At 43.6% G+C, this 860,683-nt stretch overlaps 8 protein-coding genes and 11 long non-coding RNA genes across 83 annotated transcripts in view; 7 read left to right on the forward strand and 12 right to left on the reverse strand.

Moving 5' to 3' along the window:
- Positions 1 to 9,015: 9,015 nt before the first annotated feature.
- LOC135305423 (uncharacterized) lies at positions 9,016 to 44,731 on the reverse strand. Its single transcript, XR_010366607.1, has 18 exons — positions 44,193 to 44,731; positions 43,725 to 43,779; positions 41,019 to 41,122; positions 36,206 to 36,279; positions 35,609 to 35,726; positions 33,499 to 33,660; positions 29,717 to 29,996; positions 19,912 to 20,503; positions 19,175 to 19,260; positions 18,035 to 18,111; positions 16,374 to 17,508; positions 13,657 to 13,733; positions 13,019 to 13,199; positions 12,410 to 12,499; positions 11,847 to 12,158; positions 11,639 to 11,717; positions 9,904 to 10,071; positions 9,016 to 9,131 (listed from the first exon to the last, which is right to left on the reverse strand). It is a non-coding gene; the product is annotated as an uncharacterized LOC135305423 (long non-coding RNA).
- Positions 44,732 to 47,215: 2,484 nt separating this feature from the next.
- On the reverse strand, positions 47,216 to 86,867 carry LOC135305427 (uncharacterized). The gene is made up of 4 exons (XR_010366609.1): positions 86,358 to 86,867; positions 83,940 to 84,024; positions 50,386 to 50,421; positions 47,216 to 48,540 (listed from the first exon to the last, which is right to left on the reverse strand). It is a non-coding gene; the product is annotated as an uncharacterized LOC135305427 (long non-coding RNA).
- Positions 86,445 to 493,112, forward strand: NFIA (nuclear factor I A). 23 transcript variants are annotated; one of them, XM_064429047.1, is made up of 16 exons: positions 86,698 to 86,832; positions 87,538 to 87,631; positions 89,828 to 89,892; positions 145,063 to 145,187; positions 250,824 to 251,355; positions 379,897 to 379,962; positions 403,760 to 403,834; positions 412,505 to 412,622; positions 414,974 to 415,101; positions 430,891 to 430,977; positions 432,065 to 432,103; positions 440,450 to 440,578; positions 452,499 to 452,677; positions 455,271 to 455,436; positions 463,224 to 463,315; positions 485,904 to 493,112. In XM_064429047.1, exons 4-16 carry the CDS (start codon positions 145,092 to 145,094, stop codon positions 485,919 to 485,921), a joined length of 1,725 nt encoding a protein of 574 aa, XP_064285117.1. In that variant the 5' UTR covers positions 86,698 to 86,832; positions 87,538 to 87,631; positions 89,828 to 89,892; positions 145,063 to 145,091; the 3' UTR covers positions 485,922 to 493,112. The 23 variants fall into 23 exon arrangements, with proteins under 23 accessions (XP_064285112.1, XP_064285117.1, XP_064285118.1 ...); XM_064429048.1 differs by having other exon boundaries at positions 452,499 to 452,662; XM_064429042.1 differs by lacking the exons at positions 86,698 to 86,832; positions 485,904 to 493,112 and adding an exon at positions 86,445 to 86,579 and having other exon boundaries at positions 463,224 to 463,438.
- Positions 125,533 to 147,785, reverse strand: LOC135305426 (uncharacterized). The gene is made up of 3 exons (XR_010366608.1): positions 147,476 to 147,785; positions 134,494 to 134,631; positions 125,533 to 130,414 (listed from the first exon to the last, which is right to left on the reverse strand). It is a non-coding gene; the product is annotated as an uncharacterized LOC135305426 (long non-coding RNA).
- LOC135304161 (uncharacterized) lies at positions 173,897 to 179,831 on the reverse strand. The gene is made up of 3 exons (XR_010365608.1): positions 179,518 to 179,831; positions 178,833 to 179,051; positions 173,897 to 174,498 (listed from the first exon to the last, which is right to left on the reverse strand). It is a non-coding gene; the product is annotated as an uncharacterized LOC135304161 (long non-coding RNA).
- LOC135305429 (uncharacterized) lies at positions 181,064 to 232,958 on the reverse strand. Its single transcript, XR_010366610.1, has 7 exons — positions 232,755 to 232,958; positions 232,030 to 232,142; positions 230,840 to 231,022; positions 217,754 to 218,271; positions 216,470 to 216,594; positions 212,768 to 212,857; positions 181,064 to 181,125 (listed from the first exon to the last, which is right to left on the reverse strand). It is a non-coding gene; the product is annotated as an uncharacterized LOC135305429 (long non-coding RNA).
- On the forward strand, positions 224,586 to 227,574 carry LOC135305431 (uncharacterized). The gene is made up of 2 exons (XR_010366612.1): positions 224,586 to 226,452; positions 226,759 to 227,574. It is a non-coding gene; the product is annotated as an uncharacterized LOC135305431 (long non-coding RNA).
- On the reverse strand, positions 422,784 to 423,416 carry LOC135305430 (uncharacterized). Its single transcript, XR_010366611.1, has 2 exons — positions 423,101 to 423,416; positions 422,784 to 422,998 (listed from the first exon to the last, which is right to left on the reverse strand). It is a non-coding gene; the product is annotated as an uncharacterized LOC135305430 (long non-coding RNA).
- A 153-nt stretch (positions 493,113 to 493,265) lies between the features above and the next one.
- LOC135304162 (uncharacterized) lies at positions 493,266 to 498,400 on the reverse strand. Its single transcript, XR_010365609.1, has 3 exons — positions 498,209 to 498,400; positions 494,641 to 494,848; positions 493,266 to 493,400 (listed from the first exon to the last, which is right to left on the reverse strand). It is a non-coding gene; the product is annotated as an uncharacterized LOC135304162 (long non-coding RNA).
- A 16,848-nt stretch (positions 498,401 to 515,248) lies between these two features.
- Positions 515,249 to 528,582, reverse strand: TM2D1 (TM2 domain containing 1). The gene is made up of 6 exons (XM_064429064.1): positions 528,427 to 528,582; positions 527,100 to 527,169; positions 524,491 to 524,599; positions 520,071 to 520,162; positions 517,343 to 517,416; positions 515,249 to 516,142 (listed from the first exon to the last, which is right to left on the reverse strand). Exons 1-6 carry the CDS (start codon positions 528,547 to 528,549, stop codon positions 516,032 to 516,034), a joined length of 579 nt encoding a protein of 192 aa, XP_064285134.1. The 5' UTR covers positions 528,550 to 528,582; the 3' UTR covers positions 515,249 to 516,031.
- On the forward strand, positions 528,505 to 530,481 carry LOC135305433 (uncharacterized). Of its 2 annotated transcripts, none has more exons than XR_010366614.1 (2): positions 528,505 to 528,673; positions 529,495 to 530,481. It is a non-coding gene; the product is annotated as an uncharacterized LOC135305433 (long non-coding RNA). The 2 variants fall into 2 exon arrangements; XR_010366613.1 differs by lacking the exon at positions 528,505 to 528,673 and adding an exon at positions 528,776 to 529,412.
- Positions 530,482 to 531,218: 737 nt separating this feature from the next.
- Positions 531,219 to 668,943, forward strand: PATJ (PATJ crumbs cell polarity complex component). Of its 5 annotated transcripts, none has more exons than XM_064429066.1 (45): positions 531,219 to 531,285; positions 536,944 to 537,003; positions 537,085 to 537,251; positions 538,826 to 539,008; positions 540,313 to 540,452; positions 542,236 to 542,428; positions 544,126 to 544,254; positions 545,848 to 546,060; positions 548,741 to 548,843; positions 549,621 to 549,709; positions 551,001 to 551,139; positions 551,418 to 551,552; positions 555,883 to 555,959; positions 558,278 to 558,334; positions 559,743 to 559,877; positions 563,415 to 563,579; positions 564,369 to 564,497; positions 578,973 to 579,182; positions 580,002 to 580,121; positions 582,886 to 583,260; positions 584,420 to 584,540; positions 585,112 to 585,268; positions 586,270 to 586,341; positions 587,194 to 587,371; positions 588,211 to 588,321; positions 589,057 to 589,134; positions 592,165 to 592,282; positions 612,433 to 612,629; positions 620,249 to 620,340; positions 628,775 to 628,847; positions 630,825 to 630,917; positions 634,943 to 635,014; positions 635,300 to 635,417; positions 636,003 to 636,136; positions 647,851 to 647,934; positions 649,919 to 650,112; positions 651,844 to 651,991; positions 653,059 to 653,145; positions 656,254 to 656,371; positions 658,114 to 658,154; positions 658,414 to 658,536; positions 659,546 to 659,650; positions 663,011 to 663,114; positions 664,591 to 664,714; positions 666,325 to 668,943. In XM_064429066.1, the coding sequence occupies exons 2-45, from the start codon at positions 536,982 to 536,984 to the stop codon at positions 666,469 to 666,471; spliced, it is 5,670 nt and encodes a 1,889-aa protein (XP_064285136.1). In that variant the 5' UTR covers positions 531,219 to 531,285; positions 536,944 to 536,981; the 3' UTR covers positions 666,472 to 668,943. The 5 variants fall into 5 exon arrangements, with proteins under 5 accessions (XP_064285136.1, XP_064285138.1, XP_064285140.1 ...); XM_064429068.1 differs by having other exon boundaries at positions 658,117 to 658,154; XM_064429067.1 differs by lacking the exon at positions 531,219 to 531,285 and adding an exon at positions 531,299 to 531,346.
- On the reverse strand, positions 599,704 to 601,278 carry LOC135305435 (uncharacterized). Its single transcript, XR_010366615.1, has 3 exons — positions 601,231 to 601,278; positions 601,028 to 601,111; positions 599,704 to 599,757 (listed from the first exon to the last, which is right to left on the reverse strand). It is a non-coding gene; the product is annotated as an uncharacterized LOC135305435 (long non-coding RNA).
- A 2,883-nt stretch (positions 668,944 to 671,826) lies between the features above and the next one.
- KANK4 (KN motif and ankyrin repeat domains 4) lies at positions 671,827 to 703,940 on the reverse strand. 12 transcript variants are annotated; one of them, XM_064429077.1, is made up of 12 exons: positions 703,717 to 703,940; positions 703,065 to 703,326; positions 700,259 to 700,369; positions 683,522 to 683,601; positions 680,667 to 682,364; positions 679,614 to 679,725; positions 678,118 to 678,342; positions 677,522 to 677,657; positions 676,934 to 677,153; positions 675,457 to 675,599; positions 673,756 to 673,956; positions 671,827 to 673,221 (listed from the first exon to the last, which is right to left on the reverse strand). In XM_064429077.1, exons 4-12 carry the CDS (start codon positions 683,535 to 683,537, stop codon positions 673,132 to 673,134), a joined length of 2,841 nt encoding a protein of 946 aa, XP_064285147.1. In that variant the 5' UTR covers positions 683,538 to 683,601; positions 700,259 to 700,369; positions 703,065 to 703,326; positions 703,717 to 703,940; the 3' UTR covers positions 671,827 to 673,131. The 12 variants fall into 12 exon arrangements, with proteins under 12 accessions (XP_064285147.1, XP_064285148.1, XP_064285142.1 ...); XM_064429078.1 differs by lacking the exons at positions 700,259 to 700,369; positions 703,065 to 703,326; positions 703,717 to 703,940 and adding an exon at positions 693,747 to 693,812; XM_064429072.1 differs by lacking the exons at positions 700,259 to 700,369; positions 703,065 to 703,326; positions 703,717 to 703,940 and adding an exon at positions 693,747 to 693,807 and having other exon boundaries at positions 680,667 to 682,367.
- A 502-nt stretch (positions 703,941 to 704,442) lies between these two features.
- USP1 (ubiquitin specific peptidase 1) lies at positions 704,443 to 716,333 on the forward strand. Of its 5 annotated transcripts, none has more exons than XM_064429107.1 (9): positions 704,443 to 704,563; positions 704,738 to 704,931; positions 706,222 to 706,345; positions 706,660 to 706,767; positions 707,252 to 707,412; positions 707,967 to 708,679; positions 709,761 to 709,931; positions 711,034 to 711,235; positions 714,620 to 716,333. In XM_064429107.1, the coding sequence occupies exons 2-9, from the start codon at positions 704,771 to 704,773 to the stop codon at positions 715,353 to 715,355; spliced, it is 2,376 nt and encodes a 791-aa protein (XP_064285177.1). In that variant the 5' UTR covers positions 704,443 to 704,563; positions 704,738 to 704,770; the 3' UTR covers positions 715,356 to 716,333. The 5 variants fall into 5 exon arrangements, with proteins under 5 accessions (XP_064285177.1, XP_064285178.1, XP_064285180.1 ...); XM_064429108.1 differs by having other exon boundaries at positions 704,459 to 704,563; positions 704,766 to 704,931; XM_064429110.1 differs by lacking the exon at positions 704,738 to 704,931 and having other exon boundaries at positions 704,465 to 704,563.
- A 2,240-nt stretch (positions 716,334 to 718,573) lies between these two features.
- DOCK7 (dedicator of cytokinesis 7) lies at positions 718,574 to 820,647 on the reverse strand. 20 transcript variants are annotated; one of them, XM_064429086.1, is made up of 53 exons: positions 820,460 to 820,628; positions 818,980 to 819,086; positions 818,376 to 818,438; positions 804,903 to 805,008; positions 790,360 to 790,535; positions 790,192 to 790,260; positions 787,614 to 787,743; positions 787,295 to 787,507; positions 786,356 to 786,441; positions 784,352 to 784,418; positions 782,901 to 783,050; positions 782,112 to 782,192; positions 780,901 to 781,066; positions 780,124 to 780,266; positions 778,563 to 778,656; positions 777,662 to 777,824; positions 761,615 to 761,732; positions 760,826 to 760,896; positions 759,967 to 760,105; positions 759,692 to 759,793; positions 759,361 to 759,447; positions 758,338 to 758,569; positions 756,871 to 757,035; positions 754,905 to 755,074; positions 751,172 to 751,264; positions 749,915 to 750,004; positions 748,801 to 748,896; positions 748,565 to 748,705; positions 748,334 to 748,447; positions 747,057 to 747,227; positions 746,203 to 746,342; positions 742,585 to 742,754; positions 741,617 to 741,771; positions 740,815 to 740,997; positions 740,265 to 740,400; positions 739,176 to 739,272; positions 738,701 to 738,718; positions 736,801 to 736,897; positions 735,715 to 735,849; positions 734,952 to 735,104; positions 734,343 to 734,501; positions 733,984 to 734,084; positions 733,020 to 733,212; positions 732,381 to 732,524; positions 731,515 to 731,646; positions 730,920 to 730,934; positions 725,719 to 725,844; positions 724,798 to 724,887; positions 723,769 to 724,005; positions 722,412 to 722,555; positions 721,524 to 721,630; positions 720,401 to 720,568; positions 718,574 to 719,111 (listed from the first exon to the last, which is right to left on the reverse strand). In XM_064429086.1, the coding sequence occupies exons 2-53, from the start codon at positions 819,018 to 819,020 to the stop codon at positions 719,069 to 719,071; spliced, it is 6,480 nt and encodes a 2,159-aa protein (XP_064285156.1). In that variant the 5' UTR covers positions 819,021 to 819,086; positions 820,460 to 820,628; the 3' UTR covers positions 718,574 to 719,068. The 20 variants fall into 20 exon arrangements, with proteins under 20 accessions (XP_064285156.1, XP_064285155.1, XP_064285157.1 ...); XM_064429085.1 differs by having other exon boundaries at positions 818,980 to 820,628; XM_064429087.1 differs by lacking the exon at positions 730,920 to 730,934 and having other exon boundaries at positions 725,719 to 725,853; positions 818,980 to 820,629.
- Positions 761,714 to 776,995, forward strand: ANGPTL3 (angiopoietin like 3). Its single transcript, XM_064429117.1, has 7 exons — positions 761,714 to 767,715; positions 768,847 to 768,957; positions 769,732 to 769,849; positions 770,540 to 770,656; positions 771,812 to 771,907; positions 773,455 to 773,715; positions 775,451 to 776,995. Exons 1-7 carry the CDS (start codon positions 767,227 to 767,229, stop codon positions 775,630 to 775,632), a joined length of 1,374 nt encoding a protein of 457 aa, XP_064285187.1. The 5' UTR covers positions 761,714 to 767,226; the 3' UTR covers positions 775,633 to 776,995.
- A 336-nt stretch (positions 820,648 to 820,983) lies between the features above and the next one.
- Positions 820,984 to 840,657, forward strand: ATG4C (autophagy related 4C cysteine peptidase). 4 transcript variants are annotated; one of them, XM_064429114.1, is made up of 12 exons: positions 820,984 to 821,139; positions 821,362 to 821,453; positions 823,613 to 823,743; positions 824,546 to 824,629; positions 825,267 to 825,500; positions 827,920 to 828,241; positions 830,122 to 830,192; positions 831,353 to 831,489; positions 833,671 to 833,749; positions 834,413 to 834,489; positions 837,303 to 837,422; positions 840,310 to 840,657. In XM_064429114.1, the coding sequence occupies exons 3-12, from the start codon at positions 823,668 to 823,670 to the stop codon at positions 840,478 to 840,480; spliced, it is 1,371 nt and encodes a 456-aa protein (XP_064285184.1). In that variant the 5' UTR covers positions 820,984 to 821,139; positions 821,362 to 821,453; positions 823,613 to 823,667; the 3' UTR covers positions 840,481 to 840,657. The 4 variants fall into 4 exon arrangements, with proteins under 4 accessions (XP_064285184.1, XP_064285185.1, XP_064285183.1 ...); XM_064429115.1 differs by having other exon boundaries at positions 821,029 to 821,228; XM_064429113.1 differs by having other exon boundaries at positions 821,029 to 821,453.
- LOC135305443 (uncharacterized) overlaps positions 825,411 to 860,683 on the reverse strand; it is a 162,823-nt gene continuing 127,550 nt past the window's right edge. Inside the window, exons 6-10 of the long non-coding RNA XR_010366616.1 lie at positions 850,222 to 850,399; positions 847,967 to 848,042; positions 845,632 to 845,754; positions 827,697 to 827,797; positions 825,411 to 826,175 (exon numbers count right to left, since the gene is read on the reverse strand). This is a non-coding gene — a long non-coding RNA (uncharacterized LOC135305443). The remainder of the gene's footprint in view (positions 826,176 to 827,696; positions 827,798 to 845,631; positions 845,755 to 847,966; positions 848,043 to 850,221; positions 850,400 to 860,683) is intronic.

Consider the following 860,683-nt stretch of genomic DNA (forward strand, 5'->3'; position numbering starts at 1 on the left):
TCAGTAATTTTCATATTTGTGGTTAAATTTCTCCAAGTCCTTTACAAATTACTCAGACCCATGTAAATAATGCCTTAGCACGTATATTGATTGTTCTGTGAAGACAGCTCAGCAACTTCTTGTGTACCTTAAAAAAAAAGTCCAGGTTAAAATGCTTTGCTGAATTGCACAAAACAGGAGAGTAATTTTTGTCCCTTTTCTATAAAAGATGGAATGGGGTCATGGAAGGTTTAATGTTGATGTTATCAGAGGACAACCCAAATTGTAGTTTCTTCCGGTTTTTGGGACTGAATGGCAGAGGCAGTGGTCAATACCACCTTTTTCTGCTCCTGCAGCCAGGCAGTGCTTCCTGCTCCCCCAGACAAGCCCCGTTCCTGCCTTATCAGAGCAATTTGCATTTCATTTCTCTGTTACACGAGATACTGCATTGTGTGGCTGCACAGAGAGGGGCTTTGTCTCCTCACCGAAGGCAGGGAAATAACCAGCTACTGAAACTGGAAAGGAAAGGCATAACGTGACGAAATGCCACGTTGCTGGAATGCTCCTGCTCAGGAGTGTGCTGGCACAGATGGAGCAGAGCCTTGTCACCAGTGACCTTGCTCGCTCTTCCGCACCAGTTGCATTTTTCCTACTGCAGCTCTGGACCTTCCCTTCTCTGAGGTATTGCAATTTGCCAGCACTCATCTCTGAAAGGGAAGCCTTGAGCAAATCATTTAAAAGGAAACAAAACGTATCACAGAGGTAAATTGTAGCATGTTGATGTGCCAAATCAAGCTATCTCTGTGTTGTGGCAGCATGGTTATATCACCTGCCCTGCAAAGATTGGCAATTTCACCTGTCTCATCGTTGCAGACAGATTCTCCAGTGCTACCAAACTGCAATATTGAATCACCTTACTCTCTAGCAATAAAATCAGCCATTCATAACAGGATTTTAAAAATGCCATCTTTGTCAGAAATTGGGATTAGTTAACTATTTCATAATTTTTGAATCATTAACTACAATAAACACAAATCCAAATGATAAAACAGATAATGACACACGGACCATGTTTTGTGACATCTCCCAAAATCTCAGACACAGGAGCTAAGGGAGCTGCTGGGACCTGCACTGGCAGAGGAGACACAGTAAATGAGCTGACCAAGGTGGATGCATTTTCTGCTCATTAGCCTGTACTGATGCTTACGCTGCCTCAACATTATCTGTGTTGACATTTGCAGCCTCACCTGACTCACACTGCAACACTTAGTGCTTGCGCTGATAAATCCTTTTGGTCCATTTCTATTCTCCTGTACATCCTCTCCCTTCTCTTCCATCATGCTTGGTGTCTGGGATCTGACAGCAAGCCTGGATGATATTTCTTCCCATTGCAGCAGGGAAAGGGTGAGATGCTATCACAGAGGGGTTTGTGACAAGTCCTCAGTTATGAGCACACCAGCAGAGGAAGGGGCTGCAGCCCATGACCCCATCAGCTCTGGCACGCTCCAGTGCTACTGAGCCACCATTCATAATCACCTGTGCTCACCAGGGCACTTCCAGGGCTGCCCTACATCCCTGCGCTGTGCCTCACCTCTGGCAGGTAGCAATGAATACAAATAGCTCTGAATACACGGACTGAGCAGCCTTACAGCAGGAGAGCATCTGCACGGGGAGCTCAGCACTCGGCCCCCTGCGCCCTGCCCAGCGAGGCAGGAGACACAACATGTCACACCAGGTCCCCAGTATGCCTCATTTTTGCTCCAAAAGCCTCTTCAAAAGTTAGATTTAAAAGCATCAAGACAGGGGAATTATTCTCTGACATCAAGCCCGTTCTTCACCAGGTAAACTACTTCAGCCTGCAGCATAATCAGAGGCCGTGGGATCACACAAATTGTAATTAACTTGCTGAAGTAGGTCAGGACTGTGTGTATTGCAGTGCAGGGGTACTCTGGCTTTAATGATTTCAAATATTTTGAGAAGCAAACTGAAAACACTTAGTCAAATTAAGTGTTTTCTTTAAGCTGTCAGCATTGCGAGCACTGCCAAGATGAACAGGATAAATTGGATTAGATGCAGTCTATATGCTTCGAATCCTAATGGCAAGGGATCCAGAATATAAAGTAGTGCACAAAGGCAAAGCAAATATTACATTATTGTCTGTAAAGCAGCAGATCTCAGTTTACTGATTAACCAGATAGTTTGAAAATAGTATGACTCATCTCCAGAGGAGCTGAGGGTTGCTGCTGGCTCCCATGCAACCCAGCTTGTGACAGCGTGACAGTCTCTGCCTGCTAAATGATGGGTCTTACAACAGGACCAACAGCACGATTTTGGTTCTTCCCAGGGTAAATCCTGTCACTGCAGTCTGGCCTGAAACAATTCAGACTTAAACACAAGCTTAAAAAATTGCATGCAGGTGGTAATTTAGGTTAAATTTAAAGGTGAAATCTTGTTACACAAGGTGCCCTTGTGAGTCTTGAGCTACTGGTTATCAACAGGCAGGGATGCAGCTTTCAGGTCACAAACTGGGAGAGCAGTAGGAGGTGGTAGAGGTGGATGATGACCTTTATAAAAACAGCCACTGCACCCGTCCCTTTGTCAGAGACAGTGTGGAGGTGTCTGCACAGGATGTGCCTGAGGGAGGAGCAGAGAGCACCAACCCAAAAAATCACACTCAGGTGAACATACAAACTGATTCAGGAGCTGGAAACAGAGCTAGAAACTAATGCATTGTGAGGGGTTTATTGCTGTGGGAGGAATATTCCCAGTGAAGGGATGGGAGCACCCAGAACTGCTCAGAATACTTTTCCTCTGCTGGATGGAAACCGTTCTTTAATTGCTGGCCTGAATTTTCTCATGGTGGTCTCAGTCTTTTTGGGGTTTTTGCCAATATTCCCTATTAGCGTAAATAATTTAAGTTTTATTTACCCCCTGTGTTTATTCCCTCAAGATACTTGGGGATAACTTATCTCCATCTCAGGCTTTGTTTTGCTGAGCTCAATAAGCCAAACTCTTGATCTCCAAGGACAGACCCTCCATTCTTCTGATGATGCTGTTATTTTATCTCTATGCTTGGTTTGGTTTGATTTTGTCTTTCTGGATATTCTTGCATGATTTCTACAATGAGGGTGGTGAGATCCTGACACAGGTTGCCCAGAGAACCTGCCCCAGCTCTGGAAGTGTTCAAGGCCAAGTTAGATGTGGCTCTGGGCCACCTGGGCTAGTGGAAGATGTCTCCACTCATTGCAGAGGTGTTGGATTAGATGACCTTTAAAGGTCCCTTCCAACCCAAACTGTTCTGTGACTCCATGTCCACATGTCTGCCCAGTACTCTGCAACAGGTAGGACTTAATTCATACTGGAAATTCATGATTGATTGGAGATATGAGCACTAAGAACCTCAGAGTTAAGGTTAAAGGGTCTCCAGGTTGCCTTGCTTACTCCATTCCTCATCCACCAGTTCCTAAAATAAAGCAGAAAAAACCTGGCCAATATCTTGGAAGATGAGTCTATGGCAAAATCAGGAATAAATCCCAAATAAGCCATTTACTTCAACCATATGAACACAAATATCAAACAAGAGTATCTAAAACATCAACAAATTATGATAAGTAGCTAAAACACAGCAGTTGTCATCACCATGTCTGGACAGAATTTTGACAAGTCCTCAGATAAATCTTCTCCATCTCCCTTTTCCACGGTATGTTGGTATTTTGAACAGAAATTCTCAAGTCAAAAGACATACATCAATTTTTAGTTTGAGCAAAAAAAAAAAAACAACACTAAACTAGATATACAAAGCAGATGCTTTTCACTAAAGCTTTTTTACATTAAAGTCTATTCTCTTATCACAAAGTTGGTTAAAAATTTTTCTGAACAGCTCTAAACAGTAGCACTATAAATGGTTCCCAGTGGAGATAGACTACAGGTGCATGTTACATCTGTTCATCTGACAGTATACAAATCCTTTAAAAATCATGAAAATCTTTTGTTTAGTTAGGGAAGGCCACCAAGTATTAGAGAGGATCAGCTTCAAAGTTCAGCTTTAAAAATGTACTGTAGTAAAATGAGAAATACCAGTTATGTAAGGAAAGATGTTTGCATGTAGGGTTCAATCCTATAAACTCAACAGGTCTTGGTGCTGTACCAAAGTGACTTTTTGTCATGTCCCAATTCAACTCCGTCTCCAAGAAAATAATAATAAAAATTGCTGTAAAAAAGCAAAGGGATCTCATGGGATACATTTTAGAGGATCCAAAGGGGAAACACCCAACTTCCAGAAATGTTCACTGCAGCACTTCTCAAGGTAGATTTACATTATTCATCAGCAATTAGGAGGCATCCAGTTATAGAAGATCTGGCAATAGGAGGAGTATTCAGAGGGAAATACAACACTGGCAGTGATTAAAAAGTCCACTCTGCCTACAAGATGAGCAACTTCTTCTGGGAGAAAGAGCAAACCAGCAAGGAAAATGTTTTCCTGTCTCAGAAGATGAGACTACTGGAGGTGGAGGGGAAAAATTGGTGGAGAAGGAGAAAAGCAGGAGTTGAACTTGACAAAAGATTGATATGTTGAAGTAGAGGTCTTGTCTATGCCAGTGACTTGAACAATGATCTAAGTTTGACAATAAATTTGATAACTGTGCTACAGCTGAGTAGTTGCTGTGATAAAGAACTGAATGATCAAAGGTCTGTGCATGGAGACATCTCCTAATACATCTCCAAAGACATCTCCAGAATACCAGCAAAAAAGTTGTTCCTTTTTTTCCTCCCTTGTATAATGAATTCATTTTACAAGATGATTCTCTTTTAATGATCTTTCATTTCTCCAAGCATGCATGAGAAGAGGAGCAGGGAGAAATTGTGTCATGTTCCCCTGTGTATTTTATCATGAAGTAAAGCCAGGAAAGTTGCAGAGCAAAGAAATTGCCCAGAAAAAAATGTAATATTTAAATAGTGGGACCACCTAAGAAAGATAATTGGGCAACCTGAGTTGAAATAACTTATTCCAGGTAATTCAGTGCAGCAGAGGGCTCTAGAGTGTAGCACCAGAAATGTAAATGGTTTGAAATCCGTCCCCAGAACAGATTATTTAGTATCTATTTAGAACATTTGTGCCATAAGTGGTGGCATTATGTCATTGCACAGTTGTGTGTGCAAGCCCAGCAAAATCAAGGTGAGAAAATGCAACCACTCGACTCCCAGACAGGAGTGCTTCTGCAACACAAACTCATGAGTTAAAAGTCTCAGACTAAAACAATACTTATTATGTTTTTAAATTACTGTGAGACTACTAAATGCTGTTTGTAGTAATGATCAAGGAAAAAAAAGGATTAACATTTAAAAAGATCAGCTTGTATTCTGAATTTCCATTCTAAATGGGTGCCAAAAGTCACAACTGAAATTAAGACAATCTTTCATTAAACTTACTTTAATAAATTTTTTAAAATAGTATTAAAGCAGTAAGTTTAGGCTAAACTTTTATAGAAAGACCAGTTATTGAATAGGATTATGTGACCCAAAATACTGGTCTTTGAAGGGATAAAAATCAGCTTTTGACAGCCATAGCTGCTTCTGCAGCTGCAGGGAGAACATTTTCTTCATGTCAATTTATATTTCATTTCCTTCAGCTCAATAGCTGATTCATTCAAGTTCAGACATTGATGAGGAGTTGAGACACAGGAATGTTTATTTTCTCTCTTGCAAATGATGAGAGCAGACCAGCACTAAAGCACGATCCACTACATCTAAATCCTCCAGGGACAAATGGTGGAAAAAACATCAGATTGATTAACTCAGGGCATTTTTCCTTTCTTAATAATTTATCAGGTTTTGAAAAACAAGATATTTACCTTTATTTTCTGATACATCCAGCAAACTTCACACAGTTTGAGCTAGCAAATAAAATGCCTTCATAAAACATGTGTTTGTGATTTTCCTTGAATTACAATTTTCATCCAAAGCACTCTGTCATGAATCACAAATTAAAAACATCACCACTTTAATTGGAAAGACCGAGCAGCAAATCCTGAGATGATGCAGGGCACACAGGAACATGTAGAAGTCCTGATGACAATGGGGAAGGAACAGAGGCTCTCCAGCTTACAGAGGTACCAGTGATTTAAATTGCAATCCTTTGCTCAATGCTCTTGGGTTGAACTGGAGTTTGAGTATTTGGAGTAAAGTGTGAGATGATTTATCAAAGGGAATCTTTTGCTGCCCAGTATCTTTTCTACAAACCTAGAGAGCTTCTTAATATGTATTAAGGTCTATTATTATGTGTAAATGCAGTGCTTTACCCACCTGTTTCTCACAAATGGGTACCAAATGTGCTGTCCTGCTGGTGAAAACTGAGACTGAACCTTTCTCAAGCAACACAACTCTGTGCTACAAATGCAGAACAAGTTTTAAAAGGCACTATTTAAATCAAATCTGAGACACCTGAAAATCTAAGTCATTTTTGATTTAACTAATTCTTATAAGCAAGGAAGGGAAAAAAAAAACCAAAAAACAAAAACAGAGAAGGAGGGTTCAGACATTGCCAGTAAGAAGAAAAGTCCATCCTACCAGTTTGCACATGGGAGAAATATCTCCAGATTGGGAAATGGAGGCACTATGACTCATGTCCTTTGTGTCACCTCTCGAGTCAGTGCCTGGGGAGCCGCATTCCTCAGCTCCGTGCGACACCTTCAGCTTCCACTGCACGGAGATGCTCGGGGTGATCCTGGCTGATCCTCCCTGCACACACCCATCCCTGCCTGCACTCCTGCTGCAGCTCTGGGCTCTCTGCTCACCCATGGGAAGGGAAGGGAAGGGAAGGGAAGGGAAGGGAAGGGAAGGGAAGGGAAGGGAAGGGAAGGGAAGGGAAGGGAAGGGAAGGGAAGGGAAGGGAAGGGAAGGGAAGGGAAGGGAAGGGAAGGGAAGGGAAGGGAAGGGAAGGGAAGGGAAGGGAAGGGAAGGGAAGGGAAGGGAAGGGAAGGGAAGGGAAGGGAAGGGAAGGGAGAGTTTATTTCAAGGTGTAAGTGAAAATTAAAAAGAAACACTACTTATCTTTACAGTCTGGCAACAAGCTCCCCCCTCCCCACAAGAGCAGTGTGGGACCTGAGTTACAAACCACTCATCTCAACTGGAGACACCATATTCAGAGCCATTTATACTCACAGCTTTATTTGATTACCATGGTCAATCGATCAGTACCTGTTTGTATCTCTGTGGAGTACAAAAGCCTGTCAGGAAGTAGACAGCACACTCATTTCACATCATTAAACACGCTCACCTGTGGTTTCTAGTCATGCTCAATTTTATTTCCAGTCATGTTGAATTTTATTGCGCGATCTTTTTTTTCTTATCAGCCAAGATGAAGATACTGTATTGTCAAGTGAGAGTCAATTTTCTAGAGAGAATTCCAGTTTTTCATTACATTTTCAGGGTTCATGGACAGCTAAAAACCCAAATAGCTCACCAAAAGACCGCAACATTTGAGCAAAGTATTTTGTGGGACTTAAAACTTAGGTGTTGAATGCTTATGTTGTTGTTTACAACAGTCCATCTGGTCAGTACATGGTCATCATGGAACATCATGGCTGTGCACTAGAACCAGGGAAAGAAAACTTCATAAGGGAATCAGTGGAGTTACAGCCTCACCAAATGCCTGAACCCACAGAAAAGAATGTGAACATAAACCATCCACAAAAAAATATATATAAAATAATAATGTTTCTGTTGTCACCAAAACCCTGTTTTATATTCCTGGTCTAAAATAGATTTTTGCATGAGCTGGAATTGTGCCCTACCACACTCCCCATTCCCTGAGTCCCCAGGTGGCACATTGGAGCAGGGACCACTTTGCGATCCTACAAATGATATCCTAGTTATAAATAGCATTAATTAAAGAATCAGAGTCATGGCATGCATCATCATCAGGCATCACTGATTACTCTGGTCCTGCATGGTCTGCTCAGAGCAAAAACCCCCCTGAATAATCCAGGCTTCAAATACAACCTCACTGAAGAAGTGCATTAAAAAAATCCCAGCAGGTTGACAGGGTTTATGGGAACAAGAGCAGACATTTCTTGCATGCAGATAATTCAAAAAAGTCTGTACTTAAAGAAAATAATGAGGAATGGTACCCCCCCTGCACCCCCCCATTTTGTCTACATTCTAACTCCCAATCCTGCAAAGGCTTAGACTCGTGGTTCAGTTCTATAAGTGTAGCTTTTCAAATTGCTGCGTTGTGCCCCAAATCCTGCAGGCAGCCATTCCTGCTGGCAGATTTCCAGCAGCCCCCATGAAGGGAAGGGTCTGGGCTTTACCACTGACTGGTCACCAGCTGAAGCTTGGGCCATATGAATGGGAGCCCCTCTGACAGCCTTATTAACACAAATTATTTTTATTCTGCATGCCTGGGTAAGCCATGGGCACATGCCTGCAAGATCAAGGCTTCAGTCATTAATAATTTGGGCAATCACTTCACCTAAAGCCACACTCTCTGTCTGCACAGAAATCTTTCCGGGAATCTGGTAAAAGATTGATGAAAATTAAACATCTACTTAGTGAAGCTGAAGTAACCAATATATGATTAATACTTTCCAATTATATTTCAGTACAGTACATTGCTGAGTTTGTTATTACCTGCACTCTTAACACTCCATCTGCAGTGTTAAATCCATCTGTTGCTGAAAATATGACTATATCTTCAAGGGTTTCTGAATCATCACACTGGTACCTTTTAACATAATTATAATGAAAAGTGATATTCATTATCCAGCGGAAATTAGAAACCTATAAATATGAGGGGAGGGGAGCAAGGGAAGAGCTGAGGTCCAGCACTGCCCACTATCTCAATTGATCATGTTGGCTTCTCTCACTTGAAGTATTGCTCTGGGCTCTGGATTTATCACCACCAGTCCCACTGGTTTCACTGATGTTTTGTTAACACCTCTCATGGGGATCTGGTCCCTCAGCTTTTTCTGCCAGGTGGGGGTGGGCAAGAGAACTGACTTCAAGACTGGCATCCACATCAGGCTGTGGAGACCTAAGGGTGTGTCCCATGGCCAAAGCTTCTGGTGGGGCAGGATGTCAAACCTTGGGAATTGCTTGCCTGTCTGAGGAGGAATGGCTGTGGTGGACCCTTGGCACTGGGCTGTCACCTGCTGAAATGGCAAGAGAAATGTTCTGGTCATTCCTCCCTTTGAGAAGGATCTAAAGCAGAGGGTGCTATTTCTAAATACTCAGTTAAATTGTCAGAATAAATATATCATATTTTTGTGCATATATCTTAGATGTTAAAGAAACCCCCTTTTTAATACAGCAGCAGCTGGTTTAAATGTGCCTGCAGGTAACAGAAGGCAAAGCTTATGCCACAGTCTTCCCTGAACTCTGCTCCCTCCACTTCCTTCCTTCTGCCCTGTTAGGATTTATCCTTACAAAACCACGAGTCTCCTTTTAAACCATTAAAATAAAAATATGAATTTTCAGACACCATTACACAGTTATGGATAAGATATAGGCTTCACTTCCCCCCAGATCCCACAGCAGAGGGTCCATTTTTGAAACTCTGGGTAGTAACCAGCTATGAAGAATTACACAGGAAGAACTCAAACTAACTTACTCTAAAAGCCCACAAACTAAGTTATTCTAAAAGCCCTCCTTCCAACTTGGCAAGTCCATGCAGATGGAGAGGAGGTTTATTAACTATAAAACTATAAAAACTTTCAGATCCTCATGGGAACATGAAGCAAGGTTTTCCTTTGCTGCATCCAGGGGGGACTGTACAAGGACCAACCATTCCACCAGGGCACCTGCCCACAGTTTGGGCCTGGAAGGGTTCTCTGGTGCTCAGCAGGTGTGCCTGTCCTGTTGGAATAGGATCAATCTTGTCACTTGGCGTGAGAGATGGACAAAAAATACAAGAAAAACAGGTACCTGTCTGTCTAAGACTGTTGAGGTAGAAGTGAAGCTGCTGTGCCTTCTCAGGAAGAGACTACAGAGATGCTTTCCTCTGTGCCATCAGAAACAGGGGATAAGTGGGGTATCACCCCACTGTGGTGGTTTTTGAGGCTCATGGATTTCTGGAATCAATCTTTCTCCTATCTGAATGAAATCCACAGGGTTAATAGCTAGAGGCACACAGCTAAAATTTGATTTTGAGAAAAACAAGAACAAGACGACACAGTATTTATACAGAAGAGAAAATGGGCTCGGAGTTTTAAAAATATCCTTCAGAAAAAAACATAGAAATTAAAAGTACTGAGCTGACTGGAGAAGATTCAGTATTTCTTTCCTCTCACCACTGCTATTCTTTGGAATGTAATTGGTGATAATTTTCTACTTGGAGTCTGACACAAATATTACAAGCTACTAAAGGTACTTGGAAAACAAAAGAATTGGTTGTTTTATTTCTCTTCCTAAACAATTAGCTGTTGGAAACAGTGAAGTCTCTTGAACGACTCCAAGACTTCAACTGCTCGTTTTAATTTCTCAAATAATCCTTTCCTATGGTTGTATTTTCTTCACTACAAGTAACTCTCACTTCTTTTCTGCTTTCCCACTGTTCTGGGCAAATTGGTCTTAGGGCAGAGTTTAACCATTTAGCTGAAGAATATAGTCTTGAGCATTATAAGCTTTACACAGCATACTCAAAATTCACCTTCCACAAATATTCATTTAATACTGCCAGGAATTTTGCTGATCCCCTTGACCTGCCTGGTATTTTACTATTTGCTAGGACACTTAACAAAGAATACATGAACACATAGAAACCCCAGATGGAATAAATTTGATGAATAATTCGCATTTGTGGAGAAAATGCTTGCCTGGCTCCTTTCAAGGAATGCAGGCACCTTGAATAAGCTGTATGCTCTGACTTTAGCAGGGGCTTGCTTACTCAATGGTACAATACAAATACATTCCAAAACTATAGGAGGAAGTCAGGCAATAAATGTGTGGAAGAATCTTCAGGGTTATCATTCAGCAAAGGAATTTCCTAACCTGGATATTTTGAGCAATGACATGAAAAGATAGAAAGGTAGAAAACACTTGAGTGCGCTTTCCTTCCAGATGTGTCAAAGTGCTGGCAGGGAACAGAAACACCAGCAGTGGGTACAGCTCACCATTTTCATTTTTTATTGTGTGAAATCAGAGATGGGGTTTGACTGGTTTGGCACAGAAACTGCCAAACTCTTACTCTGCAGAGATTCAGAAGTGAGCACAGCTCCTGCTGTTTGCCATGGAGAACCCAGGAGCTTGTGCAGGTCTTTGAAATACGAGGCTTGTCCATTATCAAAAAAGAAAGTGCTGGAAAGCACTGGAGTCCTCACTGGACAGATTTCAGTGAAATACTAAGTAAATCACTGATTTTGGTCCCTTTTTTGCAAGAATCATGGAGGAATTCTCCAGTTTCTGCACTGATGTGGAATGTTGTTCTCTGCAGTAAGGCTGCACTATCTTCAACAGTCAGAAATAGGATTGAGAAGGTGATGCTAGGCTTCTGCCTTTTTTCTACTTTTTTGCTTATTTGTTGTATTTTAACTTAAAAATTTAGATTCCAATAAACATCATTTGTTGTCATGCCTCTCTCAGCATCTTTTTATGAAAGCAGAACTTAAAAAAAAAATAGTAATAATACTTGCAAATTATGTCAAAAGTTTTTCTTGTTTACCTGAAAGATGTCAGGTCTGAAGCAGCAGGACATGTTTTGTTTGGTTGGCTTTTAGGCTGCAAAAATTAGCTTCCACACACTGTAAAAATTTGTAAAAGGGAAAAAGAAATGTTAGATCTTTTCCCTATCACCTTATAAAGTGTAATTCAGCTTGACAGCTTCATATACATGGGAGAAGTGAGAGAAACAAAGCATTAACAGCACACACGAGTTGATTGTCTGGAGATTTGGTCTCTGGAGAGCAAAGCTGACGCCTTGTGATGGTGCAAGTTTCTTTGACGAGTTGTGTGTAGTTCCAGGCTCCCTCTGGCTCATGTAACATGAAGGAACAACAGTCTAAGAGATGGCTGAAAAATGTGGAAATCCAGACTGATCCCACTCTACTGGCACCAGATCAGCTCTCAGCTCATCAGTTCATAAAAATTCTCTTTCAAGCATTGTTTTTTAACATTGTCTTGACATTTCTATTAATTTTCTATATTTGTTAAAGTGTTGCAAGGAATGAATTGAAACAGCATACCTAAAGAAAAGAAAAGAAGAAAAATAAAAATCCAACTGGTCCTTTTGCTTTCACATGTTTTAATACTGGTGAAGATCCAGAGCAAGTCTTGATTTTAATCAAGTAATTTGTGTAAAACAGAAGCATTGTATTCTTACAGAAGAGTAGCTTCAACCTTCTCATTCCTGCACAATTTCCTATTATACAATATTTCTCTGCATGGCTTTCAAATATTTTGAATGCTATGTCATTAAAAAAAAGGGCATACTTACATGAGCATCAAAGATTAGGCAATTCTTGATTATCAGATAAAATGAAGTCATGAAAAGACCTCTTCTTCAAAATGGTGATGGTAGACAAACCTGTAGAAGAGATTGCAAGCACATTGACACAGGGATATCTTAAAAATACAAGATCCTCACAGATCCTTTTAGGCACTCGTCTGCTGTTTTTCTTTTCTCCTTTTACTCCTGTATTAATGCAAGCCCCAGATAACCCCATCCATCACACCAGGGGACCAACAGCAGTTATGCATTTTCAGCCATGTGGACAGCTCAGTCCTGCACTCCCAAACATTTGTCAATGAATCACGGGATCACAGCAGCTGGAAAAGGTCTTTAAGATCAAGCCCAGCCATGAGCCCAGCACTGCCAAGCCCAGCACTATTCACTCCATCACAGAGCAGTACTAGGGGACCTCCCCAGGCTGCAGCACCTACTTGGCCCATCTACAGTGGATTCCTTGATAACCTCCACAGTTGGCTCGGTTGTTTCAGTGAGAATATAATAATCACTAAATTAAACCCACGAATAAGACATCAATATAGGTATATCAGGAAGAACCATCTTCCCTTTTGCAAGCTTGAAGGTGACATTGCTCACCAGGTTGTCATCTGTTGGTGGGATGGCAGTGGGACACCATTGCCTGAGGGAAGCCTGTGCCTAATGCTTTGCCTTCCATCAAATAGTCTTAGAGCAGCCCAGTCCTTTGCTGTGTCTCTCTCATCATGCTGGAAATAGGCAACTGCATCCTCAATGTTTTCAAACTCGAAGCTTTTGCCTCCTGTTATATAAATGCAGAAAGAAAGTTACCATGTGCTCTTTCTATCAACACAAATTACCAATAACATTTTCAAATTTAAGTAGATGAGACACACGTCTTCTGTTCCCTGTGTAAAGGCTGGATCCACTCAAAACCAACAGGAGCCTTTTCATTCACTTCAGTGAACTTTAGATCACGTTCCAAAGAAGTGACATGATTATTTTTTCACCCTCAAATATACATTGGGCTGTTCTTAGTAACGAGCCTGAACTCTGCAGACTCTCTGCAGAAATTTCAAAAGATGTGAAAATCTTATGTTTCTTTCAGAAGAATTTCTATTAATTTTTCTGAGACGCATGCAAAAAAGTCTAACCTTGCCTAGGCAGATTATGGGGGTAGGTTTAACAACATAAAGTGTGCCTATATTCTGTAGGTGTTGCATTGCATCCCATAGTTGAACCCAGATCTGACACAGCACCTCACACTGATCCATCCATGCTGGGGACCTTCCACTATCAGGAGCTGGACAGCATTCAGGTAATCTGGAGCAGAAATCTGTAGAGGATCAGAGGATCACAGAATCACCAAGGCTGGAAAAGACTCCAAGGTCATCAAGTCCAACCGTCAGCCAAGTACCACCTTGTCAGCTAAACCACACCATGAATTGCTATGAATTGGCTCTCATTTTTTGAACACTTCCACTTTTGGATGGTGATCCCACCTCTTCCCTGGGAGCCTGTTCCAGTGTTTACCCACCCTTTCAGTGAAGAATTGTTTGCTAATATCCAATCTAAACTCTCCCCTGGCACAACTGGAGGCCATTTCCTCTTGTCCTGCGTATCCTACATAGCAGAGCACTACTCCACAGCCCAGCCCTGTGACACACATTTATATAAAACTGAGGGCTGATAATAAGCATTTGCACTGCTCTTCACAAAGAGCCACACAGCAAAATCCAAGATGCCAAATCCTCTCTTGTATCCACTTTAAATGATTCATTTGGGGAAGGGAGTTTTATAATGTTTATTTGAGCCTGGAGGAACTATCCTGTTAGCACACCAATAAATGTTGAGTGTAATACCACAACACTTTCCTGTACCAAGGGAATTCTCGCAGCGCTTGTGTCTGCAGCAGGCAAGGAAAAGCAACAGCTTTCCCCCCTGAGCCAGCCTGCCTGCCGTGTGCCAGGCCTGCACGAGCCCAGGGTCCTTCCAGAACAATATGTTAACCAGGAAATTGGAACTTTGGAGTAGAAACTTAATCCAAAACCAGAAAGAAACATGAAAATGTGTACAAACAGCTCTCCAACTGGTGTATTTAAAAACACACATCTCTTTTTTTCTTTTTTTCTTTTTTTTTCAGTTTTGCCTTTTTTTTATTGTGAGCAGGAAAAGGTGCAAGATTAGGGCAACAGTAAAAGAGAGGAAAATTTCCAAAAAATTAAGGGCAGAAAAGAGAAAAACACCTAGTTATTACTCTTCTTTCTCCACCCAAAACCTTCTTGAAGTATATTCCCACTTAAAATTTAAGCAGGTGGTATATATATTGATCAAAAATGCACTTAAAAAATACTGTTGTGTGTAGCACTACCTCTGGAGTACTCTTAGCAGAATAGATTTTATGTAAAACATTGACTCTCAGCAAAAGTTTGTAGAAGTATGTGCACATCTAATATCTTCGGGATTTGTCTTATCCCAACACCATAAAAATTGTCATTTTGTAACAGATTCACTGCCCAGCCACATTCTTTCAGACTATGTAAGCAGGCTAAAAGACCTCAAGATCACAGTGCATCCTTCTGTTCTCACTCTGGGAGCTAAAATTCTCTTCACTTGTGAAAATGTTGCAAGATTTTTATTTTGCAAGTCATCAAAGAGCACAGAGTATCTTAAAATAAAAACCACCAAAAAAGTCCAGAAAATGTTCTGCGCATACGAGAGTCTCCATACTTGAGTTTTCCACATCCTGAAATTTATTTGTGTGCCTAAATTCCTTTTTCTTAGAAGAGCTAAATGCAAAAAGGCTTGGAAGGATGGACCTTTAAGTGAGAGCTGTAACTTCAGTGTTGCAGCTGGACAGCAGCAGCACAGCAGGGACAAGTGGGAACAAGCCAGGCACACTGCCATTTACCTCCTGAAATTCCAGGCATTTCAACACTTAAAACCCTGTGACCTGTAAAATGTTTGTCTTATCTAACCCTCAGAAGCCTCCAGAGTTTCTCCTTCAGCAGTCAGAAGGTTTGGCTATTGCTCAGCAAACAAAAGTACATCTCATGTGTAGTGAGATAACTCCACAAGCAGAATTAGCACTAAGAGAGAAGAACCAAGTCCAAGGTATATTTTTAAAACACTCATCAGACTTCAGAGCCACAACTCCACTGTCCCAAATGTACCTGCAGATGTATTAACATGCACTCAAAAGCACTGTGAGCTCACACAGTGAAGCAAGACCATATATAACCCTTCCAACCCATGTTCCACCCAACCTTGGGAGCTTTGGCCTTCACACCTCCTTTTGAAAAATGGGCTGCAACAGGAGAACTGGTCATGAGCACATTATCAGTTGCTTGAAACTCAGCCTAGCAAAACAAGCAAAACAAACACTCCCTGAAAGATTAATGCAGCATTTTCTGACTGGCAAGCTTGCTTTGGATGTAGTACAGCAGTGCTGACTGCAGACAGCCAGGCTCCATTACTTCATAGACCTGTCTCGCAGCAGGAGACACATCGGGTGGCAGGTACCAATTCTCAGATCACAGAGATCCTGCCGAGTGAGGGATGTCATGGGCTGTGCACAGCCCTCCAAACGGGTGAGCCACCCCTGCAGCAGGGGGTTAGCAATGTGCAACGTTACTTTTTCCCTTTGCTGTTTCTGCATCTTCAGCATCTTGGACCACGGCCATCAGTGTGCAAGGGTGAGCTGCTGAACTTCTGAGATGAACATAGACACAAAGGCAGATTCACATTGTGTTTGTAATATCTCTCTTTGTCAGGACATAAGTCCAAACATTTTCTGTTTGCAAATAAGAAAGCCCAGTGAATCTTTGCACTCACATTAGCAAGGGCGAGGGAATTCCCAAAGGCAGGCGAGTGCACATGCGTGGGTGTGTGTATATATAGACATCAAGAACTCTTGGATGCATCAACAAGTTACTGGGATAATGCTAGAGAATTAACAGTTAAACATAGCAATTACCTTCTAAGCCTTCCCTCAGACAGTCAATAATCTTGTCCCAGTTAATGCAGCTGGCAAAATTCCCATTCAAAAGGGCAGGATTTTCTAGTAGACTCTTGAACAATTGCACAAAGAAAGGTGATGCACAGGTTAGCATAGATGCGCAGAGCAATCCAGTCATAGATTTCCCAGATTTTGGCACTTGTTTTTTATTCGTTGTGTCAGCTAAGTGTAGGAAGGCGTGGCATAGATGATAAGCCCTGGAAAACTTCAAAAGTCCAGTTTGTGCTCTTTAATCTGGACAACTGGAATTCTGCATGGAAATGATGCATACACTCTCCACAGGGGAAAGAAACCCATAGGGTTTTCAAATTCACAAAAGTGACTCTGTGTGTAATTGCAGCCATAGCTACTTCTGATCAAGTCCCAGCTAGACAAAAAAGCCCCATTAGCAAGCTAGCCCTTGTCTACTTTTTATAAATAAAGTTAATTCTATTCAGACAGGTAATCACAGGTATGTTTTTAGCTAAAAATGGACAGGGGTTATGATAGACCACTATTTCCTTCCTATATAATTTATTCATGGCAAGGCACTGACAAGACACTGACAAGATTAATTACAATATCACAGAAAATGATTAGGTGTCCGGGTACCAGAAAGCCACAACTTTATTTTCTTTCAAGATCCATTAAACTCTTCCACATCAGTTTTTCTTTTGTTTTACCACTACTCAGTAAAAACACCTTCAAGATACAAACCAAAGCTAGATGAGTTGCAAGCTAAGATAAATCCTTGTTAAAAATCTAGGCAATGCTTCTACAACAAACGCTTTTAAGTCCAAAAATAAGCTTATCCCAACACTGTTTGTTTTCAAATCTTTCCTTCTAGCTACATTTTTTCAAGTGTTCAGGTAGATGCCCCTTCTCCCCTGCCACTACTTGAGCTGAAGCAGGGAGCAGTATCTCCAAAGCCATGCTCCATGCAGGCAGACTACAGGAAATGAAGGCTGGGATTCTTCTGCCTGCTCTGTCAGATGTGCCAAGCAATTAGTGGAATTCCAGAGGCATTTGTCCAACAGGAGGAATACTTGACTCCAGCTTCCTGGTCTGTACATGAGGAACAAGTATTTCTATGATAGTCTCCAGTTCAGCAGACCTGAAAGCAGAGGATTTATTACACACAAGATCAAGAAGCCTCTCCTTTGATCATTTAAACAGTGAATGAAGGCATTCAGAGCCCAGCTCCAGCACACTCTGAAATATTCCTGGACACAGCCAAGAACAATAACTAAGCATTGGTTGGAGAGCAGAACCTTTGCTGGGGGACATCACAGCAACTTGGTTGGCTTTGGTGGGGAAACAACAGTTTACACAAGCTAAAAATGTAATCTTTTTGCACATGGAGTTCTTCTTTGTAAACCATGCTTTGATACACATCTGGGAGCCAGATAATAAACACTTCAGATAAATCACTGGAAGATTAGAGATTTACATGCTCTCTCAGACTTTCAGTTGAAGAGCAGAGGCCAGAACTCAGCACTGATTACACCTCAGTAGCAACTAACCATTATAAATATCAAAGTTGCACTCATTTGGACAATTTCTTGGAGCTTTCTGTTCTGTTTCTGAAGAGCTCTCTTCAGACTTCTGCATCTTTTATTCTGTGGTATTTAGATACTTACACGCCATGCTTGGTAGGGCTGGATATCCCACTGAGCCTTGAAATATCAAAAAAGGACTGCCAGAACATTTCTTTCTCCTGTAAATCAAACAGCTTCATGATGCCCACAGCAAGTTTTCCCCATGACTCAACCCCTCATTCAGCCATGGCCTGTCCCAGAACTGGGACAGCACCTGCAAGTTATTGTCACCTTGGAAGGAATCATTCACACAGCCCAAGCACTTGGGGTTTTAAGGTGTAGGGAAGTCCCAGACAGCTGGAGCTACCCAAGGAGATCAATATTTGTCAAGAAGTTTTCTTTGACACTTGGCTGAGGTGAAGTGATCTTCTTGCAGGAGTTACCACAGCTCTTAATTAACAACAGAGATTTTTCAGAACGACATAAAAAATGAGGTGGTGAACAGCTTCCAACAGGATGAGCTTTGGAAAACCCTAGGTGGCAAAAAAATGCAAGAGCAATAATCACACCCAACTCAGTATTGAAACACAAAAGAGGGCACTCCCTTAAAATTTAAGGCACATTTATCACAACTGAGTTCCCACCTCTAAGTTCTCAGACTCATGCTATTTTCTTCCCAAAACTGGTCAGCCATTGTCAGTATTCTCAACTTCTTAGGGGCAATCAACATTTTTGTTAAGATAAATGGTATTAACAAATTGGTAAGGAGAAAAAACATCATTATTTGACCAGCCAAATCCAACAGTGTTGTCTCAGGAGGCACCTGAAATTTTGCTTACATAAATGCTATAGGCTTGAGCTCATGCTAATACAATCTCAACAACATTTTAAGCTTTAGTAGAATAACTTTCATGTCATAACTTCAGTCATTAAGACAGCAACAATTTAAGATAGGAAATAGAGAGGGAAAAATTGTCTTTGCACAAGTTATTCTATGAAGGACTGGAATATTAATGTTATTGGGTACATGAAACCCTGTGCAACCATGGAAACCATGGCATTGGATCCATTCAGCCTCCAAAGCTGAGCTGGGGCCTATGGTTGCTATGAGAGGATATAGCACACACCTCTCAGCAGTTCTGCTTAGAAAGTTCTATTGTGTGTTTGTCTACACTTCATCTCAGCATAAAGCTATTTGTGGAACCGAGGTTAAGGAGAGGGTTCTGAAATCTGAAAACGTACCTTACAGATTAATTTAGGAAATCAGTTGCTCTTTCACAACAGTTTGGGGCTTATTTGTGACAATTTAACTGATATCTTCTCTTGTTCTGAAAGGATAAAAAAAGGATAAAGTGAATTTGACTTGGAGAAGTTAGAGATTAATTTATATTCCAGGAGCATATACGTATCCTTTTCAAGCTCATCCTCAGCCCAGACATCCTACAGACAGCCTGCAGGAGTTGGTATAGAAACATGCTGCTGGTTTATGGGTTTTTTTAAAATTTAATTGCAAAATTTTAAGGAAAAATATAAATGTAGATCTTTTGAAACACAATAAACTCAAAACTGTAGCTATTATTTAATCAATTATCTTTTCTAATTGCAAGAGCAATTATACTGGGAACAATAACATGGCAAATAAAACCATCTTGATGTACAATAATAAAGCCTAAAATTCAAATAGAAGTTTTCTATAAAGGTTTGCGAACTTTCAATTCAGGGAATGACATCTGTAGCAGGGTGGGGTGGGAGAAAACTTTCCCTGTGAAAAGCGCGGAATTCACCTAAACCAACAGCACACTTTTGTTTAAAGTCACCTATTAAGCCTTCAAAGCAGGTGATGATCTCTGCACCAGCTCCTCTGACAGCAGCTCCCCCCACACCAATTTTCCATGCTCAAGGCGCTGTCCTCAGACCACCCAAGCCATTCATATTCCAACTTTCTGTGTCACTGTCTCAGTTAAAGCCACTTTTCCTACCTTGCAGGACCTGCTCTCTCTGGGAAGATGGAGCCGTAGTTTGGTCTCCGTAACGTTCACCATCTGTCCCCTCTCCGAGCTGGTGCCTCTGCTCCCCAAGACAAATTTTGCTGCTCCTACATATGCAGGATGCACCAGAAATACCAGAACATCCAACTTGAGAAAACAGAGCCTAGCTTTATGTTCTGAGTCCAGGTGCCTTCTTTAGTGTGGTTGAAGTGTTCAGTAGATGACAGTGCTTGTTCCTGGGAATAACAGTCAGGAGCAGCCTTTCTGCTCCAGAAAGGCTTGGAATTGCTTCCAGCTTTACCTCTGTCAGAAGAGGTTTTATTCCTCTTTCATTTTAAAGTCTATGAAAAAGCCACCCAGTTTCCTCCAAGCTGTTGCGGGCACATCTCACTAGGTGTCACTCAGTGGCCCGGTGGCCATGGCTGAGCAGCTCACAGGTGTTGCAGGTGTTGGATGGGTGGAGGTCAGTAGTTCACTTGAGGAGTGTTCAGCACATGTAGATGGCTCCCCTGGAGCTCAGGCTGAGGAACACCCTCCAGAGAAATACTCTACAATAACATCGGAGCAGGCAGAAGCTGTTTACCTGAAGGTGTTCAAAACCGTACACTCAGAACCAAAAATGCTTATTCGGTTGTGGCAGTAACCAAAAATTACAGAACACTGTAAATTCTTTACTTACATAGCAGATGGCAGAGCACTCTTCTTCCCTTTCTTTTTTTAGTGGACCATTATTTTGGAAGACCCAAATCCAAGGACAGTTTCCTGATCTATGCAAGACTCATGTGTCCTGCACAAGAAGCCAAAGTGGTTCAAATCTTTGCACCAGAAAGGGCAAGCATGGTTCACAGGGAGAGGTGCCACATCCATGGAGGATGTCACGTCTCCTTAGGAAAGTGTTCTCTAAAATTCCTCAGTGCCTCCTTTTTCATGTATGATTTTTCCAAATGTGATTGTAACACCTGCATCCTACTCCTGCATCACACTTTGCTCTTTACCAAGAAAAACTATTGGTGCTTAAATGCTTTCATAAAAGTGCTTTTGGAAAAGCCTATGTGAGAAATACCAGGCAAATGCTCAACTCCTGATTTACAAATGGTAGCAAATCCCTCAGCCTGAGCCTTTGCCATTAATTTACAAAATAAACATTCTTAGGAAGAGCAGAAGCTGTGAATGTGCTGGAGGCAGCAGGGAGGATGTCAGGGTTGGTGCCCTGGTTCAAACACCAGCAGAGTAATGAACCACTGAAGGACCAAGGGCCCTGATTTGGGCACATCTCTGTTGTTATCTCCAAGGATCTGGATTAAAGGGCTGCCAGGAATTATGAATCCTGACATCCACTATTGGTTTATGAGATGTCTTTTCTTTGGGATAAAGCACACAAGAATCCTCACTTTAAGGCAAGTACAGAAGCAGACAGGTGTCTTGTGGATGGCAAGGAGCACCAAGGATCACTCTGCTCATTCAGGATCAGCCTTATTTCAGAGACAGCTCAGAAGCTTCTGTTTGCAGCACGTTTGCAGCTATAACCTTAAGGTTTCAGTGTGTGAATTACTGTGGTGACATGATGAGGCAGAGAGAAATGGCAGTGACCTGCAAGCTACTGTTTGGAAGTGTGTTAACCCATTCCTACCCATAGCCATGAGCATTTCTCTTGGCTGAAAGCACATTGTACAAGTCATTGGGTGGCCCTGATTGAAGTAACTCTTTGGAATTTGGGCCCAACGAGACACACAAGAAATATTTTAAAGGAGTAAAAATCAGGAACATAAAATTTAAACCAAGGGCTATTTTAATTATTCAAGTAGTTGTAGTAATAGAGCCCTTCTCTTACTTTCTACCTAAACCATGTTTCACACAAAACAGAGTAGCTCTCAAAAACTGCACTCATCTGTCAATAAAGCGAGAGAAGCTGCCATGTCTAGAGGAAGAACAAAGCTTAGGATGTCTACATTAGTGCTTAAGCCATATCAGAATCTCTCTTGGCTTTCTGATTTACTCACTAAAATTCAGCAGACTTCCTCACAGCAGGAAGTAAATCTCCATTCTGGATGGCAAGATCTCCACTCTGCTGAAGTCAAAGTAACTTTTCCCTATGATATAGAAACTGAAAGAGGATTTAATCTACTTCCAGCATTAGGATTTTGCATCTAGTTGGGATTTGGCCATGTATTTGTATTTTAATGACTTCTTGGAAATCATGCATGTTCCAAACTTCCAATCAGTACGTAGGAATGCCAATTGTAATATCTGGCCTAGGTTCAGATACTCCAAACTCTTATCCCTATTATGCCTTATACATATCTTTAGGCCCTCAGAGCTACGTAGGCAATATGGAATATTAGTGAAAGTGACTTAGAATTTAGGCCAACACAATCTTGGCCTATGTTACATCTTATAAATGTGATATATTTACATGTGATAGTTTGATGTAATATATAAAACACATTAGCTCTTACTGTATTTAATAAATGCTGAGAGCTAGCAATATCAAGATAGATTTATGATTTCCCCATCCATTGTTTTACCAGTGATAATCAAAAAGGACTACTTGATTTAGACCATTTAGTTGACTTTTTTTTGTCGTTTTGTAGTTAATGTATATTTTAGTATATTTTCCCTTACTTTGAACAAACTTGCATAGGTGCAGACTCACACACAAATCAAAAAGTTACCTGACTGTTTATTGCATCTTTTTAGGAACATGTTGGTATATCTCTATTCTAGAAAACATTTCACAGTTCAGTGATGGAAAATAGTTTGCACTTCATTTGTGCATGTACTAATTTTAGATTAAGCAGGACCACATAAATCCTGCTGAAAAATGATGCAATTAAGCCAGACCTATTTGTAAAAAGGACAACATGTGGCTGTAATTATAATGGCAAAGCATTCAGTAGCACATTGACTTATTAGCACACTAAGAGGAGTTTGTGCAACATGCTGAGTAAGTCTTTACAGGAATAAATCTTAATATTCCCCCTAAAGCCATTAAAAACCATCCTCTGTTGCATTTCTGATCAACTTCCAGGGTGATTTGCTTTTCCAAAATGGTCACTTTTGTTGTAAGAGTTGCACTTGGTGTGTGCTGCGCCTCCTGCTACAGTGGAAGTAGCTGAAGTTGCTCCATTTGTCTTTTTTCAGAGCAAAACTCTTGCCTAAGAGTGACTGGCTGACTGGCACAAGCACCAAAGCTCTCAAGCCTATCTATTTAGGTGACCAATAATCTGTAAAGATTTATAGAGCTCATACTTCACAATGCTGTTGCAGTTTAAATGAGGATTTTGATTTCTCAGCACATTTCTAAACCCTTGGCAGCCCCCGAGAGCCATCAGTGCCTTCACCAACACAACCTGTGGTAAAAACTGACAATACTTCTTGTCCTGGGACAGGTACCAGCAGTGATACAAAAGCCCCTGCAAGCTCAGCTCCACAAAGAGTGGACTGAAGGTGAGTTAGGGCTCAAATCCAGGCTCAGGTCTTCATATGAAGTGCAATACACACATACCAAAACCCCTGTACGGGGCTTTTTGGACAGTGGTCCTTCTATCACCTCCTCCACATTCAAATGTTCATGTGAGGTGGGTGCAGAAGGAGATGTGAGACTCTCAGGACCCCATGCCACCAGGCTGGCCAGCAATGGGAAGGCTCTTTCTGGCCCAGACATGGAAGTCTGGCTGCCACATGTGAGAAAGAATTAATTTACTGTTAATCTTTCTTTCTCAAATTCTTCTCAAGGATGCTGCAGATGATAATCTGGGAGAATGATATAGCTTTGCCCGTCACATGTGGTGCATTTAAAGGTAAAAAAAAAATATAAATCAGTGTAAATATTCTTTTACTTCCAATCTCCAGTCTTTCTGATTTGCTGCTTTATACTTCAACATAGCAGGAAAGGCTTATTTTCATAGTTGCATGCCTTGCCCTGAAGTAGATCAGAAAGCCCCTCTCATCTCCAAAGGGCTAATTTCCTTCAGAATTAAGACACTGAGTCAGTTGTTTCTTCAGTTTCAGTGACCTTTCTTCCCCTACTAGCTGGGGGGCTTGGTTCTTTCACAGGAGAACACGTAATATAAACATAATCAGCCCTTTCACATCATGGAACTCTTACTTCAGCAGGAGATTCCTTCTCTGATGTATTTTTTCCTGATATGCTCCAGCTAAAGTAAGACCCATAGGAAGGAAAAAAAAATATGAAGGGACCTTAAATGCTAACATCCATTGAAACATCACATAAAGTGCACCTGTGTCTTGTCATTTCAAAATTAATATAAGGCAAGTTATGTGATCCCTTTTGGTAATTAATTCAGCCCTCTCAGATTCCCCTTTCCCCTCACGTATATTAGCACAGAAAATCCTCATGCAGACAAACAGACAAAATAGCCACAGGACTCCTGTGTGGAGCAAAGCACTTGGAGGAGGGGAAAGGGGCAAAGCTCTGCCTTGGTGATTAAAACACCTGAGTGCCTAAAGCATTCAGGTGTGGGGAAAATGTTGCTGAAGTGATGCAAGCTTTTAAAAATGCCATCACAGTTTGCCTGGAAATTCAAAATCCTCATTAGTTGTATGAATAATTTATCAGCTGCTCCACCAGGCAGGGAAGGGACACTTGTGTTGTGTACTCAACTAGCAAAGAGGTTGGTTACCAGAAGCAAAAAGTTTCTGAGAAATGGAAATTTGCTCACAAAGTGTGGTCATTCCTTGCCAGAACTTTTACAAATATATCATAAAGAGACCAGTCACAGAGGCACAGGGTACCCCTTCCAAGGACTGCTCAAAGTAGTTAATGCACTTTAAAGAATTGCACTGACTTTAATCCACCTCTTATTTGGTTTAAATAACAGGTATGGCATGTGCAAAATTAAAAAAAAAAAAAGTTTAGAAAAAATCCAGTATTAGTAGTTAAGCATCCTCAAAAATGTCTTTTAAATTAACTTGAGGAAGTTTGAAAGTACTGTAAGGAATAAATGTTGCTTTTAATCTTTCAAAGCCCAAACTGTAGCATTCCTGTTATCTGCTCCTGCCAAGTGTAAGAAGCACACAGGTCTTTAGGCACCCAACAGTGATTCTTGGAAGGGCAATGAAAGAGGGAATGGCAAAAGCCTGCCAAAAGGAAAATCAAAGCCATACCTGCAAGCTGCAGTAGAGTTCTAGGAATCCCTTCTGACTTTTCCTTTTCATGTGTTTGAAAGTGAAACTTTTCAAAATGTTGGCAAGGTTCTTTAAAATAATTTTACTTTCTGAAAAACCTAAACAACTTGGAGGGACGGGGGAGAGGAAGAAAGAGGAGGCGGAGATGGGGTTAACCAACAAAAAATAAATGGGAAGAAAAAGGGAAGAAGCAGCATTAAATGGAACTGAATTGTCCCAAAGCAGCCTCTTCAGAGGAAAGGAGCCCTAAAATGCAGGAAATCTGTCTAACCCTCTAACTATTCCCACTCAAGCTGCCCTGAAGTCACAGATGTTACTGATTCAGTTAGATAGCAATTCCAAGCTCCCAAAACAGATTCCAAGTGAGAAAATAGGAAAAGTCCTTGGTTGCTATTAGATACGCATTCTGAAGTAAAAAGAAGTATGAGCAGGGAGGAATTTGTGGCCTGGATTAGAGGTTCCACAGTAATTAAAAAGCAATGACAAATGGGGTCTGGGCTGACCTATTGAACAGGAAGCCACAGGGCTGGGAGCTCATGCAGCAGAGAAAATTCCTAGGGAAACGTGTCAGGGTTTTTTCCTGCTGTGATTTACTGACATGTTTAACAGGAATGAAACCCATATAGGTCTCTGCAAATGTAACGAGGGCCTACAGAGATTAGATGAAAAAGTGGAGAATTTAGAAGGGCATGCTAAAAGCCTTGTAAATGATGTTTTTAACTGTGCAATTAAATTCTATGTCGGGTAATAATTTATGGCATTGTTGCTAAAAACCTGGAGGAAAGTTATCTCTTACTAAAAGACTAAGGACATATCCCTCCAATGTGCCGAGCAGCCTTCAAAATTTTAACAATTACATTAACAAAGTGGGAAGGAAAAAAGGCACTGCCTGTAACCTGTGAGAATAAGAGTGAAAATAAATATAATGCTAAGTTCTGCCACTAAGGGCTCCAAATGAAGGAATGAGCAGGTCCCCAGTTGAGTGATGCAGGTATTGCAAAATTCTTCTTGTGATAGCCATCAGAAGCTGTCCCCACCCCACACTGCTCACCTGGGGAGAGCAGGTGGATGAAGAGGAAATGTTAAACAAAGCCAGGAAGAAGGGGGCTGGATGAGCTGATGACAAAATCTGGAATCCTGCCAGTCCTGAGGGACACAGGCCTTGGTCTGCTGCTGGCTGGGCAGCATAACATGAGTAGTGACCCCATCCCATCCCATCCCATCCCATCCCATCCCATCCCATCCCATCCCATCCCATCCCATCCCATCCCATCCCATCCCATCCCATCCCATCCCTTCAGCTGCTTCTGTCTCTGCTTCACTCCTCTCCCTGCAGGGGAATTACTGAACTCCTCTCTTGGGAAGCAGAGATGAGCATCCTCTCTGGACACAGCCCTGAGACAAGTCCTACCTGTCCTTTGAGGGCCAAAGCTCTGCTCCAGGATGTGCTGCTGGGTCCACAGCCCCAGCCTGCCCTAAATTTCTTTCCCATTCCTCCCCACTCAATAGCTGAAGAGGTTTTCTTTTAAAGACATTTTGTGTTGTTTTGTACATCAAGTTTTTGTTTTGTTTTCATGAAAGGTTGTTCCCAAGCTCTGGGTGCCTGCCCTGGCAATTAGCTAGATCCACTGTCCAACTGGAATAAACACCTGGCAACATAATGATCCTCCCTCACAATAAAGCAAATTAATATGACCAGCCAATAAATCAAGTGGCAGAATCAAGCCCCTTCCACCCAGCTCCCAATCCCGTGCCATCAGGCCTCCTCCAAAGCTGTTGCATGCAGATGGTTTTTTACATCAGGCTGGAAGGGTCACTAATGTTTGGGCTGTTTGACACCACTGGGGCTGGGGAAGGGCTCCAGAGCCAGCAGGCATCTGCAAAATGTGCTGTTGGCAGCTCTCACCATCCACAGTCAGGGTCTCCTAACTGGAGTGAGCCCAGCCCTGCATCACCAAATGGTGATGCAGCACTTGCAACTCCTTCAAAGTGGTGGAGGGTGGTTTCAGGGAAGCTGGAGGATCACAAGGACACAGACATGAGCCCACACCATGCTCCAACTTCAGCACCTCTTTAGCCATCTCTAAGCTGGTTTAACTTTTCCTGATTATTTCTCAGGTATGTTTAAAATGGAGAGTTCAAAATCTTGCATACAAATAGTTCCCTGAGTATCAAAACCAGCACCACTTCTCTTCCTGAGATTATTTTTATCAGATGATATTTGATGTTCAGAAACATCAAAACAAGGCAACTGCATTTGTAGCAATAATATCAACAATATTGCTGTATTAGTAACAATAATAGCTCAACCACACCAAAACCCAGTAAAAACCTGTACAGTAATTGCTTGGAATAAAAATGGCATTAATCAAAATGATGTCTAGTGAACCAAAAGGCTCTGTATATTTTTAGATAGCTGTGGTTAGAAAGCTTAGCTGAACTCAGCTAAACTGAACTTAGCCAGGTTGGGCAGGGCTTTGAGTAATCTTGTCTAGTGAGAGGTGTCGCTACCCAAGGCAAGGGGTTGGAAAAAATTATCTCTAAGGTCTCTTCCAACACAAACCATTCCAGGATCCTATAATTCCTTTGAGGAGAAAGCGGGACTGAACTGACATGTCTTTCCTGCACCACTGAGGCAACAGGCTGGGGGTCAGGGAAGGAAATTTCTGTGTGACTGATCCTGCAGCAGATAAGGCATGATTCCCTTGATAAATAAAGAGTTAACTTCTGCTTAGGAAAAGTAGGTTGGATTACAGATAGGTAGGGGCTGAGTTTCAGGCTGCATCACCAGGAGATGAACAGCACCAGAGCGAAATAATCCTGGACACTTTCTGTGGGCAAGGCAGCCTCTGGAATGTATTGTTTCCTTGAAGGCAGCAAAGCTGAGGTGACAAAAGGAAGAAGAATGGGTGGAAAATGAAGCAAATATCCTTGACTAATGAAAGACATGAGGGCTAGCAAACTTCAAATGATTCATAGTTGGGGATGTGAGAACCCACCCAATATTAATGCATTTTAAAAAAAAAGTCTGACCAAAATATTCCATGTGCTTGAATTGAGCCTTATGCTACCTTCCTCTCTCTCATCAAATTCCCAGTTTTCAGGTTGGGGATTGTAAAGACAGATCTTCCATCAGGGGTGTGCCATCCCCTGCCATCCCATGGACATGTGACTCCATGGTTATGGGAAACAGTTTTATCCTAATTCCAGGTGAGTTTCTTCCCTTGTCCTTAGGCACAGCAGATATCTGACAGATCCTTGAGTATCAGTAACACCTTTTTAAAAATTTATGTGCAATAAGAGTTGGATTTCTGGAGGGGGAAGTGGTGCCAGAATAATCAGTTTGAATCCCTCTAATTGAAAGCTCAGTGCAAAATTCAAGCAAAGGCAAGCAGAGTCCACAGCACATGGACACCCATTAACATAATGAGAGGAAACACGGAGGCTGCAGAGGACATGGAGAGAAATAATCTGGACCTAAGATACATTGAGTGCACACATCTATGGAACTGCTCTTCACTGGCAAAGGAGAAATTCATTTTCATAGAATTATGGAATGATTTGGTTGGGAAGGGACCAAGCTCATCTTGTTCCAACCCCTTGCTATGGGCAGAGACATCTTCCACTATTCCAAATTTCTCCAAGCCCCATCCAACCTGGCTTTGAATTTTTCCAGGGATGGGTCATCCATCCACAGATTCTCTGGGCAATCTGTGGCAGGTCCTCACCACCCTCACAGGGAAGAATTTCTTCCTACTGTTTTATCCAACTCTACTCTCTGTCAATTTAATTTCAATAATTACATACATCTTTAGCACGTATCCATGATAGTGAGATTTTCAGATCTGTGCTCACTCCTCTGGAAAACTCAAAGGGTACTCAAAGTCAGGCTCAAGCAGTTAGTGAAATCCTGAGGCTGGAAAATGTCACTGGGATGTCCCAGAGCAAACTGGGATCTGCAATATCTTGTGGGATCCACAAGTGGAGGGCACAAAGTGGCTCCTCTGTCCCTTTAGGTGAGGAAATTGACTGTGCAGTGAAGCAATGCAATGATGAAACTTTCCCACATATTACAAAGGGATTCAACATCTACTCACACACAGAGAAAAATGCAAGTTTCTGAACATAGAGCTTGAAACTTGACATGATTTTTGGCCCTTTTTGCCAAACAGGCTGGTTCAAGTTGTGAGTCAGGTATTGTTAATTCAGGAAATATTACTGGATGTATTTTATGTCAATTTAATAACTTATTAATAACTATTGGGTGACCTGTCATAAATTAGTTAGCACTGCCCCAGAAGATAGTTCGGGATGTACAGAGTGATTTACATAACAGATCTTGTCATGTCTCTGTCTTCTCTGCTTCTTTTCATTTATTCATGTGTAGAGCCAGGCAGATAATGGAAAAACTAATTAATAGATTTGGCTTGAAAAATGTTTTGATATCAGTGTATATTTTATTAATACAAACTATCTGTCCAAACTCCAGGAGCTGGATGAATAGTCAGCAGAGAAAACTTTGCTTACTGCAGGTACAGCATGAAATTTATTGCATCAATCTTCTGACAGTTACCTTTTAACCAGATTTAGCAAGGTAGAGAAACCAAATGAAATACAGGAGAAAAAAATAATAAGAAGGCAAACATACCTGACTCCTTGCTTTCACAAAAAGAGCAGACTGCTGCTAGAAAGCCAAATTCCCAGCTGGAGAATGATCCCTGGCTGGGGACCAGGTCAGCCACACAGATAGGGAAGAGACGAGACACAGCAAGGTTGGCTGGGAGTTCCCTGATGGCAGCAGTGATTTACCTGCAGTCCTGCAGGTATCAGGATGGCCTGAGGCACCAATTCCACAGACTTGCACAGGAAGCAGGAGTCAGCAGGGAGAGCTGGCTGTGGCTTGTGCCTTTCCAACCAGGTCATTTGTCCTGTGGAACAAAGAGACTCGGAATACAGAATAAGGGAATAAATAGGAGGAAGCTGACACTGTTAGTGGTTATTTATTACCTATTTACTAGCAGGCAATGTCTGACTTGCAGGCTACACTAAAGAAATATTCTCAGCTAACTCCTAAATTACCAATGGCTTCTACTCCTGCCACCAAACTCCAAAAATCTCTGCCTGGGAGTCAGGTTAGCTTCTTGGCTGCTGCTGAGGAAGTCACCGTGTCTGATGACAATAAGTTATGAAACCAGAAAATGCATCCATAAATATGATGGGCTGCCTGAACATCTTGAGTCCCTGCATCATATAATTGGGGTTCATGTACCCAGCAAAAGAGACACATTACTATTTTAGAACAATCCTTTAAAACAAGCAAAGATACTGTCACTTGATGATTACAGATTTATGGGAATATCAAAAATACAATAGTCTTGGAAGAGCCTCTCTTTGGGCTGGCAGTTGTTGTCCAATGTCCTGCTCAGAGACATTTGGAATTCTCCTTGTCACGTAATGAAAGGGCTGGTGAGGTGCATCAGGTCCTGGTTACATTGACTTTTACCCTGGTGCCCTTGTGACTGCCAACTTTCTTCATAGAATCATCGATTAGCTTGGGTTGGAAGGGATGTTTTGAGTTCATCTAGTCTAATTCCCTGCCATGGCCAGGGACATCTTCCACTAGACCAGATTGCTCCAAGACCTATCCAACCTGACCGACTTTCAGGGATGGGGCAGCCACAGCTTCTCTGGAAAACCACTTCCAATGCCTCACCATCCTCGTTGTAAAAACATCTTCCTTATGCCTGATTTAAACTCTCTTCTAGGTTAAAACCATCCCCCTTATCCTATTGACAAGGTCTCCTCTTCTCCCCGCTCCTTTCCAAAACTGTCCTTCCCTAAGCAAATCTGTGTTTTTCAAGACCCCAGGCTGTTTTCCTGGGGTGTCTGTATATCCTGAGCTACACAAACGGAAAGAGAGCTCATTTGATCTAAACCAGAGCACAAGGGAGTGTGACAAACAAGCAGCAGGACAAGATGCAGACTGTGAACCCAAAGCAAATAAAATAAGGTCACATAGCTGCATAACTGAGCTGGTCCCTGTTTCCAAATCTTATCAAGGGTCTACTTCCTGATGTTATTACAGGGAATTGCAGCTAGTGAAGCCAACCTACACACCACAGCTATAGGCACAGCAGAAACCTGGTCATGGAGAGGTCCCTGGAAGAGGACAGGAGGTGACTAGAGGATTTCTGGACCCAGGCTTCAAAGTAGCATATGAATGCTGTGTCTGATTTGCTACTTGAAGCAGAGTTGGATCAGGTCTGCAGGGGCACATCTGAAGGACTCCATCTCTTAGGAAAAAACACCTTTTGATAAGGTCCTCAAACTGTCAGCTGTCTTGTAAACTCTTCAGGTTCCAAGTTTTCAGCAGTTCTGCTTCCTGGGCTATGTACATATTAAGAGAGATGCTGTTCAGGGAAGAAAGGGAAGTGGTGATCTGCAGGTAATCTCTCCACATGAGCACTGTAGATGAACCCTGGGAAAATATCTACAGACAGCATGAGACAGGTCAAATTCTGCTGATAAATGATCACAACAAATACAAGGATCATTTTTCATGACAACTAGGGGCTGTTTTGCAAGGGAAAAGGTCTTTTGAGATCCATTGCAGAACTTCACAGAGCAACTTATTTGTTCTTACCGGAGTGATTCCATTTTTTGTAGTGTGTTGCTGATTCAAGGCCAGAGCTTTACTAACCCTAAGTGTAGTATGATTAATAACCTCTTACTCCAACAAATTGCTGGTTTGTACTCTTCAATAAACCCCTCCTTTTGCAAACCTCGATCTAATGTTTACTGCAGAGCTTCGTAGTTTGCATAGGATTCTGCTTCAGGGAAATTGCATTTCAGGCTTCTAAATCATTTCAATAAAACCAAAAGAGAAAATCTGATTTTCTTTTAATTTAACATAGATCACATTTCAAGTATCACCAAGAAAGAAACCTCCTGCAACTCAGTTTGTGATTTATGACTACCCCTTTCAGAACAATTACTATTTATACATTCATTTATTGTGTCTTTTGGTGTCATATCTTTGGCAAAGTCATTGGACAGTGTAGTGTGTCCCAATTCTTCCTCCATCAGAAAACATTTAGCAGAACTGCCTTTTAATAATGATACTGCCTTTTAATTTTTCAAAATGAGAATGCGGATTGTACCACTTTACTCAACTTTTCCTTTGATTAATGGGAACATACTTCTGAATACTGAGACCAGGGCAGCAAGCTTGCTGGCCTGAAACACTTCCAACAGAATTTTCCAGATATTAAAAAAAAAGAAGGAGCTTGAAATCTATTGTTTTAAGGTAGATTCAGGGTGAATTGAAAGATAAGACAATGGAAAGGTACAGGAATAAATTCTGTTGGAAACAAGGATGTTTACAAGAACCAAGTCAGTGCCTGGACATACTTATTGCTTGGATAGGAAGAGATGAAAAGAAATAGTCTGCTGATAATTATAATAGATGATCCTGCTTCCCTGCTGTCTTCCATCATAAACAAATGACATAAGCCAACAGTTAAGCATCATATATTTTAATTAGTGTTTAAAGCACTTAGTTATCTATGAACTGAGTAACTCCAACAAAACTTTTTCAGGCTGGAATGCAAAGGGGGGAGTTTAGCAAGGAAAAGCAATCTGATCTGTGCTCAGTGCTGTGGCCTCCCTTCAGATACCTAAACCCTTACATGCCAAATTCCAGCTGACATTTCCAAAGGAAAAATAAAGTGAATGGAGAACAAAAACAACTGATGTGAAGTAAATAACTTCTTGGTCCTTGACTTTTCAATAATATATTCATGGGGCAAGCAGAGCTGCACACTGGCACTAGAGCTGAGCCTGCACTACTGCTCTAGTCAAGGAATACATGAACTGATTGCTAAATGCTGACAAACTTCTCCAGCACATTCATTGTGCAAAGTATGAGGTATTTAGACACTTATATATATATATTTTTAAACCATTGCCTATTTGTGAAACATTTGTTAGCATCATCAGTATCCAAGTATTCCAGTTATGATTTTTTGGGGGGTGTGGTTTAGGATTATAATGACCTCTTGTTGCCTATGAGCTTAACTTGGTCATAAATGCTTGCAATACCTGGTGAATACCACTGGTGTGAAATAAGCTCTGCTTGACAGCAACACAACTGTCAATCCACTACATTTCAAGATTATTAGGAAGGTGGCTTTTGGCCCAAAATGTGCCCTAACTGTGATGGTTTGGAAAATGAGCCCAGTGCGCTGCATGGTGGTGGGGGCTCATTGACCGACAGTGATTGTAAAGAGTGTAAGATTAGTGTTTCCTGGAAACTGAACCCATAATATTGAGGAATTGAGACGTTTGATTAACAACCAAACTAGAAAGTCAACCTGACTTCATGAAGATAAAGTGAAGTTTTAGTAGAACTGAAGCCAAGAGGGAGCTCACCAGTTGTGACTGCTGACGCAGGATTCATCTCCACAAGCTCTGTAAGGGAAGAAATCCAGTGGCATTTATAGTCCCCTCATCCTTTAATCTCCTTGAGATCCAAGCAAACAACTGTGTGCATGGCTTAAAGGGGTAAATTGGAACAGGGTCCTATGGCATTTCCTATGGGAATCAAAGAAAATGAAAAAATCTGAGGGATTTTTGCTTTCTGAAAGCAAAACCAACAATTAATGATATGCTATAATTAACACAGCTTCCTAAAGTTTAGAGTCATGTGAAAAGAACATGAAAAGAAGAATGTGAAATTGGATCTCTGGATAAAGGATGCTTAATTTGCTGTCTGTTCTGGGGGAGCATACATGTACACTGTCCCTAGAACATGCCATGTTCTAGGGACAGTGTACATGCCAAAGAAAGGTGATTTAGGGACACTCAGCTACAGTGCTGCCCTTTAATTGAAGCTCAGCTTCCCCTTTGTCTTCTGGGGGGTGGACATGAACCACAGCCAAGCACAGAGTCATCTCTGCTCTCCTCCAGGCTCCCCCAGAGTGGGTGCACTCCCCTTCTTGAAGAGAAAACTTCCCAAATGCTTCCAACACCAACAGCCTACAGGGAGGCATTCAATGCACTCCCAGGAGCCAGCATCCTCTTCCTCACACCCACTGCTCTGGGTCTGGGCACACACCCTGCATTCCTCATGCTTGGGACTCCAGTGGGGCACGGTGGTGCTCCCAGCCATGCCCCATGGCTCTGCAAGGTCGCTGCTGGGAATTGCCTTTGAGGGTGGATGATTCCATTCTCACCAGTTTGCCCACCTCTGCTGGCCATGGGGAGCTTCCCTAACTAACAGCCACGTTTCCAACGAGCCTGGAAAAAGCTTGAACTGCACTTCTGGGTGCAAGGCTGCTCTGAACAGCTTGCCCAGTTGTAGAGTTATTGAAAACATTTACACATGTAATTTTATTGCAGGAACAGACACGACTGTGACTTTATTGATTGCTTTCCTAGTTATGGAAATGTTTCACTGCTTTAAACCCCGCAGCTCACCCTGCAACCTCCCCAGCTCAATCATGCCCCATTTAGTTCTGTTCTAATATTAGCAGACCTTTGTTTCCACAACCTGGATTTTCCATATTTTCATCCCTACGACCAAAAAAGCTCATGGCCAAACAACAATGAGCTCATCTCAAATGCTTAAGTAGCCAGTGCCAGGTGAACAAATTGTCTATTATTAGACTCTTTCATGCTCTAAGAGCTTTTGTTCCCTACTTGCCTGCCTTAACACCTGCTGTTGCAATGTATATCAACTTTCAGAACATCATTCTCAGTAACAACAGAATGTAAAAATGTATTCGGGGATTGCTCAAACAGAAAGTGATTAAGTTTTGTAGAGGGAGCTTTGTCAAGCACAAAAACATAAAAAAATAAGGCATGTGGTGATGGGACTGGAATAATTATGAATACAAATCAAAAATCTTCACTGAATCAACACAATAAAAAGTTAGAGATTGAATTGCAGGGAATTCATTCAGCAGCATTCAGGAAAACACTAATAGTTGTGAGAAATGAATTTGTATTAGTAGTAGTAGTAATAGGAATTTTTTTCCTTCAGTGAGTTTCACACAAATATAGAGTGTTTGACTGGTGTGTGAAAGCGTTGATGGGATTGTGTGGGTTGGGCATATGGAAAAGGTGTAACCCAAACCCAGCAGCTTAAAAAACACATATATAGATATTTAAAAATATTTTGTAGTGTGATCCAAATGTTAGAGAAGGAAATCATAATTAACAGGTTATAAGGTATGTTATGAGGAGGTCTGGCTTTTACCGGAGCAAGAACAGTCATAGTTCATGGTACAGAAATGGACTACTGTTCATATGTGGGATGGTTTTTTTTTTCTTTGTACATTTTTCTTCTGTTCAGAAAATCAAACTTAAATGGTTGCTTTTACAGGCATGAAATAGAACTTGAGAGAGCAGCATGACCTGGGAGAGGAGGCTCAGCAACCACCTGGAGTGGGCAAAATTCTTGCCCACGGCTGAATGGGTTCCCCCTCTCACCAAATGAGATGTCCATTTATAACAAAATTCCCCATTATCCCCTTCTCACCTGCCACATCTATTTAGATTGTAAATGTTCCAGGCCAGGAACTGTCTCTCACCGTGTGTTCATCCCTTGCACAGCACGGGGGGGGCTCCAGGCTATGTTGGGCTGTCACAGGATTGTGCTGCACACGGTAAACAACACAGAGATCCACGAACAGTGAAACCCCAAAAGCATTTGTTACCTCATTTTACTCTGCAATAAATTCTGACCTTGGTTTAGTATTGCTATTGAAAAGAGCTTAAGGCCAGTTCCCAGAAAAGCATAGTCCGGGCATTGTATCACTTATTAAATATTCAAATAGCAAGTAACAAATAACCCCCAAAATATTTCCTATACAGAAGGCAGTTTTCCTTACAAATCTTGCTTCTCTCTTCCTTCCAAAACACACAGTAGAAGCAGCTGCATGCACTGCACCTCCATGGGACACAGCTATGTACCATGATACTTGCACAGAAAAACTGCTGTGGTTCTGGTTGCATTTGGATTTTATAATTTTCAAATCAGAATAGAACAAATAGAGGATTATTGACTTTTCTTGCTGCTTATTTAATACATATGATCTGTCCCCACCAGTTAAAAATTCTGAAAAATATTACTTACAAGAAAGAGGAGGACACAGAGCAGTCTCTGCTAAAGAAAGAATTGCTCTGCAGAAGTAGTTAGTCAAAATACATCTGTTAAAACAGGAAAAAAATCATCAGCAAAGTTACTTAAACATGTGCACCACATTCAAATTCGAGGAAAAACGTTATTTTTGGACCGTAACTATGGTAAGGGTACATTAGATCCTCTGCTACAGTGCTAATAATGAATAAGAAATCTGGAGGCAGAAAGTGAAGTGTTCATCAGAGTTGTTTTAACTTGCTGTGTGATACCCACAGCTATCCCTGTGCACGAGCCTTGGCTGTCCCTTGTGTCCCTGGGCAGACCCAGCCATGGCTTTGAGGGGGAAATAGGTCAAAACCATCCCCTTTCTTTAGAACTGAGCAAAGATTAGTACACAAAGAAATCTCCAGAGCAGGAAAATGCTCTGCTCTGCTTTCACAAAAGGCTACTCAAAATATTGTATTTTAATTTCAATAAAGATGCATAATCATGGAAACATTAAGGTTGGAAAAGACCTCTCAGGTCATCAAGTACAATTGTTACCCCAACCTTTTCTTTTGCCAGTTATGGCCACATGTCTTAGAAAGGCAAACATTGAAACACCAAAATTCCCTGAATAATAAAAATCCACAATACTAAGGAACAAAACAAAGCAGTAGGACTCAAATAGGGGAAAAGCAAAAGGAAGAAGTTTCACTTAGACAGCCCAATGTCTTCCTGATCTATGATGTTTATTTGAGAGCTCTCACAATATAAACATAAAAAAATTTGGGAAACACAATCAGCCGTATGAAAATCTGGTGAGTACACAACACAAAGCCTGGCTGTAAGACATAATACTCCTTATTTCATATGCAAGATTTATTCTGAACATTTGTTATTACACCTCTGAACATAAACATAAAACACATATGAAAGATAACAGGCAGGACAATTCACTCATATAGATCATCCAGAACACATCTGACATGATCTCTTGTGTCAGATGGCCAAGCACATCTCTCTTAGAAGATCTTCTGTATCCATCAGCATAAAAGAGACATTTCTGCCTCTGGTGTTGCACGCTGGTATCACAGGGCCGCTGTAAAATAGGTTCAGGGGGCTCATGAATCTGCCTCAGCCACCAAAGATAAACAAATCTGGAACTCATTAGTCTTCACACGGCAGTGTTTTGGCACACAGAGGAAAAGGAGTTATCAAGACTAAATTCAGAAAGGTTGATATATGTATCTACATCTCAAAATGTCTGTTAAACTGCCAACATGCTTCACATAGTCCCTGTGAGGTTTGTATTTTTTCCTGCATTGTTTAAGCTGTCAAATGTTAATGTGTTTCTGGCTTAATTTATTACACTGATATGACAAGTTATGAGCAAATGTATTCTTGTTTACTACTGTTAATATTTTGGTTATACTCATTAAGAGCAGTTTTAAGATTAGTCTTTTTTGTTATTTTGCATAGTGGAAAAGAAGCAAAAGTCTTCAGTGAGGACTGCATCCCACTGCTGCTTGCAGCACAAGCTCCAAACTGGAGTGCTCCAATTGACTATTAAATCATCACCACAGATCAGGACAAATCCTAATGGAAGCGTGTCCCAGAGCCTGCCTGATGGATCAACTGCCCTGCTGCTTATGAGATCTCTCCTGGATGTGAGAGATGGACATTTCCACTAAGTGAAATTCCAAAATATGCCCCAAAACAAGTAGAGTGCTTTTCTTCACTAAAAGGAAGCAAAGATACATATAATTTTCTTTAATTCTAGCAGGGTCCCCCTCTCTAACTTCAGGCATGGCACAAAGTATTTCCCAGACTGTCTTCTGCGGATTCCAGTAAGTTTTTGTCATATTTAAGCTTCTTTAGCTCTTGAGCTTCCTAAGTGAGAGCCAGTTTCATTGGAAAGGCGATGGAGCAGTGATGGTACAAGTACCATGCTCTGATGAAAATGTGAGAGAAACAACTGGCTGGGGTACACAGCACAGGGTCAGTGCATTCCCTAGGAACACCTGGAGATGAGCTACAATCAACTTGATACTTAAAAGGCACTGTGATGAGCATGCACAACGTCAGGCTGCTATTCTCACACAGCCTGATGCAACATGACACAGCTCAGTCCCAAACCCTATTGTGACACAAATTTAGAAGCAGACTTGGATGGAGATATGGAATTCTGGCACGGGAATTGTTTTAATATTCTGGAGTTTGTTTTCATTCTGATTTGGAAGAAGAAGAAGGAAATCTAGAAGGTTTGAAAAATTATCAGGCAATTTGGATAAGTCTCCAATTAAAATTCCACTTGGTTGCATAATACAGAGACAGGAACTTGGAAGTCCCAGATGAATGGGAGTCTCAGTGCCTGGGAGCCAATGCTCCTGGCTTTCCATGAATGCACAGAGCCCAGAGCTGCAGCAATCTGCTCAATGGGCTGTCAAGTTGCCCATCAGCTGAAACTCCAACGCCTCTTCCACTCTACATTTAAGCAGCTACAAATACTGCTTGGATCCTCACAAGACAGTAACTTTCCAGGAAGTAACTTTCTAGGAAGTCCACATCTGTCTGGGCAGGAGCAAGGTCCTTGACAAATATGATCTCCCTAACTTGAGGGTGTGTATTTATGTCCAGGAAAAAAAAAAAAGTACAGAATTTCATTATAATTTTCAGTGATTAAAGCACATTCAAAACAACAGGAGCATTTTTGTTACCTTCAGTTGCCTTTGGGCATAGACTCTACATCTACGGCACCTTGCAGTATTTGCTACATGTTGCAAAATTCATTGCAATAGAGGTAAATTGCCTACAAAGTCTTAGCTCAGAAATATTTGCTTATCTGGCAGGGGGTTTTAGTAGTCAAGTTGAGATTTTTCTCTTTCAATAGCTGAATGAGGCAGATGGTTTGATTCACTGTGGCTACAGAAAGAGAGCCAAGGCAATTCTGGGGCTATGTGTGCAAAGCCTTCACATCAGGGTTCAAGAACAAAGCTGCTGCAACATTCAGTGATGAAGAATGTGGCAAGGAGCAAGCATCAAGCGATTATTGGAATGACTTCTGCAGAGACAGCTCACCTGGACCTGCTGGCCTGGTGGGTTCTGTCCGTCCATACCTCACATGGTTCGTGGGGGTACAGAGAGGAGGGCTCTGAACTTGGCCACTTCTCTTGCATTATCAGGAATGTGTGTAAATGTGTGGGCTTTAATAACATGTAATGCCTTGTGGTTGTGTTCCTGCAGAATATCTCTGGGTATACTTATCCCTAGCACACCAAGAATGGCATAGCAGGATTTTTTTATAGCATTTCCTCAGGTGAAGAACAGCAGATGAACTCCAGGCCTTGCTCCTGTCCATATGTGACACAGGAATAATGAGAACATTGTTTTGATTGAAGGGACTTATATTTCACAGGCTGTGGTCCCCTTTTGAAAACACACAAGCAAGAACTCCATTCTGACCTATCGTTACACTCTTACATCTTTCGCTATTCTAGCACTGCCTGTATATTTCATTACATTTCACCGTGTCAGCAATCCTAGATATACTTTTCTTATCACTTATCAGATGCAGATAATATATATATATATTTATTTATTTTCTGGCATGTAGTCTAAAACAGAATCAAATTTCTTGTTGCTACAAGCCAATCCAGGCACCCTGAGAAAACATGCCAATTGACAGAGGTAATTTCTATTCAGTTTGCAATGGATACACAAATTTGATCTCCTTCAGATATATTTGCCTGGAAGCAAAGAGGTATCCCAATGTTCAGGTAACCCAGATTTCCAGATTAGGATGATGAGACAACCAGGCTATAGATCTTTGCTTGCTTAACCTTGGGAGGCACCACTCTCTTCTCAGTATTTTACAGTGAATACTTGGTACAGCTTTCATTCATTTTCACTTCACCACCATTGTGCAAGCTGGCTTCCAATGCTGACATTCTTTCTGCCTTAGCGTGCTTTCTCCCTTTATTTTTTGTTGTTATGCTTCCTGACATTTCTATTTTCTGGGTCATACCCCACTCCACTACATATCACGAGCAAAGCAATAAAATTAGTCACATAAAGCCCCTGCAAGAGCTGGACCCGTTGCTTTCATCAGTGAGCTCCCCTCATGTTTGATTGTTCAGATCTGAATAGCCGGAATATGTTTTAAGGCACAAAAGCACATTGTTTCATATGCTCAGGGAAGTTGGTGATGATGGGTAGATCTCAGGCTGCGTTGGAAATGCAGTACCTCTCTAACAAGTTGTCAATCTCAATTAAGACATCAACATGTCGAATTAGGAAGGTACTGCTGCACAGCCTATTGTTGAACTGTGTGTCAGGTGAAATAAGCACTAATTATACACTTAGCCAAATATGTCTGTTCAATATTACTTCGAAACTAAGGTCACTGAGTTATTGTGAAGTGGTAGTTTACACTATTTTGGATCCCACCAAATGGCAGGTGGCCATACAAATATGCAACTCAGCATGTTCTGCTTGGTCCCCACAGCTGTGCTGCCAATCAGTTAAGGATGGCTGCAAGTAAATGCTAATTAGCTTCTGTTGATCTGCATATTCCAGCAGCCTCCCAGGATTCCCATTTTGATATGCAAGATTGCCAGTTGGGTATGTGATTGAATTAAGAACCAGAAAAGATTTTATCTTCCATGCAGGAAAATGTGGGTCTGAATCCCCAGTAGAGGCTGTTATCACTCTGATTTATGTTTGGCAGTGCCTGTCATTGGAGTGGTAGCAAAGGCTCAGTGCTAGAGGGTGCTACCTCCCTTCTTTTGGAGGATAAAAACTCTCCTCGTTAAGAGCAAACACTCACCATCTGGGGCCTGACCCCCTCCTGGCTTTTACATTTGCAAGGATTCCACATGTCTGCTTCTCCACGAAGGGTCCAGCAGATGCTCTTCTGTAGGTTTACTGGTCCTCAAAAAATAAATAGAAATAAAAAAAAAATAGAGAGAGTAAGGAAATGAAAGAGCAGAAAGATTTTGAGAGATAGGTTTGGGGTTTTGTATTAATAGGGTTGCAAGGGGCAAAAAAGAAAAAAAAAAAAAGAAAAAAAAGAGATTTCCCAGGGTTGTCAATAGCCTATTAATAGCTGGCTGGTTACATTTGCAAGGACCACTTAAGAAAGAAAGGGCTGCAAAGTTGCACTTCTGGGAGCAAAGTGCTTAGATTTTGCACCTGTACTTCATAAGGGAAAAAAATATGATCTCATTATGTAAACATTACAATAACAATTTTCAGAAATTTTGCTTGGCTCTGCTATTAGTGAGCACTGGTTCCCTGCAGTGAGAAAATGATATTTCTCAGAAACCACTCAGTGCATATGAAGACAAAATAAAATTTGTCTCATCTTTGTGATTTGTCATCTTATGGCTTGATTGGACATTGGAAGAAAAATTATTATTTAATTACCCTGACAAGTTTCTGTAGGTTGTTATCATATTGTTTCTTGTCTTGAAAATAACCCAAAGAAAAGGTTGGCTTCAGGGTGATGGAACATTGTATGCTGCCTTAAAATGCTGGGAAACTGTTCTTCCTTAGGGATTTGAAGCTATTTTCTTTTTTTAATTATGTTCTCCCATTCATAAAGCTTGTCATCACTCTGCTGTAAACAAGACACCTAAGTATGTGAGCAATAATCCAGTTCAATAAAGTTTATAGGAGAAAGTCATAGGTAAGAATTCACTGCAAATTTCAGTTGGCATATTTAATGTACAAAACTCTAAAAGCAAAACTACAATCACTGTTTTAAAAGGTCCTTGTGTACCCTGACACAGTTGAAAACATTCTCTTCTAAAGGATATTAAAAAAATAGATGGATTAAGATGTAACATTTAAATGAGTCCCAAGCATTTTCAAAATTCTTCTGTTTCTGTGGTTTAATGAATAAAATGAAGAAATAGTGGGAAAATACTTAAAAGAAAGAAATAACTGCAAAGAATTCTAATTCAAACAAGATTTGCTATCCCCTTTATTACATGTACTATTATAAATTCAAAAGGGGTCTTGACGTGGCTGCAGGAATAACCTACATTTATATATATTATATATAAATATACACAGATGTATATTTTATATATATATATCTGTGGGATCAAAAGCAAGCTTCAATAAGGAGAGAAACAGAATTATTTCATCAGATGCAAATTCATCCTATGGCCAAAACTCCTTAAGTTTTTATGTGTTAATGTTTGTATACTTTTATATGTTTATATGAAAGTGGAATTATTTATAAATGAAACTGAACACTATTAAAACCTTGTAATCCCATGCTTTTGCCAGGTCATTTTTTAATAAGTTGTGCTTTACCACTAAATATATGGCCCCAATTCCACAAGGCAATGAAGCACACAGTTAACTTTAAGCATCCTTGAATCAAAGAGACTTATTTGCTTTGATAAATTCGGGCCCTAGGCTTCTTGAGATATTAAATAATATATCATATTTCTCTCCATTAAGCAAACTGCAGGGACCAGAAAGTTTGGGAGGTGTTTTGTTTTAACATTTTTGCAATGACACTCTCAAAATAAGTATCCTTGTCCTCCAATGCATATGGGCAAGAGTACCTTTATGCCCTCACATATTGCACAGGCTCCAAGGAGCTCAGAAAGTAACATTGAGAATGGCTGTCAGAAAATGTCGGTAAAAATGCAGTTCAATCTATTTTTATAGTTTTATTATCTTTTTGGCATTGACACGTTTCAGAAGGTTCTGAAGTGCTCTGTGGCCCCAGTTTGTCAGATCACAGAGAGTTACGTCACTTGTCCAAGCTTGGCCAAAACAGACAAGGACTTTCCAGTCTGGAAAGGAGTCCAGGAGAAAAGAATAAATATTGCATTACATAAAAACTAAACTAATGGGAAAAAAAAAAAGAAGAAAAGAAAAAAATCTGATAGACTTTGTATGTTTCACAAAACTGCAGTTAAAGGCTCTAAACAAGTTATCTGGCAGCTAGTTTAAACAAAAAAATGTAAAATGCTTCTTTATTTTTAATATGCATATGTGATAGATGAGGTGATAATGGGTAATAAACAATACACTTGGATGTGCTAAGAAACTCATGAAAAGTCTGTTGTTAAACAAATTCAATCTAAGAAAAAAGAAACAAGCTTAGACTATTATATTTTGGAATAAATGATCTATTCATCCATTTTTTACTATCAAGTGAATTCCTGAAATAGTGTGAATACTGCTTTGCAGGACCAAACAGAGAAAATATGTATTCAAACAATACATCAGTGTATTATTCTTTACATCAAAATAGTAAAAGATTTTTGTCCACTTATCTCTAACATTCACGCTCCAGTTTGTCTGTAAATACCTAACAAGGAGGAAGAGTCTGCTTCTCAAGCTAACTCCACAGAAGTAAATACCAGAAAATGACAGTTAGGATACATATGAAGGAAAAAAAAGTCATCTTAATCAGAATTATTAACTCTTGCACCTGTCTCCCACGGGAAAAGGTTATTCTGTTGAGTTCTTATTGTCCTGTTAGTTTAATTGCAGGATAAAATCTTACCTCAGCAGTGAGAAGTGAAGCAAGGACAAAGATTCCTGTGTATGAACTGGAAACACTGAGGATTGAAAACAGAAGAACTACTAGAAGGAAAAAGCATAAATCTGAATAATCTCAATATAGCCATATCAAAGTTAAAAGCTATTCAAATTAATTTCTGGGAAGGTAGAACTAGACAAGCTTCAAGCAGGAAACTCCTTAATTTTTTGGGTGTGAAGAAATATGATTCTTTTTCCTGGTTCTGTGGAGACTGAACTAAAAGATAAGCCTGCAAATATGATGGGGATAAAGATGGGGATAATCTTCCTGAGGTGACTTCAGTGTTCCAGGAGCTCTACACAGGCAATATATGACATCTGCTCTTGTCAAGTCACCAGAAGTGGTTGCTTGACAACAAACCAAAGAAATTAATACACTGGTTTACACCTAAATAAATGTCCCAATCTTACTTCTTTTTTTTTTCAATTTTACCTTTTTCATGAGCATCAGCCATTGAAACTGACCAGTTGAGATCCCAGCTTCCCTGAACTTGAAAAGCTTGTAGGAAGTTTGCTCCAAAGCCACATATCTCTCAATGAGAACAATGAGGGAGGACACTCAGCTTGACAGCTAGGGCATAAAACTCCCATTCTTTCCTTAAACACAAAAATGATGAAAACATTTATTATGAAACATATTTTCCATTACTGTATTGTAGAATGTAAACAAGTTCTCATGACATATGGGGCCATGTGTTTCCTTAAAGAGGTGTTATGTATGTCAGAAGCAGCATATGTACCGTGTGATACAGCTACCACCATGGTAAGCATTTGTTATTGCCTAGTGAACAGGTGCATAAAATCCCCATGTAAACAGATGTCATAGCTGCACTGACATCTCTTACTCATGTCTACTCCTGCAGGAAAATGAGGGGGTTTGTTTCCCCCTCTTAGATGTTTAATGTGGATGGCCCAGACTTGTGTGTCTGCATCTTCCCACTTTGACGAATCTCCTTCTTGACTACACAGTGGCTTTTAGGAGGAATAATCACCCAAAGAAGAACCTTTTTCTAGAAGAGGTTCCACAGTCATGCTCTTTCCAGAGGTCCCTATATAGATACTGTTGACAGGCACAACCAGTTTCATTAAGAAGCTAATCTAATATTGAGAATCCTGAAAGGCGCAACCAGATTTTCTACTGATTTTTCTTTTAGCGCCTAGAAGATGGCTTTTCTCCATGAAATTTTTTTTAAAAATTGGACAATTGAAGTGAATCCCATTAGAAAAAAGATAAAATGTGCAGAAACACTGCTCCTTGCTGTCTCACTTTGCAAGGTGGCGCTTGGAGGTGGACTAACATGGCCAGGTGAAGCACAGCAGATCTCACTGGAAGTCTCTGCATGGCCGGCCACAAGTCCCTGCAGTGGAACCAACCCAAACTCAGTGTACCCACGTGAGAAAATTTTCCTTCCTCACTAGAAATCTCAGAGATACCTGCACATCTCATGAACTCCAGGTGCTGTTAGATTTACATATTGTAATTAGTGCACCCTCAGTTATCAGGTCATTTTGGTGAGAATGAACCAGAAGCTCACAGAACCCTTTGTACCAACTCCCTGAACCCTTTGGAGACTGAGTAACGTAAGGAGTAAACATAAATATGTCATTTCCTTTTATCAAACATATGCATTCAAATCAGGCAAAAAGTCTCAAAAGCTAAGTGTGGTACAGCTTCACACAAACATGAAGGGGCTGGTGTGCCAGATCTGGCTCTTCCCTTCTCACACCTTCTTTTAAACTGAGATATTTGCCAGAACTTTTCAATGTAAGCCAAGGCTGTGGCTCTCTGCTGTTCTCAGACGTGGTCACATTTGTGCTTGTCCTTGCCTGGTACATATTAAAATAATATTTTTTCTTCCTTTCACCCTTCCAGAGCAAAGTAGTCTGTTTCTGCTCATATACTAAATTTTTAATGCAGTTTTCATTTTAAATTCCTTTAGCACAGTTTCTGTGGTTCTTTTTGCCTTCCTTTTTTCCCCACTCCTCTCCACTATGGCTTGTTGCACAAAAGAAAAAGCCATTCTCGCAAAATTATGAAAAGAGACAGTATATTAGGAACATGAATCTGGGCTTGATCCAAAGCCCACTGGAGTCAAGGCTATTCTTCACATTTATTTCAACAGGCTTTGGATCAGTCACTCCCTCAACAAAAGTCTCTCAGCGTAGATCATTTACGTTATTAACCATGGCATGTTTCTTTCCAGTGAAATGCAGCACAAATGGCACCAGATAACCCACTGCAAAAAATGTACATGGCAAATCTGAGCATGCTCAGCACTTTATTTATGGCAACTCCTGATAGAGCAGTCAGGCTAAATAATATTCATAAATTCTGTGTAAAGGGAGGTGTTGTGTGCACTGGCAACAGCATGGCTGCAACTTGTGGCCCTATTCAGGTGTCTGAGGTTGTAGCATTTCTTGGCTTTCTTGGGGTTTCTAGGAGTTGGTGATGACAAATCACGGTGGGAACCTATCCTTTATAGAAAATGTCCTTCAAGACTCATCCTGCTGACAGAGATGAGGTGATACAGCGATAGCAGTGAAGCACAAGTCAAGGAGATTGAAGGTAAATCTGCTGAAGACCACCTGGGAGAAATGAACCTTTCATGAACAGACAAGCATATAGGAAGGAAGAGAAAAAGTTCAGTGTGGTTGGCATCCCGCACACCACAGACTGCCAGCAGGCATCACTGGTTTGGGTGCAGGTGTGGAGCCAGAGGTGGCAGAAAGGTCTCTTCCCTTGCCAGGGGATCCCACCCAACCCCAGCCAACTGCCCTCAGTCACCTCTCTTCTGGAAACAGCATAGCTTTGGGGTTTTATTCAGGAACATCTCTCTGCCATCTCTCCCTGTTCTGACTCAGCTGAGCTGCAGATCAGACAAGCTCACAGCCTAGAGCCAGTGGTACAGCTGCAGGCTGTAGCAGGATCCATGGTACACCCTGGGATTAAGGAATCATCCTCCTTTCTCCCCTACTTCTTGTGGTGCCTTTCCAAGAGGAGATGGCACAGAGAAAACACAGCATGCTGGTTTATGATATGAACAATGATATTTACATTTCAAGTATTTAAATACCAGTAAGAGATGCTCTGCAGCCATTTTCCAAGGAAGTTTTCCACAGCCTCTTACTTCTGAGCAAAGGAGCAAGTTAATTTTCAAATTAAATGAGAAAACTAACCATCACATCCATACACCCCATCTTTCTCTTCATTACCTGATCATTCATTAAGCTGATTCATTTAGCTGATACCAGGAAATTCATACCAGAGTATTTTAAGACAGTGCTTTTTAGATCTGTATCAAACCAGAATGCTGGATCTGAAATAAAATATTGGAAATTCCCCTCTGACCTTAATAATTGAGTGTGTATATTTTTCCTGGGCTGTCCTCACCTCTCTCACCCCTCTGGGACCCCTCTGGGAACCTTTCTACTGTGAAATAGATAACTCCACTTTTTTTTTTTTTTTTTTTTTTTTTTTTGGTGGCAGAAAAGATCTTTGGAATATCAGTGGCTAGGTCAAATTAAGGGATTCATCCCAAGATTTATTCTGTTTTCCATCCCTCATCTGTTTAGATCTCAACCAGAACTGTGCAGCAAGGGTGGGACAGGTAAATGCAGAGTGGCATTGGTAACCTGTTGTTTCCCAACTTCAGGTACTAAGGCAGCAAAAAGAAAATATATTCTTTCAGAGAGAAGCAAAATAACTTTGTGTCAAGCATTCATTCAGATTGTACACTTTAAGATACAATTGTAAACTTTTATTAGAATTACTAAAGAAAAATTATGAAAATAATGCCTTTTAGGATCCAAAATCTTGACCCTTGTTAACAGAGGTTTTGTCAACCTTAGTGACACATAGCTCTGAGTCTGCTTGAGGCCTTAGCCAAGACATAGTAGAAACAATAGCAAAAATATAAATAAGCAAGAGAGCAGATGATCTGCAACTGTTTTGTCATCATAAAGTAAAAAAGTAAATGGGATCAATAGGAAAATGTGTTGGAAATTGTAACGCTCGTAAACTTAAAATGATTGGGGAAGATGGAAGGATAGAAAGCCAGACAACCTCCCCATTGTTTAAGAGGTGGATTTCTAGAGGGAATTAAGTATTATGGTATATGCTAAACCATGTTGTATCACCCAAGGTCTATTAAAATGTCATTCTAGGGTCCAGATTTTATCTTCCCCTATCACTGCTGGTGTTTGTTTTCGTAGAGTCTTGACTTGCTCCTTAATGCCATTACTGAGTAGGTTCCCTTGAGAAACTCCAATCCTCTATTTTATTTTTATAGTTTTCAGTGCTGATTAATTCCTGAAAACATATTTCAACCTTTCAGTTTCTAGCACATATCTCATTTCACATGTCATGGGAAGCAAAAAAGTATTGCTTATTTTGAGGGGGGTCTTACTTCCCCTCCCTTCCACCCTCCACATTTGATTTAATAATTTCATTTTCAGCTGAGCAGAATCACAGAAAGGTGTTGGTGTGTTGCCACAGTTTTTAAGCTTGGTAAGTCTTGGATACCACAGACCAGGCTGACAGCTGCAATGACCACAGCAGGGCTTCACAGTACTTCTCCCAAACAATGAATGATCCAGTATCCCTGTATTTCCTGATACCAGCATTACCTACTTAGCTTTGGCTGGGGTAGGTTGACAGAAGACTGGAGAAAGCGTGTTCTACTTCAGGTTTTTGATAGTTGATTTGGACCCCATGCTGTGATGAAGTGCTGGATGCTGATATGCATCAAATCAAACAGCTCAGAGGTAAAGCTGCATGACAGCTTAGAAAAAAAAAAGTAGGAAAAATAAAAGAGAAATAAGTGATCCTTCATTTCCAAGGACTTCCGTGTCTTATCTTTCCAGCAGATTGCTACAGCTAGCTCAATTATTACTTTCCTGGGATGTCTTGTTTGCTTCCACCAGACGGAAGTAATATAAAATTATGTAAATCAGCTTTCTTGAAGTAAAGAATCATGGACCAGTCAATAATGTTTATGCATTAAGAAAGGGCAGCTCCTCCTGGAAGAAATAACACAGGGAGCCGATCATAAGCAAACATTTCCAAACAGACAAAGGGCTGGTCCCTGCAGCACAATATATTATCATATTTCCACATAATTAGTTTGTTTTCCACTTGAAATCAGAAAACGATTCGACATTGCATTCTGTGCCTCAGGATGGTGCATACAGTACAATTCTCATGTGCAGGTTCATATGTTGAATAATTAGTAAGAATTAATCTGTTGAAATTAAAGTTTGGAATATTATAGAACTCATGAATAGTGCATGGAACCATCAAGTAAATTAAACCAGAAACAGAATTTAGGAAGCCAGACAATAGCAGATGACTGCTGGCAATCTGTTTTTTAATCAGTGCGTTACAAGCCAGAGGGATGAATATTGTTACTGACTTTGGAAAATAGTGTAAAACGTTAGCAGGCACAATAAAGAAGACTTAGGAAGTGAGCACATTTTTACTATGTTTGTTAAAGAAAGGCACTTCAAATGGACCTGGTCACTCAGATGTGTATCTGTTCTCCACAATGCTCAGATCGGAAAAGATTGGACTTACGGAGGGTCCTGTACTTCTGGTCTGCACTGCAAGTGCACTAAGAACTTCCAAGAGCTCCATCCCTGTCTATTTTAAAGTTGTATTTGCCTACCTGAAGCCAAAAATGTGTAAGTTTCTTTTTAGTTTCTTTAAAATTAGCAATTGAATTGACTGTAAGTCTCGGGCAGCATGAGACCAGTGTGACAATTTCTCATTTTAAGAATTCAGAACATCTATGCTTTAGTTCAGTTTTATTTTAAATTAATTTAACCATAATAAAGATTTTAGGGTTTTGCTTGCTTTACTGTGAAGAAAGCACTGGTCATGTCTTAGAAAAAAAAAAATTGAGAGCAGTCAGAAATCCTGTGAGGACTACGTTGATTCATGCTGAAATGCATATATTCCTTCCCTTGAAGGGAAGAGCTTTAAATCTACTAGCACACTTGACTTTTTCTGTTCTGTATGATCCTGTTAAATTGGAAGAGGTTTCCAGATCTATTTGAAAAATGGCCACTACAGTTAGCTGAAACTTCAATCTTGAAAATGAATGAATGGAGCTGGTCCAGTACATTGGCTCTGGACCAGTCTTTAAAATACAGCAGAACAATGAATAACTGAATTCACAGCCAGCTGGTATCATAGTTGGGCAGTGAAAGTGTCAAAATATTAGTGACTTTTTTACATTTGTCAAAATCATTGCCAATATGGGAAGCATGGGCAGCTTGCAAATGCGAATCTTACACCAAAATAGTTTTAAAATCTTGCCTTAAGAATGTGAGTGCAGCTCCTGATTTTATCTCACCCATCACGGAAAAGATGGAAGAGAACAAAATATCTTTTACTTAGAAGATAAAAGCTATTATTGATTTATCATCAAACATCAACTACTAATGTGGTTGAGTGGTGCTATATGCCCTGAAGGAATAATGGATCAACCGGCATTTCTGTGTCTTATTTTCTGGAGTCTAATAAGTCCATTCTAATAACTCCATCACTGGATTAATTTCTAGAATTTAACATGTAAAATCTCCATGAAAAGTAAGTATAAAATTTATATCTATCTATACATACTCACACAACGTAAAGGAGAAGGAAACAGAGTTTGGCCATGCTTCAGTTCCAGGAGAGAAAAAGAAAAATAAACATATGTTAGTGGTGTCTGACACATCTTTCTGCTCCAATAATTTGAAAAATGTTTGTTTTATTTTTAAAACAAAATTTCACTGGCATTCACTGGATGCTGCAGTTGAGACTGTTTCGCTCTTTTTGGAAAGAATAAAAAAGCATCTCTATGACCGAGTTACTCCAGCGCAGCAATGCAGAAAGTGCCTGTGCTCGTGTACTCAGTTTGTCCTCCAGGAAGATGCTGGGGAATTTTCAGTGCCTACATTGTGAGTGCTTCCTTACCCCCATGGACAAAGATCCTTTTGGGTGTCAGCACTCCAGAGGGCTCACATCAATTATCCTTGTGATGAGGTACACAGCAGCCCAGCACTGCTCAAACCAAGACCCATCTCTCATGGAACACAATGGATTATCACAGAGAGTTTTGGTGACCTGAATCTGCTGACAACTTATTGATGATCTCCAAAGGCCTGATGTGCAAAAATGAGTGAACAATTAACTCTTGTGACCAGTTATATTAGGATCTATGGAAGCAATCACGGAGCTAATGAACTTGGGAGCTGCAGCACTCCATCAGGAGCAGGTAGATTTGTGGGAGGACAGTGCAAAACTCCCACTGATGCATATTGGACACAAATCAAAACTCAGCTTTTAAAGAACAGGACATACCTCCTCATTTTTTTTTTTCCACTTTAAAAGGCTAATTTCAAAATCAAACACGTACATAGCTAGAGCTATACTTTATATAGTCAAATTCACTGCAGTGATTAAGAGAATCTTTTTACTGTCTCTGTGCCCAAATTTCTGATCGATTCCGGTTTTTTCCCCCTTTGAAATTCATTAGTTAAGTGAATAATCTCTTTATGTTCCTTTATTAGTTATAAACTGAGAACCAGGAACCTGTGCTATTTTCCCCTTCTCCTCTGCAGTGTTCTTATTTCAGCAAAGTAAGGTTTGAGCTGGAAACTTTCCCTGAGAAGATTTTCATTTCTCATCTTGTCTGATGCAAAGTAAAGAGTATGCCAAGTGCCACTGACCTTAACTCTCCTGAATCAAAAATATCTGATGTGATATATAGAAAACTTTGATGTGTAGATATGCTAATCAGCAGAGAAATGTCAAATTTGCATACATTTCAAGTGACCCAACAATATTTACCTTAGAGCTAAGTTTCATATTTTTCTGACAATTGCAGCATTGAACAAGTGACTCATTTAGCATATCTAAGCAGCATTATGTCACAGGGATTTACCTCAGAGTTGTTTGAAAGCATCAAAAAGATGAACATCACTGTCTGAAATTAACAACAAGCCTAATTTGATTTGACAAATGATGTTGATTTAGATAGGGTCACTAGCTATTGAAGATGCGGAGGACAAATAGTGCCTTGAAGCCTTGATAAAACTGAATATTTAAACAGTTCATTATGCAAATTTGCCCTCTACCTGTCAGTAGTGACTAAAGTATAGGGTTAGAGTGCTGCAGAGGCTTGGTGCTGAGGAGATGACTACTCTGTGTGTACCTGGATCTGTTTAAAACAACAACTCCGCAGACATTTACAAAGTGGATGTACATCAGCCCATCCTCCCCAGGTTTGCCAGTGACAGAACCAACAAAGGCTTGATTCTGAAAACTTTCAGCATCAGTGCAGAAAACTTCACTTTGCCAAGGGAGCAGGTAAACAGGGACATTTTCCTGTTGCATATTCAAAGACCTGTTCTCCAAACCTTCCTCACAAGATGCACTTTCTGCAAGCCTGGTGGAGCCACCTGCATCACCACTGGTGCTGCTCACATGAGGATGCTGGACAGGAGCCCTGAAGTGTAGGCAGGTGGGAAAAGATTTCCAAAATCACTAAGTCCATCCCTTGGCCAAATACCACCATGCCCACTAAATCATAAGAACTTATGCATAAGGACCTGGGAAACTCAAAGACCCAGGTTATTCACAGCTGTGTACTACACCTACATATAAACCTCCACTATTGCTCCTATCTTGGCCAACTGGTATCCATTAGTAGAAGAAAGAGAAAATCCCATCTGACATAAGACCTTGGGGTTTGAAAAAATACCTTGGGATATCATTGCCCATTCAAAACAGATGGCTTTGGCTCTTTAGGGTCCATTCTAAAAAACTAAACATATTTAAATGCACCAGTTCTGGATGAGAACACATATTGTACCAAAGGAACAAAATGTGTAGCAACTTCGAGTGGATATATAAGTGTTCAGGAATAATTAACAATATTTACAAGTTCCTAATCTGCAGTACTAATAAATCCTTATTTTGAAAGGAAGTGCTGCAGAGTAATTAATCTATACAGCATACAGCAGTAACTCCTTAACATTATTTTCTTGGGTTTGTTTTGTTTTTTGGTTTTTTGGGTTTTTTTTTTCCATTTTTTGCTATGTACATGCACACAAACTATAGTTTTAATATTTTGTATACTTCAATTTACCACCCCACTGTATGGCCACAGGTCAGCAGCTTTTAAGACACTACATAATGTCTGGGTAATGTTACTCTTTACAAGTTAACTTTTTGTAAGACTCTTTCCACCACATTTTTCTCAGAGTTCAGAAAAGCCTATTGTTGTAAGCCAGGCTGAATTCTGGTGCAGTGCATTTAGAGAACTGTATGAAAATGTCAGTTTAAGTATTGGCAAGTAGATTACATTGCAATAGCAGACAGAAGCTATTTAATTAAAGAAGTATGGAGAGCAAGAACAGTACAGAGGGAATATCTGCTCTGATCCCAGGAAAGCCTTGTCTGGGGTGAGCTGTGCCCCCATGGGCCAGGGTGCATCAGGGGAAGGATGCAGTGTGAGCAGAGGGGCTTGGACCAGCCCTGCCCCACAGCCAGAGCTCCTGGCGATGCTGGTGCAGAGGCCAAGCCAGACATGACTCAGGAGCAGCACTGCTCTTGCTCACAGCCCTGTGCATGAATGCAGCATACTCACAAGAAATGGGATTTCTTAGGGCTAAAGAGCCAGGGAAATGTTTATACCACATGTGGTAGACTTGGGCTAAGGTATAGAGCAGCACATTGTGCAGACTTCCCAGCTCAGGAGCTCGTTAGCACCCAGGAATGTAAGCCAAAAGCATCATGAACCTTTTGCATTTTGTGCTTTTTATCATGCAATCTTATTGATTCATTTCCATGTGTTTTGGAGTATTTGTGTTTTCTTTATCCAGGTTTATCCCATCTCCCCCTTGCTGGTCAGACTAATTGGGAGATGGCTGTATTTACCATTTCACCGGATCTGAGAAAACATGCCTTGTGAGCAACCTTGATTTGTTTATAAACTACTCCTCTAACTCTGCTGAGCTTGTAAGTTCTTGGCTAATTGCTCTCATGTCCATGAAATGGGAGAAACCCAAGTCAGAAATACATGGAAACAATTAGGGCAGGAAAAAAAAAAAAAAGGCTTTCCCTGTAAACAGATGTCTGTGCCAAGATACCCTACCTAGAGCAACTGGCACGTGGTATGTTTGCAGATGGATCCACAGTAGGATCTAGCCACTTATATTTAGCATGCAGTGTTATTTGTTTTAGCTTGCCAGTGAGCAGTGGGCAGGAGTTAGAATGGGAAACCATCATTTTTGTGCAGAAGTGCACCAGTACCACCCCAATCACATACTTGAACTCTTAATTATTACAAATGCAGCAGCCATTACAGGAATATCTGCCTTTTTTTCCTCCAAAGTTGTCTTAGAAGAGCATAGGTAAGATGATTTGTAATGTGCTATCTCGTTACATAGTTCGAGATAACATTTTGTTCTTTACAAGTGGAAAAATAAAAAGCAATACAGCAAAGTGTTCCAGCCTGTTTCATTATGTTGGTAATTTCCACTGCATGGATTTACTGTAAACTCTGGTTAGCATGCATGAAGTAATTCAGCAGTCTGAAGGCCAGGAGGGATCATTTGTGCATCTAGTCAGATCCTCCTCCATAAACTGTGTCACAAAATTTCTCTATCTTCATGCACTATCTGTACTCTGCCTTCTTAGTGAGCTAAAATAAAAGAAAATCCTTTTGAAGGTTTGAAGCCTAAAATTATGAGAAAAGCTATTATCGTTTTTCTACATATACTGTTCAAAGGTCAAAATTAGTCACTGTACTTTCTATTTTTTTCCCCATTCAAATGCATTGATTACAAAATCAGAGCTGTCTTTGGACTGGACATAATTTTAAGCTGATGCAGGACTCCTGAAGCAAAAAGTTATTATTTTTTATGAGACGAAAAATCACTTGAAGGGAATGAGAGCACTGAAATGTCAGACAGACATGGTCTTTGGGCTTACATCCAAAAGGAATGGCTACATTTCCATGACTCACAAAGCAGGCATAGATGGTCATATTGACCCTTTCTGCCATAAAATAACCAAAAAGTTTACAAACTAATACCTTGGAGGGGTTCCTTTAGCAAAATCTTGCTAGTGTTTGATTCCTAGCAGTTTACATATGATAACATTAAGGTTTCTTTCCTACAGGAAGGTGTTCCAAACACTGATGATCATCAATATATTTTTGTCTTTATGAAATCATAAGTTAAAATACATTTTCTGGTAAGAGGAGGGGGACTGAAGCAACAGTTTTGATGGAAAAACTAAAAGCCTGGTCATTTATGTATATATTTAGATGCAGAGTTCATTCTCTCTTGTTCTGCTGAACAAGCACCTCTGCAATCTCTGTATGAAAATGAAAAGGCTGCTTTAAAACATCTCAATATTTCTGAGTTATTGCAAATGCCACAATCCAGAAATCAATAATTGAACCAACTTCAAGAGTGCTGATTTTGTTAAGAACCCAATTCTCTTTTTTCCAAGCATTGTTATTCAAATATCATTAAATTAATGACTCAAAGTGACTATGGATTTATTTTTATAAATCATTGTATCTTCAAAGCAGATTAAATGGTTTTGACTCCTCTTTTGCCACGGGACAGATTCTTCAAGTTCTGCTAAATATACCCAGTGTTCCCTAGTGCACATTCTACCATTGAAGTTGTTTCTGAAACATTTCAGGGTGCTTTATGCTGCAGCTGCTCTAATACTTACACCTCCAAGAATAGACAGGATAGGTAAGCAACCACTTATTCAGATTTGAATATCAGAAAAATATGGTCCTTTATTTTTTCTGGAGCTCTCCAGAAAATTAAGTTTTTCTCTAGAGAAATGCCAGTAATGGTAGCAATTGAGTATTTTGTAAGGGATAAAGATCGAAATATATCATCACACTCTGGCTTTATAGCCTCCTTGCTTTGTGAAGCTTTAAAGGTCTGTGATGGCTAGTGAATAAATACAGATAAATAAATAGGTTTTCTCATTAGACTTTATTTCTTCTTACTAGAGGAAATCGAGATGACACATACTTTTTAAATTAAAAAAAAAAAAAAAGAAAAAAAATAAAGGATGTCTCAATTGTGAAAAGAACATGCAACTGACAAATACCAGGAGGGTGAACAGCAAGCAGTGGTCTTCAGAATATTCCTGGAATGAATATCATTCTGGTGACTGGATTTCTGCCAAGACTTTTTATTCTGTTTTAAAAAATGCATAGACTAGTAGAGTCATAAAAGAATGTTTTGTCTCTGGAATATGCTGGAACAAAAGCCAGATATGCTTAGGCTTTGACATGGACATTCATCATGTCCCAAGCTGAATCAGTTATTAATTCTGAAAGTATTATATATGAAATGGGCTGAGTGTCTAACAAGTCTGCCATGTTGTTCAGTTATAACTAAACTGTGGTTGAATTTTGAGAAATATCCTCCTGTATATTAAGTTGTGTGAACTCAACCAAGCAGCCCCTCCAGTCCCAGTCTCCATGGGGACCTCCATCACTTTGCCTTAACAGGGTGAAGCTGAAGCCCAGGATTACTTTCATTGGCATAGAAAGGCTTTCCACACACAGAGCACAAGCTCCACAAAAAATTCATATAAGCTTCTCATTCTGAAATCTTGCTCTGCACTGGCTCCTTCCTGCTGGCCAAATTGACATCTTCCCATGAAGGCTGCTGCAATCAGATTGGAGCAATATCACAAGGGTTCAAGACATCCTCCACCTTTGCAGTTACTCCTCTCTAGCTCTTCAGACCACGTGCAGGGACACACATACAATTATTTCTGCTATTTAATTACACTATTCAGCAAGTTACTGGCTTACCAGTAGCATTATTTTATCTTACAGTGCTTAGAAACCCACTGATGTTTATTGCAATGGTTGTGTGAGCAGCACTGCTGTGAAATTCTGAAGTTTCAGCATCAAGCCACTTCCATTAAATCTGTATTTAAGTGCCATTTCATTTTTCATTGTTATGTTTGTGCTGCATTAAAGAGAAAAGCAGAACTCTCCTCCAGCTGTTCATCAGCACCATTGCTTATCACCAAGAGGAGCTTCTTGGGTGGGGGAAGGCTACAACTATAACTCATGGAGGATACAAGAATCCTTAAGGATATTCACCATACTAACAAAATAATTCAGTATTTTTTAGTCCAAAATGAAGAAAAGTCCTCACATTCAAGTAAAAAACACACTTTTACAGGTTAAATATTTTTAAATGTGGATTCCTGCACTCTAGTTTTCACCATAAATGTATATCCCACAAAAAAAAAATATTCCTAGACAGACAAAAGCTGAATGCTTTCTAAAGCTCTCAACTTAGACTGTCTTCAGACGCTAAAAACAGAAGGGGAAAAAAAACCCAGCCACAAATCAAGTTAAACCTTGATTAAGAGCTGATCAAGAGGCTCTGTTAGGATCTCTCAGAATGTGCTTCTCCATTTTCTAATCAATTTTTTAAAGTGATGGCAATAGCAGTAGCAATAAATATTAATATTAGTGCTGAGCAAAGTCACCACTGGAATCCATTGTACTGTGCACTACAGGAGCAGAGAAGGGACAGTTCATGTGCAGAAAGACTTCCATGTGAAAGCCATCTCTAGGCAAAGGAATTACAAAGCATAGGAACTAAAAAATAGGACTGTGCCCAAGGGTCCTGGCTCCACCATTCTATGGACATGCCAGGATTTGACATGATTTTTTTAACAGTTTTGCTTTGATGACAGTACAAGGCTTCCTGTATTGTTTTTTCTTCCTCACTTGTAGGAAAATCTCCACACCAAAGGAGTGTCCTTCTCCTTCCTCCTGTCCCACTTCCTCCTACCAGAAGTATTTTCTTAGAATGGGAAAAGCTATACATATTAACACTGCTTCAGACTGTGTAACCAGAGGAAAGTGCCTTTTGAACCATGAATTCCTGATACTGAAGATCATCCAGCAGAAAAAGCCTTCAGCTTTACCTCTGACATTCAAAGCTTTTGTTTATTCCACTAAGTGTGCATGTAATTTTTTAACTCAGAGAAATAGAAGACAAATGTTGTCTGATGCCTACCCAAGGAAATAAAGATGATGGGAGAGGATAAAAGGATGTTTGTGCTGTTCTGTGTTAAATTGAAATGAGATTTCTGATATTTCCTCTCAGTTTTAGCACCATGATAGCAATAACATAGCTGGAGCCTCAGTATTTCTCCTCTCTCCAGTTTGGGGCTGTGGCTGCACACAGTCTGTAGCGTTTTAGCTGCTCAAAACAATCTGTAAAAACAGTTTGTCTAAATCCCACTCCTTTTGTGTCCTGCCCCTCACCTGTATGATCAGAAGCTTGTTTTATTTAGCCCATTATATACCAGACCTGTTCAGCAGAGGGGATGCTCTACACGAAGCAGGAGTCCTCACAGAATTTCTGCATAAACTCTGATTTATTGTCAGTATAGGCTGAAATAAGTCACCCTCAAGCCAGATATGAGCAATTACATACAAATAAGAAATACTCTAACCCAGTTAAGTTAAAAATCTCTCTTTATCAAACCAGTGCAAGTTTGCTTCTAGACAAGGCCTACTAAAATTTGCTACGCTGTTTTAAAACTATTTTTTAATACTTTTAGGCAAGCAGCTTATACATCCAGTGTGTGGCTAATATTAATGGCAGAGCTGTAAATCCCTCACAAGGGAGTTTGTGGAAGTGCTGATATGTCCATTACCAGCACAGAAAAGTGCTGCCAGGCTCTTCTGTAATTACAGCTTCTTCAAAGGCAGAGTACATCATTTGGTCTGCAGAGAGAAGCAGCAAAAGCCAACATGAGAAGAGACTGACTGATTTCAGAAGTCCTGCTGCCAAGGGCATGAATACTTTGGTACCCAGACATCCTCACCCAGGTCCCACTGCAGCAGAGAAGGGCAAAGTCCTACCTTCTCCACCACTTTCCTGCTCTTCTTCCTCCTTCATTACACCCACTTGTTCTTTTGCAACCCATGTTTCCCCAACACCCATCAACACAACAGTCATGCCATCCCTCTATATAGCATTTCCATCTGTAACTCTCCGAGTGTTTTGCAAAAGGCAATAAACAAGCTGCTTCCTCCACCCAAGGTCACCCAGAAGGTCAGTGCTGAGCCCAGGAACTGACCCCAACCTCTCAGGACCCGCACCAAGGATGGGACAGGCTGTACCACTCACAGCCACCTGTTAGGGAACACCACAGCCTGAGGAAGAGCTGAGCTCTTACAGGGTGCTTGACACTACTTCTAATCATGTAAAAATAATGAAAACTATTTTCTGTCCATTTGAGGCACTTGCAAATTACCATTCACTGTCATATCTAAGTGCCAAACACTATCAGGCATACTGACAGGCTTTGAAGGCTTCCAAGATGAGGTGGTATTAATACAAGCCTGTTTCACTACAGTACCACAAGAATTATATAGTGGATATTGAAATGTTGGGCTCTGTGAGTATAATTTGGTTCCTTGCAATTGGAAGGAACAGAGCCTTGGAATGGAGCAAGACTGCTGTGACAGGATAATTCAGCTCAGCATCATCACACCCCTCTGGGGTCACCCACAATGAAGATGTTTTGGTCATGTCCCACAGCTCGAGGGCAGTGGTACCCCACAACATCCCCAGGAGTAAGTGGCTGTTCCCAAATAAATATCTGGCTTTCTGCTAACATGAAATTGAGATGATTCTTGGTATTACAGACCAGATAAAAACATTGTGCCTATCTTGACTCTGCACTGCAAATAGCCAAGGAAGAAAAGCTTCCTGCTTCACATGCATGAGAAAATGGTCTCACACACTTCTGGTCACTGCCCATGGTACCAAAGTTCATAAAACTGCATCACAAAATTTCTAATTATGCAGGCAGACATCAAGGGGAAATCAATACCAGAGGATGGGAACCTGGGACCTGCAGTGGCTGTGTTTTCACTGCTGCATGATGGCATCTGAAAAAGAAATTAGGAGGAAAAAAGAAAGATAAGGAGAACCCTTTATTGTGAAAGAAAGTTCCACATTTTGCCATCTTGGCTCTTACTCAGATATGGAATCCCTGTTCATGTAGTGCTGAGTCTTAAGAGGATTCAAGGAGCTTGGACTCATTTTGAGCACATTACACTTGCTTTTGTGCAAGACAACATTTTCCACTTTATTTCAGATATGCCCAGCTATTGTTGGGAGAGAACTACTTTGGACTGGGATACAGGAGTAAAAAATGCTATTTTATTTTCTGATAAGGTCAGCAAAACTCAGGTTATAAATCAGTCAAATTCTTTGCATTTTTTATTGGCTCGTTAGCTGAGCAATTTCAGTGATTCCCTGCTTAAAGGATATGTGATTCTTTCTCTAGCTTGTGACAAAATTCTGCCAGCAAGCAAGCAGAATCAAAAATCTCCTAGACATTGTCAGTTACTGGAAATTTAAACCTGTGACTGGTATGGAGATAAGTCACTACACATCAGAAAGAGTCCTTTATGAAAACTCAATGTGTGTGTGATAGAAGTTAAGGAGAAGCAAATACTTCTCAAAGAACAATGAAAACATAGTTTTGGATTTTTTTCACCAGACTTAAATGATTTTAATGCTTGTTCTCTCTTAAGGCTAAATCTGACCAACGGTTTATTGCCAGCAGAGGCACAAAGGGTGATTAAATTATATAAAATAGGGGAAAATAATCCAAAAATACAGTTACTCAGTGCTTTTCTCCTGCAAAAATAACTGATCAACCATCCTACCTGACTTCATCTCTAACATTTCTAATTCCTTTTCTATTTCAAAGCCATGGATTGGAAGTGATTTTTCCAGCAACATTTGGAGCACCCCATAGGTCTAAAAAGCATAAACCTGCAACCCTACTACAACATGTAGTTGCCTAAAAACATGCAAAGTAGGTAAAAACATCACCAGCACAGTGTAGTTATATAATTACTGTATTTTGGACAAATTACTGAGTACAGGATGAAAGGCAGTGTATCAGCACACTCTCCCACCTAAATCAGATCTTAGTTAGAAATGAAGAATTTTTTTCAGGTTTTAGGGGTTTTTTGTGATTTCCTTTTTTTCCTATCCTTTAATCCAGAGAGCTATCTTCAGACATGGCCATCTAATGCAGACATAGTCAAACTACTATTTTAAGTTACAGAATATCTAATGAAACTAAACAGGACATTGAGCAATTAATTTCTACTCAGTTTGTAGTGGACAGCTCTCTCCAAGATGAGCATCACTGTTTGCACTACTCAACAATTCAGGCAGATTAAGCAAGGATTGAACACACCTCCACACAACCAAAAACTGCTTTTGAGACCATGCTTAAGTCTCAATTGCTCCAATACTACTGTTGGCCGCTTTTATTTTCTGCCAATGAACTTGGGCCAGGAGCTGGAAGCCTGTCAGGTTTTAGAAAGCAGAAGCAAAACATGTCCAGGCTGGGCAGTTGCAATTGATTCTCTTGTGACTCTTCCCAAAGATGACTCACACATTTCAGTTTGTTCATGCTTTGACAGAGCACAGCATGATGAGCAAAATCCTCCTGGTGATCCACGAGCTGACCTGCTGTGTGCTGCTGGTTCTCATTCTCCCAATAAAACCTCCTGTGGGCTGGAGCAGGGCTTTGTGAGGATCACTTCTTTCCCTGCACACCATCACAACACCCAGGCTCAGAACTCAATGCATCTGCTGGCAATGCAACTGGCTGCATGTTCAGGGAATGAGGCTTTAAGCAAGGGGTCACCAGATGGCCATTCCTTGTAGCTTCACTTGACCTTCAGAGAGCACTGCTGTGTCCTACGCCGCGCGGCACCGCGGAGCTCCGAGGCACAGTGTAAGATGCATTAGTAGGTCAAACACTTTCTTGGCTGGAGACCATTGTGGAACTATTTATTATGGCCAATTGGGGCAGATTGCACTGGGCAGGGACGTGCTATAATAAGCACATTAATGCTAAGTGTCACATGCCAAGATCTGACAAAGAGGGGTGAAGAACATCAGTTCATACTTCACTCATCTGTTTTTCCTGGGTAGCTGCACAAGAGGATTAGAGAGCTTCTGTCCATTCTACATCTAACCTGCTGAAAAAGAATCAGAAACCTCAATTTTCCAGGCCAAAACTCACTCCAAATCCACCCAATCTGATTCAGTTGCAGTCAGAAAAAAATCTTGACTGAACTACATAGGGTTAAGCACTGGCCAAAATATCAGCAGAAGCAGGAGGCTTGGGCGCTTTGAAACTCTGTTCAACATATGTCTGAAGGATTTTTGGGACTGCACAAAACTGTAGTAAAAGAAAAGATTGGCAAGGCAGATGTTCGTTGTTTACTGACCCCTGATGAAACCTGCCCTTTCCTTTACCCATTTGAGATGTTCAATAGATACGTTGGTGCTGATTTTTAAACCATGTGCTGCCAAAAATCTGGTGTATTTCTACGTCCCTGAGAGTTTGAAAACAAGAAGTACACTAGACTAGTGTGAAAACACACTTCCTTATGGCAGGTTTATAAGCTGATCACTGGAAACGAATTTCTTGCAAAGTAACATGTTGAAAACCATGACAGGCTCATTGACAACAAGCAAAGCCCTCACATTTCTATCTCAGGAAGAGGGTCAGTTTGCAGAGCAGGCACCAAGCGATTGTTTATTGGAGCTTTTGCAGAAAAAAAAAGGAAATTTTGCCTTCCGGGTATTTATGTGGAAAAAGCTGATACTGTCGCAAACACAAATAACACAAAAACAGGACTGTGAGAACTCCCAAGCACACTCAAGCTTTCCTTTCCACGCCATTTTTCTATATGGCTAACATGGCAACCTTGGAATCTCAGCCAACATGGTAACACTTCCGACTTTGGAAGAGACCAGCACTTTGCTTGATTTTTCCCCACCTGTCAGGCATGTCTTGTCCAAGAATATTTCCCAAGCAGCTGAAGGGATGGAGGTGCAGACATGACAAACACAATAATGAACATACTTTCTAGAGCAGCTTCCTAGAATTGCTGGGGCAGCAGCAAGCAATAACCCTTGGGACTCTCATTCATGGGAAGCCAACACCATGGTGGTCCCAGATGGAGTAACTCAGCATTTCTGAAGTCACAGGCACTATTTCTATCACACATTCACACCCTGCTTTCATAGTCACACTTGTCCTAGCTTTCACTTATATTTCCAGGTCTTGTGAATGCCAGAAAATAATCCCCACACAGGTAGCTTGTAAAGCTGCTGTAAATGGGGCACAGCCTGAGATCTAAAAACCTGCAGAGCAAACTGGTATTAAGTGACATCCCATCAGGGAAACCTCCAATGCATCCTGGAATCAGCCTGCTCATGGGAGTACACATATCAACAGCTCAGGTCTCATGCTACGGGACATGCATGACTCAACTTCAGAACACACCTAAGTGTCTGAGTAGCATATCAAGCTCCACAAAGGACCACCAACATTGTTAAACATTATACACAGTGTTCTAAGTGCTGCATGGTGCAGACAAAGTAGCTTTCTTCGATAATACTAACTAGATTAAATCAACTATCATTCCATACATAATGGAACAACAGAAATTGATGAAGAGTGGGTTTCAAAAGCCAGGGTGGGTTATTATACAACCAACAAACTCTTCAGCAGGAAAAGGTGTTAAACAAAGTTATGGACAAATACAGGGCAAATATGCATGGAATACTGAAGAGCAGAGGAAATGAGATGGTCAGCATCCCTGGAGTAATCTGGCAAAATCATAGGGTGAGAAAGGAAGCGGGAGTTCAGAGAAAGCAATTTGTCAGTCACCATCACTGTTAATACATCTTGCAGTCTTCAGAGGAAGCTCAGATGATGCCCTTTGCCATATTTTTAACAGAATACACATGTCATTAATACTCTGTATTCAATAACATGGATATCACAGACCAATGAGAGGCTTCTTCAGCATGCTGAGGTGACAGGGAGGAGAGGAGCCAGGGGAAGCCTCCACATACAACAGAGCTCAGAGGAAACCCAGTGCAGCAGAGATGACTTTGCACAACAGCAGAGCTGGTTGCTCATTCCTACAAGATTTGCTACTGCATCTTCATCAGCAAACTCTAAACTCGTCTCTTCATGAAAACCAGAGAGAAACTTGGCTTCAGTAGGAATCAAGGACCCTGACTCCATCCTGCGACTTGAAATCACCGTTCTTCAAGAAAAAAATCCTTGCTTGGCCCAGTGTGGCCAGGATCACAACCTCCAGCAAGTTTCTCTTTCCAGAGGGGCAGACTAACAAAGGAAGACTGCAGATACTCCGTGATCCTGAGCACAGACCTTGGAGACACCAAGTGCCTCAGACAAACCTGGCAGAGGGGTGGTTGTCACAGGCAAGGACTCCACCCAAGGCAGCAGACCCACTTCACAATACTGATGAGACAGCAGAATAATGCAGGACAAATTAAATTAAAGAATCTATACCAACAATAATGTTTACAGTAGTCTCACCTCAATATAGCAAGCACAAGCCCCAGCAGGAAATTACTTGGGGGAACAGCAAGAAGCAGCAGGGAGACTTTCCCCCATTCCAATCTCAACAGGTTCATCCCTCAGACAAGCAGGGGAGCTCCCTGGTTTTTACTGGATCAGCAGACAGCTCCAATACCCAGCCCGCTGCTGTCACATGCATGAAGGTTAATTGTAATTACACAAGTGAAGTTTCCTGATGAATGTATCTGGGGATCTGCCATTTGGCTCGTGCTCTTTCTATTTTACAGGTAAAGCTAATGAGTACACAATTAAGCACTTGAGAAACAGATCACTGACAAAGTCCACACCAGGTTCACTGGAGAGTGACATGAGCAAGTTCAGGGAATATTCCCTATTCTCTCATATCATCTTTCCTGCTCTTCAACAAATGTGAAGGAAATAAGCTACCAAACACCTTTAGCTGTTGTTTTCGTGTCATTAATGCATTCCTACTGCCATTTTCAGCTCCTAGTCAATGTCTTTGATAGCTGACACATCGTTTCTATCACATCTTATTTTGCTGAAGGCATTTTCCAACTCCCTTAAGCCTTTCCATTCCCAACGACAGCACATACTTTCGAGCTAATATTAATTTAAATGACCTTTTTTCCCCTAGATCTGCTTTTTGAATTTAATGAGATCCCACAGTTATACCTGTACCTACCAACACCTACAGGGGTTCAGTTCCTTATGGACAGATTTGTACCAGCTGAACTAAGGAATGTAACAAGGAAAGAAGATTTACAGGAAGCCTAAGTTCACATGGGGGCCATGTTCCCACTTCCCCTCCAGGAGCAACCATTAAGTTCAGACTCCCTGTTTATATTTTGGCTTTCTGGCACAGCTGGTGATGGAGAGAAAAGGGAAACTACTGGGCCTGAAACTTCACCCAGTAAACACCTCTTCTTTTCTTAATGAGTTATCCCCAAAACCTGGAAGGTCATACATCCAGCATCAGGGCCAAACATATGGGACTTGTAAGTTCAGTCTCCTAGCTGGAAACCAGGGATCCCACATCCACCTTCTCTTTCAGATTCCAAGCCAGCATGGAACAAGCAATGGACCAAGCCTTCCCACCCCTCCCAGCTCCACCAGCCTTCCTTGGCAGGCTTGCCTCCCACAGCTTGCTTCTCCAACACCTCCCCACCTACAACTCCTATTCCTGCTGGGCTGCAGCCTTTTATAGCAGCTGTTTTTTGATTGGCATTTTTTCACAGATGGGGGAGGCAAATAGGTCCTTCATTAACCCTTTGCAGGTTGCTGCCAAATGTGTGTGGGGGTTATATGTCATTTTTTTTAATGAAGTGCCTTCTGGAATTGAACCCCACTCTCCTTAACTGTGGTTCAGCACATCTAACTAGAAAGTACAAACAATATCTATTCTTAATCTTATTTATTGTCAGCAAATGAGGCAGTGAAGTGGTTGGGTGAAAAGCCAGAATTCTGAACAAACAGTTCCCTTTAGCCAAGATAAAATTTTAAGATTAGCAGACTTTGGAAAACCACGCAAGTATTTTGTCTCCATAGTTCTGTTTGATTTTTATTTTGCTAAATGAAGTCTAGGATAAACAGGAGTGAAGGAAAGAAACAGCTTGCTTCTCCACTTTCTCCTTCCATGTCCAAGGATCCCTAGCCTGTTTGGATCTCTAAGGTAGCACTTAACATCTGTTTGCAGGTACTGCATGCTGGTGGTGTGGGACAGAACTCAGCAGCACATGTGAGCTGCCTGGCTGACTGACCCATGTCTTGGTTTGCTGTCTTTTTGTGTCCTTGCTTTACACACGCTCCTGGCCTCATGCCCCACAGAAGAAATCAATTTGAGAAGGTTTATTAAAATGAAAAGTTCTCTGCCTCACAAAGAGGTTTGTGGAATTTTGCTGTTGGTGAAACATGAGTAAGGTTATAGACAAAAGTTATTAAAAGTGAAATTTACGTGATTTAAACTAGAAGGATCTACAAACAGTATTTGCTCAGTTTTCTTATTTGTACTGTGGTTGTAAGTAGCTAACATATCCTACATCCTCACCACGTCTCAGGCTCAGATACTTTCTTTTCCATTCCTCTCTCAAACGTGAGGAACAAAGCCAGGTGGCAAATAGGATGGGAACAGGACAAGGTATTCTAACTACTGCTTAGGACAGGGAAAGGTGGAGGAGAAATCATCAATAGTGGCTGGAAAAAATTTCCTGTCTCTTCTCAGAACAACAATCTTAGACAATCTGCAACCATGAAAAAAGGCTAATTGCTTTACTTACACCTTGAATGAGCTCTGTGTCTTCTTCTAAAAGGACACTTGCTTTGCACTGATATAATTCAAGTATATTGAACAAGTAGTTCATTCCACCCAGGTTTGGAGAGAAAACACAGAAAAATGCATTGAATAAAATATATTAGATGTCTTCTGCATGATGATATAATACATCAAAAATCTGATTTTAAACTTTTTGACAAGTTGCCCCAGGCTTTATATCAAAATTAGCCTTGTGGTTCTGCTGCTGAAAGGAAGGAGGAGGGGGGACAGCAGAACACCACGCATTAAGGAAATAAGCAACTACTTGAAAAAGGTGTTTGAAGAGTAACCAACCCCAGTACTCCAATGGTTCCAGGGATTTATGTGACGTACGGTGAAAAGGCACAAGCTCAATCTGTCCCCTTTCCAAAGTGGTCAAAGCCTTGCGGTTAACACCATGCCAAGACCAAATGGGAAAGCCCTGCCAGGGCCTAAATATACTGTCCTGGACTTGGTGCCGTGTTGACTCAGCCACATGGAATATGGACAAACTGGAACACAGACAGAGTGAGGCTGTGTTTGCTGATGATGTACTGGCAAATGAACTTTATGTTCATCCACAAGATCCAACAAAGGGGCTTCCTGCACCATGTCATTAAGGAAAACATGCAAGACACCCTTTCCAAATTTCTCCATTAAATGGAATGGGCAGGCTAGAGCTTCCTGCAAGCAAGGACACATGGGATGTGTGTTTGGACAGGCTTCTGAATGGCTGAAGTTTTGCCTTTTCTAGAGTGCATTTAGTGTAAACTCTGTGCACTATCTCATAGGCATATACAAAAATGTCTCTCCTGGGGGTATCCAGAGGTTTTCACTTTAAAGGTGAAATTACACCAGCAGGCTCCAGTGCCAGCATCCTTGATGATCATGGAAAATGCAACAGCTGCACAGAAGAAACCAGCACTCGTTCCCTGTTAATGCTGTTCTTACTTGTGTTTAAAATCCTGCTTGTTTTGATGCCTCATGCAGAATAATAAAAAGAACCACTAAGCTACTGACTCTGTGCAACTCTATAACCACAGCTTAGGGGTTTAGGGAATGAATATTCTTTCAGTTATGACATTGTCTTACACTGATGAACCTTGAATTGGTAGTGTTTTTTTTTAAAATTAAGCTCTGCAGATTGGTAGTGGGAGAAGCACTCACTTCTCCAACAACCTGCACTATAAAGTCTCAAAAAATGGCTTGATTTCCCTCCCTTTATTTCATTTACTGTCCCAATGTAATGTCACATTTCCTGGTTTAATCAGGAATAGAAGAACAAACATCCTGTGAAAGAGCTTGTTCTCTTGAGGCTGCTTTACCTCAGCTTGGTTTATTCAAATGGCTTTGAATAAACACTGGAACAGCCGAGTGCTTTATCCCATCTTAACATTTAACACCCATCTCTAGTAGTGGAGTGGACCATAGTGGAATTAGATCCAAAAAGAATTTATCTGCATTCATGAGTGCCGTGTTCAGTGAAACTTCACATCCATAGACAAAATCCACAAATTGTCACTGTGCCCAGACAAGTTACTTGTCATTATGATGATCTGCAAGGCATCCATAGAAAGAAATCATTTTGACTGAGCTTCGTTCCTCAAGGACAACGCCAAGGTTAATTTATTTGTTTTTCACTTTGAGTTGGGGGTGGACAGTCCCTGGAAGAGTAGCAGTGTTTGCCAAATGCATTTCTGGGAGTATTTGCTCAACAACTACTCTTCTATTCCACACCTTCCCAAACGTCTCCAGGAATGTAGGCTGTGTCCATAAGCTCAGTTCATTCTCAAGGTTTCACTCCATCCAAGTGGTCCCTGGATGAATTGGATGAATTTCTCAGGATTTGCAAAAGTGAAAATGAGCATAACTAAATGTCAGTGATCAGTGACATGAGAAAGAGACTAAGAAATAATAGGTACAATATTAGAGAGAAATGCAAACCATAGAGTTGGGAAACAAAAAACGAGATCAAACACTAGAACTAAAAAAAAACCCATTTTGTTCAGAATGTAGAATCACATTGAAGGAAGAAGAAAGTCCGTCCCCCTTCAAGAACTGCTCTCTGGTATAAAGGCGATATATTTTCTCTTTTTTTTCTTTTTTTTTTTTTTTCTTTTTTTTCTTTTTTTTTTTTTTTTTTGTTATGTGAGGTGGTATCTCGTTGTCTGCATAGTCTGCGTAGAAATTTCTTGAGGTCTCCTCGTCTTTTTCAGGACTGTCTAAGCTTTCAAGATAAAATCTAGAGGTCCATATTGAAATTTAGAGCCTGTTGAGATTTCCAGAACTCTACACCGTATTTCTGTAAGCAACTCTCACTATATTTTCAGTTTAGCTTTCCAGGTTCAGAGACATGGCCATGGGCATATAATAAACAGCCCCAACTGGACCTTTGGAATCAAGCCTTTCTCACAGAACCACATCCACAGACACTTTTGGCTCTCAGTAAACACCAGGATTAATAAACTCATTTCCTACAGATTATTTCCAAACCAGAGAAGAAAAAAAAACCCCACACTTATTTGAGGAAAGCTGAATTGTAGAAACACTGACTGCACTTTGAACACACTTGTGAATGTCACTGTAAAAATAAAAAGTAAAGGTCCTTCTTAGCAAAATTCAATTTTTTGGGGCCGCAGTTTGGCAGTTAGAGACAAGTCAGTGGTTGGGGGAAATTTTTTTCTAGTTCTGACTCAGACTTAAATGGTTTAATGAAGATTGACCAGTAACTTCTGGAGGATAGCCTGGTTCGGACATTACGTCTACAATGACAGAAGAAGAAAACCCCGCCCCCAAAATAGTAGATAAAACAGAAAATTAGATGCAAATGCAAATGATTTTGTTTAAAAAACCAAGATATTTTATGCACATTTAATAAAAAAACTGATATATTTGCTGGGATTGGGTGCTTGTAATCCAAAACAACAATGTCAAAATTCAGCCTCACATGAGATATCCATGCCCCATATATTTGAGCAAATGTGGACTTGAACCCAAATCTGTTCTTAGAACTCTGCATGTATGTTTAGTGGTAAAATGACTTCTTATTTTCAATGTGTGTCACATCCATTTGCATCCTGGCCAGTCCTTCACTATTGAGAACCATATGGCTGTTGTTTTAAACAGGTTGAACTCTTTTCAGAATCCATTATAGGGAGCGTGCTAAACACCAGCTTTCTGAAATGAACAGAGCATTTATTCAGTCCTGTCTACATCAGAACTTACACATGTGTAGGGAGTTCATGGAACTTCCACCTTCATCAATAACAGTGAATGTTATTCACAGGACACAAAAGGTGTATTTAATACATTAAGAATATAGAGAATACAGAGAGTTCAGATTGAAATTAAAAGTTTTAATTTAGTATCTATTAAAAATGCCTGATTAAGCAAAAGGAAACAGATTTAGGATGGAGATGTGACCCAAGCTACATGACTTGAAAGTAATACACATCCCAGTGTTTTTCAGATAAGTGAACTTCATTATGGCCTGTGCCTACAATGTCCCATTCAATAGCAATAATAATTACTATTGTTATTTATTGTAATAAACCACACATAGCTAACAGTGATCTCTGATGTCCAAAGTGGGTCTCTCAAAGAGGAGAATTCCTCAGATGACATTCCCTCTGCCCCAGACATCTTTTGTGTGTGCTGAGTCACATGAGTTCCCAGCATATCTGGCTGAGAATAGGGAACCTTGCAGCCTCCCCGATAATTTCTTAATATATTTCTAGCGTCACACATTCCTGTCCCATTCCTGAAAAGCTAATACGCTACTCCCAGTGTATTACAACTGTCTGTAATAATCTTTAAAATGATCACTAAATACTGCATCTCTCACTACTTAATCCTGGGTTCAGAGATAGGACTGTCTTATCAAAATCCTGTTGATATCAAGGAGATTGTTTTACTTAGGGTGAGTGCAGAATTTGGCCACTATTCATTATTATAATACATAAGTGATAAGGTGATTATTTCCAAACTCTCACTCAGCATGTGGCCAGGTGACTCAGCTATTTGCTTTATTTACTTACATCCTTCTGCAGTTAATTATAAATTTTTGGCCCCAAATCACAACCACAGAAAGAAACAACTACTGCAGCCACAAGGGTAGGAAATCAAGTTTTGCAAGGCACCCAAAGAGCTGGAAATTCAAGTTTTCTCTCTCCAAACAGTGACAGGCATAAAGAAGAAAACAAACTCATGCAAACCAGAGAAAATGCATCTTGGGGAAGCCCTGACTTCTTGCACCAGGTTACTTTGTGCAATACCTTGATGTTAACCTGACACAGCATATAACAGGAGAACTCAAGTTAAATAAATGAAATCAGCTGTCTGACTTCTTTAAGATAAATGATATTATTACAGCATAATTGTATAACCCCATATAGCTTACAGCAGCAAAAGGATGTGTATTTCACATGCCCTACTATAATTACATTCCCATTATAATTTTGCAGTTAGTTGCTATGAGCTCTGGTCATGAAAACATGCCAATTTTGTATGGGATTGAAGTCTGCCTAATTTTAGCAAATTGAGAGCTGCACAAAAGAAAAGAGATAAATACTATGTTGTTATTTTTCATTAGAGAATTGCTATATTAAGAGGCTGTGATCCAGCTGTGTTTGTTTAAATAAAAGTGTGATTTGAATACCTCCTACAGCTATGTTCCTGCCAATGAATAAAAGATAAAATGCGGCTCTCGTTGGATGTTAGTCTCCGAGTTCTAGCTGACTCAGATTTATTGTTTAACATAAGGAAGTGAAAAGCATGTAGAGCAGACCACACACAGGGCTCTTTTGTGTATTGTTTCAAGCCATACCACTAATAGATTTGTTCCACCAAGGCTCGCAGCAATTCAGCTGTGCTAAAATGCTCCACTTAACTGTGAAAAAAATAATAATAAAATAGTAATTATGTCTCGATGGCAAATGCAGCTTAGACCAACACCACGAGTAGTGTAAACAGGAACTAATACCATTCAAAGCTGTATGTTATCATCATTATGATAATGAAATTAAGCTTTTATTTCCAAAAAACAAGCCCTTAACATACTACTCAGTGTCTGTATAAACACACTGACTTCCTCTCATAGCCTGATATGACTCTGTAGCTGCTGAGCTAATATCCTTCTAACAATACTTATAAATAAATCTACATATAAATACATACACAAAATGTACAGTGCACTCCAGCAGCCTGAAACTTATCACAGACAACTTGGAGCTCCTTGTGTGTTGGAAGAGCCTTTTACAGTGCAAATAAAAGGATGCATATAAATAGTCTTGCTTTGTAGCTGCTTGTTTTGTAGGTTCCTTCATGGTAATCTTAGATGGAAGCACATCATTTTCCAGGAGCTGATATGTTTGAATGGATTTCATTATGGGCAAGTGCAGCAGTGAGTGGCTGTGTGCCAGTCACAGCCGACTACCGAAGGGCTTGGGTTGTCAAAGGACTCGCTTGGGCTGTCGGAGTTCATTTAAATAACACAGCATTCTCCAGTTTGGGAAAAGAAAAAACTGGAAAATCCAAAAAGGAAAAAAAGGAAAGGAAAGCCGGACTTTTTCAACTGTTATATTTACATTGGATTTACACCTATAATGGATTGATAAATTACATTGTGTACATACAGATTTGTGCAGCTATCAGTAACTATATTGCAGATTTGCAATAATCTCAATTACAGGCTAACAAGGAGGCACCATGTTCCTGGAATAAAACAGGGCAGAGTGCAGAGTATCCATAGCTGAAAAGACCATGCGTTGTCAGCCTGAGACTTGAACTGTGTGTTTGGATAAAAATCTTGAATCTGAATCTTGCATTTTACATGAGAAAATGGGACTTTGTGCCCAAAATTTATCTATTCTAGGGCAGAAGAAAAGCAAGGAGAAAGGCCAGAAACCTGATTCTATTCAGAATTTGCCCTTTGGGCAAACAGCACAGTCAGCATGTGCACAGGAGACCCAGCAACTCTTGGTGCAGGCAAATGCTCCATTCTCCTCTTCTCACATCCCCACGGAGGCAGAGGGTGAGCCAGAATTCAGCCCTGAGCTGGAGTCACGCATTGCCTGGAGCAGAGCAACATTCACTGCTCTTTGCCCCAGCCTGCGCCCTAAGAACTGCCCAGAGCCTCCGAGCATGTTGAAGCTGTAAGATGTGTGTTTTGAAGATACAATCTCAGCTTGTTCTACAGGACTTCATGCTTCAAACTCTCAAGACTCTTAATAATAATATCCTGTCTGCTTTTTATGTAGCACCTGTCAACCCGGAGGGACCAAAAGCACTTCAAAAACTCTATGTGGTTGTTGCGTTAAAAAACTCAGGAATCACTCCTTGAGTTGCCTGCAGGAGGCTGAAATGTAGGATATTTAGCATTAAAGAAGAGCAAATAATTAGCTATGAATAATTTATCCCCTCAAATCAGCTTCTTTTTGACTTTATTAAACATCTGCAAATAGGTCTCAGTCTTACTCTTAACGTTATTTGATAGTTTCAGTTCACTTTTTCTTTTTTACATCACTGCATATTTTCCTGAACCATCATCTATCTAAAAACATGGGAGAGAAAAGAAGAGCAAAATTTAAATTACCTTACTATAAACACAGTAGAAGCCACTAATGAATAATGAGGAGAGACAGAAATTTTAAGTACAATTATGGACAAAAAAAGCATCAAGTAAAAGGTTGGAAAGAGAGGAGCAAGAACACAAGAGGATGAATTTTCAGGACACAGCTGGACAGACATTTTATTGAGATATTTTAGAGCAATAGCATTTTGGAACTCTAGGCTGAAAGGAAGAGAGGCTCCGGGCAAAACTGAAATAAATTTGGTTGTTTGGATATGCATGTCTGGGAGCAGACATCCCAAGGGAAGCTATAATCATCAGTATGAAAGGAGAAGAAGGTATGAGTAAAATTTGGGGAGGGAGACAAGACATCAAACCTGTAGCACGACAGAAGCCATTTCTGAAGCTATGATTAATTCACAGCTTAAAATGCATTAATTTAGACTTTCTTCTTCCTGCTCAGAACTTTTCTGTCAACACATTTAGTTTATTTGAAATTGTTGAAAAGTTTTCTGAAAATCTGTTTCATTTAGAGGTTGATGATGAGATATTTGGTTTCACGTGTTTTCAGTTAGACAGTGTCCACAGCATGGAATGGGATGCCCCAGCCATGTGAAACAGATGCTTTTCTAAGCAGGAGGAGGGAAACCACAGCTTACTGTGTGAGTTCTTTCTACTACACATAACCTATGCTGGAGTGAAATTCTATTTATATATAGGTATATATTATGCAGGGTAATTGCAGTGAAGAATTGGTTGGATGCCTTTTTTAAATTGATGCACATAAGGTTTTGTCTCGGGATAAAATTCAGAATTGCTCAAGACAAGGTGAAGCAGATATGGAATGATAACTTGAATAAATGCTCCAAGCAAAGAGGCAGAAGAAAGAATAGTTCTTGACTTCTCTGACTTTCTAACAAACGTCTTCCTCCTGGGATTTGCTTGTGACAGAGAACTGCCCCATAGTCCAAAAGCCTTCTAAGATTTGCTGTTCCTGGCTGTTTAACATTATTGGTTTTACTTTTTGCTGGTTTTCTAGGGATCTACCAGCACAGTAATGCTGACGTTTCATTATTTTCTAGGCTTTACTGTTTGAACCCTTCACCTTTTCCCTTCTTTTTATTGCTGGCAAGATTTACTTGCAGTTGCAAAAATACCGACGAACTGATTTTCTAGCTGTGACTGAACTTAAATAAACTGAAAGGAGCAGAACTATTGTAGGATTAAAGCAGTTCAACAGCTTACAATGTGAAATGATTTAAGTTTTGACACATTTCCTATCTTTCCTTATCGAAATATACCACAAATAACAGCTCAGCATGGTAGTGCTGACAGAAGTCACTGCCTGCTGAAGGTTCGAGCACCCAGTGCAGGGATCCCAATGACTGAGCAGCATCTGCCAGGAGCAGGAGATGGCAATGAGACCTGCTAGGAAAGACTTCATCCCTCCAATGCCTCCAAGCCTTTGGAGCTGTGGACAACCCCAGCACCGGCACTGGAGCCAGAACAGACAGCAGGTCACCTATTTCACATGGAACAAAATGCATCCCAACCAAAGGCAGGTTCTTTGCTGTAGAAGAATGGAAAGCTATCAACCATAACTGGGAACAGGACGCTCTCCATATTCCAAGAGCTGAGCCATACAGCTAAACCTACCAGTCAATCCAGGAAATTAAGATCATAGTATCATAGGATCATTAAGATTGGAAAACACCTCCAAGGTCATAAAGTCCAACTTTGACCAAGTCCCATCATGCCCACTAAACCATATAATGAAGTGCCACATTCACTCTGTTTTTGAACACTTCCAGGAATGGTGACTCCTCTGGTTCCAATAGGATCCTATTCTAGTACTCAACCACTCTTTCAGAGAAGAAATTTTTCCTAATATCCAACCCAGACCTCCCCTGGCACAACTTGATCTTATTTCCCCTTATCCTTCCCCTTGTTCCCTGGGAGCAGAGCATGATTCCCCCCGATGCCCTCTCCTGCCAGGGAGTTGTAGAGAGCAAGAAGGTCCTCCCTGACCCTCCTTTTTTCCAGGCTGAACTCCCCCAGCTCCCTCAGCCCCTCCTCATAGGACTTACATTCCAAACCCTTCACCAGTTTTGTTGTTCTTCTTCTGACTGCTCCAGCCCAAGATGCATCATGGGAAACAGGAAAACATCTTTAGATAATGCACTTCTATCTGCAGCTGTCCTAATATGTACTGCCTCTTGTACCTAGCCAGCTCCTATCACGTCAGAGGAAAATAGAAGCTCTAAAGCTTGGAATTAGTTAAACACTAACACAAACACAACAGAACTTGTTCAAATCTCTTTTCACCACTCTTTTGTGATTAATGAATCAACAAACCAAAACAGCCCAGATAACATGATCAAAAACAGTGGTTTCAAGATTGCCATTATTCTGTTTTAGACTCTCATTCATTAATTCATTAAAGTTGCTCCTGAAACTAGATCCTTTGGTGAGGCCATTCCAAAACTTCTGGCAGCTACAAACTGTCTTCTAATTCCTGGTCTAAAAATATTGAGAACAATATATATTCATTTGATATTGTACCAGCTTCATGTTACCTCTTGTTAGGCAGCTAAATTAAATATTCTGATGTTCCAACACAGTGTTAGGAAGTTCACATGTATTACAGCTGCTTCTCAGCAACTTTTGTGGTAATGTAGGAGAATGGGACTTCATTGTGCCGGGTGCAGCAGAAATAAATAGAAAGAAACAGCTCCTGCTATTCAGAATAGAAATGGCACATAGATCTTGGGGAGATAGGGGAGTAGTATAATGGTGTATACATTTTTAATGTGCTTTAAAAATATGGGCATTATTAATCTCTCCTCCCTCTCCAGGTGACTTTCACTGATTGACTTTATTTTGTTTTTATCACAGAGGTGTGATTTGAGAACCAAAAGAAAAATAATCTTCACTGATGCCATTTGTTTGGACCAGCTGAGAGAGCTGGAGTTCTTTAGGCTGGAAAAAGAAGATCAGGGGAATTTCCTCACTCTCCAAAACTCCCTGACAGGAGGGTGCAGCCAGGGGGGATTGGATTCTGCTCCCAGGAAAAAAGTTGCACGACAAGAGGAAGCAGCCTCATGTCCCACCAGGGGAGGTTTGGGTTGGGTATTAGGGAAAATTTCTTCACCTAAAGGGTTGTCCAGACCTCTCTGACTGCACAGAGCAGTGGTGGAGTCCTCATCCCTGGAGGAATTTAAAAGCCATATAGATGTCATGCTTGGGAACGTGGGTTAGTGGTGGCCTGGGCAGTGCTGGGTTAGTGGTTGGACTCAATAAACTCCTAGGGCATTTCTGGCCTCAGTGACTCTATGGTTCTATGGCCAAACTGATGACAAGGTAGATGAGAGAATGGGATTATTTCCTTGTTTTCTGGGTCAGAGACTGAAATGGATCAAACCTGACCACTGCAGGTTGCAGACCTGAGCTGCAAGGGAAGAGTGGTGCAGCCAAGGATCATAAGTAGCAAAGAAGATGAGGGAAATATTAAGGATATGTTAGGAGTTCTGCTGTAAAGCATTTCAGTTCTGGCAAAATATGCAGGAAAATACATCCATATTCTGAGATGTGTGTTCAGAAACAGTTCAGAAGCAGAATTTCAGAAAACAGTGGGTGTAAAGACAACAGGTGAACGTGCTGAATGGCGAGGTTAAAAAAATGAGCAAGAGGTATGAAGAAAAGAGAGGAAAGCACAAATAAAAGGAGCTTTGGAGCACTCTTATTTGGAGGCAGAAAAAAATGACAAAACGATATTTAAGGAATAAAAGAAAGAAATCCTGAATGTTTCCTCTTAGAAAAGAAATGCTAGCCTAATTTCCACTCTCCATTGTTTTATTTCAATTTTTCACAGAGATAAAGATGTTCCCCTTTTTTTTTTTTTTTGTTCTATTTGGTTTTATAATGTTACCTGATATATTCCACAAAAGTGATGAATGTTTTTAAAAAGTGCTTACTGTACTGTATGTATCACTTGATTAAATGCATGAGTGTTAGGGATGAGAGATACTGCTCAACAAAGATCTGTTATTAATGTTCTTGGACCATCAGTGCAGAACACAATAATCATTTTCATTGTAAGTTTTTATCTCTGCTCTCCTTCCACAGAAGTGGTAAAGTTTCTCATGCAAGAGCCACAAAGCAGGTTCAGGAGGGAGCCTGGCTACAAGTACGTATGGATTTTGGATACAGTTTTGTTATGCCTTACTTCAGCAGAATATCCAAGGCAACAAAGAGAAAGGAAATGTGAAACCGTCCAAAGCACTGGCTGAGCTGTAGCGCCAGGGGGGGAAGAAAGCACAGAGAGACAGAGAATGCCTGAAATGTCTGCAAAATGTAACTCAATTATCAGAGATCAGCCATAACAAGGAAAAAAAATCACATAAGGCTGTAAGAGCTATAAGTATCAAATAGTTACGTTTACTGCATTTATAAACAGATATCTTTTGGCAGGAGACTCAAAGAGGCCTCCACAAGGCACGAGAATCTGGGCTTGAATCCATTCACTCTGTGAATTAATTGACTTGGTTTGAACTCTACTGTTTTCAGTTGGAGAATTCACTGTGAACATGTTGTACATATCTCAGATATCAAATAGCAAATGTACTGAAGCCAGATACTGAACTGGAGCCAGAAATTTTTCATTAATCAGTATTGTATGCTTTCTGTGAATAGGAAATAGAACAACAACAAAAAGCAGACAAGAATGGGGAAAATATTTTTCTCTCTCTCCCTGTTTCTACACCCCCACATATGCTATTATTATTACTCAGTATTTACATTGCAGTCACACCCAGTGGTTCCAACCAAGCAGGAGCCCTGCAGCGCTAGGTACTGTACAAAATAAATAGACTTGAAGAGACAATGGCTGCTCTCAAGAGCTTAAAGTCCAAACAGATGGGACAGATGAGAGAGAGGTGTAGAAAGGTGACTGAGGTGGCCAGAGGTCAGACAGTGAGTCTGTGTAAAAGCTCAGAATCCTTTTCTAGGGGGAAATCCTGAAATAATTGCCAAAACCTGTAAGTTTTAGCGGAGAAAACAGTTCATCCCACACCACCAATAACCATTACCCACCAGGCTCCAGCAGCTCCCCAGTGCTGCAGCTCAAAATTCACTTCCAGGCAGAAAGGGTAGCTGAAAATCACAATAACACATTATAATATCACACTCACAGGCTTTTGTGAAAGGGCAGATTTAGCAGGGAGCTGAGAGTACAGTAGCCCTCACCACCATCTGACAGAAAAGAGGCTGCCCCCCCTCCATGTGCTCCCTTAATTAATCCATTAATTTCCTCATGATTTACGCCATCCAAGAGGTCAGACCCAATATCTTCACAACCCAGGAAAGAATGATAGGTTAGATTTCCATTTCTTCACAGTTCTCCTTGGCAAAGAACCACACAACTGGCAGCCGTCACAAACAAAAGCCACCCCTCCTTTTGGGCAGCCAGAGAGAATACAGACATTTTGCAAAGCACCTTCATTTGCTCAGTAAACCCAGTGGTTCCCATATTTGCAGTGCCCAAGTGAGGTGGGGACAGAGCCTGCATTTACTGTGCATTGTGTCCTCTGCTTCAGTCTCATCTCCCACATAACCTGTCCTGAATAAAACTTCATCACTCTGTGTTTAGATTGTGATGTGCCATGGCCAAAAATATTTATTTGGAAAAAACCTGCAAGAATATATTCTAAACACATGAGGATTCTGCTGGAATTTGATCATGGCTTCTCTGTCTTGTCTCAGCTTTTTAAGCCACCTATTTGCAAGCCAAATATATACATAAAAGGGAAAGCACATTACACAGTTGCTAGAGGGAAGGATATTCCTACTTATACAAATGAGCAGGGGGAAATGGAGACAGAGGGAAGAAGACCATAACCAGGAAAATAAATGAGCAGATGGAGAAAACAACAAATGAGGAAATAACACCAGGCAGAGTCATGGCTGTGATTCCAGACGGCCCACCTGCACATGTTTTATGGAGAGCATGCATAAGAAGAATATTTCCATTGGCCATCCCAGTGTTTGCTTCCCATTACTGGCACATCCTATTTGCCCTAAATCCTGCTGAATGCTGGAAAGAACACAGAAACAAGCAAAAATAACAACACAAAGGGTTTATTAATGTCTCTGGGACTTACAAGTCTGCTGGCAGCAAACTGGGGAATCCTCTCAGGGAACCCACTGACCCAGAGCTCTTCCCACTTCATTCCCCCTGAATTCTGACCCCAACCATCCCATTAACTTCATTTCCAGCTCTTTTGGAAATCAGAAAAAACTCACAAAATAATTTGACTCATTAAACCACTGACCTTTGAAATTACATTCATACTTTAAAGGCCCAGTCCAGAATAGCCTACTGTGAACATAAAGACACACACTGTATATTTAACCCATGAATCAGAACAATAGTGGGGTACATATAGATTCCATACATGTTACCTAGCTAACTGCCAGGTATAAGCCCATTATTAACCCCAAACACACAATGCATGTGAGACTACTGCTTTGTCTTCAGCAGGAATTTAACATGGTTTAGCTCAGACTAGCTGAAAAATTACTTTTTTTTCCTCATGAAGATATATACAGCATTTGAGCAATTGTTTGGAGAAATCTCTCTATACTGTTCCACAGAGCTCCTTGCCTGAGATTTATTAAAGATTGGTGATCCTACCTCATCTGGTCAAGAAGCACAGTTTGCTTCTTACTCTTGAATTTTTATGGTTTACATACAGTGCTCAGAACAGTTCCAGCCATGTGCACTCCAACTTCCTGAGCAAGAAAATGTACATCAGCTCCCAGCCCATTTACCTAGTAGCCCTTTTTTTTTTTTTTTTTTTTTCAGATTTCAGAAAGTGGACAAACACCAAGGAAACACAAAAAGAAAACATGAACACTTTTCCCCCTCAATGGCCCTGTATTTGCACAATTAATTGGAACAGAAAGGAAAGAAAGTATAATTTTCCTGAATTTCAAAGCAGAATCCTTAAGTCTCTCCCATAGCTAGAATTCACCCCTCCTCCATGCATATGAAACTCCTGTTTATGTATAATGATGAAAATTTTGGACAAATGAAAATGCAGCTTACCAGTTCAATAATATAAGGAAAAGGTCTTTGTTACTTTGGGGAGTAGATTTCTATTTCATTCATATTTTTTTACTGTTTTGTTTGATTTTTTTTCAAAAGGTTCCCCAAATCACTAAGCTTCCTCTGGCAAAAGGTATACAACTCACTAAGAATTGACCTCCAAAAGCAGTAAGAGACCCTGACACAGCTATCTATGCTCATAAAGTATGCAAAGTGTATTCTTCCTTCCAGTACCCGTTTAGTCTGTTCCAGAATAAATATATTTGCTGGTAGCCAAGTCTGAAGAAAGCTCAGTCAATAGACAGATGTGTTATATGTTTGGGTAAGAGAGTCCATTTCCTCTCCACGCCACCTCCCATTTCTGGTAGTTCTATACTCTAAATAAAGAATGACTAAAATCCCTTATTTGGCATGGGAGATTGCCAGCTGTTGAATCCAAAGCTTTTCAATTTAATCTAGACGACCACTGTCTGGTTTAAATGAAATATGAATATTTATTGTTACTAAATACATGAATTATTTACATTATTTATTATAGCCAGAAAAAGAGTTGCAAGCATCTTTAAAACAAGAGATGGCTATGCTGCTGACTATGAAGAGTCAGAACTATAAAAATATTCTTAAAATATTTTTGAGCATATAAAATTTGCATACAATCTACTCTTGGGTATATATATAAGAATATACATATATATACATACATACATATATATATATAGTTATATTGAGATATATATACATAGGTATATCTGAATAGGGCAGAAACTGAGAGAAGGGCAATGTTCTGATCCTTAGGGGATCACAGTCTTGTAGGATGAAAGCCAGGCAAAGCCAACTTTGGGGAGATGATAATAAGCAAGAAACTGGGACTGGGAAAAAGCCTACAGTGTAAGTGTCCATAGGAAAGGGAAGAGAGTGGTAAAAAAGGGAGACTTTAGGAGGACATTTAGGGAGAAGTCACAGAACCTGGAAAGAAGTGAAGAGCAATTCACTGAAGTGCGGTAAAATAAAAAACAGGGAAGAAATTCAAAGCTGAGAAACTTGTTATAGGTGGTGATCCTGAGAAAGGGGAGCCTTTCCATTTGGTCTCTGTAGCAGGCAGACAACTGCTGCTAACAGCCTGTCTACAATTTGAAGGGAGGAGCAGGGGTTGTGGGAGTGAAGACACCCAAGGATTCAGCCTGAATGAGAATGGCTGGAGCGCCGGCTGCAGTCCCAGCTCAGTGCTAACCAGTGCTCCTGCTAAAAAATCCACCTCCTTTCAGAAATGTGGAGCCTTCTTGTGTTATTATGCAGCACTCTGCATGTGCAGAAGTGTCTGGGGTCAGCCGTGTGGCACTCACAGCACGGAGCAGAGGGATGCTACAGGAAGATGAAGCAGCATGGTGGAAACAGAGCAAACAGGACAGTGCTTGGATGGCTGGGAAAGCTGGACAGGCTTTGAACAAGGGGAGGAAAAGGATTTATCTGCACTGCCACCCATTTATTTTGACATTTGGACAGAATTTGATGCAGAAATATGGAGTAGCAGGACTACTTCAGCTAACAGCTAGGAATATCCAATGGGGATGAAATATTTCTCCACATATTGTTGAGGTTTGCTCTCAGAGGGCACCTTGGACTGCAACTGACCAATAAATACCCTCCAAGAGATCATGACCTTTGAGAGGTGTGAACAGAGGCAGCACTGAGTGTACTGGCCTGGCTGTAAAGGTCTGCACTTGACCCAAATCAAAGAAAATGGGATTTTGCTTTGGAATCTTTAGTTTTTCTGAGAAAAAAAAAATTCTAATTTAATAGAGACATAGAATCATAGAATGATTTGGGTTGGAAGGGACCTTAAAGATCATCTAGTTTTACTGGGGATCAAAATGTTAATATTAAATGATCATGGAGAAAGTGAGGTAAAAGTTTTATTGCTAGGCAAATAAGAAGGACAACTGCTGTTAAATAACACAGGAAATATCCAGAATATTTTAAATATGAAAAAAGTCCAATCACTGACTCAATAGTTGTAAAAATTGTTTGTGAATAGAACATTCCTTAAAAGCCTTTTACGGAGTACCCTGCATTTGTTTTAGGACTGACTATACTTACGTTATTTTGACCTAGGTTTGGATCTGAATTTTGAAAGCAAAGCCATTTTTGAGCAATCCCATGCTAGGCAAGCCACAGTCACATACTCACATAGCTATCTTACCACATAAAATAGCATTGCTGTGTGATCATATTAGGTGCTGGGCAAATCCAAAATGCTAATGGGTCCCTGCTCAGGAGCAGAGACCAGCACAGGACTGGGACTGCCTTGCTGAAACCCTCCAATATCCTGCTGTAACTGTTTCTGCACTTTCTCATGCTGATCAGCAGTCTGGTGACTGAAATAATTAATCTCTAAAGCATAATGCCCATAATGCCCATAGAACAAGCCCTCTGCACTTTCCTGACCTACCAAGGTGTATGAGAGGGTTGGGAAGGAAGACGGAGTTGTTCCTCCTCCCTGCCTTGAATCAAGGAGATGCTGAGAACAGCCCCAGCAAATCCACATTTGCCTGCTCTTAGCCAGAGCGTGACCTCTTCAGTGAAAACATACAACACATTATGTAGCTGCTATTAGTAACAGCACTGTAGCCCAGAAACTAAAAAGGTCAGATTAATATTAATTGTCTTATAGGTATCAAGTTATATGCCATATATATTCCTACTAAAGGTCAATATGGCCTTCCCTTATTTTATATCCATCTGCTTCATTAGGTAAGAAAAAGTAAGGTAGATATAATGGATTTTTTGGTAGTTTTAATCAACAATTTCATCAAAAGCACATTTTTCACCAGTACTAACAACATAATGGAAAACTAGATCAATACATTAATTATACCCACTGCTTTCTAAACTCTATTTTTAAATGAATTATGGTAAGTGTTATAGAAATAGGAAAGAAAAAACCTACACAACCAGAAGACATTTACTTTCAGTGTCAGGCAAATAGTCTTGAAAATATGTCTGCCTATTTTTATTTTTCAAATAGTTTCATTATTGTTCCACATAAAAGATCAGAAATTAGCAAGCCTTTAATTTTAATGTCCATCCAATGGAAAACAAGCAGCAGAACTGATTTTGGTAGCACATTACAACACAGAGCAGGGTGAAATAACAGCAGACTGCTAATGGTAGAAATGGCAATTGTAATATTACTCTGGGGAAAATCCAAAATGTTTATTTGTGGGACCACCTCCTCAGACCAGGATGTGGAATTCTTATAAGCCTAGAAAGTAGGAAAGAGCCACAAATCAGCTGAAATTTCTGCACACACCTCAGCAGGCTTTGAAAAACATTTGTTCTCTAGGGAAAGTAGGAGCTGCAGCTCTCTCCAGTTTCCAGCCTTAATAACTCTATCCACACCCAAAGCTCATCACATATCTCGCATGCTCTTCATTGTACAACAGAGAACAATGCAGAGAGCCCAAGCAGGCACCGTTTTGGGCCAGAAAGTCTCTACACAACACAACTGATTTACACAGCACAAATCCACAACCAGCTCTGCCTTGGAGACAGAGCTTATTAATTTGGATGTAAACCTGCAGAAGTGTGGCTGTGCAGATTCAGATCCAGCTCATGGAGAGGGAGGGGGATTTTTCCCTTCTTGCCTCAGTGATTCCAGTTCCAGAGTCAGCTGTGACATTTTTAACCTGCAATCTAAGTCAGCTCTACACATGTACAGTAACTACTCAGCATCTGCTCCAGTTTCCTTACCCCAAAAGACACTTCTTTCATTGGCTTGTTTTCCACCTGTGGGGAATATTGAGAAGACTGAAGACAGAGCAAGAGATGGATTAATCTAAAAAGGAAAAAGATAATTTTAAACCAGCAACTCTTCCATACCAAGGCCTATTCAGCATCATGCTGTGCTATTGCTCCCATTTCTTCTCTCCATTCTCCCCAAAACAACGCTTCTTTAACTCTTATTTCCTAATTTGTTAATATATTTTAAGTACCCCCTTAAAAAGGAGAGTTGAGTCCTATATCATTTTCTTCTTCTTCTTGCAGGCTAATTCTCAAAGACATCTTGCTTCCAGGTATTCTCTGAAGCTTCCTGATGCAAAAGTCTGCACTATTTGGGGAGCTTTAATTACATAGCCTACGATCACATGATCCTGATCCTCTGACCCACAGGACAGGTCAAATTAAAAAACATCTGGGTCTAAATTCTTCACTGCTTGTGGGGAAAGGGGAAAATTCTAATCTTCTGACTGGGAAGTGAAGGGAGACCTCTGCAAATATTAAGCAAGTAATTGTGTGAGGATTGGAATGAATTAAGTCTGTTTCTTTATGAATTTGAGGTGCATAAAAGCATGACCTTGGACTGAAGCTTTTCTGTATAGCTGTGTTATTTACTGCAGCTCTCACCTCCTTGAATTCTCTGGAGCCTCATAAGATGGAAGTTCATGCTGCAGCTTTCCCTCAGCTGGGCAACATCAACATCTTTTGTTCGTCTATCTGGCCCCATATTTTTAGGAAATTTGTTAGAATCCAGATACTTCGAAAATTCTGTCATTTCATCACAGTTGATTGGAAAAGGCCACTAGATTCAAAAATTATTAGGGGGTACACAAGGACAGATACATGCACAGAGACAGCCTGATCACAGATGCCTTGTTTCCATAGGAAACCAAACTAAAAATAGACAGTTTCTTAAGTGTTAAAGATGGAATTTTTATTTGTTTTTGCAGTTGGGAACCAAACAGACCCACTATTCACATGGCTGTAGCACATGAGAAATATTAAAGAAAAGTAATCTTACTTCTTTCTGATAGATACCTCAATAAGTGTAACTGAGTGACCAGTGATACAACAGCCAAGTGTCCAAAGGCTGAAATACAGTGGGCTGGATCAAAGGTTGTCTATGGGACAGTAACTATGAGCTTTTTTTTCATTTAGCACTATCACTAAAATAATTTGGTAAGTTGTTTGCTACTAATGCAACACACGATGACATAAAATCTGTGTAAATCTTATTGTTTTGAATGATCTGTGCACAACTAAGGTCTCTGTTTGGTTTTTCGTTCATCAAAAAATGATAAACAGATGTTAGCAACTCATTTTTCCCCCCATCAGTTGCTAAGTATCAACCTCAAATTGACATGCAGCAGCAAATGATAGTTAGGCATACCACAAGTGAGAAGGCACAGCTTTATTTATAATCAGAATAATATGGGCATTATAGCCTGCATATGAGCTGTGCAGGGCAACCTTTGCCTGCATTCTCATAGAAGCAGGCATCTTACATCCAGATGTCTTTAGTGTATTCGAGGTGTTTGAGCTGAACCCCTTGGGGATATTGTATAAAGATGTCTATAGGAGTGAGGTGAGGCTCTTGAACAATGGATAGGAGAGATGGAGAGAGTGACTGACAATTCAGGCTATCTGTGTATCATCCAGCTAAACACATAGGGATCATAGGACCACAAGAACTATAAAAATACAGATAATCTGAGAACACCAAAGGATCTTGAAACAGAAGGTTATTTTTAAGGTGTAGTAATAACACGGAAAGAACTTCCATGGCGTTTTATATGGCAGTATGAGAGATTGTTGTGTGAAAACAACATTTTAAACCCAGTTTTGTTGAGACAGAAGCTGCAGGTAGGTCAGGCTGGTTGTGCCTATTGTTACTACCACACTTCAGGTGAGATCTAGTAGTCAATATCTTAAGAGGCTGAGCACATCATTTTAGCTGTATAAATGTGGATTCCTGGGCCACTACCAGCAAATAGTGGATGCAGCTGCAGATTTCCCAGGAAGCAGTGCCATGGCATCAATTTATTTGCCTTCATGCAACAACAGACAGCCATGTAAGCTGCTGTGAAGGTCTGTGTCTCCAACTCCTGTGCAACCCAGCTCCTGCTGGGCCTCAGCTTTACTTTGAGCTCTTTCTACTTCCTACCTCAGAAACATAAAATCATGGAGTCATTGAGACAGAAAAAGCACTCAGACCATCACATCCAAATGTTCTCTCGGCAATGCTGAGGCCGCCACTAAACCATGTCCCCGAGTATCTTTTTTAAATCCATCCTGGGATGGCGATTCCCCTGCTCTTCTGGGCAGTCTGTGCCACAGCTGGACAACACTTCCCATGAAGAAATTTTCCCTAACATCCAATCTAAACTTTACCTTGAGGTGCAACTTGAGGTCGTTTTGTCTTGCAGGAGTAACTAACAACCTTGTGGTTAAGTAGCGTGACCATAGCCCCCTCATGCAGCTCGCGGGCTACAGCAGGGTGCGTGACAGTGAAGGCCGCCATGTTACGACAAGATTCCTCATCTTCCCGCCAAAATGTTCCTCATCTTCCCGCCACTGCCTTGCTTCAGGAAACAGAGACGTGTTCTGGAGAAAGTAAGTGGGAATGTGGAGTAGGTGCAAGACCCCAGGTGAGGGGTGAACAGGGAGCTGCGGACGGGTATTTGTGCTGAACAGTGAGGCGGGAGGGAGGGCCGAGAGTCTGTGAGGGAGCCCGGCTGAGGCGGCCGCCATGATGGCGGTCTGAGGGAGGGAGCCGGCCGCTAGTCCGTGAACAAGTTAAAAGTCATATCTGAAAACCTTTCCACACCGCAGCTTGGATGCTGGGTAGAGAAAAGGTAGCGAAAAGGTAGAGAAAAGGTAGAGAAAAGGTGAGGTGGGAAGGAGGGCCAAGAGTCTGTGAGGGAGCGCGGCTGAGGCAGCCGCCCTGATGGCGGTCTGAGGGAGGGAGCCGGCCGCTGTCCATGAACAAGTTAAAAGTCACATCTGAAAACTTTTTCCACACCGCAGCTTGGATGCTGGGTAGAGAAAAGGTTAGGAAGTGCTAGCTTAAATCCAGGATGGAGTTTTTCAAGGATAGGTTGTTACACACAGATTGATGCCACACTGTTGTCAACATGCCAGGGGTAGTTTTAGCTGTCAGCTCTGTCAGAGTCTGCCAACCAACTTTAACTTGTTTTCTGACTTTTCCAAATGTTTTCCAAGTTTTTGCTTGCTGTGCTGAGGATAAATTGTCCCTCAGTTTCTGTAAAACCACATTTGTTTACTTGTTTCCTTTTCATCTCTATTTCTTTCTGTGGTTTTCCCTTTTTAGGGGAAAAAAGTGCACAAAACTTGCACCTTTGCCCAACCATAATATAAACACAGTTCACCAAAGCTGCCTCATAAACTATAAGAGTTTGCTCACCCGTATTTGTGCAATGCACACTTGCCTCCCTCATGGGCTGGATGAGTTCTACCATAGCCCTGCCCAAGGTAAGGGATTGGGCAGCACATCCCAGAATAAACTCAGGAATAAACTGTCACTGTGGTTCTTTTCTGCATTTTCCTACAGGTGAAGACTTCTTTCTTCTGGAATGAAAGATTTTGAGGGAAAATCTTCAGTTTGGTCAGAATTATCTGACCATATGTGCAAGGGATTTGAGCAGGTAAGCCACAGCCCTCTCTCCTTTCCCAGAGCCTCACTGGACTGATAGCGAATAACTCCATTTGGGAAAACAAATATCTCATTACAAACACAGTAATTACAGCGAAATAACATTTAAGGAATGTTAAAAGGACTGGGGACTTCAAAGACTGAAACGTTAGAAAGCTGAAATTAAGACTGCACAAGTTCTGTGTATGCATTATGCTGCGTTTACTTGACTGTGTGGGTTTTTATTCACATATAAGATAGATGAGACAGAAAAACTTCTGTTTTTCCTCACAGTTCAATGTGTGGTCCCAGGCCTTGTTTACTGCCCTGAGTTATTAATTTCGTCTTCAGCTTTTTACAGTCACATTTACGTATGTTACCAACAAGATTTAATTTATTTTTTTTATACCACCAGAAGGTGAAGGAAAATGATGTACAGAAAGCAGAAAAAACCCCCTAATTTTATAATAATTTTAGAATACTTATCAGTAGTTCCTCATATTAATACACTAATTCAGGGTTAACTACAGAAAATATGTTCTTATGACTATTATTTTTTTAAAATTCAGCAAATTAAAAATCTGCAGCAATTCGATCACCTGAGTGACATTAGTGAGTTGTTAAATTCAATAATTTTTTTCCTTGGAATCCACTGAATTCACAGTAATAATATGTATAAAAGAGAATTTTTTTTTCAGGCTACTTTCTATTTTCACTTTATCTAAAAAAATTCCATCTTTTCCATATACTCATGCTTCTTTTTTACTGATACTTGAGTTTACTATAAATGTTTAGTATATGTTGAGTTACCATAAATGTTTACAGGAATACCAAGTTAAACTTTATATGTTCCTGGCATGGCCCTTTATGTCCTCAGCTTCAGCTGGTTCAGCACTTCAGTATTTCTAACCCCGGAGTATCAGTTTGGGCCCTCTGAAATGAGACACATGTAAGTGACCATACATCTCTGACTACATGATGACTTTAGTAATGGCACTTGGAGAGTCCAGACCTCAGTTGTAAGTGGATTTAACTTTCTATAACTCCCAAGAATCTCTACTTCATTTATTAGCTCTAGTTTCTCAATATGTGGAGATCCAGATCAGTCTACTTCACTATTTAACTCTGGTTCATCCCAGCATAGGTCAGAAGTATGCAATGAATAAGGCAAGAGTCTTGTAGAAAAAATAGCACACAATTATGTTATTAAGGATATAATGCATATGAACAGAGAGAATTCAATTTCAGCTGAAGGAATGACATCGATTCTGTAATCTCTTTTCCCATAAGTCCTTGGCATTAAAAGACATATAATTTCAGTATAGTCTCTGCCTGTCATCTTTCTAAAAGGATCATAAACAAAATGGAAAATAGATCTTCCATCACAATGACATCCCTGAGGGTCACTCCTGAGTCTGGGACCTTTTGTACCATAACTTGGACCACTCTACCTGAGCTATCAGAACAGTTAACAGCAGCTTCTACACATGGTGTCCTTACTGGCTTCCAGCTGCAGGTTTCTCCACTTACACCCTTTCCATAGCCAGCTCTAGTCCTTTTTTCCCTTGCTAATTTGTCAGATTTGCCTTTTTTATAACCTGTAAGTGTCTCTGGGACAGAATTTGTTCAGCAAAAGGCTACGGAAAAGACCTATGAAAGGCTGCTGAACCCTTCTCTCTATCACAGTACAGAAAGTTAGGCTTGTCCTCTCGGGTGTGTCCTGGAAAATTAATCAGGATGAATTTTTATAATGGATTCGTGTAAATTGATTGATGGAGGGTAGAGGCATATGAAAAAAACATTACAGCATAGATTTGAGGATGAAGTTGGTGTGCATGAGCTGCTCTGTAGTAACTGCATGTGTGCTTGTTATTACTCCACTGTAAATTCAATATAACATAGCCTTCTGTAAAATAAACTATTTCACATTTACCTCTACAGGCTTGCTTGCATGCTTGCTTGGCAGCAATTATGGTTTATATACTGCAAATTCACATTCAAGTTAGGTCACTGTCATTTATTTCTAGACCTGTGTGAGAATGAAGTGGCCCTACATCGTGTGAGTTGCACTTTGCAGCAAGGTTGCCGTCATTCTGCAACCACCAAGTGTTTTGTGAAGGGCAACAGATCCACTATGAATTCACATTTCTATTGACTCAGATTTTCATACATAGCACCAAGTAAACAAACATTTTTCCACCTCTTTCAGAGTCATCATCCTGGGAGGAAATTGTCATGTTGTGATTAAGTTCTGCGAGTGGACCAGTCTTTGTGGTAAGTCCAAGGCAGAACTATCAGGGTTTCTCACTCCAAGTCGTGTAAAGCATAACAGTAAAACATGCAAGAGGAGGTTGTACATGATATATCACAAAATGTGGTTTGGCACCCAGCACAGTAACAGTTTAGGGAACAGGCTGTTCTTTAAATAATATGCTTTTGTTTTCATGTTTTAATTCTTCATGCTGCTGATTTAGAGCAAAGGCTTTTTCCTTAAAAAAAGATCCTTATCTAATGCATCAAAACAGAAAAGTATGTGGTTTCTTTGTCAAACATTTCAATAAAGGATTCAGCTTTCTCAAGGGGCCTTTGTAGAATTCACATCAGAACAGGATTCTGGGTGGGTGTTTTTCATTCTAACCATGGGCTGGGATTTCATTTGTTGATGCCTGCAGATGTACATGCACAAATTCACATGCCTGACTTCGAAAATCTGATCTCAAAAACAGAGCAGGTGAGTGAATGATGTGGGGGGACTGAAGAAAACTTCATTGTTCCCCTAAAAATATCTAAAGAACCATGACCTGAGAAGTGCCTGTCACCAGGTTTTCAATTCCATCGCAAAATAAATACTAAAAAAAAATTGTGTACTGCATCGTTTGAATTTAACATTCAAATGTAGATTGAATTTTTTTTCCTTATTTATATTACGTAAAAATTTTTGGGAGTCTTGTCTTCTTACAGGTTTAGGTAAAATTTTTAATGACAGATACTTGGTTCTGAGGGGAAATTTTACAGTATTCATAACCAAACAAAGACAGATTTCCTGAAATCAGACATTTTTATTTTGAAAAGGACCAGAAGAAAAATAATTTGCCATTTATATTTTCTGCATATTTTTTCCAAAGTATTGACCAAATCTGTTCTAAAAGAAGAAAAAAAAAATTCTTCAAAACTGTCAAAAAAAGCCCATTGATCCTATTTTGCACATTCCACTTATGATGAAAAATAATATAGAACAATTTCTGATTTTTTTATTTAATATCAGAAAATTAAAAGAGAAAAGGCAAAAGTAAAATGTTATTTCACAAGATGGAGCATTTGAAACCAATGTCTCCTCTGTCTTTGTGTAAATAACTTATTTTTCACTAAAATGTGGTGATATATAGCCAAGGCATCTGGTCTTCAGCAGTTCCCGGGATATTATTGGGTGAACTTACAAATATGGGGCTTGCAGCAAAGACTAAAGGGGAAACAAGAGGGAAAGTTCCTAATTTGGTGGGCTAAAAGCAGTGAACAACCACACAGATTGTTAAGCCAAGTGTAGACTGAACATGAAGAGAGGGGAAACATTAAAATGCTAAAAACCACTGTGTCAGTTTCAATGTGAGTTCTCTCTTGCTGAAGCCCCTCGTGTTGATAAGCCCTGCTTATAAATCTCCATCACAATGCTGATTGTTGTGTCGAGGCCCACGTGAAATCCTGGCACTGCTGACATCACTACCAGTTCTGCCTTTGGTCTGAACTGGGCTGGGTTCAGCCCAAATGAAAGCAGTGGCCTTGCTGACAAGCGGTCACTGGTCAAAGGGAGGCCCAGCACTGAGTTCATCTGTCCCATGGGTCATATTCAACAAAGGTCAATAAGATGGAAGGTCTTGGATTTAGATCCCTTGGAAGATAAGCATGCCAGGCTGAAATCCAGAGAAATCAAGGGACAGCATTATTTGGCTATTTGCTGTATGGCTTGCTGGGGAATTTTAAAAATGTACTTTACCCATATTGAAAACCAGTTTAAATGAAAGTAGAAGAATATGAACTCTGTGGGAAGAAGTCACAGAAACAATATCTGTGCACCTGCCTACAGATCTATGAAAGCATTTTCAAAACACACATTTTAGAAAGAGGCAGCTACTGCTAATCTATTATTGTTTCCGTGCAGATATTTATATAAATCCTCTTCTTGTAAAATGTTACATACCCTGCTTAGTTTTGCACTTAGGCAGAAGAAGCACAAGTTCAGCCTATATAAATAAAATTTAAAACTGAGATGGCTTAGAAATCTGGGCTTAATAGATGCAACTGTGTAAGAATTAGGTATTAATTATAAAATCATTAGATTAAATGGATAGTAACTTTTAAAAATTACTTTTAAACATTTTCCGCTTGATTGTATTTCCTTTAGGAAAATCTAAAAATGCAGTCTTAATAGTAACCATAACCCTATCCTATCCATCAACTGTACCTGTTAATTCAAGACACAATCACTTGAACACAGTGGGATAACACACACTGTAATGCTGTGTGTGCCAGTGCACACACATGTGTTTATCCCTACTTGCCTTTTTTAATTTTCTTCCTGAGACCAGCACGCTTTGGAATGATATTTTAATTTATTATTATGAAAGGAATGGCAACTGGTTTTTAATGGTTACAGAATGGTGACTCACAACACTGTCCCAGATGCTGTCACCGTCGCTATGAGAGCAGATTTGCAACATCTTGTCATGGGCACACATCAGTGCTCATGCCTGCTGCCTTCATCCCAGAGGACAGCCTAACACCTGCTGCTGGCAGCGTGCCGGCCCTTCGGGGAACAAATGTTCCATTGCTGCTGGGTGATAGGACAGGACAGACTCGAGATTCCAAGTGAACTGGCTAAAGGCACCCTAGGGCTCGGTGCACCCACCCCAGCACCCAGATGGTTGCTGTTTCTGTAGGAATATTAGAGAGTCAGTGGTGTGCCTGTAGCTGTCCCCTATAAATAAAGGAAAAGAGAAAAAATCAACAGCATGCTGGATGATTAGATTTCTAGCATTTGCTGCTGTTTCTTATGAAAACCCCCTCAATAATATTTTTCCAGTCATTGTCATACTGCGAGAGTATATTGTGCCTATTATATTCATTTAAAGAACTTAGAAGAGTCTGTAAAATATAATGTTTTAATAGGAAAATACAAGGGCAAATCCACTTCCATAAGGATAATGTGCTTTTTCCCTGTAGGGTATTCTTAATCTTAGACAATTTACAAATCCTGGACAAAATAGACATGATTTTTATATTTCACGTAATGTTTAGCTGCCATACCTTTATGTTACTAGAGGTACTACATTTAGATGTAAGAACAAAACAAACAAAAAAAGAGTAAATATATTTTGTGTCTTTTAAATGTATTTTTCAGTGCACCTATCCTAGAGTTGTAAAAATAAAGAATACTGTGCACTAGCTCTGGGGAGCCCAGATTTCTCACTGAGGTCAAGGAGAGCTAAAAGGACTCCTGGCTTGGAATAAGAAGCTCAGTGCAATTCAGGATCAGGTCTCTCGGACAGCAAGTAATGTGTTTCTTTCCATTTATTCCCACTCCACTTACAGTGGGGTGATAATAGCAGCGTTACAATGTCTTCACTTCATGTGGATTGAATAGCAGGCTAATAAAGATGAGGGTGGTGCTTTTTTCAGCTGTTATACTCAAATTTCAAATAAGACCATTTTTATTCTCTGTTTTTGAAAAGGCTTTTTGTCCACATTATTCCCCAAAGCTTAGATCAAAACCATGTCATGTGTCTGAGGGAGGTACAGTCCAGGACACAGTGCATTAGTATTTCAGCTACTGTAATATAGTTTTGATACTCCTTTGCATTTCAGCTTTTGCACAGGAATTTACTCCCATGAAAATGAAATGCCTTAAAAATAAAAAGATTGATCATATATTTATAGAAGGGTGGCTTGATCAGAAGCCACTAGATTGTTGTAGTTTATCTCTGTGTGGTTTAAATCAATGTGCAGTGGAGGTGATATTTCACATTCCCTGCAGTGTGCTGCACTTCTCTGCAAAAAAATCAATCAAATCTACATCACAGTACACTGAGAAACACTGAACTGCCAACAAGAGAATTCTGGATGGCTTTCACTGGTTAAAATGTCCCCTTTTTTCTCTTGTTAGTTTAAGGACTGGGATATATCCATAATTCTTAGGGGAAAGCATATCATACACACAGTGTCCACGCTCTGTGTAGTTCTTTGAACACGTATTCCTATGTTGTTCTTTCTGATGATCTCTAAATGAAGTTCCCAGGTAATGCCAATTTACAATAATCTCTCTGCTTGTGATCCAACTAGTTGCCCTGGGCAAATCTCATTGTTTTTCTTTGTCCCCTGACTGCTTCTGTAAAATTATGCTAATAATAGACACACCAGAGAGATGCTGGGTAAATTTGTGTGCCTGCAGAGGACTTTGAAGATGAAAAGGCTTATTTAAATGTTATATATTGCCACAAGTATTATTATTAAAGCTTAAGAGTGCATTCTGCCCTTGGACGGACACACGCAGCTGCTGCTGTCCCCACTGTCTGTGTTTGCACATGCAATGGGGCAGAGCTGTACAGATCTAGAGACTGTAAGTTCAGCAAGTCAGCTTTGCTGGAGCAAAGACAGGGTTTCTGTGCAGATGGCAGGCATGCAAATTTGGTATGATCACAATTTAGAGGTGCTTGTAAAGCATTTGCGTCGGATGAACTCTTTGCTGCTTCTATTTCTACAAAGCTCTTAACTACAGGGAGAAAGAATAGAGTGGAACAGCAAGAAAAAAATATTTATCATCAACTTCTGGATAAATCTCCTAATCAAAACTGAGCAAAGCTAGGGCAGTCTTGGTGACAAAGACCAGGCTGTGATTCTGAGGTCAGGTTGAACTCTCATGTCACATTTGGGTGACAATTCTGCATGAATTGTCTGCAAGGCTTCCTTGTAACCTTCAAGTGTCCTGGGTCATACTGCAGGAAATGAGCTCCAAAGGTCTGATGAATCTTAAAGTGCCTTTGTAGTCCAGAATTTCTGTTCAGACTGAAAAACTTATGAAGATCCTTTTATTGGTCAACCATTGCACTCTGTTCTGCCACTGTTAAAACTATTTTGTACACTGTCCTGCAAATAGTATTTACAGAGGATTTACAAACTAATCTTTCTAACTGTGCCATGTCACACTTGTGGAATTCAATTGCAGTTCTACAATCATACTGTCTTTGATTAACTTGCCAGGTGTAATGACAGTAAAATTTGGCCTAATAAGAGGAAACTTAGCCTTGTTCTCAAATAAAAATCAAAGGAGACTCTCCCCAAACAGATTGTCATATTCCACTTTACAATGTAGGCTTCTTTGTTTTAACTCCCCCTTTTCTGGCTTAATCAGAACGCTTGCAAAATAAAGATAATCTCAATTCAGTAACAAGATAAAGAACACTGCCACTGCTGTTTTATAGACTGCGTCAGCAAAGAGCAGAGATGCTCCTTTTACCAGCAAAAGCAGGTAAAAACATTTATTGCTTTATGTTCAGAACATTCTGAGAAGGGAGCAGAAATGAGGCTGATCCATGCATGAACCAGGGTTTCAGAAGTCAAATAAACAAGTTCCTGCAGTTAGTGGTGCCTTCCAATACACTTTTTAAGGTCAAGAACAAGTAAATCATGAACAGGAGATATATGTATCTTCAAAATCCAATCTCCCAGACCTGTTGTGTTTTTTTTTAATAAAAACATCAAAAGTGGATTAGGGTTTTGAGTACTCAACATTACTATTAGAGAGTTTGGAATTAAGATAAGGGAAGTCAGAGAGTGTGGGCCAAGCTGACTGACAGAGCAAGCTACTGTCTGGGCAGCTGCCTAAATGCTAAGAGGGCTCTCCTTCCCTTTTAAAGTTTAGGACAAAAACAGGGGGAAAAGAAAATCTTTCATTAAAGCTCTGTTGCCCTGGATAACCAAGGACAGATTCTGGGTGGTCTCCATAAAGTTTCTTTTTAACTTGATAGCCAAACTCATGGGTATTTTCCAACATTTGTAGGGGATGAAATAACACTGAATTAATTCCCTTTTTTAAAATAAAAGGAATGAAAGGAACAGCTAGATGTCTGTACAACCACCTTTGAAATCATCACTATTTGGGCTTGTCTGCATGTTCCATGCAATTCTATGAATTCACATGGTCTGGCCCTCCTTCAAGCTAAACAACTGATCTTGGTAACTTCACTGGGGCACAGCAGCTCACTTGGGCTGGTGAGTGTTCAGGAAGGTTATTAAGGTTATTTAGTGGTAAAATTCATGCCCTGCTCACCAGGCTTCTTAAAAAAGTGTAACCATCCACCACCTCCAAATCATGTTCTCCTGTACTGTAGGAACCTCATGCACAGGATATAAAATTTTTAAGATGACAGTTGCTAAAACCATTGATGTATTTGGCCATCTTATATGAGGTTCCCAAATAACTAAAATATTTGTCAAAACAGTAAACAAGAAATCTTTACAATCAAGAGAGGATTTTAGCTGCTCCTCTTGCTCCATGTGTCTCTGTAGCAAAGGGCTGCAAAGAACAGTGAGCCTTGATCTGCTGAACCTGAGGTTATGTCCCAGTCACCCTTACATAATTAGAGTCAACGCTCTTGGAAATGGGGAGAGCCAAATTCTGATATTACCATTTTGATTTTACCATTACACAAACAGCCATAGAATAATAAAATCATGGTCTTATCTGGAAGCTCAATCTCAGGTAAGTGGAAAGGTGCAATGAACACAAGGCAAATGAACATAACCAAGAAGAAAAAAGGAAATATCTGTTAGAACATCTTAATCTGAAATTTGAGTTAAGAGACAATTCCATTTTTAAGAATTAGAAAGAACGTACCTTTGATAAGGGACACAGACATCCTCAGAAAATATTTTTAATTTGTAAATTCTATTTAAGGGAAGAATTTATATTCTCTTGCAATCAAATTTCCAACTGTTCACATTCTGGCTTGGCTTTCCCAGATGTTCCTTCTCAGGTTGTCAAAAAAGTGAAGTAAATTTCTGTAGTTTGCAGGTGTTAAGATGCAAGTACATAATTTCATTTTCAAAGATAAAATTCAATAAGGAGAAATAAGATTCTTGGAAGATAAATGTAGTCTTGTGTCTATTTATTTGCATTCCTATCACCTCTTTCTTACTTATATTAATAGCAATAAAAATCAAGGAAGAGGTGTGAGGTAGATTGATGGTTTCCCAAAATATAATTTCTAAATAGAATCACACATGTATCCAAGAATACAAATGCTAATTAGACAGAAACTTGATTCTGCATTCACCTGCACAGACATTAAAAGCCTTCATGTGGCCAACAATGAGTATTCCATGGATTGAGATAGTTTAAGGACACTTCCCAGCCCACTCAGTCTTCAGCCAGGAGATGTCTGGGAGAAATCACAATCTCATCGCAGAAAGATTCCAGTCAGGAAAGTGAAATCAAAGCAAGCCAAGGGATCATGACATATTTTTTTAGTTCTAGATGGCAATCAAAGCAAGAAAGACCAAGTATTTAAACAGGCATGAAACCAGCTCATATTATTTGTCCTCTGAGAAGTGCTGGAGGCACGTTGGTGGCCTCCTGGCTCCCCCCACTGTGCCTGCTGCAAGAGCAGCTAAAGGACTTCAGCTTTTGAGCCAAGGCCATTTCGCTCACTAAAAGTGGTTCGATTTTTCGGGTGTTTTTTTGTTTGGTTGGTGGTTTTCTCTTTTACAAAAGCAATATTTTTTTATAAAAACTCCCAGGGTTTAGAGCAAGGGGAAATTAGGTGACAAATTTACCAAAGTAGTGCTTTTCCTTGAGAGAACATTGCTTACTCAAAGATGTAATTCCTATCTCCATCTTTTCCCTTGCCTCAAATGTCACATGTTTATGGCTCCCACCTTCAGTTTTGTACCATGCTCATCATTTCAGATCCTGGATATCTTCCAACAGTGGCTATTCTGGATGCAAAGATAGGTCACATATTGTTTGTTCCCTTGTTCTCAGGCAAATTATTTTGGTAAAGGAAGCATTTGAAGAGGATTGGATAGGGCTTAAGTAAACATCTAGAAAAATTATTTTCATTGCAAAGGCTTATGGAATATTTTTGGTCTTTTTTTTTTCTTTTTTTTTTTTTTTTTATTTTCTAGCAGAAAAGACTGCTTAGGAAATTCTGGTTAGCACTGTTCATAAGAACATAAATAAGCCTTCCTGCATGTTTGATTCATCTAACCTAACATCCTCCCTACTAAAGGAATCAGAAGTGAATTCCAGGGCTACTTTCCGTGTAAAATCATTCTGTCTTTCAACAATCAGTAGTTAAAAGACCCAGGACTGCAGCTAGATCATCCATCTAATGGATATCAGTAGTTATAGTCCCCATAAATTTGTTTAACTCCTTTTTTTGTATCATCAGATTTATTGTTCTCCATATCAGTGCCAGGGCTTCGGATTGGATCATTGCGAGAGTATACTATACATTATTTATATTCAAAATATTTAATGTCTGCCTCAACAATATAGCTTTACTTGTTCTAAGATTATATATGAGGTTGATAGTGCTGCTTGAATAAACATACACTGACAAGTTAATAGAAACAACATTTTAACTGCTTGAGTGCAATGTTCCAGTGACCCATAAGATCAGTTCTAGGCTCTTTGCAGTCTTAAGCTCAGCATGAGTTTAACCTCCATCCATGGGTCCACAGCAGCCATTGAACAACTGATGAATTCCCCTAAAAGAAGAGAGAAAAAAAACTGCAAACATCAATTTAAATGACTGCATGAAAAAAAGCAAAATTTGCCTTTAAACTACAGCAGGCTGAAATGAGAGCTGAGAATGACAGAGAGGGCAGGTACTGACCCCCATACTAAAAGATGTACAACAAAGGCATTTGCTCTAAGTTCTCATGGAAAGCCTTTTAGACAAATTAATTAAGCAATAAGACATGACAGGGTGTGAATCGCTTGGTAATGATTTACGCCTATTGTGTTGTTAGGCAGAAGGCCAAAGGCCGAGTGCTGTCAAATCACCTAGGTGTAAATTATCATTTGATAATTTGAGCCCTGGAGTGCGTTATTGTAATTAGAAGGTGTTCTATCATAAGTTTTCTACTTAATTCCATTTTTTTTTCCATTCTCAGCTCCATTTTGATACTTAGAATGCTATCATTAAAAATTAAACCTTTTCTTGCAAGATTATTTCAGACAACTAATAGCCTGAGAGACTTTACACAACAAACTCTGTCATATACCACAGTGCATAGCAGATAAGTCAATGCAGGCATGTCATCACTGTAATTTAATCACCGTGCCTTCATTCATAAAGCCAGTTACAGACAAAGGGAGGTATTAGGGTTATAGGGGAATGTGCAATCAAAACATGAATTCTTCCAAGCTGCAGCATCCAGACAGCTGCAGAAACCACAGAAAGCCCCTGCATAACTTGAGTATTCAAACTGAGAGAATTAAAGTCTAGCAAGGGCTGTTCAGTGCAAAGATGTGAACACCATCTCTAGCTCTGGAAATTCATAAAATGCAGTTTACTGGGAGAAGGTTATCACTGCCTACTTGTCTATTTGTTCTGTTCTTCTGTGTTGCTGGAGATGGGATGTTTAAGTAGCAGGAACTCCAATTTGATCCAATTTGCCATTCATAAGTACCTGGGGTCATTGATCACATGTACTGAGCAGAAGAAAGGTATTTTCAAGTCTGGCATAGAAATGAATGTCGTGACAGCCTCTTTTTGCCTCTTGCCTCATCTGTGGCTCCAACACAGGGAAAAATATTTTGTCAAATCCAGCTATTGTTTCCTAAACATTAACCAAGATCACAGTTATATGCAATAGACCATCCTTAATGTTCTTGCATGACAACAGCCTTCACTGGAGATTTCCTAAGACCAAAATGTTCCCACTGAAAAGAAGCAGTCCCACGATGGCAGTACCAGGGTGAAATGTTAAGGTCAATCAAGAGAACATTTTTCTGAGTATCAGACACACTCAGAAAATGAGAGTTTTATCACTGGTCAGCCATGATTTCAAAACCTGCAAGAAATCATCTTGTAAGTGATATAACTGTAAAAACAGAACAGGTCAAATTTGTTCTGAAAAATGACAGGCCTTCAAATTATTTTTCTGGAGTTTACTTTTGATGTTTGCTTATCAGTGGCATATGCTCCTTTTTTTTTTTTTTTGTCATGATTCTTTTTGCATCTATTTTCTTCCATACATTTTTCTGTTGTCACAAAAGCTGCCACACATCCACATTGCATTTATTTAATCAGAAGAATTCAGAGAGCGTGATACTTGGTTTTACCACCCGTCTAGCATATTATTAGTAGGTTAGGGCTTGGAAAACTGACAGAGAAACAGATGTTGGGATTATTTTATGTAGCTTGAATACCATAATGATATACAGTTGTCAGAAGCATCTATTTTCTTATTTTAGGAAGATGATTATTTTATGGAGGAAATGGCTCAACTTTTTATAACCCAGAGGGGAGAGGAAAATAAAATGAAGGACCTGAAGAAAATATCTAAGGAAGGAGTGATGGATGTTTAGTCTGTGCCTAAAAGTCTGTGCAGAACATGTGCAATTTATGAAATTGTTCTAAGGGAATAATCCTGGCTGTGCCTGTTTCCCTCACAGATACCTATTTAATGAAATAAGGTAAAATAAATCTATAGTCTCATGATTTGCATGTCCTTTCTCTGCTGTAAAACGTGACAGGAAGGAGACACTACATTTGTTAGTTGCAGCTTAATAATGTAATATGCAGAGGTTACTCCCTTTCTCAGAAGGAAACAGAAGGTTTGGAAATGAAGAATTTGGATATGTTTGGCGTGGCTTCATTCCCTTTTTTCTGTGCTTATCTGTCACAGTGGGGAAAAAAGATCTAGCTGGTGTCCAAAGGACAAAGGTCAAAAAAACTTAATTTCCATTTTTTCCTATTTTTAGTGTCTTAGGTTTGGACTTTTAGATATGAAATAATGGGACCAAGTTTTCTTTTACTTGCTCATGAGTTTGCTTGCTTTCTTTTCTGGCCACCAGCTCAAATGACATTTTTAGGAAGAAACTGAAGGACAGTGGAAATACTGTGAAAAGGACATAGCTCCCAGAGCACTGGTACATACTTTTAGGAATGAATATCCATTTCTACCTTTCTTTACCTCTAATTCCTCTTTTCCTGCCTATTTCATCACTTCATGTTAATGCCAGATGTGGAAAGAATTCAATATCTGGTAAGACAATTACATTTAGTTCCCATCACTATAATTTAAGTCTAAATAGTGCAGGAACTCAGCTACTTCTGGAAATAAGTCTCAAAAATTAGTTCCTTGAGCAGCGGGGAAGCCAATATATGTATATTTTTCATCCAGCATTCATGAGTAGGGCTTGATACCTCTACCACAGATATCTGTGGAAACATTCTGGGGGAAAAAAATTGAGAAAACAGAGTTGTGCGTGGATTGGTGTGGCTCTGAGTCCAAAGTGGGGAGAAACATGCACATTCACGTGCAGACACACATGCACGGAGATGTTCTATGACTTCTGAAATCTATTTAACAAAATAGAAAAGATGAATTATCAGTCTTCAAAAAGCACATGAAATTTGGGATGAATAGAGTAACTGCACAGGATGATATAGTCAAGTAAAACCCTAGGAAATTTGTGAAGATCTTTATTATTAATATCAAATATTCTCTTTTCTTGTTAAATGCATAAATCTCTATGATGAAAGAGATCCATCATCTCTGGATTTATATACTTAGTAGGGGTTTAGATATTTATTTAGATAATTTATTTAGAGATTTATTTATATATTGATGGATGCCTCCCAAAAAACCTAAGAGGTAATAAATAAGTACTGATCTATTAAAGTCAACAGGTAGTTGATGCAATATTTGAGTTTAGACTTCATTTTTTAATTATAAGGTTGCAATCTGTAATATACCAAACTGCCTCTGGACATTCATCAAAAGTGTCTCCTTTTGGTTCACTTGTCTAGCCATTGGTTTCTATCTAGTATTACTCAATTCACAGCCAACTGGGAAGGGATGTATCTGTTAATAAAGCTATTTTCATTAAGTTATTTAAGAAGCAGAGCATGCATTTTTCCATGCAGTTTTAATCAAAAAAGCGCTGTTCATTGTGCTTTAAAGCAACAGTGGTTATTGCCAGTATTACCATAAAATTATTAGATTAATCTACTGATCATATTATTTATTCTTTTTTCTCTCTCCTTTTATTTACTTTAAAATATGAATTTCATGGGTGCTATTGATGGTGAAGAACAAAGAAAAGAAAGTCAGCTGAGTCTCCACTGCTCCAGTGCTCCAATTCTGTTCTCACAGGAACAAGTTTTTAGTATTTGGCTATGCCCAGCCATTCTTTGAAGTGAAAAAAAATGCAGATATCAGCAAAAGGTTTAGACAAAAAATCTGGATCAAAGCATTCTTAGTCCTAGGGAACTCTTGTTTAAATTCTGTACTTCTTTGTCACAGCCTAGTCCCATGCTCTGAATTCAGATTAATCCGTAATATTGAAGTAACTGTGATCTGAGCCTTAACTTTGTAATTATGGTCCATCCAGTGACTCCGTAACATCCAAGTGCTACTATAAGTGACCAACTTGGAAATGCAAATAAAGTCCTGCAAGGTCTGTCAGGAAAGCTTCTCGGATTTGCAAATCATTATTACATAAGGCAAACCAGAAAAAAATGTGTATTTGAAATATTTGAGAAGTGTTTGTGTAGTTTTATGTGATTAAACTGCACACCAAAAGAATGGGAAAAATTACCTGTCAAAGATAGCAGACAGGGACTAAAGCTATAGAGGAATGAATTGGGACCACTTCAAACAGATTATTTTATCCTTAAGGTAGATGTGTAGGAGAACTGTATTCCAAGATTATTCTTTTCCTTGGAGAACTAACCAGAATAATGTGATAGTCTTTACAGCCTTCAGTTTAACATATCCAGGATCAGTAATTTAGCATTTTTATATATTGAACAGATCTGCACTGGGAAACGCTAACGACAGCAACCAGCATGATACAGATTGTTCTGTAGCTTTGACCTACAAGTACATTTTATAGCTGAGCTGGTGTCAGGATTCTGTCTGGCTGCTGCACCAGCCTCAAAACACAGCCCAGCTCCCTCATACTACTTGCAAGCAATTCAGACACAGAATATTTTGGGGATCGTAAATGAGCAACATCTATTCCCAGGGTAAGGCAAGTCTATTTCACAAGTTACTTTATGGACCATATGGTTATACTTGGTTACGTTCAGTCACATAACATCACATAAAGCAACTTAATCCAGTATATTCAGATCCATGCAATGCAAATGGAGCATCATTTCCAAGCTTTAAAGGAGCCTTGTCTTTTCCCCTAGGGAACATGGTGTAGACCATAGTTTTAAATCAAACTTCTCATAAACTTTTAACACTCAAATCTTAACAGAAATCATGTCATCCTCCAACTTGGTGTGATGCAACTTATTATCTGTATGTCTGAGCATAAAAAAAGCACTCTGGTGTTCATACTAAAATTATGCTGAAAATAGGAAATGAAATTGCAACCAGTAAAGAGGAGAAGTCAGAATTGCTCCAGGATTTTAGTACAGTCCTTGCCAAAACCAGCAAAGCATCCCTGAGGCCTCCTTATCCGGTGTGCTGAGCTGAAGCCTTCTGGAAATAGCGGGCTTAAAGGTTGCTAAGCCAGACACTTTCTTAGATAATTTCAAGGCTTATAACTAGGACATTTTAGTACTGTACAGGGAAATAGTTCTCAGCCTCAAATATGGCAGATATTGGATGTAATTATGGGGTGAGCAAGACAGAAAGCATTGCTCAAGAGGCAAGGAAGGAGTTAAGTATTATGCACTCAAAGGTAGGATTCCATCCCAGGCTAACAGCCCTCCAACACAACTTCCCATTGTTCACAGGTCTAGTGAGTTCCTGGGGTAAAGTACTTTTTTGGCTGTTGATGTCAGGAATGCTATCACTTTTGTGATATAATTTGGTTTTCTGTGTAATTACATCCTGGCAAGAGCATATTTCTAATAGCACAGGTAGGATTTTCTGTTTAAAATGCTCTGTTTAAATTGTTGATTTTCTGCTGGAATGCTGTATTTGGTTACATTCCACCCTCATTCTAGAGCTCCCTGTACATCCCAGAGCACAATAGCGTCATTATGCACTACCTTGGCCTCCAGGTCATGAACTACAATTATCTCTTTACATGGCAACAATCTTTATAACCTAGAAACTACTCCCAGGGACAACATTATAAAGAAGGATTGGCATATGCATAAATAAAGATGAATAGATATTGGCACTCCTCAGGGTTTTTGCCATTGATTATGGAATGTTGATTAATGCCATAATCACTACCTCCCCTCGAAAGCGATAGCGGCATTTTGTTCTGGCTTCACTTTTCTGTCTTCACATCTGCTGCTTTCTCTCCAGTCCCTGGCTCTTGTCACCCATCTGATTCATCCTCGTAGCACGATGACAAAAGTCACAATGTTTGGTTGCCAGCGAGAAAATTTCAGAGGAACAATTTTGAATCTGATTGTTCTCGACTAACATGCTGCTCCAACGGATTATAGCACTTTTATATGCAGTTGCTTTTTGCTAGGTCCATCTGTCTGCACTCCAAGCTGTGCTCCTAAGATTTGACATTTCAGGCAGTTCTGATTCTGTTTTCTCTCATTCAGTTTCAGTTTTTAAGAACAGAAATCCAGTCATGAAGGTTATTTGGGGAGCAGCAAGCAAAAAGCATGATTATTATTAGCACTCTTCAAGCTATTAACCACAATGCTTTGTATTTACTTGTTAAAAAATATCTACAACTCATCTACAAGGCAGATGAGTAAATAGCACCTGCACTGCATGTAAGTAACTCAAATCCAGAAATCAGACATTCTGTAATCCACAGAAGGAGCTTATCCAACCTAACAGCTACTCCCAAAGCAGTAATTACTACAATATTCCCCATCCTCATTAGATCAATTATTTGAAAGTTCATCTTTGCTTCATATAGGATGCTCACCTGCAATAACAGGTAATGAATGACTTGTGAGATGCAGCTGCATTTTAACAGACTGGCCTCACAGATTCACAAAACATGATCAGAATCATGACTGATAGAGATTGCTTTGCAGGAAGAGGCTACGCTAGAAATTTATGTCAGAGTCAAATAATTAATTTACATGCATTGTCATTTTATGCAACATATGTTCATTTTTTAAATACTTGCCTTGCCAGAAGCTAAGGAGCCAGCCATAAAGATAAACTAAAGCAGACAATGTCTGATAAAGTTTAGAGTAAAAATTGCTCCAAGTCGTACTGCACTGGTCTAGATGTCCTCCTGTAGACTTTAAAATAGATGGTCACATCACGTTGATTAGGTTAGTCCAAACATGCTTGATGAAAATTACTTGGTTTTGATATCAGGGAAGTCTTCTGGTTGCATGAGAAGAAAATGCCTGAGGGGAGTTGTTAGCCAACACCAGAAGAGGTTTTATCTATGGGAATGTTTAGAGAGGCTTATGCATATCTATATATTTTGCGTATCTGGTTTATGTGGGACAAGTAGGAAAAAGAACTTTGTCCCTTTGGTCCCTCTGTTGTGGGCCAGGTGTCCAAAATAAAATTGGGGTATCCCTAAATGCCAAAGGTTTGCTCTCGCAATACAGAAGCTAGCAGCAAGAAAGGAGTAAAATACATAGGTAAATGGCATAAAAATATATCAAAGCCAGGAAAAATTAAACTGAAAGTTTGTTCAGTTGTACAGGGCAGAATAGAGAAAGCTGGGCATCATGGGTTTCCAAATTATAACAACATTTAAAGACTAGAATTTCATTTTCTACATCAGAAGATTGAACATTTTTGTTGTTTTGTAAAAACATCATACTATTTAATAGCAGCTTAATGAAAGAACTAATGAAATCTTTAGGAGACAAGGAATTTCCTGAAAGAAGTAGAGGTTGTACAGATATTGTTTCCTTTTATTCAGGAGCTGGCAGAAGAAAGAAAAAAGATGTTGCAAGCCAGCAGTTCTCTAAAGATACCTGGGTGAGCAGTTGCTACTCTGCTGGTCCTAGCACAATAATGTGGCATATGGATAATGAATCCAAGTTTTACATCTCCTTTTTCCAAAAATCTTATAGACCTGTGTTAATGCACTGCCTGTATGAAGCGGCCCATTGCTGTCAGCCCCCAGAATGTTCAAGCCAGTTCATTTCTAAGATGGGAAGTCAACCTCCATAACATTTGCTCAAAGATTTGGCTGCACGCACATTCAGGGAGGGGAGGAAGAAAAAAAAAAAGCAACAACAAAAAACCAAGAAAAATCTTCAAGGTGTGTTCAATTATGTGTTAGCACAGGGAATTAGTCATACTGAACAGGACTCCCATAGGGTGGATGTAGAGCAAATCCTTTTAACATTTGCTCCTGCAATCCAGAGGGGTCAGTGAACAGCAAATGTGTTCTCTCCACAGTAAGATGAGAGCAGCAGAATGGAATGGTAAGTAATATCCTACTTTCTGTACAAAGTACAGAAACAGAGTAACTGCTTTGAAGAATTCCTCAAAAACTGTAAAATAATGAAGAGTTTATTTGGATATATGAAAGGGGTGAAATGCAGAAAAGGATCTGCACAGCAGGAAAAACAAGTCTGTCCAGTACAGCATTATGTGCTCCCACCATTTGACAAATGAGCCAGGAGCTGCTCTGTCCTCATGCCTTTCCATTTTTATAACTGCAAATCCACAGTGAATACAGTTTTATGCAGAAGGAACTGCTTCTGACAGATACAAAATTACTTAAACACCAAATAATAAACATAGTTTATTACCAGCTCCTTTACTGATTTACACACAAGCCAAACTCCAGTTCCCAGCAATGTCTGCTGTCCCTTTAAAGAATTCAGGTGTAATGCCTGAAGTTCATTGACTCTTTATCTGTTGCATGATCTTCACTGAAAAAATAATGTATGAACTGAGCAGACTTGAATACATTTATGTCTGTGGAAAATCAGGAATTCCTCCCTTATTCCTGGATAAAAGTAGAAAATAATTATATCCCTGCTTTTCAGTCTGTCTCTTATGGACAAATACCATCTAAAAGGAGCCCAAAGTATTCCCATTCAGCCTGGTGACAGACTATGTAGGTAGTCTGGAACCAAACTGAGCCCTGTCTGTCTGTCTGTGTGGCAGCAGAGGTGACAGGAGAACACCATTTGCAGCGAGGCAGCCAAAGAGCAACGACAGCAGGGATGATGGTAGTTGCAAAGTGCCAGCAGACTCAGCTTTGGAACAGATTTGCCAAGACTGCTGCACCATGTGATGACACAGATTCCATGCTGAATGCACAGTGACATGGAAAATGTCTCCTAGTGGTGTCCAGGCATCACCAGTTAACTCCTCTAATAGCTGCTCTCCCCTGACTTTGTCCTGTTTCACCAGCTGTTGCGAATCTCCTGTTCAGGAGGAGACACTGGCACAGTGGAAGAATCATTAGGGAAATGCAACAACATATGGATGTGAGAGAGAGCTTCAATAATGAGTTTCTGTGTGTCTGTGTTCAGTACATGCACAGGGAGCACCATCTCATTTACTTGAGCTCGATTTGCTGTTTGTATCTTCCTGTACCAAGGAGCTTCTGGAAGCTCAGAGCATTCTGGAGGTTACAAGAGCAAATCACCAAGCACAGAGTCAGTTCAAGGAGGCAATGCAAAGAAATTCTAGAGTGGAAAAAAATCCTGTTTGGTGAAAAGCCTGTTCAGCAATCCAGCTCAATATCCTTCACTCCTGGTTGTCTTCCAGGGCTGAGGACATTCACCTGGTGCCACTATGATCTATGACTGCTGAACAGCCCCTTGAAGTTTGTGGAATCCAGCAAGAACTGCCTTGGGAAGCCTCAAGAGCAGAGACTTGAAGCAACCTATTCCATGAGAATTAGAGCTAATGAAGCCTGGGCTTCTCTGTGAATTTAGGTCTTACTGTAAGTCTTTGGATGCAGGGTCAAACTGAGGTTTTTGGAATGCTAGGTAGGAGCAATTCTCTGAGGATTCTCTGAGATCTAATACTGTCAGCTTTGTGAAAAATGCTTCCTTAGAGTATACATAGGTTCATTCAATGGGTCAGCTCTTCTAAATACAGATTTTTACCCAACCTGGAGAAGCTTAGCTGTCCTTAGGATATGTTAACAAAATATTAAAGGCTGCAATGCAGCAATGTAGCATGTGCCCCCTAAATCCATGTCCTCATTCTGCAGGTCTTGCCTCTGTGAAAGGTAGTTAAAATAAATTAAAATTTTTTTCACATTTTCTTGTCTGATTTTGCCTGGTTGATCAACAGCCTGGCTGGAGCATGTGAATCCTGGCACTCCTTGTTCTGCAGGTCATGAAGCCCTCAGGAAGGCATTGGGGCAATGAAGACTGACAAAGTGATTGCATCATCTTTTGCCTTTCCTAGAACCTGTGGCATGTTCAGTGTCTCCAGGTGTCTTGGGGCAAAATTCCTAAGTTTTTGAGGGTTTTTGATCTCTTCAGTTCACACATCCAAGCAGCACACAATTTATTAAGGCCACACTTAATTAAAGGCTTTTAACAGTTTATAACCATTTCTTCCAAGCTTTCCGTTTATGACTGAGATAAGGATGTTTCCTACATTCTACCTCACACCTGCCTATTATGTGTTTCATTATTAAAAGCTTTTATTCGTTAAATCTCCCACGAGATGCATACCTTAGAGACTAACTCAAATCAGACAGTCACAACCTGTCCCATTTAATGTTTCATAAGAAGGAAGCTTTAGGATTCCATCTGGCATAGTAAAAAATCACCAGATATACCACCATAAAAATGCATCGGAAAAATAATAATTAAAATTATTTTTCTGTGTGCTGGGGGCCACTCATTCAACTCTCCCGTTGCCCAGAGAAGCTGTGGCTGCCCCATCCATGGGAGTGTCTAAGGACAGGTTGGATGGGGCTTGGAGCAACCAGATCTAATGCCTAGGATTCCTGCCCATGGTAGGGGCTTTGGAGCTGGATGATCTTTAAGGTCCCTTCCACCTCAAACCATTGTGTGATTCAAAGCTTCAGTCTTCGGAAACAAGGCCCAGTGTGGCAGAGCCCACACTGACTGTGGTGGTTCTTTATTCACGTGTCCAGAAATGGCAGAAGGGGGGATAAGAAGAGAAAAAAGAAAGCAAGTTGGGTCATTCTGAGAAAGGAGATTATGATATGGTGATTGTAATAGATTCCCTAGCCTGCACATTTTTTGACAACTCATTTGTTTTAGGCTTATCTGCATTCAGATCACATTAATTCAAAGGGCAGTGGATCCAATTTTCTGTTGCCTGGCACTTTGTATAACATTTGCCTCTTCTCCAAATGAAAGGAAAAATGGATGTAAAATGCTGCTTAGAATCTGGGCTTTGTTTTCATCTCCCACTAGTTTAGCAGAAATGCCTCTGTGTTGTTATTTTTCCTCAGTTACCCTCGCATGACAGCAGTGGAACAATATGACCTTTTTTTGTCCTTGCTCTACTTACATGTAGCTTATGTTCTTATCAAGCCGACCCCAAGCCTGTTCTTTGCCTGTAACTGCAGGTCAAAACATCAATTTTGGCAATTCGGCTGCCCCCTCTGCCATTTGGAAGGAGCAAGGTGGAGACAGCTGGCAGTTAGGGGAGCACTAGGAAGCATATGGTAGCTCTGTGCAGTGTTGTCCAAGGGCTCATAGGACAATCACTCACTTGCTTCACTGATTTCCAAAATGCACATCTCTTTTTTGGGTCTTTTCTCATAAGCCCCCAGGATAGCCATTGTTTCAGCAAAGGTCATTTTAGGAGAAACTCCATATTTTGATATTATTTGGTTCTTTCCATGAAAGAAAATCTGCTTAAAAATTATCCTGATAACCATAAATGACCACAGAGAAAACAGACTGACAGATAAATAAAAGTAACTGGGTAGAGACCGGGGCAATAAAATATTAGAAGAGACCATCCTAAATTTAAGGAATTATGTAGCTGGGCATTTGCAACTTGTGATTTTAGCATGGCAGCTGGTCGGAGGGTTAAGAAAATATGTGGCCATGCAATGTTGGCTGAGATCCTGTCTGATCTTGAGAGTTACACACAGCCAAGCCCTGTAGTGTTGGATGGGAAACCGCCAAGGAAAATCCAGTGATTCAGTAAGTGGCATCCTTCCTGCATGATTACAGCAACCCAAGTGCCAGCATGGTGCTCGGGGATAGTTTTGTTGGTGGCAGTGATATTTTAATATGAGATATAAACTTGTTGAAGGATCTAGTGATGATTTGCACAAAGATAAGGAAGTTTTAATAATCACTCCCTTGTAATTCCATTCTTTGCTTTCTGTTTCATGGAGCTTTCTTCCTGTTTTATTCTGTTGGTTGATCATGATCACCACTACAATAAAAGTGGATTCTTCCAAGACGGTGGCTGCATTTTGATAAATTCTGTTTATATGTACTGCCTCCAGAACATGTACAGCATTTGGTGAGGTGTAGGACCAGAAGTTTGTGCCTGTATAGAGATGTTTTAAATGCTCTCCAGCAGTAGAAAATACCTTGGGAAGCTTGTAATAAACAATTTCTCTCCCTTTACTGCTGTTGTTGATTTCAGCTCCTGAGCTACAATATTTTTGTTGATGCAACTGTGTTTTCTAAACCAGATCAGTGTGTTGGTTTGCAAAAAAAACCCTCTAAAAGCAGACATTGTTCAACTTGTAGAAATTCTGATGAAGTTTGAAGTGCAGCCATTTAATCAGGCTGTGGAGGCAGTAAATCCCAATGCAGACCTAGATGAGGGGGAAGCAAGGAGGCAGGAAACACCTTCATGTGGTTTTTACACCCGAAGAAACAGTCTGACACATTTTTACCACTGCCAGAAGAGTAATGCCTATTTTAAGTTTTGAAGTTTACCTACTAGACATCAATATCCAATCTTTGTGCAGTTAATTTTCAATTATATAAGGAAAAGTTTGGAGTTTATAAAGGATATACAAAGTAGTTTCGATCCTTGGGTTATAATTGTGTCCTGTAATACTGTATATAATGCACAAGTAGGAGTGGCTAGATGAACATTTTTGCAGAGGTCAAGCTGTAATTTTTGTTATTTCACTTCACAATTTCCATTTGAAATAAGATTCCCTGACACATCTAAATGATTATACACAAGAGTCTATTCTAATGGTAGTAGGCTCATAAAAAATAACAAGACCAAATGATAACTGTCTCCTGACCCATACATGTATTTACAATAGAAGTACTTTAATAAAGGTAGCTACATCCTCTAGATCCCCAGACCTTTATTTGAACTCTCTGTAGCATAATTGACAGACAGAATTGCAGTGTATATTAAGACCTGGAACTGAACTTTTTCCATAGGCTCAGCTTCACTTACATCACTCATAATATTAGAAAGAGTCTGTGACAATCATATTAAAATGATGCCACCCTGACACAGATTAACAGAGTATGCAATTATATTTAAATGCTGTAATTGGAACTTGTTGTTAAGTGCCTACTGTCACTTCTCAATTCCCCTCAAGGCAAGTAAACCACTTCTTCCTTTGCTCTCTGAATTTAATGCCATATTCTGCACATAGTAAGAGCTGGTATTTCATCAAGAGCATTTTGTTTGCCTCAAATGCTGTGAAAACACAGGCCTTGTAAACACTGCAGGATATAAATCCATCCTGGAAAACGACTCTGTTAAAAAAAAAAAAAAGGCATTTTGCCATTTCATGCTTATGGGGACAACCTGGGTCTTTGCATTTGATTAGTTTCTTCACCTGAAAGCCATTTCCAGCTCAGTCTTTTGTAGACAGCATTATTAGGTGTAAAGATCCTGAGGGCAGGCCCAGGTGAGCCTGAATCATACCCAGCTGATCTTTTTAAACCCCAGGGGATGCAGATGCACCCAGGTGTTTCTGATAGCCTCACCTTGGTGGTAGAGCAGGTTTTGCTCCTGGTGGTGCATGACAAGGGAGAGCTCTGTGGCATCTTCTTGGCAGAGAAGGAGCTGCAAGTAGGGTAGGTGGGAAAAGAGAACTGTTTATGCTATTAAAGTAATGTTTTATGGGAAGGTTTTAGAAAAATAATGATGGGAATGTCTTGTATGGCTTTTAGGAAATATCCTCCTCTGAGTGCTTCCTCAGTTCTCTATGAATGTGACAGTGTTGCCTGTTGGTTATCAGTCAGTTCCTTACATCTTTTCCTAGGTTTAGTCAGAATTGCATGTACCCCAGGTTTTGGTATGATTCCTCATTTGGACTGTGCTAGTCCACATCTAACATGTCTAGCTGTGTAAAGGGCAAAGTGTTAAAGTTTGGATGAGAGTCTTGTCCTTCTCATAGTCCCAAACTGACTGAAGCTGGACTTCTATTTTTCCAGCACAGCCAGGAACAACACTGCTTTTCCTTCATATCTGCTGCCAAAATGACCTAGACTTGAACTCTCCCCAGGATGGGAATGTGATTTTGTGTAGTCTCCATACTGGAGCAGTCCTGGGGATCTCAGCTAATAGGTGTGATAGCCCAGTGTGTGTTACATTGGTAATGCAGAAATCTGCAGTGTTGACTCATGCTCACTGGAAACTTAATCTAAGGCAAGTAAGTCCTTTCTCAAACCTAGCAGTTAAATAGTATCCTTTTGGAGGCGCTTTGAGAATGGCTGACTGGAAAGGGTAGGAAGGAAAAGGTAGGATTTTTTTTTAATTGTTATGACTGACTATAGCTTTACTGTGGAAATTGGTATTATCCAGACTGGGGTGCAATTAGATACGCATTCTTAGTGGTGTTGCTTTTCTGCATTCTGTACTTGTGCTAATTCTACATGATGTCTACAGGCCTGTGGATGTTTTGAAAGCAGTGACTATAAAGCTGTACATTGATGGCTTTGATAAATGCATAGGGGACTCAAATCTGAGCCTGGGCATTGATCTGCATTGTACAAAAATCCCTCTATTAATCCCTTTCCATTTTCTGTCTTGAAACCATGTATTTTTCTCTGAGCAATGAACTAGAAACCAGCACACCCAGATGCTACAGAGGGCCTTTGGCTCCTTCACAAAATTTGGTCTTAAATAATGTTTTTGCAATGTGGCAAGTGCTAGAACCCCACATGGTGACCTACATGGCGTTGGCTAGAGCTTTTCTTGTGAATCTAATCCAACAAAAGCAGCTGTCTCTAAACCAGTAGAGCTGCAAAAGCACTCATGTTTTAGCACTGTGGCCATTCTTCAGGGTACCTGGTAGCAAATGTGAATATTTCAAACGGGATACAACATTCTCAGTAAAACACTAGCACGCACGTTTTCCTGTAAAATTATTTGTTTGCTTGTGGGTTTTTTGTTTGTGGGGTTTTTTTTTTGTCTTCACACTATATTTACACACAAGCTGCTCCCTGCCTAAACTGGTGGAAGGTAAAAATGCAACTGAAAACTTTCTTACATAGAGTTTATGCTGCATTTCATTGGCATTATTGTATGTTTATGGCCTCATTAGAGAGTAATAAATACAATGGAAATAGTAATATGAAAACACACAATTCCTGCTGATTCTAAGTCTGTGTGTTTTCATCATGCCTTTGTGTCAAGGCAAGAGTTCAATTCACAGGGAGTCCCAAGAATCTTTCAATCATCCCTTGTAAAAGTTTCCCTTTATTTTGTTGGAGTCCAACAGCATTGTTAATTCAAGGGATTTTTCAATGTACTTTGAGCATTATCCTATAATAGTAATTCACTATTGTTTGATCAGAGTTTGTGGCATTGGCTGCTGCTTTCTCAGCCACCATAGCAAGATTCTGTAGGTCAGGTCCTGCCCTACATTATCTGAGCCACAATCTCCATTATTAAGACAACTGAGGATATTTCAAGGCTGTGTTTGAACCACTGCACTTGTTAATCTACTTTGTATATTAAGTTATTTCTCTCAGGATTCCCTGTAAAATATGTAGAGTAAAACTCTGGCTCCATTCAAGCTAGTGGCAAAACTCCCATTGATTTCAATGATCTGAGACTTCATCCTTAAATCCAGACTGGAAGAGATACAGGCCAACAGGCTGCAAAAATACTAATAGAGTCATTTTCAATCCAGCACCCTGACTGAGGCTTATATTTTGGAAGTGAGAAGTTTAATCCCAATAGTAGGCGACAATACATCTCTCTAAGGAACCAGTGGAAGGGCTGGTGAGGCTTAGAGGTTGTGACAGGCCTGCTGTCCTAATTAATAACTTGTCAATCATAGGATGGAGTTAGGCTATTTCATCAGCCCAGGACTCCAACCTGGGGATATGCAAAGGCAGGGTTAAATGAAGCACTGCTCTAGTTTAAAATATCACAGAGTTTGGGGGGATTGAAGGATCTGGATTAAACTTCTGATATGCAGTGATACTTCATTAACTTCAGGATATATTTCTAGCAAACAGCATCATAGTATAAAATAAACTGGAGTTTCATAATTTTGTTCCATACTACCAAAGATAAATGCAAAGGAGTGGCTATATCTCAAAATATTTTGTATTTAGTAATAGAAAAAAAAACTTCCTGGGTTTTTGTGGTTGGGAGTATAAAGGTGCAGATATCCTAAAACATTTGTTGTGTTGGGGAAAGTGTCAGGGACAATAAACAGAAGAGGAAAGACAGCATAAAACAATTGCATGACTCTTTTGAGAAAATAAAACCAGTATTTGAATACAATGGCCTGAAAAAGAAACAATAGCAACTGGCCAAATTTTGCATCAGTTTAGTTCCAACATTTTCCTTTTCAGACCCTGACAACCTCAGAGGGTAACTTTTTTCATGCCTTTACATGGAGATGGAAGCAATTGGAAAGGAAAAAAAAAACAAAAAAAGGTGTGGCAAAGACTGTAGGACCCACTAAGAATTTTGAGCCTGTAATCCCTATATTTTATGCCAGTCTTCTAAAAAAGTAAATGCAACAAATTTGCAGAACCGCCTGCACAGAGATACTTTTTCAAACTGTGTCCTGTTTGAAAAGTATACTTGGTATTCAATGGCTTTTTGGGAGACAATATTCATCAGTCAACTGAGGCCTATTGTTTTGAATCATGAATATCTCTGCAGCCAGAGAATAATTTAAAATATTGAAGGAGTCTTCCTGCAATAGCCATGTGGTCATTCCCCTCTGCAACATATGGATCTGTGAATCCTGGAACACCAGTTAGCTATCCCAAATCCACCATCCCTGGCAGTCACTGGATTCCTTTGAGGAAGGAAACTTGGATTTATTGTCTCATTCTAGCAGGCAGCCAGAAGGGGGGGATGACAGCAAAGTTGTTTAAGACTTAGAGGGCCAAATTATTCTTAACTCCACTAATCACCTCTAGGATGAATAGAGAGGTTTTGCTATCCATTCTATTGATTGGGAAAAGCAGACTTACAATGAAAAGAAGTGAGGTATGAATGGAAATAAGGGAAGAGAATGCTTGAAAACCTTGGGAGGCCACAAGGATATTGATTTTGGGCGAGCGTAGTTTCTGCCTGCCCCCAAGGGGAGCAGGAAAGGTGCCTGTGTGGAGGAGTTTGCACTAAAGGACTGTGTGTTGTGTAAACAGATCATGTTACATTCACCTTGTCATTGGCAGCTGTCAGGTCTGATGGTTATAATATCACCTGTACTCCTATAAAATTAAATTATTTTTCCATTCAGGCTACTAAATGTCAATTCTGTATTCAGCAGCAAGGTGTAAGGGGAGTAAAAAGTCAAATGCATTTAGTCCATTAAAACGAGAAGTAAGAACCTATGAAATTCAGGAAAATATTGTATATGCATGAAGAGTCTTGTGCCTTGCAAGTGCTGCTTCTCTTCCTGCTGACATTTTGGATTGCTGACTGTTTTTCAGCTGAGATTTTCTGTGTTACCCTGGTAAAATCATAGTGTTTGATAATAAAGTTGGGAAGGAACAGTAGCCTAACATGGGACTTATCTAATGCTGAAAGTGGTTATTTGTAAACAGATGCTGCTACTAAGTGCTTAAATTAGATAATAAATGGTACCTATCTCATGAATTCCTTCCCTCCATTTACTGTGGTGTGCAGTCTGGGATTTTTTTTTCTGCTTTTAAGATGTTTTAGGGATGCAATTTGCTTGTGAATCTTGCGTAACTGTCACTGGTTCAATACAGACTTAAAGGGATTAATTCTTTTCTAGAGGGTCCCAAGTGGATTTTTTATTAACCTTTTGGGTAATAAACATTTATCTCATTTTTACAGCAGCGTTTAACACTATCTATTTATGGCCAAATATCTCTAAATCCATTACATGAGCTGAAAATGCACCTGCTTCAGAGAAAACCTCTCTGGAGAACCTGGAGCAGGCACTGATAATTGTAAACAAAACAAAACAAGAGCCTATAAAATAAAAATAAAAGTATTACCTTGAGTATCATGTCTTACAGAATGGTTGCTTTGAATAAAAACCTAATTATTATCAAAGCATGTCTATTTAAAAAAAGAAAGAATGAAGAGGATTGATGGAGTCGGTGTGAAGCTGGGGTGGGTTCTTGTGTTCCCAAGCCACAAGAGCAGCATCTGGGATGTTGTATGTGTATTGATTGAGAGCATGACACTGTGATCTATGAGCCCACCCTCTGCCTCGTTGCTTACAAATTTATAGCCTCCAGAACTGTATTGAAAGCTCTGTATGAAGAAATAATAATATGAGCTAGTGGTAGGAGCAACCCAGGTAAATCCCACATTTGCTGCTGTCTCTTCTCCTCAAAACCTGGGAGAAACAACCCAAGTTTTACAGGAGTAAGGATGAGAAAAAAATGGAGGGAAATACTACCTTGCCATCCAAAGAACATCTCTGCATGCTCTGAGCACAGGTAACACAGAGAGGGTGCACACCTGAAATCTGCAACAGCATTCTCAGGGGGAACAGATTGTAATCACATGTTGATTTAAGTGTCATCTTACTTTCCTAAAGTTAGGCATATGCTTGAGAGCTTTGAATTGGAATTGCAGTAACAGACAGTCCCATTAAAATAAGAATCAAAAAGTATCCTAGAAAATGTAATTGAGTATTAGGGCACAATATCATTCTTCTTGCAGGTCTATTGGACTTTTCATTACCTCAAAATCTTTAAGGTTAAGCTAGCTTCAAGTTTGGACAAGAATTGGGATTTAATCAGAGCTGCATTTCTCCTTACCAGTTACTAATGAACTGCTAATATTGTACATGTACATCAACTTTTCCTAAAAGGTCATAATTTTCTTGTTATGAAGCATACACTTTTTCATAGTTTCCATGTTTTCCAAAAGTTACACAGTTCAGTTTCCTGCAAACATATTTATCTGGAGCAACAAGACAGAAGGTGTAAATGTTGATGGCATTGAGGCAACCTGAAAATTTGCCATTTTAGAAATAAGTATTTTCACTTACTGAAGGAATTATTCTGTAAATATAACTGCTCATAATGCAGTAGTGACTATTTCAAAATATGTGAACCTCTTTCATCTAAAAGGTAGAAATAGGGGTCAAAGAAATTGCATCATTGCAGCATGAAAGAAAGAAGCACTCTTTTTGCTGGGCTGATCAAATTAATTATGCTAAATAGCTGAAAATAGAGGAAAATGAAACCGAATTAGCCCTTCAAAGGATGCTTAAGGCAAAGCCAGAAATGAGCCCACTTCAGAGTGGTCTAGTGATATTTACAACCGGGGATCTTATGCAGTGCCCTCTGGCTCTGGCTGACAGCAGTTCAAGGTACTGGTGCAGGTTCCTGTGGCAGAACCGTGCCATAGGAGAGCAGAGGACAAGAGCTGTGAAGTTCTGGGATGGCACTATCACTAAACATGCAGGTTTTTAGAGACTTTTTAGCAATTAGTAACTGCTGAATTTTGATTTGCCATTTACATAATGTGATTTTTCTTTTTCTGTAAGTGGAAGCTAAGAGCTTTCCGAGAAGTTGTGTGTTTGGAGGGAAAAGGTAAATGTGCATCAAGCCAAATTTCTGTAGCATGTACACCTGTGCGGCCCAGAGGGAGCAATGGAATCAAACAAATTTAACAGAAGAACAGGGAGTGGGGGGAAAACTGTTATGAGTTTTCACTTATATATCAAAATAAATGATAACAGTGTTTATTCCCAATACTGAGTCTGTTCACAAGGTGATTTTGACTTAATTTAATGAGTAGTCTTCCTGCTGCTGCAGTGCTCTGAAAATTATTTATTGTGCTGAATTCCCAACATAAAAGCAGTTTGCTAGTACTATCAATTTAATCATAGCTGCATTTTGGTTAAAATGCTTGTCCTATTGATATCAGTATTTATTTCCTTCCTTACCTGAGTTAACAATGTAATCAAATTACCAGATGTACCAGAATCTCTACATGCTTTGTAGAGATTTTCTTAATATTCACTACCGTGCACGTAATCTCAAGCAAAAATAGAAGACAAGATATTGCATAGTCAAGGAACAGATCAGGAGCATTTGCTTTGGTTTTGGGTTTTGTTTTGCTCTGGTTTTGATAAATAAAAGGCAAAACTTTCTTCTGTAGAAGTTGTGGTATATCCATTTCACACCAGCAATGGGCTTAAGTCTTCCCCTCTATCAGTCAGGAAATGTGGGAATAAGTAGAAACTGTTCCAAATAGTTCTCATAATTCAGTGAAGGTCACTGATTTTCTGGTACTCAACCAGAAAAGACTTAACACAAGAAATTAAACAATGGCTTTACTGAAGGTTAAAAGTCTTTTGTACTAGGAAATATTCCACTGTATAGGGAATAATAAATGGAACAAGGTTTGTAAGACCACTATTTAAAATCTAAAATCCCATCTATTTCTTTACATTTGCATATATATGTTACATATTATTATATCCACTTTCTAAATAGAGAGCCTTAGTCTCAGGAATATTTCATACCTGGGTCATGTAGTGTATCCACAGAGGAATTAAAAGTACTGAATTGTCCTTCTCCTGTCTGAATCTGACTGCATAGTAACCACTACCCAGCACTGGGTAAATAAAAGGCTGATGAGAGCTTTGCAGAGGCCTTAAAAGCTCTTTCTATTGTGAGAAATTAACCCTTGGAGAATGAACTGTTACTTGTTGAAGTAGAGAGCAAGAAATTTACTGCAGTAAAGTTATTAGGAAATATTCTTGAGACAAGATGAAATGCTTCCCTGGGTGGAAGTACTTAGCCAACAAGGTTGTTAGGATTATATAGTGGTAGGGGTTCCTCCATAAATAATATATATGTAAACCCCTTGAGAGCTGTGTATTACTTAATAGAATATTCTGCATACTGAAAATGATAACTGCAGAAAAGACTAAATGTACAGAGCACTATCAGCATTGCTAGGACTTATATTATGCTTCTTCACACCAAAAAAACCCCCAACCTTTATGAGAAGATGTTACTTGCTGATGGTCTGAAGCATGTAATTTAAATCTGAATGGTTTCAAAACTTGAATTAGAAACTTGAGCGACTCATCCAATTCAACATAAAGAAACATGAAGTAATGAGATTGGAGGGGAAGGTAATGAAGAGAAAATTTTACTGTTATTTCTTATAGGTTATGGGGATATGAACAAAAGAAAGATGTGGTACTGATTTGAAATGAGCCCTCTGAAGTAATGAAATAATTTTCAATAGCAATAACAAAACCTTAGGAGCAAGGAAAAGTTTTAATGTTAGGGACCTCCTTTATTACACCAAGAAATGCCATAGTAAACAAACCAATGGGGTGAAAGGTTATTCCTCTGGGGGTGTTCTGTGACACATTAACACTACAAATCCAAGCCTGAGAAAATAAAAGAAGCTCCTGAGCTCTTTTGCAGGATACGTGTGACTTCAGAAGTGATTTGTGTATATATTAGGAAAAAGAAAACATGGAAATAAAGCTTGTTACCAGATTCCAGTGGCCCATGACTTGTGAACACAGGGGTTTTGTACTTTCACCATCTCAGCTTCCAAATGATTTAGGTATATTGGAAACAGAGTTGTGGCTTTGGCTTTTCTGTTGTAGTCACCAATACTGAGATTAGACAGGTGCCTAAAATCCTGCACTTGTGCTCTCTGAACCAAGCCTGCAGTACCTGCTTTCCTTGGAGAGGTGCTTTGATAGGAAACAGAGAAATGCTAGTAGAGCTTCTTATTTGCCAAGATAAGAATTTCCTGAACTTGAGCCCAAAACTGAGCTAATACTTGATTTGAATTGCTACAATGGGTAATTACATTCAGATTGAAGAAAAATGGTTGAAAGACTCTTGGATTCTTCAGTTACGTGCAGAGTCCTCATTCTCTTAAAAACACGTTGAGAGATTACTCTTTCTGTTAAGAAATCTTTCAGATAAATTACGTTTGGGGATTCTCAGTTGTATTCTCTGGCATTTCAACAAAATGAGTTGGAGAAGGACACATTATGGATAATAGGACTGCTGGGACATAGGTGAAGAACCATGGAGTCAAATGAGCATTGCTGAAAATTGAGGGCAAAGCAAGAAGCACGTTCACGTTGCTGTGCTCAGTGCAGGCCCCAGTCTCGATGCAGTGAGCTGTTCTCTCATCCAAACACTCGAATGTTTTAGAGGACAGAGCTGACGTAAGAAGAGATGCAATTCTGTAAGTGATTGTTTAATGTGATGTCAGTGGACAGCAGGCAGAGCTGTTGAGAACAGCTAAACTGCAAAAATACAAATAACTGAAGTACCTGAAAAAATAGTTTTAATCAAACAAGAAAGTGGCGGGGGGGAGGGGGGAATACTTAATTTCTTGTGGGGGTTACAGATCATTGGTTAACCTCTAATACTGCAGGAGTTGTAATTTGCCATAGTATTTTCCAGAACTAGTACTAAACTGGCAGTACCAAAAATAAATAAATCACGTTGAGAGGTTTTTTCCTACTGTGGTTTTGATCTACCTAGAAGCCACTCAAGGAAAGCCATTTCTTGCTGTGTTTCTGTCTTATTTTTATGTATTGCTTGTTGATTTGACCAAACACTCAAGCTTCTGAATTGATTCAGCCTTTGCCCACATTTAGAGGTGTCAAATCACAAGTGAAAGCTGGAGGAGCACTCATTTTTCTCTTTCCCATTCACAGCTGCCAAGCTCCTGTGTTTTAGCACCTGCCCAAATTAGCATGTTCTGCTCCAGCCGAGGACTGACTCCCAGCCATCTCTTATGGGCTAAACCAGAGATGACAATTGGCTTCAGAAATGCCAGCTCTTCTTGTGGTCTCTGGCTTTCTTTGTGCCTCATCCAACCAGAGCCAGGATGTATTCCTAGCTGCTGAAAATTGATTTGAACACACAAAAGCCAAGGATGCTTTAGTGGTTTACATCTAGCAACTGTCTGACCTATCTTTGAACTTTGCATAGGCTGATGCTGTTTTTTCCCAAATATTTTTTTAAGAGTATGGTGAGCCTCATCCAAGCTTTAATTTACGGAGTATCACTTCTCTGTGGGCATAAAACTGAGTTTACCTTTGCCACTTCATCAAATAGCCAGTTGAAGTCTACTCAGGCAAACCAAATCTTATGCAAAACATCCTTCACGGCCTAGCCCTTCTATGAGAAGCACAATTTCAGGACAGAGCCATCACTGTAGCTTCAAGTTTTGATTAATACCATGATGTGTAGCTGCTGGGGACTGCCATGTGGGGAATTAGTGCCCAGGGATAAATCCTGACTGTGAGTGAGGGAATTTAAACTAATGACAGTGGACACACACCAAGCCTTTTACAACTTGGTTGAAAAAAAAAAAAAAGACTGGGAAACTTTTGTTTAATTTGAAGATAGTTTAGCTAAATGCTTTGCAGAGAAACCTTCCTGGTGGTTTTGTATGGTGCTTGGGGTGTCTTTGTAATAAACTTGGGGTAACAAGGTCACAGTACTGAGCTGCCTGCATTTCTCCTGTGAGCACCACGCTGGATGTGGCCCCTGTGTGAGTTCAATGCCAAAAAACAGCCTCTGCCATCACTAATGTACCGAAGCATCAGTGGGACCACTCACCTCTCCTTTTACATGCTGAGCCCTAAAGTGGTTATTATTTATCAAGCAATTCTTTCTGCAAATATGCTCAGCAGGTTTTCTCATTCTCTTTTCCTTCCCTCACTGATCAACTAGGGTGTACTATCTTCCCCTTGTACGGCACAGCAATTAACAGCAGACACTGCACAAGAAAAAGAAACAAAAACAAAACAAAAACAAACAAACAAAAAAAACCCAAAAGCAAATATATTTCAATATGGGGAAATATTAGTAAATACTCATATCATAATTCTAACTTCAGTGATCCTTGACAGTCCCTTCCAACTCAGGAGATTCTGTGATTCTAACTGAATTTTAATCTGTCATTTCTCTGGAAATAGCTAGAAAAATTGTGTACCTGACAGAGTAGAAAGTTATCTTTCACAAATTTTTTGATAACTGAAATTATATAATGTTTTAATTTTTGTAAGTTTTTAATAATTTTTTAGAAAAATCCTTTCAACTGGGAACCCTCAATTCTGTTTCAAAATACTTTTTCTTTGCAAAAATGTTATCATTCTATAATTTCAAACAGATGCAATAATGTAAGTTTGCATTATTTTGTATTTTATGAAATTTTGGAGTATTGCTCTGGTTTCCTACAGTTTACTGTGAAGGCCATGCCATATTTTTTGTGTGTTGCTATATTCAGCTGTATTGCAGAATACCTTAACAAATACATGCACAGAGATTGTCCCAGGCATTATCTGAACAATCTCTGATTGGAGTGGGCAAAGGAAGCAGCAGCAGCGAAATGTGAAGAGGGGCAGAGCTAAGGCTGCCTTTTTTTGCTTGATGAGACAAGGTGGCAAATCCAACAGAGGAAAAACTGCTGGGAGTCAAAGCCAACTTCTCCCAGCTGTGGGGCACGAGGCTCTTCCCGTTGGAAGCAGTTCTGCTTTTTTCAAGGCCACGGGAGCCTGGGGGAATGGTTCTTGGGCTTTTGCTTGCCCACATCTTCCCTTTTTCTGCCAGCAGCCCTGGCCCCGCTCCCATTTCAGTGACGGCCCTGTGAACGAGTCTGTAACCTTGGTGGAGAAGCAGGAAAGTGGTGTTAATAATAAAAGGGCTAATTGTGCACCCCATCTGCCTTGGAAATGATGGAGTTCAAAGGCACTGTCCTTGCATAAAGCAAACAGTCCTCCTCCAGAAAACATGGAGCAGTATCTTTTAAATGGCTGCTGCAGAGGAATATCTGTGCAGTATATCAGCGTGCATATGAGATGCTCTTACACTTGTGACTCTAAAAAACCTGATTTAGTAGGTATCCAATCTTTATGATATTTTTTTTCTTTGAGGTATTTTATATGGCACTTATAGGAGGTGACAGAGCTGAAGGGTTTTTTAAATGGAGAGAGAAAAAATGCTTTAAATGTGGTTTGAGTGGCAGGACCTTGTGAGGCAGGGGGTTCCCTTTGTCCAAACTCCTTTCTGTGTTAAATATTTTATATTATAAAGACATATTCCCTTAGCACTTTGCAATGTCCACAATGTCAGTACTGAGGGGGAATGGGATGTAAATCTGCTGGAGTTAACCCCTGCACCCTCACACACACCATTTTTAATCTTCCAACATCAGACACAACACGTGTGATTGTGATCTCATTTATAGTACTACAAAATGGAGATTAATTCTGTCTAAATCACACACCAAGTCAAGTTTTGGAAGTGTACCTTTAAGAAGCATATGGCAGAACACAAATGTATTAAAGTCATCAATATTTATGGAGCAGGTAAAATGCATATTAGACAGGCTAGATGCCATCTGTCAAAATAATCTTGATTCCAACTTGCTATCCAAAAAGATGAAGACTATTTCTAGGGCCAGCTCCTTAAGTCAGGTTAAAAGACAACATATTCCTGTGCCAACAAAAGTGAGGTTATCACATAAATGAATATGAAAGGATATCCTTATGTATTGAGTCACTGTCAATTCCAGACATGTACCAAAAATGTCGGACTCTGAACACGTCATGGAGCAGCCCCTAGGCACAACTTTGTCAAACTAATTTTGTCCTTCAGACCAGAGTGCTAATTGTTCAGAAGTATTCCGGGCAAATTTAGCCAAAAGTAAATTAACTGGTGACTCCATATCCCATTTCCTAAATCATCTATGAGAAGAGTGGACCATAGAAGCACATTGGTGGAATAGATTATTTTAGGTAAGGAACAGGCTGAAATTTTCCCCTTTCTAGATTAATTTCAGGAAGTGTTGGGATTTAAATATTTAACTGTCTAATCCTGCATCAACTTATGTTAATAAAACTGTCATTAAACCCTGGAGGAAGAAATTTCAGACTCTGGAAGTTAAATTTATTTTAATCCTGTTACACAGGGCTGTTTAATGTTCTCCACAGAAATCCCCAAAATAAGGCAAAAGTGACTTGGTTTCCTGATTTGGGGGGATTTTTGTTTCACACGCACCAACTTGAAGCTCTGACCACGTTTGCCAATTTGGCTAGAATTCTGACTAAACTTAGGAAAAAAAACAAACCTAAGTTTTAGCAGGGGTTTCATGTGGGTTACAGTTTCAACCCAAATAACTTTTAGAATTTTTTGAGTTTCATTCAGAATAAAACAAAGCAGACACTAAGTTGAAGGGAAGGGGATGTGAATGGTGGTGCAGCCCAAGCAGGTTGGTTGTGTAAGAGTAGAGAGAGGCCCTTCCACTGGTCATTATCAGGCTAAGTGCAAAATCCCCTTTTTCAATGTTAAAATAAGTATTTAAAATTCTGTTAGCTAACATAGTGTCAGCTGCTGCTTTTTTCCCCTCATTCTTAAGAAACTCCAAAAATAGACAATTTCTGTGTATTTAGAAGAGTTTTTTAAAATACCAGGAAATGTGTCATGTTCAGTAACCAACAGACACTTCATTAGCAAAGCTGTTATGAAGCGACACACAGCCAAAGTCTGCTGAAATCAAAGGGGAACTTTCCATTTGCACCTTAAACCAGACCTTTAAATGCAAGCCAGGTAGTAAAAAATGAGGCCTAATTATTAGATTTATTTTTTATTAAATGCTTATATCCTCTGCTATATTATTAAATGCAGACTGCCTGACCAAGGGTATTTTTCCCCAAAATGGACTCCCCAAGTCTATTTTACATCATAGCAAATACCTACAAAATGTTTCATTTGCTCATTAATGCCTTCATTAAATATAAGTTAAATTTATAAGATGAAAGCAACTTTTTAGTGAGGGTTTTTTTTTTCCTCCTCCTACCAGCTCCATTTTTCATCAGTGATGTGAATCACAGAATCTGACAATGGTCTGGGTCTGAAGGGACCTTAAAGATCATCTACTTCCAAATCCCCTGCTGTGGACAAGGACACCTTCCCCTAGACCAGGTTGCTTGGAGCTCCATCCAACCTGGCCTTAAACTCTTCCAGGGATGAAGAATGAGTGGTTTGCTGTTGGTGACACAAAAGAACTTGCAGTCTTCTCATTTTTCTCTCAAAACTTCTTATTAGGACAATACACTGAGGTATTAAGTGCAGTGGAGTTTGTTTGTTTTCCCCACCTTCAAAAGGTGTTTATGAAAGAGTAGAAAATGGCACAATTTAATATTCCAGCTCAGAGGTAGAAAGGAAAAAAAAAAAAAAAAAAAAAGTAAGGCCATTGAAAACAGGGCATATTTTTTCTGTACAAGTAGAGGCTTGCGTTCTCATTTTGATTCTTTGACTTGAGCCCATCCTGCAAAATGTCTTCAAGTATGCTCTTCACTGTGAGTGGATGCTGCTGAGCTCCATCTCTAACCCAGGTCTCATATAAAACATTCAAGGAAGACTAAGTCTAATTTAATCCATTACATGATTGTGCAAAATTGCTTAACCGCATCAAAGAAGCGAAGGCATCTACCCTGGGACAGACATTGTCAGAGAGCTTTCAAATGCAAAATACAATCTTACAGGTGATTTAGTCGTGGGAATGCAGCACTGAGTGTGTGCTTCACTTCTGCCTCTCCAATCAAAACAATGGAGCCATTATCAGAGAAAGAAATATTAGAACCATTTTCCTTATTAACTTTTCTTATTAGAGGACATTTAGCTGTCTATTCATCTTTTCTTTTTCTTCATTTAATCAAGGCAGTTTTTTTTAAATAATAAAACTTCCAGGGGTGAGGAGACATTTTATTTCTTTTTCTTAAGTAATAAATTTAAATATTGGTTTAAAAAAGGATGAGGGGGGAGAATTCTGAATTAAGTGAATCAAATTCAATTCTGAATGCAGTTTCTTTCTGCAAAATCCAGTAATTCTTGCAAAAGTAATATTTCTTCCACAACTGGTTCTTGCTTGTTAATCACTGAATGTCGTTTACTGGTTGAATAAAAAAAAAAAAAAGGTGTTTTGTTATTTGGTTTCTGCACCAAGTAGTTTAAGTACATGTTTATATCTCATTCTGTGGTTAAGCTGGTAAAGTGCCCTGACAAAACCCCCAAGAGTTTTTTGGTGATTTGGTCAGTCTCACTTTAGGCACACATTACTATGAAAATTACCTTACTTCAGTGAAACTCTACCCCATTTTTCATTATTTTAGTCTGATATTGCACCTTTAGCAGAGGAGTGGAATAGCTGACACAAACCTGAGAAGTTTGGCTCGAGGGTACCTCACCTCTTGTCCTTAGCAGGCCTTAGATTTTGGGGCCATTTACATTTACCGTCAGAGCACAAAGGGGATGTTATGGGTAATAACAAGACCTGGAAGAAGCCCAGCCATGACCCTTCCCCAGGCACATCCTGGAGAGTGATGGCACAGACCTATTCCTCTCACCTGCCTCTGATCACCCCCTGGAACAGATTGATGTTGTCACATAACCAGGCTCATTTTGGATACCAAGAATCTTTATGAGCCATTAATTACTGAGGGTCCAGCTCGCTGACATCCATCCCACACCATCTGAATTGCCTGGATCCTCCTCCATAGCTTCATTTGGAGGCGAGCTGAAGCATAGCCAACCCCCCAAGGCTGGCAGTGATTGAAGGGGGCAGAGTGCCCGGGAGCAGGGAATTATCCTTTGCAGCAGAGTGGGAGTGCCTCTGCACCCTGTGCCTCCTGCCTTGCTCACAACCACAGAGCATTCAAAACATAAACCGGGGCAGACAGGGAGAGCCAGGATTGATGTTACCTGAGGACTCCTGTACCCTCAGTCCAGTTCCTGTGTGCTGTAGTGGCAGGAAGGAGGCAGGCAGAGCAGCCCACATGTATTTTTCTGAAGCACTAAATCTTTGCTCAGAGCATAGAAAAGTCTAGAAGTCCCCCCTCTGAAATAAAGGTGAAACTGAACAGAAGAAAGAACACAATGAAGGTATTTGTGGGATTTCAGCACTCTTGCTCTATGAGGAACATTTGAAGGCAGAAACATGCTGGTTTCAAGGTCCAGTAAATGCTCATATAGACCGCCAATATGCTTTTGATTGCAACAGAAATTGTTTGTGCTAAGCAGTGGCAGAGCAATTGTCAGCTTTATGGGACTTCTCTTAATAGCCTGCTCATTCCTTGACTGGATACAGAACATGTAACTATTCTTAGTAGATTTACACATTTATTTTAAAATAACAATGTCCAGAAAAGGCTACAAAAGCCTCTTACTGGTTATTAGCAGGTGGCATGTGCTGTGTAGCTTTTAAAGATTGCATGTAGTAGAGCAGTAGTTATGTGCTCTCGTGTACAGTTATATGCTCAGGTATGAAGCTGTTTCTGTTGTGCACAGACAAACTGCACAACTCCAAATGCCAGCACTCCCTGGAGATGGAATTTCTTTATCCCAGACAATGTGGTGGCCTGGAAACAAGAGCGGGCACAGCAGTGCAGGTGCAGAGGGAGGTGTGGCTGCACAACACCTGCACTGCTGCTGCACAGGTTCAGTTGTGCTTCTGCCAGGAACACCTGGACAATCTCACCTGCCTGTTGTGATCAGGTTTTGGCTCCAGTGTGAATTAACACCAGGGCTTCAGCAAATATGCTACAATTACAGCACAATGCTTCTGCAGCAGAATCAAGCTGGGTGCAAGCAAGTTGTGAATTTATCAGTGGATGAAATTGATGTAACATTGTCCATATTGAATTGCATTTAAAAACAGAAATCCTTCCCCATTCTTTGCTAATTGGAGGAAGCAGATTATAGCTGACAAAACCACAAGTCAAATGCCAATAATTTAAAGCACAAAGTAACTGAAGTAACAGACACGCTAACCTAGATATTAGAAAAATTGTGTAGGATGTGTTTTCCAGTTCTATTTTAAGCCATATAAAATTAACACTTCATTAAAATCCCTGAAACATCAGCTTCAGGGCTAAATTTAGCTGCACCGCAAAAATCCAAATCACCTCTCATAAAGCAATAATTTTACATAGATATAACCAAAGTCTAATTTTGTCACTTTTGAAAGTGCAACCTTGTAGCCATAGAGATGGCAGCAGAATTGTGAATTTGGCCTTTTAATAGCAAAGCTCTTCCATTCGTCACTAAGTATGCAAGCTGCCCATCTACCTTAATGTAGAGAGGCAATGCAGAGAGAATAAGAATTAAATTTAGGGGAACCTGATTCTGAAGAGTTTTAGCAAATATTAGTAAATACTGTACTTGGTAACCTTCTGAATTAATCAGCCTCTGGAGCACAGTTCCACAGCTTGTTTCCTCAAGCAGTTTCATTTGCTGTCAAGTTCCCTTTATTTCCACTTCATGAGCTAGGTGCTGATGAAACACCCTGCCATGGTATACTCAACACTAAGATGTTTACTCTTTCCAGAAAGTACTTAGTCTGGACATTTGGTCTTGGGTGCATTGGAAATCCTGCTGGAAAATAAATACAAATACAGGCTGTGAAGTCTCTCTGCTCTTCAAAGAGCAGACTGTTGTTCCCCCTATCACCCACAAAAGCACATCAAAGTATTGTATCCTCCTTATGTTCTTCCTGGTGATCCTCCAAGGATTTTGTTGTTTAACATAGACCCTTATTCAGAGTTGGGATCTAAAAGCCACTGTTGACTGGTGTGTTTGACAGCAAGCAAAAATCTTTATATGCATTTTGAACTCTCCTGTGGGGCCTTAAGCATAAACTTTCTGCTAGGTAGTCTGGAAAACCCGTGAGAGAATATTGGCTTTCCTTTCCTTAGGTATTTCTGGTGTAGTTCTGCTTTCTCCCTTGTAATCCAGGGGATTCTTTTCATAAAGATTTAAAGTTTCAGCAATAGCAATCTTGGCTGATTGGTCGTGCCAAAAGTTTCTACTGGAAATCTTGCAGAGAACCTGCTTAAAGGATTTACACAAGATCTTCTGCTCTTTTTTTTTTGTTGTTTGTTTGTTTTTGCTGTTGTTGTTATTGTTACAGATTGTACATTTATTGCTGAACAAAAAATCTTCATGGGTAGAAGGTGCACACTTCTTATGTGAACAGCTTTGGCTATTCAGTGCATTTGGGTAGTCTGAGGAACAGGAGGAGTACATGAGATGGTGCAGAAGCCCCAGCACTTGCTTCCTGGAGCATATGGTGCTTCTGGTCTGCGGACACGTGTCTGTGTCTGTAAGAACTGAGCTACGAAATGTAGCCAGTCACTCTGCATATGCTGCTGCTTACGAGTCCTTGCAGTGGTTAAAGATGGTTTAATTGGCTGCAGGAAGTATAACCCTCTGTCTCATACAGGAAGAAAAAATCCTTTATGCTTAACAAGCCTTAAATCTTTTATTTCGAGTTGTAGCTGCTACATTATCTGAGTGCATGCAGCCACTGAAACCAGACAGAACACAGTGAGTAAAGTATCCATTGTGGGGAAAACGTGGGGAGATGTGATGTGTTCTTCAAGCTCCAAATTTGCCAAACTGTTTTCCCATAACATGTAAGTTACAGTGCACTAACTGACAAACAAAAAAAGCTTTTATCAGTATTTGTGTGGTGTGGGAACCAAACAAACCAATTTTGCAATTTGTGACTGCTTAATTATGTGATTGGAGGCCAGGCCTGTTGCAGATAGCAAAACAATTTTAATTCTGTCCCACAGTGGAAGGTTTAAAAGTATTTTAAAAGGTTTTACAGCATTAAAAATGCACTAAATATTTTGTTTATTGCTGGACACAATTAATGACATGCATTCTGCATTGCATATCTTCTCAAACAGCAAAGTTTTGGACACAAAGTTGGTGGACACGTGGAGAGAGGAAAAGATCCATGCCCCGTTGCCCAGAGTGCATTTCATAGCAGCTCCTTATCCCAAACCATGTGTCTTCCCGTGACTGTTTCTGTATGTAGTGGGAGTAATATCTTTCACCTACTGACCAGGCTGCTGCTCCTGAGCCATTACACATCCACAGTTTGGCTGTCCGGGGAATTTGGAGGGGGAGAGGAGGAAGTAGGAGGCAGTGGCTTTGCTGTGGCTGCCTCACTGATCAGAGGTGGGATCAGAAAGTATCATCTTGGAGCAGATCCTCTGCCTGATTTCCCTCCAGAGGCAGCTGCCAATTGCTGCTTTTTCCCCAGAGGTAGAAAGATGTGATTTTACTAAGAGTTTTCTCAAGGTGAGGTGCTTGAATAGCAGTTGTCTGTTCCTTTGGCCAAAGGATAACTGGAGCTGCAGGCTGGGGTTTGTCTGTTGTAATGGAGTTGTAGCTATGCTGTGAATCAGTCTCTGATTCTTTCTGGATTCATTATGAATATGTCAGAGTTTGGGCTGGAGAAATCAGCTTGTTCGGTGTACTGGGGAGCTGAGCTGATTCCCTGTGGATTCCTAAAGAAAATGATGAAAGAAGGAAGCTCAGTGAAGTTTTCAGGAAGGACAGATAAGATGCAGGCAAAGCTTTTTTGTCACTGCCACTATGGCATCTGCTGACCCAAATGCCCACTGTCACACAAGGGAGCAAACTATTATTGGAGAGTAATTACTGCTGTGATGTCATGCAATTAACTTGATTCACTTGTACTGGCTGGAAGGTGGGAAGGGAGGTAGAGACATGAAACCTTTCTTCCTTGTACTGCTGTTTTACAGACTTGTAATACATGAGGAGAGAAAGCAATTAAATCAAATTTAGACCCACAGCACATGTAAATTTTATGTTTAATACAGAAACATGCACCACTGTGAATGTCATGTTCAAACTCTATGCTAAACCCTAAGGAGTGCTCCTGTATGTCATAGACAGCACCAAGGGTCAAGTGTTTAAATAACAGTCTGCAGAAATATGATTTTTAAGTTACAGAAGAAATAATAATCTTATCAGTCCTGAAACTGAAGGAAAATTTCTATCAATAACCACAAAGAGACAGTTTCTCAACTCCAGTTAGGAAAAAAAAAAAATCGGAGGCTGCCAACCTATAAATTCAGGGGCTCTGGATATTTTCTCCTTCACGAGGACAACTTCCAGCTCTGGAGTGCCCAGCCAGAGTAAACACGCAGCCTCCAGCCCACCTTTCCAGGTGATCCCATCTGCCCCACGGGGCTCCCAGTCCCTGAGCCAGCACAAACAGCCTTTGCTTCCAGTCCCAGCCCAGCTCCGGATCAGGCAGCCACCAAGGGGAATTCTTGGGATATGCATCACTGAGCTGCCACAGTGATACTGTTCAGATCCAGGGACCTCCCCTAGACCCCTCTTACCTTGCTCTCCTCACATTTTAAAATTTCTACTCCAAAAGTGCCCAAGAAATATTTTGAGAAAAGATCCTACTGCCCTCCTTGCAGAGCAGGATCTCCAAAGCTGTGCTTACTCTTAGCCATGGTTTACTATAAAATGCTCCACTATTTTCCCAGAGCTGGGCACAGTGGAAATGAGCAATAATTAGGAGCAGAGCAGATGACCTTCTTTTGAACTTAATGATTCCTTTAAATTTTGATGAAAACTTATCTTTAACCTTTATCTCTATTTCTTCTTTTGGAGAGGGAGTGAAGTTTTGAGCTTTTTTTTTTCTATCCCTTGTCATTCTTTGCTGAGGGAGAGAGTACAAAATTGTCTGAGAAAGGAATTTTATTCTCCAGCTTTTAAAGAGGGCAAGGGCATTGCAAGCAATGGAGATTTAAAAAAAAGAAAATGAAACTATAAAGAAGTACTTGACAGTGTCTCTTCTGCACTTATTGGAATATGCTGCTCAAGCTAAAAGAGAGGGCAAGAGGTAATCTGCTCTGCTATTTGCTTTTAATATGATCATGTTTTTGGCTCCCACTACATCTAATGCTGCTTGTACCATTCAAAAACACACCTCATTATCTCCTGGTAAATGTTGAGCTGCTGCAAAACCAATTTTAGTGGGTAGAGTGCCTCTGAGGTCAGGGTGTACATGAAATATGTAAGCTCAAAACATGTTTGCAATCAGTGACAATACTGCCTGCTAATGTGTTATTGCACCATTTGTCTTGCTCTTGGTCATAAATATTTTGTTTCTTAAGCTTTAAGGCAGCTCTATATCAGAGACTAAGTTTCATGTAACTGGTTTAGTCATTGTTGCTCTGACATTTATCTTGGATGCACCAACTTGTGTGTAGTCTGCTAAAATCAATACATAAAACATGTAAACTTAGTTGGAGAAGAGTGGGTGTCTTTTAAGCTTTTTTTCATATGGTAAGTAGAGGGCTGATATGAAAATCCTGCAGCTAATTTAAACAAGGGTGGGGGAGAAATTAGATTTTGCTCTCTGAGCCTCATTTTCAAGGAATAAAAAGCTCAGTCCAGGTTCAATGCAGCATTCTCGGAGCATTGAACAGAATCAGTCTTTGTTCTTCAGTGAAACTTATCTGTGGAGAAGCTGCATAACTTCCTGTGAAACTCAGCCCTGCAGATGTGCTGCGCTCGTTGTCCCTCTGCTTTTGCTTCCTTTGGTCAAGGAGTCAAGAATGGACACTTTGTGCTGGAGTGAAAATGATGCTGCCTGCTTTGCCCTCTGATGAGCTGGAGCCCTGCTCACCAAAGGGACATGACTTCCTGCCAGTTACTCTGCTGTTTGTTTATTTGTCAAGTGGAATGGGATAGCCCTCAGTGAAACCAAAGCCTCCCTCCTCCAAACCTCAGAAAAAGAGGCAGCAGGTTCTCGAGCAAGTGCAAACAACCTGAACTGATGCTGTAAATCCATAAATGTAGGCAATAAGCAAGTGGGGAGAGTGGATGTGGTAGACAGTAATTAAATAGTTTAGCTCTAGCAGGCATATGACTGGAGTTCAGGAGGTAGCTGATCCACTTTAACGAGTCAGAATATCAGAAAGTGAATTGTAGCAAATTAAGACTTTAAGTGGTTGGGCTATAAACCAGAACAGAAATTGATTTTCTAATAGTCTTGCATACTCCAAATATCCTTAAGTGCTTTATGTTTTAAATAGAGTAAATGCATAGCAAAATGAATTGGCTATTATGCACCAAATAGTACATTTGTTATTAAATCCTAGAACAAGATAGATTTTACCAGTATCTTTTCTCTAGGGATTTATTTAGCATAAAATTTACTTTCTGGAATGAAATTGTCCAGAAATGTGGCCCCTATGTGTTAGCTGCAGTAGAAATAGAGTTAATAAGATCCCTGCTCCAAATAATCTGGGTTGTTAAAAGGCAAAAAGCACAGGGGTTAGTGAACACATCTGGCTTTCTCTGTTTGTCTCTATACATATTTGTGTTATATTTTCCCAGCTAAGAAGGATGAATCAAGCATTTTCTGACTTATAGATTGCCACAGAGGTGGGTGTGGCAATGACCAGAGAACTCTAGTGGGGCAGGGCAAGGGAGTTACAGAAAGAAGTGGGAGGAAAAAGAAACCAGAAATACATTGAGAATGAAAAGAGGCCAGTTGTGGAGCAAGAGAGGTCTGAGCAGAAGCGTGGCTATGGGAATACCTATGGGATAAGTTTGTGCTGCTGCTGAGTGCAGCTAAGACTGCTGAGCAAGGTGATCCAGACTGGGGAAACTGATGACTGCAGGTCTGAGAAATAATGAAGTGCAGAAAGAGTAGGACAAGGGGATGTGCAGAGGTGAGAGGATGGGACTTGCAGTGTGTCCCATCCCCAGGGAGGATGGAAACATGTGACTGCTGTCAGGGAGAGGCTGGCAGAGGCATGAGTGGAGAATGTGAGTGCAGAGCCACTGGGTTCCTGTGGAGCTATCAGAATAATGCAATCTGACGAGACACTGAAGAGGGACAGAGTTTCATTTTCTTTTTTTTTTTTTTTACTTGGTTTAAAATAATATAAAAGCAGTTAGAGTGATGTATGTTCATAGTCTGGGCAAGTGTTTTGCATTGTTTAATACATAATTCTTGCCCATTTTCTCTAATTTTACAGTGGTCCAGGCAGCTTTCCCAGGCTCATATTTGTGGTGTGACATTTTGATAAGTATTGTCTGGGTTAATCCACTGTGGAATAATGGTTTGGATGATGCACCAGAGCACTGGTTTCCCAACACAAATAAGCTGTAGTGAACGTTGTTTCCCTTTAGGAAGGGGATCACTAGATTCTTAGGTGAAGCAGTTACAAGGAAGAACCTGATTTGGTGTTTATTTTAAAGACAAAATGAGACATTTTAAGCAAATTACTGTCCATTTCTGACTGGAGGGGCTGGGGCTGTGCATAAAGATGCTGAGCTCTCTTGCCTCTCTCTCTTTCTGTCTCATTTGGAACATATTGAGGTACTGTAGGTTTGGAAGCCCAACTCATGATGAGGTTTACATAAACTGCTCAGTAAAAAGGGGATTATGTACCTTCCAAGAATATGCAAGTCATATTTGTACCCCTGTATTCCTTTCTTAGCAAACAGTTTTTTAGTCTTGGTGAAATACAAGTTACTCACAATAAGCTGAGCCTCTGTGCAAAGGTTAGAGCCTGAAATATGCTCTTACCCACTACATGGTGCTGTTTGTCTGTGTTATCTCATGCAAACAAGAACTTCTTTCTCCTGCTTCTTATTGATTCCAGTAGGTGAAGGAAGAAACACCTGATTTATTAGTCATTGGTCCCTTTTCCTGAGGACTCAGCATCTGAAATAAATTGAATGGGGTTAAGAATGTACTTAGACCCAGACACAATTGTTTGTGTGCCTTGTCTTTACAATAAGAAAAAACTCAGAAGCAAATTCAAAGTGTCATTAGTGTCATGCTATAAATAAACAAAATGCTGTGCAGATAAGAGAATACCACATTTTCCATCTTGGAAATAGCTTACAAGCCATTAGGTGCAGGATAAGATATAGAACCACAGATTCAGAAAGGAAAAGTAAAGACAGATAAGTGCTGAGGAGCAGAACAAAAAAGCAATCTGTGACTGTGATATTTGGATTTTCCATCCTGACATGAAACTCTTCGCTCTAGAAACATGAGGAGACACCAGTATTACTTGGTAAGATGTTGTGCCTTGTTCTGTCTGCCTCTGAAAAGCATTCTCAAGGAATGGGAAGCTGACCTCAGCTGATCTGATGACATTTCTCCCATCATGGAGAGCCCCATTGACAATTCTGGGTCCTCTGTTTCTCTCCAGGACCAGCAGGAGTGAAGTGTCAGGAGGTTGGATGGGAAGCATTACAGCACACTGTATTTGGTGTATGTCATGGCCTGATGCATATCTGTGGAGTCAGATATAACAAAGAACTGCTCCTTCTGCATCTCAGACATCTCAGGAATCAGGGAGGTGTAACACATTATTTTTGTGCTTTTCCTCTTTTTTTTTTTTCTTTTTTTTTTCTATTTTGCTGCACACAGCAGGCAAAGAAACTCCCTCTGTCTGGGCTGTCTGCAGCCCAGTAGATAAGAGAGCAAACACCTCCCATAGTGACAGGGACTCGTTCCAACCATTTGTTTTGAGTTGAATGGTAGATCTTGGAAAACATGTTTTCCATTCATAAAAAGGAAAAAAAAACCCCTACTCTCAATACTTTCTAATGCCATCCTCTGGAGGCTTGAGGGCCATGTGTCTCACACCCTTACTTTGGAGGTCTTGCTTTTATAGACTTTGTTTTTCACTCCCAGAGATTTATTGTCCCAGTGCAGAAACAGTCTGGCTATGCCTCGGCAGTGGAAATGCAGCCATCTATTTGCTAAGAACAAGCTTGTGGTTTACCAGAATATTTCTGTTTCCTTCTGAGGTTTCCAGCTAATGAAGGGGAATTTATCCAGTACATTTATTGACATTAAAATAAGAGTTGCAGTCCATAAATAATCCCATTGTTGTTTTAGTTTGCAGTTTAAAACATTTTGTCAGCAGCATTGTCGTCCACTGTGACTCAGCTTGTGTTTGTGCTTGTAGTATTAGAGCTGGTAACACAGACACACATTCCAGCTGTTCCCACCAGGAAAGCTTCAAAGTACATTTTGAAATCATTCCTGAGCTTTTCAGCACTGAGCATCTTTGATCCCAAGCATGGAGACAAGTTCACAGCTACTCCTCAAGTGACATCTATGAAGATAAAAGCAGGCCCCAGATTCATTTCTGGGTTTGTGCAAGTTCCTGCCAGCACAGAGAAGCAAGAAATCCGGTAAGGGACAGGTGAGGTGGCAGGAAAAGAGCCACCTCCCGTTTTACCCACTCACAGGAATGCTCCTGGCCCTGAACCCCCTCTAAAAGCATTCATAGGCAGAAGTGTCACCTTCTCTGTGCTGGATCCCTGCATTAGGAAAAGATGGAGGTTCATCAAGGGATACTCTGCAATTCCTGCATCCTTCTATTTCTGTTTTCTAGAATGTCAACCAGTTCTTTCATATCTGTCAGCCAGCTTTGCAAAAAAAATCCTTTAGCACAAGGAAAAAGTCAGGTCTTCAGAATTAAGGCCATAAAGAATTATGTTTGTTATATTGTCTTCTTTTTATGGGAATTCCAGTGGATGCAAGAAAAAATATAAAATAATTTCTACATAACGTCCTCTTTGCAGGCAATGCACCATGTGCTGAATAAGACTCGATTTTCAAATGCAAAGTAATCAAGTTTCATAAATTTTAAACTCATGGCAAATTTTCAACTTGGTTGAAAAATTTTTGCTCTTCTTTGTGTGTTGATTTTATTATCAGCTAAGATTCCTGCAGAATTTTAAAACATATTTCAGAAAATATAAGGAATCACACCAGAAGACACACATGCTACAGACTTCATCTCCAAAATCCCTTTGTCTCTATGATCAGTTTACTGGAGGAAAAAAACCAAAAGGGTATTTAGAGTGATGTGTTTTGAATGAACTTCATTCAGTTTTCTTTTCCAAGATGTGATGTCCAGTGCCACAGATTACACAGGAGTGTAAATATGTCTTTACAGTCACAAAAGTGTTATCTTACTGTTAAATATTCAGTAATCCGGAGCCACTTCAACAGATTATGCTTGACTTGCTTGTAAAATTTGCTTACACAGAGCTCAGTCCTGCCAAAGCACTTCTCTAGGTATTTACCTGCAGTGCTCAGCCCGCTGGCTGCCAGTCAGCTGGTATTAGCAGGAGGACAAGTGTGACACTCAAGAGGTAAAGCAAAGAAATTGGCAGGTATTTAAATCGATGTGTGAGCCAGCAAAAAGGAGTGTTTTTAATATTAGTAGCATTTTAATCTTGTTCTCTAAACAAAAGAGGATTTACTTATTCATGGCTCAAGAATTACAAATTAATGTGTGGAACTGGAGTTAGAACTGAGGGCACTGGAAATTCCTATGATTCAGTGTATTTATTGTTTTAATTGTTCATATTTCCTTTGCTTTGGGGGATTTGGTCTTTGAGAGTAACATGATGGTCACTGCCACATCTGTCTTGGATTCCTTATTCCCTAAGAATAGCCCTAAGCAGAGAGTGTTACAGAAGTCTCTCATTAGGAAGGAGTAGTCTCAGTCTTTCATGTAGCTGTAGATGATAAAAGGCACTGATTTAGCACTGCTGCCTGAAATTCCACCAGCACTGCTGAACTCAGTAGGTCTTGTCCAAGAAAGCTATTTCCAGGGAGATTTGAAGACTTGTCTGTCCCTGCTGGTTAACTATGAGTCACCTTATCAAAAAACTGAAGAGTAGGTAAAAGCAAAAGGAAAAGTTCAGAGATTAGTTTCCTAGAGCATGTGAGGCTTCAATCTTTGAATCCAAAAGAAGTCCTGTGGCATTATCTACAAACTGGCAAGTGACCCTTGCCTGTGCCTGCACAAATAGCCATAAGCTCAGCAAGCACTGGCACTCAGCATCCTGTGTCTGACAAAGTTCATGACAGAAATGTGCAGAGTTTCTGCATTTTCACCTGCTGGCCTCACTCTCTTCCCATTCCCTGTAGCTCTCAAATATTAAAGCTGGCTGGAGTAATTCCTACAGTTCCCACTTAAGTTCTTTGGGTCCTTCTGCATCCCTCCCTTCCTGACCTACATGGAAGCAATCTTGCATGGAGAGATTCTGAAAGGTTATTTCTCACAGCACCAGGCAGCCTGAAATACATTTTATTCATGGCAAAACAAGGCATCCTAAAGTTGGGCAACATGTGCAGCTATAGCAGATGTTTCTGGATACACAGAAAATTTGGAATGAGTTTATGATTTGTGTTAATATCAGCTTAGCCATAGCTCAACAGAGATTATCAGTGTCCAGTTGCACCTCTGAAGATACAGAGAAAAAATAAAACCCAAAGAGGGGGTCATCTCATAACCAGGTTTCAGGTGACTCAACAGTTGCATTTTATGTGTTATATCATCCACCCATTAAAATAGTTTTAGACCTGTAAAAACAGATTGAAAGGGACTAAGAAAATGAATGGAACAAGCTATTCTGGATTTTCATTTAGAATGGGATTACTTTAGAATTAATAAATGCTTTTGGGATGGGATAGTGAATCATTATGGCAATGTTCAGCAATTGTGCCCTTCCTAAGCAAAGTCTTAAATACTGGTCCACTTCTTTTGCTATGTCAGGGATCTTTTTCCTGATGATAACTTACTTCATTAATTATCCACAATTGATTTGCCTAAGTCATATAGAGATTATCATATAACATGAAAACTATCAAACATTGTTAATTTAAAAAAATTTTATATCAGCCAATCTTAAGCCGAGTAGCTATCATATAGAATTCAATAGGAAAACAAAAATTCTGTCCTCCTGAATAAGATTTTTTCCAATTGGCTGGCACACGGAATGAGTTCATCATATAGATGCCAATTTACAAATATGTCCAATAATAGTAGGGGGAGCAACTGTTCCACAGCTCTGCCAGTGTTCATCAGACACACTGACAGTAGCCACATCATTAATCTCATGGTATATTAGAAATAAAGTCACCGGAATGGAATGGTGTCAAAGGATAAATGTTTCCCCCTTTGAAAATAAACTTCTCAGTTTCACCTCATTGTGTAGCCTTTTTTTTTTTTCCTTTCCCCCTCCCCCTTTTCACCCGCCCTCCTATAAATCCTTTGGTTTCACCTGGCATTTAGGTAACAGTAGGAGACCAATATCCTGTGTCAGAGCTCATTCTACAGTTATCAGTTTAGCATACCCTTAAATCCCCACGATTGCTGTGCCAAGACCAATCCTTCCTCTGCGAGGTTAAACATATGCATTACATATTGAAACAATGTAAGTAGCATGTAATTAGCGCTGTTTATGCATTCGCACTTTAAATTATACTTCTAAACCTATGATGTTTTTCAAGGCACTTCATGTTAGAGAGACTTAAATGAGCATTCATCTTGTCATTTTTAACTTTATTCATAAATAACCCTCTAAATATATTTGAATGGTTTATTACATTAGAGCCCATGAACTGACATACACATTCTTCCCTAAGAGAATATAGTTCTTAATAAAACATCCTTTAAAATTATAAAACCCGTGAACATGGCAATTAAATTTACAAACAGTGTCATCAACAACTTTGACAAAAGATGTTTGAAGAGGGGGGAGTGTTGGGGGCCTTTTTTCTGTCCTTTTTTTATTTCTTTTTTTTTCCCCTCCTCTTTTTTTCCCTTTTTTTAAAGCCTTGTTCCATAAGGATTATAGCTCCCCCGCTGTTTGGAAAAGATAATTTCACTTGTAACACTAATAACTTGAGCAGGGAGAAGGCTGGCTGGGTGAATGGAATGCACTTCACTGCACATCTTGGCTTCGCTAGAAATCGGAAACAGATGGTCCTTGCGGCTGGCTTCCCACTCGGGCCCGCTCAGTGCCAGCCTGTGGTCGTTGGCTGGTTGCTGCTGGCACTGTGTGACTTGAACATAGTAGGACAGTGGCAAAAGAAATCAAATCTTTTTCATTGAGCACCAAACTGTAATGAAATTTGACAGATCTGACATTCTATACCCAACATCTAGTTAGAATATATTAACCTTTTAGTTTTCTTGAGCTTCTCTCCTACTAGTTATGAATCTCCTTATTAAGGGGTTGCAGTGGTTCTGGAGATGGCAGGAAAGCAGTATCTTCTGCATGCCCTCTAATGCTGGAACCCAAAATGCATAATTCAAATAGTAAAGGAATTGTGGGTCTTTTAACCCCTCCCAAATTCATCTACAAAAACCCCTATGCTACTAATAGAAATAGTGGTTAGGCTCTTTTGTTAATATTTAATTCTAAGGACAAAAAGAAAATAATAGTAAAGTATTCCATCCCTGTGCACTCAGTATTTTGTGTGTATCCCCACCCCACTGAGGCAATACCTTTGACCCAGCTGCATCCAAACTGACTTTGTGATTTCAAAGAATACTTTCATTTCAAATTCTATGAATTTGCATTTACTTAGATGGTACAGATTAGTCCAGGGCAGGGTTCCTCCTTTCCCTCTAAAGGCTTCTCTCAATATATGCTTGATATTGAGTTTTTTTAAGACCCTGCTCAGTCCTTCTTGAGGTCATGTTGGCTGTCACACGAGCCTTGAGCCAGCCAAGTGTGTGCTCCTGGGGGACATGGACCTCTCATGGATGAAGAGCACGTTGAAATGTTGTACTGAGTTATGGTCACAGATTAAGAAATAGTTGGTTATATTTAGACTTAAAAATAAATCTGTTTTATGTTCCTTTGCATTTTGGGTTGATAGAGAAGAATTTTTACTTATTTTTTAAAAATGTTTGTATGTGTCATTCTTTTGCCTTCAGTCCTTTCATCTGTTCCTCCTGTTTCTTTCAGACATGAAGTCACAGCACTGTCTGTGATGTCAGTGTGTTTCCATATTGACAGACCGTTCTGTCAGAAACAAGATCTTGATGCTTGTTTCAGATGAGGGAAAAGGGGAATACAGATGGTAGGAAGAAAATCAGAGGAGTGAGAGGGGAGCAGGGAGAAACACACACAACAGAGCTACAGGGGAAAATGCAGAGTCCAAACCCAACTTTTCCTGCAGAGGGCAAAGGACTACTTTCCCTGCCTTCAGGAAGAGCTTCCAAAATGTGTGTGTAACATTGAGCAAGCAGTAGAAGCTTTACCATTGCACTGGTTTTGGCTCAGGAGTCCTTGAAGGTGCAGCAGCAGTGGTCACATGCTGCTCCTCTCCTTGTTTACGCCTTCAGCAACAGCAGATCCTCTTGATTGAAGCCAGGATTATAGGATTTCCAAAAGCTAGAGCATACTCGTTGTTAGCAACTTTGCATCAGTTCAGAGGCTGCCTAAAAATCAACTGCCTGCTCTCACGTGGCTCTTGAACTAATTGTCGCTGCTCGAGATAAGGAAATCCTCCTTGTAACTCATAGAAGTTGAGGCTTCCCAAGGAAAACGCCTCCAAAATTAGGAACAGATCTAAATCACACTGTTGCAATGAGCTGAAAAGGTTCTGAGCGATTGCAACTGGAGAAATAGGGGAGGCAAAAGGAACAAAGAGAGGGTTAATGGGCAATGGGCACTGTGCAAGTAATAGATAATCTAATAACGAGGTCTAAGATCCCAAAGATGTGTCTGGCACTGGGAACTGCCCTCAGTTCTACCGCATTTCTTTCACCGATGTGAACAGTAGAAGCCAACATTTGGAGAAACCACCCACCATGCCAACATTTCTAATGCTCTCATGCGTTCGGTTTCCAGTAGACTGTAAAATGCCAGCTTGATACAGTCATCTGAATCAATATACTTTATTAGCCTTTTTTTAGCGTTCTTTCCTGTTTCCTTGCACTTGATAGGAACAACAATATCCTCATCCAAACTTGCAGCTATAGGAAGATAGAGGGGCCTGCTCGTGCTGTGTGAGCTGCAGCAGGTAACTCTGCTCAACAACTGAGCAAATTATTTGTGGGTAGTTGGCCACTTCTCCAGTAGGAAGTTGGAAAGAAACTGGCAAGTGCTTCAATCCATTGCTTGAGGCCTAAAGCTGTCAGAAGACAAATCTCCTGTAGCCCACAACACACACACCTAACTTATTTCCAACTTGAAATACCACTCTATACTGCAAGCATTTTTATTTTGCAGCTGTATCTGCACAAATGTCGATGCCACACGAAGGCTTTTTCTTTCTTCAGATCTGATTTAGAAGCAAATATCTTTGTTGCTTATTAGTCTTTGGAAGGCATCGTTTTGTCCCAGTACTATTCACAGGGAGTGTTGTGCAGAATGCTGATTGACAAGAGTTAAATTCAAAACATGTAGCCATTTTCTGGTGTGTGGTTTTTTTCCTGATTGAAGGAAAACTACTTAGATGTTTGTTTCCAAAACGGCATCTGTCAGCAATCAAAGGGGAAAAATTGCATAAAACAAATGCAATTGTTTGGAGTAGCATTTCCTGGATCATGTTAAATGCTTGATTTGCTCCCCATTATGCTCACCAAATAATTTTATTTTCCACAATAATTGCAATATTTAACATGTTGTATTTAATCTTGTTTTAATGCTATTAACAACAGCCGCTTATGAAAGGAGTAATTGCTCTACGGGTAAGAACCCACCATCCCCAGCATCAGAAAGAACAATGGCAAAGTTAACTGCACCTAATTGTTCTGAATTTAAAATGCTGTTAACCAAGAGCACTCCTAATTTCTTTGCACATAACCACTCCACTGTCAGGAAGGAAATGGTTTCATGCTTCTGTCATCCATAATCTGAAAAGTGTATGTTCTAAAAAAAATATTTAGCTGGTGTGTTTACAATTAATATTGGGAGGTAAAATCATATGTTGGTTTAGGAAGAAGTGGTTAATACAGCATTCCACAGAAAGTTTGTCAGTAGATCTCTAACTACACCCAGTGCTAAAACCCCATATAGAATACAGATTTATCAGAACTTGCCTGGAATGACATGCAGCACAACTGGGTATGAAATACTAAATAAATAATAAGCAGGGCGGGTAAGATGATGGATTTGAGAGGTAGGAGCAGAAAGAGCAGCAGAAAATTGAATCTGACACCAATTCAAGGGCTGATTGTTACTACGAGTTTTCCTTTATATTTTGTGTGAATATTTGGAGAGGGAGTTTTTTTTCCCAATAAGCAGTGAGCCTGAAAGGACAGGTAGTGTTAGCAAACCTGCAGTAACAGAAGACAATAAATACTTTGGCTAGCCAGAGCAAGGACAGTTCCTGGCACAGTGTCCATTTTTTTTTTTCTGGACTCAAAATAAAACTTAACACTTCCCATGCTAGTCAGACCCTTTTCTGTAAATAGCAGTGGGATTGTACCTGTTGTCTGGAGCTAAACATACAAACTGGGATGCTGTAGTCGCATAGATCATTCACTGATGTTTAGACCATACATATTGTAAGATTTGGGGCAGAAAAACCCCAAACCCCTGCATATTACATTAGCAGTTCATGCTTGCACTATATCATTTGCTTATCATCTCACACATCACAGAAATGCAAGGGTATTATTGAAGCTCAGTACAAGTTAGTTCTGTTCTGTACTGAATGGCAGTTCTGTAATCTGTGCAGCCCAGAATTACAATTTTGCTGTAGCCAAATAGTTAAACAACAGTTAATACACAAAATAATCCAAATAAGAATTGTGCACCCACGAGCTCCTCTTGCTGATACAAACAAAAACTGATATTGTTTAAAATTGAGTAGATGTTTTTAATACATTTTCCTCTCGTGTCCAAATCACAAAAAGATTTGCAGAATGTAGCTGTTTCTGAGTGAGCAAGTTGTATCAGCCATAGCTCCTCAACCCTAAGAAATATTCCTGGCAAGAGTGTGTTTGCCAGTTCAGAAGTTCATTTTTTCGAGCACTTGAGGAAAGGCTCTACTGTATAGGCTGGAGTGCCCTGTCAGGGACTGTGGTGGTCACAGCCGAGCAACCGTCGCTCCGTGTGACACAGCGGGGTGATTTAAATGGAAAGCATTCACTGCCTGCTTAATAGTCAGCTGTCACAAAAGTAGTACTTCAGTTGGGTTTACAGTGCACCAGGAGAAGTGGGAAAATGAGATGAGAAAATCTATGATTATCTCTGGCTTTGCTAGGCAGGAAAAGATTTTAATATCAGACAATAACATGATTTCATAACTTTTCAAAGCAGTTTGTTTTGGGGCTGTCTTTTCCCAACTTGTCTGTCAATTCCTCACGTAAATTTTGAGTGTGGCAGAGAAGTTTTGCAGGAAGGAGAAACAAACCTCTGTGAGTTTGGCAGCTGTCACCTGATGGGATTAAGAAATGTAACATTAAATACCACATTTTAAAAAATATTCTAGCAAAATGATATTTTACAAATAAATAAAAAGGGAATTGTTCAGTTCTTAGAGGGCATTTTGAACCTTCATATGAAAAGTCATTCATTTAAACAATATGATCTGATATCTAAAATCAAGAAGCAATAAATAGCCAAAACTTGAGCGTCTCGAAAAACCACAAATCATTTGATTCATTCAGAAAGCGTCTATCACTTGATGGAGAAATTAACTTGGACAGTTTACACTTTTGTTTTGCCTTTCACTGCTTAAATTATTACATGCACAATTATGAAAGAAAGGAAGAAAAACGCTATTTTTTTTCTTTTTTTGCTCAGCCTTTTCCCCCCCAGTCACGTACATGAGAAAAGTAGCTGCGATAAACAGATACTGAATCAGACTGAAAGTCTTTTTAAAAAAAAACACCCAAAACATTGCATGATAGTCTCTAAGCAGTTCCATCTGTCAAGCAGAAATTTTAGGCTAATAGCCTGTGGCGATCTCCCTCCACAGTCCACTACCTGCCTTTGTCCTATTAAATCTCTTTATTCTTCTTAAAAAATAAAAAAGAGGAAAGAAAAACCTTGCAGACCAAAATCATCTGAGTGATGAAGCCCTAATTTTGACCGCCTCTCTTTGATGTTGAGCAGTGGGTTCTTATTTAAAAAAAAAAAAAGGAGTGAGTGAGAGGGGGGGAGAGAGGGAGAGAGAGAGAGGGAGAGAGAGAGAGGAGAAGACAGTGCTAGGAGCAGATGACTTTTCATCTCCACTTCACCTTGCCACTGGGTCTGTGAGAGATTGGTTCATTGTCAAGGAGATTTTTTTTTTTTACCCATGATTCCATATGGTATGGACCGGGCTACATGTTGCCCAACATGCCAGTGCAAATGTTTTCTCAATTAGGTGTCTTATCTCCCGTGAGTTAGCATCAGATGAAGCTTGCTGACAGCATAATGGCAGGGAAAACCTCCGACGGCTCCATCAAATGGCAGCTCTGCTACGACATCTCGGCCAGAACTTGGTGGATGGTGAGTTGGCAGCAGGGCTGCTTTTTTTTTTCTCCCTTTTCTACTTTCCCTCCCTCTTTGACAAAATGTCCCAGACCTCACATTTATCAAATTAACATTTGATTTTTTTCACACTCTTCAGTAGAGCAGCCTCACACTTGTCCCACTTGTGTGCTTTCCCCTGTGTAACAGGAGACTGTTAATGTGCACTACAGTTTCCAGAGGGAAGCTTTTTCAATTCTCCTTAAAGGAAAAAAAAAAAAAAAGTATGCAAAGAAGTAGTTTGAAAAAGCCTTGTTGTGCAGAGAAACTTGTCTCAGTCGGCTGCCTAACGCTCAGTTTGTTTTATTTTATCTGCTGCTTTCCAGCGTCCGTGTGCGCGTGCATTTTTCACTATGCAGTATTTTGTAAAAAGGGAAGGTGGAAAGTTCAGTCCGTTACAAAGCGAGTCGATCCCTGTAAAAGCCTGGAACGGTGCGGTCGTGGCGTGGTGCAAAATCACCACGTGTGAGAGGAGCGCGGTTTGCGAGGTGCTGCCGTTCATCCGAGACCCCGATCTAACTTTTCCCTCCGCTTGTTTGCGTTAGAACAGGTTCCCGGGCTGTGCTGACCTGGAGCCATGTGTTACAGATCCCACATAGTCTGGCTCTAGCTGCTTTTGGGCACAATTAAAGTTTCAATAAAGTCCCAACGTGCTCCGTAGAACGAGTTAACTAGCATGTCATGGTCAGCCGGGCCAGACAACCTTTGACATCTTGAATCTATAAGAGGTATAGTGAGTTAGGAGGATGCACAATAGCCCATTGTAGCAGAAGATGCAAGTCCTGTTGCGAGGAAGAGAGTCCTCAAATCATTACTGCCCTCGTTAGCGTGTTGTCCGTTAGGGATTAATTCGTTAGCAGCGCATTTTTAGTTTTCTGTAATTATTATTCTTGTGGCAAGCGTGAATTCTTCCAGTGAGAGGAAAAGTTTGCTGCCAGGACAATGAATGTATTATCCGCTCCTAACTGGACCGTGAACCTCAGCTCATTTCACATAGATATCAGTTAAAAAAGGACTGGCGAGTGGAATTACAAAACAAGGCATGATCACTTTCATTGTATGATACGCTGAAACAAGTCGGGGGCTTTCCCTCCCCCTCGCCGCCCCGGACCAATTTTGGTATCATTTGGAAAGTTTAAGACCTCAGAGGACTTGAAAGACTTTTAAAAGTGAGATCCGGAAGGTTTTTATTCTGCAGCTTGGTGGTAGCCATTGTGTATATCATGTGGCTTGTATTTAAAGGTGTTTGGGCTCGGGGTTTTCCTTTTTTTTTTTTTTTCTAAACTCTTAATTTTTTAAGTGTCTATTAGAAGTTTGCCAGCGGTTGCCAGTGAAATGTAACATGCAGTGTTTGGTTAATGGGAATAGGGAAGGCTAACCACTTTACTTATAGTACTGATTTTCCAATTAGACTTTCTGCCAGGAGAAGTTGGAGGGGGAAGGGGTATTTGCATGCACATAAACTGTTGATTATTCATGTGACTTTTTTTTTTTTTAGCTTGTTAAACCCCTGTAAATAAGGCTATTGATTTTTACTTATCATTTTCAAAACAAAGTTTTTCAAGTACCTGTTTTAGCCACAAGATTTATATCTTGCTGTGATTTTGCCTTATTCCAAGCCATTTGTATATTTTATTACCACTCTCTTTTATTGTCTATCGGCTTCTTTTATTATGAGCTATGTCCGTGTTTATTATTTAATAAGTATCCTCAAATGTTACTAGGCAGTTATTAGCACTCTAGAGAAAGTGTCCAAGGAAGTTTCATTTCAGTCACATCTATTTCACAGATGTTTCAGTGCTGTGAATATAATATGTAAAAATCCTGGAAACATTTAGTAATGCACTTGCCTAAAAATAAACAGTTTTATAACCACACATGCTGTTGTTTAGATTAAACATTGCAGAAAGTTCTCCTTAAACTTGAACGTCACACCATTTATTTTCTAACAGAAAAAAAATCACTTAAATAGCCTTTTTTTGGTAAAAGTTGTGGTAGATAAGAGATGTTATTTTTAGCTGAAGTGAATAATTCAAGATCTTTACAATAGATGTGTTAATTGCAAATAATTTTCATACAAAGTTTCAATTATTGATGGAGTAATAAGCAGTTTTTCATGCATTATGAATCTAAAACACACAGCAAAAATAGATTTTTTTCACCACCCCCCCCCCAAACCTCATCCCATTTGCCACATTCTTTTCATCAAAAGTAAGCTAGAGAGCAGATTTTAATGTTTTAAAGACAAATAAAGCTTTGAAAATTACCTCATGCATCGTCTGGCTGCACAAAATCTCAGCTGCACAGTGCTAAACTTCGGTTTGGTACTGCCAGCATACAAAGAGATGAGTGAATACCCCTTGCACCCATATAGACTCAGCTGCCAGCACTGGGATATGCAATTTTGCTTTTTAATGAATCGTAAACAATTTGTGTGTCAAGCGAGGGAGTTTGGGTTTTTTTTTCTGGAGCAGGTTCTAAATCCATTTGAAGCTATAGCTGGGTACTGTACTGGAGCATTATGCCCAAATTTAAAGGTTCTGTGTCAGTGGGATGAAAAGACCTGTTATAATGAAAGAAACGGCTTTATAAAAGGCTGGGTGTAGTAATCTCTCTCTCTTTCTTTCTTGCTTTCTTGCTTTCTTTCTTTCCCTCTCTCTGTCTCTCAACCTCACACTCTCCCTCTTTCACCCCAGTCTATAGCATGTTTATAGCCAGCTCTGGAGATAATGGAGATTGGTTGATTGCATGATTAGTAAAATGAATGGATTTTAGCATAGGGCAAAGCAGCTTGCAATTTTGAAAGGTGGCTTTAAAATGCAGAGTTCTAATTTTGACCTTATTTTCTTTCATAGATAATCTTTATTAATGCTCCTTTAATTCGTTTTTCCTCATCACAGCTAGTTTTTCTCCACAGCCATCTGATGGAATGGCTAATATATTTTATCTTACTTGCCAAAACAGCAAGAGGTCAAAGTAAAAGAAAAAATGTTATTTCTCTTTCTTGTAGACAGTTGTAAATGTTTCAAACTATTTCAGCAGAAGCTGCAGGGTTTGTACATTTCAGTAATAATTGCATTTGTCTCCGCTGTTTTAAGGCACTCTTACACCTAATCTACTTTTTTTATGCTTTAGTCAAGTAAATGCAGAAACAATTATTATTCTGTCTATATTGTAATGTGACATTTTAGCATAAAATTTCCCCCAAATGCTGTGAATTTGTGTAAGAAGGAGTTACATTTATTATATATATAAATATATATATATAAAATAGCAAATAATTTAACCAATATGGGAGCCTGAAGATAAAAGGTGAATTTGTTGGAAAAATGATCATTATTTTGTTTTTATTGGCACTTTCAATTGAAATTTGCTAGTGTTATAGAGACACTAAAGGGTTAGTCATAGAAAAGTTTCAGTACTCTGTCTTGCATTTGTAACAAATATGTGCAGCTGTGCTACTTTTATAAACATTTATTTCAAGCTGATTATTTTTTTTAATTATTTGCTCTAGCAAGCCAGTATGATGTGACCATAATATGTTTAATAAGGGATTGTCTGCAAAATTCCTTTGCACGGGGTTATTGAAATAGATGTGCAGCAAAGGTATATACTGGAGGGAAAATCCTCCTTGGCAAAACAAAACTAAAGAGCCCAAATTGGGCCAAATTCTGCTCAAGGTTTACACTGCCACCAGCCTGAAGTTGCTGCCTTGGGAGGAGTGGAGCGACTCCAGGTTTGCTCACCTGAGTGACTGAGTTCCAATCTGGACCCATAATTTGAGTTATCTCCATCCAAACAGGTTCAAACCCCCAAACTGTGCTCTTTGTGAAACATGTGAAGGGAAAAAAAGCCTCATTAATAAGTAAGAAGCCATTTCAAATGACTCTATGTATGAGCAAACTGCTGTTATTGAATGCGACAGTTAAAGCACATCTTCCAGTCATTTCCAAAATAATTATTTTCTAATTTTATTATCCCACTCTAGATCCACAGTTCAGTGTGAATGTCTTTATTTTCTGTCAAAGCCATGAGTGAAACCAGAATTTATTAAAAATAGTCAGCCTAGACTTAAAATGGTCATTTAGTTACTTTAAAGGTTCTTAACATCTTTTTTTCACTGAAGCTTTTGGTGACTACTTTTCTTCCACACCTCTGTTTTTTTCAGAGGAATAGCTGGAATTGCACAGGTAATTAATGCAATTTTTAAAAAAATGAAAATATCAAAATGTTGTTAGTATTTCCATCAATTAAGAATTAATAGAATCCTCACTATAAATCTCATTGCAAATGAAAATAAAAATGATGGCGCATCTAATAGATACTTAATTTCATCATATGGAAAGTTAATTGGCACTGCCAAAATACTCAAAAAAGTATTTTTTATTTAAATCACTGAGCGTATCTGTACACACTTCCAGTCCAAGTTTATCATGGTAATCCCCACATGCTGAACCGTCCGTGGCTTTGCTGATTTGTGCTTCTTACTTATGATTTACGGTATATCAAAAGGCGTACATGTAGCAATAATTATCCTGCTCCTGCCCTGTAAAAATAACAAAGTGTGAACAGTGTAACATTGCAGCATGGATTTCCTTTCTTTTATACAGTAACTCTTGTATGTTCATACGTTGTTCAGCTGCTGTATAAATATTTTTAATAAAATTATTCCTTCTCTATCAGAGTTGCTAAATTCTCTGTATAGCTTAAACACTTCAGTGAATCATTATACATATTTTATATTGTCTTCATTTTCTGTAAGTGGCCTCCTCTTGCTTACAAGTATTTGTCTTAGTTGTTTTCTACTCTTTTTCCTTCACCTGTCCTGAATATTGCCATGAATGTTTCTAATTTAAAGCCAGAGGAGTCAGTGGCTGATTAGAAGACAGGAAATTGGAGGATTAAACTGTCTGGTTGAACTTCCTTTACTTATCAGTACTGTGTAACTCACACTGGATTATAAACTCATTGGGACAATTTCTACAGTGTATCACTACTTCCGTTTTTCTTAGTCTTATTTTTGTGGAGAAAGTACAGAAAATGGGGAAAATGGGCAATTTTCAGGTAAAGCCAAATACTTTTTAATAACACTGAAGCACTGGAAGTTTAAATTAAATTTGTACACATGTCTTCAGGTATGAGAATTCATTCAATTTTAAGTCACGCAGGTCTATAATATAGATTTTAAATTCAGTATGTAAACAACCAAGCAACAGATACTTTCGGGGAGGGGGAGGGAAATGACATCATTTTAGTAAGAGGAGAATGCGCCATGTTAACCCTTGTTCAACCCTCCTCCCCTCAGAAACTTCCATATCTGTTGTGACATGACGGTGTAGCTGTGGGACAGTCTGAGGAAAGGCTGGAGAGAAAAGCCTGTTTATCAAAAAAAAACTTTGTCTGGGCTCCCAGTGCTGCCCACTGAGCCAGGAGCTGGAGACGTGACGTCCTTGCTCGGCGCTGGCCGGGAGGAGGACGTTGTGTAGGTATCTGTGTCACCAGGAGGAAGGGCACAGCTTTGTCCCCTTAAGGGCCAGCTCATTCTTGCTAGTGATCCCCATGTCTGATTTCCAGAGCTCTTCATGCCTCTGGTTGTGAAATCATTGTGATAGTTGGGAAAGCCCGTAACAGCACGACCTGGAGGGTCTGTGTTGTGAAGGATGAACAGGAGAAATTCCAAGCTGAGTCTGAGCTGTACCTGAGGGGTCTCTGTGCTACCACTCACCATCATTTAATTTTACACACTGAACTGAGATTGGAAGGTGCCAAAACTCTGTTTAAAACCAGAGAAGATAGACACTCCCTGAAAGGTCTAACATCTCGATTTGAACCTTAGAATGTACTCTAGTTTAAACATCAGCACTGGGTCTTTAAATGTACTGGGATGCTTGTGATGGTTTCTGGCAGTCTGGCCTTTATACTTTTGGCAAGTCCCCCACTATACTGGGAGTATAGTGAAAATGGAGATGAAAATAAAAGAATATTCAGAAACTTTTTGCTGCAAATGTCCCAGTAGTCTCCATACAAACAATCTGAAACTTTTTACAAATAAGGAAATAGATATTTGCTTTCCTTAACTTCATATGAGAGAAAAAAGGTAACATTTTTTGTTTATTAAAAGGTTCCCATGCTTTATTCCCAGAGTGAAAAGAATCTCGCTGTGTTGCTTGAAGCATCCTCTGCCTCAGATGTGGTCACTCACACTGATTAATATTTAAAGATTATTTTAGGATGAATAGAGTTGTTTCTTCATTGACATTTGAAGACAAATATTCTGGTTCATAACAGCATGGTTTAGACTGATAATATCTTTGTTATTTCCATGAGTGTCACTAGGAATCTCTTTCACAAGTGCTGCAGGTAATAACTACAGAGTTCATTTTGGGTGCTCGAATTCTTTGTACGTGTTCAAACACACACTTTGCACATGGAATACACTCATACTCTATTCACCCTCAAAAGCAGAGGCCCTGCCATACTCCAAATAAATTCAACTGATCTTGGAGCACGAGAAGCCAGTGTGAGTGAGGATCAGGTGCTGCACAAACCTGCAGTAGCTCTTTTACACAAAGGTTTTAGCCCTTACATTCACCTCAATGGAGATTTCTGGATCTATTTTCCATAGAGGAGATTAATGAAGAGTAATTCTCAGTAAGATAAAAATCATTAGAACAGATTAAATAGATGTGTTGACTAGTGGAGTGAGATTCAAAATATTTTGCCTGTATAAGCGTATCTGTTGTTCTTTGGTGGTTTGTTTTTTTTTTTTTCAGAGGCTGTGAAACACAAAGTTAGCAATACAAGTAGGGATGGGTGGAAGTGTTGCATAGTACAGATGGCACTATAAGCTTGTAGGCTCTTACTACCCATAATTGCAATGCCCTTGCTTTCAAAGGAGTGCAGGTTGCCCTTGATGTACGCAAACAGCCATATTAATTTCACAACCCAATTGGAGTCGCACACACGGATTGAGGTTGTCAATAGGAGCAGTGTGGAAATTAAGAGCACAAACAGTGCTCTCAAATAGGCCTTTCTGCTCTAAACACGAATAACTCAAAAGACACAGGGTGTACATGGTCACTGACAGGATATTTCCATAACTGAGAGTCTGTGAGTAAATTAGAGGGGAGTTTTTCCTTTTTTTTTTTTTTTTTTTAAATCCAGAATTCTATTAGTCTGAACCTGATTCCACATGGAAATATACTGGTAAAGAAAATGGAAAGTGGAGCATGTCTTATTGGTTTCTGTCAAGAGAATATAAAGAGTATTCCAAAGTGACCCAAGTTAACCTTTTTTGTAAAACAAGAAAAGCAAAAATCTGTGTCATTTGTTCAGTCAATATTTATATTTACTTTCAGGAACAAATAGAGACAACTGGCATGTGCACTTCTCTTTACCAGGGTTTTTACTAGAAATTTTCTTTTGTGATTTTATTTGAAAGAGGGTAGGTTAAGAAGAATGGGTTAAATGGATTATTTAGGGCAGTGACTGAAAGGTGAATCACCAGGGTTTTACAAGAGCACAAACGGGACAAGTTTTCAAGGACTGTAAGCAAACACAAGTAAAACTCAACTTTACTCATGATCTGCCGCTAATGAGTTTAGACAAATTAGGACTTGTTGCTTCCTCTCCTTTTACCTTGGTTTCTGAAGGAAATCAGCTCTCTGTCTGCCATGTGCATGGAGTGAAATTAGCATAAGGCACTATTTGATACACACAAGGGCTTCCCTCTTCTTCAAAAATCAATGAATAATGCTCAAACAATTTAAAAGAAAATAGTTACTTCTTTTACAAATTATAACTGTCTCACCTGATTTTAGGATGCAACTTTTTCATTATGGAGATATGTAGAGTTGTTGAAATTTGTTATTTTTCTATGGGCACCCATTCTTTTTGTTCTTAATGAAGTTTTCCAAGTATTCCACAGACAAATGGGAGAAATACCTTCCAGGGAAATATGAGGGCATGTAGGAAGAGGCTTATAATGGTGGGAAACCCTTGGTGAGGGCCTGGCTCCTGGAAAGCATTGACTTTTGGTAATTTCTAACACAATTTCTGTCAAGAGCTGAAAGTGTAAAGAATAGAAGGAAGAGGATAGACCAAAAAGTGGGTGCTCAGTACCAGCTCTGTAAAGGAGACGGAAGGGAGGGCAGGCTGTGATCTGAGAATGTTCCCTGGCATTAGGAAGAGATCACACCTGAGCAGAGAAAGTGAACCACAGGATGGGGTTCTTTTTCCTTCTTCAATCACTCCTTGAAGTTGTTTCTTTTCCATTACTTAAAATCCCATTCAGTAACATATGGGCCACCAACTGCTCAGGTTCCCAGTAACTGGACCACTGCACAGACAACTTTGCGGTTTATTTTCCTCTCTTTGGATGCGGATGCAGGGTTTGAATTGCAGAGCAGTTCCTCATTTGCTCAAACTCTTCTGCACTGAGGCAGCTCCACAGCAGGAAGCCAAAGAGACACAGGACAGCAGCAGAGGCTGAACAGAGCAAGGCTCTGTGGCAGCTCCACGAGATGTCCCCCATGACCAGCAGTGCAAGCACTTCTGATTGCGTCTGCTCCATTCCAGAATTTTAAGGAATGTTTTAGGGAACTTTGCTGTAAACTCTGTCCGGTGGTAACTGAGAAAACAAGGGGGGGAAAAAATGTGAAAACCAGGCTGACAGTGTGCCCTTATGGCACAGGGACTCAGAAAAGCCTGATGCTCCACTGGTCATGTCCCACAGCTCTGCATCCTGGCGTCTCCCACTTGCAGATTGACAAAGTGTGGTTTCACAGCACCTCATCCTCCCTCCTGGAACCAGCTGTCCTCACCTCTGAATGGTGCAGTCCACCTTTCTCTTACTTGCCCCAGTTTTTGAATCTACTCCTTGATCATGGAACTGATACTTCATAAACCCCCAGATCTTTGCAATAATGAAATGCAGAGGGACAGGGAAGAGCACAAAGCCCTAAGGAAAAAAATGTTTTATCTAGCCAAAAAGTGAGTTATTGTCTGCCTAAGAACAGAGGGATAGATGGGCTGGGGACTTTTATTTTCCCTTGCAACAGGATAAGGGGCTAGAGCCAAAACACATGGAAGTTGTACCCTGAAAAGCAGTGTGAGACAAGGCCTTCTGGAATATGAGAAATACAGACTGATAAGGGTGGAACAGCAGAGCTGCAGAGTTTTGAGGATGGTGACAATTTCAATATGATGCAAACATCTGTTCATGTTCTTTGGATTGAAACACTCAAACACCTGCACTCCCATATACATGTTCATGGCTGCAGATTCCTTTGTTCTAACAAGTTTTCTGGGACGGGTGTCCATGAGCTTGGTGTGGAATTGTTTGTATGCTGAAGCTATTTGCACCTGAAAAATGCAGGTGCCTGCTTTAAGTGTGTGTTCTCACAAGCAGATGTGCAATGTGTTTCCCTCGGTTTCTGTACAGGTCTGCCAAAACTATCACTTTAATTCCTTTATGTCTCATCATCCCCTTGTATGGAATAGAATAAAAAAAAACTCACCTCAGAAAGGGTGTTAGGTGGTAATTAATACGTTTTTAAAAATTAGCTGTAGATGCTATAATTTAAGTACTTGCCTTTTTTAAAATAAAAGTTATTTGTGAATATAAGGGTTTGCAGAATTAGGGAACTAAAGACAGGAAAGACTGTGAGTCTTTCCATCTCCCAGCAGTCTGTTTTTTACTGTTTATTTATTGCTGACTTTTATTTTGCCTTTAAGCCAAACACTATGGGTTACTCATATAGCATATGCTTCTTCACTCTGCACACAAGTAAAAGCAGTGATCTCCAAATCAAGATAATATTTTAATAAATCTTGACTGAGGATGCCTGAAGTGGTACGAATGCTCACACTGTGTAAGACTCAGGCATCTCCGTGCATGCCACTGTTTCATATTAAGTAGGAGTTTGGTAAATTGGGTGGATTACTGGGATTTCATTAAAAATTAAATGTACAATTATTTAGATGAATTTTTCACATATGCTTGTGGGCAAACAATTTTTGATTAGTTGTTGACATATAGTACACACAGTGCGTGTGTGTGTGCGTGTGCACATGTATATTTACATGCACGATATATAAATAAAATACAGACAGTAATGCAGTGTTAGGAAAGTCCACTAGTAGTCATTAATTTGACAAGACTTGTATAGGATGAGAAGAATGATCTTCCTCAGAGTGAAAAATTGTTTTCACCACATCACATTAAGACATTTATCCAACGAGCTGTGTAAGAGCTCAGGACCAAGCACAGCTCATCTCAGCTTGCTTTACCCACCTCTTTGTAGAAGTTCCTCTTCCAAATGATGCCGTGGAAGAAAAAATGTGTAATGCCTGTTACTGGCCTGGGGTTGCAGGATTTGCATCAGTGGAAGGAACTCTCTCCGTTTAATTTTAATTAGAAATCAGGTGGTAAAGCTGGGGAAAAAAATTGTAAAGATCTGAAGTGTCTGAAGAGGAGGGGCTTGAATAACACTGTATTAGTCATGAGGCGAGGAAGGAAGAATGTTGTCGTGATTTGAAAGTAACATTGTTCAGTAAACGAAGATGTGTGAAGCACTTGCTAAACTAAATTAGTTCCGAGGTTTGGTGCACGTTCATGTAACTCTGTTCATTGAAGCTTTGAACAATTGTGAAGGAGAAAACAGAAATTCATTTATTAAGTAAAAAAGATGCTTGAATTCTCTTCTGGTGGTGTTTATCTGCAGTGATTCAGTTGCAATTTTTCATATTTCAGACAGAACCATTAATTAGCACAAATAAATAAGCACAATACTGTGTAAGCCTCTGAATTTTATTTTGAGCTGCCAATATAACAAAGACTTTGCTTTCTTTCACACAAACAGAAGTTGTAGATAAGTTTTAGGACCCTCTGCTCCTAATTTTTCTAAAGAAACTGTTCCTTAACAGATGACCTTTTTCTAATTCAAGAAGGGTAAATCTTGCAGTCTGAGCATTCTCTGTAGAATGTAATTGAATAATTGCTGCCATATACTTCATATTGTATTATCTTGTGATTAATTTTTCTAAGAGCTGGTCCTCCAACCTCTTCGTGGAAAGCGGGGACAGGATCTGCACTCTCAGGTCACATTCTCAGCTCCTTTTATGGCACCCCTGACACTCACCCATCTACCCGGGATCTTTACCTTTGTGCCACTACACTTGTTGCTGTCTTACTCAGTTAAGAAGTACAAATAGCCCCAGCATTGCCAGCTGCAGTCCCAGGCTGGATCATTACTCCAGATTTGAGGTTAATCAACTGCAAATTCCATTAGCTTCATACAGAGTGAAAATAAAGAACAGACGGTCTCGCATGTGAGCCAGAAGTCAGGTGCAGCACAATACGGCCAGCCTTCAGGTAGAGGGATTTTTTTCCCTTTGGCCAACACCTCTGAGATCAGACCAAAGGAGCAGATCAAAAAAGATTTTCATGAAAGTTTTATAGACTCACTTTTTTTTTTTTCCTTCCCTTTTCTCTCCATTTCCAATTGCAAACGTTAGTTCTTCACTTGGCTCTGGTGGCATTTTTACTTTTTTTCTGCTAAACACTATGGAAAGTTGTTGTTAGGAGTTATATTCTTGGCACCTTATGTTCTTTGCCTACTTGTTGATTGTGTGATTTGTTTTATTACTTGAGGAAGAGCTGGGTGAAGTTTGGGTGGGATAGGGGGGCAGTTCACTGTTGAAAATGCACTTACTGAGATTCAAGTGCTGACAGGCACATGCACCTTGTGAGCTCTGCCACGGATTTCAATGAGACTCACACTAGCAAAGCTGGACACACGGGAGAGCCGAGGCAGGAACCAGGCCTAGACACTTCCCTGCTGCTTTTATTCCATGCTCTGTCTCCCCCCACTCCCCTGAGGTTTGTTTGTCATTGGTGATTTTCTCATTGGTCTATTTAAAATGTTTAACTACTTATTTTTGCATGTGCTACAAGGGTCAGTACTTACAGAATTTTTTTTAAAAATTAATCTGCAGCTGAATGCAAAAATAATAATCTGAATATTCTAAAACGAAAACTTTCCCATAGAGCACAAAAAACTGCAGGAAAGTCAGGTCTGTGGGCAGAAGTTGAGATGCTGCTGCACTCAGAGTGCTCTGCACTTTCCAGGCTGAATTCTCAAAATGTACATTAGCATAGTGGCTGCCAAACAAAGTGAATTTTGTGTGCTTTGGTTTTTCTGTGCATGTTTCTCTCTTCACCCAGTTTTGATGGGGAAGGGAGGTGCCTCTGTATGTGTGTGTATATCTCCCTATATACATATGTTAGATTATCACTGGCACACCACTACAAAAGGTTAGGGAAAATATTGCTGCCAACAGAACTAAAGATTAAATAATCCAATCTCTGGGAACTGTAAACTAACAATCACTATCACAAACGGGCCCTTTCTAATCATAGTTTGTGGTGGAATGAAAGATGCAATTGTCTGGAATTGATGAATATGGGATCCATGCTGGCTTCAGGGTCAAAGGTGACTTCATGCAAAGGTCCCTTTCTCTCTGGCACTGCTGCCTTTGTATAGCATAGCTTGGCAGCTATCTCTTTGCACTTCGGCTACCTGCCAATGCAGCTGGTACTGTGCAACTGTCTGGTACAGACTACAAAGCATCACTCAGCAACCAGCAGCTCCGCATGGGGCCCCTTTTCTAGGATGACAAAGAAAGATGGGCTATACATTCTGCCATCTATGCCCATTAAAAAGACTCTTAAATTGCATTACTACAAGTTATTGTTAATTATGTAGTAGTCACTGGATCTGTATGATCCTTTGAGGGCTTGATAATCTTTACTGTATGCTGGCAATGTGAGTAATCAAGAGGGAAAAATCAGTATTTTGTTGTGTAAAAAGTAAGTACTTGTGTGGTGAGTTGCTTGTGTGTAGCCATATGAATGAAACCTTCACTTGGACAGGTTTCTGGCATGTGCAGAAACAAAACTGATTCAACTAGACAAACTATTTGTGAAGTTGTGTCCTTACAGTTTCAATATTCTTTGAATATTGCAGTTAGACTTGGGAAGTGCTTTTGTTGGTAAGCGTTTATCCTGAAAGCTTACTGGTTGTTAAAATGTGCCTTGAGCAGAAATGGGGATGGAATAAAACAAAGTTCCTGAGTATATTCGAATAAAAAATTTCAATTTAGAAATCATAAAACTAACCCGTATTTAGAGGAGGGGATTCTGATAATGGAAGTAGCATCACTGTCAGACTGATGAGACACTGAATATCCTGAATACTTTTTTGCCTCAGTAGTGCATTTCCTTCCTGTTCTTAAGAAACTGTTTGTAGTGTAGTCAACAAAAGGAAAATGTTTGTCCCCCCTAAAGCTGAGGTCCTGGTTGTCTCCTGGGGAATGACTGAGCTACTTCTGTCTAGGCATGATGAATTGCATTGCAACTAAATCTGCAGGCCTGATTCCAATGGGTATTTTCCAACTCCTGTAAGTCTATCAGTGTTAATATAAAACTGGAATCGCTAATCTGGGCAAGCAAGTTTGGATTCACCTTCAGCAGGATGTATAGATGACTTGCTCCATAGATCCAAGTTATTTCAACTTAAATATCTTGAGCCAAGTGCCCCTGTCAGCTGGCACAGCTCCCCTGAGGTTAATGGAGATGTACCAGTTTACCTCTCCTGAACTTTCTGGCACTTGTTTTTCCTAAGATTTCAAGGAAAAATCTGTAAGGAAAATGGTGGGACTTTTTTACTTGTGACTGAGGTTTTTCCCCCTTTTCTTTTTTCCTGCTTTCCTTGCACTATTTATGATCTTGCACTTGCCTCCTGTAGAGCTGGCAGGCAGCCTAAGATATACACCAAATTCTGGGAAGGAAGCAACACCATTTCTGTATAGTACCACTGTGAGAGCTAGTCTGTTGGACCACTTTTATTTCCTCTTTTGTTCAAATTACACAAAAATCTGAGAGACACGAGATACGACAGGAGATGAAAACCCTCAGTCTTCAGTTTCTCTCTTTCCTCCTTGCATCTAATATTCCTTTTCTAGCCTTGTTCTGGTATCGGCTATTTGAAATAGTTATATATAATTTAACATTATACAAAAGTATTGTCATATCAAACATAGTGAAACGGATTCCAAAAACACCATCTGGTATTTGGGAATGCACTGTGAGTTGGGAACGTGAGAAGAGATATTCTTTGCCACTTTGCTTGGGACCCAGCCATTAGCAGTGTAATTGCCAAGAAAAGGTGACAGGCTTCAGGCTTAATGCAAGTGGTTGGGTTTTTTTCCTCTCTCTCTCTCTCCCAGTCTGTTAACTCTATGAGTCCTAAACTAAAAGCAAAAGGCACTGTAAGGACAACACCAGGAAAAAAAAAAAAAAAAAAAAAAAGGCTCCCTTAAATTTAAAGGCATGGCAGAAAATGAAAACAGTCTCTGGGCTCCTATAAGAAGGCTGGAATAAGTGAAAGCAAAATAAGCTTGTTGAGAGGAGGAAAGCAAATAGGAGATGTATGCTTTAAATCTGCAGTGTGCTACATGGAATTGTTCTCTTAAGTAGTGGATTTGTAATGATTAGAGTTTACCAAGCTTTATCCAAAAGCTCATTTCAAAGCCATCATTAGTTTCCTCTAATCCACCCAAAATTGCAAAACGCATATTGTGAAGGTCATCTGTGACTATTCAAAACCTGCTTTATTTGATGTTATCTCGCTTCTTCCTCCATATCTGCATCTACCCCTTTAAGGTGGGGGGGAAAGAGAGGGTTTAATAAATTAAAATCTCAGATTGATTTCTGTGGGAATATTATTTTGCTGTGTAAGACTCCAAAGGGCACGCACAGTACAGTTTATATAATTTCATGTTGCTGCCATTGGCAGGTGTAATTCTAACAAGTTCTGCCAATAATTCTCACCTGAGAACCAGATCAAACATGAGGGACATAAAAAATCAGAGATATTTGAACAAGGATCAAAGTCTCTGCATTGCATGCAGGAAGGCAAATAAACTTTGCAGCAGAGGATGAAAATAAGTGAATAACACAGAAAGATTTTCATCTTTATTGATTTCCATCTAACATTTGAAATACAGCCTTGTATTAATTCTCAGCTTTAAAAAAAGACCACATTGATTTGTTTCGGCATGTCAGAAACTGCGATGCTACAATAGATCTGCTATTAAATTACACAAAATAAAATGATTTCTGGTGGGTGTAGCTAATGCTTGCCAAATTAGATGAAATGAAAGCTAACCCTCTTAGTCTAGCTGTTGTTTTTAAATATTTATGTCTTTAACAGACATTTGTGTGTGCCATGAGGGGGACTAGAAACTCCTTTGCTATCAGTCAGTTGATGTAGACATGCAAAATTCTTACAATCTCAGTACCAGACTCACATGAAACGTTTGTCACTGCAAGTTCTTTGAATTTCTTTGAAATTCTTCCGCCGATTCACCACGCTGCTGGTTTGGCTCCCGCTACTTATTTATTTACTGCGACTGCATTTCCCTGCAAACGGGTTCTGTATGCAAAATTTAGGCTACAAGGTGTAGCGCAGATTTTTGGAGCTGAACCTCTCAGTGCAGAAAAGGTGGTGGCAGCCCCACGGCTGCCAGATTGCTCGAGGGACTGCGAGAGAAGCTGCGAGCCCAGAGCTCGCCCTCTCTGCCGGCGACCAGCCGGCGCGAAACTTTGCCCTGAAACAAACACCGCCACGCATCCGAGTGGGAAAGAGAGTCAAACATCACAAAGGAATCTCTCTGTTCTTCCTGAGACTTTTATGGGGTGCAATTATATCCTGGTTGTGCTCGGCCTGACCTCCAGTGCTGTTTGCTTTCTAAAAGGCAGTGATGGTCCCTGATATGGCGCTCATTTAGTACCAGGTTTTTGGCTTTGAACTGTGTCGATACAAGGCAGTCTCCAAAGCCCCGGTGTCCCAAACCCTCTGACTCAGAACCCAATCCAGGCAGCCCAGAAGAAAGATAATGTTCTGATTTCTATCTCACAAAAACAAACACTCTTTTCAGGTAAAGCCACTCTCCAACAGTGTTGTATTCCTGGCCTTGTTCAGTACCCGCTGCTCCAACAGCTCTGTTTGGGATGGAGCACTGAGGGATCTGGCACCTCCAAGTACAGATATTTCTTGCTTTGATCAGTTCTGTAAAACAGGGACAGACCACATGTAGGATTCCCAATTGTCACTCAAGGAATCAAGAAAAACACAACCAAAAATTTAATTTCTGAAGGGGTGTATTCACCTTTGAAAACTTTTAGATACAAGAGGGAAAGCCCTTCAACACAAGTGAAATGTGGTAATACTTTCTGCATTACAGTTCCTCCAGTAACAGAATTTGCACAAATTCTCTCCTTTTGGCTGTGCCTTTTTTATTATTATTTTTGCCTATTAAATAATCTACTTTTAAAATACATGTATTTTATTTAACAGTTTTAATCAACAACTACAGTAACAAAACTTTGTTTAATCTTCATTCAGTAACTTAATATTAAGTGTGTTTTTAGTCTCTGTTGAGCACTTGCAGCCTCTGTGACCCAAAAACTGCTGCTGTGGTTAACAGCAGCAATATCTCGATTCAGTACCATTTCTCCCCATTTTTTACTCCCCATTCATCCCTACCACACAGAGTAGGGCACCTCGGGGACACCCTGGATGTGAGCAGGCTGCAGCATCCTGTCCCCAGCTCCATCTGGGTTGTGGGCACACTGATGCTTTCCCAAGGTGGTAAACTGCCAACTCCAGCAGTTTTAGCTTTTTACCACCTTAACAGGAACGTGCCACCCACGGCAGTGTGGAAATACTGGATCTTTCCCCTCATTTTTTCCCTTCTGCATAAAGGGCTTTGCCTGTTTCTCCCTTCCCAGCCTGTGCCAGGCTGGGGTTTTGTTTTGCTCTCCGGAGACATGATGACAAACTGCAAATGAATAATCAGAAGTACTTAGAATGAAAATGGCAAAAATATTATTAGTTGCTGCCCCCCACCCCTACTCCCGCTCTGCTCTCCCATTTTCCCCTCCCTCCTCTTTTGACGGCAGGCAGAAAATGCAGATGCCAAGGCAGCGGAAGATATTTTTAAGCAGGAGCATCTGGCTCCTTGGCAGACTTCACAGGCAGTTGGTTTGGTTGTTTTGGAGTTGCCTCTGGGTCTGTCACATGTTTTGGCATCTGACTGATTGTCTGGGCTGCCTCCTCTTATTGGACATATTTTTTGTTTGACTCACCTTTGATTCTGAATTGTCTCTTTATTTTCATTTGCCAGTGAACAACAACTTCAGCTGATCCTGGGCTTGTTTATGTAGAAATAGTCCCTGTCGTTCGTTCCCTGCCTGTGGCTCACGGGAGCCTCCTGCCTGCCCTCTCTGTGCTACCAAAGGTGCTTTCTGCTGCTTCCTCAGGATTCGGGTTAGGCTCTGAGCACTCCCTGGGAAGGAAACTATTCCATGGGGAAGGGTTTTTCTGCAGCCAAAAGCTGGACAGACACTGTTCCAAATATATGCTGTATTTCTGTGTGTGGTTTGGGATTTTTAAAATATATACATATAAGATTATTATATTGGGGAGAAGGTTTATCTTTTACTACTTTTGCAGGGTGTAAAAATCTACTTAAAATTTTGTCTGTTCCCGTCTTTTAAAGTTAGATGCTTAGCAGCATTTGCTTCTCTGTTTTCTCAGCATGGTAAATCACAGCCAAAGCTATTTTTTGACTCAAAAGAACTTTTTCCCCCTCAAACATCGCGTCGAGGCAGTCTGGAAGGCGGTCCCCGCGACCCGCCCCAGCCTGCGGAGCCAGCCCCGGGATTTTCCGAGTGCCAGGGCAGCGAGGCTGGCAGAAACAGGTGGGCTCACGGCAGGGAGCAGCAGCCCAAGCCCCGCCACAAGTTCTGCTGGGATTTTTTTTAGGTGGTTAAACTAAATCTAATTAAACCAGAGCATGTTGAAATGAGCTTCATTTAAACGTGCACTTTGTGTAGGTCCTCTACTAATAACAGCAGCTCTTGCTTTTATTATTAGTGCTATCACTTTTCTGTCTTTTCTGATCTTCCCAGGGAGTGAATGGATTATTTCTCAGAAGGACTGGGTTTATATTTCTAAAATGCTGGTTTGGATCTCTCCTCTGAACTAGTCCTTGCTGTGCTCGGGAGGCACCACAGAGACTCAGACATGAGATAGAAATCTGTGTTTTCAAGCTAAAAAGAGACCCTATTCCATAAAGTGTTTTCATTTAAGGAGCCTGCAAGTAGAAGAGAGAAGAAATGCTGGTTTCTAAATGCATTTGTAGTGTTTTGAAAGCAACCTTGTCAAAGACTGTTTTTCACTGATCTGACGTAAAGAAGGCATCATGTAACTTATATGTTGCTTGGGATCTTTTCTTAATTGGACCAAATTGAATTAAACTTTTCCAGGGAAAAACATAATATGGCATTTTAAAACAAAAGCCCCCAGTATGTGATTTTCATTGTAGTTAAAATATTGCCTCGTCTTTCACTGGCCTGTTATTATGGCCTCATTCAGGTTCATGTTTGGAAGGTTCATCTCTATTATCCCTGTAAATAGCAAGGATATCAAGACCAGGGAACTGGCACATATGGAATAAAGGTATTTAATCCCAAGGCAGGACATTGTGGACTGCTAAGATCCGTCTTTGTCTTTTCTTCTACCTGTACACAGGAGGGAACTGCAGAGTAACTCTCCTGGTACTTGGAGGTCACAAACACAAAAAATATTACTAAACAGATTTTAAAATCTGAAATTGTATCTGCAGTTATTTTTTTGTGTGTGTGTGGAAAGGAAAATTTTATTTTCAAAGAAATTGTAGTTCCTAAACCAGTGACTGAGGGAAAAGGCAGAAAAAGCCCCACAGATGTGAATGCAGACACACTTGCATGCACACACTCCTTACACAAAATTACTTTTACCATCCAATCACAAGACTTGGCTTGTCTGATTCCAGGCAAAAACCAGACCCCAGATCTGTACAGGAATATTAGTAAACATTTGCACTGAACACAGTATCACATACAAATTAAAGTGAGTTTCCAGCTCTGTGTTTGCAGAAGGAAGCCTGTTTGTACAGTGAAGGCCTGTGTTCTGAAGTCTGAAAAAGAAAATTACTATAAAACCAGCAAAGCCCCCAGTCTACACTGTGTTTTAAAAGTCATCTTGGTATTCTAGAGTATGTGCACCATAAATTTTGAATAGATGGGATTAGCAATATCATGATGGGGAATCCCAAAGGAACCATCTCCAACAAGGAAGGAATCTTGTAAAAGGCATTCACAATAAATCCTTTCACAGGCCTTGGCACTTGGATGTAACTCTGTGTATTCCCTGTTAGGTTTTCCCTGTGAGAGAAAAACCACAGGTCCTTTTGGGCTTTCGATTCTGTGAGTCGGTTTTGTGATCTGAGAGCACCATATGGGTGCTTTCACCTTTGTTTTTCAGCACCTGCAGCACTTGGCAGATCCATGGCAAAGCAGAAGCAGCAGCACAAAACAGAATATTATTGGGAGAGGGAGATGCAATTCTGAATTCTCTATCCTCTTGGGGCAAGCAAATAGCAGAAAGCAGCTACAGCAGCGTGCCAAAGTGGTCCTGGGGGATGATGTGGTTACAATAACTAATCTTGAGAATAGCCTTGTTCCTGCTACTCCAAGTCTGTGCAGCCTTGTCCAACAGGAAACTTGATTTTCAAGGGCACAGCTCTAGGAGCATGAGATTGCAATCTCTGAACGAGAGTTACAGGTTTTGGACAGCAAAAAGTACAGGGGTTTTTCTGTCCTGCCCTTAAAACTCCTTAGATCTGTAAATACTGTGGACAGTGCTGCAGCTGGACAGACACCCTTCTCAAGGGAACAGAGGCATCTTTAGCACTTCTGGCTACTCAGGTCAGCTCACATGTCCCACCAAGGGTAACTGACTGTACTTCTTGTTGTAAAAAAACTTCAGCCAAAGTCAAGTTCTGACAAATCCTCTACTACCTAGCTGCACTTTTAGGCTTTCAGGAACCTTAAAAACAAGTCCATGTGTCTTACTGTGTCCTTTTCTGTGATCTCTTTTATGGCCACAATGGGCTTTGTATGTCTACAAGACTTAATGAAAGAAGGTTTCAAAAATATTGGGAAAATAATAAAGTGAGATTATTCTACTTGGCAGGGAATGGCAGTCTTCTGTTTAGCAGTAGAGAAAAAGGGGTTAATTGACTCTATGATTGTTGAACACTGTCCTGTACAAGGCCAAAAGTCACTCCATCACCACATCAACCCTGATGTAAACTCTGCAAACACATTGTAAAAGATGAATGATGAGCTTGACTTCTCTTCCTGCTTTACCAAGATCCTCGGTGTCATGAACTTCAGTGATTTGAGAAAGGTGGTTCTGTTGTCTTTGTAGCTGAACTAGGAAAGAAATTCATCTGGTTTCTCTCAACTGAAATGAGTAGCAAGGGAAAATATAAAACTGTTCAGAAATCATTTGTCATCAGGACACAAAGATCTGGCTAAGGTCAGAGCTAAGACTGAATATTATCCCTTAAATCCCCTAGAAGCTGTGGGTGGTTACACTGGTGTCACCAAGAGGCTCTGAGCATCTTGCTACCGCAAGTTCTGTAAACCTTTTTTCCACTTCAAATTGAAAGGTGCTGCTGTTACCAATCAGACTTCCAAAAACAGGGACATGGCTTGGCCACTGTTGAGATGGATTTAGTCTCCCAGAAAAGTTGTTTTCTCTGTCACCATCTGACACAGGTGGAGCTTGTGCCAATGCAGCAAGCGCAAATTACAGCCAATGTGATGCAGAATATTTTGTGCACGGACCTGTGTAGCTGTGTAATTGCTTGGCATGTCTTTGGCCCTTCACTTGTCCCAAGTGATAGGTGTGTGAATGGGTTTATAAGAATAATAATTTCTGAACTTACAGCCAACTCTTTTCCTCTCTCCATTACCCTGCTGCAAAAGATTTCACAGGCATTTGTGTTGGTTGCAGAAGCCCGCGGAAGACGTGAATTTAATCAAAACTTTGGCTGTCACTCTGCTCCTAGCAGAGATTTTTTTGAGCTGTGTTTTCATGTTCAGAGCAATATAGTTTTCCTCATAGTTAAAATGATACAAAAGTCATGATCCATGACAATGAGAAAACAATGGCCTAAGATCTAGATCATCTGGAACCTAAACCAATCCATGGATCAAAAAAAAAAAAAAAAAAAAAAAATTTGAAATCACATCTGGACCAGGAATAATTGTTTAAACGAGTGTTTAAACATAACTCAGGAACACAAAAGAAAGTTTAACTGTAAAATTTGAGAATGAGAATGCTCTCCTGATGCACCACCTGCTCATCACCGGAACATCAATCACTTTTGCTCTGCCTTCTTCAGGAAATAGATAATATTTCCCTTTCTCACTCAGTGTTTTTACTGGGGATTTGTACCTCAGCATTCTCCCAAAATACTGGGAGCCCCTTACAGCAAGAAGGGAGTGCTGTGCTCCCTTTGTGATTGCCCTGGGACAAGGCTCAGCTCAAGTGAGATGTGAGCTCTGCAAGCCCAAACATTGCTCTGTGGGTTTGGGTTTGTGGGTTTGTGCCTGATCTATGAACTTTACATCACTTTATGGTAGATTCTCCCTGTGGTTTAGTGCAAACAGCCAAGGGTTGAATTCATACTGTGTTCTCACAGGTGAAACTTTGCTGACTTGTGCCAAGCAATATATTCTGCATGTTCCCAGTTTACACATTAAATCTATGGGGTAGAAGTGGGCAAAAAGTAGGAAATCTCCTATTACTTATGTAGGGTGAGAAATAACATTTGGTGGGTGGATACAGTTTCTTGAGGAAATGAGCTGTCTCTGCTTTGAAGGAGCTTTTCGATAGGAGGGAATAGTTTGAAGCATTAACCGAAGTAGAAAAATTCTCTTCCTTCTTTATTCCAGTAAATATCAGTGATATTCCCCAGAGAGGACAAGAATATATCATTGAGTTGAAATCCTTTGCACACATAGATTTTAACCTCATTGGAGAGAAGAATTTGCAGTGAATCATTTGTTCACAGAGATGAGAGAAAATAATTGAGGGTTTATTTCTGGGTGGAGAAAGTGCTTTGTAAACAACCAAGACAAGTGTTTTGAAAGAGGAAGGTGAGAATGAGCAGGGAGTTGTCACTATTGAGATACCATAGTGTAATTTATAAACAATGCTTTTATTGCAGCTCATTATGGTTTAGTATGTGGAAATATACTAATTTTTTCATTTTGTGATGTTTCAGTGCACACAGCCCCTACCCAGCATCACTAAATGAAGGGAGTTTTCTTTATCTTGTGTTTCTATAGCACTGATCTCAGTAAGCTTCTGGTCCATTCCTCAGGCCCCTAAATGCTGTTACAGTAAATAAACTCAACATCCCTGAATTTCAACAAGACCTGCAGAAGTATTTCCTCTTCCTGAGGAAAGATTTGGACTTGTTTGGATCTAAAGAACTAAGTTTGTATTTCTAGAAAGCAAACCAAGTGGAAAAGACAGCCTGCTTGTGGAGAGCCCCGTTGACCCCTGTAAGACTGCAGGTAGTTAATTTTTGGCATAAAGCAAAATACATTGTTGGTGTGTTAATGTTCCATATAGGAAGCCAAAAAAATGAATGTGTGGGCACTAGAGAGGTAGTTAGAAACGTCTTCAATAAACACCTTCCTTGGGAATTTATGGTAAAAGTGAAAGGAGGGCAAACTGGGGAGACTGTGCTTTTTTTACCACTGCTCTGGTTCATATGAGTTTGATTCTTGCCTTTCACAGAGACTCTGGGGTACTCATTCAGTTGTTTGCTCCTCATTTTCCCCACATTTAAAACAGCAGAGGTAACACACCATTGCTCTGTAATGACCCTGGGAAGGTAAAACCACAGGACACCTCAGCAGATAAACACAGTGGTGGGGCAGGTCACCTCTGGCTGGTGTGCACTGATGTATGTCAGACCAAAAATGCAAGTGGGGCAGGTGGCAAGCTGCATATTTGTATAATTGAGTTAAACTGAGACTGTCAATAAATTATATAGATGCTGTGCAATGTCTTGGTGAAATCAGCTGAAATTCAGCTCAACAGCTGGAATAGAAAGTTGGGATTTCACATTTTCTTTGCATGAAGTAGCTACGAAGGACTTAGAAACCAGTCAGACAAGACTGAAAAGATTGTCCTTTGTAATGGACTGTCCTAAAATCATGTTATCCTGTAACAGGATTATCCACAGTAAGATAGAGAATTGATACCTTCATCCTATAAAATGATGGTCTTAAAATAATCTCCTCTTGTTAACCTGCTAGTCAGCTTTAGGGCAAAGAAGTGACGACTCAGCTGCTTCACAAATTTCTGTAGGTTTATAGGAGAAAGCACAGGCAAGACCCGGTGTGATGAGTCGTAACACACCTTTGTTTTCCTAGACCGTTTTCTAGCTCCTTCTGTAAAAATTTGTTCTCCTTTAAAGGCAGGAGAGCCCAGGCAGCCCAGCCCTGCCAGCACTATGGAAGTGGCTGTGTCACTCCAGCTATGCCGTGCCTGCAGTCTGTGCTCCGGTGATTGATGGATCCTCGAGATCCATCGTGACCTTGCTATTCCCATCAATGGGCATCCTGTCGGGAGCCCCAGGGCTTCTGTCACACTGACACCTTCACAAGCCCATCACAAGTTTCATGTTGCAAGTGCTTTCCTTTGAAGCTGCAGCTCCTTTATTTAGCCTGCCCCAGTACAGTTGTTTTGTCCACCTTTGGAGTTACATCAGCAAATGAGAAGCTCTGTGGTCTCAGTTGTTGCCACACCACAAAGCAGTGGAAAAAGAGGGCTTTGCTGATCAGCAAATCAGTGTTTCTGATCTCTCTTATCTGTTGTTGTTTTATTTCTGACCTTGGTTACTACAAGTTTATCTACAAAATACTCCCAAGCCTGTCTTAAGCTTGGTTTAGGGAAGCAGGAGATTCACTCACAGAGTTTCTGTGAGTCTGTCCAGAGTCTGAACTCTGGACACAGGACAGCATGACTTGATGCAGTAAGTGCAGAGCACCCCATAGAGAGTTCAGGACACTGCAGAGCAAATGTGAGCTGGTGTCCTAAGCACAGGCTCAGAATTAGGGCTTTAAAGTAGGTTATGCCACCAACAACCATGAAGAGAAAGAGTTTTCTCAACCATGAGAAAAACTCAGGTGGAACAAGTACTGACACAGAAACATAAATTATTTCTGGCTGGGCTAGCTGGGGGCCTGAGACACCAGGCTTCCAAGGACAGTTTGCCAGTGACCCCAGAGTGTTTCCATCACACACCCCCATCACTGTCCCAGCCTCTCTGCTCCCCTCTCTTGGCGGCAATCCAGGTGAACTTGTTCATTCTTCCCTCTCACCACTGATAAATGCAGAGAAGCATTTTATTTCATTTTTGAATGGTTTCAGCACAGGGAATGGTATCAATAAAACAATAAAGCTCCTACTAGATATGACATAATGATTCTTGGAGGTCACATCATTCCCTTCCTAGATAGCAGAGCTGTTCTGGGGCTGTCAGCCCATTAGTCTGATAGGATTGTCATGATAACCAGAAAAATGCAGTCAGGCCGAGCTGAGAGAAAAATTCTTTTCTCTTGCAAAAGCAAAGCTCTCAATTTCTATGTGCCCTGAGATGCAAGAGGAGGTGACTGAAGCCAACAAGGTTTCTACAAATAGAAATCTTTATCGTTGTAAATCAACTCAGTGAGTAGCAATCGACTTCTTTGTCTCTAGAGACATTTAATAAAGTACCCTGCAGCCTCTTTGTCATCCATTAGTCACCAGATATTGGACATTCCATTTTAAAAGCACCATTTCTTCTTTTAAATATATAGCCTATGAAAGATCTATATTTTACTTATTTTTGGATGGACATATTAAAAGGATATTCTTACTTCCCACTCTGGACTGAAAGTGCTAAGAAAGTCCTGTTGTAAATGAAGAAAATGTAAGTGCACATTTAGCAGGGATTTTGCTTACCTTTTTTTTATTGATAGTAAGTCGCACACTTCCAGCCTGCTCTGGAGACCAGAGCATCCTCCAGAAGAGTTACTGAAATCCAGCCTGGCCAAGGTTTTAGGGAGAAATGGCATTATGGAAAATAGGGAGAACTGTTGTTAACCTTTGTATAGTATTTAACAAAATAAAAAAAATAAAATATAGAACAAATTCATCAGCTACTCAAATTTATTAGTGTGCACATCTTGAGGAGTAAGGATGTTCTCTTCACAGAATCCCAGAATTATTTAGGTTGGGAGGCACCTTAAAGATCATCCCATTCCACCCCCTGCCATGGGCAGGGACATCTCCCACTATCCCAGGTTGCTCCAATTTCTGTTCAACCTGGCCTTGGACACTTGCAGGAATGCAGCAGACACAGATTTTCTGGGCAACCTGTGACAGGGCCTCTCCACCCTCACAGTAAAAAATTTCTCCCATATTTTTTTCCTGTGTTTCTTCCTCCTGCTTTTACCTGATTTGCCACCAACCTCTGTTTCTGCCCGTTCTGCAAGTCCTGATTGTAACGGACTTCAATCTGTTCAAGGGCAGGAACTGCTGGAGGTTGAACATGCCACTAATCTGAGCTTTGGCACAAAATAAAACACAATCCAGTTCTTCATGAAGACAGAGCAAAGCTTGACAATCCAAACCCTAGAAGGTCCAAAAATGTCAAGTAACAAATATAAAGGGCATATCTTTAGTTTCTTCTGTTTAGTCTCCTGATTTTCTAGTCAATGTCATGATGTTTGTGGGGTCTGGTGCATGATTTTGACATTGATGATGCCACTGTTCTCACCACAGGGTGCTGCTCAAATGGGCACTGAATTGTAGGACATCTTGTACCAGTGTGTAACTGGACCCCAGCTCCCTGGGAAGTTTTCCATTTTTAGCTGTTCCCTCGGCAGGCTGATGACACCAGCATTTTCCTACTGGACCAACGTCTTTCCGCATCCTTCCTCTGCATCCCAGAGTAAGACTTCAAAGCTCTGCTTCCATGGCGAGGCAGGTGAAGACCTTGCTGACACTTTGCAATCAGTGAAGTGTGGGCTTGGCTGCAGTTACTAATTTTGTAAAACAATGAACATAGGCAGGACTCAAGTAAATGGCTGAGCAGTGAGAAATGCTGCAGTTGATATCTGCACTTTTCAGTAAATCGCTTGATATTCACTGTGACAGAGTCCCATTTCCCTGGAGTGCTTTATTGCATGTCTTTTATTGGCTTTTTGAGTTCAGATTCTGTGACTGGTATATTAATTTTATTTTTTTATTATATTTCCTCCTTTTATATTCTGCAATTACATTAACTCAGCCTTTCACAATCAATAATTGCTGCAAACAATTTGCCTTTCACTGCACATACAAAATCTGTAAAAATAGTCGTCAAGCCTTTATAGATTCTTTACTGGTCTTAAATTTATTATACCTTATTAGCATAGGAAAAAGGGCCAGTAAATGACCTGCTGCAGATGTAGGTGAGTACCAGACTCTACTTCTTGCAAAAAAAAGTAGTCTAGGAAAAAAAAAGAAAAAAAAACACCATATTTTTTCTCAACAAATTTGTAGCAGAGCTGCAATTGCCAGCATAAATTCTCTGTGGTAGCTTTTAAATCCGTGCTAGCTCTGCTTAACTTCATGAGCATGTTGTTGGTTCCTCAGCCCCTTTCAGTGGTGGATGAGGTCAAATGGGATTATCATAATGGTCCTTTCTGGCCTTGAAAACCAAAGCCAGTGCTGGAAGGGTTTGTCTGTCTCCAGCCCTGATTGGAACATGCAGAGGAAGGCAAGTGTGGTAACCTCTGTCCTGCTGCTCCCTCCTCTCTGCTCCTCTGGTCTTTAGTTAAGTCTCAGAGGAGGAATCCCAGGAGGATCCCAGTGGTGCTTCCCTCCTCCAGCAAAACAACTGGGAAGAGACAGAGCCCAGGGCAGAGGTGTCTGGGAATGGCCAAAGACCCTGCAGCAACAGCAGCAGCAGCAGCAGCAACAGCAGCAGCAAGATGCCAGGGAAGCAGGAGCCCCACGAGAGCTGGGATGAAGGCACTGACACTTGGGGCAGCCAGCACGGTGCATCCTGCCCCATGGGCTGTGCAGGGACAGGGCAAGCCAAGGAATGCTTGGACTCTACTCCCTGGGGGGAAGAAAGATTGTTCATATTATCTTCTCTAGACTTCAGGCTAAATCTTACTCATTTTATTTACAGAAACTGTTGCAATCCATTGACTAAAGCAACACTACTCATATGGGTAAAGAAAAGAAGAACTTGGCCTTGTGACAACTTTAAAGTCCTAGGATTTATGTTCCTTGCATCCCTCAGATATATTTGCAAATGTTGACGCATACTCCTAGATTTTCACTCATAAAAATGCTGCTTGTGTTTTGGAGTTTCTTAGAAAAATATTTTTAAATCACTTTCCACCCTTAAGGGCCATTTGAAATTCACACTCCCAAGGCTGTAAAACAACACTCCAGGTTTGGTTTTAACAGGGAAAAGGCAGGAAGCTGGGGTTTAGTACACTGCTCTCAGAACAGTAGGTGATTCTGAAGACAGCTTTGGTGTCAGCTCAGAATATCCCATCTTACAGTGGTCCAAGCAAGGCCAACATATCTCGTTTTTTGCTTTGGCTTTCCAACATTTAATTTTATTAGCTGGGGCAAAAAAAAACTGGACATAAACTTTTAATGGGAGTGCATGACAACTGACATATCAGGAGCAATTACAAATACAAGCTGTGTAACATAAATCTACAGGCACTCTTTATAAACCAGAGGCTTTGGTTCCATGCATTTTAATGACCTCAAACATTCTTGCCTGTCAGTAAAAAATCGAACATTCTTGTCTGTCAGTATAAAACCAAACACTTTGTCATCAGCGTGATGTGTACCTAGGAAATATTTTTTAGTGTGACTCTGACTAGGGATCAAACCCAGCACCTCCCTCTCTGAAGGCACAATCTGCAGTTTGAATTTTGTAGCTGCTGCCTTGTCCCATGGAGATCCCCACTCCAAGGTGAGTGACCTGTCACTCAGGGCTCTGGCAGGAGCACAGCTCTGCTGCTGCAGTGCAGGTCATCCTGGGAAGGAGGAGATCAGTCCACAGAATCAAAGAACCACAAAATGGTTTTGGTTAGGAGGGACCTTAAATCTCATCTCATTCCAACCTCCTTCCACTATCCCAGGTTGCTCCAAGCCCTGTTCAGTCTGGTCTTGGACCCTTTCAGGGATGGGGCAGCCACAGCTTCTCTGAGCAACCTGTGCCAGGGCCTCACCACCCTCACAGGGAAGCATTTTCTCCTAATATTTAATCTAAACCTGCTCTCTGTCAGAGGGAAGCCATTCCCCCTTGTCCTTCAGGGCCTTTCAGGTACTGCAAGGCCACAATTGGGTAATCCCAAAGCTTCTCTTCTCTAAATAATACGAAGCTTGTGGACCCCAGCAAGCTGAGTGCAGATTTGTGAGTGAAGGGTTGAGTGAGGCAGCACTGCTTTAGGTCAAAAGTCCAAAACCCCCCACCCTTTCCAAGGGGCACACTAATACCCAGATGGATTTGGTTGCTTCCGTTTACTTTTCCCAGTACTTAGGCTGACTTCTGTTGTTATAAGTAGTACTAATTAAGATCACCATGATTGCAATGAAACCTGATTCTGCATGAGTGCCATATGTTCCCAGGGGATTAGGTGTGGGTGCTGCCACAGCTCCTGGGACTGCAGTGCTGTGTCCTGCCCTCCACGGAGCTGCACTGGGATCTCAGCCCCCCTGACTCTCCATCTGAGAGGGGGAATGGAGGACCCTCAGGGCTTTGCCACACGAGCACCAGGGAGATGGATAAGCTGGAGCAGGGTCAGGCTTCTTTTTCTCTTTGGCAGCTGGGGGTAATGTAAGGATGTGAATAAGACATGCTGGTCCCAAACCTCCTTGGGCTAGGCTGGGTGGGTAGGAAGGAGAGGAGTGTCCATTGCCACAACCACCAGCCTGCACTGCATCTTTCAGCTTGACTTCCCTCTCAGAGGACCACAGCAGGGAAATAAGGAATTAATGAACCCCTGCTCCACATGCTGCCATGCCCCACAGCTTCCTCTGCCACCCTTGGAGCCTCTGTGGAGCTGTGGCACTTTCAACATGTAGGTTTCATGAAGGACTCAACTGATTGTTCCTGGCACCTGTTATAACACACATTGTTGCCATTTTTCAAAGTGAAGAGTCTCTGGCATTTTGCAGACGCCTCCCAGGTGGTATCCCAGTCTTTCCATCCAAGGAGAGTCTTTCCATTCATTGTACTTTGTCCTGTAAAACTGCAATTAAGGGAGACAAAATGGTGAACATCATATTGTGCAGCTTCTGTTTTAGCCACAGCTGACAACAGGACTGGGAGAAGGGAATTGGATCCTGATTTCCTATAGGATGGAGCAGCACTGCTGTAGCCCTTCTGAGCTCAGGGATGTAATTACAAAATGGGTCTATAAACAAAAATTCACCATTATGGAGCAAATAAAACCAAAGGGTAGTTAATCCAGGGATATATCACACATCAAATTAAATCTCACTTTGCCTGCAGTAATAACAGAAATAATTCATTAAGATAAACCTCTAGATTATGCACAGCATCTGGAGATAGAATTAAGACCTTAGCTGTGAGTGCCTGTGCACGCACACTCCCTTCCTCCCCCCTCCAAAAAATGATGCCAGCATAAAAGGCAGTTTAGAGTTCACTGTTGAGATTTTCCCATCCATTTCTCTCCAGCACTTACAGAGAAAACAAATGTGATTTCAAAGGAGAGCTGTCTCTGGAAGGGTAAAAAATTCCCACATCCTTTACCCTGCAAAGGAATGTAACATGATGGAGGGGCCCCTGTGCAGAGTCAGGAGTGCTCAGAAAAATGTTGACGTGCAGCCTTGGAACTTGATCTAACTTCTTTTATGGAGGCAGTGTGAGTTTTTCCATGTATTTCAACAGAAGTTGAAGGAGGCCCTTCCATCCTTTCTGCTTCACCTGTTTGGTGGAAATAATGCTGCTGGTGAAACAGTTCGTGGGCTGTGTGAAATGTTTGTTATTTCAATGCTGACCACGGGATGACAAGATCTGTCTGAAGAAGCTGGGTGTGCTAATAGAGCTAGAACCAAATCTGCATCCACATTCAGTCTGAAGCTATCCCAGGATCACACCAAACTGGCATTCCTGGTCCTGTCATGGACCAAGGAAGAGCAGTGCATTGCTCTGCAGCTCACATTTAGCATTTTTCAATGAAATCTGTAATTTTAAAACATTTTCTTCCTATAATCATGAACAATATTAACACTGGACAAACTGACTTGAGGTAAATAAAATCAGATCACAAAGCCTAAGAAAACCTCAAGCCAAAATGGATACAAAACTCCTTTACCATTTCTGTGAGCTTTTTGGGACAGAAATTCTCTCTTCCACATCTGTTTTCATAACTCTGGTGCAAGCCCACTCCTAGTACTCTGCACCAGCTCTTACAGCTGTCAGGAATGTGCCCCTGGAAGCTCTCAAATACTTTGACTCTCCACTGGATGTTATCGCTGCTCCTGTTCTTTTTCCAGACCTTGCAGAAAAAAAAAAAACTCCTTAGGACATGCCCAGGCCACTGTTACAGATCATGCTAAAGAATATGCTCGACAAATCTCTGCCAGGAACAAGCCAGTTTTTGGACAGAGGCTCTCACAGGGGATTTCTCCAGGTCCAGACCAGCCCTGTTTTCATGAACCCATCAGCAAACCGTATGTTAAAAATTCTTACTGGCAGGAATTATAATTATATAATTGGTAGAGCGGAGATAAATCAGCCCTCATTCATTCCTGAAGGCACTCTGTTACATTCAGACAGTTCATTTTCTTCTGGACCTTTCTAGAAATGCCCTGACACCTTGTTTCCCATCCGTGCCCTGCAACAGCTGTTACAGCAAATGGATTTTTCTATGGCTCATAGTGAGTAATGGGGGGCTATCAATTAGTGCATGCTTGGGAGCTCCCAAGGAATAGCAGCCATCATCTAATTACATTTCTAATTAAGGTTACAGGAAGACTAAGACCAGTAAAGAATAAATGTGTGGACTTGCAGCAAAATATGTATTTGGAGAATACCATCAGGGCTGCCCCACATGTGTTAGAGAGCACAAGACAAATCGAGGCGGTCTGAAGGCCTCAGTGAAAGATGAGCGTACACAAAGGAACTGACAGCAAAGCCCTGGGAAAGGACAGCAATGTGCTGGAGATGCAGGCACGAATCCAAAACACAGAAAAGGCCCAGCAACGAGGGCCTGAGAGAGCAGGTCAAGAAGACAGGATCAGAGGGAGTGGGAAAGCCACAACAAAAGCCAAGGCTGGGAACTACCAGGCCACAGTATCTGCTACAGCAGGGCTTTAAAATCTCAGTCAGTGCGAACAGGCACTAGCTACTAACTCAAAAGCAAGACTCTATAGAATGGGCTTAATTTTTTTTTTCCTCTCCAGAAGAGAGTCCTCTGCAAAATCTGGTGGCAAATATCACAGGATTCTAGTTTCCAGGGAAAAAAGAGACTTGGTTAGGTCCACTGCTCTGGAAGGTCCCTGCCAGTCTAAGCCACTTTCAGGCAGAATGTTAACAACAGCCTCCACATTAACTCAAAAGTAAAATCCAATCTTTACAATAAGGCTGAAGCCTGTTGTTTAAGCATAGAAACTCCTACAGAAGTAGAGTTCAGACTTTGGTTCTAGAATGACCCTGCTGGCTTCCAGGTGTGGAATTCAAACCACCAGCCAGAACTCGATGTCCAGACTTGCAGTCTGATCCAAGCTGACACACATCATATCACTTCAGTTTGAAAAACAAGTGAGAAATTTCTTAACAGGCTTCTCAGTCAGACCCCTGTTAGGTTTTACTGCATCTAGGACAGAAAAAGATCTACATAGCCAGATTTTTTCAGTGTTATTTTTTGTTTCCTCTTCAGTTTGTGAGCAAATTCAATTCACTTCCATCAAGTGGGAAAAGCAATTTAAAGAAGCAGGGTCTTGTTTGACACATGGGTTTGATTCATTCCGAGTGTCAGCAAGAGACAAGAGATACAAGTGAACAGGGACAGAGGAAATCTCCAAATCTTTGGAAAAGGAGGAAGGTGTGTTAGTTGTGTCACTTGAAAGGTAAAATGAGGAAAGATCATTTGGGCTCTTTGCTTTTCTGCTTCTCAGCTGGAGAGGGCCAGGCTTTGCAGCACTGATTTGCCTTCCATGTTCTCCAGCAGGTTCATTTATCCTTTTTACCCTGCCCTCGGAGGATGTCTTATGGACTTCTGGTGGAAGGTACCCTGCTCATTGAGGGAGTTGGAACTGGATGACCTTTAAGGTGCCTTCCAACTCAAACCAGCCAATGACTCTATGACCATCACTGGTCAGCAAGCCCACAGGAACGAGAAAAACCACGTGCAGGTTTCTTTCCCAAGCCCAGAATCAGAAACTTTAGTGATTTGTCTCTTCCCTCACAGAAACCTTATAGGATTTGAGATACCCCTGCATCCCAGCCCTGGACTGAATTTAAGAAAAGGTACTTGTTCATTGCCTTCTGCAAACAAATACTCCTTCCTCTTCTTTTTTTTTTTTTTTTTTTTCCCCCAGTTTCCTGTGTGTGCTGATGCATTCAAATACCAGCTTATTCCTCAAACAGTTCTCATTTGTTTATTTGTCCATTCCTATAACTGACTTGTGTCTCTCAGGCTTTTCTGACCATACCTTTCCATGTGATCATTCCCTCCATGGCAATGCCAGAGCCAGGGTAGGGGTATTTCAGCCTCTGCAAGGTAACTGAGCTCCCACACTGAGCACTGACACTTGGAGTTTTGAAACTATCACTTGCTTAATAACTCTACATCCGTCATTCTTGGATGAAATCCATGGCAAACAGAATGTGAGAAAGTGAAAACTAATGAGCGTCTTCAAGAAAGGATAGGGAGCTTCTGTTATTTCATTTAGTCCTAAGAGTTTAACTTCTGCCACCTCCGTCACATTTCCAAATGGTAACTAAAGGTTGTTACTTTTTCAAGTTGTGCTGTGTAGCACATTTCATCAATTAAAATGCACCCTCAATGTAAAATCACAACAGGGCCAGCCTGGCATGAAGGATGCTATCATGTCATGGTTTTTTTCTGCTTTTAAAGGATACTTTTGTCTCAAATTGCTGAGATCTTTATAGAGCAGATTTAAATTAAAGAAAACACAGATTTAAATATAACCATGGAAAGAATACAACATGCCTTCATCTTGGAGTACTATGCAATTTACACTCTGAGTGGAGAGAACTCTGCTTTGTGTGCTCTCGTTTCATGCTGTTTCTAATGGTGATTATTAACTGGCTTTGTACTGAGAGGACATAAATATCTCCTTTATTATGTGGGGTGTTACGCAATGACCCCATGTGGGTCTGAAGCTTCCATAGCAGTGTTATCAGATTGCACTTTGCAGGCAGTTGAGGAGGTTTGGATGATAGAATCAGCATTGCACAGCAGCTAGAGGGGAGGGTGAGGATTAGAGCACTGAGGGTCTGCTCCCAGATCTCTGCTGGCTCCTACAGCACCTCTGGTACAGCCTGTGCTCCACTGCCCAAGGTTCTTGCTGTTTCCCAGCCTCTTCCACATACCTGGGATTAATAATGTTTGGGGCAGATGTCTTGTGCAGTGCAGTAGTGTTTTCACCCCATTGTCTGGTGTTCTGGCTGCACCTGCACAGCTGCTCATCCAGTTCTGCACTGGCACACCTGAGGCTGCTCAGCAGACCTGAACCAACCTCTGTTCCCTGTCTTCCTCGGTTCTGTTTCACCCCCTGGGTTTGTGTTCATGAAAGCTGAAGAAGGGTAGAACTGGTGAAGGATGAAAGCAGAAAAATGCAGTTTGATATGTGAGTTCCTAAAGTTACCAGAACTTCAGTCAAGTGACAAAAATTCACATTGCAAGGGTTCCAGTTTAGCCATTTTTACAAGTGGACAGAAATGAAAACCGTAGTCCTTTCCCTATTAGAAGACAGCAACTGGTCTCTTTGCAGGTCCTTGTTAATTAGACAATGCCTAAAAATCCCAAATTGAACAGAAATTAAGTCAAGCACCTTGCCCATGCACAACCAGCATTCCAGGTTTTCCCTTTCATTTGCTCAGGCTGAACTTCGAGCATTTTTGCTGCAGTTGGTATCAGGTAACAATCTCCTATAAAAGTCTGTACCTAATGAAAATTATAAACATCCCCTGGCAGAGAAGGCAGGTGTGTTACTGGGTACCCAAATTAGACTAGTTTGAGTCAGGCATCAGAAGGAGACATTTAGGCAACCCGTACCTCTTCCCAAGGGTACATCTTCAATCAATCCTGCTATGGCACTGGCTCAGCTGTCTGATCCCTAAGTGACATTAGGACCAAGGGCACCGATGGAAAAGACTTGTCCCACTATCCAAAGTGCATCTTCCCTGTCCTGGAGCAGAAATGCAAAGCTGAAATTATCTTCAAACCCCAAAACATTCAAAGCTCTGAGTTATTTAGCAGTGTGCTGAAAGCAAACTGAATAATTATCTGTGGTTTTGTTTAAAGTTAACATTTAATTTGTTCTCTTTCGCATCAGACAAAACTATACATTGAAGATTTCAGCTGCAGTGATCAATAGGAGAGGTGGGTCAGCCAGGTAAATAAATGCAAGCCTTGCTGATCTACATGGTAATTGTTATATAGCTGCTCTGCACTAGCTTATGCTAGCTAAGAATATGGCCTTTCGTTTCTATTTTAGTAAAGTTCAGCAAAGTTTCAGGTAGTAATTTTTGTGCTGAGTTTCACCCTCTCTTTGAGTGAAGACTGACCCTCCACAGAAACCTGAAGCTGTTCCAAAGCTGATTTACACAAAAAGTGCATTGATTTTGCTAGAGGAACAATTTTTCACGACCTCAAAGTCCCTGAATTTCCCAAGTGTGGATGGTACAAGTAAATACAGAACTCGATCTCCTCGGAGTCTATCAGCAATGCCTGGAATCATTTGTATTCACAACAGTCTTCCAGGCTGAATGCAGGACCAGGATTTAGGTCCGATGGAACGAGGTAGGGACAAAAGTAGGTCAGGCTTGGAATCCTGCTTTACCAGCCTGCACGCCTCAGGACGAGTGCAGATCCCCAGTGTCTGCAGGGCCAGAGATGATTCCCATCTGAATCACTACTTTAGATTCCATCAGCAAAATGATGCACTGGCTCTATTTTCACAAGTCTGCTCAAGTGCTTATGAAATAGATTTTTGGTTTTATCTGTGTGTCCTTCTTACTGCAAATACTGTGCGCTCAGAAAGAGAAAGAGCAATTTTTCCTATTGATGGAGCGAGTGAACAGCCATTCATTTACAGAGTATCTGTGTGTTCTGTACAATTCAAATGCTGCCTATTCAGCCAGTCAGATATCTTTGTTCTATGTCCAAGTAGGCATTTATTCATCACTACATCGCCCTGCCATTCAAAGGCTCAGATGTTTAAGGATATATATAGGCAATATTTGGCTGGCACTGGCATCCCTGAATGGCTTGGACAGCCAAGTCCCATCGGACGTCTAAGTCCTCTTGTTAAAGGCAAACAGAAACCCAGGCTCTCGGGGCTGACTTCAGGCACCTACACCACTTGGACTGTATCTCCGAGATGTTTAAAGTGTCTGTTTTCTCAGACTGTAATGAGCACATATAGCATGGACAGATGTATGCATGTCATGGGATGGGCGTATCCAGTGACCTGTCCTGCATCCTGAAATTCACTGGTATAAAACTAGAATACTTAATCCTCACATAGAAGTTGACTAAGAAGCCACAGCTGGTGTGCTGCAGTTGATGCTTATTAAACACATAATCATTTCAGTCTTACCTGGTGCTTCCCCATCTGTCTCTATCTTCTCTGTATCTCAGCTTCCACCCAGACAGGAGCTCCTGGGGATGGGGAATGTTTTTCACTGAGTTTATACAGACTCAAGTACCACACAGCTCCAAACCTGCACTAAGGCTGAGACAATGGCACTCACTAAGGAAACTTCCCATGTTGTAGAATGGGATTATTTTCAACACCTCCATATGATGGGTTTGCTTGGAGAGTTACTTGGAAGTCAAGTATTTAGGACCAGAGTTTTTGATTTCCTAGTCTGACCTCCTGTATACCAGAGTTGTAGACATTTATCGTTTTATTCCCAGTGGAAGCAGAGTGATATATGTGTGACTGGAGGTTTACTCCTGGAAAGGCATCCAGCCTTGTTGGGATGAGATCAAAGGGAAAAAAATTAGGTGTTCTTATCTCTGCAATAGTTTCTCCCAGTGATCCACTGTTACCACAGCTGAAAGTCTTGTGCCTGTTCCCAGTTCTGGTGAATTCTTATGGATGTGCTTTTCTCAGCTGGACAGTTATGTCTTAGAGAGGTTGAATAATAAGAGTAGCGGTAATGAATAAGCACCTCATAACTATTTACATGACATTTGCATCCAGTGAGGCACCATTCCAAGTGTCACAGGTGTTGATATCAAATTGAGAGTGGCTCAGGCTCTCTTGGCAATAATAAAAAAGCTGCCAGTCTTCTTCCTTCACCAACATCTACTGTCACCTCTAGAAAACCACAAGTTTCCTTTGCTTTTACTTTGGTTTACAAATAAACAGAGAAGATCTCAACCTTACCTAGTTCTGCAAGTTGTGTGACACCCATGCAGGAATACCTTTGTATCCTGTAGTGCAATTTCCCATTTTAACTTCCTGAGTTTGTTCGGCGTCCAGAGAAGCTCCCTTCTCATGGAGCACCTTTAGAGATCACAGTGCCAGCTGAGCACCGAGGTCTCTTGTCCTTCTAGTCCCTTTTTTCCCCCTCAAAGGTGGCTTTGCCCATGGGAGGTGCAGGAGCACAGACACACACACAGCACCATCTTCCATCTCCAGCTCGTTGTTGTGCGTGTGTGGCTTTTTGGAACCAGCTCAACATATGTGAAAGAGAGTTTAACCAGAAAAGGAAATATAAGCAAAGTGGTTGCATCCTTTTGCAATCAAGTATTTTCAAGGCTGGCCGTCATGTGCTTAATGAGCAGACTTTTTCCAGTTACCAATGAATAGTTTTATTTTACGTAATTGCAACCATTTCAGCATGGCAATTAAGATAGAATGTTACCTTTGGGATGGGATCAATTAAAGGTTTGAAAATTGAATTTGGGATCGTGATTAGTCTCTTATACATTGCTTTAGTATTCTAAAATATATAATTGTATCATTCAATCCTTTTTCATACATATAGTAAATATAACCTTTCAAGGTTTCTTTTTAAGCAGAAACAGATTTTTAGAGGCCTACTGGTAACTAAAACCATAGCAAAATAGGGGAAAAGGGCTTCCCCTATTTGATTAGAGGAGATTTTAAACTTATCATACATGAAAATGTTGAATTTAGTATAATTGGTTGTTGGATTTCTTCAAAATTGAAATCATTATGCCCTGGCCACATTCCAGGACATCTTTATTTTATTCTCTCTTTTCCCTTTTTTTTCCTAAGTTACAATTCAAACCAATGTGTAACACACTATAATGTTGTTGGTCATGTAATGTCACCAAAGCCAACTTCAGTATACAGACAAAGGACTTCATGTACCCCAGTGCTCCACCAGTGGAAAATTGATAGCAGCATGAGATATGCTATTACAAGGGTTTTTTTCTACCTCCAAATTTGTGCTGACTACAGTGCTTTTGTGCCTGCATGGGGGGGAAAAATCTGTCTAGAAGAGGCTGGAAGCTTAAAACAAATGTGGCATGGAGGGCATAGATTCTTAAGCAGGACTGTGTGAATTTAGCTGGAGCTCACTAAATAACAACCCAAGTGCTTTATTTTTGTCAATTACTATTTCCTGAAAGGACATGAATCACAGGGAAAATGATCAAGCAGCAAAGAATAAAATTCTTTCCAAGACAAAAAAAAAAGCAAAATGAAATAGAAGAATTAAGCAGTGTTTCCTAACTCTTGTCAGTCCGGAGTGGAGTTATTGCCAGGTTTGTACACACCACAATCTATTCAAGCATTACTGAGAGATAGGAGCCAGAGATGCACTTTGAATGCCAATTAAGTGTGCACTTTCTTCCAAAGCAGCTTGGAAAAGTCAGCGTGACCATGGATATACGCCCCCTTCCTCCACCCTCCTTCTGAACATAAATAAATCAGTCAAACAGTACCAGCGCCACTGCCCCCACACCCAAACTGGAGAGAAAAGGCCAAAATAAACATTGTTAGCCATGAACATTTCACCTCATCTTCTGTGGCAATATTGGTGTGGTGTCTCAGGGACCAGACAGTGAATAGCAAAAGGCTTTTGCCACTGCATGTGTTTTGGGTGACTTTGCAGATCCCTGGACAGTTAAGTTGCCCTTGGAGAGCCATGATGGCCATAGTCCCTCCTTTACTACAAACAATGCCTTTGGGAATTTGAGGAATGAAACTGGGGGCCGTTTCTGTTCCCATTTCAAGGCACCACGGGCAGGCAGCCCTGAGGAACTGGCCCTTCCTTGCAAGACCAGCTGCAGTATTGTGAGACCTCTACCTTGCCTGCTCTGCTCCACAGAGCATTTTCTCCTCTTCCTGGCTCTCTCTGATGTCACACGCTCATTTTCCTTCCCACTTCAAATTAAATGTGTTCTCTCTCCATTCATTTCCCTCTAGCCCTGGGCAGAATGCACTCCGTGTCCCTGTGCAGTACACAACCCCAGCACTGCCTGAACAAGCAAATCCCTTTTTTCCTTAAACACAAGGCTGGGCTCTCCCTCTGACCTGCCAGGGCTTGGCTTTGAATTTTCATGTGAATCGCAAGGTACAAGGTTAGCTGGTTCCAGACAAGGTCGCTTCCATGCACGGCAGCGACAGTGGGAATGAGTAACCTCCTATCCCTCCACAGCTCCTGCTCCTATTTATCTATAGTTTTATTGAAGAATTCTTCTCCTCCACACAGATAAATTGAGCTGACATCCTGAGAGGTAACTAAATAGCAGTTACAAAACAAATGGACCAATAGTCTATTTAGCCGAGTCAGTGTGATCAGAATATATCCTTCAAAATAAAACACCAGTGGATGGGGTATGGGAGTCCTCCAGATGGCCGAGTGGATAGCTTTCTAGGGTCAGCATGAATATTTAAACAGCATTTTCTACAGTGCAAGCATTAAAGGCACAAAGTTGGAGTTGCTCGTGGTATCCATGGAACCCAGACTGTAAGTAAGAATACCTCTTTACCAAAGAAAAAGGAAAAACAGCCAGGCTTTTTGATTACTGAAGTATATAGGAAATACATTTATTTATTTATTTATGTGTTTTAATCATGCAGGGTTTTCAGTGATGGAGATTTTCATGCTGGCTTTGTGCTGGTTGGCATCAGTACCAGAGACTTGCCACGTTTGGAATCAGTGTTGGGGAGAGATCAGTGATAGCAAAAGTGTTAAAATCAGATTACAGATGGTTACAGCGGTTTCAAGGAATGGCAGTTCCTTCCAGAGAGGCTGGGCCAGGCTGTGCTGGAGCTTTTGCAGACTCCTCAGTTGAATTTAGCTGACCCTGCTTAGCAGAGACACACAGAACCCGGGGGCATCACCTTGTGCAAACAAAGCATTCCCAGGCTGTTTCATACCGTGCCAAGTGCTCACTTTTCCCCCAGAAAGATGCATGTGCAGGGGTGGCACTGAAGCTGGGAACCCATATTTACTCCCTGGACTTTTTACTCTGCTTTCCCAAATAAGAAGTGGTTTTCACTTACAAGCTCCATTTCTTTCCTGCCAGGATGGCAGTCCTGCATTCCCTAGAATCCTGATCCTGTACCCCAACTCTCAACAACTCTTTCACCAGCAAGCACATTCTTGCTGTCCCAAGAAAACCCAAAGAACCCCCTTCCGAAAATGATCCTGCTTCCATTAATCCCTCTCTTTAAAAAAAAATACAAAGAGAGATGAGTTAATGCTACCACAAATCCAATAACCACACCACCATCCTAATATTATACAGCCATGGCCTCTGAGATTAAATCACCCAAGGGTTCTCAGACTACTCCTAAAAAGTCCATGAAAAAACACTGGTAAAGCAAACTTGCTCTCCATGGCCTTAAATTCCTATGCATGGATCCTCACCTCCAGTGGGGGTTAGCAAAGTGAGGAAGGACTGAAATCCATCTTCCAGCTCTGTGCAAAGTCTGAATTCATACAGAATTATAACCTAAATACACAGCATCATTCTAAAGGCCTTCAAAAAAGCTCTGGGTTTGTTGGTGTTCACCTATATTCTGTAATGGGATCATGCCCATGTCTTAGCCTTGTTCTGAGGTGTTCCCAGTCCAGATCTGAATTTTGGAAGTGTAAGCTACAGATCAGCAGGTTGTTCTGTACCACCTTGTTGATGTTAGTCTTGGAGCCAAATGTTTTGAACAATGTGATTTCAGTTTTCTTAAAAGGTAGGTGACTAGACTGAGATAAAGGGAGCTGTGAGCCAAGTTTTCTCAGCACATAGCACTACTTACATAAAAAGAGAAAATATTATCTAACAATGATCACTACAATCTACATGTTGTTTCTTTGATATTTCAAATAATGCTTTGCTAAACAGACCTCTTGTGACTTCTTTTCTTTTGTTTTTCCATCTGTTTTGCTGAGACTAAGCCTCACAACAAGTACAGTACCCAGAGTGTTTTCCACTGTGAGGTTTATTCTAGAACTTAGTACCCAGGGTTACTGCAAGGTAACCAGGAAATTGATCTTTCTTGCTTCCTTTCCTACCTTCTTTCTCCTCATAACTGTAGCAAAGACATGACAAATACAATGAATTTAAAGTCATTTTTTAAGCCTATCTCAGACCGCTGTTTTTAAAAAGTCAAGCCAGCTATACAAACACACCTGGTGTATACCTGCACAAGTACCTGTCCCCTCAGACATTTGGCATGTGGTGATACCTCTCTGATACACAGCTCTCTCCTGGCTCCAGGATGCAGTGATGAGGCAGGGGATTGCACAGGTTCATCCTGGGTCGTGCCAGCTCAGCCCAGGGCACCAAGGAGAGAGGGGGCACAGACCCCTGCTCAGACACCACACATCAAGTAAAAGACTTTCCTTCTGCTCCCAAGACCCTGCTCCTACTTATTTCAACTCTGTCCTTCGCCAAGGAGAAAGGAAGCCAGCAGGATTTGCTTTCAAAGCTCCATCCTTTCCCTGATCCCGCTCTGCCCAGCTGCAGTCCCAGGACATTTCCTTTGGCTGGGGGCTAGGCAAACAGTTTTCTCCTCAACCAACAGACATCACTCTGCTTCCTGAGCCAGCCTTGGGTGCTACTCTGTGATTGGGACCATCTCTCCCATTCCAGACACCAGTGAGCTACATCTGGGTTAGATTTAAATCTTCCTCTTGGCCAAAATCTTTCCTTTGTTATTTGAAATAACTGTTTCCATCCCAGACTCCTGCCCATCTTCCCCTTCTGTCCGTGACAGAAAATAAAAACAGAAACAGCACTAAAACACATCTCTAAAAGTTGTCAGAGGGTGAATTAACACATTTTAGTTGGTAAATATGATTACTTGTGGGGATTGTGCCTTTGAAACCAAATCAACAGGAGGAAGGGGCTGAGTTCTTCTGCCTGGTGCTCAGCCAATGAGTACCTAAGTCAGGTTGTCGGTGCCCCCCTTTGCAATCTGTGGCAAAAAACAGACCCATAAAGAAAACTAAATTGCATTCAGGATGGGAGTATTCCTCTCCACTGGCTGGTAAAGGATATTACTATGATCAAAATCCTCGGGTAGGTGTCTTGTTTAAGTATCTCCTCTTAGGTAAGATGACTGAACCCCAAAAAAGCCAAAAGCCTTGCAGTGCATGCTACCAGGCCGGACACAGGGATGAAACAGGCTGCAGTTACCCACTGAAACCTGATTTCCAAACCAGCTGTACTGCAGGCTTTGTTTTCTCACACAGGATGGTATCACCAGTCACAGATCAATACTGGTGCTAAACAAAGTCGTGTTGAGTTTCTGAGGCAGTGCTGTGTCTGGCGTAGCTTCCTTGCAGCTCACAACACTGGGGCCAGAAGTGTGGTGGCAAGTCTTCTGTTCCAAGCAGGAAAAATGGGGAGGTGATGAAATGAGGATCTGCCCAAGGCTCTGGAAAACTGGAGACAGATGATGGTACACTGTATTAGGCAGGCACATGCTGATGAGTGCAAGAGCAAGAGCAAGCAGTGATGGATCCCAGCAGCAGGGACACTTGCTTCCCTACAGATTGTGGGAATAGCTGGTTGGAGTCTTTATACACCAGAGTGCCTATAAAAACAACATGTAGGAAATGTTTTGGAGTGGCTACTTTTAATAAGCTGAAGGGAGCAGTTGCCCTCCTGAAAATCAGGCACCTCCTGACCTACTTCTTAATAGGAGCTGAAATCAAAGACCCTTTATGCTGCTGAAAGTCTGAAACTGGAAAGCTGTTCCAGCAAGGAAGAAGTCCTGAGGCACTTCTCCTTGTCCCTTATATGTTCTTTCTAGCCTTTGGCTACTCATGGAAAGAAATGCCTTTCTACTTAAACATAGTTTGACTAATTAATCTATTCCATCTGTTCCTTCCTCCCAAAATGTAACCATGACACTGAAGTTTCCGAAACAGATTTGGTTCTCATATTGATAAACAGGTCACAGAAAAACAGGAGTGTGGGGAAGGGGATGAAGGGAAATGTCGGGATTTTAGCTTTTATTTCATCCTGACCAGCTTCTGATGCTTTCATGCAGATGGTGATTTATACAGGTGCTGTGTACATGCAGGCAGTCAACAAACACACTGAGATTGTTCAGGAAAGCCCATCAGTGCTGGCAGAAAGGCTCTGAAAGAGTAGTGTGTTAAAACTGGGAAGGGGTATGGCGGGGGGACTGTAAAATTTCAGCAGAATTAAGTCATTCCTTTGGGTTTTTTAGGTGATTTTCCTCTTGAAACAACTACCCAGAATCTGGTGTCACCCAGAGAGACTAGTAAATAAGGGTATAGTTTGATCTTTTTCTTAAAACATTTTAAAAAAGAGCCAGATGGGTTAATTTTTAACAGTTCCAAGTGCACCTGAGCTGCTTTGACACTCCCCAGTTCACACTGCTGCAGAGTTGAGAGCAGCCCTGTGCCATGTGCAAGTTTGCTTCTAACAAGTTAGCCCTGCTCATGGAGATCAAACGCCCTTTATCTGAACCGACAGCAGGTAACTGATCAAATATTACTGAGTTTGCCTTTAAATTTTAACCTCCAAGACTTACACTGCATCCTGTCGGATTTTATGTTTCGTGACACAGTGTGCCAGAACCAGGCAGTACAGCACAGCATAATGCAACGTGACAGCTAAATTCAAAGGAAAAGACAGTTCTCCTGCAACAATTAACCACTCTGGATACTTGGAGTGCTTTGGAGTTACAGCAGCCACCAAGGAGTCCCCATGGCAGGAATGTCAGCTGCAGGGATGCCCATCTTTTTTGAAGGCTCAAAGCCAGACTGCTGGTGCTGGTTTCCGAAACTTTGTTGGGTTTGGGATAAAAAGAACTTTGAATGGGGTAGTTTTTTCTTTGTGTTCTGATTAGTTTCTCTTCTTGGCAATAGATCGTCCATGTTACTGCCTCAGTGCAGAAGTATAATATTATTATTTCCAAACTTGAAGAGAAAATAGTAAAAAATACATTCTCTAATGAGATAAGTGTGCTCCGTCCAGACTGTATGTAATTTGGATAACCTTGACAACTAACACAATAAACAGTGCCATGATTTTAAGTGGGGATGAGCTAGCATGTTACAATCTCCCTGCCAAATCTAATACAGGCGCCAAGCCTTCCAGGTGTTTCATTGTGTTATCACACAGAACTAACATAATTTTTTCTTTCAGTTCTGAAGAGGTGGTCCAAAATGTTTAAACTACAGTAGTTGCAACATGTCAAAGAGGGAATTTATTATCTCAGCCCCAATAGGTCTTAATAAGCCTTACACAACTGTTTAGGCATTTATTCTATTAACGGCTGTTCATTCCAGTGGCTTCACCTGAATATTCATGATCTTACTATTCCCAGTGCTTCAGTGTAGCAGCTGTTTGAAATCCACAGCAAATGTTCAAGAGAGTTCCACAAATATAAACACCCTCACAGCTGAATGTTTGGGGCCTGTGCATCGCAGAGGAGAGACATGAAACATTTATGTGGAGTGATTTTTGGAGGACGGCATTTACAAAGCTTAAATAGTCCTCGCACATTTGGGAGCACTTCAGTGTGATTGGGACATTACCATGGAGGACAAAGAGTCTGGAAGAGCCCACATCCCACAAAGATGTTACGCTTGCCTCTGTGCAATAATTCAGCGTAACAGAGGATTCCTGCTAAATTCCAGATTTGGAATCAAACCTAGGCAACTAGAATCGATGGTGGGGTGTTCTGGGTTTTTTTTTTCCTTGCCTCATCAACATGGGATTGAATGAGGATGGAAATGGCACACACAGAAAGGAGGGAACATGAAAGTGAAAAGAAGCAAAGTGTTCAATTAAATTAAACTAAACAGAGAAGGAAACAGGTCATTATAAATAAATCCTAAAAATATTTAAATCACCTCATTTGTGTATGAACTGAGTGTCTAACTCAGGTCTCTACTGATGTAAACCATTTGTCTCATATTAAGTAGAAAACAAGTTATGATGGAGTCTAACCAGATAAGACACTTTAATTAGCAGGCACATGGAGGACATAAAGAATTCAAGCTCTCTCAGAGGAGTGGGGATGGGAAGTGAGTGCTCTACCTGTGGTTCCATCTGTTCTGCCACTGCCCGTGTCACTGGCATCTAGAAATTGTCACGGGTGCAGGATTATTTAGGAAAAAAATTTTGCTTGTGAGGATGGTGAGGCTCTGGCACAGATTGCCCAGTGAAGCTGTGACTGCCTCATCCCTGGAAGTGTCCAAGGCCAGGTTGGACAGGGCTTGGAGCAACCTGGGATATTGAAAGGTGTCCCTGCCTATGGCAGGGTGTAGAATGAGATGAGCTTTAAAGTCCCTTTGTAGCCAAACCATTCTGATGGTTCTGTTGCTATTGGTGGTCCCTGCTGAAGTTACTGGAAGGATTTAGCCCACTTCTCACAGGCCAGGTGCTCTCCTAATTGAAAATACTTGGAGTACATGAGAGGATGTTTTGCTCTGAGAAGATGGAGCAGAGGTGCTGGCTGGGATTAGGATTTGGTAATGCTGCTGTCTGCATGAGGGCAGGAAGGGGAAGCAGGAATAGTTGTGCAGTTGAGGGCACTGTCCCAGGATCTGCAAGATTGAGGTTTCTGCCACATTTCATGGATTTCCGCAGTTGTGAGACCGCTGATGCTGGGGGTGGTTTTCACCACAGAAAGTGGCAAGTGGGGCAGAAACATGAGAGCAGGACTGTCTCCTACAGTGATTTGAAAACATTCCCTTTCCAGTTCATGAGGTGGGTCTCCTTTCCTGAGACCTCCCTGCTTCTTAAGTCAAGATCCACATGTGGACAGATGCACTTCTGATGGAAGAGGAAGAACAGAAAAATAAAAACTGGAAACACACCAGCCAAAAGTGTTCCCCACTTTCTGAACCAAATAGAAAAATGATGTCCAATTTTCCCTGGACTACTTTTAATACACTGAAAGATTTGACATGACAGCAACACTGAATTAAAGTTAATTAAATAGTTAAACTATAGTTACTGTTAATTAAATAGTTAAACTATAGTCAAATTACAATAAATGTCAGTCTAGATATTGCAAATATATACATATATTTCTATGTGTTGTACATGAAGTTAAGATCTTCATAAACTATTGAAAACAGCCATATTCAGCTTTTGTAGAATTCAGAGAAAAGGGATGGCCTTTCAAAGACTTTGCCACTATGCAGATCTCACAAAAAATAGACTTCTAGTGTTTAAAGGAAACCTTACAACAGCCCCGGGATTTTCAGTAATATACTGGGGGATGCATTGTTCATATACAGACCTGATCTCTGTGAACAGTAACGGTTCCAGGCTAATAATGAAATAATCCATTTTTAGTAGATGAAAGAAGGGGGATCAGAAAAGTAACTTGATCCGTGGGTAATAATGGTGCCAAAAGCTTATAATGGAAAATATCTAAAGAATCCGAGACTCTCTTTGAGAGATATGAATGATTTCTTTTTTCTTGCGAAAAGTGTATGAAGAACTTGAGAAGAAGTGCCTGAGTGAATTTTATGAGAAAAAGCTCTGTCTGGGGGAGAAAGGGGCAGTGTCAAGTTGCAGCCCAAACACAGCCCAGCCTTACGTAACAGGAGGCACAGCTGAAAGATGCTCTGATGCCTGCACTCGATGCACTTGCACTTTGATTTTTTTTTCTTTCTCCTTCTCCTTTCATTTACTGCTCTCCAAAAACCAAAGTTTATAAATCTGCAGGAAAAAGTCCCTGCATCCAATTTTCCATGTATTAACATGCTCCATGATTCATACTCTAATGATCATTCAGCAGCAAGAAAATATGGGGTACAATCACTAAAATCAACGCAGCACTTGCTGTTTATTTCAACACGGTCAGGGTTTTGCCATTCCTGCACAAATACTTTGATTGGGCAGTCAAACTAAATTTCATACAGATACACCACCAGCATGCACTGCTCGGCTTAGCTCACTTGTGCAAACAATCCTTACTCAGACAACCAGCCCTATTGACATCCCAGAACCTCTCCACAGAGGAAGGCTGGCAGGAGCCTCCCCTCCATCTGTGGAAGTTTTGAAACTACAGCATTGAATCCTGAAACATAGTCAGGATTTAGCCATAACCAATGCTCTTGTACAATAGTATTCTTTGAAGTTTTTACAGATAATCGACCTACCTATCCCTGTTTAATAGCTGGGGAAGATGAGGCACCAAGGGGCAAATGTTGCCCATGGTTACGCAGCAGATCTGTGCTCAGTGTGTTCTCAGCAATGCTTTGCTGTCTGTCTAGATGAGACAGACAGGGGAATGAGAAGGAAAATCAGGAAGCTGGGTTTAGAGCAGGTAAAATGGCCCTTTTGGCCATTCCTGTCATTAAAATCCTTTTATTTTCTGCAGTTTCCTCAATTGCATTGCAGGCATAACATCCAACTCCCATTCAGTCATCCTGGGCACATGGATACTGAGTACCAGCAACTAAATAATGACATTGTGGGTATTTCTCTGGCACAGTCATTTAATGTGTATTGCAAAATTCAGCCTTTCTCTCTCTACTTGTACACACATAAACCTCTCTACTCTGTGTGTGAGTGCATGTGTAATGTAGATAAATCATTGGATTTCAATGACTACTGGGCTGAGATTGAAATAAGAAATAGCTTGTTGATTACTAAGGCGATTAAAAGGATCATCTTATTGATTCCCACCCAGCCAGGCACAGACCTCAGTAATGAACATCGACTGGTTTAATAAGGGAAAAGGCAAGATTTACTGGATGCATGTGCTTTTCATTAGAGTGAGCTGAAAGGAAATAAAAAATGCTGACCTACCCAGTCATGGGCCACTGTGCCTCTTACTCTTACGAGTGCAGCTAGTACAGGAAAGTAATAGAAAGCAGTATGTGACTGCACAGGGGCAATACTAATAAAATTATTGAAACTAAAGTACCAGAAATTAAATTATTTTCTTCCATCTATCCCTCTTTTTGGTACTGATTTCCATTCCCTTTGCTTAGAGCACAAGAATTTGGATTTCCATTAAAAATGAAAGCTGACTGTGTTTAAAAATCAGAGGCAAGGTCTCCTTCCCGTGTAGATCTGTTGGGAGATATGAGATGCCTATAAGTAGCTCATCCATCTGGGTTCATATTAGGAGCAAATGAATCTCTGAAAGATAAGCCTAAGGTTAAAAAGGCATCAGCATGAATGTTTGTGTTATACAGGAGTTCAGACATCAGTCCTATTTGTTCTTGTAGCGATCGATGGCTCTGTGAATGTCCCCTTCAGAAAGACTTTCATTTCTCAGCCTGAATCAGGTACAACTGCAGGTACTTGGTACAGGTGATGGGTGAATTTCTCTTCCTCAGCAACAGCAAGACTAGCTGATTTTACAAGAAAACAAATAACCATATTTTTACATGTGTAAATCATACCTCAGAAAATTTACACCCCTGTCAGAGAACTCATACTTGAACCCAACTCCTACATCCATGTGTAACCTCCTCAACATCCAAGGCAGGGAGGTCAGTAGAGCACAGGAACTAGGCTGTGCAGGAAAGATCTTGTTTCTGGAAGAGGAAGCGGGTCTCTGAGAATTAGAGATGATGTGGGCTGCTGAGGGAGACAAGACTTTCAGATAAACATCCCTTCACATCACCCCCTGATTCACAGAGCCCACAGTGCTGCTGAATCACAGGGATTTTTACAAATAATCAAATACCTTGCATATCACATATATGAAACATGATGTTCTTACTTGGTAGCCCCAAGGAGAGTATTCCTTTCTAAAACAGCACAATGTGTGTTTTCTTTGCCTGCTTGCACAGTGAATGATGAGGAAATGACGAAATTCAGTATTGTGACCATTTTTTATTCTGCATGAGAAGTGCAGTTTTCCTGGAGCATTTAAAACCAGAGGGGCCAAAGTCTGCTTAGATCTGCAAAGTCTGCAGATCCAAGGTACCTCCACTATCCCTAGGAGTTTTGTGCAAGATCTGCCACTATGTCTCATTTTGAGGAAGGGGGAAGAGCCCCTGTGAGTTAATTTTCCTTTGACTTTAGGAATTGTTACAATACTCACAGCTACATCAGTGCCTCTATGAGTGGCTCCTTGTCACTGCATCCTTTCAACATCACAGGAACTGATCTTCTTTCAGTTTAATTTCTTTTTAGTATTGTAAATAACTGTGGGATGGTACCAAGGTGATGTCATTTTAGTAAAATCCCTTCCTGCCTATGTGTCCTATTAGAGTGGTCTTCTCTGCTCAGTCTTCCTGGTGAGCTCAGTTCTGCCTCCAGGGAGCACAGGCAGAGTCCCAGCTGGTTTGGGTATCTCGACTTGGTGGCCCAGGAATCAGCAGCCCTTTACAAGCGGAGTTCAAAGCACTGCATTCTCTCAGCTGAAAGCCTTTGGGTAACAGCTCAGCAGCAGTTAGGAGAATCAGCCTCCTAAAGAACCAAGATGCTGATAAGCGATATCCTGCCTCCAGGCAGATGCTCCCAGCTCCCAGGAATTGCTGAGCTCCAAATTCAGCAAGAACCGGTGACACTGACATGACATTCAGGTGAGAGAGGCCACAGTTGAGGGCATGAATTATGCCTCATAAGTAATATCTCCTCAGGAGCTGAGAGCCCTTGTCCTCGCAGGGACGTGTCCCTGAGGCCATCGCAGTGCCTGGCCTGGAGCCAGCCCTGCCAGTGCCACTCAAACCCAGAGCATCCAGTCCCTGTGCCGTGACCGCAACTCTGAACGTGGCTCCTCCAAGATCGGTTTCCCTCCCGGTTCCACCGCGTCCCCAGTTCTCCCCAACACAAGTTGATGGCTGGGTTGGATAAATGGCTGTAGCACAAGATGATGGACCAGTGGCATGAAAAGCTGTTTCAGGAGCTGTGAAATGCTGCCTGCACAGGAAGCCTCTGAGATGCTAATATTAAACAAGTCCAAGCGCTCTGAAGCCCTTTGTGAACACCTTTCTCTCTGCTTATGAGTGCCCTCTTTAAATCAAGCTCAGAATTGTCAGGTCAGAAATAAAATGCAGCTGAAGGGCTCCAGAAGCACTGAGAAAGGATTCCAACTCAAAAGAAATGGCTGAGCTTCCAGTCACACCAACCATCTGTCTGGTACCTGTGGCCAAAACCTACCAGAGCCCTGCCAGAAGGGACGGGGGTCTCTCACTTTGAGTCCTACCATCTTCATCCCTTTCCCAGAAAGCAAAGATGCCATTTCCAGTCCTGGATACAAACTACTGATTTAAGAAATGTTGTACATTATGCTGTAGACTGGAAAAAAGCCCACATTGTACAGGCAAATGTTTTCCTAGATCTGATTTCCCTCCCTCCTCTGTCTACTTCCAACAAAGAGGTGCCAGCAGTCAGAGCTTCCCCTTCCAAAGCTGGCGGTGCCAACTTCCAGCTGAGGTCAGAGTTAAGGTTTGTTCCTTTTGCAGAGGAATTTGGGCATGTGTTAGATTTCTTGGATGCTGGAAATGCAAAGAGTTTCTTGTGGAGGCTGTTTCTTGGTGTGATTGCTTGCTATAATGTGTGGGCACAAAGGGGTGTCCAAAGCTCTCCTTAGCCAAATATTTCCCTGCATTTTAAGATTTGCATGGGTGGGTTTTGTACTTAAGCAGCCTTTAATGTATTCAAAAAAAGGTTTGGTTGGTGGCTTACATAATCGTGTTGAATCTGACCCAGACGTGTTGTCACAGCACTGCTGTCAGAGAGAGTGAGCTGTCAGATTGAAATATTCACTTGTAATGTAGGTTATTGGGCCCCTTCTTTCCAAAGTGCACCTGGCAGAAAGGCAGGAGTGGTAAGAACTGGAATTACAGAGTTCTCCAGCAGGGTTAAATCTTCTCAAGTCAGTGCCTCATCATTTTCAGGTAAACTTTGTTCTGTTTCAGCACCAGATTCCAGCTGGTTGTTTTTTTCACTGTTCTTCACTGGAATCATGGTCAGAGGTTGTAACTTCACCTAGTGGTCTTTAATTCTAGGTGTTTACTGGAAATATGCCCAAATAAGAAGTAAAAGTATTCAAGGACTCAGGCTGTCTGCAGTGAGCCTTACAGCACAGAGCACTGCACCATCAGGCACCATCATTACATAGTTGATCTCTAATTAAAACCTTAAATATCAGAGACCATATAAAGGACTGACCTTTTCCACTAAGAAAAGACTCATTGTGCTTTGTTGCTAAAGATACATGAGATATCTTTAAAGATGTAACCTTCTTCATTCCAGAATACTTTTTAAAAAAGATTCTGCTCTAGTTATTGATAAGACAATCAAGTAGCTATAAAAAAAAGGAAAACATTTTATACCACATAACAGCGGTTACACACATTTGAAAACACTTTACTGTGTATTTCTTAGCAATTGGAACTTGAATTTTTATTATGTACCATCTCTTTTTTAAAATCAATTTGGGTATCAGAGACCAAAATGTTAAGTTTGTCTTGGAGGGTATTATTTCTCAGTCAAAGAATGCAATGACTTCCCAAGGATAAATCTTGCACTTGCCACCTGTAGTCTTTATAACACTTTATAACACTGCGGTGATCCCGCAGTGTTGTGACTGCTTGATACAGTATATCACATAATATATCTGCTACCTGGATTCTCATTACAGAGAGACAAGTGAGATTGGAAAGTGAGAGCAGAACCCTTCAGATCAAAGTAAAATGGAAAATAGTGGGGAGTAAAAAAAGACTGGAAAAGCCACATTATCAGGACCTTGAATTCTTCCCCGGTTCAAGTGACACAGGCAGAAAACCAGCTTGATTTCTGTCCTATCAAAAGACAGTCTTTTGATCAGAGGAGAGGGTGGTTAGGAAAGGAAGTTAGTTTGTTGGGAAGACAAGGCATCTGTGGAAGATATCAATCTGAACCAAAAAAATGTGTTGGTATCCTTGGCTGGACTGATGTCTGCAGCCTCATCTCCCCGGGGCTCCCGACTCCTCTGGCTGCATTTGAAGTGCTTTGCACCAACTCCAAGGCAGCTCCTCTCCCTTGCAGGCAGTGTGGAGCTCTCTCCCCTTGCACACACCACAAACACTGGCTGTTTGGAACAGTTTAGCTAAGCCAAAACTCTTCATTTGAAGCTTCATCCGCAGGGATAGCTCTGACAGCTCCACCAAAGGCAGAGAAAGGGTCCCAAACTTCCCACCACCAGTGAGTTGTACAGGCTCCAGGAGGTCCCTGATAGCCATCGCTTCTGGTTTGTGTTTGTACACATACAGCTGTCTGAGCTTTGTTTCCTTTTGGTACTACTTCTACTTCTGATAGATGGGGAATCTAACCCTGCCTGTAACAATGGGCTTGATTGCTTAATTGAGCTTTGTGCTGGTTTTGCTCGCACGCAAGCGAGTTCACAGGAATTCAACATGTGCTCCACTATTTCCTCCTTCTGCACAGAAGGAATAAAAGAAACTTTGCCTAAGCTGTTCAACAGCTTCTCTCTTTGCTGTCTTTCTCTGGTATTCTTCAGCCTTGACACCGCAGAGCTTGTTTTGCTGACCCAGCTGTATAGTTTTATTTCCAGGATGGAGAAAGATGAGGCACCAGCTTCAGTTCAGTTCTCTTCTCTGAAGCTGTCCCAGCTCACACCACTCAGTTCATTTTTACTCAGCACCTCACTTCTATGAAATCTGCTTCGAGTTAATCTGGGCAGTATATCCAATACTGGTCCTCACTTACTAATTCAGCGTCATTCTTTAAATTAAATACTGCAGGGCAGAACTGATTATAAATGGTTGAGGCCACTTGCATCAGATAATTGACTGGCAACTGAACAGTCTCTCCTAGGATTTGAATTCCATGGGCAATGGTGTGTTCTGTCATGAAAAGAAACATTTGCCAAAGCCTGATCTCAGTGCCCTTTGCATAGGCAGGATGTGGAATCGGCCATAACCCAGCAGGGACCAGGTCTCCTGCCCTGAGATGGGACATGGCAGTGTCTGAGCACAGCTGCTCCTCACTGAGGCTGGAGGGGGCTGGAGGAGCTGCCACCACTGCAGTGCTATTGATGGGCAGGAACCACTCCACAGTGTACTCACTGTCTTTGGGACATTACCAAAGAGAACCAAAAAAAAAAAACAAAAACAAGAAAGAAAGACATAGAAGGCTATAAATCCCCTAAACTGGGAAAGATAAATTTGTGTGAAAAGTCATGAGGAACCTGACAGGAAAGAGTTACTTTATGCCATTTAGTGGCGAGGAAAAACAGCCTTAGGTTTTCTATTGTCTGCAGGTTTTTCTCTGTGAGAACAGAAGGTTGGGCACAAGGTGAACTGTCAGGAGGAAAAATCGAGGGAATCATAGAGAAGATGGGCCTTGTACATAATTGATCTGACAGAGTGCTGCCCACTCCATCATTGTGGCTGAAATATGCTCGGCCTCCTGCGCAATAATGCATGCGAGTTTAGCAGCGCAAGACTTGGTCTATTAGGGAGTTTGTTTAATCAGGAATGCTCCCATCCCTGCCAGTGCTCAGTGTCGCTTGCAAAACACAAAATCTGCTCTCTGACTGGAAGAGAAAATTCTGCTGTGCTCAACACTTTCAGCAGCAGACATAAAAGCAGAAAGTGACTTTGAGTAAAATCAGGAGCTATTGGAAATAAGAGCAACACCTCTACTGCCTTCAACAGGGCCAGCACTAATCTTTGTTCCCTGAAGAATTCCCTCACTGCTTCCCCCCATCAGATTGCTCTCTCCTTTTTTGATCCACTTAGTGGAAGGCATTATCATCTCATTGAATTGTGTCACAACCGTCCCAGCAATACGAAAAATCAGAAGCTCGGTGGCCCTTTATAACTAATTGTAAGTGGCTTTCATGTGAGGGGCAAAAGATCCCTGAAGATTGGGGATTTCAAACCTGGAGTGTTATTGCAGCCACTAAATATCACGGCTTTGCTACTGCAAGATAAGGAGGCAAAGCTTAAAAGATGAAGATACACCATGCTTTGTGTGAGTTCTGATAAAAGCCGGTGATGGTCTTTTGAAGACTCCGGGTGGTCCAATCCTGCAGACTTTTTGGGAAGCCTCTGTCCTGCCTTGCTTTGAGACAAATGTGGATGAGTGGGCAAATGCTGCAAAGTGCCAGCAGTTCTCTGGGAGTGCAGAGCTCCTGGACCCCGAGGTGCTCAGTGGGACTCAGCTCCCCACTGGCTCAGGCTGCACAGGAGACGCAGATCCTGCTGGCTGTCCTCAAAAACACAGAGCTCGAGAGCTATGGAGGGACCACAGAAATGTCCCTGCACCATGACCTCTGTCACCTCCTGCTGAGGCCACAGAGTGAGTGCTGGATGTTGTCCCTTCCAGCCCATCCTATGGTGGATAAATCAAGCTAGCAGCACAGCAGTATTGCAGAAGGGTCACCACAAGCAATTTTCTAAAAACTGTGCTGACATCACCAGAAATTTTATTTAAATCCTTACTATTTCCAGCTAAAAAATCCATCATCATTATGAAAATGACTTGTACCAGACCCCAGAATAATCTTTCCAGAAAGGATGGCACCTGATGTTTAAACCGATTGTGATTTATTTTACCTCATAGATATTTCCTCTGGCTAATGTAGGCAAGAGCTGCAATCACCACCTCCAAATTCAGTAATTTTGCCTAAAAACATTTGACAAAAAAGGGGTTAATGATTTCCATGCAGGGTGAAGCTATCAGGAATTAGTGCTGCGGAGTGTAGAACATTCACTTTTACAGTAGGTGGTGTTCTTGTTACACTTTCATACATGGCAGGCTAATTAACTGTCTTAAAGACCACATCATTAAATTATTTCCCCTGCTTAAAACGCTGCAATGTTTAATGTACCCCAGCAATTCAATTATGTTTAAAACAATATCCTAAGGATGAACTACTATGGGATGGCATTTAGAGGAAATTTCACGCTTTACCTCAAAAGCAGGTAAAACACAAGAGCAAAAAGAGAATTTGAAATCCTAAATAGCTGTTCGAGAAAAATAAGATCTTCCACAAAAGCCTGTAAATGGAGCTAATTATTATAATGTTGATGATTCATTTTGCCTTTACTCTTTTTCATAAAAGTTCAAAGACTTGAAAGAGTTTTGGTTTTCCTTCAATCTTTGTTACAATATGCCTGTTCCATCTTATATTTCTAATTTTTGTTGCTTTACCTTCTTTCCCTGATGCACTTTCTATTATTTTAAGAAAAAAAGCATGTGGCTTCATTAAGTATAACATGTTGGAAGGGGGCTGAAGTCCTGACAGTGTATTTTAGACATTGTGCTAGGGAGGCCACACGCAGATGCCTCTGCTGCACCCCTAATCAAAGCAGCTCACGTTCATTTATGAGAAGAGAAGCGGCTGCATTCTGGCTCTGCCACCTTCCACACCAGCATCATTTCCAGGCACCAGCGATGCATCTCAGCGTGGCAGAAGGAGTGCAGGGTGAGCAGGCTCAGGAAGGACACACTGCCACCAGGAGCGCAAGGGAATGTCCTCTGCGCCGGGGGCCGGGAGCGCCCGGCTCAGCCGCAAGGGTAGGAGAGGATTCCACATCAGAAGCTTCTGTCATTCTGGACCCGTGTCAAATCAGGGCTCAAAGGAACAAGAAGAATACTTTGGAGAATACCTGAGCCCAAAACCAGCCCAAACCAGCCAGACTCTCCTCTATAATCTTTGCATAGTGTTTAAAAAATACTGATCCCTGATGTCAGGGAATCAAGCTGGAAAACACTTAAAAGCCTTGTTGATATTTGGGTAGGAAGCTGTGTACTACAACAGAGTTTGTTTGTTTGGGTTTTTTTCCATAAACTAATCAAATTAGTTTTTAAAACCTCAGTAGGCACACTTCAGGTCAATATACAGATATTGTTGTTAGAGTTGGGATAGCACTCAATTAAAGTGCAAACCATCAACCCAAAAATTTGAATTCCATTCACCTTCATCTTCTGTTCCTTCAATAGGAATGCCAGGCATCTGAATAGCTTTGGTACCACTCCATATGTGGGAGATGCCCCAACCCTACTCCATTTTCTAAAGCCTTGTGCCAAGCCACGTGAGGGTAAGCAGGATCTTATAGATAAAACTTGCTGAAGCCTAACTCAGGTAATAATCCAGTGAGGATGTGTGGGAACCACAAGCACATAGAGAACCCAGAACCCAGAGCTGCTTCTTACAATGGCTGAAGCTGGAGCTCTCACTTGCCCAAAACACTTGTATCCAGCACAATGTGGTAGTTTCTCTTTTCAATGAGTGAGAAAAGCGAGGTCAGGTGACTTGCTGCAGTGTAATCAGGCATGTGACAGAAAATGCAGTCAGCACCTGCCTGTACAATTTCACTTCTCTTTGTGTGACATTGTCATGTCACAGAGAGGGATCTGGCTGTGTCTTGTTGTGGACACTTCAGGTGATATGAGTTGGAAAATCAATGTGCTCATGAAAAATGGGGTCTGTAAACAAGCTGGGGCCACCAAGCAATTTATCCTCTTCTCACACTTGAGGTTCTTTCCCGGTGGACTGAATCCAGCCTTTAGGGAATAAACTGGCTGATGCCAATCTAAAGGAAATGAAAAGGAACTGCAGTGCCTACAGGAGACAATGAGTTTTTAATTTTAGTGTGGAAGTATTAAGTTGTTTGTATCAATTTGTTCCTATGCAACTGACAGTATACTACTGCAGCCTAGAACCTCACCAGTGAGAAACCTTCCCAGATTTTAAAGGTCTCAAATTAGAATGTATTTAGTGCCAAAGTCTGGGTTGATTTCTATTGTAAGGAATTCCCTCGCCGTGAGGGAAGAAATTATGCACCAGCAATTTCTACCAAACAATGGCTGCAAATCTCACAGGGTCTTGCTTACATGGCCAATATGGGCAGAGGAAGCTGCTTCTTTAGCAGCTTGGTGGTGGGTGAATGTTCTCCTCATGCAGGTCTGTAAGGAGGTCCATGACCCAGGTGAACACTGATACCTGGAGACTGCACAAGTATTTTCATGCACTTCTCCAGACTTCCAGAGCAGCTGAGAGAGAAGGAGCCCTGCTGTCACTCCCTCTTCATGCAGTGAACCCAGGCAAGGAAATGGCCTGTCAGAAAACCAGGCATTTCTTTTTTAAACCAGGTCAGTTTACACTGAGATCAGTTTTCTGATCTCTCACTGCATGGTCGGAGAAACACCTGTGCTGACACAGAGGGAGGGAGCACAAACAACCATCTGGAGAGCACGGGGGGACAGGAAACCCATTTTGGTTGCAGAACAGGCTTCTGCCAGCTTAACTAGGCATGGAGTGGTGGCGTTAATCAAGACCTTGAAACAAGCCTCGAGGCAAACATAGCATGGCATCTGAGGGATTAACCATGGGAGGAAATACATTACTGACCATATGATGACCCAGAAGTCCTAAAAACATGTACATCTACACTGAGGTACTTCAATGCTGGGCTGAGAATACCACCAATTTTATTGAGAGTTGCTCAGGAAATTCTGACTATGTTATGGTTGGAAATAAGTAGGTCTTTGATGTGTTAATTCACAGTAATGAAGTTAGTATAGAAATATACATTTTGAACATTAATAGGTATCTGTGTTGTTTCTAAAAGAGGTGGAGTGTAAGCCCTTTGTATCCTGCTTAAACCTGTGCAAAAGGTTTGGGGTTAGGTCCTTGCCCTGGTGAATTCTGCAGTAAAGTGCAGACATTGAAGCTGTCCTGACTCTATTTAAAGTCCAGGCACATCCATGCTATATATTGTGTTGCCTAGTTTTGCATTTGTTTCCTCCTTTTGAATTATTCTTCCCAATTTTAAATTGGCTTTAATGCATTTATTTTCCATAGATGTCCCTATGATTTATTTCTCTTTTTATTCCAATTTTTATGCCATCATAGACAAATATTTTTTTTAACCTTCAGTTTCTGCATCCGTTTTACAAATAAATTGCAAATGTCAAGATCATTTCCTTTCTCAAGCATTTCCTAAACCCTAACCAGCTCAACAAGTTGCATGTAACATAAAACATACAGCAGGAACTTAACATAAAGGAATGCATATAAGAATCTCTTTTTTTTCCCTAATGTAGTTATGCTTACTTAAGGTATTGATTTCCTTGAAGCAGTCAATAAAATACTTCAGGTAGTAAAATATACCCTGACAGTAATATTTTCCATTCAGTAGTTCTCTCTTTCCTTGCTGAAGATTCCAGTCATTATGAAGATCATAATTGTTATATATGTTTAAATGGTATCTCAGGATCTCAGCTAGACTCTGGTCTACTCATGGCCCAGGCATTATAGAGTTGGGCCATCCATAATGTGGATATTACTCAGAATTACTCAAACACTCACTTTCTTAGGAAGGAATTTGTTGCACTGATTTCAACCCCTACTTTTTGTAACTTAGCTGAACATACAAAATGAGATTTTAAGCTTTGGGAACCACTCTCTTAAAAAGGCTGTTAGAAAATACCTTTAACCAAAAGCAAAGCCCACAGAATTCTGAAAAGTAATTTCTCCAGAAAGAAATTACAGCCTGGATAGTGAGGCTGGCGTGGTACATTAGGCTCAGCCTGTCCCTGCATATCCACCTGCAATTAGAGAACCTCAGAGCAGCAACATTTTTGAGAAAAGATGAATCCTGTAACTATCAAACAAAACCACGATTCACCCAACTCAATGACCTTTGGCTTGTATGCCTCTGTTCTTATCCCCTTGCACTTTGCCCACCAAGCTCTGGGAAATGTTGGGTGAAGCCAAACTGATCCATAGAGGGCAATGGGAAAATGTCCCTCGATTCAGGCAGGTGTCACCCCTGAATGCCTTTTTCTCTAGGCCAGCATCACCCCTGGGAGCCAAGGGCATGGCACCCCCCAGGGCCAAAAGCTGTGCTAGGAAAGCCTGGTGTGACTAAGATCAGCCGTACTTTATTTGAGTTGTACATTTAAAGTTGCTGCAAATACCCTGGACTATTTAGTGCAGAAAATAGGTTTGCTGGGATTAGAAAAGGGCAGTAAATCAAGCATATACAGTGCTTGCTCCTACTAAACAAGCATCTCAGTTTCATGTCTGACTTGAACCTATACCAGAAGGTTACAATAGTTTTGCAACACTCATTTTATTTTAGATGCATATGAGGGAGATTTAAGAAGGTGCTGAACACCCCCATTCCTAATTTGCAGTTATAATTATTTTGCAAGAAACATAGTTCTGCAAAGAAGTCTGTGAGTGACAGAGCTGGAGACCGGAATTTTTCTTCTCTAAATGCACTAAAGGTGTAGGAAGGGACTGAGCAGGGATCCCACTCTGACCTCCTCTATCACCTTCACCTTACACCACAGGCCAGAAAGGTCCCTGTGCTGCAAGGGGCTCCTCTGTAGGAGCCATGGAATTTTCAGCTTCTCCTCTGTCATTTCCACATAGGACCAGAATTACAGCTTTGAAAATAGCAGAGGCAAGAAGCGCTTTTTAGGGCTCCAAGTTATTTCTTGCTCTTCTCCAAACCACTATCACATGGGGAAAATTCATCCCTAATAACCAGCAGCAACTGTCCTCTAGAATCAGCAAGGTAAAAGGCCACACATCCCAGCCACATTGCACTTGCTTTTGTGACAAATTTCCAACAGCAGATATTCAAAGCTAAATTCAGATTAGGAACTCTCAGTGCTCTGAGGGCAAAATCAATTTTTACTGATTGGCAAATTCATATATGAAGCAAATAACAGACTGGATCAGAAAGAGAGTTCTGAAATTTTATTTTCTGCCTCCTCTGTTTCTGTGAGCTCCCAGATCCTTGCCATGTAGGAAGATGATAGGAAGATGATAGGCTCAGTCTATCACAGAGCAGGAAGGATTTTCTTTGCTCTCCAAGTGATGCCTGCTGGGTCACTGTGCCCTGTGAGTTACACAGCCCTGTCACTTAGTGAGCTCAGCAAACCCATGTCTTCCTAATGACCCTGTCTCAGCCAATTCGTACAGCATCATCCAGAGGGTCTGGCTGCCATTTGTCACTGACTCCATGAGAGAATGGAATGGAGACAATTCCTACTGGGATCTGAGTCCAATTTGCCACTTGCTACTTGCCAATTTGCCAATGTGCTACTTCAGTTTTAAACAAGTGTCTCTCTAGCGCCTTCTTTGGAAGAAGATTCTTATTCAGAGGGTTAAAATATCTCAATAACCTTATGTTAGTGAAGAATTGACAGCCCTGCTGTATAGTAAAGTATTTTCTATTGCAAGGACCAGACACAGGTGCTGTATAGGTGAGGCAGTGCATGAGAAAAGCCCTTGTGGTGCAGGATGGCTGGGCGGTCTGGCAGCCAGGCAGGAGCAGTGGGGAGAGACCAGCCTGCTCTGTGCACCTCATTAAACATGCACAGCAAATGCACTCATCATTGTAATGAATAAAGTAAGTAGGTATATTTATCCATACACATCTTCGGCTCCAAAACCTCAGGTAGCAGAATTTCCACAGTTTTGTTTCAAACTACAACTATTACAAAAACCAGAATACTGTATGTTAAATTAACCTGACAATTCAACTCACAACCTGTTCATTTGTCACTGGGTGTCCTGAACATATCCCAGAGATCCAGGGCATTGCTTGAAAATGTTTAGCCCAGAAATTCCTCCTCTTATACCCTTTTCTACTCCTTTGCAGGCCCATTTAATGCACTGTGTCACAGAAACGTGACGCTGTGCTTTAGCAGTGCCAGCAGATTGCGTTACCCTGCCTGACTGTACCCAAGTCACACATTTCTCTCTGCCTGCAGTCCCAGAGGTCACAGCTAAGGTCAGCAGAGAACAGAAACGATGCTTTGTGATCCAGAATTCAGACAGTTACCAACTCATAAATCTTGGTTAGACTGTAACAACAAAGCATGGGACAGTACAGTCCTCACACACACAGAGATGTCTTCAAGAAAAAAAAGGCAGAATTATGCATCAGACAAAAATGACTGAATTTAGCATGTGGCAAAGCAGACATGCCTTCTTCAGCTATTTTTATTTTTCTATTTTCCTCTCCTCTTTTTTCTGCATTTCTAGGTGGGAATAGAAGACCGTGTCACCACTTCAAAGTATTTATAGCAGTTAGCTAAGGAGTAATGATCATAAGCAGAATCACTTAAAGAACAACACTGAAATGTTTTTCATACTGAAAATAAATGACTCACTCCTTTGTACTTGGCAGCTTGAAATGGGACCTCTTTCCTTAATGACATTCCTCTTTTGCAGTGTGCTTATAGTCACTTGCTGTTGTTCATTTGTTTGTAGTACCAGTAATCCTTGGCACTTACAGTCCGTACTGTACTTATAATTCAAAGATTTTTATGAATGTTAATTAATTAAACTGAACAGAATCCTTAGGAAGGTAATGGTTATATCAGTTTTCAGATCAGAAAAGTGAGAGGGATTAAGTTTCCTACCAAAAACCCAAACAGACAAAACAAACCTGCTGCAAGTTACAGGTGAATTCCAGAATTCAGAGGGGTTTTGCTCCTTCTCTCACCACCAGGACTGAGGGCAGCACAGCATGTGCCATGCAAGATTTCTACTACTTGAGACCAAGCCAGTTAACAAAGAAATGTTGGGAATTTTCGTCCTGGTTTGGTTTTGCACCCTTTTCATAGAACAGGAGGTAAGAAGGCTTTGGGGTAACCTAATTAGCAGCCTTCCAGTGCCTGAAGGGAACCTACAGGAAAGATTGACAGACACTACTTAATAGGGTCTGGAGTGACAGTGCAAGGGGGAATGGCTTCATACTAACAGAGAGTAGGATTAGATGGGGCATTGGGAAGGAATTCTTCCCTGGGAGGGTGGGGAGGCCCCAGCACAGGTTGTCCAGAGAAGCTGTGGCTGCCCCTAGATCTCTGGAAGCATCCAAGGCCAGGCTGGAAGGAGCTTGAAGCAACCTGCTGTAGTAGAAGGGCAGGGGGGTTGGAACTGAATGATCTTTGAGGTCTGTTCCAACCCAAACCACTCTCTGATTCTGTGAACTAATCTGGCTCCAGGTCCTTGTCTGCTTCTTCAGCTCACATGAGTATGGCATTTAAGCATTTCAAGTTGTGGATGCTCTCAAGGACAATCCTTCCCCATCTGGAACATCTGGTTCCATGAATGCTTCCCTCAAGCTCTCATCCAAACAGATACTGCAGCCACTGGGAACACCCTGGCTTTGCCTGCATTCATACAACTTCCTTGCTGGGCAATTTGATTTCTTATTCTCCTCTGATGAGTCCTTTTTGCTGGTGAAATGTATTACCAAGTTATGGACAGTACTGAATCAATCCCACTGCACTGGAAAAGTCCTAGAGAAATCTCTTGTTCAAGTTGCCAAGTAGCTTCTGCCTCTGAGGGAGTTTTCTCTCACCTTCTTTTGCAAAGAGCCCTTCACACTTGTTCTGACAGAGATGTACCACTTTGGGGTAATTCATTCAACAACAGTCAGATCTTTCCAACTGCTTTACAGTGTGTCCTCTCTGAGCATTCTTTCAGTAATCCCTATACCAAAGCTGAACCAAATGTGTGTTTATGTAAAACAGCCCATGCTATATGCAGCCTGTGCTTTTTGCATGACCTTTAGTGTAAAATGCAATATGTCTGGTCTCAGTTATGTTATTCTGTCAACATGTTCCAGTTTGGGCTAAGCTGGAAGCAGCACTCTGTACATCTGGCTCAGGAAGAGAGGACATCTGTGCAACTAGTCTAATAAACCAGAGCAATTCAATGAAATATTGTTCTAGTGTTAGGGAATGAAAAGAATTTTGCATTGCAAAACACAACAAATGCTGACTTCTACCAATAAGAGTGATGTCCACAAATCTGGGAGATAAATCAGTATGAGAGAAAGGCAAAAAAAAAAATCTAAATGAGGCTCTTATTTCAAGTGTAAACATCTTCCAAACATAAATTGTCTCATTTGATTTAAAGTGATTTAGTTCACATGGAGTTAGGTAATGTCCTCCTTTTAAAATACAACTTTGAAAATTTATGGATGGAAAGTGCTAATTTTGTATTTTTAAATGCATTTGATAATTTCACTGTGTGAATCCCTTAAGGACATTATGCTGTCTATAGATCCTCCCCTCTCTTACCATGGATTTTATGAAGAACACAATTGCTAATGCAGTCTAAATTAGACAAAGGCATTTTGTGAGGTCAGAATAGTATTTCTTGGAGGTTCCCATTTTATTTTCTTTGGCCATTTTGAAGAGGATAACACCTTATACTTATTCTAATAACTGCATGTAACTCTGAAGTTATTCATTCTGCAATTGTATTTAGCTGCCTTAAAGTTTGTGTGAGCCATATTTGTCCTTCTTTTCCCAGTCTCTCAAATAGTGAAGCAGTCCAAAGTGAAGTAAGCTCCTTCCATTCTTTTTTTAAATAACTCCACTTGTAAAAGTTACTGAGGGTCACTGACAACAGAGAAAAATCCCATTTTTTCTCTTACATACTGAATTCCATACTTTGCCTCACTTAGGGCAGAAAGAGCACAATTCTGTCAGATTTCTCATGCTGTACTTCACATTCATTGCCACTTCATGTAGCTATTGATCTTTCTCCTAGAGCTTCTCTACAAATCCCACTATCCATTCTGCCCATGTTTATTTCCTGTTGTCCCCCTATCCCAAAAAGATAATACTGCTCCTTTAGTTCAGAATTTGATCCAAGAGCCCATCAGGCTGATTTCCAGCTCTCTTGCAGTTTGCTGTCAGTAAACTTTCCTGCTTTAAAGCAATTCATCACCACAAAAACCCACCTAGAACTGAGTTCATCCTGTTCATCACCTTTGTAAAACTTCCATTTGTCCAATTCCCATTGATATCCTTTTTCCAAGGTGGGTGAAGAAGTAAACCCAGTTTGATGAGAATGATCTCCAGAGAGCAGGGGATACATCTCCATTTATTAAACAGCCTCTGCAGTGGCTGCTTGCAGTGTACACCAGATAGACAGCATCTCTGGAGAATCCAAAAAAACCCAATAGTCAGTGCAAGAAAACTGCAAACCCAGTAATATTTGCAAAATCTCTTTTCTTAAAAGATACTAAAAGTTCCCTTCAGGCAATTTGATTCTGGTCCAAGGGCTTTGAAGAAAACAAACCCATCCATATATCTTGATGCATTCTTCACTGTCCCAGGATATGCTCCTGACCCAAGGAACTGCATCAGTCATGGACAAGGCAACATCAGCTCTGGATCCCTGACAACACATGCTATGTTTGCCTACAGGAATTTGGGAAGGGAGGAGATGGTGGTGTTATATCTGACAGCCCTGGTGTATAATTGATGAATGTATTAATGTAGCAGCAATAATGGTCAAGGAGCCCCAGCCCTTGATGAAGAATCAAGTTCTCCTCTGAGCCTGTCCACATACCAGACATTGCATCCAGAGAAATCCTTTTGTCTTTCTGTACATCCTTTTCCCAAAGTATGCCTTGTTCTAAATTGCTGGGAATATATGATCTTGTGCATGTTTCCTGAGGCACATCAGTGCAGGACTAATGGCCTGGATTCTGGGAACCAAGTGGTGTCATTACAGTGAACCCCAGAAGTCTCATAAAGAGACTCATAACTTGTCTTTTTTCTTAAAAGAGGGGAAGAAAAAACTTTTCAGCTGTAGGAGTACAAAAAGTATCCAACTGAAAAAATGTAGGCAATTTTTCTAACTAAAAGAAGTAAGTGTAAGTTTGTATTTTTATTGTTTTTATTAATAACTTCCAGATGAATCTCTGTACTTTAAAATTTCATTTCAGAGTGAATTATATTGGCTGCCATAGAAATCCTCAGAAAAATTCTAATGGAAGTAAAGACTAGGCCAAACTCCCAGTCATTTTCCTAAATTCCAGGGAAATGTATATCTGACCCTACACTTCCCACTCCAGAAACATTTCCCCTCCTGGCTCCAGAGAGCATCCGGAGCTTAAACATATCTGAACTTTAGCAGCATTTAATGGCAAAATGCTGCTTTGTTTCTAGTAATACACATTTCTGCACATTTCAAAAGCCACCAGAAAGCTTCAGCTCTTGTCAAATACCTCATTCCAAATGACTTACCTCGAATGGGTCTGACTGGCTTGAACAGAGGTCAGGAAATACAGAATGCATATGGTATGGAAATGAAGGTGAGGAGCCCTGTGATGGTGAGAGTCAAGAAATGGCACGGTAACACAGTGTGGTGTTGTGCTTGAGCTGTAAGGACTGCAGAAACACACAAGTAAACATAGGCCTGCTTAAAATCCTGAAAACCCACATAACCTCTAGCCCTGTTACTATTCAAGTTAATAAAACAATACAGGAGAAAAGCAGTCCCCAGATTTTTTAGGATGTTTCCAGTATGTCGCCCTCCAGCACTGAGCCCCAGAAGCCTTCTTACCACCTCGGATTTCCCCTGATAAAATCTTCCACTTCCTTAAAATTGCTGAAAACAATCGCGCTTTAGCATCATCTACTGGGAGAGATGGGCAACTGACTGGGAGGCTCCAGGAGCGCACAGACGCTCCCACCGCATCCCCCTGCCTGCTCCCGGGCACTGCTCAAGCCACGCTCCAGCAACACAGGGAAAACTGGATATTTTTCTCTTCAGAAGCTGCATTTTAAGGAACAGAGCAAATGTTTTGGTGCTGATATAACAGAGACCAGCATTACTACCTGGGTGCTGCTTCCTGCCAGGCCTTTTGGCAGGAGGAGTAAGAAGCCAGGAGGAAGGGAGCAGCTGATCTCACAGACCAGTTGGTGCTAGGAATTTTGTCGCCGCAGTCGGAGGTTGGTGGTGGCGATGCTCGGCGCAGCGGGGCCCGGGGGCTGTGCTGTCTGCACTGCACCACGTGCAAGACAATCTGAAATTCATGACCAGCCTGCACTTTTTACCAGCAGCATCAGACACCCAAAGACCTCAGAGTGCTGGGGACAGTAATCCTGCCTGGCAGGTAAAGGCTATCCCTGTGCTGAAAACAGGGAAGTGGAGAGAGTTTTAAGAGACAGAATCCCAGCAGCGTTTAGATGTTTAAATGATTGACAGCAAGCTGGACGAATCACTTGAAACTGACACAATTTCTCACCTAAACACCCTGAAAAATCCTACTCAGGATTCCAATATTCACAGGCTCGGGGTGTGAGAGGTGCAGCATCCAGATCCTAAGAGTTATATTTTTTTTAATTACTGGTCTGTGCTTTAACCTTGTTTGTAGATCTCTGTTAAGCTCTTGCACCCAATGTGCATTCCGTGTACAGAGGCAGCATGTCTCATCTGGGCATGAAGGGTTAATTCACCTCCATTGCATTTTACTGCCCAGCATCTAGATGTCAACCCTGAAACAGGAGTTCAGCTGCTTTGGCAGTCAAGGAAGAGAGAGGCACTTCCAGGGAAGAGTCCCTCTTTCCCATCGCAGGATTTCTTCCTTGGGGTACAATGCAATCACCTGGCATTATCTCACCATCTCCAACTCAAGCTATCAGTTTGGAACAGGAGCTTTTTATCTCAATTGTTATTTTAGACACCTACATCTTGGCTGTGGACACCTATTAGTGTCTGTAACACCGAGCTGTACCATCTCTGATGGCTCAGTCTGGGTATCTTCCTGTACAAGTGGTAGAGCCTGGACTTGGCTCTATTGCAGGCCTGGAGCTCCAAGGAGCTCAGACCAGGCAGCCAGCTGCAAAACCTCACCCCCACAGGTTGTTACAGCATTACAACTGCTGCTATTCAGAAGAGCAGAGTAACAGCTCTAGTAATATTCCATGTGTATCCAAAAAAAAAAAAAAATTTTTACGTGTGTCTTGGAATTCAGTGGAGTGACCTTTTGACCAAAGATTGAATACATTAATTAATCAGATATCTGTAATCAAGGCCAGGGAGTTTAGGTGTGGGGTTTAAAAGCTCCTGAAGGTACTAAAATACATGGGTTGATTTTTCAGGTTCCTTATAACTCACATTATTCTTTTTAGGATTTCTAATTAAGATACCTTAAAACATCTTTTTTGCAGTTCCAAGTAGCTTATATTCATCTGTCCTTTAGAACTCTGCACATCTTCTCCAGCAGCTTTGGAGGCCAAGTAGCAAAATTCTCATAAAAGATTTATTGAAGTTTCAAAAAGTTGACTGAAAATAAATGCTGAATATTTGAGAATATACAACTCGTGTATTTCAGAAAATCTCTTAAGTCAGCTGCAGTGACTGCATATTTGATACACATCTCACTTTAGAGACAGAAAAGTCTTCTGTTTCTCTCAAACTGTGTTACTAACATGTGCAAAAATACTGCAGCTGTAAAACTGAGTCTGGACTTTCATTACTAACACTCCCAGCCTTCAGCTGCCTTCAGGAAATGTGTTGATTACTTATCACACCTGAAACACCATGCCTGGAGAACTAAGGAAGTCACCAGACAGTTGATTGAGATCAGCCATCCATTGGCTTCCTCGAGGCAAAGGGAAAGGTTCTTTGCCCAGTTTCACATTTTGGCAGGAGCAGAGTTCCCTGCCCAACAAGCCCTGCCAAGACAGGGTGGCTGTGTGTGTAAGGTGACTGCTCTGAGGGCAGGCAGGGCAGCCCCCTGTCTCTCCTCCTGCATAACACGCAGATTCCTCTCCCAAGATACTTCAGATTTTTTTGAGAAAAAGGAATACTGCCCAGCTGTGCACAGGCACAGAAAGACCCAGGCAGTGTTTTGCAGCTGTCAGTGGCTGGTGTGAGATGTGGTGGTGGGACCGACACCTCACAAAACCCCACCACAGCTCTCCAAGAGGCCCCAGAGTGAAGAGGCACTGGGACTGACCCATCCTGCTCCACACAGAGAGCACCTCTACAGACCCGTTCCCTGTAGGGATGGAATGATTTCAAAGCCTGAGTCTCCTATCTGTATGATTACTAACAGGATTATTTTTAAAGAAACACGAGAGCTCTCACTGGATGTCCTCCATTAGTTGGTGGGTACATTACCTGTCCCTTTGCCAGAGGAACTCCAGCACACCCCAACAGGTCAGAAACACCAAGGAGACACGAACTGCATTCTGATTGCCCATTTATTACCTAAAATAGGGAAGTATAATTTAGCACAGAATGTGAGAATGGCAGTGAACAGCTCACCCCACTTGCCATCTCTGCTTTCTGACAGTACATGGAAAGGGGGGGTGCCTCAGGGGAAGATGAAATAAGGAACAGGCCCACTCATGCAAATCTAGAAACTCTCCATTAACAAATATTGTGTGTCAGTTTGGCTCTGTTCATCTCTGTTCTGCATTGACCTGCCTCTGGGTGGGGGGTTGTGAGGACAAGGGTGGTCTTCTGCTCTGTCCCTGTTCTTGGATGGCAGCAAACCAGAGCCTTCCCAGTGATGAGCTGCTACCCTGATTCCCTTAAAGGCCTCAGTTGGATGTTGGGTAGATCTGGTATTTAAGCACCTCAGCCAGTCTTATCCCTTGAGTGCCTGAAACTCTGTGCAAGGTTTATCTTTGCACTTCTCCACAGTTTCCAGAGTCTACTTGACAATTCTGGGGCAGCCAAAAGCCAACACTGGGGAAAAAAACAACCAAGGAACCAAGCCTGATTACATGAGCAGACACTTAAACTACTTGTTTTCGTCTTGTGGGGGTTTTTTACAGAACTAACTTTAACTCTGTGTCAAAGTTTTTCCATCTGTAGAAAAGCCTCTTCTTGCAAAGCTCTGTAGAGATCTCTATTCTTAGTGCTGTTATGTCAATATGTAATTAATTTGCCCAATTCTGCTGTACCGTTCTGGAATACTTGGAGATTGAAGTGTAGACTTTTTGTGACTTGGTTAAAGAGAAAAACAAGATAAAAATAATGGAGTGTTGGATGCAAATTTATTCCCCAAGTTACTAACACATTCGCTCTCATGTGCACTACTAAAGATATATCTATCTGAGTACAAAGATGCCAAAACATGGCTTACTGAGGCAGCTAAAAAAAGAAAGGGTGACACGGCCAATGACAATTTAAATAGTTCAGACAACGATGTGCGACCTGATTTGTTGCTTCCTGAACAGGATGGTAATTTTTGCTGTGTGCGTTGGCTGGGTTTGGCTGGGTTTATTTACTTGCCATCCCATGTTTAGATGTTGCTACTACGAAGGGGCCAAACTGTGCTCCCTGGGCATGCAGCATCTCCCTCAGCACACAGGAGCTGCAGTGCTCATTGGGAGATCCCAGTGTGCTGCTCTCCATGTGCTCTGCCAGCTCCCTAAAACCCTGGCCAGATTCTGCTGGAGTCAACAGAGACACTCCCATGGACTTGGAGCTGGATTAGGTCACTGGCTGCCATGGGAGAGGAACACGGCCAGGTCCACTGGCTCAGACACACAGCAACTTCAGCCTGTGAGGTAGATGGAAATAGCAGGCTACAGCTTCTTAACAAACATTCAGAATAACTAACCAATGGTTACAGGATACCGTGTCCATGTAGGGATTATGCCGGACTACAGGTTAAGAGTTCTTAGCTGTGGGTTCCAAAGGGCTTTGGCCTCTTTCCCAGCACTGAGGAACCACAAATTCTCATCATACAGCCCAGCTCCTGCTCAGCAGTGAACCCCACCTGCTGGGGCTCTTCTCAGAGCTCTTCAAAGCTCAACCCATAAAAGACACAAGGGGTTTTTATTCTGTTGTGAAAAGAAGTTGATTTGGTTGTAACCAGCATGGTCTTCAAAAGAATTGCCTCCCCAGGTTTTGCTTCCATCCTAGTTGCCATGTGCTGCTGTGACTCACTTAAGGTGCTCTTGATGCTTATGGTTCTGTAAGTGAGCTGGCCAAAAGATTAACCAGTATTTTTAAGCCTTTCAGCCATCAACTCTCCCCATCATTATTTCACACTGATCTTTAGGAAAAAGGAGTGGCAGCACTTCACCTGGAGCATCTGCCCCTACAGCTCCTATCTGGAGGAAATAAATTCCTCTCCCCCAGCCACCATTGGGGAGAATCTTCTCTTTCAGCCTCTCCCACCAGCCTGTCCCACCACAGTGAAAAGGTCACTGCTTTTATCCTTTCTCTGAGAGGCTGGGCAGAGGGCACCTCTTCCCCTCCAACCCTGCAAATAACATCTGAACCTGAAACAGTGGTGAGCTTAATCAACAGACCTGTTTTACTGAACTTCCTCTGAAACACTGCATGTTTTTACAAAGCAGGTTTTGTGCTTAGAGTCTGCACTGAGTGCTGACGGGGGCAGGTGCTGTCCCATGCCTTGGCACCAGGCCTGAGCCTCAGGTTTAGGTGTCCTCTGAGTTTATTCAGTCACAGGAAATTCTCCCCTGCCTAAGCTGGTGTTTCAGAAATTGTGTGGATTTTAACTGTTTGCCAATACTGAAACAAATGTATAGGAAGGTCAGCCCTGGCTTCAGGAGTTTGGTCACATTTCCAAAAACAAACCTTACTGAACTTACTGGTTCATCTCCAGCCAGTCCTGGAAAGAGCTCCCAGAAGGGTGCCCACTTTCTGTCACTCCAGCCTGAGAGAGAGGCCAGACCCCTCTACCAGCTTCAGGAGCCCACTCTTTATCATCCAAGGAATTTTATTCTGCATAACTATATTTTAGTGGTACTACATTATATGTATTATATATATTTTAGTTATAACTATATTTTTAATGGGTAAACTAAAACCGCTCCTCTACAAAACCAATTGGAAGAGTTCAGCAGCTATGATCTACTTTGTGCCTGTGGAGAACTAGGGAAATGTACATGGGTACATACACATATAAAACTTATTCAAACATTCATGAGATTTCATGGAAAGCCTGGCCTTTGAAAAGTAGGGTTTATTTCATTTAATGGCCATACACACAAACAACATTTCAGAAGATGCCTGTATTCCTGCTACCTTGACCTACATCTCATTTATCCAAAAATCTCTGCAGCATTTATCCAAAAATCTCTGCAGCATTAACAATTGTTAACAATTGTTAACAATTTGGTAACAATTGTTACCAAAACAATTGTTTGGTACATAAAACAATTGTATCAAAGTATTGTATTAAATGACAGAAGTACCCAACTCAAAAGGTCTGTAGCACAGTTAAGCTTCAGAAAGAACTGAGATCTATGTCTTCGCATTTACTTTAAAAGTTTGTCCCCCTTAACCACAAGAAGCTCTGGAGATGTGGAAAGCATTTTAAGAGAAGCTTTTATATTTATTCCTGATTTAGACTTGATGAAGTACTCTTAAAGAACAGGTCTTATGTCTTGTCATTACTATTTTTGTTGTATCTACAGCGTGACAAGAAAATACTTGCCCAAACTACTAAAAGAGAAAAAACCTCTTGAGAGAGCCCTTTTTTGCAAGATTTTCCATCCCAATATTTATGAGCCCAAGAGGTCTAGATAAGCTTTGGATATGCATCAAAGCTCCCGGATGGTTACTCAAAACAAGCATAAACCCTGAACCTTTTGAAATTTGTCCGTCACTAGTTATCACATCCAATTCCTCCCCTTTTCACCAAGAATCAGAGTCTCCCTCTTCAGGAAGTTCTTATGCTCAGTGACTCTTGATTGTCCACAGAGGGATACATAGGATTTCACTAATGTCTATACCAGCCTTTTGAAAGAAGTCACACTGCTATTATTTTCAGCATTTAAGCGAATCTTTCTTATTTAAAACTTGAAAAAAACCTGAGCTTATACATCCAAGCATTACCTTGACAAAGCATCTGCAGCTCTTGCCAATGATGAGTTGAGAGTCTGTAGGTTCAGGGGTTCAGTGAGGCACAGACTTGGACTCTCCCCATTGGGACCGAGGCTGGAGTTCATCCATCCTGCACTCTGGAGTGAAATACGGGCAGCAGATTCTACTCAGTCCCTGGTGAACAGTAGCTCACACAATAAAACTATCATACCTAATTCAACTTTTGAGGGAAAGGCCTTGCCTGCAGGCTGATTTATGGGCTAACCCAGCAGAAGATACTCCCTATAGGTCAGGTGTGATGAGGTCATTGACAGGGCAATAGCAACAAAGTTTTTGACCGTAAATTTCCTTTATTTCAAAAAGCTCTAACAGACAACTATAAACAATTTGGATAAGGTTCCTCCATAACTCAAGGAAAATATTCTTGCTTTATGTACTTCACAAAGTATTGCTATATTGCCATTATCTTTTCTTCCCTTTTCCTTATGTATAAAGTAAGACTACCAGGATAAATTTATTCTCCACGTTGACATGACTATCTTCTGAGTACTTTCAAGTTCATTTACAAAATTCAGTGGAGATTGCTTCAATTAGGGTCATCTGGTCATGTATCCTTGATCCTTTGATCACCAAAGCAGAAATACCATGTTAGTAATCTCTGGGCTACCATTTGGGTTAATGAATCGGCTTGACTTTAATTCTAGCCCAGATGTAATCTTTTATAGCTTAATGATTTGTTCCAACATGAACTCCAATTGAATGTAAACAGTTTCTTTATTTAGAGAGAAAATTCTTTTTTATAACTTGTTTCTCTTCCTAATTAATTCTAGAGCAATTAAATCAAACCTTGATCTGTGGCAATCAAGATTAAATCATAGTATAGGTTAGGCTGTTAATATCGTCTTTGAGTTCATTATTATCAAGGCTAACAGTAATCAGCAGAGGAGGGAGAAACTGATGTAGCGAAAACTACAGATCTGAGGACTTGTTCTTATTTTTAATAGCTGATCTGATTTAATATATGATAATACTTTCACTTATTTAGTAACTGTTTTCCAAGGAGCTCAACATACTCTCCCAAAGTTAATTTATTCTCACAACACTGATGTGCGGGAGGTAAACATTATCTCCCAGGGACACTGAAAAGTTTTGAGGCACAGAAGAGTTGTGGGCTGTTTGCAAAGTCACAGATTGGGCCCAGATCTTAATGCCATTAACAAATCATTAGCTGAGGATCTTCTCCGTAAACTCTGGTTATGATAAGAGAGGAACAGCACCTCATCCATAAGCACTCACCGAGCATCCTGCTTAAGACGGATTTGTTGGCCACTGCATCCCGGCAGTCCGTGGAGTTAAAAGCTGCCAGTGCTGTGAGCTGGCTGCCTTCACAGACCTCCTTCCATCACACCTCCTCAAGAGGTCTTGCCAGGTAGTTCAGCCCTGCAGTTGCCAAGAGGGATTTGTGTTCCCAGAGGTAAAAAAATTCATTTGTAAGTTAACTGATGGATTTGACAGACATTGCAGTTCTGGGCCTTGTTTAAACAGTCTGGCCTGTCCACATTACCACAAAACTTCATTCTGAACCAAATCTAGATTTAAAGGACACTTTGCAGCCCTGACTGTCCTCAAATCAAGGCACTGATGTCTGAGAGGAGCCCCAGCTGAACCTGTTCTCTGCCTGGATTTCTGTTCATAATTATATTATCCCATGCTGTGGCTTATTAATCCCGACTGTGCAGGAAACTCCTTCCCATTTGGGTCATCCCTGCGAGGTACAGCAATTGTATGGAGAGGACCGAATCACCCCGGTTCAACTGCAAACAAGGGAAACACAAGAAAGCATCACAATGTTTGTACTCCAGTTCTATATTAGCTTCAAAAAAATTACAGCAGTGCCATTTTCAATTCAGTGTTATGCTGGAAAGGTTGCAAATTAATTAGAATTATGCCTTCTTTGTGCCAAGTGATAATTTACTGCAATTAATTATCAAAAGATCTACTGCTGTCAATTACGGTACTTGCTCTTTGGGGGGGAGAAGCTATTTACGTATAGCTAAATTCTGTAACAAAGTTCCATTTTACTTTTATTGTTTTCAATTAAACTATCATCATTTGCCTTCCCTCTGCCAAATACAATAAAGACTCGTTAAGAACTAATCATGCTACTGTGACCTTTTTTTTAATCCAAACATTAGCTAGACCTGCACTGAGTCAACACTCCTATTGTTACACCTGCAAATTGTACGTAGAGAGGAGCATACTTCAGAATTAATGAGCACAGCTGTGGTCTCTCTTACATTCAACACTTGTAAAATAGACCTCTTTAAAGTGCCATTATCACAATATTGATAGAGTTATTTATAGTACTGCAAACGTTCCCAGTCATAACAGAGTCCTTGTTATCCCCCACAGCAGTTCATGTTGTTGCCATCTCCTGGACTCATTCCACAGTTTGTGATAAGGCACCACGTGGACAATCCTTTACGAACAAACTATAAAAGACATTAGGAAAACTTCTACATAGGCAAGTTTTAAAGCTGGGAATAGGTCAAGCTGTCAAGACCCAGCCTGCACAAGACTTGTCATGTTCTTGTGCTTTGCAGTTTCCTGTAATTTCTGGGTGGGATGTGAAATGAAATTACAGGAAGCACAAGCTGCAGAGGATCTGGATGGCATTGTCCAAATGAGAGCTGCTTTTTGCAGTTAGTAAGACTGTTTTACCATAATTCAGTAAAACAGATGTAAGTTCAAACTCTTGGTGTCAGTCGCTGAAAACAAATACCACAGGTGCCAACTTTGGTTGCTAAGGGAATACAAGCTCCTTGGGCTTCCCACTACGTGTGCAAACAGCTAGAAATTGGCCAAGGCAGAGGTTCTGCTGTCAGCAGGAAGGGAGTTGCTTTTCTCAGGTGTCTTTCTCCTCAGCTTGATCTCCTGACACATTACTGAACTATCAGCCAATGTGATCAAGTTGAAGTCAGTAGGAGACATCATCCGTATGAGTCTCCCTATTTTCAGAACTGCAGCACCCGGCATTTGTTCGTGATATTAGTCTTATTGTAATATTTCACATTGAGTTTTGTCACACTTGGCTCTGTGTCCACTAAAGATCTGGATACAGCATTTGTGGGGATGCATTCATGGGAAGGTCTCCAGAGTCATCCTGCAGATCCAGCAAACCCAGGGCCCCCAACCCTTTCCCTCCCTCTCTCTGCTTGCAATGTTTTACTTCTTATAGGACAGGAAATTACTTTGCTTCTGATCCACTGTCCCTTATCTGAGGAAAATAGTTTTGTCATAATTCAGCCTTCATTTTGGAAGGAATTGCTGAAAAACCTCAATTCCCCCAAGAGTTAAAGTTCAACTAACACTTGGCTACTTATGAATTATTTCCCCAGATCCACCTATTTCGTATCTTAAGTGCTTTGTGGCTGAAAGTCAGATCTAAAATAACCTCACATTATATTCTCCTTCTGAATATAAGAGATTACTTCCATTGTACAGGTCAGCTCAGAGAACGAGCCAAGCCGCGTTTAGCTCACAGGTGTTGCTGGTTCAGATCTCCTGAAGGCAGAGTGGACTTGTATGGTGATTCCCAGCTGAAGGCTGGTTGGCTCCTGTGAAGTTATTTGTCAGCTGTTCCTGGCTCCCTGGGGAAGGGAGGAGGTGAACTCCTGTTTTCTCTGAGGCAATGGGGAGGTTCTCCAGCCCAGAGTTTGAAATCCCCAAATTCCCCCACTGAGCTGCACTTCTCAGGGAGGATTTGAATCTAGACATACTCTGTTATTCATAATGGTTTGGGAAATAACTGATTATGGCAAAAATATTTTTTTCCAGAAGTCTCTGAGTTGTTGGATTTGGTTTTTGTGCATTTTTTGTTTATTTTGTTCTTGTTGTTGCTGTTGGGATTTTTTTAGTTTTTTATTTTTTCTTTTCTTTTGGTTTTGGTTTGGGTTTTTTTACTTCTAAATAATTTCTATTGTCAGTTTGCTTACCTCTGTGTGTATGTACATTCTTACCATAATTTGGAGCACCCCTGATTTTGTTAGTGTATTTATCCTCAGCTATATCAGTATATTAGAATAAAAGCTGAATAGAGAATGGGAGAAGGAGGTGGTATCAAAACCTTCGAGTTACTTTGTCACTTGGGAGATGTTTACATTTTGAGTAGCTTTTCAGGGTTTTAGAAATGTTTCTGTTTCTCAACAAAAGGAAAGAAAGGGACAGAGTAGTTATGGAAACAAGAGGTTCTGTGGAAGTGAAGGAAAGGCAGAGAAGGCTGGAAACCAGGGCTGTCACCTGGAACTCTGCTCTGCCATTTTCCTCTGAGTGACCTTGCTCATCATAAGAAAGCTCTTCTGTAAGGAAACGCAGAGCTGGGCTGAAGTGAGGGACAGGGAGCAGTAGGGAGCTTTTTGTTTCCGTAAACTTAGTGAGGGATGGCACGCAACTTCAATGCACATGTGATTAAACTAATCTAGTTAAAATCAGAAAAGGATTTCTCATAATTCAATTGGAGTTGTTTTTAATGTTTGGACTTTGGTCAAGGACAGCTTTATTGATTGAATTTAATTGCTTATATTTTCCTGTCCATTTATTGAAGCCCATTTTTCAAGTCACTTGAGAGACTGCTAACATTTCAGAAAGGGGATATGCCAAAGCATTGCTTTAATTCATTATCTTTTTGGACATACAGTAGTTGCTACTTGGCCCAAATTAAATCCGTTAGAGAATGTGATAGCATAATTACTTACAGGTATCCAAAACTGCTTTTAACAGAATTCTCTAGGAGGTTATGCATAAGATTTGTTTTGCCCTTACATTGAACGCAAATGTCTGGGATTTCAATGATAAATAAATATTTCATCAACTGAGGACAGATTTTTCTCATTTCCATATGTTGCTGATGGACTAAAATTCTTGTGAGGTCTTTATTTTTCCTTTAAAGTAAAAGTCTTATAAATTAGCTCAGTCACTTTTTCTAAATGTGTAAACACAGTGACCCTTGAGGTAAAGAATAAACCACCTGTGATTCTGACTTGTTTTTTTTTCTTTCAAACTGCGCTCAACCCTGAAAGACTTGCTAGACAAAACTCCACATTAGCTTGATTGCTTCACGCTGTGTTCTGATGACATCAAGTCCGTGATTCTCTAAAAGTTATGTCAGCCTGATTCCAAATGGAGTGAAGGGCTGGATGTTCCCAGCCTGGAAAGATCTATGGGCTGGAAAACACCAATGGAAGGCCAACAGTGAGTTGCACTGCAAACACCAGTCACAGCCCTTGCACAGATCCCAGCTCCTGTAAGCTCTGTCCCTGCTTTCCTCCCTATCTGCTCCTATTTCCTTGTCCTCTGTTCCCAGTTGTGGCTTCCTGCCTTGAAGTTCTCAGTCTAGCAAAGAAAGGGGACATGAGCAGCTCTGTAAGGACTGAGGAGCATCTGCTGGCACTTGTGGACCCACCTGGTGTTGGGCTCAGCTCTCTGCCTCTGCACTGAGAGTACCTTGCATTATTTTGTGTTTTGTGAAAACTAAAGCTGCAGTGGTTGCAGTTTTTAAGATTGTATTTATTGATACGAGGTCTAGGCAGGAAATGTGAATCTACCTATAAAAACTGACATTCAGTGCTTTTCAGGCACCTGACTGTTTTGTCAGGGAGATGCATACAAAAGAATTTGGTTTAGTTTCAAAAACTTCAAATCAAACACAATCCAGACTTACATATTAAATTTTCTTATTTAAGAGAGCATAATGCTTCCTTGGAGTGAGACAAGGTTCTCACAAAGACCTCAGGATTTATCCTCTTGCAGTAGCTCTGTGGTTAACAAATGCAAGCTGAAATACCTGGTGTATGTAATACCTCTCCGCCCCCCAAAAAGCCAAACATTTAAATGTTGCCTAATTCACAAAAGTTTTGCTTTGGAATCCAGCGATCATATCTGATAAAAGGCACAAGGAAATCCTTTCACAAGGAACTGAACCACAGATGGTTGTGTGATTTGAGGGCCACTGAACATCAACAGTTTTACCAAGTGAATCAGAATTACAGAAACACCTGCATGACTGCATCTGCAGACTCAGCTAAATTACGCTTCCATCCAGCCACATGATATTTAATGTGTAATTCTTCTGCATTTTAATCAAATGCATTGTAATGACAGTACAAAATTTCAATATGAATGCACCTTAATGCAGGAGTAACTAATAGCTACCATCCATTAGTACCAGCTAAGAGACATACTTCCTCCTAAGCAATAGGGGCACGGTTATTTTAACTCATTACCTGCTTTGTAAATGACATTTAATTGCACATGAAGTGGGGATGTTCACAGGACAGTGCTGGGAATGCAAGACTGAGCACCCAGAAGTTTGCAAATATTTGAAAGAGTATGGTAGAAAGGTGTTCATGAACCCCTGCATGGCAAGACAGGCTCTGTGCACTCTTCCCAAATGGTGCCTCCTCCCTGTAAAACCTGCTCTGTCTTTAGCAGTTTAATGCTGTAAAATTTTTGCTGAGCACAAGCAAATGTGAAATTTGTAAAGGCTTTTGAGATTCAATGGATTTTTGAGACTTCCATAAAACATTCCTTGAGAAACAGATGATACAGGACAGTCTCCTAGTTGTTGCTTTCAAACCAAGATGTTATCAGTACTTTACAGGTCAAACTATGAGAACAGTAACACTGAAAAATATATTCTAGAACCTTTCTTAAGGACAGATGAATTAGTTTGGGTAAAAGTTTTCTAGAAAGAAATCAACCTGACAAAAAAAATAATTTTTTGGAAAATGTCTCCTAGTGGTTAATGCCAGGTAAAATTTTGAGCATCAAAAATCAACCTTTAAAAGAGAAAAGACTGGCCAACCTTGACTGACCAACCTTGGGAGATGGAAAACTGAGAGTTACTGTGTCCTGAAATTTCTCTCATTTGGCTTTATCCTGACATGTGCCCCCAGTTTAATCAGAGGTCAGTTCTGATGTCCACAGGAACTAAATGCAAGATTTCGGCCCTGGTACAAGGTTCTGGCCACAATGGAGCTGGGGGAATCAGGGCCAGTTCTCTGGGACACAGACACTGTTGTATCCTGGTACTCTGTTAGAGGTTTGTTCATGCTTCTAGTGGCAGTAGGGAAAATCTGAAAGCATGGAGTGAGATAGAAAGTGAAGATTTAAACTAAGCAAATTAATTCCTGAAGGGTTGGCTATTGAAACATTGTGCTTCCTGCTCATGTTTGACTTCAGTACATTGGTCCCTAGTGCACCCAGAATTATAGCTCAGTAAACTTCTCCAAGGATCATACATCTAAAAAAACCAACCATCCAAAATCTCAAAGTGCGGCTTAAAAGCAGGAAACCTCCTAGCAGAAAAGAGATTGAGAAAATACACCTTGACTTGGTCATTTCCTTTTTCAGATGTGGACACATTTTCATTACAAATTACTCAGAAATCAGAAATTATTTTCATATGGTTAACAAAAAATACGAGTCAACATTTGCATCTCCCTGAATTGCAGTGGAGTGGGATTACAAATGGCAGAGGTGCATCAGTTTTACAAAACATATTGAAGACTTGAACTTCATGATGGACAGTGTTCTGTCATTATTTGAATGGCACATGAATACCAGCAGAGTGGGGAGCCCACAGTTACCAAAAAAGATGCTAAAAACAGGTACATGGAAAAAAATTGTAAATGCTCAAAGTTAGCTCAGATTTCTATTTCTTTTCATAAGTAGTGAGTGTTAAAGCTGCAACCATCCTGCCTAGTTGGAGCCACAGACAGAGCCCAAACATCCAAGTCCCACTTAATTCCTTAAAATCCCTCCCCTTTCTTTAATGGAGTGACTTAACTGTTTCGTGGCAAACAGAAGGGAACACACAGAATAAAGCTACTTTATGCAATAGCCTTGGATTCCAGTTTGTGTCTAAGAAATATTTACCATGAGCCTGCAAAGTCCACCAAGCAGCTCCCATGTGGGAGAAGGAGAAGGAAAGGGAGGTTGCACTCGGTGGTCCTGTTAAGTGCAGTGATTTCTAATAACAGCCACGTTTGCTGTGAGTGATCTGGATCAACATCAAAAAAAAAATCCCCATCTAGTCAAGTGCCCAGCAAGGGGTCTATTCTCATGTCCATGCTCATATGTTAAGTCCCATTGACAAGCATTAGTGGGAACTGCATGCACATATGGATACGTGAATAGCCCCAATGGGATCTGCATAAAGCAGTGTTTGACTCTACAGAGATCGCTTCAACTGCCACGATAAAATAATAGAGGGGGAGAAGCCTTAAAGAGTGCTGTGAACAAGGCAAACAATTTAAAGAAATTCATAAATAATAGAGGTTAAAAATGAAACAGCAAAATTAAAACAGCATTGGAATCTATTGTTTGAAATAAATACAAAATAATAATTGTGTTTAAGAAATTAATCCTGGCCAAAATTTATAAAACAGCTCATAACTCCAAGTTCTCTAATTTTTAAACTTCTTTGTCTTCCCCTTACTCTATATCCTAAATAGAAACAATAAACACAGCAAAAAGCTCTTTCTGACAAGAGGTGAGTTAGGAAAATCACTGATAAGCATTGCTCTGCTGAAGAACACGGGACATGAAATGTGGCAGCTCTACAACAGGTCAATGCTAATGATGCTCCTGAGGTTATGCAACACCGACAGCCACTGTATAAATGTCAGAGCATTGCAGAAACTTCCTGGAAGAGGTTTCTTGCTACCTGAGAAGGCTCCACCAGCCAGTCTGATGGACACAAAAAAATCTCTAAAGAATTTGTTCTCTTTCTGCAGAAAATCTTCAGATTTTCCCCTGAAGCCTAATTCAAAATCCCATTTTGGAGATTTTGAGGATTTTTGAATGACATTTTAATGATTTGGAGAACTGTTCTTATGCTCAAATAGCTGAAACAACAAAACCCTTCCTGACAGACACACATAAATAGGTGCAATGAACAATGAAATCATCAATTAACAGAGCAGACAGCAATCACTGCTGTGATAAGTGCCCGTATTAAGAACCTAAATTGATGTGATATGGAATAGATGATAAGCAAATAACGTGTATAAATCAGGTCTAATTGTGCTCAAGATCACTGGTTTCTTACTCTGTTCTGATGCTCATAGTGGAATTCAACCACTGAATTGCAAGATTTTGCAGAGTCCTGCTTGTCTATGAAAGTCTCACTGGCTTGAGACCCAGGTCCAAACTGTTCCAGCAATGCTGCTTTGGAACATTCAGAGGTGAAGCAATCCATATGACTGACAGTGAAAGCTCTTATCATACAGGATGTCCTTTTCCAGTGGTCATTTAGACCAACAGCCAACCTATTAATCACAGTAAACCAAAGCTTGTTAGGTCCCTGCTGGCCAAAGCACTTGAGAAGACAAAAGACACCACGTTCCAGCTGACACCTGCAAGTAATTACACATGGTGATAGCAGTGCCTGAAAGTACAATTTGAGAACCAATGCTAAAAGGAAAGGTGCATTTCTTTTTTATAGACTAAACTATTTTCTGATCTCTTAAGTGCCTTAGGGTCTTAGAAATCAAAGGCAAATTAGGCAGGGTAAAGAAAATCAGTTGCCAGGTGTTTATCTGAAGAAATTATAGATCTCCAGTGATTTTCACCAGTTCTGAAAGCAAATTCCCCTTCTAAGATGACACTGTATTTTATTATAAGGTTGTTTAATCAGCGTAATGGCAGAGGGCAACTGCTCCATGGAGAACAGAATCTGGAGGCCCACTCTCCCAGAGTGCTTTCTCTACCTACCAACAGATTTTTCAGTCTGTCTCCCATGTCTTTGGATATCAGAACACATATGAGGCATGACAAAGACAGGCATGCATTTTTAGAACATCAAATATGATGGCTGATCCTTTCCTAAAAACCTCCTGGAGAGAAGAGGAGAGAAGAGGAGAGAAGAGGAGAGAAGAGGAGAGAAGATCAGAAGATGGCTCCTCCTCTGAAGAGCACCAAACGACCACAACCAGGTAGGAAAACTCTGAGTTATGTTCCTCTACAGTGAATATTTATCACATTGGCACTATTTGAATGTTACTGAATCTTGGTTAGAAAGGGAATGATGGGGAGATATTAAATTTAGGCAAGATTTGTTAATAATACTCAAGATGCATACTATGTTTTCAGTAATGAATTCCATTTTGATAAAACCCATAATCAGAAATTGTTTTTACTTTATCCATGCATTGATATAAGTATCTAGAAATCCTAAGCAGAAAATAATGTTGCAAGGAGCAGTAAAGATATATGATAACATATTTTGCCTTGTTTTCTAGATTCCCACTTCTGGAAAATAATCTACCCCCAGGTTCGACTTCGAAGACTTCTCCATATTGAAAGAGGAAGATGAATTTACATTCAGAGACTGAGAAATAAATCACCATCATGCCATACCACCACATCCTGGATCTATCAGATGTTTTAGAAAAAAACATCTGAGATAACATCCTCCCCAGTAACTAATTTCAGCTCATGTTTCATTTGAAACTGCTGAGTTGATTGGTGGGACAATTTTCTGCACTGAGTCGATCACCAGCATCACTGCAAACCAAAGGCAGGTCCACAGCCACTGCATCAATCTCTGCCTAAGTCTCTCAGACTGTTGAGCTGTTCAGGCTTTGCTATCACTGACAATTTTAATGTCCCTCAAACCTCTGGCTTTTAAGTTATCAATTAATAATGCTGCTCGGTGTCTTTTTTTGCTTTGATTTGTTATAGAGTTATCAGTTTCTCTTCCGTGGACAGAGTGTAGTAGTTATGGTGCAGATACATAGGCTGAAATACCATCAGTGACATTCTTCACTGACACGTGGGCAATGAATGAAATGCATGAATCCCATGGAGGTTTGTACTTAAATTTCCCTGAAGAGCAGAGCTCTTGGGAAAACCACCCAGGACCACCTGGAGGCACATGTTCCATGCAGCTGGTGGAGTGTGTGAGGGAAAGCTGTAACTCCAGCTAGCTACAGACAGTTGAGGGACTGCCTCAGGTAAATTAGGAGGTGCATACACAAAGAAGTGCAATCTCTTCATGTACCACGCATGCACTGTGAGCTCTGCTGAATGGAGTTACTTTGCAGGGCTTGACACAATCAACTTGAGCTAAAGTTTTACAGAGGATGCTTAGTATAGACTGAAAGTGTTTTAACTGTCAGGAATGGCATCTTCCCTTGAGCATTTTTCTCTAGGGGAAAACAGCCTGATCCTCACCAGCTGTAAATAGCAGTGCTGCTCCCACAGAGGAAAGGGCTGTCAACCCACAGCAGGGGTGGCTGGAAAGACCCCAGGGAACAATAAAGGAAACCTGAGCATTAAAGTATTTCATATCAGATCCAGTTACATCTGTCTGTAAAATTAGTAGCAACACAGACACCTGGTAGTTATGATTCATGGGCTAATAAATATGTTAAAAGGCAGAGAGGATTGTGCTGAGCCTTGCACAGAACTGTCTGTGCTATTCAATTTGATAGAGTTTAGCTCCTGGCTTTGGTCAGGGGCTAGGCTAAACTGTGCTCTGTCCAAACTTAGATGGGAGACCTCCAGGAATTGTGCCAGAGTTGAAGGAAATGGGATGAAGTCCCTACTTTCTCTTCTTTCTGCATTACATGGAGCTGTAATTGGAGGCACCATGCGGTGGTACTGTAGAGTCTTGAAATGATTACTGTCTGCTCATGTCTGTGACAGTTGTTGAGGGGTTTTGGGTATTGAGAGAGGAGCAAGTTTGTAGGATGCAAGCAACACATAGGGAACTGCTATGGTGGGTGTGTATGGCCAGAGCAGAAGGAAACTGTGTGAGCAGCAAAACAAGTGTTTGGCAGCATTTCTTACAGTAATCAATTACTGAGACAGAATTGTATCAGAAAAAGAGGCTTGGGGTGAAGCTTCAGGCTAATATTCTGCCTGTAATCCAGTCCCATCCAGGAATGTCTGATTCACACTGTGAATAAAACAGGCTTCAGGTAGAAAATGTCCAGAGATGGGATCACTGCTTCTTTACCACAGAGCAGAGGCACAGAGCTCTGAGGAATCAGCCATTTCATACCACGAGACAGAAAAGGAGTGAAAGATCTACTGGCTGGGGGCTGCTTTTTGGGGGGGTTGTGTAGCTCCAGCAGCACACAAACTGTCTCTTTTTAAAAAAGAATATGTTATTAGAGATATATGAATGTGTGATATCTGCACACCTGGCCTGGGTCTGGAGAGCCCATGAAATGTGTTAGACTAGTTATTACTTGATTATTCCATCGCACAGGTGTACGTTCCTGCTCCCAAATGCTTATGCAATGTCTCTGCTGATGTATACAGACTCACAGCACTGAAAGCCAGAGAAAGGCCCTTGATACATGACAACACACTGTGTTAAATGCACTCATTTGGTTTCAGTTACCACAGGTCTTCTGGTCTTGCTTAGAAAATAAAATTTTAAAGAAGACATTATCCACTTTGTGCCTTGAAAGTCAGCCTTCAGCTTCTCTGACTATTAAAGCCCCCTAAATTCTCTCTTGAGTTTGTTTGACTTCAACTTGCAGTTATCCATTTTTCTCTGAAAGATTAAAAACATTGTCAGTATCCAGCAGATATTTCCAGACACATCTCGTAGATACTTAAATACTTACACATTACACTCATGTCACGTCCCAGTCTTCTTTCCAGTAAGCGAGGCATATTAAGTGCTTTAAGTCTTTCACCATTAAGCACTTTCTTCAGCCCTAAAATCCTCTCTGTGGCTCTTTTCTGCACCCTCTCCAGTTTTCCAACAATTTTATAAAAGTGTGCGCACTAGAAACCGCATCTTATATTGTCTGTATTAAAAGCAATTGTGTTTGAATGGGCTCAGCTCATGAAGCAACTGAGATCACTTGGAGTGTCATTCTCATCGCTGTCTGTCACTCCACCAGTGTTCCTGTCACCCTCAGATTTATCAGCTGTGAATTTACAGTGTTTACATCCAAATCATTGAAGAAAACATTGACTAGCATCTGACCTGATGCTGATCCTGGTAAAACTCTCCCGTTTGGTAACAACTCCTGATTCATAGCTACTTTTTAACAGGCTGTTTGCCAATTCCTAATCTAATTAGTGCATGCTCTGCTGCTATTTCTAATGCTTTTTGATCGGAATATCACACAGTGTTAATTCTAATCTCCATAAAAAAATGAATATCACATCTCTTCATTGACCTTTATCATTCAGTCTTTACCTTCATCATATTATTTGATGCGCCTCATCAAAGAAAGAAATTGCGTTTGTCTGCTAAGGCTTATTTCTCCTAAAACTGTATTTACCATCATTAATTCTATTTCCATTCTTCATGGCACTTTTTCCAATACACAGTAACAGCTCAGGATGTGTTAGAGGCCTGGCTTTGAGGTCAGTACATTGTGTTATCAAACCAACCACAACGATTCAATTCTTAAACCCATGCTATGAAACCTGATACATTTCATTGTAGTGGCTTGATGCTTATTTACATTTATATATCATCAGGTGATTAAAAAGGACTACTTGCCACACTGCCTTAAGAATAGCCCATGGAAAAACTCCCAGTCCTAACCACTATTTTCCAAGTGTTTCCCAGTGACCACTGGTACAGAAACCAGTACAACCTTAAGCTTCCAGGGAGAGCTTTGCGCTTCCTGAGGCCTGCCTGAGAACACCACCATGAAAGGGATGATGATGAAATATCAGCTATCATGTAACTATCTATAAATGTTAGATTTCTACAAAGTGATTCCACTGAATTGTAATTAAGGGTTTGAAAGTCGAATGATTTTAAGTGCTAGTTTTAATTACCGCTTGGTGAACTTTAGTGTGTTAGAATTGTCACAACTTTCCTTTAGAATTAGTGTCAAGCCAGGCAATACAGTGGGAAATTATTAACTCATACTTTGGTTCAGCAATTATCTGCATTACAAGGTTTATGCAATTAGCTGTTTAAGATGTCATTATATTTTGCCATCTGGTACACAGGAGTTTATGCATATGAACAGGCACATGTTGAAGTGATTTTCACTATATGACACTTGATCTCAACCCAAATCATCACTATAATGAGTGGAAGACACAGTGTACAGTACATTAGTGGCAGGTGCATACTATCAACTTCATTTTAATAGAAGACTTTCATGTTTCCATTTTTAAAGTATTCTGCACAAGTGCTGAAGAATTAATTGCTCGTTTGCAATCTAGCAAAAACCGAGGACACGTTATTGCTAAATGCTAAGGAACATCAGCTTTCAGGAAAGCGGCCACTTATTTCTTTCCATCTGTAAATCCAGCCCAATTTCTGCTGCAGACAATAAGAAAGTCTCATCTAAGTTCAGCTTAAACTGTTCTCTGGGGAACATGCTGAATTACCTTTGGTAGGCTCACAGCACTGAAAGCCTCCTGAGGATGCCTGTGGTGCAGTCCATGTGTGACAACCTCCAGTGTCGCCAGTCTCTGCCAGTGCACAATGCATTGTCACCTGTGTCCTTGGCCTTACCTCTGCCTGACGTCACTTGTGCCTGTTGGCTCACGCTTGACACACAGATTCTAAATCTGGGGGGGAAAAGCATTGCTGTTGGCAGCCTCCCACCAGGAAATCCTCGCTTCCAGGCGGCACAAAATGTAAATATCGATAACGCCAGCACTGCATACTCAGATAATACCTGGTATTTCTGACACATACTGCGTCTGGTGTTCTAAAAATATTCACAGCCTTTAATTAATTAAATTGCACGCAGCTATTAACCTCATTTGACACCAGGAAGCCGGTCTCTGGAATGGTGAGAGACCTCCTCAGTCAAGGGAAGGCTGTGCAGAGCCTGAGAGTGAGCTGCCTACGGGGACTGTGCTCACTGAACTGCAGTGCAGGCAGCTAAAACTGGGCTGCAACTGCAGCACTGTCCTCTACCTGGGGCCGTGTTTGTGACAGGACATGTGTTTGTCACGGGAGAATGGACAGGACAGCTCCTGCCACATCCTTCTGTGAGCAGGCCTGAGTGTTGAGCACATGAGACACGGGGGTCTGCTGGAAAATCACACTTCTTAGGAACAGTCATTATTTTGGGTTCTGGTATTCCACTCGGGATATTCCCCGTGTCCTGGGGCAGTGCTGGTTGCCTCAGAGCAGGAGGAAGCAGCATTCCCAGACCTGCTTCCAGGCACAGCCTGGCTCCAAGCAGGGGATAGTGCTGCGCCTCCACGTGCAGTCGCTGCAAGTTCATTATTGAATTACATTAACAGGCCGCCCTCTAGTGTCATATTTTATTACTTGGGTAAAAAAAATGGGCCGGTCGGGTAAAAAATGTGTATTTTGTCTCAGTGAACACCAGCAAGAGAGGCAGCCACAGAAGCAGCCAAGAAACATTTCTGTGGAGCATGCTGGAAAGTTCTCTGTCAGGTTAAAATCCTTAAAGTTTGGAGTTTTCTCCTGAGGTTCTGGAATTCAATCACAGAAAGCCCAAGGAAAATATCACAAATCCTGTGCAGTTTTCCTTTAAAATCAATGCTAACATTTCTGTAGGTGGTTACAGTAACAATGTGGTATATATGTGTATCTGTACCTCTAATGTGAAGTATTTTGTCCTCTGGTATGTACATCAGTGTCATTCAGGGAGATAACAGGGAATGTCCTTCAAGGCAATGGTCCCAGTGCACAGGGATTGCTTTGCTGAAGCTGAAGACGGAAAGGTGATAGACAGAAACTCACAGGCAATTATTTTGGAGTCTGCAGCATTTTAGAGCTAGAATTTGAAAATACTAATGCTGAACAGACAATAAATGCTTTTATGTCCTGAAACCCTTACAGGCATTAGCATTGAGTGACCAGACCTGCCCTTACTGGGCTGGTTGGGAGCGGCAAAGGGGACAAAGCACCTCCAGGACCACTGGCAAGGCAGGTCAGGCCAACAGCTGGTGTGAATTAGCAGGTGAAGGCAGCGCACATCTACCAGCCAGAGACCCGTCCTTGTGTATTAATGTTCCCCCAGGCTGAAGCCACCTGCCCATCTTCCATTTTTCTGAGCACACCCGTCTCCCATGGGAGATCTGCTTGGTTGCGTGACAAAGCAACCTTTGGATAAATAACGGGAAGGATCTCAGCGCCAATTGCAGGGCACCGGGATCCCTGCTGGGGACCGGGATCTGCCCCACACAAGGGACACTGATGGTGTCCAGGAATGGATGGGCTGCTGGAAAGGTGGGAAATGGTTTCCCCCACGGGAGTGTAACATCTGCATCCTCTCCTCCTCCAAAGGAATTACGGAGGAAGGAGCAGGGGACACCGCACCTTCATGTCCCACACGCAGGTGTGGGACACAGAAAGCTTGACTCTGCTGACATCAATCACACGCACTGTGGCTGAGGGGAACCATGGCAAAGCAAGGCGAGGGTGCTCGGAGGCGTTAACCTGGACGCGTTTTTCCCCGCTTTTGCCGTATTTTTGCCGTATTTTTGCCGGTTTCGGCCTCAAGGGCTGCCCCGGCCGCGCGGCCCCCTCAGGCTCCCGGGCGCTTCCCGCCGGGAGGGGGCGCTGCGCCGCTGAGGCGGCGGGGGGGGCGCGCGGCGGGAGGGGCGGGGCGGCGCCGGGCGCGCGCGGCCGCCTCCAGGGGGCGCCGCGGGGCGGGCGCGGGGGCGCGCGGCGGCGGGGGCGCGCGCGGGCAGGTGCGCGCACGCCCCCAGGTGCGCGGGCACGCGAACATCGCCCCCCATTCCCCGCACCCCCGGCACCCCCCGAACCCCCTCTGTCACCAGGGAGGAGAGCAGGGGCCCCGGGATGCGGCCACCTCAACAAATCATCTGAGGAGGCTGTTGGGTGTTACCGTCCCGACCCCCCGATCTGCGCATTGCAACCGCCCAGGAACGCAACTGGGATTATTTATTATTGCTCCCTCTTATTAATTTAATTAAGTCTTGTTGGTGTAGCATTTTTTCGCCTCGTATTAAAGGAAATGAAGTCAACATCATTAAAAGGAGTGGAATAGGCGTATGCCAAAGTATTTGTAAGAGCACGTTAAAAATATTCTAATATGAATTCCAGCTGTCTCTCAGGCCTCTGGTAACTTTTCCGAAGAAATCCAGCGACGCCGCAGCCCCGCTGCTGTCGTCTGTGGGCTGAATGCAAATTTGTGGCAACAGGGGGAAGCAACCTTCGTTATTTCCTACAGTCACACTTTTTAAATCAAGTTAACTAGGAATTTTTAAAAGCCTTTGGCATTGCCTTTGGAGTAAGGCTCATGATGTTTGGGATTAAAGGGAAATTGTACCAACCTCACGTGCTTCAGGGAACTGCAAAGACACCGTGAGCCCACACCAGAGCCACACAGGGCATGGGGCATGGCAGGGGGCTGATGGGGTACCTGAGTTCCAGGGGCTGTGTTTTGGGGTATCCCTGTTCCAGTGCAGCCATGTGTGGGGTTCTGGTGTGCAGAGGGGTGTACTGGTGTGTCAGAGTGCTGGGGTACCTGTGGGCAGGGTACCTGTGGGCAGGTGTAGCAGCACATTGGGGTAACTCTGTGCTGGGGTACCCATGTGAAGGCGCCGTGCTGTGCTGGGGTGCCTGTGTGATGGGCACCTGGGAGGAGTATCCCACCCCCTCCCCAGCCTGCCTTCCCCAAGGTGTCATAAAACCATCCTAAGGATGAGCTGAAGAACGGGGGTCCCGGCAGGAACAAAGAGCCCCCCCTGCAAAAGGGGGTGTGTGGATGCTGCTTCCTTTGCATTCCCTGGCTGGAGGGCATTGGGAGCACCAGCACTGGTCCTTTCCCTGTTTTGAAACAACAGGAGACGTTCCTGGTGTCTCAAAAGCATTGGGATTGCAGCACTGCTGTGAGGAGGGAACAGCAGCTTCCCTGGACATGACCATGGTCAGTCCCTCCTACCACTCAGTGCTCAGTGTTTTCCTCTGCTCTATACATTTCTCCCTGGCTTTCTGATTTCCTAAACCATAGGGAAGGGTTTTCCATGGAGATTCAGTGCTGTCTCCGTGTTGCACATGCAGCAGGCCGGCCCACAGGTTCCCTTTGCCAAGCAGGGCAGAAGTCACTTGCACCAAAGTTTGGAGCTCAGCAATGCCGAAAATCTGGAGATATTTCTTGAATTTAAGGAGGAGGGCTGCGTGTAAGTCCGAGTCTGGTGCTGCAGTGCAGTGGCAGAGAACAGTTTCAGCCTCCTGCCCTGTGTGCTGCATTACTGCTGGGGGGTTTATCCCGGATTTTATTAGCCATGTAAGCATCTCCAGAGGCATGCGACCGTCCTGCTCTCAGGAGTGACTCCTCCCTCGCTCAGCAGTGCAAGTCTCAGGGACTTGCCTGTGCAGCTGCTGGGATTCAGGCATTCCTGAAACTTCTGTCCCCTGAAACCCTGCCCTGACCCTGGGCATGGCCAAGAGGACTCTGCATTGGGACAAAATTCCCAGGGACTGTGTCAACCCCTGAATTATAGTGATACCACCAACACTTTTCATAGTGATTTTCCTTTTTTCTTTACTCTTAAAGGATGCGATGGGAAAAACAGGCAAAGCCACTGCAGGGCCTAACAGAGATGGTGGGGGGAGGCCAAACTGCGGTCCCAAGCCACGATCCCCTAATTTCTCAGGACCAGGGGATCCTTGCCTTTAAGGATTTGATTCATGGGCAGTGGGAGCCGTGCTGGGACACCGGGGTACCGCAGTCGCTGCCGCAGGGCTGGGAGAGCCGGAGGCTGCCCGGGGCTTTGCATCCCACCGCCGCCGGGGCGGATGCTGCAGCTCCAGCCCGGGAGCCGAAACCCTCCCACAGCCGCATCCATGTGGGATAGGGATGTACGTGGATACGGGCGGGCTGCAGCGCTGGCAGGCAGGACCTCGGGGGTCCCCCCGCAGCCCCCGCCGCGGAGCCGGGCCCGGGAGGCGCCGCGGGGAGCGGCGGGGGCGGGCGCGGCGGCTGCCAGGTGCCCCCCTCCCTCCATCCCTCCCGCCCTCCGCGCCGCCCCCGCCACTTTTATTGAGACTTTATTTTGCAGCGGGGGTCGGGGGGCGCCGGCTCTTCCCTGGATTTCTCCCCCCCCCCTCACCTTTTTCTTTTCGTTATTTATATTTTTTAATTTTTTTTTTTAAGGGGGGGGGTGGGGAGCTGGCCAAAACCTTCCCGCTCTCCGCATGTGCGTGATTTAGAGTGACAGAATTGCGAGCCGGGGCTGGAGCAGCGATAAATCAGCTCCTCGCCGGCGCGGGTTGCCGGGACTCGCCCAGCGCCGGACGGAGACTGCGGCAAAAGAGAGGGGGAAAGGGAAAAAAAAAAAAAAAAAAAAGAAAAAAGAAAATTAAAAAAAAAAAAAAAAGGAAATGAAAGAAAAGAAAAGGAAAAAAAAAAAAAACGGGGTGTGGGGGAAGGAAAAAAACAAAAGGTGGGGGAATACAGGAAAAAACCCTCGGCAGCCGGCGGGCCGGTGCAGCGAGCGGCAGGGGTTACGCGGGTGCGGAGCGGCTGCAGCGGCCCCGGTCTGCGCCGCTCCGCGGGGTTTTCCTGTCTTGGCTCCTTTTTTTCGGGTCCTTTTTTCTTAAAGATTTTTCGTCTTTCTTTTTCCTTTTTTTCTTTCCTCCTCCCGTACCTTAGATGAAAATGGCTACCAGTGACTTGGCGAGCGTTGGGAAGGCAGAGCTGGCAGGTTGCGAGATTTATTTATTTATTCCCCCCCGCCACCCCTTTCCTCCAAATAATCCAGAGGCAGAACAAAATCAAACAGCGAACTTTAAAGGCTTCGCTTTAATTCTTTCCGCCCCGCACCTCTGTTTTCTCTCCCCCCAGCCCCGGTGCGGTGCCAAGGCTGTGCCGGAGGGGGGGCCCGGAGGACGGGCAGATGCGACGCCCATCACGGTCGCCCACGCCGGGCAGCGGCTGCTCGGGGAGCGGGCAGGAATCGGGCAAAACCGGGCAGAAATCGGGCAAAACCAGGCAGGATCCGCCGCGCTGCGAACTCCCTCGGCGAGTAAAAATGGTGCCGCGGAGCGGGCGGATGCTGCGGCGGACACTGCGCTCCCGCGTAGGGATTATCCACTTTTTTTTTCTTTTTTCTTTTTTTTTCTTATTTTTTTTTCAATTATTATTATTTATTTTTGTGTCATGCCACAGATCTACAACTGTACGTGCAAATAAAAGCGAGAGCTCACGGATACCGCTTTCCTTCCAGCGAGGACTGAGTAGTTAATCCAATAAGTATCTGTATTGTTTGGGGCGATGTGTGTGTGGTAGGGGGGAGGCAGTTAATCATGTATCGCAATGTATGGATAAAATAGATGAATATTAAAGTGACGTGGGGAAAGAGTGCCGGCGCGGGGGCTCCTTTCGGGGGAGAGGACAAAGAAGAAAGTGGAAACAATCTTTTAAAATATTTTCCATTCATAAAAATGGCAGAGGGCTTATCCTCCAGTCTATTTCTGCGTCTGACTGAACAGCTAATGCGTTATTGCCAGCTTCAAAAGATAATTGTAGTGTCGGTAGAGACCTAATAATACAGTAGCACATGTAATTTTAAACAACACCTCATTGTTTATTGGGATGTAACTTTCCCAAAGTTTATTTGTAGCATTAAGAGATTTTTAAGTGCAGGAACAAATTGCAAATGAGCAGCTGTGGGGCGATGCACGGTTTGTGTGGCTACAAGAGTTTCTATATTTAGTGACAATCTGAATCTGAAGAGGATAAAAAAAAATAGAATATTTTTAAGGAAATGCTTATTTCCTCCTGGAGGAGGGGGGAGCTGGGCTGGGGGATCTCCTGGCTCGGGTTTTTAGTTTTCTGAGGGAGAAATAATGCAGTCAGTGTGTGTTTGCCCATGAGCTTCACCGCCGTACGTACACCTGCTCCATAGGCTCAGAAATAATCTTTTCATGCAAGAAGTTGAGGAAGGGGTCGGGCATACGTACGTGGGGCGGTGTTGTGATTTATGTGCTTTTCCAGGAATCCAAATAAAACCAGAGCTTTGTAAGGGCCACCTGTGCATCGCGCCTGCTTGTTCCGGGGGTTACCCTGTGGAAATCTTCCCAGCCCAGTATAGAAGTTAACACAACAGTCGGGTGAGCAGAGGATGCTCTCACCTTCTCCCTGCTGTTAGGAGAGGAAAGCAGTGATTGTGACAGGCAGCCCACACGGATTGCACTTCCTTTTTTTCTTTTTTTTTTTTTTTAAAGAAAAACTCCCTTTCTGGAAAAGAAAAGAAAAGCAAACCAACAAAGCAGCTTCTCCAGAGAGATCCAGTACCAGCACAGGGTGCCCAGTGCAGGGATCTATATTGCCAGGGCTTACAATGCGGCAGGTCAGTGAATTACAGTAATAAAGACTTCAAAAAAAAAAAAAAAATTCAGGTGCTGAGACTAACACATTTCCTTCACTACTCCAAGGGAGCCATGGGCTCTGGGAAAAGGCAGAGCAAGGAAAAGGACCTGGGTGCATTTCACTCTGTTTTTTTTTACAAAATCTTTTAGGCAGAAGCATCGGGTCTCGTGAAGGTTTTTGAGTTTTTACAACCAACTTTTGCATGTGAGCTATGGCACAGCTTTTATGGCTCAGTCCTTGCACGTTATGAAGTTGTCTATAAAATTAGAGGAGGTAGAGAAGTAAAAAGTTACTAATCTCGGAGAAAGAGTATTACTTTCAATTCCCTATAATTTCATTTAGTTTGAAGTCTATGGGCTAAAAGTGCAGAGTACTAAACTATCTTGTGTCAGTGCCTGTCCTTCCTATGAAGAATAATACATCACCTTTTAAAGAATACATAATTTAGGGCTGAAAGAGGTATTTTAAATAGCAGAAAAGAGACGGAGTTAGGAAAACTTGTGATGGAAAACTTTCCTGCTCTATACCCACGAGGAAAGTGATCAGACTTCATGTGCTGTCTGGGCTAGCAGGGCTAAAACTATTTTTTAAAGAATAACTGCAGAAGAGAATTGTAGATAAATTTTGTGCTAGAAAAGCAGTAATAAACCTGCACCTGTTACTGTGCCCTTCTAACCAGCCTGTCTCTAACCTAGGCACAAAGTTGTCTGAGTTTGCGTCTGAACAGGACACTTATTTTTTTTCTTCCCAAAACTTTAGCATAGATAAGAAATGTGAAAAAAATATTTAGCAGTGAAGCAGATTGCTGATTTGAATTTTATTTATTTATTTATTTGGGGAAATAATGCCCATCTCATTGTGAAAGTTACAGACTACAGAGAAAAGCCTGCAGCAAAGGGCAGCAGGGAATGCATGTTAATGAGGGCTAAAAGACCACCACTGCTTCTAAGCAGCATAGGCTGATGTTTAATATTAGTATTAATATTCCTTTTTTCTCTTAGACATAACTTTTCTTTGTCACATAACTGTTTGTGCTATCTGAAACTTTACAAAGTCCAGTCAGCAATTCCTCAGGTTCATTTTTCACACCCTGTATTGAATCTCAGCTTTTATATTCCAAACGAACCCTGAATGTAAAACGTTCTTATGTAAAAGCAGGGACAAAAGACTTACTTTGCTTTTGAGAAATAGATTGCATAAATAAATACGACAACGCATGGATATATAATATACTAAAATAAATAGTGTGTGCATGGGTGTGGATGGGTATATAAACAATATTTGCCACACTATGTTTATATCACTCTTGCGCAAACTTTATCAAGTGAAATTTTCATGGAGGTGTGCGAGATTAGGACCAAAGTGTTTATGCCAAACTGCCTGATAAAACATTGGATTTCGGACAACAGCAGTGTCAGTTCTGCATGGTGTAATCACTCCGTATTGATGGAGAATGATTCTGTACCATTGTGAGAGGTGTCCCTCAGCTTCCAGCAGCGATAACACTGCGGGACTGTGTACAAATAAAATATATCTGAGGACAACTGCACCTATCTGCATCTTTCCTGGCTGTGAACAGGGAATTTATCCAGTTGGATGGTGGCATCAACATGGTAAGAAGGGAGTTTTAGGTTCCTGGTGACCCACAGTGGGGCCTGGCCCAATGGGCACTGCTTGAGTCCACTCGTAAACCAGAGCGAGCTTATTAAACTCCATTCACCTTCATAGGGAACTTTCACTTCAAGGCATATTTTGTTTTTTTCAAATAAGCCCTGCTTCCAAAGGGGTTTTTATCTTATAAACGTTACCACTTATTTTGCTCCCCATAAGAAGATCTCCAGCAAAACAAAAGGGGAAGCACTGCCTCTCCCGCCTCTGTCCGTTCTGTTGCTTCCTTTCTGCAGTCTGCACACTTTTGCTGGAAGTTATTTCCTCCGCAGTGCATTTCGCAATAGACTCGAGACCCTGTGGAAATGCATTTCAACTCTGCAGGCATTTCTGCGACGCGCTGGGCTCCGCAGCCAGCGCCCCACGTACGGCCGTGCCAGGCGGCGATGCCGCCAGCAGCTCACGGTCAGAGCAGGTCTTTTCACACAAAGATTGACCAATTTTTAGTGTACTTATTCCCACTCGCCCTTAGCACAGCTGCTTTAATTCCCCACATGAATGTGGCTTTGGCGATGCACCCATGGCCCAGACCCCAAATGGTGTAGCCGTTTTCATCTGCAGTGCTTCTTCATCACCCTGCTCTCCTGCTGGGAATCGTGGCAATGGACAGAAAATACTGCATGGAAAAACATTATAATTCACGTGTATTTAGTGGTGTAAGGTGAGAACTTCCATCAAACGTAGTACTCGGCTTATTTAAGCTACTCCCTGAAATTTGGAGCCTGGAAGTTGAAAGTTCTGCCCTGCTGTTTTAGGATGACATGGCGTTCACAAAACCGTGGTGTTTTTTGTAGATTCATAGAACGGCTTGGTTTGGAAGAGATAGATATCATCGAGTTCCAACAGTCCTGCTATGGGGAACTCTATTGCAGGATCTGGAGCCTTTAAACTAAGGAGGAAAACCCTGTTATGCCTAGTTCTTTGTGCACATGTGGAATAAAAAAGCAATCTCTTCCCCGGTGAGAGTCTTACAGAATACTCTCATTTTTGGTAGCTTCAGAATATTGTTGATTTCATGGCGGATGGTGGGACAAGGTTAGGCATGGCACTAAACTACTGCTTCTCCGTGAAGTTTCTGCTGGTATTTGTAGATCCATTGTGGGTTGTGAGACAACAGAGAAACGTCTGAGCATTGATTTCCATCCACCACACTGGCACTCAGGTCTCTCGGGCGTGTGAGTCAGCAGTGTGTGGCTCTAAGGTCTTGATGGAAAAGGAATCAGGATCAAGCCTGGTAATTTCAGGGGGCTTCTGGCTCTCAGCAGGGTGAAGCTGCTCCCAAGGCCGCCACAGTGGCTCTCCCAAAGCCACCAAGATCACTCAGGGCCCAGGAGAGCCCCGTTGTCTGTCTCAGGCCTTTAATGATCGCTGCTGTATGTTAACAGGCCATACCACATATAGCCCGGCTATTGTCAGCGCTGATCCTTGTCCAACTGACGGGCTATTCAAAGCGCTTCTCAAGCCTCTCCAAAATCCCAGCTTGTTCTACCCCGATGACAGCCATCCCTCCCATTCGGAGTTCTCTTTGTACGCTTGATAACATGGTGGAAATCCCTTATTATGCTTCTTTTAATAATGCTTTCACATGGCAAGGGGACATGATGTTTTAATTTATGCAGTGCACATCATCCTTCGACAATTTGCTAAGAGGAGCCCTCGCGACCTAAGCCTGCGCCGAATAACACAAGTTTATGCAAAACCAGTGGTTTCCAACCTGTGGTCTCCAGATCGCTGGGAACTGGCGGGCTCCTTCCGAGGGGTCACCAGGAGGTAACCAGGAAAGCAGAGCCGCTGCCGGGAGGTTCAAACGCGCACCGCCGCGCACGGAGCCGCGCTGTCACCGGTGCAGGTCTGGGGCTCCCAAACTGCAAGCTGAAAATCACTGTCTCAGGGGATTTCTTCCTCTTTTTTTGGGGGGTTTGTTTTTTAGGTTTTTTTTTGTTGTTGTTGTTTTGTTTGTTTGTTTTTTGGTTTTTTTTTTTGTCTCTGTACTCACTACGCTTCGGCTGCACCCTCTGTGTCATTAAATACCTGCTCAAGTCAATTAAAAGCAGTAAATTCAGAGGGGTAACCACACTGCTACTTATGAGTTGTGTGAGTTGAAGTCTCACTTTGTTGTCAAAAAATAGCAATTAACCTTCAGATCCACTTGCTCTCCCCCCCCCCCCCAAATTAATTTTGCAGTATTATCACGCATCTTGAGGCTTCCAGTTTTAAGCATATAATGCTTCTCCTGTTAATGAAGCGGGTATCCACGATCAAGGGGAGCTGAGAGCCACAGACAATTGTTTGTTTGCCTTTATTTCTCACGCCCTTTGAAGGTTTTTCTTTCTCCTCTGTGTTTTTTTTTTTGGTTGAGTTTTTTCTGGGCTTTTTTTTTTTTATTAAGTGACTTTAGCAGATTGTACCCTCAGAGCTGTGAATAATGGGGTTATTCTACAAAAATGGCCAAGGCTAGTTAAGACACACAAAGCCAGGAAATCCTTTCAGGGATGAAATCAGGACTATTTTAGGGGTGCCGTGTAAGTTGGAGACTTTGCAGCTTGGCTGCTGCATCGCTTGCCAGGCACGGCAGCGCTGCGGGGACCGACCGGTCCTCCCCCGCCGGGGGCTTGCCCGGCCGGGGGAGCCCCGCACCTTCACCGCACCGGGGGTGGCAAAGCCCGGGGGGGTTTGCAAAGCACGGGGGGGGCAAAGGTGGACGTGCAAAGGAGGATGGCGGGGTTTGCCAGCGCCCGGGAACTTTGCCCATGCAGCAAAGGAGCTTTGCTGGTGCAAGGGACGGGGGTTCCCCGCGCCGGGGGTGCGCATGGGGGGTTCCCGTGCAGAAGGGGGTCCCCCGTTCAGGAGGGGGTTTTACGCGTGCGGAAGGTTATCCATGCAGGATGGGGGTGTTATCCATGCAGGATGGGGGGTGTTATCCATGCAGGATGGGGGGGGTTACCCGTGCGAGGGGCAGGACCCCCGCGGCTGGGAAGGGGCTCGGCGGGGGCGGGACACTGCGGGTCCGCAGCGGGGCCGCCCGCCCGGCCGGGGGTGTGCGGGGGATGTCCGTGAGCCCCGCCGCCCCCCGGTGCGGGTCTCCTGTGCGAATCGCGGCGATTGCGGAAATACGCGGGGGCGGGGGGGAGGAGGAGGAGGTGGAGGAGAGGAGGAGGAGAAGAGGAGGAGGAGGTGGGCGGGAGGCTGCCGAATCGCTCGTAACTTCTGCAAAGTCCCGGGCACTGGGATCCCACCCGGCAGAGCGTGGAGAGGCGGCGGCAGCGCCCGGGTGCGCCCGCCCCGACCCCGGCTCGCCCCGCGCCGCAGCCACCAAAACCCCCAGATCAGCCCAAAAGCCACGGGAAGAAAAAAATCCCAACACATCCCACCTAAGAGCCGGCGGCAGTTGGCTGCGGCGGGTTTTCCCTTCCGGTTCCCAACGGCTGCGAGTCGATTTTAGCCATAAGAAATATAAAAAATTGCGAAGAGAGAAAAAAAAAAAAAGGAAAGTGCCGCCAGCCGCCAGAGCCCGCAAAGTTTCTCTGGCGCTGTTATCTGTGTTATCCCTGTTATCCCTGCCCGTGGGACGCGGCGCCGCTAAAACTCTTGTTTTTGTATTTTTAACCCGATTCCCACGCTTTCGCAGAGGGAATTCGCTATTGTCTGCGCGGGGTCTGGGCGCGGAGGGAGCGCGGGCGCGCAGGGCTGCGCCGCAGCTGCCCTTTTTTATTTTTTTTAATCTTTTTTTTTTTTTCTGGTCAGGGATTTGAGAAAACCGCTGAGCTTGACAGATTCCCCCGCTTTCCCCCCTCCCCGCCCGTACGTGCGCGCCGGCTCCGTGCGCGCCGTCTGGAGCGCCCGCGGCCGCGCACAAAGAAACGCGCCCGGGCGCGGGCTGTGACGGACCGCGGCGGGGACCAATGGGCGGGGCTGGGCCTTCTGACGTCACCAAGAGCTGCCCAATCAGCGGCGGGAGTGGGTGTTGCGACGTTTGAACTCCCCCGGGGGGAGGGGCGCGCCTTTTTTTTTCTTTTTTTTTCCCCTCTAGGTTTTTATTCTCCTTTTTTTTTTTTTCTCTCTCCTCTTTTTATTTTTTTCCTTTTTTTTTTTCCTCCTTTTTTTTTTTTTTTTTCCTTTTCCGCCGAAGTTGGCGGCGCCCTGCGGGGACGGGGCCGCTGGCGGGGCCGGAGCCTCGGAAACCTCCGGATTTAGCACCCAAAAAAAAAAAAAAAAAAAGGGGAGGAGAGAAGGAGAGAAGAAGAAAGAAAAAAACCCATTTTATTTAAAAAAAAACCCCACGTTTAAAAAATTATTTATTTTTTTAAAGCGTGCTTAGAAAAACGCTGAGTTGGGAAAAATGAGGATAACTTGCGCGCCCACCCGTTTAGCGCTCAAATATTCTGGGGTGGGGGAAGGTGCTTTCCTCTACCCGTATTTTTTTTTGGGGAAGGGGGGGTTGTCCGCGGCTGCGGAGGGGCTGCACTTGACCGTGGCCCCTGCCTAGAGGGCGCAACCAGCCGTCCCGCGGCCAAAAGTCTCCCGAAGGGCGCCAAAAGTTACTTAAAAGATAATGCTGGAAACCGCAAAAGGCTGGGAACGGTGCGGCACGGACGAGTGGGGGACACAACCCACTCCCTCTCCACCTCCGAAATAAGCTGCGGGAGGGGATTTTTCCTCCTTTTCCCCTATAAGATGGGATTTTTTCCTTGCCTGTGTCGCCGTCGTTGCCCCCCCCGCCCCCCCCCCCCCCAAAAAAAAAGAAAATCCTGTGACTACACGCAGGGACGCGGGGGTCACCTAAACTGCCTCCGGCATCAGTGGAAAACGCTATTCCCAAGCGGAAAGGGGGGGACACACCACCCGGGACACCCTGCGAGTCCCCAGGAGCGGGCTGGAGAGCATCCAAACCCCAAACCCAAACGCTGCCGGTGCCAAGACAATGCGCTCCAGAAGTGTCAGGAGGCGCGGGGGTATTTTTAATTTTAAGCGCTTCACTTTTAGATTTCATAAGTAAGAAAGAGGGGGGAGTGCGATGTGCCGATGAATTTATGTGTTGCTATTTTTTAGAAGAAAATCTTTATTTTTTTTAAAGTGGAATAAGCACCCTCGATTCTAAAGCGCTTGATTTAAAATGACAAGTGCCAAAGGGGATGGGGAAAGTTGTGGAAGGCAAAGCCGCTTCCCCCAGCCCCCCCCCCCCCCACCTCGCCCCATCCCTCCATGGTCAAGGGCCGAGCGGAGCCGCAGCCCCCGGGAAGAGCAAAACAAAACAAAACAATATAAATAAATAACAATTACAATAGAAAAATACACAACCTCCCCCCCGTAAAAAGAGGAAAACTTTGAGCCGAGCCCGGCTCGCCTCTCGGCTCCGCGGCTGGCCGCGCTGCGGGGCGGCGGGGCGGAGGGAGGCGGCGGCGCCGCAGCCCCCTCCCCGCCCCTCCCCGCCCCCGCGGGCGGGCGGCGCGGGGCGCGGGGCGGGCGGTGCGCGGCGCAGAGCGGAGGGGCGCGGAGCGGAGCGGAGGGGCGCGGAGCGGGGGCGGCGGAGGGGCGCGCAGCGAGCGCTATGCCTTTAACGGCGCGCGGGGCAGGCATGCCGAGCGCGTAGTGCGGGAAAGTCGAGGCGGGGTTAAAGTTCAGCTCATGGAGCGGCTCCGCGCTGGCTGCAGTTTGGCAGAGTTGGAAATGTGAAAGCAAGAAGCAGGCTCGGGGCTCCCCCTCCTCTCCTCTCTCTCTCTCTTTTTTCCCCTCCTCTCTCTCCCTCTCCCTCTGTCTCTCTCCCCCTCTCTCTCTCCCTCTCTCCCCGCACACGCACACCTCCAAACCGCAGCCCCCCGCAGCAGTCATGTATTCTCCGCTCTGTCTCACCCAGGTAAGCGGCCGCCGGGGCGCGGTGGGGCCGGCGCTGCGGGGGTGCGCGGCCGTGCGCGCCGGGGAAGGGGCACCACCGCCGCTCGCCGAAACTAACTTTGTTGCCTTTCGCTCGCATCCCCCCCCCCCTCCACCCCCTTCCCGCACGGCCATTTGTGTCGGCACATGGCTAATGGCGCCTACTTATTAATGCTTTAATTAACGGGGGGGGCCGCGCGGGCGCGGTGCTGCGGGACGACCCGCACGGCCCCGCCGTGCTTGGTCATCCGCGATCGATGCCGCCGATGCCGCCGCCCGCGCCGGAGCGCCTCGCACCGCCCCGCACCGCGGCCCCGGGGCAGCGCCGGAGCCGCTGCGCCGCTCCCCGCCCCGGGCACGGCGCGGCCCGCACCCCCCGGCACCGCGCTCGGCGCTCCGCGGGAGCGGCCCCGCCGGCTCCGCGCCCCCCCCCAGCGCCCCGGGCTCGGACCGGAGAGAGGGACCGTCCCCCGCACCTGGGCTCGCTCCCGCGGTGCGGCGCGGTGCGGCCGCCCCCGCGCAGAGCGCCCTCCGCACCCGCGGGGGCCGCCCCGGCCGGGGGAGCGTGCGTGTGTCCCCCCGCAGGGACACCCGCAAACTTGTCCCGCGCGTGTCGCGCGTCCCCCCCGCCGCCCTCCCGCCCGCGGATCGGGCCCCGCGGCACTCGGCGCAACTTTTGCGCCCTCCGCTCGCGGCGGGACGGGGCTGCGCGGGGAGCGGAGGCGGGGGCGTCGCTCCGCGGTGCCCCCCGGTTGCGCGGCCGCGGAACCCCCGGCCCCCCCTTTTCCCCGCGCGCTGCTGCAGGACGCTGAATTACACCCCTTCAATTAGCAGGATATAATGGTTTAACGAGGAAATGCTTTGTGGCGGACTCAAACCCCAGATTATTTCCTCCTGCAGGAGATTTTGACTACATTATTCTTATTAATTTAATTGGAATATTTTTTTTCTCCCGGTGAGAAAGCCTCTCCGGGCTCTTTCCGTCGAGAAAAAGGCAAGGAATTGCAGGGAGAGGGGCGGCAGCTTCCCAGGCAGCCCGAAGAGCTCTCAAAGTTTCGTCCCCTTCTCCAGTCGCGGTCCCCTCTCCTTCCCCAGCCTCCCCCAAATTTTGGGGTGCTGGCGAGAAAACACCAGGCCGGCGGGGGCACGAAACTCCAAACCGTACACTTGCTCAAAAGGCAGGAGGAAAACGTGAGCAGCGGGAGTTTGCAGAGGATGGGATGCAGCAACTCCGGGCTGTGCCTGGGCAAAGTTTGTGTCTTTAATTCAACTCTGAGAAATACCTGGTTTTTGTCAGCGCAGCGGCTGCAGGAGGGACCCCCGGACACTCCGTGCAGGGCCCGCAGCGCCGACGCTCTTGGCATCTCCACGTGGGGCTCCTGGGGCTCAGTAGGCCCAGTCGAGTATTAAGGACAGAAAATAAATCCATGGGCTGGTTGCTCCCTGGTCCAGTCGTGTCCTGTCCCTGTCGTTCCCCCACCCCCGTCACCCCCAGCTTTTTTTTTTTTTTTTTTTTTTTAAGTTTATCAAAAGAAAAGCAGAAAGCCAGGCATGTGCTTTGACTCCGTTAGGAAAATCTGGCATTCTTGCTGCACGTTTGGAAAAGTAATAGGAGGATTAGAGGCCTCCTGACAAACTCTTCCCTCCGAAGGATCAATTAGGTGATTCTGTCATTTTTCCATAGAAAAAGGGGGCGAGCCCTGAGCTATTGCAAATAATTTCCTATCTTGTCATTTCAAGAGCTTTTATTGATACAAGTTTTAGGAAATATTTAATTTTCTTTTTTTTTTTTCTTTTTTTTTTTTTTGGTCAAGTTTTTGTTCAGATTTAAAGGGAAGCTCTTGAAAGTGGGTTAGAAAAGGAAAACAAACAGAAATCCTGGTTCTGAGCATATTTATCCAAGCCCTGGAACCAAAATGGCACAAGCATTTTGTGTCATCTGTCAGAAAAAATCCAAACATCGTTCCATTTACATATCTGCTGAGGAGCTAGGAAATAGTTGGGGAACATATGCACGTCTCCTCATAGATTTACAAGCAAATGGATTGTAAAAATATTAGCAAGGGTCGCTGTAGTTGGCTTAATTTCAAAAAGATCTGCAGAAATACATTGTTTCAAAGCCTCCTTTGCAGGATTACATTATCGAAGGCGCCTTTGGGTTGGCGTTGGGGTTCTTTTGTCCTAGGGTTTTTGTTTTGTTTTTCTTAACACCTTTTTGGAGAGCGGAGGAGAATTTTGGGATAAACAGTACAGAACTGTGCAGCCCAAATTTTAGGTGCTGCTTAGAGATAGGCAGCTCTCGGAAGAGCTGTATCCTCAAACTTCGGAGAGGAGTGCAGTAAAGAAAAGCTCAACTTTTTATTATTGCTTTGCCAGCTTTCTGGCGTCTTTTATTTTTAGGTAACCCATCAAGCACTGAGGGGAGAAAGCAAATGGCTTTATCAAATACTTTTAAAGTTTCCCTTCAAGCTAACTTGTGGAAAGGGAAAGATCATTGCCTTTTCTACCAGTTCCTTAAAATCCTGCTATTTTGCAGCGAGGCTGCAGGCAAGTTGCACATCTGTTAGCACACTTGCACTGACACATTTCCAAAACTTTTTGGGTTTTCTGAGGGGGCTGTAGCACCACTGAAATAAGAAATTGTATTGTGCAGAAGCTGCTCCCCCCCCTCCGTCCCCGCGTCCAGCCCAGTTCTGTTTGATCAGTCCTGGCTGCTTTTATTTCCACTTGGACTTTGCTAATACCTCAGCGCCGAGATTGAAGCGGTGCGATTTTCCGGAGCAGCGTGTTTACCAAGACACTTTGAAAGTTGGTCTGTTTATGAGTCGTTAACCTTTTCTCCTCATACACCATTTTGAAAAGACACATTAGGGTGTAATAGGGACGTGCACACCTCGCGCCTGAGCAGCAGTGCTTCTCTTTTACTTCAGCCACAGACCCTGACTTAGCACCAAAAAGCATCTTGGTTTTTTCCCCCCCTCCCTTTAAAGTGGTTTAGTGTTTTTTTTAAAAGGGTTTTTTTTTGGGTGTTGTTTTTACCTCCCCTTTCAGGTTCACATCGTAGAAATCAGCTTTAGCGCAGGTTAAAGCAACTCTGTCTTGGATGTTATCCAACGCCGAGCCAAAAAAGTCCCGAGCACATGAGATCAGGCAGGACAAAGTGCTGCTTAAAGCAGAAAAGTTAAAATATTTCAGGATGTACCAAGACGTGTTTGGAAAGTGGGAAGGCTGGAAGCGCTGCCCTGGCTCGCTGTGGGCTGTCGAGCCTCTTTGCTCTGTGTACCTTCACAGATAAACTTCCACTTGACAAAAGGCCTTTTTTCCTTGACTCTCCCTGAGTGGGGAAAGGGAAGGACAGGAGGGATCAGGAGGGAGGGTTTATTATTTTTAATAGCTTGTAGAGACCTGTAGTTTTTATATTTTTCTTGTTTTTCCCCCCCTTCCTCCCCCCGCCGTGAGAGCTGTGTCTGGTGGGTGAGAGCAGCTCCATGTGCTGGGACTGTGCCTCCTCTCACTTTTTGAATCTGCCGACTGCAAACTCGCAGCAATCTTTTCTTTTTTTTTTTTTAAACTTTATTGAAATTTGAAACTATCATCTTTTCCCATAGAGGAGGGTAAAAAAAAAAAGAGGAATGTGCCAATCACCGGAGTGATTTATTTTGTTTTACCTGCTTTTATTTTAATAATAATTCATGGTACTTTGATTGCTGCCGCTCTGCTCTAATGAAATATATTGTGCTGCTAGGAAAGTTTTTAACAATCTGTGTTTAAAATAAAAATAAATGCAATGGTGCTACCTATAGATTTAAGTATCTATAATTCTGGGGCCACTCAGAATAAGTGCAATGAAAGCTCTGGAGGAGTCAGCAGAAGGTCTTGAATTATGACAGGATTTTGCTGATAGATATTTCTACTATTGATTTCTCAATTTTTCATAATTTCTGAAAAGAACAATGCAAATTAAAATAAAGTGTTGAAAAGAAGTAAGATGTCTGTTTTAATAACCATATTTGCATGACCCACAATGATTTGAGTAGAAAATGTACTCCATGGGATAATTAAAGAAAAAAAAAGTTACTTTGCTAATCTGAAAAATCCCCGATGTTTTCTCACACAGGGGTGGGTAGCGGGTGGCTTTTCCCATGCTGGGGAAAACGTTGCAGAGATTACTTTATTTTTCCCTCCTGGAGGGCCCAATCCTGAGAAAAGGAGGAACTGGAAGCAGGGACGTCCCCAGCACGCAGCGCTAGATCAGGCCCCGTAGGCTGGATACGTTTTTATGTGCAGCCTTGAGTTGGGTCATTCATTTATTCAGCGAAAAAACAAGAAGCGTGACCCCAGAATATTATAATATGTTTTGATCTCTTTGGCTGATTTATGTAATACTTAGTGAGGAGAAAAAAATATATAATTATTAAAAAAAAAATCAAGGGGTCTTCTCGCCTTTTTTTAGTGTCAGCATAATTTTAATTGCGATATTTTTTGTGCCAGGGGAGAGGGGCGATCTTTAACTCCTCGTTACACAAAGCAAGCAGTGTCTCCGGATGGCCAAACTAACTTTCCGAGTAGGACATTTCTTTTTAAATATCTGAAAATCTGACACAATTAATAATTCTTTGCGCATTTGCACAAGTTGTGCTACGGTTTTCTGTTACTGCATTTTTCAATTTTTCCTGTTTATTTGGGATTTTTTTTTTTAATTTTAGAGAAACGCTCAGAGTTTGACTTTCCCTAATATGCCCAGATAGCAAGTTTTTTGGTGTTTTTTTTTTTTTTTTTTACTAAATATAAACAAAAATATTTTTTCAAAAAGATAAATTGCAAGGCTTGCTTTTTCTAGGGTTTTAGTGTTAGTTATGATTGCGCTCGCGGGATAAATCGACCGCGGTACTTCTCGCTCCCTTCACTGTTTAGGAACCAGAGTGAAAACCATGCTTCATTGTAATTGTATATACAGCTATAGTGGCATTTTACTATTCTGCCGGCTGCTATTTCCAAATATATCTTAGGGAAAGTTTTACTATACTTTAGACTTCCCCATACAAACATTGATTGGCATCCAAATGTTTAGGATTTGCCAAATTGGCGGGCAAACGCTGGCTACACCGCAAGCAGCGGGGTCAGGGAGAGAGCAAAGGGAGATATGCGCTCTGCAAGTGGACCTGCAAAGGAGTTTTTGGCTTTTAACTCATTCTGCCCTTTTTTGTTATTTTTTAAAAAAGGTTTGGGAACTGGGGAAAGGGCGCCAGCATTGCACCATCTCCATCTGGGCGCTTGGTTAAAGTTGGACCCTGTTTTTGGGGGGCGGGAGCGGAGGTTTTGGGTAGGCGCGAAAGGGAAGCGGGGATGTGGCAGTGGTGGGTTTGGGGTCCATTAGCAAGGGGTCCCACGGCCCTTAAAATTTATCAGCACCCTCCTAATTCTCACCATCCTGCAAAAGCCCTGTTTTTGAAGGCTCTTTCTTGATGGTTTCTGTGGCATCAACCCTTCTCTGTAACTTTTTTCAGGATGAATTTCATCCCTTCATCGAAGCACTTCTGCCTCACGTCCGAGCGTTTGCGTACACATGGTTCAACCTGCAAGCCCGAAAAAGAAAATACTTCAAAAAACATGAAAAACGCATGTCAAAAGAGGAAGAGAGAGCCGTGAAGGACGAACTGCTAAGTGAAAAACCCGAGGTAAAGCAAAAATGGGCATCCAGACTTCTGGCAAAGCTCCGGAAAGATATCAGGCCTGAATTTCGGGAGGATTTTGTTCTCACAGTCACAGGAAAAAAGCCTCCGTGTTGCGTTCTTTCCAATCCAGACCAGAAGGGCAAGATGAGAAGAATTGACTGCCTTCGCCAGGCAGATAAGGTCTGGAGGTTGGACCTTGTTATGGTGATTTTATTTAAAGGTATTCCGCTCGAAAGTACTGATGGCGAGCGCCTTGTAAAGTCCCCACAGTGCTCTAACCCCGGGCTGTGCGTACAGCCCCACCATATAGGAGTTTCTGTTAAGGAACTCGATTTATATTTGGCATACTTTGTGCACGCAGCAGGTAAGTGCCTTTCTCTACCACCTTCTCCAACTTTTCGGTTATCTCCGTGCCGGGTGCCGTGCCCCTGTGGCGGCTGCATGAGCTGGGGAGGGAGCTGGGGATGCCGGTTATCGCTCTCCCGGGGTGGTGAGGAGGGTGCCAAAACTCCCCCCCTCACTTTTTACATTTTTTTTTTTAATGGGGTTTTTAAGGTGCAGCCACATAAAAGTGGCTCTTGTTTTCCGCGGTTAACAGCATTTCGGGCATCCTTCACAGGTGTTATCCTAAATGTTGTCCAAGGAGGGCTCGCAGCCGGACGCGGTTTCCTTTATCCTAATTTTGGGGGAAAGCAGATAGATTTTAATTTTTTTTTTTTTAATAAAGTTTGCATACGTTATGCACAAAGTTGTCCAAGAGGGCTAGAGATGCCTGAGGCCTGTGGGTCAGGAGTACCAGGTATCCTCACCCCACAGGGATTAGGTCCTGTAAACCCTGCAGGATTGGAGGGAAAAGAGAAGACAGTCCCTTGATAGCAAACCTAGTCATCAGGTCTGAGTGGGCATGAAACAAACCTCTGGGTAGCCCTAGGGGGAAAAGGAGACATTTAAACCCCTTAAAAGATCAAAATTTATACACCTAAAAGCTAAGCAGGTCTTGAAAAAAATTCCTGATTTGGCAATATTGTGCTTATGAGGAGGAGCTGAGATGTTTTAACGTGTGATGAAAATCTTGGGATCCCAGACTCCAACACAAAGTATGCTCTGCCTGCGGCGTGACTCGGCGCGCTCAGAGGATGTGTAGTATGTTGACTGGGTAAAATAATACGCTATTGTAGTTCTCCTGAGTGATTGCAGCGCAGAAAAATGTGCATGTGTGAGGTGTGATGCCCCAAGTTTCATGTATGGGATGTGTGGGTCCCCCAGCATATCCTGACTTGTGAGCTGAGGGGCTCGACAGGCTGGAAAAACAGAGGAGCAGGGGAGAGAGGAATCATATTAGTAGAAACCACTTCTGTATAAATATTTATCGGTAAGAAAACCAAGCAAATTACAGGCCAGGGAGCCTGCATTTCCCATGCCAACTTCTTTCCGAGGGTCTTGCAGAAAGTTTTGGCTTCCCCAAAGTTTTTCTGCGCTGAGTCCCTGCCATGGTTGTTGTGTTAGGCAATGTCGCCGCTGGGATTTTACAGATATGATCCCTGTTCGGAAATAACTTTTGAGTATCCTCATGGTATTTCCTACAGATAAGCTGCAGCATTTACTTTGCACTTCGGTGTGAGGTGATAAATCATACAGTACATTTATGATTAAAGGGAAGTAGGCAAATATTGGGGAAAATTATTTATTTACTCTGCGCTTTATTATGGCCATCGTGAAGGAAGCGTTATGGATAAATGGCTAACTGAAGGGAGCTTGGGGCTGGGGCATTTCAGGTCACCTCCTGTTCCATCACCAACCCCGAGGGGACCATGGACTCACATCCCTTTTGTCTGCCTCAGTTTCCTCCTCCGCATGTTGGAGTGGGTTGATAAATTTAAAATGCTTTGATATCCAAATAGAAGCTATAAATGTCTATTTACTGATCTACAGCACGCAGGTTTTTATTATTTGGATTTATATATAGCATGATGCAGTAAATACTGATCCATATTGTATTTCCCAGGCCCTCCGTGGAGCTCACAAATTGTTGATAGAAACCAACGGTCTTGGCTTAGCTTGCATGTAGGGTCACAGAAATGTAGGATGGGGAGAAAAGGACAAAACCCAGTGGTGGGAGTATTTCGGGGAGCTTCAAGGGATCTCTCCCTGTTATAACAGTCGGGCAATAGACGTTATGAAAGTTCAATATTGCGATTAGGGATATACCATCTTATCAGCGCGCCGGTGGCAAACAGTAGCCTTGATAGCGAACTGCTGTTTATTCCTGCCATCATCATCAACAGGCAGCGATCACACCGATTGTCCTTCAGATTTGGTGTTTGCCACGGAAACACGGCGCGAGCCCTTGGCGTGGTTTTTGGGGTTAGATTTGGGGATTTGTGTGAGCAGCCATGCGCCCGTGCAGAGCGCACCGCGCCGTGTTTTCGGCCGTTGTTTGCTGATTGCACGCATTGCATTGTGCTCTCGATGCAGGAGTGTGTGCTGGCATATTCCTGCTAAACCTCAGCGGGGAGGGGGACAAGATGTTTTTTGGGAGGTGGCACAGCGTGGTCGCTGTCTATATGGCTTCACAGAGGTGTACCGAAAGCCTTGCGTAGAGCTACCTCTTTTTCTTCCCCCGTTTTTTCCCGTTTTTTTCCCCCCTCCGATGTATCCCAGCAGTCTTTGTTACACCTGAACATTGGCCAAGTTGACAGCCATTGGTTCCCGCAGACCCGCAGTAATGGCAGCTTGTGCCGGGTGCGCAACAGGAAAATTACAAAAGAAAAAAATATTAAGGGTCCTTTGTCTCCAACTCCATCAGACCTCGCTCCCCAAATGTATGGACCACGTATTTATAAGGAGGAAGTCACCAGCGCAAACATTAGGTAGGCTGGTCAACTTACATATAGCGGATTTGACAAGCATCTGCTATAGTACAGAAGATTTGTAAACACTAAACAATGTTTTTACCTCCTTAAAAGTTTTGAGAAGTTGCCAGTATTGGCAGGAGGCACAGACTCCGAAACGTGCTTGAAGATACGTGCCAAAACCATTGTGACCTTTTCACCCATAGTGCTCGCTTCTCTTTTTCTTGTGGGTTTTTTTTCCCCCTACTTTTCGTCTTCTTTTCTTGGGGGGAGTATTCTGTTCCAAGATGCCCTTATTCGAGATGACTTCGGCAGCAAGATGTCCCTTTCCTTCTAAACATGTAGGATAATTATTGCTTTGAATCCACGCTTTTCCTTCAGTAGGCACTATCATCTGTAAGGGAACACATGTGCACAGATTTAAATAGTGCTTCTTACAAAGCTACTGAAATCAATTATTCTCTTTAAGAACTGGCTAGAAAGAGAAAACAAAAATATGCAAATAGGCAAACTACATGTCATTTTCATTAAAAGGATAAAAAAAAGAAATTAAAAAAAAAAAAGGAAAGGAAGATCGGTGCTTTGTGAATTAGAGGTTGACCAAAAAATGTATTGAAATCTAGAGTATTGCTCTCAGTTTGCAGTTTCTAATCTGCTTAACTAAAAGCAGGCGGCATTTTCATACCCTGAACTTGGGTTTGCTTTTTAGTTTTCACTTATTCTGCTCTTGTATCAAATGACAAGTTGGAAACCATTGTGGCAAACCGTTTTCTTTGTGGGAGTCAAACAGTAAAGCTAATTTATGACCGGTCCTTTACCAGATGATCTGTATCAGAATCTACAATATACTAGGCACGTGGCAAGGTCACAATTTAAGTTGTTAAGGTCACAACCTTAGCCACCAGGCATTTGACCTTTTAGATAAAGTTAACCTTTGTTCATTAGTAGGCACTCAACCGAGAACTTTCTGGAGTTTTTTACTGCTTTGGAGTTCCTCTTGCTAATGTGGTCAGATTGGAGAATGGAATCGCAATAGAAGTAGTTAAATTTTCTGAGAGGTCACAGTTTTTAGACACTTCTCCAGTGGCCGAAGCGGGATGGTGGGCCAGGAGGCGATGCTGCAATGCCCAGTTTATTTTTTTGGCCGCCCATCGTTATGCGCTTCGGGCGAGAATTAAACTCGCGAGGTATTTGTGGCAGAGAAAATCTTTTAATCTTTCAGAAGGACATTTAAAAATCCCAATTTAAGAAAAAATCCGGGGCTAGGTTTTATTTACGTAAGCTCATTTTTCTGTTCACGTTTAGACTCGAAGGCAGCGAAGGTGCCAGAACTCAGCCTTAATTTTTGTGACTGAAAATTTACTTAACTTCTAGATGTGCTCTGTGGCTAATTGCTGGGCAGTGCTATATAGCACATGACCTTGAACTTTAAGCTCGACCCATTTTATGTTCCCATCAACAGACTTAAAATATTCTCCTTGGACGACCATAAAGAGGCATCGATGGGAATAACCCAAAGATGGGTTAATGCAGAAGCCCTCCCGTACCCATGAAGGTTTCGGGGGGTCCGAGAGGTACCCAAGGCTTTGCGCTGTAATCTTTTAGTACAATTGGTATTGATTGTTGCTGCATTAATCCTGTTAATAGCCGCAGCCGGGCCGGGTGTCGCAGGGGTGGCAGAGGTGTCCTGACAATACCGTACGTCACTGAAAGAGCTGTCGCAGCGCCTTGAACTCCTGATCGCTGCTCTGCAAAAGTGGAGCGTTTGACGGTGGAAACTATTGCTGGCTCATACAGAAACACACACCATATTGTTTACTTAATTATGCCGGAGCGAAGGCTCATTTTTAATTATTTAGCTGACTTTCTCGCTCTGCTCTGATACCACATTTATTATTTAATTTGAAATCAAAAGGGCTTGCGCTCCTGTTAGTTTTTGATGCGTTTTACTTTTGTTTTGGCTACGTTATTGTCATTCCATCGTACGGTAATCCAGATAGCCGTGATATGCAGATTGGCCAGATGGTCATGTTAACAGATTGAGAACCTACTTCCCACTGCTAAAGAGCAGGTGTAAGATCAGTGGGCTTTTTTTTTTTTTCTTCTTCTTTCCTCCCAAGTTTCAACCAAAATGCTCTTTAGACAGATCATAATGGTAGCTAAAAAGGGGCACATTTCAAATGGTGTTTGTTTTGTGGAGATAATGCGTAATGTATATGTCATTTTTACGCCTATCTGAAGACTTTTAAAGCATCCATGACACTCCCTCCACCTATAATACTTTGAAAAACCTAATTCCAGCTCATGGCTGTTCCAGTGTATATCCAAAACAGTCCTTAAAGTTTTTTTCTGCAGACAGATTGCATTTACTCTTACCAAAAAACCACTTCAGGCAGCTTCACAGCAGGTATCTCACACATGCTCCCTGCGCAGGGCTCCCAATGCATGCCCAGGAGAACCTCAGCAGATCAACGGTCAGCTGAGATTTTAGTGTTTGTGGGCTGATAGAGTTGTTTTTCTGCTCCATTATTTTTTGCCAAAGTGAGACATCTGTAGCTTTAAAGAAAAAAAGTGACACTAAGACATCTCACAGTATTTCTGCCCTCAAGGAATAAAGGGAGAAGGCAGATTTTGTGTTGTTTTAGCATTACAAAAAGTACCCATAAAAAGTCAGTGGTGGGAGCCTGGGTCTCTATCTCAGTCAGGAGAGGTGAGGAGAGGACAGCCACAGCTTCTCAACACCCCAAATTTCATGCACCCACCTATCGTGGGCACGCATGAGACACAGCGAACTACACACCCCGCGTGGCGCAGAGAGATATCCCCATCTTTGGATGATCTCCTCTTTGGGGAGCAGGACTGGCTGCTCGCTGCAGCCACGAGCAGGGTGGGAGCTGACAGAAGCAGGATTTAGGTGGGACAACTGCTCTCCCTGTGCGGGTGTAACTGAGCCGGTGAGTATCCGTGATAATTCAGATACTAACTGGTGCGGCACTCGGGACGGCCTGCTCTATCACGAACCCCTGGCAGGAGTTCAGTCATGTGGTTTAGCTTTTCCCTTTCTCCAACAACAACAACAGCAACAACAAATAAACACGGGATAAAGGCGTATTTCATATGCCCAGGATGTTTTCCAGGTGATGGGTTTGCACAGTATAAGGGTGTGTTATTTCCATGCCTCCTTGCTTCGAGGTGCAGAAGCAGGAGAAGCTTGTGAGTGGTAAGAAAGTTGCCCAATGCTTCTGGCTTTTCTACAAGCAACTGCACTTTTATATTTCCCTTCTTTTCCACCCAATGATGAATAGCATTAATTTAGATCTATTTAAGGCGAGTGTGGGAGAAACCACAATCTTTGTTGTGGTCACTGCTGTACACAGCGGGGCTGAATGTTTCTCTTGGTTGAGGCCTCAAAGCTGAATCTGGAGAACCCAAAACATCGTGTCAGCTTTTCAAACCCTTCAAAGAGACAGCGGAATCCTAATTGTTCATAAAACCCGCTATTTATTATTACAATTATGTATTTTCTCCCCATTTGCATGTAAAGGAAAGGGCATCCCTTGCTTTCTGTGCCCTTAGCTTCTTCACAGCTCCTCCTCCTCCTCCCCCTGATGCTTCTGGTTCAGGCACTGGTGAGGTTTTTACAACCAGCAAACAAATTCCAACCCGCTGCTCCAAAACGCCTCAACCCCTCCCCAAAAGCCTGCACTTTTCTACACATGTGGGACCCTCCAGGCCTCAGGGACTGTCCGCAGCAAAATGAATTTGGGGCATCCTCACTGAGAGCCATGGATCTGGCTCTGCCCCTGCTCCTCTCCTCACAGACAAGGGCTGGAGCTGATGATTAAATTACAGGCTGTAAATTCAGGGGAAATTATTTTAGCCTCCTAACAGCAGCCGACCCGGACATTTCCTTATGCGAGTGAGGGCTTGTGGTAGATAAGCCTTGTTGGTGGACTAAAATTCATTTTAATCGCTTTGGTTTTCCCATTCATGTGGTACAACCACGTCTCTGGTTGTTGTTAATTTTCTCCTGCATTATGGGAGCCACCAAAAACTGTGACTGAAATCAACACTTGGGTCGTGTTGCCTCAGATGTGTGGGGCAGTTTTATCCCAGCAAGTTCATCTGGGGCTTGCAGCATTTTATCCCAAATTGCAAGGGCAGCGCCTGGACGAACCCATCATCACAGTGTGATTAATTTCAAAGAGAAAACAGAGTATTTATATATATTAAATGTTTCTAGCTACCATTGCCCCATGTCCCTACCCCAGGGGTGGATGTAAGACACCTGAGCTCAGCCCTGTGTGTGGGACCATCGTGGCTCGGGATGTAGGAGCAGGATGTGGCACGTAGAGAGGGTGGATTTGGGCTGGATTCGTAGCCGCTGCCTGTAAAACACACGAGGGCCTCCATTTTGTGTGCCAGGCTCTCACGTGCGAGTCAAAATGGAGAGCGGCGCGGTTGAGTTCGGCCTAGAGCGAAGCGTGTGGGCTCGTGTCGCCCGCGATCCCGCTGCCACCACAGTACACCCAGACCCACAGAGAGACCCAGGTGGGGTATCCTGGACTTGTACATCCATTGGCTGCTCCTGAAGGGTGTTGATCTGTTCTCCATTAATATCCACCCTCCCAGTCCGAGTGCCGTCCCGGTGTCATGGCGCGAAGGCCGCGGGGAGTCGTTCCTCCTTCCCGCGGGTATCGGCACACATCAGTGCCATTAGATCAGTGAGATAAAATCAAGACGGGTTTAATGACAAGCTCTTCTGAAAGTTTCCTGGACTTTATTGTTCATAACTTGGACCTGAGTCGGGTTATTTACACATGAGGATTAAAAAGCTGCAAACAACTGTGTGATTTTTAGGGGCTGAAAGTAATTAGCATATGTGGGTAGGAGGATACACGGCCTGTCTGCGTTCCTTTAAAATATAAATCACAGTTATTTAATTATGCTTGGAGAGGGCAGATTTAAGGATATACTGCAAAATGCATTACCTATTATACCAACACGATAATCTTATTAACCTTGCTTTCTACTTTTTAATTTTATTGTGCACCCTGTACAACTCTTATGATATCAAAAATAATTACTTGGAGAATACATGATGTCAGAGGTCCAATATGACATTTATCTTCACAGTGAGGAGACGGCTCCCTTGTGCATTGCATCGCAGCTCAGGAGGCACTCGGCAGGTCCACGCCAGGGGGAAGGAGGCAGGGATGGGTGTCATCAGCTGCTCTTTAATGTACACAAGTGTGTTTGCAGATTTGTGTTGTAACCAAGGGATGGCTTGACTAAACTTAAGGCAATTCAGCATCCTCAGGCCTTCTAAATTATGTTTTACTTGCTCATGCCATACAACTCCCATATGTGAGCCAATATTTCAGGGCGGCTCCATGCATTCAACCCCAATCCCAATTGGATCTCCTATTAAACCCTAAATTCTCCATCCCTGCCTTTATTATTTTTTTTTTTCCCAAATCTATCTCTCCTGATGTTTAAGATGTGTTGATATTTCCCCCTTTATTTTGGGAGGGAATGGGTGAGGGTGGGGGGAAACAAATGCCATAATAATATCCCTTTTCAGAAGAATATAGTTTAATTTTGTGTGTGCGTGCAGCAGCTGCCATTGGCAAGCTGTCGTCTTTGTTGCCATGGGCTTTTTTTTTTGGCATGCGTGCCAGAACATGATTGGATGTTTCAGTGTGTTCATGTTTTGGGGTAAGATATATCTGTAGTAAAGCAAAAAATTACCATGGGGTTGGTAGGTATCCAAAGTGGGGTTATTTGGCCAGGTGAACAGGCTGTGCTGGTGAGTGCGGTACCTGGTGGTTATTTGGTCAATGACAGAAAACTTGCTGCTGCTCTGGATTTTTGGATGATGTAAAAAGGTGGTTTAAAAGCATCACAGGAGGGTGTATCACTGAGGTCTCCTCCAGCAGGACGCCCTCAGGGTGCAGTGGGTGCTAGCTGGGGGGACTGCTCAGTGGATTTCTCCTTCCCATCTCACCTGGTGCATGGGGAGGTTGTGTCCATCTCCAGCTCTTGCTGTGACTGTGGGGAGCTGGATGGTGGCACAAAGAGGTGTCCAGAGGGGTGGAACACACCTTCCACAGGTGTAAAACCAGCATGGCATTCACCCATGAGAGCTGCAGGTGACAGCATATCCTCCAGACCTGCCACCATGTCACCAAACCCTGGCCGCAGAACAGCAGCCAGTGTTATTTCTGCTCCTTGGTTTGATCCATTTGTCATATCCATGATGTGCCCATAGCATAAGTATCTAAACAGACTCTAAACATGTTCTGTACTGTCCTCTGTGCTGTACATCTCTCTTCTCATCCCAGCCACTGTCACCCCGCTTTCAGTACAGTGGGACTCGGTGTTCTTAAAGATTTTTTCCAACCCAAACAATTCCATCATTCTAAGTAGCACACAATGGGAAAGCAGGAGTGCTCTTCAGCCCAGGAAATCCACCATGCATGGATTGTTAGGTTGCAAAATGCATTTACAAACTCGTGAGGAGTATTTCACAGGGAGGCATCTCCTTACAGCTAAACTCTGGAAAGCCCCTGGCAAAGGGAAAGTTTTCGGCTCTGTGCACAGTCTGCCGAAGGTTTCAGGAGAAACAAGGGGTGAAGAACTAAATGAAAAGTGTTGGGACAGCCTCTTTCATGCTGTGTTTTTCTGCATCTACCACTTTAATCTTGTGCATGAGGGACAGATAATGAGCTGCCTGAGCTTTGTAATAAACATCGTGTCTGGTTAAATCACCATTTTTGTGTTTAAAATACCTTGTAATGCACTGAACGAACAGGGATTCACTCCTGTAAGGGTATCAAAAGACAAGTTAGATAGTTGCTACATTTATTGTAAAGATAAACACTCACTTTGAAGATTTTAAAGCAAAAATACATTGTCAAACAGATTTCATCCTAAGGGTATTCACTTGAAATTTGTCTGATCTTTTTACCCAATACGGTTTTAATTTGATATAGAAGAAAACGGCCAAATCCCCGAGTGATGCTGGAAACATAGGGTAAAATTTAAATTTAATTCAGGTTTGGTTGTTTTTGTTTTTTTCTTTTGAGGCCAAGTAGTTTCAAGTAAATCAGAAGAATGAATTCTTTGTATTGGGATGCTTTTCTCAAGCCCAGCTATTGTTGGGATGCTTTTAGGGAGGATAGCCACTGCAATGCTTTTATTGTGTAGTGATGAGGACTTTTCCTGATGCCACAAGGACTTCATTAAAAATAGCCAACAAACCTATTTACATTCGGGTTTTGTGTTAAAAAGAGAAAAGTAGTTGCTGCTTATCTAAAAAGCAAGTCCTGCATAATTTCATGTGAAAGTTTCACAAGCAGTTTGCCTGGCTGGGGCAGCACCAGCCTCGGTAGCAGCCAAACCCTTGCGGCGGGCGGAGGTTGGGTATTTCTGGAAAAGTTGGGAAAAACACACAGTAATCAGTTGAGAGTGGGATTTTTGTGGTCAGGATATTTTTTTTTTTCTTTTTCTTAGAGAAGGATATCATGTTTAACAGTTCTGATTTAGATTCTTCCCAGGCAGATGCCTTTACAAACACCCAGCCACGGAGCTCATTGCTGTTTGGGGTGCACACTTGTGTTTCAGAAGTGCATCTTCAAGGTGTCTCTTCTTTCTAACCTAGATATATGAGCGTGATTTCTAGGCAAAATAATATGTTCAACTCCCACTTTAAACATGGACATTGTTTCTTTTTCAGTCAAAAGCTGGAGGGCAAAATCATGGTGAGAACTGAGCGGACCAGTTGTTTTCCATGTGCATGGTCTTTAGTAATAAACTCTCCCCTAGAAGAGTGAGGTGTGTCTCACAGTGAGCAGCCCCAGGGTGTGAAGCTCTCTGTCTGGGGATGGGGATGGTATGAACAGTGTCCCTGTCCCATCCCAGGGCTGGGTTACCTTCTGTGGTCCTGTACGGTGCAGAGGGAGGGAATGTTTGCGTGCTCCTATCTCCCTGCAGCCTGCTGAAGTTTGCTGTGGACATGGCCCTGGACAAAAGCAAATATAGGGAATTTTCATTCCTGAATGTCCTGTTGGTAGGGTAGGTTTCCATGAGATAGATCACTATGGAATTGTTGCTTTTCTCCACATTCTTGGCTGGATTTCTTCCCAGTTTTGCCTTTTGCAAGCGGCTTTGTTTGCCCAGGCTTGGGGCTGAGTTACCTTGGCTGCACGGTGCCTTCATCATGAGTTTGTGCAGTTCATCCCAGTTTGGGGCTCTGGCAGTTCCAGGGGTGGCTGAAGGGAAGGCAGGAGCACCCGTGATGCAAAGTCAGAATACAGATTACAGGGCATTTGGAAAGAGTTAAATGAGTCAGAGTTTGAAAAGAAAATGGGACACTTCTGTCCACACGGTTCCAAAATACAGGACAGCGATGCCTTGAGCTGATAAATGCACTTAGAAAGCCTCAAAAAACTTTCTCTGGTTGCAGAAGCAGTATTTAATATTAGTAATATTTCCCCATTAAAAAGGGTGAGGGATTTCTCAGACAGTCTTGCTCATGTGTGTGGTTTTTTTAACAAGTGTTGTCTACCTTAGCAACTTCTCCAGGGAACTTTCCAGCTCTGTGCTGGGGCTACTGGCATGGTTCGAGGACGGGTCAGTGGCCATGGAAGCTTTTAACATTTTAATTGCCTTCCTTCACTGATTGTGACGATGACCTGTTTGTTTGGCTTATATCTCTTTTTCATATTTTTTTTAAAAAGGGCGGAAAAAAAGAAAACAAAGGAAGTACAGTGCTGTGCACAGAACAGTTATTAAAAACAGTTGGGAAGCATATAAAAGGTACTGTTTGTGTGAGAAACGGGACAGCTGTGATGGTCTATTGGGAAAGTGTGTACAGATGGTGGTAGGGAGGGGAATGATGACTACATGGCTGATAAATGAAATACAAAAAGCATTAAATTGGTGATCTTTTTAAAGAGTACACTTTTGGTGAGCATTTTTGGTGCATCATTAGGGCTCTTTGTCTGCCTCTTATTTCGCCAGGAAGTGCGACTATCGCCGCACATTTGTGCCTCTGATTTTGTTTACAAATAAGGAGCCTGTTTAATAAATCACATACCATGGAATTATTAAAGAAGATAATTAAGCACACGGGTTTTTCCTACATTGGGAATGGGCATGGGATCGTCCTATAAAGACCTGACAATACCACAAATGCAGTTGGGCTCAAATTAGTACGGTAACACATGGGATTTCCTGGAGCCTAAACAGATTTCTTTGTTTTGCAAGAAGTGGGACCGACGGCACGAGCCGGGTTCAGGGACGGAGGTTTTGGCATTTCGAAACCATGGAAGGCAAAGCACTTGACATTTTGCCTTTATTTTATATTATCTTACAATCCCAAAGGTGTTGGCACCCAGTGATGAGTGCCCAGCCGTGGTATCTGGGAGTTGCTGCGGCTCCCAGGGGATGCAGGAACTCTTTTTTGAAGTAGGCAATAAAGGGAGGAGGGATGAGGAAGAGCTGGAGGTAAATTTTTTCCCTGTAGTTCTTAGGAGAGGGATCGTCGTCTTCCCATCCTTAGAGCTTTATCCCATCCCTTATGGAGCTTGTTTATCAAGGGCTGGTGGACATTAATTCAGTATCTCTATTTCTGCACACTGCTGTGGAGATGGTCACTCAAGTGCTGCAAACCTCGACATGGAGAGTTTTTAAGCTAATGGGCAAAATAATCCCCCTCCTCCCAGCATCTCATCCAGTTTCCAGCTGAAATAATTCCCGGTTTCCCTTCGCCTTCCCTCTCACCCACCCGTTGCTTCGTGTTCCTGCTCATTGTTTCTGGGTGCCATCAACAGATGAAAGCATTTTCCTTAATAATAAATAGTCTTTGGTAATGCCGTGCTTTTCCATGACCCAGACGGGTGTCCGGCCGCCCCAGGAGCCCCGGCCATGTCATTGTCCCTCCCTCAGGGGACACAGACCAGCGGCAACCTCAGATCCCTTTCTCAGGGGGCTTGAAGTGCCGCGAAAAGGGAGTTCACCAAACCGCCGTAACCAGAACCAGCTCACATGGAATTATTCCAATTTTTTTTCGTTGATTGCAGGTTTATTGATGGTCTGAATTTTCTTGATTTACAAACCTTCCAAAACTTCAACATGCCACTTTGGGGATTATTTCTTCTCCTGACACAGTATCACAAACTCCTCTTGTTACCGGATTTGATGAACGACATGTTTCACTGTGCTGCCTTCTGGACCAAGCCAATATTCTTCTGCATTTTCTTGAAATGTAGAAAAAAGGAAAGATTTTAAAAAGGTTTAATGTGAAGAAAATGTATGACAACTTGATAGATTGCTTGGGACTTCAGTATAGTAATTGTATAAAGTAGGTTGCAATTTTTTTTTACAGATGCAATATATTAAAAAGAACAATAGACAAAGAGACGTAAAGCGCGAGGATGGAGAGGCCATCTTGGCCAACCTCTGCAAATTTGTTCCAAATTTCAGTTATTCAATATCAGAAAAACATGTTCATTTCAGTAACACTGTACATTTTCTTGGCTGCTCGAATCTTGAATCATTTAAGGGGTTTTCGTACACCTTGACGTAAATACACTTCATCTCTTTTACTAAGAACATACTCTGCTACATTTGCAGGACACAGTGGAGGGATGATTTAGAAATATCCAGGCATGTATGAAATGCCTGAATTTAGAGATTATTCCTTTCAATTAATGTGCTATTTTTTATCAGTGAGAACGCGTGGTCTCCTAGAGCTTCACTAAGTAGACAATCAAACAGGTCTCCTAAGAGCTGCACTGGTGGGTACCCAGAGGCAACAGAAACAAGCAGCTGTTCAAGATGCTGCTGTGGTGCCTCTTGGTGATACTGGTCCAAGTTTATTAGTCTTGGCCATGCAACCTCATCAGCTGCAGATGCAAACAAGAAATGTGGAGTTCTCTCTCCTTTGCCGCAGTGCAGAGCGTGTATTGCACAAGGTGTCTGCTTAACCCCCCCAGCAGAAAGCCAGATTTCTCTGCCATCTTGCACAAGAGTGGTTTAACCTAAGAGCAGAATTAGGCTGTGAGCTGTTGGGACTGGGTTCTGGATCTCCTCCCTCCAGAGCCTCATTGGATCAGCCGAATGCAGAGTCCAGCTGCTGTTTCAGTCTCTCCTTCGGGATGTGCTGCTAGCCACAAGGAGAGAGAGGGCAGTGGTAAAATATCTGAGGTCCCTCTATACTGCCCAAGCTTTGAAAAAAAAGGTTAATTCTTCCTGAAGCAGTGATTTGTGTCTTTGATTAGTTACTAATTTTGCACTCACTAAAACAATTCTCTAATAAGTCACAGTTGATGAGAGAGCCCAGCTACACTGTATGGCTGTGATTTGCAACTTGTGTTTCCAAACTTTTCTGGTTTTTATTTTTCTTTTGCTGTAGGGATCTTGGTCTTGCTCAGCACAGAGGACCCTCAGCTCCGTTTGAGATCAGGTAGCACCCAGCCCCAGAGCCAGAGCCCTATCCCCGACTGGGGAGAGTGATGCTACTCCCATCAGCAGACTACAGGAAGGCAACTATTAAGAGTAGAAAGCTATTAAGCAGTCAGGTTTTTATTATGCTTTAGTGTTTTGTTTAAGTCTGTTCTTAATTGGTTGATTAATGTAAGCTAAGTCCTTTTCTCCCCCACCATCTCTACAGATGGCAAATGGTAGGTCCCAACTGTCATTGTGCGCAAAAAAGGTTATGGTTCAAAGTCAGAGATCCAGAGATACCACGATAATCAATCATAGGAACTTGTCTCACTGTGCCCAGCCAGGCAAAAGTTAGGCTTGGTAGGAACATTCCCTCCAAAATAATCCGGAGGAATTGCTTTACACTTTTATTTCGGGAGGGGGACAAGTTGCTGCAAAGTTCTCGCGGCTGGATGCGGGGAGTTTCAATAAATCCCGGCAGAGCCACGGCGCCAGCGCGCGTGGCTGGGGCTTTTCTTCTCCTCGACATCCTTCTCCTTGGCAGGGGCTCTATGGAAGCAGGAGGTGCAGCCCGTGAGCCTCACTGCTGAAAAATGAATCCAGCAGAAATAAGACCAGGATGTCTGCTTTAGAGAATTGCCTTCAAATACATATCTTTGAAACGTTTTTCTTTTTTTAATCTAAGAGGATGATTTATTAAGGCTAACTTCCTTCTCAGGATGAAGCATAGAATTATGTTTCTGGTATCGATCTCTGAAGAGGATTTGCATTTTATTCATACTATAAAAGTGCTTTTAATGGAGACATCGCGGTAATTGAATTTATACTGTGTGTAACTATCGAAGTATCTTTTTAATTATTTTATGTTATGTAATACAATAACTAAATCTAAAGCCTGTGAAAGGGGATGGCTGTACTCTGTCCTTAAGAGTAACATATATAGCTTTTAATATTCTAACGGTGGAATGCAGTTAAGGACATTCTTTATTTGAGGGAAAAAAAAGAGGGGAGAGAGAGAGAGGAGAAAGATTTCATTACATTCAGCACAGTATGAGACTAAGTCAAAGTAGTTTTGCTAATTAAATTCAATTGCTATCCATTAGACCAATGGAATGAGATGAATCTACCATATAGCTGACACAGCACAGGTATGCAATTTGGCTAAATGGCCATTCCGGAGCTGCAGCATGCCTTCCTCCGCTCGCTTGCGTTTCCAGGCTCACCATTTCTGCGCGGAGCGGAGCCGAGCAGCGCCGACGCCTCTCGGGGAGCACGGCCACGTGTTGGGATACGCAGGCCCAGGGCCCGAGCACTTCAGCATATGCTGGAGTGAGCTCATAAAGTCCAAAGGCGATGGGGAGACGGGTGGAGGGTTTTGTTCTGGGTTCATTCGTGGATATTTTCCTTTTCTTGTGTTGCATAGAGCCCTCCAGCAGCTGCTGGGAGAGCAAGTCTGAATTACCAAAACGAAAGGCAGCGAGCAGGGTATGTGTGCCGGCGTTTTGGCAAGTTGTACTACTTGGGGAGATCTTGTATGTCAGACAGAGAAGTCTCCTACCCCAGTGAAATGACAAGAATACCTCTCAAGCATTGGCGGAGGCAAAATTTTGACAGCCAGCAAGGCTGTGATGCTGCTGAGTGCACAGATTTACACTTCCTGCCAAGATTAAAACGGGCTAAACCCAAAAAGGGTATTAAGGATTGTCACTTTAGGAAGAAATAACGCCTTACTGTAATGTGTGGAGGCGATCGGCCTTCCAATAGTTTTATTTCCCGAGATCGTGCAAGCTCACGTGTAACGGTTGGTGTCATTGGGCCAGAACTGGCAAGACACAAAAATAAAAAATAAACTCATAAGACAACCGGGATGAAGAATTTTCCACCTCCTCTGCTTGGATGCTGGCGCTCAAGTTCCAGCTTTGCCTCTCGCTGGAGCAATTCTGAGCAAAGTCTGGGGAGTTCGGTGTGAACGAAGCCTCTGAACTTTGCTTTCTGCTTCTGATTAACCGCTGTGGCGTATTTTCCTTCAAGCTATATTTAGTGAAAGAAAAAAAATTGCCAAGTTGGGCTGAAAAAAGGCCCGGCAGAAAGCTGGTCATTTAAGCCTCTCTTTGCTGTACGGTATCCTTAAACTTCCTTCCGACAGTATCCTTAAACTTCCTTCCGAGTGCAACCGGTGATGCTTTTTATGATCAATCTTTCGAGTCGGGGTATTTGCTCAATAGAATCCAGACAAATAAATGTGAAGAAAAGCATCCTGCTTTAAAAGAAGGAAACAATTAAACCTCCTACTTTGTTATTTACAGTAACTACCTTTTTTTACCAATTGTCGGAGTTCGAATGGAAGTAGCAGTGTGAAGAGGGAAATGTGGGAACTTTCATTTGTCGAGACTTTGCATTTCTTCTGCTTTATAGCCATCAGAAAAGAGATTGTTGTGCATTCTATTAAATACTGCCAGTATGATTAATTTAAAGGGTTACATTTTATTGAACCCTGGTGTAGATGTTCTTTGTCAACTCACATTCACTGCTAGTTAGAGTGTGTGTCGCATTTATCAAAAGTTTCTGGAGCCCCTCTCACCTCATTAGCATGTGAATCTCTATTGAGCAGTTAATGTCCGTTACAGCGAGAGTGCTCAATTCTTGTTTTCAATAAGCCAGTTGTAAAATGTCAGACTGTCACTTACAATATAAAAAAGCAAAAATGATGGTATTTGTAAAAATGTTATCACCTCATAAAAACAAATTGTAAAGACATGAAAGTGATCTTGGTATGCTTTGCTTTCAGAAGTGAGTTAGTACAGCTGCTTTAAATACCAGTTGTCTGGATTCCCACACTTTCCTACCAATGGAGAGGTTTACACAAGCATAATTTAAGTTACAATTACCCTAATTAACATCTCATTTGCATAAATTGTTGAAGTCAAAACAACAAAGAATTGCTTAAGAAGCTTAACCCTATTTGTCCAAAATAAAGAGATGAGTTTTCACTTTGCAATCAAAATTGGCAGGTTCATTATGTCGGAGCTGGAATACAAACTGAAGTTATACTATTAATTAATACTTTACATTTTTATGATTGGGCTGTGCTTCTCTTATTTACAAGGTGTGAGATTTCAAAACATCCTGCTGTTGCTGTCAGAGGTGCAGAGCTGTCAGGTGGGGAGTTCCTGGAGTATTTCTGGAATTAGTAAACCCTGGCTATGTCCCCCTCATCCCTCTCCTTTGTACCCGCGAGCAAACTTGACTTAGACTGCTGTGGCTGGGAGCAGACATCCAGTATGGGCTGAAAATTCTCATTCTGAGTTGTGGAGTGGTGTGAAGAGGCCAAATGACAGCAGTGACAATAGCAATGATGAGCAGAGACCCTCTGTCCCTGCTGTGGCAGAGCTGGCCAGTCCACCTGGGTTCTTCCAAGTGTTTCCAAACTTTCTGAGGCTACTGCAAATTTTGACTGTTAGCTTCGAATACAGAAATGCAGAGAGAGAACAGCAAAATAAACTTTAGATACTATATCTTTGGTAAAAACACAACTAGCCTTCCAGTTATGGTCTTGCGGTGTGGCTTTAGAGAAGCTTCTGCTGCTTGTAGGTGAGTCTTGGTCCTACCCTCTCATCCATGTCCTTTGAACATCCAATTCCTGTTCAGTGCCTGCAGCAGGCAGAGAGGATGGATGAGGCTTGGCCAAAGGTGATGAAGGCAAGGAAAATTTTTCCCTTGGACAGTTGCTACCCTGTGTAGGTTAAAGCTGTTCCAGCGGCTTTTTCTATATCTATTCACTGTCTACTACAAAAAATTATATCTGTTCCTCTGCCATTGATAGGGGCAGTCAGTGCTGTGATGCTGAGATGTTTGAGCAGGGTGGGGAAGCTGGTTAGCCTGTGGGGATGGAGGGTGGCACGGGGTTTTGATGGGCTGTCAGGTGCCCGTGTGCTGGTGCTAATGAAAGCGTTCCCAGTCGCCGGGGCCATATTTTTCTTTCCTGTATTATCTTGTTGCAGCTTCATTAGCTAAGTCAGAGTGAATGTGCATTAGCCCAATAAAACCCTTCCTGCAGGCCTGTGATTTAGCATCCCCTCCCAGCAATGCCCTCTGGATGGAGATTATCCGCCGGCGTCTGCAAGTAGGTGCTGATCGATTGAGCTGCGCCGGAGCCCTGCCTTGAGCTCAGGTTTAACTCGAGGCTGAACCTGCACCAGAAAGCTTTGCAAAGCAAAGACCCCAGTGAACTTGTAATTGTAAACCAGCTGAACCAAAGAGGAATCTCGCCTCGTGGTTTTGCATATTCCTTTTTAAAGATTGTGTTATAATTGAGCGGTTGACTTTCGTGTGGCGCTCTCCTTTATGAGCCAGTGATTACACAGTGTAGGGCGCTTACGCTCTGAACATGAATGAATCTGCCAGTTCTACTACAGTACTCTTTATAAAATAACAAGGCTTACCAGGTGGCAAGAATTGCATAATTGAATTGGACTGAATCCTGGTTTTCCCAACCCAGAGCGGTTACACTTAGACGTAAATTACAATTAAAAGAGACAGAATGTTTCCATTGTATTAAGAATCCTTAATAGCAAACTTTTCACCCATAAGGCTCTGTTCTCTTCCTGAAGTGTGAGAGGAATGGCTGCATGTGTCTAACTACCATTAACACTAATGGGAACAACGTACATAAATCCCAGCACGGCGATGGCAGAACAGACCCCAGATGCCTTTAAAGAGGAAAGTGCTTGTAGGGGATGAATAGAGGCACACGAGTCTGTTGGTCCCTGTAACATCTGCTCTGGAAGTGTGGAAGGGCTCAGTTTGAGGTGCAGGTTTTCGGATACCCTTCTTTAGTTTCATGTGTTGTGAAACCAGCTCACTGCTCCCTCAGCTGGGCTCTTCCTCCAGGGCTCTGGGAGGAAGCAGATCTCAAAAGCAGATAGGAAGATGCCATGGACAGATTCAAATGCCACTAAAACCACTATTCATTTTAGTCCTCCAGAAAGTTAAAAAAAACAAACTGGCGCTGTTTGGCAAGAGTACCCGCGCTCCCCAAGTTGTGCTCACCACTTCCTACCCTTCGGAGCTGGGGATATTGAGAACATCTGTTTCCAAATGCAGCAAGAAGAGGATAGTCCCCTTCCTTCCCTCCTTTCCAGAGGACCTTCGGCTTTCCCTGCCTCTTTGTTTCTTATTCCCCTTCTCCCTGGGATGCCTGTCAACAGCAATCCTAATCCAGCTGTGCAGGTCAGGCACTGCACAGAGCAATTCCTTCAGCCATCCTGATCAGCCAGGGACCAGTTTTCCACCCCCAGCCCTGCTCTGGCCATTTGGGCATGGGCATCCACTCTGTGCACAATTCGCTCATGAAGGAGAAGATGAGGATACAAAACCTCATTTTTATTCCAAACCCGGTTCTTGGTGAACTTTCCGGTCTGCTCTTCTTGATGGCGATGCAATGCACTGTCACCTTGCCATTAGGGCCCAGTAATTAATAGCTGCCTAATAGGAGTGAATGCAGTTGCTCAGCAAAATGAATGATGTGTGCTACAAGGAAAAGCACTAGAAAGTAAAGCTGGAGCTGGGAAGTTGTTAGTGAGGGGAAATTTCTGCTTGCCCTTCATTAGGAGAAGCTCCAATGAAACGTAAAGTTTGATCACATTAATCAGAATTGGCATCATGCAATATTTTTCTTTGTTATTTGGCATAAACTGCATGCATTAAATGATTTAAATTACGCATATACCTGCCACAAATTTTAATTTATGATATTTAATGAATAGTGTGGGTTGTCTTAGAGCATTGGAACATACGGGCTGGTGAAGGCTGAATGCAGCCCTGTTTTCTGGCTGACAAAATCAGTTTTCATGTGGGCTCCAGCACGGACAGAGAGCAGGGGCAACTTTTGAGTGAGTTTGTTACCATCCAGGCTCTCACAGCCATCCGTCCCTCATGCTTTTCTCACCACTGTTTTTCTTTTGAAGATGAGCACAGTTCTGTAAAGAACAAACCAGCTCTTCTTGCACCTCCACTGTGACAGATTTTAACCACTATGGTAGTCATGAAATGGCCACAAAATACCTAAAACTACTCAGAGACCAGCTGTGTTTTTGTAAGGTCTGCTTTGAACAAGTTGCAGTCAATGTTTTCTGGCTCTTTAGAGGCCCTGACTGACATGAGCATATATAACATCAGGAAGAACTTTATGTGGTTTTTTTTCTGTCGTGGTACTGTAGTGTAATTAGCAGGTCCAGACTTGCTTGTGCTCTTTTCAAATGCATTTTTTCTTGGGGAAAGAAATTAACTAGAGGATGATGTAGCTTTTCACAGCCATTCAGATGAAAGTAAGTGGTGGTTACAATTATTCAGAAGTACTCAGAGAAGTATTGAATATGTTAATCTTTGCTAGGAGAAAGCACCGGACTGGTGCACGTGGCTGGAAATGTGCAGAGGTTGGGTGCCCTTCCAGCTCCGCCACAGCCTTTCTTTGTGGCCTTGGGCAAACTATTTAACTGGTTCTGCAACAGCACAGTTTTCAGGAGCGTGAGTGGGAGCGCCACTGTTTCTTTTCTTCTTTCCATTTGTCTGCTGACGATATTAAAATTTCCGGAGCGCAGACACGGTGTGTGTGTAGCTGCTGAGCCCAGCCCAGGCAGGGCACAGCTATCGATGTTTATCACCGGTACCGTCGCTCCTGGCTTGCACAAGGCATTTACCAGCCTAGATCAGAGCATGCAGCAGCGATGGAGGAACTCACTTCAGTGTAGCAATTTATAAAACTGCATGCTATATTCAAAAATGAGAGTGGATGACACCCTCTCCCCCGCTGCTCATCTGCTGGATGGACGCTGAGCCCGGGATAATGCTGTCCTTGTTCTCAGGAACACGGCAGCGCTTTTCTCTGGCTGGGGCCGTTCCTCCCGTGCCTCCACATGCACCTGCAGAAAGCCCAGAGATTCCCAATGCCTTTTGCTACCAACACATCCCTTTAAAAAGTCTGTTCAGAGTCATGAAGGAGGATAATTTTGAAGACGGAGTGGTAGGATCCAGCCTGGTAGGGTTTTAGAAATACTTTGAAATTTGCTGTCCCCTGGCACGCGCAGAGAACGCTGCCACATGACTTTTATGAAAAATGTTTTCTTTAGACAACCCAAAGCTCCTGAAAAGAAAAAGAAAAAAAAAATCAGTGATAAAGGCCAGTATCTTTGGCTTTGGCATGTGTAGTTTCAGCCTCTTTGTCCAAAATGTGGTGCAGCATACAAACAGGGGGATTGTTCCTGGGTTTGTGCTGTGCGGCTGCTGGAGTGTCTTCTGCAAAGTCTGAATGGCAAATGGAAAGGAGGTAAATAAAACCCAAAAAATGGTGTGTCAGGCAGACTAGGAAGAGAGGGCTCATGCACAGCATTGAGGCTCATCAGGGTAACAGTGCTCAGGGTTTGCTCTTCCCAAAATAGGGGTGTGAGCTGTCAAGGACATGATATGGTGAAAGAGAGAAACTCAACAGGGAGGGTCCCTGGTGTCACAGTCCTGGGGACCTCGGGAGGGTGAGACTTTGTTTTTTTTGACTGCAGAATTTTTCACCCATCCCTAGAGCCCTTGCCTGTGCTGTTCTCTGTGTTTGAGTAGAGCTGCCCTTGCTTTGCTGTGGGTACCATCCCTGCAGCATCATCTGTGAGGTTACAGCTTTAACAAAGAAGGAAAGCAAATTGCTGTAGAATGTCCTGAGAAAGCAGCCTGTTGGGAACATGCTTGGAAAAAAGGCAAAGGAAGCAAGTAGATCACCTGGGAAATAGCCACCAAAGAAATACCTAGCATGAGATTTTGTTGAGTTTATTTCAAGTAAAAATTAAGAGAGGTCTTCTCTTCTACAACCATGTTCACTTTATTATTAAACTTACCAACCACGTGCTAGAAGGAACTTACCCATCACTGTAATGCTGTTCTTACAAGCCAAGGAATTTGCATGTCCAAACGGGATGTGTATCATAAATAGACTGTTTACAGTAGACTTAAATTATATGATGAGGCATATAACAGCAGTGAATATATCACACCGTGAGCCCCTGCCAACCATGCATGACTACTATTTGCTTCTCCTCAGGCAGTAAACAAAGTTTTCAGCTGACCTACTGTTTGGTAGAAGTGCACGGAAACAGAGATAAGCAGCACCACTCGTAACGCTGTAGTGGAATAAAATCTGGCATAAATTTGCCTAGAAAGTAAAAGGAATGCATGAAATATTATTTCTTAGTTCACATACAACTCTTCTGCCAGCACACCATGCAATATTGTATTGCTAGGAAAAGGGGATTTATTCCTGTTTCTGCAAGGGTTCATATTCTGATCTGTGGTCAATGTGTATCATATGAATATCAAATCTTTTAAGCTGAAGTGTGTATTAAAGGGCTGGAACCCCTCTGCTCTGGAGCCAGGCTGGCAGAGCTGAGGGTGTTCAGTCTGGAGGAGAGAAGGTCCCAGGGATATCTAAGAGCTCCTTCCAGTAGCTAAAAGGGCTCCTGGAGAGAGAGCTGGGCAAGGGCCTGGAGGCACTGGACAAAGGGCAATGGCTTTCCACTGCCAGAGGGCAGAGTTAGATGGGAGATTGGAATGAAATTTCTGGCTGTGAGTGTGGTTAGGCCTTGGCACAGGTTGTCCAGAGAAGCTGTGGCTGCCTCTGGATCCCTGGAAGAGTCCAAGGCCAGGTTGGACAGGGTTTTGGAGCAACCTGAGATAGTGGAAGGTGTCCCTGCACATGTCAGGGGCTAGAACTGGATGGGCTTTAAGATCCCTTGCAACCCAGACCATTCTGTGATTCTATAAATATTCTGAACTAATAACCTGAAGAAACACACAAAGGGGATGAATTGCCCTGTATCATATTAAAATGCCTTGAGATTCCCACTGGATTCAGCAGGACTCAGAGTATCCCATGCAACTTTAGGATGAGCACTTTAACATAAGGCCAAGAAAGCACATCTGGCTTCCCAGGACAGACCTAGACTTCACCTATGCTCCAGAACGTGCTGTTTGGGGCTCTGCAGATCTATATAACACACTGTGGACTAATTTTCCAATGCCTAATGGGAACGTTGCGCATCCCAGCCGGTTGTTTGTTTGTCTGCCTGCTCCTCGCCTCCCTCCTACCCTATTTATATACGCACACATGCAAAAAATATGAGAGTTAAAGAAAAATGTCAACCATATGTAACATACATGGAGATTAGTGACAGTAACAGTGAATTCATTGTGGTTTTGGCAGTCAGGACACCATCCAGGCCATATTTTAAAGTTTTAGACAAATCCACATGTATTCCAGAGATTGCTGTGGATTTTCAGTATGTGTGGCTCATTAGATACGCAATCTGCCTGCTATTCTCTCCTGTCACACAAAGCTGATGGCAGCAAACTGGCATCTTGGAGATGTTGGTAGCACTGCAGATTTTAGCATTAATGCCAGCCTTGGGCATCCTGGAGCTCCGTAGCCTAGTGTGACACGTGCTGGCGGTGAGGGGTGCCGGTGTCCCACGGCTGGGACATCATGGATGAGCCTGCAGCAGAGGGCTGCTGCTCTGGTTGCAATTCTGCTTTCAAGCAAAGTACAGTGATTAAAATCCATATCTCAGAAAATCCACATCTCAGATCATGGTCCTTAAAGAAGGAAACAGTGCAAAACTTCAAGCCCTACAGTTAGATTCTGCTTTTTCTGGTCCATCACAACTACAGCTTTTTTGCATTGTTTCCTCTTATCACAGCTTGAAACTACTTTTGGGGGCGCTATATGTGAACATAAACCTCTTCTTAAGTTCATAATTTTTTTTCAGATTTTCACCTTCTTCTCAAATTCCTGTAATTTTTCCTGTAAATCTTCACAGCTCCATATCCCTATGACTATTTGTGTATAGAGCTAGTGCTGCCCATCTAATAACTGTGTGCAGCATACAAAAGCATGGCTTTGATTCACATAAAAGTGCTAAACTTGCCTAAACCCGTTGGAGTTCAGGCGAGGCTACGTTCGGCGCGGGGCTCAGTGCTTAAATATAGGTGAAGGCAACTCTGGTCTGCTAATTTCAGCAGAATGTTTCAAACAAAGTGTTACTGTTTAATCTGGGCACATGACGGGTGAATGAATGTTTGAATGAAATGACATAATTGTTGGTTAGCCTGTATAATTTGGAGAGCGTTTGCACAAGTTTAACTCTCTCTGGAGGCAGCGGATCCTCGAGGCGGGAAGGAAAGCGCCAAAGGCAGAGGATGGCCAGATCCTGCATCCCTTTGCACGTTCCAACCTTTGGAAGGCTGTGCTGGACTGGATTTTGGTTCCAGAGTACCATCCTTAGCCCCTCTCCTCACGTCGTGTATGATATTTAATGCGTCATCTTTGTTTTAAACAAACAATACGCAAGCTGTTGCTGGCAATGGTGGGAAGCTGGTGGTCCATCTGGAAAGCAGGGAGATAGATGAGGGGAAAAAATAGAATTAATACTGTTTAGGGGTGTATTTGCATGTGTAAAACCCTGGGATGGGAGGAGGGTGTTTAATAGATTTTTAAAAAGAAGTTTGAAGACAGGGGAGATGCTTTGTCTGTAAAGGATTCTGTCAATAATAGACCTTTTTTGTGTAATAGAACCAGAGGGTTTGCACAAAACAAAGCAAAGCTGCAAGTCCATACCTTTAAAAAAGTTGTTTATTTATTATTTCTGCTGCATCAAGTCCACTCACTGTAAAATTAACCAATTTTTCCTTGACAAAAGTTCAGGATGGTATAAAATTAACCAATAATATGGCTTATTAATTAAACCAGTGGCAAACCAGCCGTTTGAGTGTAACGGACTCCGCAGGATGGTTACAAGTTGGGTTTCTGGCTGAGTGCTTCTGTCATTCCCAAAGACAGAGCACCCCACCTCAGCTCACCACTGCCCAGCGTGCAGCCAATCTGCCATTGAAAACCTTGATTATAACCAGAGAAAAGTTCATTGAAACCAGAAGAAGTTACAAAATCATTAATCTTTCCTGCCATCTTGGATTCTCTCTCTCACCAGAATCCAGCCAGATGTTTTGCAGTCGCTGCATGCACAGGGCACTGTGATCCTGTTTGCACAGCTCAGGGTTTTTCCTCCATCCTTAGGGATCTTTGCTCTGAAATTATGCATTTTGCCTTTGCTTTGGAGATTCTCCATCACTGCTGAGAGCTTCGTGGAGAACAGGAGGCACTCTTTAGGCATAAGCCTGTTGGTAAATTAAACTCTTTTATGCGTGCAGCGGTTTTGCTGCCGTCCTTGGGGACCGGGGCTGAGCATTTTGGGGAGCAATTCCCTGCAGGAAGGCTGAGCATTGCCGCCATTTCGGGCTTGCCAGGCCTGAGGATGATGTATGGAGCAGGTGGTTGCAATTTAGGGTTCGCTGCCGTTCCTGGGGAAATCGGTGGAAAAAAAGAGGGTTGGGAACAGAGTGAAAAGGCAACGGGAACAAGGCTGGCATTATCCACGCTGCTCCCAGCCTGAGCCTGCGCCCTGCACGGCTCAGAAAGCTGCATCTTCCCCCCCTTAAAAAGGACCTCAGTGAATGAACAGGCAAAAGACCTGAGCGAGGAGGTTTTCATAAAAAAAAAATATAGAAAAACTTTAATTGGGGCTCACTGAGCAATCCGACATCACGGCAAATCCTGCTCTGAAATATATGTGCTCTGCTTTAATGACAGCACATAGAGTACTGCTGAGATAGTGGAAAATTTTACAGGGAGTTTTGCTTAAGGAATGGCTTTAACTCAAGTTACCTGTAGAGCCCAGTGTCATATGGAAATACTTATGGAGCTGTGGAAAACTTTCTGAAATACAGTGGAATTTATCTAGCGCAGCATTTCGCGTAGGGAGGAGGAATATGGATTACAATGGAGTCAGGAAGGAGCGGGCTACGGCGCTCTTGGAGACGGCCACTCGCAGCCCCGCGACCGCAGATGAAAAGTACATGTGTAACCGGGGGGAGCATTCCTCACCGGCCCCGTCTGGGATGCATTTATGCTATTTGCCATGCACGTAACCTCGTTATAGAAAACAGAGTCCAATAACCTTAAAAAGATGGACGGTAAAAGGGGGGGGAAAAAAAAAAGGTGCAAGGAAGCAGATCTGCTTCCAGATTTGCATGCCCGGGGCCTGCAGTGGGGTAGGAACGGTGAAAGGCGGATCCAGGGGGCCCCTGGTGTCGACAGCCTGTGTTCGCTGCAGGGATGGTGCTGATGGAGCTGCAGCTCCAAGGTGGAAGAACTCAGGACAGCCCTGGAACAGTGGGAGCACTGCATGCCCTGCAGTCCTGCACGGCCCAGGAAAGCCGGTGTTTGGTGCCCTGGGGTGTCCCGGGAGCCGGGCAGGAGAGGGATGGGAAGAAGCAGGGATGTTTTCAAGTGCATTTCGTTATATATTTGCTCCCTAAATGCTTATGGCACTGGCCGCCAGAGCATCTGGGCACTTCACAATAATTAAAACTGACAAATCCATAAACAGTAAACAACAGGCTACCCACTCGGGCAGCCAAAAACCCACTACTGCATAAGCTCAATAGCTGCACCCATCTGCCAAATAAAATCCTCTCCACTGCCTCCCCTCGTCTGCACAGGCCAGGACAGAGCCAGGCCCATCCCCACCATCGCCCCCCAGCTGAGCACAGCCTGACCCCTCACCCTCCCTGGGATGTCTCCAGGGCTTTGTGCTGGCTTTGGGAGCAGCAAGAGTTTATTTCAAATTTTCCTTTTTCCAAATTTTTTTCCCCACCACAAAGTGGCAAGAAGTAATGACACCCTTTTCCTTCTGACTTCTTGGCCCGCTAACCCTTTCGCAACACAATGGGAAGGCAACCGCTCGCACCCAGGGGAGGGGATTTAATGACTAGAAAATAAAGAGAGAGAATTTACTTGGAAAAACTGTGGAATTAAAAGTTCTGGACAAAACACGCATCACTGATGCATAACATTTTTGTTAATTGGGTCTTAACAGGTTTGTGACTCAGGCTGTAATTATTTGAGAAATGGGTCACACCAGGCAGTGCCAGCCGCCTGTCCTGCCACTGCGGGAACTTTCACCTAGTTGTAAAACTACATCTCGACGCGTGTTCCCCCCGCCCCGGCAGAGATCCCGGCCCTCGGAGGAGCCACGGCAGCGTGCCGAGCCCGTGGCCTCTGGGATGGGTGTCGGGGCACTGGGATGCCCCTGCAAACCTGTCCTGGTCCAACCCCGTCCCACTCTCAGTGCCATGGGGAGGTGTCTTATCCCATGTCAAACGCTCTCCCCCTTTCTCCCACGCTATTGTTTTTACTTTCTGATTTTTTTCTGTGTTTTCCTGACCCGGCAGAGACACTAAATTTTCCTAATGCCTGCCTGCCCTCGTATCGCAGAACAGGCTGTGGGAAGTTGTTCTTTCTTTCTTTTTTTTTCACTAAAGCGAGATTAATTAAAATATAAAAAATGCACCCAACTGTGGTAAATCATTTCTCTTTGCGGAGCGATCGCTGCCTGCTCCATCCACCTCTGCTTTCCTCGGCAGAAGTATCTCCATGCGAGCTGAAGTCTTCTAACGCTCATAAAGCACCCGAGATATTATCTCTCTAATTAGCAGCTGGAAAAAAAATAAATGAGAGATCAATTAATGCTATAATTATAAACACTGCCTTTAGATGTGTTGTTTGTGGTGAACGAAGGCTTATGCTGACAAGAGCCGTGCTGTAATTCTCCCCCCAAAAAGTTGGAGCTGGAGCCCCCTCTCCAGCCCCGAGTTTTTCCTGGCTGCGTAGCCCACCCCAGGGTGCTGGGGAGGAGTTTGAGGGGGCTCCCACATCCAAGGACATTTTTCCTGGTCCTTGACTGGCTCTGGGAAGGTGATAGGGTCCCATGGTGGGGCCAAGGGGGGGTTTTGCAGCTCTCTCTTGGCCCTTCCCTGCTCCGGGGTAAGCTGTTTTTCATATATTGTAGCCTGGGAAAGCTGTGTTACTGTTAAAAGAGTAACCATATCCCTTTCTGAGCTGTTGCCAAGCAGATGTAGGGTTTTGGAAAGTTCCCAACAAACTTCCACAGCTGATACTTTACCGACTTGTTCCTTCTCCCATCCCTCTACTTGCACCTATTTAAATAACCAAAGGACATAATTTGGAGGAGGGAGCATTGCTCTGCAGCTTCTACTTGTTAAATATAATTAATTGAGAGTGACCCGTTAGTCAATTACAGTGCATAGCTTCGAAAAGAAATGGGGAAATATAAAATATTACTGTTTTACCAAAAAAAAGGCGCTTTATTTTGTGCTGAAGTAGGACAGAATAATGGAGCAAATCGAGCCCTTTCTGCAATGCAAGGCTGCTGCTGCCTCGCAACAGGGCAAATATCTCATTTGCTTTCTTAATAGCAGTTGTGGGGTGGCTGCAGGAGGAGGAGGAGGAGAAATCGGGAGAAATCCAGGGTTTCAAGGCTGGCAGTGGTGTGAAACTTGGTGTCGATGCAGATCCCACTTGCGTGTGCCAGAGGGGGCACAGCACAGGGCACTGGAAATATGGAAAGCTCCCATAAATCATATCTCACAGGAAAGGTTTATGGGAGTTCAGAGTATAGCAGAGGGGATGGATGTCAGGTTTTCCTACACAATAGAGGGTCTTTTGTTTCTGCGCTGCCTCTTGGCAGCAGCCCCCATGCCACTGCTGGTAATTTCCTGTCCATCCTTCGCCGAGCGGCGGGGCTGGAGCAGGGGAGTAGTCCCACGTTTTTGTTTAGACTGTGTTTTTTTAATGCTGAGCCTTGTCCTAAGCAGGATATCCCTGTGTATGTTTGGAGTTCCTGAACTTCTCTGGAGAAAATTATCCTTAAAAAGCCCCTTCCACAGTGCTGAGTTTCTAACTTCTCTCTTGAAAAAAAACCCCCAACAACAAAAAGCCCAGGTTTAATTGCTTTTGCTTGTGAGAGCTTGTACCTTGCAGCTTAATCCGCTCGCGTCTCAAACATCCGTCAGCGTTTTCCTTCCACCCAGGGGCTCAGGAGAAAACCAAAAACCGGAGGTGGTTGGATTGGCAGTTTTGCTTTTGGCAGCTGGGGGACGCTTCAGCAGGACCCAGACCACACCAGGTGGGACAATGTCCCTCACTCTCTGCATGTGCACAGGGCTCGAGTTCATCCCTGTTTTCCAAAGCATGGATATTTTGCAGTCAGAGGAGCTCAGGGGCCTGGCTGATGGTGTTTGGCTGCTGACTGGAGCTGAAGGTTTCTCAGAAAATCTCCAAAATTATGAACCAGCACTTAGTTTGTTTTTTACTGTCTCTCCCCAATTATTTTCTCAGACCGCCCTGTCTGCATTTGTTGACACCTCATAGTAAAGACAAAGTAAAAGTAAAAGCAAAGAGCCCAGTGGTTGGTTTGCACGGAGGAAGCAGGGCAAGCTCCCAGCTGTGGCTCCCTAGAGGAAAATATGGAAAAATATACCCAGCAAATCCAAAACGGAGGCGCCTCCATAATGAGTCTCAGTGACGGGACAGCCCTTTGGATTTGAAAAACACCCCTGCGTTTTCTGTCAAACTCCCCTTCCCTTGACAAAAAAGCCCAAAAGAACCTCAGGGATGGAGTCGCTTTCTGTAGGGAGCATGACCCTCACTGCCACGCCACATTATTTAGGTGTGGAACCCCTCTGGATTAGCAGCTGGCACAGTGAGCATTCCAGGGCAGCCCGGCCACCACCGCTCCACCCCCTGGCAATTACCCTGTGCTGGGACCGCCTGGCTAACAAGGACTGGGAGCGGGGCTGGAGCTGGCCAGGTCGCTCCCAGGAAGCCCTGTGTGGGTTAATCTACACGTGCACGGTGCTGTACAGAGCTGTGTGGTGCTTTGTGAGGCTGGATGGCACTGAGGGAGCTGTTGCAGCGCTCTGAGGTGCTGTGCAGCACTGCTCTGAGGTGCTGTGTGGTGCTGTGAGGCACCCTACACAGCTCTATGGCCCTGTGCAGTGCTATATGGAGCTGTACAGGGCAGTGTGGGGCTGTGTGGTGCTGTGCTGTGCTGTACAGTGGACCGTGCTACATTACCTACAGTGCTACACAATGTTGTAGGGTGCTACACGATGTTGTACAGTGTTACACAATGTTGTACAGTGTTACAGGACATTTCACAATGCTACACAAGGTGGTACAGTGCTGTAAATGTACAGTGCTACACAACCTGCAGTGCTACACAAGGTTGTAGGGCGCTGTAGGATGTTGCACAGTGCTACAGGACATTTCACAGTGCTACACAAGGTGGTACAGTGCTGTAAATGTACAGTGCTACACAACCTGCAGTGCTACACAAGGTTGTAGGGTGCCGTGGGATGTTGTACGGCGCTGCAGGATGTTGTACAGCGCTCTACGCGCTCCCCCGACTCAGGCATTCTTCTGGGTAACCTGATCTTACTTCTGTCTGCTTTCAACAGATAGGGGAGGTGAAGTTATGTTAAACATGTCGCAGTAAGTTTGATTCGCACCGCTCCGGTCTGGTTTTCTTCCTTGATTAGCTTTAATCAAACCCTCTGCATTACATGACCTTAATAAAGCTATTTTTCCTGACAAGCAAAGACCGTCTTAACAAGCAAAGCTCATCTGGCCTGAAACTAAAGCCAAGTCAAGATGGTGTTTTAGGTCCTCATTAAAGTCCACAGCGTGAAGCGAGAGGGAAAATGATGGAATGGTGCTCCACCAAACCATCTCTCCTTTACATTTAATTAGAGGAATTATATGCAACCCAGTAGATGCCTTGGGAAAGCAATCACCAGTGGGTTTGTAAAGATCCCAGCAGTATAAAAGCGGGCAGCTCTGGCTTTGGCAAAGGGCAAATTAACACCAGGAGCTGGGTGGACTTTGAGATCAACCAGGAAAACAAAATAATCATATGGTGTTAATATGAAAAGAGCTCGGAAGCCGCCGGTCCCGGAGCTCACATGGGCAGCGCGCAGCGACCCTGCAGTGCTTGGGAGGGAGAGTTTCCAGGCGTGTTTGCTCCCCCCTCTGCCCTTTCCTTCGGTTACTGCTGACTCACATGGGCTGGGGGAACGACCGAGGCCGGGCAGCTGGGCGAGGAGCTGAAGGAAAAGCCCCAGCAGGGAGCGATGCCACGGGGCTTGGCAGTGGGTGAGGAAATCAGCCACATGCAGACAAAATGCGGTCAAGCAGCCGCCCCACGCAGAGGATGTCCCTTACGCTCATTAGCATTGTGTTTGGAGCAGAGCTTATCAAAAAGCAGCCAACAGACAGAATCTGTGGTTTGAGCTTTCTGGCGTTCCCTTTTTTTTTTTTTTTTTCCCCTACTCTCTTGTTTTCCTCTTTTTTTTTTTTTTTTTTTTTCTTTTTTTTTTCTTTTTTTTTTTTCTGGAGGGTTTCTAAAGGGATGTAATCCACTCTGTTTTTATTGCTGTTGCCTCTGGACATGCTGCAGCTCCAGCCAGCACTTATTCCAGCCTCTCCAGCCTCCCTGCGAAGGCCTGTGCTGCTGCTGCTGCTACTAAACTGTAAACCACAGGACTGCCTTAACCCTTTGCCTTCTGCAGCTGCCCAGAGCATAGGGACAAAGGGCCCTCCCAAACCCTGAACCCCCAGGGCTTTCAGCTCCCCCAAAATACATTTTTGCACATTGATGGCTGTTCCCTGTAAAACTGAGGGGCTATGGATCTGCTGGATCAGAGGAGACCCTCAGTGCTGCTGTCCCACAGGCTCCCTTGTGCAGATCCCAGTGGGCTCCGTGGATGCCCCTAATCCATCAGCTTTGCCAAATGCAGCCAGAGTGCTCTCCTTGTTGCCAGAGGGCTGTGGGTACAGCCTGGCCTGGGGAAGGGGTCCAAGGCTGCTCCCCATTCCACTTGGCAGCTTCGGTGGGATTAGGGAATGTCTCTGCATCCTCCAGTCCAACGTCACCATGACTCATAAACCTGCCACCTACTGCACCTACTACAGCCATCTTGTCCAGCACTCAGCAGGGACACCTTCCACTAGACTGAGTTGCTCCAAGCCCCATCCAGCCTGGCTTTGGACACTTTCGGGGATGGGGCAGCCACAGCTTCTCTGGACAACCTTGTACCAAGGCCTTCCCACCTTCAGAGGGAAGTATTTTTTCCTAATAATGTTATCCAAACCTGCTTTCTTTCAGTTAAAGCCATTCCCCCTTGTGCTGTCACTCCAAGCCCTGTAAACAGCCCCTCTTTGCTCAATCAATTCTTTGCTCTTTTGTCCATGAAGATATTTGGAAATAATCTCCTAAAAAGGCAATCTCAAAAAGGTCCTGTTGTTACCCATATTTGTACACAGGCTCATGAGGGACAGAATTCCTCGGGCTTGTCTACACGGGGACAATTGAAATGGATGTGAAATAACTTTTAAAGTGGATTATCTAAACTGCATTACATCCTCGTGTAGACACTGTCATTTAGAAATGAAACAGCCTTAATTTGGTTTAGCTGAATTTTGCTTTAGCAATTTAATAAAGACACTTTAAAGTCTTGAGTGAGGAGTTTACACAGGGATTTAATGCAGTTTAATTAATCCACTTTAAATTCACAATTTTAATTAATTAGAATGAACTTTCCTTAAGTCTTCCCCTGTTGAGATGGTGGCATGGCATTCCCAGCCTCCTGGCCTGATGACCTGGTCATCTGCAACTCAGAAGAGCTGTTGCAATGATTGGTCCAGCCTCCAGAGCTGGGTACATAAAGAAAGTAATTTAAAAATCCTCCTGGTCTGGCCACAGCCGGGAAGTCCTTCCCTGCAGTAAATTACCTCTGGAGAACCCAAGTTCCTGCTGTAATGAGCCACCATCCTCGCAAGTGCTTTCAGTTCTTGTGTTGCCCACGAAACCCTAAGCAGAAGCATCTGTCTGATGTGAGAGGGCTTTGGGAAGATGTGGCCTGAAGCAGGGAAGGGCACAAGGGCGTCCTTCAGCTCCGTGTGCTGACCACAAACGGGGTTCCAGGTTCTCACCCAGCATGCGCCGTGGTTTTGCAATATTGGCCAACCCACAAAAGCACTTTCTGTGTAGGAGAACAGCAACTGGGATGGGGCTGGTCAGGTCTGAAGAGCTCCCCTTGTGCCTGGTTATTTATGATCAGCCTGCTGGGCTTGCTGGGCTCACTGGGCAGGTGACCTCTCCTAGAGATGCTGGCCTTGCCCTGCATCTCCTCATCATCAGCCTTCATCTCCCTAAGCCCACTGCAAGGGTGGAGTTTGTACAGGGCTTTTGATGATGCAGTTTGCAGAAGTTTCTTTCTCTGAACTGGAAGATCTCCTTGCTCAGCTCTCCAAGACCCCTTCAGTCTCCTCTGAGCTCTGCAGCTTCCTTGGGGTTTGCCTTGTATGGGATTCCTTGATGTGCTGGCCTTGGCCCCACCCCATGTCCTCCTGCCCAAGCCCCATAGCCCTTTCCATCCTTGGAAAATCCTCCAGCAGCATAAAGTCCACCCACAGCTGTGGGTTTTTTGGGCTGTGATCTATGCACAGCTTTCCAGGAGTTGTTAAGGATTGGGAAAGGTGAAGGACCAGATGAGTGGGCTGAAGTGTCTAGTAAATGAAGAAGCTTACTGACGCCAAGCAAGGGTTTTGGCATTTTTGAAATAATTTTACAGCTTTGGGCAGTTCTAAAATCCTTTTTAAACTTTTCAGTAAGGGTGCTGGCAGTGCTGTTGGTGGCAGGGATCACTGCTTGTCCTTGCCCTCCAGCACATGGCCTGGCACGTCTTCACTCCCATTCTCTGCCCAGATCACCAGAGCTGGGCACAGCTCAGCCTTGGTTTGTAAACACCAAGCTTTTTAGGATTGCTAGGCCAGTGCCAAAACCCAGCACAGCTTTGCTCATAGCCTCCATGGCACTCGCTTGCTGCCACAGTCCAACATGATGTCATTGGTTGGAGAAGGGATCTGCCACCAACTGCAAGCTCAGAAGTGCCAATTTTGATTAAAAACTTCTCTTTTTCAGTGTGTAGGGTTTATCCATGGCTAAAAGGAGATGGGGAAGAACATTCCTTGGCTCTGGCACTTGGATGTCTCTAGGCTAAACAATGTAGGGGAAGTTTTCTGTTGTTAAATGCTTGGTAATCGTGTGTGTTCTAAATTTAGGGTTAGTCCATTTTCTCTGTCATATGAGGGGACAAGGGAGGCAAAACCAAATTTTTGGCAAGCATCAGGTTAGAGACAGTCTTTCTAACAGCCATAAAAAGATTGTCTTTGATAGGGATTTTGTTATTTCACTGTAGAAGTCATTATAAGGGAAGATCTGTATGACTGTAGTTAGCCACCAGATTAGCTATTCATATATTTTATTGGTAAAAAATATGACAGGGGATTATTGTGTGAGAACTTTGTGGAAAAGAAAAGAGATAAAAGCAGTTTAACTGTCAGTACATTATGACTGTGGTTAGCTCTGAATAGTGTTACTGGATGGAAGAAGACTGGGTCTCCAAGGACTGTGGTTTTTCTCTTTGGATAGACATGGACTACATCAGGGCTTGGTGAGAAGGATGAGCCCAGGTAGATGAAAGAGGAGAGGCTGGAAATGAAAAATGGTTTGGTGTGACCAAAGAGATGGAGACATTGAGGGAAGTCAGCATTGTCCCCATGTTCATGCAGAGGGAGGGGTCCTCATCCAGCTGCAAAAGGGCTCTTGACCACATGGATGTGGAAGGTGGTGGCCATCGCTGCATTCCTTCTGCCTTCTTTGCACGTGCTTCCTGAGGTTTTTCACCTCCATCTTCCTCATTTCTCCATGTTTTTGGCTGCAGACATCCATAAGTCTTGGACAAATGGCTGTGGTAAAGATACAAATTGGCTGCACAGCGAGCACGCAGGGAGCACGCACGGAGCTGCCGCAGCAGCACGCTCCGTGTCCATCTGCACAGCACATGTGCACCAGGGCTGAGGCACCACAGGGCTCCTGGGCTGGGACATGGAGCCTGGCCACCCAGCTGCTCCTCTGGAGCAGGTTGAAATGTGGTTGACACAAGAAGATCTGTTTTGGAGCTTTCTTGGATTAGTGGGGGGAAAGGCTTGAGGCTCCTCTGTGTGGCTGCTGGGAGCCTTGGCACAGGTGGACCATCATGATGAGGTAAGTGGGTTCCAGAAGAAGTGGCCAGGATGGAGGTCCTGCTTGGTGTCTAGGTCTGCTGGAGTGCAGGAGAATGGATAGTGAAATGCAGGAGAGCACTTGGTTTGGAAGTTTAAGAAGCATGGTTGGGTCCATGCTCTTGGTAGGGTGCTCCCACTTTAGAGAAGTACTTTATAGAAGATACAGAGATGCTGTTTTGCTAAGATGCCTTCATCACTGCCTCCATCACCATTATCACCAGTGGTGCAGGATTAAATTCTTCATTTACGCCTTCCCTTCCATGAAATCAAACTGTACAGCACCTGAGGCTCGTACTGTGCCTTGTTTGGAGCCCAACCTGACTGCGTTGCATCCATCCGTGCTCCTTTTAAGGGTAGCTGTGAAGTCCTGCTGTATTCCATGGGCTGTGCTGTTTCTGCCTTGCAGGTTTGGACACTTCAATGTCTTGATCGGTCCTGCTTTGCATGCCAAAGTGTTTTCATTAGCACAGCATTCATGCATGTGAGATTGTCGCTAACTGATATAATTAACCAGGATGTCAAAGGCTATTTGTTTATTGCATATGCAATGGCTTTCCTGGAGTAAGAAGCCCTTTCTGCTGACACCCTGCGAATGGGAACATGCTAAACTGGAGAAATAACACTGAGCTGGAGGGGGAAGTTAGGAACAATGATCGTACTTAAAAAGAAGCAAAAATAATAATGCAGATTTGAATGGGTTTGAGTAGACATGATTAGTGTGTGGAGAAAGAAGGACAAGGATGAGGAAAAAAGAGTTTGTTGGATAATTCCTCGCCTCCAATTACTATTATTATATGGGAATATAATGTTATTCAGAAACACAGGTGTTGACTCTCTCAGGTGGATTCACTGCGAACTCTTTGGGCCTTCTGTATTTCATGTCTGTTTGGCATAATTTTCAACATCTGCACAGTTTTAAAGAGATTTTTTAAGGAAATATTTCATTTTACTTGTTTATAAATAAATATTGCTAAGTCCTCACAGCAGGACTTAGCAGTTCCTACGACATGAAATGTTAATTGTAGCATTCATGTGTTAAATATTAAAACATGTAGTTTGTAACAAAAAGATGGGGAGTCACATTCATGAAGTGTGAGCAAGTTCTGTGGGTTGATGGTGGATTGTGTCCCAAAAAATCTGTGGGCTGCTGCTGCCCAAGTATCTGCCACAGACATCTCAGAGAATGTTAGAACCTCTTGTCCCCTTGGGTTGGAAGTATCCCAAAATCCTCATTTAGGCTTCCTCCTCTACACCTTCCAAATAATTTACTTCTGCTCACCTGGTTTCAGCTGTCATAATGCCCAGCCCATTGCTCCCACCCTGCTCTGCTTCCCTCTGCTCAGTCCCATGGCTCAGTCCCTTCCTACAGCTGCTTCTGTTGAAGCAGTTAAACCCTCAGCATTATTTAACACCATCAAAAATTACTTGCCTGTTTCCTCCTCTTCCCATCGCCAATTCTTCTCCTTCCTTCAGTTTCTGGAATCACTGCCAACGGATGGCCAAATCCAGGGCTGCATCTTTGCCTTCTTGTTCTGCAAGCATGCAGACAATCTGTACCTCCCCGTCTCCCGCCTTGCCCATCCCTCAACACATGATTGCTCTTTTTCACTAGTCCTGGCTGCTGCAAGGCTGTAAATTCCGTGGTCTGGATTTTCTCAGTCTCTTCCATCTATGCTGTTTCCCATTGATGCTGGATTTCATCGCTGGCCTTTGACCTTGGCTGTGCTGTCCCTCAGAGCATCTCCCAGCCACGTTCTCCCTTAGCACTCACATGTCTATTCACCAATGTCCTTTGCCCTGCCCCTTCTCCCTTCTCTTTCCTCCAGCCTTCCTCGTCCCTTGGTTTGGATTCCCTCTGTGTCTCCCTCACTCACCACCTTCCCTGACCTATCTGGTACTTTCATCTGGGGTGCATCCCCAGGACCCTCATCTCCTGCATGTCCTTGGGTCGCAGGGGCTGTCCATGACACTGCACCTCATGAAGAAAAATCCCGTATGCTGTGTATCTGTGCATTCCTCTCCCTGTTAACTTTTCACCTGCTCCCTCTTAGCACTTTGTTGTTGTCTTTGGCTTATCTTGCACTGTAATCTCTGCAGGGCACAGTGGTCTGTGTGTTCCTATAATTCATACCCTGCCTGCTGCAATGCAGCCTTTGCGCTGTCGGGTACATGGGAACATTTCTAATGCAAACAACTAATAGCTAGGAAGGGAGTTAAAAAATTAGAAAGGACTCCAAGCCCATGTCACATATTCTCTTGCAAGGAATGGGGAAAAAAATTGTTTATTCTGGCCCCAAATTTTAATCACCCAAGGGCTGTTAAGATAAAAATAGTCAGTTCTGCCTTCTGTTTATGGTATACTTGGTTGAGTGCAAGCCAATTTTGAAGCTGAACATACTGTCTGCTATTTTTGCTTGATTTTAGATTCCACATTTTAAATAGTTTCTTTAACAAGAAGCATATTTTCACTGATACAAACTTAGCTTGAGGAGAAGCATCCTGAAGTTCCAGCCATATTGAAGATCAGTGAAATGTAGTAAACTCTGGTTTTAAGGGTTTTGTTTTCTCCAAGAGCTGAAATGAAGAGTGTGTTCTGGCAACAAGTGCTGGCACGTTGTTCATTAAAAGCTCTCTTCCGAGCCTTGGTTCCCACACACATGTGCCCTCATTCTTCAGCAGAGCTTCCAGGCAATGGCATTGGCAGTGCTCTAGTCTGATCTTCAGCCATACAATTTGTCTTAATTGTCTACTAGCATCTAGGCAAGACTTAGCTCACGGGTGGCCACAGCAAGGGGCCACATGCAAACCGATGAGCTTCTTAATGTGGCCTGCCCGGCAATCGGATGATTTAATTATCTGTGCCCGTCGTAGGCTGCCTGGCTGCTCCCCATCCCGCCTGCCCTCAGGCACGGCGGGCTTAACCACATGCAGCCGTGGGGGCAGCTGCATTTGATCTTCCTCGCCAACGCCAGGGTCCAGCCCTGACAACAGCCTCTCTGTTCGGCCCTTTCTTTCCCCTTCTTTCTTCTTCCGCTTCGTTTGGCACCATGCCCCCAGCATCATTTGCGTGTATGGGAGGATGGGAGAGTTGGATGGCAAAAACTTAGAACATGGAGTTGGGTGTTGACAATCCCAATGATTAATTGATCCTCCGAGGATCCAAGATGATTTGCTGAAGCATCAATAATAGAAATCCTGTCATTATACACTATTTACTTGGTCTTTCTGCGGGAAGACATCCTGCCTCACTATGTGTCTGCATCGTGTGTCTCGCACGGGGCCAGCCTGCAGCTCCCAGGGCACGAAGGACTGGGCTGTCACCCACAAACTTTCTGCCATCACTCGGTGCTCTCACGTGCTGTGGAAAAACAGAGCATGTCCAGTACATTGATTATTTTCAAAATTGACTCAGCAAAGCTCTTAGTTCACGATACTTGTGGAAAAAAGCTCAATCCCCTTTAACTAGCACGGAACACCAAAATTGGGCAGGGGCTGGGTGGGATGGGGAAGGCAGAGGGTCCACGTCCCACTGCCTGGGACATTCACCTGCTGGAGAGCTGTTGGGACACTTGTTACATTTGCCTGTAGTGTTTCCTGCTCCTGCTGCATGTCAAGTAAGGGCAGGAGACGGTGTAAGAGAAGCAGTAGGATCAGGATGACCTCGTGCCCGGGGCAGAGATCAGGGATGTCCCTGAGGATGACCTGTTGCCATCCTGATCTCTTCTTATCTGCCCAGGTCGAAATGCAGCTTCTTGGCTGACTTGCTGCTACCTGGGAAGGCAGCTCTGCTAGCTGTGGGCAAGGAAAGGAAAGTAAGTGACACCCAGGCATCTCAAAGGCTTTGGGAGCCATGAATAATCCTGCCAGCTTCTAGTCTCTGCCATGATCAGAGTCTCACTCCCTCCTGTCTCCTGGATGCTCCAAACATGGAGTATTTCAGCATCATGGAATCTTAAGAAATGGGAAAAGGAGAGGTAGCCAGCAGCAGCATGCAGAACCCTCCTGGGGCTGAGTGCACGTCATAGGATGGTTTGAGTTAGGAGGGACCTTAAAGCTTATCTCATTCCACCCCCTTCCATGGGCAGGGACACCTTTCACTATCCCAGGTAACTCCAAACCCTGTCCATCTTGGCCTTTAACACTTCCAGGGATGCAGCATCCACAACTTCCCTGCATCCTGTACCAGTGCCTCATCACCCTCATAGTGAAGAATTGCTTCTGAAGATCTAATCTAAATTTCTCCTCTTTTAATTTACAACTGTTTCCCCTTTTCCTATCACTATCTGCTTGAAAAAAAACCAAAAAAACAAACCCAAACGCTTCCACAGCTCTATGCCAAGGCAGAATTTTTATCCAGGGATTTTGTGGTATTTTTCATCTGTACTAAGTGTAGGGGAGTCAAACATTTTCAGGTGGTGTCAGTCTCTAATGCTGAGCCAAGAAAGGCTGTCCTTGGGGTAGTTAATGCATCTCGAACCTGCTGGTAGAATATAAAGTTTTAAACATTATTAATGCTTTAGCAGAGACCTCAGGAAGCATTCATACTCTCTCTTCATTTTGCTTTCATGCAGGATGGTGCCTGGGGTGAAAGTATTTCACAGAGTTGGGAAAAGGGCATCAAAAGTGCTTGTGTCTGCCAGGCACCGAGAATATTTTATTCTTTCATTGGTGTGGCTCAAGTTCAGCTCCTGGATCCTGCTCACTGGGTTGTTTTGATGTGTTTCACTTTCTGAAAATAGTGATAGTTTTGGAACAGGCTGCCCAGGGAAGTGGTGGAATCACCGTCCCTGGAAGTGTTCAAAAACCATGTCGGATGTGGTGCTTGGGGACATGGGTTAGTGGTGGGCTTGGCAGAGCTGGAGGAACAGTTGGACTCAATGATCTTAGAGGGCTTTTCCAACCTTAATGATTCCATGATTCTGAAAATAGTGTTGAGTCATGGCCAGATTAGGGATGCTCATCCCCTGCACCTCTTCCGTGCCTCTGGAAGCCTTCTCTGCACAGATCCTCAGCGTGCCAGCCCAGCCCATGCCCCAGGGGGAATGTGGCTGCATGTCCCCAGGGCATTCTGGCCACCCTGCCTGGTGTGCCCCAGGTCCCTGCAGCCACGTCCTCCACAGCTCCCAAATTATCCCGCTGCATGGCGTGCGAGGCACGAGCAAACCTGCGACAGAGACATGGGATGGCAGGATGGGACAGCTGATTTTAATTATTTTATATATAAATAACTTGCAGATAATTTGCAAGTTTGGCAATAGCTGCCGGCGCAGCAATGTGACCTTGTTACTCTTACCCCATTCCTCCGGGTGTTTGTCTCACTCACTTGTTTTTCCGTGTCTTAAATTAGATTGCAAGTGGTCAGGGAAGGGGCTGGGGCCATCCCCGCCCCGCACAGCCCCATCGTCCCACAGCAGCAACAAAAACAAATAGGGGTAAGACATGGATTTAGGATCTGCTGAGTCCCTGGGGATATGAAAGCCCCAAGTGCTGTGTTCTTCCCTGGGATGGCGGGGTCAGTCCCCATCCTCCAGCTCCACGTGAGGCTCTTTGCTGGCGGCCAGGCACAAAGCGAGGGCTGCCACATCATTCCAGAGGGATGTAGGGATGAGGAGGGGGACGGGTGTCCTGGATTTTAGCACTTTGGGGAGTTTATTAGTGTTGACAGTGTGTGAACTTGACATCCTTTGTAATAATGCGGTTTTAAAATCTGCATTATTCATGCGCGCTGTTTGAATACAGGCCCACTGTGTAAGTTCGGGAGGAAAATTAATTAAATAAATGTCAGCATCCTTGAAGAGCACGTGAGATTTCACATTGCAGGATAACAGCTCTGGATGCTTTAACCACCAAAGGGAGCCAAGGGTGAGAAGGGGAAGATCTGCACTTAGGTGAATAGACTTTCCCTCTCTGATTCCTGAGGAAAGCTGAAAAGATTAGAAAGAAATCAGTCCAGCCACACAGATCACTAATATTTTATATTTTTATTATTAGTTGCCATTTGTTCTACTATTTATTTATATACACTGGATAGTTCTGAATGATTTTATCCCAGGAAGCACCCATTTACTCTTAGGTTAAGGTTTAAAATTAAAGCATAGAGCAGATGGCTGAGGATGCACTGGCTGGGGAAGCCAGACGACTGCACCAGTGGGTGGAAAGGGAATTGCATCCACGAACATTATTTGCAAGAGTAACAAATAGTTATAAAAAGTTGTGTTTCTGCTGAAGCACCCAACGAAGGGTGGTGGGACAAATACTGCCAGGACAGATGAACAGGAAATCAATGTTTAAAGTGAAGCTTCCAGGTGTTTTTAAGGGGAAGATTTACCTTTAATTCTGTAGCAGGTTGTTGCACCTTTCCAGGCTGGGAATGATGGCAGAACTGACCAGGGATGCTTTTTGAACACAGTGCTCCTGCAGAGCAGGAAGAGGCAAAAGAGTAGGTATTGCAAAGGAAAATCCTTTGTAGTTAAAAAGTATGAAAAGAAAAAAATTTCTCCTTGTTATGTCAAATCAACACTTTGTTCTGGTTGCTGTAGTTGTTCTCATAAGAAAGGAAAAAACTTCTATCTTGCTGGAGGAAGGTGTAGGTTTCCATCCCTGATGGAGATCATTGAGCTCTTACACCAAGCACTTGACTTTCTTGGGGCTTGGTGTTTACCCTCCAAATTCTTTAATGCCTATGTGCAGGACCTTTCCAGTAATGTGTGTTTAGTAAAATCCTAGAATCCCAGAATGGTTTGCTTTAGAAGAGATCTTAAAACTCATCCTATTCCACCCCCTCCCATGGGCAGGAACACCTTCCACTCTCCCAGGTTGGTCCAAGCCCTGTCCAGCCTGGCCTGGGACACTTCCAGGGATGGGGCAGCCACAGCTCCTCTGGATAACCTGTGCCAGGGCTTAACACCTTCAAAAGGAAGAAATTTTTGTTAAATGGGAGAAGCCTTTCTTCCAAAGTGAGCAGGGCAGGGCACTGAAGGGCTTGTCTGCATTAACATGAGGATCAGGAGCTGCTCTTGAGGTGGGTGCAGCGAGTGGCTGGGATGGTCTGTGGTACGCTGCACCTGTGAAATAAATCAGAAAAAAAAGGAATTGGGAGTGCCACAGTGATTGTGCACAGGTCTACTCCCAAAGTCAAGTGTACATAAAGTCCTTGCAGCACTCCAGTGATTTTGAATTGCTTGACATTGTGGGAGCGCTCCAATCTCGGTCTCTTTGAACCTCAAGAGCCTCGGTGTTATCTGAAGCACAGAATCATTTTATAACCCAGGCAAACAACATCCTCACCTCCCAGGTTTGAATGTGAGGATGTGTGGTTACACACACCCATGCTCACAGTTAATGCACAGGGCGGGGGGAGAGGGAGGAATCCGTGCCAGCAGGAGAGCCCAGAATGCGCTTTCCCACTAATGCTCAGAAGCAACAAAATCAGATTGCAGCCCATGAATGTCCTGTCACTGAGAAAGGAGAGTTTAGAAATAGCCCCACAGATAAAGGAGGGCATTTATCCCCATGATTGTCTGGCAGAAAAAGCAATTTCCATAGCCTGCTGATGGTCAGTCGGGAACGTGCTGCAAGGGGCCCACAGTTGTCTCGGATGGAGCTGACGGTTTTACTGGCCGAGTTTTGTTTCAACTTAATGAAGTAAGTACTTTGCCTGCGTCCAGGCGCTGACGGGGAAGGTTTGTAAACTCCTCGCCTTTGTTGGGGTGACTGAAGTATTTTTTTCTTCTTTTTAACCAGCCATTTTTGTTTCTTCTCAAATTCGTTGCCATAGACAAAGGGTGCGTTTACTGTTAAAAAAAAAAAAAAAAAGGAAGGAAGAAAAAGGCTTTGAACCTGGTTTGCATCTTGAGTCCTGAAAAACCCATTTTTTATGCAGGGGAAGAAGAGAGCCTTAGAAAAGGCAGGAGGCAGGGACGGAGGCGAGGGGGTGGGGAGCCGGAGATTTATGGCCCTTTGAAGACAGCTTTTCTGCCCAGCATCCTGCCCGGGTGCCGTGGGCTGCAGTGGTGGGACCAGGCTGGAACCTGCCCCTCGCCAGGAGCCAGACCCAGCAGGGACCCAATGGGGACACAGGCCCTGCCAGACCCCCAGGACCTCCCAAGGCACTGATCCCACACCCGCCTCAGCCAGCGTGGATGTTTAGTTTGAGATCATCACACAGCCTGAGGTTTTTGAGGTTGTTTTGCTTTTTTTAACTCGATGTGGAAGCGGTTGTTTGATACCAGCCTGTGCTGGAGCGCAGCAGCCTGCCCGTGCTCCAGGAGAGGGGCGCATGGGCAGCCCGAATCCTGCCCAGCAATACAATAATAATTGAAGATATTTAAAAATGTATGTATCTTCCATCTTTCCCATATGGGCTCCTTAGGCAACATGACCTTATGTGGCCATTATCTGACCTCTCTTACACTTGGATTACTAGGTACAAAGCAAATTTATGGTTGTTTATTCTCTCCTCCTATCAGCTATTAGTGCCTAATCATATGGTCTATCGATCAAGTGATTAATCGCCTGCCTAAAGAGGCAGCAGGTCCCGGGGAATGCTGCACTGCACCAGCCTGAACTTCAACCTCTTATACAAACCAGCGGAGTAAAGGCATTAGTCACTGCCTGCAGCCCGGGGCTGGAATGCCGCGGGAACGCCAGGAGGTAAAGCCCCCGGCTTTCTTCAGCAGCCCACTTTGTATTTCCCTTTCTTAATGGATAAAACTCCACCTAACTGAGCAGGCATACAGTTGTAAATGGGATGATTTCCAATGCATCCTATAAATAATGATCAAAGAGGAAAATATGTGGGCCTTATTACAACAGTGCCCGCTAGTGCTGCTATAATTAAGGGTCTGTCAGCATTTCTATTATAAACCCTTATTTTCAAGGGTTTATAACTCGGCCATAAAATTTTGCTCTGGCTGAGACTTGGCATAAAACGTCCCAGCATGTGACCAGTTTTTCTTGTTACCAAATTGTTAAAAACCTAGCGATCAGCCCCGTTTTAGTTATAACAACATCCAAGCACCTTTGTGTTTCAGAACCACTTTTACTTCTTAAACAAGCCGCTTACTATTAAATCAAAATTAGCATTTGAAATCAAAAGTACTCACTGAGCCTCTCTGCTCTTTATTTTAACCAGCCCTAAAAAAATGAGCATGTTATTCCCTTCTGCCTGGGGTTAGGTTGATGGCACCCACGCTGTAGTCATCAGTGGGACACGCTGTGGCCGGGGTCTTGGGAGGATCTTCCAGGGCTGGTGTTGGGTCCTTGGCATGTCCAGCCTTGCAGGGCTTCCCCACGTGCTCAAAGCAGCAATTACTAAAACCAGTGGGCTGATTTCAGCCGTCAGCAATGCTGTATAAATCCAGAGTACTGGAAATGGGTGCCCTGTATGCTCTGGTTTAGCCGGAGTGCTGACCTGCCTTAAGTGGATTTATTCCTCCGTGATCCATGGACGTTAACTCCTGCTAATGAGAATTATGGCTTAGTCCAGGGGGGGAATCTAGAGTTCAGTGAAACTGAGGGAATTTCACTCTAAGAACACATACTAAATTGTAAAAATGAAAGGTTGCCATACCTATACCTCTCTGGTTTCAACGGGAGTATGTTCCATTTCCAGAAACATGTCCTTGATTTGTTAGCAAAGGACAGCAAGTTGGCTCAAAAAGATGCAGCCACTTAAAAACATTGATTCTCCTAGGACAACACGCCAAAATGCAGAAATAAATTAAACATAAGCAGATGCTGTACCTCCTTTCCATTTTTGGCTAGCACGTCCCATTGTGGGACTACTAGTGGGACAACTGAGAATGACTGACATTTACTCAAACTTAAGGCCTTATTGGACTGTCCTGGCAGAAGTGACAAAGAATCAGGTTTGTGCTAGTATTAAATGTGAATATTTCACATCAGTATAGTTCATCTTCCATGCCAATTTTGTACTATTTGTCTGATTTAAAAGGACCTGATCAAGTTTGCTATCTTCTTGGATTTTCAAAGGAGCACTAGGGAAATATAGACCGAACTCCTATTGAAAATCTCCATCTCAAAACTCCCCCTGCAGAGTTCCTACCCTGGCAAGGATCCCACAGCTAAGCTCTTTCCATTTCCAGAAAAATCATTGAGCTGAGGCTAAGAACACTCATCTGGTGCCTGTAGAGTGTATTGTCTGAATATAAACACAGTGATTCTGGAGCAGGGAAAGAGCTTGCGACTTAAATGGATTTACACTGGCTAAGAACCTGGTCTTCCACACTCAACTCCTGACATTACTTGAGAGTAAACATTGAGCTCAACTATTTTGTGATTTACACGATGGTTTAAGATGCATGCAGTGACCAGGCAGTTGCTCATACCATGAGCCTCACCAGGTTTTGATGTTTTCCTTAAGGTTCCAGGTAAACCAAAAATTTCCATGTGCATCTCAGCTGCCATAAAAAAAAAAAAAAGTAAGAAAAAAGATGAAAGCCTGAGTTTCTGACTCTTGAGAAAAGCCTGAAAATGTTCCTCGTCTGCACTTTAACGGCTCAGAAAGCAGAAGGCAAAGAGAAAAAAAGGAGTTTGAAAATGCCATGCTTTTTGAGATGTGACATATGCTTTTGCTGTGCTCCGGGTTGGCAGGAGGCGTTGCATGGTGGATGCAGCCCCGGCAGAAAGCAGGTGTGGGAGCCCGAGCGAGCGGCGCTCCCTCCGCTCCACTGGAGCTGGAGCCATCCACTCTCTTCTCCTTACTCCAGGGCCCCACTGAGCAGCAGATTGTCTGCAGGAGATGGGATAAATAGTTGTGGATGTGCCCTGAAATCGTTGTATTGGGTGGTTAAGATGGGAGCTTCCACTGAAGGGCTCATGCTGTTACCTTGTGGTGACAAGTTATGAATGTGGTTGTGTGTCCTACAGCTGCAGGAGGGCCAAAAAAGTCCCAGGACAGGAATAAATCCACCTGCTGGGCAAGCCAAAACTCTCACTTTTATGCACTGCAGGCCAAAAACTGTGGGTGAGTGGTTTTCAGGATGACAGTGGTGATCCAGATTCTTCTCCAGCCTGGCACAGCATGAAATTGGATGTGGATGTGGGTTCCAGGGAATCCCCCATGGGCTGTGCCAGCCCCAAAGGGGCTGCTTCTTCTCTACCCTGGGGTTTGGCTGATGGAGGAGCGTGTGTGCCCCAGGGTTCATGGGAACCCTCGAGTCACCCTTCACTAGACTGTCCCTAAGCTGCAGGGGCTCTGCAGTGATGCTCCTTGAAATCTTTGGCCCCATCTCTCCAGGTCTTCTGCAGGGATGCAAAATCCCGGACTCCTCTTGCATCCACAGTGTCACTGTGGGCCACTCCTGCTCAGGGACAAAGCAGGACATCCTCTTTGCCCCCTTGTTCTCACTGAGTGTTACTTTACCTAACTTTAAATGAGGGAAGGCTCTTCTGCACAGCACATTTTTGGGTTGTATGGCAGAGAAGAGCCAACATCCTTTTCCATGTGGCCCTTCTCCATGTGGGCTCCTGCAAACAGAGCACCCAGGGCACAGCCTGGGCAGCTGCAAATTGCCTTTCCAAAGCCATCAAGGGAGTTCCGTGGATTTATTCTGGACTGGGAATTCCTTTCCTCCTTGCTCCCTGAGTCCAGGGAGTGCTTTTCTCCCTGTATGAAAAGTGAACTAAGGATTTTACAGACACTGAATCTGGCCCCTTAAATATGATAATTTTAAAAAGTTCAGCAAAATCCAGGGGCTGGGGACAGGCGGGGGGGTTGGTGTTCCTTATCGAGGGGAGGAATGATGGGTTAGCAGCAATTCCTTCCTCACAGTTAGTCTGGGTACCATTGGAAGCAGAATTTGTCAGTTCTGAAGTGCACAGATTAGAAAGGAATGTGGAATTTGGAAACGTGGCAGCTTGTAGCACTGTATGGTTTAAATTAAACCTTTTTTTGGAAAGCAGAATTGCTGTAGGCCACATTTAGGGGGAAAGCAACAGCAGAGAGGGCTGGCTGTGGTTTTTGCTTTGCTGTGTAACCGGTCCACTTTCTCTTGTTTTAACACAGACTTCTTTTTTTTAATTTAAAAAAAAGAGGAAAAAAATATGCCTCTGGCCTCCTTCTGCCCAACCACAGCTTCACTGCTGACCACAAAGAGGAAGCCTGGGGAAGCAGCCATAGGATTAATACCCACTGTCTCTTAACCCAACAGGGTGTGAAAACATTTTATAAAACATCTCTTTTTTTTTTTTCCCCCCCTTTCAGATGGATAGCGTGGCTGGGATTTAGACATCTTGAAACAAGCACATGGTTGCTTTTGCCTTGCATTGTGTTCCTCAGAGGGGGGAGGTCCTAAATCACCCTGGCCAGAGCTGTTGTTTAAAATCTGTTTACACCCATCTCCAGAGCTTTCTCCTTGCGAATCATCAACAACTTTGTTGGTCTCGCTGAAATGACAGGAAATATAAAAATGAGTCTGCTGTGAGGGCTGCACGGTGTAGATCTTGATCAGTTGGAATATAATTGTTCCTAATGAAATGGAGACGCCTAGCTCTTAACTGAACAGCCTTTGCTTCTTTAGAAATAATAAGATTAAGATTATGGATTCTATTAATCATTTGATCAGCTTTATTCATTCATCTTATTTCCTTTACATGCAAAAACCCCCTGCTCTCTCCATGCCTTTATCTTTTAAGATGATGACATTTACATATTCCCCGGCGCTGGAACGTCCCGGGCGTAATATACAGATTGCTCCGCTCGGATCTTGTAAACTGACTATTTCCATGTGCTAAGTACTCTCGGTGATGAAGATCTTAATAATGTGATTAACTAAATTGTGTCTTTATGCTCTTCCTCCTCGCGCCTCCCTCCCTCCCTTCCCCGCCACGGCCTCCCGGCCGCCGCGCTTGCCACAAATGGCATCAGCTGCTGGGACGTGCCTGCGGTGGTGACCCCGGTGACAAGGAGGTGTCACATAGCACAGAGCAGAGAGGTCTGTGCGCCTCAGAGTCAGGGTGTAATTCAGATGACCTGTGCATTAAGGGAATCTGCTTTCCTGGCGTTCTGCGGGAAAGATGCTGAAAGCAGGAGTTTGGAAATGTTGAGGGAATTATTAGATGAGAAATTTGTTCCTCCGCAGCGTAGCGACAGCATTGTTATTTCTTGCTTGGATGTGCTGTTGGGAAGGTTTGATTTTGTTGTCATTAGAGAAATCTCTCTGTTGTTATAACGCGTTCTATGTGTGAAGTAATACAGACATAATGTGTATCTAGTCCATTAAAACACTCTTTCGGAGCCTCCACCTGTGGCACAGCCTCTCTGTACTGCCAGTATTTTGCTGGGTATTTCTGGTATTTCAATTCCTCTCCTTCTGCCTTACACAGATTAGTAGTTCCAGAGAGTTTAAAAAAAAAAAAAATCCAGAGTAGCGGCAGGTTCTCTCTAACTTCTGTTAGCTGAGCTGGAGAAGTTGCATTGCGTCTTGGATCTTTTTCATCTTGGTGGAATTATACTGTAACTAATTGAATCCATTGATCACTGTCTTGTTTTTTTCCATCTTCTTCTCAGAGGATTCATTTCATAGTGTTCCCTACATCAGTCAAGAAAATGGCTGCGGTGGAATTACCAGGGTTGATAATAAAGGTAATTTAGCCCAGTTGAAATTATTTTTTATGTATCTAAGTAGGGTAACACATTTAAACGTGCTGCCTTAAATCTTGGGATGAAATACCTGCATGATCTAAGCTGCAGGATCCCGAAATAACTCTCCCAACAACCACAGAAAGTAGGAGTAGCTGATCAAGGGACCTTTTGCAGCCTGACAATGACCAAACAATAATCAGCAACGTTCATTTGATCAAAGAACTGTCCCAGAGCAGGATAAATAATCTCTGGTTTGCACACTTCATGGGACAGGGAGTATTTTTGGATTAGATAGTAAGTGCTTAACAAGCAAGAATAGCGGGAAGTGTCAGGAGAAGCGGTGGGAGCCGGGAGTAGCTGGTGGTGAGCAGTCTCCTATGATTGGGGTTAGAAACAGGAGCCAAATCCGGCCTCAGCCAGGAGGGTTTTACCGAGGATGTCTGCTGGTGGCATTTAGCTCTTAGTAAGTAACAGTTTGGAAAAGGATTCTCCTGCTAGATTAGGGCTGGTCTTGTCAGTAATGCGCAAGACAGGATGTCAGGAGATCTGAGCTGAGGTCTGCCACAGATTTCCAGCACGATTTAGGTCAAGTTATCTAATCTTGCTTCCTGACACAGTTTCACCCCAAGACAAGGTGACAGGAGAGTTTGTAAAAGGTTTACTTAACAGAGGCATTTTTACTCTCTCATTCTCACCCAGGTCAAGGGTTGGATGCAGGAGCAGAAGCATCTCTGCTTGCAGAGCCACGGGCGTGCTCCTTGCTCCCGCTCCCAGAATTCAGCATCCAGCCCTCTGAAGTGACCAGGTCCCTTGGCCAGCAGGGCTCATCCCCAGAGGGAGGAACCCCCACTCCCAGGCTCTCCCTGGCAGCAGCACAGTGGCTGTGGGAGCTGCCTACAAGCACATGCCCTTTGCCGAGATCAGCACTTTTTTGGACAATGTATAGTATTTGCAAATGGGAACTGACAATGGAAGAAATACAGCAGAGTGAAGGGTTTAATATAAAATATTTATACAGTAAAGATCTTTCATCTTTTGTCAGTCACAGGGTAGGGAAGTGAGGAATGTATTGGGAGTACATTACCAAGAGTATGTTATAAATTAAAATCTCAAATTGAATAATACTGGCTGCTAATGTGTGCAGCGTTGGAAATGAGTCACTTCTGAATCAATGTAATTTACTGTGCCAGCTGAAAGATATTTACAAAAGAAGGTATCTTCTTGTTGTTTTTGTTTTTTTTTTTTTTTACCTAGATTTTATTCCACACTTACAGAGAGTCTGGGCTGTCAACATGGACTAATTTGTCACGGAGAGAAAGTCACAGCCGTTAGTGCAGAGCTGTTTCAAAAGCACTTAGAAAGCAGAAAGGTGGGCTCCAGGCTACATGGGTGGTCAGACAGTTTGTACTCATTGTTTTCTCTCAAATTTAGTACTGGTAATTAGTAATACAGCAGTTTTGTGGAGATTAGTTATTGGAGAGAGCAGACAGACTGTTTCCTTGAAGAATTATGGAGTGCAGAAATGACTGTTCCCACTGCATCCTCCCAGCCCACATCCCTCTGTGTATTTCAGCTTTTCTTTGGGCACTGTAACCTCAGAGAAGTCAGCGTTTGGTCCCATGTCTGTCAGATGGTTGGCATCAGTGCAGGGGGTTGGTCTGGTTCATGGTATTTCATAGCTGGAGCCATTTATTACTGATTTATTACCTTGAAACACCCAGTGCTGAGGTGAAAGGTGGTGCATCCTACAGGAAGGACTTTGAAAATGTGAATTTTGAAAGGTTTTAAGCCAGATGGCTGTGCAGGAACTGGTAACCCCTAATGTCCAAAACACATTTCAGTAGGAATAAGCAGCCGTGCTATGGTGCTGTGCACATGTGTGTGTGGTTCTCAGTCCTGGGAGAGTGGCTGCTGCTATCCAAGTATTTTGGCACTGTCCATGGCAGACCTTGCAGGTAACCATGTGTTGGGAAGGGTGAGTCCCACATTCATGCAGATGCAAGGAACCAGTAGAGAGTTGAATGGAAGGCAGGTTTAAAAGCCAGGCTAGATCCAGATTTCTGCCTTGTTCCTCCTTCTGCCTCTGATTTTTCCTACCTTCTCATGAAAAGGAGGTTGCTCTGGGAATTTTTGTCCTAGTCTGAACTGTGCCAGATTATCATTCCTCTGGAGTGTGCCACAGACTGTGATCCAGGCAAATATTTTGTGCTTAGGAAAACCTCATCTAAGTTCTTCTGTCTTAAACTTGGGTGTTTGGTCTAAGATGGTTGTGTAGGCTGGTTCTGTTGTTTGATGAAATGGAGGGTGGCACTCCCCAAGGGCATTCCAGCCCAGCAAATTCCTTTTGGAACTGCTTGGCTCTCACTGTTGGCTCCACAAAGAGCAGAGGCACCTCGCTTTGAGCTGTGCCCAACCATTAGACTGACACTTTTAGGTGAGACAAATCTCACCTCCGGTCTCTCTGCCTGTTAGTGTTTTTATCAGTGCAATAGAAATAGTTTCAGATAGACATGGTGAGAGTAAGTAGTCTGAAGGATGGGAGGATATCCAAAAGGAGAGGGATGTTTGCAGTAGCTCTTGTAAAGTCTGATGGAACTTCCCTCTCCCTTTGCTCGTAGGCAGTACCAGATCAGATGTAACTGTGGAAATGCAGGTGGTCTGATGGATTCATGGCCAAGCTTCTATACATAATAAAATATGTATTAAGGTCATATTCTAGCAGTGCTGTAGGGAAACTGGAGTATTCTTATGCCATACTTTTTGGTAGGAATGCTTCTGCTGGGTTGCATCACTGTCTGTAAATTTTATTGATTATAATTAAGTCAGTCTGCAGTGTCTCTAAGAATCTACATGGGTTTAAAAATCAATACTCCTTATATTCATCAGGGGAACCAGTTTGAAAAGGGATTATAGTGGGAATAAGCAATGCATTTATAGCTCTGAGTTTGTGTTTACAAACCATTAAATGCTGGCCTTCTCAACAATCCTCATTTAAGGGTCAGAAATAGTTTTTTTCCCTGTCTTTTACCCCATGAACAGCAACAAAAATTCTTCTTTCATGGAGAATTTCTCCTACCCTGTTTTGTACGTGGTGGGTGGAGCTCTGCTGTCTCAGTGACCTTCTGGGGGAAAAGAGACAGCTTTGGACAGGCAGGAACATGAGCAAACGTGGTAAAACCAGGAGTGAATCCACCAAAGTCCTCTCAGCTGGGTCACTTCTGTGGCAGTATCCTGTTGCCTTAAAAGGCTTCATTAGTTCTCTCTCTTGGCTTGTTTCTCCCAGAAAATATCAGTTCCAGTTATTGGAAGCTCTAACGGCCACGCTCATGGAAAGTCAGAACAAAGAGCAATTGCTGAGGGTATCTGCTATTATTGATTTATGGCTGAAGATTAAGTCCAGATTACCCTGTCCCTATTTCTTCAACAACCCCGTCCTCAGATAGACTTCCTCCAACTCAATGGGCCCCTTATTTAAGTGCTGTTTATTGAGGATAATCTTATCGCAGTCTGGTGCACTAAATATGTATAACTCACCTTAGGGAGAAGATGTGAAAGGTCTTTGATGATATGAAGGGTGTGAACTCTAAGGAGAGTGAAGGATAATTTAGGTTGGGACTTGGGAGTGCAACTAAAACATACACCATCAAAGAAATGGAGTAGATGTGGTGTGCTCCCCAGGAGAAAAATTAAATGCCCTTCAGTTTGAGTCGTTTGAAAGCAGAGAAGGGACTAAAACTGTGTTTGTATGGATCATTCTGTGGACACAGAGGGCTGGGTGATCTTACTGAGCTTTTCTACCTCTGTGTTTTGTGCAGTGCTTTGATTCCTATTTTATTTGGCCAATAATTGAGCTACATAATGCACAATGTACTCCACCAGTGATGCTGTTTTAACACTGCTATGCTGCACCTCAGCCAGGGACACCTGTGGAATTTACTAGATTTGATTCCTAGATTTGATTTACTAGATTAGATTTTATTTTATCAGTTCTAACAGCTTTTAGAACAGTGGTGAAATGGCACAAACCAAGGCATTCTCTTAGCTCGTGAATCCTTCCAGGATCCCAGGGATCCATGCCTGGCTCCTCAGTGCACTTGGGAAGATGGTAGTTTTGCTATGGTTATTTTGGGGATGTGGATGGGTGCCTGCATGTTTCAACTGACGTTTTGTGACCATATCAAAAGACCACAAAGGGAAGACCGAGGGAAACTGGGCTTAAGTAGGAGTCAGAGTGGTTTTGAGATTACATGGCAAAGCAACTTTCTCATCCTAGACACTGCTCTTCTGCATCATCCACATTCTGAATGTGTCTCAGGGCAGAAAAAGCAACTCACTCAACTTTGGGTTTTGTGCAGAGCCCTGTGATACTGCTCACTCCTAATAAATGCACACATAGACATACATACTTCAAATAAAAGGGCCTGGAGATTGCTGAAGGAACTGCAAAAATCCTTTGCAAAATAGCAGAACTTTTTTTATTTTTCTCCTTTTTTTTTCCTTTTCTCCTTTTCTCCTTTTTTTTTTCCTTTTTCCTTTTCTCCTTTTCTCCAGCTGTAAAGATCTGGTCAGAGCTGGCTCTGGGCAGTGGCAAAACTTGCAGGCTGGGCTTTAAAAGCACACAAGGAGTTGTGAGAAATGTTGTTCTTTGGGGCTGTCATTAAGATAGAAACCACTGCCCCAAGCCAGGCTATCCTGGAAATTTCTCAGGGAGATTTGAAGGGACCTGACTGACAACTGAAGGTCTGGTGGTATCTGCCATGACAATATTTTCCAGTGTGTTCATTCAGCTGTAATGATTCATTAGAAAATAAGTTTAATTGTGTCCAGTAGTTGTGAGTGTTTCTTTGTACTCTCTTATCAGTGTTTTCCGTTTGCAGCAGGACTTGGTTTGTTTGTTAATCTGAAGTTCTCCATTTATTTGGAAAACAAGGTTTGACTTATCGTATTGTTTGGCAGGAGAGAAGAAAGGTGGAATGGAGAGCCCCTAAAACCACAGAGAAAGGAAAAGGAAAATTTGACTTTCAGGGAAAAGTGCTCAGTCAGGGGGAACCAGCACAGCTGATGTGGGCAAATGAGTGTCCAGATCTCACTTGAATCATACAAATGAGTAAAATAAAATCATAGAGTCACAGGTTGGTTTGAGTTTGGGTTGGGATGGAAAGGACCTTAAAGCTCATCTTGTTCCAAGCCTCTGCCATGGGCAGGGACACCTACCACTAAGCCTGGGTGATAATGGTGAAAAGACCTAATCTGAGCAGCAGCTGAGGAAGACACAAGACAGTTTTACCCCCCAGAAACATTTGAAAAGCCCAAACTACTTTCCTTGGACATTTAAAAAAATGCACACCTGTGCCAGTGTGAAAAATAACATACACACTGTTTTCCTCAGACTACAAATTGTAAAGTTCACAAGCTGCTGTGCAGCTTTGATTTAGTTCTACTCCCCAGTGTAGCACCAAGTAGTAGCAAGGAATTCTTCAAGTTACTGAATTGTTCATGTGACTCTTGTGTTTTTAAAATACACACAACACTTAGAGCTTTTCACAAATGCACAGTGCGGGGTGGCAATATTTCCATTTTGCTGGTAAAATTGGGCAATGATAGTTGGCATCTGCATCGTGTGTGAAGCTGATGCTAGAACCCACATCTCCTTAATCATAAACAACTCACTTTTAAACTCTTCCCATTGACCTTAATAGGGCCAGGGTTTGATTCCAAGTGTTTATTCCAAGCTCAAAGATGCATATTTTTAATCTGAATTTGAATATATGTTTCATGGCTTATTCATGCTCGGAAATACTTCTTGGCAGAGTCACCTAAATTGAGCAAAATGAGAAGCTTCTTTTAATGCAGAAATATTAAACAATGTGTGCTGGAGTGCAGAAAGCTATTTGGACACCGGAAAGCTTTATAAACATAGATTTGATTGTGATTGAACCAAAAATAGTGGTATTAAATTAAGGTCTGTTTAAAAAAAAAACTCTCTGCGTTTTCCAAACTGCTAAGGATAAAATCAATCTGCAAAAGTATTTTAACTTTGTAACAAAAATATCATTGACAAAGTAAAGTGAAGATAATAAAGCATATTTAAAATTACTTGGAGGTCTTCTTAAAAATTTATGACCTCTTTCCAGTTGAAGCTCATTTAACTCAAAAGCCATTTAAGAGCCTGGAAGTGCCCGTGTTTGGGCCTTGCAAGAAATACTCATTTGTTTGTTGAGAAACACTGGTAACTTTGGGTAGAGAGAACCTGTTGGATTATATTATTATATGTGAGCTGCAGTAATACAGTATGTGTGTTTTCTTAGGACAAAGGTTACTGGGATGTAGCTCACAATCTTTACAGCACAGGGAACAGTTTCAGATGAGCAGGGTCTGCCCATGCCAACGTGTGATCAGATCCGTGTCCTTCCCCTCCCACGACCTCTGGTGCCAGCAGTCCTTCTAGAACTTCATTTTGGGAACTGCTTTGCTCGTGTCCCTGTCCCAAGCACTGCGTTAGAGGCAGGAGCCATGGTTAGACTCAGGCAGAGACTGGTTTGGATCTCAGATCCGAGCTCTGTGCCCACAGGAACTGAAGCTGATAGCAAGGCCTTGGGCCGTCGATATTTTCCATTACCATAACTGCTGTTTAGCAATGTCTCGTTGATACGAGGGGAGTGTGTGACTGAGGCCATGTTCATCTCTTTGCAACAGGAAGAATTATGGCATTCATAGATTGGAAGAGAGTGGGTGATAAATAAAACTGAGGCTATCCAGAAAGCCCCAGGGAGCTTCCTCTCCACAGAAAGAATAAGAAATTTATAGATGTCTAGAAATTACAGTTGAGCTTTTTGCCTTTTCTCTTTTTTTTTTTTTTTTTTTTTTGGTTAGCCTCTTTCAGTCATATGACTGGAGTTCAATTATCAGCACAATAAATATTCCTGTGAATTGGAGCCATGTGTTGGCAACATTTTTGTGCTTCTTAGAAAGGAAGGAACATTTAGAATTGTTTAAAAACAATAGTTTACCATCAAACTTGCTCCGAAAGTCAGAAAGTGGCAGAGCCCAAAAATACATGAGCTAAGGAGAAGTGTGTTCTGGAGGATGCAAATACAGGCAGGTTAATGCAAGTATATTTTTGGAGTAAGATTTTACAATTATGAACTATTCAGACTAAAACAATGCTGTGCATCTTCATTGTTTTCAAAACAAAGCCAAGCAGTTACTAAGAGGCCCTTTTTGCTGCTTTTAAGAGGCTGCACAGTAGGAATGTTACCTGCAAATCAATTTAGTAGATAAATTGTTATGCTAGGAAATACCACTGGTAATCGTAACATGTATACCCTAAGGTGAGTTGTGCCTGCCAGGTGGGAAATGGGAGGCATTTTAGATTTTTTTTCCCCGTCTTGAATTTTCTGGAGTGGTTGTTTGGCTCCTTTAAAGTATTCCCTGGAAACTCTCACTGCTCCAGTAGAGCACGAACTGCTGGGGCTGGGCTTCAGCCCTGCTTTGTCCTGGGCAGGAGATGAAGCATGCTGATGAAATTTGAAGTTCCAGGATAATTTGGAGTCCTGGAACACTTTGATTCATCTCTCAACTGCCTGGGCTTGGCAAATGCCAGAAGTCTTCCCCAGGATAGTCCATTGACTGACCCATATTGACTTGCTTTCAGCGCTGTTCCTGTTTGGCAGGACATTTCTAGATCTGTAAGCAGTTTCTCCTAATTTAAGAGAGACATGACTGTTCTGGGCTCAAGAAGGTCTGACAAGAGGGAGCAGAAGTCGTCCCAACTGTACACCTTTGGCCAAGGGGACTGTAATTCTTGGATCCAGCTAACACAGGCTATTTTAAGAGAACGACTTGGCCTCTTTACAGTAAACTTCTTCGGGGGAGAGTTCATTGCACCTAACAGGCTTCAGCCAGTCTGGATCAGCGTCTGACATTTGAACTCGATGCTCTTAACACATTTGTCAGCTCTGCATGCACACAAGGAGATGCTAAATGCTTCGATAGCCGCGCAATTCCAGGCAATTCAGCAAAACCCGATTCGTTATTAGCTTTTAAATTCCAGGGGATATATGTGTGTATTTATGAATATTTCAGCAAGGCTCTGGGCGTTGAGCATTGCAGGAACACAACTGCAGTAGCCCCACAGTCACGAGAGCAGCTACTGAAGTTACAGGCGCCCGCTGCAGCAGTCTGGGGAGTATCCGAGTGGAATTTTGCAAATGACAGTTTAAAGAGTTATAGTTGCCTAAAGAACGAGGCTGGAAAATTTGCAAAAATCTGTTTTCAATTATTGGGTTTTTGGTTGGGCTTTTTTTTTTTTTGTTCAGCTTTAATTCCTCCAGAGGAATTTCAGTGCACTACCTTAGCTGTTCCTTTGTAATCCTGCATTCCCGTTGCTTTATTAAATACCTGGAGTTATAATCTTGTTTATGAAATCGTTATTATCTCTCCAGTTGCAAATTGCAGCATTACGTAGAGAAGTGATTATGGCATGAGGCATGGAAAAATCGGATATGCAAATGAAGCAACTTAAGCATAATGATGGTTCAGTCCCATAACGGGCGAAAAAAACATCACTTTGCTTTTGAGTTGAAGTGTTCAGCTTTATACCAACTTGCAAACTGACCCCATCTTTTTCACATAAATGCTCCAACTGGCTGAAACAAAACAAACAAAAGAAAAGAAAACAAAAACAAACTGTCTCAGAAAATACATTATAAAAATAGATTTACTCTTACAAGTAGAATACTTTTGCTGTGGTTCCAGAGCAGAAAACAGCATCTTTGAAAACCTTAGATGCAGTGGTCTAAGGACTTTGGTTATGTACTTTCTAAAGGGAAAATTATTTTAAAAAGTCATCAACTTCTGGGTTTGAGTGTGCCGCATTAAATAATAAGTAAAACCTAATGTATATATAATGTATATACTTGCCTTTTCTGATTGAGATTACTCTGGAGAAGTTAAAACTTAAACAATAAATATCAGGCTATCAACATCCTTATTTAAAATGTTTTCTCCTTTTGGGTAACTACTTGCTGTACTAAGGATCATTCTTGCTCTGTCATATTCTCACCCAGCTGCCCTACAGTCGAGCTGGCCTTATCCTGGTATCTCTCTGCCAGCCCTGCACACGTTCCCAGCTAATCCAAGTAGCAGCAACCTCATTTTAAGACTCTTTTCTCCCCCTCCTCCTTGTTTTTAAGTGTAGCTTTAATGGAGGGGTGCTTTGGACCCTTTGATGTCTTAAAGGGGAATAGGGGAATAGAAACTTGAAATGAATCTGATTTTCTTGCTTGCATCTTTCCCTGGCAGCAGAGTTAAAGCTGTGGCTTGTGTTCCCCAGCATTAAGAGGATTGTTGACCAGCTTTCAGAGTTGACAAGGTCACTCGAGGTACTGTGACAGGGCATTTAGGTACAGGAGTTGATCCTGTGTAATGTTAACCCAGGAAGCTGGGGAGAAATGGGGATGATCTTTCTCCTGATTTTTCTTGCCTAATTAAGGGTGTAGGAAAAGCAGGCATTGCAACAGAACAAAATGTAATTACGGAGATGATGCCTGGCATGTGTCCACTAAGCAAATGCGCCTCCCTCCCTTTTCAAAATAACTGTATTTTAGTTCCTTTTGGAGCAGTTTAAACCTTTGAACAGCTCCAGTGCTCCTGCACAGACCAGGGAGGAATTGGCCACGCGCGCCAGGGAAGATGTTCAGAGTTTACTCACTGGCTTGCCCGGGGTTTGGGCGCCGTGAGGAGTTCCCTCCGTCACTCTGGTGCCAGGATCCAGAAATACCGGGCAGGTTGGGCCAAGAGGAAGTCGGAGCTGCCCTGCTGAGGGAAGGACATGTCTGGAATTCCTATTCCACCATTTACAGCCCTAAAAAGGGATTTTTTAAATTTTTTTTTTTTTTTTTTTTGGTGCTTTGTCCTGTATTTTTGCTCTGTTGCCTGAGGGAGAGCCGGAGATGTGTGAGGGAAGTCAGCGGGGCCAGCAGATCCAGATGATGCTGGATGCTGACATGGAAGCAGCTGTGGCACTTGGTGCACTCAGAGAACACCATAGCTGTTAATTCGATAAAATAGCTTTTCCAATTGAGATCTCCATCCTGGGACAGCTGATCTTTTGTACAGCACAGCCCAATCATGCCTTTAAAGCAGCAGCAGCACCAGAACTTCCTGGAGGGAGCCTGCACTTCACTGCACACTTTGGCAGCCTCACCATAGGCCTGAGGGATACTTTCAGATTTCCCTGTAATTAATGAGCACCTCTGCACTTATGGCAAATTACAGTGTCTGATGTAGAATGTTGACCTACAGCTGCCCCATGCCAAGTAGCCTATTTAGACCTATTTATTTCTAAATAGAGCCTGTAAATGATAACCGGAAACTTCACTATAGATTCATTTGCTCCTAAACGCTTCCTCTTTCAGGTATTGAAGTTGAAATAATTTTTGATAATCCTATAGTTACGCTGTGCCTTGGATTTATTCTGTATTTATTATGTGAACATTCTCAAGCTATTTAGCATTCCTGTAAAGCCAGAGAAATTAGAGATGGAAAGGGCTTGTTTGATCTTGCATAGCCTGTCCAATAGAGCTCTGATTATCTCCTTCACTTCTGAAGTCCCAGGTAATGAAAAACCTTCCACTTCTCGAAAATGTTGGACTGCCTGAAGTTTTACTGACTTTTGCTGCTTCCCTGCAACATGGCCAGCTCTTGTATAACCATCTCTTTGCTGTCACCATTATGCTTATTTTGAAATGTTATTTCCTCATTTTTTCTCTCCCCGTCATTATTTGGTTTTCTTATTGTGTTTGGCCATTTTTCTGAAACTAAATTTATTCTGTGCTCAGACTGCTTTCAGACTCCTAGCACCTTTCTTTGTTCTTCTGGTACATCAAACATCTGGTTCGTGGCTATGCACGATTTTCATTCCCTTCCTATTTTTCTTTTAAGAAAGATTTTAAATTAGATGGGGTTCTCTTCCTGCCTGTCTCCTTTCCCCATAATACATCACTAAATGAGTATGTTCAGCCCAGAAGGGGATTATTCATAATTTTCATCCATTCCAGTAAGTTTTCAATCCATACAATAACTTCAGAACCAAGTCAAAATAATGCTGCGGATGCAGAATTTTATGAGAGTTTGCTTCAAGTACTTTGCCAGAATCTAAATATACAACTTCTATTGTTCTATTAATACTGTCATCCTACTTGATATACACCATAGATATATCTGGTTTGTCAAAAAATATCCGCACTAAAACAGTAATTCTAATTGGTTCAGGCAGCTCAGTTGTCTCCCTTATGTGCTTCGATTTTGTTCTGTTAATTTTTTACTCTGTAAACATTAGTTTGGACCGTTAGTGCCAGGATTACTCTCCTCTTCTTTCTGGAAGATTTATATCGCATTTCTAATTTTTCCACTATTCTGATCTCTTGCCATTTCTCTGAGAATTTTTAGAAATAATTATTCATGTTCTGGAGGGCTAGTTAGATAATTCAGTAAAGAGTTTTTGTACAATTAAGGACGGTAGGTTGTGGATAATAATTTTAAGCTTGATCAAAAGCCCATGGAAGCCAAGTCTTCTTAAGGCTTAAACTACTGTATTAATTTTACGGAGATCTGCTTCTCTGTGCTGCTGATTTTTTGCTCACCTTTCACATTGGGCAAGTTCATAGGTTAAAATAATGTAAATCAGCACAAGTCCACTGGAGCCTTTTGTGCCTTTTGAAGAACCAGCCCCTCAGGGTTAGGTGCCTTGCTTTCCCCATATATGCTGTTGGGATGAGAACTACTTTCCTCACAGGAGTGTTTAAAGCTTAATTTTTTATAGCATATAAAGTGCTCAGAGATGTTCAGATGAGGGATGTTGTGAAAATGCAAAGTAGTATTATTGTTGATAAATTATTTAAAATATTGTGGTCCATTGAGAAAATACTGGTTTGTAGGCAGTGAAGTGGTTAATACGATTGCATCTCTTACAGGTTTCACCAGATACACTCACTCACTTACAATGGATAATTGTTAGCTCTTGTTGTGCAGATGCTGTTGCAGATGGAGCCCTGTACCTGCATGCATAGCAAATGAATTAGACTGGCAATCCCCTTTATAAAGCATAAATATGTAATTTGTTCAGCTGTTGTAATTAAATATGTATGTGTGAAACAGCCACCATTCAGGTCATTAATGATGCGCCATGCCAAATTAGAGCTTACAGACAGTAATGTACATTGTTGTGCAATGAGGGAATTGCAAATAACATAGCTAAGCCTTTCCTAGTAAAGTGATGGATTCAGTGGCTTTAAAAGGAATATTTATATTTCTAGCATTTTGATTGCTTCAGTCTATATTTACATTGATGCTCAATGAAAAAGATACAATTGGATGAAATTTTTCCTGTGTTTGTTTTATACTCTTTGAACATGATAGAATACCCATTAGGTACGTGTCACACAACATTTATTGGGTGTAACATTTCATACCCACTGGTAATAGACTGAATATGTTGCTATGATCATTCTTAAATATATAGTCAATTAAGACCTGGTAAGTACCTTTTCTTCAGCATAATGTAGACAAACAGTGTATCAAAGCATTTGGGCAATTTTAATGTTTTCCGTGTATCTGCTTTTTAATCTTTGGACTTCAAAGACATGACTGGTAAAGGAATCTTCACTGTGGTAAACAATGTATATATTTCCACAGAAATCTGCCTGATAGAATAATTGTTGCAATGCTTGTTGCAAAGCTTGCCAGTGTAGTGGAGTTGTTTAAATGCAGAATGACTTAAAACATCAGGCTTGCCTTCTTCTGTCCACATTGTTTCTTTCTTTATACGTAGCAGAAAAAGGTAATTTGGCTTCAAAAAAACCTTCCTTGAGTCTTCTGGAAAGAACAAAAAGTTAACAGGCAGCTGTTGTTGCAAGGCAGAATGAGAAATCATAACCTTAAATGCATCTGAAACGATCCTTCCTAAGCATGCCTCCTTCTGTTTAAAATAGACGAAGGTTTAGCCCACGTTTTGTTTTGACGGTGGGTTCCCAGTATTCGAGAGCTAATCGTTCTGACCTTTCGGCCAAACAGGGCAGCAGAAGGAAGCATCTCAGAGTTAATTCTGTCTTGTTCACAGTGGGAACAGAACATTCCTCTGTGATCCTCTTTCACATGATTCGCTTGGGCCTCCTGGAAGCCCGTCCTGATACTATTAGTGCTGGGCTTCTTAGGTCTAAAGGAGATCGACGGCGCTGACATCACCCGCCACTCGCGGCTGCCTCGGGCTGCACAGACAGAGCAGAGGTGTTAAGACGCACAATAAACAAGAAACTTCCATGAGACACTTTCTGTATAACTCTAGATTTCAAATCTTCATCAGGCTTTCTCTGTTAACTCGCTCATACTTAATGAGAACAGGGAGTAGGAAATGGGATTAGTTGATAGATTATTTGTGGAGGTTTACAGTGAATTTTCGACTTTTAAAACCTAGACTAAGAAAGTAATAAGGAGGAAAGATTTTAGTCTGGCCTAGAGCTGCTGCAAAGCATGAAACTTGCTACAAAACCTCTGCTTTAATAGACAGACCCTCACAAAAGTTGAGTATTTCAGTTGTTTAAATGCATACATTAAAGGCAACACCAAAATAATGATTTGTAAAACTTCTAACATTTCAGTTAAATTATAATATGAATGTTTGCTTGCTTTTTATTAATTTCATCTCTTCCTTCCTTAGTAACTGCACTCTCTTGCTTTGAGACATTTTCCTGAAATTCAGTTTTTCCTGTTCGTTCGTAGGGAAGTCCACTTGATTTACAATACGGACAAGTCAGCTGTGCAGGGTCCTGGCATGTTCCTTTACTGCATTTTAACACTGCAATTACTGATGTACTGGGAAGCCATTTCAAGGATGACCGCAATGACAACAGCCCTGATCACAGCCAGGCCTCCTGCAGGGTTCCCCTAGTTTGTTTTCTTTTCCCCTCCTTTCCTTACCTTTGCAGAGTGGTTTTATGAACATTGAAGCAGCTGATTCATGAGTTGAATTAGTTGCATTTTGCGCCCCTTACTTGGTGTAGACTCTAAACTGTATTTGGTTTGGAGGGTGGGAGAGAAGTGAGAAAATTTATTTTTGTGTCCGTTGAACAGCGTTGCATCACCAACAACTGCTGTACCTTTCAAAATCTATCCATTTCTGTCCCCAGCATGCACAGGCTTTGGCCATGCACAGAAGTAGTTTTGAGGAGCTTTCATGTGCACATTCCAGTCCAGTAGAACCATTCAACCTTGGAAACAGGCTGGCCAGAAAGGGTCTGAACTACCCAACGGCCTTATGGGCCTTCACTTCACAAAGGGTTAATGCTTTGAGGCTGTGCAGAGGCCGTGTTCCCTCATGCCAGGGACCCTCATGCCAGGCCATCAGTGCAGATGAGGTCAAACTGGCACATTTAATAAATTAACCATTTCCCGGGCAGGGCAGCAGGCATGGGGTGGCCGGCAGCCAGGTACTCGGCGATAAGCGCCCGCGGGCCGGGCCGAGGCGAGCGGCTCGATCGCTGGCAGTTGCTGCGTTGGCCAGTGCTGCAGTAAACACTTTCCCTTGGATGTTGGTGTTCTGTTGTGTCTGGCAGCCACAGAGGGCTGCTTGAACTTTAGCCAGAGGCAAATATTTATACATCAGAGCATGCAGTGTTCAATGGGTCCGGCCTGTGAGTGCAAGGCACATGGCGGGGCGATCCTCTTAATTGCGCCCGCGATGCGGCGAAGCGGGACCATCTTGGGGGTCGTGGCGGGTTTGGCGGCAGCATGAGCTCTGGAAACCTGTGAAAACATTGCCTTCCCTGCTCTTGGTGGAGGGGCCATCCTGACGGGAGCCGTGTATGCCTTCAATTCCTGTTGGAAAGTTTACAGTTAATATTTTCCCTGGAACGCTGTCAAGCTTTTGACAGTGCCTGAGTGTATGCTGAGCTGTGAAATTGAGACGCGGAGCAAGTTGTGAGAAATCTGTTTCTACTCAAATCTGTAAAGGTTTATAAAAACTTCAGCGGAGGGGGAAGGAGGGGGAAAAACGTTGGGGACAAAAAGAAGCCCTGGGGCTGGGGCTGGGGCTGGGCTGGGCTGGGCTGGGCTGGGCTCGCTCGCCGGGCGCGCGGCGGGGCCGCCATTTTAAGGATGCAGCGAGGGGCGAAGCTCCCGCTCCTTACATGGCGGCTGCTCGGCTGCGGGGCCGGCCAATGAGGCGGGCGGTGCCAAGTCACGTGAGGTGCCACGACGGCACCGACAGCCATTTCCTCATTTCTGGAAAACTTCGGTGCCTCCGCCGAGCGCTTCACCGTGTTTTCGGTGCCAAACGCTCCCTGCCGCATGTGCCTCACAGGCTGGCATTTGTCCATAAAGTTATTTTAGTAGGTAAAAAGTCTCGGAGCGCTGGAGCTCTGTGCGTTCTGTATGTAAAATGGATTTCCCTTGCTGGCCCCAGGCCAGGAGCGCGGAGCACGCGCTGGGCGAGGGGAGCGCGTCTCTGCAGAGGAACTGGTGGACTGACACACTCTAATTTTTTGGCTCCTGACCAGATGAGCTAGATGGATGCCAAAATTCAACAAAATAACACATTATTGTGTAATAGGAACAGTGCTCAAAGTGAGCAAGAGCTCACAGGAACTGAATACCAGCACTTTTTTTCCCCTTTCTTTCTTTTTTTTTTTTCCTTCCTTTCTTTCCCCTTGTACAGCAGAAGCTCAGAACTGGCACTTTTAATATACAGCTTCAATGGAACATGGAATAAATATAACCACAATGTAAAGAATGAGGAATAATGTACAACCGGGAAAACGAAGGGGAGGCGAGAGTAAGGGAGGGAGGGAGTGAGCGAGACGGAGGGAGTTAAAATTACTTTTGTGAGACTTCCTTCAAACATGCTCCATAGTGCTCAGGGCTGTTTTAACCCTGTCTTCCCTGCAGCAGATCCCCAACATGTCTCATGCATCCTTCTTTCTCCTTTAATTCCTTGATAAATAAACACACATGTTAAAGGCAGCACCCAGCACTGCATGCTGCTGAGCTGGGGCCATCAGAGGGGTTGGAATCAGTGCAGAAAAAGCCTTCCTAGAAAAAAACTTTTCTTCTTTTTTTCATTGTCCACCTCTGAAAGAAGGAGAACCTGTGTGAAATACTGGTTTTCCTCCTCAAATAACCAGCATCTCCTGGGTTTCTCCTTACTGTAGTAGCACCTCCTAGCACCAGCCCAACTTTGCAGTAATAAATTAATTAAGCTTCCCTGAGAAGCTACGGCGTTCCGTAGCTTCATCTGCAAGATGCAGGTGTCTCTGGGGCTGCGCATGGCAACTCCTGGAAAGTGCAAAGCAACACAATAGGAAGTGAAAACTAACACAGCCTATGGAAACTGTGAGGGGTCGTTGGGTCAGCAGCATGTAATTACAAGAGCTGGAAGGCGGCCAGGATGAGGATGTCCATCGTGTCAGGGAAACGCCATGTGCCCACACGGATTGAGAACTTTCTGGTTTCAGGATTCGTAAAATCATAGAATGGTTTGGGTTGGAAGGGACCTTAAAGGTCATCCAGTTCCATCTCCCATGATGAGCAGAGAGGTCACCCATTTGATCAGGTCTCCTGGTCCAGAAGAAAGGGAGACCAGGTGGGAGGAGCATTCCTGGAGGGACTGTGGAGGATGTGCTCCTGAACGGACGGTGCCAGGACTTGGCTCCCATTCCCCACTGAGAGTTTATGGATGTGCTTGCAAACAATGGGAAACAACCTTCCTCTGCCCCGAGACTTCATCATCCCAGAGCACAAAATAATGGCCATAAACCTTTTCTACCCTCATTTCTTCCTACCCTATACATCTCAAAGAGCTTTCGCCCCAAAAGGATCAAAATCCATTGGAGCTTAGGCCGATTACTGTCCTCTTAGTGCTCCTGTTGGATTTATCCGTTTTATCAAGCCTGTGTATTCCTAAGACAGATACTGCTGTGGTAGATTATCACCAAGATCTAAACCAGAGACTTTGCTGGGATTGCATCTTAAAATCTGTCTGAGAGGGCAAGTACATGTTTCTCGTGCCATATCTCAGATTTGATCTGCCAAAGAGAAATAAAGGGCCTGTGTCTCCTTGTTGCTTTATTAAAAAAGCCTGCTGAAAGGATTTGAGGAATTTTGAGGAATATGGTTGCTAGATTTTAACGTGAGGGATGCAAGTAACCACCAAAGGTGCTGGTTTGGGTTGAGTCCCAGTTGTGTCTGCGCCACTCCTCCCCATTGTCCCGCTCTGAATTGCTTCCAGGCAAGAATAAACCAAGGTAAACAAGCTGGTTTGGTGTGTTCATGGCCTTGGGTAAAACAAACCATATTAATGATATGTTATATTATTTAATTTGGTTTTTTAATGCCTTATCAAGTACAGAATAGAAAATGCAGAATAAATAGTAAATAAAAAATAATGATATGGGAGTTAGAGTCATCCTGGTGTGCAATAACATTAAGTGTGGCTGTAATTATGGTTTGGACTTTCCATGGTAAAAGCAGATTTTTTTCCCTCATAACTGGTTTTATATCCTTCTGGAACAAAGTAAAAAAATCTTCTGGCAGTTTTTTAATTGAGGTTTTGTAGCTTTAATGGTCTGATGCTATAAAGAAGTCAACCCTTCTGCCAGTTTTTTAAGGCCAGATAAGGCTTTGCCATCATGTTGAATGCATGTTTCTCCGTGTACATGTATCCACATGCTCCTTTCTCTTTCTCTTTCCTTCTTTGTCTCTGGGAAAGGGAATAGGAGACCTTCAGAGCAAATATTATGAGAGGATTCAGAGATGTAAAAGAAGTTGTTCTCCCCTCGGTGTGTTTGGATTGTTTCTCTCCGTAGAGCTGGCTGGATGTACCTGTGGTATTACAGAAGTGAACTGAAGTGCAAAGAGAACATTTCTGGGAATGGGTTTATGCAGATGAGAGTTATGATGGAACCACTCCAGCCCCACAAATACCTGCAGTGCTGCAGAGGCTCAGCTGCTGCCCCACTGTTGGCTTTTCAGAGCAAACCCTTTTCCCAGCTGGCAGGGAAATACCTGGGACTCTGCTCTGGAGCCGGGGCTTCACAGCCAGGAGCACGTTAGAAGTTCATACAAATTACATGAGCTTTACACCCGGAGCCCTGACTTGCCTTGGGTTACCATTTTGGCACAAAGGGTTCAGGGAACATCCAGCTTTGCAATGGATCCTCTGTCCGGTGTCCAGCTTTGCAGCACATCCCTCTGTGTGGTGTGCACTTCCCCAGGGAAGAGCTGGCTTTCTGTGCCTTAAAGAAACAAGAAAGCTGTTAAAAACCTGAACAAGCAAACACTCAAACCAGTCAAAATGCAGTAAATAAGGGGTAAATCCCCCCAGCTTGTAGGGAAACCCAGGGCTGTGGGTGGTGTGCCCTGTCTCTGGCAATAGTGTGGCACAGTTAAAGCCAGTTAAAACACCATGGATGTATCATTGGACCAGTGCAACTCCATCATCTTCAGAGATGAGCTGGCATGGATGTGATAGAAGAATCTTGTATTATTTCACTCTTGGGTTTTGGGGTTTTTTAATGTGTTAATATGTTCTTCTCCACTCAAATAAAAAACACTTTAAGAATTGGGGAATAAAAAAAAAAAAGCCCAGGTGCAGTAACAATAGCTGATCCCAAACAAACAGCAATTCACTCTTGCCACTCTGCAAAGATAAAGCCTGTCATGTACATTAGCAAAAGATAACTGACATTAACACAGTAGGCAAGGTGATTATGTACCACACTATTGACTCTGTGTGCTCATTACTGCTATTTGGTGGGTTGCTTAAGTGGGTACCTGAAGGTTAAGTAATAACTGTAGAAAGAATGAGAGGGAAGCAGAGAGAAAGAGAGAAAGGGAAAAGAAGAGAGAAAACATTGACACAAGGTTAAAATGGAGGAAAGTGGATAAGTGGGGGTGTGGATGTCTGAGGAGAAAGGTGAGGTGGCTGTGCCTCAGTAAGTGATATTTAAAGGCTGGTGGCTGAGTAAATAATGCATCCAGTTGAGTTTTCTTTGTCATTTTTAAGTTTGTAAAATAATAGAAGGAAAACACAACTTTGGGGTAAACCTGTGATCGTGAAAAAGCCAGAAGAGAGGCACAATCTAAATTTCCTAAGACATATTCTCCCTCCCCAGCTTTCAACAAAATCCGACAGAGTGCAAGGTCAGGATATGGATTTTTTTTAAAAAAAACAGCCGCCTTTTAACTCATCTACATTTTTTTTCTGTGAGCCTTTGAAAGTGCTTTGTTTATTTTCATACTCTGAGTGTGCACGGCCAGAGAATTCCTGAGCCTTCCTTGCACGGCTTGGCTCCAGCGCTGTGATGGGAGTCGATGGCACAGCTCTCACAGCCCATGGTTAAGGGCACTGGCAGGGCTTAGTTAAGCCATTGACAGCAACTCTTTGGGGTGTTGGGCATCCTTCCTGTCTGTGTGGCCTGTGTAGCATTCTGTGGGCATTGCTGCTTCACAGTGAAATAGGAACTGTCTTCTGGAATCGGTGATTAATGCCGTCTTTTCCTCTGGAATGCCTTTCTGATATTATATTATCATGCTGCAGAATCAAGTTTAATTTCAAATTGTATTAACCTATTTACGAAACATATCAAGGGGACGTTTTTCAAGGGAATGGTTCCCTTCTTTATATAGATTGGGAAATAAAATACTTCTTTTAATATTGCGTTCTCCATGCTCTAGGATTAACTATTTCCCTGGAATTAAAAGCTAAAAGGGAGTCATTGCAAATTTTATATTGACATGCAGAACCTAACATTATGACTTTTTAGGGTGTTATATGCACAAAATATGTATGTGCATTCCAAACTAGCTAATAGTTTTGCAACTGGTGAACATAAATTTTAATATCTATACTTTCCAGCTTGTAGCAGTGTTGTCTGAAGTCTGGGATGACTGATGTTAATCTCCGAGTTGTTTGTGGCTTTCCAAAAAATGAACTTGAAGTAGTATAAAATGTGGTGCAATTCCCATTCATATTTAAATTTATAATAAAAAGTGTAGTGTGGGATTTGTCCTATATACTCCTGCTTAGCCAGACTTTCAAATGTAGCTGTGTTCTTGCATTGCAAAAGGAGGAATATGCACATATGTTAGCTGTTAAATACATTGCTGTTCTTAGGGGCTTGCACTTAGATGCCTCCCATATCATAAATTTATCCTCCTTTGCCCTGAAGTTTGGAGTTTTCAAACATTAAGCGAAAACAAAGGAAAGGTGGAGGTGATGGTGCCATCTCAGTTTCTTCTCAGGAAGCAGCATTTGGGGAATGGTGTCTTATTAAGACACACCAGAGAATTCTAGGATTTCATTTTTTTACTCTTTCTCTGGAGTTAGACTGAAATTACACAAGCCTCGTAGCTGAGAATTTTATAGGTAATCCCTTTGAAGACAGAGGATGAAAGCCTGGCTTCACTGAAGGAAAGAGGAATTTCTGCTGTTGATCTCAATCTGGCTCCGAGTTGCTCCCTTGGTGTGTCCAGCACTCAGTCGTTATGCAGCGAGTGCAGCGCTGCCTGGTGTATCCCAGTCCATGGCTTTTGTTAGGCTGAGGCACGTTCCATGGCAACATAATGATTTGGAGCCAAATTTCAGGGATGCTGAGCCCCCCTCCTTTCCCCCCCGCCACTTGCATTCAGGTCAGCGGAGCCGAGAGTCGAAGCCTTCCAAAGGAGCGGCGTATCCGACAGGAATGAGGCAAGGCTCGGGACGTGCAGGAGTTTATTGGGTGTCTCTCCTGCGCTGTAGTTTTAGCCATGAGCGCTGGATTTGTTTGAGAGCAAACAGAGACGCACTAATTGATGAGAGTGTTATGCAAATAAAAAAGAGAAATGGGATGGGTAAAATAAAAGAACTGTAAAACACTTTATTATGCCTGGAAAGCCAAGCTAATCCCAGAGGAATTCTGCTAGGATAAAATGTTAGCTGCTTGGACATTTTAAGCCTTTAAGAGTTGTCCTGGAATTTTCTTTTTCGTTTTCTTTTGTTACTTTGTTAGATCAGTCTACAGAAATGTGGCTCACGTTTTCCTCCCTCCCTCCTTTCCTTCCCCCCTTGGCTGAAGGTAACTCAACCCACGCTTGGCTTGCAGGGGAGATGAAATGGTTAAGCAGTTGAACCTCAGGTGCTTTGTTCTTGTGCTGGATGCCTGCTGCTGGGAGGCAGGCAGGAACTCCTCAGGAACGGCAGGGCTCCCGCCGGGAGCAGGGACTTTGCTTACCCTACAAGACCACAAAACGAGTGGCTGCAGTGGAGTGACCCGAGCACACTGCAGAGCCCCAACAGGGCAGATAGTAGGTCCATTAGATCAACTCCTTTTCTGACCTTTTTTCTCGCTGTTTCCCCCACCTTTCACGGACTTTCTCCCTCTTTCACCTCAGATGGGTAGCCAGGCAGGCTGCTTTAATGAAAGCAATACTGTGTCAAGAGGGATTGCTGGCAGAACCCTTCCCAGCCAGTCTGACCTAGCACCTCAGCAATGTTCTTGGCTTTGGCCAGCAACAGCTTGAAAACCCAGGTCTGTTTCTGAATCCAGATGGTGGTGCGTTGCCATATGTCAACAACACATGTCATCCTGATTAAAATTTTAACCACATCCATTCTGCCATCCCCATAAACCATCCTCGGCCCACTGCGTGGCAAAGGCTCCTTCCACACTGATTCCACTCCTCCAGCAGGAACGTGCTGCTGGCATCGGCGCAGGCGAAGCAATTGCCTCTGCCTTCCCATCCAGCTCCGTGCCTGCAAGCTCCACCTGTGAGGCATTGTCCTTATCAGCACTGCTGGAACAAGGTCTTTGCTTCAACTGACTCCAGAGTCAGGCTTTAAGTGTTGGAACAGAAAAGAAAAAAAAATCCCCCCCAACCTTAACTTATTTAATCACTTGTCAGGGCCTGTTGGGTTGTCTGTTAGGAAGTGGCCTGCCCAGCCTTGGAAAGAGAGATAACGTACTCCTGTTGAAACACAACCTTGTCAGGTTGCCACTGAGCGGCATTTTGAAGTTGCCGATGTGTGGAAGACCAGCCCCGGCTGTTCTGTACCTGGGGTGAATGCAGCTCCCTTTACCTTGGTTTCTAAGTTCTGAGATGTAGCCCTTTCCCTAAGCCATGAATGCAAATTCCAGCAGTTCCTGGGGAAGAGGAAGCTTCCTTCAAGGGATTTACATAGAAAAGCTCCTGTGCTTTTCCATTTGTCCAAAGAAATGGTACCAGTGGGCAGCAGGGACAGGGTGTGCTACTAAATTCAGACCTAGGCTCTCACTCCAGTCGTTTGGAGACTGGGAGAATTTGTGAGGTGGAAGTTGTTTCCCGAGCTGTGCCTCTCAGTTCTTTCCTCTTTCAGCTTGGTTTCTGCTCCAGCCTCCCCTCTGCCCATAGGTAATGCTCACAGAACATTTATCCCTTTGGCTAATTTCATTCCAGCATGACAGACAGATAAAAGCTCTCAAAGACACCAAGTTTCTAGTTTGGTTTGGTTTTTGTTTTTTTTTTTCTTTTTTAAAAAAATGGTGGCTGAACAGGGAAGAGACACCCCCATCCACATCCTCCCAGGAGGAATGTCGGCAGGGTGAGCCTCACCTTTGTCTGTCTGGCGCGTCAGTCAGCAGATGCAGAGCTTGGAAGCAGCCACACGCAAGCTGCCTCTCGCTCTTCCAGATGTGAGGGCCAGAGGTCGGGAAGGGAGGAATCGCAGGGAAGGGGAAGATGAATCATAAAGGAGTTGGGGGAGAAGTGCAGGATGTTGTCCTGGGAGGAATGAAGACATGCGATGCGAATCCTCAGGAAACAAGGCTTTGTTTTCTCTGATGGTTGCATGGAACAACTTGTCTTTCTGAGAAGAAGAGGGGTGCCAGAGCAGGGGAAAGAAGCTGGAATGGCTTCTGGCTGTTAAATATTTTCTTTTATATCTGTATATTTTCCCCCACCTCTTTGGAGTATTGTGGGTTTTACAACCACCTCTCTTTTGGTAGGGCATACATTCTAGTATTAAAATGTCTGGTTGTGAGCTTGCGGAAATCAGGAAAACTGCTGATAGACATTAGTCGTCTGTATCTGAACTTGTTTGTGGTCTGGAAGGGTTGTTTTAGAAGTTGCTCCAGTCCCCAAGGGGAATCTGGGATGTTCCCCATCTAAACATAGATATGGCTTGTGTGAGTAATCTCCTAAATCACTGCAAGTTAGTAAAGGGAGTATTAGGAATCTTGTGAGAGTGAATTTTCTAATTTCCTTTGGAGGGAAAAAGATGTTTTGGAAGCCAAGGATGGTGAAATGTTGACCTGCTCTAAGGTCTGGGACCATGTGAAGCATTCACTTCAAAGTTTGGGTCCCTCTATCACAGCAACAGTGGTATCCCTGTTCCAAAGGGGAGCCCAGAGGCAACACTTGGACTGAAGATAGGATTTTGGACAAGAACTTACAGGGAATTACCTCAGTCCCCTAACTACTATAGCCAGTTTAATTGCATTTCTACAGCAGGTAGCCCCACTGGCATCTTCAGGTTCACATTGTGAGTCATAGAGATATAACACACAAAACTGATGAGGTACTCAAAGGAAAAAAAAACCCAAACAAACAGAGAGAACTTCTCTAATATATTGTGCACAACTGCCTGCCCTAGGAAAGGGACGTATTTGGATCCCGTTTTTCTGGGCAGACACATTTTTTCAAGACAATGCCAAGAGTGTGCTTTCGGTTCTCTTTCAGTGACCGAGTGCCGGTGGGTATGTGCCAGTGGAGAGACATGCTATTTATAAAGCTGGGTTTTATTTAGTATATATTTGCACCAGCTATTGAGTTAGATTCCTGGCTAGCGTAACACAAGACAGCTCCGTTGGCTCCTGTGATTTCCATAGTTCAGAGTCTGGCATATGTTTTTCTTGCAATGTATATTGACTGCCCGGCCTGTTAAAACTCTCACCGCTAAACCTACGCTGTTGTGTAATACACTGTTGACTTTTTGCAGGGCTGCTATGAATAGCTGGAGGAAATGAAGTAGCTGTGAGGATGACTTTTCTTACACTATATAAAGTCTGCTCGAGGCTGATACAAAATGTAAATGTCTTTGGTAAAGTTAGATGTGGAGCCTACGTCTAGTGGAGAAATCACAGGATGGTTTGGGTTGGAAGGAACCTTAAAGACCACCTTGTTCCACCCCCTGACATGGGCAGGGACACCTTCCACTAGACCAGCTTGCTCCAACCCCCATCCAGCCTGGCCTTGAACACTTCCAGCCATGGTGAAACCTGTGCTGGGGCCTCACCACCCTCTGAGAAATCAGCTTTGAAAAAGTCCAGTCTCAGTTTTGCCTCTGACCTGCTCAGGGATTTGGGGACTTGCCTATGTTTCAGTTTCCTCTTCCATGAAATAGCAATAATGTGTGAGGATTAATTAGTCAGTGGATAGCAAGCCCTGGATTTTGCAAATGCCAGCGGTACTGTTTCAAAAACTTTATTTTCTGGGTTAAAAGGAAACAAGCCTAAGGATTATTGAAGTCTTAAGCAATATTGTTGAATGTTTTTTCAGTGACGCAAATACAATCTCAATTTTAAAAAGATCAGAATGGACATCAATGGTAAATAAAATCACCGGCCAATAACTTGCAGCAATTAAAGCAAATTTGATTAAGTATTAACTGTGGAGAAACTTTCTTAGAGACAAGTAGAGACTGCAACCCTGGATTTATGGCTCCATTCCTGCACTTCCAATATGTGCATGTGTTCACCACCCACCAAATAGACTCTGCTGGAGGGGTTCCCTTTGGTGCACAGAGTTTGGGTGCTGTGCAGTCACAGTGAGCTCAGGTGGGATCTTCTTCCTTGTGTCCCACACTAGGACACATGGGTACATGCTGAGGGGGGCTCAGCGTGGAGAAAAGGAGGCTCAGAGGGGATCTTCTCACTCTCCACAACTCCCTGACAGGAAGGTAATGGGCTCTGCTCCCATGGAACAAGTCCCAGGTGGCACAGGGGACGTTTAGACTGGAGATGAGGGAAAATTTCTTAACAAAAAATGCTGGGCATTGGAACAAGCTGCCAGGGCAGTAGGGAAGTCACAGCCCTGGAGAGACTTAAAAGATGTGTGGATGTGATGTTTAGGGATATGGTTTAGTGGTGGGGTTGGCAGTGGTGGATTAGGGGTTGGACTTGGTGACCTTAGCTTTTCCAGCTGTGGCTTGAAGAAAAGGCCACCCAATCCTCCAGTCAACCCTTAGGGACTCATTTAATGCATGCAGCAACAGATAAAAATCAAATTATTTGTACCCCTGCTTGCACTGGACTGTTGCATTTGCAGTCCTGACATCAGGCTTTGGGAGCCCACCTCTGAAACGCCTGCCTTCTTGCAGGCTTTGGGCTCATTTCTTCTTGTTTTCTCAGCGGTGATTCTTGTGGTTTCATTCTTACCATATTGTTTTCTTTAATTTAATTAGATTTGTCCTCCAGGTCTGAAAGGGAAATCCTTTGATTTTGTCAGTTAGGTGTTTAGTCACAACCAGTCTCATGGGAGTGTTTTTCATCAGTGGAGAGAGACAGATGCAGCTGGAGAAGACAAGTCCAACATTTTTGGGATGGGAAGGCTGCTGCTCTGCTCTTTCTCCACTGGTGTCCTGGGAGAGCTTGGGTTTGACATAGGAAAAGCTTGGTGAGGGATGTGAGCACAGGCAGCAGAGGAGGCAGAGCTGTTGTGCCTATCATACCTGCAGGTTATGAAATGAAGGAGTTAAGTTTCCCAACCTGACACACGAGTAGCACCCTGTTATTTGCTTAACAAAGATTTTTGTGTATGCGTCTCTCTAACCCAGTGTGTTTTAAATTCACTGCAAATAATTCTTTCAGCTGTTTCCTAGACATCCTGTCACGCAAATGGATAAAACAATATAGCCAGCTCAGTGGAAAAAACAATAAATTATACAATAAAAGACGTATACAGTGCACTCTTTGTGTTAGGGCCTGACTCGTCACTGTGATACTCCAGGTTTACACCACCAAAACTTGACTTACATGGTAAAATACTGGAAGGAGAAAGTGGCACATCAATGGGAATGTGCCAAAGGTTTAAAAATTATCAAGAGCAAAACAGCTGTGAGATCCTGCATATGAAGTTCATTACTTTCTGGTAATGGTGACTTTGGTAGTGTTAACATTTAGGAAAATATTTCTTCTTAGAACATTTTCATATGCATATTTAAAAACTGGAAATCCACTGTTTGCACAGGAATGCCATTAACATCATAAATCAAACTGCACCATTAAAGAATACACTAAAAAATTGAGAAATTAAGAGAAACACTTTGTTTTTTAATCAGTAAGCCAGGATGAAACATATATATTTAATATAAATTACTGCTTCTGCAAGCTGTGAGGAGCACGTACCTCCTTACAGGCAATGGATTTGGGTGCTCTCGTTTTCTCTCTGGAGGTACTTGCCTCTCTCCCCTGATTGCATTTGGTATTGAGACTCCTAAAAGCAGGCATGAGGCCAGGCACCCAGTGGAGCTCCAAGGAGAGGATAATTTAAGTAAGATGAAATCCTGACAGTTTTTACAGAGAGCGAAACTCAAATGTACAAATTACCTGGGAATGCTGGAAGTTGATGGCTTCCCCATGGAATAAGGCTCCTGGAGCAGGGAGGTGCACGTGGGGACTGTATCAGGTTAGCATCTGGCAGGCCGTGATTTACCGAGCCCAAGAGCGGGGCACGATACACGGCGCTTTCAAAGATCTTTGTGCCGGTTCCAGTTTAATTTCCTCCCAGCCCTGCGTACACACACAGAGCCCCTTTCCCATCTGATCTCTATATAAAGGATGGGGAATGATGTGTGTGAGGAAGCCGAGGAGGATGCCGCAGGGCCAGCCCAGCAGCCGTAAGTAGGTGTTGCAGCGTGCCCCCGAGGCATTTCTCCAGGCTGTTACAGGGACCTTCTGGGAGCTGGTGGGAGAAGTGGCTTTCCAGGCTGAGCTGGGACTCAGTCTGTGCAGAAACAACCCACAAGGTACCGGGCTGTGCTAATTATGGAGGTGAATATGGGTTGTGCAACCTCTCCAACAGGCTCGGGTCTCCGAATATCCAAATTTGTTCCATAGGAACCCTGGAGCAGCCACCGAGCATTCGGTGTCAATCTGCTTGTGTTTAAGCGCGAGGAGTGGGGGATTGGTGGCCCGGAGCCAGACCTGGGCTGCCAGAAGAGCTCAGAAGTTTCCTGATCCCGCTCCCCACCTCCCGTCTCCGAAGGGAGCTGCCGCCTCTTTCCCATGACAGCTTTGTCACCCGTCCAAAACGCAGGCATTTGTCAGGATGTTCTCTCCTTTCCTGTGATGGAAGAGGCTCTGTTTCTGCCTTGTGGCGGGGAAGGAGTTAGGCTTTTGTGGTCTTCCCATGCACGGGCTGGTTATTTTAGGGAATGGGCAGCAGCAGCAGCAGCAGCAGCGTGCTCAGGACTGGGGCAGCAGCGCGTGCAAGTTCCCGGATGGAGCCAGGCTGATCCACACATGTGCAAGGCCAGCATTCTGCAGGGGTGCAGAGGAGAGGGCCTCCATCCCCAGCCACTTGGCTCCCCGAGGGCTGATGTGTTTGCAAATATCCACTTCATCATTTTTGCCCACACATAGGATGGTTTTCAGTGTGTTCTCAAAGTCAGCATTTAATCCCAAAACCCTGGCTGCACTTTTACTCCACTCCACACTTGCCATTTTAACATCAGCCCACACAGATTCTCACAGGATCAGGAGAACCAGGGCTTTTACTATGTAAAATAGACACGTAAGGTTGCATTAGGATAAACACGAAATAGCAAGGAAGGAAAGTGTTTAATTTGCAGCCCAGAGATCCTAGAAATTTGTTTAAGGATAATCTCAGCACATGAGTGGGTATCCCTTGCTCACACCAGGACCAAATAACAGCCCAAGCTCACAGTGCACAGTCAGGCCCTCATTTACCAAATTATATCATTCTCAGTAATGTTCCCTGGGTCAGTGGGTGAGGCAGCTGTGGGTTAGGACACTACAAATCTGACAAGAATTAATGCATTAGTAATTCTTTTTAAGCCCGTAATGTACCCACAGCTTCCAGGGGAGGTATTTTCAGATAAGAAATGTAGAAGTCGGTTGTTATATTAAGCTGCCTCTCATTAATGGGAGCCTTTCCTACTGTCGTTTCCGATTGCATTAGTGGAGAATTCTGCTCTTTCAAAGATTAATGGTCTGAGTGGAATCTATAGCGGAAGCGGGGCTGGGGACACCAGTGAGTTGGCTTTAGATCATGCCTTGGCCACAGATATCCTGGGCAAGTTGCTCAGGGAGGATCTTGGTTATGGCTGGAGCTGTGTTATGGATGTGTGCAATGGGCTCCGGCTGCTTGCCAAGCCCCTCTCACAGCCACTGGAGCTGAGAGTCTGATCCCAAACATCCATGCCTCAGTTTCCTTCCCTGCAGCCTGGGAGTAGATTATAACCAGCCTCCTGCAGAAGGATCCTGAGGAGTTAGGTCAGTTTTTGCGGTGAGTTATCCAGGTTTGATACTGGTTACACTGATAAGAGTGATTCACTGGCACAGGTTATCCAGAGAAGCTGTGGCTGCCCCATCCCTAACAGTGTTCAAGGCCAGCTTGGAATGGTCTTGGAGCAACCTGAAATAGTGGAGGGTGTCCCTGCCCATGGTAGAGGTTTGGAACAAGATGGTCTGTAAGGTCTCTTTCAACCCAAAGCACTCTGGGATTCTGATTCTTCAGCTCTGAGCTAAGTGGTGTCCCAGGTCTTACAGATCCATATGTTGGAGAGGGGAATGAGCACATGGCTAGAGCAGGAAGACTCCTTCAATATTTTAAATTATTCCCTGGCTGTGGAGATATTCATGATTCAAAACAATGTGCTTCAGTTGACTGATGAATATTGTCTCCCAAAAAGCCATTGAATACCAAGTATACTTTTCAAACAGGATATGGAAAACTATCTGTATGCAGGCAGTCCTGCAAATTTGTTGTAAACAAATTTATTCTCCTATAGCACACCTATGCTGTAAGTCAAGACACTGTCATGTGGAAGGTGTCTAGGCAAGGATACATTTGCCAGCTCTTGTTCCAGCCTGCAGAAGGGCTCTTTAGGTGTTCCCAGATGGTACTCTCACGAATCCCTCTTCAATTAAGTGAAATTTTTGCAGCACTGACTTGCTAATACATCTTGCTTAGCTGTCCCTTTTATTCAGAGTCGCTGTCTGCTTTTGGAGGTTCCCTCTTTTCTCCCCTCTCCATCATAACATTCTTTTCTTATATATGTTAAGTAATAAAAAGCCTTTTCAACACTCCCACCCCCAAATCATTAAGCTAAGAACTGTCATTAGAAATGTATGTGTAGCAGAGCAGAGGAAGTGGCAGTGAGAATATGTGGCAGTGGCACACATTTAATGTGTTTTAGGTACCGTCCTGCCTCGTCATCTTCTTGCAGATCCAATGCTTTTGAAACACTGAATTTTCTGAGGTTGCTGCTTTTGTTGGTACCCTTGCAGCAGGGGCAGATGCAGGGATGGAGCTGCAGCCAATGCTCAGGCTCTTCTACAAGGAATCTGAAGAAGCTTCACGTTAAGCAAAGTTAATTTTGCCTGGTCATTGTCCCCTTTACCCCTTTGCCCTTTACACCTTTTGGTGGTGTAAGAAGGCAATAACCTGATTAAAAAGAGGCTTCATAACTCCAGTTGCATAATTCATGGAGGACAAGCAGGGTTTGGTGGTAGGAGTGAGTTTCAGCCATTGCTCTGTGGTTACAGTCATGTTCTCTCCTTTTGCTGGAGCCCACTCCACCACTCTCCTCCTGGTCTCTTCCTTCGCCTTCCCTTTCCTCCTAATAAACTTAATTAATGTTCAGCTACTGTGTTCTATGCCGGGCTCCACGGAGCGGAACCTCCTCCCGAAGGGACGTGGCCTGGCAAGCACCGCTGCTGTCCCGGGGAACTTTGGACTTGTGACACAGCCAGACGTGGGGCCAGCGATGGCCTAGCCACAGAGAACTTTGTGCAAGATGAGGATGAGTTTGTAACAAGGCCTCTCTGCGGGCTGCCAACACTTCCCAAGGGCTGGTTTGGCAGCCTGGCCGTGCCAGGACCCTGAGACCTTCCCACTGTCCCCCAGCCAGCGGAGGAGGTGGCGGCTGTTTGCCACGCAGGGATTCCCTTTCCTCAGGGCTGCCAGGTTAGAGCAGCTTCGTTCCACTGAAGCAGAAAGCAGCAGCACTGCGGCGAAGAGCTGGGGCCTTTCAGTGTGTAAATAACTAACGCCGCATGTGGGTTTGATTTTCGGCACCGGGGTTTGGCGTGGGGTGTTTTTTCTCTCACTCCTCCACACCCAGGGCTGATCTGCAGCCACCACTCGAGCAGTGAAGCTCGCCCGGGTCCGAGGCTGCCCCTCCGCTGGCGAGACAAAATATTTTCACGCTTTTATCTGTGCAAATTAAATGAGTTAATATGGGATTAAAAAAAGCGCTTGTTTATATTGTTGTCCTCCTCTAGGGTAACCATCTACAAATTGATCTAAAAAGATTGTATTTGCTTCAGGGAAAAAAAAAAAGAAAATTGTATTAAGCTGCAATCGCACTAATTATTGACGGGGGGGAGCTGAGCTCTGGGTATCACGGAGATTATAATAATTATATGGAGCTGGGTTTTAAAAGCAGCATCCTGCGTGGCTGTGAGCATTGAATTAAACTGGAAGTTTTCTAGCAGACATCTCAGTTGCCAACAGTAAGGTCTGGGTGAAGAACAAGCAATAAACCACAGTAATCAAAGATAAATCTGAAGGAGAAGGAGAGTAAGTGGGATCTTTCAAATCAGCATTTAAACTGAACCACGACTGCAGCAGAAACTTTAGCTCAAATAAGAACATTCTGTATGACTTCTAAATTTGTCATGTTGTGTACAGCATTTGTGTACTGGCAAAAGGCTTAGTGTTAAAGGCATTTCTGTCAAAACAACCCGTTGCTTTGGGGGACCTAGTATGAACTTTATTGGCAAAAGCATTTTTTATTTGTATAAGGTACAGTTACAGTAGAGGAGTTTGCCAGCAGAGCCGTACGAGGAATTTCTTTGCCAGGCTGACCTAGCCCAGAGACTCGTTCAAAGTAATCGGTTGTACATCGGCTTCACTTTGCTCCTGCTAACAGCAGAGCTCCTTGTGCTCGTGGGGAGCACGGGGCTTGCACTGATTATTACACTTCAACTGTGCAGAGGTGGCCATGCCAAGGAGTTGGGTTGTGGTCCTGTTCTCTGGCTGGTGGAGGCAGCTGAAGGCTCCTGCCCTCCGTGCCAGGGTGCTGTCGGGCACCTGAGCAATGATGGGCTGGGGCTCTGCCACTGGGACCAGTCCCACGACCACACAGCAGCCTGCCCTGCAGGGTACTACACCCAGGACTGGCACTGGGACAAGAATAGCAAGAACTCAAAGTGGCAAAACTGGAAAGAAGCAAGATTTTAAATAAAAGAGGAAAAAAGAGTAGTTTAAGGTAGCGGTGATTGTTTCAAAACGTAGGTAGGACAAAGATCATACATAGAGGCATTATTAAACTGACTGCATAATGGGAAAAATGAGATAATCTTCTAGGGACACAAACTCAATTAAAACAGATCTTTATAAAATTCAGTTCAGCCATTAAAACTTAGCCAACTATCTCACTTTTTAATGCGGACCGGTGTCGCACATCCGTCGCATTCAAACGTGCAAGCAATGTTTTCACCGATATGGTTAAGTAACCCAATACTTTGTATAGCTGAAAGATCAGTGGAACAAAGTATCCATCTAATTAAATCTAATCAGTCAGTGCACAAGCTTACATTGTGGTCATCGCCTTGGTATGTACGGGAGGGTTTGAAGCAGTGAAGCGAGGGCCATGGGATTGAATAAGTGTTAGATGATGAAAGGCAAGGGTTAAAAACTTTCAAACTACAGTGTTAACATTTCTTCCCTGTCATCAGCTATCTGATATTTTGGTATTTCAGGGAAGGGGGGGGAGAGAGAAAAGAAATGAAGAAAAGAAAGAACAAACGAAGTATGCGTGGCATCTTGATCCTGGGTAGAGTTCCCTGGAAGCTGCAGAGCTCTGAGTTTGTACACAAAATTAGTTGCATCCTCTCATTTGCAATTAAGGCTTCCTCACAGTGTAATGATAGTGTTGTTTTAGTGATGGAAAGTAACACTTTCCCAACTTTTCAGACTTCTAGTGGCAGACTTTGGATGTCTCCAGCGGGAAAGTTGTCAGTTTTTTGCAAGACAGTTACGGAAAAAAAAAAGGTTGAAGTTTGGTGTAGGAGCTGCAGCACACATAGCTGAGTCTGATGTGAATAATAACTACTGCTCACTTCATCCCTTAGATCCAGATAAGCCCTGCTCGCCGCAGAATAACAACAGGCCTTTACTCATAATCTTCCTAAATGTCTTCTGGTTTTTGAGGCTGCTTCTAAAAACTCACCCGGAGCTGCAGCAGCACGAGGACAGGCCAAGCCAAGGGTGACTTTCAGCTCTTATGCAAGTGGGCAAAACGGCGCTTCGGGGCAGACTTTGGCCATGAACTTGTTGCTCATAGGAACTCTGACCATGTGGCCAAAACAAACCTGAATAATGTTCCAGAGGTTGGGGCAGGTTCTCGGGGCTAATCGATGCAGGTCTGCAGAGATTAACAGCGCCATGCTGGTGATTGATGCTATGGGGGGCTTGGCCCCTCGTCATGTCTCCACTGGAATCCCAGGGAGCCTCATCCCCATTGCCTCCCTGCAATTCTCTTTCATTAACTTCTTCCTTCTCGGCCCCGCGCTAAATGAGCCGGGGCAGCCTAATCCGCTGACGTGGCCAAGGGCTGTGCTGGGGATGTTGCAAGGCTCCTTTTTGCTCCATGTCATCAGTGCTGTTTGCTCTTGTCCCTTCCTGGGTCATCCTGCTCCAGCCTGGTAAATAGAAACATGGGACTGTTCCAATTCCATGGGTCCAAAAGGAATGGTGTATGTTTAGTCCTGTCTTTATCATCCTACCTGTGCTGGAGATATTTTCCTTACTGCTGGGTAAGCCCAGATGTACACCATCTGCTTGTCTTATGATCTTTGACATGATTGAGAGGCCACCAAAAATACCCAGTGATTGCATACTTTTCGACTGACTGGTATAAAAGGAGAAGATGTTAATAATCAAGCGAATAATATTTGCTATTTTGGGGCCTCCTGAAATTCTTGGGAGATATATTTTGAAAGTAGAAGCTAAACATTGTGTGTGCATAAGCCTTTGCATATATCTCTTCCCTTAGCCATATGTTTGAATACACACAGTTTTACATGAAATATAGCAGAGTCTATTTTAGGTGTGTTTGAAAAAGTCAATAGCCTTAGATTGGCTGCCACAGCCTGCTCTTGTCAGCCGTTCCAGTTCTGACTTTCTGTGAAGTCGCAGGGTCTTGAGACCAAATATCTGAAATGCGTCTTATACCTCTTGGGTAAAAAGTAAAAATATCCTTCTCGGTACACTTTTGAGCAAAATACTTCATCCATTACCCTTTGGAGAGAGCTTGCCTCTGCAAGGCTGGAGTGCCTGTTGCCAGCATGGAGATCAATGGGAGCCCAGTCCCTCAGCATCTTGCCAGAGCCCCGCTCCAGATGTCCGATAAAACTCCACGGGGCTCGTGCTTTGAAAAGAGCGTGGGCTCTGTGAATCGCTGTTGCAGTAATAAAATTGCACCTATTCCAGATCTTGTCTTCTCTGTCCAATTAGAAGAGCATGTTTTCTGCTTAGGGTTTGTAAAAGTTGGCTGACCAGCTGGGTTTCATTCCTTTCTCCTTTTTTTTTTTCCCTTCTCCTTTTTATTCTGTATTTTTTTTCCCTTTTTTTAATATGTAACATTCGAATCGATGTTCAGTGCCGTTCCCTTTGATAGTTCATATGCTGGTTTATGAGCATGGCAAAACCAAAAGAGGTCAGATAAAGGTTAAGAAAGACAGTTATCAGGCCTGTACAACTGAGGTATTTTTAAGGCTCTGCTAATTGTCAGCGCAGTTAAAGCATCATTCATAAAATAGTGTGCATTAAAATGACCATAGCCATTTTTAAGAGTATGGAGATTATTCCTTTGCCGAAAGGATTAACTCCACCTTCTCATCACTGCCTTTATACTGGGGTGTTTTTCCATGGGAGAGAATAATTTTGGGCATTTTGCCTGCAGTATCCAGGCTTAGACCCCTCGCTATTTAACTGTTACAGCTGGCAAAATCTGGGACTGAAAATGTAGCCATCTAACATGGCAACAGCCAGAACAATAAGACAGGCAAATCTTTTAAATCTGTATTTTATAAAACATCTGTTAAAGAATATTAAGTCAGAAGTTCTGTTCACATATTTGCTGTGTTTCGCTTATTAAACTCAAAACATTACAGCTTGCCTTATTTTTCTTAATAGCATTACTAGCCAGGCTTAGGAGAAAGATTGGGAAAAAAAAATCATGCTGTTTTTTTAGACTCCTCTGAAGCCTCTGGAGTAATGACCCAGGCATTCTGGCCCAAAACCCCGGCAGATTTTACAAGGGCTGCTAGTTACATTCACCTGGTTTGGAGGGAACCGTAACAGATTTTTCTCCTGATGTGTTTGCCCGCGTGCTGAAACGCTGCCATAACCCGTCCTCGTTCTGTGGCCAGCCCGCGCGGCAGCCGGCGCTCATTTGTCTTTTGTCTTTCAACCATCCCTCATTCTGGGTCAGCAAATTCTGGTTTTCCTGAGAACTGGAGTGTCCAAATCAACATCTCAAACCTAAACTAAAACATCTGCTGGGTCTCATGTGCTGGCTTAACTGGCAGGAACTATAAAACGGGGCGAGGACAGTCCCAACTTAACCCAAATTTTCCAAAATGTTTACAGTGTGGTGGGTCAAACCACAAGAAACACGGGCTCCAAAGTGGTTCTTCCAGGTACATTCCTTACCAACCACAGCCATTATGGGATATGCTGGTGATACTCACCCTGAGGGAGCCTCTCAGGATCTCAGCTGTGAGTCCCAACAGAGCAGTGGGGTTGGAAAAGCCCCCACACCCTCATTTGGTGTGTGGAGACATGCCCTCAGGCCACACACTGGGAAACAGGGCAGCATTCATGGGACTCCAGGCTCAGGCTCACTTCCTAACCCAAGTTGTTGGACGCTGGGCTGGTGGATACCATGTGAATTCATGCAGTAGATACATATAAAAATGGATTATCCGAAAAAGCCTGTTGTTAATTTTTCCAGCACTAGTGTATACTAATGACTGGAGTGGCAGGGCAAACAAATGCTTAGAACGTTTAAGGTACACATACATCTTTGTGTCTTGCCACCTTTCCCTGACAGCTTACAAATGCCTTACTGAACTGGACTCTTTAAAATGGAGCAGATACTCCTGGGGAGCAATTTTCTATATTTTATCAGCCTTTCAAAAAAAAGGCTGTAGGCACTTGCAACTGCTGGTAGAGTCATATTTTAAATATATATTTCGTGTAAGAATTTTACCGTTATCTTATTCCATATAATGAATATATGTTGGTTTTTTTACCTGGGCATACTAAAGAGTGTCTAGCTGTTTTACTCTGAAGCACTTAAACTCAATAACTACATATATAGACTTTACTAGATGCTTTACTAATTTATTGTGGCAATGTGGTATTTAGACCACTGTTTAAGTGAAGTTTGCCAGTATGGTTAAAAGAAATTAGAGACACCATCATTGCTAAATCACTTTACCATTCAAAGAAGAACTGTAAACATATGCATTCATTTAATTATAATAGTACCAATTATAAGAGAAATTGTAATGTTGAGAGTAGTAGCTTTTATGTGATCATAATAATGGCATATATTTATCTTGGTTTGGCAAGTTAGGTCTTTCTTTAATAGTTGGCTTTGCTTAAATAGAATGTGGTTTGTTAAAACCCACACTAACCCCCACACCCTTCCATTTGTTATTGCCCAAATAATGAACAATAATCATGTGGTATAAATGATTAATGTATACATGGCTTAGCAAGTATCTTTGAGGTTTAGAAAGTGTTTTTATTTTCATTCTTGCACCGGACCAAGCTATAGCCCAATTACATGTTATTCTTTGGTATTGGATAGGAAATCTTTTTGCTTTGGAAGAAGTGATAGGAACTTCAAGCCCGCCCTAGTCTGCTCTCTTTGAAGTCGATGGTAATTCCAGTGCCAGTCTTCGGAGAAGCGAGCCCATTGTTTCTGGGGCAGTTTGCTTTGTGCATGTTATCTGCTAAATCACAATTTAATGTCACATGTAGGAGAGCCAGAACTCTGCATTCCGTTCCTGAGCAATTAATAGGGTCCATGCAAGGAACATCCCACGGAGGTAGATGTAAGGAGTCTTCCAATTATCGTCTCCAGATAAAATAACCTCACTCGGTGGCGCGCACGGCAGCGCCTTTTAACGTGCGCCTGCAGCTCCCAGCCTGAAGTTTAGCAAGTTCTGTATCTCGCTTTTATTTACATCTGATTTCTTTGGAGCCTAATCAGTCCCAGTGATAAAAAAAACAAACAAACTCTTCCCTTTCAAGATTAATTTTTAAAGTGTCAGCCGTACGCGACTATTTTCAACAAGATTACCCCACGCAAATGAAGGGGGCTTTATCTTGGGCGCCGCAGCGAGCGGCACAATGTTGTCACCGCGCCGCAGACAATGCCACCCATTTATAAGAGGATTCAAAGAGTTAAAAAAAACGCATTACTTGAAACTTGATATAAAACCTGTGGCCAAAGCAGGCTATGGGCTGGAGCACTTGATTATTCTTTTATCAATAAATAAGAGTGGCATACAGTTAATTTCAGCACTGTAATTGAGCGGTGCATTCTGGGAGGCTGCAAAGCACTGTAAGATGAGGAAATGTTTTAGAGACTAATCATGAGAAGAAAGGAGCCTTTCATAGCCCTTATGATGCTGTTGTCAGAGCTAAAGGCAGATAATGATTCAGTAATAATGGCACATTGTGAATATTTAAGCTGAAAAGATTGGGACAAAATGAGCAGACATTGTTGGTTTGCTAAACTGAACAGTTGGTCTTTGGGCTCCAAAACTATCTACAACTCAAATTTGGGGCTCAGGAGTTGCAAAATGAAAAAAGAAAGATGTTTCCAGGACACTGGCCTGGCACAGGGGTTGTGTGTTGAGCCTGCACGGGGCCTCTTCGCTTACTTTGGAAATCTGAAATTGATAGTCGAATGGGTTTTTTCATGACTCTCTGAACTGACAAAGTACAATACACTGCAGACTGTGTAAATCTCCCTCCATTTAGGTGCCAGAAGAAATCACTTCAGAAGAAAATCAGTTTTAGTAATGACCTAAAATATTAAATATAGAATGGAGAGTGTCATATTACAAATAAGTCGACTCATTTGCATTTTGTCTCCGGGGCATTGGTAGCGCTATAAAGAGACATGCAGCTGAATTTATGTACATTGTCTTTTTTCCTCATTACTACATTCTGGATCTGTTAGTTGTCTTTCTTTAAACATCTGTTAAATGCAGTTTCATGAAGCTGTACGTTCCCATATGTTTGGGAACGGTATCAAAGCGTTGAGCTTTTGGCCTCCTTTACAACCTTTTGTCTCACAGAAAAAGGTGGATGAGCTCCGGGGCCGGATTCTGCCGAAGCCCAGGGCCAGAAGCACTGTTGCTTTCTGTAGGAGCCAGATAACTTTTCTTAAAATGTTAAAACTAGCACTGGCACGGACAAAGAACATTTCAGCCCTGGACCCTGGAATTGATACTTTCAAAGATTTTTCTTCCTTTTTTTTAATAAAAAAGTGAAAATTTTAAAAGAAAACCTACCAAACCCAAAACTTCTGAGGCTCTTAGGATAACTTTTAGTGTCCGTAATTTTCTACATGTTAAATCTAAGAGAATTCTGAAAGTTTGCTTTTGTGAGGACCAGCAGGAGAAACCATCTCCTCCACTTTTACAGGCACAGTAAGCCCTAATTTATTATTATCTTTACAATGACATAAACTATTCCAGTCCTAGTATTTCTTTTCCAGAAACGCTTTTCATGTGTACTTTCACACAAAGAAGAAGAAACAAACTCCTGCATCTATACATCTGTTTTTCCTTGAGGAAAAGCAATTACTTACAATAAACAGCTTCAAAACTTTAATCAAAATACAGTTAGAAAAAGTTTATCTTTTTGCAAAATTCTTTTTAAAAACAAGCTCCGTGTTTATAGTAACACTCATTTTTATCCATATGCTTTGAATCTGTGTATTTACTTAGCTAAACAATATTTTTAACTTCCCTCCCCCCGCCAATCTTTATTTTTATAGAAAAGTTTTTTACAGAGTCATTTATCTATTAAGAAAAATTTAAAATCCCAGGACCAGGTCCTTCTCTGGGGAAAAGAAGCATTGCTGCAAGAGTCCACAGGCACTGCAGTTGTCTGCAATAAAAAGAGAAACCCAGTTTCTTCATGGTTTCCAGGGCCCCAGTCTTGCATACTTATGCACTTACTTCACTTAACTACTGGAAATGAGATCACACGCAGCTCTGGTGTGAGCCTCTGCCTCGCAGGGAAGGGCTGCATGGGGATCGCTCCCGCTACCAAAACAAGCTCCAGCAGACCCTGCTGGTGCCTCTGGTGCCCTTTGCCAGGTAGACAAACCCTGCCAGGTAGACAAGCCTTCCATAGCCTGGTTTCGCAGCGCTTTGCCGGCAGCTCGCGGACTTGGCACGAGGCGTACAAGCGTGTCTGTGTTTCTGGAGCAGGGACCGAGGTGTGGGTCAGCTCAGAGTGACCGAGCAAATCTTTCATTTGGACTCGCGTGATGTTGCCCCTTTCCCATTTTGCTCTGACTTGTCAGTTTGTTCCAATTCCCCAGGTAAAAAGCCGGTTTCAGTCTGAGGCGCTGATTTGATTCCGCGTACTTGTGTTACGTCTAAGGACTGGTAACTCTACTCTTCCCTTAAAGGCTTTCTTTCATTTGCCTTGCAAAGCTCAGCAGTCTCCCTCCGTCTCCCACTCTGTCCTGGAAGCACATTTGGGGCTCGGTGTCCAAGTGCATCATGGTCAGATTTCAGCCAGCTCAGTGGTAAGGGGTTCATAGCTCTGATTTGCCCCTATAACAATGTCTCAATCATTAAATGAAGTAACACTGCTAAATTCAGTGAAGATCTGGCCCACAGATCCTTTGCCAAATGTAGTGAGATCTGGATGCAGAATTTCAATATCCCTAGTGCCTGGGCTGCTTTTGATCTTCCTTACCCAAGTGATAAAGGTACAAGAAGAACAGATTAGCGTTGGTCCATCTTAACATTTAGGAGCCGTGTTGCAGCTCCAGTACAAATTGCAGCAGCACGTATAATCCATACTAATAGCTCCCTGCAGCAGGGAATTCAAGGCACAAATTTCCCCTTTGCTGCCGTCATCAGAGCCTCCAGTTCACGCCGTCAAGAGAAATTCATAATTGTCGAGTGCTCAGGCGACCAAGTCGGCGCAGGACAAACAACAATCCCCGATTTGTTTGTTCCGCCCTCTCTCTTCCTCCATCCAGGCCATCCGAGTTGTCTGAGAGCACTTCACATGTTGCCCTTGGCTGAGGACAGCTCTGCCTGGAGCATGTCCAACTTGGCGTGGAGACGTTCTAATAAAGCCCCCAATGATGCTCGTTGCCAGTGAGGAGGGGGATGAGGAAGGTGAAGGAAAAGATGGCGCCAAGGTCATCGTGTTTTGGCCTATAGCAATGTGCTTTTACAGAAAGACACGTTTCTCTCCCGATTTTACTCTTGAATGCCGCTCTTAACAATGGTGATGATAATTTCATCAGTGTCGCTGATACTTGATATTTCTCATTTACATTGCATGTTTCATCTTCAAGGCTCTTGAAGTAATGAGCTAATCCTCACAACATCCCTGTAAATATTATTCCCCCCTTAAAGAAACTGAAGCAAGGAAGTTAAGTAAATAGTGTACGCTATTTATATTATGATGGCTTATAGGGGTGCTGGTGAAGGTCAGGTCCTCCTTGTACGTAGACATTATATAAATAAGAATCTATATAAGTAAACTACTCTTTGACCTGATGAGTTCATATTTCAAATATACAAAACAAGCAAAGAATAGAGGGAAGGGAGCCCTATCAAAATCCCAAAATGACAAGGCGATTAAGTGATTGAATGGAGGTAATGCCTGGAAACTTGGGCTGAAGGCAACTCTGAATCCCTCTCTGCTGTGTGTATTTGTCCTTTCTGAGATGAGGATTGTAAAGCCTGGATTAGTAGAACTTACTTTTACTAGCAGGTAAAGACACACATGCCTTCAAAATGTTTAAAAGAGCTCCATTTTAATGAAAACATATTAGTATCAAGGTTTATATTCATTATAAATGTAGAATGACTTGTAGGTGACACAGGAATGGTAACTCACTCTTAGCTCTTAAAATAGCCTTTGGAAAAGTTTGTAGTGTTCTCTTTTTGGCCTTTTTAACTGCTGAAGAGCTGTAGGTAGCAGTCCATTAAAACAAAACTGAGGCTATTGTCTTAATTTCACTCCCAGCACTCAAAACATCAGTGTCTGTCTTGTGAAACAGAAAGGGGTTTCAGTGGGATGAGGGTCAGCAAGCACACTTTTTTTCTGGAACTGAGGAGAATTATTTCTTGTTCCTCATTAACTGAGGCTTCAGTTCAGCGAAACACTTAAGCATTTACTGAGCTTTCAACCGGAGTCCCATTGCTTTTAATTTAGAAGAATTTACCTTTGTCACAACCTCTGCTTCGAGGCAGTGGCATGTAAGCACCGGCTTAGAGTTCGGCATGTGTTAATTGTTTAAATATGTTTAGCCTTTTCCCCAAAGCTGTTGTGAATGTTTAATGCAGTATTTACACTAGCCTTAGCACAAGGACTTGCACTGTAGGATTGATGCTTAAACATATACTTGCTCTGGAGTATGTGTCAAGTGTGTCGCTTGAATTTTTAAATTTCTCTTGGGACTTGACTTGAAAGTTTTTAAGGGAAAGCACTCTTCAAAAACAAAATGTGATTTAACATTTAATAAAGGCAACTATCTGCTTAACGCACAGAGTAGCTGGGAAACTGGGAGAAGCCCTGAACATCTGTGTGGTGGCAGCAGTGCAGGACATGGTTAGAGCACTGCTCAAGCGCCTGATGCCTCACCACAAATGCAAGTTCTGGTGTGCTAAGAGCTTAAATACTGTCATGAGTAGTTACCCTTCAAAAGGAGAACGTGTGGAAAAAATTGCATGTTTGGTACTTCAGGAGTTAACAAAAGTAAGGGCAAATCCACTTAGAGAAAGGCTGGGGGGGGGCGTGTCACTTTTATGAAAGGATTCATTAAAAAATATCATTAGTTTATTTTAATATAGTTATCTCGTTCTTATTTAAAGGAAGAGGTTACATGCAGTATATTTAGGGGATGATTTTATTTAACACTTGGATGCGTTTTGCTCTAAAATGAATGCTTGCTCAAGAGTCTAAGAAGGCTTCATGGGAAGAGCAAAGCAATCTAAGCCATATGTATTGGGCAGTTTGCCAGTTGTTTGCCAATATGCCCAGGCCACCTGGCTATATATGCAGCCAAGTATGCCATTCTGACTAGCCAGCTTTAACCTTCAGGCTGCTTCTTTTTCAGCTCTTAGGAAACTCTAAAGCCCTCCAAAGCGCGCTGCGTTTCCCCCATGCCAGTAGTTTGTGTGCATCCAGACGCAGGCTGCGCGGCCGCCCTGACCAGACAGCTCGCAGCACCCATTTTCAATGAGTTCGCCTTTTGTCTAGAGAGCGGTTCAGTAGCGTTGAACCCGGGCCATAAGATGAGTCTGGAGATAGCAGACTGAAACCTTTACCCATATGCCATAGTTAGACACTTTGACTGACAAGCCACAGTTTTTGTTCCCAATACTGTAGAGACACTGTTTTACGGGTGGGGTTTAGGCAGGATTTTGTTTAATGTAGTTCACCACTATAATTTCTTTTCCCGAGTATTTGCATGAATTGTAAGAGAAGTGAAGCATTTAGCATAACTCAGGCGTTAATGGCATATTGTTTCATTATTGGGGTAATTTATTTAAATGTTTATTCATTAAATTTCACTCGCAGCCAAAAATATCTCAGCATTCTATTAATCTTTAGTTACATTTTGGGTTGTGGGCAAAGCCTAAAACAAGTACAGTATCCATGGCAGCAATTTAACATTTAGTAGATATCAGATATAATTAAGCTATTCTAAATATTGAAATTAAGGTAGGGAGAAAAAAAAAGATTATATTCAATTCAGTAAACACAGCATGGGAAGTTTTGGTGCAGCAGCCAGCAAAATCTTTAACTGCATCCAAAGTAAAGGGTGTGCAGTCTGCAGGAATTGTCTTCTGTTTTAGTGGAAAGGAGTTTGGGAATGGGATAATGCAGGGACTTTCCTTCGCTTTATAGCTGTTGATAAATACAGTGGGAGAGCTGCATTTGCAGGCTGGGGAAGGCAGCCGTGCTTCTCTGGGACATGTGCTTGCTGCTTGCTTCGCTTTACAGAGGGACGCGTATTTTTTGGCAAACACACGCGCTACAAAAACTTTCTGTGCTCCGATCTGGAAGCGGAGCCTGGGGTTCAGATCGGAAAGCTCCAGGCAGAACTCGCTCAAAATGGCCACGGTTTTCTCCCTTCGCACACCGAAGCCATAAATCTGACACAGCTTCGTTTCTAAAGATCCGTGAACCTGAGGGCCTGATATTTGAAACCCAACTTCTCCTTTTGCAGGTGGGATTATTCGTGGAAGTAAGTGAGAGCACGCAGGCATCTCGCCTCCCGTCCGATCCCCCGCTCAGGTGGCAGCAGGACTTTTTTCACAGCCTGCAAAGCCGAGCATGGAAAAACTGACACCCTCCCTTATTTTTTTAGGCACAAAATTGAAGGTTAAACAAAGGAAGGGAGGTTAAGGCTTTTGAGAAAAAAAAAAAAAAAAAGAAAAAAAAAAATTGGGCCCCGAGGGAAACTTTGCCAAGTTTCCCACGAAGCCCGAAACGAGCAACTTTACGAGGGAAGTTTTGCCGCGCTCGGCTCGTCGCACATTGTTCCCATCGCTTTGAAAGCCGGGCTGCTCCCGCACCGCCACCTGCGCCCGGGCCGCTCCCAACAAAGGCAGCCCGAGATCAAACGTGGAGCCCACCGGCCCTGCGATTTAATCCAGCAGGGTTTGCTGTTGAGTTGCATTGAGGTATTCTTTGTCCCTACAGGCGTGCTGCCTTTGGGGAGCCAGGCATATTGAATTGCTTTAAATCAGAGCCCACGCTGACATGCTCAAGGTATACTTTTTTGGGGAGGCCCGTCTTGGGTTTCCTATGGAGGAACACGTTGCGGATCTGTGACTTATTAGCGGAGCGTCAGAGCCGGAGTCGCGCGGCATCGGTGACATGTTCGATAAAGGCCCAGGGAAAGGCGCTGTTGCAAATGCACAAAGACAGACATAAAGGGAGTGGGAAAGTGTCCCGGTGGGCTTTGCAGTCTGGCAGGTGAGATGCAGCTGCAGCCGCCCCATCTGTGCTACCTTGGCCTGCTATGGCTGTCAGCATAGGTAACTTGGGCTATGATGGGAGAAGCAGAGCAGAAATTGAGACAGAGAATAAAAATTAAGGTTAAAAGGGAGAATAATGTTCTATGGGCATTTTGGGGATACTAACAGGTCACAAATTTTCACTTTAAGCGTTCACTGGGTCCCATTTTGTGCATTGCACTAATACATGGCTGGACAAATATACCCACTACAGTTTATATTGTTTGTTTACTCAGCCTTGTATCAATCTGTGGCAATTTCAATATCATATTTAATGTAAGTGGTGGGCTTTGGGCCCCATATGAATGATATCTCTTCTATCACACTCTTTGCCATTGTAAATCTGTTTATTGTTTTTCGGTGTGGGTGTGCGTCGCGCACACCCGCATTCTTTCTATGTTGTTACTCTGTTATTGTCTTTTTATTTATTTGGACCCAGTTTTGCTTTCAGATAAAAAGATTAGTCGTAAATAGTAGCTTTGTCATCCAAGAATTTCCAAGCACTTAAATTTTGAAAGGTTGTTCGTGAAAAGTTGTTAAATGGGAGCATTATACTACGGTGTTATATTTACAATGTTAAGTATCCGCAGTTTAGTTTGATTGTTTCTCAACAAAGCTATTCTGTGAAAAAGGACTGAAAAAAAGGAGGATTGTGTATACTCCACAGTTATTCCAGCCTCTGAGGACCAGATTTTTTTTTCTTCCACCATTTCTCACCACCTTTCTCTTCCAACAAACCTTCCTCCCATCCCAACCACATAATGTATTGCAAATATGCAAAAACACTAAGGGCTTAGTTCCCCTCTGCTTGTAAACACAGCACTCCCATTAGCGGTGAGGCTGCCCATGCCTTTCAGGGGGAAAATGGTCTCTGAAATGCTTGGGAGAAAGAGCAAAGCTCTAATTCATGTGTCTTGGGTTGAAAAATTGAACCCACTCTGCTTATTTGCACCTCCATGCCAAAAAAATAAAAGTGCTGGTGCACTGGTCACAAGTGCAGATGAAGCAAACTAATATGGATTTCCGTGGTCTAATAACAAACAGGGATGTTCAGATGCTGTTGCCAGTTCTGCATGATTGACTGTTAAGTCCAGAGAGACAACCCTGTCCCATTGAAATCAATAGGATTTTTGCCGTTGGCTTTCCTGGGACAAAGATTTAATTTCCAATAATCCACCACCTGATTTTAGGCATGTCATTTAGTAACTGATTCACTGCCAATTAACAGGAGAAACTTCCCCTACTGAAGAATCTGCTTTCTTTTTTCTCTTTTCCTTCCTCCCATTGCCCCTGCTTTTTTCCCCCCCACTGACTTTCCACTTAGTAATAGTTCTTTCACAAAAGGTATCCATTTCCCTTTAGATTTTTTGTCTTGTTTTGTTCTGTTGGGGTTTTTTTATGTTGTTGTTTTTGTATTTTACTACATACCATAACATGGGAAATGGTCCCTCCAGGCATGACTGTTTGAGAAGAGGATGTGGTAAGTTGAGGATCTATGTTGTTGTGTTGGATTTCTTCATGCCTCCACACATCCTTAAAGCACTGTGACATGCACTGACTTGGAACAACTAATCCACACCTGGTGACAGGCTATATCACTGTGGCTTAAAAAATTTCAGCCTCTTCCCTCGTGTACAGGAAGGGGTCATGTTCCCCATGCCTGCTGCAGGATGCTAACAGATATAATAGTCAGGACAGGGAAACAGAAGGATCTGTTAAAGGGAGTTGTCGTGATAAACAGGTGTGATATTCAGGTTGCTACTTCAGGGAATCTCAGGAAAGGAAGCTGGGTAGCTGAACCCCAAGCAGATGGTAGGGTTTGTCTTTGCAAAAGGCACAGCCTGAATCAAATTTTTGATGCAGTTACACTGAGGTAAACCAGGGTTGACTCCACAGGGTGGTTTAGGACAGTAATAGAAAACAACAGAAGCTCCACAACTTCTTAGAATTTTGTCTTTAAATTTTAGGTGGTTATAAAACTGATAGCCTTTAAATGAATGTGAATGACTGCAGGATGTTGGGGACAGCCCTGTCAGTGTCCCAGACTGTTCTGGGTCATAGATTCTTCAGCAGTGCCAGGACTTGGATTAATACTTGGGCTCCAGTTAGCAGTATGTGATTTCTCACACAGATTTGCATGTTTGAGAGCTGATAGATAAAGTTGGGGATTTGCAGGCAAGTATAAGTCTACGGAGGATCTACCTGTGAAAAACTTTTAAAGTCCGTAACTTGACAACACTCCAGGAAAGAAAAACAGTTCTCAAACAGAATATAAATTACGGCAAAACATGAAATTAATAAGAATGTTGGAGCAAAAACATGTAGTGTGTTAAAATAATAAGTCATTTTGTGCACACGCACAATTTATTAATTTACAGTTGTGTTTCTGGAGGCAGTATTTCTGTTCCTAGCTCACAGTTACTTCAGTATAGAAAAATGTCAATTTCCACTAAAATTCTGTCAGCATTGATATCAGTTTTATCACAGTTATTTATAACCCATATACCAACCTGAATATAATTAACTGTATATAATTTGTAGGGCTTGCCAAATAGCGAACAGTTATTTGCTACCCAAAGTATTTGTGTAATTAAAAAAATGTCAGCTAGTGTATTAGAAACATTTCATACAGCTGGCTAAATAGTTCAGAACATATTGGTGAATAATATATTAATTCAGTGATGTACTACATATTGAATAAATTGTTTTAATAAGTGAAATTGCATTTGGCCCATTAGAGTTGACTCCAACTCTGAAAAGTATTGAGTCGAAGGAAGCTGAGGGCATGACAGAGGAGGCTTTATCAGGTTGTTAAATATTAGGTCTTGTGAGTACAGCAGTTAGGGGTACACTTAGGAGCACTACTGAATGAAGAATACAGTTCTCGAAGACACTGTTCTCCCGAGGTCATTCAAATGTGGTAACTGGAACCTTTCTAAGGCATAAAAGTACTTTTGTACTTTTGCAAAATCAATACGGTGCCGTTAATGCGAAGTTCGGTTTCCCAGCCTGTAATTACTAAGGTCAATATTATACAGTCGTTATTAAATAAAGATAAAAAAAACTTCCCACCCAGTATCTAATCAAATTTCAGGTTCTGTGTTCTGTGAGTTCATGTTATAACTTTGCCATGTTAACGAGGAGTTTGTGCAGCAGTGCTGGCTGCACAGTGCAGCTATGCTGTTGTAAGTGCTTTCCCATATGGTGAGCCGTGCCTGCAGCAGCATGTAGCACTTCTGTCTGGTGTCATGCTCCCCTCTCCCCAGGTTTTATATGCCTAATTCAATACCAAGGCAAGTCGAGTTAAAGGGGAAGTTGAGCCCCTTGTTGCCTTGTGGCCCCTGTGCTGGCTGTCTCCCTGTCCTTTACCTGTGACGATCCTAAGGCAAGAGGCCTTCGGAATGAGTTTCTGTCAATGTTTTATGTTGGTATCAATTCCATGAGATGCTCAAGAGATTTTGTGGCTTCCTGTTGTGCATCTATACTCTATTCAGAGCAGGGAAGTTGTAAATTTAGCGAAATAGTAGAATGGGTTTCTGTATTCTCAGTATTTTTAATAAAATTCAGTAATTGGCGTATTATAAAGTCACAAACCGATACAATTTTTACTGCAATGTCCATTCAAAGGGGGCTCCTGGATTGTGGCAGTGATAAGCAGGCAGGGCTGTCTGTTGGGTTACTTATCCATGGCACCAGGATTGTCTGTTGTTCAGATGTGTGAGCTCCGGCCTCGGTTTCCGTTCACGGTTGCCGTGTATCATCGCAAGAGTGATGATAACGCCTCTTCAAGGTGGCACTATAGTGACAGTTTAACATGGCAAACTTCTGCTTGGCAAACAGACAGCGACTGTTAGCCAATATTGGCTGAGACTCGCTGATGATACCACGTAGTGTATCCTTAAAGAGGATAGTTCTTTGGACTTGATCCCGCTCCGTTTTCTCTCATGTGCCTCTCAGTCCAAGGAGGAAAAAAGAGAGCAGATAAATGTATCGACCCTCCTTTTTATGGCTGCCTCCACCCTTCTTTTTACAGGGGTATGCAGAGGAATGGTTTCCAAATATAAGCTTTTTACTGTCTTTCCTTCCAGGAAATGGTCTGGAGTTTGCAGAGTCAGAAATCCTACTTCTGAAGTGCTAAAAACGGGGTTTAGCATAATGCTTATCATTGGGAGCTGTTTCTTTTTTGTGAGAGACTCAAAAGAGTGTGTCCCAGTGAGCCCTGCCAGGCAGGATGGCAATCTCCCTCTGGTGGGTTTTTGGGTTAACCAAGTTAGGGTAATCTCTGGCCTGTACTCAGTAACAGCCCTGAAACTCTGCAGCTGGAGACCTCAAACATTCCTATTCCTCTGCCCAAACATGCTGTCATATCCTTCTTTACCACTAGAGCACAAAATCCAGCAATCCACATGAGCTGCTTCTCAATCTCTACTGTTAACTTCTAGTAAATAATGCATTTAGGATTATTTAAAATAGTTGCCTTTTTACCATGTAACTTCATTACGATGCTCTCTGAATGCCTGTCAGTGAAATAACTGTGAATTTTAACAAGCATGCTTTAAATAGGCTGCTTTATGTATAAATGTAAGTTAACATCTTAACAGGAATTCCATTTTAGTATCTATCGTAATGTTTTGATGATCCCTTCTGATACCTTCTGTGTACCGAGAGTCTCATTCCTCAAGCAACATTGTGTTGTTAAAAGGTTATTCTTATTTTACAGCCTTATTTTGTGAGCTTGGTGATGCCAGTGGAAGCATACGGGCCCCGTTTCAGGCAGCAGCACCTGTAACTCATGTCCTCAAGAAAAGGGGATGTGCAGGTGTGCAGATGTAATTTGCCAATTGTTTTGAGACCTCTTTGTAATTCCTGCACCATTTTTCTCTCTTGATCTAATCTTTTGGACTCCCTTTTGGCGAGTGGAGGGCTTGGCACGTTCATTTTTGCGTGCTTTGGTCACAGTCTGCTGGGCATGTGGATGGGTTACTACGTGGGTGGAAGCGGAGTCGCGTCGTGCTCGGTTCAGGAAAAACATTGCTCCAGAGCAACTTTGTCTTGGTTTGTTTTGGAAGGAGCCGTCACGGATCTTGGCTGGAGGCGAAGCTGTCAGGGTGAGGGTCATGACGAGCTGTACGATAGCGGTGAGGCTGCAGGAAAGCCGGTGTCATGAGCCAGAAAAAGTGCCGGCCCAAAGCCGAGCAGATTTACTTTATCCCCACCACAGCTCAAGTCAGATTGCCGTCTTTACTGCTCTGACAGGAATTTGCCAGCCCTTCTTAGGTGCCATCCCAGTCATCTCAGGAAGATGCATCTTACCACGTGCCTGTCCCAGCAGGAATGAGCTGGGACTATGCTCTTTTCCAGAAATACATTGCAAATTGTTGGGCCAAAATAGAATGTGTAAGTAAAGCTTAGAGGTAATCTCTGCTTAAGCATTGACCCCAGGCCTTAGATTTATAAGCTTATTCCTGCTGTCCCACCATAAAACTAAAATACCCACTCCAACATGTGGCATTTACATAATAGTTTGGTGCAGCTTTATGTATGTATGTGCTCATATTTTTCTGCTTGCTGTGAAAAAGAGAGTCCTGAGGACTTGATTCAGCCTGGCCGTTCCAGTGCGGTGCAACTTGATCCCGGTATTGCAGAAGGTGGACTCATCGCCTGGGGAGAGTCACATCACTTTCTTGGGAATGCCGTGAAGAAAGCAGCTGTAAAGTGTCTGTAGGGCTGCCCAGCGAGCAGCTGCCTCCCGGGTGTCCTGGCCGTGGCCCCATAGCTCTGCCTCCTCTTCCTCCAGGGAGGAAGATGGGGGTGCATCACGCTTGGGCAGCACCCGCTTGGGGCAGGGCAGCTGCTGCTGGGAGCTGACACCTCAGTTTTTGTCCTTCAGGGACCTGTAAATGAGCGGAACCCTCTAAAGCGGATAAACAGCTGCAAAGTGAGTTTTGCAACAAAACATGTAAAATATGTAGTATATAAAAAAAGAAAGTTATTAAAAACTTAAGATAAGATCAAAACATTCCAGACGTTATGGTCTGTTCCTGCAGAGCTGTGTAAAAAAAGCTGGAGCTTTACAAAAGGGAGCAGCAGAAGAGTTCAGATATGTCAGATATTTTGGACCTTGCAGCCCATTAACATAACAAATTAGAAATAACAGATGATAGTCTAACTCTCGAGATTGTAGCACAGTCCTGGTTTTAAAGGCAGAAGATGTTTCTGATTTTTCACAAAAAACTCATCAGGTTTTTACAGAAGATTTTCAGAGGTTTCTTGAGTGCTTTGCTAACATTGTGACTTTCAGTATAAAATATGCACTAGGATTTACACCCTAACCATACACTTTATAATTGGAAAAGGGTCTTCCTGTGGCTGAGATTCAGCTGCAAAATCCATGGGATTCAGAACCAAGCTTTCATTTTGAACTGTGGCCACGCAATCTCCAAATTAAACATGAAAATACTAGCTAAGAGATGAATATAATGAGTGGAACAGATGATCTGCAGCAAACATGAGATATTTCCTTTTAAATTATGAATCATCAAAATCACACCTATAGTTATTATTTTCCCAGTCTCCATGGAAGGTCAAAAGTGCCATCAGCTAAATGGATGCAAATCTAGAATACTTTCATCAAAGTTACTGAAACACGCAGCAGACTGATTGCATTGATGAAGAAAAGGAGATGAAAGATATATGGCCTTTTTAACACCTTCTTTCCATAGTGTGAATTGTTTTAAGGTTTATTAAATTCTAATTATATATATATATATATGGGTTTGAAAATAATTTCTTTTGAACCTGTTGTTGCAGGATACAATCACATATTTTAAGGGACGAGTTTGGGACTTGCCAGTTGCAAAAAGCCCCTCTAAATTGTCCAACTCTAAAAGTCAGATGTCCTCAAATACCATTTGAAAAGATAACCATATTTTTTTTTTCAGCTGTGCTGTATCCTCCATATCTTACTGTCAAGAAGCTTCTTTTGGGACTGAGACAGGTCACGTTGGAAGTCAGTGGCTAATCAGCTCCCACTGCACACTGTCTGCTTTCAGCTTGAATTATCTTAGGCAGACATCCTGGCTAGCTGCAACACAAACCTCTGATGGCTTAAGCCTGAGAAGACCTGAGTTTGGCAGCCACTAAGTTAGCGATGAGGAGAGGGAAAGAAATCCTATCTCTTGTGGTGCTTTTCCCGTCTTGGTTTCCCCACTAGAAATCAATAGGAAGGTCGATAGTTGGTTTTGAGTTGTTCGCTACATGCTGGAGTTTTCTGATGTAAACCTTGGGTGTCTGGGTTTCAGACGCTCTAATGTGTCAGGAGGTTTGATAGCTGCCACTGCCATCCCAAGTTACACTTTATTTCCAGTGACAGCCTTTGTAACATGAGAAAGGGATGAATTCAACAGTTAGAAGTACAGATCAATCTTAGATGGTCACTGCTCCGGGGGAGGAGACAGGTTAAAATTTTTAGAGAAATTGATTATGGTGTTTTTTGAACTATATGCTGAAAAAATGCTGTGTGAGATAGGGCTACATGGAGGTAGCATAATTTTTTCCTTCAAGATGCTTTTGGTGTCATTCAAAACTCCGTCAGTATTGAGTTTCTTTGCTCACTGCTAAGTAGAAATTAGTCAGCATAAAGGTACAGTGGCTGGGGAAAGTTTTTATTGATTAAAAAGCTCCCATTCAGAGTTCTTTTGTTAGCACTTCCATAACCAGGACACCTAAGATAATAAGAATATTGCATAAATGGTATTCTACAACCTATGTTTTCTCTGTTGACATGAAGAACCTGAATCCATGAGGGAAGCTTGAGTTGTAGCAGGGAAGCTTGAGTTCTGAGCAGGTCTTTTCTGCATTTTTTGAGCCTTACAAGGATTGGTACAAAAGTCATCTGTGCATCCCTGTAATATGGATTTGTCTTTCGTGACAGTGGTTTGGTGTGTTTCTGCCTTACCTGCTCTCATCTTTTGTCAGATCTCTGCAAGAACCTATTTGCCTCTTTGCTTTGAGTGATGGTTCTTTATTTCTGAAGAACATGTCATTGGTGGAGAAGGTTGCTGATGTGATTCTTCTTCTGCAAATTTGGAGAAGGGGTAGATGGATGTAGCACTTCCTCTACAACAAGAAGACATCACTCTTTATTTAATTTCTTTTATTTCTACTCACTCTACCCACACTAGAGGAAGTTCTGTCCTTGGGCCTACACATGGACTTCATCAGTTGGCTTCAGTGGAGAGCACTGAAAGCTAAGCCTGGACCATATATATTTGAAAAGCACAATCCAGCCTTTCTCCCAACATATCTGTTGGTAGCCTTGGCAAACATTTCAGTGAGGGTGTCCGTAGAATCTGAGAAAAATACTTAGGCTGTCCTGCCTTACACAGATATTAATTGCAAACGTGATTTTTAGATCTAAGAAAATCAAAATGATAAAGTGGACCTAGAAAAGTCTTTGAAAATTGTGATGATACATCTTTCATATTACCAAAATGACACTGTTATTTAAAGCACTGAAACTGCTCTTTGAATTCTATCTCAATATTTAACCAATAATATTTAAAGATGTTCACATGAAGCGAGTATCTTACCCCAGTACACTTTTAGATATCAATCATGCTGTATTAATTGAAAGGATTTGGTCTAATCTCATAAAGAAACAGGCAAACTCTTGGCTTTTCTCTAAAGTAAAAATATATCACTCATGTCATCCATTACTGTGCTATAATTATGGTAAGTGAAGCAGAACAGAATCGATGGAGCAATTTATCAATGCATTCCCAACTATTCCTGCACAGCTGACGTCATGTGGCTGCAGATACTGTCCTTCAATATAAAAGATACCAAGCAGTGTCAAGACTTTATTCTGATCTACTCCAGCATAATATTTTCATATTTAATATTGTCATTTCAATTATGGTTTAATTAATTTATTTCATTCACTATGAAATTACACTTAATTAGTTGGCTTTTAATTTTTTCCCCCCCAGATTAAAATTTCAAAAGGGCAAGAAAAAGGAGGGAGAATAAAAATCCCAGACATCATTTAATTCAGACTTCAAGGTCAAAAACCCCTTATAGTTTAAACTTTATGCTAATAGAGCATAAACTTGATCTTTTCTGTTCCACTCTAAATTATTTCAAGATAAGAAGCAGAATATAATGTGTGTAGTAAGCATTTCCAATAGACATTTGTCTTCAGATATTAAATACTTCCCCAAAATGTCATTTTAATACTCAGATACTGTTTAGTACCTTCAAATATTTGCCTTTTTGCACACTCTTCTTTCCAAGTGTTGAGTTTTACCCATATATTATCTTTTTAAGTTTTATTCAAATAGGCTGACAGAGTTAGAGCCTCGTCATGTAGACTAAACTTTAGTGCAGCAGTCCTGGAGATAGCACTGTTTGTTCTGTAAAAACACTCACCCTGCATTCCTCCTCAAGTTATTAAATGTGTTTACACTACATTAAATATGAAAAATGAACTTCTTCAGCAAAGGGATTGTTTAAAATACTGGGAGAAATATGGCCAGAATACCTTGCTGTACACCCTGGCCCTGAGGAGTGGTATTGAGGTGCTTCTCTTGGCTCCTCATGGCACTTTTCCTACTCCTGGGCCAGAGCAGTTTCTGACAACCGTGCCTTTCTTCATCTGGCACAAAGTCTTCCTTGGGATTTTGGCACTGTCAAAGTGAAGGACGTTTGGTCCAAAAACACACTGATCTCGCAGGGTGGGGAGAAGAAGGGAAGTGTTTGTTTACAGCTCGCCCCGCCATCAGGCTCTCTCAATAAACCAGCCTTCCCTAAGATGTCTGGCTGCCGGGATGACTTTTTTCTCCTCAAACTTTTCCTTTTGTCTCTGGGAGAGGAGCACATGGAAAAGTTAGTCAGGAAATTAAAGCTGCGAAAGTAGTTTTTTTCTCACACGACAGCTGCGGGTTTACGTGTTGTTGTGTGCAGTCCCCCTGTCATCCCATTTCCTCCTTTGGAGGGGCCTTTGCTCCCGGTGGGGTTCCTGGGGCCTCGTTAAACAGTGATGAAAGGCAACTCGTCTCCTGTGTCCCAACATCCATAGGGTCCCTGTTGTGCAGTGTTCCCATCACCAGGACCCCCTCATGGGCGCCTTGGTGGGACTTCGCCAGCACCGTGCCCTGGAAAGGGTTAAGGGGCCCAGGCGGCCCCATGGCAAGCTCAGTGTCCGTCTCTCTTTAAAGATGGACTTACAAACACCTGTGGGATGGATTTCTGAAGGGCGAGTTTACCTGATATTACACGGTATTGTTTAATTTGGACTATATTTAACCAGCGCTGTGTTGAAACAGTGTCGGCGAGCTCTGAGAGCTTGCCAGGCACATTCTCAAAATGGTTGCCAAGCTGTAAGATGGCTGCCAAGGTCTGACTGCACTGAACAGGTCCAAAATGGTGACCAACTTCTCACAATTTCCCTGCTGCCGAAATTTTTTTTCTTTTTTTCTTTTTTTTTTCCTTTTTTTTTTTTTTTTTTTTTTTTTTGTGCTTGTGTGTGTTTTGTTTTCCTTCCCAAAGTAAGGAAGATGCCGGACTTGGCACCGGCCTCTTGGCACTACGATTTATAGTGTCATCCAGAGATTCAAGTAGTTACTGTGTTCTTGTTTCACAGCACTTGGCAGAAAGCTGCCGAGGGGAGGACGTGAGGTGAAATAGCCGGTGTAAAATAACATCAGCGTTTTCCTTCCTTGGCTAAAAAGTACCAAACACGTTGGGGGGAAAAAAGTTATAAAAACCCAGTGTGGAAGGTAGGATATTTGGAAAGAAATCAGCAGACAGCAGCTTCGACCAAAGCTCCAGACTTTCTTTTTGAACTGTGTGTCTGAAGTGGTGCAAACTTTATCTCCAACAGGTTTAGGATAATCTTTATACATATATATATATGTGTGTATATATATTTTTTATTTTTTTTCCCCCTGCATTTGTTTACTGGAGTTTGTAGCAGTTTCTTTCTGGCAGTTGTGCTACTTAGCAGATTGAAATAAAATCATAAGGGTGAATTAAAACACACTGCTGTTAGTGCTGATTAGAATTTTAGCTTAGTGTAAATACCGGATGCAGTGTCCAACTTTTCAGGGACTTGGCATAGACTCAACAGGGATCTCCGGGCTGCACAGGAGAAAGTGTGTGCTTGCAAGCTTTTTAAATACTTGGATAGGTGAAACTCACTGCTTCTGCTGGCGTGCAAGCTCATTTGGTGCCTGTGTAATGCATTATGTAGTCCATGGTGGCCCTAAAAAAGAAGGGGAAAAAACAAAGGATAAGAATAAAGGGCAAATAGTTTAAGCTAAGAACTTTAAATGTATGGATTTGTATTTATATGCTGACCATCCCATGCTAAATGCTTGCCTGTGCATACAAGCAATAAATACAGTCCCAGATACTTTTTGGATGGCCTTTGAAATTAAACAGATTGCCTAAGGACAAGTAATTTTGAAAATACTAAATGGTCCTCTATGCAGCTGGAAAATATTTGTAGTTACAGGAACAGAATGGTAGGTAGAGGCTTTTTTTTGATGCAAATACCTATATTCAGGTGGCTTGTATTAGTAAAAACTCCCTTTCTCATAGTCTCACTCTCAGCCCATATGTCAACTTCCATCCATCAGGAGTTTTCTGGAATTACCTTGGAATATTTTCCCTGTTCAAGTCAACAGTGGAAAATCAAGTATTATCATCCCAGGTGATGTGACAGCTTCCCTCCACCCGGGGTTTGGGAGATGTTAAAGCAGCACCTAAATCCAAATGCTTCATCTCTGCTATTGCACATCCCCTACTAGTGCTGGGTCAGTGGGCCACATCATTTCTCCTGCAGGAACAGCAGGACCCTGAAATCTACTTTGCCTTTATCCATTTGCTTGAGGAAATTCATATGGATGCAGATGTCTTTTGCAGCAATGTTTGCTGTTTATATCCACATTTCTCCCATAACTTATTCCTTTATGTCTTTGTAGAGGTTATAAACATCCCTTTGGTTCAGATTCGCCCTCTTTCATTGGCAGCCTATATTTCCATCGTGCTTCCTTAGACCAGGGTATTATTTTTAATGATGTAATTTGAACTCTTGATTCTGTGGTGAAAAGATGAGATTAAGACACACAGCCTCTGAAGAAAGTATTAGATACTGGTCAGGGCACATGGAGTTTAATTGAGCCAGCATTTATTGAGTCATATACCAGATTCTCTACAATATTTTTCAGGATATTTTAACATTATACATGACCAAAATTTAGAACAGAACACCTTGAATCCAAAGGAAAAAGAAAATCAAGAAAAGTCTTGCTTATCAATGTAATAAAAAAACTGGTGTGGAAACTCAGAGTGAACCCTCTTTAGTGTTTAAAAATCTTAGTGAATACTTTTAAAGAAAGATTGGAACAGGATACTTGTGTCATGTTCTCAACTTCATCTCTCTGCCACTTTAATAAAAACCTGTTAATTCAAAGGGTAATGTTTCATCTGCTTTAAATAAAAAAGTGCAGCATTTAGGAGATGCTAAACCTAGGTACAGCATGCACACCACCATAATCTGCATCACCACTTTTAAAATTGAATTTAGGGGTTCATTCTTGCCTTTGTGTTTGAGATCTAGGTAGACAAAACCTCATCATCTGCTGCAAACGTAGTTTTCAACTACAAAAGTTGATAATTTGTGTATTTACATAAATATTCAAACATACCTAGTTTAAAAACTGAATGTGAAATATTCAGTTTGAATATGAAAAGTTTGTGAGCCATTAGGACACTTGCAGCTTATCCTAAATTATCTCTGGACCATTTTATCCTGTGTATTACCATGGCTCCTGCATGTAAAGATTGTCTTTTGATTTACACATCATCAAATTTTCTTTTGGTTTAGGAAGGGAATTAGATCTGTGTACTTTTCTTTAAGTAGCCATTATTAGCTCTAGATTCTGATGTCGTTATACTCTTGTATAATGGCAACAACTCTACTGAAACTAATGAAACACTGCAGTGAATATTGTGACACCAGTAGGACTGAGCAGAGGATCAGTTCTTTAGTTTACAGCTTTTCAGACCTGCAGATTTATCTCCCACGAACAGCAGTGAAATCCTTCAGCAGCTCTTGGCACTTTTGCTTGTTTGTATATTCTTCATGTACACATCATGTGCATCTGTGTGTGTCTGTGTGTACGTATATATGATATGTGTAAAAGTACTTTTTATATAGTAACTTTCTGCATAGGGCAACCCAAACAGCTGTTATTCCTTTTTATAGCTTCTTTAATCTATGTGCCAACAAGTCAGTTTACAAAATCTGTTTTGTTGATGACTGCTGCGATAATAATTGTGGTGTTTTGTGGCTTGGCAAAAGCCTGGGGTCTCCTCCGAGGACTCTTGCCAAAGCCTTTGAAGGGGTTGAGGTGGATTCACTGCCAAAATGAGTCACCACTCTCTATTTTATTTAGTGTCCTTCTGCCAAGGCCTTAGACACTTTCTGTTTTCATTCTTTTGTAGGCTTTCCTTCCCACATTGTGGTTTCCTTCACAGCCAGAGTAATGTGTTTGCCAGCATAGGTGAGAGAGTGTGGCTGACTCTCCAAATGCCACTGCTAGACTCTGCTTAAGGGTTAGTGGTTTAGCTATTGTGCTTTCTCAAAATGAATGTGCAAGATTTAATTATATGCTTATGAATTATAAATATAAAAAAAAAGCTGCTGCATCTGATGCAGCACAGTGCAATAATCTAGAATAAGGTCAAGGGATTTCAGAGGTCTGTCAGTGTTTACTCCTCCAAATCTTTGTGCTCTGCATCCTTTGAATTATTTTACTGTGATTGTGCCGGTCAAATCAGAGATGAGCCAATCCTCTAGGATAAATCTTCTTTTTTCTTTTTTTTTTTTTTTTTTTGCCTGAGGCTGGCCTTCCTATTTTCTTCTCCATCCGGAAGCAGATAATGGTTCTGTTCACAGCAGAAAAACAGATGCATGGTAGTTATCATAACACTTTGCATGTCCCACCCAGATGTCTCAAAAAATTCGAGAAACCAAGATGAATGGATGTGACAGTCTGACATCCTTTGTACAGATGTGAAAAGTGAGGAGCAGAGCAGTGAGGAGATTCAGCTGAAGTCACATAGGAAGTCTGCGTGAGGCCTGGAAACAGAGCCCACATCATCTGACTCATTGGCCTTTGCTTTAACCACAAAAACTTCCTTTTCCCCGCTCTACTGAAAGTGATATGTTTTGGCCTTATTCTCGATAAAATGTTAGATGTAGAGATGGCCTAGATACCCTTACAGTAAAATGTGTAATTCCTACTCGGCTGATGTTGGATGAGTCACGGCTTATTACAGTATCTGTGGTTTTCTTAGTGCTGCGAGGTTTTGGTTTGAATGAGGAGAGCAATATGGGGATTTCACTTAACTCCTAAGCAAAATTAGAGTGGAAAAAACACAGAGTAACAGCAGCATTAAGCTTTCCAAACAGGTTTTTTGTTGCTTATCAATAAAGTGCTGCACTGTGAGGTCAGCAACTGGGTAGTACAGTACTGATGTTCAACCCTCAGTTCTAAAGGACCTAAAGGAATTATTTCCCCAAAATCATGCTCTTAGCTGACTCTGTGTTCACAGAGGTGCATAGAGGGGTGATCCTGCAGGATTTGGAGTGTCACACCTGTTCCTCCAGTAAGGCACTATGTGGGAGCTTACAGGCGCTCCTCAGTATTTGCTATCAAGCAAAATTATTCTAAGTGCATATTTTTGAACATTAAAAAAAATACAAATGCTGCCAGACAGTGTAGTCCTTTGTGTGGCTGTGGAGTGGAGCCAAATCAGGAGATGTGTTTTCATCCATCCTTTTCAGTGTCATTTGCTGTGTGTTTCCCTCTTTCTTGATTGCCTTCTCCTCTTCTTTGGAGATCAGCACAAAGGCTGAGCAGTTCTCAGTCCTGCTCCAGCTTCTGAGTGATGTCTTTGCCTTAAAGTGTGGTTTGGAGTGAACTTCACCTAGAAAACGTTCTATTCCCAGGAATTTTCTGTGTCCTTAACAATGCCTAGATCTCATATCCCCTCCATACAAGGAACCATTTTAACCTTCATCCTCACACCTATGCAACTCCTGGGATAACCTGGCTGCATCTGACCAGAGTAGTTTAGGATTGAGTTTGGGTTTGCAGATTGCAAACTGAATTTGTAATTGGAAAGAAGTAACTGCTTTCTGTTTTACAGTCTGAATTTAACTAGTAGTAAATAGATTAGGCCATCCTCTATTCTATGTTACTCAACATGGTTCAAGATCTTGTATCCTGAATAATCCAGTTGGACTGGGTGATCTCCAGAAGGGAAGGGCAGGGAAAGGGGAAAAGGAGAAGGGGAAAGGGAAAAAAGAAAATATCTGTGATTTACAGAGATTTCCAGGGACAGGAAATCTTTTTTTTCAGACACTTCTTTGCTTTTAATGACTCTAGTAATCTTAATTTTAAGAGTTGGGTCCTTTTTTATTTAGAAAATATTTGATATCCTGTACTCGGGTAATGATTCAACTCTACATGGAGTCTGGATGACTGTGACTAAATTCAGTTTTAAGGACAAGTTAAGGGATGATTTGTACAGTTCAGCCACAACTTGCCTAGTTTATCTGTGGGTTATGGAATTTGCTTCACCAGTGACAGCATTAACAATGCAGGCCTTATTTACAAGAGGTTTATAGTGATACCACAACTGATAGAAATCTCCATAGTTCCACTGGTTTTAATGGAATTATTCCAGATCTAGTTGCAGATCTGATCTGTTACACAGCACTCCACATTTTAAATAACCATTACAGTTTAGAGGAGTTGAAGTAAATTCTGGGACTCAGTGCATAGTTATCACTGGGAGAAACTATTATAATTAAGATGCAAACCCCCACTTTTCCAGAGTTAAATTAGGATCTATATTTGTTAGCAGCAGCTAGACTGAGTCAGCCACACTGGGGAAGATGCAGAGACACCATATACATTTTTTTCCCTCCCCCTTTGTACTGTTTTTAAAGCATTTGCTGAGTTCTGTAGCTCTAATTCAAAATTAGAGAAGTAAAGAGACAGAAACATTTTAAGATCATGTGGTTTATTCTCCATCCTGTAAATGCACAAGTTGAAGAAATGGTTGCTTTACGAGTAGAACAGAAAGAAATCTTTCAGTTCAGTAAAAACTTCTGAAGCACAATAACAGGGCCTGGACTATATCATATTAGAGAATATACTGCTTACCTCACTGAAGTAGATTGAGGGTATTCATGACCACTGGTAAATTCCCTGGTGTGTAGTAATCTCTGATTATTTGCACCTGAAATTCTTCAGCACCATAATGTTCTGTAGCTGAGGCTTATATAAAGTTCAGTTTTTATTAATTCAGCCTTATAAGCACAGTACTTGGTTCACATTCGTGATTACAATTATTTATTTAAGTTGAAAGAGATATCTAAAAAACACTGTGTGGATTATCCTGAATCTCAGAGGGCTCTTTTATATACAATATTTAATGAGCAATCTACTTTGGAAAATAACTAGATTTATTGTGGGTAGCAGTCCTTTATCCAAGTGATGTGATATAAATACAGTGGAAGCCACTTTTTAAATTATTACAATAATAGGAGCACTGAAAGAAATAAAAAAGATATTTTTTTTTTTGGTATGGCAAGTCATAAAATGTACAATGGTGCAGCAGAATGAATGAGTGCCTGTTCAGAAGGGAAACTTTCTGTGCACCAGAAGGCTAACTGCCGAAATAATGGAGCCATTCACAAATATATTTTTTTGTGTAGCAAATAATAAAATAGTTGGACAATGAAGTCTCCTCAAGTGCATAATAAATAAAGAAATTAACCACAAAAAAAAAATAAAAAAGGGAAATAAAATTCCATCTTCAGGATCATGGTTGAATCAATTAGAAAATATTTGTAAAGGCTGATCCTTTGCAAGTCTGTGTGTGCCCCAAAGACTGCTGATGCTTACAGGATGGAGCATTTTCTGGACTCTTCAAAGAAGCTGAGCCCCAAGTGAGCGTCAGTTTGGGGCACTCTGTAAAAAAGGAAATACTTAATCGAGCGGGGAGCTTCGATCCAGTCTGTCCTGAGCACATAAATACTCAGCCAGCAATTATTCTCTTGCTGTTCTTCACATTCAGCATTCATTTTGGGCACTTTTTAGATGTGTTCCATTTTCTATGCCTAAAACAGGGGGCCAGTACACTGCATTTCTTATCACACTGCATTATTGACACTGTAGTTAGACCCAGGTGGTATTTTAAGTCTAAATCATATCCTTCTGTGGTTTATGTAGTTATTAAAGGACTTAGGTGCATTTAATATATTCTTTCCTTCAAAGGTTTGGAATGAAACAGAGTGGACAGAATTACCTTATACTTTTTTTCCCCGTTTTTATTTATGGCCTTTTGGAGCCAGAGCTCTGAAGATTTACACTTGGCAGGAGACTTAGGTGCTGTGCTTGTCCTGCTCTCCTGGTTGGCCTAGTAAATTGTGAGCTCTTTCAGGCAAGGGCTGTCTGTTCTTTGCTTCAACAGAGCTCAGCAGAATGGAGATCTGCAGGGTGGCAGCCTTGGACACAGTCCTGATCAAAATTAATCCTGGTCAGAATTAGTCTTGATCAGAATTAGTGATCGTGGATGTGGCAGTGAGGTCCCTGTGCAGGGGTAAGGGATGAGCCCTCTCCTGGATCACACAGGAGCAGTCTGTAGGCATTTCAGCAGCTGCAGGTATGGGAAGAGTTTCTGCTTGGACTATGGTACCTGTGTAAGGCTGAGGAAGCTGCAAAGTCAGATATTTGGTGCATTCACCCCTCCAGTGTCCTTGCTTCTCGGTCTCAGCAGCACAGAGCAAATTGTCCTGGAATCTGTCCTGGGTATTGCTCTTGAGTGAGGAGTGGTGAAAAACCAGGGAAGGATTTTGCCTAGTGGGGGAGCACAAGACAGTCATAATTTATTGCAGGCTTGCCTGTCATGACTAATGGACTCAGCCCCTATTAACTGAGCTGTGGCACCTAAACCAACTATTTTTCTTCAGCTTCTTCCCTCAATTTGGACCAAACCACATACCTAGCAAGAAAAACATTCTTCTTTTTTCCAGCTTAGATTTCTGGGGTGTGAGATGAAGGGGGACTTCAGGGACACAGCCACACCTGCACATGTAGGCTGTAGTTGGGTTTACATGGCACCATCACTTCTGCCCAGCAGTTTGAGTTTCAGGGTACATACATAAAAATACAACAGTGTAAACTCTGTAATGCCTCTGGCTGTCTTCTCTCTGCCTTGCTATTCCTGTTTTATTTATCCTGCCATAATAAAATGAGTATCTAGCAGAGACTGGGCAAACTGGAGCTCTGCAGAGATGTGCTGAAGGCCCTTACTTTGGTTAGTCAGGAGGATGGACATTCCCACTTTACTCACTGGGATGGACCGGGTACATCCAAGGATCCATAAAATCATAGCTATCACAGAACAAAGCAGTGCAGGGAGTTGGGAGACATTTACAGGAAGGGTCTGTACTTGCATGGACTGATTTTATCACAGAGGTTATTTTGGAACTTCTTCAAGATGTGAGAACTGTTGTGAGGGGATGGGCCAGACTTTCCTCATCACTGAGTGTTGTTGGGCGCTGCAGTCCCATGAGGAACTGGGGTTTATAGCTCACTTTTTTTTCTGGTTTAGACACTTATTTTTAGGCTTGGGTTTGCTAAATGAAGAAATTCCTCTTCTGGAACCAGCATGAAATATCCATTTTCTGAGCATGTTCACAAAATGATTTATTCTTGATAGAAAGTTTAAGGGGGAAAAAAGCAGCCTCTTTTAAAGTCTTACATATACTTTTCTACCTAGATCATAGGCTACATAATAATTTTAAGAAGGGAACACAGTTCACATTTGAGGACTAAGTTAAAAAACCCTGAGTTTGAAATTCATAGGACAGAGATATTCCTGCTTTATTCTTATGGTTTGGCATCAAACCAGTCATATGCAAATTTTAAATTGCGCTGCTAAATAGTTAAATAAGCAGATCTAAAGGGTGTAAGGTTCCCAGATCCTTTGTAACATCCACACACAACTAATTTTATATCTTCTACCAATACATTTCGAATCACTTTTCTGATTTTATTGAAGAAAATGTCTGAAATTTTAATAGGAAGGACTTGAAAAAGATAGTTGAATCTGGATAAAATATTCATAGATATAAGAACTTCCAGTTCCAGGAAGAGGCTGCTGGGTGCCTTCTTGACTGTTCTTCTAATTTCCTAATTTCTGTTTTCCCTGTTTTCTATGCTGTGTGTTTAAATAAACTCTTCTGGTTCTGTCTTTCACACATCATTGCTTTTTGCTTCAAAGGCTCCTTTTAACAACTTATTCTTTGGTTTAATTTTCTTTTGAACATGAATTGGGCTTCACCAAACACTCTGTATAGAGCTCACACCCACAAATCCTGAAAGCAGGGTTGATTCTGTCTACATGTAATTTTGTGTATGGAGTTACTCTTTACTGCATTGGCTGACAGAATTTCTGTTTTCAAAATAGTTTCCTTCATTGCTCCTTCTTTTATCAAACGCATGGTTGGGGCTGCAACTTTTCCTCCCTTGTCTTTGTGGAAAACAGACCACACTCCAGGTTTGCACGGAATCTCTTCCACCATATGTTTTTAGTAATTGTATAGTAGTGGGGGGGGAAAAAATCACTTTTCCCTTGTCAGACATTTCTAGCAACACTTTTTTCGTAAAGGCCTTCATCAGAAGTGGCTGAAATTTGAGACTATTCATAGAAACGGTCCTCAGAGAAGGTTAAGTTTGAGAAAGAAAACAGAAAATATGGCTGAGCTGTGATTGAAAAATCCCTCCTGAGCGTGCTGGTCGGAGCCCGGCCTCGCACGGCGAGCGCTCTTTGTTTCCGCGGCACTGGAAGCAGTCCGAGGGCTCAGCCGGAGGCAGCGGATGCCGTGTGCTGGCGGCTGCCAGGACAGCTTTCCAGAGGGTGTCATTTATTACCACTCCGCTACAAACTTTGCTTTGCACTGGGTTCTTTTTCTGCCGTTGCACCTGTGCCCTTTGGTGGGCAGTGGCTGCGCCTGCTGCCTGCTGCATGTCGATGAATCATGTGGCACTTTGTGTGCCTCCCTAACTGCATTTCCCTACTTCTGGTTTGCTTTTCATCTCTGATTTTTATATCTCGTATGGAGATAAATGTATCTTTCTTGTTGTTATTCCTTATTTCTTCCACTGAACAAGCTGCTGTTGGTGGCAACTTAATAGTAGCGAATAAAGAAGAAAAATATCTCATTTTAAAAATACAAGACACTCGGTTGACAGAGGCAAACATGGCACACACAGAAGGCAGAGGGAAATCAGATGTTTATTTACCTTTTGGGATGAGTTGTTCAGATTGGAGATAATCCCATTAGAGTAGGAACAATCCTCTTGGATGGTGAGGTCTGTGCAGCACATGTGACTTTGGGACCAGTTTGCTGAGGCACCTGTGTCCTTACCTGAGTGGTAATGGGAATTAGTAATAGTCTTAATACCATTAATAATTTATGTGCTCCAAAGGGTTTTTAGATATGGGAGGAAGTGATTAGGGAAAAGGTAGAGCTGATTCTTTGCTGTCTTCCTGTGGTCTATAATGGGACCAGCACAAGGTCCTATAAATAGCTTTGAACATTTTAATCTGTAACATTTGGTGTAAATTGTAACTTTCAGAAACTTATCTTTTATGTGGTGCAGTTTGCTTTTATGTCCCTACTGTCTAATCTTATCTTCCCATGTGCTGAAATATAAAAATTCATTGCAATTATCTTTCCTGTAGTAAGATATCAAGGAGTTGGTACACTGTAAGGGGACCGGGTTGAAGTACAATCAACACACATTTTTTTGGATCTAAAAATACCAGTGTTCCAAAGGTCAGCTAAATGATAAATCCCATTCTAAGTGTATATATAATACACATGAATGCACACTATAAATTTGTTTTATAGATTTTCATTGAAGTGCTTCACAGTCTGATGATAATTTCAAAACGTTTCAAGTTTATCTGAGGTCGCCGGTACAGCGAGCGAGGAGGGAGAGCAGCGGCGGCAAAGGCAGCGACAGGAGGTTCTGTCCCTCTCGGCCAAGGGAGAAGGAGCCTGCCCCTTTGGCTCTTGGGCATGGTGAAAATCCATCCTTGCTTTTCCCTAAGAAGCCAGTTGGGCAACTTCTCCTGTGGCCAGAGTCACTCCTGTTGATTTTAATAGGAACAGGCCTTGTATCAGGCTATTGACTTCTCCTTTGTTTCCCCGAGAGCATGTAGGGTGAATTTGTGCACAGCGCAGCTGCTGGAGCTTGTGCTGCCTTTCCTGTGTGGACTGTGTGATCCATAACCCACAATTAAGCAGCCTTTCTAGCAGGGCAAGCACAGAAATTTTTCTAGAAGTACTCTCAGAGCTCTGTTATCCCCTCTCGTGGTCTTTTTCTTTCCATGGGAAAAGGTGGATTCAACCAAGGCCCTGTAAATAATATAATTTACTGGAGGCATTTTTAGATGCATGAATACTAAAATGGATTTTCTCTAACATATAAGGAGAGGAGACTTTTATTCCTTTCCAGCTGGTACAATTTATTCAAGTTTGGTGGTCTCAATATGTCTTTATTAGGAGTAAGAGTTAAAAAAGAGGTAGTGGTCAAGGAAACTGAAGGACTCTCATCTGTTTCTCAAAATAATAAGTATTTTTAAGTAGACCCAATGTTTCTTGTACCGAACTAAATAAAGCATTCCAGAGTAAAATAAACACGTCTTCCCGGTTAGGCTTTCATTGCACAAGTCCTGCTGAAATTCGTGCTAAGAGGGCTTGAGAGTTTCCCTCCCTCCCTCCCTCCCGTAGGCGATCCCAGTGTCAGGCATTGTGTCCAGCCCGCTCCGTGCTCGGGGACAAACACAGCTGGGTGCTCAGGTTTGTGCTCACAGGAGCTTTGGAAAGAGCTCATCAAATGAAAACACCTCACGTGCCTCGTCTGCGTGACTGTGAGGAGCAAGTCGAGTTTTAACTACGCTTTCTGAAGTGTTACAGGCAATACAGTTGCTCTTTTCACTGGATAGTGCTTACTTTTCTTTGGGATCACAAATATTTGAATACAATTATTCAGTCAGCTGGACATCTTTTTCCTCCCATTTCTGCTCGAACAGTAGTAGAATTTAGTGTTGATTTAAAAGACTGTCTGCCTTAAAGCAGATTGCAGAGTTTGCACACTGTGAATTGTAATTAAAGTGTAAGGGGTGCTTATTATGTCAACAACTGGCATGAGAACCCCCGAGCAGCAGGTGACCCCAAACATGTGACGTTTGTGACAGCTAGGATCCTTCTTTCACTGGTTTAGCAATCTGAAAGACCAAATTGAAAGAAGCCCAGAGGCTGTATATTTCATTAAGTCCCAAGGGAAGTGTGGGATACAGCTTCCTTCTGCTTTGCTGGGACGTAGCCAAAAACTTTCTAGAGGCTCTGTTTTTGACAGAGGCTTGCTGAAGGGGGGGAAGAAACCTTCCACCAATCACCCATAGGACCATAAATTTGACATTTCCCACAGTTTCTTTGAGGCACTGATGTTGCTGTGTCAGCAGTATGTCCCGAATCTTGTGTTGTATTGTTTGAAAAGGAACAGTCAAACTTTCAGGGGAGCTGAAATGTTTTTCTTCATTGTCCAGCAGCTCCTCTGCTGCAAAAAAACCACGAGGATTGTAAAGCACACCTCTCCAAAGAGGGGCTGCTTTTATCAGCAGTGGGTTCTGTGCATGCTGGCAGAGCGTGTGCTGCTCTCTGACGAGGCAGAAGAGTCGATAACATTTCATCCATGTTACAGAGCAGGCAGGAGATGATCAGTTATACCCACATACGACCCGATTGCAGGAATGATAGGGAAAGGATCCTTAGGAAAGCACTGTGCTAAGTCTCTCCCCGGTGTAATTCCAGTTGGGTTATGTCAAGAATTATCTTGGCCCAAAGGCTGAATTATATGGTGTGTAGCGCAGCTTGTAATTTATTTTTAAATAATTCTGAGTTTTGTGTTAAACAAATTCTTTGGCCACAGACCCTGCCACACAGCCCACCAATCTTTTTGTGGGTGACCTGTGGTGCAGCTGGAAAAGCCACGCTCTTCCTGAGCCTCCACGGGAGAGCAGGGAGCTCTTCTCTGCATGGTTCAGGGGGGAAGGGCTTTTCATCTTTAATAAGAAATTTGACTTCATTTTTTTCCAGGGGTTTGAAAAACAGCAAATGTGTGCTCATTCTCTTCACTTGTAGTTTGTTACCGTCACACACTTATTGATCTGCCCATCCACACTGCCACAGCATGTCCTGCCAGCTGGTTTGTGTGCTGCTGGTTCCAGATCCTTCCCTTGCCTCAGCGGCATCTCCATCACGTGATGGTTGAGGGGTTTTCATGCTCCCTACATCACTTTACATTTATATATGTTTTTAATTAGTAGATGAAAGGTTTAGAATCCTTGACTCCCAAATATGAGCATTATCACTTCTTCTACTGAGCTAGTAAGTGTTTCTGGTCAAGTCACTTAACCTATAGTCCTCATCAGCCTAGAGAGATGCTACAGTAACCAGCATTTTCTAAAGAAAATAGATCAAGCTAGATAAAGATAAAATAAATTTAATAGTACTCCTTTTAGTACTTCTGTTTCAAAGGAGTATTTTGAGAATTATTGTTGATGTTGTTCTTTGATCTTGGATGAAAGATGCTTTAGAAATGTAAAATAATCTTTGTTTTTTGTCATCTCAGTGGCTGTGAAATTTTTCTCAGAAATGAAATTTTGGAAAACACATGCAGAAGGTTTTGGTGTAGACCCAGTTGTTTAATTTTTTTAGTAGACTTCCAGGAAAAAAAAAGTGACTGGGTTGTTTGTGATTACACATAGCACAGTGTGTCAGTGGAGATGTAGGTAATCTGGATTTCTTAATGCAACCTCCCTCATTTTGACATCATATTCCAGTGCTACTAAAAAAGTAATAAAATTACTAAAATGTTGTGATTTTGAGGGTGGTTTGGAGCCCTTCCTGCCCACTCCGTGTGTTGCCATCATTCTCACAGGATTGCCTTTTTAGTTCTAACCCTACACGTGGAGCCAGTCAGACTCTGGAACTGAGACAGAATTAGGTCCCAAGAAGTGCTGGAACAGAAGCTTTGCCACCTCTCAGCTCTGGCCCAGGGCAGTGGTCGACTTAATGTCTTTGCATTTAATTTCAGTACATTCTGACAAAGACCTGCAAGCAGCCTCTTCCCTGCCAGCAGAGAAATGGGTGAAAATCCTGTTTAAAATGGCAGAGGGAGTAGTTGTAAGTCAATGAGGTGGCTACATTTGGTCTATTCGTAATTTTTGGACGACTCACTTCTTTTGAAAATCAGCTTTTAAGTGAACCCTTTCCCAAATGTAAGGCTGCACCTTTAACTTTTTTGGAAGGTCTGTTTCTGAAAAAAAGAAAAATAAACAACATTAGTAATGTTTTTGTCTGAGGAATTTTAGGGGGATTTTTTTTGTCGAACTGAAGTTTTCAGTCTCTGTAACGTACTGCTTGCTAAAAGGCACACTCTACAATGCATTAAGTACAACAGAATATTCCTTTGCAGGATTCCCTTTGTTGCAGACATTATTTATGACATTTTAGTCAATATTTGCATGGCAGACTGTCCAAAATTATTTTGTTTTAGGCACATCACTGATAACTGGACCCATACTCTTTATCATTCTTTTACATTCATTAGTCACTCTGTAGTGTTTTTAACATTTTAAAACACTCATGCAATTCAAAGGAAAATAGATTTCAGCCAAAACGCCTTCAAAATTATCTTTTTTCCTTTGAGTTATTCAGCGATTTTTAACACTTCATATGTTTGATGTTTTTTTCTTTAGTCTCAGCAAGGCAAAGTTTTTGCAGGCTTTGACTATGCTAAAGATAGGATTTTGATAGAAAAAAAAAAAGTGAGGTAAACTGAACTTAATGTGAAAATGTTATCAGACGTGGTGTAAGGTGTAGCCAGCCAAAAAACCTGGCTATTTGCCTTCTGTGTAAAAGGTAATTTAAAAAAAAAAATTACAACAAAACTAATTAGCAGATATTCTAATGCAAGAAAATGTTGCTGTTAGTAAAGTTTCTTCAATATGCCAGAAAGCAGATGGTGGCAATGGAATAGCGTTTTCTTTTGCCAGCTTTTCTATATGCTTTCTAAACCTGCAAGAGCTTTTGCTATTCAGTATTCAAATTTCTGACACTCTATGATCTTTTTCATCTTAAAACAGAAATAGAAACTGAAACTTAAAAATGTAATCAAGTCAAGCTGTCTGTTCATCAGATCATAACCATGGCTTTAAAAGTTTGATTAAAATTTCGTCTACGCAGTGTAGTTACGGGTTTGGAGAGCTCTGGACTTTTCTGGTTTTAAATTCCTTCCTCAAAATTTGGATTTGCAGCATTGGGACCAAGTGAAAATGGATTTTAAGATGCATTTTCAGAGTCAACACATTTGCTGAATATTTTTTGAAGGGGCCAGCTATATATACACCCAACTCTTTCCTATATTTATAGTGATCCACTGTCCTTTGAGGTGTAGATGTAATTCTGTTTCTCCATGATTTATGGTGGTTGGACCTCAGATTTTGCTGTAACTCGTGCCGAGCCTGCAGGATGTTACTTCTCTCCAAGTTTTAACTTTCTCTTCCACTTGCATGGCTTACAAACACAGCAGAAACACAGACCAAGTAGGCTGCCTACCAAAAGGCTGCTTTTTTTTCTGCCCGAGTCTGTGGTGTTGATGCCAACATGATACTGATGCAACAAAACACGTCCCGATTTTTATGGTAATTCTCAGTTCTCCTTCGCAGTCTACAATATTGTGAGAGTAGAAACAGATCCACAGAGCAACAGTCAGTGGCAATTCTTTGTGGGCAAAACCCTCTGACTTTACACTTGGAGAAAGGCTTCGGGCTGATGGCAATATCTCTGCAATTATTTTAGGGGGGAAAAAAGGCAAAAGGAAGGGAGGAAGGGAAAAAAGGGAGCTATCGAGCAGCTTTTTCTGCTGTATGATTTTGTATATCTATGTATTTTTGCCAGCAGTTTAATTTTGTATATAGCTTTAGAAAACCTGAAATGGAAATTTTTCACATGCCACGTTGAACTCCTCGCAGTGCACAGAACAAGGAAAAGACATCTGCCAGAAAAAGAAAAAAAGAAAAAAAGAAAAAAAGAAAAAAAAAATTTGGCCACTACAACCAAATATGTACTTAAGAGGGACTGAAATGGGAGCCAAGAGGAAAAGTGTCAGGTACATCAAAATAAAAGAGTTGTGAAAACGAGACTGCAAGTGTAGATCCACAATAAAAAAATAGTACCTAAACTTTGCTTAGACTGCCTCATCTGTAACTTGTTATTAATCTGCTAGTGACAGAATCTCCATGGAATATTAGTTCATCTTTTGTTTATTTCTTAAATAGCCACACATATTTTTATCATCAACCTCGTTTTTCCCTGTGTGAAATAGAATAATCCTGAATAGGGAAAATGGTCCCATTCTTTGAGATATTAGTTCTTTTAAAGTATTCTTCGCTCTAGTGGATTTATAGATTCCTGGTTGAGTTTTCAGTTGATTGCAGGAAAATTTTACACTTGTCCTTTCGTGGAAAGAGAAGCAGGAGAGATTGAAAAAGGAAGAGGAGGAGGTTGGGGCTCGTGCCCAGTTTGTTGGTGTGGTGAAGGTTTTTCTTTGTTTTTGCTGGCTGGTGAAACCTGGAATGTCTGAGGCTTTGGAGAGATGTTAGGAATAAGCACAGACTGAAATGCAGGAGCACTCTGATGGTCTCCACAAACAGTGTAGTTATCCATGTGCTCTTAGAATGGCCAGCTCTGGACCGCAGTTTGTGAGGCGTGTGCTCATTGTCAAGGGCTTATTTGGCTTTCTGATTGAGGGCAGGTTTGAAAAAAAATCTGCTCTGGAAAATCTAGAGATCCTCCTTGGGCGTGACCTTGTAGCACCGCGCGCCTTGGCCGGAGGAAAGGCGCCAGCTCGCCAGCTCCTGCTTGGGATAAAGGATGAGGATGGGCACTGACGCCAATAGCCTGGGAATATGCAGCTCCCTGCCTAGGGTCCCATAAGGATGAGTTTGTCACAATAAATAAATAACAAGGGGATGGTGGGGGAGAGAGATTAATTGGGTGGCTGTACGACCGCCAATGGAGTCTCACCATATGGTGGACATAATCCTGCTTTGCTGATGTTGGTTTTCTCACCAGGGTAAAACTGCACAAAAGCAGAATGTAGGGTCTTTTGACCAAAGCTACCAGATCTGCCCATCACACAGGCTCATCTCCACTTGCCTTTGTAGATGAAGTCAGGCATTGCAAAACCAGCTATTTAGTCGCTCTAAATACTTCTGTTGTTATTGTTAAACTGAGATAGAAAATACTCTGGAGAGAAATGATTTCTTGTTTTTCAAAATAACTAATGAGAACAAGAAAGGCAAGTGAAACAGAAGATGGGAGTGACTGGAAATATCCCCTTCTAGGTGACTTTGGATCCACTCTACCAAGTAATTTTCTATGTAATGTAGTTGAAGGCTTCCTAAGTGGGCTCTGCCATTGCCATTGTAATGGCTGCATTGGTGGGAGGGAGACTTTATTATCCAGAGCTCAAGAGCCTGGCCCTGTGCTTTTTACTCCTGTTAGTAACTGTGCCTCTCAAGGTAAATCACTTAACCTCTATGTGCCTCCTTCATCCCTGCATAAAGTGGGCATAGTTATGCTCACCTTTCCCACAGAGGTGTTGTAAAGCTTAGTTTAATGTTAATAAGCTGTTTTAATTTTCAGGGTAAAAGGATGTTCTATAAATATACATTAGAAGTAATAATAGTTTTAATGTATGCCATTATTTTATAACAGTGCTTTTCTAGTTTTAGAATTTTTTTAGTGGTTTGAAATTATTACAGGATCAGTTTTTGTTAATTAAAGATTGACATTCGGGCAAATTTTGTTGAATTGTTCTATAAATCCAGGTCTGTGTGCACTGAGCATGCCCAGAGATGAGCTCACCTGCACTTTGGGATCATCAGGACGGCCCTTTGGCTTTTAAAACAACTCTTTGATGCATGTGCTCAGAAGTTTGATGGCTTCTAAATAGAATGGTTCAAATATTTCAAAGCACTTGAGATTCGTATAGTGTGAAGCAATTTAAAATTATTGTACTGCAATTAATTTTAAATAACTGAGCACTGCATATGTCTAGAAACCCGTACAGATCCAAATGGAAGCTCTCTAAAAATTGAAATGATTCAATAAATTTAAATCACTCTGAAGAAATGGATGTAAGTACTGTAAATCATTTTGTGAGGGGGATAAGCAAATTTTTTGCAAGTGAATCTGAGGGTAGAGACTCTAATTAGATTTTTTATTTTGGGGTTTATGATGATGAAATGTAGGTTAATATATATTTCCTAGGGATATGAGGGCAGCTCTTGTTGATCCATATGGTTTCTTGTAGCTCTTACATAGGCTGCTTTTTTTTTTATTTCCCAAGATTACAGAAACTTAGCAATCCAACTTTGCACATATTTTTTTTCCATTACAAATATCTTTCCCTCCAAATCTGTATAAAAAGACATGAGAAAAATATTGGTCCACAGCTAGAAATGCCAAGTGTATTTTTAAATGCAGCTAAAAAAAAATCCTGCAGAATTAAAATCCTGTGCAGCATGGAAGCTCACATTTTGTGGAGTTGGGCTGCTCAATCAATATGAATTTTTATATGCCTCCATCACTGATTCAGGTACAACCTGTATCTGCAGGTACCAAAGTGGATTATTGCCTGATAGCTGTTCGTTAGCTGAGAGCATGTTCTCTCTCCTTCCCTTACAGATGTATTAGAAAGATGCTATCTCGTTGTAGGGAGGCTGCTAAAAATATTGATGCGAGACCTATTGGAAAGTAATGTCATTTCCATTGGCTCCAGCTCAGCTCCAGGAAAATCCGCGTGCCGCTTCCTCCTCCTGCCGTCGCGCCACGCGGGTGCGTGCAGCTCCCTGGGCCGTGCTCCCAGCTCTAGGGTTGCAGCTCTTCCCGAGTGCCAGGGCCAGAAATGAGAAGTTGGTGCTACTCTCCTGACCCTTCCGTTCCACGTGGTCCCCAGCCGCCACAGGAAAAATGGGACAGCGTGGTTCCTCTGGAAAAGTGGGACAGCGTGGTCCCTCCTCGTGCAGGCGCCCTGCTCTGCTCTTGGCACCAGTGCTCTTCATCTGGAGACGTGGCCACCTCTTGGCAAAGGGCTCCTGAGGGTCTGGCTGCTGGTGTCGAGGTGTCCCAGGTCCTCAGGGTGGGACAGAGCCCTTGGTGGCCAAGGGAGCCGCTCTGCCACGCTGCTCCTGGTCATTGTCCGCTGGGGAGGGAAATTCTTTCTGGATTTGCTCCACGGCTGGTGGGCTCTTCCTGGCTGGAGGAGCCACGGAAAGCGAGAGGGGCCCCTCAGCAGGGTCTTCCTTAAGGCCTTACCTTACTTTTAGACAGTTGTCATTATCTTTGTCTAAAGGTCATGGCTAAATTGAATAAAAGGAAAGCTGTGTGTTCCTGTCGATGCACAATGGCAGTATTGACTTTCGTAATCCAGTTTGCTGAGGGGTGAGAGAATTAAATTAGATATCTAAGCACAGAAATTGAGAGCCTTTGAAAACAAAGATAAGGAGACAGCCTGTATTTTCCTTTTCCTGGGAGCTCTGGGCTCAAGATTTTGCAGGTGTGTCATCTGATCCATGGCTTGCATCGATCAAAACTGTGCCAATGCATATTTAATTAGCAAGGGGACCCTGGATGCATTATGGCCATCATCCCTATATTGAATGGACTGTCAGACTTTCTGAATGCCTCCCCACCCCCCCGCTTCGTTGTTTGGGGAGCTTCTGCATTTTGTCTGAGCAGCTAAAAGTTTCTTTGTTTTTAGCTGCTGATGCATACAGCACCACTGAGGAGAATACAAACAAGTAAAGTCCTAAAGTGTTTATTTTGTCTAGGAAAAAGGGCTGAACCAATTTGAATCCTTTGGGTAACGGATTTTTGTATCTCTTGGAATTAAAAAAACACAGTCGCAAGATGTTTACTTTAAGAATATTTTATTATAACAAATAAAATCTGTGCTGTGGGATTTCTTAAGGAAGCCTTTGATGACAATTTGAATTAAGTCAAAATTAACGTTTGCTACTGCAAAGGAATAAATAGAAAATGTTCCAGAAATGAATCAGTAAGCAGGAATCAAAGGCTGTAAACTGTTTTAAAAACAAACATTTAGAAGTGAATCAAATACTTGTTTGTAATATCAAGGAACAAATATGGGAATACACAGATTCCCCACATTCTAGGCTATCACACGATAGCAGTAAATCATTTATGGGCTTGTGAGAACAAAGAAAGTTGATTTAAAATGAAACCATTTTGATACAGCTTTAGGGTCTCGCAGCCTCTCGGTGAAGTTTCACATTCTTGTTTCCAGCGAGGAGGGAAATAAGGGGGAATTTCTGCAGCCAAAAAAAAGTTAGGCGGGGAGTTGTGGAGATCTTTGTTTGCGTCCACCTTGGTACAAAGCCGGCCCAGCAGACAGAGTGTTGCCTGATAAACAGATGTAATACACAAAGTCTGCTTACAATACCGAGCAACAGACTGTGGGCACATGTTTTGGGCTCATTCAAACTCATCAGCATAGTCTAGCTGGCTGTTTTGTTGCTAGTCTGCTTACGGGGTAGCTTAGGAGCGTCTTACTGGTGAAGTAACAAGGAGGGTTTTTTTGCCACAAAAGTTTTGTGGCAGGGGCTGATGGGAAAAATCATTTGCATACATCTTGTTACAAAGGCTGACTACTTCCTGGCTTAGACAAAGTGTTGCCTGATAAACAGACTTAACACACAAATGTCTGTCTGGAATAAACAACAGCAAGCTTTGATTTACATTTCCATTATCAAAGATAATCTCTTTCCCAGTGTACAGGAATTAAGAGTCCTCGCCTTATGAAAAAAAAAAACAGGCTGGCACCACAGGGATTTTACCAGTGCAGAACCTCGTTGGGGAGCCGTGGGGATGGGGTCTACAGTGCAGGGGTATGGAATAAAACTGGGAATCTGGCGCGCGCGTGTACATGTGTGATGGTGAGGTAGATGATAATGAAGCAGTTTGAACTCCCTATAAAAGTTGACTTGAAAGCAATGGCTGGAGTAAAATGGAGAGCCAGGCCTTCCTTTAAAGAAATCCTAGTAGCCACCAAAATTGCCGTAAATAATAATTGTAGCATATATATGGAGTGACCCCTATGTGTTTATATTATAATGTATAATGAAGGGAAAGTGAGTGTAAAAAAGCCCCAGCCCTGGTGCTGGTTTCTGTTTGTAAATCCTTTAAGCTCTTATACATAAGACTGTATATAAAAGAGCATGATTTTAATTTTTTTCTTTTTTTTTGATGTATATAAATCTTTGGTAGAATCCATGCCCAAAATTATAGATGAAAAATTTATTGCATGAACACAACCCAGCCATATAAATTTTTTATTACAAATAGGGCTCTGAAACTTGAATAAAATATGTCAGTTTATTATACAGTATTCCCCCCACCCCCAAAACATGATGTGAATGGAAAATTTAACTTGTGCACTTCTGTGGTGCTCCTGGGAGGTGCTGAGCTGGTGGTGGAGGAGAGGAACCTGCTGTATTTCACTGCAGAGCAGGCTCAGCATGGGCAGTGGCAGTGCTGCCTTGCTCATCTGGCATCGCCGGTCATTTTTTTCCTGCACTACGCGGGGATCACCTTTACTGTTTCCAGGATAGATGTGTCTGCACCTGTGGTAGCTCGCGGGCTGCTCAGAGGCTCAGGTTCTGCTGGGGAGCGGCTCTGCAGAGGTAAAAAATGATCTTGGCACCCATTCGCTGGGTCTGCGCAAGCCAGCAGACAATGAAGAGGGTCACTGCCACCCCAGTCAATTCCAGGCTGGATTCAGCCTGCCCTGGAAAACACGGTGTGGTTTTGGGAGTGCTCCACAAAGTGTCCCGTCTCTCCCCAATCAGGTGGCCATGGAGTGGTTTAGCACTGGGAAGTGCCATGGCACTCAAAAGAGGCTTTTTTGGTGGAGGAGTGCAACAACACTTCACCGTCTGTGTCACGGTCTACAAAAAAGAACAACATTGTCAGTCTGTTGACATTGGTCCTGTCCACGGGCCAGACTTTCCTGGGAAGGTTTTATTCTTTCCAAACAATGGAGCACTCCCTTCCAGTGCCGCCAGCCCTGCTTCCATGCAGCCGCCGTGCAGCCCAGCTGGAGCTGTGCTCCTGCTGCAGCTGAAAAGGAAAACTGCAGCCTGAAAAGTCCAGAGCTTCCGTCCCAGAGCTGGAGGTCCCTGCCTGCACAGGGTTTGGGATCAGGCAGGTCTGGGGCTCAGTCGTGCTGAGGTAGCATATGCTTAAGGAACAGATCCAAAGAGGAGCAGAGAATAGAGACGTGATAGGAAATGCTACTTTGAAAAACTAGCCTGTTTTGCTGTTTGCGTATTTTTTTTCTTTATCCCTTAATCATAATTGATTCTTGGAAGTGGAGAGTAAAATAGCTTCAACATGTTTTTTTGATCCTATTTGCCATGGTTGTGGTTGATACCAGATCCCCTTGAGCTTCTCTTGACCAGTAACCTTGAGCCCAGTGTACAGAGTCACTCAAACCCCAGCTAGCTCAGGGTTAAAAATTCCAACCACTAACTTTTCTCTAACTGAAAAAGCCCCCAAATAAAACCCATTGTGCTATTCAAGGTTAAGCTTCCTTAAACATAAAACTAGATTCCTTGGTGATTTTTTTTTTTAATCAGCAATCTTAATAGTGGTTCCTCACTATAATATTTCCAACTCCATCTGAAATCATTTAAATCCTCCCCTTAATAACATGCACTTTATTGTAATATACAGATTCTTTGGCTTCCTACCAGCCTTAGCTTAAGGCACCAATGAAACTCGTTGCCGCAGGGGGCCATGGATTCAAGAGGGGCTCGCATCTACTGTATATTTTGTTTTGTATGTTTTCCAATGGCTCTAATTATTGCAGGTGGTAGAATTTAACTGGCAGTGTTGTTGCTAAAGAAAATAGGCATAAAGTGTATACTGTTTTGCAGAGTGGCTATCAAATATATAGAAAAGAGAAAATCAAATGAATTGTTAAACTGCTCTATAGTAAGTGATTTTATTGATTTAATGCAAATGCTTATGAAAACGATCTTCCATTTATATCAATTATGTATAGGCAAAAATTAATTTATTCCTCCGGTCACCTGTTTGGCTAACTGACTCAGCAGGACAGACATTCCCCCTCCTGTTGTAGCCGAGCCCGCAAAACACTAAACGTTCAGAAAACTGGAATTTGAAAGTTTCCATGTGCAAAACAACAAAAAAGCCCCGACAGGAGTTGGTGCCAACTGCTGAAAAAGCAGAGAGCGAGTGGTGGAGGCTGAGCAAGACTCCCTCGTCCTAGGCAAGACTGTAAAACACAACGGCTCTGATTTTGCCAATCCCTTAACCATGTGGCGGCACATTTATATGTGCCGGATCATCTGCGGCATCTGAATAAAATCAGGGAAGCAAAATTCTGCATATAAACATTTTGGCTAAGTGCCTCAACTCAGTCTTCTTATCTGGGGTTTCCACAAGATGCCACCTTGCATAACAATGCTGAGCACACGCTTGCCCAGTCCATGTTTTCGGTAGCCTCCCATGATCCCCACCGCAGGACTGAGTGGCTTTAATTCTACCTCGTCCTGTGTTTTACTGCCCTGTGCCTCTCCATGAAGAATATGCTTAAAGCTGTGTTGTCTTTTCCTAGGAAATTAATATTTAATTTCAGCAGAAGGGGCGGGTTGCGGGGAAGCAGAATTAGGAAAAAACGCTTTCGCCAGAGCCGAGGTGATAAAAGGAGAAAGTTAAAGATTCAGCGTGCAAACAAACGTCCTACGGCCAGTGGAGCCCCTCTTGTGCCACTAGCCTTGGTGTTGGAAAAACAGCACTCGAGGCAGACAAAAGTACTTTGTTTGTTCCTCCCAAGCCAGGAGCAGCTCGGGCTGTGTGCTGCCCACCGGCTGCAGGGCTGTGCTGGAGCCAAGGTGCCAGCGCCGAGCCCGGCTCCCGCGGCCGCCACCGCGGCCCTCTCGCCGCCTCCCTGGCTCGTTCCAAATTTTAGGAAAGGGAAACACTCTCCCAGTGCCACATTTCAGCAGGAACGTCTCCAAATCTATAAATTTTTGTGGGATTCTGAGCCTACTTGAAACATAAAGCCCAAACTCTGATTGAGCCATGACTGGCTGGAGGGAAAGCAAAACCTAAAAAATAAGCAAAAGGCTAACGCCCGCCCTGTAAAATGAAATCCGTTGAATGTTGACTTTGAATGTTAACTAAATATTTTACATTCCTAATATTTTACCTTTGTTTCTACCTTTGCGGTGTTGGAAACACGAAACTTCTTGCCAAAATCCAGAATACAACAGCGCTGTGCGTGTTACCCCCATAGTGTATCTGCTGGCACTGATTTCAGCTTCAGGGAGAGATAATTCAGTAGATCAATATTTAAAACAAAATTGCAGAAGTGAGGAATTTCCCCCCCCCCCCCCTTAGCTTCATTGGCAAAATTATTAAAAATAATAAATACAAAAGAGAGGAAATGGATTCTGGGATGTACTGGGTATATATCACATTTTAGGGGAATTTAATTATTTTTAATAGAAGTATCATGACTGAAGCTTTCTTTGCTGAATATTCTGAGTGGTTATATTCTGAAATTTATCAAGTTTTGTTTTGTGAGAGTTTTTTTTTTACTTGTAGTTTTTAATTTATACAAGATTGTCCTCTAAGCTTCTGAATGATACCTAAAGCAGACAGTCAGCAGGTAAAAAAAAAATTTGAATATTTAAAATAGGCATTTTCTTTATAGTGCTCTGAGGTAATTAAAATCTTCATTTGCTTAAAAGCAAGGAACCTTTTTAAAGCAATAAATTAGCATTGCTTGACCCAAGGTCACTAGTAGTACTGCTTCTTCCAGCACTATTAATACCTCAAAGAAAAAGAAGGGGTGGTGTTATGACTCTGTTGCAATAGAAGTAAGATTTTCAATTTAATCACAGTTAAGTGTCGTGACCTTTTGATCTTGCATTGACTTCTCACTGAAATGTGGTCAAATTTCAGACAGCTAGTTCCAAACTCTGCAAAGTCAAGGTGAAGTCAGAAAATGGGTTTGCCACGATGAGGGGTGGTGTTGAGGCATTACCAAGCAGTTTCATCGCCTAAGTTTTGTTCCACAGCAAAAACTTTTTCTACAGGATCAATAAATTACAGAACAATTTCTGGGGAAAGGAAAAAAAATGTATTAATTGCAAAAAAACAGTTATTTGAGGGGTTTCTTAAAAAATATTTTTTCCCACAGGTAAAGGGACTTTTTTTTCCAGTCCATAGTGACAGAAATAATTAAGAAGGAAAATACTATTTGACTAAAGCTTCTACTAAGAATAATTTTTGGACCAAAGAGCGATCATCTTCACATAAAGCAGAGTTAATAATGTGTAAAAAATGCAAAACACTCATATTTACACATACCCTTTTATAGATCATTTTATTATTTTAGGCAAATAAATTTTGCTCGTTGGAGAGTGTTAGCTGGGAGGTTGTGGGATTATTTACACAAGTTCTAAAGCAGGTCATCCAGTATCTGGACTCACTTATCCCACTGCAAATCACCACCAGCACCGTGCATTTTAGGGATCTTGTGGTGCTGTAACCACTGCGAAAGCACGCCAAAAAAATCAGCTCTTCCCTCAGTTTTGCAGATTTTGTTCCAGAAATGTGTAGCCAACAATCTCCACGACTATGTAGGGTTGCTAAGCTACCTTTCTATGCCTGCTTGGAGATATGTTTTGAGACTTTACTATGTGTTGGAGTAAGGCTCTGGTTTGTATACAACATAGAGGCTGCATTATAAAAAAAACATGTAGGAGAGTCGTTTAAATATGCCTTCTTTAAAAAGAAGGATTCTCAAAGCTTAATTTATGCCAACACACACACCCCAAGCACTCTGTGTAGTGCCACAAACAAGATTCCCTTTTTTAATTTTTTCTTTTTTCTTATTTTTTTTTTCTGGCTAGCAAACGTTACCTAGGCACGGGACTTTTGCATTATCATGTCCTAGTGCAACACTCCTGTCCTCAGTTTGTACTCTCAGCCTTTTGAGGAAGTCTGGCGCCTCTGATCTATTTTCCACAGCAGACCCTGTAATTTTTGGCTGTATTTTATGTTTTTCAGATTCAAGTCAATCTGAAAGTCCCAGCCAGCCAAGTGAAGCTGATATTAAGGACCAGCCAGAAAATGGTAAGTTCTTACCTGCTGCTCCTGCTTTGGGATATTAAAACAGCCCATATTTATAAAGATTTTTTTTTTTTCCCCATGTCTGATATAAAAAGATGACTCAGAATATTTGACATGGGTTGGCTACAAACAGGTTGTGCACTCTCCTCATAGTTAAAATGCTACTGTTTCACTAATTTAAGATAGCATTCCTTTGTCCAGTCCTGGAGAGACACATTTTTTTTTCCCCCTTTAAAATTAATTTTAATTAGGGAGATGCCATTAAAGAGCCTTCTGTATGCAACCCTTATCCTTATTCCTCCATAGCAAAGGCTTTCAGTCCCTGGGCCTTGAGTCATGACCTTCAGGGGAGTAGAAACAACAGGAAAACAGATCAGGGAGGTTCAGCACAGCTCCTCGGTGCTTTTCTCCGTGTTCTCCAGTGGCAGTGGCTGGAGTGGAAGCATTAGAAGAACTGGCACTTTAGGGAAAATTCATATTCTCTGCGCCAGGACAGATTCAAAGTAGAAGCAATGGCTTCTACTGGACCAATAGCTTGCTTTGTAAAGCAGCCTGGAAAAAAAAAATTCAATAATAGTGGATTTCTGTGGGGACTGTATGTGAAAAGATGACTATGTGTGTAATGGAACAGCTTCTCTTCCTTTTTGTGTTTAGCTAAGGTAGACCTCAACAATTTTTGTTGGCCCTTCAGCAACTGAGTTTTGTTTTACTACCTATATTTAGGACTTAGAATAAGGGATGATAATAATTAATAGTTTTTCTTGACTTCTTTTATCTATAATCAGAACTTTCTTTTTGTAAGACCTAAATGTAGATTGTGTACTTGGGGTCTACTCTACAGGAAAGAATTTGTGTGAAGGGTTTATGCCTCTGAAGCCCTGTCACCATTTCTGGGATGTGTAAATCCATGTAGAAATTCTGTATCTGTAGTTATACACATGTGATTTCCCTTTCACAGAGCAGCTAACTGCTTTGCCTTAAACCCCTACATGGGACAGTGAGGCTGAGGGGCTTCATCTGGACTGCTTTGGGGTTAGGGTTTAATATTAAGGGAAGAAGAAGAGGTTTAGGTACATAAAAACCTTTGAACTACCATAGTGAATCATGGGACATGGAACATAGAGCTTATTGGGCTGCTGAGATTTTGGCTATTTGGGCTCCTGTATTTTCCTCCCATTAGATATGAAAGGTTTCATATTTTGAGAGATTTTGTGCTGTTCATCTCTAAACATACCATCTTAAAACATTGCTGTTGTTTCTGAAAGACAGCTCCTAATTTTCCTTATCAATCCTGTTCACAGAAATTCTAATTTGTAGCCAAAGGATTGCAAGGTTAAGAGAAGAACTGACTAAACTGTGATTTTTGTTCTGCCAATTCTGCTATTTTTTTTATGGGGAATATGTTGCCTGTGTTTATTAAATCATATTTTAATTTAGAATGTATTAGGCACCAAGCATGTTATTATTTCGTGTTTAGATAATATTCTTTCGCAGCTATTAAAGCACAGTTCATCTTACCCTGCAGTTTCTTAGTCTTTAACAAAGCTTGCTACTCAACAACTGCCCCGAAAAGCAGCAATGTCAGTGTTTAATAATGTAGAATCTGTAAAAGCCTAGTGAAATGAAATATCTCTGATTTGGAGACTGAGTCTTCTTTGTAAAACAATCTTTTAGCGAATTCTTGGAACTTTGCTGCTGACCTGCAAAAGGTACTTTTTTTAATTTTTTTTTTTTAATAAACAGGAAAAGGATTTTTTTTTTTTTCTCAGTTTTACTAAAGGGTATTTTTTTCCCCACCACAGCAGCAGCCTCCTCACTGGTTCTGCACCTTTCTGCAGTGCGTGTGTGGGAGATTTTCTAAGGCAGAGTGTTGGCCCTGAAGGGCTCCTTCCCCCTGGGCAGGCTGAGCTCATTCCCAGCACACACAGCCCCCAGCTCCGGGGTACCCGGCGTAGATCAACACAAATCTGCAGCTCTTATCTCCTGGACGTGAGGATGAAAGCAAAACTGCAGCCTTTAGAAAATGAAAAACTGCACGCACAGAAACGGACACAATAAATCATATTAACTGCGTTGTTCTACACTTGCTGTAGACCCACTTCCACAGGGCCTGATCCAAATCCCTCCGGAGTCAATGGGAGGCTCGTAATTGATTTTACTGAGAGTGGGAATGAGCCCACACAGAGAGGAAAATTTTTTTTTAAATTTTTTTTAGTCGAAGAAAAAATAGAATCGTGAATAATCTCATTCCCACTGATGCCAACAGTGGAGTGACCAGATTGAGGGCAGATCTGGAAGCATTTTTGCATGTGTTTCTGGAAGGCACAAAGAAGTGTATCGATTCAGGGCTGCCTTTTCCATGCATGCATTCCTTCATTTTAAAAAAATAAATCTTTAAAGGCCTTGTGAGGGTTATACAGCCTCTCTACTTGCCTGTTAATATCCTTTCTGTTCCACTCCATAAATTCTAGAGCTATTTATTATACACATATATTTTGCATACCTTGAGTAATGTAGGTTCAGAAGGGTCAACTATACGGCCCTGAAAAAGAAGGCCTCCTACTACAGATTTTAATTTATCATCCTAAATTGTATGTGTTGTTTTGCAAAGCCTGTATGTCTAACCTTCATTGAAGTGAAGTTCATGGGAAAAAAAAAAGCTTTTCTCTTTTAGAGTCACTCCTATTTTTTTTCTAGTGGGCTTTGCTTGTTCATTTTCTGGAGCAGGATCATCACAGACAGGGAAGATGGTGACACCTTCTGCTCTTAGTGGTGGCTTCAACACCAACTCTGGTCTTTCCCTCAGCCTTCATTAAGCCAGACTAGTTTCCAGGCAGTCATCCAGTCACCACTGCAAATATTTAACAGAAATATTAAGCATTTAATTATTTCTAAAGTCAGAGATGCAGCATGATGGCCATGAAAACCAAACATGCAGGCGAGACAGGGCTTATTGGTGCATGGATGGTCCAAGGTCCAGATGTTTTGTGCTGGAGTTGGGGGTAAAACTCACACAGGGTGTGCACAGTGCTGCTCTGTCACCATGGGAAACAGCTTTTTGGGGAGACGCAGAAAATCCAGAATTCCTCTGCTTGTTATATGGGTAGGAAATTTGCAGGAGGAATAATGAAAGAGGCCAGCAACTTCATCTGAAAGGCAAGAACATTTTTTGATGCCCTGATATTTTGCTCAAACCAGGGATTTTTTCTGACCAGTTGGGTGGAACACCCATGTGGAAAATTCCCCACTTTTGTAGTTGCCTAATGGTATGTAAAAGCTTCATTTCAGTTGGCACCATGAAGTGATTTTGCAATTCACCCAATCAAAAAAAAAAAAGGGGGGGGTATTGATTTTAAAAGCTTGTTAAATGCACTGGTTTGGTGTTGTGTTTTATAAACAAACTAGTTTCCAGTGAAGTGAGGATGACAAAATGGGTAGTCTGATGTAGTGAAGTGACTGCATGCCTGGGGATCAGGAACAACTGAATTCCCAGCTCAGCACTGCTGTGGACACTCTCTCAGGCTTTTATTTTCACTTTCAGCCGTGGAAACAGCTATCAGATAGATTTTCTTTTTGTAAGTAGGATAATTTTAAACTTTTGTAGGGAAACCTTTTGGTCTTTGTCTGCAAAGTGGGGATATTTCAGATTCTGGCTTTCAGAGAATATGAAAAGTTGGATTTTGCTCTGCTCCATCAGGAGTTGAACTCTGGAGAAAGGCAGGGAGGATGTAGCAGAGCAGTTAATAACTGGTACAGAGCTGTGCTGCTGCTGTCAGTAAATGGATGTCAGGCAGTGTTTGTGTTTGATGTGGTGGCACTGGTGAATTAATAAGTGCAGCGTAAAGGTGCACACGAGGTGTGCTGTGCAGAGCAGGAGAATGCTGTGTCATTTCTGACAGGCTGCTCGTGCCTCTGCAGCGGGGGACTGTGATTTGGTGGCTCAGAGCTGGTAGCACAGCACTTTGATTGTAGATGAGCGAGTTCTTTTTAAATAAGTTGGTAAATTCTCCCATTTCAAGTGAGCAGGGCAGCATTCATTATTACAGCTGATTGCAAACCTGTGCCAAATCCATTGCTCAAACAATTTCTGAAGAGGGAGAGGCATTTTTCTAAAAAATAAAAATGTGTAATGCCCAAACCAAATGCTTTTTAGCTTTAATGCAGTCTCACTGCTTTGAGCTGCAAGTACCTTAACAGCACTGCAGGAAATGAAAGGCACATTGTTCATTGAAACATTAAAAAAAAAAAAAAAAGAAAAAAGAAAAACAATGATGCACCATAACTCGCAGAACTTGTTTTTCAGCCCTGCAGTAATTACACTGGACTTGTAAATATCATCTGTGAATTCTTTGCTGAAGTAGGGTTGGACTTGAGTATTAAACCTTAAAAAAAATGTTTAAGTATATGCTTACTTTTCCATGCCTAAAAACAGAAAGGAAGAATTTCTGGTCCTTGAGCTGTGGGGGAAAGAGAAGGCCACAGTGGGAAAAAATGCAAAGAGAAGTTTCTTCTTCTCCAGGCAAATCTGGTCAGGGAAGGCATGATTTAGCTTTGGCTGAAAGGGAGGAGGATATTATGTGTGGGAAGACACCTCTGCCTAAACTAACAGGTTGCAGAGTCCAGTCCCTCTGTGAATGCTTTCCTTCTGGTCCCAAATGTGGCATTCCAAGCAGTGGGATAGCTCGGAAGCAGTGCCTGCCTGGCCCGAGGCTTTGGCACTCCTCTTGGACTCAGAGCTCACCCTTCAAACCCTCATCCCAAGCAGAGAACTAGTGACTGCTCTTGGTGGCTGTCCCCACCACTCATTCCAGGTTAAATGGCAGCTGAGTGGCGTCCAGTTCATTCCACAGCCAAATTTTTAACAAGGGGAAATGTCCTGCCTTCCAAAGCTGTCCCTTCTGCTCAGGCCATGCCTGACCTCTCCTCTCCACTGCTTCAGGTGCAGTCCAGCTGCCTCACAGGCTTTCAGAGCTAAAACAGAGCTTGATGCCAACTCTCCAAGGAGGTGCTGGGGTCGTCTGGAGGCTCCTCTGTCCTTGGATAAGCCCCTCAGCTCCCACCTGAGGAGTGCAAGGACGCGAGCAGTCCTCTGAACACACAATGCTGAAACTGGTGCTGTTAGAAAACACACGGTCTCAGATGACTAACATTCCTGAAACACCTCATTTTCAGGAGATAACTGAGCCTTGCAGAGAAAGTTTTCTATCAGTTACAGCTGCAAAGGCAGTAATACAGTAACGGCAGCTTTTATTAATGTTCTTGTTCATGGGATTATTTGCATCAGAATCTTATAAATGCAAGAAGACTCTCCTCTCTTGTTTACAGAGCCACGCTGAGGAGTTATCACAGCCTGAGGGACTAATCTAAAATTAACTTTCTTCAGAAAAAGCTTTAAAAAAAAGCCCTTAGCATTTCCAATAAGGAATCTCATCGCTGGCGCTGAAGTCAGAGCTCCTGGTGATGTCAGCTTGTTTGCACCTTTGGAACTTGCCAGGACCAAATTCTGAACAGATTTGCACCCTTACGGATCACGTTGTGTGCTGACTGGGAACAGCAGTGGGGAAATTTGTCCAGGCTTGGAAGCTGTGGCCGAGTCAGGGAGTGCTGGTGGGGTTTGGTCTCTTCTGGTTCCCTGGGACTGGGCAGGACGGGCTGTTGACTCTAACAGGATCCATCAGCCAAGAAAGGTCTGATGAGGTCCAACCTGTGTTTCATCACCCCCTGAGAGTGCCTGTAGGCAGCTCTGAGAGCCAGGGTTTCCCAAGGAAACAAAAGCAAATATGTCTGGTTATAAATTTAGCTTATGTGTGATGTAGTCTTGCATTTCCCTCATCTTATTTCCTTGCATTACATTCCCAAAAAGAACTAGAAATGCAACATTTCAATTATAATAATCTAGAATTGAAGCTTTGCAGCGTCCAGGTGTATTTCCCATCCAGATTCATGACTGTCATGAAGAATCATCTGAATTATTAGGAAAGAAAACACCATTTTCCCCTATAATACCATATTCTCTTTGGAGTCCAGACTGAGGCAGAGTTACACCATTTCCAGGATTTAGTGGGTCCTGTGGTCGGCTCAGGATTTAGCCTGCTTATCAGTGGCTGGCACTCCCTTGGGGGAATCCAGTGATGGCAAATGGCTCTGACTGTCAGTCAGGCCAGAAACGGGGATGTCAGTGGGGTCAGCTGTGCAGCCTCTGCTGGGGATGGCTGGAGACCCTTCTCATCACTGACCTGCAGTGCTCGGGGCTTGGGGATTGACAGAGGACTTCAGTTTCCACTGCTGCTAGCCATTAACCTCCACAAGCAAAGCATTCCCACAAAAAATTCATCCAAGGCAAGTATGACAGGAAATATTCAAAGCATGAAATGAATGCTTATAGCATGACAAAGCAATGCTTGAAAGACATGAAACGTTCATTACGCTTGGAGTGGCTGAGCACTGCAAAGGAGAGGAGAAATAAGTGTGGCCCCAGTATGTATTTTTATTTCCCATTGTGTGTGTACAGAAAAAGGGCAATGAACCCTTCCAGTGGATAAGGTGCACAAATACAACTGTGATTGTTCTAAATAGTTTCAAAAATGCATTTTTATTCTGTTGCTCCATCCCATGAATCTTTATCCACGAGATAACAGCAAGGGCCATCTAGAGGGCAGCTTGGAAATGGGATGGCCAGGAGCAGCCTTTTAGGGAACTCCTGAGCTTCCCTTTGCAGGGTCAAGGATTTTCTTTGTCCCAAGGGCACCTTGGTGTCAGGTCACTGCCCCCTGCTCTGGCAGGGCAGGCGCCCTCCTGCCCATGTCCCATGTTCCAGGACACAGCAGCTGGAGCTGTGAGCAACCACCAGCTTTTACTACAACTGTTTTTAATGTCTCTCTTCTTGAGAGAGTTGCTGTTTAATTAACAGTTGAGAGCTGGGTTGCGTCAGGGTAATTGCGGCCGCCGGAGCGGACCACAGGCTGAAGGATGCCTTGGAACACCACCCTGCCCACCAGGAAGCTGGGCACTTAGGGAAACGAGTTTATTTGTGGTGTGGGCATCGTTTAATTTCTGTTGAGTGGAGAGGGGAGTTTATTAGTAGAGAGAGGATGTGATGCCAAGGTCTGGCTTGCAAAACAAAACCCCAAACCTTTCTATTTGCCTTTCTATGTAAAAATTCCCTAATGCTCGGTAATGTAAGACAAGGGGAAAATTTTACTTGCAGGAGAATTGCCTTCCACAATAACCAAGAGAAAAAACACAGAACGCCCACACCAGAGCAGCATGATCCAAAATGTGAACTTTTTACGCCTCCCCAACCTTCTAGGTTAGGCTTCCAACCAAATGATCTTTTATTATCAACATGATATACCCTTGACATAATTTGGCGCAGTAAAGCTTCTTCTGCTGAACTCGTGATTTCATTTACTAGATCTGATGAAAGTTCTGTGAACCACAGTAAAATGTGATAATTAGTAGTTTAATTCTTTTAGGGTGTGCGTATTAATTGAAAAGGCTTGAACTATAAATACAGGGCCTGTGGATAAAAGCCCCCTCGGAAATCAGTCGCTTCACCGAAGTATTCATTACTCCACATCTACTTAGGTGGTGTCTCTTTGTGGCAGTGAGTGGGAACTCTCCACTCAGAGATCACAGCAGTGAAACCCAGGCTGGCTCACCGCTGCTCTCCTGCCATCGGAAGTGCTCCCTGGCCAAAATTTTGCCCTCTGTGGTCAAACCACTGGAAGTTAGGAATGTGTGCTGGGAGCTGTGCTGTGTCCTGGGGAGGCACTGGCTCCCTTCCTGCAGAAGTCAGAGGGGGATGAAGGCTTGAGGCAGAGGCAGAGGCAGTGGCAGCAGTGGGGGGGTGGGTGGGTGTCTTTCTGTTTTCCAACAAACCCACCCAAAGGCATCAGAGATTCTCTGTGACTCCAGTCCCATCCAGTCTGGCACTTCTTAGCAAAATGTCCTTTTCCTCCCACTTTCCCTTCACTGTACCTGATCCACCAGCACCTAAACTTCTGTGGGTGGCTTCAGCCAGAGCTTGGTTCATCCAGATGGGAATGTCCAAGTGTAGATAAGGGATTGCACTTTCCCGCTCACACTCAGATGTTCTTTTGCTCTGACTTCCTGACCAGCACAGGAGGTGTTCTGTTGCCTCCAGACCTTTCCAAATATATCTACACACTATGGAAATGTGTGTCATTTATTCTCACCTTTCTCTGGTTTCTGCCTGTGGCGTAGTGCCTTTATGAATCTTGTGGTTTTACAGGTACAAGGTGGTTTGCTTTCAAATAGATCCAGACTTTCATACTCATACTTGGTTTGCACACTCAGAAAAAACCCGTGTGTCTGCACATATTGCAGATTCTTGGGTTAATCAGGTGCTTTCCAAGTGACCTTAATTTTGTAAGCCTGGAGTGGTGTACCCCAGCAGGGAGGTGCATGTGAAGGGCAAGACACAGCTCCTGAAAGCAGCATAGGGCACTGCTGCTGTTGTCAGGGGGGGCACTTTAGTGAGACCAGAGTCCCAGAAAAAGCCTCATCACTCCTACAGGTAATTAGATACTATTTTTTAATTGCAGAAGTTGCTAGCTAGGAACTGAAAAGAAAGTTTAGGGCGACTCTCAGGTAGTTGTGAGATTAAAATCCCCTCTGAAGCCTGGCTCTGGTGTGACTGAAATGGAAAAGTACCAGATCCATTTCTTGGAAAGTGAGAAGGAGACTTTTATTTGCAATGGTCCGCAAATATTTTCCCAGGAGGTAGTGAGCATGGCAAAAGGGGCAGGAGGAAGGTGAGGAGAGTGAGCCACACTTGTAAACACACTCCTTTCACTCTGCTGTTGTTATCTGGCACAGAAAAGGGCACCGCAAGTTGTTTACAGCGGTTCGTGTTGTTCGTTCCTGCTCCTTTTTCAGTGCCCTATCTTCACTTGTACAACTTTTTTTTTTCTGGGTTGTGATAGTGTCCGGATAGATTTGGGCAGTGGGGTGGTAGGAAGGTGCAAGTTGATTAAATGTGCAGCTTGCTATGTGCATTTCGTGTCTGCTGTCTTAACATTTTTTTGTTAACCACTGTTGCAACTGAAGAAAATGCTGAAGTTTGACAGTTGGGAGTTACTGCTGAGTGTGTGCTGTAAACTATATCATCCCTCTGTCTTCTCCCTTTCTCCCCCTCCTGCTGGAACCAAATGATTTATAAAATGCCTTCACATTCTTGAGTGAGTTCACACTATCACCTCCAGGCACTGCACTGAGGAGTCTTAGGAGTGGATGGGAAACACAGATCTGATAGCTGGTATTTTTCTCTGAGAGGAAAAAAAAAGGCAAAAAAGGGCTGATTAAATTTAAAGGAGAAAAGTTTCCTGCTGTGCCCCAGAGTAAATCTCTAGTCAGTGAAGCACTTTCTAGTAAACAAGAGATGTGCATAGTTACAGTGGGGTTTTATTATTACCCACTGCCATTGTTTTCCATTTTCATAAGATTCAATTAATGCAATCATTTTAGAGTGTCTCTAATCATTACCTCCCGCCCTCCCTCACTTGCTCTTGAAGCAAGGGGATCTGCTGCAAGCCACACTCTGGTGTGAGGAGCCAGCACCTCGCTCCCATCCCTGGCAAGGGGAGGCACAAGGGAATTACAGGGCTGCGCCAGGGGATCCAAATATTTATCTTCTCTCTGTCTGGCCTTTGCAGGACACATGACCAGAACCCTAACCCTGGCTGTGGTGTGCCCTGCCATGGGCCACCGTGGCACCCCAGCAGTCTCCCTGCCCTAGCCAAGCATGGGGATGTCTGCAGCAGCTCTCATGCTGAGCCAAAGCTTTGGATGGTATTTCTTCTCCCAGGATCAAAAGGGAGGGATACTGCTTATGTAGCTGTACCACTCTCACTCACAGAGAACCCAGACCCCTGTCCCAGTTATTTTTCTACTTTAATTCCTTATTCTTAAGATTTTATCTGTAACAGAAGGCTCTTTGGCAGCTGCATCTCCATCTGAAAACCTGCTGGTGTTTGGGGGGGGTGTCCCCACCTGACCAGCTTTGCACTGCAGACCTCCTGCAATTTTCCCACATGTTAGACCTCAAAGTCCTGATTTTCAGAATCGGGGAATTCGCACTCAGGAAGTTTCCAGCAGCAGAATGCAGAGAGCTGGTCCTGTCCCCCACGCCGTACAGAGGGGAGCCAATTTTACTGCACAGCCGAGCATGCCAGAGCTGGAGCTGCAGGGGAAGGGAAGAGGTGAGGGGCAGGAGAGGCTGGACAGCAGCTTGACAGACTGAGGAGGCTGCGGATTTGAGGCAGGAGGGGATCCCCACAGATATTTGTGAGGGAAGGCTTAGAGCAGTGGTTGGGTAGTGGCCCATGGCTCCATTTAAATCAGTAGCAAAGTGGGCTGGAAAGGATGTGACGACCCGAGCAAACAGCTGAGGAATGAGGCAGCTCAGTGAATCCAGATTTCTGTCTGCCATGGCCATGAGGATGGATTTGCAGTAGGACTGGGGGCCGTCCACTGTCAGAAGGAGAGGGAAGTAAAGATCATCCCGTGTACAATATAAATGTAAGTTGTTATTACTACTATTGCTATGTCAGCCGTAAACTGTTCCCACGAGAACAGAGATGCAGCATCATTGAAAAAGAATGTCTTACTGTGAAATGGGCAGCAGAAACACTGTGGCATTATCTGCCAGGCAGTGAATTTACCTTGGTGACAGATCATTATTCCCTCCTGCAAACGAACCGGATGAAGGGCAGCAACACAAGGATAACTCAGCAGCACTTGTATTTTACAGGCCTCTGAATTGAAAAAACAAACAAACAAAAAGTAGCCAGATAAAACTGTGTGGATGGAGAATGTCAAGAGAGATGGCTTGGGGCATGAAATGGGAAAGAAAGGAAATTTTCTTCCAGATTTATGCTAACATGGTACAGGGACTAAGACATGGATTTAACAGTAGGCATTAAAACAAGATACCAGTGCTGAACCTGAAATCCTTCCTGTCCCTCTGTAATCACTGGAGACACCAGGTCTTTTGAGAATTAATCTCTCTCTGTTGAACCTCAGGGAGTTTTAAAACCAAAATGTTTCAAACACTGCAATTGCACTGGACCTGAGATTCTGCTTCTGGAGGAAGTCACCCACCCCACTCCTGCTCATCCTGACAAGCCAGAGCAGACAGAGTTGAGACAGTTGCTCAAGAGCAAAGGTGGATCCAGCAGGGCATGTGGACTTGGCTGAATGATTTCTTCATCATTAGATGTAGGGAGTAGAAGAGTGGACAGTCTATCTACTGCCCACGTGTACTTTTTCCCTTTCTGTTTTTCTTTTGAATTCTACAGAATGGGAGTTTCTTAGATAAATTATCATTTTTGACAAGTATTCATGTGCTCTGTAGAAGAATGTGTCTAGGGATGGGCACACTGGAAGAGACAATTTCCTCCTTAGCTCTTCCAGTAAAGTTTTGCTCTAAGCTGCCCAAATGAAGCCATTATTCAAAAGTAAAAATGTTCTGTTCCAGTTCTTGTTTTCATTCTTTCATGTGTCTGGGGACTAAACTTCTGTGAAAAAGAGCCCATTCTCACAGGATGCCTTGCCTAATTTTGCAGACAAGAGAGGTTCAGCTATTCCAATTACGATGAGATAAGAATCTGAAATGTTTGGGATTGCATCCATCCTGAGTTGAACTCTAACTTTTCCAAAAGCCATCCATCATTATTTTTCCCTTTATTTCTGCATTTCAGTAATGTAAGCAAAGGAGGATCAGAGAAGAAATGAATGTTTATGCATCATAAACCATAATAGATGGGTTTTCTTTTACCTGAGTTGCTTTAGCTTAATGTAAAGCCCTCTGCCAGTGGAATTCCTTTTCCTTTTCTCATTCTTTCCTGCCAGCTTGAAAGTCAGTCAAAGTACAAATTGTCACAGGCCAGACTGCTAAGTGTGGCCCAAAAATATGAAGTCCTGGCCTCTGTGGTATCTTCAGATTGTCTTAAACACATGAGGATAGGGCAGTCCATCCCAGTGCCATGTTTCTGCATCCCTGGGTATTGTACTGACTGCTGAGGTGGGTTAGACGGTCTGGAAAGGCAAATCTTCTACCGCAGGAAGGGAGTGCAAAGGCTTAGCTATCCAGCCCAGCTTCCAGCAACAGATTCATCCCAGGCCCTCACTGGTACCCCAAGAGCATGTCTGAGTTGCTGCAGGCACCCTCCTGGGATGGGACATCCCACCAATGTCATCCCAGTTCCCTGAGCACTTTCCCTGGAACCACCCAATCTGCCTCAAGTGGGATAAGAACTTGAAATCAGTGAGGGATGAGCAAGGTCCCTCTCTGTCTCTTCTGTTTACTGTGTTGATGTTGAATCCCTCACAATGAGTGAACTCTGAGACCCCCTTTGGGCTACAGCTTGAGCAGATTAGACGAGAAAAATAAACTTGGTCCGTGTTCTGGCCTGACCTTGGCCTGAACCTGAGAAAGTGAATGCCCCCATCACACCAACATGTGTCTATAGAAGTACAGTAAACACAAATGGGGGTCACTGGCCCTCTCTGTCCTGCAGTCCCAGGCCAGGAGTCTGTAGTTTTGGGCTGTCCGCCCAAGCACTTGTTAATAAATGTCCATTCTTAGTCCGTAAAGGAATGTAGACAGGGCATCCTGCCCTACCAAACACAAACTTAGAGTGAAACGGAAAGGGAGTCTCAGTCATCGTGCAGGGCTCTGCTGCTGGTTTCCACACCCAGCAGTCTGTTCCCACTGGATTTATGTCCCTAGTTTGGGACTTGGCTGGGGAATTGCCCACTCGTAGACTGGGTGTTCTCCACTGCTGTCTGAAAGCGTGGTTAACCCTGAGTGCAGCACAGCTTGGGAAGTCAGCCAGTCTCTGGGGCTTCCTCCTCACTGCCTGGGGAGGCAGAGACCTGGCAGAGCCTGGGATATGAGCCTGGGATATGAGCCTGGGATATGAGCCTGGAGAGCCTGGGTCACCCCGGGACGGGGCTGTGTTGCCTCCAGGGGTGTGCAGTACTTTGCCCGTGCACCTTCACTCTCCCAGTGGAGCCAGTCAGAGGCAGATGATTGCATGGCATGATGTGACTGGTGACAAATCTCTTCCCTCCCCAGACACAAGAATAACTAAGGTGTAAAGTTAGTTAAAATAACTAATATGTAACCAGTAGACGTCAGCCTAGTTGGGACTAAAAGCTAACAGAGTTAGTTCTGTGCAAAGAACAGAATAAGAGACTCCTGGAAAGAAAACTCAAAAAATTCAATTTCAAGGACAACAGATAAATACACAATATCCATGGAATTTACTGTGAATTACAGCTGCCTCACCATTGGTGTCAGCTGAGAACTGACACCACCACCACCACTGGACCAGGACTTAGCTTCCATGCCCAGCTTCCTTACTTTCACATCACATTTGTACAATCTAATCTTGAGCAGATACTTCCATTATCGTGGTGTCCTGCCACAGTCCTTTAGAAGTGCCGTGGTGTGAAGAGAGGGGAGTGCCAGGAAGGGAGGATGAGAGGAGAACCAGTGGATAAAGTCACCAGGGTTTGTGTCCATATCACCCAGCAAAGTGAGTCAGGGGAGCTGCCCTCACCTGACCCTGTCCCCAGCAGCTCCTCCTGGACTCTGGCAGATTTCCTACAGAATCCTGCCATATTATCTGGATACATGGATTATTCCTATAAACTAACATGCACATTAAAAACCCCCCAATACCTCTTTTTACAGCCCCCTAATTCTGTGTCCTCAGGGCTTCAGACTCCTTCGATCCTTGGAGGCTGCACTTATCTCCCACCAGCTGAGGGAGGGTTTTATAGATCCTGAAATAATTACAGCATCCTTGAGTGCAGTTGTATAATTTCTTGGCAAAATGCTAATTAAAGCGAGGTATTTACACACAATGCTTATTTAAACTTAAGACTTATTTAAAAGAACCTGCATACTTCTAGTAACCGTGTATCACAGCTTTATTGAAGATCATGTTTTTCATGCAGATTGTGTTCCCATGCTCTCTTATCAACATAAATGAGCCCATGGCTTTATGTTTAGGCCTGAATACTTCCAGGGCATCTGAATCACCCTGGTATTTCATTTCACCATCTAAAATTACTTTTGAAATACTATGGTTTTTTAAACTTGCTGTGTTATGGCAATTAGAAATCGCTGTGTTTACTAGGAGCAGAGAGTCCAGCAGAGCAGAGTGTTTAATGTGATGAACAGTGTTAGGAGCTCAAAGGAAAGTCAGATGCGTGTCGACACATATCAAAGCTGTTCTGCTGCTCAGAATGACTGTTCGTGATACTTGTTTCATGATAAACTTCCTCAGAACATGATGTTACTGGAAAAAAAATGATCCACTCTGAGAAACACGCAGGTGACACAGTTGAGTCAGCAGCTTGCAGCAGTGACACAGGCTTACGTTTATAAAAATCCCCTCTGAACTTTTGTCTCCTGCTGTGTGTACATGAGAGCCTTGAAATCTGTCCTGCTTCTTGTTGTCACTTGGTAGCTGTTCAAACTAACAAAAATCTTCCCACCACCCTAGTGAAGAGGTAGATTCCCAGCCTTAAAAGTCTCAATAGTCACAAAACTTTCCTCTTTCGTAAAAGATATATTTTATAAATGTTAGTATCTCCGGTGACCACTGATATCTCCGGGAAAATGATAAACATGGAAAAATAACAGACTGCTGTGGAAACCAGAAAATCCTACCTCCCATCCGAGAGGGTTTAATTACTGGAGTTGCATGCATTTTGCCGTGCACAAGCATCTCGGCATTCATAGGTGGAAAGTACATCATGCTGTGTTTGAAATATCAACTGGATTTAAAAGAAGGCTTTGTGCTTCGGCATGGACCTTTCTTAGCCTCCTGCAGATGGTTCCTGTTGCTGAAAAGAGACATGACTTGTGAGATGAGGAGACCTCCGTGCCGATTTTCTGTGCAGCTCTAATCCTGCTTTACACCCATAAAGGACTTCAGTCCTTAAGCCTTTACCCTCTTTCTCCTAAATATTAAAATTATTTTCCTGAGTGTCATACCGTATTAAAGCAGAATGAAAATGGTTTTAACAATTGCTGGCATGGGGCTTCTGTACAGCATGTGTGTCACAAATCATGTCACTTTTCAGCAATAGGGCTGCTGCCAGCGGGAGGCTCAGAAATGCTCATGTTAATCAAAAATTTTAATTTCAAATCAAATTGACAGTTTACACATGGTGAGAAATGCTTCTCACCATGTGATATTTCAGTATGCTACACTGGGCAAAATGGGTGCACTTTCCTGTTAAGAATTTTGACTACAGTATCTGCAAATTTATGGGTTTCAGTGTATTGGGTATGGTAGTGGTTGATCTAAGGGAGCCCCTTGGAGAATAGGAGACAGAAGGGTTTTCATGCAGCCTGGCACTGGTGAGCCGCTGTTGGCACATGCTGCTGGAGAAATGACAGGTATTCAATAAACATCACTATGGTTAAGAGGAAGATTTAAAGGAGGGAGGGGCTGCAGTGCTATAAACAGGATTTGAAACAAATGTGCTTATTTCAGCCCGTGATTAGTCTGAATACCTAAGTATTCCACACCAGTTTTTAAATATCCTTACGTTTATTTTCACACTGATGTTCTTCACGCAGCATGAACAATAATATTTATGGCATTAATACTGTAGCTAAATTCTGATTTGGAGCAGTGTAAACCCAAGTAGACTCTGCGTGTTCCAAGGCACGCTCCGGCGGCGTGCAGACCGGAACGCGGCCACAGCACACGGCCCTGCCATCGGCTCCTTCCTCCTGCCAGCAGCTTCCTAGAAACCAGTGGGCAGATTCAGGAGGCAAAATACCAGCTGATGCTTGGTGAGGAGTGAGAGGAGCAAGGGCAGGGGATGGAAGAGGAGCAGGGACAGGGGATGGAGAGGAGCAAGGGCAGCTGATGGAGCTCGTGGAATCGGCTGCAGACAAGCGAGTTGTACAAACCCACACTTTCAGGCTCCACCAGAAATAAGGTCAAAAAACAAAACAAAAACATCAAAAAATGACCAGTGGATAAACCTGTGATCTTACATTATTCTCTTTAGGAGGTTTCCCAGCTGTCTTGGGGGTCCTGAGGTTACTGCAATGCCAAGCTCGTGATTGGGATGTTGTTTTATGGACACCTTGGGGATGGAGATGGGCAGGGATGGCAATATTCCCTTCTGGGTGTTCCCCTCCAGTGCCCAAATTTCCCATGGGGTGGGTTGGTGCCTGTTGGTGGGTGCCCAGGGAGCACCCTGCAGCAGCACATGCTGCCAGCTTTCCCTGGAAGCTCCATTTGGACACTGAGTCACTGGCAACATCACCACAGACCTTGGAGCTCTCAGCTGTCATTGCTCTTGTAACCAGGGTTGATGTGAAAATATGAAGATAAATAACTCCTTCATATTATTATTTTTGGGGAGGCAGGCTTTTCTTTTTATTACTCTTTTTATTGTTGGATGCTATAAATATTCCAGAATTATTATCCCAAGGTAGATTTCATCTCATTTACTTTGAAATGCTTTTGAGGAAGCATATTATTTTATAAGCTGCCAAATGAGTATGACCATTTATAATGATTTTTTTCTGCTTTTCTTTAATATTTCGTTTTTGGATGGAGGACCTGAAACAGAAATATGCTAATTTAAGACATCTGTTGTTTTTCAAGCTATAGGCCCCTATCGGTATTAATGCAGGTTTTTTTATCAAATTTGGTTTATGGTAGACAGGGAGATTCTAAATTTTTATCGTTATATCAAAAAACGGTATTTAACTGATTTCTCACACACACGAGTACTGAAAAGTACCCAATGATGTCAGGAGTCATCGGAAATGAAAACCCACAGCAGACATCTTAGATCTTGGAATGGTTTCCATTACACAAGGTCTTTAATGTGAATTGAAATGCTTTCAATGTTTCAAGAAGACCTTTGTCTTCAAGAGAAAGGAGCTATCCGTGTGCCACCACTTGGACAAAACCTGACATGATTGATTGCAATCTGTAATCGGTTCATTAACGGTAATAAGTTTCCATTAATTCCACTATCTCTGCACTTAAATATAAAATGAGTTTGAATCTCCTAAGAGCTGAGGCTGCAGTGGATCCGTGCAGGATCAGGCTGTTGGTGACACATCTGATGCCATGTTTGCTGTGGTCCCACGTTTATTAATTTGCAGCCCAGACTCTGAAGCTCAATATGACAAATATCAAAAGCATAATTAGGCATTTTTCTCATGAGAGATTCTAAAGTGCCATGAGTAGGAAAGGTATGATGGTACACATGTATTTGTGTTCTGATTCACCTCTGGAGCATCCCTGCTCAGGTGGGTTCCTTAGGGAAGGGTGAGAGTCCTTCCTCCAAGCCACCCCCAGCAGAGGTGGATTCCCAATGGCCACAAACCATACAGAAAAGGAGCTGAACTTGAGCTCTGGGCATCCACAAAAGCAAGCAATTTTAGACAGACAATTTCACTGTCTGCTGGGTACAGACTTTTTAGCTAAAAACCCAAAAAGGCAAATCATTTACCAGTGGTTTTGCATATTGTGAAGGGTTAACAAAACTTTCATTATCACAGTCTATTAAGCCAGGACCAGGAAACAATTTCTAATCAACACTCAGATCTGGGCAGGGATTGTGCAGTCTTTTGTAGGAGGCCTCAGATCTGTGTTCTCTATTCTCACATGCTCACTTCCAGCTGTTGTCATTGAAATCCCACATAATCTCCCCGGGTCAAAGGGCAGTCATCCATGACTGCCGCTGTTAGGAGGTTATGCTGATTTCTGTTGTCAAATATTGGCCCTTTTCTCTTTCAATCACTCCCATTCTACTTTTTTTAACAAGAAAGATCCAGCCTAGAATTGTATTACATGACTTTAAAGTCTTAAAAGTGTTCCTCTATTGTACTAACACGACATGCCCTGGACGGTCTAATCCATCCTGCTATGGGCCACAAAGAAAGTTCTGGTGCTTCTTAAAGCCTCAGCCAAAGGCAGGTAGTGAGTCAGGGAAAATAACAGCATCTCTGACATGTGGCCCCACAGTTATTTTCATAAGAAAATGTGCAATTTGTCCAAGGTGAGCTGTTGCTGTGGCATTAAAATTATATTGGAAATAACAAGCCAAATTAGGAGTGGGAGCATTTGTCAGGGAATGAGAGAGAGGTTTCTGCTTCACCTTTAATGTATAATGACTTGCTTAAATCTTCTATAAAATGTCCACGAATTAAGAATGCAGTCTGATTTACCATTAAAGGTTCATCAGTTACAAATTTGAGGAATGCATTTTGTGCAAAGCAATTAAAATAAGGCCACCATGGCAGCTCTGGTGATCAGTATTTGGGAGCTGCTGGTAAATGCAGATTTCATTGTTCCTACATGCTGTATCCCAGCCTGGTGTTGTCTGCCATCAGAATGTCACAGACATTCCCTTGGACAGAATATTGTGGCTGGCATAGATGGTCTCCTCCATCTCCATTTTTTTTTAGATTCAGAGTTAGTTTTTTTTAGATATACAGCTTAGCCCTGTGGATCTTGTTTTGTATTTCAAGAGCTGAGCTATTTCTCAGCAGTGGCTGGGCTGCCTCAGCTGGGTCAGCCCAGCCTTGATAAACTCACCTTCCAATTAAGCAGAGTGTAAATGTTATGAAGGTCTTGACTGGAGCACGCATGTTCAGCCCTTCCCTTTTTTGCTGGAGAATGCAGATTAGGAGTTACCCCCTCACCCCCATCCTCCTCAGCATGGAACAGCTAATCTTTTGGGAGTCCTGGGGGTGAGCTGGGTTCCCTCTGATAACATCCCCTCTCTCCAGGCCTGCGTGTGCTGTGTGATACAGACATTAATTTTCTCATCCACATTATTGCTCCGCATTGTTTGCGAAACATGGGATTATCTAGATAGAGGATAAAACCAAAAGGAATCAAGTTGCACTTCGAGCAGAGAGGGCTTTTCTTTTAATCAGGCATTTGGTTAAGATAATAGGCTTGAGACCCTAATTGATTATTACTATTTTAAGGTTTTAAGATTGCTATGTATAGTGAGATGCTGAACATGAAAAAAGCCTTAGAAATGGGTTCAGTGCTAGTTTGGGGGACTTGTGTAATTTCAAAACACTGAAAAGGTATCAAAGTGTCCCAAAAAGCTGTTCTGTGAAGTTTGATACACTGTCACTCAGATTGTAGTGGAAGAAAAATAACTGGATTTGAACTTCTTCATCTTCAAAGGAGTAACCCTCTCCCAGTTTTATTTAAGCTTGACTTTCAGGAAACCAGCTGTATCTCTGTTTAGAAAATGCCTTGTATATTTATGGTGCAATCTAACTATTTTATAGCAAAAATAATACTGTTGGATTACTCAAGGAAGCCTGCTAATTAAATAACAATAATACCTTGAGCACCTTGAAAACATCTTCAGATATTCAATTAAGGAACAATAACCCGATGAACTTTAACCTATAGACTATATTCAGACTTTCTACATAAAAGTAATTGCATCAGTCATGATTTTCTCAAGCTACAACATAAGCTCTTGATTGGTAGCTCAACGTCTGAGACTCCTTTTTACTGCATTAATTGGGAAAGCAGACAATACTCTCCCTGTAAACTCCATTTTAGGACGAAGGTTAGTTGCCTTTGTACACGTTTACTCATTGAAATAGGAATGTTTGCTTAATAATTCAAAACAAATAGCACTAGACAACAAGTCCTAATCCTGATTTCTCCTCTGCCAGTGTAAATTAGGAGAAAATGAGGTGAAACTCTATTTGATCGGTGTAGAAAGATTTGTTTAAAACTTCTTTGAGAGAGATCAAAATTAGGCTCCAGCAATTGAAGTCTTTTCTTCTGGCTTCTTTGCTGGGATCCAAAAGAAGAATATGTAAATGGCATTGGGAATTTTCTCCCCAATTAAAGCAGCCATCAAGTTATGGAAAAATGTTTTTTCCATATGGTACCTGGAACAATAACGTTGTGCTGTTGTGCACAATGATTTAATAGTTACTATCCTGATCTTCTTTATTCAGTTTGGTTGTGTTATCCTGGGTGTTTTCCCATCTTAGGGAAAGATGATCATCCTTGTGGGCTGAAGTAAGATCTTAGGTGATGAGCTAAGTCCTACCTGCCCCTAGACTTGACTAAGGAATGATTGAACCATTTATTTTAATTCCTCCTGGAGGTTGTCAGCCCATCTTTGTTTGGCAGGGCAGTGAGCACGTGCTTTAGTCAGGCATGTGATGGAAGTGAAGCACGTGCTGCAACAGCTTTGCTGAGTCAGGGCCTGCCCTGGCCAGCCACATGTCTTAATTTGTACCCAAAATTGCAACGAATGAACTCTGCAAGGTTCATTTTGGGCACCTGCTTCACTACCAAACAGTGGCTGCTGCACAAAGCTGCAGACACAACCTGTCCTACACAGCAGTTTCAATCTTCCATCTCTTGGATACTGAGCAAAATTATCACAATGCAAGTATTTCAGTAAAGTGCCGTATGAAAAGTAAATCTTGGGAGCTTTCAGGATGTTTAATCATCTTTTCAGTGCAGGAGCTTCTTAGTGCTAACATCTGCATATGTAATTGCTTGGCTTTACCTATTTTTCTCCTCATTCAGAATTCAGCCAAAATGATACATTTTTTGCATTTTGACCCCTGTTAATAATGTTAGCTTCACATCTTTTGCCAGTGCTGCTGTTTCCCAGTAATACTTCTTTTACACATTTATGTTCTTTGTACTATTTTCCTTGTTTTCTTCTCTCACTGTTGTCCAAGCTCAGCAAAAGCGAGAGTCTTAGGCCTGGATTTTGCAGTCTGAGCCATCCAGGCAAACCTTTAAAAATTCCATCGAGTTCTACTGAACTGCAAATTCACAGACCAACCGTACCCTGAAATACGTTCATGCCCTCAAAGCCAAGGGCAGGATTTTTGTGGGTATCAGGATATTCCTAATGATTGGCAAGGCAAGCCCCCGATTTCCTAATGTTTATAAGTAAATATAAAATTGGAGAGTTGTGAAATTCACCTTTCATTTGTGAAATGTTTATTTTTGGTATTGAAGGGTGAAAATCTAACCATGCTCATTGCGTGCTGTTGTTTAATGATTACTATTACATGTACTCCCAAAAAGGAATGTTCCTGCAGGAGTAAGTGGACATTTCAAGTGTACCCAAGATAGGAATACTGAAGTCAGCATGCCCAAGATAACTTATTCATCTTCTCTCATGCCCTGAGAGTTAGAATCTATTTAAAATGGCACTTTCATTTCTGGTTTCATCTGTGTGTGACAGCTTAAAGTAACATGCTTTGCCACAATCACATATTTACTGGATAATTACAAAGGGCTCTGGGCTTTCCCTTTAAAAAGTCAGCCAAATATCCCATAGTGGCTGTGATTCAGGGTTTGGTTTTGGTTTTTTTTCCCCTTCCATATTTAAATTTCACCTTCACTCTCCGTGCGGGGGAACCTGCCTGGGAAATGCAGGTGGGAGTGGACACCAGAGCAGAGCCAGCGTGGTGTGCTGCAGAAAAAAACAGCACGTGGCAGATGTTCGTGGCATTGCTGGATGCACTTCTGGAAGTTGCTCAGATGCTGCCATGATGAGCACAGTGTGAGAAGTTACATAGCATGGACTGGCTTCCCTCTGAAGGGCTCTGCGGAGTAGTAAGCGTCCTGGCCCTGATCCAGCAAGGCACTTAAGCATATGCTTAATTTTAGGCACATGAGTGGTTTCAGTGAAGACCTAAGAGAATTATTTTTAATTCACAGATCATTTAATTCAATAGGCAGGTCTGCTGCAGCATATGAAAAGTAGATCTTCATATTAAAAATACTTGGGAAATCGGCGATGAACAAACGTTGTGTATGGGCAGCAACCGTTTCTAAAAAGCAGAATGAGGTAGTCATCACCTTTATTGTGGGAAAATACAAAGCAGATCAGGCAATAGCACTTACAGCTATCTGGGAGCTATTTCTAAATTGAAAATAAGGAAAAATAAAAGCCCGTAAGAACATTTTTTTTCATTTGAAGTAGGGAAAAATTTATTCTCTTCATGTAAATAAAAACCTTGTTTGCAGATTGAGGAATTTGTTTGTGTTGAATTTCAGCATCAATTTCAATATTTTATAGTACATTTATCTACAGCTGGAGCATGACAGATTTGTGTATATTTATATGTTTGTGTACATAATACATATGTATACACACATACACAAGGATGCCCAAAGATATACATATACACAGTTTGAAAACTCATCATTATTTCTGGAGTATAAAAACATGCCTGATGCAGAAACTTGTCTCGAGTCTGTTAGCTTAGAGACTGTGTTCATCTGGCACCGTGGGCTCCTCGCAGAAACAGGGAGCTTCTTCTGTGTGGGAGCAGAATTCCATCAGATCTTGGCTGGAGGTGAAAGGCTCACCTCCCTCCAGATCTCTCCCAAGCCTTTCCCTGACATTCCACCCTCTGCAGACCTGTACAGAGGGTGCATTCTTTTTGCATCCCGTTCCACAGGTAGAAATGGCAGTGGGATATTCTGGGTTTGTTTAAACAACGCCAAAAAGAAAGGCAGGAGTACAAATGTGCAGGTGTCATTAGTCCTGTTGCTCTGACCACTAGAGGAAGGTGCACAGGTATTCCCAGATTCCCAGCATGAGTGTGGGGTGCAGGAGAATATATGGAACGCAAGGAAATCGTACTGAGCCTGACAAACAATTAACAACAGAGCAGATGGTGCCCCTGCAAAACATTCAATAATAAATGTGTGCGTGCGCCGGAATCAGTGACTCTAAGTAGGACAACCTAAAAAGGTATGCCACTTATCCTGTGGGCAAGCAGGACTTTACAGTTCTTTTAATAATCCCTTTATCCTGCGATTTCTGCTGTGACCCTGATTTCCAAGCAGGAGGTCAGCCTGGCCAGGGGAGTGCAGCCCTCCCTCTAATGGAAGTGCGGCTCTGTCCCGCCTGAGCTGCCGGATCCTGGCCTGGGCTGCAGCCCGGGCTGCTCCTTTGTCACTGAGCATACCCGTGAAAATTAAATGAACATTTGGTGGTAGGCATGTTTGCAGAGAAGAAGGGAAATACTGTTATGTAAAGTGCCATCACATTTTGATACCCAGTGTAGAGGCATTCCTTGCGCAAGGGAGGTGAGCGTGGATGCTTCCACCCTGGTTCCTACAGACAGCCCACCAAGTTAATACTTTTTCTTATGCAGAGATTTATTTTTCCTTTCAAAACCTAGTTTTAAATGTTAGAATTTAATTTTTTTTTAGTTGTACAGGCCTTAATTTGATTTTTTTTTAACCATCTGCTCTTCTAAGATCCCCCCAGTGTAACCTTAGAAAAATGAAGACTACATCTTTAAATCTTGTTTGGTTTGAATGAATGGGTAGATAATCCTGATCAGATGTTTCTTTAGAGAATAATGTTTAAAACGATTATGGAACTTAGCTGTCCTGTCTGTTTCCCAGGTACAGTATTTTCATTTCAGTTGTGAAGTCATTAGGGGTCATCCAAGGTAACCGTTTATTAAAATAGTCCTCTTTTGTTTCAGATTTCCTGTTGAGATGCTTTAACATGTAAAAATCTCCCTGCTGATGTGTCATGTTAGCTTTCCTAACCTCTAGATAGAAACCACAAAGCAGCCTACATAGCTGTATGACTGGTTACCCACCTACATAAACAATAATTACTGCTAAGTGGGAAATTAGATGTCACATTTTAAGTCTAAATGAAAGTAAAGTATTTGAGAATACTGTCATTAAATGCTTGAAGCTAATCGCAGTTCTCTCTCTCTCTGTTTGTTTTGTAGGACATTTGGGCTTCCAGGACAGTTTTGTCACATCAGGTGTTTTCAGTGTGACTGAGCTAGTAAGAGTCTCACAAAGTAAGTATCATGTTGTGTCTGATTTATGCGGTTTCTGCAATCCAAGTTATTTTTTTCTCTGATTCTTACTGTTCCCTTCCTCAGTTCAGAAGCAGCATCTTGAAAATTAGGACTCTCTTCTCCCCTCTTCTTGCCAGTGGACAGCATTTATGTGCCACTTCTTTTAATGGGTGAAAATAAACCAGCAAAATTTTAAAGTCATCTGATAAATAATTCGATTCTGCAAACTTGCATGTGCAAGTTGATAAGCTTGTCTGGTACCCAGCTGAAAATGGGCAGAGTGCAGACAAATACATACAGAAATCAGCCTCCCACGGATCCCTTGGAGGATCCAAGGGTATTGTATTTGGTATTGTAACCAGACCTCTGGAAGTTACCTGACCAATTCACATAAACCTGGAAATTTTCTGATGCTGTTTTTTCACATTGCATTCATCCATGCCATGTGTACGTCTGTGTGTGTGATTTTTGGGGCTGTCCCAGTGCAGGGCCAGGAGCTGGACTTTGATGATCTGTGTGGGCTCCTTCCAACTCAGGGTACCCCTGAATTTGGGGTTTGTACACCTGCAAGTTGCTGAAGTCATTAATAATGCCAGCAACTATGCCAACTTCAGCCCTGCTAGTCTCACACATCCTGCCCTCCCCAGGCCCACGTTTCCATTAGCTGTATGGAATTCTGGCTTCTAGGAGGATTTGGGATGTGACCTTTAAAGAATGCTAATGCCCCCAGCATGAGTGACACACTGCAGCATGATCATTACAGGCTTGTCAATACTCACTAACAACACCAAATTAAGAGCACCTGTCACCACCCTGTTCCATTGATCAAAGGTGCATTGATTGTATTTTGCTATGACATAATCCAGATAGTCCAAGGAAAGAGTGTGGACAGGGTCTTGCGGAGACACTGCTGCAAAGCCAGGCCTGTAGGGATTTCTTTAGGGATCTAAAAATTCTTCCCTGTGGCTGCCTCATCCCTGGAAGTGTCCAAGGCCAGGCTGGAGCAACCTGGAAGTGTTGTGGAAGGTGTCCCTGCCCATGGCAGGGTGGCACTGAGTTATCTTTAAGGTCCCTTCCAACCCAAACCATTCTGTGATCTTTTCTCTAGCTAGTGTGGAGATATTATCACATTATCACCAATCACCAGTGCTCCAGGTGAAACCCTCAGCTCTGTGCCCCTTTAAAACCTGAGGGTACAACCAATCTCTTTAAATGATAAAAATGGTTCTCCTCCTAGATAGCAGAAATATGTATTTGTGTGCTGGCTCTGGGAATGTAATTTAAGTCAGTCTGGGGCTAGAATCTAACTGGCACAAACCTAGTAGAAAATCTGTGGTTTTGCATGAGAACACAGAGTTTCTCAGAGGATTTTCCTGCTTTATTTCCTCTTTTGGAAAGACACTAGCTAGGAAATTTGCTTTACATTCAAGAAAAGGATGGCACAAGGAAAGCATGGCAAGTGGGAGATACATACGAGAAAACATTTCTCCCGAGCTTCCCTCCCTGACAACTGGTGGGAATTTTGAGAGAAGGGCAAAGTTAAGAGGACTCAGAAGTCAAGAGGAGCTGCTGAGTGATCAGCACATTTGCAAATCAGTTCACTTGCTGAAGTGCTTGAGCAGAGGCTTTGGCATCTGACTGGCTGTGCAGGCAGCAGAGACTGGCTGGTTCCTGCAGCCAGGGTGGACAAGCCCAGGTTGTCACCAGGATTTGAGTGTCTCCATGCTGTGTCACTTCATTTCAGTGTGACAGCGTGAAGCTTTTGAAGCCTGAAGGGTTCACCCTCCCCCTCTGCAAGGCATCCCATTTCCCCACAGCCTTATCTTGCCTGGAGGAGCCCTGCACAGCAGAGCTCTGGACTCTGTCAGCCGTGCTCCATGTGTGCACTTTTCCTAGGAAAGTGCCCCACTCCTGGCTGGAGCCTTCCCAGCCTCCCCCAGAGCTTGGCACTGACCTCGTGAGCATCGTGTTTCAAGCTTATTAATTTTCCCTGATATTTTATTGTAACTAAACTGAAACACTGGGTATCAGAAATCCTAGCACTCAGCATGTTTTGCAAATTATGAGCTGTGTCTGAGATGTTCCCTCTGCTTGCAGTTGACATGCACCACCTTCAAGGATGGGGCACCTGCAGGCAGGAAGAGCATGGGCTTTATTAGAAATAAGAAAGAAGGTGTTGGTGGGAAAAACACAAAGATTCAATTTTTATCTGTTCCAGACACGGGAGTTTGCACTGTTTTTCATGGGCTCTTTAATAATCCTGGGAGGTCAAGACCTCAGTTTTATATCCTGTCTACAAGCCAGCACCTCTACCAAAAATAGTGTCCCCAAAGCATATCGGGATATCACTTCAGAACTGACTCAGAAGGAAGAGTGCCAGCAACTGATTTAGCTACACTGCTTTTGATAGCACCCTGGATTTTCCTTGGAGATGCCCCAGACATGTACTGACCAGCCTTAACCTTGTTTACTTTATGAGGTCTGAGAAGCCCACAGCCTGACATGCCCTGGCTACCCAGTAGGATATGTTTAGTGTCAAGTCTAGCAGCACATTCCCAGAAAACTCAGTATTAACTCACATGCTTATATTCAAAGAATTATTTAACATAACAGAGCAACAAGGTAATTGCTGCATATTTGCCTAAATCGGTAAGCAAGGTCTTTTAAAGTTGATATAACCCGGTCTGGGTTGTCTGTGTGTTCCTGTGTCCTGATTTGAGACCAGTCCTCTTTCCAAAAAGGTCATCTTTGTGTATGCCCACTGTTATTTTTCTTCCTATGCTTGCTTTTGGTAATACAATGATAGAAATAAGTGATTTCCCCCAGTTTTAACTGACCTGAGGCAGCTGTTATCCAAAACTAATCTCACAAAATATTGTGGGCAGCAATTATGTGCTGGGTTTATTTAGTAAAGTTCCAAGAGGTCCACATGACAAGGAGTCTCAAGTAAGAGGCAGTTGTCTCTGTCATGCAAATTTGGGGAATGAATTAATCAAGTGAAAGGTCAGCTGTTTCTGTTATCTATCTTGCCTATCAGTGCTGATCATCACACTTTCTGTGAGCTATTGAACAAGTCTAGACTGTAACTGGTAACAGAAACTTGCTTTCTTCAGTCCTATAGATGCAGATTTTCTTTCGAAATGCTGCCCAGCTGCTGAGTCTTGCAGAGCCTAGTAAAACAGAGAAAAGAGATCATAGATGTGCATCTGAAAAAACAAAGACTGCTCTCCAGCCCATCTGATGTGGGTGTTGCAGCTCATGCTGTCAGTTCTCCTCCATTATTAGCAGGCAGAGGGTGTGAGCTCCTCTCTGAGTGTTGTCTGTCACCCCAGATACTGGGGAGACCCTTCCAGATAACAGAGGCTTCATTCTTCCCTCTCTGGAGAGGTCTGTGCTGACAACAAAAGGCTCAGAGGCAGAAGCGCCGGGGATGGACGGGTTTGGGAGCTGACAGCCAGCTGTTGGCCAAGTGAAACCTCCTCCTTTTCTCCCCTTGTTAGGAAAATACTCCCCTGGCTGTGGGCAGCCATCTCAGGGCACTGGAGGAGACCCTCTGGTGCCAAGTGTCCCCTTCCTTGGCAAGGGCTGGAGCAGGGAGAAAAGCACAGGGAATGCATCCCCCCCTTGGCTTTGAGTCTGCACCATGTGCTGGGAAGATCTCCTCCCTCAGAGGTCATTCAAGCAGCCAGATAAACTGCACTGCCCAGGATGTGAAGAAAGATTTAGGATTTATGAACGCTCGCTAGAGCCAAATCAAACATATTTGTTTGGTGGTGTGTTATTTGTCAAAATGACATCATTCTTCGTGCTGATAAACAAGGGAATTCTGACTGCACCCTGGCCTGAAAATGCCACACGTTGGGTTCAACGTGTGCTGTGTGCAGTGAGGAGCAGTGGGGGGGATTTCTAATCCTTCTAGTGGGCCTGTGGCACCACAAGCACACCAACTTGCTCACTGCTCCTGTGCACCCACAGAAATGGTCCAGCTGATTATCCCTGAAACACTCAGGCTAATTCCACATGTGTGAGCAGGACGTTTTGGGAAGCTCAGGATACTGCATCCATGCTCTTGCAGCAGGTGCCAGGCTTGGGGATGGAGCTCTGGGGATGCAGACACGGGCTGAAGTGTCCTTGCCATGAGGGCGAGGGCTGGGATGGAGAGGCACTGCCAGCACTCTGGGCATGGAGCAGCCTCCTTGTGCGTCTCATCCAGCTTTTCCCACAGGGAAAGTGAATCCCAGCATGTCCTGGCAAGGTGTGGGATGCCCTGGCTCTTGTGGCGGGGCTGGGCTGGGCAGTGGATGCCTTTTTGTAGCCCAGGAGAGGCTTTTCTCCTCCTCACAGACACGTGTGTGCAGCCAGGGTGTGATAAACCTGCTCTCCCTGAGCTGCAGCCTGTGTGATTTCTGCTATACTAAGCACTACAGTAGTGAAGGCAGTTAAAGTCAGCAGCATGAAAATTAACATTTAAAAAGATACTCTATATTCCTTAGGAAAGCACTGCTATCCAAAACTCTCTGTGTGGGCTTGGGTATGAGAGGGAGAAAAAAAGATTATAATAAAAAATAGACTGCAGGCATGGAGTGAACAGTTGCCGTGACCTTGCCTTTTGTATGCCATTACACAATTCAATGGCAGTCCACTCAAACCTTGCTCTCGATCAATATCCTATTAAAGCAGCACAAAAAGTCTCTATAAACTTAGTGGTTAGCTATGTTTATAAATGGAACTCAGCATAATTAGATGGTCAATAGCAGGCTGTACTTGTAATTTTAAAATGAACATCACACATTTCATATCTGTTGTATTCGGCGAAGCTTCTTTGAATCTAATGATACAGTGTGGAGCAAACAAAGGCCTTGCAAAAAAAAAAAACCCACCCGGCTCCCCTTTCCTCCCAGCAGCAGCAGCAGCACAGTGTGTTTCCCTTTGTTTATGGAGTCACAACACAGGAAAAAGTTTATTAGTCAAACGTCATGTTTCTCCCATTTAACCTTAAACACATTATCACTGCAGTGTTACACGTGTAATGATCTTAGGCACATCCCAGCCCCTCTGTAAAAATAAATATATACAAATGGGGGGAAAAAAGAGAGGCTAAATATTAACATGGCTTAAAGAAAGTGCCATATTCCAAGGGAGACAAATGCCAGCCTGGCTGGTTTTATTTAGTGGGTTTCCTGTTCTGTAATTCAGTAATTTTTTCAAAATAAATATTGCAGTTGGGTTTAGTCAGAGGGCTTTTTCTTAATTTCTCCATTATTTTTCTTGACAATTAGGGTGAGGAGCTGAGCTGGAGGGAGCAGGCTGGGAACAGGGAGGTGCTGCCCTGCATCCCAGGAGTAGAAAAGTGTCAGGCAGAGGCACCAACCTTCCTCCTCCTCCTCTGTTTAGGCACACCAGCTCCTCCTGCCCCTCTGAGTGTGTCCTAGCTGCACAGGGAATTTTTGTGATGCCAGCAGCTGAAATGGGGGCTCCAGGCTGGGTGTGGGGCATAGCCCTGGGTCAGGCGGCATCTTGAGATTTTTGCTTTGACACAGCTGCAGTTTCTGACATCCTTTCCCATTTGGGGGATGTTCCTGAGCTGTCAGGAGGTCACTTTGCTGCAGAGCATTTCCTGCAGGGGTAATGGTGTGGTTTAGGTGTCATTGCCTGGAGTTTGTGAGGCTGCAGGAACAGGTTTGGTTTAGAAAAGATTTTTAGCACTGACAGAGTTTTTTAGTTTAGACAGAGTTCTTTAGTTTAGACAAGAGTTTTGCCACAGTTTGCACCACTTTGATCCCTTTGCATGCTCTGCAGAGATGCTGCCTTTTCTGGGAGTGAAAGAATCCCAGAATGGTTTGGGCTGGAAGGGACCTTAAAGCCCATCTCATTCCAGCAGGGACACCTCCAACTATCCCAGGCTGCCCCAACCTGGCCTTGGACACACACAGGGATGAGGCAGCCACAACTGCAGCACACTGCTGTGATTTATGGCAGTAAATGCAATAACTGCAAGCAAAGGTACAAATGGGCTTTGGTGGAAGACAGGCACTGTCAGAAAGGCAGGAGAAGGGATCTGGGGACAGCTCAGCCCTGTGCAACCTTTGGCACAGCACTTCTGGGGCCAGAGACCTTGAGCTGATGGTCCAGGATGGTGGCTCCTGTGCAAGGACTGCCACAGGGTTCAGGAACACCTGGCTGGCCCCCACAGCCCAGCCAGGCCCTTTAACCTCTGCTGGTGTCTATTAAATGTGAGTTTTGTTCTTTAACCCCCTGGTTTCAAACTGGCATTTGAGTGTGGCAAGGTGGTTTTGGCCAGTGACCAGCACAACATCCTCAATGCTTGCTACCCAGGCAGCAACCCCTGTGGGGTCAGCCCTTTCTGCTTTGCGCTGAGTTTACACAGCATCAGCAACACCTTGTTCCTACACTACCCCTGCTCTGAGAACACATTCCTTTTTTCTATAGGGCCAACTCAACAAATATGCAGGATTTGGAGAAAGGGCAATAAACAGGGCAGGGGGAAAGAAAGAAGGGAAGCGTTACCCACATACCAGTTTTTCTTCCTTATCTCCTTGGAATAAAACTGTTTCATAAATCTGGCAATGTCCAGGAAGTTCATTGTGCCTCAGAAAGAAACGGTGCTCTAATTTAATGCTTGGTTTTTTATGTTCCTGTTTGGAAAACTGTGTGCTTAACCTGTAAGTTTGGGAGGCAGAGAGTGCAGAGGAATTGCTCAGGAAAGGGTTTGCAGAGCACAAATCTGTTTGGCAAGGAAGTTGCTGAAAACTGTAGAGTAGATGCTGCAGAGAGTACCTTTATGATTGATTTCCATTCAAGTCAGACTGACTGCAGTGTGGTCATTTTTCTAACCCATAACTGCACACACTGCAGCAGTCTGCTATCTGCAGGGTGTCTGAATTATAGCAGTCCATGTCCCTGTTACCTTTTACACAAATTACTTACACCGGTTTCTTTTTCCATGCAAATTCATCAGTTTTACAGCCTCTTGTAGCTGCTGTCAGGAAACTGTTGCAGAAAGCACAAATTGATAAAATGAGTTAATTTTACTGTGCTTAATTTTTCTTTGCCTCTGTTAACACAACCTCTCATATACCGAGTGTGCAGGAAGCATATGATAGTTAAGAGAAGATAACAAAGGATTTGAGTGTTCTTGTCATAAATTACTTCCCAACTTAATTCCTTTTAATGACCATTCCAGATTTTCTCAAGTTTTAATGGCCTTGTGCATTTTCCGTCCCCGGCTTTTAAAAGTCCGTGGATATCCAGGCTGTTCCCTTTCTGTCTCAATGACGTTCTTAAAAGATCCTTGCCAAACAACAACTAATTGTCTTGTGGGGATGATGAGGCAGCTGCAAAGCTACATTATTCCTCTGTCAAATCTGACATTGTGAGCTCCTTAAGACTTGGGGTGAAATACTGGCCCCGTTACAGTCAGTGGCAGCACTCCCAGCCCAGACATGTTAGCTGGGTGATAGGAGCTATCCTGTCTTCATTTCCTCACTCCTTCCCCGTTGGACTGAAAGATTTTTTCATGTTTGAAAATGGGCCAGATTCTCAGACCAAAGATTAAACTTGGCTCAGCATCCCTGTGTGGCACTGAGACTGCTTTGCCTTTGTGGCTGTGAATCAGGGCTCTCAGACAATACAGCCCAGGCCAAGCTGGTGCGTTTCATTGTGCAGGACGTCCTTTTTCAGATGGCTCTGAAATGTGAGGGGAACTCATGATCTGTGCTTGTCAGCCCCTGAAGTTGCATTGTCCTGTGAATAGCACTGGAACAGCCACAGTGGACATGGTACCATGTGCTGTATTAGTGGCATTTCAGCACGAAATCCATTCTCTGCTGACTGCAACGTTGAGCTGCTCTGCTCCTTGTCTGCTCCCAGAAGAATACAGCACATGGAGCTCATGGTTTGTGCCTGCAGATTTCAGGGTGTGTAGGAATCTGTGATGTTTAATGTGAAACCAAAGATCCAGGACAGGGAAATTGCAGGGATTCGTATCCCTTGCAAGAAAAATTTCAGTACTGGGTAAGGTGATGAGGTGAAGAGTGGAAGGTCACTGCTGGATAAAACTTTTAGGGAGTCGTATGTCTCTAGGTCTGATTTAGCTGGAGGAGAGGCCAGAGGAAAGCTCAGATGCTCTTAGGCAGAAAAGAACTCAAGTTTCTCATCTGCTTTTTTAACGTCTGTGCTTGTGACTGTACATCACGTGTACCCCAGAGGTTCTGAGGTGTGTATTTCCCTGCCTGTGCTGCTTATCGATCTGCCAAGCACTCTACAGGGATGATGCAGCCTATCTGTAACCATGCCAATAGAGACAACGTGGTCCTAAAAGCAACAAGTTTCATTAAATGTTGGAATGACATTAATAGAAAAGCAGCACTTAGTGGAAGTTGTGCCGTAATTGTTTAATTTTAAAAAATAATAATAATATCTTTGGAGGAATGTAAGAGAGATTCTATGTCATGGAACATTGTATTCTTGATAAAATTTCCATCTTCTTGATTGCAATGCCAGGTACCATTAGCATTTCCTAATTTCCACATCCCACCTGTTCCCATCGTGAAACTAAACACACCCATGAGGAAGAAGAAAGTGATTTTGAAGTGCAATTCATGCCATATTCACATGACTAACTGACTGCAATCTCTTTTGTTTCCCCAGCACCGATAGCTGCAGGAACAGGCCCTAATTTCTCCCTCTCAGATTTGGAAAGTTCTTCATACTACAGCATGAGCCCAGGAGCAATGAGGAGGTCTTTACCTAGCACATCCTCTACCAGGTAATTTAATCTCTGCCTGCTACCAGGTTCCTTGGAAACCCAGGCCAGCATCATTACTCATCTGGGAAAGTAACCATTAAATTCTCTGACAAGCTGTTTGGGGGCCTCACGACGTGGAGCTGTTTCAGATTCACAGAGCTGAATGTTCAGCTGGATTGCAGTAAAGTTATTTTTGTGTGTGCAAGCCTCTAAGAGAAACTGCTGCATGGACTTGTGTAGTTCCTGGTTGGACCTGGGTGTATCAGGAGAAGTTCCACTGGAACTGCTGAGTTTCAGCTTGTGGCAGAAGAGAACTTGGAGCATAATAAGATGCAAGGAAAGTCTTAAGATAGACTTGCATGTTTTCTTTATTGTAAAAAGTGTTACCTGTGAGACTAAGGCTGTTTTAGGATCTTGGTCTATAAAGCATTTAGTTTTCATAAAGCATTTAGAAGTTTGTGACTCAGCCTTTGGAAAACCAAATTGCTAATGCAGATGACTGCCCCATCTGATTTTGATTTTGACTTAGATGCCAACTATCAAACAAGGATATTTTTTATTTTTTACCTTTCACTTTAATCATCCATGAGATTAGATTTATAAACAAGCTCAGTCACTCGAGTAGTCTTGAACACTATTAAGGAGCCAGATTGATTTTTTTTTCCCCACAGCCAAAATAGATCACTTATTTCAAAGACATGACAAGAAAGTCTAACTCCTGCCTAACGCTCTTTTACATTTTTATCTCAGCCTGCAGTGCCACCAGCTTTGCAGTGAGCAAGTGCACGTGTGAAAAATCTCTGTAGTTTGAATATAGCTGTTGTTTTTATTTTAAAAATAATAATCTTTAACGAGAGGCTCTTAGCTGTAACTTCTTACAGCTTGCAGTGATTGGAAGAACATTCTGTCTTGCACTTAGTGTGCACGTTATGGAGCTCAGCGACTACAATTCCCATTACACATCAATTAAAAACTTTGTACTGTTTCTTTCTTGCCTGTAAACTGTGTAGCCTACAGCACTCATCATTAGCACCATTCTCAGGTAGAATTTACTGGTGACTCCAGAAGCAAAAGTGAGGTTATTAATGTTACTTAAGAGCTCAGTTGTTGCTCTTCTATTCTTCTGCAAATAGCTACCACTGATAAGGAGCTAATTATAAACAGCATGGGTAGTTAATAACTTGGTAATATGTTTGTTTTCCTCTCATTAGGCTGTTCCCAGTCAGAAAAAAAAAAAATTCTTTAAATACACAGACTCAGCAGAATTATCAGGCAGTAATTATATTGTATGCACACAATTTCCCCTATTGACACATAACAATTCTCTAAATTAAGGAATGGCCAAACCTGCATTCCACACATGCCACAAGACTTATTCTTCCTGTTTCTCACCAACTGGTTTTGCACACCCGCCAGCTCCTACCTGTGCAGAGCTTCGGGTGGGGAGGCTGCAAGCTCTAAACCAAGAGTGGAAGATTTTATGTCTGTTAAATGTGTTCCCCCTACACAGAGGAGCCTGTTCTTGAATGCTTTAAGTCTTAATAGAATACAGATTTGGGGGAAAAGAAAAAAATAAAAAAAAACTGAGCTGGCCCAGCCTTGGAAAAGTACTTAGAAGAGAAATTCTCAGTAAGGTCCCCACACAGTCTGTGCAACTCATTATGGAAAACAGAGCCAAGCTGAGTGTCTTTGGCTCTGGGATCCTCTCCCTGCAGAAGTGCTGGAGCCAGCGGCCACCAGAGACCACTCAAAGGGCTCTTCTGTGTCCTGAGCCTCTGGTGAGGGAGGTGTGATGTATCACAGGGGGATTCTTTAATGCTGACACTGGCCAGAGATACCCATCGGGGGCTTTCTGTGCTTGCTGGCACAGCTGCAGAGTCAAATGCTTATTGTAGGAGAACGTGAACATTTGAACCAAGAATGGATTCTTCCATTGTTCACTTGCCTGTGTTCCTTCTTATGGGACTGAAGTCTGAGCTAATTGAAAAGATTGAAAATAAAAGTTTGAACTGATAAACAATTTGCTTTCAGAATTAGCCATGAAAAAATCTGGCGGTGAAAATAAGTCTCATGTGTCATCACCATATTCATTCAAACTGCAAGAACCACGCAATCCAAATGAAATTCTTGCCTTTTTATTGACCTCTGTGTGCTTTGAAAAATGTCCTACTCTGAATCTGTGAAAGCCTAAATGTCAGACTAACTTCTGGTCAAACTGGTACATGTTTAGGGGTTTGGCCTGTGAAATGTTGTTTTGTATCTCACCAAAGCGCCCTAAATCTGTTCCACCTTGAGTTATTCTCAAGCATGTCCCAACAGCAGTGCCTGGGTTCCTCTTCCATGCCTTCATGATGTGTTTCTTGCCTTCTCAGCTCCACAAAACGTCTCAAGTCTGTGGAGGATGAGATGGACAGCCCTGGTGAGGAGCCGTTCTACACAAGCCAAGGGCGCTCTCCAGGCAGTGGCAGCCAGTCCAGTGGATGGCATGAAGTGGAGCCAGGTAAGCCCCGGCTCCCAGAGCCCCAGAACATCATCTCCACTTGCTCTGTTTCGTTATCAGAATTGCTGTGTTAGAGAGGTGACCAGTTCTAGACGTCTCGTCACTTCCGAGAAACGGCCTCATGAAAATGTGGCAGTGGTTTTATTGCTCCTGCAGCTGTGAATGTTTCTGTAGTGTGTCACTTCTGTGTTTTGGCCAAATATCTGAAGTATTTAAATAATGCAGAGGAAGATAGGCGGTCTTTTTCTGTCAAATTGTCCAGATTCAGTTCTGGGAGAGCTTTTTCTAGCAAAAAGCAGTACCTGTCTGGGCTGTGCTCCATCACTTATGCTGCTTAAATAAATATCCCTAAACTTATATAAGGTAGAAGGACTTTTCAAGCATTATACAACACTTGAGATCACTCAGTAATGACTTTTAAGAGACTTACAGAAGGAGTTGTTTTATTAATCTGTAATGCTGTGAAGTGTGATTGGAGGCTTCATATCAAAATAGATATCACTGGCTGTTACACTTCAGAATGTTGAGGAAGCTCTTTGGCCTCTTCTCAGTTAATTTTTGTGTGTGATCTTTCCTGTTGATCATTTTTTTGGGTTATGTTACGTTACATACTTAACTGTCCATTGATCACTTATCCTGAGATCATCTGGGTGCTTAATACTATTGGAAATATTTTTCTGGGTCAGTGCTGTGTGCACAGGTGAAGTTAATGCTTCAGTGTTGCTTACAGCTAAATAATCGAGTATTTATTGCCAATAAAAATAACAGAAGTCTTATTCATTAGAGGAAGGCAAGCAGTGCCTCCCAGGGTTTGGGAAGGTCCTCTGAAAGTGCAAAGGATCTTTTGCAATATGTGTTATTTGTCTTTCTTGTTCGTCCGGATTTAAAATAATATGGGTTTGGTTTGTTTGGAAAAAACACATGCTTGTCCAGGACACTGTGTATAATGAACTATAGAGCACAGAAAAGTAAATTCGACCTGCACAGCATTAAAATCAGTTCTGTGGGCACTTGGCCAGCCACCTATATCCTTCATCATGTAGGAAACATACCCACAGCTTTCTCTGGAGACCCTGTCAAACAGCTGTCCTTTACAGCATGCCCAGAAAGTCACCAAATTTGGGCTATTCCAGACTGGGAGGAGACTGATTCCTGTGCCTGGGAGCCCTTGGAGGATCCCCTGCCAGCTGCCCTCTCTCCTCTAATGAGGAGGAGCCAGCTTGTGGGCCCTTATTGACTGCAGATGTGCCACTTTGGCAGGAGGAGAGGGTGGACCTGCAGGCAGACAAGTGCCAGGCTCCCCGTGACTGCCTTGCCACCGCCGTCCCCAGGGCTCTGGTGTTTGCTCTGAGGTGTCCTGCTCCCAGGCTCCAGGGGCTGTCCCCTCCATCAGCTCCAGGCTGCAGATGATGTAAGGCAGAGCTTCACCTTGCGCTAAACCTCTGCCTGCGGAGCGGCAGAAACGCGGACAAAAGCTCGGCTTAAAGGGAGAGGTCCCAGCCTGCTCTGCAGACACAGATGGCTGAAAACTGATGGGGTCACTGCTTCTGCGTCACTGCCAGGCTGGGGGACAGCTCCCCCCAAAGTTGGGGTACTCGTTGTTAATGACAAATGTTCTCCATTTGTGCAGCAGCCAGAGGTTGGCTATTAATTCTCCTGTCACTCCTGGTGGTTTTCCCCACATGTGGTCATTACCTCTGGCTCATCCAAGCCCGGGCTTGATGGTGGCACTGAGCTGGGCAAGGGAAGTACCCAAAGCCTTACACCTCCAAAGCACCTCTGCTGCTCTTGGCACCACTGGGTGTCCATCATGAGGAAGCACAGCTGCCTATGTCAAACTTCCAAGAGCAAGTCATACAAGAGAAGGTTCTTCCTTCCTCATGACCTTCCTCACTTATTATAGAAAAATCCCAGATTCTGCTTAATCTTGCCTCTAAAATGGCAGAAAATCACCTTGCAGCATCAGGGACTGTAGCCAGGTACCAACTAGATATAGCTCAGATTCACCAAGCCATCTATCACTGTCACAGCTGTGAAGAAAAAGAGCTTTCTTTATCCTGCCCACGTGGGATGCACTTCCTAGCCATCCTTGTGCTGTATCCACGCAGCCCCACCCCAGTGCTTCTGCCCTGGCTTTCCAGCAGCCTGTCCTCTGAATTCATTGCCTCAGCTTCTCTGTGAAACAGGGTCACTGCAAGAGCACGGCTGACAGAGGGATTGCCTGAAGAGCCACAGCTCATCAGTGGTGAAGGACAAAACAGTGCTGAGTGTCCTTCCCCGCCAGGGCAGCAGTGGTGTGTCACTGGCCTGAGGTGACACGTCCTGCTGTGGTCTGTGCACAGACATCACACCTGGGTGTGACACTAACGTGTGGCCTTCTGTGTTTGACACGGGGGTTTCACCTCCAGAGGAGTCTTTAGTGGGGCATCTGCCTAGAAGATAATTTGGTCACCTGAAAACTATACAAGTGATGTTAACATCCCATTGTAGCTGGGGGCTTTCCACACAGTCCTCTCTGAGAGGGAGCTCTGGAGCCTGGACCAGTTTCAGATCCATCCTTTCCGATGTCTTTATTTCCAGAGAAAGGCCTTGCCATTTATTTAATCTACAATCAAAATGGTGGCACAGTTTTTTAGCATACAGTAATCTCTGAGCTTCAGTGTTTTGTTTTCTTCTCGGTGAAATTTGCAGTAGAAGTTTAAAGACTAAACCCATCTTTTTGTTTAACTTGGCATTTCTTCCCTGCAGCTCATTTTGTGCTGTGTGGGATAACACAGGTATCAGCAGTGCAGAGTGGTGCTGTTTCAGAAGACAGGCTGAGGTTTTATCCCGTGCTGGCAGAGTAGTGCAAGCCAGGTTTCCAAAGTCCATAATTAAACCCTGTCCTTTGGGTTACTGGCCAAACAACAGGAGGAAGAAATCAGACCAAGGAAAGGAAGCTTAGACTTGTCTGTGGGATGGCTGCTCTGGCTGGGAAGGAAAGTTCAGAGAGGAGCCAGCAGCCAACCTCCCAGCCCAGTAGGATCCACACCAAAGATAATAATACATCCTTTGCCTTTATTGCCTTTGAGTAGATTGCTTCCTCACAGGAGATTTAGATTTATGCAGAGATAGCTTCTTGGCCTATATGCCTTGACAGGTTTATGGGAGTGAGAGGATGAATATTCCATCTCTGTGTGTCGCATCTGCTTAATTTTGAGGTGTGCACATGAGAAAGAGGGGAGACTCAAACGCTGGAGCAGGTGTGAAGCACACACGTGCTGGTGGCACAGGCACTGGGAGAGGGTGGTAGTGAAAGGTGTGGCCTGGGACAGTGCAGGGAAATCAGGGCTGTGTGAGAGGCAGATGGAAGAAATGCACTTCAAAGAGAGCAAAACCTAGAAGAGAAAGGGAAAATGAGAAGACAGCTTTAGACCATACAGAAGGGAAAAAGAACAAACGCCAGGAAAACAAAGATTTGACTTCCTAGAAAGGAAATATGAAATGGAATATGTGAACTCCTCTTGGAGAAAGAGAGCACTCCAGGCAGAGGGTTATTTACCGCCAGCCGTGACTAGTCGCTCTACATCTGTCTCCATTTTTTTCTCTTGAACAAATTCCCTTTTTGGATACTTTTCTTCCTGCTTTGCTTCCCTGTGATTGCCCCTGTAAGTGGTCTTTGGAGGGCAGGCTGTATGCTCAGAACATATGTGCAAACTGGCCGGAGAACAGAAGAGGACAAAACCACTCTGTGTGCTATTTAGATTAGGCAGTGGATGCTTCCCCCGTGCCTGCTCCTGTGTGCAGGATGCAGGCTGCACCTATTGTCCATCCACAGCCCTTCCTCTGAGCTTTCACTTGCTCTGCTGAGGCACCCTGATGTCTGTCTCATGCTGAGACTTTGCTGGGTGTAGATCCTCCATGTAGGTCCTCACCCACCACCAGCAGCATGACCTCTCCATTCGTGGCACATTGGGCTTGCAATGATGAGCAAAGGACTCAGCTTTCTTTATTTTACAGATATTTCCTGCGACCAAGGGTGCAGCAGTCTCCTTGTACGTCAGATGTGACAGCCAAAGCAAACCCCAGCATTAATCCCATGTTCCTTGTGCTGTACTCCTTGAGTCTCACATCCATTTACCTGCACTCGAAAGCTCCTGGGGAGCTCTCCGACCTAAAAAGGCTGGAGTCTGCCAGAAAAGATGAATTTCCTTTCACAACAGGAAGGGTTAGGAAGTAAAACAAAGCAGACATGTAGTAAATTACTTCTGCTTTTCAAATACCTTTTGCGGTATCCTCCTTACCATTACTTTATCTCAGCACTTTCAGTACATAACTCTTGTTAACTGAGAAGAAGGGCAAGAGAGGATAAATATGATGTTAGTAAGAAAATAAGGCAGCATCACACTGGCTTTGAACTCCTGCACAAAGCTGGCCTGTGTTCAGTTCTGTGGCAGCCCTGCTTGTAATGGGGGTAAGCCATAATTACAGGTATACGTTTTTTAATTCCATAATAAGCAAACACTGAGTTCATGTATATCTGTATTCCACTTATGCATTTCTTTTAATGCGTTCTCTTGATCCAGTCCAGGAGTAATGTTCACATTGTGCTCCCTCAGTCATTTTGTGGAACATATGGATGGTATTTGCCAAGTCTGCTTCCATTGTGTTTCTACAGCATGGCGTGGAAAGAAATGTTTAAGATGCAAATTCAGAGTACCCTATTGGATTCTTTAGTTAGGGATTCCACTTGTTTCTTTATTTAGATCTTCTTCATTCTTAGGTCTTCTACTTGTGTTTCTACACGGTAGTTTAGCCCCTAGAGGACAGTAATCCCAGGAAAGGTATATGTTTGCACTCCTTTCACTTCTTGAGGTATCTGAAGAGACAAACAGCTCTGCTTTGGTTGTGGCCTTCACCAACTTGGTTTGCAAAATAGCTGTGCCTCTGTGGTCCTTTCTCCACTGGGAGACTGGTGTGGCTGTTCATGTATGGTCATCCCCTTGCCCCAGCTCCACCCTGGATGTTCTGCTCCCATTATGCTGTGCTGGGCCTTTTGTGTCTTCACCTTGAAAACCCCAGGAAACAAGATTTTCAGTGCAGAAACCTTAAGAAATTAATAATACTTCTTGCACTGCATGGCTGATAGATATATCTGCAGTTCCTAGGGGCTCATGAGGTTGATAATTTCTCATGAACCTGCAGAAAGCTGGAGAGCTCCCTGTTAGACTTCTGGACTCGTCTGTGGTGGTAATGCTGCTTTTAAAATCAGCCTCATGATTGCTCACTGAACCACCCAGGCTGCTGCTGCTTGTTCTCATGCCACCATCTATGGGACTGTCTGAAAACAGTTTCTGAGTAATTCCTGTTCTACTGAGGAGCTGAGGTCTTATTTTGGAGTATTTCCCTTGCATGTCAGTGACCCCTAACTTAATGGTGCTGTGCCTCTCCCCATGGCTGGTTATGGAACAACCACGTGCAGGCAACCAGTCCAGAACTTGTTTCAATAATGCTTTTCTTAAATCTGGCATGGGCTTTCTCCTCAGCATGCAAGAAAACTTCTCCATGTTTACTGAGAAACTTTTATTTATGCCATATGCATCAGAAAAGCTCATTCAGGCATAGTTCAGATGACCACAAGAGTTTGTTTTCAATGTCTGTTCGGAATTACATCTTGGAAATTCGAGAGAAAGTGCTATGAGGGAGATCCTAGATAGTTTTCTTTATGCCCTAAGCACAGTTGTTGCCTGGCACTGCCTGGGAGATAAAATTTTATGTGTGGTGTCTCCCAGCATCAGAGTGTGTCTGATCTGTCCTCAGGCAAAAGGTCTGTGGGCTCATCAAAGGCCTTGACATCGTGCACTAACTCAGAGCCCAGAGAAGTTTTCAATGATTGTGCTGCATTACTGCCAAAGATTCAAGGGATTGACTGCAGGAAATATGATGAAAAACATGAGAGCCATGTATTATACAAAATAAGGAATAGAAAAATAATCTCTTTTCACTGGGAAAACATTCAACTTCAGATCTGGAGTATTCAATGTCAAATAATTTTCTGGGACTACTTTTCAGTGACTTGCTGCAGTGGGCAGTTTTCACTGGGTCATAACTAGACAGAGGAATTTCATGATGTTAATTAATTTCCTTGAGCTGAACTTTTTGGATACTCATAGATAATTTCCTTGAGCTGAACTTTTTGGATACTCATACTATAGAAGAAAGACAAAGCCTCGGTAACATCACTTTTCCTTAGACCAGAGGAGGTCTAACATCCAGGATCCCTGCCAGTTGTATTTACTCAGTATTTCCCAGATGTGACTTTGAATTGCCCTCTGGTTCTCAGTGTGTGAGGTCAGGCAGTCCCAGAGCTGTTCTGCCTGTACCTGCCTGGTGCAGCAGCTTCATTACACACCTCAGCACATCTCCCAGCAGGCACCAGTGCCATTTGCTCCTCCATTGAACATAATATCTAAAGACGGTGGGAACATTTCACACAGAATGGTTCAGGCTGGAAGGGACCACAGTGGGGTCACCTGGTCCCACCTCCCTGCTCAAGCAGGGTCATCCCAGAGCACAGGGCACAGTCTTGAATATTTCCAGTGAGGGAATCTCCACACCCTCTCTGGGCAACCTGCTCAGGAAAGAAGTTGTTCCTCACGTTCAGGATGAACTTTGTTCTTTAACATGGAATTCTTCAAGGCCCCACGTGCAGGCAGCCACCTAAAAAGCTGACTCCAAGTGAACAGGTAGATGCTTGAAGTGAAATGTGTGATGGGAACACACTTCAAGGAACTCCAGCAGCTGCAGGATACAGAGCTTTCCTTAAATGCCTTTTTTTCATAGAGTCCATGTGTTGCCATATCCTTGCTCTCTGCATTACAGTATCCCATCAAAACACAAGCTGCCCAGTGGTTTTTAAGAACATAAGATTTTTCTTTTCTTCTGAGAGCAATAACACTTATCAACTTTTACTGAAATACCATATCAGCTCCTTGTCACTGGCAGTCTACAGTTCCTGCCGCTAAAAGTTTAATGCATTTACAGGAGCACTTAGGCATCAAGACTTTGATATCACAATCTGTTAGTCACAGGTGCTACATGATAGGTTTGTGTTAGCACATTATAGATCTTTTATCAGATACTGCACAAAATGTGTGTGTTTCTCTGCCAGGCAATCAGAATCAGGCTGCTGCATAGCTGATGAGTTACTCACCAATATAAGTTGTTGTTTATTTTAAACACAACTTTCCCAGAACTGCACCTTAATGGATAAGTTAAACTCTAATTGGTCAAGGCCAGTGAAGACCAGGAAGTTAATGGAGCCAGGAAAAACGCAGCAGGTCCGTGGTGGTGCTTTGAGCATTGTCAGTCTTTCACAGTGGCATTCGTCAAGTCGAGTGATTAACATTGCTCATTTGCCATCTCAGACAGAGTCATTTTGACAGCAAATTACCACTGGATCAATAGCTCAGCTTGTCTTTGGCAATTCACGTAGTAGCATGAGACCTGTGACAACATGCCATGCTGCTGGCAGTGCTGCCTCAAAACCATGAAAGGAAGTTGGAGGTAGGGGAAGAACTGCTCACCGAAAAGTCAATTCAGACTGAAAAAGTTCTAGATGTTTTCACATCCCTCCCAGGCTCCTTTTGTTTTTTTTTCCAGACGCTGGGCAACACAAAAGAACTTGGCCTTGGGATTCAGCCTAAAGTGTACTTTCCATTTTTAATAAAATTAGTAATCCCATGCAAGTGTTGAAGCACATGCCTCAGCTTTGCTGTAATCCCCTGAGGAAAACATCCCTTCAGCCTGGTCCCGGAGAAGCCGGGCGGTCGGTCAGCGTTGTGGCTTTGCTCCTTGCATCTAGTTCCAGATGTCAGGAAATGCATCATTTAAAAATGGACATGGAGCTGTAGGAGTTCTGAGTTGAAAATGCAGAAAGAATTTTCCTGCAGTTATCAAATTAAAGCTGTTTTTGACTGGCCTGGTGCTAACATCACCCCTACGTGCTGATTTCACTGACCTCAGTGGCTGAGAGAAGAGCAGATCTTTTGTGCACTGGCACAGTGTAAGGTCACCTGAGGTATTTCTGTCACCAGACACAATTCACATCACCTGCATCCTTTTTCAGACATATAGGAAGGATTTCCTGCATAGAAAACTGTTCCCTGACAAAGGCTGGAACGATGCTTCCCAGTGAGAACAGGATTCCTGGGATGGCCATGCTGTGTTGGTCATCCATGGGCCAGACCTTCTTCAGATGCTGTTGGTGGCTAAGCAACATTTTGTTGCCACCCATTGTTGATCAGAGAATCGAAGAATCACAGCATGTCCCACCCCTGCCTCAGGCAGGGACACCTTCTACCATCCCAGGTTGCTCAGAGCCCCATCCAGCCTAACTCTCCAAGGATGGGGAGTCCTCAGCCTCTGCCCACAACAGCCCACAAAATGTAACTTAAAGCAAAGACAGCAATGTGTCTTGGGCTTCACTTTTGACACTGAGTTAAAACTCCCACCTTCCCTGGCACTGAGACAGAAGCAGACACTCCCTTTGCACAGGTGAGCTCTGAAAGACAGAAGCTCCTCTGGTTGACTGCAGCTGTGCATTTCTTGGGATCTGTCAAACCTGAATCTTTGTGAGCTCCAGACAGGTCTCCTCTGACCCAGAGATCTTTGAAGATCATCTGATAGTGCAGCATGGGGCTGTTTAGTTCCAAAATGGCATTAAACACATTAAAAGTAGTCTTCCAAAAATTGAACTAGTCTTCTTGTTTGCTTCTGGGACCAATTCAGGATGTTGACTTGGATCTATAAACTCTCCTATAGATTAGATCTTGGTTGGGAAATGGACTACATTCCTTTCATGTGCTGTCTTAGCAGTTGAGATCAGCAGACTTGCTTTTCCTAATGTGTTTGGGAAGCAGAAGCAATATTTTATCTCCTGTGGTATGCTGCTGGTATAGAAATGTTCAGGCTTATTAATTCTTCAGGACACAGGAAAGTCTTCATCACCTGTGTAGGCAGTCATGGGAAAGGACCCACTGCAAAGACTCCACTGAACTCTTTCTTTTTTATTTTTTTTGAAAGCAGCTGGAAAATATTAGTAATCTTCAGAGCCAATATACAGTACATATTGAGAGCCAGTAAATGATGCATATTATTTCAAATTCCTGTGCACTTCTGCATTTTTTAAAACAGATAACTAAAATACTCACCTAGCCAGATCGGTTCCCCCAGGGATGCACATTTCCAAGCAGAGGACAAACCAAAAACACAGAACAGAACAAAATTAGCCAAGTAGAATGGCTAAGTGTTTGAAACAAATGGTTTTAAGATCACTGAGTAAGGAGCATGACCTCCTTTTGCATCAGTCAAGGCAACTGTGAAACTTTGTGAAAGAAGCTCACCACAAAACAGATGCTGGGCTATCTTAGGTAAATAAGTTACAAAAAAATAATAATAAACCCCCCACACACACTTTTTACAAAGCACAGCTGTGTAAATATTGCATGAGACAGGGGAGAGGGGGAGAGATGTAACATACACCCTTTTTTTATGCAGAAGTTCTGCTCTGGGCACTGTTTATTAACATTCCCAGTACAACCATCACTCCAGTGCCTAGCACACAGTGCAGCTACTGTGCTCCCTGCACATGTTTGATCTTGGCTTTAGAGGAGAAAACAGGCTTTATTTTAAAGGAAACATTTTCACCCGAAGATAAAAGGTGCAAGGAGAGGTGTTAGGAGATGGGGAATTATAGGATCTTGGAATGGTTTGGGTTGAAAGGGATCTTTAAAAGCTCATCCCACGGGCAGGGACACCTTCTGCTATCCCAGGCTGCTCCAAGCCCCACCCAGCCTGGCCTTGGACACTTCCAAAAGACTGTGCAGATACAGGAAGAAGACCAAATCTCATCTCTTTTTTCCATTCTCTTTCCCACACCTTCTGCCACACTGACTTTAGATGTGCTCCTGCTTCTGCACCAGGTGAGGAGCAATTCTCCTTAATTTCATTGTGCTGGATGCCTGCTGCAATTTTCCTGCTTCTCAACTGCCAGGTACAGCACATTCCAGCCCACAAAAATCTGCCCACAGAGAGGAACAAATGGCTCTTCTCAGCTAGACCAAAGGCTCACCTAGACAGGCAGCTCACTGTCTGTGACAAGAGCTGGTGGTGGACACTTAAGGGAAGATAACAACAGTAGGAGAGGCACCCAGTGATGCTTTTCAGAGCACAGCCTCATGGATTTTGGCAGCAAACAGCTTGGTTTCACGAGCCAGAGGTTTTGTTCACATCTTTGTGACTGACTGCCTTCAGTGAACTTTCCTTTCAGAGATGTGCTTTTAACCCATTCTCTATTTTGGCCTCCACAACATCCCATGGCAGAAAGTTCCAGTTTTATTCAGTGCTGCATGAGGAAGAACCACTTCTTTTGTCTGCTGCCTGATCATTTTGCTGGATGCTTCTTGGTGGTTTTCTTTTTCACTGCCAGAAGTAGTGAATAAATCATTCCCCAGTTACTTTCTTTACTTTCCTTCAAGTTAAGTGCTGCCCAACACTTTGACCGCAGCAGTCAGCAAGCACAGGGAAGCACAGAAATCCATCCAGCAGCCTCTCAGCTCGGGTAACAATTTGTCTGAGTGGCTGCAGAGCCACCTTATACCTGCAGAAATGTCTGTGTGCTGTGACAGCAGCTGTGCTGTTCACCCAGAGTGGGTTTTCTGTGACTTCCACCCCAGAGCTCACGGTGTGAATGCAGTGAGCCTAAAGAAGGGATGATGTTTTAAGTTCTTTCAGTTTCCAGCTCCAAAGAAACTTAAACCTCAGCATCTAGCATGGCTACAGCTCTGTTCTGGTTCCATCTCGCTCAGGGAAGAGCAGGAGATACACAACATCCTCCACCTCTGCTTGTCCTCACCACTCCAGCACAGCCCTACTGACATCATCCTTTCTGCTCTTCCCTTACATCAGTGCTCGCTGCTATTTTTAGTGTGATATACACCAAAAAGCATAACATAAGAGATCCTCTTGCTAAATTTAGCTGGAAAATTATAGGCTGTTTTACTGTTTTGTGCACAGTCTTCATTTGCCTCAATAGATTTGCATGCAGATCCTCAAACCCCAAAAAGCCAGACAAGTGAGGTGGTACCTGCAGCCCCAAGAGCAGCACTCTGAGAAAAATGGGACTGTTTTATCTCAACAAGGGCTGGAGGCAAAGTCTTGGGTTCCACTTATAGGAGGGAAATAATTTTATTTTTTAAAAAAGTAAGGATTTACAATCAAGGAGATATGAAAAAAATAATGTATGGATTATCTTTCTTAGCATTCAGTGTTTTATTGCAGCAGCCCACGTTTGTCTCCAGGAGTATTATCCATGATGCAGCACACTAATGCACTACCTTGCTCTGAACAGGAGAAAGCACTTTGGATGTAGTCCAGGTTTAACCCTGTCTTAGGGCTTGCTTTTACTTTTAAACAAAATAACAGCAAATGGAAGTAAAGCTCCATCCCGGCTCCTCCTCGGAGCGTGGCCAGTCCTGCAGGTGAGGAACAGCTTTGAGACAAAGGGTGATGCTCATTCCCACTTGGTTCATGACTCCTCTGCCTCTCTTTGCCCTTCCAGTCCCTACAACCACCTCTGTTCTCCATCCTTGAGTAAAATTCCCCCAAGCACATCACCTAAAGATGCTCTGCAAGGATCTGCTCCTGGTCCAAGGGACTCTTCAACATCTGACATCAGACTGATCCCTGAAAAGACCCCTGCCATCCAGGCAGAATTGCAAATTCTGGCTGTTTGGAGGTTTTAAAAATTAACACATTCCCCCAAACAGCTGTATTTCTTATGCAAATCCCCCACCAAATGGTACCTTGTAAGTATTAGAGAAATTGTTTGTCCTCTGCTAAAAAATGATCATCTAGAAACCCATTAATTTGGGGGGCTGGGAAGGTTTTAAGAGGACAAAGCAGGCTTCAAACCACATTTCTCCCATGCCCTGTGAACTGTTGTGCTATTGTGATTTTACAGTGCTATTTCTCAGCTTCTGCTGGGTTTTTCTCTTTAATGTAATGTGGATAACCCAGAACAAAAACTGACACTTAATTCTGAGTAAACAGTGGCAGCGACTGAATAGAAACTTGATGTCAAATATACAACCACCCTGGGAAAGTCAAAATCCATTGCTTTCTCCTCTCTTCCAGTTGTGTCCTCCAAAAGTGTATTATCCATAAAATTAGTGATTTAAAAAGGCATCAAAACATTATTTTTCATATTCATAGCATCACTTTAAAAAAAATGGTTAAAAATCGATTTGCTGGCCTCTTGGGGAAATGCTGTAATGTTTTTGGCTGTCTCCTACTTTCTGCTGCCAGCTAAAAGTACCATCTGGCTTGTTTAGGGCCCTTTTCCATATCAGGTGCTTCCAAAATTCTCCCCAACCAGAGGATTGTTTCGTTGGGTTGCTCTGCCTGCTGAGGCATGTGTCCTGGGCTGGGAATCCTACTGCTTCTGTTCCCTGCCATCTTGCTGACAGTGGTGTGTGTATGTTTGGGCACGGATCTTGCTGCCTCTCTCCCGAGGACATTTGCATCATTGTCAGCTGCACATATTAAATTGATATGCAGGGCTCAGAAACACGTATCCCATCTTTTGTCCCTTTGTTTGTGCAATTGTTGTGGCTTTAATTCTTCTTTGACACCTGGAATATCACAAAGCTGCTGATAATCTGTTGGCTACTAAGGGAAATGACATTGATAGAAGGATAATGTGTGTCAGACTTATATCTCGATAATTGCAGACACACCCCGAGCCCTCGCAGCTCAGGGAATGAATATCCTAAATCCATTATTAATTTGGAGAGTGGCATGTGGCAGTTGGCTGTGGTGTCATCCTCTCGCTGCAAGAGTCACTGGCAGGGGATTTTAGGGCAGTTTGGGTGGGTCCTGCACGGCTGAGTCGCTCTTGGTGTGCTCTTGCTGCCATTTCGTGGCATTTCCATGACAAAATGGGGTGGATGTTCCCACTCCTCACGGGAGGAAGGCAGCTCCCCAAGGGTCTCCTCCTGCCCAGGAGTACCAACCCAAGCAGAGAAATGATGCTCTGTGCTCGTGGCACCAGTTGATGGTGACACCTCCTCCTGGGGACCCTTTGTTTTTCAGATCTACTTGGAGATAGAAACACGCCCCTGAAGGGTTTATGAGCAGATTTGAAGCCCTGTAGTTGCAAAGTCCAGGCTTGATGTGATTGTGTGGGAACAGGAAGGGTGTTTTGGAGCAGCTACTGCCGCGAGCTGTCTTGTCCTATTTCAGAAATGATCTGTGCCATACACTGCTGACTTTTCCTGTCCATCCATTAAAAAGTGAATTATGAAGAGTGCTGAGACAAACAGATAGGAGTTTAACCTTGTTAGTAAATATCAGGTAGCTGATATATACTGCTAGAATGTTACATCACAGCCTCGCTCTTCAATATAAGTTTATAAAATTATCTTGTTACTATATAAACTGCCTTGGCTGGGTACATTCTTCCAGAGGGTTATTGTTTGCTGGATGTTGGCACAGTAGCATGACTCTGAAGAGTCAGTTCACGATGTGGTGAATTTTAAAGACTTGGGAGATGGCCATATCTATTTTTCAGCAAAGGAATGAAAGCTTTTTTCCTTTTTTTTTTTTCCCCTCCCCTAAGGTATTAAAAGTTTCAAAACATGTGCTGAAATGAAAAGGAAATAATAACTAAGACCTGGATGGGAAGTAGTGCCTCAGAGTACTGACTTTGTTTATTTGCTTGTTTCCCCCAAAATCTTAATATTTCAAGTTCAAGTTAATATTTTAAATCAAATAAACCTGTTCTATGAGCTAGCAAGGTACTTGAACTATTATCACACATTATTCATTTATTTCTGTGTGAGGGCAATAAAAATTTTACAAGCTGTAATCTTGTTCTTTTAATAGAGAGAAAACTATGCAGAATATGTTGCTTAGAGTATTAGATAAGCTGCAGTATGTTAATCAAATATTTTTGTGATATGAGGGCAGTTGAGAAAACAGTACAATTTTTGCTAATGGCACTGGTAAGTAAACGGATCTATCATTACATTGTCATGAAAAGTGACATTGAGCAGAAACACCCTGCCAATCCCTAGAAGATAAGTATTTAATGTAATTAGACAGACACTGTCTCCTTTGTTGAACGTAGCATTAATCACCCAGAGAAGTCCAACTTTATATGAAATGGCTTTTTCTGATATGTCTTTGTATTAGAAAGCTTCTCACACGGTTTTGCCACAGTGATATATTTGAAGAAATGACTGCAGCAGCTACACGGGTTTCCTCATGGCACATTTCTTGCTGTTCTGTGTTCCATAATATTTAATTCTTTTTTATTTAGCAGTGTTGCATTATATAGCTGTGACTTGTTCCTAAGTCTAGAAAGCTATGTGCAATTGGAGCTGAACCTCTTTGAACCAGTGTAATGCATTCAAGTTATGAAATATAAAAGCAACACAAATAGGTTCCATTATGTTCTTCAGTCCTTCCTCTGTGGTGTTAGCACAGGTTCATTGTTATGGCATAAGCAAAATGTTCCTTGCCTCAAATGCTCATCCATAATATCACACACAAAAAAAAACAACAAAAAAAAACCAAAAACCCCCAAACAAACAAACAAAAAATAACTTCTTTTTATGAAAATCTCATTGTTAAATGGATGAAAAATGTTGCCCCCTTCCAGAATTCATTGGCACTACATTTTTTTTTCCTCTTTTTTTTTTTTTCCCCCCCCTCCCCTCTGTTGCTTGTAATTTGTACTGTGAAACGCTGTCTGGTTATGAGCTGGTATCAATTTGAGTCAGTGCACAGCTGTGTCTTCCCACCTTCTCAGTGGTGCCGAGGGCTTTGAAGGGAAAGAAAAGGGTTTAGTCAGAGATGACAGCCAACTTCACCGGGTAACAGGTGGAGGTCAAGTTGGTTTATTTGTTGGGCTGAACAGAGTGCAGAGATGAAAAATCTTTGCCATAATAAGGTTTAGGAAGAAAATGCTGACTAGTCTAAGCTTTGATTCCAGCTGACAGATCCTTTTCTAGTGTTCATTACTTGATTTCACAGTTCAGGCAATTTTAAGAGGCTTAAAATTATGTTTCTGCTCTCCTCTATAAAACTTTCCGATCACTTTCTAATTTTTGCTTTAAGTAAAGTTATAGGGACTCCCTGATATATCACTCCTGCCTGTAGACTCTTACAAAGTCAATATACCATCAAAAATGTAAGGATAAGCTTTTTTTTTTTTTAAACCCCTGCTTTCACTGATTCTTTTAATAAATGAAGTAAAAAATTCATGTGTAGGCACCAATTTGATTAGAAAATGAAAATTAAAAACTTTCTAAAAAAACCCCTTGAATAGTGGATAGTAAACTAAGCAGGATGCTTAAGGAGCCAGTGTTCCTGTCTGGGCATTTGGGATTTCTGTGCTAGTGAAGCCCAGAGTGCTGGGTTCCAGTCCCCGTGCTCCATGCTGAAAGGGAGCCACAGCCAGAGAATCAGAGCAGAACGTGCTGGCTTTGTGTGGCTGGGGCTGGGGTGACCACACACAAAGGGATTTCACTGGGCTGAGCCTGCAGCCTTTGGGTCTCTCCGAGTGCTCCCTCCCCTGTGCCAGCTCCTGGGAGGGACACGGAGCCGTTCCTCCTCTCCCACCCTTTTTCTTCCACCACCACCACCTGCTTCCTACCTGCTGGAGTGGGCAGAATAGGATTATCTTTAGCCATTTGCTAAAATCTTCCCCCTCAGACTTTCTATTACTTCTGCATTCATTCTTTGCAGGAAGAGGAAACTCACTGGTCAAACCCTTGGACACCAGAATAGTTGCATGCAGTTTCCCAGGGAGCCAGATAGCTCTAAAGCTTCCCAGTGAGTGACAGTTTCTCTCTTCTATTCTTCTGAAACATGTGTTTTACACATATACTGAAAAATGTTAATATCAATTTACAGCCAGATCCTTGCTTTTTTTTTTTTTGCTTTTTTTTTAAAAAAAAGGTTTAAAAAATCAAATCTCCCAAAGTATTTACACTCAGAGCACCTCAGCACACATGTCACTTTTTTTACGTAGGAAAAAGTGTTGGATGCTCTTATACACATAACATCATTGGGCTTTTGAAAGCTGTTAGCTCATTCTGAGTTAGTGGCAAGAACGCTGGACTTGCCAGCACCAAACTGTGAAACCTTTTCTGTGTGACTGGTAGAAATCTCATGGGGGTAGAAATAAAAAAAAAAAAAAATAAATAAAAAAAAAAAAAGGGGAGGAGGGGGGGATGTAAATCTGTGCATTTGGATTCGAGCAGCTTCAATAGCATGATATCAACTTTGTCCTAGAAGTCCTTGAATCACAAATCATTTGGGAGAGTGTTTTGGAGAATTACCACTGTATGCTTTCCCTGGTTTTTTACTCTTTTCTAGGCGTCCATTAGTTCCCACTGTCAGGGAGAGGATTCTGACTAGGTGGATCCCTGTAATCTGATTTGGCATGGCTATTTTTCTGTGTTCCTAAGCTCATGAGATCAAGTTATGTAGGATTATTTCATAATGCCAGAGCAGCAGTTTCTGAGGTTGGACAAAGCTGTCTAGCAAAAGTGTCTGATAAAAGAAAAATCCTGTCCCATACTGTAGCTTTCTTGGTCCAGTGAAGCAGCATCCTCACGCACACAAATCTTGTAAAGTTGCTTCTGATAGCTCCCTGTGTCCCTTGGTTTTTGTAAGCTAAAGTGCCATTTTCCTTTTTACAGCTTAATTGAACCTAAATGCACCCATTTTCTGCAATGTGGTATTTTGGTAATTCCGCTATTTGCTCGTAAGTTTTCCCTTAAGCAAACTGAAAGCTTCCCCTTTATCACTTCACTGGGCCAAGATTTCACACAGTATCCTGCTTGCTACAAAATATGATAGTGTTCTCTCTCACCTTGTTTCTTTTTTCTTCTTTTACTTTCTTTTATAAAATCAGGATATCTAAGAAACCCCGAACACCGCGGAGCACTTCATGGTGGGTGTGCTTATTCAAACGATGCCAATGCTCTCGTTCTCGGTGCGCAGAGTTGTTGTGTTGGTTTGGGGGGGATGTCCCAGGTGCCCCCTCTGGTGTGGATTCTCCGGTGTCTAGCAAGGACAGAGCTCGTGCCCAGCCCTTTGCCGGAGTGCCAGCGCTGGAGGGGGCACTCCCATGTCACCTCTGCCCTTGCCGTGCCTGTTTTCATGGAACCTGCAGGGGGATTTTCCCTGGGAGCCCTCTGCCTCTCTGCCAGGGGTGTTTTCACCTGCCCACGGGTGGCAGGGGGCTTGGCAGCTCCCAGGAGCAGACCTGCAGGCAGCAGGGCCGTCCAGGCTCCTCTGGAAACCATGCCGTGCTCTGCCTTCCCTGCGGGAATCCTGGAGCCACTGGGATGCAGAGGAGGGAGGTGATCTCATCTGTCTGGTGTCACCTGTGGGGAAGTGCTTTCAGTCTCTCTGCCTGGGAGCTGCTGGTGCCAGGTCCCCAGTGCCATTCCAGTGATCGTGGACATTCCCAGGAGGAGCACAGCAGCCACAAATTATTTCTGGTGTTGTGGAGGGTTCAGTCCCGTGACTGTCAAATTGTCAGAGGGTGAAAACACCAGGAACCACTGGAAACCAAAACAGTTCCATGAGTCCACCCTCGACCTGCCAAATTATAAATCCCTTGGTACAATGCACACAAATTCAGTTTGCAACTCTTTCTTCCTTTGGAATAACCTATAAACTCTTCACCTCAAATTGTGCAGAAATCAGGTGGCTTTACAGTCCGTGGTAAATCACCTGGGCTATTTTCAATCCTGACCACAGCTCTTTTATTAATTAAAACACATGCTCAGTGGCACTGTACACCAATTAAATCTTCAAAACCAATATTAGCACCAAACTTAGTCTTGTCATCATAAAAGTCATTTGAAAGCATTACCATGCAGTAACTGAGGTCACAAGTCCAGAAAATCTGCATTTTTACCCATCTCCATCTCATGCCTGGGGCGTTTAGCAGCCATCACTGTTATATATAGCCTGGGTAGCCAATGATGGTTTGATGACATGCAAATAATGAGCAAATGATTTTTAAGGAAATAAATAAATAAATGAAACCCCAAAAATTTTACTCCATCCTCTTCCCTTTAGTATCACTCGCAATTTAGGATCCATATGCATCTTCAGGAAGATATAGTTGAAACATAAATCTATTCTGGGTCTTTTACTTGCAAAAATATCATACCTCAGCTATAATCATATGCAAAGACTTTTTAGAGGGCTTTGTAAATGCCATCCAAATTTATGATGGCATTTTTTGCCTTGCAGCTATAGATGTTCCATCCCCAAAGCACCCACATAAAGGTATATTCTCCTATGGATGGCTGCAGTTTGTCCCTGCTGCTATATCTAATCTGCCAAGTGTGCTGAAAAACTCTCAAGTAGCATTTGAAATGAAACAAATGTAGTCATGAATTTTAGACGAGATGTCTAAAGACGTCATTAGAAATTTTTTTTTTTTTTATTCTCTTTGCAATATATATTTATACAATGGAAAATTATGCCGAAGCTGACATTAACTCAAAGGCAGAATTGAACTGTTGTCCTCCTGTTTATTGCTCTTCTCATTAAAGTTTTTAAAGATATAACTCATGAAATTATGTTTTGAAGAAATTGGTTAGATGTTGAGTACTAGTTTATTAGTTATTGAAAGAACTGCTTGGGTGGCAGAGCAGGAATGAAGCTGAACTTAAGCGACCTAAAACAATCCAGATGATGCTGTAAACACAGATACAAACAGACAAGGTAATACACTCTATGAGAACGTTGTACCAAACAATTTAGGCAGACTTTCATGGGGTAAGATTTAAAAATAATTGTGAATATTGAAGTGCTCGGCTTTAAAATTCTGTAGGCAAGGTTGTCCATCACTATAAACTGATATTTCTCCTTCGTAAATGGATCTGTGCTCATTTGCAAAGGAGAAATTTCAACCTTCTTTTTCCCTAAGTGACATCAGAATTTTGATTCTAACTTGAATTATCATTTTTGGCTAAAAATTGCTGAGGAGTCCAAAAGCATTTAAAACCTAAAGCCATTGAATCCATTTAATGCGCCTTTGGCACCTCTCTCTCTCTCTCTCAGTCCTTTTTGAACATTCTGGTCCTCATTTTAATCAATCTCTTTTTATTAAGTTCTTTGGCTCATTTACTTGTACGTGCATTTGCTTTATTTTATTTGGAACATTTCTTTTGTAGTGTCTTGAAAAAGAGTTGTGACATTTCTTTTGGATGGCTTCTTAAGTATCTGGCAGTCACCTATGATACGATGTTGATGGGTACGGATAGATTAGCTCTGTTTTCCTGATGATCTGTCAGATGTCGAGTTCTGAGGAAACTGGATGTGTGTGTTGGTGATGCATATGCAGCAGTTTGATAAGTGGATAGAGGGGGAGCTTTCATTTTTCTTCTGTAAAAATCACCGTTTATTAAGCTGGATTTAGCCTTGTGAAGCGAGGTGCTCCGCTGGCAGGTAGTTAATCAGTGATCATGGTAACTCCGGCTGCAACCAGGGGAGCCAGTACCCATTCAGAACGTAGAAACTAAAGAGCACTTCATTAGGATGAGTGAATTTCCATCTGTGTTGTATTTTGTGTATACTGGAGCAATTAATACAGTAAACTGATGGATGGCAGTCAGTGTGATCGTATCTCAGCTGATGACAAAGTTTGCTCAGCACTAAATAGAACAGACTTACTATGACTGGCAGGAGAGGAGCCGTCAACGTTTCTTGAAATTAAGAATTCCCCAGGAATTAAAAGAAAAAAAATAGAGCAGCTGATCAGCCTTTCTGTTGATACTGATTTCAGTGGAATTGCTGGAATAATTCACACAGAAGGATGAAAATTCCTTGAAAAATGCTTCCCATATATCAGTTTTTTTCCTTCAACAGCCGACTTGTTTTTCTGCATCATCTGTTTGTTCTGCATGTTGTCAAGTTCATGGTCCACCTGGTAATACCTGAGCTTCCATGATTCCTTCTCCTAGTGTGCCTTGGGAAGGAGCATCCAGACCATGTTTCACTCATAGCTTTTGTTATGAAATCTCCATCAAGAGTCTAGTGGCAGAGAGCTGCTGGGAATATTGGGGTAATTATCCAAAGGTCCTTGGAGATGAATATGAGCTGGTCTACAAACGTAGCTAACAAGAGATGGAGTTGTTGTGTGAGATGTGTGCAGGTAGAATAATGTCAGTAATTAATCAAGTGAAACTGGATGGATTTTCAGCGGTAGATTTGGAGAGAATGGGGATTGTTCTCCTCTTGCTGTGACTCCACTCACTCCATCAGAGTTAATGCTGATTTTTTTAGTAAGGCATATGGCAGATCCATGGAAAAGAGGTTCACAAATACTTGTTTGTTCTGGGGAAGATTTGTGCATTCAATTCTCACGCATCATTTTCTGGTCCATTTAAATATATATCAGCCTCATACATGAACATTTGAAGACCTTTAGCTGTACTCAAGGAAGATTCTCATGTGGTGCGTTTCTAGTACTGGCAAACATAAGGAGGTAGAGGAATTAAACCCACCACAGTGCTCCAGTGCCCCTTAGAAGATGAGGAACACGAAGTTTTCCTGTGCACTCATTAAACTTGGGCTGGAGGTTTGCGAAGTGCAGAGTTTTGGAAAGTCTTTCTGCGGGACTTCAACATCCAATGGCTCCAGTAACCAGAGTCTCCCAAGGACAAGGATCCCATTTGCGCTTGCATTATGCATTTGAGCAGAAGGGTGTGATGCATGATGTGGAATGAACAAAATAATAACTTGTGTGTTTAGGGAAATGCCAAATTAATGAAAATTCAGAAAGCTCTAATGTTGAAAAAAAGCACACAAATTCCTTTATAGAAATATAATGCTGCTAACAGTTTCAAGATTATTGTTGTCTGAATTTTCTGCTTATTGTGTACTGCAATTAAAATTCTTCTCGACTGAAAAACCAATGTCAAATTCATATTTCCTTTTGGAAAAAAATACGAAAGTACACATCTTGTTCCATTTAGCACCATCATGGTCTTTGATCAGGTTCCCTCTGTCCAGTGAATAAAACAGATTTATGTTAATGGGAGCAGGCTCAGACCATATATGTTTGGCATACATATAGAGTCACATGAACACAAGTACAGTAAGTTAAAGTAGCACACCCACTCAGGCTTCCATCTGCGTTTTATGCCATAAATCCCTTTATTTTCTTCTTTTATTTAGCAATTAACTTCTCCATTTATTCTGTAGTTAAAAGCTGCCATAAGATGAAAATAGACAAAGTCTGATTTTCTTCTCTCTCACTCTAAATAACATTGAGAGGAGACTCAGACCTGGATTCTGAAAGCTGTGCTTCCTAAAAGCGCCAGGTGTGACTGTGATTTGGACAAGAGTCCTATCCACAGAATAGTGAGGAACACTTTTAACCCCCACCTGGGTTACCCAGCCGTTGTGTTCTGGCTGTTCTTGTTTATTCCTTGCTCAGAGCAGATGGATGGAGAGAGGCAGGGAATGGGGAGGATCCTTGGCTCCATTCCCTATCCACCGGCCAGCGCAGCTGAGACGGGCTGGGGGAGATTGCAATTTGCTGCTGCCCTGCACCAGAGAGCAGAGAGAGGAGAGCAGGGACTCAGAGGTGTCCTCAGAGCTGGCACTGCCCCTTCCTCAGGGTCCTGTGAAGTGCTGAAGTCTGGTGTTCAGTGCAGTGGTCCCCAATAATTGCTGGCTCCCAGGAGCGATGCTGAGGAAAGCTGTGCAAGGCAGCCCCATCCTCCCGGGATGCATCCCCAGCTCTGCCCCAGCTACCTTCAGCCTTAACTTTTTAATTTCCTGCATCCCTGAGCAGCACAGGAGGGGCCCTGCGGACTGGGGGACGCTAAATGTGTTAAAACTCATTAGGTTTGGAGCAGAAGACCCTTAAAACTAGCCAAGAGTCTCAAACGTGGGTGCCAGAAATTAAACACCTAATTCAACGTTTAGCCACCTACCTTTAGTTCCTTCCTCACAGTTAATATACACTGTGCCACCTCATAGGTGGCCTGATTTTCATAGGCACCAGGCACCTACAACTAACTCAAGTGTTGAGACTGCTCACCTAAGTGAGACTTGTAGAATTCAAAGTTTTTCTGGGTGATTAAACCAGAGTCCCCTCGCTCTCAGCTCCCGAAAGGAGCTTCGATAGAATGACCAGCATTGTAACATATGGCTTAGCAAGGGGAGGAAAAAAAAGAAGAAAATGAGTATTAGAAATGGATGGACTAAAGAATACGCAGGATATATCAGGCACATTAACCAAACATATGGTGCTAAATGAGATATTTTTTTTAAATTGCAAAAAAATTGACATTCCTGGCAGTCTCAAGGATAATGTGACATGGCTGTGATAAATTTAGAAGAATGGGACATATTTTGGCTTGTTCTTGGAAACCTTTTTCTTGCATGCCGACTGTATTTCTTCTTTTATTAACCCATTCAAAGAATGTTTGAATTTTGCTGCTAGAGCACCATGCTAGCGCAACATAAAATGTGAATGATGCTAATTGCTTTGCACTGCCTAACTTTCTGTCATACCCTCCCCTCTTAAAGGACAAAACATGCTTTGGAAATGAGCTGGCAAGCTCATCTTCTTCTTTCTCCTGGTCAATATTAAGTGATGTAATTAAGCTCCTGTTTGCATATTCTTCTGAACTAGGAAGCAGCCATTTTTTTCTTGAGATCTGATGGATGTGATCACTCAAAATAAAATGTGTCATTACAAACCCCAAACAAAACAAAAACATGGTATAGTTGGACTGTTCCAAACCAATACATTTCAAAATACCCTGGAAAAAAATAAATAAATGAACCAAACTTGTGATAATAATGGCAATCAGAACGATAACAAACAAATAGAGCAAAAGTAGCAACCAATTATCAGCGCTTCAGTTTGTTTTTCTACTCAATTTCCCTGCACAGGGTTACATTAAAATCTCTATTTTCACATGAAAGCCTCTGCCTCAACCTTAGAAAACCCATCCCCATATGAACATGACACTGCTCAGCATTGCCACACTCAAGGTCATTCATCAGCTTCTTTGTAGCTCCTCAAGTTCCAGTGTTTGGACACAATCACACGAACTTGCTGCAGCTTTTAACCATTTTCCACTCCCTCTGCCCCTTCTCCCTGCTGTGGTTTACAGATGAGTCCTGCAGGGTTTTTTTTTTAAACGCTGGGGTAAAAGAAAAGCTGTTTCATTTTTTCAGAAGCTTTATTATCTTTGCCCTGAAGAGGGTTTTTAGCCTGGGAAAGCAGGGAGCTCCTGAGCCTGCTGAGCCACAGAGTTGAGATCTTATTCCTCCCCTGACCTCTGTCACCTACCCAGGGCTCAGGTAACTCATGTCCCACACCTGGGTCCCTGCTCACAGGCTGCACAACCTTGCTCTTGGAGCAACTCCCATGCTGGAAAATTTTAGTGAACCTCCCCTGTGCATAAAAGTCTCTTGGAGTGTCCGTAATATTTTGTACTTAGAGCTGGGGTTGACACTCCTTTGGTGTTTCCATCCCCAGTTCTTCCATCACAGGGAAATCTGGGTCAGCAGCACCATTAATTCCTTTGAGTGTCCTTGCCCTGAATATGGACATGCCATGACTAAGTTACATCCCACTGGAGCAGAAATTCAGCAGGCTGCACTGGAATATTTCATTGAAACACCTCAGTTCAATCTCCTTTTCTCTCTTCCCCTGAAACTGAATTAATCTTTGCTTTTGTCCCTACTCCAAAGTCCCTAAGACCATATTTAAAAAAAAAAAGCCAATAAAAAACAACCAAAAATACCCCAAAAAATACACCCCATTCTTGCACCATCGTCAGTTCTAAGCTTTGATTTTTCAAATGTTAAGTCTGTAACCGTTCCTAAAAGCCACCATAAACAGCAAACCCTGTAGCAAACAAGTTTTGGGGCAGAAAGCTGCAAGTACAACACTGGAACTCAAACCATTCCCTCACTTTGTTTAACTTACAGAAATATAAACTCCAAAGCCTCACTGAAGCCATTAATGCCCAGCAGTGCAGAATATAAAGTACAAGAAGGCTCCTGCATATTGCAATCAACATCCCAGGGACTATAAAACTAGTCCTATTAAATATAAAGTTAATAATATAGCCCAGAGATAATCTTGTCCAGGCGTCTCTCTTTACTTTTTTAACAATTAAATACTACAAAACACAGAGTTGGAAATAAAATTAAATTACTTTGCTGGTGGAAGTTCAACTTGCACATTAAGTGATATTTTGCTTTTCCACCTGAAATCTCCACCTTTGTTTTGCTGTATCCCTACGGATATGCAGAATGCCTGATGGGCTGTATATACTGGAGATTTTGAGTTTTCAGGATACATCCTGATAATCAGAATACCCAGATGCATCTAGAATTGCAAAAAAATATAGGCTAGTACAGACAAACATGCATACTTTTCATTTATATACTGTAAAATCATTCCATCCAAGCATCTACCATACACAGAAAAGGCTCGGGTTTTAAAAGCCCATTGCAATGTATTCATTCCATTAATTTTTTTGATACCACAGCTATGTTATGGCATCAACAGGAGTTGTTTTCACCCTGTGTACCAAACCAGTCAGATGAGTAGCACACCATTTCTGCCTGTCCATGGCAGAGGTTTCACCCAGTGACAACTTAACTCTGATTTTCACTGGGAGCCTTTGATGCAGTTCAAGGGCATGACAAAAACTCCAAAATAATTCCAGTATGGCTTCTAATATCAAGACATAAATACCATTCACCCTTAAAAAAAAAATTGAAAGAGAACCACGTAAATGTATAACTTTCAAATACCTTTGAAGTCAAGAGAGTGAGGGGAGGAAGAGTTTGAACTCAGAGAACTCCATTCTCTGGTTGTGCCTTGAGTCGTGCGGCACATTTAAAAGATCCATTTGCAATAATCTACTAAACCAAGGAGTGAAAGACAGAACTCATAAAAAACCTGTAAAAATCCAAATGCTCCAGCTATTACAGATTTCTAAAAATAAAGCAGAGTAGGTTTCAGTAGCAATAATAAGCTGCATCTTGTCTGTATTTCAGCTTTATAAGAAAAATATGGCTGCCTTTTAGTACTCATGGCTCAGAGCAAACCATGGCTGCTTCTGCCTTGACAAAAACAAACCCCACAAATAAAAGTGAGCTTTCAGCTTGCTGTTGTGTCGCGTTTCATTTGTCCTTTAAGTGTGTCTAGCTGCTTCTGCACCCCCTTTCACAATGCATAGGCTGTCGTTCCATGACCTAGCATTATTAAATTGCACTTATCAATCATTCTTGCCAGGAATGCCATCGCCAACTACATTAAAGAAGTCAGAGAAGTCTGGTTTCAGCAGTCCCTCGCCTTCGCAGACCTCCTCCCTTGGAACGGCTTTCACACAGCACCATCGACCTGTCATTACAGGACCCAGAGGTGAGGCCTTTCCCGAGAGCCCCCAGGCATTGGAGGGCAGCCACGGCTCCCGTGGCCGTGCCAGCTCCACGGAAAGCCATCGCCACCTGTGACCGCCCAGCGAGGGGCTGAGCTCGCCACCTTCACGCCCGCCAGGGTTTAGGTGTCCAGAGGCTGGTTCTGATAGGCTGGGCTGCTTTTGGGAAAGCTCCTGACGACCACCCAAGGTGGAGACGCTGGTTTCTGGGGTTTTGTTGGAAGAGGGTGGGGAAAGGGACAGGATGTGTGGCAGGGAAGTGTCTTCTGCTTGTGGCCATCCATCACGTTGACTCGGTCCAACTGCTCGAGACAGGGACCCATCCATCACTTCTGACCCACGCCTGTCTTCCAGCTCTGTGAACTTCCTTCTGCCAGTCATTTATTCTTGAGCTGCTGGTGTCAGTGTGCCTTGTTAGGGGACTCCTTTGAAGTTGGTTCCTGCAAGACTTTGGCTGGTTTCCTTCTCAGTACTCTTCTGACTGACTTTCCAAGTAAAAGAGATGTCCTCTGGGTCTCTATGTGTTTATACGTTTTTGTTAGAAAGATGCATTTGCATTTAGCCTAGAAAACTAGATGCAATACGGAGTTCAGGTTTGAAAAGGAACTCACTTGGGCATAGAAGAGACACAAATGAATGAATCCTCTTACAAACCTCTTTGGAAGATACAAAAATAGGAGTGAATGGTTGTGACACGTTTCTTTCTGCTATGAAATTTTGTCTCATTTAGAGAAGATTATTAAGGAATTGGTGGAATGGTGAAGCATAAAAATGCATATTAGCAATTCATCCTAGAAATTATTTGGAAATGTCTGTTTGGCATCGGCGTGGTTTTACTGAGGGCAGCATAAACCAGGAGGAGCCTCTTTGTCTGCACATCCAGGTGATGTGGTGAGAAATGGTGGAGTTGCACAAAGTTGAAGCAAGGTCAGACTTGCACTTCAGGAGGTTTTGTGCTTTGTTAAATCTGCTTATTGTAGTTTGATTTGTTGTGGTTAATCCATAAAAATTATTCATTACCCTTAGACATGCACCCAGATCCTCAGAAGAAATTTAGGCATCTAAGCTCTACAGAGATTTCCCTTGAAATTTGGATCCGAGCTGTCTGGCAAATATGTCCTCTTTTAAAAGCCTTGATAATTGGTGATACAAGTATGACTAATATGAAGCTTCCATTAACATTCTCTTCAGTGCACATCAGCTGACTCCCAATTCCTGTCTTTGAGAACTTCAGCCTTTTAGATTTCAGTTGTTGATTGATTAGTTAATAGGCCTTTCTTTATTTAGCTGTGTTTTACCTCACACTAATTTTTTAAGATCATTGACTGCCTTTGTCTGCCCCTGTTTAGACCCTCTGTGCTTTGGATTCTTGTGTGGTTGAGAGAGGAAATGTCTCAGTGGTGAGGCCTTGTTTAAATCTCATCTACAGTCTGTTTTCACAAGACTTTTTCTGTGCACTGAGGGATTTCCATTGGCTACGTGAGAAGAACATTCAGTGGGAGCCAGAAAAGCAAATAGAATTATTACAATCCCACATTTTGTTTGTTTGGAAGGAGATGTTCTTTACTAACTCTACAAAGAAGTGGAGCTTTTAAATCATCATGGTTTCTAAAAAGTTAACCAAAACTGTTCTTCTGCAACATCATTTAAAAGCATCTTCTATTTTATGCTCGTTCACAAACAAAGTCTCACTGACTTTCAGAAAAAAAATCCCTCTGAAATCCATCCATGGTTTCTTTAAGTGCCATCATCCTGAAAAAATCTTGTCCCAGACTTCATCCTTTGTTCTTTTGGGACATTCCTCCTCAGTATTCTTCTTTCACAGCACACTGGCTGTGTTTATTTCCCTGCTGCAACAATCATTCTGTGAGTAAAGGGTGATACACTGAGATGGATTATTTTCTGCAAATCCAGCTTTGTTCTTTATCCCATCGCCTCCGGCGTACTTTAGGGACAGTAAGCAGAAGAGAGAAGCTTTTCAGGTATCAGAAGTGGCAACATAAAGAGTATAATGCTGTCGTATAAGAGGATATAATTGAGAGATTCACTTCCACCAGTAGTGACTGGGAGTTGTGCCTCTGCAGAGATGATGGTACAGCACACACAGGCTAAATTCCCTCTGGACACAGGTGCATTATGTAAATGGTCAGTGGCAGGTCAGTCTGAGGGGTCTTTGGGAAACAAAGAGCAGGATTTAATCTCCATTCTGCAGAGAGATTTGGAGGAAGGGGAGTTGTGAGTAAGTAGGTCACCATCAGAGTAAGCTCCTCAGCCAACACGACGATCACAGGGAGGTTCCATCTCCTTCTCATGTTCGTATGTGCAAGTTTATCACTTGGATGTGTGTATGAGATGCATTTGTAAAGCATGATCAAAATAGACAGCAGAGAAGAAGCTGTAGACTATTCATGGCAGGTGTTGGCATTGACAACCAGTGATTTATAACTGCTCGGGAATATTCCCGAATCTCTCACACGCTTCCAAGCTTCCCTTGGAACACACTGCACAAATGATGCTGGGGTGTCCCAGGGTACTGAATGCCCTTCCGTGTGGTCCCCACAATGAGTCATTCTGGAAACAAAACTTCCTTGGAGGAGGAGTAAGATCCTTGAGAGGATTTCCTCGCTCTAAGGTGCTCCACCCAATGAAGCAGTTGGAACACCTCTGCTCTCATGGAATTGCCTGGATGTGCTGTGCTGTGGAAGGCTGTGCACTCGTTCCTGTCTGCACTGGTGCTGCTGCCAGTGCCCAGCCCAGCTGGGCAGTAGCCAGGAGAGAGGATCCGAGCTGGCTGACCAGCAGACCAGATGTGCAGCGAGTGCTGGCGCAGGGATGCCAATGCTTCAGTGGCTCCTCAGTACTTCCAACAGATGGTGGCAAGATCCAAGTTTCTTTGGTGATAAGCTAGCAAAGTGATTCATGGAGCCTCACTTGATGATGGCAGTTTTTTGGGCATGACTCTATGAATGCACCATATGTCTTCTCTGGACCAGCGTGGTTAGGATTCAGTGTCTGGCAGATGGTAAATTGATCACCTATAGGGTGGCTTTAGCATCACTATCAGTTTTAGAATTTATTTCAAAGCCTTGAAAATTCGAGCAGCCAGATCTCTCTCCTGCTCAGGCATACTTTTGTTACCTGCAAATGAGATTATCTGGTGGTCAGCATAGCTCACCACAGCACTCCAGCACTGCAAAGCCATTGTGGATTGCTGGCATCTCACAAAGCTTCCCAGACCACTTGAACTCTTCACCAGGCAGTAAAGGATTTAAATACTATGGGTGACAGCAGTATTTACATAAATGGTTTTAGGCTTCCATGTATTGCTACTTACACTCTGGTGACTTCATAACTGGAGCTGGCTGAAACATTAAATTGACCATGATCTTGTAAAGCCAGGATGTACAGCAGCCTGTGCTGCAGAGCATTCAAGCATTCCCATGGAATATCACAGTGTGGATCTTGCGAGCCAAAAAAGCAAGGAAGAAAAGGCAAGGAAAGGAACAAAAATAACAATGAGATGGTGTGTTAGGAAGATAAATGAAGGAGAAACACAATTACAAGAAGCAAGAAATACAGCATGAAGGCAAGAACCCAAGGAAGGGGGTGTGTGAGAAGAAGGGATGAAAGTCAACTAGTGGACTGGTTTCCATTATATTAATTTCCTCCATAATTACCATTGCCACTTAGACTTTTATCAGGACAAGGCCTGCCAGAGAAACACTGCAGCACAGTACTCTCTGTTCATGCCAAAGTGGCAAAACCTTTATGTCACATATCTGGAAAGATACTGTGTCCTTCTCTATCAGAATCCTCTGCTGGGTCACCCAAGTCCTGGTGCCTGCTCGCTGTCCTGTCAGCCAGCTCCAAGTGAATCAAAGTGATGGTTCCTGGTGTTCACTGTACAAAGACATTTTGTAATGCTCTGTATGAGTCTCTGTGGCTGCTTCTTGGTGCTGTCAGCTGGCACAGTGGTGTAACCTTCTCCTTCCCTCTGAATTTTGACAAAAACAAACGGTTGCAGCTTGGCACAGAGAGTGATGTCAGAGAGGCAGGAGAGCCACAGCACAAGGGCGAGGAAGCCATGAACAGCACAACGCTGACCATCAGACGAGTCTGCATGATCCAGTTTACAATGTCAGGACAGCTGACTGAGCAGGGGAAGATTTTGATTTTCTGCACTCACTTTGGAGTAAGCTGGTGCTGAAGGCAAAGCAGTTTCCCAACAGATGGCCTCAAGGTCGGGCTTTAGCCATGACACAATCCCCAAACTGCTGTAGCCCGGGCGGGGAGGGCAGAGAGGGAGACCTGCAAAGGGTTAAAGCTCCAGCTAAACAAAAGTCAGCCACCGTGTAATTAAAACTCTACCTTTGTTGTATTGTCAAGAGTTAGCCTGTGACATAGGAAATATTTAAAGGAGCAGGCTGTTCAGCTAATTTGTGTGTGAGTGAACTGCTTAGACAGTCCTATCCTAAATTAACTGTAAGACCACCCACCGAGCTCGCCTCATAAAGGGCCAGGATTGCTCAGCTTCGTTCTGTATAACCGTTCAATAATTACTAGATAAATGCATAACTAAAACCTCTATTACACTAATAATTTGTACTGAGATAGATGTGTGGGACACCATGCTGGGTTAATTTGTCATCCCTGCAGCAAACTTCTAAAGAGGGCTCTTTTGCAGAGGAGTTGTGTTAATATGTTGCTCCAGTGAGGACATGTTAGAGCAACAAGATGACTTGGTCGCTTAATCTCCTAAAGAGGCAAAATGCCTGGAGGGGAAGTGCCAGAAAGAAGAAAGGGGGGTGATTAACACAGTGGACCCAGATTTAAACTCATCCTGACAAAAGGAGCTGATCTAACTGAGCAAAAGAATGGGGGAAAAAAAAAAAAAGAGGGAGTGTTAAAAATACTAATAGGATTTCATGCATCCCTAAAAAATAATGTAAAAATAAAGTGCTGCAGGAACAAAGTATTTTGCCCATGCTTTTCCTGATGCTGTGTTTGGTTCCTTTGCTCTCTTTGATGTATCTGTGGAGTTAAACTATATACTTTAAACAGTGCAGTGAACTATAATATTTTTATCTCTGCTTTATGCTAAATTTTTCTAGCTTCAGACACACACAAAAAGCACATTATTGCTTTAAATATGGAACCCATGTTTAAGCATCAGAGCTCTGGATTTTCAACCTCCTCTATTGACAGAACCATAAATCATGTTAAAGTTAAGTGAATTACTGTAGCGTGGAACTATAGCTTTAACAATGTTTATGTAGTATCAGCTTACCATCTACAGAATGAAAGGGAGGAAAAACACTGATATTAGAAATGGGAATGTGGAGTCCTATTAACTTAACAGCAATATATCACTCCAAAGTCACAGATTCCATTACCATGCCCTTTTTAGTATCAAAGCCGAATTATATCATCACACACATAAAGGTTGTAGTTTTTAAGAGAATTTACATTTCTATTGTAAACTTATCAACTGCATTTCATTATAAGAAAGACATGATATATTCTCCTAGCAGTAGTTTTTATCTTATGATGAGAATATATGAGAATGCATCATGAGTATTAGAAGTAATAATAATATGCAGAAGTTGACAGCATTTGATGCGAGGCAGGAATTCTACAAAATATGTTGAATTAGAGTATTTTTGACCTCTAGCTGTAGTCTTGGAAGGAAGGAGTGCTTTCTATAGGTCTGATTTTTATTTCTGTCCCAATGTAATCAATTCCATAGTATTCTGAGCTCCCAAAGGCAGCAGAATTCTGACATGTTTTAAAACATTCTGCTCAAAAATAGCTAACTTAACTGGCCCCTGCCCGTGCCAGAATCTGGAACCAGTGCTCAGTTCAGCTCTACAGGTTTTCAAAAGCAGCCTGTAATACTCAGCAGCCCAGAGTACACCAATAAACCCTGAGCTCAAACACAGCCCTCAGCATATTTTCCTTTTGCTAGGAGCTCCGTGGGCCTTGGCAAAATGTCCTCCTGCCTCCCACTTGCTACTGCAAAATTTCTTGCAGGAAGAGTGTTTCTGAACAAAGGGTCCAGGTGCCTTGTACCACTCAGAGCAGCAGAAAAGGGCTGAGAGCCAGCCCTGATCTGGAGATACCGTGGCTCTGTTCTTTTCAGCAGTGCTTAGCTGGCCAGCTGCACTTGACTCCTGGAGCTGAGAGATGGAGAGCCTGAAATTCAGCCCATCTTTTTGGTGTTCATGGACAGGAACAGATCCTCCATCCACCCTCTCTAGGGTGTCTCACTGCCTCTTGCACTGGTCAGCTGTTTCTGTTATATTTGAAATCTTTCATCTGTGTCTGTCTACAGAATGTGGGAGTGAGAGATACCTAAATTTTACCAATGCTCAGAGGGTAAAGCCTGTTTTTGTCCTCCAGCTCCATGATTTCCCAGCCTTGTCACTGTGCAAATGGGAATGTGAGATGGGATCAGTTTGCATTTAGCTCATCCTTGGACCTGACAAACATGTTACTAAACAGCCCCTTTGCACCATTATGGGACTTGACAAATACCTGACTTTTCCAGGGATGTGAATTCCCTTCCAAGGACTCATCCTAGGACTGGTCAGTCCTACCCTCAGCAGCTCAGTGTTTAAGTAGAGGCAGGTTTTGCCAACCTGACTAAGCAAGTCCTCCACTTGTATCACCCTAAAGTCTGTTCCTAATGGGCAGTAAGAAAAATGGGGACTTTCAGAAACATTTGAAAGTGTTACAGGGAAGCAGTTCCCATTGAAACTCAAAAGCAGTTATTGAATTCTCTCAGGACCTCTGCAAATCCCAGCCCAAGTTTCTTAATTATTTTTTTTCTTGTTTGGATAACTGCTTTCATCACCAAAATCTGTGGGCTTAAAGCTATTGTTTTAGGCTTCCATTCTTTACCTCTTGTATTGTATTATACACAGAAGTGTAAGTTCCTTTCAACAAATTTGGATTATTGCCAGATCTCCTTATTAAAAAGTCACTCTTCATATTTCCGATAAACACAGCTGTTTCATGGTGTTTGAAAGCATTTCACATCAGCCAGCATGGTGGCTTAGCCAATTAGTCCTCTAATATGGTCAATTTTGAGAATAAGTACCTTTGGGGTACAAAGGGTGGGATCCATCTCGCATAATTTGAACTGGCATCCCTGGAATGGCAGCAGAAAGTTTGCGGCACACAGGGAGTTAAAACAACTTAGAAGCCTGACGTGGAAGTCGCTAGCAGAACAAACTGTTCTCTAACATTTCCAGGGAAATGACTTTTCAGAAAATACTTTCTTAATTGTAATGAAGCCAATTATAATGGCCTCAAAAACAAGCGGATAAAAAACGATCCCGTTTCATTATGGTTCTAATGTTACTATTTCTAGGAAGGCTGATCAATCTTTAATGAAGTATTAGTAAACTTAATTATCACTTTATAGAGGAGGTATCTGAGCACTGTGCCCTGATCCAGCTGGTGGGCCAGCCCTGGTGCCTGTGAGGGAGCAGTGGTTGTGATTCCCAGCACTTCTCCCTGGAACAGTCCGGGGTGATAACACCTTTTCCTGACCAATACCAAACCACCCTTTCAAAGACTTCAAACGACTGCAGGAAGAAAGGAATTCCATCCAGTGGTGTGGACTTGAAGGGGCTGGCAGGGCTTTTTCTGGAAGAGGAGATGGAAGGTGGATGGATCAATATGTGCCCCCATATGTTGGGCTGTGCTGGTGGAAAGCCTGTCTGAGCACTGCAGGTGTCCCTTCACCATGTCAGCAAGCACTCCCTGGGAGCAAGGATCCCAGGGCTCTTTATTAGGAACTGCTCCTTTGTTCCAGGATCCTAAAAATCTGAAGAAAACTGTGACCTGTTTCAAATTAAGTGATCCTTTATTGTCTCATCACTTGCTCGGACAGAATTCACAATTTTGGCTCTTCTTCAGAGCCTCGGCCACATGCAGCGCTCACCTAATCAATGGGTGCAGCTTCTTTTATTGGTTACTTACTTGGTTACTTCAAATCGAGAAGGGGAAAGGCAAGACAGAGCTGCATAATCAGAATTCAGCATTCTGAAAAATCCTGTGACTTCTGTGCTGCACAACACCACGAGCTCATAAAACACTGAGGAATCCAGTGTAGCACGCAACAGCTGTACTGCATAATTACTTGGCCCAATAGCAGCAGCTTTAAAATACTGGTATATCTGTTGCAGGCCACCATACATTACCATCTCATTTTCAATAAAAAGTCTGGGATGTTTCAGACCAGCTTCAATGGAATTAGAATCATGTGTGCTTTGAAATATTTATGCTCGCCTTGAGATGGAAGGATAACTCCTGCCTCCAGCCCCTACACAAAATAACAGATTTCATAACGCCAGAGAGTCCAACTCCTCCATACCTACAGCAGGTAGAAATGAAGTTCTGATCTTGAGTACACATCTTTTCATAGATTGCAGAAGTCATATTTTATGTCATTTACTGAGGTCAATAATAAAATATAAATGTCACAGGCTGAAAGACGCCAGGAGAAATATGGTTTGGCAGGATGGAGCTGCTTAGGGATACATAAATAATAAGTCAATAAGTAAATAAATAATAGACAAAGACCTATTTTATCTTCCATTTGAAGATCTCAAAGAATTTACAATCTCTGATTGAGACTTGTAATATCCCGTCAGAGGTAATAAGAGCCTCTTCTCTTACACAGGGTAATTTCCATCACTGTAGGTGTGGGTTTAGGAATTAAAGACTTTATCATTTTTATTAAGTCTGAAAATCATGACTGAAAGGGCCCTTGGCCTTTTTAGAGGCAAACAGGGATAATAATGACCTGCTTCATTACCCCTTGTGCTTTAACTGATTAAAAATGCTTGTGAGGGCCCCTATATTTGGAAGCACTGTTGTGTTCTGCACTCAGAACTTGTTGGAGTGGCCAGTTTTGCACTCTCCAGAGTTGCTGACCACAACACAGCTATCAGAGTAATGGTCTGTGTCTGGGCCAGCAGATTTTAGACTTTAACATTTAATTCCCTCTCTCTAGCATCAGGCAGGCACATTTGTAATGTTGATCAGTTTAATAGTAGTGGTTTTTCTCCTCTTATCAAAGAGCCCTTTCTTTTGGCACTTGAGAAATTTGCTATTTCCTAGTCAGAGACTGCAAAAACAAACCTTTGGAGATCCCTGTTGCACTCGTTACTCCTTATGCTAAGAAGAAAATGACCCCTCCACGTCAGTGTATGGCACAGGCTGAGGAATGATGCCAGTTTTCTTGTTTCCCTCCCCCAGTCCTTCCCTGATCATCAGGAAGCCCTTGGAAATGGGCTGAGGAGCTGGCCAGGGCTCCAGAGAGGAGCCAGGTTCTCCTTGCAGTACTTTGCTGTGCTGCATTATTGTTGGTCCTTTCTGCATTCGTTTTGCTTCTCTCTCCTTGGGCAGGTCACTGACACACACTCTCCACTTTCTTTTCTACCCTGACATGCTGAGGAGGTCAGGACAGCAGAGAAAGGCTTGCTCCTTACATGCCACTGAGTATTTCTTTCATCTTTCTTACAGCAAATCAAATTATCAAATTAAGACCCATACTTTGGAAAAGCTAAATACAATGTTGTCTCAGGCCTAGCTTTGAATTCCCACATGTTCCCTGGATACAATTCTTTATTCCTTCTTGACTGAGATGCATTTCAATCTCCTTTTCACCCAGCAGACAAACAGAAATGAGTTTGTTCATAAAGGACAGTGCAATTGCATAACAATTTCAAATAGTACTAAAAGAGCTGGTACTAAAAGGAAATTCTCTTTTTATATTTCAGAAATTCCAGTTTATTCCTTACTTAATTAGATGTTTGTCACATAAATGTCCATTTCTCACTTTTATCTTCATCCTTCATATTCCATCTGGCACACAAGGAAAGGGGGAACTACAAAAGCAGATACAAAGAAAGGGAGGAAGACAGAAATAATGTAGGCTAATAAAAATTTCGTTGTAGTCATCAAAAGGCTGTCTGGGATCTACCTGACTGAAGGTGTGTGGGTAGAGTGGAGGTGTCGACCTCAGAGCAGCACCAGTGAAAGGCAGGGGATTATTTTGGGGTGAGGTGGCTCCTTGGACACTGTTGAGTTCTCTGTCCATTGCAATGATTGTCTCCATGGTGGTCACTCACAGTTACAGAAGGGAATCCCCCTTTGGAATCTCCACCTTTGATGTTTCTCATTTTATTTGGGACATTTCCAACAGAATTAAAGGGAGCAGAATTGTGGGGTTAACGTGGACACAGGGGAGCTTTTCATGGCCAGGACAAGGGTTTCACATCCATCCCATACCAGCACCCCTGGCATGAGTGCAGCTCTTTTTTGGTGGTGGTGTCAGAGCAATAATTCCTATGCTGTGGTGGAAAGGGACGTGTACAGAAGGGCTGCCCAGCCAGCCCTTAATGAATGTTTACAGGAAAAGGCAGTAGTTTCCCTGCTGCTGTTTCTGAGTTCACATTTTATCCACATCCTCAGGCTCTTGAGTTTGCTAATGGTTTAATAATGCTAAAGAAAAAAAAGTTATTAATAAAGTGTCATATTATTAAACTGGCAATGAACAAGAGTAAGAAGCAGATTTTAGCTTTTATTTAACTGAAGGTCTTTCATAACATTCATCATGAAATGAATGTTTGCTCATTTGTGTTTGATTTTAGTTAACTTTCCTGCATCTCTCAAATTTTTTCCTAAAGTGCCAAAGGCTTTTTTTTTTTTTGCTCTTGTATATTTAAATTATTTCCAAGCCAACACCTGAGTTTCTGCAGGATTTCCCCTCCCTTGCATAGCCTTTATCTGATTGGTCAAATGCAGTGTAAAAGCACAATCTCTGCACATGGATACCCCTGTAAAGACTCTTAGAGAGCAACAATGGCTGTTTGGTGAGAAATAAACAATGATTTACAGATGAGCTTGTGTGCAACCAGATTAATTGGTCATTCTGAAGGAAGAGTGAATCCTCATTTTAAAGGGAGAATTCATGGCACTGTAAGTGGCAGCAGTTGCTGCCTCGTGGTGACAACTAACAATGGGAAGCACTGTGGGGTAACAAGAACCCAACACAATATATTTTGAAGGCCAAGGAACTGGGCAAAGGTGTCACATAATGTAGGAGAGCAAAAGGCTCTGGAGCTGCACTTGTAGTTCTGCTGAAATCAGCTGAGGGTAAAATCGGTCATTGCCAATGGGCTCGTGTTCATCACACCTCTGCACCTTCTCTGGAGTGCATTTTCCAGCTGGCTTGTTGGCCCATAAATTCACCAAATTAAACTTCACCCCTGAGAGCGAGCTGGGGGCTTGCTGAAGATTTGAGCCCAGCGTTATTCAGGAGAAATGTAAATGTAATTTTCCAAACGATCTCGCCACTTTGTGCATGTTCATTAAACGAAAACACGTTACTTAAAATAAATGTTCCTGAAGTGAGATGGGAAAAAAAACCCTCAACAACAAGAAGTGTTAGACCGTCTTTAAATTATCGACCGTTTATACTACAATGTAAAATGGATTCGTATGTGCAAATCCAAGTTACATGAAATGTCAATTAAATCAACCCTAATCTCCCAAATACATTTTTTTATTGCCTGATTGATGAGGGCTGCTCTTAAGGTGATGAATAGTTTTCACTCTCACAAAGGACTGCTGATTCCTTTCTACGTGTCCACTAAAAACACAGAAAATCCTTCAAAATGTCTGGCTCCGTTTGCTTCCAGGATCTAGATGAAGTGAGTGTAGGACACAATGTGGTCTAATATATTAATTGATGTATAAACAATACTGTACATTTAAAAACAAACCAACAACAAATTTTAAAAAAAAGCTACTTAAAACTACAACAGATTTAAACTGTTTTATTTTCCAGAGGCAAAGCTCTATATAACGTCTTTGTTTTCTTTCCTATAGCAAGTCCACATGCAACACCATCGACTCTTCATTTTCCAACATCACCCATTATTCAACAGCCTGGGCCATACTTCTCACACCCAGCAATCCGCTATCATCCTCAGGAGACTCTGAAAGAGTTTGTCCAACTTGTCTGCCCCGACGCTGGTCAGCAGGCTGGACAGGTGGGGTTCCTAAATGTAAGGAAGCCGTTTTTCTTTCTTCAGAAGTGTTTGTCCTTTGTAAAAATTAACCACGGGGTTATTGATGGGGTTATTTTAACAGCATGTCGCCTGAAGGAGCGTGCCTTGAGTAGCTGTTGGAAGGGAGAACAACAACAACAAAAAAAATTATATATATAATAATAATAATAATAATGCTGTGCTGCAAAAGTATTTAAAAAAAAAACAAGAGACCTCCCCAAAAAAACCACTCGACCACATTGTGGTGGAAGTAGCTTAAAGTGTCAGAGAAGCTGGTGCTTCAGTGACCTGCTGGGTCCCCCCACAAACGACTTTGCTGCATGTGTTGTAACCCTTGTGGAACCAGGGTTAACAAAATACCAAGGCAGAATAATTTTTATTAATTATTTTTGAAGTTCAGGGGAGAGTGGGGGGGAAAGAGCAGGAAAAGGGAGGGTGAGAAACAGATGTTTCAGATCAGCTAAGTTCATTAAAAAAAAAAAAGATACTGCCTTATAGCACTTTAGATCAAGTTGACCAGTACTTGAACTCAAGATGTTAAAAGTACAGTTTATTATGGTTTGTTATTTCTGTAAGCAGTTATCTTTTCCCCTTATCTCTATGAAAAATTAAGCAGAGTTCCAAAGCTTCAAATAACCATTTTCTTTTTTTTTTTAATCAAATAAAGTGAATCATCTTGCTATTATTGAAATAGCATTCTGGACGAATACAGAATTTATAAAATTTATGTAAATCAAATCTAAAATAATGCTCTGAATATTTCATGAAATGTAATGCATGTAACTTTTTCCAGCCAATGAAGTAATAACTGGCAAAATTACTGCTTCTCTCCTGACATACTGAAAGTGTTAATGAGAATTAGTTTAATTATTAGCATCTAATTTATTACACTTATTTAATAAGCTGTATTGTTCTCAGTGTTTTCCTTTCCCCAGCAGAAAAACTGACTCTACTTATTCCAGCCAGTCCTGGCTTTGAATAATGTCTGCAATATGTTAGCAGATACATTTATGTCTAGACAACAAATCAATACAGTGCTTTTCTTTTTCCTTGAGTATTCATTTGCTTAATTTATCCCAAACCATTCAGCATTATGAACTGTTAGCACACTCACAATGAACAGGCAGCAGGGGTCTTCTTGGCAGGAAAGGGACCTAATTGGGAGACAAGATAGTGTTTGAGAGATGTCACTAATATATTAGTTTATTAAAGGTGCTGGATGTTGGAAAAATAAACATCCCTGAAGGATTGCTTCTTGCTGCAAACTCTAGTAACTGCAGTCTTTGAAGTCTGTGGGAGTGCTGCTAAGTTAAATGCAGATGAACTTGAGTCTTACTTGTCCCCTGAACCATTTTTTTGCTCTAGCACGAGTGTGATTTGCACCTCCACGACTTTAAGGCCTTTTGTCAGTGCCAGAGCAGGTGAAATGAAAATAAAGTCCCAAGTGTTTTGCCAGGATGGGTATTTTGTCCCCGGCAATTCAGGCTAATGGAAACCCTATCAGGAATTAAAATATTATTTTCTTTAGCAGTACTTAGAATATGGATCTGTGTTTAAAGCTGAGCTTTTATCATCAATGGAAAAGCCAATGTTCAGTGCCAGAAGAGCTGCAGTGAGATCAATTTGTAGAGTGCTGTCGAAAATGATCTCATCATTTTTGTCACTAAAATGGAACACCTGATTCACAGCCTGTCCTACTTTCTCTTTATAATGGTATTTGGCATCTATCTGTATGGTTTTCAAGTGTCCAGGCTGGGTTACATTTAAAATGTAAACTTAATAAGCTGGGGGGAGGGTTGGCATGTTTTTCTAAGCCTGATTCCTGTTTTTGTGATACTTGAAAACACTTTTACTTACGGACACATTTTTCTGGTGATTAATTGAAAGACCACACTCATATAGCTGATCCCCTTCAGCCTGTGACTGACCACATCCCAGACTGAAGGGAGGGTGGTTTTTCTCCCAGTGTGTAAAATGAAGCTGTTCTAAGTTCAGTCATTTCTCCATATGATTCTAATGGCAGCTAAACCAAGAGCTACACTATTGCTAACTCAAAAGGGATGTGGGAGAGCAGTTATTTTAATATACACTCATTCATTTTCCTGTAATGAGATACCAGCATGATTTTTAAGACCACCAAAAATGCTTGTTTTTTCTCTTAATGAGCAGTATCTTTAAGAAATTTACACTCCAGTCCTAGACACTGATATCCTGAGGGTATAACAGAGGCACAAAACTGGGGGATTTTAGGGGTCAAAAATACTGCTTCACCTCTCACTGAGCATGGGTTAGTGCTGCAGGAAATGTAAAGAGGAGAAGAATTATTCCAGGACTATTTAATCTTAGTTCAGACAAGCTGCTAATAGGACAAGTGTTTAAAAGCCAGAATTGCCATAGTTTCACAAGGTTCACAGGGTTTGACACAAAGATCCTTGAAGTCCATGGAGAATTTGAGCCAGCACTTTCTTTACCACCTCTCAAGTAACTGTAAATGTATTGCACACAGTTTTTAACTAGATTTGTTTTTACTGGAGGTTCCTAATAGCTGATTTTTAGTATAATTTTTGTCTGTTTGCTTGTTTCTCGGCAGCCCAATGGTAGCAGCCAAGGCAAGGTGCACAATCCATTCCTTCCTACCCCAATGTTGCCACCACCACCTCCGCCACCAATGGCTAGGCCTGTGCCTCTGCCAGTGCCAGACACAAAACCTCCAACCACATCAACAGAAGGAGGGGCCACCTCTCCCACTTCTCCAAGTAAGTATAGACGCAGCGGGATCCACGGGCAGGGATAAGGACTGCACACACCTTGGGAAGCAGGAGAGCTCTCTGCTCTCCACCATGGACAAAACTCTGAGATGCTTCTGTGTTAGCAGGGAAAGCCTTAGCTCAAGGTTGCAGTTTTATTTTTGACTTGGTTGGCGTTTCTCACAACCACGTGCGAGGGGAATCGAGACCGGTGGCTCGGCTGTGACACAGAGCTCGGATCTTTGGGGTCTTGTTTGCTGCCATCAGGATTCAAGTTGATATCTCACCCCTGGAAGTGCTCAGGGCCAGGCTGGATGGGCCTCTGAGCAACCTGATCCAGTGGAAGGTGGCAGAGGGGTTGGAACTGGGTGATCTTTAAGATCCCTTCCAACCCAAACTATTCCATGGTTTTGTGATAAGTTGTGTCTCAAGCCAGGCTTTACAGGGTAGATCCCACATGGAAGTCAGGCAATTTCCTTGAAAACATCCCTGCTTGTACACACTGGGCTAAACTAACAACCCTTTCCAGTTTACTTCAATTGTCATTCTTTTGGGAATAAATCTTCCCAGATTAAGCCAGACATCTTTCCCTTATGCCGTGCATTTGAGGCAAGAAGTTTTGGTATGTCTTAGGGCCAGGGAGAAAGCTCTAATCCTCTCCCACCACCCACACGGCTCCCATATGCATTTTGTATAGCCACAAGTCAAATTTACGAATTCCTGGATACACACTTGGGGATAGCACTTTGGAGTCACTCTTCTGGGAAACAAATGCAATTCAGCTGTGTCTGATGCTTTAAAAAAAAGTCTGGATGTTCAGGGAGTTAATTGTGAAATGATTTAATGAAGCTATGCTCAAACTGACATTTAAAAACAAAAGGGAAGCTTTCAGTGCTTTAATGGCAACTGTAGGGGACTTGTTCCACAGTGAAGGGAGTCCAAATAACATCCACAAACAAAAATCAATCTAATCGAAAGAGCAAATCCCTTTGTGTGCTTTTCAAGCTTATTATTTAAATGCTATATGCAACCACTGCTGGATGTGCAAAGAGGTACTCACTCTTCAGACCAAGTGAAGCCTACATTTCTAAAGCTTTATACACTGTTCAGGAGACTTGCAAAGGTTCCAGGGGGCATTTTTAAAATCTGGTAGTTCCTCAGAGGTTTTCATTGCCTTCTGCTACACGATAGTGCATCAACTGCAAACTCAGCAAGATGCTCTGGCTCGCTTGGAAATTGAAATGGGTTTTAGTATGAGACAGTCTGGTGAGATTGTGAACACGATCTTCTAGAATCAGGACTTCTCAAATTGATCAGCAGATTTTTGTTGAGTGAAGAAGTTGATTCATTCCCTCCCCTCCGCTCCTCTTTCTGACCTTAGACCAACACTGGTGCTGTCAGGAAGGTTTGACACTTTCCAAGGGGACTTTTGAGTCCTATCAATAAGATTCAGCGGTGGGATCTAAAAGGTTAATGTTTAGTCATAGTTATCACTGAACACAGTCAGCAGTGCCTTACTATTTCCTTGCCTTCAGAACCGGGAAAAACAAAACTAGGTCAGTGTGTACTTGTCATTACGGTTGTGACTCAGTTTACTGGCAGTGTTTGGTGTCAAAAAGAAAAGAAAAAATTCCCAACAACATTTTAGCACTAATCTTAATTTTTATGATATGGTGATTGTGTAAACAAGCTCAGAGTGTGTCTAGCCAGATTCTCAGCTGGCAGAAAAATGGGTATTTCTCCTCTGAAGGGAGCAGGACACCCATCGGTGTCTGCTTGGGGCTGGTCACTGGGCTCTGTGTTCAGCAGACAGCTGCCACGTTAATTGGGAATGGAGGTTTTCTCAAGAGCAGCCAGTTAATGGTATTTAAACAAAAGATTAGGAAAATAATTACTGTTTGTTAATTAGCCACGCTGATGACTAAACATATAGTTCTGTACATATTCAGGCACGCATCTTCCTTTTGGTGAGGGGTTTGAATAACAGTGACTCGAGTTGTAAACAAGCATATAATTTAATTTAGGGGAAAATTTTACAGAAAAGTAGATTATAGGAAATATTTTCTAAGAAAAACTATGACATGTAAACCAAAGCCAGTGGAAGCATTGGCCACATAAAGAGGAAAGCAAACTGAAGTTTGAGGCGTCGCAGGCAGGGTTTGCCAGGAGGACCCACTGGGCTCCATTCAGTGTGTCAATCAGGACCAACCCTCCATTTCCCTCCGTGTTTATTTTTTCCTTAACTAAATATTAGCCTTCAAACAGCGAGTGCAGATTCACCAGAGTTCCATAAAAGCCTCACAAAAAGGTGTTTTCCATGGTTACGAGCTGCTGGAGCGCACCGGTTCTGGGAGTGTCGCCGGGCTATGGCTGACTGCCCCGCAGAGCTTGAGGATATTGGAAAGTCACTAATGCAACAAAGGCAGGAGTGATGTTAAATTTTGGCCAGACTCTCTCCTTAGCCGTGTGGAAGAGAATGATCCCCCCTCCTCCCTAGGAAATGGAGTGAAAGGGGTTGGCATTTGCTCCATTCTCCTTCCCTTTTTTGGTCTAGCAGAAAGCCCTCAGCAGAAACAAAATGCAGTCACGGCCCAACCAAAAATTGGAATATGGCCCTCCTGAGGGGTGCAGGAGCCAGGAGCAGCTGTTCAATACAGCATGGCCTCCTGGGAATGAGAGCTAAAAATCACAACAAGGTGGTTAATGATTCTCAGAGCAATAGTGAAACTCTCCAGCTGTGACATTAACCAAAACATGAACATTAGTGCTGTCCAAGGAAGGAAGAGCCCCTGGAGATGCACACTGGGGATTTGCCACTACTGGGTGGCCAGGCATGCTCTGGGAGCTGACAATTTCAGCTGTGAATCCTGTGAATCCTTTCCCTTTGGAAAGCCAGCATTTTCCTCAGTCAGATGGCACAATGGAGATAGGATTCACAAGGTTTGGGATGTTCATTTTTCCTCCACAAAACCTTTTTCAATAGAATATATCTTTGATACCAGAAGCAGACCCAACATTATCTTATCTCAGATCTCTTCTTGATTTTCTTTGGTTGGTAACCCATTGCAAACACAACACAATATTTTCTTGAACTTGGCAGTTTTGGGGTTTTATATCTTACTGCCCAAAGCAAACACCACCTCCACTACATTCCACTTGGGCTTTATCACTATCATAATTAAATCATTCCAGAGCAGCCTAAGATACTGCCATCCTGTATTCCCTGACTTTTAAACAGCTTTTTAAAACAAAGTGTTATTTTCTGAGATTCACAACTCTTAACTTAAGTGAACTCATTACTGGTTAATGTCCCTTTGAACAAAAGAGTTTTCTTGTTAAATGGCATTTGTGTCAGGATGAGGAGAATTATCTTGTGGCTGTAGCACAGGATTCATAAAGCCAAGTGCCAGGTCCTGCCCTTGGGTCACAACATCCCGTGGAGCTCTCCAGGCTTGGGACAGAGTGGCTGGGAAGCTGGAAAAGGACTTGAGGATGTTGGTCAGCAGCAGCTGAACATGAGTCCAAGTGTGCCCAGGTGGCCAAGAAGGCCAAAGGCACCCAGCCTGGATCAGCTCTGGTGTGGCCACAGGACCAGGGCTGGGCTGTCCCCTGTGCTGGGCACTGGTGAGGGCACACCTCGAATCCAGTAGAAAAACATGGAAGTGCTGGAGAGTGTCCAGGGAAAGGAATGGATCTGGGGAAGGGTCTGGAGCTCCAGGAGTGGCTGAGGGAGTTGAGGGGGCTCAGCCTGGACAAAAGGGGGCTCAGGGGGAACCTTGTGGCTCTGCTGTCTAGGGGACAGCTAGGGAGTAGTAGGACTCTGGTCTCAGGGAACAGGGACAGAACAAGAGGAAATGGCCTCAGGTCACACCAAGGGAGGTTTATATTTGATATTGGGAAAAATTTCTTCAAAATAGTGGTCAAGCACTGGAGCAGAGGTAGTAGTGTACTCCCCATCCCTGGAGGGATTTAAAAGCCCTGTGGATGTGGCACTTGGGGACATGGGTTAGTGGTGGCCTTGGCAGTGCTGGGGTAGGGGTTGGACTCAATGATCTTAAAGGTCTTTTCCAACCTAAACATTTCCATGATCCTGCAATCAGATTGGCTTTCTCTCCCTTCCTCTGCTATGCATTGACTGAGCACCTTCTGGGCAAGTTTGAGCTCTCTGTTTGCTCTTTTCCCCATCCATAAAAAAGAGGGCTGACTATTATTCAATTTCCTAAAATTTGCAGTTCCCTCTCTGATACTCGGCTGCAGGATGCACTGCAGTAGGAATTGTTCTACTACACCACATTCCTCCAGTTAATCCTCTTTCTGCAGCTTGAGAAACAGGGCAACTCTTCACATCAAACACATGTACCTGTCATCTTGGTCTGTAAAAGGGAGTGGTACATTAGGTCATCACTCTCCCAAATCATCTTTGCCAGTCCTTTTAATCCAGAACGATGATAAATTACACACTCCTGCTCTCAATAGCAATTATTTCAGGAAAGTATATTTAAAAGTAACATTTCCCTACTGCAGGCAACTTTAAAACACACAACATCCCCAAAACTGTTTGTTTGTCTTGTCTTTCATACAATTTCTTGCCATTTTGGCTAAATATCAAAACTGTCTGTGTGAGCAAATGTTCTTTCTCTGCCAGCTCCTGTTTTGCTTGTTCCTGAAGTGAAGCATCATAGCAAATTTGTGGCATCACATTCATTCCCTTGGCTGTGGGCTATGATGTTGCAGACAATCTTTAGTGAATTCCAGTAGCAGAAAGAGCAGGCTGGGCAGGAAGCTGTTGCTCTTCATGCCCAACAGGACACCTATCAGCTGGTGTGAACCAGGGCAGGTCTCTGCCATTCCCATGCAGCAAAGCTGATAAAATCTGGAGAAGATCTGCCTAAGATCTGGCTGCTGTTCCTTGTTCCTTTCCATGCTTTGGCTTTTCCCAAACTGGAGTTTGAAGACCCCAGCATAGGCTTAGCTTATATTTATGCTATAATATAATGTGACCCAGCTTTATCCAGTGAGACAGTTTGCCCCATCCTAATTCTGGGGCAAAGTCTAGGGATCAGACCTCCAGGAATCCCACCTCCATGTCAACCAAGGGTATTTATCTGAAGACAGTAAGATGCAGCTGGAAGTTGATCATGGTCTAAGCAACACTCAGTACTTCTCCGTTTCCTGAAACAAATCTCCCCCTAGCAGGGGAATGTGTATTCCATGTCAGTTTAATATTCCCAGCCAAAATGGCCCCTTCCAATCCACAAACATCCCGGGACATTTTACAGCAAAGAGGGAACAGCACCTTGGGAGAGTCCAGTGTAAATCCTCTGCATATTTGTCGTTTTGGTGCTCTTCCCTCCTTGGCTTCATCAGTGCAGTTATATGACCTGAAGGAAATACCAAGCTGACATCTGAGTATTTTCAGAAAGCAAATTAAACATCGTTTGGAGCGGAAGGAAGGTATACATAGCAACTCACCCAGCGAGCTTTGAGGGGACTTTTGTGCATATTGCACACTTTTCAAATGCTTTCGAATTTTTTTGTTTGAACAGAGAAGCCATTTAAGTCAGCATTCTGCTGGTTCCCCTTTGATTTTCTACCAAATATCACAGCAAAAGTATCTGCCAGCGGGGAACTGTAAACAAGATCTTGAGTTCCTTCCCTTCTGGGTGGAACTTACCTGCTCCAAGGGATTAAATGGCCTCTCCACTCAATCTGCTTCTTTAAAAGTAGACCAGGAGAACCAAACAACAGATGTTTGATTTGTGAGCTCTCAGTTAATTTTCCCCACTGTAGAAGGAATTCTTAGTCTTGCACAATATTAGTTCGTTATTTTTTAAAAAAAAGAATACCTCCACAAAGGAGAGCACAGAAGAATCTTAATACAAGGCACTAGCAACAGGGAAATGCCCTTTGCAAATATGTGGCTTCTTTGAATTATTAACCAAATTAACATGGTAAAAGTGACGAGAACATCTCACCAGATCTACTCAGTAAATTTCTTCCTTGATTTGCAGGTAGGAGTAACATCCAGCTTACCTGCTCATAATATTCAAGCTTCACCACGATTTGCAAAACCATCTCAGGAAGATGAATGTTAAAATTACTTTAAGACTCTGTGAAGGAGAAGTGTTCCTTGCATGATTTTTGCAAGTGTTAGCTTCTTGGAGAGAAAAGCTCACCTCACCAGAAACAAGTGGGAAAAATTCCTGCTTAGAATCCAGGAGTGCCTTATCTCCCCTCATATCAGTAGGAAATGAAGATATGCAGTTCCTGGGGTGATTTCAGGGAATCTTGACAAAGGGAGTTTTCTGATGAAACTGTGAGAGCTAAGAGGCATCACAAGACATTTGTGGGACTTCAAGGATGTGGTTCTGCATGCTCCTGGACTTGGGAACTCATCACCCAAGGGCTGTGTGGGAGGCAGAACATCCACATGGTCCAAGTGCAGATTGGACATTGGGTGAGAAATCCCTCCAGGGCCTTGAATACAGGAAGTCCCTGAACTGAAAATAATCAGAGGTGGGAAAGAATGGGAGAAAGTAAATATGTGACCTGTTTTGGTTGCATCTGCTTATGACTTCTAAGAGAGGTGACAATGGCCAAGGTGGAGCATTGGTCTGATTTGGCAGTCTTAAACCAAAAGCTCCTCCTCTTCATTAAACATTTGCTTTCAGAAAGGTAAAAGAGTTTCCTCCACACAGCCAACTCAGTGTCTTCTCTGACTCTTAACTCACTTTACTTTTCTGTAATGTTGAGGCCTCAACATTATATTTAGCCTGACTGGAATTTGGCAAGTAACTTTCCTTTTACTATTGTTTTTTTTTGTCTCTTTACTGGATAGTTAGGTTGTCTGGGGATTTTATTCAGCAGAATGCATTCCCATAAATATATTCAAAATAGATAGGAGCCCTCTTTGTATTAAGGCATCTATTTGCGTTATTCGAATTTAGATCTAAACATGCAAAAAACTGAGGAAGAGAGACGATTGCTTGAGGGTTTTCAAATGAGAGGAAGACTAAAAATGCATTGAAAGCTTTTGGATGTGGAAGTACGTGGCATTGTGGACAGTTGCAGTGGAGAATATAATGCAACAATAAAATCATTAAAGTACTTCAAGTTTGGAAGTAATCTGGGTTCTTGGCTTGCATTGCATTTAATAGCTTTACATTTATGGGAGCCACTCCAGTTTTTAAAGGCAGCTCCAGCCTTCAGACTGATTGCACTTACCACCCCAGTGAAACTGCAACCCATTAATTTTTTACCGAAAGGATCTTCCTAGTTTGTCAAACACATCAAGTGAACATTTTAGAGAGTGCAGACCACAGCAGTATGAAAACCAAAACTTTATATCCAGTGAGAACGCTGGATTAGCATGAAATAAAGGGTCTGATTCTGTTAATGAGCACTTAGGTAATTCCATTGCTATACAAAACTCTGTTAAAAATAGAGATACCAGACATTCGAGTGAAAACAGTGAGGACCTGCAGAAATCTCCTGTGCCAGCCCATCATGGAAAGGCCTGCAGTGGTTCTCCTTCAGGCTGCAGAGCTGCACACCCTCCCCTGAGCCCACGTTTGTGGCCGTCCCCTTCTCCCAGCAGCCCAGTCCCCTACGTGTCGGTCCCCCCACCATAAAGCCCAAACCTTTCCAGTGTCTCGAACCAAACTCTCGCTCTCTAAAACGTTCGCACATTTCTATGTCAAACATCTGCTTAGGTGGCTCTGAGACAGTGTGTTTTGGTGTTGTTCGTGTGCAATCTAGTGCCGCTTCCTCAACGCATGTGTCCCTTCCCTTCACAGCCTACTCGACACCCAGCACCTCCCCCGCAAACCGATTCGTCAGTGTTGGACCACGGGATCCAAGCTTTGTAAATATCCCTCAACAGACTCAGGTGGGCCGCTTTCGACTTCTCTGTTTGCCTGCAGCCTCTTCTCCTCCTCCTCCAGTGTCCTCTAACGTGTCCCCGCGGAGCAGCTGCCCTGCCGCTGTCACTTCACCCACATGGTCTCAGTAACTACAGTGAAATGTCACTTGCAGTTTGTTTGTCTGTTGTGGTTTTTTCTTTGTTTTGTTTTTTTTTTTTTTTTAATTTATTTTTGGGGCTTGTGTGGTGATAACGCTGCTTTCATAGCTGGAAGGACCTCTCTCTGCTTTCTAAGGTGTTGGCTCCCAGTTGTTTGCTCTAGGGCCGGGGTTTCAAAGGCTTTGGCTCCAACCTGCTCCCCAGGCACTGCATTTAAATGTGTTTAGATTAGATGGTAGGAAGAAATCTTTCCCTGCGAGGGTGGGGTGTCCCTGGTACAGGTTGCCCAGAGAAACTGTGGCTGCCCCATCCCTGGGAGTGTCCAAGGCTAGGCTGGACAAGGCTCGGGGCAACCTGGGCTAGTGGAAGGTGTCCCATGAAACAAGATGATCTTTAGGGTCCCTCCCAACCCAAACCAGTCTGTGATATGTAAAAGGAGCTCAGAGAGACCCATCAGGTACCAGTGCCCTGTAGTCTCCCAGCAGTGACTGCTCCAGTGACTTCCATGTAAAAAAAAATACTCAAATTCCTGGTTGGCCATTTGTATGGTGGGCTTTGAGCGAGCAGATTTTTGTGATTGTGAGCACATCTGTTTTCCTTATGCAAAGAGAAAAAAAGTCCAGTTGCGGCAGGCCTATAAAGCTGGGTTAGCTGAATTCATGGTCCTGCTATGGTCAAATCAGAAGCTCAAGTAAACATTTGTGTTTCTTTAGGAGAAGGACGAGATTTAAATGTGCTTTTTCCAAGCTGTATCAAATTCCCAGGGTCGATTAAGAAAATAGTTGTTGGCAGTTTTGTTAGCAGCTAATTTGAGCCAGATGTTGAAAAAATTAAGTCTGGGCTTAATATCACGTTATCATGGGGGGGAAGGTATAAAAAAGTGAGCAGAGTTAGTGCTTTAGGACAACTGTAGTTTATAGTTTGAAGTGATTGCTTGACTACATTGCAATTCTTTTAAAGGTCAACTACACAAAATATTTGTGATTTTGTTTTGAGCTGGTTGCAGTGACTAAAAAGCAATAATTCAAATAACTGGCAAACTGGGCATTACTACCCTTGGCTCTTGTAAGTTCTTACAATGGTTTATAGGCTTCTGAATAATTAGTGTGCAGATTAATGGCTGTCACATGCCACAGGAGGTGCACGAAGACAGACTCCTCGTTGTGATGGCTTCAGCACCTCCACTGTCACTGAAGCACAGGTCACTCATTCCCAAAGATTTCCAGTTTACAGGGCTGCATGCAGCTGCCTGTGAGCACAACGTGGTTTTTTGCTGTCTGCTCTTTGTGTACAATTTGTTAGGGGCTTTAGTTTATAGCTCTGTGCACAGCACAGGTTAAACTATATCGAATCTCAAACCTTCTCTGCATTAAATAGGGTCACAGAAAGTACAGCAGCAATGCAGAGAGGGGTTTAACCCGTCAGATTCTGGGGGGTTTTTTCATGCCTTAACAAAACTCAGCCTGCACCCCACTTTTCCAGCCTTGTGCTTTATGGGGGTCATGGGTGTGACAAGTTCTCATGCACCTTCCCATTTAAATCATATTTCTCCATTTGTTTTAGAAACAACTGGAATACACAGAAATTCGCTGAAATTGAGAAACAGGAATGTTAAGGTGTACTGCTAAAGTCCTTAAGCATTTGGTCTTTTCCTTCATAGCTCAGGAAACCTGAAACCCTTTGGAGAATGCTACTTACCTTTTCCAGAAGACTTGAAAAACTCCTAGTTGGTAAATTGATTATGTAGTAAGACACAACAGTATTAAGTCTCCAAAGATATTTAAAACTTACTTGCATCCTGCAGCCTAAGTTTCCCAGATAAGTTTGTTGACTGTAAACTTTTATCCTCCTTATTTATGACTTAAATCATTTTAAAGTGCTCTAGCGTTACTTTAAGTGCTCCTCTGTAATGCAGTGTAGTGAATAACAATGCTGTACAGTGAAAAACAATACTCAAGCACAGCTTTCAATTAAAGTCTAACATGCTGCAGTGGGCAAGGAGACTGACTTCCAGTCTCTGACTCCAGCTGCATCTCCCTGCTTCTATACATCATTACACCACCACAACCCACTTGATACTAAATATATAATTTATCAGCAAACTCACTACTTATTTATGAAAGAACTCTGAAGTTGACTGTGCTTTCAGTCAGAGAAGTGAGGTAGAAGTGCTAACTGCAATGATTTGGGATTTACGTAGCATTCCTCTAAACAAAAACAGGCTTCTGTGCTCCTTTTTGCAGAGCATTAGGATATAGAACGACCACTTAGGATATTTTCAAAATCAGAATGTAAAAACACATAGGACTGTGTTATTAAAAGCAGCTGGGGTGGCTCCTTTCCATCAGGATCTTTAGAGTACATGCAAAGTCAGGCTAAGATACAGGTCTTGAGGACCACTAAATGTCAGGGACACAGCTCCCTGAGACAAGAGGACGCAGTGAACACTCCAAGCTTCTGGTAGTCAAGCTTAAACATAAGGGTTAAGTGACTCTTTACTGCTGGAACAATAAAATAAAAATGAAGGCTGTATCTGAACATCTGCTTTTTAAAAACTATAGTCCAGCTACAACCCATATGAAAATATTTTGGTCAGATTTTTGGTGGCTCTGATGTTGTCTTGGTGGAACATTGCACTATAAGCACTATTTACACATCATCATCATCATTATTAGTCTTCAAGTGCTGCAGAAGTCAGTCTGTGCACAGGGATGTGGCAGCTCCACGGAGCAGGAGTCACAGTTCCCATACATGGGCATTCCCAGAACATTGGAATAAAATCCCAGGCAAATGTACAATGGGCTGGGGCAAGGATCATTCTGTCCTGGGCTGTCTCTAAACAACCAAATACAGTGCCTTTCTTAATCAGTATTAGAAAAAATATCAGTAGACATTTCCATTAGCACTATGTTCTGATTTATGTCATGTTGTGGCAAATGTAACTCCTTAAAGGAATTTTACAGAGTTTATATAATATTTATTAAAAAGTCATCTTCCTTGTGTCAGCAAAGGTTGCAACAGGACAACCAGTCCATCACAGAAGAGGGAAATAAACTGCTTTAAGTCAGTAGTTCTGATTTGGTAACAAAAGCACCCACAGGGCTGTTGGCTTTGCCTGGTTTTAGCAGTTTCCAGACTTTTCAGTTGGTCTGGTTTTGCACCCACTGCTTACACTGTCCATCACTCTGCCACTCCACTCACTGCACAATTGTCCTGTCTTGGGGCTTGTTTGAATCTAAATATCTGTTTGAGCTATTAGAAGCAACACTTGACTTGGCCTCCCCTGTATATGTTGACAAAAAGGCACAGGTGTTGTAACCTTTGCTTGATAAATCATTTACTTTTGCTACTTGACTTGCAAGCAATATGGGGGCATCAGCTTTTTAACTGCCTTTTCCATATGCAAATCAGAAATACAGGATGCCTGGGGTACAGGGGGCTCTGGTTTCAAAAGCAAGTTGGTCTGGATACCTCATGACTAAGTAATAGATACGTCTCTCATATTGCCAGGGACTTGAAATACAGAGGGTGGTGGAGGGATGGGAAAGTCCCATCACATTAATTAGGGACCAGCCTCTCAGTAGCACCAATGTGCATGAAGGAGTCTGCATTTTGAGGTGGTTTTTTCCTAAAATTAATAGTGAAACACAGGCTATGGGCTGAGAGTGCATGCAGCTGGGAATGTTAAACCAGCAGCCTGTGGCCAGGGTTTGCCACTCACCACTCCAAATGCTGTTTGCTGCTCTCTAATGCCCTGGCTTTGCTCTAGGGTACAAAATTCCTTTAGGGATCCGCGTGCTCTGTACTCATCATGCTGCAGCTCCACTTCACACTAAACATTGTTTACTATGCTGAGTCCTGTTTGCCACCTACTTAGCCTACGTCTTCCTGGAAATTGTACTTGGGATGCTAAAAACAGCTCCTGAAAAACGCATGCCTGCTCCATCTAATCACTCCTACCTGCCACTGGCCCATGTGCCCTGCACAGGGAGGTTGTGAGGATGCAGGGAACAGAAACTGCCTCCTACTGCAGACACCCAGGCAGAGAATCAACCACTTTGCCCTGTGAGAAAGTGAATCCTGTAGCCCTGACCAGCTGTTTCAGGGAAAATCCCTCTCTAGTTGTAAACACGCTCTATATCAGATCCATCCCAGGTAGTTTCTAAAAACTTAGTTAAGCACAAACCCAAATATTTATTCCCTTGGCTTTCTGTAGGAAAAGATAAAACTTATTTCTAGAAGGACAGAAGTAGAAACTCTTCTTGGTTCTGCCTTTGCACAATCCCAAAGCACAGTCAGATCCTGGATAATAAGCAAAAGTCTTGTGTTTTCACACTTTCCCTGGTGGGGCCCTAGAGCCACCCAGCTGCAAGAGAGCTCCAGATAGAGGTCATTCTTCATAGCACTAAACAACTGGAACAAAAGGCCTGTAACCTGCCTAGAACACTGAAATAAAGTTTTTTAAAAAAAACCCCAAAAGTCAAACAAGCTTATCTAGGCAGCAAAATAACAGGTATGAAAACGAGCAAGCTCAGCAGAACAGCCTTATAAAGACCAGGTACAAAAATGCACCCTGTGAAATACATCTTTAAAAGAGCAATAGTAACTTAGGAGGGAAATCACTGAAGTTTAGCAATGTGTTTATAGTACAAGGAAATTGCTAACTCCTTTAGATCTTCTCCTGCTCCCTGCCCTTCCCAAATTAGACAGTGGTATCTTTGTAGCTTTCTCCTTTTGGGCTTTTATTTATCTCTAAAAAAACCACAGCATGCCTCAGGTGCATCCACAAACCTAATTGTACAATTATTTTCTTTCCCAGAGACAAGGCAAAGCTTGTTTTGCTTCCCCACAAGCCTTTTTTTTTTTTTTTTTTTTCTAGAGAGCAAACTGCAACCTGCAATTTTTCACTGGCAGCACTTTAAAACAAAGGGCATGAGAAAAAAAATGAGCTGGATGCTGTGTCCTGTAGGATAGCAGATGTGAGCTCTGTCAGACCTGGGGGGGAGGCGAATTCCAGAGGAGAGGGTCCTTCTGTGAGAGCAGCCAGGCGCTGCTGCCCAGACTCTGGAATCCGAGCAGCGTGGTGCAGGTGATGCCCCTCTCCAGGAGGCAGGCAGGGAAGCAGCCCTGTCTGTGGCAGGCCCCAGAAGTGTATAGGATCCATAGATCAAAGTCAGCACCTTGCCTGGGAAGCTGATGCAGCTCCTGCAGCGCTTCGCTCCTGCGGCTGAAACCGCGGAGCCGCTCTGTGCCCAGGTTCCATTGCCACCCTATGGAAGAAAGAAACCAGTGCACACATTTTTCTCCTCTGCACAAATCCAACGTCTGCCTGGCTTCAGGGGGATTTTCCATCCCTGCTGCTCACTGCCACTGTGCCCTGCCCTTTGCCCCCTCCCAAGGGGACACTGAGCCCCACGCAGCTCGTGGCCATGTGCTTTTTAATGAGCACCAGGGGCTGCCTGGCCTGGCTGCCTGCACACCCTGCTGCCTTCATCCCTGTTCCCAGAGCCCAGGAATGGCACTGGTCAGACAGGCAGGACCTGCTGGCCCTGGGGGACAGGGGTAGGGCAGGGTTTTGTGGCACTGTGCTGACAGCTGAGCCATCGCCTGGCTCTGCACACCTCAGAGGAGGGGCATGGCAGAGAACAGGAGAGGCTGTAGGAAAGACACCAGGCCTCTTGTTTTGGTGGTTTTATTTTGGGTTTTGGGGGTTCTGTGCAGAGCTGTTTATAAGCCAGGTCACAGCTACTTCTTGCTCAGAGGACTGTTCCTCCTCAGGATTAGAATACTCATCCTCGAGGCTGGATGTACTGCTTGTGTCTGAGTGTGAATGGAGATAAAAACCACTAACTTGGAAGCATTTGTTAGGCTCAGTCCTCTAAGAATTCCATATTCCATACAGTAACCTCCCTAAGCCAGTACATGTGTCCAATTTCAGCTGCAAAGCACTTCTAAGCACACTTGAATGTTCATTTTCTTTCTCTTGGCCTGTCCAGAAAATATAGTGAGAGGTTCAGAACACGATTTCCATGAAAGAATAACATCTTTAGTGTGTAAAGAAGAGAAATTTGCATAGATCAGGTATAAAAACAGTTTTGGGGCGTGGAACTGTTACTTTCTGCTGAACTTAGAGGGCTTACTCTGCTCCTAAATCCTCCAGGGATCTGTGGATTTTCCCATATTGGCAAAGGAAAGTGGAGGCTGCTCTCCTCCAAGACCTGGAGCCCCCTTATGATCACTCAAAGTTTTGATCTCTGTCCAAAAAGTGCTTTTCTGTTGCACCAATGGCATCAGGCTACTGACACATGACCTGAATTTTGGTGCTGTGTTTCCTCTTCCACCCAGGATGTAGGAATACCATTCTGAACTTGAGGGTGGCCTGGAGACAGCCCTGAAAGTGCAGTGTGAGCCTAGAGAGAGTGTGGATAGCAAATTCCACTCTCAGGTCAGTTCCTAAAAAGAGCTGAGAACGGCACACCTCAAAAAGAAAGCACATGTTGCTCTATAGAGGTAAAGATTCACAGAAAACTTCTTAATGCCATCATGTGGCTGCATCTTCAGAGTGGGATGGAGCCAAATCAGTCCCAAAATGCCTGGGTTAGTCCTCAGCAGGGGAAGTCGTTGTTCCTGGGCTTTTTCTTCCTCCTCCTCCTCGTAGGCTCTGGTGAACAGTTCAGACTCTTTTTTGGAAACCAGCACTCAGCATCCTATTTCCAGTAGATTTAGCATAGAATTATTTACAATGGACATAGAAGAATTTCCCAAACTAAGCAATTAAACTTACTGAGTTTTCCCCCTCCTCACAATAACCAGGAAGCCTGTGCGTAAGGCTGCCTTTCTGTGGGTTTTATGGCCATTACTTACTCCACAGTGGGGGAGAAGAAAGGGAAGAAGTAAGTGTGGGCCTGGTGGGAAGAGTTGGCAAATGCAGAAATATGATGAATGAGCTGGAGAGATTTAATTTCTTACTAAATTCTCTACAAGCTGTGTAACCTTTCTTTAGCTAAACAATTACTCTAAAAGGCAATGATTTTCTGTGTTTTCATTGAAAAGTCTTCATAATAACAATGGCCTATGTTCTCCTTCTTGAAGAACTTCTGCCAAAAAACAGTTTTCTTTTTTCCATTCAGCAGGAAACTTTCTTTTATTTTTATTTTTTCAATCTCATATTCCCCGCTAACATGGATTTACAAGGCCTACCACTTACTGCATGGGGCTGGGAAGAAGCTTCCCCTCAGGCCAAATCATTTTGGTCCATCTCCTTTTGTAGGGATTCTTGCAGCTTCCTCCCAAGAGGACTGCAACCACTGTCAGAGACATAATACCAGACCCAAGTGGCCATTTAAGCTGACAAAATGTGACATTCCCTGTGTTCACAGGTCAGGGGACATAGGAGGGGATTCCCAGATTTGTTTTTTGATGGACAGGCAGCAGTTCCTGCTGTGTTCTGGTGGGTGCAGTTGTGGGGAGCATGACTTTGGTGTAGTGGGGGAAAAGTCATCAGGTGTTTAAGTTAATGAGAAAATGAGATGAGCTGATCCTCCCTGAGCCACAGGGTCCAGTTTAGGGCCTGATTCCTGCAAAATGGAGTCTTGGAAAGGCTTTTGAGGGTGCAGCATGGGCAGAGCACTGCTCACACCCCTACGTTCACACACACAAACGAAGCCAGGCTAGGGCAAGGTTATGGTTCTGTGCCCCTTGCTGCTGTTGGCTGGCTTGGCTGATTTCCTGGCCACCACTGCCTGCCCCAGCCTCCACAGCAGATAATGTTGTATTGGATTAGTCTGCTCGCTGCTGCATCAGGCCCACGATCAATTTATTGACTCTGTCAGAGTGGCTAGTACAGTAATTGTTACAAGAGCAGAATAGAAAGCAAGAATGTGTCCACATAAAATATAAAAATGACGTTTTGTTCGTTCTTTCCTCTTTGGCCCTATAGATCTTGATGTGTTTACACAGTGGAGAGCACTTTACTTAAGTTAATCAGCTCCTTCTACATTATTAATTGCGACAGTTAGGGCGCTACGTGGCGGCAAACGTAATATTGAGAGCATTGATCTCACGCTGACGGTGTGGACCTGGGCAGGTTTTGTATTCCTTCCCTCCTTCCCAACTGCTTGAGGGCACTATCAAATCCCATTTCTCTGACTGACAATACGCCATCGATACCATCGATCCCAGCGAGGGGCAGGAGGCTGCACACCAGAAAGAAAGGAATGCTCAGAGAGCCAGCCTTGGGAAGGGGCTGTTGGAAGGTGGTGATGGCAGTAATTACATGCCTGGCCTGATTTCTCTATTTTGTAAAGAGTAATAATTTAAGAGATGAAGTTTCCCAGGTGCTGAAAATTTGCAGAGGTGGCACGATGAGACCTTTTAAAATGTGTGCAGAATGTATACCCTTAAAAAAAAAAGAATAAAAAAAAAGCCATACTGACTTTTTACAAGGGTTTTGGAAGTGCCTTTGAAAGACATTTCATGAAAGTTCAGCCTTTGCAGCTGATACCTATATGAGCTCCATAAATTCCACCCAGCCTGACAAACTCCAGTAGATGTCACATGTGACCTGGATGGAAAAGGTCAGCAGCTGAATTTATGGCTTTTGCATTTACTGGAACATTAAGATTTTTTGCCAGCTGCCATATATACTTTTTAAGAATTCTGCAATCAAAGGATTAGGACCACAGTCTACAATGAAGGTCAAAAATTAAAGGCCACAATCCCTACATCCTTCCCAATGGATAGGCATTAAGCTACCTCTGTTCTAGGAATCACCTTAACTTAATGGCATTAACACAGAGGTCAAGGAGTGAATAAGCTGCAGAGGTGAGCACTTTGCAAAGTAAGACTGTCCTGCTCCAAAATTAATAGTGAATTCCATAAAAAGGGACCAAAAGAAGCCTTTTCTTAACAGAGAAAGAGTCCTCAGTTAGCATAAGATTCCATGTTCCCAAGACACTGAGCATCACCTGCCTAGTGCTGGACTGTCATAGAGAAATATAAATAACACAGACTGGGTTTTCAAAAGAAATACAGCAAAATGACCTTAATTTTGGTAAAACCTGTTTATATTTTAAATTTGACAAAGGTGTCTGTTCTTAGTAAGGATTGCTAACAGCATGGGAAATTGCAGCTTTCAAATTTACCTGGTTTTAGTTTAGAACAGCAAAACATGTCTCATTTTAGGCTTTTGCTTTGATAGCATTTTCTGCTTGAACAGAGGTAGAACTGGAAAAGTTTAATTTAAAACCAGGATTAAAAAAAAAAAATCTCATAAAAACCAAAAGGCTAAACTTAAAAATATTTTCTAGGTTTCCCCTTAGGTGCTTTAGTTATTAATATTCAACTTTGAAAACAGTACTGACACTATAATCATAATATTCTCAGGCATATTCACTTGTGTGACCCAACTGTTAGATCATCTATACAAACACTGGTTATTACACATGAAGAGATGCAGCTGAATGCACTGCAGAAGGCACTGAAATGTAATTTTAATTATGAGATACGAGTAACCAAAGTCACAACCAACACCGTGCAGCCACCTCTGAGGCTGAACACAATAATTTAGGAAGAAATTGTTCCCTGTGGAGATGGGGAGGCCCTGGCACAGGTTTTCCAGAGAAGCTGTGGCTGCCCCTTCCCTGGAAGTGTCCAGGACCAGGTTGGATGGGGCTTGGAGCAAGCTGGGATAGTGGGAGGAGGTGTCCCTGCCCTGCGGGACATGAAAAAAGACAGGCTTTAAGATTTCCTCCACCCAAAATCATTCAAAGATTCTATTAATTTCTGCATTGCTTGGAGCAGCTTTATACAACTTCAGGTATCCTTTTGTGCCTTTTCTGTAACTACATCTTCTTAAATATGACGACAGAAAAACTACCTATTTTTAAAGAAAAAAAAAAGGATAAACTGAGACATTGTATTTGCATGCGGTGTTGGGTTTTTTCATCTTGGCATGTGCTAAACAATGAGATTTGAGATTTTGGAAGGACACTTTGACACATTATATTCCTTGTTTGGCTATTCCCTGGTTTGTTGGGGTTTTTTTAAGGACTTTCTTGCAGTCCTTTAGGTTAAAGATCATGTCTGAGAATCTGTGGTATGGGACCCGGCTGTACATTCATTGAAGCTGATGAGAGGAGGAGATGGAAGATTTGTTATTGGCAGGAGTTTGTTTTAGAAATACAATAACATTTTTGTTTAATTATGCTTCTCTTTTGCTTATATCTATGCACAGTAGAGTAAATCTAGTCTTTTTCAGATAAGATAAAGGTTAAAATTCACATTTTCTTTATGGGGAGGGTTTGCAGTGCAGTCTTTGTGTATCTGTGGAGTTTTATTTTGTGGTTGAAGGTATTAACTCTCAGTGACTCTAAAGCCATTTTCCTTGACGTAGAGATGGGTTTGGGGTTTTCCCAAATTACTGGTCTTGTGGGCTAAATTTTAACTTTTTAGACCAGGTTGGATGGGCAACTTGGTCCAGTGGAAGGTGTCCCTGCCCATGGCAGGGGGTTGGGAAGATCATCTGATCTTTAAGGTCCTTTCCAACCCAAACCATTCTGTGATCCCATGATTTCCCAGCGAGGGAGGCTCCACAGGCTCTTTATAAACCCTCTTCCTACAAGCACCCAGGACAGAACTTGTCCCAGTAGTGGTAACTGCTTTATCAGTGCTGTTGATGTGAGTGAGTCTGAACAGAGCTCAGATTCTTCTCCTGGAAGCTCTTTGGGAAAACAAGGAGTAAAAGTAGTAACATTTAGGGGAAGAAAAAGGGGGGAAAGAAAGCTGGAGGAGAGCTGTAGTTAACCATACAATGGAGCAGCTTGCTTAGGGAGTACAAAGAGCCACTTTTACACAGGCTATTTTCAGGGAAAAGCCTCACATTCAGTGACTCACAAAAGCGAAGAGGCACCTTTTGATTTTAAGTTCAAGGTTTACATTAGTAATTTTGTCTGTTTTCTCTGTTAGTATTAATTAAATTGAGATAGTTTAATTAGTATTACTAAATTTGATCATTAGTAGTAATTCATTCTGCCTGCCATACTGCACAAATATGATGAAGCAGAAATAACTAAATTGTTTAATTTCATCTCATTTAATGACTTTACACTCCACCAGGACTTTCACTGGCATCTCACAGTATGTGTGAAAATTGCTCCAAGCTAGGCCAAGACCCAACTCCCTTTAGCCAACCATGTCTAATACATCCTTCTTCATCCAAAGATGGATCATGTGCTGCAAAGCCTTTTCCCGTTTCTCCAACGGAGAGCTGGCAACCTCTGGAGCCTGGGGTGGTCTTTCCCTGCCCCACTCACACAGCTCCTGTAGCATCCTGACCCCAATGGCCCCATGGATCTCATCCCTGGATGGGGTTCCTCACAGCATGATGGAAATCCCTTCATGGATCCCCAGAGCTGGATCCCTGAGCACAAGCATGATGCACAACCTTCCACTTTTCTTAGAGCAGTTTAGCAAGGTACAAAGCATCAGGAAATATGCAGATGTCAAAAGTTCCCACGTTCAGGAGAGGTTTTTTTTGTTCAGCTCAATGCCCTTTTGGCTTTCTCTTTTTAAGAGGAGTTTTGGGAAGGGGGGGTTTCCTGATGAATTGAGTCATTATTCCTCCAGCTCACTGTCTTCTGTAATTTTAAGGTCAAAAGTGCCAGAGTTGCCTCTGCGCTCCTATTTCTGCCTGTGTTAATTTGGAGACTGGTTTTGATCTCCTTGCCCAGTAACACCTAGGACTTGCCAAAATCCGAATTCCTCTTCCTTTTTTGCGGTCTCCAAACCCAGCCTTGCTCTACCCGCCTCTCAAAACATGCTGTTGTCTTGGCCCCTTCGTCCTGGGGTCCCCAGCTGTCCCTTGCCTGGAGTGTGCCCTGCCAGCCCCACTGTTCCTGCTGCCCCCATTCCAGTTCCTCCCCTGTGCCTCCCAGTCTCCACCAACCCATCCCTCCTGCTTTTTGCCCTGCTTTGATCAGGCTGGGCACACTTTGCTGTCCCCACAGAGCTGCTCATTTCTTCACTTCACCCAGCAGAGAGCACAGGCAGGGACCTGACTTTGGGGGGGATTTTGGAAGGAGTGCTTGCTCTCCTGTCCAGCCCAAGTTATTCTCTCCCCTCGCTTTCCTCTGTGTGCTCTGAAGTACTCTCAGGGCAGTCAAAAAAAGCAACTGAGCTACCTTGGGTAGTTGTAGGTCAACCCACGATGGGTCTTCTCCCATTATGCCACAGGGAGCCCCTGGACAGGGCTGAGGTGGTGGATGGGTCCCCTATAGCTCCACTGGGGCTGTCAGAGCCAGGATGATATAGGTGCTGGATGACCAGGACAAGGAAAGGCCACCTCAGCCTTCAACCTCTGTAGGCTGTCGTGACATTTCCCTCCTCCCTGCTCTCCAGTGGAGAAACGGGGCAAAAAAAGACTGAGAACTACCTTTTGTACCCCAAACTGCAGAGCAAAGAGCCACAGCCTCTGTAGCAGCTTGCTGGAAGAACCATCCATCCCACTGGGACCCCTGGGCCCCTCACGTAGCCCGTGTGGCTCGGCCGGCACGGGACGGGGCAGGAGAGTGCAGGGCAAAGCCCTGTGTGTGTGTACGTGTGTGTCTGTGCGTGTGTGCTCGGCTGTCTCGCTGCGAGCCGAGCCTGGGAGGCCCAGGCTGGGGGTTGATTTTCTTTGGATGACTTTCCCCGATTGTCTAAAGCAATAAAAGTAAAGAAACTTTTGGGGGGAGAAAAACGGTGGTTGAGGGGAGATTATTTTTGCAGTCCTGGTGCAGGCAGAACTCCCGAGGCTTGGTGGGGAGCGGGGGGTGGTTTTGCTCGCCTGAGGACTGCAGGAACTGGCTTAAATTGAATAAAACTGTAAGTACAGTACCGGGGACGGCGTAACAAGGAGTTCTGCAAAAGCAACACCACCGGAAAGCACAATGAAGAATAGAGCGGGTTACGCCGCGGTGAAAGTATGTACTGGTTGTTATAACACCGTGCCTCCAGAATAAATTATGTCCCTTTAAAAAGTAATACTTTAACTGTGGAGCTATATAGAGACAATTAAGACGATATTGTTCTCCTCATTTCCCTCCCCCCTCCCCTCCCTCCCTCTCTCTGCAGTAGCTCTGTGGAAACTTTTAATGCTGCAGCTTGAAACTTGGGCCTCTGGGTCTGAAATGCCTGAGAAAGCACTGCGGGCTCTAACTGTAAAACATTCCTTCGGCGGGCCCTGGAAACAGGGCGCGCTGGCGCAGGCGAAGTTCAGAGGGATCACATGGAAATGAGGGCTGGCTGCAGGCTCCCGAGGAGCGGTTTATTTCCCTTAAACCTGAACTTGAACTTGGGAAGGCGCAGCCAGAGCCTGGGCCGGGCTGAGGGCGGCCGTGAGGGGCTGGGAGCGGGGCCGCCGCAGGCCTCGGGCACCCACCCTGGGGGCTGGGGGGTCCCCAGGCACTCAGAGGCTTTTGTGCCGTGTCCAGGGGGGAGCTGTAGTCCGGGGAGCCAGAGGGTTTTGCTTTCATCCCAGCAAAATGCTGGAAAGTCCCGTCGCAGCAGTGCGTCTGCCGTCCCAGTTTCCACGGGACTTCCCGGCATGAGGTTATAAGCGGCTCCAAGTCCCCGTGCACGTGTTGTTTCATAAAAGGAAAGAAATGAGTGAGATCTGCTGTAAGAAATATGGGATTGTTGCACTCCCGAGCAAATTTAACCGTGCCTCCAGCTGAGAAAAATACGGGGCTGTCTAAAAACGAGGTGTAAAGTGCAAAACTCAGCCGCACTCGAAGCACATTTGCTTTTACCTCGAAATAGTAGACGTAAACCGTAAACCGTGAGGAGGGTTTAAAGTTGGTTTTGTCTCTTTGATTCCATGCATCCCGCTGTTTCCTCCTTCTCTTGCAGAAGTATGTACAGAAAAGGAGAGCGAGGTGCTGATGCTGGCGGTGTCACCCAGGTGTGGTGGCAGAGGTGGCTGCTGTCCCAGCCACAGGCGTGGGGCAGCTTCCTCCCCTGCTGCCCACAGCTGGCCTTGGCTAGGGGGTCATATTTTGGTCATTTCTGATTACTCCAGAACAATTTTGGCTATGTTTATAGCAAAACTTTGAAAGGATGAATGGGCGAAAAAAATCCCGCTTGGCAGTAACTCAGGAAATATCTACAAAGATGTTCTTTCTGGAGCGAGATCTTATTTCAGGGTTTGTGTTAGGATCATTTTTATTCTGTGACAGCACATAAAGAGAGGGGGACAGAGCAATGAGGTCTGGCATAGCTAAAATCCCTTCTGTGTGTGTGAGGTTATATAGTTTATCAATGCAGAAACCACCACGGGCTTGGAAAAGTAAACAGCTGGCTTGGGTCTGTGTGCTGCACTTCGGAGTTGTCTGCAGGATTTAAATGGCTTGCCTGCGATTTTCGGAGGGGGGCAAATATATATAGTTTTCCTTTCAAACATGTCAGAAGGTTTTTTTGCAGCCGTTTGTTTTCTCTGTTCTTTTTCTGTTTGTTGCGATTTTCCTTTCTGATTCATTTTGGTTTATTTTGCTTTTACAAATGGCTTCGCTGCCATCAGCAAGTCTACAAATAAATTTAGAATATTTTTTTTAAGAAAAAGTTCCTAGCCCACTCAGAAAACCTTATGGCAGCGACAAATATCAGAGAAAGCCATCGTCTCTCTCAAAGATTTCATCTCACCCTCCACTTAATCCGCTTGCTGTACCTCAGATCTCAAGTAACTTTCATACTGTGGGCTCACTTTAATGGATAGAATCTATTTTTCATGAAAAAAGCAGGAAATAAGCTGTCTTTCGTACAAAGATTTACAAAATGTAATCATTGTTGAAATATTCTCTTTGAACTGCCTTGTCCGCAGGGGTGTCTGGCTCCCAATACCCCCGTTTCTTTAGAACACCCTTACAAGTTCTTCTGGTAGATCAGGTACACTGGTGGTTCTGGTCTTTGATGTCTTGAATGAATGAAAGAAAAGCATAATAAAAGAGAGCTGTTGATCAAGCATAAAATACTCTTTAAGCTGACAGAATGGCAGAGTTAACACATTCTAAGCTGCTTTTAGGTTTTTCCTTTTTTCCTCACATTTTCCTGTGCTTTGTGTACAGTGGGGGTTTTTATTTTTTGAAAAGTCTCTGATCTATGTAGTATGCCGTCCTCTAACAAAAACCAAAATGGGATTGTTTCTCTCTCTTTCTCCCTTTCTTTTTCCTCTCTCTCTTTCCCTTCACTATCTTTTTTTTTTTTTTTTAAACAGCAAGGGTTGCAGTTTAGCATGGCTGCAGTCAGCTTTCATCCGACCAGGCAAAGTTTAGAAGTTATTTTGCAGATTTCAAAGTCAATTTACTAACAAATAAGTGAACTTCATTGCTTGTTTTTTTAGAAAGCTGGAGGAAAACTGTAACTGGCAAAATGTTCCCCAAGTAAAGGCAAGACCCTCTGCCTAAAAGCAATTTTGTAAACCAAAAGACGGGCAGGAAAATGACCTCATTGTGAGAGAACTTTTCTTTTAGAGGCAGAGAAAAGGGAAAGTTTTCTTCCTGTAGATCTAATTTAGATTTTAAGTTCCCATACATTATTTATACATCATATTCAGAGTGCCAGCCTACTCTGCTGACTGGGTTACATTTCAAACATTTGCCATTGATAAGTCTTTGCTGTATTATATTCAGGCTAAATGCGAATATGTCATAGCGCAGTCAATCTTTAATCCGCTGAGCTCCAGGTCGGGACAGCAGGGGGTCCAGCACTCAGAGCATTGGTTTATACTTAAGAAACATCTGGGGCCAGCTGGGACACTTTACTGGAACATTCAGATGTCTGGAACAACAGCAGGAGTTACTGTATGAGTGTGTTTTCATAGGTTTGGGAGGGTTTGGGGTGACTTATTTAAAAACACTGGCTTTTCCCAACTTGAGGTTTGAACCCAAGCAGAAATCTTGCCCGAAGTGAGTTTGTTGGTCCCAGGAGAGAAGTGGTTTTGGACTACTATACATTTTTAATAGTCAGCAGGCAAAAGTGCATATTACAAAATTATTGCACGTAATTTAATGCAGTTTGCCACAACTGGCATTCCCGCAAAAACTATTGGATGCAGAGCTACTGTACACATTGCCTGGAGACCAGTGTCCCTCCTGGGACAGGTTTTATCTGCCTCCAGACAATATAAATGTGCTCAGAGTGGGGCGTGTGACTCTCCCCGGTGAGGATGTTGGACAACCAGAAGATTCTCTCACTGTTTTATGTCCCTTTGGGGATGACCAACATGCTACTTACGTCCCTGTTGGTATTTCAGCCTGGAAAATATAATTACTAAATAATTAATTCCAGCTCTAAGAAAATAACTTCCATAGGCACAAAGGTGACCTTGTCTTTTATATTCACCTTTCGGTCCTACACAGTAGGATCAGATTTTGGGCCTGGAGAAACTGTGGAGGAAGCACTAAGAAGAGTGGGATGAATTCAGATGTGGGGTAAACCAGAGGCAGTTGCTGTGTCTGCAGGAGCCCTCCAGCCAGTCTCACCAGAAGCTGAACTGCCACTGTCTCCCCTCACCCTGGCAACCCTTTTGAAGTGGCATCAAAGGCCCAGTTTTGTCCCCTTGCTTTCACACGATGCACCGTGGGGAAGAGCCTTCCCGGCACCTCTCACAAGGTGATGCCAAAAGGCCCAGTTCACTGCCTAACTGCTCGCATTCTCCTTTTATCTTTGCAACCAGAAGGACTCGTTACCCCAATTCACCTCCCCGGGGTTAATGTTCGTGAGAGCCTCAAAGTTCTTGAGGTGACTGAAATGTCATCCCCAGACAAAACAACGCTCCGCAGTGAGACCTCACAGGTGCCAGCGGTGGTGGCGTGGGTTCAGCTGGGCTGCCCAAACAGCCGCTTTGCCGGCGAGCTCTAAAGCTGTGGGGTTTTGTTTTATTTAGGCTCTTATCACAGGTGGGTTTTCCCCCCCGGGCCCGTGCAGCGATCGCTTCCTGCACGCGCCCGGGGCAGCAACGGCCACAGCAGCCGCGTTTGAAGTCCCGATGGCAGCGACCCGTCCCACCGCCGGGCGCACAAACCGGGCTTCAACCTACAGAAAACGGCTATCACTGAGCGGGTCTGAGCCCTGAGTGGGTACGGGGAGGCCAAAGCTGCTGTGAGTGGAGTTTGTCAGAGTTTCAAATGTGTGAATGTCCTTAAATAACCTACATCGCCCGGAGAAATAAGCCAACTGTCACACCCAGTTCTGGATTCCACATTAACAACCTCCTTCCGCAGCGTTAAACTTTGCCCTTGAGGACTTTTGTTTAACTTCTTAATTTGAAAAACAGATAGGGAGGGTGCACAGCCCCGGCTTTCTGCGCGAGCTGAAAGGTCCCATTGTTGGGGCAGGAGATGTGCAGGTAGAAGCAAATGGAACAAGTTTGGGTTGGATTGTCGTTCTGGTTGGAAACACGTGAGCGGTGCTCGCGGCGAGGCTGGGGGTGAGGGACGGCGTGCAGGAAGGCTGGTTTGAGGAGGTTTCCATAAACAATGGGCCTGTTCCTGGGCTCCTGACTCAGGCAGAAACTGCTGCAGGAGTCAATGAGGCACTTTGTTAAATATCCAGAATCATTGAATGTTTCATTGCTGTTCTTCCCGTAGAAAGGAGCTGATTGTCAGGAGTGGCGGGAGGATTTTTGTGTGTCTCTGCTATCTCCAGGAGTGCATAAGAAACAAAAAGACCTGCACTATCAGAGAACCGTAATTGCCATCTCAGACTTCCTGTTTAGGATTCAGTCAAGTAGATATTGTTTATGGATCATAAAACCTTACTACTGTGAGGATTCTCAAATACGAGTTTCAACTTTCATGGTGCTGTAAATTAGGGGTGGGGGGGAAAAGTGTGATAATACTCCTCGGAGAACAGTAAAATAGAGCTCTGCAATGGTTAAATGGAATTTTATAAGCACATTCAGTGTGGAACTGTTTTGCATTACATGAGTTGAATACCTTAGAGATGACACACATCTGCAGGCACTTTATTAAATCCTTAGTCAGCACTTTTCAACCTGATGAGATTACTTCTTCATTTGACTGGAGAAAGGGAAGCAAAGATCTCGTACCGGACTGCAGAATTCTTTCTGATGTTTCACCTTGAGCACTGGAGAAGGACAGCGAGATGCTGGGCAGGACAATACAGACTCATAGTTGCACTAACTGTGTGGCAGCAATTTTACTGAGCTGGACCTTTAGCTCCAGTGGGTGCATTTAGCTCTAACTCGCTGAGAGAACAGTACTGCAAAGCAAATAGAAGGGAAATAAAACACCGGCTCTTTTATGAAAAAGCACGGAGATAATATCATCCTGACCGTACTGTGATAGGGCCCATGATTTAAATGGAGATTTTAAATTAAGAAAGGCAACACCGCCTTCTCCGAGTGGGTGCAGTCGGATAGGTTACAGAACTGCAGGGATGAAATGGGTGAGGTGCTGAGACATTGAGCAGCACTCTAAAGCAAGGCACAAAATACTTCAGCCATCTAAATGTAGAGATCCAGGCTTCTTTTTTTTTCCATTCTAAGCTCCCTAATCATGCAAAAAAAAACCCTTGATAGGTCCCAGCTATCGGGTCTCCAAGTGCCTAATACGCTTCCTAGACGTTTTCATTTGAGGCCGGAGGTCTCCTCTCCCTAGCAGAGAAGTTTCACAGGTGCTCCAGAGGAACAATGGTGCTCTTCAGCCCTAATCCTGCAAGACTTAGACGTGTATAGGAGGCTTGAGGGGGATATGAGATCTTAATATTAAAATGATTAGCAGAAAAAGGAGGATCATTCTGTGTGTGCGCTTCAGCTGTAAGATGCTCTAAATTAAACCGGTGTCCCGGGAGCGGTGCTGGTGGGATCTGCTGGGTAAATGCGCGCTCTGTCTCGCTGTTCTGCTGCCTCAGCCCATAAAACATCTCATCCAAGTGGGGCTGCAGGAGCAGGCGGAGCGGGACGCAGCTGTTGGCGAAGCGCTCCGAGTTTGGGTCCCGTAAAAGCAGCTTTTCACTCCAGGCCGTACAGAGCCCTGGCAAGGAAGTTTTGAAAGAAGCGTGCGGTTTGGTTTGGGTCTCTCCTGTAAGGGTTAAGTTTTTCATTGGTATTAAGGCCGAGCAGTGTCTGCAGGAGTCATATTGACACCCTAGTGCATGGTAACTCTACTCCTTTATTGACATGTTGCTAGTCAGGAGCACAATAGCGCTCTGTGTCTGCAAATCATTGCTAAAATCATCTCAAGAAAAAAAAAAAAGTTTGAAAGCCCAACGCGAGACAAAGGCCCCAGAGCTGCACTGCGCCGCTCAAAACTCCCGAGTCAGCAACTTCTATTGATTAAAAACTAACCTTTAAAGTAACTCGCAGAGTGTGTGGTTAGCATTTAAATTTAAACATGTCATGAGTTGATTTGTGTTACTGAATACCAACTCCGAAGGAGTTACATTCACATCAGATTTTTTTTTTTCTAATTCCCTTAAGCAGCTAAAGTATTTCATGAAATGTCAATAGGGCAGGGGGGAAAAAAAAGGTGTTTTGGAGGGAGGGGACTCGCGCCCAGCCTCGCCGTTTCTTTTCCCATGCAAATAGTCACCCCAAAAAGAAAAGTGTGGGGAGCGACACACAATAATTAGACCTTTGTCTAACTTTCCCAAGTGCCAGAGAAAGACAGATTAATTAAATATACAACAGTGTTGGTTTTTGGAGTGGGGGTCTCTCTTGCTGTGGAGGTCATAAATTAGGCAGAATAAATAGTTCAGTGTGTTGGGAGCGGGGCTCGACGTCAGCGCGGCTGGCGGCGGTGGGAGGGCGCAGCGCCGCGCTTGCGGATGGCGGTCACGTCTGGGGCTGTCTGGTTGCCCTTAGCAACGAGACATGATGTAACACCGGGATGAACTTGAACTTGGGGGACTTGAAAAGGGAACAATAGACCAGAGCAATCAATAAAGCCTATTTCAGTGAAGGATTACAGAGCCGCTCTGGGGTAACCTTGTCTGCGAGGCGCGGGGTGAATAGCGAGATGCGTGAAGGAGCGCGGGGCGGCGGGGGACGGACCGACGGAGCGGCCGGGGCGGCCGGACACACGGACCGAGGGGCGGGGGGGCGGCGGAGCCCGGCGGGCCACGGGACCCCAGCGCCGCCAGCCCCGGCCCCGCGCGGCCCCACCTCCGCAACCTCTGCGCTTCCTTTATTTTTTCTTTTTTTTTTTTTCTTTTTCTTTTTTCCTGGCTTTTTTTTTTAAAGAAAAAAAAAAATCAGCTTTTGAAACGAGGGAGGAGTGGCGAGGGCAGCGGCTCCCGCCACCGGCGGGCCATGTGCCGGGCCAGCGGGCACGGAGCAGCCGGACAGCAGAGATGGGAACCATCCCCTGGAACTGTTCAACCCTCCACTCCACGGCCTCGCAGCCTTTAGCCCTTCCACTCCGTCACCTCGCAGTTTTAACCCCTCTACTCCATCGCCTCTAAAGTTTTTAACCTCTCTACTCCATCAGCTCTGAGTTTTAACTTCTCTGCTCCATCACTTCACTGTGTTCAGCCCTTCTACTCCATCACTTGGCAGTGTCCAGCCCCTCTACCCCATCTCCTCTCAATCTTTACCCCCTCTGCTCCATCACCTCAGTCTTAACCCCCCTAACTCTCATGCTGTCTCAGTCTGTAACCCCTCAACTCCATCACCTCAGTCTGTAACCCTTCTTCTCCTTTACCTTGCAGTTTTAACCCCTCTGCTCCCTCCCTTCTTGGACTTTACCCCCTGTCCTCTCCTCTGGGCAGTGCCACCGTTCCCAGTCTGGCCAAAAACTGTCCCACTCAATCAAAAAGCGTGAGGGACAAGCCTGAAAAGTTTGGAAAAGTTGGGAGCTGGCAGTAGCCGGAGGTGCTTGTGGTGGTTGGAGATGTCTCCAGCACAGCACAGCCCACACTCCACGTCCCTGCACCCACCTAAAAATCAGTAGGGCCCCGCAGTCAGGGAGGAGAACGGGACTTGGCTCCGCTTCACGAACCCTGCCAGAACTTTCCTCTGTTTATAAACTTTACATATGAGAACTATTTCGTTTAATTGCAGCCTGAGTAAGTCTAAATATAAAATCTGTAGGCAATAGATGGAGCCGATATGGGACCGGTGTGTTTGTATTCAGAAGGGCGAGCGGAGGAAGAGTTAGTTAATGAGGTGTATTGGAAGCAGGACAACTTCTCCAATCCTGCTATTTATTTTACCGGTTCCTACCTCCATGGCAAGACCACATAATCTCCAAGTCCCACATGAAACTTGCCTCAGAGTCTTCCGTAAATGTTCATAAGTCCTCCCTGAGCTGATTGTGCTATCAATCACGTCAGGGGCCGAAAAGGAGCGGAGGAAAAACTTGGTAAAACTTGTCATCGGTCCGTGCGCGCGCACGGACGCACCTCATATATTACAGGAGCCCCAGCAAAAAACGGGGGGTATCAGCAACGGCTCTTTAATACCTGAGTCTTTCTTGTCGTATTACTTTACTGCAGGCTGAATAGTTGCTGCTTGTTGGTGTATTCCCACAGCAATATGTCATTGCCAAGGAGCATCCCCCCGCGCGCACGGTCCCAGGGCCTAACACTGCTCTCATTCATGGCAGGTTCAGGTTGGGCTGACCCTGCCGGGGCCGGGATGGGCTCTCCCCGGTGCAGTGGCACTGCCCCGGCTCCAGCAGAGCCCACTCCAGCTTCCCAACTGTGTTTATTTTCCTACGGAGGAGAGAAATTGCTTTCTGTGCTCCGGGCATCTGCGCCGTTGGGTTAAGGACGGTATTGTTGCGGGGCTGAATTCCCTGGGAATTCCCTCCCTATGGGAAAAAGAAGAAAAAGGAAAAAAAATATTTTCCCAAAGAAAAGCTATTAGTTGAGGCCCACGTTTTGTTTTGAAACACAAGTATGGGCAGAGGTATGGGACATTTTCACTGATCCACTTTCTCCCAGATTTGCTTTATCCTGGCTTTTCTGTAGCGATCCACATTTCTCCTAAGAAAACAGCCCTGTTGTTGAATTTCTGTGCATCTGTTCCAGCGAGACAGTTGAAGCAGGGCAGTATAAAGCAACAGATGCTTATGCTGGCACATGCCTAAATACCCAAGAAAACCCCGACTGCAGGGTGATAAATGGCACAGAGAGGCGAATGTGTATCGCCTTTTCAGGGGATTAGACAAAAGTGAACTGGAGGGATCTTCAAGCCATCATCTATTAAAAAGATTGATAACTTGTAACGTGACATGACCCCCGCGTTCATCTGTAGCTATGTCCAGCGACTGTCGGCGAGGAAAAAAAAATATATTGATTTGTACAGTATTTTTAATTAAGCTTTGTAATTAGGTCAATTCGTCACGGTCTCAATTAGCCCCCCTCTTGGCGGAGGAGGCTGGCGGCCGTGCCCGGAGCCCTTGGGGAAGCAGCAAGAGCGGGCGGCCGGGGCTGACGCTTCTGCTTTCTCTTTTTGCAGTCCTGGTACCTGGGATAAAAGTCTCCGCTTCCCACCACGCACCGGACAGACCACCAGACCCCTTCCCACCTCTGTAACACGGAAGCAGCAGCAACGCAGCGCAGCGACTTCACATCGGCGGAAGGGGAGGCGAGCAGACACCGACAGCAAACTCGTACATGGAAATGGCAAACGTTATGGTTGAATGGCAAAGGCCGTAACTTTCTCTCGAGATTTGATTTTAATTTTTCTTTTTTTTTTAATTTTTTTTTTTTTTTTAGACAACTTTAGGACTGTTGTAATTTCTCATATGGTGCTGGAAATGGTTGGGCTTCATAACTTTTGAAGTGTTTCATTGGTAGTGTAAGCGTTAGGTGACACTGAGTAGAACTAGCCTCTGCTGCTGCTTACCAACTCGCTGTTGTAACACACTTTCCATATGGAGCCTAACTGTTTTACAGTATCCTCATCGGATTTTCCCATACAGGTGTGAGACTTCTTGAGAAATCATGAAACACACTTAAACTATAACTTTTGTAGTAGCTGAATTCTGCAATATATAACTTACCGGACAGACATAGAGCATGTTTTTTTTTTTTTTCTGTAACATATCGGGGAAAAAAAAAAATGCAGGTTTCTTTTTTTTGTTGTTGTTGTTGTTGGGGTTTTTTTTCTTTTTTTTTTTTTTTTTACAGTCGGCACTTAGAGATGTAACATGAACCATAAGAGCATTGTCAACAATTTTTTTCCACTCGATTGCAGAGCGATTTAAAACATCAAACTACTACTATTCACTAAAAAAAAAAGAAAAAAAAGAAAAAAGTTTGAAATGCTGCACTTACATTTAAAAAAAAACATTTTTCAACAATTTTCAACAATTACACAAAAATTCACGCAGAAATGGGGAAGTTGGTCTGTTTTGACAGAAACTGACAGGAATCAATCAAAACAATCGAATTTTGAATTGAGTAAAGTGCAATTTCATTGGATAGCTAAATATCTTTGTAAGATAGAGATTGTTGAAAATTCTATTTTTGTTTTCCAAGTCCTTCCACCCCAGGACTCTAAATTATTGGGGTAAAAAACAGCCTTGCAAGAAAAAGGGGAGCTATTTTTGCTTTTTATGTTTTTTATTGTTGAACTTGTATCCCTTTAAAACTGAAGGAAAATTAAAAAAAAAAAAACAAATCTAATGGTGCTTTTACCACAATATGTTAACTACATTAAATGCTAATTAATCATTTTCTGTTATCAAAGCACATAACTAAAATGAAATCATAATATCTGTTAATTTTATAAGCTAAAAGTCACTATAATGGATTATGCCAATTCTGACAAATTTTACGTGTTTCCGGCAATATAGGGTTTATCAGTTCTCAAACACCTTGGGAATAAGATAGAACGGTCCAGAAAGTAAAACACCTTTGTGTCCCTGAACTGGTACATTTTCTGGACTGTGAAGAAATCATTACAGAAACGAACGATGCTGATCTTCTTACAACTTATGCCAGTTCAAAGCAAGGGCACTTGCTGAAGAAGAAAAAAAGAAAAAAAACAGACAAATAAGTAGAAAATGAAAAAAAAAAAAAAAAAAAAAAGAAGTTTGGACCCCAAACGTCCTGTATCTTATGTACAAAAAAAAGGAAAAAAAAAGAAAAAAAAAAGAGTGCAAGTGATTTTTTCTATCAGACAGCGGAGCACCCCTTTGCTTCACATGCAACTTTAAGAAGGTTTCCTATACTATACATATATATACGTTCTGGTTGGCGAGTCCAGCTAATCAGAGAAAGTCTCTGCATGTTCTAGTGTTAGTAACTAATTTTTATATAGTTAATGTAGGGTAAAGTAGAGTGCATTAAGACACAATATTGTAATCCCTATTCCAGGCACTTGCCTTTAAACTATGTTTGTTCGACCCTTCAGAAGGGTTTCTACTACTGTCCTATACAATCAAGTAACTGAAATTCTTGGGAAGACACTTTGCTCCTCATCTTTTCCCTGAAACGATGTTTTGTTTTGTTTTCTTAATTTGCACGAAACAAAAAAAAAAAAAAATTCCATATCAATGTGCCTTGCCCTGGATAGCGATTATTTGTGGAATTGTTGCACATGTTCCTATATTGAAAGGGGTTTTTCCCTAGTCAAGCATTTGGAGACACTTTTTGTAAATGTGACTTTTATGTCAGCCATTGTCAGTTCCAACATCTAGAATTAAATAGGATGTTAGTTGTTCCGCAGATAGGAGTAGTGTTTATTGTCCTGTATGGTCAGTGGCAGTGCTATTCTGAGATCTGTAGATGCTAGATTATCAGTATTTTTGGATGTTGCTGCATTTTACCTTTTATTTGGAGTCTTCCTTTTTTTGTTTTGTTTTCTCCCAGATATATGAAAATATGCAATACCTGCTTATATCATGTAGAAAAGCTTAGCAATTATTAATTTTTCTTTTAATTTTTTTTTATTTGACCAAAGTTGGTGCTGCACTTGACGCAGTGTGTTTTAGGTGTTTGTCTTTGTACTTTTGTGATTTTTGAATGCACATGCAGGAAGGGCTCTTCTTAGAGAAGCAGTCAAACTGTGAAGCACTAAGCTGAACCCTGCTTCAAGCAATTTTTGTTTTACAACTGTTCCTTTCACAAGCAAGCCTTAAAAAAAAAAAAACAACTTCCTTTTTCTTCAGATCCCACACCCATTTTTATTAGCAGACTGCAATCAATCCACATTCAATAAAAGTATATAATGCCCATTTTTATATGCACGTTTTTAAACTTCCAAGTTCTGAAAATTGTTTACTGGTTATTCTCTATTTAAGGAAAAAATAAAATGTTTTGGATTTTCATATGTGTCTGATAAGTGGTTGAGTAGTCATTTTGCTCTATTGTATTGTGTGATTGTTAGTATATGGTATCACATCCTCTAGCCAGCATCCTTTGCCTTCCCTATAGCACTTAGCTGGGCATTACTTTATTAAGACATATGTGCACTAAAAAAAAAAAAAATAGCAGCTTTCAGTGCTTCACAGTGAAGGGAAAAAAGCCTAGACAAACATTTTGTCAGAACCTTGCTATGAGACAAGGTATTACCAGTAAATTGGTTGTATATACAATAAAATTGCACCCTTTTTTAAACAAAACAAACTAAGCAATAGTTTGGGCAGTTAGTTGTTTTTAGTGAGCATGTTGTAGTCATGGCTGCAAAGAGAGAGAATTAAACTGCCCACTCAGAAGATATGTAATTTGTATGTTGTATAGTTTTATTGATTACACTGATTTATTCTACCCTATTTTATAATGCAGGACTTTTGTAATGTTGTTTAAATGAGGAAAAATTTCTGTCAAATTAGCTTAGTGGAATTTCTGATTGTTCGTTATAAAGGCAGCGTTCATAGAATTGCTTTTTTTTTTTTTTTTTCCTTTGGGAACTGGATTTAAGTTAAAAACTTTCCCGTTTCCTTTTTTTGTATGTATTTAAATACAGTTATTTTTCTTCTCTCAATGGTATAGCATATTCCTATGCTTGAGAAGTATAGGCTACTGAAGAACCATTGTAAATGGACATTACAGGTATGCTGTATTTTTGAAGGTATTTTTGTCATATTAAGTTTGATGACGCTAAAGTTAGGGAACTCTGAGCAGAATTGCGAGAAAAAAAAATGTTTTAAAGGCTTTAAAACATTAGGTAGGAGGTCAAGGGTGTTAACCAACAGGGGTTGTAAAGTATTACACACTAAATTCAGTTTGCGTTCACCTTCCTCTCACGCAGGAAACGCGGCAGTTCCGTTCTGTGCAGGTGTAGAGAACAAACAGTGTTTTAGTCCTCCTTTAGAGGAGCGGGGAGGCGGGCAGGGATGGGCAGGAGGGATGGGGCATCCATCCATCCCTCCATCCACCCACCCACCCATCCATCCATCCCTGGATGGTCCCGGCAGCAGCGGAGCCCCGGCCCCGCGCCGGGCGCTCCTTCGGAGTCACCCAAGAACTTTTTTTCCTCCCCGCCTCCTTCTCTCCAGAACTGTCAGACGCACAAATTCTCTGACCTGTGCCCACCCCCGCCCACCCAAAATTAAAGCCCTAGGGATGGCTTAGCGCGAATTGACTTTTTCCCAAGTTAATTCCTTTCTTTTTTTTCCCCCTCTTTTTTCGGGTTTTTTAAATTTTTTTTTTTTTTTGAGCGAGGGCACTTGCTTTTCTCATGCCGCACACCCCAGCAATGCCATTATTATTTATTCTTCTTCCTTTATAATAAAAAAAAACTTTCGGGCTTCGAGTTTAGGCAGCCATGGTACACTTTGTCTCTGTTGCTTGTTCCCCCTCCCCTTGAGGTCGAAGGGGAAAAGAAACACCAAGTTTTCTCAACTCCACAGTATTCAGTCAGCCCACAGGAATATGCAAAATCCCTCTAACATTTTTTTTTTCTTTCTCTAGTTCTCTTTGTTCCGTATATTTGCAGCTTTGTAGTAACAGTGTTATAAAATATTTACTGTACAAAAATACAAAAAAACCCAGATGCATAGCCTAAAACAGGTTTTTTTTCCTTGTGGTGAATTATTTTTTTTTAAGAATGTCAGTTAATATTGTACTTTGCATTGTGTCTCTGGAAATATCTTTTTTTTTCTTTTTTTTTGTTGGTAGAAGGCCTCCATCGAACAAAATTAAAACCATAACCGGCATGACAATGTAAGGAGAGCTTCAATGGCACCTAAACAATAAATAAATAACAAATTCAACCTCATGAGGTCTGTCGGAGGCAGGTCTTGTGAAGTTAACACTGCCTGCTAGGCAGGATTTTCATTAAATCAAGCTTACAATGCCAATTTTGTCTTGAAGTCAATGCATGTATTACTGTTTGACAGTAAACCCAGCTATGCCATCATCAAGTCCAAGGCTGCGCAATAGTCTAATTAGTATCGAGTACATTTTCCTTTTATTTTTTCCAATAAAAAAGCAGTGGGATGAAAATTGCTTTGATATATAGCAGGTAACATTGAAGCTATTCCATAGCACTTAACTGTAGTGAATACTGTGTCACCAATTCTGAAATCAATTTAATGTTTAATGCAAATCCATTACATGGTGCTATTACAGGCTGGCAAAATGATTTACAAAAATGTGACAACTTGGGCTCAATTCACTCTGCTTTCCAACAATGTAAATGCATAGCAGTGTTTATCTGCATGAAAACTATGCACTAATCTATCTGAAAAAAAAAAAGAAAAGAATATATCAACTTTGGTATCTACTTTCCGTTTACTTCGATCCTTGCCTTTTCGGTCATTGTTATAATGCCAGCTTTAGGACAGAAAGAATTATAAGAAAACCAGCATAATACCTGATATATTAAAATGTAGTGCCTGTGAAATCTGTATTATATTGCTCTTCTGAAGTAAGATTTTTCTACACCGGTAGCCTTCGCTGTCTGTCAGAACCTTCTGATATAGGTGATGTAAAATAACCGTACAATATTAATGCATGCTATTCCATAATGCTTAGTAGCTGTATGAATATTACTCAAAGTTATGTTAGTCTTTTTTTCTGACTTGGTTCTTGTCAGATAGGTTTAAAGATATTTCACTGAGAACGCAAATTCTGTCTTTATTGATTTGGGGTGTTTTCAGTATTTTGGAGGTATACATTTACTTAAATTCAGTATTACTTGTGTTTTGGGTTTTTTTTCTTTTTTTTCTTTTTTTTTCCTTTTCTTTTTTTTTTTTTTTTAATTTTTTTATTTCCTAGAGGGCAGGACATGGTGTTTGAGACCAGAAATCCGTGCCTGGTAAGATTTTCGTCTCGAAAAGCTACCCTAAGAATTCAGAGAGCTTGCTCTGAAGAACAGTTCAAATTGAAGGGACAGTCCTTTAAACCCACAAATGAGACCGAGCTCATGTTGCGAGAGATTTCTTAATGGGCAGCGGTGAACCAGGTACCCATGCTTGACCCTTCTTCACACCAGACTTCCTCATATAGAAAGAAAAAAACCCTTAAAAAAAAAAAAAAAAGAAAAAAAGAAAAAAAAAACCTCATGTGGTTGTTTAGTTTCATGCACAGTTGCAATATTTTTCTTCAAACAAACTCTGTACAAAACTTTGGGCCCGATTCATAAAAGCTCCTTTGCTATTAACACGGGAGGCTGGTGGGCTCCTCTCCTCCAAATTGAGGGTGGGCTTCGCCCTGGCGAGCCCCGCTGGCCCTGCTCTCCCTCCCCTTCCCCTCTCCGCCTCCCCCAGCCCCGCGGAGACCAGGAACCGGTGGGAAGGGGCCGTGGAGGAGGCGAGGCAGCGCAGGACCATGCTCCGAGCCCCAGAGGTGCAGGTTGGCAGGAGGAAAAGGGGGAGGACGGCTCCGGCCGGTGCCGGGGGCTTGGGACACGGCGACTCGATCACAAAAGAGATCTTGTCCGCACCAGAACAAAACGCGCTCGATCGCTACCTCTGAGCTCTAGAGAAACCCTCCGTCGGGGCGAGCGCTCGCCCGCAATGTGAACTTTTGTACTTTGGATGCTTTTTTTTTTTTAGGGAAGACTGTTTTCCACTTAGTTAATCTTCTATGCTCGAGCATGAACAAAAACAATTGTGTTGGGTGAAATCCCCCCCCTTTTATCTGCATCCACAAATTAATATGAGGGGAAAAACAAAAAGAAGATGAGTTTCTAGACGGAGCATGGTAGGGCGAGAGTGCCCGGCTTGGCATCCGCCACCGACGCCGCTCGTCCTTGTTGCAACTGCTGCCTTGGGGACAGGGCCACGAAATTCTTGGGAAACACAATCAAGGAGAAATCTCCATTTTGGCCGGTTGTGCAGGTTCTCCTGAACTCTGCCTCAGCCCAGCCCCGTCCCTCAGCGGCGGGTTGAGATTTGAGGCGCTAAAATTTCCACCGGCCGTGTGAAAGATCTGCTGCAAATTCACTTGACACCCGTGTTAATACCATGTCGTGTTCATTTTTTTTTATGAGTCAGGCCCCTCGTGCCTCTAGTATACTTGTATTGACTCTCATAGTTACCATTTTAGTTTTACTGTGTTCTGTGAAAAAAATTGTAATTGGTTGAGAATCACTGTGGGCATCCATTCTTATTCAACTAAGTCTCCGCAGGTTTTTTGAGCTGGTGTGGATTAGTTTAACTCTTGTATTCAACCATTAGTGCTACCACCTTCTCACATTACAATACAATTACTGGAAGCAAGTACTGCATTTCCTATGCAACAAAAAAGGAAAATAAAAAATTGCTAATGCTAACAGGCCGTGTTGTTATTTACTCCCACCGGGCGCGGGGTGGGGTTGCGGCTGTAGGACCGCGGGCATCGCCAGCCACCGCGGGCATCAACCTCTCCTGGCCCCAGCCCTGCAGCCTGGGCAGGCTCCCAGGCAGCAGCTTCATCCCAAATCATGGGGATATTTGGTTAAATCGAGTCATTTTTGTCACACTGGCCACTCTTCCCTGTGTTTTTGGTGTCCTGTTGCACAAAATCGTTCCTCACGCAATATCGGATTAATCCTCATTCCAATTAAAGAGACGAAGCACACCTAGGAAAGATCCAGGAGATTAATAAGTGCTGCAAATGCTACAATGCATCTGTAAATGTAGCTAAACTATAAAAGTATTGCCACATTTCCGAGGAGCCCCTGTACAGACACGGCTGTTGGGATTGACCTTGGAGCTGTTGGCAGAGCTGCCTCTCTCTGCAAGGCTCTGGCTGCAGAAATAGGCAAAAATTAGGTATTTTTACAAATGTTAAAGTTTCCTTCGAAGTTCTTCACTCTGCAACACCTTTTGCTTAAAAGAAATGTGCAGAATTTAGTGTTTGCAGAAAGGGGGTTTTGCATTAAGCCATTCTGGCTGTTTTCTGTGTAAAAGCAGACACTGAGCCCACACCTGAAGGGTGAGGGCTGGTGCAGCTCTGCCACTGCCCTTGGGGACAGCAGACAGAGACCCCTGTGACCCCCAGCCCTTCCCCAGGCAGCACCAGCTGCAACACCAGCTCTTCCATTTTATTTGGGGGGAAATGAGTGTTTTCCAACAAATGTGTGCCCGACACACATAAACCGCTGGTATTTCCTTTCTCACACCTCCACAGAGTTTTGGTTTTGGCTACAAGGCCAGGGAGGGAGGGTCAGGCTGGGCACAGGTCTAATGTCACTGTCCCTAGGGGGGAGCCCTGTCTGTGCCCCTCGCTGTGTGCCTCCCATGTGGGCAGTGCTGGCACCAGTGCATGTGTGGCAGCTGAGGACAGGTTGGAGCCTGTTCAATTTGCCTTTTTTTTTTTTTCCTCATAAAGGAGACCAGACAGTAAGGAAAAGCCAAATCTGTCCTCAAAGGAAACACAGTACCCCAGGCAGGGCTTGCCAACAGCGCTGGCCCCTTTCACCCCCACAAGCTCTGGGAGGAGGGAGGGGGTGTGAGGGTGCTTAGCCTGTGCTCGCTGTCCCAGTTGGGCAAAAACCAGCCCAAATGGTGGTGGTGGAGCCCCGTGGGCTTGGAAGTGAGCCCAGGTGTGGCTCAGCCATGGGGCTGCCAGAGCTGGATGCTTCCTCCCAGCACTGGCTGTGAGCACGGGGGATACCGGGATGGGAGGGAGGGACAAACACTCACCCATGTACATGACTGCATGAATAGACACAGAAAAATTAACACCTGCTTTTAAAAAGTGCATTTACAGCACAAAGGGAGGTGTCACACATCAGCTCCAATTGCTCCTCACCACTGCCCGTTCCCCATTCTTGTCCATCCCTCCCTAAAAAATCATTCACTCTTATTTATTTATACCCTTCATTGTTGAGGGTGTTGGCTGAGGCTGCCCTGGGTTTGGTGGAGGAAGCACAAGGGGTGCAAGGGGTGACCCTGTCCCACAAGGATGATGGCTGTGCTGGGAGTGGAGTGAGCACTGTAAAGGGCTCAGGCACCATCTTCTGCTTTCTCCCTCCTTTCCTTGCACATTTTCTTCCCCTCCAGCTTTCTGGCTTTCTCTTTCTTCCTGTGGGAGAAAAGGTCTCCATCAGCATCTAAGGAAATAAATCCCATTTATTATTTATTGCTATCAAAATGTGCCAGCCTGGCTCGGGACACAGGAGGAATACGCAATAGCCCCTCACAGAAATCAAAAAACTTTGGGTGGAAAAAGCCCAGGGTGGCGTTCAGGCAGGAAAATGCAGGTGCTTTGCCCTGCTCAGAGGGAGATCTGGCTACTTAACCTCTTTCTTAAATGCAAACATTGCTGTTGATGCAACTGGAACAGCACTCACTGAGGCAATGGGTCCGTCCGACATCTGCTGAAGGCCAGCCAAGACTGGAAATATTTATTGGTTCAGTGCTTCAGCACCGCTGTATTAATTGCAGCTGATGTTTTGATGGGCAGTTAGCACACAGGTATTGATGAAAATGGCACCACTTCATCTCAAAATTAACTGCTTGGCCATTCAGCAACAGGAGCTGATAAATTATGGCAATAAATTTGCCACGCAGATTTATGCCACCATAATTCGGGCCCACAGACACACTCTGGTGGGGACAGGGACCACGGTCAAGACCCTTCATTCCTTACCCATACATAGCCCCGTGGGGATTTTCAAATGCTTCCAGAAATTTGGGTGTTTTGTAACCTCTCAGGTCCTTTATAATCAGTGATGCTCAGGGGCCAAGGGACCCTCCCTGCCAAGTCTCCAGCAGCACAGGGGATGCTCTGAGCCACCTCCTCTTCCTCTGGATCACTGGAAACAGAGCTGAGCTTTCCCTATTGGTGTTATCTTTATGGAGGCCATTGGCGAGGAGAGGAGCCACCTCATAAACCATGCAGTTATCCCATTTTCCTAAAAACCTTTAAGACACAGAGTCAGGCTGCTGGTGCTGCAAAAGTGGAAGATGTCACTTGATTATTAATAGCAATATTATTAGTAGTATAGATACTGTTATCATCATCATCATCCTCTCACCAGGTGCTGCACTCAGCATGTGCTTATTTATTTATTTATGTCCCATTCTGCCCTCACAAAGCATTGCTGCCATTCAGGGCAGCCCCAAAGCCACTCTTTTTTCCAGGCTTTTTAGATTTTTACAGGATTTGCTCCAGGAGGGACACAATGTGTAGGCAGGGGCTGCAGCCCACCCTGTGCCACTGAAACATTCATCTGCGGAGGATGAACAGCAGCTCCCTGCCTTGGGCAGCAAAGAAATTGGAAAATATCCCTATAAATGTGATTCACAGGACACAGCACCTGCCTGCACACTGCATTATCCAAACCCATTAGGGTGAGGGAGATGCAGCCAACTATTTTGGGATATGGGGTTTAATTCCCCGGCCCCATTGTTCCTTATTTCCCCACAGGAATTTCGTATCCTGACACCTTTTTTTTTCCTTCCAAAATTCTTCATGTTGTTACTGGGTGGAAGAGGCCCAGCTTTTAGAGAAACTTCAGCTGGATGTTGCATTTATAAATAAATGTGACAAATTTAATAGGGTAGGATAGGTATTTGAATTATTGATTGTTAAATATTTAAGCTGCAAGTCCCCATCCATCAGCTTGTGTGAGAAGGCTTGGGGCAGATTTATGATGCTGGAGTTTTCCTGGTTAGCTGGCACTTGGCATTTCTATTAATTATAGCCCACACATTCGGGGTTTTTTTCAGGATTTGTTAGAAGTATTTATAAAAGATGTCCCTATTATACCATTTAAATATTGTTTGTGCAAGTGGAACGTGTTTTCTATTGTGGATTAATACCCTGTTTGATTTAGGGGAAAATTAAATTAGAAGGTGTAAGTCTCGGGAGATAAATGCTTTATTTGAGAAGGGTTTCCACCACTGGAAAGCAGAAAGTTTTTCTTTTAGATATAAATATTTTGCTCCAGGTGTTTGCCTGGGTCTGCAGGTGGGTGGAAAGGCTTTAAAGAGCCCTTGGCGACAGGGAGTGGGAGAGGGGGCACGTGGTGGGGAGGAGGCAGGATGGAATACATCCTATTTATTAATTTTGAGGGATTTAAGGCCTCCCCCTCTGGCTATTTCCCCGGGAAGGATGCGAGCCCTGGGGCAGGAAGGGTCTGTGTGAGGGAGGAAACCGCCCGGGGCCGCCAGGTCAATAACGCGCCTCCGAAAAAAATCCCTCCCGAAGTCTGGAGCTGTGTGATGGATTGTGATTGCTCAAGAAGAGCCATTACGGCCCGTTAGGTCAATACTCTGCATTTCCAAAGTGCTTTAATTAATACATGTTTACATCAGGTACAGCAGGGACTTCTCTGGGCCGTGGGATTAGGCCAAGAAAGGTTTCAAACTTTCGTAATTTGGGCAGGGGGTGCATGAGTTTAGTCTCTTAGTGCTTTATTGCCCCTTATAAAAGCATATCTTGATGTCATGAGCAGCAAGAAAATATTCATCCAGCAAGAGCAACACATCCCCTCTCACTGGGCAGTGGCCAGGGGGTCCCACAGCAAGAGAGGCCCCTAAAGCTTCACCAATTTACCCACCACAACCCCCTCATCCTTCCTCTCCTGGTTGTTCCTTTAGAGTCACGAAAAGTTACCAGCATAAAGATAAATTACTGCTGCTCCAGGGGAGTGAGGGGTGCTGCCAGTGGGGAAGGCATCCAGGCACTCCAGATTATTTTGGAGAGGGTGGGCCACACCCTCCAAAGTGTTGTTAAATCATAACTTCTGTTTTCAAGCCACAGGTCACCCGTCCTGCTGGTGGGACCTCAGGGCTCAGCCACCTCCCTCTGTCACACACCTTCCTCCTGGGTGCTGCTGTGATCTTGAACATGCAATTAAATATGTGAAGGATATTAATTAAATTAGAATATAATTAAATATAAGATAATTAAATATAAGGAGGATGTGAACCTGCTGGAGTGAATCCAAAGGAGGCCACAGAGATGCTCCAAGGGCTGGAGTTCATCTTCTGTGCAGCCAAGCTGGGAGAGCTGGGAGTGTTCACCTGGAGAGGAGAAGGCTGCAGAGAGACCTGAGAGCCCTTTCCAGGGGCTAAAGGGGCTCCAGGAGAGCTGGAGAGGGACTGGGGACAAGGGATGGAGGGACAGGACACAGGGATTGGCTTCCTACTTCCAGAGGGCAGGGATGGAGGGGATTTTGGGGAGGAATTTTTCCCTGGGAGTGTGCTGAGGCCCTGGCACAGGGTGCCCAGAGCAGCTGTGGCTGTCCCTGGATCCCTGGAAATGTCCAAGACCAGGCTGGAGCAACCTGGGATAGTGGAAGGTGTCCCTGCCATGGCAGGGGTGGATGAGCTTTAACATCCCTTCCAACCCAAGCCATGCTGGGATTCTGCAGCTGCTCAGAGCTCGGTCTGGTGTTGGGGTCATCACGACATCACTCACGGGACGCTGATTTACCTGCTGGAGTAATTCCAGATCTGTGCCTTGCTGTGGGAACCAAAGGTGTTCCATCTCTCCTGAATGTGTAGGGCTGGGAGCTGCCCAGCCCAGAGGAGCCAGCGACCAGCAGGTACCTCTGAAAACATAAACTCCACGAGCTTATTGATTTTTTTTTTCTCATTTTATTTTTTTTTTCCCCGCGTGCAACCACAAATTACAACCGGCACTGCTAAAAATCACTGGCCTATCCACAAATTTTAATTAAAACCTAAATAAATCATTTTGGGCACTGCACTTGCACACAAACAATGCGGGAGATGGCACACTTACAGCGGCCTGTCAGCGGCCGCTGACTAATGAGTCGCTGTGAAAATACAACCCCAAGGGCCGGAATTGAAAGCAGATTCCTCGGCTAACGAAGGGCACATGCGACCCCGCCGTGGCCATCGTGGCAGAAGGCACCAAAACCAGCTCTGGGGGCTTGGGGTGGGGGGAAGAAAAATTTTGTTAAGGCTGCAGGCCGAGGTTTATTAAATAAAGCGCGGCGGGGAAACGCAATAGCGCAGCTGCAGCCTTTTCGCCCGGCGATGGAGTCATGTTTTCCCCTGTCCTTGCAGCAAACAATAACCATATGCTGGGTTTGTTACCAAATGTTTATTTTATTCCTTCATTAGTACACAACGAGGGCTTGGAAAAAGGAGGCTTCGTTGCTCCAAGCGCTCGGGAAGAGCTTTTAACCAGGCCCCAGCTGTGTGGAACTGGCGGTGCTGCCCAGCGCGGCTTGCAGCGGGTGCTGCTCAAGGTTGTGCTTTGCCATGTCACCCACAACGTGTCCCTGTTGTTCCTCTGGACCTGGGGGTCCTACCTTGCATGGAGGAACCAGGATGGATCCATGAATCTCATGGTTCCTCCCCCCCAGGGAATGGTGCTGTGGGGACGGAGGCCAAGTGAAAAACCTCTAAAAACAACCTCTTCAACTCTTCTGTCCCTCAAACAAACTCTTCTCCCGTGTTCTAGAAGATGTCAGATGTGACAGGGAACACCCAGGCCAGGAGAGAATTCCTGGTTGTGCACTGGAGAGAGGCCTTGGCAAGTCCTGGTGAAGCCGTGAGGTGCTGATAGCCAGCACAGATGGGAATCCCAAGATCCTCACAAAACCGCACAAGATCCTTTTTTGTGGCTCACAAAAAGCCTTGGAAATGAAAGCTGGTTTAGTGATGGAGCTGTTCCCTTTCCAAGAGCAGTGGCCTTGGCCCAGCTCTGCTCAGGGCACATGATTCACCTATGGCTGCTCCTCCAAGGAGGAGCCCTTGGGACACCACTGGTGCCTTCAGGGATCCTCCCTCCCTTCATGGACCCCATCCTTCCTGCATGGACCCCCCTCTTTGTGCACACACCACCACAGGAAGGTGTCCTCCCAAGGCCAGCACTCCTCTCCCAACCAGCAAATATCCACAGATGCTCTGAGTTTGGCAAAAGCCCACTTTCTCAGGGAACCCTCATTTTCTCATCTCCACCAAAGAGTCAAGGCAGACCTAGGTTTCAAAGTTTGGGGTTTTCCCTGTGAAAGGACTCACAGTTTCCAGCCAAGAGCTGCATCTTCCACACAGGCATGGAGCTTGGAGCCACAATTCCTAAAAAACACCCAACAGGACAACTCTCCCTGCAGCAAATGCTGCATTTCCATGTAGCATCTCCATGTGGCAAAGCATTCCAGCAAAGAGCCAGGACTTGTCCTGCTCCCAAAATACCCAAAATTACGCTATTTCCACCAAGAATGAGGCTGTTACCACCAAGAATGATGCTGTCTCTACCAAGAATGATGCTATTTCCACAGGAATGATGCTATTTCTACCCAAAACAATGCTATTTCCACCCAATAAGGATGCTATTCCTTTGGGGGAATGATGGTAACTCACCCCAAAGCATCCCGAGAAAGGAAATTCCTGGAAATGGGAGCTGGGCCACCTCACTTGCCTTTGCTTTTTGGGTTTTTTATCCCTCCCTTAAAGCTGCCTTGTGAAAAAAAAGGAAAATATGGTATGTGTGTGTTGCTCCTGCAATTGAAAACCAGATCTTGACTGAGGAAAAGCTACCAAAAAAAAGGAAGAAAGAAAAAAAAATCAAACCTCTCCCAACTGCTCATGGGAACAAAATGTGGAGCACATGAGGCTGTCCCGGGGAGAAAGTTTGCTAAAAATAACATATGCAGATTATGTACATAAAATGTCATGAAATATCAGCAGAGAAACCCGTGTGGAGGTTGAGGCTGTTGCAGTTACAGCTGAGATGGGCCAGATGAAGGACATGCAGCACTGGGAGTGTCTGCAGCAGGACCAGAAGTGAGGCCAGCTCCTCTCTACAGCCAGAGCTCAGGGACCACCTCTGACAGAGCCCAAACAGAGTGGAATGGGGCTTATCTTTGTGATTTTTCTGGCTAGGGAGGGTCAGGTACAGCCCCTGGGCTGCTCTGAAGCCCTGTACCTGCAAAGGGTCTGCTCTGTGATTCTCCTAAATCAGAGCCATTCTCCTTAAATATTTAACAATATTTAATATTAAGTGAAGAAGAGGCAGAGCCTGACCTGGGGTCAGGCTGGGCTCGCCACAGGGGCAGCAGCAGCACATCCTGATGGCTCTTACATGAGGACAAATTGCAGAGCAAAATCCACATTCCAAAATACATGGAAGTGTTGTAGCCTGAGGGAGCACTCCCACCTTTCCCATAGCTGGAGGATCCTGGAGAACTGCTGTGTTTCCGGAGTCATTATCTTACAAAAAGGGAAGAGAACGGAGGAGACAAATTAAATAAAATATTAATATTTCATGAAAATTGACAGCTAAGAAGAGTTCATCCATTTGGCAATCTGGAAATGGCCCAACACCATTTTTACCAGCACAGAGGGTTCCAGCAGGACAGCCAGAGGAAGGAAAGCCACTGCCCCCACCGTCCTCTCCCAAAATCCAGGGATGATGGATTCATTGCTGCTGAGCTGTGCATCCCCCTGACACCCCTGCAGCCCAGCCCTGCTGCCTGAGTACGTATTAAAATGAGTTATGTAGGTCACTGTGTGAAAACAAACAGTGCTGTGGATGCATGCAAATAACACAGCACAACTCCCAGAAAATTTATATCGCAGCCAGAGGACTAAGGAGGGAGCGTGGAAAATGTCAGCCACGTTTTAATGCCACCCTGAAGGGCTCCAGGGGGTCTGGCAGCCCTCCTTAGTGCCTCAGGGAGCCCTGGGATCCTCCCATCCACCAGCAGAATGAGTTACTGGGATGGTTCCTCTGGCACAGCAATGGGAAGGGATCTGCTTCAGCCGGGATGAGGGATGAGCTGGGTAAAAAATCACCTTTTTTCTGTGATTTGCTGTAGAAGCAGAGGTGTGGGTCACAGTCACAGCCCAGGGGAACTTGCACAGCTGGAAATCACAGAATCGTGGAATGGTTTGGAACCATGGTTTGGGCTGGGAGGAACCTTAAAGCTCACCCAGTGCCAGCCCTGCCATGGGCAGGGACACCTTCCACTGTCCCAGAGCGCTCCAAACCCTGTCCAGCCTGGCTTTGGACACTTCCAGGGATCCAGGGGCAGCCACAGCTTCTCTGGACACTCTGTGCCAGGGTCTCCCCACCCTGACAGGCAAGAATTCTCAACATGATGTCCAGTATTCCTGGAGAGGACGAGCATTTTCTCTGTGAGGCTTGGGATGGGGGGTAGGAATGCTGGCGAGCTCTCCCATTCCCTGTGGTTTGGAGAGGAGAGGAAAAGGCTGAAATTATCCCAGGATGCTCCAGTGGCAGAGCCTGTTCCACGGAGCAGGAGCTGCTGGCTGAAGGGGGATTTGCACCCAGTCCCTTTAGAAATGCTTGGATGGGGCAGGAGTGCCAAGTCCTGGAGCCTGGTGGTATTTGGGAAGCTGCAGCAACCAGGAGTTCCTGTGGGAAAGGACATTTCTCATCATTTCAGCTGTAGAAGCAAGGCTTGAAAATGCACAGTCTGGAGCCAGGAGACAAGGAAAATCAGATAAAATGTACTTCTGTACAGGGTTTTTAGGTGAGACTCATGACTTTTTAATGGACTGGACTGATTTCACTCCCATTGTGTCACTGCTGGCTGGTGCAGATCCAGCTTCTTGCTGTCCAGCCAAGCCAAGGATCCTTCCCTGCTGCCACAGGGTGCTCTCCCAGCCAGACTCCCACATTTCAGCCACAGGGAAGGGTATGAGATTCATCTGGACAGGCAAAACCCTACACAGTTCAGCCAAGAATACATCTGAACTCCTGAGGTCAGCAGTTCAACATCGTGCTGTTACACCCCTGCCAGATATTCCATTCCCCTCCTGAATCCTCATCAGGGGACACACCAGGCACTGATTGATTTGGGGAACCTCTCCTTGGGTCAGAAAGGACTTCACAGGCAGCCAGCACTGCACTGGAAGAGGACTGAGGGACATGAGCAGCCTGGAGGATCATCCAGCCCCAAAACCAAGGCAGGAGCGACAGCAGGCGAGGATGAGAGCTTGTGGGGGCAGCAATCTAAGTCACCCCTGTGCCCCCTCCTTCAAAAACACCTTCAAAAACACTTGGCTCAGGAAACCAGAGGTTCTGGGTGCTGGGGGCACTCAGACTTTACCTTCTTGCCTGCACAAAGTGATGGGTATCTCCCATCCACTGCACGCACCCAGCTTTGCTGGCTGCTGTGGCACAGCAGAGCTTTTAAGGAGAGTCTCGTCTTTGTTCACCTAGGAGAAAGTAATTGGTCAAATTTAATTCAGAGAGGGATCAATTAGAACAGGTTGTGATAGACAGTTAGGTCACCAGCAGCTCCTATAAATCGCGGGTAGAATTTCCTCCTTCACCATCTACCAGTTTGATGTAGGAAATGGCTCATTTGCAAGCTAAAGGTTTAATTAGGAGAAAAAAGAAGGTCAGCAGAGATCAGATGTGAATTGCAAAGTGCTAAAGAAGTTTACTGCAGCAACGTATTTATCGAGAGCCGTGCTATAGATCTGCTGCCTCTCTGTCCAGAATGCTAATAGCACCCCTTTGAATTCTTCCTATCCACAGAAAATTCATCGATAATATCTGCGATGTTTTAAAGCTGTTTGCCACTTGGGCTTTTTTAATGATAATCAAGACTCCCTTACCCATCTAGTTAATTGTGGATCCTTCTTTCCAGGTCAGGTTTCTAGAATGTGACACCCTTTGGGCTGCTGTTTCCTCTCCCATCCATGGCAATGTGAGCCTGGCAGAGGGTATTTATTGCTCCCCATCACCAAGGACATAGTCACAATGTAAAATGGGCCAGAAATATCAATATGATGAAAATTCATGGCGTTTCTTCCTCACCTCACTGTACTCTGTGTGGTTTTTACGGATGTGTAAACTGCAGGAATAAAAGAGTTCTGCACAAGCTCTCTTAAAAGCAATGGCAGTGACAGTAATGTGATTACACGAGGTTTTGGCTCAGTGGTGACAGTGCTGAGCTGGCCCAAGGCAGCAGAGCCTAAAGTTAAGCCATGCCATTGGTCTCAGCTCCTGGTCCAGGGGAGAGGGGTCCAGGGAGGCTCTGCATTTGGGCTCTGCAGGCTGGGGGAGGAACAGGCTGTTTCCCCATGTGCTGTTTTGGACACTGGGATAAGAAAGCTACTGTCAGGCTCTGCTGCTGCTCCTGCAGAGGGGATGAGGGGCACCATCTCTTCATCAGCATCAGCAGCTTTCAGCTGGGACAGAATAGAATTAGATTGGCTATTGGAAATGAATTTTTCCCTGTGAGAGTGGTGAGGCCCTGGCACAGGGTGCCCAGAGAAGCTGTGGCTGCCCCTGGATCCCTGGAAGTGCCCAAGGCCAGGTTGGACAGGGACAGTGGTTATTCCTGGGATAGTGGAAGGTGTCCCTGCCCATGGCAGGGGTGGGCTTTATGGTCCCTTTCAATCCAAATCATTCTAGGATTCCATGATTTTGTGGTCTCCAGGAGATCCATGAGTGCTCCCTCCTGCTGTCCCTGTTCCCTGTCCCTGGGGGTTCCCACTGGAGAGGATTGGCATCGGTGCTCTGGGTGCAGCAGTGCTGTGTCTGCCCTTGGCTGGGGCTTCATCAACAGGCACAGATGCAGCTTCCAGCCTGATCTGCTCTGCAGCTGGGGCTGGGAAGGACTCAAAGTCCAGAATCACCAGGGGTCCAGGCATCCCAAACTGTCATCGTGAACACTGTGATTTGGGCCCCATTAGATGTCACACATGATTAATGGCTCTGCACAGGGTACAGCAGGACAAACCCTGACGAGGTCCAGGGACAGCCACCAAGGTGGAGAGAAATCAAAATGGCAGCTGGGCCTGGCTGGAAAGACAAGAGCAATTTTTCCAGTCACTTCCATTTGTTCCAGTATCACTCAGTCCCCCACCCAGTTTGATGTGAGGCTGCAATTCCTCTCTGTGAGAAAGGACAGCTACAGCAGCTCCAACTGCACACTGATGTAATTAACCAGGCAACGTTAATTCCCAGCACCTGAGACTCCAGTCCTGCGTGCAGGGATGAGAACACTGATTTCAATCATTCCAGCAAGGCCAGCAGCAGGAACAGGCGGAGGACAGAGGAGGCTCCTCGCTCTTCTGCAGGATCAGAAACTCACCACAATTATCAGTCAACACTTCCAGCTGTCTGCTAAAGGCTAAAGCAAACACATCCCAGCTCTGAGGTGGGAGGCAGCAGAGCTGTAATTATTTCAAAGTTTAACTGCTGCCTCCATCTCCAGACACAGAAACGAGGACGATCCCGATGTATCCCGCTCCCACCGACAGCGACAGCGTCTGAGGCTCCTCCTGCAGCAGCTCAAGTGGCTTCTAGGATGCTTCAGACTCAGGTGTGAGGTGTAGAAAGCATTAAGTTAACCATTTCCTGCCTTCAGCAGGGAAAAGCTGCGTTACCTTGGACCAGCCACGTCCCCATTAAAATATCAGCTCCTATGAGCCTCGTGAGAGGAGCAGGAGAATTCCTGTGTGAGGGAAATCCAGGTGTTCCAACACCCAGATCATGTTTGACATCAGACAGAGGAGGTGACAGACCTCGCAGTGTCCCTGAATCACTGACTCACACCTCTGTCTGTCCTGGTTTAAAAGTAAGGCCTCCAAAATGTGGTCCAGCCAAGGGAGCCATGTGGGACTTTACCCCGCGGCCTCCTCTGTGACAGGAATGGTGCAGCTCCCAATGTGGGCCATGGATATGGCTGGATTTATGGAGTATTCATTATTTTAATAGCGCTCATTGACTTAGGGTCAAAAATCTTTTTCCAGCTTTTTTTTTTTTTTTTTAATGTAAGGAAAGAGCCCGTATGTCACAATCTCATGCCTCATCTAATTGGGTAAGTGTTTCCTTTGTCCTTGAAACCGAAAAGTAGACGGCGTATCCAGGAGCTACAGAATGAAAAAGCATCTGCCTTTGGTATTTGGCAGGCCTCAATTAAAAACCTGCTGCCTGGGCTATCACTTTTTCTTTAATTCTGACCAAAATGCTTCTGCTCGGATTCAAGCTGACGGTTCTGAAGGTTGGGCTAAGGGAACGCAAAAAAACCCAAATATTTTGGAATAATAATTAATGTTTTACGTACAACAGGAAAGAATCCCAGATCCAGAAGCCCAGAGTCATTCTGGAAGCACAGGAAAGACTCAGATCCCCTCCGAGTGTTTCCATAAGCTCCTGCTGGAGCAGAGCTCAGGTCCACCCTCGAGCCCGCTCCCAGCTCCACAAATCCAGAGCTCAATATGCACAAAACACTTCCATCTTTAAAAAATAATTGAAAAGGTGCACTCTGAAGTTCACTGGATCGATCCCACTGAATTTATTTAGAAGACACTTCATTGTGTCAAAGATTTAATGGCGAGGTTACGATGCCCAGCCTTCAGAATGTCAATGTGCTGCAGCGGGAGCGTTGCAGGGAATGCTAAAACCCTCGGCAGAGCACGCCCCAGCACAACTGCCAGATTTGTGAAATATTAAAATTATTACACAGAGTTTAGATAAGATGCAGGCTGCTAGGGGAAAAGCAGCACAGGGGCTGGAATTCTGCGTGTGTCTTATGAGTAGTGGGATGAAATTTTGCAGCCTCCCTGCGGACTCCTTGGCCGGCCCCTTACATCCCTTCGAGCCCTCGCTCCCAGGCTGCCCCTTTGGAAATGTGTGTGTCTGGACATGAGCAGTATTTCCCGGCACACTTGATTAAATACCTCCCCTGGTTATTTATTGCACATTAAACAACATCTCTCCTGCACGTACCTTGCTTGGACAAAAGCTCTTTGCTCTCAAGTGCAGAGCTCAGCATGTCGTAGGCCAGAGCTCTGCAAACCTCCGGCAGCACCCATCAGCATTCCCTGCTTATTAAACACCATTTCTGGAACCTGAGAGTTACCCTGCTTTCCTGCAGTTTACATTTCTTGCTGCCTGTGATACAGTTTTAATGCAGAACATGCCCAAAGGGTTTTTTTCCTCCCTCTCTCTCTGTCCTTGGGGAATCTCCCTGTTCGGTGCTGCGGGAACAATCCCGACCCACCGAAGGACTCCCAGGCTGTAAAGTTTCAAGCGAAGCGGGAGGGCGGGGGAAGGAATGACAAGTCCTTTTTACTGAAATTCTCTCCCCAAATGGATTTGGCAGAGCCGGGCTCTGCTGATCTTAAAGCAAGGTTTATCATTCGTGCAGGCTGCTGCCTGAAGGGGGAAAAGATCTTTGAAGTTGCTGAATGATGGAAGGGTCTCCCCCCTCCTCTCCCTCGCGCACATTTTTTAAGGGTGGTGACTGGGAGATGCTCAACTGCCCTGAGTCAGGAAATTACATGACAAATTAAACAATTATGTGTTTTAGTGCTGAGCTTCTATTTAAACATTTAGCATCAAACAAGCTTTTTAGCATGAATTCCACAGGCATTTATACTTTCCCCACCACCTGTAATTCCACACTGGGTTATTTTCTCTGCATCTCAAGAGCTCCCCTGGTCCAGTATCTACACCTTGGAGATATTTCTTTATCATTTAACTTTATTACAGAAGGCACTACTGCCTGGACACTGTTGGAGTGACAAGGACTATTTCCTTAATTACTGTACATTGATAATAGCATTTACTCTGGCAGCTCCAGTGCTATTCAATCAAGCAAGATTCAATACAAAAAAGCTGATTTGCCAAAAAAGAGATTAGCATAAGTGCCTACAGTCACATTCTATTTTTGAAGGTAAAGCTACTGTGTCTGTGAGCTTTCTTGTGGGAACTTTATAAAGAGAGATTAATCTAGTTTATCTCCTTCAAAACATATTTGGGCAAATCGCAGAGAGTCACTGTTCAGGCTCTTTTGGCAATAATTTTATATAAACATGTAAAATAAAGACCTGCACAGAAAGTGCTAATCAGCAGCAGGAAGGTGTAATTTTTTCACTTACGTGGACGTAGACATTTGTGGTGAAAAACTCTGTGTTCCCCAGTTTGCTGTTGCTGCTCTTTGTCATTTAATCAAGTGGTGACTGTAGCTGTTGCACTTTAAAATTAAATGCTATTATTTATGGTAGAACTTGTGCTGGTTAAAAGTGCAGAGCTCAGCACTGTGTACGTTTGTAAGCAGAAGGTTAAGCAGGACATTTTAAATGGTAAAGCAAAGGGCTTAATCAAGGCTGAAGAGCAAAATGCAGTGGGATAACAGATACAGTAAATAGGCATTAATCACCATACAGGCTTAATCCAGGTATTAGGCAGTCTTGGGGCTAATTCGAAGACTCACTTACATAAGAACTCGTTCTACCAAACCCTAAGTAAGTGAATAACTTTATTCTTAGGAGAAAACTTAGCAGTGCTAAAGGCCCTTGCCCTATCAGGCCTGAGTTATATATTTGTAAAATGATCATCACACAATTATTTTGCCTGAAGGAGCTTTTCTGAGTTAGGAGGCACGTGGAGGGGGGTGGTTCAAGGAAGGAAAAACTTGAAACACCAGAGCATAAGGAGCCACTTTTCCATGTGGTTTTTCCCCCCCTTGACACTGTCTATTACTGTGACATCAAAATCCAAGCTAAGCACTTCTTGCCAAAGATGGACCAGATAAAATCACGAAGCCAGTATCATCTCATGGGAGACAGCTCACTGTCTTAGTGCCAAATTTAGTGACTACAAATCCAGGCTTAGAACATAGTCCTTCCCTAGCCATAATCCAGCACTTGCACCCTGGATTTGTGTTTAACTACTGATGACCTAAACTTTGGGGCTTAAGAAGATAATTGCACATCTATAGGTGTGGAGCTCACTGAACAGAAGTTCTTTTATTGGATGCTCAGAAAGATTAAAGCTCTTCCATAAAGTTTAACTTCACATCAGAAATTCCAGATCTCTGTACAGACAGACACCTCTCGTGTACTGACACAGCTCAAGCCCCAGGGTGGATTTTGAAATCCTGGTCAAGCTTGCTTTAGAATCATGGAATGGTTTGGGCTGGAAGGAACCTCAAAGCTCATCTCTTTCCACCCTCTTCCATGGGCAGGGACACCTTCCACCAGACCAGGTTGCTCAGAGCCCCTTCCAGGCTGGCTTTGAACACTTCCAGTGCGTTCCAGCCCTGAGGAACAGCAGACTCAGGGTTAGCACCACACAGCCTACCCTGAGGAAATGGGGAGGGGATGGAAGTGGGGAATGCAGTAGATGTCCACGGTTTATCTGCTCAAGGAACAGCAAGATGAAAAAAAATCCACAAACCTTTAATTGTGAACGTAGGAGAGGGACAGTGATGTAACTGTTCCCAGGGAACACTATTCTTATTTTGTAGAGGGAGGTGAGCCAAGATACTTAAGCTCTAGAGAACCTTTAACACAGGAAGCTATTTATCATAACAAGCTTGGTTGATACTGCTCCCATACTGAACCAATTAGATTAGCCTATTTCGTCATACTTCATAACTTGGGATGATAGGTTTCCAAGCATGGTACAGTGCAGTAATTGAATTTTGATCAAACACACATGGCCCATAACCCAGTATGTGAAACTTTCAGAACAGTTCACAGCTTTTAAATATCCAGTCAACATGTTGCCAAAAGTACAGGATGTACTTGATGCAAGTGGGAGAGGAGGGGGGGAGCACGAGTCCACGCCGTAACTTGGTACAGCTGTAAAACAAACATTTTTTTGTTCCGATTCTGTTCCTACTTTAGAAAAGGAGCTGGGAGGAAGACAGTCAATGTCAAGTAAGTCGTTTTTCTCCCCAGCCCCCACGCCCCTCAGGCACACATTCCCCTTTTAACATTCTTAGATTACCACAACCTTTTAAATTCACTCTACTGTACTTACATACTGTGTTAGACACACCAGCAATTATGGTTGTTAGCATGACACATCCATTGCCTACACTTAGTTAACAAAATAACTTAAAAGTCGCATGCATCAGCCTCTTTAATAGGGCTATAATCAATGGGGCCCTGGAATGAAAGCCCTAAAAATTACCCCGCACCTCTGCATTCCCCAGGACCTTGCCTTGCCAGCACAATCCACATGGTGGGCAGTCTTGTCCAGCTCAAGGTGAACACTCAGTTTTTCAGTTCTCAGCATCCTCTTATGTCTTCCTGCCATATTTTCCCCACGGTAAATTCAAGGAACTTTGAAGAAGACCCTGTAAAGGAAACGGAATACATTAATAAATTCATTCCTATGGCTTTACTGACACGGGGGCAAAGCAGCTTCTGCAGAGCAGGTTTATGGCATGGGAAATGCTGTGCCACAGTTTTTTTGGGGCAAGTGATGGCTATCCATGTCAAAGCTGCTCCCTGGCCTAAAAGGGAGTCTGGCATTCTCCAGCAGTGAAGCAGGACATCACCAACCTCTGCTTATGGTACTGACAACTTCTTCCTCAGTTTTAGAATCACAGATTCACAGACTGGTTTGGGTTGGAAGGATCTTAAAGCCCATCCATTGCCACCTCTGCCATGGGCAGGGACACCTTCCACAATCCCAGGGTGCTTCAACCTGGTTTTGGACACTTCCAGGCATCCAGGGGCAACCACAGCTTTTCTGGGCACCCTGTGCCAGGGCCTCCCCACCCTCACAAGGAACAATTTATTGTGTATCTCTAACCTAAATTTCTCCTCTTTCACTTTGACCCCACTGCTCCTTGTCCTAGCACAAGTTTTGAATGATTTGACCCAAAGGCAGCCCCAGATACCTCGATGCCCTGCGAGGGGAACCACCAGGGCACCCAATACTCATTGAGGTGGTGGCAAATGGCATCAAAGCTGGGAGTTCCTGCTCCATCCCCCCAGAGAGGGCAGGCTCTGGAGGCTCACCCCAGCACCGCCTGCCTCGGAGGCGTCTCACACACCTGCTCTGAGCACAGCTGTGCACAACAGCAGCCACAGGTTCCAAGGGGAGAAACGGTGCTTCTCCCAGGGAACAAAATGCACAGCTCGTTTTGTCCTGCTGTTGGTTGGGGACAGGCATTTCCTGGCTGCAGCCACCCCCTGGCAGGACAGGGTGCAGAGGATGTGCTGGATCTCATCTCCCTCCCCGCCCCGCTGCCCACTAAGTTATGATACTGCAGAGAAAAAAAAAAAAAAAGACAAAAAAAAAAAAAGAAAAGAAAAAGAATTTGGTGCTCAACTTAATCAGACTTGGACCAAGTCTCAGCTCAAACCAAGGTTAAATAGGCCTGTTCTAAGGTAGGATTTATATAGCAATTACAGTAATGGAAACTGAGCTTTATAATTCTTATACTGCCTAAAATTCTGCTGTGTCATATGCATCTGCAGAGCCCGAGGAATGTGCTGCTCGGGGAGCACTGCAGTCCTGAAAGCAGCCATTCAAATGGATCATGGAGAGTTATTGGAGCACGTGGATGGCCGAGATTTTTATGAAGCACAAAGAGTTGCAAACAGAAATCCTGGGAAAAGCAAGGAGCGGGTATCTGAGACAAGCTGTAATTTTTTTAAAATACTTTATTTTGTTGGGAATGTTGGGAGCTAGATCTCCATCAGACACGGTGCAAACAGCATTGAGGGTGTCCTTTTTATCCTTGGATTTCCTTCCCCTTGCTGCAGTCTTAGATGCACAGTGCAAAATGCGTCTTGGCCAGACAGAATCCTCGCAGCCACTTTCCAGTTCGCTCTGTTGTGCAAGGAAAAATACCGGTGTGCGAAGTCTGTGCTGCGATAAAGAAGAACTCGGGAAGATTTGGGGATCTGATAGGGGGTTTGGCTCCACCTTCAGGAAGCAGAAGGCAGAGAGACAACGCGGGGCCGAGTTTCAGACACTTCCCGCAGGATCTGGAGCCTGACATCATTCCTGCCCCCCAAAGGGTCCCTGCTCGGATTTGTCACAGAATCCCTGATCCAGTGCTGGACATTCCTACAGGAGCAATGCAGCTCTGAAGAGTCCCCCTCCTCCTGGAAGAGCTTGAAGGATTGGGGCAGGATGTCCAGAGGGAGCTGGTACTTGGACAAAAAGCACCAAAAAGCAGCTTTAAGGTGACAGAAAGTTGGGGTACGTGGGATGCCACAGGAGTGTATCCAACACCGTTAGCCATTCACACCATCAGGGCTGAGGCTCCCCTGCAGAATGTGATTTTCTCCTGTAATTCCCAGAGATTAGGAAGGTTCTCTGGGTATCACAGATGGATTGAGAGGAAGAAAGTGGGAAGAGTCTTGATCATATTTCAGTCTAGCAAAACACTTAAGCATATGCCTAAAGTTAAGCTATTTTTTCTCCTCGGATTCAGGCAGAAGATGCAAACGGAACAATCTCTCATATTTCATTTTTTGGCAGACTCAGATGCTGAACCCAGAACGAGGTAGCTGGTTAAACAGCATGATTTAAATGAATTTAAATGGTGCATTTTTTAAAGAAGCCACACAGTGACCACTTATAATAATGAAAATGGTAGGGTGGTTAGGGATGACACTGAGTTTGAAAGTCTGTGCAATGTGTTACTGAAGTAATCAGCAATCACACAATTAGCAACAGTCCTGTGAGGGAATGGAAATGCACGGTCTTGCCTCTGGAATTCCCCAGCTGGGTGCTTGAGCACCCAACTTTATTGTATTTAACATCACTTTCAGGAGGAAGCAGGTTTGAAAAGTGCAGAGCAAGCAGCAGTGCAGAGATGGCCTAAACACCTAATGAATCTAAAAATAAAAAAACCTCAAAAACACTGAGAGGAGATGGGAGCAGACTGAATAGACAGAGCTGTGCAAGCAAATATAACTGAATATACTCCTGAGGAACAAAGGAAACAATCCTTGATGGGGTGACAACAGATGTTCTCCAAAAAAAAATTCTAAGGGAGCATTTCAAACACAAAGACCTTCCTGTGGAGCTGAGAAGTTTTACTGGCAGAAGTACAGGAATTCATCTTTGGAAACAGAGTAAAAGCTAACATTTAAGGTGTTATCAGGTCCTGAAAGCAGCAGTGATATCTTCATGTAATAAGTGGTGGGTGGTGGCGGAGAGGGAAATGGTGAGGGTAACAAAATGCTGTCACAGGAAGTTGCTGTGGCGGAGTTGTGGTTTAAATCCCAGGAGGAATAACCACTTTGTTGTAAAAAAAACTCCATGAAAAGAAGCTCTAGACACAAGTGAGAGACGCACAGGTTAGCCCAGCTGAAGGAAAGCAACCCAGAGTCATTTATTGGTGCAGTCAGCACACTGAAGTGCCACCACTTTGGCACTGTGGGAGCAGGTGGGGAGTGCCCAAAGCTGGATGTTTCTCCCAGCTACAGGTCACGGTTAAACATACTGCAGAAAATCTCAAATTGGTCATTAAAATAAAAGGGGAAATAGGACAGCTTGTAGAGTCATTTTTGAAATGACTGACTTGTGCTGGTAGTTTGGGAAGATTTGGGTTTAATGCCTGGCCTGGATCTGCAGCATCTTCAGTGAACAGTTTTATCTGAGTTTTTTAAGGCTGGGCACCTCAAACTCTTGTTTAAAACACTGCTCTTTACTTTTTATGTTCTTTATTTTTATAGATACAGAATAATACTTCTCTGCCTAGTTGGAATGTTGAAAGGATTCCTGACTATCTGCAAGGCCAGCAGATATCATTTTATCTGGGAACGAGGCAGGAGGACGACATACTACATTGTCTAATTGTTTTCATTGCTTTGCAACTGTTTTGGGGAAAACAACCCCGAGAGAAGATTATTGCAGTGCAATCAGAACTACAGAAAGACTGGGATGGACAACTTGATTGACAGGAGAAGGCTAAAGCAGGCAGCAACACAAAAAATCATCATTGGACAGACATTTTGATAAATATTACTGCAGCCAATTTATTATTAACACAGTGGGACAGCTTTACATCTTGCATCACACTTTTCACAGCCCTTATGGTAAACATGCCATATCTGACAATTACAAGATGAAAACAAAGACCTCACTAACTGTCTCCTGGCCCTGCAGCTTTATCTGCTTGCTCAGTTAACCCTCTCTCCACTTCAGCTGTGCAGCTAAACGAGCAGATAGAAACATATTATACATATATTAACATGTATTGCGTGTTCATATAGAGAACACAACGCCAGCAGCCGCCCATGAAATTCCCAAAGGTTAAGCAATCTGTGGCACTCACTCCTAAAACATGGGAGAGGATTGGGGCTGAGGTGGGAACCTCTCAGGACAAGGCAGAGGATCAAGGGGAATGCCTTCTGAAGGGAAGAGACGTCACCCATGGCTGTGTTCTGGCTGTGGGGACAACCCCAGTGTGAGCAGCCCTGGATCCCAACCCTGGCCCCAGCAGGGAAGGATCCCACAGCAGAGAAGGATCCCATGGCAGGGAAAGATCCCAGAGCAGCTCTGATTTCCTGGCTGACACATCTTCTCTTCCTACACAATCACTACAGCCAGGACCAGCAGCTCTTTCTCTCTGCTGCCTGTTTGGCTTCTGGGATTAGAATCTCATGGACCTTGGAACTAAAATCCTATTTTCAACTGATTCACACAAAGCAGCTCCTGGAATTTTTTTACAGATAACGAAGCACAACGTGTGTTGCTGAAATCACCAAGTCAAGCCCTCTGCTACTTGAACACCTGGAGACACATTTTAGAATGGAATCCTGTGTGATAAGTCGCCCAAGGCTATTTTTTTATTATAACATCCATGACATCTTCTATTTTCACAGCTTCATTATCGGCTTCGGGGTTGGAAAAACAAAAAGCAGACAAGTCACAGGATGATCTTAGGCAGGAGATTTTGCTTGATTCAAACATCAATTTTCCATCCGCTTCCTGTCTGTTTTTCAAAGTATTTCAGGGAACAAAACTGATGAGCACAAAGAGCATTCAGTGAGAGAGGGAGCAAAGGGAGACAGAACAAGTATCAGGCAAGGGAATGGAGCTGACAGAGTGTTCCTGTCTCTTTGAACCCACAAGGAAAATGCATGGCAGGAAGGATTCCAAAACCACATCTTTCTTGCGTGAAGGGAAGAATTAACGTTAAGCACAAAGTATTCCTTGTGGTTTATTCTCATTATGTGACATGTCAGGTTATGCTGATTTGGGTTAAAAACAGGATTTCTTTACAAAGCTCTCTGTGCACTGGGCTTAATGTGGGTTAAAAAGAGCCTAAACCCCACAAATTGTGCTTTCATAAATCCACTTAGGAATCTCATTCTTGGGAATTCCCTTAAAAATACGGTTTGTGGGTATATTAGTGACAGGTTGAAAGTTTCACCTGAAAAACAAAAAAAAACAAAGCCCAAACTTTTAGAAAAAAAAAATACACTGAAGTTTCTATGGTGTGGGTTTCTCCCTCAGTTAGTGCCAGTTTTCATTAGAACGTGAAGAGAATGCTTAAAATTGGTCAAATAGCATGAAGATTTTGTTGACATGTTTTCTGTCTGTGTGTACATACTTTTCCTGAAAGGAACATCCAGTGAAATCCTGGTTGTCCAAAAGACTTTGGTCAAACAGTTTTGAAAGATAGTGAATTTATTGCACTGAAACACAACTGACCCAAAATAAGAGCCTTTTAAGGGTATACTACTTTAAGTAGTACGAAGAATTCACTCTTTCGACACTCAGTAGCTGTAAAACACACACACACACCAATTTATTTTCAGGATCAAAAAGGTCTTTATTTCACTATGGTTGGTTGCAAGAGAGAAAAGAAAAAAAAATCAAAATAAGCAGAACAATTATTTCTTTTTCTAACCTCAGGGCACCCCAACATCCACCCTCCTTTTTTTGTGATATGTCATCTACAGTTCTATTTTTTACATACCCATATTTCTACTGCTGATCACCACTTGACCAAATTTTGCAACTTGACTAAAATTTAAAGAAATAATTGTTTCAATTAACACAATTTCACGGGCTACACCAGCCTAGGATTTTGGGCTCTTTGGGTTTTAACAGGATGGGAAAAAAGGCAGTTTGTGTGGTTGGGGATATTTAAGTTGATTTCCAAACTGCCACATGGACAGACCCCCAGGTGTAATCTATCCATGCTAAAGCTCTTATAAATTTCAATGGAATAAATATCTGTATATTTACTATGAACAACTCTCTCTGCAGCTCTCTGTAACACTCTAAATGATACAGACACAACATCAGTGCAAATTGCAACAGTCTGCACCTTTCACAGATGATGTAACTCAGTAACAAACTGTCTGCTCCCAGAAACAGAGCAGCCCCAAAGTTCCACCTCTGAGGTAAACTTGTCCACGTGAGGAACTCTCACATTTTATCATCTTTGTTCACCATGCATTTAATATTCCATTCTGATGAGGGGTGATCAGTAAATCCTCAGCAATTCCAGTGGACCACTGGGTCCAGCTGTAAAAACAAGCTGCACCTGTGGATTTGTGCCACTCCCTGCCAGAGTGAGGGATTTTAGGGATAGGTCTGCATTTTCCTGAAGGTTGCATTGGTGATGCTGAGCCGGGTCAGCCTGGCCCCGTAATAATCGATGATGTAACTGGAGCCGTCGGAGGGGCCAACGATCTGCAACAGGAAAAAAGAACCAAGACTTTTCAATGTGAAGTGAAATATATACTTTGTGCTAATGTCTCAATTACTGCTAATTTTCCCATCATAAAATTAGTCATGCTTAATTAGTCAAACAGAAACTAGATTTATTTTGAAGTTATGCTGCAGTTTAACTGTTTTAGCGAGCGCTGTCTCAGAAGGAACATTTCCCCTGGGCTTCTAATCAACCAAATTACACAGCCAGGCACTGGGACTCGGCTAATCCAAGGAGGATTTGAGGCACAAAACCAGCCTAACAAATGAGTGGGCTCCAAACCACTTTTCCTGAACAAAGGAGGGTCGGCAGCAGAGAATTAGGCTGATGACAAGTGTCTTTGAAATACTGAACAGGTAAGGAATGAAGAGGAGGAGGAAAGATCATGGAGTTTTTGTTCTGGAAGTGCTAAATTGATGTGGAGTCACCAGGGAGATCAACAAGGAGAGATGAAAGATACTCTCAACTGGATCTGTTAAGTGCTCTGAGGCAGGATCACCACAAGAGCAGAGAAAGGAGTTTGAGAATGCACACAAAAGACAGATCCAAAGTGCACACTTTTAAAATATTTTCCTACAAACCCACAGAACAACTCCCATACCCACAATGGATTTTGAGTTATCACAGCCGATTTGTAATTCATGCTAAATGGCTGCACTGCTGAATAAAACAATTTGGCAATTTCATGATGTCACAAGATGCCACCCCAGCTGGGGATTTAACCCTCGTGAATCCCTCAGCCACAGCTCTCTGCTGATGAGGGACTTGAAGCTGCAGGAGAGGTGGAAAATGGAAGTGGCAGTGTCTTCTTTCATCAGCATAAAGCACAGGCAAACACAGACCTTGAGGGTTCTGGGAGCAGCAGGACATCCCACGCTGAGTCCAACACTCTGCCTCACATGAAGAGGTTCTGACCACCTGAATTTATGGTGCTATGGCTTCCAAGCTATTCATTGTCAGTATTTAGAGATGGCTAATCTAAGTTTTAATTCCAACAGCAAATATATTGATATTTTGTGTCTATATTCTACAGCACCAATCTACAAACAGAGCCAAAATAAATGCCTTGATTTTTCAATATCCAGTGGTTCTTAAGGCCAAAATGCTGACAAACTGTTAGTAATCAAATCAAAGCTTTAAAAAACACAGATCTGTATCTTGCTTTGAAAGCCCTGACTTACCTGCATTGAAATAAGAATGAAATCAATTAGGCTCCCAATTCCACAAAACCCTACAGTGCAGAACTTTAACAAACCTAAAAAAGAAAAGTAAAATTTAATGTAGCTTTAAGCAATCCCTGGGATTTCATCACTGGTGGCAATTACATCCAAACTCTCCCCTCACCCCACAAAATGTCTGTGTTTATATATATACATATATACATCTATCCAGAAGCAGACCTAAAGTTGAACTTCTTTAATTATTAGTGAAAAAAACCAAACCACATACTCGTATTTCTACATCCTGAACACACTTTAAAGATTTTAAATATTAACAATTTTTTTAAACATCTAAATATTCTTAAACAAGGAAAGGCAATTGTTGATAATCAGTTTACTGAAATATTCCTTTCACTGAGGCACAGACAAAAAAATCCCAATTTAAGCTGAAAAACTTACTTCTGAATAGAAAGAGACTTTCTACTACCTCATGAGTTGCAGCACATACTGATTTGATTTTCAGAACATGCAATTTTGGAAAACAATCCTTTGTATAATTTTTCTATTTTTGCTGAAATATGAATTTCTTTTGAATATATATTAAAAATATATAAAAACTTTTTAACTGGTATTCAAAAACATTTGGTTTTATACGAATAAATGAAAGATTAATAGAAAATATGTGGGAATAGAAACCAACAGATGAATGTTTTATTGGAAGTTGTCCTGCAAGGCAGACTTCATTTGGAAAATGCCTTCAGAAAAAAGAGGCTGCCTTAATTTTATTTATTTTTCATATTGATAGTTTCCTGTACAATGAATGTAATCCAGAGAGAACTATATATTTATGAGTATTATTCCAGGGGAAGATCTGGATTAATCCCCTCTCTCCAAAGCAGCAGTGTGTCCCACAAAGCAGCTCCTCTCCCCCAGGGTGTTCATGGGGCTGCACAGGGGGCAGAGGAGGGGAGGAGCTGCATCCCCTGCAGGAAGAGCATCCCAGAGCCTGGATTTGTCTGCCATGGAAGAGAAGTCCACGTGCATCCTCCCCTGTGAGGCCTGGCACAGGTGCCCAGAGAAGCTGTGGCTGGATCCCTGGAAGGGTCCAGGTTGGATGGAGCTCTGCACAAGCTGATCCAGGGAAGGTGTCCCTGTCCCTGGAACGTGCCAGCTGGGATTTCAGGAACCCAGCAGATTTCTTACCACTGCTGCAGCTCCACTCTACTTAAGGAATGGATGGAGGAGAACTGTTTCTGAACCTGGCATTTATTTCTGGAGTGCAGGGTAAAGTTGCCTTTTTTTCTTCCTCCTCACTTCCCTCCCTACAAGCAGATCACACTGAGAAAATAAACTGCTCTAAAGCAGAGAGGGAAAAAAATAGTGTTGTTCTACAGTAATAACTCCTGGTTTGGTTCACAGTGTGTGGGAGAGGAAGAGGTTGCCTTCCTGATTTCTTTATACTCAATAGCTTGTTTGTATTTGTGTGCTCTTTAAACAAAAGAGAAGGGAAAAAAATAAACCAAAGAGCATTTACAGTCTTCGTTACACTTGCAAGAAAGATTTCAATGCCATTAACCTTTCTTAACCACTTTTTGCTGAGGCACAGATGACCTAAGAAATCCCTAATCACCCACTGTAAAGGAATCCATTGGGTTGATCTTTATTCTTTTCTGCTCTTACCTATTTGCTTTTCAAAAGACTGAAAACCTGGCTTTGGAAGAGTTTAATTTTAAATATTAACTCTGGCTACTGGCTACAGTATAATCCAGTAGGGTTAAAGCATTAGCCATAAAGAACTCCTACAAAAGAATTAAGGATTTATTAATCTATATTAACACAATATATTAAAAATAATAACTGCAAATTATTTTTCCAAATCCAACGGTACAAATAAATAATGCACCTTATTGACTGCTTTAAAAAATGTATCTTTTCATTTACACAGACGGACAAAGTGCTAATTATAGAATCCCAGGAATAAAAAGACATGAGTGTTAATCAAGATTATAAAAAAGGACAGATAATGTCATTAAAAAGAGTTGGCATTTAATGGGCAGAAACTCAAAATTTCTGGCTGAAGTGACAGCAACATATACAGCTTTTTCCACATCATTGCTCCATCCTATCTATACTTAAATTCACTCCCTTTGTCCAGCTCAGAAACAAGGCCAGTGAGGGCAGTTCTGTCATAATAAGGTATTTCCATTACTTAAAAGCCAGTGGCACCATCATCCTGGGAATGAGGTCCTAAAAACCAGAGAGAGGTTTTACTAGAAATCCCAGCTTCTGCAGAATTGTTATTAATACCATGAGTTATCTTGAAGGTGTGCATTTGCCAGAATAAATTCCATCTCCCAAAACACCAGGTTTACTGTAAAATCTGTCCACTTTTTTCCTGGTGAAGTCAAGTCTCATTTAAGGGTGGCAAAGCCACTTCTGCTCCAGTGCCTCACAAAAATGCTGTGATAAAACATCAATACAAAGCAAAACTTTGAGTAGCAATAACCACAATTGCTTATTAGGATTTTATCTGCTGGACACTACATCTCCATTTGTCACCACTCCAACAGAAGAGCAGGCTGAGGATAATGCAGCACTTTGTCTCACTTGACCATGAAGTAAGGATTCTAGTTTTAAATATTAAAACTGTGACTGTCAGCCTTCATTGTTCAAAATATGAGTATACACATACAAGTTAGTCATAAGAATGAGACTTACCTCAAAGAAAAAAAATAAGGAATAAACTTACCTAATGCAGGATATCCTAGATAAAATCTATCTGCTCCCAACCATCCAAGAAATAAGGACAGAGCCACTGCTACTTTGTAGGAGTATCCATTTCTGCCAAAAGAAACAAGCAATGTAGATAATGACTGCAAAATATATCCACTCATACTTTTGACTGTTAAAGTAGTGACTCATTTTCCTGCTGCTCTGGTTAAAAAAAAAAAAAAAACCAAAAACAACAGACTTGTTATTTATCTTCAATTAACAGCCATGGAATTGATAATGTTAAGCTTTCAAACTGGGAAAGCATCCTCCATAAAGGAACCTCAGCTGCTGCAACTCAACTGTACTCTTGCAGAATACAGATTATTCTGAAACTAAATGATGATTTCTTGTCAAGACATAATTCAGTTGCTGATCCGTCCCCAGCCTCACAGAGCAGCTCCTAACAGTTCAGCCCCACTGAGACAAGCCCAGGAAGGCAGGAGGTGTGTGAATCCTGTCTGCAGGCATTAGTCTCACACGCAGCCAAATGGAGAGGAACAGGACAGGCAGGTGAGATGTCAACAGAGACAGTAATTGCCACGAGATCTGAAGGAGAAATGAACCATGGCCACCGGCTGAAGAAGCTGCAGGAAGGATTCAACAAAAAGAGTAAGTCTTGGATTCACTCATTACACTGTAAATGGCACAAAGTCACAATGAAAAGAACTGTTGACAGCACAAAGATGCACGGGGGGCAGAGAGGCACTCTCAAGTTAAGCTTCCCATGGTTAGTCATACAAAATAAACAGATAGAACAGACTTTTTCAGACTTATCCTAATTGGAACCATTCTTGCCAACAGCTGGAGCGATGCAGCCACCAAACCACCTGTTAGGGCAGTCCCTGCTGGAGAACCTTGCACTAATAAGGGAGCTAAAAACACATCACACTCAGTGCTGGAACTGCTGCCTCGGTGAACAGAGAGCTCCTGAGCAGCAAACGCAAATGTAATTAGAACTGAAAAATATTCAGTAATTCACTGTTTTGATACGTGCACCACTACGTGCCAGCAATTATTTAATAGGCCCAAATTAAACTCTTGGTTGACAGTTGAGTAAAACAGTCTCAAAAAGACAGTAGCTGACAAAAGTCCAAGCACTTTTATTAAGCATTTTCAATGCCAAGTAGAGACATACCTTTTTTGCTTATTATCTAAATTTGCTGACTTTAAAACCTAATGGCAACATTAAGTGATTAAACCATGACTTTTACCTCAGTATTTGTTACTTGGTGTTTATTAGCAACCCAGAACACACAGGGCATTCCTGGAACCTAATGTAACGTAAATTATCATCTTTAGAACTGTCTTGTTTCCACTGTAAAGAACACTAATGGGTTTATTTAAAACTTGAGGTAAACTGTTGGAAATTGTTTATCAACTACAAAGTGTCAACAGCCCTCCAAGGACACTAAAGCATAAAAAGAGTTGTTACATAAAAAATGGGAACACGGTTTAATTTTGCTCCTGATCACAGCTAGTAATAAACTGAGCCCTTGCCTGTGCACTGAGATGCTTCTGAAAGCACAACAGTTTCTGCAACCTCATCAACATCAAACTGACGGGCAGAAGAAATCCAGTATGAAGGGGAAGCATGAGAGCACTGTAACAAACAAGGCTGCATCCACTCTGGTGTTTCCTTTGCCTTACTCCTTCAGCCAAAAACACGCACAAAGAGTAAACCAGTGAGTAGGAAAATGACACATCCTGGGCATCTGAAGGAATTTCTACAATTGGGTAAAAAGATGCAATTTCTTGTCAGTTCCTCTTTTGATTTTCTCTTGCTTCTCAGCCTCATCCAACCTTTATTTTTTCTGCATGCATTTCTTCCAGCTGCCATGTTAAGAACTTTTCCTCCCAGCTCTTCCACAGCAGTTGACAAGAGCAGGTGCTGCTGTAGGTTCCTCTTTCAGGATCTCTTGGCCCTGATCAAAGACCTGTCCACTCAGAACTCTGTGAATTTCACAAAGAATCATCCCGTGGCCTCCTTCCCTGGAATGGCAACACTTGAACAACGGACATTTCAACTCTGCAGCAGCAGGGCCTGCACATATTAAGTAAAATATATGATAATGCCAACCTGGGGGATTCTAGAATTTGGCCAAAAAATAAGATCTTCCTCCAAAACATCAGATTAAAGCCAAACCTAAGCAATCTTGACTCCCAGTACTTCTTTGTTGGAACAACCTTACAAGCTTTTCCTTGAATTATTACTAGGGTACCTAAACTTTTAACACATCCACTCACACAAACATGGAACATCTCCTGGTCTTGCTCTAAAATTACTGGACCCCACAACTTAGACAAAACTAAATTACAGTTTTGGCTAAGGACAACTTGCTGATGAGTCCTTCACAAAAGCTGGGGATAGAGATTCACCTGCTGTCCCTGTGCTGGGACATGCCATGGGAAGATGCCTTCTCAAACTAATTTTCTGGCTAAATGATGTGCAGTTATTTCTACAGTTACAGTTCCTACCAAAACTCTGTACAATGCTGAAAAATCTCCAAAAGCCAGTAGAAAAGGCAGGGCAATTGTTGTAATAGTAAGCTGGAGATTCCTGCTTAAAACAATATTTCTAACACTTAGGTAACATTCAAAGTGTCTCATAAAAGGTCTGTCAGTGACTAGACCACTTTTTAAATAAGTGTACAGATGAAGGATGGTGACATTAATCTTGCTGCCATTTTTTACTGGTTTTAGGACATTATGAAGGACATTCTTGTATAACTCTATCTATGTTCACAGTTGTATTTTATTGGAATTTTCAGTCCAAAAGGGGTTCTCTTCTCTTTCTGACATACCAGCAGTTGTGGGACTGGAAAAGTCACAACAAGTTCTATTGGCAGTGTAACCATTGATTATTCATTATAAATAACAGTCATGATAAGTAACAAATACTGTAAGAAGGAAGATATTTCTCTGCCTACAGACCTGGATTTTAATAAATAAACATAAAGAAAAGCTACCTTTAAAAAGTGTTTCTAGAAAATATACTAAACCAAAAATATAAGCACGCAAAAAACCTCCAAGCATAGGAATTACCATTTAATCTAAAGAGGAGGCAATTTCACTAAACTAGTATAGCTCATCTTCTCCTCAGCCCCCATCACAGATGGGACTGAAACACAATTGTTTCTGGACAAAAATGTGACTGACATCTACTTTGCTGGCATTTAAATCTGATTAGATGTAATAATATGTTTTCTTCAGTTTGCTGAGCTTTGACTGCTGAGAAGACTAAATACAGAGAAAATATTTATGAAACTAAGAGGCAGAGCTGTACTTCTGAGTTAGGCAAATTACTGAGCAGCAAGTAGCACATCAGAGTTATCTGCCCACTAGAGTGATAGGGAGATATCCAGTATTACTGGAGTTTTAATTCCCAAAGATTCCAGTAGAACAAAAGAGAATGGTTCCAGCATGAATCCCAGAAAAAGAGGAAACAAATGGTAGTGACAGGTGCTGGCTGATCATTAGCACTGGCCAGTTGGAATGTTTATTGGTATCCAGAGCTCTCCATCACTCACAATGTGCTTTACAAAAAGAAGGTCCATCATTCATGTACCAGAAACAGGCTCTTAAAAGACACGGTGGAATGGATTAAAGACAAAAGTTGTTTCAAAATAGACAACAGTTTCTGGTATAGATTTTGGGGAGAACTGCAGAGATCCTGAAGCTCCCCTAAAATTCATGCATCACAGAACTTCAGCTGCAGCTACAGGCACACTTTAAACTGGCATGAAGCAGTGAGCAGCACAGCCCTGTCCAGCCCTCCTTTGTCCTCTCTGTTTTATCCTTGAGTCACCCTCATCCCTGCGCTGGCAGGAGCACTCAAAGCCACTGTACTGTGACTCGAACTGGGGAACTGATCCAAGGCAGCTCAGACCCAGGGCAGCTCCCTGGTGTCCCGGGGTCTGTCAGGGAAGGGGATGGAGGGTGTCCCCACCAGCTCCTTCCAGCAACTGTGCTGACTTTAAGCACACGTGAAACGTGGCCTCAGCATTTGGAGCAAAATTTTGCCAAGCTGAAGTAAGAAGTAAAGCAAAGGTAAAAGAATAAAGTAAAGCAAAGACACAGACATAACTAAACAACACAGAAAATGTACAGGCTGTAGACAGATTTCCCTATGAAAATGCACATTCCCTGTGCACATTTAGAGCATCCCGGTCTAGAGGAAGGTGTCCCAGACCATGGCAGGGGGATGGAATGAGATGAGCCTTAAGGTCCCTCCCAACCCAACCCTTGCCATGACCCTGTGTTGCATCCTTGTAGTGTTTATTAGAGGATTAACTACTGGGCAAAATGTGCATGGTTCTGTCTCACTTGTATTTTCCTTCTGCCAACACATGATACAATTTTGGACAAACTTCAGTTTTTCAGAACCAAAGAGTACTCACACATTGCGACACTCAATGGGCTTGTAAAATCCAACTTCATGTCCCGTAAAGACTTTCTCTATGCCAAGGTGATCTTTGCAAGTAATATTTGGTGCTGGCAGGCATTGAACTGAGGACAAAAAATGATTTGATATTAAGCAGTAACTAACACTCAGAGCAGTTTTCTGGCTACACACAAGTGAAACAAATTAAGTTCTACTGTGCAACAGTCTTGATACAAAGCACAGTTCACACACAATTACTTGTTTAAAGTATTTTTTTAATCCAGTCCTACCACTAACTTGTAGTTTTTCTTTGCTATGTTTTAAGCAAAATATACAAACGTAATTGCTGCCCCAATTCTGTGGTAATTTCCACTCTGGCTTCAATATGAGTCAATGAGAAATCTGAAGCTGACATACAGAAAACATTTTCATCATGAGGACAGTCAAATGCTGGAACCAGTTGCCCGGAGAAGTCATGCCACCACCATCCCTGGAGGTTTTCAAGGTCTGACTGCACAAAGCCCTGAGCAACCTGGCTGGACTTCAGTGCCAACACTGCTTGGAGCAGGAGGCTGGACTATGCAACTTCCTGAAGGCTCTTTCTACCCAAATTATTCCATTTTTCTTGAATCTTAGGGGAATCAAAGTGGAAATAACAGCAGAAAGTCACACCTGCTAAAGTTTGCAATATATTACCAGAATATTAGTTACTCTCCAATGCTGCAGTCTGTTGTTTTAAATGAAAAAAAAATCTGGTTTTACCCACTTTTTCTCAGCTTTCAGTACTTGTGAGTCCTGTTGCTTAATTCCAACAAACTGCAAGCCAGGTTTAACATTCCTTCCAGATTTCCCAGTAATGCACACAGGCAAGAGATTTTTATTTTTTTTAATGCCTATCCATATTGCATAGGGCCAAAAAATAATAAAAAAAAAAATTTAGTTATGTGTGGACTTAACTGCTATAAAATCTTACATGGATTTTATACCCCATCCCTGGAAGTGTCCAGGGCCAGGTTAAACAGGGCTTGGAGCAGCCTGGGATAGTGGAAGCTGTCCCTGCCCATGGCAGAGGGTGGAATGAGATGATCTTTAAAGTCCCTTCCAACCCAAACCATTCCTGATGCCACTGATCAATGTGCCTAATCTAAGGCAATTACAAAAATAAACAGTATTTCTTGTAAAGTAAATTAAGCAAAGAAGTTTTTTTCCTTTATAAGAAGAAACCCAGCACAGTTAAATTATATTGATACAGGAAAGGCCACAGTTTTCTTCTCAGTGTCACTCCAAAGACTCCAAAACTTCCACTCAATGACATCACTTTGGTGCTTTGAATTAAACCCCTGTTTGTCTGAGTGAGGGGTCACAGAAGTGATCAGAAATTGTAATGCTTCGAGTATGATCCAGGAATTAACTTTTTATTACTTAGGTAATACTGAAAATAAGCAACTCAAATACTGTGAGGACAATCTAAACACTGGGGTGTGTGTGTAAAAATGCTACACAAAGAAACAGTGTTAATTAATTCAGCAACTTGTTCTACTCTGAAGCTTATCTCCTGCTCAAAAGCGCAGTGTATTAAATACAATCTCATGGTAATTAGTTAAACAACTGATAATCTTGAGTTATGATCAATCTCAAACTGTGCAGTATTTTTTCTGGTCTCTGATTGCCCATTTTTAGTCAGGGACACAATGTTAAAATGATGGAAAGAACTGGAAAAAACTTTATTTAAAGGATCTATTGTGCAAAGTATTTACATCCAGTGTCTGAAATGATTTGGAAAACCTTCACTATTCCAGAAGAAAGTCATTCAGCAGTTACAGGAAGCAAAACATGAACACACATGAATTGTGTGGACTCCCCATCCCTGGCAGTGTCCCAGGCCAGGTTGGACAGGGCTTGGAGCAGCCTGGGATAGTGGAAGTTGTCCCTGCCCATGGCAGGCGTGGCACTGGGTGAGGTTCAAGGTCCCTTCCAACCCAAACTCTTCTGTAATTCCATGATTTTAAATCAGGGGTGCACATAAAGAGAACTTGCTGTGCTATCAAACACAGACCATTTATTTCAAGGCCTGGGAACATCAAAGAAGTTAAGCACAGGTAGGAAAATAAATAATCAAGTTATGAATTTTTCTGTTGTGCTCTGAAGTATGTCAGAACTGAACATCAAATAAATGTGCTTTCAAAAGAGAGCCTCCCAAAACCTGGAGATGATGGAAGGCACTATGTTGCCTTAAGGAAAAAAAAAAAAAACCCCAACCTAAAAATTAGAAGATTTTGAAGGCTGTTCTGCCACATGTCAATTCTTTTAATAATTATATGCAAAATCAGTATGACAGGAGTGGTTTGTTTTAATCACAGTGGTGCAGGACAGAGCCTAAAGGGTGTAACACACATTGAATAGATTTACCAGAAACCTCACTTACAAAAGTACCAATCACAGACAGGGCATTTATTCCTGTTTAGTAAAGCACCCAATCCACACAAGTGTTTTGGGCTTTCAGACTAATGATATTACTAATCCCATCTTTTATAAAGCTCATCAAGTAGATACACAAATGGGCAAATTGAACACTTCCTCAGAAAAAAAATACAGTTAATCAATATATAAGTTAGAAATCCTTACCATATGCTGTGTGATTTGTGCAATTCATTGGTTCTTGTGTGCTATTGTCTATTTTAGGCTCATCACACATATATGTTCAGGTAATTGAGGAAAACAGTTCTCATATCAAACACTACAACAGGTTTAACAGTAATTTATTCCACCCTCTTTAAACCCCCAGGATTTAAGATGCACCTTGATGTTGGTGCCTACCCATCCCCCAAAAGAGGAGCAGCACATTACCATGCAGCAAATCTGCTAATCCAATTTAATACACCAATATATCGCATAAGCCCCACGTTTAATTAGTGCTGCAGTCAGCACTACCTAAAGGAACTACAATATTTACCAGTCACAGCCTCTGTACTTGGAGGCAACAAGGTAGCACACTCCTCATCTGTTCTTGTTCCCTCATTTAAATACCACAGTGCCTTGAAATTGAGGCATTTGGTTGAGGAAATTTAATATACGGGAACACACAAAATTCAACGAACGCGTAAAAATGAGCATCTGAAAGCGCCAGGAATTTGGTACAGGAACAAACTGAGAGGGAACTGACTTCCAGAGGTCTCAACTCCCACAGCCAAGTAAAGCAGGAGATGAAGCAAGCTTTTCCAAGATTTGCTTTCCTGACACTTTTGATCATCAAAAACTGTCAGCTGCCATCAACCAACATGTTCTGGGGAGGGCAAGAGGTGCCTCGGAGAGCCAGGAGCCTCACACCTCCTGCTCCTCTGAGCTGTGCAGGGCACAGAGACACATTATTTCCTGAAAAAAATGGCAAAGTCTCCACGTCTCGCTCCTGCACACAATAAATAAGGCAGAGTGGTGGCAGAGCGGGCTCTCTCATCCCATGGCAATCTCTTTGAAGGACACCCCAAGCATGCACTGGGGCACACGCCAGAAATCACAAAATTAATTAGGTTGGAAAAGCCCTCTGAGACCATCGAGTCCAACCTGTGACTGATGCCCTCCGTGTCACCCAGATCAGGGCACTGAGTGCCACAGCCAGTCCTTCCTTGGACACCTCCAGGGATCCCTGGGCAGCCCCTTCCAATGCCTAATCAGCTTTTTTGGGAAGGAATTCCCCCTGATGTCCAACCTGAACAATCCCCTGGCGCAGCTTGAGGCCGTGTCCTCAATTCCCACACCCTGAGGAGCCCTGTCCCGCTCCTGCCAGCCCAGACCCCCTCGGGGCTCCCAACCTGAGTCTTTCCCCGATCCCCCCGCCCTGCCCGGCACCTCACGCTCCCCACCGCCCCTTCCCCTCCCCACAAGCGCAGCCTCCCCTCACACCGGGCCCACCGCCACAACAACCGCCCCCCATCCGACCCCGGCCCCGCTCAGGATATTGCCCCAGCCGCAGCTCCTCGCACTTGAGCGGCGGCTCGGAGCCCGCTGCTCCCTCCAGGGCTGCGAACCAGAAGAGAAGCAGGAGCAGCGCCTCAGCCGCGCCGCTCCGGGCGGCCATGACGGGACCGCCGCCGCCGTCAGCTGACCCGGGGAGGAGCGGAGCGGCCCCGCCGCGGGGAGCGCCCGCGCTGGCTGCGGGGAGGAACGGAGGGGAATCCCGAGGCGTTCGTGGCTTGCTGAGGGTACGGGTTAGGCTTTTCGGAGGGCTTAAAGGGTTTTTTTGAGTGGTTGGGGGTGACCTTATTAAACATGGCGGGCGAGGCCGCGCTGAGGGCAGAGCGCGCCCTCACTCAAGATGGCGTTCGCAGGGCCCGGCGCTGGGACGGGCGGGGCGGCGCCCCGAGTAAAGATGGCGGCGCCCGCCCGCCGCCGGCACCGGCCTGCGCTTGCCCGCGCTTAAAATGTTCGGTGTGAGGGCCCGCGCCCCAGCGGTGTGGGGATGGATGGTGGGGACCCCTGAGGTGGCTCCCGCAGCGGGGCTGGGGCCGCTGTAGGTGCTGGCACCGCGGGCAGGACTCGCCCTGAACCAAGCGGCGGGGCCGGGTGAGGTGAACCCTCCCCGCTCTTCCAAACACCCACGGTATAGCATTGGCCCACCCGGCGACATCGCACCTCCGGGTGTCCCCGCTGGTGTCTAGAGTTTGCTGGGGACTTGAAAAATGTGTTGAAAAAGGCCAGCAGAAGTTAAAGGTGTGACCTGCCGAACCCAGACTGGTGCATCCCGTGTCATCCAGGTGGGCCTGGTGTGCTGACGCTGCGTCCAGCACACCCACAGCAGTCGGATTAAAGAAACAATTTGAAAATCTTACCCTATTTTCACATAAAAACTGCATTGTTAAAAATGCTCTTTATTTCAATTTTTAAATGGATTCCGAATTCCTGGAGCAGGCAAGCTTTTCATCAGCATTTGCTCTTCACAAGGTATTTTGTGACAATTACAAACCTTTCCCTATTCTCACTAACATGACAGTTATTTATTGTTTTTCTGTTGTGGTTATTTGAGGTTTCTCTGGTGTTTGAAGGCATCAGTTTTCCACTTATGAACTGCTAAGGGATCCTGCAGTGTTTACAGGACATGGAGAAGTCCTTTGCATTAAACACATCCAGGAAAAGCAACACTACTGTCCCAAGTTTACATCTGCTCAAGAAGCGTTTCCTGAAAAACAAGTAGGTACCTAAAAACTAGAAAAGCAAACCTAAAAAGCTGGAAAAGCAACTCTGAAATAGTACTGAGGAGAACATCATCACTACCCATCTTTTCTGGAAGCCTTTTGCGTTTCCTGGGCATTTTTTTGATGCATGGTGACTTGTCTGGAGCCTGTCAGTACCAAAGAGGGCACCAGATATTCCAAGAATCCCTGGAAACGTGGATTTAAAACGTGTGGGTGGCTGACAAAGAGCTCAGCCAGCGACGTGAAATATTGCCATCTAACAGCTTTTGGGGGAGATTTTGCATAAACTGAATTGGCAGCCTGGAGTTCAGCGGGCAAAGCATGCAAATGAAAATTGATACTCCTCTCGGCGGCTGGAAGCGAAGGGGCAGGGCCGGAGCGCGCTCCGGGATGAACTCAGCCCTCGGAGATGGAGACGGAGGTGCACTGATGGGAAAAGTGCCCGGCTCTCCTGTCTGCGGCGCGTCCCTGGCGTGGATAAATACACCACTCGCTGTTCATCACTGTCAGGAAAATTGTCACTTCTCACGAGCGCCACATTAATTAGAAGTGAGAGTTGGGGCCGGGGAGCTGAGCGCTCGGAATCCTTGGGAAGGGGGATGGAGTGGTGTGTTCTTAGCGTGTCGTGAGCTCCGGGGCGACTGCTGCCGCTCAGTGAAACCAAACGGGTGCCAGAACGAGGGGAAATCAATCTGAACTCGTGAGACATTGATTTCCAAACCTCTTGTTGCCCCGTTCAACCAACGGGGCCGTGTAAGGTCAGCAGACAGGCTCGTCAAACTGTGTAGCAGAATAAAAATTGTATTTATCGACTTTAATTTGACTGTTTTATGTGTGTATGTACAATTTCAGGAAGTCAGAAAGCAGACTAATGTACAGGTTTCAGAAAACACACGCAGTTCACAAAATTAATTTCAAATAAAATGGTGCCTGCTCACTATTTTGTGCCTAGCAGGAGGAGGATTTTGTTTCTATTGCCATCCTGGGCAACGTTCTGTGTCTTGGAAGACACAGTGACATTGGAAGCCACAGTAACATTGTGTGTTCTGGGGTGCTGTGGGGGAAGCCTTGCAACCCCTTTACTCCATCTGAGTTTTCCTATGTTTTTTTGCCATTCCCTTCTGAGAAGTGGTGGGGGCTGCTGAGGCTGAGCAGAGCATATTGTTATAAAAATATGATTACACCCATAGTATTGTACACACTTCACCCGAGGATCAAAGGGAACACAGCCCTCGCACCAAGCCGGCTCTACGTGCCCCTCTGTAGGGAGCTCAAAACACAGAACCACAGAGTATCACTGACTCTGGACACCGATGTGCTGCAAACAAGTGAAAAACAACCTTTCCTACAATATTCACACGCGCGGCTTGCCTTCCCTGGGCAGCCTGGACTCCACGCGGCACATCCACCCTACGGCGGGCCGGGCCCACCTGGAAACAGACTCAAAAGTTAATTTCGGCGGCGCAAGGCCGGCGCTGCACTTCCCGCGGCGGCCGGAGCCCCGCGGCGCCGGGAGGGGCCGGCCCGGCCGTCCCTCGGGAGGCGGCTCTCCCGCCGCGCCGCCCCGGCTTCCTGCGCCGCAGGTGAGCCGGGATCGCCCCTCGCTTCCCGCTTCCGCCCAGGTGAGCGCCGGCGGCCATCCCGCCGCTGCTGCCGGCAGCCCGAGCTGCCCGCAGCCCGCAGGTACCGCGTCCGCCCCGGGCATGGCACGGGTGGGGTGGGCGAGGCGGGAGGGGGGCACGGAGCGCTGCAGGAGTGGATTCCCCCTCGGACACGGCCGTGTGGATCGGCGGGTGAAATGTGTGCGGAAAACATAAAGGGGAGAGGAACCTGCCGGCCAAGAGGATGGAGGTGGGCTCTGCCTGCTGGTGCCAAGCGATAGAACAAGAGGCAGTGGGTAGAAACTGATGCCCAGGAAGTTCCGCCTGGATATGAGGATGAACTTCTTCCCTGTGCGGGTGACAGAGCACTGGAATTGACTGTGCAGAGAGGATGTGGAGTTTCCCTCACTGGGGGCATTCCACAACCATCTTGATTCAATCCACTCAGAGGTGGCCCTGCTTGAGCAGGGAGGTTGGACCTGATGACCCAACTGTGTTTCCTTCCAACCTGACCCATCTTGGAATTCTCAAAGATTTTCCAACCATCTCCTGCTTCCAGAGCCAGACCTGTGAACAGCAGCTTGACCAGTCTAGCCATGGCCAGGGTACCAGCCTGCACTCATCACAGACCCCCCTGTGAAAGCCTTTCTGGCCCCAGGGACCTCGACAAGTCCCTGACATGCCAGTAAAGACAGGGCAGAGCTGAGTGACTCCCGATGGCAGCCAAGGGCTCTCCATGGCACTGGAGTCATCCTGGTGTTGTGTTGTTGTGCAGTTTCCATTGCTAGGAGAGGCTGGCTCAGGGTGAGGAGGGAAGTAACACACCTGTTGCAACACTTCCCATCAGATGCCTGTCAGTCCAGAGATTCTTAGCAGAGCAGGTTTTGACTTTGTTTACGGGTGGTGAATGGGAAAACAGTTCTTCCGCATTCCTGTTTGATTTGTGACCCTTGGAAGTTCAGCGTAGTTCCAGGTCTAACAGCTCTGTTCCCCGTGAAGTGATTTGTTAGTTGTGTACACTGTCATCAAAGTACCTTGGATTTATTGAGAATGACAGTATTTAGATACTGGAAACTAGTTTTCCATGAGAACAGGCTTCTGAGACCATGTTTTTGCTTGGTGGAGAGCAGCAGCTTTGGCATGAGCTGTAGCTTCTGTCAGAGAACCCACACTGGCGTTTCCCTGGAGGCTGAAGTCCACAGGAATTCAGGTTCTGCTTGCTGAAGTTACCATGCCTGGATAGTGAGTGAGGCTCCTCTTGATCTGCACCGAGACTGGTGATCACAGGTGCAGAGTGCTGTGTTTTCTTCACTTTCCTCCTCCTGTAGTCAACTAATCATGTGTAAAACTCAGCCTGCCCACGCAGTATTTTCTTTATTTTTAACAATATTTAGCTGCACCTTACTGATAATGATACAATAATTACTGCACCTTGGAGATGTGTGGTGTATCAGCGTTCAGGTACTCACAGAAGTATTCAAATTTTTTCCTTCTTTCAAGTGCCTGGAGCAGTCAGTGTATGCTCAACAGCATTTTTGTAAATCCTGCAGCATTGCACAGAGCAGAGGTGGTTTCAGAGGAAAGGTGTGTATGTGCTATGCTTGGTCTGACTGAATTTTTCTGTACAGTATAAGTAAAACTTAGCAAAGACGTGGTAGAATAGTGGGTTTTCACAGTATGGAGTCACTTGATGGCACATAAACTATAAAATTTTGGCTATCTGAAGTTCAGCTGATGGCATGTTAGGACAATTTAGGATTAAGATCACACTAACAAATGCTGTTTTCCCTTGCTTTTGCTTTTATCAACTTTTAAACTGAAATTTTCCAAGTCAGAGGTCTCTGTGATGAGGAGGATGATATGCACTGTATTAGTCACTCATTATAACAGGGCCAGGAAAAATTCCAGCTGCATTAGTGCAGAAAGGTGACTTTGGATCGGGATGAGCCCTTTGGCTGCTGAGGCTGCTTGTGTTAGAAGCCTTTTAGAAACAGCAGCAGTTAGTTAGGCACCTGTGGGTTTTAATATCCCCAAAGGTTCCAGCCAGGCTGAGTGGGGAGAACATCCCATAAGGCTGGACTTTTCCTGGAGGGAAGCTGGTTTTTGGAAGCCGGGTTGAAGGACGTGGGGCAGAAGTGGTTGTGGAAAACGGGCAGAAGAATCTCTGCTGGCTGAACTCCAGCAGCAAAGCCCTCCATTTCCAGCTTCCAGCAGCCCTTTGTGGAGGGCAGCTGTTTGCCAAGGCTGCTGGTGGGATGTTGGGATGCTGTGCTCCCCTCTGGCTCTGGGATGTGCCGGGACTGAGTGCTCTGTGTCAGTGGCAGGGGGGTGATGGCAGGGGAAGACTTAAACCTTTCAGCTCTTCTGATGACCCTCTGCTGGCACCAGCATGGGGGAATTCCTTTTTCCTTCTGCTGCTTTTGAAGAAGATCCAAGTCCTGGGATTTCACAGAAAACCCGAAGGTTTCCCACTCCCTCGGATGCGTTGGGTTCAGCTCTCAGAAGTGAAGACAGTGGAACCCCAGTTGGATGCTGTCCTGGGGTTACAAAACACTCAACCTCCTGAAATTCATCATTTTCTCATTGACTTTATGGTTATGTTGGAAGTTGTGACGTAAATGTTGAACTGAGGTTTCCAATAAGATAAATAAGCGTCCATAGGAATTGGAGACTTGAGCTGGGATATGGAATGCATGAACTGATTTTAACAGGACAAACCAAAGTGTTCTGGATCATTCTACAGAATTAATGCCTAGGAATGGACTTTCTAATATATCAACTGTTTGCTGACACTCTGCCTGGACTTAGAGTGTGTTTGGAAAGTGTTTAATGATAAATTGTTTGGGCTCTTAAACATAGAGATCAATAATACATGGAGCTGTGAGTTTCTCTGGTGCCCAAAAGCAGGTCTTAGGGACCAGTCCTCAATTATCCATTACTTGAAAACTCTAAATTAGTTTGTATTTTCAGGGATCCCTTCACACCAGAAGGAGCTGTTTGCTTTAATTTTTTCTTCTCCACTCTCTTATGGAAGAAATGAGAATAAAGAAATAAAAAAAATCACTAAAAAGCATTGCAAGCTGTCTGGAGGCCAGCTCTGATCACGAGGAAGCCCAAAGTGCTGTGTAAACTTGAACTGTTTTTCAACCACCTGAGATCCACTTGGGCATCCACAGGCACAAGTGGCTCTTAGGGACACTTGGAGCAGCTCAGGCAAGAAGCTGAAACTTTCTTTATTTTTTATTTTTCCCCTCCTGTTTTGTACCTCCTTCTCCAGGAAACTTCTGCCTCGATGGAGCCAAGATCTATTACCTCTAATTCTTCTCCTTAAATTTGAATCTCCAATTTTCTCGGGTCAGTCCCCGTTGGGTAATTGCTGTTGTTACACCCTCAGCAAAGGAAAAAAAAATATTTTGGGGATGGTTAGCTCAGCACTTGGAGGCTGTTTTGGGTTGGGGATGGGCTTAGAGCTGACTGGGCACAAAGCTCACCCCACCAAAACACTAAGGATTCTTTCTGAGTGTTCAGCTCCCTGTTCCAGCTCACTGTGGGATCAGATGGAAAATGGAAAGGGAAGAATAAATGCACAAAAGAGGGCTGGGGAGCCTCTTGGCTTTGGCTCTTGGGTGGGCATGGTGCTGTCAAGTCGTCATTATTTCCTGCCATGCTGGATTTCTTCTCTGGGTTTAATCTCTTCCTCTCCCCACTGCTTGTTTAAAGGTATTTCAAGCCACTCTTCCTCACAGGTTTTATTTTCCATGCCTTTCTCCTTTTGGTTTGCTCACTTTCCTCTTTTAACTGCTGATGAGAGGTAGAAAAACAGAGGAGGAAAGCGAATGGAGGGAAGTTAAACTGGGAAGAAAGAACAAATTTCCATATTCTTTGTCCTGATTTGTTAAGGTTCATGCTGTATTTTCAGTCGAGGAGGTTAAGTTTTGTCTTCTGGGTTTGATGAAGACTCAGGAGTGTGTAAGGAAATGGTGTTTTCATCTGCTCTTCAGAATCAGCTCTCAGCACAGAATCAAAGGCTGCTGTGCTCTTAGAAGTGTTTTCCTTCGAATGGAAAAGAAAATAAAGCTGCAGCACTTCCAAAAGTGCAGATGCATTCCTGAAAATCTTTCAGGGGGTTGTATGGCTTTGCTGCTTCAACTCTTGCTATGAGTTTGATTTAAAATGGCCTAAATCTGTTAGGAGTCTTGCAAAGAGACTCATTCTGCCTGGCCCTGGGTGGAAACCACACAAAGCCACTGAGCTCTGCAGGAATTCCTGCAGGAGCCAGAGCTGCTGGGATATGCACAGGAAAGAGTGCATAAATCTGAGATTGTGGTTTGTGACACGCCTCCATCCACTTCTTTTTTCCAATTAGGTAAATCAGCTTATCCTGACTCTGCAGGAGAAGGAATGCTACTCACCTGCATAATTAATATTTTGGTAAATATTACAATATCCTCCCAGAATTCCAGATGTTTTCAGTGTGAGCAGAGAGAGCGTCAGAGGCAGGGCTGAAAGGATCAGAGGTCCTGCTGGGAGAGAGCCCCTGGAATGTGCTTACCCTGGTGTCACGTTCACCATATGACCCTTGCTCCTCTTGAACTGCAAGGCTGAAAAAGAAATGAAAAGCTTTTTTATAAAGAGAGGGATATGGCTAGTCTTGTTCCAAAATAATTCCAAATATATTATTTTGAAATTACACACATACTGGATAGAATTAAAATTATGTAAATTCTGCTGTTAAATGGCTGACTTTTTTCAGAGGACCTTGTACTAAGTGAAGGAGACTTGTTTGGTAGAACTGTCTTGATAGATTTCAGAATGACAGGCTCCACATCAACTTAATAACATGCAAGCAAGGGTACAAATTTATCATCTCTGCTAATTGCAAGTCTGTTGTTTTTATACTGCCATCTAGGCTTCAGCCCCTGTTGGAGACCTGTTCTGTTTGGCACTGTGGAGGAGCTTGATAAAGGATATTCTGCTCCTTAAAAGCTTAATAAAGGATATTTTGCTGTTCATGTATGTAGAAAAGAGAAAGGCAAACACCTGCAGGAGAAGAGAACAGGCTTCCTTCGCCTGTTGTAAATCAGGCTGTGATTAGATCAGACCTTCCTCAGGAATGTGTTGGAACAGGGATTAATATGCCAAATTTTGGGCTTTCATTCTGTGCTGTGCCATGAGTGAACTTCACTGTTTTATGGGAGAACACAAAGTTTCACCTATATTGCCGTCCACAATGTTGGAATACTGTCTGTAAATGATCTGAAGAATACTGTCTACAATGATCAGGTGGAAAATACCTTCTAAATAATAGACAGATTTTAGCTCTGTGTATATCTGTGAAGATCACAACTTTAATGACAATATTCAAAATAATTTGGTTGAACATGCCTGTCTCAGTTTTCCTTTTCAGGTTTTTTTTTCATAACCTGCATTTTTATTCATGTTTGGAAGAGTTGTTCATATTCCTTCCTGTGTGTGACAGGAAAGCATGTGGAATAAGGAAAAAATTTTGGATGTGCTGAGGCTGTGTAGAGAGCTTAGTTAAATACTTGGGGTAAACAACGGGGTAGTAGTATTTTTTTATTAAATTTCTTATAGTTAGTAGTATTGCATTTATCAAATGTTACTGATCTGTTTAGATCTATCATTAATTAATTTGTTTGGGTTTTTTTTAAATCTCAGCCAGGTTATTCTGATCAATTCCAAAACCACCCCTCAACATGCCCGAAAATCCAGCGGCAGGTAGGTGGTCTGAAAATGCTTCCTTTTGCTGAGCTCTGAGCAAAGCAGCTCCATTGCTAACCTGGCCTGGTTTGTGTGCAGATAAGCAGCAGGTGCTGCAGATCCTGGATCGGCTGCAGGCGAAGCTGCAGGAGAGAAGGGATTCCCAGCACCAGGAAAACCTGGCTGTGCTACGGAGCACCCTCAGGAGCCCCTTGTTCAACCAGATCCTGACTCTCCAGCAATCCATCAAGCAGCTGAAGGAACAAGTGAGTGTGAAATTACTGCTGCTGGTGTGATGGTGACTCTGGGCCAGTGGAGCTTGGATCAGCATGTGTAGGCGTGTGTTAACGAGGGCGCTCTCGTTAATAAGCTGTAACGTGGTGCTAGTGAGTGTTGGGCCCTTTTTTTTTCTTCTGTGGAGCTGGTGTCTGCAGAGGCACTGCTGAAATGAGAAGTGGTTTTGCAACCAAGAGGTCGTGGGGCAACGTGCTTTGAAAGGGATGCAGGACAGGCAGGGTTGCGTTGGAAAAAAACATCTGGAAAAGACATCAGCTCCAGTGTTTGCAGCCCTGAACAGTGTTGGAACTGGGATCCTTTGTTTTTCACTGGAGCTAAGTGCTGTTTATCAGCTCACTGGCAGCATTTTTTCCTCCCTAAAAGACAGCATCACTTAGTTCCTGCTAATTTTTACAAGAATGCTTAACCTGCTTTGGCAAGTAAAGTGTAGTGTAGGAAGCCCAGCCTGAAGATTTGCCAAGCTCTGATGCAGCTGTACCCAAGCGAGTTTTAAAATGACTTGGCTTCAGCAGAGGTTGGAACTTCTGTGGTTTGCTTTGTAAAGCCAAGTGATACTTGATTTTGTGGACATGGGCATGGACATGGTCTCACCCTGCAGCTGAGTTAAAATCATCAGCAAACTGAAAACCAGGCAGTGACCAGCAGGGTGGGTGTCAGGGGGACGAGGCTGTCCCTTGCCAGGTGTATTGCAGGTGTTTCTGCCTGGCTGGCCTGGTGGTGGCTGTGCCATTCATTATCCCTCCTTCCCAAGTTCCCACAGGTGCTGCATCCCTTCCTTCCAAGGCTTGGATGCACGTCTGCAGGCTGTTAAAAAATTGTATGAAAATGCAAATGTATCTAGGAAGTGACTGCGACATGGTGGAGTTTGTAAGTCAGAATGTTCAGAATTCTTGTATCTAGAAAACTGAGGTTTTCTTGAAATTCCATTTAGGCATAGGCAGCTTCATTCAGGATGGGATTTTCCAGTTTTTGTCATACTGGGAATATTTTTCATCATTATCAGTGAGGACTAGAAGTGCAAGTTCCAGCAGAGATAACATGTTCAGTGGTAGTTTGTACCCTAGGCTCTCCTTGGGGAGGGGATAATACAAAGCAGGCCTCAGGCTCCTGAATGACTCAAAATACTTGAAGTTTTGTGTCAAAATTCTATATAGGTTTCCCTAACAGTTGCGGCAGTGCTTGAGAACCTCCTTAGTGTTTGGTGCTTTTGCATGTGTTGTTTCTGGAATACCAGGGTGAAAAGAGGGTGAGGGGCATGAGCAGGGGAGAAGCATGAAAGAAACAGAAAAATGAGTGGAGCAGAAACAGCTGAAACTCCTGAAACACAGGGAACTCCTGAAAAAGTTTAAATTTGATATGGTAGCTTGGTTATAGATCATATATCAACACTGCCTGATTTATACAGGTGAGTATATTTGTGTGAATGGGCATACATGAACACAGGTTTTTTGTTTCTTGGGCAGCCTGCACATAAAATGGTATTTATGGAAAACCCTTCTTTTGTTTTCAGTAGCTTTTCCACACCTCTGTTCATTTTTAACAGCTCAGTTACATGCCTCCTGACCGCTCGGTGGATTTTGATTTTACCAAGAGGGGGCTGCTGGTGTTTGCTGACAAATCAGTCACTGCTGGGACACCTTGCAAGTCACCTGGACCCAGAGCATCAGCCTTCACTCCAAACCTGCCAGTTAATGAATTTAACATGATCATCCAGCAAATGGCAAAGGTAAGGCTCTAAGGTTTAGTGAACCAAATGTTTTTTTCATTTTGGAGCGTTCCACACTGCTTTTTTTGTTGTGTGGCTGGAAGGGTGGTGCCTCCTGACCAGGAGAGAGTAGAAGTGTTGAGAGCTTTTCCCTCTGGAAGATAATGTCAGCAATAGGAAGTGGCTTGGTGGCTTGTTTTGTTTTTTTAACTTCCATTGCCAATTTTCTGTTTTACTTTCTACCAAACACACCAGTGTAGTAAGGAAGTTTCAGCTGCCAGAAAACGTTTTTGGTATTTGATGACACTTAATTGAAAATGAACAATTTCAGCAGAAAGTTGTTTTGATGGAGCCACTTGTTTATCAAATACATTTTAAATTGGAAATCTACCAACTTTTTGAACAGTGCAAAGGATTAAAAAAAATAGCATGTTATATTTTATTTAACTCTTTATTTAATATGTCTTAACTTTGCCAGGCAGATGCAGATGTTCCAAATTCCCTAAGAATTTGTGCAGGTGCAGACATCCACCCACGTGGGATTGCCATTTATACCACAAATGTATTGTTCTGTGTTATTTTGAACCACTAATTTAATTGCTTAGTCATGCCTTTCTATATTAAGTAACTGTTGCTAATTGACTACCTTAATGTAGCTGTAATATTTTGAGCATTACTCTTCTCATTAGTGTGTCATTAACTCATCAGAGATAAGATTTAGCAGTAAAGGCTGCACATTATTTGGAATAAAAGAGCTGTGATAGCAGTGCATTCTCCCAGTAATATTTCCCAGTAAACAACCCCAGCAATTTTGTATTACTACTAAAAAACAGGCAGTTGCAAAAGCAAACTTTTTTTAGCATTAAGTGTGAAGCTGCAGGGAGGGGGAGGAAATTAATTTCTTTATTTAAAAGCTGCAGTCTTTTGAATGCACACCTAAAAATCAGCATTAAAAGCAAAGGGAGCCAAAAGACAAGTAATTTAGTTTAGCTGTACAGCATTTCCAGAAATCCCAAATATATTGCTCTAGACAGCACTTCGTTCATAGTTTTCATCCAGTTTGGAATTCATCTCATAATGTGAATGAAGTGTGAAAGCAGCTCTTAAATTCCCTGAGGTTTCAGAACCTCAGAGTGCTTGCATATCCAATACATTGCCATATTAAAAATAATAAATGGAGGAGCTTTTATAGAAATAACATATTCAGTATTTTGCCTTTGTTTAGTCTTAGGAGGAGAATAATTCTCCCAGTGTTCATAAATTTTCAACTAACTCATTCTGTTGCATTGAAAATTAGTAAATCATTTTATCTTCTGTTTTATTAGGGAAGACAAATAGAATCAATAACGATTGATAAACCTTCTGTTGGAGGTCTGGGATTTAGTGTGGTTGCCCTTAAAAATCCCAGCCTGGGAGAAGTTGGTATCTTTGTCAAGGAAGTCCAGCCAGGAAGCATAGCTGACAGGTGAGATCTTCATAACTGTGTTGGAAAATTGTATTTTCCGTGGAGGGAAAAGTCGTGACCTTCACGTCGAAAACTCAATCAGAATAACATGTTTGTCTGGGTTATCTGGTGGGATATTTTGGTGGTGGTATCTTGAATTCTGGCTTTTCAGCCGAAAGGGACTCATGTTTTGAGGATCAGGTTTTCAGATGAGTTTTAAATATCCGAGCCATTAATAAATGGAATTTCCAGAAATCATGACTCACTTTAGAGAATCTTGAGTCCTGATTAAAAAAACAAAAGTAAACTCAGAAAAGAATACAAAGAAAATAAAATTAGATTCCGTTTTAATTTTTATGCATTGTGTCCCTGAAAGATTTTTTTTTACTTTATTTATGTGCCTCTGACAATGCCCTATTTATAGTTGGTTTTAGTGTTTGTTTCCTGTGTAAACTTAGATCCACTCCTCCCAACAGATCCCTGCACAGATGTCATCATAGAATCGAGGCTTCAGGCAGTTTCTTCCTGTATTGTCTGTGGGTTTTCACCCAACAACAAAAGACAGAGCAATCCTTTAAAAATAAAACGCGATTGTAAAACCACAAGAGTTGGCATGAGACAAACGCAGTGCTTGGAATTATGTCTCAAGAAAAAAACGTGTCTAGATTTCAAGTCACTGGTGTCACTTTTTAAATAACACATGTCAGGAAGTGCCAACACAGGATGACAAAAAGAGTGGGGAGAGGTTGGAATGATAATGGCGATGGGCCCGCAGAGAACACACCAGAGAACACTTAAAGAAAAGCATATTAAGGCTCTTTCAAAGTGGAGACAGATGGACTGATCCGGATGTCAAAGGAGGGTGAATATCTCACTTTAGGATTTGATGACCTGCTGCTCACTTTCTTTGATGAGCGAATCTGAAATATGGTTAGTGCTCGAAGAAAGTGATTTCTGGGAAACATCTTAAACATGGCACGATAAAAGGGAAGTCTCAAATGCCTTAGTTAAGATGTGCAGTTATATTGTTTCGGAGTTTATAAATTTCCCCAGCATGCTTCCCATTTTGCTTCTGAGACAAGATCTCCTGGAGACTTTTTTGGATTCCTACAGAGCTTTGAAGGCAGTGTCTGTCTATGTAACAGTTTGGTCTCGTGCTCAGAATGAATATTTAACAAAGGAGATGAGTGATGGTTTCTCTCTTGTCACAAATCTAAATTCATCACTGGGGTGAATTAACTGTGAAATTTATATTATCTCAAGGTAGCAACTGAACTGCGTGTTGCTCCAGGAAAGTTTCACGTCTGAAGCTTGATACTATAAATTTTAAGTAAAATACAAATATGCAGCACATCAATCTTTAGAGTAAATAGTGATACAAAACAGCATCAAAGCCTGAGTTGTGGGTTCTTAGAGATGGCATTGTGTAGTGCTAAACATAATGAAGAATAGTTCCTAGTTCATTGTGTAACTACAAAAATACTTCTTTCTGCTTAGTAGTTCAATATAAACAAGAAAGTATAAGGGAATTGCAATTAAATTTTGCCTAGAAGCAAAGTAAAGAAGTGAACAAATTTCTGTACCGTGACAAAGCTGGAGCAAAATGTGGCTGGGCAGTTTGGAGCAGTGTGGATGGAATGGAGTGTGTAAGCTGGTGAAGGCACCCTAATAAGCAGATTTTTAAAGCACATAAACATTTAACCCTGCACGACTGCCTGTTTTCCCTGTTCGCATTTCAGTTACAGGAGCCTGATGTGAAGTCACTGTGCTGCATTAAAAAAATTGCTTTCAATGTTTTGTTAAGGGATCAAAGACTGAGGGAAAATGACCACATACTGGCCATTAATTGCACGCCATTGGATCAGAACATTTCCCATCAGCACGCCATTGCCCTCCTCCAGCAATCCACAGGATCCCTGCATCTGGTGGTGGCCCGGGAGCCACTTCAAGGGAACAGCAGAACTGCCTTATTAAGTGATGTAAATCCACCTGAGACTGTGAGTTGTTGTAATACTGTCAAAATCAGATTTTGAGCTGGGCTGGGTTGTTTTTTTTTTTCCCCCGTGGCTCTGAAGTGTTTGTGTTAGCAAGTTTTACATAGAGGGGTTTTTTCCTTTAATCAGATTTTATATGTGATGACATTTCATTTAGGCTCACCGTGCAGTAAGCACAGAGCTTCCACTGCAAAGCTGCGTGGTGGAGTTGTTATAAAACAGATCCTGGGTTTTGGTGGGATAGCAGAAGCTTTAGTAGATCACCATATTCTTATCAGCAGGGTCTGTTCAGCACAGGCTGGATGAAGCATTTTATGACAATACCCAGCTGAAACCTACTTGTGCTCAGCAATTAAAGATGCTCTGATTACCTCTTAAAAGAGAGTAAACATAACCTGCCATGAGCACTGCTTGGAACAGCCCAACCAATTTAAACTGGCACTGCTCACACCAAAAAGCCTTGTCTCTGTTTTAAAAAACAAACACAATTTATCTGTTAAAGAACCTCTCAATCCCTGTTTGTTTATCAGCTTGGTTTTTGGTGTTTTTTGGTTTTCCATCTGCAAATTTCAGTGATTGGGAAGCCTTTTGTTTTTGTGACAAAGGAGAGCTTGTCACTGGGACATGTAATAAGCCAGGGCTGAACTTCCATCTGTGTTCCACCCATATGGTCCAGGTGGCTTCCCTGAATTCGGACAAACTGCACACCTAAATCCAGGGATTGCAATATTTGAATCTGAATTTATTATGCTAGTAGATTCTGATAAAAATCTGTGAAAAAGCAGTGTTTTTTTCTTATTCTTAGCAATTATTTCCCTCATGATTATTACAGAGGTAGTGAAATCTGAAGGTTTTAGTGGATAATCAATATTGTTTATTGCACTGAAAATTTTAAAGAATTAAAATTTAACTGCTTTTTCATTGAAAGATCTGCACTGAACAGACTAACAAAATAAAATACAAATATATATCTCTGCAGGGGGTCTTTAAACTTCTTTTATGATATTTAACTGGCTTTGGCAAAGATTTTCAGTATGCTAATAAATCCTTTATTCGCAGAAGACTTAAATCTGCCTACTTTGCTCCATTTGGGCCTGTATGAGATATTAATCTGACAGAAACATTGGCTGGGTTTGGGTTGCTTAACAGCTTTGTTATTTTCAGACTGTCTTGTAGAACATAAGGTCATGGTAGAGTGTAGCTTAGAAATTTGCTTCCAATCCAGTATGGCAGAATATTGTGCTGTGCTATTAATTCAGTGCTGAATGGGGGTGTTCAGAGTATGTAAGTGAAATAACAGAAATAAGAATTTGGGCAAGGCTGAGTGAAAACTGGGCCAGTGCAAGCTCCTTGCCTCTGTTTTTCCCTCTTGTTTGCAGTACTCTGGGTTTATGAAAAACTAAAAGGATGCTTTTCATTTTGGCAGGAAAACCTTAAAATTGCTTTTTCTTAGTCAATTTTTCCCTAGTATCCCGTTACCCTGAGAGTGCAGGACAGAAATGTGTGTTTGAAAACAGATGAGAAATCCCACTGCGTGTTTATGAGGAAATGGAGCTGAGTGAACAAAATCCCACAGATCTCCAGCATGTGGGGTGGAGACAGAAAATTGCTCTGATTGATTCTCCTCCTTCCTGCTGCACGTGAAAGTGAGAAACTAATGATGGTCCGAAATTAAAATCTCCTGTTTTTATTAATTGCAGATTCACTGGGGCCACGTTGAAGACGTTGAGCTGATTAACGATGGTTCAGGATTAGGCTTTGGAATTGTAGGAGGAAAGTCGAGTGGAGTGGTTGTAAGAACAATTGTTCCTGGGGGATTAGCAGATCGGGTAATTTGTTATATTATGTCACTTCTTGTTTGATTGCAAAGTATAATTAACCGCTTTTGACAGTCTTAAAATAAACTAATATACTTAAACAAAAGGAAGCATCAAAGTCTGAATGCCAACACGTGCTTTATAAATAAATAAATCTTGAAGGTAAGATTGAGGAAAAAGTCAGCACCTGATATAAATTAAGTTGTTCCTCAGACCAGATTTGGTTTTTGTAACATTGTTGAACAAGCAAAAATTCTGAAAAGTTGCCTGATATTTGGTATTTTCGGCCTGTCTGGGGCAGGACAAATACTCTGTAGAATTTGGCACATTTTGGAACACCCATGGGGTCAAACTCTCCAAGCGAATTGTCAGGCAAGAAAATCTTCCCTCCCAAAGTCATTGCAATGCAAGATTGAGTTTAGAGATTGAAAAATTCCTATTTTCAGTGGGTTTCAGTGGAGGAGGGTTTGATCCCTGCCTTGCAGCCTGAGCAGTTCAAGGAGACACTTAGGTTTGGTGCAAAGCCTTTTGAAGTTGCCCAGGCACAGTTTGCACCTCTGTTTGTTTCACAGACTCAGTGCTGAGTGTTGCTGCATCTCAGGACTAGAACACTTGCAGTAACAAAACAGATCTTTCAAGCAAATTTGGTCCTGATAAGTTAAAATATCTGAGGACCAGAACCCCTGCAAACAAAAGAGAGAGGCAAAAGTACTCCCTCTAGTACAGGATGGAATAAAAGCTGGGAATTTGGAGAGCTTTACTGGAAAATGTTGGCTTTTTCTCAGCTGTCTCCCTCTGAACCTGCCGTGTATAAATGAGTATATTTTAATTTTTGTCTAGCACCTGTTTTGCTGTAAGGAATAAAGTGTTTTGGCTACCAATGAAGCATGTAAGCTAAGAACTCACCACATCATTCTCAGCTGAATGAGAGATCATTAAGAACATGTGAAATAATGAGGCATGTACATGCTAAAATTGGATGAGTTTGTAAATGAGTTTGAGTTGGGCCTGGGAAGAACTCTGTGATTGCTGTATAAATCAGTGCACCAAAGGTGGTGGAGCTGTGCTGATCAATACCAGCTGAGAATTTGGTGCTAGAAGTTCCTGCTTGTGATGAGAATGATGGTGTAGGTCATGAATCATAATTATCAGGTAAAAAATGGATCGTGTGGAGTCTTGTTACCTTCAGTGGATTTGCTCACTGAATTTGGAGCTGGGCACATGAGAAAAAGAATTGCCAGGCTAATATAGAAGCATGAGGGAAGAACTCTGTAAAAACTCCTAAACAAAATGCCGTGCTTAATATTGTAACTCCTACCTGATGAGGAATATTCTGTGCAACAGAACACACAACAATCTGTGAGATTATAAAACATTGTTGCTGCCTGTTTTCTCCTAAATGAGCAAAACAGTGGGAAAAACAGCACATAACTGTGCAAACGAGTCCTTGAGTTATTTAAAATGTTGCCGTGGTGGTAATTTTTATTTTCTCACGTCGGTTCTCATGGCCATGAAGATGCCCCTACACAGTTTCAGTTTTGTGATGGAACAGATACTTTCTGGATGGACTGGAAACACTTTTTGCCATTTTATTTGCGTTTGAAGGACGGGAGGCTGCAGACAGGAGACCACATCTTGCAGATTGGAGGGACCAACGTGCAAGGGATGAGCAGTGAGCAGGTTGCCCAGGTGCTGAGGAACTGTGGGAATTCCGTCAGGATGATCGTGGCAAGGGACCCCAAGTGTGAATTCATGGAGGCTCCACCAGCTCCCCTGAGCTGGCCAGTCAGCACATTACCTTCCCTTGCAAATGGAAATGTGAGTACCTGCTGCTTCCTTGGGACATTTTTAAGTGTGTTTGTGGCTTGTGATCAGAAAGGAAGGAGAGAACAGAGAGTTCTTGAGCCCTAAAGTGCTTCTCCTCTCTTGAGTTTCCAGATATATGCTTGTGTTTAAGTGGTCATTATTACAGCCCTGCCTTCTATAATTTTCCCCCTTTTCCTCTATGTTATTAATACCTATAATCTTGGGATTGGAATGACCAGCTTTACAGAATTTATTTCAGAGTGGCTGATTTAATTACCAAGACCATAAACATTATCGATAAGTGGTACTCTTAGTTCTTCTTCTTAGCTCGTTACATTTTTCCTAATCAATCATTTGTAAGTGGATTTTAAACTGGACTCTGAATTTCCCTAAGTCTGAAATCCAGAGAGCCACGGCCACACCAGAATTATTCAGCACAATCATCTTTTTATGAAACATAAGTGTAATGTTTTCATAGTCTACGCTACTGCCTGTGATAGGAAATATATCTAAAAATTTTGAAACTTGTTTTAGCAAATCTTATCATGGTCATATCAAAGTCTCTTGTTTTTGAAGTCATTCTTTTCAGTTTTGAGTAATTAAAATCAACAAATGCTACACTAAGTGTACAGTAGGTCTCGAAACATAAACAAAGCTGTGCTTGTGTACCATCTGCTACTACTGTGCTGCTTAGATTTAGGTGTAGAATCTGAGTAGCCTTTTCTTTCTTGTTTTTTCTTGAATATGAGTGAAGAGAGCTGGGTTGTTTTTTTGATTTTTTTTTGTTTTGTTTTGTTTTTGAAGCACTGTTTTTAAAGGTCAGAGTAGAAGTCACTTTGCTCCCACCTCACCCCTTTGCTCACTGGGCAAAGGCAGCTTTGTGTTTTACACCCCTGGGAAAATGCTGTGGCTGTGCCAGTCAAGGATTTTGGGTCCTTCTCGAGCTCCTTTCCCCACCAGGGTTCCCCAGGAGGGATCAGTGCAGCAGGAAATGCAGTGTTCAGGAGATGGGAGGGCAGATCTGCATCCCTAAGGCTGGAGTCTGGACACTGGGCTTGTCCAATATTTAACAAGAGGCTCTGCAAGGGAATCAGCATTGTTATGAGGCCCTTCTTTCCTGACTGGATCATATTTTCCAGGGCCCATATTAGGGGCAAAATAAATTTTTTTTTTTCAGTGGTCCTAGTTTTGTTTCCTCCACAAAATACTGTTTTTCTCTCTTCCTGTTGCCACTGATCAGCCCTGAGCACTGTAAATGCTGCAGCCTTTCTAAAATGTGATTCCTTCTCAGTGTCTTTTCAGTGTCCTTCATGTTCCTGCTATGCAGTTTAGAGGGGGAAAAATAATTTTCTGAACTAAATAGTGCCTTCATGTGTAGATCTGAAGAAACTCCTCTTCCTGGTGCCAGGAAAAAATTGCAAAGGGAAGATTAGTTGTTAATCTGAATGTATTTATTAATTTAGTGATGATTTCAATGATCCACTGCTCAATTTGTGTCAGATTCATAATGGAACTTATCCCTATAATCTAGTTTTTCTCTGGTTTCTGAGTATTTTCACTAGCTGTGATCTTTGAAGTGGAAAATATTTTCCTTTTCTCTTTTTTGCAAACCAGCAGAAAGACATTTTTAATAGGCAGTTAGTTCTTTTCAGTTTTATATTAATGCTTAATTTTCTTTGAATTTCCTGTGGTAGAGAATAACTGAAACTCCTTCTGTGTGTGGGCACAAGAAAACAATCTTATTATCTGTACTGCCCAAGACAGTCACAGCAGTGTGCAGCCTGCTTCTGCTGACTGTATTTAGGACTTTGCACTCTGATTTTTCTGGACTTCGTTTCAATTATTTTGCATCCTAGCAGGAGTGTCACTTGGAGAGAAATGTTTGTAGCCAGAGCACTGACTCTGAGGAGCTTTTTGATTATGGAAACAGCCGGGCTCTCAAGGCCACAGCTCCATTCCAGGTGCTGCTGTGGGCTTGTTTACTGTAGATAAGTGACAGCATCCAAACTTATCTTCATCTCCATCAGCCTCTTATGGAGCAAGGGAGTTGGAAGGCATTTAATGAGCTTAATGACTTTGCTGGTGGAGGGAGGTGTGTGTGATAAGGAGACAGTGCCCATCGATTTCCTTCCATTGAGAAGCGGAATAATCGTTCAGTTTGTATGGCTGCAGCTCTGGTCCTTCCAAAGCTGATGCTTGGCAAGCATTTATTGAACTTCTCTTTTTTCACTCCCTTATGAAATGTTTTCCATTTTCCCAGTCCTTTTTTTTTGCTGTTGGCAGTGACAGGATCCCTCTTGATTTCATCACTTTAACAGACCTTACTCTCATCATCTTCTTTTTGATCTCATTGCTCTGTATCTGATTACAGAAAGAAAACAACTCTATGTATTTCAATTTATCCCTTGCAATCCCAGATTTATGTGCTTGATTGTTTTTCTCTTTTGGTCTCACCAGTGTCTTTACTGTTCCCTGTTTGAACTCTTGCCTTGCAGTTCTGATTTTTACTGCTCAGAGGAGAGTTGCACAGACATCCCAGGGCCAGCTCTGTAGGGACTTCACAAATGAATTTACATTGCATTTAAACAAAATCACTTCTCACTTCTGAAACTCTTAATTAACCTGCAGTATTGTAATAGCACTGGGAAATCATGAGAATTTTTTTACACATTGTCTTGTGCTTTATTTATAGGATAATGACAACTTTTTTGACACCTATGATGTTGAACTTATAAAAAAGAATGGGCAAAGCCTGGGAATAACAATTGTTGGATATGCTGGCACATGTGATATAGGTGAGTTGTTCAGGATTTAGGAAAATGTTGGACAGGGGCTTCTCAAATACCCTTTACTGACCATGGGGAAAATGAATGGCTCCTACCTGTGTTAGGATATGGAGACATGAAATTCACTAGAATTACAGATCATCATCTCATATTTAGTGGGAGTTTGTGAAAGGGAAGTGTTAGTGTTGCAGGGTTGTTTTTTTGTTTATTTTTGTTCTTTGTTTTCATTTCCTTTTTCTCATTGGGAGTTAGAATTAATAATCAAACTGCAAACATGACAAAGGACAGCTTTTCTGATTTCCATGTTTCTCTTTTCTTTTCTTTTTTTTTAAAGAAAAATCCTTTTTCATTAAGATTTAAAGTACTAAATTCTTTAGCTGTAAGATGATTGAAGTCCTGATCAAAGTCCTTAAGCACATACTTTACTTTTAGCTTAGTTAGTCCTATTGAAATCAAACGCAGCATGGATTTAAGTGATTGTGGTTTAAAGCCTGGGTAAGCACAGGGATGAATCCATGGAGGAGGTGGCCTTTTGTGAGCCATTTTAAGGAAAATATTTGAGGTCAGTGTACAGGTGGTTGTGTCAGTGCTGGGTTTTTTTTCCACCAGAGATCTCAGTTTTGTGTCAGGCTGTGGGAATGGTAACGTGCAGATGGTGATGGTTTACAGAATCATCACTTTATGGGCAGAAGGAAGTGTGTGAAAAAGGCTGGAATTAAAAATCTTAATAAGAAAAGAAGCAAATTAGGTTAATGCAGTGACTTATTTCTCCTCCCTCCCCAACAGAACCTTCAGGGATTTTTGTGAAAAGTATAATTCCTGGGAGTGCTGCTGACCACAATGGCCAAATTCATGTTCATGACAAAATTGTTGCTGTAAGTACAATACTCTGCTTATATATTGCTGTAGAGCTAATACATTTCACATCTCTGTTAAAAGAACAACATAGTAAAGACTTTCTAAAATTAATTAAACCTCCTCTGCTTTGCAGAAGAAATAATTTGGAGGTTCGTGTTTGTTTAGGTAGACTTGTGACAGAAATGAGCTTTGGCTTGCTGTGGTTAAAGTATTATTTTATATTCAAAGAAATAGTAAATAGTAGTTAACTGTGAAAGAGGCAAGCATTTGGATTAAAGTGTTTCAGAGTGGAGAATCTTGGCTTTTGGCCTGCAGTAAAGATGAGCAGCATTAACTTCTACTTGAATTGAATGGGACTCGAGGATTGTTAAGATTCTGCAAGATGTGGCACATTGTTTGTGTTCCTTAATGGCTCTGGAGAGTGGATACAATCAAAATGGTAATGGTCACAATTTAGGTTTAAAAGCCCAAGCTTTATGTGTAGAAAAATGGAAAAACCATTGAATAACAGTGAATTGAATAATAGCCAATTTTGCATTCACAGCACAAGCAGGAATGAATTCCACAGTCTTTTTGTTTTAAGAGATAATATTTATAGAGATATGATTTTAAATTACTTTAAAAATGCGTGCCATGCCAGACCTTCCAAAGTCAGCTTCTCCTCTGTGAGAGCAAAAATTAATATAACCTTTTATCTGCAGGAAAGGCCCTGTTGGTGCATGATCTGACAGTGAGGTCAACAGAGTATTTTGGGTGTAAATTAAAATATCTGATAATGTAAGAATTGGGCTGTTTAGGGTGGATTATACAAACAGTTGTTTGTAGAGGCTTGTGTGGGGCATGTTAGAAATCCATGAGAAAGCCAGCAGTGATAATGAACTGAACAGAGTTCCAGGTTGGATACTGTGCTTGGAAACTTCACCCACAGTCCTTGTCAAGCTGGTTTTGGTAAGCAAAAAAAAAAAAAAAAAAAAAAAAAAAAAAAAAAAAAAAAAAGAAAAAAAAAAGAAAAATCTGTGCATACTTGCATCAGATTAGTAAATTCTGTTTTGTGGTTGTCCCCATGAAAACAGAAAGAAGAAATTACTGTTGTGTTTCCTTTTAAAATGCATTTTGGAAATAAATTCTCATCAGTGAAATGTAACAGATTTAATGAGATTGTTTTGCAAATATTGCTGTCTTGGGAGAATAACCCTGTAATTCCTGCACTAAATAACGTGGCTGTTGCTTACAGCCTGATGATACTCCACAGCATAGCCTGAGAACGCAGCACAATTACTGTTATTTGCTACAATTTTCTTGTTTTAGGTTGATGGAATCAACATACAGGGCTTTACCAACCAAGAAGTGGTGGAGGCACTGCGAAACACGGGGCAGACTGTACGTCTCACCTTGCTTAGAAGGAAACCTTCCTTTGCCATTTCCTCAGAAACACCTTCAGGGAGAGGTAATTCTCTTTTTCTAGCAACTGATTTTATTTTTCACTCAATTTACAGTTACCTCATTTAACAGTTCAGGAGTGGATACCACATGATCCTCAGGTTTTTTAATGGTGCAGTGTAGAAATTGAAGATGCTTAAAGGAGGAATGGAGAGAAACTAAAGTGAGAGATTCAGGAAAATTCAGTGCAAAATCAAAAAAAAAGAGAAGGAATTAGTGAGGTGGTGTTACTACATCCTTTATTTTGCAGCATATGATTTGGGGTTTTTTAATCTGTTTTTACAGTGCAGCCAACTGTTCCAATCTTTGTGTCCCCTGGAGCTGTAGGGCCTGAAATTAGTGTGGCCACTAAGAATGAGGGAAGGCAAGAGCAGAAGGATAATCTTCACAATGAAAAGCAGCAGAGTCTGCATCAAGCAGGTAGATGGGGTACCTTGCAGTGCCTCTTCTGGGTCTGGTTAAAATCTACCATCTTTAATCCATTTTCAGCACTGATGGGTTGGCTTAAAACATCTTTAGCTTTTGCCCTGCAATGCTTTCTGAAAGAAAGCTCTGCCTCTTGGATCTGACCAGCTCTTGCCACAGTCCACAGGTCTGCTGAGAGTGGGTTCTGAGATATCTCAGGGTTTGTAATTCTCTAGATCTTCCTTGCAAAAAAAAATTGCCCTTTTCCAGGCAGCAGTGGTCCCCTTTGTTTGGGGAGGGATTTTTTAAGGCTACAGTCAGTGGAGGTGCAGCTCTTTGGTGGTCAGGAGTGACTCTCATTAACTCTGGAGAGCTCAAAGCCTCCAGCTCACTGATTCCTCCTTGTGGTCCTGGTCCTGCACTGATGACCTGAGGTGTGCAGTTTTCTCCTGGGAGAGACTTTATTTATCATCCTTCTGTGCTGCCAGGGCCCTGCCAGGGAATTCATATTTATTTCCTTTTCAGTGTTACCTGAGTCACACCCACCTTCATGGCTGGACTCAATAATCTTAGAGATCTTTTCCTGACTTAATGATTCTGTGATCTTCTTGCCCTGACACATCTTAAGACTCCTGCAGAGTATTTTCATAATATTCTTCTGGTTTCCATCATCTCTGAACGTGCTGCAGTTTCCTCTCTTGGCACTGCAGTAACTTCATCAGAACTCATGTCTTGGATGTAAAGACCCAATAGCTGGAGTTCAGAAAATGCATGTTTTTAACAAATGGCATTCAGGCACAGGGGAGGTCACAAAGGCATGGGCTGCTCTGGGTTTTAGCTGACTTTGGAACCAAGGCTGGAGGTCTTTCCAGAACCTTCAATTCCCCCACAGATTTCTGGGCTCCTCTACAGGAATTCTGGGTGAATTTATACAGCTTGTGTTAAAGTCAGCATAAATTATCCTTATGCCTTGTAGTTTCTAAGACATGTAGATGTAATAGAGCATTCTAAATTACGGCTGTCAATGAATAGCAATTCTGCTGTGATTGTTGAAGATCTGTCAGTATTAAAGACAACCTGGAAACGAGAGAAATGTAGCAGTTCCTATATTCCATTCTGTTTTACTTTTCTGTCCAAGCCTTGTAACCAGACATCCTTTGTTGTGACTTTTGCATGTTCCCAGAAATAGGAAGCCAGAGCAGAGGTGGTTGAGTAGCTGAGAGTTGAGGTTCTCAAAGCATTGTTTTGCTATGACAGAGGCTGGAAAAGAGCAGCACTTTGTCTGTCCTGTGTCACTTACCCAGTTTGTTTTTTTTTTACTGTGGGACTTGTATGCATATTTTGCTCCTGCAGAAATACGATGTATGAGATTTCACCTTGGAACAGAATTTAATGGCCAAGTTTGAATTCCAAAGATAGGTGCTTATTTTGGATGTGGTGATGGGCACTTCATTATAATGGTGCTAAAGTAAATACTGCTAATTTAAGGCTCTGACTAAACTCTGGAAATGCTTTTAGAAGTTTAATGTACAAGGTATGTTTTATAAAACGTGTATGACTTCCCTTTAAGCCCAGATGTGTGAAATTCTTATTAAATTGTGTTTCCTGGGGAGGTATTAAATACTAATTCTGGCCAGGCAAAGCCACGCTTAAGCAGTTCTGGTACAAAGGCAGCAGGGCTTGGGCTGCAACGTGCACGAGGACTGAAACTCAGAGCTAGCAGAGTGCAGGCAATGAATTTAACAGCTGTCGCCTCTGCAAGCCTGCAGGCTGGGCAGAACTGCTCCATCCTGCCTTGCAGGAGTACTCAGAACCCAGAGGAACAATTCTGGCAGTCAGGAGCTTGAGAGATGTCTGGGGAAAAAGCCCCAGCAGTAGGACAGGTAAAGGAAGAGCACCCTTGTGTAGTAACTTTGTGACAGCAGGAGAAAGCTGCAAGGAAAAAAAGATCCCAGCTTTGAAGAACCTGACAATTTTGACCAGAAAAGATGATTTTTACAATAGATTTGTGGTTTCTGCTTTATGCTTGCTAATTAGAAATGAAAAACTGCCTGGAAGCACAGGCAGAAGGACAGGCTAAATATGCTGAAAAGTTGTTGCTAATGAAAGCTGTCCCTGGAAGTGTTTTCATTTCTGAGGCCTTGCACATTATAGAAGACATGGTACATATGTTAGGTCATGAGGAATTCAGCTGGATGAGAGACTAGAAAGAAATTTCCTATTAGCTGCCATGTGGAAAAAGCTGTTGGGGGGAAAAAGGAACATTGTAAGGGAATTGAGTGATGCCACTGGAATTGAATATATTCAATCCAAATCCCTTCAGCCCACATTTCCACAGTTGTAAGGAAGTCACAAGCTGAGACTTCAAAGTGTATTTGAAAGAAAGAAAGGGGAAAACTTCAAATGGAGACGTGCATCAGCACCTGCTCTGAACAACTTGTAGATTTTGGTAATGTGTTTTGGAAGTGACAAAAAAATCTGTATTCAGCCAGCTGAACACAGCTTATGGTTGCTGAACTGAACTTTGAGCTTGACCCTGAGATTCATTACTCCTGGTGAACCTTGAAATCTATATTTGGCTGCACAGTGGATTTCAGGTGCTTAGGTCCTGTGTGTTCACACTGTTGTAACTCTGTAATAGCAGAAAAAGAGACTCAGGAATTTCTGCCCCTCTGTTTCTCTGCAGATGGAAGGAGCAGAAGAATGCACTGGTGTTCTGGTTTTGATACAGTTCACAAGTAAAGACAGTGATGAGCCTGTGCTTAATCATAAGTCACACATTCGAAACTTTAATTTCCAGTGAAGTTAAAAAACTTTAACTAGCAGTTGAGAATTTCAGGACAATTGGTATTCCCATTATTTTTTAAGGAGACTATTTATTTAGAGACAACTGTGGGCTGTATTTACAATCCCAAGTTTTTAATCTTGGTGGGGTGTTGTTTTAGCAGAAAATCGCTATCAGGATTGCTGGAATTCTCAGATATCTGTGTCTGCTTGAGCCTGTAGGTTGAAAATCCTCTGGATATTTCCAAGTGACACCTCAGTTGCTGGGCTCTGAGCAGTGTGGTTTCTCAGGGCAGATCAGACAGAATTTGCCTGTCTGGCATGGCTAAAAGCAAGCTAGAGAGAGCAGGGGTGGGCTGTTGTCATAGAATTAAACTCCAATCTTTGTTTTTATTGAGTGGAAAACTTCAAAGTTACAGAAGTGTGTAATGAGGATTGTATTGCAGAGCTTTATCTCTGCAGTCTGCGAAGGTGCTGAAAGCAGAGGCAGCCTGACAATGCCATTTGTGCAGGGCTTTGCTCTTGGTGGGCTCTGAGCTCCTCGTGATGTCCTCACAATCCCCCCTCCCCAGGTATTTTACTCACTGGTTTTGTTCAGAATCTGAACTTGTGCTTTTCATTCTGAATTTCAGGGCGATGCAGCAGCAGCACTGAGTGGTCTGTGCCTTGTCTAGACATCTGACAAACTACTGAAGCCATTCAAGGGGGAAAAAAAAAAAACCTAGTTTTTGGTAATTCAGCCCCCAGATGCTGCTGCTGTCGCTGCTGGATGGAATTTGCTGTAGAGCTTGATTCTTACCAGTTACACATTGCTCCAGCTTGGAACTTTATATGTGAGCTGAGCTTCTGGCTGAGGTCAAACACAGGGCAGCCAGTCATTTTCTGCTGTCTAGCTCTGTCAAATTGTCTTACAGGACTGTAACCAACTGCCTTGGTTGCATAAGTAAGAAAGCTGAAAAGATATAAATGTCAAGATAGCCAAGTTCCCACGGAAGACTGGTTTAGAACTGGAGCTTATATTAAAGCTCATGTTACTTACTGGCCTAATTAAAGCAGACAAGGCTTTATACCTGCCAAATGTATAAATAAAGTCTGTGCCTGCATTGTGCTGACACAGCCCCTCGATAACAGCAATATCTTGTCAGGTGTTTTCCTTCTTAAGGGGGCTCATTTGGGTGGGAGATGATGTTTCCCTGGAGTGGGAAGCGTTTTCACGGCAACAAATGATGAAGTTGTGTGAAATTTGTTTTGCAGCCTGAAAGAATGATTTATTTACAGTACTGCATGGTACAGAACTCGCATCTCATCACCAAGCATCACCTCTTCTGCCTCTCAGCTGAATAAATCACACTTTTACAGGAGCTGACATTTTGCATTGTTTTCCTAAGAAAGACGTTTTTGATTTGTGCTGTTTGATAGACTCAGCTTAATGCACTTCCCTTTTGGGGATTATTCCCTCTAATCTTTTATTTACACTGAATTTTTATTGGAGTATTTAGAAGTAAATGTACTTCTGGATGTACAATATGCTTGTAAATTTAATATTCACTTTCATACTTAGGAAGAGTCCCACTCCCTCCAGCACATGAGCTGAAATCCAAATGGGAAAACCTGCTGGGACCAGAATACGAAGTTATGGTATGTTTTATTTCAATAAACTACATTCATGAATGTTATTTCTTTAAATTGCAGATCTGTGAGCTTAGCATCACAGGCTGTTTATAGAACAGTTCACTGTTTGGAACAGATCAGTAACATCAGATTTTCTTTCCTGTAACATCAGGGCTGAAATGTATGTTATAATGAGTTGGGGGATTTGCTGCCCTTTTATTTTATTCTGTTTATATAGATACTATTGTTACACAATACGAGACAGGAACAGTGATTTAAGGAAATCAGCTGTCCTGTTAAATCTGCATCATAGGAGCCACTTAAAATATATGGCATTTTTATTATTTCATTCATGATCTATTTGTTTTTCTGGGCACTGAATAAAAAAAGGGCTCAGGATAGAGCTCCCGTTTTCAGAAGAATCTTACCATTTTATCTGAAGAATGAAAGAATGATTTTCAAACGTGCTGGGAAAATACAAAGTAATTCTCAATAGTGTAACTTTGTGGTGCCAGTGTCTAGTAGATATTTCTTCACTTCATATTAAATAATTGCCTAGCAAAAGATTGTTTTGATGAATTGTCACGAGGAGTTGATGGAAATTGTAATTCACTTGTGCTTTTCAGTGCTGGTTGAGCCAGCTAGTACAGATAAAAGACTCGGGACAGCGTTCTTCCCAAAGCCTTAAAAAATTCTCACCACCACCAAGAAAATGCCCTGTTTGTCTTTGCAATGCTTGTCCAGTTGATTTAGAGACACTTATTTTTACTACTTGGAGTAGCCATCGTTCCAGTCACTCGCTGGGAGATTTAGAGTAGCTTTAAGAATTGCCTTGAGAAACTCGCTTCCCCTCTTTCCATTAGCACTCCTTTAAGATCTGGAGCTCGTGTGAGATTATGTACATGATGCAATAAATCTGTTTGGCTGCCCACTTCAGTTGCTTGCTATTCCCACCCTTACATTTCCAGGGGCTGATATTACCTCCCTGAGCACTATCACACTTCCCACAGAGGATGAAATCCTGCTTAGCTGGTGAATCCAACCATTCCAAATCCTCCTTCAGCCGCCGCCGGTGAAATGTCAGCGGTGGAAATGTTAACCATGGGGCCTCTTGAATGATAGAAGGGAGCTCTCCCCTGGCATCCCATTCTGAAAGTCATTTTCTGCTTCTGGTTGCCTGTGCCTCCCTGCTGTGTTCAGGAGCAATGTCCAGTTTTTGTGTCACACCATCACAGTTCAGCCCCCTGAACTCACCCCAAAGGTGCCTGCAGGGTTCTCTCAGGAGTATTTACCTTGGGAGGAAATAGTGCTTTAATAGAGGGGTTGGTGGCCCTGGTGGCTTCTGGTCCTTCTTGGTGCCACTGGAAGGAGCTGAGGTTCCTGAGCAGGGACTGTGTGGTGTCAGGCTGAGGAGCTGCCAGTCATAAATCCACTTAGTTACATGGACATGAAATGGGTTCAGTCTGTCAGGAAAAAGCACCCTGAGTACTGCAAAGCAACATGCTATAAGCACTGTTTAAAATTATCCAAAAGAAAAAAAAGTCTAATCTTTATTAAACTAGAAGTTTTCAAAGAAAAGTTTCCTGATTGGTTTTTTCAGGTCCCAGTGTAGCTTTCCTTTAAACAATCAACTTCAGTGTCCCAGATTCCAACCCTGGGCCGTAGATTGGAGCTAAGTGATCTTTAAGGTCTCTTCCAACCCAAACCATTCTATGATTTTGTCTTAATTACATTTAAAATTGAAGTAAATAACCTTCTAATATTACAGATAAATCTGTTATGTTAAGAAGGGACAAAACAAGAAAACTGGTGGTGAGCAGAGTTATTTTATTAATCTTTAAAAAAGACACCGAAAGGATTTCCTGTCCCTGGTTTAAATAACCCACTTTCCATTCCCATCTGGTAATTAAAGTTATATATTTCAAGCCAGAAGTTGGTGGGTTAGTCTGGATGGAGATGGCTGCACTATAGCCTGAGGTAACAACTTAAGCTGTCATACTTTCAAATTCTGACTGGCAAGTCCGTGTGGGTATTTGTGTCAAACATAATGGCATTTTGTGCTTACACAGGATTACTGAACTTGACTAAAATTGGCATTTGGGCTCCGGGAATAGGATAATATTGGAGTCTGCTAATGGTGCATAATCACCACATTCCTACTTGTAAATGTTCTGTGCCTGAAAGATTTTTCTAACATTTGTTTAAAATTATTTTGCATCAATGTGACATTGTTTAAGTACGGTTTATTTTGCTCATGAGTTGAGGTTTTTTAGCCAGAATTTCATCGTTCTGGTAAAGTCTTTATTGTCCCACTGTTGAAAAGTGTTCTGATGTCCAATTTTTAGGTTGTGAATGTGGATATGCCCTTTAAAGACGATTCAGAGCTCCAGAAGTACTCAAAGGTAAGGCTTACATGGTGGTTTCCTTCCTGGTGTATGTTGACAGAGTAATCCTGGGAGGGCAAGACACAATTCCAGATGTGGTTCAGGAATTCAGTGGTTTTGTGGCTCTGTATTTTCCAAAAAAAGGCTGCCAATATTCTGCTTATCTCCTGGACTGATCCAATACCTTTTCATAGCACAGGCAAATGAACCTTTTAACAGTTCATTACCAAATGCCCAAACAACAAAAAAAACCACCCTCAAACCTTTAATTTTGGGGTATTTAATTGCACAGAATGGAGCAGAGGTTGAAGCTCTGCTGAACAACTTTTTTGTCCCACAGAGGATTTTGCTGTAGTGATCCTGGCTCAGGCAAAGGGATGTGTAATTCATTTCAATTGTCAGATCTTAAATTAATTTCACTTCCAAGAGATTTTCAAGATACCTGTGTTAATATTGTGGAAGAGAGATTTTTAGAGGTGATGCATTTATATATTTGTGGGGACACCTCAGTGGGGAAGGGCCATAAAGTCATGATCAGGCATGCTCTGAAGGAATGCTGTGGATCAGTGGATTGCTCCTTTTATTTGAACATCCAGAATAATTTGGGAAGCAGGACAATCAGTCAGTGTTTGAACTCCAGTAATAAAAAGCCAGAATATGTCCAAACTGAGGGAGCAGCCACTGCTGATCATCCCTTCTCCCCAGGTTGCCATGATTTCTTCTGCCTTTTCTGGACACCCTTATTCTACTTTTCCTGATATTAGCAGACTTAAGGCACTGAGGGTTGGAGTTTCCCTAGAGAAAAAATCCAAATTAGGGAGACCCAGTGGGAAAAGGCTGACACAAAATCAGTGATCTCCCCTTGCAGAAAAAAGGATGTCAGTTTTAGTAACCACTTACAGAGGACACTTCGTGGATATTTTTTGTGCTTCGAAGTAGTGTAGCTCCCAAAGGAGTAAGACAGCTGATCTTGTGGTGAGATTTTAGGGCAATTATGGAACTTTTTTTAATTCCTTTATTTATTTCTAGTTATTTAAATTTTGTTTCCCTTCTTATGGAAGAGGGCTTGGAACTGGATGATGTTTAAGGTCCCTTCCAACCCAAACCATTCTGTGATTTACTGACAGCTCACCTTTTGGGTTGGTACTTCTCTCTGTATTTTTCCCATTAAATTTAATTATTTGAGAATACAGTTCAAATTGCCTTTCCCCCCAGGGATAAGACTGGTTGTTTTTATTTGTGCAAACAGTTTGTAAAGAAAAGTTATAGACACTTGTGCTGTAGCACAGGTGAGGTCACTGTGAACATTTAATCATCTTACTGTGGGTTTGGTTCCATTTGGTGAGCTACTGAATCCTAAATCTGTTTTTATCCTGGTAGATAAAGATTTAGACTTAAATACATATTTATCTTTATCTTTTGGCAGCTGTTGCCCATCCACACTCTGAGATTAGGAGTTGAGCTGGACACTTTTGATGGACATCATTATATATCATCCATTGCTGCAGATGGCCCAGCTGCAGCACTTGGTCTTCTGCAACTGGAGGATGAACTTCTGGAGGTAAAAAAATAAAACAGAAAATAAAAATTATCTATTTCATCTTTTTTTGGCCTTCTTAAAATTCTTCTCTTCAGTTCTAGCTTGGCTGCTTGTATGCAATAGAATCATTGCAGATTAGTTGTGCAAGCAGAGTTGTGCTTTGGAATTCACATTCATTTTCTTCACTGTTCCCTTCCACATTTATGGAGAAAATGTCAAATTCTTGTGACCTCTCAATGACTTCATGGGTATTTTTCTGAAATGTTTTAACATGAGCATCAAGAGTTACAAAGGCAGAGATAATATTTGTATTGAATTATTTGTAGTCCTGTGGCTCAGTCTTTTGCACAATTTAGCTTTTGTGGTGGATAATCTTTCTGAATATTTGTCACCCCTAAAACATTTACAGCAGTCTTAGGAACAGTGGTTTCAGTTACACAATAAAACTTTTTTGTGGAGTGTTGAAAGATATTTGTGTGTATGAGCAAAGACATCAGTTTGTTTAAATGTGTGTAAAGAGGTATTGGGGCAGCTTTGGTGTTATCAGAGTCACACCAGACCTATTTTCTCATGAAAAATAATGATTTGATAAAATTAAAATAATTCCTATTTGTGTCTGTGTGTGTGTACATGTGTCCATTGGTATATCAGCCTGCTAGTGAAAAGACATTAATTTCTAATTGCATGCTTACTCCTTGTGGAATATTTTGATATTGGAGCCTTTTTTTAGTGGATGCAAAGAACATTTAATGGAAACAGAATTAGGCATTCTGAAAGATTGATTTGTTAGGTGTACAGCTATTCTGCTTTTACTTCTTCACCCCCTAACATCAAAAATTCATACTGGTATCACTAAGACCTAAAACCTTTTCTTATTGCTTAATGGAGGAAACCTTGATTCCTGAAGGAAGGGATTAATGGAATGCTGGAAGTGTCATTTAAGTTGCTTGGCCACTAAACAAAAAAATTTATAGAAAAAGCAATAACGCAGTGCTGTAGAGTAACTCAGGAAACTTTAATTGTGCATATTTAACAGTTTTATGTATTACTCTGTACTCAGAATTAAGTTCACAGGTATGCCCAGACCTAGTGAGTGTAAATTTTTTGCTGCTCTGTAGTTGGGGGAAAAAACCCCAACAAAATAAAAATGTGCTCCGGGGCTAAAGCTGCAAGTGCCAGGTTTAGCCCAGACTGTGTTTTTGCAGCCAAGTTATAAATCCCTTTAAATAGGGGTTTGCAGTGGAAAAAGTGAGAGCCCCATTCCCCAAACAAGCAGCCTTACCTGGGCCTGATACATTTGGGATTGAAATATGATCAGCAAGGATTTTCTTTTTTTTTTTTTTTCAATATACAGTGAGTTTGAATGTTGATTATTTTTAATGATGTGTTTGAATTATGACAGACAGCACCATACCCCTCCCCTGCCCTTCATTTCAGCTAATTCCACTGTGTTCTTTTTCAGGAGTAAATTGCTTTTTTGTGCCCTTTTTATGTAGCATTTCCCTGCTGTTTGAGGGCTGCCTGGCTGATGTGCTGGATGGGTGGGTGTAGGGCACCTTGCCTGCTCAGAGGCTGATTTCTGGCAGCTGCAGGAGGAGAAATGGGAGTCCCCAGGTCTGCTGGGGGGTGCTCAGCAGCTCTTCCCCATCCATCACGGGATGCTGAGAAGTGCTGGGAGCTTTCCACCACGCTGCCACTCTCCAAGCATTAAAAAATCCTTACGTGTGGATCCTTCTGCTTAAATAATTAACTAATGGACGAGGCTGATAGCTCAGCACTTGCTGTAATTCTTGCAGAAGAAGCCCAGGGCAGTTTGTCTTGCCCTGGTGGGGGCCAGTTCCACCACTCTCAATTTTCCTGCTTGGCTGGGATGCAGAGAGTGAGAGGAGCTCTGTGTTTCCCAGAAGCCCAAATTATATTTACACTGCAAAAAGCACAAAGTAGGGGGAAAAAATAGAAGTGGTCAGGAAGCAGATGTTGGCTAAAGTGGGATTGCTGTGGAGCCTTGAATAAGATTGAAGGGAGATCTGGGAGGTTTGTGGAGAGGCTCTGCCTCAAGTGCACCTGTGCAAAGGTGTGTCCATGTCTGGTGAACGTTTCCATGCTGATTTCTTGGATCGGGTGTGGGTTCCTTTGCAGTGTGGGTGTGGAGGGAAGGGCTGAAGGTAATCCTCAGTTATCCCCACTTGCTGTGGAGTGGCTTGGAGGAGGTGCTGGGTTCCCAAACCCATGGCTGCACTCCAGCACTGTGGACACTTGGTTGAGACAGGGACTTGAGGCAGCCTAAAAGAAATCTCTGGAGAACATGAAGTGTTGGGATTGAGTCCACAGCATAATTGGGTTAAAGCCCTGCTCTTTTGGGGCTGCAGTGCTGGCTAACACAGGTGATTTATGACACCTGCTGTCCTCTTATTTAGGGACACCCCTGCAGTGCACAGAGGAACCCGTGGGATATAAAAGTTATAAAATAGGTAAAAAGGATATAAAGATTATAAAACATGTAAAAGAGGATGAATCCCTCTTTGTTTTCCTGCAGAAATAGAATCACAGAGTGACAGAATGGTTTGGGTTGGAAGGGACATTAAAGCCCATCCAGCCCCACCCCTGGAAAACCTTCCACTATCCCAGTTTGCTCCAAGCCCTGTCCAGCCTGGCCTTGGACATTGCCAGGGATGGGACAGCTACCAAAAAAAAAAAAAAAAATCCAACTGCAGTATGCCATTTTTAAAGCACTATTATCTGTCTGTCTATCTATCTATCTGTCTATCTAATCTATCTCTCTTTTTTTTTTCTTTTTCAAAGTATGTGATTTAGGACATCCATTAACAATGATCTGTTATCACTCACAATCTTGGGTTTATGGTATGGTAGGCTTTGACCCTCGTCAGGCCTTTCTGGTTAATTGCTTACTGTAATTGGTTGCTTTCTGACTGTACAAACATTCTCACCTGTTTTGTAGGATCTGTTATAGTTTGAATCACTTTTTGTTATTTTGTCACATTTTAAACTGGCAAAGTTAGAATCAGAGAATCATTAAGGTTAGAAAACACCTTAATGATTGATGGTTTTGACCAAAAATTTGGTCATTGACCCAAACCTTTAAACTAGTTGTGATAGTTCTGACTTCAGCTTTTTGATCAGAGCCCAGAACCTGTGTTTGCTTAAAATATTGTGGAAAAATTAAATTTTTTATCTTTTTAATTACAAACACACAAACATAACACTGAAAAAAGATCCCCAGCAAAGAAACAGGTGAGAAAGAAATAAGAATTCTAGGAAAGGTTTAGGCTTGGAAAAGCGATGAGCAGAAAAGAAGTTAGAGGAAGCTAGAGAGATGATGCAGCAGTCAGTAGTCACAAGATCTTGGAGATGAAGTTTTACAGTAATGTATGTATTCTTCAGAAGCATATGTTAATAAAATCATGCAAGCTGTGCCAGAACCCCCAGGTAAAATCAGATCAGACTTTCAGGCTCGGGTGGGGAAAAATGTACGCGAAAACAAAAAAAACCCCAAAAAACCCCAAAAAAAATTAAACTTTGTGTGGCCCCATTGTGCAGGTAAACGGGGTGCAGCTGTATGGAAGATCCCGGCGTGAGGCTGTCACCTTCCTGAAGGAGGTGCCACCCCCGTTCACCCTGGTGTGCTGCCGGCGGCTCTTCGGCGACGGCACCGAGTCCTGGGTGGACGAGCCCCCCGTGGCAGTGTCCCCTGCAGAGCAGAAGGTAACCCTTCTCCTGTCCCCAACTTGTGCAAAAGGACGGTAAATTTTGTGGGAAAATCCCCGTGTTTCTGGGTTTACACGGGTTGGTCTGGAGGAAGTTCATTGTCCTGGGAAGACAAGGTGGGTAAATCACCGCGCCGCTTTGCTGACTGCACATCCCATCCATCATCCCCACACTTAATAGGTGAGTGAGAGCTCTGAGTTACACTAAATCACGTCCTTGCCACCATTAGCTGATTGCTTCCGTGTTCTGAGTAGGTTTTTATAGAACTGGGGGAGAAAAAAAAAAATAAAAATTGAAACTTAGAAGTTTCTTTCTGTCACAGGAGCTTTGAAGTCTCAAAGTAAAGCCTGACACTTGTGGTTGCTGCTGTTTGCAAAAGTATTTACAGCTTGGCTTCTTATCTTTTCTGATTGCCTGGCCTTTCTGTTAGCTGTCTGTGGTTAAATCTTTTATGCTGTTTATTTTTCCTTTATGCATCTAATGGGACAGCTGAAGTTCATCAACGTGTAACAGGTTAGTAATATTCTAACAATTAATTAGACTAATACACGGGTATTTGTGTGTCAGGTTGGGCTCTGATGCTCAAAACATGTAGGCCTGTGCCCAGGGGAGTACTCAAGGCAGCAGGCTGGAGAAAACTCTATTCATAATGCTCAGTGAAGTTTTAATTCCATAAAAGGTCACGTTTTAGGGCATGTATGCACCATTAATAATCAAAATATTGAAATAATAGTGTTTGTAAAGAACTGAGAGAATGGTATTTGAACCAGAACTTTTCTTTTCCAGGTGAAACCCGAGGAAGACTTTAATCCTGAGGAGGAAGAAGGGGAATTGGCATTATGGTCTCCTGATGTGAAGGTTATTGAGCTGGAGAAAGACAGAAATGGTTTAGGATTCAGCATTTTGGACTATCAGGTATATATATTCCATTTGTAACTAAATGCTAAAAATCCCTTTGATACCTTGTCTTGCACGGTGCCTTAGAATGTTTTGTGATGTTGATTACTGAGTAATGGACTTGACACTTGGGCCTAGGAACTGTAGGGAAAAGTAATGTATTTTGGGGCCAACTCTGCAAAGTATGGAGTGTTCTAAACCTCTGATTATTGGACATGATAAAGTGCAAAATCTTTAATCAAGCTGCACCCCATAACTCTGAGTTTAATGACTAGATGTTGGGAAAGGTTTTTTTTTGGTTGTATTTTGTTCTAACTTAGAATGGCTTTTCAGCTGTGAGAGTGCTAAGTGATGGTTCTTGGGTATGAGTTGGAGATTATTATATTCTTAATTGTTAAATGCCTTAGAAATTAACAGACAAGCCTTAAGATGTAGGGAAATGCTGCTAAAATTAATGAATCCTTCTTTCGGAAACCCTGTCTTCAATTAAATATGTAGAAACTCTCAAAATCTGTAGTCAGAATGAAACGTTCTTCATGTTTCCAGTCAACATGATATATTTTTTTAAACCTCCAGTCATCATATTTATAAGGAAATAAAATAGCTGGATCACTCTTTATAATAATACACACATCACATCTGAGTGCTGCCTAAACATTGTAGTTTAATGAAATGTGTTCAACTGTTGTACATAAATGTCAAGTGATATAAAATTCACTTTCTGATACAATAAGGCAGGGATTGGGAATGAATTAGAAGGAAAAAAATATTTGAAGTATTATGCAAACCCATTAATTCTATATTTTAGCAGTGCGATTTAAGATTACTGAAAATAGATCCTGTTAGTCATTTTAGCTGACACATGTTGTGTTGCAGTGCCAGCTCTACTCTAGAGTTGCTGGGAGTCTTTACAGAGCAGTAATACACAGATTTGCTTTTAAGTTCTCATATAATCAGAATTAATGAAGGCTTTAATAGCAGGCTTTTTATTTACTTATTCGCAGATGCAAATACACGAGCAATGTTGTGGTACTTTCAGCTAAATTTAAATACATTCTAATCAATTCTAAATGAGTGGTAAACCACTTAATCTCAGATCTTTATAATTTCAAGATATTTATGTATAAAGTGTATAAAGTGTGTTCTTTTGTTTGGGATTTGCCTCTTAGATCTTTTACACTTTTCATCATCTGCAGATTAATTTTTATAGAGAGATATCTGTGGCTGTGTGTGTGTTTATGTAAATACATCCATCACATCCTTGAGTGCAAGGCAAAGAAAATAAATAATTGTCTGTGCTACAGTGGAGGCAAGGGAAAAAAAAAAAAACAACACCAAAAAAACTGTGTGTGGTTCCTGGGAGAGTGTTTGGAATTCTTAACACAGATTTTCTGGGAAGCACAGAATTACAGCAGTGTTTAATTGTGCCTTAAAGGACCTGGAGACCCTTCTTTAGAACATGAAAGGTGTTTTTGTAGGCACATACTCTTTGTTTTACAAGGGAAAATTCAAGCTTTATAATGGCAAACGATGCTGCTTGTGCTGTGTATCCACTGCTGCTTTTCCTCCATTTGAAGAATACAAGTTTTAAATTTTTTTTAGGTGTTTTTCAATGAAGATGGGTCTTGCCATGGCCCATCTTCATCATCAGTGAGTGACCAGCCGTTCTAGGCTGCCACAGTGCTGATGGAGGTCGGGAGGGGAGGAAAATGAAGGGGAGATTTTGTTGGTAATTAACACACAAGGACTGGCTCTGTGCATTACAGAAATTCAAGGGACGTTTGGTGTTGCATTCCCAGCTCGGAGGAGGTGATGTGGCCATCCTGGGTTTTTTAAGATCCACTTATTTCTGTGGCTGTTGGCTGAAATGACACTTCAGAAATTCTGGGGGGACTTCAGGAAGCTCAGTGGGGACAGGGAATTACATCAGGGTTAAAAAGCAGTGATGCTCTATTGCCCCACCTGACTTTGCCCCACACAAAAGTGGAGCAGCACCCTTGAAACGGTGGATCCCAGTGGATCCCAGCCCCAGGGTGGGACTGGGGCTGTTCCCTGCAGTGTTTAGGAAGCTCTGGAGTTCTGCTCATCCATTCCTGACACTGAGAGATGCCAGACACGCTGCAGAAGCACAAGAATGCTCAGCAGTTACAGACCAGGCTGCTCCCAGTGCTCTGGAAGTTTCTTCCTGCTTGCTTTCAAGCACAAAGCTTTTTACCTTTCCATCTTAAGTTGTAGAATTAGATCTTGTGCTGAACACCCCCGTGGTATATAATTTATAATATTTGCCATTTTGTTCCTCAAAACTGGCTGCATGCTCAGCATAAAGGATGCTATGCCTCAGTTGTCCAAAATGCTGCACTTCCCAAGTCATGCTCTGGAAAACAGAATTAATAAAAATTCTTTGTGAGGCAGAATAGGAGTCTGAGTACGTGGAAAACGGAATGCTGAGATCGAGAAAATTATTACTCTGGCATATTAATTTTTAATGGGCTGTCTTTCTAATAATGTTTCATCTATCAAATAAATGATAAGCACATCCCAAGTGACTTGCAGGATATTCCCAGAAATGTACAAGCATAATTCCAATGCCTATATATTTTAATGAACTAATTACAAATTAATTATACCAATTACGCATAATCAATAGTATTTCTACTTTGTCCTGTGTTTTCTTTTGATTGCCTTTAGGGATTTAAGGGCTTAAAACAGAGCTTAAAACTTCCTTATTTTAATGAGGTTCATAAAACTTTGGGGTAGAGTTACCCCTTTTGCTGTGACAGGATAGTATTTATATAGGATATTCTTTATCTTCCAGGGTAGAATTTATATAGGATAGTCTTCATTTTCCTGTGGTCTTTGTGTATTTAAAAAAAAAACAACAACTTTTTCCCCTTTGAATGTTGTAATTTGTAATTATGTTGCAGGAAATGTAAAATTTTTGAGAGTACTGCTCTGCTGGCAGCAAGGTCAGTACTTGGCGAGAGGGGAGGTGGATGGGAAGCTGATCCTGTGGATTCCTGAAATGATGGGTTTCACTGGATTTTTTTTTCTTTTATTTAAATAAGAAACACTGAAGACGTCTTAAAATGAAATCTTCTGTGTGTTTTTTCTCTTGTCATCACTGTGTTGTGACCTGGTGAAAGCTCCCAGGCCAGGCACTGCTTTCTCTTGATGGTGCTGTGGTGGGAAGGCTGCAGAGCTCTCCTGGCCATTAAAAGCTGTGCTGCTCAGCCTCCTGGCCAGCTCCTCTGTGGAGCAACACACTCTGCCTCCCTTCATTTCCTTCTCCTTTCACTGGAGAGGTTGCTCTGCCTTTCACCTCTTCACTAACCCTGATGTGGTGCTGCTGGCACAGGGAGTGCCAAGTGGGCTCTGCTGGGGAGGGAGGGACCCAGGACCTGCTGCTGGGGTGGTTTGGGATGCCCTGGGGTGGAAAGGGGCTGCAGTCAGTGCAGACCTGAAAGTATCCAGCTTAACAGTAAATCTGTCTGGCCTGGAACTGATCACAGAATCCCAGAATGGTTTGGGTTGGAAGGGATCTTAACCCTCTTCCAGTTCCAAACCCTGCACCTTCCACCAGACCCTTGGTTGCTCCAAGCCCCATCCAACCTCCTGGCACAGCTAATCCATTGTTTTTGAGACCAATGCCTTTTCCTTAGAAATAAATTGAAAGATACATTATGAGGTTAAAACAGAGAAGAGATGCTGTCTGGAAACAACTGCGACCCCAGGGCATTAGAGCAAGAGGAAAGAAAAATCCCAAAAGACTTATAGGGGAAATGAAGAGATCCCAGCAGGACAGAAGGTTCTTTGAGCCCTGGAACAGTGCTTAGCAAAGACCTGATGCATTGCAGGCCAACAGACTCTGTCAGTAATGTTTCACAGAAATATTGGAAAAACCACAGGTAGCTGAATTGCAGATTTCTTGAGGCAGTATTGACCAGAAGGTAACTTGAATGGTCTGATGAGCTTTTATCAAATTAAACAAAAAGCTGAATGGACTTTATGTGGAGCTTAATTTACTGTGCTTTGAAGTCAGAGTCTTTTTAAAGCAGCTGTTTCAGAGTGCATGAAACTGGAGAGGGTGAGGGGTGCAGTGGGGAGGTTTGACATTTTACACAACTCTTGGGAAGGACTCAGATGCAGTTTCTCCCTGTCTGTGCTAAGTCCCCAGTGCCTGCTTGCTTTGGCACACTCCAGCTGCCCTGCAGAGCTGGCTGGCTGCAGGAACTCATGGACTCACCTGCTCCAAGTGATCCACGGGAGCAGAAAGAGGCATTTCAGCACTCAGGAGCCTCAGGTTACCCTGGGCTGGAGGAGCAGGGTGAGTTGTGCCTGCCTGGGTCAGTGCTCCAGGGATTCTCCTGTGCTCTAGCAACAGGGACCCCACAGCTGCCTTATTCCTGCCTTCCCTTCATTATTAGTAGCAGTTTTTCGTGCTGTAGAGCTGAAGTCTCTTTTGCTGCACATTCAGCAGGTTGTGTTTTGTCCTTCTCCCAGGGAGCATGGGAAACAATTGTTTTCTCTTTTCTAACAAAATCACTGCATAGTCATTCACGGCAGGAAGTGAAGCAATTTAAGTGTCTCCAAATATCTTTCCTCTTTTCTTTATGCCCCAAACAGGCTCCAGATGTAGAGTTACAAAAAAAAAAAAAAAAGCAAACTGACTTCTTATTTGTAGAAGGTGGTATTCATGTAGATTATTTTTTTCTTTTTTTTTCTTACTTTCTTGGTCTGTTCAGCAGTGAGATGCAGGCTGGAATGCTTTGACAAGTTGCTGGCTAAACGTTTGCCCTCTTGTGATAATTTGAGCTTTGTCTATTCTTGTGATAAGTTTGTTATGAACAAAGAGGCATATTCATGTCTTTGTTAAACACATTTTCACCTGATCATGTGATGGAAACCTGTGGCTTACTGGCAAAAGCTGCACAGCTGTATTAAAAAGCAGTTTTACAATGGCTATCAGCTTGGTACTGGGAAAACTGATAAAGGCAGCTTTTCTCCCATCTCTACAACCCATCCACATTCATTAACATCAAAGTTCTGTAAGCCTCAGTACCAGCTGTGTTGGTACTCATCTCACGGAGGATTTGCTTCTCTCCCCCTATGGGAAAGTTCTACATCCTTTAAATCATATTAAGCTGCTTCATGTGTAAAATAATTCTTAATAGTGTGTCATGAATTGAATTCAGTGTAGCTTTTTGAAAAATTCTCTTGGAGTTCAGCTTAAAAACTACTTTCCAGGACCTCAGAGCCAGTGAATGCAGTTGAGCACATTCCTGGAGAAGTTTCTGAGGTGTTCACGATTAGTGGATTCCAAAACCTGCAGTACTAATGCCTTGGGAGAGCAGAGACCACTTCAATAAGAAATCAAAGAAATCTCTGTGTGTCTCACATGAAGATACAGACAGACCCACAGGAAGAGATCTGGAGAACCTGGAGGCAGGAGGGCACTTTAGGGGCTGGGTGTTCCTGACACTGGGCTGGAGGGGGCCATCAGTAGGACTCTAAATGAGAAGTCAGGGAGGAATCTCATGGAATTATTCAGGTTGGGAAAGTCAAACCTGACCTGAGAGCTTTCAGTCCAACTGTTCCCATCAGCACTGCCAAGGCCACCACTGCCCCTTGTCCCCAAGTGCCACATCCACAGGGCTTTTCAATCCCACTGCCCTGGGCAGCTGTGCCAGGGTTGGACAGCCTTTTTGGGGAAGGAATTTTTCTTTGTATCCAACCTGAACCTCCCCTGGTGTAATTTGGTCATTTCCTCTCCTCCTGTCCCTGTTTCCTGGAGCACAGCCCTGTCCCCTCCTGTCAGGAGCTGTGCAGAGCCACAAGGGCCCCCTGAGCCTCCTTTGCTCCAGGCTGAGCCCCTTCCCAGCTCCCTCAGCTGCTCCAGACCCTTCTCAGCTCCATCCCTTCCCTGGACATGCTCCAGCCCCTCAGTGTCCTTCTTTTTGTGACCTCAGAACTCCAGGTACCTCAGCAGTGCCCAGCACTGTCCCCTGGTCCTGCTGCCACACCAGTGCTGACAAAAGCCAGGTACCATTGGCATTTTTGGCCATCCAAGCCATGCACAGCCTGGTTTTCTAGGAGAATCCTGTGGGAAACAGCATCAAAGGCTTCACAGAATTCCAGGTAGACACTTCCACAGCCTTTCCCCCATCCACCCTAAGCAGGTATTGAGGTTTTGGCTGTGATGGAGTTAATTTCCCTCCTGAGTAGCTGGTGCAGAGCTGTGTTTTGGATTTAGCATGAGAACAATGTTGATAACAGGGTAATGTTTTAGTTGTTGCTAAGTAGCGATTACTCTGAGTCAAGGACTTCTCAGTTTCCCATGCTCTGCCAGTGAGGAGGAGCACCAGAAGCCAGGAGAGGTGATCTGAACCAGCCAGAGGGATATTCCATAGAATATCATGCTCATCATATGTGATTTATGTGATCTGTAAATGGGGGGAGTTGGGCAGGAGGAGTGCATCACTGCTCAGGATTTGTGCACCACTCGTTTTCCTCAGGTTTTATTCCTCTCTCTCATTTTGTTATGTCCTTTTCATTATATTTATTAGTATTAGCACTGCTATTATCTTTGGCTTTATTCAGTTATTGAAGTGTTCTTCTCTCAGCCACGGGTTACCCCAGCCAGACCCAGGGCAGCAGATTTTGGCTGAGCAGGACCTGCCTTTGACAAAGCTCTGCTGATCCCCAGATTGTCCTGCATTCAGTAAAGGACAGAGATCTTCCTCATCCCTCCTTCTGCTGCCTTGTAGAGCAAATTGTAGGAGCATCCCTCCTGTCCCTGTGAGCTGCAGCAGCTCTGGACAATACCTGAGTTTGCAGAGAAACTGGAGCATTACTGAAAACATCTGTTTTTCTTTGCTTTGTCACATATCCATGAAATAAATGCTGAGCAGTATTATTACTATTAACCTTTAGAAATGTTTTCCCTTCTTCCCCCAAATTCTTCAATCTGGTTGTTCTTTTTCATTTCCTGCTAGAAAGAATAGCTTTTAATAAAAACAAAAAACCCCAAACCAAAGAAATTCATTATTATTCCACAGATGTCTTCTGCCTGCGAGAGAAGGCGAGAATTTAAAGGGACAAAACTGTAGCTGGATTTTCTGTTAACCACTTGGTAAATCTCAGCCAAGCTGGGATAATGTGGAAGAGGCTGGAGGAAACTGTGCTAGAGTGGGCATGTGGAGATGATGGAGCAATGGGTGTGGAAGAGCTCAGCCCAGACAGCTCAGAATTTGTTCAGAAATGATGAGATTTGAGCTATATGGTGGTGCTGATGGATAAGCATGAAGCATCCTGAAGACTCATGGAACTTATGAGGTGTTCTGTTTTCTTAGTACCTCACCCTGCTGGAAGATGCTGCTCCCCAAATCCAGGAGTCCTTTTGCACTTGGAGTTTTCTGTCTGTTCTCAATGTGATTCACTGTAGCCTGAAAATTCTCTGCAACCTTTGTGCCAACCCTTCTGTCTGCTCCCTTGCCCACCCTGTTCCTTATCCCTGGAGGTGTCCAAGGCCAGGCTGGATGGCATTCTGAGACCCTGGGAGAGTGGAAGGTGTCCCTGCCCATGGCAGGGGCTGGAATGAGATGAGCTTTAAGCTCCCTTTCAACCCAACCCAGTCTGGGATTCTGTGATTCTTTGGGCCAAATTACTGTTTGCAGATCCTTGTTGCATAAAACCCAGCCTGTCCTCTGTCCCCACTATTATTTTGCAGCTTTTTCTGCAGCAAGTCTTCCATAATTCATGTGTTTGCTGTTTGTGAAGCAAGGTTTTCATGCAGAGGAGAGCTCTGGTTTGTGTAAAAACACATCCTGCACTTGCACAGACTTTTACCAGTGCTGGGGCTGGCTCACCTCGCTGGTGCAAGTGCTGCTGGGCTCTCTGCTTGGATTTGAGCTCAGGAATTCTTTGAATCTGAGAGCTGATCAAACCCACAACCTGTGTTAAGGCCCACTGAGCACAGGCTGTGTAGGTGATACCATTTATACTTTTTTCCCTTGGCTTGTTGGTGTTTTATTCTTCTTTCCCACACATCTCTATCCCTTCTTTATCTCATCACACAGTGGCTTTCCTCCACTTCCTTATGAGTTTTTTTTTTTGCCTTATCTCTGTGGCTTTTCCCTGTAGTCAGCACTCAGTGTGTTTTTTCTGGAGCTGGAAAGTCTGAAAGTCTAAGATATTAAGAGAGTCTAATGAATGTAATCCCTGAGACTTTAGCCCTGTCGAGAGCAAATATGAAAGGCGGATAAAACCTTAGATGGATTGAGAAGTTTGATAAATTAAAAGATAGAGACAGGCACCTGAGTCCACTGCACGGTGACACTGAGAGCGCCCAGAGCCTGTTCCTATCTTGGATCTTTTTGTTTGGGAAGAGCAGTAGTGTGTGAGGTCTTTTCCCTTGGGGTCCCTGGTCCACAGCAGAGGGTGGGGAGTGTGCTGAGCTCTCCAGCCCTGCCAGACCCACGGGGCTGAGTCACCGTGGCCACCGTGTTGGTTCTTGCTGGGGAAGGCTGATAGGATTTCAGCTCCCACATGATGAAAGCCTGGTGTGGGAAACCCATTGTGCCACCTCCTCCTCTTTATTTTGCTGTTCCCTCTCCTCCTTTGGGTGGGGCTCTCTGTGGTTTGTTGCTGGTTTTTCCCCCCTTTCCCTGTGAATTCCTGTTTCTTTGCTGACATTTCCCACCACAGAAGTTTTGATTAATGCCGGCTGCACACCAGAGCTTCTGAAATTCATTGCTTTATTCCCTCACTGCAGATCAATAAATAGTAATGTTTTATTTCCAGTGCTTTGCCTTACATCACAGCAAAGTTCAGCGTTCCTCCTTGAACACTGCTCTGTGTTTGAGTTTGTGTTGCTTCAGCACATCAGCCTGCAGTTTGTTTCTCTGGTACAGCCAGGGGCTGTGCGTTGTGTAATCTCCTTCCTGAGCAGCCCTGCTGACTGCAGCCCGAGTGGAAGAGGCAGAAACAGGTCTGAAATGCTTCGAATTTCACTCAGATGCAATGGATCTAAGGAAAAGCAGTGGAGCACTTCCTCAGGGATGTTTTTCCAGGCCTTGGAGTGCCTCTGGCAGTTCTTAGGGCCAACTGCTGTAAACATGTTGGACTGAGAGAACAGAAGGTTTGGACCTTGAGTCTCACCCCTAAAGTGAGGCCACCTTAAGGAGGGAATCAGACCTCACTCACAGCTGGCTCTCCCTCTCTTGCCTGTCTGTTGGAGGCACTTTATACTTTGCAAAGGCACAAAAAAGGGTTCTTGTCAGTCTTGGCTCTTGCATCCCATTGGCATTGTTGGGGTCACCGTGGAGGGTGGCTCTGCAAAGGCAGTTCACAAAATGAGAGCATGGATGAGTATTTTGAGTAATTTCACAATGCTGAGCATGCGGGTACATTACTCATGTGCACTTCTACCTTTTTTTCTGCATAATAACGAGACAAACATAAAATGCCTCTGCTTCTTTTCACTGTTGACAAGTGTCTTTTCCTTGTTCAGCATCAAAAGTGTTGTGTCTAAGAGACTTCCAGCCTGGTATCTTATTCACTGAAGAGTTTTAAATATGGATATATGTGTGTTAGACCTGGAAGTGGTCCCATGCAAAATGTAATGAAGCTGGGCTGCTCTGACCTCTGAGCTCCAAGGCGTTTGTTTTGGCTCCCTCACAGAAACCTGCAGTATACAAATTGGCACTTGTAAAAATGTTCAGATAAATCAAAAAATGGCACGGGGGGGGAAAAAGTTTCAAACTGTTTCTTTTGGGATCCTTGGCCATGCTATTTTGGATGTGTGTTTTTGTGGCAGCAGGCAGTTTGTTGCTTGAAGAAAGCTGAAATATTCTAGGAAGTCGAGCTATCTGGATTTAGATCTCAAGTGATGCCAAAACTAATATAGCCTGTAACTAAGTGAGAGTGACTTTGCACAGGGAATGTCAGTCACCCGCAGCTTTGTCTTACATTTTCATAGGAGCCTGTAAAAAAAGCAAAACACAAACAGAACCCCGGCAAACGTGGGAGCTGCTCCCATCCAGTGGAGCTGAAGTTTCAGTGCTCCTCATCCTCAGCCCGGGGAGGGGCTGGCTGGAGGGATGAGGATGAGCAGGGAATGCCTGCGGTGGTGGGAGCTGGGCTGGCCTGGAGTGCCCTCTCTTGGCTGCTGCACACCTCACCTTTTGGGAGGGAGAAGGGAACAGCCAGCCTGGTTTATCACTTTTCTGTCCCAGCAGGATGGGCTGCACTGGTTCTGCCCCAGGTTTGCTTCCCAAGGTGTTCTGGGTGTGGGTGTTTGGTGCCCATTTGGTAAGCAAAGCCACAATAAAGCTGCAGCTCCAGGGCTGCATGCAGGACTCTCTGAACTCCTGGGGCTCTTAACATTTCAGCAGAGCTCAGGTTTTTTAAGAGATTTCATACTGCCCCAAACCCAGGCATCCCAGAGGCAGCAACTGCAGTGGCCCCTGCCTGACTCTCCACTGCTAAATGAATCCAGAACAAACGGGGCTCTGAAAATAAGGAGGAAAATTTGACACCTGGACTCTGGCAAACTTTTGTGGGTTTTGATGAGGAGCAGAGTGGGGGGGGGAGAAGGGAAAACCTATAGTTAAATATATGGTGTGCTAAGTATGAATAAATTGTGGCTATTTTAAACAAGTTCCTAGAACCCATGGCACAGGGGGGAGGACAGCAGCTACAGCACAGGAGCTCCTCAAAGGGTTACCTGGGGGCCACTGTCCTGGGCTGCTGCTGCATGGCAGGGGGCAGCTCTCAGGTTTACACAACTGGCAAACGTTCCAAAAAAATGTTCCTTCTCTTAAAAAATGAGTTTTTGACTTCAGGGGGTTTGTCTCCTCGCTGCTTTGCAGTCCGATTCTTTTCCTCGTTGCTCACGTGGATCATTATTCATTGGTGTAAAGGAATCCTTCAGGAAAGGTAAAAGTTCCTCTTTAAATGTGCCAAGGCCTGTTCATGACGATCTTGGAGGTCTTTTCTAGTATGATTCGTGCTCCTTTTAACATGGCTAGTTTGCCTGGGATTGTCCATTGCATTCCCCTTGTGCTCTGATACAAAGCCATGTGATAATTTCTCAAAATATTGAAAATGTATCACTTCTGGGTTTGGGGACAGAGTTGCAAACTCCATCCCAGTAAACGAGCCTTCACTTTAAAGCAGAGGCTGAAATCTGCTCCTGCCTGCTGGTGACTAAAAGTCGCTTTGAGCCAAGTAAATGAGTGTAGAGCCTCAGGGTAGGTGTGCAGTCACTCTGGTGCTCTTTGGTAACTTGGAATGGTTCTAGCTGCTCTGTTAACGTGGAGGCAGCCCTGAAATCCCACTGTGGGGGTGAACTTGCCTTTTAACTATACTAACTATATACAAACTGTACCTTTTGCACTTAGTATAGAAGGAAAGGATCTGCTTTTCATCCCGCTGCAAGCACTGCTTTCTTTCAAAAACAAGACAACAGCCCTCATGGCTCAGTTGCACTCACCATTTAGAAAATGTGAATTTGGTGTTTGCTGTCTTGTTTTAGCAGGTGGCACTTCAGGGTGTGCTCAGGGTTGAGGGTAAATCATAAGGCAAGGTTTCCAAAAAAATCCCCGTGTTCCTTTGGTTTAGATAAGGAAAGCACAATGCAACCCACCGTTGTGGTAGAATATTAAATTACAGAGAGAATATGGATATACATGATTGCACCTTGAAGTTCAGTGGGTCTTGTGCAGCTTTTGTTGCATTCCTCGTGGCAATCCCATAGTGATTCAGGCACTGGTGAACCCTGAGGTTCTGAGCACTGCTGGTGCTGCTGCTGAGCTCTCCCTGTGCAGCTCATCCCGCTCTTCTCTCCCTGTGCAATAGCTCCCTCTGCTTGAAATCAGCAGTGGAATTGTTTCCTACTTGCCTGCACAACAGTTTTTAACATGGGCCCCCTTTTTTAAGACTTCTGCTGCTCTTCATGGAGCAATTCCAGTGCATGGCTTGTGCTTGTGTGTGTTGTGAAGCAGGGAAAATAACCACATTGTCCTCAAAACCTCTCTGCCTTGAGCTGCTTCTTTGCAGGATCTCTCTTCCTTTTGGAACACTTCTTTGCAGGATCTCTCTTCCTTGTGGAACACTTCTTTCAGCTAAATTATCACTTACCAAAACATCATGTTTTATTAAGCAAAACTGTTTTTATTTCAGTGGTGAGTTGAAACAGGACTGAAACATCAGAAATGTGGTAGTTGGGCCACTGACCCTGCACAGAAACAGCTGATGGTGAGATTCCCATGTCCTGCTCAAGTGGTTCTGATCCAGAACCCAAAAAAGAACTGATTTAGATCAGACAGAGCAGGGGTTTGGATCTGGTTCTGCCCCATCCTCAACCAGCACCATAATTACTGGGCCAGTCCATCTCTCACAGAATTTTGTCAGCTTATCTGCATGGGTGAGGGGGGAGTGAATGCTGGGTTTGTTTCCTTCGTTTTTTATCAATATAGCTAAGCCAGCAAAAGTCATATTATAAAAGCTGTTGTGTCAGCAAAGGTGTTGTTTTGCTGAGAGAGCATTCACCCATTCAGGGAGCCAGCATAAACCTCCCTGGCCATGGCAAGACGAGCCCGTGGTAGGAAAACTTGCTGGTTTAGTTCTCCAGCAAAGCCTGCCTAATGTGAACAGTGCCTTGCTTGCTGAGAAGGGGCTCTCTGGATCCTGGGTCTGCAGAGATGTCCAGAAGGTTTTTTTCTAATTTGCAGTGGAGCAAACCCCCAGATTAAAACCAATTTAGAAGTCTGTGCTGGTTCCAGGGTGGTTGGGGTTTGCTGGCAAGAACAAAGGGCAGCAGTAGCTTCAATTTTCTGCATCCAACACTTAAAGCAAAGCTCTTGTTTTTCCTTCACGTTTTGGAATCCCTGTGGATTCCTCTTCTGAACTTGCTGGGCTTTGGTTCATCCCTGGAAACCTCCTGAGGGGATGCTGTTGGAAGCTCAGGGAATCCTCCCTCGGCACCAGGTGCAGCAGGTTTGGGCACAGACAGCTCGGGCAGCTCGAGCACCTTGGCACGGGAGGTGAGCACAGGGAGCCTGCTGGGCTTGGCTGCCAGGACGTGACACTCAGGAGGAAACTTCTTGTGTGCACTGCGGATAAATTGTAAAATTATAAAATTGTAAAAGGGCAGCATCGAGCAGCAGAACAGGAGAGAATTGTTGCTGATCTTTATTAACTTGAATCCAGCTCCTGCGTGGCTCTTCCTGCTGAACTCTAATTTCACTGCTCTAATTTCAGCCTTTTACAGATATTACAGGCATTGCCTCATATGTTTGCACATACCTTAAAAAACATGTGCCCTTGGAAAGCAGTGTACAGTCATATAAAAATAAAGAGCTTAAAAAGCATTCCTGTTTTCAAATTAACACTGAGGTGCTGAATTCATGGTGGTCTTTGTGATTTGAATTTTGCCCTTTTTTTATCCCTCCCATGCCCTGAATAAGATGCAAGTCCTGAGGGAAAAATAGCCCATTATTGTGTATTTGGAGACCCAGTGCATGCAAAGAGCATTTCTGAACTTTATGAGCCCTTAGCAAGGGAGAGAAAGGCTATAATTGCAATCTTAAAAAAACAAATCAGGAAACAAAAATATATTTAAAAAATTAAAACCCCATATGTTTGGGGTTTTTTTATATCTTTCTGCCAGTATATAATAATTTACAATTTTATTGGATTGAGAATAATTTTTTTAATGAGTGAAGGCATGATAGAAATGGTACAGGACACAAAGCAAAGGCTAATACAGGATAAAATATTAAGTGAAGTGGATATCTTTGCATCAGTTTACAATGTGTGTAATATTTTGTGCTTGACACTCTCTGTACCCACCACTACAGTGTTCCTTGCCTTCAGTAATAATCTTAGTTACTCCTCTGTTGCTGTCTCCTGTTCCCTGTTAAGGGGGAGAAAATGTCACTTCCAGGTTGTCACGTGGAGTCGACAGAGCAGAAACGCTGCAGTCACACACCCCACATCAGCTGCTATTTCTTCAGTATTTGGGGCTTCCATTTGGACTTCATCTTTTGAATTACATTTCTGAGGCTGCAGTGGTTCCTTTTGCCATCATTTCTGCTGCTCTGAAGCCCCTGGGTGACGTGCAGAGTGGTTATTTTCTGTGACATTAGCACATCCCGGGCTGGATGGAGGCTGGTGGAAGGCTGCCAGTGTTGTTGTTCTGTTTGCAGCTTGGCCTGGCTGTGTCTGTGTGTGTGTAAGGAGAGGGCAGGCAGGGTATCGGTCACCTTTCAGATCTTAGCATTTCTTAATGGATTAGGCAAGTGATGGAGTATCATCCTTTTTGCACAATCTGAACCTTGGCACTGTTGGCAGACAGCTCTTTTTGAACCTCTCAGCAGGCTTCGGTCCCGTAGCATCAGAGGATGAACGTGCTTGAGTGCTCATACACACCCCAAACCAACACCATCTTTCAAGGCCTTCACTTGGGGGTGTTTTTTGTCATTTCCCCCCCAGGACCCCTTGGATCCAGCAGGCACAGCCATTGTGATCAGCTCCCTGGTGGCCGGCGGCGTGGCCGAGCGCGGCGGGCAGATCTTGCCGGGCGACCGCTTGGTGTTCGTCAACGAGAAGCACTTGGATGGTGCCACCTTGGCAGAGGCAGTGGAAGTGCTGAAATCCGTGCCCCCAGGGACAGTTTCCCTTGGGATCTGCAAGCCTTTAGTGGTAAGAACTGGTTTTAATTTATTTTTTTTTTTGTATTTCATCCCACAGCATTTCTAGATGGGGTTTGTGGGGAGAATTCAGCATGTGTGCTTTTGGGAAACAGCTGAGCTGCTGTGCCTTGAGAGGGCCAAAAGTCCTGGCAAATGGGCGGCTCAGTGTCCAAAACCAGCATCCTCAAGTTCCTCCTTCAACTGGGAGATGTGCCTGGGCAGACCCATGAGCACTGTGCACAGGCTCCAGCACCTCAGCAGCCCAGTTAAACGTGTGCTGGAGCCCATTTCTGTCTCAGACACTGCTGAGGGCTTGCTTGAGCTCCATTGACATCAAAGAAAGCTACTCTGTTTGAAGTCAGACTGTAAATTCAAGCAGAATTTCCTTTTTCTGGAATCAAGGCTTTGGAACAGTAGTTTACTGGGGAATGCTGCAGTATTGTTCATCAAGGGCACCCAGGCAAAATTAATTAAAGCCCCAGTTAACAGAAAGGGCTTGTAATTCAAAGTGGTAGAGGAATTGTGAGGTAGGAGTGTAGGAAAGCTGATAAATATATTATTTCCTTTTCTAAAAATTGGTATTTCATTGTTTATAACCTTGTGTTTGTCTTCCCTTCCTACACATCTCTTTAGGTCTTAGTGCATCTGAACCAATATGTTCAAAGAATAAAAGCGGTTGACTTCTCAGTTTTTGACTTCCTATTTTTATAATTCTTTTCCAATGGCTGGTTCTCCTTCTCCCTTTTAATTTATTGAAAGATTTGGGATTTTTATTTTTTTTGTTGTTGTTGTTGTTTTCCTGACTCATTGTTTGGATTACCTTTTTTAGGGAGAAGGCAGAGAGGAGGAGACAATGCACGGTGTGGATACCAGCAGCATCAAAAGCAGCCCTGGGTCTCCAGAACCAACAGATAACACAAATTTCTCAGTAATACTTGAAGCACCACAGGTATTTGGTTACTTTTTTGGTACAACTCCAGTTTATACAGACAGGAAATGATGTTTTAAGTAAAAAATACAGTATGTTTTTCAGATAAGACTGAAAGTATTGGATTCCCTCTAACAGCAAACTGTGCCAAGTGCATTGGGAGCACTTACCAATGCAGCTCCCAGACTGCCTTATCAAATTTATTATGTCATTAAAATACCTTGGGTTACCTTGGATATGAAATAGGAATGCTGTGTTGTTATTGTAATCAGAAGTGGTGGGCTCAGCTTTGCACAGAAGGTAAAGTATGGAGGCAGAATGCTTTTAATTATCATGAAGCAAAACAAGAAAGTAGTTCAGAGTATAAGGCACTCCTGAAATACTTTCTTCTTCATAGCCTTCTAATGTTCTCTGGAGTGATTTCTTTACTCTTGCCTCAACTCTCCTCATCCTTACTATCTGAGAAATAATTCTGTTTACTGTGGGAAGATGTGGCATTATAGATAGTGAGAAACTCAGATACCAGGGTAATAGGCAATAATATTGCAGTTCTCACCGGTGCAGAGCAAGAGAGATGTGGATATCTTGTAACTTTCATCTGTTCTCAAGTGCTTTGCAAAATTCATGCTGGTAAATGTATTATTTTTGCACCAGAAAATACAACACATAAAGGATCATGCAGAACTGCAACACAGGAAGAAAAATAAATTCCAGATTTTCATGTAGCTGAGCATGTGTACCTGTCTCTGGGTGCAAAGCTGTTTTTAGTGCTGAAATGGTAGATTAGAGCGCCAAAAAGAGAAGTATTGTAGGGTAGATGTGGGTATACTGTGAAGAAATTAGCCTGGATGATGATAAATTATATTTACTGGTTTTCACAATGTAAAATGGCATTTGTTGTTGGAGGGGTTGCAGAGAATTTATCCTCTGCCAGCTTAGATGGGTTTTCTACTTCCTAAATAAAAACAATGTCATTAAGTATTTTTAAAGAAAATATTTTATCTTAAAGTCCTGAAACTGGAACGATCAATTTGGACAAAACACCCGCAGGGGAATTTACTTGCATTTTGTTTTACCTCATTTGTGACAGCTTTGGTAGTAGCTAAAATTATTTTTTATTGTCTTACCTGCTCACACGGGTAGCCAGGAGTGGTGTGTCCTGCTGGCTCCCACTCTGAGACACTGGCAACCAGAATTTCAGCCCCAAAATGATGGAATTTGAGGGCTTTATTTGCTTCAGTGTCGTGTTTGCAGCATTCCCTGTGGTGTTGGTGGTGTCTGGTGCTGCAGTGCAGCAGTCAGGGAGGATGCAGAGCAAACTGCTGGGTCAGGGACACAAACCCTGTGTGGTTGTGGGCAGAGAAAGCTGATTTATGTGCCCTGGGCTTGGGGAAGTGTTGGGAGAACGACGCTGCAGGAGCCAAGGGAAAGGAGGTGAAAATGGAGAGAATCAGGATCTCTTCAGCCTGGGTGTTTTGTGAGATTGAGGTACACAGATCAAATGGATTAAAGGGACATTTAATGCTAGTTAAATTAATAAAATGGGCTAATTTCTGGGTTGGTGGTGTTCTGCTCTCGTGCCAGCTATTGGCTGCTTTGTTTCCTTATGCTCCTGCCTCTCTCCTGTTTTCTCTCCTGCCTCTCACTTGAGTTATACAAACATCTTGGCAGTGTCTGGGGCTTTCCTTCTGTATTTGTACAAATGTAACAAAACAGGATCCTGACACCGAAGGTCAGGAGTGGAGCAGTGCCGTGGGGAGTCTGGGAAGGGCAGGAAGCAGAAACAAAAACATTTTGAGGAAGGAGCCCTGAATCTGTCCATTGGTTTTGGAGTCTGGGGGCTCGGGGTGTTGAAGTTGGGTTTGGGGGTTCTTTGGGCCACAGAGACTTGGTGGCCTGAAGGAAAAAAGGGGAAAGCTCTCAGTGTGTGGCAAAATTCTGGGATAAGTGCAGGGCATAAAATCCCAGCTGCCTGTGCAGCCCCACAGTGAGCCAACGAACAGCACCCCATTCCATTTGGGAGAAACAGGAGTTGATGGAAGCTGGGGGAGCACGTGACAAATCCCAGAAAATGAACTGTTGAGTGAGATCTTTCAGAGTGGGTTTCAGTACCTTTTCCCTCCGTTTTGCTGTTTTTTTGGTTGGTTGCTCTGTGGTTTGAGCACTGTTCTCCTTAAAACAGGAAGGTAATGAACAGTCATTTATATCCTTTTTTTTTTTGGGTATGTGAGTCTTCCATTTCCCCTCTGCCCCAGGTTAAGAGTTGTATGGAATATCCATAGGGGGCAAGACAGTATGGCTTTTATTTGGGGTTTTTTGGGGGGTTTTAAGTTGCTGACACTGTTGCATAAGCAAACTCTTGGGCTGTTTATTTAGCTGATGGCATTTTAAGAAATGTTCATGCATTCATAAAGCAACAGCAGATATGTCTGAAGCACAAAGATACTTTAACTAGATTTATATGTACTTTTTCCTATGGCTGTTTTAGTGTTAATTAATAATTTCATTCCCTAACTTCAGTCCAGATTGGTTTTTCCAAATGGCTGCAGCAGTATCTAAGCTGTGCGACTTAAATTTCTTTATGTTGAAAAAAAATAATTGCACTGTCTACTTTTGGTGCTAAAATCATAAGTCAGAGAGTCTGTTTTCTTTTAGAAAATTCAAAAGGTAGAAGACTTTAAAAATCAGGATGTACTTTTAACATGGGCAAAAAATAAAGGATAGCTTTAAAAGAGTGGGGTGGAAACATGGTGTAAAATCCATATTCCTTTAATGACCTTTGCAGGGTTTCAGAGACGAGGTGCCTTTTAAAGAAGAACTGGTTGATGAGCCCCACTTGGACTTGGGAAGGTCATTTCAGCTTTCTCAGAAGGATGATGAGTATGGGAAGGAGTCCTGGGAGATGTGTGAGTTTCTGAAAGCCAGAGCAGAGGACGTGGAGGAGGAACGGGAAATGTTGGTGGATGAGGAGTATGAGGAGGATTCAGACTTCCTGAAGGGTGATGATGCATCAGGTGGAGAGAAGGCAACCTCAGACAGGAACCTGGACACAGAACGATGGGCAAAGCAACTGGAGGCTGCTGAAATGCAAGATTTAAGAGCCAGTGTTAGCCTGAGTGCCAAAGAGTGCCTGGAATATCCATTCAGGAAAGATCAAATGGTAAGGAATGCTGTGCTGAGCACAGATCCCTCAGGGCAGACTCCAAAACCAAGCCCTCAGGACTCTCTCTAGGGTTTTAATTACTAGAATGTAATTTATTAAATTTTGTTTAATTATTAGAATTTAATTTATTAAACTTACACATTTGATTTATTGACTTGTGTACCTCTAGCAGACACCAGTCTATCCTTCTGTACATTTTGGAAGGTTTTTAGGAACTTATTGTCTGTATATTTACCTGCTGCAGTGAAATATGTGGTTGGTGTATTTACAGGTATCCTGAAATTGTCTTTTTACCCAAAAACTGGTGGGTTTGGGGTTTTGGTTTTCTTTTTTGGAAGCTGTGCTGATATGGGGCATGTCAGTAACAGCAGAATGTCACATCATGGGTTTGAGAGTCCAGAGGCTTCAGTGAAAGGAACTCTCTGTTTTCCTTATTTTTTTAAATCCAAATCAGTTCCTTCAGCCAGATTGTGTAGTTGAGTAAAAAATGATATGGTGGAAGGGATTGTGGCAAGGATAGTGGTGGATTAAGGAGCAGGAGGAGACAGGTTCAAGTAAAATGCAAAACTCTTACTTATACATCTTTCTCAAGTACTGAGAATTATTTTTTCCTTCTGAGTCCCTCACCAAACAAAAAGCTGATATTATCAGCCTCCCATGCACCAGCTTCTGAGGCATGTGTGCTTTTTACATGAAAAAAAATGGAGGAAAAGGATTTGACATCACAGCCACAGAGAATTTCAGGTTTTGTTTGTCTTGTCCCCTTAAGCAGTATGTGTATAAACAGATAAAAAGAAGTTTCTACTGGCAGTTTTATACCAGAATGCACAATATTAAATTTATTTGTTTGTTACTTATAAAAAACAAATGAGCAAGAGTAAAGAAATTTTTGTCTGAATTACAGGTGAGGAGAAAGATACAGTTACTTTATATTTCAATTGTATAACATTTCTCATGCCTCTTCTTAATGCAGTGCATAAATGAGCAGTTAGTATTTAAATGAGCAGTTAGTATTTCATAGTTACCTGAATAAATATGAATGTAGCTGAGGAAATGTGTATGTTTGCTGTAAAAATTAATGTTCCTGTCAAATACCCCTGTGTAAGTTAATACCATTGCTTTCTAACTTTAATTACTTCTTTTCTCCTCTGTGAAGTGTGAAGAGAATGCTGCTGTAAGGTCACACGTTTCTGGAACCACAGCTCCCAGCAGCTACCCAAAAGACATATTTGATACTGAAACTACCCAGGCAGAAGTGAAAACTGAGATGAATTCAGGTTTGTGAGAAGGTTTCTCTTTATCTCATAATTTCGTATTTACAAATTTCAGTTTTTTACCAAAACAAGAATACTTTCAAATGAGAAAATATTCAAATCAAGGGTTCTGCAGGCTCAAGGCAGTCTGGCTTTAAATGAGTTTCAGCTTTATAATCTTGCTTCCTCCTCCAAATCTGACCAGTGATAAATAAATACAGAAATAAAGTGTCAGGCTCTGGAGGTGACTGCAGCACAACCAGAAATTTCCAAGTGATCTGTGTGGTAGAAAATTGCCCCATATCCTGGGTTTTGGATCTGTGCTCAGATTTTTCCTTGTCAGATGGCCACAGATGGATGGTTAGGATTTGGTGGACTCATCAGAGAAATAAATTTATCAACCTGCCTGAAGTGGCACTCCCTGCTTGGGAGGAAGGAGCTCCAAGCCCTGTGCAGCCTGGCCTTGAACACAGTTGGAGCCAGGTGGGATAAAGGGTTTAATTCCAAGGGTGAAATAATTGCTGGGTGCCTGGACAGAAAAAGCAAAAGTTCACATCTTCCCCCTTTTTCACATCTTCCCCCTTTTTTTCTTCAGGGACAAAGCTTCAGAGTGACTCCAAGGGACCTGAGCTTGCTGCTGATCCAGAAGCAGTTGGAAAGGAAGCAGGGAAAGAGGAGAATTCTGTTCTTCCCAAGAGCCAGGAATCTGGGAGAGTAACCACCTTAGCTCAGCCTAGAGCAGCTTCAGGCAGGTATGGAGGAAGATTTCAGGTTTTGAAAGACATTCATTTAATAACCTTAACAGTGCTCTTGCTTTACTCAGCTGCATCATGATTAAAGGCTGTGTGGAATGCTCAGACAGACACAGAGGGCTGTAGCTTTCACAGGAGAGGCAGTTTGGGTTAAAACCTGAACACTTCCTATGTTTCCTCCCTTGAATATTGTGACAGAAATGTGCAAGTGGCTCTGCCAGCACTGCAGTGAGGGGAGTGTGGAGGTGGCCTGGAGGAGAGGGATGTAGCCTTTACTCATGGCTCCCTAAGGAGCTTTCCTCCTGGTTCTCCCTCCCCTTTGTTCTTCCTTTTGGGAAGAACAGAATTCACGCAGGGCTCTCAGACCTCTGCAGGAAACTTTAGTGGTGCTGAGGAACCTTGAGCTGGCATTGCTGTGGATATTTGCTTTATCTGTCCCAGTCTTGCCCCACCAGTTTGGGGTCAGTGGGTAGTGGAGCTTTTGGGGCCTGTTGCTTCCAGTCCTCAGTACTCCCCTAATTTCATCTGAAATCCTCTCTCAGAGGGCAAGCAGCTCAACAATAAGGTGAGAGGATTGTTCTGTAGGGTTTAATGGAACACACAGGATCTGTTCTCCCACTTGGATCATGATCTGCTTACTGGTTTTGGCATGTTTATATCCCTCTCCAAGCATCACAGCATATTTATCAGAAAGTAAATGTTAATTGCCTAAATAATCATTTCCAATGAGTAAATGCAGTGCAGATTTGTGTATCACAGAGCAGCTTATAAATTTGGTCTGCCCATCATGTTTATTTCTGGAGCATTCCTTAAGTACATTTAAACCTAAATACAAAAATTCCTGTCTGGTCTGTTGACTCTGTACATTTGCTTTAAACTGGGCAGTGTGAGAAGGTGTTGCTGTCTCATTGCCAGATACAAAATATGTGAGGAATTGTGACCTGGCATGGGTGATGCCTCTTTTATTTTTTATTCCTCCCCTCCCCTGTGCCCCAAATTAGTGAATTACCCGAGAGAGAAGAAGGAGAAGGAGAAGAAACTCCAAACTTCAGCCACTGGGGACCACCACGGATGTATGTTCATATAATCTTATTTTTCCTTCCCATTTACCTCATGTCTTTTTTTCTGTGAGCCACATTAGTTCTTCTTGGGTGTTTTTTTTTTCCTCTCCTCCTCTGCCAATAACTTTAGGGTACCTGTGTACCTTGGGCTTTCCTGAAGACAGGGAATTTTTAACAGATGTTCAGCAGAATTCTGCCTTCTATTTATACAGCTGACTTGGGAGAGCTTGGCTGGTTTAGGTTGTGGATGACCTACAAGTTCTTGCTCATTTAATAACTATTAGGTGTGAACAATGCACACAGTGCTGGGCTGTCTCCCTTTCCAGGGGTTCCCTGCTAAACCCCCATGGCAGCATTCCAAATTGCCAAGCCAACCTTTTCAGCCACATCTTTGTTGTATTGTTAACATTTTTAGGTGAGCTGTTTTTATGGTCCCGAGTAAAATATGATGAGAAAGTTCCTGCTTGAGCTGATGAATGTGCACTGAAGTCAGTGTTCAGAAAGTGGTATGAAATACTTCATCATTTGTCTAACGTGCCACTTGCAGGGCTTCCCATTCCCAGGCACTTTGCTCAAGCTGAAAGGGGATGACTATTTACTTGAATATCTGACTTTGTCTGAAATAAAAGCCTCTGCCCAGTGGGCATGGACTGGCAGCAGAAATTTGGTCTTTTTGTGGGGTGAGATCTGCTCAGGGTGCAAACTCAGCTCTGTTGAGAGCATTCTCAGGCTTCTGACTTTATCCCTTTACTCTGTTAAATCTTCTTGAAAGACCAGGAGCTTACATTTATTTAAGGCTTTGCATTTGTAGTTTTAAAAAAAAAATTGTTTGAAGCTCTTGAAACTACCACATGTTTTTTTCAGTGTTGAGATCTTCAGAGACCCTGAGGTGTCTCTTGGAATCAGCATTGTTGGTGGACAAACTGTCATAAAGCGCCTGAAGAATGGAGAAGAACTTAAAGGGATCTTTATCAAACAAGTTTTGGAAGACAGCCCAGCAGGAAGAACAAGGGCTTTAAAAACTGGAGATAAAATACTTGAGGTAAATGGAGATAAACCTTCCTTTTTAGTCTAAGAAACAAAAATTGTCTCAAACAGCTTTGGGTGGAGAGAGGAACAAAATACTGCCACCACTTCATGAGGTATTGACCACACTTTGTTTTGAAAACCAAAGGAAAGTTCTGGTGGTGTTTCTTTTTCTTTTAAGGTCTGACTATGGAGCTCTTTTAACTTTCTCCTCTATATTTAAGAAAAGATGTGTCCTGGTGTCTGAGGGGGAAGTAAAAAAAATGGGAGTGTTCTCCTCCTGTACAAATGAGGAATAAGTTACAGCATATCTATGAGCATAAATTTAATGTATACAAGGACACAGAGTGTTCATACTGAATTATGGGCTGTTATTTTGTGTGTGTGTGGATTTAGAGTGGTTAACTGATAACCACTGTTTGGGATAAATCCCTGATTCTGGCAGGTGCTGTGGGGGGAAATGTCATTCCTGCCTCTCACCTCTGGTTGATTTTTTTTTATTCATTTTTCTCCAAATTAATACTTCAGAATCTGGGGTGCCAAGCTGATAGTGCTGTTCAGGTTTAGTTTACAAACAGGTAAAACTGAAAGAGTTAGATCTAATATTATGTAACACTCTGACAATCTTATTCCTTATGTTTTTATCTAGAAGAATTGGTTTGGGCAACATATGGCCATCTTTTAATTATGAATACCAAGTAATACACTTTTCTTTAAGCCATCATCGAAACATACTTTACAAATAATTACTCTTGACTGTTTTTGATGCCTTCCTCAGATACACTAATCTCCTGCAAGTGTGTGTGATGCCTTGTAATGACTCTGTACCTAATAAAAATAAACACTGTTTGTCAGGTTTCTGGGGTGGACCTACAAAATGCCACCCACAAGGAAGCAGTAGATGCCATCAAGAATGCAGGAAATCCTGTGGTGTTTGTAGTCCAGAGCCTGGCTAATGTACCAAAAGTAAGTTTATTTCTATTTTTGTTCCAAAACTTAGTAAATGCATAACATGCATCTTATTTTAAACGTGGCTAAACTCCTTTCAGCCAGTTCTATCAACTTTTGTGTCCAAGGATGGATCCTTTCAGTCAGTTACAGACCAATTGATCGATTGATTACTTCTCTGGTCTAATTGGAAACCTCATTTGTCTAATTTACATGGAGTAGATGTAAATCTGTTGACTAGGTGTTAATTCAACTCTCCCACCTGTGTAGTAAGAGTTTGGCCCTGTGCATTTTAATTTGCCCATATTTCATAATCTAGAAATAAACTCTGTTATCCAGAGGAGCAAAGCTGGAATTAAAATCAGTCAGATTCACACCAGCAGCTCCTTGTGAAATGTGTCACCAGAGGGACCTGAAACAGTTACCTGGGAGCAAGTTTATTTCCAGGAGATTTGAGGCATCTCCTCATCTTTGAGGCCAAGGCAAGAAACTTTTTAAAGCCTTAATAAGAGCAGATATACAATTCTAGCTACCTGAAGTACACACAGAAACTCCAAACTTTTGATGTAAGAAGGTACTTCAGTAAATCCACTGAAAGAATGTAATTTATAGACTGCACTGCAGTGCCCTTTCACACTGGGCAGAATGCAGAGTGCACTGGGGAGCTTTGTTGTTGTCAGGAGCTGATTTTGGATGTTTGTTTTGCAGATACAATTCTCTCTCTAATGTGGGTAATGTTACATTGGTTTTCAGGTGGTTTCTCCTGCCCAGACTAAGGGAATCAAAGTCAGCAAAGATCAGGATGCAGACAAAGAAAATAAGAGTGATAAGGTATTTATTCCATTCAGTGCTGTACCCAGGTTTTACTAAATCAAATGGTATAATAGCATGTATTCTAACTCTGTGATAAGCTTCCTCCCAAGTCTGAAATTAAATTTGAAGTGTTTTGTTGAAATATCTTTGATTCTACGACTTTTTGCCAAATTCCTGCCAAATATTCTGACATTTATTCTGTGGGTGTCTGCTGGGTGCTGAAACCCTGTACTTAGCACAGCTCCTCACTGTCATCTGTCTGAAGTACCTGGTTTGCTCCGTGTGGAGGCAAATTGATTCCCTTTGTTCAGCAGAAATAGAGCAGTGGCAACATGTACACAAATAATATCCTCAGTGTGAGGCTGCCTGGAATCCAGTGAAATCACCTTGAGGGATGATGAAATCCACAGAGTCTCCTGCATTTCCCACAGCTGTGCAAAATGAGGAAATGACCCAGGGGTCTGTGGCTGCTCAGCTAATTGTGAGGCAGTTACTGCACAGCAGAGAAGTTTCTCTTTTAAAAGAGAAAAAACTCTGTTTGGTAGAAAACAGGGAATTTGTGTTAATAAGGGAATAAGGGAAAAATCTAATTTTGCATTTTCAGCTGTATCACCATCATGGCCTTGGTGTTTTCCTGTGGGATTTGTCCTGACTGAGCAGTGTAGTTCAGGTGCTTTGAGGGTGTGAGAGCAGCAGGAGCAGAGACAGAATTGATGCAGACAATAAGTTTTGCCTGGTGTAGTTTAACTACAAATAGGATGAAGTTTCCATTTGATCCTACTCAGCACTCTGGTGTTTGTTGGGTACTTGAGAGGACTCTTTTACCTCCAAAACTTTTTGTAAGGCTCCTTTCAGATCCTGTCAGGGACAGGGAGCAGCGAGGCTCAGTTATCAGAAAAGGTGTTGGAAGACATGCTTTCATGCCAGAGGATAATAGTTCCAATGAAGCACTTACAATCCCCTTTTCTTGTGTGTGTTTTTTATCTATATTTCTCATCTCAAAAGCTCTCATCCTCTGGCAACGTGCTGCCTTTAATCTGCAGCACTCCGGTGTGTCGCGTTCTGTGGCGTTCCGAGGTTAAAGAGGGAGCCTAATCTTTTTCAGACCTTTTTCATCTATTGCTGCTATAAACTGGTGGGTGGAATATAGAAGAGCTCCAGTGCATAAATATGTAGCTCCTTTTTGGCTTTGAACGTGGGCTCACAAAGCAGTGGTAGTGCACTTCTGTGGGGCCGTCTCGGAGTTGGAAAGAGTTGCTATTAGTGGATTATTAGTCCACATCCCTATGGGGAATCACTGATATTTCTAGTCCAGTCTTCAGACACTCACAAAAGAGTTTAAAAGCAGGCACATCCAGCTGGAAAACCTGCCTTTTCCTGTATCTTTTCAAATGCTGGGGTTTTTTCTCTGATTTGTTGGCGTTTATCCTCCTCTATTGATCTGTTTGTTTCAAAATGAGCACTTTAATTTCTGTAAAACCACTTAAAACAATAGTGGACGAGCCAGATGTTGGCATTATTTTGCTGGCTGGCTGTGTAAACTGTGCTTCTGCCTCTGTGTTGCTACAAAAGCGTGGTGCAGTGGAGGAGCCAGGCACAATCTTCTTGTCTGGATTTTCAGTGGGACAGGAGAGAGAAGAGATATTTGTCCCTCTGAGCCATAGAAAACTGCTGGGTAAGCCTGGGTGCCTCATGTAATTTCACACAGACTTTCTAACAAAAGTTTAAGGTCTTAAAAAGCCAAAGGGTCAATATTTAGACTGTAAGTTATTACTAAATTACAGCAATAATAAAGTGGCTCATTTGTCATGGGCAGCTGAGAGTGAGGCTGCAGATTTTCCATCTTTACCTGCTCAGGAAAGCAGAACCCAAGCCCTCCCTTGGTTCCTGGATCATCTGGATTTTGCACACTTCTGTCTGTGCTGGCTTCAAGAAAAAGTAGGAGGCACCATTAAGTGTGTTACAGCCTTTTGGGAAACAGCTGTTGTGCTTCCAAGTGCTCTCACTGCACTCTTCTGCTACTGGTGGATTGAATTAATTCCATTTATTGTTGTGTTCTGTGTTCAGTGCAGTGCTTTCCTGTTAAATGGATGAGATGACAGATATTTTTACCTCTCCAAATTTTCCACATTTTGCAGCTCACTACTTGCACCATTCTACACAAATTCAGCTTCAGGAATTTAAAAATCAATACGCAGGTTCAGCTTACATTGCGCACAGTGAAAAAAAATGAAATATTATCCTGGGCTTGATGTGTTTGGGTGTTGTGTCATATTTCCCAGCCACAGGAGGAATTAATTACAGGAATTCTGGGTGCACTAATGGCATCTGCTCCCTGGTGTTCCCTCTCTAATGTGCATCCTGCTATTAGCAGTGGGCTTGCAGGGGATGCAGCTGAGCATCGTTTTGTGGAGCAAACCAAGGCAGGACCCAGCTCCTTGGAGCTGTGAAACAATTGCTGAGCTGAGCCAGAGCCTCTCCAGCCTCAGAGCCTGCTCTGTATTCCTGCCATGCGCCGCTATATGCATCATTATAGGAGCTGCCTGTATTTATGTGAGGTAATAGAATTTTATTGGGAGATATAATTCAAAACCTTTATTAAATTTACGCCAAAACACGGACGGGCTGTGATGTTTAAATATTCATGGATGGACTAAGAGGACTGAGTTCTTATTTTATATATATTTTTAAAAATTGATGTTTATCAGCACCAGACAGTTTTGTTATGGAGGCTTATAAGAAACAGGGTATAACTCAATGTTTGCTTTTAACCCCTCGTTAATGTTCACACTTTGATGTTTTTGGCAATACACAAGTATTTTCTCAACAAGTAAATGTGCATGCACAATTTTAAGTATTTTAGTTTCTTTTTCTTGATGTTCAGTGTCACTTCTTGCTCTGCTTTCTTGCACAAAAAACCTTTGCTGCAGAATTTAGCATTGTAATTAAGTGCTGTGTCTGTGCACATGCAGTGCAACACACAGTGGGATTTTTTAATGTTCTCAGAGGTTACAAAACATGTAACTCGTTGTCTTTTGAATCCATCAGAGAAAATATGGGGCTCCACCTCCCATGAAGCTGCCACCTCCTTACAGAGCCCTCGAAAGGCACCACGCAGAGGAGGCTGCTCTGGATGAAGAGGAGGATGAGGATGCTTGTGCAGAGGGTGAGTACTGCTCCAATCATTGCACCGGATCGCATTTGTGGGACGCAATCAGCTGCTGATAAACCTTTTATTGCCTGTGGGAAGTGGTGCTCAGCATCAATCCTCAACCTGGTTTGTAACGTAGATGGTTCTTCTCCCCAGGCAGGCCCCAGAGCTCAGCTCTCCTGAGGAGATACAGGAGGGGCTGAGTTTATTTTCAGCCCCAGAACATCCAGGCTGTGTCTGGAGGAGTTGTTTGGGCAGAGGTGTCAGCAGTGCCTGGGGATGTTCTGTTTTACTGCTCTGATTTCAGTGGTAGTCCAGCAGTTGTAGGTTGAGGACCACTGGTGCAAAAAACCAGAAATCCTGAGCTGATCCCAGGCAGTGCTGTTCAAGCAAGATAAGTTCCTTTAAAAAGAGAATTCTGCTGATTTGTTGTTTTGGTGCTCTGCTGAAAAAGGGATTCCCTGGTTTTGTAGCACTCTGCATATTTTGTTGGTGGTTTTTGTTTTTTGTTTTCATTTGCAGTTGTCCCATTTTGGGTTTGGCAGTGGTTTGTGGTGATGCTCACTCTGTGGAAGGGCAGGGACTGAGGAGTGGGGAGCAGTGCAAGTGGAGAGCTCCTGGCAGCATGATTTAGATTCCAGCTGCTTTTGAATCACAACTTTGGTTAATTACAACTTTGGTTAAATAGAATATTATTATCTATAGCTTATCTTGAAATAAAATATTTAGGAATACTGAACTTGCAATTAGGAGTCCTAAATTACTTTCTAAAATCAGTTACTTTTTTTTTTTAATCTTTATGTTCCTTTGAACCAAATCTGCATAAGGTGAGATGAGGCCTTGACCAACCTGGTCTAGTGAAAGGTACCCCTGCCCGTGGAATGAGATGATCTTTAATGTCCCATCCATCCCTGTAACATTCTGTGATTCTCTGTGGGCTTTTGCTGGGGTTTAGTTTGGTTTTTTGAGGTTTTTTTGCTACAGTGATTTTTCTCATCATCTTGAGCTCTCAAACAGACTGGGTAAAACTCCAATTGTAACAAACTCATTCCAGCTCGTTATTGAAGTTCTAATTCCCAGTTAAAGGATAGGGGTGATAAGTAGGCTGACACCTGAGTTATCTAATTAGGATATGCCTCAATCCAAGTCCTTGCTGGGCCTAAGTTAATACTTTGCACAGAAGTAATTCCTTATTCATGGACTTGGTCATTTTTTAGCTCTCCTGCCATCCCTAATGATATTGCTGGCTGAGGCTGGAAGCTGAAAAGGTAAAGCTGCTGCTGATATTAAATTCATCAATCCTACCAGACTTGGCAGCAGCACACAGATCTGTTCAGGGGAATCTCCTCTCTTTCCTTTCTGCTGACTGAAGTTGAATGTTTTGCTGTAGCCATCTTTTCCATGAATCTTGGGAAACAGAGATGTATTCTTCCTCACCTCATTCTGTTCCTTTAAAAATTAAGAACAGGCCAAGGAAGCTTAAACTAAGTTTGTGCCTCAGCCCTTGCAGTAAAAAGCGTGTTAGAAATGATCCAAGTGTACTTAATGACATTAAGCATCTTGGCAGCTGTGGAATGGCCTTTTACGGAGTCCCTGCTCTGTGATCACTTGAAAAACAAAGTTTTCTCTGCAAATTCCAGCACAGTGTTGTTTTTTTTAATTGCTTGATGCTCACAACTTCTGTCCTGGTTCTTGAGCACCTTTCCCAGAAATCCCAACCCAGACAAGAACTTGTCTTTCTGAGCTGCCCATTTGTGTTTTCATATTGTCCCCTACCCACTTATCCAACTCATTCTGCTGGGTTTGGAACTTAACTAAAAATACATCAACAGGTGAGCTGGATTTATTGTCTTCCTTATTTAAAAGATAAAGTTCCTTCCAAAAGGAAGATGTGGTGTCAGCCCAGGTAAATTCACATCATAACCTCTCCTTTATTTGCTTCCTGGAGTTCTCAATCTCTGTCACAGCATGGAAAGCTTTGGAGGGCATTTTGAGGTGGGACAGCTGTTAAACCTGTCCTCTTGTTTTGCTCCTAATAGATTTTACTTCATTTTTTAGCATTCTTATTAACACAGCTGCAGTGTCAGGAACCTGCTCATCAATTTCTTTCAAACTCCAGAAATACTTTATTTGCTCTGCTTGACATTTTTTGTCCTTGCTTATCAATTCTCTCAGCCCTCCCTCTCATCTTTTGTCTCCACATCCTCCATCATTCCCAGACTGAGAAAGCAGAGCATTGTTAGTCTTCCTGCCATATTTGAGAATTTTTCTTTCCTTTCTGTCCCATCCATATGGCCTCAGAATCTCCATGTTTTGTCTGTTTTCCCCTTACAGTGGCTAAATAACCTTTTGGTGTTGATTTAATTTCCCCTAAAGTCTAAACCCACTTGCCTTTTGGCAATGCTCCCTTTTATTTCTGCTTTCCCACTGCTGAAACTGTTTCCCATTGCTGACCTGGAACCTGAATTCCTGTTTGGAGCAAGCAGTCATTTCTTGTACATGTTCCCCCTTTTCTTTCCAAGAGTTGGTTCTGATCCAAAGAGGGAAAATCCTTGTTGGGAATAGAGCTGTGAGGTAGTTTTTGGTTTAGAAACTCCAGACATGTCCTCTATGTTTCTGTGGTTTAAGAAGTTTAAAGTTCCAGGTGTTTTGTTGTTTGGCTTTGGTTTTTTTTTCAGATGTGACTCTTGCACCCAAGACCTTTTAGTTTCAGGTCTGCTTCTCCTTTGTTTCACGCCCCCAGTACTTCCAGCATCATTTCCCAAGTTCTTAGGTGGCTTTTCCTTGACTTTGAAGGCAAGTTGAAAGTTGTATTTCCTCTTGTTTTATTCCTTCTTCTGGTGGCACTGCCAAATCTTTATCTATGCCCAGCTCTAACCCTGTGTGTGGGTTTTGTTTTCTCTTTGCTTTGAGGTTGCTCTTTCAAGGCTTTCAGTTTGTGCATGGAAGCAGTTCTGCACAACTTGCAGCGTGTCCATCCTGCTGCAAAAGCAGCTTTCAAAATGCTTCATCCTCCAGGCTGAAACATTTTGGAGTTTTCCCTTCCCATGCTTGCCTGTGGCAGAGCCTGTTTAGGAGAAAGAAGTTTCATTTAGACTCCCCAAATCTGAAAAACACCGGATTGTGAACGGGGATTTTTTTTTCTTTTTTTTTTTTTAATAAAAGGAGGGGAAGGCACACAAAGAAGCTGTTTGTGCTTGTGAGCAGCTGTGCTGCAGGCATCAGTAGGTACTGGAGTGTTTTCCTGGGGTGGGGATGGCTGGAGGTGTGCTCCAAGAACCTGCTAATGGACTTGTGTGCACCCCGTGGTGGCTTATTGCCATAATGAGGGCTTGGTAGTAAAAAGAAGCAGAGGAAATGGATGGGCAGAGCACTTTGTAATGGAATTTTTGGTGAGGTTTTCCTTGGGGGAATTCCTGGCTGTACAATTTGGATATGCTTTTGTGACTGAGTTGCAGCAAAGGTAAATTAGACAGGAGAGAGCTGAAAAAGCGTTCTAGAATTACTGAAAGGACAACTGTTGAAAGAACTTGAAATCCTTCATTTCAATTGCTGTTCTGTCTTTAGTGGAATCCTTTGTCAGTTAGTTGACTGAGATCGATCTGGTTGGTTTCAAAAAAGTCCAAAATAATAAAAATAGATGGTAATAAAAACTTTGTGGAAGGTGGCTTGGATAATGGACTAAGCTACTGCAGTGCTCAGACTTCCTGTCTGCAAGGATATTTAACTGTATCTAATAAGGGGATAATAATGCCCCCTTCCTCTTATTTTGTCTCTAGATAATGTGGAAATCAATGAAGCTCTAAGAAAGCATAATGATTTATCTTCCTAAGATGCCTTTTTGAGGAACAGTGATTTCTCTGCTAAAGCAAGAGATTTTAAAACTTCTCTGGTATCTGGACTTTGCATTCTTGACTCAGAGGGTGGGGAGGCCCTGGCATGGAGAAGATGTGGATTCCCCATCCCTGGAAGTGTCCAAAGCCAGGTTGGGTGAGCTTTAAGGCTCCATTCAACCCAAACCATTCCATGGTTCTGTGATCCCCCATTGTGGTAAATCTGTGGGTGCGGGAGGGTTGGGATGGGGTTGGGCAGCTCTTAACGCACCTGAGGATTTTGGCAGCATCCAGGTGCCAGTGAGGTCTCTGATGAATAAGAGCAGAAAAATAAAAGATGGGAAAAAAGGAATCCAGGTCAGCTGAGACTCTGAGGAAGGTATGGCCAGGTTGGTGGGGTGGGCAGGAGCAGGATGGCTGGAAGTGTCTGTGCACTGCTGTGGGCAAGGATGGCAACGTGAGGATCAGCACTTTGGGAAAATGCCAGGATTATTAACAGATGACTAAATAAAAGCCAACCCACTCATAATTCCTGGGAATCTCACTGTTTGGAGTCTGGTGTGTGCAAAGGTGTGCTGAAACAGAGGAAAAGCAATCCTAACTTTTACTTTTAATTTTGGGGGGGATCAGCTGAAAGTGTTGATCTCCAGTGGAGGCAGCTGGTGCAGCCAGGCACTGCCTCTCCAATAGATGTCACTGCAATCAACAGCAAACAGAGATGATGCTCACAGGGGAAGATGTAGCTTGGAAAAAAGCTTCAAGCTTTTTGAAAGTAAAACATTGCAAAAGTAGTAATTGTGCAAGATTTAATGTTCTTAAATATAGTACCAAGTGTGTTTAATACAGTGGATTTCCTTAGATCAGGCAAGAGCCAGGATTAGACAGACAGAGCAGAGACTTTCATTTTTCAGCTCTGTGTTAATCTCTATTTAATGTGACTCTGTGCTGCTAATCTTCTTTTCCCATTCTTCTTCTGACCCATAATTAGCTCAAATGCGTGGGGTTTGTAAGCAGCCCTGAGATCAGATCCAGAACGTGCTGGGCAGAGCCACAGAGCTGCCCTGCCACACTGGGATGGGTGAGGGAGGTGCTGGCACTGCACTTTGAGGCTGTGGGCTCCTTTGGGGTTTTGTTGTTGGGCTGGTTTCTTCACTCTCTTTGTGAGTCACACGCACAGTTATCATCTGATGAAGTATTGCAAGAGGAAATTACATTTTTGATGAAGTAATAGTAAAATTGCAGCTGGGACTTCTTGTGGTTTTTTACTGTGTGCTTGACATAATGCACTGAACAGATGGCTGTGTGTGTGCTGTGAGACATATTCTAAAGGAAGGACAATGAACTTTAAAAACGAACAAATTAATGATATTAACGAAATAACTGAGTATTCTGAGTTGTTTTAAATGTAGCTTTTGGAAAAGAGAATTAGTAGGACTTCCCAAAATAACTAAGTATGTTTATAAATTCAGAGAGAGATTTTTATCTTTGCTTTTTTTTTTAATTACTAAATTAAGGATTTTGAGTCTTTTCAGCATTTCAGTTCAGCATTCATTGCAGCAAAACTAATATTGCTTGTTTGGGGTTTCAACAAAACACAAGTTATGATGAAGTTTGAGCCTTTTTATGCTTATAATGACAGATTGGTTTTGTTTTCTGACATTAAAAAAAAACCAAAACAAAACAAGCAAACCCTGTGCCACAAGCACATACCAGTGTTGGGAAACTGCAGCATCGGAGAACAACGGATTTAATGAAGCCGTTTGTGGGAGAGAAATTAATTTTTAACCCCTGTAGCTCGCAGGAAGAAGGATGCTCAGATAAATAAGATTATTAACTGCTCCTTTGCCATGCAGTGGGTCATTAAGCAGGAAGGCACCTGCAGCTGCCAGCCACACAGCCACGCTGGGGGTGACTGGTGTTTGGGGATGGAGATGTCATTCGGATGCTGGCAGAGCACAAACAGCAGCTGGGAGCATCCGTGGGTCAGATGTGGGAATCCAGGGATCTGCTGCTCCCTGCGTGCTTCCACAGGCAGCTCTCCTCTGCTGGCAGATGTGACTGGGAGCTTGTGGGCAGCCCGAAATTAATATAATTGATGGCATCTCGTAATAGAAACAGACAGACGGTTTGCCCTTAAGGAGAGAAAAATCTCAGCAAAATAGGCCCAAGGTCGTCAGAAGAAAGACAAGCCCTGAGCCTGTGTGTGATGAGGATTTGAGCTGCTTACAGCCCTGAATGTTTGTCAGGAATGCAGATTTCCTGAGTACATGCTGGTACAGCAATGGTACAAGGGGGTTTCCCAGGTAAGGATTCACGTCTGTCTCTATGTCGTGTTTGTTTCCAGCAAGTCATTTTTTAAGCATTTTTAGTGATAATTTAGAACTAGTGAAGTGCTGGAGAAAGAAAATAATAGCAGAGATCTTTTTTTTTTCCTTCAGTTTGAAGCATGGACATATAGCATGATTGGAATATTGAATGCATTTAACATCTTTAAAATATTTTCTCTTGTGTTTGCTTATAAATCATTGCTTCTGTATGTGCCAGTGCTTAACATTCTTGTATACAAAACTGACTGGAGCACACAGTGCTTAAAGTATAAGAATTCGTAGCATTAAATTTCTTGCTGTATAGAATAATCTACTCTTCCATAACTGTTATTGTAATGCAGAGACAGATGGCTGAATTTTCTTCACTTTGCTTGTTAAGAATGTGTTAGGTAAATGTTTTTAGACTAAAATAAAAAGCTGCTGGGAATCTAAACTGAATATTCAGCATTTTCGTGGCTGAAGGAGGCAAAGCAAGAATAAAGCAATGTGATAGTAAACAAATGAGCTATTTGCAATGAAGGATAATCTAATCTTTAAATATTGCCTGAGATTGCATTTGTTCTTAGGTAAGATCTTTTCTTCCAACACCAGCCAGGTACCCAGAGAATAGCACTGAGATGCTGGGCATGAAATACCCTGATTTGATGTTAGAAGGTTATTACATTGTCTGGGGCTTGGTGCAGGTGGCTGATGTTGTTTGGGATCTTTGATCTCGCTCCGGTGCTACAGATAAGTAATTTCAGATAGAAGATAATGTCTGTGGTGTAAATCTGTAAACACAGGCACAAACTTGCTAAGAGAGGATGATCCAAGTAGGTCTTTATGTATTGCTCTCACCAAAGTACTCTTTAATATCACTGCAATGACTTGCAACCAAAAATATGTTAAAAGGATGTAAATATTTAAATAGGTAAATGAAAGGCAGACACCGGCTCGTAAAAGGTGGTTATGTGTTTATATTCTTGACTAATAACTTGATTTTTAGATGGGAAGTTATCTTTCATCATTGCCACCGTAAATGATGTTGCTCCAGTGCACAGAGAAAAAAAAAAATTAAAAAGAAAACTCCACAGTGCCTCATGTCTTGCCCAGACTAGCACAGCATTGCTTCTAGTTAGAATACAGAGCAGATTATTTGCATAATAGCTCTGTAACAAAATTATCTGCTTGGTTTAAGCAGTAGCTCTCCCAATACCTAGTGGAAGTAAGGCTCTAACAGAAGGGAAATATAAAAAATGCTAAATGACAATAATTTTATTCTTTGCAGACATTACCTAGTTTTGCACAGTATTGCAGCAATTGAGGCAGCTGTCCAGAATCACTTCTTGAACTGTCAGGAGAAAGTTGAAATAATTTTTTGCTTCTCAGTCTAAAGACGTGATTCTTCCTTATTCCCTGTCGTGTCATCACTTTGAGCAGGTGTGTAATTGCTCTTTATCAGGGTAGGTGGCATTTAAAGAGCAATCCAGAGTATTTATCTCTAGGTGTGCTGGCTGCAGTGCACTGTGACTGTGAATTTTCTCTGTGACCAGTGAAAATTTGCTTTATGCCTTGTAATGGCCACGTGTGTATTGAAAACTGATGGCAAGCTAAAGACATTAGGAAGGAAATCTATATGTAGATATATTTGTGTGTGTGTGCTGGCTGCATTAGATGAGCATCTCTATTTTCAAATTCAGAACACTTTGGCCATATTGGCTTTAGGGGAGAGGTGGCAGCTGGCTGAAGGGCAGGTGGTTCTTTCTGCTGCCCCAGAAGCAATAATGAGCCTTTTATAATCAGTGTGGTGATGTGCATGTCTGTTTTCTTCATCAGTGCTTGGAGACCGTGGCTTGTGCTTCCCTCTCCCTGCTTCCCCAAAAAGTTTTTGGAGGAAATGTTATATTCTGAAGTTGCCCCTGGATCCCTGGAAGTGTCCATGGCCAGGTTGGACAGGGCTTGGAGCAGCCTGGGATGGTGGAAGTGATTTGGATCATTTGTCCTTGGTGCCCAGCTGGAGCAGGAATTGTTTTGTGTCCCTGCTCTGTGCAGAGCTCCCCATCCCCTCATGTGAAGCCCAGCCCCACACACTAAAGCAGCTCAGAGTCTGAAAATAAAAACCCCAAAACCTGAGGCATCATGTGGTGGATTGAGGGAGCCAGGAGAGCTCTGTGCAAGGATGAGCACGGGCAGCTTGTGAGTGAGGGCTGGGAAAGAGGTGGGGAGGGATTTTGTGAGGAATGGGGAGCTCAGCAGAACCTTTTGGGGCCTGAAGGATTTGTGTGTGCAGGAGGGATGATGGAGATGGAGATGGACATGGGCAGGCCTTGCACAGGGACACGGGGATGGGGAAAGTTGTGAGGGCTTCAATGAGTACTGCATTGAAAATTGGATTGAAATTGGATTCCTACAGATTTCTGTGGGAAATTCACCTGGCCTGGGTGTGCAGGAAGGTGTGAGCTCCACTTTGAGCTTTTCCTGTGGCTGGAGCCTTCCTGAGGCCTTCCCTTGGGGGAATTCTCTGCCTTTATTAAAGTGTGAGCTCACACCGAAGCCTTTCCCCCAGTCAGGGTATTTATCAGGTTTCTCTCCTGCCTATTTTCATGAACTTTTTACAGCACCTTTGGGATCCCTGCTCCACCATGAGATTTTTTTGCCAGTCCAGAGGTTTGGGGGCAGCAGCTTGGATTGCACATGCTGTGTTCCTGTAGAAAAACAGAATAAAACTAGCTACCCTATTAGACCTAAGCTTCATTTCTACTAAGAGACTGAAATATAATTAATAAACACTGGAGCATGACCCCTGGACTGCCATTGGGAGGACCTGGCATCTCTTTGGTGGGTTGCCATCTGTTGGATGTCTTGCTTGGCCATCTGTCATAAGAGACACGAAGCATCTTGAGACCTGTGGAGCTCCACACCACAGTTCCCAGAGGGCAGGTGGCCCTGTAAATTTTAAAATGAAATAAAATAGAAAGCAGGATCCTTAGAGCTCCAGCTTACCCTAAAGACAGTGTTTATTACTGAGGAGTAAGTTGTGGATGCATCTGAATCATCTTATTTGATGGCTAAATTCCATAAGAGGGAAAAAAATCAATTTAATATCCAGCCAAAAGAATTACAGTAAAAATTACCATACCCCACTCTTACTTTTCCCTCAGGTGTTTATTTTTTAACTTTCTCTTAGTTGATTTGCTCCTCCAGTCAGAGTGGAAAAAGTGAGTATTTAATATAGTAAAGTTTATCCATTTAGCTCTTCCTCCTGGATTAATCCTTGGAGATGGATTTCTTTTGCCAGAAGGAAGAAGAGAGAGAGCTTGACATATTGCAAGTCTCTGCTCACATACATCATCAATTTCCGGATTATAATTTGTTTCATTTCAAAAATGCCCAAAGCTTAATGCATTAATATCTTTATTTTGTTAAATACATTAGAAGAGAAGCTATTTGTTGTATAATAACATATTTTGGTACTGAAAAAAAAAAGAAATCATCTCTTCAAATACTCTGTTCACTTCTTTGTGATACAATTTTTCTCCTGCAGAAAAATGAATGCCTTGCTTAGCACCTCTTATTTGAAGGAAAGGTGTCTGACCCTGGCACTTTTAATTTACTCTTTTGTGGAAGAGAAAACAGATCTGCCAAGCTCTGTCCTTTGGAGAGCTTAAAAATAATCAGAATAGAATTTCCAATACAAAATATTGTTTTATTTAATCAAATCTATCAAGTGTTATGATGTCATAAGTGCAGCACAAACCTGATTAACTTCTCCAGTAGACTCTCAGGACAGCTGATTAAATAAGGTTTATGGCTTATTTAGGGAGAGCATGCAACTGCTTCGTGATCTCACAGGATTATTCAGTGGGGGATTTGTGTGGAGAGGAATTGTTATCCCTCCCTCTGTTGGGGTTCCCCTGCCCCAGCTGATGGGACAGGAATTTGGCAGCTGTAAATGCAGAGGTTGCTGCTTGACTAACACTGGAAAAAGATATGTGTTCTCATGAGCACTGATTTTCAGTTTATTTCATGTGAGACAGTTGAAAATTCTTCCTAAAACTCTTTCTGTCTCATTTTAGGACGAGATCTTTGAATGAGTTCTTTATTTAGTTGGTGCCTTTCTCTTTTGGAATACCAGCCATAGCCCAGCAGTGTGTATTCAGCCTGGAAGTTTGTATTTTAGGAGTCTGTCTACACGAGAAGTGTTCTCTTTGTCATCCTCTCTGATGAAAACCTCCTCCAGGAAGGAGGAATGGATTTGGAGGAGTCTGGCACGAGAGCTGACTTGGGCAGAGGAGGGAGGAAGGACCTTCTCCTTCATCTCCACTTCTCCTGGGCTAAAACAGGATCTAAAATCAGAGTGCTGGGCTGTGATTGACACATCAGACACCAGAAACTGGGTCGTGAGAGCTGAATAAATGGAAATACCTAGCAAAAAAGAATTATTATTGTGTATTTATGAGCAGAAGGGGCCTCACAGTGGAATTGTAGGGGTGCATTTGTTTTGTTCCAAGGTGCAGAAATCTGCAGCAGTGCCAGGTGTCGCAGTCATTTTTCACTCATGTTTCATTTTACCTCAGCAATCAGAGGCAAGTTGTGACATTGGGAAACTCAGGTTTGTACCTAAACAGAGCCTGGTGACTCAAGTACAGTTTGATACTCAAAAGTGGTCAGGTAGTTTGTAAATGTTTGAGGAGCTGCAGTTAGTTTGATGGAAGACAGAGCAGAGTATGAACCTAACAAAATACTGATAAAATATATTAAAATAATAATATAACATATAAAAATTAATGATAGTAATACTGATATAATAAATACTGCCTAAATTTGAAAAAAATGAGATAAACCATCTGAGTAGCATTGTGGGGCTGGTCAGGTCTTTTCCATGAGTGAACTCACTGTCACCTCCTGTCCCCCTAAAAGCTAGATATGCAGCTTTTTAATATTTAGCTGCTTTTTAATTTAAATTGGCTTTGCATTTCATATAAATCGAACACTTTCTGCTTTTAACACGCACTGGAAGTTTTAAAAGGCAATCTGCATAGAGATCTGAGCATACTCTGACCCATTAGCATAATTTTCCTGAATAGCTTTTTTCATTTAAAGTATGTGTGCACCCAGAGAATTGAGAGGAATCTGGACCCAGCACTGACCGTAGTAAAAATCCAGCTTTTGCCTTTTTCCCCAGCAGCCTGAAACAAAGAGCTTTTCTCTCCACAACCCCTTCAGAGGGAATGGAAACAGCTTATCAAACCTGAGCAACTTGTTAGGGGCTGAGAGAGGATATTTTTCTTTGCTGGCCTGCAAATAAAAGCTGGGAGTGTGAAGCTGAGAGTTGTCAGCTGGAGAATTGTGGAAGTGTTTGTGGGGTGGCAGAGCCTCCTCTGAGGTCACTGCACAACGAGCTGTGTGTGAAACCCAGAGACAGAACCCTTGGCAAAGTGGAAATGAGGCTATTAAAAACAGGTTTGATCACCACAGACCAGCCATTATCTGCCAGGAGAATAACAATGCTTCTGTTAAATATCCCAGTTTTAAAGGAAAACGTGGCAGTAAGGGCATTTTTCTCTTGTATTAATTTTAACTGGTGTGTTTTTGTGCAGGGTTTTTATTACGAAGCTGTTGTTTGTATTTTAATTACATTCTCATGTCTCTCCAAATGCAAACAGTATATGTTGTTAGGAAAAATATAAAGTATAGAAGGAGAGCTCTTCACAATATCTGATGTAATTAATTAATTAACCAAATGTGTCATAAATTTTATATTTCCTTAAATGTTTATATAGCTTCTCTATATACTTAAAATACTTAGATCCCCATAGTAGGCCTAAAAAAGGAACATGCAATGTTAATACAATATTTTGGTGCAAGTAAATCTATTTTTGCAGTACCTAGCTTGACAGTTACAATCAATCTTCAGCAAAACAACTAAAACCTAAAAATAGAGAAGAGGATTAAAATTTATCATTAAGATTGCCATTGAATTAATTCACAGCTGAAGTAGCTGGTCATGATCAATCTTCTGTGGGCTTCTTGCTGTTGAGGCTCTCTCTGTAATTCCCAGCCCAGCTCCGTGGGCATTTTCCTGGGTTTTACACTCCCAGTGATTCATCCAGCTCTAAATCTGTTTTATCACTGTCACAGCACATTTAAAAACTGCTGTGCCAGCAAATGTAGGACTTCTGGGGTGGGGGTTTTTAATCCAAAAGTTTCATGTAGTCATTGTCAAGTCCCTGTGAGGTGGCTTTGTTGTGTCTCGGGCTCTGCTGCCACAGCAGAGAGGTTGGGACTCTCCACCACCTCTTATCCCAGTGCCCAGTGTCATTTCCTCCTCTTCACCTGCTCTTCCACAACCGGCTCCCAAGTATTTTTTTATTTTTATGGCTTGTTAGTGCTGCTGTTCTGGTTTTATGTGAAGTTTTACATTGTTGGAGTTCTTTCCTACATTTCACAGCGCCTGGCGGTTCCCCTGGAGACCTTCCTTGGAGGATGTTGTGTAGATCTTTGGACTCATCAGCACAGGCTGGGTTTGCTACTCAAAAAGTCTTTATTATCAAGTCCAAATTTCGCTAGTCCCACTCTAGAGGGAGGAGGTTCAGGCTCTTACTGCAGGTTCTTAAATTAATGGAATTAAATGAATCACTAAGTGAGAAATGTCTCCTCACCTTGACTTCTGGGAGGTGTTGTCTGTGCTGCCTCTTGAAGTTACTTACCATTGGCCCCCTAAAAATCTTCATTAGATAACAAACCCTCAGTTTCTGACAAGAGTCTGATGTGGTTCTCTTTAGTTAGACTCCATGCAGAAAGATTCCAAGATAATGGCTGTGCCCATTGCTTTGTGGGAACATTATTATTAGAGATAAAACACTGTCAGGATCAGCTTACATTGTTCCTGTCAGGGCAGGAAGAATTTAAATGTTCACAATATTCGTTTGTCTGCATTGAGACCAAGTGGAGAAGGCAATGGATTAGAATTCCCAATATTCAGGCACATCAAATGAAGGAGCAGCTCGCAAATCCAAATGTAGGGAACGGGTCATAGATCCTACCAGGGCAAAGTGAGCAGGATCAGGGCAGAAAACCTGATCCTGCCAGGAGCTGGATGAGCCTTGTGGGTCACTCCCACCTCCTGGGATCCTGTGGTTATGTGAGAGTAGGTTAGGAAAGACATTTCTGCCCCAGTTGGGAGATTCTCCAAAACTGAGGTGGGAAAGGGGTCCTTAAAGCAGCTGGAGTGTGGTGCTGGTACATCCTTAAGGATCCCTGCTGCACAGCTGGAATTTCCCTGGGACTTTGCAGTCTTTCCTGATGTTCCTGCCCTGTTCTCACACCCAGCCTTCCCTGAGAGCTGTGGGAGGCAGCAGCAGGGCTCTTTTCCTCGGGGAGCAGAGATAACTGAGCCTTATCTCCAGGATGCTCCCAGGCTGGGGAGCTCTGGGGAGTGCAGGGTGTTGCCTTTGAGTAACTTCAGCTGCACAGTGCCACAAAATGCACTGGGATATTTACATCAGAGTGTTTCTCTGGGATTTTTCTCTTAAAAAAGGTATCTACAGCAGCTGTCATTGCAGCCCACCTCACATTTAAGGATTTAATTACTTCAGAAATGCCTTCTTCTGGCATAACCACAACATGATTTATTTTTACACATCACCATTTGTATCCTCACAGTGGATTTCATCCAAAGTTTTGTTGCTCTTTGGTTGTGTTTCATCAAGCAGTGGCAGTGTGATGCTCCAGGAGGGTGTCTCCTGTCTGGAGGAAGCAGCCAGGGTCCCAGAGCTGCCAGTGCTTTGCTGCAGAGCCTGCAGGACCTCGGGAGCAGCAGCTGGAGCAGAGGCATTCCCAGCTCAGCTCCAGTGATTGCCACAGCACCCAGAGGAGGTCACTTCTGAGGAAACCAAGTGCTTTCTTGGGGGTTCATGCATCATTGGAAAGGCAAATGAGTGGAAGGATTGTGTGCAGGGGAAGGCAGATTCCCTTATAATCACCAATTATTAGCATGGGATGCTCTATTTACCACACTTCCACTTAAATCTCCTTTTAAAAGATAAACACGGGTATGAATAGACTCGTCATGTCCTTCTCATCTAATTAAAAAAAGGAAAATATGCAATATCTCTTCCTCAGAGGACTTACATGTTGTGTAATGGAAGTGCAGCCTTAGAATGAAGCTTTGGGCCTGAATAAGGAAAAAAATTCTGGGTAAAAACTCAGTTTGTGCAGAATGTTGTTGTGAAATGGTGCAAGCACTGGAGATGCTCTCTGGTGTTATGGACCACAGTTTCCCTGGTTTTCAGTCACTTTTCTCCCTGCTGTTGTCTTTGGGGGTGTGATAGTTCCCTTGATTATAGGAAGAAGTAATTAATGGTTAACAGTTTCTAAAGGCTGAAATGGTACTTGAATCAGATTGTGGAGGTTCTCATTATCCCCTTCTTCCTGGATGGGTTAACAAGCATCAGCAGAAATTTCCACTTCCTGCTGTAAAAAGTGATGTGAGGGACAGGTGGGATTTAAGGAGAGAAGGAAAGTTTCCTTCTGTGAGCTGAGAATGAGAGGTGCAAAACACAACTGGAGCCTGAGCTGGAGGGAGCAGCAAAAAGAAACTTGGAGATCCCAAATAAGAGCCCAGATCCTTCACAGAAAACATGAGGAAAAGAAGGAACCTTCAGCTGAGGGTAAGAATATTGTCTCAGGAGAGTTTAATGGCTGCTTGTTTGCACTTGAGGTCTGTATTGGCTGAGCTGTATTTGTCATATTTGTCAGGGTGTGCAGCCCACCCTGGGCTGTTTGTGGCACCTGGTGCATGCTCTCTCCCTCAAGGGATTTAAAGTAATGTTAGAGTATTCTGGCTGGCAGTATTCTGGGGAAGAAGGGGCCATGGAGCTCTTTTTCTTGACTGGGAGAATTAATTGAAGTCTGCCAAAGGGAAAATAGGAATGCTGAGTTTTGTTTTTCTCTGCAAATCATCACTTCAGGTTTGGGAAATGATTTCCAAATGGTGTAGACGGAGCAAAGTGCTGCCAAAGGGATGTCACAGGGAGATTGGAGGGGATGCTGAGTCTCTGGGCCAGGTGGGGAGCTCTCTCTGCCCCCAGGTTTGGAGATAACAGCACTCACAAGGATGTACCTCTCATCACCTGAGGGAGGGGGATTGCTGAGAACAGCATCTCTGGCCCTTCCATTTAGATTTTCGAGTACAACTGCCCTATTTTTCTCATGCTTGCTGATCACTGAGAGAAGAAGTGCAATGATTTAATGGAATTTAGAAAAGCATTACAAAAATACTCTTATTTTTTCATGAAAGCTTATGAAAACAGATGAGTGCATCGCTTTTGAGATAAGGTTTGAAGAACTGTCTGCCTCCTTGGAGCTGAATAGAGGGCTAGTGGGAAGATTAAAACAATAAGCTTATTATATTATTAGTAGTGGGAGAATTCTAAACCCCATTTGTTCAATTATGGTCCCTTCAATATGCTTATTTAGGTTCTTGTAAATTGTAATCAGTAAATTAGACGGGCTGCCCTCACAGCTCTAGGGTTAGCTTTCAAGGGACTTCCTACATTAATTTTTTTTAATGTTTGTAGTGAAATCAGGAAGGGAATTGGTTGCTTGATATGCAGGGCTGGCTGTGTGCAGGGGATGCTGCCTGCATGCTGATGTCTGTCACTGCCCAGTGAGGAGCAGTGCTGCTGCAGCGCTGCCTGAGCCGTGCTGGGGAGGGCCAGGATGGAACCAGGTTTTGTGCTGTGGGGTAAAAATGGGAGATAAACGCATTAGAACCAGCACGGGCTGATAAATGGCATCTCCAAAAGCCAGCATATGCTGCTGACAGAGATCTGAGGTGACACAAGAGGGATGGAAAATCCCCAGCATCACCTTCTGTATTCAGATATCAGCTGTTGTCTGTCTTTGTGGTCTTTTTCCCCTTTTCTTTATGTTTTGCCTTGACATATTTAATATTGAGCATTTGGTACTGAACCAAATCACCTTGCTGAGTCACCCAGAGCCTTTTCTTCCCTATTTTACCTTTTCTGGATGGACTCTCATCACACAGAGACACCGTTTTCCAAAGCAGCACCTCTTCCCTTTCAGCTCATTTACCTGGAGGTTTCAGCAGGTTTGGGAAGCAGGCTCTTCAGCCCTTTGCAATTGCTTTTATGTATCTGTCATTTAAAGAGCCTTCCTGAGAAGTGGTGGCTGGGTCTGGCGTTGCAGATAAATTGTGTGTTTGTTGCAGTACTAGATCGTGCAAACTCCAATATCCTGACCATATTGTCCCCATTTATTTCTTTTATCTCTCTGTTTAATATAATAGGACTAGTGGCTGAGGCAGGGAAACATATGCAGCCGCATAATAGTGGATTGTTTGGGAGCAGTTGTCTTCCATTTCCAGGGCTTCCCTTTGAAATGTAATTGCCTGCTAATATAACAGGGAAATATCATTGCAGGAGTGATCACTAAAGCGTTTACTCGTGCTTTTGGCTCCTGCTACATCTGTGTGGTGTTTTTTAAGAGAAGCTGGCTGCAGTATTAGCTGGTGAAATATCCTTGGTGAGATGTGTTTGCAGAAGTTGTGATGGGCATATTGTCACCGAATGTGGAAACAGCCCCGAGCAGTGCCAAAACAAGAGACACCGAGTCCCATGTGTGATGCAGCGACAACAGAATTACAATTGCCTCGTGTAAAGTATCTGGTAATGAAGGCAGATAATGGAATTCTTTGCAAAAGCAGATGCTAACTGGCTCCCCAACCCTAGGCAGCCAGCTGAAAACTGATACCAGCTGGAGGGGAGAGAAAACAGCTGAAAAAGGCATTGAAGGGAAGATGCCTTAGATGCAGGTTTGTTTAAGCAGTAAATACTTGTTTAAAATGATTTTGTGGGATCATTATTGAGAGGCAAGCTGAGCCTACCCTGACAGTGCTGTAGGAAGTCAGCTGGATGCCCAGAGGATGTTTGTATGCAGATTGGATGAGCGAGGCAGCACCGCTGGGAATTTGTTGTCATTTATTGCCTGGCCAGGACAGCCCTTCCAGGGACTGGGGAGAGCCAGAACCTTCTGCTGGCCAGGCAGGAGGCAGCCTGTGCTAGGAGAGGCTTGGTTTTAAAAGCAGGGGTGCCTCTACTTGTCCTTTCTCCAGGACAGCAGTGCCTCATGCCAGGATGGAAATGGGGCTGGCTCGGAGCATCCTCCTGCCTCCCTCCCTCTGTTTTACCTTTTAGTCACCTCAGCATCTCAAACCACGGAAGAGTTGCTTTGGAAATGAATGTGATGATTTAGAAGCAAGGGCTGAGTCCACACAGAGGCTTCCTTCTGTTGTAAGTAAGGATTTCTTCCAACAGGTAATGCAAAAAAAAAAACAAAAAAAAACCACCAACCCAGCTCCTTAACAAATAAAGCAACCAGCCCTGGAGTTGGTCTCTGCTTTTTGCCCAGATGAATTTTTTCTTTACCCCAAGATTTGTTCCCACAGTGGGGCATTTTGGCAGGGCTGGAGCACAGAGCTGGGGTTCAATCACCAGGTTTCCAGACCTGGCCCAGCGCAGGAATTTTAGTGGGGCTTTGTCCCATCCCAGGCAATTGCCTAACCACTGGTTTTTGAAGGACTAAAGCTCACTTTTAGTTCCAGCCCAGCTCAGAAATGAATACACATGTGCTTCTGAACTGCCAACATTTCTCCCATGTGAGAAAACTCATTTTGGGGAGGAAGCACCGTGGAATTACAGAGTTACTCACAGAGGCACTCTGTCTGCAGGCAGAGGCTGGAGCAATGTGTGTTTCAGTGTCATGGGGCTGCTCGTGCTGGGGAATTCTACTGACAAGCCAGGAATGAGTTTTGAGGCAGTCTCTGAAGATGTACAGCTTCATCTGCACTGCATTTAAACGTGTGTGTGTGAGTTCCTGCTCCTTCAGCTCCTGTCTGTGCACCCACCTGTGAGTTGTTCAAGTGATGCTTGAACATGTTCCTTGCTCCTGGCAAACAGCAGTGAGATGTGTTACCCATGTACAGCCAGCAGTGCAGGGAGCTGTGCAGAAGGTGATGGACAGCAGCCCTCCAGCTCCAATTCTTGGTTTTAGCCACAAAAATGCAAGCAATAAGAAAAAAACATTTTCTGCTGGTGACCAGTTGTGGGTGTGCTGCAGCTCCTTGCTGTGCTGTAATGAGTTATTTATCTAATTGTGGTGGGCAGCAAATGCCCTAGAGCTCTGCAGGTCTGGACTTGGCCTGCTGGGCAAAGAAATTAAACCTCAGTGCTGTGACCAAACCAGGTGTGTCTGTGTGGGGCTGCATCTCCTTTGCTTTCAGAAACTCCATTTTTGAGACCCTTCCTGTCTTGCTGTTCTGTTACTAGGAAGACAAAACAGTTTCCAAATCCATCCTCTAATTACAAGTTGACCCCATTAGTTAAGAAATACATTAAAGAGCCATGCAGCTACATGGATTGCAATTTATTTAACGCAGTTACATGAATTTTTGGGGGCATATAATAGTAGCAAATGAGCTTTCTAATTTTTTTTTGTGATACTCTGATTTTGTGCAGAGCTCTGTAGGGCTTTAGCAGCTTTCCAGGGATAACATCTCACCCTGGCTGTACACCCTAGGGATTTTGGGCTCGGGCACTGGGGGTTTTGAGCGTGGCAGGAAAATGTCAGCCTGTAAATACAGCAAGGGGAAGGCTGGTTTGCTCTCAGTGGGTAATTCTCTTGGGTGCAGCTGGGGCTGGAGATGGGAAGCTGCTCTCCATGTCCCAGTGGGCTCTGCCAAGGCACAAGGGGCTGCTGCAGCTGGAACAATTACTCAGGAAGGACCCTTGGAGAGAAGAGCCACTGGGAACATCCCACGTTCAGCTGAATCACCCTGACAGCACAGGGGCTGTGGAAGGAACATCTCTACCTCATCTTCTTTCTCCTCAGCAGTTTTTATTCACTTTTGGTTGCCTCCCTCTCACCTTCCCCTTTTCCCTCTTTCTTGTTGTCATGGGAACATTCACTACAGCAGTTAAATCATACTATTAAAATATGCTTCCCCAGGAGGGTGGTAGTAGCTAATATTGATCTAGCTCCTGCTGCTGACTCAGGGATATGGTTGACCATATAATATCCCTTATTTCTCCTTTTCATGCATAATGCAGCAGTTTCTCTCACCTTGGGCTCTGTGCTAAAGGTGACACCCAGCCATAGGGGTGTACTTTGACTTGCTCTCTCAAACGTGTGGCCCAGCTGAAGGGTGCAGGTGCTGCTTTAAACTGGCTTTCAAATCTACAAAGGGAGAGCAGACAGGGAAGAACTGCCCTCCCCAGCAGTGCTGATAGATGTTTGTATGCCAGTGGTGAAAAGACACTCAGATTAACCTGTCAGCATCCCTAGCCACGCTGTGTGCTCCCAATAACTCTGCAAATATATCGAGCTCTGTCACAGGAATGCTTGAAATGCAGATGAAAGACAAATAGCTACCTTAATATCAGGTGAGGCTGCATTTAAAAATGCAATCACTCATCTGCATCATCCCTGACATCTGCTCTGCCTAATCAGCCCGTGGAGTTCAGCAGAGCGTGCTGGGAAGATTCCTGAGTCACCAGGAGGAAGCAGAAGGTTTTACCTTGAGATGTGAGCTTGCAGTGATGTTTGTGCCATTAAGGGCTTCACTTTCCCGCAGTGGTTAATTAACCAGCTCGAACTTTACGAGAGTTTCCTGAATTTGATAGGTTTTGTAAGGTAAAGGTGCCTCTGGAATTTCCTTGTTTACCCTCCTTTCAGAAAAGTTTTGGTTTGGAACCAGGCTGTTGTGCAAATAATTAAAAATAGTGTGGGTTTTGTGTGAAAATGGTTTACAGCTGATGCTGAATTTTGCTGTGTGACTGATACACACAGAGCAAATGATATTTTAGAGTCTGTGCTGAAAAGACCTCTGTTAAAAGCACTTATTTGCTGAGAAGCCATAAATTTCTGGCATATTTGTGCCTGTTGTTGAACATCTGCACATAACTCACTTTATGTTCTAACTCCCTTTATGTTTTGACCTTCCCAGAAAAAATCAGGCAGAGATATGCAGATCTCCCGGGAGAGTTGCACATTATTGAGCTGGAGAAAGACAAGAATGGGCTGGGGCTCAGCCTGGCTGGCAACAAGGACCGCTCCAGGATGAGCATCTTCGTGGTTGGGATCAATCCCGACGGCCCCGCGGGACGGGACGGGCGGATGCACATCGGGGATGAGCTCCTGGAGGTAAAACTCTGCCCTGGGTGCACTTTGGGGATGAAATTCTCTGGGGAAAACTCATCCCTGAATCACTTTGGGGATGGGGGATGAGCTCCTGGAGGTAAAACTCTGCCCTGGATGCACTTGGGGGATGAGTTCCTCTGGGGAAAACTCTTCCCTGGATGCATTTTGGGGATGAACTCCTGGAGGTAAAACTCTGCCCTGGGTGCTCTTTAGGAATGGGTTCTTCTAGGTAAAACTCTGCCCTGGATGCATTTTGGGGATGAGCTCCTGCAGGTGAAACTCTTCCCTGGATGCACTTGGGGGATGAGCTTCTCTGGGGAAAACTCATCCCTGGATGCACTTGGGGGATGAGCTTCTCAAAGTAAAACCCTTCCCTGGATGCACTTGGGGGATTAGTTCCTCTAGGTAAAACTCTTCCCTGTGTGCACTTTGGGGATGAGCTTCTCTGGGGAAAACTCATCCCTGAATGCACTTTGGGGATGGGGGATGAGCTCTTGGAGGTAAAACTCTGCCCTGGATGCACTTGGGGGATGAGTTCCTTGAGGTAAAACTCTTCCCTGGGTACTCTTTGGGAATGAGCTCCTGGAGGTAAAACTCTTCCCTGGATGCTCTTTGGGGATGAAATTCTGGAGGTAAAACTTTTCCCTGGATGCTCATCAGGGGTGAAATCCTGGAGGTAAAACTCATCCCTGGATGCACTTGGGGGATGAGTTCCTCTGGGTAAAACTCTTCCCTGAATGCTCTCTGGGGATGAGCTCCTGGAGGTAAAACTCTGCCTTGGGTGCACTTTGGGGATGAGCTCTTCAAAGTAAAATTCTTCCCTGGATGCACTTTGGGGATGGGTTCCTCTAGGTAAAACTCTGCCCTGGATGCACTTGGGGGATGAGTTCCTCGAGGTAATTGTTCCCTTTAGCGTGTGCAGGGAGGGAGAGGCATCTTGAATCTTTAAATAAAGCCTGGAAGTGGAATTAGGTGGCTGAGCAAGGAGCTGTGCTGATTTATGCCAACTGAGAACTTGGCCTTTGGCAGGTAAATGTGTTTGCAGCGAAACAAAAATCACTGGCCTGTGAAAAGCAATGTCTTGTCAGCAAAGTCTGTGCTCTCAGCATGTTCACAAGCTCTGCGTGGGGAGGGGCTGTTGAAAGGCAGGAAGGGGACAGTAAATCAATCCTTGGAGTGCATGTGTGCTTTACAGGGAAATTCACACTTTTCGTTAAAAAAAAAGCCAGAGCCCCCTCAACGTCGCCATATGTGTTTTTACAGATGACAGGGATATTCCCCATCCTGAAAATAAATTTCATGCTGTAATCTGTTTTGATCTGTTGCAACTTAAAATACTTATTTTCTGTAGTTGTGTCTGGCACGAGTTCACCCACGAGGCAAGAGTGCTCGTTAGCAAGTGGAGTATTTTGTCTTCACTTCTTCTCCAGTCTCCTTGCTTCACCTTCAGCCTGCAAACACAGCTTTTCCTTCACTTCATCTGGCTTTTGGGCTGTTGCAAAATGACATTTTGCTGCTGTACCTGCAGTGATTCCCCATGTGGTGATTGCTTCAGTGGTTTAAAAAAATCATCCATCCCTGGGGATCTTCCCCTTGGAGAGAGGCTCTCACTGAGGAGCAGGGATTTGCTGACCTGCTGCTCTCTGTGGGTGGTGATGCTTTGAACTTTCAGCAGCTCTCTGTGCAATCAGAAAACCACCTCTTTTTTCACATTTCTTGACTTGAGAAAGAGCAGTTTGGCTGCCTGGGGGTACCCTGGGAATAGCCAGAATTGTCCAAGCATTTGTCATTGTCTAACAGTTCTGTAATTAGGGGGTTTCAGTACACATAGTACAAGAAAGACCTTTTTTTTTTGGTCATATAAAAACACCATCATCTGAAGTTGATTTCATTTTAAGTGTGAGAAAAGGTATGAAGGTCTGGACCATAATGGAGTAGGGTAGGAAAATTGCTTTCTCCTTCAGAATAATGTTTGTTCTGTCCCTGACACTGAATTTTAATGGTAAAAAAAAAAGGGAAATTGTTGCATTTTGGGTGTGTTGAAAGAACTCATGGCACTGTTCTCTGCATATCACAGGTAGTTCCTGGTAGAGCAGAGGATCTAAAGTTAAGTGCTTGAGAGAGGCACCATCTGGGATTAATCACAAGGCTGGGTTTTGCATGGATGAGCCACATTATAAGGAGCATTTCCCAAAGTGGTGGTGTTGCCTTCGTTCCTCTCCCTGTTAAGCTGGAAATAAAATGGGGTTTTTTTCCCTTCAGTAGAAGGAAAGTGAGATCCTCCATCTCAAAAATGCCCAGATTCAAATAAAAATTCAAGGAGACTTTAGTAACTACCTTGTTTATCCTTGCCATCCAGTTTAAGATGTGCCACCAGTGGGCAGGAGTGCAGTTCTCTATCTGGAAAGGATAAATTCAAACACCCTGCATTACCAAGGGCTGGGTTCTGCATTAGCCACGTGCAGTGAGATGACAGAACTCCCATCTGGTTCTCACCTAACTGCATGTTTAAGGTACATTTGCATCTGCACCTTTCATTACAGCTCAGTTTTCAGTACTGGAATGCCTCAGCAAGAGAAGGGATTCACATCTTGGGAAGCCTCTGGCATTTCTGGGCTGTCCTGGGCCCATTTGGACAGTCCTGCTCCATGCTAGCACAAGATACCACTGCAGGGTGTGCAAATTATTCCCTGTGCCTTTTGCTGGAGTTAGGTCAATGGAATGGCCATTTAGACAGATAAATACTCCCTGTTCATTATTCTTTTGAACTGGGGTTTGATTGGATTCAGCTGAAGGATGTGGGATGCTGCCAGGCTGCCCCAGCTCCTTATTCATGAAATCTTTTGTTGCTGAATTAATGAAATACCAGCTCGCTTTTAGCTTCTGCAAACAACAGTAGCCTTCTGGGGGCATGATCATCATGGCTTGTTTTCACAACCTGACATTGAGAGAAATGCAGGTCACATAAAAAACCTTCATGTGATTGTTATTTTTTAATACCTCTTCAGTGATGTATTTTGGATGGCTGTGTGGCTGGAGAAAACAGCTTTTTGGGGGAAGAAGGTGCTTTCATCCTACTTTTGTACATATGGGAAAACTACTTGGGTCAGAATGTGGTCCATGCACAGAAAAGTACTGTTTTTACAGCACACAAATCCTGCTTTTCTGTTCTTTTTCCAAGCAAAGGAGCCATCTGTGGTGCTCCTGCCTCGCTCTCATGCTGGTTTAGTGCAGGTGTCTGCCCTGCTTCGTGTCTGGTTAGGCTGGGCTCAGTGCTGGGGCTGTTTGTGCCCAGCATGGCCCTCAGCAGGGTCACCTGGAGCTGTACCTGTGCCTCGAGTCCTGCTGCTCCCAGCTCTGCATGGGCCTGAACAGAAACTCCTGTTCACATTGAACAATCCACATTGCCATTATTATTATTATTATTATTATTATTATTATTATTATTATTATTATTACTATTATTTATCATCATCTCCCCAGGGGAGAGTCAGCTGACTTCCATTAATAAGCCAGGCTGTTAGAGCCCTCTTATGCTGAATTACTGATGTTGGGATGTTCTGCCATCTCCCCTTCTCTTGCTGAGGATGGGGCAGGGTTTGGACAGAAACTGCTCCTTTGGATGTGGAGTTTTCCCTGCCCATGAGGAATGAGCTGAGCTTTAAGGTCCTTTCCCGCCCAACCCTTTCTGTGTTTCATTCTGTGAGGACACAGCACCTCTTGAAAGAGTAAAAGCTCTTTTTTTTTTTGACTCTTCAGACAAAAATCACTGTAGAAGTTTGCCTGTTGTCCATTCTGGACTGTTGCCCGGGTGACAATTATTACATTTTATTTCTTTGTGCCATTTTTGCCATAGCTCAAAGCCAGAGAGCTTTTGTGCTAAATGCATTTTTATTGCTATTTTATTTTAAGGCGCTTAGATAAATAGAAGTTGTGCTGTAATAATATAATAGATACAGCAGTATTTTGCCCAAGTAAATGAGCTCCCCAGCCAAACTCACAAAGCCATTTCTGTTCTAAGACGTGGGGGATTGGCATTTAATTCTCAGTTTATTTGCTGTGGAATCTCAGAACAGAATCACAGAATGGTTTGGGTTGGGAGAGACCTTAAAGTTCATCTCATTCCTTGTGCAGGGACCCCTTCCACCATCCCAGGCTGCTCCAAGCCCTGTCCAGCCTGGCCTGGGACACTCCAGGGATGGAGTTTCTCTGGGCAAACTGCTCCAGTGTCCTTTTCAAAGAGGATGCAGGTCCTTTTCTGGTGTGCTTTGTGTGCAGGCTGGGTTTGGGTGGTGATTTCCAAGCTGGCAGCAGGTGAGGCTGGCAGGGGGAGGTTGCTGGGCAGGAGGGCTTGGGGATCTGTGGTTCCCAATGTCCTTTCTCCACACTCCCCAGGTGGGGAGCCACAGGGATCAGCTGCCAGCTCAGAGTAGGATATTTTCTGTCCTTACAGATTTTATGCTCTGTTGATCACTTTAGATGATGCACATGTTTAAACATGTGCCCAGCAAGAATTTTGGTGAGGGAAATTCACATTCTAATTAGTTTTTCTCTCCAGTTTTTCCCCTCAAGCTTTGGGAGCTCGTTGTACTTTATGGGGTTTCAGTACATAAAATGACTTTGACTGATAAAAAAAGGCTTTGAAACTTTCCCCATTGTTTCAGAGAGTCTGGTTGTGTCTTGAAATGCTACAATTCCTGTGGTAAGAAGGAACCCAGTGCATTGTATAAAGAAATAATTATTACAGAAAGCTAAGCCAGTATTTTTACTAGCTTTGGGGTATCATTTAACTTGATTTTCATAAAAATCAGATGATACTAATTTTATGGATTTCCATTACTGCCACGTAGTAAAAACAGTGTGGGTTGGGTTTTTTTTTTTAATATCCATATCTAATGTTTCTCTTCTGCAAATTAAAGTTTGAGAAGCAAACAATCCTGGAGATTTTTTCCCCTGAACCCAGGAGCTCGGATTTCAGTGAGTTTGTACTTTCTGCTACTTCAGTGCATGAAACTGTAAACCAAAACTTCTGTAGGTGAAGGCAACAGGACATTTGGGATCTGTGTTTAAATCTGCCATAAAGCAATGTGTGATTTCTTTAAAGGCTGAACTTGTGGGCTGACCTGACCTCATACCTGCAGCAAGTTTTTATCTTTCTCTGAGCTCTGCTGACTTTCCAAGGAGTTATGGAAAGAGACATTTCGAGAAGAGTTGAGGTTGATTTAGATCTGTTTATTTCTTTTGCTTAGTCCAGGCTTTCTTTTTCTTTTCTAATCTCTAATGCAAAAAGTAAAGCACAGATTTATAGGCTTTGACTCCCAGAGTACTATTTGGTTAATCTGACATGTTGCTTTATTTAATTCGAAATATTTAAAGTGGTGTTTCTTCTGAAATCCTAGATGTTCTCTGTTTTGTTTTATTTAGGTAGGCTTTGGTGTTTTGCTCATCACTGTGGTGTCTGCAGCTAATGGAGCATTAATTTATTTTGCAAAACAAAGTATACTTCAAAAAGAAAAATTAATACTGGGTGTAATAATTCTGCAGGACAGTCCAAAACCTTGTGGAGATATATTGCTTTGATTATGTTTTCATTTTGGAGTAATTAAATAATTATAACTTAGAGATCCAGCTCACAGCTAATTAAATTTTGGACTATTTGATACATGAAGTGAATAGGATTAATTTAGCCAGAGTAAAGACTATAAATTTTAATCTAAGAACTCTGCTGTTTAGGAAAATTGATGGTAATTTAACTAAATCCAAACAATTTGTAAAGCATACAGTATTCCCAGTGAACAATTTATTCTCAGACTTAGAGAAATGAAGTCAACAAACTCACTGAAAATTTCAAGTTGAGCTTGAAGCCAGAATGCAGCTGAGCATTCGTTCATTTTTGCCACTGGATTTTTAAATTGATGTTTGATTGATGAAGCATGGCCCAGGATGTTGCTTCTCACCCTGCTGTTTACATGGCAGCTGCAGACAGAACTGTATTAACTCTTTGGGAAAGTGATATTTCCTTTTAGACTTTGCTTGGGTCCCTCTTTGCATAATAAAAGACTTGGTAGGTGAAAGTTTTGCACTTCAATCCCAGTCAGTAACCAAGTGTTAGGGGGTTTATTCTTGTCCTTGCATTGTCCTTATTTAACTGATGAACTTGCATCATGTTTTGAGCCACTGAAAATAAGATTTGTGAGTATTCCTAATGTGTCTGACTAGCCCATATCACACCAGGCTGGAAGACTTGGCCTGTTACTTCTTGTTTGAATGAAAAAAAAATATCCTTCTAAGATCACAAACCCAGAATCCAATACAAACATCTGCAGTAACAAAAATTCCTTCTGTAATCACCACTGAATTGGTCCTGGGCTCCATTGTCCTTATTGTTTTTAGCAGCATTGGTATATCAAATGTGAATGTAAATATTATGTTGTAAATTTAGAGTGGGAGGAAAAAACTGCAGTATTGAAGCATAGGATTGTTTAGGTTGGAAAAGTCCTCTAGGACACAGAGTCCAACCATTCCCCCAGCACTGGCAAGGCCACCACTGCCCCGTGTCCCCAGGTGCCACATCCACAGGGCTTTTCAATCCCTCCAGGGATGGGGACTGCCCTGTGCAGCTGTGCCAGAGCTGGACAACCCTTTCCATGAAGAAATTATCCCAAATACCAATCAAAGTCTCCTCTGGTGTAACTTGAGGCCGTTCCCTCTGCTCCTGTCCCTGTTCCTGGAGCACAGCCCGACCCCCCGGCTGTCCCCTCCTGGCAGGAGCTGTGCAGAGCCACAAGGGCCCCTGAGCCTCCTTTGCTCCAGGCTGAGCCCCTTCCCAGCTCCCTCAGCTTCTCCTGGTGCTCCAGCCCCCTCCCCAGCTCCATTCCCTGCCTGCACATGCTCCAGCCCCTCCAGTCCTGTTTTTTTGGCTGGGGACTCCAGGAGTGACCCCAGGGCTGGAGGTGCCTCAGCAGTGCCAGCACTGGGGTTGGTCACTGCCCTGCTGCTGTGGCCACCCCACTGCTGAGCAGGGCAGGGGCCATGGCCTTGCTGCCCACCCGGGTCATGTGTGGCCAGGCTGTTTTCCCCTGGCAGCTGCAGCATTTCCCATTCCCTGTGCCAGAGCAGGGCTTGGTGTCTGCTGCTGTGCTCAGGTGTGGGTCCATCCCAGCCAAAGTGATGCAGCAGCTCGTCCTTCAATTGTCCTTCATCCCCCTGACTCCCACTCCTGCTTCCTTCAGCAGAGCTGAGGAGTCAGCACAGTCTTAGCAGCCAGTTCTCCTAAATGGCCAAAGCCTGCAGGCAAAGTGCAGGAGTCTCACCATCTAAACATCTTGTGCTGTTGTCACATTTATATGATTCTCCTAAGATCAAGTTGCTTTCCAAAAATCTGGGAATAATCCTTAAACCCATTCAAGAGATCTGTGGAAAAAAAAAATCTCTCCTTTGTGGTTTACTAATAACAGTAAATTAGCTCTGCATTGGTTCCTGTTTTATATAGATCAAGATTTGGAGACCACATTTTCTTTGAGTCTTATCTCCTTATCCCACAGTAAACTTGGAAGTCTTGGTGGTATAAATTAGAACAAGGTGTACTCCTCCACTTACATGAAAACATTTTCTTTTAACAGATAAACAATCAGATATTGTATGGAAGAAGCCACCAGAATGCCTCTGCAATCATTAAAACTGCCCCATCAAAGGTCAAGCTGGTTTTCATACGGTAAGAACCATTCTCATCAAAACATTTGTTGCACTCTAGCCTATTCCATTACTTATTTACATATTTAGCCTGCTTTGCACATGCTGAACTTTCCCAGTTCTCTTTGAAGCTGAATAAACCTTTTCCATGACTATTCCTCTTGGAACAGTTCAAGAGTTCTCCATAATAATATTTAAAAAAAAAAATCTAATAGAAATAAATGCTTGTTTTAGGAGTGTCTGCTGAAAACTTGAGCTGTTCCTCTTGGGCTTGGGAGCTGCTTCTCCCACAACTTCCTAAAGTGCTTTGGGATGGTTCAGCACAGGGTTGGAGAGGACAGCTTCTTCATCCAGCCAGGAGGGAGTGGAGATGGTGCAGAGGCTTGGGATTGCTGGAGAGGAGCAGGGATGAAGCACAAGGAGCACGGGCTGGCTGGAAGTCTGAAGGATACCTTTGTGTGGGCATCAAAAGAGGATTTTGGAAGTGAGCAGGGGCTTGTTTGTACAGAGGGGAAGCCTGGCTTTGCCAAGGAGTGCTGGGATGGATTGTGTGGGAGGGAATATGCCAAAACACCCTTTCATCTGCATAAAAATTACATGTGGGCATTTTTCTTTCGCTCCAAGCATGAAAATTTATCCTCTTTGTACATGAATTAAAGACACCTGCATGCATTCCCTCAGTAGTTCAGGAAGTGCTGCTCTTCTGACCCTGGGCAGGAGGTCTGGGAAAAAGCTGCCTCTTTCCCAGGACTCAAACATGCTTTAACAGGCTGGAATTTCATAGATGTGCATTTATGAATAAATTCCAGCTGTGACTTTCGTTGGGCACTTCACCCCCATGCCATTTTATAAGGTGCTCTTCCCACCAACACATACATCATACTTGATATTGTTTTATATTCCTGGCTCATCCACAGCCTCCCTGTGAACAATGTAATAATCTGTGGGTGAATGCATATAAATGTGTACATTTACTGCCACGGCTCTGCCTGGTGCAGCGTGCCCAGAAATGATGGAAGAGCAGCATTAGCACCGTGAGGAATGAGTTGCTATCCTTGGCAGCTCAGAGGATCTGGAGGAGATTAATGCTCTTGCCTGCAGCTCCTGTGTTACTTTCCCCAGCCATTGAAAATTCAACGTCACGTCCCACAACTCACTCACCATTATTTAATTGCCTGTGGAAAATGGGGCTGGTTGGAAGTTCCAGAGGCAAAACCACAACTTGTGGGAGCCCAGGCCAAGAGTGAGGGCTCCTTGCAGCCTGCCCTGGTGCTCCAAGCAGAACTCCAGGGAATGGGCCCTGGCAGAGCCACTTCCGTGGGCTGCAGGTCCTTGGTATGGCTGTGGGCTCCTTGGTGTGTCTTTGGGCTCCTTGGTGTGGTTTTGGGATCCTTAGTGTGGCTTTGGGATCCTTGGTGTGTCTTTAGCCCTTTGAGACACAAAGGCCATGTAGGTTCTTAGCTAAAATTCTCCTTTTCTGATTGTGATCTTCAAGGCGAAAATTCATCTCAAATATTCAAGAGATACTAGAAATAGATACTGGAAATACCATTGGGTGATTCTTGTTTCCATCTCAGAGATTTTTTAAAAAACCCAATTTCTGCTTTTGAATGCTGCTGCTGAGGGTGTAAACTTCCATCTTCCCAAGAGCACAATGTCTTGTCACTGCTCTTGGCCTGGCACTGACAGCTGATGGGTTTGTCTGCTCAGCCCAGGCAGGACTGGAACAGCAATAAAAGGGAATTCTCCACTGAGAGGATGTCCTCAGTAACTGGAGCATTGCCCCAAACGTGGGGAGAAAACCAATGTCCCTGGTTTTTTGATGTGTGCTCATGTTCTAGCAAAGACAAATTAGACTGTCTCTCTTGAATTTTAAGGACAAACAAGAATTATTTGCTTTTCTCATGCAAACCCTGTTCCACGAGCCCAGTCTGTCTTGGTGCTTCCCATTCCTCAGCTCAGACCACAAACCCAGTGGATGCTGCTGAGTGAAAACATGAGCTGTGGCCTTTTTTTCCCTCTGGATGATTTTTGGCTACGTTACACCACAGCTCACCACAGCAAAATGACACGGACTGGAGGAGCTCTGAGACAAATTAATTTGGTCTTCATGTTCATCAAAATACGAGTATTCTCATTTCACCAGTGAAAACCCTGAGCAGATTATAAATTTGTAGAAACACATCAATCCAGAGCCTGAAAAGGTCCTGACTAAGCTGATTCAGGGGATAAAAGCCAAGCTGGTGGAATTTTTGGGCTGTTCCAAGTGCCCTCTCTGATGCCCTGAGGCCTTTTTTCCCTGAGATGCAGGATGCTGAGTGATAAGCATGCTGCTTTCCCCTTGGAAGCAGGAAACAGCATCCAGGTTTTCCTATTCCTGGTGTTTTGGTTCATGTGCAGGGCAGGGGGATGTTTCCATAAACTCCTTAATCAGTTGTGAAAGAAGCCCAGAAATTCCTGGGCACAGAAGAGCCTTTCTGTGAGAGCTGTAATAACTATCATTAAATAACTTCAGAGAATCACAGAATGGTTTGGGTTGGAAGGGACCTTAAAGATTATCCAGCTCCAGCCCCAAATTTATTTCTTTTTCTAGGCAAAGATAAAGGATAAAAGGTATCCTCAGCCTTTTTGACTTTTTGCTAAAATCCTGACTTACCACATGTGCTATAAAAGTCTGTTCACACTTTTTTACACCCAGGTAGTGTTACAATTGCATTCCCACCCTTTCCTGGAATTTTTTGCTGATGAGACACAGCTCAGTAGCTGCTGTGAGAATCACAGACACCCCCTTATGTTGGAAGGCATCTCACTCTGCTTTATGAGCATCTTTTCCTCAATTAAGTTGACGATGATTATTTAAAACAGTTGATTTTGGCCCGATTCCAAAACATAAGTCTTAACACAGCCCTGTTTCCCAGTGGTCTCATTAATTACTTGAGCTTCTAAGAGCATCTAAAAGATTTGCAGTTAGTGTCACTTTCCTTTTTTCAGGGGCAATAAGGATGTAATAGCTCAGTTGCCTTTTGAAATTCTTGCTCTGATTCTCCAACAGGAATTAGCCAGATAATAATATGAGAGAGGACTTGCTTCCTTTAGGAGTGTCTGTGCCCCAGTTCCCAAAATAGGATGTGTTTCTACCTGTTGTGGGTTTTGGTCATGTGTTGTAAGTCCATCCCTGTACCATGCATAATGAAACAATATAATTAAATTTTACATCTGGAGTAGGAAATCCAGTTTACATCAGAATGCTCTTTTACAGTGAGAATTTTATGATTCAGCAAATTCAGTGCTTTTTCCATGCTCAATTAACTGCTTTTAATCTGGTTTGGTGCTTCAGTGTGTTGGTGTAATGAACAGATCAAATATAGCTGAGTGCTTGAACCAAAGTGAATTCCACTGATTTCAAACCATCCTCCCATTGTGTTCAGTCCTGTGAGTCACTCCTTGGTCTGCCTTTATCCCTTAAAAGAAAATTGCCTTGTGCTGTGATGAGCCATGAGAAATGCTTTAATTGTGAGGTGTTTTTTCTGATTTAAATTCCATCTGTCATCTGTCCTGAGCCCTCCCACACTGCAGTCCCTGCTCTGATATTGTTGCTTCCTGCTGGTGGGATTGTGAAGCCCACAAATCTGTCACCCAACCCCTCCTTCCACTTCCAGGTGTAATCTCCTGTTATTTATGGTGATGTGCAGAGAAGAGAGATCCTTCTGCTCCAAGGACTGGGGAGTGTCTGGGTTGTTCAGCACTCCCCACTGCTGTGGCTTTGACTCTTCTTTCAGAGCCTCTAGAAGTGACATCTGATGTTTCGTGCCACTCTCAAACACTGCCATGCTTTAGAAATTATTTCTATAATAATTAGGAAATTATTAGGAAATATTTCTATAATAATTAGGAAATTATTAGAAAATATTTCTATAATAATTAGAAAATTATTAAAAATTATTTCTATCATAATTAGAAATAATTAGAATTAGACATGATTTTTACATTTGTTCAAACCTACATAATTGGCCATATTTTAAGGGCATAAACTCCTGTTTTTACTTGCTTTGATTGCTGAGCTTCTTTCATGTGGGAAAGCTTTAAAACTAAGCCCTTGCCAGGCCCTGTGTGTGTGCAAGTTTGAACTTTTCCTGTTTTCTCCAGAGCTGTTTCCTCCTCTCTGTCATACACGTGTGGGAACAGGCTCAGGAATGGCTCAGGAAGTTCAGCAATTTGGGCTCCTGCAAAACCTTTGATGACCTAAGCTGCAGTTTATAGGAACATTAGTTGTTCATTTAAAATCCCTGTGTGCCTGTGGCTCCCCTGTAATTGGGGTGGAAGGAGAGGAAGTGCAGAGCAAGACTGTTCTTGCTGTTGGGGGAGAGATTTTTCAGGAAGATGCACAAAGGTCCTGCCTTGGAGGAGAAGCCCGGTGTGCCTGCTCAGTGTGCAGCTTTCCTGCAGCTCCTCTTTTCCAGAGGAGCTTCCAGAGGGAAGGCAAAGATGAGAAAATACAGGATCTTGATTTGGTTTTTTTTTTTATTTTAACTTAACAAGCAGGATGTGGACAATATAAGCTTTTGATAGTCTGCCATTCTTTAAGTCCTGGTGTCACCTTGTGAGGTGGAAACATTTATTACACAGAGGAAGTATTTATTCCCTTGTTCTACATTTATTTACACTATTATTGCATTTATTTACACTATTATTTCCATATACATTTATAAGCTTTCAATAATCTGCCATTCTTTATGTCCTGGTGTCACCTTACAGAGGAAAACGTTTATTCCCCTGTTCTACATTTATTTACACTATTATTGCATTTATTTGCACTACTATTTACATATACATTTATAAGCTCTCAGCAATCTGCAAGACCTTATGTCCTGATGTCACCTTATGGAGGAAACATTTATTCCTCTCTTCTACATTTATTTACACTATTATATACATATGCATTTATAAACTTTCAATAATCTGCAAGACTTTATGTCCTGGTGTACCTTGAAGAGGAAACATTTATTCACTTGTTCCACAGCTGTGTTGTAGCTCAGATTTTTGTGTCACTTCACACAAGCTCTTGGGTTTTCCTTCTGATTCTCAGTGTACTCCCACAAAAAGCATCCACAGCCCCTTGCAAAGCTCTTGTCAGATGCTCTCTCAGTGTTGGTGGCTGCAGATATTTTGGCAGGAGGTTCTTCTCCCTTGGTTTAGACCTGCAGAGGACATCTGGAGGTCTGTGGTGAGTCAGAAGCTGCCAGGAGACCCCAGAGAGCAATTCAGTGTGTGCTGTGGGGAATTAAATCTCCGAGGGTTGCCCCTCCAAGTGGGTCTGGTTTGGGATTTCTCTTGGTTTTGCCTTTCAGCACCCAACTTCATCTTCCCTTCATTCCTTCCTGCACCTTCCTGGGGGCTCCCTTTGGATTTCTCTTTGTGTGTGGCTCTCTCTAGGCTTCTCTTGTACCAAGTTTTCATGGGATTTAAGTCAGTAATAAATGTATTTCCCTTTGCTTAAGCTGCAGAGTGCAGATGGAGCAGAACATCAGGAGTTTAATTTTTTTTGGTCTACAAGACAGCATGGGGAATGTCCAGGGGCCCTGTTCAGACTAGAAAGAAGTAAAATGTAGTAAGGAATGAGCCTTTGTCTTGAGTGTGAAGGTTTAGACACCTTAACCCCAAGCAGGATTGAGCACCAGCAACTGGGAACAGCTTTTTTGGAGGTGCTTCTGGAGCAACTATCGGCAAATATGTGGAATCTGCAGTCACTGTAATTTGAATATGATGATCAGACTTCTAAGATGTCTGCCCCTGCATCAAAAGGAAATGATTGCTCCTTTTAGTCGTAAATAAATTCACATTTTAGTTGAGGACACTTGTGGAAGTGGAGAGCAGAAACAGCAATTTATTATTAGATCTGTCACTTTAAAATATATTCCCACTTTGATTCTGCTTTGAAGCATTCTCCTTTGAAGCAGCATTAAAGTATTTAAATATGTACGAGTCCTAGCAGGGGGAGATTACAAGTTGTGACACTGTGTAACCTTGGGGGTTTTTGTATTTTTGCTTTTTTTTTTTTTTTTCCCTGGGGGAATTACCGTAAGTGTTTTTTTATTGCTTGGAATAAAAATGGCCATCCATTTAAAGCTGCATAAAGATTTTTTTCCCACTGGTGTAAAAAAATACGAAGGTGTTTGTGTATGAAGTGAAAACAAGTTTGGATAATTAATTACACCCCAGTTTGTCAGGAAGCTTCTGTCTAGCAATTTTTAGGGTATTTCTTCTTGTAGGGTATTTATATACATAAAGCTTACGTATATATATTCTTTATTTATATATATCCTTTATTTATACATATATTTTACATATATATACACATATTTATATATCTTTATATTGTTTTATATATTATATATTTTTATATTTATAATGTATTATCTTTATTTTATATATATTTTATATATTTTAGATATATAATATATTTTCTATAATATAGTTTGTATATTATATTTTATATTATTTATTTATATGTATTTTATATGTAATGTATTTCTATATTTTATATGTATATATTTTATGGTGTATATATATATTTTTATATCTATATATATCTATATCTGTATATATAAATATATCTTTATTTCCATGTTTGCTCCTAATTGCACAGCATGCAGCCTGCATTGTGGAGTTGCTTTTCATGCTGATTGTACTCCACATAAACTATTGTCAGGAAAACCTCTGCAGTCAAGGCAGAATCACAAAATCACTGGGTGATTTATTCCTGTAGGTTAGAAAAGCACCAACCACGAGGAGATCCGATGTCTCACCAAGATAAGAGCAGGGAAAACATCCTTGCCCAATATGCCCTGTGGGGTGAAATGCTCTTGGGAATTGTGCAATGCTGAAATTGAGGGGCTGGTGCCTGTCCTGCCCTGTGTGTGCAGCAGGAGAGGCTGGGAGCCAGGACAGCTCTGAGCAGCTCCCAGCCAGCTCCTTTCTGTGGTGTGGCTGTGTGCTTGGAGATAAGTAAATGAATTCACCAACCCTGGCCTGCAGGATTTATCATTTCAGATGCCTGTGACTCCCATTTGCTGCTGTGCTGGGAGCTGTTGATTCACAGACTTATTTCTCAGGGATCAGAACGTGCTAGCTCCATGTCTTTTAACCCTTCAGGAGGAAAATGAGACTTTTTTCTTTCAGGCACTTCCATAAAAAGTGTGTAAAACACATAATAGTCTAACAGTTTATTCCAGAAATTAAAGAGGAAAAGATTCTGCTCATGTCACAGTACCATGGAGTGTAGTAGAGAGAAAATCAAACCTGGAAGAGCCAGGAGAAGTCACTTCCCTTCATCTGAGAACTGTAGCTGTGAAGCAGCAGCATCACAGAATTCTCCTGCAGAAAGGCTGGAGAAGGGACTTTGTGACAAGGCATGAAGTGATAGAACAGGGGGGAATGGCTGTAAGCTGGCTGGGGTAGATTTAGATTGGATTTTGGGAATCAATTCCTCCCTGGCAGGGTGGGCAGGCCCTGGCACAGGGTGCCCAGAGCAGCTGTGGCTGCCCCTGGACCCCTGGCAGTGCCCAAGGCCAGGCTGGAGCAGCCTGGGACAGTGGGAGGTGTCCCTGCCGTGGCAGGAGTGGCACTGGGTAGGTTTTAAGATTCCTTCCCACCCAAACAATTCTGTGATTCTGCGATGATTTGCCTTAAATGATATCACTGAAGTCATCTGTTACCTGGTTTCATTTTACAGAGGCAAAAAAACCACAGAGGTAATTCCAGAAAACAACTCATTTTAAATGGCAGTCGAGGAAAAACATCAGCAAGGCAGAATGCTGTTAAATAAAAACCAAAGCAATCAGATGTCAACTTCAGAGGCATTTTAAAGAGAGAGAAAAAGATGCCATATATCATAAGCATTTTGGAAAAATAATTCACTTTATATGGAGGGAGAATCAGTGTTCATCTCCTCTTCTCCCTGCATTTTATAAAATCTCTTCCAAGTTTTGATATTGACTCTTTTAGAAAAGACTGCAGGAAAAAGGAACAAAAAAAAGAAAAAGCAATCTGTTACATTAAAACAGGTATTGTATTTCAGTAATGTGAATGTGAAACTATAAACAAGCAGTTTATAGTAGATGTAGAAACCATTAAAAGAGTCTAACTAAGTGTGAGCACATCTATGTAGGGACCATAAACTCCAACTGCATCCTCTGATAATCCCCACAAAATTAGATTTCCAAAGGGCATGATGTCAGTGTGTCCCAGATGAGCCCCCTCTGCTCCCATGGAGGCATGGGATCTGCTGGGGAGCAAGGAACCAGAGCAAAAATGAAGTGATTTTCTGAACTCTAACTCTGATAAAAAACAGTTGTCATGCTGTTGAGGGTGTTTTCTTTGTGGGCAGAGCCAAGTCCAAGGAGAAGTTTGCCCACCCTGGTTTGGTGTGTAACGTGGTGTTTTGTTTTGTTGTGCAGAAGTGAAGATGCAGTCAACCAGATGGCTGTCACTCCTTTCCCACTGCCTTCAGCCTCCCACTCTGCCATTGAGGTAAGGTTTGTGGGCTGCTGTTTTTAATTAGAGACTGCTAAATTGGATAGATTAATCATAATTAGCAGCTCATGATAAGTTTGAGCACCTTGTCTAATTAAACCCGGGGTCGTAAAATGTGTTGGGTAGAGACTTGGCCTAATAGACTTATTTTGCCCTGTCTCTTTTTTATTGATCTGGTTGTTCCTGACAGACCTGCATGGCATTAAGAACAGGTATCAACCAGGGCACTGCTGCACAGGAGGAAGAGGAGGCTCCAAACTAAAACCTTGCACCTCCTCCAAATTTAAACCTTGTCCTGCTCCTCTTTCAGCTGGTTGTGCTGAGGCAGTTCTGCCTGGAATAATCCTAAATACAAAAACAATCTCGGTGTGGTGATGTTGCCAGTGTTTTCTGTGTTTTTTGTTGCTACCTCAGCCCCAGTGCAGACTGATTGCTCCCCTGTGCACCAGGAATCCCTGCAGCCACCACACTCGTTATCATTTTGACATCTCAATATGGTGTAACTAAATTTTCTAGATAAACTACACGCTTAGCCTCGCTGCTGCTTTTTAATTCTATTTCTATCTGAGCTAATAAAGCAAAAGATGTTTTGTAATTCAATTGGGGATTGGTCTTGCCTCAATAAATCCATGTGCATTGAACTCCTGGTATTTCCATGAGCGTGGCTGGGATCCCTCAGCACGGGGCCACGGGAGGTGAGGCTGGATGCATCTCCTGTTTGCAGTCTTGCTGCTGTTTTCCAGATTCTCCTGCCTCTGATGGCTGCTCCTTGCAGGCCTGGTGCTGCACAGAGCAAGAACTGCTCATGTTTTGTTTGGATCTCAGTCATTTGTGGACAGGGCTTTGGCTTTTCCTTCTCTCCTCCACACCAGTAGCACGTCCCAGGTGCAGCTGGTGTTTTATAAATTACTTGACAGTTCACAGAGTTAATTTTATCTTTAATACCTGCATTTGTTTAATATTTGTGCCTTGAGGAGGAAGCACAAAGCTTTGTTTAGGCACATTCTGTCCTCTGGTCAACTGGCTGTAATTAGACTCTACCCAAGTGTGTCTGTGTTTGCCTTTAGAGGTAGATGCTTGTGGGTTGAGTTTCATGCATTAATGGCAAGTTCTGACTATTTACATTATGTTTGTTTTATAAGTAAATACAGGTTTTTACTTCTAGCTGGTATCTTTTTATTGCATAAAATCAACATAACCAAATATAGTGATGTTATACAGAAGTTTACATTGCTTTCTTTGGCAGCTCTTCCTCTCTTTAAATAAAGAAAAAATTGCCTTATATCTTGAAATGATATCTTCAAATATCTTTGAAATACCACATAAATATTTAACATTGTGTGTTACATGCACCCTACATGTAACTTGTCAGATCCCATTAAACAGCCTGGCTGGTGGAATGGGCTATCAGGGTGCCACAGTTACCATGGATTACTGTGTTAGTTTTCTTCAGCTCATCTCTTGATCTTTATCTTATCTTTTTATCTGCAGCTTATCTCTTTATCTTTGTAATATGAGAAGTGATAAACAGAAAATGCACCTTAAATCAGGGTCTTGTGTTGTGGTGTGATACTGTGGGCAAGCCACCAGAATCTGAGTGTATTAAATATTAATTTCTGTAAAATCTGGTTTTAGAAGTTTCAATCACCAGAAAGGCTCAGAATGAGGCATTTTTTTGCAACAGTGAACAGAGGTGCTTTGTCCTCTCAAGTGGTGGTCCTCTAAGTGCAATTTTGGGAATATCTTGTGGTGTTTTTTGTCAGCCAAGTGGGGACCAAGGTCTGCCTTCCCAGAGTTACATCCCTCGCTCACCCCCTGACACTGGGAGGCTTTAATTGTGGATCTTTCCACCTTGTCATGCTGCCCCTTCTCTAAAAAATACAACAGAAAAGGGTAAAACTGTCCAATTTTCTGTTTAGCTGCTATGGGGGCCCAGAGCTCTGTTTAAAAGCTGTTGTCCATCCTTTCTCCCAGGAGCACGGTGGCCCCGAACCTGCCGGAGCTGAGGAAGACCCGAGTCTGGAAGTTGTCATGAAAAGCTTGACTGATGAGGAATCCAGCAAAGCTGTGAGTGACTTGAGGCAATATTTCATGTTGATTAGAGTTTAGAATCACTGGGCCTGATTGGTTTTCTCTGCCTTTTTGTTGGAGTGTTGCAGCACTTTGGTCAAGTAATCTCCAGTACATGTAAAAGCAGAATCAAACTCAGCTTTCCATACCCATGAACTGAGCCATGAACCCATGTTTTCATGAACTGAGCACTCAGTAAAACTTGTTAAAATACCAAGATAAGAGTTTTCATCTAGCATTTTGGCCCTCTCTTGGGTTCTTTGTGAGTGAGGGGATTGTGTTTCCACTCCTGCCATCCATGTGTGACAAACTTTAGAAGAAGCCTGGTCTGTAAATCATATTCTCATTTATATTCATAGCTTCATAAATTCTAAGGCCAAGATGTCTATTATCATAATCTAGTCTTGCCTCCTGAATAGCACAGCTATAGAGTTGCTCTCAGTGATTTCTGCATTAAAGCCATAACTTGTGCTTTAATGTGGTTCTGTCAGTGTGCACTGTAATAAATACTGAACTTCTCATTGACACAGATGGAGATTTTTGTTGTTTGATAGGTCAGGATCATGCATTATCAGGAATCTGAAAGTCCTTCAGGGTGCAGCTCTGATTTCTTCTTTTTGGACACTGTGTTAAAAATTTAAAATGGAAAACACTAAACATGCCTAAGCTGGAGGTACATCAGAATTTGCTGAGAGAGTCTTTTTGCTGCCTGCTGCAGTTTCAAGGCGTGCAGGACTTGCTGTGTGTCCTCAGCTAAGGAAACCTGACATTTCTGGATATTTTGCCTCTTAGATATCTTCTTCCTGCTCCATCATGTCTCTTGCAAGGAGTGTCTTGGGGTTTGCAAGTATAAATTGAATATACATAATGCTCTGCAGCTAGTAAGTGTTTAACTAATGAGTCTGCAAATTCCAAGAGTTAGGAAGTGTTATGTGCTATTCAAGCATCAGAATTAATCAGCCATGGATTGATTTATGTCCCTAATGGATTACTAAGAGGTTGAGTTATTGCTGTTTGGTAGCCCAGTGCAGATTCCTCTGATGGGCTGGAATATGAAGGAGTCACATTTTCCCTGTATGTATTTGCAGGTGTCACTCACCTGGTTTTATTGCAGTTCTTGCTCAACTTGGCAAGAAATTTTAGAGGGATTGCAAGGTAATAGGAGAAATTATTCAAAGACTGAAGCAGATAAAAACACATAAACTATGTTATACAAAAGTGAACTTTTGATGTAGGCTGTGGTGCTGGGAAGCTCTTTGAGTGGTGTTGGAGGAGGGGTGAATTTAATGGGAAAAAGAAATTGCAGCAATCCAAGGTAGGTGTGGAGGGAAGATGCCTCTGGAACCACAGGAAACCCAGAATATATTGGCAGCAAGAAAGAAGGGAACTGCTGAAAGGTAAAAAGAAAGAAAAAGAGTTGTCCCAAACAGAGCAATGGCAGAGAGGTAAGAGAAGGCAAAGGCCTGCACTTAGAATTGGAATTCCTGTAGACCCAACTGCTCATTCCATAATGCCTTCAGTGGGGCCAGCCCTTGGTTTAGGGGAATAAATGGATGAAAAAATAATGGCAAAAGCCAGTTTGATCGTTTCAGAGTGTTCTTTCAGTCAGGATTTTAAAACTACATGAGGAAGAGGATCTGAGTTTTGGGAGTGTGCTGGTGGTTCTGGCCCCAAGGGAGAGGATTTTTTTCTTAACTGGCATTAAGACTTTGACTGCAGTGCAGCACGACAGAAATTGGTGGTTTTGGGAAGGGAGATTTGTCTTGCAGTGTTCTAGTGAAGCAAAAGAAAACAGTGCCTTGTTTTTCACAGCATGATGCTGCTACCAGAGCCTCAGTGCTACCTCACCATTGTTACTGAATTTCTCAGTCACATGTCAGGAGAAATCAGGAATGTGAAAGTCAACAAGTAAGATCAAGTTCACTGAGTAAATAAAAAGTATGTGCTTATCAGCAGAGATCTTCCACAAGTATGTACAGCTCAAAGCATGGGCAGGATGTCTCACCAAGTGACAGCTGTAATAAAAGGAAAGTTAAAAAATTCACATCGTTCTCTGCTCATCTGTTGCTGATAAATTTGTCAGTCTCTCACAACATACTCTTTGTTGTCACTTCATCACTTTAAAAGCTATAAAGTTGTATAATGGACATCATTGTAGGCTGGGATGATAAGAAGGGGGAAGGAAAACAACTTTGTTTCTGAACTGGAGCCAGTGGAAGTGTTAGGCAAAGTCTGTGTGTTTGTTAGCTGAGGTTTGAGCTGGCCTCCTGGAAGGTCCTAGATTGAAGAAATCTGATTTTCTATAAGGTGTGCTTGGAAAAGAATTGGTGGAAGGGGCTTTGAGATGCTCTTGGAAGATTTAACCTGACAAAGTGAAAATGGTATGTGAGAATGGATTCATTTGCCTTTAAAGGTTTGAACTAGGAACAATAATCTGTCTTGACCACAAAGAGAAAGCAAATCCTTGAAACACTGGCAAAGAGGAGGGGCTGTGTGAAAGTGCTTTCGAATGGAGTTGAGGGGTTGAATTTGGTTAAACCAGTGGGGCTGCAGGCTTTTGACAAATTTGCTGGGTGTATTTGGTGCTCATTTTGTTCAGGTACCTCTAGCACAGCCAAAAGATCAGGGAGATGTAGAGATGCTGCCTGGTGCTTGCTTGTGCTGCAAGATGAAGCTTCAGATTTTAGTCACACATCACAATGAAAAAGGGAAGCATGAAGTAATTTTTCATTGCTCATTAAAACAATCTCTCAGAAAATGACAGAGCAGTCTTCCATTCCTCCCCTGACACCTCTGATAATACAATGAGATCACCCCTTTATCTTTTTTTCCTGTTATCCTTTTGGATAATAGTTGCAGTTGTAGAGTTACAGCAAGCTTGGAGAAAAATTCAAGGGGGAAAAAAATGATCCTGTGGGGGTTGGGATCTTTTAACATAATGAAACTCCAGCAAACAAGGCCAGTACTTGCAAGCTGAGTTACCTACAATTCTGTTTATTTTTTTTAATGTAGAAATTGTCATCTTAATTAGAAATTCTTTCTGAGATGCAGAGTAACTTTTGAATGTTTGAAAAAGTTTTGAGGCAATCTTGGGAAGTTGGTACTTAGTTTTTCTGCAAACTAGGCCATTGATCAGGGGATTTTAATATGGGATAAGAAAAATAACTATTACTTGGATCAAAGTGGCCCAGGTTTAGTGAAGAGCTAACAAGGGAGGGCACTGTACCTGTCTGGAAGCAGTCGTAAAAGTAGGATATTAAAATATATTTTTGTGTATTGCAAAGGTAGAGAAATAAATTGGGCTATGAGTGGAGCCAGTGATTGAAGCACCATTGCTGGAGATCTTTTTAATGGGCCTGGAGGATGCATTTAGGAGAGCCAAAAAAGGAGGGGGAGGAGAGAGCAAATGACTTGGAGCCCCTTTCTGCTGTGGGCACTGAGGGGTTCCTACAGACAGCTTGGGAATTGCTGTCCCAGTCATTCCAGAGCAATCTGTGATAATGTCCTCCCCAAAAATCCCTGCTGTGCCCTGCATGCCCTCAGAGCTGAGGGGTGTGATGTTAATAACTCCTGATATTTTAATAACTCCTGGTACTCCCTGTGCTCACAGCAGCTTTGCCTCATTTAAGGCTTGGGCTTCAGCTTTGCTTGGTGGTACAAATGGATTTACATGGAGAAATCCTGGAATCCCAGACTGGTTTGGGTTGGGAGGGCCCTTAAATCCCACCCAGTGCCACCCCTGCCATGGCAGGGACACCTTCCACTGCCCCAGGCTGCTCCAAACTGGCCTTGGACACTGCCAGGAATGGGGCAGCCACAGCTTTTCTGGGAATTCCAGCCCAGCCAGGAATTCCTTCCCAATATCCCATCCATCCCTGCCCTCTGGAAGCCATTCCCTGTGTCCTGTCCCTCCAAAACATCACTGGATTTCCCTGCAATCATCATTCTGAGTTTTGGAGGGTATTTTATTGAAGCTAATGAGACATTTTCAATGCATCTTGTTTTGTTTTTTGACTTTTTAGGATGTGAAATGTAAAGCTGACACGCCAGTGGTGGCAGATGAGCAGGAGACAGAGGAGCAGCTCCCAGAAAATGTATGTGTGTTCAGGAAAATGTTGTGTCTTCATGTTAACGAGCAAAGGAGAGTTCTGAGGGCTTGATTTGGTTAAAGACTGAGTGATTCTTAGGGGGAAGGGATTAACCGGGGAGACATTAAAATAATTTTATTGGTGGAGACATAAAAAATGACTGCTTCTCTTTGAATGTGTGGGAATTGGTTGTTTTCCTCCTGTTGATTTGCAGGATTTAGTGAGGCACAGTGACCTCACCACACCATGGTGACTGGTAACTGATCTCTCTTGCTTCTGCCTTGCTTTCAGGTCCTCAGCCAGATCAAGCAGCCCAAATCTTCCACGACAGCCCCAGGGAGCTCCCAGGAGGTGCCCCTGGAGCCAGCCCCTCCTCACCTTTCTCCAGAGCCAGAAGTCACCAGCCGTGGTAGGAACCAGTGATTTTGCCACAATATTGTGTATTTTTACTACCCTAACCCAAAATGGGTGTTTTCATTTTGTTTTCCAGATAACTTCTGCTGAAGTTTTGTTCCTTTGAACATCCAGTGACCTATTCTCAGTTATTTCATAATGTGTTTGTATTTTTCTCTCCTGTCACAATTTTTGAGAGCTTGGAGGTGTCTTCACTTGTTTTTCTTGACTTTTACATAGGAAGATGATCTTATTTTTGATTGAAATAGACAATTTGGGACATGCTGTTCATTCCATGGTGCTGGAATATGGCTTTACCTTGCCTGAAAGGAATACCCCTTTCCACCATGATCTGAATTGCAGAGGTGAAAACTGAATTAGGTGTCCCCCCAGGCTTTTACTGCCAGCATTTATTCCCAGAACTCAAGTCACTCTGGTTTAGAGACTTCAGAAGTGACTCAGAGTGGCCCTCTAGTTCAATTTTATGAAGGTGAAGAGCAAGAAAAAAAGCTAAATTAGCTGTTGTCACACCATTCCTTTGGTGGTTCTCATTTTCTTATTGTCTTGTGTGACTGAATTCTTGCCCTTGTGATGTTCCCAGGTGTCTTCCCACCTCCACTGCCTGTGGATCCAGCCACTTGTCCCATAGTTCCAGGGCAGGAGATGACCATAGAGATCTCCAAGGGTCGCTCAGGCCTCGGGCTCAGCATTGTTGGGGGCAAAGACACTCCCCTGGTGAGTTTCTGTTGAAATAATGTTTGCTGCAGGCAGAGACAGAGAAAACATGGAAAATAATAATGCCCTTCTTAGGTAATTGCTCTAATAAATTGTGAAAAACAGGGAGGACAAGCCAACTATAACCTCCAATAAAAAATTGGTGATTTTGCCTTGTGTCAGATCAGGTGATGCTCCTGTTTAAGGTGTTTGTGTTTCAGTAGTTTTTCTGCTGTTGTCAGAGGTTGCAAATGTGTTTTATTTTATTTAACCGTTGTGAATCAGGAGTTGGAATGGCTGGACTAGAAATTAATGTTGCAGTGGTAGAGCTGTCTCAGCAAGGATAACACCTCTGTCTTGAGAGCAGAAATGCTCAGTAGCTGTTTAAACAAACTGTGATTCATCTGCCTGCCAGCAAAAGCCCTTGCAGAACAGAGGTAAACCAAAGGTAATCTTTTATTGCTTTCTGTGAATTTTGGCTTAATCTGCCTCCTTGATATGCTGTTTTTTTAAAAAATTATCTTCAGATGAATTAAAATGTATCAGTTCAAGCGTGAGCTCAGCAAATTAGTGATGCTAAATCCCCATAAACCCCTCTCTGCCTCTGCTCTGGCTGTCTCCTCTCCACTTCCCATTTGAGAGACGCTTTGCTGCAGTGTAAGAGAAGCCAGATTGGGTTTTTTAAAATGTCAAATTCAGTTCTTTCAGTCAACAAGTCTCTGTTGCAGAGGTGTCTTTGCTGGGTTCTCCTCAATTCCCTGACACTGAGACTCTTCAGGCAGTGGAACTGCTCTGGTACATGCAGTTTTTGCCCAAAATATCACAGTGGTGCATCATTAAGCATCAAAGTGTCAGCACGTACAGTTGCAATGTAGCAGTCTTCTTCTAGGGTAAAAAAAAAAAAAAAAAAGTAAAAAAATTGAAAGGAAATCAAAAGGAAAAAGAAAGTTTTCTTTTCCAGAGTGTGGGCTGGATCTTTTACAGCATTAAAGCTAAAATTGGAAAAATTTCAGGTTTTGACCCCATTTATCCCAGTCTCCAGTTTTGTAGAGCTGGGTTGAATTCCTTTGTTTCCCATGGAGATGGAGCTGGGTTAGTTTTCACTCTTTCCAGCCATGCACAGCTTTGCCCCCAGTCCCCTTTTTTTTGTCAAGCTCCTCAGTGTTGAGTAAATTCAAATAAGTTGCTCGGTGTTAGTCATCTCCCTGCTTTTTCATTTAGCTGGAATTTGGAAATAATACATGGCAGTCTGTCAGATGCAATATTCTGTGTGTCTTTAATGAGATTTTAATATAAATAAATGAAAATTGTAAATAACTGCTTTACAGAGCAGATGAGAAAAACGCAAAGGGTTTTAGTCTTTAAATTGAGTAAATGGTTTTGGTTAAGTATTATGCTTTCATTAGTTTATTCATTAAAGTGTCCTCCCAGGAGTTGATTTTAAAAGTCTGTGCATGAAGGGAGGGAGGTCCAACTCCCCACTTTTCAGATCCTCAACTTACAGGACTTACCCAAAATGAGTCCCTGTTTCTTCTCATAATTCTGAATCTGCTCATTGAAAGGCAAGAAATGGTGTTTCATAGGAAACAAGGTGCTTTTGGGAAACCACAGCCTAACCTGATCATTTGCCATGTGCACAGAGCCTCTCTGGGATTCTCCATAACTCCCTGCTCCAAATCAGCCCCTTCTTCTCAAGGCAGGAGCTCAGAGCTGTGGCCACAGCTGGTGGGATCCCAGAATCCTGGAAGAGTTTGGGTTGGACACCTTAAAGTTCCTCCACTTGCAGGGAACCTCCCATTTTTCTGTCTTCTGATCTTCTCCAAATTACTTTGATACTTTGATACCTTCTTTTTTTGGGTTGTGGTTTTTTGTTGGTTTTTTTTTTTTGCCCTGGAGTCAGAAAACCTTTTGTAAAGAGTTGAAACAAAGTTCACATGACATAATGAGGAGTAAAAGCAAATACTGCTCAGGGCTGTTGGAAAGTTTCTGTCTTTCTGAGTTTCATGGCTTAGAGAGAAATAGAGCAAAACAGCTCCGTGGAGCTGATGGATGGATGGATGATGGATGGATGGATGGATGGATGGATGGATGGATGGATGGATGGATGGATGGATGGATGGAGTCTTGCTCTCTGTCATTTGGTTTTAACTCAGTTGCACACATGGACATCTTCTGTATTTTAAAAAAGGCAAGATCAAAGGAGCTCGTCACTCCTGGAGGTCTCGTGTGGCAGAAGTTTTGTGTCCAAGATTCACTGTTTGGTGCAGTGCAGAGAAATGAGGATGACCTGTAATTGGCTTCAGCAGAAGTGCCCACAAAGCCCTGAAGGACATGAACCCCAGCTCCTGGGATCTCAGAAGGAATTTATCAGCTTGGGGGAAGCCAGGAATGCTGCTCAGAACATGGCAAGCCTGTAAGGGCCTCACCCATGTTGTACTAAAACCTTCTTGATCTAAAAATGCTGAGCTGAGGGTGCTCAACAGCAGCTCACATGGGATGGGAAAGCTCTCTCAGAATATTTTATATCTTCCTTGAGCACAAGATGTACAGGCCCAGCTTTTAGAATAATAAATCTGGCAGCCAGGGACAGGCTGCTTCAAAATGAAATATAGAGTGCAACTTTTAAGTCATAACCTCAGGAATCTCATCAGGAATCACCAAGTAGAGACTTGAAAAATACAGCCTGTGAGTAGGGAGGTTAATTTGTTCAGGAGGTTGGAGAGTGATGTCTTAACCCCTGTGAAATGTTTTTTGGTGAGGAGATGACCATCCCCTTAAACTGCAAACCCTTTCCAGTGATGTATTATAGACCAGGGCTGGGGCTCTGTGCCTGGGGAGCTGGAAGGATGTGCTTGCAGGAAAGGCATGCCCAAGGAAGGGTTGTCCTTGGGAGTTGTCTTCATGCTGTTGATCTTCAGACTGCTCTGGAGCACCTCTCTTTCATTTCCCTCTAAGTGCTGATTTTTTATAAGGTATTTTTTTTCTTCACTCACTTTCATTTCACCTTCCCACGTACCCCTGAGAGAACACAACACATGGCCTCTGCTTTAAAGCAATTAAAGTGCAGAGTGGAGCTGGCTGAAGCACAGGGCTCTCAGTTTTTGATTTTTTTCTTTTTTTTTTTTTTTTTTTGGTTGTAGTCCAATCAAACTTGTAAAAGTAACCTCAGAGTGGGAATTTAAAACAGGGGGAAAAAAAAAGAAGTGTTTTCAGAAACATCCCCAAAATGAGGTTTGAGGCTCCCCAGGACACCCATGAGGTTTTCATCCTAAATCCTCAGAGAACAGGGCATCGAGGAATTGTTTTGAATTGTTCTTATCCAGGTGGGATGAGGGCTTTGTCCAGAGAGGCTGTGGGTGTTGAGCAGGGCTTAGATCAGCCTGGCCTAGTGGAAGGTGTCCCATGGCAGGAGATGGGCTCTGAGGTGCCTCCCAACCCAAACCATCCCACCATCCTCTGAAATCCCAGCCCATTATCACCCCAGAGAGGGTGAATGCTGCCCACTTAACAACTTGCAATGATTTTCTGTAATCCAGGATAGTGAATTTTCAGGGATTTGATTCCTGGCAGCACATGGAAGAGGCGCTGCTCTAAGATAGAAACATTTTCTCTGCAGGGTGGGGGCACAGCTCTGCTGCCAGCTGAATAATTTAGTGATGGTCGAGTTGATTAGTGGTGGTTATTGACTCTGGCTTTGCTGCCTGGGTGAGTGAGACACTCAGACGTGCCAGAGGGCATTCAGCAGTTTCAAGGCTGGTTTGGGGATGTTCCTCCAGGCGAGGTTAGAGAACCTAGGAGGGAGGAGGGCTCAGAGGCTCAGCTGGGGCTGGAAATCACTTCAAGTAATTGCTGAAGAGGTATAAAAGATTATTGCAGGGTCTGTAACTTAGGGCTCTCTGGAGGTGGAGTAGGGGGTGGTCATTATCTCAGCCTTACACAGAAAGGAAGAAAAATATGCTTTATGCTGTGTGGTTTTTGTTGTAAACAACATCAAACCTCTTATGCAGGATTTTTTATACTGGGTTGTCTGCTTTGAATGTGGTAAATTTTCTTCTTGTACTTTTGCTTTCAGCTGACTTTAATAAAAAGCATTTTTAAGGCAATTAACAAACTTTAAAGTACTCCATCTGTAAAATAAAGTGATCCACAAAGGCAGGGAAGTGGAACATGAAAAATACCAGAATATTCCTGTGCTCAGCTAACAGGAGTTGGTGAGAGCTGGGGAGCAAAAATATTCCCTGATTACCTGGATTAGCCCAGAGGCTTTTCTGGGAGCTTCCTGAGGGTGGGATGCAGTTTGACAGAAGAATATTTAGACTCATTCTGTCAGTCCAGGTGAGTCATCCCTTGAATAAACCCCATCTGTTGAGGAAGGGCAAGGGAATAATCAGGAAAACTGTGACTTGAAGCTGCAGCTGTTCAAGCCCCGGTGTTTGCCCCTGGAGCTGCGAGGGATAATTACCCTGTGAGGGCTAATTACCCTGTGAGGGCTCTGTGCTGCCAAAACCAGGCTGTTCCTGCTCCAAAGCCAAGCCTAGAGCTCAGCTTTGTGCCCTGCTGCAGTTGGCAGCAGTGGGGACCTACCTGAGCTCGAGGGCTCTGGGGCTGCTGTGTCACTGAGCAGGCTCTCCCTCAGCTGAGCCTTCATCCCACCCTCCCCACTTCAGTTGTGTTGAAATCCAGGCAAAAATATCTTTATCAGGTACAGTCAGACAGCATCTGAGCGATTGCTCAGACATGCAGGGCAGCCAGGACTGAGAGTGCTCTGGTGAAATGTGCTCACCTTGTAACTACAAATGAGAAGGGGGATATTGGCCTCTGGGGAGGCTCCAGCAATATGTGGGCTGTAAGATGCTGCTGCTGTTAAATCCCCCACACAATGATTGGAACAATGGGATGAGAAAGGGGAATGGCAGCCCTGAGTGTTTAATCGTGGTTTGAGTATCCAGAGGGAGAGCCTGTGGTTGGGAGAGGCAAAAATGCAATCCCTCCTAAACCCCTAAACCTTTGCCCACGTTCATAAACCAGAAGGCAGCTTAATGACAGGGTGGTCAATGCAGCTAGCTTGAGATTGTGAGGCATGGCTTTGACTCCTGCTTGGATAAAGCTGGAGTGGAGTTGGGGGATTCATCATCATTCCAGGAGGACGCTGGCTCGCGGGAGCATGACAAACCCAAGCTGCTTGTACAGGAGTTGTCACAAAAGGGAATTAGGGCAGTAAGTTTTGCAAATCATGTCTTTGATGGGTCTTTGGCAAGGGTTTAGCTGATGGTAGGGCTCGCTTGCATAGCAGGGCCTTGCTTGAAGGAGCTGCTGGAAGATTTACATTCTTCCAGGAATGTAAATCAACCATAAAATTGAGGCTAACAATATACAAAAGCAGCAGGACCTGTCAGGATGGGCTTCAGGAGGATCCTGGCTGCTGCTGGCTGGAACCCCTGGCTTTTGGCTCCCTGTGTCACACACATCCAGCACCTCATGCATTCTTTATAACCTGTGCTATGCTCTGTACACTGCAAACTCTCCTTTTTTGGTAACTTAATAAAATAATGAGAGTGAGAGAGTTAAGGTTTTAATATGTCATTCTGTGTTTTATTATTCCCTCTAAAATGAGCATGTATACTTTTTGAAAAACTTTGGTTTGCTTTGGCATGTGATTCACAGGAACATAGCTCTTTCTATCATTCTGACTTAAGTCATATATTTTTACACTAAACATCTTATTACCTTAGTTTTATTATTTCAGAATCAAAGGAGAGCTTGCAAATGTCTATGACTGCAGAGCGAAGGAATGTTAATGAATAGTGCCATTGAATTTTCAGGTTTTAGCTTTTCTGATCTTAGAGAATATAACTGTAAGCAAAAATATTATGCAAGCTGAATAAAATTTAAATAAATAAGGACCAGATGTAACTATAGGGGCCTATAAAATGTAATACAAATACTATCCACTTCCTTAAAATAAATCTGTATTTTAGTATGAAAAATTATATTCATATTGATATTGTGGATTAATCTTTTTTATGAAAGTTGGCAAGTGAACAGCACCTCTTGCAGGGGCTTGTTCTTAAATGGGAAACAGACCCTTTGTTTTGACCTTGAGCAGGGCAGTCTCTGGGTCTCGTGCAACGTGAAGCATTTCTGCATTAACACAGTAATACCTTTTTACATTCTGCAGCCTGTTTTACTGCAGCAGTGTTTGCCTTAGGATTTGGGGTGCCTGCTAATGGTTTGTGCACGCCATTTGTGCAGAACCCTGCAGTGCCAGAAGGAGGCATTTGCATGAGATAAACCCCTCTGAGATGTCAAGTGATTTGCTTGGGCTTGACCTTCACCCTCCCTTGCTGCAAAGTTATCTTGGAGATTCCATTTGGGTCTGCAAATGGAAGATCAGAGATCATAACACAACTGCTGTCATTTCCTCTGCCTGCAAGTAACCAGCAGCTGAGTTTATTTTAACTACTGAGAGGTTCCTGCGTGGGGTTAATTCTCCAGTGAAACTCACTGTGCAACCAGTTGATTTCTGCTTTTATCTGGGAACCAGCCTGTAAAAAAATGAAATTTTACAATTTTACTGCTCTGGACAAAGCATTGAAGAAGTTGAAAAGGAAATAACTGACAGTGTTGTGCTTGTCCTCAGAAAGAGATAAATATCAATCCCTGATCCTGCACTCAGCAAAAAACCCCTTGCAGTGTTATTACCCTTAATAATGCTAATTTAGTGTAACATTTGTAGCTCTGTAGGAAATCAGTTGGAAATGTGTAATGCTAGCTTGGGAAAACACAACTTGTCAACTAAATCAGAAAAACATCTTTTCCAGAGCGTGGTTTTATACGTAGTTTACTTTCTATCTTCCTGAGGAAAAGTGCAGAAAGCTCCATTCCCTACACCAAATATGTGGTTATGGCTGGTGGTAGGTTCATTCCCAGGGGTTCTGTGCTGATTATTGCAGTCCTCAGTGGTTCAGGTGCCTTTGATCCTGCCCAGGTCATGGCTGGAGCTCGTGGGCTGAAACAGCTCAACAAAGACAAGCCCAAGGTTCAGCTCAGTTCAAGCAGCAGGACTTGCAGATGTTCAGAGCTGTGCAGGTCTCTCTTTACCACAATCTGGACCTTCTTCCTTGTCAAATCCAGCCAACACCAGGAATGTGGAGATTTCTCTGCTCCACTTCTTTTGAAATCACCCCTTTTGCACGCTGATCCACCTTTATCACAGGATGCAACTTCATCAAAATATCCTTGGCGCTTAATATCTGTGCCTCCTGCATGTCTTGTGTCCTGTTCCTCCCTCGCCCTGTATTCCCAGCATTCCCAGGGACAGCCTGGGGGCTGTTTTTCGGTGGCTCTTCAGGTGAAAGCTGCTTCTTGTCCTGCTGAAGAGCAGCTGCACAGCAGAAAAGAAGCTCTGGACAGACTGGCTGAGGAGCTGCAAACTTGCAGGAAACGTGTGAGCAGCCCAAGCCTAAAGCCAGCAGCTTGTGAGGCTTTCTCACCGTGGTTTGTGCTCCTGCAGGCTTTTGAGGATCACTTGGTCAGTGATTTTCCTGAATGGGATGCTGACTTCACCACCTTCCTCCCAACGGCTCGGTCAGGGCAGTGCTCTGTGGTCCTTGCCTGGGGTCTCTGCCATGCCAGTTCTTGACATTTAAGATACAAAGATTAAGCTGTCAGTCTGGCTGAATTAAGTGCTCAGAGTTAACATGTCTGTTTGTGCCCTTTGCTGAGGGCTGAGTGTGATGTTCTTCCCCTCACGGGTCTCTGCATCATTACAAATCAAGCAGAAAAATATCCACAGCCTGGGGGAGGAGTTGAGGTCCAACTCCCTGGGAGTTCAGGGTTCTTCCCCTCCTCAGATGAAGGGCAGTGCAGTGCAGACCATGCTGTGCACGTGGTACCAGCTTTATTTTCCAGAGGTGGGTGCTAATTTCTGTCAGGCACCTTGCCCTCACTGTTTATTGTTCACTCTGCACCAGCTTTGCCCTTGGAGGTATTGACCAAGAGGCTCTATGAGCTTCTCCTGCTTCTCTGCCTTTACTTCTACAGCCAAATCCTCATTTTTCTCCCTGCTGTGCCTTCCCTTTGCTCCCCAGCTGTGCAGGTACAGTGATATTCTCAGTCACAGCAATACTCTGCTGGTGAGGGCTGTACCTGTCCCACATCTTCAGCCTGAACCCTACTAAACACCTTTTCTTTGTGACAGGTCTGGTGACCATTTCTGCTGCTTAACTGGTTTGAGGCACATCATATCCCAACCAGCTGTGCTTTTGCGATATTTGGGATCCATTCTGGCTTGCAGGGATTTTTGTGGCTGTGCAGGGCTGTGTCAGTGCATCCAGTTCATTTCCTTGGGCTGCAGGCCCTTCAGCACCAACATTTTTGAGCCCAGGATGGTAATCTCAGCAGTAGCAGGGAAATTCCCTTCACATCTGTCCTTTTTTCAGTGTTTTCATGGTTGGACAGTCTCAGTTTACACCTGCCAGCATGGACTTTGTTTAGCATGGAGAAGCACAGTTTGCATGGCCCAGCTCATATTCCGCATCCTTCCGTCCCGGCAAGAACTGCTCAGCTCTGCATTAATTCCCCATTTGTGTAATGCTCCCAGACTGTTCTCTGTCAAAATATACAGAGATTAAAGCCCCAGTTTGTTGAATGGATTTGTAAACTTTATGAAGTATGTGCTTTCAGCAGCTGGGTATCTTTTTTTAAACAAGTGTGTTCTTGATAGGGGAGTGTTTTTATTTCCCCTCCTGCACGAACAGTTTTTGTGACTCTGCCAAGCTCCACCATGGAGAGCCATAATCTGTATGAAACTGATGGTGAAAGGAGGTGGGGAGGGATGGGAAAATCTGTCCAGAGTCACCATGAATTCACAACCTCTAGCTGAACATTGACACCACTTTCTCTTCATCCCTCTTGATTGATTGATTTTGAACTACGTAGGCTTTGGTATCAAGCACACATTTAATTTGAACAGGAGCTGCAGATGTCCAGAAACCAAAAGCTATCCTTTAAATAAATGTATTGTTTTAGTCATAATAGATTCTGGTTTTTTTCTGAGAGACTGAGAGGAGTGTTTCTGCTTCACTCCATGCCTGTTGATAGACTCATTACAGTTTGGGGTTTGGTTAGATGGCTGGAGTATGACATCTAATAAATGCATAAACTCCTTTAAAATACTGATATGATTAAAAATGTTCACTCACATCAGTAGTTTGTATTTTAGCGATTTGTCATGGATGGTCAAAACTAACAGAGTCTTATCCAGATCCCACTAGGTCCAGTGGAAAAAAAAATTACTTCTGGGTTAAGTGCTTTGAGCTGATCCCAGGAGTATCAGAGGAAAGAGATGTTTGCCATGCTTCATAAGCTAAGGAAAACTAAAACTGACATTTATGCCTATGGACTATTTAGAAATCTTTACAGTGCATCATGGACACGTAGCTCTGTTCTGTTTTTAATCGATTTGATAAGCCTGGTTCAGCTACACTACTTTAAAAAAAAACCCCTGCTTAAGAAAAACAGTGTGTTGGCAGATCAACAAGATGTTTCCTTCTGCAGGGTAGGCACAGAGCGAGCAGGAATGTACCTTTTCATGCCATGTGTATTTTTAGTCTTGGGTCTGGCTTCTCACACATGCAGGAACCACAGTGTAGCACTGAAGTGTTGCCTTTTCAAATAGATGATGCAGATTATCCAAACTGATAACACTCCGTGGTTCCTGAGTCTGAGCCTTCGGTATGTGCAGTTTTACATTTAATAAAGCAGTGCTGGGAAAAGCTGCTAACTCCAGGTTGGTGGATGTTTTAAAAGCAACCACAGATGGAAAACAAACTTAGAGAAATGTGATTGAAAGGTCCTTGCTCAGAGGTTAGGAAATATGAGATTAAATCCAGTCTGAAAAGGTTTGATTTGACCATCCTGTGTACATGCCCAATGTGTGCTATTCCATGGTCACACTGCCTGTTTTCTACCAAACTCCTGGTCATCCACAGCCCTGGTGTGTCCCAGGTGAAAGATGTCCCTTAACAAACTGGTCAATATTTTGTGTTCTCTCATTGGCCACTTCTCCCAGGCTGAAGTCTCTTGCATTGCTCTGGAGTAACACTATCATTTGTAAAGCAAAGGTGAAAAATACCTCAACCCCAAACCAACCAACCACAACCCCACAACAACCCAAACCTCAGGGAGAAGATGGACGTGCCTTTGTTGCTCTATTCTGTTAGTATTTGTTGCTTCAGTTATTGCAAAAAAACCCTGCAGTTGCCAGAGGTGTATATATATATCTATATTTTATTTTATTTTTTAATCAAACCACTCTTTTGATTTTCTTAATTACTTGGTACACAGTTCATAGTTTCCCCTTCATTTATGCAGATTGAAATCTCTTTTCCCCCCATCTGGAACTCTTGTATCAGCTGTAAAACATTTGTGGTTGCAATCCCCCAGGTTTTTATCAGGGACTGGTGTCCATGGATCAGAGGGAACCTGTGGCAGTGGTGCTGTGCTCCAGCAAGTCCCCATCATTAAATAAGCTGTAGTGGGAATGAAAGGGAATTGTGATCTGAGTGTCGTGATCTGAGCGTTGCCTGAAGGGCATTGGAGTTTTGTTTTGTTTTTTGTTTCTGTGCTGGGAAAGGATCATGGAGCAGCACGGCCAGGGGGTGAATTGGTGATGAGAGATGTACCTAAGAGTGTTCTCCAAACTTGGAGAACTCCAGGCTTTTCCTACCCAGCATCAATTCCTTGCCCCTGCTCCATCCCACAGCAGGGTTCCCCGTGCTCCAACCTCACCAGCTTTTCTTGGGAGCTCTGTGGGAAAGCTCCTCTTTGGCTTGTTCCTGTTGGTGAGGGGCTCCACAACAGCAGGGGGTGTTTGAGAATGGGTTATCCAGGACCTACGTGTGGAATTAAATAAAAATCACCACATGTTTGCCCAGAGCCAGTGCTGGAGGCTCAGCTCTGAGGCTGAGGAGAGGAGCAGGTTTGGCACACAAAAAGGAGCATCCCATCCTGCAAGATGAAGCACTGTAAAAGGATGCTCACCTATATATTTTTTAAGGAAAAAAGAAAAAAAAAATAAACAAACCAGAACAATGCAAAGGGAAAGCACCAGCAAGAGAACAGTATGTTCTTTGTAATGCTTTTTCTTTGGGGACATCTATTGCTGGCAGTAAGATTAAATCACTGAAACCTTCCCTGAAGCTACATCTGCCACTGCCTACATTTTCCAACCTCAGTAATAAACTAACATTTGCCATTGTTCCTTTCTTCTGGATTTCATTTCTTACAGATTTAACCAGTGCTATTTACCACAAGGCATTCAGCTCTTGCTTAAAGCTGAGGTCTATGCCAAGTCCCTAAAAATATTCATAGCTCCAAAGAATCTGGTTTTAAATAATATCATTAAAAGTAGACTATATTAATACTACAGTTCACACTGAGTTCACGTGCTGCTGATGCCAATGCATAAAAATGATGGAAGAAGCTCTAGTCAAGACTACCCTGAAGTGGGGAACAAAATCCTTTGTACCTTTATACCAGCTTTTGATTACAGGAGTCACTTTCTTATCCCAAAATACTGAAAATTTGAAAAATCTGTGTTACAGTCGTGCTTCTCCTGACTTGGAGTGTTGTGTTTTAGACTGTGGAGCTGGTGGGGAGTGTGGGGTGGGTCATGGTGGCCAGTTTGGGGGTGTTTGGGAAGCAGGGTTCATGTCTCTGCCTTCTTCCCACAGGACGCCATAGTGATCCATGAAGTTTATGAAGAAGGGGCAGCAGCCCGAGATGGCAGACTTTGGGCTGGTGATCAGATTCTAGAGGTAAATGATGTTCTCTGTGCCTGTGTTTGGTTGTGGAGAATTGTTTTCAGTTCAGCAGAGGTCCCTTGGAAGTTGAATAGGATCCGTTCTCGAGGCTTCCCTTCTGTCACTAAGAACGTCCTGAAAAATTCATATTTCCTTATATATTCATATAAACTGAAGGTACAAATTGAGAATACATTAAATTTAATTGAGCAAGGCAGTTCTTGAATTACATAGTTCAGCTGTCATGTCCAATAGCTTGGTATTATTCATCTCTTTAATCTTTCATTCGGAGGCCTGCGCTTCCAGCACCACTCCCTTATCTCTGCTCTGCCTGAAATCCAAATATTGAGCTGGGACAACATGGAGTGAGCAGGAGAAGGTGGCTGTGGCATCCCTGCCAGCATCCCTTCCAGTATCCCTGTTAGCATTACCCCACAGCATCCCTGTGAGCATCTCTCCCTGCATCCCTCCCAGCTCCCCAGGCCACACTCCACTCAGCTGGGGAATGGCTGCTGTGAGTAAATGTGGTGTTTTTCCCCCAGACAAGCAGGGAAAAGGTGGAGGGAAAGGGTTAAGAGAGAAGTGTTGGTCTGCAAATGAAACTTGCGTCAGGCAGGGGTTCAGTGCAGCTGCTTTGCAGCTCTGCTGTCAGCTCAGGACAAATTCCCAGCATGGCCATTAAGGCCTCGGTGTGTAGGGTTAGGAAAATAGCAAGGGGTACTTGGGGAGTTGTCTTTACAGCTCTTGCACTGCAAATATTTTTGTTAGCGTTGAGGCCGAATGTTGTTTTGGTTTTATAAATAGTGGGGTATTAACAGAGCACAATAATTAGGGGGTAAGAATGGAGCAGGTTAATTAATTCTTCTCTGGCCAAACAGGAAAGTGCTAATGTTTGTGAGCCATAGTATTGTTATTATTTCAGCTTTTAAAAGCTGTATTAATCAAAAAGATGACTGAATTGGTTTCAGATTAGTGTGATAAAGCACACACAGATGCCCATGTCAAGGAAAATACACACTTATAAACAAATGTGTGCAGAGTTGGTACAAAAGAATATAGAGAATAAAGATTAGCCTTAATTATCTTAATGTAAAATTAGATATTATTGTAGTGTTGCATATCTAGAAATTCTGAGAAATATTTTCATAGCCTTAAAACTCATGGAAGTAGATTAACATTTGTGGTTATTCTGTTGCAGTTCATGCTGCTTCCTAAAGAGACTTCAAAAATGTCTAAGTATTGATATGTTTTGGTATGAAGAAATAAAAGATGATTTAGTTGACAGAATATTGGCAAACACCTTAAAGGGCACTTGTGGATCAGGCTTGGCAAAATTAGATTAAGTTTCACGTTCCAATAGGGTTTTTTTTTAAAGGAACATTTAAGCAGAACTTCTTGTTCTGAAGAAACCTCCTCAGGTTTTAGTAAGAGAAGTGCAGCTGCTCCAGCAGCGGTCTGGTGTGCCATCTATTGGGAAAAAAGGAAAATCACCATTGAATACACCCTGCCTGGGATTCTCTGAGGCCATTTATTTGCTGGGATTCTCTGAGGCCATTTATTTGCTGGGATTCTCTGTGGCCATTTATTTGCTGGTGTTTCTGATGCCCTGTTTTCATCTTGATCATGTTACGGAGCTGGGGGAGAAGGGGATCTGAGTACTGAGGTACACAGGGAGCTCAAAGGAGGACATCCCACTTTGTGTAGCTGGAGAAAGAAGCATTGCTTGAGGTTCCAAAGGCTTGAGATTAAAAAAAAGGGAAGAGCACCCAAAACTTCCCAGCCCAAATGTTCTGATTGTTGGGATTTACTGCAGGCAGTGGCACAAAGCTCCGAGCTCACACTCCATAGGAAGCCCAGGATCTCCCCCTGGGAATGGGAACCCTCAATTAGAGCACCAGGGGGTGTCAAATTGACAAATGTGTGCTGTCACCCAGGGGCAGGGTGTGATGAAAAGATCATTTGTCCGTGCCATTTGGAGAGCAAACACTGATTGTTCCAGGTGAACGGGATCGATCTGCGCAGCGCCAGCCACGAGGAAGCCATCACTGCGCTCCGGCAGACACCACAGAAGGTGCAGCTGGTGGTTTACAGGAATGAGGCACACTACAAGGATGAGGAAAACTTGGAGATTTTCTCTGTAGACATCCAAAAGAAAACGGGCAGGGGACTGGGGCTCAGCATAGCTGGGAAACGGTAAGAGCGCCTCTGATCTGACAGCGCTTCCAATGGGGAATATTTGGGATTTTGGTGTGTGAACAACTGTGGCAAATAAATGGAATGTGAAATACTCCATAAGGAGCAGAATTTTATATGTAAATATCTTCCAGGCTGGAATGGGGCTGTGGTTCTGGCTCCTGTGTCAGAACAGAGCTGAGAAGTGGAGGCTGTTGCTGCCCAGGGATGCTCCGGGCGCAGAGAGGGAATCCCATGCAGAACTGGGGGCTCACTCTTCTGTGGCATCAGGGTAGCTGTGTCTCGGGGCTTTGGAGGCCCCAACCATGGCTCTTCTGGTTTCTAAATTGGGGGATAAACCTACCCTACCTCTTTGCAGAAGGGTCTGTGAGTTAGATTGATCTCATGATGGGTTCAAAGGGACCGAGGCCAGTGGAGGGTGAGGGGCTGGGTTAGACCCAAGCCCTGAGTAGTTCAGTGCCACACTGCAGAGAGCAGTCTGCAGAGCACAACCTGAGATACAGGACCACTGAGACTGGAAAAGCCCTCCAAGGTCATGGAGTCCAAACTTTACCTATGTCACCCACCCAGAGCTCTGAGTGCCACCTCCTGTCCTGCCCTGGACACCTGCAGGGATGGGGACACCAAACCTCCCTGGGCAGCCCCTGCCAATGTCTGACCACCCTTTGCATGAATTCTTCATGATGTCCAACCCACACCTCCCCTGAGGCTGTTTCCTCTTGTCCTGTCCTGGCTCCACCCTCGTGTCAGGGAGTTGTGGAGAGGAATACAGTGGGAAGTAGCAGCAGCCTAATAAAATGTGACTTTTTCTTGATACATCTCTAAACCACTGCTATTAGATCACTCAAACCAGAGCACTGATAGTTTTAATCTTCCTTTGCTAAAAGAGATTTATGGCATGACACTTGTTCAGTGTTGGAGTTGCCATCCTGCATTGCCAAAAATAATTTACTTTTGCAATTACAAAGCACCGTGTCATTATCCTGACTGCCTATGGTCAGCAGAGTTTCTGCAGCAGTTTTTGGGTGGCAGTGTTTAACCCAGGTGTTGTGAGCAGATTGTGGGGTGGGTAATTAATTTAGATTATGTAAATTACCCTGCAGATGGTAATCACAGTCTCCAGCCTTCATCCCTTTGCTTCTGAGCTGAACTTCCTGTGCTACTCCTGAATCCTTCAGAGTGGGGATCCCCCTCCTTAGAAGGATCCCAATTGCTGAAGTGTGTTAAACAATACCCAGGTATAATTCAGGGTGGGAAGTGGTGTGTCCTTCAGGTGAAGGATTAAAAAAAAATGCCATATCTTGGCATTTCAACTGGCACCAGCTCACACCAGAAATTACAGAATCATTTAGGGTGAAAAAGCCCACCAAGACCATTGAGTCCAACCTTTAACCCAACCCTGCCAGGTCCACCACATCCCATCAGGAGATAGTTTAACTCCATTACAGGCCAAACCTCAGACTTCTATTCCTATAAATGGTGTTTTCCATAAATCTTTATGTATTCTACAGTCAGAACTAGCAGTTCAAAGGGAAAGACAGCATTAAATATTAGCAAAACATGCTGTGGTTTTAAAACTCATTGATTTTTTACACAGCTGAATGAGGTGTAAAACTGGTTCTTCCTCTGCTCACAGGTTTCTTTTAATGTCTCTTAAATGCAAGTAATCTAAATTGGTCTCCCAAAGAATATTGGATTGTGTAATTAGCCATATGCTTCTTGCATTGTTAGAAATGGAAGTGGAGTGTTTATCTCTGACATTGTTAAAGGAGGAGCTGCAGACCTAGATGGAAGATTAATTCAAGGAGATCAGATTTTGTCTGTAAATGGGGAGGATATGAGAAATGCCTCACAGGAGACTGTTGCCACTATACTTAAGGTGAGTACAGAATACATTCTGAGATACTGAATTGCAGTTACTGACACTGTGCAAGGTAATTATCCTGAAGTGCTATTTACCATACACAGGACAGCTCCAGCTGATTACCCAGACAAGAATTCCATTGGAAATAACTGGGAGGTTCATTTAAAGTCACTTCTCTCTATTTCTAGGAGTTGGATGATACGAAGCAGGAACACAAAGGCACATTTAGTGTTTAGGTATTTATTTGAAAATGCAACTGTGCATCTCATATGTTAGAAAAAGACTTGGAAACAGAGGCAACACACACCAGAATTGAAATAAATCTTTGGCTTTGCTGTACTGACCTGCAGGGATAAAATGACAGCTTAAATCTGTTCCTGCACAGCTTTCCATCCTCCAGGAGTGATTTTACTCTGAAATTCTGGGACAAGTTGCCTTTTTCCATTCCTTTTTCCACGGGCTGGGGGAGTGGGCAGGGGTGGGATGGCCACGAGTGCCATCAGTGGATGCTGAAGACCCATTTCTATTCCAAGCTGTATCTGCTCCCAGGGCTTTCCCCCTGCCATCCCCACCACTGTTTCTGCACATGATTTCTTTCATTCTTCAGGGGAAAGGCTAATTGTTTCCTTGCTTTTTCCATTCAGGGTTGGTGCCTTGCCAAAAGTTTACCTATTTAAGAATTGGGAACCGGTGGTGCGAGGGTATTTTGTTAAGTTGGATCCATATGGGACAAATTCACCCTTTTCTGCAGCATTTTGCCTCTGAAGGGTTTTTCAAATGTCTGCTAAAGAGTTTGGGGCTTTTTGTTTCTTCTTCCTGAGTAAATTTGCCATCAGTTTGCAAGGGGGACATTCATACTAAATTCAGCAATCAGGAGGAACCTTCAGGACTAGCCTAAATCCACTTTTTGTATTGTCTAAATACAAGTGTTCATGTTCTGAACATTCCTTGTGGCTTTCTTCACGGACTTGTGGTGCTGAATATAAACATAATTCTCTCCAGGAGAGCGTGAAATATTATATGTCTACTTAAATTGTACATTGTGGGTTGTTTTTGTTTTGTTTTTTTTTTTCTTCTCCAAGTGTGCCCAAGGCCTGGTGCATCTTGAGCTTGGGAGATTGCGAGCTGGGTCATGGCTGTCATCACGGAAAACATCCCAAAACAGTCAGGTTAGTGACAAATTCCTCTGTTTAAGCTGGAGCTGTGCAGGGCAGAGCATGGGGATGGTGCACAGATGTGCACATGGATCTCATCCTTCCACAGACACTGCTGAGGGTGGGGAACAAAATATTTTATCCCCATAATTTTCCGTGCTGAACCGCAGCTGAAATGCTGATTGAGCAGAAGAGCTCGTTAATGTATTTATTGCTGAAGGAGTGTCTTCCCAAGACACACCAGAAATCTGTAATATTTTTATCAAGTGATGATGCCCAGAAATGTTTGGTTTGAAGACTTGCAAAAACTGCTTGAATGTATTTTCTGCAGCTGTTTTGTCTATCAAAAGGAGCTAATGAAACCAAACTGTATCTCTGCCTATCTTCCAGCAGAGCCACAGGAGAGCTGCTTTCCCCTCCAAGAAAACACAGAGCAATTTCCTGCTTCACTTGCTTTTTACCTGAAGCGAGGACAACAATTCATTTTTCAATCAGAGCAGGGCCTTTCCCCTCTCCCTGTGCCCCCCAGTCTGCTCAGACACCAATTCCTGGTGTTAAACCTGGAGGATTGCAGGGGAGAGAAACAGGGCACAGTGACTTAGAAAACTTCTTCTTAATGGGTTTTCCTTCTGAAAATCGACTTCTTTGCCACTCTATTTAAGGTGCCAATGTCTCTGAAAGAGGGGATCACAGCAGGCTGAGGCTGTGGGGGGCTTTGGCCCCTTTCTGCCGTGGGGAAGCTGCACATGAGGGGATCCAGCACTGCTAAAAGAAGGGTTTGTTTTTTGGAAGCAGAGAGGAGGAGCCATAGGAGGCTGAGGGGAGATGTGAGTTAAAGCAGGAATGTTTTTAAGGAGGTCTGTAAGGGGTCTGTCCATGAACAGCCCCAAAAAAGGTGCCAAAATTATCACAGCATGGTGTGATTTCTTCACTTCCTGAAGGGCAGCAGTGGCCCTGGCTGGCTGGAGGTGGTGAGGTACCAGGAGGGGCTAAAGCCAGGTGGGAACAGCTGGGCTAAGCCCAGCTCTAAAAATGCTGGCTTTGGAGAAACATCTGCAGTGCATGGAGCAGGCAAGGAGAGGTGAAGTAACAGAGGGAAATTGCACTGATTGCATTAAGTCAGCAGTCAGGTATTAGATTTTGTTTTGGCCATTGTATCAACATGAAGCCTTAGCAAGAACAAGGTAATCAAAAAGTGACAGCTAAAAATTACCCACCTGGTTTTACATGTAAAGCTCAAGCTGAAAGGGAAACAAAATGCCATAATATCTAACGTGGGTCTAGGTAAAAATTCAGATCCAATGACATCATCTCCCTTTTTTTGTAGCATAAGAGGCTTTTGCAGGAACCTGGTAAATCCTTTCTTTTAATACAAGAAATCCTAATCTCCTTGATGCAGAGTCGTTTGAGAGCCTTCATCTCCCTGCTCCAAAGCGACTTGGTGATTCTGAAAGCTGAATAAATGTTTCTCACCAAAACCCTTCCAAGAGTTATAAAAATCTTGGCAGATGATGCAGCAAACCAGCTTGAGTGATTTGCACAACTGCAAGCACTGCTTTAGAAGGTGCTGGCCAAGAGCATCCAGACCTTTTGTCCTCACTTGGCTTTTTTCTGGGTCCACTGCATCCCTTGAGCAGTGGAAATTGAAACAGGGCTTTCTTTCACATGCATTGCAAATGTTGTTAACTGGGCCATGAATTGGCACCCAGGGGTGGAAACTGTGCTGTGCCTGGTGTTTGTCACTGACAGCTGCACACTGGCCAGTGGGATAAATGTGTCAGGGCTTTTGAGTCACCAACTGATGAATTTTTGGGGAGAAATCTCTGCTGTGCATGGACAAGGATGGAGCAGATCTTTGTTTTGGACAAGGCAGCCCAGATGGAAAGGTTTGGCCCTGTTCAGATGCACTTCCTAAATCAATGGTTGGGTTTCCTCAAGAGGCAGAGCCTGAAGATGATGCGTCAGGTTTTGGGTTTTCTATTTCCAGACTCTGAGCTGCTTTAGTGTGTGGGGCTGGGCTTCACATGAGGGGATGGGGAGCTCTGCACAGAGCAGGGACACAAAACAATTCCTGCTCCAGCTGGGCACCAAGGACAAATGATCCCAATCCCAGCCCAGGAGCACAAAGCCCGTGGGCTGCAGAGAGAAAAACAAGCAGGGTGGGACTGCAGGGGCTGCAGTGGGGTTGGCCACTGAACTGCAATGTGCACATGGAGCAGAGCTGAGCCCAGGGAGAGACCCCGGCAGCGCTCGTGCATTTTGGGGCCATTTGGGTTCATCCTGGGGGCAGCCCTGGCTGGGCTCTGGTGCTGCCCGAGGTGGATCCATGGAGGAGATCCTTTGAATCAGTCCCTGCTTTATTCTGGAACTCTGCCCAGCCTCTGCTCCAGAGCAGCCTGCACAAGGGATCAAAGATAAAAGCCAGAAAAAGGGAGAGGGAAAAGGCAGCAGAGAGAGTTTCTCCCTTTGGAGGCTCTCCTGTGTCAGCTCCCATGTTCTTCTGGAAATGAGAGGAGGTTCCTGGGCAGGTAGAAGGAGCAGGGGCAATTGCAGTGTATTCAGCTAAAACAACAAAGATTCCTGCCAGGTGACAGGATGGGTGTCCCTGTTATCCCCCCTCATGTGAGAGAGCAGCTGTTTGTCCTCCTGGGTGCTCGTAGGGGCACCACAGGGAAGGTGCCCATCATTTCCCCTTCTCCTGAGGTGTGGAGATATCCTGGGAGCAGCTGAGAGGGAGGAACACCTAAAGTTGGCCTGAGCAACACATAAGTGTGGAGTAAGGATCTGTAGTTCTGTGAGCTGCACCACAGGATCACTGAGGATGGAAAACCCCTCTGAGACCATCAAATCCAACCATTCCCCAGCACTGCCAAGCCCAGCACTAACCCCTGTCCTGAGTGCCACGTCCACACATCTGTTAAATCCCCCCAGGGGTGGTGACTTCACCTCCATGGGGAGATTTTGGTTGGTTTCCCCTCCCAGAGGGGTTTGCACTTGCGTGGCCAATGTGGCATTTCCAGTGTGGCTGGCACAGAGCACAGCTGCACCCATCTGTCACAAGGTCTGGTTTAAAGTTCACTTTTGGGTTTTACTCACATTTTTTTCCTTTATTTTTACCCTCAGGCAAGCCAGCAGAGTGTCCACAGCCACTTCCACCCCGCGCTCGCTCCCGTGCTCTCCACCTTGCAGAACTTTGTCAGCACGAAAAGATCCTCAGCAGACACGTCCCAGAGAAGCTCAGGTACAAACTGGGCAGCTGCCAGAACAGCTGAGTGTGATTTGCTTTGTACCCTGCTGCTTTGAAAGCCAAACTGAGCACTCAAATCTGGCTTTCCTGCCCAGCCTCCCCGAAGACGCCCCACGGATGTTTTTAAGAACCAAACACTTCCCAGAAGATGACTTTATTTTTATGTCTGCTGGAGCAGGAGTGGCCCCTCTATTTTAAGTGCAGAATTCCTGTGCCCTGCTATTCCCCTTGTCAGAGGCTTAGCACAGGCATGGTTCTCACATTAGGAATGGTTTTCTCAGGGAATAAAGCTGCCACCACTTCATTTATATCTTTGTTGCTCTTGAGTGCATAAAGGGGTGTTTTGTAATGAGAAAGTCACAACGCCCAGTTTGCAGGTTTAGAGAGCTTTAAAAATCCACAACCTGCAGCAGCCTGGGGAGAGTGGCTCCAGGATTTGGGAGTCTTTGCTCACATCTGACCATGGGCAAGAGGAGAAGACATTAGTGGTTTGCAGGCACTGCAGGAGCCTGGTGCCTTTTGGGCATCCTTCCCTGTGCTGTCTGGGCAGGCCCTGCAGCACTGGGCACTTCCTGACCCTGATTTGGGGTCCCCAGGGCTGGGCTTCCCAGTGCCACAGACCTCAGCTGTCCCTGCCCAGACACACCTTCATGGATGTGGGCAGTGCTGGTCTGGGGGGTAGGAATCATGGAATTTTGGAAGAGATTTATTCTGCCAGCTTTCTAGTTTCATTACAGCTGATACAATTAGGGGTGGGTGTAGCAGAGCTCAGGACCTGACTACACCATCAGCTTGTTGGGCTGAAAAAATTAGTTTGAGCTGAACTCTGAAGTCTCTCTTTGCCTTTTTCCTTTGCTTTCCATTCTCTTCTCCTCTCCTGCCTTCCCCCTTTCCCACTTTCCCTCTTCTCTTTTCCCAGTTCCTTTTTTCCATTTCCCCTTTTCCTTTCTTCTTCGCCCTTTCCTTTCCCTCTCACCTTTATTCCCTTCCCCTTTTCCTTCCCCTTTTTCTTCCCCTTTTCTTTCCCCTTTTTCTTTCTCTTTTCTTTTCCCTTTTTCTTCCCCTTTTCTTTCCCCTTTTCCCTTTTTCTTCCCCTTTTCTTTCCCCTTTTTCTTTCTCTTTTCTTTTCCCTTTTTCTTCCCCTTTTCTTTCCCCTTTTCCCTTTTTCTTCCCCTTTTCTTTCCTCTTTTCTTTCCTCTTTTCTTTCCTCTTTTCTTTCCTCTTTTCCTTCCCCTTTTCTTTCCCTTTCCCTCCCCTTTTCTAGCATTTTGAGTACTTTTCCACACCCTTTCACTGGATGCACACCATCCTGACTTCCTGCCTGCCCTTTTTTTACCCACACAGCACAAAGGGGAAGAGGAGATCCCTGGAACTGCACCATTCCCAGAGCCCTTTGTGCAAGGGCGCTGTGATTTAGGAATAATAATCCAGTCTTTAATTGAGTGAAGGCACAATAGGGCTGTTCTCCAGGCTGGCAGAGTGCTGCAGTTCCACAGATTGTGCCTGGGCTACAGTGGGAGTCACAGTGACACCGGGAGCCGGAGGGATTGCACCGCATTCATCCTTCCTCCTCCTCCTCCTCCTCCTCCTCACTGCCTGCCTTGGCACAGGAAGCCTCCACTCCTGCCTGGTGATAACTCTGCCTAGGCAGCAAGGGACCGTTGTCACCTGACAGTGTTATCTCTTAATTATATTATCTCTTAATTACAGAAGCTAATTGTTTGTTTCTTTATTAGTAGGAGCCGATATGGGCCCGAGGACTGTGGAGATAACAAGGGTCAGTGAGTTGTTTTCTACCCATTCATAAAGCCAGCTCCTTCCACTGAAGTCGTTCATTTTTGCAGCATTTCTCTCGAGTCCAGCTGCATCATTTGTGTTTGCACTGGGGGCTGGATGTGTGCCTGTGCTCTGGGTGAGGAGATGTGTGTGTCAAACCCATTTTCTGCTGTTCCACCAACCAAAGCAGTCAGCTGTTGCCATGCCCTGCACTCTGCCAGTTGCCCCCTGTGCAGATGTTTGGTTTTGCTGTGTTCCAGGGCCCGTATGATGCCCTGGGTGTCAGCATAGCAGGAGGGAAGGGCAGTCCCCTGGGGGACATTCCCATCTTCATCGCCATGATCCAGGCCAGCGGAGTGGCTGCTCGGACACAAAGGCTCAGAGTGAGTACAGGGGCCCTCAGTGTTCCTGTTTCATCTCCCACCTGTCCCTTGAAGCCTCAAAAACTTCTGCATCTGCTGTCACTGATGATCTCTCACAGACTGCCCTGCCTCTATTTGTATAAAAGCAAAACAACAAAAAAAAAACACCCCAGAAAACAAACCTGCCCTTGTTGCCCATATTGGAAATGTGACATTAAGAGAAAGAGCTTAAATGAATTGTAGTGGTTGTGGAATGTCTGTGTTCATTCAGACAAGAGGGCAGCAAGAGGCCCTCTGGAAACCTCAGGTATTTTGGGAACTCCAGACTGGGCATCCTTTAGAGCTCAAACCAGGCAGAAATGGATTGTTTGCTCTTAAGGCCCCTATAAATAAACAGCAAAATAAGGCACTTGTGTCAGACCCACAGCATGTGTGGGTTTCCAGGCATGGCCATGGTGAACACTTCCAGTTTTGGAGAGAGTTTCAAGGAATCATGAGGACTGAAAAGAATTTATTATGCAGATCCACTTGCTTTGGCCCATGAGATTCATTAGGACATGCTGCTACACTCATGCCTTGTCTCTGGTGGAATTAAACAGTGGCAGGTCGAGATCATTTTTGTGTGTAGGAAGAAGAAATCATCCAGGTTAATTGGATTAATATCAGAAGTTCCTTCTCCCCCATACAACATTCAGCATGTGCTTACACGGTCTGGAAGAATATGAACTTGTCTGCACATTCAGGCACAAATGAATCCTTTCTGGATGGGAGGGCAGCAGTGAGAATCTCCCTCCCTCTCTGCTTGCAAATAGAAAGAGCAAAATACAACCCATCTTTGTTTTCTCTGATCATTATTGTTAGTGTTAAAAAAAGAATGGGAAATGATCACTGGCAGTGCAGAATCCTCACAAAAGGGATCCTGCAAAAGAGAAGCATGACTGTGCAGTGCCAAGTTCACGAGGAATTTTAAGCATTCTTAATTTTAATTTTCCCTAATGCTGGTAATTTTCCATTACTGTTGTACTTTCAGGTTGGAGATCGGATTGTCAGCATTAATGGGCAACCTTTGGATGGGCTGTCTCATGCAGATGCAGTTAATCTACTAAAGAATGCTTATGGGAGCATTATCCTGCAGGTATGGTGATAAATTGAACATGCAGCTGCAGCAGGGTAGATAAATGGCATTCAGGAAGGGAAAAAAAAAAAAAAACCCTGAGCATCCCTGGCACGAGGCATCACAGAATTGCAGGGTGCTTTGCTGGTGGGAATTACACAGGAGGAGAGCAAGAAATCATTTCCATTCAAAAATTCTTTATTGCCATTCACACGGGCTGTGAGCGTGGTTCTATAAAAGCATAACAAAGGGAACAAAATAACTTGTTGCCACATGTGATAAATCAACAAGCTTCCAAGTTGTGGTTGTTTTTTTTTTTTAATTGGAAGTTAACTAGGAACAAGAAAATGTGTGTGTGTGCTTGTGATGTAATGAGACAGGGACCCACAGGGTAGTTCCCTTGTCCTTGAAAGAAATTCTAGCAGAATTTAGGACAAATGATGGCATCATCACCAAGACAGAGCTGCCTGGAACTGATTGTTCACCAGGTAAAGGATAAAAACAGTGAAGAGTGAAAACAGCGCTGTCACTGCTGTGTTTCTCTGGTAGCTAAAAGGGACATCTTCTGCCACATTGCTCCTGATTGCTGCCTGCCACTGTGTTGATCCATAATTTATTTTTATGTTTACACAAAGAAATGGGGAAAATACTTGCCAGTTAGAATTCAAAATTCTACTCGTTTGCAGAATTATTGCAACAATTGGAAAACAAGCTGAAGGCACCACTAAAATCTACTCTTAACTCCCTTTATCATCACAGCATTTTGGATTGGACTCATCCTGAGGGACTTTTGCAAGCTTCTTGCTTGTATTGTGACACAAATGTGGCTATAAAAAATGGGGGAGGGGAAGGAAAAAGAGGCAATGAAATGATAATAAACTTAGTTTGAGACTTGCTCATTCTTTGTTTTGTCTGTCCATGAACTGCTGACCCAGTAAGTGATGAGCCAGTTCCAGAGCAGATGGTGTTTTGTGTAGTTCCATTGAAGTCAGAGGAAACACACAGATTCACACCAGCTGAGGATTCTCTGTTAAATTATAGTTATCATATTGTTACTAACGTTGAGTAATTTCACTTTTCATGTCAACAGTGTTCCCTGAATAGAAAATGAAAGCTTGCTGCAGAACCCAAAATTGCTCATCTTGAAAGCTGTAATACAGCTCAATATTGCACCCCATGATGGATTTAAAAATATTCCTGATGGGGCACTCTGGCACTGGGTCGCTCACACAAAGAAAGAGCTGCTTCTAGAAATGCCACTGGCTTGAAGAGCTTCTTCTGGAAGTGCCCTTGGGTCTGTCAGTTGGCTGTTTTTCTTCTTCTGAGCATTCTGTCTCATTAAAATGAGCTTGATGCTGTTCACAGATGATAGAGATTTATTGGGACAGAGTAGAGGCTGTTTTCCTCTGGTAAAAATCTGCTCTAGGAAGGTGGGCTGTTGTGTTTTAACACCTGGAGTGGTGTCAAAGCTTGGTGGTGGTTCCCTTCCCCACCAAGCACGGGTACCTCTCCCCCATCAAACTCCTCTTTTTTTTCCCCCAAAACACTCCAAAAGGAACAATCCTATCGCTGTGATCATCATGAGCGATGTGCCATTGAGTAATTCTGTTTATTATCAGGGTGGACCACTTTGTGGCAGGCTGCTCTGAAAGGTCAGATAATTGTGTTCAGTGGGGTGGAAAGGCTTATTATGGGAACGTCCTGGGAAGGAGTTTGCAAATGCTCTTTGCAAATGGGAGATTAAGGTCTCAGGGGAACAATCATCCCTCTCAGCTGTTTTGATGCCTTGGTTTAATTTAATTTCTTTTCTGCAGGTGTAGTAATGAGATAAGGGGGAGCTTTTTTACAAGGTTGTTGAACTCTGGTGTGTTCTTGCTGCCAGCTGAAGATTTTTGAATATAGATTTGTTTTTACCCTCGTTTTTATCGAACTACAACAAAAAAAAAAAACATGACAAATGCTGGCTGGAATTCCTTACTGTGATGCCAGAGGAAGGGAACCTTGGTGGCGTCTCTGCTGGCTGAGCCAGGTGCTGTTGTCACCTGCTGGAGCCCCTTCCTTTGGGGCATCCTGGAACCCAAGGCCTGGGATGCAGAATTTGCATGGAAACCTCCTGGCTCCATCACCCTCTTGGCTCCAGAGGGTTGGGGAAGAGGGAAATATTGCTGTGGAAGAAGTGTGAGCACTCATTTAAAACAGATTTATAGAACAAATTTCTTACTTTGAAAAGGGAAGTTTTCCTTAAAGCCAAGCTCACAGCAACGAGTGGAAGAAGTACCTGCTCACTTTGATAAAATAAGGCCATAGCTGGAGGAAATATTGGAATTGTGCTTCCTGGCTGTTCTTCACTGTGTCTGAGCTGAACTCCTGTGCTGCAGTAAATGTCAGGCTGAGAAGAATATCTCCTCAGAGGGAGATGGAGTTAGGGGATAACCACAGAATGGACTTGTTGGGAAATTGATGTCCTTTCAGCTGTAAATGCTTCAAATCCAAACCACTTTGTGGTGGTTTCTTTGAAAATTTTCCTTTAAAAAAAAAGTACATAAAAAATCAGCGTCAATGAATTAAAAATAAAGTTAATTGCAGGGCCCTCACTATTCTCACAGAAGGAATTCCTTCCCAACCTCCCATCCATCCCTGCCCTCTGGCAGTGGGAGCCATTCCCTGTGTCCTGTCCCTCCATCCCTTGTCCCCAGTCCCTCTCCAGCTCTCCTGGAGCCCCTTTGGGCTCTGGAAGGGGCTCTGAGCTCTCCTTGGAACCTCCTCTTCTCCAGGTGAACCCCCCCAGCTCTCCCAGCCTGGAGAAAGAAACCTTTCCATAGAAACCTTTTCCATAGAAACCTTTTCCATAGAAAGGTGCTCCAGCCCTCAGAGCATCCTTCAGGATGTTGTCAGAATAATAGAGGACCCAGAATTGAGAAGTTGAACAATCCAGTTTGTTTTCAGGCTAAAAATTCAGAGAAGTCAAAACCAAGGATTAATTTGTTCCCTGCTCATCAGACAAACCAGTCTGAGGCATTTCAGGGTTTTTGCCCAATGATCCCTTGGATCTTGGTGTTCTCTTAAAGGTTGTGGTGGTTTCTTTCAAGGCCAGTCCTGGGCCCTTTGTGTTAACTCTTTCCTTGGAAAAGCAGCCTTTTTGTCTGGATCACCCAGAAAGACTCTTCCCCTTTGCTCAGAGCCTGAGTGATGGTCTTGTGAGGGCCAGACAAAGCTTCAGAGCAAAATTTGCACTGAACCCCAGAAAAGTGGCTGCTCTTCCCTGAAAGTGTGGAACCAGTGGAGATTTAAGAGAGCAGGGCTTGGTTTTAAAGCTTGCTAGGGGAAAAAAGCCAACAGCTGATTTTCCACACTGTGTTTCCTTGCATCCCTGTTGCCCAGGTGGTGGCTGACACCAACATCAGTGCCATTGCCAGCCAGCTGGAGAGCATGTCCACGGGCTGCAGCCTGAGCCTGCCCTCCGAGCATCCCGCCGAGGACCCTGAGTGAGTTCCTGCTCTCCTGCAGAGCTGGGGGGGGTTCCTGGGCTAGGGAAGGGGAGCAAGGAGGTCTCTCCCACTGCTTCTCTCTACTTTTCCATCACCTTTAAAATGAAAGCTCTGTGACCTTCCCCAAGCTGATGGTGGGCTCGTGTCTGTCTTCGCCTGCTGACAGAAATTGCTTGAGTAAATAAGCACAAAAGGGGTTTCCAAGCACCATTTCTGGGTGTTTTTCAAGGAAAAAGTATCCCTTTTCTTCCTTAATGTTGTGCTGACATGGTATTTCTGCCCTTGTCCATTGGCTTCCTCGTCTGGAAGGAGTTCTGATCACAGCAATTTGAAATAATTTGGTATTGGCAGACTGATGCCAGAGGTGTTAAAAACACCGTACAAAACATGTCCCAGGACTTTGTATTTTCAATCTTTATAGGTTTATGAGCCAAAACAATCCAATTAAAATCATTCCTGCTTGCAGCACTTGTGTGTGGTGATGGAAGTTGGAGGTCCAGCCCTGCCATGCATCATTCTCCATCGTGTGCTTTTCTCACTGTAGCATCCCAGTTACCATTTTGAAATTCATTTATTCTCCATTTCAGCTCATCATTTTCATTATGTTCTCCATTTTCATTCTGTGGTTCATTCTATTTATTTTAAGAAGTTGCTGTCCTGCCTCAGGAGGGTTGAGTGTAAAAGTTGAGCTCTTTGTGCTGCATTCTGTGGTCTTAAAATGTGAGATACTGGTTTTATTGCTGCTCCCAAAGGAGAACTGCTTGCTCTACAAAAGGATTTGTAATATTTTTTCATATCAAAGCAGCAAGGAAATTTGGAGGAGAAAATATGAAGAATTAGGTATGTCCTAAAAAATGCATAGATATTACTCAGCTTGGGCTGCACCTTTAGAGGGGTGGAAGATGCCAAATGGATTCCATGGAATCATGGAATGGTTTAGGCTGGAAAAGCTCTCTCAGATCATTGAGTGCACAACTGCTAAAGCTACCACTGACCCATGCCCCAAGTGTCACATCCACACAGGGCTGGGCACTCCACTGTGCCAATGCCTGGCCACTTTCTGTCCACAGCAGTTCTTTATACACAGGTAGAAATTGCTGATTTCAAATTTGAGATGGATAAATTCATATCAATGGTCTAAATTCCACAAAAAAAAAAATCTTCCTTTGCTCAGTGTAGGCAGAGAAAACCCCTGAAGAGTTCAGGCTCCAGCTAATGAGCTCTGGAGTTATGAGCACAGGCATGTGGGTATAATAAAAAACTTAAAAATAAATTTTTCCAAGTGAGGAGCTGGAGCACACGGAGCAGCCTTTGAACTCTGGGCTTTGCAGGAATGTTCCAGTGCAAGGGTCATGGTTTGTGCCTGTGTGAAAAAAACCTCGTGGTAGATAAATGTCTGTGTGAGTGTTCCTTCTGCATAAAGTCCCCAGAGACAGACACTGCTTATCTAAGTGATATTTGTTGTGTTTTCAGAGCACCTCAGCCTAAGATTATTACTTTGGAGAAAGGCTCTGATGGACTGGGATTTAGTATTGTAGGGGGGTATGGAAGTCCCCATGGAGACCTGCCCATTTATGTCAAGACTATATTTGCCAAGGTATCTTTTTTTTTGCTTTCTCCCCTTTTTTTTTTCCTTTATTATCTTTAAAAATAAACCTAAGATTGGGCTTGGATAATATATTATGTAGCAGAAAGCAAAATGTACTGTCTGAGTAGGTTGCTGTGAGTTAGTGGACCCAGAACTCATAGCTGGCTTCTCAGTTTATATTTCATATTACTGATGGCTGAAAGAAGACACTTTGTCTCAGCAAAATTGCTCTGTGTACTTGGGAAACTTGAGTTTGTACATTAAAATATTTATAAGGCAGCTTTCTATCTGTAAATCTCCAAGAGATTTCCAGGAGGTATTGAAGGCATCTTTTATCCCCACTGTGCAGGAGTGAGGAGATTGCAGAGATGCTGTATCCTGATGAAAAAGCAGGAATTAGCCCATCTCTGATCCCAGCCCTCAGTGTCTGGGGGGATTGGGGTCCCTGCCAGGTACAGAGAGCTCAGAGAGCTCCAGAGGCTGGGGAAGAATCAAAATACATTATATTATAGGAGGGAGATTTGCCCCTTTTCCCACCCATCCCCTGCTAAAAATGAGCCAGCAGGACTTGTCAGGCATGGCCACACGAGGGGAGTTCTGGAAATGGAAGGGGAGGGAAGAAAACCAGTGGGAATTAGGGATACTTGCCATAAAATAATTGTGAAGTCTGTCACATGCAGCTGCTTGCCCTGTGCCTGCTTGGTGTCCCTTGTGCCAGAGCAGGTGATGTGGTTGAGAAAACTTTGTCTGAAGGTAAAGTAGGAGCCATATCTCCTGCTACTCTGGGGCTCAAACCACAAATATCTGGTATTTTTACAGTTTGAATTTATTAAAATATTGTGCCTTTTAACTGGTGCTTAGGGCTACAAGTTTCTAGATGCGAGCATGACTGAGAAATCCTAAATGGAACCTGAAGTTCCTGCAGAGACACTGTGAGCCAGCCTCTGGGCAGGCGGGGCTTGGGATTTAGGTAAAAGAACATCCCTGAGATGTCTGGAGGAGAAGAGCCATTTCTAAAGCTCTGTGGAAGCTTTCAGGACTGTCACAGAACTTTTCAGGCTGGAAAAACCCTCTGAGATCACCGAGTCCAGCCATTCCCCCAGCACTGCCAACCAACGTCCCCAAGTGCCACATCCACATGGCTTTTTAATCCCTCCAAGGATGGGGACTCCACTGAGCAGTCTGCTCCAATATTTGGCACCTTTTGGTGAACAAAATTATCCTGATGCTCAGCCTAAACAACCCGAGGCCATTTCTTCATCTCGGCTGGGGCTGGGGGCAGTGCCCAGGTAGGTTCCTTTTCCCTCCCCACTTTTTTAGCTGTTTCTCAGCCGTGAGGCATGGAGCACATTTAAATGCTGCTTTAACAAGCCTCTCCATGATCATAAAATCCACAGCCAGTCCCTACCCAGGCCTTTTTTCAGGGAAGAGCCAGCTCTGTCTCCTGGGCGCGTACCCTGGCAGGGTGGGGAGCGACGGCGGCGGTGCTCAGGGGGAGCTCAGAGCTGCCATTTCTCCCGGCCGTGAGGGATTCCCAGAGCTCCATGCCCCATTCCAGGCAGCATTCCAGGCTCCAGGAGCCCGGGGGTGCCAGGCTGAGCCCCGGTTTGCCGTTGCAGGGCGCGGCGGCCGACGACGGACGGCTGAAGCGCGGGGACCAGATCGTGGCCGTCAACGGGGAGGCCCTGGAAGGCGTCACCCACGACCAGGCCGTGGCCATCCTGAAGCGCCAGAGGGGCACAGTGACCCTGACAGTGCTGTCCTGAGACAAACTGAGCTATTTTAGGCCATCAGCAGAGCTGTCCGACACTGCCCAGCCCCCAGCAGAGCCTGGGTCAGCGCTCGCGCCGCTGCCAGGCGCGGCAGCGCGCGTCTCCCGCTTCATTCAGCCTCCCGCGTTTCTTCAGCCTTCCTCCCCGCCCTCCACGACTCCTGGTGGCTTCGGAGGCTTCTCTGGACAAGTTTTAATTAAGGAACTTCAAAGGGCAAGACTCATTGTGCTTTATTTAACGCGTCGGTTTGTCCCCGCTGCTCTGAGCCCCGGTCGCGACTGCTGAACCTGGAATCAATTCGCACACAAAAGAGAATTCAGATCATCGGCTGATCCCATCTGAGGAGCAGAAATAAATGCAGAGTGACTTGTCATCTCACTCATGATTTACTTATGCTAATTGTTCTTTCAAGTATGCCAGAAAACATTAGCAATGTAATTAAATTACCACTGTTCCAAATGATGAAATATCAAATTCTCCTCTGGGAAATTATTTGTGCTCGGCACAGTAAGTCTGATAGTCAAATGTGAACTTCTCATGTTTATCTCTTTGGGTAGGTCTGTGGAAGTTAGTCAGAGGTAATTACTGTGATGTGTCAATTTGCAGCCTTTAGCATGAAAATTAAACGAGGGGAGAGGGAAATTTATTTTTTTAGGCTTTTAAAATGTTTGAGCCTTTTCAGGTATTTAGGCAGCATGAACAACAACAGCGTAGCTCATTCTATTCTAATTCTATTTTTTAAGAAGAAACGTGCTGATATATGCTAGGCATGTCGCATACAAAGGCAGTTGTTGTCGTGCCAAGCTGCAGCATAATTGTTCATCCTGAAACTTTAACGAAGACAAAAACTTTGCTTTGGGAATGTGATCCTGTAAGTCTAGGAACGACGGTGAGCAGACCCTCCAGCTCGATGGAGTTCATCCTAACCACCAAACTGATGGACATTTCCAAGAGCAGTGCAGGAAGAGGCTTTCGTGGATCCTGGAGGATGCTCCTCTCCTGGGGCTGCCAGAGTCAATTTTGGGTAACACAGGCACTACCAGGCAGGGCTGGGATGATCTCCCACAGCCAGGTGCAGCAGTTGGGATGAGTTCCTCCACCCCCTCCAGCTCAGTTGAATCCCCCAGGCAGATTTTTGGGGTCTGAAGCCCACGAGGAGCCTTCCCAAGGCTGGTCCCACTCTGGAGGTGGCGTGCAGGAACGTTCAGCCAGAAGTTCCCAACTTCATTCCTTGTCCCAGCCATGGAGCAGTGGTGATGTGAGTGTGGCCTTGGTGATTTAGCAGATGAATTTGGCAGGCAGATTCCTGGCAGTGCAAGGCGTTGTGGGTTAATCTTCCTGTCCAGAGGAGCAGGAGGGGGTTTGGAGGAAGCAGCCCAGTCTGATTTGGAGCTATTTGGCATAATTTGTAATGCTGATGTAGCCAGGAGAGATGAAAGGGGGCTGGGGTCAGAATTGGCTGCTCATTTTGTGTGAAAAATTCCAGGAGTTAAGTGGAAAGAAGGTTGAAAATCTGCAGCATGATAACTGAGTAGTGCAGGGAGGTGTTAAAGGTACAGCTGTTCTGTGTAATTTAATGGAATTTTCCCCATTTTACATACAGGAACCAGTCCTGAAGTGAGGTGAACTACATTGAGACAGGAATGCTGTGATAAGTTTTCATGGAAAAGGGTTTTCCTTTTTGCTTGGGAAGTTTTCCATAACTTTAGGTAATCACAAAGTGCATTTAGCCTGCTGGAACCATTGGTGGGTATTCCCTTAATAGTGCCTGGAAGAGACTTCTCATTTTCAGTGGGTTCCCAGTGTCCTGTTGGATTTGCCAGGTGAGGTGTGAGTGGAATGCTGATTGCAGACGCACAGGAATGTCTCCAGAAGTAGAAATCTGGAGAATTCTGAACAAACTGCTGTGGTTGCACAAGTACCCGAGGCGTGCAGGAGTTCAGGGTGGGCTGTGAGGAGGTGCCCTCAGCAGCAGTGTGTGGAATTTATCAACCAAAGGGAATGATTCTTCTGTCCTGTGTTTTTGTACCCACCCTGAGACGTTGCCACATTTAATCAATGAAGTCGTACACGGCTATTTATCAGCCTGTGATGCACATGCAGTTCATAGACATCAATAATAGAATTTATGGGCTGAGGCATTTTGCACTTCTCCTTGCACAGAAGGAGAGAGAACATTTTCTGCTTCTTGTAATTTGCACTTTGTGTGTTCGAATATATTACTGCCAAAAAAAAGAATTATATTGCAACTAATTAATAAGCCAGTGACCATGCTCCACGTGCAGGGCCAAGGCAGAGAATTCAGTTTGCACCACGCTTGGGTGGGGGTGTTCTGGTTTGTTTAAAACTTCATTTCTGCGCAAGGGAAAAAGCAATTAAACCTCCTGATTGTATGTTTATGTAGATCAGTAAAATGAGACGTTTTATGACTTCAAAGGTTCTAAATAAAGCTCGGTTGCATAAGTAGTTGTGCATTTCTTTTATTCTGTATTTTAATTTAAGTCAGTGTTCAAAGCTGTTGCGTGCCCTGATATCCAGTTTAAACTTCCTCTGGCAAAACTTTTGCTCTGTTTCCTCTTGTCCTAAGGGTTCTCCTGCCCTGGTTTGAGGACTTGGGGGGGCACAGCCTTTATTTTAGAAGGGCCATGTGCTGTTCACAGGCCTTCCATCAGCTTCCTCACCTGGAGAGCCTGGAACAACCTGCTCTGGGCAGTGACAGCACCAGGAGCCGTCTCAGGGCATTTCTTGGCCAGGTTATGATGTGGTGGTGGTGGCTGGGCTGGTGGGGCCAGCAGGTCAGCCTGGAGGGGTGAGGGATTCCACCTCATTGTCCTGCAATGAGGAATCATTGTAATGCCCCTAAATTCCCTGTAAATAATCCCAGCAGAGTTTACTCCCAATTCCTGCACAAAAAGGGGAAAAATGCAGTGGTAGCATAAACTCTTTATTCCCTGTATTTCAGATCACAGAATCCCAGAATAGTTTGGGTTGGGACTGACCTTAAAGCTCATCCCATTCCACCCCAGACAGAGACACTTTCCACTGCCCCAGGTTGCTCCAAGCCTGATCCAACCTAAGGGATTCCTGAGCAGTTAAAGAGCTCATGAGAAGTGTTATGTTTTCCAGGGCAGATATTTTCAAATATGGGTTTATAGTCCCCTTTTGAGAAGGGTGAGAAAATCAGGGTAAAGATTCCTGGTTCTGCAAGGTAAGCACAGGAGCAGGGCTGGCTGCTGGCACATCCTCATGGACCCAGTCCAGAGCCAGGCAGGGAAAGCTGCCCAGGCCCCAGCACGGCTCTGAGCGCTGTGCTCTGCCTGCTTTTTCTGCTGAAATGGCGCTAGGTGGAGCAGTTGACAAAATATTGCATTTCTGCAGCCTTCTTGCAGGGCTGGAGGCCCAGCCAGAGGAGCTGCCCCCAGGGATGTCTGAGCATCTTCTCAGCCCCCAGGAAAGACAAACTCCCAAATGTGAGCTGGCTCTTTCCCTGTGACCAGGGGTGCTGCAAAAGGGACACACCTGGGCACGGTGACAGGAGGTTTCTAGGAAAGGAAACATGGCCTGGCTCACCCCTGCTGAGAAATGCATTCCATCCTGGCAAAACCAGGGCAAACTGGCCCTTGCACACCGAGCTGTGGGAAGAGGACAGGGCCCAGCTTGGCCCCACAGACCCCAGAGCAGAGCAGCAGTCAATAAACTGCCCCTGCAGAAAGAAATCTGCCTTTGCTGCTGAGTTTTGTTTCTTCTAAGAACGTTAAATTCTGCTGAGAGCTGCTGCACTGGCACTGCCCAAGCTGCTCGTGGGGCAGGTTCTGGCTGATAATCATCTCAAGGGGAGATTTTTCTCTTTGGATGGATCCTGGAATGGTTTGGGCTGGAAGGGACCTTATAAGATCATCCAGTTCCATCTCTCTGCCATGGCAGGGACACTTTCCACTGTCCCAGGTTGTTCCAGCCTGGCCTGGGACATTTCCAGGGATCCAGGGGCTGCCACAGCTTCTCTGGGCACCCTGTGCCAGGGCCTGCCCACCCTCACAGAGAATTTATCCCTGATCTCTGATCCATCCCTGCCCTCTGGCAGTGGGAGCCATTCCCTGTGTCCTGTCCCTTGTCCCCAGTCCCTCTCCAGCTCTCCTGGAGCCCCTTTAGGCACTGGGAGGAGCTCCGAGGTCTCTCTGAAGCCTTCTCTTCTCCATGCTCAGCCCTCTCACCCTGTCACGGCTGAGCAAAGTGGTTTTGCCTGAGCACTGAGGTGCTCCAGATGAGACCCTCAGAGTCCCCTCTCCTCTCCCTGCAGCAAGGGAAAGGGACACACTGGAAATGCCCATAAGGAGAGTGGAAAAATCGTGTTCAGCCGAGCTCCTCGTCATCCTTTCCCCTCAGAGCTGATGGGCTGCTGGATGCTGAGCCTGTAAAGATCATTAGATTAATTCCTTTCCTTGCTGTGACTTAATTGTCTCCATTTGTCCTGCGCAGTGCTCGCACTGGGGGTGTGTTTCTCCTTGCCTATATTTAGTTTGATCTCTACAGTGATATTGGAATATATAAATTAAGGCTGGCTCAGGCTCTTTGTGGCACTGAGATCCCACAGATGGTTTTCTGTGCAGTCTGGTGCTTTGACAGCAGGAATTTTGGGCGCTGGGAGATGCCCATCAATCAATCCACGATCCCTCAGGGTCCACATGAGCAGAGGAGCTGCTCCAGGGGCTCATCCTGGGGGAGCTGCTCCTCCCTGGGGAGATGATTTGAAGGGCAGAGAGGAATTATGAGGCACAGGAATGAAAACCAACAAACACCCTGGGGATGCACTGACCAGCCTGCAGGGATGGGAACAGGAGGGAAAGGGGCATTGCAGGGAGCAGGGAAAGGCAGCAAACTCTGTGGTGCCTCCCTGCAGAGCTGCAGCAAACCCCAAAAAGAGCTTCCCTGGCCCCAAATCGAGGAGGCAGGCACCTCCCAAAGCCACCCTGATGGTTAGCAGAAAATCTCTCACATTTATTCTGCTGAAGCTGGAACTTCCACCTTCCTCAGGGAAGCAGCAGGAAAATTGCTCTCTGCAAGTGTGGATCCAGAGCTGTCAGGGAAAAAACTCAGTGGAAAACTGTAAAAAAATTGTGTTACTGCTCTTTTTTTTTTGTTTGCAGCTGGGACTGGCAGAGATGCCCCTGCTGGCTTTTGTACACAAATTGGGGGAATTCCTGCAAAAAATATCCCACCTTGTCATACCTGTTCAGGGACCCCTCTGGGGATGTGGGGGGTGTCACTGATCTGAAGAAAAAACTCAAAAATGGCTGGTTTGGTGCTGTGAAATCACTCCAGAAAAGCTACAGCCACAGGGACACACACAGGGAAAGGTTTAATTAATTTTATTTGTACATAAAGGAGACATTTTGGGTTATAGATTAAAAAAAAAAAAGGCAGATAAGGAGTTTGAGATACTGAATGCTCTGGACTGAAAATGTGAAGAAAGGAAAGAAAATTGAGCAGATGGCAGATTTCCATGGAAAACAAAGGTCAGGGCTGTTCTCCCCTCCCTGCAAGGATGGGGGCACAAGGCAGCTCAAGAAACATTTTGTCAGGATGTGAACTGACTGAACAACAACCAGAGTGGTCCAGAATTTACTTCTGCTTGCAAAAAAACAACAACAACAACAAAAAAAGAGTAATTACCTATTCAGGGAGATCTGGGTGTGCTCCACCAAAACCAAGGGAGACCCAGTGGGTCCTGATGCAGCAGAACAAGGATGCTTGGAAAAGTGGGGCCTGAGCCTCTGTCAGCAGAGGGATTTAAGAAAAAACCCAGATTTTTGGTGATGCTGGACCCTGGGGGTGCTCCATGGTGGGGGAGACCCAGTTCCAGCACCTAAATCACAGCTTGGCTTTACAGGAGGAGTTTGGGAATATTAAAATTGAGCAGAGGCAAAGCAAGGAGCAAGCACTGCTCCTCCAAAAGGCATCTGCCAGCAAAGCCACTGCACGGAGCTCTTGGACAACATCACCACGCCCTGGGATGGGAATCTGCTGGGATCTCCCAGTGCTTGGAATGCCCTGCCCCACCCCACCACGATGCAGAGCCTGTCCATGGGCTGCACTTCCCCGTTAGCTCAAACTTAATTAGGGAAAAATAACAGCCATATGGTAATTCCAAACCCAGGCAAAACAATGTCTGCGTGTTTGGGTCTGGCACGCTCAAATATTTTCCTAGAGCATTAATTTTTAATTCTTACATCAGACCCGCACAAGCAAACATAAATAGGATTTTATGCTTTCCATAATCCATCCAGCTTGTGTTTGTTGTTACATACACTGAGTAATCGCTGCCTGCCACTACTTACAGAAGAGCTGATAATAAATATTAGGACACAAACTTACAAGTTAAATGAGATACAGTTAAGTAGTCGATTAAAAGGACACCCATAACCTCAGGTTACAAAGACTAAGTATTGCTGCTCTAACGTGCTTTCCTCAGTTTTTTCGGGTGCTCACCTGCCAAATCTACCCGGGAGGAGTGGAGAGGAGAGTCTGGAGTTGTTTGTGGCACAGATCAGGGCTGTGAGTGGAGGAATGAGGGGAATTAGGCCCGGGGAGCATGACTCGGTGTGCAGGGAGGCTGCTGCCCTGTGGCGCTGCCCAGGGAGGAGAGCTGGCTGCGGCTCACACCGGGAGGGACGGGCTGAGCTCGATGTGGGCTCGCAGCAGCGCGGCGATGTCCCCGCGGGCCAGTGACAGCGCCGAGTTCCCGCCCTGCAGGACACAGAGGTGTCAGAGCCAAGCCCCAAAGCTTCCCTCCCTCTGTTCTTCCCTGCCTTACAGTGAGTCACCATCCCAAACCCCGCTCTGGGCCCCAGCCACACCAAATCCAGCCCAGCTGTGCCTCTGCCCGGCCCCGGTGCCCTCCTGCACGTCTCAGATAAAATTATAGTTTAATTAGAAAATAGTTCCGTAATTCCAAACCCAGCCCTGTGGCCCGGCAGGAGGAATTTCCACCCGCTCCCATCCCACACATCCCCATGGAGAGGCTCCATTCTCAGGAGCTAACTGCTGCTCATTTCTTGGAGCTGAAGCTGTGCTGACTCCACGTGCCCGGGATTCCATCTGGGATGGTTCAGGGTTACACCAATGCTCCTGCCCAGCCTATGGCTGTCACAGCCACCCCATCCATGGCCCAGCAGCACCAAAACCAGGGGGTTGGCTTCCAGAAAATGGACTGAGACCAGCACCCCTTCCCTTCAAGGCCCAGCTGAGTGTGCCCAGCCCGGGGATGCTGTGGAGCCCCACCTTGTCTGTCAGCGTCACCAGGCAGCCGGGCTGCGCCAGCAGCAGCCGGACGATGTCGGCGTTGCCCTGGCGACAGGCCACCATCAGCGCCGTGCTGCCCTGCTCGTCCTGCAGGTTGACGTCGGCCTGGCAGGCCAGCAGGGCCCGCACCATGTCGTCCCGGTCGTGGCTGACCCCCAGCATCAGCGCGGTCTGGCCGCCCTAATAATAATAATAATAATAATAATAATAATAATAATAATAATAATAACAGAGGAAGAAGAAGAAGACGAAGAAGAACAGAGGAAGAAGAAGAAGACGAAGAAGACGAAGAAGACGAAGACGAAGAAGAAGAAGAAGTATTGTTATTATAACTATAATTATAATTATGCTATAAAATATGTTATATACAATATATATTATATATACCATATATATTATATATTATATATATGATATATATTATATATAACATATAATATATATGATATATATCATATGTTATATGTTAAATATTATATATGTGTTTATATTAATTATCTGATGTTTTCAATAATATAATAATATTATAATATAATAATAGTATAATGATCCTAGTAGTAGTAGTATTGTTATTATAACTATAATTATATGTTATACAATATGTTATATAATATATTATATATTTTTTATATTATATATTATATAACATATATATGCTATATGTTATATATTATATATGTTCTATGGTATATATTAATAATCTGATAATATTTTCAATAATACAATAATAGTATAATAAATAATTATTATTATTTTAATATAATTGTATATATAATAATATCTAATATTATAGTATTTATAATAGTATAATATTATATAAGTATAATAATTATTATTATAATACTTGTATAATGTCTAATTATAGTTATTAATCTAGAATTATTATTTTTATAATTGTTGTTATTTTTTATTATTATTATTATTATTATTATTATAGCACGTATAGAATAATTGAATCATTTAAATTGGCAAAGCTCTCTAAGACCACCAATTCCAACCATTAACCCAGCACTGCCAAGCCCACCACTAACCCACATCCCATAACCACAAATTACAACACTGTCTATTATTATTGCACCGTACATATATGATAATAAATCATATTAATATTGCATCCTATTGCATGTCATTATCACCTATTGCATGTTATTAAATTACCCTGGGGCTCCTCAGCGGGTGTTGTGAGAGGCACCTGCTCACTTGTGGAAGGTCCTTGCAAACTGCCCAGCTGCCCCCAAACGTGGGTTCCCCAAATCCTCCTGGGCAGTTTATTCAGCTCTGGACTAACTTTCACAGCAGTTTGGGAGCAGAGATGGGTGAAGGCACTCTCATCCCTGAACCAAAATGTGTGACTCTGATGGAGCCCACCAGCAAACCTGGGGCTCCCACGCCCTGGGGTTCACCCCTCGCTGCTCCTCCCTGGCAGCACTTCTGATTTTTACCTCAGAAACACTCGTTTGAAAAATTTCCAGCCTTTTTTTGGTTTCTCCATTTGCCCCAGCTGTCACACCCCTTCCCAGGGAGCTGCTGGGTGGCAACACTGCAACTCAGCTGAGGTTTCTTTGGGAACGTTTGGGAAGCAGCAGCTCCCACCCCACACCTGCTGCCGAGCCCCAGCCTGGCACTGCCACAGAAGATAAAGAACCCGAATTAGTGCCCCAGCTGGTTGCTGTCACACACCTGGGCAGCTCTCAGGTTGACATCCCCCTCCTTCAGCAGCCTCATCACCACCTCCATGTCCTGGCGGGTTTCGGGGGCCGCCAGCGGCGTCAGCATCACGGCCGTGTAGCCAGCACGGTTCTGCAGGTCCAGGCAGCACTTGCCTGCAGGGGGTGGATCCAGCCCGTGGTGGATCACCCAGAGGGAGCAGAAAGGAAAGAGGGAGTCATACAACGTGTGGCATCTTATATTTCCAGGAAAAGGAGTGATTCCATAATGATACAGGACGGGGATTTATCTGTTTTGAATATCCGGGCTCGCAGCATTAAACGGCCCCTGGTGCTACAGTTAATTACAACTGTTGAGGTCAACTCAATTAACTTTGAAGACCACAACAAATAGAAATTAAAGGGGGATAATTAATGCCTCAAGCACATGCTGGTTGGAGCTGTGGGCTGTTTGCTTTGGCTCCCGTGGCAAGGGAGCAGCAGAGAGACGCCCATCACCCAACGGGTTTGGAAAACATCCTGGCCCCGTTTCACTCATTTTTCACTTCAAAGAGCCCATTTCCAGCTCCTCCACGAGGAATGAGCCGTGTCTGAGGGTGAGGGCTCGGGTCCAGCCTGGCCCTGAGGAAGCAGCTGCCTCAAACCCTTCCCTCCCCGCGCCTCTGCGGCAACAATCGGGTTATAGATGTGTATGATAATCTGCCATTTCCCAAACATTTCATGGATTGTCCAGCCCATGAGAAAAGGCCAAAGTGCCTCTGTTCTCTCGGAGCACGAGCACATTTTTGCCCTGTACAAGCTCAGCTGAGATTTTTGTTCTTTCATTGCAACACAAGCTGAAAGTTCAATAGTTTAACATGGGAGTTTTTCTGCAGTGCTGGGGGTTTCTTACGCTCTCAGGGGTCTGATCCTCCTGCCCCAAGCCATGATGTGGCTTTGGCTGCTGCAAGAAGCTGGGGAGCCACCTGGACTGGGGCCATGAGGGACATCCCTTTGGATCCAGCAACCCTGAGCCATCCCAAAGCCAGGCTGCAAAGGCCCCAAATGTGTGAGGGCACTAATGATCCTTCATGTCCCTGAGGAGCCCCAGCTGGGACCCCCGGTTACATCCATGAGCCCAGAGCTGAGCTATGGGGGAGGATGCTGGTCTTGAGGTCAGCCAGGTCTCCTGGATGGACCGCAGCCCTATCCTGGTAGTTTGGATGGATCTTGGGGCCCGTTTTTCTCCTGGATGGACCTTGCCTCCACGGGTGTCTCCTGGATGGGGCCCTTGCAGGTAGGTGGCTGTTGGCCCTCAGCCCCACCTCTGTCCCACCTCCTTTAGCTCCTGGTAGGACCCTGCACCTCCTTCAGGGTTTGCCATGTCTGGGACTGTCCATGTCCCCCCATTCCCTGTGCAGCCACCCCTCATGGGACCACAACCCCATGGAAAGAGCCATTGCCACTCCAGCCCAGCAGAACCCCTGGCTGAACCGAGTGGCCGTTCCTACCCGTGTCCAGCAGGAGCTTTGCAACCTGGAAGTTGGAGTGGGACACGCTGTAGTGGAGAGCTGTGTTGCCATTCCTGTCAGGCAGGTTCACCACGGTCTCCAGGAGCTGGGGCTGGATGTCCCCCAGCGCCTCCAGGTACGCTGCCACCACCTCCGGCCTGGAAGCCTTGTGGCTGGACACCTGGAACCACTCCTGGGAGATGGAGCCGAGGACGTGCTGCTGCAAACACCAACGGGTCACTGTCACTGTCACTGTCCCTGCAGAGCAGTGGCTGCCCCAACTCCTGGCCCCACCCAGCCAGCACTCAGCTTGTGGCTTTGTGATTGCTGCTACAGCTTGAGGGGGAAAGGAATTTCCTGTGGTGGCTTGGATGAGTAACCAGACAAAGCCTTCATCTTCCTTTCCCCACCACCACCCCCCTTCCTTTCTTTTTGGCCGTGTAAAACTGACTCAGATGTCACCTCACCCCCTCTCCCCACAAAGCTGTCCAGAGCACAGCCTGCAATGTGCCACAGGGATAATCTCATCCATTAAAGTGAACAGAGAGCATGAACCGTGTCTGAAACGGGAGTGGGAAATATCTGTACCAGATGCTTGTTGCTTCTGCTCCTGATTTCTGGGAGGTGTTCACTGAGGAGCTGGCAGGCAGCAAGGAAATCTTCGGAGGGTTTGCATCTGAAGGGAAAAGACTTCTGTAAATCCACCATGGACTTGCAGGAGATACTGAACCAAGTAGGAGAACACAGAGAGATTAGGTTGGAATATGTCCAACACATTTAAGTGTTTAAATTATTGGACACAAGTTGTCCCATTGACTTGACACAGATTTTAGGTACAAACCTAAGCACTTAAGCAGAGGTTTAAGCCCAGAGCCACAGATTTATGTGGTCAATTTCATCTATTACAAAAATCCTTAAGGGGGGGGGAGGGAATCTTATTCCTGAACCTGCAAAGAACTTTACCAAAAAACTTTCCATGAGAGGGAAGAAATGAGCTAACTCACCAGACATGACTCAGTGTAGGGCTTGAATCAATCCCCATTAGATTCCGTAGTAACTCAGAAAATATTTAGCTCTTTAAAGCCTTTTCCCTTTCCTGCAGAGGTCACCAGAAGCCCCGACCCAGCCCTGCAGCACCGTGTCCTGTGACCACCGTGGCTTGGTCATCACTGTGTCCTGGTTACCTGTGAGCCTGGTGCTGAGAGCAGGGTGCTGCTCCTGCTGATGCCTCCTGCTCATCACCATCATCATCATCCTCATGCTTCTCCCCTGAGGAAGCCCCTCTGCTTTCCCTTCCAGCCTGCTCGGGCTCCGTGTCCCCGGCTCTGCCCTCGGCCTCGGTCTCGGTGTCGCCGTCCGACGCGCTGTCCTCACAGCTGGTGTCTTCTTCACTTGACGTTGTCTCGTAGCTATTTGAGGACACCAGAGGTTACTCCCTCCTTCCCCAGCCGCAGCCACGGGGCCTGACCAAGGCTCATTGCCCCCAATGGGCCTTGGGTGAAGCCCAGAGTGACAAGCAGCAAGTTAAAAGGTCTGAGCCACGGCCGAAGTCGGGGTTAGTCTTTGTTTGGCTCCTTAAGCAGCAGACGTGTGACAGAAGCAGTTAATGAGCAGCAGGCAAGGTTACTTCAGGGTTTGGAGGGATGTCCATCACACACAGCCCGGGCAGGGGCTGGGAGCTGCCTCCCTGCTGGCAGCTGCTGGCACGGTGGCAGGGTGACAGCAGCATGTGTCAAGGAGGGACTGGTGGCATCAGCAGCCTTGAGGAGCACGAGACAAAAGCTGTGTCTGCACAGCTTGTGGGCTGAAGTCTTTTGGGCTGAATCCACCATTCCAGCAGCCCTGATGGAGATCTCTCCTCTGGTTCTCTAAAAGCATTAATATTAATAATGTCTTCCACAAAACAGAAAACGTTCACTCTGATGGGGACCCCAGAACTTTCCTCAAAGTAACCACGACTCCTCCAGTCCCTACAAGTTGTACCCGTTTGGCAGAACCCAGCAGCTGGGAAGCCAGGGGAGCAGGATGTGAGCAGAAAGCAGCACCCAGGCTGGCACACACAGCTATCTGCCCAGCCCAGGGACAGTGACACGTGTCCTGCACTCTTCATGCCAGTCACACGTCCACCTCAGCAGGAAGTGCTGCCTCTGCCTAGCTCACAGGCCAAGGAGTGTTGGATAGTGGACACACCTGGAATGGGGAGCACAACCCAAAGTCTCCTTCACCCCAAGGTAATCCCTTATTTACCAAAAAACTCTCTTCCCAGCCCCTGAACCAAGTGCTGTTGGCTTTGCTGGAGCGTGGGGGCAGGTTAGTGGCAGCGTGCTGACCCAGGCAGTGCTGGCCTCCTCCAAAACCCACCAAGGTCAGTGGGAATCTTCCCAGGGAGTCTTCCCATGGAATATCCCCAGCTGGGTTTTGGATGAAGCCCCGGGAGAAGGGTGTGCAGAGAGTGTCAGTGCCCAGCGTGTGCCCTCTGCTCTGAGCACACCACAGCCCTTCCTCAAGAGGGTTACTCACGGGTTATCAGTGCTGGGTTAAAGAAGGGAGAAAAGAGGCTCTACTTCAACTGGCCTTTTAATCAGGAGGGGAAAAGAGGGGGAGAAAGAATGACTTCTCCAGCCATACAGAGGACATTCCACGTTAAAAGGCAGTTTTTGTCTTCTGAATGGATGCTTACCCACCATTTACCCCAACAAACTGGAGATTCTTTTTGGTCCCATTGCCTCCTGCATGGAAACCATAACCTTTCTTTTTCATGATGGATTTAAGACTTGTGGTTGGAGAGTTTTCTACCAAAATACAAAATAATAGATTAATTAAGCAGATGTGCCATAATTAGCAATAATTATTCCCAACCTCTAGCAACAAGCTACAAATCATAATTGTAAGCACCTTACTTCATCAGTCTTTTGATGTCTTGCAAAATTACAGATGCAGCTGGCCACAACCTGAACCTGCCCTGCCACCTTTAATAAGGTCTCAAACATCTCCAGGTGACTGGGAATATAAAGGAAGTGACTGGGAATTATGTATTTGTCCTATGAATATAAGTAGATTTTACTTTTGTAATACTGTTTTGGTTTTTGGGGTGTTTTTCCCCACTAGCAATGTATTGGAAAATTCCTATATAAATCTGCTATAACACTACATGGATGAGTTTTTCCATTGGAATTTGAATACTGTATATATATTAAGGAATAAGTAACTCATCTATTTGCAAGTCCCTTCCCTCCCTCCCCCAGAGAACAGGCATTGGATTCCCATCTTCATATAAGCTAAAATTATTTCAGATGAAGGTCTGTGAGTGGGGACAGGTCTTTTTCTAAGCCTGGTTGCTCAGTTAGTTTGAGTGGTTTGGGTTCTGGAGAACTCCAAACTGATTTACCCCAGATGAGCACCAGCCTCATATTCTTGCAAACTGAGATGTCCAATCCGAATAAAAAGAATGTTTATTTGATGGAACAGCCACCAGTGTGGCAGCTTTTGGAAGCTGATCCTGCATATAAATGAGCCACTGCTTTATGAGCTCCTACATCATTTTGTTTGCTTTTTCCCACGTCAGATCCATAACTTGTGCAGTGCAGACATTTGCCTTTCTCATCATGCTTTGTCGAGACTATTCCTGATCTGACTGACAACAACCGTTCCACCACATCCCCCTGCTCCACGCTGGAATAAATGGGAAAAGATTTGGCCTGGACACATCGAAGCCTATGCCAATATTATTTACCCAACTGTTGATAGTGCGTGTTGGAATTCTCCTTATCCACGGGCCCTTGTGAGGAGTAGGCAGAGAGCAGGGAGTTTAGGGAATTAACTAACTGGTTCTGGATGGAGCTGAGCTTGGAGGCCGGCTGCTTGATAGCGCTGGCCAGCTCGGGGTACCCGTGCTCCAAGCACAGCCACTGCTCCTGCAGGAGCTCCTGGATCTTTTTTACATATTGGCCGATGGGGTCAACAGCCGGCAGGTCCTCGTGGCCAGGGGCACCTTCCTCTTGCAGCCCTTCCCGAGGGTTATCTTCTCCAAAGCCCGCCTTGCTCTGGGCTGCGTTTGGCCCGGGGAAGTCCTGGTGGTTCTGGTTGTCGTCGCCGGGGTGCTCGTGGATCTGCAGCGGGGTGAAGCCCGGAGCAGGAGGCCCAGCCTCCATGCCGGCCTCACCAGAACGTCCCTGTGCTGGAGCACCTGCCGGCCCCGGCTCCCTGCACGCCTCCACGGCCTGCGCGCTGCTGTTCTCTTCCCGGTGGGAGCCGCAGCCGACGGATCTGGTGGAGAGCGGGATATTGACGTTGATGCCTTTGTCCTGGGCCTGCCTGGGCGCTGTCACCTGGGAGAGCTCGGTGTTCACCGCGGCGTCCAGGCGCTGCAAGGCCCCGCTGCCGCGCCGCCTCCGCAGCTCAGCCTCTCTGGACTTCTCCTGCCACAGCTGCTCTTCCAGCTGAGCTCTGGAGCTGGCCAGCAGCTTAATGCTTTTCTCCTTCTCCTGGATCTCATGATCCTGCTGCTCCAGCACTGCCCTGACCTGCTCGAGCTCCTCTTTCTTCCTGGCCAGCTGCTCCTCCAGGTCAGCGACCTGCTGCTTCAGCGCCGTGACCCCGCCGGGCTCTCCATGGTCAGGAGCCTGGGGAACACCGCTCTCTCGGACATTGCTCTGCTCACCTTCCTTCAGCACGTTCACACCCACCTCACTCACGCTTAGCCCCCTTTCCGCAGCGTTCCCGTTCTCCTCTGCCAGCCGCAGGGCCACGCCGGAGCCATCGGCGGCATCGCCCTCCTCAGCGCGGCTCTCCACCACCACCTGCAGCTGCTGGCTCTGCCAGGCGGGCTGCGGCGGGCCCAGCCCCGGCACGGCCCCGCGGGGCTCCATCTCCCGCGGCGGGCTGAGGCTGTCCGAGCCGGGAAGGGAGGCGCTTTCGGAGCCGTGCCCGTGCTGCGGAGGGCTGCGGAGCGGCGGGGGGCTCTGGCCGGGGGGCAGCGCCTCGGGCATGCTGGAGGCTCGCAGCAGCTGCGGCCTCGCCCTCAGCGCGCCCAGCTCCGCCTGCCGCCGCGTCTCCAACAGCAGCGCCTTCCTCCGGTAGCTCGGCTCCTCGGGGGCTGCCTCGGCCGGCAGCAGGGCCCGGGGCGGCTCTTCCCCCAGGGACGCCTTTCGCTGAGGGAAGGAGCAGGTGGAGGTCCAGCTCTTGCTGGGAGCGGCGCCGGAGCAGCCGCGGGAGCCGTTCTCGGGCAGGCTGAAGTTTCGGGGCAGGGTGCTGAATTTGGGCTGCTTGGCCCTGCGGTGGATGTGCACCCTCCTGATGGTGTGGCCTTTCTCGATGTCGTCCACGTACTTCAGGAAGTCCAGGTCCAGGTGGAAGCCGTAGGGTGTCTCCAGGGAGTAGGGGAGGCTGCGGGGCTGCTCCCTGTCCCCGTCGGGGTTGGGTGGCTGCCCATCTGCTGGAACACCCCCCAAAAAAAGAATAAATGATCGAATTTTAGAAAAAAAAATGTTTAGAGCAGGGGGGAGATGTTTTTTTCCTTTCATCTCAGTTTTGGGCAGGCAGGGGCTGCAGCTCATTATCGTGGTGAAGCTGTGCAGACACACAGTGACACGCACCAAGCTCTGATCTGGCGCATCAGGTAATTGTTGCACTGAGGAAGCCAAAAATTTCCTGAAATCATGGCTCTAATTGGCAATTAAGCAAACAGCAGGTTTTGCAGGCAGAGCTACGTGTCTGTGTAGGTACAGAGAGCTGCCTGGTGGATAATAAATCCAGCTCAATAACAGAGCGTGGGATCAGTCTGTGACAATGCCATTCTTCAAGGCTTTAGGTTTGGTTCGAACTTTTCAGTGATATAAGCAGTGCACACAAGGCAGGAAAATCATTGCCTCGCTTCACCTGCAACCACCAGGTCACAAATTATTCCTTGAAAATGACAGATGTGGGCAGAGGCTGCTGCTCAGAGCCGAAGCCATGCAGAGCACACATCCCAAGGTGACCGGCTCAGCTCCCAGCACAGCTCCTAATTGAGGCAAATCACCACTAAACGGGTGTCACTGTGTTTGCCCACCCAGCCAGCACAGGCAAACAGCTCTCCCCCAGAGCCTCCCACTTTAACACAGCCATCTCCAGCCTGCAAACATTCACAGCCCCCAGATTTCCACCTTGAGGGGTAACAGTTAAATTTCTGCACTTCCCTTTATGCACCAAGTCCCTGAAACCACAGAGGTTTGGGCTGCTCTGCACCTCTGAGCAAACGAGTTGCTGAGGTGCTGCCTGGGTGGGAAGCAGCATGTGGAAGTCAGAGGAAGGACAGAGGGAAGACACCACTAGGGTCATCCCAGGGCACAGGAGCACAGCTGCAGGGTGGGAGCAGGGATCTGTCACAGAGCATGGGAGGGCAAATATGTGCTGATCTAGAGCTGGGACCTGCTTTGCTGTGGTTTCTAAGAAATCAGCGTGATAATGAGCGATGCATTTTTCACCTCTTGGCCCCACATCTACAGAATAGGTTATTTACAGCATTTCTGTAAGGAAATTACTCCAGGGCTTGGTTGGGTTTTTTTCAAGGAATAAATGAAAAGAAAAAACATCCTGGAGGCTCCATACCTTCTGTCTTCTCCATGGTGGGGGTCTAACTGGGCTGTCACTTAAGCATCTTCTGACAAGGGCTGAGGAGTCGCTTCACCCTTGAAAAAAGAAATGGATACTTCTAATTTAATAAAATAACACACTTAGCCATGTGAAGTTCATCTCTCCTTAAAACCTTACAAGCCTTCAAAGGCCACCCCCCTCCCACTTCCCATCTTCTGCAGCCCAGTGGTGTCCAAGGGCTTTGAAGCTGCTAAAATCAATAGCTCCTTTTCCAGAGGCAACAACTTGTGCTTGACAGACACATCCCGGGGAGCTGGTCCTTGTAAAACATCCCCTGCATTACAGAGGGCTTGACTGCCAGCGAGGACAGACAGACATTTGGGATAACTTGGGATTAATGGCACAGGGACTCTCCACTGACTCCTGTGAGCTGAGATATCCAGCATGATAAAAGCTCCCTGACAAAAGGGATATAAACTACACACAGAAATGACTGGCTTGCCTTTTTTTTAAATCCATAACAAGCAAAGATTCAAAATTTATGTTGAATCTCGTTCAAATGACAGCCATTACTTCAGAGCACGTCCCTGCTGTTAAAAAGAACCTTCACCAAATTGCACTGAACCACAGACAAATTGCTTTTGGCTCGGGGAACAACTTCAGGTGGAGATCTACCACAGCCAACACTGAGATCTTCACATCATTTCTGGGCTGTGTTGCCAGAAATTGTAACACATTTCCAGCTCCTTCCCATCACGTGGGCATGGATGAGACCCTCCTGGAGCATGAGAAATTAAGGCTGGGAACGACCAAGAAAGGTCCTGGGTGAAACTTCTCACCTCTGGATCCTTTAGGAAGGCACAGGGAGGAGCAGGGAAGGGTGAAGGAGGTTGGACATCACAGTGGAGGCTCCCTGGCTCATGTGAGAAGGACAACAACGTTCCAAGTGAGAAAGTCTGGTTTTAATTTCTGCTACGGATGATGACGTGGGAGTTTCCTGAACAGTAGGTTGTTTGTTTATGATTCTCCTTACAGTATCTAGTTTGATTCCTGGCCAGAGGCTGCTTGGAAGTCCATCCCTGCTCCTCCAGTGCATCCCTGAGCTGTCCCTCAGGGCAGGACCAAGCAGAGCAAAGCCTGTGCTGAGCCAGCCCCAGCTCACACCCATCTCATGGACCAAAACACCAGAGTCTGAACTCATTTTCTGCGTGCAGAGCTTTGCCTCAGCGAGGGCTTTAGCGCCTGACCACAGGTCCAGAGCTCCCCAGGAAGGGGCTCCAGCTGACCTTTACCAAAGACCAGCTAAAAAATGGAGTCCAATCCTGCTGTATTGTTACCACAGGACATTGCCACATCCCTGGAAGTGTCCAAGGCCAGCTTGGACAGGGCTCTGAGCAGCCTGGGATGGTGGAAGGTGTCCCTGCCCATGGAATGAGATGATCTTCAAGGTCCCTTCCAACCCAAGCCATTCTATGATTCTGTGACAAATACTTTGGAAGATCAAAACCTTTTATAGAAACCATCACTTGTCAATCACGTGTGCATGTTTATGGTCAATGCAGAGCCTTGATGGGAAGTCAGGAAGGTCCCAGCCCAAGGAGAACATCCAAGCTCTCCAAAGCTCCAGCAGGGTCACGTTGATGCCCACCCAGCACCTTGTGAGCTCCTGGAAAGCTCCTCAAGTGCTCTCCAATCAACCACACTCTTTCTACAAAGGACAACTCCTTCTGTCTCCTCCTGCCAGTGAACAGCACGTGCCAAAACAAACACCAACCTCTTTCTCAAATGTTGTTTCTTTCCCTTAATTTTCCGACTGCAGCCAATTCCAGCCTGACCAGCTACACTCCACTCTTCTAGGTCATTTATTCAGAAAGTGGGGGGGAAAGCCAGTGAATAGGAAGGGTTTTAATATCTAGATAATTACATTTGGATCATTTATGAGCTGGCTGGGTCCCAACTCTGCAGCCCAAATTGATACTACGACTGCTCTCCTTTGACCAATCTACTTCAAAATCGGCTCGTAAAAGGATGCTGAATGTTCCCAACCAGCTTGCTGATGTTCTCCTGTCCCCTCCGGGGCAGCTCAGGCATGGAGAAGATGGCTTAGAGCCAAACCTGTGCCTCTTTGGACCCCACAGCTGCTCTCCCATGCCTGTCCCTAAGAAAAATGAGATTAAAATATGAAGTCATCTGTCAGAAGCAGCAGACCCCTACAGCCAGGGTCCATCATTTGAGGCAGGGTAACAGTTTTAGGTGCCTCTGCATCCTGCTAAAACCTGTTAGCCTGACCCTCTGCCAGGTTCTATACTTGCTGAGTTTTCTCTATTAAATAAAATTGAATAACATTTCTTTTTCTCCCCATGCATTGCTGATTCTTACCTTTGCTGAACAGGGAGGATTAATCTAGATTTGAATTAGAAAGTTTTTCTCAAGGCAGGAATAAATACATACAGAAATGGAAACGGAGAAGCCAAATATGTGAGAAGGCAACAGAGTGAAGTGGCTTTATTCCCAGGGGCAGCCCGTTTGCAGGGACAATGTACTGTCTTTTTAACCAGCCTGGACTCAAGCACTGGCTCTTTACACTCACATTTAACCCCTCTTTCACTCCATCCCACTTGCCAGGCAATGTGAGCAGCTCCCCCATCCACCCCAGCCAGCAGAAAGGAGAGCACCATGACACCCCCAAACATTTAAATAACAAATCAACTCAACCACGTACCACCAATACCCACAAAATCCATTCTCCCAGAGTGTCTTGCTAGTAATTTTAACTGGGAAACAGTTAACCCTGAGCCTATAAATAACAAGATAACCCACCAGCATTTAGCACAGTCTTGTTAGCTGTAACACAGCATGATCTGAGCTCTGCCTGTCTGCCCTCCTGCACTGCAGCAGCGGCTCCAGCACTTTGTGATGAAAGGAAAAACTGGTTAGCAAAGCGTTTTGTCAGGTTACCTGCTCACGCTGGCACCCACAAACCCCCCGGGCAGCAGCAGCAGCTCTTGCCTCCCTCCAAAGCATCTTCTCCCAGCGCAGGGCTCGGAGCAGCGACCGCGGCGTGGCTGGAGCCCAGCCTGCTCCAGCAGCCACCAACTTGGTCAGCTGAGCTGTGACCTTGCTCAGAAAGCAAATACAAGTTCAAACCAAGAAGCACAAAAGAGGGATTGATTTTCCAGCAGAGCAGCCCACGGCTCTCGGATGACCTTTGCGAGGACAGTTCAATCCCGGTGCACAAAACGAGTTACTTTTCCACGGAACAGTTCTTTTTTCCCAGAAAACACGGAGCACCAAGCGCTGCCCGGGCTGTCGAGGGGGGTGCTGCCTTATCAGGGCTGATAATTGAAGAGAGAGTCAATAATTAACGGCGGCGTTGCTGCTGTACCTGATGCTGCAGCTGCAGCCCTCCGCATGCTGCACCTCGGGCTGGAGCATTAGCAATTCCACCAGCGCTCTCCCGAGGAATTCTGCCGCCGCTCGGGAAGCTGCGGAAGGGCTCAGTGTCCCCAAATCCTCCGGCAGAGCCGCGTTCCCACGCGTGGAGCGGGCACAGCCCCTTGTCCCGTGCCCATCCACCCGCAGCCCGCCGGGAGATGCCGGACGGGATGGGCAGGGGGTGTCCCGGGATTCCCGGGGGGACAGTGGCACTCTCCGTATCAAACTCTCCAGCCCTCGGCTCTGGGGTTATCCATCCGGACTTCCAGCTGGCAGCTGGCACAGCAGACACTGGAACGGGCTGCCCGGAGAAGCTGTGCCTGCCCCTGGATCCCTGGAAGTGGCCAAAGCCAAGTTGGATGGGGCTTGGAGCACTCTGGGATAGTGGGAAGTGTCCCTGCCCATGGCAAGGGGTGGAACTGAACGAGCTTTAAGGTCCCTCCCAGCCCAAACCAGCTGGGATTCTGTGATTTCGGGCAGGGTGGCTCGGAGATGGGCAGAGTGCCTGTCCTGAGCTCCTGCATTGGCATTCCCCTCGGGCATCCTGGATTGCTGCCCCTCCAGGCTGGCAGCAGGGACAAATCCCTCACTCTCTGCACTGAACTTGCAGCAGCCTCACGCTTCCAAAGGCTGAGGGCTTCAGGGCTGCAAAACTCTTCCCGGGCTGGGAAAGAAAATCCTGGGAAGTGGAGGCGTCCCCGGGGAGCCGGGGGCTCTGCTGGGGGCTCTCACCAGGGACTCCCCTCGCAGAGCAGCGCCAGCACCTTTCCCATGGCCCAAGGAGCAGCACGACCCCAGCCTCACGCTGGGGAGGAAAACCACATCTTGTGTGAGAGCTGAGCTGCTGGCGCTGCTCCAGCTCCCTGCAACCCCCAAACGGGACTTTAACACATTAACTTTGAGGAAAAGCAGACAAGTTCTGCCTTCGCAGGAAGCAGAGAGAACCAGCAGCGTTTGTCCCTCTGCCAGCCCTCCCCGAGGCACGGATGGGTTAAATTTCCTACCCGAGGAATGAAAAATCATCCCAGTGCCGCCTTTCCCAAAGGCTGCCTTTCCCAAAGGCCCTTTCCCACGCGGCTCCGTCCCACACCACGCTCGGCTCGGCCGCCGTGGCTTTCTGCTTTCACAAGCAATTGCTGAGCCTGAGGTTCAAAACCAACTCCAGAGCACGCTGGCTCCTTTTCTGCTGAATTCCTCTGCTTTAGCTACGCTCGTGTGTCTCTTCTGAGCACACTCTGCCACTTGTGTTCTCCAGGCAAAGCAGCACAACAGGAAAAATACACGTATTTCTGTACATATATTTCTATACATGTATATATTTCTGATTTCAAAGTCGTTCTGAAAGAATTGTTCGGTTTTCCCACTGGACAAACCTAGCAGGAAGCTTTAACTTGGAGCATTTCCTCATTGCAATTACCCACATACGACCTACAGTTGTTCCCACATTTAATCCCTCTGGAACTGAAGAAGTCTGCGACCCCTCAAATAAGCTTTTAATCGGGAGCTACGGAGGGAAGGAGTCAAAACACACAAATTAATTAATTACGGGCTGGCGCTGGATGGATTTACACCCAGCCTCTGATAGCTTTGCCCAAGGGGGTTGTGCAGGGTGGGAGGTGGGGAAGGGGCTCACCAAGGTTGTCCCCAAAGCACGAGAACTGAGGTCACGGCCTGGAGCTGCTGCTGCTTCACATCAGGCACCGCAGCTGCCGGCGGGGTTTGCTCTGCTGCTGTGGGTGAGAGGAACCAGACGGCTCTGAGGCAGCTCCAGAGCCATCCCATCCACCCCTCTGCTGCCTCCCTGGGTGCTGGCAGGGCTGCTGCCCTCCCCTTCCCACAGGGAATCCCTGTGAGATGGCAGCTTTGGGCTTCAGCCCCGCTCCTCTCCACCACAAATCCATTCAGGTTGGAAGGGACAACTGAGATCATCCAGGGCCACCTCCCTGCTCCAGCAGGGTCACCCCACAGCATCCTACACAGGAATATGTCCAGACAGGTCTGGAATACCCGCAGTGAGGGAGACTCCACAGCCTCTCTGGACAATCTGCCCAGGGCTCAGTCACTGTCCATGCCTCACATCCAGGTGGAAATTCCCAGGCATCATTTTCGGCCCATTCCTCCTGTGCCATTGCTGGGCACCGCTGAGCAGAGCCTGGTCCATCCTTGTCCATCTGACACCTCCCTTTGGACACTTATACCCAGGGATGGGATCCCTTCTCAGTCATCTCTTCTTGAGACTGAGCAGGCCCAGCTCTCTGAGCCTCCAGGCCCTTCCTCATCTCCACAGCCTCCACCCCAGGAGCTCCATGTCCCTCTGTCCTGAGGAGCCCACAGCACTCCAGATGTGCCTCACAGGGCTGAGCAGAGAGGCAGCATCACCTCAGGGTGCCCCACAGACAGAGCTGGCCCTCGGCACCCAAAGGGTTACACCCAGACCTGCTCCATCCAGGCGGTCTGGATTGCACAACAACCCGGCTGCAAATGGACATACCAGGAATAAAAATGGCCTCTCGGGGAATATTTGTTGTAGGGATTTTTTAATTCTGTTTTCACTGCAAAGGAAGAAAAATAACCCACTTCCAGTCTGCTGGGGACATGCACACGGGTGGGATCTCTGCTGTGATCCTCTGCCCGCTGGCACAGCTGCAGGAAGGAGTTTCCCTCCAGGAGAAAGAAAAAGGGGTTTGAAAACTTTGTGGGATTAAATAAATACCTAGCTAAATAAAAGCAGTTTAAAGTCCTGGTTTGCACTGCAAGGAGTTGTCATGAGTTCCCAAAGTGAGAGCAAAGAGGGTTGCTGCTGGATGACACCAGCCACCTTCCCACGTGTGTCTGGCATCACAAAATCACCACTGCCACTGGTCCTGTGCCCCACAGCATCCCTTGGAACCACAGCCTGAGGGGGCAGAAGGCAGCTGAGCAGACCCAGAATTAAAGTGGGGAGACCAGAGAATGCCTGAGCCACTGCCACAAACCCAAGAGCACCCAGGAGGGAACGCTCCCAAGCTGGATCCATCCCAGCCTGCAGCCACACCACACGTGCTGAGGCAGAGCAGGACTGGATTTAGGATGCACAACCTGTTACTTATGGGAAGAGCCTTCATCCTGAGAGCGGGTTTCAGCACATGGCTGATGACAACAGGACCTTTCTGCACCCCAGGAGGAACCTCCCTCTGCTGCTCCCTGCCCGGGGCACCTCCAGAGCAGAGCTGGGAGCTGGAAGCAATTTGGGAGTGCTGGAGAGGGACGAGCTCTCTCTGCAACCCATCAGCTCGTGGCTGATGATGGAGAGGTCCAGGCTGGCCCTGCACAAAAAGCAGCAGAGGAGGAGCGGCTGGGGCTGGAGCTGGGGGCTGTGCACATGGAAAACATCCTGGAGGCGTGTGGGGCCTCCCCGGGGGTTGAACCGGAGCCTTCACAAGGAAGCTGAATAATGAACCCGGCACCAAACCATAAAGGAGGGGATCTCTTTCAGTGTGCAACCCTTGGTACTTAAACAGCCATTTCAGGCCCCTCTCCTTCCCAGTGTCTGTAATAAAGCTGTGTGGATTCTGATTTTATTAAAGCTGCTCATTGCTGTCTAATAAATGTTATGAGCTTCCTGCCAGCATTTCCATTAGAGACGGGTCAGACCTGGAGGTATCAGATATCCAAACTCTCTCCCTCTTTTCTGGCTTACCAGGAGGGGAAAACGATCACATTCACCCCCTCCTCTGATAACCTCTTTTCTGACTGACCTTCAGCTCATTCCAGCCACAGACTCACAAAAGCCTTGGTCGATTCTTGTGATTTTATCCCGTGCCTTGAAAACTGTGGCGTTTTCCCTAAAGTCTTCTCTCCCAAAGCCCTGAAACAAAAGTGCTCCACAGTCAGAAGGCAGACAAAAATCTGAGGTGCCTCATTTCTAATGTTTACTCTCTTTGCCTCAATCCCACAAGTTTTGAGGGAAAGCAATGATTCCCTGCTATGGCTTCTGGTCTCTTCCAAGCTGCTGGTTTCCCTGACCTTGGGACAAGTCAAGCTTTGCTGCCACTGATACTGAATAACTCCCACGTGGGCAAAGTGGGAAATTTTAGGTGCTTTTAGGAAAACCCTGTTGTCTGCATTTCTCTCCTCCTCCCTGGGCAAGCACCACAATCCCCCAGGGAGACACGGAGCCATCTCCCATCGATTTCTGACCCCAGCCAACGAGACTCACATTGATCACACTCCTGACAAGTTCAAAAACCTCTTCACACAGGAACATTTCTTTTTCAGGACACCTGAAACCACTCTCCTCATTGACTGGGGCTGCAGAGAGGGAGGATGTGCCACCTTCCTCCTCTGCTGGTGATTCCTGTGTGGATAACGGGAGCTGGGAGCCCTGGAGCAGCACTTCCCACCTCTCACCCACTTAGGAAATGGGGATTTTCCTCCAGGTTTTTGACCAAGCCTCAGCCCTACACCACATATTGCTGGTGCAGTTTCAGCTTTCTCACTTACACCACATTCAACCCTGATGGGCAGAGGAACTGGCTGCAAAGATGAATTGGGATATTCTCACTTTGAAGATGGAGACCTCCGTGTCTGGGTAGGTTTTTCACCATATTTCACATTTCTGACTCCTTCAAATTGTCCATTTGGGTGAACATTTGGTATTTTCTTAATAATGACACCACCTTCTTTTTCAAGTTCTGTTTAAACCCTGGGATGGGCAGGACTCGAGGCTTCCCAAAACAAGAATTCCCCTGAGGTTTAAAATAAAGAGGATTGAAGCTCCCTGCAGCCAGTTCCTCCCCACTGATCCCCCCTGGCATTGCCACTGTGAGGATTTCTGCCCCGAGCCATGGGCTCCTTCACACCCCTGGAGTTGGGCTCAGGGTTTTATTGACCAAAATCTGCATCCCACTGCTCTGGAGCCAGGCAGAGTCACAGAACCCCTGTCAAGTGGGGCACCAAATGAAAAATACAATAACTCTCCATATTGACCTTTTTCCCCTCATCAATGGGGCCACGCTCATGTGGCTGCTCCCAAAACTTCCTTAAAAAGACCCAAGATTTGATGAGTTAGGCTGCAACACACAGCGAAGAAAATGCGACTTTTAAAATATTTGGCAGCTGTAAAACCACCAAGGGAGGGACCTGAACTGGCACCGAGCTGGTGAATGAGCCTGTGTTCACCCAGCAGCCATGTCCAGGATCTCAGCACCGCTCCTGATTCAAGGAATGCTTTGAGAGCAAACCTCTCCCTCCCAAAAGGTTCCCATGCCAGAGGTTCTCTGATGGGAAGCAATGTCATATTCCTGCCTGATGGCAAAGAAATATGTGCGAGTGGGACAGACCCAGCTCTGCATGGGGGATGATACCTGGGAGGTAAAACCTGCCCCACAACAGGACTTTCTGGAGAGGAGCAGCATGTGACCATGGTTTTCCTACTCCCAGGAAACTGCACCAGGAGTCTGACACAGCCCACAGCAGCAACAGGCTCCCTGACACCTCATCTTCCAGCTCCAGGGCTGTTTTAATGAATCCATTCCCTGATCCCTCCTCAACCACAGATTCCCCAGCCAGGTCCCTGCTCATCAGGCTGTCATTTCAGCAGATATATTTATTTTTTTAATATTACAAGCAAAGCGACAAATAACCAATGATTAACGTGAGGTTACAGGTTTCCCCTCCTCCTTTGCCATCTCAGGTATCATTTAAGAGATCAGCTTTTCCCATTTAGCCCATCCAAAATCAAACACAAACCACCTGGAAGACTGCAAACCACATCCAAAGGCAAATGCTGATTTTTTTCACATTGCTGTTGTTGCTACCCTTACCCTACATGAGCAATGTTTTTGGGTGTTCACCAATTTCATTTGGGCAACACAGCTGAAATATTTCATATCTGGGGTGGACAAGGGAAGCCCTTCCTGGTGGTGTCACATCCCAGAGCTGTGAGGAGAATGAGATATCCCTGCAGAGCCCAGACCCACTTCTAGCCCTGCACGGTGAACATCACACCCGGAGCACCCGGGCCAGGCTAGGCAGGGTTTTATGGATCGGCTTTGAGGCTAAACACAGCTCTGGGGACTTCCACCGCAATGCCCAGGGCCTGGGACCTCTGGGGGTCCCAGCAGGGCTCGGAGCTTTCCTGCCCTCTCCCAGCTGCCCAGCCAGGCTCAGTGCCCCTATCCTGGAGCCAGGCGTGCTCTGGAAACGCTCCCGACCCGGGTGAGCCACGGATGATGCTCACGCCAGGGGCCAAGAGCCCCGAGCACCCCCGGAGCATCCCCGGAGCACCTCCTGAGCAGTCCCGGAGCAGTCCCAGAGCACCCCCGGAGCACCCCGCGAGCAGTCTCAGAGCATCCCTGGAGCACCCCGCGAGCAGTCTCAGAGCATCCCTGGAGCAAACCCAGGAGCACCCTCGGAGCACCCCAGGAGCACCCCCAGAGCACGCTTGGAGCTCCCCTCGAGCAGTCCCAGAGCACCCCTGGAGCAAACCCAGGAGCACCCCTGGAGCAGACCCAAAGAAAACCCCCTGAGCACCCTCCAAAGCGCTCCCACACACTCCCTGAGCACCCTGGAGCATCCCTGAGCACTTCCCAAACACCCCTCTGAACATCCTCCCGCGCACCCCCGGAGGCACTCCCAGCTCACCCCGAGCATCCCCCAGCGCTCCCCTCGATACGCCCGGGCACCGAGCCCGACCCACAGCACCCCGGGCACACAACCCGAACCAAAGCAGCCCGGTGCCCAGCCCCGGTGCGGAGCTCCCCGGGTGCCCAGCCCCGGTGCCCAGTCCCGGTGCGGAGCTGCCCCTGCCCAGCCCCGGCCGTACCTGCGGGCAGAGCCAGCGCGGCGCTCCGCTCTCCGCTCCGCGAGGAGCCGGGGCGGGCCCGGGGCGGGGCGGGACCCGGTGCCCTCCCCCGGGCAGCGGGGCCGGGGGCGGCCCGAAGGGGCTGCGGGCGGGACAGCGGCTGCGGGAGGCCGGAGCGCTGCTCTTTGGGATGGTTGTTTTAAAGTTTCCCTCGTGCCCGCGGTATTGAGCGCTTTATTTATACTTTTGTAGCTCATCCTGTTTGCACAGATGCGGATCCAGAGCGGTGGGAAGGAAGGGGAATCTGCGGGGATGGGCTCGGGATGCAGAAGTTGAAATGTTTTTGCACCAGCTGTTCTCTGGCTCGGCTCTTCAGCCCCGCCCGGTTCACTTCGGGCCCTTGTTCCTCAGTGCAATCACATGGAAAGTGCTAAGAAAAGGAAATTTGGGGTTTAGGCTTTGAGCTTCCCCACGTGCCCAATCCCATGTGCTCGTCCAGCTGCACCAAGTGAGGACAGGCAGAAATCAGTTTAGTGATGCCAAATGATTCCTTCAGCACTAGGTAAAGCTTTTGATTTTCCTTGTCTTTGAGACACGGGCAAATCCCAGCCCTGCTCCAGCTGTTCAGAGCGTGGGAGAGCAGCAGCTCCAGGGATGCTGGGGCAGCACATGGTCTCCATCTGGGCCAGGAACTTAGCATCCAGTGGGGATGGATGTGGCCCACTGGGATCCCCTTTCCCTCCAGTGGAACCCAAAGACCTTTAAACTCTGACTGGGAACGTCACAGGGGCAGATCTGAGGGCTGGGCTCTGGCTGCTGCTCAACCACCCAGCAATTCCAGAGTCCTCCTGGCAGTGCCCAGGCTCCTGGTAAACAGGGAGGAATAAAATATCCCATTATCCAGGTCAGGAGTGACCGGGGCTCTGCCCTCCTTTCCATGTGAGGGGCTCAGGTGCTGAGTGGGAGGAACACATTTCCTGAGGAGTCAAACAACAGATCAGAGAACTAAGGGGAAAGAAAGAGTGGGATCCTTCAGCCTTCCCAGGACAGCCCCTGCTCATGCTGCTCGGGGTAGTCTAGCAGAGGGATCACAGTACTGGGATTTTTTTTTTTTTTTTTTTTTTTTTTTTTTTTTTTTTTTTTTTGCTGGTGGATGTGGGGCGTGATTCTGACATTATTTTCTTCTCTTGATCCTGATCAACAACCCAACTTTGATGTGCAGCTGTGACCTCGGAGACACAGCACCTCTGCTGCTGCTCCTGCTGCACCTCATCCATTACCCATCCCTAGTGCTCATCCCAAAGCCATGATGATCCCTGAGCCCCAATGACAACAACGAGATTTTTGCAGCAGGAACTTTGGGTACCAACAGGAAGCTCTTGTGGTTGCAGATATTCAGCTGAGCTTGTTTCTGTTCTTTTTTCCCTGGGGTTAGATTAAAGTGCTCAAAGGTGTGTGTGTGTGGGTAAGAAGCTGTGGTGGCAGTTCACAGCACACATTTCTGTAAGTGTGCCTCAGAAAAGCACCAACTACCAAAACCCCATTCTTGAGGAAACAGCCAAACCCATTTCCCCTTTTCAGTCGCTGAAGTTCTGATTGCTCAATAGCTGGAGGAAAAAGAGATTTTTCCATGAGCTGTAGGTGCTTGGAAATGTATACAGAGATGTGGAATTCTTGTGTGACCCTCTTTAACTGCAGAGAATAAACGGTGCTTTCAAACAATCCGGGATAAACAAGGAGAACTTTGCTGTCTGCACAAACGAAACCCGATGATTTGTTTAGAAGAGGATTAGGTGAATTTGGGGAGCGCTCCAACGTGCCTGATACACACGAATATCCAAGAATCCTCCGAGATGCCGCTTGCCAGGAGCTGGGAGGGGACACAGGAATGCAGCCACAGCCTCTCCCTGCCCATCTTCTCCCTCTGTGTCCTCCAGCTCCCGGCTCGGGCAGCGTCGGAGGCCGCGTTCCCCGCGCTGACTTTCCATCTTGCAGAGTTCAGCTATTCTTAGGCGAGGTTGTGAGTCATTAAGTGCTTTCAGATTGTTTATTTGTCAAGCCACAGGCACTTAGATTTACTTCTGAAGCCAGACCAGCCCCTCCAAGGATTTCTGTGTGCCACAGAAATTACTAGGTGAAATTCCACGGCGGGAGGTCAGCCCGGAGCGCTGCACGCCAGATCCGCCCAAGGGCTCCTTTTCAAAGGTCAATACGAGAGGGGAAAAGAACAACAAGAAGAATGTGGTTTCCTACAGCCTCTCACCACCTGATTTAGCTTTTATGTGTGTTTTTTAAGAGAGGCACTGGGCTTTGCTGGCTGGTTGTAGTGCCTCGGAGGGTGGATGGTGGTTTGGATGGGGAAGGGACTCCCTGGGGAAGAAAATCCCACCCTACAGGGGTGGAATTAGACCCTCCTGGAGGCCCTGCAGCTGCCAAGAGCAGCCAGACAGGAGCAGGGAGAGGCTCCTGCCCTGTGCAAGGAGGAAAACAGAGTTGGTGTTGTGTCCAGAGCCTGCAGTGCCAGGGCAGGGGCTGATGTGATGAAGCCCCTTTGGAAAGTACAGAATCACTACTGTTCTATAGAATGTCACGTTTGTGCCAACATCCATTTTTGTAGATTCTCTGCAAGCTTCTGCTGTGCTCACAGAGCTGCCTTGTATGGGAATGCCAAAAGCCTGCCCCCTCCACCTGCCAGGCCTGTGGCCTTCCACTTTTGGCTGGCAGCATGAACGGGGCAAAATGCTTCTGCCAGTATCTGGGTGCTGCAGGAATAAAATATCAACCCAACAAAGCAGTTCCATTTGGGAGGGTTTTATGGATCAAGTCATGATTATCATGCAAGTTGACTGTGCATCCCCTTTCACACCCCAAACCCAGTGCTTCCCTACACATCCCAGCCAGCTGGATGCAGACAGGAAAAATTGTGGAGTGTAGATACAACCTCTGTGTCCAGGAGGAGAAACAGCCTCCAGGAACCAACCTGCTGCTCATTCAGCCCTGTGCCACATCCTGTGATCCCCAAAGTGATACGGAAAAGACTTCATTTGCTTATGGCACACAGATCACCCTTGTGATGTTCACATCAAACCACGTGGGCTTGCCTGGCAAATAAATTTGCTGTGGTTGTGTTCCCCAAAAGAAATTGCTATGTCCTTGCAAGTATTTGGGTTGCCTAGGGAAGTTGTGGCTGCCCCTGGATCCCTGGAAGTGCCCAAGGCCGGGCTGGACAGGGCTTGAAGGAGTCTGCAATAGTGGGAGCTGTCCCTGCCCATGGCAAGGAGTGCAATGGGATGAGCTTTAAGGTCCCTTCCAACCCAGACCAGTCTGGGATTCTGCAATGAACAAGAAATGCTGTTGCTCATAGCTCAGGTGGCCCTGGCACAGCCCAGCTGCAATTCACACATCCATTGACAGACTCCAAATCTACTCACAGGGAATTTCTTGGCTCAGTTGTCCCTTGTAAAGTGGTTCTCATTTTTCCATAAATCTCTTGTGGACAGGTGTGTGCTCATGACCCTGGGCTTACTGTGATGCTGCTCCTCTTAGGAGAGGGCACCCATTCACATCACAGAGAGAGGTTCAGCTGTTCTCTCCTTAGCTGTGGTTTCCTGGATTTTTACTCATCTGTCACTTGTCCCCCTGCTCCACGGTCTGATTACACTGAGTCACCAGGCTGGAGTTCCTGCCCTCCAGCAGTGGTTTAGTGCCTGGTGACTCAGGGGCCAGCTTCTCAGTAATCCTCCCCAGGAGCTGCACCTGGAGAAGCCTTAGAGTTCCCTCCAGTTCCATCCTCCAGGCTGAAGGGTCAAATGTGACCTGTTGGCTTCTCAGGGATGAAGATGTTACCTGTTAGAAAACTGCCAATTATCTTTAAAAGCCAAGCAAGGGCATCTAGTGATGTTCTTGGTGCTGTGAACTCCACAGACTGCAGGAGAAGCTGGTTTTCCTGGACCTGTGCTCCTGTGACCCATTTACAGCCTCTTGTTGTACCAAGGTGGGGGGCAGAAGGAGGAACTGATCTACCCCTGCACACCTCAACAGCACAAATGCTTTCATCAGTTTTGCTTTCACTGGAGCCATTCATTCACTCACATGGTGATGTTTGTGGCTGCAACAAAGGGCTGTTTAATTTGTATATATATCCAGTCTTTGGGATAGACAAGGAATCTGACAGGATCCCGTTCTTCAGCTGGGATTCCAGCAGGGAGTTCAGAAATTCACGAGGGGATGGCTCTGTGGTGGGGACAGGACCTGGCACAGTTCTGGATGAGGCCAGCACAGGCTCTGCAGTTCCCAGCTTGAGGTGCCTGTGTTGGGGTCACCTTGCCGTGTAATTCCTTTAAAAATGGCAGAAATGACTCTGCTATGATGGAGAAAAACAAGTACTCACCTGTTGATTCTTTTGCTTTTTTTTCTCCTGCCCAGGTGGGGATTAAATGCACAAGATGGAATTTCTTGTTGGACTCAGATGTTTGTTAGTTCTTATCTCTGTCACAGCCTCACAAACCCTGAGTCCCACAGCCCTTCACTCCAACAAACTACAAATGGAGCCCCATCTCCATCTCTACACGGCCTTTTAAGGATAAACTGGCCAATTAAGAAATGACACCTGAATTATTTTTACTTTTAACCCAATAACCAACCAGCTGTGCCCACAATGGGGACTTTTTTACCCAATTACACAAAACCACCCAAACCCATGGAGAAGAAGGGGAAGAAGAAGGACTGCCCAGCAAAACCTCCATCTTGCTTTATATCTATTACTATATTCTAAACCCTTAAACTCTGAGTTTTTCACCTTGTGATATCACACACTTCTATTGAAACTGCACACCCACAATCTCAGTTCTGTCATTCCATTCTGGAATCCTTCTCCACAGCCTCAGGTCAGTGCAGTGCTCTCCTGGGGGTCAGTGCCTGCCAGCACAGAAACTCTGAAATTCTCAGCACCCAGGGCTCCAACATTCACCTGAATCTTAAACCTTTATAACGGTGGCCTCGTGTCGCTAGGTGTGGATGAGGAATTCCAGAATCCCTTCTAGGAATGTCTGTCAGTGGAGATGCTGCCAGCAGATGGTGCAAGCATGTGCAGGTCGGGCTTCCTCCCTCCTCTGCTTCCAGGAGTCAGTTACAGCTCGGTGTGATGTTATTCCGACCTGAGAGCGGAGATGGGGAGGGATGATTTTGTGTGCAATTTATTTTGGATATGGTTTGCAATGTAGCACCTGCCTTCTGATGTGAACCCCAGCCCCTAGTAGCAAACTGCTTCTGCTACCAGAGAAGCTCTGGATCTGTATTTATATCAAACAGAGGAGCAGGCTGTGAGCTGTGGAAGAAAATATGCACAGCCAGGCAAAAACTGGGGAAAACGCCCTCAGGATGCCACAGCACCACATACAGAACATCCCCTTTTTTTTCTGCAGCTTTGCTTTCAGAGAGATCTGAGGAGAAATGTTCTATTTCAGAGGCCACAGAACCCTCTTGCCCTTGGCAGATTTTCAGAACCACACGTTTATATCGTTATGAACTAATTAATCTACTTTATCTCTACATTATGGGTGCAATTATTGCTGTTTTCTGAGATATCATGCATGCATACGTAGCTCTAGGAAGTTCACAGATCACATCCAACTGTGTTTTGTCCTAGGAGGGAGATAAACCAGAGCCAAGGCTGCGCTATCAGTGGCTAAATACCTTGACCTCCAAACTTATAAACACTCCCACATGGAGGAACTTGTTATGGTTTGTGCTTAGACAAGCTCATGGTTTGTGGCTGAGGACTCCAAGCTGACATTTGCCTTCTGCAGCTGAAATTAAAGGAGCTCCATGCAGGCTTTCAGTGGAGTTTACAGAACTGTAGCCATGTCTGATTTATTCTTTCCTGCCTCCCCTAAAATCTGTATCTTTATGGATGCCAGAAAACAGCTGGCCACAGAGGTCAAGGTTTTGGGCCAGGCTTTCCTTGGCAGAGGCTGAAGCTGCTGTGAGTCCCCAGGTGGGAATGAGTTGCTCTGTGGCCCAAACCAGGATCTCACCCCTGATAGGAGACAGTGGCTCTGCTGCTGCCTCACCCCGTCTGACATCAAATTGCCCAAACTCATCCTGTTTGGGTGCCAGAGCCAGGCACAGCCCTGCAGAGGTGCTGCTCTCACAGGGACTGCAGTTCTGCAGTGGCCAAATTGTTCCCACTTGCCCGAGGCAGCAGCAGCAGCACCGAGGTGAAAGGAAGGGTTATGAAATGGTTGGAGATGCTCTGGAAGCAGATGTAGCTCGTCAAGCAGGGATAATTCAGGGTTTGAGACATTCCCAGGCTGCTTGCTGTGGGAAGAGTCAGATTTCCTTTCCTGTGGAGTAAAGCAAGGCAGACAATTTGTTCCTGTTTCTGGCTGTGAAAGGGCACAGAGTCTGCATGAACCGTGGGGATCACCAAACAATAAAATCCCTAAATATTCATTTTTCTTCCTTGTGCCTGAAGCCAGTCCTGTCCTGACTTTTTATAGCCAGTGTTCTTATTAGTCTGAACACTTTCTTACCTTTTCTGTGTGGGGAATTTGACCAACAGTCCCGTTCCTCAGCAATGAAATGGGTTTTACCCAGCGTGGGCTGCAGAACTTCCCACCCCGAGGTCCCCGTGTGATCCAAGCCTGCTGAAAGAGCACATTGTCTGCACACAATTTGCACCAAAATTCACAGGATAATTCTAACAATACCAGGGCCCTGACAGATTTATAGACCTATCACTGATATGGCTGCAGGCTCTGGAAATTGATTTATATGATGCAGCAACAGCTAAAGGTTGGGGAGGGTTTCCCCTGCTGGGAATCGTGCTGTGTACTGGAGGCTGCCTCCAGGACTCCAGAAATCCCATCTCTGGGGAATCTGCTCCTTCCAGGCATTTCACGTAGTTATTTTTGGCTGTGCCTGTGAAGATTTCTGGTCTCCCAGCACAGCTATTTTTGTAACACGTGGCTGTGAAGTCCATAGTATTGGACATAATTTGATTTTGCACATTGGGCCCTACGTAAGGAATCACTGCCTCCTGCACCTGCTCCTTCTTTGGCCTGTGCCTGAAACACTCCTTTACTGTATGGAGTGAAGCTCCAGAGCCTTCTAGACAACAGTTCCTTTATGGAGCGTGCTAAGCTGCCATAAATATTTAATTAGGTGTAACTGTGGGTTTGGAGAGATACAGAAAAAAATAATCCCCATTTCCTTACAATTAAACACAACCTTTTCCTGCTGGAAAAATTTCCCCACATTAAGCACTGACAGGGAGCCATATTTTAAGAGAGGGCATAAAAACCTGAGAGGGTGAGAGGCTGGTGAAGAGGAGACTTGAGGGAGCTGAGGGTTTTTCCTGGGTGGGAAGGAGCTGCAGGATGGAGCTTTGAGATGGAGCTGTGTGGGTGTCTCTGAGGCAGCACAGCTCCATGTCAGGCTGGTGGGTGAAGCTTCTTCCCAAGCAGGGCAGCTCCTGCTGCCTGAAAATAAATCAAGGCTTCAGGTGCATTTTGTAACGAATCAGCAAAGCAGGCTGCCCTGGGCATCCAGGGGCTGGCACTGCCTGGATTCCTCCCTGTGCCCCAAACTTTTGGGTACAACAACGACCTGGACTGGGATTACAGCTGATGAACTCACCAGGGAAAGGTGAGAGGGAAGAAAGGAGAGGCAGAAGTGTGACTGTGTTGCCTAATTAAAAAAAATCAATCAAGTGGCAGACCTGCAGCTAAGATTTCACCCCAGTTTTCCATCCAGGTGGCAGAGGGGAAGCTTAAATATCACTCAGAATGTCTCACAATTATATTGGCTTTGTCTCTCACAGCCAGAGAGAACTAATTTAGAGTGGAAATTAAAAATGACATATGCATGGTTTGGTCAAAATAATGATCATGGGGAATTAGGGAGCAATTTGTGAGTATATTAAGGGAGAGAGATTATTTACAGCAGGCCGAGGGTTATATGTAATCAAATGAACTTACCAGCAGAAAAAGTAAAACAGGAAGTTTTCATTTTAATTTTAAAAAATCCAGGAAGCAGACCAGACCCTGAGCCCTGCTGGGCTGCACAACAGCTCAGCACAGACCTCTTTAAAGGGAGAACTTGGGAATTGTCCCCACACTGTGGGAAGAGCAGGTAAAGCTGTTCCACAAGAGTGCTGAGTGAGTATTTTGAGAGGTGTTGGGCTCACCTATGTACTGCTTGTGTGACAGATGCATTTGTGCATTAAAATAATGATTAGACCTATAGAAACTGAGCTGCTGCTTCATTAGCCAAAAAAAAAGTAACACACAGACCAAAGCCCCATCACCACCATGAGGAATGCTGTGTGCACTTCCAGTTCCCCACATTTGCGCTGCAAACATCTCCCTTCCCTCCTTCCCTCAGGTGCTGCCCCAAAAAGCCAAACCTTGAGCCCGGCAATGTCCCCAGCCTGACTTTACCCCCAAATCTCAGCCTTCTGACATCACTGATGGCATTCCTAGGCATGAGCACCCTGGAGTTCAGCTGGCACATGAAAGGAGGAATTACCTAACGTGGGCTTAGACTCAGTCTGTAACCCCTGTGTATAAACAGCCTTCCCCCCTGTTTGCTGCAGCAGAGAGCCCAGCAGGCCTGGGCAGGGCAGACCTGGGCTGAGGTGAGCAGCCAGGGCACGGCACCTCTGTGTCACAGCAGCCCTGCCCTCCGGGGGCATTCCAGCCTGGAATCCAGCCACAAGGCCCAAACACTCCCACACTTTCCCTTTACAGCCCTGGGTTTGACTGCCCAGCACCTTCCAGCTGCCACTGAAGCGACTCCTCAGGCAATGCCTCAGCTTTTGGATTTTCTATTTCCAGACTCTGAGCTGCTTTAGTGTGTGGGGCTGGGCTTCACATGAGGGGATGGGGAGCTCTGCACAGAGCAGGGACACAAAACAATTCCTGCTCCAGCTGGGCACCAAGGACAGATGATCCCAATCCCAGCCCAGGAGCACAAAGCCCGTGGGCTGCAGAGAGAAAAACAAGCAGGGTGGGACTGCAGGGGCTGCAGTGGGGTTGGCCACTGAACTGCAATGTGCACATGGAGCAGAGCTGAGCCCAGGGAGAGACCCCGGCAGCGCTCGTGCATTTTGGGAACATTTGGGTTCATCCTGGGGGCAGCCCTGGCTGGGCTCTGCTGCTGCCCGAGGTGGATCCATGGAGGAGATCCTTGGAATCAATCCCTGCTTTATTCTGGAACTTTCTCCAGTTTCTGCTCCAGGGCAGCCTGCACAAGGCATCCCCAGCAGCGTCACACTGGCTTAATTAATCACTTCATTAATCAGCCGAGCACTTCCAGGACCTCTGGGGCACCACCCACCTGGATAAGGCTCTGGTCTCACACAAAAGAGCCTCTGTAGTGCTGAGTGTCTATCAACTGCAGGGACCCCGGGCACTGTTTGCTGAGTGGAGCTAAAGTTCACAGGCAGAGCTGCGGGGGAAATCCAGCCATCCATGCTCTGTGGGAACGCAGGATCCCAGCAGCTCCTGAGCTCTGGGGATCCCACAGAGAAGGAAATAAATCAATATATCCACCTCGGGAATTGGAGCCCTGCATCTGCAGGCACACGGGGAAATTCTACCTGCAAGAGAAATCAAAACCTGTGCAGGAGCATGGCCGTGACTATTGGAATATACACAATTCCTTCCATAATTCATAGGAGTATTTAGGGATAGCGACCTGCTGTAATAATTAATTTATGCAGCAGCAAAAAATAAAAAAAAAAAAAAAAAACAAAAAAAAAAAAAACACAACTGAAAATATTGCAAAACTGAAAAAAAAAAGAAAGGTGATTTTTGTGTTCAGTTCAGTTTGCTTTGGTGCATAACAGGAGTGTCACAGTCAGGGGAGGCAGCAGCAGCTGGTCCTGGGAAACTTCAGCTTTTGAGTGCTCAAATTTGGGGTAATTCACTCCAAAACTCAGATCTGGGTATTGCCCAGAGTCATTTATGTAATTAAACCTACAAAATACCTTACGTGAATAACCCTTCCTGTTAGAAAACCTTTATGTATAAGCAATGTGCGTCCTTTATGCGCAGCCTGGAGGGGGCAGTTCAAAGAGCAGAACGCGGACATTCACAGCATTTTCCCTCATTCCGGACCCCTAAACAGCCCTAAGAGCCCCAGTGACAAGGCCAGTTCGCTGCGGGGTGTGCCGGTGCGGCCTCGGGGCGGGGCTGGGGCGGCAATTCCCGCTGGAATGTTCGGTTTTTATGGAAAAGCGCGGGAAGGCTCCGCGGCCGCGCCGGGCCCTCACGGCGGGGGGGGGGGGGGGGGAAGGAACGGAGCCGCCGCCTCTGATTGGCCCAGCCGCACGGGGGGCGTGGTCACAGCGGGACCAATCCACCTCCCGCCGGCGGGGGTGGTAGGGAGCTCTCCCCACGCAAATGGTACAGCCCGAACCCGAGCCCTTTGGCCGGGCCGTTACCAGCGCCCGCGCGCGCCCAGGCAGGACCCACAGCGGGCTGCCCGCCGCGCTGCCTGATGCGGCGGCGGCCTTGCGGGGCCGCCGGCGCCGTAGCTCCGGCGCCCGGCCTCCGCCGCTCTGTCCGCCGCCTCCCGGCGGACGCCACGCCGCCGCTCGCCATGCCTTTTACCCGCCGTCCCGCCCCGCCGGGGCGCGCTCTGTTTTCCGGCGTTCTCTCGGGGCGACCTCCGGCGGGGCGTGGAGGTGGGGGGGGTTGCGGCGCGAGGCGGGGCGCGCGCGCGGGGCGGGGGGGGTCCTCGCCGGCGCGCGGAAAAAAACGCGCCAAGTTGTGTGAGGGTGTCCCCGCGGTCTCCATGGCAACGGCGAGCGGGAGCGGGGCCGGCATGTAGCGGTGAGTGAGGGGGAGCGGCCGCACCGCGGGCCCGGGCCCCGCCGGCCGCGGGGAACATGCGGGGGGCGCGGGGGGGCGGCCCGAGCCCGGGGCGGGGGGCGGCGGGGCCGCGCTCGGCCCCCTCGGGGAGTAAATGGCGCCTGGTGTGCGCGTGTGTGTGTGTGTGCGCGCCAGGTGTGAGCGCCCCGGCCGCGCCCCGCAGGAGCCATGCCCGGCGTGCTGCCCGGCGACAGCGCCAGGGCCAGCCCCTCCAAGAAGAACCGGCTGTCGCTGAAGCTCTTTCAGAAGAAGGAGGCGAAGCGAGTGCTGGATTTCATCGAGGCGCAGGAAAATGAGCCGAAGGGCGCGGAGTTCCGCGGCGCCGAGATGTGAGTGCCGCGCGGGAGAAGTTGCGAGGCGCTCCATCCTTCCTTGCCTTGATCCATCCTTCCCCTGATCCTTGCTTCCATCCTTCCCCTCATCCATCCTGCCTGCCTTCCTTCCATCCTGCCTTCCTTCCCCGCTCCTTTCGCTTTCGCCTCCCCGCACACAGAACGCGCTCCGTGCAATTAACGTGCGCTTCAATTAAATTAACGCGTTCTTACGTTAAATTAACCGCCGGGGCGGCTCCGTGGGGCTGAGCGGGCTCGCTGCCCTAACCCATTTCTGAGCTAAAAAACAGAAACCGGCTTCTGGTTTTGCCGCACTGGGGATGTTCAGTCGGCACAAACTTCGGGGTCGCGTGCTGAAGTTAGTTTTTAAAACCTGTTTAATCACCGTGACCAACTTCTTATAACTTTTTTTAAGGAAACAAGTTTTGGGGGTTTTGGTGTTTGTTTTTCTTTTTTTTTTTTTTTTTTTTTTTTTTTTTTTTCCCTGCTGCAATTCGCTCTTTTGATATTTTGGTTTTTTCCTTCTGGTGTTTAGTTGGCACAAACTTTGGGATCAGTCGAAAAAGTTGCTTTGCTTCAAGTTAATATAAGTAGTTATTGTGTCACTGAATTATTTATGTTAAAATTTAATTTTTTGCAAGGTTAGCTTTAATGGAAATAGGTAGGATGTTTAGTTGTGGGGTTGGCTGTCATTCCTTGGGGCTTTTCAGGCCCTGAGCAAATCTGTTTCATTGGATTGGGGATTTCTGGATTTCATTGGTGAGGGGATTTAAGTGGGAAAAAGAAAATTGTGGTCAGTTAGAACTAGTTGGAGACTTTAAAATTTGGTTCTGTTGTGTCATTACAGTGTATTCATAACTTTTAGCAGTGATTAATGATAATCACTGTACAGAGTGTCAGGCTTATTGGTTTCTTTTTTTAGTTTTTTTTTCTGATTTTATGCTTTGGCTTTGGATCCAGAAATGATGTGACTGGAGCAGGGGACAATGTAAAAATACATTCTAGGCACATATTTTCTGCCTTATGAAAGAAGAAAGAACATACAAAAGTACCTAAACATGAAAGTTTTGCTCCCTTAAATCAGTCTCCTGCTATTTGATGTGGTGGAGCTTAGAGCAGGATTTCCTCCTGTGTGGTTCTGGGTGGGTTGCTGAGGACTCAGAGTGAACTCAGACACACTTGTGCAGGGCTTAGATCTGCATTTCCCAGTGCTGAATTCCCTGAGGTGGGGAGAGAGGAAGGAGTGCTTTTTCCAGAGTGTCCCTTACCCCTTTCTCTGTTTCCCAGTGACCAGGTGGTTCCTGCAGCTCAGCCCCCCTCCCTTGTCAGCTGTGAGAAAAAAGACAACATGCTGCCTTTTGTGGGCCTGAACAACCTGGGCAACACCTGCTACCTGAACAGTGTCCTGCAGGTGAGGCCACGTCCAGGGGCTCCAGAGGGGAGGGTTTGGTCCAGCACGAGTGGCTGAAATCAGTCTATTCTGCCTGCAAAGGGCATCTCAGTACAGCAGGGAAATGAAGGTGCTGCTGCAGGAAATGTGTGCCCTGTGGTTGTCCTGATTGGGAAATTCTTCACTTTCCATCCTCAGGGCTGCTCCCTGCTGTGAAAAATCCTGGATCTTTGTGTGCCTGGGGAGGTGCAGAGCTGTGTGGGTTATAGATGTGCATTTATGTGTGGAATAGCTTCTTACTCGCTTATTCTTGTGTTTTCAACTGTTGCTTGCAGGTATTATATTTTTGTCCTGGTTTTAAAACTGGAGTAAAACATTTATATAACATTATTTCAAAGAAGAGAGAATCTTCAAAGGATGAAGGAGAGCAAAAGGCAGAAAAGGTAACAAATCCCCACGTGTTCTTTATTTGTAACCTTGCAAGCAAGGCTGTCCTGAATACAGGGAAAATTTAACTGGTTTCTGGAGCTTTTCAGCATTGTTTTCTGATCTGTTACTTCAGGTGAAGATGTATTTGAGGTGTTCTGAACTTTAGCACAAGTTTTAAAGTCTAACAGAAGAAATTTGGGGAAGATACCTGACCATGCTCTGGCACAAAGATAATTATGAAACAGTGCCTGGAGCTGATGGAAATGGGAGTTTGGGCAAGGATGGTTTGGGATTTTAAACCAATGGTTAATTGGGCTTTTACATTTGTTTCCTACTTGAAAAAAAACCAAAATAGTGTCTGACACCCACCTGCTCCCATAGCAGACAAAACAATGAGCCAAATACAGAAAACCAAGGGAGGGGAGCAGAGACAAATGTTAATTTGTGACCGATGTACCTGTTGCAAGTGTTGTTATTCCTTTCACATTGTCTTTGCAGGGAAGCTGTAAAGAAGATCCCCTGGCAAGTTACGAGCTCATCTGCAGTTTGCACTCCTTGATCCTCTCAGTTGAGCAGCTTCAGGCCAGTTTTCTCCTAAACCCAGAGAAGTACACGGATGAATTGGCCACTCAGCCCCGGAGGCTGCTCAACACCCTCAGGTACAAATCCCCTTAAGTGCTGGCAGAATTCTGTCCTGGCTTTTCCAGGCTGTGACATTGCCCAGCCTTAGAGGCTGGTGCAAGGTAGATGGCCTTAAATTCGGGGTGGCCTTACAGGCAGCAAGATTTTTGTGCTTATTGTTGGCATCATGGTGTTGGAAATCTGAAAATAAATTGTAAGACTGTAGGGGTTTAAAACAGTGCTTAGGTAGAGAAGTGTTATTAAATTACAGAGGTTTGGGTTGGAAGGGACCTTAAAGCTGGTCCAGTCCTACCCCTGCCATGGGCAGGGACACTTGCCACAATCCCAGGTTGCTCCAAGCCCTGTCCAGCCTGGCCTTGGCCACTTCCAGGGATGGGAAGGATTCCCTTGGAGCTGAGGAGCTCCACTGCTGGGGTGTGTGCAAATCCTTGAGGCAGAGCTTCCCCCAGCTCTGTGACAGAGAGGACCCATGATCCTCCATGACTTCTGAATCCCTGATTGCAGTCTCAAATCACATTCCTCAGTTATCAAAGGCTACCAGACCCTCATTTTTTCTCCTTTCTTTGCCCAGAGAGCTGAACCCCATGTACGAGGGGTACCTGCAGCACGATGCCCAGGAGGTGCTGCAGTGCATCCTGGGGAACATCCAGGAAACCTGCCAGCTGCTGAAGAAGGAAGAGCTGAACAAACTGCCTGTGGAAGAGCCTGCAGCTAAACTGGAGGAAAAACCCAACCAAAGCTCTGAGAGCAATGGGTCTGTGAGCCCTGCTGAGGAGGAGGATCCCAGCCTGGGCAGCCTCGGCGGGGACGCGGCCAAGGAGAAGCTGCTCAAGGGAAACGGGAAAAGGAAAAGCGACGCCGAGGGCGGCAACGCCAAGAAAAAATCCAAAGTATCAAAAGAGCAAATTGCAGCAGAAGAAAATCAAAGACAAACCAGGTCCAAGAGGAAAGCCACGGCAGAAAAGATGGAAAACCAAACGGATGCCATTGCCAGGTGTTCCGGGGAGAGCGAGAGCGCCAAGCCCATGCAGAAAAAGTCGCGCCTTAGGTTAAACTGGTTAAAATCTTCCTGCAAACAGCCCAGTATTCTGTCCAAATTTTACAGTCTAGGAAAGTTAACTACAAACTTGGGATCCAAAGAGCCAGGGAAAGAATATGACTGTGAGTTCGAAGAGTCAGCTGTCAAGTGTGAAAATGGTGACAGTAAAGAAGAATATCATGAACCAGCGTCTCCCGTGGAAAGCCATCATGGAAAAGGAACTGAAAAAGAACCAAAAAAGGAAGGTTGGTGCACAAGTGGATGGGCTTAAAATTAGTAGGATTAAGAAAGTACAATGCGTGGGAAGTCAGCCTTCAGACTGCACAGCCTGCAGAGCTCTAAACACAAAATTAGATTTTTCAGGAATTGAAGATGATTTTTAGGAAAGAGAATTTATTTTTATACGTGTTTGTAATTTTTTTTTCTTTTAGAACTTGACCTGTTTAGCATAGATCTTGAGGCATTTCTCTAAACGTTCTGTAATCATTGTACAATATGTATAAAAAAAGCTGAATATTACCAGGTTTGTATTTACCACTAATTTTTGAAAGAGCAAAATGATTTGAGGTGTAAAGGGATATTTCTGGTAGGAGCAAACAGAATCAAGCCCCGGTAGCTATGGTTTTACAAACAGTATCCTCTTTTTCCCTTCCAGGTCCCTAATCTTTCCATATTCCCAACTTTCCCATGAACCAGGATGGACTCAGGATGTATTAAAGATCTAATCTATTTAGATCTAATAGATACCAATTAGAAATGCTAATTGGCTGGCAGGTCTGGATTTTGTTTATGTCAATGAAACGAGCAAGATACATATTGAGGGAAAGGCCTCAGTATGAATCCAGTACTTACTAATTTGGAATTTTGCACCACCAATTTTTTTATAAAAAATTGAAGGAATGAAGAGTCTTTTTGAGTTCTGCATTTCTTCTGCAGATTTGGCCACAACTGGCCAATAAATTTAGGAAGGAGGAGAGGACTGAGAATGAACAGAAACCAGGCAAACCCACGGTGTGGTGCTCCTTGAGGAGGTCAGCAGCCCATGCTAAGGAGTCAGAGCATGTGACACTGTCACACTTCAAGTACAAAACAAGAACCCAATCTTAGAACAGAAATTAAAGTTTGAGGCCCAAGAAGCAGAGGGTCCTTATTTCCTTACAAGCAGATGATACCATCAAAACTGCACGTGATTTGTTTTCTTTTTAATTCCTGTCTGAGCTCCCTAAAAGGCCGTGGTGTGACAGTGATTTGGTGAGATAACCAGGTGCTGAAGGGTCTCTGGGATGAAGTGCCCTTGCTGAGGGATGTGCCATGTGCTCTCTCCAGGTACAGAGCTGGCTGTCTTCGAGCTGGTGGAGAAACTCTTCCAGGGCCAGTTAGTGCTGAGGACGAGGTGCTTGGAGTGCGAGTGCTTCACGGAAAGGAGGGAGGATTTTCAGGACATCAGTGTCCCAGTGCAAGAAGATGAACTTTCTAAAAGTGAAGAGAGTTCTGAAAGTAAGTAATTCCCCCCAAAAAAGGGGTGTGAGGTGTGTCCCTGCCTCAGCCAGCCGTGGGGAAGGACAGTGCTGCAGTTAGGAAGGAACACGGCTCCTGTTTGTGCTGGCTAAAATTAGAGGCTGTTATCTCCTGGCCTGATTAACTTTAGACTTTGGAAACACGGTGCTGATAATGTTGGCAGATCCAGATAATATTCAAATTGTTCCAGATCTTAACACATAGCATGGACTGCCTACGATCTGTCATTTAGGCACCTGTTTTCCTGTTTTTGAGTAGGTATTTCCTTTGAGTCTTCTTTTTTCTTCCTGGATAAGAAATTTTGCTTTTTCTTTTTGTAGGAAATATTTACATTTTTTCTTAGAAATAAAAGAAACGAGAATCCAGCTTTTTTTCTTAGTTACTAAAAAAAAAAATTAGTATTTTAGATTGTTATTTTAATAACATTCGTATTATGTTTGTAAATGTTAGTCATGTGGTCTCTTTCACAAATTTTATTGATCTATATACAGTTTTTTAGCTATTTTCAAAAGGAAGCGTGCCAAAAACACATCTTGAAATTGAGAATTTTAAAGGAATTAATTTTAGTTGCCACTGACTTAATTTGGAGCAGCTTTTCCTGCTTTTGCTCCCCATTTTGCTGAAGGATTCAAAGGAAAACGTGTGGGGTGGTGTTCGTATGTGAAGTGCTGCCAGCAGCGGGTGATCCTGTCAGCAGTGTGAGGGTGGCAGGGGAGGCAAAATGCAAGAAGTGAGAGGGAACTTTCTGGTTATTTTGGGGGTTTGCCTTAATAAGTGAAATTCTGGTTTCATACAAGCTCTCCACTTCCAGACATGGCAACAAAATTGTGTGGTCTGAAAGGAGCTTTGGGAAAATCCTAATTTTGAGCAATGACATCCATTAAGTGATGTTTTCATCCCTTCCTGAAATGCTCCAAAGACTGGAGTACATCACATATTTCACACATACTGAGTGTTCTTTGCAGTGCTGCAGGTTTGCAGTGGTCTGAGCTTCACATATTTTGTTCTGTTGCTCTTCTGGCGGGATGCGTTGGCAATGTAAATATTGGCATATCCATGAATGCAGTGATTTCTTTTCTAGTTTCTCCAGAGCCAAAAACAGAAATGAAGACTCTGAAATGGGCAATTTCCCAGTTTGCCTCAGTGGAGAGGATTGTGGGAGAGGACAAGTATTTCTGTGAGAACTGCCACCACTACACGGAAGCCGAGCGCAGCCTCCTGTTCGATAAAATGCCCGAAGTGATCACGATTCACTTGAAGTGCTTTGCTGCCAGTGGCCTGGAGTGAGTATGCACTGCCTGTCTTACCAACAGGGTCCTGCAGCCAGGGAAGTCTTATCCCAAGAGCTGGAAATGCTTTAGCGTGTTTCCAAAAGATTCCCAGATTGGAATTAAATTGCTGGGATGAAGCCCCCAATGCCATAAAGGCTTTGAGTTGTTCCAGGTAGTGGCAGAAATTACTTCCAGGAAAATTGACTTTTGGGAGACTCCTTAACAAAAATTTTTTAGCTGTACTCTTAGAACAACCTGATATTTCTTAAAACATTCTTTACTTTAAATATCCCCTTATTTAAGGGGATATTTAAGTTTAAAGTAAATAAACTGAGTTCAGAGGCAGCTTTAAGTGCTTTACCAGAACAAGTAATGAGAACAAATCTGCATTTTATGGTCTGATATTGTCTCTGCCTGAATGTGAGTACTAAAAAGATGCATGTGAGTGGGGAAAAAAATATAATCAGGAGTTAACACACTTTAAAGAGCCAACAGTCATTACCCCAGAACTGACCAATTCCTGTAAACAGACTTTGGTCTCTACCTGAATGTGAACACTGAAATTTTGGGGGAAAAAAAATCAGATAAACATTTTAAAGAGCTAATATTAAAAAAAACCAAAAACAATTACTTTAAAAACACAATAGTATCAGCATTATTGATATTAAATTACAGAATGATCAGTTTGGTACTGTAATTGTAGCAATCCTTATATTTTGAAAGAAGTTGTGGGAGTGTAATTTATTTTTTATACTTAAGAATTCAGGGATTTTCTTTGGGATGAGAGGAAACAAAGAAAAATCCATCCCTACAGCACTGTACAGGAATATCCAGGTTTCTGACAAAGCAGAAAGGAAATTTCCTCTGTCTCTGCACTGTCTATCCATACAAGTGCAGAATCATAACACACAAAATTGTCTTTTCATTGCTCTCCCCAATACTTACTTAAATACTGATTTGTATATACTGACTTAGAGCTGCACACTTAAAAATCATTGCAGTTGAGTGGGAAACATGAAAATTATCTTCCATTTGCTCCTGTATTTCCTATTTTCTTGTTTCCGTGAGGAAGGACCTGCAGTTACTCAATCCTGTCCTGCCTCACTCACCTCTTCTGTCCTGGCCAGCTTCAGGTCCTTGCTCCAAAACACTCAGACCAATTTCCAGGTCAGAGTGAATCCAGTCTCTTGTGGTTTTCCTCATCTCAGTCATTCCATAAATTTTCTGCCAAGGGCTGCCAGTCAGAGATGAAGGAAGTCAGAGTGGAAAACCTGACACAGAAACCTGTGTCAGCTGAAACTCTTCAGAAGAGTTTCTTGATTTTTGGGTTGGATGTTTTCTCTTGGGCAGGCAAAACCCTGCTAAAAGTAGTAACAAATTCTTCTACTGGCTTTAAAAATTTTTTTTAAGATAAGAATCTTCAGACAACTTTTATCTCCCACAAAAACTTGGGAATCTTGTCTGCTCAGTTGTGCTCTACTGAGTTCTCTGGTGACTGAGTTGTAAATAAATGAGAAGTGAAGAGTACTGTAAATATTTGCAGTTAATAGGGATTTTATTCATCTTTTCTAGATGCTGCTTTGCAAAGTGTTTTGTTTTAAAATAAAGCAGCCAGTGTGAAAATCTCCTTGTCTGGGGAGGAGTCATTCTCTTTGGCAAGTGTGTGTGTGGGGAAATATGCCAGGCCATGTGTGAGCAGGCTGTGAAGCTGTTTAGGAGGAATTTATTAACTGGTAACATGTAATTAAGCATTTCCACTATAGAAATGTAACAATCTGTGAGAAAATCAGCTTTTTGTCTTGTGAAATTCAGTGCAGTGGGTAAAATGTCACTAATTTATGGTCTCAAAAGATGTGGCTGCAAAAATCAGGTTTGATGTGTTTGAAGTGCATCAGTCAGAGCAGGCAGAGTACTTGGCATGCAATTTTTCTGTCTTCAGATTCTTATCATTAAGAAGAACAAAAAGCTAATAGGAAAAGATTTCCTCTCTTATTTCCTCCTCTCCAAATCTTTCTGATGCTGGATGTCATTGAGAAGAAAGGTAGAGCCTGCTTTTTCCTGTTTTCTGTGAATATGATTGTCCCAGTGTGCTTGAGTGGAACTGGATTTGTAATCCAGGGTATCAGCCAGCAGTTCTGTGTTTCTGGACTCTCTTCTGAAAATCCCTATTATCAGCAACCAGAAATAGAGATATTCAGAAGGTTTATTTTTTCTAATTCTGTGCTCTTCTGTGTTCCTTTTGCTGGAGTGAAAAGTGTATGGTGAGAGAGGTCTGAAGTGACTGAGGATTGTGTGTGTCACTGTTTATTTCTGTGTCTCAGGGTTCATGGCTCTGAACAGGAGTGAAGCACAACCAAAATTAAATCCAGGAAAACAATAATCATAACTGCAGATGTGCCATGGCTGCAGTTTCCTTGGATTTAAGTTATTTTTTCCTATGATAAGAGCAGTGAGCTCTTGGAAACCTCAGTTTTACAGGACTTGTCTGTACTCCCCAGTATTTTTCCCTGCAACACCCTCACAGTTGAGTAAGACTGAGTCATCCCTGGAATTTATTAGGACATCACAACCTATTGTTAAATAAAGGGATTAATTGATCTGGGCTGATGCAATGTGTAAGTCATCAAGAGCAGAATCATTCAAGGAGGCTGATGCACAATGAAATCCCAACACTGACTTTCTCTTCAAACCCTGTAGAAGATCCTTATAATGATAGGAATTTTTCCCCTCCTGGTAAATTTGTGTGCTGTGAACAAAATACTGAATATTTATGAAACACTAGAGGTTTTTCCAAAGTAAATTAGCTACAGAATTGTTTAAAAAATTAGAATGCCAAAGGACAGCTAGTGAAAATCTCAGGTGAGCACCACAGCTACAGTGCACTGAGGGGAGCTGAGGAAAATTAGTCACAATCTGAGTGATATTAAAGCTACTTGAAAGTAAAATAAGTAATGCTTTATTTAGTAAATGACTCTTTCAGGAGGAGAAAAAAACAAACCCAACCCTGCTTGATTCAGCCTTGGCTGTTGAAGAGGTTTTTGGTTTGTTTTTGAACAGGATGGTGAGAGAGAGAAGGGGGTGTTTGTGCAGAAATAGGAGCAGGAGTGATAACAATCAGCTGAACCTTTATCATCACTATTTAAAAATTACCTTTAGAAAAATGGGATCTCAGAAATAGTTCAAATTTTCAGTTTCTGGGCTGTAAGATTTAACATTACACTCATAAAAATGCCTTTCCTGACTGGGGGTGCTTGGGATGCTGGGCCAGGGCAGCAGGGAGCAGTTCCCACCATCCATATCTTTGAGGAGAAAGGGTATGGCTGCACCTCTGGGCCACCTGAAGCGGTTTTTGGGCGGTGCTGTGGCACGAGGTGTAAGCTGTGTGTCCCTTGGCAGGTTTGACTGCTACGGGGGCCTGTCCAAGATCAACACGCCGCTGCTGACGCCGCTCAGGCTGTCCCTGGAGGAGTGGAGCACGCGGCCCACCAACGACACCTACGGGCTCTTCGCCGTGGTCATGCACAGCGGCATCACCATCAGCAGCGGCCACTACACGGCCTCGGTGAAGGTCACAGACCTGCAGAGCCTGGAGCTGGACGGGGGCAACTTCCTCCCCGAGCTGGACAGGGGCAACTTCCTCCCCGCCTACGGCGCGCTCAAGCCGGAGCCGCTGACCGAGGAGGAGGCGCGGGCCGTGGCCGAGGACTACGACGACGGCGAGGTCTCCTTCAGGCTCAACGGCGCCGCGCCGCCGGGCAAGGTGCTCAGCAAGAAGAACATGGAGGCCGTGGGGCTGCTCGGGGGGCAGAAGAGCAAGGCTGACTGTGAGCTGTGTGCCAGCAAACAGCCCAACCCCGAGAAGCTCGTGAGCGTGGCTCCCGAGCCCCGCAGCGAGCCCAGCGCCGAGCCCAGGGCGGAGCAGGGCGAGCCCCCGGCGCTGGGAGCCAACGGACTGGAGAACAAAGCTCTCTGCGTGCTCCAGAGCCTCAAGGAGTACGAGGGCAAGTGGCTGCTCTTCGATGATTCCGAAGTGAAGGTCACAGAGGAAAAGGACTTTCTGAATTCTCTTTCTCCCACATCGTCATCTACATCGACTCCTTATCTACTGTTTTATAAGAAAATTGTAGAGTGATGCTGTACTTGGACTGTAAATATTTGGGATTTGCATACACCTCTGGCTCTGATTTGCGTCCAAACTACCTGGAAGCAACGGCTGTTTGTTTTTTGAAGCTACTGATTCTTCATCTTTCTGGTCTTTTTTTTCCTTCGGTGTCAAGTGGCTCGACTTGAATTAACAGAACATGACATAGGACTTGACTCACACCGTAACTTTTCTGCTGCAGAATAGTGCTCTGACCTTTTAGAAATACCAGTTTGTATAGATTCTAAACGATGCCTACAGCACCCAGTAGTGGTTTTAATGCAGCTCTAGGTCTCAGACATGCCTGTTGTATTATTAGCTTTTTTTTTTCCTTTTTTGCCCATTTTTTTCCCAGTTTATTCCTTTTTTTTTTCTGTTGTTTTTTTTTGTTTGTTTGGTTTTTTTGGTTTGTTTTTTTTTTTTTTAATAAAAGTTATTTGTATTCATACCCTGGAGTAAATGTATATTAACTAGCAAATTTCATCAGAAGTTGTGTATTTTTGTAACTTGGGAAGTAACACTTCATATTTAGTCTTTGGGTAATGGACATGGTTTATTCTCCTGCTCCAGTTCTTTCCTGCTCCTTGCAACTTGAAGCACAAGAAAAAGGGTCTGGGAACCTTGTCCAGAGCATTGGAGGGAACTGAATTCATGGAAGTGTTTGACTGGTCTAATTTGCATCTTGGTACATAGGTGTTAATGAGCAAAGTGTAAATAGGTGTGATTAATACTTCAAACCAGGGGCAGAGTGTAGTGTAATTAAAATAATTTTGTACTTTGAAGAGTGAAGCCCTCAAATCTGCATCTCTGTTTGGGGTGGTTGGGAACTTAGTGCTGACCTTCTAACTGAAGTTCATTTGTACCTGGAGCTCACTGAAACGTGGGGGAAAAGGAGAGCATTTGGCTTTGATGCTTTGTTAAGAATGTACATATGAATAAAAAAGTTATGATCCACATCTGAGACAAGCAGATCAGCCTGTTGTGTTTGGAGAGGGGAAAGCAGAGAGGGAAAGGACTTTGGGAACAGCTACAAAAAGGCTGGAAATTAGCTTACAGCATTAAAGTGCTCCTAGAATACATTCTGTGGGTTTTAGGGTTCTTGGGCAGTACCTCCTAATTTGAAGGTACTTTTTGACTGCAAATGTGAGTTTAAGGGGGAACATTGCAAAACCAAAAACATTTGTACTAAACACTAGAGATGAAAACCCCAAATTGTCTGTCAGAGAATTGAAGGTGACTCCTATAAACTGATAAGTAAAATCCTAACAAATATGACTCAAAAGGGGGATTGTTCAGTCTGTCCCAGGATGGATGGAATGACATCAAGTGTCACCGCAGGCTTTGAGTATGCCCTGGATGTATTTCACCTTTTTCCACTACAAATTAATTTATTTACAGGAAAACCCCTAAAAACCTCTGCCTAGTTAATTCTGCAGTACTTAATTTTCACTGTCTTTTATTATACTGTTGTATAAACATGGAGGTAAGTCAGGAAAAATCTCTTTTAGTGCATTTTCCATGTTAGGTTTGACCTCTGACTGTTATACAGGCCTTGATTTTGCATAAAAAATCTGCAAGGACAAAATACACTTTCCCTTTTCCAAAGCATAGCACCATAATAATAAATAATTTCAGAGTCTAAACCAAGAAAAAGCTACGTTACAAAAATATCAGTAATCTTACCTTGCAAGGGCAGCCCAATCCCATTACAGAATGCAATTTTTTAGGCTTTGCTGAATTTCAGCCTGCAAATGAAAGTTTATTTTTCCACACCTGGCGCAAGACTTTATCTTTTTCATTCAACTGCAGCATCAGGAATGTTCCAAGGAAACAAAATACCATTATTTACACCAAAACAGGATGTCAGGAAGACCCAGCTGCCTTCCATCATCCCAGTAGAGCTTGGGAGGAGATTCTTTTGTGGCAGCTGAAGAGAAAACAGCCTCAGCTGGAAGATGCTGAATGAAAACCCCTCCTCTGGCACAGGAGAGGGACTGGGGGTGGATTTTTGGGATATTCATCCAAGCACCACTTGCCACCCCCCTGAACTTGTTGCTTGTAACTCCTGTCCTGGAGCAGGAGTGCTGTAAATTAAAGTTTCATCCTTTCATGGCTCCTGGGATTTGTTTGCACTGTGTAAATATTTTTAATGCCTCTTCCTGTAAATCTCTTCCAAAGCCCTTCCCTCCTTCCTTAATATTTTCCATTCTGAGATTCCCTGACTCCTGCAGCACCTCAAAGGCCTTGTCAGCAGCCCTGGGCTACGCAAGAGCCTTGGAATATCCATGAAAAGGTTGGAATTCTCCTTCTGCAGGGAATTCCACCCAGGTGTGACACAGAACCAAGTCAGGATTATTCTGCTCCAGGGAACCCTGCAGAGCCTGGCACACAAAGCACCAACTGTGCAGCTGCTGGGTAACAGAGCATGGGAGAAGTCTCCAATAACCTAAAATAAGTATCAGGAAGGGAAAAAAAGACCCTCCCCACCCTAAACCTTCAGTGCTGCTGCAGAAGGGGGCACTTCATGTAGAAACCCATTTTTCCTTCTATTTTTATATATATATATATATATATATATATATATATATAAAGAGTATGTTTATCAAATTCAGATTTTGTGTGTATATCTGGTTTTTTTTATGCATACTTAGGTATTTATGGAGAGAGAATAAATGTGTTTAAGCACACACCACCTCTTCCAGGGGACTTTGTTCACCACAGAGAGGAAAAATATTAAAGACAAGATTTAGGAATTGTGGACTCAGCTCCAAATCTGATGTTTCCTCAAAGTGCAGTGTTAGACCCCAAAATATCTGCTCTGTAAAACATCTTTCTTCACATAAACAGCAATGCAAAGAATGCTTTGTACCCTTGTAAACTGTGATACCGTTTTAGGTTCTTCTGCCCTGTGAAATGAGGTTATAAATTAAAGAATGGACACAAAATGAGTTCAGTTCCATGGACACTGCTAATTCCAGGGGTGAGGAGATGCTGGGACCTCCCAGCTGGTGGAGATGCCCAGGAACACACAGAAGTGAAGCTGAAACTTCCCCTGATGGACTGAAGGAGGTGTTTGTTTTGTTTTGTTTGCAGCAAAAGAACAGGGATAATAAACAATCAGCACTCTGTTAATTAATGTTACCAGGACTTACCTTGCTCTGAACCTTTTCCCCAAGGATGCTGAGCCCTGAAGTCCAATGCACAGGGAATTAAAGTGTAAACATTCACATATTTAATAGTACCATCAAAATAACCATCAGCATCATCACTACATTAAAAACTTCCAAAATGCATTTGCGTATGGTCCTAATATAAATTAAATATAGGAACTAAAAGTAAAATAAATTTAACATTAGGTAATGCTATAAATAAAGGTAAATGCTTTTAGTGTACCTTTGAGTCATAAAAATGCCTTAAAAAACAGGTAAGTTTACAGCTCATCACCAATACTCTGGATACCACTGCCATGATGGTTTTTTTTCTTTTCAAACATTGAGAAGTCTACATTTGACAATTCAGAATGATTTTTTTGGCCACTGAACACTTTGATGGAGGAAGAGGTGTGTGGGATGTCCAGGATGAAGTCCAAGTTTTATTTCACAATAAAACTTCTTTGATTCCCAGTGCTGATAACAAGGCTCTTTTTCTTTTCAAAACCTTAATTTTTTAAGTGCTTTTTTTTTTTATTTTGGTTTTTAACTCGTTTAGATTTCCATTTTGCGAAGGCTCATCCTGCTGAAGGAGTCTCTGAGGGAGAGAAAATACAATGATGAGCTCAGATTTTCCATGGTGAAATAAGAAGCCTCACCAGATGAATGACTCTGAATTGATTTCCAGTATTTTCTAGAGCTGGTTACAACAAAAATTAAGTCCACTGGCATTAAAACTCGTTGCTTTTCCAAGGAATTGGGTTTGGGTTTGTACCTGGGATCATCCAAAACACTGACAGAAAGTTTAATTCCTGTGTACACAGAGAAGCAGCACAAACACCTGCACAACTGAAACCTTATTTAAATCTTTCAAACACATCCCTGAAGTGGAATTTGCCAGGAATACTTGGAGTTGGACTCAGTGATCCTTGTGGGATCCTTCCAACTCAGGATGTTCAGTGATTTTCAGGGTATTTAATGTCATACCTGTATTAGGCTGATTATCTGATAAGATAATAATTACCACACCAAAAGCACTTGCAGTGCTCCTGGCTGGGTGGGGAGGGAAGCTCTGCTATTCCCACCATGCCAGCCAGGAAAATTTGCCAGGGAACAGCTGGGACACAGAGCTGGGGAGAGCTCCAGCATTCCAAAGCTGGGCAGGGAGGGAAGGGACCTTCCTGCAGCCAGAAACCCCCTGAGTTCAGCTCCAGGAACATCCAGCCTTGCCCTGCTGCCAGGGAACTCCACAGGGGTCCCAGATTCCTGCTGGGAACCACTCCTGGCCCTGATCTGGGAGCCACAGCCTGGCTGGAACGTGGCTGTACCCCAAATCCCCCTGCTCATCCATGACCTGCACATGGAGGTTTTGGTCACCCTGGAATTTTTCCAGACCAGGTAGGAGCAGCCTGCTCTGGCAGAAGGTGCCCATGGCAGGGGGTGGGACTGGATGTATTTAAGATCTTTCCAACCCAAACCCTTCTGTGATTCCCACTGGGATTTTTATGTCCTGTCTCACACAAACCCAATCTCCAGCTTCCTGGTCTTCCAGCACCAACAATTTCCCCCCAGTGGAGCACCTGATCCCATTTTCATTGGGAATAAAGTCCTGCCATGCTGAGGGTGGTTTTGCATCTAAAAGGAATGGGATGCAGGATGGAAACAAACCAAAAACCGACTGTCCTAGCTGAGGAACAAAAGGAAAGTTGCAAACACCACCTACCACAGCTGCTGGGAAGGGAATGTGCCCTCAGGAGGGACAGAAGGGAAAAGGAACAGGCTCAGCCAGGACAGCCAGGATCGAAAACAAACAGATGGCGCAGAATCCCAGGAAGCTCAGAGCCCTGTTTCACACCCTGTGCCCCAAGAGGAACCCCAAATATGCACCTGTGGCACGTGACAGGCAGCACTGCCTTGTAGAGCTGTGGGATCTTCCTGTTGATGAGGGGCTGCAGAGCCTCCTTGAGCCGGTGGTAGTTGCGCTCCAGCTCCCGCTGATATTCCTTCTGGTCCGGCCCGATCAGGCTCTTGTTCTTCCTCAGGGCATCCTCACACCTGCAACACAAACCCTCTGAGAGCTGGGCATGCAGAAAGAGCCCCTTGCCACAGGTGTGCTCATCCAACAGTCCAAAAGCAGCCACTCTGGCCCTCTGGGATCACAGGGAATAGCCTTTGTCCTGCCTTTTGGTCATCAAGGCTCAGCTGAACCACCTCGTGTCCAGGGGGCAAGGAGAGGATGTCACATCTCCCATTTCCAGAGTGACAACTCCTTTTTTATTGTCATTTACCCTCCAGTTACATTTATCCTCTCTGAAGAGAAATGAAAGGCTAATTTCCACAGAGCCACTTGCAGTCCCAGAGGATTTAAAGATGGATAAATCAGGAGAGATTAATAAAGAGCAGCCTGGGATGTTCATCAAGAACTCTTCTGCTTGCAAAAATGTAATTTAAATAAAGGGTAGGAAAACAACTGTATCAGTTGTTTTCAGCAAAACCATTTATTTCACAAAGGAAAGCTACACTTCCACTGGATCTATTTGCTCACAGCTTTTTCATTTCAATTACTTTGGTGGTTTTTAAAATTTCTTGGTGCTGTAGAAGATGCTGGACTGAGCCTGCAGTTTGCATGACTCAAGGAAAGTAGAGCAGCCAGCACATTTCTCCAGGGAATTGTGCCAGCATCCCTCCACTCTGCTTGGAGAAATACACTTCAGAAGGAAATTCCATCTCCTGGCCAGTCCAGCAGCATCTCCTGACCCTGCCAGGCTGGGAGCTCTGGCCTGTTGTGATTTCTGGGACACTGAGCTGGGATCAATTCCTCCCTGATAACAGCACGGGCCATGAAGCCAGGGAGCAGCAACAGGGAAGGGCTGGGCAGGTGAGGAAGGAGCTGCACATGGAACCTGGGCAGGTGAGGGACACCAGGACAGCCCTGGGTCACTGCACGTGGCCCTGCTGGGGTGGCAGCAGCCACTGCAGCTGGCAGGTGCCCTGGGGACCCTTGCCATACCTTTTGGTGAAGTCCTTGAAGCACAGGCGGAGTTTGTTGTGGTGTCTGAAGAGCTTTGGATCGTTGGGGATTTCAGACAAGAAAACTTGTGCAACTTCTAATGGTCCCTTTAGGAGAAGAAGGGGCACAGTGAGTTTCTGGGAACTGTCTGTCATATCCAACCACTGCAGAAAGCTCAGCCCCTTAGAAAACATGCACAGAACACAACATTTCCTTACACAAAGCATCCTGAAGAGCTGCAGCTGGGAAATCTGGTGTAAATCACCAACCTCAGTGACAACTGAGTCGCCTTTAAGCCTTGCTTTGTTTTATTTAAAACTCTGCTTTTGGAAAACAGTGTGAGAAACTGCACAGATTCTCCATTTGTTTTCCTTTATAAGGACTCCTGACCAAGTTTGCTCAGCTCACAACTGAGGCAAAGTTTAAACAATGCAGATGGAAGCCAGAGAGTGTTTGCCAGCACTGCAAACTCAACCCAGCACTCAGAACTCCAGCTGATTTTTTTCCAGCTTGTGCACTGTGCTTTACTCAGGCTCTTTCAGCTTTTCCTCAGTTTATCTCCACTGCTTTCCATTTTGTTGAAAATCCACAGCAGGACACAATCCTGCAGAGCCTGGCTAACAAAGGGAAGGTTTAGGGAAGAGGAGCAGGCAGAAACAACTGCAAGTGCCAGGAAGGAGCAGTAACTGAGGGAGGGATGTTTTTTCCAGTTTCTTTCCACATTTTCAAGACTCTTACTCAAATAGCAAAATCACAGCTGGCCTAGACCTTCCCTAAATGACCTTAAACACATCCCACAGACTGAACAGGGAAAAAACTCCAGGGGAATTGAGAAACAAGGCCCAAGGCTGTGCAGTCCCAGAGTGCAGCTGGGACAGTGATGCTCACCTGGTTCACTGTGGTACCTACTGATCCCTGCAGCACCATCTGCAGCATCTTGGGGTCTGCAGGGTCCTGGTGGGTGGCAAAAGCCAGTTCCTGGGTTTTCTTCTGCATGTCCTCGATGGCGACCTCGATGGGCGTCAAAATGATCTGAGCAAGGAGCCAGAACAGGATTTTTGTTAAGGCTGAGCTTGGCAACCAGGCACAGGCCTTGAGGAACACCCAGGTCTCAGTGGGGTTGTGCTGGAACCCTGGCTACTGAGAACTTCAGACTTTGTGTGCTGACAGGCACTAACCCCCAAGGGAACACTGCATTTGACCTAACACCATAAAAAAAATTCCAAAATTAAATAATAAAACTATAAAACTAATAATAATAACTAATTATACATAAATATATAATTTAGACAAAAGTATATAATTTCACATAATAAAAAACTTTAAGATTTAAAATATAATAATATATAGAAAACAATACATAGAAAATTTTGTTATATATATAAATAATATATATAAAACAAAAACTAAATCTTCTTCTTAATCTTCTTCATAAATTTAAATAATATTATATAATTGAAGAAAAAGTCCACATTACAAACCACAACTAATTAATTATTAAATTAAAAATAAAAATAATTTAAATATAATTTCTTAATGAAACAATTTATCCTTTAAAAACTTTATTAAAATACAACTCCATTTAAAAATTTTTAAAATACTACAAAACTCACAATTTATAAAATTATAATATAAATTAAAAACGAATAAACAACTAAATCCAAACATAAAAAATACCATCTCATACATTTAATCCCAGCCTTACCAAAAAAAAAAAAAAGAAATCCACAGGGTGGCACCACTAAGGGGTGGAGGACACCAACAGGACCTCAGAAATGCATCACCTTGGTTCAGTGACACCAAGAAAAGGTTTGGTTTTTAGATGTGTTTCTGGGCACCCCAGAGCTGTGTGAGATGTTTCCCTCGTGTCCCTTTGGGTCACTGCTCACAGTGTCCCAGTGACCACATCTGATCCTGCCCACCCCTGGAAAATTCCCAAACCTCCATTGTCACCGAATCATGGAATGGCTGTGTGGGAAGGGACCTTAAAGCTCATCCCACTCCACCTCCACCACGGGCAGGACACCTTCCCTGGACCAGGCTGCTCCAACACCAACACAGCTCAACCTGCAGAGTGCCCCTACAGGTCTGGAGCTGGTGGGGCCGGCACATCCCCAAATCAGTCTGGGCTCAGTTTGGCTCCAATGGCACCAGGGAGAAGTCCCAAGCTCCTAAGGCAAGCTGGAATGGGACAAAGAGCCTCCTGCACCACCGGGCACCATTTCCCACCCAGCTGCAGCCTCACCTCCTCCTTGTGGATGACGTTGATCCTGGTTTTGATGTAGGGGAAGGCGTGGGAGGTGGTGAGGATGGTCTTGCGCTTGAACTGCTCGTGCAGGTCGCCGTGGGCGCGGCCGTCCAGCGTGAAGGGCGTGCAGTACATGAAGCGCCGCAGGTTGTAGTTCTTGTCAAAGTAGGTGATCCTGTCCTTCATCTCGTACGTGTCGAAGTAGGGCTCCACGTAGGTGATCTGGATGTAGGCCTGCAGCAGGGAGTGGGCTCTCAGCTGTGCTGTCCCCCCAACACCACTGCACAAACCAGGGCTGGGCTTTGCCTTCAAAAATCCCGCTCACACCGGAGGGACCGAGGTGCTGCTGCTGGTTTGGGGGCTGGGTAAAGCACAGCTCACTGTCCTTCCCTTCCCATGCCTTTCACATCATGGAATCACGCAATGCTTCGTGTGGGAGGGAGCTTAAAGCCCATCCAGCCCACCCCTACCACAGGCAGGGACACCTTCCCCTAAAACAGGGTGCTCCAACCTGGCCTTGGGCACTTCCAGGGATCCAGGGGCAGCCACAGCTTCTCTGGGCACTTCACAATGAATTTCTCCCCAATATCCAATCTAAACCCTTCCTTGCCCTGCCCTGTGCCACAGTCCTGCTCCTGCTCTTTCTGCTGTTTCCCAGGCCTGCTCCTGCTCTTTCTGCTACTCTTGAAGGACGTGGCACAAAGGTGACAAAATGCTGCAGCTGCACAAAAGCCAGGGAATGGCACAGCCCCTCCTTCCTTGCACCCAGCAGAGCAAGGCCAGCGCAGCCTCTGTCCTTTCACCTCCTCCCTTCCCACCCACCACTGCCAGGCCAGGGAAGGGAATGGCCAGTTCTGCATCCCTTGCTGGAATTATTTTCCCAAACTCTCCTCCCAAGCAGCCACAACATGCTCAGCACATGGATTTTGCTGCCTACATGGTGAAATTCAGGGCAGAATTTGTCCCACTGTAATTTCACCCATTCAGGACCTGTTCTATCTCTAAACCTGCACTTTGTGCCCTTACCTTGTTGGGATCAAGTTTACATTTGTCCACAGGGTTTGAGTCCTTGATCACTTCCAGCACATCTTCCCCAAACCGTTCTCCATAAAATCCCTACAACCAAGGAGAAAGGAAAAAAACATCAAATGCATGATGGGGGCTGGGGGCAAAGGCACATTCAGGGGAGGTGAAGCTCCACATGCCTTTGACAGAATGTGACCTGCTGAACCCAGGAGAATTCCAACAGTCACTTTTCCAGAGGCAATGGGAAAAAACAAACCCTGGAAAGCAGGAGAGCCTTCCAACAGTGCCTGGTTCTGAACGAGGCATTTGGGTTTGTTTTGTGTCTGTGTGCAACTAAAACGGGTCACTTTGGGATCCACTGGTGTTGGAAATGATAGAATGTTTACATTTTAGTTAATGATTTTAATTAACATTTAAATTAACTGTTTTAATCATAACCTATATATATATTAATTATAAATACTGTGATATTCCTAAATTACTCTTAGCCAGCATTTAGCAACGTTGTCATAACCTACTTTTGTGGGAGCACAGCCTGGGAAAATTAATGAAGCTGTAAGTTTTGATAAACCAACTCTGCTGTGCTTCAGTGAACAAAGCCTGAGATGGACTGTTGAGGCTGGACATCTGGAATGCAGAATTTATGGACCACAAGGACATCTTGGAGAAACCAGAAGATAAAGAAGAGACTAGCAAAGACTCAGTCTATGCCTTGGGAAGACCCTACTGGAGGAGAAAGACAATGGGAACATCACAAATTTTCAGGGAGAGCCTCTGATCAGGGAATTCCTCTCTCCTTCCACAGAGGTGGCACCAGCAGGAGGGCAGGGGACACCAGCCCCAGCTCTCAGACACCCAAACAGGGGCTGCTCCTGTGAAACAACTGATGATGAAGTCAAAGTTCCAGTGAAACCCTCTCACCTCCAGCCGATGGGAGATTTCAGCCAACTTGGTTATTGCAGGCTCCTTGTAAACAAACTCTTGCTCATCCAGGTCTCCAAACTTAGTTCCATAAAAACCAACTCGGAAGTAGGTGCCAAACATCCTCTTTCCATCCTAGGGATGGAGAAACAAGAGGTTATTTCAGGGTGGAGACACGCACACCCCCAAGCACGGCTGCAGGCAGGCTCCTGAATTTATGCAAAAATGAAAAGAAATTTAAAAACAAGAGAAAAAAATTAGAAAGAAAGAAGGGAAAGAAAAAAAACACACCTGGAACTCAGCATGGATGCATTTAGCAGCAAACACCACAATGGAATTATAAACTAATATGGAATTCTATGGATCAGTTACGACCATCAGCCCAACCCTGCAATGACTTCTCCCAACCCAGGAGGAGCCTGGAGGTGCCATCATGGAATTCTGGAATGGTTTGGGTTGGAAGGGACCTCAAAGCCCATCCAATGCCACCCCTGCCATGACAGGGACATATCCCACTGTCCCAGGGTGCTCCAAGCCCTGTCCAACCTGGCCTGGGACATTTCCAGGGATCCAGGGGCAGCCACAGCTTCTCTGGGAACTTGAGACTCATCACAGGGAACAATTCCTTCCCAATATCCACCTAAATCTATTCTCTTTCAGCTTAAGAAGCATCAGATATCTCTGAGAGGCTGCCAAAGGCAAATCCCTTTGTTGGGATCATTATCTGAGGCTCTCCAAAGCCCGTGCAGAGACCCTGCAGGGGTCAGACACCCTGGAATCACCCCAAATCCACCCTCCAGGAATTGCAGGGTTGGGCCCAAGTCAATGTCCAGTTCACTCACACACACACACACAAGTGCTCTTGAACCAGCATTCCAGCTGGGAGGTGTTACACTCTCTAGGAACTGTCTAGGAGAGAGGGCCAAAGTCACTCCTGGTGAAAGCAGATGCAATCCTGTGCCATGTACCTGCTTCCAGGGGAGCCAGTGGTGAATTTGGCCCCGAAACGCAACAAAAGGAGAGAAACAAGAAAGACTTTTTGCTGGAAAGGCAACGGAGAAAATCTGATTAAGAGAGAGAGAGAGAGAGAAGAAAAATGCTTTACAAATTAAACACACCTTGCTTGTGTTAAAGAACTCACGCTGCATGCACAAACCAGGGATGCCTTTCAGCAAGAAACTCCAAAATGTTCACCTTTACTCTCGTGACAAAGTGTGATGCAGTAAAGGACACTCAAGTGTCCCTGAGCTGGGTTAGGTTTTGGCTTCAAACAGCCCTTACAGGTGTCCTGGCTGCCAGGTTTTATTTTAGTATTTTGCTATGGCAAAACTGATCTCTTGTGGTGATGGTGAACACGATCTACGGAAGGCAAAGAGGATAAATAAGCCAAACTAAAATTAATGAAAACCCTTCAGGCAAACTCCAGACTACAAAAACTCCACTGCTTTCCCCTGGCTGAAGGAAACTGGAGCATCCCCCTGGAGGTGCCTGAGGGCCAAAAACTTCCACTTCAGAGCTGACTCTGCCCTCCTGAAGCACCTGGGGTGAGTAGCAGCCCTCATCCCAAAAAAGCAACAGCTGGCTGTGCCCAGGCTCCCTGGACCCTGCTCTAGAGCCTGTCCCTCTGGGAATCCTGCTGCAGCTCTTCTCCAGGGCTTTCAGCACACCACAGGATGCCAGCAGCCCTCCCAGGGTGGAACTCCAGCTGCAGAGCTGCTGCTGTTTCACTGGATGTTGCCATTTCCTTGGACTCCCTGTCTTTGTCCAGTGCCCATCCCTCTGGATTAATGCAGGATTGAGCTACTCAATCCTTTTTTCCTCATCACTACCTTTTCAGTTTTGGGTAACATGATCCACACTAAAATCCCTCAACACTCAGCATTTCCAGCTTCCACCTGTCACAGACAGAAGGTTCTGACTCCAGGGCTCCTTTCTCAAAGTCCTTCCCAAGGCAGCACCTGGGGGGAGGTGGGGTTGGAACCTGATCTCTTTAAGGTCCTTTCCAACCCAAACCATTCCATGGCTCCATGTCTGCCACATGGATCAGCTCCCCAGGGCCAGCACAAGGCTTGGCCATGATGCTCCATGGGCAAGTTTGTGGGATCCTGCCCCAACCCTGGCACTGGGAGGTTGAGGACACACTGATTTCTAATTAATGAGTTTTTTCCTTCCTCCTGGGCCAGGGGTTTCCAGCATTTGCAGAACCAGATCTCTACAGTGAATTTTTGCCATGGACACCTGCAGCCCCTTGTTACAGGCAGGGTAAAAATGATAAAGGAGGAAGAGAATGCTGTCTGTTGATGAGCAAAAAAATCACTGAGGAGTCCTGCTGGCATTTACTAAATGCATAAAATAAGAGTTTTGGGGCACTGGAGAGCTCCAGGAGTGGCAGATCTCCAGGGAAGTCTGGTGAGATTCCCTGTCCCTGTGTGAGGTCAGCTCCCAGCTCATCCCCATGCTGCTCTGGCTCTCCCTGGTAAATCCAGATGCTGAATCCCAGTTAAAGGGATCCCAGAGGCAGCAGTGAGGAGCACTGTCAGCCCCTGATGTGATTCATGCTGGAAATCTGTGCCTGGAGGCAAGGGAATGGGAGCAAACCCCTTTGGGGGAAACACTTGCAGACCACTCCAGGCCTCCCAGGGATATTCAGGAGCTGCCACTTCCCTGGGATCAGCTCCATGCCTGGCACCAGGGAGAGGGGATGGCTCTGTACTGGGATCTCAAACTCAGCCAACACCAAACCACTTCCCAGCCACAGCAGGGAAAACTGAACAAACAATTTAATGCTCTGTGGTCTTGTTTCTGGCAAGAGCTAAAAATGCAGATATGAGGAAGGAATTATTAAAAGCATTGTATCTCCTATTATTTTATCAAAAAATAATAGGATTTTGGGGAGGAGAAGAGAATGAAGGTGAACACTGAATAGCCATCACACAACTGGCAGAGCAGGTAACAGCCACCATGACTTATGAAGGTTCATGATTTGTTATTATGCATGGTAAATACCTTTCCAAATTGCTGGGAATAAAGTTTTGGGGTTATCTCTTGCACGCACACAAAAAGCTTTGCCAACAAGATTTGGGGGGAAAAAAAGATAAATCAGGTGCAAGAGGGATCATTGCTTCCTCCACCAGGACAGCAGCAGCTGCCTGAAGGGTGCAGGAACAAAAGCAACTCCTTCAAAGTGCAGAATCCAACTCATCTTTACCAAACTCAGCACTGTCATTTTCCTGCTCAATTTTAACCCAAGGTCCTCTGCAGTGTTGCCAACTACTACGAGCCTTCCAATATTGATTTTTTGGAAAAGAATCAGCTCCTGGAGCCTTGTTATCCACTGGCAACCTCCTCATACACAGCTTTAAAAAGTTTTTGAATTCTTGTGGCACAGCATGAAAAGAGTTTTACTTAATTTTCCTAACTGAAAAGCAAACAAACAGAATAAATTCAACATTTATTCCATGAATAAGCACACAAAGCCCATCAGCTGGTGTGTTTAAGGAGAGCTCAGGAATGCTCTGGTGCCAGACCCAGGACACTGCAATGATTGTAGTTGGCAACACCACATTCCTTGTGCCATGAGGGGGGTGCTGCTGTTGGCATAGCTCTTTGCTAAAATGAAATTGGGGGTTCCACAGTGTAAAACAAAAAAGAAAAACCAAACCAAAACCAAAACCAAAAAGGGGAGGTGGGGGAAAAGGGGCAGAGAAAGGGAAAAAAAATTCCACAAGTAGGAACTTACCACAACAGACAATAGTAAGAGTGGGGAGGAGGGTCAGCAACCAGGGCGATAGAGGAGAAAACAGAAAGTATTTAATTAGGGAAATTCCATAAAACAAACAAGCAGCAAATTGGCAGCAAATAAATTTTAAAATTAAAAAAAATGGGAGCAGGCATCCATTAAAATATTTAAAATAAGGGGAGGGGAAAAAAGGGCAAAACATGCAACAAACCTGAAAGCTACAAAGCACAAAGGTCAGAAAAAGTGTGGCAATGAAGGAGCACGATGACAGAGGAGAGCTGAACCCACGGTGTCTTTTACCATGCAGTAAAACATGACCAAGTGGTGTTAGAATCATAACCAATGGCAGGAGTCTCTCCAGGGGTCGATTTAGGGGCAGAATAATAAAACAGATGCTCACAGGCCTTGTTGGCTTGAACACATTAACATCATTTCCACACTTAGCACAGGTTTTCTGTTGGGCTGTGTCTGCCTGGACCTTCCATGGGGACAAGGGGACGACTTCCAGGGCCAGCCCTCAAGTGTCAGGGTTTATTTTAAGTTGCTCAATTTCCATTTTTTGCCAGGCTGGAATTGAAACTGACATTCAGACATCACCAGCCTTAATTATGTCCCACAACACAAAAGGTTTTTTTGTCTCAGCCTCGGTTCAGTAAATGTGTGGTGGAAACCTGGAGGGAGGTGGCCCAAAATGAGCTGCCTGATCCATAGAAAATCAAAAATAAACTGGAAAGATAAAGCCTAAACAAAGAACATCATATTCACAGAGCTTTTTAGTGCTTTCTGAGACTTCTCCATGCTCATGCACCCACTGTGCCAACTGGACTAGGGCTGGAGTCAAAGTGGCCCTGCAGATGAATCAATTTCTTTGTCCATTTTTAACCCAAAAGCGTGGTTCTCGTGGTGTGTGTTGCAGAACTCTGAGCACACAGCCTCCTCAAAAACCCAGGCAGCAAAACTGGCCCCAGTTAACACACCTGAGCCCTTTTACTGCCAGATAAACCCCTACATAAATTGACTGAGAACAAAAGGAAGCAGTTTCTCCCCTGAGATCAAAGGTGCACCTGCAGCAAACCAGGTTTGTGTTTGGTACCTCTGAGCACTGCTTAAATCGACCCCTGTGGGTGGGGTGAAAATATGGTATGGAGGGATGATTTTCTGTGTCAATGCTGATGGAAAGAAATATAAACAAATTATAAAAACAAACTAGTGATGATACAGTGGCTCATTCACCAAAGAACCTCATTAGTGGAACACGTCAGCATCCATGCACTACCTACAGCTGCTTATGAAGAAATTCCTTCTACAACCATGGTTTATTGGGATTTCTTTGGTTAATGAATTGTTTTAAACAGCAGACAGCAACAGAAACACCCACAACTAGCACATGTGGGCAAGCGTTGGCGTGAGTCATCTGGAAACTCAATTAGTGTTCTTTGCTAACTAAGATGGAGTTACCTACCTCCCAGCCAGTACTCTGTGTGATAAAAAGTAAAAAGGGCATGTCACAGAAACCAAAAAAAAAGAGTTTCAAAGGCCAAAACATGACCAGCAATAAGCCTGCAATGGTTTCAATGGTTCTAAGTCATCATGCATCCAAAGCAGCCTCCTCTGGCCCAGCACAGCCAGGCCCCTCACAACCCTTAATTAACCTGGTGGCTTTTGCACCATCCAAGTTTGGAAAGGTTCCTTCAATTCTTTAACCACCACAAGAACAAACAAATAAACCCCCCAGCACTTCTGGATGTTACCTACCAGGCTAAAGGCAAGGTACAGTGATTTTCCCAGCATGCAAAACACAGTTTAAAAGAACATCTCAAAGGGTAATCTGGGATTTTTAAGTCTTGGATAGTTCTGAAGTTACAACAAATCTTGGTTTGTGATGTTCTCTCATATTAAATTCCAGAAAAAAACCTGTTAATGATCCTTGTATTTACTGTGGATCATCATTTAACAATTCTCCTGGAATCTGAGAATAATGGTTTTTCATTTTCCTTGCACTGAGCATTTGAAGTTTCTTCACAATTCACCCTGCAGCTGAAAATTCAAACCATTACCTGGTGAACAATCTTGCTGAATGCTTCCTGCAGTTTACCATGAATAGTAGACAACTTCTTGGCATCTCTGTTGGCTTCATGAATAGGAATAAGGACTTTGTAAACCTCATTAACTGCTTCATACATGCCAGCCTACAAAAATAAGGCCCATCAGATTGCTCCATCAATTCAACAGCCAGAATTACACACACAGCATTTAAATGATAAAACTGCAAAATGAAAAGGTGGCTGTGGGATAATCACATCATTTCTTGAAATGTACCCAGAGATAAATGGAGTAAAATCCTCAGTTACCCCTGAAATCAAGAGTACTGGCATCATGCTGCCAGTAACTAGGATCATTAACATAACCAATCCTGGGATATTTTGGATGGACACAGGCACAAGAGCAAAACAGTCTAAACAGGATCCTAAATATGGAAAAGCTCAAATGCACATTTCAGCTTTTTCTGTTCAGTACATCTTCAGCCTGGGTGACTTCTGCATCCACTTCTGGCACCCCAGGAGAGATGGACTTGGGAAGATCCCCAGGATCTCTCTCATGGAGTGGGTCCAGCCCATCGTGGGCAGCCACTGCACAGAGGGGCTGAGCAGGAATTCCAGGTTTTTGCTCTGGATTTATTGCTACTTGTGCTTATAAGCCAAATGAATGACACTTCATGTTGTGTCTTGGGAATTAATTCATTCCTTTTCCTCGGTTTACTGCAGAGGGCAAACCAGGCTGTCTTAATTAAAACTCCAATTGTGCTGTGCAAATTAAGCATTTACAATAGAATTATACACTCAGAGAGAAAACATTTTCCTTCCTACTGCCCAGCAGTGTGAGGTTGCTGGAGAAGAGAGGTAAAGAAATGAAAGTCTTCTACCATAGAGAAAGATGCTGCAGCCTGTTCCAGCAATCCCACCAGACCAGCTTCTGTAAAATACTTCCCAGAACAGATTCCTTCTTCATCTGGGGACACAACATCATCAGAAACTGCTGACTCTTCCAAAACATTGGAAGATATGTTCTGGGGAGATACAAGAGATAAAAATACATTTACTCAATTCAAACAACACTCAACACTTTCAGTACATTGAAAGGCAGCTGATTTGCAGTCAAATCCTGGAATTTCTGTAGAGGTGGCATTCTATTTTTGTTGAGTATATATATATAAAATATAGCTTTCTATTTTTGTGGACTATATACGTAAAATATGGCTTTCTATTTTTATAGAGTATATATGTAAAATATTGCCATTTTTGTAGTGCATACAAAAATATATCTATTTTTGTAGAGTATATATGTAAAATATTGCCATATTTGTAGTGTATATATAAAATACATCTATTTTTGTAGAGCATCTGTATAAAATACACATTTCTCTTCTCACAGAGCAGCATCTCATTCATGCAACAAACAGCGAGCACAGTTTGAGGATGAAGGCACAGAACTCCCAGCACATGGAAATGTTTTACAGCTCAGCAGCAAAGCCCAAAAACCCCTTAGGGAGGATGATGCCCACCTGGAATGTCACACAGCCCACAGGGAGGTATTTCCTGTCCTCCAGCATGCTCAGGTACTCGGCCACCAGGGCTGCAGAGTGCACCAGGCACTGGGCAGACTCGGCGTGGTTGCTCCTCTCGGAATGTTTCCCTGCCATGTTCTGCAGCCACGTCAGCCGCAGATCAGGGGAATTCTGGTAGCCCTTGGCAATCCTAAAGGGAGAGAAAACCTCTGTGCTTCCACGCCCTTTCCTTCTGAACCAGCACAGCCCTTCAGCATGGCTTTTTCACACTGTATTTAGTCACTTCTGCTTAAACACCAAACCCCCTTGGTGCTGTCTGGAAACCCCTGAGACAAGAAGCTGTAGAGATGGGAAATCACCCTGAACTACAGATTTTTGAGCCAGTTAATGGTGGGTGAGCAGTGGGTGATGCTGAAGCTCCTGACCAAAGCCCATGTTTCACCTGAGACTGGTGGCAATCCAAAGGTGTGGCACAGTCAGAGCACACCTGCCTGGCTCCCTACAACAAAACCTCTGCTGACCACTAAAAGCCCTCAGGGCTATTTGTGCAGACAGCACCATGAAATTTGGCACTTGGGAGCTTAACTTGGCTCTGGAATATCTTTTGCATATGGACACCATTGCATGCACCACCAAAAAGCCTTTTGGGCAAGCAGGTGCTGGAAGACCCCCAAGCTTTCCCTGAAGCAAGCAGGGAGAGTTCCCTTCTCAGGTGGAAGATGAGATTTCCAGGGATGGCTGGGGAATGAAAACTACTTTTATCCAAGATAAGCTGCCTAAATGCCAAACAAAACCTCTCAGCACCACACTCAAACACAGCAGACAGGCATAGATTGGTCTGTGAGCAGTGAGACCCAAAACTGCTCCACAATCAAGTCCTGTAAGTGCCCAAATGTGCAGCATCAGAGCCCTAACCCACGTGGAGCACTGGCATCTCCTGTCTCTACAGTGCCAACTCTACCTGTACATCAGGTCAATCAGCATCTCTGGATCTTCCTGGTGCTCCTTCATTTTAACTGTGTCTGACAGGATCATATGGAGGTTGAACACTAAATCCTGGACCTGTGAAAAATAAGCTGTTGTAAAGAACTGGCAATGGGAATTGAGCTACACATTGTTATGTGAGGAACACGGTCACTCTGAATCTTTGTGTGTTTGCATCTTGTCAGAACTAATCAAAGACCTGAGTTTTATGTGATTAGATGATTAAAAAAACCAAACCCCAAACCCTTTCCAGGGAGTGCCTGAAAATTCCAGTTCTAGATTGAGTTTTAGGCACAGCCTGTTAATGAATTACATATGGTGGTTTATGTCTTTTACCTGGTCAGGAAATGTTGTCTCCCTAAGTTCCAGATCTTCTTCAGCATATGTCAGAATAGTCTTGAGGGAACGTCGCAGAAATTCTTCATTGAAATTCTGGGATGTTCCCACCAGGGATGAGAGGGACATGGTCACCTGCATCTTCACTCTGGCAAAGTTCTGCAACAGAGATGTTGTTACGGTATTTCAGCAGCCTGGAGACAGTGCTTTGGTCATGGCACCCTCCCCCTGACCCGACAGAGAAAATAAAACTGAAGTTTTGCAAGAAAGGCTGTCTCAGAGCAGTGATTAGAATAAACCTGGTGCTGCCAAACTTCATCATCTGATGATTATTTAGTTCCAGATAAAGGTTCTCCTGCAAAAATATTAATGTTGTCTGTATGCACATGGTCTCCCCTCACACACCCTGAACAGGATGATGCTGTCACGAAACATCCTTGATCCCGGCTGGCTTTGGTTTGGCCAAGCCTAAAAACTGGAACCCCATTATCTTTGCTGTCAATCACAGCCCCCGGCCCAGGGTGTCCCCAGTTCTGTGGGGGACTGCACCCCAGCCAGCAGCCCCAGCCCTGTTATCTGCAATAACCCAGTGAGAGCAGCAGGACTCACGTTGCCAATCTCGAAGTTCTGCCTCATCAGGAGGTACAGGGAGGCACTGGCGTGGGACCTGATGGGGCCAATGCTGCTGCTGCAGTGCCTCAGGAGCCTCAGGCACAGGTCTGCACACTGCTCTGTCTCCTCCTCAAACAGCAGCTCAGGGAACTGGAAAACAGCAGGGGAGGAATCGGTGCTTGGACAGGCAGGAATGAGCACCCAGACAAACAGGCAGCAGTGAGGGTGCACTGCAATGAGCCCAACCCCTCTCTTTTGAGGGGAATGATGTTCCCTTCAATCACTTTACAGTAAGGCAAAACTGGCAGCACTGGAAGGCAACCCATTTTACCTTCCCCTCCAGCTTGCTCCTACATCTACACCCTCACACTGATTTACATCACTCCCAAAATCTCAGGCTTAAAACTTTGAGCTTCTCCCCGCACACCTACAGAAACTGGGAAACAAATTAAAGTGAGATTTGTCCAGCTTAAACCCCACCTGTGCCTTGAGCTCCCCACTGCCTCTTCCCACTCAGTGGCAGCCAGCAGGAACTCACATCCCATCCATGGTGTGTGAGCTGCACCTTTTGGGGCAGCCAAGCCCAAAATGCAGAAATGCAAGTACTGCCCATGAAAACAAGGCCAGGCTACGCTGCCTGAAAATTCATACTGCCCAAAATAATAATTGCTTGGGGAAGTGACCCCATACAAAGGAAGAAACAGTGCCTTCCTCCCTCAGTGCTGCTCAGGGTGGATTTCTGTCCCCACAGGGGATTCACCTTTGAGACCAAAGCTCTCTGTGTGGCAAAGCAGTGCTGGAGGTAAAGGGCACTTTGGTTGCAGGCCATGCTGTGCAGCAGCACCTTGAGCACCCCGCCGAGGATGCTCTCCTTGGACTCTGTCACGGACACGGTCTGCAAAGGGAAACCAAGACTCCATGAGGAAAAGGGAAAACAAGACTCCATGAGGAAAAGGGAAACCAAGACTCCATGAGAAAAATGGAAACCAAAACTCCATGAGAAAAATGGGAAATCAAGATTCCATGAGAAAATGGGAAACCAAGATTCCATGAGAAAATGGGAAACCAAGACTCCACGAGAAAAATGGGAAACCAAGATTCCATGAGAAAAATGAACCTCCTGTGTGCCTGTCCATGTGAAAGAGAGCAAATAGCTCTGACCAAAAGCCCTTTGCATGGGGAAATTACTCACTTAGCTGGGCCTGCCAAACAGCCCCGTTCTGAGGCGACCCCCAGGTAAGGAACACCTGATCCATGGATAAAGCAGGTGGAATTGGGGATTCTTTGTCCCCAGTGAGGCTCTGACTTTTAGGGACATTGTTCTGCTAGAGGGAAAACCCATAGCTGGGCTCTAGCTGGGTTACTCAGGCACAAAGTACAATCCTTGGGATTCCTGGGTCTCTCTGCAGATCAGAGGTGGATTTGGGAAGCATGGTGCCGCCTGCTCCCAGTCTGTGCCCAGGTTCATCTGTCCAGAAATGAGGGGACAAAGTGAGTACAGGTCCAGGAGACTGACCTGGAACCCAGTGATTTGTGGCAGGCTTGGGAAGAACTGGAGGAAGTATTTGGGATAGGGCAGGATTTGGGGATTTTTACAGTTCATTCCTGAATAACTATTTCTTATACTACAAGGAAAGGAGAATCTTCAAATTCTCAATTTCAAGACTGAAGGAAGGCATTGCAATGTAAAACCAGATGGTTCCAGGCTGGGATTTGGGAGAGGCATCACCCCCTTCCTGCTGCAGCTGAACAGTTCTCCCAGCACTAAGGCAGTTTTCTTTAACAAAGTGCTGCCTGGCCAGGTGACTGCAATGCCATTACATCTCCATTTTCTTATCAGCCTCACCTGTACAACTATCTCTAGAGTATCCAAAATTATCAGGTTGGCTTCTGTTGCAAGATTCCCATCGATGAGTGCTTCGTGTTCTATCTCTGCCCTTGACCTGATCAGAGAAAACAGAGAAGCAAAATTACTTCCTGATTAAGGAACAGACCCACATATTTTCCAGTCAAAAATGTTCTCTCACTAGCAGGAAACTCCCAGTTACAGTCTGTATATTTATCACTGGGCAACACCACAAAGATATTTCAATGCACCCCCTGAGAGGACAGGAAGGAAAACTCAGTTTTTTACAAGTACAGACTTACAGAGGCTTCACGTTCATCATGCTGGGAGAGCTCACACTGCTCTCTGACACTTCACTACTCTCCCAGGAACACAACAACAGTTCAGAAGCCCAGTCCAACTCCAAACTGGCTCAGCAGCATCGTGAGGCATGCGACAGCACAACCAGGAACAGGACATGTGGCTTTATGCTGTGGACACACGGTGGTGCTACACGAGCTGGGAACCTGAACTCCCACTGGGAGCAGCACACCGCAGCCTGCCAGGCTGCAATCTTATCTCTCCAAGCTACACTGTGTTTAATCCTTGAAGCACAACTTCCTCTCTCAGCTGAAGGACAAGGTTTTGCTGTTCCATGCCAGGCACTCGCTTTCCTGGAAAGCCTTGCAGAGTCCAGACACCCACTCACACCTGTGGCTCCAGGAATTCAGCACAACCAGCCCCTTCCAGTGGCACCAGCTGCACTGGGCACAGATCCAGGGCTGTACTCAGAGCCCAACCCTGGCCTGCCCTGCCACAGGTGCCATCTCTGAGAGACTCCTGCCAGGCCAAACCCCAGCAGGAGGGTGACCAAAATCCCAGAAAAACAGACAGAAAGAGGGAGAAACGCTTTGGCTCCTGGAGCTGTACTGCAGCAGCCCTTCCCTGCCACGTTCCACATCCTCTGGGAGCTGGCTCACACCCCCAACGTCTCCAGGACAGGAAGTTTTGGGACCTGATCCCACATTAAAATAATACCATCTGCATAAAAAGATAGTGGTGCAGAGCTCTTGGAGTGAAAAGTCTTGTTTAAGGGGTTTCAAAGGGCCAGGCTCTACACACACACGACACAGCAGAGCCAGTCACAGCAAGCAGGGGTTAGAAAGCAGCTCTAGAGAGTTTTATCTAAGCAGCTCAATTTGTGAGGTGAGACACCATCCTTTGACCATCACAGATGTTAAATGTGTACTTGAGGTCCCTCTGGGAAGGACAGGACTCAGACCCAGTCTGGCAGTGAACTGCTGAGTCTTTCAGGCCAAATTCTGAGCTGGTGTGACTCTGGAATTTATATCTACATCACTTCACCAGCAGGGTGAAATACCCTGGTCACTTGGCTTTCCCAATGACACAACAGGACTGGAGCCTCGGACAAAAAGCCACTACTTGTCATAAGGAGAAGTTACATTTTTGTGTGGGACAAAGCAAGTAAAGGCTGTGAAAAATTGCTTTCTACTCCAGGAAGAGTCAATGTCTGCAAGGATAAAATTTGGCCTGATCTCCATGTGGGCTCTGAGGATCCCATTCCTCAGTTTCTTCAGAGCTTCACTTGGGCTGAGGTTGCTTCCCTAGGATAAGGAACAATTCTTTTGCTGGGAGGATGGAGACTGCAGGTTGCAATTTGAGGAGACAGAAAACGTGCACAGCAAAGCTCAAACACAACTCCTGAGCCCTCTGGATTAAACCACACCAAGAGAGGGAATTTTCAAGGAAATGGGTGTAATAAGCCAAAAGAGCTCATTCCAGTCAGTTGCACACACACACTGAGAAGTTCTGCCAAGCATCACAAACAAGGCTGTGATGATTGAGTCTGCAGATGTACAAAATAGCAATTTGTAAGAACTGCACACCAATGCTACAGTACCTGGCTGGTTTGTGGCTTCTAAAAGCACAGCACATGTGGAAAAACAATCAAAGTGATGGATTAGGACAGGAAAGGAAAGCGAGCTTTGAGAACTCCAGAATGCTTTTATGGAATAAAGGAAATATGACATGAGATATAAATGCTATCTGTGGAAACTCTTAATGGATCTTCCCTCTAAATTACAGCTTAGGGCAGGGTTTTAAGACAGTAATGGATTATATAAATCTCTTTAAATCTGATTTGGAAGTCTAAGGAAGCAAGGGACAGTGGAAAGGCAAAGAGTTGGGAGGGCAGTGTTGGAGTAAAAGCTATTTGCTTTTTTTTTGCAATGCCAGCCCTATGCCAATGCATCTGAGGGCTCAAACCTGCTGGCACAAGGGCTGAATGGCTGCTGGCAGTGACCTTCTGTGGGGAGGGGGACCCTGCTCTCACAGGCCTGGCACAGGGGTAGAGCAGAAGGATAAGGCAGAGTTACTTGTCAAGCTTCTCGGTGTTCTGCCGCCAGTGAGTCATATCCTTTCTCCACCTCAGATTCTCTTGACTTCCAAAGGCACTCCCAGAAGGGCTCCTCTCTGCAGGGAAACACAAAACAACAACACTCAGCTGATGCTCACTTCAGCTGCACCAGCAGCAGCTCCAGATCTGCTCACAAGTGGCAGGTGGCAACAAAGATGATTTTCTAGAGCTTGAGGCTCTGTGGCACTCACCCAGGATGTTTACACGGCCTAATTCTGTCACTGCTGAGTGGCACGAGACACAGAGAGGCAGCTGAGACACTCACTGCTGAGAGGAGTCCCTTCCTTGGACTGCACATGGAGCATGAGTGTGCCAGCCCTCAGCACTCCAACACTGCTGTCCTCGACTGGCACCCAGGAATGTTCTCAGGGTGGTGCCAAGACCCCCCTTTCCCAGCTCACAATCTTTTATTCTCATTGCTGGGAGGGCAGGGGAATTTCAAGTAATGAAAGTAATCTGACCACATTAGGAAAAAAATAAAGGTTCCCAGCTCTGAAGTGATTCCTTAATTATGGCTCTAAACTACTCATCCACCTCAGCCCACAAGGACAGGCTTGTGTGGCAGAGCAGGAGACAAAAACACAGCTCTGATTCTTGTCCCCTGGGTCACCCTTTGAATTTTGGGTGTTCATAAAAATTACTGGGTTTTACAAAAAGTAGGAATCATCAGAAGGTGCCTGTTAGCCCAACTACAGCTACTTGAAGTCTCCTAAAGTCAGCAGAAATGCCCAGGCATTTTCAGAGCTGTCAGAGCAAGATCAAGCAGTTTGCTCCCCAGGACACTCTAGAAGATGCTACACTGGAAAAAACTAAGGCAAGAACACCCCATAAATGAGATGTGATCTCACTAAAAAAGGCAATCAAGTAGCAAATGAAGTGCCTGCAATTTAGGAAAGGTGTAGAGATTTTGCAGACCCAGGCAAGGATGCTGCAAAGTTTTCCTAGGGGCCTCTTGTATCCCACACCACAGATGGGTGCAAATAATTGTTGGGGATGGGAGGAGCAGCTTTTGGAAAAAAAGGGTGGCACAGAGGACTCCTTTACTTACCCAGCTGTCCTCTGCTTCTTCGGACCATTTCCTGCCTTGCCCCTATGCTGCCCAAAATTGCTTCTTCAAGTTTGGCTCTCATGTCTTTTGACTTCTTAAACGTCAGACTGTTCATTCTTTCAAACACTTTCTTGCCCTGCAAGTTCCAAACAAAACCATGAGGGAAGATAGTTTCAATTTGGGATATTTGCTAAGAGTTAACTGAAAATACCTAAAGACATGCAGAAAGAAAGGAATACAGATTAAGTTGGTAGGTATATAAAACACTCAAGTTCCAGCATTGCTACAGAAAACTCTCTTTTCAAAGTGTCACTGCAGCAATTCCCAGATGAGGGGCAAGCAGCACAAACTGCTTGAGAGGTGGAACAAGGCACAGACACTCACATGGCTGGGAAGTAAACATGGGAAAAGCCTGGCCTTGGGAATGTGAATACAGGAAATACTTTGGAGAGAGCAGGAAATGCCTTTCTGCAGTTGTGTAAAGGGTGGGAGCGTAAAGGTCCTCGGCAGGGCCCAGGAGGGACTCCAGGGGGTTCCAGCTTGGCAGTACCTTGTACTCAAAGCAGGAGACACAGAGGTAGAGCAGGTCCAGCAGGCGGTTGAGCTGCAGCACTGACAGGTCAGTGAACCACTTCTGCAGGACGCTCTCGTCCGCGTTCTTCAGCACCCACAGCAGGCAGATGAGGAGGCTGCGGCTGGACTCTGTGGAGAAGGTGGAGTGCTGCCTGCCACTCTGAAACACAGGTCAGGACAGGGCTTCACATCCCAATCACCACAGAGTGAGGTTTTGCCATTGAGATAACTGTAATAACCTCAGCAGCTCAGGGGTTAGGCAGAGGGGCTGCATGTTATCTCATGCATCTATCAATGTCTCACTGAGAGTGCACCTAAATCCCACCAGCAAAATGGGGTGGGGTTGTGGTCCTGGAGTAATGGCAAGTCAGAAAAGGGAGGGTCTGCCTGCTGCCAGAATCAAGATTCCTTCTCTGTGCAGAGAACAGGGAAAATGGCCCCCCTTGTCTTCAGCTAGGTGGGATTTACCTGGAGTAGAATTTGTTCTTACAGCTTAAAGCTCATAGTAACTACTGCACTTCACAGAGCTTTTATAAGATTGTTTCTTTTTCAGGAAAGAGAACTCTTCTGCTTTCTGAGGTTTGTTGATTCCTATCCCTCCCTGGCATTTTCTTATGCCCCTCTGAAACACACACAGCAACATGCAAACGTGCTTTGTCCCCCTTGTTGCCCCTCTGCACACCCAGCTACAAACTGATGCGGCTCCCCACAGAACCTGCTGAATATTTGCTGGTTGACACAGACTGAGGGTCAGGAAATGAGGAGAGATAGACTTGTACCGAAGAAGGGAGTAGGAAACTGCTGGGCCTGGTGAGCTGGGGGACAGAAGTCCCTGCAATGGCCATGGCCACTGTCTGGCTGATCATGCTGCCACCCTCACTCTCGTAATCGTCCACGGCAACACAGCTCGGCCTTCCCCGCTGGTTGTGGCTCTCTGCAGAGAAATACAGGACTTTAGTCAAGCCCCAAATCAAGGCTTCACCCCCCAGACTCCATGCACAGTGCTAGTCCCACTGAACAGGGAATGAAAACTGAAAATCATCCCACTCCAGGGGTTCTGCAAAGAACAGGACAATGATTTGAGGGCATGAAAGCAAAGAAAGCAATTCCCAAATTCAACCTACACAACCTCAGTACCTGAAACCCTCCTAACAACAGACCTTTTTCCCTTTGAATACTCCAAATCCCTTCTTGCAGCTTTATTGTGTCATGAAACTCAGAGGATGTAGAGGAGAACTCTAAATTCCAAACTATTCCTGACTGGACTCCCTGCCCTGATTGGAAATAACTTCTGCTGCTCTTTGGGACACTTTGCAAAGCATCCCTGAAAATGAACTCCTGATGGAGCACATGATAGCAGGAAGAGGAACTCTTGCTGATCCTTTGGAATTAGGAACTCTGCTTATCCTTTAGATTTAGGAGCTCTGGTACAGTGTGAGGGGTGACTTTTTAAGCAGGTCAGAGATATAGACGGAAGCTGGCTCTGCATTTACATCAGCCAGTGGGATGTAAACTAAAATGCACGGCTTTTTTTTTTTTATTTCATGCCAATAAGTGGGCAAATGCACCTTTTGAGTGTCAACAGGCACTGAAGGCACATTTTACAAGTGAAAACAAAACAAAAAAAAAGTCCAAATCACAATTCAGAAACAACTTCATCCGACAGCAAAGGCATTCATAACTCAATTTCAGAACCCAAACACCCAAGTGTGGCGAGCAGACAGCCAAGGCAGAGAATATCAAATACCTGTGAAGTCATAGAGCTGAGGCACAGTTTCCATGATCACGCCAATCAGAGGTAGATACAGCATTGCCACCCGGGCCTTTACCTGGGGGTCAGCGTACCGCGGGTCCGAGTCGTGGCTGGACAGCAGGTTGTGTACCATGTTGATGACCTTCTTATGCAATCCAAATAATCTGTTAAAAGACAGTTGGGTCATGCACATTAGTTAATATCTTCAAAGCAAACTCTCTTTTGTAACTAAGGGGCTTCAAAAAGGAAAAAAAAAATCCCGTTTTTTATTTTTAACTTCACGCGAACTGCTGCTGCATGGGTTTTTTGATCTCCCATGGATTTTACAGATGGTTGGCTGGTTTTTCACTGTGCCTTGTAAAATGGGCAAAAATATCTCATGGAATGCACACCCAGTATAATGTGAACACTCTCATATATTCCATTAAAAACCCCTGAAGTCCCAGCCACTGCTATGCTGAAGCATTGAATCTAATAAAATCTCTTAGAAAAACTTAGAGAATATGGAAAACAGGGAGAGAAACTTGAGAGGACAGTGGGTTCAGTAAAACTATTCATTGTGTTCTTTTTTTGTTTCTTTTTAACACCATTTACAGAGAGACAAACCCTCCTAAACCAGAACATTGCTTTAATCAAATGATCAGGAAGCTTCTGCTTCAGCCTCCCACCCTGCCCCATGCAATTACTGAACCAAAACAGGAGACTGCAGATCCAAAATTCAGAATAAAAAGTGGCAAAGACATGAAGGGATAGAAGGAAAAATAGCCAAAATGGCTTCTGTCATTATTCAGATGCAAACACTGGCAGAGCCCTTCTGTACAGCACCACATGTGACCCTCCTTGAAAACACAAAATCTCCCCTGAATCTCTAAAGGACTCTGCTCCTTCCAATCCCCTCAGCCACCACGCAGAGGCAAAACTCTCCCAGAGCAAATAGCAGGTTCTCTCTGCAGCTATTTGCTTCTGTAGGCAAACCAGCCAAGAAGACACTTTACCCCATGCATGAAGCAGCCAAGGAAGCTCAGACATTAGGCAGTAGCAAAACATAAGCTGCAATGTTCAGACCTGAGGTATTAAAACAAGTGCTGAATTTCAGGCAGTATCCATTTTACCTGAAAAGTAGAGGTGAGTTCTGGTTAAAAAAAGAGGCTTTGACTGGATTTTTGGGGGTTTGAAGTTGACTATAAGGCAGCAGTACAGCTTGGGAGGACATCAGCTACTGGAGCTGCAGGTCCTCCCTGTGGCTTTTAATCAAGCCATAATGAGATCCTACAATTGCTTTCTTGTGTAATTAGTCAGAGCCTTAACAACTAGGAAGGAAATGCTTATTTAAGTGACTGGTTCCTTCAGATTAAGGATAAAGAAAAGTCTTTGTATTACTTTGAAGGAGTGGCACCTAAATCGTGTTTTTAAAAATTCAAGGGAAACTATTCCACAGGCCATAAAACTGCAGATGGGGAAAACATCCAAGCAAGGCTGTGTAATTCCAACCTAGGGATCCTCAGATTTCTTTGTCACTTTCCCAGAGCTGGGTGGGCGCTGTGGTGGATCAATCCCTGAAGGAGAGGAGGAAATGCAGCCCCCTGCTCTTCCTGCCTGATAAGGCAGCGAATCGATCTCGCCTCCCTCCCCTCCCTTATCTCAGCCCTGGCCTGGATTTCTGTCAACACACACCCACACTTTTGCAAAACCGACTCTGGCACTGAACTCTGAGGGCTCAGTTCTGATTTTCTCACTTCTGGCCTGCACCCTCAGCCAAGATGGGCAGCGTGGGCATTGTGTGTGATGGCCAAAGCACCCCTGCAGTGTTTGCAGAGACAACTGTGCAGGGCCCAGCTGCTGGGACTGTCACGTTCAGCTGGATCCCTTCCCCTCTACGCTTTGTTTGTCCCGTTTTTCAGGCTGCAGGTGCTCTGCAGGGCTGCTCTGTACCCTGTCACTCTGTATCCTGTCACTCTGTACCCTGTCACACTGAGGGATGCATCCAACACACACCTCCAGGCACCAGGGAGCTGACTCCTTTTCTGTCCAACTCAATCCAAAGAGTTCCTATAAAATGACCTAAAACTAAACATATCCTGCTAATGGAGCAAAAGAGCAAGGACAGAACACATTTAAGGCTCTGGATCACCTATCAAGGCCTAAAGCAGGTCTCTGACACAATAAGCAACTAGATGAACAGCCCTTTCCACTCCTGCTGCAGGATAATGAACTGGGAACAATTCTCAGCTTTCTCCCCAGTGGTGGCCACAATATTTTATGGAAGGCAAGTGTGAACTCTCTTCTGGTGATCATGCATGACTGTTAAAAGTCTCCACAGCAAGGGAAGAGCAGATCTGAACACACTTGGTATACTTTATCTGATAGATCTACAAGGAGAAATGCGGAGGGTTTGAACCTGAGAAGTCAACAAAACTGAAACTCCATTTTTTTTTCTGAAAAACAGTAAAAAGTAAATGTTTTACAGGTATACATCTGCCCCAAATTCAGGAGCTTGGATCAAAATGCATCTCCAGAACTGGTACCAGGGGCCTTATTCTGGCTTGACAAGGTTTGAGAGAGGAGTTGTCTCCCCAGGGGACACCAGCAAGCTCCTCTGTGCAGAGATTACCATCCTGGGCCAGGCTTAAGGGCTTGGTATGCAGAACAGAAAGTTGTGAAGAACAAGGGCAGAAACACTCAGAGACAGGGCCTGATTTCTAACCAGTGAGCAGGATGCTCCTCTGGCACAAAAAGGATTTCTGCAGACAGCACATATGGGTAAAGATTTGCTGCTTTTTCCATTTCAGGCCAAACAAATGGGACTGCAGTGTATTATGTATATATACAGGAAAATATTCCAGTTTATGGCATCACTTTCTTCTCCAAGAGGAAACAGAATGAATGTTTAACTCCAGAGACCTCTTGGCAAAGGGGCAGAATTAACCATGAATCATCAGCATTTGTCGACTCGACTGATATTTCTGAGTCCACCTTGAGAAAAATGTCTGTGAGGGAACTCAGGACTGTGGAAGCAATCAATAATTTCCATTGAAACCCATTTTAAAGAGGCAAGGCAGAAAACAGCCCTAAATAACACAAGGAACAGACTGGATGTCAGGACCAGAGCAGAAAATTATTTGCTGCACAAGCCAGGCGAGTCACTGACAAACTCTGCATGCTTGACTCTATTTGTCTATTTGTGTAACCCACAGGGGCCTCATCAATGCATAATTTACAGTTAAAAAGAGCTGGGAGACCCACAGGCAAAATATATTGTAACATTTAAAACCACCAGCAAGAGAGGCTTCCTAAATGTTGGAAATTATTTTCCTGTTGCATTTGAGAAAAGCTATTTTCCTTTCAGAGCTCCAGCAGTGCCCCTGTGGCATCTGGGAGCTCCAGCAGGAACCTCTTCTCAGCTGCAAAAATGTGACTGAAATCAGGTTTACAGAGTCTGGGATAAGGAAGAAACAGAAGGGGCAAGAAGAAAGAAGATTCTTAAATCACTGTTTCCTTATCATAGCTTACTAATTTATGTAAATTCTGGCCATGCCAGGACTTTCTTTGCATCCACCATTTGCTTGGAATTACAAAAGGCTCTTTGAAAAACAAAACTTTGTGAAGATTTACCCTTCTGCATCAGGATCTAGAATGACAGCCAGTTCAGTGAGCACCAGCCCGGCCAGGTAATGCTGCTGGCGGAAAGGCACGGACAACTCAAACATATTTGCAATCTTCTGGTCTTGGACATTTGTGGAGAACCCAGAACTCTGAAAAAATCAAGTTTCAGAAGCTGCATCATGAACAGAGTCAAAGCTTAGGAAATACATAAAAAGCAGTTTTCAGAATTAAAGACAACCTCATGCCTTTTTCTCTTTTTTGTTTGGATCAAGGCACATCTACACTTAAATTCCATCCCAGCTCAATAACCCTTCCATTAATTCTGTTTGTTGTTACTGTCTTCCCCTGTTAGGAAAGTTAAACCAAATAACCTTTAAAAGTGGATTGGTTAAACTTTTAACTCAAGTATGCTCTTATCCAAGCTGAAGAAAGCTTTAATTTCATTTAGTTTATGTGATTTTGGAACTAATTAATCCACTTGACTGACACACTAATTCAAATTACTTTTTCTGAGCAGGCCAGGACTAAGCTGCAGGAACTCAGAAGTCACTTGTGTTGCCAGAATAGAGTAACACTGGACAAAGTATTTTCCTTTACAGCTTATTTGTGTCTGTCCAATACAAGAGGGGACCAGGTCCCAAAGGACAGTGTGTGGTCACTACCAGGAGAGGGATATGGGCACTCTTTCCTCAATAATAAAGGCTTAAAAGAAATCAGAACTTCTGTGGCAGGAAAAACTTATTTCTAACTAAACACTTCCAAAAATACTAGCAAGAGGGACTGAAGGTACAGGGATACAACTGCCTCAGAGGATTTAATTCTCAGCTCCGAGCTCAACTTGTATCTCCCAAATTTCTCAGTACCTGGGAAGTGGCTGAAGACACGGATGGTGATGGAGATGCAGGTGGTGTGAGCAAGCTGCAGGGTAAATTCAAGGTGACATAGTGCTCGTGGCTGCAAATGATGCGCAGGAAGTCCAGCTTCAGAGAGGCCAGGTTGCTTGGATTTGTTAAGGAATACACCTTTGCAGACACCTGGAAAATCCAGCCCACAGCACTGCAGTCAGCACCAAAAGAGAGTGTAACTGCAAGGTGAGCCCCCCTGCCCATCTCTGCTCCCCAAAATCACTCCCAAAGCAAGAACTGGAGAGCTTGGTGCCATTAAATGGTCACACCCACGTCCACAGCACTTTTTTTTGTGCCAGAAATTCAGTTCCTGATGTGCAGGAGCCACACACATCCCAGACATGTCTCTCAATACAAGATCTATACACCAGTAGTATTTAAATAACCAAATGAAGAACTGTGGGCTTCACCCATTGGGGGATTGGAACAAGATGATCTTTAAGGTCCTTTCCAACCCAAACCATTCTTTGTTTCTGTAATTCCCACATCCTATTGATTTCAGCAAGGAGTTGTGAGAACCACTGTGTGATGCACTAACAGCTCCAAGATGCAGGTTGGTTTTTATACATATATCTTTTATATATAAATATATAATTAATTACACATAATAGATGTAATATACAGCAGGCACCTTAAAATCTTAAATGCTCTTGCTGTTCTTCTGCCCCTTACAGAGAATGTTTTAGACTCTACAGGGAAAATGAGTCTAAGCTTAGTCCCACTTCTCACTGATCCCTTGTTATCTCCTCTGTACACACTGTCAGAATGGATGTTTGTAGTCAAACAAAACTTTGTGGTTCAGGGTGATTTCCCTGTCACACTGCAAAAGAGCTGCCCTCCTTGTGGGGAAGGACACCCTGCATGCCCCAAAGGATGGAAGAGGAGCTCAGTGATCAGTATGATCATCCAGGGTCACCGTGTCCTTAAGAGACCACGACAGTCTGAGCTCCCTCACAGAACCTCCCACTAATTTTTGATTCAATTACTCTGAATATGGTGAGCAGAGGGAATAATTCTCCCTCTCTGCTGCCTGTCCATTCACTCCAGGGAGTGCCTCCTAATTAACAGTTAAGAGTGTAATCAGAGAGGCGTAAACCCTAAATCACCTCTGAGAATGCCCTGCTCTAAGAAGACCTGAACAGCGGAATTCTGTGTCCGTGTTTTGCTGTCTGTCCAGAGAAATCTAACAGGCTCTGCCACGGTTCAGTTAAGCCACAATGTTTATCTGCATTCACCTGTTTGTAGCAGGTCTTAATAAGAGCAAAAACAAATCCTCTGTCCATGATGGACAACAAATCATTGAGGAAAAATGCGAGACTGGTGTTGAGCCGCTCCACCATCTCCGTGTCCTGGAGAGAAGGAAGAGAAAACCAGAAAACAGATGAAGAACCCTGTGTGTTTTCAAGCAAACAAGAGGCAGGAGGGCTGGTGGCTGAGCTGGGCTCAGTGTAATTGTTTGCCATCACCTTCTGGAAGCGGGAGACTATATCACCAGCGATTGTGCTGACCAGTGCAGACACGTCATCCATGAAGCGCTCCGGGAAACGATTCTTCCTCGGTGCATCCAGTTTGTCAGCAAAATACAGATGATGCACCATGCTCTTCACCTATGGGGATATAAATTACAGCAGAGCCACTTGCAGCTGTCGCTGGTTCTGCTTGAGAGCAGGGGCTGGGAGACATCAGGGAGGTGTTTGCTCACCATCAGCTCGAAGAAGAACCAGGCCTGCTGCAGGGCCGCCTCGCGCACGCTCCCGCTGCACACAACCCACTGCAGGGCCAGCTCCTCGTGGAAAAGCTACAGAGTCAAAGCCAGAGTCAGCCCAGGCCTCCAGAGCAGCTCCCAACACAGCCCCCATGAGAAATGGCAGCACGGTCCGTGGCAAGTATGGCAAACAATGAGTTAAGCAAACTAAATAACTGAGGACATGACAGCAGTGGTGGCATCCCATAAAGAAATCCCCAGCTAACAATGAGGGATGAGATTATGACATGTGATGTGAGAAACGTTTCACAGCATCTTGCTCCAGGATTGAATCTCAAGTGTCAAAAGAATTTTCCGCCCACCCCCAAGAAATAATAATTTAAAAAAAGGTTGGTGCTCAAATTAGTTTAGTTTAAAAAGTCTACCTTTCTGCCTGGTCTGATTTTTGCAGGAAAAAGGAGTAAAAAGTGGACATATAAAATGATTTGTACAAAGATGTATATTTACTGTGAGAAAGGACTTAAAGCAGTAAGAAAGAAACATGGGGCTCAAACAGCTCTTGGATTTCTTTTCTCAGAAAAGACCAACCCACAGACTGACAGTGCCAGTGGCCACATTTTCTTTACACAAAAGCTCTGGCATTTTGCCTTTCTGACATTGTTCACAAGGTTCTCATTTCCTGTAAGGGAGTTCACTTTCAAAGTGACTCCCATTCCCTTTCTGGAGTCTCTCTGGATTAACACCTGGATAAGTGAGCTCAGCACACCGATCCATCCAACACATTTTCATTTTGCACACAAAATGCATCATTTACGTGTCTAGACAGTGCTATTCATATTTTTTGAAAGCCAGTAATAAACTGGCCCTAAACACTATGGCCATTAAATCAGACAAGCAACTCCTGATCATTTAATTCTTCCCAATTCAACTCCAAATACTTCACATTCCCTATAGCCTGGATATTCAGAGGTGTTAAGCACCAGCAGTTCATAATGACCTCGGGGAGGAAAAAAAATAATCAGGCTATAAATAAAAGAATAAATTGCATCACGTTTTCAGAATGACTTGACCTCCCTGCCCCACAATATCAATTGTCTCCACTGAAATCTACCTTTTTGGTTGGTAATCGTCCTGTTAATGTTTGTAAGAAACTTGACGTCTCAGTGTGCGAAGACATACGATTACAACTTCGATCCGTAGCCTACGGAGTGGAGATGAATGAATGATGACAGGACATTAAAGTTTGCCGTGGATGGGTTTTGCAGCTCAAGGACAACGAACGTTTACAAAAATACTCTTCCAACTGTAGGGTTTTTACAGCTTTTTAAGCATTCTCAAACTCTTAGGCATTTACAGATTGGGTCTAAATGACAGCAATTCTGATTGGTTTTAAGACATAGAGGTTATTCAAAGAACTGCATGTTCTGATGCACAGACAATGCTGCAAAGCATGAAACTTTTCCATCGTTGCATTTTATCAACATGCACAGGTCATACTTGGAATTTCAGCCCATACCTCTCAATCTACCAGAGGCCAAGCGTGGGGGGATGTACCCACAGCCACGCTGCTGCTGCCACGGGCAGGGGGAAAATCACTCAAGTTCTGCTTCTGATGGAAATGATTTGCCATAAGATCAAGTGAACTTGGACTAAATATTTTGGGAAGGCTGATAAACTGGGAAGGAGGAGCAGTTGAGAGGTACGTTCAAGGCATCCATGCAGTGGAGAGCAGCAGGCAACGGGGACTAAATAAACTCTTCCTGACTGAAGCTGCTGTAAAGTTTTCATACTTTGCAACACAGAACAAGAATATTGGCCCTGGCAAATCACTGCCTCCAGCATTCAAATTGACATGTTTTAAGAGAGAATTTCATATGTGGCAATCAATTTGGGTTCACAATACTCCACTCAAACAAATCATGAAGGATTACTGGACGATGAGTACTAAATGCTTGATGAGAATGGAAAATGGTTCACGACATCGAAAGGAATGGCAAACATGGACAAAACTATGAAGCTGTGATTAATGTTCCCACTTAGAAATGTGCTCCACCTGAAGCTGAAACTAGTGTGAGAGAAAGAGAAAAAAAAGAAAACAAAAGCAGTCACAGCATTTACATTTCACAGACCAGCAACCACTGAAATGAAAGGAGGGGACACGTTCACGCGATCGGAGGTTTTTCATGCAGTGTGGGAGGGGTGGGAATGAGAATTTATAAAATCAAACTGAAAATTTTTCAAACAAACAATTACAGAAAAAAAAAAAAAAAAGAAACCACCAAAACTGGCATATGCACTGAAAGGAAGATATTCTACAGGAAAACATCAGGGAAAACAAAGGCAGAAAAACCTCAACCGAAGACACCACCTGTGTTGACTCTGCACTTGGGCTGGGGTTGGATCCCCATGGGGCTGCTTTTGGACCACCAGTGTTTACCCAGGAATTGGAGCGGTCCAAGCCCTGGGCATGTGACAGAAAGCAGTTGGGAAAGGAAAGAAATATTACATGTTGCATGCCATACAGTAGTCAAAGTTCAGTCCTTACAAGCAATCAAAGTGGGTACACTGCAAACACATCAGCACTTAGAACCTCAGTTCTCAGGTGCCTGTCGAGACACCGAGTCCAGAGGATAATTTTATATCTCACATACATACAGAACATTAATCCTGTCAACAGCTCTGGTCTGGCCTGTCCTGTCTGGAATGCTTGACATTCAAAAACTCTTCTCCTCCTGAAAAATCCTACTTGTCCTTTGCTTAGTTTAAACCCATTCCCGTGGAGCCAGGTGAGATTTACACTGTGACAGAGGAAAACTGGTGCTGAGATGTGAGGATGCTCTCTGAGGCTTCCAGCACTTCAGGGTAGCCCGGAGTTCGTAAGCTCTACAATTCTTACAGAAATGCTGAGAAACTGAAGAGGCTGACTGTCAATCCTCACAGGGTTCCCTGCCTATGGAAAAAAAGTCCAGCACTACTGGCAGAATAACCTGTGGACAGGATTTCACATGGACACTCGGGCATTTCCCCTGGGCACTGTGGCAAAGGGAGGAAAGAGCACATACCTTTTCTGGAACCAACCTGTTTTCCAAGCAAAACATCTGAAAAACCATCCTGCTTTTCAAAAGCTCAGTCTAGCCTGTACTCCAAATCCTACTGCAATGGATCACTCTGGCAAAATCACTGTGGATCCTTCCTCTGTCTGCTCTCTTCTCCTTGAGACACTCAAGAAGGAAAAATTCAAACTTGTGCTGTCACCCAGGCTGCTCCCAAATCAGGAACATTCAGGGGATGGAGTGGATTTCCCTGGGTCCCAGGAAGGAGCTCTGACAGATACAAGTCCTTATAAATACCACATGTAGATTTTGACAACTCTCACCTGAATGAGACCTTCCATCCCCATTTCTGTGCCAACTTAGGGCTTTTTCCCAATACACAAAGCAAAGGTGCAGCCCATTTCATCCCCATGATCAGCATCAGCTGCAAAGTCCACCAAGCCAAACCATCTATTTCTCCCAGCAAACTAAAATCCACCTCAAGGTTGAACCTGGCGTGAGAGCTGTAACCTGGGATTCAAACCATTAATCCACCGAGCTCCTCCAGGCAGAGCTCAGCAGTGCTGTAATTTTGCTTAAGATGTCCAATAAAAAAAATACTGAACACATAAGGAGAGTGTTTTAATCTCAATTACTTTTTGGCAGGAATAAATCAAAGCCCTGTGCCCTGCTCAGCCCCATAAACATGCTTTATTTTGCTCACAGTGATTTAAAGTCGAAAGAGCTTTGCAGAATGCTGAACTAAGCTCTTGTTTTGTAAAATCAGGACTAATTTTGAAAATGCCTTTATCCCCCTCACATTTCTCTCTCAGGGTTTCCTAATCTTGTCATTCTGGTTCTGAGGATAACAATTAAACACACACTGTGTTTGCAAAAGCAAAAGTCATTTTGTAACAATCTGGAAAGGGAAGGGTTCTTTCCTCTTCAGAAAATAAAAGAGTACGAGAGCTTCTTATTGCTTGGCAGAGTCACTCCAAAGTTCACAAAGCTGTTGTTAAATTCTGTGCTGCCCCTGGGGTTTAACCTGCAGCTGGATCTGTGCAGGAACATAACCCCCATCTGTGAAAATCCACTGGCAGAGCAATGAAACCCCACAATGTTTTCTGGGTTTTTCCCAACACATCTCCAGCATTCCAGGATCACTTTAAATATGTCTTTTTAGACATTTAATACATTTTCTCTAGTAGGGAATAAAATTTACATGGCTTCAATTCACAAATGATGGCAAAACAAGTGACAGACCTAAGACCTCCTCTACTGTGACAATAAACAGAAATCTTCCAAATCCTGTAAAGAGTTTTCAAAATGAAGTAAGAAGGTGACAAGGGAGACTTAAAGCATTTATACCACACCTCCAAATACCTTACATTAGAATAAAAAAATAACACAAGACTGGACTTTGAAGACCTCCCTCAAACAACGAAATCTGAGTTGTTTTAAGGCAGAAAACTTCCTGTGATTTGGAACCTCAAATTAGAATCTATCTGGGAATATTCCTTAAGCCATTACTTGGAGAAACAACAGGGATTTTTGCAGCCTTTTACTCATGTCAGCATCTCAAGAAGTGTATTATTTTTGTCTACTGATATTAAGAAACAGAAATAATTATACTCAACCAAAAGTCTGTATATAGCCAGGTTGAGGTTAATTCCTGATGCTCAGACTTCCCTAAAGGAAACTTTTCCCTCAACAATTATCCACGGAACAGGTTTTCCTTTAACGCCTGGAGTACACCTCTGGAAGAAAATCTCTCTTCATTTTGTACTGTGACATTATTCACCAAGCCAGCACACGTTAAACTTCTGATAGCCTGGGTAAATTCCATATGCACATCAGTGCCTGTGGCATTTCACAAAAGGTCAGGCTTGTTTAATTAGCAAGATACTGAAGTGGTCTTTAAAATATTTCAAGACTTCTAAGTCCAGACTTTGATGTAAGAAAAAATCATTTGCCTACCCACAATTCTTCAGCCTCTTATTTGGTCAGCAAATGATGTTGCTATTCATTTAAAATTGGTACCTCTTCCTCAAATTGTGTTTTTCTTGCTCTTATAAAACCCAGCATCAGCCATATCAAGCCTGTCTGGTCAGGATGGTGGTTGTGGTAACAACCTTGCTCCCTAAACTTCAAAAGGAAATTAATCAGCCTCCCTGAAAGGGCTCAGGAATTCACCTGTGCTGGAAGAGTGAAAGGTCATGGTGGGAAAGAGTCTCACACTGATGAAGTTATCACAGTTTGAAGAATATTTTAAAAAAAGAAAAGAGGAAACCCCAAAGCAGCTCGGGTACCCCTCTCAAGGGAGGGAATTACCAACACTGCTTTGTCCTGGCTCATCCCACCTATTTTAGGCATAAAATGAAGGGCTCAGATTGGGACTGTGGTGGTTCTGTGCAGTTAGAAGTCAGCAGAGGAGATGGATTTACTGAAATGTACTGAATTTACTCTTTCTTCAAGAGCCAGAGCACAACCATGCTGGATGCTCTGCACCTACACTGGAATGTCACTTTCTGGGCTGGGCAGTCATGTGGGAGTCAGTGCCCCTGTGCTCAGCTGGCCAGACTCTGCCTCTCACCAGGCATCCCAAATCCTCTCTGGGCCACGCAGGGAGCAGGAATGTTCCTGCTGTGTGCAAGACACCCGCTCTGGACACGAGGAGTAGAGAAACCTGAGCAGCTGAATGCAGAGGAAAGGAGGGAGTTTGGGGTTGGGAGGGAAGAGTGGGGTAAGAGGGTGCAAGGTTTGGGGAGACACAATAGAGCTAGGTTCAGGATTTGGCTGCTGGCCGTGCAAAAAGTGAGGAGGAGACAAATCCAGAAGGACTCCTGCCCTCAGCCCCCACACTTGTGGAAGCAGCACTCCAGGATGGCTCCAAAAGTCAGAGACATTTCCAAGGAGTGGCGCTCCTGTGGTGCCACCAGCAACAGCCAGGAAAGGGCTGAGGAGGGGCTGGGACAACCCCCAAGCCCTTCCCTGGTACTCAGGAAGGACCGGGAGGTGCTGGGGCTCTGAGGGGTCCCTGGCAGGGCAGGAAGGGCAGGACAGACATACCTTGGTGCCGATGATGGAGCGCACCTCGTCGTCAGGCGAGGTGGGGGTGCCGGAGATGTCGGGGTTGCTGTTGCTGAGGCTGCGCGAGCGGTTCAGGTTGAGGCTGGCGGGGCGCACGGCCGACCTGGCCATGGTGGCGTAGTGCACCGAGCCCCCCAGGCCGCCGGGACCTGCGGGGACATCGGGTCAGTGCGGCCATCCCTCACACAGAGATCCTCAGGACAGTCTGGTCATCCCTCACCCAGAGCCCCTCAGGACAGCCTGCCCAGTCAGTGAAGCCATCCCTCACCCAGAGCCCCTCAGGACAGCCTGCCCAGTCAGTGCAGCCATCCCTCACCCAGAGCCCCTCAGGACAGCCTGCCCAGTCAGTGCAGCCATCCCTCACCCAGAGCCCCTCAGGACAGCCTGCCCAGTCAGTGCAGCCATCCCTCACCCAGAGCCCCTCAGGACAGCAAGGCCTCCCCTGCCTGGTCAGTGCGGCCATCCCTCACACAGAGCCATTCAGGACAGCCCCGCCATCCCTCACACAGAGCCCCTCAGGACAGCCTGGCCATCCCTCACCCAGAGCCCCTCAGGACAGCAAGGCCTCCCCTTGCTGTGGGTCAGTGTGGCCATCCCTCACCCTCAGGACACCCAGTCCTGCCCGGTCAGTGTGGTCACCCCTCACACAGACCCCCCCAGGCAAGCCAGCCCTGCCCAGTCAGACCAGCCATCCCCTCAGGACAACCTGGTCCTGGTCACTCTGGCCATCCTCCATCACCCAGACCCCCTCAGGACACCCAGGCCTCTCCTGCCTCGTCAGTCCAGCCACCCCTCACCCTCAGGACACCCAGCCCTGCCCAGTCACTCTGGCCATCCTTTATCACCCAGAGCCCCTCAGGACAGCCAGCCCTGCCCGGCCAGTCTGGCCATTCCCCACCCTCAGGACAACCAGCCCTGCCTGGCCATCCATCACCCAGAGCCCCTCAGGACACCCAGGCTTCACCTGCCTGGTCACTCTGGCCATCCTCCATCACCCAGACCCCCTCAGGACACCCAGGCCTGCCCAGTCACTCCAGCATGGGAATACAAAGATGTTTTATCCACAATAAAGCATGAGGCTCTCTGTGGGCTTGTCTTTAGCTAACAGGATGTTTTCCAGATCTCACACTCAAGGTGGGCACAATTTTAGGTACAAAACCTTCCCAACAGCTCTCAGAGCTTCCCCACTCTGTGCATGGATGTTCCTTCCAAAAGCTGGTTTTCCATGGCTGTCACTCACACCATCTCTTTCCCATCCCTCACTCTCAGCTGGGACTAATTTATTTCTCTCCTGCACCCAGACATGTGTTTTCTAGTATTTTGCACTCTGGCTTTAAATATGTCTATATTTTATATGTATACATAAAAATAAAAACATGTTATATATATATATGTATATATATATATATGTATGTATGTACATATGTGTATATATATACACATGCATTAAAATACGTAAAAATATTATATAAATAATATATTCAATGAATTTAGGCTCTGTTTCTGGAATCAGCCTAACTTCTGTCATCAACTGCAAGTCTTTGTTTAATTGATGGATAATACCCTTTGGATATCTATTCTATCCAGCCAGTGTTTAAACTTTCTGCTGGAAATGGATTAAAGTATAAAAGTTCTTGTGAAGGAGACTGGGAAACATGACAGTCCAGGAGTTCATCACAGCTGTCTCATAGAAAAAACCCTAAAATCCATTTTTTTCCCATAATTCACGATCCTTCAGCAGTGACACTTATTTAAAATAATCAAATAATTGAATCTGACACAACTAACAGTAATTAAACTCATCTTTTAAGTGGTTACACTGGCAAATTAATAACAGAGCCCTGCAGGGAAGCAGCCACACAGTTGGTACTCAGAAGCACCTGCCAGCAAGTGGTTCTGCTTTCATTTACCCAACTTGAAATAAAATGAAAAACAGAAGAGCTACCTGGTGATGGTGAGTTGGGATAGGTGTTGGGCAGGCGAAAAACATAATAAATATAGGAAGCAAGCAGGCTGTTCCTGCCATGCTGGTCCTGGTTGCCATCCAGGTTCTTGTGAAGTCTGTTTATGATCGATGCCATCGCCTCAAAAGATGCTTGGCCCAGGTTCACTGAAAGCAAAAAGGGACGAGTTTGGTTTAGAGTGCAGCAGGACCAGGGGAAATCCTAAATGTGCTGTTCATCCACCTCCTACAGGGTAAATGGTGGAGCTTCTCAGAGCCTAGCAGCATTTCTCATCCCAAGCTGAGCCTGGTGTTTGAACCAGTCTGACCAGCCTGAGAACAGGTCAGCCGCTCCAGTAATCACCTGCCACTTTTATTAACAATAACTTTAATTAATTTAGGCTCCATTTCTGGAACCAGTCCAACTTTGGTCATCAACTGCAATGGTAACAAGAGCAAGTCACTGTTTAATTGATGAATAATACCCTTTGGATATTTACCATGCTTTTCTCAGTTAATTATTTCCTCTATTTAAGTCTTAGCCAAAATACAAACTGTATCAAATGAACAATTTCATTCTGCTGAGGGAAAAAAGTTGCTCTGAAAATGAGCACAAAAAACTACACACAGACTGAAGGAGATATTCTAGAAAAATTAAGGATGAAGAAGATAGTAGCTAGAGAATGAAAATCTTATTTTAAATAAATCCAGTCACTAATGTCCATAATATTCCATACAAACCAACTAAACCAATACAGAACACTCAAAGAGTGAAAGAACATTAAAATATAAAATAAAAATGCAGCTAAATTCTTTCCCATAAAGTTTAAATAAATAATTTATACAACTAAGAAAATACTTTCAAAAATATTTTTGAAGCAGTCTTAGATCCTTATATTCCACCATGTCCAAACTCAGGTTTCCTATTAAAAAAAACAGCAAAAACTGCTATTTTAAATATTAAGGATCTAATCCTGACTTAAACTTGAGTTTTTTTGTACTGCCAGAGCTTAGCCCTTTACAGGGAGCAAAAGAAGGGATTATTCATGGTGGCAGTATCAGATCCACAACAGGAACATGCAGCATCTGTATTTTCCTACTTCCAGATTTTCCAAGGTGACCAGTAAGGTTGAAACCCCTACTTTCTGTCAGGATGGAGACACCTCAACAAGCTCCAGTGCTAAAAACATGCTGAGCATTCAGGAAAATCAGATTCTTTTTCTCGTGGCTCAATTTGGACACCAAATTCCCAGTTCTTCTTAGAAGCTTTCCATTAAATATTAAATATTGCTCCTGTGTATATCACCCCAGATCTGGATGCCAGCATGTTTTATTTGGGAGACACTTGGTATATTAGTGGCACTAAAATACAGCATAAAAATGGACTTTTTTACTTCTACATAAATATGATAAAATTGGAAGTGTCAAACTTTCAGCTATGTAATTCTCTATAAAACTTAAATAAAATACCTATTTGGCCTGCAATGACAGGAGGTCTTACTACCAGAAGGATCAGTTTGTCAAGCAGGAGATGAAGAAATCGCACTACCGGCTCCAGTTGAGAGGAATTTAAAGCTGAAATGCTGCTCTTCAGTTCATTTTCCAAGTTGTTCTCCATAATTCTCATGTCTCCTATTCGCACAGGGAACATGTGCTCATCCAGAGCATGGACAAGTGCAAAGAACTTGTCGAGGTAAGGGTCCTACAACAAGCAAAAAGCCAATAATCAGCAAGAATCCCCAAAATATCTTCATTTTCTATGGATTTGTGTCTCATGGATGGGTTCTCGCCCTCATTTTTCTATCTGGCCATTTAATCTCACAAAATTAGCAGAAACTGAACATCTCTGAGAGATCTGTTGATATTTAATTCTAATTCTACTTTCAAGGTCATCAAGGTAAAATTAAGAGGACCCACAGACTGTGTATTCTTAGACAAACCAGACAAAAATGCACTAAAATCACATTACTACTTACAGCACAAATAAAATACACACACCCCATCAAAATGACACAGTGGGAATTAATAAAACAAAAGCTGAAATGATTAAACAAAATGAGTGTCATCTTTATTTTCAGATCAAAGGCAGACAGAGGGAAAATACAGGGAGGAAGCAAAAGAGGAGGAGGGGAAAGAGAAGAAGAAACAAGAAAACAAGAACAAAAAAACAAGAAAACAAGAATAAGAAAACAAGAACAAGAAAACATTATTTGCCTGGGCTGTGTTAGAGCTGTTGTATCAAACACAACAGGCTGACAGCACTGTTGGCCATTCACTCCCCTGTGAATTAAGGCCAAACCACTCATCTTTTTAAGCAGAACTTCTCAAATATACTCACAGCAGAATGTGGAAAAACAGGTGTGCTGGCTCAGAACTGAAAATGAGATTGCAATTTCACTACAAGGGATTGTTACACCCTTCACAGCATCAACTCTGACAGTGTTTCAACTGTCAGAAGATTATTTTATTCCAGTGACTGCTCTTGACACCCACCTGAGTGTGGAGGGATGACACAGCAACAACTTCCACATTGAAAACCCCTTTGTGGTTGTCCACCCACTTCATCCCAGGGAGAGGAACCTGCAGGTTGAGGAAGAATGAGAGAGGATGTGACAGAGAGCAGAATTTAGGCTCTGCTAATTACAAATTCATTCATTTTGGTCAGATCACACACACATAGCTACACACAAACACTAAAATTCTGTCTGAATTTAACAGTTTTTAAGAAATAAATAAATGCACACACAGAGATGTGTACACATACATCCTCTCATTTTTTCTCACATGTATTCTGCTGGTTTTCAGCAGGCAGAGCTCAGCTCACCTCTGGAGAAAGCACTGAATAAGCCTGTGGTGGCTTTTCCAGGGACACAGGGAGACAGAACTGACCCGTCTTTAACCGGCCGTTCTGCAGCATCGGGATCCACTGCAAAGAGAAGAAAACAACAAAACACACATTTCTTCAGGCTTTCTTTGAACTTTTGCCAATTTCCCAAGGTCTGCAATGGGATATGAGTTCACAGGGATGCTAAACAAAGAGCCAGCAAATGCATTTGAATGAATCTGTGCTGAAAAATGTAAGGATGGAAAGACACTCACGGTGTAGCCGACTGGAGTCTCCAGGGGTGTGTTTTGTTTTTGCTGGCAACTGACGTGGTAGAAAGTAAAAAGCAGGTGGTGGTGGTCTGTCAAAGTGGCTGGAAGCTTAATCTTGATTTCCTCGTGAAAATCAGGAGATCTGTGCAGAGAGCAGAGCCTCAGCTGAGTCACCCACAGTGCTTTGCTACCTTGTGCTTGAGTGAACCCTTTGAGTTAAAGGATCTGCAGGGAAGGGAGTGTATGGGCTATCCCAAAGGATTAAAGCTCACTTTCTGATCACAAAGGACTGGGAAAACTTATAATCCACAAAAAAATGGGCAGCAGCCCTCTCCTCACACAGGCACTCTGAACCATATGAGCAATAAACTCCTGTCTCAATGTGGACACTGCCACAAGCCCAACCTGCAGGACAGGAATCTCCCCAGGAACATCTCTCCCTGGAACATCTCTCCCTGGCACAGCTGCAAAGCCAGGAAAGCGTTCCTGCTGGATTCAGCACCACTCACCCCAGCTGCAAGGGAATTATTTTCAGGACCAAGTAGCTCCAATCTGCACCTAATGTCTAAAAGGCTCCAAGAAAACAACAGGGGCACCTGCTCCCGTGAGTTTGGAACATAAATCTTCATGACTGCTGACTGGAGCTGTACTTGGAGCATCTGCTGAGCTGGGCTACGTGCTCAGGATCACACAAAGCTGATCTGTACCACAGCAAACAAAGACTCTGTCTCCCAGTTGTCACAAAACTCTAAGGACAGCATCAACTGGCACTGCAGTCACTGTGAGTGCTGTCCAGACACTGATTGTTAAATAATTAACATCAGTCACTGGTGAGTAACTGCACTTCCACACTGTGCTTTACCTGTTGTGATACACCACGGCTGTGTACGCTTCCTTGGAAAACTCAGGACAGCTGGATTTGCCAAAGATGACCTGCAAAAAGAGGAAAAGAAACACAGAACCCCTATAAAACTGTGCTAAGAATTTGTTCCATAATCCTGCAGAAATATTTAGAGCTCCATTTATTGTGCACCCATTCCAGCTTGCTCCCTGCCCCTTCACTTACAGGCAGCACTTCACTCAGTCACTGAAAAGGCACAATTGCAACAACTCCAGTGACACATGGACACAGACATGGCAGAAGAACTGCCCTGGAACCACCCCTGCACAGATCCTCTCTGAGTGGGGATCACTGCTGGCCCTGAACAAAGCTGTCACCTTTAATTCTTGTCATGGACACAAAGCTTCTATTCCAACCACAAGCAGTGTCCGCTGCAAACACAGAATCCCAGAATGGGCTGGGTTGGAAGGGAATTTAAATCCCATCTCAGGAATGAGACAGGAACAGCTTCCACTAGCCCAGGTTGCTCCAAGCCCCATCCAACCTGGCCTTGGACACTTCCAGGGATGGAGAATCTCTCTGGACAACCTCTGCCAGGGCCTCACCACCCTTACAATCAATAATCACACGTTAAAATTCCTGCTGCTCTACTGTTACCTCACAAACTCTACACAAATGCACTCTTTGCTCTGAAATACCATTTTCTATTCCTCTGTACTCGTTCTTTTGAAATGCATTTCAGTGAGGTTTTAAGGCAGGGGTTTCCTGCCTGCCAGCAGTGCTCTGCCCTTCCCACAGAGCCCCCCTCACCGGCATGGCATTGCTGGGATCCTCTCCATACATGAACTGCACTTTCACTGTGATATTCCTGGCAGATCCCTGGCGGTTGGCGAAGTTAAGGCTCTGTGGATACACGTAAAGGAGGTTCCTGCAAGAGACAAAGGCAGCAGGTGATGAGAGGGGTCACACCTTCATTAATGCTGTTATTTAAACCTCTGCGGAAAGGCTCACAGTGAAGGGGTTGACATTTTCTCTTCTCTCAGATGCAGTGCACACCCAGAAAAACAATTTGTCTTTGGTAATGACTGACCCCTTATTTCAGACATCAAGATACATTCTTAAACTCTCATCATATTTCGAAACAGTTCTTGTTTGGAAGGGTACTTGGAAAATCCATCTAAAAATTTCCCAGTGATTCTACAATCTGAGAAGTTCAAGTGGAAAGAAAAGCTTTATTTACTTCTACTTTATATACTTTATTTGCTCAACATAGAGCAGCTGGTTTCTGTTAAATACCTTCCTTCTTGTGGCCTGTCCCTTTTTTTTTTCTTTTCTTTTTTAAATCTCCTGACATCAGGATAACTTCAGGTTACATTTCTGCTCTGAGAATGGATTAAACCAAATGGATACATGTAGCTTCAGGTAATGACAACACTCCCAGGTAGCTAAAGAACTGTTTCAAAATTTGAAGTAATACAGTGCTCATCACATCCACAGGGAATGTGGCAGGACATAATGGGAGGAAATTGCAGCACAGGAGATTTAGGTGAGGCACAAGGGAAAATGTTCTGGCTGTAAGGAGAGTTTAAGCAGTAGAACAAATTGCCTTGGAGGGTGTGAAACCTCCATCTTCTGGTGGTTTCTCAGGACAGGTGAGGCAGACACTCGCCAGCTGGGTTTAAAAACAACCTCAACCTTCGCTGGGCAGGGGACACATCCTGGAAACCCCTTCCAGTCCCATTCTCCAAGTCTCTGATTACTTTAATAGCCATGAGAGATGCAAAATTCTGCAGTATTTTCTGTCCTCCGAGCCCTGCTGGGCCCTTGCCAACAAGGTGAAAGTTGGATTCACACTTCATCAGCAAAACTGTCCACTACAAACCCCTACCTGTCCTTTGCGCAAGTAATTTAGATCTACACAAAGCTCCTTGATGTTCTTTTAAAGACAAAAAAAAAAGCAACATCCCTCACAGACTGTTCCACCTCAACACTCAGTTATTTAGAGGAAATGAATGTTCTTTTGCTGCCAAACAAATTGTTACACATATTTTAAAAAGCCAGCCTGGAAATCCCCATTCCACCTCCCACACAGCCCTGCCCAGCACACCAGCACCATCCTCCTTGGCCAGCCTGGCTCCTGCAGCTCCAGCCAGGGGATCCAGCAGGGATGGTTCCACGGGAGCTCAGGGAGGGCTTCAAGAGCTGCCTCCAGCTCCCAGGGATGAAGGACTGGCACGCTGCATTCTGCCCAAACACTGCAGAACTAACAGCCCCGGCTTGTGAGGCAACAGGAAAAAGAGGTTCCCTTCCCTCTGGGAACTGTTCCGTGGGTCTGAACACAATTTGTGAGTGGTTTCCAACTGTTCCTTGTCCCACAGAGACAACAGATGCCAGATGGGCTCAGAAGTGAAGTGAGGAGCACAGCAGGACAACTTTTAAGGTGTAATAAAACAGCTGCTGTCGAGTGCTGGCAGCAGGAGGTTGGCAACAAAAAGAGTCTTTTTTGGATTCTCAGGAGGGCAGTAACTCAGGGAAGGTACCTGGTGCCTTTTAGATGCCAGGAGCTTCCAAAACACCTGCACTGGTGGGACACACTCCTGGAGCAGCAGCTGCAGAGGGAGGCTGCCCTTGGCTGCCTGAAATGGCACTAATGACAAGATTTTGGCCAATGAATCCCACCCAAGGCCTTCATTCTGATGGCAATTCCTGCTGCTCCCCAAACAGTCCCACCTACACAGCCACAGCCAGTGCTGATCCTAAGGAATTCCCCAGGAGCAGTCCAGCTCCAGGGACATTTGGGGCAGCCTCATGAACCAGGCTCTGCTTCACCCCTGCAGGCAGAGGAATAAGCTTAGCAGGCAAGTGGGAATTTCTTCCCTCTCAAGTCCTTCATGGTGAATTAAGTTTTGGAATCCCATCCCCACTGGTCACTTTGCCAAATCAACGCTCTCCTACTATTTCAGAGGGGGCCAGGGCCATTTTTGTGACTCTCCTAAATTACTTTGTTCTGCCATGAATACATTTGCTGCTTGATGTTCTTTTAAAATGAAAATGGATATGAAAATTTACTCTAAAATGTACCTTGCTCATAAAAGTTTTATTAAGTATTATTAGTGCTTAAGAGAAAGATTTAAGGTATTTGTGAAGCCAGCCTACAGGATCCCTATATTAAAGGCAGGCTTATGCAAAGGATTGATTTATGCTGAGGAAAGGGGGAAGGTTGTTCCCTCTCCACTGCTTTTCAAGCCCTCATTAAAGGGCATTTCACTGGGAAGAAGCTCTTATGGGATTTGAGATGCACAGATCCCACTGCAACGGGGGACAGGGGATGTTCCCCCTGTTCAGGCAGCCTCCCATTACAGGCATCTTCCCTTTGTGAAAAACTTACATAGAAAAAGGGGAAAAAAAATGCCCAGCTGGCAAATCAGAATGTGATCCCAAATGGAAAAATCCTGCTTGACCTTAGCACTGGTCAAGTCAGGTTGGAACCCTGGTTTGGGCTGGAAGGGATGTAAAGATCACATCATTCCACCCCCTGCCATGGCCAGGGGCACGTTCCACTGTCCCAAACTGCTCCAAACCCTGTCCCACCTGTCCTTGGACACTTCCTGGGATGGGGCAGCCACAGCTGCTCTGGACAAACTGTGTCAGGGCCTCACCACCCACACAGAAATTAATTTATTCCCAGTATCTAATCTCATATAGACCGTCTCTCTTTCAGGTTAAAACCATCTCCTCCAGTCCATTGTCCCAAGTCCCTCTCCAGCTGCCCTGGAGCCCCTTTAGGCACTGGAATGAGCTCTGAGTTCTCCCCAAAGCCTTCTCTTCTCCATCCCCAGCTCTCCCAGCCTCTCTTCTACCCCACATCATTAAAAACCTCACATCTTCCTGTCTAAACACAGCCATGGAAAGGGACTGATAGCTGAAAAAATGACAGGAACATTATAAATGTCTTGATTTCTATCAATCAAAGTTTCAGGCAGGAGTTTTAAAGGATTTGTGTTTGGAGCTTTTATTAAAATGCCATGCCAAATATATGCAATGCCTATCCTATTATCTCAAACAGATCTCAAAAGTACTTCTACTTCCATAAAATAAATTGCTAAAGAGCAAAGGCTTCCCAAGCCATGGAAATAATGGCACCAGGCACTCCTCTAAATACACTAAATATTTATATAATATCATTGCAGCCATTTTGCAAAATCCTTCACAAAGGTATTAAAACATTAAGAGCTGCTCCTAACTCTTACAATGAAAATTCTATGAATGAATTTTCTTATTATGAAAATTTCCCTTTTCAGTAAAACCCAGAGACCTTTTCCTTTGCTTTATTCCTACTATAAAAAACATTTAAAGCCCATATAATCTGGGTCACCCAGGTGCATGAAAGATCTTCAGGATCATGTTTGTTCTATACATCTTTTCCTGACAACTCTCAGAGGCAGGATTCCCTCTCAGGGTTTCCAAAGCTCTTGAATTTTATGGTTTAGTCATGCCAGAAGCTTTCCTCCTCTCTGCTTTTCTGTGTCCCACTTTTCTTCTGGACTCTGGGACTGTTGTGACATCTAGGGGTGCTCTGTAGTGAGTTTAGCACTGCCTGACTTCATGGCCTTGGCATTAATATGGAGACGTGCTTGGCAGCTAATTAGTGCTTCATTAATATTTGACATCAGGCCTTTGGCTGCCTTTTCCCTTTGGAAAACAAACCTTTCCCACAGGTAGTGTCTGCCTGAGCAGCACAGGCAGCACATGGGACACAAGCTGTAGAAACCTGGCAGAATGTCTGATCCCAGTTGCTTGGTCATTGCTATTTCTTCAGTAACTCCCTATATTTTTCTGAAGACTAAGACAAGAAGAAAGATTTTTGGGAGGTGATGGGGTTAGGAAGAATTCAAAATAAACCAGAAAGTTTTCTTGCATTAAATAGTTAAAAAAGAAAATGATTCATTTGAAACCACATAAAACCAGAGCCACTTAAGTACTGTGAAGTGGACTGAAGAATGTCTATACATTTGTTTTGGGTTTGGTTTTTTTTTCAATTTTATAACCAGTTCTTCAAGTTTTGCAGCCCAAAATCCCTGTGTCAGATGCCAGAGAAACAATTCAAAATTGTTTTTTTGAAGGAATCCCTATTCTGCCCGGAGCTGGGCCTGATCATCTCCCTGCTTCTGCTCTTTTTCCATACTCCAGATACTCCCAGTAACTCTCATCCCAACCAGACTGCCACAAAATATTCCCCAGCAATTAATGTGAGATCTAAAATACTTTCACAGTACTTATTTGTGAATGGGAAGGTTATCTGTGTATTACCAACCTCTGAGCACACAAAAAATTCAACGTATGTGGTAAAAATTTCATTTTTTAAACTTTTTTTTCTATGGATGCTTCATATCATACGTGCACCTGTACATCAACAACACAACAAAAAGTCCAGGGGAAGAATTTCTAAACATACAAGAATTTAGCAAAAACCTGAAAACTCTCCAAAGCACATTGCGCAATGTTTGATTTTGATTTCTTGGATTGCTATGAATGAGTCCAGAAAGAGAAATACCTTTGACTCACACTACCAAAAACCCCATGTTTCCATGCAGAGACCCACTGCAGAACTGGGCATTTATTTCAGAGCACTTGCAGCCTTTCTGTATGCAGTGTGAATCTTAAACAGCAAAAAGAATGCTAAGGTGAGAAATGCAAGTGAGTTATTATTTATCTCACCCACCTCTGCAAAGCAGCTCTTAAAAAATAAGTTTTATATGGTGTAAATTACTGCACAAACCTTAACACAGCAGAATCACATCCAGGCAATCTCTGGACCTAATTCCCTCTTTCTCACTTAATCTGGGCTCGATGACAAGTAAATCCACTGCAGCACAATGAGTTACATCAGAAAACGGCCTGAGATGAAAATCAAGTTGTGTGAATCATCTGGGAATATTTTGCCCTTCCACAGCTCATCAAGGAGCTTCACAACCTGAACATCCAGCACTCTTAAACATGGTAAAATCCTTTCGCACTCCTGAGGCACTAAAGGGAACCAAACAACACAAACAAGGAGCAATTTAAGCCCTCACCGAGATTATGACCCACAATTAACCTATTAAAAAGAGCTGTGTGAGAAACACCGTGTCATCAATAACGTTTTACACCAGCAGGCCTGGCAGATGGAAAAGTTCAGAACCAGTTTAATCAGCAACGTGCCCGTCTCTCAATTTTATCTTCCCAGGTACCAACCTACATTCAGGAGGGGTTACACTCGTTCAAACACACACAGCTTAATGATCAACCCGCTGCTCTGCCTCTCCTAAAATGAAGAGGAGTATAAATAGATCAAGTTCTGCAACCCAGAACAGCCACAGAGCACGAGCTGTCACTGGGAAAAGCCTCTGCATCCTGAGCAAAGAGAGCCAAGAGCAGCAAACATGAAGATCATTCCAGTTTTACTATTCCTGGCTCTCCCAGCTGCAGCTGACAAGGATTTTTTCTCCGTGGGTTCGGCCGGATCTCCCGAAACAAAATCGAGATTTGCGATGTTGGACGATGTCCGAATCTTGGCCAATGGGCTCCTCCAGCTGGGGCACGGCCTCAAAGACTTTGTCCACAAGACCAAGGGGCAGATGAATGACATCTTTCAGAAACTCTACATTTTTGACAGGTCCTTTTACGAGCTCTCCCTGCAAACCAGCGAAATCAAGGAGGAAGAAGAACAGCTCCGGCAAACCACGGCCAGGCTGCAAATCAACAACGAGGAGATAAAGAACCTCTCCCAGGAGATGAACCTGAAGATTGAAGACCTCATCCAAAACAAAATCCAGCTGCAGGAGCAAGTGTGGGGACTGGAGGACAAGGTCACCAAACTGGCCATTTTCCAGCCTTCGGTGCAAGAGACAAAAGAAATTTCTTCACTCAAAGTAAGTGACTTGTAAAAGGCCCTGACACACTGAGCCAAAATACACTGCAATGCCATCATCAGTAATTGTGCAACAGAAGCTCATGCTTCCCCTTGCTCCTCACTGGAGTACTAGTCTGGTTTCTTGAGAAAGAAATCACTGTAATAATCTTAAAAAAATCACTCTCTTACTCTGACACAATGTTAATTTTGCAGTAAAATTCTCCAGAGAAATCAGTGAAAAAATTGTGAAATTATAAAGCTCTGTATTATTTTCAGTATTGATTTGCAAATCGATTGTAAGGAATTTTGTCATCATAATGATAAAAGAGTTTTGCAATCAGGAAAATTATAAGATTCTCAAGCCCATGGGTTTGGACATCACCAACTTATCCCAAATCAATCCAGTAGGAATTTTCTACACTGTCTGTTCAGTGTAGAAAAAAGGAGCTTAAACCTTTGAGAGGTGCATGTACAGCACCTGTAGGACCTCCAGAACCAAAGAACCCTACAGATATTAATAAAATTAATATGCTAATCATGCAAGCAGTTAGGTGGGTATAAGGCTTTCTATAGAAAAGGAAATATCAACTGTATTTTGCATAAGTATAAAAAGGCTAAGCATTTTGTATGGGAAAATACTGGATGTTTGTGTCAAAGCAAAAAGATGAATCCTGATCTCTGAAATCCCAAGCTGATACCCTAAATGCTGGGAATTTTTCCCTTTTTTGATCAGTGCCATATATCTAGTTTGAATCAAGGGCCGATTCCACAGAACATAATTGTTCTGGATGTGAAAAGGGAAGGAAAACAGCCATTTAAAAAGAGTCTATAAAGCTGCCAGTAGTTTATCTCCAAAAAATGGGTGTTTGCTCCAGAAGCAAAGAAATGTTTCAATTTAGAGGCAAAGTAGGTAAACCCTTGGAGATGGACTTTGATGATCCTAGTAGGCCCCTTGCAGCTAGGGATATTCTAGGATTTTCTGGAAAAGGAAGGGAACGTTCAGTGGTTTGTGCCTCTCAAAAGGAAGTGAACGTTCAGTGGTTTGTGCCTCTCAAAACTGGCCCCAGGACAAGAGTTACAGAGGCAGCACCACTGCAGAAGGTCTTCTGCTGCTCCTAACCCTCCTCCATCCTCCCCTCCCTGTGCCCAGGCCTTTGTGGAGCAGCAGGACAACGACATCAAGCAGCTGCTGAGAATCGTGGAGGACCAGCACGTGCAGCTGGACAGGCAGCACAACCAGATCCTGGAGCTGGAGGACAAGGTACAGGAACCACCCCTGCTCGTCCTTCCATCTCTCCTGACACTGAGGGAGCTGAGGCTCCCAGCCAGGGGCAGGCTCCCCTTGTTGAGTTTGGGGTGCAGGGGAAGGTGGGGACCATTCTGAGGTACCTGTTTTGGGAGAGGCTGCAGTGCAGCTTTGAGACCTTGTCTCTCAACACCAGGCTGCTGCATTTCTGACTGCTCATTTGGGGTTTTTTTCCTCTTATATCTATCACGTTATTGCTCTTCCCTTGGTCTGGAAGTCTCATTGCTCTCTACCTCCTTCTTAATTTCCAAAATCCACTTCCAGAATGGAAGTCCAACATGTATCACTGTAATACAGCACAACCAGCATGATCAGGTTTAATTTGTTCTGAGAGAAAAATGCATTTCAGCCTAAGGAACTGTGGGTTCTGTCCTCCTCAGCTGTTGGTATTATTTGTCTAAGTTATGTCACCTGAGGAAATAAGCTAATCTGTTTGCCCATTAAAAATTATTATTAAATAAGTTAAATCTGTTTGCCCATTAAGGTGCACCACAAGAGAAGGGGTCATTTCCCCCCCTCATGAATCCTACCCTGTCATAGCAGTGGCACAGCAATCCCACACTTGAAATCCACCAGCATGGAGCTGCAGTTATTTTTATGTGGTAAATTGGGTATTCCACAGGGCTACACTCTCAAGAAAAATTATTCTCTGCATGACATTGTCTTGGTCCATGAACCTCATCATTCCAGAGCCCTGGGAAGTTAACAGTGTAATTATGGCTCTTCCAGCTAAACCACATCGAGCTGCTGGAGCTGCTGGAGAATTCCTTCCTGGGGGAGCAGCAGGAAGCAGAGCCCATCCCCTCTGCTGTGCACAGGCCCACGGCTGGGACATACAGAGCTGATGGTGAGACCCCATCCCTGAGATGTGACCACAGCATGTGCTGCCTTCCCACCACCCCCTGGGACAGCCCTGGATTGTTTTGTAGGAGCCAACGACTAAAAGGAGAATTTTTTCATGTTATACACTGGGCTGTGGGAAGGAATTAGATTTCCTTCTTTGGAAAAAATGTCATTATCTATTTAGCCCCACTCCAGCTGTACTTGTCTCTGGGGTGACACACAGGAACAATGTCCAAAAATCCAGTAACAGGATCCGTTCCCCTCTTGTAAACATGCTGTGACCATGCTTTCACCCATGCCTATCTTGTGGAGCCTGAACAGAGAACTCATTTCCTTCACACTGGCTAATTATAAGATTTGGGAGTCCTTTCTTTGAAGTTGAAAGCACTGATGAAGTGTTGCAGTGAGCATGGTATTTACTAGGAACTTTACAAGGGGTAGGAAAGCCCATTTGCCAGAGTCTAGTCTTAGGCCTTAGAAACTTTCCAAAATGCTCCAAACTAAAACCCTGCCTAACTTAAAAAACACAACCTATGCACACCTTGGCAGCTGCACTACTATGCCCAAAGCAGTCTGCCCGTGCCATGATGTTTATTGCAAAATGGAATTACCAGTATGACCATTCCCATTTTTTTCTCTGCCCTCAGCTCAGCACAGCCCAAGCAGGATTTCTAACAGGCTGTTTGCTCCCCAGGTGCTGCTGCTGCTGACTGCACTGCCCTCTACCACAGCGGGGTGCAGGCCAGTGGGGTCTACACCATTCAGCCCAACGGCTCAGAAGCTTTCAATGTCTACTGTGAAATGAAATTTGGTAAGAGCTGTGCCAGCAACAGTCTAATTTTCACAGAAATATCTTCCTCTAAGCCAAACAACTTTGTCTTCTCCCAAAGCACACAAAAACTTATGATTTATGTATCCTCTTGACTTCTCTTAGTGGCCTGTCTGCTCTAAATCAGGTTTCCCATATCCTGAAATATCTTATCACTACTCTCATTCTTTACTGCTCTCTTGTTTATACTGAGGAAAGGACATTCAGTCATGTGACATAAATTAAGGATATCCAAATCCCAAACCCCTTTAGCTAGGCAATGAAAATGGTCATTATAAAACCCATTACAGGGCAACCATGAATGCATTTCCCAAAGAAAAGCAAATAATTTGCTTTTACAAAAGTAAAATTTTGTTCATTAACAGGCTGTGCTTTAGACTGAGCTGTGCCAAACACCCAGAGAAGTGAGTCCTGGGACAGGATTCCTGTGCCACATTTGGATGGCTCAGCAGCCAGGAACACAAGTGCCATGTCACCTTCCTAAGGAACCCAAATTTGTTCCTTTTGTCACCAGAATCACCCACAGCTTGGCCAGCTCCCTCATTCCCTGGTTCCTCTGCACCCCCAGAGGTGCTCTGTGCCTGCCCCACATCCCTTCCCATGCCTCAGAGAGCTGGGGAACATGTGGGGCCACCTCACGTGTTTGGATGTGCAAACACAACTCCCAGGGCTGCCCTCTGCAAAAAGCTCCTTTGCTGACATTTGCTGGAGCAGCTGAAGTGAGGGTGTCATGACCTGGGCTCAGGGAAGACCCCCCTGGAGCTGCAGCCTGGACACAGCCCCAGCACCTCGGCCCTGCCCCGGAGCTGTGCCAGCAGCAAGCCACTATCAGCACTCTGAGCCAATGTCTGGGGCTCCTCTTATCTCTTCTTTATCAATTTCTCTGTCTCTCAGCCCTCATAAACAAGTGAAACCCAGTTAAGGCAGCCCAACAGAATAATTCTGTGAGAGGAGCCACCCTTGTGTGGCCAAGGACACTTGAAGGGTCCTGGGCTCTCTCCAGTTGGGCTCATTTGAATTCCCTTCATCAAGACCTCAATTAACTCATTCTACCCCAAAATGAGAGCAGCCCAAAGCACACTCAGGGACAGGGAATGAGGCCAAGGCCAAGCTGTGACTTATTTCCCCTTTTCACAGGCACATCCTGGACTGTTATCCAGAAGAGAGTGGATGGATCGCTGGATTTCAACCAAACTTGGGATGCCTACACAAATGGTTTTGGTGACCTCAATGGTAAATATTCCTTTTTTTATGTGTATCAATTGATTTGAGAAGCTGAATCTTTTTATGGAAAGGAAAGCAGACTAAACCTGCAAACAGCAGCTGACTGATTTATTGGAAATAGCAGGAAGTGCTTACTAGAACACATAACTCGTGAAATTCTCAAAGACATCCCTTCAAATGTGTGTTTAGAAACTGAAGCAAGGCCAGAATGCTTTAAACACTACTTCATCAAGATTTCTCTCCTTATAAAAGCACCTCCCAAAGCATTTCAAATACACACAAAGGCAGACCCTCACAAAGTTGCTGTCACTACTTTCTCTGCCTTCCTGCAATCCTGTTACCCCTAAAACCACATCAATTTTTCCAGCCTCAGGAGAGCCCAAGGCTGCGTGTGCTCCCCAGAGCAAATGCCTCAGGCTTCTCCAGAGTGGCCAATCCCCTCCATGGCTGGATAGGGTGAGGAAACACCCACATTCCCCTGTTAATCATCAACTCCAAAGAATTTGTAGCACCAAGTGCTGCCCAACAGCCTCCTCATCCAGAATCTTCTCCTTGTTTTTCTTGTATGAGATGAGTGACCTCTTGTTTGGGAAACAGTCTGACTTTCTAAGCATAGCAAAGATCTAAACCTTGCCAAGGTGAGCAGCAATATTGACTTATTTCCACATCTTTTATAATATAAAGAGCTGCTGTATCTCAACCTTTCCCTCAGCTTTGGGACAGGAGCTCCCAGCTGAGGCAGACTTCCAGCTGTGAAGTTTATCTGATCCTGCTGGATGCTTTAGTGGCTCCTTGATTGGTCTCCCAGTTCCCAAATACTGCACCAAGATGCAGCCAAATGTTTGCAGTGTTGGGTCTTACAGAGAATTCCACTGCTCTCAGCTGTGTCCTCCTCAGTGCTCTGCTGCACCTTCTGAGGTGATAAAATAAACCAGGTTACAGCTCCTAACCTGGAAATTAGGGAGTATTTTCTTCAAGCATCTTGTGCTCTATGGCTTTAAATGCCAGCTGTGTGCCTGGCACTCACATTCAGCCCCACTTTGTACATGTGGCAATTACCTGCACTGGTAATAAGCTACTTAATGAATATAATATATGAAACCAATTAAACTAATGATCAGAGATTCCAGCAAAAGAAAAATTCCCTTTGTACAGGACGGTGTTGAAACCCCAGTTTGGTTCTGCAGCTCTTTCCTCCCAAAATGCAACAATTGCCATTAGGTTTTATGTATGTCACTGGCTTCATTTGTCACACATTCCAATTACACACCTCTTAAATGTCTCCAGCTCCCTCTCAGAGTTCCACACGAGGTGGGAAACTTAAAGGGGGAAGCTCCAGTTCATTTAGAACTCTTGCTTTTATTGATCATCAGTGTGCAATTAAGCAGAGGTAAACAAAAAGAATGTAGCAGCAGACCTCTGCAAAGATCAACAGTCCCCAAGACTCAAATCACTGATTTAATTAAAGCAATTAATAAAGCCTTTTAAATACTGTATTTTCACACACACTACCTGCAGGCTATCCCTAAAACCATCTCTTCCCTCCACTTTTGCAGAGGAATTCTGGCTGGGCCTGAAGAAGATCTACTCCATCACCCAGCAGGGGAATTACCTGCTGCGGATCGAGCTGCAGGACTGGAGAGGGAACAGGAGGCACATCGAGTACAGCTTCAGCCTGGGGGGCCCCAGCACCAACTTCACCCTGCAGCTGTCCAGGATGTCGGGGAGCATCCCCAACGCGCTGCCCGAGCACGCCCAGCTGCGCTTCTCCACCGGGGACACGGCCAGCAGCTCCAGCTGTCCCCAGAGCCACCCAGGTACGGCCCAGGGCACGGCAGCTGCTCTGCCCCACCCGCACTGCACCCTGGAGGGCAGGGCTGGGAGCTCAGAGCTCATCCTGGGGTGCTCCCCTGGAGAAAAGGAGACTCAGGGGTGCCCTCAGCACTGCACAGCTCCTGAAAGGTGCCTGTGCTCAGCTGGGCTGGGCTCTGTCTGCAGGCACTGACACAGCCAGAGCTCACAGCCTGCAGCTGCACCCAGGGAATTCAGGCTGGAGATCAGGGAAAGGTTTTTCCAGAAAGGTGATAAAGCTCTGGAATGGCTGCAGGGGAGGTGGTGCAGTCCCCATCCCTGGGGGTGTTTAACAAAGCCTGGATGTGGCACGGGGGCCAGGGTTGAGTTGGGGTGCTGGGGCTGGGCTGGGCTCGATGATCTTGGAGGTCTCTTCCAACCCAGTGATTCTGTGAATTCTGTTTCAACCCTTCCACTATCCCAGGTTGCTCCAAGCCCCATCCAGCCTGGCCTTGGACACATCCAGGGATGGGGAATCACAGTCTCTCCAGACAACCTCTGCCAGCCCCTCACCACACTCACAGGGAAGAATTTCTTCCCAATACCCCACCTAATCCGGCCCTCCTGTGCAAATGACCAACACCAGAAACAGAACAGGCAGCACAGGCTGAAATAACCCCAGGATGAGATTCCAAACTCTGAAGCAAAGGGCTGTTCCTCCTCTGATGCCTGGCCTGGTGTGACAGCCCCGGGCTGGGTTGTTTGATCCCTTTTTGCAAAAAATTTAAAGACAAACTGACTTCTAACTCCATTTAGGCTACAACCCAAAAGCTAATAATGAGTGAGTTTCCATTCAAAGGCAGATTTTAGCTGCTTGTCATATACACACAATATAATCACTCTCCAAAGAGCAAGAGATGCAAGGCTGAGGCCATTTCTCCTTGGAGATAATTTGGTTAAAGGGTTCTTAATTAAGAACCCTTAATCTCTTTGTAAATCTCTGATTTACAAAGCTTTTATGTTTGCCAGTTTATAGCAGAAAGCAAACAACTGAAGGAGCAATTAAATGATTAAAGCACAGGATACAAAATTGTCCTCCAGCCACCTGCTCCATGCATCAAACTCTTTGTACATTATCCTAGGCATTCTTGAAAATTGTGGATGCCTGAAAGAATGCCAAGAGGGGCATCTGATGTCCAGGGAAGGGCCCCTCAGGATAAGGATATTGAGGGGCTGGAGCGTGTCCAGGGAAGGGAATGGGGCTGGAGAAAGGTCTGGAGCAGCTGAGGGAGCTGGGAAGGGGCTCAGCCTGGAGCAAAGGAGGCTCAGGGGCCCTTGTGGCTCTGCACAGCTCCTGCCAGGAGGGGACAGGGCTGTGCTCCAGGAACAGGGACAGGAGCAGAGGGAACGGCCCCAAGTGACACCAGAGGAGACTTAAATTGATTAGAGGGAAAGTTTCTTCATGGAAAGGGTTCTCCAGCCCTGGCACAGCTGCCAGGGTGGTGGAGTCCCCATCCCTGGAGGGATTTAAAACCAGGCAGGTGTGGCCTTTGGGGACATGGGTCAGTGGTGGCCTTGGCAGGGCTGGGGAATGGCTGCACTCTGTGACTTTAGAGGACTTTCCCAACCCAAACAAATCAGTGATTTGGGAATCCTGGGTAGATGCCAGTTTAGCTGGAATTTAGGGTCTAAAGCAGATCTGTGTTGCAAGGAGGAGCTGTTTGCTCTGCCACAGACTGACATGGCCACGTTTCTCCTCAGGAGGCTGGTGGCACAGTGAGTGTGAGGAAACCAACCTGAACGGGAACTACGTCACGCCAAGGTCCAGGGGAAGGCTGGACAGAGGAAAAGGTTTGTACTGGAAGCCTAAGAAAGGAAGATACTACCTGCTCAAGTCAACCAAAATAATGATCCACCCAACAGACTTGAAAAGCTTTGACTGAGTGCTCAACCTGCTGCATTTTAACTCAGAACAAGCACAATGAACTTCACCACACCAAAGGACTTGATGCTGTGTTTACCAACAGATGCCATGACCCAATCCATGCCCTGCATGGAATTTCTCCAAAACATAAACCTGAGGCATCTGAGATGGTCTTACAAAATGTCTGGTGAGTATTGTCATTCCTTCAAGCCCCAATGTCAACATGCTGCAACTTTTTGTGGAGCTTTTCCTTCCCCACAGTGCAATTCTAATGCCTAGAAGCCAACCTGTCACATATTGGATAATATTGTTTGGGAGAATGGGTTTTCAGGCTGTGCATTCCCTTCTGGGTTGTGTAGTAGGGAAAACAAAAAGTGTTTTCTGGTAACAAAGGGCTGGCAAAACCCTATGGAAAACATTTAGGGGGAACAAAAAGAAATTTTGTTTCTTGAAGTAACTATCTGAATGCTTGGTTCATGTTTTTGTTGTGGAATATTTTAGGAGCAAATTAAAGATGGGTAATTCCTCGTTTTAGGGCACTGGGTATTTCCAGACAGTTTTCCAGGAGTGCAGCTGAGGCAAATCCATGCTCTCTGGAGCTCTGCAGGTGTGTCACACACAGGGGGCAGAGCAGATCCTGCTCCTCTGGATCCCACAGATCCCACAGGGCACCTGCACAGCTGGGGCTGCTCACTGCGAGTGAGGAGCCAAACTTCACTGAAAGGAGGAAGAGATCTGCTCTCCTCACCTGAAATGAATCAGAGCCAAGCCTTTGTGACCTTTCAGTCCAACCAGCTAAGGAATTAAATAAACAACCAAGTGAGCACACACCAAAACACCTTCACTTAGGGAACAGCTGCTCCAATGGGGTCAAGGGTGCCACCCCACAAACCCAGCAGGCACAACCCATGGGACAGGGCTGGTCCAGCTCCTGGGGACACTCACATGTTGAACTTCAGCTGCAGAACACGGAGTGACAGCCTTGGGCTGGCCCTGGAAGTGCTGACTGACAAAACCCCAGTCCTGCAGTTCCCTGAGTCATATTGACTTGTTTATCTTCCCCAACCCTTGTACAGTGCGGGTTTTTTATCTCAGCACAGGAAATGGTTTTGGTTGCCATTTGTCAGAGTGAAACCCCATGAACAGAATGTGTCAATTACAGAAATGCTGCAAAAAAATCCTTTTCCTTCTCATGGGTTTGTAACAGAGATGAGATCATGCAGTGTTGCTTATTTGTACTGGTTTACTGTAATGTTAAATTACCTGTCCAATAAATAAATAGACAAACAAATAAATGGCTGAGACTTTTCAAAATACAGGATATGGAACTCAACTAAACCCTTCTTGCAAGCTTTGATTTATAAAAACCTGGTTTGTATCTAAATTTAAATAAAGGATTTGCTAAGTTGGTGAAATTACTCAGCTGATGAAGACAATTCCACCCAGCCATGTAATGTCTTCAAAGATACTGTGAAAAAGCTTTAAATTAATAATGGTACATAATGTAAAGAAATCTGGTCCCAGCCTGGATTGTGTTATAGAAAGATTATTGTTTCCCAAGATATTTAGAAAAATTTCCTAATTTTCAGCGATTCAGAGGATTTTTGTCAAGTATTGTAAACAAAGAAATTGCTTGGAAACCAAAATGGAAATATGAACAAAGGGATTATGCATTTTCAATATTTCTAACCCTCACTTTAAAGAAAAAAAAAAAAAGTCACTGAAAATGACATAAATTAATAAAACCAGTAGGAGAATGGTGACTTTAGCAAAGGAAAAAAACCTACATAAAACTGAAAATAATTTAACACAATGGAGAAATGGAGAAACCTCTCCTGTGTTCTTATTCACAGCCAAGTTTGATGCAAACCTGTCTGTCCCTCCCAGCTGAGCCTTGCCTGCTGTGTCAGCCTGAGCCCTTCCCATGCCTCTGGCACAGCACCTCTGCCCATCAACCAAATTTTGCAACAAGTCTGCTGATAAGGGAGGAATTTCTACACTTGCCAGTCCCAGGCCCTGGAAAGTGAAATGAATTTCCAAACTCTGACCTGTATGTGGTGTTTGGAACGTAGACATCCCTGGCAGGGAACTCCAGGATTTCTCTGGTGGGTCTGACTCTGCTGTCTGGGTAAAGCTTGACCTGCAGCAGCTCTGGGGTTAGGCAGTAGTGGGGGTTCTCTGGAGCTGGAGATATGTCTATCTTCAACTGAGCTGCAAGAAGAAAAGGGTTTTATTCATTAATAAATGGAAATTAATTTTTAAAAGCACAATTGTGCTAAACCCTGGCACCCAGTGCCACATCCAGTCAGTTTTTAAACACATCCAGGGATGGTGACTCCACCACCTCCCCAGACAAACCATTCCAGAACTTTATCACCCTTTCTGTAAAAAACTTTTTCCTGATATCCAGCCTATATTTCCCTTGACACAGCTTGAGACTGTGTCCTTGCAGCCTTGGGAGAAGTTTGGATTGATGTGAAGCTACAACACACAGACATTAAATGGAAAATTCATGGACTTATGTTTCTATAGTTGTAGGAAAGAATATGCCTTAAGTAAGAAACTGTATTGATAAGATGGTGAAGGGTTTATAATGCAGGGGTGTGGTTGTACAGAGAAAGCAAAGAGTTGAGAAGTTATAATAGAAGCATCTGTGTATACAGTGATAATAGCCCACTGGGTAAAAGTAGGAGTAAGTACTTCAGTGCAGTAGAAGTGAGTAAAGGTGATAGGTTAGAAAAGCAAAATACACCTTGTGGCCATTGCATTAGAAACTTATTTATTGCCTTGTAACAAAGAACTTGTGACTACTTTGAGCTATGGCCAACAGCTTGCTCCTTTAAAACCTCACAGCCTGTGAGGCTGATGTTTGTGTGGGCAGTAAATGGTGCCCAGCCCCGGGGTGGTGCCATGCCCTCATCAGAAAGCAGAGACAATGACAGCTGGTACCTGTGATGGGCCTGAGCCTGCGCAGCACCGACGAGGGACGTCTCATGTCAGCCAGGAACTTGTACAGGTCCTCATCGCTCAGGCGATCCCCCTCCTGCTCAGGGTGCAACATTTGCTTACCCAAACTCCCCTCCAGGGCTGCCAGAGCGAACAAAGCCTCTCACCCCACAGGCTCTTCCCTCTGACAGCCAACTGTCCCTTCCCAGAACAAGGTGTTACCATTAACGCGTTAAATTACACTTCACTTCTCCATCCCTTCCCCTGCCTCCATCCCTTATTAATCACTCTGACAGCTGCAGGAACTTTTAATTGAAAGCCTTTTCTCTCCCCATCAATATTATCTTTTTCCAAACTGGAAATGGCTGCTAAAAGGTTTCCCAAAAATACCCATTTTTTAGCAAGTGTAATAGTTAGAAAAAGAATCTGTCATTCAGGAGGTGATCCTCATTCCTTCTCCTCTGCCCTTCCTTTGGGATGAGCCCAGAACAGACTTATTTTCCAGGAAAAGTAGGAAGGGCAAGGAGTCTGTTGTCAGTCTTCCTCATGCCCATTCTAATAGCTCAGAGTTTTGCCAATTTTGGAAGGATTACAGAAAATGGGACTCTGCCACCCAAAAGCAGAAGACACCTGATTTTAAAGGTAAGAAATCACAATATAAAAAAGAAAAAAAATAAGCGAATGGAAGAAGAAAAATACTGGGTAGTGTTCAATTAAATATACAAACAGGAGAAAAGGAAGATAATAAATAATATGAAATTTAAAATCTTAAATTAATGTTTGGCAGTTTTTAAAGAACCAATTAAATAAAATGAGCTGCTTCAAAGTAAAAATAACCTCAACAAAGTAAATAAATACATGCGTTTGTAAATCATTACTAACTTAGAGACCAGTTTTTCTTTAACTAGATGTGACATTAGGCAAATTTTAGAAAATTTTCAGCTCATTACTTTTTGCTAAGCTTAACTAAAAAATTTCTTCCCTTTACTCATGTGTTCCACTGCTCAGGATAATCCCAAGCTCTGGCGAGGAGGAGCTGCCACTCAGCAAAGCAGCACCAGAAGCAGAATGCTTTGTTCTCCTCAGGGATCCCTGGACGTGTCCAGGGAACTGATGTCAACCTTAAATCACTCTGAGGAATTGGATTCACCTCTAGCAGAATTAATATACTATATAAATATTATGTAATATATAACTTAGAGAAGGTTTAGATTTGATATTAGGGAGAAAATTGTCCCTGGGAGGGAAGTGAGGCCCTGGCACAGGTGCCCAGAGCAGCTGTGGCTGCCCCTGGATCCCCAGCAGTGCCCAAGGCCAGGACAGTGGAAGGTGTCCCTGCCATGGCAGGGATGGCACTGGATGGGCTTTAATCTCCCTTCCAACCCAAACCAGTCTGTGATTCCATGATAACTGATAAATAACACAAACTGAATGCTGCTCCAAGTCTCCCTGCGACTGGGGAGCAGAAATCAAATTAATCCCAAATTAATCACGCAGTGACCTCACAGCATCCAATCCTTCTGTCCAAGAAATAACTCCTGGGTGAGCCCTTGCCCTGCCAGACCTGTTTGAAGAAGTTGGTCACTGTCAGGGTGGCTGGCCTGAAGCTGCTCAGGTTGCAGGCCTCGTCCCCACTCGTGGTCCTCTCCAGGGATCTCCTCCCGACGATGCTGGAATTCCGCCGCTCCGACCACGACCCTTTACGTTCTGCAAGACACAGCAGTGAGAAGGAATTAAAAATAAAGCAGAAAAACTACAGTCCCAGAGCCTGCTTTGGTTCCAAGCAGGATTCCTGGGGAAGGAAGAACTCCTTCCCTTAGAGCAGGAGGGAATGATGCCATAGGTGACAGAAAGGGGGTGATGCTCCCACTCGAGGCATTGGGAGGCTGTGGAGCACAGCTGACTCCTGCTCCCCTCCCAGCCACCTCACCCCAGTGCCTTCCTGCTGTTATAAAAGTCTTTATCATGCTGAGATTTATGTATTTCCCTGGCTCTGAAAGATGATGAAGCTGGCAGTTTTGGGGATGCTGAAGAGCAGTTTCGGATGAGCTATGTGGCTCGCAAAGATTAATCCACTCCTTTGGAAAATGTTCATCAGCCTGTAATGCTCCCTCAGTCTCACAAGCCTGGTTTTAAATAATATAACAGATGGTTTGCTAGTAAAATCCTTGAAAGATAAATCCATTTGTTATCATGGACTTTTCAGGTTTAGTTCAACCATGACCCCAGACCATCAGGGTAGGGGGAGGAAAGCAATAAAAGGAGCAACAGCAGCTACAGGATATGAACCAAAACCTCTGGATTTGCCCACGTTCCCTCCTGCAGATGCCAAGTCCTGTACCTCCTGTGCCAACTTCAACTTCTGTGGAGTCTCTTTCCAAGCTGCCAGCACTGCTCACAATGTTCATGAGGTGAATGGCTGTCCAGGCAAAAGGCATCCGGTACTTCCCCAGTCTTTGGCAAAACTGCTCTGCCTGGCCCTTCAGTTTTTCCAACTTCTCCTTGTTCTGTGAAGAAAATATTCAGTCCAGGAGGTTAAAAGGAGAGGAACAGGGTCAGAGGTTCATTCAGCAAAATCACTGAGGAATGATGGTGTCTTTTCCAGCTCCCAATGATTTGTGTTTCTGTAGCACTTCCAGAGGAGGAGCAGCAAGTGTTGGGAAAATGCAACTCCTGCTTCCCAAAAGAGGCCACCAGAGGACAGTCAAAACAGTCTTTTATGTTCTTAATCCTCCTGAACAGCCTGGCAAACCCCAGTGAGCGCATCTGCCCACTGTTCCTTCAAGAAAATCTGAATTTGCTCCTGTGGAGGCTGAAAGGGCCTTTCCTATTGTGATTTTATGCAGGAGGTGCTCAGATCATCTGGAGTTGTGTGGGAAACTCAAAACACTCCTCAAATAAGTACTATCATACTCATTTTGTCAAGGAAAAAGGGGAATAAAAGAGGATTTTTCCATAGCTCTGCATATGAAAGAGCAATTTTTAGAGCTTTGGGGAGGAAATAATTTATTAAGAGGTTGATTAAAGTGAACAAATCATCCAAGTTTTTGGGAAATGGAGAGGCTGAGACCACAGGAAGGGCTGGAACCTCTGCTCTGCCCTTCACCCAGCCCTCATTATCACCCTCTGATCTCCACCTGGCCCAACCCACCTGCACCCCAAATTAGGAACCATTTTGGAGGTTCTAGAACCAGGCAGAAGTGATGGGGTTAAAGCTGCAAAAGCAGTGGAAAAGTTGCATTTTTTACTGCAAATTCCCATCCAAGGCTGCCTTCCCTTGACCCAGCTGATCCTTTGGGACAGGGAATCACAGATGACTGAGTTTGATGGGAACCACAAATCTCCCCTGGCAGCCACAAAATCTGCTGACCTTTAACTAGTCCACCCCAAAAAGGCATCAAGACTCAAAGGTTTTTGGCTCTTTTTTGGCCTTTAGAATGGGATTAATTCCTAATTAAAAATGGATCCTTTTAAAGACAGGAACAGTATCAACCATCCAAGGTAAAAGAAAATACATTTAATTTTTTATCAAAACACCAAAGAAATCCTTACCTTTGCTGCATCAGATTCTTTAAAAATCATGTAAGGCTCTGCACACTCCCCAATATCTCCCTGCTGTAAAACTTTTTCCAGCTGAGAAGGGAAAAGGAACCATTTTAAGGACATATATTAATAAACTGAACAAGCACCAGGAAGGAGAAAACTCTTCCACAAGAGCTGCAGCCTGGTGAGTCCTTGTGTGAGAAGCATTTCTGCAGACCCCTCACACTGCCTGTGAACTGCAAATCTGTCCTGAACTCCCCTTCTGACCACAGGATGATTTTTTACCCAGAGTCCAGCCAAAAATCTTGGCTCAAACACCCACCTGAACGAGCAACATTTGTGCATTCACTGAACCAAAGGAGAGAACAGAGAATAACTTTTATTTTTGTCTACTTTAACCCAGGAGGGACCAATGCTGCATTTTATTTCAGTTATGGATCTCACTCTCTTGGCAATTTCTGCCCTAAATACATCTGAAAATCTGGCTGAGGGGCGTGTATCCTTCTTGAAATGAGATCCAGATCAATAGATATTTTTAAATCACTGACTTATCTGTCATTTTAAGGAGTCAGCACATTGCTTTATATGAAAACCAAGGTCAAGCCCCAGAAAACTGATTTATATCATCAAGAAACCTTTGTGCTCTCCCCAGCTTTAGTGCACTGAACTGGTTGTTACAAAGGAACTGAAGTGAGAATACTTGAAATAAAGCAGCACTGTTTACACTTCTGAGAACAAAACTTCTGTTTTACTTTAAATAAAAACCACAATAATTTCAATTTCCCTGGCATTTCTTACCTTTATTACTAGAAAGACATCTTGGGATGGGTAGGTGATAGAGAAGATGGCAGATCTGGCCAGGGTGGAAATGGCAGCAGGGGGGACATGAGGCCGAAGCATTCCCTTCATCTGCTCAGAGTTTAAATCAAAGTAGAAATTCTCTGAAATCTAAGGGAGAAATGGGGTAGTTGCAAGCATTAGTTATATATATATTTTTTATAAACTCTTCATTAACAATTTTAAATTGTTTTCAAATACATGTTAAAACTTCTCGTGTCAAACCATGTATGAAAAGGAAAAAAAAAAAGCCTTTTTGATAAAAAACCAAGGCAGGACAGTGAGAAAGGAAATGGAGGAAACACCACAAATAAAACTTCCTCTCAGGTGTGCAGCTCCATCACAGGATTAGGAATTACCATTGTTAGCTGAACTGAAAACACCAAAATATTTTTAAAAAAACAGAGAAAGTCAAACTAACACCTCCTGAAAGACAGACACTGAGGCTTCTGCCCTGAACCAGCAATCCTTGACTGCAAAGCTTCAGAGCCAAAAAAGATGTGAGCAGGCTACCAACACCAGAGGTCACTAAAGAACTTACTATGTTAGAGCCAAAAAAAGGAGTAATGAGATGATAAAATTGGCTTATGAAATGTGATTTAAATATTAAACAAAGTTCACATAATATTCCACATACTCTCATCTACATAACTTAAATCTCAATGCATTAAATTCAAGTCTTAAAGAGATAAATGTCAAAATGCATATTTTTAACATTTTTCTCTCCACTACTGCTAATATCTTGAACAAGGAAAACTAAGAGACTCTTTAAATATTAAATACAGAACATAAATAGGTGAATAAATGTATTTTCCATTTCCTATAACTTAGATCTTGAAAAGACTCCTCAGTTTTGTTTTGATTGTAGCAATTTCAGCATGCATGACTTTCTGTGCATTATTGAAGTGTTGTTGGACCCATGCCATGCTGAATCACCAAAAAGAGATTAAGAAAGTCATAAAATCCTAACCTAAATAAAAGGTTTCAGTTACCTAAGTTCCCTCTGGGGAAGAGACTTTTGAAAGCCAAAACTGGACTACATTTTTTAAAATATATATATATATACATATTTATATATATATATGTGTGTGTGTGTGTGTGTATATTTGTGTATATATGTATATATGTGTATATATATATCTATATCTATATATTCTGATTTCAGGCACTCACATATTAGATAATATTTTTAGAAAAGTATTAGATGATGTACGAGATAATATTTTTAGGAAATTTTTATACCTCAACTGCTTTACAAAGAAGACCACACAAGATGGTTCATGAAATGCCCTCATCATTCTTCCAACCTCTATGTCACTGTCCTCTTAAAGCTTTGCCACCAGAATTAATTCCTCCATTTTTTGTGTTTGAATTTCAGTGGAAATGTCACACTCAAGTAATTAAAAACCTACCTTCTTCTTTTCTTTAACATCATACAAAGCCAAACTTGCAAAAATGGGCTCAATTTCTATTTCAAATCTTGAAAGAAGGAAACACAGAATCAGTTGACTTGCATTTTGTCAGAGGGAATAACCAACCCTGTCCCCAAATCCTCCCTGGGTGATGGGGAGGGCAGCTCCTGCTCCACAGGGATCTCCTTTCCCAATTTCCACCCCACTCCACCAGGACCACCTCAGTGCTCCCTGGACCTTCCAAAAGCCATTTTACCTCACTGAAAGCCAAGCAAAGCAGCCCAGAAGCCTCCTCAAAGGGGCAGGAGTTGTAATTTGGGGTAACTGGAGCACTCAGCTCTCCTGATGCCCTGGAGAAGCCAATTCCCTGAGTTTCCCCAGATAAATGGCAACTGCTCCTCTCAGCATCCCTGGCCACAGGGCTCCTGCCTCTGGACAGCAGGGACACCTATTTTAGCAATTTCAACAATTAAATGTTGTCAAAAAGTACAAAAAAAAACCCTTAGAAAGGTGCCAGCTCTGCACAGTGGTGCCAGCTCTGCACAGTGACTGTTATCCAGTGTTTATGCAAATTCCAACACTCCCAACAAGAACATGGCCCACCAAACAGAGCTGAACTTATTGTCAGAACACCTGGGCACCTACAGGAATTTAAAAGCATGCAAAACCTGTCCCTGCACACAGTGAGCAGGGGCTGAAATGCCATTCTGCCCTGCACAGCTTCCCCACAAAATCCATGTCCCCTCCACACCCAGCCCTTGCAGGGAGCTCTCAGCTTCAGCCTGGAACTCCTCCTTCCAACACCACCAAACAGGTGCTTTCTCTCCAGTTTTGCAACAAAGCTGAGATTAACCTGGAAATAACCCTGCTTAGGACATCTGAGCCTGCTCCCTGGGGAAGATGTCCTTGTTTTGTGCCACTGAGATGGCACAATCTTGGATCACATCCCCGAGCACAGCTCAGAGATTCCCAGGTACACAAAGCAAACATGGAGCTGGGCAGATCTCCTATAAATCTGCAGTCAGCAAGAGATGCTTAAAGAGCAGAAAACATTAATTTCCAGCATCTAACTTATTTATGCTAAAGACACCCTCCTTTGGAGGGAAAGCTGCAGTGCTACTGCATATTATGTTGTTCCAGTTCATAAAAGGCTGCAAAATCAGTTCATCTCTATGGCTATATTAGGTCCTGGAGTACTCTACGAGCAGGAGAAATGTCCCACACATATATCTCAGTTATGAGCAGCAACTGGAGCTCTCTAATAAGAAGGGTTGACCTAACTGAGGACACAGAAGATGAATACAGCAGTGTGGAAAATCAGTTTTGTACTTTATTTCTCCAAGGGAATAACAGTAAAATTTTACCTTGTGTTATTAGAGAAGAGTTATAGGCAATGAACCAGCTGCAGGTAACCCTATATTCAGGAGCTCCACTTCATTAAACTTGTTTAACAGGTTTCTATTCCTCCAGTTAATGCTTACTAAGTATATAAAGTCTTCACTCTTAAAGGGACACAGTCAAGGTTGTTGAGCCTAAACTTTGGCAAATCTTTGGCTGTCTTTATGTTTTTAAGGCTCGAGCATTTTTAATCTTTAAATTTAATCTCAAATTTCCTCCTTAGGGAGGGGAACACCAGTGAGTGGCCAGCTTGAGAGCCCTGGGGGAGCGTGGTGAAGCCTCATGTCACGTGCCAGGGACATGGAACAGGTAGAGCTGGAAAGCAACAGGGAGGAAAGCCAAGGGAGGAGGATATTTCCTGTCTCATCATCTGCAGGAAGTCTTGAAGGTACAACTGTGCAACTCAAGCTTTACAAAATGAACCTGGAAGCCTATGACCAAACAATGCAGTGACCCTTCCAGGACAATGAAAAAGGCAGTGGAGTTACCCCAGAGTGTCCTGGTTTGATAAGGAAGAGAGTTTTTTGGGAAAACCATGACACAGATGCACATGGACACAGCAGCAGATTTGAATTCTGAATTTCTGTCTGTTGGAGTGGTACTTACTTCAGGGACAGACACTTCACCAGGAGTCTTTGGCCAAAGTGTTCTTTGGGTACTTCAGGGACACTGAGTCTCTCTATGGGCTCCTCCTGGAATTAGAGACACAATTCCTGTACAAACCACCAGCAGAACCAGGAGGTAAACACATCCATCACTTTTTTTCTTCTAAGACACAGCACCAATTTAATCTGAGGCTTCCCAGCACGGTGCATTCACCAGCAGCCATAAATATGCTAAATTAAATCCCTTTAATGTTTCTACATTACTGGAGATTGCATAACCAGAAGGGAACCCAATCTTTAGAAAGGAATATCTATGGGCAAGAAAACATGCTGCAAAACACAAAATAGCAGCAGCTCTCATGCAAGTTAAACACAGGTGATCTTAAACCCTTTAAGATTAAGGCAGACTTGTAGGAGTGTAGGAGAATGCCTCCTAATGACAGAGTGGCAAACTAGCTTTTGTCCCCCAAAAAAGGAAAGAAGCTCAGAAGTTTCTCCTAACAAAAAGCCACCTTATAGGACCCCAGAGACTTCATTAAAACTTTGGAGTCACCTAATTGGACAGAAGCCAAAAAGTCCTGCCTGGGCCATAAGGTAGAAAAGGAGAGAACAAAAGAACCACGAGGCTTTTGCGAATGTGTTTTCTAGAAGGAACAAACCTCTGTACCTGGCTCGGATTTTCTGTTTATTATTTTGCCTTTTATTAAACCTTTTTGTTTCAAACACTGCAGCAGAAGCCATCCTGCTCATTCTTCGCCTCCAAAGGTAATAGTTAAGATATCCTTGGGTGTATTAAGTTCCCTTTTGAGAGCTCATAAAACCCTAGCCCAACAAAACAGAACCTAATATGTGGTGCCTTGGACAGAATTTCTCATAGACTGGCAGCTTTCACTTCATACCCTTCACTTTTTTAGCCTCACCCACACGCTTGCAAAAATACCTCATCTGGTGCTGGGTGTAGTGCAAAAAGCTCCTTGTGCCTGCTGGACTTCCTCTGGTCCTCGTTGTGGTGGTCGATCTCCTCGTTTGGGGTCCTGTCCAGCAGGTTGGGGAGCAGGGCATCGGGCAGGGAGTTCTTCAGGTCGAAGATGCTGCAGGCCCAGCTGCCCCGCGGCGTGTCGTCGATCGACATTGAGCGGCGCTTGAGGTCGTCCTGGGAGCCAACAAATTAAAAGCAACTTCTAATGGGAAAAGGACTGCGCTTTTAAAGCAGGGCCATAAATTAGGTTTTATGTAGGGAGGTTTTAAAGGCACATTACTTGTTCATCCTGGTAGCTGTTGCCATCAGGAGATTCGTCGGACTCGAAGACCTGTTTGGGGAGCCCTTTTTGCCTCTCCTTCTGTTTGTCCAAGGTGTTGGGGTTGAACCCGGTCCCCAGCTTGTGGTATCTGCAAACAGGGGATTTCAAACACGTTCTCAGCAGCCCTTCTGACCCCGACCCCAGAAGCAGCACTGGGAACAAACCCAGCATTGTCAGCGTGGGTGCTCCCGAGGCAGGAGCTGCTCTCTGCACACACAATTTCCAGTCAGCTCCACTGGAGCTGGGGCATCATCCAACAGCCACTATTCCAGCACTACAATGTGACTCTGTTCATCTATAAAGCCACTCTGGGTGATGTCAAAAGGAGGATTATCAAGGGCCAATTAAAGTCACTGTAAAATGTGCCATTGTGATGCCAAGCTAAAAACAGGCCGGGAACACGAGGGCTGAAGGCCAGTGGTTCTGCTGGAGCAGGAACTGACTTGGAGCAGATAAAATGATTAACTGGAAAACCAAAACAGCAACTCAGGAAAATCCTGAGCACCTCTGGATAACAATTTTCCAACCCAGACTAAAACAAGTGTCTTTACATAGCATCTATGCAAGGAAAGTGGGTCCCTCAGAGCCTTCCAGAGTGTGAGAGCTCCTACAAGTGAACAACAGTCTGCCTGCTGTGCTGACAGGAGCAGATCTCTTTGACTAACAAATTTTTGGGTGCCAAATGGCACCACGTCTGTATTTATACACAAACACATGGGTAGAGCCATGGCCTCCCTGCAATACTCACTCCAAGTCAGTTCCTGGGATCACAGCGAGAATTAATTGTTCTTACCATGCCCTGGCACTAAAGTTACCACAGAGGGATGCTCCAGATATGGGAAAACCATGGAAATGCTAGCAGCTAATAATGGAGGGGAAGAGAAAAAAAAGAGGAATGCATTTTCCTTGCTAGGCTGTAATTCCTAAGAGCTGAACAATAGGATCTGTACAATCCTCACCTGGATGTCTGCATTTCCATCACAGCTCCACCAACAAGTCCAAATTATCTCTACTTCACACCTGACTTTCTCAGTCTAGCACACAGAAATTATGCCATAAGCTTGAAATCAGAATATGCCAGAGGTTTTTTTTTCAGGCCAGTGAACTTATTCACCTTTTCCAATATCATTAAAGGAATTACTGAGCAGGTGGATCTCCCTGCCTCAAAAACATTTTGGTTGCAAAAAACTGGAGGCAGAGATGGACATAAAGATTATTTCCCCTGGGGTGGGGAAGAAAAGAATGGAATGTCAGAAGTCAATCCAGCAGTTCTTCAAGAGCTGGGGTTTGTGCCCCTGGAGCTAGCCAGAGGACTTGGAACCATCCAGTGGGATGGATTAAGAGGAAATTGTTGGCACCCTTACTTGAAAAACAATTCAGTCCTTCCCAGCTGAGCTTTTGGGTTCTTCCCCTGCTCCAGCAGTAACTCTTCCATTTCCACCCAGTGCACTGCCACGATTTTATCCAAGCTATGACTCTCAGAAGACAAAATCCCACCAAATAAAGCTCATCCATCAGAGCAGGAATCACGGCCAGGAATTCCAGGTTCCCATGAAAGTCACTGAGAAGCCAGGAGTGGGTGGCTGGCTGGGTCACACTGTCCAGGTGTATCCAAGCCTCTGCTGCCAAGGCTGGGAGTTAATAAAACATCTCCCTCCCTCTTGGGTTCCTTTCTGGGTGTTTTTTTGTTTTGTTTTGTTTTTTTTTTTTTTTTTTTTTGTTGTTGTTGTTTTTTTGTATGGGATTACAAAACACTTTTTTATTAGGTCACGTTAGCAGTGCCAAGCACAGCCTGAGCATCCCCTGAAGTGGCTCTCAGGACAACATTAAACCAGTGAATTGTAGCAACTGCCACAAGGGCAGAGCTGGAGCTGCAGCCAAGTCATTTGTAGGTGATGCACATCACATGGATCACTCACTCCCTGACAGCTCTTGAAGCCATCAGACTTCCAATCATCCAAGAGAGTCCCTGCTCCAACTGAAGCCTCTCAGAACCCTTCCTGCTAATTTGCATGGAATAATCAATGCATGCCCATCCTCTGAACTGTTAACTCATTAGGTAAATGTTGTGATGGCTCAAATATTAACATTTATCTGAATGATGTACTTTCCCCAAGTCTCTCTGGGAATCAAAGGAAGCTGCAGAGGGCACCTTGTCTATCAGATGGTGGCGACTCCTCATAAATCACTGCAAAATTAATGCAACTTGTCTCTAAAAAGAACTAAAACCAGATGGAACAAAGGAAGAAACAAATGCTGAAAATAATTTTACTTGTCCACATTCCCTAATTGCTCTACCATGGTAAAGGAGGAACCATGGACTGAAATGGCCCAGATTTTCCAAATGCCCCAAGGGATTTTGGGTCCGAGATCCAATTTTCCAAACACAAAGCATCAGCTCAGCTGGAGCAGGCAACAAAAACCCAGAGCACATGCAATCAGCAGCCAGGACAGTATTTTTGAGCCTACTTATAGCACCTGGCCAAAATTTAAACATGAACTTAAGGTGACAAGCACCAGAGGGTCTCTCACTCACTTTCTGTTCACGATGGCCCAGTCCTCCGTGTAACTCCTGACACAGTCCCGCACGTGAGGGTCCATCTCGCTGTTAAAGGAATGAACACCAAAGATCACAGGGATGGCGAGGATTTCTTACACACACGTTTCACTCCCTGGAGCAGCACCAGGTCACCTCGTGTCCCACCTCTCCTCGGGCACGGCCGACACGAGCGTGCGGCACTCGCGGGGGGTGTAAACCACCTCGATGTCATCGCGGGGGAACTCCAGCAGGTCCCGCAGGGGCCCCGACTCCACGGCCAGAGGGTGGGCACTGAGATATTCCTCCAGGTCCACGGGGTCCACAGCTTCTGTGAGAGGCACCTGGGAACACACAAAGCACCGCGGGGCTTACACCGAGGTGAACGAACGCTGGAAAATCACCAGCGCCTTTTCTGCTCTTTTTTAAACCAGTTCTTCTGCCCTGTGCAGGATTTGATGCAACATCAGGTGATTAACCCCGGTGGTGTTAACCTCAGTGGTGTTAACGCACATCACAGAGCTGCTTCTTGTGTCTTATCTTTTATCTGATTTCCCTCTGCATGTTTCTCTGGTCCGTACCATCACCACCTAAAAAGCACAACTAGACACAGAAAAGGTGACATCTATTTTCAAGAAATACAACAAAAGCAAACTCAGTACTTTATTTCCCACCTATCTGAGCCTGGATTTGTTTTTACCAGGCTGGGATCACAAAGGGAACCTTGATCCTGATCCAAGATGCAGGAACCCTTCCTGCCCCAGGCAGAACCCAGAGCAAGGCCTGATTTACCAGGAACTCAGGCAGCCACACAGCTCTGAGGACTGACATTATTTTGAATTAAACCACCTCTCTGAGGAACACAAAACACAATGTTCACCTACCACAGGTACAAGTTTAACCACCTCTCCTCCCTGGTATTAGAGCCTTTAGTGCCACGATGACTCTGCCCATGCCAGGAAGGGACACTGCCCTCAATAAAATGGATGCTTTAAAATCATCTTTATTGGGCACAGAGCCTTTACCTGAAGCACAAAGAACGACTGAAAACGTGCAGGAGAACAGTAGATTTCACTGGCAGTGCTGATCTCACCACCCTGAGCTTTTTTTAGATACATCAGAAGAAACTTTGCATAAACTGGATACATACTCACATTGCATAACTTGTATTTTTACATATCCCATTACATAAATACATATAAATATTCTGATATGAGATCATTATGCTATGAGGCTATACATAAACATAGACATTAAGAAAATGAAACACTAAAAACAAGTTTTGAGGAAGCTGTCTCTACAGCAACTGAGAGATTTCCTAGAATTCCCTGGCACATGCCAGTGAGGCTGAGTGTTTTAACAAGAGTCACAAAGCACATCCAAATTCAGCAGTTTTCTCCACTAACTTCCCCTTTCCTGCCATCCAGATGATTTCTGTGGGACAAGGAACTATCTTGTAGCTTGTGTTGGAGATGACTTTACAAAGAACACTTGGTACTTCAGTTTTAAATGTGCTTCTCAGAAATACTGCTACACAAATCCCAAACTCCAGTTTTCAAACTGTTGAAAACAAGTTCTGAAATTAATCAGCTTTTTATTCAAGGGAAAAGACTCAGCTAACACAGAGGGTACTGAAAGAACCTCCCTACCACAACCAACCTCAATGAATACTGCAATTTTCTTACAAGGCAAAACCTCCAGCAGGAAACCAGCGTGATCCAAGAAGTCAGGGAGGTGGACCAGGTGACTTTTTGCCAGGTAAGAATCTGGTTCACCAAAAAAATATGTGATGGCTGGAAATGTGGTGTTTGATTCTGCAATTTAGGTGAAATAAATTAATTTCTGTGTAAAGAAATATGAGAAGAATCAGAGAAGGGTGGGAAGGGACCCCAAAGACCAGCTCTGCCAAGGGCAGGGACACCTTTCACAGGAAGATGATGATCATTCTTCAACCCCATAACCTTTCCCCCCTGCTCATCCTGAGCTCTTGAAATGGACTCCAAGTATGTGATTTTGGAGATTTAGGAGAAGTTTTGAAAACACAAACCAGACATTTTCACCGTTTTCATCACTGCAACACTTGCCACGAGCAGAACCTGTGACTGCTCCTGCCACACACAGCTGAGATGTCACCACCTCGCCCTGCTCTTCACAAACAGGCACAGCAGCTCCCCTTGGCACCAGACCCCTGACAAACGTCACTGAGGGGTGATGTGGGAACCCTGCTTACGAAAAATTTTAAACTTTCTGTACTAACAAACACTAACCCCCAAGAAAACACTACAGTTAACCTAACACTATAAAAAAACCTTCTAAAATTAAATACCAGAACTAAAATTATACGTGTAAAGTTTAAATAAAAGTATGTCATATCACATAGTAGAAAACTTAAGAGTTTAAAAGTTCAGAATATAATATATATATAAAAGTTCTGGAGTAAAAGCTAATCCTTCTTCTTCACCTTCTTCTTCATGACTTTGAGTAGTATTGTGTAATTAAATAAAAAAATCTGCCTTGCCAGTCATGAGTAGTTTATTATTAGATTAAAAATAAAAATAATTTAAGTATAATTTCTTAATTAAACAGTTTATCCTTAAAAAACGTTATAGGAAAAAAAGCTCCATTTTTGCCTTGTTAAAGAAAAGTACTATAGAACCCACACTTTGTGAGACTATAATATAAATAAAAACGAATAAACATCTGAATCCAAGCAAAATTTATCATCTCACAATTTAATCCCAACCTCAACCAAAAAAAAAAAAAAAACAAAAAAAAAACAACAAATCAACACCACAAATACCAAAAAACAAAAAAACCCCCAAAAAATCAACACTAATGGTGCCCCATGTGACGATCCAGCTTACAACCTTCAGAGGGTGGTGACAGCTTTTCCTCAAGGAATTGCTCCAGTGCCTGTTTGTTCCCAAAGGTTGCCAGCCCCCAGCACTGCTCTGTGCCACATCTCCCCTTCCCCTGACAAACCTCAGAACCAAAGCACTGGAGAACTCCTTGCAAATGAAGATAAAAGTGCCAAAATGAGTAACGAGACCCTGGGCAGAAGCTGCAGAAGCAGGGGGTGTCCAGAGGGGCTGGGAGAGCATCCCCTCACACCCTGCCACGGCCAGGGCACAGCTCCATCCCTGCTGCTCCTCCCAGAGGGGTGAGGAAGCCCATGGCATGACAAAAAGCTGCTTAGCTGACCCTGTTTTTGAGCCCTAACATTTTAAGAGTTACTTTTATTCCTCTTTCTGACCCGGCAGCTCCAAAGCTGAGGGATCTTACAGAAGTGAGCTGCTTGTGCAGTGTTGGGTTTTAATCTGCACAAACTCATTTACCTGTGATTATTGAACACACAGGAACCTACCCCTCATCCCTTCCAGCCTTTCCACTCCACTCATCCTGACAAACAGAATTACAGAAAAATGAGGAGAAGCCTCATACAAGTTAATGTATAAACATGCAGAGCTCGCGGGGACATGCAGGACCCAGGGCGTGAGGCTGTCACAGCCCAAAACACAGCAGCTCCCCCCATCCCTGGCATTTCACATCTCCAATTGCCCTTGTCCAACAGGAGCACTGGGATGTGTGGGACAGGAGATGAAGGAAGGGGCCATGCCAGCTCCAAATCAGCCAACCCAGAAAGGCAGGCAGTGTTCTCCCTGCACCCTGGGGGCTTCCAAGCCCTTCACACATTCCAGGATTAGGCCCAAGGCTGCACTTCCCAATTTTCCAGTTTGTCTCTTTGGGTTACTATTGTAGCATGAAGATGTAAACAAACATAAGAGTCAAAGCCAGAGGCCTGTGTTAGACTCACCATCTGTGCAGGCAGAAATACTGTCTAGCACCTGAGTGAAGAGGCCAAACATAAATTCATGGCCATGGAGAGGAACTACTTGGTGTCAGACTATTGGCAGATAAAAGGCAAGAACATTATTTTAGGCTTCAGATATTTGTGGGGGAAGAAGTGATGAAAGAGGAGGAGGAGGGAAGAAGGATGAATAAATGCACCAAAAGGAAAATGAACCTAAAAGATGTCCCCATGTGTGAACAGAACCACAAGACTCCTCTCAAGGCTCTTGCTGGCAATGGTTTAATCATTCCCCTGTCCTGCTCTATGCTCCAGCATCGCTCCAAAGGCTTGGATGGGGACAAGTGTGGAAGTCCAGGGCACCAGGAATATTTCTGTGTCTGCTCTGGGGTGCCCTGACCCCCAGGGGAGCTCTGACTTTGACCCCCATTAATGGAGAAAGTTTCCTGGACTTCAAGATAGACCAGAACCCAAAAAAGTGTGCAATAGATTATAGAGAGCAGTGTAGGTGTATCACTTGGTGAGAAATTTAGGGTTTGGGATTTTTAGTATGTTGTGGATGGAAGCAGGATGGAGGGCACAGGGGGTTGTCCTGGGTTTCTTCTTCATTCTTTGTTTTCCTCCTTTGTCATGGGTTTGGGTGGCATTTTGTAATTGGGCAGAACAATCCATATTGCAGCTCTGTGGGATCAGTTATTGGGTTAAAAGGGAAAATAATCCAGGTGTCAGTTCTTAATTGGATAGTTTAGTCTTAAAAGACCTTGTAACAAGAGATTGTTGGCCATTTTTTGCCTTCTAACGAAATGAAAAGCTGCAGAACTCACAGTAGTGAGACTGTTTAACTGATAAGAAATAATAAATACTTGAGTCACAACATGAACTACTGTCTGGAGAGCCTTCAATCCAGACCCAGAGAAACCAACAACTGGGACCCCCACAGACAAGGACAAACAAAATACCAAGGGCTGTTGCTGTGTTACCTGGGCAAAGCATCAATCACCTGAAATTGCCACACAATTTCACCCATGGGGTGAAACGTGCACACTGGAGGAGCTGGACAAGCTCAGGTAAAGCCCAGGTTACCCAACCCCATCATCCCAAGCAACCTCAGTGCTGCTGGAGGAGCAGAACCTGCTGTGACCTCGTGTGGCACCAGGACAAACAAGAGCTGATGGCCCTGGCCTGCAGGGGCTGGCACTGCTGCAGCTGATCTCAACCACCAAAGGAGTGCCAGCTGCACATGAAAAGGTCTGAAATCTGTGCAGCAGGAAAGGGGAAGAGCTGAGGAGGATAAAGCTGTGCTCCCCCACAGCCCTGCTTGCTGGCAGGCTGCACACACAGCCACCTTCAGGGCAAACTTCATCCTGCTCCAGGAAAAGCCTTCTCCACTCCTCCTGGCAGCTCCAGAGAAGCAACAGTAGGTGTCTCCTTCACAGAACACAGCCAGCTCTTCCTCACTGGATTTCCCAAGGCAGAAGGACAATTCCAGTCAAGTATTTGCAAACATGCAGACCACCTATCATCTAGCTAATCAGAGAATCCCAGAGTGCTTTTGCAGGAAAGGACCTTAAAGCTCATCCTGTTTCAAGCCTGACACCTTCCCACTGTCCCAGGTGCTCCAGCCCCAATGTCCAGCCTGGCCTTGGGCACTGCCAGGGATCCAGGGGCAGCCACAGCCCACAGGGCCTGCCCACCCTCACAGGGAGAATTTATTAATATCTAATCTGAATTTCTCCTCTTTTGGTTCGAAGCCATTCTCCCTATCCCTGTCTGCCTGTGTAAAAAGTCACTCTCGTTTTTTCCAAGCCGCTTTCAGCACTGAAAGGCCCCAGTGTGGTCTCCCCTGACAACCCTGATGGGGAATACTGGAGTATTACTGCAGGAAATCCTTGCCAGGGGGTCCATTTCTGTGGAGTTTATTAACACCCTCCAGAAACCAAAGTCTGCAAGAGCCCTGAGCATCTTCCCCACTAGGACCACAGAATAATGTAAATTAACAGCAAATACACACTTAAAAATATGCAAAGGAAAGCTGCTCCCAGAATTGCTGCTCTTTAAAAAAACACTCTTTGATTTTGTGCAGGCTGTAATTACAGATGAAATTCTGGACAATTCCCCAACTCAGTTTTCACTCAATCTTTATCCCAGCATCAGGCACTGCCACCTCACTCATGGCAAGCACTGTTCTGTGCCATTAAAACCCACAGGAGGACAATGTGGGGAGAAAGGGCAGCTGAGGATGAGTAAGAGAGGCATAACCTGCTCCCTGGCAGCACAAACACTGTGTTTATCACAGCACTGATAAACTGAAAGCACAGAAGAAATCAAAAGGGACTCCCTCTCTCAGACTTACAAACAAACCCTTCACTTGGAAATATATATACATTAAAAACACCAATTCTGCATGTCCTTAACCTGACCACAGACATGTCTAATCAGCTAATTCAGACTGCAGCCTTGATTTGGCTGCTCTAGCCCACTGAACAGGCAGTTTCCAGAGGTGCCCCTGTGCTGCTGCAGCTCTGGCCCTCATCACCTGCAGGACAAAGCCCCATTTCAAAGGTTTACAGCTCTCCTGCACTGGGGACACTCAAGCTTTCTCCTTTAAGGCTGTGTTATTCTTCACTGTTACATCCCCTTAAAAGCTGGAAAATCAAACTGCCTTCCCTATCGACTTTGCCCTTCTCCAGACAGCAAACATTGTATTTTTGTGGAGTTTTAGTGCACATGTCTCTCTCTCTCCTATTTATTTCCTCCTTTTCAGCACCTACCTGCATCATCATCATCATCCTCATCACTTCCAAAAGCCCCTGCACAAATCTGCAGGAGCCTCAGTGAGGGGATGTGGCATCCCTCCACGGAGGGTAACACAAACCTTCACTCACTTTACAAAGGGATAACAAAGGGAACAAAGGGATAAAGTGCAGGGAAAGCTACACCAGGGACAGCTCACGCAGGGAAACAAAAAGTACAATGCAGAGGTCAGGCTTGTACAAGACCTGCACCTGCTCAGGTACCTGAAGACTCAAGATCTGCTCTCCTGGGCACTGCACAGCAGCTCAGTAACAACTAGGGCAGAGAAAGGGACAATTATTGTCTCCACCTCACAGGGACTGACTGAAGCACAGTGCCCTGATGTCCACAGGCATTCCCAAGCTTGCCTGGAGGACTTCAGCCCATCCCTTCCCCAACAGCCAGCTGGGCACAGGGGATTGCCCATCCCACACTGGCTCAGGGGACACACTGCTAGTGACACACTCACATCCCTGCTAGGACCCTGCAGACCTTTCCAGCTTGTGTGTGACAGCACAGCCATAGAAAACAACATTCCCTCCCATTTCCTTCTCCCTCCCAGGAGGTCCAATGCCCCAGGGAGCCCCAGGAGCAGTGAGAGGTTATGGCATGACAGCTTGGCAGGATGCATCTGGCACAACCCAACTGCTGTGGCCCAATCCAAGCCCAACTTCCCTTTTAGCTCAAACAAGATGCATCATTCCCAAAGGCAGAGCCCAGCCCCTGTGAGGATCAGTACAATTGAGGGCTCTGTAAAAATGACAATGGCAAAGTGTGCAAGGTTGTTCCTCCTGCCTCCTTCCTGCGTGGGAGCAAAACTCCCTGCGAGGATCCCATAAGGGACCTTGAAAAATTAACCTTGCAGAGAGCTCCTCATCACAGGGAGGATCCTGACTGCTATTTTTACTTGGCAGCTAAAGCACTTCTTCAAAATCAGGCTGGTATTTCTTGCCAATGTTGAAACCAGGACAAAGTTCCATCTTAACTTCGATACCTCCTTAAATATTAAGCGATTTATAACGTGCTAAAACTGCAACAGATTGTGCCAAAGCTCCAAATTCTAAATTAATACCAACTTCCCACCCACTGCCTTCCCTGGGCAAAATCTTGGAAGGACAGAAGCAGCAGATTAACATTTCAAAGCTGAGCCCAGCCTCCTCTCAGCTATCTCTGGGTCTCCAGGGCAAACAGGCACTTCCCTTGCTGAGCAGTCAGGAATGCAGATGGCCTGTGCTTGCTGGGGCAAAATCCTGTCACCCTTAAAGGGATACTGGTACCTCAGGGAACAGTACTGATGTACTGAAGGACTCAGAATAAATCTGAGAATGTAATAGGCTAAAAAAAAATTACAATTTGCAGGCAGGTTAAAGAAGGTAATAGTTGAAAGAAATAAGCTTGCTAAACAGAGGCAGTAAATTTATTTTTAAGTGTGCACTACAGGCAAGTCACTCTAAGAGGTTTTGAAACATGAGCAGTGTAATATTAACCACTGACAACACTCAAGTAATGAAAAAACATGTTTTACTTGCAAAAATGACATTTTCTTTCAACTAAGCGCTCCAAAAATAACCCAAATAGATCCAAATTCAAAGACTCACACATTTGCCTGCTGCCATCCCTGCATTTCAGAAAACCCATACTCCTGATGCCTGGTGAGCCCAGAGAACTCCTGCATTTCATTTTTTGGCCGCATTTATAATGCATGGACATATTCAAATGAAGCAAGGAGATTCCTAGGCAATCTCTGCTTTCCATCAACCACAGGCAGCTCCCAAGGCTCACCAGGGATGGCACCTCCCCAGCCACAAGTGCAGTCAGTACCTCCCCACTGCCTCTGGAATGCAGCTCCCTGTCTCCTGCTCTTATTCCTGGTGTTCTGTGGGATGTCATTACCACAGAGAGCAGCTGGTGGAAGTCCTTCATTTCCAAACTGCAAACGTGCCCCAAAAATGGCTGTAAGCATTCTCTGTGTCTGAAGCCTCAGAAAACCTGAAAACATTCAGTGGATTCTGTGAGATCTGCAGTACTTGAGTTAGAAAAAGCCTCCAATGAAAGGAAATTATTCCCCATCCCTGGAAGTGTCCAAGGCCAGGCTGGACAGGACTTTGAGCAGTCTGGGATGGTGGAAGCTGTTCCTAACCCTGGCAGGGGGTAGAACAGGATGAGCTCCAAGGTCCTTCCAGCCCAAAGCAGTCTGGGGTTCTGTGAAATAATTACAAATATACCCAGCTAAAGAAGGATCCTACACGTAACAAATAACAGCCAAAACCAGTGAGATGCTTTACGTACAAATACTGCCAGGTTATTTGCTGAGATAACTGGTTGCTAATGCAGGAAGCCATTTGGGTATAGAAATATTAATATTAATCAGAGATTAATTAGTTATCTGGGAATACTAAAGCAATTTCTTACCAACCCTAGAAAGACACGAGTTATGCCTCCAAGGACGGGTAAGAAGACAAGATCTTGATGACTAAGAGTTGTGTAATTTCACCAAGAGTATTTGGAGAACACAAAGACTTTGAAACAGACAATGCAAGGACTGAGACTCATCTTGAAGAGTCTCCCTCTGGTAAATTGTGACAAAACTGAAAGCAGAAACTGAGACAGCAACAGAGAAATGAAAAAAAAAAAAAAAAAACCACAACAATTTGACCAGAGACTGCAGAAAAATCACAGATTTCCCACTTTTCACAGAAATGTTAAATCGGGCCAGTAGAGATAGAGCCCTCCAGACCCTTGGGGCTCACACAGGCAGACCCTGGTGGCCCTGAGCCCTGGTGGCCCTGAGCCCTGGTGGCCCCCAGCCCTGCCAAGCACAGAGTGCTCTCCTGAGTGGAAATCCTTGGCACCTCTCAGCTCCCAGGGGACACTTTCTGCCCTGCAGGGAGGGATGAGCCACGGGTGCCTGGGCTGTCCCATGGCCTGGGACACTGCCAGGGACCCAGGGGCAGCCCCAGGGCAGCCTGTGCCAGGGCCTCAGCACCCTCTGAGCAAAATAATCCCCATAACATCTAACCTCTGGCAGTGGGAGCCATTCCCTGTGTCCTGTCCCTCCAGGCCTTGTCCCCAGTCCCTCTCCAGCTCTCCTGGAGCCCCTTTAGCCCCTGGAAAGGGCTCTGAGCCCTCCCTGGATCCTTCTCCTCCCCAGCTCTGTTTATTAACAATTACTTGGTGTGATATCATTTAGATAAGAGTCCTGCTCTCTGCTAACACTGCTGAAGTTCTTGCAGAGATTCCAGGGCACAGCAGAGCCACCTGAGCAGGTACAACACCCCTGCCCTGTGCCCCAGGCTGACTCCAGCCAGGGCGGGGAGCAGTGTCCATGTGCTGCAGAAATGCCTGCACAGAGCAGTGAACTGCCAGCAGCCCCCGGGGAGGAGGAGCACAGGATGTGGATGCCTCTCCCATCCTCCCTGCCCGATGAGGATCAACCATCCAGCCAGGCAGGGCAAAACCTCCAGGAAATACAAATAATGGGAGGCACCCTTCACCCTCCTGAGACAGCATAAAGACTTGGCTCATTCTCCTTTTCAATTTTTGGTGACAAAATTACTTGGCTCTGAGCACTCCAAAACGCAGGACACTGTCATGTTTTCCTTTGCTGTGCTTCCCATTCATTTGCACAAATCACCTTTTCTTCTTCTCTTAAATTATGTTAAAATAAACAATGGAAACATACAAAGGAACCTATATTCTCTTTACTGAATAATTAGATGCTATCTTTGAGTACACGGCCAAAGTCTGACATCCAATAAATCCAAGACAAAGGCTCAATTAGCCCAGATAATGCCCATAAAGCCAGCAGTGCTTCACAGAGATATGTAAATGTCAGCACCTTCATTTTACAGGAGAAAATGAAGTGCTGAGAGCAGACGTGGTCAGATCACATCACATCCAAGAATCCAGACCCCTTTATTCCCAGACTAATTAGTATCTCTTATAACAGTGCTCCTTTACATGCTAACAATCATCTGTGCTGTAACATACATCAAAAGGCAGGAAATATCACACCCAATCCCTTGGAAAAAGCTGTGATTTTTCTATAAAACAACTGAATGTACATTCACTCTGCTTATTTGCAAGTTTAGTAAAAAGCTGCTCTTCTAACTAAATCACAGAATCATTAAGGCTGGCAAGGTCCTCCAAGATCATCCATGCCCAAACTTTGACTGAACACCATCTTGTCAACCAGACCACTGGGTCCAACTATTAAAATATACCTCTAAAGATGTAAAGAAATAGAAAAAAGAGAAAAGGTTTTTAAAAATTAAGAGAACTTTGTCCTGGGAAGAAAAAAAAAACATGTTTTGGACAACAACCAAAAAACATTTCAATTATTATCCTTGGCACTCAAAAATGAAAAAAGAAGTCCAAGATTTTATAAGTCTTTATCTTCTTTCAGCAGACAGAGTTAACTGAGCACAGGGAGCTGCTCCACAGAAAAAACAAACTTGGGAAGAAAAGAAAGTGGTTAGTCATGAGGGATTATAATGGCCCATAGTAAACAGCCTGGGTCACCAAACAAACAGAGCAAATTCCCCATCCTGCAAGTGGGGCTGGTGGTGAGAAGCACCACTCCCAGCAGGGAATGCTGAACCTCTGGGGGCAGCCAGGGTGAGCACAGCCCATGCATTCCAACCCAGAGCACCCCCAGCAAGGTGCAAATGCACACCCCACTCACCAGTGGGCTTGGAGAGACTTGCAAAAATAGCTTTAAAAAAAAAAAATAAACCCTCCTTCATGGAACTCTGCGAGCTCACAGCTCCTACTTCCCAATAACAAACTGTCAGTGCCTTCTGCTGTGGGCTGCAGGAAGAAAAAGCTCAGAGCTGCAGGGACTGCATCCTGCCAGGATCCCAGCCTGGCACACTGGGTTACACAGGAAAAGCCTCCCAGGGCCTTGGGCCTGTGTCTGGGGTTTGAGGAGTGTACAATTCAAATCAGCTGCTCCTAAAGTGGCAGAAGGGTGGAGGCTGACAATAATAAACTCATTTGAAAGCAGTGTCTTCTCCCCAGCTCTACCAGATACCAAATTAGAAACAGTTCTGGCAGCACTTTGTCTGCTGCTTGTGAGGCAAAAGGGAAGAGACTTGCTAAATTTCAGCTGACAGGCTTTTGCATTTATCCCAGGTTCAACCACGGGCAAGCCTGTGGAGTGGGGAACATCCCTGCACTGGCCTCAGCTGACAAGGGCCAAGCAAGCACAGTGCTGGAGGCTCTTCATTCACAAAAACTCCACCAAAATACCTCCACTGGACTGGTGAGACTCTCAGACAAACCATCAGAGGATCAGTGCTGACCTTTCCTGGAGCAGAATTCTCAGCACAGTGAGCAAGGTGGGCATGAGAGACCACACCTGCAAAACCACTGGAGTCACAGGATCATGGGGTAACCTGAGCTGGAAGGGACTGCAGTAATTACACATCCTCTACACAGAAAGAGACACAGTTCTCCCAGGAACATCCTGGGGAGCTGTGTAAAAGCTGTAAGAAATTTAGAAGAAAGAATTCAAACAATTATTATCTCTCTTTCTGTAACCATTGTTTATAGATATGGTTCTCCAGAGTGTGCTATTCATAGCTCACCAATAGTGTGAGGGAAGATTCCTAAAAGCCAATCAGGCCTTAAGTCCACCATTGTTTCTACAAGAGCTGTACATTTCTAATAATAAAGTGTCTTTTCATGCCTTCTGGTGATGGAGCCTCTGTATCACCTTTGGCTGCCCCCAGCACCCCTCCAGTGATAAGGGACCTACAGGGATCATCCTCCAGCTCCTGGCCCTGCACAGGACAACCCCAACCATCCCACCCCCTGCATCCCTGAGAGCATTGGCCAAATAATTCTTCAACTCTGGCAGGCTGGAGCCCCCATCCCAACCAGCTGCCATTGTGGAGATACTGGAACTCAACCACACAACATTTCAGCAGGAATTTCCTATTCACTCCCACACTACATGCCCTACTTTAGGCTTTTAAACCAGTGTGGCTACACAGAAGTGAGCTTTTCCAGAGCAAACCAGCTTCACACAGCAATGCCTTCCCTCTGCATAATGCTGATTATCAAACCAGGCCAGGCAGGCACAGCAGATCCTCACGGATGCCTCGGGGAGAGAAATTAACCCAAAATTCAGACAAGCAAACCTCTGTTGCATTATGCAGCCTCAGGATACAGACTCATGACTTAACTAAATAGACTTTTCCTACAGACTATCTCCTACAAACCATCACCCCGTGTTAATCAGGCTTCTGCAGAGCATCTCTGCTCAGCACCCAATTTAATGTGACAAACTGGGAGCTTATCACAGCAGCCATCACACAATGCAGCTTGATAGGAGAAGCTCAGAGCCTGCTTCCAGCCAGCATGACCTTTTCCAGCATTTTCATAGATCCTTGCATATATTTACCAGCAAACACCAGGGCAACAGGGTAATGAGAGCTACTGATAATGCCATGACCAACAAGTCTGCTGCTGTATCAAAAATTACATGTGAAGATCAACAGGACTGAAGCTTTGAGCATGAATGCTTAGTTGGTGGCAGAATGGAAAAAACCTCAGGAATAAGAGGAAAAAGTGGAAAAAAGGTAATTCAGAATGAAAGGAGGTGATACAAGGAGAAACTGATTAAAAACATATTTGGGTGAGGAGGAGCTGGAGAGGCTCACAGAAGACATCTCACTTTGTGAGAGCACAAAGGCAATTCAGCCAAGATGAAACCAAGGTGGGACAGGGGAGGCCCAGCAGCTCCTGGGATGGATATCCAATGGGAATGCACTCCTCAGCTGCCAGAGCTGCAGGGAAATGGAGTCAATGACCCCGAGTGCTCCACTCTCCAGCTAATAGCAGGGGACCCTCCCTGCCCTAATGCTGGATTATGCAAAAGACCATCCAGAAGTGCCAAGTCAGGGCTTTGCATTATCACTGCACAGCCCAGCAGAGCCACTGAGGTAAGGCATTAGCCTGGGCAGCAGCTCTCATTAACCCTTCTCTCATCAACCCTTCTCATTAAGCTGCTCAGTGCCCAGCAGGCTGCTGACAGACCAGCCTTCTGCTCTCCCTGAGCTGCTGGGACATGACAGAATTCCAGCCCTGCTCCATCCCCAGTGCCCCTGGCACAGCCAGGCCTCAGAGATGAAGTTTGTGCCTGCAGAGAAGGCACTGCTCTGAGCCACAGGTCAGCCTGGAGGTCCCTTCTGAGGTGACACAGCTCTGAGGACACTTTGTGCTCCACAGGAGGAAGCTTTGACAGGTTACACTGCACATGAAGCAGAAAAAATTCCCATGGGCCCATCCCCACAACCCCTGAGGAAACACTACAGGACCCCAGTCCAAAGAGAAGAACTCTTGTGAACTCACAACACTTGCACAGACCATCAAATTCAGGGCACATTTCCAGCCCTGCCTGACCTAACCACCCCTCTCTGAAGAAAACAAGATGCTCTAATATTTATTTTCCAAGTTGACTGCAGCAAAAGGAACTGCCGTGACCTGAAGTGAGACGCCAAATCAAACATTTCCAGCTTGAAAAAGTTTGTTGCACTCTTGAAATGTTTACCACAATAAATCTGGAAGGTTACTGGTAGGCCATGCAAAAAAGTCTGACTTCAGAAAGGGTGATTGTGACAATGAAGCTCTTCAAAGTGGGCTGTAAATGTGTAAGTAAATACAAGGAATAGGCACACTCAGCTTGCACAATAATATTTAAAATACTTCAGAAGAACAGATGAGTTGCTGTGGTCCTGCTGTACAGGGTGACAAGGACAGGAAAACAGCAACCTGAAGTGCAGGAGCTTGCAAAGAGCTCTCCATGCAGAGAACCACACACACATGGAATTTAATACCCAATCCAGGCTGTTTGGGGATAAAACAACTAATATCTGGTCAAGAAAGCTCCTTGTCCTACAAAGATTCTGCAGAAACACAGATTCCCAGCCACACCAACTGACTTGCAACACAGAAATCCCCAAAATCAGTGGGTTTTGCAGGGAATTTTGTCCTTGGTGTAATCAGAGCCTCTGACATCAAGAAGCTGCCAGCAGAGCAGTTTCCCCCAGTGGTGCAATGAGCGTGGACAGCACCCAGAGCAAACCCTGCTGCAGGCATGACTTACAGTGGTGTGGTGAGAGACGCTGCCTCCGATGTTGAGGTTCTTGAGGAGCTGTGGGGAGCCTCCATACTGCCCCGAGATCTGCTTCCTGACCTCGGCTGCCACGGTCCTGCAACGACACAGGGACACAGTCACCCCTGGCAGGGATGGAGCAGAGCCACCCCTGTGCTGGATGGAAGCAGACACTGCTCACTGCACCAAGGCTGCCACTGCCCTCAGGGAGCACACCCTGCACAACAAACTCCCAGGGATCACAAAGCCCTCACAAGGCTGCAGATACACATTTTTAACAGCAATTAATTTTTTTTTCCCCCTTTTGTGAACTGCTCTTCTGAGCACATCTGTGGCAATAAAATGCACGTGACCCCGAGCACAAATTAACTTGTTCCCAGCAGGCTCTTCCAAGGAAAGCTCTTCTCCAGAGTTCTCCTCACCCCTCAGCAGCTCCTGGTCACACAGCTGCTCCTGTACTCTGCATTTTCATCCCTCTGCCTATTTTTGGGGTCTGCAATCACAGTCAGACAAAGGACCAGGAAACAAATGACTGGCTCAGAACAAAAAGGTGTTTCCCTTCCCGTGTAGGAAAGGTAAAGGTGACAAGCACAGGAAACACTGGCACAGAGCCTTGTGTCCCTGCCAGAGAGAAATTCCACCGCTGGGTAATTTTCTCACCAGGAATGGAAAGCACAGAGCAGCCCTTCCATGCCTGGAGGGTGACAGCTGTGACCCTCCACGGTTTTCCATTCTGCCTAAAGAGCCACATTGTCTCTGGGAAGGCTGAAATCACAAGAGGTGGGTAAAGCCACCTGGAGGGGCAAGGAGGAGCACAAGAGAGGGAAATGCTGATGGCCAGGGCTGTCTGAACAAAGAGCCCCAGCCCCACCACAGCCATGCCCAGCTCTCCATCCTGCATCCCAGCAGGAAGCTGCAGCTCCTCTCAGCAGGGACAGCCAAGCCTCCGAGGAGGGTGGAAATGGTTTTGTTCCAAAAGCCAACCAAAACCCACATCCCTCCCACAAAAAAAGCTGTGCAGCTGAAAAGCTGCTGAGCACCCCTGGCCTGCAGGACCCCACCAACACAAATGCTCCTCCCCAGGAGTCAACACCCAAGTGATTAGTGACAAACCCACCCCACTGTCACTCACCACAGCACTGCTGGCAGCTCTGGCTCCCACAGCAAATTCCCAGCTCCAAGGAGACACTAACCAGCCCATAAGGCAATGAACAGGCTGCAAGGACTGGAGTGATTTTTATTCTGCTGTGTCAGTGATCTTTGAGCACCCTCATGGCTGAGGGACTCCTGATCTCACCAGGGGGACTGTGCTGCTTATTAGAACAGCACACGAGCTGCTAAAACCCTGCCAAGGAGATGGTTAAACCTGTCCTGAGCTAAACCTGGACACCAGGATGGGCTCCTGCCTTTGGGATTGCTGGTGGGCAGGAACAAAGGCAGCTGGAGGCAGTGGAAGAGAAGGGAACTCTAAGAGGGAACTGGCTGGGACAATTGAGGCTGCCACGGGGAGCAGATGTTTCCTCAGGCCAGAGGATGGACATAAGATTAGCTAGAGGAAGCATGATTTTGTCCTTTTTAAAAAGTAGACTGCAGGAGGGGAAAAAAAAATCAAGCTTTATGTATTCTGGCTGCAAGAAGTAATTTCCTTCATGTTTGCCTTTATCCACAGGAGCTGATGTTTTCACTTCTGGTGGGTGGCTTCTGTCCTGCTGGGGACAGGGAACACCCAGGAAAAGCCATCTCCCTGCTCCCACAGACACATGTGAGAGCAAACCACGTGTGTGCTGCTTTTGCAGGGAAATTTGGAATGCATTAAAATGGCATTAAAATGGCTGCTTGGCATGGAAAGCACACAGGGAGCTGTGGCTGGGGGTGGCCAAGCTTGTCCCCAGGATGCACAGGGCTCTGCTCTACACCTTGCTGTGTCTGGTGTCACTCCTGAGGAGGCACCGACAGAGCCCTGGCAGGAAAAATCAGAGCCCAGCACAACAGGAAAAACTAAAATCCCTTCTCCATTTCCAAGAGGCAGTGTTCACAGATGGGAAGTCCAGCCAGAGGAGGGGACCTGTCCCCAGATGTGGAGCCACAGCTGTGCCTGGCTCCTCCTCAGGAACCCGAGGCATCTCTGGTCCAGCAGGGGAAGGAATGTGGTGCCACAAAGGGTGGCACTGATCAGCTGTGCTGCTGCCCCATTCATACCCTCACTGGATTTGGAAAACTCCCCCAAAGCACGACCACAGCCACTCAGAACTGAAGCTCCAATGGGTTTCAGCAAGGACCAGCATTACTCTCAAGGCTGAAGCATTCCTGCCTCTGCAGCTTTCACCAGCACCTGTCAAAACCCTTCCCATGGGAAGTTAATGGACACTGTGTAAACCTCAGAATTCCTGAGTGGAGCCTGCAGGGGTTACTGCTCATTCCAACCCACAGCTCAGGCTGGCTCCTTTCTGTGTCACTGCATTCACAGGGGCCCTGGACACCACGGCCCCAGGGAAAGCATCGTGCCTCTGGCACTCAGAAACCATCTCCTAATGTAAGCTGATCTCCAGATGTATTTGTGGGTGATCTATCCCCCTCTGGGTTTGCAGCATGATCAGAGCCCTCTCCCACCCCTTTCCACCTGCCAGGTGTCCCCTTTGGGCTCCCCTGACCACCCAATGGCTTTCCAGAGTTGTTCCAGTTGGGAATTCCCTTTCAGCAGATGTGCTTCACCCTGATCACTCACTCCAGAGAAGGAGCAGAACCTTTGGAGAACCAAATGAGTATTTTCACATTGAGAAAATACCTCAGCTTTCCTCTGTCAGGGCTGCTTCCTCACTGTTTCCTCCCAGAGGTCCCCAGCTTCCCTAAAACAAATAACTCCTGCTCTGGTGGAAGTGTCCCTGACCACAGAGTGAGCTTTAAGGTCCCTTCCAACCAAACCATTCCATCACCCTGTGAACACACTTGCCTTCTCCTCCTCCTCCTGCACTCCCAAAGGCTGTTTGTCCATGGCAGTCCATGTTACACTACAACCCTGAGCACTATTCTAACCTAAAGCAATGCTGGTGTTACACCAAACCCCATCAAGAAAAGAGACATAAATATTCTCCAAAGGTAAAAAAAAAAATAATATTAATTTGGTAGAGCTGAAGAGCCATTAAAGCTTTGATAATTAAAAGGACAAATAAAAACCTGCCTCTTTAATAACTTATCTAATATTCAACATGTAACCTGGGAACCTCAGACAAACATTCCAGTTAATTAGAGCCCACAGCCTCATGAATGTCTATGTTTAAAGTACATCTTCCCCAGTCACTTCCTTTCTGACCTTCTTCACTGGTTAATTATTGTGTGTGCATGTGGTTCACACAGAAAAAGAAAAAAAAACACACAAAGAAGAGGAAAAAAAATCCTCTTGGAACTGGCTCCTAAAGCAAAACAAAACTGGTCATTCTCAAAGTACTCTGAGCTGCAAATAACAAAATGAAGCCATGTTTGCACTCCCAGGGTTCTTTACTACACACAAAAATCATTCCTCTATGTGCTGAGTCTGGTCAAATCCAAAAATTGTTCCTTTTTTTTTAACTTTTTTTTTTTTTTTTAGCTTAACCAGCGAACTGGAAATATCAGTTCTTCTTTTTGCCTTCCTAAAAAAATCTGCCCAAGATCTGCCTGGTGATGCCAAGCAAGGTCAGGAACTCTCCTGTTTCCCAGCAAAGGTGGGTCAGAGCCAGCCTGGGGTGATGTGAGGAAGTCTCCCTTTTCCACAGCCCTCTCCACTGGGAAAGGGCAAGGCAAATTGGTTCTCCCCATCCCAGCCTGTTCCTCAGGCTGGGGTCAGTGCAGGGACTGCACAGCCAGGGAGCTCTGGGAAGGCATCTCAGCCCCAGCAGAGCTGCTCGTTCTGCCTCAGAGAGAGAAAACTGCATTTACACATCATTTACTGCCTCACCCTCTGCTCAGCCATCCTCCTGACTCACTGTGCTTGGATGTCAACCCCAAAGCCCGGTGGCACTGGCTGAGTGTCACCCTGCAGAGGGAGGAGCTGGCCCTCTGTCCTGCCTGCAGCCCCGTCCAGGTGGGAGTCACCACCCAGGGAAGCTCTGCTGGATCAGGGAACCTGCTCCAGGGGTGCAGGGAGAGCTCTGGCCTGGAGCCACCCTGCCAGTTCAGCCCTTCCTCCTAAACCCCAGGTCTTGTTTCCTTCTGAGTGAACTCCTTGCCCTTGGAGTGAAATGGGTTTGATTTCCAGCTGAGGAAATGCCCAGCCTGATCCCGACTGCTGCAGGGTGTGTGTGGCTTCTTAAATTAAAACAGATGAGCAACAACATGTTCTCTTTTTCCTCACCATTGATTAAAAGAGAAAACATCACACAACGCTGCCTGTGGTGCTCTTCTGATCATCTTTGATTCTTGAGGCTGAAACGTCCCCCCCGGGCTGCAGTGCAGGGAGTGAGCTCCCAGGACACCTGGCTGAGGAAACCACCACAGGACTGCATCCTGCAGGACAGCAAAGCCAACCTCGAGCTAAAAACACCCAAGCGAAGAAGGAAGCCTTGGCAGCTCTGTGGCACAGCCCTGGAGACGAAGGGCTGGGACACAAACCCTGTGAGGAACCCCTGGGGGAGCTGGGGGTGCTCCCCTGGAGAAAAGGAGACTCAGGGGTGCCCTCAGCACTGCACAGCTCCTGAAAGGTGCCTGTGCTCAGCTGGGCTGGGCTCTGTCTGCAGGCACTGACACAGCCAGAGCACACAGCCTGCAGCTGCACCAAGGGAATTCAGGCTGGAGATCAGGGAAAGGTTTTCACAGAAAGGTGATAAAGCTCTGGGATGGCTGCAGGGGAGGTGGTGCAGTCCCCATCCCTGGGGGTGTTTAACAAAGCCTGGATGTGGCACGGGGGGCCAGGGTTTAGTTGGGGTGTTGGGGCTGGGCTGGACTCGATGATCTTGAAGGTCTCTTCCAACCCAGTGATTCTGTGAATTCTGTGATTCTGTGAAGTTCTGTCCCTGCCTCTTCCCTTGCTTTAAGCAGTCAGGGATTTTCTCGGGCTTCCCAAGTGCTGCCGACTCCCCCACGAGACATCCAGAGAGGCTGCACGGGGACAGCCGTGGGACTTTGGGGAGAACAGGAAAGGGATGCTCTGAAATTCCTGCTAAAAATCCTTTCAGTATCCATGACAGTGTTTTGACAATGCAAATGGCATCTGGATGTGGGAAGAGAATAAACTGTGATGAACATTCTGCTGTGACCACGCTTCTGGCCCAATCTGGTGCTCCTGGGAGCCAGTGCCAGCTCTGCTATTGGTTTCAGTGGGTGCAGGTTTCACACCATCCCTCTTTACCCTGGGGCTGGGCAAAGGAGGCTGTCAGCCCCCTGACACATCATTCAGGGAGTGTAAAAGGGCTCCAAATGAACATAAATGCAAATTTAGCCTTCCCAAGTCCCCTTTTACAGCACCCCATCGGTGTAAAGGGAGCTGCAGCAGAAATAAGATGCTCTGAATGTAGTGAACACAAGTGTTTTCCCTCAATTCAAATCCATAAAGACAAGCTGTGATTACTCCAGGAATCCCATGTAGTGTAAGAGTCCTGGATGATGGGGAATTTCCAAGTCACTGGATGTCTCAGAGCAGGATCAGCCCCTGCTGAAGACCCCCCAGCCCCAGACAGCAGCACCTCATGGGGTTTCTGTTCACATGGAAGCACTTGGGAAGGGGCTGGACCCACCAGATAAAAACTGTTTTCTCTGGAGTCCACTGACAGCTGGGCACAGGAAAACTGAAAATTCTCAGCAACAGAACACAGAGCGGTTGTAAAAATCCCACTGTGGGGTTTGTGTCAGGCTGACAGGCACTGTAAAACAGAGGGCAGGGCAGGTGTGCTGTTCCAAGTCACAGGGATCCTCTCCCACTGTGGGAGCAGAAAGGAAGATCAGAACTTTTCCAAGCAAAGACACTTCCATGGTGATGGTCTGAGCAAAGGAGCAGCTCTGAATTCCCCAGATAACCCAGCCTCAGGATGGTCCAAAAGCAAGGCACTGAGCCAGGGGCTCACAGGAAAGCCTACATGAGTTTATCCCTGTAATGTTTTTGCTGTGGGAAGTTGGAAGGGGGAGTTCTCCTTTCTCTCTTTTTGAACTCTAAAAACCCTGCAGACCTTTTCCTCTGTCTCATGAAGCACTGGAGTGCTGGGATACCATGCTCCCGTTACTGGGACATCCAGGAACTCAGGACTGACCCTCTTGGTGGGGGGGTTTCCACACCCTATTTCTTTGCCAAGTGGTCCCATATCCAAAAAATGTCCTGGGATAACACAGCTGGGAATGTGCACCAGAAACAGGAGGCACTGAAGCTCCTCTGCTCTCACACTGAGATGGAAGCAACAGCCCCCATGCTGCTACAGAAGCATCAGGATGCTGCAGAAAGCTAGGACCCACTACAGCTTAAAAACATTTCCTACCAATATATTTGCAAATAAAAATTAGCAATTTCATGCAAGATCTTATTAACCCATTATATACGTTTAACTCAGGAGTTTCCTCTGATGGAGTCAAGAAGAATTAGTGATGGCCAAATTCTAGTTCAAACCCATCCTGCAAAAACTCAGCAGGACCTAATCACGAAGACACCTTGTAACACAGTCTTAAAAAGATATTTTGAAACTGCTGGGGCAATTACTGATAGCCCCTGCCCAATATTTAAAGATTTGGATGCAATGAGCAGACAGAGCATGGCACCAGCACTCTGATCATGCTTTTGAGGGGCACCACAATAGCTGAAGAATGCACAGCAGATAAATCTGAGCAGCGGGACACATCCCTGGGCTTTCCAAGAAACAGCTCAGTCCATCCCATGTTTGCTTTTCTACCTCTGCTGCAACAACCAGTTTAGAAACGTGCAGCTGGACTGAAGGAATTTGTCTTGGTGGCTCTGAATGACATCCATTTGGAGCACACAGGCAAAGCAAGAGCAGCATGGCTGTTTCCTGTGAATAAGACAAATGCTGCATCTACCTCGATGAGTCAGCCAAACCGGGGGGCAGAGTGTGAAAATGTGAGGGATCTATTCTTCTTGAAACAATGGAACTGGGGAGGGCTTCCAGCAGCCACCAGCACAGCTCTGGGACTTCCGTGCACTGCCTGCTCCAATCTCCCATCCCCTGGAGCAGCAGCATTCCCAGCAGGTCTGTGCCAGCAGGAGAAGGAAGGACAGCAGCCCAGCCTGGGCATCCCCACAAGTTTTTGCCTTCACGTGCACTGGATGTGCAGGCCATGAACCAGGAACTTGAGATTTCTCAGAATATGACACTACAACATGGAAAACCCCACAGAAAACACAGCAATCTTACAAGTGTAAAAGAAAGGTGGAGATGCAACAACCCTGACCTCACTGCAAAGCACCTGGGTGCTTCTACAGGCACAGGTGAACCAGAGCTGTTTCAAGACCACACTGGGAACCACAGGGAGGGGATCAGATAAGCCCAAAAGGTGCACAGAGGTGGCACAGCTGTGCCAGAACCCAGATTAGCCCAAAAGGTGCACAGAGGTGGCACAGCTGTACCACAACCCAGTGAACCAGGCAGGACTGCCGAGCACCACAGTGGTCACCCCAGGGCCATCTTACTGAACTTCCTGCCAGGGCTGTCCAGCTCGGACACTCTGACTGCCAGGGCTTGTCTCTCATGTGACATTCCTATGACTACAACCAAGGGGCAGGAAAAACAGTCTGGCAGCAAATCCATCTCTGCCCATTCCTTGATCTGTCACACTAACCCCTGGCTGGTGCACATCAAAATGTGCAGAGAACCTGAAGAGAAGAGCAATGTTTTCACCTGCTTCCAGATCACAAGTGGGGTGGGACTGATGTCACTCCTCACCTCCTACCCACCCTTCTCCTTTGACCTCCTGTTTCTTTGCCCATGACCTTCTCCATCACAGCTTCTCTAACTGCAACTACTTGTGCCTACAGCTTCTCACTCAATGGCATGAAAATGAGACTCTTTTTGCTACTGTTCACATCCTCCTGAACAGCTCTGACACAGCTGATGGATCTCGCCTTCACTCCACTACTGGCTACAGGTAGGAGAGGTACCATGGTCACCAAAGGCTACCAGGTCAGACCTGCAAACAGAAAAACTGCTCCCACCTGGAACCGCATGCCAAACTCGGAATGTAAATCTGCAGAAACCTGCCGTTGGCAGGTAAATTTCTATAAATGCTCCTCTTCAAAAAATAACCAAACTTTGAGAAACGCGAGGATGCTCGGCACCGCGAGCCTCAGGCGGGTCCAAGGAGCGAAGCAGGGCGCTCGCACACAAAAGGAAGGCGCTGGCAGGGAGCTCTCTCTCCATTTTCCAGCCAGCGGGAGGGAGGTCGGCGCTCCCCTCCCAGGTGCGGGCCCGGGGCAGCGCCGGGAGGCGGCCGGGGCAGGGCCGGCGCGGCCAGGAAAGCGCCGTGCCGCCCATTGTGCGGCCGGAGGGGCTGCACAAAGCGCCCGGCCGCCCTTTGTTCGCGGCAGCGGAATTCCACGGCTCCTTTCCTCCTCTTCCTCCCTCCCCCGCTCCCCGCGGGAGCTCCCCCGGGGGAGCGGCCCCGCGCTCGGCGGCCGCCGCGCCCGCTCCCGGCGCTTTGCGGCGGGCAGGGGGGCCCGGCCCCGCTGCGGGCGGACCCTGCCCGGCAGCCCCGGAGGCCGGCAGGGCGCGGGGCCCGCGGGCCGCGCCGGGCCCGCCCGTCCGCCCCCGGGGCGCGGCTCGGCGGAGCCCCCGCGGCCCGGCCCGCCCGGCCGCCCCCCGCCGCTGCCGCCCCGGCCCGGCCGCCCCCGGTACCTGCTGATCTTCTGGGCGAAGGCGCGGCGCTCGGCCATGGCCGCGCTGCGGGCTCCGCGCTGCCGGCCCGGGCAGCGCTCGGCCGCCGTAATGCTCCGCCGAGCCGCGCACTTGAGCGGCGCAGCTCCCACCCCCGGCGCTCGCCGCGCCCGCCGCCTCCTCCCCTTCCCGCCGGGGGCCGCTCCTCGCAGATATACGGCGGGGAGTGACCGCGGCCGCCCCGTCCTGTCCCCATCCCTGCCTCTGTTCCCGTCCCCTGTCCCCATCCCTGCCTCTGTCCCCGTGCGTGCCCCTGTTCCCGTCCCCTGTCCCCATCCCTGGCTCGGTCCCCATCCCTGCCCCTGTCCCCTGTACCCATCCCTGCTCCTGTTCCTATTCCCGTCCTCTGTCCCCATCCCTGCCCCTGTCCCTATCCCTTCCCCTATCCCTATTCCCGTCCTCTCTACCCATTCCCATCCCTGTTCCTATTCCCGTCCTCTGTACCCATTCTCATCCCTGTCCCTATTCCCATCCTCTGTCCCCATCCCTTCCCCTGTCCCTATTCCTGTCCCCTGTACCCATCCCTTCCCCTGTCCCTATTCCCGTCCTCTGTACCCATCCCTGCCCCTGTCCCCATTCCTGACTCTGTCCCCATCCCTTCCCCTATCCCTATTCCCATCCCCTCTACCCATTCCCATCCCTGTCCTCATCCCTGCCCCTGTCCCCATCCCTACCCCATCCCTTCCCCTGTCCTCTTCCCCTGTCCCCATCCCTACCCCATCCCTTCCCCTGTCCCCATCCCCGTCCCCAAGGGTCCTGATCCCCACGGCCCTGGGGCCTAATCACCCCTTCCATGAAGAAATTCCTGCAGCTCAAAACCTTGCTGGGTGTCATGGGTCTGCAGGGCGTGGCCAGGTCCCTTGGCCAGACAAAACTGGGCTCCCAGTCAATCCTGCCCCATATCATCCCATCTTTTCCTTCAAAAAGGCTAAAAATTGTTCCCAACAATGATTCAGAAGGTGGTTGGAAGATTGTAGCATCCATTTCCATCAAACATGCCATTACTACCAGTGCTCCAACCACATAATGGTTTGAGGTTTTCTAATGGGAAGAGGAAGTAGAAGGTGGGGAGTCAAAAAAAAAAAAACTTTTGTGACTTCAAGCAAAGACTGAGCCCAGGACATGATCTAGCAAATAACACCAAGTCCCTGCTACCCGACATATGCTGTGCACTAATCCAAACCAGGAACTATTAATAGTCACCCAGGAAGTGTCCAAAAGCAGGAGTGTTAATTCCCCCCAGTCCATCTGTCTGTCCTGTGAAGGTTTCCCTCACATGGAGGACACCAATCCCTCCCCTGGCAGGAGCTGCTGCTTTCCAGCTGTGTGTGATTCCTCTGCTCTGCTGTCTGTGTGTGTTTACACAGGCAGTGCCCCAAAATCTGCAAAGATCTCGGTGTGTGAGTGATCCCAGGGGGTTCAGTGCAGCCACCAAGTGAATCCCCTGTGCCCCAGGACACAAAGGTGCTGTCATGTGTCACACACGTGCACACAGACAGATCCTGGGAAGCAAAGACCCATTGTAGGCACTGAGAAAGGGATGTTCTTCTCCAAGGGGGAGGGGAGGAAACATCCCACAGAGATCTGCCAAGACAAAAGACTTTTGCTCTGGAGCTGCTGCCTGACTGTGGAATTGCACACCAGAGAAGGGCCTCCCACAGTGTGGATGGGATAAGAGATTTACCTCCTAATATCCACAGAAACTGTGGCTGCCCCATCTCTGGAAGTGTCCCAGGCCAGGCTGGACAGGGCTTGGAGCACCCTGGAATACTGGAAGGTGTCCCTGCCCATGGCAGGGGGGTGGAACTGGATGAGCTTTCAGGTCCCTTCCAACCCAAAGCAGTTTGGAATTCCAAGACCAAATTCCCATATCTGAGTGTGTGTGCTCACAAGAACAGACCAAAGCATCAGGAGCCACCAGCAATGCTTCCTCTTCCCCCTTTTTTCTCCCCAAAATGGCACCATTCTGGAATGCAGGAGGGCAAAACACCCCTGCATAACTCAAACTCTGAGACCAAAACTGGGAATCCTGCAGTTCTGAAAGGAAAACTCTTCCTGCTGCCAGAGGGTGCAAAGAGCAGCCCAGCCCCAGCAGCCCTGGCACACCGAGTATCCAAGGTCCACTGGGATAACACAACTCTGGGACTTTAGGTTTCATTTCAGACCTTTGGGATTTTAGGTTTCATTTTCCCCTCCTGCCAGTCATTACCTTGGTGAGGTTCTGGGCACTACTTGCTGAGTTTTGATGTCACTTTTGCTTTTCCTTGACTTTTTCTGTAGCTGAGAGCTGGACCAGAGGAGCTCCAGCCATCCCATCTGGATATAAAATGGACCTCTATCAATACAGATATTTATATATATATATATATATATATATATATATATATATATATAATATCAATATTATATATATATAAAAATATCAATATTATATTCATTGATAATATAGATCTCTCATATATATATATACACACATATATATATATATATATATATATACATACTATTATACTATTGCCCTCACATCAGGAGAGCATTGCTTTGCAGAGAAATACGTTTTCTCCATGTAGTTGGGTTAAATATGAGCAAAATCCCTCAATTAATAGTCAACACCCAGTGAATTTCAGAAAAATAGATTCCTCATGACTTTTCAGATAGTGACCAGCAAAAGTCTACAAAGTCTGTGGGTTGAAATAGTAAGAATTCACTAACATTGGTAGAAATGTACATGTGACCTTGCAAAAAACCCCAAGGGCTTCTGCAGATTGACCCTAAATTTTGCAGTGCATGCAGCATTAACCAAGAGAAACCAAGGAAAAAGTGAAGAAATAAGAGAGAGAAAAAAAAGTAGTCTTTGACCATTATAAATCCAATAATGCCAAATAAAAAAAATCATGGTAATAACATGGGGGGATTGATGTGGTGATGTCAGGGTGTTATTTTGGGTACTAAGGTGAGGGTTGGCTCTTACAGGCACAGTCATAATCCTTCTGCCTCCTGCTTTGTCATCCTGGAAGTGAATTAACTGAAGGAAATGCTTGGTCTGAAGAAACAAACAAGCTTTGCAAAGAGGACAATGTGACCACCAGAGAAACCTGTTACATGGAATTACAGCCTGCAAAAAAATTCCTTCTTTAGGAACTAGCAGATCCCTCTGATTGAGAAACAACAGTTGTGTGGCAAGTTCTCCTGCAGCAAAGATGGAACCATTTTCTTTTAAAACAGGGGGAAATTGTGTGTGATTCATGATGTACTGGGAGTGTTACACTGTTTATTTTGCACAGTTTTTTGTGCCTATGTATTGTCCTCAAGGGTGTCTGGTATCTCAGAGTCAGGGTGAAGACAAATCAAGAGTGGAAGGGCTGTGTACATGTAATTAATACCTCCAGACAGCCCAAGTTAATTTTAATTAGTGTTTGAATAGAGGCTACATAGTAACCAAGTTAAAACCTGGAACTTTACCAGCATTATGAGGATGCTGAATAGCTACTCCTCTTTAACACGCTGTAATTCTTCACCATGTTTTAGGAAGCAAAGCAGGAACCTGGCTTGTTCCACGCTGGATTCCACCACAAGGACACATCAGCCTTTGGGAAACATCCCTGCCTCCAAAAAGGAGTCCTGGACACAGGACTCTGATCCACTCTCACACTGAAAGGGGGAGAATGAAGCAGCATTTCATCAATTCTCCAGGGTACCTGTCCATGAACCATCTACATCCTTTAAAACATGTGACTAAAATGATTTTTTTATAATTGAGACTGGCTTTTACAGGGATATAATCAAATTTGGTAAGTGCACCCTACCAACACAGATGTAACAGAAGTAATCCTACAAGATTAGGTTCTGCACAGGAAAAATCCCTTTGGATCACAGCCAGAAAACATGTGGACAAAAGTGAGCTGATCCTTGCCTTGCCTGCTAGCAGATTATTTCCTGAGCCCAGGGCTTCCTCGTTCTTCTGACGTAAACTTCCTCAGGGCAAAGGCAGGGAAAACATTTTCCACGGAAAACATGCAGAGTAATTCCACAAACAAAGCTGTAAATAGGGACTGCAAATGCAGGGAGCCACCTCCTGGCAGCACCCGGGAAGGGCCAAACCTCTGCCTCTCCTGGCCAATGTTTAAATGTGAAGAGCTGCACGTGTGTCACAAAGGGCACAAACACCATCTCCTCCGGACAGCTCTGGCAAGAGAGAACGTGCTCCTGTTCTCAGGCTGCCCAGTACCCAATTCTGCTGGAGAAACCAGGAGATTTAAGGAGGGAGGACTCTCCAAATCCCCGCAGCCTTCACTGCATCCCTGACATCCCTGTTATTTCCTTTACAGACCCACAGGAATGTACCAGCCTTTGCAGAGCCTTCTTCACATGGTGGTGTTTGATGGCAGCTTCACTTCTGCTTTACTGTCTCCTGGCACGTTTATTTTAAGATTTCTTCAAAAGGTGGGTTCAAGACATTAAATCTTCCCAGAGAAGGACTCAAAGTCTTCCCAGGTGAGCTTCCATTAATTCCTGCTCATGTTTATCATTTTTGTATTTTATGTTTCCACAGCCTTTCCCAGTTCAACACTCTATAAATGGCATTAATGTGTTATTTCCTCTTGCATAATTAGGATCTTACATTAAGAGTAGCCAGGGCACAGACTCTTCATCCTGCTGAAGCCTCCTCCTCCTTAGCCTGCTCCTGGGACAGAGAAAGGAAATCTGGATTTGGAGAGACTGAGTGGTACCAGCAGAAGTTTGCTGGCTAATTTGGGGGGAACCCAAATCACATCAGAGGAATCCAGCTCCTGCTGCCCCTTTCACCCTCTCTGCTGCTTGAGAGGATGCACAAATGCACACAGCCTGAATTCCCATGTTTTTCCCTTTTCCTGCTCCAGAGTCTCTTTTTACCTGAGCAGCTCCTCCCACAAAACCTGCAGTTGTTTAACATCTCTCAGGCTCTGCAGACTTGAATGGCAGAGCAGTTTCAAAACTTTCCAGAGGGAAACAGAGCACAGATGGCTTACTTCCCTAGGAAATGGAACTAAAAATAAACGAGGAAAATTCCCTTCTCCCCAGCTACTTGACCCAAGGTCTGCTCTCCTCAGGCAACAATGTTTGGGAAAGCACATTTGGCCAAATGTTTAATGAGCTTTTCTAAATACATTGCAGAATACTGATGATGGAACAGTGGCAGGAACAGGAGCAGAAGCTTCATTCCCCACTGCCCAGGGTTCTCTTACCATTCTGCAGTGTTTGGAGGATAAATGTTGTGTATCTCCATAAATCAGAGTATCTCCTCTAATTTTTCATCTTTCCACTGCCACTTGGTGTTACCCACCTTTTTTACCTATCAAAAAAATAAAGAAGAGACAAATTATATTTTCCAGGAACACAGATTTTCAAAATCTCCTTGTGACATTGAAATGGAGCTCAGAGATGGTTTTATGTCACAAAAATGTTGAAAGTGTGAACTCTGTGACATTTGTTATAAAGTTTGTTGAACTTCCCTCCCACTCCCTCAGCAAACCTTTCCTACAGATACAGGAATTGGTGGATGTGAAGAAAACTCTCTCTTTTACAGACAATTATTTATGGTTGCCTGAGCAATCAAAGCTTTGTTTTGTGTGGGGAAAAAAAGCAGAAATAAATACCTTCCCTCTCATAACCTGCCTGCCCAGGGGATTTACAGTGGATATCCAGGTGTGGCCCATCAATTCAGGGCATGGTTATTAAATTTGAGAGCAGGAAGGTGCAGGAAGGGGAAGAGCCATTTCCTCTGATCAGCTGGATAATTCCTTGCACATTTAGGCAGATCCAAGCCCTGTCAGCTCCTCAGCTCTCCACCTTCCAGCCCCTACACAGACAGACAAGAACATCCATCTCTGTCTCGGGGAATAAAAGCAAAGATAAAACTTTAAACAACTATAATTCCTAGAACAGATCATGAAATTCTGGAGGCAGCAGGCCTCTTTCTTTCTGCACTGTCACAGTGTAATGAGTTTGTGCAAACAGCAACAGGGTTTTTTATTTTTAAATCTTTTTTTCTTTATCTTGGGAGCAAAGGGCAAGCAGGGACTGGAAGGCAGGGAGGGATTAGAAAGGTGATCTGCTGCATCCCCACTTCAGGCCAAGAGCAGACTTTTGGAACAAGATGTAGTCTGCACATTAAAACCTACAATCCTCTTTACTGATCAACCCTCCTATGTGAAATATATCCATGAGGCTGCAGGGAAAAAAAAAACATCAAGAAATACACAAAGCATCTATTGTTGGCACTTGCACTGCAGCTAAATGTTAGATCATGTGCTGATTATAAAAAATTAAGCTCACCCTGATCATCTCTGACCAGCAGAAGGCAGTAAAATCACAAAATGGAAAAAAAAACCCACATGACTTTGCTTCATGAAGCCAAAATTGGGCTGGTGAGTACCAGGAAAGCAGGAATATTAGGATCTTAGGATGCTGAGCACTAATGCCAGTTCCAGACAGCTGAGAAATTCAACTCAATCCTCCCCAAATCCTGCACTTTTTTTTTTTTTAAGCTCGGCTCCCGATACAGCCAATGAGTATTTTTAAGCAGCTTAAGACAAACAGATTAATGAAGAACCTACTTTACAAAACACTTTTAAAAAAACCTAAAAACCCCCTCAGGACAGTGAGAGGAGATGCAGGGGTTTTGATGGGACTTTTAGAGAGGAAATAAAGGTGAGCACACTCAGCTGGGTATTTAGGCTGGAAATTGAAATCCTTCAGGGACTTTGGAGATATGGGAAGTGTTTTGCTGTGGAGGAATAAAAAAAATACGGAATTAAAAAAACAAAAGCAAAAACAAAACTAACTAAAAGCCCACAAAAAAACCCAAAAAACCAAAAAAAACCAAGAAAACAAAACCACGTAAACCAAAAAAGGAAACCACAAAAAAAAAACCACACGCACAAAAAAAAAAAGAAAAAAAAAGAAAACCTCAAAACAAACAAACAAAAAACAAAAAACAAAAAAAAAAAAAAACCAAAAAAAAAAAAAAAAAAAAAAAAAAAAAACAAAACCAGGCCCCAAGAAAACCCGAGCAAAGAGAGAAGCGCTGTTAAAGGCCAGCCGCAGAAGCCGTGAAGGGGCTGGGATTTCCCGGCCCCGCCGCCTCCCTCTCTCCCTCCTCTTCCTCCCTCCTTCCCTCCTCTTCCTCCGTCCTCTTCCTCCCTCCCGCCTCCCAGCCGCTCTCCCTCCGGACTACACTTCCCAGCGTGCCTTGCGCTCACACAGCCGCTCTCCACGCCGCGCCCCCGCCGCGGCGCCCGCCGGGAGTTGTAGTTCGCTCGCCGCTGCGCCGCGGCCGGAGCAGCGCCGGGAGGCCGCGCGCTGCCCGGGCGGCCCCGGGCATGGCGGAGGCGGCTCCGTGAGGGGTGAGCGGGCGTGTGACGGGCTCTCCGCGGCGGCGGCTCGGGCGCGGCCGTGTCCTGTGGGGCCGGGAGCCGCCGAGCCCCTTCCCGCGGTGCGTGTGGGCTCCTGCGCGGCTGCTGCGCTCCAAGCGCTCCGTCCTTGCTGCAGCACTAAGGAATAATCTGGTTTTCTTTCCGAGCCGCCTTCCAAGTGTCGTTTCTAACTGCCCTCGAATGTGTTTGCAGCGCCTCGGAAATGACCTCCGGCCGCTGCTCGCCGTCCTCCTTCCGCGTGGCTTTCGCTGACTGTCGCCGCTGCCGCTCCGGGCGCCTCCAAGGTACTCATGAAACCGAAGTCTTAGTTAATAAGAGATCATTTATCTGATAATTACCCCATCGAGGCTTCGTTCATCCTTCCCGCTGCGGTCTCACCGGCAGCTTGCGGTGCTTTTTGCTAACAGATGCTGTTTTGGGGGGTTTTTCCAGCCCTGTGAGCTGATCCCCTCGGGGCTCCGGGGCCGGGGCTCAGCTCCAGCCGTGTGCTGTGCTCCCTGAGGGAGCAGCGTCCTCGTCATGTGCACCCAAACAACTTCAGAATTCGGGCAACTTCGGGATAAAACCATTCGGTTTGGTAATTTGATATTCATGCCCGTTGCCTTCAGTATTCCTGGGACCTTCTGGTGCTGTTCCATTAATGTCGGTGGAACTCTTACTGATGCTTTCTTGCACTGATGGGGAGAACCTGTGTTTTCCCCGCGAAAAAATTAAACCTGGTTTGTGTTAGCGTTCTTGGACGCCCTTTTTGCATCTTTAGCATAATGTCAGAGGAGAAATGTACCAGGAGGAAAGATAAATGTGCTGTGGTGACCATCATCTTTGAAATGAAAATTAGCTTCTTTCTCATTTCCATAATTTTGTCTTCAGGCCCTTTCAGAACTGTAGAGTTTGTTTCATTTGTAATTTTAGCCAGAGGAAGCTTTTCTAGGAATTGGTTTTTAAGGCAGTCAGTGGTGTCTGGATAAATGGTTGTTGCTGATGGATCATGTGAGGGAAGACAGGACCAAGCACACCTCCTGAAAAAGTTCACTTTGCTGTCTGGAGTCAGGCTTTCCTTTTTTTCCCTAAAGAAAAAAGAGGGGGGGTAAAGGCAGGAATTTAAAACGCACCTTGAACTTCTTCCTTTTCTTCCTCCCGCAGCTTAACACAAAGCTAATCACAGCAGGGATGTAAACACTTGTTATTTTCACTAGGAAAACCTTAGCCTTCCCTCGTGTTTGTGGGTTGGCATTGCTTCTTCTTCTGTCAAAAAATCAGATTTTTGTGAGATAACATGAGAGAATAGTGGGAAAATGTGCTGGGGGTGGTTTGGGTAGCAGATTGCAGATCCCCAAAAAGTGGATCTGTGTGAGTACCCTCAGGCTCAGATGTTGCTGCCACCCTGACATCTTCACCCTCTCCTTAATTACACTGTCACTGATTGGCTTTGCTTAAAATTCATTCCCAGCGGAGAGAAGTGACCCAGTTAAGTCTTTGTCCTGCTTTTGATCCCAGTTCTGTGGAGAATAGCACATGGAAAGGTAAATACTGTTCTAGATACTCCTTTTAAAGCAAGGGTTTTTTTCCTGGCTCAAGTTTATTGATTAAACGAGGAAGTTCACTGTTGCTCATGTCAGCTGGTGCTGTCAGAACTTAGATAAAAGTTCTGTGAAGGCTGCAGTGATGTCCCACTGTTGATCATCTTTTGATGTCCCACAATTTTTTTTTTCATCTCTCTGTGCAAGGGTTTGGGCCACCAAACACCATCAAGAAACTTTCTGTGTCAGGTATTTCAAGGTGACACAATGCACATGGTGAAGGAAGTTCTGGTAATTAACAGCAAACTTCCTGTTACAAATGGGGCAGCTGGGCTGTGGAGGGGATTCTGTCCCATTTTCCCAGATTTCTTAGAAACAGGGATAAAGGCATTACCAATTAGCTGTTTATTTATTACCAATTATTATTCAGGTTGCTTTCAAGGTGAAGTCTGTCTTATCTTGCAGTGCAGAAAGAGCTGTAAATGCATTTCCTTGGAAAATTTATCAGGAGTTTTTACAAAATTAGCCTGCACTGTGGTGGATTCTCACACAAAAAGTGCTTTTTTGTTTTCTCTTCAGCAGAGAAGAGCAGCATCTTTGCTATTTAGTGGGCTGCATCTCAGCTCTCCACCTGACTGCTGATAAAATGACTGTGCTCGTGTGCCAGCACAGGTTTTGTGCTCTGGAGCAGTTCGTGGTGCAAGGCAGAGCTGCTGGAGAACATTATCTTTTATTTAGCTTTGCGTAGTGCTTTTATTGGTGTATATTTGGAATTAAATTATTTTATTACTTATTCATGGACACGGGATTGCTTCTCAGTGCCTGGTGGTGGAGGGCTCTGTGAGTTTATTGCTGTTTCTGGCCATGCTGGGCTTAAGTGCCTGAGTGGGGGATGCTGAGTGTTTATATTTTGGTTTTTGCAGCAGCAGAACTGAAAGCCTCACAAGACAGAGATGGCTTTTTCTCTGGAATTTGAATATGGAGGCCACGGGGACAGATGAAGTAGAAAAGATCAAATCAAAGTTTATGTCTGCATGGCACAACATGAAATACAGTAAGTGGAGCAGAGTGTGGTGAGATGTGTCCTCATTAAAAGGAATGGAGTGTTTCTTGTTGACACGAATGGAGTCATAACTAATTAATACTACAAATGCAATATGGCTCTTGTAACAATTTTTTCTTTGATGTTATAAATGAGCCCCACTAAAAAACTTCCTTAGCTTTTAATTTTTTTCAAATAAACCTTGCATAATTTCATTTTAATTTACTTATTTTGGAAACAGTAAATATATTCTGTAAATTAATTTTGATTTGCATAGGCTTTTAAACAGGGATAATATGGAATCATCTGCACAAAGATATATTTTGTTTATAAATGTACTTTTATGGGAAAAAAAAAGGGTGGCGTGTGAGATACAAACCCCACTGAAGAATCTACCCTTGAGTAACATTTTTCCACAGCTGAACATCAGTAATTCATTTATAAGCAACCAGATTTTCAAGTGTGCCCTTTACTAATCTGTCCTTGATTTTTCTGCTTTTCCTTTAGGACTGAGGTTGCTCAGATTTACCACCAGATTTTTGATAAACTTTATTAATCATAGCTGCGTTTTGGAGATGTCTGACAAGATGAAAAGATGCTTTTTTTTCTGCTTTCTTTAAGGCTGTCACATGGCTGAAAGGGAATAGTGGCCATTGCACTTTTTATGGGATTTTTTAATGAGACCAAAACCCAATATCAATGCTTTTTTTTTTATTCTCCTTTCAAAGGTTAGCTTTGGCTTAACCAGATGCTGTTAGCATTTCCTTTTGGAAAGTTCAGTCACAAATTTGTGTTTGTTTTGCATCCGTTTTAGGCTGGGTGTTGAAAACAAAAACTTACTTCAGTAGGAGCTCTCCAGTCTTTCTGCTGGGAAAATGTTACCACTTCAAAACTGAGGGTGAGTCCAGAGCTCTTCACTCATTCCAGTCTTCCTCAGCAGGAATAAAGTATTTTTAATAGTCTAGAAAGACTGGCATTAACATTACCAAATCCAAAATGTTAATATGAAAATCTTAGAAAATACTCATTTAAATGTCCACCTCTAATGCAACCCTTCCCAACCTGCTTTATTCAGATTTTACGCCAAAACCTTGTGATTTCTGTAAAAATTTGTGTTGTAATTTGCATTTAATTTACCATCAGCTGGAGATTTCCTCTCTAAAAACTCCTGATGGAAGCAGTGACAAGGCCTGATCTGGGTCACTGCACCAACACCTCTGTTATCACTTTCCAGTGTGCAGTTTTTTAAGTCTCTCTCTTTATTTGACCATTCACAGTTGGGTGAATTAAGCACTTAGGTGCAGGTCAGTGGTTCCACTGGCACAGTGGTGTCTGCATGGTTCTTGTGATTTTTCCTTTTTTATCTGGCACATTTCTGTTACCTTTGCCTTCCAGTTTTCCTTTGTTGTACTTGAGGCAATTGTGAATTTTTGTAAATTTGTTTTTCTACTAAATCTGATATTTGTTATTTGCTTTCTAATAACAGAAGTGCCATAACAAATTAATTCAAGCTTAACGTGTGCTTTGCCTTGCAGAATCTGGGGAGCTCTCTACAGATGGGTCCAATTTTGATAAGATCAGCACCGAGATTTCGGGGAACGTCGAGGAGTTCCGCAAGGATTTCATTTCTAGGATCTGGCTGACCTACAGGGAGGAGTTCCCTCAGATCAAGGGCTCTGCTTTAACCACAGACTGTGGCTGGGGCTGCACGCTCAGAACGGGGCAGATGCTGCTGGCTCAGGGGCTGATGCTTCATTTCCTTGGGAGGGGTGAGTCAGCAGAGATCTGTGTTTGCATAAGCACAGGCATTCTGTAGAGACCAAAATGGCCTTTTTTTATCCCAAATCTGAAGGGCCAGCTGGTTTTGGTTGTGGGCTCCTCACTCCTGTTGGAATTGTCCCATTGCACAGAGACTGGGCTGTCCTGTTCTTCCATTTCTGAGAACCACAGTGTGCCAAAGCAAACTTCTGTGGAGTTCCCAATATCCAAGTGGGAGTTAACACATCACAAAAGTGTGATCCTCCTATCTGGGTGTTCTTACCCATGCACATGCCCAGTTCTCTGGAAATTTGATTGTTTCTTGAACTCCAGATGTAGGAGTGAGTTCCCCAGCCCATAGCTGTGGGCTATGGCAGAAGTGATGTTCTTTTATCAGTTCTAAAGTTGTCCATTATTGAATTTCTTCTGCTGTTAATATATTGAGTTCCTAGAAGGATTCTAATCTAACTTTAATACATCATTCTCTGTGTGGAAATGTTCACTGTGTCATTCCTTCCCTTCCCCCCGTGTACTTAGAGAGGAACTTCCCTTTTTTCCTTACCACTGTCTGTCCCAAAGTCCTCCCTCAGTCACAGCCAGCTGAAGCTTTAGGAGCTGTGGGACACTTCCTGCTGTCATGGGCTGAGTGTCCATGTCCTCCTCCTTCTTCCAGGCTGAGCCATGTCCTGCAGAGAAGTATTTTAGGTTGGCAGAGTTAAACACCTTTTCTTTCCATCCCATTCCCAGTCCCTTTCATAACAATCATGCATTGCTTGCTTCAGAATGAGCCAAGGCACAGGCCTGAGGCTGCCCGGGGGGGTTGGGAGAACACAGGGCATTGTTTGCTCAGCCACGTGTGGGCTCTCAGGAACACTTCAGCAGAAGATCCTTCTGAAAGCCTGTTTTGATCACACTTTGCCCTGGCTGTGCAGCTCTGATGGAAGCTGGGAGCAAGGTCCCAGCCCAGCTGCAGCACAAAGTCTCCATTCCTGGCAGTGTCAGGACTGAGCTGTGGGATTGGCTCAGTGAATGTGCCTTTGGCTGTAGATATTTAACTCAGAAAACATTCTGAGTTAAATAACTGACTGCACATATCAAAAAGTTTGTAAATACTTCTGCTGAGAACACAAATCCCTTAAATATCACTCTTCTTATACATACATTTAAAGACCTGCCCAGAAGCCTCCCTGTGAGCAGGAGTGTGTAATGGCTCATTTGGAAGTAACCCCAAACAAAAAAAGCCTCAGGTTTCTATCTTTAAAATCCACGGTTCCAAAGAATTCCTTGTGTGTCCCCCTTGTATCCTAATTTGGAAGATGATGGGGTCATTCCAGAGTGCTCTTGTTCCTGTGGCAATCCAAATCCACAGAAAGATGGGGTAGGGATGGTCTTCCTGGGCTGCTTTGCTCCAAACTTGGTCTTCTGACAGCTGGTGAATTATCTTTTGAAAAGCTTTTTATGAGGTTTGGGCAGCTTTGGAAACATATTTAGGTGTTTACAGGAAGTTTTTCATGGCTGTTTACTCTTTTCCCAGAGATGTTTTCGTTCTTGTTTAATGGTGTTGTTTCTGTTAGGAAGCAAAACTTCCCTGAAGTTTCTAGCTGAGATATTTACACTTCCACTGCCATGTGGAATGTTCCAGATACTGCTGAATGTTGTTGTGAATGAGTTTTGATTTTAAATTTGAAGTTTTACTTTGAAATGCCTGTGCTTGAGACACTGGCTGGAGTGTGAAGCTGAGAGCCCAGAACAGCAGGGCCTGTGAGGATGTTCCACTGAGCTGGCTGTGTCGGGAGTACTTGCTGGAATTGGGGGAGAATTCCAGGCATTTTCCTGGGCCTGCTGAACCCCTTTCTGTAGGAGGAGTGCTGTGTGGGATGCATCCATAGGGAAACCATCAGCTAGAAAAGCAGGCTGAAGATACTGAATGATATTTAAACAAGTTTGCCATGTAATCAAAAGGAATTAATGAATTTAGTGAATTAAAAAAACCTGCCTGCCTGTTTTTCTGCTGATCTCCTTTGCCATTTTGCCAGGAAGAAATGTTTGCTTTTACATCAATAATTCCTCAGGTCTGCATGGTTTTTTAATAACTGAAAAATAAGAAGAATTAAGAGGTTTTAAAACCTCTTGTTTGATACGGATAAAAGGTTTTTGGATAGCATTGAAGTAACATTCATGTGTTTAATATGTGAGGGAGTTCTAACCTGTAATCAGGTGTATCTTGTTTATTCAGCTGGCTGGGATGGTCACCAGCAAATCCAAGCAAATCCAAGCAAATCCTGCTCTTCTAGAATTCTTTGTTCACCTGCAACCAGCGACATGTAAAACACACATAATCGCTTTAATGAGCGTGGGGGCCAAAGGGAAGTGCTTTGCTAATTGTGCCATCACATGAATGTTAACATGGCTTTTGCCTTTCTGCTGCAGCCTGGGTGTGGCCAGAAGCCCTGGACATGGACAGCTGTGACTCGGAGTCCTGGACCAGCAGCACCGTGAGGAAGCTCACGGCCTCCTTCGAGGCGTCGCTCACGGCCGAGAGGGACCCCAGGCTGCTGGCCCGGCCCCCTGCCAGCAGGAACTGGGATGTCACCGAGAGGAGGAATGAGGTTTATCACAGGAAAATCATCTCCTGGTTTGGGGACTCCCCCCTGGCAGCCTTTGGGCTGCACCAGCTGATAGAGCATGGGAAGAAGTCGGGGAAGATGGCGGGGGATTGGTACGGGCCCGCCGTGGTCGCTCACATTTTGAGGTAAAACACCTTCAGCTCTCTGCTCCTTTCCTTTGGCACATCACACAGGAGCATTTCTGAGTGTCCTGAGATTGCTTCAGCCTAACTGAGCAGCAAACTGTTCATTATTGGCTTTGTAAAACACCCATATCAGGAGCAGTTTCAGAGCTTTTTCATAGGCAGGAAGGGAAACAGCAGCAGGTGCAGGAATGAATGCTGAGCTTTTCTCAATCCTATTCCAGGAAAAAACACAACATTCCTGTTTTCTTGTACAATCCCAAGTATCTCTCCCAAACCCTTTTAAGTAGAGCTGCATTTAGTGAAATGTTCTAAAAACTAACCACTCTTTCAACCTTGGAACATGCATAACATTAGAGATTTTTTTTTTATACTGTAACCTGGGGGCTGTAATGTACTGATAGTGTAATGAAATGTCAGAGCTAAAATTGATGTTTTCAGCATTTCTTTGCACACATCAAATTCTTGTGAAACTGTAAATGTATGGGACTATTAATATTATAATTATATCCCAGTAAAAGTAAAGGGTCTGTGACATTCAGCGTGGTTAAAAAAAAGTCGAAAGTCAAATTTCTCCATAGTATGAGCCTTGATACCCAGTTCTTTGAATGTTTTGGGTTTTTTTTGTAGTCTTACATGTTTATTTTTTTAGTGGATTCCAGTTTACCTATAAACTAAATCACTAATAAATCATTTAAGCAGCAGAAGGCAAAGTTCATGCATTTATATATTTTTATATATATAAAAATAGAAGAATTTGATATTTAGTGTAAATGTTATGTTAATCTGAAGTGCAGCTGTACTGAAATAATCAGGTGTGCATCCGTGCAGATGCAAATAGGGATGTAGGAGTTTAGCATTTTTAATGTGTTTTATTCTACTTTTTTCTCATGATGGAAGCAGTCAGAAATTTTTGCTTGCTTTAATGAATTATCTATTAAATTATTTGTGTCCCTAATGGGAGCAGAGAGGATTTGGTGCAGTTACACTCACCACAACCCCAGGGGTGATTTCCAGCCCTGCAGAGGTTTCCTTTGCTGGATCTTTGTCTCTTGCAGCAGCACTGACAGTGTACAGCTCCCTCATAACTTGGGAATGCCTGCATTCAGCCACTCCTCAAAAGAGAGTGGGGAATGAAGGGAGAGTGACCCTGTAATGCAGGTGTGTCTTTGAACTCAAAGGTAAATCCTGCATTTTGAACAGTTCCCTTTCTTTGCAAATGTTGTCCCTGATAAATGACCATGGTTCTGACTATCAACAGGGATTTCATTTTACTTTTTAGCTCTGTTACTCTGACTCTTTTGAGGAGAGTCTAATATTGTAATTATCTTTCTGAAAGTTGTGGTGAAACTTTATTTCCAGGTGCTAATTAGTGGCTTGTTATATGAACTGAGGTCAAATAAAGGGATCTAATGAGTTGAAAATAGTATTTTTGTCAGCAAACTTAGCCTTTATCATCAATATACATGACAGAAAATAGTTATAAACAGAAAGAAATAAAGTAATGAACATGAATTTCATTATAAGTTTGTGGGATTTGGGGCCTGGTTTTGTTTCATTATTTCTCCTAAATAGCCAGACATTGTCATCTTGGCTTGGGAAAAACGTGGTGCCAAGACATCCATGGAAGATACAGGCTGGATCTTGGTTATTTCTTATTTTTCACTGTTTAAAAACAAGTAAAAAATCCCACCCCACCACCTGTGTTTATCAGGAAGGGAAGATGTCTTGAATTAAACAAAATAACTCCTATAAAAACTGAAACAATCAAAAACTATCACAAATAATTAAAATCAACCTGTTTCTAAAAAACCAAAATAATGGTTTTTTATTGTTATTTTTTTAATGAATGGTAAGTTAAATAGTTTTGTGTTTGTACTTAGAAAAGCTGTTGAAGAAGCAAGAGACCCTGAGCTGCAAGGAGTAACAGTCTACGTTGCCCAGGATTGTACAGGTAACTGTGATTTTGTAGATTTTTGCAAACATTTTAAGTGCTTTTTATGCTTTTCAGTTAGCACTTAACAATAGAGGCTTAAAGGGAAAAAAATCCCAATGAGGTGGATCCACAAAACTGAGATTATGTAGACAAAGGGGCTCTTGGTATGTGCAGATTGTTCATTGCTGGTTTGGTATTTTATAGTGGAATTCCAAATCAGCAAATCAGTTATTGCCTCTTTTCCTTTTACATGTAGATGTTTCTGTTAGTTGGAAGCTTTCAAGTTTTAATTATTTCTTTCAGAAGTTTATATGCAGCAATAAATATTTATTGGCTTTCTCCTGACCTACCCCTTCTGCATTTCCTTGGCATTGCAACTCTGCAGCAGCAATTCCCATTCCACAAAATATTGCTGGGAATGAGGAGGCTCAGCCCTGGTTCTGAGTCACCTGGGTGTTGAGTTTTATTTTTTTTTCCCTTTAAGGTTGGGGTTAATCTATGAGATGGTATTTTTTGTTTGGATTTAGATGATTATTAGTTCTTATTTATATTACAGTCTTATAAATTGTGTAGTACTGTAATTGTAAGTACTATAGAACTTTAACAATTTTTAAATTGAGTTTTATCTCTCCTTTTGTAAGGTTTTAAAGGATAAATTGTCTAATTAAGAAATTATACTTAAATTATTTTTACTTTTAACTTAATAACTAACTAGCTGTACCTTGTAATGTGGACTTTCGTTTATCTAATTACACAATATTACTTAAAGTCATGAAGAAGAAGGTGAAGGACTAGTTACTGTTCTAAAACTTCTATCTTGATATATATATGTATATATAGTACTATATTCTAAAACTTTAAGTTTATCACAGTGTGGTATTGCACACTTCTATTTAAACTACATACCTATAATTCTAGTTCTATAATTCAATTTTGGAAGCCTTCTCCATGGCTTTAGCTTAAATGCAGTGTTCTCTTGGGGGTCAGTGCCTGTCAGCACAGAAAGCCCAAAATTCTCAGCACCCAGGGCTCCAACACCTGGGCTGTGTTTTGGGAGGACAGCAAGGTTTGCAGGGGCAGTTTGCAGTTCTAGTTTGTCACACTGTGATGCCACGTTGCAGGTGTGTCTGTAAACCTGGAGGTTCTGTTTGAAATCTGAATATTTCTGTGTGTCTCAGTCTACAGCTCGGATGTTATTGACAGGCAGTGCTCTCTTGTGGATTCTGGGAAGGCAGGCACAAAAGCTGTAATTATTCTGGTTCCTGTGAGACTCGGTGGGGAGAGAACAAACACAGACTACCTGGAGTTTGTAAAGGTATGAAATGAGAGTTCAATCATTTTTCAAAGAGTAGCACAAGGGGATATGAAAAGCAGCTTCACGAGGGTGATTCTCCCCATTAAATGTGTGGTGGGGATTTTACAGTTGAAGGTTGTAAAGTTTGACTTTACAGATTTGAAATTTCCCTATTACAAGATCAGACATAATTGCAGAGCACATGATGTCCCTTGGTAAAGCAGTGATAACTGTCCTGCTCCTCCAGCAGCCACCTGAAAAGACATTAATGCAGTGCCTCAAATTACAAATGGTAATTTAATCTAGCAGGACTCTAATAGCATATGTAACTAAGGATCAGGCAGCATTTTAAAATATAGATACACTCCATTCCTTGCTCTGATTCTTATTTTCTTAAATAAGAAAATGGTTCAAATGGTTTTAAGTTGTTGCCTGTCTGTTCTTCCCATTTTCTTTTGTCTCTTTGTTCCCATGGAATTATTTGATTTTTTTATTCACTCCTTGAATTGTTTTTTCCCTGTCTGGATGAATGTTTCTGAGCATGGTGGTACAGGAGTAGCAAGCAGTAACCACAATAAAAATGAGCTGGAAAAAAGGCAAACTCAAGGGGAAGGCAGAGGGGGAAGGTCTGTGCTGTGGTTTTGTCAGCAGAGGTTCTGCAGACAGCTGAGGATGTGCTGTAATCCTGCCTCTTGCTCCTCCTAGGGAAGGGCTCGTTCTCTTAGCCCTGCTGCTTTTATTTCATTTTCCATCTCCTCTTGATCTGTCTTTAAGTTTTGGGTTCATTTTTCATTTACCTCAGTGTAGGAGCACAGACGAAGGCTGAGAGTCTGTAACATGATTTATTTTGGGGCTGTCTCTTCACTGTAACATTTCAGGAAAACATTTTGATTTTTACTGGCATGGGAAGATGGACTGGTGAAGACCTATAAGTTATGAACTTAAATTGTTATTAAAATTTTCCCTGATTATTTTCCTTACGTTTTCAGACAGTTGGTTTGGGAAAGTTTCAGTTTTTAGCTGGCTGCACTGAGTGATTCCTGCTGCTCCCTTGCCAAGGCTGCTGCAGCCTGATGGAGGCTGAGATAAGAGGGCTCTCAATTGCCTGAATCAGTCACTCCAGTGTCTGCTCCCAAGAAGTGACCACATTTCTTGGGAGTCTGGCTTTAAGTTAAAAATGCAGATTTTAGAATGTAGCACAAGAGGTAATTTCTACAAAGGGTTTTATATTTATGGGTGAAAATTGATAAATTTTTTATATTCACTTTTTCAAGAAGCTTGCCATAGATTAAACAGTTATCCATTACTCTGAGCAGCTTTGCTCCCTCTCTGCTCTGCCCTCCTTGGCTCTTGGAGCCTTTGCCTCTGATCTACCTGAATGTTCTGTGATGCTCAGAGCATTTGCTAATGAAACCTCCTCCTTTATATTTTAAAGAAGTTTTCTAAGAAAACCTTCTTGTTTGTATTTTAAATAAGCATCAATTCCTTACCCTGTGTAAACCATGCTGGATTTGACTCTGTAGCATCTCAGGGAAGGTTTTTAAGTGACTTTATCCTTGTCTAACCAGGGAAGATTTTCTCTTGAGAAGCCTTGTTGTTAGTAGTGTGACAATGTTAATCTTTTTGTTGAAAGAAAAATTCCCTTCTTACTCTTAGTAATGTCCTCTTCCCAAAAGTTCTGCCTTCAGAAGGTTCTGGTTCCTGTGCCCCCCAGGCCAGCTCCTGGGGCCTGGCTGTTGTGTGTTTCAGCTGTGGGGCAGCTGGTTTTGGAGCTGGACCTTGTAATCAATTCCTTTTAACTTCAGCTGGCATTTCTGGCCAGGATGTAAAAGCTGATGCTCTGGCCAGGCTTGTCCATTTGAGTGCAAAAGGAAGAGAGTCCCCAGGGGCACAGGATGTAAATAAATGTGTGTGAAAGCTGGAAATCTCAATACTTGGGGATGTTTGGACTGAGGAACTGAGTGCTCAGTGTGTGACATGATATTTTGTCTCCCCCCCAAAAACATGTGGCTGTCTCATGGGAAGGGAGGATTTTCCCTGGAATATCTGCTGGTGTGGTTTCACTTTGGTCAAGCCCCAGGAAGTCATGGAGTCAATCTTTAAAAAAAAAACCAAAACTATTTGCCTAAAAGAGCAAAAAGCAAATATTTTAATTCAGTTTAATACTTTGGTAATCTGAATGATTCCCTGTTCTTGTTGTAGGGAATTTTAAGCCTGGAGTACTGTGTTGGCATCATTGGTGGCAGACCCAAGCAATCCTATTACTTTGCTGGATTCCAAGGTTAGTGTTTGAGTGTGTTATGTCTCCTCAGTATTTTTTTCTCTCAGAGTAGGAAGTTAATACTGAAGCAGTGGGAAATAGCGTGATTAAAATAGTAAAATGAGTACCTTATTAATTCATCACATCTCCCCAAGTCCAGCCATTTGTCATTTACCCCACGGAGTAATTGGATTCTGTAAAATGTACATTTAATTTCCCTTGTTGCATAAACAAGGCATAATTTATCTGTTTCACCAAACTTGAGGAGCGTTTGCTGTTCCTGCCTGGCAGTTCTTATTTAGGTATTTACTCTCTCCTGCTTTAAGTGGTGTTAGTTGATGCCTAAATGACAAGCAATATATTCTTGCTGTCAGGATGAAGCAGGGCGATACATTTTTCATATGCAAACTCCAGAATATAATTGTGTGTTTGTAAAAGTAATTTTATCACCAAAAATTAAATGACAGTTTCATCACTTTATAAAAATTCTGCTTATACAAGCATATTTGATTATGCAAAAGTTAATCTGTCCTGCAAAAACCTATGCTTCAGTCAATGAGTATCAGCCTGGCAAGCAGTTACTCACTGGCTTTTTTTCCAGCTGTTCTGCATAGAAATTGGATTGTAAGCAGTGTAATAATAAGGTGTTTTTTGAATTACTTGTCTTCTGTTTTGTCCTTGCAGATGACAGTTTGATTTACATGGATCCTCATTACTGCCAATCTTTTGTAGATGTCAGCATAAAGGATTTCCCTCTTGAGGTACTATGGATATAGAGCTGGCACTGTTTTCTTCCCATATGAATCAAACACTAATTATTTAGAGCTGTTCTAGCTAGCTGCAGCTTTATGGTTTTACAGTTACATGTTATTTATCAATGTCCTGCCCTTCTTTATAGGCCTATAATCAACAAAAATGACCAGAGGTTAAATCTCAATATGGAGGTTTAATTTTTACTTCATTAATCTTCATCTGTTTTCTTTTTAATGATCATAAAATCTCCAAAATAGATGATCACTTCATTTAAGTGATTTTCCATCAAAGAAAATAGATTATATTTGTAGATCTTAAACCTGTTTGGGTTTGGGGTTGATAGTTTCTCTTTCTGGGTTTTTTTGTTTGTTTGTTGTTTTTTTTTTTAATTCAAATTACAAGCAACATCAGGGAGAATTCCTGTGGTATTCAATAGCAGGAGCCTGGAAATAGAGGGAGCTAAAGGCGGTGATTAGAGAGCTCAATTTACAGCTGTCCTGGGAAAACATTGCCAGCTGCAAGGAAGTGCTCAGTGGCCTCAGCACTCAGTCACATCCTCAGGGCCATCCGCACAAACTCTCCTTGCTCTTGTGCCCAACTTCAGGTGAACTTCCAGCAGCTCTTGGCTCATCCTGAGGGGCATCCACAGCCAGGGCAGCAGCAGCTGCTCCAGAACAGAGCTGGAGCAAAATGGTGTTCAGGAGAACTGGTCATAGATAAATAAAAAATCTCAAAGGCCCTTCACAGGGCTGGTGTCAAATCCTTAAAGCAAACACTTCATGTTTTCCATGATTTATGCTTAACAGAATGCTTGAGTTAGCATGTTACATAATACAGAAGTGAAGATTCTCTAGGAAATGAGAAGGTTCCGGATGGAGCAGAAGAACACAGCAGCAAAATGGGTCAGCAGATACCCAGGCAGGAAGTTTGCTGTGTTCAGAGATGCCTTTAGGTTTGCCCTGTTGAGATGCTGGAGAAGAGCTGGTGAGTGCCAGCTCTGCCTGGGATGATCACCCAGCTCCTTCCCCGTTATCCTCACAACTGTGTTTTGCTCCAGTGCCCCCTAAGATTTTACAGTTTGGGAAAAACCACAAAAGGTGGAAGAGCACAGAGCAGCAGAGCTGAAGTGAATTCCTTAAGGTCCTGCTGTGGCCAAGCTACAAAAACACATCTTTTGGGTTCTGTTCCTATGACTCAGCCTCAAAATTGTGCTGCAGACTGGCATTAATCTGAATTTCTAAATAATACCACGGTTTTAGACTGTGTTTGGAAGGTATGCAAGCTGCCAGCTTGGCTTGATCTCATCCTAATGCTTTCCTGCAGACGGAAAATAGATTGCAATTTAATGCTTGCTGCATTTAATAGTATTATATCTTTGTCCAGAAATGTCAAAAGTAAACAGAAATTGCTTTCTTAGTGTGGATAGTTGCTTGTTAGATTTATCTGTAGGGAGTATTTTCAAAATTGACAAATTGTCCAGAATAAGTTGGAAATCAATCCACTCTGTATTGGCTTCCAGCATCCATTTGTTTGGAGGAATGGGGAAAAAAAATCCTCCCCACTTCTCTTTGTTGTGCAGTGATTTGTGCAGCATTAAACCTCCTGCACAACTGTAGGGAAAGGTTTGCTGCTGCAATGGGATGTGGAAGGCAGGATTTGTTTTTTTAATTTTTTTTTAAGTACATTTGATAACTCAGGAATTAATATTAAAAATACAATTGCTGTTTATGAAAAAGGTGAGGAGAAAAAGCAGTGACTAAATCAATCTTGCTGAAATAGCCCTAATCATCTTGGTGGATATTTTTTAGCAGAGGTTTTACAGAAATACCTCTCGGGTTTGTAATCACCAGGAAAGAACAATATATTTTATTATGTAAAACTGCTGCAGGGATGGTTACACTCGGATTTGGGAACCAGTGCTGTCTTCTGTGGATTGATTTTTGTGATTAGCAAAAAAAGGGATTTAATAGAGGGAGGATGATGGGTCACCCTCTGTGTTAGAGGCAGAGTGGAGGGGACTGGCTCCCTCTGAGGAAATAATTGCAGTTACTGGACAAAGAGCTTCACCACCACTGCAGTTCCTGTAATAAATAACCACAGAATCAGGGCAGATGGGATATACTTATTTTTTCCCTCATAAACTGAGTGAGGAGCGTGGGGAAGGGGGTTTTGTGTTTGTTTTCTCTTACAGCAGGGCTGCTGAAAGTATCAGCCCACAGCACTGGCGGGGCAGCATCTGTCAGGGAAAGAGATTTCATGTGAGGAAAAACCCATTTGTAAAGCAGGGCATGTTTGGTTTTTCCCTACTTGTGGATCATTGTAATATGGTTTTGCTTTTGTGTGTTTTGTGGGTTTTTGAGCCCATTTCATTTACTGAAGGAAAATGCATGAGGTTGGTTTATTCCATTATGTCTCTTTTATGGAGGCTGGGGGAGGGAAGGGGCACTGGGCAGTGGTAGTAAAGCAGTAAGATAGTGCAAAAGCTGTTACAAATTCAATTTGCAGAAGAGCATTCACCTTCTCTGCCTTGGGAATATTCATAAAGTATTGCTGGGAGCAGCAGAGCTGTGACAGATTCCAAACTAACCTGGTGTGTGGGGAAGTTTGGGAATGCAGCCTGAGCAGCAGGAGGTTTTACACCGCTGGGGAAGGGTGGAATCACTTGGATATTTGGGGGGGGGTTGGGAGAAATCACTTCCAAAGTCTGTGCTGGGGTTTAATTCAGGGGATTGGATGGTTTAAAGCTGAAAAGTAAACCCATGGATCTGTGCCATTCCTGACTGTAACCGTGTTTTGTGTTTTTGCATTGGGAAACTTGCAGTCATTCCACTGTCCTTCTCCCAAAAAGATGTCCTTCAAAAAGATGGACCCGAGCTGCACGATAGGATTTTACTGTAGGACCGTGCAGGACTTCGAGAAGGCTTCTGAAGAAATCACCAAGGTAGGTGCTGAGTCCCCAGATCCATCCCTCAGCAGGGTGTGGGGACGGGAGGAGAAGCAGCTCGCCCCTCTCGGCAGCCCCGATTCTCTTTGGCGTTTGTCGCTGCCGTTGCCGTGCCAGCAGCGCAGCTCGGCGCTCATCCCAGCGGCTTTTCCCGGAGGGAGGCCGGGCTGGGCTGGGCTGCGGGAGCGGGGCTGGCGCCGGCCGGGCCCACGAGGTGGCACTCGTGAAGTGGCCATGTCCCCTCCAGCCCGGCCCGGGAGCCCGGGGAGATGCTGGGGGGAAGGGAGGGGTTGGAGCAACCCCAAATTGTTCATTATTTCTCCCTAGCACAAGGGGCTTCTCCTGCTGGAAGTTCAGGGCTCTGAGCTCCACGGAGCAGGTGCCACCCAGCAAATCTGTCTGACTCCATCCTTCCCCTGGAAAAACTGCTCGGGATTCATTTAGGTCCCACTGGAATCAAGGCTTTTTCTCCTTAGTTAGTCCAGTGTGTGAGGGTGTGAAATGCAGCATCATCTCTGCTCTGTGTTCGGTGGGTTCAGAAAATGCTCTGTGAAAAGGATGCAGCAGCAGATGGGCTCAATGTTAGTATTCCAACCACAGCAGCACAAGGAGTTAATGTTTGTCCAGCACTTGGAATGTCATGAGAAGTGGTATGAGTACTACAGCCAAAAAAGCATTTTTTTAACTTTATGCTGATTATAATAAATAGATACCGATTGTTGCTGAAGTTGTTTCTTTGATTCTTACCCTGAGAGGTAGAAAAGAGATTTCATGAAACAGAAGTTCCTAAGCAGCAGATCCATGGAAAGTTTAAATAGTGAAGTTTCTGTTCTTCCATCTTTTCCTGTTCTGTCACATAGAATGTTGTAACATGGTAGGAAAAAATCTCATTACAAAATCAGTTCCACCAGAAGTTATCTTTTTCCTATTTCTGTTATTTCAAGTTTGGGATTAAGTACAGTTTTTTCCTGAACACAATTTGTGAAAATACTCTTGACTGATCCAAGTGTTGGAATTATTATCCTGGTGTCTTAGAAGCTCTTTAATATTAGTGACATTATTTTCTAGAAATACTTTTCAGGCAGTGTCAGTTTCAAAAGAGGGGAAAGTTTGGATACAGGGACAATGTCAGAAACATTCTATCCATTGATCTTGCAATCCTTCCTTCACTTCCTTTGTGTTTTCCTTCTCTTCCTTTATTTTTCCCTTTGTTTGCAATTGTAGTGTGGTAATTCTTGAACCATAAAGCTCAGTGCATTCCTTGTGTGCCCTGTGAGGGCTGAACTAAAGAATCCAGGTTGTGCCTGCTTTTTTGGGTAATAAGAGTTGTGAGAGAAGATTTAGCTTTAATACTTGAGGATAAACATTATGGGCCTCATAAACATACAAGGACATTTAGAGACAGATAAATTAGGGCATCAGAACTGAGGCCCAGGTGGGGTGATGGGTGCAACTCTATCCAAACCATATTCAGGCTCCCCTCTGGGAGTTGTTTCCCTATCCAAGCCCATGCCAGAAAATAAATAATCCCTTGGGATTATCACAGAGCTGCACCTGCCTGTCTGTGGCCCAAATGTAGCAGAGATGAGAGAAGAACTGGAGCTGAGGGAGGGATAGGCATGGACTCAGCACCAAGAGTTCTTGTTGCAGTGACAACAGTGACAGTGTAACACAGAAATACTGAAAATATCACAGAAACACTGATTTTATCAATAAACTCCTTTAGCTATCACTGTAATGCTGTCTCAAGGAAACTTGCAAGAGTTTCAAATTCTCTGTGGTCACTGTTGAGAGGAGGTGTGATGAGAGTTACACACATCTTGACCAGGTTTCACTGGACTTTGGTTAGGTATTTCCTTGCCCAGTTCCTCTGTTTAGGGTTTCCTCACCTCCCTCAGTTGTGAAAATGGAAGTTTCAGTAGAGCTGAACACAGACAAGGCAGTGGAACCCCAGGATTTTACTGGGATTGATTTTTTTTTCTTACTTTTTAAATGCCCCCTCAACCCCTGACAGTCATTTTTTAAATAGTTCTTACTGTTTAAAGATCTCTTTGGGGATTTTTTACTGTTTTAGACTGATTGTTCTCCTGAAATGGTGCTCAGTGATTTTTAGTTCTTCACAGTGTGTATCTCTAGTCTGATGTAGTTCTGCAGCCACTGCAACACTGGGCTGGTTTTTCCCAAGCAGGTAGGAAAAAGTAAAACAAATTAAAAAGTAAATCAGTGGACAAAACACCCTGAAAGGCTGAAATGTCTTTCAGTATTTAGTGGGGTTTTATCTGCTCTTAAAGATGTTTTGCTGATCTGTTTCAGTATTTATCATTCCCCACACCCCCTTCCTCCATGCTCAGTTTTCTTATTTATAAAGAAAAGATTTTGGGCCCCCTGGTTCCTTGTGGCTGTCACCAATCTGGTTTGAGCCACGTGTTCCTGACTGCCTTATTTACATTGGTGAATGTGTTTGAACTTCTAATAAAAACACTGAATATTGCACCTGCTGATTCTACAGTAAAAATCCCCCCAGGATGCACAGTAGCTGCAGAATTCACACCTGGGCTTGAGGAGACCCTTATGGTCATTAACTATTTTGTAGAGGTTTTTATCTTCTGTCTTTTATCCTTTTATCTTTCTCTTTGTTGCACTGAGTGTGACAGCACATACAGGTGATCTGTGTGCTCAGAAACAGGGATAGGCAGGAAATCAGCAGCTACCTGAGAAAGGAAATATAGGAGGGGGAAATGTTTAGATTGTGCAATGCTTTTGTCTAATGAGATAATTAAAATAATGCATTTTTTACTTGGCAGTCATCAGCAGGTGAATATCTGTGCTTGCTGTATTTCTTCATTTCCAATTAATGTTTTATCTGGTTTGTTTTGCATTATAGATGCTGAAATCTTCATCCAAGGAGAAATATCCCCTGTTTACTTTTGTCAAGGGTCATTCTAGAGACTATGACTTTGCTTCCAGTCCACTCCATGAAGAAAATGACCTTTTCTCCGAGGATGAGAAGAAAAGACTGAAGAGATTTAGTACAGAGGAGTTTGTCTTGCTTTGAGGACGTTTTACACGAGAGCATCGGCAGCTGTCCAGGAGAACACTTGCCTTTTAACTATAAAAAATGTACCTGAATTCCTCCCCCAAAAAGGCAAGCCTGTACTGAAATTGGTCTATTTTCATAAAGATGATAATGTTTTATATGTTAAAAGTCTTTAAGATGTCAGTTACTAATGTATGTACTAATTATTTTTGCTCACTGCTGGCTGGAGGAGTGTCTGTGTGTTGTGGTAGTGAAGGGAGATGCTTTGCTCAGAGCCTGCAAAGCCTGGCCAGTCCCTCAATGCCAGCCTGTGCCCTCCTGTGCTGCCATTCCAGGCCACTCCTGGGCAGGGCTGCCTTTGCCAGGGATGCACATCCAGTTGTTCCTGTCTGCAGCACAGCTGGAGTTGTTCCTGTGGGAAGGGGACAAGTCCCAGCTGTGTGGCCCTGCCAGCTGTGCTGCCACCCTGCCACCATCCAGAGCAGCTCCTGCTGGAAGGGTGAGGTTGATGGATCAGGAGTCCCTGTCACTGGCAGTCCTGCCATAATTATATAGGCTGAATTGGGAGTTAAGATACTATTTAGCAGTATGACTTTCTAATGGTTTCTCATTAAGCTTGCTTTGGAGCCTTAATATGAGGAGTGAAGATAAAGTATTACCTTTCCCCACAATTTTTAAAGGTTATACTATTAATATTAACTGCAACCAATCAAAGCAGCTGGAGACAATTATTAGAAGAGAGCAGTGTTTGTTTCCTGTTTCAGCTACCATAATGGTGAGGCTTCTCCTGCCAGAGCAGCTTTTAAATCAAAGCAAATAGGGGTGGATGTAGAAAATTCTGGGCTGTGATGATTTTTTGTTTTGATACGTGTTGTTGCTGTACAAATGATTACTTGGTGGTGTGTGTTCTCAGATTGCAAACAAATGTACAGAAATAGTTTCATGTTTTAACAAAGTAAATACAATATTTAAAAAACCATATTAACGCTGCTTGGGAAATAAAAGAGGTATGAAAACATGAAGTGCATGTGCCTTTTATATTAATATTAGATCCTCTAACAGTGAATATAATCCTGCATCTAAACCAATATTGTAAGGGGTGAATACTCTGTTTATTTGCAATAAAGGCAGATTTTATGGTTGTGTTGTAAACCAAATGTTACCTGGTCTAAGTGCTGCTCAGGCACAGAGGCACAAGTGTTGCTGATCCAAATAATAAGCACCATGTTTGTTCATTAAAGCACCTTTTACTTTTATGAGCAAGAAGTGACTAATGGATAAATTTCAAGCAGAACTAGACCAGGTCTGTGTCTGTGGCAGGGCTGGAGAGTGCATTTGCATGTGTTAATTAATACTCAAAAAAGGCAAAATGTTCATTTGTTTTCAAGGGACAAAACTCCACACATTATTTGTCTAAATCAGTAACCTCTGCACTGCTGCATCCTGCTAATATTTGGCATAATATGACTTAACTAACAGGTATGTGAGGATGTTTGGCTTGATCTTCAGATTTTTCATTAATAGCCCAGAAGAGGGAGTAAACAACATATTTATGGAATTTAGATGTCAAAATGAGGAGAATTGTGGATGTCAGAGTTAGAAGAGAGAAGAGTGCTGGTGAGTGGAGCACAAGGAGGTGCAAAGGCCTCAGGCTGGTTCCTTTGGGTGGCAGTGGACAGGGAATCAGACACCAAGTTGTGCTTGGTGCTTGAATTTTCCTTCTTCCACAACTCCACCACCTGAATTCAGGGACCTTCAGAAAATCCCACCTAAGCCTGTTGTGTCTGCAGAAAGGAGCTGCTCCTCCAAAGGCCTTTGGTTCCTTGGAATGGCAATGCCCACAAGGAATTACAAGAGCTGTAGCACAGAAATGTTAAAAAGGAAAATGTGGGTCTGTCATTCCAACAGCAAACTTCCCTAGAAAGATGGAACAGTTTCTCTTCTCTCAGTCTTTTTCCACCTGGATAAAAAATGTAGTGGCTGAAACATCTTTGAATTATTAAATAGTGGAAGTTTTTGTTTTTTTCTAACTGAGGGAAAGAAAAGTAGCAGTGCCAGAACAGCACCTGGGTTGGGGTCCTTTAATTTGTAGCAAATCCTTTAGTTCACCACAGTGGGGTTTTCTTTAAAGCCCGCTACAAATAATTGTTAAAAATTCCTTGCTGTTTTCATCATGGTTTTTGTCCAAGGCTTAAGCACAGACAAGCCCACAGAATGCCCTGATGCGCTTGTGTACAGGGGTGACACAAGTTAAATTACCAGGTTACTAGAAATTAATGGTTTTGGGTAACTACAGGGGACTTTAATTGGAAACTATGTTAATCGTGTAGTAATTCTCTTTACCTCATCTGTATTAGCTGCTGAAAACCAGGCAATTAATTTGTGTCATCAGTGTTGCTGCTGCTGCCTTCAAACACAAACCTGAGGAGCATCAGTTACTCACACACCCAGCAGTGGCCCAGCTTCTGAGAGGCTTCCACAAATCCCCCATTCCTGCCTGAGAGCCCAAACAGCAGCGCTGCAGCCTCGGAGCTTTGTCCCCTCACAGCCTTTTCTCTCCCTCCTTTCTGCCATTTCTCCTTACAAGGAACCTTTCTCTCTTTGTAATATCTGACGTGAGCTTGGCACAAGCTCAGGCCTCTCAGTGGAGACTCTTCCTTCTCTTTCCAGCAGGGATATTTGCCTTGTTTTTAAACCTTGGCTGTCCCTGGCAGTGACCAAGGCCCATCACACCCCAGAGCTCTGCTGGGGGTGCTGGTTCTGCCCTGGGAGCTCAGGGGTGTAGGGTGAGGGATTTCTCTCCTCCATGGGGAAACGCCCCAGCCACCACCTCCCTTTCCTCTGCAGCCTCTCCCATCTCCAGCCAGCCTTTAAAAACACCCTCCAGGCACTCAGGAAAGGCAGCAGCTGGATTCTGAGAAGTTTCCAGAAGCCCAGGGCACTGCTCTGACTCCGTGGGGCACAAGGCCTGAGGGGTGGCTCCTGGGAAGGGTCAGGTGGAGTTTGCCCCGTGTTCACTCCTGAAATGGGAGTTTCTAGAGTGATCCTTTAGGAGAGGGAATTGTTTAGTGATGGTGGTAGAGACAGCTGATCTCAGAGGGAACCAGGGCCTGGAGAATTGCAGCCCAGCTTCCAGAGGGGCTGGAAATGGAATATACTCAAACCATCACTATGTTTGTTTCATAGAATACCAGGATCCCAGGCTGGTCTGGGTTGGGAGGGACCTTGAAGCCCATCCAGTGCCACCCCTGCCATGGGCACGGACACCTCCCACTGTCCAGGCTGCTCCAAGCCCCATCCAGGGCTTTGTGATGCCTCTTTAAAGATTTCTTTTCTCTCTCACCAATCCCCCACCCTTCAGCAGAGCTGGAAGACTGGGGCCAGCCAGATTTCTTACTGTCTTTTGTGCTCTTTTTTTGGTTTTTTTTTGGCTTTTTCACCCCTCCAAACCCAGAGGCTTTGTCAGTGTGAAGCAGTTGAGCAGTTCAGTTGTGCCCAGTGGAGGCAGGGCAGGGATCTCCTGTTCCCTGCTAATTCCAGTAGGAAAATGGACTTGCCCCAGAGACCTGATTTATTTCCAGCCTTATTGACAATCTCTTAAAGGGGATGATGGAGTGAAAAGCAGCCATCAGTGAGTTATGAAAGGTCAATAATGCCACAAAGGAACACAAACAGCAGGTTTGAAATCCAGCCCTCCCCACATTCTGTTTCCACAACCATTTCATCCAAGGTCACCGGGCTTTTCCAGGGAGGCCAGAGCAGCAGGAGCCTCCAAGAGGAGGCCAGGTTACTTCGTGGCCCTTTCCCACCTTGGAGCTGATTATTATGGGGTGCATTCCCCCAGCCCTGCATGGGAGGTCGTGGAGCACAGGCAGCAACAGCATCCAGCAGCATTTCAGCTCCTTACACAGCCCCTAAACCCAGAGCCTCTGGCAGAATATTCCAGCAGCACAGGGACAGCCTCCCACCAGCTTGGTTAGGCCATGCCAGCATCACATAAAAGGATTTTTAAATGCTGCTAACTTGTTTGCATTGACAAAAAAGGTGCAAAGAGGAATTTGAGGGCATCAGGATCCAGCCCTGGGCACTCATGGTTTGACCCTGAGGTTTGGTGTCTTCACAAGATGCTCCTGCTGCCTAATTGGATGAACTGAGCTCCATAAACAGTTCCCTTCCCTGTTTGTAAGCAGTCCACGGGCAGCTGTAATTGTCTGAATCCACAGTGTGAATAGTAAAAAGAGCTTTACTTAATGACTGCAGCAGCCCTGCTCGAGTGAGAGCTCGCTGGTATTTATTCACACCAGAATTCACGAGGCTTTTGTTTGCCATGAACACTCCTGCAAATAAAAACTTGCTCACTCTAATGTTTATGAATAAATGTGCTCGTAAATGCCATCAAAGCAAATCAGCAGGGTTTTATTTATGCAAGGAGATGCACAAATAAATGTTTGCTGTTTTCACCCAGCTCTGGTGGGTGTTTAGGCGTGTGTTAAAGCCAAGGCTTTGTGAGCTCAGCACTCAGATGTTATTCCTGCTCTCCATCTCCTCCTTTCCTGCACTCTGATCCTGCCTGTGAATCCCTGTGCCCCAAGGGAAGGTTGTTAAAGTCAATGTTTTAGGGATTATCCACATCCAGCAGCTTGCTGGGTCAGTGGACAAGGTCATGGAAGGGACTGGGATCACTCTGGATGCCCAGGACTGGCAGGACAGGAGGGAAAGGGGTTTGTGATCACAGCTTTGTGGTGTTTGCATGGCACACAGCAGATACCCAAACCTGGGGTTTTTTTGGCATGTGCTGGCTCCTGGAGCAAGGTGGGGGTTCTGTCTCACACAGAAGTGTGGGAGGTTATTGCCATCCTGTCTCAATCAGTGCCCTAATTAAATATAGGAGAGGATTTTCTTTCTAAAATGTAAATGTCAAGCCTTGTTAAGGAAAATTAAAATGCACTAAAATGAATGTGGTAGGAGCTGTGGAGGTGCTTAAGTAGAGTATCTGTATTTATTAGAAAGGGAACTAAAAAGGAAGTATTTTTGGAGCTCAATCCTTAAACTGGGCCATAAGGATTTTATGCAAATTTCCCTTCCAATCTGCAGTTAGGGACTGGTTCCAGGGGTGAGTTCTATGTCCCAGCCTCTAAAAGCTGTGAAGGAATATCATCTGAGACTCACCTCTTTCCAGGATTTATCTGTACATATCCCTCCTCTTATCAGGATCACTTGGGATTCTGTGCTGTCCACACTTCCTGCGAGTTGGACTTGAAAATTCAGGTAATTCCTTCTATTCCTTGCTCCCTTGAGTCCAGCAGAGCAAACAGTACAGAATTTAAACCTTCATTCAGCAATGGGATCACCCCCATTTACAAAGAACCCCCTTTAAGAGAATTATTCTGCTCCAGCCCACAGTGAGCCTGGACCAGGAGCATCAGTCAGAACCTGCAACACTCAAACCCAAAGTCCTGCATGTGGATTAGGAAAATCAGAAACCTGAATTGTTTCAAGGGCTCATAGAGCAGAACTTCAGCTGATCTCAGAGAGGCTTCAGCTCTGGGCTGTGATCTCAGCCTGGCCAAGGCCAAAACCTGAGGTGTGCTCACATCTGGAGCAGGTGAGATGTGTCTTTCTGGCAGTGAGGACACACAAAATACAGCATTTATTCAACACAAAAAGCTCATGCCTTTGCAAATACATGAAGTTTTTTGGCCTTCCCAGCGCAACCATTGGTTTGTTGTTTCCATGCTAATACAAATTCTTGTATTAAAAGGAGCATGGCCTTGGGTTCCTCCATCCGTATGGGAAAAAGTTACTTGTCTGATGGTAAACAAAGAACAGAAGAATTGATTCACTGTCCTCACTCTTAAAAAGATGGTATGAAGCCATAGTGAAGCAATTTTAATTGTGGCTGTGTAACACTTGCCATCAGTAAGATCACTTGTGTTCTGTTTTTAGGGACCGGGGTGCTCCGGAGCGCACGGGCCATTAGAAATGCAAAACATGACCGCATGTTCTCAGGGCTGGGCCAGGGCCACATGAAAGAGCACTTGTGCTGGGATGCTCAGCTCTGAGGCTATTCTCTGTTCAGCATGTATTTACAGAGATGTATGAATATTTGATTAATGAGTCATGGTCTCTGGAGAAATTTAATAACTGTGCTGCTGTACAAAGGCAGCTCCTTCACTGTTAACACAGCTGCCAATAGTGTCACTGACACTGGAGCCCTTTCTGCATCTAATATGTGCTGGGGAGTAAATTCCTTCCCTACAAGGGAATCCATGGCACACATTATTCTCTTATCTGTTTTGAACTGTTGCAGGCTCAATTTACAGACCCTGATTTGTAAAGATTTTTCCAATGGAAACAAGCAGTGACACGTGAGCCAGAAAGCAGCAGTTTCACCAGGCCCTGAGTTACTTGGAGGGTCAGTTCAAAAGGAGAGTTGCTTTAAAAATTCCATTTATAAAACGCAAAAGGAACAATGGAGGGAAATATTCATGGAGAGCAGAGTGCTCCAGCAGATTCTGACTGCCTCAAAAATTGTGTTCAGTGGGATTTCAGTGGTTGTTCAGGGGTGCACGACTCACAACATGGGGCAGAGGTTTTCTCCCCCCGTGACACCTGACCAGAAGTATTCTTCATTTTTGCTGAGCAGTTTCCCAAGGATAATTTGCTACTAATTTTATAATTTTCCCATTTTTATTCCTAATACCTATGAAGAGATCCATTTTCACTTAGGAAGTTAGGTGTATATTTTAGTGGTGTTACTCCAGCTCAACTGCTTTAAATAATAGGGGGGAAAATGTCAAAAAAAGATAAATTTAGTGCAGAGGCTTTCACTAGGAGCTTTAACTGCAGGTTAGAATTATACATGCTATGCAGAATTTCCTGCAACACTTCTCCTTTGGGCCACAATGCATTACAGCAGACGTATAATGAAGCTGCTATAAAATCCGTGGTAATTAAGGGGGATTTGACAGTAATTGCAACAGTGAATCAACTTAATTATTACCTGCTTCAAAGAGAGCTAACCTGATGTTATAATCTAACCTTTCCTACTTCTAAAATGAGAGATTAACCAAGTATATGTAGCATTTAAGAATTAAATCTGTTGAGATAGAATGATATTAATATACTTTTCCTATACATTTCCTGTACATGTGGGTACAAAGCAGCCAAAAGGAGCAGCATCAGAAGCTGACAAGCTGCAGGCAGGCTGAGTGTGTGCATTCATAAAATAAACAGAGGTGAGCCAGCTCCTCTGCTGTCTGCTGAAAGCACAGGGACTGCAGCCAGAGCAGTGCTGGAAAATGCTACAGCACACACCAGCCCACTCCCTGAACAGCCTCGTGCAGGAGTGCATTGTCTTTCCATGCTGAATTTTAAGCAAATTATCCTGAAATAACCCAATGTAACATTGGTCTGGTCAATTCTGGCCTGATCAATGCAGCTCTTTCAGCCATAAATCCAAGCATCACTTTTGCTTTGTTATCAGAGCTTTGAGATGTGTTACCTGAGAGCAGGGGGCTGATCCAAACCCTTCTCCAAACTCTTCCCATTGCTGTGCCTGGCTGGTGCCTGCAGCAGTTCTAGAAGGGGAGAAGTGCAATAATAAAGCTTTAGAAATACCAGAGAAGTGAGAATTAGCAGCATCAGCATCACCAAAACTTGCCACAACTTTCACAAGAAGTTCATCTGGAAAACTGATAAAATTCACTCCAGCTCTGCTCTGCGGAGGGGTTTGATCACCCAAGTGAGGCAGTGACTGCTGCAAGACCTTAAAATAAACCTGTCAAAGTTTACTTCTTGTTCTGATGTGGAAAAATGAATTAGAAAGACTTCTTTGGTTTTTACATGTCCTGGTTCATAACATGCTGCAATTAACACCCAATTTTTCTTGCCCTAGGCCCCAGTGTTCAGGCAGTTACCAAGCTGACTTGGGCACACAGGTTAAAGATGTCACCTGCCATGGGTGTGGGATTTGAAACTGCACTAAGCCCAAGCCATCTCATCTTTGGGACATGCTTTTACAAGATTACAGCAGCTTAATCTGCCTTAAATAAAACCTGGAAGTCCACCAGGCTTTGAATAGTGTTGTACACTAAATATGGTACAAAAACCTTGGTGGTAATTTAAAAAATCTCTTAAAAAAAATTATATTGCTGACCATGTGACTGTGGATTTAGAATAAATGTCCAGCTTGCAGGGGAAGTCAGGCTGGGGTTTCTCTTTATGTACAATGTAGTCTCTCCACCAGGACTGTCACCTGCAGACTGTGGAAGATTCCAGGTGCCTGGAATTCATCCCACTCTGTGCCCAAACTGCACCACACCTGTATTTCCTATCAAGGCTTTTATCCATGATGCCCCTTCCTGCAGGCAGAGATCCTTTACGTCTCTCAGTGAAGACACTTCAGGCTCCCAGGAGCCAGGGAAAAATCCCCTGGGAATGGACACAAAGATGTTCCAGCCTCCTGCTAGGTGGCTGTGAAAAACCATGATCCCTCCTACAATTCCACACTGGGAAAAGGCTGGGATTGCTGAGAGCTCTCCACAAGCAGCTCCTCCCTGGAGCTCTGCAGCTTTCCCGACACTCACTCCATGCCAGGGAAGGCCTGGATGGGTCCTTTTGTGCCCTGCTACATTTGGAATCTGCCTGGAGAGGGACAGGCTGCAGTGAGCTGCTCATCCCTGCTCCTGGGAGCTGCTGGAGCACAGCTCATGGGATTCCAGGTGCCTGTTCCTGGTGGCAGCAGTGACTCTCTGCTCCTTGGGAGGGGAGGAAATGGCAGACTTTAAATAACAAATTTTCACTGATGCCATTTGCTATTTTTACAACGCGTTTTAGAATAAATGAGAGATTAACACAGAAAAAAGTACTTAAGGTGCATGCTCAGTAACTATTTTTTCATAACGTTTTAATGGATTCAGGGTTGAGCTCCACTAAAATCTGGATTTATTAGAAACGCTCCATGCATTTCAGTAGAGTTTTTCTCATGAATCTAGATATTTTACATTATTTCAATACAGCTGACCCTCTGTTTCATTAGAAATGCTCCAATATAACCCGTGGAGCATTTCTAATGATTCTGGTTTTACAGCAAATCCAAGGGTCAGCTGTACTGAAAACAATAGTGCTAACCTCTTGGTTTATTAGAAAAATGCTTTCTGTCTCAATGGAGCATTTCTAATAAATCAGATAAATAGGGATCTCCCACAAAAATGCTCTGCTGGTGAAACAGACAAATGGGTTTGTTGTTATTGAGATTTTTTTAAAAAACAAAGATTGTTTAATAGACTTTTTTTGCTGCTCACTGCAGTGTGATCCCCCTCTACCCAGACTTTGAGTCTTCACCATGAAAAGTTAAGTAAATATTCCTCACAATTCACCAGAAACAAGCACTGCCCCAAACTGTCAAGCATTTTCCACCTCAGCCATGAAGAGTTTACAGCAAGGCCAACTCCCAGGATGGACCTGTCAGTGCCAGATGGGATCCAGGGGTCTGGTGCTGTGCCACAGGGTGTGCTGGGTCCTTTCTCACTCCACAGAGAGAGGGTGAGTGTCAAACAGCTCAGCACAGACTGACCCACAAGACATGGAACTGCAGCAGGGGACAGATGTTTTTAGGCCTTTAAGCTCCCTGTCTCTCCAAAGTTGCTCTAATTCCACGTGCCAGGTCAGGCACAAGTCACAGTTGGGGGATGCAGCTGTGGAGTCCCTTTCCCAACCCTGCTGTGTGTGCTGTACCCAGCTGAGGGCTGGGGGTACCTGTGCAGCTGGGGTGCTGGCACTGCCAGGAGCTGCAGTGACAGCCTGGATGTGAAGCCTTCTCCAGGAGGGCTCCTTCTCAGCAAGATCCTGCATCGTGGAGCCATCAGGAACAGGAATCCTGGGCATGTTCTGATGAACTCATGCTGATCCAGTCCAGGAAGAGTGCATGCCAATGCTGTGAAATGCAATAAAAAAGAAAAAGAAAGCTGAGACAAAGCTTTCTGTTCAAGAGGAAAGGCCAATGAGATAATTTCAGTGACTCAAGATTTGGTTAGAACGTTCTGTATTTATGGAGTATTTTGTGCTGTCCATGTATTTCCCTGTGGTTCAAATGCCCCCCATTTCCTGCAAGTGCATTCCCTGTGTGAATTTTAATCCTTGGCTGCAGGCCAGTGAGTCTCAGCTGGAACAGGATTCCCAGCCTCTTCCCCACACTCCCAACAATTTCAGGGAATCTGCTGACCACTTTCTGTGGAAACCCAGAAATAAAACATGCTGCAGTGGTGACAAATCCACAAACCAAGAAACTCCACTTTAAAAATGATTGGTGTGTCTGAGTGGTCTCTTATTTTTTTCTTACTGAGCTGGATGATTTTGCCCAGCAGTGAAAACAGAGAAGTACACAAAGGAGTCAAGCAAAAGGACTTTTACCTGTGGGGTGCTGCTTGTCTGCCCCTGTGCCTGGAGTACAGGGCTGTGGGGAGATGCTGGACCTACCTGTTCAGGGCACTGGGAGCCCTTGCTGAGGACCAGGAGTGTGTGAGCACCACTGATTCCCCCAGAGCCAGGTCAGATTTCTGATTTCTGATTCCCCCAGAGTCAGGTTTCTCCTTGCACAAGTTCATCCTGCAGGACTCACGTCCTCTAAATGCTAGACAAGTCCTTTAGCCCAGAGCTGCAGGGCAGGAGCTGCTTGCTCAGGGGGGTTTAGCAGCCCCACAACGGGGTTTGAAGGCTGCTCCTGCCCCAGAGGCCCCGGCAGCAGCAGCAGCACCAGGCAAACCCCCCTGGCTCTCAGAGGAGCCTCAGCAGTTCATCATGTCAAGCCTGGCTGCTGAGTGCTGTGTCTGGGGCCTCTGGCTGTCAGAGGCAGGATTTCATCTCAGCCTCCCTAAGGCCATATAGAAAGCCTAAAATGTTCATTTATGTTTCTTATTGTCTGGCCAAATCTGTGTGTGCTTAAAAAATATCGGGAGGTTTAAAGGCTGATGCCTGATTATCACGGGTTGGAAATGTACTCGGTATTTTAAAAGGATTTAAATACATTTATTGTTACAAGCAACAATGCTTTTGTCAACTCCTACTTCTCCTACACAAAGTGTTTGTATTTGAAATGTTTCCTTCCGTGGTGTTACTTCCCGAGATCAATCTCTCCCATTATATATTTGCAAAGCAGCTCCATTAAGGATAAATATCACTGTGGTGGTCTCATCCAGAGATATCTGTAAACACTTTCTGTGTAGTGCACGGGTATTTATGGATGTGGGAATTTGTACCTTGGCTGAGCAGAATTTCCATGTTTGTGCACAGAGCAGTATTCCTGGAATAATCATGTGTTTATACCATGTGTAGGTTTATGTGCTTTATACATTCAACGTACCTCTGTAGCCATAATCTGATCTGCTGTTCAGGATTTATTTCAGCTTTCCACATGAGCTCTTTCAAACAATGCTAATTGTTTCAGAACCAAAATCATTGATGATAACTCTTTTAGGAATTGTCATGTTGTCTATAAATATTTAGCGACCGAATTGTATTTGCCAATGTATCCCTGGATTACAGATGAAAAGGGAGCATCTGCCGAAATTAAAAGTGGCCACATTTTCACTTGTAGCTTAATTAAATGCCAAAATTTATCTACATTAACAACAAAGTGCTGAAATTTATTGATCAATTCACATGATATAAGTTGACAAATGGCCCGAGCAATTTCCATAATTTTCTACACGTGTTAAAATTTGTAATGGAAAAGGAACCCTCCATCAGCGGGGCTGGGAAACGAGAGGGGGCTGGGGATGGAGCGGTGCCCCGGGGCAGCGAGGGGGAGCTCCGTGCCCTGTCCAGCCCAGCCTGTACAGATGGGCCTTTGACAGTCCTACAGCTGTTCTCCTAATTGTCCATTAAGTGTTCTATTGATTCCCTGATTCAAAGTACATGTCTTTCAGGCCGAGCTTTCGTGTGAAGTGGCAGACACATTCCTGCCGGAATGACAGAGCTGCTTGAAACCTAAAAATGTGGGCTGCCACTTTCAATCGAGGAGCCCGCTTTCAAAGGAGAAGCCTCGCTTAAAGGAGCTTTGTGCGAGCGCCTCGGATCTGAGTTTTTAAACTTTTAGCGTCAATCAATTAAAGCACGGCAAGCTGGAATTCCTCGCTAAGCTCCCGGATGCTAAAGAGCCGCCTGAGGAAGCCGGTGGCCGCAATAAGGATTAGATCTCGTTTGGCTGGATGCGGGTTCTGCTCTCAGACCCCTCTGACACGTGTAATGATATTCTCATTTGACTTGCAAGTTCACTTTTAGCATTTTTTTAAAGCAAGATCATCTGCAATTCCAGCTCGTGCCAGTCAGGAGCCTGTTTAAAATCATCTCCCTGTAATCTGAAGAGTGAAAGATAAGATGCATATCTGTTGCAGGGACCATAAATCTTCAAAGAAACAAATAGCCACAGATAAAACTGTAAAAGTTATTTAGTTCTCTTCCGAAAGAGGTTTATTAATCTAAAATTTCCAGTCCATTGTGTCACGATTTGGTTGTGGCACTGTATCTCATTTCGTGCAATTGTGTATCAAGCAAAGAGCAGAGAGCCTCACAGCTGAAACTTGATCAGTTGTATTCAGATGTATCACCAGAGCCAGGGAAAAAAAGGAAATATGAAAAAATTGCCACCTGAACAGAGATCTGGACTGGGAGAATTTTTGTTTTCTATATTTCCTCTTATTTTATTGTGATGTTTATGAAGTGGGTTTAATATTAAATTGAAACTAAATTTTAAATTCTTGTTTGTTGTTTTTAAAGCATAATTCCTGATAGGCAGGACACAAACAAAGTGTTTATGGACTCAGTGTTTGGGGACCATCCTCGGTGGCTGGGCACAAAATGAGCTTTTCCCATTTGCCACCACCACTATTTGCCTTCATATTTTTCTTTTCAAAAATCCCCATCATTTAAAAGCGACGTGAAACTGTTTTTGATAGAGCTTAAAATAAGGAGAATTATTTCTCATCGAGAAGGTTTTTATCCTCTATAGGTAATGCAAAACCACAGTGCTGTGAATGTTTAATACCTGCTTATTCTTTGATCCCCCTCCTTGCCCAGGTCGGTGTTTGCACCCAGCTCCCCCTGGTTTGAGTCTGAAAACCTTCACCAGCCCCTCTTGGTGGGGATTCTGAAGCCAATTCACCAGCACGGGGCTAAGAGAGGACTTGCACCCATCAATCAAATTAGTTACAGCCTTTTAATTTAAACAGGATTGCTGATTTGAGCAGAATTAGATTTTTTTTTTAACCTGAACCTATTTGTCTTTGGGAATCAAATTTACAAGCAAAGGCAATGTTTAAGCTGAGAAGTGAAAACTCAGATGGGGATTCCAAGAACATGAAGGAAATTTCCTTTCATACATCAAAGGCAAACAAAGGAAAGAAAGAGAGAAAAGAAAGGAAATAAAAGGAAAAAAATAAAAATAAATGGTATGTAAGAGGAGGCATTTGACATTTTATAGCCAGAGTTTCTTTCTCTATTCCATAAAAAGGAATATGTGCCAAATTAAAGAAATAGTGGAGGAAGCTGTAGAAAATGGTACCAAGCACTTCTATTTTAGGAGTAAGTTTGGGGTTTGAGGATGGGACAAACCCACCAAGGGGACAGCAACCATCCTTTTGTTTTCACCATCCAGAGAGGAAACTGAAGAGTCTCTGTGATATAACAAACCAGACAGTGATACCTGCAAAACATTCTGTAAATCTCCTTCATCCCAGCGCTTTCAATTACACCATCAGCCAGTTTTTTAAAAAGATTTTTAGAAGCTTTCAACTGTGGACTTTTGTCTTGTTGAATGAACTTCAGCTACACTAAATTTTAAGTAAATTTGTGATGACTGAGCAATATACATTGGCTGAGCTAGAATCCAATAACCCACAGGACAAATTAATTTTCAACAAAAAGGGCAGAAACCTCAAGTGCCATGAGTATATGGAATCTCAGTCTATCTCTCTGGAGCCATTTTTGCAAATCACTACAGCTATTCATAATCTAAATCAGTCTCCTTTAGCAGCAGAAAGATCTTTTTTCATGACAAAACAGAAGATGACATTCATTAGTGCCTAACTTGCATAAGCTACCTTAAATTTATTGGTGCTCTTATACTTATCTGGGTAAGAATTCCTTTGTCTACAGCTATAGGAAAATTCCGGACGTACTACTTAAAAATATAAATTGTCACTTTTATCAGAACTTTTGGCAGTTTACTTTATTTTAGAAGTAAAACTGGTGGTTAAGGTTTTAAGACTTCCAATGGGCGTTGTTTCAATCATGGTTAATATGCACCCAGGATAGCAATGCTCAGGGAAGGGAGCACTTGGGCAGAAATCTGGAGAGCTGGGGCTGCCTGGAGCACCAAGTGCTAACTCTTCCCTGGCTTTGAGCAGAACTCATGGCACTGCTAAAGAATCCTGTGAGCTCCATGTGGATTCAGGGTAGAAAAGCCAAACCCTCACCTGGGGGAGTGGAGTTTTCTGGGCAGGGTCTCCTTCCTCTCCTGTGATGGATCATTTCCTACATGGAAGGTGACAGAATTCCAGACTGGTTTGGGTTGGGATCTTCCTCTAGCCCAGGTTGCTCCAAACCCTGTCCAGCCTGGCCTTGAAGTTGTCCCAGGCCAAAGCAATCCTCCTGCAAATATCCCACATCCTCCAGGAACTGCAGAGCCTGGTTATGGTAAAAATGCACATTCGAGCCAGTATATAGCAAATAAAATATAAATGGATTTGCTTTAATGTGATGCAAGTGAATACTGGTCTTCATCCACCTGTTTTATAAACTCCATTTCCTGTCTCGGGTACAGATTGTTAATTCTTAAATGCCTTTAGCTTGATGTCTCCTACTTGGGATACAACTGCAGGAAGCATTGTGACCTAAAGATTGACATACATGTCATTTGTGCAACTGTGCTTTATTTCTTTGTGCAGGAAAAAGAGTGGAACAAGCATCTGTGGCAGCTTTTGTTACAGCCTGGATAAAGCTAAATGATCACAGAGTCGCTCTTGCCTCAAAACACACGGGCATGATTTCAATTATAATTCCTTTTATAGGGTGAGAGTGGACAGGGCTGTTGGAATGACAAATGAGAGAGATAAAATAATGAGGATGGTGCTGGCTCTGCCTGCTCTCTGTTTCGGGGTGGGATGGCTTCTTGTGGTGGGTCCCACATTGCCAACAGAAGGGGGAATCTGCAGCAGGAATTTAGGCTCAGGGAGGTGAAGAGGTGATGAATTTAGAGCAGGTATTAAGGGAAGGTGAAGAGATGACGAATTTAGAGCAGGTATTTAGGCTCAGGGAGGTGAAGAGGTGATCTCTGCTACAACTGCTGTTATAAAGCTTTAAAGAGTACATGTCCATCTGCTGAGTTTTTCAAAATGTTTTCTAGATTCTGTTTCTATTCTCAATTTCCACCCTGCAAAGTAACCACTGAACTGCTCCCAGCCCGAGGCACCTGAAGAAACAGCTCCCACAGTGCTGCAGAAACTGCTCTGGTTCTTATTGCTACCAAGGAGTTTTGGTCCTAGCAAAGGGACAGAAAAATGAGGCTGATGCTTAACTACAGAAAACACATCAGAATTATCATTATCTGCATGTATTCAGATGCTGAGGAAATCAGGCTGAAAGAATAAAATAAAATGACCTATCAAAGCCTCCTCCCAGGAATACAATATCTCCTGCATTCATTCCTCAAGCACAGCTCTTGTCTCAGCTGGAGGGACTGTGATCAGACCCAGGGCTGGAAAATGCAACTGAGCCCTTGTGATGTAGCTGGGAAAAATCTTTTGAATGGCTCTGCACATTTTTCCCCCCAAATCTGAATAAAAGTTCAGGTGAGCTCCTATTTTGGGGCATCTTTCTTTGCAGGAAAGGCAGCTGTGTAATTCTTGTTTTATGGCTGTTCCCTCCTGTGCTGCCTGGATGACCTTGGCCAGTCATTTCCTTGCCATAAAGTGGCAATTGGGCTGTTTACTCCCTTCCCACCGGTGCTCGGGAGCTTAATTAATACCTGCTTTGAGATCCTCAGAAGGTGCTAAAGTGTTGCTATATACCAAAAACAATCTTTGTAGCTCTAAACATAGAAGAGGAAAGGGGCTCTAAAGGATCTGCGGGTTTGGAAGGTGCTGTAGGAAGCAGGGAATGAGTGTCTGATGTCCTGCCCCGTGTCCTTAGGGCACAGTGTCCCTTCCCTACAACTCATCTCTGCAGAGTGCTCCCATCCAAGCTCCAAACTCCACCAGTTCCTGTCCTGCAGGCTGGTTTGGTCAGGGAACAGGGGAGCAGCCCTTGGAACATCACTTTATAGGCAGGAACACATGCCTCAGGAGAGCTGGACGTGGAACAGAAATCCTGGTGCTCCTGTGCACCTGGGATGAGGAATCTGCAGCTTTTCCTCCACCATTGATTGATGGATCATGGATGGATGGGCACCACTGGTGCCTCAGCACAGCCTGGCCACGCTCGGTGATTCCCTCACTGAAGGATGGGGAGGACACTCATGGGCAGCCAAGAGGAGCTGCCAGGCAGCCCCTGACATCCAGGAGAGATTGCAGAGCACAGGAATTGCGAGAAGAGCAAAATCAAGTTCTCAGCCTCCAGGCATGGCCGTGGATCTCAAACCAGCCTTCAAAGGAAGTTATTGCAGTGGGGTGAGAGCAGATCAAATCAGGCTGTAAATGTTTGCTTATTATTGTCAGGCTTTAAACTACAACCAAGCAATTTGTGCTTCCTTTGGAAGCTGGTGGACAGCAGAACAAAATGGCTCAATTACAAAGTTCCCATAGCTGGGTGTCCTTAAAAAGGAGCCAAACTTCATTTCAGCCCTGCCTGGTTCTGAAGAAACCTCTGCTGCAATCTGGCAACTTCTCAGGGTGCTCCTGAGGCAGGGGCATGAAATAAGGAGGGAATTCCTCCCATCAGGCAGGTTCTGGGTTTGCAGCTCAAGCTGAGGGTACTGCAGTGAAGCTGAGCTTTGTTTGCAGCACTGCTGCAGTGAAACAGCCATTCCCAGCTGCTGCCATATCCCAGCCCAGGGTGGCAGCAGCTGAGGTGCAGGTGGGATGAGATGCTCCACACAAAAAAAAATTCAGCAACTCTGAAGAGTGGTGAGGTTCTTGGAATGTGAAATCAGTGATTCAAACTGATCTCTTCTAAGTTTATAAAAGTCATATTCTAAAAAAAAGGGGGGAAAAAGCTCTAAGACTGGAGAGGACACTGTAAGGTGTGGTGGCCACTGGGAATGTCGAGCACAGACCCAGAGGATGGCTCAGGATCATTGTCCCTCTCCTGAGGGGACAGGAAGGAACTGCCACTACAAGTCCTGTGAGCACTCAGCACTGTAGCCTCGAGATTCCTGACAGGAAAACTCAAGGCTGAAGAGCTGAGAGAGCAGCAAATAAGGAGCATGGAACTGTTGGAGAGGACCTGCTGCAACGGATGCCCCAAACTCCTGGATTTTAGCCCCCACATGTGCTTCCACCCCATTGCTAGAGCCTTCAGACACCCCACACTGCCCACCCACTCTCTGCTTCCACAAGGTTTAGGGAAGTGACTCAAACATTAGTTAAAAATTTAATAAAAGCATTAATAAAAAAATTAAAAATTCATCATAGCATTAATAAAAGAAAGTTGTATCATCTCCAACATTTATGTGAACCTACAACAGAGCTCAAGTGTTTCCCAAACATGAAATACTCCAAATACTGCAGGAAAAGCAGGATTTGCCTCAGGAGGGTGTCTGGTAAACAGACACAGTTCTTGGAGTGCTGTTGGGTTCTGTCCTCTCTATTTTGGGCCTTTCCCTACCAAGGGTTTCTCTCTTTTTCTCTGCTCCAAATGCTCAGTTTCTCTCCCAGTTTTTCCCAAGATTTTTCAAAGCCTTTGGCATCAAAGGACTGAGCATTAGGAATGAATTCAGAGCAAACAAACCAGCACCCCAAAATCAAGCCCTGGAATTGCAGTGCCTGGGATCCTCCATGCTGCATTTCACCAGAATCACCCACGAGCAACTGCTCTGGCCTTGGCTGAATGCTGCCATCTTAAAATAAAAATAAAACCAATATAATAACAAATTTCCACTGGTTCATTTTCCTAAGTAACATGGAGAAAAAAACACAAAACCTGGAGTAAACATTAAAAAAAAAAAAAATCAGAGTGCACTCGGATACAGAAGAGAAAGAATTTATCAAGAATTATTCTGTGTGATCCAATCTCTGCTGATTTTCACTATATTTATTTTTTCTTTTTAACCCTGCCACATCAGAGCACTCAGACCTTGCCACTAGGCACGAAACAAACAGAGAGGTGAGTTTTTGCAAAAGGGGGAATAATTTGAATAATCCCTGAGCCTGTGCCCGTGGTGAGCGTGCACTTCACAAGTGGCGAATGAGAGCTCTGATTAAACATGATACAAAAAGAGCTTGCAAGTAGCACTGTTTACTAACATTTCAATTTCTATGCCTCATTTATTAGACTTAGAATAAAAAGGTTAGAGGGGTGTTTGGGATTGTCTTTAACCTTGATGATATTTCCACTGAAGCAGCATAATGGCTCTTAATTGCTTAAGTGAAGAGAACATGTTGACATGTCCTTCTTTGTGCTTAAAGCCCTGTGCCTGAACCATTATGCTAATTCAAGCATTATATACACCAAAGTATTTATGGGACTGACACAAGTGATGTTGCAGGTAAAGGGCTGTGAAATGGTCTGTAAACAGAGAGAATTGATTCCGGGCCCAGAGCAGTGCTGTTAAAGTCACAGCCATTGAGCTGCCAGCCCCACGGTTTCTGTGCAGATTGTCACCCCGGGTCAGGCGGCAGCGCTGCTGCCATCGGAGATCAGCTGGGTGGCTTCCGCAGCATGGAAACCAACCACAGGAACCCAAATTAACCTCCCAGCGACATGGACTTGACTCTTTAGCTTCTTTTTTTTTTTTTTCCCTTCCTTTTTGAGCGCAGAATCCTCAGCTGTTTGTTAAAATATTTAGGTGCTTTGAAAAAAAGAAAAAAAGGATAGAAGGGTATCAGCAGTGTGACTTGTTCCTGCGTTTTCCTGCTCTCCCTTTGAAGGGATCACAAAGAATATGGATATTGTGTGAACCTCTGTTCAGAAATAAATAAACCCAATAGGGGTTTTATTTGCTTATCCAGCATGGGAAATGTGTGGATTAATAGGATTTTCCACCTTGGATCTAAGGCTAAGACTGATATTTTACATTACATTGAAATAATTTATTGTCTTGCTTGGTTTTTACTAATAACCCACAGATTTTGGCACTGAACAGAATTGTAAATGTCCAATTTCCATTAAACTCTGCATCTAATTTATTGTTTGCATTGCACTAATTTTAGGCAACTAAATGAGACTGAGCAGCTCTGCATTTATTTCTGCTTATTTTTGTTTGTAGCTCTAGAATACTCGGGTATTACACTTTTCTCTTTAGTTTTAAAATAATGCAGAGCAATGTCTTACTCTCTGTATCTTTTTTTATACACTTGGAGCAGACATTTCACTGATTTTCATTTTTTTAAAATGCCATGAGAATGGCATCATTCATCCTAGACTTCATATATGAAATGCAAACCTCAGAGGGAAGTCCTATACTCACAGTAGTGTGTAAAGCATTATCATACTTTGGTGATTATTTAAAGGGCAAAATAAATTAAATAACTGCAGAATAACATATTTCATAACAATTCTTTTTACAACAAGAGAAATAGAAATGTTTACCTTGAATTCACTCGAGTTTCCTTTGAAAAAAGAAATTTGAGATTCAATAGACCTGAATATAGGTTAAAATCTAGAAAAATATGGAATTGTGGTGCCTATTTCATGCTGGCAGAAGAGCTGTGTGTTTTCCAGCAAAGCACACCTTGGCCATGCATCCAGCATTTGCTCTCTTTTCCACCTTGGGATATTCTTGATGTAATGTCATTTTAGGGATTGCTGCAATGCTAAAAAAATTACACTGCAACAACATTACCTGACCATGGTACTCTGAAAGATTTTGGAGTTCTGCATCTGAGATGAGCATGCCCATTGAGAGTCCCTGTACGCTGACATTTCTTTGATCAAATGTCTAATATCCTAACAAAATATTTGATGAGTGTGAAGAGATGTATTTTTTGGTTCAGATGTTGGAATAGCAGAAGGTGCTGGGGCCATTTAACCCCAGGAATTCCCTTCAGTTGTGAAGTGAGTAATTCTG

This window comes from Passer domesticus, chromosome 7 (genome assembly GCF_036417665.1).
Source record: "Passer domesticus isolate bPasDom1 chromosome 7, bPasDom1.hap1, whole genome shotgun sequence".
Lineage (NCBI taxonomy): Eukaryota > Metazoa > Chordata > Aves > Passeriformes > Passeridae > Passer > Passer domesticus.

Excerpts from the sequence above, each read along its gene's own strand:
- NFIA (XM_064429042.1), top strand. The coding sequence starts at position 145,092 with ATGAAGCTTGCTGACAGCATAATGGCAGGGAAAACCTCCGACGGCTCC. Across the intron at positions 415,102-430,890 it reads ATGGCATGAAGTGGAGCCAG|GAAGAGGAAACTCACTGGTC; the intron begins GTAAGCCCCGGC and ends CATTCTTTGCAG. Across the intron at positions 430,978-432,064 it reads GATAGCTCTAAAGCTTCCCA|GATATCTAAGAAACCCCGAA; the intron begins GTGAGTGACAGT and ends TTATAAAATCAG.
- TM2D1 (XM_064429064.1), bottom strand. The coding sequence starts at position 528,549 with ATGGCCGCCCGGAGCGGCGCGGCTGAGGCGCTGCTCCTGCTTCTCTTC. Across the intron at positions 524,600-527,099 it reads CACAAATCACACAGCATATG|TTCAATGCCTGCCAGCACCA; the intron begins GTAAGGATTTCT and ends TTTTGTCCTCAG. Across the intron at positions 516,143-517,342 it reads TCATTCTTATTTCAATGCAG|ATCGTTGGCCCCTCCGACGG; the intron begins GTAAGTCAGGGC and ends TTCCTGTTGCAG.
- PATJ (XM_064429066.1), top strand. The coding sequence starts at position 536,982 with ATGCCCGAAAATCCAGCGGCAG. Across the intron at positions 636,137-647,850 it reads GGGGCAAAGACACTCCCCTG|GACGCCATAGTGATCCATGA; the intron begins GTGAGTTTCTGT and ends TTCTTCCCACAG. Across the intron at positions 658,155-658,413 it reads GGACTGTGGAGATAACAAGG|GGCCCGTATGATGCCCTGGG; the intron begins GTCAGTGAGTTG and ends GCTGTGTTCCAG.
- KANK4 (XM_064429072.1), bottom strand. Across the intron at positions 677,658-678,117 it reads TCTCAGCACCAGGCTCACAG|TATCTCCTGCAAGTCCATGG; the intron begins GTAACCAGGACA and ends TACTTGGTTCAG. Across the intron at positions 675,600-676,933 it reads AAAGCTCCTGCTGGACACGG|GCAAGTGCTGCCTGGACCTG; the intron begins GTAGGAACGGCC and ends CACCCCCTGCAG.
- USP1 (XM_064429107.1), top strand. The coding sequence starts at position 704,771 with ATGCCCGGCGTGCTGCCCGGCGACAGCGCCAGGGCCAGCCCCTCCAAG. Across the intron at positions 706,768-707,251 it reads GAGAGCAAAAGGCAGAAAAG|GGAAGCTGTAAAGAAGATCC; the intron begins GTAACAAATCCC and ends TTGTCTTTGCAG. Across the intron at positions 707,413-707,966 it reads AGGCTGCTCAACACCCTCAG|AGAGCTGAACCCCATGTACG; the intron begins GTACAAATCCCC and ends TTCTTTGCCCAG.
- ANGPTL3 (XM_064429117.1), top strand. The coding sequence starts at position 767,227 with ATGAAGATCATTCCAGTTTTACTATTCCTGGCTCTCCCAGCTGCAGCT. Across the intron at positions 767,716-768,846 it reads AAGAAATTTCTTCACTCAAA|GCCTTTGTGGAGCAGCAGGA; the intron begins GTAAGTGACTTG and ends CCCTGTGCCCAG. Across the intron at positions 773,716-775,450 it reads CTGTCCCCAGAGCCACCCAG|GAGGCTGGTGGCACAGTGAG; the intron begins GTACGGCCCAGG and ends GTTTCTCCTCAG.
- DOCK7 (XM_064429086.1), bottom strand. The coding sequence starts at position 819,020 with ATGGAGATACACAACATTTATCCTCCAAACACTGCAGAATG. Across the intron at positions 733,213-733,983 it reads CTGATTGACCTGATGTACAG|GATTGCCAAGGGCTACCAGA; the intron begins GTAGAGTTGGCA and ends CTCTCCCTTTAG. Across the intron at positions 719,112-720,400 it reads CTGCCTGTCACGTGCCACAG|AGACTCCTTCAGCAGGATGA; the intron begins GTGCATATTTGG and ends TCTCTCCCTCAG.
- ATG4C (XM_064429112.1), top strand. Across the intron at positions 825,501-827,919 it reads GCTTCATTTCCTTGGGAGGG|CCTGGGTGTGGCCAGAAGCC; the intron begins GTGAGTCAGCAG and ends TTTCTGCTGCAG. Across the intron at positions 837,423-840,309 it reads CTTCTGAAGAAATCACCAAG|ATGCTGAAATCTTCATCCAA; the intron begins GTAGGTGCTGAG and ends TTTGCATTATAG.